This window comes from Plectrocnemia conspersa, unplaced genomic scaffold, assembly GCF_051122295.1.
Source record: "Plectrocnemia conspersa isolate PC_06_02 unplaced genomic scaffold, ASM5112229v1 ptg000007l, whole genome shotgun sequence".
NCBI classification, from domain to species: Eukaryota; Metazoa; Arthropoda; class Insecta; order Trichoptera; family Polycentropodidae; genus Plectrocnemia; species Plectrocnemia conspersa.
The window spans coordinates 2,548,330-3,701,762 of record NW_028277171.1 but is presented as its reverse complement, the minus strand read 5'-3'; the positions used below and the strand labels follow the sequence as shown (position 1 = coordinate 3,701,762).

The 1,153,433-nt window shown below is 30.1% G+C and overlaps 21 protein-coding genes, 5 long non-coding RNA genes and 2 pseudogenes across 55 annotated transcripts; 16 read left to right on the top strand and 12 right to left on the bottom strand.

Annotated features, from left to right (window-relative positions):
• Positions 1-9,432: 9,432 nt before the first annotated feature.
• On the bottom strand, positions 9,433-10,195 carry LOC148233686 (uncharacterized). Its single transcript, XR_015810213.1, has 2 exons — positions 9,720-10,195; positions 9,433-9,652 (listed from the first exon to the last, which is right to left on the bottom strand). It is a non-coding gene; the product is annotated as an uncharacterized LOC148233686 (long non-coding RNA).
• A 4,460-nt stretch (positions 10,196-14,655) lies between these two features.
• Positions 14,656-15,926, top strand: LOC148233685 (uncharacterized). Its single transcript, XR_015810214.1, has 2 exons — positions 14,656-15,279; positions 15,344-15,926. It is a non-coding gene; the product is annotated as an uncharacterized LOC148233685 (long non-coding RNA).
• A 22,666-nt stretch (positions 15,927-38,592) lies between these two features.
• LOC148233684 (uncharacterized) lies at positions 38,593-41,296 on the bottom strand. 4 transcript variants are annotated; one of them, XM_088188663.1, is made up of 4 exons: positions 41,070-41,296; positions 39,856-40,352; positions 38,936-39,580; positions 38,593-38,863 (listed from the first exon to the last, which is right to left on the bottom strand). In XM_088188663.1, the coding sequence occupies exons 2-4, from the start codon at positions 40,324-40,326 to the stop codon at positions 38,753-38,755; spliced, it is 1,227 nt and encodes a 408-aa protein (XP_088044789.1). In that variant the 5' UTR covers positions 40,327-40,352; positions 41,070-41,296; the 3' UTR covers positions 38,593-38,752. The 4 variants fall into 4 exon arrangements, with proteins under 4 accessions (XP_088044789.1, XP_088044787.1, XP_088044788.1 ...); XM_088188661.1 differs by having other exon boundaries at positions 41,257-41,296; XM_088188662.1 differs by having other exon boundaries at positions 41,094-41,236.
• A 2,088-nt stretch (positions 41,297-43,384) lies between these two features.
• On the top strand, positions 43,385-45,106 carry LOC148233683 (uncharacterized). Its single transcript, XR_015810251.1, has 2 exons — positions 43,385-43,996; positions 45,000-45,106. It is a non-coding gene; the product is annotated as an uncharacterized LOC148233683 (long non-coding RNA).
• Positions 45,107-56,302: 11,196 nt separating this feature from the next.
• On the bottom strand, positions 56,303-59,163 carry LOC148233682 (uncharacterized; annotated as a pseudogene).
• A 23,340-nt stretch (positions 59,164-82,503) lies between these two features.
• LOC148233681 (uncharacterized) lies at positions 82,504-86,781 on the top strand. 2 transcript variants are annotated; one of them, XM_088188655.1, is made up of 4 exons: positions 82,515-82,617; positions 85,131-85,389; positions 85,466-85,522; positions 86,357-86,781. In XM_088188655.1, the coding sequence occupies exons 1-4, from the start codon at positions 82,606-82,608 to the stop codon at positions 86,629-86,631; spliced, it is 603 nt and encodes a 200-aa protein (XP_088044781.1). In that variant the 5' UTR covers positions 82,515-82,605; the 3' UTR covers positions 86,632-86,781. The 2 variants fall into 2 exon arrangements, with proteins under 2 accessions (XP_088044782.1, XP_088044781.1); XM_088188656.1 differs by lacking the exon at positions 85,466-85,522 and having other exon boundaries at positions 82,504-82,617.
• Cog1 (conserved oligomeric Golgi complex subunit 1) lies at positions 86,681-96,241 on the bottom strand. 2 transcript variants are annotated; one of them, XM_088188654.1, is made up of 14 exons: positions 96,075-96,241; positions 95,815-95,982; positions 95,085-95,230; positions 94,379-94,533; positions 94,077-94,311; positions 93,882-94,014; positions 93,649-93,821; positions 93,273-93,578; positions 92,911-93,184; positions 92,485-92,845; positions 89,759-90,199; positions 89,499-89,699; positions 89,076-89,102; positions 86,681-86,964 (listed from the first exon to the last, which is right to left on the bottom strand). In XM_088188654.1, exons 1-13 carry the CDS (start codon positions 96,209-96,211, stop codon positions 89,079-89,081), a joined length of 2,754 nt encoding a protein of 917 aa, XP_088044780.1. In that variant the 5' UTR covers positions 96,212-96,241; the 3' UTR covers positions 86,681-86,964; positions 89,076-89,078. The 2 variants fall into 2 exon arrangements, with proteins under 2 accessions (XP_088044780.1, XP_088044779.1); XM_088188653.1 differs by lacking the exon at positions 89,076-89,102.
• Positions 96,242-221,256: 125,015 nt separating this feature from the next.
• Positions 221,257-356,419, bottom strand: svp (COUP transcription factor 2). 6 transcript variants are annotated; one of them, XR_015810210.1, is made up of 5 exons: positions 350,970-351,439; positions 328,514-328,663; positions 300,101-300,176; positions 291,470-292,015; positions 221,257-222,500 (listed from the first exon to the last, which is right to left on the bottom strand). XR_015810210.1 is itself a non-coding variant. In XM_088188592.1 (5 exons), the coding sequence occupies exons 2-5, from the start codon at positions 328,530-328,532 to the stop codon at positions 222,226-222,228; spliced, it is 864 nt and encodes a 287-aa protein (XP_088044718.1). In that variant the 5' UTR covers positions 328,533-328,663; positions 356,285-356,419; the 3' UTR covers positions 221,257-222,225. The 6 variants fall into 6 exon arrangements, 5 of the variants coding, with proteins under 5 accessions (XP_088044718.1, XP_088044716.1, XP_088044719.1 ...); XM_088188592.1 differs by lacking the exon at positions 350,970-351,439 and adding an exon at positions 356,285-356,419 and having other exon boundaries at positions 300,153-300,176; XM_088188590.1 differs by having other exon boundaries at positions 300,153-300,176.
• LOC148233679 (uncharacterized) lies at positions 351,305-355,506 on the top strand. Its single transcript, XR_015810211.1, has 2 exons — positions 351,305-351,597; positions 353,571-355,506. It is a non-coding gene; the product is annotated as an uncharacterized LOC148233679 (long non-coding RNA).
• Positions 356,420-451,526: 95,107 nt separating the features above from the next.
• Positions 451,527-933,551, top strand: LOC148233677 (pseudouridylate synthase RPUSD2-like). Of its 8 annotated transcripts, none has more exons than XM_088188775.1 (13): positions 451,527-451,674; positions 451,870-452,292; positions 887,982-888,074; positions 901,045-901,132; positions 909,470-909,692; positions 915,942-916,029; positions 927,257-927,365; positions 927,441-927,552; positions 929,244-929,434; positions 929,512-929,721; positions 929,863-930,095; positions 930,163-930,318; positions 930,386-933,551. In XM_088188775.1, exons 2-13 carry the CDS (start codon positions 451,999-452,001, stop codon positions 930,458-930,460), a joined length of 1,872 nt encoding a protein of 623 aa, XP_088044901.1. In that variant the 5' UTR covers positions 451,527-451,674; positions 451,870-451,998; the 3' UTR covers positions 930,461-933,551. The 8 variants fall into 8 exon arrangements, with proteins under 8 accessions (XP_088044901.1, XP_088044895.1, XP_088044894.1 ...); XM_088188769.1 differs by lacking the exon at positions 915,942-916,029 and adding an exon at positions 922,742-922,829 and having other exon boundaries at positions 451,539-451,670; XM_088188768.1 differs by having other exon boundaries at positions 451,539-451,670.
• Positions 933,552-936,013: 2,462 nt separating this feature from the next.
• On the top strand, positions 936,014-949,126 carry Ge-1 (Enhancer of mRNA-decapping protein 4 homolog Ge-1). Of its 4 annotated transcripts, none has more exons than XM_088188531.1 (19): positions 936,014-936,194; positions 939,055-939,260; positions 939,324-939,534; positions 939,604-939,755; positions 941,779-941,963; positions 942,161-942,264; positions 942,333-942,631; positions 942,701-942,810; positions 942,875-943,082; positions 943,140-943,294; positions 945,021-945,181; positions 945,254-945,426; positions 945,492-945,746; positions 945,889-946,140; positions 946,589-946,775; positions 946,936-947,342; positions 947,414-947,633; positions 948,188-948,341; positions 948,405-949,126. In XM_088188531.1, the coding sequence occupies exons 1-19, from the start codon at positions 936,064-936,066 to the stop codon at positions 948,810-948,812; spliced, it is 3,978 nt and encodes a 1,325-aa protein (XP_088044657.1). In that variant the 5' UTR covers positions 936,014-936,063; the 3' UTR covers positions 948,813-949,126. The 4 variants fall into 4 exon arrangements, with proteins under 4 accessions (XP_088044657.1, XP_088044654.1, XP_088044656.1 ...); XM_088188528.1 differs by having other exon boundaries at positions 945,492-945,815; XM_088188530.1 differs by having other exon boundaries at positions 941,779-941,987.
• A 3,694-nt stretch (positions 949,127-952,820) lies between these two features.
• Positions 952,821-954,015, bottom strand: LOC148233675 (rRNA-processing protein UTP23 homolog). Its single transcript, XM_088188717.1, has 2 exons — positions 953,884-954,015; positions 952,821-953,481 (listed from the first exon to the last, which is right to left on the bottom strand). Exons 1-2 carry the CDS (start codon positions 954,001-954,003, stop codon positions 952,861-952,863), a joined length of 741 nt encoding a protein of 246 aa, XP_088044843.1. The 5' UTR covers positions 954,004-954,015; the 3' UTR covers positions 952,821-952,860.
• On the bottom strand, positions 952,821-954,131 carry LOC148233674 (anaphase-promoting complex subunit 13). 2 transcript variants are annotated; one of them, XM_088188718.1, is made up of 3 exons: positions 954,022-954,131; positions 953,568-953,804; positions 952,821-953,481 (listed from the first exon to the last, which is right to left on the bottom strand). In XM_088188718.1, exon 2 carries the CDS (start codon positions 953,795-953,797, stop codon positions 953,570-953,572), a length of 228 nt encoding a protein of 75 aa, XP_088044844.1. In that variant the 5' UTR covers positions 953,798-953,804; positions 954,022-954,131; the 3' UTR covers positions 952,821-953,481; positions 953,568-953,569. The 2 variants fall into 2 exon arrangements, with proteins under 2 accessions (XP_088044844.1, XP_088044845.1); XM_088188719.1 differs by lacking the exon at positions 954,022-954,131 and adding an exon at positions 953,884-954,021.
• Positions 954,132-958,388: 4,257 nt separating this feature from the next.
• Positions 958,389-968,690, bottom strand: Rab5 (RAS oncogene family member Rab5). Of its 3 annotated transcripts, none has more exons than XM_088188765.1 (6): positions 968,394-968,690; positions 963,482-963,731; positions 963,330-963,402; positions 960,169-960,385; positions 959,971-960,095; positions 958,389-958,475 (listed from the first exon to the last, which is right to left on the bottom strand). In XM_088188765.1, the coding sequence occupies exons 2-5, from the start codon at positions 963,727-963,729 to the stop codon at positions 959,986-959,988; spliced, it is 648 nt and encodes a 215-aa protein (XP_088044891.1). In that variant the 5' UTR covers positions 963,730-963,731; positions 968,394-968,690; the 3' UTR covers positions 958,389-958,475; positions 959,971-959,985. The 3 variants fall into 3 exon arrangements, with proteins under 3 accessions (XP_088044891.1, XP_088044893.1, XP_088044892.1); XM_088188767.1 differs by having other exon boundaries at positions 968,583-968,690; XM_088188766.1 differs by having other exon boundaries at positions 968,605-968,690.
• A 2,880-nt stretch (positions 968,691-971,570) lies between these two features.
• LOC148233672 (uncharacterized) lies at positions 971,571-974,671 on the bottom strand. Its single transcript, XM_088188930.1, has 13 exons — positions 974,487-974,671; positions 974,347-974,424; positions 974,018-974,143; positions 973,386-973,445; positions 973,254-973,319; positions 973,100-973,183; positions 972,898-973,038; positions 972,750-972,836; positions 972,463-972,676; positions 972,273-972,391; positions 972,058-972,209; positions 971,855-971,992; positions 971,571-971,781 (listed from the first exon to the last, which is right to left on the bottom strand). The coding sequence occupies exons 1-13, from the start codon at positions 974,529-974,531 to the stop codon at positions 971,676-971,678; spliced, it is 1,416 nt and encodes a 471-aa protein (XP_088045056.1). The 5' UTR covers positions 974,532-974,671; the 3' UTR covers positions 971,571-971,675.
• Positions 974,672-974,836: 165 nt separating this feature from the next.
• On the bottom strand, positions 974,837-979,491 carry LOC148233671 (reticulocalbin-2). The gene is made up of 6 exons (XM_088188933.1): positions 979,186-979,491; positions 978,966-979,113; positions 978,744-978,894; positions 978,485-978,683; positions 975,527-975,650; positions 974,837-975,455 (listed from the first exon to the last, which is right to left on the bottom strand). The coding sequence occupies exons 1-6, from the start codon at positions 979,403-979,405 to the stop codon at positions 975,287-975,289; spliced, it is 1,011 nt and encodes a 336-aa protein (XP_088045059.1). The 5' UTR covers positions 979,406-979,491; the 3' UTR covers positions 974,837-975,286.
• Positions 979,492-980,281: 790 nt separating this feature from the next.
• ncm (pre-mRNA-splicing factor nucampholin) lies at positions 980,282-990,941 on the top strand. Of its 2 annotated transcripts, none has more exons than XR_015810282.1 (5): positions 980,282-981,717; positions 981,779-982,439; positions 985,137-985,275; positions 985,381-988,111; positions 988,690-990,941. XR_015810282.1 is itself a non-coding variant. In XM_088188999.1 (5 exons), exons 1-5 carry the CDS (start codon positions 980,421-980,423, stop codon positions 989,157-989,159), a joined length of 2,340 nt encoding a protein of 779 aa, XP_088045125.1. In that variant the 5' UTR covers positions 980,282-980,420; the 3' UTR covers positions 989,160-990,941. The 2 variants fall into 2 exon arrangements, 1 of the variants encoding a protein (XP_088045125.1); XM_088188999.1 differs by having other exon boundaries at positions 985,381-985,528; positions 989,065-990,941.
• Positions 989,167-990,921, bottom strand: CycY (cyclin Y). The gene has a single exon (XM_088189003.1). The coding sequence runs from the start codon at positions 990,809-990,811 to the stop codon at positions 989,819-989,821; it is 993 nt and encodes a 330-aa protein (XP_088045129.1). The 5' UTR covers positions 990,812-990,921; the 3' UTR covers positions 989,167-989,818.
• Positions 990,942-991,183: 242 nt separating the features above from the next.
• On the top strand, positions 991,184-992,887 carry RsfS312 (ribosomal silencing factor RsfS-like protein, 312). The gene is made up of 3 exons (XM_088189004.1): positions 991,184-992,245; positions 992,304-992,564; positions 992,636-992,887. The coding sequence occupies exons 1-3, from the start codon at positions 991,969-991,971 to the stop codon at positions 992,818-992,820; spliced, it is 723 nt and encodes a 240-aa protein (XP_088045130.1). The 5' UTR covers positions 991,184-991,968; the 3' UTR covers positions 992,821-992,887.
• A 134-nt stretch (positions 992,888-993,021) lies between these two features.
• On the top strand, positions 993,022-998,325 carry LOC148233667 (uncharacterized). 2 transcript variants are annotated; one of them, XM_088189000.1, is made up of 4 exons: positions 993,022-995,310; positions 995,375-995,548; positions 996,275-996,483; positions 996,549-998,325. In XM_088189000.1, exons 1-4 carry the CDS (start codon positions 995,135-995,137, stop codon positions 997,733-997,735), a joined length of 1,746 nt encoding a protein of 581 aa, XP_088045126.1. In that variant the 5' UTR covers positions 993,022-995,134; the 3' UTR covers positions 997,736-998,325. The 2 variants fall into 2 exon arrangements, with proteins under 2 accessions (XP_088045126.1, XP_088045128.1); XM_088189002.1 differs by lacking the exon at positions 993,022-995,310 and having other exon boundaries at positions 995,369-995,548.
• Positions 998,326-1,021,216: 22,891 nt separating this feature from the next.
• Positions 1,021,217-1,088,737, top strand: LOC148233666 (muscle, skeletal receptor tyrosine protein kinase-like). Of its 2 annotated transcripts, none has more exons than XM_088188998.1 (9): positions 1,021,217-1,021,455; positions 1,055,161-1,055,281; positions 1,077,188-1,077,340; positions 1,078,439-1,078,530; positions 1,080,943-1,081,110; positions 1,083,142-1,083,313; positions 1,083,474-1,083,632; positions 1,085,129-1,085,277; positions 1,087,699-1,088,737. In XM_088188998.1, the coding sequence occupies exons 2-9, from the start codon at positions 1,055,182-1,055,184 to the stop codon at positions 1,088,392-1,088,394; spliced, it is 1,689 nt and encodes a 562-aa protein (XP_088045124.1). In that variant the 5' UTR covers positions 1,021,217-1,021,455; positions 1,055,161-1,055,181; the 3' UTR covers positions 1,088,395-1,088,737. The 2 variants fall into 2 exon arrangements, with proteins under 2 accessions (XP_088045124.1, XP_088045123.1); XM_088188997.1 differs by having other exon boundaries at positions 1,085,126-1,085,277; positions 1,087,699-1,088,423.
• Positions 1,088,738-1,090,051: 1,314 nt separating this feature from the next.
• Positions 1,090,052-1,093,762, top strand: LOC148233665 (dnaJ homolog subfamily C member 7-like). Of its 2 annotated transcripts, XM_088188996.1 has the most exons (8): positions 1,090,056-1,090,583; positions 1,090,726-1,090,821; positions 1,091,801-1,092,051; positions 1,092,114-1,092,312; positions 1,092,387-1,092,525; positions 1,092,597-1,092,711; positions 1,092,770-1,093,190; positions 1,093,259-1,093,762. In XM_088188996.1, exons 3-8 carry the CDS (start codon positions 1,091,943-1,091,945, stop codon positions 1,093,416-1,093,418), a joined length of 1,143 nt encoding a protein of 380 aa, XP_088045122.1. In that variant the 5' UTR covers positions 1,090,056-1,090,583; positions 1,090,726-1,090,821; positions 1,091,801-1,091,942; the 3' UTR covers positions 1,093,419-1,093,762. The 2 variants fall into 2 exon arrangements, with proteins under 2 accessions (XP_088045121.1, XP_088045122.1); XM_088188995.1 differs by lacking the exon at positions 1,090,726-1,090,821 and having other exon boundaries at positions 1,090,052-1,090,583.
• Positions 1,093,763-1,094,198: 436 nt separating this feature from the next.
• LOC148233664 (dnaJ homolog subfamily C member 7-like) lies at positions 1,094,199-1,100,278 on the top strand. Of its 3 annotated transcripts, XM_088188927.1 has the most exons (8): positions 1,094,199-1,095,492; positions 1,095,562-1,095,697; positions 1,097,835-1,098,082; positions 1,098,144-1,098,342; positions 1,098,416-1,098,554; positions 1,098,624-1,098,738; positions 1,098,802-1,099,222; positions 1,099,293-1,100,278. In XM_088188927.1, the coding sequence occupies exons 2-8, from the start codon at positions 1,095,675-1,095,677 to the stop codon at positions 1,099,447-1,099,449; spliced, it is 1,302 nt and encodes a 433-aa protein (XP_088045053.1). In that variant the 5' UTR covers positions 1,094,199-1,095,492; positions 1,095,562-1,095,674; the 3' UTR covers positions 1,099,450-1,100,278. The 3 variants fall into 3 exon arrangements, with proteins under 3 accessions (XP_088045053.1, XP_088045055.1, XP_088045054.1); XM_088188929.1 differs by lacking the exon at positions 1,099,293-1,100,278 and having other exon boundaries at positions 1,098,624-1,098,728; positions 1,098,802-1,098,915; XM_088188928.1 differs by having other exon boundaries at positions 1,094,199-1,098,082.
• Positions 1,100,279-1,100,553: 275 nt separating this feature from the next.
• On the top strand, positions 1,100,554-1,107,087 carry Tpr2 (Tetratricopeptide repeat protein 2). The gene is made up of 8 exons (XM_088188926.1): positions 1,100,554-1,100,662; positions 1,104,425-1,104,675; positions 1,104,740-1,104,938; positions 1,105,007-1,105,145; positions 1,105,224-1,105,338; positions 1,105,413-1,105,830; positions 1,105,895-1,106,058; positions 1,106,176-1,107,087. The coding sequence occupies exons 1-8, from the start codon at positions 1,100,595-1,100,597 to the stop codon at positions 1,106,304-1,106,306; spliced, it is 1,485 nt and encodes a 494-aa protein (XP_088045052.1). The 5' UTR covers positions 1,100,554-1,100,594; the 3' UTR covers positions 1,106,307-1,107,087.
• A 5,043-nt stretch (positions 1,107,088-1,112,130) lies between these two features.
• LOC148233662 (uncharacterized) lies at positions 1,112,131-1,113,080 on the bottom strand. Its single transcript, XR_015810269.1, has 3 exons — positions 1,113,006-1,113,080; positions 1,112,484-1,112,562; positions 1,112,131-1,112,237 (listed from the first exon to the last, which is right to left on the bottom strand). It is a non-coding gene; the product is annotated as an uncharacterized LOC148233662 (long non-coding RNA).
• A 3,993-nt stretch (positions 1,113,081-1,117,073) lies between these two features.
• Cdc6 (Cell division cycle 6) lies at positions 1,117,074-1,126,645 on the top strand. Its single transcript, XM_088188609.1, has 8 exons — positions 1,117,074-1,117,225; positions 1,124,513-1,124,805; positions 1,124,871-1,124,952; positions 1,125,025-1,125,202; positions 1,125,338-1,125,504; positions 1,125,572-1,125,867; positions 1,125,933-1,126,242; positions 1,126,312-1,126,645. Exons 2-8 carry the CDS (start codon positions 1,124,517-1,124,519, stop codon positions 1,126,523-1,126,525), a joined length of 1,536 nt encoding a protein of 511 aa, XP_088044735.1. The 5' UTR covers positions 1,117,074-1,117,225; positions 1,124,513-1,124,516; the 3' UTR covers positions 1,126,526-1,126,645.
• LOC148233661 (uncharacterized) lies at positions 1,117,278-1,122,998 on the top strand. Its single transcript, XM_088188608.1, has one exon. The coding sequence runs from the start codon at positions 1,117,352-1,117,354 to the stop codon at positions 1,119,866-1,119,868; it is 2,517 nt and encodes an 838-aa protein (XP_088044734.1). The 5' UTR covers positions 1,117,278-1,117,351; the 3' UTR covers positions 1,119,869-1,122,998.
• Positions 1,126,646-1,150,763: 24,118 nt separating the features above from the next.
• Positions 1,150,764-1,151,953, top strand: LOC148233659 (juvenile hormone esterase pseudogene; annotated as a pseudogene).
• The last annotated feature ends 1,480 nt before the right edge of the window (positions 1,151,954-1,153,433 follow it).

The following is a 1,153,433-nucleotide window of genomic DNA, read 5'->3' as shown; positions in this document are numbered from 1 at the left end:
TTTTCTACATACATAGTACATATTTTAAAGAGCTATTTTAACATCCGTTTTATAACATTTTAATAGGATATTTTATAACATATACATAAACTTTTTACTTATATTTTTGTGTAATGTAGAACAGAAAACTCCTAGATGCTAATAGGTGAACATAGTATTAAAAACATAAATTATTAAATATAGAGTAAAATTAATTTTATTGTTTTAAGATATATTTATTATACATTAATGATTCTTTATTTATACCAGATGACTCATATTTGTTGATAAAATGAACATTGATAAATCGTTAACCTTCTAGTAAAAATAAAAGTATTCCATTTTTTTGCTACAAATAATATACGTATATTATTTATGATGATTTCAGATCTGTCCTTGGTTTTTATCAGACTTGCAGTTTTATTTCGTATTATTAATTACGATCAGTTTGCAGTAAAATAAAAATGCATGTCAAATTCATATTTAATATTCGAGAGACGGTTGTACCTTCTATTCCAGTACCTGTGATTTCTAGAGGGTGTGAATCCGATTTCCCTAAACCGATTTCCAATTTTCCGGCGCGTCGCGCTTGAGCCAATAAACGTCATTTTAACGCTGTTTCATTTTTCACACGACCGCATTGTAAAATTTATAATGTACACAGAAGTATTTATTATAACTTTGATTTTTTATAGTAAAGATTGATTGTGTTACTCTGTGTATATTTATTTATTTCAAGTTCATACAATAGAACGTGTGTGTTGTAATAAAAAAACAAATTGTCGATAGAAGTATAATATTATATAATACAAGTGTTTAAAAGTTCGGTTATTTCAATTAAATTATGACAATCGTTATCCAAACTTTAAATTAAATTTTGAAATTAATTCTACAAAATAAAAAAATATATATTTAAGGCAATAATAAACACCATTCTGTATTGTGGCAAAAATAATTTTCTGATTTGAGACTCTTCAAATATAATGTACCGTAAAGATTGCGGCATTTGGAATAAAACTAATAATTTAATAGTTAATTATCCAGAAATACACTGTAATGTTAATGCCATAAGATATTAGGGGAAAAGAATAACATACTTAAAATTGAGTTATATATATTCCAGTGAAGTGAGGAAAATTATTTTAAATGATATTCATAAGACAAAGTACTTTTCCGATTCTTTCGATTGAACTGCAGAGTGCTCACACTGCGTCAATATAAAATATGTTATGATACAGAGCATAGTAAATTTTCATTCGGAAAAGGTTTATTGTTTATATTTAACAAAACAGACAAGAGCACAAATATAACTGGGAAATATATAGGAGTTCAAGCTCTAATTATAGAAGTGAATGAATTTGCGTATTTTTCACCATGCTCGTCACATTCTTTAAATCTTGTTTGAGTTTTGGCAAAAATAATGACAATTTTTATTATATTTATTCGATTTTTAGCTCTTCGTCAGATGTAAAATACTGCGACTTCATGTCAATATTGTAATACTTATCTGTATTTACTGTTTATAAATAATTGTTTAGGATATTTAATATAACAATAAAGAAAAAATGGGGAATAAGGCTTTAAAAAATTATAAATCAACATAAAGATTTTTATAGTGTAAAGAACACATTAGAGAAAATAGATAGGGTTGATATCTAGCTACAGACGAAAGCATTATTATATGTATATATTTTCATACATACAATAATCATAATAAAAATTAAAAAATCTCAGACTTTTCGACAATAGAGTAAATATCTAGTTCTTGAATCAATCATATCTGAAAGAATGTAAAAATAAGGCTTTTGCTAAATATAGTAATTTAAATGTAGCTGAGAAATTTTACAATACATATATACAAATGCTATTGATACAATAATCGAGCAACTAAACTAGAGATTCTGAAAACTTCAGATGGTTTCACAATATTTTGGTTTTCTTACACTGGTTCAAATAAAATATCGCTAAGTGAAACTGAGTTAAGTAAATATTCTATGGATTTTGCTTATTGATAGCTTATTGAGCTATTTATTTGAATATTGAATAAAAATTACATAAGGTATTCGAATATTCAAATATATTCTAAGTTTTTTTTCGGTTTTTACCGATATTATTTTATTTTACTAATTAGTGCAAAAAAAATTTTTTCTCTGTAAAATATTATTTGATTTTTTAATCATTAGTGGTCGATCATAATTATTTTAATTAATCATTTACAACTTTATAAAAACAGTTAAATCTTTTCGAAATTCATGAAATATGCATAACACAATGCTGTGCAAATTACTAATCATCACTTTATTATTTCACACACTTTTTGATTAGGGACGTATGTCCGAGAATGCCAAAAGCAAATTTATAGCAGGTATAGGAGTGACTTTCTTCAAATATAAAAAATGCCGCTTTTATAGCTTTTTAGATATATGAAATGCGACTGTATGTCAGTATTAGCAAATAAATAAAAAATATAGATAAAATGTCATTTTTTTCGGAACAAAATAAAAGCGCATAAACGAGTAGATTTTGGAGCGACACAATTCACTCGGCTATATTGAGAAAAAAATTTTAACTGCCGTATGTATCTCATTATTAAATAACGAATAACTAAAACGCAGAGGATCTATGTTAGACCATTAAATAAATGCCTAAAACTACTACTTTAAATACAAAACTTTTACGCAATTTAAAAAAAATATATCTACAAACTAATGTACAGAAATATTTATATTTTAAATATGTGTATCCAATATGTTTCTTTACATCTCATTTAGTATTTTCATATATATTTTGTGTATCTACAATATTTTAATGTAAAATGGTTTATCGAAGGGTATTAATATTCCTAATTAAATATTACACAAACGCGAATATTACATAGGTTGAAACTTTCACCATTAAACAACAGATAAACAGCAGACATATTAATTAGAGCCGTCCTTTCAACTATGCTAGTTACACATAAAGTTTTAATGACTCTTTTAAAAATAACTGCGCGACAACTTAAAGTGATAAGATATATTGTTTTGTTAGTTAAAACTCAAATTATTAGTCTAGATTTAATTTTCTAAGACGCGCATATGTTAGAAACTGTGGAGCAAATTGCTTGGTCTACCGTGTCTTGTCACACAACATATCATGTGGTACCAAGTCAATACCTGTTAATTAATTATATACCATATTGCAGTGCCCGTGTGTAGTTTAGGTATCACATGAGCCAGCGGGTATGGTCTGGGTATAGTTAGCACAATATGCTTGAAATTAAACCAATTTATAATGCCAACAGTATAACCATTATTAAACTAATACACCATACCTGTAAATTTTGTTGGTGACTCTTTGTTGTATAAAATAGTATGATTCTCTGAACTTTTTAGAATCCCATAAATTAGGAGTAACTATTATGAAATCAAGGAATTTGTAAGATTTTTTTATAATTTAAATCTGAGTGGGATGGACCGTGGAAAACTATAGATTGTGTGCTTATTTTAATAAAATATAAATAAAGCATTATAAATGCCTTTATTTTTTTTCTAAAACTATATTAAAATACGCATATTGTTATTTTATATTACTGTATTTGTATAAAAGTACAAATAATAGTATACTAAAAATTATTAAATTATTTATATATTTTATCGATAACTATTGAACTTGCTATCTTGGTAAAAAAAAATAGCTATATATATTAATAAATGTTTCTGAATTATTTCAAAACTAGTTTTGTTAGAAATTTTCTAAAAAATCTCAATTTATAAATTACACTTCAGAACTACTAGTAATAAAAAAATATATTTAAATAGTGTTTCTTCCCTAAAATATCTCGAAAAACTGAGCCTTTTATTGTAAAAATTAAATTTGTACGAATATTTTTAAATGTTTAAGAACCACTGATTTTTTTAACGGCTAAAAAAAATAAGTGGTTTAGTGTCAGATGTTTGAAAATATGCACTTTTATTATAATACAGAAGTATTTAAACATAAACAAATTGCTGAAAATTTTCTCAATGACCTATTTACTATGATAACCTTATAGTATAACAATAATTTAATACAATTACTACATAATAATCAGATGAGAAAAACTCCTTGGTGTGGGAGTCAGCAGATTGTAAAAATGTATGTAGGTGTTCCACGGAGCTACGCCATAAATTCTCCCTGTCGGCGTTTCTCATTTTCTTTTTCAATAATGAAGACCAACTAAAATAGTTAAATAATCATTGAAAAAAATAAATGCTTTTTTTAAATATTTTTTTAAATAAATATTGGAGGACTGCAATGACAGCAAGCCCTTTAGAGTAAAGTGGCAAAATATGCTTATTTAATGTAAGCTTGGACTCCAGGTGTAAGCCCAGATATTTAACGCTTGTTTTTAAATTAACGTTACTCTTACTCATTTTAGAAAGGTAGTAGTAATGGTAGTGTACGTTTTGTTAAAATATTTGCTTATGTTTTAATTTGGTTGATTTTAATTTTCTCTTCTAAAAATTTTTAATTAAAATTTCAAAATATTTTCATAATTTATTCGCAATTAGTTTAAGACCTTAAGTACTTGTTTAAATGTCTTTATCCTATTTATTTTTGGGATATCGTTCGTATAAAAAATAAAGGGAAACGGCTCAAGCAAACTTCGCTGAGGCACACCAGCTGGAATTTTACGCGGTATCGAGGGTTTATTATTTAATGAAACAACATAGCTTTTGAGCGTATTAGGTGTAACATATAGTCGGGGATCTTGTATTTGTATAGTTTGTTAATCAAATCGTTATGCCATTATAATTAATATTTTTTTATATATGATAATAAAACTGATCTTCAAGAGAGTAAATATTAAGCAGATTTATATTACAAAATCAATAAATAATAAAATGTATAACTTTTAACAAATTAACTAAAGAAAAAATGATAATAAACCAATAAATTAAATGATAATTTGTGTACATTTCACTGATGAGTTATAAGCATTTATTATTTGTCTTCAACCTTTAAAGCAATATTTGCTTTGGTATTTTGTGCCTGTATTTAAATTTAAGGCTTCTCAATACGCTAGTAATCATTTTTAGTATCTTTTTTTTTTTTTACTGTATATTTTTTATTTAGTGTATTATCTTTATATATTTTTTGTGTGTGTTGTTATATTAAATACAATATATAGTATTTTTTGACAATCGTGACGTATTAGAGTAACCTGTTAGGTTAGGATGATCTTAATTTAATTTATTTTACATGAATAAATAATCATATACATTAAAAATACTAGGCTTAGTTTAATCAAAATAATATTACATAAATAAAAAAATATTACATGAATAAAAAATAATAAATATTATCGAATTTTATCGAACCTTGTCTTATAATATATCCAATTTATCATGTTCATATTATTTATACCTATTAATATAAATTTACTATTTATATATTTGATTGCTTCATTTTTGTAGGAATGTGCAGTTATTTAGTATTTTTACTAAAATTGAATCTATCTGATTTATACTTAACCCGCCGTTGGTCGCGCGAGTATTGCATACGCCGTTGGTCGCGCCTGAGCGAATAGCCGCCTCTCAGTTCTTTATGTTTTTAAGTTTAAATATCGAATATTTATTATTTTTTTTACTTTTGGTTTATTTTAGTGTTGTATATATAGAATAAATAAATTCTTTAAAACTTTTCTTTACATAACGAAAGAAGAAAAATAAAATTTTAAATATTTTAAAAGTAAAATATTTTTTTTTTGATATATGTTTAAAACTTTAAAAATAACATGAAAAAATATATATTATTTTTAATCTTGATTACTTGAATACTTAGTTATGCAATCTCGACATAATGCCGATGAATGTTCTTTGCATATTGGGTTATAGCACATGTGGCATTTGATGGTGATTTTGCGATCTTTTTCCTTGGGCAAAAATTACATTTTGGACGATTCTATTCATTTGGTTCTGGGTGATGAATTATCGCAGTGTCAGGTTTCTCTCCTAAATACTCCTATATTTTTATTTGCAAACTTTGCGATAAATTTGTTTAATTTGTTTAAATTATCTAAGGAATCGAAAAAAAAATTCAAAATAGTTTTTTTATACTATGTATCAAAAGAGTTTAATAAAATATATTTATAAAATAAATTAAAAACATAATAATAACAATAAAAAGTAAATAATAATAAAAAGAAACTAGCAAAAAATAAAATTTCCAGCACGAATCTAGCCCGCGTAAATAACGTTCTCTCTCGATCCTTCATATAACACAACTAATACGCAAAACCAAATGTATATCGAATTAGTAAACACGTGTTTGAGCCTGCAATATTGAAGAAAACATAATTCTTGAAAAGTAGAGGGACCCGCAAATTGATATGTTTCATAGAAAAAAAACGGCATTAAAAAAACCGATAGGGTGAGCGCTGCGCCGCCGTGCGACCAACGGCGGGTTAAGATTGTTTATATTTTTGATTTTCAGTAATACTATAAAACTTGTAATTCATATGAAAATAAATATCCGCTTTATATACAATTATATTTTAATTGTTTCGTTATATATTTTTTTTTAAATTGCAGATTTCTACCTCAGTTTTTACACCACTCATATTACACATATCATGTACATTTCCCGTGCATCGTACGATTTTCATATATTAGCTTCATCTGCTTTGGGATTATTCGGCTTATTCGCCCCAAGGGCGAAAGCCGAAATTCGCTCCCCTCGACATCCAATAGGATTTCGCCACTTTGGCGTTATTTTGCCAATTTTCGCGCCTAAAAATACGTAACCGCACGCCACTATCAAAATTGATACATATATTAGGCATTATGCAAATTGGATGGAAATGTAGGGTGGAGCAAGGGATTAAACAACCGAGGGCGAACGAGCCATTTTATTTCATTTTATCTTTTTACTTATAATGGCGCTCTAATATCACCGCGCCGGAATGTAACAGTTAGCTTTTAAGCGGTTTGTGGTTGTATAAAATTACAGTGCCTTTTGCATATCTACCTATAATATAACAAAGCCTTATATGCCGAACCAATAAATATACACATATGTATATAATATAAATATATTTTATATTCAATATTATTATTAATAATATACCTAATAAATAATCGTCGTAATTGCGATAGACTAAGAATAACGTAGTTTATAGTGGACGACTGTTAACAATGCGATACTAATTATAAAAAAAAATTGAACGTACTCTCGAGATTTTTTAAATAATAAAATATCACTTGAAAATCTCGCAATAAATAAGTAATTTCTTAAAGAAGCGCAAATAATATAAAAAAAATTTGCTACTAATTAATTTATGTAAAAATGCCAAATGGACTGTATTTTTTGATCTTGACTGACTTTCCAAAAGTTTGAGTTTTGCTATAAATGCTTTTTTATGTTGATAACAATCAGTGATTAATTTGTTTGCACTTTGAAGCTGCTTGTTCGTTTCATTTCAGTGTAATGTCTGTAAAGAAACATAAATCTAAAAGTGCATCGTATAATTCAGAAACATTCTATCATTTTTATTTATAAAAATTTTAATTTCTTCCCTCAAATTCTAAAATCTTTTTAAGCATTTTCCGCGACTTAGCCATCGATTTTTTTATTAAAAAACTACATCATTGTACTTAGATTTCAGTTCTCGAATATATTCTTGAAACTGACGATTCTTCAAATAATTAAATTTTATTGCGTTTACAACAACTGAAATTACATGATTCATATTAAATACTTATGTACATAAATTTACATTGAGTTTTTATGTCCTATAATTAGTTCAAACAAATATCAAAATTTACTTACAATATCTATGATAAGAAGTCCTTTACTTTGATCCAATGTTACTTTATATATAATATTATGTACAAGATTTTATTTTTTGTATAAAAAATACAAATGTTAAAAAAATATGTATATTCAAACACCTATCATCAAATCTACAATTAAATATAAACATAAACCTATATACATACATCATACGCACCAACCAGAGTGAATTTTGTAATGAGATCTTACTCTGTACCCAATAGGAAACCGGATAAACAGACCCCTCCCAATCTTGACATCAAATTTGGTGTAAACGCGTACTGTAATTGATTCGTCTGGCTTCAGGGCTTGTAAATCTACGAATTTAAATTAAGGTTTCATCGTGTAATTGATAATTTTACTTTCCATAAATATACTATGCATATATGTATTATTTTCACATATTAATTTTGTAGTCTTAACAGCGTATCTCAAATGCGCTCTCTACATAAAAAATATAATATTTAAGATAATACAAATATGTTAGTATTACAACAAAATTATACTCCCGATTACTTGTGACCTAGCTAGGTTATTAAATCTACTCGAAAAAATTATAAGAATGCGTTTAATTTTAAATTAAAAAATATTAAACCAGATTTTATTTATAGCCTGTTTATTTTTAGCTAATTTACAAACAAATATTAGGAATAAATTATTCTAGATAATCTTGAAATGAAAGTTAATCGTGTAGCGATCTGAGGTCCCGCCTTGATCCTTGATCCTGATGTTTTTTTGTGTTCCAATTTTTTTTAGCTGTTCGATTATTGATGATTCTTAAATTAAAGTTGTGATTGGACTGGATTTGAGGTAATAGATGGGGATGTGATTTATAGTTGGCAGGTTAGGATAGCTTTGTGTTTGTGTGACGTGGTGTTTGGATCTAGGTCCTCACTTAAGTGAGGTCATCTTAGACCTCGGACTACCTCTTCGCACCAATAATATATTCGCTGAACGGACGCCTCGCTTGCTCTACGACACGCGCACTGACGCCTTCCAGAAGGAGATATTCACAAGGACCACTTTGTACAGTTTTCTGTACAAACGTACTCCGCAAATCATCAATGAACGCAACCGTAAACATCGAAGCTATTAATCACGACCAGAACGCTTCGATTATTTGTTAAATATTTTTTTGTAGATTTTCATAAATATGTAAAGTAGTAAAATTTTTTTTTAAATATGTTTCGGTTAAATTTTAATATCTTAATAATATAAATTAAATAATTTAATATTATTTTTCTACGTGAAAGAGTAATATTATGTTATTAGTGAGCTAATTTATATTTATTATGTGATTTGTAAATTTAAGTACTTGGTATGTACGTAGCTGTTTCTATGAGTGTTATTCATTTTTGTAGAGCAATTGCTTTTTATTGGATTTTCACTAGAGCGTAAGCCCCCATCTGCTAATTCTTACGATTCACGTATCACCACTTAATGAGTGGCTTCATTTCGCAACACATTTAACATCGATTGACTGTAGAGTATGGAGAAACATGAAAACTGTCGAAATAATAATTCTAAAAATCTAGATACTTTATTTTTTACTGGATTTATTCAACTCGTTTTTATTTTTTTTAAATGTGTTTAATTTAAAATATAAATTTTTATATAATTACATAATTACTATTTAACCTGGTGTTTTTATAAAATATGTTATTTAATAATTTGTTACATATTTATTGTAAATATAAACACCAATGATAGTATGATATATAATATAAAATGGCATACTTAAAAATATAAAAATATTATTACATATACAATTAACAATGTATTTTTAATAAAAATCACATATTTCTGAATATACATGTTTATGATCAATTGCAAACTCCGTTTATGATCCTACATCTATGTATTCACGTTATAGAAGGATCTGAAAAAATAATATTATTAATTTATTATGGACAAAGACAAAAATATTTACCTTAAAATTTTTTCACCTTGAGTAGCCCAGCTATTTAAGCTGTTAGTTTTTCTGTTGAAACAGTTTGCTTAGAAATATAATCATATATGTTTACAAAACAGTTTGATTTTTTATTGTATATATAAAATATTGGATTTTTTATAAATGAACTCCCGAAACAATAAAGTCCAATATGTTCATCGTCTGCCATAACAGTGTTACCGTTTGTGGGAATTGCCATATTACTTTGATCACCATCATTTCCAATGAAAAAATTACGATAATCTCGATTGCATTCATCTTTCAAAACTAACGTAGTACCTTTTGAATTCTCATGAAAACACAATAACTTTTTTCTAAATAGCTTCGATGTACTTATATCAATTCTTCTACATGTTACTTCGTAAAATATGGTTAGAATGATAAAACCAACGTAAATAATATTTTTTGATAACATTTTATGTTAATTTAATATTTTTAGTAAACGTTACAATGAAAAAATTCCAAGTGACCATTATCGAGCTCATTCCTCCGTATTTATACCAATTTTATATCAGTTAATTAAAAATAGTTTTATTTATATTCACCACGACATATAAAATGCGGTTAGACCGCATTTGATATGTCATATATCTTGACAATAAATAAAAAAATATTTATACAAGTTCATATAAGATAAACCGATGTATATGAAAAAATACAAGCTTTTCATAATTCTATTTTTTTTATAATGTTAATTTTTTTTTCTTATGTATTATTCTAATATTTTAAATTACTTTATTATTTATTTTAAATTAAAATTACTGTATTTTTAACAAAATTTTGTAACCTAATTAACAAATATTTAAAAACTTATTTTGATTGTATATGATAATGTATTTAATGATATTTAAGTAATATAACAAATATGTATAGATATAATAAAACATGAAAGTTAAAAACAGCATCAGTAGTAATTAATAATACATTATTTTGAATATACATAAATATGAGCAACTACAAAAAGTACACAGTGAAAGAATCTAAAAAATATGGGTTTTTATCAATTAATACAAAAATTAATATATATTAATTAAAACAAAAATGTACCTGTAAATTTTTTAATTTTTTTTCTCCTAAGTTTACTTTCTAATGTGCCGAAAAATAGATTAATAAGCATTTTATTTTTTCATAATTGTAATATTTCGTACAATTTGCATATATTTGCTATATTTTATTCGTGAATAATATTTTTTTAATATAAAACGCGCCTCTCATGAAATATTTCCAGAATTTTAATCTTTCGACATAATTTAAGTGAAACGGTTTTTTGGTCATTTTAATATTTTTAAATGAATAACAATCATCTGTATTGCTGCGATGATTCTTAATAACTCTTAAAGTACTGTGAAATATGCTTAGAATGATGAGATGAACGTAAATATTTTTTTTATTAACTTTTTATGTTTTATACATGTTTACCACAAGTAATCTATGAATAATCATTATCATACTCATTTCACATCAATGACTTAAAAATATTTTTATTTATATTTGACCTCAAATAATCAAATGCGGTCTGAATCATAGATTGAAATTTCGAAAACATGTTAAATTATGTTTATTTAGAATCAGTGTTTAAAACCACATACAGATAACTTAATCTTATATTTGCGTAGAAAAATATCTGCGATACTTTTACAAGTGATATTGCAATAGTTTTCATATTTTAATTCTAATTCACTTTTGTCATTGCATAAACGTATTTATTTAATTCCTTAAATAATAAAATATATTTTAATGTTATTACAGATCTTAATGATTTGAAGATAAATGTACTTAGGGATCAAAAATTCTTTTATTTTTAATTTATCATCAAACATTCTTTAAGATTACAATAATTAAAAAAAAATGTCACAATGTTTAATTGTTTTAATAATTTAAGAATCTGTCCAATCCGAAAAGTCATTCTACAGACAATGAAGCTCGACTTTATTGTTATCGAAACAAACTTTATATAGGGTTAAAAATCAGTGCTTATTTATGAAAAACAGAGTGACGCAGAAAAACATTATAATTAAAGAATTTTAGCAAGTTCACAGCGAATTCATTAAAAGTTTTTTCTCACTTAATGATCAATTGATAATTTAAAAAAACAACACGAATTTCAATAAAAAAATAGAATAATTATGTATTCTAAAATTAACTTACGTTTTGCACTTAATGTGAATAAAGTATTTTATTTATTATAAAGCACTCTGATTTTTTTATTCTAAATCATAAACATATAAAATATATACAATAAATTGGATAAAAAACAATGTTCTTATTTTAACTTTGTTATTTAACTATGTTTGAATAAGTAATAATATTGCTTTGAACAAGTATAAAACAATAATGATAGGCAAATGTTTAATTTAAACTATGTTCTTGTCATAAATCTGTAGTTTTGCGCAGATTTATTTTATTATATATAAAAAAAATGTCATTTATTGATCTGAAAGAATGTGATTCTGTTTGATAAATCGATAGAATCTTGTTTTATAGTAAACATATATACATATAATATGGTTATGCTATATATTTTAAAGCTTCAATCTATTTAGTCGAGTTTTATATTTGTAATTTAAAATTATTAATTTCTTCAGAATAAGCAAACTGTATAATTATCCTAATGCACATCTCGAGACACATTTTACTAAATTGCCAAAATTTGCTAGATTATAACCAGGAGATAACGCGCATAATTATAGTCGTCATGGGTGAAATTTAACAGAGAGAGGAAATTTATTAAGACTATATATTTGTTTGTATTTTTAATGTGATCGTTTAAATTCTGTAAACGTTTATCAACTGTATTTTTTTATGCCTAAAAATAAGGTATTAAGTATAATATTACTTTCCAAGAGCTACGCAAGGGTAATCTATAGCTCTTATTTTTCTTATATCATGATAAAGCCCGATTATTATATATTTTATAGGAATAAAACTTTAATTTTGATATTGTTTTAAATAAAATTAATAACATCGTGACATAAAAGGTTACCCTTATACGTCACTGTAGTAAAAACCAATACATATTATCAGGGCTTTTTCTAAATAAATAAGAAACTCACTTCTTGTCAAGCTTTTTACTTAAGAAAATTCTATTTAAATATAAAGCAGCTTTTCCTATGCCACAAAGCGCATAAAAATGAAATAAAACATTTATGAGAGATTTATTTATTTGACTGTGAAATATTCTAGATTTTGTAAATATTTTGATTACCAAATAGTTTCCAAAATTAAAAATATCTATTATTTGCAATTTTATTTTTTACTTATGGAATACAGCTGTTAGTAGTTTGCTAGAAATTAATTAGTGGAAAAATGAATTTATTAGCGAACAAACACAGCGTTAAAAATTCTCATTGCACGCGATTTTTTTTATTGTATTAAGAAGGCTTCTGTGATGAAACAATTACTCCTCAGCGTGAGTTTTCCTCAAAGGGATTTTCCTAGGCGCGTGAATGCATTTCCCATCCATTGTGCTATTATTACTGAATACGTTTTTTTCAATGATTTTTTATGTTTCTATAGTGAAAAATGCTCGTTGAAAAGAACTGAGTGTCTCTGTTTTCCGGGATTTAATTAGAAATGTTGTCAACAAGAGAGAGTAACAGATAACGTAATAGAACCACGACACAATTTTTTATCAATATTCATAAATACATAGCTTTGCAACAAGCAAAGAAAAATCTCAAACCGTCATCACAATGCGGCCACAAATAATATATAAACGAAAATGAAACCGTGATCTGTTGATTAAATAATTTAAAAAAATAATATCCCGAAACGTTTATCGTCTATAAGTACCGCCAAAAAAACTACTTTTAGTTTCAAAATGAAGCGCACTCGAAAATACATTATAACATGTTTGGTTACCGGTCGGCTGAGTATCTATCTGGACCATTTCTATTTTGGCGTTACCACGTTTTAGAGGAATAGAACCAAGATGCAATAATATAAAAAATGTGACACTTAGTCATAGCAGTAGAAACGAGCCAGGAAACTGCATCAACACAAGAAACATCAGCGGATTGTCTAGGATGCATTACAAAGGCATATCACGACTGATACATGTTGCTCCACAAAATCCCAGACGACAATAATACAACTCGACACTCCAGAAAAGGCTCTCTGGCTTTTATGACCTACCATAATTAAACAAAAATTAATACCGCTTCTATGGCGTATATTTCGCTGCTAAATTACACCCATTTGGCCTCAAACCATAATATTTCTTACAACAGGTTTGTTATTATTACAGATTTGATTCCTTTTAACACCTCATTGACATTAATATAAAATATATTATCGCCAGATAATAACTATAAATCTATTGTAACCAATACACTCTTACTAAATAATTTTAAATAACTTAAAATGGCGCCCATCTAGAGATAGATCACTGCGCATAAAAAATTCTAGAATAGTAAAAATCATTAAAGATTTTATAATCGTATGCACAAAACGTAGAAAAAATCTTCATTGAAAAATTTGCTATGTACAAAATGAAGGACATTAATTTTTGTTATATTTAATTAAATATTTTAATATAATATTTTTAACACGCCATTTGCCATGATCCGCAAATTATAATAAACTTATTGGTAAAATAAAAATTGTAACTAATTAGTAAATGATAAAATTTGTTATAAAAAAAAACTTTAAATTTTGTTCTTTTACTAGTTTGCAATTACACATAGACAACTAACAAATATAATTTAATGAAAAAAATATATAATGATAATACTATCTTAAAACACTAAACCTAATATTTATTTCATTATAATTCGCTTATATAATACAATCTACTTTACCACATAACCAAACTTCATTATGTTGTTATTGTATTTTTTAAGATAACTATCTTCTATAAATTTTAATAATTACCGCATCCGGTGTTTAATTTTAGATATTGCTATAAAAGTAAAGTTTTTCGATGATTTTTTTAGTACTATAATTGAATTATTCGTTGTAATTAGCTCAAAATGAGTTTACAAAATAGTGTACATGTCTGTCTGGTCGTTATCAGCCTACTATTTTTACTGGTGAATTGTCACACAACTTTGTTTGATTATGATAATAATATAATTGCAACAACGATAAAAGCTCCAATGAATCATTCAGAGAAATTGTGTATATATGACAATTTCGAAAACGGCGTTTCAAAAATATTTGATAACGGTTGTAAAAGGGGTTACGAAAATTTTATTGTAAAAGATTATTCCGTAGAAGCAAAAGTGCACAGAAATGAAGGTTTTTTTAACCAACCAAACGGATCTACATCTTATATGACAATTGATAGAAAATTTAAAACCGATATGCACTACTATTGTTCAGAAAGGAATTTTTATAACTTAAAGAACCCAACTTTTATTTTTCACTTGTTGGGTCAAATGTATGATCCATATCAATCAATACAAGACAAATGTAAAGTAAATATATATGATTATGATAGTGAAAAAACTGTCCTAATTAAATGGTACACGTTTAATGAACATTATTCGTCACAAAATGAAAAGTGGCAAGATTGGACAGTCAGCTTAAGCGAATTGAATATAAAAAACTTTCAGGTAGTCATTATTTATAAATATTATGTTTTACCATAAATAAACATGTATTTTTTTCGATTTGCAGATTCTTTTATTGTGCGGACCTCTATATAGCACTAATGACTTTGCTATTGATCATATAAAGGTGTATGCAAATACATGCGGAGATTATTAAAAAAAATTATATAGAAAAATATTGTTCAGGATTAAAAATGTGGTCCTATTTCCATTTATATAATATGCATAGAGTATACTGTTTTTATTAATATATGTTTCATCATCAAGGCAAATACAAATATACTTGAGATGTATAAATGAAAAATGTAAAATCATATTTTTTTAACAACAAAATTTTTTTTTAACAAAAATGCATAATTTTAATGAAATTAAGTATATGATCCATTGCAATTACAAAGTACTATGATATTTACAATATATTAAGATGTATTTTTATGTATAACTGTCACCTTAATAAATAACGGGTATTCTCTGATTTACACAATTGAATTCTAGATTTTACAATTTAATATGTAATTTTAGTAAAATGAATACATGTCTGTGTTTTAAATCTCAATAATTGTCTGTGATTCTTTACTTAAAAATAATATGTTTAACTGCTAAAAATAACTTCAAAATATTTGTATAAATATAGTATTTTTGAGATGAAATGATTTCTTGTTTTTTTTTATTGCTATTTGACTTAATCTTCTAGACCACGGTTTCCCAAACTATGTTGATCCGCGGAACACCAGTGTTCCGCGGATCCAAAATAGGTGTTCCGCGGAGCATAAATAGATATTTCACAAAAATTTAGAGTAGATAAAAAAAATTTTTAGTCTTGCTAATACATAAAAATTGTTCATAAATCTGATAAAAAAGCTTGAAAATATGTGTTAAATATTCAACATTGATGTGTATAAAATCTGGAGGGAAAAGTTTCATAAGTCGGTGTTGTTTTTTTAACTTTAAAATTTGATCGTATTTAAGCAATATTTTTTTTGTTAATTAATCACACGAAATTAGTGCTTGTTATACGAATTTTATTTATGTGACTACATCTGCTACTAGCAGTCACTGTATTTTGCATAGGCATGCACTGTTGACTAAAAAATTTTCCACAAATTTAAGAAATGTTATGAAGTAGCCGTGAAAATGATAAACTATGTAAAATCTAGACCACTTCAATCCAGATTATTTAAAATTTTGTGCGATAAAATGGGTAGTGAACACGAAGCACTTTTATTACATACTGAAGTGAGATGGCTATCCAGAGGAAAAGTACTATTAAGACTATATGAACTTCGAAATGAATTATTAGTCTTCTTGAAAGCACAAAATAATTTGCAACATCATTTTATAATTTTTTTAACAAATCCTTCCTGGTTGTTACATCTGCATATCTGGAGGATATTTTTACAAAGTGAAATGATGTTAACTCATAATTACAAGAAAAAAGTATTACAATTTTTAATATGAGAGATAAAATTGAATCTTTTGATAAAAAATTACAATTTCAGATTTTATCGGTTGACTCTAATAATTTTGATTGTTTTCCTGTCTTGGAGATGAATGTTTAAATTAATTGAATTTTCAAGTAGATAAAAAAGTTTCACAAGTATTTTTAGTACACCTATATTACTTGAAAATAACTCTTTCAGAATATTTTCCGAAAACTAGTAAGGACGATTCCTGGGTTCGGAATCCATTTTCCGTGACAGTAAAAGCAGTGGGCTTAAGGGATTATGAGAATTTAGTTAATGACTCTGATTTGAAACAAAAATATCAGCCATTAAATTATTTCTGGGCGAGTCTGACTGAAGAGTTCCCCAAGGTGTCAAAACAAGCTCTGGTTTGTTTACTTCCGTTTTCCACGACGTATTTATGCGAAGTGGGATTTTTTAAGTATATTGCAACAAAAACAAAATACAGAAATAGACTCCACGCCACGGCAGATATGAAAATACTACTAACCAAAATTGTGCCTGATATAAAAAAAATTGTTATTTAAGAACCCAAAATCTTTAGTCATTAGTAGTTTTATTTATTTGTATTTTTATGTTTAATAAATAGATTTAATAACATATTTAATAACATGTTTTATTTTATTATGAATTACCCAGCCTAAAAAAGAAGTTAAGTGTTCCGCCAAAATTTTCGGATTTGCCAAGTGTTCCGTCGCTGAAAAAGATTGGGTAACCCTGTTCTAGACAAATTATCGGAAAAAATATTATAATTAGTATAAATATATCTTGTAAGCCTATTAAGCTAATATTTGACAAAGCTCTCATAATTTTTTACAGAAAAATTTCTTTGAACGCGTTTTTTTTTAATAATTTAATGAGACGATAATTATACAGAACATTATCTTTTCTTCTAAGTTTTTTAATATATTCATTTATTTATATTGTAGAGTAGCTTATTTACTCAAAAAATAGTTAAAAATTATTATATATTTTAAACCATAAAATATAATCATTTTAAAAGATTTAAGTAAAATTTCTATGAAACACGACTCACACGTCGTGTACCACATATAAATCATCCTCGCTTTCCGTTCACTCACTCCATTTTAGCACGCCATTTGACTTTAGTTAAAGTTAAGTCCAACAAAGTAAAGGAAATAAAGTGTATTTAACAGAGAGACGCGTTCGAAATACGCTCGAACACTTTTCGAAGCGATTCGATAACGACTAAACTCTAAAGGTATATAATTTACTTTCGAGACACATTTAAAAATTACTATGGTTAATTACGAAACATTATTTTCTTAATCGTATAATTTTATAAATCTCTGAAAGCTTACTCCTCAATATTTTTTTTTGTTTTACAAGGTTTCAGTTTTAAAACGAAGTAAATATTATTTATTGTTATGTATTTTATTTATTTACTCATTTAAATTATATCAAGATAATCGTGTCCTAATAGTGTCATACTCCAATGCTTCACGATGGTCAAAAATTTATCACAAAATAAAAAGTACACTTGCTCTCAAGGTGATTCAGAGATTTTTAGTGAAAGTTTATTTTACCAAAATGTTCCCACTAAGATCGTAGGAATAATCTGATGGCAAATGAGATCGATAAAATACCACAATCATTTACATACAGAAAAAATTGAATTTGTGAACGAATGTTATTGAAACAAAACTTAGCGAAAGTAATAATATAAATATGAAATAAAATAAGCTAATGTAATAATATATAAATATATATGTAAGAATCATTAACTTGTAGCTAAAATAATAAATAATAAAAAAATATGTTGGCATCACAGCGTCATCGCTTAATATCTAATAACATAAATATTTCCAGTCAGATCCTCGCAACGTATTTTTTCAACAAGCTATTTTCATCGTCATGATCATCTTACACGTCTCACGCTCATTCTGTGATTTATGGCAGTCGTAATACCTCACATTTGCCATGACGCCAAATATGAATGGCACATTTACGAGTTTGGGGGATGAATCCCCCACACTCTCCATTCGAATCCCGTCGAACATTGACGATAGTGCCTTGGGGGATGAGAGATGCGCGCCTGCCGGTGAAGCATGACCAGAATGGATGGGCCTTGGATGGAAATATCCTGGCCTGGAAAATATTTATTTATTTAAATATGCCCACCAGAACGGAGAAAATAATAAATAAAGTGAAAAAATGCGGGAAGCCGGTGTCAAAAAAAGAGTCAAGTGTGTGGAATGATTCATGGGTCGGTTAGCTTTTTTTTGCATAACGCGTGTCACATATTGTTTAAAAGAGAGATTTCTTTAAACTATAGCGATTAATTTGTATTTGATTTGAAATATTTTATTATCAAAGTAAGATAATTTATTATTAGTTTATTTGCGGTAAAGACTTAATATATATCACGAGCTTTTATCCTCGATTTGATTGACAAAACGTATTGTCTTGATATTATATATAAGAAGCCTCATTGCATATTTTTTTTATTTTATATTACAAACATATATCACCGTAAGGCCACAAAAATCCCGTTACACAATTTAATTTCAGATATATTCATCAAGCAAATGTCACTTTCTAAAGGCGTATGAGTATTTGTGTTGTTCTAAGAAGCGAGTGCAACGATTGTCTGAATGATAGCTGCTGGATTCTGATTCGTCAGCAAGCTTTGTAGGCCTGAATACATAAATCTGGTCACCAGGTAGACTCCGGCAGACACTCGAAGAGACTAGCAGATTTACCCCGCCTCAAAGATACGACCTAAGCCTCCTGAACATGATCATCGCAGCAAGAGGAACTGCTTCATTGCTACCTATAAGACGCCTGATGATCTTTCACAGACATCATCCCTGCGCCAGCTTCTCCACCACGGCTCTATAGTTGCCGCAATATATGTAATATAATCTAATAAAATTCCCACTAGTTTTCACCTGATTCTTACAGGTTGCAATGTCACACCTCTTAGGGTTACTAAACCTTAAACTCTCATTGGTCCAAACAATATATTAGAGTACGTGCTAATATTTTCTACTGTCACCCCTTTGCGATCTAAAAGTTTGTACGCACGCCGCTACGCCGTCAAGACGGTTGTGTGAATCGACTTTCATCCAAACGGACGTTGTCCGTTAAATCAATTCCGGTTTTCCGCCGACTTCGCCGAAATAAAATTAAATTTTGACCCTCGATTCCGATTTATTGAAAATATCAATTACGCAAATTGGCGCAAACGGCCGGGCGGCAATTGAGAAATTAATTTCGTGCTTCATCAGATCCAATTAGTTTTATTCGCCATTCGAACGGCGTCGGCGAAAACATCGCCCCCCACATTTTTTTACATCATAATTGAATTGTTGCCAATCAGGGTCTAGGTACGTACAATTGCAGATGCTATATCAACACACCCTGCGTAAAGTACCGTAAATACTTTTTTTGTAAAAAAAAATATTTATGATCCAACCTCTTTTACTTGTGTTTTTATTTTTTTTATAAATATAAAATAAATAAGAATATCGTAAACTGTCAGGTTAATTTAACGCGTCACGTTGACCAATAACATGTTTTTTTTAATGTACAAATTAATATATAAAAACATGAAAAGAGAACAGACACAAATCACCTCAACAGGTGTGTATTGTTTCATTCAAACTGAACTATTTCATTATATGTGCACGAGAAAATATCAGTATCTTGATGTACCGTATATAACATTCGAGCGGCCATTTCCAGAAAAAGTGCTCCAGTACTAGCCTATAAAGGCAAGAACAGAGGACGCGAACGAAAACTATGGTCGCTGTTTGAACATATTCCGAAAATGTTCAACTACATAAACAAGTTGACAATTAAACGTATCTTAGCGCTTCCAAAATGAAAGCACTGGAATTTTAGAACTTTTTGGTTTTTTTTTTAAATATATAGTATTTTTTTTTAAAAATCAGATTATATTCTAAATATTTAAAAATAATTACACAAATTTAGGGGTACCTTCGGATTCTTGTATTAATCGAATATCTGGTTCAGAATTTTGGTATTTTGGAATCACTGCTAATTACACTATAAGCATATATTATTTTAAGCTGCCAAATATATTCACATTATGTCGTTGTTGGAACGCAAAAATAAAAATGTACGGTAATTAATTTTATTATTTTTTTCTTTTTTTCATTGTAAATTTTAAGACATTTAATATACAAAATACTAGTTATTATTATTTTTACTGAAAAGGCTTATACGATTACCTTTTAAGACACACATGGCTATCTATGTATTATATGTACCTCATAGCAGGGAGTGTGCACGATCTAAAAAGTTTAATTAACGCTTTCGGTTTGATAGGCTGCAATTATGAAATTCCTGCGAGGGTTTTGAGCGTAATTATCCCAAGGACAATTACCATTCCGAAGAACCGTTTATAGTTTAAAAATATTTCACCCCAGACGGCCCTAACCCTACCGAGCTGATGGACGGTAATAAGAATCTCGACGTTTCGCGTCATTAACCATTTCGCACTGGGATAGTTCCTCGAGTGGCAATTTTGGGAGTCACGTGCTCCAACATATGCATACTATTAATAGTGATGTGTGGGTCGATATGTTATATTTGTTTTATTTATTATTTTTCGTACAAATATAACACGCAATATATCTTTACTTGCTTTCGACTAGGTCTTATTAAAGCTCTAGAACAAGGATCAGCACTACCTATTTTATTCTGGCCTGTGAGATCAGCTTTGCTCTTTTCTTAAATTTCAAACTATGTACAAAATAGCGAAGGGTGTGCAGATACGATCGTATGTGGTGCTCTTAATACTTGCATTCCGCTGTGACGTTACACATTAAGCACATTGTGAGTAACATCAATAGGCAATTAATTAGCAAAGCCAATGATTTTGAGTAGATTTTGTTGACCTTGCCCAGTGGTTTATATTTTTTGTCGATTCTCAGTTCCGTTGCTCATGTATTTTTCAATACTAAAATATTAAAATATCTTTAATGAATAGTCTGCATGAAACAACTATGAATTAAAATATTTTTAATGAGATTGATAAAACTTTAACAAAATACAAGTAAAATCAATAAAAATGTGTCTCATCTGATAGTGGTTAAAATTTAATTTAAAAAAATATAAACCTTGTGAAAATTTATTGTATTATTTACTAAAATCTACATTAAGGAAGTATCTCAATTATCGTTTGATATTGAACCAGTTATGTTTCCTGTGAGCTTCATACGCCCCCGTGGACTTAGCCGTTGTCAGTTCTATTCTTTTTTTTTAAACAAAAGTAAGTTGAATATTCTGACTATTCTATTAAACACAGAAGAGCAACTGACATTTTTTCTAACAAAAAAAACGTTCTTAGCTACAGTGCAAATAACCCTTTTATGTATGTAAGTATTAAACTTACACTGTGTTAGTGATTTCGTATAGTATTACATGTGTTCGTATATAGTTAATAAAAATAATAAATAGAAAAGTATTACTTAAAGAGAATTGTAAATTTTGCGAACTAATATTTAAGATATTATTATTGATATGAATTAAAAATATTTTTCTTAATACTATTTTTCCGTATTAAGAACTCAGTTGAAATTGCATTTTAACCCTTCTGACTAATCGCCAACTTGCTACGAATTTCTAACATGACATAATCCCATTTCCTCTTGATTAATTACTATCGCTAATTCCTTTAAAGGTCCCACTTTCAATTTTGACGGTTCCCCCTCTAATGTAGCAAAACGAAGAGGTTAAATTTATTCTAAATCATATTACGAGATTTCGTTAAAATTCCGCTCCTCTTCGAGTGGTAGTCCATCCCATAAAATTAGACTAATTGACTGTGACTTTTAATTCTAAAAAAAAATTTTTTACATAATTAACTGTTTTAAATGTTTGCTTTAATATAAAGTAAGCATAATAACAATTCTGAATAAAAATGTATGTTACATTTTTTAAGCATTAAATTGTAATATAATTACCGGCTACAATAGATTGTATAGCCGGTAATTAAATTTAAAATAAATAACAACAGAACCGACTTTTAAGTAATGGTAAAATAAAGTTTTTCTTATTATCAATTGCTAATAATAAAAAAATATCGAGACCCCGAACCAAAATTGGAATCGAGCTATTGAACTTCGCCCAAAATGTGGCATTGATATTAGACACCAAAGGGTTAAGACGATGGTAGTATTGCCAGCCAAAATAAACTCTCGAGGGCTTAGAACTTATTACTTATTCGAATGCCACGACTTCTATTGCTTGAGGTTTCATTAAAGCTAAACGTCAAGGCTTAAGCCATCTCGGAGACGACGCTTTAATGGACATCCTGGTACGAAATTGCACCGAGAACCGATAGATACTATATATTATATAGACTAAATAATTTTGTAGGATTCACAAAAATAATATACCCGTCTTAGATTTTAAATATATTTATAATATCATTTATAAAAAAGTGTGAATTTTTTTAAAATACTTTCACAATAAATTACAATGTCTTTCTTACATATTATTTTAATTAATTTAAAACATTTATCTGTATACATCGTACTTTATCGTAGTATTGTTTAAACTTAAAAGCGTGTACTATTTATGCACTTTGAAATGATTAGTATTCCGAGTATTCTTAATAGTTAAACGTTTTAAGTGTGACGTCAGGAATTTTAATAACTGCCACAGAGAGAGAACTTTATATGTATATATATAATATTTGTAGTTTCGAATCCGCTATGAATCTGTGCATTGTTCCTTGCAATCTGAACCTCAAATTATATTTATTTTTACATCGACCGAGCCGTAATTGAATTTACACTGGTTGCACATTTTTTTGCCAATCATAAACTATTGGAATTGAATCGAAGGAATACGAAAACCATCTCAAAGCTCGCCGAGTCGACAATTTTCATTTGCAGCCAGAACAAAGGAGGAAGCCGGTGAGTCCAGGTCGCTTTGTTCTCTTAATGAAATACGAAGGTGATAATTGAAATGAATTATTGTACGTACACCATTGTTGTTTGTTTTCACATAGAGATATTTTATAATGCACGACGCTCTCCTAGTCTATACTACTTTACATCGAATGCTAGACACTTGTTATGAAACTGTGGTCCTTTATATTAATAATCTATACGCGAAGGTAAATTTTAATAATGATAAATCGAGGTATTACTTGATTGTGCAATAATGAATACAATTCATAGGTTTTGTACTTGATAAAATAGTTTTGTGTGCGGTAGCGAATATTATTTTAATTAAATTAATCGAACTAATACTGTAAGCCTTATATAGAAAATATTATTTCACTCATTAATACGCGAGAATAATAAGCTTTTATCATTGTATTAGTTTAAGAAAGAAAATTTGTGAGAATCTTATTATGTGTTTATTTAAAAAAAATATATCATATTTAAAAAAATGTTTTTCTTAGATTTTCCAGTGCGTTTTTTGGTTTTATTAATTTTAAAATAAATATAAGGTACAATAATAATATAGGTTATTAACAATTCGCGAGTCATTGACATTTAATCTCATTTTTAATTTTGTATAGTACGCAATGGTGAGACATCGTGAGCGTCTGAAGTATATTTTATCCTTCATCACGCCGCATATAACTCAGCAACGGTGACCGCAGAAGCTGATGAATGTTCTGGTTTAGCTCAGCATCTCCAGCGGATCCTTTCTACGGGTAGTGCCAACCCATCCCATGGTTTCGAGATTACCCTGACTGCGACTTTTGTACAAATTCGTCGCTTCTCTTTAGGCAAATATTAAATATCTGATGCCTTATTGGCGAGTCTCAAACAAAGGGTTCTAACGGAGAGGTGCTCTTCGCAGCATCACGTACGAACGGCCCAGGTGTTTACTATCTTTTAACGTCTACCCTCGGAGTTTTCACATCGTTAACTGACGTTAAAACTCCACTGTAAAGTTTACTACGGGAATTTTAAATGAGATGATAGACCGCGTAACAAATTCGGAATTCTTGTTCGCAAATCCAATTTGTTTGTTTATATAGTTAGGTATATATTAGTAACTGGTAAAAGGGTTTTATTTTAAACTGTAGAAAGATTCCATTAGCATATAAAAAATATATGAAACTGACTCCCATGTGATTGACATCTAAGATATCTAAGATTTATTAGAGGTATGATATACATACATTATGGCAGCCGGTCAAAAGAGCGTGCGTCAAATGAGCGCCGTCATATAAGCGCTGCGTAATAAGAGCGTTTACCAAAGTAGCGCTATTACAAAATAGCGTACGTCAAATGCGCAGAGAGTCATATGACCGCTTAAAAAAAGAGAGCACGTCATAAGAGCGCAAAAACAACTTGATATATATCAAGTAATGAATATTTTAGGAATTATGTATACAAAATAGAAGTAATTGTGAGAAATTTACTAAGAATTAAAATTCACGATATATAGGCGGTAAAATTAGTATTTTATGTGCCAGAACGCAATGACGATTAAAATGATTAGACAATAAAAATATTATTATTTATTAATTTTTACGTACATACGAAAGTATAGCTCCCCATCCCCATACATGCGATATATGCATATCAGTGTCGTGCGATAACTTTAAAACAGGGCATGCGGTTAGGGGGGATAGGAACAAAAACTATATTTTTAAATTTATTACAATTTAAGTGAAGCTCGTAAAAAGTACGAATGCTCTCAACCTCACATATGCGCTACTATACAATTAAAAAAAATTCTTTAGTGCTCAATTTAAGGCAAATGTTGAATTAAATAATAATAAAGTTACTGCAAACAGATATATTATTTCCAAATTTATTGACGTGATTTGCTTTTTATCTAAAGAAGAACTTTCTTTTAGAGGACACTCTGAAAATATTATTACCGTAAATGAAGGCAACTATGTTGAATTATTGTATTTTCTAAGCGAATCAGACACATTATTAAAAAAAGTGAGAATAGATTGTCAGCTCTTGCAATAATATCAATCGAAAAAAAACATTTAGACAAATTAAAGAAAGACAATATACTGATTATATAATGCGGTTATTGCTGACTTTTGTAAGAAGGAGCGTCGAATAAAATTAATTTTCAATAAAAATAAATACATAATATGTTTATAAAATAAAGAAAATAAATTTCAAAATATAGTTTTGTTCAGCCCCTCTAACCCCCATATTATCAATATGTAATAAAAGTATATATTTTTCCCTATTTTCAACGAAAGAACGTCATTTGAAAATGTCGTAAATTTGGCACATATAAATTAGATTTAAATAATATAAAACTTGAAATCATCGACATTATACTTTTAGAAGGTCAACAAGTCAACAACAAAGGTGACCTTCGTGTCACTCTCGCATTAAAATAAATCGAACGAGAGATACATATTTAAAAATAAACAAACAACTTGCATTAAAATAATTCGAATTAGAGATAAATATTTTAAAAATAGACAAAGAGGTGAATGACATTTGTTATTTTTAATAAAGCATAACCTTGAATTGTCTGGGTGCATCTAGAAATATTTAAAAAAAATACCAGTAGCTATGCGACCCCGGTCGTAAACGGCCGAATAAATTCTTTTGTTACATTTTTCTCGAATAAGTGTTCTCGTTCATATTTTTTATAATAATATCCGTTTCGATGTTTTTAATTATAAAGTGATAGTGTAATTTAGTGTATGTGCTAGAATTAAGCAGTGTATAATTCAAATTAGTGTTACTATGCAAGGAACCGTTGCACCAGTGTTTTTCCATGTCGTGCAACCGCGCGATGCAACGCGTAACTTCCCCCGCCGGCCTCGCGGGGGAAGGGACGCCGATTGACGCCGAAAGCGCGATATTTACAATTCTAGGCATCATGCGGTTGGCAAGGTAATATCTTTGGAATTTTCTGTGTCATATAGTTAACCCTTTGTGCTAGTAACTCAAAATCGTATTCCAAGCGTTGCACTCAAAACTTTCAATGCATTTATTGGCTTTGTGTTCGAGCTAATTTTGCCAATTTAAATTTAATAATGGTAAAAAAGCTTCTGGTAGAAACAGTTAAGTAATATTGAATTCTAAGCCTATGCAAATAAGTCAATAATCTTAAATTTACGAGTGTAAGTTTATTGTAAAATTTTTCATCGGAATATGGCCGAATCGAGCTGTGTTAAGACCGCATAACGCTTACTTGACAGTTTTAAGTTATTAATTATTTCTCTTAAACTGATTTTTTTCCTTTAAAGGTATCTATATGTTTATGATATATGATGAAACGGGATTATATGCTTTAATTTTGCGTATTTGTTACTTAATATTAGGTGTCTGTTATGAAATAAAAGGATTAGAAAAAAGCTATTTCGCTCGCACTATTAAAATGAGCGATTGACAACTATCGATCTGGGTATCGACATTTTTAGCGGCAACTCAAATAAAAATATTAGTCTTTTCGAGCTAGTAAATTACTAAGTGTTTTAATTATTTATAAATACATTAATTGATTTATTTTTAGAAATTATCCATATAATTACGAATGACGATATAATAATGGATGTTTAAGAAAGTGACGATGAATTTGATATTAACTGTGTGATTATTACTGTGATAGTAATAATAGTAGGAATTATATCTAACTACTGAGGGGCCGTATACCTGCCCTATTGTACGCATTCATTGAAAGTCAAGTCGATAAATAATAATATTTTATTAATAATTTAAAAAAATATTTATAAGTTATTATTTAATTAATAATATTAATATTTGTCAATTTAATGAAACATTATAAAACAAACGTAATGATAAATTTTAAATCAGCGTTTCATTTTAGTACAAAATAAATAAGTATATCGTACGTATGGGAATGGGGTGTAATAATTCATAAATAATAATGTTTTCATTGACAAATCATTTTAATCGTTAATACGCTCTGGCACATAAAATATTAATTTTACCGCCTATGTATATATTATTTAATTTTCTTCAGTATTTTTGCGCTCTTATGATGTGCTTTCTTTTGTCAAACGCTCATATGACTGTCTGCGCATTTGACGCGCGCTATTTTGTTACAGCGCTACTTTGGTAAGCGCTTTTATGACGCAGCGCTTATAATGCAGCGCTCTTTTGACACATGCTCATTTGTCCGCGCTTATTTGTGACGTTGCCATACATTATATATAAATAAGTATTGTTTTATTTTTATATTCCTTAATGAATATCTTTAATATCCATTATTTTTTAAGCAAAAACTCTTATTTTGTATGATGTTATATAGTCAAATTTAACATTATTTTTTAATTTTTTGTATCCATACTATAAAATTATAGAACAGTTTGTTATATTAAATAAATTATGTATATCTTAACTAAAACTTTGTTAAAATAAATATTTTGATTATAGCGACTTTGCCATAGCCTGATTTAATGCTGTTGTTTTGTATTTTTTCACATATCACGGTGGGGTTTCGTTGTGTGTTTTAAAGCAAAAATAAAAGCTACGAGCACAGCAAGATACGCAATGTATCCGTTTTACGGCCCGTAGTTTCCGTTGTTTATCATTTACGGCTACGACGGACCACGTAACGGCGCGGACGCCGTAACGTAATTCGTTACGGTGAATAAAGAACCGCAACCTAATTCGGACTGGACATAATTTGCCTAAGACCAACGCAACATCAGACGAATATCTAGGATGTTCTGCCTCCGAGGGTTGCACACTAAAATATGATATAAAAACTTTTATTTTCCTAATTAAATCTTATATGTCATTTAGATGGAATTAGACAGTGTGAAAAGATATGGAATACCTGTAAAGATAATCTTAAGCAAATTTCTTACAAAATTCTTAAGAATTTCTTAAGAACTAAAACACCTGTAAAATCTCTCGATGCGATAATGGAAGTAGACATCGTATAATATATATTTATTTTCAAAATGCCTTCAATAAGGTTTGTCGTGTGCTATTAGAGAAAAAAATTGTAGAGCCATAGTTGCTGGGATGATTTAACTCGGTTATTCGAGCGATTGTGCCCTATAGTAGCCGATTGGCAAAAAAATATTTCAGCCTTTCGGGAGTTTTTTAATAGGATAACCTGGACCCTCTGCTCTTAATTACATACATACGGCAGTATTAAATTTTAGTTTTCTTCTGTAAGAAAATTGTACAGCAATTAATATTGAACTCCTTCTCCCTACAAATAGATTTAAGTTCTCTTATTATTTTATTAGTATGTATTAGTATGTTTTAATCATTTATTTTAACACTTTCCTATTTTTAAATTTCGTTAGTTTATTTTATCTAATTTTTACATATTTTAGCAGCTCTCAATATTTTTTATTATATAAATATAAAATTATTTATTTCGTACTCCTTAATTTATCGACATAATTTTTATTGAAATCATATACATTAATTCAATTAAAAAAATATTTTATATTTATAATTATTTTTATTTATCATTTACTCAGTTAAATATTTAAATATATAACTAACTGGATTACCATAAAACAATAAAAAATCGACCGCCGTACATGTACGGCGATGGCTCTAAAGGGGTTAATACACTGACATTGTGCATTAATCTATTTAATGTCTAGTTCGTATCATTTAATTTTAATATTCCATGATTTTTTTATTAATAAGTATTATATTTTATTGTGTATTGTAATTATATCACATTTTGGCGCATTGTTAGAGCACAATTAAAATTAAAATATTTTTGTTAATAAATATTGTTTCTCGTGAACAAAATGTGAAATCCGTTCATGTTATTTCATTGGACATCTTAAAGTTAATATTCATCTTATGATGAAATTAAAACTAGCGGTTTCATTAAATCAATAACCGAGGAAGCGGTTTTTTCTCCTCCGAGTAAGATTGCAATCTTTCGATTTCACACCGACGCTTAAGAATGTAAGCGCAAGGGAATACTACGTAACATGAAACCTAATAAAACGCATATAGTAGATCGGATGCATCCGCAGCAATTTAAGATGTGGTCCATAATTGATTAGAAAGTATGGTTAGAATTTCGCAGTTTCATTCGCTCGCCAGTTTTCTTCCCGACGGAATGTAGTTAAGATAACAATAGCGAATTTTCCATCTAGATGTTCGCCAACCGTTTTTCCTCTTGTGGAAATTACAACTGTTAATGTTTCCATGTATGATATTTTGGACTTTTGGTCTAGTAACGTATTATTTCTATTACTATTTAATCATCTTGATGATCTTAAAAAATGCTTATTACAATTAAAATATACATATTATTATATACATTTTCAAGTGTTTGTTACCTTTACGAATTTAATCGATAATACACGTCTGGTATATTTACTGTGCCTAAAAGTTTGTTATTCAGAGACTTTTTTGTATTTATAAAAAAATATAAATCAATAAAATCATGTCAATGATTTTTAAGGCAACTGAATTTTGTGTACAAATGTTATAATAATACCGAGCAACGTATTACACAGAGTTAACACATATCTATACAGTATCTAATATATTTAGCAGTTCCTAGGAAGCAGCATTAGGTCTGGTTAATACTTGAATGGTGACATGTATCTATGTAGGTTAAGCTTTTGAATTATATTTAATGTTTGCATTGAAAAAAATACACTTTTCACTATAAATAAAAGTATATTATTGTATTTTTTATTGAAATTAATTTATTAATAAAAACCAAATTTCACTAAAAATAAGTATGCTATATCTCATATCTCGTTTGCCCTTTTTTTTTTTGTAGAGTGTAAATAAACATGGTATTTTTAATAAACACGCTTCGTTGTTATGTATAGTTTTAAAATATGAAGTTACTTATGATTTGATACAAAAGATGTTTATTAATTTAGCGTTTCATATTAGATACATTTACAAAAATTGTCATACAAAATGGAATTATGCTTCATTCACATTTTTTGTGAGATTGTTGTATGTATTTAACAAATAAAAAATGACTTTGTAAAATACAGTTAATAATAAGAAAAAATATTGCAAAAAACCTTGACCATTTCGAGCTGATAATTAATCAAAAATTCGTTAAGAATATTTTTTTAACAAAACTTTTAGCACATTTTATATTGTGCAACACGACCAAAAGGTTAATTAGCAATGCATTTTTGCGACATATCCTGCAACAAACATATGGGGGACATTACCGTGCCAGACTAACTGTTCATTACCTCTGCCATTTGGCAACCATTCGCGTATGAAATTTCCAACAAAACCTTATCGTAATGGCCTCAACCAAATGTACCACGAATTCTTCGCGTTTTCTTCAGACTTGTAATTTAATTTTTTTTAAATTTACAAAGTCGTTATATACGTGGAAAATATATTATATGCCCTACAAATGTTACACTATTTTTCAACATTTAATGTACGTAAAATATGTAGAACATAAATGGAACAAATATTATGATAAACAGGGAGTAAGACTTTGAAAAATTAAAATCAACCTGAATAAAACAGAGTTAATTAATTTTACGGGCTCATTTTAAGAGTTATTAATATTTAATTATATGCGGGAACTCAACTACATGTCGTATATATAGATTTTTAAAAAGCCTTTGACAATGTTTGTCTAGGGTTATTATTAAAACAGTTGTTAATCTTTGCTTGCTGGGGTGATTAAAATACTGATCGACCTGTCTTTTTACTTTATAAGATTGCAATTTTCGGCAAGACTTTTGCAATGACTATAAATATTCTCTGTGACAATGTTTCAAATTAGATTAGGTAAATTTTGAGTCATTTTGCTTCCCTTGGTTAATGTTTGTGACTTGCTTTAAAATGGACACTTTCAAGAATTTATTAATCTTAACTTAGACAGCAAAACAAATTATTTTGCTTATAAATACGTATTAAAATAGTAACTATGGAATGTTCTATAAACTCCATATAAAAATAATTTTCATTTTTAAATGGATAATTCCAACTAGCATTACATTAAAAAACACGTTCTAAAATAACTAGCGGAATAAAATTTCATCTTAAAAGTACAAAAATGTTTTATGTGAAAAAATCCAGTATAAAACAATTTCAATACACTCGGTTATATTTTATGTAATTATTATAAATTATTTAACATTAGACTTGAATTTATGTTTGGTTACATGATTTAGTAGTATTCTTGCTTTACGTAAATCAACTCATTTCTTGAGTGCATTGAATTTAGAGCGCTAGCTGAGACTTCCTCTCTTGGTTACAATGCACGTAATTTCTCTCGCACCTGAGAAATGCACTAGAATCTAAAATAGGACAGTATCAATCCCAACAGAATTAGACGTGTATTCTCAGACAAATATAATGCAAAAACGTGTTCTATATCATAATTTTGCCCATATTTAAAAACGTTACCTTTATAGGAAACCAGTCACGTTTGACAAATGAAAGGGTACCATGACTCAATAACGTCTTTAAAGCTCTACAAAACAGGAGCACAGCTATATTTAAAATGGTTTAAACGTGACTTAAGAGCTTTTTTGTTTTATCGCAACAAATCCTAGCATTCATATCCTGGGCACGATTTCAGCCCAACGACCCATCAACCTAATTTATGGCTTCTGAAGGGTGTAACGTATAAGATTCAACCTTTAATGGCAACGATAAAAAACAGCCACCGCTCCCAAAATCTAGAATATGCTAACGAGTCGAATTTCATTAGCGTAGTTAAATTGAATTATACTTAATTAGTCTGGGTTCGGTTTGATACATGTTTAAATTAGCAAGAGTGTACATGTGTATTATGCTTATAAATACATTATTATAATAAAAAAATATTTAGCCAAAATCGTATTAATTTGTATTTTAAACATAAGTTTTTAACGAATTCTACAAATTATTTTTTATTGTGCTGAAAATAGTTATTAAGCCACCGTATTTTACATACATATGTATAAACATAGTTATCTTATATTTCCAACGAAAATATTACTGTATGGTATATAATGCTACGTTTTAATTGTTAATGTGTGTGCTTATTTCTAGTGTTATTAAAAGAAGTTATAAATGAAGTTTATAGTTGACTTCGTAGCACTTATAAAAGCGCAATGAACAGCATAGCGTAGAAAAGCTCAGTTCTAGCGTAGAGAACAAGACATCTTTACGACATACCAATGTTGGCTTTATTTCCTCGTCTGCCACTTTTATTTCTTTTTTGCCTTTTTCCTTGTATCCATTGTGTACGCTTATTATCTACGCGGTGTGAGATTCACGTGCCCTTTTGTGACTCTACAGAAAATGCTCTTTAATATACCCGCCGTGCAAAATATACTTGAAAGAGTGAGATGAAAACATTTTATAATAAATTATATAATTTATTTTATACATATTCTTATTTCGTATAAACATTTTTAATCATCAATGAATTCCAGAGGCCACGGGTTCGAACCTCGGCAGCAGACTTATTTTTTATTTATCACATCAATTGATTACAAATTAAAATACATAATAATTTTTAGTAAATTATTTATTAATTACTTACGTATATGTCTATAATATGTCTTATTGGCTCATAGGTACAAATTTACCCCGTTATAATGGATTGAGCTAACAGATTAATTTGTAAATATTTAATAATAAAATAATATTTAATTTATATATGATAAAAGGAAAATTTTCATGTGATTCACGAGAGACATAACATGCTCAAAAAGTGACATTGTGGTCAGGTGGCGTCATTAGGCCTTTCTTTTTTGAAAACGATGAAGGTCGGACAATAATAGCCAATTATTTTTGGCACAAAGTCGAAGATATACTATATGTATGTATGTAGAAGACGCGTGGTTTCTTCGAAACGATACAACTTTTCACACATCGGGTGCAACGTTCGATGTTTTGCGTAAAAATTTCTTAGATCGCATTATTACACGTTTTTATGACGTCAATTAGCCACCAAAGTTATGCGATTTAACACTGTTGAATTTATTGTGGGGTTGCGCTAAATCGTGTTTACGCCGACAAACCCGACACCTAAAAACCAACATCCGAAATACCTCCAAAAATGTACAAGAAAGTCATCGAGAGGATCGGCTGCTACAAATGGTTCAGAGGTGGCCATTTATTAAATATTATTTTTCATAATTATTGTTCGACTAATAAAAAAAATCTAAATATATCTTTGAATTTGTGTATTTTTTTAAAAAAAACATTTCAGAAACGTAATTTGAATCACCCTTTCCACTAAGGTTAGAATGTATAAAATTAATATTAAATCTATATAGATCTCTTGTCAAGTTTTTGTCAAGCAATTAAGCTTAGAAAATCCAAAAGATTGGACACTAATTCTGTAGTTGAATAAAAAACATGTTTAAAAAGAATGATGCATTAAATTTTACAAGAACTAAAAAAATATATTTACAAAAAAAAATATTTAATTTAATATATAAATTAATATATTTAATTACGACACTTTTAGCTTTTAATTCATAATAAGCATATATATATATATATATATATATATATATTCATTTGTTAAATACTTTAAAAAGCGTACTTTTTATATTAAATTTTGACGCGAGACATCTGTTGAACGGTAAACGAACATAAATAACATTGTTTTATTATTATACTTATAAAATAATATTATTGACGTATTTCTATAACACAAAATATTTTATTAAAATATTACTCTATTTTTTATAATATTACATAGCCTATACTTACGCTGCATTTGGTCTAAATAAAATATTGATCCATCTGGATGGTTTCTTTGAGACAATTTATTACAACAAAGCACAAAACCTTTCTCTTTTCCTCATCCAGGTTTATATTGTATAAGTAAAAATTATATAAAAAATAACCCTAATGCCATCTTTGGGTCTTAACTATATTTATACTAAAAGTTATATTATGGTAAAATAAATTTGATGTATAATATTAATGATTATGAAACGGTGTAGTCTATTTTATTTGAAGCGTTTTGTTCTTGACGTAATCTGTTAATTTATTGATATGGCCTTTGTACAAAATAGTTTTATTTAATATTTATATACACGTAATATAGATCAAATCAAACATAATAAATATTTAAAAATATAGTTGTGGTGCACGTCCTGGTCACAACACAATAATGCGGGACGTAATCGCGACCATCTAGGGCAGGGGTCAACAGACTACGGCTCTTTGCATAGGCGCCAGCGACTCTTATGTTTCCGATCGCTTCCTCGTTTGATGCCCGGTAGAGCTAGAACATTCATACCAGCCGACTCGCCTATGGCTGTCGCCATACGGCTCCAAACTACGCTGGCATTGCACATGGATCTGTTTAATGTCAGCTACGAGGAACTGATCCAGTTTGTATGATTTAATTTTAATATTTTTTCCTCCCTTTCTTACATTTTTTGTGTATTTTAATAATACTGCGTTTTGTGGCGCATTGGGGTAATCTGTTTGGTCTCTTAATTTAAATAGTTACATTACAAAATGTATTATATTTATTTTTTCTTTCAAGTGTTTACAAATAGTGATACAACCTAATCAAATTAAACCATTTAGGAATTTTTTGTTGGTATATAATATTTTAAATACATATTATACATACATACAAGTGGTAAACATTAAAATTTCATGTTTTATTGTAATGTATTATATTAAATATTTTATATCGAGCCATCTGTTGATTAGTGAACGAATAATAATAGCATTATTTTACTGTTTTATAAAAAATATTATCGATTTGTTATAGACGTATTATCAAAGTTTTTAAAATATAATGGTAAAATACGCTTAAATGTTATTCTCACATTTATTTTTATAAACGTTTATAGAATTAAAAGCAAACTTTAAATTTAAATAAATATATCAAATGGCCCACATATAAAATGTAGCTAAAAATTATATATAAACATACAGAAAATTTATTATACACATGCATAAATAGTAGAACATATACTCATATTAAAGTTAAACATATGTTTTCTATCACAATGTGTCCATTAAAATAAATTTTAATAAAAAAAAATTTGTAGGTCGATGCAATTTCATCTTTATTAAGATCATATGTTAGCGATTTGTAGCTATTTAAGGCAGTGTACTAAAACTGACTTTACTGGATAAAATTTAAAATACAAATGTTGGATTTTTAAGTTTTAAAAACATTTTTTCAAAACACGTGAATTATCTGGTGCACACAAAAAATACGTTAATTTATCCGGAAAATACAAATTTATTTTCTTATAACAAATAATTTAGTTTTTAGCCCAAAGGATATAATTTTGAAGATTGCCTCAAAATTATCACGTAAATATATTTTTTATTTTTAGATGTTTTAGTGATTAAATTGTAACCTACAACTGCGTTAAAATGCAATAAAATCGATAATACTAAATATTAATTTTTTTTTTATTGTAAATACTTTCTATATTGTAGATTGTAACATAAAAAAGTATGTAAACAAGTAACTGTGGTTTTTACATAAGCAAATTTTAAATAGTTGTTTTTATAACAACGAATAATCAGTATTTTTAAATGGGACTGTTTCAACCAAGTATTTATCTGTGGTTATTACATGACTGAAATACTTATTGTAAATAAATAATATTTGATAACCACTATCGTAGTTGACAACGATTAAAGCTAGCATATATTATGTACATATACGAATGTAAAAAAATGATAAATATGGTCCTTTTTATATCAAACATCCATGACATAACAATATAAACAATTGATTTGTATATACTTTAATACAATATTTGTATATTTGACACTGTATATGACCAAATAAATTACACCAGAATTATTTTAAAAAAAACTGCAACTATACAGTTTTTTTTATTAAACTACAATTTAATCATTATTATTTATTTTTCAAAATATTAAGATGGACACTATTGCACCGCAAATACATATACATACAATTAAAATACTTAGAACTTTAAAAAATAAGGACCTCGTAAAATAAATCACTGAGAAAACCCAATTATTTTAACCAAATTATATTTACATTAAAAAAATATTTAGGTGATAATGAGTTATTTTTAAAAACTATGGAGAACTACTACTGTATAAATAACAGTTACCAGCTAGATATTATTTATAAAAAATCTCTTTTTATTATTAAAATTCCATATTATATTTGGACAATAAGCAATTATTATATCATAAATATTTACTTTGAAAAAATAAAAATATCATAAAATTATAGTATGGCTAAGCCAAAATAAAGTATTTTAATCTATCTTAATACAATATTTTATTGTATTATAGGTTAATTGGTAGTACTTTTTTTAGTTGGCATAATTTTGCTGATAATAATCTTTTTAACATATTTACACGTTTAGTTATAACATTTTTCAACAGATTACTTACTAGTATGCTAGGGTGACTTTTTATTCTGTTTAATTTCACTTATCAAGTTAATTTCTAGAAATTTATTTAAAGAAAATAGTAGGTAATGATAAAAACATATTAGCGTTTGTGCCTAATTTTAATATGCATTATGAACTTGAAAAATTTCATTTTAATTTGAGAAAAATAAAAATACGATTTTATTTATTTAAATTACATATTTATTACAACGGTATATATAATATTATACATGAATAAATATGTATTAAATATAGAGATGTAAGTAAAATCCATATCAAACGTATAATATTAACACATATCTGCATAAACTAAAATGTGATCAATCGCAAAATTCGAAGAAGTAGCATTTCCACACAATAAAAGTATCTGAAATATGTTTATTATACCATAATATTATTATTACTTAAAATATATTTATACGTAATTTAAGATATCACCTGCATTGAACTTCTTGTATTAGATTCGATTGCCAAATATTTTCCTTCGGGTGTTCCATGCAGTTCGTGTGATTAAGTTACCATATTTTTACCATAGTCGTATATATTAACGTGACATTTGCAACATGCCACATCACTATCACTAATTATGTAGAAAAGAAAAGTTGCGTTTTGTATACCGGAAAATTGTTGATCTAAACAGTGGTAACTTTTTTCTTTTGTCGTTAAATAAGATGTTGATCCATTTGGGTGACCATATTTAAAGTTCTCTGTGATATAGTTTTTCACAACTAATTCACTATAATATCTTTTACAACCTTGGATAAACACTTTAGAATTACCATTTTCAAAATCATCCTTAAAGCACAAATTTTTTGATACCGCAAAAAGAGTTGTTGCGGTGAGAAAAATAAATACAAAAAGGTACTTTTTGCCAATGTTCATTTTAATATGATTCTTATATCGCAGACTAAACATTTATTCCTAATTTCTGACTTTTATACATTTATCGCATCAATCACACTGTTTTATAGATAATATATAGTAGATATCTTTATCTATATAGCATTAAAATGGCGTATATACCATTTACAAAATCTGCGCGAAAGGTAAAATAAGAAGAAAAATATATTGCGAAAACTCACCAAAATATTTATAGATTATTTTAATGTCTTTAGCAATAATTAAATTCTCTTTGTCCTATAGATCACTAAAATTAAAATGTTTTTTTTTTATTTTATTTATAATGTAATTCTTAGATTGATGAATATAATGCCGATTAGAGTAGTAATTAAATCGTAAACAATTTTTTGCCATTAATAAAATACTTCCCACCTCTATTAATTTTTTTTGAGATAGTATGCATATTTTTAAACATCTGGTACGGTCCGCTTTTTCTTATGCAGTAGTAAAACATTTTAAAACCTTCGTTCAAATTTAATTTTTAACAAAATAAACTTCCATGATAATTCTCGAGGAATTAGCAAACCTTCGAGAAGTAACTGTAACTACATAATCATAAATACAAGATGTCGAAAAATATTACTTTGGAGATTGAACATATTACTGGTTCCAGATCCTTAGCGAAATTATCTTATATTATTACTTTATTTATTATTTGTTTTTATACTTTATTTATTATTAGTAAAATAGTGCAAGATATTAAAAAAAAATAACAATTTATTATACAAATAACACACAAGTAAGAATAATACAATATACAATTTAGGTTTTGTAAAAGTGTGTGGATTACTGTTTTTGCTTTTGTATCAGTTGTTAAAAGTAGGTTAATGAAAAATATTGGAATTTTTCTTTATTAAGTCGATTAATCAAAATCAAAACTAAAAGCAAAATCACAAAATCTATCGGAATATACTTTTATATAATCTATTGCTAAAGATGGCCTGTTATTGTACATATTACACAGCAAGAGAATCTAAAAACATTAAAATAATATTAATAATATTCAAGATTAATATACAAATACCAGTAATATATTATACCTTACCTGAAAATGTCTTATATTTGTTTTGCTTAAATTTACTTCCCAGTATTGTTCTTCGATGAAATTATAAAATATTTTTGAATAAATAACTTTGCCAACTTTATGATCATATATGTTGATATGACATTGTGTAGTGTCCAACATATTATTATTGTAAGTGTGGAAAATAAATATTGGATTTCTTAAACCAGAATAAGTTCTTTCCAAACAGTTATATCCATTGAACTTTGCGGCTAAGTAAGACGTCGATTTATTTGAATTGTTGAAGTAGTTACCATCGATATAATTTCGTACGCTCATTTCAGGATAAACTCTTTTGCATCCGTTATTAAACACTACGGAATACCCTATTTCAAAATCATCAATGCCGCACAAATATCTGGTCGGCATTTTCTCTGTAGTAATATACTCTGTCGTAGATAGTTCCGTAGTGATTCGTTCCGCCGTGGTTGTTTCCGTAGTGATCGGTTCCGTCGTGGTTGTTTCCGTAGTGATCGGTTCCGTCGTGTTTAGTTCCATTGTGATCATTTTACGATTTTTTTTTTCTGACGTTATAAATGAACAATCCTCATTGGTTTTAGCACTAATTTCTATGTTGTCTATAGCCAATATTGACTTTCCAGTTACAGGGCCACATTGGACAGTAATCTGTAAAAATGACAATACAAATAAATTATTATTATTGTTTTATGATATATGTTACAATTTTCAACCATAAGTCTTAAATACGTTATGTCTTAATGTGAATGAACAAATATTAAAACATATCACAGGTCATCTTACTTCTTAGCGGATCTTCACATACATGATAAGTTAAATGTTATAGGTGTTGCAGATTTTACGATAATTTACTTTTAATAATGTTTACATTTCATATGCGTTAAAAAATAAAAATACAAACTCTTAAATACTGAAATACATACCACGGCCTCGGCATCTTCCTTAATCTCAATCGACCAATCTTCCCAATCTTTGTTGTCCGTTTGAAATGTTCTTAGGGAAGATGTGATCCAATCTGCAAATTCAGCATCTTTAACCCCAATGAAACATTGAGGAGCTACGCCGTTTCCATCAAAATACGTTAAAATTCGAAGCACAAGCGATGTTCCACTAGCAATGTTTAATTTTTTTGTCAAAAGGCACTCATCATAATAACCAGAGCTTGAAAGATACTTGCTCGAATTTAGTGGTCTTTCAAAAGTGTCACTTATGCTATAGTTCTTAAAGACAAGCCTCTTATAATAACTACCACCGCATTCTTCGGTAAATATGCTAGAAGATCCTTTTTCTAAATCATCGACGAAACACGTAGTATCGCAAAAAACCAGTTCACAGTAGTATAAATAAATACATATAATCAGTAGGCATTTGAAAGTACATTTTTTCCCGTTCATGTTGCTTGTTGATTAATTATCGCAATCTGCAATATATAGTTGTTTATTACTGCTTGTTAAAATTTGTTTTGCCATTCTACTCTTTAGTTTCTAATCTTATTATAAAAAAAAAAAATTCTTCAACCTTTTATAAAAAAAACATATTACTGATCGAATAACACATGTTTCGTTATTAAGGGAGTGTTTTAAAATTATTATTTGATGTAAACCAAGAGAAAATCATTTTGAAACATGATATCAAAGCATATTTACGAATTAAAGTACATCGCAAATTGCTTTTTTAATTACCCCTGAAATGGTCCATAATTATACATGTAAACTAAAAGATATTTTAACTTTTTGATTTTTAAAGTATAACCCTGATATTTATTTTAAACAGGTAAACCGTTTCGAATATCACCTTCAAGAAAAACAGCTGGTGAACAAATAATAAAAAGTCTGCTTTTTATACACTCTTATAATATAAAATTAAATAATAATAATATTTTTTTAAGTTGACAAGCAAATAAAAAATTATGATATTTGACAAAATGACGACAATTAGTTTTATTTACAAAACAATCCTTTTATTTTTATTTTCTAAAGCTAATATTTTTATTACTATATAACCACTTGTTTTATCACAAATTTAATTTTTAATTAAAAATATATAATTTTACTAAAATAAGAGCATAACTAAAGAAAAATAATTTAAAATATATTTTAACATGAAATGAGTGTTAGTTTAGTTTAGCGTACTGTACCCGCACAATCACTAGCTGCGGTACCTTATGACAGTGAGAGGCCGACAGCTATAATAATATCATATTATATAATAATGAACTGAGTTACTATGTTTCATTGTTTAATAAGTTATATTCAGATTTCAATGATTTAATAAATAATTTTTTTTTAAACATATGTAATTTTTTAATAATGATGTTTGACTACAATCATAACCTGGTTTGAACACACTGGTCCAATATCAACTGAGCCTAAAATTCCCAATTTTAAAGCAAAATATTGTTATCAGAAAAATAGTGGGCGAATCTGTACATCCGGTGTCCAGTAATTGTGGCAATAAAACAAATTCTAAATATATATTAAATATCAAAAGTAAGACTGCGTGGGAGATGACTATAGAAAAACTAAAAATGATTTTAGCTTTATTATAAAATATTTAGACTATAAAATACAAATATTTGTATTTCCGTTTAATGCTAAGTGCAATGTGACTTCTTCAGTGAATTAATTGGTATAAAGAATATTATTTTATTAATGCCTATAAACACAACATAAATAATAAATATGTATTAAAATTTTCATACATTAACTCGGGGACACTTTTGTATATACTTTTCTTTAATGTACATTTGAAAGCACATACATATTCATTTAATAGTTAATTCCAAAATTATTGTCGTTTTTTTATTTAAATTTTGCAGTCAGTCGTGTTTTTGTCGTTGATACGTGACTAAATATTTTTTATTTGAATTGAATCTAAAAATTTAACATAATTACGATTTTTTTTAGATGTAAATATATATGTAATATGACCAATATAATCTGAAATCTAGCAATAACTGAAATTTATTAAGATAAACTATTTTTTAATACAACTTTTCTAATATCATTACATTTTCTATCGGAGTATATTTCTATATAATCAATTGCAAAAAATGGTTCTTGTTCCTTCACACAACAACAGTATCTAAAAAATAAAATAAAAGTTATTGTGCAATATATTTCTAATAATAATTTTACAAATATCACATCTGGATTTTTATTTTTTATATTTTATTTGCTCAAATTCACTTCCCAGTTATTTTCTTCGGTTGATTCAATATAATATATTTGTGAATGAATTGTTTTAGCAATTGTATTGTGACATTTACTTGTCACATTAATATTCACGACCTATTACGTGTAAAATAAAAATTAGGTTTATCAACTTCTTTCTAAGCAGTATATCCTTTCAAATATGTGGTTAAATAAGAAGTAGATCCATTTGGTAGGTAGAAATCATAGCCATCTGTTATAACAACTGTTATAATCAGTACTATAGCTCGAAAGATACTTGCTAGAATCAGCTGTTTTTTTTTAAATATAATTTTAGTTAAATTTTTTAACTACAATTGGTTTTTAATCACTGCATGTATTTGCTAATATTCCTGATAATCCGTCTTCAAATTCATCTTTAAAACAAGTATAAGCAACTAATCCATGTTGACAAAATAACTAATTTATAAGTAGCATATATGTACCATTGTCCAAATACATATTTAATGCTAATTTTAATTTAAAACACTATAGCTGAAATACTGTTACTGACTTTTATATCGTTTATAATATGTATAAATGCTTATTTATAACAAAATCGTAAGTAAATAAATACGGTAAATATAAAAGCACTTCTATCGTGAGACCATAATCGTTATTTTTACTACACGGTTTTTTCCTGTTATCATTTTATGTTATATAAACAAGTTTGATAAGCGGTAATGCTATATTTACCTAAGGTTTGATTAATAAACTTGAGTAAAGTAAATAATAGATATTTAAAAATAAATCTATAAATAGCAGATATTTTAAAGTTCGCGAAATCTCGAGATTCATCGCGATTTTCGATTACTTTCATTCTATATTTCGGCTGAGATGCTCCAGCCATTGTCACATATTATGACACAATAAATAATAATAAATGTTGTGGTTAAATGAGGCAAAGGTGAGTATTAACATGCATATATACAAGTCATAAATGTGTATTATATATAATTAAATTTTATCAAAATAAAACTTATTAGAGATTTTTAAAAATATATTAATAATAATATAGAATTCAACAACCTTTAAAATTTTAGATTTACAATAAAAAAAAGGTTAAATAATTTTTTAACTTACGCCTATAAATAAATTTATGGCAAATACTATTTTACATTTTCTTTTTTACTAAAAAATATTTATACTTATCTGAATTATACTGTGTTTACATATTGAACAAATATTCTGTTTAAATAATAAGATAAAGGGTACACATATTTTCACGTCTTCAAAGAAAAAAAATAGTATAAATTGTGTAGCCAAATGTGCATCTCTCACAAATAGTGTGGGCATTACTGCTTTCAGTTCAAAACAAAAGTGTTTTTCAATCGAAATGTCGATAAAAAAAGGTTTTTACACTTACCTTATAATTATAACTATAATCAATCTAGTTAAAAGTGAAACTGTTTACAACGATTCTGCAATTCCATCAATTGAAACGAAAGTTTTACCTAAGCTGTGTATCCATGACAATTTTGAAAGCGGTGTTTCAAAAATTTTCAATGAAGGGTGTAAAAGGGGTTACAAAAAGTTTATTGTTAAAAATTACGTGGAAGAACAATTGGAAAAAAGGAATCAATATTTTAAAGAACCGCATGGATCAACATCGTTTTTTACTACCGATACCTCACCTCCAGATTATTTAGCAGTGTGTGTTGAAAAGAATTTTTTTAACGTAAAAAACGCAATTTTTATGTTTTACTTAAAAATATTTGGTTCCAAATCAAAATGCCACGTAAACATATATGATTTTGATACTGACAAAACTGTATCAATAAACAATATTTCGGCACCAAATTTAAACTACTATGGAGGAAACTGGCAAGAATTCAAAGTAAATTTGAGCGAAAAATATATAACGAACTTTCAGGTAATTCCTAATATTTTTTAATAAAGTTTTATTAATTATGTAATTAATTTATTACGGTATTATAAACAATACTTTTAATAAGGTTTATAGATGTTTTAAATTGATGATATTGAATTATTTTCTAACGTCATCAGGTAATATTTGTATTCGCACATTATTTTTTCAAAAGACGCGCAATCATATTTGAAATTCTTACTACAAAAAAAAAACACGATACAGACACACGTCTATGAAAATAATGTTTCGCTAAAATTTTTTCACCATTATCTATCTATTAGGTAAAAATACACTTTTACTCTAATCGGATGTGTTGAAAAGAATTTTTTTAACGTAAAAAACGCAATTTTTATGTTTTACTTAAAAATATTTGGTTCCAAATCAAAATGCCACGTTAACATATATGATTTTGATACTGACAAAACTGTATCAATAAACAATATTTCGGCACCTTTTTTAAACTATTTTGGAGGAAGTTGGCAAGAATTCGAAGTAAATTTGAACGAAAAATATATAACGAACTTTCAGGTAATTCCTCATATTTTTTAATGAGATTTATTATTTGCGTAATTAATTAATTACAGTATTATCTACAATATTTTTCAAAAGACTTAAAGACGTTTTAAATTGATGATATTGAATTATTTTCCAACGTCATCAGGTAATTTTTGTATTCGCACATTACTTTTTTAAAAGACGCGCAATCATCAAAATAAAAAAAAAAACACGATACTGACACACGTCTATGAAAATAATGTTTCGCTTAAAAATTTTTTACTATCATCTAGCTATTAAGTAAAAATACACTTTTACTCAAATCGGATGCCTATAAAATAAATAATAAATGTATTCGACACATCACGAAAGAAAACTTGTAAAAAAATAATTATCACAGAAAAAACGTAGTTAATTTTTCATAGGTAGTTAATATTCTTTTAATAAATGAATCTTTTTTTAATATGTTTTAATATACTTACAAATACACTTACATTTTAATTGTTTTCAGATTCTTTTAATATGCTACGGTGTGACTAGTACTTACAACTTTGAAATTGACTACATAAATATGTATGCAGATGACTGTGATTTTTTATAATAAATTTACATTACTAACTAAGAATTTTATTAGTACCTTTCACACACCTAGCACAATTAAGTATTTTTTATTTTAATTTGACTAATGGTTGTTTAACATTTACTTATTATATTTATAACCAAATTTATAAAGTAATAAAAAACAGTGCACACGGAAACTTGTTAACTTGTCTACTAAAAATTATTTATTTATTTTGAATCTTGGGAAAATAGAAAATATATATCATATAACAAACCGTTTAATAAACTTCAGTCATGGTAAAGCTTGATCTATAGGTTTTAGAGTATTGTTATTGTTATTTATCAACAACCTGTAAATTTATAAATTAATTTTAAATACCATTTTATATTTGTTTTCTTTATAAATATTTAAAAATTCTTCTGAATTATTTTTTATTTAAAAGTTTATATTTTTATCAATGAAAATACCCTGGTAAAATAAATATAAGCAAGGTAAACATAATTTCACGTTATCAAAAAAAAAAGTATAAATTGTGCAGCGCAATAGTCATATATCACAAACAGTGTAGGCATCACTGCTTTAAGTTCAAAAGTAAAGATTTTTTTTATTTGAAATGTCAATAAAAAATAGTTTTTATACTTACCTGATTATTATAACTATAATCAATCTAGTTAAAAGTAAAACCGTTTATAACGATTCTACAGTTTCATCGACTGAAACGAAAGTAAAACCTAAACAGTTGTGTATCCATGACAATTTTGAAAGCGGTGTTTCAAAAATTTTCAATGAAGGGTGTAAAAGAGGTTACAGAAAGTTTGCAGTTAGAAATTATAGGAACGAATATTCTTATACCAATATACAACCAAAAGGATCTACATCGTTTTTTACTATAGATTATTCACCTTATGGCACGTCTAAGTGTGCTGAAAAATATTTTTTTAACTTGAAAAACCCAATTTTTATGTTTTACATAATAGTAAAACATGTAGATGTGGATTGCTACGTAAACATATATAATTTTGATAATGACACAACTGTATTAAAAAATGATATTTTATACAAACAAAATCAAAATTACGAGGCAGAATGGCAACAGTTTGAAGTAAATTTAAACGAAAAACACATAACGAACTTTCATGTAAGATCTTACATTTTTTAATGATGTTTAATTAATTACATAATAATAATAACAGTTTTATCTACGATATTTCTTATACAGTCTATGGACGTTTTTTATTAATCATATTGAAATATTTTGAAGCGTCATCCGGTGATTGTTGTAATCGCACATTACCTTCTCAAAACACGCGCATTCATATTTTAAGTTTCTACTACAAAAAAACACGTTTATAAAATAATGTTTTGCTTAAAATTGTTTCTTATCATTATCTATTTACTTGTCTAATATAAAAACACTACTTTGCTCCATCCAGTACCTCAGTATGTTTGCTAAATCACGAAAGAAAGCTTCTGCAAAAAAATAACCGCAGAAAAAACGTAGTTTACTCTTTTAAAGTAATATTTTTACTGAATAAATATTTTTTTCAATGTACTACAATACATACAAATTTTGTTTATTTATATGTTATACTTACACGACCAATAACATTTTTTTTATTTTCAGATTCTATTAATGTGCAACAATAAAGCTAATAGCTATAATTTTGCAATTGACTACATAAATATGTATGCAGATGACTGTGATTTTTTATAATAAATTTATATTACTGATTTAGAATTGTATTATTGCCTTTCACACACCTAACACAACTTAATTGATCTGTTGTATTATAAACATCATTAATACGTTTCAACGTGCTCTTATATAAATATATTTTTAATTATTAATAAATATTCTCATAATGTTAAATACACCTTGGAACAGTTCAATTTTAAAACTATTCAGAAAGAAAAAGCAAATTAAAAATATATTTTAATATTAATAATATGTTTGATAGATAGATAAATATATAAAATAGTACTAATATTTTTATTACACAACACAAAAAAATCATAAAATTACATTTAGACGTTAAATCTGAGAATATTACTCCTTATATCAAAACAATAGATATTATTAACATCAGGCATATAATGCCAAATTTGATTCGCTTGTACTAAAAAGCATTAATTGATTTCAAAAAAACAGAAGATATAACATATGACAATCCATTACATGAAGTGTGATTTATACGATTTGCGCATTCCCATATTGCATGCATTAGGGCGCTTAATCGACGTCACATCTCGCGTTTCTTTCTATCGTCTTGGTGACGGCTGCAGGCCAGCGTCAGAATAAATATTAGATTGTAATAATTTATTTGGGAAAAGGGAGGCGGTTCGCTACCGCTCGCGCCGATTTTCACTATAGAACCGAACAACCTAACCTTTTTTAATGATATTGTATTGAAAACATGTGCGAGCGCAGAGCGAGGCGCGCGAAATGCGTGTGAGGAAGCCACATCCCCACCCTAGCGATCGCAGCGGCGTATGAAGCGACGCCTGTGAGTATTTGTGGAACTGATTTCGGCGCCGGCGTGAAACGTCATGGTGACGTCACCATGGCGCTCTAGCACGAGTGTTTTGGGAATTTGCATACGGTTTCGATTGCATAAAATAATTTCTGAATAGCACATAAGGACGGTTGCTGACTGATTAAATTTTCATTCATAATCAAAATTTACAAAAATATCATTGTAATCTTAAAAAAATACGATCAATTAAATCTATGAATAAAAATAATATTTTACAGTATTTTTAAATAGTATCTAAAAAAATAATTTAACCTTTTTTAATATCGTGAGACCGAAGATCTCAAAAGTACAACCACTCTTGGTGTAATAAAACTTTCTATCGTACGTAGCTCATGGTACAAAACATGCCTAATATAAATTGTATTCAAATTCGGTTCAAGTTAAATATTTAGCGTAACTATTTAATTTTACTTGTAATGTCTATGATCACTTCCTTATCGTTAAAGTAAGTCTTTTTAATTTCCAATCTTGGTATAGATAAAACACTTTCTGAAAATATTGATTCTGTTGTATTGCATGAAGAGTTTTTCAAGTTTTTGGCTTTGCCAGATTGCCGCTTTAGTAAATATATCGTCACTGTCGTAAACCATAAAAGGTTGACAGTCACAAAAGCAATTAGCGCTATCGCCATGGCTCTGCGTCTGTATAAATATTCGATATCTACTGGTGGAGCAGTCGAATTCTCTGGAACCACAGATGAACTGCTGATTGTCGAAGAAGTTAAAGACAAAGTCGTCGATTGAGTCACAGTAGACGTAGAAGACGTAGTAGTAGTCGTTGTTTCGGGCAATATTGTAGAAAGTGTAGTAGAAGATGTTGAAGTAGTACTTGCTTCCGGCGTTGTTGTAAATGTAGTAGAGATTGAATTAGTAGTTGTCTCTGTTGTTGTCGTTGTGGTTATGGGTATTATAATTGAGCAGTCCTCGTCAGATTCTGCACTGATTCTTATATTGTCAATAGCCAATATAGATTTTCCGTTTACCGGACTGCATGAAACTTTAATCTGTAAAAATGTTACATTCAGATCTAAAATAAAATAAAATTTGTGTTATATACATTTTTATGAGCATACCACAGCTTCTGCTTCTTTTGTGATCACCAACTGCCAGTCTTGCCATTCTTTGTTGTCTTTGAATGTTCTTGCATCAGATGCTACCCATGAACCAGTTCCAGCTTCATTAACATCAACGAAACACTGAGGAGCTATACCATCTCCGTCAAAGTATGAAATAATACGAAACACAAGGGTCGTCCCCTGCATTATTTTTATTTTATTATTCACTAAGCAACTGCCGTAATTAGGGCTAGAGCTCGAGAGATACTTTGTAGAATTAGGTGGTTTTTCAAAAATATCACTTTCTTTATAATCCTTAACTATAAGTGGCTTATAATTAACGTCACTGCATTCCTCCGTCAGTATTCCTGAGTGTCCCTCTTCAAAATTATCTTCAAAACACATATTTTGACATTTAACAAAAGTATAGTTAGAAATATTTAAGCCTATCAATAACCAAGCACTCAAACTATATTTCCGCATTTTAATTAATGTGTTCACTATACAGCGTGTATTCCGAGCTCTACGTCTATTGACTAATGATCAGTTATTTGTTTCATCCCATGTTATATGGCAAGATAAAATATTTTGTATTGTATTATATATGAAATTCACGATAAGCATAACTTGTAAATAGTTTTAGGACTGCGTCAATCTAATAAAATGTAATACGTGATACAACTTAAATTTTGCTACTTTACTTTTTAATAATGACAAACGCGATAATGATGATTAATCATAAAACATAATCCAATATTACTCAGAATATAATATATCATTTATTTTTTAGATCATATCAATTGTTTTATTCTAGAAAAATTGTTTCAACTATCGCCCTAAGTCAGAGGTTAACAATCATTTTTTCCATGCACTTTTAATTGGATTGAGTGACATGTTTCAAACTGCAAATAATAATATAAATAATTTTACAAACATACTAATTAAATATACAGACTAGTTTATAATTTATTAAAAATTTAGAAGATTTTAATTTAAGAAAAAATATACTTTTACAATTTAAACGAAAGAAAAATAGAAATATAAGATACAAAAAATACAATAACTTAAGGGATAATTTGAGTACATTTCATTAAATAACCAGAGCCATTGATATGTTAAAGAGCCTCTTAAGCAATATGTGTTTGTATTTATCAGTCACCGATTTAGTTTTGCGAGATATTTTTTATAATATTTGTGCCATAAAAATGACAGTTCTTTTTAATTGTTATTATTTGAAGGCTAATGTGTATTTTTTAAGATTATTTTATATTATTTTATAGCTGTATTTTAAATGACTTATAATTATATTAATCGTTATTTTATTTTAATACACATTTTATATTAATCGTTCGATACAGTTTTAGCGAGTGTCAGATGAGGATGTTTACGAACCGTTTGCATCGCTTATTAGATTGTATTTGCCTTAACGCATTGTAACAACACCTGATATTTTTTTCGAAGAGCACATTTCCGCCATCATAGCGGTATTATTAATACTATCTAGTAAGTAATCCTTTCTGAAGATAAGATTACAAATATTATTTGCAATATAAAAATTAGGCGACTTAACGTTGCTTATCGATTTATTATTCTGATTTATGCTCTAAGCGTTCAGTACAAAAATTCGCGTGCTATATTTTTTAATAAGCGTCGTAAATCCACGAGATAAAACTAATGGGCGCAATCTCAACATTCCACAACAAATCCCTCTAGCATAATAAAAAAAATAGAAAGATAAACAAGGACACATCAAGACGACTGTCGACTTCCTGCACATTTCAAAACCAACTTGTACGTGAAACATTTTCGGTGATCTCATTAGCAGTTTGCATACAAAGAACTTTATAATCTAGTGCTACTGAGCTTGAAAACGCCCGTGGGAACCACAGATTGACAATCTTTAAGGCGTACTATTTTATTTTAGAGTTACGTCAACTTCGTGATACATCACGACAGTTTATATAACATGGATACCAAACTGAGCAAGGAAATCAACTTATATAGAACCAATTGAATCGCAAAATATACTTTGATCTTAAAAATAAATGATCTTACTAATCACACTATCAAAAATAAAATAGCAATGAAACTAAAAAAAAATATTTGACAATTTAAAATTAAATTTCACAAAATAATTATTTAATATTTATTATTTTATCTTAATATAATAAAAAATATATTATATTAAAGTATTTAAAATGGTTATGAACGTTTTATAGCTAAAATAATAATCATAATTAATTTCACATTAGCTTAGTCAAACATAATTTCTACCCTACTTGAGTTGGTATCGGGCAGTCATGCGGTGAACTTGTAGTTTATATTAAAAATATATTCATGTAACATAAAAATGTTGCGGTCCAAGATCAGGTAATTTAAATTATGTTTATTTTGCAATTATAAAGGATTTGATTATTTTTGTGTTGATTAACAGCTCTTCAAAGCGTGAAATGCGAACTGTCTTTCGGAATATATTTGGATCAAATGCGCCTAAAGAGAATAATCAGTCTGTCAGTGCGAATAATGGTAAACAATCGTTCAGTAGGAGAATGAAGACTAGACTTAGTAGATACTGGAAGAATGACCAATCATCAAACGACGAGCAAGTCAATGATGGAAATTTTTCTCTAAGCAGCATATTAAAGGGTAAAAAGAAGAGTAAGAATGTGTTTTCTAAACAAAAGTTGAAGTTCGTCGATAAAGTCGAAGTAACATTAAAGAGTAATTCGATTAATACGTCGGAGCAAAAAATTCCGACAGACAGTGATATAGCTTATTATAAAAAAATGAAGGAAGAACTCATGGAAAGAAACAAAGACCTGCTGCAGAATATCAACCTAAAGCGCAAAGCATCAACAGCAAATTTAGACAAGAGTGACAATCCGAAAAAGCGACTTAACCTGTCTAAAATAGAAGAAGACTCTAAAGCAGAATCTTGGACCAAAGTTTTGAAAGAAGATCCTATTGAACAGCCTCAGAATTTCGAAGAAGCCGTAGCTACTCTTAAAAGGTGCCCCTTGTTTTACGGATCTTTCGAAAACACTTACTCGAGCATGTCTTCTGTAGAATCCAACTCAGATTTTAAACCAAACAGCGGATACGAGCATAAAATGTTTCATACGAAGAAAATGCGTAACAATCGATACAACCCATTGTCAAGATCAGATTTGTCTTTCTCGGATAAAGAAGCAAGTAAGATGTCCTGGTGTTCTTGAATTCGCGTGACTGTGATTTTTTTGTGTGACGTCACCGCAAGTGTAATATTATTATCGCACATATTTATTAATTGTGCAAAATCAATCTTTATATTTTAAATATAAATATCGACACCCGTAGCAAAAAATATTTTTTTAGAATTTGGAATTTGTATATGTGTACAATTTTAGCTTTGAGTATACTCTCTTCGTTATCGACATTAATTTATGTGTATTTAAGTTTTATTCTGTACTAGATGTCGTTTTGTCGTATATATTAATTTTTTTTAAATAATAAATATTTACAGTTAAACTAAAAAGTTTTATTTACATTGAATTATTGCACTGAATAAATATTAGATGTTGACTGAGCGATTGAATCGGTTACTATATTTCAGATTATCTATTTTCTGTTTGCCATTTATATTTATATATTGATAAACGTATACATTTTATTTAATCAAACATAACTATATTTCATTTTTGACTATTTAAATCAGGAGTCGTCAATCTACGACCTACTGTCTATTTATAGAAATATAAATTTAGAAACTTTAAACTTAATTTGCGTTAAAACAAAAAAGTAAACAGTCGAGTTGATAAGTTACAATACCATATGTGATAATCCTATTGCTAATACTTTTTGCGATATTTGCATCATTTTATTATCTGTGTATATTTGTGTTGTCATTAGCAAAGATAAAAATACAAGACTAGTGAATTTCAAATGTCGTGCTTTTAAAATACAATTTAAAATATTTTGTGTTCGAATTTGATGGCAAAGCAAAAAAATTATATCTATACTAAAATAATATACTATACGTCATCATTAATAGAAGCACTCAAGACAATATTTACAATTAAATTTAAAGAAAAACAGTTTTAAATTTAAAAAGTTTAAAACTCTTTTTTTATTACAGTGCATTTTTTTCGCGATAATAATATAAGTAAAATGAGGCTGTGCTAAGGTCAGTTAATGAGTAGCTCATTTATTAACCATTGAAATAAAACCGTTTACCGATGGTGAATTACGAAGTCGTGTTTAATTATTGTAGCGCTATTTCAATCTACTAGGCTTTTGCTGAGAACGGTTGTTATAAATGTTATGCACATTGTGAGTTACATCAATAGTCAATTTAAAAACAAAGTCAATAATCTAAAGCACACCCTTTTACATTTTAAATAGTTTTGTGTCTACTTCTTTGATCTTAATTTAAAGTGTCTATATTTCAGGTAAAATTAGATCGGGTAGAAGCAGTCTATCTTTGTTCAACGTAAATATATTATGGATTGATTTAGTTTCATTAGCTCTGATTCGCTATTTATTACTGAGATTTTGGGTTAGTTTCAGATGTCATTATTGCAGTGTCATTGGAAAATATAGCAATTTTTGTTAAGTGTGTCTAAAAACATCTATCGTCTAAAAACGATGGTCAAAAGCCTGGGTTATATCTGAGAATACGGCTGAATTATATATCAACAATACATCAGCAAAAACATATGGAGACATGATAGATTATTAAAATAGTATGTAATTATTACAAACAACAAATTTTAAAACCTATTGATTTGAACCTAAAAAATATTTTTATAGAATTATAAACGATCATGTTAGGATAAAGGATAAAAATAAAAAAAACTTGCAATTTTTTAAATATAATTAATTACTATTACTTTTAACACATTACTGTTCTAAAATCATTTTTATTTAAAATTAAAAAAATATATTATTGCTAACTAAATATCAAAATAAATATATCTAAAATTGCTACTAGTAGCAATTTTAGATTCATATATAAGCATTTAAGTATATGTTTTTTAATTTGGGTCTATTTTTATCAAATCACATTATATAAAATGTCATCAATTGATATTTGTTATAGTTTTACACTTAAATAATAATGCAGTTTTAAGCCAAAAAATTAAGCTAAATTCATATTAAATTACAAAGATATTTAGGACTTTAAAAACATATACGAAAAATTAATAACCAAATTTCAAATTAATTGATTTCAAAATATAAAAGAAAAAGTAATTACCGCAATCATTATTAAAAATAGATATCTTTATATAAGAGTTTAATAATTTGTATCTAAATTTTTTGTGAATATACCCTCCGTCAAAATTAAATTTTAATACGATTATATTGTTGTATGTTGTTTTAAAATAAATTCTGCACTGGTTTGTTTCTTGATGAATTGCTTCAAAAATATATTTTTTATTTAATTTTAATATTTTTAAATCTTCACTATTATCCCTGTGCTTCTTGTTATGCTTCTTCTTTTTAAATAATATTGTACTTCCAAATACATTCTCATCGTCCTTATTTTCAAATGACATCTTTCTCGTTTCTTTCGTCAGAATAAAACATCCATCCGAGGTTTCGTCAACTTAAATATCAATATAATCGCTCTGATTTTTTTATGTTACTGAAAAAAATATAAATTTAACATAATAAATTATTAAAGAATATATAATATTACTCAGACCTTATTAGGTACTCACATATGTTAACGATTCCAATTGAACAATGTAACTGATTCGTTTTTGATGTATGACAATTGGTAGCATATCTTTTAATAATTAGCGTAATTTATTATTGAAAAAAATATGCCAAATACAATTTATAACTAACAATATGCCATTAGATTAAAAAGTAAATATACAATAAAAAAATTATGTGGGTCTCATTATTTTTAAGCAAGATATATAAATATGTGTATATATTTTTTTATAAGACAATCAATTAAAAATGTCACTATATTATAGAGACAATATTACTTTCATTGACTTTTTAATATCTCTCTGGTCTTTGACACATATCACTCTATACCACTGCTTTTATCTAATTAAAAAACCTTTTGTAATCTAGAAATTAAACAGGAACTTTTATAAAGAAATATACTTAATATAACATATATATATTTTTATTATTTAAATTACTTACACCACCAAAAACTTTAGTATTTTTGTTAATTTGCAAATATCTAAATAGCTATCTAAATTTACGTTTATGTTCTTATCTTGATAAATTTGACAGCTAATAGTAATGTAAGCATACTAATACAAAAACAAATACTTTATCTACATCTATAACTTTATAAATAATCTAGCTTTAATTAGTGATACTAATTATATTCTTTGAAAATGGATATATTAATAAAAAAAATATTTTTAAAGTACTACGCCAATTAGTATATGTATCTTAAATTCAAAGGCAAATTTCTTAAATAAAAATATACTAATTTTTACATAATCTAAAATTCTGCATTTACCAGAAATGCAGTTTAATATTTATAATTACAACTAGGGATTCCAATCCCGGGCCAAAATTTTGATCCCGGGATTTCGGTATTGCAATTAGTCGATCCCGGGATCCCGGGACCAGTCCCGGGATAATTTTCATGTTATTTTATCGATAAAAATAATTTAAAATGAATAATACAATATATTTTTACATCTGTTTTTTATAACGTACAATGTATAAAGTACGTATAATTTTAGTCTTGGACTTAAAATAAAAAATAATATAATAAAAAAAAAAAAGGGAAGGTCTTATATATTTATTTGAGAAGAAAAAAATGAACTTTCGACAATGTATGTACATATTTATGTACATTCATAGACAATTAATTGAAAACATTATTTTGAATAAAACTCACGAAGTAACATCAAAGCATTAAGTGTTTTATCATTTAGCCTTGATCTGATTTTGGTTCCTAAGCAGCCTGCTGCTGAAAAAGCACGTTTAGACTCACAGCCTCAAAGATTCACAGATGACACGTGCAACTCGCGCAAGTTTGTACACGAAATATAACGATGTTGTCAACAATAATTCGATTGTGCTTGATAAATCAACCAATCCGAAAAATTCGGGATTATGTTTTATAATCCCGGGACTCATCGGGTATTGAAAATCGTTCGGGATCCCGGGATCCCGGGATTCGGGATTCCGGGATTGGAATCCCTAATTACAACTAAAAAATATGTGTGTAAATCTAAAAAGAGTCATGAATTAAATAAATACTTAAAAATAATAAAAATAACCGGAAATTCGTTACAAATTACATTACTCGATAATGCAATTTGCATTACCAATTACGTAGAGGTTAATTGGGGCCAACATATATATATATATATACTATATATTTGTTTAGTGGTTGATTGGGTCACATCATGCGAACATATGCCCTAATTGCCTTTAAATATTTATCAACTATTCTGATGGCATTACGGGCAAATGAAGTCATACAATGATTAACTTCTAATTTTGTTTATCATTCAAGTTACGCAAAAGCATGCAATACGAAGCGGCTGCTCTCATAATCTGAAACGAGATACATAATATACTAATTATTATTATTTTACAAAAAAGATAAAGCATAAAAATTAAATTAATAGTTTAACTATGCTAAAAACTAGCATTATGTTTAAATATTGCCTTTAACTTTGACAAAAAAATATTATTTATTATGTTGAATTTTTAATAGTCCTTAAAAATTCATTAAAATTAGAATGCTTTATTAGTATAGTTTAATACATTGAAAATTTATAGTATAATACCGTCTCAAAACTGGGTATTGATATTGTATAAAACTTCGCAGCAGTGATTCCCAAAGGTTTTTGCGTTCTTTGCATAACTAATATGAGATATTTCCTAAAACGAGGACGATATATATACCACGGACAGTTGTAAGCTGCGTCGCTTATGTTTTCATTCTAATAAAAAAAAAAAATATTGAATAAATAATTATATAAAAAATATATTAAATTATATATCGATATAAAAAATACCTCAGTTATAATTCGTTGTCCACAGTAAGCGATTGTGTACAACTGTGAAATGGCTCCTGTGATGTATATCAATAAAGGTACTAAATTTTCAATCTCAGTCGCCCTCTAAACAAAATAAAACACACGTAAATTACAAGTCGTCACATATAATGTTAGAATAGCGTAGTCTGAAAGGTCCAGACTGGAAATCATTGATTGAATATTTGTTAATAATATCTCAAATGAAATTTGAAAAATAATTGTATACTTGAGCAATACATGTAGCATTTTTTCTTTCAATATACCCGAGTGACTAGTGCCGCTCTAAAATTCATGATCCATTACGCGCTAATGCGAAACAATGAGACGCTTTTTCTTAACAAAAATATGCTTTCGAAATCATTTGTAGATAGAATGTTTGTGACTGTGTTAATATGTTGTGAATCGTCCAATGTTTTATGGTCGGTGTTGACTGAGTAGGGCGTTAAGTGTTTATGAATTTCCAGAACGCTTTGGAAACATAATTATTTGTTTTTGGCAACTTTTGTAATAATTGCGATAACAGTAACACTTTTCTGAAATTCCTCCAGAGCAGATGGATGTCCCTATCTCTTCCATAACTTATGAAAGGCGTGCTTTCTTTTTAGCATCGAAATGATCCCATGAGAAAATCATCTTGGATATGACACAGATTTAACATCAACGCACTCGCCCATTCGATTTCAGTCTAAACCTAAAAGTATATTATTCAATAAATCAAAATCTACCAACTTCCAATTCATTTCAATCGCTCACGCATTCCACCTGATTCGTAAGTATGCTATTTTTATTTACATTTAATTTTATCATTAGCGCTGGGTGATAATTATCTTCCGGCACCATTGTGAATTCGCTATTGATTACTACGCAATTATTTACATGTGTATAAATCAGATATGATTTGTCACCAAAATTATTATTGGCACAATTTATTTGATATTACTTATTAAACTTATGTTAAATCACACAATATGATACACTTTTTCCACAAAACATATTCAGATTCCGCCTGAATTTTACGAAAAATCGCAGTTTTTTATTAGTAATAAATATCAAGTTTTTATCAGATCAAATATATCTAGAATAAACGATTACGTATGTATTTAGTTTGCTAAAGGATTATGAACTTGATAGATAAATATAATTTTATCAAACAAATAAACATAATAATAAAAAGGAAACAATGTTATTATTTTACTAACCTTGTGCTAATAAAACTATATTGCAATTATCATTTAATTAATAGATTACAAATATTGATTTATATTAATTCAAGACATAATAATAAAAATTATATATTAGTATTTACTAAAAATAAATTTCATTGTGAAATTGGTTTACTATTTCATACAACAAAAAAAACTTTATAGTTGTAAAAAAATTAGGGTAAGAGTTGCATATTCTAGGACATTTTGCAGTTAGTGAATTATACTAGGTTCACAAAAATTTGCAGTTTTTGATTAACATTTAAAAAATAAATACAATCAACTGGAATTACAAGAGATATTTGCAAAGTAAAAATAACGACTTATTTACTCGATTAGCAACAAATTAATTTCCGGGTGTCGTGAAAGTCGCAGAATTTTTTTAAAATCATGTGAAATTATTACTGTAGAAAAGAATTAAAAAACTATTTACTGATTAACTCAATAAAAAATATCATTAAACAATTTTTGTAGGCGTCTATCGTTTAACGATCGACGAACTTTATAAATGATATCAAATAGTGTCCAGAACTTTTTTGCAACCGTTATACATTTACTTTGAAACAGTTACCTAAAGATTAAGCTACAGAAAATTCTGCGAATTGTGCGTTTCAAGGCTTACTTAATACACGAAGGTAAATTAAATTATTAAAGCGGTGTTATTATAACATATAACAAAACATTCTGCAACGTCTTAAGAACCAGAGAAGCTCTTTTCAGCATCTAACTATTGATACAGTGATATCACAATGTCAGTGTGGATGTTTACTCTTTGATCAGAGCCGCAGTACATTAAATCAACATTTTCAACATGGTATCCAATACTCGATAATTAGCCCCAAAATAAATTGCTAAACTATTTCCACTTTTGAAATATCCATCGAACACAATTAAATCGACTGATTAAAATCATTAAAATATGTAAGATAAAATATATAAGTACCTATGGGACTCTATAAATGTGTATATAAATAGCAAAAACTTACATTACTTAGCTGAAATACCAGCAGGCATATCGTGAAAGAACTAAAAATGTATTGGTACAGCGACTGGGTGCTAAATACATTCTCTAGTTGTTTTACATAGTCAATTAATACGTTGTGTCTTTCAATGCATTGTTTCAGTTCCAGGGTAGCTTTCTCTTCGCTCAAGTATATGCATTTTGATGAAGTCATTCCGACGGTAGATATCTTATTTTTTAGGATTTTCATATGAGCGACCACCTGCATTGTCATCGATATGAAAATACAATCTCCTGCGCCGGCAGAAAAAGCACAATACTGCATACAAATCAACATCCAAAAGTATACAATACCATATCCAGGATTTGTAGTCGTATCTATAAAGTACCTGTAATAATAAAAATGTAGTAATGTATACAAAAGTATAAATTATTTAAGGCATTCTTCTTTAAAATGACGTCACGCCTATTGTTACGTATCAAATAAACTTAATCAGATATTTATTTATTATTATTTTAAGTATATTTTGTCATCTGGATATTTTGTAGTTTGGCCAAAAGTTCGTGGAGCTTTAATGTAAGCCAAATACTCGCACTTAATAAATTAAATCTTTTATAAATATAATAAAAATATTAAAACTATTTATACAGCATAATGAAAAATAAAATATTTCAAAATTACGTAAGATATAATAAAAAATAAATATAAATAAAATACAAAGAACGTGTATTTTTTTTTTTTTAATATTATTAAATTAATTTTCAAGTAGAAATACAAAAAAATTTAATGTATGTTTTTTTTCAAGAAAGTAAAACCTTTTTATTAAAAACCATAACCCCTAACTTGGTCGTGCGTATTTTAGCATACACAGAATTACTTTTATTTTAATGGGCAGAAAAATCTTAAGCTGAAAAACAATTAGCGCTACTGTTTACTTTTTATATTTTTGACATGCCAGCAAATGTTATTTATAAAATTATCATTAATTCAATTGTAAAAATTGTAATATTTTCAAATTTAATAGTGACAAAAATACCAGGATTCAAGTATTAAAAGATCAGCAATAAAAATAAATTGTTTGAAAACAATTTTTAAGATACAGACAATATTCTTCCAAATATTTATATATTTATCAATTGTGTGTTTATATACAATTAACCAATTTAATTATATAGGATAATTGCACTAGTGCACGTTGTTAGTAAAAACTAACAACGTTGTTAGTAAAAACTAGTAAAACTTAATATTTGTATAATAACCCGACGTAAACAATATATTTAAAAGGCGTGACTTCATTGTTTAAATTTACCAGCAGTAGAAGATGTAAAAACTACTAGCCTAATCAGTCGTGAGATGACGCGTTTTAGTTTAATTTTGGTAATATATATATATTAAATTTCTTACAAACTCATTTCATTTAACTATTGCAATTTTAACAAAAAACTAACGTTGCTTTAAATGGTAATTCCAGCTCTATTATGGACGCTCCAGATATTTTTTTATATAACATAACCATAGCTGGCTTTAATCCAAATGTGATTGCGATCAAAAACATCATGGAGGTATAGATTAGTGTGAATAATTCAGATCTTGCATTCACCCTACGAAGAATTGGATCTGGATTTGATGATTTCAAGACATCTGTAATCATCAAAGAATATCATATCATTTTTTAATATAGCAATAATCGAAAGATTCACAGTGGAAAAATAAGAGAATGAATTGAGAAGAAAATTATAGATGTATCACTTATCTTGACTCCTATATATCATCGATTTTATTCAACTTTTTCTTATACTTAATAAAATAAAAATTCAACTAAAGAAAAGTAATTAGGATTGATTTTAATATATATACATTGTACATTGCATTGTTTTAAACTTATAGCGAAGTTACTATTTTGCATTTATGATTTTAATCTTTTTCTACAGTTAATATAACTGAAAATAAACATTAAATTAAGAAAATAAATCTGCGGGGTCCAATAACAAAATTACCGGTGACCATTTTTTATTGAAATTTACATATTGACCGTGAGAAAACTTGTCGCATATAACGCGTTAAAAACACAATAAAAATTAGTCTTTAAGACGCGCTAAAGTATTTTTTATACCGTCAAGTGCACATCATACGTGAAAACTATGGATTCCAAGATATTGGCTAAACGCATCCCACGATAGCTGTTTGATGCCAAGTGTAAGGTTTCCGAATCTTCAATGGTTTAAACTCCAACTGGTTATGTAACACAATTGTTCCAATAAGTAAACATATACAAATAAAAGATAAACTCCAAACGGGCATGTAACAGGTGTTTTAATAGATTTTATATTAAAATAAACAGAAATTAACCTTCTTATTTTCACAAATACTCGAAATTTGCTGTCGCGTTGTGAGCAGGCAAGCAACAAAACCCCATTCAGACAGATCAAACGTATAAAAACGAATATATCGTTCATATGCGCTTATATCAGCACTTCATCCACAATTTTCACCTAATATCTATAACATATGACATAAGAAAGTTCTCTGAACTCACAAAGTAGAGCTACACTAACCCTAAACATAGAATGAAAAGACCAAAAATTAGCTGCTTCTCTCTTCACATCAACCCAGGTCCTGCTACGATGTATACAATGATTACCCAAACTGCAGGTTGACCAAAACTATTGCACAATATTAAACCGCGATCATTTGAATTTAATTACCACTAACATTTTTTATGTTATTTGTTAAAATTAAAATATTAAAACAAAATACTGTGATTATACTTGGTGCGCAAAACAGATTCTTATAAAAATACAACGTGACGTCTAAACTAAAATATTTTAGTAGACATAAGAAAGCGCAGAATATACAATAGTTACTCATAACCATGAAAGATCAGTTATTAGTAGCTACTTTTTAAAATGTTTTTAGTATTTACAATAAAAACTTACAAACGCGTCATCCTACGACTGAAAAATTAAAAATAATTACTAACATAGCTTTAAATGGCAACAGAAACTCGTTTATAGGCGCCCCGCATATTTTCTTATACAACATTACTATAGCTGGTTTTAATCCAAAAGTAATAGCATTCATTAATATTAAGCACGTGTAGATTAAAGTGTATAATTCTGTTCCAGCATTTGCCTTTTGTAGGATACGATCAGTACGTGATGATTCAGGAGAATCTGAAATCATCAAAGAATAATATACAAAGTTTCAATAAATCAGAATGAAACAAAAAAAGTTTGATAGCGTTTTCTATCAAATCTGTTTATTAGATGGCGTCGCTTATTTATTTTATTATTTTAAATATCTGAGAACCAAAAAAGCTTGTGAAATTCTGTTTATCAATACTTATTTGTTGACAGAACAGTTATTTAATCTTTTTGAATAATAATTTTTATATTGTAATTTTCTAATTAAATTTTCAAATAAATCGCAGAAAAATACTTTTAATTTATTTATAGCGATATTTAAATGATAATTTGTTATGTATACTCAGTGTACATCATAGTAAAGTATGTGTTATTTTTTTACTCTCGTATAAAAAGCAAGTTTTATAATTATATATTTAAAATATATGCTTTAAAAAAGGTTAATGAAGCTTCAGGCACTCGATTTAAAAAAAAGGAAAAAATTCTAGACCTAATATGCCGAAATTGACTAGAAGGGCATTAAAAAATGCGTCTGGCCCAGAATTATGCATATTTTTATTATTGGTTTTGAATTTTAAATCATAATTCTGAACAGTTTGCCCTATACGTCATGATGCTCTATTCAAAAATTAGTTTTATTTAACATTTCACATACGTATATAAACAATACATAAATTTATACATACGTATCCAAATACACATACATTCTATTAAATATCCATAAAGCGAAGAAATAAGAAAAAAATCACAGCTTAAAATTAATGGAATAATTACAATCGCATTATTTTAGAATCAATCCTAACAATGATTTTTTTATATATCTAATCATATGCTAAACTAATGCCATAGCTGAAATCAAAGTTTAGCCTTACATATAAATCAAATAATTTAATCTAAGTATCAATTTTGTATAGTATAATAAATAATAACACTACAATCATATATGATTTTTTGATTATTTTGACAAAACAAAAGTAAATTTACAAAAAATAACCGACGATATCTTAAAAACCGTGACTTTAAAGAAAAAATAATCACATCAGTATTAATATTCATATAGAAAAATCAAAGCACTTCTTGTATTAAATTTAAATCTAAATACTCTTTTCATTTGCTTAAATATTTTTAATATAAATCACATAATTAATATTTACATTTTTCCCAATCTTTCTGCAAATGCATAATCAATTTTTTGAATTGGTTCTGTTTCAATATCAACTCAACGTATTTAAAAAGTGTTAATACACAACTAGTAGCCGGTGCAAATGCATTTGCCATTTCCATGAAGTTATCGTGAGCGTTGATACTGTACATTAGCTGTGGTATCGAAAAAAACGTCATTGCGAACATTTGAGTAAAGAAATATCTATATTTTATCTCGTAAGTAATTTTAGAGCTTTCATCAAATCTGACGTCTAAAAATCGCAGTAAAAGTATGTTCAAAAAAAGTATATGGTTTTGTGGAACATTTGGCGAAATGGATTGTTTTATTTGGCGATAGACGCGAATAAGACTGTTCACCATGTTTAATATAATATATTATAAATGAACACAATATTCTTTGAGTGACTGAAATGTAACGCAGTTAGGGGATGAAATATATAACCGTCCGAGCGGATAATTATCTTACAATTAAAGCAAAGGGTTGAAAATTGGTCTAGGGCTATTCAAAAGTGGTTCTTCTACAAGTTATATTGAGTTTTAATTATTAAATAAAACTAGCTGTCGACTATGCGTATACCGGACCCTCAACTTTTTGGGTTTTAAATATTATTTTTGCTTCGTTCTGATTTTTTAAAATATTTTAAATTAGACATTAATACTTAGGATTTTCAATGATAATCAAAATATTGTAGTTCAATCTATAAAAATCTACTTAACATTTTCAATTCATTTGAAAATAGGTTTACAACTTGACTAAATATTTCCAGAAGAAAACATTTCATATTATTTAACATTAGATTTTAAGCTTAAATATTTAATGATAAATCTAAATATTGTTGCGTGTAGGGATACGCGTGCTGGTCAGTTCTTAGGTCAATCCAAAAACACGTGTGTTGGTGTAAAAGTTTTATTGAGCTCGGCGTGGTCCGACCGCTTTGTAACGACGATCGGAGCCGACTCACGTCAAAAATTGGGTGCTTTCCCGAACGCCGTATGACGGCGTTCGCGAACGCGTACAAACGGCGAAACGGGCGTCAACAAATATTGTATAGCATTTATGAAAAGGTTTAAAACTTAGCTTATTAATAATAAATAAAAAAACTGTACAGTGAAATCTCAATAAAGCGAAGCTCAAGGAACCAATGAATATATTTCGGTATACTGAAAATTCGTTATATTGAATGTAAGAAAGATGATATATTTTATTTTTATTTTTAATTACCATATAACTACAACATTAAAATAACCTCTTATAAGGTTCACAGATCGTTTTTTGTCCATTTTTATGGATACTGTATGAAACACAATAAAATTTGTGAAAAAAATGTTTTATAAAAAAAATTTGAGGGTCAACGTAACAGCTGTAATGTCGCTTTTGAACACACATGGCACACGCCAAGTCAAGGACGAACTGAATTCGGAGAAATATTATGTCAAATTATAACGTCATTCTTAAATTCAGATCAAAATATTTCGTTAGACTGAGATCAGTCTTCGTTACTATTTTTTAAAAATTCTCTAAAAACTATTACTTTAAATTGCCAACGTTCGCCAAAATTTAAGTACATATTTTTTCTGTAAATAGAAGCTAATACAAATCCACATTATTTATATTATATTTTAAATCCCGTATTAACTAAACATATTTTTAAAAATATTTTTTTTAGAATTTGATGATTATTATACATATTTTGATAACTGTTTTAAAATTTAAATCGATAAAATCAATTCCGTAGCTCGTTCTCGAGCGCGCCCAAACCCGGGAATTCCCTTTCAAATTTGCTTACATGTGACAGTTCTACTGTCATCTGACGAGCGCTCGATGCGCGTCTTTTTGTGCAATTAAATAAACAGTGAAATATGTTATAATAACGGTGTTTTTCTTACAAAGTGTCAATTGAAGATGATTCAAAGTGTTGTAAATAGCATTTGGAATTATAGATATAATCAAAACTATAAGTTATGAGTGTGCCAGTAAGTGTTTGGTTATATGAATAATATATCACGGTTATTCTAACAAAATTACCATTGACTTTCCAGGATCTAATATTAAACGACAAACAGCAGTGATTGGGTAATTATAGGTATACATACCAAAGTTAACTAAACATATTACAATGCTAGTAGAATAATGAAAAATATCGTATTGGTGTAAACAAAAAGTTACATTTTACCCACTATATAGTATCGTTTACAGTTAATTTTCAGAAGCAATGATAGATCTAGTAACATTTACGCATGGTAAACAAATATATATGACATATTGCTACAATTGCTACAAGACGAAGAGATGCCAATCTACGTGCTTAATCCTCTACAGTAACTTTTGTAAATTTTGTTCTTTGGTTGTCGTTTAAATTTAATTTATGGATTATATTAGTAGTAATAATGTGTTCAATGTTTACTCTTGATAAAGGACTTATTGTTTTTTAATTATTTTTCAGAAGCAATGATGGAACAATTTGATGACCAATATGGCTACAACGTAGAAGTGGTATATATAAACAAAGAGGGAATCTTCCCATGTTGAAGTCACTGTCAGCAAGTATTATCTTTTTATAAAGAGCATACTACATAAGTTTGATGTAACTGAATATCTTGAATTTGGATATTTCGAAAGAGGAATGATGGCACAGAACAAAAATTGAACATATTTTGCCAAATCGAATACAAATAACCCACTCTTAGATAATTTGGCTATCGATTATTTCAGGTATGCAATCACATATTTATAATCATTGTAAAATGTCGTTTATTAGATAACATCCAAGAAACTACACATTTGTAAGCTGTCCGTTGACTGATATATAAAGCGTTGCCACTGTGACAGCGCCGATTTAATCGACATTAACTTTCAATCCTCATACATACTAAGGATATATTACACGTTCACGTTTAAAACGTACCTCGTAAATCTAACGTATATGTGTATTAAATCGAAAAGCAATGATAATGTTTGTGTAATATAAAAGGAAAAACTTACTTTTTGGCCTCGGAGCCCGGCGACGGGAATTTAAAATTTGAAGATTTCATTACGAAGATTGTTTTATGATTGTTTATCCAATTTAATCAACGTATTCTTCTTATCCTAAACACATTATGTATATATATAATTTTTATAGTTATAACACACCTAGTTAATTTGCAATCCGATTATTTATAAAAGGAAAAACTCACTTTTCGGCCTCGGAGTCCGTCGCCGGGAATTCAAAATTTGAAGATTTCATTACGAAGATTGATTAATGATTGTTTATCTAGTTTAATCAATGTATTCTTCTAATCCTCAACACATTATGTATTAATTTAATTTATTCAGTCAAATGACGAATTAATGAAAATTATTGTCGCGTAGCAAAATTTTATTATTAAATAAAAGTGTTGTCACGGTACCGTCTATTTGAATTTGAATGCTTATTTTTCATTGGTCGAAACTATTTGAATATTTGAATGCTTATTTTTGATTGGTTGAAACAAGAGAACGCATTACCGGCGCCTCGAAAATCAATCAGAGCGAATTCAATTTTTATTTTTATTATTATTTATTATTATAATTAAATATATTTCCTTTGTTTACGTGTATTATTTAATACACTGTTTATACAAAGCGATACGATTTACAGAGTAGAGAATTGAACGGAGAATGTTACATTGAAAGCTATGTGCGTCCGGAAGCGACGGCAGAAGCGGCTTAGAACAATTATATATAAAAGCCAGCGAAGCCAGTGATTGTCGTCAGATGTACTCTGAACGATCCACTAATATCTCTTATGTGAATGTGAATCTTTTTCGTTTTGCCTCGAATGCTATCTGTTGTCTGAGCTCTTCTCTGATCGGCTGCCTTGTCTCAAATCATATGATCGTCTGCCGATATTACAAAATGTCATCTTTTAAACTCATGCTTTGAGACAGTTTTTGCGAATCGCAGATGCAGATTTTTGTGAGTCAATTGCAATGCTAGATTATTCAATAATCGAAATATGTTCACGCCTTGAAGTGAAACTTCAAAAGATCGGTAATGCAAGGGATTGATAAAAATAACGGTCTTTACGCAGGTTAGATGCACTGTCTATTGTGCATCTTTTACGCACCAAAGAGTAATTTTTGTGGTGCTTACGATTGATGAATGGAATAAATGTACTAATGGGTCATCCTGTGAAATTTTTCATTATTACGCAATTATTGTATAGAGCATTATCTTTTATTGTTCGGCCTTTTGCCAAAACGAGTTGTTATTTATTTTTAATAAGTTTAAAATAGTCGTTTAAATGACCTTAGAGTTAACGGTTGGTACTAATAATAATAATACTTACTTGTAGGTATTCATTAGGTTTTATTTAATAACCCAATTGGTGCAGATTTACCTTGTTGTAACTACCCGCATGTCAAGTTACCGCAGAATATTGAAAAAAATTGTTAAAGAGCTACATATTTATTGCATTTCATCTTATTTTTAGCTTTAATAGTTTTGAAATAAAAAATATATATATTAGTGCTTTATATTTGACTACAATTGTAACACATTACAAGATATTATTTTAACGTATAATTACAAAAATAATTTCCAAATACGTGGAAAATTACATATTGAAACATAATACATCAATTACATAATTAAAATAACGACGATAAGAAACAAATATAATTATTTATTTTTGCTATTTAAATTTTGTAATAAAGTAAAATACGAAACAGCAGCTCTTACGATCTGAAAATGTTAAAAAATATATGAAAATGATTGATAAAAATCAAAACAATTAAAATTAAAACCTTCTCAAAAATTTTCACGTCTATTAAATAGAATCTTCCAGCGTTAACGCCAAATGGTATTTGCGCCTTTTCAATAATCAAAAGTATAGATTTTCTGAATTTAGGTCCATATGCATACCAAGGGCAACTGTAAGCTGCTTCTCCTAGGAGATAGTGCTAAAAAGATTGATTTTATATTTAAAATAAATAATATGATTCTTTTTAAGTCAATTTCATACATACTTCATTAATTAATTTCTGTCCACACCATGACATCACATAAATTTTTAATGTTGAACCCGTAACATAAGAGAGCAATGACACTCTACTACTCTGTAAACATATAAGAAATTTCAGTACACAACATCAATCTTTATTTTATTTTTACTGCAAAAAAACTATAAATTTATACACTTACATCGTTTATTTGGAATGCTATCATACAAAGTAGTAAAGAGCCGGCGATGTGTTGAAACATTGACTGCATAGCAAATATATCTTCTAACTTTTTAACATAAGTTATGATAACATTGTGACGTTCTACGCATGACTTTAACTCTTCCGAAGCTTCATCTTCGCTCTTATATATAATTTTTATATCGTTTTTGTTACGTATTATATTTTTTACGCCGACGTTACTCAATTTTTTTCTCAAAATTTTTAAATGAGCTGCTACATGCATAGTAACAGATCCGAATATACAATCTACTGCACATACCGGTATAATTGATCCCAAAAAAGCACCTACTATTAAAATATATGCAATAACATATCCAGTGGTATCGGATGTATCTATTAAATTTCTAAAAAAAACATTTATAGTATTTTTTTATAAATAGTAACTAATGTATTTATAAGAATTAACATAATTACGCTGTTTTAATAGGAAGCCGGGAGCTCAAAGGTAAATCTTCTTTTAGTAGAAACATCAACAGTAGAGGTCTAACGCAAAAGGTTCCGGCGACTACAGTAAGCAAACATGTGTAGCACAATACGAATTTTTGCATTTTTACGTTCATCATCCATAATTCCATGTTGGGTTGTTCAACGTTTAATACCTCTGTAATAAATTATTTAACTTTTTCATTAATGGAAACTCACTTACGCTACGAAATAATATTACAAGATTATTAAGGTATAAGGAAATGTTAAATGGCTAATATTAATGTGCCTTTTTTCAATAACATATTACAAACATTTACTTTGGCACATAAACGGTTAAGTATATCAATCAACCAATTCTCTGAGTAAAAAATATTATATTTTTAGTTTCGAAATTACTTTGATTTATTATTATAATTTTCTTAATTCCAGCACAATTTTTACTTTAATGTATCTGCCCTTATTTCTAATTATTCTCAAATTATTCGTTTCTAGCTTATAATCTTAAAGTTATTTTTACAATTTATTATAGAAACATATATGGAGTAGCAATTCTTATTTTAAGTTTGCGAATTTTAATACTTAAATGGCATTTGTGTACAAATGGAAACATTAATAATATATTTGCATTCTAAGAAATGTAAGCCTTTCATCCTAACAAAATAGACTTGATTTACTTTGGTTGTAGAGAATCAGTAAGTTTACATTAATATTAAGGCAAATCATCTATATTTATTATTTATAAAAAGGCTCCTATATTTTTATTTAAATAAATGTATATATGTATTATTTTTTTTATTGTATAATGTCTAATTTCAGACGTTGATGACCACATTTTTAATTAATTTAAAGTATCCCCCATTGTCCTCTGCACGAAACACTTCTTCGGCTATCATAGATATTTTATTTAGGAATATCTTGTTTACTCTTTATAATATATAATCTAAAATATTGAAACACTATGAAATATTTGTTCAATTAAGACAATTATTAAGATTGTTGATCAAACAATTTATCTAACATGACATTTTACTTATGTTTGATTATCAAAAACAATTATCTGTAATATTAAATACTTTATCTGATTGATGCAAGATATTTTAAGTCAAGTCAGACTATTTTTCAGTATTTTTCTATATATACAATACATTAAAATATAATTCGCTAAATTTATATATGAGTTTACTAGTAACATATTACAATTAAAAAAATACAGATTCACAATATTTTTTTAAATAATAGTAAGGTAATCACAAATATTTTTAATTTTTCTATTAATTCTCCTCTTAATTATATTGCACGAATGCTATAGAATAAATTGTTGTATAATATATATTTTATTAAAAGAAATCGGTATTGTAGTAAATTGTTTTGTCATATAATCTATATTTATAAAGTATTTAAGTAATATACCAGCATCCCAATCGTTCTGCAAGCTGTGTATCAAATCCCAGAACTTATCTTTGTTGAAAAAGAACTCGATATATTTGGCTACGGTTATTAACCAGCTCATTAATGGCGCTAAAGCTTCGATTCTGTCAAAGATATTTGTAGAATTCACGCTATAAATTATACCAGTTGTCGCAAGTGAAAAACAACAGCAGCATTGAGAAAGAAAAGCCAAATGACTATAAAATATTGATCGGAATGATCTGTCAGTTGTATCTTTCACGCCAAAAAATCTCAACATGAAAATGTTGAATTGCAAAATTCTCCTCTGCGGTACTGTTTTGCTATAACCGCTCTTTATAATATTCTTTAAAATAGTAAACTTTTGGCGTATAAGATTCATTGAATTTTTTTTATATTAATTAGAAAATAAAAACACTACAAGTACTCTCCGATCGACAATTCCTTAAAGAATGGAATATTTTTTAACTAATTCTAATTATTTTTTCAGTATATAATTGCGTTTAATTACGTGATGTATATATAATGTCGTTCTTCCGATATTAAAAAAATTCAAGGATCTTAATAACACAATTCGCTTTGTCGTTGATTCGATTTCTTAATTATTACTTTAATTACAACTTGAATAATTATGTTGTACGGCATTTTTATACAGAAGGCTCAAATTTAATGTTTATTTTATAATACTTTCCCATATTTTTTTTTAATATTATCAGTATTAAACTTATTGTATTTGATAAATTAGAATTTATATCATATTTGAAATATGTATTAGACGCTTAATTTTTAGCTTTAATATTTAGATGTTTTCTGGATTAAATTACGGTAGAAAAAATGTTTTTATCTATGTAGGTTTTTAAGGACATTTTTTTTAATTATCACGTAATTATCTCAGCCAAGTTCGTTAGCCAGCATCATCCACCATATTGTTTTTAATAAAAAATTAAAATTCAATTATATATTATCATTAATGCGTTTTTATTATATCGATTGATCAGCTTTTTCTAGTGGCCACTATTCAAAAAATTAAAAATGTTTAATTCAGCAAAAAAGTGATTATGTGAAAATATAAAATAAATATATAAATAAATTATTAAGTATAAAGTAATAATGTATAAATAAAAATTAAATAAGTTGTTTAAAAATATAAATTAAAAATTAAATAAATTTTTACAATTTTGTCATTTACTTGAAATATAACAAAATTTGAGGACACGGTAAGGCCGGTTTCACACGTGCCGGGTGGATTTGCCCGGCACCGGGCCGGCGCCGTGTAGTGGGAATGGTGTTGTATGGGCTAGTACCTATCATTTCAGACGGCGCCGGGTACCGAGTTGAGTGTGGTGGGGGTAAAACTCAAACATGAACCGGGCCGTTGACAGTGATTGTGGTATATTGTAATAAAATTATTAAATATATTCTTCGTGTTTAGGCAATAGCGGAAGAAATAGACCTCGAAATTTTAATTATATTAATGTAATCTCTTTTAATTATCTTAGTAGAATACATACAAAAATAAAAAAATAACGCGAAATGTGTGGAAGGACTTATGTGAAGCCGTTAATCCTAAATTACTGGCACCAGTTGACGGGGTATAGGTCGGGTTGGGAAGAAACCGGCCAGAAACCGGCCAGAGACCGGCCACGTGTGAAAGCTTTGTAAACGGCGCCGGCCCGGTGCCGGGTGAATCCATCCGGCACGTGTGAAACCGGCCTAACGATCGTAGTTTCAATCTGCTATATGTTTTTCATAACGGCGACTATTTTAAAAAAAATTATAATTCGTAGCTCCTTTGAAAATTCACAAAAAGTAATATTATGAAAATATTTAATATTAATGTGAAAATAAAAATTTAATATACTTATTTTTTTATTATTTGCGTAAAATATATCGAATTATAAAGACACTATAACTGTTCATATCGACATAAAACTTATTTTAAAAATAATTAAGTAAGCCATTAATTTTTATTAACTGTTTACAGCTCATACTCGTATTTATATTTTTTACAGTTTATACTGGTACATATAGTTGAAGTACACCACTGTTATAAAAATAATACATCAAACAATTTTTAATACGTGTTATGTAGTTATAACATCAGCTGATAAAAATTCTATATATTATATTAAATACCGCTGATAATAACCCTAAAATAGGAGTCAAAATCTTCAGGTTTAAAATGTATTGCTTTTTATTTAAAAAAATCACATTGCAGCCATTTTTGTTTTGAATTAACTTATTGCATATTGTACAAAATATAGTATACCAGCATTCCAATCGTTCTGCAATTCGTGTATCAAATCCCAAAACCTCTGTTCGTTGAAGAAAATCTCGGCATACTTTATCACGGTTATCAAACCGCTTATAGGTGGCGTTATAGCTTCGATTTTTTCATGTATATCAGTAGTATGTACGCTATAAATTAAAGATGTTAAAGATAACGAAAATATGCAGCAAAATTGAAGTAGAAAAGCCAAATATTTCCAAAATTTAATTTCAAATGATTGTTTGTCGATTGTATCTTTTACGCCAAAGAAACTCAACATGAAAATATTAAATTGCAAAATTTTCTTCTGAGGTATCGTTTTGCTGCAGTTACTCTTTATAACACTTTTAACATAAGCAAGTTTTTCACTTAAGATATACATGACTATTTTTATATATGTTATGTATATAAAACACTGAAAACACTAGACAAGTGCTTGCTGTCTGATCCACAAATAATAATTGGTATCATTTTTTTACGTCATAATTAAGCAGTATTTTTCAGTTAAATTATAATTATATTTAAATACATGTTATATATAGGGTGTTTATTCTAGTTTTTTAATACAAATTCAGAGCTAATTCACTGTTACTATTTTGCGATAGTCACTATATTTTTACCAATTTATATTCTGTGTATAGTAAGTTTTTTTTAATCGCACGTATGGTTCTAGGAACAATGTTTTTCTTTAAATTTCCCGACCGTATATATCAATTATATGTATTTTAAATAAATGTTAAAATTGCAAGTCTGATAAAAGTTTGTTGACTTAATACAAAACTTGTTTTGAAGCAAAAAACTATTTTTTGACATATATTATATTTTTAACGAATATTATGAAGGTTATTAAGAGTTTTATTTTAAAACAAAAATTCAAGTCCTAATCTTTAAAACAAAGAAATTAACAGCCTTAAGAAAAATGCTGTATAAAATAGATGTATAGCTTATCAATATTACTTTTGCCTTTTGCACAATAACTTTCAATTATTTATCAATAACCTCTTTTAAATGAATCCTCTATACTAGTATTTATAATATATTGTCCCTCGCATTATATTAATATATTTACAAATAATACTTTAAAAACGCTGAATATCATATTTAAGCCGATTTAGACGGTTTAATAAAAAGGTAAAGGTCAACATTGTGATATCCTATGACTGTCGCTTTTATTGTTACGTCTCTGTGACAAAATTTGCATTTCGCACAATAAGTTTCGCACGCGTCCCATGAAACATAAATTAAACACGGTCCACATACTGCCAATGTTATTGTTTTTAAAAAAACTGTGTCAAAGGCGTCGGTTTAGGGTTAACAATTTGAAATTCAACATTAAACAATCGTTGCTCAATCGAAAAGACCCATGAATCATCATCTGCTTCTATTTCGATAAATTCTAAAGAGTTCATCGAACCTCTTGAAGAAATTCCAATGGGATTTTTAATAGGTTCTAAAGCAAAAAGACTTTTTTATCTTTCTACTTAGCGTGAGAAGCGTGTCCAATCATTGGGCAACAAAGGGCCAACAATCGAATGGTACATCAGATACGTCTGTAGCAAAATCGCTGACCGTGACGCAAAGAGTTCGAAGCACTTGCTAAAAAATGTTTCAATATTGATTCTGTTAGCATTTTTAATGGAAACTAATCGATGCATTTAAAATTAAAATGACTGATGAAAAGATCAATTAACATTTTGCTTAACTTAGTTGAAATTTATATTTAATTTCGCAGTACAAAAGCGTACAATTAGAACAGCAGGCTTAACCACTACCCACTCGATATGAAATGACACTTTTACGACCCACTTTAACCTCGTAACCATACAGGTGAGCTGTTAACGATGTTTTGACTTCTCACTTTCGTTCAATGGCCTTTTGTTACGCAACGATGGATAACACCATAACTTTTTGTTACACCTTACACAACCTTCCCAATTTCCAATGCAAGAATGCAATTTTCTTTGTATGAATTTTATAAAAGAACCTTCGTTTCTGGACCTCGATTTCGGCAACACAATAATCGAGTTATACAATAAGAATTATACACATTTTCGGATGCGAAAAAATTTAATTCAAGTAACACACACTAACACAACTGCGTAGAACAATGGTTTCACTTTCGAAGAGCCTTGGCTATTTTCTCACGTTATTTCGCATTTTGTACGTGAATCGAGACTTTGGGGAAGAAAAAGAAGAAATCTTTTCTGCCATACAAGTGCAAATGGAAACCCATTATTTGTTTTCATCACGTATGCCCTTATTGTGTATCGGTGATACGGCCTGATTTATTTTTATAATACGTGCTCTAAGATAAGAAAAAAATACAATCTAGATCGTGCATAATACATATGTATATTGTATTAAGCAACTGCTCTGTGATGATTCAGCTTATATTTTATATGCCATATTACAAATACACATAAAAAACAGTTAAAAGGATAGTGCGAAATTTCGTTAACCGTGAAGAAGTTCAACGGCATCAAGTTTGGTGACCTCAGATGTTTGACTACCAAAAAACGACAATTTTGCGTTAAACCTTGAATGAAAAAACCTTGGTTAGAATCTAATACATGAGCCTAAACAATTGTTTTATCGTGCTAATTAAGTCAATATAAAGGACGACCGGTAGTTTGACATTCTTTGTTTACGATTTTTATACATATATGTTTAACCCTTTATCTTATATAAATATTTACATCGTTTTTCTGTCTTTTTAATATGTTTTTATACTATTTCAATAATAAATTATTATTTTTTATATTATCAGCTCATTTCTAACACACATAAGTAATTTAGTTTTAATTTTTAACTAGTATCGTTGATGAAAATAAATGTATGATATTATATATTTTATTTTATTTTTTTGCTGATATAAAATATTAATGATGTATAATATAATACCTAATTAAACTAAAAAGTATTATTCTTTAGCTGTATTAATTAATAATAATAAAAATATGTTACATAAATATATACATATTTTTTATTTCATAAAAGCAGATGTTATCTATAGATCTAATATGAATTAAATATTTCAATTATGCTTATATATATTTTAACATACATGCTTCATACGATATTTTTTTTAAATATTCGATTCCCTCTTCCCTCAATAAGTAGTTTAATTATCAGTTCAAATATTTCATTAAATAGTTTTATTTATTATTTATTTATTTATTTATTTGTAAATTTGCTGTTTGTATATAGATTTGGATAATAATATAACTGCGATGCTTTTTAGCACCGCCACTAATATTATACATATATATAATACAGTGTTTTATGTAATAATAATATAAAAAATATTAAACATATATATACAAGTTTAATTTCGGCCAGGATGTTTGCTCCCACCGGTTTACCAAGGAGCTTCTCAAATACATGTATGTTTTTGGCGACAGCTATGAGGAGCTGGGAATTTATTTGTTGGATGGTGCTTATTTATTTTAGCTGTTCAGTACTATCTATAATTTATTAAATAATCATTATTTGTATAATGGTGCATTGGTAAAATTCGTCAAGTCAATATGGTCAGATTTGTAATAAAAAATTAAATAACAATAACACATTATTCTTTTTTTAAAGTTTTTATTATAAAACCTTGGTCATCATTCAGATAAGTATATTTATGTATTAGTGTTAAGTATATTAAAATACGAAGATAGATATATTTTTTTCCTTATTTGTTTTTTTATTACTGTATACCTTTATAAACAGATCCAAGTCTCACAGTATTTAAAACTTTATTTTTAATATTGTCCAATATAATATAACGATAATTAAAAACTACATGACACACAAAAAAATTGACATAAGAGATTACTTAAAAATTCATGACAGTGACAATATTGTTATAATTTATAACAAAATACAAAATGTTGCCGTATTACAATTTAAAATATTATATATTGAAATGCTTTTTCACGTATTTTTATACTAAATACTTGCCTTGAGGACTTTACATATATATAGTTAAAACAGGGGTCGGCAACCTTTTGAGACGGAAGAGCCAAAAGTTACAATTTTAAAAATTTCCCAATTTTTAAAGATCCATTGAAATTTTTATTTCAATATTATTGTATTTGATTAGGATTAGGTATATCAATTTGATTTCTGGTTTAAAATAATAGCTTTAAATGTGAAATAATATTTATTCATATAACACCATTCATATGCACCAATAACTAAACAAACAGAACAGTGTTGCCACATTTCAAAAATGTCAGCTGTCCGTATACTCTCTACTCCACCTATTCTCACTGTTCTCTGTTGAGTGTTTTTATCCTGTTTAAAGTTATTTTTTGCAGTATAATCTTTTTTATGAGTTTTGAAAATAAAATAAGTATTAATATTTGCGCATGGAACTGGAGAGCCGCATCATGATGTCAAAAAAGCCGCATGCGGCTCGCGAGCCGCAGGTTGCCGACCCCTGAGTTAAAACAGTAAATAGTACTACAAAAATAAAAAACCTTTTTAAATAATTAATAATTTATATGTTATTATGAGTAATTTTTAGATAACGCTATGCAGCTGTAGATGGTTTTTATTATGAGCGTAATTTTATTTTAAGTATAAAGTAAAAACGAATAAGAAAACCTTGAATTTTCTTTAAGTAAGAAAATAGTACAAATTATTACATAAGTAAAAATAATAGCGTCCCTTTTGAATTATGTCGTCCGTTACGTGCATAATTAAATTTATTAGCTACATAATAAATTGGTCAATTATATAGACGTCTTACAATGGGTCATTATGAAATTCACCTGTCAGATACGACAAGGACACCGTGGAATTAAATACGTCTATTACGAGTAGTAAAACGCCCAATTTTCAGTTTCTACTCAAAACGCACGATTTTCACTGTATAAAAAAAAATATACACACATATAGTATAATAGAATATACTGTCACATGCAACCAAGTGTGGCATCCTTGACATGTTGATCAATCGATGGTTTTAGATCATTTTTTATCATGTGCGTTATCCATGAATGAACACAGATAATATTATGTCATTATATGTCATTCGTAATGTGATCAAGTTCTTACAACTAACACTATACACAAGACGATCGAAGTAAAAGCGACTGTTTAGCGTCATGCTTTGAATGTGTCGTAACGGCGGTATCTTCGCTGGATTAAAGTTCAGGCTGAACTCTAAAATATTCCAAGTTGCAATTTCCTTACTGCTGCTTTTTGACTTATAAATATACGATCGGGGAAAGGCGAAAAAATCAATGATTCTACTGTCACTCTATTGCATAAGCAATCTAGATGACAAAACTAAACTATTTATTTTTACATTTAATATATTTATATATTATTAAACTTTTAGCTGTTTAACAGGTGCAAAACTCATTTAGTAGTATTCCATATTTAAATAACAGTATGTTTCTTCGAATAGCTGCTTGTGATTACCCTCTTCTCATCGTATCAGGTTTAAGTATCCAGGGCTGCAAAACTTGCTGACCAAGCACAATCATGCGGCGATCATCCAGCCAATATATGTACTCGTTTCTTAGAACAGCGCAATAGGTATACGCTTTTATAAAGCGACATTTGTTTAATGGGCATTGCCCAAGGTCGTATACTGCAACGGGTATCTTATTGATCTGGTGATTTATTACAGTTGTGACCGTTTCACAACAGAAATATTCTTTCAATGCACTGATTTTTTATTGATTTTTTCTGGTCGTAACAAGGGCTTTTGTGTGTAGTCTCATCTTATACGCTATTGTATTGTTTCCTTGTTGATGTATGATCAATTTTGTCACAGTAAATTAACGTGAGTTTTGAGAATAAGACCCATTCAAACGTGAACATCTATGTGTGGTCGCCACACTAGTTTGGGTGTTAATGATTTACAATGTTATTTAAATAATATTTTATTAAAAAAATATTAAATAACATTATGGGAAAATATATGCTTCGTTCCTTTTTTTTGTTGTTTCTTGAAAAAGAGTTAGTAAGTGTATAGTAATAAAATATTTGAATCAATATTGATGTTTTTATAACGATTCTATGTTGATTTTTTCGACATTGGTATACATATAGTTGTTTGTCATACACATTTCAAAATCAAATTTTTACTTAAAGTTGTATTATTTTTTTATGTATCAATTCTATATTGTATTTGTTTATTTCTAAATTAGTTTGTAAGTCTATACTTTATTTTTAAGGATTAATTTAAAATTAAATAATAATTTCCAAACTGATGTGATAGTAAACTTTCGTTTTAATAAAATCAAATTCGGGTCAGGGTTGTCAGCAAATTAATTATAATCAAAAGGGTTTTCCCAATATCAGACCACAGTCCTTCCGTTGCAGTAAGGAAATGGCCGTCTCTAGGTCAATGAGATAAATCCTTGAATTTACACATGTTCTACTGACTAACTTGAGCGAAAATTTCGCAACATCCTCTGTCAGAAGGTTGATTTGTTTTCGCTCAATGTTATCGGTGAAATGTGTGGGAAGTCAAAATCATACCGATCGTTAACAGGAGATTAGTCGAGATCGCTATGTCCGAACAGATTTTGTTGACCGCTAATAGAAATTATGACACGTCATAATTGATATTTGCACGAAATATAGGCCGAATGGCAAACGACTCGTTCAAGGCTTTCACAGTCAAGGTTTATTTATTAATATGACACGAAGAAGAATAAAATATTATGTTGACATCACTGGAATTCCCAATCTGTTTTGGAAAATGCAAATTTCAAATTGCCATTTCATTACATACAAATCTACTCACAAGTAATCAGAAATCGTATTTAATATACTGCTATATTAAATTTAAGATTTGATATCACTTATATGATAATATACGATTTTATAATCTTTTGTAATATTAATTTAAATATTATATTGCTTTCAGCGTTTTATATGTCATGTAAGTGATGACATTTTATAGCAATATCTTACCTTATTTTACATGATTGACCATAGAAAAATAAACCAACGCATTTTTTTTAATACATCAAGGATTAATATTGATTATAAATGAACATCAATTTAACACATTTCTATGGATGTATAAGTGCAAGGTCATAACATAATTTTAATGAGCAAAATATCCGTTTAATATAACAGTACCATTGAAATGTGTTATTTGATGCATTACCCAAATCTTTTAAAATAATATTTTATTTAATAACTTTAAAAGTTTGAATAAACCAAATTTAAAATTTAAAACTATAGCTACTCTTTTATATTAATTATTGACAAATTATCAAAAAAATATTAGATATATTATAAAAAATACTTTAATTGAAGGCGAAGCAGAGCAACATTTATTTTGAAAAAATATTTATATTAAACAAGCATATTTAATAAAGCTCAAATCCAATTTAGTCGAGTTAAGTATTTGTGTATGTTATTTTGCTGTGAGATTTAATATATATGTTTTATTTGGTAATTTTATTAGTAAATTTTAGTTTGTAATTGAAGTATAATTTAATGTACTATATGTTATTTTTAATGACTATTTAAAATTATTTTGCATAATAAATAATAATAAGATTTATATAAATTTCAATTTCAATAGTATATAGCACAATCAAAAATAACTTTAAAATATATTAAAAAAATGTTTGATTTATGTATCAATTAAGAAACAATTAGATCCAAACATGAATATGTAACGCATGAAGTTAGTTGCGATTGAAAAATTAAATTTATCAATTATTTTACTATGTCTTCATTGGTTTGATATAATATAAATAGTTTAATTTATGGGATAAAGATTTTTATATAGAGAATATCTTAATTATTACTATTACAGAAAGATTAGATACCACTTGAATTAGGTATTAAGATTCCAACATATATTGATATCTAATCTTACATTTTTTAACTCCCTATAAGCGAAGTAAAAATTGCATTTGTCATAAATTTGATAACGTCGGATTACTGGGTTTTTCAAAGAGCAGAAAAAATCACAAGCATTATTTCTCATAAATTTTCATCTTTGATTTTTTTCTCATCTGACCAAAATTAGATTAGATATACTAATATATTGGTATTAATAAATAACATATTAAAAGAAGCTGTTTGTGTATAATTAGAAGAATTTATAAATAGAAAAAGCATATTAATTTAAAAACAATCAGTGAAGCAGCGCAAAAATGAGTGAGCAATAACTACATAAAAATATTAGTGAAGCATAAATAATATTATTTAAATACATAAAATAGTAATAATGTATTTAATAAGAGTAAATAAAATATTTATTAAATTGAGAACAATCATTATACTGAAAAACATATTGGACCAATAATAGTTATAGATTGAATTGTTTAATTTATATTTAGTAAAAAAAACATTTATTTGCAAAAGATTTATTCGCATGGTACCTAACTGTCGCGAGGTACCGAAGCTAGCTAGTGTGCGAATACCGGACCCTCAAGTTTTTAGGTTTTAAATGTTATTTTTGCTTCGTTTTGATTTTTTAATCTATTTTTTAATTTAATAGCTAAAATTAGACAGTGAAAAATTTGTGTAGCTGTGTGATTTACAATATAAATGGGAAGAAATTGCACGTGTGCGTCCGAGAGATATACGGTTGATAATGCCTAGTGCGTTTTTTACTGTTACCGCGTTACTGCGTAAATTTGCGCACTACATAAACGAAAATTTGTACTTAGTTTACTGTACTGTCTTTCTCTCCGCGTAGGAGTCCGGGCTTATATATTGTACTTTAGGGCTATACGGCTTGCTGACTAATCGCATATATGCAGCGATCTTCCAGACAATTGCAGTCACTTCGTAGAGCGGCGGAATAAGTTTACGCCTTTAGAAAGCGACGTTCGCTCGTCCAAGATTGTATTGTATTTTTCGGCAATGTTACGGATGTGGTGATTTATGATATCCGTGACCGTTTCGCCACAAAGAGATTCTATTAACGACGGAGGATATTTACTGTGAACTCGTGTTCTGTGCGGTCCCCAAATCCTCCACGCTATTATGTTTGTCTCTATTGCTAATAAATGATCGTTTTTGGTCACAGTCATTAACGCGAGCTTAGGGTTTGAGACAATGATCATCTGTGTATGGTGGCTACATTACAATATAATGCAAGTCACTTACAAGTCCACAACGACAATCCGTAAACATATTAGCGTACATTAGCAATTTCAAAGTAAAGCGATTTTAAAGGTTTGTATTAGAATTGACGCACTGAGTGTGAGAAACATACTTTTTTAGCATTAAGAGCGTCATAAATTTATACATCATCTATGCCCTTTTTTATGCAAACCGTACGTGGCAATAGATAAATTAAAGCTAAACGTACCACATTAGCAATACAAATGTATCATATATCAAAGAACAGCACTTATGCATCATATTTAACGGCCAGTCCAAGCCTGTTATATTCAAATATACATATAAAAAAAAAATTGTGTTCATACGAACTTGAATCAAATGGATTCGCTGAGCAGCAACTGAGAGAGAAGACCGAGAAAACAGCCGCTTCCCTCTTCACGACACCCCTGGCCCAGCTCGACGTTCGAAATACAGAGTTTGAACGCAGACACGGAAAGACAACTTCACATATATCTATTGAAATTTTATAACTTTGTGTTAACATGATTTAGACTGTTGCAGCTGTAGCAGTTATAAATATAATTAAATAAACATAATATGAATAAATAATATTAGCAAATGGAAAATATAAAGGTCAATATTATACTTTATAACCGATAGCCTAATGAAATAATAGTACCTAAGTACAAATAAATAATAATATTAGGTTTAATAAGATCAACTCTAAAACTCTGTATGTGGAACAGATGAATCATAGTTTAATTGCTTTCCATAAGGTCCCTTGTGTTTTGCATAGATTACCAGGACGACCAGCTGCTTCAAGCAAGGTCCTATTCCTCGGCAAAATCGTACTCGATTTCTTGTGTGTGTGTTTGTCAAAAAACAATGATTCTACGATGGTCGTGTAAATTTTCACGCGTCGCTGAATACCAACCAAGACTTAGGGACCTCGAGAAGGCAACCTATGCAAATGGCAGGCAATACCCAGGAAAGGAAGGCGGTATATAAAAGAACCGACGTTGGTAGTTTCGGTACATTCGTCCGCCAGCATCGGACAAAGTGAGAGTGTGGATATTCGGTGATTATAAAGTTTGGTTGAAACAGTGCTAAGGTGATCCGCATAGCCCCCGCAAAAATGAACCGACTGGTACGTAGTGCGAAAAAGTGCGCGTTGCGAAATGATCCACTTTTTGAGGACAGGCGAATATTAAATAGATTTGTTAGCACTAGAATGATCGATTATATAATAAATACACACATTTTCTTAATTATTGAATTATTTGTAATTATTAATATCACACTATTTAGTTTACAACACTTTTGATTATCGTTTTAAAACTATGAAAAACTATTGATTTAAAACAGAAATTGAAATAGATCATTATTCATTTTTCGCTATTAGAAGGCACTAAAAACTATTTTTTTATTTTATTGCTGTGTTTACATTTATCAACATATTATATAAATAGTACTTATCAATTGATTAAATATTCAATAATTTGATTCGAACATTTGTTAAAGGACATTTTTTTGTGGAGGTAGTACTGAAAATTTTACGTTTACTTCAATACTTCAAAATTATAATATAAAATTTAAATCTCGATACTAATATAATAAGTACTATGAATCATAATCAAGCATAATCCATTTTAAGCACAGGCACAATATCTTTTATGCATTGTACCAGTTGAAAAATCAAAGGAGAGCACATAAAGCCAATAGCTATTAATCAATCGATTACGACACGTCATAATAATAATGTTTTTTTTTTATAAAAATACACAGTATGTTATGATTTATAATTTTACTCTCAATATGACTTATAAAATTAAAAAAAAAACATATGTACATATAAATACATATGTATGAGCAAAATACTAATAAAATAATTAGTAAAGATATGTAAGCTTTAAATCACTATACGCGTTAAATACAAATGTAAGTGCCTAAAGCTATATATTAAAAAAATAATTTCGTTGACTAAAAGGCATATTATTGTGTGGAAACCAATGAGTTAACTTAGTTAATATAAAAAGGGCAATGCAACTTTCAATAAAATTAATTAAAAACAGTTAATGGTCGCAATGATCTTATTTATTCATAATTTTTATTATTTATGTATTTTTAATGTGTCATTATATGTACAGTAGAGTGCAAAAACGCATCAACTTCTATTGTGAATCATCATATTTCGTATATACCCAAAGAAATGTTACATTTTTCAATAATTTATCCTTTTTTTAAACTCTTAAAATGTCATAAGAAATAAAATTAATTATAAAAATTAATGATAAAACAATACAATTTAGTGAATATTATTTTGTTGCACCCCTTATATAGCCTTTTCTACTGCTAAAATACGAAAAAAAAGTAGAATTATTAAAATATTAAACGAGGTCATGGTCTAATTCGTCGTGGCAAACTCTTTTGAGTTTTTGTTTGCTCGTTGAGTTGTGCGATCATTTTTTTATCTTAATTATGGCTCAAAGATATTCTATCGTTTAATTAGGGACATTTTCATGGCCAGTCGAAAAAAATATTTCCATATCTTTTTTTATTTAAAAGTATTAAAGTATTACTTTTTTTTTTTTATTCTCGTCTCTTCTGTATTATTATATTTATTAAAAAAAATATTACTGACAATTTTCATCAAATAACAGGAGTTGAAGTCCAAATTTGAACCCACTTACTTTATCATTGAAGATAAAAAAACATCCACCGCCTTTACTACTTCGTCAATGGGTGAATAGCTTCCATTCCGGAATATAGGCGGCACACCCATATAATTTTCCATTCTGGATTTCGCACAGTTACCTGGAGATATTTCATCACCTTGACAACGAACGTAGTGTCTTTCATATGACTAGTATACATTTATTTTACTCTCATCAGAGAGCGCCACTCTTTCTTAATCCAAAATAGTCCAGCTGTTGTGTCGATTAGCCCATTTTATGCGTGTTAGACTAATTTTTTCGGTCAATAATGTTTTTTTGACAGGTGTACAATTGCATACACCTTCTTTTCCAAGCCACATTCATATATTTACAGATTTTATCACCCAAGTACAGTTATAGTATCCTTGGATCTTTATCAACAGTAGTGATTTTTACTCTTAACCAGATTTATTATTATTAAATATTTAAAAAACATTACTGAACTGATGATTGGTTATAACCGACAAGACTGAAAAATGTCGTCTATAAACTAATTTACAAAGACAATAATATCGATTTTTTTACTTAAACTTTATAAAATTTTATATTTAATAAAATAGTTGTCACTGGTTTAGACTTTAATTTTAATCTGATGTGTCACTACTAAATTAATAGTTAGTGATTGAAATAAATAAATGTATGCAAAGAAATTAAGACTATCAATTTTGTGGGATTTATATATCACACAATAAATAATTACTAATTGAAACTTTTAATGACAAATGTACTCACTTAATTACATATTAATGTTTAATTTAAGATTTTTGCATTTTACGCATTCTCTCAATTTCAGATCTAAGTATAATTATAAAATAATTTTATAACATAATCTTTTCGTGTGACGAGTTTAGAATTAGTCAACTCAAGGATTTAGTTCTTATTAAGTGGTTCAGAACAACGTTAAATCCAACCAAAAGTCAGATGAGAACTAATAAATTAATTTCAGGTGTTATTGCTGTTCTTCTGCGTGGCTGTAGTCTTCGCAGTAGACGACAAAGCGAGTGATGTAGTCCAGGGCCGTAGTAACGCTCCAGAATCAAGAAGTTTCGGAGGCTTCGGACTTAAGCCTTTCGGTGGAGGATATGGTGGATACGGCGGTTTAGGAGGAGGAGGAGGAGGATACGGTGGCGGATATGGAGGCGGATACGGAGGCGGATATGGAGGATACGGAGGCGGATACGGAGGATATGGTGGTGGACATGGAGGTAATGTTTCAATCAAATAGCATAAAACGAGTGAAATTACACCATCACCCACAATGGTTACTATTCAATTTTACAGGATATGGTTACTATCCACCCGGTGGATACGGACACTATGACGGTTATTACCGACCAGGTATTGTGTTTTGAATGAAATCAAACATAACATAAACATAAGTTAGCAACCGTGGAATTTTAACAACTAATCAGTAGGACGATTAAATTAGTGAAAGTAAATTAGTACTCAAAAGTTACACGCTACTGTTACATTTTACAGGACACGGTTACTATCCACGGGGATACTATGGTGGTTATTACCGTCCAGGTAAAATGTTTTCCGTGAATTACGAACACAATAATTTAGGTATCGATGACTTCTAACATGTTATTACATTTATAATTTATTGTGCTAGTATAAAAATCTGATATGTGGAATTTACAGTTAGGGCAGATCAAGAAAATAACATAGATTTTAATAATGGAATGGAGGCTACAACCGAATCATTACACAGGACCATAAATGCAACATCTAACACTTTTTTATTTAATACATAAAGCTCATGATATAATGAACTAAATTTCACATTGCAATGTGTGTGACACATAAGATTTTATATCTAACATATCCAATTTCACATATAATAATTTTGTACACTTGGTATTTGTTGTGGCTAATATCCATTTACAGTATTTAATTAAAGGTAATTTTATAACACACATTACCTATTAATATGTGTAAGACATTTTATATCAAAATTTTTAACATGTTACCAATGGATTTAAGATTTTATATTTAAAAGATATCTGGTTCTATTGAGATTTGTCTTTCATATAATGAATTTTCGTTGAATCTATAAGCAACATAAGAACTGGTGTTTGAATTTTAACCAAAGCACAACTAAATTGTAACATTGCATTTCATTTATAAAATAAGAAGCAATTTTTAACTTTATATTTATTTTTACTGTAGGTTTTAGACCCGGATACGGTGGATATAAACGTCCCTACGGAAAGCCCGGTTACAGACCTGGAAACGGAGGCTATGGAGGATATGGGGGATACGGAGGAAACGGCGGAGGCTATGGGGGAGGATACGGCGGAGGTTACGGAGGAGGTTATGGCGGAGGTTACGGCGGAGGCTATGACGGTTATGACGATTACGATTATGACAACTTCGGAGCATACGGAAGAAGTGCCGGCGGAAAATCGGCAACTAGATCTGCGGCAGCAACCAAAGAACATTAGACTATACAATCGTATCAAAGACTTTCAAGTGTGATAATAGAGTTAAAACAGAGTGAAAATAAAATTATTTATTTAATAGCGTTTACAAATCAAATGTTTAAATCATGTTTTCGACTGTATATTGAAAAATAAATTATTTATAAAATAAAAGATTTTTTAGTTACTATTGTGTTACGAAGTTGAATTTCCGAACCAATCGGAAGTCATCGATCCAAAGAACGCAGCAGCACTAGATCTCATTATGTTTGAAGTTCCACCAGCATTTAATGTGACATTATCCTGATTAGAAATTTTCGGATTCACTGGACTCAATGTTTGAATTTGCTTCTTTCGCTGAAAGAATTTAAAAATTATAAATGACAATAATAAATGTTGTGCAACTTGTTGTACTGTCCTAATCTAACTTTTTCAAAAGCAAACCAAAAACATGCTATCAGGCTGTCCCAATTTTGCCTTTTTTTTAAGGTGCGGGTTAATTGAGTTAAGTCTTAAAACGTGTAATTGTTTTACTAAATTATATATTCTTCATCTTTCTCTAGAGTTATTCTCCACATGCATTTTTTTATATTTGATTCGAAAAATAATGTATTTTTAAAACCAATAAATTCTTTAATGTCGTTTTTTATATCCGTTTTTATAAAATATTTTTTTCCACCTAAAACTGTTTCAGTCGTTTGCAGCAATGTTTGAAGAATACGGTGAGAAGGGAGTTCCCAAGAAAATCCATTAATTTTTTCTTTTGTCTTCTTGGATACATGAGGGCGAGCGCTGTCTTGGTGTAAAATTACCCTTCTTTAATTCATAAAGGAAGATCTTTTTACGGTCCGAGTCACTTTTAAATGAATTAGCTAAGCACACTATGTGTCTGTTCCTCAAACAATTTATGAGATTAGCATATTCTGAAAATTAACTTTTAAATGTCTGTGAACTGATATAGGCGATGCATTAAGATTTTGTGCTAGCTTCTGTATGGTTAATCTCGGACCTTCTTTGATAGCAGCCCTAATTCCTCATTAACAACCTCTATGGATAAGACCACCCGCCCTTACGTAGATATTCAATATCAAAATTCCAGGAACGAATTTTTAGAACCACATTTAACACTTTCTAAATGTAATGGCATCTCTGCCCATTGCATTACATAAGTTTTTAACTGCTATTGTCGCATTATGAAACTCATAAAGCATAATATAGCTTAACTAAGATTATTATCTTCCCTGCCATTATTGATTTAGAGTTCAAAATATCGAAACAAAAAATATCCCGTCACTAAATAGCAGCATTGATACGAATACTGTTAACAAGCACCGAAAGAAAAGCGAAATTATCATTAATTTATAATAAGTATTACATTTTTGCAAATGTAAGAAAAAAAACACAAAGACTTATGGGAAAACCCGATGTATATAAGAGATGTTTATAAAGTTCTTTATTTTTGCAAAATTGATCCATACTACATTTTCAATTTAATTTCCTATAAGAACTCTTAAGTTTCTAATGATACATAAACTTTATGATACTGAAAATTCCTGCTCAAGTGTTTTTTTATTTCTCCAAATAAATAGTAATCACTAGGCGCTAAATTAACCAAATAAAGATAATGGTGTAGTAATTATCATCGCATAAGAGGCAAAGCTTCGTAATTATATGAGCGATATGTTGTCGTGTATTATTTTGCTGAAGTAAGAATCAAGTGTGCCACCTTCATTATCATTTACTTATCAAAATCTCTTTTGGGCTTTCATAATTGAATAAAATAAAATTCTTTCATACATAAAAAGGATAACAATTATAGACCAGTGTCGATTTAATCAGCACCATCCAAAGTATTCATACTTCATAAGAATGCTCCAAACCATAACGAATAATACTTGATTGATCAATAGCATTATTGTTGTATATAATTTATTTTATGCCCTGCACATGTATTTTAAATAAATAAACATTAACCAGTCGCCACCATATGAAGTAGAATTTACAGATTTCATCAGTTGTGATTAATCATAATATTTCAAAAATGTTTGAAATGTGCCATTTGTAGCACGAGTAAGTCAAAATTAATATTCACATAATAAATTAAATGGTTAAGGCACTCAACGAGCAGAAGCTTGATTTACTTCCGAGTCATGCAGAATCTCATGAAACCACTTCATTAGATATCTCCCGAATTGTAACAAGTCCATTAGTATTTTATGCTCAGTAGCAATATTTTCTTATTTAAAATCAGGCGATTCAATGATACAAAAAAACTTGGGAGATCTTGATACCTTTTATCAATGAGAAGAAAACTATGCTCGTTGTGAGTTAACTGTATCATCAATAACTTCATAATTAACACAACTTTGCAATTCATAAGCCTTTATAAACATCCCTTGTATGTAGTATTAGTAACCAAATCAAAAGTTATTATTGTAACATAACAAACTTACAAACAAATACCTTACTGATTAAAATAAATTGAAATCATATTCCTGAAAACATTATCAGGTATCACAAATTATATCCTTTATATAATATTATGTGGGTGAAAATATAAAGTCAAACTATTCAATCAATTTACTATAGACCTCACAGCAAGATTATATTTATATGAAATCTTTTCAATTTTGACATCAAATGTCAAAATCAAACCTTGATAATGTTGCAATAATTATATTTTTTAATAAGATGCAATTAAAAAAAGAAGACAGGACTAATCTCAATTAGGTAGTATTTCTTAAAAAATCTACATAAAAAAGCAGTGCTATAATTTATGAAAATGTTAAGGTCAATTTGCAAATGCCGAAATTTCCCAAAATAGTAATAATGTCAATCACTTGCCGTGAAGTCTACAAATCAAAAATCAGTTTTATAAACTAAATACATACCGGTTTTTCAGTCTGTTTTTTATTTGACGGCAAAGGTGCAGTAACAGGAAGCAAGGAGAACCACGTGTTAGACGTATTTCCTTGTGCCGAGAGAATAAACGCATTGGGATCTCTATCTGCAGTTCCACCAGAAGCCAATGGTTTATTTCCAATGATTGAAGTCAACTGATCGTAATTTGGTATCAAGCATCCCAGCAATGTCTAAAACCGTCGTCAAATATAAAAATCTGGATAACACACAAGAGTTACTAATATATTACCTGGACGCGCTGGACTGATCTCTTCACGTTTATTTGCAGACGAGGATAAAACACGTCATAGTCAAATGGATCGATCTTTTCTCTAAGAAGATCGCATATTTCGTGACTGTCTGCTAATGATTTCTTATTTTCTCGAGTTACCAGAAGCAAAGTGGTGTGCCGAACGTCAGTCAACAATTGCAAAGCGCATTTCTGGTTGATTTCATCGTTCTTATTTTTGATCACCTTCAAAAAGTGCTTTAAAACTTTATCGGCCACCAGTTCTATGAAGCTAATATGTATTTTTTTAGGTAATGTGTGAGGAATGACTTCATCCATTATGCAGCTGGCCGAGTAAAGAAATTGTTGCATTTTTACTGATGGACCGGACGGAATCTTTATGGTGGACGTCACCGGTTGGTCTTGGTCGTCTTTTTCTTCTATCGTTATTGCATCCCATTGCTAAAAATAAATGTAAAATTAAATATGTGTATTCAAAAATATACCAATAAATACAGTAGTAAATACACTGACAAGATGATATTTATTATGAACAGCGTCAGAGGCACATGCCTCAGACGAACGATGGAAAAAGCGCCAAATTTGTTAGTGAATAAAAATAATTCAAAATCAAATAAATTTATAAAAAACAGGACTACACGCAGCAAATTAAAAATACACGAGAGCGACTGTCCGTGAGAGCAATAGTCTCTGAGTGCAATTGTCAGCGAGAGTAATAGTTCCTGAGTGCAATTACCGTGAAAGCAATTGTCCTGAGAGCAAGTGTCAGCGAGAGCAACTGTCCTGAGAGCAAATGTCCTGAGAGCAATTGTCCCGAGAGCAAATGTCCGTTCACCGTTTTTATTATGTATTTTGTTGAAAAAAATAACTATAAAAAAATACTTTGTTAACTATATAAAATATAGTTAACAAAGTATTTTAATATATCGAAAACTTTATATTTTTACGAAATATTTTAATCCGAATTTAAAAATGACGTTACAACTTGACACAATATTTCTCCGAATTCAGTTCGTCCTTGACTTGGCGTGTGCTGGATGTGTTCACAAGCGATATTCAAAGTGTTTCGCCGACCCTCATACTATTTTTATAAACCATTTTTTTAACAAATTTTATTGTGTTCATCACAGTATCCTTAAAATTGGGCAAAAACGATCTGTCAATCTTGTAAGAGGTTATTTTGATGCTGTACTAATATGGTTATTAAAAATAAATTAAACATATATCATCTTCCTCACATTCAATATAACGAATTTTCAGTAAAACGAAATTTTTTCTTCGGTCTCGTGAGCTTCGCTATACTGAGATTTCACTGTACAGGCGGCCCTCGACTTTCGAACGTTCGACTTTCGCACAACTCGCTATTTCGCACATCTTTTTCAAATATTTTTTTTTTAAATTATAAACATGAGTGAGAAACGGAAAAACATCAGCGTTGATACGAACAAAAAGAAAACAAGGACTCATAAACTTCACACGATTCGAGACAAAGATGGAAATTATTAGACGTTCTAATAACGGTGAATCTTTTGCTTCAATCAGACGTTCGTATGATACAAACAGGTCTATGATATGTTCAATTTTGCAAAATAAAAATATAATTAAGGAATACGTTCAAAATTGTGGAAATTAAAGATATATTTCCACAATCTTAAAGATATATGTTTCCAAAAAAACACGGCAAAAAAAACATGGATGAAATGGAAAAATCTTTGTCATCATGGATCGATGACCAACATCAAAAAGATGTACCTCTGAATATTTCAATTATTCAAGCAAAAGCTCTTAGTTTGCACAAAGATTGGAAGGATAGTAAAAAAAAAATTAACACGGGTTTTCAAGCAAGTAACGGTTGGTTTTACAATTTTAAAATGTGGTATTCTTTTCATAATATTAAATTTACTGGATAATCAGCTGATGCGGATAAAGATGCTGCAAAAGAATTTATTTCCTAATTATCCAAAATTATTGAAGATGGAGAATATTCCTCTAGCCAAATATTTAATGTAGATGAGACAGGTTTATTTTGGAAAACTCTTTAACAATGAAAAATATTAATGAAGCCTTCACGCATCTTGACAATTTTTTAAATATTATGGAAGATTGTGATCCAAAGGAGAACGCATATCTCAAGTACGTAGGGCGATCAATAAAGACATAGCATGTTATAAAATACTATATGAAGAAAAGAAAAAGAACAGTGGAAAACAGTTAACTCTTAATAACCTTTCAAAGGAAACACCTGCAAACCCCACTTAAACATGTCTCTTAAACGCCTCTTAAACATATTATATTTACTTGATAAATAAATATTTTAAAATATACACAATTTCAATTTTTTTTTACTTTTCTCTACTTTCGAACATTCAACATTCGCACACATTTTCAGGAACCAATTATGTGCGAAAGTCGAGGGCCGCCTGTATTATGTTTTTATAAAATACAATATTATGATTATTGTCTATTTTTAAGAAGTACAACAATACAAAAGCAGCTAATAATTATTTATTTTAAAATTTATGGCAAACGTCACTACGCCCAATGAGATAACGACTTGTTTTAGAACCATATTTACACGGCTTTCTAAGAAAGTAGGAAGTGTTTAGCTTATTAAAAGAAATTTTGAGTCCTGCGTTTCTATTTTGGGAGAATTTTGGTCCTGAGAAATTGCACTTTTGATATTTATCATTTGTATACATATACCTAATAATATATAAAACACTTACAACAAGCAAATACTCAATGTTTGCTGCAAACGTAAACTCTTGCGGCAAACTATTCAATAGCAAATCAATTCTTTTTTCAGCATCTTCAATCCAGTACATCCAACAGGTGATACAATTTTCTGTTAGAGTTTTACAAATTGCTTCCCATGAAGCGACGACGCTCGGATCGGACGTTTGATAATCTTCGTAAGCCGACTGATGCTGCACGGGTATAAAACAGTTGCGCAAATTGGGAACTAGCAAAGGCACGGCTTGTAAGAAACGAGACGTGAGGATCGATGCCGTTTTAAAATATACATCTGAAGCGTGATCTTCAGAGGCAGGCTTCTTTACGCATTCTTTGTGTATATAATCAATGATCCTAAAATTAAAAATAACTATAAATTTACAACAAAAGAGAATATGAAATGTTTAGTATTTAACTACCTATTAATGTGCTCTGTGGAGCAACTCCTAAGATGATTCTCGATTTCTAATCTGTCTAAATACTTTTTATTCAACGAATAGTCTTTAAATGTCTTCTTTTCCGGCATAATCACTTTGAAATCGTCTTCCAACAATGAATAATTTGATGTGGAATTCTTTCTAGATTGATATAAATATATCTTTAAATCTTCCAATAGGTTATGAAGGTTTTCGTCTAGTTTCTCGCACACTTTTTCAAGATTTGGCGTGAATCCTCTATCTTGCATAGATAATCCTATAAAAACATTCATAAATGAAATGTAAAATAATAAGAACCAAAAATATATTACAATTTAATAATTATAAACAAAATCAAAACATACCTTTCATTAAAGCGTTAACGGAACTAATTATATCATCATCTGAGCTAACGTAAGACTGTGCTATCAAATCGTTCCAAACGAACCAATTGAGATTGACTTCGACTTCTTTAGAATTCGGCTTAGTAACATTTTTTAATAAGGCGTGGATATTATTATACAAATCTTTTTCAATCTCAGACCAACGGGACGATATTATATCCTTGAGTCTCTTGGTTACTAACGGTTGAAAATGAGAAGACCAAACATCTGAGTCTTGGTGCTCGATAGAAAGAGCTACGCAAATTTCAGTCCAGTTTGAAGGAGTCTCTATGGAATTTACAATAAATTATTAATAAAATATTCCACGATAGTGAGCATAAATTATATTTTAAATTACCTATGGACATTGCACTCTCTCTGATTAAATGAAGTGATTTTGCATTATTCATATAATTCAGCAGTGATTCGACTCGCTCGGCCGTAAACTTTTGAACCCATTTCATCCAATTGGAAACGCAATGAGACAATTCAGCTTTTGTGATTGGTTGTAATGGTGTCAAAGGCGACAATCTGATATTTAATTAATAATATTTAAAATTCAATCATCAATAATGTAATAAATAAACTTACCTATATTCAGAGATGACTTTTGGCAAAAGTTTTAAACCAATAGAATCGTGAAATTCGACTAGCGAGATCAAAGGAGGAGAATCTTTTTTGTACAAATTTGATAAATATTGTAGAATCAGGCCATCGTTATTTTCTATAAAAAAAATAAGATTAATTCCATATTTTTAAAGAATGTTTATTAGAAGGGATTCATACCAACGAAACAGCTGTAAAGTAATTCCAAAGTCTTCATAATAACTTGTACACAAATAGTTACTCTTTCTTTAATATCATCTTTGATGTTTCCTTGAGTTAAGCTGTTTTCAATATTTTTGTTTAGTGTCGTTGATAAACTGTTTGTACTGTGTAATGTTATAAATGTGTTCATGTATTCCATCATATTTTTATTTTTACCAAGTAAATGTAAACTGGCCAAGCAAGAAGCTGCTACCTATTTAAATACGAGAACAATTTTTTAATGTATCGCAAATATTTAAAAAAATGATTTTTAAAATTACCTCAGCCTTTATATCAGGATTACCAAGTTTCTTTTGACAAGCATTTATCAAAGACTCGTTAAAATTGCTCAACATACTCCATTGCCTATGTACCACAGGCATTAAATTGAAAACTGTTTTGTCGGAACTTTTGCCACCAATTTCCAATTGTAACCCTAAAATTTGATATTTACAATATATAAGTTCTTATTTGTCATTATTTTAAGCACGACTTTTTTGTTCAGTATTTAAAATTTTAAATAAAAAGTTGTATCTATAAATCACCAAGTTCTGTGTATAGCTCATGAAGTTAATCGCAAATGAATTTTATTATTTTTTTTTAAACTATATTAACATTGATTTTTATATGTTTTTTGTTCATAATATGGCCACATATATCGGCTTGAAACACAAAATTAAAAGATTTTTAGGAGAAAATATGAAGAACCAATGAAATATGTAGTCCAAGACACTCGACCTTATATTATAAATATATGTATGTGCATATATACTGTATCCAGAGATGGATTCATGTTTAACGTATTAGGCCAAAACTAAATCAAAGCATGATTAGTCAAGAGTCCCATGGAATGGGTAGAAAAAAACTAGCTCCAGAACCATAAGAATTTCGAAGCCGAACTAAAGCCCGTCTTGGTCACTTGAGACGACCAGCATTCTTCGCAATTGGACTATCATCTTTTCATCTACAAATTGTGGATATATTTACCTGTATAAATATGCCTAGAAAACAGATATAACTGTGTGGCATTTAAAAAATCCTCTTTATCGACGCTGCTCCATATTTGTTCAGGAATACTCATTAATACTTTGATTTGTACTGCTATCCCATGCACGCTTTTATTTACAACCGGTCTAGAATAAGTAAATTAACTAAAAATATGTTTACTGGACATATGAACGGCTTAGATCAATAGTTTTTAACCTATAAAAATTTGCATTCTGAATATTAATCAAAAGCTAGTTAAGAAAGCTAAATATGACTGCCACATATGCAATTTAGTCCAACAAAGAGGCAAAGATTTAATATATAACTCCTTACTTTTTCTTTTTAGATATTCAAAGAATAACTAAACAAGACGCTTAAGGCAGCAATGCCTTATTTGATTTTTCTGACTTTTAATCTGGTTGCGTAATCAAAATTTAATGGCTTATTGCTATACTTTTAATGCAAATGATGAGCAAATTTGAAAGGTTTCATAGCATCATTTGAAAGTGAAAGACAGTTTTAAGTATTCAATATTGCAAAAGCGTTTCCTATCATCAAACGTATTATGGGAAATTACAAATATTTTAACTTATATTTATGAATGCATTTTTATAAAATTTGTATATAACCAAGTTATTTAAAATGACATTCAAATCTAAAGAGTTCATTTTTTGTAAGTAGGCGATTTAGCATCTAACACTTTATATGTAATAAATAAACAAAAATATACCGTTCGTGCAGATTAGGCGTTATTTCATTTTTAAAACCAATTAGATGTGAATTGTGAATGCTTTTACAAGTGACAGTCATATCTTCAATGTTTTTTATGCAGTTTCCGGACGTAACTTTCATATCGGCAATAGTATCGGCAGCTTCGATGAAATCTCTATATCTTTCGCTAAAATTTAATATGGATATTCATAATCAACGTTAGTTTATTATATTATGTAAAAATTGATAAATAAAAAATTGTAAAATTGAGAGACATACCCAACCATAATTCTGATCTCCTCTTTCTTTCTTTCGATTTCATGAAGAAGCTTTTTTTGTATATCTCCAATTTCAGATATGGAATGTTGTTGAAATAACACATCTGGATTAATATTTAGCAAATTACTTTCCGGCATTTTGTCACCGGTGACGTTTCATGCACTGACAGCGCAATTTTTGGCCACAACGCCCATATTATAAACCAACTTTTTAGGGTTTCTTAAATTCAATAATCACGATTAAGTGAATTATAAACACTGTTAATAATAAATAAAAAGTAATAATATATATTTTTTATATATAAAACACATATAATCTATAAATTATACGTAAAGTGGGGTAAAGTCGAACAAAAATGTAATGATGACAGCTAATTTAATTATTTCATATTATTTAATATACAATAAATCTTACAAATTGCTTTAACAAATTGAACGCCAGCCATTTTTTTTCTATGGCTTATTGCAAGAATGGTGATTGAGACGCTTCAGTAATATTCTATTCAGTTATAGTTTACATGTTATATATTGGAATATTAAATTAAAAGGTGTATGAGGCAGCACCAGCTGTTATCTATCTATTAGATTTTCATTATTTTACGCTATTTAGTTAAAAAATAATATTAACAATTTAAATGGAGGTAAATTATAGCAAAAAATGTTTGGTAAAAAATTTAAATCGTGCAATACATATTTCTAAACTCTTGTAGTTAACTTTTAAAAGGCGATTTTTTTTATTTATATAAAAAGTGTAAAGAATATTTTATCTCTAACTATAGACATCTCTTGGCATCTTGAAGTACTATTTTAATTAGAATGAAATATTTTATCTACGTTAGTATTACATATTAAATAAGATGATTTGTATGTTAATAAAGACTTTTACTGTATAAAATAAAATATTTTTTAATAGTTTGTATATTGTTATAAATTAGCATATAAACTTGTTTACCAATTATATTAGTACTGATAAATTTCAACAGATGTCTATAGCTACACTGTAATAATCCAGTAATTTAAAGATTTAAAATATATTAAAAGATTTGTTAATTGCATAACATGAAGTAGATATTTATTTATGTATTAAAATTAAATTAAAACTATCGTGACTTAACAAGTTAGCAATGCGTAATGTTGATCAGAAAGAATACAAAGTATATATGAAAAAAGGGAATAATCGTAAAACATTAAAATTAAATTATTCAAATCGGACCAGCTCCTCAAAGCTGACATTAAATATGTTAATGTGCGAATCCAGTGTAATGATGAGCTGGATGGCAGTGCCATATGTGGGTCGACTAGTGCAGTTCCGTAACTCAAAGTTGGAATTACTTGCCAATCAGGGACGTCATGTCAACTTTTTTCACGGGAGGAGAGGTGACAAAAATTGGTCATTTAGTAGTCGTTTTTTTAAGATTTTCAATTTGTTAAAATTCATAGTATTTCATTTAATGACACGCATTTTTGACATGAATAGTAGTATCTTGTGTGCATTTCCAAAGATCAGGAAATGATGACACTTTGAGAAGTAGAGCAAAAATACGTTTTAGAGTAGCAGTCAGACTGACTTCACAATCCTTAATCAAATCTAAAACCGGAAGCCAAATAAGATTCAGAAGAATGTCCCGTCTTTAACTTCCTAATACTAAATTCAAGATCTGAAGGCAGTGTTAGACAAAGTTTAATAATAACTACCATATTCACCAATATATAATTAAGTTAGATGCAGAACATATAACCCAAAACAATTTTTCAGTATTCTACCAATACGAAACCAATTCACATATTTTAAAACTAGATGCCCAAATCAGAAAGGACTAATAATTTATTTTATAGCCATGTGGTTTGAGTGGCAATTGAAATTTTCAAATCACATCATACCGAAAATTAGCCGTCCCCACATTTTATTTGTAGCGGGGCTCAAAGCGACAATAACCCTCTATTGTCTGCCAATGGGGGGTTATGCACTATTTGCATATCGATTTTAATTTGATTTTTAACGGCGTGACGCGTAGAGTGAACTAATCGATAGTGGCAAGGGTGCATGGATGATTCGTATATGTCACAAAAAACTTTAACATGCACCTAGATATATAAAGTTGATGATGACGATGCTTACACTTCAATTGTAATGGCGACATGCTCTCCATTTGGAGTGTTAAATGGATGTTTCACTTGTCGTGTCGAGTGTTTACAGCAACTGGGAAAATGACACCTCAGCCAGTTGCTCTCAAAGTATATACTTTTACATTTTCATTTGATTTTCTCCAGGTATTAATACACTTGCATTAAACATATAGTTGTTCTGGGGCTAAGTGTAAATTCTATATTCTTGATTTTATCTGATAGCTCAGAAATAATCAAGTGCTTTTAATTTATGTTTCGTCTTTAAGTCCACTAATTGATATTGATACGACAATAAAAATATGTCAAAAGAACATTTTTAATTTAATTGTGAAATAAGTAGCAATATAACTGATTTCAAGCTGGTTAAGGATTCCATTAACCACCGTAATTGGGTTCATAAATTAAACCGTTTTTCATAAATATGTGATATACCAATACGATTTTAAACGTCTGAGGTACAAAATAACTTCTTTGTTAAAATGTGACACCACCGTGAGAAACACTTTTTGCAGATTAAGTAAAAGTAGCCGCCATAAATTAAAAAGATTATAAGTATCTATCGCAAATAGAGATTGCAATAATACTGGGTAGTAATATTTTCAAAACGGTATTACCGAGAAAAAACCCGTTAATACCGGTATTAACGGGTTTTTTCTCGGTAATTAAAACCCGTTAATTTACATCAAAGATTTGGTATCCGTATTTTCGAAATTGAATGAAGTGAAATAACAGGCGGCTCGCAAATGGGCTTGGCGTTGAATGGGTTAATTTTCAAAGTAGTGCGAGCACCTAAACTATTTTTGAGAATAGTCCATTTATTTTACAAATGTTGCATCGAAAAAAAATAAGGATAAGAAGGAAACAATTTATAGATGACTGATCGAATTTTTTTCTGTAATTCTTCTTAGGATTCAACCGCACAGTTTGAGGTTTCCCAAGTATATGTATGCAGTACATGCAAAGCGACATTCGCCACCACCGTAAAGAGATGATTTAGCCCCGCGGGGCTGTTGAAAAATGTCGAAGTAGTCGCTAAGCCGAGTGGAAGATCGCAGATGTCGTTTAGTGTCATCAAACATCCATTTGGCGTCGTCGAGAGACGCGCGCAGCAATTACGAGGAAACAGATTCGCGGAATGTCTGAGGCTGAGGCCGAGAGACTGAGTGCTCTCGCTCCGTTTAATATTTTCCGAAACGCCAAATTAAAAGGGTTGAACCAGGTTTCGACGCTAATGCTTTTCCATGATGGTAGGTAGTGGTGATTCGCGTTTATAACCTCGGGGATCATAAATTCAATCGTATTCTTAATGGGTTAAGGCGAACGATCCGTGCGGGTGTCACGTGGGCGAAATGTTAAAATTATAAAAAAATAGCATAAATGCTAAAAAATCAACGAGTAGTTACTTTAACCGATAATCAACCATGTATTTAAAAATAATACAACTTTAAGCTGTACAAACCTATCATAACTTATATACACAATGGTCATGCTTAAATTATTTAATGCAAACATTTTTTTATTATTTTAATCATTTATTTACAGAAATGTCTCTAAGAACACACAATGTTTAAATTCATCTTAAAGTATGTTAATATTAAGTAAACATCAAGAAGAAGTTTGGTTTAGAGATTATTTGACTTTACAGTCTTTATATAGAAAAGTTTATACAGAATAACATCCCTTTATGTTCCCATGCCCTTTAAAATTAAAGATGGACTATGAGTAGAAAATACAGTACTTTATGGAAACTTTTTGTGCTTAAGCACTAGTAAATCAACTTAATATTCCAGAATATTCTTAAATATTTATCTGGTGATTTTTGATGAAATATTTTCCATTCAATTTTCTACTCTGTAAATCGTATCATTTTGTATGAACGGTGTATATAATAATACACGTAAACAAAAGAAATATATTTAATTATAATAATAAAAATAAAAATTGAATTTGCTTCATTGCTTTCCGAGGCGCTGGTAATGCATTCTGTTGTTTCGACCAATGAAAAATAAGCATTCAAATATAAAACAAGATGGCTGACATTACCGTGACAACAGTTTTAAATAATTATTATTTAACAATAAAATTTTGCTACGCGACAATAATTTTCAATAATTCGTCATGTGTGTTGTTCGATTTGACTGAATATAAATAATCAGATTGCAAATTAACCAGGTGTGTTATAACTATGAAAATTAAATATATACATAATAAGTTGAGGATTAAATTAAAACATTTATTCAACTAGATAAACAATCATGAAACAATCTTCGTAATGAAATCTTTAAATTTTGTGTTCCCGTTGACGGACTCCGAGGCCGAAAAGTGAGCTTTACCTTTTAATATACATTAACATTATCATTGCTTCTGATTTAATGCACATATACGTTAGATTTTATTGAACCATGTACGTTTTAAACGTGAACATGTAACATATACTTAGTACGTATGATACATTTGATTTGTAATAATTATGGTTTCGAAACAATATTCTCTTGGTTCATTTTATTAAATTTACATAAAGCTTATAAAACAATTATAATAGGAGAAATGACAAATTCTAGGCTTAAGTCCATAAATTGTTTAATCGCTTATTTTGCCAATAACATTCAAAGATCGGGTCTTGAGTTTCAGATGACTGCTTAATTGGATCAGATCTGATAATTGTTTCTTTCGAAGTCAGAAGCCAAGTGGTAGTTCTAGTTAAGTTAGAAATAATGTGTCTGAAAGAAGTAATATTTCTAATAAAATGAATTAAGAAGGTACGGCTGTTTTCTGGTTTTAAAGGTACATTTAAAATCGAGGTTAGTCCAACGATTATTTTAGTTCTTAATTTTATAGTATATCGCAATAATTCATGCTAAAAACAGGATATTTGTAACCGTCTAATGAAAAAATCTTGTTGGGTTCTATTGTATTTGCGCACTATGATTCGAAAATCGTATTCTATGGAAGTTTGTTACTTGGCATTGTGCACCAAATCATTTGAAAGGTCTTTTCAAGTGTTCTGAAACTGATATATATTTCTGTATATGATAAAATAATGAAAAATTGAATATAAGCAAAGGAAATTTGACACAAGTATATTAATATTATTCTAGTAGGCATTTTGGGAGCAAATCTTGCCTTTTTTAACGACATCCCCAATTACCACTCAATTCTGTAAATTATCATATTTTATTCTTAGAAGGTTCTTATTTTATATTCAAAGTCTAAGGTCGAGCTATGTTATATAGATTATGTACCATGTTATATATCCATCTTTATCTAAACATCACATTTCTCATATCACAAAAATCCGAGATTTTCCGACTCTTTCATCGGGTTTTTCTCGTTTCTATACTTCTCAGCTCCGAGTGACACGGCCAGCCACTCGACGTCGGTGGGTGGGGTCAAAGGTGAACCTCGTCCAATAGGACTCCGGGACGCCGACGCCCTGGAGCCCCGACGCCCTGACCCCGTGACCCCTCCCATCGACACGGCGCACCTCTAATCACGTCTTGCCTTTCGACTTACGCACACGCTATCAATATCTTCTACTCGCTCTTTCCATCTTCGCATCTTATACATCTGTAAGTAGCTTTGAAAGCTTTAAGATCTATAACTCTGCGGTGACAATCTGAATTTTCCGATCTGGAAGATATTAATTATTTATATCATTTTAATTAGATAAACATATATAAATGTAAAAATTAAAATTTTTCATAAGATTAAAATAAAAATAAATTGAGAAAAGTCGAGTAAAAATATTTATTCCATTACTACAAAGAGTAAATACAAAAACTGACCATAAACTTCACAAACATGATATATTTATGTTCTCAAATGAGCGTTTAACAATAGTAAAGAATACTTAGTAAGACCATTTCCTTTGATTGTTTCATGCGGAAGCAGATGCTCACAAATAAGTTTCAGTTGTAAAATTTAGGCAGAAATAGTCCTTTCCATGCTTAACGTTCGCAACATTTCACAAGTTCGTGAAAAATTAGTTTTATGTAGGGTAAAAATGTCACGATTTTAACCCTTAAATGCATGATTTTTTCGAATTCAAAAATAAAAATATTTTTGTACCAAATTTAAATTGAGAGTGATGGAAAAAATAATTAAAAAAATATTTGGCTTATTTGTAGATTATATTTATAAAATAAATGCTCATAGGTTAGTGCAGCTTATAATTTCACTAGCACCTATCAGTTAAATTAAATTTTTACTAGTAGAAATATGTAAAAAATATACTCTGATATGAATTCGCTGAATCGCTAGTTAAAATATATTTTTCTGGTAATTCACATTCACTTTAACATATGTATTATTTTTAGCAATAATATATTTTTTATATGTATGTTGACAAGCAATAAAAATATGTAATTATTATTCAATTCTCAGTTTATTTGATACTATGTATAATAAATGGTTTCATTATAGGTCGGAATAGCGTATTCTGTAAGGTCTAGACGAGTAATCCGGAGGCTACGAGCTCGGGCCTCGGCAGCAGACTCAAATTTTTAATTAGTAAAAACCGGCTCCAGATAGAAAGTGTGATATTTAAATAGTAAATTAAATTAAATATATAATTTTAATTAGTTATTGAATGTTACTTTATTATGTCATTATAGTTTATAATAATTTTACATGATTTATTATTAGCTAATTATCATGTTATTTTTTCTACGGATATCTAAGTAAATTAATATTAAGAATCGACCTTTAAAATAACAAAACACCCGTGATTTACATCATTACATAGTGACATTACGAAATTATTCTCTACGTCGGTCATGGGGGTTCTTTGTGCTGAGATTGATCATTTTATATCGGGGGTAAAAAATATGTCGTTTAAAAAAAGCGTCCCGTTATTCCGCGCATAAAAAAGCGTAATCACCCCCATGAATTTCAATTATTAAAATAATGTGGGCGACGAAACGCGTCTGGTTTCGCATGACCCTTACGCGCAGGCCCTTAGAGGGCATAATCGAAAGGGAAACTTTTGGATGCGACTTTACAATGGAACCGCATTTTGTCCTTACACGCGTCATTAAAAAAAGAACGTTCCGGAAATACTCCCCTGTGCACTTTCCACAGAGGGTTGCATATAAAAATATATTTATTTTTATTTGAGTCTTTTTATACAATAGCAATAAATTATATACTAATTATTTTTAAATTTATACTTTTTTAACTATGACTTGTATGTAATCAATTAAAGACTAACTTTATAGTGTTCTTTTAGGATTTGAATACTGTATTCGATTTTTTTTAAATTATTTTTCTGCCAACCCTGTTTTATGCATTACGCATAGAGTACCACCATATTCGATTTTCATATTATTGTCATAAATTATACCTAGCAAAAATTTGTCTAAAAATACAACAAAATTATGGAGGGATATGGTCGTTGATTTTAGGAGATTCGCTTGAAAAGATTTTATATTTGGGGTCTTTAGATTTAATTTAAAAGATAAGTTTGGCTAAAAAGATTTTTTATATATATATATTACTATTATAGAGCAGTTAGGTATGCATTAATGGCTATAAGCGTAATTAGGTACATATATCAGGAATGTCAAAGAAGCAGTATGTTGGTATTATAGGGACTTATCCTGGCACTTATCCTGGCTCTGCTTTGTATGGATTACTACCTCTTTGTTTTTATGCGACTTTCTATTTCACGCAACAATCTAATATATGTATACATAATTATAATTATATTTTTATTTTTCTCGTGGTGTATCTGATACATCTTTACGATGTATAAAAAGCTCCTTTACTTATTGTATTGTATTACCTGTTTTAATAAGGTGGAAGAGGTATTCAACCTTAATTTTTTTGTAATTTTTAAGATCTAATAGTCGGCATTAAGGCTCTAGAAATATGAAATTTCCTATTCCATATCATGCACATTGGGGTCCCCATCTTCATACTTTGCAAAAGACAATCTAGTTAATCATATGCACCTTCCTATTTGAAGGATCTGGCGATCGCATCTCAGTCTGTACCCTTTAATTTTTATTGTGATCTGTATCTTGTACACCCAGATTTTTACGTTACGCAAATATATAGTGTCAATATTTTATTATCATTTTATTACCCATAGATATTCATCACGTCACTGTAAAATTCAGAAAATAAGAGACTAGTAGGCTTAAAATGTCGTGGTTTTAAAGCATGGGGTGTGAATTATTTTGATATAAAATTAAATGACAAAGCTTTATGTTTATTGTGCAATGACCTTAAGTTTGTACTAAAAGTATAAATATACGTCTTTACCAGACTAAGCATTCAACATGATATTTACATCCCCCAGAAAAGTTTAAAATTTAATTTTTCATTGCAACGATTTTTTTTGTTGTTCAAAGATTGCAACGAAAGTCAGTTCATGTGTAACTCATTAATTAATTAAGAAAAAAATGGCACATACCGATAGCTTCATAAGATTCCCATGTCATCTGGACCAAGTACCGTTACACGAAAGAGCATGCTTTATCTCTTTCTTCGTTGCATGCGACACCACTCCCACTTTTATTTCTATGGGATCGGCGTCAGTTCTGGATTGTTAAATGAATAAATTTGATTAACCTACAATACCACTAACTTCATTTTATAATTTTACTACTTATGTATCTGATTTTTTTTAATTTTGTGCGGAATCTCAACGATATTTTAAATAAATATAATTATCATAGTCATTATTAAATGTATTCCTACTATTTTTGATTCCAAAAGCAATAAAATATTTATATTTATCATAAGAAAAGAGCATTATTATATAATAAAAATAAAATGGTAAATATTTCTTTAGAAGCGCAGGGTAACACCCCCACGGTGTATGGCTGAGAGGCAAATAGTAGTGGATTCTAATTAGAATGTAACGGTAAACCGTCGAGCTCGATAGGGAATCTTATGATGCGGGAGAGTGAATTTTTTAAGTGATGTTTGATTGTTACACTCAAGAAAATGTATTCCATGAAAATATAAAGTAAATCGAGTTGCCAGATAGGTAATGAAATTTCATAATAATTTTTGGAGTCCTTGCCAAAAATTGTTTTGTTTTACTAATATTCATATAGGTTTTTTTTAGATTTATTTAGCATAGATTTAGTTATTTCAATAGGTTTACAGTTTATCTTTTTACAATTTTTATATTTAGACAGAAGAGCTTTTAGATAAATAAAATCATTAACTTCTTAGAAGCTTTTTAAATATTTTTGTAGCATTTGAGTTTATTTATAAACATAATATTTGCCACTATATTTACTATTTACAATTTGCTATTTACTATTTGCAGTTAAACAGTATTCGTTTATATCCGCAATTTTATCTTTCTACCCCAGTGATTTCAATATAATATTTAAAATGAAGTACTCAATGTTTATTTATTTATCACTTACACACATGCGTTATGATGGTGTTAAATAATACATACACTATACACACATATTCATAATATAATATTATAGATACCTATAACCAAATCCTATTTATTCTATTATCTGTGTGAATGGAATAATAAAATTATATGACTCAATATCGCCGCCAGCAATCTAAAGTATTGAATAATAATTTCACCATTAGATTTCGGGAAAGGGGACCACATGTTCTCATTGTTGTGCGTTTAGTGTGTCTCGTCCCACGTTTATGACATCTCATTATATTTACCCTTCTGCGAACTACGTATGGAACTTTTGATTTAATTTGTAGCGCTCATTGAAACATCGAGTGTGAAGGTATAGTTTGTACATGTATTAAAAATGTAAAAGTTACACAAAATAGACATTATATGACGCAATTGATCCAATTATATATATATACTCTACGAGTTACTCTAACCAAATATTTCTGTGTTGCATTGGAAATTGCATGTGTTGAGTTAGTCCTTGTAAATAATAGTTTGGCTTCGCATTGTTACTCTTATGATCATATTTTAAAAGGCATCTCGCAGCTATGTCATATCTCATACCAAAATACGCACCGATATAATAAAAGTGGTGGCCGGCAGGAAATAGTTGGACCGTGAATCAAAGTGCGTCATAAAACTGTGCCCTTATATAAAATACATTTTAATAATGCCCGAGTCAACCCCAAACTATCCGGAGGAAAACTCAAGCCCTTACCGCGGGACTTTAAATGCGAAAAAGGGACGCAAATCTTGGAAGGGAAACGATCGTTGGAAGAGTCGCATGAATTATTCGACAATATCCTGGACGGATGACCAGCGTCATGCCGAAGGATGAATGGAGCCGACCGTTGGGAATTTAGCATTTTTTCGCAGTTTGGGAACGCCCTATGAAAATTTAATATCCGCTTATATTTTTTCATTGTTCAACAACACAAAAAAAATGCTTGAAGAAAATCGATAAGCGTGTCCAATTTGATTCATGACTATAAGTTTTTCACAATTGCGGGTGAGTCGAGATTGTGGCAAAAAATTATATGTATATGTAAAATAAATAATTAGATACCGTGATTTATCACAGCTTTTCTTCAAGCGTATAACTATGTTTTATGACTGTCGTCAACAAAATAATATAATTAATAACTTAAAATAACAGGACATGTTATTATTACTACTGAAGTTCGACGTACATTTAAGATACACAATAACTTTTATGCTTTGAGGCCGAAGAAGTATTACGTTGCAGCTAAAATAAACGCAGTTTGTTTTATAATGCAATGGCTAAAAGTACTAAAGGTATTGGTGTTGTATGTTAAGTATATCCTGAACGGCATGACATACAAATGTGAAGGAATAAAAGACAGAAGAAGACCCACAATGCGCTGTTTTGACAAAAAACTTAAATAGCCAAATCACTCCGTGGAGGAACATTCTGCACGAGGTTGAAACGTATCAGGATGAACACAATCCTTAACAGGAAAAGAGCTATTAAAAGAAGAAAAATATGTAACGCAATTTTTTGGTCACGAGATCTATCTTCCATTGTTGTGAAAAATTCTATGAATATCTAAACATTCAAAACGTATTTTCAATTGCTTAAAGTAGTTGTCAGAATGACATCTAAATTATGACAAACTGTGCAGGAAGTTAAAACGCATACAAAAGCATCAAAAACGAGTGTGTTGTCAACTGAATAATTTTTTTTATATTTACTATAATATTTTATAAGTTCTTATTATTACACACACCTAACATCCATATTTATATCACTCCATTTAAAAAAAAAATTTCGATCGTCAGTATCAATATATCATCATATAAGGTACATTCTATGTGAAATGGATCATAAACTCCATAAAGAGGGCCTAATGCCTTCTCAAATGCCCCCATGACGATTACCCTCCGAGTTTTGAATATAAAAAAAAACATGTTACGAATCTGTGTGTATCGACACAATCCTATGCGGGGATAAAACAGGAATTACTTCTGTTTTTTCCTTCCATATCTTACACTCCCACGTTTTCCTCTTCATAATGTAATCGTTCAACCCCTGCGCACTTAAAATTCCTTTAATGCCGCAATAACTTTGCTTTTATTTCGTTATTTTTCTACTAAATTTCTCCATTTTCCAACGATAAATAAAATTGAAGCACCCCACCGGAACATAAAATCACCACCGTCTTAAATTATTTATTTATTAAGGATGTACATTGAAGATATACAAACATCTAACTTCATTTATAAGACACATAAATATCTTGTTTTCTGTGAATTGTTCTTGATTTTCTAATCGGTCTAAAACATTATTCTCTTTTAAACTTAGACCCAGTAATCAACATTTATATTAGTATTTCTAATTTCCCGAGAAATTATATATGTATTCAATTTTTTTCGAGAATTCTCAAGAATTACCGAAAAATATGAAAAGATCGAGAAAAGGCAACTTAGATTCAAGTTCAATTCATCAGGAACCCATACACGTTGTGTCCAAGTCTTTCTTCTTAATCTTAATGTGTCTATGCACTGTTGATTTGGATTGGTTTAATTTTTTGGATACTCTTCTTGATATCGTAATTTATAATTTGATTATTTTTTAATCATCTTTGAAACTTAAGGATATTTAATGAATTACTTACTAATGTTTTTAGTATTTGTAGTTAGTTGCTGATTTTTTTCTATAAAATAATATAATATATAATTTTGTATAAATTGTTTAGTGGTTCAAAATCGTGCTGTCGTAAATTTTAGGGCCTAAATTTTTAACTACCTGCGCTGAATACAGCTTTAATATAGCAGATTTTAACCACTAAATGTTTTTGAATTTGCAACTGCTATCAACCTTTAAAAAAATATTCGTATAAATGGATTTTTTAACAAAAAAATTAATATGAAAATTCTCGAAAATTATTATAATTATATACAAAAAAATTATGATTTTGCATTTTACTCAAAAAAAAATTTTTTCTCCAGAAAAATATTTTTTTTCTTGAACCTCGTTGCATATTCAAAGCTTCATTATAATACCTGAAATGACGAATATATCTTACGATATACGATGAAATAAGATGAAATATACGATGAAATAAGTAGGTCGAAAAATCTTCTGTTGCATTGTTTAATTATTTATTAAATCGTAAATAATATTATATCACAAGCTTATGACTACAATATATATTTTGAAGTTCTGTATTTTTTTTAAGTTTACTACAGTTAAGGCTATAAATTTTATCAATTGTATAAATTATAAGTATAAAAATATTTAATTAAATAAATTTATTTATTTATTTTATTTTATTAATTTATTTAGCTTAATAGCTAATCTTTACATCTAACAATGGAATAGAATGATATTTTATTTTCTCGGTTTTTTGACCATTGTCATAAATTTTATTTACAAATAAAATTTATTCACGTTTTCTTTAAATTATGGTGCACATTAGTATGTTTGAAATAAAATAGCTTTATTTAAATAAATCGATTAAAAATTCTCACCATTTTAATTTACAAATGTGTGAATAGCGTAGTCCATAAGTTATAGATTGCTAATCCAGGTGCAACAAGTTCAAGCCACGGCAGCATACTTGATTTTTTATTTATAAAATATGCACAATTGCAAAGTGACATCTATTGATTATAAATTATAATACACCCAATAATTTAAAATTAATTTTAAAGATGTCACCTATTCCCAGACTAAAATGTCAGATGGTCAATATTTACTTGCATTATGTCTGATTAATTTGACCCAGTTGGTACAAATTTACTGTGTTGTAAAGCATATGTCAGGTTACAACAAAAAAATAAAAATATATCAGAATTTGTTTTAACCCTTTTCTTCATGTTAAAATTTATAAAAGTATATCATTTTTTATTTAATTAATAGTTAATTACATTTGAAGAAATATGTATATAGTATTATATAATAAATTTGTATATTTATTTATTTTAGATTAAATTAAGACCATCGTGGCCTAACAGGTTACCCCAATGCGCCACGATGGTCGAAAACAAATTTTAAATTTATAAAACATAAAAAAAAAGTATATATACATAAATATAAAAATACTTAAACATAACAAAAAAATTATAAAATATTAAAATTAAATGAAATAAACCGGATCAGCTCCTCGTAGCTGACATTAAATAGGTCAATATGTAATGCCAGCGTATTAAGGAGCCGGATGGCCACAGCCATAGGCGAGTCGGCAAGTGCGGATGTCCTAGCCCTAACGGTCATCAAAAGAGGTCTCGATCGTGATTCTCGAAAATGTTCAGGAACCCAAAACTGGAATTCCTCGAGAATAGCTGGATTGTCGACAGCACCTTTTAGTAATTTAAAAAAATGCTTAGCGATATACAGCTTTCTGCGAGAACTCAGCGAATCATATCCCAACGCTCCTAAAAGAAAGGCGCTGGGATATAAGTACGGATAATAACCAAATGTCCTTTTGTAAAGGTATCTTAAATACCTTTTTTGAATTTTTTCCACTAAAAGGGAATATTTGGCTATTCGGGGATTCCAAATTATAGATCCCGATTCAAGAATGCTACGAACTAAGGTGTCATAGAGGATGCGAATAACTGACGGATCGTCAAAGTGAAAGGCATTCCTCATAACAAAGCCGAGCATCTTGGAAGATTTATCACAGACGTCGTGTATGTGTAGAGAGAAGCTCCATTTGCTCTCGAAAGTGATTCCGAGATCTTTAATGGAAGTTTCTCTAGTCAAAATGTTACCACCGAGATGGTAGAAATAAGCTGATGGCGAACGGGATCGAGAAAATGACACAGTATGGCACTTTCCGACACTAAAGGGCAGACGGTTAACGGAAGCCCATCTCCACAGAGAGTCTAAATCACTCTGTAGAGAGAAGGAGTCCGCAACAGATCGAATGCATTTATATAATTTTAAATCATCTGCGTACAGAAGAAAACTTGAATGTTTAATTGCAGTATTTATGTCATTAATAAATAACACAAAAAGCAGAGGTCCCAGATTGGATCCTTGAGGAACCCCCGAAGGGGTAAAATATTCCTTTGACAATCGGCCACCATACGTTACAAACTGTCTACGATTGCTCAAATAACTTGAAAATAACCGAGTTAAATTATCTGAGCAACCGAGGTTCGACAATTTTTTTAATAATAACGTATGACAAACTTTGTCAAAGGCTTTCTCAAAATCTGTATACACGACGTCTACTTGAATTCCGGCATCGAGAGAAGTTGTCACCGTTTTGGTGAACGACAGAAGATTAGTAACAGTGGAACGGGCAGGACGAAACCCGTGCTGTTGGTCTAATAAAACTTGTTGAAAGTGATTGTAAAGATATTTATGAATAATTATTTCAAATAATTTAGCAGGAGCTGACAACACTGCTACTGATCTATAATTCTTTATATATAATTTGTCACCCTTTTTATGAATAGGGGTGACTTTTGTGCATTTCCATAAATCAGGAAATGATGATGTTTTGAGAATCAGATCATAAATACATTTTAGAGGAGCAGCGAGACTTACTTCGCAACCCTTCAAAATAAAATCGGGAATTAAATCAGGTCCAGAAGAACGCCCTGTCTTTAATTTATTAAATCCGTATTTAAGATCTGAGTGCTCAGTTTCTCTGATGGTCAGTACTGAAGACCAAGAACATGAAGAAGGAAGCGACTGAGCAGAAGGCGAAAAATATTCCTCGAAAACAGAACGAAAATATTGCGCAAAACCGTCAGCAATATTTTGTGAACCGTCCAATGTTTTATCGTCGAGGTTCATCACTTTCAACGTAGACTGAGTAGCGCGTTTAGTGCTAATGAATTTCCAGAACGCTTTGGGATCATTAATTATTTGTTTTTGGCAATTTTTGTAATGATTGCGATGACAGGAAATTATCAAACACTTAACGCGTGCTCTTAATGAACGAAATTCCTCGAGAGCAGATGGATGTCCCGATCTCTTCCATAACTTATGAAAGGCGTGCTTTCTTTTTAGCAATGAGATGATCTCATGAGAAAACCATCTAGGATATGACACGTTAAGCACTCGAGGGCGCTTTCGAATAAAGAGCTGGTCGAATGCACAATAAAGAACCTCATAGAAGGCCGCCAGGGAAGATTCAACATCAACGCACCCGCCAACTCGGCTCCAGTCCATACCTAAAAGTAAATTATTTAATAAACCAAAATCTACACAATTTCCAAACGACCATCCGAGATCATTCCGATCGCTCACGCATTCCAACTCATTCGTAGTTATGCCATTTTTATTTATATTTAATTTTATCATTAGCGCCGGGTGATAATTATCTTCCGACACCAATACGAATTCGCTCTTAATTACTATGCAATTATTTACATTTGTATAAATTAGATCTAATTTGTCACCAAAATTATTATTGACACAATTTATTTGATTTAAATTAAAAATATTACTTATTAAACTTATGTCAATATTGGCACTAATGTTCGTAGGTAAATTAAAATCACCCAAGATGATACATTTTTTCTTCAAAAAATATTCAGATTCCGACTGAATCTTACGAAAAAATGCAGCAGTAACGTCTTTTAATTGATTTGGCGGAAAATATAACACGCATATAACGATTGAAGCTCGTTTCGTCTCGACGAGGATCCAGAGATGTTCTCCGTCAGCTTCGAGATGCGCAAGCCTTCGCGCATGAATTGAATCTCTGCGGACAGCTAAGAGCACACCTCCGCCTCTGCTGCATCGATCTCTTCTAAACACGGTGTAACGATCGTCGAAGAGCTCAGCGTTCAGCACGGAATCAGTCAGCCACGTTTCCGTTATAGCGATGATGTCATGCTCCTGTGCGTAGATAGCGGAAAGAAAGTCGACGGTCTTGGAATTTAATCCCCTTACGTTTTGATAAAAAATCGAAAGGGGATCCATCGAACTCTTCCTAGGAAGGTTTAACGCCTTTCCGAAATCTCCATTCTTTAAATGAGCATCCAGATGGCCATAACTCTGGACACATAACCTCATTTAGTTTGGCATCAGGAACTGCAATTTTGAATGATGCATAACTTGTGCCCTTTGTAATGATTTTCGAGACCGACACATCACATGATTTTAGTTTTTCTTTTAGATATACCATAATTGCATCCGCGGTTGTATCCCGGTGCAAGTAGAGCACGTGTAGATGTCTCATTTTTAAAGCTGCTTTTATTAACCCATCCTGCTGTCCAGACCCGCGAAGAAGCTGATTGCGCGCTTGTTTATTCTTCTTCCTGACTTCGGTCCAGGCAAATGGCGAGACATCGGGCACAGGCGTTGGGGTTTTCTCTGCAACCGAAGGAGCTGACGCGTGTCGTCGACGAGTCGGTGAGACTGCGGGTTGAATTGGTGACGACGAAATTGAGCCTATCACCATCTCATTGCTTGGCCTAGAGTCCATGGATTTTGCGATTATTTTTTTATTTTTTCTTCTCTTTGTGAGCTGTTGCTGCTGGGTCGCAGCTTGAATTTTTAGCAGACTTTTTAGTTGCGCAATTAGAGATTGCTGTTCCGCAATCAACTTCGCTTGTGCAGCGAATTTTGCGTCCATTTTTTCAACAATAATATTAATTATGTCCATTACTGGAGCTAATGTAAGTAGACGTCCGATAATGACGAGCGATAACGAGTAATGAATTGTCATATGTATATAATATATTTTAAAGCAGATTTTAACAACGAAAGATTAAAACTAATAACTAATATTCTTAGGAATTTTAAAATAATACTAGCTATATTAACTAAAATAATTTTATCATTAAGATCTAGAACTAGAAAAATTGATGTAATTACATCAAATTTGAAGACAGAATTAGCATGTGTATAATATGGTCTTCAGACCTAGCATAATTAATAATTGAGGTATAAATATAAGTCATCTAATTAAAATTACACCCATATTTTCTAAATCAATAAGAGTCTATCCTATAGAATTGATCTAATGGATTTTTTAGCTTTTTATATTTTTCGTATTTAAACAGATGTAAAAAAATTAAAATACATATATACATATGATACACTTATTATTACAGAATATATAAATAATAAATATATATAAAAATAACGCTATTTCAAAAATATATCTAGATAATAAAATTTTAATTTATAAAAATGTGCAATAAAAATATCTTCACATTTTGCATAAATTTATGGAGTTTGTTGTCAAACATGAAATATTTGTAAAATTAAAAATGACTCACTTAAAAAAGTGCTTATGTAGAGGCATCAAATATTTCGGTAAATTTCGGTATTATATATGATTTTATTATTATTTTCAAAATAATTGTTATTAAGGATTAAATTAAATTTATAGTTTTGTAAGTAAGTAAATTAGTAACGATTTTATAAATAACAAGTTCGGTCATCGTTGTCATAGTATCTACATATACATATAACACAATTCAATGCATGATAATATAGATCAATCAAAATTATTCGATATTAACGTTAATATCGATGCGGGTCGAGTCTTTTCATAATGGACCCCTTTGACGATTTATATGTTACACGCTTTAATTGATTTTATTAATAATAAATAATTTTTATTTGAGCTTTCACTCAACATTAATTGTCGCGGATAGTTTTCCCCAAGATGTATATATATAGGATCAGTTTCTTTGCCAGCGAATGGTATTTTATAAGGGTGGAAAAAGCATAAACACCCTAAAGATTTTTATGCGGACACCAGTAAGTAGCTATCGAAGTGTGACCACACGTTCAACCCTCGGAGAGTTTCTAGCACTTAGATTATTGTGATCATTTAAATAAGCATCACAACTTAAAAAATGTAAATAATAAATATCTATTTAAAACTATAATTTTTTTTCAAACTGTAGAGACAATATTATGTCTGATAATATTTTATAAATTTATAAAAATATGCTTTGTACTTTTAATTATTCCAGATATCGCGTAAAATTCTACATTGTAAAAAATGACCAGTAAAAAATGTTTTTCTGATTTTTCTTTAAAAATATTATTAAATCGTAATTATTGCTTGTTATTTTTATTGCGTGTTTTATGTATAATTTAAAACACTGTCTTATAAAAATGTATACATTCTATACATATATTCCTAAAAGATTTTCTCCCTTTTTAATCAATAAAAAAACAGTCGTCCTAGTTGACGTGCCAGAATAAAAGGACAAACCGCAAGTGGCGATTCCCCCTTAAAAATTGCACCGAACAACTTTGGCTGGTGATCCACACTTTTTTATTCCCCATCCTGAGACTGTCCCCATCGAGTTCGGTCCATAATCTATCTTGCTCTCTTGCCCCATTTTGTTTCTTTGTCCCCTTCTAATGCGAAAAACGGGCGCGCCGTCGCTAAAGTATTTTTTCTGCGACTGTCTTTCGCCTCTTCCGCAAATAAGAAACGCTAGTGGTGACAGTTACACCCTTGAGGAAATAAAAAAAACAGGAGGAGAATAGGGACTTTTACCTCGGTTCGCTTTTTCGGTATAATTATATGGAGGCCGAGGGGATCCTCCTTCGAGAGGCGACAAATGGTTCGGATTTATTGCTTTGGATTACTGTTGGGAATTAGCCGATAGATATCCATCCATCAAGTTGAATGTTGCTGTGTCAATTCCGCACTTAAAAAGTTTGATTTTGTATAGAATATTGTCACTTGTAATTATTTTATTCTAGTGTTTTTTTTTTATAATATTTAAAACAAATATCAAATATAAAAAGCATTATTTTACATATTTTTAGGCATCCTGTATTGTGTATCATGTCTGAAAATCTATGAAAAAAACTTTGTTTTGGTCTTAACGAGTTTATCGTTTCAAATTAAACTTTTTTATTAAAGCCCCATGGACGAAATGGAAAACCTTGTAATTGTTTTTCGTCGTTTCCATTCCACTCTCTTTATTATGTCTCTCTTAATGAATACTTTTTAGCAATCAAAAACTTTTTCCACTGCAGTCAGTATCGTGAGTTGCAAAATTAAAAACGCAACATAATTTAAAGTTTTAATTTAAATAATTATATAATTAATAAAAAAATATATTTTATTAATTAGATAGATGTCATTTTTATTTTTACAGTAATATCTGTGTCGTTAGTCACATATCGCTGTATATATTGTAGTTACATTTTGCCAAGTTTTGTTGGATCAACATCATGTCGTTTAACTGTAACTAATCTGTCTTTCACCAAAACAGTGACAAAATCTCTTGATACAGAAATAACTGAATGTGGTATATATAGATTTTAAGAAGGCATTCGACAAGGTTTATCATGACTTAACAGCCTATGGCAGAAGATTGTTAAAATTAAATTGTTAAAAGGATTGCGAAGTCAGTCTCGCTGCCCCTCTAAAGCTTATTTTTTATTAATTTTCAGAAGTTCATCATTTTATGACCTTTAGAAGTTCTATTTATAAAAAAATGTACATCAAGATTCTATAGACCAATCGCAATGTTCTTAGCTTCTGCTCAATATTTCGATTTAATTATCAGTGAGAGCTTGATCTGTTTCACGGTCACTAACTTCCTGTATTTTACCAAAACAGTGAAGAAATTTCTTGCCATAATACAAATAAACATCATATATACTGATTTTACAAAACCTTCGACAGGATTTGTAATGGGTTATTAATAATAAAATGGTCAGGCCTTGGTTGCTTAAATATTTAAGCGATTGATCGTAGACAGTTCGTTGCTCAACCTGGGCCCTATACTTTTCACGTTATTTATTAATGACAATAATACAGCAGTTACAAATTTAAATCTTCTTCTGTATGCAGATGATTCAAAATTTTTTGTATGCATTCGATTTGTTGCAGACTCTTTCTTTCTAAATAGTGATTCAGATTCTATATGGAGATAGGCTTTCGTCAACCATCTGTGTTCAATCAAAGTGATATACTGTGCCATTTTTTTCGATCTCGTTTGACATCAGATTATGGGTGGGGGGGTGCCCCGGGCGGCACTTGCTTGGGAGCGGCATTTTCGCGATAAAATCGTCTAGTGTGGTTCTTAGCCCTGAATAAACTAAAATTTATGTAAGTCAACGAATAGCAAGAGCTTAACAATAATCAATTTATTATTTTAAGAAATGCTAATTTTATGACCCTGGAAAAAAATATATGGGGGGGGGCAATTTTAAGGAGTGCCCCGGGCGGCACATACCCTAGCTACGCCACTGGCTACGATCTTAGTGGGAACCTTTTGGTTTGAGAAATTTTCACTAAAGTTATTAATTGGAAATTCTCGCTATAATGCGAAAATTTTTCAAGGATGCTTGGCTTTGTTATGAGAAACGCGATTTATTTTACCGATCCGTTAATTATTTTTGTTCTCTATGGCACTTAAATCGTTTTGAGGTACCCCAGATAGTTATATATTTACAAATAACTGAATAAAAAAAGACGTCATATTTAAATTTAAAAAAATGATTTAATGTTATTGATTTTTGTAGAAAATAATACCAATAAATAAAACTGCGTAATAAATAAACAAAAAAAATTATATTCATTTTATGAAAAAAATAATAAATGCCTTAGAATTGATATAAAAAAAATTCAAAAGCCGAAAAATATGTAAAATAAATTAAAAAAATATATTAATTACTAATACAAAAAAAATAGTAAAACAAATCAAAGTATTAAATGGTTGAGAATCACTGATTTTTTCTTTAATTTATTTATACATAGAATATAAAATAATAATAAATATAAATAAATATGATACGTAAAATTAAATCACTCCCAGGTTTATACTAACAAATAATACAAATGTCCATAAATTAGCTCACTACTCAAAGGGTTAATTATATTTCTTTCTTTATAGTTTTATTTAATAAATAAATACATATAGTATATTAACTTTTAAATCTTATATTTACAAGAAAAATATTACTATACTAAATATTATATAATATTCTCTAGCTCAGGAAGCATACATTAAAATATTTTTATTATTAAAAGGGACTAAAAATAAATATTTTTCTACAAACCTCAAAAAAGATCTAATACTCCTAAACTATTTGAGAGTTTTACAACAAGATTGCAAAACTGAGTCAAATCAAATATTATCTTGAAGAAAAAAATATTAACATACAATCCAATTTATTGCAATTGAATATTCTTTAGCTCAAGAAGCGTACATAAAAATATTTTTAATATCAAAAAGAATTATTTATAGGGACTATTTTACAAACCTTATAAAAAATGTTGAAGATACTCTTAATCTTTAGGAGAGCAGTTTAATAAAAAATCCTTGCAATACTGTGTTAGTATTTTGAGCAAATAAAAAAATAATATCCCATTCTAATAAAAATTTAGAATAAGCATCATTCCGAAACTTCAGGAAAATAGTAAATAAATAAGCAAGATTTTATTTATTATTTTTTAAGAAGAAGATAAATCACTTCTTGTAAAAGTTGAGAGCCCCAAAACATGAGTCGATCGTTCTGGCAGCCGAGAAATAATAATACGGCGAAACGTTGGATTTTATCGGCTTCGATATTGCATCGGAGGCAACCGCTTCGGATTTATGCAACATCGAGCAGGTTTTTCACAAAGAGGCTTCCGATATGTAAGCCGCCAGAGCGTTCCTTATATCCGGCCACTTCCTGCGGTGGCGATGCGGAGCTGATTGTTCCCAGGATCGGATTTGATATTTCAAAGGAAATCACGGAAAACCGTACCCATCCTAATATCGTAAACATGGGCCCGTGCCCAAATCCGATTTTGTATTCAGGGGCGACTCAAGGCTTAAAAAATATTTTTAAAAATGTGTTATTGGGAATTGTTTATTATGTGTATTAATTTATATCATCCAGTGTCAATCAAATTATATCATTACATCCGCTGTTGTTTGTTTTTACCCTATCGTTCAAAACAAACACTTTTGTTGGAAAATCTCGTCTGAGGAGAAACCCCTCACTTCAATATCTGTTAAATGTGAGAAACAGTGCAAAAGGATCCTAGTTAAAGTTTCACAAAAATAAAAATATTTTATTGAGATAAGATTGATTCCAAAAAAAATAGTTATTAAACTAAATTATTTTATAATAATAAAATTAAATAATAAAGAGCATATGTATATGTTGTATTTATTTTGCTTTCATCACAAATTTTATTAAAAATCAAAATATATTTTTTTTGCGAAAAAATACTACTACACCACTGTTTAAACTGTCAATTCTCCACTCCGTACGTACCCTTCAATCGACACATGCTTCATTTCATTTCCGCACATCTCCACCGTGAAAATATTTTGGAGGTAGGAAAAATTCAGACCGATGATCGAAACGGTATAAAGGAAATTCGAAAAAAACTCGCCATACGTATGAGTGACGTGCATGCAATAAATGCATAACATCACTACCATTGCGCACAGATAAAATTCGGCAATACTGGTAGAAGTCAAAGTGATTTTTGCAGATATCGCACGCGCGCGAATTTTCCCTTTCGCCAAATTTATATGCAAATTCGTCACGCGTTTCCAAAATTTTTATATTAAATATTCAATACTCTCCCTCTGGATAGATAAAGACACATCGGCCTTAGACACGTGCCGTACATTTGTCCCACGTGTTTTTGCCCAATATTCGAAAGCGACTTGAACGTGACGTAATCGATATAGGTCTCTAGTTATACCTTAAGTTCAAATTATATAATCAGTAGAATGTTTATCTGCCAGCACATATTTTAGTGTCTCTTTTGTAACAATGCGACACAATAATGATCATGAGAAAAGCATCCGTCCTCCAAGTTAAATTCTGAAACATATTTTCAACTTAGTAATCATTATGGAAAAGTCAAGACAAATAAAGCGAACAGGCAAATCAGTCAAATTCTGGAAATAGACACACTCTCGCTTTTAAATGTGTCAGTTAAAATGTTTACTTTAACCACATCGTGTTTTTGAATGAGATAAACTCGCACGCGTAAAATGGGTTAAATGTCTTTATAACTAATCGATTTTATGGAACAGTTTTTGTAGATCTCTATCATTGGTTCTAAAAGTTGGCAATATAGCCCAGTGGTGGGCGATGGACGAACCTTAGTGGGCAATGCTGACATGGAGGGCAAAAAAATTTAAAGCATTTTATATTTATGAATAGGTAAATATATTTTCCATAAAATATAATGCGTTTTTGGATATTCTAAAAATGGCTGCTGTAATTGTTTTTGCATTACCTATGGGTTAGGTTTTATTTGATTAATTTTTGATTTTTTTTAAATTGCGAATACTATTTTTATAAATAGAATTTATAATTTTATAAGTAGCAAATATTTCATATAAGTAGAAAATATTTAATATAAATAGCAAATAATAAATATTTAAATTAAAATTTTATTGCTGAAAATCTTGTATTTTTTATTTGAGTTTATTTAATTATAGCGTCATGTTTCTGATAGACGAATGTTATTGAATAGTGAGAGGAATAAAGATGCTCCGTGAATAATACGACTGTATGCTGACAAAAAATAATGAATAATATAGGAGTATATTTTCTATTATTAAATTGTCTAGTGGTACTCTGATCCTTGATAAACAATTTAGAAGTCGATAAAAAACGACGTTTTTCTATTTTTATGTTTCAAAAAAAAAAATACTTAGCACACATATATTAAAAAATATTTTTCCGACAATATAATAAATGAATGAAGTAAAGAAAGGTTTTGTTCCATTCGTCCTATTGATTTTTATTAGTACTCGTATTCTAAGAAGTACCTGAATGTCAGGAAGGCTTAAAAGCTTCTTATTGTATGAAACACGAAATATGGATAAATAGACAGTCGGACTTGGTTATATTTTTCAGCAACTAAAGTCGAAATTTGCCCTGCTTGTTAATTATATTTCCCCCAAAAAAGAAACACGAAGACGACAATAGTTAATATTTTTTTATTGTATGTTTCGACTCGTTGAATCCTTAGATTTTTTCGCAATACATATTCAATAATATATAATATTAAAGCATAAGCTTACCAATAAAGCGTTCAGACATCTAAGCAACATTTAAAAGTATTAGACACTCTAAATTAAAGTATAGTTGTTATATAATAAAAAACCAATTCAAAATCGAACTAAAAAAACTTCAAAACATAATAAAACAGTTTGACGTATTAATAAATTTTTTATATTGCATATAAAAAAATATATATTTAGACCGTTATGGGTTAACGACTTCTAAGGGGAAATAAGTCATATTTGAGCCATTAAATTGTCGCAATATTTTCCCTAGCCGTAGCGAGTAATTAAAAGTAAAATTGCCACTGAGAAAGTAGGCACTTACCTAAGCATGCGTACAGTCAACCAAACGAGCAACGATTATTTAAAAACATAATTTATGGAACGTTGAACCGATTTGAACGCTTGCAATTATTCTTGCACGTGTCGCTTCCATTTTGCTAAAATGCTTTGGCGAAATCTGCGCAGCTATAAAGTTGCTGTAATTATTTTATCATTAGAGATTGTTTGAGCAAACTGCCGCCGACTATTATTAAAAATTTGCATATATAAGACACTCACTTCCGGAGGGGTATCAACCCCATTGTTGTATTAATCTTTCTGGATGCGTAACGTTTGCTTCGCTCAGACAAATTATAGCTAATCACTACAGACAGATCGATACTCAAGTCACCTGAATCATTATTTAAATTAAAAATATAATTAATTTATCAAATCAAAAAATGCTTGTCAAAAGCAAAAATAATAGAATGTTTTTGATCAACGAAGGACTAATGATATTAAAAATAAATTAAATAAGTATTTTAAATTGTTGAATTTTAAATTTTGTGACTTTTCGCCACTACTCATAACAAAATCAGATATGAAATCTTTAGAAAAATCAGAAATTTTAAATTATACTGTCACTATCTTCTCCAGCCTAGTTCATCGATATTTTTTTTTATTGATATTTCTAGACATACAGACAGAATAAAATCTTAACATATTGAAGATGATAAAGAGAAGAGAAAAATTGTTTTGCTTAGATACACATACATACCATCTGTGAAAAATTGGGTAGCTAGCAAAGTGTATTCAATCAAACAAACGGGTCATGTTACCGTGTATACATATAAATCAGACGGGCAAAAACGCACCACGAACGTAAATACGCACTCTTTGAATATTTACAATGAACAAATATATGATGGATCACCGATAGATCGACTCACCCCCAGATGGGGTAGCATCCCCCGGTACTAAGTCAAACAATTTTGATAATGCGTGTAGGCGTGTTAAGCTATTACGCGCAAGTGGTATGAACCAACTGTGGCGTTTGTGGTTTAAATAATATTTTAGAATTTATTTTAAGTATTATATTAATAGTAATAATATTAGCAATACTAGTACTAAGTAAAATATAAAGATATGGATTTTACTAAAATCAATTACTGAACTTTTTTGTATTAATTTCTTAGGAACTGATTTATTATTAATTATTTTTACTTATTTTATATGTTTTTTATAATAATATAAAATAATTTATTGCCATATTGGATTTATATAATATACTGACAGTTTTTATGTAAATTATTAATTCGATAAAGCACTTATTTCTTGGTTTACAAATAAATAAAATAAAATAATATACAAATGAAGTATTTTAATTTTAAATAAAAATATAAAAATCCCATACATCAAAAATTTTCAAGATTTATCTAAATATAAGTATTGATTTTAAAAAATTCCGAGAAGCAAAATTTCTTATATTTATTTGTGTATTAATAATTTTATTTATACATTTGTACATCTGTATTATAATGAAAATAATTTTTGAAGTAAACGTGTGTTAATTCCTATTTTTTTTTGCAAATAATATTATGATACACAGTTCTAAAAAGTTTTTTCATAGATTTGAGTGTTTTTTGTGAGAGTCCGACAATTTAAAATTTAGTGTTTCTTTATTATGGTAACGTGTCTTACTTGTTTGTTTGTTTATTTATTCCATAAAGCACTCTTTTAGTTACTAATGGGTAATACCAACAATTCTCCTATGCTCGGCCATTTTCAACTGCGAGTGTCCTAGAGAGTCGCGATCGCGTCCCTTATTCTGTACCGTCACGGGTCATCTGGTTTCTCAACGAGCTTTCCAAATACAACAATGTTTTGAGTGATAGCTATGAGTTGGAAAAAATATGTTTGATAATACTTATCTATTTTTGTTGTATACCATAATGTTTTTTGTTTAAATGTTTAATGGTAAAATTATTATTCGTATATTGGCTATTGTGACGCATTAGGAAAACCTGTCGATGTCATGTTAATCAAATTTGTAATTAAAAGAAATTGAATTATTATATTAAATAAATTAGAATATATTAAATAAAATAATCTACGCCTCTGCATTACTTCAAAGACAGCGCTCGATGGATCGCTCCCTGGGGAATAGCCTTTATCGCTTTTTAATAAAAATACCTCATGAGTTGTAGGTTGGAGGTTCCAACACATAACACGAGCCCTTTGATCATAAGAGTATGACTTGAAATATTAATTTCTTAGTTAACTACAATTTATACACATATATATTTTTTTATCCATATCCATAGATATAGTAGTTTTCCACGGCTAAATTATGGTTTCATTATAGGAATTTATTGCGTGATCTTTTCATACAAGGCTCAGTGACCTTTATCAAATGTTAGCACGTTATGAAATTTAAAACAAGTAGAAGTCTAGCAGCTCGACAGTTAGGTCGATTTTACGAACAAAATGTCGTGACCTTTGCTTCGAAAAAATCCACCCTTCGCTATAGCAAAAGCGCACTATACACGCTCCTAAGAGAAAATGTTTAATTTTTAACACGGAGCATAAAAAATATGTTTAAAAATTAAATATCAAGCGGAAAATTAACTGTAATTTTAGAGGTGAATTGATTAATTATTTTTTTTTATATAAAATATGAAGTATATTTATAGATTTACATGTCCGGTAGTTCGAACGATGTTAACCCTCCCAGGCCCCACTATTATTTCGCCGTGCCCGAGGGCATGACTTTTTAATCAGACCTTACGACAATAGACGATGAGGGTCTAAATATAGAATACGTACAAAATTAATATTTCATGAATGTATTATATATTGTAGAATATAGTACATACAGTTTTTATTTTTATGACGGATTGCTTTATTTTTATGACAGATTGCTTTATTTTTATTGACTAGTATCGTAACTGTTGTAAAATAAACAGATAATAAATGATATCATAAATAAAGTGACAGATATAATTAAATAAATAATTTTATTAATGATATATAATAACAAAAAGAAATATTAATAATAATGTCAGCATTGTAAATAAATTAGTCAAAAAGCTGCAGAATTAGAACTAAATGCATTTTGCACATATAAAATCATTTTTTTTATTAAACATTAATATATTTTTTTATTTTCACAAAATCGTAGACATAGCATAACCAGTACTAGTCGTTTAATGGTACATGAAAAACGAATCCCATATGGGGCTTAGTATATTTTATTAGTGACTATTATCTAATTTTAATTTTAATCGATCATTACAAATTAGGTTTTTACATATTTTTCTAATCTTACAGATAAACATCGTGCTGGATAATTTAAAAAAAGAGCTAGGTTGTATACTGATTTACAGACAGAATTTTTTTAAACCATCTTTGAAATATACAGATATTTAATGAATCACCTGCCACTGTAAAAACACATATGTTTTTAGCGACTTTTTTTCTAGAAATTTACATAACATGAAATTTGGTCTTAATTGTTCACTTAGTAAAAATTTTGTTATCGTAAATTTTAGGGCCCATTTTTTTTTTTATTTCGAAATGTGTAGCCCAGATCTTCTTTTCAGGATTATCTAATATAATAAACTATGCGCTAAATACACGATGATTTAGTCAGCGTTTCGTATATCATGGAGAGAAATAGAAAAGTTTTTTGTTGTTTACTGAATAAACTTAAGATGATCTATTTTAACATTATTTACTTTAGTAAAATATTTAGAGTATCGAAAGCAAATTCTTTCATCTAAAATATGCGGGTGTTGATGTGTGTAATGAATGAGTATCTTAGGTGAATCATACGAATGTGATTTTGATTGTGACACAGCACAGTGTGGTTAGTACAATGTGAAGGGTTGATTCCACCCCGGAATTAAAAAGTCACCTACACAGCCACCGCCCACGGCCAACTGCGGCTAAAAAGGGTGGACATGTGGGGTGGTATATTGTTCACGCTTTTTTATCACCAGCGGCTCGTGGTAAGTGTAATAATATTATCCAAGTTCAATATGTGTATGTGAGTCTTAGGCTAAAATACAATTATTACAATAGTTTCTTAATTATCTTGTGAAAGAATTAAAGCTTTTGAACGCAAAAAAGTGTGCAAAGATGAATTCTTTTACCGGTATTTTAATATGAAAAATGTGAACACTTTCGCACTTACAGCTATTGGCAATGTACTAGTTTGGAATATACCAAGGAATATAAACTAGTATACAAAGCACTTTGTTTTGGAACATTTGTATATGATTTATTCATATTTGACCTGAGAGAAACACCCCAGAACTGAGCTAGGAAGGTCCATAATGGCATCATTGTTTTGTTGCTTCTTTTTGTTTCAAAGTTAAACCTCTATCAAGATGATTCCTAAGATATTTTGTACTTATTGATGTTGGGATCGTGTTGACATTAAGGATGATAAGGATGAAGGACAGATTTATTTTCGTTGGCTTTGATTCTCAATTTCTAGAGCCATGCTTGTATATTGGTTAAATGCTGCTACTTTTGGCTCCATATCTGATACCATAATTTTTGTATCGTCTGCTTATGTTGCTATTCTCGTTTTCTTCGCAGTTGGTAAGTCCGCTGTAAATAACATACACAGTACTGGTCCTAGAACACTTTCATGTGGCACACCTAAAAAATCATGTACACGGTGGAGTCTTCAAGCATAACTTAGACGTGGCGAACAATCAGATATGATTTAAGTAATAAAACTGTATTATAAGGAACATATCGCTAGATTTTATAAAGTAACCCTAGATGCCACACTTTTTCAAATGCTTGCTTGTGTCACTGTGAAATGTTGATTCCTAAGTCCGAATTGGTGATTAGAAATAATCTTTCTATTAACAATTATTGGATGCATATTTTTGAATGAAAGCCTTTCTAATTTTTTTGCCATCATCATTAGCAAGATTATTGCTCTGTATGATGTCACATAACCTGTCTTTTTTCCAGATTTTAGTAGTTTCAGCCACCTTTGAGAGTTGGTAGGTAGTTAAGCATTATATACAATTTCATGATTTTTATTGGTAGTTCCTTCGTAATTATTTAATTTATCAAGTCATATTCTGGTGACTTTTAGTGCTCTGTTTAATACAAATAATAGATTAAACCTCGTTACAAATAAAGTTTCCAATTGTCAAATCGAAAAATTAAGATTAATCTCCTCAGACCTGAATTATGGTTATGTTCATTTTTTTAATAAGTACAAGATATTTATTTATTTTATCGTAGATTTTTTTTTGTTCAATTTTTTTATTTAGTACTAGGTCTGAAAGGGTTATGTAGTCCTCTGTTATAATTGGATGTGATCAGAATTTGATATTGATCAGATGATAGATTTTATTAAAATATAATAATATAAAATAAACGATTGAAGTGAAAAGGCTAAGTAGCATTTCCACTTCAATCGTCAAATTTTAGTCCAGTCAAGTCATTACTTCTGAGTCACTAGGAGTTAACTTGATCTCCTAAATAACCTCGATGCCATACAACGCAGACACACGTCCAGAACGAACAATGCACGTATTGATTTATATAAATTAAAATTCAATATTTTTAAGGCCTAATAAAAAAATCTTGATGGCTTTATTTATTTTTTTAAAATGTTATACTATATATTAGTTTACGTTTACTTAAAAATATTTACAGTTATCACGTGCCGTTTTGCAATTTTAGTTTTATCGGCGGGGATGAAAAAATCTGAAAAATCAGACGACCGTCCAGAGATTTACACGATCGGCCGCAGGCGCTTCGTAAACCGAGATCTCACTCCCTTTCTCTTTTTTATAAACGACGCTGATAATTTGAAAATAACGACGCCGTTTTTGCCCAAGGATTACTTATGCAGTGGACCGACGACGCCTTTTTGCTCTCGCTGTGATTTTTTGCTCTTCGGTTGCGAACCGAAGCTCGCTCTAATGGCCGGCGGATACTAGATGCTCTCGTAAAAAATGTAAAAAAATGCAAGCGCATTAGTGATAATAAACATGTAAGCATGTCGTTAGTATAATAAACAAATAAATAAAAATATATTATTTTAACAAAGAGCACAAAAGATTTCTAATGAGCACGGTTAATTAAAAGGTGATAAAAAAACTTTTTTGTGTTATTTTAAAAATCTTTGCATTTAAGGTTATTGAAATTATTTAATTTTTTAATTACATTATTTAAATATTTTATCTTTGAAAATTAATAGTCATTCCGTATATTTGTCTCCTTTTTGTTCACCTAATTATTGAAATGCTTTATTATCAGAGTTTACAACCTCAGAATCTTTGCTGACGCACGACCACACGCCGTGACAGCCGAAGAGCCTTCAGGTTATTTATACACAAAAAACCACGCACAGCCATAACACACTTTTATTCGGCCATGCATAAATATATGTAAAATTGTCGGAACAGTATTATTTACAATCGTGTTACTCAATAAAAATAAAATTAATTTAAATAAATAGTTATATAAATAGTAAATAGTTTCACTACTAGAATTATTCAGAAAAAAATCTTTAAAATCTCTTACCAACGTCATCATAAACAATCCAGTTCTGTGTGTGACACTATGTTTATATTGTGTGATGTATGTATGTACTTATAAAATAGTGTGTTGGTGTTTTTTTTATGCGAAAACTTTAGTGCCGAGGTAAGAAGGGTGGGAGTCCCAAAGTAGTAGGCAGAAACGGTCTCGTGGAAATCAGGAATACGGTTAACATATCTAATGCACTTTACGTGTCGGCATTTCCTTTTATACGTGACAATTTTATTTTTCCGTTTGCATAAACAAGTACCGGAACAGGCAGAGCCTCCCGGAAAGGTGCCTTTTTTACACGGCGGGGCGTCACACTGCCGATTTTGTGCGAAACGACAGGATAAGGAACGCGACAAGACTTTTGCATAAAGAGTGAATACAATTCGTACATTTTGAGTATTAATATCATAGGTAATTATATTATTAGTGTTTTTATATATAGTGTTATGTTCAAAAGGCAATTGTCAATAATCACATCAGTCTTTTTGCAGCATACTAATTGCGCCACTGTGGGTACCGGTGACCGTTTCCTAAAATATCTCACTTTTACAACAATTGCAAAATCGAAATCATCTACTATATTTAAAAGATGCTGGAGTACTTCAAAATCAATTCAGAACCGTGTATTTTTTTTATTACAATTTTCAAAATAGTAAAACAACAAAGAAAAGCACTTCAAAATCAATAATCACAACATTTAATTGATGCATCATGCGAGGTACAGTCAAACATGAATTTATTTTGAATTTTTAATACGTTTGTTCTATAATATATAAATAATTTTATGAACATATAATATGTTTGTAAAATTAACAATAAATGCTAACATTTTCACGTTTTGTTTTTAGCTACAATTTGATAAAAATAATACTATAAAATGAAACGTTGGTAGTTAAAATTTAAGGAAAAAAAAATTAAAAAACCTTTTACAATTTTAGCAAAAAAACATAGAAAGAGAAAAAACCAGTAAATTAAATAATCATTTGAGTACATTTCACTGAATATCTGTAACCATTAAAATGTTGACTTTAGCCTCTAAGGCAGTATATTCTTTAATTGTTGGTATTTGCAGGTTATTATAAAATTTTTCAAGATTAGTATAAGAATCTGTATTATATTTTATTTTGAAATTGTAATTTAGAAAAAACAGTATTAATGGCGTTATCCACACCGGGCAGGTGTATGTTAAAATAGGTCTGATTGATTAAAAAAATATTTTTTAGATCGTGCATTTTATTGAATATTAGTCTAAAGGCCGCAATGTCGGTAAGCCCTTTAGAGCGAAGTTCTAAAATATGGTAATTAAATTTAAGCTTGGAGTCAAGGTTGTATGATTTGATAAAGAAAAATAAAACACAAAAACGCGATAAAATAATTTGATGAAAATTTATCGTTGGCAAACCACACTTATCAATTTTGATATAAGCAAAACTTAAGGCAAAATAAAAAACTAAACGGTAGAAATATATAGAAAAACAATTAAAATCGAACTTAAAAAAATAGAACACTAAATAAAAAAGATAATGCGAAAGAAATTTTGGCTAAATTAAATACAAATATAAATTTATTTAAGCAAATCAATTCGAAAATAATGCATTTGTTGTTCCCTCAGTAACAAACGAAAAATTAAGAAAACACAAGATCGAATCAAAGACGACGCAGCTGAAATAAGGGCAAAATTACGCCCCAGATGATGACCCCAACATTGATAGTCGAAACGTCGGCAAAGGAGATGCGAGTATGAAAAGTTGCGATACGCAAGCCCTTACATCTCAAAAAGCTAAGTAACATTAAAGGCGTTTATTTACTAAGCTACTTAGTGCAGCTAATTTGCTATTTAACTCTTTGAGGAGCATGGCCGTACATGTACGGCGGTCGATATTTCACTATTTTGAGGTACTTAGATACAGATAGTTATATATTTACATATAATTTAATTGTTATATATTTACATACATCACTTAAGAAATACAAAACAATTATGTTATATTTTTTTTTAATTTAAATTTGTGTAAATGAATACTAAATAATACCAATAAATTAAAGAGTACGAAATTAATTAATATTAAAAATATATTTTATTTATATTGGTATTGATTTAAAAAAATCCATAAAATACGAATAATATATAATAAATATCTGAAACAAATTAACAAAATTTTATAAAGGAAAAGTGTTAAAATAAACTATTAAAACATACTAATACAAAAAGTAGTAAAATAAATCTAAGCAATACAGCTAATAGTAACACTGATTTTTTTTATTATTATGTACTATAAATGCAATAATAAACAATGATAAAGAAATTACAACAAAAGTGATTATGGAAATATACGTAATATTAACTCACACCTAGGTGTCAATAACAAATTTAAAAAATGTTTATAAATGCACTCACTACTCAAAGGTTAAAAATGCAGTTTTATTTAAATTCTTGAATACAATTTTATTATTAGTGAATTTTTTTTATTGTTTAATTTGCACCTAAAAAATAATTATTCATTGATATATATATAAAATGTTTAAAATACGACACCAAAATATGCAAATAGCTATTTTTTTTTTAAATCTGATATTTTAGGTTATTTATTAAAAATATAATATTTATTTAATAAGAATGACTTAATGAAAATGTATTAGCTTATTTGGCTACATGGCGAAAAAATTTAGAATATTTACAGATATTTATTACTGCAGGATAACAAACAAACGTTAAATTTTGAAATATACTTTTAATATGTTGCTCTACTTAGATACGTCATTTGGTTGCCAGGTAAATTGTTTTTTATTTAATTTAATCATTCATTTCTTTTTTTCAATGTTGTATTCATGTTAATATCCATCCTTATGGATTGTGTTTGTTTTAAATCAATACTTTCGGTGTGGTTGCTGCAGATAGGGAAAGTTGAATCAGAACAGATTAAAGAGCTTGCGTAAAACATATCAAGTTCTGGACTACTTATAATCTCCAGGTGAATAAAAAATGATTAACTGAATGAAAGCAAAAAATATTTCAAAATTTGTTCTACGCTCTTTTACAGAACACAAAGGATTGTATTATTAATCGTATTGTAACATACGAAGAAGAAAAGATCCCTCACGACAATATATAGTTGTCTGCAGAATGGTCGGACAAAAATGAACACCCAAAGAATGTATAACCGAAAATACAAAAAACAGCTAAATGTTATTTTTAATGAATCTATAAAATGCACTAAGAAATATGTAGTCTGATAAAATTAAATTAATGAACCGAAAAGGTACAATTCTCTTGCATGAAGTTGGTTATTAAATATTGTCTTATCTCGCAAATTTACCAGATATTTTATTGTTTGATTATCACATTGCAGGGCAAGGTCTTACAATGAAGCTGCTGCCAAAAGTTAATTTCTGCTTCAAGCTGCCAAAAGTATTTTTTTTAATAATATCTATTAACTGCTAAAGTATAATTAAATATGTATTCAATATTCTTCCATTGGAATTAGTATGTTGAAAATAATTTGTTTAAATATACATTTTTTTGTCTTTCAGAACGAGAAATATTTATTGCCGCACCTTCACAAGTTAGAATCCCTCGGAGAGAAGTGAAAATATAATATCGGAGGCAGTTTTTCGTCGTCTGCGACATTGGCCGTTGGATTTGGCAGGTTCCTTACATTGGGTAAGTGACGGTCGTAAAGGCACCCCGTCGCCTTTATTATTCCTGCCTATTTCCACCCCGGAATACATTATCATAATGTGGGCCCGCGGTGTAAATAAGCCGCTATCCATTTTTACGGCCAGCCGATTTTATATATATGTATCTACACTCTCGGCTCATCTAGCCGCGGCAGAAGAAATTTACATATTTCATTGCGATTATCCCGTATTCAAATGTGGCCGATGGCGAAGTTGTGAAGCCTCGTTAAAAAAGTTTGCGCGCACCTGTCTTTCGCGCCCGGGCACTTTCTGGTCGTCCTGGATTCTCTTATAATTATTTAGTTATTTTTATTTTAATATATTATTCAATTTTGATTTCTAATAATTTTTTCACACAAAGTATAATATAATACCACCTGTATTTCATTTTAAAATAATTGATATCAAATACTATTTTGAGTTACAAACTAATTTTAAATTTAAATTGAAAAAAACCTAGACAATTTAGGAGATCAGTAAATTATAAAGAATTTGATGTTCTCTAAAATCATAATGTCCAACATGTAATAAAAAACATGGCATTTATGAAAGAGAAAAATTAAATTAAAAAAGGACGGTTTAAGTACCGAGGAAAAAATCGTATGTAGATTATTAAATACTAATAGTATGAAGTGATAAATAGTTGCAATATATACGAAAATATGAGAACTGAAAAGCATAAAATAATTTTGATTAATGTCTTTCACGCAGTTCTATTGTAGTTTTCTGTTCTTTCATTTTATAAATAAACCTCCACTTCAACTTCAAAACTCCATATTTTTTCTATAATAATTTTATAGTTATCGAATTCTTAAAAAAAATTGATGTCTACTTCAAATAAAAGTGCACATAGTCAAAAACTATTTTTAATCTCACTTTCGAAACTTAAATAAATATGTAATACAAATTAAATTTTACATTTACAGTTCTTTAATAATATAATATTTAACAGTTGTTTTACTACAAGAAACTTCAATTTTAAAGTTATAAGTACCTAATTATATAAACATATCAATTTTAATGATTTATTTGCACTATTTAGTAAAGTAGTTAATATGTTTAATTTTTGTTATACAATTGCACAAGTCCAATAAAGCCAAATATCTTGAATTTTGCATCAATAAGAGTCTTATTTGCATCTGGAAGTTGTTTATTTAACAAATAAATTTGTCATAGATATTTGTAAATTCTTTCACAACTGGTTTTAAAAGTTTCATTTAAAATTCATTAAGAATATTAAATTGAAAACCATCTTATTTTAGTATGAAGCAATGGTGCTCAACATTTTTATCCTCACAAAATTGTTTGAAGGGACGTTCATATTTGCCATTTGCTTTGATAAGGTTAATACATTTTATAATTTAATATATTATCTTTGGTAAGGTCTTTGTCATCTTTCACTAATTTTAAACAACCGCGTTTCTTGCCAATCATATGCAGTGCTTGGTGTTAAATTTTTCATTGGTATCTGAATTTTATCTAAATATATTTTAGTTTATTGTATATATCAATAACAGTGGTTGTGGTTTTCAATGTTACACATAACAACATCTCAATTATCTTACAAAAGCCATCAATCAGCCACACTGACGATTAAAGTTGATTCATCCATCTATATTGCGAATTTTCTTGCTTACAAATTTTCAGTTAGTTGTTTTTCTACATCCTGGGCCATTTTATCTATTCTCTTACAAACAGTGCTATTGCTTGATGGCATTTCTTTCACATTTTGAGAATACCTGATATTGCTGGCTTAATCAATTCCTTCTCTACAGCATGATTTTTTCAGATTTAGTTACGAGTAAAAAAATCATTTACTAGCATCAAGAGTACAACTTTTGTTTGCATTTGGTCTAAAAAACAAAGAATTTATTGTATGTTTTTTTTCAAATTATTCCTTCATATTTATAATCATGAGTCGTATTTAAATGTGCTTCAAGAAGACTATTTTTTATAGATTCGTTGGTCAAAGAGTGTTTGCACAATAAACATCATTAGTAACTGGTATGAAACTGAAATTTAAATAACAATCTGAATACAGGCGAACTTTTTTCTTGCTTTTACTAGTCATTTTTTGCAATGGGGTGAGTTATGAACTATATTTAAAATAAGTTTATAAACTTTACAGAATACAGAATTAAATCGCAATTTGCGCCTTATAAGAAAAAAATATAGGAAATGATTTGGGCATTGCGCAGTGGGGCGTAAAGACTTAGCGGAATTTTTATCGTGACGTCACAAGCAATAGGGTAAGAGGATGCTGCAATAGCCAATAAGGAAAAACGCGCATGTGTATGCGCATAGCTTTGACTGCGCGTTTTTATCTTCAATAATCAGGATTAAATATTATTTTAGTGTGTTATTAAATGGTTAGAATATAAATGTATTCATTTTTCAATTTTTTTATTTATAATCTATTATTATTGTTATTTCTTACTCAAAGCTTGTAAAAGTTTTTTTATTAACTACTGGTTTATTTATTATGAAACGAATGAGTTTTAAATTAGGTATAAAAAAGCGTAGTTTTTTCCAGTAGGTACTTATTGATGCTTTCGAATGATTAACGTTTCGAGAAGGATGTGCTAATAGGGGTCCATATTATATTAATAATTATTAACACAATTTCACAGTCTCGAGATCTCTTTTCAATTGTTGGGTCTTACTTTCTGGACTAGATTCTTTTACTTTTATTTGTTTAAAATTGTCGTTAGGATGACCTCTAAATTAATTGTGCGGGTAGTTAAAACCTCCATAATATTAAATTATGCTTGTAAATGATTAAATATTATATAGATCATTATATAATCCATATATAATATAGCCTAATCATATCATAGCTTTGTTTCATATACTGCAGAAAGGATTAGGGATTCTTCACTAGAACATGTTTTTTATATAAACGTCTATTTCAAGATAAAATACTTTGAAAATAAATCAAATTGCAGGTTTACCATTTTATATTTCACAATAAGAAAGTTAAAATATGTTTATTAGTAACATTTTCACAAAGTAAAATTAAAAATAAATAATTAAATTATTTATAAGTTTAAGACTATATATACAAATTTATGCTTTAAATGCAATATCTAGTTAATCTTTATTCACTTTTAGTCTAATCGTAGTAAGAAATTTTAGATTATGCCAGTGTTCTTTAATTGTTAATATTAAAAATCTACTATTAGCTGTTGATGTAGCTTATTCTGGCCGCAATGGCAGCAAGTCGTTTGAAGTTCCGCGGTAGGCTTAGTCAGCTTGGAGTAGTCTCCAATTACTCGAACCATCAACTACTCGAGTATCGAATATTAAAATTTTAAAATACTCGAGTACTCGAGTACTTTCGAGTATTTACCAAATGTACCAAAATAGCTATTATTCAAATTCGTGCACATATAAATAAATAAATAAAATACTTAGTATGTTTATTTTTACAATTATTTTAACTTCACGAACATACTTTTTAAAAACAATAATGCAAAAAGTGTCTCGAATTTAATATTACTGCTAACCTTTGGTATTATTATTTCCGTTATGGAAAAAACCCTTTCCGTTGCTGTTGATGTTGGTCTTATTGTCATTAACGCGTTGGATAAGGCTTCTAATTTATATCTGTTCGCTTTTTATAGATATAAAATTTTTTGAACTCTCTTTTTATGTTCTCTTCTTTCATTCCTTTCTCTGCTTTTCTCTTATTTCCTTCGACTATTGACAAAATAGTATTTTGTAATTCTTCTTGAATAGATTTTTTTTCTTAACAATATACAATATTCTACTCCTGATTGATGCGAAGAATTTTAATCTATATCCTTCGAAGATGTATTTGGGTGAATCCCTTTCACTCTAGAGCTAAACGGTTCGCAAAGAACTGACTTTACTTTAAATGCCTTTAAAACACACAATTGTTTTGATTTATATTTTAAGCTGAGGGATCAGTATAAACAATTGACAACACTTTACGCTACAACTGCATAGTCATAAAACCTAAATTTTTTTTTTGTTGATATTTCATATTGTTCATTGCCATAAATTAGATAAGTCGGGACTGTCGAACAGAAAACACAAAAGAAATTTCTCCGTCGTACCCACTAACATAGCCGACGACCGGAACTATGCAACTCTGGAACTATGAAAAAATTATACCTGATAGTAACCGCTCTAACTCGGGACTTCGGGCATAAACGCCAAATAAATGCAAGACGTTAACCTTTACCGTACCGAGTTAAAGTTATTTTTGTTTCTGAAATATTTAAAAAAAAATTAATTTCGAGTATTAATCGAGTAATTTTCAAAATACTCGATTATCAAGTACTTGAAAAATAGACAAAAATACTCGAGTATCGAGAACTCGATTACTCGAATTGGAGACTCTAGCTTGGAGTTTAAAGGTATGCAAAGATATTTAATACTCGCACTTTATTTATTGTTGTTTTTATGTCAACTTTTAAGAGGCGAAAGTAGGAGTTGTTTGCATATTGTAACAATATTTAATTATTAGTTTTTAGAGCATTGGAAATACCCATCTAATATGGCATCAACTTTTTATTTCACTAAAAATTTTAAATGACTTAAAAGCACAATGCTTTTTTTAAAATAAAATTTATGTTACAAAATCAATATGTTTATATTGAATATTTATTAGTTATTTATAAATGTATGTTTTTTTATAAAAACAAAACGTTACAATGATAAAAAATGAATAGAGACTTGCTTTATTTGCCAGGTGTCCCTGTTGAATTTCCTACCGCTCAAAGAATCCTAAAAGGGTTTTTCTTATGACACCTTAAATGATTATTACATCTCGTTATCGGCGTAGATAAGAGCACAATCAAGCTAAGTAGTTATGAACTCGCGAAAGCCCCCGCAGAGTGGCACAAAGTTTATCGCCGATAAAAAATAACGCCTCGGCAAGGTTTTGTCATTGTTTGTACTTAAAAATTTTCTCGAAATTTCCTCAAGGCTCGGGCGCGTCATTAAAAGACATTCGTTATTGTTACACTGGAAACAATAGGCTTTCGCTCTACAAAGACAGTCATTAAAGTCGAGCTTGATACAACATATCGTTTAACATTCAAACACATTATATATTACACGTCTGGTGTCCTTAGAATGCCAAATGAATTTAAAACGATTCATTTCGAATCCACCCGCAAATTATATCTGAGAATGTATTCAATTCGATTGGCAAAAAATGCGCATTTCAATGTCGCAAATGACACGCATCACAATGTGAATATCAAGTGCTAGTGATTTATGAATCGACATCGAACATAAAGATCGTGAATAACACCGTACAGTTATTTTGCACTTTTTTGTTACAGTATTTTCCTATAAGGTTTTATTGTACAATATTTTTAAGAACTTTTACTTCAATAATAAATAATGCTAAATCAAATTTATGGCAACATGTTTGCTTCAACAATTATAAATGTAGGGTTGTTTTGTAAGGGTTTTTCAATCATCCATAGTAAAAAGTGATGTATTTAGAATCAAATAAAAGTGTTAATCTGTCATACCTGCGAACCATTCAGGCCAATTCAAGTTAAGATTTATTCCTCTTAAATAAATACTGTGAAATTTGCGCACGCGCATACGCGCAACCCACATCATCCGAATTAACATTCACAAGTGCGTATTCTCTGATTAAAATTACCGACGTTAAATATTTGCCAGTTTAGTTTATCCGGCGACGTTTTGAAAGAGACCGAATTAAGCGAACAATGAGACCTGAACTCCATCCGCGAAATATTCGAACTGAAATAACAAAACGCTGCGAGATACGAGGCCATTGATACAAGGAGGAGGCCCACGATTTAGATACTCCGCGCCACCCTAAAATAATAAATTAAACGCGAAGGGATGAGACAAAAGAAAAAGGGGTTGGATCAAGGCGAGGAAAGTGCGGCTTTTTAAGTTAACTAACGAGCTTTCTTCATGTTCGCGCAACGGAAAGCTTTCCAACTAAATTCCGGATACGATTTTAGACTCTATACAGTTTGGGCTATAGAGTTCATTTTGGACTTACCGAAGGTTTCGGGCTTTCAGTGTAAAATATTTAACAAGATACCGTTAAACAGATATCTCGAGACACCCTTGTTTCCTTGGCGTGACAGCAGCAATGGTGTTATCTTTAGCCTTAATTATGAACTGAGTTAATTATTTTTATTCAAGAAACAAAATGCGGCTACATTTTGGCTTAGCACCACTGATTTTGGTTAAGAGGGCTGATATTTCCTGTCGTTTATTTGTATATAAAGATCGTTCATAAATTTGTATATCTAGTTTCATTAAACACGGACACTTTTGTGTAGTTATATTCATTTATAAGCTTTGCTTTTTTTTATCGTGTCATAATACGCATCTATTCCTGTTAATCCATGGCAATAATAATTACAACATTATTCAAGAAAATATGCCAATACTCTTCTTCGCAGAAAGTCCAAAACAGATATAATGCATTTAAACAATTTTAAATCTAAAAGTTTTTCTCTTCTTATTACAATCTCTCTCATCTTTTTTATAAATGCAATTCTTTACTATATGTATATTGACCATGTGTATTTATAATTCGAAGATGATGTGCTAAAGTAAATACTGTAGCTGTAATGGATACCTACATAATTTATTAACACATATTTTTTATATATATGTGAGGTTCATTTCTAATGCCTGCAGTACAGTCTTTGGAAGTTGTCCAAGCCGAAGCTACAACTGAAGTCGGCCAAGACGTACGACTTCGAGTAAGCGACCACACTGTCGCAAATTTCATATGCCGTCCGGACGGCGGCTTCACAGCATATTTTCGCGCGATCGAAAATGTGCCAAATAATCGCAATTTTTAAATTGTCATATTATTAAAATTACGCTACTGATAATTATAAAAGTTTGTGTGGGCACTCACCAATACAATATTAGTGAAAACTTTTCGGTCGTCAATATTCAATTTACGCAAAATCTTTGTCGGCTTTTGCAAAATGCCATAAGGCATAAAAATGATACTTCAGAATACGAACATCACATGTGTGACTATCCTAGAATTTGTCGCCATCGATTCTAAATAAGTATTCGTTATGGTGTGACATTTATATAAACCGTTCTAGGAAAATACATAAGGATATTCGAAAAGTACCACTAATTATTTTTTAATTATTTAATTTTATATGAAAAAAATATAAGAACGATAATCTGTAATACTATCAAAAATACAATTAATCCTTTTTGGTGCCCTAAAATATTCAAAGATGTCAGTTGGAGTCTGTTAAAGTCCCCGATAAGCATGTGGTATTATAACTTGACCACGTGATCACGATGCAGCGCTCGACATGCGTGTTGACTATAGGACGCCTACGCGCATACTGAAATTGAACCGAGTTACTTATTTCAGTTTGCGAAACACCATATCATTATCTCTCTCTCTCTCTCGTCATTTAACACGTGAGAAAGCGAAAGGGGAAGTATCTTACCGCTTGCGCTCGAAAGAGCAGCTCCGACTTTGATTCCTTTGACTCCGGTCCTTTTGCCAACAATCTTCGGAAGCGCTCGAAGCTAGCCAAGTCGACTGAATTACCCCCACTTTACCTCCCGTTCTCGGTTACCTCGGACAACTTCCGAGAGATTTTAGAGCGGGCAGAACCAAACTCGACCGAAGTAACCCACTAAATTCTCCGTCTTTGGCCAATATCCAGAGAGTGCAGTGCAGGCATAAACTATTGGCGACCAGCGATAGGTTCAATGCTTTTATTTTTCCTGTAAGAAAATCTTGCTTTACGCGTCAAAAGTTCAAAAAAATATCGTTTGGTTTTACTAGTCGTTTTACTGAGAGTCAATGTGCTAAAAAATCGTTATTTTATCGCAGAGCTTAAACTTTAGTTTCAAACGAGTTGAAAATGTAGTTTTAAATTTAAAAAATATTATTTATCAATAAAAATACGACATTAAAGGATATTTTTATTATTTTGTTACATAACTGTTGTAAAACAAAAAGTTTTTATTCATTCGGCTACATGGTTTTCACATCATATAATGATACAACTGTGGACCATTTAAAAAATATTTTAGAAATGATATTATACCACATTTTTTTTTGTTATTCTATTTCTTATCAAAAATGTAGATCTTACAGGTGATAATTTAGGAATAGGCTCAGAAATTTTCTTTAAATTATTTGTAATATCAAGGAGCACTTTGCTTCATTTCCATGATTTTAGACACTAGAGATAAATTCGAGGACGCTAAATACAAGCGTATCGGATATAATAATATACTATTAAAGTGACAGGCACTCCGTATATTGAAGAATAGCATTCTCGACTATTTACCAATATTTATAGCATTGTTTACAATGTTTGTGATTGTAAATTGGCACGGCAACTGTAAACTGCATTGAAAGAATAACTTTTCTATGACTGCAATTATGTAATCTTTGCTACGTCATTCATATTCTAGCGAAAATGGTTGTACTGCCAACCGAATGAAATAAATAGCTTTCTTATATATTTTTTAGAAAATTTTAAATAATTACCCGTACACCTCACTATACTTCACCGATGCGATATTCGATAAATTTTTTCTTGTAACAAAACCTCTCAATTTAAAAGTCTTATCAAGTCGCTAAACAAGCAAAATTTTGTTGCTAAATCAGAGTAAAGCGTATGTTCACCCGCAAGTCTCCCGCCCGCATAAATCGTTTTCCGCAGCTGTAAAATGCACAGAGTTCGCAGTGGCAGGAGGGCAGGTACGGCTGCTGCTAAATCTACGGTCATAAATCTAAGCGGAACCTTACAACTTGCGGCCCTGATAACAAATGGGAGGTAGATAAGGAAGGAGTTCGGCGGCGGGGGTGCGAGAAACGGACCAGAACCTCGACCCTCGAAATCATACGTTCGGAAGCCGAAACTGATTTGATTATAGCTAGGCCAAAAACGGACGCTATTCGTCCTCATTTGTCTTAGAACGCTGTTCTCAAATATTTAGAAATATCTACTTGTAAAATTTTTAATATAAATTACGTTTTTAAAATAGTAGCAAAATATATACAGTTCATACAGAAAATGGATTTTAAAATCAATTTATTAATAACTGAAGAATCTTATTGATTCGCATAGTAATGTATCATAAAGCAATTTCAATGGTGAATGCTTCTTTATTGAATGTTTTTTAAGTTGCGATATCCCAAGCATAGCACTCAAAACAGATAAAATTATTGAGCAAAAAATGTTTTAAATTTGTATATACTTCGCGTTTTCATTGCTCAAAACTGTAGATTTTATTTTTCTCAACCCTTCGCACAGACGGCATGGGGTGGTTCCGTGGGGATTCGAACCACCTTTTGTGGCGATGTCGTCTGAAACAAATTGCGACCGACCCAGATCTTAAAGAGCTGATATCCTCACGTCGGGGGTAGTCCTGCATCGTGTCTACAAGGGTTGCATACCTAATTCTTGGGGTGTACCACCACCCCCCTAACACTGGCTCGGGCTGCTGACTCGTAAACTTATCCGATAAACGGAATCTGATCGACGAGGATACTGCAATAAAAAACTGAAACTCGACCCCGCCAAAGGCTTAAATGGCGATTTATATGCATGTAAATGCCAACTTGCGGTAGAAGGTTTAAGAAGTGACCAACTAACTGCGAATCATCGCCGAGTTTTAATAACAAGTCCGTTATATTAATATTTTTTTACATTTTATAATATAGATAAAAGTAAGCGGTTCAGACTTATTATAGTTGTTTTTCGAAGAACATGATCAAATTTCGATTAATTTTTGTGAAGGCAAATATTTACTTAAATTCGCTTTTAGAGTTTTTAGTGTAATGTAGTGTTTCTACCCTTGAATTTTTCAATCCAGATTTCTGGGTAAATCTAAGAATAATAGTCGGTTTTCCTCGTAAATAAAATCTTATTATTATTCCAAAAAGTATTATTATTATTCCAAGAAATTAAGTCTAGTTTTTACAAAGTTTAATTGTAAAATAAAGTATACAGTATTAATTACTAAAAATTAGGATAAATTACTGAAATTTTGATTAGGAACATTTAAATGTTAATATTGATGGGATAAAAATTATTTTCATTGGGTAACTGATGTTATGAGTCTTCTCATAAAATAAAATATTCACCGTATAATACTGATATTATAATATTTGTGATGTTACATGTAATATATAATAATTTGAGATCACCAATGCCAAGAAGACGCCGGAAATATTTATTGAATTTTATTGTAAAATATTACATATATTGAAAGAAACTATAGTGGGCGAGTATCGTTTTTGATCGAGCGCTGGTGGAAAAACTGGCGGAAGGATGATGTCCAGTGTATGGTCCTCTAAGGTCTCTGGCGATGTTCCTCTCTTTGTGACGCGTTCTTCTTGCTGTCCGCCGATGTCGGTTCCTCTTTCGCTTCTCACCGTCTTTGGCCGTCTGCTCTCTCGTACATTAAAGACGGGCTTTAATTATCATAGCTAAGGAAAACTGTCTAGTAAATCATAACTATGCAGCGACCATTCAGCCAATTATTCGGCAAAATATATATAAAAAAAGACAAACAACTAGTTTTATCAGAAAAATTAAGCAATTATTATCAAATGCAATAACTCTTGAGTTTTTTAAGCATTATATTTAATTTCTTTTAAATTTTAATTAATTGCAAGAATTATGCAAACAATTAAATATATTGAAAAAATCATTCATAAGTAAGAGCAAGTTAGCAAGCAAAGCAAATTCATTTACTGACTGTATGTTATGAAAGCGTAGCATAAATAACCTGTTCTAAAAATTTACAGTTATAATACTGTCATCATTCATGGAGCATTAGGTAATAGGCGACTTACTTTATAACTTACCGGAGAATGGGTTTGATCGAAATGGATTCTCTTTTTTCGTCTACAGGACAAAAAAAATACGTAAAATAATGCAACGAACTATAACCATAAACCCAACAACTCATTAATAACATATTTATTGTCCTCCACAGTGCATTGTTCCAAAAAATTAACTTTGAACCGATTTCACACACCGATAACCGGCCAACTGTCCAATCGCAGATATTGTATCACAGCTGCGTACTACAATAGTCGAACGATCGATGCGTTTCATTGTTTTCTCTGTGGAAATAACCACCCCGCTTCCGAAACAAACGTCTGCCGGAAGGAAGGGTCGCGGGGTCACAAAGGTGCTTCCGCGGAAGCCTACTTCCGGCCAGCCGCCCATTGGGCTGGCCCGCGTGGACTTTGACCTATCCACGTGGGGCTGGGAAATTACTGGAACAGCCCCTAGAAGCATTTTTCATTTGGAATTTCGATCGGGGACCCGACACGAGAAGAATGGTAGGTGATATTTATCTAACCTAACCAAATTCATGTGTTCAAATAAAATAGAACAGTAAATTCTTCAATTTGTCTTCCAATTTGCAGCTACAATAAAATATTTTAATTAAATAAAGTATTACGATTTGATTTTTGACGTTAGTTATATTTAGACGATTTGATCTAAATTAATCAGACTTAGAGATTTTAATTATAAGTGTTAATATTCCACAATTGCAGATCAAGCTTATGACATTTATATTGGGTAATCAAAACTGTTATTAGCTATAGAAAAAAAATATAGTTCCCACTGCTGTGGTTTTATTTCTTTTGACATACTAAATCATGAAAGAAACGAGTAGTTTTTTCACGCCAACTAACCTTTATGATACTATGAAAATTGGTTTGTTGTGGGAGTATTGAATCTATACATAATTTAAGTTGCAGAATTGGTTAAAGTAATTTACATTAAATGTTGTATAATATATTTAAAACCAATTGATAATAAACGTTATTATATTGAAGATGTAAAATCTTATAAAATTATTATTTATAAATTAAAACAGATTATTTTAAAAATAGTTTTAAATAGGTACATAACAACATAAATTTGCGTGTGTTTATTTAATAGTTCGTGATATTGTAAAGGATCGGTTATTGAAACTAATTTTTGTAGTATGTTTACTAAGCACTGATTCTCCTTTTTTATTTTTGAACTGTTTTCAACTCCGTTAAAATTACAAACGAGTGTCGCAGTAGCTAAAACATACCGTTTTGGTTTGTGGGAAGGGCTAAAAATACCGAGATTACCCACACATGAGAAATGCTCTTCTCGGCGGGACGGCCCTGGATGGTAATCGTGATTTATTAACCGGGGTTTAAATTGTATTAAACTATCGAAGCACCTGATGTGATACATCTGTAACTGTCCTCCGACACCTTTTTGCGTATACCCTCGCGCCACACATGTTGTGCGCCCCACACACGCCGAGTGTGAAAGCGGCCCTCCAAAGCGACCCACACACATCCGCTCGAAATAAATTTCCACATTTGTTAAAAACAACTTTGTTCAACGAGGACATATCGCATGGATGCCTCGGCCATATTTCTGTGGCTTATCAGATTTAATTATATTTATATATTTTGAGTCGAGTTAACTAGGAAGACGAGTCGAGTTTGCATGTTAATTATTGCTATGAACATCTTGGTTAAGTGAGATGTAAGTTATGCGACAAGTTTTATTTTAAAATTGTATTATGGAGATAATAATTCAGTAACAGTATGCAACTTTTTACTGCTATCTAATTCTGAGGTTGGAAAACTTTATGTAAGTTAATGGGCAATGGACTAAGTCTTAAATACAAAGTATAGTTATTACAATAAAAGGCGACAAAACAACACTCAGTAAACATGAGACATACATTAATTTGGTATTCCACAATCAATTTCACATAGTTAGAAGTAATTTTACATATTTGTCTTTGACAATTGCAATCTATATATTAATAACAATATTATTTTAAGCAAACCAAAAATGGGTGTTGGTTATATATTATCGAAAATATAATAAATGGCAGATTTTTTTGTGCAGTTTTTGCAGTCACTGCAATCCATATCTCAAAACTTTCTAAAATCAAATAAAATTATGGCTTTAGCCATTTGAAACCATAAAAATTAAAAAATATATGTTCCAATCCCATTTTGTTACATTTTCTATTTTCTTTATCCTTCAATAAATCAGATATTTTTTTGTTTTGTTTTATTCGGAAAAATGTTAATGGCTCTGTTATTATGTATTTCTCTGTGCAACAACATTTAAGCCAAGAGAGCTGCGATCGCATCCTTTATTCTTGCCTGTTCCTGATGGGACGTAAGCGCTTGAAATCGCTCTTCTTTCATGGGCTACTCAAGGAGCTTGCCAAATAAACATCTGGATTGGTGCTTATTTATTTTAGGTGTGCGCTATTATTGTTTATTGTTTTTTATATTTGATATTATAATTTTACATTTTGTGGGTATCTTCATTCATATATATGTTAATGTATGTATGTGTATGAGTACGTATGTATTTGAACGTATGTTTGAGGTAATGTATTGTATATGTATGTATGTAAAATGTTAAATAATTTGCTTGTAAATTTACGCATCAGGTAAACCTGAAGAAATGATGGTCAGATTTCTACTTAAAAAAATATATGAATATATTAATTTGATTTTATTTTTGTGAATAAATTAATTAATTTTCTTTATTAATAGTAATATTAAAAAACGCGTGTAACGCAAGTTGTTTGTCATGAGTATAATAATAATGTATAAAAATATAGTTAAATTGTATATTTATATATTATTTATTTTGTGTAAAAAACATATTTTATTTTTTTCAATATATGATAAATTTATAGTACCTACTGTTTGCTAGATTTGAACTTATATTCAACATATATGTAGTATCAAGCATATAGTCTTCAGACTAAGTTGTAAGAATGATTGGAGTTTAACGACCAGCAAGCGCGCGGTCGGGATCGGCACCAACCCTTCCAATCGTCTAATAAATCTTTAAACAACGTTTCTGACATCGTTGCCTTCGGATTCAAACTAGTAAAAAATACATGTATATTATCTTATTATTCTTAAACTCGAAAAATAATTTAAATCAAATTATATACATACAAGTAACACAGTTATATATGAACTTTAAAATCTTTATATTAGTTTTCCTAATACTATCATAATCTTAAAGATAATAATTTAAAGAATTTTAAATAGAGTTCTATTATATATGGTAAACGTATGCAAGCATTTTTTTATATTATCTAAATCATTTGTACTATAAAATGCATCATTTATTATAATCATTAGTTTATTTGGTAATTTTTCTATTAATTTCTTTATGATCGAAAAACGTTGTCCTTTTAATATCTTTTTAATAGGAAAGAACTAAAAATTGTCGCAAAGTCTATATTGGGTAATAATGTGAGTGCGACATTACGACGGTGTCGTTTTTGCCCAAAATTTTGCGAATTGGTAGTGAAAGGTTATATTCTTTTAAAATTATATTTTATTAATTTATTTAATTAAAATTTATTTTTTATTACAAATCTGACTATCATGACTTGCCAAGTTTCTTTAATGCGTCATAATTGTCATTATAAAAACAGTATTTATACGATTAAGCACTTAAAAAAATATTAATAAAATTACAATTATAGTGCACATCTGAAACAAATCAGTGCCATCTAACATATTTTCTTTTGCAGTTCCTCATATCTATCGCCGAAAACATCCATCAGTTTGGTGAGCTCGTAAGCTTTCTTTACAGATATTAAATATGTAAAATAAACTAAATGTAAGGCAATTAAAAAATACACAAGTTAGCTTCTTATTATTATGTTAAGACGCATTATAGTAATTCTGCATCGTCAGTGAATTTAATCATCAATTGACAGTTAATTTCTTTACGATGTTACTGAGTTTGATGACAAACTCAGCTGCTACTTGCTTTATTTTAAAAATTTAATTAAAAGTTTGCATGAATAGCGTAAGATGCCAACTTCAGTAATCTTCATGTTAACATTTACTAAGCAATATGTTACAATTCTAGGCAGCTCATCTATTTTTTCATCTTCGACGTCTTTACGGCCCGTGTTTTAACAAAGCAAAACTTTTCATAAACACCAGCACCAATTCAATTATTTTGAAATTTAAATTCTGTGTTTATTATTTTTTAAATTAAGAAATAACTGAGCGTATCAAAATGCGTTATCAAGTTCTGAAAAACAAACTACGCACTAACATGCGTATTTGCCATTTATTTATTATTTGATAGCTTATTGTATAATTCAACAAACAAATTATCAACTATTAGTATTTATTTTTTTAATGTAGGAAAATACTTTTAATAGCTAAAATTTGCGATCCGTTTGTTAAAACCCCATTGAAAGTTTCCTTTTTGTCGAACTAGCTGTAACATATTTTATAGCTAGTTCACAACATTGCATAGTTTGACGACAGCCTAAGAACGCATAATATGACGTTAAGTTAAATTAAATATTAATAAAATGTCGTTCGTGTATGGTCGAATTTGCAAAGTGTGGGTGTCGCGAGACATTGATATTGAATAAGGTCCACTGCTACCGGTTTTTGTACCGCATAAAGTACAAATCCGGCCATAATTCGTTTCGGACTTGTTTGTGAGTTATTTATTGCTTGTAGGTGATTAAGTTGTCTCTGGTAGGTGGTAGGAGGAGGCCGGTAGGCAGAGCTTAAGCTCTCCCTACACGCTCGGTGGTGATTTATTCAGCGCCGTACAAAAATCAGACGGAAGAAAACACGACGGAAAAATTCACATGTACGAGATTTTAAAAATTAATTTTGGAAATAATAAATTTTAATCAATTTTGAACACATAACATATTTTAATCAATCAGATAATAACAATCAAATATATCGATGGTAGTTCCATGAATTTAAGCTACAAATATAAATTAAGATTTGTTTATTTATTGCAAGTTCTCTGATTTGGGGTTGAAATCCCAAATCGTTTTTTTACGCAATTATTGTCTTATTTATCCCGTCTGAATTTTATGTAAGTTAGAATGCTTAAGTTGCTTACTAACATATGTATTTTATTCTTTCTTTGTATAATTACATGCTTGTGAAATTCTGTTCGAAATTAAAAACTTTTATTTGATCAATCTGGACTATGGATTTAGCAAACTACAGTCTATTTCATCTTCTGGATCAGATTTCATTACAGACTACGTCTTGAAAAGATGCATATCTGATTTTATATTACCTCTTTAGTTTAGATATATTTCAATTTTGAGACCCTTATGTTTTCAAGAGTTTTGGAAATGTTCTAAAGTCACCCTAATTCATAAAAAGGGTGATTGATAAAAGTCAATAGCATTGCTTTAACTATAAAATATTTTCTCGTGCACCTATGTTTAAGTTTTATGAGACAATGCATATACATTCTCTATTGATGCCTTTTTATTTTTATAAATAATGTATGTTTCCGTTTTTGACCGTCGTTACGATGGTATTTATTTTAATATATTTAAATATTTAATACAAGTAAATAGTAAAAGGCCAGACTTAAATTAGTCTAAAATTCTGTGACTTATATAATATTAACTAAAAAGAAATAAAAAAATAGTTTAAAATTATTATATGTTAATTTGTAGCTGAGTATGGTTTTTGAAAATAGCATATTTTTTATAAATAAAAATTACAGTCGACCGCGGGAATAGAATACGTGGCTTTAAATTATATAGTCCAGCATTTTATGGTCTACGCTATCCGAGCCTTTTTACGACTTTTACTAATTTAAAGCAATTTGAATAACATCATATATAGTATAAAAACCGTTTTTAGGTGTTTTGATGTACTTTATATTAAAATAGTATGTAAACATAATATGCTACGTCCTTACATCTCAAGTGTAAATGTCAATGAAGATCCTCAGTCGTCGCTGGTGAACAAACAGAGCGAGGTCTCAGAGTAAACGAGGGTGGTCGTGGTCGGGTTAGTTGATTTAATGGCGTAATTAATGACGGCCGCGGAAACCTTATTGACAATCTGAAGACATCTTGTCTACTGTTTGCTTTTACCCCGTTCTGTCCGTGGTTCGGCGCGTACTTTACGCTCGAATAATGAGGACCTTCTGTTTGCATAACTAGGCGGATTCTCATGAATCTTATGTTTGTAAACTTGAAGCTCGCTAAAATATTTAGAAAAATATTGCTTTCCTAAGACCTTAAAGACTAATAAGAAACCTAAGTTTAAGTAACATAATACGAAAAAATTTGAGCGAAAAAAAAAGTCAAATTGTTTTTTTTAAAACACAGTATATGAGATCGCAACGCACGAGCGTGATCCAGAAAAAAACTGCATGATGTTTGATTACAGAAACGTGTCATATGATCTTATAATCCACTTCCTAATATACATTATGTTTCAATAATAGAATATTAAAATGCAGAGTACGTTATTAAGCTGTCTTGCAGTTTGGCTTATAAACTGCAAGACACCTTAATGTGTTACTTAGGATTTTTGCTGTCTTGTTCATGCATTCAAATAGCCGCCTAAATGCATTACCCCGGTTTTCGGGTATTTTTATAAAGGAACTGGATATTTATTATTCGATTTTGACTTTTTTGGTTAATCTTGTTAGATGAAACTAAGTAAAAAATTATTCTATAGACCTTGTGACTAAATATAAGGGAAGCTTAAACGAACGAAATTTTTTTTTATTACGCTTTTATTAAAAAAAACCGGATAGTCCTTAGATTTTACTTCTTAGATCATACTTTTTAAATCGTCGTCAATATGTCAACGTTTTATAAATACATTATTACATCAGCAATTCCTCAAGGCTCTAATTTTTTTCTTATTATTTTTTTTTTTCGTAATTTAAAATTCTAACTTGTCGCCGATGACCTTGAAGTATTTATCGAGTATTGCAAAATACTTGAACTTGATGTTAAAAATATATATGCATATATTTAAAAATGTCATCAGAATATAGAAAACGTATGCAATAGAACCTTAAATCCTGCACTACACTCTCTAGAAGTTGGCCAAGGATGGCCAAGGACAAAGAATATAGTGGGTTACTTCGGTCGAGCTCGGTCTAAAATCTCTCTGAAGTTGTCCGAGGTTACCGAGAACGGGAGGTAAAGTGGGGGTAATTCAGTCGACTTGGCCAGCTTCGAGCGCTTCCGAACATTGTCGGCAAAACGACTGAAGTCGGAGCTGCTTTTTCGAGCGCGAGCGGTGAGATACTTCCTCTTTCGCTCTATCGCGTGTTAAGTGACGAGAGTGAGAGAGATAGTGATATGGTTTTTCGCAAACTGAGATAGAACGAGTAACTCAGTTCAATTTCAGTATGCGCGTAGGCGTCCTATAGTTAACACGCATGTCGAGCGCTGCATCGTGGACACTTGGTCAAGTTAAAATACCACATGCTTATCGGGGACTTCAGCAGACTTTTAATGACATTTTTTATTATTTTAGGGCACCAAAAGGGATTAATTATATTTTTGATAGTATATTCTCTTAACAGATATCGTTATTATATTTTTATTTATATAAAATTTAATAATTAGTGGTACTTGATTTTGTTAAAAAAATCGTTTCGTATATCCTCATGTATTTTCCTAGATCGGTTTATATAAATGTCACACCATAACGAACTCTTATTTAGAATCGATGGCGACAAATTCTAGAGTTGTCACACATGTAGTGCTCGTATTCTGAAGTATCATTTTTATGCCTTATGGCATTTTGCAAAAGCCGACAAAGATTTTGCGTAAATTGAATATTTACGACCGAAAAGTGTTCACTGATATTGTATTGGTGAGTGCCCACACAAACTCTTATAATTATCAGTAGCGTAATTTTAATGATATGACAATTTAAAAATTGCGATTATTTGGCACATTTTTCGATCGCGCGCAAATATGTCAGCTGTACATGACAGCAACTGCCGCGCGCACGTCATTCACGTCCGCCGTCCGGACGGCATATGAAATTTGTGGCAGTGTGGTTAAGTGTGAAGTATCCTTGAGCATCTTTCTTTTTTTATATTATCAAATAATATAACCGTCTTGCTTTTAATAGAAAAGGTCCAGAAAAGGTTTCTTAAATACATATTCTTAAGGGAATATGTATATTATCACTTTTTAATTCCTAAAAAATCCTACTAGGATATGATTCAAGTTGCACTGACTTGTGTATTAGAGAAAGTATATTTTCAAGCTGCTGGTAGGGAATACTTACAATCTGGAGATTCTTGAAGAACTTAGTTTGTGTGTGCCACTTAAAAACCAGCAATTGTTTGTATACAAGAATAGAAGTAATTGACAAATCTCCAAAAGCACAGCTATCAGTAAATAGTTTTAATTGTTCTTAACCAGGTACTTAATAATAGTTGCTATACATATTACAATCATTTCATTTGTGCATTGGCGCAAATATATTATGACCTGCACGTGTAAGTAAATCAATAAATAAATAAATAATTTAAAAATTATATTCAAGATTATATTTTATTTTGTATTTTCGGTGATTTAAAGAGTAGCTTCTTGGACAAGACTTTATATTCCACCCCATATACGCACATTATCATATAATACTTTACACCCACGAAAATTTAAAGGACAAAGGCGCACGTCTGGAAAATTCAGGACAAAATTGATGTCCGGCAAGAAACTATGGCCCCATTGTCCGGAGACAATGGGGCCCGACCGGCCGTTCGATTAATAAATTATTAACGAAATAGTTTTGGCTATGATCTTGGACCATTATTAATTATCCATTACAATGAGCTCCATCCTAGCCACCCCTTTCGCGTCCACTATTTAAAGTAAATTCTAAAACTGAGGGTCGTCCGAAAAGCCAAAATCGAACTATGCGTTTTATTAAGCGGTATTCAGGAGGATCCGGGGTGTAGCCATTAGTGTAATCAAGCCTCGCATCGTTCATCCTAAATCCAAATTAATGTCAACAAGAGGCAGCTACTACCCCCGACACCGAGGGCCACCCTCGCTCTCTCTTGTCTCAACAAATTAATCGGGAGGCGAATCTGAGACGCAAAAATTAACGGTGAGGTGGTGCGTGACGCGGAAATTAAATTCACACAGATTCCTAAAAACGTATTTTACCCGCGATGTGATCGCGAGCAGTTTATTTAAGTAACTTTAAATTAATTATTAAAAAATCATTAATTTTATATTTCATGATTTTTTTAGTAAAATATAAAACTAAACTCGATAAACTCGATTTTTTAAATTGTAAAAATAATTGATCTTCGTGCAATTTTTAACAAATTGTTTTTTTTATGAGCAGATTATGATTATGTGGAAAGGATTACAAATACTTTGAGGACTTTGGAATTTTTAAATATTCAAATTAAAAAAAAAGATTTAAATTTTTATTTAGGCAATTGCTTAGTATTTTTACAAAAAATAATTTTTGTGGAGTACTAATTTTTAAAACTAGAAATTTATTATAAAATCTTTTAGCATACTATAAATTAATATTACGATATTCATCCGTGAGATTAGAAAAATCTAAGTTAACATAATCTGTGACGATCGATCTGAATTATAATTATATAATAATCAATAAGTTTGATTTGACAGACACGATAGAATTATAGTCCATATAATATTGAATCTCAGGTCTTTTAGTCTATAGTCAGCAACTTATCGTGTTATTGAAAATTAGTTTTCATACATTTCATTTATATTATTTTACTTTTTTAGTTTATAAATATTTCTAATTTTTTATCGGTCATATTTTATAAGTGTTAAGCTGTAAAGACTAGTTAATTATTAATTTAGTATACGGTAAATATGGTATCGTAGAAAAAAGGTTGATCATCACTGAATTGCCAACTTTTTAACCCTATCTGCGTTGTTAAACGAGCGTAACATCTCGTTTCACTTTTACATACACAAACTTCATCGTTTCTTACATTAAACGCTCGCACACATACATAATACAATCGTCGCTTTTAATTGCTTATTATGTTGTTGTTATTTATTATTATGTTTTCTTCTCAGTAGTGCTACGTTAAATACCCCGGATCATCCGTGACTCTCGGGCTAATTGCTGGAAGCAATTGTACAAATTACCTGCGCTTGATTTATTTAGCATTCGCGTGTTGTCCGGTGGCGTGTTCCGCCGTGGGATATGCTCCCGACACGCGAACAAGAAGCCAAAAATGAAAGCTTCCAAATTTCAACGTTCAAGTTGTCAACGATCCACAAGTTTGGTCATCGTTGACCGCAGACACGTGGTCGCTTCCTACCCACCCGAGCAAACCGCAGGTATTTAATTGAGTTACACGTGTTCGAAATAGGATGCACCTGGTCAGGATGTTAAAGTGTATATTAATCGGAAATCAGACATCAACTTCTGATTTCGTGACACGCGTTTGCGGTGTGTAACTTTAATAACTAACCCATGCTTTATGACTCCCGTATTGAATTGGTCGAATGGTTTCAATTATGGATTCCCGGGTGGAAGGAAATCGCCAGTGCAGGAATTAAATTTCAGTAGAACTACCATTTGAGGTTGAAAACAAGTGTCACCGATAAAGCTAGTCTTGACTAGAATATTACAGGTAATAATTCTAAAGTCTCGAACTACTGAGAATCAAGACACAAAATTTCAGTCTCTGAGACTTAATTATACGGTATCCGGACTAATTGGGGATAAAATTATCCGGATAATCGAGAAAAATCATAATTGACAGTGAAAGACATGTACATACAGAATGAATATTTTTTAAGATTTACATATATGTAGCTTCAATATTAAATTATCTTTTATTAAGAAATTTAATTATCGATTTTTGCTTGAAGCTAGCTATTCTTTTTGAAGCTGCTAAATCGCGAATACTTTTAAGACATATAAGTTGTCCTGATTTGCACTTTTCTTGGCTCTCAAACCACTTCATGGCGACATATAAACACTGAAAAGCTTCAGAATGTATATTACCAATATCTCTTACTTCGCAAATCTCTTTTTTGTCATCTGAGGCAGACATTTCTTTAATTATTTCCTCATCATTAAAAATTTGGAATCCAGGATCGTTCGCATCGCAATTTAACCACTCAAATACACTAAAATGGTGACAACTTCTCTCGATGCATGAATTCAAGTAGACGTCGTGTATACAGATTTTGAGAAAGCCTTTGACAAAGTTTGTCATAAGTTATTATTAAAAAAATTGTCGAACCTCGGTTGCCCGGATAATTTAACTCAGTTATTCTCGAGTTATTTAAGCAATCGTAGACAGTTTGTAACCTATGGTGGCCGATTGTCAAAAAAATATTTTATCCCTTCGGGGGTTCCTCAAGGATCCAATCTGGGTCCTCTGCTTTTTGTGTTATTTATTAATGACATAAATACAGCAATTACAAATTCAAGTTTTCTTCTGTACGCAGATGATTTAAAATTATATAAATGCATTCGATCTGTTGTGGACTCCTCTCTACAAAGTGATTTAGACTCTCTATGGATATGGGCTTCCATTAACCGTCTGCTCTTTAGTGTCGGAAAGTGCCATACTGTGTCATTTTCTCGATCCCGTTTGCCATCAGCTTATTTCTAAAATCTCGGTGGTAACATTTTGACTAGAGAAACTTCCACTAAAGATCTCGGAATCACTTTCGAGAGCAAATGGAGGTTCTCTCTACACATACACGACGTCTGTGATAAATCTTCCAAGATGCTCGGCTTTGTTATGAGGAATGCCTTTCACTTTGACGATCCGTCAGTTATTCGCATCCTCTATGACACCTTAGTTCGTAGCATTCTTGAATCGAGATCTATAATTTGGAATCCCCGAATAGCCAAATATTCCCTTTTAGTGGAAAAAATTGAAAAAGGTATTGAAGATACCTTTACAAAATGACATTTGCTTATTATCCGTACATATATCCTAGCGCCTTTCTTTTAGGAGCGTTGGGATATGATTCGCTGAGTCCTCGATGAAAGCTGTATGTCGCTAAGCATTTTTTCAAATTACTAAAAGGTGCTGTCGACAATCCAGCTATTCTTGAGGAATTCCAGTTTTGGGTTCCGGAACATTTTCGAGAATTACGATCGCGACCTCTTTTGATGACCGTTAGGGCTAGGACATCCGCACTTGCCGACTCGCCTATAGCTGTGGCTATCCGGCTTCTTAATACGCTGGCATTACATATTGACCTATTTAATATTAGCTACGAGGATCTGATCCAGTTTGTATAATATCATTTAATTTTGATATTTTATGTTTATTATTTTTAAGTATTGTTCTATTTATGTATATATACGTTTTTTATGTTTTCCACAATTTCTACTAAACCACTTTCTGCCGTTTTACTGGAATTAACCAATGGTCTTTATAGGATATTGTTCCATGATTTTCTCAAAGTTGATACATCTATAGAATTCCAACTCTTAATATTTTTCCTCTTTAATCTACATAGTTTTGATATTTTTTCACTTCTGGAGTGAATTGCTTTTCGTACCATCGCTTAAAAATATTATTCAAGCGGAAGACTTCTGATAATTTTAAAGCATCTGGGGGTCTTTGATTTACTAATGACAAGTGGTGGGAGTCTGTGTCTACCTGCTGCATTGGCACACACCATAATGGTGACACGTTCTTTACTAGTTTCGTTCCCTGGTGCAACCTACAGATTTGTTGGGTAGTTTCTTCCAATTTAAACCGGTCTCGTCTTCATTGTAAATAAATTTTTCATCGAAACCTTTCTCCTCCACGAATACCTTCAATGTGTCAATGAAAATGTTTGCTGAAGGTGTGACAGCAGAAAGCTTTTCCCCGTAAACTTTAAGTTCCCTGATACCATGTCGCCTTTTGAATTTTTCTCGAACTTTGGTTTGAAGATAGGATCTCCATTTATTCTTGTATTTAAAAATATTGCTTTTTCACACAATAATGGACCAGATATTGGCTGTCCAGATTGATCGTCTTTGTATGTACCACACAAAAATACACTCTTTATTTCTTGATTTTGATATAAACATTGTCGCAAATCAGCAAATTTGTAAAATTTTTCTTTAATTTTAACAATCCCGGTAATGAAGGTTCCATTAAATTTTATTAGAAACATATAAAAAAAATGTTAAAGTTGGATTTGGCGGTGGTTGGATCAAGATATTCTTTGATTGACAACGACCGGCGGTGCCTCGTCCACCGATCTCATTCATAACCCCGATACATAGCACCATTACACCAATCTCAGTCTATTCCAAAACTAAGACAAGTTATAACATTAAAAAAAATCAATTGAATCGCTATTAGCACATTATATCTGACACGTTTTAATCAAAATTTGCTTGTGCAACATTTTGCCATTGCATTATTTTTGCAGTCCTGTAAACATTTTTAATTATTACATAATTAACATTTGCAAATGGCAAAGTATTGCGTCATGATTGCCCTCATTTCTTATTTATAACTATTAATTAACATAAACTACACATAAATTGTTATAATTCGCCCACTCTAGTACTAATTCATTTCAAATTAAATCCGCTTGAGCGAACGTGTCTGCAACTTATAATTTTCTCTACTTTTTTGACCTTTACCTAACGAACATGCGAGGGCTTCCTAAATACCACTTGTCTCCTTTCCAAATCAATGTTCTAGGGGCGAAAGATAGGGTAAAGCATGGGAATGCCGGCGGTTTTCATATCTTCCGTCAAGCGTATATCCGGTTTCGTGCCGCAAACCTGGAGAGACGTCATTATTTATTGTATGTCGTTCGACATTCAATACAATTTCATACAGTGTATGTTTGTATATTCAGACCATGTGAAAACTGCGACATTTGTGTGCGGTTATTGTGTCGGCACCCTAAAAACAAATCACTGTCTGGACGGGGTCAGCGTGAGACTCCATCGTTGATGATATTTTTTTATTTATTTTTTCCAACTTTTTTATTATTTTAAGGAAATATAGGTTTTTGATATAATATACACAACGCTTTTAATATTTATCTTGTACTTCATATATATAATATATGTATGAGCCTTTTCTGGTATCAACATAAGACACCATTAGACGCCAATTTTGATAAGCTATAAATATATATACTCAGAAATCACAATCAGAAAACAGAAAACTTTTCAATGGTCTGCTTTCGTCAAGTAAGATCGTTATTTCTTTCTCAACTAATTCATTTCTTTTTGCAGTATTCACATAAAACGGACGTCTTTATAAAAATGTGCATATTTGAGAATACTGATTTTTTTGACTGATTAATGCATTGTTTTACAATGTATTTTTATTGCTGTGTCCTGTTTAAATTGGTTAAAATGCAACACCCTTATTGTAGTTTGTATGAAACTGTCTGGGAATAGTATGTATTCTGATTAGAAGTTTTTAAAAAGTGCATATTGAAAAATTGTTAGGTCTAATTAGGCATAAATTAGGCATATCAGGTATACGTAAATGTACGCTGCACAGTAATCATTTTTTGTGAAAACGTAATCTTATCTATTTTTTTATAAAATTAAAGCATGAAAAACTTCATAAAAAGCTTCATCAGCAAATATGACATCTACCTGTTTATCTAAATAAAGATTATAATAATTAGAGTTAATGTAATTATGTTTTTATTGCTGGGGACCGATTTATTTGGCCACAAGCTCAGAGGCATTCTGGTAACACAGATGTGGCGGCGGTGAGAGTGAGACATTCTTTGGTTGACCACTACGTAAAGTCGACGACCAATCTCATTCCTATCATTTATTAACTTGCTCATTGCTACCCATCACTAGGTGTCTGCTAAATTATATTATAATGTCAAGTTATTGCGCTTTTTCTGTTTTTTATTTATTTTCTATATTGATAACATTTATTAAATGTATTACATTTTATGTATGGCTCTCATAATAAAATATTTCACTAATTTATATACTTTCAGAATTATAAAAAAAATATTTTATAGTGCAATTGAAAGTCGCGATTGCGTCCCCTTTTCTTACCCATAGCGACTAGAATCTCTCAACAAGCTTTCTCAACATAATTAGGTTTTCAGCGATAGCCATTAGTATATGGAAAAAATATGTGGGATCTATTTAAGGGGTGCTCCATCATTGCATGTTTTTTATTATTAAATATTATACTTATTGTTTGTATAATCGCCAGCATAACGCGTTAATTCATGATGGTCAGATTTGTAACACAAAAATAATTATAAAATATATTTATTGTACGTATAGATTTACATTATATCTTATAACTTTAATTTTGATAACTCTTACTTTCTACTACACCAACATTTGAATTATATCAACTATTTTATTTTTTATAAAATTGTTATGAATATATTAAAAATTTTGACAATCATGTCGACTATATTCACGTGTCTTGATTTATTAAGTAAATAATATAGGTATTACCCAAATATTACCATTTCTTTATTACTTTTAAATGTTTTCATAAGAAATCTAATCCATTGACTGTAATTTATATATAAACATAATGGTTCGTGCTAAGACAACAAATATTAGTAAAAGCTATTTGTCAATGAGCATTCTGAATTCTCGATGTTTTTTTTATTTCTCGATGTTATTTTATTTCTCGAGAAATAAGATTTCTCATTTTCCCTTATCGGGTTTCTGGAGAATTTTCGAGAAATTTTGATAAAAATATACGTAATATATAGTATTTGTTTTATTAATAAAGTTTACTATTGTAAATATATTTATATTATTGATAAACAGAGAACTGGATGATTTATTAAAATTGACGAGAAATTGAATGATTACATAGCTTCGAGTTACGGAAGAGTTTCGGACTCCAGATTTTAAACCAAAATCGTAGAGAAAATTTTTAATACCAGCTGTTGCTTTATTACATTTTTTATATTTTAAACAAGATAATGATATAAATATAAATTATTGAAAAAGCTAGATTTTAGTTCGCTCACAGGCAAATTTAATGGCGTAATTCTTGTGACATGGGAAAAGCCTTTCATATCTTATTATTAATGTAGTTCTTTGATTACCAACGCAAGGATAAGACCAATTAGAATAGTTAAGAAAATCGTTAATAATTTGTCGTCATTCAAATTTACTTCCGATTTATTTTAAAAGCTTTCACAAAAACATACATATTTTCAAAAATCTGACACGAACATACCCTTTCTTATGCAGTGGTGTAAAAACAATACAATTGTTGTTAAATAAAAAATCTTATTTGTAAAAAAATATTTTCTTACTAGGAAATGAAAGTTCTTAATCTAACTTTTTTTTCAAAAATTTTTAAAATAAAAACACAATTGATAATAAATAATATAAAGCACAATTAATGTAATAATTGGAGCTTACACTGATATGAATCAAATGGCCTTGTCTGAATTACTAAGCCTAAAAAATGTATTGATTAGCTTAGTAGCAAAATTATTTAATTTTTTCTAAGTGTACTGAAAACTACACAACAGGATAATTTATAAGTGTCAATGGTTTTGATTACCAACACGACAGTTGCATTTACTTATATCTTGCAGGTATTTTGTAATAATGGTTCTTCCATATACTTATCATTTGCTCCTGAAAAATAAATATTTATTACTTTAATTATTGAACAATACTAAATTCTCGAGTTTTACAATGTAAAAATATATTTTATAGCAAATATATATTATTAGAATTTAAATATATAGAATAGCTAGAAATCAAAATATTCCAAAGATTTCAATCAAACACATGTCTCACAAAATATAGTTTGGACAAAATAGTTTGGTCACGATTACGGTGAAAGAAGCGATTAAAATATTTATGATATAAATTAAGCGTTAGAGATAGAGAAAAACTCGAGTGAAAGCTTTATTAGCCCATAAATTTTAATAAATAACACAAAAAAACTGTCTGCTACCCCTAATTGCGACCGCACACATTATAGTATGTAACATCCCTGTCGCTATGACTACGCGTTCGACGGCTATATTGCGCATAGTTGATATTGCGTAATTGGAATAGTTTAGCGCGGTCAGATTAAGCATTTATAAGCAGAAGATGTGGCCAACAATTGAATTCCGGGGATGGACCACAGCCCCTCGGTTCAATAAATCAGCCCCGCGTGTCGCCGGCCAAGTGATGTATCGCTCCGAACGGTACACGGGTGGAAGGCCTCGAGTGTCACGGCCAGGGATTTCCAACTGGGAGCAAGCTGGAAACCGGGAATGTGTGTGCGTGATTCGATACGTAAACCACAAGAAGGTGACATGATTTTTTCATATTTGTATTATTTTTTTCCTGTTGAAGACACGTCACGCTTATAGGTTGTGAGGGTTTATTTACTATGGATCAGTGGTAGTCAAGAAATGCGTATGTTTACGATATTTAGATAGCTATCGAAAGCAAAACTGTTAATTAAAAAACAGCATATTATATTAATGTCTGCTGTGATTTGGTAGAGCAGTAAGATTCTGTCGTAATGTGTTCCCGTGACGATGTTAAACAAACTGCTGATGTGTCTCGTGTCTATGCAGTATCCTGGCTCATATCTGCTGCTGCGACTTCGTGGCGTTTCTCCTGGTGCGTCTTCGTCTCTGTGACATATCTTTTATAATGCTGGTTCGAGACAGCTATGGCGTATCGCATATAAATTTGTTTGCACATCATTTGAATTGCTTTTTAGACACATCCACTGAATGTGTTTACGCCTTAAAATAGAAAAGGTTCATATGGTCACTCCAGCGATCGGTAACCGAATGGTAGAAGAACAATAGTATTATTCGTAGGGTAGAACGTATGCGCATTCCCATAAAGCAAGCATTAGTACGCCTTGTCGACGTCACATCTCGCGTCTCTTTCCAGCATTAATTTGTCTCTTTCTGGCGCCTCGCTGCCGCTCGCGCCGACTTTCACTGTAGAACCAAACAACCTAACCTTTTTTAATGATATTGTATTGATTTGTTCTCATTTCGGTATATCTTGTAATTGTCCAGCATCATTCAATCTATGACTAACTGATCCCGCAATCGCAGCGGCGTATGAAGCGACGCCTGTGAGTATTTGTGGAACTGATTTCGACGCCGGCGTGAAACGTCATCGTGACGTCTCTATGGCGCTCTAACGCGAGTGTTTTGGGAATTCGCAGTCTAGCGCGCATCTTTTTCAAGCAAAATGTAGTTTTTCAGCGGTACTTATGAATAATTAACATTTTGAGACGACTGTTATATTAGTTGATCCGATAAATATATCTTAGTATTAACGTAATTGTTCGGCTACAATATCTCTATTTTCTTATTGTATAATAATTATCATAGATAAAGTTTTTATGTATTTTCTTAATCTAACATATAATTAATTGAAAAAAAGGTCGATAAAAAATAAAATATATTTAATTAATCAATAGACTGATTTTGGTCTGTTGTATCAATACTTAGTAATTGTCGATTGTGTTCACCCCATTGTACGCACGAGGCTAAACTGTTTTGTCCTTTGTGGGTCTATTTTTTAAGACAAATTTTGTTATTTTTATTTATTATGCAACAATTTAAAAATATTTTTTATGGATCTGCAGACGTTTCCAAAGTGGGTTTGCTCTGGACTCCAGACGATGAGCTGGACCAGTGGATGCGAAGGGAGAAGCGGTGGCTTCTGCGATCTTCGCTGGTATGAAGTTTAGTCGGTCTTGAAGATCTGATCTTTAAGTATGAATGCCGCTAGAAAAAGTCTCTGAGAGTTCTCAGAGCAAAGTGTCCAAGAGAAAATCTTTGGACGAAGTCTCCGAGAAAAAGTAATTATTGGTTGCCCGCGATCCATTGCTCTCTACATGGGAGATTTTGTTGTTTGCTCTTTTTTGGTAAGGCGATAAATTACATAAGAATGAAAATACTTTTTTTAACAAATTTTTTTTGGCCAATAAACAGATTACGAACGGCTGTTTTGAGGGTAAATCAAAAATAGCAGATGATTTTTTGGACCTTGGAAAAATCCAAGGCGGCGGATATTTCAATCTTTTCTGATTAAAAGCGCGTACCTTGTGACTTTAGCTGCTAAAATGTTTCTCGCGGTGGTGTCCTATTTTAACGAAGAAATCCATTTTTTCTTAAGCGCTTAAAACTCTCTATCACGTACTTCTTTAGAATTAATAAGCATGAAAAATATTCCTCTAATTGTTATTCGGTAAAATAAAAACACACATACCTTTGTATGTAACTAGTTAAAAAATAGCATTTATACAATTTATTTTTGCACATTAATTTTTAGAATAGACATTTATGAAAAAAACTATCTGTCATTTTTGTCACAGAAAATATAAAATTTATATTATTAGTAAAAAGTTACAGACAATTTAGCTTTGCCATTTACTTTCTAGAAAAAATTAGTTCATGCCAAAATTTCGGTTATTTATTTAAGTTAGGTTAAGTTTTTATTGGCATAAGATAAATCTGCTCAAAAGCATCAGAAACATTATTATCACATTAGTAAGAATGAAAGAAAAAAATATTTTTGTGAATTATATCAATGCATAATTAAATGGATTTTGTTGAGATTTATAAAAACAATATCAACCATATCTAAAATATATTTAAAAATATATAAAAATGTATTAAGTTAGTATAAAAAAATAGTTATTTTGACATAAATCTTTTTTGTGAAGTGGTATTCACTCGTTAAGTATTATTTATATCATATAATATTATCAAAAATTGCGATATTTTTATCCAGATTTTATATGTATCTAGTACAATAATATTTTTGATGAACGTTTACGTATATTTTTTATTACTTTCTTTAGTATTAATTGTAAGTATACAATTCTAAATTATTATTTAGTTGAACGAATACAGTTTCGCTATAATATATGGAGTGTCATTTATTTTTCTTTGTAAAGCTTCTCGATTTGGACACGCCTGAAAAAATGACACCTCTACCCTTTTATAATTGAACATGAGCGATGGTCCCCCAGTCGCTCGGTCACCACTTGTTTGCGCTCGCTGATTAACTTTTCTATCACCCCTTGATTATTTTGGTAAATGAAAAATGCGAGCATTCTCGCCTTACGCGCGACGATGTGATTGATCTATAAATTATTATCGCCGAAGCGAAGTTTGCTTACATAATAAATATTTTTATAACAACTCTCTTATCTTCATATGCATAAAATAGTTTAGTATACAGCAATTATTGATTAACTCCATACAACAATATTGAGTTAATTACTATAAACATTTCAATATAAATTCTAATGTATGACGCAATATAGGACTGATTCAGTTTAAATTCGATGCTTTAATGGCGTTTTTTATATTGAATAATGATTTTTTAATTTGGGTACTGTATTTCTATTTATAAAATGTGTCAAATTATATTAGTTTTATTAATATGTTCTTAGTTGGCCCCGGGTGAAACTAGATAACACAGCTAGCAAATAAAGCAAATGTAGGTTCTATGTGATGTGTTTCGGTTTAACCCGCTTTTGCGTTGCCGCGTGTGTGATCTTGACGAGATCTGAATTTTTAACTCGACAATGCGTTTTCGAGACGGTTTAGATTTGCACTTCAAAGTAATGGATTGCCACAGGGGCGTATTGGATATGCTTTTAAAATATTTATTATGTAACATTTCCATATCACAACTTATTAAAGCTGTCAATACCTGTTGATTGAATATATTTTAATACCGATTTTTTTTTGTTGTAGTACAGAAATTTTACAGGAAATTCCGGGTTTACTAAACTGTTCAGTTTTATTTAGTTAAATGTTTTGTTAATAAAAATAATATTGTTTACTGAAACGTCAAACATATAGGAAGTTGACAGCTGTGCGAAAATATTTTAATATTTGGAATTCAACCACTAATAAAAAATATATGACTGGGTGACATTGTGCTGTTTACTGTTTGCAGATTGGTAAAAACACAATATTTATATAGTAGTGCAATATCAAGCTGTTAAATAGGGATAAACGTAGATTTACATATTAATGAACAGTAGCAAAAATTATTATTAATAGGTTCTCAAAATGTGGCACAAAAGCAGTAAGGTTAATTGTAATAAATAAAATTTTATTTTTTTAAATATGGGCTATAAAAATATATTCAAAAATTAGTTTTTATTGTTTCATTTTAAAGTGTTTCAGTTTATTCATTCTATTTTCAAAACGACCTAAAATCGCTGTGGAGGTGGTCGATCAACAATAGACTATTTCAACTTTTCACTTTTAAAACATTTATTTTCAGATCCCATAGCCCAGTGGAATTACCTTAAAGTTTAGGTGTTGATAATAAAAGGGTTGTATTATTTATTATTATGTAGTAAAAAATATAAAAAATTAGATTAATTAATTTCTTATTAGAAAATAATTTATATGTAGCGATTCTAACTAGAACACTTTTTCTGAGAATGAATCTGAAAAGAATAATAGAAAATAAAGTTTTGATCTTTTATTTATAAAAAGGGACATTAAATATATGTTATATATAGAAACAGGTTTATCAAAATAATAATAAACCTTATATATATATATATATATATATATATATATATATATATATATATATATATATAAAATATCTAAATAAAGTATTGTATTGTCATATTTTAAAAATTATGACACGAATAGTCTGACGCTCAAAAATAAAATATAAAAATTGAGAAAAGAAACGCATTGAGTTATTTTATGTAAAATGGTTTCAAAAATCAGTATATATATAAAAAAAAATGTTATAAAATACAACAAAATTTTGTAGGAAGATTGGATTTATAAGTTTTTAGCTGAGTATTAAATAGCTGAAATTTCGTTATTTTTTATCTTATTTCATGTTCTCTTATACTATGTTTTTTTAATTTGATACGATATTTATTATTACAAATTAAATATATATTTAGCATACAACTCGCATGTGGTATATTACTTTTTCTAGTTCCCTCCTGTCCATTGAAAGAGCGCCGAGCTTTAACCGACTGTACTTTGTTAAGGCTTCGCTCAAACACGATCAGAATTTGAATTGAAAAACTCTCGGCGTGAAAATGGAAAAAAGGTTTAATGGAAACGAAACCACCCCCGCTCTCTAATCTATGAATACACTCAAAGGGTGTTTATTTACATCATTACTTTGCGCGACCGTTTACCGAGAGCTTTTCTCTCTCTCGCTCGACAATTGTAAGCTCAAAGCTTTGAGCGAGATTTTTTCCCAGCAGTGTCAACATTACACAATCGGGCACAAGCTCTCATATGCTCAATACAAACATAATTAACGTGCGTGATACATTTTGATAAGTGTATTATTTCTTTTAAATATGGTTACACCTGTTGTGTCGTTTGAGGGTTGTAAATTAAAATTTCTCACGAACAAATCACCTGTACGCCATTGTGTTATCTCTCAACCCTCGAGCGGTGAAATTAGGGTGGCGTGATTGAAACACACAAATTCCCATATACACCACAAATGGCGGATCATGATATGCTTTCGTAATTATTACAGGTGTATCGCGTGTGGTCATTTTTTAAAGCTTTAGGGTTGTTTGATAGAGTTGGCTGATTTTTACTTATTGTAGTAATGATACACTAATAAATACAGCATCAAATAATTTTTTTTATTAATAATAAATATTTTATTACTAGATTCTTGTTAGAATTTGATTTTAAGGGCTTTTTTAAATCTTAATTTATATGCAACAATTTTTTAACTTCTCTGTCGCAAATAAAATTATTTTTTAGAATTTTTTGTATCATACTAAATTTTTATTTGTTATATATTTATAATTTTTATTAATAATGACACATTTTACGTATCAAAATAATTTAATTTTTCAAATTTAGGTTCATAATTTGAGCTTAAAATATGTGAGAATTTATTTTTTCATATAAAAGTATATATATAAATAATATATATATACTTTCAGCCCTTTTTATACATACAAAAAATAAAAGAAGCGGAACATTGCCTTCAAAAGTACCCACTTTCTAGGTAGTACTTTCACAATAAACATTATTATTCAAAGGGAAAGATTGTAGTTTTTTATATTCGATTCGATATTCGATCTGAATTTTCAGATCGAATATCTAAGTAAGAAGCAAAGAAATAACGAAAAATCATGAAAAATAAACAGCACTAGATTTTATAGATTGCATTATCGGTAATTTGACAACTGGATTTAATGCAGCAAAATAAATAAATAATACATACAGTTTCATGTAGTTCTTCTTACAAAAATCTTAAAAATGATGATCTCGAATCTATTCGGAAAATATATTTTAAAATATGCCATTTCAGTAAAATTATATCAAAATATATTTTCACCAGTAGTTATGTATATATTTTTACTAGGGAAAATATAAATTATCTGGCAGGTGCAAGTAAAATGATATGATTTTAACTTTTCTATATGTAGTAATATATATATATATATATATATATATATATATATATATATATATATATATATATATATATATATATATATATATATATATATATATATATATATATATATATATATATATATATATATATATATATATATATATATATTTACATACATATCATTATTTATTTACATGTTACAGGGAATGTCTATTTTTTGGTTAAGTTATATGTTTACTTGCGTCACTCTTAAAATATAATACAACTTAATTCTTTGTTTAGATTTCTCCTAACCCCTAACTTTTATCACTTATTTATGGGTATGTTTATATTGTTTTTGAGTAGTTTTCTAGCCAATTAAACGTCAGATTTCATAGTGAAAAAATATTTAAAAACATAAATGCAAATTTTCCACAGCTTAGACTGGTAAAATATACATATTATTTTGTATTCGTCACTTTATCGACAAAAAATTGTACAGTTTGACGGGTATAAACAATCATCAGTTCATAGACTTTAAAAAAATATTGAAATAGGAGCAATAAATCAGGTTAAGTGTGTTGTTAAATGACAACCCTTGATGAAGATCGAGTGAAACTACAAATGTGCTTACTTATTAATCTGCAATATATAGTGAAGTTCAAGTGATACTAAAAATGCAAAGTCATTAATCCGGCACTAGGATATGAGACCTGATTCACAGATATCTCACACTGCAGTCCGTTCCGAGCGAACGAAATGAAAGATGTGTATATTTTGAAAATGAATATGAAGAAGAAAGAAATAAATGATAAATGATTGCGAGCGATCATAAGAAGCTGATGCCTGCTCATAATTATGAAGCGCACAGGAATCTTACTGGAATCTTATTAGAACAAGGTGTGTGCAAAAGACATGTTGCCGACTTTATATGAATGAAGTGTAGTAAAAGTAAAAAAATATTTATCGCATAAGGCAATTCTCATTGCGAAGGCAATGTGAATTTGAAGAAATAAAAATATAAATTCCTAGAAATAAATGGAGATTTCAGGAATAAATTAATTTTACCATTGATTGGTATTTAGCTATATATTATTTAAAAAAAAATCATTAGACATCAAATTTGCAATAGACGTTCTATAAAATATCAATCCAAGTGATTAGAGAGACAAGCAAACAGAAAGAAAATGAATTTGATTATTTCGATTGCTGAAATAGAGCCAAGTAAGTCATTTTTAATGGTTATATTTAACCGTCACGCTTAAGACATTCAAATCGAAGCCATTTCATAATAAAAAATAATTATTTGTGGGCCGACAATAAAAATCGCGAATAATTATGTTATTATTTTTTACTCTTGGGTCGTTTCGGCGAACAACAATGGTTTAGGGGCGAACCGAACCGAAGTTCAATTTGGGCCCGGGATGCATTTATTGCGGTTCGATTCGGAACGGTCTCCGTCCAATTGTTGTCTGTTTACGAGTGCATCGGTCCACCGAAGAGATGCTGGATACGGAGGTGAGCATCATCTCGCACGAGAGCAACGACCTTATGACCTCTTAAGGAAGAAGCACACCGGCCAAAGAAACCATTTTATACATGTTTCTCGTATATATGTACGTATGTATGTATGTATACATTTTACCATGATTGTGGTTCTATTTGTTGTAAAGAATGATTGCAGAAAATTTACTATACATATAAGATAATTTGCAGATAGAACATAATTAAAAACATCTAATGATAAATAAACTTCAGTGCGGATAACAAGGTGATAAAACACAAGCCATATGTTACGCGATCAATTTAAAGTTAACTCTGCTGCTTCTCTTTTATATCTTATTAGCTAAAAATCTATAAATATATAAGTAATATCAGCGGTATTTTACATTATGTATCAATTGAAACCGTGGTTTATAACCCCATTACTGTACAATTTTTTTTGCCACAAAGATAAGATGATAGGTTTATATGTAGAATTACGTGCTGATTTTTTATAAATAGTAAAAGTATGTTTTTTAATTTGTTTAAAAGTTATTTTAAAATTTTTTTTTATAATATATTAAAATACATAAGATATTTTAATACACCTTTACAATTTTAATACATAAAACACAATTAAGTACGCAACATATAAAGTGATTAACATTTATGTGATATAAAATTTATAATCCTCCGAGAACCACTTAAGATTTTTTTGTTTTAGTCATCTCAACATATACATATTTTCTTTCGGTGTTTTTGTTATAAATTAAGTATTACAAATTAGCCCGTAATATTAATATATAATACCGTTATTTAAAACCCTATAGTATATAAGATGACATTGTGAGTAATACACACTTTTGTAATGAATGTTACCTATAGAAAAAAAATATTATTAGCAATCATATATCACTTATACGATATGTTGCTTAGTTACTGAAATATATACCATTGCAACTCGGCACACGTAGCTCGCAAGTTCAATAACCAAAAAAATAATTCCTCACGTTTTTGGAATTGAATTTTTCTCTTCTTCAATGTCACGGGTAAAGGGCGCTCTCCCCGAGGGCGAAGGGAACACTTTCCAGTGAAACTTAGTATTCATGTCTTGTGTGCAACATGCTTCGGCGACTTTATGGAGTATATGGTACGAGCCACCGATACTTTGTCTTGCGACTGGCTACCGCATTGGGTAATATTTCACTTTTTACAAGTACCAACTCTGCAACCAAGTTCCGCTAGGGATACGTACGCATACATATATCTACATACTACATAACTTCGTAAAAAAATATGTGGACATTAAAGTATCGAAGACGGAATATGATTTTTAAATACAAAGTGAAATGTGCAAAATTAATATACGTCTTTCAATTTTTTTTTGTATTTGGTTTCATAGCATTAATTATTCATATAGTACAACTATTGAGTACATTTATGATATTAAAATATGGATTGATAATATCGAATCCCAGTACCTTGAAATATTTTTATTATATTTTTCACTATATTTGTATCTAGGCTTACCAGATAAAAAAAAAAAATTTGGGCTAAAGTATTCCGCAAATTCTGCTGGTTTGATTTGAAAGCTTAAATGGGTTATCCGAAGCAATTTAAAAAAAAAATGGATAAGCAAATATAATATATAGTTTATGTGTGATCGGCAAAAAGTTTGAGCATTTTCTCTGAACTTTTTAATTGTTTTAAGAGTGACTTTTTTACGGCAGAATTTTGCTTTGAATATTACAGGAGTAAGAGAAAGAGATCAACGATCTAGATAATTTAGGGAATTACTGTTTTTATCTGATACATATTTTTATAAATTATAATAAGTTTTGAGTTACCCGATAACAATAGAAATTCATACGAGGATGGTTTTTGTAGTATTATTTAACTATTTGTGCCGTTCGATAGGTCCCGTTTTAACTTTATTTCTGTTATTGCTTTCGGCATTGTTTCCACAAGATGTTTTATTATCCTTTGTTCCTTTTGGGTAGACCGCTAAAATGTCTTTCTTTACAAGTGTAAGAACAATAATCCGTAAGTTTTTTATAACACTTTCAACGGATCTTGTTCAAATCGATTGCAACGCAATTGAATTTGTGGAAAGGTTAGAAAATTGTTCATGTCTTAAATATATAATTTCATCTGGATAAAACTTTTCTTATACAAAAAATAATATTTGCATTTATCTAAACTATTTCAATGTTTTAAAAGTCTTTAGTAGTGGTCGGTAAACTTTTTTTGGTAAGGGATAGATCGGAAATATTTAAGGCTCGACTGGCAAGTAAGCTTAGAATAAAAATACACTCCTTGAATAAACAGCAGTAGATAAGTAGTACCTGTAAGACCAATGGTTTCTAAAGTGTTGCGTGGCTTCCTAATAGAGGCGCCGCTATTACAAAAACTTTATAATTTTATAATTACCATTTAAGCCAGTAACATCTTTAATATTTAACTGTGATACTTATTATTTATTATTTTATTTAGCCCTTAAAAAATACATTTCGCAAAGTACACTTGTTATAAAATAACATAGCGTGCCTTAAAAAGACTTTGAGAATCGAAATATTTTAGAAACCATTGGATAAAGCTTTAATTTGTTTGCTTTGCAAATTAAATTGCCTATTGATGTAACTTACAATGTGCTCTACACTGTTCTTTGAAAGCCAGATATATTGAAAACACACATACACGACTTTAATAATTCACCATCGGTAAATAGTTAATAAATAAGCTAGTAAATTGACTTTAGTTACAACCTTATTTTTCATATTTTATTTTCCGGAAAAAATGCGTTGTGATAACAATCATCCGTTATAAACTTTTCTTTAAGTTGTGAACATCATTTACAACAAGTTGATAACAAAATAATTAACACTGCACTTTGCTTTAAAAGCACGGTATTCGAAATACACTAGATCTGGCTTTGACAATGATAAGATGAATATCCACGTGCAATAAAATAAAATAAAAATATTAAAAAAGCGTTACACGAGGCACGTTGCCGAATTATAACTGCGTAAAGTACGCTCGGGATAAGGATGCCGGTTTGTTATTGTGTGCGTGTACATGTATATGAGAAGGAGAAGCGATGTAGCGTGTACTTCGTTGTCTCGCTTTCTCTTTTAAGGACAGTCGCTGATTCGTCAACGCTGGTATTCGTCATTAAAGTGCAGTGTGGCACAGAAGTTCGATCTTTTCTAGTGATTTATTTTAAATAATTTTGTGTTGATATCGGTTTAACCCAAATATGCCCACTGTTCCATGGGTAGGTCACTAAACTCGTGCCACTGTTTTTTTTATTTATAAATGAAATTTAAAGAGAACAAAATTTCTTGGGCATATCTGGGTTAATTGATATAAAGGCTTCAAATATACACTGTAAGTTATTCGTTCTCTTACCCGTGGATTAAAATATTTTAATTATTTTTCCATTAATACGTACGTTGTTGGTTTTTTTACACTATTCTCTGTAAGGCTTAAAAAAGTTATTATTCTTATCGTTGCGCCAATGATAATTTTTTAATTTATTCAATGGATTTTAATGATTTAATAGAGTCGTCGAGCCATTAAAATTTCTTTCCCCACTTTATATCTTTTTGCTTTTAAGAATAGCTAAAGACTTCATTGTTTTTTTGACTAGTGAAAAATTTTGAATTTTGCAAATATTTAATTAATGACATCAATGTCTGGTTTCTTCCATTATATACTATATTTTAAATTGTCCGTTGAAATTTCCAACTTAGCTCAGATGTATGTATGTTAAATAAACATATATTTTCTTTTAAAATACAAAAAAATAAATTTTCTGAGTAAAATTGTTTTGAGCCACACAGTTCACGCACACAATAACAAACCAGAATCCTTATCTCGAGCGTACTCTAACGTCGCAGTGGAGTGCGAAGCAAGAGGAGCACCACGTACGATCATATATCGCAAATACTCAACGCAACGGTTGCTCTTGAATAAAAAAAAAAAAAATTAATTCTCAGCTCGCGGGCCGTACTTTTCTAACTTCTGGTCTATAGCATATCAATCTGAATGACAGTTTTAATGTCAAGGCTTAATGCAGTTTTAGTGTCGAGGCTTTAAAATATAAGCTTTGAATTTTATATATGAGCTCGTATATATTTAATAGCTATTCACACTTGACTATTGTAAATCTAATAATTTATAGCTCCAATATATTTAAAGCAGTATCAAAAGTACTGTGATTTTAAATATTTACTAATTATAGGAATATAATGCATGCCTCTTATCAGTTTTAACATCCTGATCCTGTATCGATGCAATCTATTATCAACTTTAAGTGTATAAATACAAATTCTTACGTTTACCTCTATTATTTTACGTATCTACCATGCAAATACCGATAGTTACGTGTAGAATTTTATCATAGTCGTATTGTAGGTCGTCCCGTTGGGCGTTTGTGGGAATCGTGGGAAAGTTGTACGAGTGAGCAATGTTTTAGCGGTCCACGGAAGAGAATCCGGTGTGCCATCATGCCATGATCGAAGTCGAACGTCGACGTGATGACAATCGCATTTTATTATAAGCGATTAGTCGACGATGGCGAAACGATTCGAGCTCAAGTGCAAGAAGGTCAAGGGTTCAAATCCCGATTTACCGGACCTGAGAACACGCCACGGTTAATTTCGATCGCGTTCTCTCCATCGCATAACTGCTCTTCTTCTTCTTATTCGCATCTAAACGGTCGTTATTCTCTACTATATATTTTGAAGTCTGTCTAAGATGAAATGTTCTGACATTTGACGATTCAACCTTTAAAACTGTACAATTTCAACCAAAGCAAATAGTGGCAGGATTATAACAAATCCAACAGTACTAGCTAATACATAAGCTAGCTCTATAAGTATTAAGTTTACAGGAAGGACAAAAACTGTTAATTGACTGAAATGTGTCAATGATTTATATATTCTAAAAAACGCTAAAAAAAATTACAACTGATTTAAAAAATATAAAGATACAAGGCTATACAAATTAAAAGAGATTTTTTTATTTGCATGCCGACACTGATTTTCCGCTACTGTGTTTATAAAATGGCTCTGTTAATTTTTAAATCACTAATTACGAAATTTGTTGAATAGCCCGTTGGAATCATTAGAGTTTGCCTCGAACTAGACGATTGACTGTTTCATTTTTATTAGAATCCATTGCTATTCGCCCTTCAGCCATACATGTGTATCGTATGGCTGATGGGAAAATAGCAAAATGTTGTTACCCTACGCTTCTAAATAATCTTCTATAAAAATAATGTGCGCTGTTATATGTTATATTATACCATTACAAATATTTATTATAAATTATATTACCCATAATTATTATTAAATAATAATATAGATGTAACTGATTCCATTTTTTTAATATTGATAATGTCTGATTGCTTACCCAGTTGTAATGCAACATACTTACTCCTGATTTATACCCAAATCTTAAATAAAATTTTTAATAACAACTGTTGTTACTTTAAAATTTTTATATTTTGACAAAATTAGGATAAACCACCTTTTTGTATCATTGAAAAACTAGATTTAGGTTCGACGACAGACTAATTTTATGGCGTATTCCCCCATACATTTTTGCAATCTACCGATTTCTACGCGAAGCGGATTTTATTATCTGATTATTAATGTAGTTCTTAGATCATGAAAGTAAAGAAATGGCAAATTAAAGTAGCTTAGAAAATCGTGAAAAAAAATTTTTTTTCACTCCACTTTTAATTTTTTTGATATTTAAATACTTCCGACATTTATTAAAAGCTTCTTAGAGAGCATGCATATTTTTAGACATCTAACATCTGACACGGACCCACCATTTTATGCAGTGTTATAAAAAATGCAGTTGTTGGTATACATTTAAACATATCAGTAAAAGATTTTAGTAAATTTATCGATTAATGATAATTCTTGTTTTGGCATTTCTATTAAGAATTATTCGAGAAGAAACATTTATTAGAACAAAGTAGGTTTTATTATGTTTACCAAAAAAATAGAGTTAGATAATTTACATTAAGTGGCTAATTTATTTTAGTAGTATATATTTTCCCTACAATTTTTTTATTAAAATATGCTCAATTAACAACTAATATTAAATGCATCTAACTGCTTAATAATGTGAAAATCGATAAGAAAAAGTTAGATTAATGTGAAGGATTAAGCAAGCTTTCCAATTCTAATTCCTTTAATTTTGAAACATTAAGTAATATGTTTACTAGCATCAGATTTGGTATTAATGATTTTATATGCATTGCTTTAATTTTCATAGAATATGATTTTGCGGTAGTAGTCTGACCTGATTTAAGAAATTATCAAATAATAAATCTCCCAAGAGACCACCATTACAACAATATATTTTTTAGTGCAAACTTCGAAGCATGTTTTGGAGCTCCTTTGCTGTCAAACCATTAACCTAGTCTCCTGTAGTGATCATAGAGAACCCATATATAATCGCAGGTAATGCTTCTCTTTAATAATTGTTCCCAATTATTTTTAAGTACAAATAAAGAACAGATTTTAAAACGTTGTTGTTTGCACCTATCGGTCAGTTCATGCGGTACCCATTTGTTCAATTTTTTTCATTTTTTATGCCTCCAGAAGAAACTTGTGAGTCTGATGCGAGTGTCCGAAAAGTTGTTTAAAGATACGCTTCAATAGTGTTTTTCAGATGAATATATTTCACGGGACTCATTTTCAAGGTTAACATCGCTTTATAGTTCTCTGACAAACAGTACCCTCGCCAAATCTTAAATTCATATTTTTTGAGAAGTGTGTTTATAGGATACGTAAATTTTATGTCGTCACCATAATGCATAGAAACATTATGGGTGACGACCCATACACCCCTCGTAAATTTAATACAAAATATAGTTATTTATGTCGAACGTCTTATTCTAATCAAAGTCTGTTTCCGATTGAGTAAAAATCTGCCACTTGACTTGAAACAACCAAATACTATCTACTTTAACTATAATATAATAAAATAATCTTATTACTTATCATTCTGATTGATATTCAAATATCTATTTTATTTTCACATACGACCCTAAACTTTGTTAAGGCTTTGATAAATTAAATAGTAATAATTCAATACCTTGATATATTACAAAGTTTGAACTATAAGTTTAATTGGTATGCAATTAATAAACCTTATCTAAATATTATTATCTGTCATGTGATTAAAATTTTTGGATCACTTTTAATTTAATAATATTTACAAAGTCTGAATAGCATAGTTCGTAAAGTCCATAAAGTTGGAGCCATCACAGCAATTTATTTTTTATAAAAATGCGCTATTGTTAATAAAACCTAGCATTCAGTGTCATATGTTGCTGGTTAATTATTTTATTCATAATATTTTTTAATTAATTATATAGATGTCACTGATTCCCAGATTTTCAGTCTAGTTGTTAAATATTACCAGATTAAAAAATAAAAAATATATCAGCATCGAATAATAAAAACAATTGTCATGTATTTATTTATATTAAAAATTATATTATACCTTAAATCTAAAAGTATTTAATTGTAACCAATATTGAATTTTCTCATTTCCACTTTTTTAATATATAAAAATAAATATTTATGTATATATATGACGTCTTAAAAAAATATGTATTAGAATTTCTATTCTTTTAAATTAGAATGAATCCTAAAATTTCTTATCATTTGGTACCCTAATGTACCTATACGATAGACATATATTAAAAAGTATTATATTGCGAATATAAAGAATGCTCATCGGCAGTCCCGACACATGCTAAATACTTCCCCTCCTATCTGGAGATAGACAAAGGGCCTTTCAATAAGAAAACATCCCCCGGTGTGTGTGGTGTTACAAGATCGGTCACCCAACAAAGGACAGTTGACCAAATAAGCAGTATATATTTTGCTTGTTTCCCATTGTCCTTGGCGCTACCCTCCGCCATTCTTTGCACTCTTTGTATCCAGGTGCATAATGTACTCAAGAGGTGAAATTTATTATTGTTTACCCCGTGTTACTGCATTGACCAGTGGTCAGGAGTCTCCATTGTTGCTCGCCAATAAATAACCCATAGATATCTTAGGCAGAAGATAATATAATATAAGTAAATTCCCACGAATATCAGACTAACGGTAAAATGTTCGATTATTGCGCTATCAAAAACGCGGAGTTCAAGAAGGTCTAGTGAATATTAACATATAACGACCAGTGAGATGAAATAATTAGAAAGAATAATTTGAATCGAGTATTTAAAGGCAATAAGAGCAATGTCGCAAATATTTGTGTAAGCAGTAAGTCGAATACAAGTCGTACACAGCTTTTACGTCGGTCGTGTTTCGTAGCAGGACAAAATTTAGTACAGTCGGTGTTATCTGGTATCGACAGGACATAGTATGACACGGCCATTGTACTTTTACGGGATTGGAAAAGTGCATGCGAGATCTTTAACTAAACCACGATTGTCAAGCAGCCATGTTGTATATTATTGCGAATAAGGCGCTTGGGTCAGTCAGTAGCTAAAATACAAGGAAAGTAATAAAAAATGGTTAAGTAGTATCATCTTCGTACTAATAAAGTTGATTCAAGATAAGTACCAAAACTGATGATCCTGATAATCCGATTTCAAGATATATTTTTCATTCACTAAGAACTGATCTATTAAAAATTTGCTTGTATCATAGTTGGATATGAAATGAACGTCGAGACACGCTGCTTTTAATTTAATGCTACTTTAAACCCGCAATTAAAAACAATCACCGAATACATTACTACTCGCGCATACACATGCACACAATTAATGGTCTATCACGCAAGATTCTCCGTAACTAGTAAAGTGGTTTTCAGTGACGTAATGAAGTGATACGAAATCGTCTCATCTGAGAAACGCGTCTCAAACTGCAAACGTAGCCCCCGATTAAACATACACATGCATACATATATTTGTATGAAAGATATAATATGTATATATGGTAACTCTTATGGATTATGTATTAAACGCGGTGTGGCCCGCTGTAAAGTATCTGGTATTCATGAGCTGTTATTGAATTACTCGAACGGTCGTGGCGGTAATGCCCTCTCCATACAACCCCAATTTGCATCATAATTTTATGAATTCACACCGCTTTGCCGCGGGCGAAATCAATGCACAACTTGAAATAATCGCATTTTGAGAAATATCACTGCAAAGACGGCGAGTAAAAATTAAATTTATAAACAAATTTATTTATACAAAATTTATTTACAAATCTATTTATCTAATTTTTTTAGTAATTGATGCTGTATTTTTCTTTGAATTATAATTTAAGGGAAGGTAGAGTAACATATGGAAGTGCTTAGTATCAGGGCCACCGAGAGCGAATCCGGTCCCTGGGAAAACAATGCTTTCGGGCCTCATGACAAAAATGGCATTTTATGTATTTTTTAATTTCATAATATAATTTTTTGAATAAATATTCATAGGTATAAACCCTTTCTATACTACAAATAAATATAAAAATTAGCCACCGTTGCGACATATATTTTGAAATCATATTTTATTAAACATATCTAGTCAAAAATTATTATACATATCTACTCATAATAAAATATTTACTTGATGATAAGTCGCGTTTTTTCTGCTGCTCAGTGTTGCCATATTGTATTTTTTTATTTATTGTAACATTATTTATATTACAGTTTTATTATTGTTGGTGTTTGTTATCTCAATTTTTTGTTAAATTTAAAAATTTAGTCACCTACAGCTTATTTTATTTCACAGGCGTTATCCTTTTACCTGATTTTCATATTTCGAGTAATTTAATTGTTTTTAAAATAAACATATCACTATATTTGCGGTTCTAACTTAAAAATAAACGATAATGTAGTATCCATTCTCAGAGAAATATCTTTATCGTCACATATCAATTCGTTTACTTTACAAAAAAAATATTTTAAATAATATAAAAAGTCACTTCTGATAATATTATATATATAATTATAAGTTAAAACAATTTAAAATCACTTTAGTATAAAACACTGTACACAAAAATAACAATAAAAAACTATAGAAAAAAACAGAACTTTACTAGTGAAAATATAACTTTATCAAAAAATATACAACACTGTAAAATTTACACATCACATGTAAATAAAAAATGATAAGTATGTAAATGTATATATGTATTTTTTACTACATATGAAAAAGTTGATATCATATAATTTTACTATCACCTGCCAGATAAATTATATTTTCACTAGTAAAAATATATATCAACTGGTAAAAATGTATTCCAATATGATTTTACTGAAATGACAAAATTAAAAAAATATTTTTGGAATAAATTTGATACTGTTTTAATTTGACTTTCTTTTAGGGATAACCTGAAAATTTCTGGTTTAGAATTATGGACGTCATTTCAAATTTTTTAATATTTTTTTTTCAATAAGATGCATAGTATTTTATTAAATAACATGCATTTTTCTGGGCAAATTCAAGGGGTGCAAATACTCTTACCTAGGGATTCCAATCCCGGGATCCCGGATCCCGGGATCCCGAACGATTTTCAGTACCCGATGAGTCCCGGGATTATAAAACATAATCCCGAATTTTTTGGATTGATTGATTTATCAAGCACAATCGAATTATTATTGACAAAATCGTTACATTTCGTATACAAACTTGCGCGAGTTGCACGTGTCATCTGTGAATCTTTGAGGCTGCGAGTCTGAACGTGCTTTTTCAGCTGCAGGCTGCTTAGGAACCAAAATCAGATCAAGGCTAAATGATGAAACGCTTGATGCTTTGATGTTACTTCGTGAGTTTTTTCCAAAATAATGTTTTCCATTAATTGTGTCTATGAATGTACATATGTACATACATTGTCAAAAGTTCATTTTTTATCTTCTCAAATAAATAAATAAGACCTTCCCTTTTTTATTTGTATTATATTATTTTCTATTTTAAGTCCAAGACTAAAATAATACGTACTTTATACATTGTACGTTATAAAAAACGGATGTAAAAAAATATTGTATTATTCATTTTAAATTATTTTTATCGATAAAATAACATGAAAATTATCCCGGGACTGGTCCCGGGATCCCGGGATCGACTAATTGCAATACCGAAATCCCGGGATCAAAATTTTGGCCCGGGATTGGAATCCCTACTCTTACCTATTCTCCAAATGACGTCTCTGCTATTATTGTAAAAAGTAATCTTAAACCAATATTGGTTCAATATTAAGTTGCTTATTTAGCTGCTGTATTGGAAAAAAAATTATTTCAATTTTTGCATCATATTGTGTATTGATTTTAAATGCATTTAATCCAGTTGTCAAATTACTCTTAATACAATCAATAAAAACGTTAAATTTACATAATTCAGTTGGTGCTGTTGTAGAATATTTGTTATTTCTTTACTTCTTCCTTTTTCGCTGATTTGAAAATTCAAGTCGATTACCTACATTTACTGATACTAATTTACATTCGTTGAATATTTCCTCGCATGTCTAATTTTTTTAAAAGCTCAAAAATCAATAAAGTCAACAATAATTTGATTACAAATTTTAGCACACACGTTAAAGCCGAATAAAAAAAAATACATTTTGTATCTTAAAATAAAAATGTGTATTGTTGAAGTACTTCCTTGAAAGTAGGTGCTTTTTAAAGCAATATTCCTCTCTTTTTATTTCTTGAATGTATAAAAAAGGAATAAATAACTTATACCTGAAATATAGTACACACATCTCAAACAATTGGTTTAGTTCAGATTCGTTATTTAAGGTAGATTTTTAATATATTTCTATGAGTCGGGCCCCTCAAGGAGAATGGGTCCCGAGAATTTGTCCCCCCCCCCCTCTCGGTACGCCTTTCGTCTACTAGTGGACGATTCGAGCTTTCATGGTGGCAATGGTATTTTTGTCCGGTGTTACAAATTTTGTTTTATTGCAACATTGTTTTATAACAGCTTCAGATTATTTTTTCTTATCAAATTATTAATTAAGTATTTAGATTGCCAAAGCACAGATAAGGACGTTTGAAGTAAACATCTTTTTGCCATTCAAAGCTTCCAAAAAATCATCTATATTTTAAAAAACCTGGCACGGACCCATCTTCTTCTACGCACCGGTATAAAAAACACAACGGGTAAAAAACATTAAAAAATATTTTAAAAAAATTGTTGTGAAATTAGTTATAATATTAGATATTTATTTTTTAATACAGTGTCACGCATTGTGGGATTTAATTTATTTGGTTAACCGCGAGATAGGTATCATACTTTCAACACTGTCAAATACTCGTTTGCCAATCTTGAGAGGAATACAACGGCCGGCGGCGCTTCATGCACCGGCCTCATATTAAACATTCTGAATATACAATACACGTTTTTAAAATTTAAATAACACTTTTTTTCCTGAAACATTATTATTTGTATATGCCATATACAAATAATAATGTATCAAAAAATTTTTTTATTTAAATTTTAAAATGTGTATTGTATTTTAAGAATGTTATGACATATACTATGACATATACTATATGGCATACTCCTTGCAATTCATTAAGTTTTGAAAGTAATTAAACATAATATTTCTTTGTGAATCATTATTTTTTAACAAAAAATCAATTATCAGTCTATTTTTAATAATACCCTATTTTTCGTATATTATTATTAATTACATGAGATTAAATTTAAATTAAATAGCGAATCAATAGAGTTATGTGCATTTTCTATCATAAATTATTTTAATTATCTAGCGATCGCGATAATAGATTTTATAAAAATGTTTTTTACTGAAATAGTTAATTATGTATTTTTTTAAATATTTCACTAAAGCTTATTAAAATAATTTTAGCACATAATAAAATTATAAATTGGCTCACGATAAAATTGTGAAGATCAAGCAATAAATCATACTATAAAACTACAATAATAAACAATTGTTACGACCAGAGCAGTGTGTATTTAGTGAAATTTTCCAGGTTGTTAGTCAGCATTTTTCACAAGCCATGTCACGTACGTAATTGCTATGATGTATCGTTTTGCCTGTCAAAAAACGAAATATAAGAATTGCGTTTAAACGCAAATGTTATAATTCATATTTCGAAATATTATATTAGGCAAAATTAATAATTGATATGTTCTTTGTCCCTTAATACGTATTAATAATTTATCCCGTGGTATTAAAGTAAAATTTAAAAACACTTACCTGTGTATTTATGCTTGAAACACAAACATGGGTCGTCAACCTTTTGTGTTTTAATTAATGGGCTGCGAGAATAAATTTCTGGTTTTTAGATATTTTATTAAGATTAAAAATTTAATAAAAAGTCTAAGCTCCTATGATAAAATCATATATATATTCACATACATATTTTATTTTTTAAATATTGTCTTAATTTAGACTAAACTCAATAAATCAGTGTGGAATGAATTATTGTTTATATAAAAATGTTTTTATTTGCGAAGAGTAGGTATCTAAAATTTAACTCATCCTAATAAACTGTTTTAAATTATCTATGAAAAGATTAAATTAGACATTACTTTTTTATAAATGCTAAATTTAATTTATAGGTTAATTTAAATTTATAAATAGTATTAACTAGTCAAGTGTTAAAATATGTTGAGATTATTCCTATTATTTACAATGATTGTCATAAAACGGAAACCAAACGAAGAAATTATAATAAATGACTTCATATTATTTATAGTCCTAAATCTTAATATACAATACAAAACATATTTCTATTTACATTTTGAATAAAACTTTTTATTGTGAGAGATCATTTATATTATATAAGATGACCAGAGGTCCTCCTCAAAAACCTCTTTTTAATTTCCGCAGCAATCTGTTCTTCTTTAAACAATAATGTCCAAAATATGTAAATGTCTTAATAGAATAGATTTCATTGATTTCAGTCTGATGTAGTTACAATCCCTTCTCATTTGTGATAATTGTTACATTTGTAACGCATTGTGCTAGCACCTGTCATGTTACAACGGTATATTTACAATAATAATAATAATAATATTAATACTGATAATTAAGCCTGACTTTGATTGATATCATGGCATGGAGCATAGATACCATGCATCTCGATTATGCATTAATTGAATATCTTCCGTGAAATATTCGTGTGCATATGAAAACGTGTTCAATTTATTGTAGTAGAGTGGCATAAGGGCACCAGTATACAGTTGTTTCTCGTTCGTGACAGAGATGAATGGGTGACAGTTGTGGCTTCACTCGATTATACCTCTTCCCTACTCTGGGCGAGGGGTATCATGTGTCTGCCACCTCGATCCCACTTACCATCTCTTGTTGACCTGGTCATTATCAAATCGATGAAACAATTTCGCACATGACATTAAAATATTATTATTCTGAAAGTAATCTTTATTTTTCTACGCTTATGACAAAAACAAAAATGCGTTGCTTTCGAATAAAAAAAATGGTCCAAACCAATTTAGTATTACTTTATTATTCTAAAAAAAACTAATAGCATCCAGTCGTCAGCGTGACAAATACACTTGTTCGGCAAGTCGCAAATACTGAACGATTTTTTTATAATAATAACAAATATTTGTTTTTTCTCACAGTCGGGTGTGTGGTTCAGAAAAATACATATACTAAATTTCTATATATATAATACAATGAATATGCTGAAATTAATTATTTTATGTATATGTACATCTAATATATATTTGTATCCAAATTCATATTGGTATCGTATTTTAATTTTTATATTATATGAATGATAACTATTTGAAAATAATAAATATCTTTCTTGAGATTCTTAAAAAATAGTCTAGAAATGATAAAATTTATCTATGCTGATAGAAAATGAAAGATTATGGATTATAAAATCTGCACTGCTATAATTATTTTGTACATGTGCGTATAGATACAGAATTAATCATGGCGGTCGGTGATCTTGCGAATTTTAGGGTTGTCACTCGGTCCCGTAGGAATTCGCCTGTTTACCCTCCGTGGTCCAGGCGGACCGAAGGGGTATTCAATTACTCGGCCGCGGTCTCATCGAGGCCACGTGCGCCGCGGGGTCTAATTAACATGCGAGCACTCGGAGGGTTGAATTACAAACTGGTGTCGCCGTCGGTCTTTTTACAAGCACCGTCTAACGTCGATTACTATTATTATTATTATTAAATATATATACATATATTATTATGTTTTATTCTTATATTATAAAAGTTTTCAGTTGCTAGTTTCTGCTAGCATATTTTTTTATTAGCTTGTTAATGTTGTTTAAGCAATAAAAAGTTTCTGGCTTTAAAATATTATTATAATCACTAAGGTTTAGTAAGAATCAAATCAGGTGTTAATCCTTTCACGAGAATTTTGTTGATTTTTCGAGAATTTTTGCTGCGTAAAATGGGTATGTCCGTGCCAGATGTTTGAAAATATACATGCTTTCTTGAAAGATTTTATTAATAATGGCAAAAAATGAACTACTTAATCAGAACATTTTTGCTTTAGTAATCTAAGAACTACATTAATATTTAGATAAAAAGAAACCACTCTGCGTGGGAATCTGTATATTATAAAAATATATTATTCCTATCTTTGGAGTTTTTTTAGTCGAAAATTTCCCTACAAAAAAAAAAGGATTATTGATGATAACTGTAAACTCCCCGTCGGTGAATTGTAGTCGGCAAACTTTTCTAGAACCATTTATTTTAGGAATTTAAAATATGAAAACTACCGATAATTTATTAGTTAGGTCATACTGTGATCCATAAGCGTACATCGGCGACAGTTTATAATCTAAGACGGTTCCCAAAACATAAAGTCCATCGGCAGATTCCAAACGTTCGTAAAAATACTTGAGAATCAGCGTGAGAATATATTTATTACGCTATTAAGCCATAAACATTGGCAGGCCATATATCTCTTTTATCATACTAACAAATTCAAAACAAAATAGGTTCGAAAGTATTCTTACAATGAATAGATTAGTCCAGGAGTGGCCAACCCGCGGCCCGCGGGCCGCATACGGCCCACCTTGAACATTTTTCCGGGCCGCGATATTCATCACACTTTTACGAAATAAATTTATTTTATAATGGGCAATACATTATAGATAATTTTCCAGTCCAAAAAATGTCTATAGTGTATCTAAATCTTATATGGGGATATATAATTTTATATATTATTTTATGGTGCATTTCTAAAATGGCCTGCAAGATCAATTGGGTTGGCCATCCCTGATTTAGTCAATTGCAAGACCCTTTTTATATAAATATGCCGTCCAAAGCAATCTGCCGTAAATTATAAGAATTACCCACAAACATTTACGTTTGAAACTTCTTGAAAGTATCTTTGTTATACAGATTAAGTGCAGTCATAAATCTCAATTGTTCGAAACTTTGACAAGCTACGTTCGTAGTGACTCAAGCGCAACACCTAGACTAGTATTTTTTCATATGCGAGCCCTAAACTTCCCTCTGGAGGGGCCATGTGTATAAAAGACCCAAATAGAACTTACGTGTGAAGATTGATTCGATGTCAGTAGTTATCAATGCAGGAATATTATTCGTTTATAAAATTAAGAATAACTGCCCGAAAAATATATCGTGCAGTACTCTGGATTTTTATGCGTTATATAAAATTTAATATTTACCTTTTTAGTATCAGTTTTAATTACTATCCCATTGCACTTTCCTATCAAAATAATTATTCACATCTTATTGTATCTTCGATTACAGTGATTGTTAAAATAATATTATTTTGTAAAAAAATTTATGGATAAAAAAATACTCTTAAAAGTAACTTCAAACTGATATTCATAAATTCATTTTTTATTAAATTTTATTATTTTGCTACGTGCCGCCTTTTGCAAGCTAGTTAGTCACCGCCGCCGAAATACAGACATCAAATTAATCAGTGCTTGGCTCACATTACCGTCATCGCGGTCGTCACCACCACCATCCCCACATTCTGTACCACTACTAATACTGCCACCTTGAGTATCATGGCCATAAGTTCTAATTATATGTATTGTTGCGTTCATTTTAAAATGCGTGCATATATTAAGCTGTACAAGTTTTTGAGGGGTGATATAATATATTACTCCAGTATGATAGATCAGCTATAACAATTAATGTTTACCTATCTTTAATTTGTGTGGATGTTGATATAATACTTTTTTTTAATTATGTCTTATCTGGGTTAATAAAATAAATTATTTATATGTATGTATATTATTTGTCTCATTTTCTCAGCTTGGTGTCAAAACATCGCTATTTTGTTCAAACACAAAAATCAAATTTATGTAAATAATATTCTAGTAAACCCTAGCTTTTTGTAATAGTCACAAACTTGTCATTTGCTAGTTGTATATGAAGTCGGTTTTTTACATGAGAATGACATTTTTATATTAAAGATGTATCTCGACTATGTTTGATGGTGAGAGTCATTTGATGATCATGAATCATGATACACGTTGGTTTAATTGTTAATCAGGAATTGTATAATTTTTCGAGATTTACAGTACGCTGTTAAGTACATGCAAATAATTTAAGTCTTTCAAATGATTTCCCGGAAACGTCTTTCACTTCCGGAACAGTCATAATGGATGAAATACTTTTATGCACTTCCATAATTAAGGAATCTTTTTTCTGAGTTGAGACAATTGTGTGATCGTTGTCTGTATTTATATCGGATCGAGATGATTCGCTTGATTATATTACAATTTCATTACCTTTTAAAAATGCTTTCCATAATATGAATTACATGGAAGCTTTGGAAATATATACTTGAGTTGAGTTAACTAATGTTTAAGAAACAACCGCAGTTTTTAAATATTGTAATAAGGAAACCTAACTTTTTTCTATGATTTAAGGCATTTTTAATTTCACAACTTATTGTATTTTCTTTTTTTTAAGCATTTTTGATAGCGCTCGTTTTTTTCATAGGCTTATGAATAATCAAACCTATAAATATATTTTATAAACAATTATTTAAAAAAAATTTAAGAAACTGACTGACCGCTGTGGATCTTTTATAGTTTTGTTATTTTTTGTTTTTATCCTAAAGGGCTATTGATTTATATGACATCCAATTATTTCTTAAACGTATAGAAGCTTTGATTTATTTGTTTACCTTAACGTGTAAATCTTCCAGTCAGCTTCCACAAAGTCTGCTTTATTTTCATCGGCTCCTCCCCTTTCAAGAGACTGTGAGTAACGTTATACCTACGACTTCGCTAATTACACGTGTTTCGTAATTGAGGGTGTCTGTCGAAGCTCGTCCACACGTATTACCACACCCTCTCTCTAACTCTCTTCGATCCGTTTTGGACCGTTGGAAATGTATTTTTTCCGAATTTAAATAATTAATCCCATATTATGTTCGGTTTGAAAAAGTTAAAATTTTCAAAGAAGTGCCTCCTAGCAAATTGGACGGTTCGTTTATACATTCCGGCCGGAGATTCTGATTAGTTCTATTCAATCCTCACGGTGCAAAGTGACCCTTTAGAATCCAAAATTACTTTTGCTTTTATATGCCGATATCAAAAGTTGACGTCCTTCAGAGGGAGGATGTCGCGCAGATTGTTGGTTGTGAGTATAGGGTGCTTAAAAAGTTGCACGGTTCAACATGGAATTATAATGGAATATCAACCTTTATTTTAACAAATTTATAACGCATAAATTCGCCGATGAAAGTTGACTAGTTGCGTAAAACGTATAAAATAAATTATTACGCTGTATTAAAGATAGCAGACCCTAATTGAGGTGTGAGAATTTGTGTGTATCAAAATCGTAGTTTAGTCATTTCTATATATATATATATTTAATTTAATATAATTGTTTTATCAATATTTTTAATTATACACCTTTTGAAACTTGACAGGCGTTAACTCAATGGGTTACGAAGGATTTTTAAAGTGGTGGTGTCGACAATATATCAATGCTTATTTTAAATTTAATAATTATTTTATGAAATAGACAAACTATAAAATATTTTAATGTTCTTGTTACAACATTTATAACACTATAGTACAATATAAAATATACATAACCAAAAAATATTTAATTGAAATATTTTACATTAATTTTTTTAGCTAAAATAAAAAAATTAGGAGAACAATTATTAAAAGATAACAATTTAGAATCTTTCGTGTTAGTATTCGACAAACTTATCCAATTTTTATCTTTTAACTTTTTAATATACAAAAATGCTGATTCACATAAGTATAGTCCGTCCAAGATATGAACGCTCATTGCTACAGTATTGATGAGAGAATATAATAGGGTGAGCATGTGAAAATAAACGTTCAATTATTTTTTCCTATTTTAATTTAAATAGTTGAAGATAATGTGAAATATCATTTTCTTACTTGTTTTGTTTATTTATTTAACTCAAAAACATGATAGCAGTTCATTTTTAATTCAATTTCCAACGTATGGTCACCCTACCATTAAAACAGCCCTGATTTAGTATTGGTAACGTCCTCCTATCGGTGAAAACAAATTCGCGGAAAATTGTATATGTATGCATATTTACGTACACGCACCCTTGTTCCCAATACAACGATGATGAGCGTTAACATCTTGGATGGACTATACGTATGTATGTAGATCCAAAACATTTACTATTATTATTATTTAAAGCTTCTTTTTAAAATTGGGTACTCTTCGTAAAAATGTTTATCCAGAGACCTGGCTTTTAAAACAATAATATAAATTTCAAGCCCTTATTATTAAAATGGTATAGCTTTACAAGTTTATTTGCATATGATTGCATATCTACGCTATCCTTGAATGGCTCAATAATAAATTAAACCAAATTTTTTTTTTTTTCTAAAATAAATTATCCTTTATTTAAATATTATAGTACGTTCGTATGATGTATTTTTTTGGGTATAAATGGTAGCAAGTATTTCTTTGAATACATTCCCTAATGTTTGGAAATCTGTTAAACATTTTTTCCTGAGATTTTAAATCATAAAAAAGCTTGTCTTTTAAACGCAGAAATGATACTAATCAAATCACTGATGCTGTTCTTACTTTGTAAATCTAAATTCAACAAACTTAGTTTTTATGTGAATCAGTCAAGAATGCTTAGTCATAGATTTTGACGATCAGTTCTTCTTTCCTTAAGAAAATTATAAATTTCGTCCAACGAATCTTTAAATCTTTGCAAAAACTTGCTTCAGCTTTACCACCTCACATTTGCGTGTAAAATTAAGTCTAGTTTTATATTTTTGCATTGCATTTAAAAATGTCGCCGTGAAAAGAATTTTAATAAAGTTTTCTAATAAGTTTACTGCGATTTTTGTGTTAAATCTCTTGTTATATAAAACTACAATAATTTATTGATGAATAATTCAGTGACAGCTCAAAATATCTACTTTATTCTGATGTAAGGAAATAAATCCTTTAATAAAGCTTTGATTGAGACAACATTTAATATTAGAAACAATGTCTTAGTTAGGTTTTTCTTGTATCCGGGAAAAAATCGATACCGAGACTAAAAGAAGCACAAAGTCAACCTAAAACAATAATTAAATTTACATCCGAGAATTTATTGCTAAATATTTCATATTTAATTTCTAATTAATATCTAAATGGCACGATATTTTAAATAGTACTTACAGATTTATATCTATAGTCTCATTAAAAACATTTTCACATTGAAAATTTTATTATATAACATACATATTTATCTAAGTAATAATACTATTTAAAAAAAATAGTCAAAACTCGAACTAGCGCTACTAGCAAAAGCATATTTCTAAGATATTATTAAGTAGGATAATAAAGCTGCTTTGTGTAATCCGTTAATAAGAGGCAACTTTTGGAACACCCTTCTCTCTATCTGTTTTCATTTCAAGATCTCGGGTATCTCGGTTTTTATTGCAGCATCCGAGCGTACTTATCAAAAATGCTCCTGCGCCACTTTGTGACATTGTTGCCGCAATTAAATTTTAATATCCGCTCCTCTACGCGCGGCTGTAACCTATCCACGGTGTATGGCTGCAGTTATTACAATAATTCCTTCAAAATTAAACGGGAAGTAATCTGGAATAAAGACAGGTGTATTAAAATCGCGGTCGACTCCCCGTCCTTTTCAGGCGGTCTTTGGCACTCTGGGGTGGAGATGGGTATACGGCGACGACGCGGAAATCTTTGTGCACATAGAGAGGAGGCGCCCATAAAAGCTGAAACAGAAAACTTTGTTCATAAAAGTTTGTTTGAAATCGCGTTTGTTCAAGTCTCGGCTGCGGTACTTAAAAGCTGCTTTCAAGATGAGCCATGCACGGCGCGCGACTTAATAAACTTTTATTAAATATTAATAAATCATGGTAATGTGTGTCATTTAAGGCTTGTATAAAATGCACTAATCAAACTTTAATAGAAACATATTTTAGAAAAGCAAAATTTGACGTTTTTTGTTAAATAAATTGACAGTTTCATAAGAAAGTTTCTATTCAAGATTACCGGCGAATTTTAAAGGCAATTTCTTCATTAAATATTTATGACGAAAATATATTTATATGTTATATGAACTATCCAATCATTATAATATTAAATTTTAAACTAGTATTTATAAATATTTTTAAATAGAAAAATATAATTTCGAGTGCGCATTTAAGTAAAAATTATCACCAGATATTATTATCATTTTTTACGATTGAAAATTGCGAAGACTATAAAAAAATAATGTTATTTTTCCAGTTTCTTTAGAAGGTTCATAGTTATATAGAACATATTTTTTTTTACTTTAATAACAATTTAATTATTAGTTTTGATATTTTAATATCAAAACTCCAAAAACGTCTTTTCCGTTTTTTTACAAAATAAAAAAAAAGTCATTTGATTTTATTTTCAATTCAAATTAATCAATAGATGAAACTCAGGCATTGAAAATTCACTTTAAATGTTGATTAATCTGAATGTTAATGTATTTTTATATATAATTCTAAAAAAAAAAATCCGGAATATTCCATGTCCGGAAAAACCAGTGCTCGTAATTTCCTGTCCGCAAAAATCCGTTCACCGATTCTATTCATATAGGTCGGAATAACGTAATACGTTAGGTCAAGATTACAATTTTTATTTGTAAAAATGCGCTTTTATTAAAAAAAAAATATGTAGCAGGTTATACATTATACCATTCAAAAAACGGCACACGTGCGTCTGAAATCCGGTGAGCAGTGCTCACGGACCTAGCAACTGTCGAGAAGTACACTCACATTTTTACGATTTGCTAGATTGTACGGGGTGAAAAAATTGCTTATATAACGCGGCTTTTTTATGTCCTAAAAAAATTAGCTCCTAATAATCTGTTTTTATTTATTAAAAAATTGAAAAAAATAATAAATAATCTCCACCGTGAGACGCCCCTGGCTTTCTCAGATTACAGCCGGCATGTTGACAGTGAAACGAAGGAAATTTTCAGCGGTTCATACCCGAAGCCAGTGTTCCCGGAGACCGCTTTACCTGTCGCATCTACTACCCACTACCCTTTTAATAAGGCGAATTTACAAGAAGCTCTTCTTACTTAGCCGAAAAGCTTTTGTCAACGAGACGCTATCTTCAACTGCGTCGAAAATATGCTTCCGCTTATTGCCTGGAACTTTAACTGCGACTAATAACCGCACACATACGATTATTAAACGTGAAAGCTTTCCCACTTGCTCCCCGTAGTTTCACATTTCAAAAGTTCCTTTTACGATTTGCATAATTATCTGAATTAATTCTGCATCTGAATGTACATGCGTTTTCAAGGATAGTAAAAAAATAAAATAATGAAATTAGTAATGGTCTAATGTTTAGTATAAAAAAAAGTAAGTTTTACGACAATTTAAGAACAAATTTTTATATTTCGCAGATAGAATACAAAACATGGTAATACAATCCTTGTTTGTTATTTTCATGTTTAAAAAACTGTAGGCCCTAATTAAGAAGGTCAAAAATAGAAAATGAGATTTTGGGTGTTATATTAAAAATATTTTTAATGATAATATATATATACAAATAGATGTATACATAAAAAATTCAAAATAATAATATATTATAAATTTCTCTAATGTAAGATATCGAAAGGGAAAAGCCTTTTTTTATTATAACATATTGATTCTAAGCACATAATTCACATTTAAATCTTAGAAAAAATATGCATGTTCCTATAAATATAATAGTTATAGAACTTTTATGTTATTTAATAATTTTTACTGATTTTACATATACACATTTTTTTATTATGTTTTTTTTTTTGATATTCGAATTCAAAAGTTTTGCAGGAAAACTGAAACTATACCCGGCAATTTTCTCATTTACAACAATCAACAATGGATTCGCCTCCCCGTTCGCTTCTTTTTTTAACCACCAACTCCTCGTTTTGTTGTTTGACATTGAATAGGCACCCCCAGTAGCTCTTGTTGCGGCTGTTTAATCATTCCGCAGACTAAGTGGTACCGGTCGCGGACCAACAATGGACGATCCCTGGCACCGCATTAAATCGCGTCGCATTCATTGCTGATTGAAAAATCGACTTTGGAATTAGAATAGTTTGATTAGAAATAAACCAAAATTATGAACTACAATTTAATGTAAAATGTACCATTCAAAACCTTTTTTAAAAAATGCCATCAAAGATTATAACAGTTGTCTTTAAAAGCCTAACAGCTTAATAAATATCTCAAAAAAAATTTAACAATTTATTTTACAAAATGATATAAAACATTTCACATATTTGTGAAACTTTGGCTTATGTCATAGCTTAACATGTCATCAGTTTATCAAACTCAATGGGAATATATTATCCTTGCATGGGAGTTACATTTGAAATTTAAACGATGAAAGGAACAGTTTTATTTTTTAAGGTATTAGGTGTATTATATGCTGTTGCATACTGTCGTGAATTTTATGGCTTTGCGGTAGTATGAAACCATAAAACTGAATGTATCCCTAAAAGCTGGATATTTATTTGCAAAAAATGAATCGGTTTATTTTTATCTTTTTTTATTTATTTTTATATTTATATTAAATAACCTCATTGCCGTTTTATATTATAAGCTCGTCAGCTCCGGGAAACGCATATATGCGTCATTCGTTTTCCGAAACTTGAAAAAATATTACTTATATTAATTTAAAATAGCTATATATAACATGTAGATTCATGTATTATTTACTTTGATTTTTTTAATTAATAAATATTTTAAATAAAAAACAATATTTTTAGGAACTCCTTCAATTTTATTTATGTCCCATACACAAATAAATATTTAATAAAGAAAAAACAGAGTCGTAATCGATCAATTTCTTACAACTCTGACTCCGATTCCACAGCTCTGGTTTTTAACAAAAAACGATATTTTCTTAGTGAGTAAGAATTTATTTATTTATATTTATCTGAGGAAAACATTTTTAAACATTTTTCTTTGATTATTTAAAATTTAAATTTCGTATAATATAACCTATTTAGGAGAAATAGATTCAATTTATAAGCATGTTGAGTTGTAATAATCAATGGTTTTCAATAGTATGACGCAGATCATTGTTTAAAAAACATTTTTTTCTTAAGAGTCAGTGCTTAAAAATAAATACACACAAACTTACGTAATTGCTAAGAAAAGGGCTAAATTAGAATTAGAAACTTTTATTTAATCTAGGATATTCGTTATTTTTGGAAGATATCTCTATCGACTAAAATTCATAATACATTCTAGCAGATCCATCAGAAAACCGCATTACCCTATCTGAAAACTAAGTTTCCGAAAACCATATATAATCAAAACTCTGATAAAGAGCAAATTAAAAAAATAAGTATCTCGTATTAAAAATCCGTCCCTGTCTTGTTTGAATTTTCCCGTGGGTCTCTCCCCACTCTTCATCTCCACAAACCTCTTTCTCCCCATCCTAGTCGGCTGATTGAGCGTGTAATGAAGCTGGGAGACCTTTGTGCGCTCTTCACATTACCGACTTATCTGCACCGAGGACTCCTCCCCTCTAATTACTCTATTCCGATATGACATACTCTGCGTCTTCTTTTGAAAAGATCGAAAAAGAAGAAAAAAATATTAATAACAGAAAATTTAATGAATCTCTAGATCCGGGCTTTTTAATTCTCTGTGTCCTTAAGAAAACAACACGCTGAATATATTATTATGGAAAGCAATTTTTAAAACACTCGCTTAGTTTTAAGTATTACATTCGTTTTATTAGTTTCAATTAGTGAATAATAAAGTGATTTATAAACGTGTAAAAAAACATACTAAAATAAGTATTAATAGCATTGAAAATTGTTTTAATTAGTTTTCATTGAAACTGAGCTACACAATTGAATAAAATATGAACTAATTACAAAATTATATACAGTAATAGGCCATGTACAACTATATTTGTCATTTTTTTTTAATCACGTAATCCGAACCTCTATTTAACTTTCCCTAACCAAAATAAATACGGGAATAGAATTGTTTACATTTACAATGATATCAAGTTTTTTTAAATACTTGATATCATTGTAAATTAAGCTGATTTAACTATATATCTATATATTTAAAAAAAAAAGTAATTATATCAAGATATATTTTTTTAAGATTTATTATTTTTTTAATGAAAATTGTTTGTCAACTTTGCAGTATAAAAATAATGTCTATGATAGTTACACAGATAGTATTGTTATTTTTATTATTGTATTTAGCAATAATGGATTGCAAATTTTTTTGTTAAGAACATTATTTTATTATTACTTTCTATTTTGTAAATGTGGGATTTTTGTGACTTAGGTTTTTAAATAATTTTGTATTTTTAGGTTATTTTCACTCAAAAGTAAAGTTACCCGATTTTACATGTTTAGGCCATGTAACATTTTTTTATAATGAACATTTTGATTAGACTGCTAATTTGTATGTTTTACTTCAAGTCAATTGAAAAAAAATAGCATTAAATAAAAGAGAGGAAGCAAAAACAATTTCGGATACTTGGTTACTGTTTTTTAACGTAGCTAAATTAAATTTTAACAAAATTCATTAAATAATAAATTTATTTAAACAAAAATGAATGCACTTGTTGTTTCCTTAGTAACAAACAAATGAAAAAATAATAAAACACAAGATTAAATCAAAGGCTTCGCAGCTGAAGAGTATGCGGCTGCTAAGATAAGGTCCAGATTACGCCCTAGATGATGACCCCATCATCGGTAGTCGAAACGTTGGCAAACGAGATGCGAGGAAGAAAAGGCGCGATATGAAAGCTCTCATATCTCAAAGCTAAGTAACGTGTTTAATAAATTTATTAATAATTAAAACAACAGCATAAAAATACACGTCACACATTATTTCGGGTTTATGCTAAATTATTTTATTATACAATTCATATATGGCGATACACATCCTATACAGAATAGTTAAATAATTGAATTATTCAAGAATGTATAACCCCGCATAAAAGAATCGTTCCTTTCCATGTTTGCATACATCATAAATCATTATTTATCCTTCGTTGGAGCTTCTTTGACCGTATCCTTTCATTGCCCTTTGTGTGATTGAAGCATTTGAATCACAATAGGACAAGACTGAAAGCGACCCAGCCAGTTTGACTTCCTATATATTATAATAACGCAAACTTTTAAAAATCGTGTGAATCACCACCGTTGGAAAACGTTATGTTGAATCCTTAAATTCAACATGTTGCCATTTTTCAGCAAAACTTTGCTGCTTTCAAGACAAAAGTTTAATGTCTATTAATTTGATTTAATATAAGGTTTTTCATAATCAAATGATTATGAAAAACCAACATTTCTAGCAATAGCTAACCTATATCTAAATATAAGGGCTATACAAACCTCCCTAAAAGTAAAATAATAAACAAGCAGGTGCTCCCTTATATTAACGTTAAACTTCCGCATTCTATATAAATAAAAACTTGAACTATTAAAATCAGGATGCTGCATAAGCAATGAGATGATCCTGCCCTCTGTGACATTTGGCCCCGATTCATAATCTAATGGAAGGTTTGTGAATGTGACACGCTCGTTTTCATCTCAATCATGAGTTAGACTCAACCCTTTTGATTACTCGATGACCTATGACATCCATTTAAATTCAGATCTTGAACCGGATGAACTGCAGCGTCCGTCTGGTGGACCACCGTAAATTTACGAATTCTCCACATTACGAATCGCTCATGATTAACAACAATGGGAATGCTCGAGCACACCTTGCCCCGGACTTTTAAAATGCACACAGGTTTTGCAAGAAGGGGATGTTTTAGTACAAAAGAAACTGGTTATTTTGGTGTCCGACCATTTATTATGGTGAATATTTTTCACCCCTCGCCTGTGGATGACCGTTACTTATAACCGAGGAGGAAATTTAAGGTCCACTTGTATTGTGTTAACGCTTGATTTCAGCTCCTTCGATTAATCTCTCGTATCGGCAGCTTTGGATTTAAAAGGGAAAAACGGCATTATCATCGTGTGCGTGTATGCATATGTGGCGGCGAAGAGGTTGAAAAAAACATCACGAAACACGATTCGAATCGTGGTGATACTTTGTTCTCACACAAAGTGAAAGACAACGAGTCTGGTCGAACGGCAAATATGACATGGCAATATAGTGGTTGTCAGAGTAAATGCTCGTGTACCAACAAGTGTCAGTCATATGAGTATATTATTTGTGTATGAGTGTATTTATATTATACGCATCTATATGTACGTTGTATAATATGTTAACTTACATCATAATTTAAAAGCTTGAATAAGCTTTCACATAAATTGTAGACACCAATTATTTTACTTAACATGTGTTACATCTATCTACTTTTTAACAATGTGTATTTTTTCGAATAAGCATATTATTTTATATACATATATATACACAATCGTATAATGCAATCTACTCAATGCTTATTGCAAACTAAGTCATTTGACAGCTTTGACTTTAATTTCCTAATTAAAATATTTTTTTGTGTGAATCTGATTCTGTCATATAAGTCGTAAATATAATTGCAGGTATTTGCCCTCTTATTTGTGTGGAGATAAGCTGTATATATTAGGTGAAGTACCGGTCTCATTGCGCTTCCCTGTGGAACTCCAGAATTGCTCTCTTTCAGCTCTGTGCACTCCGCGTTGAACTCCGTTCCTCTTATGTAAAATTCTAATATTTTATAGATTTTATTTGTCAGGTTTATTTTTATCTTATAGAGTAAAAAGTCTGACTAATATTTGTTAATGCAGCCGTACAGTACCTTTTGCCAACAAAACCAATGCCTATGAATTTGCTATATACCTAGTTCCGTGGCGATTTCTGAATTCAAATTCGTGATCTGAAATAATTCTATTTGATTACCAGGTTTTGTTTGTCGATGTAACAGTTTTTTTAATATTTTTTACAGCATGGGCAGTGACGTTTTTTACTTCGCGCAGGGAAGGATTTTTTATTCGCACTATTTTTTTGGTTTTAATGTTAAAAACACGTTTCTTAGTTTGAATATTATTACACCCTCACTGCTCCGCGGATAGCAGCATACTGAAGAATTTTTTATCGATCGTTTTTTCGTATTGTTACAAATGTTCGATTATTAAAAAACGATTTACAGCACGTAACTGTTAATATTATTAAATTGTTTTTATTTTTACGCAGCAATATATTTAAAAAATAATTTATTTACGTGATTTTCTCGCGTTGTTTTTTGAATAAGTCCCTCTATATTTCGCTGGAGATTGTCCCAGCATCCTCAAGAGTTTTCACATTTTTTTTTATAGTACACTTTTTTTTTACTTCGCGCAGGGAAGGATTTTTTATTCGCACTATTTTTTTGGTTTTATTGTTAAAAACACGTTTTTAGTTTAAATATTATTACACCCTCACTCAAAAAAAATGTGAAAGCTCCTGAGGATGCTGGGACAATCTCCGGCGAAATATAGAGAGACTTATTCAAAAAAACAACGCGAGAAAATTACGTAAATAAATTATTTTTTAAATATATATATTTAAATATTTATTTTTTAAATCTCGGGATTCATCGCGATTTATGCTTAAAAAATAATTATACTTGCGAAAATCTAAAAATCCATATATATATTTATATATATATATATATATATATATATATATATATATATATATATATATATATATATATATATATATATATATATATATATATATTCTTTTAGTAATTTTGCTGATAATAATTCAAATACCCGTACTTTTTAAAATCGTGTCTGTGATATTATAAATTTTATTTCTTTAACTTATAATATCTTAAAAATTGGACTCGCATAAAATAATTAATCTGCGATTTCTTTTGCATGTATTGTATTAAGTAGTTATAAGTGAGTAATTTAAAATATAATAACAAAAAAATTATCACAATCAATACATAAGTTTCATAAATGTATTGTTCTTAAATATTTATTAAATAAATTTTGATGAATATTGAAATTTTAATTAATATCAAAAGTCACTAAAAAATTTGCTTAAAATTTTTTATTATTTATTTTATTTTTTTAATTTATTAAGCTTATTAACTAATTTTTACATAAAGCAAATTTTAACTAAACATACATATAATATATAACATAAACATAAAATAAAAAAAGACTTAATATTATAATTTATTTCTTAATGCACGAAGGTGTTTTTTTATTCCACTTAGGAAACCCGTTACAGTTTTATTTTTGCGGATTGTTCTAGGAATATGATTATACAAATTCACACCTCCGTACATAATTGCCTTAGCCGTACTCGTTTTCTCCTAATAATATATAACAATGGTCCTAATTTAGACCCCTGTGGTACACCATGAGATATTAATTTATTTTTGAAATATGCAGAATTTATTTTCACTTTTTGTTTTCTTTCATTTAAATTATTATTAAACTATCTTAAAAATACTACACTTAAATTGATATTCTCTAATTTCTTCAACATTATTCTTCTGACTATTGTTTCGAGAGCTCTCTTGAAATCCAAGAAGACTGCTCCAATGATTTTGCTTGTATCATTTATCACTACTTGTAATGTCTCAGTGGAATGTTTTTCTCTGAATCCCGATTGCTGTTCACATAGGATGTTTTGAGAAATAATAAAATCCTTTAATTGTTTAATTTATATAATACATCACTTTTTCTATTCAAGGCAAGGAAATAATATTTTTTGTTATTGTAGTGATATCTACAGTTTATATGTGTAGTTATTATTTTCTAGTAAAGCTATGACATATAAATACATAAAATATTTAGCTTTTATTACAAATATTACATTTTTTCATAAAATATTTTTACCCATTTGCTAAAAAAACTATCATATCATAATTTTTTATAATCTATCTATCAAATAAAAAAATAAAAATTCATACAATGATTATAACAATTGATGACAATACAAAAGTCATTTTTTTATAATATATTACGATAAATTTAGACAATAAAAAACATCATTGAAATAAAAAGACCACGAGATAAAAAGGTTAAAACGTTTTATTACAGCTCTAAAGCACAATGGGAACAAAAGGGTCATTAAAAAGGTGCAAGAATGTACTTTTATTTAGCAATGAGATCGCTGAAGTCTCACTATAAAAAACTCTCTTTATGTACCTATGTGTGTAGGTATCTGTAGAAATGTTCTTAAGCGTTTATAATTATTTAAACCTTTTTAATTTGATATTACTTAACCATATTTTTACCTTATTGCAGAATTCATAAAACCTTTTAAGGCTAAATCTTTTTAGCTGACTAACCCCAACCCTTTAAAAGTGGCCGCGCAATCTTATGCAGATTTCATCCTGCATAACAATAGCTCCATTGTCCCATATTTATGTTTATTTAAACGACATTAATGTGACAATGTAAAAAACAAACATGTTCGCTTGTACCGGAGGTGTTCGAGTGGCGTGCGAATCTGGGAAGGGGTTTTTTAACACCTGAGAGCTTTTCGCATGTCCGGTTTTGCCGGAACCGAGTGGATTATGGTCATAAATAACGCACATAGGACACAATAGAACAAATCCGTGGGTTTAGATTTTTCGAGGGTCCGTTATGCGCTAAATGTGCAACCGTGACGAATTTTATAAAGAGGACGTTGGTTAGTCGAACTGATATTTTTACCTACCCGAATAATATGATTTAAAATTAACACTAGTTCATGATTACATTTATATTATTGCTAAAAAATGTTTTTTTTAAGTCCATATCGCACGAATGTCGAGCACAAGCACTGAAACAAAAATACTCACTCGATATAAGGGTCAAATCGATAAAAAGGACCCCCGTTGATCTGAGAATGTCGCTACACCGAGTGGGTGGACCTTTGCTGCTGTTCCGATCATATCTGCTTGATTTACTAGAACTTATTGTTACGTCATCCGATGCTTTGTTATAAAGTCTCGATATGGAAATATAGCGACGAAAGTCGTCGCCTTTCGGTATTGATTGTTTGCCTTGTGTGTGCTCACCGGCCATTTTCGGTTAATAAAATGGACACGGTTTCAATGGGTTTAATACACTTTATGTGCGCGATGCTCACTTAATCTTTAGGGCTGCAAAGGGGAGAACGAAATTTTAAGTACGCTCGTAAATATTTGATTAGGCCCTAATGACGGCAGAAAGCAAGTAATGGCCTATTTCAATAATTAAACACAAAGCCAATGTTTCACCTAGCCCTTTCCACACATGCTGACAATGGATGACAAAATACAATATTGTGTTTATTTATTTTAGTACACGTGTGTTGATATGATAATAAATGTACTATGTTTTAATATAAACTTTGTGGGGTTCTATATATATATATATTAAAATACTGCTAAGACAGGGATGAAAGAAACAACAGTAGTCAGAAAATGAAACATTTAAAGCATTGGATATAAATGACATATTATTTGGAATATTTTTTATGATAATAAATTCCAGCTTAAATAGCCAGTAGCTTAAATTAAATATTTAAAGTAAATTACTCAGGTACATAAGTGTATGCACTACATGACTTATTTTCTTTGTCATTCAGCTCAACATAATTACGATTGTATCAATTCGTTTGATTTGATTATTTTCAGTCGTCTGATTAGATCTTCCAAGTCGAAGAGATGAACGGCTTGATCCTTTAACCTTTGCTGACTTGATAAGGCAAATTTCTGGATGACTTCTGATATTGTCTTTATCCTAAAGTTTGATAGAGATCAGCGTTTCGTAATTAGCATGGTGCAGTAACAGCACACCGAAGTTCATCATTCTGGACCCTTTGTATAATCTTTTGCTTTTAAACAACCCTAGAGCTGGGATTCAGTAGGTGCATATGAGATTTAAATTAACTTATTTTCTTTTTTTACACGTACTTTTAAAGCTTAGCATCTAGTATCATTTCCAAACACTGCATGATTATAAAAAATAAATGGTTTGTTCATTAAGGTACTATTGGTAAAATATACATGCACTAACTTACTCTCATTTAAGTTTAATTCTCCGCCTTGAGGTCCATCTATAAATATTAGTTATTGAATTATTCAGTTTGCTTGGTTGTTATTATCACCAACAGTGTCAGTTTAATGTTTTTCTCATCACTGGTGTGAATAGGTAACGTAATGGGCCCTATACATTTTCCTGCGGGACTCCAGCATAAATTTTCTTACGCTCAGAGTAAGCATCATCTAGCTTAATTCTAAAATATCTATCTGAAAATTGAGATTTTAAGATATGGGCTAGTTTAGTAGAGAGCATTTTTTTAATTTCATTAATGAGTCCATCGTGACAAAATACGTCAAACGTCTGCAAAACGTGGAGAAACACCTTTTTTAATAGAAAAAAAATATTTGGCATAATGAAGTATATTTTATGTAATTTATATATATTTTTTTAAAAAATTAAATAGCTTCCTTAAAAAAAAGCATTAGTCAATTTACTATATTTTTAATATATAGTAAATATAATTTCTGTATAATTTTTGCATCTTTGGCGTGCTGGAAAAAAAATGGTTAGCAGTTTGCATATAGTTGTAATTGGGGTAGAAATTTCAAATATATATTGACTCTTCTTAAAATAAATATTAATATAATTTTACGAAACTCGCGAAATAAGGATAATTAGGTTTTACTAACCAGAAAGAAATCTCGTAATATTTTCGTACTAGTTAAAAAAATATGTTAAATTATTAATACCGAAATACCCATATTCTTATAAATTTAGTAAGGTTGTTATAGTTTTAAAAATAATCTGAATACTAGCATACCTATGTAAAAAATTTTCGACACCTGAAAGCAGTACAAAATATTTTTTCCTTTTGCTCCTATCATTCAACTACTACTCCACACTATTTTTAATCTATAGAGTTCTTAGTTATTAACAAGTTATATAGTTAAAAAAAAATATAGCTGTATATCAATTATTCTACACCTGGAATAGCATAACATATTTTATGATTCTCTTATCATTTTTTATCTACTACCCCACTTTTGAAGTTATTGGTGACTAGCTTTAAATGATGTCATTTGTTAATTGTAAGTCAGATCATTTTTGTACTGCTAACGCAAACCATTACAGTGATTTTCCCAAAACCCAGAAATAATATGCAACCCTAAATAGCACCATTTTTACTTTGAAATGAATTCTAAAGAAATTCTTCTGTTTTTATATTTTCAGAAATCATATGTAATTGTTTTGGTAATTCCATTTCATAAAATATAACACCTAGTTTGTCTCATTTTACATAATAGAACATTTATTTGTGTACTGTGAAAGACAGAATTATAATAACCTGGAATTTTAGATTTTAGAGAACTATTTTAAAAGCATTAAGTAATTAATTTATTTCCTCAAAAATAATCTAGATTTTAGAGAATTTTTTTATTTTATTTATTTGCTTTTTGTAGTATTTCTGATATTTTATTATTATTTATACGATGAGGCGTAAATTTATAGCCAGATAGACGTCGGAAGAGCTAGTAATAGCTCATTTTTTAACATATATAAAGAAATGTAAATGTCGATATTAGGCGGTTGGGTTAAAACAACAGGTCTTAATAGTCGCAAAGTCTTTGCTGGTATGCCGAGAAGTACTATTGTCGGCTGTGATTTTGGTAGAGCGGCTGAGATTGTCATGACGTGCTCTTGCGATGCTTTCTGTACGAGCCGCTGATCAGTCTCTACTTCTGTAGCTCCATGAGTCTCTCCTTGTCTGTCTTATACGTATCTATAATGCAGGTTCGACATAGCTCTTGTAAACTATATATGAGGATGTTTGCGGGCCAATTGCATCGTATCTTGCAAACTCCCACGGAATGAATGCCTTAAAATAGAAACGGTCTAGGTGGCCACTCTAGCGATCGGTAACAAAAGGGTAGAATAATATTATTGCATATTATTGTGTGCAGGGTATCCTTTCCAAATAAAGAGTAATTTTTCAGCAGTACTTAATGTACTATTAGGTAGTTTATGAAATATTTCTAATTATTATCACAATTTCTTGATCACGTGATCTCTTTTTTACTGTTGTAAATAATACTGTGTGTTGACTTACTTTCGAGATGTGTTTTTGTTTGTTCGAAATAGTTGTTAAAATTAAATCTAAATAATAAATAATTTTGCGGTTGGTTTAAACCCATCTATTATATTTAAACATAAGATCATCATTATTTGTTTAAATCTATAAATAAATAAATGAAATTTGCTTTAAAATGACAAGAGAATATTGAGACAAATTAATGCGGCAATTTCTCAATAATTGCACGCAAATAAATTGTCATGCTACAGTTGAAAATTGACGTTATTACACCTAAGCGGTTAATTTACATACAAACATCACAATAATTTTCATGACTCTTGCCCTCGAGATCGAACGCTGCTATTTAGATTTAATCTACGCTGCTATTTAGGATCGATATTCAGTTTTAATAGTGGCCTCGCTATTATTTGTTAGGCATAAATAATTAAACGAGGTCCCAGAGTCAGAGAAGCTTAGCATAAATTATGCTCATGATTTTCCGGCCTCTTCGTGATCAACTTTGAACACTTTCATAACTAAATTATTAAACTTGACTGGTGTTTGCACATAGATGGACAATATTTTTCGACATTTTGATGATACATTCACTACCTACTAATTGAGCATTCTCAACTGCTTTAACACGTACCGTTCATTAAGACCGAAAGGCGGTCTGTGTTAACAATTAACGCTCGAAGAGTTCCGCATTGTGGTGATTAGTGAGAGCTGACGAGAGGAGATGACCTCCTGACATTCCAGAGTAGTGCCAATCCATCAGCTGTCTGACACTTTCATATCATGTGAAGTTTTTGACAAACAAGTCTTTTGAAAACGTATCCAAAGTGGTCCAAGCGATCGATTATATTCATAGTAAGCAATCGACGACCATAACACGTGACAACACAAGTGTTCAAGTAGTCCTATTAGAAAATAAACTACAATAGATTACTCATCCAATTAAAAGATCGCACAACTGACGATGACACAATTAATTTCGTGCGTGTTGTGTTTCAAGGAGCAATAAACTCTTCAAAGTTGCTCCCATGCTTAGATACTTCGAATGACTAAATTAACGAAATGGCTTTGGAATTAGCTGCACGTGGTAAATATAAATATTGTTCTTGTTGTTTGACTATTCAAAGTTAGTTAAGACTCGACTATATATGTCTATCCATGCGATATTTATTGCTTTAAATTACCACATGAGGCTTTTTAGTTTAGGACGATTAGCAATAATTATTCTCTACGTTTGTCTTATTTAGCTGGTGCTCATGGACAAGAGGTTCTTGACTTTGTTCATGGAAAAATGCACCATAACAACCTTTGACACAATGAATACAATCACATCCTTGGCGAAGATCGAGCGCGATAAGATAATAGATACCATCTTCATATGACAATCGAGATGTTTATGAGCAAAGATCACGCGATATCGATCACGATGTACGAATGACGGTCCATAATGTTCTGAGCTCTTATAGAAGTTGATTAAATTTGTGCAAAATAAAATCTTAAAAAATACAAATATTATTAAAGGCATATTTTTATAAAAATAATTACCACTGTGCGAATATTTATGTTATAAATGTTATTTTACAACATATATACACGTTGACGCGATACTAGAGATTCATATTTTAGAAAAAATGAGAATGGGTAAACTGTGTGTTATTTATAAACAAAAAAAGACATGCTTAGGAACTTAACTGTGAGAAATTATAAAAGGAACAGTGTTCTAAAACTACATAATTTATAAATAGGAACAACGAATCAAACTATCATGACAGTAAGAGGTAAATAATTGTTCGATTACTAAGTACTTTTTTAATATCCAAGTTCCATATGATCTTCATATATTAATATAATATATATCTATTTCTTTCTACATTATAATATATATCTATATCTTTCTATAGTTCTAGTGAAAAATTAAAAATTAACATATGTAAAAAAATGATTTAATAATATCATTCTGTTGAAAAATATATATGTAGATAAACAGTCCATATTTTATTCATAAAGATAAATTATTTTTTGCATAAAATTACAGGCAAATTAAAATTTTATTGTTTAAAAAGCAATCTTGCTTTGATAGTTTAAATAAAAACATATAGTTACATATATTACATTACATAGTTACATATCTTAATATATAATATATTATTAAATAATAGATATTTCAATGATTTAGTCGTTAATTTTGCAAATATATTTGATCAAGAAATATTTATGTATTTTTAGTAGTAGAAACGCATTTTTTTTTTAATATAATTTTTTTTTTAAAAAGTGCTTAATATCTTAACTTATCTATAAACTTATCTATAACCAGCATTTTTTGAGTTTTACCAACAACTATTCTATTGTGCAAAATATAAAATTAATCCATAAAGTAGAGACTTTCAATATGTGTATTTATATACGTATGCTTAAAATTTTCTAGGTGCATAGAATTACGAGCATTGTTCCTTTAAAGTATTGCAAAATAACAATAAGTGCTGTAAAACATTAAGATATGAAAGCTTTAATATCTCAGCCATATAAAATTAACTCATTATTCATAGGGAATTTTTTTAGTTCTATGAACTACTTGTTCTCATTATCTAATTTATTACCAAGTAACATATTTAATGTATATTTGTCCATATTGATATATTCTATTTACTTAAAATTTGTATCATTTGCTTCTAAGCATCATCGATTTATGTTTTATATCAATCTTACTTATACTTATAACGCTGAAATAGTAAATTTAATCCTAAACTTCTGGGTAGATTTAGGCTTTTCAAAGAATCTACTATTCCATTCAGTTCATCAGATAAGAGTGGTTATCGTAAAACGGCTTTGAACATATTCTACGCAGCCAACGGAATTAATTTTGTAGGGGGTGCGTCCTCTAGAGTCAAACAAAACAAAATCCGTTGAATATTTTATATTCGGTGGGTCGGTGGGTGGTTTGATTAAAAATTAAACGGGCAGATGAGGACGCCCTCCATTAGCGGCCACAAAAACAATGGCACCACATTAGCACCTCCCATCGCTTTATGGGGGTGGAAGTAGGGTCGGAGTGGAAATTGTGGGTGCATCGCGGAAGAAGGTCGCCATATGTCGCACTACCGAGCAGATTTCCAACAAACTCTATTACATACATATTTATTATTGAAAATAACAGTAATCAACAAGTAACATACTGTAAAAATATAACTTAAACACGACTGAGAATTTTTAAAAATATATACATTTTCTAAGGTTGTACCTAGCAATCAATAATTAAAATAATCAAGCATCAGTTTGATTTATAGATTAATTTCTTGCATAAGTATTTTTGCATATCTATACATAATGACTTAATTGATTGCTTCATAGATTAATAATTATACATACTATGTACATATCGGTGGTTTAGAAGAAAACTATGATAACACAAAAATAATATATTTTAGGACAATCAATACAAAATTCGCATATTATTTTAAAATCCCATTACACGCGTCTTTTAATTTTACAACTTTTTTAATTTTACAACTTATCTTAAATTTTTAACAATTTTTAAAATTTCAATAATATTATTACAATATTATCTATATATGATCTGTAGATAAATATTTTTTCAATAAAATAAAAAAGTAATATACCGCAAACATAAACTTGAACTTTATCAAAAATATTGATTTAGTGACAAAAACTAATTCCATAAAACTATTTTTATAGTCATTTTTTTTCTTAAGACTAATTTGTCCGATGACTTAGGTTGAACCTGTGTTTAAATTAATAGACCCAATGAAAGGGATAAATTTAAAATTTGGCAACAGACTGACACAAATGCTATCTATCATTTTTTATACGAGATATAGTTCAGAACTTAAATAACCATAAACATATGAACTACCCTAGTTGTTTATATAAAATCTTAGCAATGACTTTTTAGTTGTGACGTTCTTCTTCCAAACCGACGATATATGAAATAAAAATATCAAAGCTTGTCGTTTTATCACTATGACGGTAATCATTAAGACGCAAGAAGTAAATTATTATTCTAATGCATGTACTAGCAATTATGTAATTTGTACGTTCGCAAATTGCTAGCTATACAGCCATTGAATGTATCCGATGTCGATTTTCAATCGTCAAAACTTGCTTCTCACAATTTTTGACCCAGTTTTTGTTATCCGTTGTAAATTTCAAACGACCTGCCTCCATTAGCCAAGTGTGCACACATTTAGCGAAGAGATTAATGATTCTTGCTCTTTGGCATGTTGTGAGAAAAAATAGGAAACATTAGTTCTGCAAACATAGTCCATTGTACAGGGGCCGGTTATGATTTTGCGAAATGCCAGAGATTAGGACCCAAAGGTCCGAAAGGAGCCTTTTGAGCAGCGCGAAGCACAAAGGACGAGAAACTGGTATCGAATATTATTAACGCCGACAATTACAACGTGTGATTGGGGTGAACCTCGGGTCAAAGTTTGTTTAGGACCACCTTTGTGCATGCGAAACTATCTTTTGGCGAAAACGATTTTTGTCGTCAATAATGTATGTATGAAAATACATACATTATGTGTATTACCATGTGTGTTTAATTTTCAAAAAAATAAATTTATAAATTTCAGACTTGTTATTGTAACTAGAATGTAACTTGGTATGAGTAAATCAACATTTTAGTAAGTCAAAATCAAAATATGAAGGCAAAATCAACAGCGGTAATTTAATTTATCAATTTTTTGGGGCTTAAACAGCTTACGTATTGTTTTGCATTTATGCTGAGATTTTTATTGACAAATATGCATGATTTGTTTTAGATATTACTAAATACTTAATCTAATTATGATAAAATTGTCTTGAACGGCTTATATCTAGTATTTTTTCTTGAGCTGCATTTTGAAAAGAAATTAGAAAAGAGACAGATATTTATTATAAATATTTGGAAGCAATTTTTGTCAATAGTTTTATGACCGACTCAAAGAATACCGATTAGCAAACATTTCGTTTCGAAATTTTCTAGTTAGCAAAAGTTAAAAATGTAAGGATCTTTAGAATAATATATTATTTGAGAAATGCAATATGATTATTTTTTGTAACTTCACATGAATTGCTAAAAAATTAATTTATAGAAATATTTTAGAATAATATAAAAATACAAAAAAATGTCGTTGGATAGAAAGAAAACATTAAATAAACATTTTAATCAAAATTTTAATATCTTATATAAGAATTATAAAAATTATAAATATAATCGTATGTTTTAATAATTTTTTCACCGTTTCTTGCGTTTGCTTACATTTAAAATTAAAATTAAATTAAAATATTAAATTTCTGTAAATATAATCAGTATAAATATTCATTATGTAATATATAAATTCATACTGTATGTTACATATATTTTTTAATACGTCGAAATTTCTCGAGAATTCTCAAGACTTATTTTTTTATTTAACTAAAAATAGAAATACTACGCATATAACTTATATATGGTGTACGATAGACGTATGGTTCAAGTCGCTGACTATTGACTTGAAAGTCCTGGGTTCGAATCCCATACGGATCCGTATGTTTTCTAGAAGCTCGGAATTGGGATTATTACATAGCTCAGAGTAATTAATAAATTAAAATTTATTTGCTTTATAATTTTTTTTAGCAAATATAGCTAATTGTTTATACACTAAACAAAGTGGATCGAAACATACATATAAATAATAATTAAAAAAATTAAATATATTTTTTTGATGTACAAAGATGTTTCTTTAAATAATTTAGAAAACCCGCTACATTTTTTATTTTTGCGAATTGTTCCAGGAATATTAATATACAAATTTACACCTTCATACATTATTCCCTTGGCCGTACTCATACTTATACCTGACTATCCTTAAATTATCATTATTTCTAGTGTTAAATCTATGTACATTTTTATTTACTATTAAATAGTAATTAAAATACTCCGGTAAATATTATTTTTTAACTTATATAAAAATACTATGACATTCATTTTTAATATTTATTGAATATCCAACTATTCCAATTTTTTAATCATATATATACAACTAGTAAATCTATTTTTATTTAAAACTAATCTCACTGCCATTTTTTCTGATTTTTGCAACATCTAATTTATTAAGCATATATAATATTGTTACACAATAATTAAAATGGGACAATTTAATACTACTATAGATATTTTTTGTGTTTATACTTAACATATTTTTTATCCTGGATCACATACTTATTTTTTACAATTTTTTTTAATATATACAATAATTACAATGCTGCTTAAAAATTTTCATCTACAATTAATCATAAATGTTTATATTATCAACTATTTATATAATAGAGTTTTCTGTTTATTTTTTTATTTATATGATAAACATACATTTAGTTTAAGTACATTATTTTTCACCCATATTTTTATTGTACTTATTACATTATTAAAACCATCTACAACTTCTTCAATCTTTACCATTATAATTATAATATTGATCAATCTTAACAGATTCGGTTTATCTAGATTTTCCTAATCTTTCGGATGATTACTTAAAATCTCTAATAATAAGGAAAATTTATTCAGTAAATATAGTACATATATATGCACGATTAACATACTAAGACAAAGCTTCAATAAAAATGTGACTATATGTTTTTTTATAAAAAAGTATCATAAAATAATATATAATAGCAATACTATTTAATAATTAAAAATAAAACATTTTACGGAATGATCTGTTTGTTTTTTTTTAAATTAATAAATATTAAGGTAATCAATAACTATATAAAAATAGTTATACTTGTGCCTATTACTGTAAAACTCGACTAAATTAATTTTTAGAGTCATATATCTAAAAAATATATATATTTTAGTATAGTTAATATGTGGAAATATAAACTATTTAATATATTTTTTACATTATACTTCATTTAGATGCTTCGTAATTCGAATAAGAAACCTAATTATTATATTGCATTGATTTTTAAAATGGCCAAGTTTCTATGTAAAATTTTATATTTTGATGAGGGTTTCTCTGAGATTGAATATAAATCTTAAAGGGCTTACCTTTCTAAAATATGTTATAACACGTATAAATATATCTATAGCTGTAATTGTACAATATTTAAGTTATCCCATTCGGTTTCGAACCACTGGCGCTCCATTACGACGCTCGGCCTTTGGTTCGTGAACTTTAACCGACGAGTTAGCGGCATCATTACGCTTTTGGCATATTTGTTTTGAGCCCAAAAAGATTCATCAATTATGGCGATGGGCACAAAGCAAACCATTTGACCGGGAACATTCCCCGAATTTTATCAATCATTAATCATAGACGCGCCGGACGCTGTTAAAACTCCCGAAGCTTTATATTGTTAATCTTTTGCGCGGATTTCTAAACTTCCTTTTGTGTGTTATGGCAAATTGCATATGCGGCGTTACACATGTCCCTAATGATGTGCTCTGTACACTGACAAAAGTACGTCTAAACGATTGGTAATATTCTCCGTTAACAACTGACCAAAACGGTGATGAAATATATACATATATATGTACATACGCTTTTTTTCTTGGACCGCTTGGCTTTAAAAACATATTTTTTCATTAAAAATAAATATCGAAAATAAAATATATAAATATTAATTAATTAAAAATTACACACTCTTAGAACAAGGGTTCGTAATCTGTAATGTACGTCTTTCTAGAAAATGTTTAGATATATTTTAATAAATAGTTGTTATACATAACAATTTATAAAGAACGTGTTGCTCTAATATTTAAATTTAAGGTATACGTAATTTTTAGAAAACATTGAATCGTATACCATATTTTTTTTAAAAGCCTCAATAACTCATCATTACTTAATACCAAAAAACTCATTTTTTTCTGGCCTGATTTGTAACACATTCTGAAAAAAATCTCATTTAATCGGTATAACATTGATCAAATAGTTCTCAGCAATAAATTTCTGAAACAGCTCTCTCAAATACTGTATTTTTTTAATTAAAAATATGTTAATAGATGTTCTAGATCAATTAATAGAAGAACTTATTAAGTACGTGGTTTTGCCCTTTTAGAATTCAATTTGGTTCAAATACTGTTGAAGCTCATTTTAACGAGCTATCGATCTTTGTAAGATAAGACAGTATTATGTGCATTAAAATATAGTTTCTGTACTAAAAACTGGAATTATGACGATGTAAATGTCTACCATTGAAGTAGCCAATTTTATAAAGCAAAAAATATTTATAAAAATAAATTTATCAGTGTGAGTTTACTCTTTTTTTAATATCAAGGAATATTTTAATTTTTGATATGCCATTTGTTCTCGGTGGTGTACAGTCGAGAGCTTCATTGTGTGAAAATTTTAATATGATATCGCAATAAAATGGCGCGTGCTATTTTCCCTTTTTTAACTGGTACATTTGAAAAGATTTATCGATGCATGTATTGAGCGATAGACTGGAAATAATCCATTTCGTTTCCAAAGCAACCCTGCAAATATACGAGAGAATATCCATTTTTTGTAGCGATATATACACACACACACACACCAATGAACCCTCGGGTGCGATGGCCACCCTGAGATAACGTTGCAATTCAATCCATTTAATTTTTATATTTTTTATATTAGCTACCATACTCTAATAAATAATAAAAAACTCAATAGTTTCTCCTTTTTGCGAAAAGAAAAAAATGTGTATCAACCACGTCATTCCGCGTCTCCTGTGAGATAACAAATTTCTCTTGTCACCGTGACAGCTCGCCGCCTCTCGCCTTATCAAAATATCTCTCGAATCTATTGAAATGTATTTTTTTTCCACTGCGGGTCTATTTAAATCGTGGGGTGACGTTTTTTTTTTCATTTGACGGGTGACAATTTTTTTTATTCACCGGTAAAAGTAGTTCATTCAAAAAGCGCAAAGTGAACAAAATTATCTTCGTCCTTGTTGCACGTTTAATATTCTATATTATATCTGAAAAAATGATTCTTAATGTTTTTTTATTTTGAATGTATATTGCAAGAAAGTATTGCGACCATCCCTAATTGACACTTGTCACTCCGTTGGGGGTAAATCTACTGTGTGAGATACATTGTGAAGAGGGAGTAATATGAAGAAGTGCTCGTTTTTTATTTAGAAGTCTTTTACGAAAGAGAAAGTAATAAAGTGGATTATAGGGATTGAAAAAAAGTGCTCGAATGTATTTTTATGCAACAATATTTTTTTATATTAATTTACAATTTTGCTTTGAAAAATAGCATGTGAATTAATTTTTGATAAAAGCATTCAATCTGAATTAAATTAATTAAATTATGATCATTTTGTACTTGAAATATTAAAATGTCGTTTTTGCGCAATTAAAACATATTGTACATATAATCTAAGGCCCAAAATCCGGCTTTAAATCAATACAATATATTTTTGTTATAGTTTTAAAATGATTAATAATATTAGTAATAAATATGGCAACTATATTATTTAACCAATATTTTAATATCATAATAAAATATCGAGAAAGAGATGAATAGATGATCTTGTTAAATTATAAATGGGCCAAATAATCTTGGTCTATAAAGCAATTGTGCAATATCAATTTATTAAATTTCCAATTCTAATTTACTGTAGTTTTTGAATTACAAACGAACATTCTTAAGCATACACATGTGCTTCCTTTATCATAGCAAATATTTGTGTGAACACTGTACGATCCCAAGTAAAACATAGGAATGGTCTATAACCTAGGGCGGAATTCCTTTAATATTGACAAACAATGCATTTTTTTCTTGCGTCTTTTAAATCCGTATTAAAAATTATTATATTATAAACGGGTTTAGATGATATTTAAAATTATTTTTTCTGGTATTATGCAGGTAAAAAAATATATTATGGATACGTTTGCTGGATAATTCCTATTGTTGTATAATTTTGCTTGATGATATGTCAATGAATAATATTATTTTTTTTAAATAGTACATTAAAAAATGTCTATTAATGGATTTTAGATGGACAAATGTAATATTTTAAGGTCAGAATCCTCACACTCGAAATTCGAACACATCACTCCCGTCAGCGGGTGTTTGCTGCGAGCAAATTGGGTAAAATGATCCTGCGTGTTTATGTTTTTTAACCTGTCACCGCCCATTTGCGGAGAGGGCGCCAGAGGGGCTAGAGGGCGGAAAGCCCGGGCCAGGGCGGAGGCCAGGGTGGAGGGCGGGAGGCCAGGGCCGACTTTGCCGGGACCCAAATATCTTACGACAGCTGTATTGATCTCGATTCGAGGCCGGGAAAATTACTTTTTCGACCGGCTTCCGTGCCCGCATCAAAATATACCTGCGTGTTTATTTACATATAATGATGTTTTATTTATATTAAAGAAATATTTTATACCACAAATAAAGCAGAAGACTAGATTTTATATATAATAAAATGTGGCTTAAATAAAACTATTTTTCACATATTATTTTTCATATAAGTGTGTTTCTTTTATGAGAAAAATGTTTAAGCAAAAATTCTCATTTCTTGAAAAAAATTCTAATTTCTCGATAATTTTAATGGTGACTTTTTTTGGTACAAATTAAATATTTACAAAAAAAATTACAACCATTACTTTTTTTACCACTGTAAAATAAAGGGTGGGTCCGTGCCAGATGTTTTAAAATATGAAGCGCTCAGTCTTTTTAATAAATGCTGAACGATTTACAGCTTTCTTCAAGGATTATTTAATTACTGTAATTTGTTTTATCTAATTGTTTATTTATAATTACTCAAAATTATTTTATATTATAATCTTTTTTACCGTCTACAATAAAATTGAAAACAAATTAAATATATTAAAAAACTATTTGCACAATAATAAAATTTAATTAAATATTAATATTTATTATTTATATATGGATATAAAAAAATGTTACTTGTTCGATAGTATTTAAAAACAACTGAGCGATTATTATCTATACTAATATTATTATTGATACATAATCATTTATCATTTACTTACTAGTAGTCCATATCTAGTGTTATCTTTTATATTTCCGCGTATCTCAGTTTTGTTTTTACGTAGAAAAAAACATCACTCGTTCTGACATAATAAATATTCAGAGTGACGTAGAGCAAGAGATGGACATTATCGCATCTGTCAGTCAGGAGATCGTCCGGAGGCTGGCCGCGGGTGGTCCATCAAGATCACAATATACAACAATAACCCTCTAATCACGATACCCCAGCCTCTCTAGCGATGGAGAAGTGTTCTGGTAATGATAGCTGATATGCTAATCTGATTTTGAAATGTAAACAGCGACGAACACCTTTCGCACGATCTTCACGCCTCTATAATTGAGTTTACACACACAATATATTTAAATTTCACTTTTTTTAAGCAGCTTTCTTTCCAAATCTTAATTAAAATTCGAGTTTTCGTACCCAACTTCACTTGTGATTTGCTTAAATGTTTTTAATGGGACAAAAAAACTATGTTTTTAATGGGACAAAAAAACAATAATTTTCCAGCAATAATTAAACCCGCTTATTATTCCCAAATAATCAAGGAAACACTTTTCATTATGTACTTACTGTTAAGCATTATCATCGCGGTAAGATCCAAACTCTTCATGACCAAATCTAGTTGCCACTGGAGAATTGTGGTTCTAAAACTACACGCACTTTTAGAGCCAACGTCCAAGTACCAGAAGTTGAAGGATAATATTTTTATCCGATGTTCCAACAAGCGTAATGGAAAATAAACTATATGAGGCTGAAAATAGCAGTCGCTTAGGAGATGTTACATTTACACTTAGCATTTTTTTCATATCTAGTTATAAAATCTCACATTTTCAGGACTTAAAAATAAGCAACCATCGTCTACATGTGTTGACTAAAAGAATGGGTTTGTCAAAAATATACATGTCTTACTATATATTCTATCTAGTAAAATATGATTAAATCATATTGTTCCGTCAGATTAAAAATTATTATATTAAGTAATTAATACAAACTGTCAATGAGTCAGTGAATCAAAATTTTGATTGTGTGTTTATGAATTATGATTATTACCACCTCTTGCAATAGTATTAAGTTGAAGACTGTAGATTTTTTAGTAGTTTTTGAAGTATCTTTTAGAATAATTTTAGAAGAGCTTATTTAATAGGTCGGAAAATTATGGAGCTTTCCCTGTGCAGGTTTATTTACTATCGTTTACAAACCGAGTCGCACCATTTCAGCCGCCTTACATTATCATGAAGGGCACCCTTGAAACGCGAGGTCGCGATGGGCGTGACCTGTAACGCCATCGACCAATCAGAGGGCGACCCCGCGACTACGTGTTTACCTACTCCGACTAATTACAAAATTGTACCTATTCACGACACGGTTCATTAGCTGTCGACATTGGACTTTTTATAACCGCAGCGACGCTATTGGTAATTAAAAATAAAACGACCCGATACCACACAGGTTGTGCCATATTCAATTAGCTCGACTGCTCAGTACGCAATCGTTGATTCGCATTATATCGTCACAACTTTTCTCCAAATTCTTAATTTCTTAAAAAAAAAATTCTCATTATCACTTCTTGATTTCATTGAGTATCAATAAATTATGAAACTTCGTACAGTTAGCAAAAATTTGGCCTGAGAAATTATATTTTCTTGGTCCATTTCATTAAATTTTCATAATACTTAAAAAAATATATTGAAATCGACTTATCAGTCCATTTTCTATTGAATTGATAATTTCGTCAGAAAGGTTAAAATGAAAATATTAATCAATATATTTTTTCTCTTTTTTTCAATGATTTATTTTAAATTCTGTAATGATTTTACTTTCGGTTGCGATTTTTTTACACTTATTGAGTACTGACTATATTATATTTATCTACATCTAATGTTGCTTTACGAGATTCAATAATGAAGTATGTTTGCTATATTAGCATCAGTATTTTCAGCCAAACTATAGACCCAAGAACACATTCAAATTTTGACAAATTTTGAAAGGCTTATTAAATTGATTTTATTCAAAGCAGATCGCAAAGAATTTAGATCAACTAAGATCATATTTTAGATCATAAAGTAAGATTTCCACAACCAGAAAATGTACTATTTTTACAAAAAAGAGCTGATGCACACCATTATACATTAAGGATTTGATAACCTTAAGGGGAGTGTATAATATAGTATTTTAAAAGTAATTATATAAATATGTTTTTCTTAGGGAATGTCATGCGAGCTTTAAAATATAAAATAAATTCCATTTTTAATTTTTTAATTAATTATATTTCACTATTTATTTTAAAATGTTATCTTAAAAAGGTTACACATATACTCAGATTCTTACAAAATGAACAGTATTTTTTTTACTGTTTTTACATTCATAATTATTTGGATTATATCGGTAAAACATTTAATTTGATGAAAATGTTTTACAATAAAAATTAAAATTCAAAGGTACTTAGCTTTTTTAAAAATGTTTATTTTTTTGGTAGATATTATTATTTAATAAGAAAAAAAATTGATAGCTTAAAAATAAAATCTTATGGAAAACTTATATTGTTACTGAAATCAGTGTGTAATTTTATTTGCAAATTTTTATGTGCAAATTTATTGTAGTGTTTTATATTTATATATTGTTAGCATGATTAAAAATAAATATAAATGCATAACTTATGTAACGCGAACTTTACTAGTACAATATTGTTCATCATTATGATTACAAACCAAGTTGAGATATGTGTTTATATCGTGTCTGGATGTCTTACGAAGAAGAGGAGTCTGGGAACGTCCGTATCTAGTAGAACGTTGATTGATGATAAATCACTTTTTTTATTGCCGTCCATATACACATGTTCGAGCGGGCACGTGTGATTGACTACGCCATTTTTCACAATCTCGCCTTTGACGTATGGACAATGAAAGGCGAAGGGAAGAAGATGTACGTCTCACGTTACGGCAGCGAAGGACCTCCGAGTGCCCAGCAAGCATAATGTAATCATGCTTCAGGTCTGGGTGGTCCTTCGGAAGCATAATTACAAAAATAAAGTGTCAAAGATCGTGCAGACCCTTGTCACCAAACATTGCAAATCTCCAAAATAATAAGCAATGATGAATTATTTTAATTTTAAAATATCCTTTGTACGTTAAATATTTATTGCGGTTTGCAATTATTATAATATGTAAGTTTCCTTCTTTCTCCATTTTCCTAGAAATTAGGCGCTTAGAAAAAAATACATATAGTACATTTCCTACTGTAAACATTCCTTAAATAATTATTTTGCTTATGTTAATTAAATGTATTTGTTCGTACTAACATATTTACACACTTATCTCTACGTTTAGTTATAACATTGTCTTTTATCAGATTACTTGCCAGTGCCTTAGTTTTAATTGTTTATTTTACACTGACACATAATATATAATTATTAAGCAAAAATCAAGGAGCACCGATAATCAACCTGTAGAATTCATTCTGGAATCTCTGAAAAATATTGATATTAAATATGAAAGTCACATCCTAAATCTAAGCTTATGATCGAGTTATATATTATTATTATGAGCCAGTAAAGTCTCAGGTGTTCCCTTTTGTATCAAGTATAAGTTTTCCGGGTCAGTCTTCTGTCGAGATGAATTCCAAGACATTTGCCGAGTTTCATTGTGTATCATTGTGTGGAGGCAAATATCATTGCTCAGCGTAAATGTGACATGAATTGATTTAGTTTCACTAGCTCTAATCCGCTATTTAGAAAAGCAAGTTTGGTTTTTAGAGAGATGGTATTTTCGGGTCAGAATCAGGCGTCATTATTGTAGTATCTTCGTCAAATTTAGTAATTCTCGTCTGAGAAAGGTCTATTGTATATAACTAATACAGCATTAGTCAAAGAACGCTTCCTTGAGACACACCCGATGATATATGCTTAATTTTTGTGCTTATTAACCGATCTTAATTTTGTATATAGTCCAGAGTAACATACTTTGCTTAAAGTTTGGGTTATATCTAGTGTTTCTTCTAAAAAAATATTTTTCGAGAATTTTTTGAGAAATTTAATAAAGCATTTTTTATTCCATAAAATTAAATTTATACGAATATTTTTAAAATATTAACAACCACTGCTTTTTTATACAGTTGCTTAAATAAAAATTATGTCTTATATGCATACTTTTTGGGAGATTTTAATTTGTGTCTGGGAATGACAATAATTTTTTTACAATTACATAACACTCAAACTCGCTTTATTTTTGCTTAAGTAATAAAAGAAGACACTCAGATAAGTAACCTTTCCGAAGGAGTTCGTGTCAGATGTTTGAATATATGCATACTTTCACGGAAGATCGAAAGTATTTGAATGATACTATAACCGGCCGGCGGTTTTATCTTTGCTTTGGTGATCTAAGAACCCGCTCCGATAAAAATAAATTACGCATTAGAACTGGCAGAATGAAAATCAATTCAAAGCTATTATTATTTTTAGATTATCAAAAAAGGTTTTTTTATATTGTTTTTGAAAAGTAGCAACAGCTGTTATTTACAATTGTCTCGCGATTATTATTGATAGCCAAAGGGATCTTAAAATTTTTGTAAAGACAATTGAGAAATAGCAATTCTGAGCTTAGCTCAAAATTTCAACGGGTAATTAAAGAGAAATTATATAATCAAAGAAACCAGACATTGATGTCATTAATTAAATATTTACAAAATCCAGAATCTTTATTAAAAATTATTCGCAGATTATGTAATGGCTCAACGAATTCTAAGGACATTGATATATTGTGCTCTATTTTAGAATTTTTATTTTTAAAGAAAAATCAATGATTTGGTATATAGATATTTAGTTCTGTAGGATGCAATATCATCTGACTCTTTTTTTCGTTACAACAAAATTATAATTTGTGCAACCTTCCATTGATTCACTAAGTTGTTAAATCTTAATACTGAGTTGAATGGGATGATCATTAATCTGAAGACTTTCTACGGCAATCATTGTGCTTTGTGGCTATTATGTTATTATGTAATTTACTTCTTTAAATGGAAATATTTAAAATTGTTTTCCCATCTGAATAGGAGCAATAAAAAATTATTAAATTTTAATTTTACTATTCTGATCATATCACAAGTGTCATGGGAATTGATTTTAATATATTAGGTATGTCATCTTTGAAAGCTTCGGCTTTTTCTCTATCGTCTTAAACCTATTTTCCTATATAGGGTTATATTATAGGGTTTCTTATTATTTTTGCTCCCTTCCAAAGCAAATATTGTGTGAGCTCTGTAGCAGTTTTCAAGATATTCTTGAATTAACTCGTTCTCTTCTTTGCTGATTAGTTTTTTTTGGTTCTTCTCTTGATTTGCCGTGAAATTATCGCGTATATTTCAATTTTTTTCTAAGCTTTCTTTTTTTAAGTATATTGTTAATAATATTTTTGAGCAGTTTATTTTTTTAACGCTCTTCATGCTTCATATTGTATCTTTTATTTAGATAATAAAATAGTTTTTTTTATCATGATGTATTTTTAGTAATAGATTACGACTTATTTTTGCAGTCGATTTTTGTTGTATAAATTAATTTATAACTTATAATTATGTGCCAAAAACATAACGATTATTATGAAATCATCGCCTAATTTTAAATATGAAACTTTATTGATATTTATGGATGCAATAATAAAAATACGATGATTTGTTACTCAACTAATAAATAATCATGTCATGTGAGTAGTAAGAGAGGCTTTGACATGCAACGATGGGGTTGGGTGCATTGTTTGAACTCGATTCGTACGGTTACTGTGCCACGGTTTTGTTTTGTTCCGTGCATAAAACACTGATTTGGTTAACGGACCGTTAAAGGTCGGGGTGTGTTTCAATGCAGAGGTCCCCAACGGACTGTCGTGATTTTTATAATGAACACTTGCGAAGTAATACCTACTTCCGATACGGCAGGTTGGCTCCATGGGAAAATGTCGTTGGTCGTTTATTTTCCACCGCGGTGGACAACCGCTAATTTGGCCGTTACGTGATGACATCCTTATCATGATGTGTGGATCTGCCTTAACTGCAATGCACATTTGCAATGATTTCAAAATTAAGATGTAACTTATAAGCATTTGGGCTTAGAATTTAATCGAAACAATTTAAATAACATAAATAAAAAAAAATTAAATAAATAAAATATATATTTAAAATTATTGTTTATTTAATATTATTTATCCATATTATTAAATTTTATTAAACTATCTCAAAAATAATATTAAATATTTTATCATGTTTAAGACTAAGACTATAATAACTATTTTTTAATGAAAGCTTTTTAAAAAACAGTTAATCATTATCAAAATTTGTACGAAATATAAATTTTACCTAAATAGAAATCTACAGGTGGCTTATAAACAACTTACGTGTCAAAATACTAATATCTTAAGATCCATAATTTTCTTGCCCTCCTGATCCATAATTTTTAATATACCAATATAATTATATAATATGTTGTATACACTAATATACAACTCATTCGAATGTGTTGGAATTCACCGATAAATTCATTTTTAGACTTGGTGGAACTTGAAAATTCAACGGCGGAATATTTGCTTCTTTACTCCAATGTCTTCACTCTTATAGGATGACAGAAGATTATTTTAAAAAATATTTAGATATACTAGTTTAATTAATTAAAAAATAGTAAAGGTATTTTTTATATAATCACCTTAAAGTTTACATAAATTCAAGATTATATTTTTTTTAATGATCATTTTTAAAACACTTCCCTTAATGCCATCTGCGTTCGCGGATGGATTTTCTTAAACGCCACCATTCGCAATTATTTATTCACGTCGTTGTTAATGACTCTACCTGTCTATCCGTACCCTAAGAAAGGGCTCAGGTGTCGAGCTAACTTGAGTGCAAAGTTTCTCCAATTACTATTATACGGCCGAAGTTTCGAAACTTTCCCAAGACGAAAAGACAAACCCGCACCTCCCGCGGATTACGCATTTACGTTTTCGAATTAGGTTTACTTTAGAATATTTACTTACTACTACCAAACAAAGCAGAATTGATTGGTAGCTATAAATTCGAATCAGAAGCAATTGTCTTCCAAAGCACGTACACAGTGTTCTTATGATAAATTGGCTTATGATAAACGTTGATTGGTGTTCAATAGAATGAATGACGTTTTTGTTCTGCATACGATTGGCTATTAATGTGGCACGCACATGTGCGACATGAATACTATTTTCATTTGCAAAGATGCTTTAGATGCCATATCAATTAGCGATGCTTTATAAATAAACGTGTTGACTTTTTATGTAAAGAAAAAAGCTCGTTCATGCGGCGTTGAATTCTTTAACTGTGACTTGCAACCGTTTGTCAGGTGATTGAGTTATTAAGTCTAGTCAGCACTCTCAAGAAGATGTTTATAGTTGTAAAATGTAAGTACATTAATGCAATTAATATTAATATATTTCTGGCAAAAAAATATGAGCGATACGAGGCGAGGATTTTCTGAAAATATTTTTATACTAATCTATAGTTTTTGGTAGCATCTAATAATAAATTGTAAAATATGTCTTTTAGAACATTTTAGATCAGTGCAGGATAATATAGATTTTTTAACAGGGCTAGATAATTTTAAAAAAATTCCCATATGATAAGCAATTAATTTTTCATTTCAACTTAAATATGGAAAAACAATATTGAATTATATCTGATTTAACGGTTTTACTAATAAATTATTAATATTGTAGTATTGCTATAAATATATTTATTATATATTTATATGGATATATTACATTATATAATAACGAATCTCGTGTTATATAAATAAAATTATTTCAGGAACCCTTGGGTTTGATTTATCACTCTATCTTTCTATATAACAAACGTTGCGATTTCACACACTGTTTAAATTCAACTTCACAAGATTAAAAACACTGGTAAATTTACCTTTGGTAATAGCAATCTCAATCATGAACGGAATAACTACAGATTTATTTTATTTAAAAAAAAATATTGTTGTTAATTTACAATTAGATAAATATTTTAATTTGTATAATTTAATGTCAAATATATGTATATTTTTTAACATTTTTAATAAACTTTTGGGTAAATATTATTTTTTGTATGTAAGTATACGTATACATATTATTGATAATCTTATTTTTTGCATAACGATTATCTTAAGATATATTGTAATTATTGCATTTTTTTGGTGCTTTAAATATATTAAAAAGATAAACACAAATAATATTCTTATGTATATTTTTTTCAAATATTTATTTACATTTTTTTTAAGTTTTATTAAAACAAACAGAAACGTCTGGTTTTCAAATACATTTCTTATATTTTTTCACATTTTAGAAAATTATTTAAGTAACTACTTGCGTACAAATAAAAAATCTTTTTATTTACAATAGGAAGTTTTCATTTCAATATACAATAATTTATATTTTTTCTATACATATGCACTACATATGTATATTTACATACATATATACATGTAATTTATATTTTTTATTCCATCTGCACTTTAAGTAAAACGCTTGTATTTCAAAAATCACAATTTGTATAAAGAAAATAAAAAAAGTATATAAATATAAAAGAAAATAAAATCACAATGAATAATGCTTATGGTGTTTTTAGGTACATTTCAATAAAATTTATATACAATATAATAAAATTCAATAACTAAATATTCAACAAAAAAATATATACGTTTACTCGAATATATATATAAAAGTGAAGAAATATATTTTTTTTTAAATAGACTAGGACACTTTTCAATATAAATTTTAAAACTTTGTTCATAAACATATTCACATATTTTACATTAATATGAACGAATAGAAAATATTTTGTACTTTTTTGTATATACCAGCATTAAACATCGTGATTAACGTTTTCAACATGTAAAAATACAAAAAAAACATTAAAAGTAGTATTGCTAAGTCATTTTTTTCATTAGACTATTTATTAACATTTATTCTCTATGTATTTGTGTATTTCTTAATACAGATATACATTGAGAATAAATTAACAAAATAACACATTGACGTAGTCATTTACACGTACATTTTGTTATATATTTTATTAGCTAAAATAGCACATAAGACTTTTCACATTTCACTGATCTACCGAACACTCATACTTTTTTTAACTGATGAAAACAATAAACATATTCATCGATCTAAGAATTTCATTTTTTATACAACAGTCTTTGTTTTTTTATTTATTTTGGCAAGACGGCGAAATATATTTATAAATGTAAAAAAATGTTAAAATAATAATGACTCGTAACAAAATATAAATTTGTGCTATCAACAACGCTGCAAGTATTAATTTAATACTTTGATGATTAGTATGTACACGTTTTGGACGTAAATGTAAACGAGTCTTTATTATTGGAGAAACGGTCCATTGTTTATATATATATAAAATATATCACATTATGAGCAAATCAAATCAGAATGGACCGTTTTGTGATATGAATTTTTGTATGAGGATTTATTACTATTTCGAGTTGGAAATTTCACAAGAGTCCCTTTCACCGTGATCTAACAGGCTGTCAATCATGAGCGAATTCTTCTGCAAAGTCTTCTCCGTTGTAGAGATACAAGCAGAACCGGTCACTTCGTTGCAACTGGAAGAACTGCAGTTTGACACGAGTCCGTCGAAAGAAGACTTTGTGCCGTTACTCAATCCGCCTTCGTGGACGTGATATGAAGATGTATTATTGTTTTCGAATAGAGTGCTTTGATGGTCACAATTCACCGCCATCTTGGCTTTACAATCCGAACCCTCCGTTGATAAGCTTGGTATGCTTTTGACACTTCTTCCCAAGTAGTCAAAGCAATTGGTAGTGCTGCTATCGACGTTGACGTCGTTGATCAACCCGCTGTTCTCTGGATACAGATCTGATGGTAGATTGCTATATTTTTCAGATCTTTGCGCTTTGGTCGTTCCCATCGAACAATTGTCTAAACCTACCGATGAGAACTGAGATTGCTGAGCGTAGTGAGAGAACGGGAACTGGTCTTGCGTCTGCGGATGAAATTGGGTCGGTGCCAAATGGTTTTGGAAGTTAACTAGAAACCTTTCTTGAGGGTTCAGATAAGTTGGAAAGCCAGCGTGGAAGGCGGCGGATGTCGAAGATCAGGCGGAAGCTAATTGCCTCCACACCGTGTGTCACATAGAGTTCATATATGGCCACGAGAAAGAGTTTCCTGATAGCAGCATGTCTCTGATGAGCGTTTCTATAGGCGTCTTCCCCACTAATCTCACGAAAAACAACTGTTCTATCACCTGCGAACTGACAGTCCTTAACGAAGGTAACCTAAGCAAAAGTTTGCCGAATCTCGTCGGTTGATTAGGATATTGCGTGCGACAGTACTCCTCCAATGCACACTGGGATTTCTCTTGTAGTCCTTCGATATTCGTGACGTCCGACAGTCCACAAGCATCTGTAACAATAAAAAACATGAATTAATTAAGAGTACACTGTGGAGTTAATTAATCGAATTGAAACTTCTTTACGCAACCGCTGGGGAGCCACTCAAACAATTTGTTTTAATACAAAGTTACGCCTGGGAAAGGATTGAAGCCGCTGACTTTTCCTCCTTGTCGAATTAGCCAAGGGAATAAATTTAGTCGGAAACGAAAACAGGACCAAACAGTTTTTAACTTTGAACTCGGAGTCTGTTCCCTTTGTGACTTACACGACTGTATAAATTAATTACAAAGCCCGAGTGAAACTTTTCGACTCGAGATAAGATTCCGCTAGCGATTTATATAATACGATATAATGTATCAAGGGTATCATCAACAAAAGGAAATACTAATAGTGCCTCGTGAAATCTTACTTTCTTTCCGAGCGATTTCGTCATATGTATCTAATGTACCATAAGGCTTCGTATAACATTACATACATAGATACATAATACGCACATGGATCTGTATTTTTAGCAGTTTTAATTGAGCTTTATGGCACTTGTTCTGTCTTTAGACACGTGTTGACCAATTAAGACCAAGCAAGAGTATCTGTTGTTGAGCGCATTCTAAAAATAACAACGAAGATGTCATTCTTAATAAGTAGAGATATTAAAATAAATACATTCCGAGAGCGCAGAATAAATGAACCGACCAGATACAAATTGGACTAACTAATGAATGAAAAAACAGCAATTAAATACTTGATACTAATGTTAAAAAAATATTTTAAAATACATATACAACACAACGACTAATTGATAAAAAATAGTTATTTTAAAATTAGTTACAATGTAGCGGTAAAATATTTTAAGGGAACTTTTTTATACTTGATAAGTTATTAAGCAAAAAATATATATACGCACAGTGTGAATAAATGGATGTAGCCGCAAAATAATTATATTTATTATGCCACATTCGTGTTGTAAGTCGTTTCAAAGGATAATTATTCACTTGACGACTGAATGAGATGGGGTACCCATCACACACTTGGCAATGGCATGCCACAAATTGTATTTAATTGCTCGTCTAAAAGGCTCTTGCGCAAGAATGTAGTAATAGTTTACTGATAAAATATTGAGAAATATAAATTCATAACCATAAACCAATAAATTAACTGAATCTGGAAGTCAATCCAAGAACTACACTTTAAAACTTATCTGTTAGTTTATTATTATAATAAAATAAATATATACGATTATCGAGATATTGTTAAACCACAAAAAATATCTAAACTCAATTGATAAGCCTGAATAATATGATTTTTATCATAGTATCTCGTTTTGTTGACTTTGATCCTTGCACGCCAATAACAAAACACATTCCACAAGTGGATGACGTTGAAGTGAATCAATGAAATATTCCCGTTTTTAAATTGATAGATAGTGTCAATAAAATTGACCCCTTTTGCTCATTTATGGCTATCAAACAAAGTGGGTGAGCGGGGAACGCCACAATTGAAGTCATGTTTTCTGAATCACTCGCTGGCCATGATTTGATACAATTAATGACCGTCGAGATACTTTTGAGTGTTGTGGTTGTTAAAAATTGTGGGAATGTTGCATAAACAAAAAATGTTATGATAAATATATATGTACATATGTATGTATATAAATTGTTTATTAAAAAAAATAATGTTACATGTACATATGTATATATGTAGCTTTCGTTATGAGAAAAATTCGAACATTGTGTTTTTAAGATATTCGCAATAGCACATATATTATTTTAATAGCAATAATAATATAATATAATATTCTAAAAATCTTTAGTAGAAAAATCAATTATCAAAATATTATAAAAATAAAAAATAAGTATCGTAAGTTTAATTTATGGTAGAGTACGCTCGGGATGCATCATAAGATTCCCTATCGAGCTCGACGGTTTACCGTTACATTCTAATTAGAATCCACTACTATTTGCCTCTCAGCCGTACATCGTGGGGGTGTTACCCTGCGCTTCTAAAGAAATATTAACCATTTTATTTTTATTATATAATAATGCTCTTTTCTTATAATAAATATAAATATTTTATTGCTTTTGGAAACAAAAATAGTAGGAATACATTTAATAATGACTATTTTATTTATATTTATATTAAATATCGTTAAAGTTCTGCACAAAATTAAAAAAAATCAGATACATAAGTAGTAAAATTATGAAATGAAGTTAGTGGTATTGTAGGTTAATCAATTTTATTCATTTAACAATCCAGAACTGACGCCGATCCCCTAGAAATAAAAGTGGGAGTGGTGTCGCATGCAACGAAGAAAGAGATAAAGCATGCTCTTTCGTGTAACGGTACTTCGTCCAGATGACATGGGAATCTTATGAAGCGCTCGGGATAAGGATTCCGGTTTGTTATTGTGTGCGTGAATTGTGTGGCTCAAAACAATTTCGCTCAGAATATTTAATTTTTTTTATTTTGAAAGAAAATATATGTTTATTTAACTACATACATCTGAGCTAAGTTGGAAATTTCAACAGACAATGAAAAATATATTATATAATCGAAGAAACCAGACATTGATGTCATTAATTAAATATTTGCAAAATTCAAAATCTTTCACTAGTCAAAAAAATAATGAAGTCTTTAACTATTCTTTAAAAGCAAAAAGATATAAAATGGGGAAAGAAATTATTCGCAGATTGTTTAATGGCTCGACGACTCTATTAAATCATTAGAATCCATTGAATAAATTAAAAAATTATCATCGGCGCAACGATAAGAATAATAACTTTTTAAGCATTACAGAGAATAGTGTAAAAAAACCATCAACGTACGGATTAATAGAAAAATAATTAAAATATTTTAATCCACGGGTAAGAGAACGAATAACTTACAGTGTATATTTGAAGCCTTGATATCAATTAACCCAGATATGCCCAAGAAATTTTGTTCTCTTAAAATTTCATTTATAAATAAAAAAAAACAGTGGCACGAGTTTAGTGACCTACCCATGGGACAGTGGGCATATCTGGGTTAAACCAATATCAACACAAAATTATTTAAAATAAATCACTAGAGAAGATCGAACTTCTGTGCCACACTGCACTTTAATGACGAATACCAGCGTTGACGAATCAGCGACTGTCCTTAAAAGAGAAAGCGAGACAACGAAGTACACGCTACATCGCTTCTCCCTCTCATATACATGTACACGCACACAATAACAAACCGGCATCCTTATCCTGAGCGTACTCTACGCAGTTATAATTCGGCACATCAGTATCATTTTTTGTGTACACATTGTTGATAATAAATTATTTTTAATTACGTAGTAAATTGTATTCGAAATATTTTACAAGTAAATTAATAATTTATGGTGATATAGTGCACTTTTTTATAATTAAAAAAAAAATTAAAAATAGAGAAAAATATAAAATTTAATAAGTAATATAATTAAAAGTTCTAATTTTAATAGGGTTTAAATAAAAAATACATATAAAACATTTAATATAAACACAAGTATATAATAGCAATTTTAATTATTATAATTTTTTTTAATTAACAGGAAAAAATACACGTTAATTTTTAATTGTTAATAAAACATATGTTTAGTTAAAAGTGCACATTTTTGTTACGGCATTTATTATTTTATATGCACATCAAAAGAACTAAACATAGTACTGAAGAATATAAAATTACAGCAGTGTGAAATTTATTGCGTGTGTAATTTTTTCCTTGTTAAGTGTAATTTTAACATTTTCACTAAATGATACTCAAAGAATAGTAATACAATTTTTTTCTCACTGACCGTTAATTTATAACAAATAGAATAAAATGCATTTTATATATTGTATGTATATTATAAATAGTTGTATACACTAAAAATATCTAAAAATATTTATATATTAAACTTAAGTAATTAATTTTAATTACAGATAAGAAAGTTAGTTTTGAAAAGTTAATTAGTTACTTTAATAACTAAAAATCACATTCTATCTAAAAACATGTAATTTAATAATCTTCTCATATGTGTATTATACCAAAAAATATGCACACTCTAAATTAATTTGCTAAAATTGCGGCTAAATAATTAATTATTATCTGTCTATTTTTCACACGAATCCAATTAGGTACGCGTTTAATTACACTTATTATGAGAACACACATTGTCAACTATTATGAGATAAAAAAAGAAACATATAATTTCGAACCATAAAATTATATTTTTAATTATAATTTAGAAAAGCTCCCATATAAACTTTGTACACACATTGTTGTCGATGTGTTTTGTTTAGTAAGCGTTTACTCCTTTAATGATGTGACCCCGTTTATTTGACCCTTTGATTGAAATGACGACCCGATGATTCCAAGAATCGTATATAGGGGCTCCACTTGCGTATATAAATCTTGGATTTCACCCACTCTACACCCATTCGGTTCCATCTAATTGATCGTTTAGCTGACGAATCAGATGGCATTCGATGACCTTTTAGTTAGCACTCAGATTTTTATTCAATGTAATTTTCAACTATGAAGCACGGTGATTAACGGGTTAAAGTTTAAGCTATATCCTTTACTTTCTACTATAATTTAAAATATAACTATACACCCTGATATGATTTATATTATCCCCTGCTTCAATGTATTTAAATAACAAGAAAAATAATATTATAAATTAATGATAGAAGCGTGCTATGCACAGAAATGATCAAATTTACATGCTGTTACACCACAATATCCTTAAGTGTTATTTTTCATTTTTTTCGCATTACCATGACAATAACGCGTTTGGCCCTGGCAAAGTGTAATGTCACAGGAGCATGTGCCCCCTGCTTCGAGGGAAATTTAACCATTATGATGTTATTATTTTCTTCTTTGAGTTTTCTTTACCCCAGCGTAAATGAGGTCGCACCCCAGTCTCCATTGTCCTCTTGGAAATTACACAAAAAAATATATATTACCTAAATATACCGAAAATGTAAAGTAAGAAGCCCCCGCGAGTGTTGTACACAATGCGCAAACATATGGGGATTTTTTATCAACACAAAAAATATCAGTATAATGAACACGTAAAAAACCGGATTGCGACCCTTCTGTCGCGTAAATATAAGGCGCATTATTCGACGACAATGGAAGAATCGCATTATTGCGGTTGACCTTTGACCCCTGAAATCGATAAAAAATATATTATTCGCCGAAGGGCGCGACCTTCTTTGAATGTAATTATACTATTCGCGGCTGTATCAACCGAAAAGTGTGCCGAAGTGGATGTTAAAGTAGCAAAAATACAGCATGAATTTATATAACTGGAATATGAAGTGAAGAATTTATTAAAATTATTGCATAATATGACCAATAATTTCAGAATTTTTACTAATCTAAGTTAAAATTTAGTGTCTAATTAAAAATGTGAAATATTTTTTTTTTATTTCGTGAAAATTCACAGCTGCATTAAGAGCAGGTAGTGAAAAAAGGGACAGGGATATTTAGTCAAAACTTCGAAAATATTATGTTTTATGACCGATACTATGAATTATTATTAGAAAACATTTCGTTCTGATTTCTTCGAACATTTTCTGGTCCAAAATTAATAAAAATGCATGGATTTATGACTTAAAAATGAATTCTTAATTTAATCTTTAGCATAGTTTAGTTCGACGTATGAATAAAACAAGAGTTACAACCCCTGCATTTTCAAATACAAATCAGTTGTATTAGGTAGTAAAAAATCACAACAGGTAGTACAAAAATATACAGATATTACCTATTAACATTCAGAAACATTTTTTGACAATAGTTTTATGATTTACTCTAAGAATAACAATTAGCAAACATTTTGTTTCTATTTTCATGAAAATTTTTCTGTTATCAAAAATTAAAAATGTAAGGATCGATAACTCAAGAATGATATATCTACATACGAATGGTTTAGAACAACTGCAATTTTCAAGACCAAAGGTGCTGAATTCTCTGCTGCATTCAGAGCAGGTAGTAAGAAAAGGGGCAAAGATTACCGATTAAACGACAATTATTTTATGACCGACTCTAGAAATTTAGATTAGCAAGCATTTTGTTTTGCCTTCCTTGAGCATTTGCCAGTTTATAAAAAAATTAAGAATTCCAAGATTTATAATATAAGTATGGTTATTTTAGTTTTTGACAAAAATTTATTCGCGAAATATTTTAAACAAGAGTCAATGTTTTTATATAAATGCTATATAAATATTACGATTAAATGATGTAATCTTTTTCAAAGTACGAGGAAAAATATCATGTAATAGAATGCATTTAATATTGCAATTAGATTTCAAAATTAAATTATAAAAGAATTTATAATAGTAAAAGAATAGTAAATAAAACCATTACATATTAAAAAATTTACTTCTGAAAACTTATATTTATAATATTATATATGCGGTTTGAAACATTAAAAATTATATAAAAAACTTTGGAGACTAACACGACTTATTTTTTATTAGATTTAATATGTTATTTTAATATGTATTAGATATATCAAAAATACATATAAAAAATATTATATTACGTTTAAAAGGGATATCATAATATATTAAAAGTAAAATTTTAATTTAGTTAACATTTAAATAATGAGATAATTATGTATCTAAAAAACTGTAAAAAAATAAAAGAAATAACCATACAGCGGATTTCTTATTTTATAAATGTAAAACTGGAATTTTAGTTACATTTTTTTTTTTAGTAAATTTTGAAACAATGTATAATTTTCTGATATATTATATTACAGTTATGAATAATTAGAACAGTGTTTATCCTACAAGTACATATATGAAAAACTTTTATTATAAATTTGACAACTAAAGATATATAATATATAATATATGTATATAAAAAATAATATAATGCCTACTTGAAAAGTTTTCAAAATTACAAGTAAATAAGTATATATATAAAGATAAGTTGTAAAATATATATGTTTTAAATTTAAATTGATTCGTTCAAAAATAAAAACAGGTTTTAAAACTAATCTAAAAAGTGTTGAAATTATAAATCATATATTATCACTTAAAAAACACATTAATTATTGGGTCATAATTTATTTAAAATACTGAAAATTGACACCTAAATTGTAGTGATAATTTATATGCAAACATTTGGAACTAATTTAAATTGATTTATGTTTGAATTATAAATTACAAAGAAATCAATACACACACAAATAATATATTTCATTCGACAAAAAACTTTTGAATAGGCAGATGTTTACACAGGTCACGCGCCTATTTTCATCGAATTTGTTCAATGGACAGGACTATAGTCAATAATAATGGACCAGGAGATGAAAGACAAACTTTCGGCACAATACGAATATCGGTCATCGCTGAGGGGGCGTGTTTTTTTCGCGTTTCTTTGCCAATATTTCGCGACAATGGTTGCATAATGGCGTTATGCTTCACAATGACTGACGCACAAATGACACATAATCTGACAGAGCTTTCGGATCTTCAAAAGTGTCCGTAAATAATGCAATGGTATTAGATTGATACTATTTGTGTGTTTTTTGTATTAAGTTATTAAGGCGTGCGGTTGACTCAATGGTTGTTTTTTTTAGCCGTTTTCGAATATTTTTTCGGAGTTTTATCAGATGCAGACGCATCTTAATATAACAATAAAGACTGGAGATTGAAGATTTCGAAAACTTTCTATTGATAGACTCTAACGGTCATCGAAGCATCTGTCATATTCATAGCATAATATGAAGAAAAAAACATATAATATGAGAGAAGAATCATGCTGATCATATTTTGATGTGGCAAAAAATATATAATGATCGATCACTTTTTCTTTCAATTTAAAACGAGTGATAAACTAAATACTAATATATAGGAAAATAAATAACTGCAATGGTAAATATTTTTTTCTAAAATGATTAATTAATTTATAGAATTTTTTCTTTTAAATAAATGTGTTTCTTCCTATCAAGATTAAAAAATAATTTTTTGTTTGATTAAAAAAGCAAATTAATTTCGGGATTACTTAATATATTATAATACTATATTAAAATAGTTAAACTTTTCTACTTTTAAATCTGGAAAATAACTAAAGTAGTTCTTAAATAAAATACGGAATATTATTAACATATTTTTATATAGTAAAAATAAAATTTTGACAACATCTGAATTTCCGACCAATTTTATCTTATAAAATATAGATTATCCTGAAATCACTTAATACTAATACAAATAATAGTTATTTGTTTTGAGACTATTAAAATAAACTAAAAAATATTTAAGAAAGCAAATATTGTCGTAATTTTTTCTCGAGATTTCATGAGAAAAATAGCAAATCAAAAATTTTTATTTTTTGAGAAATTCATTATTTTATCAATAATTCACCTAGAGCCTTTTTTGTTAAAAATTTAATTTGTTTCAGTATTTTCAAAAGTTTTACAACCACTATATTTTTTATAAAATATTATAGAATCATATCCAGAAATTATTAAAACTAAACCTAAATAAATCATTTAAATGCTATAGTTAAATAAAAATATTTTTTTGTAATTTAATTTTAATAAAATGCAAAAGTTACTTTAAGACAAATTTATTTTTAATTAAATTCAGTAGTTCTTAGACTTTATATATTTTATTTTATAAATCCGAATATACTTGAAAATATAAATATATATTTATCAGTGATTTATAAAAAGTATACTATAATATACGATCTGTCAAACCGTTTTGAACTATCAATCGGAGTTTGTCAAACTGTTTATATTCTCATACAGTACAACAAAATCGATCGTAAAAGTAGTCGTACACAGTACCCTTTTTTAAACGATGGGATAAATTCAATACAGTACGATCCCATTGTCACCTGGGCTCATTAGGTGACCATTTGGCGTGGGCGTGCACCGTGTCCCACAAAAACTTGACACGTACGTCCCCTACAAATTGACAGGGTCGACATTGTGTCCCGCTGACAAACGGCGTCCTTTACTGAAAATTTATGACACGTGAAAGATTCCAAATAGATCCAAGCTTGTGTACACGAGAGCTTTTTACGGTCGAACGCGTCATGGGTGAAATTTAAAAGCGACTGGTTGGCGATCGCTGGCCGAAAGGTGTCCAATTGACCCGGATGACCTTAACGGTTCCGATTCTTCGGACCGAAAAAAGTTTTATCCGTGTTATAATATAACAATAATAATGGACGAGGGGACAAAGATTCCATTGAATGGATCTAATGGATTTATTTCATTGGACTTTTTGTGCAAAATAGACTTTTATGCGGAATTATTATGCATAACTTTTGTGCGTTTCGTTTTACACAAATAAGCTGCAGATTTGGTTGGCAAAAAAAAATGTAGTGTCCAGGTATGATGTTCAAATTGCGATCTATTGTAAAATATGCTGATTAACGCTCTTTTGGGTGTTACAGTTAAATAATAATAATAGTAAAAATAACCTTTGAAGCATAGGGAACTGGACATTTTTTTTTAAATAGCAATATGGATTGTATTAGTTGACAGTATTTTAATCAAAATGACTCATTGGGCTTCAGATAAAATACGAGGTAAAAAAATTATCGAGGGGTGACATAGATTGGTGTGAATATCACCCAATATTATAATAAGAGAGCAGATGTGGTCATCCATAAAATTTATTCAACTTTGGAAAACGTTTATGCGCATTCAAATCGATACATTTCTACTGAAATGAATGAAAAACTCGACGGGGGTATGTAGAATATTAATTTATATGCAAATGCCACATTGTGCTTGTTGTTTTTTTTTTTGATGTACGGAAAATCGCTAGTGAACTTTGACCTCTGGCTCGTGCAAAAAAATACTATCGCGTGGCCGCGTGCTTTTTGTGTGTAAATCGTGTTTGCTTGTAAATAAAATATAGATATATACTATGTATTTTATTTACTAGAACACATGATGGATTTTAGTAGTAAAAAAAATCATCAAAGTCTTATTTTTCAGATATATTTATAATACTGAAAATATTTATAATACTTAAAAACTAGATATGTGGATTTTTTTATATAAAAAATAAAGTTAATAAAAAGATAAAGGAAATCATATCAACTGTTTTACCTATAATGGAGTTTATCTTTGGACAAAGTGTCAAGAAGTAATGGCTCATCTCGATTTTATTAAATATAAATTTAAACTCAAATACACATAGGTGTTTATTGATCAAAACCATACATTGCCAGCATCAGAGTTGCAATATTTGCATGCGTTTCGAAGCACAAGGCTCTTATCTCGAACGTCCCCTTTCGAATTGCGTACAAACTGTTTTATTCACCCCGCAATGATTTTAAAGCGGCGAAATTAGACTAGAATGTTTGTCCGAGGGACGTTAAAGGGCGTCAGTCCCTTGGCTTTGTATTTCGCATCGCTTAGTGCCCTCGGTGTTCTAAAGTCGTGGGGTAAACCCTCAAGAAGCTTATCTTGCATCATCGTGTCACCACGGCTTGTTAGAGAACCATAAAACAAATGTATTACGGATTCGGCTTCTGATATGTTGTATGTATATATATATGTATGTGTGTATGAATATACATACATATGCATACAAAGTTGTTACGAATATAACAGTCCGGCGGGCCATTTCATATTCGCATATCGCAACACACAAACAACTCCGGTTTCCTCTTCCGAAACGGTGTGCCACCTTTTAACGGGTCAGTTTAGAGATTGTCAACCAAATGTTGCTTTAGGTGTACAATAATTAATATTTAATCATATTACTAAGGGATGACATATGAACTTCAGAAATTAAAATAAACACTAATATGTTTAGTCAAGTGATTAAAATAAATTAATAAACATTTTATTTATGTGCTTTAAAATTGAAATAAAAATATTACAATTATAAATAATTATGTATAGGTTTTTGAATATTTTATACATTTAGGTCAAATTGGCGATAAAAAAAGGCGATTTACTTTTAAATTTATATTGAAATAAAAAAAAATATCATTCACCTAATCAAAATTCGATCCCTTATTTGTTATATTTACATTTAAAAGTTGTATAATTATTTAAGGTTTATTTTTAAATTAAAAAGTAGGATTTAAAAATAAAAACACAAACTCTTATCGTGATAGAACTATAAGACAATAATACTAAAATTCTGTTCGGAAGAAGTTGCAGAAATTAGATAGATTTATATATACAAAAATGTCTTTATTCAAATTTAAAATTAATTACCAGAAAAATTTTAACCACCTTACTTTTTTCTCTGCGTTTTTTTTATAATTAACCAAGAAAACGAATAAGGCTAACTATCGAAATTAACCTGAATATTTACAGTGTATATTTAAAGAATAAGTATCAAATCAATGCAATTTAAAACTTCGGTACTTATTATGTCCTCAAAAACAATTTAATTACATACATATGTATATATATATATAGACATCAAGGCACGCCATAAATTCCTCTGTAATAAATATATATTATATAATATTTATTAATAAATCTACCTAAAAAAGTTTGCTTACTATTTTTTATATTTATTTATTTAATTAAATTAAATTACGACCATCTTGTCTTAATAGTTTAAAAAAATAAAATAAATTATAAGATATAAATATTCAATTAATACGGATCGGACCAGCTCCCCATAACTGACATTAAATAGATCAATGTATTATACAATGTCAGCGTATTAAGAAGCTGGATAACGACAGCCATAGGTGATTCGGCTAGTACGAACTTCCCAAGACTAAAATCCCATGAGAATAGTTGGATTGTCAAGAGCACTCTTCAGTATTTAATAAAAAATTTTAGCGACATACAACTTCCTGCGAGTAGTGACCCAATGCTCTTATTAGAAAGGTGCTGGATTACAAGAACGGATAAAGAAATTTTAGAGTATTTTTACTTTATATTTTTTTTAGTACTTTAAAATATTTTTATTTTATTTTTATGAATATTTGCTTTTTCAGGAATTGCAAATTTAAGATCCCGATTCACTAAAGTGTCATATAAAACACGAATAACTGACAGATCATCAAGGTAAAACGCATTTCTTAAACCAAAGCTAAGCTGTATGGGTATAGAACTTCACTTAATTTTAAAAGTGATCCTGAAATCTTTACTTAAAGTTTCTCTAACAACAATGTTTTTAGCGAGATCATAAGAATAATTACAAGACAATGACTCAAAATGACATTTTTTGACACTAAAGAGCAGAAGGTTGACCAAAACCAATTAAATCACTATGTAAATAAAAATAATCCGCAACAGATCGAATGCATCTAAATAAGTTAAAATATAAAATACAAATGTAAATTAATATTGCCGTATTTATATTTTTAATAAATGATGGAAAGAGCAGAGGGCCCAGGTTTGACCCTTGAGTTTCGACAATCGGCCGCTATAGGTTATAGAAGATCTACGATTGCTCAAATAACTCGAGAATAACCGAGTTAAATCATCTGAGCAACCAAGGTTCGACAATTTTTTTAATAATACCCCAAGAACCTTGTCGAAGGCCTTCTCAAAATCCGTATATACGATGTCTACTTTAATTCCCGCATCGAGAGATTTTGTCACCGTTTTGCTGAAAGACAGGTTAGTAACAGTGGAACGAGTGGGACAAAACTGAGTGTGATCATTCGAGGAACCACAGTCTTTTTTTAATAATAATTAATGACAAATGCTTTTCGACGTCTACTTGTATTCCCGCAACAATAAATTTTGTCACTATTTTAGTGAAAGGCAAGATAAGTGACAGTGAAATGAGTTGAACAAAAACCATTTAGGGTACGTAGCATAGTCTAGATTAGTCATTCAAAGACTTTTTTCTTCAAAAAACTAGTTATAAAATATTATTTTATGACACGTCAAAAAAGTATGGGTCATCAATTAGATGAACCAAATCCTTTCAGATTACAGACAGCTTTTCGTTGATATTAGTAAGAAAGATGTTGGTGCAATGTGGGGTGAGTTGTTCTTAATAAATAAATAGTAAGCTACTAAAGAAAAAAGCTCTATTTTTTATAAAAATATATGAATCCACTGTGTTTGCAAGTTGGTATACTAAACTTTGTAATACACAAGAAAGATGTTCTAATAAAAATATTAAAATATTATAAGTGCTCTTTTTACAATCAATTTATACTTTACTACAGTAAATCGAATACGTTCAAAGCTTGGTTTTGAAACCCTGGTCAAGCTGGTAATGAATGAGTGGTTGTTGGCTGTCGGGGGTACTATCTACCCTATGCTGATAAACCCAGCGGTGGCTCCTGACATTCAAGCTGACATTTACCCCTGAACGTCACCCTTCCGGACGTCTCCCTGATCCTCGTCCTCACACCCTAACATCTTTGCATTTTGACGTTTGCCAACAATGCCTATCGAAAACGAAAGCCTATCGTTTAACATGTATATAATGTATCAACAAAGGATATCACATATTAAAAACTATTATTTAAAAAAAATATTTATTAATTAAAAATTTTAATTGCCATTTTAGATAAAAATATTTTTTGCTACCCTTTATTTATAATGATGTAACTATGTATTAAAAAAATATGTTTATTTAAATTTTTCACTTTTATTATGTGAGCGTAATATAATACATTATGTCGGTTCTTTTTTTAGAGTAAAACATCGTTCACACACAAAAGTCTCCCCTTTGAGGCTGTGGCACGCGTCACACTGTAACGCGATACGTCACAAAACACGAAATCTCGACAAGCAAAATCTGGTCGGCCGTCCGAAAAATTGTTCATCGAATTGAAAATGAAATCATCTCCGCCGACGTGCGAGATCATTTCGCCAATAATGGTGAATAATAAATCGGACGCCCGGGGCTACGATCCCGATTCGCTCGGTAGCTTTTTGACGGGGGCAAAAAATCAGTCGGCAAGCTACTGTACGCGCACATATTTTTTAATAGCAAAATATGGTAACTGTGTTTAACCATGACTCAAGTATAAAACAGTTTTACATTTCTTCATTCACTAGAGAGCTTATGGCATTAATTTATTTTTTGCTAAGTGATCCAGTACTAGAACTATGACCGCCCTCCGGTGCCCATATTTGGAGCTCTTTACACAATCCATAATATGGTTACAATGGCAATCTCGTTATGGATGACATATTTCCTTAAGAATCATATTGAATAAATTGCAAAAATCATTCATCAAATAAAAATATTTTGAGTTGTGTATAGATCAGTGTATGAATAAAATAATGCGCTTTTAAAAAACATTATGTAATACACAATGTATGAACTTTTTCCAAACAACGGATAAAGGCCAACTTTGTGACACTCGCTAGCTCGTCTTTTTTTACCCCAACTTTCCGCATTGTATGGCACTACTATTCAAATGAAACTTTTTTGTCATCATTCAGCAAAAAAAGCGCACCGGAGTTTTTAAAAAGTTCAGTCAAAATTAAAAAAAAACAAATCCAACGCTGCATTTTAGGAATGAATGACATTTATCGCGTCGTGACCTTTATCCCGCAACGAAATAAATAGATGCGTAAGGGGGTGGCCGAGCAAGAATAGGGACGTGTGTCGGCTGGGGGAGGGTTAAAAGGGTGGAATTGAGGAAGAACCCCAAGAGCGTGGCAGAGTTCACACTCGCGTAAAAATCAATGATTCAATTGTGTTTTTTGAGTCGGTGCGCCGCATGGACCGCAACAACCCCTCGGGCCACATTAGGGTTGAACCGAGCGAAGCTGTGGGACGACTCATTTGTAGTGCTGTAATCTAAAATTGTAGATTTTAAACTCTAGCTTAAAATAAAAATGCACTACAAGATCATAGCTATATTATTAACGTTTAATATAAATGAAATATATTATATTAAGGGTCAATGAAATTTTTTATCACAATTTTTCTAAATATGATTTTTCGTATCTAAAGCGTTTGACCCTTTTTCTTCGCCCTCGCTTTTTTACGGCGCATGTTTAGTGGCTATTAAAGAGCCATTGTCTTGTTCGCGAACCGCTAATCCCCTCTACACGAGCACCGAATCGACGACTTTTGCACGTTGATCTCCCTTTTTGCACTCTCTACGGAGTGACAATACGTGATAAAGATCGGAAAAATGTCAAAGAGCAAAGATCGCGCTTTGTTCGTCATATTGTTGAGCTTTTCAGAGTGCTTACAGAATGGCGCACCCTCGAAGCTTCATCGACGCTAAGACAACTCGAGTATGCAGAAAGCGATCGGCGGTAAAATTATATTAGAGTGGCGCCATGCGCAACTCTTTGACAATAAATATAGTAGATAATAAAAAAAAATAACACCAATAAAAAATCGTTGAACGACATCTGATTTTTGGATGTTAAAATAGGATTTATATGATTTTTTTTTTCTTAATTTTTCACAATTTTTTCTCTCTTATGGTTCCTCTCACTCTCTGGAAGTTACCGAACCCAAAGGTCTACCGAATATGGTCAAGGTCGCCGACTTCCGAGTAGCGTCCACACTGCCCCCAAAATGTATAAATTGCGCACGGTGTGGTATTTCGATTAAAATCGACTATGAAAATTTATAAAAAAATATCTATAAAAAAAAAGTTGCTCTGTAAAGCTGATAATTTTTCGCACCTCGTACATTGGGCAATTATTATTATTTTATTTGAGTACAGTGAAAAATTCGAACCATTGGTTGTGATAAAGCAGGTAAGTGTTTCTACGTTTCATAGCTCTTTCTTGCAATAGCTGTCATATTAAACACACAATATTATTTTGAATAAGTACCATTTAATAGTACTTTTTCCTATATTTTTTTATTTTTATTTTGAGTTCATTAGTTAAAATTCCCGCCACTTTTTAATCTAGATTTGATATACAATATATAGCTTAGGTCTTTCTCTTTATGATACATGTAAAACTGAGTGCGGATTTTTGCGGTTTTTAACACATTGCATACCTTAAAAATGGGACGGGGCTTAGTCGCGAAAGTTAGGACCTAAACCTTTTAAACCATTATAACTTTTTAAATAGGTAACGTGTTAACGTCAAATTTAAAATACAGTTTTGTAATGATTGTAATTTTTAAATAATATGGTTACTGTGGTAAAATCAGTAAACGTCAAATTGTGGATCGCGTACTAATAAAATAAAATAAAAATTTGTTTAGTATCACCAAATATACACATATTTAAAAAAAAAAACGATACCGAGTATGATAAAATGATAGACAAATACTTTTTCTTAATAAAAAAACAGCAAATTTGTGATATATACAATTTTTTTTTACGCTACGCGGCGAAATTCGCACGACCGTTCAACACGGAATTCCTCTTCCTCGGGCCTACAATTAAAGAAATACTTTAAATACTTTTTAAAATAAAATTGTATGAATTATTTCATGAAAAATAAAAAAAAGGTAATTTTTTTCAAGTTAATTTTTTTAGTTTTTTTTTTAAAAAAGTTTTTTTTCTATAATGTATTTTTTAACACTTATAAAATCATATATTTGACTAAGAGCACTTATGGAATCAACTAAAATGAAGAAATAATTTTGGCCGTCCAGATCGGGCAAATACCACATAATGCAGCGATCGTGAAGAACGCCTACGCCCATATTGAAATTGAACCGAGATACTCGTTCTATCTCAGTTTGCGAAAAACTTAACACGCGAGAGAGCGAAAGGGGAAGTATCTCGCTGCTCGCGCTCGAAAGAACAATCCGATTTCGGAATCCTTGGTCTCGGAATTTTCGAAAGCGCTTGAAACTGGCCTAATTACCCCCACTTTACCTCCCGTTCGCGGTAACCTCGGAGAACTTCCGAGAGATTTTAGAGCGGGGAGAACCGAGCTCGACCGAAGTAACCCCGAATTAACACATTATATTCTCCGTCCTTGGCCAACCATCGCCTACTTCCGGAGAGTGAAGTGCAGGCATTAAAGATTAGTTTTTTGTGAATATTTTACTACAAATGTGTAAATTTTTATTATTTTTTTATATTGCATTAAATGTTCCGCTGTAACCTGATAAGCGTAAGCCTAATGCGTTACAATAGGGTAAATATGTACCAACTGAGTAAGTCAATCAGATATAATGAATACATACAACGTAAGTATTAACCACCTGACTGAAATACTGGGAATCAGTAACATATTTTAATAATTATAAATTAATATGTATAATAAAATTAATAATCAATAGATGTTACTAAAGCTGGAGCCGGTTTTTTTATAATATAAATAAAAATTCGAGTGCCGCTGCTGGGGCTCGAACTCGTAACCTCAGAATTACTAGTCTAAGACGTTATAGACTACGTTATTCCGTCCTTAAATAATAAATAGTTTAAAAATACGGTATTCAACGTAACTTATAAAAAATACGATATAACTTCTTAGACTATTATCAAGAAATATTATGGTAATAATAGTTTTATGTTATTATTAATCTGTACAGATATGTATTCGAGTGTGACTGTTTATTTGAAAAATAACTGATTTAAATAAGATACAAAATTATAACTTATTTAAAATAAATAAAAAAAAACACTATTTTATATTTTTTTATAATTTTAAATGCTGATTGATTCTCAAATATACCAAATATTTTTTATAGCAATTATATTTTAAAATGTATTTTTCCCACAAATTTTAAAACATATTATTATTTTATTGATAGCGCAATTAAAAGTAGGCTGTTTATTATAAATTAATAATATTTTTTATATCGCTTATTTACTGTCCAATATTTTTTTTGTATAAAATGTTACCAATTTTTATGACCACGTGTTATGCTTAATTGTAAAAAACTAAGAAAACAATTTATTTACTGAATTCTATATATTGTTATTCTTGTTTAATATTTTCTGATAAACCACACAAACCATATTAAACAAAATAAACATAGTTTTTATAATTCTTGCTATATATTGTCCCTTTAACTATACAATTTTTTTGTTCCATTTTACATAGAATAAATTGCATGCAAAATTTTTTTAGCAGTTACACAAAAATATTCTCTAATTATTAAATTAAAACGTCCAAAATTATTATACTGTATGGCTAATTAAAAAAATACATCTACCACTACATACACCGCAAACGTTCAAACGCCTAATCCCATTGTCTACGTTGAACGAGTGTAGTGAAAAATATAAAATCGTCACCGCCGACTCCGCCGTTGTTGTAATCTGATTAAAATGGCAATCAGTGCAAAAAGTCACTGATTCAACTGTCAATTGCATTTTTACGGCAAATTAGGAAGCCCTTTGAAAAGCGAGCGCCGGAACATAATTGGGCAACGCCGGAGTGGGCATCTTTCATGCCACCCTCGCCAGTAATGGGAGAATTCTATCAGAGTTAATAAGAAAGGTGCTTGTCTGGCAAGAATGCGAATTACGGTTGGTGGGCGGTTCAGGCGGATTCCATGCCACAGGGGCTGATCTCTGATACATAATTATGGGGGGGTGGATATAGTGGCGTAGATGTATAGCACCGAGGAAACAATTGTTATCCGCTGTTTCGCAGCCGTTTAATTGTCGTCGTGATCGTTCCATAAATCATGTTGTGGTTTGAGAGATTTGTCATTTGTGGACGTTGTGGTTAACATGATGTAATAGATATGCGGTAATAGATTATGGAAGATCTCGAAATCTTGGTAATATATATTACGGGACAATAAGGAAATATGTATTTTTGTGTAATAATATATTAAATATGTTTTGTATAATTAAACTACTGGATTCTTGAACTCTAAAAACGAGAAAGAGATACATTTGACATAGAATAGCTGTGTATCTATGTATTAAAAGTGAGATTTACAAAGAAAATTATATAGTTTTTCGGATATAACAATAAGAAGATCCCAAGGCTACTAACAATAGTTATAAATGAGTTATTATATCCACTAGAATAATGAACTCACGTTTTAAAAATATTTTTAATATAAAACATATTTTAACATAAATAAATAAAACTTGTTTAATGATGCTTATCAGTAACTTACGATTAAGCGTTTAATTACTGTGAGATAAACGTGACTGATGGAATTAATTGCCAGTTAAGAGCAGCCGGTTAAATTTTACATTCAATAACGCGTTTTAAACTACGGAAAATTATATTTTAATATATGTTATTATATGCAATAATTACTGCAGTAATATCCATTAAATCTTTACATTAAAATTAATATTATGCTATTCCCTATTCCATGTAAGTGCTATGATACTTCATTGTTTTTTTATATATTATAAAGTTATAATCATTTCATTTTAATATAAGAAACTTGACAATGCCACGAAATATTTTTTGTTGAAAATATTCAAATTTCTTGAAACTTCCTTATATGTGCATATATGCGCAAAGTGATACGTCTCGCAACTTTGTACGTCATTAATTCAATAACAAAACTAATTCCCCCATCAGCGGACGCGGCAAGGATATGAGATTATCCAGCCCCATCTAGCAACCCTGACTAAATAATAGGATAAGGGTGTATTGCCTATCAAAGTCGGTGGTCTGTGGGTGACCGCGCCGTAAAAAGCGGTCACCACCCCTCGAAAACATAAGAGGGGTGGGTGCTCGATTCAGAAGTACTACCCCATGTGTAATGTAGAAAAGTGTAATACATTGTATATGTGAGAATATTTGTGTTCAGAAATGATCTAATTTGATTTACAATAAAAAATAATAATGCAATTTACATTTATGAAATTAATGTCAACAAATAATCACAAATTCTCATATACTCCTTGTATTGCAATCAAAAATACAACATATTCCAATTTAGGAGATATTTAATCATTGATTATGTCATCATCGCATGCTTTTGACATTTTTAGCACGTTGGTAAATATATTACTACAGAACCATGTATTCCTCCCTAGCAAAATTGATCACGTATTATTTAAACACAATTTCCTAAGAAATATTTTGAATCCTTACAGAAAAGGGTAAATTATTTTATAAAATCTATATTTAGGTCATATACAAATGCTAGATGGTAAGATAATGCATACCACAAAATGACAATAAAACAAACTTAACCCAAAAACAATAATAATTACGTATTTTTAAATGATATGTGACGAATCGATTCCTAATAAAAAATCAACTTTATTTAAATTTCTACTACCAGTAATATTATCATCGATACAGGAGTCAATTTAAAAAATTACAAAATTCTTTGGGCTACTACAAATATGGGCTATTAAAAATTATAATTATGTAGCAAAAAAATGGGTTAAAATAATACTTTTAATTGTAGAAAAGTAAAAAATTGAGACATTTGTAATAATTATTTTTAAAGCATTAAATTTAAGATGTAAAATAAAATATGTGGGTTTTCTGAAAAAAAAATGTTATTGCTACAGAAAATATTGCAAGCTCATTTTAAATACTTTTCATAACACATTAAGGCAAAACTGATATATTAGAAACTAAAAATTCTAAGAAATAATAATAATTTTACCAGAATGTTTGTTTAATTAATGCGTTGCTACTAATATTATATTTTTTATACCAGATATCAGAAAGATACCAGAAAAATATAATAAGTCATAATTTAAGTTAATCAACGAAAACAATTAAAACTTTAATTCTGAGTTTGTTTCAAAAACTTTGTTTTTTACATTAACCTCTACATTGCCGCGGACCACTTTAGTGGCTCCACGCGATCGCACCTGTTTCCAAAAGTATGCTAGAAATATCGTATTTTTTTTAAATATTTTATTGAAACCTTACGGTTTTAAGCAACGTGTTACAACAGGATTAATCAATGACTATATTTTTAACGTATTTTTTTAAGTGCGTAGCGCAAAATATCTAAATTTATAAACTATTAATGCCAAAAAATAATTAAATCTGTATTTACTTTACTAATATTTAATTTTAAATTATATTTACTATTTAATAAAATATTTTATATTAAATTTGCTATAAAGGTATTTATATTTAATATTGAATAAAAAGATTTTTTTATATTATATTTACTATTTAACAAAAATAGTTATTTTAAATTCATTACTACTAGAGACTCTAACCCAAATATCTAAATACCAGATATTTTTACCCGTTTTTAACTGTTTGTTTTTCAAGTATTAGTCAAACTCTTCAATACATTCGTATTTGTAATGAATTATTTTTAATTTTTAATTTGTAGATAAATATTGCACCAACTTAATATACTTTTTTGCCCGATGTACCGTTGATTGTACGTTTTTTGAATTATATATATTTATATTAAAATTAATTATAAAGCCACGAATAAACTATAAAACGTCAAAGAAGCAGTCGCAAAAAAATATGAAAAAAAAAAGATTTTGTAATAGCCGAAATTTTAGAATTTACTCATATTTCTGAGCTAATTTAATGCAACTGTGGATTTTTGCAAAATCAGGTATTGAATTTTATTTTAAATCTATACGCACGTTGTTTGTAACCGAATTGTTTTTGCTAAAACTTATTTCTGATAATCAAGTTAATGAGTGTTTTTGGACCAGGAATAAAATAAAACTTATTTAAACACATGCTCTACTTTTTCTTAAATTAAAATAAACAGTCTTGATACTATTTATAAATAATATAAAAATATACATATATGTACATGTATTTTTTATTAAAATTATCTGTTTCAATTCTTTAAAACTAAATTTTATATTAAATTTAAAAATTTTAACCGATACTATATTTTTCGATTCACAATAGTTAAAAATTACGAATAAATTCTATTTATTTATTTTTTAAATTACCTTTGATGGTTTAATTGATTAATTAAAGAATTATAAACAAATATTTTGACTATCGTATTACAAAAAATGGAATATAAAATATATTTATTTTATAATTTACTCTTTTTACATATATTTATATTTAATTTTTATTTGATTAAAATATAATTGTTTTCGGAAAAAATAATGGAAAAATTGTACTATTTTAATTGAAGCGTTCTATAATTTTAAATAATAGATGGATCAAAAACGAAGATACAGAAGATAAATTAGGGATGTATTGAATTTAGATTTTGTATAGTATACGCAAATGCAAATTATTTGAAGAAATTGTAAATTTCATATAATTTAAATTTATATAGCAAAATATTTTTATAGGTGTAAAAAAATATTTGTTTCGTACTTTTCTAATCGACTGTCAACTTAATGATGGTCTTTAAAAAATGTAAGGAGAAGCCTCTCTTTATTTAATTTGTATGATATAACATGACATATTTTAGCCTAATGTGTTATAACGGTCTAAACACAATCAACACTATCAAGTAAGTAGTATAACGTCACTCTGAAAATAAAGTCTATATATTAGTGACTTTTGATAACTGTAAACCATTATTAAAGCTAACAGTCAATTGATATTACTATACACAATCTAGCTATATTTTATCTTAATTATTAATTACAATATTTTTCTATGAGATTAGGAAAATCTAGGAAAACCTAATTTGTGATAATCGATCCAAATTATAATTAGATAATAATTACTAATTCTAATTAAAAAAAATAGTATTAAAACTAACTGGCCTTTTGTACTAGTCATATGCATCATTTTTATTTATAAAACAACAATTTAACAATAATTTTAAATTAAAAATCATGTATGTGTGTATGTATTAAAAAATGGTTATATTAATTGAAGTGTTTTATATATTCTAGATTAACTATTTTGGCTTCATTTGCCTTTTGACCTTCGAATCAAAACGTTCCGACCTCGCTCTTTGATATGTGTGTGTTTTGATTGGGTTAATTTTCAATTTGGCGCAAATATTGGTTCGGATGTTTGCTCATTAAGTATCGTTATAACGGAGTAAACAGTCATGGGGGTGGTGGCGTGCGCCCCTCAAACCCCACAGGCCACGAGGGTGTTTCGGTTTATCTGTCAAAAACCAAATGTTTTTGTAACGCGCCAAAGAAAACACAACAGTATAAATCTACTGTTAATGCGCACCATAAAAAGGGCTTTGATCCGAAAAGGGTTATTGGGTTGCTATTGATAAAAACACACATGCAAAATCGTATTAAAGATCGAATAGGTATTTGTTTAATGTTTTGATTTTACACATCAGGTGACTTCAGTCGAATTAAAATTTTTAATTTGAATTCAGTGATATTTTCTAAATTGAAAATTGAAAATTTTCAACGTCCGACGTGCCACTTGTCCGGCGGCGCAGGGGTGGACAAGTGTGGGTCGCGGTCCATTTCTACTGAATATGCATGAGGGCAAACGGTACATCGTTATCCCATTCATGCCGGTGGACAGCGTATAAGCAGATTTCGCGTATTCACACGGTTCAATTATCTCTCGGCGCTTACACTCGTTGTACCGAACGTGTATGGCGCGCGTTATTCGATTATTGAAATAAATTCTTGCGCATATATGAATTTTGGGGTTCGAAAACAGTCCAAGTACAAAATAATATCGAACTAGATGAGTAAAATCTAACGTGCGTATGACTTAAGATTTACATAATTTTCTTTACCACGAAAAAAAATAACTGTAATAATAAAACTTAATATTAACTTTTAATTATTATTTTTTTAAATAAGATTATGATATTTTGAAGAGTGTATTGCAAATCTGATGGATCACAATAACACAAAAGTAATTATTCATATTCAGATAGTTTCAATATGTTTCATTCTCTCCTACATAATGAGAGTATGCTTTAAAATGGATTTCTTTTCGGCACACCTAATACAAACACACACGGAAAATAATCAAAACACAAGGGGGCGACTAAATCTCTGAAGCCCGAGGCCAAAGGGTTAAAAGGTAACAAAGTTTGAATACCCAACGTCGGGGGTGCGCCGTGTTTTCGCCTCGTCCCTTAATGAAATCCCACTTATTTTGCAAGGCAAAGACAAAGAGCGCATTTCCATTAACCGGGGCAAAAATTGAAATTACCATATGCTCAGTTGACACCAGAAGGAATCGTGGCTAGATAAAAATCCGATTGCTCCGGGCAAACAATGAGCAATAAAGAAGATCAGATTCGTTAATAATTAAAGCGTCGGAAGGAAGCAGACAGATAAGTCGGACAATGCTGGCACATGGAGAAATGCACATTAACGTGATTTAGAACCAGTGCACAAAGTCTGGCCGTATACATAGGTATACATACATAGTATATATCTATATACACACACTGTTAAGTCTGTATAAATAAGAGTCTATTCCTAAAACGCCGTAAATCTCACCAGCGCACCTCCCTCTCTATGTTTCGAAACTTTACACCGTCCTTTCTGCTATCATGTGAAATTGTGCATGGACGTCCGGTGTACCCAAAACTGATCCTGGTGTACCTCCCTTATACTCCCTGGATACAAATTCGAAATAATTTAAAACTTAACCCTTCCGAATACGAGCGAATTAAACCCTTCAGTGTCTATTTTAAGGTATAGTACTAAAAATGCATCAACGACTTTTTTGATCTTATTTACAATATAAGTATGTGTTCTATTACACTTTAAAAATATTTTAGTAGTGTAATAAAAAATATTATTTATAGCTTTATCAATGTTTTTTTATTCCAGTCTTGTTTATTAAATGACATATATTTGCTTTAATAGATTTTTAGTAACGTACCTTTACTTTAATAAAACATATTTTTATGATTGCTCGTGATATCATATTATAGTAAATAATACGTTTTGGACTTCATATGTATAACAAAAATACGCTTAAGGTTCATCATGTAACATAAAATAGTACAACGTTAAATTTGTGTGACTAAATACTGCAACTTGATGCTATCATTTACGTCATATTAAAATTATTCTATAAATATAATATTAAAGTGTTTGTAAAAATATATAATATTAATTGATTTTAAATGTACTAGCCGTACGATAAAAAATTAATAACTATTCTTATAGAATTTGCTATATTTTTTTAAATATAGTTATTGTAATGAAAAATAATTATTATCAGTGTAATTATATTTTTAATTGAAACATGCAAAAATGTACAGCAAAGCTATTATTTTTTTAAGATAAAATACTCAGAGATTACTTTATTCGATTTGTCAATAGTTAACCCCTTGAGCGGTATCGCCGTACATGTACGGTGGTCTTTAGGTACCGCAGTCAGTTATACATTTACATATTTAACTGAATAAATAATTAATAAAAAGCATTATATAAAATATGTTATTTCTATACAAAATAATATCGATAAATGAAAAGATTACAAAAAACATTTTATAATAATTTAATAAAAAATTTGAGAGCTTCTAAATTGATAAAAAAAAAATAAACAAAATTAAATTAATTAATAGAAACAGGTTAAAATAAAGTATTAAAATACATTAATACAAAAAAACTAGTAATATAAATCAATGCAAAAAAACGTTGAGAATCGGTATTTTTTATATAATTTACTATAAATGCAATATAAAAAATAATAAATAAATAAAAACATAAAATTAACTCACTTCCAGGTGAATGCTAACAAATGTATAAATTAACTCACTACTTAAAGGTTAATTTTATGTATCTAGTATGTACATATATTACCATATTAAGCTATGATAGTATTTATTTAAAAATTGTTTTGATTTTTTTAGTCTTTGAATTAAACTGTCCCGCGGGCCTAATATGTTCAAATTTCAACTAACCCGAGTCTCGCTCGCTTGTATCAAGTCGAAGCGTTCTAATTTAAATTAACACGTGTAACGCTCGCTATTTCAGACTAAATGACAATAAAACATCGTGATACCTTCGCAAATTATTTTATTAAAAGCCTACAGTTTTGGTTCGAGAGCAAAGCGAAGTAATTTTATTTATTTTTTATATTTTTTTTGAAGTAATACCCAAAATGGAGAATGATAGTAGATAGAAAGATATAAATAATAATTATTTATAATTACATATATTTAATTTTTTAATAAATATATGTTTAATCGAAAGTGTTTAAACTTAAAATAAAATAATAAACTTGTGTTTTTAAAAACCTAATTATACAAAAACCTTTTAGGGTTTTTTATTAATGATTAATTTAAGTAAGCTGTACAAATTTTGTTCTTTAAAATGTAGAAGTATTGAATTTATGATACAAAAATCATATTACAAACTTAATTGAATTACACTGTGCAAAAATATTGCCACAAAAATAATTTAATATCATTTTAATATGATAACTAGCATAATATAGATACTCGATTTTTTTTTTTTGATAAAGCATTTTTTAGATTTGTTATAATCCAAGAATATTAAATAAAACTAATTTTAAAATTATAATAAAAGTATTAAATATAAAAGAGTTTTAACGATTTTTAAAACATAATCGATAATATGACATTATAAATAAACGAGCAGCAAAAAAATGTACGTATATTATAAATCATCAAAATATATAGATCTTTGTAGTAAAAAGGTAAAAAAATATTATTTAAAAGTTAAAGTTATTATTTTAGATAAATATACAGGGCATCTAAAAGTAGCCCATTGGTGTTTATTGGTAAATGATTAAAACAAATAAACTTTAATATTACATTGATTAAATCAAAGATCCAGTTCATCAATTTATTGTTTAATGAACATATAAATATTATTTGAATTACATTATATGGTTATTCTAAAAGAATATGGGCATTTAAATATAGCCTTGAACACATTCAATATTAAAAATATATCTAATCTAATATATGAAACGTTAAGTGTGGCTTTAAAGAAATTTTCTATGATATAGTTAATGTAAAAAATTATCCTTCATCTTCTGGTGCCTTATAATTTATTTAGGCTATACTTATTACTGAATTCCAATATTTTTTTATTTATATTTATTAAGTAGGATATTACAAGATCCGGAAAACATCCGCTCTCAGGAAACCGAAATTATTCGCACATAAAAAAACACAATCGAGTGCATATCGGCTTTGGCACGTCGCAAAGAGAAAAGGAAACTGTTTTCGCGGCAAGTGCAAACTGCTGGGGTGAAAAAAATATATAAATCACAATGAACGTGAGAAGGATAAAATATTAAGACGTGCCCACATCGCCTGGGGAGCTTAAAAAATTGGGTGAGGAAAAAATGGAGTAGAAAAATGGGGTGCATAAGTTATAAGAACAGCAAGAGAGCATTTACTTAAGTTATTTCAGTACAAAAAAACGGGGGCGAGATTCGTTACAAAACTCGATCCGGAAGCGTTTCTTAACCTAAAAGGTTTTCCGTGGTTTCGTGTACCTGTAGATAATATCCAGATAGGGACGATGTGATTTTAATAATGCACGTTCACCTGACCAAAGGGTCCGGACCATAAAACGGATATTTAACAACTCGGGCACAGCGAGGTGACAGAAGAAACCCAGTTCGATTCTTTCCTGTTTTATTTTTTTTTATTTTTATATGTTTAAGCGCCGACGCCACTTCGAGCGAGTGAATTAAACTAATCATAAATTGAGTTTATTTCACCGAAAGCTCACATAAAATAAGAATAAAACTAAACTTATGATCGTTTAGGCCGAGCGTATAGATAAACTCGGTTTAGTGGTGCAGTATCAAGTCGCGCATTCAGTTTAGTTTGATAAGTGTGAAAACACATTTATGAGTGTAAAATACAGCAAAATAATAAAAATCAGTGAGGTCTAGTAGTTAAAAGTTGTTTATATCAAATAGAACTACGATACATTACTTTTCATTACTCGTAATAAAATTATTTAATAGTTTCTACGGATATTTTACAGCTAGTCATGAAGTTAAATCTTCTACTCCATTTCTAATGTTTTATTATTACCGTTAGTTAAGTTTCTATAATTTTCACACTAAATAGAATTTTTACATGATATATTATATAATTTAATATATGCAAAGAAAACAATAAATTGCATACTTTTGTTAAATTAAATATCAAAAATCAATCAATAAGCGGAAAAAATCGAAATCGATACAGTAAAACTTATGGATAACTTAATAGAAAAAATAATGTGGTGGTATTCTAATTTTTTAATACTTATGTTATAAGCTTTGCTATGTAGTGATAATTAACTTTATAACCAAATTAAATTTTTTCGTAAATCTACAGTCAATAATGCGTGGAATTTTTACGCAATAAATAATTCATATGTAAATCTGGCATAAAAAAATCGATGCAATTACGAGTTGACTACCCCATTAAACTTAATGTTATTGTTATTGTTTAAAAAATATGGCATAATGGCATTTTATAAGAGTCGTTAAATTTTACACTGTCGCCTCGCGGTCCAAAATCAAATTAACCATGCAAATCCGACAATATCACATATTTCTCGTATTATATTATTATAAACATTCTCACTCACACAACTGTAATTTTATTATAACACATAAAGGAATACATTACGTATATATTTGTCATGTTTATGTGGTACGAACACGCGATACCAGTAAGTGTTTTCTAAGGCCACTTTAACGCTCTCCAATGAAATTATCGTAAAATTATCTAATGCCCGTTTTATTAAAAATTATTGGACAATATTTGGTCGAGATCTGAAGCCGGTTAAGGATCGAATTTACATATAAATATGGTATATTTTTCTATATTATGGCCATATTCTAACACGAAGCTTTGCGGTAGCCGGCGGATGGCGTAATAAAATATTATTTTTACGCTTTCCGGACACAAAGCCGGACACTTAGCAACAAAAGGTGGATAATAAACCAAATACAGGTGGTTGATAATCAAAGGTGGGGTCACCTATACTGAGAAAAAATAGGAATAAAAATATCGTGTTCCGGTAGCATTCAAATTGCATTTTAAAAGCGACTAAGTTTGCTCTACTGACTAAAATATATTGTATTTAAAATTTAACCTTTTATCTTGAAAATTTTTAAATATTATAAAAAATTGAAAATGACATGATTCGTATGTAACATTACTGGTGAATAATTTTCGCAAAGCTTTAAAAAAAATATTTAATGCTGTTTTGATTGCATTTTTGTGATTGATTATAAAAAAATATCTGCATATATATAAGCAATTCTAAACTTTGCTTCCAGTTTTCAAGATTTTAATTAGAATTTTTTCCATCTATACTTCTTATTGTACAAAATATGGAAAAATCATTTTATGATTGATTATTGTCGACATTATTTTTTCAGTATTTTTAAAAGCAATTAAATTTAAAAATCGGACTTATTACTATAGAAAAATATTTTTTTTTATATTTTTATGGTAAAAAATATTATCAATATCTTAATTTTAGCAATGAAATGTAAAACATTATTGAGATATAAAATATAATTAATTTAGATTAAATACATAATCTTATTTTTCTTCTATAAAAAATTTTAATTATTTATAATATATACTTTTACTAATCTACAATCGCAGCTGATTTTTTTCTATTTGTTTCACAATAATGCTAATGCTAATAAAATAAACTAATAGACAAATTGGTACTGTTTAAAGGCAAAAAATTTAACCCTTAAATGCATGATTTTTCCAAATTCTTCAAAATAAAAATATATTTTTATACTAAAATTTTCCTGAAAATGACGGCAAAAATAATTTAAAAAATATTTATGCTTATTTGTGGATAATATAATAATAAAAAAATGCTTGTTGTAAATATGTAACATCATGCAGAACGCGAACAAAATATATTAAAATTAAAAACATACAAAAATATTTACAAGTAGAAATTCATAAAACAACTTTTCTTCTTATTAAAACATAAGACCACACCATATTTTTCACACATTGCTTGTAAAATTGCTTTGCATTTCGGCATTTTTAATATATTACAAAAAATATAATTTAAAAGTAAATAAACAATGGTATAATAACCTTTTCGGAGTACATAAATTAATTTTATATCGTTTTATATCCACTAGCACCAATGAAAACAAAATGTGACACATCTGCACCCAACGATTTTTTTTAAATGGCATTATCACGCGACAGAGACATCTATCGGAATAATTTGAAAACGCAATGGCTCGGCGTTTGTTACACATATGTAACACTATGCAGTAGAGTTCCTTTATTGAACGTAAACTGAGTTATAAGCGCTTAAATAAATTGTTGCAGATTTGCAACACCATGCATTTAAGGGTTAAGGTTTCGAAGTCTGTTCTTTACTAAAATTAAGATTTATTGTATAAGGAACTATTCTTTACGAGAATCATTAACTGCGATAGAAAATAATTAATTTATGATAACAAGAGGAGACTAAGACAATGTTTAGATAGTATAAATCAAAACATGCTCTGAAACTGAGCTTTTACTTAAAAAATATAGTGGCTAAAATATTTATCGATCGTTTCTGAAGCCAAGAGTAAAAGTATATTATAGTGAAATTAAAACTATGCATAAAAAATAAACCATAAAACATCTGATCTATTTTACTCATTACTGATGCAAAATTAAATAAATTAGGATGAATATTTTTTGCGCTTCTATGCATTATGGTATCGATAAAAAGAGTATTAACTTCAATGAAGAATAGTTTCTGAATGATATCCAAAAAAGATCAAGGTAATAGTTTGACTGCAAAAATGCACTAAAACATCCTCTAAAATCGAGTTTTCACCCGAAAAATTATATGATGACATTATAATGAGCTGTGGAGTCGTCAGTTTTTTTTCTGACTATGACTCAGACTTTTTCGCAAGGTCCGACTTCGACTCCGACTCGGAGTCGGAAGTTTCGATAAGATATTTTTAATTATTTTATTTATTTATTTTCATGTAAAATAATTAATAATTTTTGGTATATTTTTCTATACATATTAAAAATTTTGTCCAGTCGAGACTAAGAATCAAGATTTTTTGCCACATTTTCGTAAAAATGTTTCTGAAGAATTTGTAGCCTTGCATCATTAATCATTAATTTAATTAGCTATATGAAACCTTTCACACTTTAATCGAACGTTTTACTAGCCGCTAAACGTTTTTAGACTAGTCGGCCTCCCACGACTCATTAGTTTATCCGATTAGATTTTAATGATGACAATAAAACCAATACATAAAAGAGCGCTTAATTTATTGTCCGATTTTTATTATTTTATTTCTTTATTTGTATTCGGAGATCCATACAAATAAAAAATCTGAGCTACTATCTGATTGAATTTATTGTACGAACCGTTCGAATGTCCATTCCCACACCGTTAAAATTAATACTAAAAATATTTAACGGGGCCATAAAGCCATATAAAAAAATCAATTCGACACCGCGCTTATCTTATTTCTAAATCTATGTATGCTTTCTTGGATAAAACACCTTTTTGCAATATTGTGTTTGTGTAAACAACAGGTGTATCGAAAGAGAGAGGCTTTGAACGGCTGAGGCTTTGGGTATATAGACTTAGGATAGTTAGGAGAATATTGATACGTAAATGTGTGCTCAGTGCTCCATTGCAGTCTTGGCCTGCTGTTGTCCTTTGACAGGTCAGCACTACGTGGACTTTTAATGGCCATAAAGTTGTCCTATGCAAACCGTCCTCGGTTCGGTTTCAGCACGAGGCGCATAATTGAGGGAAATACCTTCGATCGAAAATCGTAGCGTATGAAAAAGGAGCGTGTGAATCATATGCGTACAGTGAAGCACCTATAGTATGTTCCAAAGATTGTTTGCCTTTTTTTAAAGCTTGTAATAAATCTATATATTTATAATAAAAGGCAGCAGTATTATTTTATATAGTGGATTTTAAGCAGAATGTTTTTAAAAAATACAACAATATTCGAGCAGTTAATGCTTTTTAAATTTAACTATATAATATTAAATTTGGTTAATTTATACTACATTTAGAATTTTTAATGGGAACAATATTTGAGTTAAATGTGTTAAAAAAAATTTTTCATTACTGAATAAATAACTAGCATTTTACATATGAAGTAAAACTAACTAATATGTTTAAACATATTTTTTCTGAACGCCTGTATTTTTATAAAATAAAATTTTTTTTATATGAAAACGTGTATTTTTAATTTTTTATTTAGTGACAAATATATCATATTTTTATTATCAATTATCAAAAAAATTTGAAAATTATTTTTTACTGAAATCTTATTTATGGCGAAATTGTACTAGAAGATCTGCTTAATAATATAAACATATTATTATCTAAGACATCTGACAAGAAAGGCACTTAAAAGTAGCCCAAAGTAAAAAAAAAAATTTGCCAATTCAGTCATTTTTACCTCAATCGTCCTTAAGAAAGTGTTCTAATTTAATATTCTACATAAATAGCCAAAATAGGGATAACCAATTCCTATAGCATTAAAACCGAGTTAAGATAAAAAATAACTTCTAAATAATTAAGGCATCGGACTATAATTAAAGTTAAATCAGTGACATATATGTTTTTAATTATAAGCTAATACTACAACTTACGAGCAATAGATGTCACTATGCACGACCGATTATTTTACACGATATTCATCCACGAGATTAGGAAAATCTAGGAAAACTTTATCTGCGATGATCTATGAGAACTAATTCCGATTATGAAGTGCTTAGTTTTTTTTTAATGCATGAGTAATCGGATACGATTCTTCTAAATGTTACTTAACCGGAGTGAACTGTTCTATTTTTTCAACGTTTAAGTTCGATTTTCTACAACAATTTGGTTTTGATTTAACTGCGTCCGGCTGTACATTGGTCAGACACCGGTAAAGTCTCGCCGGACCGGTTCTCTCGTAAAAGACACCGCTCGACGATGTTCTCTTTCACTACATCACCGGAGAGGCTGCGGATTAAAGCCGGCAGTGCTTATTACATGGTTTATTGACACAAAAATATCGACGGTGGCGATGCAAAGAAACCTTCGGAACACCCGGTTGAAAACCCCGAGGGCCAATAATGAGAACCCTTTCGCGAGATGCAAACACCATTGATTAAATTTATGCCTTTTTTAATCAATCATCCACAATAAAAATGAAAATGTAACATGTTGCTTTTATGGCATATGTGGGACTTTGAAGAAGTGCAGTGAAAGCTAAGACGTTTGCATTGTACGAACCAGCTAAACAGGATTCACGATTCGTGTTACCATGTTAGCGTGTCATTGGTGTATTGGTAAGGACGCTCGGTGGATGTGAGACGTAGATTTTAATTTAAAATTCGATATAAAGTATTTATTAAATGGCGGTGGAGTGAAATAAATGATGGCAATGTGTGAGGTCCGAAAGTAAGGCGCGAATATCGCAATGTCGCCGATGGATCGCGCATTTAAAACGGACAGGTGACCAAAATTTCAATAAAAAAATCGGATCATATAATATATTCGATTAAATAATACTTTTAATTAAATATTAAAAAATGTTTTATTTAATATATTTTTGTATTCATAGAGATAATTACTTTCTAGATAAAAAATGTCGAGTGAAATATAAGTAAAATTTAACAAATAAAATATATAAACATTATCAAGCTATCTTTATATCAATGTGAAAGTTTTATTTCAAAATTTATTTTCACTATAATATTAATATGTAATTTTATATTTTTTAACTTCAGTTAGTTATTTAAATTATAGTTTTATAAAAAAACAGTTTACAGAAATAGGTTCAGTGCTTTGCAATTACAAGAACGTGTGTTAAAGCTCGTAATAAAACTAAGGAAGGAAGTTTCACTATTTTTGGAAGCAAGATAAATCTCAATATATTAAGAGCTGATTTATTTGACAAATTTTTTTTATCATAATAATGAGATAAATCTTTCTATTAAATACTGTAAAGTCACTATTATAAAAGCAACTCAAATTAATCTGGAAGAAAAAGGCAATATTAATAAAAAAAACCTATTAAAGTACTTTAATTAGATAAATTTAAAAATAAATATCTGCAAACAATTAAAAATATAACTTTTGATGAGAAAGAAATAGCTTTCAAATAATAAGCTAAAACACAGACACGCGATCCTTTTATTTTTGTTACAAATAAGAATGAATTCATTGATCTAAGAGTTATTTTTTGCCAATGCTTAAAGTTATTTTTTACGATAAAAAACAGCAGATTTTTTATATTCAATTGTTTTTAGAAAAAAAAATAGTATATCATAGATATGTTTTTGAAATGTACTAATTTTTTTTCAATATAAAATTTTCAAAGATCAAAATAAAATATCTAATTACAGTATATGTACTATATATTATACGTATACAGGTGGCCCTTAACTTTCGATCGTTCGACTTTCGCACAATTCGCTATTTCTCACATTTAAAAAAAAAAACATTTTTTTTTTTAAAAACGTTCTGATAGCGGTGAATCTTTTGCTTCGATCGGACGTTCGTATGATACAAACAAGTCTACGATATGTTCAATTTTGCAAAATAAAAATATATTTAAAGAATACGTTCAAAATTGTATAAAATAAAGATATATTTCCACAATCTTTAATAATATGTTTACAAAAAAACATGGATAAAATGGAAAATGTTTGTCATTGTAGATCGATGACCAACATCAAAATGATGTCCCTCTGAGTATTTCAATTATTCAAGCAAAAGCTCTTAGTTTGCACAAAGATTGGAAGGATAGATTAAAAAAAAGATTTTAGCACGGTTTTTTAAGCAAGTGACGGTTGGTTTTACAATTTTAAAATGAGGTATTCTTTTCATAATATTAAATTTACTGGAGAATCGGCTGATGCGGATAAAGATGCTGCAAAAGAATTTATTTCCTAATTATCTAAAATTATTGAAGATGTAGAATATTCCTCTAGCCAAATATTTAATGTAGACGAGACAGGTTAATTTTGAAAAACTCTTTAACAATGAAAAATATGAATGAAGCCTTCACGCACCTTGACAAATTTTTTAATATTATGGAAGATTGTGATCCCAATGAAGAACGCATATCTCAATTGCGTGGGGCGATCAATAAAAACATAGCATGTTATAAAATACTATATGAAGAAAAGAAAAAGAATAGTGGAAAACAGTTAACTCTTGATAACTTTTCAAAGGAAACACCCGCAAACCCCACTTAAACGTGTCTCTTAAACGCCTCTTAAACATATTATATTTACTTGATAAATAAATATTTTAAAATACACATAATTTCAATTTTTTTACTTCCCTCGACTTTCGTCCATTCAACATTCGCACACATTTTCAGGAACCAATTATGTGCAAAAGTCTATAGAGTATATATATACAAATATGAATATTTTAAATTACATTTTTACTTACAAAATTTATAAATTAGTCATTTGAAACTCCCAAAATATCGTACAAATAAAGATAATATGTCAATATTAAAGATAAAAAGTTTATAAAAATTTCAATAAATTAAATTGAAATATTTTAATGTAATATCAGAAAAAATATAAATGTAGCACTTAATGAATATCCTATTATGTTTTTTTATATTATAATATATACACGAACTATATTTTAATACATAATATTATTAGTGTAATCTTAAAATACCATTTACAATATGACAAATTGATATATCACTTAATCGTTATTTAAAATAGTTAATTTGTGAAATAAAATTATAGATATTTATTAAAAATATACATTTTACTTTATTTTCCTTAGAAATATTATGAATTTGCATGCATCAAATTTTTTTATGATGCTTCATTTAATATATATTTAAACGAAATAAATAAAATATGGATAAACTATATTACAAATATAAAATATGGTCACACCAATTATATTGGCACTGTGTATGTACGTATATTGAAATGAGCAGCAAAAGGCGCGGATACACGAGAATTATCGGCCTACAGGGAACCCACCGCGGGGACCGGGTGTTATACTGATTTTTTATGCTAATATTATGAGACAGCGATCGACAACCCTTTGATTACGTCAATTAAATAAAAACAACAAATTATGTCAAAGCGCGAAAAATATAAATCAGCCGTCTTTTTGCTACAAGATTGCTCTGACAAGAAAATCTAGTAATTTCTTGGAATTTTATTGAGCCAAAGTTGGCGACCTATGTCGCGAAAGACCTCCCGAAAGATCGGCGATAAAGCGAGCAAGACCTCCTCTTAAGCAAACATCCAGACCTCGGGCCAACTTAGTCGCCCACGACCTTACGAGCTACCTGGAATCGCTACTACTTAAAAAGGGTAACTTTTTCTCTTATTTTGTATTTTATTTTTTCGATCGCGTAATCGTAATCGATTGAAATATTTTTTTTTTTTTATATATTAATAAGCTTTCGTGAACATACTTAAACATTAAAATTAAAATATATTCACGTGTATTGCTCTATATAAATTAAATAAGTGAAATTTATTATATTTACAATATGGTCTAAAATACTATATTTAAATAATAAAATCTATACAGCTACACTATTTTAATAATAAGTTACTAATTTAAATATATTAAATGTCGTAAATCCGTGCTATCTAGAATGTTATAATTGCCATTGGTTCAACGCGTTTGATCATTTAACTCTACTATATAGCTAATAGCGTTCAACGATTACGGTTAAATTTATCTCGAGTAAACGCAAATAACCCATCGCATGAAAGGCCAGTTTTGTTTCGCTTTATTTATTTTTTGCTATAAATCGTTGAAGCAATCGACAGTTTACGACCGTTTCAATGTCGCATATATAATAATAACGAAAATCGCACACAAAGTAAGCGTAGTATTTACGACTCGGTTTACGATCAACTAAGATGAACAATAATTAATGAAAGTAGCCTTCGGAACAATATATGAAAAATTGAACAGCAGCCGAGTTGTTAATTATATTTTTTTATGGCAGAGAAAACTTTTATGTGTGTGTATAGCAAATTTGTTGAATGGTTGCTTTGTTGTATAAAATTGTGATTTGCGTCATCAAATTGTTCGTCTTTACATTATACATAGTGACGTGAATTTATTTATACATATGACTTGAGAAATTCAATCATACATTTGCATTAAAAGTTAAAATAGTTCAATTAATATTACGTTATAACACAATTAAATAAACGTAAGGGTTAATACAGATATTTATAATTAGATATTAAGAAAAACTGACGAGCTCTAAAAACATTATGTAATCACGAAATTAATGTCGTTTTTCTTAATTCATGTTTTGATAGTCAGCCATGTTTTGACACTTTTTTGTATATCTGTGTTTATGTACATCTAGGCTCCATTTTGTTATTTAAAAAAATTGGACCGCAAAATTACAATGGAAGAATTTTTACCAAATAAATAATTTGTACAAAATCGCATGCTATATGAAAATGTCAGCGATTAGAGCCACTAAAAACATTTGAGAAGTGATAGGTGATTCATTACAAATCCATAAATGTCAAAGTTGGTTTAAAGAAAATCAAACGGAAAATTGCGATATCAAAAATAGTCCTGGATGTAGGAAGCTAGTAAAAATAAATGATGATGTCCTGACTGCAGAAATGGAAGCAGATCCTACTATAAACTAGTCTGCTTCAACAGTGTATAGACACATCAAGAATATTGGGAAGGTTTGGAGTCCGTCCGAATTTCTCTTATTTTTATCGAAAATTGATTTAAAATTATATTGATGTTCATATGAATGGACAATGTTTTTAAATAAGGTTTGCCTAATTGCTTCTCACCTGTTTTATGTCAAACAACAACACGCTTCTGGATGAAATTGAAACTTCGGTGTATTAACGCTCAGTTAAATTTCCATTATGTTAACCACATAACGGGCTCCGCTTCTTTTGTGAATTCCAAAACAAAATTTTACGACCAAATTTAATTTTAGACATGATGTCATTGATTTTGGATCTTAGAAGCAGTTTTTTACTAATATTGCTTTATGGCGCGAATCAATCACTCGAGCAATAATGGTCAAATTTTTTAATTTTAATTTTTTAGAAAATGAGGTTTTAACTGTGTTTTTTTATTCCATCTAACGTCTTCTTGTTTAGATTATTTTTTAACAAGATGGGGCAGTTTGTTGGATTCCGTTTCGGCCCGTCTGCTTCTAAATCACTGCACTAAGTAAGATGTCAGGATTTTTTGGGATTGTAGTGTGATAATTTGAAAGCGAGACAGACTTTAAACGATTCTCGGCGGCAATAAATAAACGAGACATAAATGAAATCACACCAAACTGGATACAAATAAATGCATATCCTCGCCGGGAGACGAATGTGATTTTTTTTATTTCAGAAATAAAATTGAGAAAAAAACACGAGCGGACTGTAATAAATCTGCCTTGAGACAGTGAACGCATGCCGCGACGAAAATTTCGACGCGACAAGTATACTCCTTTCGCTTAGAAAGTGTCACTTTAAGATTTTTTTAAATTAATTAATTCAATAAATATTTTTTAAATAAAATGTATAGATTTATTGGGGCTATTAATTATGATATAATATAACTATACTTTGCAGTACTATTATCCCATAAAGCGCAATTCAATTAGAATTGTTTTTATATTGTTTTTATAGTACTATAAATTTATAAATGATAAAAATATTCTTTATTCATAGAATATGCTATATAATTATGTCTTTAATTTATAAATATTATCTTGGTGTATTATTACTTATCTTATAAAACTATTTAAATTAACTATATTAAATAAACCATTGATTTAAATAAAAGTATATACTGCGTTCAATATGTTAATTAAAACCAGTATTAATTTATTTAAAAGAAAAATACTAAAGCTGTATTTAAATTGCGATTAACAGTTTAACTACCAATTTGAATTATTTCAATGTATGTATGTACAACATATTTTAATAGCGAATTAAAGTAGACAGATTAGTGTTAAAAATAGATAGGCGAAAAAAATGTTAATAAATCCAAATTTTAAAAAACAAGTAAAAGCTATTAATATAGTCAAATAGCTGTGCCTATAAGGAAGTTGTTCAATGCACTTTGAAGCCTATAGGATGTTGAAGCTACGGGTCACTAATGTCGGCGCGACTTGAGGGAATCATATCCCAGCATACATGGTATGAAAAATGGATTATATTTATATTCTCTTGTGTGCAAATAGCGATTATACAAAACATACAGTTAAAATACGAACTCAAGATGCATTATTGCATAACTGATGAAATCTGTAATCGCAATATATTTTTCACATTCTTTAATGAAATCTATTTTAAAGAATCGACGAAATAGTACTTACAGTTTTAACTGTAAAGTGTTTAACTTAAATATTCGCTTTCTCGATATATAATCAAATACAATTTAAAATTGCTCCTCACTGTACTAATATGGTACTAACATACGTATATGTACAATAGTTTTTTTTATGATTATACACGCTTGATTGGTTGAAATTACACATTGTGTACACTTTAAACGAACGTAGTGTAATAACAAGCGTATAATATATCATTAGTTCTCGTTGAGCGTGTGATGTAAGCCGACAACCCAAACAACTGTCGTTGGCACTGAAGACGGACTGATGGATGCCCATTCTTTATTGGCTTGATGGGACACCGAACAACGTCGGTAAGTGGGAAAACTAAGCGTGTCATTAGCACATTGTTAGATATTATAGATAGTCGAGATGTGTACCGATTTATTATTATTATGGACGTTCCAATCTAACCCCTGCCTATTGAAAGCGTTCTGGATATAAGAATAGCTGTTCATATGCCGTTATAATATGTTTGCTTGAGAGAGAGAATCGTGTTTGTGCATACGCTAAGAATATAAAGGTGATATTGAATTTTGCTTCTAGAATATGGATAAGGGATGAGTCGAGATTCTCGTCTCGTCGATGCGGCTAACAATTGGCACGTGTTGTTCTTATCAAACGGTTTATGCTTCATCGTGCCGACCCGAACAAATTATCTGATAGCCCCAGATAGGAAGCTCCGGAAGTGTAAAACTCGGCCCTGGGACCGGAGGGTACGTTTCAGGATGTTGCCAGGATAACGGGGAAACGTGCCCCCTAACACAAAATTAAATATCAGTATCAAAAATATACCTTTTATATGCAATATATTTTATTTATTAAAAAAAGTATTAATGAAATATCAAATATATCTAGATTTATTTTTTAAATAAAAAATATATAATTTTAATAATACAATAAATTGTAAATATCTGTATAGTAACGCAGAACATAAAACTGAAGGATCCTGATTTGAACCCTATTGAAAATCTTTAAAAAATAATATAGAAAAAAATGCACAAACCATCTAGTGTATAAAAACTTAAAGAAATGATCGAAAACGTGTGGTAAGAATCAATTTACAATAAATTAATTAATTTTATGCCGTCGCGTGTTTTAGCAGGATTAAAGGGGGCGCAAACAAATATAAATAAAAAATACTTTATTGTATATTTTATTGTGTGATACTTCAAAAAACCGTTAAATAGTTAGAAAAAAATATAAATGAATTTAAATTATAATAAGTTTTCAGTTTCATATAAAATATTATGATTTTGAAGGTGATGCTTTTTTTGGACGCTACGTATGTAGGTTATAATTTTTTATTATTGAATCAAATATGCAATATTTTTATTAAAAATTTTATTTGTATTTGCAGCACTTTTTTACATTGAAAACTCAGTAATATTGTCAAGACTGCAGAAAATGGTCGATTGTCAGTTTCAGTAAAAAAATGAACCTAGAAACCCTCAAAATAATACATAAAATCAGTGTTCAAGAGCAACTTAAGACACTGCAAGACCGCAGTTTTTGTTACATATGTGGAACATATACATTCTCCTCGTGTTTGTTGCACATCTTGTAAGGTAAGCTTAACTCAATGGTTACATGAAATATGAAGAGCGATGTCTTTTGGTGTTCCAATGGTGTGGAAGGAACCAAGAGATCATGTAACAGATAGCCATACTGATGTTACAGGATTCTCAAGTAAAAATATATTGCATAAAGTAACAAGCTGAATTACTCGGCTCATGACTGAAATAATGGAATATACTTTTATATAATACAGAATATACAGAAACTAGGTTTTCTTATTTTAGAAAAATAAATTTAAATTTAACTGTTTATTTCGATATGATGGATGGCGTTTATTATTGCAAGGATATGCGTGGATTATTCTAAATAATGAACGAAGATTATGATCCAGGTGATTGGCGTCTGTTCATAGATTCATCTAAAAGCAGTTTTGCTTCACAATAGTAATAAAAAAACCATCGATTCAAATAGCTCATGCGGTCAATATGTAAGAAACCTACGATTGTAATTGCCTTATTGCTAAATTTGCAAGGAGAATTTAAAAATAATGGCCGCTTCTTATGTTTATGGGATAGCAGAGTAACGCATGAACACTATAAAAAAATAACATGACCCCATAGAATAGAATTTGTGACTGGGAAAGACAATATTAAATTTAAGCCACTTGTAAATTCAGAGAAAGTCTTCTTACCACCTTTACACATAAAGCTTAGTTGTAAAAATGTTAGACAAAAATGGCACTGGTTTTCAATCTCATTTGACAAAAAATTTCAAAAATTTTAGAAGCATAGTTGAAAGAAGGTTTTTTGTTGGGCCATAAATACGCGAAATATTAAAGGACAAGGAGTTCGAAAATCACATCACTAGTGTTCAGTTAACTGCCTAGAAGTCATTTAGAGTTGTAGTGGTAATAATAAAGACCCTTACTACCCTGATTTAGTGAAACTCTTATTAGCTAGATTTACTAGAAAATGGGTGTAAGAATGTCACTTGAAATTAATTTTCTACATTCGCATTTTGACTTTTTTCCGGAAAATCTTGAGGCAGTAAGCGACGAATCGGATGAGAGATTCCATCAAGATATGGCTATTCTAGAAAAACATGTTCAAAGAAAATGGAATGCTAGTATGGTGCAAAAAGAAACTGACAAAGTAGAAAATAAGAGAAGAAAATATGCTAAGAAGCGTTTTTGGTTCTGTTTTTAAGTGATGTTTATCTTTATACATTTGTAATAGTTTTTAATATATTATCTACTACTTTTACTCCATATTACAACAACTTTCATTAAACCCTTAGACAAAAACACTCCTAGGTACCAATCAACGGTGTATGTTTAATGTATGGGGTCCATACAAAGAATAAATTGACTGTAACATCAAAAATTGACGCAATACATCATGGTCACCATGGAGACTTTGAATATGTATGATAAACTTAGTCCAAATCAGTCATAAAAATCCGAGTTACAAGTGTTATTAATGTAGTTCTTAGAATACCAAAGCAAAGATAAGGTAGTAATACACTTCCAAATTCTAATAAAAGCATTTAAATAAATATTCATATTATTTTCAAACATCGAGCACGGACCCCACTCTTTTTTTATGCAACAGTACTGTAAAACATTTTTAAATGATTGTACAAATTCAACTTTTAACATAAAATGGCTCTTTGAAAACGAGAATTCGCAATTTGATATTTTTCTTAAAAAATCTGTCATAGAACACAGCCATTTAGATGTTTGCGAATCGTCAAAAATCTGTCATAGAACACAAGTGTCATAGAACACAGCCATTTAGATGTTTGCGAATCGAGTCAAATTTTACTAGATTTAATTTTTAATAAAGTTCTAGTCTATAAGAGTAAGAAATAAAGTCTTTTGCACTATATTAAAAATGTAGTGCAAAAGACTTTTATTTTCCATCATCAATGTTTTGATTGTAAACGATTGTCGCTAATTTTATAATAATAAGAATTCTTCAGTTTCTTGTCTATATAATGTCAGAATGAGATTATTTATGTAAGTCTCTAAGAAACAAGATAAAAAAGAAATTCTACATCTAAAAAAGTAAGTGAATCATAAAATAAGATTCTCATTAGAATAATGTGTTTCTACCCTTCTCGTTGCAATAATTGTAAAATATTGTATCTGAAAATCTGCTCTCCAGCATTTAGTACGTGTTTACGTGATCTCCAACCCTTTTGTCACGTGCGACCCATCGACCATTAGCCCTCAAAGATCTTTAGGGTCGACCCTAAACTATCGTCCGCAGCTGATACACCCTGATAGGTCTCCTCTTACACGGGGCCGGCCCTTGTTATTATTTGCTGCGTTATCTGCGATACAAACGGCCCTTTAAACACGATATTACCGGCCGTGGCCCTAATGAAACTAATCTGTTGGCTTGGGCCAAGCCAAGGGTTAATGCCGGCCAACACCACGCGTGCCATCTACATTTATATACGTAGGAGAAAATATTCAATTACAGGAGGATGCATCGAGGATATAATGAACGCCAAGAAAGCCGTCAGTATCGATTGCTCTTTAAACGCGTTGTGTTAAACAACATAATTGATATTGTGATGTTGAAAAATTCATACGAAGAGGATAATGTGCGATCATTTACGTCCAAGGTAATTTACCTTGAACATAGGTTCTTAAAAAGTACTCGAACCTTTCGGCGTCACAGCATTTTTTAGTGTTTTAGTGCTAAAACATAAAGGTCTGAATTACACATCACAATCATTACAAAGACACGCAATTAATTCGTATTTGTATACCAAAACAATAATATAGATACTTATTTATAATATCCTATTATTAGAAATTTATCTTTATTAAAAAATAATTATTTAATGAATTTTGAAGATGGCAGGAAACTTTTAGAACAGTGAGTATTTTTTTTAAGAATACACTTAAATTTCAGCTGTAACATTATCTTTCTATTTAGATATTTTTTTTACTTTACATAAAATATTTTATATTCTTAATAATAAAAGGAAGGCAAGGAAGTGACTTAATGGATATTGATAATTAATAACATAAACATAAACGGACCGATATTAGAATGGATGTTGCAGAATCGCCGATGGCACTTAACAATCCCCAAAACGATCTCCCCTCATAGCTACAAAACTGCCTACCGTTCTTCAAGTAGCTCCAAATTACTGGGTGGCTTTAGCACCCCAGGCTGTTGAGCTTGAAAATTATTATCCTGTAAACGTAATTGTTATGATTCTGTAAGCATAAAATAAACAGGTGAGAAGTATAAAAACAATAAGTGTAAGCCTCAACCGTCTAACTATACCATCAATCTAAATCTATAATATTAAATCACACGTTCATTAACAAACAAAGGTATGAAATATTACCACCGTCTAGTATTTATTTAAACTTAATTTTTTTATTAAACCACCATTAATTTTAACCATAATCAAGATAACGTTCTACTAAATCACCATATTTAATGTGGTCAAGATTAATTAACGCTCTCGAATCAAACGGTAAATATTATATAACAAACTTGTATTTATATGTGTAAATACATATGTCGTGTAGTTTTAAAAGTGATTGTGTTCCTCAACAATTATTAATAAAGTATATATTTATTGAAACATCTATGTTTTATTTAAATTTTATATTAAACACATAATAAAACCTCTCAAATTCAACGTACATAAGTGTATGCTTTGAAATTAAAAAAGAGGATGTAAACAAAATAAACAATGACTTTTTTAATTATGTCGTAATTTCGTCAAACGACAATGCAGACAGTACGAAATATTGCCAAGCATGATATAAATAAAGAAGATTTTATTATTATTTTTTTAATGCAGACAGTACAAAATATTGCCAAGCATAATATAAATAAAGAAGATTTTAATATTATTTTTTTAGCCCTCATGGTAGTAAAATAAAATTTAATCATTTATTAAATAAATTTTAATCAATACTAATGATAATTACTACAGTAAGCTTCCAAGGAAACATTCATATTTTTAACATCTGGCACAGACCCACCCTTTCTTATGCAGCGCTTGCAGAGCATTTAAAAATATTCGTACAAATATAATTCTGATCAAATAAAGGCTCAGTAAAAATTCTAGAGAAATCATCAATTTTTTTTAGAAATGAGAATATTTGATTTGGAATTTTTCTCAAGAAATTCAAAAAATAATTTGCTAAATAAGCAAGTTTAAGACTAAACGACTTTATATTATTTTATAAACTTGATTATAGCAGTGGCTCTGTATCTTTACGCCTCGTTGCCCAGCGACTGGTTCAACGAACAGAGTTACCGGAACCTTTAGTACCGAGCCTGATTTATAAACACAGTTCATATATCATTCCTAATTACACGCTCTTTGTTACACATCTTACTCGAAGGTCGACTGCAGTTACAGGTGTTGAGTCTTGTAACATAACACGATTAAATATTAGGGTTTTAAGTAATGCTTTCCAGATAAAAACTGTATGTTAATGTAATACAGATACGCGTGTAATTTTCACAATAGTAATATTTTATCTTTTCGCTAGTTTCGCATCGCTTTTCCCACGTAAAAGTTCAACTATCTTTTATCTGGATGCTCTTAAAAGTAACAGCAAACACTATTTTTTATTCAACCATTATTCGGTAGTAAATTCATCGCTTTGTAAACTATATTATATATTTTTTAATCTGGTTGTTTTTAATTGAAGCTTATTTCCAAAGAGCAATAATATTTAGAAGTTATATTTTTTATTTTAAATGCTTAAATATCAATAACTAATCTAAGCTATAGTCCAATTAAGAATAACATTTTACATTGTAATTTAACATATAATATGTTAAACTCAAGAAGAGTGCTATCCTAAAAAATAAAGTATGATTCATATTTTAAAATTCTAATTCAGATAGTGTTGACAGAATATGTGTAATTAGAATAAGGTAATTAAAAAGTAATAGCCAATCAGTATTTTTTTTATTCATTGTAATAATTAGTTCTTGAAATCGCAATGGTTTTTCATAGCGCTAATTAACAGATGGATACGCGTGTCTCCGATTGTTGCAATGCGTGACTTGTGTGGGAATTCCGATTTGATCCGGATCGGAAAATTTTATCCGGATGAAAATTTTCCATGCCTATCTTTTATTATCAATGCTTTATCGCTGCAAATTTATAATTACTAACTTGTCTCTATCGGAAAGCTTTTAACGATAAATGCACAAGTAAAATTTGACTAATTGATTTAAAAAAATTACACAATTTTTCTAAGAAGTTAAATTACATTGTATTACAATAATATAATAATATTAAAAACACGCTGCACTTGCAGCACGCGACATAAATATTTATTCTAAACTCGAGCCTTTTAGATAAAAATTCAAAATTTAAAAATTTTAATTTAAATTTTTAATTATTAGAGTGTTAATCAGTAATCTCTGTCCCTTTTTGTACTACCTGCTTTGAATGCAGCTGTAAATTTATAAGAGTAAAATCTCTTTTTGTATTAAGAATTGCAGCGGTTGTAAACCATTTAAAAAATTTCGTATAAATTAATTTTTTAGCAAATAAATTCTGTCCCTTTTCTTAATATCAGCTTTAAATGGTGCTGTAAATTGATAAGATTAATACCACTATTTATCTTATAAATTACAGCGGTTGTATACGACTTAAAAAAACAATTCTTAACCCTTCATGTGCTAGGTGCGGATACATCCGAATCACCGTGTACGGCAAAATTCATAATTTTCCCATGCTCAATCAAATTTAAAAAAAAATATTTCATGAAAAGTAACGTAATTTGTCAATTATACAGTAAAAAATAAAATGAAAGCTTTAATCCTGAAGGTGAATAAAGATGCAGCATAGAATAAAATATAAACATAAACATAAACAAAAAATTAATTTATATGAAAATTAATTCAGCACTTAAAGGGTTAAATAAAAAATAATTATTTCAAATTTTTCTCGTGAATTAATTCTTTAGAAAAAAAAAATAATATGTGTAATTGAAAAATAAATATGATTTTCCTACTTATGATATACATAAAAAGAAGCAGATCAGGCAGTACTAAACGGCTGAGGTCTGTGACAGACTCTCTATTATATTTCTACAGATTGTTTTTCAAGAAAAATGCTAATTTGATAAAATTTAATTTGTTTAAATATATATTTTAAATAGGCTGATAATTTTTATAATTCTGCATAAGAAAAGATAGGTCTGTGAAAAATGTTTTAAAATATGAATACTTTTTTAAAGCTTATGATAGCTTACAAATGCTTAGGTTGCGCATAAGTTTATCAGTACAAAAATAAATAAATAATCAATACGTGAAAATATATTTGGAAAAAAATTAATTTACTCTTCATGGTAACGTTAACAGACACGTTTTAAAGTATGTATAATGCTTAAATTTACACACTGATAAACTTTGTATAACTAAAAATATACTTCAGTTCAGTTTTGTGCAATCTAAATACTTCTGGCATTATTAAGTTTTTGACTAATTGCACAAATGGTTCAAACCATAGTTTATATTAAAAAAAATGTGACTTTGTGATATGATTTATTTATTTAAATATAATAGAGATATGACTATTGTGTGTTTTTTCCATAGAAAAAATAATAAGTATGTATGTTTTTTAAAAAACTATTTTAGGAATAAGTTAAGTGTTAATATGTTTGAATAAATAATAAATATTTTATTTGTATTTTAATAACTATGAAATATATAATTTAGTTGCTGAGGTATTAGCAAAAAATTGTTGCAAAAACAGTACAATACTATACTGTATTATTATAATCACATAATACATATAACATATATTTTTTATTTATTAAAATGTTTCGAGAAATGCATAGTTACAATCTATTACCTAAAACTGTTATTTATAATATAAAAAAATGTATATATACTCTAATTATTATAGCATGAATGATTTTATATTTGATTATGTCACTAAATTAAATTCTGATTTATATACAAAATTAAGCAGATTTTAAAAAAGTATCTTTATAAGATTTTCTATTTATACGACTGAGGTAAATGCGTATTGAATTAGCAATATTTTGCATATATCAACAGAATAAAGATATGATTAACAAGAATGTTGCAGATTTAATAAGCGCATGTCCAATCGAAGGATATAGTGTCTAGTAGTATAATCAACCATTGAACACCATTATAATTTATCACTCGATTTTTGTTGATTTAATTGACTCGACAACGTTACGTTTCATCAGACTACATATGGTAATTACATTTTGTACGATATGTAACACGACATTAATTGACATAATCGATCGACATTACCGTCGGATTGAATTTATATTTTTACTATAAAACACGCGGTGGTTTACAGGTGTATTTAGAGTTTTTATGCTGATCATTAAATGCACATAAAGACCGGTAAGTTCTAATAGCTCATTCATCCGGTTAACAATAAAAATCTCGATTAAGGACAAATCGCCTATTAATCACAACTCGTTGCTCATTGTGTATACGCGTAAGATTATTTATTGCGTTACAGGCAATCATTATAGGCAATTTTCAACGCTTAGATTGCGTTGAAGTGTTATAGTATTTTTCTGGAGAATTGTTTATGTTTTTAATTAATTAATTTCGTGGGGTCTTGGGCAATTTCGCGACAACTGTTAATCCCGTGGCTAATCGCATACATAGGGTTGTTTATTTTAATAATTTCCACCCCATGACCGCAATACACAACCCCTGCGTGTGAAGAGTGACGTCATGCCGAAACTAATCTCGGTTTTTTGCTCGTTTCTAATAAAATCACAAAATGGCAAATGGGGACATTGGAGGGTAAAAGATGAAGGATCCTCGCTTTAGGATGGCAGATGGTGATTATTGGAGGGTTTGACTCTTGACAAGACGAGAAAATGTTGTATTATATAAGAGAAAACATTTTCTAATCTGATCCAATCCAAAGCATTGTATAAAAATAGTTTTTGATAAAATACAGAAAATTACATTCTTATCAAAAACTTTGGACTGAAAAATTACATGAAAAAAATAATTTAGCGTTTAAGTTGTAATTACAAAGCTATAAATTAATAATAACATGGAAGCATGAAAGTATGTACTCATAGAGATAAATAAAATATTGTTTGGAGAAATCGACGGATAGATAGACCACACACGTGCGAACGAATTAAGATTTATGGCTATCGTTAAGAAAGTAGGTGGGCAACACTATGAGACGTATCATTAAAAATGTTTGTTAATACAAACAATACGTTAATTAATACTTGTAACGATTCTGGAAACATCGCGACATAACCAAACACATCGAAGATAAATATAATAGTTATCTTCAATGAAATTGGCAATTGCTAGGAAATTAATTACACATGGTGTAATTAGTACGGCAGCGGTCATCAATCAAAAGCCATACAGGAACAGTATTAAAACGGGTATAGTGTCCATTGGACGGATGTCAAGATTCGCTATGATCATTAGGATCACTTCAAAAAATTCAATGTAGGTGTATAGATTGCATGCAATCAAGGTTTATTGATAGATGTATCATTACGCGATGTCATTTCCCTAACTTTTAGCGAAACCGCTACACGTTTAACGATCGGTTCACGTGTCGCTCATTGAGACATACGTTTTATGAGAGCATCGATAAAATTACACCAAAGTAACGTTGCGGTTACGTAATTACGGTTTATTATAAACTCATTTCTCACATAAATAACCCAGCGAGATTGTTGTGTTTCGCGGTATTCAAATTATGAACGATTATTATATATGTTGTTTTTTAGTGGCGTAGCCAATAGTAATTAAATTTATATGCGAAATTTAAATGAGAGTAAAAATGTACATTTATATGTGGGATATTACAGAGAAATTCGCATAAGAAGCAGTAACAATGTGTAACCTTTTAATTGCCAAAATTCTATACATCGACTTTCGATAATTTGAGGAAAATTGTCAAATACAATACCATCATTTAATATTGGCTTTATTTGGTTTGTTTTGCTGCTAAATATACTATATTTTTATTATCATTGCATATATTAGAGAAATTCAAATAAATAGCTAAAAAAATGTTTAACACATTGATTGCCAAAATTATGTATATATCGGCTATTGCTAATATAGGAAACATTGTCAAATCCAATGTCGTTATTAACGTAAGAAACGGATGCTTTATTCAGTTCATAAATTATTTAAAAATATACGAAATTGTATATAAGATTGTATAAGAATCTGTATTAATGAAATTTGATATATCGACTTTTGCTAATTCATTAAAGAAAGAATATGACACGTTTTAAATGAACTACATTTGATTCATAAGTTGTTTCAAGACATACAATATTTTTATAATTGTGTATTAATCTATTTTACATAGTAATCATTTTAGCACATTAGTGAAAAAAAATCTAAATTCAAAAATGTATCTAAAAAATTTTACCATTTTTTTTCTTACTTCTGTTATATTTTAATTGCGGGTGCTTTTGTAAATTTTATTAATATTTTTTATACACCATTTATAAAAAATATTAATATTTATTATTAATTTAGAATAAATTAAAACAGTTTACCCCAATGCGTCACGATGGTCGTAAACAATAATCTAATTATTTCAATACACAATATATTTAGTATATATACATAATTAAAATAATGCACAAAAAATAATAAAAAATCTGGACCAGCTTCTCGTAGCTGTATGTGTAATACCAGTGTATTAAGGAGGCTAATGGCCACGGCCATAGGCGAGTCGGCAAGTGCGGACAAGCTAGCCACAACGGCCATCAAAAGAGGACGCGATCGTGATTATCGAAGACGTTCTGGAACCCAAAACTGGAATTCCGCGAGAATGGCTGGATTGTTGACAGTAATTTAAAAATGCTTAGCAATATACAACTTTCTGCAAAAACTCCTAAAAGAAAGGCACTGGGATATAATAACGAATAATAACCAAATGTACTTTTATAAAGGTATTTAAAAAACTTTTTTTTTTCTTTTTCAGTAAAAGGGAATACTTGGTTATTCGGGGATTCCAAATTATAGATCCCGATTCAGGATTGCTATGAACTAAGATGGCATAGAGGACGCGAATAACTGACGGATCGTCAAATATTTATCACAGATGTCGTGTATGTGTAGAGAGAACCTCCACTTGCTCTCAAAGGTGATTCCGAGATCTTTAGTGGAAGTTTCTCTAGTCAAAGCGTTCCCACCGAGATTGTAGGAATAAACTGATGGCAAACGGGATCGATAAAATGACACAGAATGGCACTTTCCGACACTAAAGGGTTAACGGTTAAAGGAAGTCTATCTCCATAGAGTTTAAATCACTCTGTAGAGAGGAGTCCGCAACAGATCGAATGCATTTATTCAATTTTAAATCATCTGCGTACAGAAGAAAATTTTTAACTGCTGTATTTATGTCATTAATAAATAATATAAATAGCAGAGGGCCCAGGTTGGACCCTTGAGGAACACCCGAATATTATATTATAATATTACAAAAATAGCTAACCTCAACATATTTCTTACTAGTTATCAAAATACAAATAAACTTGAAAAGTTATAATTAAGTTATTGATATAAATCAGGTTAATTAAAATTTAAATAATTATAAAAATATCATATATTTTTTATATTTGAAAATATTTAGAAAAACATTTTCTAATAATAAACACACCTCAGATCAGAAACACTCATTTTCTAATTTGTATTTGGAAACGCTAAAAGATAATTTACAGAAAAGTAACATTTAAATAAATAATTAAATTGAATATGTACTTTAATTTTAATACAAAATCTGTGTTTGTATGTTTAGGGTGTAAAAACATGTTAACTCTTTCAAATGAACACATATACAGAGCTAAATGTTTACAGCCATTATGTTAAAAACATATTCACTGCATTTTTCTATGGGAACCAATCACATAAATTACAGTGAAAAATTAATTAAGCTATTTAATTAACATGATATTAATTTGTTAAAATATTTTTTTTGTAAAAATAAATTGGGGAAATCGTGTATGAATCTTTAGAAGAATAAAGTAAGATGTAGGTCTTTACATTAAATCCTATTAATCCAAAAAATATGATTTTAACATTTAAAGTTATGTAATGTAAGCCCTTTATAAATATATAGATAACAATATTTTTTAAACATTGTCTTTTTAATTAAGTAAATTGTACAAATGCTCTTAACTACCATTGAACACATTGAAGACATTGCATATAGTTCTTCAGGTAACTAATTCTTACTTTGAAATTAAAATATTAATGTATATGGAAGTCATATATGTATGTGTTTATTTTAATGCTTCATATCTTGATTAATAAATTATATTTACAGCAATTTAAAAGTTTCTTAACACATTGAAAATTAATACGTTGAATACATCAATTTTTTTATTAATAAATCTGTTAATCTGCACTATATTTTTAATTAATAATAAAGATATTTAATGTGTGAAGTATTTTATTGAGCTTTGTATGCTTTAAATTTATAGCATATTTTTTATGGTAAGAGCAATCATCATCATCGTTTGAAATGCGTCTTAATGGTAGTTTAGCGCCTAGTAAAATATTTCTTCTACACACCCACGATCGTAATATGAAAAAATTCTCACATAATCTAGTTCCGTTAATACAATACACAATTTTTATGAACAACAACAATAATCGCAATAAATTCTAATCAACGCCGTAAATTGAACTTGCCGGGTCATTATTCATAGAGCATTTAACAACAATGCTAATATCGTAAGCGATCCACATTCATATACATATTTATACAAAATTAAAACTATAACTAACAAAAAAATAATACATAATACACGTGTGAAACTCTTATAGCGGCCGTAAATATAATTTAGAACTCCAATTATAATTAAAAATGCCCAAATTAAACATCGTAAAGTGCGTTTTTTGCGGCGCCGCGCCGCGCGAGACAATCGTAAATTATGCAGGGCGTGCGTTGGGTGCTTTTTTTGTATTTTTTTTTGTGGTTTTTTCCTACATACATATGTATGCGTTCGCCACATGCGAATTTCGATTATGCTTGTGGCCCATTGACGGCTTTATAGTCTCCTAAATCTCGAGGAAGAAAAGAAAACACCGCGCGAAGAAAGAAAAGCACAGAGTTATAAATTTATCTCTAAAAATCTTCAATGAGTACAATGCCACTTGAGAGAATATGCATTTAGATAGGGCTACCAAAATAATTTAATCAAATTAAGGATTTATATCAATATTAAGATTTTCTAGGGGTATAACAATACATTATATATGTCAGACAGTCTTCATCTATTCTTATCCGCGTAATTTTTGGCTTATTATTATTAATAAGGCTTACCCATTTATGTTTTAATTATTGTAAATCTCCCATTGCAATATGACAAACGTTAGACAGTGTGTTACAAAATAATCAACACAATTAATAACTAACAAATAAATAGTGAAACAGTGACTATTTTAAATATTATAAACCATAACTACAGCTTACAATAAATAAACAATACTCTGCACGAACTAGCTTGATTTTATTTTAATTATTCATCACGATATTCATCAGTGAGATAAGTCAAATTAGACATAATATATACATATATATATTTAAGAAAACGCTAGGATCCTTTATGGGATTCAAACTCTCGAGTTTTGTCACAAATTTAAACGGTTTATATTTACAAGTCATCATTATCATTATTCTATGTTACTTATTCAACGCATTAGATCATTTTATATGCTATAAAATAATTAACTGATTAGAAAGCTTTATGTGAAATTATTAATCCACGATTGGATCAACTGGTGAAGCTTATTTACATGCGTGTTTCGAATCAAGATTGAATCAACATCGGCAACAATAGCGTGTTAAAATAATGGTATCAGGGTGCCGATCGGACGTAGTTAATAGTTAGTTAGTTAGTAATAACCGACAATTTCCCGAAGTTGACGTTTCCATGGGAACGCGAGATGATTTATCCGCACGTCGTTAACGAATAACGAATCGTTAAAAGCTCTCTCTCTCTATCCGTGTATACGCAATATCGCAATCGATTTGGCTGTAAATCGAAAATTTATTACGCGGAAGCTAGTGGCGATCGCTGCTAGTGGCTCGATAACCAGTCAAATAAAAACGCTATGAGAAAATCAATTCTCTCAAATTATTTATTTTACTCTTTATCTGTATGTCTGCGATTATTTTAAGAAGAGTTTTTAGTAAAATTAAAAATGTCGCGCCATTAACTTTAATGTAAAACATTAGACAAAAGTAGATTCAAGTGTAATCAGATGTGTCTAAAAATTATAAATGCTTCAAACATTTGGTTATAAGTAGCTTTTCTTTTCAAGAATATGTCGAAAAAATAGCAAATCAAAAATTTTCATAAAGCACTTATTAAATTTAATTCTTACGAATATATTTCAGATGGTTTTCAACCACTGTATAATAAATAGTGGGTCAATGTCTGATGTTAGTAATCTTTAAATCATTTTAATCGTTAGTAATCTAAGAATTACAATAATAATCAGATAAAAAAATTGCTTCGCGTGAGAATCGATAGATTTTAAAAATGTATGGGGGCTTTTTTTAATTTGCTCCTCGGTGAATTTAGATCTCATGTTTTTCAATTATCCAAAAAGATTTTTATCCTGTTCGAAAAATAGCAATAGCCGTTACTAAAAATTTTCTCTACGATTCAGGTATAAACAGGCTTGCCTAGAGGGGGTAAGGGGAGCCTCTACTCCGTGAGAGGACCGACTCTGGAAAATATCATAGCAAGAATATATTTATAAAAAAAATAAAAACCGAACTTAAGTAATGCATCTGAACTAAACTACAATTGTTTGATATGTATGTACTGATGTATTTCAGGTATAAGTTCCTTTAGCCAATTTTTATATATATTATATACAAGAAATAAAAGAAGTGAAACATTGCCTTCAAATGCACCCACTTTCACAATAAACATTATCATTCAAAGACACAGATTGTTAATTTTTGACGCGGCTCCGTTTGTGTTAAAATTTATTGCAAATTATTGCTTTTTGACCGTTTAAAAAATATAAGACATGAGAAGAAATATTTAACGAATGTAAATTATTAGCAGTAAATTTAGATATTCGATCAAAAAATTCCGATCAATTGCCTAAAGAAAAAGCAAAGAAATAACGAAAAATCAACTACATAATAAAATAAAAATCAACTACATAATAAATCTAAAAAAAAATGTCTCGAATCAATCCCGAAAATATTTTATTAAATATATAATTTCAGTAAAATCATATTGGAATACATTTTCACTAGTACTTTTACCAGTGAAAATATGAATTATCTTTCAGGTGCTAGTAATTATATGATATCAACTTTTCTATATGTAGTAATAAATATATTTACATAATTATCATTATTTATTTACATCCGATATATAAATGTTACAGTCAATGGGTATTTTTTGATAAAGTTATATTTTCACTAATAAAGTCTTAATACATTTTCACCAGCAGATACACATTTCTACTGGGCAAAATATAATTTAACAAATACTGTTCTAAGATGTCTATGAAACGCACTTTTACAGTTGCGAACCGTCCATTTACTGTTTATAGTTTTAATAAACTAATTATAGTTTTAGAACTTTTAGAAATTAGGTCAAGTCCAAAATACAAACTAAGCCAACTCATTTCTCAGAGGAAAATAAGCGTAAGAATAAGTACCACGCATCTAATATATTGCTCCATAGTTTGTCTGCATTTCGATATTACAATATGTTTTAAAAATACGATAGCTATCCTTATCGTTACTATGAATTTCTAATACATCAAATCAAAATATATTCAAACCAAATTTTGTTCAATAGGAGAGCGCAAAAACAATCATCACTTCTCAGAAGTCAAAAATTCACGTCAAAAGCAATACAATCGTGTCGGCGCCATCGCAGTGGGAACACTCGGTAACGAGCGTTCCCACTGCGATGGCGCCGACACGATTTTATTGCTTTTGACGTGAATTTTTGACTTCTGAGAAGTGATGATTGTTTTTGCGCTCTTCTATTGGGCAAAATTTGGTTTATATGTGCTTTATTTGATTCGCAATCTTAATATTGTTATAAAAAGTCTTAATAATCGAGCGTTTTCACCGCGATGGCACGATTTTATTGCTCTTAACCTGGACTAGAAAATCACTATATGGCAACACTGAGCAGCAAAGAAAACACTACTAATTATAAGATAAATATTATGAGTAAATATATTTAATGCCTAATTAAAATATTTTGCGTAAAATTTAATTTCAGAAAATATGTCGCAACAGTGGCTAATTTTAATGTTATTTTTAATCATCCAAAACACATTTAAACCAACAGATAAACAGCCATATTTAATGGCAAAGTACTGTAAAATATTACTGATAATAAAAAACCGCACAAGTTATTTTAATATATACATTTTTCAATAAGCACATTTTAATTTAAAATGATTATGTTTCGAATTTTACCAATCAGGATATTTTTGGTCCGCAATTTTCGTGTTTGCAATAATCACTTAACGACATCTGAGAATATTTTTTTTTAATTTGTTCATCATAATTATTTATCAATAAGAAAAGAGGAGCTTATAAATCTTGTGTTGTATTAAACGTGTTGCACACGTTTATTTTTCTTTACAGAGTCAGCAAGCGCAGGAGCGATATGATCTCGATAAATCAAGCATCGTTTCGGCGACGGTGTCGCCATCGTTGGCGCGAATATTATTATTCCGCCCCGGACCACTTTCTTTCTCACACACAGTTTACACAGAGGCGACCCAGGCTCCATGTTTTATGCATAGGAAACGCTCTTCGGTGAGGTACCGTACCTCAGGAATTTATACAGTGCCTCCTCTCGTTCTGCCGCCATTGTCCATCGGGCCCTGTGTCCTCTTTTTGTTTTCGGTGCATTTTTTATCTGGGACCCACTCTTGTCAGATCGTACGGTCAGTTGTGGTACCTGTTCCGTGTGTGTGAGTACGCTTTTTTATTCCTTCTTCCTGGCCACGGGTGAGCTTCTTCGAATAGTTTCGGTCGGTTGCTGTGCTTTACCGATTTCGCGGAATTTACATACATGTGTTAAGAAAGGCTTAAAACTTAACCAAACCGTAGAAATTATGCCATATTTACAATTGAATATGAGAACTAATATGAGAAAAGTCCTGCATGACAGCATTCTAGGACCTCGTCTTTTCTCATTATACATGTGTGTTGCTCTGGCGCCGCAAAACAATCCACTTACACTACACTAAGTTGGAAGAACCAAATATAAGCCATTAGGCAAAATAAACTTACAGCCATATCAATTATGATTTTGTAAAAAATAAATAGTAAACGTCACTTGTCTATATTTTCCATCCACTTGGAAGCAAGCTGGTGTAATGGTTATTCGAAAACCGGATACAGACCCTACACTTCCTTCGAGCTATTGACCTATAAATTTACTACATGTCGCGAGAACAATCTACAAAAAGATAATTCAAAATTTAGTTTTGGAACATGTTAATAAATATAATATCTTGCGCAATGAGCAATTTGGCTACAGATATTCTAATTCTGCTACGGATCTACTAAATAGATATATTCAAAAGGGCTTAGACATAAACATGACTGCAGGAGCAGTGTTTTTGGACATTGCTAAAGCTTTCGATAGCGTTTGGCAGGCATGTATTTATAAGCTAAGTAAATTAAATTTTTCAGTAGCTTTAGTAAAGTTAATAAACTTGTTTTCATTAAAAAATTATTTGTCAACTTTATCTGTCCCCAAGACCCCCAAAGCTAAGTTTTAAGATCTTTGCTATTCATAATATTTACAAGTGATTTTTCAAGTGAACCTCATGAAATAATGTCAACGTTTTATTCACGGACGAAACGGCTATTTTATGGTCTTATAAAAATCTCGATCTAACAGTAGATAGACTTAAAAACATATTAAAATCATTGAAAAATGGTTCGATAAATGACTAGTCACTGCAAATCCTACTAAAAGTGTCGCAGTAATGTTTTCTCGTTGAAGAAAGAAAGCCTATGCCATCGATAAATTAGTAAGAATTAAAATGTATAACAAGTTTCAAGACTGGCAAAGTATCTAGGTCTTACCTTAGATTATAAACTTTCGTGGAAATCTAATAAAGATAAACTAATTCTAAAAACTAAAACAACCAGCGTAAAACTATACCCTTTTATTTGCCACAAAAGTAAATTAAATATAAAAAAAAAAATATTTACCTTAAAATTAATTTTAAGATACATAATTAATATTCGTAAATATCCAATAAAACTTCAGATACAAGAAAATATTTCGTTAAAAATCGCATCAATTGCTCCATGGTTTGTCCACAAGTAGATTAAAAATGGATACCATAAGTGAACGATAATTAAACGTAAAACACCGCGAGAGAATTAAAACTCATAAAAACGCATTAATAAAAAATACGAGAAATAATGAAAAAATACTACTTATTATAAATGCATGTCTAAATAAATATATTTATTTTACATAAAAAAAATATATTAAAGGTGAATTTTGTCAATACAAACATCCACAAAAAATAGATAAGCAGTTTAAAAGACAATGGTCTAAAAACTGCGAAACACTTTAGATATACTATATAAATAGAAAAAATAAACTGTTATTGTTTATATACCTGAAACAACCACACTAAAATTTGTAGCTCTGATATAATCCATATTATGCAATAGTTCCTATTAAATATGCCATAAATTATATAGACGTATTTTTAATGTTTATAGGAGTATAAAAAAGAGAAATAACACCTGTCACTGCTCTTAAATAGTAGTTTTTTTATGAGCTACTATTTTAGTATGAACATTATTTACCTAAGCATACTTTTTAATAGACTGATCTACATCCAGGTGATTACTGCTGATTTTTTATTGTGAATAAGTTTTGTTTTTTAATTAAAATATTTTTACGTATGACTCGTTCGAGCTTAGTGGACAAATTAAAATATCTTAGGTTTTTATAAGCTTTTCCTATATAAAGAAACATCAAATAAAATCAACTGTTTTAAAATTATATGCGAACTTATGGAAAATAAAGAGATTGTGAAATTCACTATAGTTTATTTATATGGTCATCTTTAATTCTTTAGAAGATTTATAATAGAAAATCTTTGCTTATTCATAGCCTTAGAGAAAGTGTAAAAGTTTCATCGGTTCATTGATTCAACCTTCGAGTGTTGACAGTCAAGAAAATTCGCCAACATTTTGACAGATGGCGATTCCGTATCGTCGAGAGCAATTACCGTTTCGGAGGATGAGACAGAAGGAGGGTGGGTCGGTTAGGTACCAAAATTGATCTCTCAGGTCGGAGGATAATCCGACAAGAGCGGCGGCTGGCAGCAGATGGGCATCGGGCCCCGAGGGGAACTTCTCCACTCCATAAAGCTTTTTATGGCTATTCGTTTCACATAAATTAAAATTCGGTCGCCGCGGCCCAAAAAACAAGAGGCCTATTAAAAACGCATAAATAAAAAGCGAGAGTGAGCATTATGCAAATCGGAATTGAATCGGCTGGAACGAATCTGACTTTAACTATAATACTTGGCAACCTATAGAAGAGCAACAGATATTGTATTCTCAATCTAGATGCTGTGAATGATATCGTCGATTTTAAGATAGCTGGCAAATAAATATAGTATCGGAACAAATCACTGAAACACTCCAGAATGATACAGAATCGATGGTTGACCTAAATAAAAATACAATACAATATATATTATCATATCACTTATTAAACTAAATATAGTATTAGAATATTATCATTCCATCTGAGAAAATTAATCTAAATTGTTTACATCGTTCCAGGACAAATATCCAAGAAAGGAGAAAGGCTATTCACTATTATGAGAAAGCTGAATGTTTTAGTAACTCTTTCATCCCATCAATCGCCGATCAGTGACCTCCAAAAGGTCCATGTGCACGAAAAGCAAACGGTACCAGCTGATGGATAATTTAATGTCGGATTCCACGGCTGTCAATAAGTGTGGAAATTTTTTTGGGTGTCGGTCGGTCGGTGGAAAGTTCCCACAATAAGAACGTCACGGTCCGGGCCTTGTGGAGCTCTTGGTCCGTTTTAATTCCTCACGTGCAATGCTCGCGGACGAACAATGGCGTTATAAGTTTTAACGATCGCCGCTAAATTATAGTAATTAATTATAATGCGCCGCGGGCGAAACTCCGGCGCCGGCCCTGGCGGTCCTTCGCGCACGCCGCGGGATGTTTTCATTAACGAACAATGCTAAACAAGCTTAGCTCTATGCATGATTTGGAAGTTTATATATTATACAATATATAAGTATGGAAAAGAACAGACCATTCCCTAAAAGTTGCATATGAAGGTTGGTAGGCCTAAGATGCGGTGATTTAAACGCATTGATCGTAGTACAAGAAATTTAGAGTGGAGGAGATTGAGTATAATAAAAAAAGACAAAATCTACACTTTTACGCGAATATCTGATTTGAACCAAAATCGTTTACTTCTTTGCTATATTTATAATTACTTAAATGTATGAGGTTTTAAGAGTCGTTTAATTTGAGCTTTAACCATTTTTTTGACATTCTTGTTAAGCAAAATAAATAATTTAATTAATTGTATTTCTTAAAAACATATCTGAGACGGAAACCAATGAAGGACTTTACATCATTTATATTATGATCATTTATTATAATAAATACACTATTTAAGAAAGTTTCTTAATTGTAAATATCAGTATCAGTTGGAAGAAGAGGTATAAGCACAATATCACAATGTAACTTAAGTAGAATGGTCGTATAGTTTATTGCAAACATCTCAGTTATTTATAGGGCATTATTCTCTAAGCAGTCCACCAGCGGTCTTAATTGTCTTAATTCGCCGTCACGATTTCTCAATAACATTTTTTCTTATAAAAAAATGACATCCATCATGTCGGTGCGCGATAAGACAAATTGGCCATTAATATCCTTTGTGCTTTCACATTCGCACAGCACTGTGACGCGTGATTGGGCAATTAAGGCTATATTCACATAAAGAACGTTGCTTGATAAATAAAGCATACAAACGAGCGCTTTGTCTGAAAAACAAAATGTTTGAGAAAGACTGCGCCGGTCGGACGTTTCGGTCGAATCACGGTGATAGTGCAAAATTAAACAGTTGTTTGTAAAGAACCTCTTGTGTGTTTAGTGAAACATTGATATGGTGCGATGGGATTCGACAACATTTTTGACAATGTTCCTATATGACTACGAATAAAATAAACTATATTCTAAGACAATAAAAAATGGTTTCCACTTTGAATTGTGCATACATATATCAAAAAACTTTAAGAATACAAAATTTTGCTCTACTAAACTAAAATGAAAGGTGCAGATAACGAATACAAATCGCAGATAGCAAAGTTTTGTACGTACGGAATTTAGAACAGTAAAAAAGTGATAATTACAATATTTTATTTTTATTGCAAATCTAGTCATCATGGTTTGACTGGTTTTCCCAATGCGTCATCATGTCCATTATGCAAACAATACAATTAAGATCATACAAAACAAATTAGATGAGCGCGATCTCAGATATTTTTTTCAGGCTCTTCATAGCTATCAACAAAAATATCCGGCTCGTTGAGAAATTGAATGACTCTTTAAGAAAGGCTAAAGCACGGCCGCGATGGACAAGAATAAGGGACGCGATCGTGACTCTCTAAGGCACTCGCTCGCAACCGAAAGTCATCGAGCGTTAGTGGATTGTAAAACAGCGCCCCTTAGCAAATAAACTTATAATATATCCAGGGACGTCATTTGAAAGAGGCAGATAAAAGCATTTTTCCCTTCTAAATTTAGCTAGAAAAATGCGTGTAATTTAATTAAATACTATGAATTTTGATAAAATAGAAATATTACTATAACGCTGAAATGACATTATCTCTAAAATAAAATTTTGAATTCATCCCAAAAATATTTTTTAAAATATGTAATTACAGAAAAATCATATTGGAATACAGTTTCACCGGTAAATATATATGTTTACCAGTGAAAATATACTTGATTCGGAAGGTGCTAGTAAAATTATTGGATTTCAACTCTTCCATATATAGTAATATATATTCATCAATATTTATTTACATGCGATTTAAAAATGTTAAACTGAATGTGTATTTTTCGGTGAAGTTCAAATATATTTTCCCAGTAGATATATATTTCTACTAGCGAAAATATAATTTAACTGATGGACGCTATTCAAATTATATGCTGCTCTAATTTGACAGTTGCGAAACGTACATATACTGTTCAAACCCGAACCTAACCTACACAAATTAACCAAACCCAACTTGACTTAATGAAAATAATTAGAACATTCATTAGGCTAATTTAAAATACAAACAAAGCCAACTTAACTCTCAGAGGAAAATCGGCGGAAGAATAAGAACAGACAGACAGTTTTAAAAATATGATACCTAACTTTTCCGATATTACTAAGGACTTCTGATATAAAATTATCGGTTAAAGTAAATTTAAACCAAATTTTGATCAAGAAGAGAGCGCAAAAAAATGATCGCTTCTCAGAAGGCAAAAATTTACATCAAAAGCAATAAAATAGTGTCGGCGTTGAAAAATTAATTTTAGCAATAACATGATAATTATCACAATATATATTAGATATTAAAAATATTTATCAAATATCGTTGGCTTTCAGTCTTTTAAAGTGATTTCCTGAAAACTTTTTCATAGACAATCAATTGCTTAAACAAAAAATACCCAAATATAATTGAGTTAGTTGTAGATTTTTTCAAAAAATTTGCTGAAAAAATGTTTTAGAATAAGGGGCAAATAAAAATGACGGTATAATTTACGACTTCAGAAAAGTGAAAATAAGACAAAAGCAAAGACTTAATTATATTATTAGTCTTTAGATAAAACACATAATGATCACAGATTAAATTTTCTTATGAATAGTTTTCTAATGTTACTTAATATCGTGGTGATTAATTAAATCAAGCTTCGTCATATATTTTCGGTATTAAAATTTCTCTATTACTGGTCTACTACAGCTCATAGAAAATATTATATATTATTATATAAGCGTCAAAATAAACTATAGAAGAATAAAAATCAATACAATTTATCATAGTGTGAACGATCGGTAAAACCATATTTTTTCTGTGCAGTTTATTTAATCTGAATTTGTTAATTCAATGATAATTGTTTATTTATTTAATTACTTGTTTAAATTTGTTTCATAATTATTTTCCAAATAGTTTATATACATATGTATATTATTTATTTAGAAACAAAATTTATTGCAACATTAATACAGCATTGTTATAACCCCAAAATTGCATCTATAAATGCGCAATCCATTCGAAAATTCTCACACCGGCCATATCTGGCCACCGCCCGATCGTTTCGGGGATCTGTGCGCATCTCTCGATTCACACACGCGGGTCACACACGACCGGGTCGTGACTCGTCCCGGCCGGGCCGCGGCCGGTCACGACCGTAGCGCTGCCTCTGTCGCGCGCGCCGATTAACCCGCACCCGCGTATTCCGTCTCGCTCTCGCCCTTCTCGTATTCTGTGCGCGAGAGCAGGATGGAGCGAGCGCCTGAGGAAAGCGAGTGACCGGCGAGCCGGCGGGGCCGCTGCGGGCGAAATTGTTCGTAACAATGTAAGCGGTTCGCAGGGACGTGGACGTAAAAATATTATATTTATTATTCACAAAACGTATCACTTGCGAATTCAATATATAATTTGCGCGAATTTATTTATATCATTATTATTTTTTATTGCGTCTAAAATATATGACATCGTTTGTCACATTTGGCTGATTTATAAATATATTTATAAATATAAAGCACACGGCGGATTTTTATAGAATGTTATTTTGGACTATTGAGTAATGTTAATAGTCAGATAATAAGAAACCGCTCCGCGTGGGAATCGACAGATTAAAAAAATATATAGAGGCTTTTTACAGAGTTACGCTATAAAATTTGCCTATCGGCCAACTGTTTTATTTTTAATTTTTTCAATAATACAAAGAACTTTTTGGGAATATACAAAAAGTAAATTTTCAACCGATTTGGGTAAAATGAGAGCCTGAAATTCCTTCGTAACTCGACGCTTTTTAATTAATATAAATAGATCGATTCGTTCTGGTCTTTTTTCATTTATTCGCGTCCATTTAAACAAACCCTAATAAAGGTATGTTAATAAATAATATAAATATATCTATATTATTATATTATTTTTATCACATATATTTTTTTATTTATCAAAATATCTCGAAAAAAACATTTGATGCTTATAATAGTTAGACTTGACTATGCACGATCTAGCTTTATTTATTTTAATTATTAAACACGATATCTACATGTGCGATTAAAAAATCTAGGAAAACGATTATCTGTAATGATCGATATAATTTAATATTAATTAAAAAATTTGATCTCCCAGACACGATAGAAACTAAAAAAAAATGAGATTTGAATCTAAATCTTCCAAATGTTAATTCATCATATATATTACACCCTTGTATAAAGTACACAAATTAATAATTTTTGATGTATATTTTAATTTTTTTTTAATCAAATATTGTCAATTTAAATAACAAAATAAGTTGGAAATCTGTCACTATCTACCACTACCTACTAAATCATATTGATAAATATAATTGTTATATTGTAATTTATTGTAGAATGCACTATGACATTACAAATTATGTCGGCACTTAATAAAAAAAATATTAATAAAGCTTCAGATTATATGTTTTACTTTTGACATTTTAATTGTATGCCATTATTTTAAATAATACGAAAAAAATACAATAGTGATTTCTCTATCTGTCGAATTGTGTATTCGACCTTTATCTCACACAATAAATTATTATAAAAACACACTCAAAACATTGATATAAATTTGTTAATTATGCTAATTTATTATTTGTTTACCGAAATTATTTTTAATTGACATTCGATCCACGGCTAACGGAACATAGTGTACGCGCCGATCTTTACAGTACGGTATGAGACCTTTTCGCAACGCTCGCTCCTCGGGCCGATATAAATTATAGGTTCTGTGTCGGACCGGAGGAAAGTGGTTTGACCCGAGGCGCACCTGACCGAGGATCTCGATCCGACTGAACTTAGAACCGCTAAAACAAATAGTGACCCTAGTGAATTTGGTACTATGTCATTAGCTTTACTAAAAATAACAACAGAATTATATACATATGTATATCGATAAGTGTAAATTGGGCGAAACTAGAATTTTTTATATAATATATAAAAATACACATGATGATTTATTTTAAAATCACAGTTAACGATGCCATATTTTTGGGGATAATAAATTTTTTGCTCTGAATTACTGCCATTTATCTAAAAATTAAAATTCATTGATTTGACGTCGAAAGACTGAGACACATCATACAAGGCATAACAATTAATTTACGGAATAGACATGCCGTAAATCAAAAGAGACTCAAAAGACAATTAGTCACTCGAAATATGAGGACATGTTTATCAATTTTAACATCTGTATTATGTATCGTTTGAATCAACAGGAGGTATCACCTCGACAAACGGTAGTTGCTTTGGGGTCAAGCTGCCGAAAGAACTTCTTAAAATATAAAAATAAGACCTTACGTTGATATTTTAATGTAATAAAAATATTCAACGTATTTGTGATTTATGAAATCAAATTAAACTATAAATTATTATTATAATTTATATATGTTACAGGCGGTGGCTGTAATTTAACTTCTTTATGTATTAGGTAATCCCGAGATGAATGTCGTTTTTTTTTAAGTTTTGCTTTTTCCGTTGATGCTTGAGTACATATTTTGTTATATCTGTGTTAGTGAAATTTGCACACAAATAGTAGAATTTCTATCAAGTGAACAATTTATATGAATTTCTTCATAAAATCATTCGTGAAGTGGTGAGTGATACATTAGGTATCTGCAATTGTTAAAGCAGATTTAAAAAATGTATAGTCCTGGATGTGGCAGACCAGAAAATATAGACGATGATGTCATGGTTACAGAAATGGAAGTATATTATATTCATACTATACATTAGCAAGTCGAGAAAATAAACCAGTCCGATTTAATAGTGCATAGACACAAAAGATTGAGAAAGCTTAGAGACAAAACTATATATAAAAACAACTCAGTGCGTATCCACATATCCCAACAGCTTTTAATATCCTGGTTGTTGTACGACAAGAATTGTTATAAAAGACAGTGGTTATTCAAAGGTCAAGTAGTAAAAACTACCCCAAAGTATAAAAAGCCTGCACTTTGCACACAAATTGACTATAAATAACATCAAGAAACGTTGCTAGAAGATTTTATCTCATCCACCTTATTCTCCAGACCTTGCTTCTTTAGACTATTATTTATTTCTATTGATGTAAATTTCCTTAATAAATAAAAATCAATATGCAGTGAAAGTGAATAGGAGCCTATCAAAATATTTTGCATCAATGCCTCAAATATAGATGTTAAAAAATGACTGAGCGTTAGAAACAGATTATATTTTAAAAATAAAATTATATTTTAAACGATTCATTAAAAAATAATATTCATTTCAGGATTACGATTTTTACGTCCGATTTTTACGCATTTTCTAAAACTACTGCTTATATTGTTATTATAATTATTATTAATATTGATAAAATATAAATCATATTAATAAATCAAATCCATAGATAAATAAGCTTTTACATATAAACTATGGATCAGGTTCATAAAAAAATCGTAGTTAAAATATGTAGTTTGCAAACATTGCTGCTAACTACACAATACATAAATATCAAAGCATCAAACGGGATTTTTGTTAACTGGGAAACCAACGGGTGAAAGTTGGTCGTTTATAAAACAACGAAGATTCCTTTCACAAAATGCATTGTAAAAGTTGAAAATGCAAATCTGCACACTGGAGTTATAAATAAATAAAAACAGAACAAGAAACACACAACACCATGCAAAAAATAAATACGGCATGCAAATAATAATTTTACTAATGAATAACAAGAAAGCTATACTCACACAATAAAAATATTGATCTTACAGATTATATTTAAATATAATAATGTCAAATATTTCATAAGAACTATATTAAAGCTATACTCACACATGAAACTTAAATTTTTTACATACATAACCTGTTCAAATAATCTTTATATATATATTATAATTTTAAGTATATTGATATATATTTTTTTATATATATATAAATTCAATAAAATGAAAAACTTTTATATTTAATAAGTTAAATTAACGCATTTATTAGAGAAAATATTTTTAATACAAATCTCATTCCTTATAGCCTAGTTTAAATACTTTTTTGGTAACAATCTTTAACGTATCTATTATATATAGAATAAATAAATAAATAATTTAATAGCATTACACCGTTAATACTACAAGTAATACACTCGGCTCGTCGATGCCGTTACTCAAAAATCTCAGACGCCTCACAGCCTCAATTAATACGTACAAAAATTAAATAATGCGATAAATATAAACTCATAATTACAATTTTACACTTAAACAATAGACCCAACGATTTAAATTACTGCTAAATATACACAAAACGTATTGTATTAGCGACTACTATATAATAATTACACGCACATGTGGGTTAATTGAGACTATGAGTATGAAAACGTTATTATATTATATATGAAGTGTATACCACATTCCTACCGTTCCAATTTATAATTCATATTAATAATATGCATAATAACTATATCATATAATGTTGCACACTTTGAAAATTTGTTACGTTTAAAGTAGTGTGTAATTAATTATTAAATCAACACAACGCTTGTTTGATATAATTTTAATTATACAGATCTCAATCATTGGCTCGTGAGAGGAAGCTACATTAAAATATGCATAATATACTATTTTATAAATATAATGAATTCATTGATCAAAATATATTTTTATTAAAATTGTAACGATAGAAATGTGGAAACTGTCGTCGTGGAAGACAACGCCAAAATTCCTGAACGACGCCAATTTCCCGGAACGTCTGTGTACCAGGACCTTCGCAAAACACTGAACGTTTCCCGGACATGGAAAGTTCTCCGCTTATCTGAAACGACAGACCCAACTTTGGTCAACTATTACCAATCGAGTGCAATAGTTACGCGACTGTTCGCAGATTGACATGTCCATTGATAAGTTTCTCATTGTTGAAACTAACCATCGCCTCTTCAAACAACACACATATGTACATCGCACGTCGGCTACAATAACGTCACAAATCGAAATATATATGATTTAAGTTAATACTTTATGGAACTAGTGAGGTTAGAATATTGGACAATAAGAGTGTATAGCTAACGTTAGTCTTAGAAAAAAAAAATGTAACAAGTTGTATCTAGATAAGAAAAACTAATTCATAAAAATCTTTAAAAGCAGTTTTTAAAATAAAAATCATCATGAAAGAGATTAAAAATTAAATTATTCTCAAAATGTAACTCAAATATTTGTTAATAAATTGATTATTTATTAATTGTAAAATAGGATGTACTCAAATTAAATATCATATAAGACTTACTCCAACAAAAAATGTTTCAAATATGTATTTGATCTAAAACAATTTCAAACCCAACACAGTGGAAAGTATTTCTTTAAAATTGATGAGTGAATTTTTCTTGTTTTTCCACTAAGTGGTGTAATGTAGCATACGAAAAAATGACAATTGCAGAAAAGAAAGATTGTGTTTTTAAAATATTAGTTTATTTTGAAACTAAGTGGTAAATTAGGTTGCTTAATAATTTTAACTGAGATTCAATTGATTCAATCCTTGAATTTTGATTTTCTGGCAATAGAGGGATTAAAAATAGTTACATATTTAGCTCAGTTGTGTCGTTATTGTAGCCGACGTGCGACATGTCAAAGTATAAAAATATATAACTCTGCAATATGGTAACCCTGGTGTGTTGATCTCAGCGAGACATCTAAAAGCGTGCGCGAGTTCTTATCCGCGACTCGATCGCGAAATCCTGACCGGGACAAAATTATTCCGCATAATAAGTGTTGTAGGTACAGTATGGTCACCGCGACGGTGAGAATTTCTAAGACAAGTGCATTCCTCACTCTGGAAACAATGGGAGTCTTTGTCTCGATACCTTAATGATAAGACGAATCGGGCTTGGAATAGGGTGAAAAGTTACTGAGATTGCCGTGTTGGAACGCGTTCGAGGACGATAGGATACGAGGAGTGCTTGTGAATCCAGACTGTAGTCTACTACTACCAGACATCAGCCCGCTATAATTCATCGGGGAGCTCAACGATAAGGAAGAGTCTAGACCCGAAAAGTAGCCCGATGAGGTGTTCTTGGATACGGGTTGAGCCGCCTCTTTATAGGCGTCTAAATGTTGCTTTACCAGAGACAGGACGTCGGATATCGTTGCCAAACTAGACCCGGCGGCGCAGGTCCTGTACAGCAATAGGGACACGTCACCGAAGAGCGAATCAAAAATTTTACCTGTGGTGAAGAGGACTATCGCTTTCAGGCAGGAGTACTCGGCCGAATCGACGTGCAACGCCTTCAGCTTTTCCACCTGCTCTTGGAATATCCTAATGTGGTCCATGAAGGCGACCACCCTGTCGGCGGCCATCGGAGAGGCGTGCAGACCGGCGGCTGCCAACAGCGGTGCCACGTGCAAGGGCATCGAACACTGAGACGCATTTAACACAAACAGTTCCGACCACACTAGTCTGAGCAACGCCACTTGATCAGTCACTTGCAAATCGGGGAAGAACGGGATATTCCTCGCCCATTCGACGGCGGAAAACAATAACCTAGCAGCTAGTTCACATATATTGTCTATTCCCATAATATTGTTCGGTTGCATACACTGGCCGTATCTCGAGGTGGGGTAGGGTTCTGCCCTCAAGAGCAGCGATATGTAGGAGGAGAGGTATGAGTGTCCGTTGAGGCCAGCGGCTGCAACAGGGTCCGTGCTGCCGAAGAACTGTCCGGGAACGATGGAGCTTCCTTGCGAAGGGGGCACCCGCCCTCTTTGCACGGCTGAAATGAAACAAAAAGAACACAATTAATGCCAATTAAGAGCAATAGAATCGCACGCCAGCGTTATGCAACTGCTGTCATTATAACAGTGCGATTGCAGAGAAACCTACTATTGACCGCAATTAGTCAAACCAATTACGGTAATGCAAATTCCTAAGAAATCGTCATGATATATATCGTGCTGGTGTATCAGTCTAATCTCTGTTGATATATTGAAGTTTTCATCTATCTATTATATATGCAATACAATTTGTTTTTACTCGTTAGACTATGAACAGTAATTTGCGTTAGAATAATATGACATTGTTTAAGTGCTAAGCCATCGTAAAGTTTGACATCATTTCTTGATTTGTTTTACGAGTAATCTTTTTGCAAATATAAGCGCTAGGTTATTTAAAACTTTATGGTATAAGCATTTAATTAAAAACATACACTAAACACAATAACTATGTGAATGTAAAAATGATAATAGTATCATTTATCTATTAGCCGTTAAAATCAGGCGCTTTTAGCAAATAATACTGTACAAAAATAATTCCATTTAAATGTAAAAGTTGTCACTTTTTAAATACGAAATAATTAAAACGATTATTACAAAAATGCATTTGCTAGCATAAAACTCATAGATTTGCTTTATCCCATTTTGTAAAAAACAATACGGTAATTTATTTGTAGCTATCTCCATTCTAAACCTTTTCTACTTTACAAATTCACAATTTTAATGTAAATCGTAAAACATAGCTTTTATTACGTTAAAAATAAGCTTTGCTTCATTGTAAATTTTATATTAAATCATAAACTTAAATAAATAAAGTAAAACATTAATTTATTTATTTAAGTTAGTTGTTAAACGTTTTCAAAAATATAATCTGTGTATTCACATATAAATCAAGGAAAATTATAATTACCTAATAAATAATTAATGCAATGAAATTATATAATATCTATTCTAATGATTTTAATTTACGATTTTTCATTATTTTTGTTTTTTTTAAAGTGTAATTAAAAAATATATAATTTTATTTAAACTATGTTCATAATTTTTGATTTTTCTACATATTAAAATTGTTATTAAATAAAATATTTAAGTTGGTTATCCAGTATATATAATATTTATGTAAGAAATATGAATAAATTATGCTAATGTCGTAATTATTCTTGTAAGATATTAAATATATAGTTGAAATGTTAATTTATGATCAAAAAATTTGTAGCAAAAATAGTTTTTCACAAAATAATTTTATTTTATAAGACACAGATTCTAAGCTTTTTCTACTTCACAAAATAATTATTTAACGTGAAATATAGAACTTGACTCTCAATATGTATTATAGTACACTAAAAAAATTATAAAAATCTATAGTTGAAAAACGATAAAATTTACAAAAATACAGCGCTATTTAAAAAGTAAGACAGTATTTTTACACATAGATCGAGTTACATTATCTTTGCCAAATAATTGCAATAAATAAATAAAAATTGTACAAAGCTAAATTTATGCTCTATTAGTGATGCATATAATTTTATTGTGCAATTAAAAGTTAGCTCATACAGTTTTTTTTTAATATATGATTATATAAATTATAATATTAAAGTTGATGCTATAAATTTTGTCATTTAATTGAATTTACAAAATTGACGTTACCAAAAAAAATATATTTTGTAAAAAAAAAAACAAGAATATATTTGAAATCTATACATAATTTACCATATTAAATCTAGTTTTATATTTTTTAAGAAAAAATTCACGAACCCCCTTTTTAATGTAACCTTGCTAAACTATTTCTTCTTCAATGATATTTATATATTGCACCAGATATTTATTTATGCGAAAATTGATGTTCCATTAATCATGTCAACAGTTTTATTGGTCGTGTCAAACAAATTGACATGACGGCAACGATTTATTTTTTACGCTCATTTTGACGCTTTTTCGCATAGCGCAGCAGATCGTTGCGAAATTGATAAATTACCAGATAGACTGGCTGTGACTCAACAATCCCACATCCGCTACCCACAACTGCAGCAAACAGTAAACGATATACTGTTTTTTTTATTATTATTTCTCTCTTCCACCTGTTCGAGGCTCGAGGCACTTGGCCAATGATACAATTCCTCGGTTAAGGTCGTTCGTTTGCAATTAACCCATTTACCCGTTGAGTTGCTAATCAAGCGCGAGCACTAACCATCATCAATTATATCGACAAACGATCGCAGTGAATCTGATAATGTAGCGTACATATCTAAAAGCATTTTAATATAAATAAAAAATGTTTTAACGACGCCCATAATTTTATCCCGGGTACGCCCGTTGTGTGTATTATTGAGATTATTTTTCGACACATAAATCTGGTTTTGGTCACCGTTTTCTAAGATCTAGCAACGAGTTTTCTAAACAAGACACGCTTACGACGATTTATTCGCCTTGTAGAGATTCCACTGGAAGCGATTAGATTGTGTCTTTGGTATTATCCGGTTGACGTGATTATTTAGTGTTGCTCTCTAATTGAAATGTTTAATACTGTTCCTTCCATATTTTCAATTTTTCTCCATAAAAATCACTGCTATTTAATAAAAGCACATATAATACAATATATCGATATAGCGGTGTTCCTTCTTTCAACAATAATGAGATGCAACCTCAGCTTGCATAAATATCATGTATCGCTTATACCAAATCAGGTTTCAACGATCGCCTTATTTATGGCTTTCATGAATAAAAGCTTATCGGATTTGTTTTTATTGGTGTATTCATCGGACATAAATAAAAAGCACAAAGGTGTTATTATTCAATGACCGTCCGGGGCTGAGCCTTTATTTATTGTGCAATATGAGAATATCGTAAATGTAAACACGCGTCAGAGAAAATCTCTGAAAATATTTATGAAAGATTAGAATGTAAAACGATTATTTTTATCAAACAAACTAAGACTCAGCCATTTTTAAAAATAATTAAAATAATACATACTCAGATATGTGTGGAACAATAAAGATTGTTGCTAAGGAAATAATTTTTATTTATTACTTGTTATAAACATTATTTTGTTTATCTACATTTGAAAACAAACAAAAATAATCAAATAATAGCGGATATGTTTAAATTTATAAAATACAACAATATGAGTTTCATGCGCTTAATCAATTTTATGCTTTCAAAATAGTATGTTTATAATAAATACTATATTTTATGTAAAATTCATAAATATATAAGATTATATTATTACGTTTTTTATACAGAATTATTATGAATAAATTATTTGTTCACGGATAATAAATATAAAATACATCTGTTAAATTTTAATACTACTTTTATGACTTTTTAAGCGAATAGGATACTAGTATTATTCATTTAATAAAATTATGACCATCGTGACTTGACAGATGCGTCATAATGGCGGAAAGTATAAAAGTTAAAACAATTTAAAAATAATATAAACACATACATAAAATTAAAAACATGAAAACATAAAAAGAGACTCAATGCACAATATGGAGCAGCAGAAGAGTTGGAGAGTGCTCCAGTCCTTGTCTTTACAGGCAAGAACAGTGGACGCGACTGAGCCCTCCAGGGCCCGCATTTAAAACTGCTCGAGCACCGAAGGGTTGTCAACCATGCTTTTGAACACTTTTTAAAAGTGTTTAATTGCAAGTTGACAACGAAACGTATCTCAATGCTTCCAAAATGTAAGCACTGAGAAACAGTTATGGATAGTACCCGTATTCCATCAAATATAAAGACTGAAAGGAATTACGCTGTACTTTTATAAAACGCAAATCCATAAAAAAAAAGTCAGCTTCTAGTATACTGTGGACTAGAGCATCATAAAGAGTGCGCAATACATATATCTCAAGATAAAACCGAGTATTTTTATCGTTTTGCTGTAAATCTGCAATGTGCTAAATTTCCAGTGTTTTTAGAAAGCTACACCAACATATTTATTAAAGGAATGTCTATCTAGAATATATTCGCCAAGATAGTAGGAGCTCTCCGCCGGCTATTGAAAGCCCACTACTATAAAATATTTAGATCCTCCTGTAGATCAAGAGAATTCTAAATTGACTGCACTGTCTTAATAAATTTTAGGTCATCCGCATATAAATAAATTGTTGTGCGATTTATTAATGTTTCAATTCCATTAATATGCAATAAAAATAGTAATATTTTTCTGAAAATGAATTTTCATACTAAATAAACCATTAAAAAATTCTAAATTAGATAATTTTTTTGTCACAAGTAAATCCTGATTTATTTTATCAAATGCTTTTTCAAAATCTATGTTTATAACCTTTTTTTGTACACTAGCGTTTAACAAATAATTTCGAAACAAAGTAAGTAAAAACCATTAGGTCCGTGACAATGGATTGAGATTAGCTGAAGCCATGTTGCTGTTTAAAGAACATGCACCTGTAATGATTAAAAACATATTTATGTATTATAATATATATAATTTTTCAGGTGCTAAAAGCAATGCAATAATGCTTGTAATTATCAATGTATGACTTTTCACCCTTTTTATGAATCAGGGTGATCTTAGGGCATTTTTATAACTCTATAAAACAAAAGGATCAGAAAATTAAATTAGATATAAAGCAAAGAGTCTTTTTAGAATGTAGTCCGGGGAAAAATCTGTTCCTAAATAAAAAATGAACTTTAATTTTCTAAATAATCTACATCGACCAAACTGAAGTTTTTAATTGACGAAAAAAAATTACCATTAATAGACAATCTGATTTTGATTTCTCGAGAAATAAGAATTCTCGACTTCACTTCTCAAATTTTCCGGGATATCTAGAAAAATTTTAAAGAATAAAAAAAATATTTATAACACAGTAAGTATTGAAAATAAATTATTACATATTATTCTTAAAATAAACCTTTAATAAACACATGCCATATAAAGTATAATCAAACATCCTCGTTCTTTTTTTGTTAGCAATTAAATAATCTGCAAATATTTTTTTTCCCATTTTACTGGATTTTGCTAATATTTAATTAATGACATCAATGTTCAATCAATTTTCATCAATTTTCATCGATTATAAAATTTATCTTTAATTGTACGTTAAAAACGTTCCAAGAAGTATGCATATTTGGCATGATCCCGATAGGCCTTACTTGTGCAGGGGTTTTTAAGCTTTTAAAAAATATTCCTACAAATTTAATTTTATGTAATAAAAATTTTTTATAAAATTTATCGAGAAATAATAATTTTAATATTTTTAATAAATATTGTGTCTCATTGTAATCAATTCCTCATTGTAAAATCCGAATGTTACCCAGCGTAAATAAATAAGTTACAGCGGATTTACACTGTAAAAAGTTTGCGACAATAATAAGATGAATTGATTTATACGTAAAATTACATATTTTTTATTGTGACATTTTGCAAAAAAATGGAAAATGTATGGTTTGGTATGACAAAATACAAAGTATTGAAAATCATTTGCTGGTCGATGATTAATTTATAAATTGTCACATGCTAGAATTAGAATTATCTTGATAGAAAAAGTATTTTATAGTCATTTCTTAAGCTCCACTTTTAGTTGAAAATTACTTAACAATGTTATCTTGTACCATTAATCGAAATACACATGCTCAAAAAAATGCTATCTCCAAAATCTAAAATTAAACACCAAAATTTTATGTTAATAAAATTAAGATATTGTTTTATTTCACTATTTTTTTAGTTGTCTATTTAGTTTTTTTTCTCCTTGGAAAATATGGAGAATTTTACACTTAACACCATCGATGTCCATTACTTTTTTTTAAATACTAATATGCTATTTACAATTATTTTAATGGAACAAATAAAAACATAAACAATACTACTAAACTCATGTCTTCTAATCAGGAAATATACTATTTTTCTTATACATAAATAAAAAGGGTTTAAAATCAAATAACATAAAATAATAATCAAAATTAATATGTTTACCTTTAAATGTATAACACAGTATTATTCATAAATTTTATAGCATACATATTATTTATTTATTAAGTGATTAAATTTGCTAATGAAGTTAGTTTGTAAAAGAAAAATTCGTTAAAAAAATTGCCGTTTATCTGTAAATTTATAGATAATTAAAGCATTTGAGTAAACTAAACTTTTAAGGGTTTTAATCAAATAAATATAACTTTCAACGTATATTCAATGCTAATAATCCAGCATTGAATAAACGTTCGTCATTGACCGTTATATGCTTGATTTCATCTTTCAAAACGGAACTTGTTCGGTGAATCATTGGGCCAGTGTGCCGCTGGCCGAGTTGCATATTATGCACCGGTGCATCTCAAGATTAATGCCTCGGTGTCGCAGATAAAGACGTTTCTGGTGCCAATATTATTTTATAAACGATAAATAACCCCTTCGACTTCGAGGGCGTGATTTATTGACACGGATCGCAAAAAAAAATAAGAATCGACTCGGAATTCGCCATAAATAATTCAGAATCGGATAGGCAAAAGTGCACAGCATCCCCACGAAACGAGCGCTAATAGAGATGTGCACCGGTCCGTAACAAACTTCTTGTACACCGAGTGATTTACGTGCTTTTTCAATATAATTTTACGCTAGTGTCGACAATACAAATCGATGACAATGAGCTGCCCGCCGTACAATGTCGATCGTTTTTCAATTTCTTCAAATTCCCGAAACGACACGGATTCGAATCGTTGGTATGTACAATTAGTTTTTTCATCTTGATAATTGATTAGAATCCTGCTAGGGGTTATTCGAAATAGTTTACGATTCGATTTGACTTTTGTGATGATTGGAATTCGATGAGATTTCTAGTAATGTTGATGTGGTACGGTCAAAGACCTAACAAAATTCCAGGTAATGAATAATCGCACTTTCTGCCAATCTTTACTATAAAAAATAATATGATCCGAGATTATCTTCATTGTCAAATTTGTTGGAAAGCCATTGAACATACATTGACTTTTTGAAAACAATAAAACATCTTATTTATGATTTTAATTCTGATAACTATGTGGCAACTTCAACAACTATCCGGTATATTTTTAATACAAAAGTTCTGAAATATTTAGAATAAAAAAAATATGTTTTAGATTAATGTCTTTTGGGTAGGTACTACTATTTAATTGACAAAATAAATCAGCCTTGTTCGACACAGCAATAAACGCGATAAATTAGTACTCCACCATTAGTTATAAGACAAAATTTAAGATACACTCTCAAATTATGATTTTTTGCCATGTCACGTGTAATCTATCATGACGCGATTCACGATCTTCATCGTGATAAAGGTTTGGGCGTCTTTGAAGTCCGATAATGAGCAGCAATCCACATCAATTACTATCATTTGCCACGCTCAGGTGAGAACAGGTTACAGAGGTAAACGGTATTACATGAAATAGTGTTCGGCTCCAATCAAAAGCGCTTTCTTCCTGCAATAATGCCATCATCGATTCCGCGAACGAAGATCTCAACTTACGCCGTAAATAAACGGAGAAGACGTGAGAACAATGCTCAGTCATTTTTTACGACCGCCAATATAAACTATACACCTTTGAGTAAACCTGGGATAAACTGACACTACAATTAAACGTATCGAAAGTTTATATATTTAAGATGATCCACATCAGAATAACAGTCATGCCATACACTATTAAATAATATAATGACATATTGAGAAAGTGGTTAGTTACCGCAGTTTACCTATTAAAAATCGGTATCCATTATTTAATATTGAAAAAAATACACATGCTGATTGTTCTGACAAAGTGTGTCGAAATAGTAATAATGTTATCTTATTAGCATATGAACAATGGTTCGTATTATGTACAATGCTCCTCGGCTTGTAATTAATGTAAGGCAAAAATCAAATCGTCGATCAACAGTCGAAATAATAAAGCATTTACTCGGCAACCGCGCATTATAAGAAATAAGCCGATGTAAATTCGTGATCACGTTTTAGGATAAAATTCTCAAAAAAAAACAAGAGCGTCGCCCTTCAGATGATACCATCTTTATTGTTTTACGTGAACGCGAAAGCAGTCGTGGAGTGCCTTAAAACAATAATAAAAAAATCATATTATATATCAAAAAACTTAATTCGAACCATCGCCCGGCCGCAAGACGGCTGGGCAACTGCAAAAGAGATGTTCTCTTACATCTTAGCGAATCCACTGCGCGACCTTGGGACACAAAATTAAATCAGCATAAGTTAAAAAGCAATTCGCATTCAAAGTAACATTATTTTATAACATGATTTATTGGCGAGCGGTAATTAAGATAGCGCGTTGTAAAGTGACCGTTTTAACTGGTCTCGGTGTGAGAGTCGGCGCGGTTCAAATAAATATGGAATTGCGATTATAAAATATTGCGCAATGGCAATATTAACGATTGAGACATATTTTATAGAGGCTGTATAAAACGTGATAAGGCACGAAATGAAAATGCTTGATTAAATGGCTCGAAACTCGAATAGACTCCGACGCGTATTAAGCGCCAAACCTGAATGCGCATAAAATAAAATTGACATATGTATGATTTTGAACATTATAATTTAATTTACATCGTTCTAATTTTGTTGTCTCATTATTGTGAATTCATGTTTTATATATTATTTATTTATATTTATTATATTATTTTTACAAAAAGGCAAAATTTGCATAATTGCAAAAATTCTACAGATTTTTTTCAATTAATTTATTTTTACAAAAATAAAGCGAAACATTATGCCATATAGCAACGAATGGTTGAGTTCTAAAACAAACACAAAACTATATATTGCTCTCATATCTAAGAGATCTTAAGTTAAACTTCCTTTTATATCCCTTTTGATACGCATATCATAAAAAAATTAATTTATCATCTTCCAAGGATCTCATATATCGATCCATATTTTATTGAATACAAAGTATGATGAATGATAAATGTAAAATGCATTTGCATAACAAACACCCTTATTTTTAATTTTTCATTAAAAATATTTACTAAAATAAGTTTGTTGTTGTTATATAACATACAATACTGAAAGAATATATTAACAACAAAAATCATAATACAAAACTGAAGAATCAATAATCGTTTTAATGTTATCAAATATAATAAAAAAAGTTTTATTATTCAATTGCTGTGTTTATACATCTGATGAGCAGCATTTTATTCTTGTGGCACCCCAAATCATTATATGTTACATTTTGAGTATTTCGAATCATAAATAGCAGTATCAACTATTTTTTAAATAAACGATTACTTAAAACCTAGATTCACTTTTTTAAATGAATTATCAGAATCTGTTTTACATCACAATTAGATATGTAAGTATTAATTTTAAAAGATTTTATCACTTATTTCGTGAATGTCAAAATAATATATCATAAATTATATCATTCTTAATAGTGAACAACAATTAAATTAAAAAAAGTTAGTTTTCGAGAATAACTCGATAAAAATTTTATGTTATTTTTTATATCTTACGTCTTTCGAAAAATCTCGTATGGTTTTTTTTATTAAAAATTAAATTTATTTGAATATTTTCAAATAGTTCACAACAGCTGTAATTTTGAATAGGTCAAAGCAGGTAGATATAAAAGGAACAGGATTTTTAATTAACACTCATTAACATTGCTTGACAATATAATTTTTTACCCGACTCAACTCTTGAAATGATTAGTTTTTCCTCAAAAATACTCATTAATTGTTTTTTTAAGTATACAAATATTTTTAATGGCTTATAACCATTGTAGTTTTGAAGATAAATACTGCTAAATTCACAGCTGAATTTAGAGCAGGTAGATGGAAAAAAGACAGATTTTCTGTTTAAAATTCCATAAAAATTGTTTGACAATGTAAGTTTTAAGAATTAGGTAAAGCAAACAATTTGTTTAAATTCATTAATGTCATTACTGCTTCATTTATAAGAATAAATATAATAAGTGCAAAGTGATCATTTATTTATTTGTTAAAAATTAATTTTATACAAATATTTTTAAATGGTTTACCATAAATATAATTTTAAAGATAAATAGTAGCTTTACTTTGCTAATTTCACAAATGCATTCAGAGTAAGTAGTAAAAATAGTGACAAGAACTTCTGATTAACATTTCAAACAGTGTAAATTTTTTGACCGGCTTTAAAAATTACTTTAAGCAAAAACTTTCGATTTTTGCAAGTGACTAGCGTTTCGTTTACATGATAATTCCTCGAGAAACTTGTAAAATAAGTATTTTCCAAAAAAATTCTTTAAGAACTTAATTTAAATAAGTTTTATTTTTCGAAATTCACTACTGCGTTCAAAACAGGTAATAAGAAAAAGGACAGAAACTTTCGATTAACACTCCAAAAATGTTGTTTGATAATATAAGTTTCATGACTGATTCTAATAATTATGATTAGCAAACATTTTTTGTCAACGAATGCAAAAATGAATGCCTTAATTATATTATATTACCAATCTTCTCAAATATCTCATATAAGAATTTGTTTTAAAGTATGTTTTAATCAATGTTTTACCATATTTTTCGTTCATTTATATTATAATTATCAACTAGATATATTATTAAATATTATTCATATTAATGAACATTGAACTAAATTTTCAATAAAATTATTTTATATATACAAAGATATATACTGTAATAATATTAATACATACTGTGTAGAATATGTCAAATAAATTTGGATCACATTATTATTTCTCGAGAAATGTTAAGCATCGATAAATAATAAACAGTAGTGATTACAATGATTGAAAATATATTTATATAGAGACAATGAAGTAATAAAAATAAATTTGGAATAGATTATTTCTCAAAATATATTTATTATCAATTTTAATATTTAAAAAATCATGTAATGCTGATACAAAATATCAACTTACTGCATGATATAATAACTGCAGTTTAAGATAACCTTAGGCTAAATAATTTTAATTTAATAATATGTTTGAGAAGCGTCCGATTTTAATATCCACCTTCATTTTTCACACGCCTCACATAATTAATTACGACTGGCGCGCATCTTTACACGCCCTTTTTTATCAATTAACCATCTAATTTAAAGTCAACATATTTCACAGTCAGCCTGTGTCGAGTTCGACACTATCTCTGCCGGTATTCTGGTATTCACTTAAAGGTGATTAAGTCATTTGAGCTCGGGTGATTTATTAGCGCCGGCCGAGGCCGGACACTATCCAGTGTTGTAGTGACAAATTTATTTAGATTCCGGTAATTAATGTTACACCATTTGAATATCTAACAGAGTAGAAACGCACATCCATCTATCGGAAGACAAATTAATTGATATTGGGATTCTATCCGAGACGAGAAAAAACGTCATAACAATAAAGATAATGGCATGCGGCGAGAGCAAATTCGCTTCGGCTAATTTGCATGATCGTAATTTATCGGAGAATTTTTTTATTCGTTATAAAAAAATGTTTAGCGTATTATCGGCTTGTTAGCGTGAATTCGTATTCATGAGACGGCGATTGAATAAATGAGAAAGCTTAAGCGAAAGGGTTATAAAATCATCGTAAAACTCGATTTTATCATAATGTATGTTTATTCGCCATCTCTGGCTGTAATATGGTGTAAAAGCTTAAAAATAAAAATCAAAGGTACCGTTCATTAGGAAGTGACTGTGGTACTTGGAAAACCCATCAAAGTAATCGCGCAAATTGCATCTTTCGCTTTTAAATATGGGGGCAATAAATGTAACGCTGAACGATACCAAAGCACCAATGCAACGGAGCTTTTAAAGCATTCGAAAGTTTATGTCCTGAGACTTATTTTACACATACGCGTCTATAAAATAGTAATTGATCTTTGCAAATAAGTAGATGTTTTATGCTTTAATCAATTTATTACGCTTTCATCAAATCACTCATTAGAAATACATAGGATCCTCGAACTTATGACATATATAGTTTTGTACTACAAAACTGGTTGTACAGAATTATTCTACACGATGTGCTAAATTAATAAATAGTAGTTTGATAACATCGTGACTTTTGTGAAAGCAATGATGCTATAAAAATGCTAATCTAATTACTTATAGGTTATTAAAATATAAAACGAACAATGAACATTATGGCTCAACTTGTGTGTTATTTCGTTAACAAATTATTTTTAATACAGTCGCTCCCATGCAAATTTAATCACAATTATAATGAATTTTTTTATGATTTACTCGATATGGATTACCTAATTTTGCATAGCTTTTATATTATAATATACTGAAATTATTTATTGTATGTGTACATATTAGGATTAAATTAATTTGTACATAAATACATGCAATAAACATTCTGTCTTCTGTGGCAAGATAGACCAATAGTATTTTTACGTATTGTCCAAATATAAAAACGTTAATGATTGCATACAATATTCAAGAATGCATCATACACATGAACTATTTTATGCAGTTACAAAAACACCCATTCAAAGAAACTGTTCTATGCCTCGTAGCACAGCTCGTTCGACAGATGAATCAATAACGTCAATTCCGAGTACTCAGAAGATTTTGCAATCCGATAAATTGCTCAGATAATTGCGCAATTTTGTTGTGTCTAGATTGATTTTGTTTTATTTAGATTGAAACGTTACATTAGGTATGTGGTGTACATAACGACATTCTAGCCCGCGATAATTACAAGTAAGAGGATCATTATGGCGAATCGGATGGTTATAGGATGTGGAGTTCTTCGCGTGCCGCGTCGTTATCCTGACGACGAGCGTCATGTCATGACTTCATGGCCGCAACGCATGCGCATAACGCCGCTTATATAATTGTGTGAACGTTCATTCGAGGAACAACCACGATCCAGCGCGTGCTTACATGTTTCGCCGCGTACAGTCAATCTAATCCATCTGATAAAAATCCTTTTCGATAAAATTATTTTAAAATCGAGAGATGGTCTGACTTTGAACAAATTAATACAGCATAGTCTGATCTATAGATACCAAAAATTGATATGATATTTGTAACTTTAAATTAAAATACAGTGACTTATGCCACTGGTTTATAAGCCTTTTATTTCACTCAATGCGATACATTGAAAGTGGTCAAATTTTAACACAATATTTGTCACAATTTAATAGTAGTCAATCATGACTTAAAAAATAGATCAAAAACATTCATTTATGGAGCACCAAAATCCTAGGTTGTTATTTTTTCTTAACCCAACGACTTTTTAGTAATTTTTAATCACGCGTCAGTATCTCTTTCTAAAAAATAAATATAAAATACTTGGTTTACTGATAAATGAAGCCAGTAAAATAACCTTTATTAATAAAAAAAACTTGTTTCAAAAAATTAGTTTGCTCAAAAAAAATAATCAAAAAGTGGTTAATATATGACATTATTATTGAGTATATAGTTACTGGTATATTATATATTCGCGGGTAATCGATGAAAATCGGTATTTAGGGGGTCAGATGACTGACCGTATGGTTTGAAGTAATTTGTAAGAATGCTGACGAACAAACGAAATTCTCCTATTTATATAATTATGCTAATTAAGGGATGTCCGTCGTCTTAGTCTATAAATAGACTTGCTGGATCAAAACTCGTATGAAGGGTCATTGATCTAACGAAAACAAAGAGTTATAAAATATAACAATATATAACATTACTATAAAATCTATCAAAAAAAATCGCAAATTATTTTAAGAAACAAATTTTTATTTATTTTAAGAACTCATTAAAAATATTCATATTTTTAAAAAATAGTATTAAATATGGAAAATAATATTGATATAACATTTTTACATTTAATAGTAGATTAAAAAATAGTAAGAAAGGTGTTTTTAAAATTTTGTTTTAATAACAGTTAAACGTCGAATAAACTATAAAATTAAATCTAAATTTAAATTAACTGTAGTTTGATACATATTATATAATACTATACGGACTCATTCGGTTTTAGATGTTTACGTTAATTTAAGAAAAGTCTAATTTAATCGTATCTCAGACGATACATTTTAATAATAATCATAATAATTATTAACTCTAATCCATACACACCAAAAAAATTAAAACCTAATAATGTAATATATGATATTAAAAGTTTAAATACTTATGCTACATTTCTTTAAATAAAATATTTTTTTATTTCAATCAAAATAACGTTAAAACCATATATGTTTTTAAAAATCATTTGAGAGTAACCCCAAAATCTTAATGAAAAGTTATTCTAATTGTTTATACATTTTTAACAAATTAGAAATAAAATTTACTTAAAAATATAAATACTTATGCTACATTTATTTAAATAAAATATAAAATAAAACATAACTTTAGGTTTTATTTCACACAAAATAACGTTAAAAAGCATTTGATAGTAACCCCCAAATCTTAATGAAAAGTTATTCTAATTTTTAACAAACCAGATATAAAATTTATTCAAAAATATTAATACTTTTGCTACATTTCTTTAAGTGAAATAAAAATAAAACACATCTCTAAGCTTTCATATCAAACAAAATAACGTTAAAAAACATATTATATGTTTTTATAAAGCCCTTAAAAGTAACCTCTAAATCTTTATTTAAAGTTCATTTTAATTTTTCAAAGATTTTTAACTAACCAGAATTATTTTTTTAAATATATTTAATTTCTTTTTATTAATTATAATTTATAAATTCAGCATCTAAATGATGATATTATTAAAATGTGGCATTTAAAAGTAGCCTAGTAATTTGGTGAAAAGTTTATTAAAAACTACTTCAAAATAATTATAGATATTATCACCATAATTAAATCCAGATACGAATATAACGCGTAAAAGTTTTAATTATAATTTTTAAGTAACCTTATAAATTTTCTTAATTTAAGAGCATTTAAAAATATTATGAAAATATATTTATATATTAAATCTTATTCTCACGCAATATTAAGAAATATATTTTTGTAATATTCAATATTTTCAATAGATAATGCTATCTAACTAAGTATCTGATTTTTTTATCTGTTATGTTTAGTATAAATACATTAAAAATATTTGTATCTGGCTTTTTTATGCTTAACATTATTGTACAAACAAAGAGTAAATAAAAATTGTCCATATAAAATTATGGTTTATAAATTAATTATTGATAATGATAATACGAGTAAATCAATTCTCATTTACTCTTCGTTTGTATGATACATATTAAACAGCACAAGTAGGCTAGATAATAATTTTATTATTGGCACAATAAGATTTTATTTATATTTTGATAGCTTTTATGAAATATTTATTATGAAAAGCACATATACTATTATTGTTTCATAAATAAATTTTATTTTAGCTACTGACTACAACGTAATAATTCATCTATAAATACGGTACAGCATAATTAACGTCATATTTTTAACTCCCACGCCATTCGCAAGAATTTCACTGGCAATTTGTCAAATCGAAAAGGAAGCTGTAATCTTGTGCTCCTCGGTGAGAGGACCGTACCGGAGGTCACCTCCGTTTATAAGAGGCACAACAGGTATTCAATGGCAGATAACAGATGAGGAAGAATCTCAAGCCAGGCCCCGCGGGGTGCTCGAACCCGCTACACTGAACTACGACCTCTCATGTCTCCATGTCAACGAGATATTATCATAATACAACCGATATATTGCACTTCCGAACCGAACGAAATATATGACACATTCGAGTGGTATTAAATCAAAAGCAGCAATGACCTATTTTATATATTAGTATCAAAAGTTTTGCAGTTAAGCATCAATAAAATATTTACTCTTTTATATTCTGTTATGTATAAATATATCCATCGTTTCTCAATAAAAGGTATGTATAATGAAACTCGATATTATACGCTTAGAAAAATATTATTTTTGTCATATCGACTTGTTTATTGATCGTAATTTTTGAGACGACTTCTGGTATAACAGTAGTAGAATGGCTTTAGCGATTTCGAATCACCTAAATCAAAAATTATATCATATTTCTACTCCATTGTTCGCTAGATGATGATGACTCGTCGATTGTAATAAAAAACGGATTGTAAATTTATAATGTGTGGAGAAAAAATTCGTATGTGTGGATACGAATCACGTACGCAATTCTCATGCATAATTTTATAATATTATTATGATAATTTAAGTTTAAACCGGTCCATTTGATTTGTAATGATAGTTATTGTTACTTTTACGTAAACATCAGGACTGTGGGATACATTAATTGAATTAGAATTGATTTTTATTAATATTATTTAGTTATTTGCCAACCCTAATATGTACACATAAAAATACAATCCACGCTTATATAAATATAAAAATGTAAAATTTTCTCAGAACAAGTTGCGACCGGACAGATTATCGCAGGCCATAAAAATGATACATGTTCGTTGGTGAACTTTTCTTACATATCTTTGTAAAATTTCGCCTTTTTCCAAGAAATTCCACTGATATATGATATGTGTACTTATATTAATTGTCGCAATTATGAAAGCGTCTAGACTGCGTATAAACACATAAATAACAATGAAGATATGAAGACGCGAAGACAAGACACGCACACAATAATATGTCTGGATGCACTCCAATTGTTGACATCCGTCGGAAATGACCTTAATCAATCAGATGTCGCACAACAGTTGTCACTGAAGTGGTTAAATTGTCACCACGCAGGTTGCTCAATGTTTCCATTGAGTGGGTTGAAGCAGTAAACAAACAACGTCAATATTATGACAAGATATTGTCTTAAAATAAAATACAGTCGTGTTTAACTATTAAAAAAATAAATATACAACACAAAATTATCGTCAGTAATTTGATGTAATTATAGTGTTTGAAAATAAAAAGATAAGACAGGTTTTATAATATTATGCATTAGTCATCTCGGTCCAACGCTAACCTCAAAGATTTGCGATAAAAGTTTGCAAAAAAAGTTAATTTAAATAAATAGTAGTAATTTATAAAAATAAAGTTTTATATTTATACCAAGATTGTTTTCCCAAAATATTTCAATAAATAGTTCAACAATCATAGTTTAATTTTAACATAATTATGAGTATATTGTAATTTTAATAAGACACGTGTCTTAAATTAAGAATATAAATTGTGCTTAGTATATAACATGAAGATGTATCGAAAAAGTATTTTTAACATTAATATTAATAAATAAATAACTTATAACGATTATATGAAAATTTACTTTACTTTTAGTGAAAAAGCTCAAATTTGTTCAGAATCAAACTAATTTGTTCAGAATCAAACTAATTTGTTCAGAAACTAACTTAATCGACATGTTTGTGAATAAATATGATTTTATTTACATAGTGAATTTTTAGCTCGACTGAGTTATAAACATCTGGTCAAATTTAAAATGTGCCTGTTTAAGTTTCTAAGTTAGAAATATTATATAAACTGATAAAACTTAATAGTTAATGTCATTACCTATTAAGTTTTATAACATAATCAAAAAATAGTATATATATATTATGTCTATGGGCTAGTTTCAAATGTGCTATGTAAGATTTCATCTCCGTTTATTTAATAGAATTGCTTTAAATTATTTTGAATATATTCAATCCCTTATTTTTTATGTGTTAAGTACAATGAATATGTATTCTGTAAAAATCATGATGGACTTAAGAACTTAAATTTATCCTAGCAATTTCTTTTCATAATATCATGATTGATATATTTAGTGACATCATGTGTCTTTTAAAATCATTCGTCGTATCTCAATATTTTTTTTATTAAATGTTTTATTTTTTTTAAATATACAAGCGATAAAATTAAAATCGTATGCCACTTTCTTTATTTTATCACATAATTTTTCACAGATATATCGACAAGCGCTAGTAAACCAAAATTGTGGGTTTCGTCTGCTTCGTTCCACAGTCACCAACTTCTTGTGCCTTTCGAAAGCAGTTACAAACCCTTCGATTTTTAAAACCAGGTCAATGCAGTCTATACTGACTTTCATAAACAAATTTTTATGCTTTATTGCGCTAGGGGTGGTTGACCTCGCGGCCAATGAGACTCAATGAGAATCTAGTAAGATCTTTTACATTAGTGCAACGGACGGATTGAAGAAGCGCGTGTGACTCTAATAATTTATTGGAAATTTGCGTTCTGTACGATTCATGGTCCTCTTATATGGCTCCATTGTATGTAAGATGATATGGAATGCATGCAATGCAGGCTAGCCAACAAGAGTTCGTCTCCCTGAGTGCTCGGAAGAAAACCTGATATATCTCCAATAACATATTTATTACTACGGGGGGTAGAGAACCGCTCATCCGGCCGTTATAGGCTGCGTGTCCACCCAAAGGGTTGGACTTGTAGTCTTATTAGCGATAACGGCAGAGGTGCACACAATGGATTCCATGTAGTTATACCTCTGTCTGGAATCTGATTGAAGCGAATTACTCATTGCTATTAGTGAGAATTCAAATAAAATTTCTGAGATATCTCGACAAGATGTAGTACGTTATCCTAGTGCTTTTTTGCTAAAAGCGTTCGGAAATAATTCATTGCATGTTTAGGCTAGCGTCTACTCAATGATTCACTTTTAAAAGTTGTTTAGATGCGGTGTCAAGAGTCGCGATCGCGTCCCTTTTTCTTACCGGCGCGACCAGAATGCCTTCAACGAGCTTATTAAACACAAGGATGTTTTTGGCAATGGCTATGAATAGCTTGAAAATATATGTGAAATGGTTCTTATCTATTTTAGGTGTGCACCATAATTATTTTTTTAATGACGGTCAAATTTGTAATAAAAAATAAAAATATTATCTATCAAATCAATGTTATTTCTGTTTCAATATAAATAACGTTTTATGAAATTTAATTTTCAGGTACTGAAAATATTATCATAACTTATTGATCAGTGTACTACGTATAATATAATTGATCTTTAATATATTGTAAATTTTATAGCAATTTTATCAATAAATATTAGTGTCAATCCCCATATAAATCATCTTGGCGAACGTTAATAGGCAATACATAAAATCCAAAAAGGATCGGTCGCAAAAAAGAAGCATCGAAAGGCAGGCGTTGATGAGGAGACTCGGCTCAATCAAGGAACTCTGTCGGCTCAGGATCGAAACAAAAAGAAGCTGAGAGCGACCACAATCCGGTACGTTCATCCCTTTTTGACGAATAAGCTATTATGCATTCGGAGCGTAGACATAAATCATCCACGATGATTGATAGCCGTAGATTTTTCACCCGGACAGTATCTGTCGAAACGATACCTAAGACCTTTCAAATTACGCTCTTTATTATTATAATAGAAATTCACCTCCAGTTTGAGAAGCGCTGCGTAATCAAATAAAAGCGTGATTGCGCGACCGATATAATTGGCCGTTTGGCCATGCGAATCAATGGTGGTCGATCTATTAATTGACTATAACCAATGCCGATTTGATTGTCGGTTTATTAAAGATATAAAACAGTAAGGTCGATTCAGGAAGGTTTTAAGTTTGTTTACATTGTGAATAATATTTGTGAAAAATGGTAAAGAATAAAACATAAAGACATTAATCATAAGCACAGCTACAAAAATCAAATTCAATATCATTTTAATCGACACAACAGCTGTCTCACAATATCAGGGTCAGTAAATATTACATCTTAAATAACAGCGTGTTCTTAATTTTTTTATACTTGAATCATAAATGCAAAATCTTTAGCAGAAATTGTGATAAATCGAAACTAAAATGTCTGCGGAACTATATTTGTCATTGCATAAAAGTCACTGTTGAAATAAGCTACAAATGCCATCACAAAACTTATTACAACAACAAGCTCTCAAATCATAATAATAATAAAAATATGAAAGTAACTACTAATACCTAAAATTAGAGCTCAAAACTAAACCGTTAATTAATTTATAAAATACATACTACAGTAAAAAAAAATTGATTTAAATTCGTCATGTAATTTTATCTATAAGACATAAAGTAACAGTGTTTTTTAATTAAATTAGAATATTATTTAATATATTATATGCTAAATTATTATCCTCAATAGCGGACATGATCGATACTCGTCAAATTATAAACACTCACTTTACGTCTTTTTGTTAGTAAGTAAGTAAGTAAGGCTTCCCCCTTGTTTCAAAGGCGCGCACATACACCGAATAAAAAACGCGATCATATCTCGTCCATTGTTGATCTTTTAGTACTATAACTGCCCATTCATCACATTGTTGAGCTCTTTGTGTAGTAAAACGCGTTCCGTTTTGTCCGACATATAGGTAACCAGCCGGCGAAGGGGTTAAGGACAGCGGATAACCTTTTCGTGCTTTATGCCATTAACCCCAACCTCACGGGTGCATCCTTTTTTAATCCTAATTGTTGTGTTTTGTCGAAGGTTTTTTTTTCTTTCACGCACACATACGTAGGAATTTTATAATCGTCTTATGGGGAGGGTTCGCGAATGTGTATAAAAATTCCGCGTACCGCGCGATATAGGATTACGTATAAAAGGGGATATTGTGTAACAATTTAACATCGGGAGTGTGCCAATAAAGATAGGGTATTCGTGAGAATATGTGAGCGAATAGAGTGGAGGAGCATGTGTTTCTATAAAGATATGCAAATGTGATAGTAAAATATTCAATCGTTGATTGATTGGAAATTTTCGCTGAATTTATATTTAACATAAATATTCCGTATTTGAATATAGAAGCATAAGATTATCTGAAATTTGAATAGTTTCACTTGAACAAAACAGAAAGCCAATATAAAACTAGCATCTGTGCCAAAGCAATTTTCATTTATAACATTCGATTTTTGTAAAAACAGAACTTATATAAAAATATGTATAATTGAGGTCATATGTTGTATACAATATAAATATCTCGATTATTATAAAAAGCGCTGAATTTTACAGATTTTAAAATGGTTTAATCATGGTTAACTAACTAGCAACTTACATACTGTACCAACAATGATTTTAAAATTCTTAAAAAAAACTTCTCATACTATACAATATATCTTACTTACAAAAACTTCAAATATATTTCTAACAATAATATAAATTCAATTAAAAACCAAATCTGTGAATCATATTTGATTAAATTTTTGTATCATTGTTGAATTAAAATACAAATATTCTATAAGCAGATTTTCTGATTTAAAAAAATATAGTCAGAATAAATAATAAAAATATTATGCTTTTTTTTGTGTAACGAACATATTTCATTAGTTTATTAGCTTAAACCAGTGGCATAGTCAGTGACTAATACCCAAAAGAACTGGGTTTGATTAACTAAAATTGTGCCTGGAAGATCGTAAATAATAACAAATGTTTTTTCAGATTTTCCTAATCTTATTGAAATTAACTCTAACAATAATCTAATTCAAAGCATAGAGAATAATATATATATATATATATATATATATATATATATATATATATATATATATATATATATATATATATATATATATATATATATATATATATATATATATATATATATATATATATATATATATATATATATATATATATATATATATATATATATATATGTATATATATATATATATATATATATATATATATATATATATATATATATATATATATATATATATATATATATATAATATATATATATGATATTTACGATATACAGAACATAGTATAAAATAAAAATATTAATGTTTACCTTAACAGTTTAGTTATAATTATAATATAATATTGTGTACGATATTGTATTGTATATACGAATCTTAAATAGTTATTGTAATATGTATATTTTTTAATACTAATCTTACATTGTCAATAGAGAGTCAACTAACGTAAACACAGAGTGACATCATCGCCAGTTTTGATAGTATATTAACCTAAGTTACTTAAAATATTATTTAAGAATACAGATCGTAAATATGTCAAGCATAAATAAAAATAAATGATTTATGTTTTTTAAGGATATCTTATGTTTGACTGTTTTATTCCTTAAAATCTGACAGCAGAGGTTAAGCCTAATAGTTAATGCCTAGTTAGGTTTATAGCTAGGCATTTTTCATTTCTCGAGAAATAAGAATTCTCATTTTCATTTCACAATTTTCTGTAAAATTCACGAAAAATTTTAATAATTGAAAACTGATATGTAATATATAGGATGTAATTATAATAATATAGTATATTATTAAAAATATTTTTATATTAATAATATACAGAGTAATAATGAACGCAAATAATCCAAAGAATTTCGGGCTCCTGTATTTTCACACAAATTGTAATTTTTTTTCAATAATAGCTGTTGCTACTTTATATTTTTATTATTTCGAACAAGATGAAGATATAAACCTTTTAATATTATTTTTAAAAAAAAACAGAATTTAAGTTCGCCGACAGTCAAATTTTATGACGTAATTCTGTGCAAAGCCACCATACATTTTTGCAATCTGCCGATCCCCACGCCGAATTTTATTTTCTGTTTATGTTTATAATATGTATTATATGCATATTTAGTTAAGATTTGTTTAGTGTAAAAATTAGCTATATTAGCTTAATAAATATATATAAAAATAAAAAAAATATTTAAGCATGTACGGGATTACAAGCACTAAAAAATATGTATAAAATAATGTTTTATATGTATGTTGTGATTAAATTAGTTTAGTGTATAAACAATTAGCTATATTATCTAAATAAATTAATAAAATAAATAAATAATAAGATTCTGGCATAGATTGACTCTTTTCTATTCAGCAGTATAAAAAAATTAGCATTGTAAAACATTTAGGAATGTGCGTACAAATTAAATTTGTACCAAAAAAATCTACGAATAAATGAGTTTTTTTTTGAGAAATGCTACAAATGAGAAACAATTAATCAAGAAGAAACTAGATATAACAGTTAGTGTGATATATTTTCGTTTAGAGTATATGTATGCCTTATTTAAATTTAATTAGTTATCCATTGATTTCACAAATCTAAAAATCGTAAAAGAAAGCATTGTCAAGCTTTTTCAATAGTCAATTTAAAAAAGTCGTTAAAAATCTAATATTTTTTACACATTAAATTATGTGTAGAATAATTTGTATTTTTATTTTAGACACTGTTTTAGACAAGTGATGATCAAAATTCAATTAAAACACAAGATTGGCTCATTAAAATGGGAAAACATGGTAAACAACATGAATATATGTACACATACATTCACCATTCACCTTCCGGTTTACCCGAGAAGAATTTTTCTCACGGCATATCCTCAACGAGAGGCAGCGATTGTGATGTTAAATTACATTAAGAAAGCATACGTTAAGTGATATTCGCTAAATAGCGCAAATTTGCTACATGCTTTGTTGACTCGAAATGCATATAATGAAGACATTCACACACTGTGATGGATTTATAAAAGCTGGAAAATATCAAGACGCACAATGGGTTCAAATATGAGCAACATTGTAAGATTTTAAAACGACTGACCGCTCAGTACCTGCTTCGTAAGTTCGTGCTTAAATAAAAAATACGTTACAAATTCTCACGGAACTTATGCCCAAACGGGTCGATCGAAAATGAAATATATGTATACATGGTATAGAGGCGAGAAGGAAAAAGAATCGTCCGTCAAAACAGGAATTCTATGCACGGGCAAGAAAATAATTATAAATATTGCCAAAAGGACGCGGACACAATAGCCGAGGGAGACATTATGCAAAGCGTCCTGTAATTATTTATTTTGCCACATATATCCTGCGACTTGACCATTGTCCGGCCCTTCGAGTTTTGCCAAAATAAAAAGGTGGACCCCCGATTTTAGCGCGGATTCGCAAAGGGTCACTTGGTATCGTCACGCCATTTTGAGAAATATTTTAAAATATATGTGAGAGTAGACCATAAAATTATAACAAAGACTGAAAAGGACTAAACCTTCTAAATACCATAAATAAAATACTTTTGTATACAAGATGATGTCTAAGAAAATTTTAAATTATGACAAACTTTAACTTCATATTCCTACTAATTTATGCATATTAAAAATATTAGTTTTAATGCGCATAAAATGTAAAATTCTGTATTGTAAATTATACACTTGCTTCCAGCTACACGCTAAAGTATTATGTCTTCTGGCTACATAATTGTATAGTTTTACCTCATAATGTGAATAATAAAATATATGTAGAGTTGCATAATATCGAAATTCATAAAACTTCATAACCTTAAAGTATTAGGTTCGAATCTTAAAACTTCTTAAATCTAAAATTCTCAAAACAATACAGTCTTAAAAAATAATTATGATATGATTTTTTTAGTATTTGATACAAAAAATATTTTTCTTCGATTTATGTACATAAAATTGCTTTTTATTTTTTGCAATTAACGCGTGTTTTAGTGTAGTAGTTAAATGTCTATATGTAAAGATTATAGCATTAGTTGTTGTGTATGTAAAAACATTTTATTATTCATTCAACCATTATTGATGATAATAATAATTTTAATGATCGGTCTTGGACCGACCATAACGGCTCTCAGCCATGGGAAACGTTTTGTGTATCCTCATAAAGGCAATTAATCACTTTCATTATATCATGCGTGAAGAAATGCGAAAGGAACAAAAAAGTTAGATAGATAGACACAATAGAAACGGGGTGGACACTGACCAAAAGCCAAACCCAGGTAGGTATTATTTTCACTAAAACATTAATTATGATGAAAAAAATTGCATACGAGATGGGTGTATGAATAGAATTTTGCACGGTCAGCTGAAGACACCTGAAGCAAACAAAACAATGGAGATACAATAAGAATGGCACTGTTTACCTACGGGGACCTTTGACTACCCCTTTTTCATGGGGGCCGGGCCCTTTGTGCGCAGAGGACTTAGACAGTGTGAATCAAGGGGTCAGATATTGTTATATAAGCTAATTAAGTTTCCACACATTTTGTCACGGCGAACAACAATGAAGGGACATTTGCATAAGGACTGTGGGGTATTTCTCGAGCGATTTGACGAGAAATTCTAGCGAGATGGGCCATTTCTCAAGTCTAGTAATAATGTTGATGTTACACACTAGTTAATACTCTTAATCAAATATAAAGTAGATCATTATGTTCCACGCTTTATAATATTTATAATAAATAATCTTACTAAAATACAGCTACGAATTTTAGAAAGATCTGCAATATTCGGAATGAAGGAAAATAGCACTACAATAATTTATAAATAACTAAATTTATTATATTTTATAAGCAACCGAAAGACGTTCCAGAATCCAAAACAGAAATTGATCAATACCACATTTCAGTAGTTTAAAAAATGCATAGCAACACACAACTTTTTGCGAGAACTCAAGCGATTCGTATCCCAGCGCTCCTAAAATATAGACGCTGATATACAATAATATGTCCTTGTATAATACAAAGGTATCTTACGAACCTATTTAAAATATAATAACATTTGCTTATTTGCGGATTCCAAATTAAAGATCTAGCTTCAAGAACGTTAAAGTTATATAGAGGACACGAGTAACTGACTGATTGTCAAAATGAAACGCATTCCTCATAACAATGACGAGTCTCTGGAAAGATTTTCCACAGACGTCGTTTATATATAAAGAGAACCTTCACCTCCTCTCAAAATTATTTATGAGATCTTTAGTGGAAGTTTCTATAGCTAATTTCTCGCCCCCTTAACCCTTTATGTGCCAAAGTACTTTGACGTGATATACTACCGTAAGCATCATAAGATTCCGTATCGAGCTCGACGGTTTACCGTTACATTCTAATTAGAATCCACTACTATTTACCTCTCAGCCATACACCGTGGGAGTGTTATCCTGCGCTTCTAAAGAAATACTTACCATTTTATTTTTAATATATAATAATGCTCTTTTCTTATAATAAATATTAATATTTATTTGATTTTAGAAACAACAATAGTAGGAAAACATTTAATAATGACTATAATATTTATATTTATGTAAAATATCGTTAAAATTGTGTGTAAAATTAAAAAAATCAGATGCATAAATAACAAAATTATGGAATGAGTTAGTGGTATTGTAGGCTAATCGAATTTATTTATTTAACAATCCAGGACTGACGCCGATCTCCTAGAAATAAAAGTGGGAGTGGTGTCACATGCAACGAAGAAAGAGATAAAGCATGCTATTTAGTGTAACGGTACTTTATCCAGATGACATGGGAATCTTATGAAGCCTACCGTAATGCCAGCCTTGTGACAGCCCTGGCGACGTTGAAAAATTTTCGCCATTTTATGAATGCTATAGAATGGTAATAATTTTAAACGTTTCTCCATAAGTGACTCTATATAGTCTTGTAATATCATGAATGCGAATTTCTGCGAGAAGCTCGTGGCAATACGGTCTCGACTCAATAGAGCTTCGTACGGCGTCCGTGGCACACAAACGGTTAAGAACCAAAAGCTTCACTAAATGCAAAGAGATGCCGGCGTTTCATGGCGCATTTGCCCTTTTTGCTTCTCGTGCAGCAATATGACGTCGAATATATTATTACATTTCGCATAATTGCCGTGTAAATTTCGCCGTTGCTCGTCTTAACGACGCAAAACCTCTCTAAAACTGTCAAAACGCGAGTTCCGATCTTTAGCGAAGCAACATAATTGGTAGCAAACGTCCACGACGAGCCAATAAATAATAAATTTACGATCGTTCCGATAAAAGCATAAAACAATGTAAAATGTGAGCGTCAAATGCAAAAAAACGGATAATAATCCGTTAACAATTTTGTATTAACGGGGTCTTGCATAATAATAGCTTTTGATATAAAGGGGACCTTCACGAGCCCCTCGTTTATCGGACGTCTTATGGGACCCTGTAATGTATACTGTTATACACCTATTGTTTCGCCACCATCAATCATCGATTCTTTTGTGTTAATGTCTTAATGCCAAAAGCGATAGTTCACGAGATACGTTGCGAAGTTTAAGTACGAGCCTGATTGATCATTAATCGATATGTGTAATAATATCATATATAATAATACATTTTACAAGTATTTTTTAATGAATTTTGCTTGTTGTTACAAAATAAAATATTCTGATAGATTATTAGAGATAAAACAATATTCTCAGTGCCGCACAGTGTACGATTTGACCAATCTAGCTGGACAAAACTCAGAATCAGACGTATAGGATTTTAAATGGTCTCAAATTACAATTTAGAGATGTGGCAGCAAATAAAACACAATTTTGTTAATCCTACTAAATTTATTTGGATTTTAACAAAGTTTTTATGTGAGAAAAAATTTTTATGCTGCTTTTCTTAGGCAGTTTCCGTAACAAATAAATGTAAGGATCAGACGACATTAATAAATATTTAAATAAATCATATTTTGTGCGAACACGAGAAGTTTTTAATGTGTGACCTAATTTGACCTTCCTAATTTCTTTGTTTTTGCCCTTTGAAGCCTCTTCAGACATTTGTTCTATTATTTCTGCTCCGTGTATCAGGATCTTATGCAATGTAGCTGGCATGTTATACCACGGGTATAGGATGATATATAAGTCTCGTGTTTCCAAACAATATTGCTTAAATTTGTCCGGGTCCATTTTATAGCCAGACGCTATGACTGTAAGAATAGTAAATAAATTAAATTTTCTTTGATACTGGTGATACGAGCCGTTGCTTTAAAATTGTGTAAAACGCCCTTGCGGTGTTCCCATCGTTGCTCGTACCAAAATCTGGTTTAACTTTGTCTACTATGAGACTGATTTCTTTGAATTTACCCTTTATTTCATCCTTCTTCTTCTTCAGCATACATTTGCACAGTGAAATTGTTTGCAATAAATAAAGCCAACGCTTCTTCCGGGGTGTAAGACCGTTGTTATTTTTTCACGCTAATTCATCTCCAAGCTTTTTTATAACCAGTAGCTCGTTTTGGTAAAACTGTAGATACTTCCTCCATTAAATAAGCAGCGTCTCATTTTCCACTGGCTCGCACACTTAATTGTGCAGCAAAAAATAGCTGTGCATCGTTATATTTTTCCAATTGAACTTTGCGCTTTTTCGTTTTTGTACAACTATCTTCAAAACGCTTTTTCGGTCTACCAATACTGAAACTTGGTTTCGGTGACTATTCGTGGAACATATAAAACACTAATTCTTAATTTAACCATTTTTCATAGACACTTAAAAATAAGTCTAATCGTACGAAGCCATTTCACACGAATCTTCTCACATTCTTTTTTCAGAAAGGTCCATAAGGGCTTCTCCTGATCTTGTGTAATGAGCAAATCAACAAATCTTGACTTTACAAACATAATAACTTTGTTTAATCTGCCTTTGGAAGGGATAGAACGCCAAAAGTCAAATAATGACTTTCGTGAAATTTGGGCACTTATAATGAAACAAATTAAAAATCTTTAGAATCGCACATAATCGCAAAAAATAATTATGTTCTTAAAAAACTATAATGATGCGAGAATACGTTTAGAGCTTTGTCATGCCTTGACTCAACTTGACTACATACTTTAAGACCATCCAAAGTTAATTTTTTTGTTTTTTTTGTTGTTTTGAAAATGGTATATTTTAAGACAGTATTCCTAAGTATTCACGAATATTTTGGTGGATTAAAATGCAATGATAGATTGATAATTACCTCTAGTTGAAGAATCCATCACTAAAAAGTACTTAAATCACACAAAACACAGTAAACCAAGCACAAACGTCAATGTTCACAGCTGCACTAAGCGGCTAATCGCGGCTACCTAGATCCAAAACGGTAACTTTGCCCATTTTTATTGAAGGGATCGCGACTCAAAAACTGTTTTGGAGTACGTTACCGGTTGTAGGGAACATTCAAGGGTATAGTAATATTAAAAAAAAGCAATATCTGAACATTATAATTTTAGACTTTTGTCCACCTAGATTAGTCAAATCGTATACTGTGTGCCGGTTCAAAAACATTGATTAGATTGATAGTCGCACATTGAGAGTAACCGTGAGAACTCCAAATTGGTCAATGATTGTTAATAAATTTGGTCTGTTCAAATTGAATCTCGTAACGCGTTCATTAAAGGGCCAATAATAATAATCGATGCTCGGCTGGTATTAAAAACAATCCGTATAATTGATGGTTTTGGTCCAGGTGAGAAAAGGCCGGCCCTAACCGCGGGTACTCCGTCTTCGGACAAATTGCCTTATCGTTTCCCTTTTCGCTCCCCGCGCTCGCGGTCCGAGTGGTCTCGCACCCCTGGTTTACGATGACAGGTCACGCGATGTGAACGTCCCGAGGAGTCATCTCTCAGCGTCATCTTCTGCGCCAGGATCGCGTGAACGTCGTGCTTTTAACCAGTACTGATTTTAATTATCATGGCACACTTCACGTTTGATAAAATAATATACATTATTTATAAATATTATATTCCTACTAGGAAGTGTTTCTTTTGAGAATTTCTACAGAATTTTCATTGAGCCTTCTTTGTTAAAAATTTAATTTGTACGAATATTTTTCGCCGGAAACTATATTGGTATTACATATATTGCAACAAACTAAAATGAGCGAGTGAAACGTTTCTCTTGCTGTCTACCGATATCCCTCGACGTCTGTTCCCTTATATTTTTCCCTCCTGGACGAGGGCTATTGTGGTGGTCCGTTCAATTACAGTCTTTTGTCACGTTCATTCTTATAATTACCGTGGTTACGGTGATTTAGTGCGCGAATTTAAAGAAAACCCCTACAATTTTAAAATGTTTTACAACCGTTCCATTTTTTTAAACCGCTTATAAGAAAGGGTGTTTCAACATATACACGCTTTTAATAGACGTCAAAAGTATTTAGCTGGCAAAAAATTGTGTACGATTTTCTCAACTACTCTAATTGGCCTTATCTTTGTTTTGATAATCTAAGAGCTACATTAACAATATTAGTTTATAAATTGAAAAAAAAAGTTTTTTCTCCGAAGCAAGGTTAGTGTTATGCGTCGATCGGCCCACCATACGAAGTTAAGGTCAGTATTTAGCTTATTTATACGGATTTTGGTGACAGTGTAGAATTCTTAAGCACCCTAGCAAAATCCAATGTGTCAATTTTTTGTAAAATGGTGACAAGTTTAAAAACTCAAACACTCGCTACTCAGTAGGTTTAAATTTTAACGAAAAGATTGCTTTTTATGAAACGTTTAGAAGACTAAGCTTCATATAAATAAAATATAGAAAAAAAATAGTTTTTTGCTTCAAAACAAGCGATGTATCAGATCGATCGGACCCCCATACGAGCCATTTTGAGACTTGCAGAAGAGTTAACGCTCTTAATTGCTTGGTTTTGAAGATTTAGAACTCAATTTTTAGTATCGTATAGAACTATTAAGCCCCCCCCTATACAGTCTGTATGAAAAAATAATATATATATTTTTTTTGCAAAATGGCGGCCAATGCAAAATGTCGTGAGCAAAAAGTGTTTAGAAGCTTAATCTGCATTAAAAAAATATAAATAATTTTTTTTTTTCTTAAAAACAAGTTTTATGGTAAATTGACCGGGGCCTAGTTAGTCGATTGCAAAGTATTTTATATTTACTTTAAATAAATTACATTTACACAATACTATTTATAAAATTATCGACGATCTTAGATCATTTTTAGCAAAATTTAAGGAAAAAATTGATTGTACCATCAATAACATAAATATTTTTTTTAGTTTCGGTTTCTTTATTGGATCTTAAACCCTTAAAGAAACATATTTTGCTTATTGTAAATACAAGTCAGTTTATATAAATATTTTTTAATAACATTTATATTTTTCTGTTATAGACTATTAACTCTTTAAATCCTGAGTTCATAAGTAATTTTTAACTAAGTAAGAATATTTAACTAAAAAATCAATTTCGACTATTTCGAATATTTTTTTTAATGACTTAGTTTTTTTATATAATTGCACACACCTTATGCAATTCAAAAAAATAAATTCAGAAATACGATAAAAAATTTTTAGTGCATGTAATCGGTTAAAACAAATGTTAAAAAATCTTAGAATGGTACACATCATAACAGTTTTCAGATCTAAACCCAATTTAACCCTTTAGCGCGCAAATTAGTTATTTTGGAAAAAAGGGTTAAAAAATTACTTTTTAGAACTTTTATTATATATAAAAAGTAATTTTAATAAAAAAAATTAAAAAAAAAATTTTTTTTTTGGAAATTTCGAAAATTTTGTCGGTTGATATATCGACCTTTGACCACTTAGGGTGATATTTTAAAAATATATTTATTAAATAATGAACGATCAAATATTGGCACACAAATATAATTTATTGTTTGAAATATATTACATATACACATATAAAGAAATATTATTAAAAAATAAGAGTTTTGTAATGTTTTATTTTGAATTTTGATTTTATCGTGTTTTGGTCTATAGCAACAACTTAATTTCATATGGTCGATATATCAACGAAAGAGCTTCCTCGACGACATATTCTGATGCTAAGGAAGATTTTATTATGAATGGGTATTGAATTATAGACCGTTATGTCGTCGGTCGATATATCGACCGTTTTCGCCCTTTGCGCGCTAAAGGGTTAAAATGATAAATGGGACACCTAGCATAATTTACATTAGTTCACCGTTTTCTTGCGTCATTTGGTGAATCAAAAGAATTCTCCCAGATTTTTCTTTGCAGGCCGATATACCGGCCCGTAAGATAATTATGATAGATATTGTCCAACCGTTCAGGTTTCAGACGAGCGTCACTTTTTCAGGCCGATGGGTTTCAAATTATGGCAATAATTAAGTATGACACTAAGCTATTTAAGTGAATAAAAATTAATTATATTTTTTGATAAAATATAGGTAATAAAAATACATTAACAAAAAATGCATATGCTAAAATATACTTTCCACAACTACAATAACTTATAATTGATAAATTATTCAAATATTTAAACATATTTTTTACAAAAATACGTATAAAAAATATTTCTTTAATTGTTTTAAATTTTCCTGCTGCCGAATGGACTAAAAATATTAGCATAATAAATTTAAATTTACTTGTATTGATTTTAAAATGATAAAATTATTTATTAACAGCCATTAGGAATGTCAACAGCTGCACAATATTAACTCAGGAAAGTGAGGGATTTCTGGAATTTCGAATTTTGCCATTTTGTTTGTCGGATATTAGTTGCTATCACCATGTGTTATAAATAACATTAAGATAAGAAGATAAGCTTAGCAAAATAAAAAGTATAATATAACTATAATTTTGCTGAATTTTGCTGATGCGATACATTGGTAATAAAATCACTACCTGCGTTGCTAAGACGCAAAAGGCAAAAGTTAGTCAGATTTAAATTTTTCTATTATTTGAAAATTTCAAAATATGAACGAATAGTTCGAGAAATGAATAGTTATAAAACGGTCGAATAAATTCGGAATATGAATGTTAGTGATGATATTTCACCTTTTACTGCTTTCAAAATATATTTCATGTGCTTATTATTATAGTTCATATTTAACTGTACTTATTATAGTTAATTACCAATTAATTAAGACTGAAGTAATTTTAAAGTGTGCTATTTATTGCACTGTATTATTTTCATAAAAAGCTCACAACTTAACTTTCAATTAGATTAAAATAAAAAATGCATAATAATTCAATATATTAAAAATAGCTCTTATTGGATAGAAAATCTTTTTGCACTATATTTATTCCATAGCACAACATCGTTAATTGCTTGAAGATGTATCGGCGTTAAAGACATATTCACAAGTATTCTAAAATATACGAAAGAGTACAATAGAATCGATAAAAGTTGAAAGTAAGATGTTTGCGATAAGTGGATCAAGATAATATGAACAAGCGTCAAAGATTTAATTAAGAATTTCAAAGAAAGAACTATGTTCCTCAAATTAAATTAGCTCGTAACGAGCTTCCATTGGAAGTACCAAATTTATCAACAATCACCGACCAATTTGGGATTGAACCGAGAGATCCGAGAAATGGTAGTTCTCACGGTTTGTGGTTGGCACACATCTGTACATATTGTCAATTAGCGCGGAACTACAGGTACAACAGGTACACGTGAACGAGCCGGTAATAAACAAAACTACTGTTTCTGCACTGACAAAACGACACGTGAAACTGCATACAACCGACTACGTGGGAGACGGTCGAGCAGACAATAGAAGTTGCGGAATATTCGCAATGCAAAAATGCACCGCAAAGTGCATGATGCACATTTCTCATGCAAAAGTGAGTGAAGTGGTATCGTAACACGGTGATTTACGATACGATGCGAAATGTCACAGAGACGGTCGTTAAAAGTCCGTAAAAGATAGTAATTTATTTTGGTACAATTATTTGTCTTCGCTGCAATTTCGCATTCAATTAACTTCTATATGCTTTAAAACATAACCAGGTTCTTCAAATTAGCCATGATAATAATTTAATCCATAAATAATGCTCGTAGCGGATGAATCATAATCAGAATGTGCGCGGTCTATTATGATCTAACCTCACCTCGGAAACAGGATTAGAATATATGCATCTTGCGTTCATCGTATGAGATGAAACACACAGCATCATCCCTGGCAAGTACGTGCCCGGCATCAGAATGCGCAATTGCAACCGCAACTGGTGTAGCAATCTTCATATTGTTACATGTCGGAATTCTAGTGTTGTGTGAAAATAAATAACATCAACACTTTCCACGTGTACGTAAGTATACTTGTATATAGACTTGAATAAAGGATTTAATACTCGCAGCTCGTACGAATAAGGAAATATAAATAATTCACCATATGATGCATAAGAAGCAGAAACTGGGTTATATACTTAAAATATATAGATTCACGAAACAATGCTTATAAAAAAATCTTAGGGAACAGATAAAGTTAACTTAATCGATAGTTAAGTTCAACGATTATTTCTCATCAAAAAATCGCATAAATTAATCGCAACAATTAACCGACACATAAAAGTGACAACGGCGCCCATTAATATTCATTTTTTCTAAAACTAACCCGTTGCATTCTTAACACGTGAAGTCATCATCTTGTTGAGATGTAGTATAATAAAAAAAAATATCACACGAGCTCGTACGTGCGATATTAGAAAAATGTTCTTCGAGGAGAATCCGGCTGAGAAAACTAAATGAATTATTAATTATGTATGAAGTAAATTTGCATAAAATGGCGTAAATGTGTAAAAAAAATTGCGAACAAGAAAATTAAAAACAATTTGTTACGTTTACGCGCGTATCATTATCGTTTTAAGAACAATGCATAAAATTTGCATTGCGGAATGTGTTAAAATCACATGGTAAATTTTTACCAGAATGCAAAAGTATGCTAGAGAAAATATACTGGATAGCTGACATAGAAAGTGCGTTGCTTCTACTTTATACAATGGTTCCGAAGGAAGACACGCTCACATTCTTATTTATTTATTTAAGATGATATCACGTGGATATATTGCCAATTAACCCGCCTGTATCCAATAGCGAAAGCCGATGCAGTGGTCTCCAAGTTTTTTGTAACAATATTTGTTTGTATTTGCATCTAAAACGTAATTTTGATGTGGTTAAAACCGTAATTATAAGATTTATAAATAAAAATGTTTACTACCCCTGTCATGAGAGAATACGATACGTTTCTGTGAAGAATGTGGATACCGCATGTATGTTTATGATTTGATTTAGCAGGTAAATGCATAATCAAAACGTCAGAACCGTTATACGAGAGATGAGATTTGCAACTTTTATTTTTAACAAGTACATAATATTTCAAAGCTTATTTTAATTTACGCGTATGGAAAATAAATAATAAGAAAACACAAATTTAGTGCATATTTATTTTAAGCAAACTTTCATCTAGTATATATTTTTTTATATAATTAATAATAACGATTAAAGAATATATATATATATTTAAAATAATACAAATATGAATCAATGTATAAAAAATCCTTAAGGCAAAAGCCGCAAGAATTCTATAAAAGTGAGTAAAAACAGTTTTTATTTTAATTCTTATAATATTTTGATATATGTATATTATAATATAGATTTCTTTAAACGAAAATACTAATTTTATTATATTTTTAAATACAATTTAAAAAAATAGATCTTAAATCATTTTTACTTCCATTTTTAAACTTTTATCGTGTTCTCAAATGTTGTTGAGTCTCACATAAATGACAAAAAAAATGAAGTAAAAATTTTATTTTAATCTAATTTATATTTTTTTAAATTTTCTTTTTTTTTACTTCTTTATTATCACTGCATATTTTTTTAAATTTTGAATAAGCGCCACTTTTACTTAACTGAAAAATTTATAAGATCTAATTTAGGAATAAGTTTCATGACGATATCATTAAAACCACAACAGTTATTGTATCATAAAAAATTCATATGAGCAAAAAGTATAAAAAAATGATCATAGGTATTTAATTTTCTATTTCATTATAATTTCAAGGTTAAATTTATACGTTATATGCAAATTTTAAAATAAAAATGGCAAATGAAACTGAATTAGTCGCTATAATGACAAAATCTAATTTAAGAATAAATTAATCGACAATACATTAAAACAACAGCAGTTATCGTGCCCTCAAAAATCCACAAAAATGAGCAAAAAAAAAAGATTTATTTTACCAAAGTTAGGATTTTTTAGTAATAACCATTTAAACAAGATTGTGAAACAGACTATATGATAATAGCAGATCTCGTGTCCTCAAATTTTGCTATATCCCATACTTTCAGTTATTTTAACTGATATGTTTTTCTAAAAATGAGTTATAATATCAACTATACTGATTTTTTCAATCTGTAAAAATGCGCTTTTCTACTATATACTGTGTTAAACAAAGTTAAACTATTAATATTTGTCACTGTATATTCACAAAAAATATTAAAATGTATGTACTTATCATTTAACAGAATACTTAAATAAAAATACAGATATAATTGAAGTCTGCAAATAGTACAAAAAAAATTTATTGACTCAATAACCGATTTATTGAAAAATATGGTATTTACAAGATCCAATGCTAACCATAAATTAAAATATAAAATCTAAGCAATTAGGAAATGTATATATGATATATACATTTAGAAGAAAATTATTCATACAGTACAACCAACTATTTATGAGCATTGTAAATAAATTTTACAATCAACTAATCACGATTTATATTTTTTTTAAATGTTTAAATCCACTTTTAAGTCAAAAATCAAATGTTTTATCACTACATAGCGAACTATGTGCTTTAAAAGTATTTCGTAGATGTATAAATTACAATAAAATCAAAAATAATCTTGGTAAAGCAACATATAACAGAACAGACTTGTGATTTACAAGTAAGGCACTAGCGAGTATTAAGGGTTATCTTTATTATTAAATTTCGTTCTTTAGCCTTTTATAATTAGTATTTAACCATCAATCTTGGCGGCAGCATCATTAGGCCACAGATTGATGTACAGATGGAATTCGTAAGACAACAAGGCGTTCACAATGAAGCCGTTTTGTCCCGGCCGACACACAAAGGATCGCAATCGTTAAATTTATTGCCGAATAAATCAACGTAACGTAATAACAACTATTGGAGAGACGTTAAAAATTCATGATGATGACTCACCTTCTCTCCTCATTCCCATCTTGAGGCACTTCTTCAGCCTGCAGTACTGGCACTGGTTCCGGTGGTGTTGGTCTATGGGGCAATTTCTGCTGCCCCTACATGAATAAGTTAGATTTCTTCGGACGGACCGTTTGAAGAAGGACTTGCACCCTGAAAATTTAATAAATAAATTATATTTAGAGTAAGAAAATACTATTTAAATCGATTTAATTGTATTGTTTATAGCACTGAATAATAAAGGTTACACAAAGGAGCTTTCACAAGCATATTTTATAAAAATATTATTTTACTGTTTTAAAGCTAGAAAACCAGTTAAAATCCAATGACAAAGAACAACGTAATATCCATATGGAATCACTGCAATAACAACCAATGTTGAAACTAACCATATGAGGTAAACACATTGAAAATTAATAATCTAAAATTTATTAAACTTAGTTATACACTGTAAATGAAGCAACATACAAAAGGTAATAAAATGACAACATCTAAAATAGACAAACCTACATCATAAGATTGTGCAAATTTAATACATTTCGCCTATAAAATCCCTCATGACTAAAATTAAGAAGACTAAATTCACCTTTATAAATAATCTTAAACTGCTTTCATGTATTTTGAGGAAATGTGAGAAAATGATATTGAATAATTAAATTTAAAAAAATCAATTATTTATCAACTATTAAATGCTTCACAATCAGTGTCAATATAAAAATTGCGGTGTTAAAATTTAAAGTTATTTAAGTGAAGCCTTCAGCTGTAAACGCATTACAAAAAGATATAGTGATGTAAGTATTACAATACTTCTTAAACAATGTTTCAATAAAACACCTGTTTTATAGGCAGGTTATCTACCGAAGTCAATCACACAAGGTCGACAACAAAGGCGGACGAATCGCAAGCAATTAGGATCTCGCAGGGAGAGGTCGGATACTAATGGTCGACGATCAACGGTGATAAATGATCCACGGAGATCCTCGGACAGTGGTCGGCAACCGAAACGCAATCTACTTTAATCATTTACTAAAAAAATCGTATCGCGCCCGTTCGATGTATTGTTATAAAAAAAAAGCAACATATAATACGTACATGGGCGTGTTTCAAAGACGGATCGAGCGATGGGGTTAAAATTAACTAAAGTTTCGTGAGAAGGTTCATTAATGTATTTGAGAATGCTATAATAGCGGTACTTATGATTTTTTTAGGTTTCGGATAAAACTTTGCTCATACAAGAGAAATGAAATCATTTAAAAATATGATCGTAAGAGTAATGAAGTCCAATAGTGTTTTGATTAATAATATTACAACTTTTTATAGGTATAAGAGAAAAATTTTAATATTGTGGAATGCCTATATTATCAATAACTCAATATTCTCGACCCATTTGTCAAGCGTCATTCTAAAGATTAAGCTTGAATGTGCCAAATGACATACACAGAATCGCACTCGCCCTTTGAAAAACATTCAGATAACAATGGCGTGCGCTGTATGAGAATTTTTTAATTGAATATATTGCCTCGCAGTGCATACATTATCCGTTTCGTTTAATCAAACGACTTTTATATAAGAGACTCGGTGGGAGGCCATTAAATTTGTTGCTCCTCATAAGTGTCCGCGGTTAAACGAGCGCCCTACGGTTAAAAATGGTCTCGTGAGTGTAAGAATTATTGTAATATAAGGCAATTAAGGCCAAGAAGATGTGTCCCATTCGAAGCACACTAAGTTTATTAAAAAATATACAACTCAAGATCAACACCTGTGATGGGCAATTAAATCGCAATTTTATCATATGTGTCATTTCAAAACGAAACATACATATAAATCAGCCGTCATAATAAATTTAAAAAAAATATAGTGAATTGAACCAATAACTTATAGCATCGATATACACTAATTAATATATTTTGGAGATAAAAAAATAATTTATCAAAGTACTAGATACAATGAATGAACGAATGATTGACGATCAAGCGCCAAAACACAATTTGTCTTGTGGACATATGGTCAATCTATGTTAATGATCCATAGGGATGGTCTGAGAGTCTAACGTCAATACATTAATGTCCATCTATGTTTATGTATTAGAGGTTGTACAGTATTATTTTTATGGGCATTTTAAAGGTGAAAATGCGCGTGTGTATCATTTACGTCGCTAATTAACACTCGAGGCGTTCCTCGCAAGATCATAAAGATTTAAGTGCTCGTTGTTGGTTATTTAACGTTATAATAGTAAACAAAGTTGTGAAAATATTACTGAATGTTGTTAGCTATCGTTATTGCTGGTTAATGGTTAAAAATATAATTAGGTGCGGTCGTTATGTTTTGAGAATAAATTGAATTTGTATGAACAAATTAACTGTCGTTATATTTATTTCGTGTAATTGTATTTAGCAATATTTTAGAATTTTAATGATCGGCTATTTAATTAAACTACATAATATATAACATCACACAAACCAAAATGTGTCTCTGAACAAAATAAAACATTTTGAAAAGTGTGATTTAAAATAGGATATTTAATAATATAGTTAGTCTTTAAAAATAATTATTTAATATTATGCAAAGCTCAAAAAAAATACTTGAGTTATCTAACGATGCAGACAATAAACAAATTTAGTCAATGCTTCTTCGAAACGATTTTTTTTAATTGAACAATATTTAGTAATAACTAGAAATAATTTGCAATAGATACTATAATTCATAATAAACACGAATATACTGCACTAAAATCGTAAAATATACAAAAAGATTAGAGACATTTTTCAGTTCATTTAATTTTTTTACTTTATTAAGCTCATTTTAAGGAAGGACTATTTTAAGCACATTTTTTTAAAAGATAAAATAGATGTTAAAATGTAGGTAAGATGTGATTATCAAATCTATAAATATTTTGTATTTAATAAATATGTACTTCATGTACAAAAAAGGGATATAAGATTAATATTTCTTTAAGCATCCTATATGAACAACAATCAGGATTCAGAGAAAAACATTCCACTGAGACTGCATTACAAGTAGTGATACATGATTGGTTGTTGACCAAAGATACAAACAAAATCATTGGAGCAGTTTTCTTGGACTTCAAGAGAGCTTTCGAAACATATCGGTATAAGTGAAATAGTTTTAAGATTATTTAATAAATATTTAAATTAAATAAAACAAAAAGTTAAAATAAATTATACGTATTCCAAAGAGAAGTTAATATCTCGCGGTATACCACAGGGGTCTAAATTAGGACATATATGGATATATATATATTTATATATATATATATATATATATATATATATATATATATATATATGGTTAATATTTCTAGGAGTCGGATTACTCCGCGTACTTTTTTGATTCCGTGTGGAATCATGGTCCCTACGTTTTCCTCTGAGGATTTTCCCCTGAGGATGGCTGGGCGAATCTGGCCGAAACGTAGGGACCATGATTCCACACGGAATCAAAAAAGTACGCGGAGTAATCCGACTCCTAGAAATATTAACCAAATATTTATCCGCGAAAACGCATTCAACCACATATATATATATATATATATATATATATATATATATATATATATATATATATATATATATATATATATATATATATATATATATATATATATATATATATATAAATAATAAAATAGTATGTTACCAGAGTATTTTATAAGAAATACATAAATTTAATACTAGAAAATGAAAAAAATTAGGGATAGTAAGAAAACGAGTACGGCTAGGGGAATTGTGTACTGAGGTGTTAATTTGTATAATAATACCCCTAGGAAAATCCGCAAAAAAAAGCTTTAACGGGTTTCCTAAATGGAATAAAAAAACACGTTAGTGCAATAATAAATAAATTATAATATTAGGTCTATTTTATTTTATGCTAATAAAATAATAATATAATGCATGTTTTATAAGTAAATTTACTGAATGATTCTAAGTCTGTATTGTTAATGATGACAAGACAGATGTCTTATAAGATTTTTATATTGCTTAATAAACCTACTTTTTCGCGTATCTCTTTAATAAATATACAGTATAAGGCAACGAGAAATGACTACACTTAATTTAATTTTCTAGGTAAACTCCAATGTCCAATGAAAATTATAAATTAAACAAGTCCACTTAATTTAAAATAATGAAAATACACAGATAGTATTTTATTTAACTGTAATCGATAACTCGATTGGTGCCAATAGTGAGATATAAATTTAATTCCGAACAGCGCAAAGTGAAAGTATCAATGTTGCCGTTAGACGTATTGACACGTACATATGGCAACTCCATGTTAGACATATAAAAAACTAAAATACCATACATTAAACTATTGCGAAATGGCGCGATATTTATAACGTCAAAATAAATCAGTTATAATTTTAACTGTCCGTTATGCCCGCGCATAGCACTAACAACATATTACAATCATATGCTAGAATCTTGCACATGTATAAAAATGAGTTGTAATCTTAATTATTGTTTTATTCTAATGTGATTTTATGTAGTGTAGAAGAAAAAACGATGATAATACATAGCGTTTCCATTGTAATTGACGTAATTGTTTGCCCGACTTGCGGACGGCCGTATATAATAATGAGAGATAGTCCTCGGTCCGCCGGGCGTGCACCCCAGCATTAATTGGTCACAGTACTTTGATCTTAAGTCACAGAAGGGTTACGACACGAAACCGTATCATATTTTATATTTTTACAACATTTACATACAAATGGCCGTGGTGCGGTACGCGCGCGTTTTATCAATTACGAACACTTATTTGCCCCCTCGTAACTTTAGTCATATCAGAAATGCTCCATTCCTAAATAGATTATATTTATTATGAGTAGTGCTTTCAAGTTTTCATAATCACAATAAATTATTAATTTTCCTTTACCAAAATGTACCAATTTGAATTACAATAATAATTTAAGCCATTCTAAATTAAATAAAGAATGCAAGTTAACTTCGTACTAATTCGTGATTCCACACGAATTGAATAAAGAAAATAAGCCAATGTTTAAGAACTTCTGGATCTTGAAACTAAGTCGCTTCTCGATCAATGATAACTGGAGACAAAAAATGGGTATTGTACAACTATAATATTCGTAGAATATAGTGGTTTTTCAAAGGTAAAGTAGCAAAAACTACATCGAAACCCAAGCTCACTGTGAAAAAAGTATTTTTGTGTGTATGGTGGAGTTGCAACGGTATTATGCATTACGAAATTATTCAACTTGGCCAAATATTAACAGCAAGATTATTTTTTATCAACTGAAACGTTTGTACGAGGAAGTAAAATACAGGCCATGCACTTGAATAGTTCTTAAACACGATAATGCGCATCTCCATGTGGAAAAATTGCCTCTCGCTAAGATCAAGAAAGTTGGATGGAAGGTTTTATCTCAACTTCTTTCCGACTACTATTTATTTCAATCAATGCAACAATTATAAATTTTAAGAAGAATATTCTTATATTTTTAGAAGAAAACTATATTTTAGACCATTAAAATAAAAACAAATATTTAAAAGTATTTTTTTCGTTTCAACGACAGTTATTTTTGAATTACCTAATATTATCTGATCATAATGGTATTAACCCTAATAATAAATTAGTCAAATTTTACCTAGGCTTAAATCCTATATAAACCCTAGTGTTTTTTATTTTTATAAAATAAAATTAAGATCGATCATTACAGATTAGGGTATTACTGATAAATATCGTGATCTATAATTAAAATAAATTTAGGTTCAGAATAGTGATATATATTGATTATAAGTTACAATTACAGTTTATAATTAATAAAATATGTCACTAATTTACATAAATAGTTTAAATATTTGGTATTTTTTTACTTTTTATTTTATTTTATAAACGATGTACATATCGTAAATATTTTTAATTCATATACATGTTTTTTATCAATACTTTTTATCAACTTATTAAAAATAAAAATATGATCATAAATAGATTCAACTAAATTATTTATTAAAATATTACGTAAAGGTATAATATCACTCCCTAGAGTTCAAAGTTATTTTTTTACAGTAAAAATATATATTTAAATTCATATACTTTTTAAAGAACCAGTGTTTATATGTAACTTTTTATAATAAATTTGTACAAGCATTTAAAAGTCGTCTTTAGATTGAATTTAAAAAAGTCGAAATCAATATATTAGTAATAAATAACAATAGCAGACAAATAACCAGAAACATACCTTTTTATATTTAAATAAGGCACGCGAAAAAATAATATTACCATTCTCATCATAATTCCTACGAGACGAAAGACGTTTATTACCCAAATTAATGTTTTAATTTGCAATAAACAACTTTTTATTACTTATTTAATAACGCAGTAACATTGTGTTATAATCGTGTGCGAGTATTATAATGAATATAATTTTTCTCACAGTGACACGCCTAATTTGTTTACTTTGTACTATTTAAATTGTTACTATATATAATAACTTATGTACCTCATTTTTTATATAAAGAATTAAAGGCGATGATTGCATGTATATATATTATATATGTTACATAAACAGACAATCTTCTATTGCTCAAGATGGGAACGAATAAATTGGCGCCAATCGTAATGATAGCAATGATGGCAATCATAGATTGGTTACTCACACTAGTCCGATTCCCAACAATCATTCCTATTAGTGTATCTCAACAATTATCGTGCGACAGTTACTAGCGTAGAGCATTAGTTCCAATTAAAGCCACATTTCTATCTCTCAAAAATGTAATTGAATTTTCATACTTGTAGAGAATCTAATTTAGCATTATCTCAGACTTGCAACGAGATTGGTTCTTTTTACCTATCTTCGCACACACAGAAGAGTTAAATTGATTCTGGTTACAGTTCACAATGCTTCCTCATATATTTATATGAAGATTGTAATATCCGCGCAATGGAATGAAGCAAAATTACCGTTAAAATGACGGAGGATTCTGGAAGTATCTAGGATATGTTGCGTACTTTGCTTGTACGTGAAGGAGGTTGATAATAATTACAGTTTACATATTAACAGAATTTCATGTTTATCATAATATTAATAATTATGCTTAAAAGATCAATCTAAATTTATGAACTATATTTTAATCAGAGTTTTGCGGTTCAGATTAAAATGAATAACTATATTTGATCATGTTAAAACATTGTTTTCGTTTAATTAAAAAATATATAATATTTTGCTGTAAATACTTCGTTATAGTCAATTTTATAATAATTTACAGCTACTTGTGACACATAGATGCTTTGTTAGGATTATTTTTAACACAAATATTTAATTAACTTATTTACATGTGAACTGTGCAAATTATTTTAGAAAACGCTCAAATTTATTTTATGCTCGTAATTTCTTAAAATTAAAATCTAATATTTTGGTAAACAAAATTTGGTAAAAAAATCGACATACAAAAATAAAGAGCTTAAAAATCAGCCGTAAATTAATTCAAAATATACTAAGTTTCATTATTAAAATTGGTTTTAAAATGAAATAATTAATTTAGCTAAGATTTTGGGCTTAAGCTAGTAACACAATATTGGAATTTTATCTTTGTGGCAAACATATTGTTGTACAGTAAAATATAATTGTTTTTAAATATTCATAAATCGAATTGTTTAATATAATTCAAAACTAAAATCAAAATTAAAATTAAAATGGAGTAGGTACTTTTGGCAAAAGAAAATATACTTTTTTTAATCTTTAATAAAAAGCTTAAAAAGCAGCTTTATATTAGGGATAGATAAACTAAGCATCATAGTATAATATAATCAATTATAAAAAAAATGTTTGATAATTTTATAAAAAATTAATAAATAATTTCTATGGAGAGATTTTAGAATAAATCTTATTACACAGATCAAATCGGCTTGTTATTTTATTTTTGTGGCAAAAATCTATGTTTATAAGTATACTTTTTACTGTAGTTATTTTATCTGATTTATCTTAATAAAAATATTTTTCTGAATTTTTTTTTATAAAAGTTATTTCTTACTAATGCGTAAATACGCAAATAAAACAAAAAATTATAGTTATTTTGAAAAAATTAAGCAAATTATCATAAGTCACTGGCGACGGTTGCTATGCATAATCAAATAACAAAGTTTTTCGGAACAAAATTAAAAATACATTTGAAAGCTCAGCTTAACAAAAATAATCTGAGATTCTGTTTTTAAAAAACTCCTACACTTAAATGGATATTGTGCTGTCGATCAAAATGTACAGCGCACTTTTATAAAACGATGGTTTAAGCCCTAAGGTCTCAAAGTCAGAGTTTCTGTCTTTAGCTTATTGGACCTCCATTGAAGACCTCATAGAAGCGAATGGCCATTAGCCAAGCTTTTGTACATGGCCTATCAACCCTTGCGACTCCACTCGCAGATAATCCAACACTGAATTTTCGACTTTGATCTGTCGGGCTTACATTAAGGACACCCACTGAAGAGGGGCTCTCATTAGCGCTTACTGAAAATTGAGTGAGTCTGCGCTCCTTCTGTCTACCGAAAGCGCGCATCTTTAAGCACAACCCGCAGATGGCGCGTCACCGAGGGTCTGCGCCTCTGTGATCCTTCGACACATAAAATCTCGAAAATATGTTAATATTATTTTTTACAGACAATTTTTGTAGTAACACTATCCTTAAATATTTCTCAAATTATTACTACAAAAATTCCATTTAAAATTTATTTAATAAATTTATAAACGCTAAACAAATGCAATGCTCAATTATAAGTGAGTATTCCAAAACTTTGAATTGGAATCTTTCAGTTCTTCAGATTAATAAATGTTTATTTCTAATGCTATATATGTATAAATATATTCTGGTATACTGTTTAAATAATAATTCATAACGCACCGGAAAATTATGAACCGTTAAAAATAACTCGCGCGGTTAACTTTGAACCGGCGTCCTTGACCCCGCGAGGGAGGTCCGTCATTAATACCACGGGCTCAATTTCGGGGCCTGATCTCCCGTACACCTCCACGTGGAATGGTTGACGATCGCTGGCTGGTAATGGTTGCTCGGGCAGCGTGAAGAGCCGGCCGGGGTCAACCAACGTGAGAATCGCCCGTGCTCACATCATAATGAACTCATACATTATTCTCTGATATTATGACTTTTGAGAGCCTACAACGGTCTATCCAGTTATGTTTTAATTGCGCAATTACCCAAAAACGCGACGATTAATTGGATGATGACCCACCGCTGGGCTGGAAGGTCGGGTTATCCCGGATTGGAGTAAGTGGAACAAACATTGTAAAAACTAAGAAAAAATTTGAAAGGACATATCACATAATATAATTAATGGATATAATATGACACTTTTATTTACACATAATTAGGAAACTGATATCGTTTGTTAAATCAGATCCAGCTTGCTATTTATAGATTGTACGAACAAATTTTAGCTTAAGAAATTATTACAAGTGTTTGATAATTCTGTACAATAAGATTTTACCGCAATTATAATTTGACTTGATTTGTAGTATATAAAACTAAAGGATATAAAAGCTATTTCTCCAGAAAATATCGATTCTTGATAATAAAGATTATATATTTATATTTTTTAAAACGTTTCAAAAATATTTTTATGCTCAAATATAATTTAATATAATGCGTAGAACGATTTTTTTTGGACAAAAATATGAGTATAATAACCAAGACTAACAAGAACGGGGGGGAAGAGGGGACAAATTCCCAAATTCTCCTTAAGTAGCCAACTCTGGAAAAAATAAAAAAACTACAGTTGTTTGAGATGTATCTACAATATATATGTTCCTTTAGCCATTTTTATACGCATTACACAAAAAATAAAAAGAGCGGAACATTGCCTTCAAAAGCACACACTTTCTAAGTAATACTTTCACAATAAACATTATTATTCAGAGGAACATATTGTAGTTTTTGCCGCGGTTCAGTTTGTGTTAAAATTTGTTTGCAAATTATTATTAGCTTGAGAGAAAATATTCAACAAACGATAATTAGTAGCAAAAAATTTAGGTATTCGATCTGATTTTTCAGATCGAAAGCAAAAAAATAGCGAAATATCTTCAACAGCATCAGCTGAATTATATAAATTTAATGTATATAAATACAACTAGATTTAATGCAGCAAAATAAATAGATAATACATTCATTTTCATATGCTTATTCTTAAAAGAAAATCTTGAAATAACAATTTCGAATCTATGCCAAAAATATTTTTTTAAATATGTCATTTCAATAAAATCATATCAAAATACATTTTCACCGGTTGATATATATTTTTACTAAAGAAAATATAAATTATCTGGCAGGTGCCAGTAAAATTATATGATATCAACTTATCTATATATAGAAATATATATATTTACATACTTATCGTTATTTATTTACATCCGATGTATTATTGTTAAAGTGAATGTATATTTTTCAGTAAAGTTATATTTTTACTAGTTAAGTCCAAATACATTTTCAACAGTTGATTAATATTTCTAATAGCGACAATATAATTTAACTGATAGGCACTAATATGTTACTCCAAAATTTCTATAAAATTCAACTTGACGGTTGTGAAACGTCCATATGCTGTTCAAACCCAAACCTTACCTAATTATAGTTTTAAAACTTTTATTAGATCAAGTCCAAAATACAAGACTAAGCTAACTCATCTATCAGAGAAAAAAGCGAAAGAATAAGTACAGACAGACATCGCATCTCACATATTGCTACATATTTTGTCTGTATTTCGATATTACACTATGTTTTAAAAATATCATAGCTATAGTTGCCCATATTACTATGGACTTATAATATAAGAGGACTGATCAAAGTATATTCAAACCGAATTTCGGTCAACAGGAGAGCGCAAAAACAATTATCACTTCTCAGAAGGCAAAAATTCACGTCAAAAGCAATAAAATCGTGTCGGCGCCGTCGTAGTGGGAACGCTCGGTAACGAGCGTTCCCACTACGACGGCGACGGCACGATTTTATTGCTTTTGACGTGGATTTTTGCCTTCTGAGAAGTGATAATTGTTTTTTGCGCTCTCATATTGGGCAAAATTCGGTTTAGATGTGCTTTATTTAATTTTCACTTGTAATATTGTTATAAAAAGTTCTAATATAAACGCTTGATAATTGAGCGTTTTTATTGCTTTTGACCTGGACTGAAAAATCACAATATATCAACACTGAGCAGCAAATAAAACACAACAAATTATTAGATAAATATTATGAATAGATTTTTTTATTAGTTTTTAATGCCTAATTAAAATATTTCGCATAAAATATGATTTCAGAAAATATGTCGCAACGTTGGCTAATTTTTATATTTATTTGTAGCATACAAAAGAGTAACGCGTACCTATTATTATTTATTTAAGAAATTATATTACGATGTTAAAAATATATAAATTGCCATTTTTGTCATGAGGCCCGGATTCATTGTTTTCCCAGGGTCATGATAATAGCTGTATTTTTTTTAATATTTAAGGATGTTGATTGTGAGCTATTCATTATTAAAATACGATTATTAAGCATCCATGATTTTTCAATCTATTTTCCATATTTGCTATCCAGACAATAGATTCTCTTATGTTTGTTGCATAATTGATAAGACGCAGCAAAACACGATAAAGCACCCTAGCCGACAAAATTAGGATTTATCTTAAGTTACCCCTCGAGTTCTGCGGCCAATTTGGCGCTAACAAACTCCTGGCATAAATCCCAGCATCGAACGAAAATAAATCCGACATAAGCAATATATTTTTTATTAAATTTTGTTAAAGAAAATCGTGATCTGTGAGTTTAGAAATCGATTCGGAAAATAATTAAGGAAACGTGTGGCCGTGTAAACGCAAAGCATCTTCAGCAATAATTATTGTCTGTCGAACAATGTTTTGAAATTTTGTTAAGAACGAAGAAAAAAATACACATTCCACGAGAGGGGCGTGATGATAATGGAAGAGTGCTTAATAAATTATGATTATGCTATTATTAAAACAGCGACGTTATATGTGAATTTAATGACGGATCGTGTGCACACACGGTTAAAATATGTACCAAATAATTAAAAACGTTCTTTTCGTGATTGTTGATTTTTTATCGGAAAAAAATGTTATTGAACATAATTATAGATTTTTGGATCGTGATGTTTGCTTTGTTAAAGATTTAATTTTGACAATACGTTTCCTCGTACCATCTGCTATTTTTCTAAACCAGTCGTTTTATAGCAACCGGTTTTCTATTGAGATTCAAACAATGCCTAAAATGATGACATCAAACGTCCAGATTTTTCTTCTATTAATCATCAAAATTAAAAATGGCACACCCTTTATCTATGTCTTCATAAGAATGGACATTTGTATACTGATTCTAACCCTATTAGATAGGGTTGTAATGTATGAAGCAACAAAATTAATTACCCACATAAGGGATTAACCCTTGCATTTGTTAAAACCATGCGATATTTCAAATAAATATTTTTATATCAGTATATTACAAATTAAGATATGTTTTATTGTCTTAAATATGAATAATTCCTAAAAACTATAAATAGAATGATGAAAATAATATTAATAACCAATGTTTCAACATATAACAGAATTATTTTAGACACCTTGATATGTTATGCGAACAATTAGACCGGTTAGAGTTTAGCAAAACAAAAAACAACGATTACAATACCTAATAAAATTAAATAATAAATACAATCAACCACACAATGAGAATGCTCACCCATGTACAAAAGATCCATAGGATCTATACGATCATGCCGCCCACATAAAGCGCAGCAATAAAGAATTTTATGATCCAACGTACACAGGTGAAAGTAAAAAACTGATTAAATCTAAGTCTTCTTTGAACTCGACCGGAACAAGATTTTTTTACAGAATTTTTGTCAGAAGAAGTTGAAGGGTTAAACGAACTCCAAAACGGGTACAATTAATGAGTCACCGTTTATAAGCGGACACACGACGTATATTAATCGTATAGGGGTTTGTATTTTATTTTATGTTAATAAAATGTGTAAAGGAATGAAAAAATAATGTATCATCACTCTTATGGGTATAATATAAATATGCTCGTCACTGTTTTCGCACGTCCTTTTCCATCATCACGATCCGTCAAGGTGAACGTTTGGTAAATATAGAGAAAGTTAAAAATCATTATAGAATAGAAACACATATGTATCTTAGTAAAGGTCTATCTTGAAATATTTAATAATAAGCTGATTTTGATTGTGTATTATATATAATATACAAATAATATTTTTTATGCTATTCAAATCATATTTTATGATAAAAAAACGCGGTTTACAATTGATTATTTTAATATAAATTTTAAATAATTGCAAATATACATTAAAATGTATTAAAATAAATAATAATATTAAATAAATTTAATATTTTACTAATTTTTATGTAAAGATATAAAAATAGTTTTGTTGTTACATTATGATTATAAATATAACCTTCAAAATTTGCTATCGAAAAAAAAATATTAAACACTGATTAAGGCAATATAGATAAAGATTATTATATAATAAATATAGAAAATCTTTGAACTAAGGTTTTTATTTTTAATAAAAGTTGAACCATAGTTTATCAATATGATATATACAATTAAATTTCATTATTTTTGTTTTATACAGACGTGTGACAGCTATATAGATTTTATATATATTAATTAAATATTTCTTACTTGTGTATGTTTTACTTTAATGAACTAAATTACATATAAAAATTAAAATAATTTACTTAATTTAAATTTTTCATTAAATATTATAAGTCATCTAAAATGGAAAAAATATAAATAAATTTTGCAATTATTCACTCCTAATATGATACTATTTTTTAATAATTTTCATATTTTGTATCAGTATTTTTATTAATTTAAAAAAAAATATTTTAAGCGACATATCTATGTATTGTACATACATCTGTATAAAGCACTGTATTTATATGTTAGTTGATTATCAACACAAAATTTAACTACAGTAGAAATGGCTCAATTTATTAAAATTACAGAGAAGTCGTTATCCTTGATTTTTTTTATTTGACTGATAATTTTATTAAATAAGTTTTTGTGTTACTAAACAATCAATGTGATTCAAATAAAAATCAATTTAGATTATAATAAAAATCAAAACCCCATAACTCCAAATAACGAATAACTTAATATCATCATTTCAAACGTTAAAAACCCGACCGATATGATTGATGGCCTATCGACAGGTTCAATGTGTAATTAATGGATTAGGATAATTTCACAATCACGCTTTAGGCGCCTGTCTTTTTTCATTACGAATAAAAAATATTATGTATATAAAATGAAAATGAAATATAAAAAAAAAACACTTCGTCACGTATTATTGCGTCCGCGAAAGGTGTAAAAATGGATAAAATAAAACTTCGGTTCAACCTTTTATGCATAAATGCAATCGTAAACATGCAGTTAAGCCGAGTGTTCCCCGGTATAAATTTCTCGTTGCTCGGTAATAACCGGCAATTTATTACATGCGCCGAAACTTGTCGTCCGAGCCACATCTAGAGGGGAGACAATTTCTCAAACGTTTATTTAATTAATTAATCGAATTGATTTTAATTGGCAACGAAATGCTAATCGATTGTGAGGAGCTTTGTAAAATTAACGCTTAAGCCCATATATAATATAATAAACAAGGATCTGTTTTATGAGTATATATTTTTAAACTACTCTTTTAAAAAAACATTTAAAAACAGCTTTTATTATATTATCTATAGAATCTATACATATATATTAATATCGTTTTAATTAAAATATAAACTTACAATCGTGAGGTACCACAGCTGATGAAATTTTATTAATAGTATTTAAATCATAAATATATATGAATTACTAAAATCTTAATATATTTTATACATTTTTGTGGACATCTGAAAAAATAAATAATAAAATAATCGTCACACAATGTATTATATAAATTATTAAGCTAAGTTTATAGCTGTAAATAAAATATTATTTCACTTTTAACTAACTTGATGAGCCATTATGTGAATAACATAATATTATGTCAAGTTTAATATTACAGTAAGATATTATTAGTACAATGTTTAACAAGAAAATAAATGAATACAATATAATAAAAATATAAACAAAAGCGTGTAATAAAAACATATGTATTAAAACATAATTCAATTTGAAATTTTTATGTAAGATATTATTATAGTTCTGCCGTTAAATTTAATGCATGTTTAATTAATGGTCCCTTTTTATGAGATTATGATTTACACACCATATACATTTAAAAATTAACTATTATTTCATTTAAACGGTGAACAAATTCTTGCGCAAAAATTTTATTCTTAAGTCATAGATCCTTGCATTCTTCTTTTTTTTATATTTGAGACAGTTCGCTAAATGGGAAAAAACAATGATTTCAGATTATTAATCAAAAATACCTGTCCCCTTCACTACTTACTTTGAAAGCAACTGTTAATTAAGCGAATTTTAAACATTACTTGTTTTAAAATTTACAGCTACGAAGTCATTTAAATTACATATACAAATTATTTTTTTATAAAAAAATATATATAATACATATATATTTTTATTATAAAAATATTATTAACTCTAAAATAAAACAGTGAGTAATAGTATTATTATAGGGGCAGATTTGAGCCATTAGAAAAACGTCAATTAATCATTGATTGCAGTAATTATAATAATGTTTAGCAACGCAAAATATCATTATATGTTAAAATTCCAACATTGAGTCAAAATATATCCAAACAATTAATTTAAAAACAAATACTGACTTATTTTATATAAAATACTGACTGCTTAAAAACTAAGCATTCATACTAATTACATATTCAAACCAAAATTAATGACCAAGCAAACACAATTAATGACCCTATATATACAGGGCAAAAATAAATATAACATTAATAACTCAAATGACTTTTTGACTTCATTTGAGTCCTTAATTTGTGATATTTTATTAAAACAACCAATTTAAATTGCAATTTCACGATCAAAAAAATAAGTAATTTATTAAAAACTAGTATTATATATAAAAAAATCGCTTCATTTAAAATATTTTTTTATTATGAATCATTCGTCTTCAGTAGATATTATTTTATACATGTTTATGATACACCTGTTTATCATTCAACGTGATTATTTTCCCAAGATATCGAATCGGGCCGCGTCTCGCGTGTTGACAAGCTCTGGCCTCGCTGGTTGGTGGTGATTCGGTTGTCAGTTGACAAATTTATGCCCATTAAACGGCTGAGTTACACCTGGGTGGCGCGGATCCACCAAAATAATAAAGTGGGAATTTATCGGGGGAGGTGTGACACCGGACACATGCCGCACGGCACACAGGTGAGATAACGACACGCATACACACGCGCGCATACTTGTCATTAGAAACTGGGGAGATTAATTAATCGCGATGCAATTTGTCAACGGGTTCTCTAAGTAGAACATTCATCATATGGGAATCTCAAATGACGTTTGAGAAATTCAGGAAAAATATCGGATATGGTGTTTAATATTTTACGCATATTAAATATTTATTTAAAAATCACCTGAAATTGTTAAATTGAATTATTGAGTTAAAATGAATGAAATGTAATCCATTTTTTTACTAAAATATTATTAATATATCTCAGACTAAGATATTTTAAAATCTGACTACGTATATATCTCTTTGATACATTAAATATAATTTTCTAAATTATATAATAAAAAAATACTAATAATATTTTAGTCAAAATCTAATGTTTTTAAAAAATAATTCTGTTTTTAAAAAATAAATCTGTTTTTTAAAAAATAAATCTGTTTTTAAAAAATAAATATGTTTTTAAAAAATAAATCTGCTTTTAAAAATAAATCTGTTTTTAAAAATTTTTTTTTATCTTGCCGAGATATTTCGAGACAAACAACGTATTAAATAATTTCTCGCTCACGTTCTCATGACATGTATGTATGTATATATAATTTTTGAACGGTCGTCATTTTTTTCAACATCCACACATATACCTATGTACGTCCAAGATTTGAAATCGCCGCAAAAAAAACACTCTTGACAGACACCTAAGGTCAAAGGCCCATAGGTAATGGCACGACCTCGCGGTCGAGTCAATACTACTACGAAACGTGGGAGAAATTGATTGTATTGATATAGACTGTGGCTAGCAGGTAGATGTGGATGTTCAGGTGAACGATAAATGATTCTTTCACACCTGGCCGAACACCACAAAAGCAGCCAAGGTTAAACGCGTATAGACCATCTGATATAGGGTTCAAATTGAATTAGCATATTTAATAGGGCAAATTATCTGGCGCGTCGGGGAAATTTTACTGCCTATAAACTAATTAAAGGATTCAAAAGTTATGTTTTAATATGGTTTTGACATTATGATGTATGAGTAAATTATTTTTATTTTAAATAATAATCATATTGCGAAAATTTATTGCTAAAAGTGTATAATCAAGCAATTTTAACGATAAAGCAATATTATTGTACAATTAGTTTTATCTAGTTAGAATCTGGTTTAATTATTGTACGATACATTAAAGTCATTCTTTAATTATAACGGACTTTACTTAAAAAATGGGTAACGACGCGTGACGAATTGTAGTCATGTTTATTTAATGCCTTAATAGAACTATATATTATATATTTAAATAGTATTTTTACAATTATAACAATAAGGCAAGTTTATAGCACTTTAATACTTATTTATATTATATTTTAATAAAAAAATATAACAGTATCATCAAAACAGTACTTTTAATATTTTATACATTTTAAAAAATAAAAACAATATGTTATCTTTTAAATCTTAAAAAAAATTTTTTTGGTTACCTGATCTCATATTTCTTGTTGTTGCAAAAATCTAAGAGTTGTCATTTTATTTTATTAATATTGTAAATGTTCCAAAAATTGAAAAATTGTGTGAGAAAATGTATTTAAAATTAAAATTATTTTAATTTTATTTTTTATAAAAAACTTACTTTTTTTGATTAGGAGATACATACTTATTTAATGTATTTTAATTTTATGTTTATATTTATATTTTTAATTTATAATAATCACTAATAATATTACAATTAGCTATAAAATGTATTGACCATATTTATATTTTATGTTAAATTATAGATCTCTTAAAAAAAGTAACTCATTACAAAGGTTGTGTTTTTTTATATATTAGTAAAATTAAAAATAAGACATCTAAATCTTATATATTTTTGTAAGACATTTTGGACATATAAGCTAACTTGTACATTGTTTTAAATTTAAAAATATAAATTTTTATTTTAAGAAAGGTTTTAGACACTTATCTAAATGTACATACAACGTATATGTACGTTATACATACCTTATTAAAACCACTGATAAGATTTATACCATAATCATTTTACACACAAATTTATTTTAAATCAGTTAATTTGTCTTTAAGCCAAAATACAAAATTTGTAAATCGTGACACACACATTTACACAAACAGTCATTTGATAATGATAATTGTTACGACTTAGTGAAAGAATAAAATATCAAAAATAGTTTGCATCTTATAGCATATTTATCATAAAATTTAATAATTAAATACTGCAATTGGATAACTGTTTAAAAAGATAAACTACTAGTTATTTACAAATAACGGTTAATAAAAATCAATTTATTTTAAAAACTAATGCTTCTCAATATTTTTAATTATTAATTTCCTGTAAGAAACGGAACATAAATAATAATCGATTCGTACGAGATTTTCGTTGGACAATCAATCAAAAGATACCAACACAACAATTATCATTTTATTGGTCCATTGTTGGATAAATTCATACGCAATACAATGCGTATTCTATTAAAGCACTATACGCACTATTATATCGTGTATTATACAATTTTTAGTAATTACTCTGCGCTTAAGAGCGCAGTTATGAGATGCTCTATGATAAAAAATAATTAACACGAAGGTTGGCGACCCCACAGCGAAAATTCACAGTCACGGTGATAACAATTTCACCACAACACAATAATGGCCATAAGTCCATCGAAGCGTAAGACACGCAATAAATGTGCGCATTTAGCGGCCAAAAGTCCGACGCAATTACACATTTTTTTTAGATAATCGTATTATACAGTGTAATCCAAACTGTAGTCTGTCGCTACAGGTAGACATAATTCAATAATGATTAGCTCAGAGTAAATTTCATAGCTTTCCTAATCTTATGGTAATTAACTAATGTTCTGCAATTAAATTCTGTACTACAATACAAATCAATTGAGATAATATAACTTCAATATTATATACTCTGATTTACTATAATAAAAAATCACTTCGTAGAAGGCAACACGATATACAATTATGTTGTAATTAATACCTTAGCAAGCTCACAATGTAACTACTTTATTTGAAATATGATAAAAATATTATTTTTATAAAATATAACTCTTTTTAGCCAGATAGTTATTATAAAATAGCGATAGCAAAAAATAATTAACTCTAAAAACATTTTTAAAACACTGGTTGCGATGTAATCGTAATGAAACACGCCTTTATATCAATCCGTTATTTCCCAAAGCCTTAAATTTTTTTTAAAGATCGTTTAACAGATTTAGAATGGTACAACTCTCATCCGCTTCCGCTTCTTCAACTTTTCCGTTCATTTACGACTTTTATAGGGCAGGAAGACCGATTAACATAAAAATGTATTAAAAAATCAACAACACAAAAGTCACGACCTTCCACCTTATTGTGCTTCGTTTTTTACCACCGCAATACAAATAAACGCATCCCGTTTATAAGACGAAGGGCGTATTTATTATATAGATATAGGGTGTGCCGTTTCGTCGCCCTTTTCACTCAAAATCTCCACTTCATATGTAAATCGAATTTGCATAATTACGTATATTTATGTAAATGGATAGTTTACGATGCGATTCGCGGGGATTTCCGCAAAACTTACGTAAGATGATCGATCGAGAAAATTGGATCGTTGCTATAACAGAAAATATCGTGTAATGAGCGACGGAATTAAAAAAATACAAGGCGTAATTAATTAGTAATTAAAACTTAATGGAAACGGTCGTTCTTGTTACTTTTTTGTGCGCATTTTTCATCGCAATAAATAATAAACGAGTTAATGTTTTCTCATTATTTGTGAAATGCCTCCACAATTAAATTAATAATATATGTGCGTATTTTTTAATTGTTGTCAAGTTTTATTATCTAAGGTTATAAGTGATTCATGTTTCATAGACATTGTATATACAATTTAATTTGCATTATATTCGTAAAAATATGTATTACCTTAAATAACATAAAAATTACGATTAGAACTGTTTAAAAATAATATAGTCAATCATCTATTCATGCCATATTTTTTTAAATATTGTGGTTCAATAAATTAATGTGATTTACAGCCCTTGATTATACTAAATAATCGTATTAATAAGCTCAAATGTTTATGGCACTTTTGTGAATACTGGCAATTTTTTTGATTACTTTTATAGAAGAAGGGTTAAGAATACGTATGTATGTATATATTATATTATACAACGAATGTTAATACGATTTTATTTTAAAATATCATGTTTTAAAAATATTTTACAATTATAAAAATAATTTATATTGTTAAGACACTCAAAATTTTTTAAGTATGCAAATTTAAGCAGTTGGAATTAAAATTAAAATATATTTGACAAATATCTAGAATTTTTGCTGTGTGTAATTTTCATGTGTGCAATAATCCGGTCATCTTCAAAACCATAACTATAACAAATTGTATATTCACGTAATTAAGGAAATAGTTTATATCAGACACTAAGTTAAATTCTATAGATATCAATTGCACTTGAAAATAATATTTATGTTAGGCTTTTTTTAACATCACAAAAAAATTAGGGCTTTGTACCAATATTTTTTAAATAGTTGCAACTAATATTTTATATTTATATTTAGACAACAAATTAGTATTTTTAAAATTGATTTTATCTTTTTATATTTTATAGCAAAAATATCGTACTTTTAGACAATAATTTTATAATAAAACGATCAATAACGGTAAATAAATCTAATTACTCGATCAATAATGGTAAATAATCGAAGAATTATATATGCGTTGTTTGATTTAATTCCTAAGAACTTATATTGTTGTCTTCTGTTAAAATAACAACAGCTATTCATAACTTCGTTTAAAAAAGAACACTTACTATAAAAATTTAATATAAAAAAACTTTAAATGTAACATAAAAAAATATTATGTTTTAACTTTTTACACTCAACCTTTCCATCACTAAGTAGGGTATATTCAAACCCCAAAGTTCTTGCTACCTTGCTGATATTTATTGTATCTAATAAACATGTCCCATTGAATCGAATGCGAAAAAATCTTTTTCTTTTTATTACTTAAATTTCAATGGGGTTACTATGTTTTCCGGTCTTCGATCCCATTGTCGAGATTTCAGGACTTAAATATTAATATAAGAAACACACTTATATAATTTTACTGACAAAAAGCAAATAAAATTACTAACCCAATAAATTTAAACCTTATTTTATATTTATATTTAATGACAAAAAAAGAAAACTACATGCAAAAATCTAAAAAAAAATACTATTTAAATGAATGAGTATACTTTACACTTGTTGCCAATTATAAAATATCACGCATTAATTATAAATTATGTTAAAATAAACAGTAAATAACAGTTTAAAATACTTTTAATTGCACCACTGTTTTTATGTTATTTTATTTATTTATCCTATTATTTTATTATTTAACGATTAAAAATAAACAGCAGTATCATATTAAATTTTTAGCAAACACACGCGAATAATATTTATATTTAATGAGGTAGTTATTTTAGGGCTACTTTTAAATGCACCACTAATCACCACAGACAGAAATAGATCTTTAACCTTAATTCACATCCTCTGTGCGTATGATTGCTGAAAATAAGTTTAATAAAATCACAGCTTAAGAAGATAATTGTTATATCAGTTTACTAAAAAGAAAAGCACATATGTTTGACTTTTCAAAGATATATTTTTGCTACCATTTTCATTCGTGAGACTAGAAAAAACTAATATTAGTCATTAGTATTATCTGCATATTGTCTTTTCACATTCTAGATACATCTGTATTCTGTAGTTTTAGAATAAGAGGACAGTAATTTTCATACCCGGGTTATTTTCAATGCGAATCGATAAGATTTATCACATTTTCTGGGACGTTAAACGTCACTTGGTGCACCCCGTTTTTGTGGAAGTTAAATTATATACATCGACGCGAAACGTCACATTTTCCGGAGCGAGAAACGTCACATATGGTGCATGACCGTCCAAATCGCACGTGAATTAGATGAAACATGAAAAGTCACACCGTTGTTTTAATTACATGACACATTAGTTTTTATGGTGACGGACACACGTGATGTGAACGCAAGATCCGACGGTGTAAATTACCTTCGCAGGTGAACTGTCCGTAGTGCTTCCCGGAGGATTTGTCGCCGCAGACGACGCACTCGATGTTCTGCCCCTTGTCGGGGTGGCTTCCGCCGCTCTGCGTGGAGTTGGCCTGCGAGGCGGGCGTGGCGGGCGCCGGCAGCGGCGGCGGAGGCTCGTCGTGAGGGTCCCGCCACGGCGCCGGCGGAGGCGCCACCAGCGCCATGCCGCGCGGGAAGCTCAGCTCCACCACGCTGCCGGGGAATCCCAGCTCCAGCACGCCGCCCGCTGCGCCCGCGCCGTACGCGCACGCGCCCACGCTGTGCCCGATAATGGTGACTAGGTGACGGAACGCACTACGACAACGACGACTACGACTACGACTACGACTACGACAACGCGAACGCAACTCTACGCGATCGCATCGACACGACCGGCGGCCGCAACCTATGGCGCGCAGTGTCGGAGTGCACGCGGAGCGCGGCCCGTGTCAAGTGTCGCGGCGCGGGGTGAAGGGGGCCCAGGTGAGGCCGCGCCCCGCGCCCTACCATTGGCCGCCGGGGGCCTCTGACCCGCCCCCCCCGAAGGCCCCCACCTTCGACGCCCGACCCGACGGCGGCGGCGGCGACGGAACGCTGCGGAACTCGGGGTGACTTTAAACAATCTTGCCAATGAATACATAAACTGAAAAATGTAATTTTTATGGTGGCGCATTTAAAAGTAGCCCGATATAATTAATCCATCTTAAACAATACCACAAAAATATATTTTTTAAATTTAAAATAGTGGGGTGACTTTGAAAACAGTTACTATATGTATCATTCTTTATACTTAACAGTAGCTTTAATATATTATTTTTATTATTTTGTATGACACTAAAATATTTGCTCTTTTTTTAATTTATTTTTTAAAAACTTTATATTAAAGTTATGAATATTTAAAATTATAAAAAAAAGTTTTTGCTTTAAACTTTTAAAAACAATAAATGCCTTAGCATTTTCAAAGGTTACAAATAAATCGTAGATGTCTCAATAAAATCTAATTAGTTAGCTATTTTTGTATTAATTGATAATTGAATCTACAGACTAAGTATACTATATGTGCATAACTAGTAATTCCGAGCCATTGCTTCAATTGTGGCAGTAAAGTTTAATTTTTATTTATAAAAATTATAAACCGGTCCCATATAATTGTAAGCTACTTTTTTTATAAAACGTGTATTTTATTAATATAATAAATTTTACAAACATACCATAATATACTATACATGTTACTGGTATACAACCATTTTCATGTAAACAGTTTTGTTATTAGCTACAATATAAGAAATATAATAAAAATAAGAATATAATATAAAACATTCATGGTTATAGTTTAAAGGGTAAAAAACACAAATAATGAGAAATGTATTTTGAGTATTTATTTTTTACAAATTATCGCATTTTTGTATTAAAAAATTTCATTATTTAAGCATACAAAATTTAAATGTGCTTTTCATCAAAAAAAATTTAAGTAATTAAATAATTTAAGGCTAAATCACAAAAAAATATAATAATTTAAAATGATTAGTCTGGCGTGTCACAATATTTACAAAAAAATATTAGTTTAAATTGCTATCTTGTTGTCACGTATTTTAATAGAAAAATACATTTAATCATTATTGTAGTTTTAAACATTGATTTTATTTTATTAAAGAAATAGTATTATTTTTAATTAATTATTTTAAATATATTTTTAAGTTATAAATAGTATATAATTCATGGAAGTCATTTGCCCCCCCCCCCCTCTACACCCCTTTGAATTTGGCCAGAAAGGCATTCAATTATTCATATCATATGTATTTATTAGTGAAAATACATTTTCACTGGTAGATACATATTTTTACCAGTGAAAATATAATGTATTTGGCAGGTGCTTGTAAATAGTAATGTATACATTCACACACTTATCATTATTCATTTACATGCGATGTATAAATGTAACAGTGAATATGTATTTATCATATTATATATTAGTTATATATTTCATTAGTGAAGTCCAAATACATTTTAACCAGTAGATATATGTATATTTCTACTTGAAAAAATATATGATATGCTGCTTTAAAATGTCTATGAAACTCAATTTGATAGTTGTGAAACGTTCATTTGGTGTTGAAACCCAAACCTAACCTAAGTAAAGTTCTAAAACTAATTTCAGTTAAGAATATATACAGACAGACATCGCATCTCACATATTGCTTCATAGTTTGTCTGCATATTCTAATATAAAAGCGCTGATCAAAGTATTTTCAAACTGAATTTTAGTCAATAGGAGAGCGCAACTTCTCAGAAGGCAAAAATTACAATTCATTTTTGAATTTGCAATATGTTTTCAAGTAGAATTTTTTTTCAAAAACTCTTAAAAAACAAATGAATTATTTTTTATTGGTCGTAAATCGTCACAACAATGTAAACACAATCAAGTGACATATAGTTTATTAATTATAGATTATTATCATAGCTTACATCAATTGATGTCACTATGAACGATCTGTGAGATTAGAAAAATCTACGAAAACCCAATCTGTAATGATTGATCGAAATAATAAATATACAATAATCACTATTTTTCACCTTTCAGATACAATAGAACTGCAATAAAAAAAACTCCAGGATTATTTTCTTGTTGAAACTCTCCCCTTGCGTTATTGTATGATCCACACTACAAACCACAAAAAATTCTGGAATATTCTCAAAATAAGGACAATTTAATATAATGTTTAAAATGTATGTATGTATAAAAATTAATAGTATTCATTAAATTAAAAAAAATCTTTTAATACAATGATGAATGTTCTTATTGTTAATAAACAAACATACCCTTTTAAATAAAAGTTAAAATATTGATATAAAGCAATCAATCATAGTTATAACAAACGTAAATATCGATTTATTCCATATAATTGAGTCATTGATAGCTACTAATAGTCATGGCTGTCAAATTAAAATCTTTTGTGTGAAAATGTGTATTTACGACCTGTAAAATAATAATATTTGATAGATAGGATTTTTTAATGTTTGTATTAGTAAGATAAACAAGGAAATGTATTTTGATTGTGTATGTGTGTATACGTGTGTTTACATTTAGGTATATGGAATGTTTGTGTACGATAGAGTCGAAGTTGAAGATTTGGATTCTGGAGCAGACGTTAAAAATGTGGGCGTGCCTTGAAAGGTGCTGCCCCGCGGGCCAAAGGCGCGGGGAGGGAGAACCGACCTCTAGGAGGGGGTGACCCAAGGAGGGGGTCACCGCCGACTCAGACTGTAATGCCAGGCTTACACTGGGATATTTTTAACAGGCACTGATTCAAATATAGAATAAACATTTCATTAAATTGTAGGTTTCAATTTTGCTTTTGTATCTATGGGGGGATTGGGAAAAATAACGCACTGAATAAAAATGGCAGTAAACTAAATTATTTATTGTATTTACTATTTTATTTAAAAAATAATACAACATTTAAAAAAATCATCCAGATCTGTGTATAATTAATATATTCTTTTTTTATATTGATGAGATATCTTCACATATTAAACTTATTAAAAAGTATGTAAATATTAAAATGTTTGAAAATACAAAAATATTGCCTACAGTGCATGAATATTTAAGATAAAAATCAGAGCTGTGGGGTCGGAGTCGGGGTCTCGTAGTCATAGTATTTTAATAAGAAATCATGGTCGTAAAAAATTGACCGACTCCGACTCCTTTTCATATTTTATTTAACGCTGACTAATTCAGTTAAACTCACGAATGAAAAAGACTTAATTTAGATTTAGTATTATTAAAGATTTGAGATTAAATTTGATCAACTTGCCAAAATAAAACTAATGAAACAAATAAAATTAATAAATTTGTTACTTTTTTAAAATTTATTTTTATTAAATTTTCCGTTGTAACCTGACAGGCGTAAGCCCAATGCATTACAACGGGATAAATCTGTACCAACTTGAGTCAATTAGATATAATAAATACCTACAAGTAAGTATCAATCACTATACTCTATTTGCGTTAACAAAGTCAGTTCGAGAGATATCCATTTCATCATTATGCCATGCTTGGGTTATGTTAAAAATACAACATTTAACTTAGCCTACTTAACCTACATATGTAATCTCTCTCACTGCCCATGCAGTGTGTACTATGTGGCATTTTGAAGAGCACGCGTATTACTAAAGATTTTTATCGTTCAACTAATAATTTAAAGAAACGATAAAAAGTACGTGTGAATACTATTTAATCGTCTTATTACAAATTTCGTTCTATGCCTTAATTAACATGGTTTCGATTTATGCGACATTTGTGCATTGAGGGATCAGTGTATTACGAAATTATCTCAAAATATAATTTTATATTATCTATATAGTTCTTATGTAAGAGCTTTCATTTACATGTTTTGAAACTGAACTCTAAATAATAATTAAATATAATTAATAATCATACAATATTAATTTATATCATTATTCTTTATAAAGGTTTATTTTTATTGCGATTCAATTAGTAAAACTAGCTTTATAAAATCGTCGCATAAGAATATTTTATATTTTACTTCAACTTACTTTTAATTAATCTCTAAAGTTTTTTTTAATAATTACAATGATACTAAAATAAATCAAATTTACAAGTTACTATTATTTATACCGTCTATAACTTTTGCTCACTTTTCATATGAATATAAAAAACTCATTTTTTATTTTAATATATCTGGAGTAAATATTAAATTTATAATAAAACCACCTTTGTATATATCTGCAATCAATCACGATAGAATATATCCTTATCTTAACCCTTTAAGTGCCAAGCGAAATTAGGCGATGTATTAGGGATTAGGCCAAGCATTGATTCCAAACAAGCTTAGAAAAATATTTTTTGTGGGAACTTTTATTTATTATAGAAACAAAATAAAATATAGTTCATACAAGTAAGTAGCCAAAAAGTATCAAAAAACAATATTTCATAATTTAATAAAAAAAAAATAAAAAACTAGGAACGGACACCCGCGTATTAGCGGCATTCGTGTCGCCGTTCGTAAGTGGACACCGGTGTCCTTCGGCATTCAGTCAAGTTACTTTTTAATATTTAACTGCAACAAAATAAACCTTGTGTAAGCCGAGCTTAATGCACGTGCTCCATACAGCTGTGCGGAACGACAGGCCAAGTAGCGGGGCAAAGGGGCGACCCGCAGCTTCTTACGGACAAACGTGATGGCTCTACGCCGACAACTATATATCTACGTTATTTTACTTGGAAAAAACGTACATGGATTTTACGTGAAATATATTATGGTGGCATCTTACGCTAGCGATGTAGATATTACACGTCGACAGGAAAAACATCCGCAGAAACACTGTTATTATTCTTTAATCTTTTACACTTTGCGAAATAATCAACGTCGTTAATTGCTCAACTCTCAATTACGAACGAAAAAGATAAAGATATTGTTGTTTATTCCAGAGACGAACACTTAAACAAAACGAGAGATGTAATGAGAGCGCAGCGTTATCGACACCCGACTATATTTGTTTGTGATAAACACATTTTTTATCATGTTTCTATTCTTATTATTTTCGAAGATTAACATAAAAATATAAAACTGATATTGCGTTCAACTAGAAGGCCACTACTTAATCAGTAATTTGTGGTTATTCCTAAAAGAAAATATTTTTTTAAATATGTCATTTCAGTAAAATCATATTGGAATACATTTTCAGCAGTTGATATATAATTTTACCAGAGAATGTTATAGTGAATGTGTATTTTTTAGTAAAGTTATATTTTCACTAGTGAAGTCCAAATACATTTTCACCAGTAGATATATATTTCTACCAGCGAAAATTGAATTTAACAGTTAGGCACTAATATGCTGCTCTAAGAAATCTATGAAACTCAATTTGGGAGTTGCGAAACGTCCATTTGCTTTTCATAGCCCAAACCTAACTAATAAAAGTTTTAAAATTAATTTTAGTTTTAAAACTTTCATTAGGTCAAGTCTATAATACAAATTAAGCCAACTCATCTCTAAAAGGAAAATAAGCGAAAGAATAAGTACAGACAGAAATTGCATCTCACATATTACTCCATAGTTTGTCTGCGTTTCGATTTTACACTATGTTTTAGAAATATCATAGCTATCCTTGCCGATATTACTATAGACTTATAATATAAGAGGACTGATCAAAGTATATTCAAACCGAATTTTGGTCAATAGGAGAGCGCAAAAACAATTATCACTTCTCAGAAGGCAAAAATTCACGTCAAAAGCAATAAAATCGTGTCGGCGCCGTCGTAGTGGGAACGCTCGGTAACGAGCGTTTCCACTACGACGGCGACGGCACGATTTTATTGCTTTTGACGTGGATTTTTGACTTCTGAGAAGGGATAATTGTTTTTTGCGCTCTCATATTGGGCGAAAATCGGTTTAGATGTGCTTTATTCGATTCTCACTAGTAATAATATTATAAAAATTCCTAATATAAACGAGTGAATTCACAGCGATGGCACGATTTTATTGCTTTTGACCTGGACTAAAAATTCATTATATGGCAATACTGTAGCTGCAAAAAAAACACGATGAGAAAATTTTCTTAATAATTTTTAAATTTGATTTAAGGTTTATGTTTTAAACAAAAATCTACCATTAACGAATTGACCTAATTAAAGTTCTAAAACAACCTATAGTATTTAGTTTCGTTTATTCGCTTAGGTTAGGTTTGGGTTTGAACAGAAATTGAACGTCTCGTAATTGTCAAGTTGAATTTCATACACATTTTAGAGCAGCGTATAGTTTCATTAGCATCTATAAGATAAATTATATTATCGCTAGTAGAAATATATATCTAACTATTAAAATGTATTTGGATATAATCTCACTGTAACGTATACGTTTTAATTACATTTCTAGCGTTCTTGAATTACTTTCATGCTTTATCAAAAAATATGTATATTTTAATACATTTTAACATGTACATGTACTTTTATTTGTAAAAAAAGACTTGTATGTCTACTTCAAATTACTTTTACTACTGATATTACGAACCAGCTAAACATCTGTGAATGTCTAGCCGGGGTTGTGCATTTCGACATTGAAATACACTAACTGACCAGCGAGACCTTTGTCATTCGCGAATGCTTTCTGCGAGAGATCACTTAAATTAGAATCGGAGAATTAAATCCGTTTGACACGTCGATAAATCCATTAGCCGTTAGGCGTCCGATGGAATGACATCGGTAAGAATCCGCCACTGACATTCAGAGTCGGATTCTTCGGCAGACGCCCGGGGCCGTCGGATTCCAGGGCTGAATCGAATTCAATGGAGAGGCGCCAAGCACTTTTGCATCTTGAACAATGTGATCTTTAAGACAGCGTGTCATGTCTATAATAAGTTACCAGAGGAAATTATCAAACACCATCGATTGATTTCGTCATGCGGGAATGAATTTTGTGTACGATTCTATAGTTTTTCGTTAATGAGTAAGAAACTCGTTTGCTATAAATCTAAAACGATTGTTTGAGCGTTTCTCCACTGAGCATTAATCTTTCAACGCTATCAAATCCTGTGCCAACTATTTGCACTGCAGGTAATTGAGTTCCTCGCTGTAATAGTTTAACTTACAAATAAACATCAGGTTAATACACAATTTTTTTAGATTTAAATCAAAGCAAATTTCGTGCTTTTAATTTTAAAATATTTAATAAATACTCTGGTGCCATTAAAAAATCTAATACAATAAGATTTTTTAAGTCGAGTATAACAAACACAAAAAGTCGTATAAGTATTTATCTGGATTTTTCACGTGCATATTTTTAGATGTGCATTGTTCATCTCTATATACTTTTATATGTATAATTGTATATGTAAAAAATGTGAAGACTTTTAAGATCTCGCATTCCGAACCCTGATCTGATACTTAAAAAAGCCTTCGTCCGCACACCCGGGCACATTTGAAAGATGAATTTCAAGGCGTAAAATTGGATTTTCATTAAAACGCAATAAACATAAAAGTTTATAGCTTCCAAGAAATGCATTGTGTGCTATGATACTTACAGACTGTCTGCATCGCCACCATTGAGATTGACTTGATGTCGAAACTTTCTTTTCTTCGTCGCTTGAATACTTTCAAATCAATCATGTCACATATAATACATACACACATATATACAAACGAGTAAATTTACACATAATATTATTATATTATAAATAATAAAGTATAACATTACATATAACATTACATATTTATTACTTCTCAAAACATAATATGTGAACAACAATCGGGATTCAGAGAAAAGCATTCGACTGAAACTGCATTACAAGTAGTGATAAATGATTGGCTGTTGGCTAAGGATACAAACAAAATCATTGGAGCAGTTTTCTTGGATTTCAAGAGAGCCTTCGAAACAATAGACAGAAAAATAATGTTAAAGAAATTGGAGAGTATAGGTATAAGTGATATAGTTTTAAGATGGTTTAATAATTACTTATATAAAAGAAAACAAAAAGTTAAAATAAATAATGTATATTCTGAAGAGAAATTAGTGTCTTATGGAGTACCACAAGGGTCTAAATCGGGACCATTGTTATTTGTTTTGTATATTAATGATATAGTTAATAACGTGAAAAAATGTAAAATTCATCTATTTGCGGATGACACATTAATGTATTGCATAGGTGATAACATTAAAGAAATTGTAAATAATTTAAATAATGAATTAAGTATATTAGAAATATGGTTAAAGAATAATGTACTTAAATGAAATGAGAATAAAACTAAATGTATGTTTATTAATTATAAAAATGTGTTAGATAATAGTACCAAAATAGTAATAAATAACTCTAGTATAGAAATAGTGGATAATATAAAATATTTAGGAGTAATTGTTGATACAAAATTAAATTTTAAAGAACATTGTAATTACATATTAAAAAAAATTAGTAGAAAAATAGGTTTATTATCTAGATTAAGAAATATATTAAGTATAAATACAAAAAAAATAATTTACAATAGTATAATATTGCCCCATTTTAATTATTGTGTAACACTATTAAATATGTTAAATAAATTAGATAAACAAATGTTGCAAAAATTACAAAATAGGGCAATGAGAGTAATCTTAAATAAAAATAGATTAACTAATTGTAAAAGTATGATTGATAGATTAGAATGGTTGAATGTTCAAGAAATATTGAGTATGAATGTTTTAGTATTTATATATAAGTTAGAAAATAATATGTTACCAGAATATTTTAATAAGTATTTAATAAGAAATAAAGATGTACATAAATTTAATACTAGAAATAGAGAAAATTTAAAGATAATTAAGTATAAGAAAACGAGTACGGCTAGGGGAATTATGTACGGAGGTTTTGATTTATATAATAGTCTTCCAAGAGAAATCCGAAACAGCAAAAATATAACGGGTTTCATAAATGGAATAAAAAAAGACCTTCGTACATATAGAAATAAATTATAATATTAAGACTTTATTATTGTATATTTTTATTTTTTCTTTCTGTAATGTATTTTTTATATATTTTTATATATGTTTACTAAATTTGTTAGATGTAAAGATTAGCTATTAAGCTAAATAAATTAATAAAATAAAAATAGTAATAATAAAATATTATTTTGCTTTGTTGTCAATGTATGGCTGAGAAAATCGGTTACCATTTACTTAGTAATAATTTAATATCGTAAATATTTTTAATAAGCATTAAAAACGAAATTCGAGGTACCTTAATAATGTAATGTTAATGCATATTTTATAGGACATGATCTCTCTGGTAAATATTTTATATTTGTAGTTTAATTTTTATAATACAGTGGAGCCTCGAATTGCGAAGTGTTTTACAATACGAGCAAAATTTTAATTAAATGTTGACTTCATAAGCGAGCGATGTTTTTCAATACAAGCATTGTGTATTGCGTCACTTTCTTGCAGTAAAGACATATCTTTTGAAAAAGAATTTGTCACTCAAAGTCTTGTTGGTTATGTCTAATAATGCTTATCTTCCAGACCTTGAAGACAACCTACCGAAGTTTTTTCCTCCCAACACCACTCCATTATTCCAGTCGAAGAATCGGCAGCTCATTTCAATCTTCAAAAAATACTTACCCCAAAATACTATTTCAGGGATGCTTCAAAGTGACCGAAAAAAAAATTTACGATCAGAAACTTTTGGAAAAATCATTTCCACATCATGAGCTACCTCAAGATAATCGATGAAATATGGATTGAGGTTACCGAAAGAACCCTTAATTATGCCTCAAGAAAACTGTGGTCTAATCGGATTGATGTGTTTGCTTAATTGTCGATGAAATTGTGTACATATGGAAGAACAGACTTGAGTTGAATTAAACGATATTCAATAGTTGGTAGAGAAATGAAGGCAGAAGCTGACCACCATAGAAGTCATAAATCTGCATTTATTAAACAATCTCGTCAAAGAAGGAGAAGAAAAGCGGAAAAACCTCTTATTTCAAATGAAATTAGAGATATCTGTATATTGTGAGAAACAGTATTAAATTTAAAAGAAACACAATGTAGCAATGTGAGCCAATTTTGATTTTTTTTTGCGGCCCATAAGCGATTGGCTATAATTGCTAATATGTGATCTAGTTGCAAATTATTTAAATAATAAATTTTATACAAATATAAAAATTAAATGTATTCTTTGAATCACATCAAAATTTCATTTAAAACATATTGCACAACTTTTCCAGAAATATAATCGGAGTTTAAGTATGTTATTTACTATTTAGCCGATAGATGGTTAAAATACGTTTTTTTGATTTACGTGTAAAAATCAATATTTTTATAACGGAGTATAAAAATTCTGGCCCACAACTTTCGGATAAGGAATGTGTTATGAAACTAGCATTTATGGTAGATATTACAACATATCAGGATAAATTATCAAGGATAAATTACTGGTTGCTATTTTTCTGAAATTAAGGCTTTTAAGAAGTTTGTTGAAGAGGCATATAAAATTTTAAAAATATGTAATTTTACGTGTATCTGCAATTAATTGGCAAATACAAAAGACAACCAATATTAAAATTATTAAGATTTACAATGTAAATTTTTAAGAAGATTTGAGGATTTTAAAAAAAATTTGACCACTTTAATGTTGATATTGACAATGTACTACATCAACTACTAATTAAAATTTGAAGTTAAAAAATACTGATAAGTTGAAAACGATATTTGCGTCAAAAAATATCTAGCTATTTTAATAAAACTTACTGCAAAAAATTAAGGGATTAATCAGTTTCGCAAAAAAAATTTGAAAAAACATATATTTGAAAACGAGCTGTTTCTGCAATGCGTTTTACAAAAAAAAAATCTAATTTAGTTCCTAATATATAGTAATTTTTAAATATCAATTATTATTAAGAGATTTTTTTACTTCGCGGACAATTTTTTGCGAAAAATTAATGGTTATGGAGGATTTTTTTTTATTTTGTGACAAATTTTTTTAGATTGAAGTCAGAAAATCATAAAAATTTTCACTGCGTAGCTATTTTTATTTGTTAAAATTATACATTTTATATTGTAAAAATCATCTAATGAAATTTCAGATTTTATATCCTCTTAATTACTTGCGGCCCGGTAAATAAAAATAAAAACTGAATGTGGCCCATGACTCTGAAAAGGATGCCAGCCCTTGAAATATTCAATGACAATTAGGGATTCCAATCCCGGGATCCCGGATCCCAGGATCCCGGGATCCAGAACGATTTTCAATACCCGATGAGTCCCGGGATTATAAAACATAATCCCGAATTTTTCGGATTGATTGATTTATCAAGTACACTCGAATTATTATTGACAAAATCGTTATATTTTGTGTACAAACTTGCGCGAGTTGCACGTGTCATCTATGAATCTTTGAGGCTGTGAGTCTGAACGTGCTTTTTCAGCAGCAGGCTGCTTAGGAACCAAAATCAGATCAAGACTAAATGATGAAACGCTTGATGCTTTGATGTTACTTCGTGAGTTTTATTCAAAATAATGTTTTCCATTAATTTTGTCTATGAATGTACATATGTACATACATTGTCAAAAGTTCATTTTTTATCTTCTCAAGTAAATATATAAGACCTTTCCTTTTTTATTTTTATTATATTATTTTCTATTTTAAGCCCAAGACTAAAATTATACGTACTTCATACATTGTAGGTTATAAAAAACAGATGTAATAATATATAGTATTATTCATTTTAAATTATTTTTATCGATAAAATAACATGAAAATTATCCCGGGACTGGTCCCGGGATCCCGGGATCGACTAATTGCAATACCGAAATCCCGGGATCAAAATTTTGGCCCGGGATTGGAATCCCTAATGACAATGCAATCTCACATTTTCGCGAAATCCTTAGAAGAAGGCAAAAGCAAGTGTCATTTGATTTCTAATTAAAGCTTAAAAAAATAAAAATATTCCATTAAAATATCAGTGATATACAACAGTGATTCTTGTAAGTTTTATAATAAATTGCTCTATCTGGTATTAACTTAAGTTTCAAATATTTCTTATGGGGAACTTTTAAAAATAGAATATATCAAATCACAAGATTTATGGTATATTTTTAGATCGCGAAAAAATATTAGCAACTTATTTGTATAGCTAAACTATTAATAATAAAATCTGTTTTTATCTTAGTTGAAAATAATAAATAAAGCAGCAAGAAGTCAAAAACCAGAGATTTTTAAATAAGTAGTATATGTCAAACTTAGTAATTTAGGTTTCAAATATTTGCTACACAAAAGTCATTATAAATTTAATTTTACAAATAAGAAGAATCAACTTCATAGTTAAATTAACTCCCAAATGTTTATCCTAGCACCTATTATTTTCAAAATCTCACATTTTAGATATTTTACATAATTAGAATTGTATCTCTTCATAAATATTAGTATGCATTTGTATATTTGATTACTTTCTGAAGATCACAATTATAAATTATAATATAATACATATTACAAAAATGTTAACTTTGCATCTTATATATATTTTTATCAAGCCCAAAAATTTATACAAAATTACATCGAAAGCATTACATGCTTTTATACTTGATAAATAAAATAATATATTTTTACGAGGCTATTACGCGAATGGTTAATTTTATGGATCGTTTAGTTAGTGGCGCGATTCGTATCACACGCTCAGCTGGCACACAGGTTTGCCATACTTTAAAATCTGTCCTTTTTCTCCCGAATGCATTATATATTACACGTTCATAAATACATAAATTTAACATCTCAAGTTCAAAAACAACATATCATATGGCACGAGCGTTGAAAATTCTTAAACTTTCGTCCATACAAAATCGATAATGGTTATCTCGAGCGAGCGAGAGATCACAAATCAGGGTTGCGTTTTTGCTCGCTAGCTAATATAATGATAGGAAGGCGATGTTACGTTATTATACTGCAAATTATTAAGGTCGACGTAACGAGGCGTTATGACACTAGGAGGCCATTAGGTATCTAGTGGAAGAAGAAAAAGTGGTATTCAGTTGCAGTAATCGCATCACGTATCTACGTAACTCGGTGCAATTCCCGGTGCAATTTGTAACACAGCCTCGAAATTGTTATGCAAATCCGGTGTGGAATTAAACTTTGATGTGACAAAATAACTGAGACATGGATCTGATGATTGAGTAAGGATCTGGACACAATAGATTCGATTCATAACAACAGAATCGTAGCGAATTTTAACAATAAATAAATAAAATGAAGTGTCTTCCATTTTAATTGTAGTAGATTTATAATAATAACAATACAATTTTATTTACTACAAATATAAGTTGATTGAATACTGTAAGGTTTTATATTATTTTTACAGCTTAGATTCTGAATTTTTTTTGCAAAATTGCAATGTTCGCTTTAATAAAATATTTGTGTTGATTTTCTGATTAGGATGTATGCAAATGGTATTGACTTAGGGTTCAGATTGCAATTATTTATGATCAGAACTCGATCAAACTACAATTATTTATAATTAGAACTAGAGTTTTCTATAATGTATTGCTTTTTGTCTATCTATATATTTATTTAAAATATATCTATAAGTTATTTCTATAGATACCATATGGAAACACATTAGATACTCATTATGCATAATAATATAATTCTAAAACAACTTTTATTGTAAAAATAAAGTATGAGAGTTACACAAAAATTTACATATATTTCTGAGAAAATTTCTAAAACTCTGTCTTACAGCATTTTTAATTTTAAATCTTTATTTGAAAACCAATATGGGTAACAGATTTACAACAACTTTTTTTCTAATGTTTTTTTCTATTAAAACATTTTAAAAAATTTTGTTTTATTAAAGCACCAATAAGAACAGAGTTACTACAACAATACAAAAGATAAAATTATTATTTATAAGTATTAATAATTACAATACTTGTAGATAATAAAATAAAATTTAAGAACGCAAAAATAAAAGTACGATTTTAATAAAAATTAATAAAACCCAGATTTTTATCACTTATTTTTTTCTAGATTCTCCAAAAGACAACCGAACTATCTAACTGATAATTAAAGTGATTTTATTAAATAATTATTTATATATTATTATTTTTCGTCTATCTTACATGTAAAAATTAGCAAAAAATCCACGTTTAATTTGGGATTCATATATTATATTAACATCTAGAATCTTGCGTATTCTCAGGATTTATCAAACTGAGTTTTGATTCTCAGGATGCATAAAAGAACCGATAATTAAAATTACATACACCTTAAAAAATTCATCTTTAATATATTAAATAATTAAATCAATAATTAAAATAATATAAATGAGTGAATCAGTAGTATACTATTTACAATATGTTGTTACTGTATTGAAATATGATAAGCTGTCGTTCCCTATATTTTTCTATAATTACACAAAATCATTATTTTCTCACATTTTTTAAGCGCGCTAAATGAATTTTTCTCTCAATTTATCTAAGTCAAAAAATGAACGTTCTTCATAAATCACGCAGCATATAAGAGTACACTAACGGTATGGTATATTTTTTTCCATATTTTCGATAAAAAAAACATACAACGTTTTGACGCCAATATTTTGCCAAATTTTGCTTCTTGAACCGGCGACAATGACCTCATCCGTCTGCGCTCAGAAGATACCCAACAGACAGGTGAGCACAAAAGTGGTTTTTGTTAGCGCTCGTTTGATTATCTAGAACCCTTGCTTTGATGTGCCGTGTCGGGATGCTGTTGAGTATCTTTTTTATAATAAGCACGAGAGCGGCACGTGCTATAAGCACACGGCACGGCAAGGGTAAAGTGACACACTTGTATCCACGTGGGATGGGATGGGATCTATCGTTAACCTGCCTGACACGCTCGGATCAACCAGAATCCTTTTTTTCTGGCGGATCGAATAAAGGGGTTAGGGTTTCGAGATCAAGGGTGAAATCAAAACTTTTTGAATATAGCAAATGTTTTATGTGGAGTTATATAAATTATACGGCATTTAGAAAATTTAGATATTTCTAAAAAATAAATAAAAATAAAAAACGTAAAAAATATATTTCATTTCTGACATGCCTTTAAAAAATTATAATTAATTTTAAAATTCTATTTTTATTTCAAAATCATGTCCTTATTTCAATCACTTCAATACGGCTTTAAAAAATGTTTTTTAAAGCAGTGTTGAAAGATCAAAGTCATATCAAAGAAAGATCTTTGTTTTTTAAAAAATCATTTAATCTCGTCTGTTATTTTTATTTTGTCTTAGTTTTTATAATACATTTGCAATTGCATTGTATAAGTCAGTATTTTTCCTGTGATAATTTAACTGTATTATTACTATCATCTACGTAAATTTTGTATTATATTACAACGATAGATTTACAATGTTACTAACAATATTTAAATATTTTATAATAAAGAAACGAAGTTTTACTCCTATTGTTTCCTAATATCCGCTTCCTTGTAAAGTACTCTTGTGTATATTATTACATATAAATGTATGCGGAAGAAGAGAAGAAAGAGGAGAACGTTTATAAATGAACGGCCATAACTCATGAATAGGCGATAAACTTTAAACCTCGCGGAGGGCAAGCCAGAAAGCTTTCAGGCGGATTGCTGCTGCTCTCCAAACAAACAGCCTCTCCTTTTAATCTAGCTAATGTGGCGGAGACTTAGAGCCTCGTTGGGCTCAACGATAGATATGCCCAGCCCGAAAGAAAAAAAACGCTCACTTCTTTTTCTTTCTGGTGATCCGAGCCCGTGATAAAGAGGAGCGCTTTTTTGGGTCGTTCATTTTTCATGCTTCAATTGCTTGCCTTGTTTCAACTGAAAAATGACGAGATTATGCTCGATTATTTGCTTGAATCTTGTAAATTAAACGATCTTATTTACGTGATGCAATCAAAATAAAAAGGACCGAAAAAATATTTTTTTTAAATTATAATTTTTGTACCGGACTACTTGTTCCCAAATATAATATATATTTTAACACTTAATCATAAACAATGTTTAGAGGACAATGTAGGGAGGATGATTAATTTGATCACAAGCTAGGTAATATTATTCTTTATTTGACTACGACGGGAGTACAACGACCGGCGGGACCTCGTCCACCAGCATTTATACTATTCTACATAATAAAAATTTGACTATTATATTAATACAATACATACTACTCAAGCGGCTTGATCTATATCTATATGGCAATCGTATTTAAACGCTACATTTGTGATATTGCGACAAAATTGATCATTTAAGAAGCATTTATCGCTCAGGTAATTCGTATCACATTAGACTAATTTATTATCATGGCAAATGTACATCGAAAAATATAATAAAACCACTAAGAATCAACGTAGTTCTAGAAATAAACATCTTCTCGCCTTTAAATGTGCTAGTCAAGACCGTTTCCTTAATAATATACATTTAGAATAATTACGTTTCACTGCACAGTTTTATAATAAAGAACCAACCTTGATGGTTTGTTTTTGATGTAAAAATCAACATGAATCCAGTGAGTTTTAGAACTCATATACATGTATAGCTTTTATCATATTTTTATTATATAAAAATCTAAAATTATGCATCCCGATGATGCTGCTACCTATATTAAATATAAACAGGAAGGCAAAAGCTCATACGAAGCGATTTTACTTTGAAGAGTTAGGTAAAAAATAATAAAAAATCAATCTAAGTGCATGTTTTCCATAAAATCCTAAAAATATTTAAAAAACTTGTATTATGTTGTACAGAATATAAAAATATCCCCTGACTAAATTAATTTAGAAAACGCTGCACTTTTCTATAAGTAAAATAAATATGTGTTAGTTGAATGTATAATATATTCATACTTTAAGATATATTTCATACTATTGAACATAAAGGCACAATACACATATTACCATAAAACATGAGAACAAACATGTGCTCTTTGAACCATTAGCGTACATATCGGTACAAGATTATACTCGACAGTAAATTTATAAAATGCTTAAGTACACTCAAGCGATCTTCAACTATTCATCAAACGCTCGATATGCTCAAAATAGATTTGCATATTTTTTGTACCGTTCTAAAAAACCATCATTAAATAAAGAAATAAAAATTTATTAGACAGTAATTAAAAGAGTAATGTAAATAATATTCCTTTGATATATTATAATATATTACTTTGATGTGAACTCAAAATGACACAAATATGGTACTATAATAAAAGAAACAATAATAACGTTAGCTAAGATCTGAAGCAGAGGTCATCAATCTATATTACACGGAAACCTTATGTTAAGCGAAAAATATTTTTGTTATAATCCCCAAATATTTTAATTAAATCATATTTTTTTCATTCAAGAACTTTGGTAAAATATTCATAAATATCTAGTTACTCATTTTGCATCATAATTTATCAATTTCATGATTATATCAAAGATCAAATTTCACTGCTAATATCTAAAAATGCGATAATCTTGTTTATTAAAAACTCGATGCATTGTGAAGTGTTCCGTTCCGTTAACCCTTCGGCGTCGGCGTTGCGAAATTGGGGTTGTGCGCGCCCTTGCGTAGATAATCAGAGGTGATTACTATCGCTTGCGGGTCCAAATTACCCCAATCTGGCAGCGGTATCGGTTTAGGACCTAAGCAGATTACAACTGGAACAATGTGTTTGTTTCCGGGGCATTAGCCGAGGGACCAAGTGCCACTCGTGGCCAAAGTTCCATTCATTCGAATCCCGATGAACGCGAGTCGATTCCAAATTTTGGTACCCACGCTACAGGAAAACAATCTGCGCCCATTATTTTGTATATTAAAATTTAATATTTTTCAGTACTATAAATATATACCAAAATCAGAAAAAAATTTAAAGATTTTTGTAGAAAATAAATATGAAAAAAAGGGAATATAATAACAAACATATTTATGCAAAATTACTATTTTTGTATATAAACTTGTGAAAAACATTAAATATATTATTTAAATATTGTATTTTAAAACAATTTTTGTGATTTTACATATGTGAGAAAATCAACTTTTGTGATGAAATTAAGAATTTTGAATTTTTGAAGTAAAATATTCTGTAAAAGATTGTGAAAACGCCAAAGTTTAAGAATAAAAATAAAATCTAATAAAATCCGAAGTTTTTTGACAAATTTATTGAAACATTTTTTTTTGTATTGTCAGTGATAGCAAAATGTTAAAAAAACAAGTTAAAAATACATAATTTGTTTTTATAAAAATTATTTTTTCCAGTCATTCTTTTGTATGCCAAGTACATTTTCTAATTTAAAAAATATTTTAAAATATATATAAAAATATCTAAATTAGTTAATAACCGAATATTAGTGAAAAAATATAATTTTGCATCAAAATCTATTAATATGTGACAAAAACTGCGAAAGAAATAATTATTCAACAAAATAAATTTGTAAATAACAAAAATAATTAGGAAAACTGTATTTAAATACACATATATTCATATAAAATATAATAAATAGTTTAATTTTAAATCGCATTTCAATAAAAAGATTTATTATTTTAACAAAAAATCTACTGACATGTGACAAAATCTATTGACACGTAGCAATATTTTTTTTTGTAATCAGTAAATTTTAAGCAAAGTATACTTATAAATTACATAACTATTATCAGTGGTTACATTTAAAGTGAAAAATCTACTTCTATGTGACAAAAATAAGGTTTCGGACTATACTATATTTTCGATGTATCGCTATATGGCAAAATTATTATTAGAGATAATATTATTTAGTTAAATACACAGTAAAAGAATATTTGTAAAGTTTGTAGCAAAATTCAAGAACTTATAACAAAAAATACAGAGATTGAAATATTTTAAATAATGGTTAATAAATTTATATCCATAATTTTTAAATATATACTAAAATATGGAAAAGTTTACACTTGAATACAATTTTTTTAGACTACACACCTATAACAGTTTTTTCACAAACTATAATTTGCCACAAAAAATATTTTGTTATAAAACGTTCATTTAAGTTCCACACTTTAAACAATATTTTTTAATTGCTAAAAAAATAATTTACTTGAACATCAATGATATTTTGCAGAAATTAAAACATTTGTTTACGAAATATTTCGAAATATATACTTAACGTTAAAAATTAAGATAAAGTGAAACTTTCTGAGTACAAAAAAATTATGGAATATTTATTTAATAAGATTTCTAAATTAGTCTACCATTATATTTTATATATATTTTAATTATTATTTATATAATTTATTTTTTTGGAAGTATTGAGTATAAATACTCTGGTAATTATCATGTATCACTTGTGTACGCTGTTCTTCTATCTGTACATAATACACATAATATACAGGGTGGCGTAAATCTCGTCACGACCATTTCCGGTTGCCTGGGTCTCCGTTTCCGGATTAATCGTCGACAATAAGCGCGGGGGCGATGCTCCGGGAAACCCAGAATATTTTCCTCGTTGATGTTGCGGAAGTTTCTTTATTGTTCACATATATACACACATACATGCATTATTGCATTAACACGTAGACACCTTCGTAGAACTCGCCCCCGGATTTATTGTCCACCCTCTATAAGCCGCTAATCTGGCGCAAGTGTCTCTCAACTAAACGTCATTGTGATTCACGAGAGCATCATCATAGTCCATTGTTTATTAGCGACATGCTGAGATGAAACGTTCACACCTCTTGTGTAATGAAACATTGACTGGGTGCATGCGCAGCACTGCTGAAGACACGTTTTGAAATCTACACCAATAAATTGGAATAGTAAAATAAATTGTCTGCCATGCTGATGACACATCATTGATATCCAAAATGAAAAAAGAATACATGCATTAAATGTATTCTATATACAAAGATTATCAACTATAATGTAATCGCTTGCGATATTTTTGCCATAAAGATAGGAATACTCGCCAATCATTAGTGTGTTTTTTTTGTAAGATTTTGCTGATTTTATTTTGAAACTATTGTCAACATTGTGATTAATAATAATCATATTTTATTAAAATGAGAAATAAAGTTTTTAAATATAGAATATTACTATTATATGTTCTTATTGTACAATATTTTCATACACTAAACATATGTAATATGTGAGAAAATATCTAAAAAGTTTAAATTTTATTGCTATGAATTATAAATGATTATATTAAACTGCACTTTAAATCCAAAATATTAAATTTAACTGCGTCACGGATGATTTTACGAGTTCTTTACTAGTGAACAAACATAATAGCACGAAACGCCCCTGCAATCCCCCGACACTTGAAAACACTTGGATTATGACTATAAAGCGTACGTCCATATCACATTATACATAATGTATCTCTTTAAAATGTTCACATTAACACACGAAAATATCCTAAAGAGTTTCAGAGGGTGAAATCGACGCCTAGATCAATATAACTTTACAACAAAAGAGGCGGTGTACCGAATTTTTAATCCCGACTATATTAGCAAAATCGCTAATAAAACCACAAAAGACCCCTAAAAGATGCACTTTATTAATATTTTAATATGTGCATACACATGTCGAGGTAGATGTATAGATATATCATTCATTGTACTTCCTATTTCCCTTTACGCCCCCTAGGGATTGATTCAATCAAGGGCTGAAATCTGCGATGGTCAATCGTTATTATGGAATTGTTTTGATTAATTTGCTAACTTCATACATTCCTTAATATTGTTTCTTTTACATTTTAGAGAAACAAATATTTTTTTAATAATCTGCTACATTAATAATAAAAAACAACTAATACTGCGCCAAAATAATCAAGTATACTAAAATTAATATCATCTCATCAACAATGATAATAAAATATTAAGAATTAAAAATATATTTAATTGATCTTAAAATCAATTTAATAAATACACGCATTAAATACAATTACAGGCAATTGTAAGTATTTTGGTAAATAAAAAATATGTAATAAAATTTAAAAAAAATATATAAAACTTATACACGTATTATACTCTTTTGATTTATTATACGTTCCACGTTAAGAAATTGTTGTGAACGTCTGTCTTGCAAGCGCACGCCCTTCATTTAATCCGGACTTTGGTCAATCCTTACTGATTGCTAAGGGATCAATCCAACAATTTTATTGCCAATGGGGTGAATGAAATTATGTAACAAATCTACTCCGAGTCTTTTGCCGGATCTTTCTTTTATAAGATTAGAAGCCTTATTTATTGATATATCATCTGAGATATGCTCCATGCCATTATGGACACATTATCAAAGCAAGATTTTGCCTTTGTGAAGGTTTTTCTTTTTTTGCGTTTTACCTTAGGGATGTATTTAATTAAGACCTTTTTAATGCGAAAGCCCTATTGCGATAGGATCTATGGGTAGGTCGTGTGCCTTCCTAATTGACTCGTGCAGTCGCTGCTGATATGCTCAAACGATACGATTTTGTCACGATTTTGCGAGACCTTCGTAGATTTAGCGGTTATTAGCATTTATCTAAAATTGTAAGCAGCGACGTAAAATTTATTTTTATACCTAATATAAAATATTTCATTATTAGATATGCTATTTTTGCATATTAAATTAAAATAAAACAATATATTTTTACCAGTTTATTAAATTAAATGCAATTCTATGATCAGTTTTCTATTAAAACGAATAAAATATACTGTTTGCCCATTTTTTTCTAAATCATGTATGAAAAAAGAGTTATAAAGGATTCAGGGCATTACTAATAAAAATATTATTATTGTAGCTGCAGCTTATTTTTAAATGCTGTGAAAATTACTTATTTAGTAGTGCAAAATAACTTGGAAGATAAACTTATTTAATATGAATTGCTTTACGGTTTTCTGGATTATTTATGCCTGCACTACACCGAACCGAAGTTACAACTGAAGTCGGCCGAGACCTACGCTGCCACAAATTTCATATGCCATCCGGACGGCGGCCGTGAATGATGTCCGGACGGCGGCTTCTGTCACGTACAGCTGGCATATTTGCGCGCGATCGAAAAAAGTGCCAAATAATCGCCATTTTTAAATTGTCATTTCATTAAAATTACGCTACTGATATTTATAAACGTTTGTGTGGGCACTCACCAATACAATATCAGTGAAAACTTTTCGATCGTAAATATTCAATTTACTCAAACTTTTTGTCGGCTTTTGCAAAATGCCATAAGGCATAAAAATGATACTTCAGAATACGAACACCACATCTGTGACTATCCTAGAATTTGTTGCCATCGATTCTAAATAAGAATTCGTTATGGTGTGACATTTATATAAACCGATCTAGGAAAATACATAAGGATAATTGAAACGATTTTTTTAACAAAATCAAGTACCACAAATAATTTTTAAATTATTTAATTTTATATGAAAAAAGTATAATAACGATATCTGTTAGAAAAATATACTATCAAAAATATAATTAATCCCTTTTAGTGCCCTAAATTATTCAAAAATGTCAGTAAGAGTCTGTTGAAGTCCCCGATAAACTTGACCACGTGACTACGATGCGGCGCTCGACATGCGTGTTGACCATAGGACACTTACGCGCATAATGAAATTGAACCCAGTTACTCGTTCTATCTCAATTTGCAAAAAAACATATCATTATCTCTCTCACTGTCGTTACTTAACACACGAGAGAGCGAAAGGGGAAGTATCTCACCGCTCGCGCTCGAAAGAGCAGCTCCGACTTCGGTCCATTTGCGACAATGTTCGGAAGCGCTCGAAGCTGGCCAAGTCGACTAAATTACCCCCACTTTACCTCCCGTCCTTGGTAACCTCGGACAACTTCCGAAAGATTTTAGAGCGGGCAGAACCGAACTCGACCAAAGTAACCCACTATATTCTCCGTCCTTGGCCAACCTTGGGCAACTTCCAGAGAGTGTAGTGCAGGCATTACACATAAAAAAATAATTATATTGACGTAAAAAATATAAAAACGACAAAAATATATTTTGCTAGCTTTTTTTAAACTACTTTTTTAAATACATATTAGCTATTTTTTATGTTATGAAGTAGCTTGATATTAGAGAATTTTGAATACTTTATATGTACGACCTAGCTCAATTTTAAATAATCATCACGATATTCATCCGTAAGTGAAAATCCATGTAAACCTAATCTATAAACCGATAGAAATTAAAAAACACTATAGTTCACATAGGATTTGAACCCAGGACTTAAATATAAAGTCTTAAATAAAACATACATTAAATATAAAGTAATTAAATTTGAGCAATTTATATAAAAACAATATAGAAAATTCAATTAAAAATTTTGCAAAATATATATGAAAATAAATAATTAATTTATTTGTTTATAATAATCAAGTTTATGTTATCTTTGCTAAAAACACAAAAAGCTAAAATAATATTGTACAGTGTAATATAAATCTATGTTCATTAATTTTAAACTAAAATAAAATATGTTTTAATACAACTTAATCTACATTACATCAAAACACTAAATATTGTGTTTAAAAGATATTTTTCAATAAAACTAGAATCCATTTGATTTGGATGAGTTTGATATCTAAAATCGAGGCATTTGAATCATTGTATGAATACAAAACTCCTAAGCACTATGCATATAATATAATATATGTCTCGCACAAAACCACTTCCACATTTTCGTTGTAAACGTCATTAAATAATTATAATTGTGATTGATCACTTGGTAAAAAGCATTTCGGTTCCGTGGGGTTTACTGGACCCCGGCTAAATAAAGGCGATTCCCCGTGGTGCGCGACAATGGCGTGCGACCCCCGAAACGCTCAAAACTGGTACAACCTGTTGGTTTTGTAAAAACAAATTCTAAATTTCCGATGTGTCTGTTCGGACCTCTGTTTACAATGAATATCGAGAACGTCCCGCTACTATGTCTCACGTTCCTGTTGAACTTTTATACCTCAAATCTGGTTATTGAATGACCTAACGGACTAATACCCATCACAATATATTTCTTATTATTTTTCATAGAATAAAATATTTCTTATTAATTTTCATCTAATAAAAAAAATTGATCAAAAATCTGGTGACTTTCAACGTTTCAATTTGGAGGCGAACCTTTTTTACATTGAATAGCTTATCGTCATTGTATCGATTGAAAGGCGTCTTCCCATGAAATTAAAACTGTCAATCCAAATATTTATACGACCATTGAGAGTGTCCCCAAAAAAGATTCGACAAATGCATATCAATCTGTGACGACTATATTTTATTGTAGTATATTCTGAATTCTTTTAAAATTATTAAAATGTATTTTTGCATGTGTGTGTATTTTAGGTATGGTAGAGATAGTCCTTATACACGAGGGGAACATTGAAGCACAAAAGAAACGAAGCAGAATGCATTGAACTAGAAACGGAATGGATGAAACATCTATTTTGGACTATCGGGTACCTTAAGGTTTGTGAAAGAAAAGGCGTGATGTTAAGGGAGTGTAAGTATTATGAGCTCACCCTCAATGCTAACCAGATACCAGTCGTAAAAAAAATAACGGACTTTCTGGAATACTAATATCGTCAAATATTCATAATAAATTAATTTTATGTGTAAATACATATTTAATATAATATGTATATCATTAATAATTTATACATTGTTGCACAAATAAGCATCTATAAAATATAAATTAGAATAAAAATAAATAATGTTTAAAAAATTTACATCTTTATTTGTTATGTGTCTGTTTCTATTGCACCACTGGTTGCCATCTCGATTTTTTTATTATATTTAGATTATGTGCATTTGATTGCTTAAAATTTTAGAATTAAAATTAACATTAAATAAAAACCATTAAAAATTTTTTTTATATATATATTAAATATATGGAACTTAAATGCAAAAACATGATTACTGTCAATTTTGTTAAAAATAAGTATTATTATTAAATATTAAATAGCAAAAAATATGTAAATTTTTTTTTTTAATAAAACTTTAATGACAGTTTTGAGAAAAATATGTGTATAATCTACGGTAAGAATGTTTCATAATAAAATAGTCAACACGTTATTACCATAAATATGTTAAAATAATTACTTCTCTAAAGTTTAGATTAGATTATTTAAAGTAAAATTTTAAAAAATGGATAAAACATAAAAACCAGCAAGCTAATAAAATGTTATTATAATACATGTATTTGCCATAAATGTGCTACATATGGCTTTGAATGTGTGCGTATATTTTTCATTATCGAAAATGTCTTCAAAAACAAAAAAAAACATCCGGCTTCATAAATCACTGATGCACATTTAAGACGTGAATTTCTATAAATTAAATCTAACTTTGCAAAATAATATGCTGATAACATTTAGGTTATGTTATATCTTCCCTTCGTTTGTTTCTCTACAGTCCATATTTCATTACAAAAAACTTTTAATAATGAAATATAGACTTTTCAATCTATTAAATTGGTAAAAAAAAAATTTTCAATTAAATTAAGGCCTTAGTGACATAACAGGTTACCCCAACGCGTCACGATAGTCTAAAAGTAATTCTTAGTTTTATTTCAGTACACAAAAAAAGTACACAAAAATAATACTTAGTAAGAAAGAAACAATAAAAAAACATACATTATTATAATAATTAAAATGAACAGGATCTTGATACCTGACATTAAACAAATCAATGTGCAATAACAGTGTATTAAGGAGCCGGATGGCGACAGCCATAGGCCAATCGAATCGATTAGTGCGGAAGTCCTGGGCGTCGAAAGGGGACGCGGTCGTGATTCTTTCTTTAGCTAATAAACCAAATATATGAAATAATGATTTAGTGTCATTCTATAACTGAAAAATAAAAATATTATATATTAAAGATATATAAATGAAATTTAGATTTTTTTTTAAATATCAATAATCATCCTTACCATAAAAATGTATAATTGAAAATAAAAATATCATATTTTTTGAGTCTAAATATTTATAAGCTAAAATTATTTTAGTTTGTATAAAATAATGAATTATTGTCTTTTAACATTTAACATATTTACCCATAGATTTTTTTATCACAATTACTATTTTGAAAACACTAGTCGAATATTGTTATCTATACAATAAAACAGAAAATAAAGTATGTAACAAGAACTCGTTCTATACTGTGAAGAGTAGCGACGTGACATTTGCACATGTTTGCCATTTCTATATGTACTATTTTAAAGGTAAAAATTGAGCTGACGCCCACTTGATTATGAAACATGAGAATAAACTGTCGTATTTTCTTATATATAAAATGTTATTATCAATAAAAATAATATATCAATGGTAAATATAAGTAAAAATTTAAACGAAAAAATATTAAATTATAAAAATGTATAAAATACATATAATTTCACTGATGATTAACTTCATATAAGTTTCCTTAATAATATTTAAAGCTAGTACTAATGTGTGTTTCTATTTGCATACATACATATGTCAATTCAAAGCAAAAAATATCCTAAAAACATTTCTTATTACCGGATTTATGGCACACGCGAAACGCGAGCCAAAACTTGATATAAAGGGTTTTTAAATACATCCCTTTACTTGATATTTATCAAAAGGCGCAGCATCCCTAAAATAAGATCAACCCTTCATATCAGAAGTCACGATCAAAGATTAAAGGGTAAAGGTATATATAATGTAGTATTAAATAAAATTAAATAAAAGGATCTTAAATATATTTTAATTAATTTAATTTATACTTTTGATTGTGTTATAAGCCTGAAAATCACCAACGGTCTCTTTGCTGTCGAAGCAAAGGTGCTAGTAACGGTTTTCTCTGGAACTAGACATGAAAGCAGTTCTTTACAATAGCCGTAGAGGTCATCGGGGTCATCGCCGGCTAGCACAGCTCATTCATTTGTACATCCTCGCAAACTGTAACAGCGGTACACAAAAGCTTCCAAATTAGTCACAAAGAAGTAGCACATCCTCGCTTTTTACGTATTAAGATCACCAACCGTCTTCTTGACGCGTTTTTCTATTATTCAGAATAAGTGAAAATAACATGTAGTACCCTACATATAAGTCACGGATAGTAAATCAATTTTTTAGGCAAAAAAGCATGCGCCTTCAGAACACAACAATGACTGTAAAAAACTCGTCAAAATGTTGCAAAAAAGTTGCGACAAGTTCGATAATGGGTAATCCAATTTTAAAAGGTTTTTTGCGCTTGTTATTATTTATTCTAGAAAAAATGGGGATTGGCTTAGATATTGTAACAAAAAAGTGTATCACAAAGGAATAAAAAATCGGGAACAAGGCGAAGTAGACACCCGGGGACAAAAACACAATTTACGGCCCGACGGTTCTTGAATGCGATCAGCTTTTTGAGTAATAAAAATATAATATTGAAAATTAGACCATATTCATAACCGTAAGAGTCCTCCAAGTGGGGTGTGTCCCTTGTTATTTGTAATAAATTGTAGCAGAGCGAAAAAAGTCAAGATATTGGCAAACAAGTTTTTTTGATGGCGCGTTGTCGAGTTATCGAATAAAAAATGATACGATGGATTTTTTTAACAAAAAAAAAATAGGAAACCGCAAATTTATCGGCGGTTTGTGATAATTTCACGATTGTGTTTGATCTATGAATATTATACGAATAAGCAATAATTTTGATTGTCAGCGTATAAACATAACGTTAAAATTATCAAGTATAATAGGCAGTTTTTTATACATGATTACATTTTATTTTATTTTTTAATATTCTGAATTCGATATAAAAATATTTTTTAAATTAATATATTTAGAAAATACAATTTTAAATATGCTAAAAAGTTAGATTGTTACCACAAAAAATAAATACCTAATTTATATCTAAATAACATTATTATTCTATCTATATCGTCAGTTTTTTCTAATAAATGTCATTTTGGAATTTATCGTTTTTCACTACTTGCGTTTCTACAGGGTAATTTTTTTAAGTCCATTCAAAGGTATAATGATACTAAACAATTTAATAAAATAGCTTAGTTAAAGTTTTATAAACTATCATATTCATTAGACCTATTCTATAACTATTACTTCTCTATTATTGTTAGATTCAATCATTCGAATACAAGAAATACAAATTAAATATTATATACTGATTTATTTATTTCCACATAAATCTATGTTTTAAAAAACAATAAAAAAGAAATAAAAAAATTAATACCTGACATTGAAAAAGTCCACAGCTGCATATAATCAGCTCGGAAAAATGAGTAATTTCTGAAATTTCGTCAATTACAAAGTGATTTTTTATTCACTATTTATTTTTTGGCTATAAGTTGTTATGGCTGTGGTTGGTTTAAAAACGTTTAGTTCAAAAATAAAATACATTCAGATTGGCGTCTTTAATAATGATATTTGTATAATACATTTATACATATATCCACTGCTAATATAATATATATAGTATACTTTTTTTAGTATAATGTTTTATATTTTCCGCATCAATACTTTCATATATAAAAATATATTATCCACAAAGATTAAATATGAGTAACCATATTTTCTTATACAATTATATATGCTGTTAAAAAAATAATTCTGTTATATAACAAAATAAATACATTTACCAGATTTTAATTTGATTAAACATTAAAATAATGTTTTTAAATATTTTTGGTAAAAAAATATTCAAAGTCCTAAAACTAATACCACTAAAATCAATATTAAAAATATAATTTAAAATTTATAAGGATATTTTAGCAAAACAAAAATTCTAAAAAAAACGTTTTATGCCAAAAACGTTCTTGCAAAAATTTACAAAATCATATAAAATTTAACTAATGATTTACTAAAAAATCGAAAGCAATATTATATAAATCTTCTATTTATCTCAAAATACAAATGATCAATTCATATGATTGTAAGTAATTTAATCTTTTAAACTTTACCCTTTAATCTTTGATCGCGACAGTTTAAAAATACGAAGGGTTGATCTTATTTTTAAGTGATGCTGCTCAACAAAAAAAAACAAGTAAAGGGATGCGTTTTTAAAACCCTTTTATCTAAAAATATATATCCAGTTTTGGCTCGCGTTTTGCGTGTGCCTCTAAACGTGGTCCATTGTGATGCTGCCTCTCGCAGATCTCAACCCTTGCAAGTTAACCCTGTGCGTGCCGTTCCCGACCTATGACCCTAACATTTTTATATAACATATGCGTCTCAAATCTTGGAATGCTGCGTTTGATTATTTTGTATTTGCTATATGGTCAGTGATGTTGTGGTCACTAGTTACCAGCGGGGTGCCATTTCGGACACTAAGTGGCCATTCAATGACACCATTTAGTACCTTGTTAACAAAACACCTTTAGTCGATAGGGGATCGTTGCGAGGGTGTGATTATCTAAATAGATTTCGCCACACCTGCACTCATCCATTATCGTAATTATTTTCTAAATCGTATTTTAAGATAATGATTTATATCTTGTGTATTGTAATTATTATAAAAACAATAAAAAATGTTTTACAACAGCTCAGTTTATTTTTGATTTCTGTAGACATATTAGTTATTTATAGAATACCAGCTTTCGTACTCGGTTTCGTCCACATTTTGTTTCCAGTTATATCGTATCCATCAACGCCTGACATATACCGATGTTTCCTAAAGTGTTTTGCGTAACCCAAGGATACAAAAAATATACACAGGTGTCTTTCTTTAAGAATATGAACTGTATCGCATTTGTCTTCACTGTTTATAAAAAATAAATTAAGAAATCTACTACGTATAGTCTATGAGTAAATTTCTCTAACGTCTTTTCAAGACGTACCCCATTGTTTCTCAATACAAGTTTAAAATATAATAACTCGTTTCTGAAATAAAAAATAAGATGTCGCTTGGAATCGTATGCGCGCAAAAGACATAAAATGGCCTGAATGACCACCGAGCAGCTGCCGTTGGTCCCTCTTCTTGTGCGAGCCATTCAGGCGGCCGTTAAACGCTAATTTTGACATGTCAATAAATTGCCTTGTCGCGCCGGTACATTGTCGATCGGTGCCAGCAAAAAAGTCAATCGGGTTGTCGGTTGGCGACCTCTGATGGCTTGGAGACTAATTATCCTCGCATGACAATCCTTTGCCAGTGGAAACTGTTTTGCGCCGTTCCTACTGCCATGACTTATGGACAGAGTGATGCAATTTATTGCTAACGCGAAACTTTCATTGACTTCTGATGGCTCTACTAACACTGGAAGCTGTTAAATCTAACACGCGTATTTTTTATATAATAATAAATATTTTTCAAAAATAATTATTATGTATCACTAAAAAATCAAATATCGATCACATTTCTTTACTTCGATTTTGAAAATAAATATATTTTTTTTTATTAAAACTGTTTTTATCACATGACCAACAACTAAATGCGTCCTAATTGAGGAGTTTGTTGCCTTGATGTTGACGTGCTGATTGATTCGTAATCCGTTTTTTCGATGGACAGGTGATTTAATTGTCTACTTCTTAGAAATTAAAGATTGTGATTAGAGACTTTATTTTAGCATATATTTTTTCTTACTTTCGTATTTTGATTTAAATTTTTTAAATCTTTTATTTTGCAAGCGAAATCTTTAAATGCATTAAAAAAGCGTCATTTCTTCCAGTTTTCTTAAGCTAAAAAATCGATATTTTCTAAAAAGTCCTAACATATATTCGAAAATATATTTTAAATGTTAATTTGTATTTTAATCTAAAAAATCGATATTTTCTAATAAGACTTAACATATATTCGCAAATATATTTTAAATGTTAATTTGTATTTTAATGATAAAAAAAATAGTTTCTTCGTAAAGATATAACCGTCTCCCACCTCTTGATCAATTTTTTATCTCCATTAGCCTTTTTTTCAGGGAGTGCTACATTGATCATAATAATTGGTCATCGGAATGAGAATATTTGGAGAATATAATGAATGAGATGGATCTTCCAGACAAGTTCCTTGATTTATCGAAAGTCTACTTTGCCACATGATGTTGTAGAACAATTTGACTTCTGTTGATAAGTACAAGCTTTTCATTTTTTTACTTTCTCGTGCAAACGATCAAGCTTATCACCTTAAAAGCTTTCTGCTATGGTTTGGCCAGAGTGACAAAAAAATTATATTTACAGTAAGCCCGAACTTAGAAGTAGGTTTTACTACTTTGCCTTTGGATAACCACTTTCTTCTATAACGATTTTTGACGTATAACACCAATTTATTATCTCCGGTGATCAAATGATAAGCAGGGCAGCTTCAAGATCCAGAAGTTCTTGGAATATGTGGATGTGCACCGACTTATTTTCTTTGCTAAATTTACACGGAACACATACATTTTATCTCCGAGCCTTTCAATTTTTCCTAATATGTCTATGCACTATAAATCGGACTGGTTTAGTTTATCGATTAGCTGATGGACAGTTTGAGTAGGTTTGCTTCCATTTCTGCAGCCAGAACATCATTGTCTGTCTTTGCTGGTCTCCCACATCTAGGACTATTTTTGATATCGTAATAATCCGTTTATTTTTTTTAAAGCCATCATTGGCACTAACAGATATCTAATGAGCCACTTCATAAATGTTTTTAGTAGCCGTAGATGCATTACAGTAGCATGTACGTAGATGCAGTCAGTCGTCAGCACGTCGCTGTTCAGTTTCTTGAGTAATTTTATTGGCATATATTGCGGTAGCACGTAATCAGTCGTAATCATGTCACTGTTAAGCTCATTTTTTTACTTTTTTGAGTTATAGTTCAAAAATAGCATATTTGTATTGAAAATCGCAGCCAAATTGAAATGGTAAATGTCACGTCGCTATTGTTGACCGTTTGGAGGGAGTTATTGTAACAGACAGACAAACAGACACGTCTATTTTATATTTAATTGTGTAGATTATGTTTTATAGTTGATGACTTTACCTTTATTTTTTATCAAGGAATTACTTTAATGGCAAAAAAATAATACTGATTTTACATTTAAATCAGTCTATCGTTTTCTGTAGTAAAAACATTATAGCGTAATATCGGTAAATCATTACCATGTCATAAAAAACGTTTAAAGCAAAATAATGTATAGCTACTTGTAAAAAATAAATAATATTTAATAACAATAGGAAAAACTTCACTGTTTCAAGAAACTCAAGAAGAAATATATAAAATTACAGAAATTTTGCACTTTTTGTCACAAAGATAATAGATGAAATTATACACATATTTTAAATATATTATTTGATTATAAACGTCCATGTGTATTTTAAAAAATATTATTATGGAAATATCGTAAGTTTTTTTACTTAAATACAATACTAATACATTGATTTAAACCCATAGGCTTGGGCTATATAATTACATTATACACACATTTTTGCCAAAAAAATAAGATCACTTTTATAAATATATACATTTGTAAAATGACAAGAAAAATTTCAATCGTGCTAATTTTTTTATGTCCTATATATTTTTGGTTTTAAAACATCCTCCTATATTTTTAAATTTCATGTCAAAATTTAGCATTTTAAAAATATGTTCAACCAAAACACATTTGTAATGATTTAAAACTATACATATTTAATTTATTTAAAAGTAATAGTAAAGAAAATATCTAATCAATACATAATTATACGATAAAGTTTACTTAACTAAGAGGGAAATCGGTTTGATGAAAAAATTAAGAATATTAAATCGAAATTATTTACTTCGTGTTTCAAAACAGAATAAATAAAAAAAACTATAAACGTTAAAAAATATAAACGTTAAATAAAATAAAGGACAAACCAATCCGTCCGTTTTATTTGTTGGTTTCATGTGAATTCAACTTTTACAAATACTTTGAGTTTGTAAAATGTAGGCAGAAATTATCTGTTCTATTTTTAACGCTCGCATCATTTTAAAAATATATTTAAAAATTCCACTAACATAATAAAACTATTTTTTTAATATAACGACATTCTGGAGAGTTCCGGTTAATGTTAATTAATTTAAATGTATTGTTACGGCTCTAGAATTATTATTTACAATTTTTTGAGATAGAAAATATTTTTTTGCTATAAATTTTTAATTTTCTACAATCAATTTTTCAATACATATGTTTCGTATAGTATGATTTTTTAATTTTTAAGTAAGAAAAGTGCTTATAAACGTAAAATGGTAATAAAAAAATGAAAGATTGAAAAAAATTATATATATTATAAAAAAAAATAATAATAGTCGCTATAGAAACTGCAATCTATATTTTTATGGGTTGTAGAAATGTAATTATTTTTTTACAAGTAATGAAATAAAAGTGAAAAATGAATAATTTCGTAACAGCAAAAAAAAAACTGCCATAGAAACATTATTTATTCACTTTTAGAATCCTTCTTTATAAGTACGCCCACAAAATCAAAACCTAACGATGCATCTCACCGTCCCCAGATTTATTGGCATTCAAATACACATCCTCGAGAAAAAATGGCACTGCACCACACATCCACCCCGGAGCTTTCGCCCTTTTCATATTTTTATCTTTCACGTCGAGAGCCCTCAGAAACTACTCCCTAAGGACGACGACGTTGATTATTTTATCATTTTTTTATCTTAAGTTGGCAATAAATCACCGGCGCCGCTTTGTTTCATTCGGAAGACGTCTCATTTTTTCATACTGGGAGATTTCATTTTTTTATGATTTATGCTCCCCTGGACCGGTGAGATTAACACACAATAATTCTTATATAAAATATTTGAAATGATCGGATTAATTTTATGCAAATAAAGTAGGCAAACAAATACTATTGTTTTCTTGTTATGGCAATTCCTGAAAGGATGTCATATTATAGCCAATTTGTTCAATTGGCGTATGCTGTGGCCCACCCACGTCTCACATCAAATTCATCAGAAAATATTACCATATTTTACGTATGCCAGTTAATTTGTGGAACAATTTAGTGGTCGTTTGTCAATTATCTTTAATGCAATTTAAGCTTGAATGCATTTAAAAGATAAGAAAAAAAAATATCAAAAAGTCACTTGCCTTTTAATTATTTTTTGATAGCAAAGCGTTACTGAAAATTCAGCTAACATTTGTGACATTAAAAATGTATCCAGCTGACTGGAAAGTAAAAATATAGTATATATTTAATAAAATTACAAAAAATAATGAATCAAATAAAGGGACATACTTTTTTTCTACAGTCAATTAAAGCTAAGATTAAAATTAAAATGTAAGTGTAATATTTTATTTTTTAAATGCTCAAGAAAAACACATAGCTTTTGAAACAGTAATTGTCTTTAATAATGAACATATAACGATATTAATTAAGCCATATATATTGTAGAAGATCTTCATTTCCATAACCCATAATTTGTGACAATCAATTATTAATAAAAAAAAATCTATATAAATTAAATAATTTTATCTACGTTGCAAAATAGTGCAAGTTAGTTCACAATTTAATTGACAAATTATACAAATTAAAATGTAATTCGTATCAAACTGTTAATATTATATTATTATCATTGATAATATATACCTACATACCTGATATGATCAAACACAAAGTTCGACAGATAGCCAAAGCTGACCTTAAAGTTCTTCGAGGGTATAGGGTCCGAACAAAAGGTCCATTGGTCATTTGTAGTGCGGATCCCTTGACCAGTGGTTAGTTGAGCTTGACCAAATCAGACCTTAAAGTCGCCACCGGTCATTCACAAAATTATATACCATCGTGAGAATTCGCACACTATAACGGGTCAAAGGATGTGGGTTAAAATTTCGCAAAAGTAAAAGAGTTGTCTTGAATGGCTTTAAAAACTTATAACTACAACGCATAACACGTTATTACTCACAATAAATCAAAGAGCGTATTAGACACGTTTTTTCTCTATTGTATCCACAGAGATGTACGTAAGTCGCTCTTTGTTGGTCTTAATGAAATATCCATTATACAGATGCTATGCGTGAAATCTATAATGGACCATAATTCAAACTTTATATAATGTGGCGCTTTACCGATAAACAAGGCATTGAATAATTTTATTTTACGGATAAACCGAACAACAATGCGTCTAACGAGTTTATGCATGCGATTGATTGATGATGGTGTTAAGTTTTGTAATGTTAATAGCCAAGGATATAACTATATATTTTTTAGCGAAGGATCTCCAATCGGTTTCTTTAAAAAAAGCCATATTCAAATGATGAAAGACAAGACCGTCATCTTTCAAAGGGATAATCTTTGTCAGACCATACATCATGGTGATAGGAATAATATTTTATCGCAAACGTCGAATAAATAAGCCATTTGTCTGTCCCAGAAGCACACCCTGTACACTGGCCGAAGATATCCACTTCAGAAGGTTCTAAATCATCTCAATCACACATAAAAAACCGGTGTGTATTTGTAAAAATAAAGATAAACAAATTCTCAGAGATGAAGTTGTATGTAGGCGATAATAAATAATCCGAAAAATCGTCAAGTTAATTATATTAGCTTGGTACTTAAATTAGCATTATGTATCTAATACTACATAAAGTAGTAACAATTTAATTACATATTTTATTAACTCAAAGTTTTAAAAAACAACGCATATATTTTTTTAATAATAGTCAATGACGCGATTGCAAAATTACGCAAAACCCATACCTCACAAAGTCAAATTAGAATCACAAATTACTGTCACATGCTCTCCATGTAACGTGAGCAAACTTTGTCATTGTTATAATATTTTTTCATATTTAAATACATACACTATCAGTTGCAATCTCATCTACGATCCTCATCTCAACGCACGCGTCATTAATGACGGTCTACCAAACGAAACCCGAGTATTTAAATACTCTCATTGATATTTCAGTCCCTTTGAAGGGCGCATAATATTCGGTGTCAATTTCGAGTTGTCCTTTGTCGTCGCGATCTGATAAGGTACATTAGACCGCAATATGATGTTTCATATGAAACTAATCAGAGGGAGCGCTCTGTGCTAAAAATCAATCTGACGAACGTGGGCGATCTCAGATAAATAGTTTTATTTCAATGATAAAAATCTCCCCTATATGTTATATACATACACATGAATTGTATGCCATTCAATAATATATATATACACGGACTCTTCACAAAGTTCATTATCATTTAAAATGGCACGTATGTAGTTATTATTTCTGTGAAATAAAACTATGAAGTTAGTATTGAACACATTAAAAATGTGTTTCAGAAATCAATTCATTCCTAACGATTTGTCTTTTTGCTTCAAGCAAATCTCTGAGCCATGACAATACATACAATCGCTCATGTCACAGTATCTGTAATCATGTAATATTATCACAAACGATACATCTATACATTTAGAGATGAAACTAATTAAATTAAGACATTGTCTATACTCAGGTAGTGTTGAAGAATACTATTTACTGTGAAAAAAACACAGGAGAAGCTGGGTACTAAAATAAGTAATACAAAATTCAAGAAGCTTTTGATTTCCCTCGTATATTTTATACGACAAAAACTCAGTCTATATTTTAACAATTTCACGCCCATGTAGTTCACATATTCGAACTCGAATTGTCAAAAATAAGTTTTGCTGACCTTTGGTCTGCCTTTTTTGCTTTGTCCACAGCTTATATGCAAAATGTGTCGCAACTGTAAAATTTTGCATGCTCCCCTGTAATATATCAAAGATTAGCAAAACGGTCATGGGAAGTGTAGCAATCCGTAAAGTTGTCAGCTAAAGATTTTTAGGTAAATGCGAGCGGTGAACACAAAAGGCGGATTCTACTATTTTACCTGTGCTTACTTACCTGTGCAACGTGACATATATTTTGAACGCAAGCTCAATGCAAGCACAAAGGGCAAAGGGGGCCATGCCAATTATTTCCTGCGGCTTAATGGCCAGTAGCGGCGCATAAATTAGGGCTAAAAATAACGAGACAGTCGATGGATCGTTTGTGACTTATATTCACAATCAATACAGTTAAAATATTTTACAAACTACTGAAATATTATTTTAGCACATATACATAACTATCAAAATTGTGGTGTATTGAGATATTCATATTTAACATCATATTTTCAATATGCGTTTTTCCTCTTAATGTAAAGAAATTTTAATCATTTAATTTCTTATTAAAAAGAAAAAAAAATATTTTCTGGTCAAAAAAATAAATAGTTTGTATGGCAATATTACTTAAAATTTATAATATAATAATAATTACGTTACATCCCACTTTATGGCAAATTATAAATTTTATGTAATTCATTTTTTATTTCAGAAAATTATACACTGTGTATTTTATAAATAATTAGTTAGTAATTTTCAAATAAAATAGTAATATTTTAAATATAAAAAATGGTAAAAAGTAAAATAAATTGTTTTTTTTTGTGGTATTACTTAAAATTTATAATATAATAATTTTTAAGAAACATCCCATTTTGTAGCAAAATAAAAATTTTATGTTATTTAATTTCTATTTCAGAAAAATTTAAACTTTTTGAAAATTATTTTAATATTTTGAATGGTCAGTGACAATAAGCCATAGCGACAATAACAAACCTATTTTTAATACACCAATGTACACTAATAAACATATATGTGTTTGTCATAAGAACTACTCTCAAACGGTGAACAGTAGCGACGTGACATTTGAACATGTCATTCATGCTTCCGTTTCTAGGCCAATTGTTCTATTTTAATTTGTAGCCTTTTAAGTTAAAAATTGAGCTGAATAGCGACGTTTTAATGGCTTATTACATGCCAATGAAACCGCTAAATAAACTGTACAGCGACGTGCTGATGACCGATTATATGCTACTGAAATACGTTTAAATAAAATTGTAATAACATGATGAATAAAATTAAGCACAATAAATAAAGAAAGAGTTTGAATCTACCCCGGGTGATTAAATGTGATTTTGTGTATATTTATTTTTACAGAGATACTTTGTTCTATGTCTAGAAATTTGCACTATTTAACTGTTAACTATATAAAAACAAAAAGAAATAAGACACTAAATTTTATTTTAATTACTGAACCTTTATTAAAACTACTGATTATTAAATTAAATAACTGGCTAAAATAAAACAAAATACTTGTATAATAATATAGAAATATTTTTCATTAACTTGTGACGTTGTGACTAACTGTGGTAAAATATTGCGCAATGAGTGCAAAAAATTGTATTTAAAGTATATCAGTATTTTGTGTTTTTGTCTCTGAATAAATAGAGTTGTCTGAACGATAACATTTTGAAAGCAAAATTCTTTATATGTAACCATTTTTTTATCAAACTAAAAATCAATCAAAAATTATATTTTCATCAAAAATAATATTTTTGTACAACATATAAAAAAGTATAAGCTTTTTGTTACTACCTATTTAAAGCACACATATTTACAAAAAAATATTTTTTTTAAATGTCACAAATATTTCTGTAATTCATAAATAACAAATATAATTATTATTTATATGATTATATGTAAAACAATGAGTTTTGACATATTTCATAATATTTTTTTTGATTCTGTAGTGATATAAAAATAATTTATAACATAATCTAAAATAAATAGAGTTGTATAAAACTTGAATTTGAAAAATAATTTTGCAACATAGTTGATGACAAAATTTAGCAATTTACCAAAAATAGGTTAAAAAACCCTTTCTTTCACTAATAGAATATATTTATGGAACAAATCACATTCTTGCTTTAGCTTTCATTCTTTTTTTTTTTGCACAATGAAATGATTAAATATGTTACTGAAACAAGGAAATGAAGTGTAAAATTTATTGCGAGTGCAATTTTTTCCATGTGTATATTCTTTTTGTGAAATGTTTTTGTGTAATTTCATCATGTCTCAAAAAAAATTGTTTTTATTCATGTGAAAGAAAATATTCTGTAAGTAAAGAAATACAAAAAAAGTTATAGTAATAATGTATGAAAGTACCCATATAATAAAATTCAAAACTATCAATTTTATTTTTTATTAAAAATGTTTTATATAAGTATTATATATAAAATAACTACATTTTTTTTAGAGTATATTGGCAAAAATATTATTTTACATCATAATTCCAAATGATTTTTAGCTTTCATTTAATCCATTATTTCGACTACATATTGAATTTTAAAATTGAGTAATATTAATGAAAAATTATACATATTTACATCTCAAATCCCACCACGCCACTGTACATATACGCATATGCGCTATCGCCATTCGCATCATCCCTGTCCATTCCCTATTGACATAATATTTATGAGATTATTCGACAGCATAATGCCGCTATTGCCGATCGGTTCCTTTACGCAAAAACCCTAGATTTCGATACAATTTCGGACACATTTGCATAATAAATACGAGGGGACGATACACCGACTATTTATGTGTCCGCAGGAGACATGTTAAGTGGCCGAGGATCTTTGGGGGGGACATAAATCATAACTTTATCCATTCGAGACGACAGGATATTTTTTTAATATAGCAAATAATCTTAATATCATATCATGATGATTTTTTAACGCAAATAATTTCGTAGTGTAAATTTCGCCCGAGCGAACGGATTTATTAAAATGACCAGCTAGGACAAAGTTTTACGTGAAACATCGCGGATTTCTAAGGGATGATTTATTGGGGTGGATGTCGACCCCAAGGGTTGGCGCACCCTTCAAAACTGAAGACCCGCGGGGCTTAAAGTAAATCCATTTCGGGGTTGAGTGGACACCGAAGGTATGAGACGATGGTCAACTTTACGACGGTGATCATATTTTGTGCTTTTACATATATGAATATATGCGCTCTCGAATAAATATGTCAAAATTTTCACTAAAAATATTTACTGCAACTCATTAACATAACTATTTGAGATTTTTATATAATTATTTATTAAAAATCACTAAAAAAATGTATTGGATCGCTTTTGATGCCATATATATTTACTAATCGTCCCGTTACTTCTACGAGATTGATCTGTTATGGTGGCATATATTTTTATTATTATTTATTAATTTAAAATAAATTAAGAGCGTCGTAACGACATAATATATTCAACAACGCTGCGAACTAGCATTCGTACAGAACGCGAATCACTAACAAATTATTTATTATTAAATGATTAAAAACACGGATCATTATTAAAAAAAATGATAAGGGCTCGATGTCAGAAATTTGTTCAAAATTCATTACTCAAAGATCATCAATATACCTAATTTAATTTACTAAAATATTGAAATCGCATTATTTTTTAACTTACTATTTTTTTTATTTTTAAACGTGTTTATATTACTTACAATAGACACTTATCGCGGTCGATCGGAAATTTTGTAAATTTAAATTCTCACGGGTCAAGGTCGATACTGACCCCTCGACGGTGACAATTGTGTTTGGTTCGCTCTGATTTACTGTTGTTGCTGATTTTCAATGAAATAATCAATGCATACTAAAATGCACCGATCGCCGAAGTCGTATCGATTTTGAGATGTGAAAATTTTCAATACAATAGTTACGATGAATATGCATATTGGGGCTTACTTCTACAATATACCAAAATGCACTCTGAATACATTTATAGGTAAATAGCTCTCACAGACAAGATAATATATGTATGTACGACGACTTGTCGGACTATACGAAAAGAATGTAGCTCGTTTGTCACTGGAGTTTATTGCCAGATTCTTCAACGTTCACGCATATACGCACAATTAAATACTACAATGGTATATTGTCAAACAAATTAAATTTATTTTCGATCCTAAAAGCCTAGAAAAACTTACTATTAAACATAAAAAAATTTAATCTTATCAAATGGAAGCAAAGTATTTTATTTTTAACTAAAAAATCAATAAAAATGTATAAAACCACAATTGATTTGACTAAAAATATTTACAAATACAAATAAAATGTGAATAAATTAAAATTTAATATATTTAAACAAATTAATTGTTGAAAAAATTATATTATAATAATATTTGCATAATATAAATTAACGCACTCTAGCTAATTAATAGTTCTACGTTCGATAATAACACATAATAGTAGTGACTACGTTTCAGTCCGTTACCCAGTAAATGTTACAAAGAAAATCGCCTACCATATTTCGAAAAATGTCTACACTCAAAGAAAAAAAATAGTAGCAAAAAGTGCTTGTTTTTTACCATTTTTTATGAACATCTATTCATCTAACTTATGCAGATTACTATCTCCTTCTCCTTTCCCTTTTTTATTCTTGCTGGATTTTAAATCCATGGATTTTTGTAAGCATATTATTGCTCATAAAACTACCATTTATATTGTGAAACATTGCGTATAACGCATAAACTTAGTCGCGAGTAAAATAATGAATTTTTAACTAAATATAGTAATATTTTTTTTATATCTTCACATAAATTTTTTTTTTTTTCCATATAGATAGATAGTTAATCAGCGTTTAATATATGTATATATGTTACAGTGAATGTGTATTACTAGTAAATGTATACTTTTACTGACGTTTAAGTGAAATCATATCCGAATACTTTACCGGTTAATAAATATTTCTACTAGCGAAAATGTAATTTAAGTGATAAGCGCTAGTAGAATTATATGCTACTCCAGCGGTTTCCAACCTGGGAGGCGCGCCTCCCAGGGGAGGCGCGGACTATTGCCAGGGGAGGCGCCAACATTTTTTAATGAATTATTTTTTATACCATAATATCCACAAATGAATAAAACTTGATATATTAATGTAACAGTGAAAATTCAGTGCATGAATGTTCATTTTTTTACATTTAAATATATTTAATTCCTATTAAAAAAATTATCTGGAGCGGAGAAATTTAAAAATGGCGCGTTTGCAAACGCTCTGTTTCGGTAATACACAAAACGACCGCTAGTTGCATAAAACAATAACCTCACATTTAAATGTCACTCGTGTCAACTGAAGCGTGTCGGCAGGGCGTGATATTGTTTTTTTTAATTGTTTCTGACGTGATTTCTTCTTGAAAATAATCGTTAGTATATTTTAAACTTCATTTTTTAAAATATTTTTTAGACGAATGGATAAATTTTTGAGTGGTTACAAGAGAAAAGTCAACAATAATGAAGATACTGATGCTGATACTAGTGGGAATAAAATCAAAAAAGTACAAGGAAGTAAAGCTCCCAAGAAAAGACAATACAGTTCATCCTATTTATCATTAGGATTCACTAGTGTCATTATAGATGGCTTGGAAAAACCAATGTGTTTGTTGTGTTCGAAAGTTTTGACTTCAGATAGTATGAGACCAGTCAAATTAAAACGGCACCATGAAACTCTACATTCTGAATACGTTGATAAGTCCATAGAATATTTTGAAAGAAAATTGGATGAGCTTAATAATCAACAGCGAACGTTCAAAAATATTCTTTCTGTATCACCAAATGCATTATTGGCTTCGTACCATGTCTCTTACCGAATCGCAAAATGTAAGAAACCACATACAATAGGAGAAACTCTAATTTTACCAGCAGCTATTGATATGGTTCGAATTATGTTCGGCGAATCATATGCAAAACAGTTGCAACAAATTCCGCTTGCTGATAATACAGTCGGAAGAAGAATCAATGATATATCTGAAGATATTTGCGATCAATTAGTTTCTCGGCTGCGTACTTCGAAGATATAGCTAAAGATGCCCATTTAATTGCATATGTTCGATATGTTGTGGAAAATAATATATTAGAAGATATATTATTTTGCAAACCCATTCCTGGAAAGACCACATCCATTGAAATTTTTAATATAATGGACAGTTTTTTTAAAGAAAACGACATAACGTGGAGTAATTGTATTGGACTGTGTACTGACGGAGCTCACTCAATGTCACAGAGCAGCTCTAGTGTCAAAAAATATGAGCGAGGAACTTAACAACATTTTTACAAAAATTATAAAAATTATAAACTACATTAAGAACAGTCCTTTGAGATCTAGGCTGTTTGCAAAGTTGTGTGTAGATATGGAAGCTAATTATACCTCACTTCTGTATTATTGTGAAGTTCGCTGGCTATCTCGTGCAAAAGCGATTCAAAGGGTATTTGAACTCAAAGAAGAAATAACAGCCTTTCTCGAAGAAAATCACCACGAAGAGGCACATTTGTGGACGAACGATAATTTCCTTGTTAAACTTGCCTATTTAGTTGAAATTTTTGGAAAATTGAGCAGTTTGAATAAATCAATGCAGGGATCACAAATGCATCCACTTGTTCAAAAAGACAAAGTAAAAGCTTTCATTAAAAAGTTGAAGTTATGGAAGTCAAATTTACAAAAGAATGAGTTGGACATGTTTTCACTGTCAAAAGATTTCTGGGCCACAGCCAATATTGAAACAAACAAGAATCTTTTTATTGAACACTTGGATAGTCTAGTGCTGCATTTTTCAAATTATTTTAAAGACCTTGATTTCTCAAAGTTTTTGTGGGTACAGAATCCATTTATCGACGATGAAAACGACAAATTTGAGCTGACAACCATTGAAAAGGAAAAACTTATAGAATTATCATGCGATAGCCTACTAAAACAAAAGTTTCAAAATGAAACCTTAATTCAATTTTGGATGAATCTTAAAGGAGAGTATGAATCTTTGTATTGCAAAGCAATGCAAGTGCTTCTACCGTTTATAACGTCGTATTTATGCGAAACGGGCTTTTTGGCACTGGCTGCAATGAAAACTAAATATCGCAACAGGTTAGTAGTCGAAAAAGAGATACGAGTGGCACTCTCCACATTGCCCCCAAGATTTGATAAGTTTTGTGCTAATAAACAACAACATCCGTCGCATTAAATTTTTATGCGATAGATGTAGTTGGTTTATTTGTTTAAAAAAACTTATATATAAAAATAAATATACACGTATGTGTATGTTATAACTAAACCTTGTTATTGTTCTGTTAATTGTGGTTTTCAGTTTATTTTTGTAATAAAGTTTTTATTATTTAAAACGTGTCTATATTATTTAATATATTAAAAAAATAAAAGGTAAGGGAGGCGCGGAAAAATTTTTTTTTTTTGGGGAGGCGTAGTAACAAAAAGGTTGGAAACCGCTGTGCTACTCTAAAATGTTGGTAAAATTCAATTTGACAGTTTTTTGCTGTTCATTCAAACGTACATTTAATGTACAATACAAACCCCAACCTAACTTGACAAAATGGAAATTCTAAAACTAACAATAGTTTTAGAACTCGCATCAGGTATATTATTTTTTACTAGGTTTGAGTTTGCTTTAATTAAATTTAAATATTGTGGTATGTTGTAAAATATCATTTTTATATGCTTATGATCATTTATACGATCAATTGACGCAGCGGTAAACTACTAGCGATAATTTTTTAACGGTAAATTGCTGGCGGTGGATTGCTAGCAATAAATTTTCCGGACCCTCACTGTAACATATACATAAAAAACCGCATTATCTAATTTTATCAAATAAACCGATTTTATTCGCACGCGTATTCATCATATTTCAAACTGTTTGTTTTTAAAAAATACAACAATATTCGATAAGTATTAGAATTAGAATTTTTTTCTAATTATAATAAATATTAAAAAATGTACATTACGTATATACAACTTTTGTCTCTTAGTTTTATATTAGGCTGTTTTCTATTGACAAATGGTAGGCGACTTACTTTGTAACATGTACATACACAATAGGTTTGCTAAAAAAGGGATAGTAATATAGTCTTATTTATGAAAAATATTATAAAATACTCACTAGCGACAATATTTATTCTGCAAATATTATTATATTTTTAGATAACCATTGCATTTTTTGTTTTATAAATAAAAACTTAAGCTAATTAATTTGATGTTCGTTATTGATAACAGAAAAATCTAAGAAACATATTCTGATGTAATCGAAGGATCATATATTAATATATTTTTTTTATTTTTTAGGTTTATGTGAGATAACATTTAATTATTCACAAATAATTTATCGTGTCATTTAAGATTAATTATTTAATTACAATTAATATAATAATAAAATATTTTAAATAAATAAATTATTTTTTTTACTTAATAACTACTAATCAAAAATTGATAAAACAGCATTTAAATGTAGATTTGATCATATTAAATTATATATTAGATTTGTAATCTTCATGTGATATAAATAAACATTTTTTCACTGCATTTAAAATTTACTATACATATAAATCGCCTTAGTTGTTGCAACTTAATACCTTTGTTTTAAAAAATAACACGCATGCGACATACGTATTTTTCCTTTCTAAAAAAATCCCCTACTAATACGAAATCTCTCTGTAGTATGCGGTTGCCATTCTGTGGTTGTTTTTTTTTACATCCATAAAAAAAATCCCTCATAATAGGATTTTTAACATCCACTCACTAAATAACTCGAACGTTATTTCGGTACGCGGTTTTAATTTATTTTCTACGTAAGGAATAATAGGCGGTAATGTCGGCGATGATCGTTAGTTTACGAACCGAATGTTAAAATACATTTTTGGGGTGAAAAAAAAATAAAACGTAAAAATACGTTTATATACACAAAAGTTATATATTCATACGGCTGAAGTTGAAATCTGCATTACGAATGCTAAATTATTCCAGTGCGACAATGACAATCGGTTCGAAAAAGTTTTAGAACATTTGTCAATGGCTTCCTACGGTTAATCTATTTCGAAGCATATTTGCATGAAAATCACTTCCTGTTGTTTTCCATTAAACTTTGAACCCACTGCACAGAGGCAGCGCGTGATAATATCATTCTAACTATATGTATGATTATAAAAGGGAATATATAAAATATTAACTCTATATAATGTTTATAATAAAGTGACAGTTGTTTATTAAACAATTGATATCGTACTTTTTAAAAATTCAACAGATAGATAATTATACCTTAAATACGTGTACATAATATTGTAAATAATTTACAACTAAACTAAGAAACACATAAAATGAGTCGCAATTTTTTTTGTTTATCGATTCCTACATACAAATAAAAATTTATAAAAATGATTTAGATTTTTGGTGATTTAGGGTTTTAGTAAAGTTGAATTTTTTTATGATCTTAAATTTTAGAAAAGCTGTAAAAAATTGTTTATGAATTATAATTTAAATTTTTACCTTCACACAATCAATATTTATTTTAGAGCAATTAAAAGATAGAATTAATAAATCGAAATACGCGGCACACAATCAATACAGTCAAACTTTGTAATGCATATGATATACTGCTAAAATAAACAGCTAGATCCGTGTGTAATGCATGAAGTAGCTGCGAGTAAAAATTATGTGATATAAATAATTCTAAGCAGAGAATATTTTTATACTTTTTCATTATACATATGCCTTAACATATATGAACTATACGTAAAACACGTATATTTTGAACGTCATTTCTAACCCTTTCACCGCGGATGGAATCTATATATGCCATCAATAAAATCGCCTGTATGAATTGAAAACCTAAAAAAGAAAACTTTGTGATATTTTTATATATTATAATTTTATTCTGAAAACCACTTTAATCTATTGAACTATAATATTTAAAGTATTTATATAATAAATATATTTTCACTACATATAAGCAAAGTGCGAAATAGGGTGCCAACATACCAACCGCAATGAAAAGGTTAACGAGATTTTTATATTGAAATTCGTATCTGCAACATTAAAAAAAACTAAAAATATATAATGATAAAGGTGTGAAAGGCGCACCATCTGAATATTAAGCTCACATTACGAGTCAAACGGGTTAATAAAATACAAAATATATAAAAATAATAATATTCTAGCTAATCAAAAATATTTCAGTAGGGACAAAATATTTTTGTCTTCAACCAATACAAAATTATTTTTAGCAGTTCATATATTATTTATTTAAGATTATATTAATATGTTTTAAAATAATTGAATGTAATATAAATTATTAAGCCTTTTAATAAGTATTTAATAAGTATAATAAATCACTTTACAAAGCAGGCACGCCAATGTTTAACCATAACCACACGTAACGCCCTTTTTTAACGGATCGTCTGTGTGTTCCATAGTTTTTTTCTTACTTTTTTTTCTTTCTCGTTTCTTTATATTATTTACGAAAATAAATCCCGCCCGGATAATGTGGTGTAAAATGCAAGAAACCATTTGGGGCTTCCGATCTTTTCACGCTCCGGCTGGCCATTAATCCCCAACTGTTTCCGTGGTACCACCATTTGCATATACCACTAATACCCCCACCGTAGTGACCATAGCAATCGAATAAACTTCAGAGCGATTTAAACAGACAATTCCCACATAATTCAAGCGACCTTTCCCATGCGGTCCTATCACGCGTCTTGATAACTCTGCACTGATAACGACTTCTCGTGACATCTGTGCGCGACATCTAGAACAGAATGCATTGTCATTGCAGAAAAAGAAGCTAAAAAGCCAATTATTTATAATGTGTCTTATTGTGACAGCAGCAACAGGGTACGTTACTTTTCCCACACTTGACATGTTCGTTTCAGGACTAATTAAAAAGTGTTAAGAATTAAGCGTTCCAGATAAAAAAATGTGGGTACCGGAAAGTAATGAATTTAAAAAAATTAATAATGCTGTTCCGAAAGAATTTACCGTTGCACTACACCTATTAAAAATTCCCTCTCTAATTATAAAAATATTGAAGAAAAACCCTTCGATTAGATAATTATATATTTTAAAAAGAAACGAAGAACGGAAATTATTATTAATATTTTAAGAAATAATAATATTTTATTCACAGTGAAAGTTGCCATTATAGAACGTAATTTTAGAGGTGCTACGAAAAATTTTTCGGTAATTCTAAAAAAATTTCCGTCTATTCTCATATAATGTTTTTTTGTTAAAAATTCAATTTCTATGATTTTTTCAAATGATTTTTAGTGGAAAATAGTGGTTTTAATCCCCAAATTTCACAGCTGCGTTTAGAACAGATAGTACAAAAAAGTACAATATCTTTTATTTGGTTTATTTAATTAACCCAAATTGTTGTAAATTTAATTAATAAAAAGATTTTTCATATACAAAAATAGATACTGTAATATTATTAATGCATACTGGTTAATAATATATATATTTTTTTATATATTTAATTTCCAGATAATTCTCGGGTAAAAAGGATAAATTTATTGTTGTTAGAGAAATGAAAAGTAATAAAAACTAGCTGCCATGTGACATTTTAAGTAAAAAAGATGTATAATTGAATTCTAAATTATATGTTAAAAAGTGATTACAAATATTATAAAAGATCCTATAAATTTTATAATGTTTCAACCAGATTAAAAAAAATCTTTATTTTAAATCTAGATTTTTCTAAATACTTCAAAAGTAAGAATTTAATCGGAAATAACGAATACTACGACTCTTCATAAAAAATTAAAGCAAATATTGCTTTATACTTTTACCTCAGTAAATAAATTTAATTAAGCCATTAACATGGTATTTGTATATAATAAATTACATAATAAATCAAAAACATTTCCAATTTCGAAAATTCTAGAGATCAAAATGAAATTCTTGATTCCAATAATTATAATTCATCAAGTTGAAAATAAGGCATTATCTAATATAATTGTACGAACTATTTTAATTAAGTACTTATTTCTAAGAACATATTATCTATGTTTTATAAGTGTAAGTATAAGTACATATTATCTATGTTTTATTGCATTTGAAATAATATATTGAGTATATCTTCAAAATATACATAATATTGCATAAAACTGTATAGACAATTTTTGTTAACTTTATCATTTGGTTAACTTTAACTAATATATTTTAGGCACAATTTAATACAAAAAAGTGAAAAACTTGTGAAAAAAAATTTAAATTTGATCCTAGACGATTGCCAATTTATTTCCTTTTTTACTATATTGTATTAGAACATTGTTTATTGTATTGCATTAGAATTAGTGCTTTTTCTCAAGAATTATTATTTAAATATTTATTTATATGTATAGAGCATTTTAAAAAAACTATTTTTTGTACTAGTATTTATAAATCTTTTATAACTGTTGTATTATTTTATACCACTGAATAAGAAAGGGTGGGTTTGTGCCAAATGTTTGAAAATATGCATGCTTTCTTGCAAGCATTTAATAGAGATCAGTTTTCAACTAGTCTGACTAGCATTTTCTGTGCTTTGGTAATCAAACAACTACATTTTTAATCAGATAAGAAAAAATCGCTCTGGATGGGAGTCAGCAGATTATAATAATGTATGGGGGCGTTCCACAGAGATTTTTTTCATTAAATATTTCCTACCAAACATGAACAAGGATGTCTGTTTTAACTTTATTTTAAGAGAAATAAAGATAGAATGTACCTTCTAATATGTTTTAATAAATGATCAAAGTTTTACCATTCAAGTTATTTTATTTTTTTAATTACTATGTATTTGCATGTAAATTGTATAAAAAATAATTTACATGCAGAAAAATTGGCAAAAAAATATTAAAGAAATAAAAAAAGTAGAGATATTCAACTTTTATAAATATATCTTCAATAATATATTTTATTATTAAATTGCCATACTATATATCACATTTTTTTTTTTAATAAAATTTAATGAGAATTCTCGCAAAAATTGAGAATTTAAATGAGAATTCTTATTTCTTGAAAAATGAAAAACATCAAGAAACCAGATTGCCTAGTTAGAAACCATTAACGACAATGCACAATCAAGGTTGGTAATATTTTTATTGTAAATATCAATGACAAATAATATAAGACCTATCATTATCATGGTATAAAAATTATAGTATTAAACTTTTTTTACAAAATACCTTTTTTCCCTGGACGTTATTATGTAAGAGTTGAATTAACATCTCGAATTAAAATCGTAAAATATTTTATTTTGCAAACTCTTTTAATTACACTTTTTTTATCTTCTTATTGCAAAATTTAATCTGAATAGTTTTGAAATAACCCTGATTTTTTTAAATTAAATTAATAAACGGTATTTTTATTGTTTCTATAGTCATACAAAAATGATAAAACCTTGCTATAAACAAACATATTTTTTTTAATTTACAAGCAATTAATATTTACTTCATAAGCATTGCATATAAATGTGGCTAGATTATTCAGATATGAATAAAAAACAATTATAATATACTACTAAATATAAAAATAAGTTTGGAATTAAAAAAAAATATATTCCAAAAACATATTTTTTAATATTTTTGTACGCCAGCACCTAATAACAATGTTTCAACTGTCAATGATTTCAATTGACATCGACTTATGATAAATTTATAAATAATTTAATATATCATGAATATTCCTTAAAAGTAAAATCTTGTCTAATGAACATATGTATCATACATATATGTAAAAGAAATTTGATATTAAATTTTTGCGTATTTAAAATTAATTAAAAAATATGACCCTACGAACAACGGAGTCAACGGTGGGTCGCCGAAGGGATTTTTATGTTCATTTTGAGTTTTATGGGTTTGATTTTATGGTGCCGGGCGGAGCCTATTGAAAAAGAAATTTATTTATGCATATGCGCTTTAGCGTGCGCAATTCGGGATGTATGTAAGTTTTTTTTTGTTCCGTTATGCACATGGAACATGTAGCATATGTAATATTTGCACTACCATCATAAAAAAATTAAACTTTGTATGAGATGATGAAAATGAATCTCAAAATATGAGTTGCACTACTAACTTTATATAGCGAGCTATTGGATTTATTTAAAGTATTTAAAATATGTAGTGTATAATGCACAATGGTTGAAAAACTAAGTGAAAAAATGTATAAAAAGAAAATAATCATTTTTCAATCTTGTGTTTTTAAAATTCTATATATATCTTAAAGCTGTGAGAAAAGCTTATTAAAACGGTTTACTAATGTGTAAGATCATTAAGAAAACGAAGAACAATATATGTATAATATAATAAAACAATAGAAGAGATATCTATGATAAAGTACCTAGTGATGTGCTAAGTGACATCTCGTAAATAATGAAAGAAACTTTTCGTCAGTATCAAAATACAAACTTAAATAACTTTTCATGACATAATACTTAAAATATATACTGTAATTATGATACTATAGAATTTTGCTCCAACAATTTTTTTTGTGATGACTTTTTTTGCCTAACATATTTTGCACACCACTTTTTGTTTTAAGACATGGTAAAACAGTCATATGATTAAGTTTTAGAATTAATTACATGTCATCATTATCACCTTTTATGCTTATTTACGTTTGCAAATTATTTGTTAACAATTGTGATTCGGTAATCACTATGCCTCTATGTTAGTTTGCATATTTTCATTTAATATATTTTAACTACAATAAAACCTTTGTGGAAAAGATATTTGGAATTAAAAAAATAATATCTATTTAATGAAAATTAAAATTAAAAAGAAATATTTTTAAAATTTAATTTGCATCATGCACTACACATTTCCTTCTAAGAAATTAAAATTATAAATTTTACAATTTTTTATTTTGATAAGCACTGCAATAGTGCGTTTGTGTTGTATTCAAGTCAATAAGTCGATATTATGCAATTAAAGGTCGCAGTTGAAATAAAAGTCAAGGAGACAGGAGTATACTAACAACAAATACACGCTAAAAATATTTTTTTTAATAAACCTTAATGGTATTTATATAAAAATGGTTAAACATATAAAAATTTCTCTCGTATCTCTATATAGAATGTAATAAATTCAGATTAACCCATAGTGGGGCATTTCTTCAGTATTTCAAGCACTAACCCAAAATTTCACCAAATCCTCGTTTCCGGTGTCTTATTTTCGCCACTTTCGACTACCACTCCACCCTCCTAAGATCACATACATACACGTACATACATAGACTGTTCGTAAGATAAAAGTGCGGTAGTAAAGAAGGCTGATATAACAGCCGCAAGATAAGGAGGTGCGGTAAAGCGAGCACTAAACATGCCCGTTGCGGCTCTTATCTGCAGCCTCCCGGCAGATAACGCCGGCCCTGGACTCCGTCTGCGACCTCATCAAGCCGAACGGTCTCCGATGGATTTTATACGCCAATAAAAGAGTGCTCTTTCGTCAGACCGTCTCTAATGGACCGGGGAAGAACGCCGAAGCGCGACTTTAAAACTCGCTTGTGTCGGAGATTCGAAGCTCGGGCAGTGCCGTTTACATATCTAAATACAATAAAAATTGAGGCTTTAAGGCGTTGTTAACGGACGAGATTGTGCTAGAATGATTTTGTAACGAATTGTGAGCATTGAACGGTTAAAAATGTATTTTCTGTGTAATAAAGAATGATATTTAATGATAAAAGCAATAATCGTATCTATTGTATATGATTTTGTAAATTTTTTAAATATGTTTTTAAAAATCTACTGCATTTCGTTTTTTAAGAAACTAATACTCAGTTGATATCAATTATTATATTAATATGGTATTATTGATCCGAACTATATTAAGGACTTGTGTACTATTAATTCGAACTCCATCAATAGAACTTAATATCATATATGTTACGACCTTGCTTTATTTTTTTTAATCATGAGTTCAGTAAAACTAAATCTCAGGAGATCTATTAGAATTTTAATTAATAAAAATATACACCACTAATATTTCGGAAAATTGCATGTCCACAGCGCAAGAAAAACAGTGCTACCTTAGAACAGCACCCATATATAAAAAAATAGAAACACGATAAAATAAATATAAAACATAAACAGGAATAGTGTTTATAAAATATTAGTTGAACACTGTAACAATAAAATACTGTTTTCACGTTTTTCTGAAAGCACACATTTGTATTTTCAATGATCCTTCAATAATATTTTTAATATAGCTTACGTATTAATTTAATTTAATTTGTCAGTTCTCGTTACTATTTTTCACGAAAGTGCGAAAAGAGACATATTTATATTTTCAATTAAAATAAACTTTATCTACCACAAAAAAAATGCTCCATTTTTTTGTGGTAGATAATGTCAATTTCTACGTATGTATACGATAGCATATTTTTTTTAGCATGCACTCTAAATAATTAATCTCAGCTAATCAACAATATAATTTTAAATTCCATAGTGTATCTAGAACTTTTTTTAGTTGTAGATATATTGTTATTAAAAAAAATTTAATAGTTATTAAAAAAACAGATTATCTATGAATTCCAAAGAAATAGGCCACTGGGTGATGAACTAAGTTCTTGGAAGTTAGAAAAACTGAATAAACATAGTTTGCCAAAAAATATAGAATTATATTTTATTTATATTTTTAGCAACAAATCATTAATTTTAAATGTTTTGATAAAATTTTCAAAAATTGCGAGACAATTAACATTTGTTTGTATAGTTTTTGGCTTAAGATTAAATTTATAACATTTGTAAGTAAAAAATTAATGTAAACGCATAAACATTATACAACTCAACTAAAAGCAAACACCATGAAACCATTAAGATAAATTGAAAAATATTTTGTAGAAAAGGCAAAAATATGTAAAGATATTTTTTTTATAGATAAATGATTTTTTTATGAGCTGAAGTAGCTTATTATTAGACATTTTTTATGCTTAATCTGTACGGTCTAAATTGATTTGAATTATTCATTAAGATATTCATCCGCGAGATTAGAAAAATTTTGGAAAATCTAATCTGTGATAATCGATCGGAATTATAATTATATCGATCTTCCAGAAAATATAAATATTAAATAACACAATGTTTTATATGAAATATTATTATGTAACTTTACATATTATAAAGTAAATTATTATTCTCCACAATTCTTCTGATCATGATTGTAACAGGAGTAATAGTGATTCAGGAACAAAATGGAATTGGAAGTGGAAGTGAGAGTGGAAGCCAGTGGCGTAGCTATGGGGGGGGGCAGAGGAGGCGGGCCGCCCCGGGCGGCACTTGCTTGGGGGCGGCATATTTGCGATGGAATCGTCTAGTGTGATTCTTAACCCTGAATAAACTAAAATTTATGTAAATATAAGAATTTTAAGAGCTTAACAATATTCAATTTATTATTTTAAGAAATGCTGATTTCATGGCCCTGTAAAAAAATGTATGGGGGAGGGCGGCAATTTTAAGGATTGCCCCGGGCGGCACATACCCTAGCTACGCCACTGGTGGAAGCATATTTCACAGCAAATAAAAATATTTTCGAAAAATTTGCCTTTAATATATAATTCACTTTAAATATTAGAAAATTCTTAGGACAGAAGTTTATAGTGCATCTTAATAAAGAATATCGTTAGTTGTTGAAAAATGTATTCAAAGATGCATGTCTTTACCAGTGTAATTTTTAACAGTCTAACTAACGTAAAAATTAACCTCAAACGTATACAATAAATTTTAATAAAAAAATATGAAATAAAATTAATGCAACACAAAAGTTGATGACAAAAAAATTATCCTATCTAATAATTTCTTAAATTAAAAAAAAATATATCAAAAATATTTTTGCTGGAATTTTAAGGAAATTTTAACAGCGTATTTTAGTATAATATATTATAAAAAAATACAGTATTATTACTATGTAAATTCCGTCAATTATAATATAGTGATTTAAAAACACACTTAAGTCAAATGTAAAATACTCTTTTTTATTCATATACATATTAAAAAAATTGTATCTTATATTTTAAAACATTTGTATATCAAAGAAAATTTCTACATAAAAAATCGAAGAAACATAAGTTGATTCATCTCAAAACCAAAACAAAATATCCTCATAACCTCATAGTATTATTTATATTTAATATAAATTATTAATTATTATTAGCATAATCACTGCTGTCAATCACTGAAAGCTCAATAAAATCTTTATATTTTCGTAGAACTTTAATTAGAAACCTATCCAATGACACATGCTTTTGCCTTCTTTTGAGGATTTGGCGATGATAATTTGAGTGATGTATTGGTTTTAGGAGGCAGATAGTTGCTCTTAATGAACATGAATTCTTCCAGTAAGTCATCCTCATGGTATGGAGGATCAGAAAAAGAGGAGCATTATAAATAACCAACAAGACTTTGAGTAGCAAATTATTTTTCAAAAGGTATGTATCATCGACTGTCGAGAAGAATGGATCGGCTCAGTTGAGGAGAATTGACGCAATTCGTACTGCTTGTTCTGCAAGACATCGCTCGTTATTAAATCAAAATTGATTGAAAAATATATTGTATTGCGAAACTGAGCTACTCACAATCCGAGGTTCTACTGTATTGAATTATCTACTGTGCCATGATTTGGATATGATTAGTATTGATTACTTAACTTTTTTTATCATTTTATCTTTATAGGACTATTGTAAAAAAAACATTTCTAATAAATTATTTTTTATAAACCAAAATATATATTATAATTTAATCTACAAAAAATATGCATCTTAAGAAACGTCAATAAATCTCTATCCGCAAATAAACGTCATATTACACATGCCAATAATAAAATTTCAATTTCCATAATATAATATAGAGGCGTCAAACTCCGCAACGATATAACAACAATATGAATAAACGTGTCCGAAAAGATCGATTATAAACACAATTCCGCAGGGCAGCGGGACAAACACGATTCTTCAATCACCTGTCAGGGACACGTTTGTTTGAGCAACCAAAAAAAAAATAGTGTTCACCGTGCTAAAATATCTGCGTCCGTTGTAGATTTATTAAATTCTGAATTTTGTGCGAAAATCAATTGGGCGAAGGGGTGCCGATTTTATTCAAATGCGCGCCCTTTGATTCGGACAATGGACATTTCATCAAGTTCTCACGGGTCAGCCTTGGCGTTGACCCTAGCCGGACAAACAAGATGACCGCTCGGATAATGCAAATTCTCGATCGCGTCAAAAGTCATAAATCTCTCTCGGGCCACGCACGTTTTGAATGGGTGAAATATGGGCCAATTCGCGGGACGGTGCGAATATCCACGACGAAGACAGGTCGGAATTCGCCCTTTGTCTGATATTCAAATCAAGGTGGCGAAACCATTTCGCGAGAAAAATAAAATTGTGTTCAATATTAATGTCGACATTCTGGATTTTTGAAAGTGTACCTCAAAGGGAGAAGGTGAAGGTCGAATCAATTGTCTATTGTACGCACTATCGCGAGGAAACAAAATATGCACCTATATATAATATTTCTATTATATAGTCAATCTACTCTGTGAATGAAAAATTAATTTATCACTAAAACTAGTAATGCTAAACAGCAAAAGACTACGCTATACAACAATATTTTTTACCAAGAAGGATGACTCGAAATAAATGTAAAAGTGCACCCTTATTTTAGAAGTAAGTACTAATATTTATCGAAAATATATAGTTTTATTTTATGAATGATAACATGATGTAGTAGATAAAATAAAATATTTTCTTGAAAATTAAAAAAAATATTATCATTACATTTTCACGATAAATTATAAGGTATTACTTTTAAATCACATTTAATTTATAAGTCTACAAAATAATATTTAAAAATTCAGCTCCAAAATTTTTCGATCGATTTTTATAAAAATTTTATTTCTGATAATTTTTTTCTTAATGCTCTAAAATATAATTTTTCGATAAATACAGGCGGCCCTCGACTTTCGAACGTTCGACTTTCGCACAATTCGCTATTTTGCACATTTAAAAACGTTCTGATAGCGATGAATCTTTTGCTTCAATCGGACGTTCGTATGATACAAACAAGTCTACGATATGTTCAATTTTGCTAAATAAAAATATAATTAAAGAATAGGTTCAAAATTGTGGAAAATAAAGATATATTTCCACAATCTTTAATAATATGTTTCCAGAAAAACACAGCAAAAAAAAACATTTATGAAATGGAAAATCTTTGTCATCGTAGATCGATAACCAACATCAAAAAAATGTCCCTCTGAGTATTTCAATTATTCAAGCAAAAGCTCTTAGTTTGCACAAAGATTGGGAGAATAGATTAAAAAAAAAGATTTTAGCACGGTTTTTCAAGCAAGTAACGGTTGGTTTTACAATTTTAAAATGAGCTTTCTTATCATAATATTAAATTTACTAAAGAATCGGCTGATGCGGATAAAGATGCTGCAAAAGAATTTATTTCCTAATTATCCAAAATTATTGAAGATGTAGAATATTCCTCTAGCCAAATATTTAATGTAGATGAAACAGGTTTATTTTGGAAAACTCTTTAACAATGAAAAATATGAATGAAGCCTTCACGCACCTTGACAAATTTTTAAATAATATGGAAGATTGTGATCCCAATGGAGAACGCATATCTCAAGTGCGTAGGGCGATCAATAAAAACATAGCATGTTATAAAATACTATATGAAGAAAAGAAAAAGAATAGTGGAAAACAGTTAACTCTTGATAACTTTTCAAAGGAAACACCCGCAAACCCCACTTAAACGTGTCTCTTAAACGCCTCTTAAGCATCTTAAATTTACTTGATAAATAAATATTTTAAAATACACACAATTTGATTTTTTTTTACTTCCCTCGACTTTCGTACATTTAACATTCGCACACATTTTCAGGAACCAATGATGTGCAAAAGTCGAGAGCCGCCTGTATTTATAAGAACTTTATCTCTGATAATTTTTTTTTAATGCCCTAAAATATAATTAAAATTAATGTATAATAAACTGGTGCTTTAGACAATGTTTCATAAACTAATAATACAAATCCATAACTATGCCTACAAATTAAAACAACAGTATAATAAATCAATGGTAAAAGTCGATGACTTATACCTGATAGATCTGGGTTTAAATCCCATATGGACACATAAGTATTTATTTTTTTTATATTGCCTGGGGAACAAAAATGGTGTTTATTATATAAATATTAATTACTGATGAATATCGTAATTTTTCAATAATTTTTGGGCAATATTGCTGCCACAGCCATACTAAATACTACATTTCTTAAATGTTTTCGAATAAGAATAAAACTAACATAAGTGTATTATTTTTGATATTGACACTTTAATAGAAACACTATTATTATTATTATTTCACTGGGTTTACATTTTATAACATTTTTTTTAAACAATGATTTAATTTATCTATATAGTATATTTGATGTTATGTACTTATTTAATATTTTTAATTTTAAATAATCTGCATACAGAAGAAAACTTGATTTTTAACTGCCATATTAATGTCATTATAAAATAAGGGACTCAAATTGCACTCTTGAGGAACCCCCGAAGAAGATTACGTCGACTTCAACTTAAAAATTTGTATAACATGAAAATATATATTGGGGTTATTTTTTTAACATATTTGAAAGGTAAGTTTTAAGACAGAACGTAACTATGCTTGAAGTATAAAAATATTGCAATTTAACAGTTTTGAAATTCAAATTATAGATTTCTTAGATGGTTCTTAGTGAAGTTTAACTTTACTAATAAATATGATATCAAGCCACACGGGCAAACATAATTACCAACATTTAGATGTTATAATGATGGCGTCGCTCTGCGCCTTTGTTCAAAAGCGCTCGGCGAGCTTTTGTGATATGGAGAAAGAGAGAGATAGATAGAGGACGAGAGAGAGAGAGAGAGCGGTTGCGCTTTTATTCTTGGCAAAGTTTACGGATGCCCGTTCCTTATTCGGAAGATGAAAGGTAAAGGAGTCAAAAGGGATGGTAAATGGACCCCTGGTGGGCCTCGGGGTGGGCGCATCTTGCCCGCCGTTATCGATCTAATACACGTCTACGGCGGAATGTTCCTTTGTGCCGCCATACTACGGTATATCTATCTAGCTGGGTATATAAGCATATAGCGATGTGTATGAGAAAAATGTTTTCGACGGAGGAAAAACTCTTATCGTAAACATTTTCCAGGAAAAAATGGCGGAAAACGGGAAGCGGTGAATATAGTTCACCCAAAAGAGGATATCGCGTTATCATAATATAAATATTATGTTTTATTTGTATTAAATATATATTTATATTGAGTCTGGAAACTATTTATATATAAAAGGGGTTTATAAAGTTTCTGAATATAGTTATTTTTTACTTGTTTATTTACAACCTAAGTTTTATTGCTTTTCAAGTGATTTTCTATATACATATACCACTCAAAATGCAGTTTTTTTTTTAAAATGTCCTAATCAAGTTAATAGGTATTTTTTTGTAAGAGGCATATCAGCACTTCTCATTAAAAATTGAGATAAAAATAAAACTGAACATTTTGGGACCGCTTTTAGGCGTTTATCTATCGCAATGAAGGCGCAACATTTTTTAATAAAGTTAAATTATATTTAATGTACATATTTTTGTATGTTTTGATTATTCATTTAATATAGATTTTAATTTAAATACTAGATCAGAATAATAAACATGTTTTTGAACCACAAGTGCCTTAATGAATTTGTTTTTTTACAAAGTTACACTTTTTTTTAGACATTTTTACAAAAACGTTTCAGAATTTCTATTTATCTTAAAGACCAGATATTTGAATAACTCCTAAGAACTACCTTAACAACCTTAAAAATTTACAAAACTGTAGTATATTTCACATTTCCAAATGTTTTTTTACTGAAAAAATCAGAAATCAATCAGAATTTTAAGAAAATTTCCTAAAAATATTGATAAAATACATTATATATTTGAATAAAATATTTTAGTTTAAATGTATTTATAGGTAATTTTTTCAGATTTTATTTATGACAATTTATGGCAATATTTTGCATATATATCAAATATTTTTCATTAAAATATATTTACAACAAACATGAAGCACATAAAACCCTTAAAAAGACAAATCTGTGGAGTCAGAATCGTAAAAAATCAACCGACACCAACTCCTTTATATAAAATTTTTAAACACGTTGTGTGCTTAAGTGCGTTTATTTTCCGCGCTTAAAATAATAAAATCTGACTTAAGAACTTTAATAAAGGCTGACTTATTAGAAGCAATTATTTTTTTAAGATTAAATTAGGTTAAATCACGAATGAAAAAAGATTAAATTTAGATTTAGTACTCTTAAAGACTACTGAAAAAAACTACTGAAACGAGCTTTTTCTCATGCGAGTATAAATATTTTTTTATTATTTAATATTTATTTTAATGTATCGCTCAATTTTTTTTTGTTATAAAAATATTTTATTTTACTTAAAATACATTATATATATTTTCTTAATAAATATTTTTTTTCTGCTTACTTTTTAACATATATATGTAATATGAGGAGAATTAAGTTGACATGGCTTTTTTTGCTTAATGTTTTTTTAAATACCCTAATTTTTTATTAATTTGAAAATCGTTGCAATTTTTTTTATTGCTATCAATTCATATAACAACTGCTGAAGCATAAATAATTTTTATTTATGCTTCAGCAAGTCATGAGAGTGATATATTTTTTTATTTTAAATATTCAATAAAAGTTTAAATTGAATACATATCAAAAATTATAAATTTACCCTTGCGTCCTAGTTTCTCAAGTTTTGAGTATTGGATGGTCACACTCCTGCAGGATAACATAAAAACATAGCAGTCTGGACCACTTCTGATTTACAGATTACTACAATATTGTTATGAGAATATCCTTATAAACAAATCAAAATTGATAGTTTAATTTTCGTGAATTCGAAATTTGAGTATTTCACTCTTTACGTAATGTATAAGTATCCTGCTTTTCACGGGGGTGGGGTCACGGGGTCACGACTTCGCGGCGCTCTCTGATTGGTGGATCGTCACCTTTGAACCCTCCTACGTTAAATACGCTCTCGTGAGTTTCCACAAATTGTGAACGCCCAATCTGACTTTATTTTTATATCGAAAATTATATGTATAAATTTTATATAATGGCGTAATAAAAAGATTCGCAGTTATAATAATGACTTTATAAAAAATAAATTACGAAATCTAGTTCTAAAAGGAAAAACACATTCAAAGCCTATCTTAGTATCGATTATAATTTAATTTAAGGGTGTCGAGATGTTTTTTAATTAAAAAAAAATGATATTCGTTTTTGTCATTATCAACACTTTACTACAATAGAATAAATATACCATGTAAACGCACGAATAAGAATATATGAAATTAGAAGCGTTAGAGCAACGCCTCAGAAGCGATAGCGGTCATTAATTAAATGTTCTCATAATGAAAGTGACCCAAAAGGGTACGTTTTCACGGGTACCCGTCAATCACGCCCAGGTGGGATCAAGGATCCGTAATTAACCGCACAGATAAAGGCAATATCGTCCTTAATCACCTCTACAAAAATACTTAATCAATGTCCAGTCCTCAAATCACTATACATTTTAATTACTATGAACAACCAGACTATCTAAAAATCATAATATTTTAAGATTTTTAAAAGTACGTGTATTAAAGACTGTCATATCGACTCATTATCTTATGAAATTATCTACTTCTCTTTATTATTTTTTTAATAATAAGTCGAAATTAAATAAAATATTAAAAAATATATAGATCGACTACCTATATAAAATCATTGTTCTGCTATTTATATATAAAATATTTTTCATATAAATTAGATCATTGAACACCATATTTGCAATAAAGTCTACTTTCGATTCTTTGTATTTAAGATTTGGGAGTCAGTGATTTCAAACAAAGTGTTTTGAAGTAGTATAGATATAATTAAAAATTTGTTCAATAAAATATTATTATATTATATATTTTTTGCCTCTCATATTTATCATACAAGATAGTTTTGAATCATCCTTTACTTCCATTGTAAGCCAAGGAATAAAATACAAAGGTAAAATTTCTCAGCACTACACTAATATTTAAAATGCTCGTACGTTTCGTCGTCACTATTGCCTTTCTACGGTACATTAAATTCTGAAAATGTCCTCGCAAACTCAACGTTATCTGAGCTCTAAAAAGCGACCAAATGAATCTCGAATCCATTCAGAGGCGCACTCTAAATTAGATCATCTCAAAACATACACAATTTAAAAGGAAAATGTGAAATATGTGTCTCATTTTTTCTCTCTTCTTTTGCGGGACTACTCTTGTGTGAAAATTACGATCGAGCAAGGGTGGATAACTCGTAATGCAGCAAAAGAAGACATTTGAATAAATTTTATTGACACTTGCTTCGTATTTTATGCCGAAATAACGTGGAGGGTTGAAAATGTCATTTTTATCAAATGTGGGTACGCGGTTGTATTTATATACCTATATACTAACTTCAGTCGGTGTAATTTTTTCCGGAAAATAAAGTTGAATAATGTAAATTTAATGTTCTTCTGATATATAAAGATGTTTATATATTAACTAACTTGATTACTTGGCTTCAAATGTTTAAAAATAATAAACACAAAAGAAAATATGCATCGAGTGTAAATTAGTAGCAGTAAATTTAGGTATTGGATCTGAAAATTCAAATCGAATATCTGAGGAAGAAGCAAAGAAATAACGAAAAGTCAGCAACAGAACATTATATAAATTATATGCTTCTCTAGATTGTATTATCGACAATTCGACAACTAGATATAATGCAGTAAAATAAATAAATAATACATTTAGTTACATGTGCTTATTCCTAAAAGAAAATCTAGAAAAAACTAGTCTCGAATCTGTCTCAAAAATATTTTTTAAAATATGTCATTTTTTTAAAATCATATCGGAATATATTTTCAACAGTAGATATATATTTTGAGCTCCCGAGTAAGCAAATACCAAATAGTAATTGAGATACATTTATAAGAAAATATTTCCGTTCTTTTATTCTAGCGCTTTTTTTAATAGCGTTGGGTTGACGTTGTATATATTGATTTTAAAAACTATTCTAGAGGCTCTATTATCAAGTTACGATCGCGTCCTCTTCTGATTAGAGCCAAGAAGCCCGCGCTAGCTGACTCGTCTGTGGCCATTGCAATCCAGCTCCTCAATATACTGACATTTCCAGTCTATTGAGTAGCTGGATTGAATAAATATTGATTTTTTCTTCTTATATAATATGAATTATTTTTAATATTGTTACACATTGGGATGAGCTGTAAGATCACGATTAATTTAATTTAAAAAAATAATGACTATGTAAATATGTTTATTGTATTGCAATGTATAGAAAATACACACACGTTTAAATAAATCGAGTTCAAAGATGTCAGCGAGGCCAAAGACTTTGGTCCTGTCTCGTCTAATCAAATTAACTAGGATCAGCTAAGGGCGATTTTGAGGCCCATCGCCGGTCAATAGTATTAAATGTCGTAGGAAATCCTCTTACGTCCAAAAGTCAACGGTATTTATTTTCTTACGTACATTTGTATGGTTTCAACATTGGAAGCCGCTGAAATCGCACGGTAAATTATTATTATTTCACTGCGATGTGCAACGTCAAAGTGTTGACATTCGATATGCACAAAGGGAATATTGGCATGTCAAATATCTGTGTAGAACAGCATAAGTACAGCGGACTGATGGCGGATGAATAATTTATAGCTCCATTAACCCATTACAGCGATCGGAAAGTGTGCGTACTTTTTTTGTTGAAAAAAAGAGATTCGCATGAAATATTGCCAATGCAAGGGTTAATAATGCAAAGATGAACCGTCATCAATCAAGAAAGTAGAGATATATCTATAGGATGCATGAATACATGAATATTAAATTAATTAAATAATACTTAATGGATTTTCATGAACACTGCGAGTAATTATATAATAAAATTAATATATTTTTATAATTAAAATAAATGTAAATTAAATGGTAATTTAGGTGTATTAATTATACGTACACAATTGGATTCAGTGAAAAACATTTGTATAGTGCGAGCAAAAAAATTCTATGATGTATTAAAAATTCTATTGTAATTACATATTAAAAAAAAATAGTAGAAAAATAGGTTTATTATCTAGATTAAGAAATATATTAAGTATAAATACAAAAAAAAAAATATACAATAGTATAATATTGCCCCATTTTAATTATTGTGCAACACTATTAAATATGTTAAATAAATTAGACAAACAAATGTTGCAAAAATTACAAAATAAGGCAATGAGAGTAATCTTAAATAAAAATAGATTAACTAATTGTAAAAGTATGATTGATAGATTAGAATGGTTGAATGTTCAAGAAATATTGAGTACGAATGTTTTAGTATTTATATATAAGTTAGAAAATAATATGTTACCAGAATATTTTAATAAGTATTTAATAAGAAATAAAGATGTACACAAATATAATACTAGAAATAGAGAAAATTTAAAGATAATTAAGTATAAGAAAACGAGTACGGCTAGGGGAGCTATGTACGGAGGTTTTGATTTATATAATAGTCTTTCAAGCGAAATCCGAAACAGCAAAAATATAACGGGTTTCCTAAATGGAATAAAAAAACACCTTCGTACATATAGAAATAAATTATAATATTAAGTCTTTATTATTGTATATTTTTATTTTTTATTTCTGTTATGTATTTTTTATATATTTTTTATATATGTTTACTAAATTTTTTAGATGTAAAGATTAGCTATTAAGCTAAATAAATTATTAAAATAAATAAAATAAATATTGTAATAAGCTCCTAATTATTTAAATGAAGGCACGCCTCATGTTTAGTTTACTGTTAACTTAAAGAGTTTGAGTTAAAATATAACTCTTTTCGAGCTGATATTCATTGACGTAATATAAACTTTAAAAAATATTGCTTAGATACAATAGATTTTTTTAATTTTATAATTAAATTTAGCTTAAATGTAATTCTAAGCTATTAAATATTAAAATGTATTATAAATTAATAGTATGATTTATATTATTGATTTTATGCGCTTTTAAAATAAGCCTAATCTAATTTCATGTGCTTACTAGTTTCAATTATAGGTCTTCGGTATTACTAATTTATAAATATTTATAAATTATAACAGATATTTTAATACCACAAAATCTTTTATTCTATCTATGATATATATACAATAATTTTTAAATTTAATAAAACGGTATTTTTTTCATCACTAATTATATTTTTTATTAGATGAAACTTTTTTAATGCTTTTATTCAATAATTAATCATATCAAATATGCTGCTAGAAAGCTTTGGAATCACTGCTATAAATCATCTATTAAATGACTAATTCGCACCTGGTTGACTGTAATCGATACACCAATCTTTGCCTCATATCAATGACCATTGTAAGCAACACTCCAAAAGGAAGGATAGAACCTTTTCCGCTCGCGTCTCGATGACAATTACTTCCGACTCTTTGTACAGTATCGCCTTACCGCAATCCAGTGTCTTCTTTTTTTCCTTCAAACACACCTATACATTTATCATGTTAACAGATGCGCAATATTTTTTAAGTGTTTGCTCAAGGTGTACCCCTGCTGGAAAGAGGATGCCGATTGGTACACCCTCGCAACGATTCTGCACACATGAGGCAGCTTCCGTCAATCTGTGGCTCGGGTCAGAGCTCATGAGTCAAGTGTTCCCGGAAGAGGTGAACTCGCAGCGCTCGGAAATGCATTAGCGACCGCACTAATGGCGCGTGATGGATATGACAGCATCCCTGTGCCAACAATGCGCTTCATATGGTAGGCAGAAATAGGATGTACGTTAAATATATTTTAGTACTCAAATTTGGCAGGCGGGACAGCAATGGGTAGTTTAAGCTACTCGTAATGCCAATGAAGATTAATAATATAATACGTAGCTCCATTTTTTTATTCAAGAATTAATAGATTTGAGAAACACCCCTTGTTGAATTCGCCCTTAATATTATGCAATAGAAGCCTCATGTGATACTGTAGGTCAAAGGTTCAGATTCAAGACCATAAAAATAAAGGTTATCTTTAACATACCTATCAATGTTAAATACATAAGTATTGCATCTATTCGTTCGAGGTGTAAAATTTACGACCGGGCAATTGTGGGTGGCGAACAAAGCCTCCTGGCTGGAAGACATTATGCATGACAAGCTTATTTGAAAAGCTTCGGAGATTCAAAAAGGCACATCAAAAATATTATAAATCATCTCGCAATTACTTCTCATTATTATTTGTGAGACATGCGACAGGGGTGGTCAACCTTCGTAATTGAAAATGGGTATATTTTATTTTTAAATGAAACTGTGTAACTTGTTTACACAAAATAGATACAATAACTCTATATATATTTAAAATGTAACACAAATTTTAAGTGTTTCATTAGGATAAATATATTATTTTTTTATGTTCCAACAATTACTTAAAAATAATAAATATTTAACTAATTAAAAGTTGAGTTTCTGCATTTAGAGTATAAAATTTAAAAAAAAATAATAATTAAATCACAATAAAAAAATTGTAGCAATTAATATAAAAACAATTTTACTTGCACTACTTAAAAAAATCATATTCATAATGTCAAGCCTTATTTTCTGCTTTTTAAATCAAATAAGTATTATATCTATCATTATCCAAAAATATACAATTAAAAGAGGACAATTTAAATGAGCAATATAAAAAATATTTTTCGCATAAAACGAATTATTTCTGCATCACTGTTAGACATATTAATTCCGAGCACTGCTCAGAACAGTGAACACTTTATGAATAACTCTCTAAAATGAATCTAAAACCTTTTCCAAAGAAAAAATCTGAAGATTTACTTAACATTAATGCACAAACAATTCATTTTATGGAACAAAGTATTTATTTAAATGCTCATATCTTAAAAGAATTCGCTACTAAACCTACCCAAATAAAAATATATTGAAATTTTACCTTTCTAAGAAATTATGGCGACCATTTTGCAAACAAGACCATGTTTCTCAGAACCACTTCAAAGCGGCTTTTCATGAAAGATTAATTAGACCTTTCCAATAAAATTAGAAATCTTTGACTTATCATACGTTTAAAACAGCAACAGTTTGTGCATGACAAACAGTTATCTTGGGTTATCAACCGGAGCAGAAAAGCGCAAACCCTTGGGTTTTGGGTCACAACTGTTGGGCTAATAATAGGCCAGAAATACAGTGGGCCATATTCTGAGCTTTTAAAAACAATGTACTACATAGAACAGAAGTTGTAAACGTTTTGCGTGTCCCATTTTAAGAGCAGACTATAGATTCATGCAATAAAGCCTTAAAGATGTTGCAATTTATCTAGCGATAGTGTAGCAATTAATAAGTTCGAGACAACTGGTTGCTAAATAATGCAATCGACTCAATTATAATACAAAGATAGAAAAAAGCTATATCAGATACCTGTACATGAGAGAATATATAACGTGTATTAAAATAAATATATTTTGGCAACGGGTGGCAATTAGACACAGATTGAGCCGCTGCAGTAGTGTTTTATTAAACGATTTGAAATTACATGTTGTGGATAAATTTATGGGGCGCGGACGCGCAATGGCGCGCGTACGAACGCGCCGAATATTGCTAGTAGTAAGAAATCCGTTACGGCAGTGTTATCAGAGTGCCGCCAAGTTTTGGCCATAATAAAAATATATAAATATAAATAGGCCCCTACAATATAATGTGATACTTAGTTACATCATCACTTACGACATGAACTCATCTCGGCAAACATTCAATTCAGATGACTGCAATGAACCAGAGACCAGAGAGACACCAATTTCAAGAGATACCGCCGTTTAGTATAAATTATATAGCCGTGTGCAAAAAATTGTGATCAAACAGAAAGGTGAAAAGTCACACACCAATCCCTAAACAATTAAATACATCAGCGCAGGATATATGTACATATTTAATTTTTAAAAAGAACATTATAACAATTAACTGAAATAAGAAACACTACATGTAAATGTAATACATGAAATTTAAAAAATAGATCATTAAACGAATTTATTATGCAAGAATAATTTGTGTTTTAATATTGTTAGAGATGATGAAATTTATATTTTGTCACACTCTCTACATCACACGTCGTTTTCAACCCCACAACCCCCTACGTATATAAATACACGTTCTACCCCTTTGCTGGCTAGTTTCGCGTTTAAAATTACATACGTACCGAGTACATTGTTTTCTGTTGGCAAAGGCGAGTTATAAATGCGAGCACGTCTTATTTTTCTGGTCTCCTCGCAGAGAGGATTAATCTCCCATTCTGGCTTCCTGTTACCCTGATTCATGGGTTCGCCGCGAGATGACACCACCGTCGGATGATTTATTATCAACTTTGCAGTCACCCACCCCACAAACCGACGCAACCCACTCCCCTTCGCAATTTTAATTTGGGCAACTTTAGATGAGGTACACAACGACGGGGGTACCCATTCTTTTTCACTTATGAATAATTAGGGTAACCGGAGAGGGCCGCATTGTGGCGGCGGAATATTTTTATTTTAATTGCTAATCCGAAACCTTAGCCAACAGCGTTTTGAGAGATGTGAGCCATCAATAAAAACTATATCAGAAAATGAATTTGTTACATTTTTAATCCGTTACTTAAAATGGATTATTTTTTCGTATGCGTATCTAAATCCTAATGAATTAATGATATACTATGGGATGTCAAATAACTTAATTTTCACAATGTTGTCCTGGAATCTTTGCAAGAAAATTGTCAGAATATCTTGCCGAGCTCCATGGTTGTATTATATATAGTATATCCTCATCAGACAAAAGATAAGTTACACATTAGCAATTTACCTATTAGACAATAATGTTTTTTAAAGCTAAATGCGTTTAGTTTCAAATTTGAAATTTCGGTCATTCGAAAATAAAGAGGAAATGGTGTGTTAATAAGTAATGTTGTAAGCTATACAAAATGACATTATTGTCTCCAAATACTATTGTTTTTTTATAGAGTGATTAACGACAAAATATTCGCATATATTTTTATTGAGTGATTAACGACAAAATATTCGCATATATTCGAAGGTTATGAAGAATCGGCAATACAGTTTTAAAAATAAATTCAATTACATACATATGTACATACATATTTATATTTTAACTATAAAAAGTAGCTATATAGTTTTATTTTAAAAACAATAAAACATTTTTTACACTTAATATATAAAATACTAATATAAAAAAAATCTAAAACAAAAAATATCGTATTGATTTAAAGAGACTAATACTAATAAATATCAATACCAGTTACTTAAAAAGTACACAGTTGTACAATATTAGCTCGAAAATACAAAGAATTTCTGGAATTTCGGCAATAACAAAGTATTTTTTTTTCATTATTTTGCTTGTCTTATTATTTGTAATGGCAATAATTGATATACATAACAAGAAGATAAATATCACAAAACAAAAATGAACACAATTGGTCTATAGATAATGCAGCGATACATTAAGAAAAAAATGACTACTTGGGTTTTTAAGTAACTATAGGTATAATTAAATACAATATGTCCGATAGTTTTTTTGTGTATTTATAATTTATACCAGGACTAAATTTTCTCATAAAAAGTCTATGATGATTTAAATAGATATTTTTTCTTTAGAAATCAAATTCTTTTATAATGAAATCTCTCTAAATGTCTCTTTATTATATTTTTAGTTGGCCCTTAACTACACATTTTTTTTACTGGACAATAGTATTACTGAGTCACGTTTACATTTTTTAAATACTATTTTTTTATATATTTAAATAAAATAAACATAAAAAACTTTTTAAAGACAAATTTACAAAATTTTCTATTGATTATATTATTTAAAATTATCTTATGTAAAAGCTGTTCAAAGGACCACAAAAATATACACTGAATTTATATTCTCTCTAAACGTTAAAATTGGTTCATTCTTCACAACTAATGTTGAGGTTAAAACCAAAGCTTATCTGTCGATAATCAAGTAAAAAACGAGCTGCGCGTCAGAAAGTCTTCGACTGACGAAAATATTAAAGGAAAAGATTTTTTAATACCTGATTTTGACAGCTTATTTAATTATAAGACTTTAATTATTGATCAGACTCGAGTTGAAAATTCTCTGGTATCATAAAAAATCTCGGGAATACTTGGGAATCATATTCTATAATGAATCAGGACAGAACCCTTCCTATATACATAGTGCTTAAATAATAAAATACACAAGTATTAAAAATATTTACACAAGAATAAAATTTTAAAAAGTACATAGAACAAAATATACACGCAGTAAATTCACACTGGAGTTATTTAAAATTCTCCAGTTACATATTTAACCCTTTTAGTCTGCATATAAAACATGAAAAGCGGAACCAAACATTTTTTCTATAAACTAATCATATTGTGCTTGAAAGTAATTTAACGTAAAAAAATATTTTCAGAACGTTATAAATAAAAATAGTAATTTATATTAGTATAGAACACTATTTTAATTGATATTTTCTATTTTTTCTATTTATAAGAGCCTGTATTCTTTTTTTGTTGACTTTATTAGGGAGCAGTTTTACGCTTACTATATTTCTCTATTTTTTAAGTGAATTTTATTGTACCTTATAAGAAAGTAGATATTACTAACATGACTGTAAAATGTATGTTGTAAATAAAATTTAAAGTCATTTTTAATTACCAATAAAACACATTTTTGGTTCGACTTTTGATATTTTAAATGAACCCAGAAGAGATTAAACACAAGCTTAAGCATGTAATATCAATGTATTGTGAAATTTATTGCGTGTATAATTTTTTACTTGCATAGTTTTTGCTGTGTAATTTTATACCGTTTACTTTTTTTTATGTTTCTTTATATGTAATTTTTTCTTGTGTAATTTATTCCTGTATAATTTCATTTTGACACTTTACTTAGTGACTCTCGCCAGTTATTAAAAATCCTACTATGAAGCTAATTTGTCAAAAAAAAATTGTTATACTAAAGAATAAACTTGACTTTAACTTTTAAAATATGCATTTTGTCAAAACACTTAAGCTGTAAATTAATATAAACATTTTAATTAAACTATATTTTATTTAAAAAATTGTTTTATATTTATACATACAAATCATAAATACCCAAATTTGCAACCATTCTTGTATTTTATTATTAAATTTCCTAAAATATAAAATAACACGCCACAAACATTTTTTTTATCATATTTTCAAGACGTAACTATTTTTATTCTACAGTCACTCTCAAATATTTATTTGTATTAAATTTAAATTAATTAATAAATAAATTTAATTTAATTAATACGTTAACATTTATCTACGCGACAGTGGCGCCCGCGACTTCGACCCACCCTTGCCACCAACGGCCCACCCCTGACGAGTTTTATCTCACCTCGGCAGGCCATAAAGTGAGAAAAACCTTAATTCTCTACAAGAGTCTATTTTAATCTCCGATTCAGGGACGCGAAATCTTACCAATATTCGGCAAAGACGCTTCCAATTAAGCCGAGTTTTAAGTTACACCCTGAATGAGGCGGTAAATTATTAATATGCTAATTGCTCGGTTTTTGGCATAAAACAGGGAGGGGGTGGTGCCTATAGAGGCTTTCCGACAAACAGCCGATTACGGCTTCATTACTCAACTCCCTTAGGTAGGGGGGTGCGAGATTCCCTTTTTTTCCCCGAAGGGAAGTAGCCCTATCAACGGCGGCCTATTTATGCTCAGCTCACCTGGGTACAAATAATAATTAACCAAACATTCGTTTTTTGGAGCGTCATTTTTGACTGGGTAAATATGTGCTCAATGGACAACCCTTGTTTGGTGAGTCTTTGAGTCACGAATAATAAAAAAAGTAAACCTGAACAATGGTGGAGATTTTTTTTATTTAAATTGAATAAAGTATGTGTATTTATTAGATGGTATATTTTAATATCGAACATAACTTATATCAATAACTATTAATCACAATATAAAAATAAAGGATAGGATTTGGATGGTACAAACAATAGCAATAACTGTCTGAAAATATGTATATGAGGATATAGTAGATCTAGGTAAATTAAAATATAAAAATAATGTATACATATAAAAGAAATAAAGCAATTCTATCCTATTTTCTCATCTCATTTTATTTTACGAAGTTAAATTATGTTCTTACTATTTTGAGTAAAGACAATTAAAACCAACGAAAGAAAAAATGAGACAAGAAATAACAGTCTCTGCTTAAATCTATACAATGCTAGTCGCACTGGGTGAACCAGCTGATTTGACCAACACGATAGATCAGTGATAAAATTGTGTAGGTAATCCGAATTCGTGTTATTTATATGGTAATAATTCCGAACAATCATCATAGATTAAATTTTCTTTATCTCGCAAATGAACATGATGATGATAATTAATATTGTATGAGCCACTTTAGCATTGAATAAAATTCGATAGTCTCTTTTGAAGAAATTCATTACATGCATTTTTCATATTTGCTTATATGAATATATTTTGTAATCTTTGTGCTTAAAACCCCATTAAGTATTGTAACACAATATGGGCAGTAGTTGCATATGGATCAGGAATTTCGGCCCATTAGCACGACCCTTATTTAATCGGATTTTTATTTAATGGTCAACATGACAAGTAAATACAACCGGTCAAATAATAGTAGGATTTGTATTAATACTTTTTCGTTTTGCTAATCAATAAACATGGTGAAACATGCAACCGATACTCGAATTATTTTTTCATATTACGTTTATATGAAATTATGTTTACTATGAGACTGTTGCTATTATGCAAAAAGACTATTATGATTACTGTTGCTATTATGCTGAAGACTATTATGTTTACTATGACTACTGTTGCTTAATATGCAAATTAACTGTGGCAATATTTGATATGATAAACTCGATAAAAGTTTTTCAACAACTTTTTAAAATGATTTTAGCAATTCCACTGCATTGAAAAATATTTCCATATATATGCTGATACGACTTAATTCGGCCCAAAAAAATGATTCTCGAAATTGAAAATGTTAAAAAACAATTATAGGCGAGATTTGAATATTTTGGAAAGATTTAAAATAACAACATATAATAAATCGCAAGAGGAATCTCTACGATATTGTAAGCAAGTTAGAATGAACTCGAATTGGAGATAAACAAACTTCAAAATGATTGATTTTTAAAATCCAAAGATTTTATTTTGAAATACATTAAAGATACCCAATCCTGACCAATGCGGCTCAAAAATTAATGTCTTATTTCGACTCTACATATTTGTTACATAACATACAATAATAAATATTGTTTATATTGATTCAGTTTGGTGTTTTTATAATTTTCAATGGTATCTATAATAGGGACTTCAACAGGAGCAAAAGCAGAGCGTTTGCGCACGTGATTAATTCGCAGGTTGCAAATCAACATTTTTTACAAAATGAATTAATAAAATGCAATATAATTAAATAATTAAATATAGCTAAAAATGCGTGAAAAAAAAAGTGATTGGTAAAAAGGAATATGATGTTAATAATAAAATATATTTGCTATTATTAAACTATTCGTAATTAAAATATTTGTTCACCGATTACTTCATTTTTGTAGTGAAATATAATGTGATTTATATATTCTATATGAATATTTCTATTTCAAAAATATGTATTTAAACAACGCAAGTAGTCATTTTTCCCTGATAATTGTGCTCATTTTTGTTTTGCTAATTTTTTTTATGTTTATGTGATTTATTTATCAGCTAAAATCTGACAAAAAAGCAGTCATAGAGAAAATAATAAAAAAAATACACATTTTAATTTTCATAAATTAATTAGATGTTAGAGTTATGTATATTATGCACCTGTAGATTTTCTCAATAGCTGGAAGTTTTTTTTTATCTAGCCCAATAGACACGATTAGTGTTTCTTATCAGAAAATTTTCAAATCGAGAATTCGCAATTTTCTCAAGAAATTTTATAAAACATTTTTTATTATACAATACAAAATTTAATTTGAGCGAATATTTTTAAAAGGTGTATAGCCACTGGCTTTTAATTAGAATGCTGCATAAGTAAAGGCTGGTTCATGAAAGGTTTTAATCGGGGTCTAGGAATGACAATACAATTTTTTTAAATAAGACACTTAAATGAAAAAAAAAAATTTTGAAGGTGTTCGTGCCATATGTTTAAAAATATGCATGCTTTCAATGAATGGCCAACCCTTTTCTTTGGTGATCTAAAAATCCGCTCTGATAAGAAAAAATTACGCAAAATACAAAACGATTTAGGGCTATTCATCTTTTACGATAATCCAAAAAGTTTTTTTTTTTATAAAGTAGCAACAGCTGCTATTCACAAATGTCTCACAATTATAATTGACAACCGAAGTGGCCTTAAAAATTTTGTTAAAACAATCGGAAAATATAAATTCTGAACTAAGCTCGAAATTTCAACGGGCTATTAAATAGAAATTGTATATTTACAAAATCCGGAATCTTTCACTAGCTAAAAAATGATGACTTCTTTAGTTATTCTTTAAAAGTATAAATATGTTAAATAGGTAAAGAAATTAGTCACAGATTATTTAATGGCTTGACTCGCGACTCCATTAAATCATTAGAATCCCTTGAAAAAATTACAAATTTATCATTTGCGCAACAATTAGAGAAAGAAATTTCTTTTAGTCTTACAGAGAGTAGTTTAAGAAAACCAACATCTTGAATAAGAATTCAAAATATTTTATTAACAGGCAAGAGAACGAATAATTAACAGTACTTATTTTTGAAGCCTTGTTGTCGATTAATCAAACATTAACACAAAACGAGAGAAAATTTAAAAAATACACAGCCAAAATTCTTTCAACAAAAAAATAACGAGAATGTTTGATTTTAATTAAGATGACATGTGTTTTTTAAAGGGTTAGTTCAAGAATAATATATGTAATAATGTATCTGCATAATTTTTTTCAGTCATTAAAATTTTCAAAAATCATCGAGAAATTAGAATGCCTAGACACAAAGACACGCTAACTATTGACCAAAGTAACCTGGGTTCAAATCCCATATGATCCCTAATATTTTTTAATTTTTATCTTGTCTGGAAGATCAGAATTAGTGTTTATTAAATAATTATGATTCCGAATGCACATCACAAATTATAATTACCTAGATTTTTCTAATCTCACGGATGAATATCGTGATGATTATTTAAAATAAATTTAAGTCGTACTAGCTATGTATTAAAAATATTATAATAATGATCTAGTACAGCTCATAGAAAAAAACTTAAAAGTATTCAACAACAAAAAAATATTTTAAAGTCAATACATATAATCTTTAAAGTACTGTGCAATAAAGCCTACATTAACAGCAGTTAAATAAATCAATTTAGCAGCATGAATAAATAAAATTAATCTCGTACAAATTCCAAACGTTATTGGAATAAAATAATATCGTAATAAATGTAAAAACATAATAATAATGTATCAGGCACATATTGAGAGAAAAAATATTTAAGTGCAATACTAGACAAAATATCTAGCAAAATTAACACTTAACCCGCGATATATGTTTGTTTACGTTTATGGTAAATAATAAAATGATACAAACAATGCAAAAAACGAAAAGTTTATATTATTATTTAAGCACCCCCGCAGCAGATGTTCAACCTCAGGAATGTTTCACACGCGTATTGCGGTTTTCGTATTTGTAATACGATTTTTTGCCATCCTTGCGTGAGATTTGTCGGCTCGACTTCCTTGGCGACTGAGAGATGAAAAAATAAAGTTTGATTTGTGAGGGTGAAATTGGTAAATTCCTTGAGGGTTGAAGAAATGAGGAAGTGGGACTATTCACCGTGTCGATGCCCTTCCTTACAAATTGAACCACATTTTTTTCCTTCGGGACCTAAGGAGTTCACAGATCACACGAATCGTTTGATTGCATCGATATTATTTTAGTGTTCTTAATTTAAATGCATCTATTCAAAATAGATTTAACTGTATAAATATCGATTATGCAAAATTCGAGCTTACGGTGAAGGGTCATCAAGGGACCTGTCGTTTCCCGTAGGGTTCGCTTCCCACGGTCGAAGGTCCTTAAACGGGGGAAACGGGAATTATTAACGGTACTGGAAGGATCAAGGAACAGCACAAGGATACGGGACACATAACAGGGACCATTTGCTTCGGGCAAAACAAGCGTATCACATGATCTATGGTGACAGTTAATCTCTATCCTGCTATTAAGACAAGTTATTCCATCGATAGTGGGTGCTCGTGTATATTGTTGAGATTATACAGTTATGTATATGTGTGTGACCGGTATATTTTTTAATAATTTTGTGAAGATGTATATCTAAAAACAAATTTAAAATTAAATTAATTAAAATTGTATTAATAAAATATTTTCTTCCTAAGTTGTTTGTGACCTACTTCTTTTAACAACCGTTGAACTATATCATTAAAATCCTTAACAAGGCACAGTTCAACAGTCAAAAGCATGAAAATCTTTACACCCTATGTACAGGAATCCAATCGTGAAATTGGCGTTTACTGTTGTCGCCGCCGTAATAAAAGTGGCGCTATCGTCGCCACTTGGGGAAACCTAATCTAATTAGATATCGCACTTGGCTTTTGTTAGGATGCCCTTGCCGAAATTTAGTTATTATCTGAACCTAATAAAATTATCTCGGCCGTCGTTAAGACAATAACAAGCGCAAGTGAAACGTACCCCGTTACATAACATAATAATATACTGTATATTGCGGACGAGTAACGATTATTGTTATTATGATTGCGAATGTATTGTGAGAGCTATTAGAGTTTGCGCCAGGTGTTTGTTTGTGTGTGTGTTGAAATTTCTCTATCAGGGGAAATCACCCTTGAGATTGCCATTGGCCAAATACCAGAACCTCCCAGTTCTAATTATCTCCTGTCGCTGCATTCCCACATAAAAATAACGGCTCCTGGAATTTACGCTCATCGCAAAAATGTTTCTCTAAGAAAAATATAACGAAATATTTATTCATATAAATAATAAAAATACACATTTTTACCATTTCTCAAAAATATACAGCTAAATGTATTAAAGTTTCACAAATGTTCTACGAATTTTCAATTATTATTTTATTTTAATTAAATAAAATTAAAAAACAAGAATCTAACATAGTTGTTCATTCAAATAATTGCTAATCAATTATACACCACCGAGTAACTACCTTCGACGGCAGCACTTTCCTAATTATTTAATAATCTTATGGCAAAACGCCGAATAAATCATACTCGCCCCATAACCATAATTCACATGGCAACCTCGAGACCTGCTCCACCCCCTTGCAATTAAAAATTAAAGCTTAACCACCCTAAACGACTTTAAACAAACATTTTTTATTTGTTTAGTAATAATAATGCGCATATATTTCACTACTTCTTTTTATTACCGACACAAGTTGTTTTAGTGTTAGAAATCTGCTTTATATGTTACAATAAATATACATTGACAGTAAAAACAAATTTCTACTGATAGATAGATATATTTCTACTAGTGAAAATATAGTTTATCTGACAGTTATTAGTGAAATTTAAAAAAATAAAAAAGTCGCCTCCGAATAGAAACGCTGAAGTTGCAGGTTCGAGCCCCGAATGCAGCAAATTGAAATTTTTATTTTTTATTTAATAAAGCCTGAAAAAAAATGATATGGAAGTCACCGATTCCCAGACTTTCAGTCTGGTGGATAATATTTACTTCTGAATATTCATTATGTCTTAATGACTTAGCCAGTTACTACAGATTTATTCCGTTGTAACGCATTGGGCTTACGCCTTGCACGTTACAACGTAATAATAAATGAAAATATGCTGTTCTTAATTTTCATTTAAAAGGTCTGCAATATGTAAAAAAAATAGCGACATAAATGGTAGTCTTCAACTAACGATATATGAACGATACTTTTGAAATCCTGTAATGATATGTTGCCTAACAATATATATATATATATATATATATATATATATATATATATATATATATATATATATATATATATATATATATATATATATATATATATATATATATATATATATATATATATATATATATATATATATATTGTTAGGCAACATATCAACTATTAAGACCAAAACGTTCCGAACATATTTGTACCGTATCATTATTGCATTGAATAAATACTGTTTCACTGATATTGACTAGTGTAACTGAAAATCCTAGTTAGTAAAATTAAAATTATACTAGTGAAAATATATTTCACTCAAAAACCTAGTACAAATCTATACGAATTAACAAAACACACCTTTCCATAAAAAAAAATAAAAAAATATGTTTTTTAAACATTTTTTAGGATAGGTTTAGGTTTAAACGTCAAATGAACGTTTCGCAACTGTCAAATTCAGTTTCATTTACATTTTAGAGCAGTAATTGAATTGTATTTTGTAGTAGTTGAATTTTATTTTGCCTAGTATATATATATATATTACTTAACTGGTAATACATAATAATTATAAAATATACGCAACATATTTTTGTGTAAATTCTAGGCAATTTTGAAATATAATTATAAAAAATTGCTTTATATCAATGCAATACAATGTATTATAATGTAATTTATACAATATTTATATAATTTTTGAGTGTTTCTGAAAAACTTCTCCTTGCATGGGATAGCGACATTTTTTTTAGTTACGAGTCAGTTGATCTCGGGTCGCCAAGCAGAGAGAACAACACACCCTTTATTATTGGGGTAACTTCCGCATTTTTTAAGCCCTCGTACTGCCGTTGCAGGGCAGAACCGCAATAGGCCATTTTTCTTAAAATTCCTCCTTGGCCAAGATGACTCCGTTTATTTAAGACAACCTCCATCGAGGAAATAACTATACATGTCAAGCGTTTAGAATATTAAAGGCGATATGAACAATTGACTATAATTTTAGTACAGTAAAGACTAGCTAAATGAATAAGCCCAATTATTAAACGTCATTGTCAAGTTATTAAGAACGAGAAATCATATATTTTGTAATAAATTTGTTATTTTTGCCCTAATGCAAATATCATATAAATCAATTCTCCCGTCTATCCAAAAATATTATATCCTATATCAGAGGTATTTAACCTTCCACAGATCTACCGTGAGAGTACACTAGTCCTGTTTATATTTTGAACAAATTTATAGAAATTAAAATCATTGCTATATTTTTTTATATTTATCAATCAATCTGAGTAATGATAAGTATACCGAACGTATATCCGTATCGTGTGCTTTAGAGCTAATAGTAGGGGCGTAAACCCAAACTCTTTCTCAATTATGAATAATGATGAAATGGATAGCTCTCGAACTGACTCTGTTAACACAAATACGGTATAGTGGATGACAATACAAAAAATATCGATAATTTCTTTAATAATAATTCAATAAAGCGACTTTGAAAATGGGCAATAATATAAATGTCGTCACCACCAAAATAAATTTAATAAAAATCGAAAGGATTAAATCACCAATAGTTTTAATTTTCGCAGTTCTACGGAAACTAGCTAAAGAGATACTGTAAACCTAGATTTAAATTTAAAAATAGTTGATTTAACATTTGTAGTACATATCACTGCACATTTTAATGAACTAAAGATATATCTCCAATATAAAAATCAGTATTTAAATTGAAAGTTTTAAATAACGTTGTAACTTATAATTTAACCGAAAATGTGACTATTTGAGAATAATAATAATATAATATAAATTTTAATCAATTTGAAACACTGTTTTAACAAAGCCATGTAAACATAAAATATATACGACTTTTATTTATATTTATCACATAACTTTGAGAGTAGATTTTAGAATTTTATAAAACAGCAAAAAAGAAACATAAAATTATATTAGTAACTGATAATAATTTATTTATTCACTATGGTTGAACCAATTATATACTTTTTATAGCAAGTTCATGTCTCAAACCTATTGGATCTTCCTATGTATTCTTAAGCAGAAAAGAAATAAACTAAAGTTAAAACCAGTACACATACTATTAATACTAGTTTATCTCTAAATCACTTTAATTAAAAAAAAATTTCAATCTAAATTTTAATATAATTTTCGTTAAAATTAATGAGTTTGTTGTATTTTGTAAAAATAGATACTATTATAAGAAGCTACTTAATAAATACATCAAGGAAACTACTACTAATCAAAAGTTATGATTTTACTCGCGACTTACGTTCAACGTCTGAGATAATATTTATAGTTAAAAACTTTGTTACCTTACGCATTTAAAATTAATAGATTATAATGATATTAAAATAACTGTAAAACAATTGCTTAATAATAGCAATAAGTTTATTGAAAGCTATAAAAGGGAATATTTTTCCTAATTTATGAGTAATCACTGCATATCCTAGTTGATTTGAATACTTATCATTTATTTGCGAAAAACTCGAGTAACAGCGGGTGGTTGACGATATCGCATTTATTGCCCTTTGAAGGGCCCAAAGGGCCCCCAGACTGCGCGTGGGGCAGGGGACTTTGCTAAATGTCTTATATGCAAATGTTACAGCTCTGCCGGGGTAATTAAGATCTGTAATGGGTGACCGGGTGGCGTTGCCGACGACCTCGCCATCCAGTTATCTGCCCTCCGGGTGCGGCGTTCTCTCTCGAGGGGTGACAGGTTATTAAAGAAACGCAGATTAATCTGACAAATTGTCTTGCGGGGTCGCAAAACACTTTTATTCGAAACCATAGGTGAGACGCAATTCATTTGAGATATCGAATAGTGCATTATGGCTGAGCATGCTGGAATGTAACGATAGTTCATTGTGGGGTTGATAATTTACACTTTCACATTTGATAGTCTGTTAAGTGTCGTATTTATATATATAAGAGTCATATTTTTACTGAATTGTATACATCCCTAGATTCTAAGCAACTTACTAGCTACACAGTATGCTTACTAATGAGTTTAAGCCATTTTTATTGAGACGGAAATTTTAATATAAAGAAGTGTTAAGAGTCATCTGACTTCACCCTGAAACAATTAATATTCGTTAAAATAAATAATCTGTACTATATTTACTAAGAAGAAAAGATTTGGCTTGCTCATTATTATTTGTATATTATACAGTATTTAAAACAATATTCACAGTAGTAAATTTATAAAAAATCCATAATAAACATTTAATCACAACCCAACCCTATTTCACATGCCATTCAAAGTTGTTAATTAGCCGGCGGTAACGTCGGTGATATTAAATTTTCCAAAGAGAGATTCTCTCCTCTGGATGCTGTGCTGCAGCCGTTTTTACAAAATGTTTCCTATCAGCCCTTGCACGCTCCGCGAGACATATTTTCATTTTCAATGCAGCAATTGGCTCGTGTCTAATGCGAGGGAAATTAAATTTCGGTATCGTGACGTAAAAGTGTGCGCAAAAATCTTCCGAGAAAATCTGCTTGGAATTAAAAAATACGCTTTGGTGTTAAAAAAAAGCTTTAGGAAAAAATAGATTTAACCGTAAATCAGATGATTTTTTGCACCATCTGCGCTTATTCAAATGGCAACCCCTAGCGAAGGTGTTAACATTTCACCCTCGGAGGGCTGAAGGTATCCGCGGATCAGAATTTTCGAGCAGGTGTTATCTTGGCCTAGAATCAGTTCATCCCTTGCCGACAGGCGAAGGGTCGCCTGATTTGCAAATCAAATTCAAAAGGCGAACCGAAAATGTTATTTAATTTATAGAAAATGTGTGGAATGAAACGGAACGAAAGCAAACTTTATTTAGCATACAGAAAATAACAAATATTAATTTAACTTAAATAGCATCTCACTATCTCTATGAGTATATAAAATATTTTTAAAGCTAAGATTTACTCAAAATATTTATACCATCAAACAGAAAATACGCGTGTATGTTTGTCACAATAACTCATTCTAAACGGTGGTGCCATTTCTAGGTAAATTTTACTATTTTAAACTTTTAAGTTTAAAGCTGAAAGTTGAGCTAAACAGCGACGTACTGTCGACCAAATACGTGCTACTACAAAAGACTATCAATATTGTACATAGCTAAGTATTAAAATCAATTTATTATAACTGGATGAATAAAAAGCAAAAGTTTAAATCTATTCCAGGTGAACTCAAGTAATAAAGTTATTATGTTATTATAAAACTTTCAGAAATTTTCAAGGGTAAAAAATAATGTATCTTAATTGTGTGAAAAAATATAGTTTTCAACATTTATCAAGAGATGCCAAAATACATATTCATAATTATTTTGTGTAGCATTAATTTCTATAAATTATAAAATATATTTTAAAGTACAAATTATTCGATTTTTTTTTTGAGTCATTATATTTAGTTAAAAATTATATATACACATATAAACCTATTTACTATTTATTTAAAACAGTACAAAAGAAAATAATTCAGTTGAAAAATTAAAACTTCTTAAGCAACTTATTTAGAAAAATCCCTTTGTCCGTTAATCACGTGCCGCCTTTGTCTATTTCAAACCGTGCCTTATCCAAGATCCTTGTCTGCCGATTTACAAATCTTCACCGGCTAAAGAAGGTATTACAGTCCTTTGCATAGCATCGAAAACCAGCAAGAGCACAAAGGGGAAGCGCCCTTAGACGTAGGGGAAAAATGCAAAATTCGTACATACATTTAAGACGCTGTAAAACCGCGATCTTATCAACGGATTCTGCAACAGTTGCACACACGCATACACACTAGCAAAATATAACACATGTGGCCATTGTTCGAGCGAGATTAGCATTGATCTACAGACATACATCACAAAGGCTCACGTGTGAGATATGCATTTATTATCTTAATGGACATGCCATCAATCAGATTAAACGATTTCGTACAGGTCATTAGTTGGAAGAAATTGCGTTTCGAAATGCCATAAAAGTGGTTGGCTACAAATTGGCAATGCTTATAATTAATTATGGTAAATGATGTTGAATAAGTTTCACGTAATATTTATACTTTATCTCTTCGCTTAAATAAATAAAATGTAACGTAAAAAATCAATAAAAAGTTTGCTTTTCATAAATATTATCTAGAGCCCAGTACATAAAAATCATAAGAAAGTGATTATAATATTATCATAATCAAAGATAACTTGAAAAAAACAGGAACTTTTAGTAGTTAAAAATGAATTGTTTTATTAGAAAATTTATATTAAATTATTTAATTTATATATTATACAAAAAATATTGTTTAAATGCAATTTAATGATATTTAAAAATATAATAGTACATTTTAATATGACAAATGATTAACTTTTATCGACAGACCTTTCTTTTACAATTAAATATAGAGAGAACACACCAGCTAGTTATCTGATAACGGTGGGTGTGTGGTGTATTGGTAAATGGGATAGTGGAAGGGTTCCTGTGGTACAGTGCAATATCTATTATTTGTGTGTCCATTTGCGTGATGATGCCAGATGTCTGGCTGCAGACCACTTTCTTAATTATAGGGGTGGACCAGAGAGCAGGCGGTGTATGGTCACCCCACACCAAAGACTTTTATAACCCACGAATTCCAATTTGCATTTCTGAAAACACCTGCGTTTCTTCACAATGGAAAAAATCTTTTGAAAGGCAAATGCCAAATGTTCGAGACTTCCTGAAGTCAGTGACCCTGTGGGAACTTTTGACATTGCCCATTAAGCATCCCTTTAGGTCGATCCTCTTTTGGGATGCGAGACATTTGCCGTTTCGGAGGCGGAAATCCGACAAGAGAGAGAGCAGGAAAAAAATCGGCATGTGTTTGTATATTCCGGACGAATAAAGCCGAAATGTCAAAAAAAATCCATATTTTTTAATATGGACGTGGAGTACACGTTGATCTGAGCATATACACAGAGCAGTGTGTTTGAGCCTTTGACGTATTTCCTTTGACAACGATCGCAAACACGCTGCCATATAAAATCTGCCATGGACGTAGCATGAATTTATTACTTTAATACCATAAAAATACAAAATATATAAACCACTTAAAAAACAAAATTAATCTTATTTTAACTATGTGCAAATTTTCTACAATGTATAATTTGTTTAATTTAAATTTATCGATTTCCTTAGTGTCTCTAATAAATATAATGACTAGTTGCTTATTAGATATCGTATCATATAGCTGTCAAAAAAAAATACTAAAAGAAACAATAATATGCAAAAAGTAAATACATATATTAATTATATGCCTTTTCCATATTGTTCTTCAACAATAAATATATTTAATTACAAATTAAGAATTTCTCTCTATCACTAGTATTTATTTATTCTATGAAGTTTTGTTTATTAGTATAAACATAGTTTTTTTAATTTTTAACAAAACTTTACTTTGATAAAAGAAATACATTTCTATGATTTTTTATCTATATTTATGTTGATACAGAATATTCACTAAAAATATTACTCTAATCCTAAATAATTATGAACTGCTTTAATTATGATTGTATTGTATAAAAACACATCTGCCAAACTGATCAGGACGCGCAAAAAAAATTGTTGTATTTTATAAGATCAAGCAGAATGTCAGAATATAGAATTACTATCAATATAACATTACATATTTTTAATATATTCATATATCAATGTGTAGACAACAAACTAAAGCAAGAAACATATTTATTCAGTGCTCGAAAATATTGTTGTGTTTTATAAAATTTGATGATCTGCTCCTAATATATTTTTGTATTATTAGGTTACCCATATTAATGTAAACACACTAATATGAATTAATTAGAAGCTATTATTTAAATTATCTAACTTAATTGTTGCCAACTGCAATAAGCAATAAGTCATTAAAACGTCTAAAAGATGGCGCTAGCAGTATCGAAACAAGTTTGTTTCTAAAAAGTCTGTCAATAGATTGCTGTCAAATTGTTAGCCATTTCCTTCGCGTCTTTTTATTTTTACATTCAATTGAAGCAAACAACCCTTGTTGTTTTTGAACAATGTAAAAAAACGAGTTTCGTGTAATGATTAAACACTTTCATTTAAAAAGTACAACACCGAAAGAAATGAAAGCCAAGTTAGATGAAGTTCATGGCACATCTGCGTTTAAGCGTGGTCGTACATCACAACATCATTCGGAACGTCCACTTGAGGTAACTACGCCAGAAACGATCGACTAAATCTATGATATAGTCTTAAGCGATCGATGAGTCAAAGTGCGTGAACTTGTTGAGGCCACAGGCATATCACACGGCATGAAAAAGATATCGGCAAGATGGGTGCCGCGTTTGATTACAACACAACATAACACACAACACAACTTTATTAATTTATTCCTAGCGTCCTCGAATATAGCTCTATTGTCTGGAATACAAGTGAAGCACAGTACTCCGTGCTGTTGAAGTGAATTCAAAAAAAAATTCTAAGATATCACCATAAGAGGGAGTACGAGTCGTGTCCGTATTTGTATTCTAGTGACTTTTTGCTAGGAGCGTTGGGATGAAGCACTTTTTAAAGTTACTAAGGGGCGGTGTCAACAACACGTCAAAACTTGATAACCTTCGGCTGCGAGATTTAGAGTGTTCTAGAAGTCGCAATCGGCAGGGATTGCACAAGCTATCTAGATTTTCAACGAGCTTGCCAAACATAAGGATGTTTTCGACGATAGCTATGAGGAGCTAGAAAATTTATGTAGAATGGTGCTTATCTATTTTTTTGATCATTTTTTATACTAACCATCATAAAGCATTTGGGAAACCTGTCAAGTCATTATAGTCAGATTTGTAATAAAAAATTGAAAAAATCAAAATAAAAACATGATTCTAATCAGATATGAATTTTTGTTTATAGTACTTATGATAGTTTATTGTAAATATAGCATTTTGCGTTTGACCTTGTATGATAATTTGATAAGAAAAGTCCTATTTTATGATCTTATTAATAATAAGATTTTGTAAAAATATACAGTGCTTTATGTTAAATATGTTTTAATAAAATTTTATTTATACATATGAAGCACAGTTAAAAATATCTCGCTGGGATTATAATGTAGCACAAAGATCCAATAATATCTAAAATTAGTGTTGTGTATTATGTGTTTTTGCAAGTATTTGTGTGTGTCAAATTAACATTTACTCACGTTCTTCCGAACTACCTGCTGGAATTGTATTTTAGCTAATTAGTACCTATATTCACTGTATTGAATAGCAACCTTTAAAAAAGTCATTTCAATAATAATAAATTAAGATACGCTAAGATGAGTTCGATTAAATATAATTAATACAAATATAGCATATTTATATATTGAACACAAACATATTTTATTTAAAGGACAATAAAGTCGCGACGCCACTGCACATATTTGAACAGTGGTGTAGTAGCGGAAAAGCTATATGGCACTATGTGAAGAGACATCAAACAAAATTAATAGTAAACTGCTTCACATAGTTAAACGAGTGATGCGCACACGAATGACTAAATTAACAATAAAATATTTCAATTTCACAATAATTGTGTTCCTTATTAATATTTACAATCACACAATAAACGTACTATTTAGAATATTACTTATTAAAAATTAGAAATATGCATATATGTATTTTATATATACTTAGGCAACACGGCGTGAGTATTCTAGAAAAGTGAAGAAAATCAATATAGCTTCATTCGTTCCTTTGTGCGTTTTATGTTGTTAAATTATTTTAAATGTACATAATTTATATAATGATATATTACGGCTTAGGTTAAGGTGTAACAGACTAATGGAAAAATGCTTAATAAATTATTGAAAATCCAATTATTTAATAGTGTTGTCGACACAAAAAGAAAAAAAAAACAGATATCGACGTCGCATTAACATATTTGCTGTGAACTATGAATAAGAAATGTTCTTATTTTATCGTCTAGAAAAGAAAAAGGTTATCACGTCTTGTCTGACCCTCGCCACTTGTTTCAAACATTGAAAACCGACGCTGTTTCGACACAATCAATTCTACTTGAATTTCGAAAATGTGAGTCGTTTGTTTTGAAAGCTATTATAAAATGATTTTTGAAACAAATAAAAATATCATAACAAAATTTAAAATAAATATCTTTGAAGCTGATATTTACGCTGTATATATTCACTTATAAAAACGTAATATAAACAGTATAATTATAACGTATATAACGTAATGAAGACCTAAAACGGACTATAAAACACCATATTTTAAAAATGTTTTATAGGGACCACATTTACTTAAATTAGGATAAAAATAAAGTATTATTATGACAATATAATATAAATTTTGCTAAGGATTTATCTTTTATAATAAGTATATCTTAAATAATTAAATAACAAGCAATAGATTATCATTAATTATCCTTTAACACCTAATCGTATTCAAAAACAAATTTCAATCTATCATAATTTAAAAAAATTCTAATTATGTGAATAATATACAATATTATACATTAGATTTACGTAAAACACTAAAACGCTGAATTATTATATTCAACTATTTAGTTATTTGAATGAGAAGGGGAACCTAATACTTGTGAAGACTTGACAACCACATCCTTTATGCTTAGTCTAAAAGTTAGTAACATAAAACTATGCCTTAGTTTTTAAATAATAAATAAACATTGTAAGACATCTTAATATATTTTATTGGAATATTTTTGTAATAAATATATTTGTAAGGATTTAAGTTGCTATTTTAAATTTATATAGCTATTTTATTTTATAACAAAATATTTATGTAATTATTAAGAACTCGGGTCTGGTTTACGGAGCATATTATTCGGGGCGCAGACCCTCATCTGGGAATTATTGTTGGTGTAGGTGGTTCTAGTATCGTCACCCTCAGAAGAAATAGATTCCTGGCTGACCCTCTAAAGAGGTCCTCGCTTCCCCTGTAGCTCGAGTTTTGAAGGGTTCTCCTAAAGATACCTTAAATGAGCTGAAGCCTCCAATGAGGACAGCCGGCCAAAGACAATAATTTGACAAGCCAAGCGCTAGCATAAGCGCGGTCGACCGGCCATTTAAAAAGTGTGCTATCCTTTCTACTTTGGTCGATGATCCAAGATCAAGCGTCCGATATGGCTTATATTACAGTTTATATTCCTAGCGTCTGCAAAAGTGAGGATTTTCGAGAGCGTCAGAAACGTGTGATATTTATTAAAACTTTATCATAATTAAACATCTCTCATGTTTTTCAAATAAACTACTGTTCTATTCCCTATGGAGAAGATTTACTTATACCATTTTATCATAAAGGGTCGGAATAGCGCAGTCTGTAATGTTTCATACTAGTAAACCAGAGGCCGCAGGATCGAGCCTTGCAGCAGAATGCAATTTTAATTTTTAAAATGCGCTAATATTAAAAACTAGCCCAAGGTGAAAAGTGAAATATTTCGATTAAAATTTGTACTACATATTATAATTTATAATTAATTATATAGATGTCACCGATTCCCAGCTTTTCAATCTGGTGATTAATATTACTTGTTCATGCCTGACTGAATTACCCAATTGATACAGATCTACTCCGTGGTTACACATTGGGTATACGCTTGTCAGAATATAACGGAATATTAATTAAATAAATAAAAAATGATATAACGTTCTGACGGTATTTTCGTTAAAATGGGACACCACCGTGAGAAATATGTTAACAGCTTAAATCACAAGGTACACGCAGAAAAAAAAATTAAATATCCGTCACCTTGAGAAAATATAAAGTGTGCATTCAAGCTTGCACGAAAAAATTGTTTATCGGCCGAGCGAATTTATTTCAAAAAATTCTCAACCTATCAGTAATTACTCGTCCCAGGAGGAGGCATAAATATATTGTAAGCAATGGAACGCGGGCAACTATTAGATATTTTTCCTAATGACTTCTCTTTTGCTACTTCATCTGAGACTTTCTCAGAGACTTATTCTACTGGCTTACGAACTTGAACATCCACTCCAGAAGTTAGGTATCCAAACTTCAAGAGCCCTCTAATTTAGACTTTAACCAAGAGGAGGCTGACATACATAGCTTCGGACCATCAAAGATCACAAAAGCCGCCGCTTCTCTCTTCGTATCCACTGATCCAGCTTGATGTATAGAGATATCCAGCCGGAATTCAAATCTTACTTCAGAGACGCCTGAAGCCTACGGACGCACCCATGGAACACATTTTTCAATAGTTGCACAACGAATTAAATAATAACAAAACCAACAAATTTTTCTTAACAAAATAAACCCTCTGACTTGAAGACCATGAAAGCTTTTAATATTTTAAGAAATTGACTAATGTATGTATGTATTTACGATACAAAACTATTTCAATCAGGAATATGAACATAATATAAATAACTACTACCGTAATATTGATTTATAAAATACGATTTGAATATGTACTTCCATATTTTAATTATGACCTTATTATTTGTTATTTTTATGTTACTCATTACTAATTGCCTAATTACATAATTTAATTAAATGCAAATATAGAATTGAAATAAAAAATTAACTTGATATTAAATATTTGTTGGCAAAAGTATTGTAAAAATATATTGAACCAAAATTTTGGTATGCTGCTGATTCATGGTAAATCATTACTAATTAAATATTTTTTATCTATGAATATATATTATATTTCTTAATAAAATGACTTCTATAAGTGGTTTTAAAACAAAACGCCTCGTATACATTTTGTTGTGATATACGGTCGTTTCTCACCGATAACGTGGCAAGTCAGAAAAAAATGTAAGCTATAGCGTAAATAATATATCGTGTATAGATTCCATGGGAGATTAATGGCTAAATCCGGGAACTCCCGAAGGACTCGTTTTGCTTATCGCCCCGCTTTTATCTACTCATAAGGAAGATTTCGATGATGTTTTTATGCCTTTTTATCCCCAATGTCATAATTTATGAGAAACTGTGTAAAAACGTACGCCCATCCAATTCTGTATTAGTATGAAAAATACATACACGAAGAAAATCCTCAAAAATATGACATGTTTAATTTTTTTATGGTAATCAAAAATAAACAACTCTCAGTCTAATTATATTTTATATGTTAATGATGCTATATCATATTATATAAATTGAAATAATCACACATAGCGACTGTGTTCTGTATTATTTAAATAATAAATAAAGCGATAAGACATGCACATGCTTTAAGCACACTCATACCAATAAGATCCGTTTCGGATTTTTTTAATTAAGTAAAAAACTATATATGCTCTAATATAACATAAACATAAATCAGATTAATTGCTATTTGTTTTCGAAAGAATTTTGTTATCTAGTACAAACCAATGACAGAGCTTCACGCGATAAGTGTGTGAGCTACTCACGTCATCGATAAGTTTGTTGAAAATAAACACGTATAATTTTCAATTTTATTGCGATCGACGCAGAATTTATATTAGATAAATATATATGTTGTTCTATATTTTTTAGATTTGTATTAATATTTTGATCTTACTATTTCGCCATACAAGTTCTTGTCACAAAAATCAAATAATTTGATTTAAATGTAAAATTACATGCTAGTTTGAAATGTTGTTAGCTTTTTCTATATGTCATCAAAATATCAAATAATATACAACGTATTATTATTGTTATAATACAAGCTATGTTATACTACATTTCAACTAAATATAACCTATTAAAAAAATGTTTTATACTGCACTTTTTCATTTTTTAAATTTTTAAAGGCAATTTATTTTAATGATTTTGTGCTGAATTTTCCAGAAAATACTTTGAAAATACTAAAATAATCGCATAACTATAAGATATATATATATATATATATATATATATATATATATATATATATATATATATATATATATATATATATATATATATATATATATATATATATATATATATATATATATATATATATATATATATATATATATATATATATATATATATATATATATATATATATATATATATATATATATATATATATATATATATATATATATATATATATATATATATATATATATATATATATATATAATATTACTATTATTAGCCAAGGATACAAAAAAACATTGAAGCAGTTTTCTTGGATTTCAAGAGAGCTTTCGAAAAAATAGATGAAGAAATTAGAGAATATCGGTATAAGTGAAATAGTTTTAAGAAGGTTTAATAATTATATAAAAAAAAATCAAATAAATTACGCATATTCAAAAATGAAATTAATATCTCACGACAGGGGTCTAAATTAAGACCATTGTTATTTATATTATATATTAAAGATATAGTTAATAATGTAAAATAGTGTAAAATACATCTGTTTGCGGACGACACATAGGCGATAATATTAAAGAAATTGTAAATAATTTAAATAATAAATTAAGTATAATAGAAATATGATTAAAAAATAATGTACTTCAACTAAGTGAGAATTAAAGTAAATGTATGTTTATTAAGTATAAAAATATGTTAGATAATATAATCAAAATAGTTATATATAACTCTATTATAGAAATAGTTGATAATATAAAATATTTAAATTTTAAGGAACATTTTAATTACGTATTAAATAAAATTGGTAGAAAAATAGGTATATTATCTAGAATGAAAAATATCACAATAGTATAATATTGCCCCATGTTACTTATTATGCGACGATATTAAAAATATTTATTAAATTAGATAAACAAATGTTGCAAAAATTACAAAATTGGGCAATGAGAGTAGTTTTAGATAAAAATAGATTTATTAGTAGTAAAAGTATGATGTATAATTGGAATGGTTAAATGTTCAAGAAATATTTAAGATGAATGTTTCAGTATGTTTATATAAATTAGAAAATAATATGTTACCAGAGTATTTAATAAGAAATAAAGATGTACATAAATTTAATATTAGAAATAGAGAAAATAGTTGGGTATAGGAAAACGAGTACGGCTAGGGGAATTATGTACGGAGGTATTAATTTATATAATAATATTCCTAGGACAATCCACAAAAATAAAACTATAACGGGTTTCCAAAATGAAATAAAAAAACACCTTCGTGCATTAAGAAATAAATTATATTATTAAGTTTTTTTCTATTATTTTTTGTTAATGTTATATATTATATATTTATATATGTTGGGTTTACATTTGTTTGATGTAAAAATGAACTATTAAGCTAAATAAATTAATAATGTAATTAATAATAAATAAATAAATATAAGATATAAAATAGATGTAGGATTAATTATGAAGTGTTAGGTATAAAAATAGCCAATAACAAGTCGTATGTATGAGGCATAATGCCAAGAAAAATGGTTAACGCCAACGAGCGCGCGGTCGGAATCGGTATTTTTTTTCAACCGCATAATAAATGCTTTAACGACGCTCTTGACTTTGATTTTTTGCCCTCAGAAACTAATCTAGTAAATACTTTATGCAAATACATAATAATAGTCATAATTCATAATCTTGCGTCTATGCTCATTTAATATTTTTTAATATTCCAATTCAATATTTTAATATTTCAAAAATATTTATTAAAATAGTTTGATCTATTGTATCAAATAATTTCTTTCCTAATAATATTTTTATTTTACTGCCTCACAACAGCTTAACGCCCTTGGACTCGTTCAAAGAACAGTGTTTAGTGGCCGTGGACTCATGCGTCATGCGTTATCTTTTTTGAAAAAAATACTGGGATACTATCAAGATTGCCCTTAAACGATAATGAGAGATAAAAATATACTATTTCTATATAATATCAAATAAAAAAATAATTATATTTCACTTCAAATTTTTATAAAAATTGCGTTGCAATGGAATAAATCGTCGCCTTTTTGGAGCACGTGATTTTTTTTATGAAATGTATGAACCGTAATTATTTATTTTATCTAAAAAATAATATTATATGTTACACTCCTTGAACAGAAATAAATTTTAGGATCAAAATTGTTTGGCTAGGTAAACATAAAATCAATCTAATCAAAATAAATCGAAATGCTTAATAGCACATTAATTAACAAAGTTTTTCCACCTGAATTTCTATATATTTTTGCAAAAATAAAATGTAAAAACGTTATGTAGATAAATTAGACAACAAAGTAATCAAGAAACTTCCAAGAAATAGCATCAATTAACTTTAGAACACTTTTACCGGGTGTTTGATATTTTAATATTTCCTCACCATTTGGAAAACTGCAATAATTCACCGATTAAAAAACCAGGGGAAAATACTACAATTCGGATAAATTATCGCCATATTAGAGTATTACTGTCATTAAGTAAAATATTAAAAAAAAATATTATTGCGCTTATAAGACTCTAAGAAATAAAGTCATGAACGAATAAATATGTTTTTTTCGTTCTTAATATTTCGTATAAATTGAAAATTGTTGCAATAATTACAAACCAGTTTCATATAATTTAATATGTATGTTTAAATGCTTCTATAAATTTATGTATAAACGATTTATTTTTATGTGTCCCAAAATAAAAGGGTGTCCCAAAATTAACGCACGATTTGAATTAAATAGAAAACACATTTTTTTGTCTTTAGATTGTTATTCTTTTATTGAATCATAAAGAACATAGGATAAGATTATTTATGATTATTATTTATTTAGCTCTCAACTGTCAACATTTACTGAACAATGACGGCAAATTCAAATATTGCGTTAATTTTGGGACACCTTTATAATATAATATAATTTGCACTCACCAAATTTTTCGGCGTCCATTATCTGCAAACAACTGCCACGAGCACATTTATTTTCACTTATACACTGATAAACTACACTATATCCTTATTTATATTTATTTTTATTATATACACTTATTTTTTTTATTATATACACTATTTAAATATATATATTTTTATCGACAGGTATAAAAACATTCGTCAATATGGAGAGCAATTTCACAATCCTGCACATGTATGATGTATCTTTCCTTATTTCATGTGCAGAACAAACACGACACTTGCTTCTCACATATTTCTTTTCACTTTTTATTTTTATTCACTGATAATTTTTTTAGCTTATCCGAAAGCCTTTCTGGTGAATAGCCAGCACGGGCACGGCAAGATATGGTAAAAACCGTGAAATGTCTCCAGAATCGATAGATTTCACTAAATTCTGCAACCGTCCTTTAACCTTACTCAAAAGTAAATCTTTAAATTCAATTTTGCTGTTAGAATTTAGATTTTGATAGACACGGAAAAAATTAAACAACGCACATTGAAATAAATAAAAAAAACTGTCATTTTTATTCATTCCATTGTTTTTCAAAATATTTAAAAAAATATATACTATGTATTGGTCGGCGCGATAAACACCTTTCATGTATTTATTATAGTTAATTATATATTTAGGCTTATATATTGTAAATAGGCCTACCGAGAGGGAGAGGGGAGCGAGGGCAAATTCCTGGGGCCCATTCTCCTTGAGGGGCCCTACTCTGGATCATAGCAAGAATATTTTTATAAAAAAAGTAAAAACCGATCTCAAATAATGAATCTGAACTAAACTACAAATATATGTACTGATGTATTTCACGTATAAGTTTCTTTAGCTCTTTTTATACATATAATAAATAATAGGAACGGAACATTGCCTTCAAAAGCACACAGTTTCTAGGTATTTAAAATTTGTTTGCAAATTATTATAGACTTTACTGCTTTTTGAACGCTTAACAAATATTAGAAATAAGAAGTTAGCTCAATTTGACAGTTGCGAAACATCCATTCGCTGTTCAAACCCAAACCTAACCTAATGAAAATTCTAAAACCTATTAAAGTTTTAATTTTATTAGGTCAAGTTTAAAATACAAACTTAGCCGGCACGATTTTATTGCTTTTGACGTGGATTTTTGACTTCTGAGAAGGGATAATTGTTTTTTGCGCTCTCCTATTGGTCAAAATTCGGTTTATATGTGTTTTATTCGTTTCTCACTCGTAAGATTGTTACAAAAAGGCTTTATATAAACGCTTGATAATGGAGCTCAGTGGAACGAGTTTATCTGAGTTTATTTTGTCAAAAGAAAAGTATTAAAAAAGATAAATATTTTCTTAATAAAAAAATGACATTAATTTGATAACAATTAACCGGTGCAATTTGCCAATATATTTATTTTTGTTACTAAAAATATTGTAGTGCAATGGAATTCACAAATTATAAAAATCTAGGTAATTTAATATAAACTTGATTTAAAAAAATTGTATATATAGCAGAAAACTGTGTTTACTTACTTACTATATAATTATATACTAAAAGTTTACAAAAACAATATTGTTTACAGTAAGTTCAATGTTCAAATTCAAATTAGTCTCTTACCATGAAACGAAATATCAAAAAATACTTGAAACCATTGTTATATCGTCTATACAAACAAATATACATAATATGTAGATACTATATCTATACAGTGTCTAAATATGTCACATTTTTTCAATACAAATCAAACATGCGTACAATTCCCTTGTCGTTCGTTCACCGTGACTCATAATTGTTTTGTGAATTTATCAATCCGTCCATATTTATGGTTTACGTTAGAGTTCATGATGGTTCATCGTTTGCTCAAAATTATCTTGGTTCTCACGCCCAAGACCGATGACTTATAGTCCAGAAAGCGGAGTAAAGGCGCACAAGATCACACTTTTGACCCGCAAAAGTCACAGCATGAGATGTTAACAAAATAGTTACACTAATGGACCAATTAACGAGTGCAATGGGTTGATGTTATGAGGGTATCGATCTCGTTAACCCATTAAATTGCGGGGGCTTCCACTCTGTGACACTAACCTTACGATTACGATTTTTTATATGACGCATAAGGGTTGAATGTTACGCTAAATATAATATAAGCAGACGAAAATGTTATTAAAATAAATGTTGATTAATTTTAATGTACAACTCGTTGAAATATATATTTTGTAATGTGAATCGGTTGTATTTTAATACGCAGATAATATTCCTGATTGTTTTTCACGCGATGGATACAAAGAAAAATATTAGTGATAACCTTCAGATGCTCTTCAACATCACACATATTGATAAGGTTCATATTATACAGAAAATAACTGTAAATTAAATACATTAAACTACATCGTAATCAATGTTACGTAATTACATGTTTTATTATAAACTGTGGTAATATTGGTATACTTATTGGTATTGCAGAAAGATATTCCTAAAACCTCATGATCAGCACCCAGTGTCTAAATATTTGTAAAAACTTTCAATATATTGAGATGTTTGAATAAAAACTATTATTTTAATATTTTTAGACTAAATTACTTTAAACCAATTGCAATAATAAATTACATTGCCTTGCATATAATTTATTATTACATTTTAAAAGTAATCAAAATATAAACTTTTCTAATAACTGATGCTCAATATAAAGCGCCACGTAGCGACAATTGCAATAAGTTATTACAAATTATTTTTTTAACTGTTTAATAGATGTCACTATTTTATTATTTAAAATTATTAAATATTATCAAAATATATTTTAATATTTAATAAGTTTTAATATCTATTGAAATTAATAATAAAAAAACGTATTATATAAAATTTTCACTGGTGCCTTATTTGTAAAGAAATACATAGACTTTATATATTTATTACGACAAATAACAGGAGTTAACTAAATAAGAGACACCGTAGAGATATTCTGTAAATCAGCATTATATAGTAAATTAATTATAAAGTTGTATTATAGCTAACAATTACTACATGTCACTATGCACTCATCTGTGAGATAAGGAAAATCTAAGAAAACTTGAAACCGCCATGTTTTATATGGAATTGGAATCCATGACTAGTATTAATTGTTGACTTAAATGACTGATCTACTGTGCTGTTTTAAATATTAAATTAATAATTTTAGTGGTGAAGGACTGCTATGATATAATAAAAATACATTATTTGTTAACACTAACATAAAATTGAATGAAGTGACGCTAGCATTGACTTATCAAGCGTTAGCCAACAACTTCATAATCGTGAAAAATAGCACAACACAACCTCTTTAGAAATATTGTCAGTTTCTGCATATAATTTCATTGCCAATTCGTAAAGTTAGGCCCTCCGCACACGGAGGAACTGTTTTGCAGCTTGAGTTGCAAATTCGTTGCATACTAGTCACACACACAACCAGTTCGCAATCAAAATAAAACCTCACACCACACACGAGTGCAACTGATTATGGATCATTCAGAGCAAAGTTCTCTACAAGTTTGTAGTCGCAAAGCTGTTTTTCGCAAAATGTCAAGTAGTAGTTCAGATGAAGAAGACATAATTGGTTATTATCAGTACCACAGAGTACGAAGAGTACGAAGGAAATATTGGTGTCATCCCTATATACAGAGAAATATCAAGTCAAATCTGTTTGTAGCAGCAGAACAACTGAATGAAATAGACAGAAAGTTCATAGCATTCTATAGAATGTACCAAAGATTCTTAAATGGAATTGTTGAGGATGCTTACTCCTTCCATAAAGAAGATGGACACAAATATGAGGGAATGTGTGACTGCAGAAGAAAGAATATTAATAACTGTGAGGTAAGATTTTTATTATTTTGATCCAAATACAAAATTACAAAACTCTCCTTCGAACTCGGTTTTACACCTCGCCTCCAGTCTGAGCAACCATCTCCAGGACACGCGCTCAAGACAAATACCAACGATTACTAGAAGGATTTAGCTACGTAACAAAGGTTCACCGTCAAGACTACGTCACAAATACTGAAAGGTTTCATAAGGGCCACTTTGTACAGTTCGCTGAACAAACATCCTACTACTAGAAGGTTTTATCACTACGTAAGCAAAGGTTGACCGACAAGCACTACGTCACGAATACTGAGAGGTTTCATAAGGGCCACTTTACAAACGTCCTAATACAAATCATCGACCGGCACTTCCGTAAGCGTTATTTTGAAGTGTAAACGACAATCTACGACTTGTCTGCTTCACTCATTTCTTGAAGTGTTGACACGTGCAACCATGCAACGCAACTATTTTGTGACTAGGAAAAACAATCGCATGTAACCAGATGTTGACTGATTTGAAATCGGTTTGGTTTTAGTCGACTCTTGTGCAGACCCACACTCCCGTACACAGGCGTTGTCACCAAATACTTGCATGCTCAACTATTTTGCAACTCGAACTCAAAAACAGTTGCTCCGTGTACAAAGGGCCCTATTCAGACTTTTGTAATTTCTTACAATCGTTTTAAAAAATTGCAAACTTGTATATAGTTTTAGAGTCGTATATTTTTGCAAATTTTGTGCGAAACTTAAACATTTCATTGCTAGTTTATAAAGTTATCTCAGACCTTTTTTTATATATATTTTATAATACAGTCGCTTTAAAAGCAAGTTAAATAATTACAAACCTTTTCTGGAAATATTTTTATCTTCACTTCGTTCCTTTTTATAGCATTTATAAGCACAAAGCTCTAGCATTTAAAATTTTACCTTTGTGGCAATTGTCTATGAAACTAAAAATTGTATTGCCAATTTGTAAAATTAACAGTCATTATAAATAGTTTTTTTGTGTTCAAAATCAGTTCTATTGTTTTCGTATTTGTATTCAAATGTAGCTTTTGAAACACCTTAACAGCTGTTAATCTCAAACGGCCAATGATGTCAATATTATCTACATATCTCAGTTACTGTACGAGCTTTGAGTAACAGGGTAAATAGTCTTAATCCTTTAAAAGTATTATAATCACACGGAGTTACTTTTGTATAAAAACATTATTTTCAGGTCGTATTTTTCAATAAATTTGTTAATGGGCAGTCATTTTTATAACCAAATATAACGCTATCTTCAAGTGTTGTTGCTTGGTTGTGAAATGGGTAAAAATCTACAGTGTTGCCTTTTGCTTCTATGGTGTGGGCAATTTTATGTGTTATTGGTCTAAGAACTATAATAATTATTAGAATTCGCAATATTCTATTAAGTGCTTGTATTGTAATGGTAATGTGTTATTTTAATTTTATAAATTGCTTTCCAATGGGAAAAATGTGTTAAAAATTTATGCCTCATTATGTAGTGATATTTTTTCTTAATATATTTACTCTTAAAGTCTTAAGGGCAATCCAACAATAGCCTACTTGGTATACAGGTTAATTCCACGTCTATAGATTTAAATTCTGCATCTATAGGCTTGCGTAACATAAATATTTACATACATATGTCCCGCTTGAAAATTCTATTTAGTTGCTCAATAGCAATCCAATACACCAATAAGTCTTAAAAATATTGAATATTTGTTCTTAAGATTTAAAGCATTATCGCGGTCAAACTTATGACGATACTGCTAATATACGGTTTGCTAATAAAAATAAAAAATTTACAGTTCTTATTTTATGTTTAAGTCATAACTTTAGTTAAAATATTTTCAAAGTTTTATGTATTTTTGCTTCATTCACAGCAGGGACGTCATTTGAGAAAAGAGTAGAGGCACTAGAGGCAGTAGAGGCTTTTGCCCCTCCTTGAATTTTGCCAAAAAATGCATATCATTTAATGAAATTCTTTGAATCTTAATGAAATTGAAATATTAAGAAAACGACCACTGACTGACCAACTTTTGTCCCTCTTTGGAAAAAAAACAAAATGACTTCCTTGATCCACACAACGTCAAAATCTACTGAACAATACGATTTGAATTATAAAAATATATAAGGCTTAGTGTTACTAAATGGTCAGCAAGAATAGATGCAGTTTTTGCCATGCGCTTTAACTACAAAGTAATCAAATACATTTTTTTAAATTAGTAAACATATAAATTAGGAACCAGTAATACAAGTGCAATCAAAAATTTTAACATTTAGAAAGACGGAAATTCAATAAAACATATCTGTTCTAATTGGAAAATATTTTATGTGTAATGGTGAGTGGTAGGGGTGGAGGGTAAGTTTGGAACCGAGAGTTAAACATTATTGGCGGGAAAGCTGTCTCATCGGGCATCATATGACCAACGATAATATTAAAAATATTTTAGTTTTATTATTTTTCTCTTTGTAGATACATACTTTATAATACCCTACTTTAATAATTTCCACATCTTAACATATCATATAATAAACTAATTGTATAAGAAGGAGCAAAGAGGCATTAAATTAAATATTTGGTAACAAATATTTTACAAACAGGTCTTATTGAAAATAATTGTTATTCTGGAATACTTTCTTAATAAATTTAATAATATTCTCGTAAAAAAATAGTGTTTTTTAATTGTATTGGTAAATAAACACATGGAATAAATAAAAAAATACTTTATTATTAGTTATATAGTAGAATTTTGGTTTACAAAAGACTTGACTAGCGTGTTTTTCGAGATAAGAGCAAAGAATTTGAATTAAATTTAATTAGTAAAATTAATTTTATATAAAAAATATTTGAGTTATGCGCTCCGTGGCAAAAATAAGTTAAGGCACCACTTTATTAGATTTCTTTATATTCCTTTTAAATATATTTTATAATGGTCAAAAAAATGTGTGTTATGTTCTACCTAGTTAAACGAGTAACAACTGTCAGTTGATAGTTTGGTTCCTAACCTCTTTGGTCGCGCGCGGTTATTGCGAATTCTGATTATTTTGGAGTTTTTGTTATAGTAATGAAAATATTTCATGCAATATATACAGTAGGTACATAATCATGCACGATTTGAGTTCAAAATATATCGTTTCATACATAAATTTTATAATATTATGTACATACATCTTCAAAGTTGTAATAACAATTGTTATATCTATATAAAAAAAACACTATTACAATAAATATAAAGAAGTATGTAATTTTAATCGATAAAGTTAATTTAATACGTGTTTCATTTGTTGCAGAATACTTTTAAATACCTTAAATCCAATCGTCCATCAGCGTTTCCAGCTTCTGTTTTTAATAGTAAATTCATTCAAAATTGTATTCAAACTGATAAATCGTTCATACAATATTATTCTAAATCAATAAACATGGAAAACGAAGTTATCGTTGATGTTAAAGCGGATATTATCGAAGATCCCGATGTCAAATTGCTCAATATAGACGAAAAGTCTACGGAAAAGGTGGATAAGCCTTCCTTAGGTAATTTAAGGACTATCAGCATGCAGTGTGGTACATGGCGGGAAAATGATCTCGACGGTGGTGATATAGTTGTGCTCGGAAGACACAGGAATCAGCCGAGTCCAATTCCTCCAGACGAAAAATTCTTAGTGGAAAACGTGGAAGATTTTTGGATCGAAGAAGATGTTGATCCAGATGATCAGGTTAGTTAATTTTATAAATTAAATAATAATTTAAACTACATAGTTATCGTTATTTTTATTTATTTTAATAATAAATGTAAATGACAAATGAACATTGTTCTAATTTATATAATAAATAAATATATTTTTTAATATATTTTATATTTATTAGAACTTGTTTTTGTTATTTTTCATAATAATAATATTAAAAATTCCATCTATTGATTGAAGATGGAAATATTATTCAAATTATTAAAAATTATCTAAGTTTCAAACCGATATAGGAATTTCATTATTTTTAAAATTAATTCATAGATAGTAGGTATATTAGAGTATTTTTTACTAACATTATTATAAAATAATAAATTAGTATTTTTATTGTTATTGCTCGTTTTTCATGCAAAATATTGTAATGATTATAGTTATACATATATTTGTGAACTAGTTAATTAATTATTTTTTTCACCGAGTGAATATTTAATAATAATATTTTCTTTGCCGAACGACTACGAGCGGCGGTACGCACAGGCGCTTACAAGTTATATAAATGTACCATTATCCTGACGTGTTTTTTTTGGTAGATAAGGATACGATTTGTTTCGAGTTTGGTGAATATTTAAGCCAAAGCGGTTAGCGGTCGGCAATATTTTAATTCTCAGCTCGATAAACATTACATTTTATATAGAATTTTACAACAAATTGACGAATTAACAAACGCAAAAAAGGTAAAAACATTTTTACATATATTTACATATATGGATACAAAATTATTGTATTAATTCTTATATGATACATATATTATTGTAATTCTGACTAAAATATTTAATGCATAACGGTCATTTACATCAGATGATATAATCCCTTGTATTTTTCACAAAACGACATCTAATACTCTTCTAATTTATGTATTTATTTAAACGAAATTAAGTAATTCTTATGAGTCGGTCATAAAACTTATATTGTCGAACGGTGTTAATCGAAAACCCCTATCTTATTTTTCACTACCTGCTCTGAATAAAGCTGTGTTTTTATCAGATTTCAACTCCTTGTTTTTAATATTCAACGGTTATACACCACTCAAAAATATTCGTATAAATTTTATGAGAGTTTTCGAGAAATCTCTAGATCGTTAGAAACTTTCAGCTATTACTCAGCATTTTCTTTTGCAACAATTATATTCAAAAGTTTTGGAACAAATTTAACTGGAAATTTTCTTGCCCAACGTTTTAGTCAAAATTTCCGTTTGCTAAGAACAATTTTCTTATATTTTTGTATTCTTTTTTGTTGGTTAATGTACAGGGCTCCTCATTTTATTAAAATCTTCGACGTCTACTCTTTGAAATGTTTGTACCATTTATAAATCTCTCGCTTAAACATCAAATCAGCGACAAAGGCATTCTTTAACATTTGCACAAATTCATTGCATTTTATTCTATTTTTAACGCAAAATTTAATGCCTTATTCCGTCATTTCAAACACAATCTACGCGTCTAGTATGGTTGACAATTGACACACGCATCAAAAAATGTGGTGCCAATAGTAGGCTAATTAAAAAAATCATTATTTTTTATTACACCTCGTATACATACGTATGCATTCTAAAGATGATATTATAAATAAAATCTCATATATGTTCTTACAATTATGTGCTTTTTTAGTTTCTTATATATCAGGTTGTGCAAGTCTTTGAGTTTTTTGAGGTGCGTGTTAAATGATTTAAAAATTAAAACGTGTAATACCTTTACTAAATTATATATTATATATTCTCATTTCAAATCGAAAAAAATCAAGTATAATTAATAAAAAAAATACCGTTTACGCGGCCGACCAAGTGCATCGCGCCACTGGTTCAAAAAAACGGACAACAATGACCTAGCATGGCAAACAGTGACAAACAATAGAAAGAGACCAAGAAGTCCAGAACATGTAGTCCAAAAAATAAACAATTACTGGCTCGGGGGAGCACAAACAAAAAACAGATACAATGGACTCGAAGAAGACAACGGAACAAATATTAAAACCTGTACCAGAGACGTACTAAAACCACCACCAATATTCGTAGCGAAGGTCAAAGATATTAAACTCTTAATAATGACGCTATTAAACTCGATAACTATCGAATATACAATCAAGACAACCAACAACGAAGGAGTTTAATTTCAACTAAAAACTCGCGATAAATACAGCACAACCATTAATGCGAGAATTTCATTTGTATAAAAAAAAAACAGACGAGAAACTATAAACAACATTCATCGTCCAACCAGCAATCCTTAATGAAATAACTAAAAGATCAGGGACAAATTGAAAGAAATATCTCCAACATTTTACAAAAAAAACCACTCAGTAATTTACATCGATCTGGAACCAAAACAAAATATTAAAATATGTATAAGATAAAATTATTGATGAATACGGTTGTAAAATTTTATAACTCCACACGTTAAAAAATAAATACCACTATGTATGAAATGCTAAATATACGGTCACACCAAAAATGATTGTAATAAATCACAAAAGTGTGTCAAGTGTGTAGGGATGCATTTCATTAGCGAATGCCAAAGGAAAAACAAAACTAATGAGGTACTAATGTGCAAATTGCAATGGAAACCACCCAAAAAACTATAGAGGTTGCTTGGTATTTAAGCAACTCCAACAAAAACAGCATACACAACAACAACAAACAAAAAAATACAAATAGATCCAATCAACGCAAATACAACAGAGTCAATAACCAACGTATGCACAGAAAGTTAAAAATGACGCTACGCAACCGATCAAAATATTATAAGAAAATAATAACTTATCCGAAATAAAAAAAATATGAAATTGTTAATGCAATAAATTAGTACTATGCTCAACTTACGTAAAGTAGTTGTTTCTAAAATTGAAAAATGACGAAATGTCATAATACATATTGCCATATGGAACGCCAACGGTCTATCGCAACACACACAAGAAATAAAAAAAATCTAGAACACAAAATAGACGTCTTGCTGGTCTCCGAAACTCATTTTACGGAAAAACTTATATCAAAATACATGGATACTGCGTTTATTCCACAGATGAAACTGCATACGGAGGAATTAAAAACAATATTCAACATTACTATGATTACATTAAAATAAAACTACCATGATTACATTAAAATAAAACACTTCAACAGGCAATCCCGTTAATAGAATCTCTTTAGAATCATTTAACCACATATAAACACAAATGCTACAGTGCTTATGCTACAATCACTATAACATCACATGAAACGCTTTCCGCAGAAAGCCAGCAATCTCGGTTGCTTTAATTGTATCAAATTGTTTCCATTGTCGTGCTTTTTGCACGGCCCGGATTCCCGGACAAATTTTCCGGCGGGGAAATTCGGTTACGTTTTAAATCACCGCGAGGAGACGGATTGCGAATGTCAAATTCTTCATAATATGGTATGCGACATGCAATAAATAGTTTGCAACTCTGGCGTTAAATTGAAATTATCTCTCTCTCTCACAGCCGAGAGAGAGAAAATTTATTATTATTTCATATTACTATCTCGGATACAAAGTCAATACACGCAGTTCGATTGTAACCCGACTTTGGAATTTTCACTGATGAAAGTCCGAAGCGTTTTCCGGAACTTCCGGGGTCGCAAGCAGTCCTTTGTGCCTCGGCACGTTCAAACTATCTCTCTCTCTCTTTCTTAGAATTCCAGAAGCAAGCCGATGATAAATCTGGATATTATTGAAAATGTCTTTGAGGGCCATATTCTATGGGCACGAGTGGCGTGTCGATCCAGAAGCAGACCTTACCTATAAACATGTCTCGAATCTGACACTAATAAATTTGGGTCAGTTTTACAATCACAACCGTAAAATTATCTTATTTTACTGCTATGCTTTGTATATTAAATTAAGAATAAGTAATCAATTTAGTTTTAAACTAGTATAAATGGACACAAACTTTTTTATAGTTAAATACTAACATAAATTAAATACTAGAATGCATAGTAACTCTTATTATCTAACCTACACAAATATATGTTCAATTATTACATATCTTTGTATCTAAATCGATTATGATCAGGAATTAAAAAAATATTGTTTGCTAGTGCATGCTTGATTGACATTTGATTGAAAGAAAAAGTTGTTCATCTATTAGCCGATATTTTTTGCTTAGATTTAAAAAAAAATATTGTACATCTACGTGTTATGTTCTTAAGATTCCTTCAGAATATACCACATAGATGTACGAGGATGGTTATTGTCTACTTGATCTGATTGCAACAATGTAAATGTATTTAATCACTGCTTTTAAAATCTGTTTTTCTCTGATTTTATAGCTTTCGATTTACCAAGCTTATCTTTTACAACTTTACAGCTAAAATACTAATACTGTCTACTATACATAGAAAACGATAAAACTTGTATTTATTTATAACGCATGAATAATAATGTTGTTCAACCTGTTATATATTCTATTTTATAATAATATTGTCATATCTTTATGATTGAGACGCAATTATTTTTCTGCGACGTAATATGTCAACCGCAGGAATCGAGTTATATGAACGTTTGATCATTAAGATTAATTTAATGTAAATAACGGTTTGATATTTCAGTATATTTATCAATCATGTGGAGTGAATTATAAGATGATATGATTTTGACATTCAATGTAAGAACAATTGTATATAGTTGTTCGTGTGAACCACGAAATGCGTCACATGCTAAGACACTCACTTACACTCATGCTTCCTCCACACTCTCTGGAAGTAGGCCATGGTTGGGCAAGGACGGAAAATATAATGTGTTAATTCGGGGCTACTTCGGTCGAGCTCGGGTCTGCCCGCTCTAATGTCTCGGCGACCTCGACCGTATTCGGTAGACCTTTGGTTCGGTAACTTTCAGAGAGTGTAGAGGAAGCATCAGACTTCAGATATAAAACAATGTCTACTCATTCACAAATCTTTTGTCTAAACAATTTTTTTTCTCGGTCCATTTTTATTTTTAGAACTAAGAAGTTAACTTCAATTACGGGCGTAATATGCATATGTAATGAAGTTTATTTTTAATTAATACAAAGTGATTTAGTATTAAATGATTATTATTGTGCAGTGATATCTTTTTAATCCACGTATTCCAGTTGTCTTTGAAAATCGTGTTGAAGTCTGGATATTAAACGTCATAGCTAGATCAGGTTGACGTGAAAAGAGAAGCAGCTGCTTTCTCAGTATTCTCTGCCTCTCTCTCAATAGTTGGCGTGGCGATAGTTGCCAAGAGTTTTGATGATCTTTCCTGTGTCCTAATTCGGAGTGGACTGTTTTAACAAAGTGCTGACAAAAGCGGATTCATAATACAAGTGTCTGTAGAGGCATTATGTTTATCTTTTTTGCTTACTGACTTTCGCCGTGACTGTCAATTAAATATTTTATGTTACTTTGCATGTATCATTTCAATGTAAATTTTTTTTGTGCGTGTTTGGGAGATGCTTTTAGCTCATCCCTCAATTATTTTGACTTACGATATGCACTGATCGGGATAACAAAAGCCTAAATTGCCGGCTTATGGTAAAGACTAACGGCATCTTGCTTATTGCGCTTTTAACGCGTGATATTTGTTTTTTGTAGTAATTAATAATAGATTTAAAAATTTATAGTATGTGATTATAAAAATACAGTATATTTTTGTGGTTATATTTATATAATTGATGAACGGAGAACTGAATGATCATTAAAGAGAACAAACATTAATAAAATAATGATTTGTTATAGTGGACGCGAATAATCTAAGAATCCGATTGATTACAGAGCGTCGAGTTACGAAGGTATTTTGGGCTCTATTTGGGTCAATTACACATGTTGTTACTTAACTATTTCTAACATATTTCTAACAAAATAGCCTTTTTGAATTATTAAAAAAAAAACGAGAAAATTTTATTAAGCGGGCGTAACTCTATTGAAAGCCTCCATACAATTTTGCAATCTTCTGATTCACACGGGGAGCGTTTTCTTTTTATCTGATTACTAATGTAGATCGGAGAAAATATGTTTCTGTGCTCGTTTTAGTATATTTGTGAAATAATTATGCTGGAAGGGTAATACACAGCTTTATTCCTTTTATTCAGGCAGCTAAAACGCCGTTTTTAATTAGTTTTTATCGCTTTTCAGATTTTATACATAATTTAATTACTCTTATATTTAATATATTTTACATATATGTGTATATATATATATATATATATATATAGCCAACGTAATTTCTGATACATAAACATATATTATCATTTAAGATATAAATATATTATTTGCATATCTAATAAAATATATATTTAATAAATGTAGTAGATGGTATTCAGACGATAAAAAACACATGCACAAATCAGTAACCATTTTTTAGTTATGTTTCGTAAATACAAAGTAAATCATAATATATTTTTTATGCATTATATGTCATATTTAAAATATAAGTCTACTTAAATGCATAGAAAAATCCTCCTAGACTAAAACATGCCACTGAATTTATGATACCATTTTGTATCTATTAAATGCTCCTGTAGCGCTCTGAATAGTTTTTAATGAGCATCTACAAATTACTTATAAAATGGATATCAAAGGTGTAAATTTAAAACATTAATTCTAGTGAAAAACATATGTATCAGGGAGTGGCTCAAGGTTATAATTAGTACCAACATTATTTATATTATTACATAAAATGTGTTATTAATAATTCGCATTAGAGGATATATTAATGTACTTCATTAATAATACATAATATAATATGTAATATGTATATATAAATACATATTATATTCATTCAGACATTATATATAATTACGCTGCCTTATATGCTGCGAGAAAAAAAAATTAGAGCAGTTCTAAAAAAATATATATCTACTAAATATATAGATATTAGTAAGGCATTGTCAGTACAAATTATGAATATTGTCGAGAAACCCTTTAATTTTTTGAGATACGAGAAATCATTATTTTACATTTTTCTCCATAAAAATTTTTTAGTAAAGTTATATTTTTACTATTTTAATATAATTTTACTAACTGTATCAGTACAGTTATATTCGAATACATTTTCACCGGTAGATATGTATGTGTATGTAGGTTTCTACTATCAAAAATAATAATTAATAGGATATGGTTTTCCTAAAACGCTAGTGAAAGTATAACTTCACTGTAACATACATATATATAATACCGATATGCAAAAGAGCATTTTGTGTTATATTAATGAGCATGTAATTAATATAATTTATGATATACAACTAATTGCATCCTTTTCACACCCTTCGTTTATTTATATTGTCTCTATAAATTGCTACACGGCATTCTAGCTATTATATCACATTATCTCGGTACACACAGCCAAGTTTTTGGATTAATATCGATGCAGTTGGCAAATGGCTACTAGATACGCCTCCTTCTTGACAATTAATTAGAAAATGTTATGAGCTAAATCTGGGTTGGTCGACCTTTCAATAATGGCACCAGATTACGTCGAATAAATTCAAATTGACACGAAGAATTCAATTATAAAGCGAAGTGTCAGTTTAGACAAATGGACGTGGAAACGCTGTTAGTTCTAGATTCAAACTACAGCTTATGGTTCGTTTGAGCAACCAACGGAAGGTTAGGTTTGATACGAAACTTCATTTCGCCACGAACATGCCCTGACGTGTCAAAGAGACTTCTGCCGCAATCCACTCTGGCCCGTCAAAATTCAATTGGATCATGTTATGGTAAATTTTCAAACGTCCAAATGGAATTCTGCGGCACTGCCGCAAAAGTTGTAAGTGATCAATATTTGTAAACAAAGCTTTCAGCGAGCGAGTGAAGAACACGGTGTTTTTACCTGGAAAAGCGCAACCTATTTTTTCCGAGTCGGTGTATGCTATTGAGTTTTAATAATTTAATTCATAATATAAAGTCTGTAACGAATAATGTTTGTATGAGTTAGAAGTTACTAATCTAATAATTGATTAAATTTATTAAAAATAAAAGTTGAAATGATCAATCTCTGATGCAAAACATAAGTTGAAACCAGACAACTTGGTGCGATATTCAATAACGCAAATTGCAAAACATATCCGTCATCTATATTTACATCGCAGCTTTCGATGCATGCAATTTTCTCTCTTTGTGAGCAAAGAGCCACATGGAAATTCATTTTACGGAGCTTATTCGTTTGTCCGAGCGCGGTTTTAACATCAGAATCTGAATGTTCTATTTGGCAGAGTTGTCGCCGTTCCAATATAAACCCGAAGATATTTTCATCTCTTTATTTTGTGTGTCTGAACTGAACATATTTTAACGCATAGACCAGCGGAGAGTGCATTATTTCGACTAGACATGTCGAAACATAATACGATGGGGAGTCTTGTGCGTTTTGCACTACCAAGACACGGAGTAGTAGACTAACGCTAATCGAAAATGTCCGCAAATTTTCTGACTGACACTGCGGATGTGACGTCTGTATTTTATTTGTGTTGTCAAGTGTGATACTAATAATATTCGGTAAAATGAAGTCATTTTTATTCACAACATTTATTTTATATACGTATCCATATATGATCATTCATTATTAGACATTTTAATTAATCATCTTAGGAAACTCTAGGAAAACCAAATCTGTGTTGATCGAACTGAATTATAATTAAACAATAATCATTAATTCCAATACCCTTAACACAATAGAAATTTAAAAATACTTTGGTTCAAATTCCTGGACTTAGACCTGGTCTAACGAGAAAGTAGAAAGCTTCTCTCGGTCTTATACAATTCGGCGTAGTCTTGTATGTTCCAAATCAGAAGCGAAATAGTGATTCTGTGTTCTGACTAAAGTATGTTCAAAATTAAAAAAAAGCCCACCGCCCTTCCAATTCTCGATCGTCTTGCTAATTTGACGATTTGGGCCGGAAATAGACTTTTTGTTATTGTAACATAAATTAAACTATCTGCGTACAATGATTTAAAATCTGTTAAACTTGGTATGCGAGTCTAAGTCATTAATTATAGTATTGCTACCGACCGTAGTTCTGGTCCTTTACAAGTGCTTTTAATCCATGTAATTTATGTCGGTTTAACACGCGTTTATGTAATAAAACCTTATTCTTAAAAAGTCATAGCACCGAATATTACATCAATGGGTTAAAAAATGTTCTGTTCCATGAATCTATGGGGACATAAAATGATTGATTAGTCAAAATTATTTTTAAATGTAAATTTGTTATTATTCAATTATGAAACAATTAAGAACTCTGTGTGTACGTCCGTATGCTTCAGGCGTTTCCAATGCGAGTTGACTTTTGATTTTGGACGTCAAGCTGGACCAGTGTATGCAAAGAGAGAAGCGGCGGCTTTTGTGATTTTCGCTGGTCTGAAGTTGAGTCGACTTCTTGGTTTAAGTCCAAGTTAGAGAGCTATTTAATATATGATGCCTTGAACTCCGAAGTGTGAATGACAGTTTAAGTGTTATCTATGGTACTCTTCATTATAAATTATGTTGAGTGATCAGTTACAGAAAAGTTGTTGACTATTTAGGCACGACCGAATGCAAGCGTTATATTTCTCAAGGCGACGAAAGAAATGTCTGAAGAAAAGCACCTGAAAATAAGTGATTCTGATTTGTCCGCGTTTTCGAATTTATATCCTTCATAGGAGATTTTGTTATCCGCCCCTATTCGGTAGGATGAACAATTACAAAAAGGTGACAAGTTTTTTTGAAACAAATTGCCGCTGATTACAATCGGCTGTTTTGATTGCAAACTCAAATGCACGCGTTTTATTTTCTCAAGGTGATGGATATTTTAATAATTTCTGATGGATACTTTGTGACCTAAGCTGTTGAAAGGTTTCTCACAGTGGTGTTTTATTCTAACAAAGAAACATATTTGTTCTTGGGCGGTTAAAACGCTTTGTTTATCACTTGCCTTTTTATGATTTAATGGCATAAATTATCACCTTCAATTATAAATAGAAAAATGGTTGAACCTGACAAGATCTTTTGAGGTTATGTTTAAAAATATCATATGAACTATGCTCTTTTACATTAAATATTTCTTCAAATTTTTTTTTTTTGAAATAATGGACATATTTTTGTATACATTGTCTAATTGCCAGTAAAAATTCGTTAACTATCCTAGTTCGCGGTATTAAAAATGGCGGTTAATAAAAAAAATGAACTATATAATATGTTAAAATTAAATAAAATTTTAAAGAAATAGATCTTGTAAATAATAGCTAGTCTTAGTTTGTTAAAAAATAAAAATATCTGTTAATAAAAATTATAGAAAAAAGCAAAAATATTCATTATCAGAATTTAAAATAAATTAAATTAAGAAATAATAATATATTATTTTTTTTTATTAACAGAGCTTTGATTTTTTTTTAATAATTATTAACAATTATTACTTGAAAAGTACATGTATTAAAGTGTCTTTTTATTTATTATAAAACATTTTTGAACTTTTTTTAAATTAATTTTTACAAAGTTATGATTTATCAATTTTTTATTATTATTTTTTAATTATATATAATTTAAAAAAAAAGAATATAAAAAAATTATAAATTAAGTAATAACTATACCGAAAAAAGAAAAAATAGGGCAATGAAATAATTCTAGATGAAAACATATATTAAATGCATTGATTTTTAATGTTTTTACACCTATATATTTCTCACATAAATTACACTATTTTTTAATGGTAAAAAACTGACAGAATCTAAATATCAAGTTAGATAGTTAATCGCAGTTTGAGTTATGTCTTGTATTTTGGCAGTACTTGACATTATATACTGCATGGCTTGCAAAACGATCTCAAAAGCGCATATTATGCTGCAGTAGGTTGGTCTTATTCAATGGAAAGGGATATGTGATAAAGTGGGGTCATCTATCAGAGTCAAAGTACACCGCAGGGGTTGGGTACATGCTCGGTCGTGTTTTGCTCACACCCTCACCTAATATTTTTGTTCGACTTTTTAACGATGCTTACCGTGGCATACCTGTGCAAATTAAATTCTGCCGTTGCACACTTTCAACTTGCGAGCGGAGAATTTCGAACCGGTAAAAAGTAAGTGTGTTTTTTTAAATGCAATTTACACTCTATCTTAGAGTACATAGCACTTACTCAGTATATGTAGTAAATATTGTCTATATATTTATTTATTTATTTAAATTAAATTAGGACCATCGATCATATGTTAGGTTTACCTAGATTTTCCTAATCTCACTGATGAATGTCGTAATGATTAATTAATATTATTATAGCTATTTTCAGCTAATAGAAAATCTTATATGTATTAAAAAAATATATCATATTAAGCCAGCATATTGAGGAATCAGATGACGACAGTATAGTCGGGTCGGCTTGTACAGACGTCTTGGATTGAACGGACATTATAAGAAGACGCTATAGTGATTCTCTAAAATATTCCAGAACCCAAAACTTGAATTCCTTGAGAATAATTTGATTGTCACAGAGCCCTCCAGTAGTTTAAAAAAGGCTTAGTTAAATAAAACTTTTTGCGAGAAATTTTACTGCTAATCTTATTTCTTAAAATAAGGGGGTTGGGAGATTAACAAATAATAATCAAATATCTCAAGAACCTTTTCTGAACTCTTTAGACTGAGAAGAAGTATTTACGTAACATATACCAGTAATAACAAGATCTATAAATAATCCGTATTAGGTAATTCAAAACAACTTGTGTAAGAAAATATGTTTGTCAATACGATAAACACCGAAGGATTCGTTTTATTATAAGGAATAATTATAATGATTTTTTATGCAAATAAAATTTCTCGTTCTAAACGACGTTTTAGGGTGTACTTATTTTAAAATATGCGTTTATGTAAAAAAATATATTTTTCTACAATAATAATGAATAATGAATATTAATTATCAAAGAATTATATACGTCTAAGCTTTTGAGATATTCTTGCCGATACAAACTCAGGTGTTTTCATCCCAAAACAATTTATTATTTGCTACAAGTGCACTCAAAGTGAAAAACGATCTCCGATTTATCCACACGAAATTCCGAGAGAGCTTTCCGGACAATATGCACCTTTCATAAATCAAATAAGCAATCGCAGACCGGCTGGTAGATCTTCGGATGCTAGACCATGGTTGAAGTTTTAACAAGCTCAAACTTGGATATATTATATTAGTTGCAAAACAGGAGCAATAAATGCACAGCCGTCTGTTTATGGCGTTTAATAAGTAAAGTTTTCGTGATGAGACTCGCCGTTGCCGGGGGATGTAATAAAACCACAATAAATGACCGCCGTGTTTACACAAAGACAAATTAATTGCTTTATGGCCGTACCATTAATTTTGTTGCTTTGTCGCGGTTATTTTGATATTTTGGAGTTATCTCATGATCTACAGCACTGCGTGCACTAAGGGAGATAAGAAATTGAAGCACCCTTAGTAGGGAAAAAAAGTCTGTTTCGGCAGATTCTACCGCCTTTTATTATTACTTTTATACAGGGTGTCAATCCCGCGGCCCTCAACATTCGCCATGCGGCCCGCGTGTTTCAAAAAATTTCAATATTTTTTTATCATGGTTTCTTTTATATTATCTCTTAATTAAAATTGTTGAATGAAAAGGCAAAATATACGACAGAAGAGATTGACGAATATTTTTTATTGGAATGTAATGAAATAATGCCTTGAATTTTTTTAAAGGCATTATATTTAATTTCTTTCAAAATTTAATAACGTGTAAGGAATGTGCCGTTACAAATTAAGAATCTGGAAAAAATCTTCTGTCTCAATAATAACTATTTCATAAAATTACTTCTCATTCATTAGTGAAGGCAAGGTTTGTGATAGCAAATTTAATTTCTGAACAAAGTAAATTTATTAAAGTATGTGTTGAAAGCGTAGCAAAAATAATCTGCCTGTGTGAGATTCAGATCCACTAGCTATAAATTTATGATTGCAAAAACTATTGTTGTGTTTTATATAATGAGACAGTATGTTAATTTTGTGAATCTACTATAAAACTAAAATAATTACACTGGTCGACTAATTTTGACGAATCTGTTATCCTTTAGTATGTTTATGTACGAAATGAAAGAATTTTTGTGCTTATTTTACAAAATTTCGTAACAATTGTTTCATAGTATGGCAAGTACTCGGTGATAAAACTATACAAATCAACTCAATTTTATCCGTTTTGATTTGCTCCCGTACGTGTATTGAGAGTACCTCTGCAACGTCCAGCAATAGATGGACTCCATTTTCCTTGGTATCGCTTCTCCATAGCCGCAATATCCTTATAGAAGGCGCTCTCCGTGCTCGTCGCTGACATCACCCAAGATGAAGGTGTAGAAAGTGAATTTTTAAAGACATATTACATCCCATATATTTGTAGGCTGTGAGCATTTAGGAAACAATGCTGATATAGTCTTCGCTTTTATGCTTTTCAAGACGGTTTTTGACTACGTTCTTGAAGGCTGACCAAGCGGCTAGCTCAAACTGTCCCAACACTAAATTGTAATTCAGATCAGTCAAAAATCCTTTCTTTTATTTTTGCATCGCTGATCCTAGAAAACTTTTTCTTCAAGTACTTGATTCAACCTTTGACGAAGTTTTATATTAAGCCCAACTTAATGTGTAAGGGTGGAAGAAGTATATTTCCAGATTTTACTAAAAAAAAATGGTGAACATTCTTTGTGCCAGGGATAAGATGCTCTCTGGCAGGCCACTCCTCCCTTTAGAATAAATGACTACTATTCAATGAAATAATACTCAAAAGTAAAATATATTTCAATGTGTTTTTTCTAAGCAACCCTCGAATTAATTATTTATTTATTTATAAAACAATGTTTGTTGGATATTTCAGTCGCAGTCAGACATGCTAACGTTATTTACATACTTATTCAGTCACATCTATCAAGTTTTCAGATCAAATATATAAACTTACGAGCATATGCCGTCTTATCTTCAATCAACTAAAACATACGTCCTCCCCTAAGGTTTCGTGTTTTGGTGGTAGCAGCCCGCACCACCACCACAGGACACTCGTAAAAGTCTATTCCACAGTCACAAATAATATTAAGGATGATATAAAAGCGACCAAAAATGATAGCATGCGTATCACCAGAGCGGATATTGCAATTTTGAACTAGAGCTATAAAGTTGACGGATAGGGAGAGCATGTGCGATATTACAATATTTTCATTTCATAAAAAATATGACATTTTAAAACTAGTATATGTATAATGATACGCTCATTACTACATAACTGTTGGACTGAAATAAACCCATAAAATAATCAAAAGTTTTATAAAGACAAAGAGTGCGATTCCCACAACACCAGAGGTACACACTGTATATTTTCCAGACACCTTTGATCATTATTTTTACACATTGAATACGACGTTCACTAGCTCGAGCAAACAATTCGCGGAATTTCTAGAAGCGATTCTACATTTTGCGGCGTATAATTTCCCGCTTTGTCTGCCATCCAACGGCAAACTTGGCTGAAAATGATCGCGAAATTCGTCGCGGAACTTTGAGAGTTGAATTCGCAAATATTTCTCTGCAGCAAGATGATGTGTATCGAATGGAGGCACATTTTACAAAATGCATGTTAGTCACGAAGAATCTTGCTGTATCATAAAAATTTAAAATTAGGACAACCTACAAAATGGAATGAATCATTTTGAACAAATATTAGATGTACAAATTTGTCACTAAATTAAGGCGTAACAATAAAATAGAGAGCACGGGACGAAACAATTGCATTATTAATTGTCAAGATTTTACGGATCATATATATGTTAATCACTTGTAATCACCTATAAGGACCGGAAAAACTACCATTTTGTGTAAAATAGATGCGTGTTAGACAATGCGTTCTGCCTTGCGCAAAAAATACTATTGTCATTTATCTTCACGTGACCGATTGCTTAAAGTGGCCAACTAATAGTTTCACTTTCAAGGCGTGTAAACATATTTCGTGGGTATACCAAGAAGCGATGCAATTGGCCCACCAATATCCTCATCTGCAATTCGACAAATCAGCAATGTAAAAAACATGCATTAGACAAATCATTGGACACATTAGCGGATCATCCAGGAATAATTAAAAAAACACTACATGACTTATAGATTCATAATAAATATAATTTAATATTTATTTTGTGTAATACGGTAATTTTGTTGACCATTTCTTATTACCAAACAATGTAGTTATGTAATTTTGCTAATATCGACCTTTTTGTTAACCAGGAATACCAATATTTAATATATTATTCCAAAAACGAAAAATTAATCCATCTGAAATTTCGACTTTCATTAATAAAATATAATATTATAGTACATAAAAATATAGCTCATTTTCAATTCCTTATTTTTTAACATTAAATAAAATTAATTTATTTATTAAATAATAAATTCTATTAATTAAAATTAAATACCTTAACACAGGATCACTCTGATGTAATAAATTAAATTTATAAATTATTTTTATTAAATCATCAGTTGTACAAAAAGTTTTTTTTTTTTAATTTTAACATATAAAGTAAAGTTTATATTTTTATTTTTACCACCGAAATACCAGTATTGAAAGTCGCTAATCTCGCGCGTTGCCACTAAGCTGAAACTATAAATTTAATAAATGTCACACAATTTAACGGATAAACGTTCAAAATTAACCGGCAGCAATTTGACTATGCGCACATGGCCACTGAATGTTTTTCATCTCTGTTTCACTAACCGTAAATTTGAACGTGGTTAGCCAACAGTTTGTAATAAATATAGTTTACATCAAGGTCTGGACATAAACTAATGAGGTCTTTTGGCCGCAATGCAAATTGGTGCATTCTGAAATTTAATAGTTTAATTTTGCGACCGTTATGAATACTTAATCCTAACATTTCGTCTTGGCAATGCGGGCCCTTTAAATTCGTACAATTTTAAAATCAGGTCAAACGACTTTTAGTGGAGTATGTACGATTAATACATATATAAATGAATAAAGATTGCGGGTGATTTTTAATTTTTCTCCAGAAAATGCAAAAAAATATTTGAAATTTTGTAGTAGCAAACCGAGATTCTCACGCCAAAAAAGCAAATGAAGTCTTAAATTTAGAATGTGAATTTTACATTTAAAAATTTTGAGTGTGACATTAATATACAACACATTTAAATATATTTTATTTTTGAATATAATTTTTTCGAATAGTAGGCATTTATTCCAATTGTAGGTTCGTTTTAGATTGAAAAAATATTTTTAATTTAACCAAATTGATTCAATACTTTTTTAGGGGGCGTAGCCCTAGCCTTGTGACTTGTTTTATTAAGTTATATTTACATGTGACAAATGGACGATTACGGCGTGACGTTTCTCGCGATGAAGGTGAACGTGGCGCAGGTGGTGATGGCCGTAGATGATGCTCAGGGTTCTTAGGCTACGTGCGGCGAGTGTCAGGTATGATCTTTAGGTCTGTCGGCGAGGGCGCGTGGCTGGTTCATCCGGATGACTGCTGGTAGATCTTGACTCTCTGGTCGTCTGTGCCCGTCTCTGCTGTGTCCAAGCAGACTGTGTCGCTGACTCTCTGCTTATCTGAGCCGTCTCGTATGGTGCCTCCGATCGTCTCGTATCTCGGACCGTCTGCCCTTTCCTCGTCGGAGTCCGGGCTTATATCCTTTAAGGGGATGCACGCTAGCTGGCCAATCGCGATTGTGCATCGATCTCCTAGCCAATCGCTGCAGTGGTTTCTTAGAATTCGAGAAATCGGATGTGTATTTTCGAAAGCGAGTTTTTTGCTTGGCTCCAGACTTTCAAATTCTTCGGAAAGGGTTTGCATTGTGATGATTGATTTTTGTCACAGAACGACCCGTGTTGTGTGTGGTCAAAATAAATCCCTCTTGTGCCATGATGTTTGTCTCATTGATAATGAATGAACGTTTTTGGTCATGATCATTAACAATAAGACAATCGCCCTTTTAAATGTGCCTATATGTGTGGTCGCCACACTTTCTTCACTAAAAAGCATAAAACAATTTAATTTAGTCGTAAAGTAAATTTATAATTATTTCTACATTTTTCTAATTTAATATTAATATTATTTAATTTCATAATATAATTTCGCTACTGAAACATTTTTATTATCGAGTAATGTGAAAACCTAATACTATCTTAATAATAAAATATACTTCCATTATATTATTTATAATACCGTAAATTAACAAAATAATAAAGATTCTTAGAATCGTTTTACAATCCCAAGGCATGCGCCGCATCTACCGCATGTATGCACAATCAGCATTAAAAAACATCCTCGTTTCGAGAAAAATAATCAGAAAACCTACCCTTAATTAGCATATATAGAGAGATTCAAACAATATTAATACTACACATGTTCCAAATATGTATACCATTTGGTATTCAAATACATACAGCAAAAGTACATTATGATTTGGTCTCAATCGTAATTTGCCACGCTCGGCGTTATATCGTTAGCGTTTCGTGCGTTTGGGTCGTTTGGCTTCCTCGTAAAAATCTTGCCAAACAGATTGAGCAGGGCAAATGTGAGGAATCGTTGAAAAGTTTCCGTTGCTGTACACCCCACGCCGCGCTTCGCTTTTGGAATTGTTAAAATTGACCCAATAACAATTAGCGCCGACGGAACGTCTACATTACGCCAACGTAAAACACATAACTGCTAATGCTTTTCAGTTAGCATTTTGCCAGTCAAATTTTACTGTGGTTTTAAACTTTATAACGACATATAATACGTATATGAACGCGAGCAAGTTGATTGTTGGATTTTTTATTGCAATATAAATATTGGTATATATTTTGAAAGTAATGAGTTTACTTTGATTAATTTTATGTAATTGGTTTAACTTGCTTTATTATCTGACCGCAAACAAGAGTCACTTGTTGCCGCAGTATATGGTTCATTTGCCTGCATTGTGTGAGAGCACGCAGAAAATTAATACAATTAATTTTATAGCTGTCTGGCGTAACATACGCCATCTAAACATATTAGCCTGATACAAATATTAGTAGCCCAAAAGCTGCGGCAAACGATCATAAACGAAAATTAAAGTTAAACGCCAATTTTAATATTGCGTTTGAGTACAATATGATTCCTATATCATAATTATTTATTATTATAATTTTTCCCTACATTTTCCAATTTTGATGTCAATATATTTATTTAAATATTTTCTATGCATCCCTACTTCTAAAAACACTGAAATAAAATCACATAATTACCATTATAATGAATGTTTAAACATTTATTTACGGGGTTATTCTGGTGCATTCAATGCAACGAAATATGGCTTTTTGAAATTTTCACGGAGATTATTTTTTAAAGACAATTAGCAAAGACTCGGTCAAAAATGTCAGTCCTAAAAATAAAAATATGCATATAAACTATAGAAATATTCGTATGTCGTCCGACTGTCAATTTGCCAGGAAACAAAGCCATTGTGAAACACAATACTAGCCGTTTTTCACTAATTACAAATGTTTGTCCAAAGATCAAAGAACACTGCGACAAAATGAGCTTCAAACTAACGACTGGATTGTGTTACCTCATAATATAGTTTAAATTTTGCAACCGAAATTTGAAACAGCTTTATAGGCAATTTATTAGCTCATCAGTATTTCAGCGTTGATTTCCAATTTTCCGATATCACGCATCATCAGCGATCGCGGATAATTGACGTGTATAACGTTTGAACGCCATTTTGTGGAAAGAGGATTATTTGCACTTTGAGCGTTTGCGATGTAGCAGATCCATTAAAATATTCGTTCCCTGAAATATTTGAAAACATTTTTTTATGGCATTTGCTCACATGTAACGAGCTAAAAATACATATATTGCTCGGCTAACCAGTAAAAAATATTATGTCACAAAGGAAACATAACTCAATTTAAATGTAGAACTTCTCACTTATCAGCTGCATCTCAAAATGTGTAATTTAAAGTTTTTGCTTTTGAGGGTTTGAGAGTTGTGAATTTGTAGTTATTTTATAGGCATATATAAATTACCACATATATATGAAAATATAGCTGCCGCTGGTGGAAACGAAGTGATCTTGCAAGTCGGAGAGTCTTCGATGGCTTGTTGAGTTGTATTATTGACGGCTGTGATTTGTCATGATGTATCTTGAAATTATGCTAGACGATCCGCTGATATATTTCGTGCTTTGACTCCTACCTCCGTCTGCTTCATCTGTCTCGTTGTGATCAAGTGTCGCATATTTTCTATTGCTATTACGAAACTTGGTGGGAAATTCCAGTTTTGGGTACCAGAACGTCTTCGAGAATCACGATCGCGTCCTCTCATGAGGGCCGTTAGGGCTAGGATATCCGCACTTGCCGTCTCGCATATGACTGTGGCCATCCGGCTCCTTAATATGCTGGCATTGCACATTGACATATTTAATGTCAGCTACGAGGAGCTGGTCCGTTTCATATCATTTAACTTTGATATTTTATGTTTTTTTTTATTTGCTTTTTTATATGTATTATTTAAATTATATATACAAAATTTTTTTGTGTATTGAAATAATATATTGTTTTCGACCACCGTGACGCATTGGGGTAACCTGTAAAGTTACGACGGTCTTGATTTACTTTAAATAAATAAATAATAAATATAATACATTTAAATAAAATATATTACAAAGAGTGACAATTGATAATGGACGTAGAAGACATACAAATAATATAAAATCTATATTTGACTAGACTTCTACATACAATTATGACTATATATAATAACATTTTTGTGGGAAAATATTGAGCTTATTTTGCTTTCATTCTTTTGTCGAACAAAAACAGTACGAAATATAACCATTAAATGTATCAATATTTTTCTAAACAACGCTGTTAACAGTTGAAGGTCGTAGTTTTTTCATAGTAGATCTTCGGTTGTGTTGGTAAATCTTTCCTGAAGTTGCCGATACTCGCTATAAAGCGTGTCTCAAGTAGATAAAGCCGAATACCTTGTAGCGAAGTAGTGGACCCAGCTCAAAGGTAGTGAAATCGAGCGTGCCGGGTCTACTTTTAATACCGCGTTACACGGCTGTACGAGCCTGCCGTATCCCCACAATGCTAGTTGGTAGGGGTCAGAAAATTGCGGTGTTATGTTATAACTGTAGGCACTGCTCGCGGATCCATAGGCGCGTGTTTACGAGCTACACAATATAGGATTTAATAATGATAGTTTTATAAACTTTTTATGTGATTATTATATAAACAATGTAGTATTTTAAATTTTTTTTAATGATTTTAAAATTTTCAATAGAAAATGGATCATAAATTATAATAAAAAATCTACTGCGAATTAAATTACGCCCATAATTTATGTTTCTTAATTTCTAGTAATAAATAACATTGTAAATACATATAATGAAATTTCATGTTTGATCGTCCGTATAAATATGTAGGTCATTTTGGCAATATACGAGTCATTGTACTTCAATAAATATTGACAATCAATATTTTCCGCGCTTATATTTGCAAACGTGCGTATATTTGTCGATTTCGCCCGAACATAAACTATGCGTGTATATGTGAAACAAACAAGTTTTATATACTGGGAAGCCAATCAAATATTCTTAATTGTTTCCACAAAAACACATCGAAGCCGGTTGGAAATCAACGCGATTAACAAACAAGAAAATGAATAAGTAATTCGTTAAATTGCCCACTATTGTATTACGTCAACGGCAATAAGCAATAAGTATCGTAAAAAGGGATCAAAGTTCGCATTCAATTGCCCAAAGAGCTTTTTTCCTGACCAAAACACGCCACGGCTCAACTTTGAATTAATCCATAAATTATTTATTTTAACTCTTAATATAATAATATTATGTATACAAACTCATTGCCTCTGTGGCGTTTTTGCTTATCAAGTTTGGGGTTAAAAAAAACATTAAGACAAATTCCATTGTGTTTTAGTTTGAAGTTTAAAACTTTGCCGTTTAACAAGTTCATCTAAACACTGCTCTGAAACGCGAGCGAGAAATCAAACCGGAAAGTTTGAATCTTCTGAGAGTTGTTCGAACGTTTTGTATTGTGTTTTACCTTTAGTGTTTTTGTGGTTTTTTATGTAGAAAAAAACTTAAGTCGAGACAGTTTTAGTGTTTTACTTATTTACTACATTAAAGTTTATTTAAATAATAAATTATTTTATAGTTTTTAGGCACAATTTAGCATCCTGATTTCATATTATTTTAGAAGTGCTGGAATGAATATAAATATTTATTTAGTAAAAATTATTAAAAAATCTAATATGAATTTATTTGATCAAGACAGATTTAATGTAGAGCTTCTCTTTAAAAATCGTTGAATTTTCTTCTCTGAAGAAAAATGGCATTATCATACGTTAACAAGTTTCGAAAGTGTTTGGTGCAGCGTCATCGTCGAAAATGGTATCGAGTGTATGTTTTCCGGCGAGTTCTTCAATATCCGGAAAAATAACGGTTCAAAAGGCTTCGAGGGTAATTTATTATCTAGACACGTGATACAGCGTTGATAAATAGGAACGCAGTCACAATACGCCGCAATTCGACATGAACGTGTGCACGGGCCTTTAGTCGCCGCCGGATGTTGAACGGTCCGGATAAACGAATGCACCGTCCGGTGTTTTTTACACTGTCCTTTTTTACATGGCGTCAAAATATATTTTTCCCCAAATAAATAACGGACCTGGCGGCGATAAAAATATGTATTTCACGCAAATTATTTATCAATTTTTTTAATTTATTTATAAAAATTAAGACCAACGTGATCGACATATTAACTGCAATTAAAAACATTTTAATATGAAAAAGGGCCAGACACAGATCACTTCCAAATGTGTGCTCCATTTGAACTGAACCAACTATGTATGTGCACGAGAAAATATCAAGATCTCGATGCACCGTATTGAACAGTCGGCCGGCTATTGTCTGCTTTTGATAAGCTTAATTTATTGAAATACCTAAATATCACAAATTGCCCTTGTTGTTGTCTTATTGTGAAAAAATCGTAAATATTTAGTAATGTCAATAATCTTTTGAAACCAATAATTGCGTAAGTCGAGGACTTATTTCGTTGTAAAACAATATGTGTTAGCCCAATATGTTATAACAGGCTAAACATAAAGTAGTAGACTTTTATCTGAATATTCGAATACCTGTTTTTTTAACTATTCTTTAATTAAATATTTGTCAAACTATTCCTTCATATTTGCAATAAAATATTTAAAAATTTACAATTTACAATTCAAAAAATTCTGATTTTTAGCATTTTAAAAGATAGTCATTTTTCCATAATTTACCGCAGCTGTTTGTCCCTCTTTTGTTTTGCTAAATTTATCAACTTATCTTTATGTTATTTGTAACAGTTGTGTACATAAAACCAAACATCTGATAAACAAGAAGTCGCATACAAAATAATAAAAATTAAACACTTTGTAATTGCCGAAATTCCAGAAATAACTCATATTCTGAGTTTGGATGCATCTAGAAATATTTAAAAAAACACCAGTAGATATGCGACCTCGGTCGTAAACGGCCGAATAAATTCTTTTGTTACATTTTTCTCGAATAAGTGTTCTCGATGTTTTTAATTAGCAGTGCATTATTAAGTGATAGTGTAATTAAGTGTATGTGTTAGAATTAAGCAGTGTATAATTCAAATTTTGTGTATGCAAGACCGTTGCACCATTGCTTTTCCACGGCGTCCCTTCTAGCGCAGGCCTCGCGCGGGAGGGGGGGGGGGAGTTTACAATTCTAGGCATCATGCTCTTGACAAGGTAATGTCTTTCGAATATAGTTATCCCTTTGTGCTAGAAAGTCGACAATTGGTCGACATCGAATTCCAAGCGTTGCACTCGTACGTCGACGAAACTTGAAATGCATTTATTGGCTTTGTGTTGGAGCTAATTTTGCCAATTTAAATTTATTAATGGTAAAAAAACTTCCGGTAAGCACATTTTAGTAATATTCAATTTTTAACTTATGCAAATAACTCAATAATAAGTTTATTGTAAAATTTTTAATCGGAATATGGTCGTTTCGCGTGGTGTTAAGACCGATAATTGACACCGATAATTTACGGTGTCAATTAAACTCATTTTTTCCTTCAAAGGGTATCTATATTTTTATCATATGGGATGAAACGGGATTATATGCTCTAATTGTGCATAATTGTTACTTAATATTGTGTGTGTTATCAAATAAAAACGATTAGAAAAAAAGAGCGAGATGCAAGCAGAGCTCGCTATCTCGCTCGCACTATTCCAATCAGCGATTGACAACCATCGACATTTTTAGCGGCAACTCAAATAATAATATTATATTACTCTTTTCGAGCTAGTAAATTACTAATCTGTGTTTTAATTATTTATAAATACATATATTCATTTATTTTTACAAATTATCCATATGATTACGAATGACGATATAATAATGGATGTTTAAGGAAAGTGACGATGAATTTCATATTAACCGTGTTATTATTACCGTGACAGTAACAGTAGTATGAATGATATCTAACCACTATATCATCAATATTTGATGCAAATAATGAATACGAATCCTATTATAATCTTAAATATTATGTCAATTAATTGGTATGGTTCGCCAAGTAAACATTGTTAACCTAATATATTAGGTTAACAATGTTTACTTGCACTAAGAGATCCATTTACTGTCCAGATACCCAGGACCCGAAACTATAGAATAATATATCGATGTATAAAAACACTAATCAATTAACTAAGAGAGATTAGCATAAGAGTTTATTATTATTATTTTTAACCTAATAAAAATATTGTTTCTAAAATAAGTTTAAGTATATATGGTCACCTATTAAAATTGTAAATTCTACAATTTTTTTTATATAATTTTCATTTTAATTTTTAATTTAATTTATTTTATACACTTTCTGGATTGATAGTGCAGCAAGACCATTTAGTATGCTAAGACTATTTCTACCAATTTTAAATCTTGTACAAGTTTCAAGTTTTAGAATAATCTTTTAACGTAATCATTTTTTATGATAAATTTAATTATTTTTTTAAAAACTGTTTTAATAAATTCCTAAATATTTTGGTATTCATTGAGCAATGTTTAAAAATGTTGTAGTGCTTGTTTTGCAAAAAAATTAATTTTAATATTTTTCTTAAAAACCATAAGATTTTATGTCTATTTTTATCATCCAAATTATTATATAATGTCTTAAAATACTGGGGCGATATTCAAAGCTAGTTATGGATAAAAAGGGTATTTTGTCAAATATTGTGAATCTTACAGTATTATTTATAGTAATCTTAATCTCACTGATGTATATCGTATGTATGAAGATGGGGAGCCATACTTTCGTATGTACGTAATAATTAAAAAATAATAATATTTTCATTGTCTAATCATTTTATATGTTATTACATAAAATACTAATTTTACCGCCTGTATCTCGTGAATTTTTATTCTTTGTAAATTTCTCACAATTTACTTATATTTTTTATACCTAATTCCTTAAATATTATATACATTACTTGATTTTCTCCAAGTATTTTTGCGCTCTTATGACCTGCTCTCTTTTGTCAAGCGCTAATATACATAACTGTCTGCGCATTTGACGTACGCTATTTTGTTACAGCGCTACTTTGGTAAACGCTCTTATGACGAAGCGCTTATAATGTAGCGCTCATATGACGGCGCTCATTTGACGCACGCTCTTTTGACCGGCCGCCTTCTATTCCATTTGCGACGATATACTTGCGAATATGGATTTAATTTTAATCTTATTAGTCAAGACAACATCTGGGACTGAACCCACAGACAAACCTGCGATCGATGCGAAATAAAATATTTAATAATATGTTTTATCGAAATGACCTTTTTCCCCGTTCATAAACATTAAAACAAATAATATAGTGTTGTTAACCCAAATATATGTCTCAATTCCGTGATTCTGCTGATATAACTCAAGAAGTTGATATTCAGCGCTGAAATGTCGGCCGGCGAAAATTTAATCCGTGCACCAGCCCACCGATGTGTCTAGAAATGGCTCTTGGCTAGAAGTTACAACTTTGCTATTGATACACTGAATCAATAAGTTCATTTTAACTCTGAAACACCGTAGAACGCAAGATTTTTATCTTGTAAAGAGTATTTACAATGTTTTCAATTGCTCAATTTATATTTACATTGTATGTATTTAGTTCTAGCTTATTTTTTAAGTAAATTTCTTCGACTCAATTTCATAAAATAAAATTGCTGTATTCATTTTTATGTGTTATATTATTTTTTGTATGAAATACGAAAATTAATCATACATATGAATGCTTAAGAACTCGAAGAGATATTATGTAAAAATAACCATTAACTCGATTTAGATCTTGTACTTTTTAAAACTGGAATAAAAATGTGTCAGTATCGTAGCTATCGTTTAGCGGCTGCGGTTTTAAAACTTTACGATCACACCTCGCATACAAAACGTGCAAGACATAAGGGTTAAAAATGTTCGAAGCGATCGTGTCGCGCGTGTCGCTCATAATTGAAATTGCGGTCGTCGTCTCTTTTATTCCACAAATAATTGTATACTTTTCTGAGGGTTTCGATATTTCTTTAGAGGTCCCGCTTTCGAACGCCCGACCGTGAAGTCGTTTCTGAGAAAAATCTTGCAATTTAGGACCGGTCAAACCGCAAATCGAAATTCGCGAGTCGAACCCGTGAAATCGTGAATTCTACGGCCCTTTGTGTTCGTTTGGCGTCGTCCCTAGCCGACCTTTATTGTGGCTTTCGTGATAATGAGATGCGCTGTCTGCGTGTGGTCTTTGACTTTGTTTATTGTTATTTATAAAGAACATTTTAACAAATTTAATTAAAATATATTTTTTTATCGAAAGATTTTTATCAAATACATAAAAATTAATATTTCGAAAGGCAAATAATCAAACGTCAAGCTGACGTGATTTGTAACTCTCGTTGATTGCAAAAAAGTACTTTGGCCCTTTTTGCGCTTTATCCCAAAATCTGACCCTTATAAGCTAACCTTAAGACTACCGTTCCTGTTAATTGAAAGATTGATCTAAGCAGCGCCGTTCGGACCATTTTTTGTTTGTTCAAAACGTTTATTTTTAACAATTTTATAAAATATTTAAGCATGTTATTTTCTTCTCGAATTGAGTTAAATATATGAGAATGAGAAAAGTTTATCTGTCGGTAAAGAGCGCACTGTGGTGGTATATATTTATGTATCGAATAAAGAGAGCTGTAGGACGGATTGGGTAAAAAAGTTTTTGTTATAATTATTTAAAATGGCTCAATTTGCAAAAATTGTTTTAATTGAATGGTGGTTTTTATTGTATTTTTTTAAGTACCAACAGTTTCACTGAATACACGCATAGTAGATTTGGACCTACTGCCTGAACGTAAATTGTTCAAAAATAAACGTCGGAACTAAAATTTCACGAAAAATAAATATATAACATTTTTTCTGCATAGCGAATAGCATAAAACACTATGGGCTTAATGGTTAATTTACAGGCTTTCAATTTGTTTTGAGAAATAAAGTATAAACCAAGTTCTGATCTGCCACATTGATTTAAAACTGCGGCTATTAAAAAATAACGAATCAAGTAAATAAATAAAAAATGTAAAATATTATATTTTATTTTTCTATTTAGTTTTGCAGTAGTTTCATGAAACTTATTATAAAAGTAGATCTTATAAATATCTCGAGTAAGTTCTTTAGCTAATCTGATTCGCCAATTTTGTTATAAATGTTAGTTATTCAAAATATAAAAAAAATTGTAACTCCATTAAAAAATATTACAAGTTTTTAAATAGTAAAATAAAAGTTTTTATTTACATTTTTTTTTGTCATTTATATAAGGTATTACGAAATCTGCCATAGTTTTCAATATATTGACATAAATATCTCGGCTTAGATGGCTTATAAACCTTATACCGCAATCTTAAATTCTATAAAAAAAAATGTTATTTTGTTAAAAAAAAATTTTAATTAAAACGAAAATTATTATAAATTTATCTCAGTTTTGTATCAAACTATTGATGTTGTCAATACAATACATTACATACACGTGTAACATATTATTTAAAGTATCGTTACATACAAGTGTAACACATTCATTAAATCATTATTATATACACGTGTTGCACATTATGTATACTTAACGCATTAATCATGTAATTACGTTTTAACTTTAAATGCAGAATATTTAAATGAATACATAATCAGTCGCTATAACTACAGGATCATACAGTCGTATTATTCATGGAGCATCTTTACTCCCCTCGCTGTTCCATAGCATTCGTCCATCAGAGACACGGCGCAACAGTAGAAACGTTTTAAAATAGAAAATTAAACAACATATTTTCGAGTTTTGAAGTTAAAAGATTGTCTAAAATAGACGACCGGAAAAGTTCAATTTATTTTTATAAACATGAAAATTTTCAATATATGTATAATACATGAAAATTTGCTAATGTGTCTCGTTCTATGACTTCTTGGCCTTTCTGGTCGTCTGCCTTTTCTGTGACCAAGTGTCACATTTTTAAATTTCTAATTCGAAATAGTTCTGGTGAATCGCAGACGAGGATGTTGTCGGGAATTGGATCGCTTTTAGACCTTGTAGTCAAAGTGGCTGATCTTGAAAATCAAAGCTTAGATGGAGTGTGAGTTAAATTATTGTCGGCTGTGATAAAATGCCTAATACACTGATTTTTTATCTACCCAAACTTTTATATTCATATGTTTATTTAGATTTTAGGGCCCGCTCTTCAGGGGCGCGTTTTTTTTACCGGAAGCCAGGAAACAAGATTTAAACAGGCGGGTACTCCATAAATAATACGACGGTAGTTTTAGCGACTCTGATTTCTCTTTATTTGCTGAATTACTTTCTATTTATAGTAATTATTGAATTCGATACACGTGTGAATAATGACAATGAAATATTTGTGCGCAACACGTGTAAATTAATAATTACATACATGTGTCCATAATAATTTATTCGTTGCTATGCGAATTTATTTTTAATAAAATAATATGAGGTTTTTGAACCCGACCATTACCGTTAGTTAATTTGTTGGTCCTGACAAGATAATATAATAGACACATTAAATAGTTATAATATTCTAGTTACTAAAAGAAGCAATTAATTTATATTAATTGTTAAAACTGGAAGCGGAAATTCATGAATTTTTAGTGACATACAAAATACATCAAATTTAATTGATTTAATCGCTAAAGCACATTCTACTTATTTAATTGCTTTATTTTTTATTTGCATAGAGATCGTCTCTTCATTGTTTAGGTCCATTTAGAAGTTGAATTTAATCTGTTCAAATCTCCGATCGTCACTGACATCGTCGTAAGGAATAAACTTGTTCTGCAAGTCGCAAATACTTTGCCATAATACGGCATAACACATTTTTTCCAGATATGTATTAGGAACTTGTGCGTTTAAAGTAAAAAATGACCGATTAGATTTTAAATTATGTATCTAAGCTATCCTACAGTCGGATCATTTTTAAGAGACATAGTTTTAAGTTGATTTTTCAACTTCAAAGTTTCTGATCATATACATCAGTATAAGATATATGTAAAACTTTTCCGGTGCAGGGTTTGGTCGCTAATACGTGGAAAGTTTTCGCGTTAGAAAACATATCAATCTTTTGCACTTTTGTTTACAGATCTTAAAGTTGAAAATAACGTACTATTCAGAATCTAGCACACGAAAACTTTGTTTGAAAAGAGTAGCAAATCCTACAAACGTGATTGTATTACTGCTGTGTTCTTACCGTATAATGTAAAATTGTATGTTATGACTTCAATAAATTACTAAGAACCGAGATGTTAATTTTACTAGGGCTTCAGGGTAAAATCTCATTCGCCACGTATAACTAATAATGTATATCATATGTAACTGCCGTCAGAACGAAAAATTTCTTTCTGTATTAAGTGTATCTATATGATAGGCTCAAGCATATAAATTGCTTTTTATTATATAAGTACGTGAAAGTAAAATGATGATATTTTGCTACTAATTCGCATCTTGGAAAAGCCATTAACGCGAAGCGGTTAACTCAGAGATCAATTATACACGGCATCCAAACATAGCGGTTAATTATTTGGGCAGGGGGGAGGGAGTTATGCCTAAGCGTGGATGAGTTTTTTATTAATTGTATTATAAAAGTTTTAATGAGCTTTACGATTTAAAAATAAATATTTTATATTTAAATATAACGTGAGCTTTTAAGCTCGTTTGATTTGATAAAATACTGAAAAATATTTTTTTTTATAATTGCATCTAATGATACATAAAGGTACTGATTTTTTTATTTTATTTAAAATTATGTTTTTTGTATTTTTTAGGCTTACGCATTAATACATTAAAATCTCTTCCAATTGGGAGTTTGCCCTTAACGCTTTCCAAACTAATCCAATCCCAAGTATAATTTTCTCATATGAAAGTTATAAATTAGAACATAAAATAATAAATTAACCCGATTCCACCCCGCAGTGATGCAATGCTCAAAGAAGTCCCGCGAGTCGGACGCTCCCGTCAAACTCACCCTTTCTTAATTAAGCTTTAATTACTTCTATCTCACTTTCATCCCCCGGCCAATAAGGCGTAAATAATATGAGCTCTCATGGCTTTTTCAACTTGTTTACTGTTCGGGTGTTAAACCAACACCCCTTCCCGCGGGACCTCGGTTGTTAAGTCCAACGCAATCTTCCTTATAAATTTGTAGTTAAGTCAGCACGTGTGTATGTGTGTCTAACGGAATTGTATGTCTGAGATGTCAACGGGTTTTACGAGCGCCTCGGGGTCGGAAAACGACGCCTTGCTGCAGTGGATTTAACTAATGCAGAAAATGGCATTTTATTGTGTTGTACGATACATTTCCCCAGTGTTCAAAAACGAGATTTTCACCCGATTTTAAATTTTAACCAATTTCCAGATTGGGAATCAGTGCATGCAACGAAATCTTCGTTTCAAAATAATTTTGAATACCATATATTTTGTATTTATAGTAGTTACATAATTATTAAAGACTTCTTCTATTGAGATTAAAAATAATGTATTTACATTATTTCGTTGAGATATTTGTTCTGTTATTAGGATTGAATTATATGTTTTCTTATAGCTCGTAAAATTTTTATTCTAACAACTATTTTATAGCACTACAAATAAGCTGTTTAATGACAATCGTCAAAGGGAAGAAATATAAATGCTACAAAAAAATATTGTTAATAATAGTTTTAAAATCAGGACTCAATTTTTTGGTGAACGGGTGGTTAGAAGAATTAAAACAATATGAGTATTTTGATTTTAGATTTCAAAACTTGATAGTATATAAAATAAAGAAAATGATCCAACATATTTTTATATAATATAATATCAAAACAGATACTCTGATCGATCTGAATATAGTTTGAATTGTTGAAATAAAAATTCGGTTAAAATCACCAGAGAATATTATTTACTGAATTTAACTGAAATGTTTTTTGTGTATTGTAAAAAATGTAAATTTTTAAAGTACCTAAAATAGTTGACTGATGGTTCTTACAAAGATGAAACAAGTGTATAATTATTTCCATCTTACAGGAGAAGAATAGTCTCTTGAAGATTATCATAACAGAATGTTTAATTCAATAATTGAATTAGGATGATTTGACTTTAACTGAACAGTTTATTGTATACTTAACGACTGGCAAATTGCCAGCAAATATGCAACAACTTCGGGAACGTTGTCTACAATTAAAGTACAACTTGATATTAATACAAAATTAACGCATTTTCCATTAATGATTCCATTACAAATAATAAACTCAATGATATAAAATTTATTTTCTCAAGAAATAATAATTTTTGAGATACACTATTCTTGTGTAATTTATTACATATTTTTATTTAAATTGATCCCGCTAAACTCGCTAACATCCATTCTTGAAGACCCTGTTCCTCTATAATTGAAGCCTTGATTCTATTTTCTCTAACCTACATATTTCATATGAGCCGATCCCGTTTCTTCAGTTTAAGATTGAACCATAGGCTTTTAGAGAAAATCAAATATTTTATTTAAAACATTTTGGTTTCTCTCGATATATTTTTATTACTCCCAAAACTTTGACATTCTCTCTTTTTATAATATGTAGTTCGCTTACTCGATTTTTTTTAACTGTTACTCTAGTGCTTAGATTTAATTTAATTAGTAAGATAAACATACGGAACATAATCTAAGCATCGATAAATTTGAATTATACAGGTTTATAAGTAGTCCTTTATGGGGTCATAACCAATAAATCTTCAAAAAACATCCGTAGGTCATGTAGGTATGATCCGGTCCCGTAGGAATAATACAAACAGTCGATCCGCGGATAATCTAATAATCCATCGGGAACATATCAAAACGGGATTAAACTAATGACCCACCAGAGACCATGACTAATACGTGCCTCTGACTATGATGTGCCTTTATTGTTTTGATTGTAACAAACAAACATATGACGTATAATAATGCTTGCTAATTATTTTATTTTAAAAAAGGTGTTTTATTCTTCTCATTATCTTAAAATATTTTCATCTTTTTGATATACCTTTAAGGGTTATATTACACAGTAAAAGAGATAATGTAACTCCTTGACGTACTCCCATATGAAATCAAGCGTTAAATAGCTGGGCTTACACTTGGACTCCAAACTTAAATTTAATATATTTAATAAATAATTTCAATGCTTGCCGACACTGCGGCAAGCCTTTTAGAGCGGTCATTCAAAATATAGCTATAAAATTAATATATAATACACCTTTTTACATTAATCTTAAAAAATGCATATTAGCCTTCAAATACCAACAATTAAAGAACACTCATTTTCATATCAGAAAATAGTATATAAAAAAAATTTGGCGTAACCAAATTAACCCACTAATCTCTTGTATCGGTGACTAGGAAGCGACCTTAAAGTTAAATACAAAGCATATATTGCTTTAGAGGCTAATGACAATATATTAATGGTTGCAGATCTTTAGTGAAATATATTCATATTATCACTTAATTATTTTTCTTTTACCTACATTTTAAAAGCTTTTCTTAGTTTCACCTTAAATAATAACCACAAACGTTTTATTTTATATTTTTGATGGTTTATCTAATTGATATTTATTATTGAAATTAACGTATCAATATGGGAAGATCTCTGAAAGTTCTGTTTGGTTTTAAAAAATGTTCTGATTCATAACGGTTAAGTTGATATAAACAGCTGTTATATTACAAAATAAGTCAATATTCGATCAACAAAAAAAAACATTCGGTTTATTTCTGTACTCTATAGACTTTCAAATGCTTTATTACTAAGTAGTATATGTATCACATTTTCCTTAACGATCTCAATTCTAAGCTGTCCAATTTGATTCGTTATTCTTCCTGGGTTATCTTTTGAGACCAAGTTATGCTACAAATATGACAGAATTGCTTTAGTCTTTGTTTATAAAGATATAAAATATTTAATATGATAATCAAGAAAGACTAAAAATACCTTCTCGACCGACTGAAAGAATATTGCTTTAAGACTAAATTGTTCCACCACGTTTTCGCCTCGTGATACGACTTTGGCCACATAATTTATTCATTTATTTTTCCCATTGTCCCGCACACGATCCTTGACGGCAAACGGCGGAATCGAAAAGCTTTTTACCATGCAATCCATTTTGTATGCATTGCTGAAGATCCTCATGGGGTTAAGCGTGCCACTGAGCACACTTAGGTGTCCTACATTCTCTCGCTTACATGATAAATGTATCACACGCGAAAAAAGAAAGAACGAAAAAAAAGAGCGTATGTACAACGAATGGAAAATGAATAGGTTTTCCGACGTGTAAGATCTCGCGACGAGATACGGTGAGTGAGGAACGTTTTGTATGAATTTTCATATGTTTTTTGGTTCATTCGCGTGTGGGTGCTTCAGACACATTATTATTATTTTTTCAGTCGTAAAACAGCTTATACCCAATGTTTAGTAACGACTGTGTAATATATCAGATGGACACGTATGAGAGATGGTCCATAATTTTCTGACCTTTATGTGTGTGTATTCTATTAGGTGTGTGGCTCTGAATCGAATGACTAAGCTTATACATTTTGTCCAAAAACGAAATCATTATAATGGTTTCCTGTTGCTTTCACAAAATTATTTTATCAAAAATTGTCATTCATATAATTTTCAATAACTACTTACTATCCGTTCGCCAAAAAATTGAGTCCTATAATTAGCAATATTTTTTATGACATTTCTATTTGTATACTCAGTTGCTAACGTTTTATTTAAGCCGAGGTTTGGGAATGAAATTTAGCCATTTGAATGACTAATCAGATTTATTATTTATTACCTATTTCTCAACATCCCACTATTAGTATTTTGTGTTTTTTTTTAATTCGTGTGACACATGTCGGCCGCCACAATAATATTTTTAATGGCTCGTTTCAAAAATGTAATATTTTATTATTAAGTGGCATATTTATAAAGATGTCTAAAAAGTAATTTGAAATTTGGTAAAATAAGGGTCATACTAATTTATATATGTACTGATATACACAACAGTTTCGTTGACTTGAACTACACGAATAACAAATAACTTTGCCATGTTATCTGTTACACAAACAAATTTACATCAGTTCATCCGCGTACAATTATTTTTTTAATTAAGGGTTGGTTATGTTAATTATTATTTTGATGCATATTGGAAGATTATAGGATAGTGGAAGCATTAGGTATTTTTCTTTCACCTAAAAAGTCTTTAATATAGCTTTCTAGCTTCTTTAATAAAAACATTACGAACTATTCAGCCTGAAAATCAACACGTAAGACAAACAGCATTTGAAAGTGTGCAATGGATATCGTGAAATGAGTCATAAAAGCACAATTTTCATACCGCTGCCCTTTTGCAAGTCACGTTTGATATTCAAATAAGGAGAGTCGTGTACGAAGCCGAGTGATGGAAAAGGCGAAGCACGCAATACTCCGTTTCCAAAGCGTCACGTCACTCACATTAACTCTACTATCACAGACTCACACCCTTACCTCGACAACCCCACACCGTCACCCCGAGGCCTTTATAATAACCCACACTATTTCTATTAACCCTCAAACGCCCCGAGACAGCGGATTATTCGGCCAATCAAACCGTTCGAGCCGTCTGTCGAATTGAATGCCAAGTAGGATTATAAACTCTGAAAATCGTTATCGTGACTACTAAATTCACACGCTGTGTAATAATTTTATTTCGCAAAGCGCGTTTTCTGCTAATTTATTATTTAAATTACCCCAATTTTGACGTGTATGCCCCTTTGTTGTTTGAGGGTAAATAATACGTTGTTTATATTTGTATGGAAGTTTGATGTTACCAAGAAAGTCGTTGTTCATGTTTCATTGTTGGATATATACAGGTTGCTGGAACCTCGCCTGTCTGTTGCATTTACTGACGATTTAATTACACTTGGATTATGGATTAAATTTAAATTTTGTATGATTAAAATGATTGTAATGTTATATTATTACGTTATATATGGTAGGGATGGGAAAACTTTTAGGCCCTGCGGGCAATTCGCTACTGAAATTATTAAAGTGATGGCAATCTGCCAGTCTCCGAAGTTCAAAATTTGCACCCCAATCTAAAATTTTAATATTATTTATAATAAGTAATATAATAAAATTACGAAAGTTTACCATCAGCGTTATGCTGATGACACGGTAATATTTTCTGAGACCGTTGATGACCTTCAAAAATCAAAATCAAAAATGAGCTTACGAATAAACATCGATAACACAAAATTTATGGTTATACATAAGCTTAACATGATTAGTGCCATTAAACAGATACAAGACAGGGACTTTAAAAATGAACACAATCAATATATCTGAAGCGTTTAAAATGTGGCTATGTTAGAAATTTCATGGACTAAAATAGTAATGACTGAATGTTCTTTATGGTAGGACACGATCGAGAACTTCTTTCAATCATCAAACAGAGAAAGTTTAAGTACCTCGGATATATAATCTGAGGTCCAAAATATGAGCTTCTTCATACCTCAATAATGGGAGAAATTGAAGGTAAAAAATTGATCGGAAGAATGAATATGTCTTAGTTGCGAAACATACGCTTATAGACGGGAATGACTAGGAAGATCTTGCCGTCTCTGAAAACATTGTTACTGGATCAGTATTGACGTGAAAAGAGAAGCGGCTGCTTTCTTGGTATTCTCAGTCTTGTGATGGTTGGTGTAGCTTTCCTTAATGCAGTTTACTATTTTGTGTCTTGTGAATTAAATCAATATCAGGTGGAAGTTCTCGTCAGAAGTAAATTCGGAAGCTAATCACGAATGACAGGGTATGCGCTTATACACGCTTGCACGACCTGTTCTAGATTTTCTTGCTCGCTCACTCTTGACTAGTGAACTCATTTTTGACTAGTAACTCTTTTTTTAATCTCGGAAAACATAACAAAAAAAAATTCGGGAGTTTTAGGAAGCGTAGACTTGTTCGTTTATTTTATTTTGATTATATCATAGCAAAAATGTCTTGCTAAATATTTGTATACACATATGTGTAAAAAAAGCATATACATATACTAATTAATTAAAGAAAAATAAAAGGCATGTTAATTTATTGTTTATAATAACTTTAAAAAATGAAATTTCAAATTTATATATGTACAAACCAGCATGTAAAATTAAATTTAAAAAATAAGGATACATATTATTGATTTTGCTGGGCAAAATAAGTTATTATTATTATAGAAAGAACAAGACATTTAGATACGAATCAGATTTATTAAATTCTTATTTTTGCAGTGCGAAAATAAGAATTTGAATTACTGCCATTGCGAGTACTTGCTCGCTTTCCGTTGATGTTAGTTTAAATGTGAGCTAAAAATTATATTAAAAATTTTGATTTTCAGTCCGTTCTCCGACGGTTGTAAAATCTTAAATTCATTTCGTCCACTACATATATTATTTTTAGCCGGAGAAATAAGTTGGTGGCTTATTTATTTATTCCTAGATTGTCAACGACATATTACTAAAATCGTCATTAGTTTTTTCTTAATTATTTATTGTACTATTTAAATTTAAAAAAATCGTTTTAATAAATCTTTCTTATTATTCAAATAAATTATTTGGGAGCAAAAGAGAGTTTTCATTGACCATTTCAACATATATATTACTTATTTGTTCTTTCATAATTTTTTTTCAGTACAAAATAAGTAATGTTTTTTTCACGAGACAACAGACGGCATAATAGCCGGGAATTTCCAGGAATTAATTGCTGAGTTGTCTCTACACAAAATCTCTATTCTCTTAGTGATGCCTAATTACAAAGATTTGCGTGTATAATTAGATTTGTTTACTTCCGTCGTCTATCGTATTAGAATATTTGCATAACCGTGACAGTTTGAAGAGGTGGATATTTGCCAACCTGGTACTTGTCCACGTATTCCACTTGCGTTTGTCAATGAAATCGATTATTTTGCGTTCGTAAAGGCACTGAATGACCGCTGAAGATGGTTTTAGCTAATCCCTCTAACATGTCTAAATAACAATGATACTTGTTGGTGTATAGGAAAGAATTTATTTGTTGCGCTTTTAACGCTTAAATTCGACGAGTCATTTTCTCACATTTAATATGTCAATTTCGAAAAGTGCTTTATACCTGGTCGATGATCCTCGCACTTTCAATAGACATTTTCTGTATGGAAAATATTAATATACAATTATTCGCACAAGGGATATTTACTGATAAATTGCTTATTTCATCAAAATACGTGCCATTTAATTATTTGCTCAGTGCAATAATTTGGGATGTCAACCTGCTAGTTCTCTCAAAAATAATGACGATGATTTATTAGCCGCATTTATTGATATGCTAAACTTATAAACTTCTATTCCCTAATTTTTTATATCTTTTAAAAAAATACTTACATAATCTTCAATATATAATATATAATTTAATGTAAAATATTAATAAAATCATTATTTTTAAATTCATTCAATTTTACTGGGAACTAGCTGGTTATAACGCTATATGCTTAGATTGCGTCAAGGCCAATCTCGCCAATTTAAAATAATTATAAATAGTATAATAAATTTAAATAACAGTTTTATATCATATGATTAGTTATTTTATAATAAAATATTAATGGAATACTTTTTTATTTTTTTTTATGAATTTTGCTTAATATTGTGTTTTTATTGATGAACAGATATCGTGGCTTATTCTATTTCATACTGAACATAATGATTCAGAAAGTTTTTTAATCAAACACAGCAGTTAGTTATGAATAACATAAATAACATAATGAAAAATGTGCTAACCATGAAAAGTTAATCAATTCTTGTCATGTTACCTTAACGGCAAGTTTTTGCGCATGCTGAAAAATGTCACATGAGCTTTTTTTAATTAATCATGAAATATGAAAATATATTTTTGTGACGCATTATAAAACACTATTTCTATAAGGTATTATGTATTATGTTATTTGCTTGAAAATAATAGTTTTAATACAGTTTACACCCTTTTGATAGAAAATGACACCATAAAGGATCTACCCTGAAGATTTTACAGAACAAACACACCACACGTTTGTTTAGCCTCGTTTGACATCCATAATGTAATATTGTAATACACGCTACCTTTGGCATATGTTCTTTTTACATTCATGATCATTTTATTTCTACAGCGTATAACGTTACTATTTCCTACCGACCCTCTCATATGCCTATTTACATAATGTGTATGTAATCGCAAATTATACAAACGACTTTCCGGCAATTTTATAATAAGAGTTCTTTGTTTGATTTTTTCCCTTGTATTATTTACATTTTAACCCCATATTTTGGTAGTTCCTAAATCATTTTCGTTACAGGTTTTAATGAAATGCAACTTTGTGAAAATGTATAATAGTGGTCGAACGATCTTATCTGAGAGTTATTAACGTTAATTTATTTAATTATCGCTAGAATAGCGTTTATGCTAATATTTTTTTAAATGGCCGACTTAAGTGCTTGTTTACTGTTGCAATAAAAATTATACGTTTTCTTTGGCGAAGTGAAAAAATTCTAACTAGGTATAACACTTCTTGGCGTGGAAAAAGTTGCACGTTGTTAGCGCCAAGTTTTATTACGAACAGATGCAAATCCACTCTAATAATGTAGAATATAATAATTTGTATTTTATTTTAATTTGGTAATATTTAATTATTTATTTATTTAATCAATAAAAGTTATAGTAGTCATGTATATAAAATATCTTTTAAAACATTATTAACCCTTTTTACGCAGCATTCAATTTGCCCTCTGGCTTCGTATTTTATCGTTTTTAAGATCTAAAAAAAAATCTTTTTAAACGCTCATTACAATTAAAATTTATGTTTTAATTGTATATGAAGATCTATACAATCAATATAAATCTGTTAACAATCAATTGTGATTATATTATAAATAATATGATTAATTGAAGAATTATCCAGTGTATGTGATAGCGCGCCATACAGACTTGTAAATATAGACTCACACACGCACACGTATCTAGACGCACGGCTGACACAAACTGATATATCGTCCTATTGTTATTATAAGTATATGTGCTTATTACCCGTACAAATACAAGCGATTTCACACGTTTGGATTTATCCTGTGTCGGAAAGTTTGTGAATTGGCAACTTTTTTATACAATATTTATAATAAATAAAAAAACCGTATCTATAAATTGATTAAAACGCTAATCTTTTTTAAAAAACAGTGCATTGTCAAAATACAGTTTTCAAAATACAGTAATTTTGGTGTATTTATTTTTATTTTTTACGCTGCTTGTACAATATTTTTTGTTAATAAATTTAAAATAAGTAATTGACCCGAATATTTTTTTATGCTTAGAGGCAATTTAATAAGTGATTTGTGCTTTAAAATATAAATTCACTACCCCGCAGTATATATATTTAACTCTCGCAAATCCTTTGCAAACCCGTATCCGATTACTCATTATAAAACGCCATTCAAAATTAACAGATGATACAGAATTGCGTCTAATAAGTCATGCGTTATTAGTCGTGTTGTTGCTACCTTGTCTCATTAGACTCGCGCAGGTTTATCCCTAATTTATCTTTTGCCATCTAGACGCTGCGGTTCCAAGACGACACGTCTAGGTCACATAATGGCATCGTGGGTCATTTTCCTGAATACACAACGAGGTTACCGCTGTGAATGGATATTACATTGGGAAGACAAATTAACACCAGGTATTACGTATGGGACCTGCGAGGTCGGCTACAGAGGGAATATTTCTTAGAAGCTATTACCGTACTCTCTGATATCAGTGTAGTGGAAAAGTAGACAATATTAAAACTGGAACCTTTTCTGGGTTTGTTAGTGTCATTTGATACACGTAATAGTGTATCAAATAAAGCCAATATACTAAAAAAAATAATATGTTAACTCGGTTTTCATGTATGAATGTTGCCATTGTTACCCTATAACTATTTTTGAGATTTTTTCTGACAACATAGTAGCATACTGCCAACTTAGCTGTGGCGGAATAGTCACGATGTAGAATTTTGCTCCTAAAAGAGTACCTATCATTTGATTCTCTTTTTCACATGGTAAATATCAGTCGCGTACGGTGAGATACATTCTCTTTCGCTCGTTCGCGTGCTAAGTAACGAGAATGAGTGAGAAGAAGTAAACGTGCGGAACGCATGTAACGCACGCTCTTATCTCTCACTCGCTCTCGTCACTGAACACGCGAGCGAGCGAAAGTGAATATATCTCACCGTACGCGCCTGGTAAATCCAATATTCATAAATATGGTTCGTGCCGGGTCCTTATAGTGTTTCGTCATTGCTTCCATTCTTTATGATATGCGCATGACATTTTTAGATTTTTTTAGGATGTGCCTTCTAATTAAATAAGTACTTAAAATTTCAAATCAATGTGAAACAATCTGACAATTAAGCACAATTTTTTTTCTGATATCAACATGCCAATTACAATTCTTAAATATTACACTTTGATATTATTGCTTATTTATCACATATTATTAGGACTGTTGAATCTTTGTGTCAATTTTTAACAAAAAAATATTTACTATTTTACATTTCTAAAGAATAGCCTTGTTTGATTAATTTGAAACTTAAAAAATAAGAGCCATCCTATATTTGTTTTATATTAACTAGCAAAGACATGTTTTATTGTTATAACTTTATGCAGAAGCAACGCTATAAAATTGTGCTCATTACCAGTGGGTTTTATATTTTTAAGGTTGCATTCAGATTTTCATTTATTACCATTACAGACACTATTTATTTATGTAGATATATAATAAAAGCAGTTTTAACATTAAGTGTCTAATCAATTCTTAAGCTCTCAAAAAAAAAAATCGTTTCAGTTGGAATAATTCACAGGAACTATTACTTACATTAATAGTATTCTTAGAACGCAAAGTAAACATAGAAAACAATCGCAATTCTAGTCGTGTATTGAATTACAGTCGATTCCGAATTATTATGGTCGTTTGATACACAATAAGTGGTAATGGTACAACGTATACCGTTTTTGAACCCCAATAACGAAACCCGTTCGTTACCGCCAGCCGATCGATGAAGACCACATTGAAATTAACCCCCGAAGGTCGTCATTCGGAATATTGATTATGATAAAAATGTTATTTTTGTACTATCGACGAGTGTGTTTCGCGTTTGCTACCATATAATAAACTCGAATTTACAGCAAAACGAACACGTGACGTCACTGAGGGCAAAGAACGAGTAACGATATGCTCTAATCATAAATGGTGAACTATGGTCAAATTGAGTTGAAAAGTTGCGATGATAACAAACGTTTCATAGTTTTTTTATTCTATTTAAATAAAAGGCTTTCTATTTGTTTATTTAGTAATTGAAAACCTTATTTAAAGAACAACCATTGTCACAAAATTATTTTTTTACAAGTGAGAGTAAAAACTATTTTTATTCTTTGACTACAAAAAATATATTTTATTTAATACATTCTAAATATAAGATTAAAAAAATAAATTTATATTAGAAATAAAATAATACACACAAAAAAAGATAAAAAATAAAAACCAACTTGGACATTGGCGTTTTTCAAGCATTTTTTTACATTGGCTGTTTTTTGATAAAGTTTTATTTTTTAGTGTATTTATTTACAATTGACCATATTTAACATTATTGAATAGATGCATGCACAAATACATTAAAATACTAAAAAAAAGTAAATGTAATATAAATTATTAGAAAATAATACAATAACAATTTTATAAATGTATAGCATTATTCTTCATCACTCGAGACATCTACAGTATCAATTTTAAATGTATTTCACTATATTATTATCTGATGGTAAATTTTCATAACAAAATGAATTGGCAGGATCTTGAAAACAATTTAATTAAGCTTAATAAATCAGATATTTTTGATCAAAGAAAAAGGCCCATTATATGCATTTATTTTAGGGAGAAGGTCAATATTTTTAGTAATTTTAAATCTATGCCAAGGCCCAGAAAAATTGTATCGACATAGTAGAATCCTTTTAATGATTTTGTACATCAGAATGTTTACTTTGTTTTAGAGTATATTTCATAGAATAAAAATGTTTAATACGCGTTATTTCTAGAATGAAAGGTGTTGATGTTTTTCTCGCCTTCAAAATAATTTTGTATATATTTTGGTACAATATTTTTGTTTCTTTAGGCAGGGAATGATTTCAAATCAAGTGATAATAAATTATTGTGTAAATCACCCTTATTGCGAAAGTAATGATTAAATAGCCTAAACTTTCTATCTTAACTTTTTCGATAATACTGCAAAATAATCAATAGTTTAACATATAAAGAACATTTTCAATTTGATGGTATATTTCATATTAATAGATTTTTACTGTTCAAAAATAAATATTTTTTAATTACCTGCAAGCACTTTCAATATTTTTGCAATAATATTCTCATCCACGTGATTAATTTAAAATCTTTCTTTCACCCTTGCTATTCTAATTAACTTAGAATGCGTTTTTTGTTTATTAGTTATATTAATCAAAAAACTTTCCATTACAAAATGTAAGGTTTAAGAAAATCACAACCAAATCATTCAAATTTAAAGTGCTTCTGGTCAGAGATTATTTGTATATGTTGCACATTTAATCTTTTTTTTCTTGAGTAATGAAATAAAAATATGAAATTTTGTTTATGTGAAAGAAACATAAAATGCACACAAAGACTAGGGAATATCTGTTCTGTGTATGCATGTGTAGCGTTTGCTCTTGTGTTTTTGCGGCGTTTTTGTAATATAAGCTGCTCAATCCTCATGGATTAAAAATGGTCGCTAAGGTTCGACAGTTTATAGAAATATAAATTTTATTTTATTCTTAATTCCACTCTTGTGTCTGTGACCAACTCGCATTTAATAAAAACGAAAATAAAAAATCCAAACTTATTTATATTTACACGAAATGTGAGAAAAAAATATGTTATTATATAGATATAAATTATATTATATATAGTAAAGCAATAAAATTTTATAAATAGTTCTATTATCTTAAATTAAAATATTACTTTGAAAATATAACTTTCATCCACGCTTTTTGATTAATTTTATAATACTTTTGCACCACCTCTCCGGGCAATTTAGCAAGCCTCATGGCTAAGTCCCTCGTACCTTTATCAATATAATAATTCAAATTGAACACGATGCGCCTGATTAATGTCTCTATAAATTATTTATAATGAGAGACGTCGTGTGCAATCGATTTTTTCCCTTATAATTGCAGACCAGCGGCCCTAAATCACTGACCAACGCCTCGCGATAAGGGTCCAAATAATTGTTCAAATATAATTATACAGTATACAAATGAACAGATTTTTAATAGATTTATGGCGGTTCAGCATTTTTTTGTGTTCGGTGCTGCGAAGGCGTTATTTTAATACGTTTTAAATTGCGATGGTAAATATTGTATCAAATCATGCATATTCATGGTAATTAAAAGCTCGGGCGAGTTTCAAAATGTGTTCAACGAATTAACCAAAAAATCTAGTTTTATTATAATAAAAGTTGTTTTCGCATTCCGTTCCAGAAAGTAATTGAATGTTTTTAAGAGAAGTATTGGATATGTTAAATCGTAGAACATGGTTTAATCATTTTTGGTATAATGTATTTTGTGTGTCATTCAAATACGCACTATGCAAAATTTGCATGAACATGTGAATGGATTATAATAAATCAAATGTGGATACATTTCCGAGATTTATTTTCTGTAATAATTTAATTTTTATAAGTCAGATATTTTTCGTACACTGTTAGAAATTTAATATAGAGTAAAGTGGGCAAAAGCACGTCTTGTAAAAATAAAACATTTACCCTCCTATAAAAATAAAATAATTTTATCGCGTTCAAAGAAATGTTTCAGTAGCAAAATTATCAATCAACAATTGTACAAAATCACTCACATACTTGATATGCTATTTATACTTTTTTGCTTTTAAAATATACGAAGAACAATTCGAAATGTTTAATATACGTCACATGTTTTAAGTACTTGAGAATTCAGCATATTATATGCATCAATAAGCTGTAAAATGTTTTTATATTTAATGAATAAATATTCTATATGATAAACACGTTCGCAAACATATAGGTAAATAATAAATCATACGATTAAAGATGAATTGAGATTTTAATAATAATTCTAGCTAAAGATCTGGGACCATTGAAGTGTGTGTTTATGTTTCTGGCATTTTGTGCTTCTATTCAAATTTGCGGTTGTTTTGTCGTAGTTTCCAATACATTTATAGTTTATTTACGAAATATTTGTATTTTATTTTCGAGAATGAAAATATCAATGTTTTTTAATTATTGCTATATATTGCTACATATTTTTTTAATTTTCCTTTTCCTAAAATATTTATTACAGGCTCAAATTTTTTTTTTGTAATTTATTCGTCATTGTTTTAGAACAGTGAGCACTCGTTTAAATAGTTGTATCATCAGCATAGATAAACGCGTATTTTGGAATGTCGTGTTTGTATACAATATAATAGAGAAATAGCATAGCTCTCATAATATGTAAATATATGACTAAAATGCTTTAAATATTTATATTGTACATATTAAAAATTTACTTGATATTGTAAGTATTATATTAAAAATATTGCGTTGCTAAAAATTTAAATATATCATATAATGGCAACCTAATCAAAAATATAATGAAGAATGCTGCATGATGTTTAGATTACTCCATTATTTACAACATAGAGAAAATAATATATACCGTAGAGTTGTGAAATTCCTTGGAAAATATAATTTTCAATTTATTTTTCTCCTCTTTTTATATTCGCGTATAAATTGTTTCATTTTTTTGTCACGTAGCTGATGGGCGCCTTGCGACGTGTCAAATGGTACTGTAGGGCATTAAAAAAATTATATAATAAAACATTGAGCTTTCATGTTGTACACGTTTTTTATCCGTATATCGAGAAGGTTTTAAAAACAAATTTCGAAATATCCGTTCTAATTTAAAAACGGGTTACTTTTAAACTATTTTCGATCGCACGTAAAACGTAAATCCATACACAAAGTCTGCGCCTTCGTGATATAAATACGATACATAAAAGAAGCGAAAATTTATACGTTTTAACGTATAAAAGCTTTGCATTTGGTTATTACATTTGCGCATTAAATATTTAGGGCTTAATCTATACATGAAATCTCATAACAAGTTTTTAATTTTAATTGTAGTATAAACACATTTAATCCTTTTTTTGGAAACACATATACATATGTATGTATATATCGTATATGATTACATAAAAATGTTCGACCACGCTACAAGGAACAGAAATGAATCAAATAAAATCAAAAATGGACGAAGATAGGGAAATACTTCTGAAATTGTATTTTTAACAAATTTGTGTTTTGATAGTACGTTACAAGATTGTCATCTCAGACAATGTACTCTATTATATAAAATAATATATAAATTTTACAAATGTTTCAATGTATTTTCACGTTCAAATTCCTGAATTTCAAACATAGTACAATATAAAAAACTAATATAATTGTGATATCTAGACTGAATTTCTTAGCCTGAATAATATTTTTTTAAATTGTTACTATGTGATTTTAAATTTAAATTGTTATATTGAATTAAGCCGAAAAATTGCTCTTTTGATGTTTAAATAAAATTTAATTATTTATAAATATTAAAAATGCTTAAGTTTTTAAGCTAGTTATTTATAGTATTAAAATATTTATAGTTATTTATTTTTAACATTTATCGGTCTGAAGTTTAGAATAGAATATATATATTGTTATATAGTTTATATTTGTACATTAAAAAAATAATAGGTCTAGTATTAGTTATTGTGGAAAACCGATAAATTTTAATAAATAATTTCAGGCAAAAATTATTATATTCTATTTTGTGATAAACTGTATCAAATACTTATTTAATATCAATAAGTATTGACTAGTGTTTCTTCTCGAGAATTATTTTTCGAAAATTTTTTTAAAAGAATGTTAAATTAAGACATATTATTTCTCGAAAAATTTGCCAATATAAAGAGCCTTTATGGTTGAAATTTTTATTTTTTCGAATATTTTTACTATTTTACAAACGTTGCATTGTTTAATACCGCTGCATAAAAAAGAGTAAATATACATTTATTACTATTTTTGTACCATGATTTGCCTTTTATTTTTATTACGTGGCACTATTTTATGCTTTATTAGTCCATTTGTTCATTAAGATCAATGTCAATAACATACTTATTATGTTATAAATATTTAATGAACTTATTAAAAATAATTACATGTCAAAAATGCGATTAAATTTATATCGCTAAATTTTGTTATCGTTGACATTTTCATTATTATAATATGATGATCATAAATTCTGTTATAAATATTCATTCATAAACGGTTTTTATTATTATATGATTAATAAATGAATTAGTATTTGATTTGAATATTTGTATAGGTTACTATTTAATTCATTTGTTAATTTTTTTTATTGTTTATACGCTTTATGTTAATATTTTAGTGTAATATTTAATAACGTTTATTCGTAGACTATAATTTATTGTGTGTAATATTTACGAGCAGCTCTGTACATTGCTGTGACGACGACACATCAAACTGCATATCGGCATCTCCATCTATTGATTTATCCCAGTTGCGTGCATCGGTTAGTGTTTTTCCCCTTTTAATTCTTTTCTATTTGCGTTTTCAAGTTTTTTAATTAAAATTTTCCACCCCCGAGAGAAGTGGGTCGTCATCCCCCACGCAATTCGCATTTTAACACGTAATATTCATCACAGTCACCACCCCTCGAGCGCCTCATTAAAACTTTACTATTGCGCGTCTATCAATTCGAAACGAAATCGTAAAGTAGGCGCACTTTGGCAGATTCCTAATAATATTTTATTTATGCGTCGGTTGACAAATAACGGTACAGTACAAAGCTTTGACAGACGAACAAGTTAACAAAGGGAAAGTTTGAGTTATCCGCGTGAGTCTTATGAGAAAATTATTATATTTTTGTTAGGGCTACAAAAAACATATATATACGTGAATAATGAAAATAACGTAGGTTTGAGATTAGATTTAACTTATAAATTATACAGTGATCTACAATGAAATCTCAGTTTACGAGTCTAATTCGTTCCAGTAACTTGCTCGTATATCAGAGCAAATTTTTATATAAGAAATAATGTAAACTTAAATTAATTTGTTCCAAAACATAAAAATATTCTTATAAAAATGTATATTTTTTATTAGAAAATAATTTACTTTAATAATTCTTGTTCTTTTCTCAGTCTCTTTCTCTTCTTTCTCATCGGTAGCCTCGTGCTATTTCTTGCGATGCAGTTCTTTGGTGGTCAGCTTCTGACCATGTTTTTTCACACTCTCGTATATCATCCTCATTTACCTATAGCAAACCCTTCAAGGCAATCAGGCCACAGTTTATTTTACTAGACTAGAGAATGAATAGGAGCGTTTACCATAACCAATTCTGATTGGAAAATTTCCAAAATATCTCTTCACTGTAAAAATAATTTGTCTGTCTTTAACATCGCTCGCTTAACAAATCAAAATTGATTTAAAATTTTTGCTCATATTTAGAAACACTTGTAAACCAAGTTACTCAAAATCAGAGGTTTCAAATGATAAAAGTAGAATATAAAAATATATTTAAACCTTAAATAATAGTTTTTAAAAACGCAATCAACTTGTATAAAAAACGAGAGCGTGTATGAAGAATAGTAAGAGGATAATAATAAAAGGATTTAAAATCAACATAAATTGAGATATATACCTCATCTATGTGACATTAATTTTACTCTATATTAATATTAATTACTAAAAAATTAATATCTGAACCATTAGCTACCGTTTTTTGATTAATTTAAAACTGGGAAGTTGCTCTTACCATTAAGTTGTGTCAAAAAAAATTGAAACTAGTTAAAAAAAATATTTAAAAATTACCCACATAATTTATTGTACACATAGAATATTATTGTATCAAAATAATTATTTTTTATATCAAAACCCAACCGTAATATCTGGGTTTGATAATCAAACTCAAATGTGAACCATTATTGGACTGCTTGGTATTTTATGCCGAAAAAAGCTTTATCAAAGGAAATTACATTTTCATAATCGCTTTTAACATTATGTTTAGCCCAAACGTTTTATTTCTCCAGTAAAAGTTTATTATTAATAGATAAGCATGTAAATTACTTTAGATGATTTTATGAGATATGCTTACCCTTAACAAATTTATTACTAAAATTAGTTTTTCTACTCTAGAACATATCTCAAATGTTTTCGAAAGGATAAACTTTTCTAGTTTCAACAAAGACGTTTAATTTTTTAGTGACAGTCATTTAAAAATTATATTCTCTATTCCTAGTATCCAGACTATCTTCTGTTTATGATCGCATACTTCGTGACACATTAATATACGTCTCTACAAAATCTCGAGTCTCAATGCTTGACTGCTTTGCGAAATTTAATTTTATAAATGCGCACAAACACGGCTGCTCTTCATTCCGCTTGTTTTTCCCTTTGAGACAAACACGAAAGGTCGCCTTTTTGGGTTATATTTTTGTGCCCTCGTCGTCTTCGGGATTAACGTAAGAAAATAATCCCTACGCGACGAAAGCAAATGTTGCACTTTGGCGAGGAAAATCGTCGTTTATCTCTTGTGATGGATGCCGCAAGTTTTCATATCACACACCATGTGTTTTCTTTCTCATATTTCATTATATTCCCACCCGCTGTTTCGTTTTGCGGCGTGATGAAAATCGAACACTGTTCTAATGTAATGGTAGATACAAGAAAAAGCAATCTTATGGCAGAAACGTGCGAGTATGTTTTAAAATCAATGTTCGTGACGATGTGAGAATCGATATAGTTTGTATTAAACAAGCGCAAACATATTGAAAATTATTGCAGTTTATTTAAACACAGTAAATTTCTTTATTATTGTTTGTGCTGAACCATATCTGCAGTTACCTCGTCAAAATCGGTTTTACCTGATAACCCGGAGGTCGCGGGTTCAAGCCATGGCAGATCACAGCACCAAATAAAAGCCAGGACACTAAATGAACACGAGACACATATCATATTAACAAATCAAGCATCAATCAAGGGAGAACCCAGCTGCTCTACAAAATCACAGCCGACAATAATACAGCTCGACATGCCATTATAGACTTTCATACTTCCAAGACATGCTATTTCAACTCCACTACCTGATAGCGGCATCTACATATGTATTATATACTATATATGCGGATATTATATATAATATAAAATAATAGTTTTTTATTATGTTTTTTTAAAATGGTTAATTTATAAATATATATAGTATATATATTTATTATAATAAAAAAATCTAATGGAATTTTATTTCATTTTATTAAATTACAGAGTAGTACTGATGTCTTTCTTTTATATTATATCTTGTCTCCTCGAAATCAAATCAATCCACAAATATTCCTTCAACTCATAACGATCACTCGGTCCGTCGGTTAAATCCGGTATCGGTTATGGTTTGGCTTGCGCGCACTCGTTCTTAATTGCTGCAACGGGAACCGGCGAACCGATTCTCGTCCGAGATAATTGATTCAATTTGTGAAATGTAAAGACAAACGGAGAGCTTTCCGATAGCTTTTTAGTGAGGATTCGCTCTATTGGCGGATGTTAATTGCTGCCGAATGGGCGCAATAGAAAAGCTTCCGACAAAAATTTTGACTCTGTATCTTCCGAAGGTTTTTTTTGGGGAAGCAGATAAAAATCGTTTATTTCTTATCTAGAATTTAATAACTTAGTAAATTAAAATAAAACATGTGTTTAATACGTTTGTAATATGATAACAAAGACACAACTAGAGTTTAATTTAGGACGTGACTAATACCCTGTTGCAAATTCCATATTCGTATTTAAATCAACTTCCAGTACTGTAAAGGGAGTTGCATTGCAGAATGTTCTCAAACTAAATTATTGTCGAAAGCTTGTGTTTTCGTTACACATGTGCAATGCACGTCAGACTATTATAACTAGTGAAACTATACAAAGTGCCTTTATTCAAAAGCAATTTACAACAAACGTTTATTTTGTAAGCTTTGATAATTTTTTAATATATAATTTTGATTGTAATAAAAAATTGATTTTGTCAGCTATAGTATTTATTTATTACAAGTTCAAAATATTTTAATATTTTTCAAAAATTTATTGTAAAGTGTAGAGCATAAAGATCTCCCGATATTTTGATGGGGTATAAAAAATTAACAAAATAATAAAAACATTTGTATTTTAATGCGTTTAAAATCCCGTCCCTGAATTTCACCATCACTCTCGATTGGCGTCGATTTCCTGTCTGATCTTTTCCCTTAAATCCTCAAGAAATCGAGGACAAAGTCTGAAAGTATCCCTTAACCAATAAGTCACACGAGCTTCACATATATGGAAGTGAACCTCGAGCCACACAAAATGTTGTCATGATGTCTCTTCCTTAATTCTCGCGCCATATTCATTTTGTAATAATGCAGTTTTAAACCAGTTGCACGAAAATTAAAAATTCATAGAAAAATCGTTTTCTGATTAATAATATTTTCTGGTATCATAATACGCTTGAACAACAAACTCACCCTATTTCGCTTCCTCCAAATTGTCCCCACAAAATACGGCTTTTTTATATTTGAGTTAATAATAAAACAAAAGTTCTTGCTTCATAATTCTTAATTTTTACAAGTAGAAATAAATAATACAAAACTTAACATTAGAATTTCACAGAATTTTCCTAATTACCTATGAAAATAAGTTGCGGCTTATTTTAGTTCTTTAAAATTATATTTCATGCATAAAAAAACCTCTGCATTTATAGTAAAGTGATTTATAAAAAAAGTACTTTATAAAAAAACATGTTTTGAACAATTCTATATTATACGAGTTTCAACAAAACCTTGAAGACAACTTTATTTGTATTGCATGTTCGTTAATGCCAAAAAGGGTATAATAAATTAAAATCACAACGTTTTCGCGTGAAAAGATCTTAATGATGAGTAAATAGCCACTGAAATTGAGGTCAATCCAGAGATATCAATTCAAAAAATAGCTAACAAGACTGAATTCTCATGATCAAATGTCCAAAAAAGTATTAAAAACATCTAAAAGGTTCGAGATATAATTCGATATACTGCATGAAAATATTTTCCGTAGGCCTCACACAGAAAATGTCACGATCGCAAAATAAGCTAATGTTGGTGGCAGAAGTGGAGTTCCAATACTTCCAAATCTGCACCAATGTTGTCTTTGCCCTATATTTATTTTATGTATCACATACTTTGTCGATTAATATTTCATTCAATTTATAATTTTGCTGAAATATCAATATTCACCTTTCACGTTCACCATTGAGCACTGAAAGCTACGATGAATTATGATATCGGACCTAGTGTGAATTAGCGTAATTTCAGCCTCGTTGACGTAATCGTTTGGAAATGTCGCATTTGCACTCCATCATTATCAACCGACGCCTGTAGTGAGCCGTGAATTCTTTATGGGGTCTCTTGTCTCTCTCTCTCTCTCTCAGGGCCACTGAATGAATTATGAAATTTATCGCGAGCAATTTGGCTTCGGACCGAGATTGACTGCTCCATTACGGTTTCATTTCGTCCCGCTCGCACCCCTTCGAATCTTGTATTATTCAATCATAATTAAAGTTTTCGCAAAGTTTTATGTTGAGCGCCAAAATGAAGCATCTTGATTGTGGACTTTGTTTTTAAATAAATATTGTTCATTAATTAACATGCGAAACACTTTTATATTAAAAGTGGTAACAATAAAGGAGAATGCGCGAAATGTACTCCAAGAGATATAAAAAGATGCGCGTATACGATCGACGCCCAGTCGTCATTCAATCGCCGTCGCGTCAACATCAATTTTTTAATTATTTATTTCAACATACGCATGCTTCTCTACTCTAATTTATTGTATTACGTATGTAATATAAATAAGTTGTTTATTTTTTACAAAGCTGAAGCTTTGTTTTTTTAAATTTAATTTATTAAAATATATATTTCTCTGACAAAATGATAATGTGATTCGATATTTTCAATATTAGATAATCCTGAATTGATTGTTTGTTCATTTTTTTAAATTTAAGTTTTAACCAATCTAAGATTTTTTTTACATTTTTTCTTATATTGTGAAATATTTTAATAAAATATTAATTTCAATAAATTTTTGATCTCGTGATAAAATTATTAATTTTAATTTAATTTATTATTTATTTTAACTTTGATAAAATTAATAAAAAAAAAACATTACTAACTGCGTGCTTTTCCAACTTTCCAAGGGATCAAAATATTTCGAAAACAATTTAATAATCTATCGCTTTAAATATGAAAGTATACACATTATATTATATTACGGAATTTAAAAAATGGATTTCGCACAGTTACTTAGAGATATTTTTCGCTGTATCTTTCGCCACCTTGACAACAAAGTGCACCCCATCTTATTCGTGTAAATTTATAAGAGCTTGTTTCTTGTTTAATACAAAACAGTTCAAGTGTTGTGCCAATTAGCCCATTTTATGCGTATTATGCGTATTTCTTCGGTTAATAACGGTTTTTGGCAGATACACGATTACATACACCCTCTTTCGTGAGTCACATCCAAGGGTTGTCCACATTTATATCTATCAAATGTTTCGCAAATACTCACTGGTAAAACATACGGTTATATTACGACTGTCATCTCCTAGTATTACTCGATCTTCACCAGTGAGGGTCATGAAATCTTGTCTTGTTGGAAATCTAATTGACAAATATATAATAATATATATTTGGTATTATTTATTAAAAAAAAATTAAACGAAAGTTGGGTAGGTAATCACTTAAAAACAATATAGATATACCCTTCAATTAAGCAATAAAAAATTCAAAAATTTAACTAAATATTACGTATATATCTTAAATTCCTAAAGATTTCGACAAGTTGCAGGTTAGGTTTTCCTTAATTTAATTTCCTAGATAAATGTCGTAATAAACTTGTAGTGATAGCACATGTGTTTAAAAAAAATCGTGCAGTATTATTGATAGTAATGAAAATCACACTTAGAACACGATATTTAAATTAAAATACATATAATTTACAACTTGTTTCTGTAATGATCTAGATATATTTGACATTTACGCATAAACACCCTTCGATTTGTATATCTATCTAAAAATTGTCCTATTGAATCGATGGCCATCAACGGCGGGCTAAACTTCTGATTTCGGTCACCGTGGCATAAATTTCCACTTTGTTTCGACAGCAACGACAAACATTATTTCGGCACTATCGCCGCATTATACACAGGTCATTGTGCATAATCAAAACACACGACGAAAAACCCTACCCGTGATGATATCGTTCATATTTTACGGCCAACCATAAGAAGATGGAAGGAGAAAGGCGGCCGCTTCAAGGGGGTCGGGAGACGTTTGGCTCGGTGCCCTCGTTTTCCCGGTAATTGACAATAAACACCCCATTACGAAATATTACCAAGATTAGACCCATTAAAAATGACGTTTTATTTAGCAACGATGAACTGGGAGAGGCGATAAAATGATATTTTTATTCGTTGTAGCGTAAATGTTATTTTTTTTATATTTAAAAATTATATTTTTATAACAACTCTCAGCGCTCCAAAAATATCCATTTAAAGCAAATTTTTCTTTTTCTTCTTGCAGAAGTATAAACGTGACTAAGTAAACAAGATATTTGTAAAAATGCAATCTTCTGAGAGTCTGAAACGGAGAGCATTATAAAATATAATTGGTCCTGTCTTAATCTCAAGTCTAGTCTACTTGAGATTGTCTAAACATCATGATATTTCTTAGCTAGTACCACTTATCTTTAGTTGGTAACAGAAAAAGTAATAATATTGCATTATTTTACAATGAAAAAGTTTTTTTTAAAAAACACATTTTTTTATATAAATATTTTTATTGAGACTTACTTGTTGCTAATATTTAACACCAATGCTTTGTGAAGCGTATTTCGTGGACTATTTAAGTAAAAATATATCTGAATAGAGATAAAAATGTACTAATTCACTTCATTTCGCCAGCCATCCCTATCATAAAAAAGGGCGCAGTCATTTCTCTGTTACATAACAGAAATACTAAAAAACTGCTAGGTACCGTTAGCGTTGCTTGCGATAAAGCAAATGTATTCCTTTTATGGTGACAGATCGCGCATATACAAAAAATAAAGTTTATCGTCTAAATATTGTTCCGTAAGATTTTTTGCATTGGCAGAGTGGCCAATATTTCAACTTTCTTTGACTAAAAGGGATAATATTAATATACCTTAATTTCCTACCCCAACAAAACTACTTACGTTAATCATTTTATTCTACGTTTATGTTTTGAATCAACATTTCGTAGTTCTAAGCCATGGAGATATCGTTTTCAACAAATATGATGTACGGATTTAAAAAAAATAATATATTTTCGGTACTACTGCTATTTCATTTTGTAATATCGGTAGTACCGTAGGTCAATTTTTGCCCCAATAGATCAGAAAAATTTATAGTTTGAAAGTTGATCTTGTAATTCTCATTAAACCGTTTATGAATTTTTCTTTTCAAGAATAAATTCGCGGAGATCTCGCAAGGTTCAGCTTTCTTGAAAATATTTTTCTATATTATGGAGATTTTCTGTATTTTTCCTATAAAAGATTTTTTTATTAAATTTTAATCAAACCGTTAAAAAAACATAAATGTTAATATGTAAATCGAACAGAATTCGCAACGTTTTCCGTTATTTTATGAAAACCCCGATTAAAAAACTGGCAATATCAAAAACATACTGCAAGAAAATTACTACCGAATTTTCATACTAATTTCGTTTAATATCGCCGATAACACACGCTCCCGGCGCAGCGCGGGAAATCGTTAACAATTTTCCGATAAGGCAGGGTCGTTTTTTCCATCGTTTTGCCCACACACGAGCCGAATCGAACCTAATCGAGTGTATTAATTACCAGGGCGGGCTACGCCATTGTTTGCCGAGTGAAATTTGTTGGGGAAAACGCCGTAAAGTTGACGCGGCGGGACATTTTTACGGCCCTGTACAGGCGGCTCCTAATTATCGGGCCATTATGCAAATTTTGGGTAAGGGGAAAGTTTCGGCGATAACTTATAGTTACCAAACGTTTGCCATTCATAACGAGTAAACGCCCTTGATTTAAGCGAGTTTGACGAGCGCCCTTTAATTAACACGTATCAAACGATGAAAATTTGTGGAGTTTCACATGTGATATGTCATTCTGGAAATAGGCAATAATAGAAAATTGTGGCAAATTACTGACGTGAAACAAAAAAAAAATCAGCTTTTCAATAGCATCGTATAATAATGTTAAGTATAGGATACAAGATAAAAATTAAACGCAAACGCACACAAGTATATTATTAGAGTTACTTAAGTAGATTGAACTATATATTATCTTTTAAATTTCTAATGCGAGGCCTTGTTTTACAATAATATTTTAGCCATTCTTGCAATTCTTTAAAAGTATCACAGTGGAGCTTATTTAAAATCAAAAATTATCTTTCAATTTAAGACATTTATGATAAGTCATAGAACAATTAAATTTAGTATATAGATGGCGCTACATGCTAATTTCACTGTTATGGGCTATGTGGCACATACCATTCTACTGTAAATACGTGATTAAATTAAAATTATAAGGTTCTTTAATTAAAAAAAATATCATCTTATCATTTCAAACCTACCAATTGAGACCCAGCTATTTTTTGTTGTTGAATACATATAAGATATACTCTATATCTTATATGAATACATTTAAGATATACGATATTAGGAAAATCTAGATAAACCTAATCTGTGATGATTGATCGGAATTATAATTGTATAATAATAACTAGTTTTGATCTCCCAGACACAATAGTAATTAAAAAACAAAGTTTTACATGGGATTTGAACTTCGGTCTTTCCGGCTGGCAATCGTATTGGCTATTAATTTTAAAATGCCGATGAATAGATACAACAAAATATCTAACGATTAATAATTCAAATTTTTTAACTGAGAACAATTGCATATAAAAATAAGAAATCCCTAATTTTATAGTTTAGTAGTAAAACATGCTATGCTACTCTGGTTCGAAAAAAAATTGTTGCAGTGGATTTTTTGTAAGTACCCTGAATGGCCGTCGGGAATGATACTCACTCAATCGTCACGTACTTGTCGGTGAGTTGTAAATTTATTGCGCTTTTAACGCGTATATTTGTCAAGTCCTTTTTTCACTGCAATGCAAAATTTTAATAACCGCTTTATATCTGGCCGGGTGGTCTACACAATATCTATTTATTTTTTCAATCTTCATTTAACGTGTATCCAAACATATTTTAAATAATATTTGTTATTATATATCTAAAATGCTTTATTTTTTATAAAAAAAATCAATATATAGTAGTGATTTAGTCTTAGCTTTTTTGAAGTTCAAAAGAAGCAAGACAAATAAAATTAAGTTCCAGGAATTACCGATAATCAAAACTTTTGTTTGATTTTCAGTAATTTTTTTGTTCTTAAATATTTGTTTTTTAAAAAGCATACATATTAATTTATCAAAAATACATTATTTAAAAGGCATATTTTTTGTTATTTTTATTTATTTAATATAAAAACTACAAAAAACACTGTCGGGATCATCAACTGAAACACTCCATATTTACTTAAATATCAACGCACATTATAATTATAAAAACGGCCAGTTCGACTCGCGATTAAAGCGTTTTATCCGTTAAAGAAAAAAATGGGTTTTTTTGTTAAAAATGAAGCATCTTGGGAGACCACTTAACGGAGTAAGTTACGCGTCATAAATCATATGGAATCAAATATTTACCGCCTTGAGAATAGACAACGTTTCCAATCTAATTTATCAGATTATGACAATTTATTGGCAACCCTTCTATAATTAATCGTCCCACCGAAAAGGAACAGATCACCAAATTCACCATGGAAACTGGTCATAAATATAAATACTGGAAACCTGGCAACCATGAATCTTCCTTTCAGACTGTTCGTCTGAGGACTTTCTTTTCGATATTTCGTCTGACAAATACTTGAACATCCACATCGAAGTTCAAGGCACCTAAACTTTACCTAGACTTCCGACTTGGGCCGCAATCGAGAGGAGGTTGATTTAACTTTGGATCAAAAACCACCGTTTCTTTCTTCTCATCCACTGGTCCAGCTCGACCCACTGCAACGCCTGCGATACAAACAATTTATCTTCATCTTAATCAAATAAAAAACCCGGACTACACCATTTTAATATTACGCACAAAACATAAATTGTAAAATTATATTATTAAAATGAAAATACATATTATATGTTTTTTGACAATGCATTTAAAAACAAATCAGGCTTTTTCTAATTTTTTTAGTAAATATTCTTGGCTTAATTGTTAGCAAAGATTTATATAAACTATTTTTTGAGTCCGTTTTCGATTGGTTACAAAGTTATATAAAGATGTATCTTCAATTTATTTCTTCTTCTACGTTAATTTTTTTTTAATTGATAAATATCTTGGGGACTTAAAAATTACTTGTTTAATTATTATTCGATTGTCAACGTCATATTATTAACCACTTCACCCTTTTATACGCACGGGCGTTATAATTATTATATTATCTATGTATACATGTAAAAATAATAGTAAACACAATAATAATAACTCATTACGTTTTAATTTTTCACTTCAAAAAATGTCTATACTCTATAGTGTATCAAAATCTAATATGGGGATATATAATTTTATATGTGGCTCGCATTTCCGTTATGATGCATTTCCAAAGTGGTTGCAAGATCATTTGGGTTGGCTACCCCTGCTTTACGATTCTAGTATTTTTTTTACACGTTTCTATCTATGCATTCTCTCACATGTGCATTTATATTGAAGACATTTACCCCTCATAAATCAAATAAAAAAACTGACATTTTACGATGTTAGTATTTATTTTACACGATCAGATTGCTTTCATTTCACCCACTTCCATGGACTGCGGAAATTATCAAAGACAATTCGAATATATTTGCTTTATTTCTGGATGTCATCATAAATTAGGTAACAAAATAGAAACTGTAAGCTTCAAATATTTTCTCAGAGGATCTATTCATTCAGAACTGCGTATTATAACCAGATGGTAAAATATATTCGTGTAAAATCCACAAAAATCAGAACCAAAATTTAGTTTGCTTGACGCGAATGGGGAAAAAATTAGAAGAGACGCACAATACCATTGTCCAGAATGCATGGTTGCTTTATGCGTTACACCTTGTTTCAAAAATCACCATACTGTATTATAAGGTAATATTTTTTATTTGACAACAAACATTACGTAACATATACACACATACATATGTATTTCTATGTTATGTTTAGAGTTTGGATGAAAAGAAACAGCAAAGGAGGCAACTTTTAATTTTTATTAATTTAAAAAAAAATTAAAAGTGTAATAATAATAATAATTATGAATAAATAATTTTAAACTGATTTTTTCATCATTCTCATAACACATCGCATAATAAATCGCAATAAAAAAGGTGATTATTTTTGACCATTTTTTTAAAATAATCCCGGGGATGAAGTGGTTAAAGCCGTTATTTGTAATAATCTTTAATAATTATTTCAGTATCCGATTTAAATTAGTATAAAGTCGTTTTTATAAATCATCTTAAATCGTTACAAAAAAATTTAACCACAATTTGAAACGTCAGTATTTATATATTTCTATAATTATTTATTGCTCTAATGGTTTTTGCTTCTTCAGAATTGCTCAAATGGTTATTTGTGTACTAGATTAACTAAATATTCGCTGGGAACTACCGGAAATTTATATCCACGTTGTCTCGACACAGAATCCCTAGTATGTTGTTTTAAGTACCTAATTGTAATATCCATTAATAATCACTTACACCTTCTAAATTATCGCACTTATTATTTAGTAGCATTAGGTTAGTTTTACTTAAAATATATTGCTTAATAATAATTAAATAGTCTTTAATACGTCTATCTATCTATCGTTTCAAATGCCATTTTAAAATCTTAAAACACTGCACTAATTGTTTAATTTATTTATTTTCCTGTATTAAATAAGATAAATTGTATATCTTCTCTCGGTTGAATGCTTCTTTTGGAATCCCCATTGATATGGTGTCATTACTCTATTTATATTTAATATAAAATTTCTCGGCTGACGACTTAAGTTTTTTTCCGTTATCATTAGCATATTTATTTCCCTCATTTACTTACGAATTGAGTTTAGATTCATGTTTTATTTAAATAGGTACTTTGTAAAACATAATGTATTTCTAGAATGTATGTTTTTAGTTACATATATGATATATTAAGTTTTTTGCTACATGCATAGTACTTGTTACGCTACATGCAGAGTACGAAACTAAAACTATATTTTGTACAGTTAAGGTTTGTCTCAAGTGGGTATAATATTTATTTGATATGTCATAAATTTCCTCATTTATTAATTAAAGCAACGTAGAGCATTTTGTGCGAGAATATAAGCGCTTCGCTTTCAAATAAAAACACGATGATTCATGGAACGTACCCTATATAATCTAATATTATTATAGGAGAGATTAAGTTTTACTTAGGTTCTCTTACGTAAATATAATTATATTTATAAGTACGAAATATATATGTAATAATAATTATACCGTAAAATACGGTAGATCTTAAATTTGATAACATACATAACAAAAATATCGTCTTCATAGCTCAGGGTAGGTCGAAAGTAGCGCGCAATTTCAGTTTCAGGCCAAAAATGATGAGGCGGGCGTGTTTATTCAAATTGTGGCAGGAAAGTGATGGTTCTATTATACAAATGCGTTCATGCCGAAAATGATATTTTCGACTATATGCAATGAATAATTTATAAAAATAACATGTTAAACGAAGGACTTATCCGTTGTGTGACGCATGTACGTGTACGTTGACCTTTTGCCGTCTCACGTTAATTTTCTTTGTTTTGGGCCTCCGAATGGAAAAATATTGCTTCAGACAAAAATACTTTAGTCTCTTGATGTTAACGTTTTATTGGATGGAGAACCTCAGATGAAATGGATTATGTAAATATGTATCACGAATTTGTTATATTTAATGCTACTGCTCGAGAAACTTGACTTGAAAATTTTGCGAGAAAAAATAAATTGGTTGATTTCTTATTTCGAAAAATTGTGTAATTGGGTAATAAAATAACGGCGCGGAATGAAAACACAGAGAAGATTCAGTCTTCATTGGTTCAATACCCTTGATATTTCAGTACTAATGCTGATAATAATGAATTTTGAAAGCTGAGGTGTACAAACCTTTAACTTAACTTTGTAATTTTAAAACATATTTATACTATTCTTATATAAAAAAATTCAATTATTCCTTTATTACACTTATAGGGTTGTGACTTTGCAGCCAGAATAACTCTGAAAAGTATATAGAAAAATAGTGTTGGAATGCAAGTTTCAGAAGACTAAGAGTCTTAGCTGATGGGTTTAGTGGCAATTGTTCGTTCGGATGTAGTTGATATAATCTGCCGATTCTCTTGACTATCTATCGATATCACATATTTTATATTAATCGTTTGAAAAAGCTTTGACGAATTTTATTTATAAACTCACCCTTATAATGTTGACGCCTTAGATAAAGTGGCAGATGTTTCTTTTATGGCGATCGTTGAACCATGGGATCCGAAAACCAATTGCAATTGATACAATGTCGAACGTTTTGTCTTCGGCGCGTGTCTTGGCTTCTATCAAAAGTTTAGTGATGTGTGATTAATAATGACACTGAAAAGTTTGCGGTTATTGTGCAATGTTTGGTATGCTACACGTTGTTGCGATACTCTTTTGTTGTATTGGCATCATTCGCGTGATATCTATGTTCATCATAGACAACAAAGCTATTGTCTTCTTCAAGATTTTTTTGTAATTATGGGATCTTATTCTTAAAACTTGCGTTAATTTGCCGTGACCAATCAACAAGAAAACAAGATAACAGCGTAAATGATTGGGAACACACAATTGCATTTGTTAGACCAGAAAAAACATAATAACACGCACGTGCTCTTACTTGCACGGATATAATAAATCACCAGATCCACAAGATTCCCGTTGCAGAATACGACCTTGGACAATGCCCATCTAGCAAATGTCGCTTTCTTAAGGCGAATACGTATTTAAATGTTCTAAAAAACGAGTACGTCTATTAGCTGGATGGTCGCTGCATAATTATGATTGGTCAGCAAGCTTTGCAGCCCTGGATACTTAGGCCTGGACTCCGATGAAGAGAGGGCAGTCACAAGCAGCCACTCGAAGAGACCGGTAGACGCCCGCCGCCAGCGGACAACATGCTGTCATAGGCGCTCACATCCCGAGAGAAATTCCTCCATACGAGCACCACCGTAGCAAAGAGGGATCATCCTCCGCTATACTGTTGCTGACACTCCACCTGAAAAACTTTTGAGGACCTCACACAGACATCATCCCTGCGCCAGTTTCTCAAAACATCTCTCCATTTATCGTCTGTCGCAATTTTAATACAATCTAATAAAACTAACTAGATTCAACCAAGCGTCTCACTGGCCACAAAGTCACACCCCCTAAGATTCTCAAACCTTAAATAATGTTAAAAATCATTTGTCGTTTTCGGAATTTTTAAATTTTTTTTTAAACTGATACTCAACGATGCCTAATATTGTTTGTTCACGAGACTATAAATAATGTTAAAATAAACCGATCGGTATTAAAATTGTTTACATGAATATTACCATAGAGATTCAAAATAAATGAACATATCATAGATACCTCCAATTCATCAAGTCACGTGACTAAGAGTCTGATTCCTGCACAAAGAGTCATTGTCATCAATCTCTCCCTGTCGTGACCACAACGCGTGATAAGTGTGATGGTGGTAGTTCGTCAGGAAATCGTAAATCGTTGTAATCTTTTAGCGCTTTAGCGAATGCACGCGGTTAGGTTCCGTACCAGTTGCGATGTTGGTGTGTTATTGCCAATCCATAATATCAAATCTGGCATTAGTAAAGCATACACGAGCTTTTCAGCGGAAATTGTTCCATTATCGATAGTTATTGTTTATAATGGCGAAAATAAATAATGATATAGTATGTATAGTTGATTATGTTCTGTCTGGTATGAATCGAAAGTTTACTTATCAATGTTTCAACGGTTTCATTCAAACAGAGCAACAAGCTTGTTTTAATAAGTTGAGCGAAAGTTTATTTTTAATTACTTTTGTAAGGGTTGAAGTTTTTCTAAAAAAGTAATAATAGTTTTAAGTTAAAAACAAGTAAATTAATTTATGTTTTTTTTTCTTTTTCAGGTAATTCGGCATTTCTTCATTATTAACGGTATGTTTTTATTATATTTTAATTGAAGTCCCATATGGCTCAAATATTTTTTTGTTTTCACTATTGTGATAAATTATAGTAACTAATGGTTAATTTTATTATTTCACTATAGCAAATAATGGTTAATTTTACCTTATATTCTATACTAACTGTTTATTTTAAACAAGTACGCTCATATTTAATATATGTATAGAATTTATATATAGACTTTTTTTAAAATAGCCAACGTTTGATCGTATTTTTAGAAATGCTAATTATTTATATTGCCATCAGTGTATATTAAACCTGCTTATATTTATACCGAGTATGACATTTTAAGCCCTATTTATATTTATTGGAATATTAAATTGGTCAGAATTCATATCTGGAAAGGTTTTGTTTCAGCTTCTGGTTAATTAACGAAAGTGTGCGGCGAGATTCAGTTTACATTTCCTTTTATTGTAATTAAATCCATGAAAGCAACGCAAATAATTCGATTAATTAATAACCCCTTTTGTCTTTGTTCAAAATATCAATTAAAACACTAATAAATGGAAATGTGAACCACAAATTCAGACTACATGTATGTATCATATATAATATGCTAAAACCTTTATATACCTCAAACATACCAGGAACAGTTCAATACGTATTTAATTTTGCTATTACAATTATATGATATTTATCATCTTATTTTCCATAGCTGTAACAAATTAAATAATTTAATATTCGGTAAACTTATTTATTACTAAAATAGTTTGGTAGACTTTCACCGAGCACGCATTATTCTGATTAATCCGATTTACTAAATAATAGTAATTGATTATTGCCATTTCAAAATTTAATTTTGTACGTCACAGTTGAAACGAACCATGAACCGTCCTTTGTGTTCATGGGATGCGATTGTGACCCCAACGTTAAACACAATGCATACATTATGTATGTAATACGTATGCTTATTCTGGTGATGCGGAGCAGGACCGAAACCGTTCTCTGCATTGTCTCATCAGCCCTTTAGAATATTTGGCGGACATCCATGACTATGGTTTAATGAACTCCGAGCTAAGGGATGCTAATCAGATCTAGGCTCATCGGACATGCGCATCGTTGGTCCCTTTTTCATTAATTTCAACGCCTTTCTGAAGCGCAGTTAATAATAACTTCCATAAATAATTAAAGTCTAATTCCGAGAAGACGTACGCTGAAATTGGGGTTGTTGTCGTAATTAGCTAGGCAGAAAGCTTAGAAGTGCAGCGCGTAATTTGCCCTAGATATTCTGATATAATAAGTTTCAATATAATGATTTTATAGAAACATTAGAAACGTTTGGTAATTTTTCATTGTGTATGTTATACATACATACATATGAATATAGCCATGTACCGTCCACTTTAAGCAGTCTTAGTTACCCTTTCTCATCCACCGCATACCAAAGCTTTTCTTAAAATTTCATTATATGCTAGTGATAATATACTTAAAAGATAGCATATAACACTTGAGAACATATAGTTTCTTAATAAAATGATTAAAAACTGGTATTTTTTCTTTTGTTAATTATTACTGCTGCGCCTGCGTGTGCAGTTCATGGAATAAACGCAGTACCCATGTATTTTATAGTAAGTTTTTTCCGTAAAATGAGTTTCGGAGACCAGCAAGTTGTCTATTTTGTATTTTTTCGAGAATTTTTTTTATTTCTTGTGTGTGTTGCGATAGACCATTGGCGTTCCATATGGCAATATGCAGTATGATAATCATTTTGCAATTTTAAAAGCAACTACTGTAAGGTTGAGCATAGTAGTATTTATTGCATTAACCCTTTCATATTTTTTTTATTTTGGATGAGTTATTGTTTTATTTTAATATTTCGATTAGTTGCGTAGCGTCATTTATAAATTTAATTTTCTGTTTTTGAGGTGATGCCGAAAGGGTATGACTTTAAAGCCTAACAGACGCTGAAAATTTTTATAAACTTTTAATTACCACATATATACTAGATACATGTGTATATGCCGCTATCAAGCGGTAGCGTTAAAATGGAAAGTTGTTGTCTGCAATGAAATTGTGCATTATTAAACTCTTAAACCTGGTCATACAATAAGGGCAAGCTTGCATTGTGATCTAGATAGGTGCAGACTTTTTTACAAGAAAGTGAAAAAGTCTGCACCTATCAATAGAATTGTTCTACAATACGACAATGCGCGTCCTAATTTGGCTAAATTGACTCTTGATAAATTAAATGATCTTTGTTCGAAACACTCGTTAGAATAACCTCTTAATCATTAATTGAAACCCTCACATAGTCAACCTGAACCTAAAATATTTTTTGTGCAAAACTATTCTGTTATAAGACAAAGAGTATGTTAATATAATTATATAAAATTTATTTACAAATTTTAGCTAAATAACAAATCTTTTTTATTGGTCTAAATTATATACAACTTATTTAACATGATTTAAAGTATCAAAACTATAGTATTTATTATTTTAGTCAGCAGAAAAAAAAAACTGAACTATGAACTATACTATAACTTTGCAAAAGTTGAAGAAATCTGTTATTTGATGTCCCATGAATATACATTATTTTTTAAACAATAAATATATCGTTGTTTTTTATAAGTTAAAAAGATGATTATTAAACAAAAAATATATATTCTGATTTTATTTCGTTAAATACTAATATTATAATAATTTTAGTAGTTTTTTCTTGATAAATTGAACATCCTTTTTTAAGACTTTCGGCACTGTCAAATCATACTCTGAAGCACAAGCGATATGTAATATACGAGGAAAAAATCCTTAAATAGACTGTTGAAACCGTGAAAATGGATAGCAAAGCTCTTGCCGCTACTTCATAAAATCACATTCTCCATCCCTCGAATCAATCATATATTTTTTCTCTTTATCTGCGAAAACTCAATAATATCGACTCCGAACCGGCACAAAAATATTTATAGCCATATTTTAACCTCAACCTCTTGCGAAATTGAATATAATTCACTTTGCACAGAAAAAGGACCCTTATATTCAAGTATAGAAAACGAACATAAAGCATAACGACGGTTAATAACGAGATTAAATGTAGATTACGTCTCTGGTGTTCTCTTATATTCGATTACGACCCAACCGAATTACAATCTAACGCAATTGTTTTTATTCCGTATTGTTCAGAGGGTCTTAATCGTTATTATTACATAATTTATTTGGCGTTTATTCTAACAATTGACCGCTTCTGCTTCGCCTATTGTCAACTATTGGAGCCTAGCCACGAGACTCGTCCAAGCACAAAACAACATTTGTGGTCGAATTGCATACGATGCCTTTGTTTATTGTCTGCGAAACCATCGGTAAACGCTTACAAAACTATGTTGGTTATTCACTACAAACATTTAGAATATTAACTGTGTCTAAAATATCTTTATAAAACGTTTTATTTTAGATGGTCGTAAATACAAAAACTTTTAAATCTACTGACCACATAAGTTCTCGTTATTGAGCAAGATTCGCTGAGTTCGATTTAAGCCAAAGTTGAGTGAAAAACAACGTTTTATGACACTTTCAAAGATGGATTAAAATTTAGCTGTTAACGCCTCTGGTTAGCCCTACTTAAAAGATGAAAACTTTTATTACTAATTGATTTGACAGTTCTCTTTTTTAGTATAGAATTATACAGAAATTATACAAAGTTTTTGAAAGCTATTTTTTTATATAAATAAAAATGTAAAACTTGTAAAATTAGTAGTTTATAAATAATGATCCTAACAATGAGTATTTTCATTAGCCTTAAAAAATTAATATTTATTAAAATGTTTAAAAATTGAGCTGATTTTAATATAAAACATTTATATTTAAATTTAAATTAATGTTAGTATGTATGATATATGTATAATATGCTACATTTAAAAGTTATACTTTCACTACTATAAATATAATTTCACCTACTGTTTTGGTGAAATAATCCGATTACATTTTCATAATTTAACTGATAGGCGCTAGTTAAATTATATGCTGCTTTAAAACATCTATGAAATTCAATTTAATTGGCTAAGTGTCTAACTATAGTTATTGCGATTTAAAGTTGTTAAATAAAGTTAGAATTAACTCTTAATAATATAAAGTTTTAATCTAGAATTGCATTTTGGCAATTTCCTTCCAAAGCACATTTTTATTTCGAGTGTATTTAATATTTTAAATAGAACGTATTATTTTTTTTTATTTTCTTACTTCAAAAAAATAAAAAATTGTTAGATAAAAATATCAATATTTTTTTCTGCATAATTCTAGACATGCTTAAAAAGATTATTTTAGCAGAAAATATGCCCAAATATTTATTAAAAAAAATAGGTAAAGAATAATTTTAATATCATTTTTTTTAAGAATTTACGAAAATACCTTATTATAATATGATAATCCATCTTTACTAGACTAAAATTGTATTCTCATTGTAGGTTGAATGATATTATAGAAACAACGCAAAAAATCATCGTGTGCTGCGGTATCAAACGGTGTATTTTTAATGAGAAGCTGTTGATTTAGATGCTAAATTTATACACGTCTGGCATTTATTATATTACCTACGCGATCAGATCTGACAAGTCGCAGAATTTAATGTTACTGGACAATATCAACGACTTGCGAATACAATAATTATATTGTTTTAATAGACCAAATATCTTATGGCACCTCACAAATTCTACCAACACAGCTAAATTGTTATATATGCTCATAATACGTATCGATAAATAAGAAATTTCATACTTACATAAATCTGAGCTTTGGTCGCCACCAACTTAAACGCTGAATTTATTTTCAAACCGGGTTCAAAGTAAAAGCGTGACTACCATAATAAAATAGATTATATTTCAAACAATCCCTAGCAACCGTCGCATGCACTCTAAGCTCGTTGCATCGTCCAATTTCAGCAGACAAATATCCTACACACGTACAGACTTGTGCACTTGCTCGGAAAAATCTCAGCAGCATTCTTTACAGATTGATCTCGACGTGGCGTGCGCTCGATGTATCCTTCCCCCTTTGTTCCAGAGCGTTATCGAATTCCCACTTCTGGGAAAATACAGCTTGGTTAATTTCCGTCGTGTGTTCTTGCCCTTTCCGACAACCACCCTCACCTCCCGCTTCTCCCTTCATGAATTAATCATGGCACTGTGTCCGTCTTACGTAGGAAACAACTTGGTGCATTTCCCAGAGGCATACTCGAAACCGTCATACAAACACTTAATAGATGTCTCGCGTCGTAAATATGGCCGACTATCGCCAGCAAATTGGCAGGGTGTACGGCTTATGCTTACGGTAGGTGCGAAACGTCGATATGCTGTCATAAATTGGGATCAAATACGTTTGGACTGGCCAGTAATACAATGCTAAATATATTTATACTTGATTTATTTATTTATTTATTTATTTATTAAAATTATAACCATCGTGACCTGACAGGCAAACCTAATGCGTCACGATAGTCAAAAGTACTAATACATCATAATACATACAAATATAAACAAGACAAAACAACAGACACAAATCACCTCAACAGGTGTGCATTGTCCCATACGAATTGAACCAAAACTCCATAAGTACAAGAGAAAATGTCAATATTACTATGGACAGAATTGAATTGTCAATATTACTATGGACAGAATTGATGAAGTTGCTAAGGCATGCATACAATTTAAAATAAACATTCCGATCGCATTATATATTCCTTTGATTCTCTCTAACTTCTCAAGAAGCTCACCATATACAAATATGTCTTAAGTGATAGCTATGAGGAGCTAGTTCTGTTTTATAAGTGCATTTATTGTATCTAATATTATACTCGAGAAAGTAAGATACGTTACTTGCATGAAATACAAACAAGTATTATACAACAAACTACACATCATCGGAAACACTGTTGTGATTAATCAATTTGCGTTATTTGATGAATTAACTCTCAATAGCAATAGTTTCAACATTTGTATGACGTAATATGTTACCAATTAAATCATACGTAGCGTATCAATCAATAAGCGCATTTACAGCCATTAGATGCATACCATTCAAAATAGATGTTTTATTTAAATGTTAAATTAAATCTATTTAAGATATTTAGAGAAACGTCACAGTAATTCCTTTAAACTTTCTTTCGCGTGGACGTGTAATCGTACTATAAACAATTTGCTGCGAACGGTCTTTCTTAAGATATATAAAAAAATAATAATTTCCGTTTTGTCCAGTTTTATCCCTTACATTTATAAAATCTATGACGCTTAGATATTATGTCTATATATTCATATATTTTTTTATAAGAGCGACATCAATGAAACATTGTGTTATAAAGCCAGCGTCTTTGCTTTCTCCATGTGTGTTTTTAATAATATACCATAGCGCTGATAAATTGGTAAACGTAGGGAACAGCAAGTTTTAAAAATGAATAAAAAATAATTGAAAAAATAATCAATACGAATGATTTTTTTTGGTAAAGGACCCTTGTATTCTAATTAGAAATAATAATAAAGGGTTATGCTTAAACTAATAATATTTAACGTGGCAGAGGGATCGTGACACTGGACAGAAAAATGGCACACGTGTTGTGTCATCGGCCTGTTTAGTGTTAATAATGCTTGGCGTCTTAAATGGGGTCAGACGGCCAAGGACAAAATCTTAGCGAATGACGGCCCGCTGCATTGCTGGCCTTCTACGAAGCCTACAATGGCTTTAAGTGCTTGAACTAGTTGAATGCCAATCAAATTTCCATATTTTTTTGCTGTAAGTCATCAAAAAATACATAGTTGTTTATCAATTTAACAGAAAAAATCAAAGTTATTAATAATGATTTTTGGATTTCCACACAAAAATATTGTACGTGGTTTATAATATATCTGTAAATAGTTAACTGCCGTAGGCTTATTTACATCTAATAAAATTTGCTTACAAAATATATTATGTAAATATCCCAGGCTAATATTTAAAAAACTCTTTATAATAAATATTTAGTTTTTTAATATAATTTATATCAGATTTAACGGTTTTTAAGGAAACGATAATTACCGTAGTTCAATGCTTATCGACAGGAAATTTATTTTAAAATCTACTAATTATTTTCATAATATAAATGTATTCATTTTTGTTGTTCTCTTCCCACTCTGATTTATTATATTGTCAGCTCTGGCGGCATCCGTTTGCTCTATTGTAAATAAAATAAATACGAATCAGTATAATATCAAAATAATATTTTAACGTTATCCTTTCTTTTAAAAATCTATCTATTGTATATTAAATTAACAATTTTTTTGTTAATAATTGTGCTTATTGGCGTTTGAAGAGTTTTAAGAAATCATAACGTCACGCTATAAAAAATAAAGTGTCTGCTTTCTTGCTCTGATTGACGACCCAAAATCAACCGTACGGCGTGGCTCACAACTCTCTTTAGCTCCTGGTAATAGGAGGGTATTTCTTGGGCTGGCATTATACTGGCCTGCTATGAGACTATTCATGCAAAAATACAAATAATTAGATTAAAATACACAATAATAATAATAAAAATAATTTAAAGCAATGTCTGATTTTAATTGCACTTTGAAACAATATTATTATATAACTCATGGTTTCTCAAACTATGTTCCGCGGAACACTGGTGTTCCGCGGATCCAAAATAGGTGTTCCGCGGAGCCTAAATAGATATTTCACAAAAATTTAGAGTAGATTAAAAAAATTGTTAGTCTTGCTAATACATAAAAATTGTTCATAAATCTGATAAAAAAGCTTGAAAATATGTGTTAAATATTCAACATTGATGTGTATAAAATCTGGAGGAAATGTTTCATAAGTCGGTGTTGTTTTTCTTAACTTTAAAATTTGATCGTATTTAAACAATATTTTTTTTGTTAATTAATCACACGATATTAGTGCTTGTTATACGAATTTTATTCATGTGACTAGATATGCTACTAGCAGTCACTGTATTTTGCATAGGCATGCACTGTTGACTAAAAAAAATTCCACAAATTTAAAAAATGTTATGAAGTAGCCGTGAAAATGATAAACTATGTAAAATCTAGACCACTTCGATCCAGATTATTTAGAATTTTGTGCGATGAAATGGGTAGTGAACATGAAGCACTTTTATTACATACTGAAGTGAGATGGCTATCCAGAGGAAAAGTATTATTAAGACTTTATGAACTTCGAAATGAATTATTAGTCTTCTTGAAAGCACAAAATAATTTGCAACATCATTTTATAATTTTTTTAACAAATCCTTCCTGGTTGATACATCTGCATATCTGGCGGATATTTTTACAAAGTGAAATGATGTTAACTTATAATTACAAGAAAAAAATATTACAATTTTTAATATGAGAGATAAAATTGAATCTTTTGACAAAAAATTACAATTTCAGATTTTATCGGTTGAATCTAATAATTTTGATTGTTTTCCTGTCTTGGATATGAATGTTTAAATGAATTGAATTTTCAAGTAGATAAAAAAGTTTCACAAGTATTTTTAGAACATCTATATTACTTAAAAATAACTCTTTGGGAATATTTTCCGAAAACTAGTAAGGACGATTCCAGGGTTCGGAATCCATTTTCCGTGACAGTAAAACCAATGGGCTTAAGGGATTATGAGAATTTAGTTAATGACTCTGATTTGAAACAAAAATATCAGCCATTAAATGATTTCTGGGCGAGTCTGACTGAAGAGTTCCCCAAGGTGTCAAAACAAACTCTGATTTGTTTACTTCCGTTTTCCACGACATATTTATGCGAAGTGGGATTTTTTAAGTATATTGCAACAAAAACAAAATACAGAAATAGACTCCACGCCACAGCAGATATGAAAATACAACTAACCAAAATTGTGCCTGATATAAAAAAATTGTTATTTAAGAACCCAAAATCATCAGTCATTAGGAGTTTTATTTATTTGTATTTTTATGTTTATTAAATAAATTTAATAACATTTCTTTAATAACATGTTTTATTTTATTATGAATTACCCAGCCTAAAAAATAAGCTAAGTGTTCCGCCAAAATTTTCGGATTTGCCAAGTGTTCCGTCGCTGATAAAGTTTGGGAAACCCTGATATAACTAATAGTGATAACTATATTGCTCGTTTTATTTGGCATTTTATTGTTGGGTAGCAGTTCTTATATATTATCTTAGAAGCGCTGTTATCTCATTTGGCGTGAAAGACGGTTGTAGCACAATTTTTTTTGATTTTGGAAACTCAAAATTTTTGCGAAATAAATTAAGCTAAAAATGCGCCAATAATAATACAAAATAATACATATAAAAACTATTGTTAAAGAAAGCGAAATGCAAAAAAGAGAATCTGAAATTCATCCCGTTTAATTTTTATTTATAAATATTTTTACTTATTATTTTGCTATGAAATTATCATTTTATTATTATAATTATTACATGATAAATACATTGATAGATTCGGATATATTTTGATTAATATTTTAAATTTATATTATGCAAGTTTAATAAGATGTTGCTTCAAAATCAAACTTTTGATTGTTCATATCAATTTCATATTACGTCTATTGCAAGCATTTGCTATGGTATCTTTACCTTTAATTATTTACTAATTTTGCTACTTTCTTTGTTGTCTGTTGTATACGTAACTAAACATGCTGTTTTCTTTCAATTTTACACCGCCAGATGTGCACCTAATTAGCGCGTCCATCCATCACCTCAAAAATAATCCACACCGTAAATCATCACTACGGGCATTATCCTAATAGTCGTGCGGAGCAAAATTTATGTACAATATTTACGAGGATATCGCATATTGATGATCGCGCTGCATTACTGTGATATATAACGTGTTGTCGCAGAGGCGGTGCGATAATCCATAAAGTGTCCTTGTTTAATATCCACACCTAAATCCCCACATCCCCGCGATCAGCCAGCGGATAAACCGAGGCCCGCCCTCTTGATTTACGTTCCGTAAAAGATCCGCAGCAACTGGTTGTTAATTCGGCAATATTATGTGTCAGCTAAATAATGTTCCCGGGAGATCCGCGTTGATATTGTGATCGTTAAAGCCCCGCTATTATTTACAGTGCGACCCTAATGTGGCCGTTAAACATCATCAATGGTCAGTTTTAATTGCTGAGTTAATTGGAGTGGTTGTTTGCTTATATTAATCGTATTTGGATATATAAGCTGATAATCAGGATGAAGAAATAACATAGAGCTACATATAATATATACATATATTGCGGTATTCGACAAGATTGTTTACTGCATACAACTTTATAAGGCCTTCGGAAAATCCGAAATTATATTCTTACAAGTAATTTGATTGATGAAGATTGACTTTATCAAATGCCTTTTCAAAATCTGAGTATAAATCTGTGGCGACCACACACAGATGACTACGTTTGAAAACGTGCCTTTGTCTCAAAACATCCATCCATCGACAAGGAAACAAGACAAATCATAAGTAATCATAGTAAAAAATCTAATAATTGTTAATAGCTGTATAGGTGTGAAAAAACATTTTTTTTAAAGAATTGAATTTCTTTAAATATTTATGCATAAGGCAGAATTTTAATTAGTGAGGTGTCAAAAAAAAAATACTCATTACTTTCTTAAATTTACAATATACTATATAGATAGCTCGCAAGGCGGCGATGACTTTTCGAAATTTCCCGATGATAAAGGGCCTCAATAATTTTCTTGTCAAAAGTGGCACGTTTATCTACGGCGGTCCTGCGACCGCAAATTCAACAATAAAAAGTAATTTACAACTTTTGCCAAAGTGACTGTCTTTTTGGCATTACAATTTCCGGCGGAGACTTCGCAGTAAAAATGGATGATGGATCGACCGACTCGTTTCGATTGTCGAACAAATTTTAACTTTTACCTACACTCGTGTCTCGTACTTTTAATGTTATTATAGCATCTATTTTCATTATAAAATTTAATAGTTCAATTTGAACAGTGTAATAAAGTTTACGCGTATTCTCTAAACGTTTGTTTGTTCATTGTTCTTTTGAAATCAAAACAAACAGAATTTCCACTTTAGATAAAATTAAAACGAAGGAAAATTTTACATTGTTGTTTAACTGCTAGAAGTTTTTCATGATTTATAATCTAATATATATCAGGGATGGCTAAGAAGTCGACGAAAATATTTAATACATTTATTATTTCTTGCTTTTTGAATTTACTGAGTTAACATGTATCAGTTATCATTGTAGTTTGGTTTTCTTACTCACTCTCGTAACTTAACACGCGAGCGAGCGAAAGGGAACGTATCTCACCGTCGCTATAAGGTGGTAGAGTTGAAATGGAAGGTCATGGAAGTCCAAGAGTCTTTGCGGGCTTGTCGAGTCGTATTATTGCCAGCTGTAATATTGGTAGAGCGGCTGGGATTATCGTGATGTCTCTCGTAATTATCTGTCGACGATCCGCTGATATCACTCGTATGAATGCGGATTTTTGCGTATCTCCTTCTGTTACTAAGTGTCGTATATTATATTATATTTGCATCGTTTCTCGGACAATCATCAACTCGGATCCCGGCTGTAGGCGTCGATCGTGACGGTTTAGGTCGAGATGAAGCACCTCGTTGCCGCACAGTTATATAGGGTGTTCTAGCAACGTGTCGCTAATGCTCTACCATAAAAAGCGGATGAGAACATCCGGAATACTTTTACTCTGGTGATCGTTAACCAAAGGTAGAAGAACAATAGTATTATGCGCAAAGTAGAATGTATGGTCTAGCGTGCGCCCTTTCCAAACAAAAAGTAGTATTTTTGGCGGTTTGGTTACCGTGCAATATTTACAATTATTTCGTCACGAGATTTATCTTCCAGTGTTGTGATTTTCAACACTATTAATATCTCTTTTGGTCTTTTTAAATAGTTGATAGAATTGTCTTCAATTTATATCAAATTGTGCAGGTGGTTGAAACTCTCACAAATCATTAAATACGTTACGATTATTATTGCAGAAAATACACGATACATTAAATCTGTATTCTATGCCTTAATTAAAAGTATTATTTCTCATAGGCTTTTTATTCTATTCCTTTCAATATTGCTCAGGGGTCGAACATTTTGATACAATAGTCATTAAAGCATATTTTAAAGTCTAGCGTGCAACGTAAAATTGTCGCTAAAGAATGACCAAGTTGTTAAAATATTTTCGGTTACACGATACCAAACCACAAAGGTCTATTCTACAAGAATTTATATTTACGACCCGGTGTGCCGGTGGAGAATGCTCGACTTTAACGACTTAAGGCAGATTCGGTGGGACAGGGAGGGAGTTTTTGGGGCGCAACTTTGTGAGAATAACAAAAGTTTTCCAAAAATTAATTGCCCGAGATAATTTGCGAGTTGCGAGTTGCGAGGTGGCGGTCGGTTGAAAGGGCAAAATTAGCGGTAGGGATAGGCTAGTTAGCGCAACAAATTAGCTGAAGGATTATCTTGTCCTGGTGACGGGATTATCTGTTAGTGAACGAATCTCGAGAAAAATGCTGAGCATCGCTCACAAGAGCAACTGGAGTAAGTCGCCTTATTTTCATATCATCTGAAATTTTTTTGTTATTTTAAGTTCAGCTGTAAAATGATTGTTTAATAGCCATTTTTATAATTTCTGCCGAGACTCATTATGATCATCCGGACCAGATATAAATTAGTTAGCTGGAAGCGAAAAAATGCAATGCATGATTTCTTAAAGATTTGCAACGTCATTGAAAAATAAAAAAATATACGAAGACAGAGCAAAAAACATTTAAAATGATAATATAGTTTTAAAATATTTAGACATTTGAAATTTAAATGAACAAATATTTTGTGTAGTTGTTTTAGCAAAAGTTGTGTCGTTAAATGATATTTTGCGATAAGCCTCCGTTCTTATAATATTATATTAAGGCATCCCATTTGTAACAACAAATTAATTTATAATATTGCTCAACAAATTAGTTAAATAATTAATTTTAAAATACTAGTACTATTACTATTTAAATACTGATATTACAATATTGACTAGAATATTGGTTTTTAAAGCTTAAAAACTCCCGTACTCAATAATTACCGAAAGTTTATGCTTTTTTTCTATTTATACACTTGATAAATATGTACGTCTACATGCTTCTAAAAATATCTATAAAAAAATCATTATTTTTCTGTTCCTTGATGTACATAATTATAAAAATAGTCTAACGTTGGTTTTTTTATAATTATTTAAACATATTTATAATTTTTAATCATAAATATTGTTTTTTGCTGCTATATGCAAATAATAAATTTAAATTTATGAATGAAAGACTTTTATTATTTTCTTTCGGCGAGAACTCAATAAGCTGAACAATCTAGTTTCAAGCTTTATTTTATTTTTAGTTTTTCATCTGGAAAATGAAAATTTTCAACTACATAAATAAAAATGCCTAATTAAACGCTGTTGCGGGTATGTTGTTTTTTCCCCCAGGGGAAATCGCACGTGAAGAAACGCTAATTATAACTACTGAAAGATATGATTTATGCGGTATTTTTTTTAATACCACCACATAGCAGACACAGCGTTCCAACTAGTTATGCTTGTTAACGACAGATCTTCACCGACGTTCCTATTGTCGGAGATACAACTCTAAAGATTGTTAATTATAATTCCTGCGCACCGTTATTACTTGGTGTCTGTCCAAATGTTAAATACAAATTCTAATGAACTTACAAGACCATATGTCACTCAACATTTTGTCCCAAATCAATCCAATATCGATCATGGATATATTTTTTTCTTAACAATAAACACCTTTCGATAACGACTCTCAGATTTGTTGAGTGTAAATTCGAATTAATAGGCGTAAAAAATTAAAAGTGGGTACATTTTTAATAAATTAAAGCAAGTCGGCAATTATTAAGAAAATTCATGCTTTTATCGATTTTATCGAGTATAATCTTAAAGACACTGGAGATAGAAACGTTTAAAATGCTATATTATTTTTATATTCGATAGAAAACCTATTAGAAACTTTAATCTGAGTATTCGAATATATACGTTTGTTTTATCTCTATTTGTTCACTTTTGATTATTTAATTTCTCGATAAGTATTGAACTGACTCGAAAAAACAGTTCATCAAAAACAAGTAGTCTACATTTTGTCTTGATAAATCGCTGCAGCATCTATCTTGCAACTCACTGTGCACTTTATGTTTTAAAAAAATAATCTTCTCATTATTAAATTATATATTAGTCATTTTCATAGTAAAAGCCGAGAAACAAGTAGCTGCATACAAATTTATGAAAAAAAAAAACACTATAACTGCAGAAATTCCAGAAATTTTCCATGTATCCCAGCTAATATTATGCAGCTGTTAGATTTACTATTAGATTTAATATTTTATTTTAAATAAATAAAAATAATTTAGATCTATTTAAAGTAACTTATTATCGTGATGTTTTTTTTAATACTAGATAAATAAATTGCTGATAAAAAAAACACATCAACAACAACTAAATGAGTCTTTTTATAAGCAAGAATTATTGAAATGTTCGCACTTATTTTAATTATTCTATAAATAAAAATAAATAGGCTCAATCTTTTTAATTGTTATCATTGAAATATAAACCTGTATTTTTTATTCAAATTATATTTTTCGGTTTTTCATAACTTCACGAATTCGATATTTTATCGTTTAGTTTGGAATAATTAATATAAGCTGCTTATAAGAATTTATGTTGACGGTTTTTGTTAAATATTCACCATTTAGGCGAAGCAACATACGAAAGTAACTGGAACAGATTATTTATCATAAATTTATCGTAGTATTTTTCTGATTTTTTTCTATAAATTTTTTTTTTTTTTTTACTGATTTTGTAAAGCGGTTCTATTCATATTTTTTTTATAATGTGCCCCCGAAGTATATTAAAAATTAAGGCTACAAATTGAAATAGATAATTTATTGACTTGTTTACAAAGCAAAAGGATCAATATCCGGTTTTATGTTGAAATGCTAATTTGTAGGTTTTGTTTCGAACTCTTTGTTAAAAATTCATGAACTGTGTTAATTTTGTATTCATTTATATGCTATTTCGCATAATAAGCATTATTACCATAGCTGCTTTGGATATATCTACTTGTACATAATTTTTTTTTATATTGCTTATTTCTTCTTTAAGTTTTAAAGCAATTTTATTTCTGAGAATAAACTTAATTACATTTTTTTACTAAGATTCAATAAGTTCACTCACTAAAATCTTTTTATTTCATCTAAAAAAAAACACTTGCTTTGAAAATCCATAAATATTATATTGAGTTGAAAAGTGAACTATAGATAATTTGAAAAAGCAAAAGCAGATAATTTTTAATAAAAAAAATTCTAGTGTTTTAACAATATCTATTAAAAAATATGCAAACGTTTTGGCGTTCAAAAATAAGCACTAAAAATATTTAGAATCCAGAATTTTACATTATCTACTTTTAAAATTATAAATAGTTATCAACACTATTTTATTTATTAGATTTTTCCAGCGTCTAAACAACTTCCTTCAAAAGTCACACCATTCGACACAAGTTCCAAAAAACATTGAAATCTAATAAATTTTGCATATTAATAAACTTATTTTATCTTTGGGTTAAACATCTACTATAGTAATATTAACTTAAACGTATACATTGTGTATCTACTTATTATCTGATTAACTTGTACCTTTAAGGGAAGCATTAGATCATCAAGTGACATATTTCTAAGGAGCGTGAATTGTTTTTCATATAAAGGGCAACTTGAATTTTAAAATGTTTAGTCTGTTTTATATCAATTGTAGCATATTTGCTATACTTATGTGATATAACTGTTACTTTCTCCATTGATATGTATTCCAATTTCTTTGAAATTTAATTTCAAATGTCTTGCAGAAATATGTTTTTCATAAAATATCACCAACACAAAAATTCAATTTTCTAGTCACAACCGAACTCGTATTACACACAATAATGGTACGCTATGTCGCATATTACCCTTTCCTTCTATTGTTCCTTTTGTCTCGTGCACGATTCATAGGGGGATGGGAAAAAGGCAACAATCAGTGTGTATTGATCAAAGGGAGGATCGGGTTTCGTATGTCGTTTCGGCTTTCTTCTCTTTTTTCCTTCAGATAAAACGAAAATAATCGACGAGCTACGCCCAAGAAACAACACACGTGCTACTGTCTGTGATGAATTGTTTTTTGGTCGGATTAAAGACATGTGACCGACAGACAGACACCCGTTACAAGGGAGAGAATGTTAACAGAAGCGAAACAAAGATGATTAACGATCGGTAAAAAGTCCGATAATGAATTTTTCCTTCCACGTTTTTTTAGTTAAATATATCTATATGATTGGTATACAAAAAGAAAACTATAATAGATGACCTAATTTATTAAAACACTGTTGGCAAGGGTTTGCTGCGAATTCCAACCGCAGATCGCTGTGTAGATACTTCATTGATAAATGTTTTAAAACTAGGTTTAGGACGACATCATCCCATATTTTAGCAGAAAAACTGCTTAATTATATTTTTTAGAAAAATCATATATGATGTAATTTCGTATTTATTTCAGTAAAAATGTTACTCAAAAATAAACGCTCCTCTTTATTAAATAAGTGTCAAACGCTCTTTTTCACTAACATCAGCGATATTCCTTACATTTTAAAGTTTTGAATAACCGGTTTACCGCAGCAAAATTACCGATTATCGAAATGTTTGAATAAGCTTTTTGATTATACAAATCAATGTTCGAAATATTGATTCATTGAGCTTATGATTAATTAACTGAGTGCCCTTAAAAATATTGTTGCTTTTTATCGGTTGGTTTTGGGAGCGTTTCGCTAACCATTGAAAGTGTACCGAAGTGTTGATGCGAAAGCTCGGCTTAATATTGTCGGCGATCGCTCATCCGCGATGATTTATACGTGTATTCAATTAAAACGGCAAAGCTTTTTGTCATTCAGTAATACCGTTAATCTGTCCGTCTGAAAAGTACGTCAAAAGCCACCAGCGATGATTTATAGGCCGGCGAACGCACAGTTGACAGCTTTTAAATGATCGATTCGACGTTTACGACAGAACGCGCATGCGCCGTGCTTAGATTCTAAATTGGCGTAACAATCTATAGTTCACGCACCATGGCTTGGCGCTCGAGTGCTAGTTAACGCCAACGTATTCATATAGTACCTACCCCTATTTAATATAAATCTCATACTCATAGTCGAGGTAAACAGACTTCCGTTACAGACAGACTTTCCAGACTTTTGACCTCTTGTTCTAACTTTCTTATTTATAAACTATTTTGAGCTACAAGTCAACTAAATATCCTATAAATTCACTCAAATGAATGTGATATTCATAGAAGAGCAATAAAATTAGATAACAATGATTCAAAGTAACTTAACAAGTGCGCATTCCTCAGCAAAATAAATTAAAAAAACGCCGAAAAAATACCGTATCACTTGAAAAACTTTCTTCAACAATATAAACCGTTTTAAAGTACCGAAATAACTTAAGATTTACTGTATCAAACCATTGTGTGGGTTTTCCAACCACCTACACAATTAACTGGGAGATCATTCTAACGAATATCTTGAACAAATTAAAATAAAAATCAACTCTCGAATGTTAGGCTTAATAATGTAAGAGAAAGAGAGAGAGCGAAAAGCGAAATTGCAGTAGTTACTGCCAATATTTCACGGACCACCTATAAGCAACTCCGTTCTATAAGTACCGGGAGAAAGAACACTTGTGTGAAAAGGATGCGCGATAAACAATGCGTTCTACTTTGCGCAAAAATACTATTGTTATTTTTACCCCTTACGCCGTAAGTGGTTACCTAAAGTTTCACATTTAAGGCGTACACATATTTAGTGTGTGTGTGTTTATGAAGCGATGCAATTGACCCAACAGCGTCCTTATCTGCGACTCGCCAGAGCTGTCTCGAATCAGAAATTTAAAATGCGAGACTTCAGATCACACCTGAAGTCAGACAGGCAAAGAAAGATAGGCAGATGGAGTAGAACGCTTCAACGAGAGTCTCTACACAGTCCAGCATCATTACAAAACGGCAGCTACATTTCCATATATACGTAGTACTTTAAATATGCCTAATTAAATAAACGGTTACTATCTTTTTTTAGCTACAAAGTCACACCCCTTCGGCCACAAAACCCGAAATTAGCATTCCATTGGCTACTTTGTATACCATGTCAAGGCATTTATTAATGACCGAACGGTACTTCAGTTTAAAGTTGAGACAAATCACAAAAGTTTTCCCTTTCTCCGGATTATTGAAAAAAGCCCCTTTAATTAATTTAACTTAAATTTGAATTATGGCAACCTAGCAGCACTCCAGATCAGATTAAAATAAACTAGAAGTTAACTTGTGACTACCAGCAATATTTTTCCCCCTCGAATCCGTACATTTTATTTGCTGAAAAATTTACTTATAAAAATAAAATAACATATTTTTATTGCAAAGATTAAATTTTTTTTATTCGTGCAACCTTTCGAAAATTTAAAAATACTGAACAATAAGGACTAGATATATATTGAGAATTCAGATTAACCTGTCGTTCTTTTTCGCTTAAAAATAATAAAAAAACACATTTAAAATGATTTATTACGTATATTTAACTATGCAAATATCTTTGATCAATGTCGAAAGCTACACAATAACTAATGTGTTCTTATGAACTTATTAATAATTTCATTATACGGTATATTTCAACATAATCTTATTGATTCCGATTAACCTTGCACGCTTTAAAGTTGGATCAGTTTATTGATTGACAACACGCATTAATTTGCTAGATTTAATTTTGCTAATGGCTTAAATCATTTCCAACGAAATTTCTACGTAGACAAAGCGTCGCGTGACCCAAATACACTAATCAACGCGTCACAAAACGCAATTTTCAAAAGTTAGAACTAATTTAAACGATATATATATATATATATAAATGTATATATTATATATATGTCTAAAATACATAAAATAATTACTAATGACTTTTTCCCCGTTTTATGTTTTCCCCTTTTTTAATCTGATTTTTACATAAAAGCAGATAAAGATAAGACTTAGATGCTATGTTACGTATTTAAATTTAACTGTTGTTTCGTGTGTTAACCCTTTTACATACTTTTGAAATTAAAACGGCTATTTTAATGATGTATGGCATAATTTCGTGATATTTTGATAGGGGTTGAAATATTTTAAAACTATTTTAAATTTATGTATGCAACCTATGTGTGGAGTAGCGTGCAAAATAAATTAATTGAGTCATCGTTTCTACCTCTGATATATTTAAAGTTTAATCAGAGTATTTTCCGAGGTGTCAGATTTATGGGTATAAAAGAATAACTCGAATTGAAAAATAGGCGTAACGAAAAAATTTAAAAGTGCACTCATTGTCGATTTTCCGTGTATATTTTTCGGGAGAGAGAGAGGACCGCAGCACTTGACACCTTAAATCCAAACGCACACCTTCGTCGGATTTTTATGTCAAGTATACTGGCAACACCAGATAGAAACGGATAAGCTTGTGTCTCTCAGAAGATTTTCTCTATGATGTCTACCTGTGTCAAAAAAAGAGTGTCTGGAAACGAGGGCCAGGTCGATCTAATCCCAAACCTTCATAATACGAAATTATATTGTACTGAAGTGAACACGAAAAGGCGAGTGGCAAAAATCTGTAGATTATTCCTAAGAAATATATTTTCTTATAGTACTTATGTAGACGTGTTAAGATTATTAGACTCATACAACATTTTTTTAGTTTAATACTTTATTTGAGAAAAAACCTGTCACAATGTTCAAAATAATGTTCCAATTTTTAGTAAGCATTCCTTGCTTTTTAAAAGGAAACATTCGACTTTAGTTGGTAAAGTATTATCTCTTAATTGTAATGACACACTGATAATTTATAGTAATAAATTATACCATGTTTCTCTATTTTTATATTTTTAAACTTCACAAAGATAAAATTTTGTAATGTCGCTGACTTCAAAGTCGTATGGATCAGTGGTTGATTGGAAATAAATAAAATTCTCCTGTATTTTTTGTCATCCTATAGGTTCAAATTTGACAGCAACTTTATCCAACGTAGATAGACAGTATTTTTTCAATAATTAAATCAAAGCTGTAAAGATCAAACTTAATCAAATTAATTATTCAATAAAATATTTCAGAATGTAAAGAAAAATGTGGGAAAAACTTGTACTGGATCTGAAATAGCCTATAAATAAACCGATTTTTTATGCCGTGATTAAGAAAAAAAATAATTGCTTAATTCAACGAGTAAAGAAAACTTTATAGAATTGTTAAAAACAGTATGCCACGACAAATTAGACCACAAATTCGTTGCATCGGTAATTAATTCTATATCTTCCGTGTTTTAACAGTATTGATGACTAAAGAAAATGCAACAAAATAATAATGTTTTACATAATACGAAAATTTAATTTTAACGCCCACCCTTTAGGGAGGTGCTGTGGGTGATTGTGTCGTCTGGTGTAGCGAGATTATCGAGCGACCACCTGGTGATCTCTACCGCCCTTCGATATTGCTTAGTTCTTAGACTAGTTACTATTTTTGTGTCATTCTGGCCTTCCTTCAATCACGTCGGAGGTCACCACTTTAGCGCCCGCCCTCCAGGGAGGCGCTATTTTTAGCAGCCAGCTAAACAACTGTGAGACGGATGCTACAAAAATAATACAACGGTATTTATAGCGATTGATTACTATCTTACGACTTATTTTATTTGCTTAATTACTCTATATTTGTAGTAAATAATTAATTCGATACGTTTGTGAATAATGATAATGACATATTAATGCGCAACACGTGTAAATAATTAATTACATTCAATTTTCTTAATTTGTAACATGTGTCTATAATAATGTATTCGTTGCTATAAATTTTATTGTGTTTTGAGTTTATTGAACCCTGACCATTAGGGGTGGTATACAAATTATTTTTTTAATAATTGACTAAATTTTGCTACTTTATTAAATATAATATTTTAATTTATTCATTGTTATATTTTTTTTCGTTTGTAAAACATGAATTTAATAAAAATATAACATATTTTTAGCTACACGGTATCTCGTTGTCATTTACACATAACACACGGGCTTCCAAGAGATTCCTTATTATTTTTAAATATGCATGAAAAATACGGTTCAATTTTCACACTCGCGAGCTTCGAAAAGTACTTTTTCCAACACTGTAAATGGGTTTAAATTAGATTTTCGAATAGCTCGTTGGCAGCTCAAAGAAGCCTTTAGTTCGTTCATTATTTATTATCCAAGTTATGATTACTGTTAATAATCCTTTATACACGCCTAAATCAAATGATCATTAAATTAAATAAATGTGAAAATAATTTAGAACACATTCGCAATGCTTTCAATATCCAATTATTTCCGTAGTTGAGTTTCCTTGCGCAAGAACTCGTTAAAATGTTTTTTTTTTTCTATGTAATTCACCTATGGCTGTTGAATTTATGGACGTCGTCGCGGACTGTCGCTAATCGCGTATTGTGCTCTACAACCACGTAACTCGCAAATTAAAGTCACACAGAAAATAGACGAATAGCCATAAAGTGTTAACATGATTTATGCACGTGAAAAATATGCGATATAAATCAAGTTTTCGAATAACGCACACACGAATGAATTAATCACCTCGAGCAGGAAAGCCGACTAAGAATTCCAGACTTGCAAACTCGATGATTGTGATCGCATTAGAAGTAATGGGATTAAGAACATTGTAGATCGTTATAAAAAGAATTTTAGTATCCAAAAAAATTGCGATCATTTTAGGCCCAATAATTTTGCTGTGTATTGAATAATAACTAGGCGTATATTTTATATTTTTAACTGTTAGTTTTATTGACATATCGAGCCATCATTTATCAGTTATTTATTAACATAACCGTTTGTTTCTGAGCCATCATCCAAAAGTCGCAAAATTTCTGGGACTGAAAGGCGCAGCCTCTGGGGCTGCAGTTTCTGGGTGTGCTGATGCCAAAACCCTAATGTAGAATATTTAATATACCGTCCTCGTTTGCGCTTTTATTTACAACATCTTGCTGCTAAGATGGAGAGAATTTTTTTTCGACAATTTATTTATTCAAAATTTAATTTATAAAAATCGTATCGTGAACGACTAATGAACTGCGTAAATAGCAATATTATGTAGCTGCACTATATTTTGGAATTTAATGACAGTTTTTTGTATGCCTTTTTTATTTGCTAGTGGCTTTTGGGTCAGTGTTTTTCATGCAATTTTGCTGTGTAAGCGCCTTATTTTATGCCGTATCTGTGTTTTAAAAAGCACATATACAGTTTGTTGTGCGTTTGATGGTTCCAAAATTAATAATTTAATTCTGGATGATGAGCTAAAGAAGAAGATGTAAAAAGAGATGGCCTGAAATTGCATCGGCCTCTTCTTTTGAGCTTTTGGGGTTCTCATGTCTTGATTTTTAAACATTTAAGTGAGAATGTCAGTAGAAGTATCTGAGAAAGTTATCGTTGGTTGTCCGCGTTCCTGTATTTATACGTATGACTTCCTTTATAAGCGATTTTAATAGTTTTTCTTAAACATATAGCCGTTGGCTGCTAAAGCAGATCACGAACGGCCGTTTATTTGACAATCCCGACGGCACGTGTTATTATTTATCAAACCATTTGCGACGGATAAATTTAATTTTTGTAATTCATATCACGTACTTTAACGTAATATATAAAAAAAGGTTTCTCACGGTGGTGTCCCATTTTACAAAGAAATCTCTTTTTTTATATTAAACGTTTAAAAACTGTTTTTGTTTATCACATGCTGAAACTGACTATGCCATCGAAGCTTATAATTTGATAGAAAATTTGTTCGGATTCTCATTTTTTTTAATAACTTTAAATTTTCATATCTGCCGATTTAATTCCTCCATTCTTGTTTTAATTGATGGAATGTCCCTAAATCAATATACGGCGCACCGACTATTAATCTCCCTACAGTTGATCCCCCAAAGTTTTTTCAAGTAATTATATTCGTAAATACCAGCATTCGTGAAGGTTATAAATATATAATAATATGTTTAAATAAGGTGGGAGCAAATTAAAACAATATTGATCTACGAAATTACATAATTATGCATTGTCAAATGATTCCGAGAAATATTGTTATCTTCTTTGGAACAATAAACGGTCGCTACAGCTGTATCATTTTGAAACATCGATAGTTTTAAAGCTATATAATTAATACTAAACTTCTAGTTATTTTTTTATTAAAAAATAATTCTATTACTGATCATTTATTATTAATCAGAATTCTCCAGTTGTTTGGACACAAATTATTTTTTTTTAATGGAATGATTTTCAATTAATTTAACCAAAAAGAATATATTCTTTTCACAAAATGCAATAAAGATTACAAATATTTTTTAATGGAAAAAATATTAACTGGAACGATTTTATTTTAAACAAAATTCTAAGAGGAAGACTAAGTATATTGTAAAGGCAGTGCATTGTGGAAGATATAAAGCATGGTATGTAAATGTCAGAATTGAATGTAGTGGGCCGCCAAATTATTACTGGTAATATGGACTGCTTTGCTTCATACTTTCAGTATGTATCAGTTTGAGTGGATTGCCGTTGAGTACAAATCTTTATATCACATCTTAACTATCTATAGTTTATGCTATTTCTAGACAAGATAATTTATCTCCATTTACCATCCACTCCCACAATCATAATAGACACAGTTGTTTTAATGCGCGTCGGTTCAAGCTTTGCGTCGCGTTACCCTGCTGAAAATAGCCTCGGGTTAAATTTAACCGCATTTTTAAACCGTTTGATAAAGCGCGTCGCGCCGCTCACTCTTCAGGAAGAATTCGTCGTCTTTTGTTATTTTCGCGACGGGCGGCGATTGAATCAATTTACTTCGAGGAGGCCATTTATATGGGTAAGGAAGCGTGCCAGGCCCCCATCGTCTTGCAACGGTGCCAACGGACAAAGGTGCCAAGTATATTGTATTATACCTAACCGTATCTACGTAGGTGTGCACATAAACACCGAGTAGAAGTGGGCCAGTCTCCAAGGTTCCTCGTACATCACAGCCACGTGGTCGCAAGCTTTCGCTCAACTATTGAGCTTTTATAGAAACGTACGATTTTCGCGTGCCATTGTAAAATAGGTGCCAGAAATATCTACTTTCGCCAAGCGGAACGATTTCGAATCGAATATCGCTTTTTAAGAAGACGTTGAAGTCGTCAAGCTTTTTACTTTTCAATTAAAAATACGTCAAAATAAAATGATAATCCTAGGGGGATATTTTTATTTATATAATGTGCATAACAATTACATTAACCATTTAATATAATAGTTAGAAGTGCGCATGATTGGATAGTTTTAAAAAGGAAACTAATTGGGTGCAAAAATAATAACATAAAGTTCAACAAATAACATTAAAATATTATTAAAAAAAATGCGAGATGAACTTAACACAAAAACATATTTTAAGTGTATATTTTATAATATTAGTAAATAATAATTTATAGTTATTTATTTATATATATATATATATATATATATATATATATATATATATATATATATATATATATATATATATATATATATATATATATATATATATATATATATATATATATATATATATATATATATATATATATATATATATATATATATATATATATATATATATATATATATATATATATATATATATATATATATATATATATATATATATATATATATATATATATATATATATATATATATATATATATATATATATATATATATATATATATATATATATATATATATATATATATATATATATATATATATATATATATATATATATATATATATATATATATATATATATATATATATATATATATATATATATATATATATATATATATATATATATATATATATATATATATATATATATATATATATATATATATATATATATATATATATATATATATATATATATATATATATATATATATATATATATATATATATATATATATATATATATATATATATATATATATATATATATATATATATATATATATATATATATATATAAAGTTTTTAAGTTTTTACATCTATTTATTTTTGATTAGCTTCACAAGTTCCAAATTTAAGTTGTGTAAATTAATTTAATATTTTAACTTTAAACTCCACGCTAAGCTTTTAACCCTTAAGGTAATAAATCGCTCGTTGTAATAAATCGCCTAATAAATATATAAGTGTTTGAATAATATATCTATAACTGTTTACAATTTCACATATTTTTATTAGCACAATTTGACCTCTTTCTAAACCATAAACCGTACATTATAGATCCGTTATATTTTTACCGCGTTCCTCGTTGAATTATGTGCTTTTTGTTGGTTTTGTGCGAATTGGGCTAGGTGATTATTTTTAAGCTTCTTTTTTACAATTGCGATCAAAGTTCGTCTCATTGAAGAGAAAATACGAGTTAAAACTTTGATTGGATAGCGTATTTGGGCAATTTCACAATAAATCAAATTTTCCAATTGGCCGAAAAGCGAAATTAATCGCGAATGTTGTTCATGTAATTGCGCGAAACATTAAATAATCAATCATTCAGGACTTTGATTGAATTTTTGCTTCCATATATATTGTATATGTAAATATACAAATTTCAGATTCATGCGATCTATTCCCTCTTCCCGGTAAGCGGACCGAGACCGCAAAGACTGGGTTGACGAAAATCTAAAAGGACACTTTGGCAAACAATTCTCGGAGATGGTACGATAATTTCAAAGGCGATCATAATTAACTGCGAGTTAGTACGAACACTTTTTTTATAATCTCATATTATACTTGGCAGACCCTTGCGACTTGCGGCTAATGAAGTGTAAGACGCGCTCGTTTGTTACTCGGGTTCCTCGTCCGTTGGGCAATTATGAGTTTTTTTGTTAAATTAAACCAATATTTGTTGTTGGTAAAACCAAAGTTTGCAGTATAGTATAAATTCATTAATTTTGCATGCACATATCGGCGACATTGTAGAGCTCGTTTTATGGATCGCTATCATCTGATGTAATAAATTTTATGGATCACTACTATCCTGTTAGTAATAAAATACCATGCTGCTTTAATTTATCAGCGGATGCATACTAATTGCGAGGGAGAGGTATTATAATTAAATGCTTAAAATAAATAATTATTTCGTTTATTTAATTGCAAAGCTCTTGTTCTACAAAGCTTGACCTCAAGAATTTTACCTTAATGAATCAATTAATTAATTCTTCTCCAGAACCACCCCTTATTTTATCTTTGAATAAATTGTATACTCTTTAATAAAATGTAGTTTTAGCGTCATTCATTTTTATGAACATATTTACTATTATATATTTAACTGAGTTACTAGTCTAATATTTTAGATATTATTTTGTAATGTTTTTTCTGGTTTTGATTTGTGTCTGACTTTGTTTGGTGTATATTTTACTACGCATGTAAATATTCATACCAATATATCATACATATGTATGTAAATCAGGTGTCAGTATGGAATGTGGAATAATAATGCTAATTAAATTGTAGCAGGCCGTCAATTTTGAAGTAGAGAAGTAGCAGAGTAGTCGTAGAAGTGGCATTGAAGAGCTGATTTTAGTACCTCTCAAGGTTAATAAACATCAACTCTTCATTCGTTCTTCTCGAGAATCTAGAAAGTATACTTATTTAGACCAATTATACAGAATGATCAAACTCCGCCTCTATAATGCATACTGTTCTAATAAAGAATACATATTTATTTTGGGTGGTCCTCTATAAGCGCCGTAAAACCACCACAATATAACACGAATAAAAACTATCTTTAGAACAAAAAAATAGTTATTATTTCTACGAGTATAATATTTTGCTTATTGGCGACAATATTGTAGAAGTTTTGATCATAGTGATTTGCGTTTATAGGTTTTGGTAAGTCTATGGTGGTCATTATTCACGTCCGGTTTTTGGGTCTATAAGAATTTATTATAGATAAGTATGCAGGATTCCATTGACAACAAAAACATATTCATGTATATGTATTATATATGATATTCTTTATGAGCTGAAGTAGCTCATTAGAATTTTTTGCAATTTTCTTTGAAATTTTTTTTATTGGCTATACAATCTAATAGAGGTCTTCGCCTCCTCTTTTTGGTTTCGTAATCAGTTTTGTATTATTTGCCAATGACACCCGGTGTTGTTCTTAAGCGGTCACCTATCCAAGTACTTATACTATACAAAAGAATGGGACCACTCCAACATTTCATATATTTTGCAATGAACTAATATAGGAAATAAATGTTGTGCATTAAAAAATTTCAAGTTCGTTTGTAGGCGATGATTTAGTAGCGACCCCACGCAGATGACCACGTTTGAAAACGTCTTTGTCTCAAAACTTGCGTTAATTTACTGTGATTAAAATGATCATCTATCAACAAGGAAGCAAGACAATAGCATAAAGGATTTGACAGGATCACCGGATTCACAATATTCCCGTTGCAATGACCTTGGACAATGCCCATCAAGCGAACGTAGCTTTCTAAAGGCGTATATCTATTTTTCCGTTATAAAAAGCGACTGCAGCAATTGGCTAGATGATCGCTGCATAATTGCGATTGGTCAGCAAGCTTTGCAGAAGCCCTGGATACTTAAGCCTGGACTCCGATGAGGAGAAGGCAGTCATCAGCAGACGCCCGTAACCCGCGGACAACACGATCATGGATTCACACATTCCGCCGCCAGCTTCTCCACCACCGCTCGGAGAATATACTGTAGCTGCCACACCAATCAGAACTCTGAGGATCGTTTTACTGACATCATCCCTCCGCCTGCTTCTCCACCACCGCTCGGAAAAAGTATGTCGCAACATATGTAAATATAATGTAATAAAACTCCAACTAGATTCCACCATAAGTCTCATTGGCTACGAAGTCACACACCCCTAGAGTTCCCAAACCCTAAAATACTTGATTCCGTATGCAGCGATTTGTGGTTCTGTCAAAACATTCGGATAAAACAATTACGCTTTATTTTCTTATCTTTTTCTAAACTATCACCCATGTTCGTAATTGCTAATTTTTGAAAAAATCGATAGTTTATATTAATAATTAATAATACTAATTTGCATTAATTTATTGATGACCCGCAATCATAATTAAGTAGTATTCAATAATTTCAATCTTCCAGTTACGTTAAAAATAAACATTAAAAAACACGAAAGTTCATATGGTATATAAGTGTAGATCAACTTATTCAATTTTTATGGTAAAAATAAACTTGAGAATGGAAAAGTTTACCGAAACTTTTTATATTATTTTGATGATAATTTTCAAAGTTAAAATATTCCATATTTTAATATTAAGTTATAAAAAGTGGTTAAATTATGATGTACCTATAAAGCTTTTTTGCACACGTGTTTTATATATGTATATATATTATTTATATTGTAAAGCTTTTGTGATATATAATTTATATTTCGCTACGTGTTCAAAGATTTTACCTGCAGAAGATAGATTCTATCATAAATTTGTCATCATATGCTTTTTTTGTAGTTTAATACATTACATGTAATCAAATATAAGCTGATTTTAATAATATACCATTCATATCTAGATTTTTAGGGTTAGGGAAGGTTAATGTTATCAAACATCTGCTGCGAAAAACGAGACGTTCGTATTCCATTGTCTTGGAAATGTTCCCCAAATCGCGCGCACTTACTTTGTCAACGTATTATGCGGAAAAGGAATTCCAGCATCTGTTTCAGGGAATTCGCCGAATACCTGTAGAGCTTCTGGCTCGTTTTCCCGTTCTGTAATAAATTAACACTTCGCCAAGTATCCAGAGAGAGTGGAGACATATTTCATAGTAACCGGCGCGAGTTGAATACGCCAGGGACGAATTCTCCGTTTGCGTAATAACTCAGCGGAAAGTGCGTAGAAAAAAAAATATTATAAAAACCGCATGATCAAAGAAGCTACCGACGTCAACGTTTTGGCATCACAATCGTTCGGAATCGAGAAAAAAATGCCAGAGTGCCAAAAGACGGTTATGGCAATTTGTTTTCGTCCGGCGGGAATGTCAAAGTATCGCCCCACGGCGTTGAGCTTTCGAATGTATGTTGAAAAAAGCTTGAAATTTATTGTGCAGATAAGAGATTGGAACGAATAAGATATGCCAAGAAGTTTACTGGACGTATGTTTTTTGTTTCAGTTTTATATGTAAATATATTATAATACATGCAACACTTTGTCCGTCTATCTGCGTAAAACTTATCTTTATATCCGCAGCTTTATTTATATTGTTTGCGTAAAATATCTAACAAAATATGTCACTCAACTCTGTTTATGGCTAACTTAGAACGTCTAAAATTTGTTAAAATAAATTAAATTGTTTGAAACACAACATGGAGGCATAATAAAGACATTCTAACATTTTATTATATATTTTTTATTTTTACCGTTAAGATCTTCTGGTAAGGTCTAACAATTTAAAACTGTTAATTCGTATCTTATTTACCATGCTAGAATCAATATATGTATATGTTTTTATATTGGTTGAAAATATATATATCACATTAACGAAACTAGGGCAAAGCAGTATATTATTGTACTATAATAAAACTTAAGGTTATATAAAACCACACACATAAAACTAATGTACTATTAAACAAAATTGTTAAAGGGCTAACATTATCCTACTAAAATTAGGGAGTTTTAGACCTCAATTGCCTTTTTGCAGGTGTGGCAGGAAATTTGAAAATTGGTTAATTTGGTTTTTGGTTAGTTTTATGGTTTAATTTGGCTCGTTTTATTTATTTATTTTGTAATTACATATGTAAAGGATGATCCAACTTCAATTCCCAAAATTTTTCAAAATGAAATGTTCAAATAATAAAAAAAAATTAAAGATATCCTTAAATATTATTTAATATTTAGAATATAATCTGAATTTAAAGAAATAAAATATTTTTGGATTATTATTTATTCATCGAACATATGTTTTTTTAAAAAGTTCAGAGACTATAGATGGAAAAGCCTTTACACATATGCAATGCTTAATAGCGTAATTTAAAATTAAGGTAGAATACAATATATATAGAATATATATTATATATGGGTTTTGAGGCCGATAAGGTGTAACTTTGCAGCCAAAATCGACCATGGAAAAGCTGGTAACAGCTTATTTTTTATTATTTACAATTTATCATACTAGAAAAATCTTGTTGAATTGTATTCTGTAGACTAAATGCTGATAGAGAAACTGGGATTTTCATTGTGATGTCCTCTCGACCCGCTGATGTATTTCGTGTTGATACGGGTCTCTCTTGGTATGCTTCTAATACTGTCTCGCTTGGAATTGTTCGAACTTCTGTTGATGTGACAAAGTATCACATGTTTTCTATTCATGATTCGAACGACTCACAGATGCGGATGTTGGTAAGCCAGTTGCATCGCTTGATGATCTAATTAACGAAATATGTTCAAGCCTTGAAGTAAACTTTTCGAAGATCGTTAATACAATAAATGTATGACAATAACGGTTTTTATGCATAATAGACGCATTGTCTATTGCGCATAATTTATGCACAAAAGGGTAGTTTTTCCGGTGCTTATGAGTGATTAACGAGACGGAAGTGCTAGCCCGGATGGTCCCGTTAAATATTCCAATTATTACACGATTACTTAACATTGAGTATTCTTTTATATTGTTAGTCCTTTTGTCAAAACGAGTTATTCTCTTTTCATAGGTTTAAAATGGTCGTTTGAATGACCTCAAAAGTTCATGGTGCAACTGGTTGGAATCTCCAAAAAATTAAATATATTTATTATGGCAAAAGTAAATAAAATAAACATAATACATACGTACATTAGTATCGTTCCCATTGAACATCTTTGTTTATGTTAACCCAAAAAATTAAATCAACCACGTATAGTTTTTTTTAATAGTATTATCAATAATATTTATAAATTGCTTATATATTGTGTTAGTAATTTTAATTATCAGAATCGTTTTAATTAATTTAATTACAACACACTATATTTTTATATGTATGATACATATTTATATCTATATTAATTATGCTAAGATATATTTTTATATTAGTTTAAATAAATTTATTCTGTGATACGTAGTATGTATGAGTCACTGATTTATTCTGTTCCATGTTTCTTTGCCAATTTTTTACAAATTCTTTGCATTACGTTTACAATCACAATATAATGTCAACCCACTTGATTTATTATTAGGACATTGTCTTAATTTTGTTAACACGCAGTATCGACTTAGTATATACAAACCAACAATTAACCACAATAAGCATTATCCATTGATGGCAATTAGGCATCGACACGGGGAAAATGATAATCCCTGAAGATAAATCCGCCTTCATTCAACTCCACAGTCTTTGTTCAAGATTTCCTCGCAGTGAACAATGGAATAGGGCCCAACAATGGATGAGTAAACAACACGGGAAGGGTTTTAATATGTATTGTAAATTTTTATGGTCGAGTTTAATGGACGAAGCGGCCCTTTACTCTACATTTGCTCGTGTTAGGAATCTAATGAATATGAACGAGACGACCGGTGATAGAAATTTATCGAGCTTTCATTCCTCAGTCCCTTCGGAGGGCTGCTGAAGAATTAGCGAGTATCTCTAGATCGAGACGTTATGGCAAGATTATCTCGCGAACTCGAGTCAAAGTATTAGAACACACAATTTTAAAATCAGACATTCAATTGAAAGATTAGTAGAACACAGTATGAAATGTAATATAATTTTAATTATTCGTAATAGGGATATATACAGGCTTGGCCATAATAATGGGGCACCACAATAAATGTGTTATATCTTAAAACAATAGTAAAAATATAAATAAAAAGCCGATCGAAGTGTTTATTTTACGCTATTTTTTAATATTTAGTAGGCTTTAATTACAGCTTCAATCATTTTTGGCATACTGTCAACTAATAACTTGCAAGTGGATAGAGACAATTTTCTTTATTCCATCTGCAATTTTTCTCGCGGCTCAATTTTGGATTTGCAATTGTGTTGGGCAACCAATTCTTTTAATTTTCCCCATAAATGTTCTATATGATTTAGGTTTGGTGACTGTGATACCTTTGGTTATAGTTTTTTTTTGAATTGCTTATAAAGTGAGTGGAGTCACAAAAATGTACATATGTATTACACAGATATGCAGACCCATGGTAACTTTTCAAACACGCTTAAGTGTAATATATTCATATAACGTCTCTTTATCTATACATCCACGAAGGCCGCCGAGCGTGTGATGTATCAATCGAGCGGGAATAATACTTGCATATAAACTGAGCGTATTCGGTATTCAGTGGATGTACCGTAGCGAGTGCAATTTTCGCTCCGTGTCTATATATAGACAGTATCGAGATCTCGAGATTATCTCAACCGCGTTCAGAAGCACGTACGACCATCGGAACAATTGGAAAATTTTAGAATTTTCTTGTACGTTTGCACTGAAAAAATATCTGAGAAAATCCTTTTAATAAACCCCATACTTCTTGAAAGTATGATTAAAAAATATTTAAATAAAATAAATATGTTTTCCTATTAGTAAACATATTTCCTATTAGTATTACTAATATTGACAAATAATTATTAATGGGCATTTTCACTCCAAATCAGTATCAAACCATTGAAAACATAATAGTCGACTACTAAATTGTTTTAAGTATAGTCCATCCAAGATGTTAACGCTCATCATCGTTGTCTTGGAAATAAGGGTGCGTGTAAGCATGCATGCATACATACATAGTTTTCCTACGAATTTGTTTACACCGATAGGAGAACGTTACCAATACTAGGGGAGACCATACGTTAAAAATTAAATTCAAAATTATAATATGTTTTTTATTACAAATTATTGTCATGTTGTGGTATTTTGTAATCAATAAAACAATTCCTGTATTATTCTATTGTTTTTTTAAATATTATATTAAACAAATATTCAACCTGATTCCAAAAATGCTCTCATGTTTTTAAGTTTAATATGTATATAAATTAACAAAATAAGCAAGAAAGTGATATTTTACATTTTCCTCAGCAAATTAAATTAAAAAATGAAAAATGAATTGAACGTGTAATTTCACATGGTCACTCTAAAATATTTCTCACCAATACTATATCGATGAGCGTTCACATCTTAGACGGACTATAAATCGGTTTAACACATCAGTTTGATATCGACGAGGATGGGAATATTTATTTATTGTAGATCCTTAGTTGAAATATGACTATTTATATAAATTTTAAACTATTATTAAAACTCACAATTAGTAAACGTCACTATGCATGACTTAGCGCAATTTTATTTTTTGTCATTCATCTCGATATTTATCCGCGAGATTTAAAACATCTAAGAAATCCTAATATATGAAGTTCGATCGAAATTATAATTATATATTCAATACTAATTTCAAACTCACAGATATAAAAAAAATAGTATCATATGGGAAATTTTAACTCAGGACTTTTAGGTAATAGTCACCGACATGGTCTATAACAGGCATGGCCAACCCGCGTATAGTATAGAGTTATAGACTATATTTTATAGTGCTAGTGATATTTTTTTTTTAAATTTATTTAAATTAAATTTAGACCATCGTGATCTAACAGGTTATCCAAATGCATCACGATGGTCAAAAAACTATACATAGTTATATATCAATACACAAAAAATATATATAATGTGAAAATGATGCCTACAGGATAATATGTATAGTGTTTCTACTCAAAAATTATTTCTCAGGTTAAAAATTCAGTTTTTTACAACCGATTTTTTATACTGCTGCATAAAAGGGTATGTCCGTGCCAGATGCTTGAAAATTCACATGATTTCCTAAAACATTTTAACATAGGTCTAACTACTCTAATCGACCTTATTTTGTTTTTGTAATCTAGGAACTCTACGAACTCGTGTAAATCGGCAGTTTGCAAAAATGTATGGGGGCTTCCCACAATGTAATATTTTACGTTTATATCGGTAGTCACATAATATATGTCGAAAGTGCCCCTAATTTAAATAGTATAATTAAAATATTATATTCTCACTATCATTTCTGTATATCTAGTAAGTTTTTTTATATTTAGCATGGAATTAGATTAAACATTTTATTTAGTTATTTAGATGTTTTCATATTCTTACTTAGTGGTTTTCTCGTTATATAATTAGTTACTTAGATGTATTGTTATTATGGCTAGATCAAAAATATTTAAATTGCATTTAAAAGAATTGTTTTAACCAATTTTTCAATGTTTAATTAACGGAATTAAATGAATAGAAATATCGGTTATATGTTCCTGTTAGTAAGTCATAATTTTAAATATTTTTTTGTAATATACATTTTGCCAAATTACTTGCTTTTTGTAAATCTCGCGTAATTGCTATATAAAGTACATCTTTGCCTGTGTTCAGAACCTTTACATGATATTCTAAGAACGGAGGATGTAAATTTAATTTGAAATTTTAACTCTGATATGCTGGGGTTGCTTAAAATATTATTTGCCAAACCCTACCGGCGAGAATAAGAGACGCGATCCTGACTTTCTAGGGTACTTAAAAGCTCGCAGCTGAAAGTCGCTGAGCATTGACAGATTATCGACACCGCTCCTTAAAAATTTTAAAGTGATTTATTGAGTAGCCACGCTGAAAATGCAATGAATTGTATCCCAACGCTCTTAGCAAAAATACATTAGAAATTTAATATTTTTCAAAAGTTCTATTGAAAATACTTTTTTTATTGAAAGACCTATTTTAATTCTTACACATTAATAATTTATTTTCGTATTCTTATATATTTATGTATGTACATAGATATCTAAAACAAACTGTTATAAAAATTCTTTATAGTCTACTTTGTTACTCAAGTTGGGAATTTTCAATTTAAAGTCAACAAGCTATTTAACGCTTGAACCAAGTTTTTATACCAAAACTGCACCAAACACTGATCAAATTTTAATCAAAGTTTTAAAATATAAAGCAGCTGCTCTCAGTTTCATTAAAAAGTTTGTTCGTATAAACACTATTAGTTCGGTTCGACGTATTTTAGAATACCGTAAAACAGACAATTCGACCCTCGATTAAATTAATTAAGTTTCGTATAGTACAATAATTTAAATAATAATAAATAATTTACTTGCGGTAAATTGTAATTTGAGATTCGATAAGCGGATTAAATTAGAATTCGACGTATACGTTGAGCGCGGCCGTATACGCATTCTTGGTTTGCGGCCCGCATTCTATACGGCACAGATAATCGAGATACGGCCGACAGAAAATGCCAGATTGGCCGTAAAATGACGGTGGATATTCGGCTATTATTCGAATATCGATTCACACTTGAATTGGTGCCAAGCAATTTATTTCGAGGAACGAAAAATTAATTTCGGGCTTTCAGACAATCGTAAAATTTTTACTTTGAAGCTTTCGCCGATAGTATCAATTGCAGTGTAATACTATACAACGTAGTTGCCTTTCGCGAAATATATCCTATAATCGAGCTTTACGGTAAACTAACATCGGCGGCGATCGAATTTATGATCGACCGCTATATCGGAGGTCAAAACTTTGGCGCCTTTAACGCATTGAACTTTCGTTTATGGCTAAACTTTCAATTTGCAGAATTGCAGACGCCACAAATGAAACGTAATGCGGCGAGTCTTTATTGTCTAAAATAAAAATAACGTACATTTTATCATTTTTTAACTTAATGGTGATTTTAACTGCAACACATGAATAAGTTTAAAATAAGAACATTTAAAAACCAACCTCTTAACCTTCTTATATTATTTACTGATTGTTGCTTGTGACTAATTTAAAATAGTATGCTTAAAATAACTGTTAATATTAAAAACGGAAGTCATGACTTAACCTTCAGCTGGATCAGCTTTCAACTTCTTAAATTGCATATCTCCCCTCTTTGTTGACTTTTTCGATTGTTCTTTAAAATTCGTCTGAAACTGTTTTTTTTTTATTAAACTACATCCTTTGAAATTTGATATCAAATGCGTTGTTGGTTGGCGTTTATCACGATGTAAGCTTAAACATGCAATAATTGAAAGTTAAAAAAGTAAAGGCATCCAATCAATATATCCAAAGCTTCTGCTATTTTACGAAACTTCAATCATGAATCAATCAATATCATAATATTTTCTGCAGTATCTGACATTTGACGGATGTGCTGCCTCTCTAATTTCAGCTGTTAATTTTACCAATGCGGCATAAGCAGAGGATACACATTCGCATATTTAAAAAATCCAAGAAAATTTATAAAGACGCTAATTTTAGTTGCGACTACATTTTATTTTTTTCAAACTACTTCGATCACTTCTATAAGTTTTTTTAGCTCGCTGAGCTGTGCAATCAATTTTTTTTTTAAATAATGCATAATTATATCAGTTTAATGAAGGACTTTAACCCACATTTTCCCTTATACAATTTTATTATTTTTTTCAACCTGATCTTTACTGCATTAATTAGTTTTCTACAAAAAATATTAGAATTTTCACTTGTCGAAAGAGTGCAGAAACATCAATGAACTTACAGTCCAAATTTTATACGTGTTTTTCTATCGAAAGAATAAAAAATAATTCAAGACGGTGTTATATTTACCGCCTTTAGTAAATACCTTCTATTGCGAAATATAAGGAGCACCCCCAAATCTCTCTGAATTTCGCACAGTTGCAAGACTCATTTCTTGATATTTTCATGTTTCGAAAATTAAGAAATTAATCAATATTTCTTAAGAATTATTGATAAAAATGTATGTTTTCATAATATTACATTATATATATATATTTATGTGCATAAAAAATAACAATATTGTAAATTATATTTTAATTATTATTTCAAATATAAACAAGCGTCATGAATGGTAAAATATTTATTAAAACAAATGAATACATAATTATAGTATAATTTTATTTCAGATTATTATATAAAATATTATAATTCGAACAAAAGTATTTAATTCATATTTAATTAAATGTCACTTTTCATTATATAATGATTTTCCTCCTTTTTTAAATAACGTAATATAATATATTATTTATAGTATTTATATGAAAACATTGTATTATTTAGCCGGCGAACAAACCCTTATCAAAGACTTTAAAATAACTATATTTATTCTTTAGTCATTGATCCTTGTATTCTTAATTTTTTATTGAGCAAAAATGTTCAAGGTAGTCGAAACAAAATTATTGCTAATCGGTAAAATCCATATTTTAAATCAATATAAATCGGAAAGCTTTGTCTCTTTTTACACTACCTGCCCTAAACGAAGCTCTGAATTAAGCTGACCATTGCTTGTTTTTATAATTGCAGTTGTTATAAACCATTTAAAAATATTTGCATATATTTTATTTTAACAAAATGTACATTTTATGCAAATTTTAAAAAAAAAATATTATTTCTTTAATAATGAGAAACCATTTTTTTGCATTTTTCTTAAAAAAATTTTAGCAGTATAAATTTATTTTAGTCTTTCTAGGGCCAGCACTATAATTTTTTTACCACGTTTTTCTATATATTCTGAAACATTTTAAAAAATGAATTATTTTATTTTATTTTTTAATTGTAACTTTACTTCTTTGGTCAAAATAATAAAAAAAAAATACTGTTTTTGCTCCATAACAGGGTACAGGAATATCTATGAAGTTGCAGTCCGTGCCTTTCCGTCAAAGGGATGAAAAAAATTTCAGGCTAGTTAGCCTTCATTATTTCATTGAAGTGAATGTTTGGATGTTTTTGGCTTACCCGTATGCATCATAAGATTCCCTATCGAGCTCGACGGTTTACCGTTACATTCTAATTAGAATCCACTACTATTTGCCTCTCAGCCATACACCGTGGGGGTGTTACCCTGCACTTCTAAAGAAATATTTACCATTTTATTTTTATTATATAATAATGCTCTTTTCTTATAATAAATATAAATATTTTATTGGTTTTGGAAACAAAAGTAGTAAGAATACATTTAATAATGACTATAATAATTTTATATTTATTTAAAATATCGTTGAAATTCCGCACAAAATTAAAAAAAATCAGATACATAAGTAGTAAAATTATAGAATGAAGTTAGTGGTATTGTAGGTTAATCAAATTTATTCATTTAGCAATCCAAAACTGACGCCGATCCCCTAGAAATTAAAATGGGAGTGGTGTCGCATGCAACGAAGAAAGAGATAAAGCAGGCTCTTTCGTGTAACGGTATTTCGTCCAGATGACATGAGAATCTTATGAAGCTACCCGTATACATTTATTTTACTCTCATCAGAAAGCGCCACTCTTCCCAATTTAAAATAGTCAAACTTTTGTATCGAGTGGAGCATTTCATGAGTGCTAGACGCATTTCTTTGTTCGAAAACGGTTTTTTATATACACCCCTTTTCATATGCCACATAAAGGGTTGTTCACATTTATATATATATTAAATGTTTTACGCCTATCACCTAAGCACATTCTTAGTATCACTCGATCTCCATCAAGATTTGTAATTTTACCCTTAACCCAATTTATTACACTTTTTTTTAAACCAATTGGCTATAACCGATAAATTAATATTTATATTGTAAATAACCTTATTTACACATATATGATAATATCCAAGTTGTGGAAAATTTGACAATATGCTTTTTTTATAAATAGTTTCACCACGAATGTTGACTTTGCTATAGATAACCATTAAAAAATAAGTTTGACTTCAACTAAATGAATGATAAAATATGTTTCTATATAACATAATTTTTATCGTTTTGTTTAACCTTTCACTCTTCTAGTGAATTACTACTGATTTTTTAGAAATAATTTTATGGTTTAGAATTTAAAAAATCAGATCTTATTTTAATTAAACACATATTCTTCACTTAAAAAAAATAGTAGTGTGAAGGGGCCATAAAGGAATATATTTTTTGTCAATAAACTAAGGCCACTACGTAAAAACTTATAAATACGTGTTTCTACGTATCAGTTCCAATTTAATTATTTTCTAAAACTATTTTGAAAAACATATTTGGGTAACTAATACATGCCAAAAGTAATGCGTTTTTTGCACGCACAAAATTATTGAGATCAAACGATAAATATGTATACAAATGAAGATTTTCGAGTCTTTCAATCTCATGAATACTGTTAGAAACGGTTTGTGTTTCCAATTGCTTGCAATAACAAACCAATCGGAATGTTTCCATTAGGTGAATCCGTTTTTCCTTTTTATTTTTGAACCATGCTTCTAAATTGAAGACAAAAACAATATTATTTTTAATTTGTAGGCCCAATACCTTTACCTTTTATATCGATTTTAATACGTAATTTTCAAAACATTAAAAATATTTTTGAAGCTTTTCCCTCTTAAAAAAACTTCACTCATCTATATGCCACGTAAAGTCATGTACTTTTCATCTCAGCGCCATTGTTTGCACCTATAAAAGAAGCTCTTAAAAGAAAAAGTTTCAGTACACACTCTCAGTGTTAATAACTAGATAAGTTTAAAACAAACATCTACCAAAGATTGGAGCAAATTGGTTAGCATTCGCCAGAGGCTAGTGTGTTTGTTTATGTGTCGAACGTGTGTAAGTAACTCGCCGACATCTTGTCTAGTATTTTGTTTACTTAGTTTGCCATGTCTCCGTGTAAAAAAAGCCTGCACGTTTAGAATATAGATGTATGTAGAAGTATGTAAAGAAAATATGAGACGTTAAATATGTGTCTTTCTAATCAAGCAATATACTTTATTTTATACGATCAAATAATCTTTCAGTAATTTCACAATAATTTAATCACTAAAATATTTAATCACTATGAAATAAATATAAATTAAATGAAAACTTTATACTGTACTATAATATGATTATTAATTTGTTCTTCAAATATTATTAACCTAATCACCAAATATTTATGCATACTTAATTTAATTCATATGTATGCGTTTATTACAGTATTTTCATGTTATGAAAATTTCATTAACTGCCTTTAACAAACTCTCGCCGTTTGCTTATATTACAATTAATTGTCGCGAAATATAGTACTAAAATGGCCGTTAAACGAATACAAGCAGTTAAAATATTAATTTTCCAAAACACATTTATTATGCGAAACATATTTGATGACGTTAAATTAAGGTGTGTTTTGCATACATTGTTTGATAATTGCTTACATTCGATACACTTAGTTTATTTATACAATATAATAATGCAAAATTGTTTATATGAAAAGTTTTTTCAATATTTTGTTTTAATTATAATTTATGAATAAGGATAAGAAATATCTAATAATATATTTTTTTTATCAATATATGATTATTTTTCTTTGCGCTTTTTGTAGTATTAATTACCGTATCATATTGCTCTTCAATGTTACTATACGCCAACATCTTGTTACAATTTGACTTTTTTTTCTTTTAATCGACTTTGATATTTTGAAAATTAATTTTCCATCATAAACCCAATGCCTCAACAACAAATTTCTGGTTTAAATACTCATATCTTATACAAATTCTACGGTACCAATTTTCAATATTTTTTTGTTATGTTAAATTGGTACCATATTCAAATATTGTTTTGTATAAAGAGCTAAAAAGCTATAGAAAAATTTATTAGCTTGACATGAATTTTTAATTTGGAAAATAAATAATAGTAAATCTTCATAACAATGACATTCAAAGCTATTGCTTTTCTCTGAGTTTGGCAAATATAGAGCATGCATATATTAAAAAAATACTACGAGAACCTAGAATTTGTTTGTATTCTTTCGTTCCTCGAATATGGCTCCATTTTCTAGAATCAAATTGAAATGAATTATTCTTTATTGTTGGAGAGAATTCGAAGAAAATTTTTGAGATATTACGGATCTTTACAAGAAGAAATACGGGTCGAGTCATGTTTTTTTTATTAAAAACGTTGGGATACAATTCATTGCATTCTCGACGTAACGTATTCTAAAATTACTAAGAGGCTTTCAACTACAAGTTTTCGACTGCCCTAGAGAGTCGCGATCGCGTCCCTTATTCTTGACCGTCGCGACCAGGAGTCCGTTGATATTTGCGTAAATTAAAAAAAAGTAAATCTTGCTGATAATTCTTTATAGAAAATAATAAAATCATTTAAAAATAAAATAATAATAATATTATTCTACCGTAAATAACATAGTGAAAACTAATTTAGAAAAGTTAGTTTTTTTTTGCTGTCGTCCTTAACACAAAATTATACCCACTCGCAAACTCATAAAAAAGTTACACATGTGATTGCTAAAATTGACAAATTAATAATAGATAATCAGGCAATTACCGTAGTTAACTCACTGAAAATTATAAGCTATGTATAATAAAATAAAAAAATATCCTACGATAAATATATTATATAACATTTTGATAAAAAAACATTTTTAATGCTTTCACTTCTAAAATATTCAATGCGTGGTTATCATTTCAGAATTTTGTTCACTATTTGGGAAAAAGTCAAAAATCAATTTAATAAAAATTCATAGAAAGGTTAATTATCGCTTCATTAATATTAAAAAAAAAATATATTATCGTGGCTGAAAGGATCTCCAAATAAACAAATATTTTGCTATGTACTAATGGCATTCCTATTTTTTTTAATGTATGCTGATGACACAGCCGTCATAATATATACATATGTCAAAAATAAAACAAAATTTTTGTCAAAACTATGTTGTTTCGCTAAATAATGAACTTGTTATTACGTTATATTCTAGCTGGAGTCATACAGAGTAATTTTGTATGGCCATTATTTTCATTCTATGTACTAATGACGTTATTTATTTATTTTTAATACTGACTTATCGATTTATCGTCATAATAAGTTCTTACGGTTTGCAATCGATTACAATTCAGTTACAAAAGTCATTACAAAAATTGAATAATTATTTTTATTAAATATTTTTTTTTAAATAAATCAAAAGAAAACTGAATTAATCATTTTTACAATACGCAGACAACCTAAAAAATTTAAAAGGAAATATCTAAAAATTAATTTGGATTAATTTACACATATCGCGGAACTTAAGTCCAAAATGCTTGCTGCAATTGCGGCCCTAGAACCGATATTCAACAAAAATAGTATTAACAAGAAAAAATAAAATCTTATTATATAAATTAGTAACACCCTTAATAAAATACGCTTATATTCATTTGTGACATTCATTAATTGTTTGCAATGAATATAAATCGTATTGTATATCATAAACAGTACATTATTGATTTTTTTAAACAGCTACGATAAAATTTATATAATTAATATTCATTAACCTCACATTCTATCCTTCCATAATTCATCCATATTGTCTGAAGCGTTCTAGGCGCCAATTTTCAGCGCACTTGGGTCGCAATTATAACCAGTCGCAAAACTAATCCGACCAATAAGCCAGTGATTGCCGTCGGGGCAAACCGTTGGTGATTTACGCCCGCCGGGTATTATTAGTATGGGAAATGCGAATGTCTGGCTAGGAAATATAACAAGTTGCGTTTACCGCTCCATGACACACGGCGATAACTTACGCCTGATAAATTTTCCACGAGACTAGCAAGAAACGAGACCGGCGGTGGTGGTCCCGACTGTTGCTTGTTGTACTAACGAGACATTCGTGCCACTTTCACGGCAAATTTCCCGATACGTAGTCCAAATCGGCGCACTATGTCTGGCTTATACGTCGGTATACATAATATATGTGTAAGGGAGAAAGAGTCGACGTGGAATAAAGGATTGGAAGGTTATGAATGAAATTTATAAAGAATATTTACTAGCACATATCAAATATCAATCGATATTTATTTTGCCCCCGCTGGGTAAGACAGAATGAGTTAGTGTTAAAGATATATTATTTTTTTGGTTATAATCTAATCTAAAATTAACATAGATATACGCATGAGCCATATGAAATTTAATGAATCTTGTTAATGGTTAATATTCCATTTTTCTGTTCAACTTTACAAAACTTAAATTTTGTTACTTTAAAATTTTATTGGAAATATTGCGAGAATTATTTGAACCCTTTCTTAACTATATTAGTATGTGATAAACATTTTTATTGGTAAATTCAGAGATTACTTTAATCAATTGTGTATGTGCCATTTTGATCTTCCTGGTAGCTGAAGAATTACTGGACTGATTTAAGTTTTTTTGGCAGGAGTTCAAATCTTGTAAATTTAAACCATTACGATATACAAACCTCTACACAAATAAATAATTAAGTTAATAAAGTCCGGATTATATTGTGGTTGCACTAAAATATTCCAGCCAAATTGTATCCATACAAAACACATGGTCTTACATTATTATAGTGCCTTTATATCGATGAACTTTGGCCTCTTCTTGTTGATTTCTTCCTTAAATTTAATAAATCGAGAACATAACTTAGTTAAATTTGGTGGCAGCAGCTCGTAGTAAAGTTTGAAGTAAAGTTCAAACAATAGTGATTTCAGTATCGAATAGCAGATAAAGTAAATTATTGTCTAGTTTTTATCAACATATGTTTTAAGAGGTACAGAATTAAAATTAACAAAAATACAATAGTTAAAAACATAGACAAACTTAAGACGTAAAATTTAAATTTAGCATTTAATACATGTGCTTACACATTTAAATTAAGTTAAATTGAATAAAACTATTTTAAAACTTCGTTCTAAAAGGCTGGCTGCCATTGCGGTTCTTAGATCAATATTTAATAGAAAGAGCGCGCCCAACATCAAAAGTAAAGTCTTAATATGCAAACAATTAAACATACCCATTTTACATATGCTTTTTCGGTATGGATAACACTAGTATTAGTATTTTTTTATCATTTACAAGTCATCTAAAATAAAGATATAAAAATGATTTTTAGTAAAATTTAAAAAAAAATTGCAAAAAGTTTTATGTAAATTTTTCTTTCTTAAATTGTAACTAATAACGTTTTATTTTATTTATTGGTATATTGTAGCTATTAACAAAACCGTAAACATGAAATTAGTTACAAACCAGTATATAATATAATTGTTTTGAATCACACACTAATACAAAAAAAAAAATTTATGTTGTACACCTAAAATAGATTAGCACCATCTCATAAACATTTTCAGCTTCTTATAGCCATCGCCGGAAACATTCTTGTTTTTAGTAAGCTTTTTGAAAAGCTGGATGGTTCGTACAAGAGAAGCGTTCTCAAGCGCTGACATTTTAACCGTGACGGGTTATAATAATGGACGCGATCGCGACTCTATGGCACGACTTCATTAAGTAAACGCTACCCCAAGAATGCGATAAATTTTATTTAAACGCTTATAACAAAATGGCACTAGAATACAAATATGATATTCACTTATCGCTTAATACTGTTGTCGACACGCGATACATATAAAAAGTAAACGGCTGGGAAAAGTATATTTAAGATTAGACCTTTAGTGCCTACTAGTGTTTCTTCTCGAAAAATATTTCTCAAAAATTTCTCAAAAAAAAAATGTCCAATAGAGATTCTTATTGCTCGAGAAATTTTTTTAAACATTTTTTTATTACATATATTTTTTTAAATATTTTTAAAATAGTTTACAACCACTGCTATTTTTATAACGCTGCATAGGCGGGTTCATGTCTAATATGCATTCATGTACATGGTCTGGGAATGACAAACATATATTATTATTTGAATGACCAACTATTTTTTACGATTTTCCATTACTCTAACCGGCCGGCGGTTTTATCTTTGCTTTGGTGATCTAAAAACATGCTCTGATAAAAATAATTTGCGCATGGGAATCTATAGTGTCTTTTTGAAGCCCTGTTGTTGATTAAATCAACATCAACATAAAACGAAAGGAATTTTTCTACGTCCGAATTTTTTTTTACAAAAAAAAAGAATGAGGATGTTTGATTTTACTTTAGATGGCATGTGTTTGAAAGGGTTATTTTTAAGAATAATATGTAATAATGTATATGCATTACTTTACTGTATTACATACATTTTTTTATTCATCAAAATTTCTCGGGAATTCTCGAAAAATCAGAATGCCTAGTGCCTTCGGATGTACTTTATATGCAATGTAATGTTTTATAAAGCTAATCATAAATATAACATTGTAATGTCGTGTGAAGATCAAAGGATTCCGAAGAGATTAACGCACAATACTAGAAAGTTGTAATCTGGACGCCATAAGTCAATTCGCAAATTTCCCGGTCAAAGCTCTCAAAATGTAGATGTTCTCAAAATTTGTAATGCCTATTTAAATGCAGAGAACTAGTATTAAGCGGCTTAAATTATGGTATATTTCAATGATTTTTAATTTCTAATTGAGTGTATTCAACCATTCCGATAAATAAGTCACAAAGGGATGAATGCTTCTCTCAATGTCTATTTTATGTAGCAATGTCACAAATTAAGCATGCAAATTATTATTCATACAAAAAAACATTGTCTATGATCAATATTTAGGGGGCGTTGCCCTAGGGGTGGTTGACCTCGCGGCCAATGAGACTCTTCGGTGAATCCTATTAGATTGTTTATTAAGTTATAATTACAATTTGACTATGGACGATTAAGGCGTGACGTTTCTCGCGATGAATGTGTGCAGGTGATGATGTCTCAGGGCTCTGTGGCTGCGTACGGCGAGTGGTTCGGGAGTGATCTTCAGGTCTGTCGGTGAGGGCGCGTGGCTGGTTCCTCCGGATTGCTGCTGGTAGATCTTGGCTCTCTGGTCGTTGCGTCGCTGACTCTGCTGTCTTGTAACGTCTCTTGTCTCGTGTCTCAGCCGTCTCGTATCTCGGACCGTCTGCCCTCCCTTCGTCGGAGTCCGAGCTTATATCCTTTAGGAGATGCACGCTAGCTGGCCAATCGCGATTGTGCATCGATCTCCCAGCCAATCGCTGCAGTGGCTTCTTAGAATTCGAGAAATCGGATGTGTATTTTCGAAAGCGAATTTTTTGCTTGGCTCCAGACTGCTCCAGAATTCTTCGGAAAGGGTTTGCATTGTATGATTGATTTTTGTCACAGAAGGGATTCTCTTAACGACCCGTGTTGTGTGTGGTCAAAAGAAATCCTTCTTGTGCCATGATGTTTGTCTCATTATTAATGAATGAATGTTTTTGGTCATGGTCATTAACAATGAAACAATCTCCCTTCTAAATGTGCCTATATGTGTGGTCGCCACAGATACGATATAATTTGTAAACATAACGAGGGCGACGTGGAGTTTCAAAAGCTAGTTATGCATATTATAAAAATAATTTAATTGCACAATATGGATACAAAATTCCAGTGTTTGCTGACGTTTGGAGTAGTTCACCCCGATCCTATATTAATTTTGCAGTCGTTCCAAAATTCACAGCGAAACGAAACGTCCGCAAGTTTGAGAAACTACGCTTTCAAATTACAATTCCGTGTTACTCGTGGAAAATAAAACGAATTACAAGCGCGTCTCAGTCTGCGGATCTGTTCGTATTCTGTGTTAACCACACAACCAGACCCGGATTAAGTAATTAAACGCCCTCCGTACCTAATCCGGACCCTTAAAATTCGGATAAAAATCTACAAATATTATGCCACGTACAAGTGTTTAATAGCATGTTAAGAAAAAAAATAAGTCCATTTTATTTACTAAATCTACACTTGTTTCTTTCATAGCATCATATAAATTACATCACTTAAATAACGTGATCACGTACGATGATGCGTTCACAGCTTGCAATTGCTCGATGCGAGAAAATTGCGCTCAGTGTGAATGAGCCTTTGAAATCCATAGAAATACGATTCAAAACCTTAGATTATTAGATTTCTTGTTATTGCAAAACTTTATTACGAACATGTATTGCCTTTTGCCATTCAAGTAATGCGTAATAAAATTTAATTTATTATTTATGTCTTTCTTCAAGAGTTGTAAAAAATATAAAAATTTGCTTCAGTGACTCGACACGAAAACGCTTTTATCTTATAGCGGTATTTAATATTGGATAGAATTTCTACTATTTTTTATAGATCACATTTTTCTTCTATATACATACATATATAATACTTAAGACTAACCATTATTTTTTTAATACTCGAATGCGTAAATTTTCTAGTCATAGTCAATTATCGTGATCACAAAAATGTTTTGTCGCACATAAAAACATAACTTATCAGCTGAGAAGCTTTTAGAACTGTAATAAAAATATTTTCAGAAACGTCTTGACACACAAAGTGCTATTAACGAAATAAATTATATTAATATGCATATAGAAACAGACATTAATATTTTGTTCCACATATTTAATTGTATGAAATTCAATATCAATTAAAAACATACGTCAAATATTTGAGTGAAAATCTCATTTATTATATTATATACTCCAAATACAATTGGCTAAACACCAATGGGACACGAGGCATAGTAAATTGTGTTTTTTTTAATCTCTCTTATAATTATCGTTTAATTTAAACCTCACATGCGAATTAGTCCACCACAAACACCTCCAAAATGTCGTTTATTAAAGCTCAAAACTCTCTTTCCTCTGGGGAAATTTTACTAATTCGCTCGATTTTCGCAAGACAATTAAGTGAAGCTTTATTTTATTGTATACGCTTTTAAGCTTTTGGTCTAATTGTAACATGGCTGCTTTATTTATACAACCACAATAGCATTAATCATGATGAATAATTAAACAAATTGAATTTAACAAGCTTTGAGCTATGCCAATATCTATGCAAACTCGATTTGCACAAACGTTAAGACGTGCATAAATTAGAGTTGTTTTATAATTTAATCCAGAATTGCTTTATGTATTAAAAGAATACGTTCTATATATATTTTATTTTAATATATAGAATATTTGTTTATAGTAAAAAAATAAAAATTACATATGGAGACCTTAATTCAACCAAGAACTCTGCGTATTATTTAAAACTAAATGTTATAATTCATATTTCAGTTATTCAAATAAAATATTCTGATATCGTACAAAACGTGGCTTATTTATTGACTATATTTAATATGCTATATTTAATTAAAAATAAAATATGCTATAAAAATATATCAGTTAAAATGTCACACAAATATTACGTAATTTTTTTCCCCATAGTATATTTAATTTGTTAGCCAAATTATTAGTAAAGAATTAAATTAAAAAAAACGGAATTTTGTCAAAGTATGGGACCCTGGACTACTCTACAAAATTAAGAGACTGCTTCCACACATCTTCTTAATAACCCAATCCTACCTGAGAAGTAAACACAAAACATATTGGGTATGCCTCAGGGCAGCGTTCTTGGACCGATGCTATATGTGTTATACACGATAGATCTTCTTCAGATGACCTCAACAAAAATTCTCACATACTGATACTGACCCAAAAATAGTATCAAAGAGACTGAAAGATCTCTCCAAAGTCCAAGCTTGGCCCTCTAAATGGCGAATCAGATCTAATAAAACCAATATATTCATGTTACGTTCACGCTGAACAAAGACACTTGTCCTTTGGTATCTCTTAACTGGACATGGATACTCATATTTGGAACAAATGGAAACATTTTGGACTTTGCAGGCTGTACTGGCTCACAGGATCAAATTCAGTCTTATCATTGGAAAAGAAAATGATTAAATATACTCGATCATAAAACCAGTGTGGTCTCATGTAGCTCAGATTTGGGATGTACCTCCATGTATAATATTAACATTCTTGAGAGATTCCAGAATAAAATTTGCAGGTGCTCATTGGTTTGTGCCTAATAAGTATATATAAAGTGATTGAAACTGTGTCAATGTAAAGAAACAATTAAAAAATAAGTGAACAATATTTTAATAGATTAAAAACTCACCCCAACATACTGGCAAGTAATCTGTTAAAAGACAATGTTATAACTAAATGTAGACTTAAGCGTGTAAATATGTTAAAACTAAAATATATATTTAATTAGCATAAGCAATATCAAGTCTACTAACTAAAGTAAGTGTCGTTAATTAATTTACTTTTTCATAAAATATATACGCAAGTATCATATAACTACAGTAACACAATACAAAAGCAACTAAATACAATATATCAATTTTATGATATTTTTCCACTATGTATGTTTTCAAATTTACCTGATACAAATTGAGCGATATGCTTCACGCTAAGGTCGAGAAGGTCCTAGACCCCTTTTAAGGCTCTTAGACCCTCGCCCTCGAACTGTGACCTTACGAAGAGCCAGACCGCAGAGGTTTGGTTCGGTTTTCCAACACGCTACCAGAACCAGATGCCTGGCATACTATCCATTCATCCATGCATATTGATCTGGTTTAAACAGCAGCTGCTGACATAACAGATCGATACAAATATGCCACTAGTATAATGCTACAACTGAACATTAGATATATTTAAATCTATTATATATATTTTTCTCTTTTTTTTTTAATAAATAAAAAACCTCTTACTTTTACTTTTTTTTAGTATACTTTCATTAACTTTTAATAAATATAAACACAAAATATCGGCGTTAACTAAATCTTTGGTAACAATAATATAAATTGTTTTTATGTAGTTCAATTTTTTCGCTAAACACACGCAAGGTAAACAGCTGCGTGAACTACTTTAGAATGAGTATTTTAATACACATTATTAAGAAAAATGTGCTTTGTATATAAAGTACCTTATCTTGTTTTCGCGAAATTCTTACATATAGTATAATGTTATAACTCTTATCTAAATGATAAATAAATTAACACATAATACCTTTTCCCGGTCGCTTATAAGCCATAAAGTTGCCATATAAAAAGTGTTTTTATTAACATATTTAAAGTTTCACTTTAACTTATACTTTCGTGCAAGACTTTTACTGGAAATTATTATTTCGCATCAAACTTAAAATAAACATAGATAAACCCAAACATGTTTATATCTTATTTATGTTCCAAGTAAAACATTTTTTCAATCGTAATTTTAATTTAAACTTCGACTTTATCTCCTATGTGTTGTTATTGTTCGCTAACCATTTATTCAATTAGTTACAAAAAAATTGACTCCATGATAATTTTTTTCTAAGAGAAAAAAATGCTAAAAGATTGTTTTGCTATCTGGAACTGCTTAAAAAACGCCATAAAATGGGATCTGCGACTCAACAGTCCTAAGTAATCTTAACATTAATAACAATATTACTGAGCATACCTAAAATATTCTGAACATTTTTTGGAACAATTATCTGAGAAAATCTTAAAATAACCTTAATGACTTAAGTTCATATCTCATATGGAGATCAAAATTAGTACTTATTATACATATAATTATAATTCCCATCGATTATCTAAATCTGGTTTTCTTAGATTTCCCTAATCTCACAGGTGAATATAAATGATTAAAATCGATCTAGATGTTTTATTTTTTTGTAGTTTTATCTTGATTTTAAGAATTGAAATAATATATACCAATATGAAAAAGATTTGTGTATTTAGTTGAACTAACAATGTCATTAACTTATGTTAGAATATTTTAAGAAAATAAATATATATTCAACATTAACCTAATGAAACCATTGCATAAAATAATTTACCGTGCTTTCATTTTATTTATTATTTAAAAAAATTACTTATAATTAATAGACTGACCAAATACAAGTCAATCGGTTAATGTCGGCGAATAGTCAATGAATTGTTAAGGTGACTGCTGGTTATTAATTTGTCTACACGGCAAAGGAAACACAAACGACGTAGGTGGTGAAAAACGGTTACGCGGAAACCAAAATATAATGCGAGAGGAAACGACGTTTAATATTTACTGTGCTGTGTAATGGACCATAATTTATTCAATACGGTACGCATAAACAATTTTATTTTATTCTCGCAAAATAATACGTTATATACACGTCAATTAGCCGACAGCGTGTGGCAAATACAAAATTTATCAATCAATTACGGGATTCGAGTATTAACTGCGTACAATTTCAGAGTTTTCTATTCAATATGTTTATAAATCTGCTTTAATTCAGAATCGTGAATGTGAGATTTTTCAAAGTGTAGTTACAATCGAATCAATCAAGCTTTGCCAACCCTATTTTTTTCATATGCTGTAAACGACTTTAGAGCTTGCAACATAACAAGCTTCTCACTTCTCAACGAGCTTTTAAAAACTTTCCTCTTATCTTTTTTTATATAAAATATAAATCATTCCAAATTAATAAGCAACTTAATTTTTACTGATTTTTTTTAATGTATATTTTAATTTAAACCTTAAAATTGTTTCATATTCTTTAATATCTCACTATTTTTATATAAGTTTGCAATATCGTTAATAATGATTAATAAGTAATAATAGCTTATATATGTATTAGGGGTGCTTATTTGATTAAGAACAAAGTACTTGTTAATATGATTGTGCAACAGATCGTTCACGTTCAATTTGAATATTTTAGGTTTTGATACGTCCTCTTTTCTTACTTGCAGTCATCCTCAAAGCAGCTTGAAGTCGGTTTAACGTGAAATTAATAGCACTTGCTTTTTTGATATTCGATGAGCTGCAGATAGTCTGCGACTTCTTGGTCACTCGGCTAATTCAAGTTGAAAAATTTTTTGATGTGTGGTCAAAACGATTCTGAAATTAAAAATTGTGTTTGAGCCTTGCGTATCTATCGTTTATATATATGGCCTCTCCAGAGAGAAATTTAGAGCTCGCCCACTTTCTTCCTCAGTCTGTTTGTGAATTGCTACCTACGTTATTATGGCCGTTGAAATTATACAATGGCGACGCAAATTCAATCAAAATTTATGCTCAAATCATACTCGTACGGCATTTCAAAGATCCCTACCTGTCGACGTCTTATTTATTTTTCAAAAGCATTTGTCTACATGTCATGCGTATAGCCCCTTGTTTTATGGCCAACACCGTCGCCTGGTATGACAAAAGTGACAACTGACCCGTTGATATTTATGACTTAATAGCGTAATATTTAGATTCTCACCCCGATACGTGAATTTGCCTCTAAGCTTTTCTTTGTCCTAAAAATTTGCGACTTAACAATTAAATCATTTAGTTGTATTAAAAGTATGCTTGCTATCTTTGCTTTACGACTATTTTTTGGGATTTAATTTGTTAAATTAGCTTAGTGAATTGTTGGTGGTCCAATTGATGAACCAGACAAAAAAATTGTTCAAAGTTACGCATTGGTCTTATATAATACATGTTTTTCTTAGAATACGCACGTGCGTAGTAATCTCGGGTTGAGGACTTTAACTGTTTAATAGCAATTAGAGTCTTTACCAAGTACAACTTATTATTTATTATTGTATATTAATATATAGAACATATTTAATAATACTATATTCTATTTTATTCTATATATGTCCGTGTATATATAAAATATTAATATATCTTATATGTGTTTAGCTGTTAAGCTATTAAGATTGGCGTTAAGCTGTTAAGCTTTGCACTTACATTTATTTTCGAAAAAAATACATATATAGTTAAGTAAAACTATATGATGTCACAGTAGTGATATAAATGCGTGTACGAAATACTTTAGATCCACAGAATTATGTTCTTTGTTTTTAAGAGAAACCAATTAAAAGTCATGGATCAATTAAGGTTTAATATGTTAATTAATGTTTTTCTTTTTTTTCAATTTTGGAGTAGGAAAATCGTGTGTCATTGATTTGTATCGATACTTACGTTATCCGTTTAATTTAGCTTTGAACCTAAGTTACGTTTAAATTATACATACATATAGTTATTAGGGTATTGCTGTCAACAAATTGCTTTGCAGTAAATTTTCGCTTAGTATAAAAAAACATGTTTTTAACTAATATTATTGCCTTGAAGTTCATCTATATACGCTACTCCTTGTTAATACCTCATATTAATAATATTTCTCGAACGACAACGACAAACATAAACGGTATGTAAGAACTAGGGCTTCTAAAAAAATTGATTGTTTTTATATGAAACAAAAACCGGTTTTAACCATTCTTGGAAAATTTTAATTCGAAAGTTTCAAATTTTTATTTAAAAAAATAAATATATAAATATTTTTTTTAAATTATGCAAAATTTATTTTTCTTGAAAAAGATAATGCAATGCATATAATTGTGGGGGTTCTTCTTGAAATTCGCGCACTCAATCACGTCGAGGGTCACCACTTTTGGATTTCTAACCTAAAGGGATGTGACTTTGCAGTCAGTAAGACGCCGGTAGAAACTGGTGATAATTGTTATTGTATAATATATTGCAACAAACTATGGTAAGCGATTATTGTTATTCTCCAAGCGGTGGTGGTGAAGCTGGCGGAGGGATGATTTCCGGTGGATCTTTCTCGGAGGTCTTGTAGTTGTGGCAGCGACGGTGTAGTCGATGTCCGTTCCTCTCTGTTTTTCCTCCTCTCTCTGGTCGAGAATATACTTTTTAAACGTACTAAACGCCAAATGAAATTTGCGACCGATGTTTTAACTTGGGAGGTACCAAATTTTTAGAAAAAAATGAGATAACATTGTATGAATATATTTTTAAACATTTATTTATATTTAATTTTAATATTTACCTCAACCAGCTGACTACTCATCAGGTATTCGTCGAGCCTTTTACAAAAAATCTAACTTTTTAAGACACCCTTTTTAGAATAGTTTCGTGACTAATCTCGTAACTAAAATTACTCTTAGGTCAAATTCATTTTCCCCATTGAAATGGTTTATAAAAATTTTTTTTTCAATGTGAAAAATTGAAATGGATTAATGGCTATTGTAATATTGGATACACACTAACTAAATTATTATTTTTTTTGCTCGTAAATCGAGTCAAATAAAAATATTTGCTAGTTTATTGAAATACTCCTAAGTCGAGGTTCCACCCTATATGTCTTACTAATTATAATTTTTCCTTGCTCTATGTGTTTTTATTTTATTTCTTTATAAAATAACTGGTGTTTTGTTTGTTCATATTCAGTCCTATTTTGACAAATAAACAAATTCTACGTGTATTTGTTTTTATTCACCTCCCAGGGGAAAACATATTTATAATACTAAAATTTTCTGAAAGCATTTTACTTTTTATTATAGCTTAGACAAAATGTTAAAATATTAATCTATACATCATTATTTTTAACAATTTAACTTATATGTTAATTACATAAATATTTTAGTCATCTACTACGTCATTTGAAAAATAAAGTGTCAAGTACAGTAATTATGGCGCGTAGCCTCAGTAATGACATGTTAAACATGTGCGTGGATGTTTCTGCGCAATAAAAACGTCTTTCGTCTCTTCATTGGAGATATATTTTTCACAAATCTTGGAAGCAATAAATAAAACACGTGTGATACACGTGCTCGTATGCTATTCGTGCTGGTTTTAAGACGCCTCTTTGGCATTATTTCAAAGACCTACGCAATTAACGACTTTTTCTCTGCGCGTGCTTAGATATACATACGTATACATATAATACATGTTTGTTATTTCTTTTTTCTTCTTTCTAAAATTACGACATTTCGCTCGATAGCTTATTGTAGACCAAAATACATACTACAGAATGGTATTTTAAAAACATCGAGCTTAACAGAATATTTATTCTTTGGTACAATTATTATGTTAAATATAAGCACAATAAAAAAAATAATGACTAATAGAATACGTTGATTTATGTCGGTAAACTGATTTTTCAGGCATATGTGTAACTTAATCTATCCGACCAACAATACATTATAGTAATCATCACTATAAAGGAGATAACGACTTTCTCAGAACCGTATTTTAAAATTAAAAATATTTTTTTTTAATAAAGAAAACGCTAGCTTATCGAAAACAATTTTGGTGAATTAAACGTTTCTAAAAAAATATCTGAGAAACCCTCTCACTCCGTTCAACGTCAACATAAAAGTTTTACCCTAAATATGTCTTCAATTACTCAAGTTATAATTCAAAGTAAAAATATATTTTAAATTTTACTTTTCTCATACGCCAGTTATATATTAATAAATACCATAATAATTAATTACAATTATGCAATTTAATTATCTTAGATAAGTAAGTGCAAGTATGACCCGTTATTATATAATAACTATACATTATTTGTACACTTAAAAGAAAATAATGTGCAATCAACAATATCAAATAACTGTTTATCACACCTAAGCGCATTATAAATTAAAATGCTGTAACATTAGCGTCTTGGTTGGAATTTATATCTCCGAGACAAATTTATAAAAGAAATTAATGTTTGAAATATTAACATTTGTGTTTCATTAAAGATTACAAAAATACATACAATAAATCAGAAATATTTATAGTATACTCTGAGAGGTCATGAAAAAATAATTTATATTGAACCAAATCAGTTTTTAGTATTTAAATTTAGCTCAAAATGTTTTAATATCCTCCAATGGTTTTATATAATCTCGTGTGAAATAATTGAGGAACAACACGTCCGCAGGGAAGAATTTTAAATTAAAATTTCTTTCTGAGCCACCATACAAACGTATCACATTAAAATATTGTATGTTTTGTGTTCTTGGAAATGATTCGTATGCCATATTGGAATCAGTTCTGTCTGCTCTTTATTCAGCACACAACAAAAACATATTACACGTTTCGTTATGCATTCAGTGCACAGAGGTCGCGGAGATAACAAATAGCGTAGCACATATGCTAGACATTGTCCAATGTATACTGCATCTAGTCTGCACTCTACTAGTTTCATTAATATTTTATTTAAACCACCGAAACGTGCCGAGGCGCTTTCGGATGTGTGAAATTCACGCGAAAAAAGATTTTCCAGATTTTCTGGCAATATACAATTTTTCTGGAATTCTTCCGCACGCAATTGCCGGAAAAGTTTTCACTTTGGTGTGGGATAAGTTTGTCGATATACAAAATCAATCTTGGTACGATGGACTCTTGACACGATTGAATTATTGGTTTAGGAAATATGTATAGGAATGCCTGATAATTTAAATTCCAAGCGTATCAAATTTGTTTACTAATTTAGAATAAAAATTAAAACTTAATTTAAATGTCGATTATGCGAGCTTCACTGGTTGTGAGCTCAAGGTCTAAACACTGAAAACCGATGCGTAGGATAATGTTTCAGCTTATATATCGTCTTGAGTAAAGATAGTTCAGATGTTCTCATATGTTTATTATGGTCGAGCATAGGTAATTATTAATGAAAATTTGTGGTTATTGTGCAATAGTGTCATTCACAATTCATGTATTAATTGTTGAGTCTCGGACCATTTATTAAATTATTTAGGTAACTATTGTATCAGAATAAAATTATTAATTTAAAATATAATTAAACTTAATAAATCATTTTACTACTCCACTGTATTTATGTTTATGTTGTTGTTTTGTTTTACAGCACAATATCCGAACGTTTAATCAAAATCATATTTTCTCACATTGTGTATTAGATTGAGACATCTCAAAAATGCCATCTATTGATAAACACCTTACAGACACATCCGTATCTCTTTTATTCTATCTCAATTATACTTGGCTTATTGTTGTCAAGTTGACTTTTATTATTATTATGGCTATAGTATATTTTTAGTTGCACCATTTTCTACTTATTAAAAATATTTTGTAACAATATGATGAATACAAAAGTGATAATTTCACTCCTTAACCCTTTGGCTACCGAAATCCGATATATCGGCTTTCGCTACACTAGCGAGAACTGCCGGATCCGACGGCTCCGAAATCGTAGTATCCAATACATTTTCAACCGTCTGTAGGGTAATTGCTTCAGGGGCTTATAACATTTTTTTTAAATATATGTTATAAATATATTATAATCATTATTTTTATACATATACACACACACACACACATATATATATATATATATATATATATATATATATATATATATATATATATATATATATATATATATATATGTATATATATATATATATATATATATATATATATATATATATATATATATATATATATATATATATATATATATATATATATATATATATATATATATATATATATATATATATATATATATATATATATATATATATATATATATATATATATATATATATATATATATATATATATATATATATATATATATATATATATATACATATATATATATATATATGTATATATATATATGTATATATATATATATATATATATATATATATATATATTATGTATATATATATATATATATATATATATATATATATTATATATATATATATATATATTAGGTAATCCCGGAATTAATGTCGTTTTTATATTAAAACTCAAACTTATTTTTTTTTTAAATTATTTAATATTTTTTTAATACAAAGTAATTTCTAGTGTTATCTACGACTCTTTGCCATCCTGTTACTAGATCTAAAATTCCTTTCTCATAAAAGGATTTTGGTTTAGATTCGAAGAACTCCGAAAGACCCGATTTCAGTTTTTGTCGAATTGTCGAATTTTTTGTTCCCTAATTGCGTTTCTAAAGAGCGAAATAGGAGAAAGTCGCTCGGTGACAAGTCCAGAGAATAGGGTAGATGCAATAAAACATCCCAGCTAAGGTCCTGGATTTTTTTACAGGTAATATCGGCAACATGCGGCTGGGCGTTATCATGTTGCAGAATGACATTACTTTTATTCACAAGAGCAGGTCTAATTTTTTGTAACGTCGTATTTAATTTGTCCATCAGTTCACAATAGAAGGCTGCAGTAACAGTTTGCCCTTGTTTTAAAACATCATAATAAATTACACCTTTCGAATCCCACCACACACACAATAATGCTTTCCGAGGATGTAGTCCTGGTTTTGGTGTTGGAATTGGGGTTTGACCTCGATTTAACCATTGTTTCTATTTTTTTATATCATGATAAAGAACACATTTTTCGTCTCTGGTGATAAGGTCATGGAGAAAGGGGGTAAAATGTTGCTTTTCTTGCAGTATTTTGCATGTGCTGAGGCGTTGAGCTTTGTTGCGTCGGTGAGCGCGTAAGGAACCCAGATACCTTATTTTTGAACTTTTCCCAGTTTCTCAAGATAACGATGGGTGTTCGACCGTGATGTGCCGACCTTCTTCGATAATTCATCAATGGTCATAATCGGATTTGCTTCGATTTCCGCCTTTAGAGCTGCTTCATCTACTAGACTAGACCGTCCAATTCGAGGCTCGTCCTTCAAATCGAGATTGCCCGTTCGAAATTTTTTGAACCAACGTTGGCACTTTCTTTTGTCCATTATATCACCGTAAATGTCATAAATGCATTCTGTTGCTTCTGTCGCAGTTTTTTTTAATGAAACGAAAACAGCATACAGTTTCTTAAATGTGTTTCCGAAGGACACGTCTCTGCCATTGTTTGTAAATGGGGTAGAAAAGATTTTTTTTTGTTTAAAAGAACGGCAAAGGATCACAGAGAAGAAATAAATTACAACGCACGTCTTTACTGCTCATTGGACCCAAAAATACTAAGCCAAAGTTGCCTATTAAAAAAACGACATTAATTCCGGGATTACCTAATATATATATATATATATATATATATATATATATTATGTATATATATATATATATATATATATATATATATATATATATATATATATGTATATATATGTGTATATATATATATATATATATATATATACATATATATATATATATATGTATATATATATATATATATATATACATATATATATATATATATATATATATATATATATATATATATATATATATATATATATATTTTTATAATGTAAATAAAACTTTTCGTAAATTAATAAAATATAATATTTTTAAATAATGGTTTAAGTAAAAATACCCTACAGACTGTTGAATATATATATATATATATATATATATATATATATATATATATATATATATATATATATATATATATATATATATATATATATATATATATATATATATATATATATGTATATATATATATATATATGTATATATATATATATGTATATATATATATATATATGTATATATATATATATATATATATATATATATATATATGTATATATATATATATATATGTATATATATATATGTATATATATATATATATATATATATATATATATATGTGTATATATATATATATATATATATATATATATATATATATATATATATATATATATATATATATATATATATATATTCAACAGTCTGTAGGGTATTTTTACTTAAACCATTATTTAAAAATATTATATTTTAATAATTTACGAAAAGTTTTATTTACATTATAAAAATAAATAACATATTATATACCATTGTTATTGATTCCTGGTTGGAGTTCGGCCGCTCAGATCTCGTAATTTTTAATACGTCATGCGATAATGACTCTTATTACAGCGCAAATAAGAACTAAAATAACACACAATCGCATATTCATCATTAATTAGGTCAAGTTCACTGCAGACAGCGTCGCACGCCGCGACAGCATGTTTACAAACTAAAATACACATTTTGACTTTTTAATTATTTAATAAAAAGTCCCGGCAGTTCTGGAACATTTTTCCAAAAATGCCCGGCATCCAAAGGGTTAAAGATGATTTGATTGTAACAAAGACAAAAGTTTCGTTATCGATTATATTTATTCCAAATCAATTTACATAATCCATGTAGGGTGTATGCCAACATCCACCTTTGTATTTTATATGCATAAATCAACATGTTCTTAGATCGATGGCGAGCACTGAACGTAACGCGATACCCACCATGGAAGCACCCGACTTACCCCAGTCTTCCTGTCATGACAAAGGGTCTGCTATCGTGTTTGGCAGCAGTTTGATACTGGTTATCGGGCCACACCTACTCGCCCACCCACCGCAAAGGTTTTCGTTTTGATTCGTTATCAGCGGCCGTGGCTTTGCACACAGGATCATCGCACAAAGCCAAAGCTACTCGGCGTGGGTACTATATGCTAGATATAATATTAAAAGACCACTCAGACATTTTCGGCCTATCGGCGCGTGAATATCGTTATTGTGTCTGGGCACGTGAGCCGCGAGCGCCGAATGATAAACAAAGCTCCCAACAAAGCTCTCCGAGCTTTCTGCCTACTGTTGCGAAACTTTTTTACGAGCTTTTGCGAACACGACGACGTCGTCGGGAGACACATTAATCACCGGTTCGAACCTTGTTTTCTGCGATACGTATTTTTGATTTGTTAAAATATTAATTGTTTGACATTTACTTGGAAAGCTTACATATTACTCAAATTATTTAGCTATTCAAAACTTTTATACAGTTTGATTAAAATCTGATTTTAAGCAACCCTCCGTTGTATCAATAACCCATTAGGAATATTTTTGAAATTATGATATAAATAGTGTAAAATATAAATAATACGTTTTATAAACATGACATATTAAAACTATAATAAGATAAAACGTTATCGTTAAATCTCCACAGCAAAAGTATATAATAAAAAAACAAAGAGGCTCTTCAATTTTTTGGTTCAGTGACATCTTTATCCTGGATTGTCGTGATTAATGCTTAGTGTAGAGGCGCACATTTTATCTCTAGTTCATAAATTCAAAAAAGTGTCGTGATATTTATATATAAATAGCTATTTTTATTTGAATTTTTTTTTAACTCATTCATATATATTTAATTTAATTTTGAGATCCTCTTGTTTTCCAGAATTGTGGAAATGTTCAAAAGTCACTCCGATTCATAAAAAGGGTCCGAAATCTCAGATTGACAATTACAGGCCAATAGCTTTGATCTCATCACCTGCGAAATTATTTGAAATTGTTTTGCATAAATACATTTTTAATCATTGCAGGTGTATGCTTCTGGTTTCCGTAAATCTCGATCCACTGTCACTAATCTAATGGTTTTGTCTAACTATGTTTCAAAATCATTGGACTCTGGTGTACAAGTGAACGTCATATACACAGATTTTGAAAAAGCATTTGATAAAGTTAACCATGCTTTACTTGTAAAACAGTTATATAATTTCGGGCTTTCTGAAGATCTCATAAATCTATTCTCAAATTACTTGACCAATAGATATCAATTCGTCAAGTATAATAACTCTTTTTCAGAACGATAAAAGACCCCTACTGGAGTACCTCAAGGATCGAATTTGGGTCCATTGTTGTTTTTATTGTTCATTAATGACATAGAAACAGCAATAGAGCATTCAATTTTTTTACTATATGCAGATGACTTGAAAATGTACAAGAAAATGCATTCGATTTCTGATTCCCTCGACCTACAGGAGGATCTCAACTCTATATGGAAGTGGGCTTGCTATAACCAATTGCCTTTCAGTGTAAAGAAATGTCACACAATTTCATTTTCAAGGTCGTTAACGCCGTCAAAATATTCATACCATCTGTGCGGATATTTTCTGGAAAGGTTCTCTTCAACTAAGGATTTAAGAGTGACTTTCGAAGAACGTTGGAAATTTAGCCAGCACATTGCAGAGACTCATAGCAAATCCTTAAAAATGCTCGGTTTTATCTTGAGAAATGCGCGCTACTTCAGAAATACTTTAGTATTGCGCACTCTTTATGATACTCTAGTCCGCAGCATACTAGAAACTAGCTCCATCATTTGAATCCTAGGTGTAATGAATCAATGTAATGAATTGAAGCTGGAAAAAGTACAACGTAAATTTCATCGATATTTATACTTGAAGGAATACGGGTATTATCCGTTTTTGCTTCCCAGTGCTTTTATTTTGGGAGCCCTGGGATACGTTTCTTTGTCGACTCGCAGAAGTGTTTATGTAATTAAACACTTCTGGGAATTGTTCTTGGGCATCGTAGACAATCCTTCAGTGCTCGAGCAGCTTCAAATGTGGGCTCCTGAAGGTGTTATAGTTCTCGGTTGCGTCCACTATTCTTGCCTGTAAAGCCTAGAACTGGAGCACTTGCCAACTCTTCTCTGGCTAAGGCTATTCATCTGCTCAATTCTGTCCATAGAAATATTAACATTTTTTCTTGCACATATGGAGTTTTGGTTCAGTTCGTATGGGACAATGCACGCCTGTTGAGGTGATTTGTGTCTATTATTTTATCTTGTTTTTTATGTTTTTACTTGTATGCTTTGAGTGTGTGTGTAATTATATGTATATGAAATTGTATGTATGCATACTATATATTTATATGTATTATGATATATTTATACTTTTGACTATCGTGACGCATTAGGTTTACCTGTCAGGTTACGATGGTTATAATTTTAATAAATAAATTAAAAAATAAATAAAATAACATTTAAAATTCAACTTAGTAAAATATATTTTACAAAGTTAAATTTTCATCTTCGAAGAAGACAATGCAAAATTTATCTTAAAGCACATTGAAAACGCTAATTGCTATTTAAATTCCAGATTCTTAGATTGTGGTGTACTGACATCCAGATAATAAATTTTTACTTATTCCTGAAAATGATTTTTAGCAAATGAAAGTCAAAATTAAATTGTTGAAACAGTTTTACGTTTAAAGTAATAGCAAGAAAATTAAATCAATACATTTACATGTACTAAAGTCTACATACATATATACTGTATTGAAACAACCTGTTTTTTTACGGATGCTTCACTAAATTTCTTAGACTGTAAGCCAGTAATATTAAGTAGTAAGATTGAATTATTATAATGAGTATTGTGCCAGTTTAATATTACATATACTGTTTTATTATTTTGTAGCTCTTAAAATAATAACAAAATCTTTTGCATTATTAATGCTTTCAGCTTTAAAATGAGACCTTGTGTATTCAAACCGCAAGTTGAACCATTTAATTAATTACTATAAATTTCTGTTGTATTATAAATACAACACCAGTCATATTACAAGACTTGCGTGTATGTAGGTATTACATAGCGTTTTAATACATTAACGTGTCTACGAATTCATAGAATAAATAGATGGAATACGGGGTGGCTCACGTATTTCGCGCATAAAATAAAGTGAATGCCATGGAAGGACCGAACATGGCGTCCCTAGTTGCGGAAAAACCTCCCTCGGAAAACTCGTAATACAAGCAAGGGTGGGTTGACGCCCGAAGAAACGTTAGATTACTTCCTAGTGAGAATATTCAATGGACGAATGAGTGTTGTATAAACATAAATATAAAAGCTACTCTTTTAAAAATCAACGAAAAGTATTTTTTTAAATAAATTAGAAGCCTTTAAATATAGAATAACGAATAACTTATTAAACATAATCAATGAATTTATATTGATTTTTAATCGAATATACCCAATGAGATATTACGTATTTATTTTTATTAGAAATTAGCTTGATAAAAATATAATTTAATTATGTTAGACTTAATCTTAATTGCTATGTACAATAGCTCCTTTTGTATGCGTCAATGTTGTAACTTTATGTATAGCTTGTTCAAATGTTTGTTTTACAATTGTTTACCGTTCAGCATGGATAAATGTCATGTTTGTACTATTTCCTGGAAAGATAGACCTTGCGAAATTGTTCTAAGTTTTCAGAGGAATTATTCTTAATAGAGAATATTGTACAAAGTTTGGTATTTTGTCTAACAATAATTTAGATGGTATTTCCTTTACATAATAAATATTTCTATCAAGGCATTCCAATATTGTGGTATGTGCTGCAAAATGATGCTTATAAACTCTTTTCATCTGCAAAATATAATGCAATATATTTCTTACAACTTACAGCTTTCATGTCATTAAATTTGATCGTTGTTGTTTAATATGTTAATTGAAAACATATATTTGTTGCCACTTATCATGAAGACATAGTCATTGTCATTAAAGTCTAAAATAATAAAATTATTTAGAGAATTTGTAAAATACCTAATGATGAAATTAAATGAATCGATTGTGTTGTCAAAATTATTATATTGTATTTTTAATTTATTAAAAAAAAATCTATTTTAAAAATTCATTAAGATTTAGTTATTGATTAATCTAAAGAAGGTTTTTAGGTTTATATATGGAACATCTGAACACAATTCAAAAATGGCTACAATTCTGAAAAATCAAGGCAAACGAGCAAAAATCTGTCTAAATTTACCACGAAAAAGGACACATGCCTGCCAGCAGTTAAATAATATTATAATACAACAAGTAGATAGTGGAAAATATCAGGGGGTATTTTCCACTGTGGAATGGACATACATGGATGACATATGGACCAAATGCAAGCAATTAGGTAGTGTCCTAAAAAAATACTATTGGCTGCTAGGGAGAAACTCTCAGTTGCCAGTAAAAGACATCATAAAACCGATATGGATGTACGGTATATAATTATGGAGCTTAGTAAGCAATTCTAGTATAGATATAATCCAAAAATACCAAAATAAAATGGTAAATAAGATACTGTTGGTTCCAAATTCATACATTCACTGAGACCTGAATTAGACAATGTTGAAAGAAGAGATCTACAAGACAAACATAAAATTTAAAGAAAGACTGATGAACCATCCTAATCATGCGAAGGATTTAATAAAAATATAATACAGGAAACGCCCAAAGAGGAAGGACATATTATAAATTAAATGCTAAAATAATATCTTTAGTAGCGAAGTGAATCGCTGACGAAACACAATATATCACCGGAGGACAAAAAGCACCGTAAGGCTACAACATTCTCGTTGCAGAATTCCAAAAGTCCATCAAGCAAATGTCTTTCTAAAAGATTTAACATATTTCGTTGCTCTAAGAAGCGTGTGTAACGATTAGCTGGATGATCGCTGCATAATTGTGATTCGTCAGCAAGCTTTGCAGCCCTGAATACTTAAGACACCAGCAGACACTAGCAGAATCGGCTCGCCCGCAGACAACATACGATCATGGACGCTAACATCCTGAAAAAGACTTAACCATACGATCACTGCAGCAGAAAGGGATCAATCTCCGCTAGACTGTCGCTGCCACACCAATCAGAATTGTAAGGATCTTCCACTGACATCGTCCCTTTGCCAGCTTCTCCACCACTGCTCGGAGAATAACGATCTCGCCCATCATAGTCTGTCGCAATATGTATTAATAACTAATAAATTCTTACTAATTTCCACCTGCGTCTAACTGGCTTCAAAGTCACACCCCAAAGGGTTAGAATCCTGAAATATTGATCAAGTGTCACATATTTCATAATGCTGGTTTCTGGACATTTTTGCCGAATCGCATATATAGATGTTTGCGGACCTATTGCATTGTTTCTTGGACACACCCACAAAATGTATTTACGCCTTAAAAGAGAAAAGGTCTAAATAGCCTCTCCGGCGAATATTAAACAATGGGTAGTATTATGCGCAGGATATAACACCTTGTCTATCGCGCATCCTTTCCATACAAAGAGTAGTTTTTAAGAATATTATGAGTGATAAACATCTCTGGACGTATAAGGTGTTTCGTGAAATACTTTTAATTATTACCACGCTTATTCCCAAGATCTCTTTTTCGTTGCAATAAACTATTACGATATGTAGAATAAATGTCAAGACATTATTTTCATTTGTTCAAAATGGTCGTTTGAATGACCTCTGAAATATAACAAAGTATGCAGGTGATCTAATGTAACTATAACGAGAACATTGTTAATGTTGTTTTAATAACAACATATAGATACAAATGAAGAGTACCAAAAAATAATGTTTTTTGTTCATAAAAAATATTTAATCATATTAACATAATAGTTTAATAAATTTTAAAGTGTTTAAAAAATGAAGATACATTATTGTATTCCATGTGACACTTAATTTATGAATACGGTTGTAATATACACACAGCTCGAATTACTGTAGTAAAACAACTCGCAAAATAAATTAGTATTAACGTTTACGTGGTGAACACGAGTGGCGGTTGAGAGCACTAATTAAAAATATTTGCACAAACATCTCGCTTCACGTCGTTTTAAATAATCATTTAGCATAAATCCACATTTTGAATTACACTGTTAGAAATATAATATTTCACAGTAAAAAAATCACAGACCGCACGTAGCTTAATCAGGATTTATTTTAATTTGCGAACAAATCGTAGGGATGAAATGAGCCACAGAAGTAATGCCTCTGTGCCATTTTTGCGATTTGTTCCACCTAAACGTAGGTATATATAACTATGGCTTGAAAATAAGTCCCGAGCGGTATTAGTTAGGAGCTAGGTAATTTTTCAACGTTAACGCGTATTACCCGACGGGTAGAGTCGGTACGTTAGCTTTTGTCTTCAGAAGGATTGGCGTTAAAAAATGGCACTGTATGCAAAAGCGGAGAATGTTAAACGATTATAAACGGACAGACGCATTCCGCTCGAAAGGGTTGGTTTGGATGCTTGTATTCGAGAGACGAGCACCAGATGCAGTGGAAGACTTCGATAAACAGACTGAGCGAGTGTATTATGATAATACAATAAATATATTCGAATGTTTTCTGCGTTTCACGGTGATATATTGAATTTCCCCAGGGGGGGCTAAATCTCGTATCGCAGTTATGCACGACGTGAGACCAACGATTTGAGCGATTTATATGATTCAATAATGTACGAAGCACAATACGTGTTATTGTGCTCGATATTGAACTCTATGTACTCTACAAAATATTGATACCAAATATAAAGAAATACAATTCATATTGTGACTATCAAATTTTTGTAGTGTAAGCTTTTCTTCCTGTATTAAAGATAGCAAATCAAATGTTTATATAATATGACATATATAATAATATATACATAACTATTTTTATTTTATAACACCATAATATTTTTTTATTATTCTTATTAAATCTCACATCTCCAAAATAGCAGTAATTTGACAACACCATTTCATTGTAAGCAACGTTGCAAAAAGTATAGAAATAACTCCCAACATTTTTTTCACAGACCTGTCAGAAAATAAAGTGTATGTTGATGAGCTGTTGAAAAATTTGTTTGTGAAATAGACAGGAAATGGATAGAACCAGATAAATATATGTAGATATTTTTATTACTTTATTTTAATAAATTAAAATAAATCACACTCTTGTTTGTGTCTCGTTGGCGTTCCATATATAATACATCTTTATTATTTAAGCTAAATGTTAATAAACAATATATTTCTGTATTAATTTGCTTATAAATTTATTTAGTTAAAATCATACAATACAATATGCATGATTATGTACATTTTTCTCACCTACATATTTAACAAAATAAAAATGAAAAAGTAATACCTATTTTTCGACTATCGTGTTCAATGTTCATAGGCTTAAAAATATGATTTTACATAGAAACAATTCGTTTCTATGAATAGTTATTAGCCAATACATTCTACAATCAAACATTCCAACGTCGAAATTATTAAGCAATACATTCTATAATACAATCAAACATTCCAACGCCGAAATTATTCCTTATAGTGTAGCTAGTGTAATATTGTTCCAAGATTTTTTTATTAAATATTTATATTTGTTACATTTGCTTATTTTTTATTATTGTAATAATCTAATTAAATACTTATTTTTTATTATTGTAACAAATACCTATAATATAAACATTGTACACAAACATGTACACTCGGTATACATCACAGTAAAAAGCGCTGGATTATCGAAACAAATATCAGTGAGCTATATCTTTATAAATAATTTTCCGAGAAGTTATATTTTTACAGCATTCACGAATTTATAGTTTTTTATTATTTGAACTCTAGGCTTTAAATATATATTTTATAGAATACGTTAGAATAACCTTTTAAATACGCAAATTCGATCTTGCTTGGGGCTTGTCATTACCTTTTTATGCTATAATTTCACTAATTCTTCACTATTGACATATGATTATGTTCACTCTTGACATTATGATTTTTACTTGAACTTAATATAAAGCAAAATTATAATACGAATAAATCGATTTTCTGTTCATATGAAAATATATTTGCAAGGTATGGTATACCTATGGTATTCTATGAAAAGATGTAATGAATGTTTGCTTGTATTATTGAATGAAATATGTTCAAAACAATTTCTTAGTTTCTTGCAATTCACGATACGACTTCCTACTTGGGTGTGCTCGCTAACACCTATGACGTGAAATTGATTATCTTGGCACCGGACTTAATCGTGTCAGTGCCGTGTTATTCCATCTCCATCTATCATGTATTATTTTTATATAACTGGTCGTGTAATATCAGGTTATTATAAATAAGGCAAATGTTTAGGCACTATATAAGATGCAGTAGTATAAAAGTCACTAAGTGATTCGTAATAATAAAATTAGTACAAGATAAGCAAAGATTGGCAATAACTTGATCAACCCATTTTTGAACATCTTCTTATTAATATAAGCTTCTCAACTGAACAGTATAAATAAAAAACTATTATTTCTTAATAATTTCCCGTTACTAATCCTTGATTGTTTCTTATAAAATGCTGTAAAAAACAGTTTTCGTCAAAAAAAAAATACAAAAGTAATAAAGCATGTTTCACAATTCAAATAAATATATTAAAATGTTTTCAATGGCTTACTATTTATTTTTACTAAATTATTATTCATAAAGATTTTATCGTTCTTGTAAATAAATAATAATGTTGATTAAAGGTCAATATTCTTAATTATTAATATTGCCAAAATAAACTTGACATTCCACCTTTCGATTAATGAACGATTCAGTAAAGTAATAATACCCTTGCTGTAATTAATTACTTAGCTACAATTTTATGCTCTTTCACTTGCGTATTTATATTTATACACATTTGCTTATAATGCGACCTTTCTAACGAAATTAACGTTATTCATGTGAGAGTTTATTATATACATATATTGAAATAATCGTGTACATAATAATTAAATTGGACAAAATATTACCGTATTTAACATTTAATATATTATATTTATTCTTGCTGAAAGCTCATCAAAGAAACATTTAAAACCAATTAAGAAATCATATTTTAATAATAATATTTTCAGGCCATTACACAATATTCTTGATATTAACAAAGCTATACTATCTTATTTCTAACAATATAATTAAAATAGAACATCAAACGACTGTATCGTACAAGATTAATTACACAAACGGTTCTATTTCATTTATTGTCTGTATTTTCTATGTTTCTAGTATATTACATAATGGAACGTCATTAATTATTTTTTTATATGAATCGGACCATTTATTTTAGTTTTGAAACATATACCTAATACAATAAATACTATTGTTAATAGAAGAACGCAATACTTACTTTTTTATCTGTAACTATATTTAATATTATTTCTATAATTTATTAGGCAATTAAATAATACTGTTTTAAATTAAACAATAAGCTAATAAATATAATTTTTCACTACTTAGTAGTTTTAATTTTGCCTTTTACTGAATCTTAAGATCTCAATATTTTATTTGCAACATAATTTGTATATTAATATATTTTTCATTTTGTTTTAACGATAAATTTTACAGATATGTTTTATCTAAATTTGATTAAGCTACTACATCAAAAAAATATATGAAGATATTTATATCACATATAAAACACAGTTGTAGATGATTACATCTTTTTATATTCATAGAACATTTTTGACTTCAATCTTTAGAATTTATGACACTAAATATTTCATCAATGCAGTAAAAAAATGCACTCGTTTACCGCTCGCTGTAATCCTTTGCTCGTTTTTAGATATAGAACGCTATAAATTAGTTTTCAAACAATGCCGAAGTTTTCCGTTGGTCTTTCGCCAAGTTTTTACTTTATCGCATAATTTGCTTACTTTATTGGTAAACATTGAGAGGTGATGATCCTTTCTCGCGCTCACTTACTCATCGCCCAATATCGGTTACGTTTTTATGACCTAACTAGCATCGTATGCGTTGAAAAATTAACAGAGAGTATTTTTAATAAATTAGTATATTAACATATAATTTCAATAATAAAAAACTGCCTATGCAATAACGTATTTATGACTCCTAAGTATTTTAAAACATCCATATGTTTATATTATATATTATTGCTATAAAATTAATGAGTATTATTTCGTTTACTACATGTTAGCAATGGCAATCATCTATTCTAGTGATCCCTATAATCGTGACGCATTGGGGAAACCTGTTAAGTCATGGTCCTCAGATTTGTAATTAAAAATATAATATATTCAAATATGTTTTCTGTGGTAATTTTTATATTCTGCTAAGAAATTTTCCACCGCTTTTCCGCAAGTCATACACACTGTCGATTTCGTTCGGCAATAATTATGAAATTTCACACAGTTTCATTGTTAAATACCCCATGGCGTGACACGTGACGGTACGGCGGTTACTTATGACCGACAGAAATTTCCTGTAAAGAGTATGAATGGAAAATAAAGGCAACGTGAAAAATTAGCACCGCTTCATAAATATGCAGAGAATGGTAATAATTCACAGAATATGGTCACGGAGTGTCGCACGAAGTCAACTGACTGATGAATTATGTATAATGTTTCTAAATTAATTATGTAATAATAATTAACAAAAATATATGTAATGGTTTTACCCAAATAATATATTATTTACAGTTACTATAAGATACACATCATAATTTAATTTATGTGTACATTTTACACAAGTACTGTTTGTTAAATGTTGTCTAGACTATATGGTACTAAACGTCAACGTTAATGATCTTATATATATATATATATATATATAGTTACACTGTAACTTAATTATAAAATTGTTTATTATGACTATGCTGCAAACCGAAGATGTTTGTTTAATGTTTATTTACTATTATTAAATTAAAGCTTTAGTTTTGATATTTTTACGACTAAATTGTGATGTTTTTATCAAAAGATTCTTTCATTATAAGACCATGCAATATATTTTCATAAAAAAATCTTCAGTCAAAACGATAAAATTAATGAGACGTAAATTTCGACGATAAACTATAATATATGTTAATTTATAAAAAAAAATAGATTGAGATTACAATTCGTATTAAAAAACAGCATTGTACCCGTTCCAAAATCAGGGGATCATTTTAGTTTAAGCGTTATAAATTAACTGCCGGTTCAACTGACAATATTTCGTACGTATTTTCGTTGAAATTGAATCATATCTTAGTGACACGTTTACAAAAATATAAATTTTCTACACATACAATACGATTTATTAGATCTAAATCATTTTGTCCACGCAGCGAAACTAAGGCGAGGTCAGTCAGAAGCGTTCAATTATAATTAATATATGTATATGTTTTTTTCTGCAATATTACAATGCAAGTCTAGTACAATGTTGTGCATCCACTTTATCGTAAAATGATCAATAAATTAGATTATCTACAGTATTGATATAGATTTTTTAAACCGTATATCTAAGACTTGACTCGATTCAAATTATTAATCACGATATTCATCCGTGCAATTAGGAAAATCTAGGAAAACCTAATCTGGAATGATCGTTAGATGTTTTAATCATATAATATTCACTAATTCCTATTTCCAAAATACAACTGAACTAAAAAACACAAAGGTGCATATAAGACTTAAACTTAGGTCTTTTGAATATTAGTAATTGACTATCGTGCTGTTTATGTACGTTTGTAAGTCGATATTGTTTTTTAGTGGCAACTAATTTACTGTCTTTCATTGTGATAAATTCAATATCATTGTTTATTCATTAATAAAGTAATAAGTAAAATTGTTACCTTATTAATGAACATTTTAAGTATTGCTATTTTCATCAATGATTTAAAATCATGGAAGTAAAATAAATTTAAAATGATACCCAAAGTAGCTTACAATTTTAATAGTCTGTAACACATTTTTGAAGTCATGCCATTCTAAAAAGCTGCAGCAAACTTAAAGATAATACTTTTTTAAACACAAAGATATCTTTGTGCATTTGCCGTTTACAAGTATTCCATACGCAATAAATAAATAATAAAATATAATACTAGTATAATTTTTTTTAATGCTATAAAATCATTAATTATTTTTTTTACTTAAATATTTTTTAAATAATATTCTTCTTCGTTTTTGGTTTAGCTTTGATAATATTATAGTAATAAGACATATATATTTAAAATAATTAAATATATTATAAATTTCTTTCATAAATATCCTAAGATATACTGTGATGTTTTCAGGGACTTAAGAAAACGTTCTTAATTTATTATTTAGTAAAAAAGATACAATGTTTAAGTACTACGAATTAACTTAAAATAAATTATTATTAAACATTAAAGAAATAACAATTGTTGTGCCAAAAAACTATCTGGCTAATGCTAAAACATTTTCATTATCTTTGAGTTAATGATAGTCACTTCATTGCTTTCAAGTATCTAATGTTCGCATAATCAAATACAAAAAAAAAACAAAAAGTAGAAACTAAAAATCACATAGAAAATACCAATGTATTATTAAATGAATAATTTGTAATCTGAATATAATGAATATCAGATGTCCATTTGGCATTTTTTAGACCATCTGCTACCAACAGGACTTTGTGAACTAATCAAAAAGTAGTTATTAATTGATGTTTTGCAGATCCACATTTCTTGGGCTTTTGGCGTATTATGTTCTATAATTAAATTCGCTATGGCTAAGCACCATTACTCATTTGACCGACGACAGGAAATATTTCGCGGCCAATTTTTTTTCTTCAATATATTTTTTATACAAAGTAAAAAGAAAAGAAACACATAAAACGAATCTAATAATAATATCGGAATTGGTTCGTTCCAGATTTCTCTTACGCCTACTTGACTCGCTCCTCCATCGCGATTACGAAGCGTACAATTGGTCTTTTTTCCGCTGTTTGACACATTTATCCAAAAGAGTATCACTTAATTTTTCAGCTGGCGGGCCACAAGTCGTTTTGTTATCGCTTTGGTCCGACGCTTGATTAATAGTTGTGGCAGGTTTTTTATATTCGTTTAACATACCGCGAGATCGGCTACTTCTGATAAAAAGGCGGATGTACAGTAAAATTAATGGATTCCTAATCACCAGATCATGATCAGTTTTTCAGCCAAAATATCTCTTCTTAGCTAGTTATAAATAATGTTTTTTAAGAACTTAGGTAATCCTAATTTTCACGGTATTTTTTACTAAAGAATGAATAATGTATTTGCCGATTCATAATCCATTCTTTTGAAGTTTACTTAGAATCCAATAATCATTGCAACCATATTGTGAAATTGCTTTATGTTATAATATTCACAAATGTACTTTTATCCCTTGATTTACGCTATAGATGCGTTTGAAATTTGTAATAAAACGTTCAAATTGTATTTACGTGTATTTTTTAACGTTTTTTTAAATTATAAAGTTAACGAGAAAAATCTTTATTGACACGTGTGCACTCATAAAAACAACTAAAGACACACAGGGTGAGGTTCCAGATTTAAGTCAGTGCAAAAAGTAGGAGTAAGTCAACAACCCATGCGTTTATACATCTCCTCACTACACATGTGAACCGAATTATTTTGATTTAGAGTATTTAAAAAAAATGTTTCTTCTCAACCGCGTGAATCGAGAGATTAATGTAGCTGTTTTTAGCTGCTTCCACATATTATGTTCAACAAAATGTATTCATAAACTTCAATTACTAGAATACAATGCGTATTTATTAATCACATCCTGTATTTGCTGTGTATCCCTTAGCGCCCGCCTCTCGTTTTCTTCCGAGTCTTTGTTGTTGGAAAAGTGTCCCACGCATTTTCTAGGTAAACTCAAGTCACTTTTACGAGAATTCCCGCTTAATGCTCAGACATTGGCATCGATCCCGGGTTTCGTAATCGCTAGACACTAGCAATAAAATAACGGCGATTGTTCGATGGTCCGAAAACGTCGGAAGATATTAGGACCGAGCAGACAACCTTGGATGTTCCCGTATTAATTTTCGCCTCCAATAATAGCACGGTGTAATCTCTAAAATATTGTATCTAATGATTGCTTAAATACTCTTCTCATTTTGTATTCACAAGATCGATTTGTATAAATCTAGATTGAAACTCGAGCTACTAACATATTTTTTAATACACTGTTTTGCTGCAATTTTGAAGTACAACCTTACAATATAACATATACTCAATAAACGGCTTTTAAAAACATTATTTTTTTCTTAGCGTAGTTTATATAAATATATTAAATCAATTTTTACATTTAAAATATGCTTACATGTTAATTTATCGTACTTAATTGACGAAGGAGTAGCGACCCGTTATACGGTTGAGTTATTAATACCTCTGAATTCACAGTAGAACCTAAATCCACCAGGATCCACCTCAAATGTTCAATAGGATACAGTTGGTTGTGAAAGCATTGAATACATATGTTATTGAGACAGGTTTCTCGACTAGCACATATAGCTATTGCAATTAAATGTGTCAGTCAGGATAACATTGCTTCTTAGCGATTTATCTTTGTGATTCAAGTTGCTTCAACTCCCAGTTAGTCTTACCTTCGTTATGACAATAAATAATTCACAAAGACAGTCACTCAATATTCCAGGAAATAATCTAATAGATGAATGCTTTTCTCGTTGTAAATGTCACGAGTGGAGCATCCGCGTTCTGGCTTATTAATTGTTAAATTTTACGATATAATTTAGTGCAAAATATATAATATAATATTCTGTAAACATTGCTTATTTATACTATGCCATCGTTTCATTATGCTATCAGTTGCCAAAAAATAATAAAATAACAAAGCAGTCAATCTTTGGTGTAGCATAAAAAATCTTCTTAGCTCGTCTTTGCTGCTGTGACTCACCGCGTCCTCTTTTTCTGTGACTAAGTGTCATATATTTCATAATAATAGTTCGAGAGAGCTCTGGTGAGTCACAGATAAGGATGTTTGCGAGCTAATTGCATCGCTTCCTGGACGCATTAAAATGTAAACGATCCAGATAGTCACTCTGGCGATCGGAAACCAAAGAGTAGAATAACAATAGTATTATTCGCAGGGTAGAATATATTATCTTGCTAGCGGCAGGTCCTTTCCAAAAAAAAGATTAATTTGATTGCGGAGTACTTGTGGGTGATTAAACTCTGGGAGCTAGAGATTGCGATACTAGTAGTACAAATACTGGTAATACCGGTATTGGGGCAAATATTTGATACCAGTTAATACCGAAAAAAATGCAAAAATCTAAAAGTCACAAATTTCTACAAAACATGATCAAAAGTAGTAAATATTGAAAGTGATATTATATCGAAACAATTAATAATCATTTTGAAACATTTTAGCGGTACTTGAATTAATATTTTATTCAATTAAGTAAAATAATAATAATAATATCAATACTGGTATTGACTTTTTTCTTTCGGTAATACCGGTATTATTGCAATCTCTACTGGGGACGGATATGCTATTTATTAGGTATGCTGAGACATGACAATATTTAAATTCCCTTATGTACAGGTATCTGACATCTTTTATTAAAATTAAGCCGGATGCATTATTTGTCAATTAGACCAGAGAAACATGTTCTAGGGTATGTACTCCATAATTATACAAGGTACACAGTGCCCTCGAGCTATTCAAACCCAACATCTGGGACTTTATCGCTGTTTTCTTTATGCTGATGAACTCTGCAGTCTTCTTAAATGGGATACACAAATCAGTTACCACTTCTGTGGATAAAAAACAAAGTTATCTATTATATAATTAATTTAAAATAGTGTTTTTTCTCTATAATATGCCATTTTTATGCTAAATGTTATATCTATTAGCGGATGAACACCGACATTGATTTTCAATAAATTGAAGTTTTTAAATATCCTCTATGTAATTTATTTTAAAGAATACATCGATGAAAAACTATTAATATAATTTATAAAAGGAAGAAACAATAATTGATTGAGATTCGACACTTGCAGAATTTTTTATGTGGCAATCTATTCAGACAACTTATTTTGCACATATTGAACATATCAACGACGATATTAAAAGTGTGATAAAATTTTTTTCAGTTTGTGGAAAAACTCAAATTTATGCATTTATTTAAAAATTACAGTTTGAAAAACTTTATCAAAAGCCTTTTCGAAATCATTGTAGATGATATCTACTAGTTTGCCTTTATCGAGATAAATTAATTTTTATAATCAGTGTTTTTATTGTATTTACATACTTGAATACATTTCTTTAATCACTTGTAAGTCGCTTTCATTTATTTTTGCATTTGCCTATTATGATAATGGTATGCTAATGATATTTAAATTAAACGTTTATAGTAAGTGATTGAATTGCGCTTTTTGTGCTTCTATTTACTTATTAGAATTAAGAGGTTGCAAGATAGTTTAATGCTTCAAATATAAACTAGAAAATATAAATAATACGCCTACAGCTGAAAAAGTTTGAAAAACACAAAGCAATGAAACAGACAAATTTCAAGTTTACTTAACTTGAAATAACCTACCTTATAAAGTCAAGTTTAAAGTATGCAACGGCTCTCGTAAGTCGTAACAAAAAATTCAACTTTTTCTTCTATAAATCACTAAAACATAACCAAGAATTATGTGACCGCTTGTAAACTTAAATGGCTACGAGAGAAGTTTTTATACAGCTTTATTAAGTTTGTGTACACACAACTATTTTACGATAACGTCCTTTTTAAAGCTTTTCTTTTACGTTTGTAATTTATTTTCTTTAATCACTCAACATATTTACATAGTGCTACATTAGTTACTGATGTACTATTTTATTTTATTCTGTTATGTGACAATTTGATTAATTATTGTATATAAAATTAAGCCAGTTCTACTTGTTTCGACATTTTTTCTTCGCAAACTCTTTAATCCGCTCGGATGCACCATTGCTTAACCAACACCTGTTGCTGGCTCTCCACTTGATACTAATCTACTCGTCTATATCTCTTGAGCAAAATTTCCACTCTTTTCACTTCGACTGTCTATCTTATTGTCTTCACCGTGAAATTAATGTCGCATCTCATCCCACGCGGATGCTGTGATCGTTTGAACCGCTGCCAGATAACCTCTCGTCAGTTCATATAATATCATTAACCAGAAATTGCTCACTTTCTTCGGACATGTCCCTTGATAATCAAAACTCGACAAGAAATACAAGAATGAGATAATTTCAAGCTACCCGTATTTTTAATAAAATACAGAAAGACGGATATATTTCAGGTATCAGATTACTACAACGGAATTATGTATAGAAATTAGATATGTAACAGCAGCACAGTGAGCTTTATAAATAATTATTTTTAATTGACTCTTTGGATTATATGTATATAATCAAATCTATAAGATTTAATAAATATAATTAGGAAATATATTATAATTAACAACTTGTATGTTTTTATTATTACATCGCATTAATAGCAAAGTCACAATTAATATGTATCCGTAAGATTAGGAAACCTGATGAAAACCAAATTTCAATTATAATAATTACTCTCAAGCGTATTAATATATAAAATCATTGAAAACCTAATTTTTAATTTCAAAAATTAATTAAACCTAAATGAAGCGTTTATTATGTTATTTATTCCTTACATAATCTATTTTCAGACCCATCGAAATGAAAACAAAAATATAAAGGTGATTTTTTTTCACTTTTCTCTTCATTATTATTTATTGCTCTTTTGCTCTCCAGCGAAACAATCTCCCCGTAGACGTTGCGTTGTTTTGTTAAGCGAATTTTATTATTCATTTTTATGATATGCTATTTGCGAATTGTACATGGAACATCCCACGCTTTTCATAGCGCTGATACTATTCCATCAATCTGACGTATCAGAGAAATGTAACGAAACGTTTTACGACCGAATAATCTTGCTGCCAATGGCATGGCTTACATACTCGTACGTAAATATTCTCTCTCCAAATGCTTGTACTATCGCCGTGCATACTAAAGTCGAAAAGTATCGAATATATGTTATCCCTCTATCCAGTCCTGATCTTTACTGTTTTAAAACAATGATAGCACTTTGTTCAGTTATCATACTATTAGTTTAATAACATTGCTTATATTTTATAAATTAGATGTATGGTATAATAAAATTATCATTGCGGATTTTGGTTTTCGCGAAATGAATTCAAACACTCATGTTCCTGTTTATTTTGTTGCTATTTGTATTATTTAATTCGTTATGCAACAATTGAAATATGTTTTCCGCGTGTACGTCCATAAGCTAAAGTGAATTTGCTCTAGATTCCGAACGTCGCACTGTGGGGTATTTGCCCGATCTGGGCGGCCAAAATTATTTCTCCACTTTAGTTGATTCCATAAGTGCTCTTAGTCAAATATATAATATTATAAGTATTAAAAAATACATTATAGAAAAAAAAACTCTTTTTTTAAAAAAAATTTAAAAAAAAAAACTTTTTTTTTATTTTTCATGAAATAATTCATTCAATTTTATTTTAATAAGTATTTAAAGTATTTCTTAAATTGTAGGCCCGAGGAAGAGGAATTCCGTGTTAAACGGTCGTGCGAATTTCGCCGCGTCAAGTGTTAAAAATAAAAAAATAAATTGTATATGTCACAAAGTTTGATATTTGCTGTTTTTTTTAACAAGAAAAAGTATTTGACTAGTATTTTATGATACTCGGTATCATTTCATTTTTCAATATGTGTAAATTTGCTGATTCTAAACAAATTTTTATTTTATTTTATTAGTACGCGATCCACAATTTGATGTTTACTGATTTTACCATGGTGATCATATTATTGAATAAAAAACAATCATTATAAAACTGTATTTTAAATTTGACGTTTACACGTCACCTAATTAAAAAGTTATAATAGTTTAAAACGTTTAGGTCCTAACTTTCGCGACTAAGCCCCGTCTCATTTTTAAAAATAATGGTATGCAATGTGTTAGAAACCGCAGTATCATAAAGAGAAAGACCTAAGCTTTATATTGTATATAAAACCTACATTAAAAAGTGGTGGGAAATATAACCAATGAGCTCAAAATTAAAAAAAAAAAATAGGAAAAAGTACTAAAAAATGGTACTTATTCAAAACAGTATTGTGTGTTTAATATGACAGCAACTGCAACAAAGAGCTATGAAACGTAGAAACACTTACCTGCTTTATCATAATCAATGGCTTGGATTTTTAACTGTACTCAAATAAAATACTAATAATTGTCCAATGTACGAGTATGCAATCGACGCTGAGAAAACGATGCGCGCACTCGAAGGAATGACTGACTTCCAACCGATCGTGGGGGCGCTAGCGTTATGCAACGAGTGGGGGAATTGTTGATTATTATGCGCAAAACTATCAGCTTTACAGAGCATATTTTTTTACCTGCGCTTAAATTTTCATAATCGACTTTTGGCCGCCCAGATCGAGCAAATACCCCACCGTGCGTCGAGCTAGACCAATGGATGCGAAGAGAGAAGCGTCGGTTTCAGCGATCTTTGCTAGTCTAAGTCGGTCTTTTCTTGCTTGTAGTCCAAGACTTAAAGATTAAATGCCTTGAACTCTGAAGTGGATGTTCAAATGTGAATCTCAGTAGGAGTTTTCAGACGAAGTGTCTGAGGGGAAGTGATTTTCATTGTTATTTATATTCATGGCCACCCTCTATAAGAGATTTTTATTGTCTGTCTTTTCGGTGAGTTTTTTTGAAATAAATTGCTGTTACTCGATAACAGATAACAACCGTCTGTTTTGAGGGTAAACCTGAATGCACGCGTTATCTTTTCTCAAGGCAAAAGCCTTTTTAATCCTTTCTGATTTACAGCATGTATCTTGTGACAAGACAATCAAGAGAGACAGTCCCATAATTAATGACTAATAACAATAATACATATACTAATGAATATAGTTATTATGAATATAGATTTTTATGATGATATAAATAATAAACAAGTGTGCCCGTAGCAACGTGACGGTTTTTTTTTTTAATATTTTTATTAATTAAACGTGTGCGTTTGTTCGATTTGGCTGAATAGAGAAAGTTTTCTACGCTAATCCGTTTGCGGTAAGCACTGCCGCCACTAGTACTTTGGTCCTACAAGTCCAACCCAATGGGCGGCATCCAGCTTTTAAGGACTGGATGAGCGGGATCCACCCCTCGTAGTACTATGTTATTTTTAAGAGTCTCATTAGTATTTCTCTCGCGCGCGTTAGAAGACGTTCTCTAAACTACCTGCATAGCATTTGCATTGCATTTGATTTGCTTGCATATGCATTTCGTGTCGGTTCTTCATTTTTCGACTCGGTCCTCGAGAAATCATAAGGACGTTCGTTCTCAGATTCAGCTTTAGCCATCGGTACCCTAAGGCCGGTTTCACACGTGCCGGATGGATTCACCTGGCACCGGGCCGGCGCCGTGTAGTAGGGATGGTGTTGTATAGGCTAGTACCTACCATTTCAGATGTGCCGGACGAATCCATCCGGCGCCGGCCCGACGCTGCCCATACAACACTACCCCCACTACACGCCGCCGGCCCAGTGCCGGGCAAATCCATCCGGCACGTGTGAAACCGGCCTAAGGAACCAAGCCCTTTGGCCAGCTTGCGTACATACATTTGTACATAAAATAATAACAGACTCCAAAAACCAACAATAATCCATAAACAAAAATGAAACAACTTCATGTTACATAAAATATGTGTATGAATACATACATATTTTTTTTTTAAATGGCTTTAATCTGAAGACGATGAAGAAATGGTAACCTGCAGATCACTGTCGTTCTCATTTTTCGCTGGTATGGATGGGCCTGGCTTAAAAAAATTGTCTAACGTTGTTTGTCTTGCCTTTTTGTCTCTTTCGTTCTTCAGTGATTAATAACAGCTAATGGCTGAGTTAATTCCTCGAGAAACTTTAGCGCTACGTTCGATGTCAGGATCGTTTTCAAGGAGGATGTTTATTCCTTGTTCGAAATAGGAAAAAGCTTTCGACAATTTTTTTGATATTAGCTGTTTGGATACAACAGGCTCTGTCTCTTCATCAAATGCCGGTTCTGCTTGCAACTGAATGAGTTCCTCGTATGAATGGGGTTCCCTATCAGCTTCGTGTAGATCAAGCACATCACGTTCGTTCAAACCTTCAAAGCCGAGATCATGTGCTAGATCCAAAATGTTTTGCTTAATTTCAGGAAGGCAATTAACTTCTGCATCAGTACTTTTTTCACATTCTGGCCATATTTTTTTCCAAACATGGTTCATTGTTGTTAATTTTAATTCCTTCCATGATTCACTGATGCTGTCAACAGCATCCTTGATGTTATAGTTTTTCCAAAATGTTTTAATTAAAGATTTACCATCGGTTTCTCTTATAAGTTGTCGGAAAGCTCGGCGTAGGTAATTTGCCTTAAAAGTGGCTATTGCACCCTGATCCATTGGTTGGATCAGAGCTGTTGTATTTTTCGGAAGGTACTTAATCATGTCATCTTCAGATAGTTCGGATAAATTAGTAGGATGCCCTGGTGCATTATCCAAAATTAGCAAAGCCTTGTTGCTTGAGTTATTGTCTCGCAAATATTTTTTCACTTCTGTGCAAAAGTGATTTTTGAACCAATCCTCTAAAGTAGCTTAAGTCATCCAAGCTTTCTTGTTGGATCTCCATATGACGGGTAATTGATTTTTATTTAGTCCTTTAAGAGGCCTTGGATTTTCGGACAAATATATTAAAAGTGGTTTTAGCTTAAAATCACCCACGGCATTTGCACCAAGTAGCAAAGTTAATCGTTTTTTAGACACCTTTTAACCAGGCGCAGATTTTACGGTTTTTGAAATGTACGTGCAATCAGCCATTCGCTTCCAATAAATCCCTGTATCGTCTACGTTAAACACTTGTTTAGGTTTAAGACCACATCTTTCAATAATTTCCTTTAAAATGTTGGGATATTCCTTAGATGCGGCCTAATCGGCGCTAGCTGCTTCACCTTTCATTTTAAAATTATGCAAATTAAATCTATTTTTTATTTTTTTTTAAATTCGACATCGAAAAAAAGTTTTTTTGTCGTTATAGCGAAACATTTTAGGCCGTAAATCGAAAACGTGCCTTAATTGAAGAGGGACGTTATAGCGAAATGCCGTATAAAGAGCGGCCGTATAGCGAGGTATGGGTGTACTCGTAATTGGTAGTCCAAAGGACTACCAATGTTTTACCAAAAAAGTGTTTACTTCAAGAAGAGTCCTGCCTTCTCCCACACTGTGTTTACGGCCAACTCCAGCGTGTGGTCGACTGACGCTGATTTGGCTGAACAGTAAGTTTTAACTTTGAAAATGTAATATATACAAAATATATGTGAAGATTAGAAATATATATTAATTAAACTCACTTGTTCCGGTACCTCACGATAATGAGGGACTGACAGCTAGTATGTTTAATTGTATCTTACTAAAAACCTACCTTAACAATGGCAAAGTTATCGCCCTTTAATTTCTGAGCTTAAATGTAGCTTAAACCTTCAGATACGCATGTCATCGTAGACATCCATAAAATTCGATACAATACACAACTGATGGTTTTTCATCTTTGATCATAGACTGTCATCATCTTGTAGTCGTAAACGTTTACGATCCACTGTTCACTACACTACTGCACTTTGAAATGTTTTACGATTGGTTATTTCCTAACATCGTGCACTTTGACTGTTTGAATAAGTAACAATAAAAGCTTCTTTTACTGCCAATATTCGGCGTTGCCTCACAACAAATAATTTCATTGCGTCTCGTCTGTAAAAAAAAGAAATACGAGACTTTTTTAATATGTTGTGAAAAGTTTACTATAAACGTCCTACGGCGTAGTTGGAGCAATAAAAAAGTTTCATCGCTGCTTTGAGTTATTTTGTGATCGCTTTTCAATTTTAAAAATAAACTTAAAACTAAATAGATAATGATTCATATTACATTACAATAAAATCTCGTTAGTTACTCAGCTGTTGGACTTAAATTAAATTAATGACGCGTGGACGTTGGGTTATCTAAATTGACCGTTTTTACTATCGGTTTTTTGAGAAAGACGTCATCTTCTTTTGTCTAATAAAATCATTGCATGTGATTTACGATCAACTTGATAGCATATTATATAAAACGGAACTTTTGAGTCAGTCGCTGTTTTATGAATTTCTATTTTAGTTTGATTTAGTTATTGATTACATAAAAATAGCACTGTGTGCAATATAATATATAAAGAAACTCCGTAGTATAATTATAAACCGTTGTTAAAATAAACCATCTAATATTTATTATAGACTATCACTGATTTTATTATATATAAAGTATAATTAGTTTTAAATATTTCTGTAATTAATTATGTATTCATAAAGGTTTCAAATGCACAATAAAATATATGGTAATCAAACTTTATTTTCTGAGGTTAAAAACCTGGAAAGAAAGCTTTCTTTATTTGTCGATCGAATTCGAACGATTTGTCATTGTCATTCACGTCAAACCGGATTGTTTAAGTTCTTCCAAAGCTTCTGTCGTGCTTTTTTTAGAAACTGGCACATTCACACGCTTCGCGACACTGTCCAAGGGCTTCGTTCAATTTAAATTAAAATGTATTGTTTACGGCTATTCGCATATTATCTTTACATCTAGCGCCACAGCGCGCCAGTCTCAAACGAATTTAGAACTTATAATGAACACAATAAATAATTGAACAGTCCGTTTTGGAATTCATGATTTCATTAAATTTGCAAGGTCCGATCTCGAGCGGTGGTATATACATACCTGTGTTTCGTCTTAAATTTTGACCACGACACATCGTGGTTAACGCGCTTTGAAAGGTTTGAAGCGGGCGGGTTCAAGGTTTGAGTAAATAATACGGAAGTTTAAGGGAATTTATCTGGGAGCATCACTTTAGGTGTTTTTGCGTTTAAATGTGTGTGCATTTATTTTTTGTGTCAATATAACTTAAGTTACTTCATATGGGGGACTGTGGCGATTATTGGGAGGTATTTTTTTTATTGTATTGTATTATTGGATCTTGTGTGAAGTTAACGCAACAATTGTAAAAGTTACACTACATCAAATAGCTTTTGACAATACTTTTTTATTACACTTTAAAACTAATATTAATTATTTTATTTTATTTTTCAGGTAAGACTTGTGTGATTCGCCCTTTTTTGATGTCATTTTTACTATGTAAGTGAATATATTTTTAATATTACTTTCATTTTAACCCCTGTCCGCCCTTTAAAATGTTCTTAAACTTTTATCCATTCCAATTTTCTTTTTGAAAAGTTACAATGGTATAAATATTTAATTGATTCGGTATATACAATATATTATAAACATAATATGTATGTATAAATTAGGTTAATTTATGTAATATATTATATATAAAAACGTGAAAAATTATTTACCTTATTCTTCGATCTAGTTACTATTTTTTCTAAAAATTTTATAGACGGTGTATTGATTTTTTTCTTAATAGCCTTTTTTAATTTAATTTTCCTCAATTTCTATTATAAAACATTTTTGCTATTCTTTTATAAAGGACTATTGATTTTGCTTTTATTTTTTGATAGCTGTTTTAAAAAAACTTTTTTAAATAGGATTTTTTAAGTTAATAGTTTAGATTTCAATAACGCCATTTTAAAATATGGTTGATTTATCAGTTTTAATCGAAATATTTACAAGAGCTAGTTTTAGAACACGTCGACATGTTACTATGTCAATTTTATGTCCTCAAAAACCGTTACATTTTGAATTTATATTTTTTAATATAAAATGCTTTTGCCATCTTTAAATTTTTCTCTAAAAATTAGTCCAGGTCGAGATATTTACAAAGCCTATTTTTAGAAAATCTTTTATATCGATACAATAAAACTTAACGGCAGTATTCGTGCCCTCAAAAATTGTTATATTTTTCAAAAATGCCTTTAATGGTTTCTAACCCTAATGAGTATTAGCTATTATTATTTTGCAGCCGTTGAAAACTAGTAATAATTTATTATACATATAATAAAACATATATTACGACAAATGGTGAGCGAGTATCGTTATTGTCCGAGTAGTGGTGGAGAAGCTGGCGGAGGTATGATGTCCAATGGATGGTCCTCAGAGGTCTTTTATATTTGTGCTAAATAATGAATGCAATTTATAGTTTGATCGATGTGTACTCAATGTGCTATCTGATCTCTCAATTCATGAACCATAGAATCTCTGATGGGCAAATTTGCAAATTGATTTGTTGTCCACTGCGGATGTTTATATATCGCGTTGTGTTGTATAAAACGATAAAAGGGGCTTATGATTCTGTTGTCTAAACACTAAACAATATTTGACTGATATACTTTTAAAATCCTTCTAATTGGCTTTCTCATAGTCAAAGACAACCTCTGGGATATCCTTTCAATGTATATATATATATAAAACACTGGAAGATCATCTAAGTACAAAGTCTGTATACGCTACCATGAAATTAATTATAGCTATAGATATTTTCTTTACTATATTAATATGAAAATATTGAACATTAAATCCGGATTTTAATATTCAGCATATAATTAATACAATACATTATACTATTTAATATAATATATTAATAAAATTTATTTTTTTAATATGTTATAGTAAAAACCAATCAACGAATAATTTTATATATAAATCATGATATATTATATGAGGAAAAAAATATTATAGAATGAATTTGCTAACGGGTGGTGTACATACAAATCATCTCTAACATCGTATATCACAATCGATTTGTCTATGATTGTGAGTAATCAACGTTAATGTTGTAGACGTGTTACATCGATATTCTTCACGGTATAAAAAAATAGTATGGTGTGAGAATTCGACACATTTATACCCCAACTCTCGTCATTATTACGTAAAAACGAAATCAGCCTCATTATGTAAAACACACATCGTTATGCGCCATCGATAATTATTACACACGTCGCGAATTATTTTTATTGTACATGTACTCGCTTTTCCCTTTAGGGTCACACGCGACCCGGCGATAAAGCCGCGGGGTCACCCACCATTCATTCATACACTTTTTGTTCGGTCACGTGATCGTTTCAGTGCACCCTGTTCGGATTGCATTTGGCCGAAATGAAATTACGCTCCCTTTGTGCGCTTTCGGAAAAGCCCATCGCGTAAAGAGCTCCGCCTTGCAGTAGTGCATAAATTAAAGTCGTGGATGTGCAAGCGACGTTATGCTAAAACGAAATATGATATAAATATGTACTCAACTGCAAATGATAAGAAAAAAAAGTATATATGTATGTATGAATGTCGTGGTAACTTCATGCGTGTAGAAATGATATGTGGGTGTACAATATTGCTCATACGCCAAGCTATATGATTCATAAATAAAATTTTCCAACTTTTTTTGACTGAGGAAATTCGCAGAAAACAATTATTTTTTTAAAACAAAATTTGTAAATACAATTATTAATTTTAAATGAATTTAATTTACATATTTTTTTATTGCATGTATAAATCAGCACGATAGACCAGTGGTACAGCCGGTGACTAATACCTGAAAATCTGGGTTTGAATTGCATGTAACCGTAGTGTTTTTCAATTTCTATTGTGTCGGAGAGATCGAATATATAATTTCGATCGATCATCACAGGTTATATTTTCTTTATCCCACTATTGGTTTACTTTGTATTTTGCTTCTTTCATAATAAGGCATACTAAAGCTTTTTTATATTGATGCTACGCAACAGTTCTTGCTATTTTGCCATACGTCGGAGACTTCAATATTCGTAATTTCACCCAGAAAATTTTCAGTCTATAGATCCACACCTCAAAAGCCTGTATTTTACATATTAATTATTGATTTAAGATACACGCTTTTATTCCATATAGGAAAATGGTGAAAATATTACAGCAAAACATGAGCATTTTAACCTTAGACTGGGGTCACGGTTAGATAATAAAGGTCTCATTTTAAAACATGCATTTCTTGCCATTTCTATTCAAGCTCATATTTTTTGAGATGAGTCATATTTCTCATTCACCCATGTACCGAACTATCTGTACTCCATGATTATTTTTAGTGGTTTGATGTTATTATGTGTGGTAAAGAAAGTGAGCTTTTTGAAAATGAGTAACACCAGTAATACTAATTTTATAACAAAGCTATAAAATGCATATTTTTATATTAATCTTTAAAAAAATGCATATTAACCTTCAAATGCCGACAATTAAAGAACACTGTAATTTTCATACCAGAAAATATTATAAACATATAAATTACCACATATACATAGAAATGTGGACGCTGGCATGTCAAATTGTATTATTGTCGGTTGTGATTTCGCGGAACAGGTGAGATCTGTCGTGATGTGGTCTCGTAATGCTTTTTAGACCATCCACTGAAGTCTCTCGTGTTGATGCAATCTCCTGGTTCATCTTTTCTGCTGCGACTCCGTGGCGTCTCTCCCTCTGCGATTAAGTGACACATATTTTATTATAAGACAGCTGCAATTCATGTTTGCGAGCCAATTTTTAAAATTTTCTCATACCTGAAATTTGCTTACCCCTCAAAATAAACACACACGATCAGTAATCGAAGGGCAAAGAACGGTATTCTTATGCGCAGGATAGAATGTATTGTTCAGCGCGCATCCTTTCCAAACAAAGAGTATTTTTTTAAGGCGGAATTTACGTTTTTTTTTATTATGATGGGCAGTGCAATATTTTTTTTAATTAACGCAATTATTTGGTCACAATATCCATTTAAATATACCGTGTGTGGCCTGACTTTCGAGAAGGGTTGATCTCTCTTTTCATTTATTCAAATGGTCGTTAGAGTGACCTCTAAATTTCATCGAAATGGGCGGGTGGTTGAAACCTTCACAAAATTAAAGCGATCTGCCAGTATAATCTAAATGTTCGGGAGTAAAATCCGAATAGCTTACTCATCATCATATTAACATATTCTCTACCATTTCTTTGTATGTACGGTATTTGAATTACGTATGCGATTTTTTGAATAATGACTGAAAACAAAATGTGAATAAAGAGATGTTCTCTTATGAATGAAGAGATTATTGAAAGCGTCATCAAATTATTCATATTTCTCGCGCGCGAAATACAACTTAAACAACTCCATAGCGAGTTTGCTTGTTCCGTAACAAAATTCGTTCATACGATTCACTAAGATTAAATTTTTTATAACAGTCGTTTCACACTACGGTTGAAGTTAACCGGTAAATCTATGAGACACCAACCATTGTGCGGTTTCATGAACCTTTGCCACGAATTCCCCCGACTCAATTCGAGAGTTTAATTTCGCCCAAGGTTGGATCGCGTCACGTAAATTAACGTGTTTTTATGGTGCGGGGTTGAGTTTAATCTAACACGTTCCTTGATTCGATTTCAATCCGCGCTAATTGTCGGATCGACAGCGTTTAGGTGGTTTTAGGGCTAACACGAAGCCAGTTCGCTCTCCATTAGGGTTACCGAATCAAAGCAGGCAAAATCAACGGCGAGTTTCGACGGCTTGCCTAATTTAGGGTTTTACTTACTTTGACCTAAAATATAGATTAATGTTCATTTTATTCGTTTTTATGAGGAGCTAATAGATAAACAATACACAGTTTTTTGTTTAAATCAAGCATATCTATGCTAAACTTAAAAACATATAATAAATGAGTAATGGAATTATTCACATGCGATTAATATCATAAAATAAATGATAAAATGCTGCTTTGTTCATCTTTAAATTTGATAATATTTCTTACATCGACAACAATGTTATTGTATTTTTTTCTGTCGCCAAAGTGTGCCTGAAAATAGAGCTGTGGAGCTCTACTAATTAAAATAATTAATTAATAGCAAAAATATTAAGTCAATTCGTGGGTAATGTAACTATATAATTCAAAGCTTAATTGCTCAGATTTAATTAAGATCGATCGCTGGCTTTGATCTTCGTGGACGATGTTTTATAAATCATGATTGACAACGCCCCCGTCGATAAAACCAATTTCGTGTCCACCAATAAAGAACAGCTTCCTCGTTAGTTTGTCGACTTCGAAAGGTCCAATTTGTGTGGTCAGATTTTCATTATAAATTATATTATTTATCTTTTACGACTCGGTTGTGTTACGTGCCGAAAAAAAAATACCATAGAAGCGTCGATTTCGCGGGTATGTGTTTTATTGCTAACGTCATAAACACAACGTTCAAAGGTACCAACGAGAAATGATTGAGGTGCGGGTTTTCGGCTTGAATATATTAATAATGAATGACTAGGCGCGTAAAAAAGAGGTTCTTATTACCTTCCATGTTTGTAATATTTTTTCGCGCCCTTATGTTCCCTTGTAACGTTTTATTGTCTCGTTTTATTCCAGCGATAACGCATTGAAATCGCGCGTAAAATATAAATTGGGTGAGACACAATGGAAATAATAATTTTCCGCAAAAGTTGTGTGTTGAATAATGAGCTAAAATGTAGGTAGCTTATAATCGTATCTTCCTAGAATATCAATTTATTTCTCGATTTTAAAACTGCATGAGTATAATACTCTTATTTTTATTTTTAGAAACACAATTATTTTACATATAATACATATTATTTTATACATTATTTTACATATTATTTTAATCCATTGAAAAACTATTTTTATTTAGTAAATTTAACAAATTTTTTTTGCATTTGAATATTTTGCTCTTAATAAATTTAAAAACTAAGACAATTTCTTTGTGAAAATTGAATGAGGGTATTAAAATTCTATATATCTCATGTAAAAGGAATACAAATAAACTTTTCAGTAGTGACATCTTAACCACAATGATTAATGTAAGCTGCTTCGTTTTTACAAGGATCTCGGTAAAAATTCTTCGCTTCTATTTTCGAAAATCTGTGGCGATCTCTACTTCTGAAGGTTCTCATATTGTGATTTTTTCAAGAGTTTATTTATTTATTTATTGGATGTAAGATACTATAAAACTTATTAAATGTTATTTTTATTATGTCCCCATTTTATATATATGTGTATCTGCTGGCGATGCTTATGCCTGCACTACACTCTCTGGAAGTTGGCCAAGGACGGAGAATACGGTGGATTACTTCGGGGCTACTTTGCTCGAGCTCGGTTCTCTCCGCTCTAAAATCTCTCGGAAGTTGTCCGAGGCTATCGAGAATTGGAGGTAAAGTGGGGGTAATTCAGTCGACTTGGCCACCCTCGAGCGCTTCCGAACATTTTCAGCAAAAGGACCGAAGTCAGAGCTGCTCTTTCGAGCGCGAGCGGTGAGATACTTCCCCTTTAGCTCTCTCGCGTGTTAAGTGACGAGAGTGAGAAAGATAATTATATGGTGTTTCGCAAACTGAGATAGAACGAGTAACTCGGTTCAATTTCAGTATGCGCGTAGGCGTCTTATGATTAACACGCATGTCGAGCGCTGTACCGTGGTCACGTGGTCAAGTTATAATACCACATGCTTATCGGGAACTTCAACAGACTTACTGACATCTTTGAATATTTTAGAATATTTATTATAGAATAACAGATTTCGTTATTATATTTTTTTTTCATATTAAATTAAATAATTAAAAAATAATTAGTGGTACTTGATTTTGTTAAAGAAATCGTTTCGAATATCCTTATGTATTTTCCTAGATCGGTTTATATAAATGTCACACCATAACGAATTCTTATTTAGAATCGATGGCGACAAATTCTAGGATAGTCACAGATGTGGGGTTCGTATTTTGAAGTATCATTTTTATGCCTTATGGCATTTTGCAAAAGCCGACAAAAATTTTGCGTAAATTGAATATTTACGACCGAAAAGTTTTTACTGATATTGTTTAGGTGAGTGCCCACACAAACTTTTATAATTATCAGTAGCGTAATTTTAATAATTTGACAATTATTTGGCACATTTTTCGATCGCGCGCAAATATGCCAGCTGTACGTGACAGAAGACGCCGTCCGGACGGCATATGAAATTTACGGCAGTGTGGTCGCTTACTCGAAGTCGTAGGTCTCTGCCGACTTCAGTTGGAACTTCGGTTCGGACAACTTCCAGAGAGTGTGGTGCAGGCATTAAACTATTACAATTCTTTTCATGCCCATGTTTTATAAGTTGTAGGCTTCGTACAGGTTACAGCGTATACGGTAACTAATTATGGTTTTCTTCTTCGCTGAGAAAGATATTTATATAGGAAGAAAGTTTTTAAATTGTTTTATGATTTATTTCGAAAGTATGGATACTATTATATATGTACCTCATTTATATGTATATATTTAAAATCTCATTCACATAATATTTATATTTATAAGTTGCCTTACTATTTCAATCAAACTTAATTAAATTTATATTGTTTTAAGTATAAATAATAATAATTTCGATCACCCACCCTTGACGTTAATACGTATTGGTTGAATCCGGATTTTAACTTATACCCATTTAATCCCTTTCTTAATATTTTGGATTACCAGTCATATGCAATGAAATCTTATTTTGATACAAATAATAGAATATTGGGAAAAGTTTCGATCGCAGCAGTGCCTCACGTGCGCTTTCTAATTGAAAACTATCGAGAAATTGGTATTAAAGCAAACAAAGAAAAAATAGAGAATTATGAAAGCGTTCGTGAGGGAATTATGCAGCTGGAAAAAGCACTTAAAAACTTTTCTAGTGCACGAAAAGTTTCAAAATGAAACAGTTGGCGAGCGAAAGTTTCGCCATTGTATTGTTTTGTGTTGACAGAATAAATGACACCAGTTAAATTTACGTCTCTTTGTGCGCATATTAAATAAGTGCTGCTTTTTAAAACCAATAAAAATGATTTAATATTCCGCAAAATCTTAAAAGTTATGGTCAATCCTTTAAAACGTGCTACATTTTTGATCATGATAAAATCTGCACAGATCTCCAGGCCGCATTTAGATTCCACTTTAAATTTAAATTAATAAAATATTCACGGACTTATATGGGGCAGTATTTGACCCGCGGGTGGTGACTTTAATAAGCTTGCTTTAGAATAATTTGATTCAATTGCATTTATTATTATTTATTTATGCAAGCTACGATCGTGTCCGCTCCGAGCGTTCAAAAAGCTCAGATAAAGTTTGATTCTAGTACCATTGTTGCACTTGTAACCAAAGTTTAAAAAATCAAAAGTTTGAAACGATTTTAGTTGCCGTTTGCTTGATAGTAGTGGTCCTCAAACTTCTTTATTACATTAGCATATAACAAATAAAATAATTGGTACAAAACAAGTTAATTAAATGGTGATAACTTCGTTGTAATTTTGATTATCGCATCTGCGCACCCACAATACAAACTATTAAAAAAACACTCGAGAGATAACGAAGCTAACACTCCGCCACAATGGCTCGAATTGCTTCGATGAAATTGCAGGAGGAGCGAAGTTTTCCCCCAAATCTCAGATGGCACTCTAAAGAAGCGTAGAAAATTGCTGTTTCCGAGAAGAGCTCAATCTCGCGGATACGCTTTAATTACAAAGACTTGTCTTCAAAATTACAGTGAGGACCTTCGTTCGAGGACTCGAATTGAAACAAATTCAATTTCGAGTATCAAGGACCCAAGAGTGCCAGATGTGCTGCATTTCGAGTGTAATTTGAGTAAAATAACCATTTGATTTATTTAGCTGGCACATTATTCGCTAAACGAGACACGCCCCGACGAAAGGTATTCTGGAGATTATTTCTTTTATTTTTATGCGATGCTTTGGCTTTTGATTAGTCACGGACGGTCCATATGATCGTTTTATACACCTTTCGGATGTGCTTTATATTTTTTCTTAGACGTTGGGAACAATATTTTTTAATTTTAAAATTATATATATTATTTAATAATGTAGTTGATGCGAACATTACTAAATAACAGTTACATATATTATTTGTGTTCCGCTTATATTTTTTATGAAACATAAGTAAAATAAATATATGTAAAAGAGAAATTACATAAGGCATAATTTTTAAGAAAATATATTCTTATCGTTTAAAAGTATAATTTTAAGCATCTCTCTTTAATAAAAATAAAAAAAATATTTCTTTTCAGTTCTTAATCTAAAAGGCATTGCTAAAGTGAAAAATTCAATATCCATATATCATTCTCTTATTTTTATTACGCCAATACCCAAATCTCGATAGCTGTTATAAATACATCTCTCCATTACGTACACAGGTAGTACGACTATACTTATTTTATTTATTTATATTATTTTATTTAGCTAATATAACTAATTTATTATACACTAAACAAATGTAATCAAAACATTCATATAAAACATAAACAGAAAATAAAAAAATCATTTTTTTTAATACATGAATGTGTTTCTATATTTTATTACATTTTTATTTTTGTGGATTGTCCTAGGAATACTATTATACAAATTCACACCTCCGTACAATATTCCTGTTTCTTATACCTATTTATCTTTTAATTATCTTTATTTCTAATGTTACATCTATGTACATCTTTATTTTTTTTCATTAAATACTTATTCAAATCTCTGGTAATATAATATTTTCTAACTTATATAAATGAAGCGACGGCCGGAACAACGTTGTAAACGCCGTTTTCATAATTTTATAGGAAGCGAAAAAAAACATATTTTAATAGGATTTTAGGCGTTAAGCAAATAATTAAACATTTCATTAGGTTGTTTTTGTGATATTTTTTAATTTACCAAGATTTTTTTTTAGTTTTTGTGTTTAATTAACCCGATAAAATAGCAAATATACTCTCTTCCGTGGTACAACGTTGTACGTCCTACACATACAACGTTGTTGCTTTCATTCGTATGAGGAGTGAGCGCAATACATGACAATAAATAAAAGACAGTATAGACCTTAAAAATTCTATATTTAGTTGTATATATACAAGTTGTAATAATAAAATTAAACTAACAAAAACAAAATGAGTAAAAAGACAAAATAGCAGACACAAAAATGAAAAAATATAAAACACCAAAAACATAGTTTTTAAAATAATATTTATTTCACTTATAATAAATTCATATAAAATGTCCTATCTTCTTTGGGTAAAAACTGACACATATCTCATAAATATATTTTTTTAAGAGGCTTTATTGGCAACGGAGTTAAGTATATTGGTTTTAAACAAATAATATTTTGAATTATTGGTGTTGTATTATAGCATCCTCGTCCTTTCTTCTTCTTGGTAAGAGACGTGTTTTTCCATGGCTGCATTACATTATGACATTTTCATGCTCTTAGTTCTGTGGGATTATCTGCAGTGAGTTGAAACCATAAATAATCGGTAATCTTCAAACAAGTTTTGTTATTTTCACTTTCAGGCAATGAGAAGTCCTTGAAATCTTTTAATTGTGATAAGTCCTTGAAATCTTCTGACTTTCTTGTGTATGAAATGATTCTATGTGATTTATTACATCATTTTTGATATGGTTTTGAATACTGTGAGGACGATTTTCATGAAGCCCACGCAAATCTTTTGTGTCGACTCCTATTTTAATTTTTTCTCTTAAAATTTGAATTCTGCGACTGGTAACTTTCAAAGTATCACATAAAGTTTTTTGGCATATTTTTACTTTATCTACATCTATTTGTATACTATGAGTAACTGTGCTATGCTGACGAGATTCAAATTCCTTTATTCTGCGCCGAATAGGTTCTCTTACTTCCATACAATTATTAAGGAATTGAGATTGTTCATCGTAAGTCATTTGTCGAAATTTGTTGAGAAGATCAACCTTGTTGCCGATTAACTTCTCAGCAAAGCATCCATATTGGCATTTACAAATTTTATCCTAAAACAAAAAATACTGGTCACGGAATGTCACATAGTAAAATCTCGTTACATACAACGTTGTTCCGCCCACCTCATTTGGCGGTAACAATGCCGGTTTTTCTATATTTCTGGAACTTGTATAACTCTCTCCTTTATCACGATTGACTTTTCGAACAACACATTTCCATTTGTCAATGTTAATTTTGCGTTTTTTACTATGATTTAGCCTTTTTGATAATAATTGGCTAGAAACACAACCGTCGCGCTCGGACATCGTATCGACACTTACAACGTTGTTCCACGGGGAGAAAGTTTTTACTTGCAAAACATGACAATGGAAATTTTAAACATACCCAAAATATTATTGAAACGATATATTATGTTATAAGCAACATTATTTCATGGAAATATCGATTTTGAAAAAATTGTCGCTTACAACGTTGTTCCGGCCGTCGCTTCAAATACTGAAACATTAATCTTCATATTTATTGAATATTCAAACATTCCAATCAATCGCACTTCTACAACTAATAAATCTATTTTTATTTAGAACTACTCTCATTGCCTTATGTTGTGATTTTTGCAACATCGTCTTATCTAATTTATTAAGCATATATAATATTGTAGCACAATATAATACTATTGTAGATTATTTTTTTGTATATATATTTAACATATTTCTCATCCTTGATAATATACATATTTTTCTACTAATTTTTATAAAATAAATATTTAACCATCTAAAACTATTTACTCTTACCTATCTTTAACATTATACTTCTGTCTATTGTTTCGAAAGCTCTCTTTAAATCCAAAAAAACTGATGCAATGATTTTGTTCATATCCTTGACCAACAACCAATGTAGTCTCAGTGGAATGTTTTTCTCTGAATCCTGATTGCTGTTCACACATAATGTTTCATAAAACAATAAAATCAATAAATTGTTTAAATATCATTTTTTTCATCACCTTTTATTAATAAAGAATATATTTATTTATAAAGTTTACTAAAAATATATAGTTTACTTCTCTGGTGATAATAAAATCACAACACCCACATATTCTTTTATATGTTTTTTTATGTCTAATAATATTATCATAACAGTTTCTTTGTAATAAGATTTTTAGAATAAATATTATTCTTATATTGTATAAAAAAACCTGATATTGTTTTTGCTAGTTTAGTATAATAATATATAATTATAAATATCCTTTTCTAATAATAAAATTTTGGAAATTGAGCTTGTTAAAATCGCGTACCACAAAACTACTGTTTCAGCTGAAAAATATCATATTACACTACACGCGCCGAACCTGGATCCCCTAGCCGGCAAACAAAGAACCTGAAACTAACGATCGACTATAACAATTGGTTGATATCGGGTTTTTAAAAGCCAGATTGTGTGTGGCATAAGGTTGTAACGATCGATTTTCCTTCACCGTTATGACTGGCTCTTGCAACAGACGCCATTATTCGAGGCTCAGACGAAATACTCCGGCTGCCTCTTATTTATTCGCGTGCCACGAGGCTTTTATGGTAATTAATCTATAGTGGCTTTGCGTTTCGTCTCGTCTCCCTGTTATTCCCTTCGTCAGGACGCGAATGTCATAGATAAACGAGCGACGGTATTATCTCGCAAGCCGGAGTATAACTCACCAGTCTCTGTCCGAACTTACTCTTGGGTCCTCTAAGAATAGTCTGAATTCATCACAATTTACTTTATGCGTGTACATATTTTATTCTTATTATCTGCAGTTTTAAACCGGCGCTGTATGAACAAAGTGGTACGAGACTGAACCAATAAGTAAAACTCAAAAATCGCGTGTATTTTTTTCGTGCTATTCAACACAATTTAGACTCACCTTTCGTTTGTTCCGGCTTTGTTTTGCACGGATGCTCATTAACTGATTTTACGAAAAAACACGATTTTCATTTTAAAAACGGAACATGAAATTCATCAAAATATGACATATTATATATTTAATTGAATCAACATAAAATATTGTTGGTATAAAATTTTTCAGAAGCTGTAGTTGTGTAATATAAATGATAAATTACCTGTTTTCAGTTTAATCGTCCTACCAACTCAATCCCGTAAGAGCACTCTCAATCTAGCTACAAATTTGTTCCTGGAAATTCTCGACCAAAATTTCCTAAAAATCTTACTTAAATCTTAACAATTCAATGCAACTTTGACTAGTTCAAATCTGAAATCGACGTGGAAATGGTTCCATAGATTTAAATGTTTCTTTTTGGCACAAACTCAGCTAGATGCGAGTTCAGGGATATTTAGTTATGATTTATAGTGATTTTCAATTGCAGCTGTGGGGGCTTCGAACAAACGTAAAAAGATACCGTTTCATTAAGACAGAGAACATTTTCGAACAATCGTGAAAAAAGATCAAAGGTCTCGAAAATTAGGCCACACACTGCTTTTTCACAACACCAGAAAAAACATCTTGTGATTAAACGATAATATAATAGCACACCTGTTCTGAGACGTTAATCATCCATACCACTAAAAAACTACTTTTTATTTGAAAAGGATTTGCGTTGAAGATTAATATACCCTGCGCATAAAACTATTATTTTTCTACACTTTAGTTAACAATCGCCAGAGTGGCCATCTGGATCGTTTCTGTGCTTAATGCGTACACATTTCGTGGGTGTGTCTAAGAAGCAATGCAAATGCCCTGCAAACCTCCTCATCTGCGATTCGCAAGAGCTGTTTTAAACCAACATTATAAAATATGTGAACCCGAAGCAGCGTTCCGGTTTATATACAATCTTTTCCCCTCTTGACTCCTTGGCCTATCTTATTGATTTGGAGCTTAACTGTTTATTTTATTTTAATTTTAACATTAACTAATTGCATTTATGTTCAAATCTGAAATTTAATGAAACTGCATGTTTTACCACATGCACGGTAAAATTTTTGTTTTTTGGTTACATGATAATATTTTATTACAATTCAAGTAATTATACATTCTTCAGTAACATTTTTAATACTTTTGGTGTGCATATAAAATATCAAAAGCAAAACCAAAAATTTTATTTTAATCATAAATATATTTATAAAAAATAATATATTTAATATATAACATAATAAAATTAGTAATTTACATTACGTCAACATCGAGGCAGTAATCTCCTCAATATGGATAATTTGAAAAGACGTCGAAAAATACTTTTGAATTAGTCTAATGCTCATTACTGAAACTAGTGTTAATGATCGTGTAGTGTAACTAAAAACTTTTGGACACCAATATATTAATCTAGTATCTAAAAAACATTTGGTATTTTTTTATTTATTTATTTTTGGTTACAGTTTGATATATTAAAATTTTAATTTTAATACGTATACATTTAAAAAAATATAATGAGTAAACTTAAAATATTTATTATTAAATTTTAAAATAACAAATAAAAATAGGAATTATTTAGTTATATGATATATGTATGTATTTTTTATTAACTTAATTTTATTTAAATAAAACAATATTTTTTTTCTTTGCAATTATTCCTAGTTGATATTGGTCAATAATTAAAGTTTTAAATTCAATATATTTTAAAGAATGCCAAACTTTACAGAAAATGCTTGAAATGAAAAAATGTTGTAGTTTTAAATTTAATATATCTATAATCGATTTTTCCCTGTAGCATTTCTTTGGGTACCATTATTAGATCATATTTTAATAGAATAGTTATAGGCAAAATTTTAGTTTTAATATAGTGTATGTCTTTTGTGTGAGCATCGAAACGCAAATTTAACAAAAAAAATATTTAAACAAATTTATAATTTTCTTGAAAACATTTAAATTTGTTTAAATAATATAATAATTTATTCGTTTTAAAAGCAGAGTAAAAATAAAAATTTGAGTAACATTCTTATTATTGTATATATAGGTACACGATGTATGTAGCAGTGACGGACGGTGAAATACTATCTCTCTCGATCGCTCGTGTGTTAAGTAACGAGAATAAGTGAGAGATCAGGGCATGCTGACTGCATGCTCTGATCTCTCGCTCACTCTCGTCACTTAACACGCGAGCGATCGAGAGGGAAATTATCTCACCGCCCGCCACTGGTATGTAGTGAAAGAAAAGTAAATATCTCATAGAAAAAAATATTTTTTATATTAAAAGTAATCGTATATTTCAGCACCAAATGATATTTTATTTTGCTATTTAATTCAAATATGTTACAGTGAAATTATTATGTCATGAAATCATAATAAAACATCCGCAGAGCTAGGATATGTCACTATAATTGCGATGTCATAAAATATACATATTTCACATACGTTACGCCTGCTATTATCATAATAATAATACTTTAACGATGCAAAAGTTTGTTTTATTACCAGATTATAATATTAATAAAGTTTATCATAGTAAAAATATTTACTGTAATAAAATAAATATTGATAACAGGTAGAGCTAAATAAAACTTTTTTTAGTCTACATAACCAAGAAATACTTTTATAAATGAATATATTATTATTTCTTGGTTAAACTAGAAAACGGTTGTTTTCCAAAGCTGATGAATTATGACTCGGTTTCTGTAACTGTTGCATCTGTCGGTCGGGTTTTCGCCGTTTCCTTTGTGTTCGTGCTTTTCATTGCTACTGGCTTCGATTTTGTCCGGGAAAGCTTCCTTGTGTTCCCCCATTTGCGATTGCCGTATCGGTAACGGCGGTCGTTAACTGTGAAATATGAACGGAATACCAAGAGCTCAATCCCGGCCAACAGAATTAACCTATAATATATTTATTTATATTTTATTGAACGCTACATACTATAGTATATATCAGAATTTTAGTTTCATATTATATGATTTATTTAAACGTGACTCAGAGAATATATTTTAATAATTTATTTTCTTATATATTTATATAATTCCATTGAACGAGTGGAGTACTAGTCCAGATGTTTTCTGTGCAAAAAATCAGTTATCGATAATTAAGCGTATGTTTGAGGTGAGATCAAAACCATTAAACTCTGTTCTGCGACCGAAATAGGTCGTCCTTTGTAATCCGACCGTATTGGCAGAAGACTTGGTAGTTAACATTAGAGTCATCCGATCAGAATTAAATTAAACACACCACAAAGGAGACTCGTCTATAAAAAATATTTTACGAGCAGCTCTCGCCTTTGAAATCGAATCTCATGCACCGGTCTCGTCTATTGTATATTGCGGCTTAAGACCGAAGATTGGATTTTTTCTCTTTAACCAACGTCACGGAAACCTAGTATGATTACAATGAAAAACATAACATACCCAAAACAACTTATCCTGAAACCTGATTTTGAACCAATCAGCATCTCTTAAGACAAATTGTGACTTAAATTACATATTTATTGCTCATATATTGTGCAGATGATACATAACTTTAACTAGCATAAGTTCAATAAATTTAAAGCACCATTGCGGTTACGATAACGATACGTTCTAAACCAAATTGAATAACTAATAAATAAGCCTCTATAATGTCTATAACGTATGTATGTATCTAGTATGTGTATGTGCGATAAAACCACTACAACATTACAGCCATTCGATATAATTAAAATTAATTACTAAGTAACAAACAATACATTCTGTATTTCGCACGCGTAATGTATAAAATAAAATGACAATACAATATATCACACGTAGGCAAAATAACAATTTTGATGTTTGAACGATTCGCAATTTGCATACAAATTTTATATCAATATGGGCTTACTATGTAGAAGTGCTATATGCTACATACATATATAAAACAAGATGTTTTTACATATGTACTACATAGCAGGCGCATTTCACAATCGGTTTTGAGGCAAAATAAGTGTGACTATGCAGTCAAATAGGCGCCGGAAAATCTAGTAACACTTATAAACATATATAAATTACGAGAGTTTTCGTTGGCGTGTCGAGTTGTATTATTGACTGCTGTGATTTCGGTGGGGCAGCTGATATCTGTCGAGGTACGTTCTCGTGATGCTCTATAGACGATCTGATGATATCTCTCGTGTTGATCGTCTCTGCTGCTGTCTCACTGCATCTTTCCTCTCTGTTATCATGTGTCACATGGTTCGAGACAGCTCTTGAGACTCGCAGATGATCATGTTTGTGAGCCTATTGCATCGCTTTTATGACACACACGAAATGTGTCCGTACCTTAAAAGAGAATGGTCACTCCAATGATAGTAGAATAACAATATTATTATTAGTCCAGTCAAATAAGGGTTTAACCTCGGAATGAAAGATAACAAGCTGAAATTTTTCACAGACCTTTGTTTTGGCGTTCTAAAGATAGGGTGAAAAGTCTCATAAAATATCGTGTCTGCTAATCAAGATATTAAAGGTCAAAGGTCATAAAAATCATTTTTTTGCAAATATCTCGCCTCCTTTGCGTCGCATGTCATTAGATGTTTCACAAAACTTATAGAAAATAAAATTTTCTACAAGTTTGTGATAAATTATTTCTTCGTATGGTTAATGGTTTTCGAGATATAGCGCGGGGAGTGGGAAGCGCGCATCCGTTTATAGGATAACGCTATGTGAACTACGGAGCCAGAGCTACCTGCACATTTTTCCACAGTTTCATAGGAAACATCGCAAATTGTTATCTGCTGAATGAACCCATCTAAAGCATTATAACTTTCAATCTCCATATCTTCAAAAAGCATCATCGATAATGCAAAAATTAATAGCGTATGGCCTCTGATACTTCTTGCAAAAGCGTGACCATCCAACATTTTGTCGACAGAATTCGAAGCATAAATTGTACTAAGAGCTTCCTTGATTCAGCTTCCATTCATTATATACCCTATGCATCCAATAAAAGACATAAGCATATGAAAGCCTCCTAGTTTCACAACTACTCTGGACAAGTTTGAGTTAGCATCTGAAGCTGCTACGATTTCACGTGCTTTTATGTACAATGGCTGATCAAAAGTTATTAAGCATGTTCTTTGTTCATGTTTTTTGGCAGTGCCTATAGCACACTGTAATGTGGTGTAAATTGTGTCAATATTACTCGCAGGATGATGAATAAAAGTAAGAAACAGAATCCGAGAAGTTACAAAGTTCTCATTGTTTTTTGTAAGTTGTTCAATAAATCCATTCCACCCTGGCAACGGTGAGATATTTTTCCATTTTTCGTACATCCACAACAAATCAACTACATTAAATATTTGTTCGGTTGTTCTTCTACATCATTAAAATTTTGAACTTGAATCTCTTGCTCAATCTGGGTACGACATGATTTTCATACACTAGAAGGGGTATATGTGATAGTGCTGCTAACTCCTTTGCACTTGGTTTTGTTGTAAATTTCTTTATGCGGTCATCGGATATAACTTCAGATTTTGGAGTTATTATTTTTATCATTCCCATTATATGAACAGTATTATAGCCATCAAGAGTATAAGTATTTTTCTGCATTTTCCGCTGCATACTGTACTAAAGCACTTGACTCTGATGGTTGATTACTAGGCTGCGGGTGATAAACAGCTGAAATTTAACATTTTACAGTATCACTATATGAAGCGAAAAAACCTAAACTTGACAAAACATCCAAAAGTCTTTTTGGATGTTTGGCCTATCTATATTTCTTCTATGAAGAAATACAGATAGGCCTATTAATAACTGCGAAGAAAAGGACCGTTTTCGTATAGAAGTCATTATAGCATTACTTATAGCCGTGTATTTCGTTTTAAAATGCCCCGTCTTTCCTTTTCTGTTCTTTATAATAACTTCTTGCAGAAAATATAATTAAGTTTTCGGAATTTCTTCATTAATATTTTACTCGGGGGCGGATAGTACTTGGTCTCAACAACAGAAGATCGAATATCTTCTCTAATAATCGCCGCAGCAGCTTCCACTACGCGCAAGTGTTCTTCTTCCGAAGTGCCTTTTTTATTTTCATACCAAGCTATGGATAAAATTTAAGCTTGAGCATCGCGAGAAGAAAAAATAGGGAATGATCCAATCTTCGTTGTAATTATAATATCAGTTAAATATTTTTCTCTTAATTTGGAAATGATCTTCATATCTTCATATCATCTCCGTAAGGACATCTCTCAACTCTTTCAATTTTTTCGCACAAATTTCTTGTAGAGCAATATTTCATTCTTAATTCCTAATAATACAACGAAGAAAGTAATAAAATTATTGTTCAAACGACTTGCCGAGACCACTTTTTTCACGATTGTTTACTTTTTCAAAGCTTATACCAAGTTAAGCAGGTAGAAATACTCGCTGGATTCTATAAACGGATGTACGCCTCCCACTCTTCGCGCTGTATCTCAAAAACGGTTAATGATACAAAACAAATATTTTCACTAAACTTGTAGAAAATTTTATGCTTTACAAGTTTTGTTAAGCATCTAATGACGTGCGACGCATAAAACGCGAGATATTTGCAAAAAAACAAATTTTGTGACCTTTGACCTTTGATATCTTGATTAGCAGACACGATATTTTATGAGACTTTTCACCCTGTCCTAAGAACATCAAAACGAAGGTCTGTGCAAAATTTCAGCTTGTTATCTTTCATTCCGAGGTTCAGCCTTTATTTCGCCTTATTTGACTGGACTATATGCGCATGGTAGAATGTATGATTTAGCACGCGTCCTTTCCAAACAAAGCGTAGTTTTTCAGCGGTATTTATTGAAAATGAATATCTTAAAATTGATGTGCAATATTTGCAATTATTAACGCAATTGTTTGGTAACGAGAAATACTATGTATGAACTTTTTATTTATTTTTGTTTGTTCGCAATAGTCGTTAGAATGACCTTTGAATTATAACAAATTTTGCAGGTGCTTGAAACCCCCGTATAACAAACGTATAATTTTCATGAGAAATGGGAATTAGTATATTTTTAGTTATTGTTAAAGTGATTGCTTTTTGATATGTGGCGTTTCCGTTGCATTACCAAATAAAGAAAATTTGGAGCGTTATTTCAACACGTTGCATGTTGAATTTCAATCTGAGCTTTTTACTAATAGTGTAATAAGGAAGAAGAAGTTGCAAAAACTAAAATCTGGATTTTTGGACATTTTAACAAATAAAATTAAGATTTTTTTAAATATGGATAATAAAAAAAGTAAATAGTTTAAAACTGTTTTATCATAAACATTGAAAACCTAATTCTTGCGAATTTTTTCTTGCGGTAAAAAGCATTTATCCCAACGTTTCGCCAAAATTGTCGTTTGGCATTTTCAAGAGGTTACTTAAGTGATTACATTTTTATTGTCGATTGATTACGCGCATACTGAAAACGTCAGGGAGAGTCTTATGTTTTCTTGCAATTTTAAGTATTTCTAGTTGAATTAGTATCAATTTTTTCCAACTTGAATTTCCTAACTTAAATTTACTTATAATAATAAAGCATAAAAAAATTACACTACATGGGTTCAAAATTACTAATTATATTGCTACTTCAAATATTATAATACTTATGGGTTGGTCTTATGGTATTTAATAATATGAGATGCGGTGCTTTTACCGCTTCTTTTGCTACTCTCTTATTATTAAACAAAGAATGCTCCATATTTTCTTGTATTTCTTTTTTATCCTTTTCTGCACATATCCCAGAGGCTTTTCAAAGATTTACGGATTCGATCCGGTCCGGTCAGGTTTTTCATAGGGCCTAATGCGAACAGTGTCACGTGTCCGTAATGTGCGATTCCTGCGTGGAAAATTGGCCATAAGCGTCGCGACATTTATCAGAGAGAGGAAGACAATCTTCATTTTCTTTAATCTCCCCGGAGACATAATGTCCTGGCAGATGTTCGCCTTGGCTGTCTTGTCTTGTCTTGTCCGCACGAACAACTCGGTGCGCGATCTGCCCCTACAACCCGGGAACCGCGTGCTCTACAGCCAGGGGTATTAAACTATTACGACGGCGACTTATGGGGCCCAATGTCTATGAACATCAATTTCAGACGTTCGTATGAGACGCGAACCGCTTCCCCGTTTTGACTTAAGGTTTAATTACGATCTGAAGTATTCTACGACGTTTAACATGGTAACTACGTGGGTTATAAATTACACCAGAATTGCATCCGTTGATAGAATAACAGAACATGAGCGTCATATAATCGTATGATTATAATTGTGTAGCGATAAATGTAAATCTGAACTATTTTACAATTACGTCTATTTTTTTTTTTTTGTGGAAAGTAGGAGGAAAAGAAGTTACCTTTATAGGATGGTTGCCAATCGAAGATTCTGCTCAATGTCATAGTGCTATATGGGATAATGCTTCTTTATATAGTAATTTACATCTTGGTGACATTGTTGTGCTGTTTTCCCTAATATATTTTCAAAATATTCTGCGGTTTAAATTGAAAGTGACAGTTGTGTTTGTCAGCCTTATTTATTGAAATGTACTATAAGTACATGATTGAATTTGTGTCTGGTTACTGTACATGCCAATTTAAAATCTTCAACTTTTTCGCCGTAGACGGACTTACGATATTTCACAAAATATAATATATACTTTGTTCTTATAGATCGGATTTAAAAATATTTTCAAAAATAAACCTTTTATTGTTTTTTTTCGTTGACACACCTTGAGCGTCAGACTAAACTTGGATTACTTGCGACATGTTTTGAACAAGTAATATACAAGCGCACGTGACTATCATTTATTTGGGCAGATTAGGGCTACTTTAAATGTCATTATACAAATATATGTTCTGATATATATGTTTTTTTATATAAAACAAAGTTAATTTGTTGTAAGTTATTATTGGGGGGAAAATTGAGTCAATTTACCTACAGTTATTGTTTAATAATGGTTATATATAACTGAATTTCTAGTATCCTTGTCTGCTTTTAAATGATTTAATGGTATCTGAAAATAGAAATAAACTAGATTTCTGATTTTGTCGTACTGTACCAGGGAGAAGCGGCTGCTTTCTCGTTTTTCTCCATCTTGATGGACGGCGTTACTCTACCTGGTTTCGAACTCAGATGAAGTTTCGTATGATAAAGTTCTTGATGATGGTATTATCGGAAGCGAGTTCCGAATAAAAGTGTAGATGTATATTTGGATTTGTTTGTGTTATGGATCTTTAGAAATTATGGCACTAGGGGTGGTTTACTTTACGGCCAATAAGACTAGTGTTAATCTAGTAAGATTTTATTTATATATTTACATGAGTGCGACGGACGATTATCGATGAGACGTTTCCTCCAAGCGGTAGTGAATCTGACGCAGGTAATGATGCTAGAAGGTATTTCATGTCGTTCTGGAGTTCCAGGTGTATTCTTCGAGCCTGTCGGTGGGGGCGCGTCTGCTGGTAGCTTTAGCCTGTCGCTGTGGTGGCTGTTGGTGACTCTCACTCTTCGACTGTCTGTCTTCCTCTCTGACCGTCTGCTATCTCCTCATCGGAGTCCGGGCTTATATCCTTAAGGGGTTAAAAGCTTATGTGCAGCGATCTTCCAGACAATCGCTGCAGTCGCTTCGTAGAACGGCGAAATACGTCTACACCTTTAGAAAGCGACATTCGCTCGTCCAAGGTCGTATTGCATTTTTCGGAAACAGTCACGGATGTGGTGATTTATGATATCCTTGACTGTTTCGTCACAAAATAACTCTTAACGACGGAGAGTATTTACTGTGAACTCATGTTCCGTGTGGTCCTTTACGCTATTATGTTTGTCTCCATTGTTAATTCATTATCGTTTTTGGTCACAGTGATTAACGCGAGTTTAAGGGTTTGAGACAATGACCCTTTCAAATGTGGTCATCTTTGTGTGATCGCTAAAGATCTATTCTAGCCATGTTCATATATTTCCAATTTTTTTTTATTTTCGTGTCGCTTTTGCTGATGGCTTCCAATGAAATATTTCTCCGCTTCCTACGGACTTATAGTGGGAATTGCCGTTCTTGATATGCTATTGTATGCACAATATTCACTGAGCTGTTTTAACATATTTCGGAAAGCGTGACTTAAACAATTAACTCGTTTACTTATGTTATACTGATTCAATACCCGCAACTCTAATAATATTATATTCTTTATTTGACCTTCACTTAAATTGCGATTTTTTGGCATTTATAAAATGTTTATATAATATAATATAGAAAGAAATTTATTAATAGTAAAAAAATCAAATAAAAACGCAAAACACGCAACTTTCTGACTGAACAATAAATATACTGCGATCCATTTTTTATCTATCACTTATATCAACAAAAAAATACAGGCTAAAACTATTAACTTTAATACTTTTGAAGAAATATGAAACATTTAAAATTGCGCCCGCCCCTTTATGTTGGGGTCAAGGGTGTATTAAAAATAAAATAATATTAGTTTAGACGGAGCTTGGATTTTAAATCTATCTGTATATAAACATATTTTTCGTCTCTTTTGTATAAAGTAAGATATAATATAGTTCTAAGATTCTAACACGATAGTTATCGTTTGAATGTGCTTCAGAACAGACAACTTATACATGCATACATTTATATATTGGAACATATGGGCACATTCCAAAACGACTGTTGGTGATACCTAACGAAGACCGCCGGCCAGAATATATAAATACAAAGAGCATAAATAAGATGAGCGCGCCTGGCCATTGTGTTGGTGCACAAAACAATAAAACCGATTCGGATGGCTATCAAAATGTCCGTAGGCTATTTTGGAGCAGTAGTTCCAGAGCATCTTACCATTCGACGGCAGTTGGACAAGATCACTGTTCGAAAGTGCAAGTCTTTTGGAATGTCATTTTTATGTTCTTCTTTAGCACAATATTTACTGCCACTATTATCATGTTCATATAACAGCTGGCAAATGTATACTTTTTCATCTGAATTATGTTGTTAAAACTGGCAATCAAAGTCAGTACCATATCAAATCAACTAACAAGATATCTTACTCTTCGTCATGTCAAATATATTTTAACTTGCACTATTATAGTTTAATTCTCTGAATGGTCCTATTAATTGTCAACAGCAATGCTTCATTGCATCATTCCTTGCTCTTTTTATCTTTGTTTTACGAAGATAAATTTGCAATCACTCTTTTAACAGACCACTTAAACGGACATATTATCAAACTTACCTTACCAATCGCTTAAATGAGCCTAATTTACACACTACTTACTTCACTGTATATTATTGGAATTGAAAGAAACGATGAGGCAATTGTCATAGTCGGTTAACCTTTGTGTTGATTGTTTTCCAAGCCTTCCGCTTTTGTGGAAACATAACCTTTGGTCGACCTTCAATGCTAGCGGTAATGAGTCGAACAATGTTAGACCTCCGATATAATTTTAGATTAAGCAGTATCAGGTTATTGAAGGACCATGGAGTGTGAGGAAAATGCTCATGTATTTTATTACAGCATTACCGTTCATATCTCACGGTTCGATCACATTACCAAAGTGCTCATTATTGAATAATCGCTTCTTTGAACATTGTTTTATGTGGCAATTAAAAGGGAAGTGGTGAAAATTTACATACCTACCGATCGATACGTTCGATGGGTAAATTTTTGCGATACGCAAATGCGAAATATAAACCGTAGTATTGTCTTGGCAGTTTGCGTAAATCGAGAGGAAAATGTTGCGTTTTAAAAGGTCGCACTAATTAAAAATACCTTAACGACCCAAACGTGTAAACTAGAGGAAGCACGTGTAATTACGAGTCGAAAGACTAGAGTGAATTAATAAAAAGGAGTGTATTCCATTAAAATGAGAGGGCGTGGGTTTATTACATTTTTCAGAGTTTATTATATACTTTCACATTTATTATATTGTATAATAATTATAAATATATGCATGTATGGTGGAACCTCAGTTCACGAGCATAATTTGTTCCGAAAACGTGCTTGTATATCCAAAGCAAATTCCTCATAGAAAATAATGGAAGTTTAAATTGAATCGTTCCATTTTCAGGATAGATTCGAAACTGTTTTTTTTCTACATTTTATTTTAGGAATAAGCACATGAAACTAAATGTATTATTTATTTATTTTGCTGCATTATATCCATTGTCAAATTATTAATAAGACAATCTATAAAAACATTAAATATATATAATTCAGCTAGTGCTTCTGTAGGGATACAAAATAAAAAATGTCACATATCCACTTTAAGGAGAGTATCGAGATAAATGGAAAAACATCATAATAAATTAAGCAAGCTATGATCTTGTTTATTTTATTAAAATAAATAATATTTTATTACTATTTTTAAAATAATATTTTTTTATAAATTAATAAAATGTATTTATTGCAAAAATCTTACCTTCTATTTAAAGGATTTTACTCAGCTGAAAGCAAATGAAAATTGTCATAAAGCTGTATATTGTGACTAATTATAATTAAATCTCAATCAGAGTCATTCACACTCAATGTAGGGCGAAAGGGTTCGCGTCTTACGTATTTACTCAGTGAATGTATGCAAATGGTTAACGCGTGTTTATTCTGCGTAATGTGTATACAATATGGAACGGTCAAAGGAAACGAGACGTGTTTAATCAAATATTGCGAATATGTAACAAGATCAATCTGAACAAGCGACGCACTTCGTGATCCTAAATATAATCGGCGAACAGGTAAATCAAAAAATATATAGTTTGACCCAAATCAATGTCAAACGTTTGAGATAATAAATAGACAATTCGTGAGAAGTGGACGGACAACAGCTATCGTCAGAATAAATCGAAATTGGATTGATTAACTTTGAGTTGCTCTTTGATGAAAATTAAATTAGAAGGAAGTTATTCTTTTAAATTAAATCAATCTAATAATAGGTTTATGGCTTGACATTTATGTATCATTAGTCGAAAAATATTGTTTATATTTTGTTATATAATCAAATGGAACATGTGTTAGATTCAGTCATTTTTCTGTGACGCGACCTAGTTCTTTTTATTATAAAACTGTCCCAGTGTTCCAAGTTTTTTTTTTCACGGACATCTAAATGTCACTTTTTGTCTTAAACGAAAATAGTTTTATACTATTTTTTCTTTATTTGCGGACAGTTTCTAAGATATACGGTTTATAAATTTTAAACGTAGGTTAGCTAGTCACAATTGCTTATAACTTCAAAGTAACTATTAAATATCATTTAACGATCATTAAATTATATTATCAAATAAACTAAATATTTATTTTTTATTTACAATTTAGATTGACTTTTGTACTTGTATATTATATTTTTATATTTTATTGTTTGCTTTTCCGCGATACGTTTATATAAAATACATTAAACTCATAGAAACCCTTCAATTCTAATTCTAATTTAGCGAATCTTGTTTGTTATATTATTTGCTTAAAATTTACTAATTTATATTTTTGTTTTAAAGGGATTTAATTACAAAATCATATTTTTTACATGTACTTTTAATCTTATTTACGTCGTCTTTCTTATATAGAGTTGATGAATGTGAACTTATCTTGAGCCATGTTATTTTTATCCTTATCATATAATAACTAATTATAGGTCTAGAGAAAGTCTCAAATTTAATTATCGTTATAATTCTCAGTAACGAAGGCGCTGAATGGTGTTTACGTTTTCAAAAAGCAGCATACGCTTCGTACACTTTTAGAAAGGGTTGTAAACAAAAGCGATCTGAACCTGCAAATTATGCTCTAAATTCTTTCCCGTCCCATGCCTTAATTATTTATGGATTGCTTGTTCCATATATTTTCCTCCCAAAACAAAATCTACATTTTAAATATAGTAAGTAATTTATAACAATTATTTGTACACATTATCGCCTAAAGTCATTCAAACGACAATTTAGATCTTAAGATAAGGATATAACAACTCGTTTTGACAAAAGGCTTAACAATACCAGAATACTCAGTACCACAATTGCGTATCAGATACCATAACTATCAGCACAGCCGTTAAATACTCACAATGACTAGAAAAACAACCCTTTATGCATAACATATGCAACATACATTGCGTCTGTTCAGCGTAAAAACCGTTATTGTATATTACTTGAGTCGCAGTAATGTCACATTTTTCAGATCCTCTTACCCGGTGGAATTATTTTATAGTTTAGGCGGAGGTGTTTTAAGAGCTTCTTAATTTATTAGCAATTCGCATTCTGTACAATTCGCAGCGTCCTCGAATATGGTTCCATTATCTGGAATCCATGTTAAGCAAAGTACTCATTGTTATTAAAGAGAATTCAAAGAAAAATTCTGAGGTTTTTTTACAAGGTAGTACGAGTCATATCCGTATTTGTATTCGACTTTATTTTTGCTAGGAGCGCTGGGATACAATTAATTCTCTCGGCGTAGCACTTTTTATAGTTGCTAAAGAGCGGTATCGATAATGCGTTATTGCTTGGTGACTTTCGAATGCTTTGGAATGCTATAGAGTTGCGATCGCGTCCCTTATTCTTGCATATTGCGACCAGAACGTCAGCATTTGATAACGCTTTTATTGCACGAGCCATCAAGCTTTTTAACGAGCTTGCTATAAACACATGGAGGCTTTCGGCGATGTGTGGAATTGTATAATTATATTTTAAATAATTGCCATCATGACGCATTGGGGATACATGTTAGATTTGTAATGAAAAATTTAATGAAATGTACAATCTTAAGTTAGCTTCATTAATAAAAAATGCGAAAAGTCCATATAAAAAATATGATTACTTCTTCAAAGATTGATTTGGTCCAAATAATGAAATCAAAACAAGGTTCTTAAAAAGAAGGATATATAAATGTTTGACTTTAAGGCATAGGAAAATAACTTATCTAGCATTTATTAAATTGCATTTACTAAAGTCATACAAAATGCGCTTAAGGATAATATTATATCATCGAACATAATAAATTGTTAATTTATAATGCTAGAGACTAATGAAAGAGATATGTATATACTTATCTTAAACAGACACTAAGAACATGTATCGTGAATATAATATATAAAAAGAGAATTCTTAAAATGTTAAAGAAATACTGATTATGACTAGAAGAAATAGACCTTTCCAAAGTTCTAAGGAACTAATAAATAGTATTCAGAGCTTATTTTTTACAGTGTTTCAAAGTAGCAATCAATTTAATTTAAATTTAATATATTTGTTAAAGTCTCAATATAAATAAACACTATTACTATAATACAGTTTTGTTAAAAACTGAATTTATTTCCAACAGTCTACTAATCGTGTTTCATTATATTGTTTCACGCTCTGTATTTCTCGACATCTCGATAGTCTTGTAACGTCAATAAATCAAACTCGTCTGGATACAGATCCTATATAATATTCTTGGCATTGTTTTTCGGTGACAGTTTCCTGGTGGCCGCAAGCCAACGACTATCGGCCCCAGATATCCAGACGTTTGGTCACATCTGGCATTTCTGTTTTTTTTTCCTCCACTTTTATATAAATACGATTTGCGATCGGCTTTGTTTTGAGAAAAATACCTTCTTTTTTGCTCCGTCCTCGATTCTAAGCTATTTTTACGATTGCTATTTTTATTTCTCTCGCAAACTTGGGCCATAAGTCATAGTGGGTAAATTCCAATTCCATAATGGACACCACCTTGACCTTTCCTTTACTCCTGAATATCAACTACCTCGTACTTTTACGACGCCACTTTCAGGAATGCGCCTCCAAATTTAGGACCTCAGCCCTTTTCTCAACGAGCAAAAATTAATTAAGGACTCCATAGCACCGACGCGAATTTGTATAAATAAATCTATAACGCCTCTAATAATAGGTGTGTACAAAATTAAATTACAAGGATGTTTTGCTTGTGGGGTTGCTACGTTATTTGCCCGCTTCTGTTGCTAGTTGCTACTACTAATTATTCATTAATTTCCGCCCATGGCCATGCAACGTCTTCTATCTATTGTATCGTAGCTGGGTATTTTCCTATCTCTATTATACAATACGGCATAGCTATTTTACATTTTCTTATCGTCAGGTTTGTATTTAATAGTATTTAAACTTTCAATATCTGTCATTTTTTTAAAAAAACATTTTTTTTAATTGGACTGTTTTGTAGAGAAATTATAACAAAGTAAGATATTTCCAAGAGTCAGTGCAAAATGGATAATATTTCATAATATATGTATATTTTTTTATAATCGTGGTACATTACGATGGTGGTAAATTGAATAATTAAAATTAAAGGACAAATTGTCATCTCTGTTTTATATTTTAAATATCTTATTAGTTTAGCGTGTACTGTTGTTCTGAAATGTATAAATCCGGCAACAAGGGAATTTGTAGTTTCACTACCTGTGGTTTCTGATGTACGTTTATTACGGACGAGGCTCAAGTCCGTAGGCAAAATAGTAGTCGTAGAGTTGAGGTGTAGTGGAGTTGAGTGTGTTTGTGGTTTTCTGCCGCGTTAAATACTCCCTCAAGCCGTATTTCCACCATGTACGTTACGGATTGCTAGGTCCGCGGGCACCGCTCGCAAAACTTCAGACGCGCGTGTGCCTCTTGACTGGTGTATGATTCGCTACAACCCGAAACTCAGCTTAAAAAATATATTATATGTATACTAATCTATCATTAATAATTTAAAATGATTTTTAAATATATTTTTAAATGATAATAATGAAATACATTGTAATATTATCGAAAACAGAACATATTATGTTTTCCTACTGCATAAATCGCGTTATTATAATATAGAAAACTCGATCGAGGCGTGTTTGTTGTTGCACAAATATGCGCTTGTTTCGAAAATTTGCGATTGTTCGTCTACCTTATAGTGCTTATGTGGCTCCTATTTATATGTTAATCTATTTATAATATTTTTAAATGTTCATATAAATTTCATTAGCGTATTAACTGGAGACCAACGCCCCAGTTATAAAATAAAACCGAGATACAACAAACTTCCGCAGTATCCTAAGTAAATAAAGCTTTAAATGGACCATGGCTGTGTGTGTGTGTGTGTGTGTGTATATGTGATAACGCAAATTGCCCCCGCTTGTTTCCCATACCTAATTATAATGATTACCGTCGGTTCCGGTTTCATTCCAACGTAGCGGACACCGAGAGAAATCTGAAAACACCCAAAAGGAAAACACAGGGTAGGTCCAAGGTGATATCGCCAAAGTCCCGGATAGCCATTTGTGCTCATCTTTATTACCAAACTTTACATCTATGCCACCATTAGGCTGGAAAATTACTCTGTTAGCGACTGACACGGCTTGTTTAGGACCGAACAGTCCAAAACTATGTTACGCAGCTTCGGTTCGAAGATGTGCTCTCTCTCTCTCTCTCTAAACTATAGGAAACTTTGGGAACAATGAACGTTCACACATCACGCGAGTGTGTACACAAACATACTGTATATGGTACACGCGGATTCTGAAAATAGTTTAACCGTGAAGCTGTGTAACAATGAGATTACAACGCGAAGAGAGACAATTATCGTATTTGCGTAATGTGTCGAGCGCAAGCGCGCGGTTTGATTACATGATCCTTCTTTATAATATGTAAAATTTCAAGATGGTAAGGAATGAAATAAGCACATAAAAAATTTAAAGTTTGCATGCGAAGCTTTGATTATGCATAAGCAACGACACGTGGTCGTGAAAAATATCATTAAAAGTACCTTTGGATCATGTTTGGATCAAAGTTAAAATATATATTCCAGGAGAATTTGCTTGGATTTTTTTGTGTAATATATCATATACAATATATTATATAAAATTCTCGAGGAATTTCAGTTTTGGATCGCGCGTCTTCGAGAATCACGATCACATCCTCTTTTGATGCCCGTCAGGGCCAGGACGCCCGCACTTGTCGACTCGCTTATGGCATTAATATTTAATAAAAAAAAAATATTGTTTTTTTCTCTATACAAATATGTTTTTCTTTTAACGATTTTTTTATAAAATCAGTAAAGCAATGCACCTGATCGTTCGTAGAATGTGAATTTTTTTTGTCTATAATGGGTCTTATTCTTTTTAACGGGAGTATTTCAAATACTTTGGATATTATTGGTAGCAGTAATTTAGCTCTGTTGAATTTCACTTTATTTGATATTATTTCTGGCTTTAATAATTATATCATTTATTAAATATGTAAGATAAACTTATGCCATTTTCAGAAACCTATTTATATATTTTTTAATAAATCAATGAAATATATAACATACAATTATCACAATCCAAAGTAGCAATACTTCGGAAAACTCATTTTATCACCAAATGGCATATTTTAATAAAGTACGCAATTCTAAAATTGTTGAAATAATAGTAGAGTATAAAAAACGTACAATCTATACTTATACTTTAAAAATTCATTTTCTGAAATTGAAATCCTAAATTAGATACAATTTTCTAGTCTGCTTGCGTTCCAATTTTTTAACGATCACGCAAGTCACGATCGATTTTCGTCATTGACTTTTGATCATCGCTCAGCTAGCTGTCCTCCTGTCAGTTGAAACTGACAAATTTCTGTCAACCGTGCGTTTTTCGTCAACCACCAAAAAATTCACTAATCCGTTTTTAATAATCCACGCTATTTTCCCATGTTTTTCTTTTATTATGTTTCATTTTAAATCAGTATATTTTTTCCAAATTATTAATGACTGTATTGCACCAAATTTACTCGCGTTTCTAGGAAATCTCATTAAGGGTTACACACAAGCATTTCTATTGAAGGTCCAATGCTATCTAATACCCTAATGAATACTTTAAAATGTGTTTGGCTTAGATATGAGATCGTGTAATATGTACACTGAAAACTTCACCCCCAATGCCTTTAATATGCACTTTGAGAAGACTTTGCCTTTAATTATAATTTAATGTAATACACCATGAAAGGAACTAAATACCGATACTACGAAATCACCCAAAATAATGATAAACTTTTAATAAGTTTCTACTTTGCTCTCTAATTTATATTATAACTATATGTTATTTTATTATTATTTAATTCCCATGAATGTATTGGTTTATATGATTTAGAAAAAGTTTTTAACTTTACTTTTATTGAACAGCTTTTTAGTTACTATTATCGTTTTTTTTAAATTGTGCGTATCGTACTTCAAAACAACTACTGAATTTAACATACACATGTGTAATGTCTTGAGAGATAATTTCCAGATATTGTTGGTGTGCCAATTTCTGTAATTTTTTGTTCCATATATTTCATAATTTATTATAGAAATATATTTTGAAGGTAGTCGACGGTTGAAATATTGCTTACAAAAACAGATATGAATCTGCTTTTACCATTTTACTAATACTAAATATTCAAAGGTCTGACACATCTGACAGATTTTAATTGTTTTAAACCTCAGCAACGTCATTTAAAATTGTATTACATTTTTTTATTCAAATTAAAATATCTATAATTAAAAACTTGTAAAAACGCTTTTACCAAATATATATTGCAATTATAAAATGTACATATATTAAGGAATTAGTTATAAACTAATCAATACTGATTAGTTTATAAATAATTAGATAATTTAATTTCAGTGTCACTCCTCCCAGATTTTACTAAAACAGTTTTGTTGTTGACTGGACGAATATCGATTTTTCCGTATTTCTTTTTGATTTTTAAGAGAGCATTTATAAGTAGATTATCTGTAAATATAATATGATTTAGAAATCATGCAAACAGCAATGTTTTTAAAGTAAATTAGTACCTTCTTCGATGTACATAATATTAGGAGTCCGCCTAGATTGTATTAAGAGTCAAATACCTAATTAAACAAACCACTGAGCGCTTCCTCATTGGCAACTTGTTACTACATCGTAAATGAAGATGTAAACATTTAACGATCTGCACTCGAAAGCAGTGCATGGGTAGACTAGTAGTTCACTTTCATCGCCGAATGCAAACTCATCTTTGCAAAAAGCCAATTAGCTACTCTTGCCAAGTTTTTGCTCTTATTTTTACGAGTGCACTTAGCCGCAGATGCTTCTTTTCTTAATTAACTCGTCTCAAAAAAAGGCTAAAAATTTACAATAGCGCCGAATGTTAAAAGCCTCGTTCAATTTGTTCAGCGCACGGGTCAGACCAAGACTTCTCTCGCTGAATGAAAATAAAAAAGTCTTATGTTTACTTAGTAAATATATTTCTTTACATTTGTATTAATATCTTAAATGCTTAGTATATTATTAAAAATTTAAGGTTAGCATTTAAATAATAGTATTATCTACTTTAAAGATAGTATTTGCGTTGTAAAATGCTTCTAATTTTTCAATGTTTTTCATTTCTCTAAAAATGAGAAAATGGACATGAAAAATATATGTATTTATAGTATAGTATATATATATTTGTAAATGGAAAATCTTTTTACTGATTAACAACAATTTGGGGCAATATTTATGTATGTAAAATATTATAAATAATAATTAGAATATAGTAAAACATATTCTAAGTTCTTATATGATATTTTATTATAATTTTGATTAAATATCGAATGCGTGTTAACTTTCCATGACATGATACTTTTCCAATTAATGTGCAAAAAAATACTAAATCTTATCGAATAATTTACCATAGCATTTACATATGAACATTGACTCTTTTCTGTCTTAGCCTGCGAACAAATTTTTATCAAAAAGGTTATTTGGCCTGAATTGTTCTATTGATGATGTTGGACAATCCCCTTATGTCTGCATCTGTCTGCCCCTTCGTGACCAAGTGCCACATATTTAATATTGCTGGTTTGAGCGCTCTGCCGAATCGCATATATGGATATTGGGGGCCAATTGCATTGCTTTTTGATCACCCGATACACCCACGAAATGTGTTTACGCATTAGAAGTGAAACGGCCAGATGGCCGCTCTGGCGATCTTTAACGACGGGGTAAAAGAACAATAGTATTTTGCGCAGGGTAGAACGCATTGCATTAACTCAATCGCGTATCCTTTCCAAAGGAAATAAGTATGGGTGTTAGGTGTTTGTGCTTATATACTCTTTTTTAGGCTATGAAAATGCTTGGATCTTTTCTACTCTCAACCGTTTGACTAATGCGATTATTTGGACGATAACAGATTATGTTGTTGTCTTTTATACTAGTAAATATTTTGTGTTTTTCAAATAATGGGAGATTTGACAAGGCACAAATCCGCCCATATCTACAATTGTTAGGTATGCTTTTATAACGTCGGCGTAAAGAATAAACTTGTTGGGCGACAAGTAGTCTCAATAAAAATAAATGTGCGAATCTACAGAGTCAAGTCTGTGTTGCAGTTATTATGTTCTTTACACTCAGTTTTTTCTAGCCATTATAGAGTAATGCCTATTTATCATTAAGGACCAAAAAATGTACTAGATTTGTAAACTTATTGTCTTCAAAAAAGTCAGTAAAGATGTTCTATCTGGTGACAAATACGGTACCTTAAAAATTGCCTGTACACCCATACCTCGCTTTACGGCCTAGATACGTTCCACGAAACTTGGCCGCAAAGCGAAAAGCCGTATAACGAATCAATTATTCTAATACAAATTCATACAAATTCAATGGGATCCGTTCCAAATTTGTTAAATATGTAACATGGTTTATCAATTAAAATGCATTTTATCTTTTTACTTCATTTAAATTAAAAATACATACATAACAAGTACATACATTTGTACATAAAATAATAACAGACTCCAAAAACCAACAATAATCCATAAACAAAAATTAAACAACTTCATGTTACATAAAATATGTGTATGTATACATACATATTTTTTTTTAAAATGGCTTTAATCTGAAGACGATGAAGAAATGATAACCTGCAGATCACTGTCGTCATCATTTTTTGCTGGTAAAGATGGACCTTGCTTAAAAAAATTGTCCATCGTTGTTTGTCTTGCCTTCTTGTCTATTTCGTTCTTCAGTGATTTATAACAGCTATTGGCTGAATTAATTCCTCGAGAAACTTTAGCGCTACGTTCGACGTCAGGATCGTTTTCAAGGAGGATGTTTATTCCTTGTTCGAAATAGGAAAAAGCTTTCGACAATTTTTTTGATATTAGCTGTTTGGATACAACAGGCTCTGTCTCTTCATCAAATGCCGGTTCTGCTTGCAACTGAATGAGTTCCTCATATGAATGGGGTTCTCTATCAGCTTCAAGTAGATCAAGCACATCACGTTCGTTCAAACCTTCAAAGCCGAGATCATGTGCTAGATCCAAAATGTTTTGCCTAATTTCAGGAAGGCAATTAACTTCTGCATCAGTACTTTTTACACATTCTGGCCATATTTTTTTCCAAACATGGTTCATTGTTGTTAATTTTAATTTCTTCGATGATTCACTGATGCTGTCAACAGCATCCTTGATGTTATAGTTTTTCCAAAATGTTTTAATTGAAGATTTAACATCGGTTTCCCTTATAAGTTGTCGGAAAGTTCGGCGTAGGTAATATGCCTTAAAAGTGGCTATTGTACCCTGATCCATTGGTTGGATCAGAGCTGTTGTATTTTTCGGAAGGTACTCAATCATGACATCTTCAGATAGTTCAGATAAATTAGTAGGATGCCCTGGTGCATTATCCAAAATTAGCAAAGCCTTGTTGCTTAAGTTATTGTCTCAAAAAAATTTTCTCACTTCTGAAAAAAGTGATTTATGAACCAATCCTCAAAAGTAGCTTTAGTCATCCAAGCTTTCTTGTTGGATCTCCATATGACGGGTAATTGATTTTTATTTAGTCCTTTAAGAGGCCTTGGATTTTCGGACAAATATATTAAAGTGGTTTTAGCTTAAAATCACCCGCGGCATTTGCACCAAGTAGCAAAGTTAATCGTTCTTTAGACACCTTATAACCAGGCACAGATTTTTCGGTTTTTGAAATGTACGTACGATCAGGTATTCGCTTCCAATAAAGCCCTGTTTCGTCTACGTTAAACACTTGTTCAGGTTTATAACCACCTCTTTCAATAACTCCTTTTTAAATGTTGGGATTTTCCTTAGATGCGGCCTCATCGGCGCTAGCTGCTTCACCTTTAATTTTCAAATTATGAAAATTAAATCTATTTTTAAATTTTTTTTAAAAATCGACATCGAAAATTTTTTTTTTGCCGCTATAGCGAAATGCCGTATAAAGAGCGGCCGTATAGCGAGGTATGTGTGTATTACAGTATCATTTTAATATTATTTTTAAAGATATTTATGCAACATAAAATAGTGTACCTCTTTCTTTGCATTTTTTTCACTTATCGAATTGCGAATAGAGCAAAATCAATACGCCATTTAAATAACGTTGAGTGTATCTCATCTTTTACTTCTCTAAAACTCATTCGCAACTTTAATCAATACAGCTTAACAGATTTATACAACTCTGTATAAAAAATGTATATATACATTAGTGAAAATGAATCAACCTTTGAAATATTTCTATTATATATAAATATGTATGTACATCAGGGGCGTATATTCAGGGTGTGCTAGGTGTGCGGCGCACACCCGCAAAACCATCTAAAATATAAATTTAGAAATTTAGAAAATTTAGGGCGTAAAGCGACATCATTTTGCATACAGTAGTATGCAAAATTATAAAATTTTAATATGCAGTGTATAGTATGCATTGGTATTTGTCATTCGTTCTGAACGTTTTCGCGCGACCGATCGTTTTGGAACAACACATATAATGCGCCGACCTTGCGCGCGGCCGCCGACTAAAGTAAATTGTTCCGAGATTTAACGGCTGAAGTCGATCTGTCGGCTGGCAGCGCTCAGTAGTAAAATTGGTCTCGAATTTGGTGTGCGTACTTCAAAAACTCTTGCGTCCGTCGCTGCTTTTTTATTACATTATATCACAATAACAGGTCACTCATTTTTTATATTTTGGCTTAAAATAGTTTATTATCTTATTTACATATGATCAATATTTAATTTTCTATTCTAGATTATATTTTTTTATTTACCCCAATAATGATGAAGAATACTGTTGAAGATATTTTGAATAATCTATTTTCAAAAGAAGTTATGAAATTAAATTGAAGATAATCAAAATTGGCAAACCACGTCCACCTCTTCCCAATTTATTTATGAAGCATAAAGACAATAAATGTGAATATACAAGACATTTTTCATTTTCATCATATGAACGAACTGAGTGGTTAACAGGTTGGGAACTTCAATCTAGATTGTTCTGTTAGCCATGTTTATTGTTTTCCAAAGAAAGAAGCGTGTGGAATAAAAGTGGATTTGCTGACCTTAGTCATCTAATAACGGCACTGAAAAAAACACAAAAGAGCGCAGTCACACGTTCAATCATTTTTTTCTCTCAAAATGTTTGGAGACAAAGAATTGAAGTCATGATTGACGCTCAACGTAAAGCTAATATAAGTCAACATAATGAACAAGTTAATAAAAATAGAGAAATATTAAAACGAATGATTGACGCAGTAGTATATCTAGGAAAACGATGAGTCCTGTAATTCACTAAACAAAGGAAATTACCTTGAATTTTTAAATGCACTTCGAGAATACGATTCTGTTTTGGATACTCATTTAAATACTGCAACGGTGTTTCGTGGTACTTCCCCATCCATACAGAATGACATAATTGAAGCAATTGGTGATGTTATTAAAGATCATATTAAGGAAGAAGTAAATTCAGCAAATTTTGTCGCTATTATTCTTGACGAAATCAGATATAATGATGAACTCACAGCTCGCAACAGTTTTGCGTTTTGTTTATGAAGGTAAAGTTTACGAGCGGTTTATTGGCTTTACAGGCGTTAGCTCTGATAAAACAGCCGATGGCTTATTTTGCCACGTTGTAAATATAATTAAGGAATTTCAAATTCAAGAAAAATTAGTTGGACAGACTTATGATGGGGCGAGTGTAATGAGTGGGTATATTAATGGTTTGCAAGCCAAAGTACTCGAAGTTTATCCATTGGCCATTTTTACACACTGCTATGCTTATATGTTGAATTTAACATTACAACAAGGTCTTTCCAATATAAAAGTGTGCAAATCATTCTTTCAAACTTTAAATGGACTGTCTGCATTCTTTTCGAAATCTTCCAAACGAATAAATGCTTTACAAGAGTTTGTAGGTAGAAGACTTCCTTCTGTTACACCTACAAGATGGAATTACACATCACGGTTAAGTAACACAGTGCAAAAATACAGAAATAAATTTACGGACTTTTTTCGAGACGTCGTGAAAAATTATGAACTATGGGACCCCGACACTGTAATAAAAGCACGAGGTTTTCTTAGCTTTTTGGTAGAATTTGAAACAAGAAAACTTCTCCACATATTTTCAAACCTTTTTGGAAAAACTGATGTGTTATAAAACATTTTACAATCCAAATCTTTTGACATATTATATTGCTGTAAGAAAGTTACCGAAATTTTGCAACAACTCAGACATGAACAGGAAAATAATTATGAAACATTATGGGATTCTTATGTAACGGAAGAATATTATCCAAGACTGAGTAATGATTTGCTTGTTGAAGAAAAGCACGCGTTTAGCCAACTATTTAATACAATAGTTGATAATATATGTAAGCAAATTGAATACCGTTTTTCTTCAATGTCAAAATTGGAATATTTTCACTTTCTGGAGAAAGAAAAATATGAGCAATATAAAGGAAAATTTCCAAATGAATTACTTACCAAACTGCAACAATTCTATGGAACATTGTTTGATTATATAAGCTTAAAAAATGAGCTTGCTGTTCTTTATCATTTACCTGAATTTGCAGAGAAATCTGTTCATGAGCTTGTACAATTTATGAACACAAATAATCTTGAGTCAGGTTTTCAGGAAATAGATAAATTAGGCAAACTAATATTAACTCTTCCAAGCAGTACTGCTTCAACAGAACGTTCATTTTCTGCTCTAAAACGAATTAATAATTGTTATCGAAGTACCCAAGGCCAAGAAAGGCTATGTGGCCTTAGCTTAATTTCAATAGAAAAAGGGATCCTTATGGATATTAAAAAAAAGAGCACCTTTTATGACAGCCTGATGGAAAAATTTATGATTAAAGAAAGAAGATTAGATTTTATATATAAATAATTATAATTTTATGTTTATTGGAAATTTGATATAATAATATTTTAGATTAGGTTTGATGTTTATTTATTTATTTATATATAGGAAAAAGCTGTAAGGCAGCTTAGGCATGCCAAAACCTCGGTTAATAAAAACGAAAAAATGTACGTTTTTTTTAAATTTTTTATAGCACACCCAATATTAACACCCACCGTACGCCACTGATGTACATGCTTTATATAACTATAAATACCTTTTAATTGAACAATAGCACAAAAGACGCTTTGCATAGAAAACAAAAACTTTTATAAGCTTTTTACATATTTTATCTACATTGTACGGTGTGTTTAATCCTTCAGAAACAGTTCAGGTTGATGTTTCTCTATCTTTAAGCCTTTTTAAGCACTCGCCAAACATCTCATTCCAGCACGTATTTTACAAGAACTACTACGCCTCGGTAAAGTGTATATTTTTAATTAAGTACACAGTAAACCTCGTTTTAATACGTTTATTTTAGCTTGGCTGTTTAATTGCAAATAAATTTAATTTAATTTCTATAAATAAAGTTCTGTCTAACTATTGTATGTTTGTATATAATTTGATATTTAACTATAAAGCAACTGGCTCATTTACCATTGTGTTGGCAACATTTACACTTCAAAATTAACACATTGCAGGGCCGATATCTCTCGAATATACAGAATGTATAATTCGGCAAAACATTTAACGCCCGCCCAATATACAAGCAGTTAACATCCACAGCGACATTAGGTAAAATACAGCGAGTTAATATCTCGAATAACGATAGTGTAGCAACACAAATGGAAACCGTCGAGTCGTTCCGTTACATGTATGTAACGTTGCTTTAGTTTCAGCTTTAAATGCATACATCAAGATTTGCTTAGATCCAAGAAATTATATTTTTAAAACTGTAATTAGGCCGTATTGATTTCTTTTTATTATAATTGCGTTAAATTATATTTTCATAGGACACTTGGCTAGATGTAATATGTATATCCTTCGTCACGTCTTAATACTCCGCGGCTTGGTCCTGGACGAACAATGTGAGAGTAAGTCCCTGTGGTTGTTTACAAATGCATGGAAGCATAAATCCCGACGTGTGGCATTTAAGGGATTTTCAAAGACTGAGGCGGAGTGAGTCGAGTTGTAAGCTGCTGACACAGTAGATATAGCACTCGAGCTGACTAATATCATGATATTGTATAATTAAAATATATCACGTGTGACAGAGTATCGATTTTAATATAGATGCTAATTTCGTGACATACATGTCATTGGCATCATAAAGGATGCAAAACAAATATTAATACATACATAAAAAAATATTGTATATTTTATTTTAATAATTATATACTAGTATCGTGCTTTATATGACTTTTTTTTAATCTTATTTCATTTTTTTTATAAAATGTCTACAAAATATTGTATTGTATAAAAACATATATTGTTTATAATCTAACTAATAGATTAAGAATCGTAAAAACATATATAATAACCATTTTTGATGCCTTTGTTATTGGATAAGTTCTACGTATCTCTTGAAATGTGTGTGTCAAAGTGAGTCTCTCTGGTTTGTCGGTGGCGCTCCCGCTGATCTTTTCTCACAGAAGCTTGGGAAAATGGAACAAATGGGTTTATTTAGACCAGTTTCCGTATTTTTAAACTTCGCTTATAATGTCCATCACCTTTTAATAAGGCATGAGTATATCTCCCGGGTAACCCTATATTAACACAACCATTTTCTCTATGGTCACACAGAATATAAAGAATAAATAAAAAATATTTTAAATATGCATTCATAAACAAGTAAATTAACTTCTTATATGCTAACTGAGTTGTAAACAACATAAGCTTGAAGTAATAAAAAAAAAGTAAGTTTTTGGTTTAGTAGTGTAAGTTTTCCAGCTATTTAGAAACCAAAAAATCTGTTTTATAATAGCTTATTTTACAAAATATATATTTGTGTTTTAGTAAAATAGATGCCGAACAACAGTTTATTTTATAAACCTATATAAATTATTACATATATAGAGAAATGTAGATGAGACTATTAGGCGATGGAGTTGAAATGGCAAGTCGAGTTGTATTATTGTCGGCTGTGATTTCATGGAGCAGCTGGGATATGTCGTATCCATGCAGTGTCCTTGCTTATCTCTCCTGGTGTGTTTCTCACTGTGTCTCTCCTCTATGACCAAATGTCACATCTTTTATAATTGCGAATCACAGATGTTTGTGGACCAATTCATGGCTTCTTCGAAACACCTACGATGTTTTTAACGCCTTGAAATATATACAATATAGATGGCTATTCCGGCGATCGGCAACCTAATGGTTAAAGAACAGTAGTATTGTGCATATCTATAGCGCAAATTTTCCAACAAAATAATAGTTTTACTTAAGCGATCTGGATTAACATCTGAAGACGAATGTACTATTGTTGTCCGTGCATCTGTACGTGTGTTGGTGTACCAATATTAACACAATTGTTTTGTCACGAGATCTCTCTTTTATTACGTGAAATGATCATTAAAATTACCTCGTAATTATAACAAATTGTGCAGGTAGTTGAAATCCTCAGAATTTAATTTGCCACAATGTGTACAGAAAAATACGGGTGTCAGTATCAGGCTGCTGTGCTCGAATTAAAACTAGAGGAGAATTTTTTGTACTGCATGTATCATAAAAAAGGTTGATTGAAAAACGTCTATAAAATTTTATTGCTCTAGCGTGATTAGATCAGTAATTTTAATTTGTCAAATGTAGACAAATATACCGAGTGTATATTTTTATTGGTATGCAATTAAAAAATAAATATTAAGATATTATTTATTAATAAAAAAATTAAATATAGTATGTAGTATCTATTGTAATATATGAGTATCTTATTTTTAAGATACTCTTCAGCTTATTTTTTTCCTGAGAGATATATATCTAGAAAAAATCGATATAAATCTAGAATTAATCAAACCGTTTTTGCTCTCCCTCTAAAGTTGACATTTATAGGGTTTACCAATTTACACCCATGACCATCGACATATTTGTGTCTTTGTCCCAAAACCCGCCATAATTAACACATATGCTTCATTGTAACTTACCATACGCATAATTCATTTAATCGCTGTTCACCCTTTACTCAATTAATGTGTTGAATAATACCTTTTACTGCCTCAAAGTGTTTGAACGTCTGCGATATTCAATAAACACATAACATAGTTCGGACGCGCGCCAATTATTTTAATTGATTTATGAATTCCAATTGCTCGCATGTTAATTGTCTTCAATCTTGTCTAATTGAGACATATCTATAGCTCAAGATAATTTTTTCACTATAATATTAATAATTTTGCTATGCTTTAATCTCCCAAAGATTAACACTTTCCAACCCTCTCAACCTCGAATAAGCTAACCATTGCCCAGAAGTTCAGAGTTCAATTTGGCATGGCGAAAAATACACGTAATTGAGCACGTAATGTGCAGTCTGCCGCTTAACCGGATTATCCGGTTTCATACACACACTCACTACTACAACCGTCTATTCATTACCGGCGCTGAAATGTTTTCAGACGCTTTTTGAATGTTAGCTGAATATGACTGCGATTAACTTTTAATAAACATTATATATATTAGAGTAAGTTTGCAGCATCTAAAGAGATATAAACTATGGCTGTAATGTCAGCTGTAATTTAATGTAGCAGATCTGATGTATTTATGTAAAGAGTGGCATAAAATCAAGTGATGATTTATTCGCAGCATGACAGTGACTAAATACAACATGCAAAGTTTGTGTATAAAGCATGCGATTTTATTATTAATGGTATATATGTATTATATATAGCATTCTTGATTGTTTTCCGAGCATTCTACTAGCTATGACTGGTAGATATGAATTTTGATTTATGATGTTTGATAAGAAAATATAATCATGTATTTTTCTACAACATATTAACAGGTTCTAATGAGGATTTTTGGATTTGAGCTTTAACCACGCTAACTAGTCGAAAAATATACACGAATATTGTAAAATCGCGTCATAAAAGCAAAAAATATATTTTCCAATTTAAATATTTTCAACCCAAACTTATTAAAAATATTATATTATTGTCGGGGTTATCAACTAAACCACTCGGTTTTATCAATTGCAAAAAATAAAGAGATTAATTTATGCTGTTTAAGCATTTAAGCGTTTAAAAAAATCGGCTTTCTTCGTTATAATGGAACACCACCGTAAGAAACATTTTAACAGCTTAAATCCAAAAGTACATGATATAAATCAGAAAGGGTTAAAATATTCGTTGCCTTGAAAAAATAAAACGCGTGCGTGGTTTGACCTTTAAACGACCGTTTCTGAACTGCTTTAACAGCCAATACCAATTTATTTTTTAAAAAATCGCCACTCTTCTCTATTTGCTAATTGCTAAAAAATTCTCATGGATATAAATAATGAAAATAGACAACCAAGGATCACTTCCCTTCAGACACCTCGTTTGAAGACTTCTTTTCAGGCACGTTTGAAAACACTTCTACTGGCATCCACATTTTAATATACTCTTTGGAGTTCAATGTATCGAATCTTTAAAAGCTCTACAGCTTGGACTACAGCCAACAGGAGGTCGACTAAACTTTAAGCTAGCAAAAATCGCAGAAGCCGCCGCTTCTCTCTTCGCATTTACTGGTCTATTTTTTTTTTTTTAAATATTTAAGATAAAACCAAAACAAAATTAAGAATATATATTTAATAATATTAACAAAATTGCGCATTATAATTTATTACCAATATTTTTAACTAGCACTTGGGCGCGTGTTATAAAAATATACATATGTTATAAAAATATACAAATGCTGCTGAGGTTTAAAATAAATTTTATCTGTCGGTAATCTACTAAACAAAAAACCAGAGGCATGTCGATTAGTCTTCAGCTATAATGTTAAATAACGCAACACAAAGCTGGAATAGAAACTTCATTACGTTTCGACGCACGGGCCACTACTTCGCTCCGCTAACTTTTTCGACCACGGACTTACGCATCGGCTCGATAACAAGTACCGACGAGAAAGTAGAACAGCTCAAAAATCGCGTCGAAACATATATCCAGCTGCTGTTTTGCCATTTTAAACTTTGACGTATAGACATTACATACACCGTGTGCACACCCAAAATGGAAAACATTCACTAAAATGCATTTTATCAGGTCGCCGAACAATCCGCATTGTTCTCTCATACAAATACGGCATCCGGCCGAGCGCAACGAGAGAGCACTCTGTTTTATCTATTTTTTATTACGTTTCGTTTGATTGGTTATTAAATGAATTCGATGCGAAAGTTGTGATGTGTGTTTGTTTACAAAATTGAAACCAACGTATTTACGTGAATATTTTTAATTAGTTCTTATAATTCTGTTTTCAGGTGAGTCCGTTGTATTCGTTTACTGTGCACAATCAAGGCAGACGTGTAAGTACACATAATTACCGATAATTTAATATGTTCTGCTGATTAAATGCAAATGTCAATTTACATTTATTCATAAGCTTTGGATAGAAACAAGTTAAAACTAATATTAATATTTTCCCATTCATAATTAATGCCGTTTTAATTAACGAGAAATTTAATATACCATTTTAAAATAGTGATAAATGAAAAGCTTTATATTTAATATTTTACTTGTTCGAGTGAATATTTAATATTGTTGAGTTGAAAAGGTTTTAACCTTTGACTGATAAAGAGTATTTAAAAAAAAATATTACGCCCCCTCAAAAATAATGAATATACTTTGCATGGATAATGAATAGCTAACCATTTCTTTTATATTCCCTGTATCTTTAAATCTGAATACAACTCATTGTTAAGTTTATCAAAAATATTACTCTTTAGAAGCATACTTGCTTAAAATATTAAAATTAAATGTACCTGCTTAGTTAGATCGGTTCTGGCAATCAAAGTGGAAGCTGCTGCTTCTTTAGAGTTCGAATGCTTCGTGTGTCGATTTTGCGCAAGCTCAAAATATCGCGAATATAATTATTGGCAACGTCACAAATGAGCGCGGACAAATGGGCGTGCGTCAAAAGAGCGCTGCATTATAAGCGCTGCGTCATAAGAGCGTTTACTGAAGTAGCACTGTAACAAAATAGCGTGCGTCAAATGCGCAGACAGCCATATGAGCGTTTGACAAAAGAGAGCACGTCATAAGAGCGCAAAAATACTTTGAGAAATTCAAGTAATGAATTTTTTAGGAATTAGGTATACAAAATATATTTAAATTGTGAGAAATTTCAAAAAATTAAAATTCTCGAGATATAGGCGGTAAAATTAGTATTTTATGTGCCAGACCATAGTGACGATTAAAATGATTAGTCAATAAAAACATTATTATTTATTAATTATTACGTACATACGAAAGTATGGCTCCCCATCCCCATATGTACGATATACATATATTTTTACTAAAATGAAACGCTGATTTTGAATTTATCATTACATTTCGAGTGGCGTAATCGAGTGGCCCTCCGCATCGCAAGAGGAAGTGGTGTCTACGAACACAATGTCATTAGTCAAAGGCAGAGAATGAGCTCTTTTCATCATTAGCGTTACAATAACAAAAGCAAACGGTGATTCATAATATTTAATTTAATGTCCTGTATATTAGTATCTTCTCTTTCAAAATCTGCAATTGATAAATGCATTATTATTCATAGAAACAACATTGCAAACATATTCATCTTCAATATAAATTACTTGGAGACATTCGTTACGTGGACCTAAAGTATTGTATAATCTCTCCATTTTTCCCTTAATGAAGAACAGTATGCATTTTTGGGTTAATTTATGCATCTGCCATTTCTATGCTACAATTATCATATTGTAATAGCAGATGAGCTTCGTGATATTTCATTGCCTCGCCAACCTTTAATCCCATATCAAAATAGTCATAGAACTTATTTTTGATATGTTCAGATGGAGGCAAACAAGATAACGTCTCTGCGTTTATTATAGGGTGACTATGGTCTCCGATAAACTGTAATATTGTTTGATATCCGTCCTTAAAATTTAAACAGAATTCTTGTACATATGTATAAATATGAGTTATATATCAAAAGGAAAAAAACATATTGAAATTACCTTCAGATATTTATCACGCCTCATTGTGTCACAAGTCACCTTTTTTACAAGAACGTCTATTTCAGCTTTGCAATACAAATTTTTTGATTTACCATGCGTTCTTTTCGAAGGGTCTAGTTATATACAATAATTATATATAATATATATATCAACTGTTATCTATATTATTAGTTTATTTGGAGTACTAACTAAGAAATATATCGTGTGGGGTTTTTTTTCATACTCTTGCAATTCCAACTTGTTCTGGATTACGCACTGTATTCTTTTATCCAGTGCTCCGCTTCCTCGTTCGTCTTTATATTATATCGAAAAGTTTCAGTGTCAACCTGACGTAGTTAAAAGATTTAGGAAATGTTTATCAAGCAAACGACGCCCACGCGTAAACGACCGTTACAAGCAAACGACAACGCACTCGATTGACACTTGGGGGCAGCACCGACGCCGCGCAGAGCCGTACACTCAAAATTTGCATTTAAAAAATCGTAGGTAATAACTCCCTTTTTGATAATTATACAAAATGAACGTTTTAACTATAATTAGATTTAAATTATATTTTTCATATAAATAAAGTCGAAATCATCGACATTATACTTTAAGTAGGTCAACGACGACAACAAAGGTGACCTTCGTGTCACTCTCGCAATAAAATATATCGAACGAGAGATAGATATTCTAAAAATAACTTGCATTCAAATAATTCGAATTAGAGATAAATATTTTAAAACTAGACAAATGCAATCTGAGGTGAATGACACTTGGTATTTTTAATGAAGCATAACCTTCAATTGTCTGGATGCATCTGGATGCATCTATTTAAAAAAAATACCAGTAGGTATGCGACCTCGGTCGTAAACGGCCGAATAAATTCTTTTGTTACATTTTTCTCGAATAAGTGTTCTCGATGTTTTTAATTAGCAGTGCATTATAAAGTGATAGTGTAATTAAGTGTATGTGTTAGAATTAAGCAGTGTATAATTCAAATTTTGTGTATGCAACACCGTTGCAGCGGTGCTTTTCCACGGCGTCCCTTCTAGCGCGGGCCTCGCGCGGGAGGGGGGGGGGGAGTTTAAAATTCTAGGCATCATGCTCTTGACAAGGTAATGTCTTTCGAATATAGTTATCCCTTTGTGCTAGAAAGTCGACAATTGGTCGACATCGAATTCCAAGCGTTGCACTCGTACGTCGACGAAACTTGAAATGCATTTATTGGCTTTGTGTTGGAGCTAATTTTGCCAATTTTAATTTATTAATGGTAAAAAAACTTCCGGTAAAAACATTTTAGTAATATTTAATTTTTAACTTATGCAAATAACTCAATAATAAGTTTATTGTAAAATGTTTAATCGGAATATGGTCGTTTCGCGTGGTGTTAAGACCGATAATTGACACCGATAATTTACGGTGTTAATTTAACTCATTTTTTCCTTCGAAGGGTATCTATATTTTTATCATATGGGATGAAACGGGATTATATGCTCTAATTGTGCATAATTGTTACTTAATATTGTGTGTCTGTTATCAAATAAAAACGATTAGAAAAAAAGAGCGAGGTGCAAGCAGAGCTCGCTATCTCGCTCGCACTATTCCAATCAGCGATTGACAACCATCGACATTTTTAGCGGCAACTCAAATAATAATATTATATTACTCTTTTCGAGCTAGTATATTACTAATCTGTGTTTTAATTATTTATAAATACATGTATTCATTTATTTTTACAAATTATCCATATGATTACGAATGACGATATAATAATGGATGTTTAAGTGACGATGAATTTCATATTAACCGTGTTATTATTACTGTGACTAATAATATATTACCTCTGCACTAAGAGACCCATTTACTGTCCAGATACCCAAGGACCCGAAACTATAGAATAATATATCGATGTATAAAAACACTAATCAATTTACTAAGAGAGATTAGCATAATAGTTTATTATTATTATTTTTAACCTAATAAAAATATTGTTTCTGAAATAAGTTTAAGTATATATGGTCCCCTATTAAAATTGTAAATTCTACAATTTTTTTATATAATTTTCATTTTAATTTTTAATTTGATTTATTTTATACACTTTCTGGATTGATAGTGCAGCAAGAGCATTTAGTATGCTAAGACTATTTCTACCGATTTTAAATCTTGTACAAGTTTCAAGTTTTAGAATAATCTTTTAATGTAATCATTTTTTATGATAAATTTAATTATTTTATTAAAAACTGTTATAATAAATTCCTAAATATTTTGGTATGTCCAAATATGGTTTTAATTTCAAATATCATTAGGGAATAACAGTATTTTCATATTTCCAAGGTATCGGGTTTTGTAATAAGAAATTACATTTTTTTTCTTCCACTGAAATTAATGTATAATTGTAAATTGGAGTTTGGTAAGTCTTTTTAGGAGATTTGATCTTTTCATTGAGCATTGTTTAAAAATGTTGTAGTGCTTGTTTTGCAAAAAAATGAATTATTCGATTTTAGTGATTATTTTTAATATTTTTCTTATAAACCACAAGATTTTATGTCTATTTTTATCTTCCAAATTATAATATCTAAAAATATTGGGGCGATATTCAAAGCTAGTAATTGATAAAAAGGGTATTTTGTCAAATATTGTAAATCTTACAGTATTATTTATAGTAATCTTAATCTCACTGATGTGTATCGTATATATGGAGATAAGGAGCCATACATTCGTATGTACGTAATGATTAAAAAATAATAATGTTTTCATTTACTAATCATTTTAATCGTCACTATGCTCTGGCACATAAAATACTAATTAGACCGCCTATATTTCGTGAATTTTAATTCTTTGTAAATTTCCCACAATTTACTTATATTTTATATTCCTAATTCCTAAAATATTCATTACTTGATATTCTCTAAGTATTTTTGCGCTCTTATGACGTGCTCTCTTTTTTAAAGCGCTCATATGTCTCTCTGCGCATTTGACCCACGCTATTTTGTTACAGCGCAACTTTGGTAAACGCTCTTATGACGCAGCGCTTATAATGCAGCGCGTATATGACCGCGCTCATTTGACGCACGCTCTTTTGACCGGCTGCCATAATTATTATATAATATAAGTTATTATAACTTTAAGTGGAAGTGATTTTTCTACTAAAATGTAATCTAAAAAATGTAAAAAGATCACGTTCCTTGACTTCTTTAACAATCACATGAAAGTGCAGTCGTTTATTTTATCTGATAATTTTGTCAGTCCTGCAACAATTAAATTCTTAAGTACCTGCTATCTGCTTGAAAAAATAAACTGATGCTTTTTTGTGTTAATGAGTAACGTTCTGTTATTCATATTGTTGCGTTAATTACGCCAAAAAGAGATATAGAATACTCCACTGTCCAATATTTCTTTTAGCCAGTCGCTAAAACACAACTTCTTTGCACGGACATAAGAAAAAATCCATCCATATTGACTATTTTCACGGATCTTGTACAAATTATTTTCAATGCCTTTATTTTGAATCCCAACCAATATATGTAAAGGGGTAAAAAGAAGGTAGATAAAAAAATATCAAAATATATTCTATTTTTTACCATAATCTCCCAGATTTTATAATTTATAATTTTTGAGTTTCTGTGTATTTCAACAACGGATTATTTTTTGTTTGACAATGTTTATGATTTTATCTTAATGTAATTAATAACAGAATTGGCTATAATAATGAATAGACGACAAACAAAATAATTAAGGAAAAACTCATTTGCTTTTTAATTGTCGAAATTACAGAAATTTCTCATATATTTAGAATCAACATTTTGCAGCTGTGCACTTTCTCAATGCTTGTATTGATGTTCTCTTTTAAAACGATGTGAATTGGACACTATAGAAACATATGTGTTATATTTATTATTGTTCGGTGTGTGTTTTAGCAACGCAGATAGTCAATTCCGCTGCAGTATCTAAAGTATCTGTAAGCTTTTTTGTTTACGAAATGTATATGTTTGCCTATGTTATTTATAACATCGTTGACTATGGCAGGTAATACACCACAAATAAGCAGCTGCATACAAAATTGTTAATAAATAGAAAACACTTTGCAACTGCCGAAATTACAAAAAATACTTAAATTTTGAGTGAATATTGTGCAGCTGTGGACTTTATCAATGAATTTTATTGTTAATACAATATAATTATTGTTTGTAAATAAAATAATAATAAAGTTAATTTTTAAGTCATAAATAAGTTTTTAAGCATACCGAGTTTAGTCTTTTTAGCAGCAGCAGTAATTAAAATGAAATTAAGTACTGAATTAATGCTTCAGCACTATATGCAAATATGTATTGAAGGGCAAAAAAACAAATGGTAAATTAATCAAATTCTGTAATTAGTAAAAAATAATGATAGAGTACAACTGTTTAATAATATGATTAAATTTATTTGCTTCGTATTTAATTATTTTATATACGTTTTAATATACATTTGTAAAATAATATGTTATATATATAAATAATACAAATGTGTTAGTGAAACATTCGTATACTGACAAAGTAGCATTGTAAAAATGATGTAGCTATAATGTAGAAAATATTATAAAAATAGCTATAAATTAAAAATTATTACTAATCATTACAATAATTAGTCAAGCAAATTTTTAGTTAATTTTAACAAATTATGTATAAGTTTCTTGATGTAGTTCATCTTGCACTAAACCGTACTTTATTTTACTGTTTGTTGTTACCTAATTTTATTAATAATATTACTTTTACACATGGTAGTTGATTCTTAAATGTATTAATAAAATTTACTATATTTTCTTTTTAAAATATAAATTCAAGTCGACTGCAGTGTAAATAAATAAATAATTTACGATAAGAGCTTTGTAGCACTCTCAGCTCCGACTCGGTTCTAGAGTAGAATCTCCGGGCTTAGATTGCGTTCTTTATGTTCTTGATTCTTAGTTCGGCGTTTGAATTTGTCTTTTTTCCGACGACCACGAATGAGATGGATTTGAGCCTATTCTTATATGCATTTTACTTATTTTTCTTCATTTAATATTTAATTTTATAACGGGTTTCTAAGATTCTAGACAATGGAATATATGCTTATACCGTGTAATTTATTTATGCGGCTTAGGATACTCGAATAAATGATTTTGTGTGCAAAGTGCAAAAGCTTATTTTGTCCTTTTATGATATACAGTTTACTTCGTGTACCATTTTTATAAAAAATATATCTGAACGCTAAATTTGAGTCATACATGCGAGAATATTGAAAGGATATTTGAATACATTATATTTTCGCTACGTTGATTGATTTCCTTTTATCCGACATTGATTGGCCTACTCGGTAATCCGATTTGTCTGCTCCGGATTTTGTTGACGTAATTCATATAAAAAAATATCATAAAACGTACACGTTTATATAAGATGATTATAGAATACGTATTTACAATGTCGTGGTATTTATTAAAATGTCCATGTATACATAGATTTTTAATACATAATATTATGTTATATCTCATAAATGGAGAAATAGAGATGGAAATAGTTACATTTGCTTCCAAATAAAAATCCGTTCTTATCGATCTTGTTGAATTCATTAATTTGAAGAATATTTATTTATAGAAGCAAACGAAATTTATATAATGAAATTTTGCCTACGTGACGAATTTATAGAGAACAAATAATGGTTGTTCGCATGCAGCGTTTTCGTTACTGTCATCCATAAATATAGTTTGGTCATTTGTGGTAATTTAATCACGTCGGTAAATACAACTAACAGTGTCAAAAAAATCAAATGCTTTGAACACTCCCCTAGAGTATATTTGCTAATGTATAACTAATTCTAGGTAAACTAATATATATTAGTTATGCAAATTTCGAAATATAATCAATTATGTATAAGGACTAATCTAATTAAATATAAATAATACAATTCGTATTAATATAATTTATTTTCCTCCAAGATTTAAATAAATCAAATAGTATTGATGACAGAATTTGCATCTTAGTTAATACAACATTGCTTAATGATCTTTGTCCGTATCATCAGCTGCAAAGTAACCACCACGATTGATCAATATAAGTCGATGACTAATATCTGAGTTCAAATCCCTATTGTATTTTGGAGAACGGAGTGAATGATAATTGTATATATTTATAATTCCGATCGATCATCACAGAGGAATATCGTGATAAATAATTAACATAAAATCTATCTAGGTCATGCAAATTGATATAAGCTCTAAAATATAAGTCACTGTTCAGACGGGTATTTTATTACTTACTTAGCAGTTGTTGATTGTATTTTCCAGTTGTTTTGCAACGGAAGACTTCTAATAAATAAATACCAAAAAGGCTATCTAAATATTTTTGTATGTTCATGCCCTGTATAATAGCAGATTATTTCTAAATGTATTCTTTCTTTTGTGTATCAAAAAGAAAATACATTAAAAAATAATTAAAAATAAAACACGCTTATTTTAAACTGCTCTAAAAAATTTGACTAATTAGTCCTACACAAATATATATAATCTTTGAGAAAGCTTAGACGAATAGCAGACAATGCTAATTAAGAGCCAATTGCAATAAGGCTTAACCACGTCTCTAAAAATTAATCCTCTTGTGAAAGTAAAATGTCTGGTTCGACTCTTGATCATTACAATTACATTATTTGATACAAAGTCAAGAAAAAATTTTCTCTAAAAAAAAAATATTTTTGGAGAAAAATTTGTTGATTTTTCAAGGATTATCATCAAGTCTTTTTTTGTTAAAAAATGAATTTGTACGAATATTTTGAAATGTTTTACAACCACTGAATTTTTTTATACCGCTAAATTAGAAAGGGTAGGTCCGTGCCAAATGCTGAAAATATGCATGCTTTCTTGGAAGCTTTCAATAGAGATCGGAAGTATTTGGATAGCAAAAATTTGTTTATGATTTTCTATAGTACTCTAATTAGCTCTATTTTTGAACTACAGTAATAATCAGATAATGTAAACTACTCCGCGTGGGAATCGGCAGATTACAAAAATGTACGAGGTCTTTCCATAGAATTAAGCTATGAATTTCGTCTGTCGGCGAACTTAAATCTCGTCTTTAAATTATCTAAATATGTTTTTATCTCTATTTGTTCCAAACATGAAAAATGTAAGGTAGCAATAGTTGTTATAGACAAATTTCTCTATAATTCAGGCACAAAAACGGGAGCCCAAAATTTCTTCGTAACACGACACTCTGTATCAAAGTTTGTTCTTTCCAATGATCATTAATAATATTTACAATAATATAATGTATAATTTTTTTCAAGAATTTTTAAGAATTCTCAAAAAAAAGGAGAAGTGAAAATGTGAATTCTCATTTATCGAGAAATGAAAAACATCAAGTAACAATAATGTCAAGTTCTGCATTCATTCATCCCATATTTTATATTAAAACTACTTTGCAGGCTGTGAGTCGTAAACGAGGATAAATGTTATATTTTACTATTCAGTAATTTTTCGATTGCGCAAAACAAATAGTACGGGTTCTATTTATCAAATAGTACATAAATATTTTATTAGCAGTTCAACTCTATTCAGTAAACATTGTTTTATGAATATTGTTATCAAATAAAAATAATGTTCTGTTTAGTTTGTTATATGGCGGATAAAATTGTGAAATCTTTCAGAATAAATGCATTTTTTGTGTTTATAAACTGAATCAGCTGGAATGATAAAAACCTATGCTTTCGTTTCCTAATTTGTGGTTAATAATATTTTAATATTTGATTAGGTATTACATTAGGTCGGTAGTTACCTTTCTTGAAATCGTCAGTATTTGTGGTCGCGAAAGCGTAATCTAGAGATGATGATAAACAGGTTATTGATTTTTGAAGTAGTATTCTGAGCGTAATGTTTAATCTGGTTTTGGTAGTGCAGGCCCGCTGTGACACCACCACGTACTTTGGTAGGGATCAAAAGATGGCGGCTACTAGGATTGCGAGCACCGCTTACGATTTTGGGGCCACCCAAAATCAGTCATTTTAACAATTAAGAAACCATGGAAGCAATAAAATAAATTTCAATATGCGCTGAAAGGGAATAAAAATATGTTAAATGGCGATTGATTGAATACGTAATTGAGGTTTCTTACATAATTTAAGATTGCAAGCTTTCTTAGAGAATCAAAAACGCACTTATTCTACTAATCTCACAAATAGACACTTACAATATTTTTCTTCAAACGATTGAGCATCAGTTTTTATTGTATATTAATTTACCAATGATGTTGATGTAAGTGTATTTAAGTGTAAGTGTATGTAATATTAATATTTATTAATATTGGACGTATTTGCTTATATAATTTGGTTTTGAGGCATTATGAATAGCTTACATTTATCTTTTCTACATATTTTTGAATAACATGTGTATAAGAAATAAATAAAAGATATTAATAAAAAGTACATTTCTTTTTGAACGTCACAATATACTTAAATACATATTTATATACTAATATATGTACATGCCTTGAAGTTTATTCTATCTATATTACTCCAGATTATATTCCTTTGGCACAACATATTTTATTCGAGATTGAATTAATAAAACAGCGCGGCGGCTTAACCGTTGCGGAAAATCATGTCTGATAAAAGTAGCTCCAAGACGCGTTTGTACCACACTGGTTGTGTTAGGGGTATGTTTACCCTGGGCGTTTCATAATCTATTATTCATAGGTACTTAACGCCGCCGAGGGGATGAATGGGTCTCGACTCGGAGGGGTTGCTTCGACGACATTGGCTTTTCCGACCAGTTCGATTCGAGCACTTGGACACGAGGAGTCCTCTCCGGCGGAAGAGTACTACTCATCTGAACGACTCTTTTTTGATTTTCGGCAGACGATATCGCGAATATATGAATATGTAATATATTTTTCTCAGGTAAAGATACCTCGAGTAGTACTTGATTGGAATTGCAAAAGATTTTTCAGTGGATCGAAACGAGAACAATATAATAAAATGTAATATTTGATCCATTCGCACTGTGGGAAATCGTTTCTAAAGAATTTTTTAGTTATAAAAAATGTTTTTTATTTCAATTTTTAATAATATAAAACATATTCCACAGGAATGCTATTTCAATAAATAGGTATTTAAATTCACATTAATTATATTGCAAAATATAAATAATAATATAGAGTGCAACCTTTTGGCTGAATCGACCAATGATCGTGCGATCTCTGCTTGAATTTGTGACAATGCGCTCACCCATGCAAATAACTGCGATGTGAAACCTTTGCGATGTGAAGTATGTAGTCAACCATTCGCTCGCAGTGATGTGGTTGGTCCCACATGGGCATAATTATAGTGCCTAATTTAAGCTATGGTTATTGAGGTGAAATAGTATTTAGTTATTGGTATTTCTCAGATTTATTTTTTAGTTATTTAAAATATCGAAAGCTAGGCGGTAGAAATGATGCGATCCATAAATTTTTAACGATGCAAAAAAGTGTCTAGGAGCGTTAACCCACACTATAAAAAAGAGCTCGATAATCTTTCCAGGACGCGCGAGACGAGTGTTCACAATTTCCTTTATGGAAATAAGAAGAAGATTCGCAACGACGATAATGTGCACTGATTGGCAGGTTTTGAAATGGAATCGCAATTTATTTGGGCACGTCGCACAGTATACGATTTGACTAATCTAGGTGGACAAAAGTCTAAAATTATAATGTTCAGATATTGCTTTTTTTTAATATTACTATACCCTTGAATGTTCCCTACAGCCGGTAACGTACTCCAAAACAGTTTTTGAGTCGCGATCCCTTCAATAAAAATGGGCAAAGTTACCGTTTTGGATCTAGGTAGCCGCGATTAGCCGCTTAGTGCAGCTGTGAACATTGACGTTTGTGCTTGGTTTACTGTGTTTTGTGTGATTTAAGTACTTTTTAGTGATGGATTCTTCAACTAGAGGTAATTATCAATCTATCATTGCATTTTAATCCACCAAAATATTCGTGAATACTTAGGAATACTGTCTTAAAATATACCATTTTCAAAACAACAAAAAAATTAACTTTGGATGGTCTTAAAGTATGTAGTCAAGTTGAGTCAAGGCATGACAAAGCTCTAAACGTATTCTCGCATCATTATAGTTTTTTAAGAACATAATTATTTTTTGCGATTATGTGCGATTCTAAAGATTTTTAATTTGTTTCATTATAAGTGCCCAAATTTCACGAAAGTCATTATTTGACTTTTGGCGTTCTATCCCTTCCAAAGGCAGATTAAACAAAGTTATTATGTTTGTAAAGTCAAGATTTGTTGATTTGCTCATTACACAAGATCAGGAGAAGCCCTTATGGACCTTTCTGAAAAAAGAATGTGAGAAGATTCGTGTGAAATGGCTTCGTACGATTAGACTTATTTTTAAGTGTCTATGAAAAATGGTTAAATTAAGAATTAGTGTTTTATATGTTCCACGAATAGTCACCGAAACCAAGTTTCAGTATTGGTAGACCGAAAAAGCGTTTTGAAGATAGTTGTACAAAAACGAAAAAGCGCAAAGTTCAATTGGAAAAATATAACGATGCACAGCTATTTTTTGCTGCACAATTAAGTGTGCGAGCCAGTGGAAAATGAGACGCTGCTAATTTAATGGAGGAAGTATCTACAGTTTTACCAAAACGAGCTACTGGTTATAAAAAAGCTCGGAGATGAATTAGCGTGAAAAAATAACAACGGTCTTACACCCCGGAAGAAGCGTTGGCTTTATTTATTGCAAACAATTTCACTGTGCAAATGTATGCTGAAGAAGAAGAAGGATGAAATAAAGGGTAAATTCAAAGAAATCAGTCTCATAGTAGACAAAGTTAAACCAGATTTTGGTACGAGCAACGATGGGAACACCGCAAGGGCGTTTTTCACAATTTTAAAGCAACGGATCGTATCACCAGTATCAAAGAAAATTTAATTTATTTACTATTCTTACAGTCATAGCGTCTGGCTATAAAATGGACCCGGACAAATTTAAGCAATATTGTTTGGAAACACGAGACTTATATATCATCCTATACCCGTGGTATAACATGCCAGCTACATTGCATAAGATCCTGATACACGGAGCAGAAATAATAGAACAAATGTCTGAAGAGGCTTCAAAGGGCAAAAACAAAGAAATTAGGAAGGTCAAATTAGGTCACACATTAAAAACTTCTCGTGTTCGCACAAAATATGATTTATTTAAATATTTATTAATGTCGTCTGATCCTTACATTTATTTGTTACGGAAACTGCCTAAGAAAAGCAGCATAAAAATTTTTTCTCACATAAAAACTTTGTTAAAATCCAAATAAATTTAGTAGAATTAACAAAATTGTGTTTTATTTGCTGCCACATCTCTAAATTGTAATTTGAGACCATTTAAAATCCTATACGTCTGATTCTGAGTTTTGTCCAGCTAGATTGGTCAAATCGTACACTGTGCGTCGGCGCTATGAGGGAAGTTTTTGGGGATGAAAACTTCCCTTCGTCTCCCGGTGAATTTTTTAACGTTTAATATCTGGTTTTACAATCTGTCGCGGTAACGCTGAAAATTTACGATTTTATCTGACGCTTACAAAATAAATCATAAGCGAATAAAAAATATATATATTATGCGTGCGTAATCGTTTTAGATATCTATATATATGGTAGGGTATATAAAATTTAATTTCTTCCAAGATAGGTAAAACATTACTCACAGATTGTATAAAAATAAACCTAAATTATTAGAGAATTGTCCAAGGTTTTTCTAAATAAATTCCATTTACTCTGGAAAAACAATGATTCCGGACCTCATGACAAAAATGGCATTTTATATATTTTTTTTCACCGTAATATAATTTCTTGAATAAATAATAATAAGTACGAGCTAACTCTTTCTATGCTACAAATAAATATAAAAAATAGCCACCGTTGCGATATATTTTCAGATATACTAATAAGGTATTAAAAATTATTAAAAAATCTACTTATAATATTTACCTCATATTAGTCATGTTTTTGTTTACTGCTTAGTGAATTTTCAGTCCAGGTCAAAAGCAATAAAATCGTGCCATCGCGGTGTATACACTCGATTATCAAACGTTTATATTAAAACTTTTTATAACAATATTACGAAAGAGAATCAAAAAACAATAAAATCGTGCCGTACAGTTTAGGAGACAAGCAATACGTCTATTTTGTTGTTCGAGAATTTCTTGCGTGTGTTGCAATAGACCGTTAGCGTTCCATGTGGCAATATTTAGTTAATTTTTAATAACAATATTACGACATACAATAAGTGAGAATCGTTTGAGACACATCTAAACCGAATTTTGAACAATAGGGAAGCGCAAAAAAACAATTATTTATTGCTTTTGACGTGAATTTTTCTCTTCTGAGAAGTGATAATTTTTTTGCGCTCTCCTTTTGACCACAATTTGGTTTAAAAATACTTTGATCAGCCCTCTTACATTAGAAATCATATTTTTAAAACATAATGTAATATTGTAATACAGACAAACTGAGATGCGATGTCTGTCTGTACTTATTCTTCCGCTTATTTTCCCCTGAGTGATGAGCTGGTTTAGTTTGTATTTTGTTCTAAAACTATAATTAGTTTTTTTGTACTTTCGTTAGGTTAGGTTTGAAACATTTCGCAACTATCAAATTGAGTTTCATAGACTTTTTAGAGCAGCATATTAGCGCCCATCAGTTAAATTTTATTTTCGCTAGTACAAATATATATCTGTTGAAAATGTATTTGGACTTAACTAGTGAAAATATAACGTTTACCAATAAATATATATTCACTGTGACATTTATACATCGGATGTAAATAAATAATGATAAGTATTATATATAAATATATACATTATATTAATACACATAGAAAAGTTTAAATAATACAATTTTACTAGCACCTGCCACATAATTTATATTTTCACTGGTAAAAATATTTATATATCTACTGGTGAAAATGTAATCCCGTACGATTTTACTGAAATAACATACTTAAAAAAATATTTTCGGGATAGATTCAAGATGAATCAATGGTTAATTGGAGCTTTAGTCGGCTAGTTCTATTATCGTATAGGTATAGTTGTTGGGCAAAAAGTCCATGAAACTTTTATCGTGACACGGTTTCGAGACTTATAAGAGTTGAATTCTCATGCTGCGGTAATTAGGGATGATTGTTTTTTTTAAAAAAATGAGTAGCTATTGTGCAATACTTTGCATCATCTCAAATGATTTCTAATTTTATAACCATTCGATTTATTCTATTAAAACCACCATAGCTTCCTATTTTTTCCCCTATGATCCGTATGAACATTAACTCGGTATTATATTTAATACATAAATAAAAGAGCATACTTTATTTTATATATGAAATATAATACTAAATTTATTTATATAATTGGTTGTGTTTACTGTTCATGTATATGTAAATGAATATTGTCAATTATTATTTCTGAAAGGCTAAAAGGATAAATTTCAAAATTAACCACAGAAATATATCCAACGTGACTCACATTAATCCAAAACTCAAAGCCCAGACTCACAGACGGGTTATTAGTCAGTGCGTTCTATATTTCGCGCCACATGTGTGGATATGGCAAGTGTCTGGCCCGAATCGTAATCGTTTCAGACGTCAAAACCCGTCTGCGGCAGATTTGCCTTCCCAGTCCGACTCTGCGTTCGAGTCACCGTTTCGCCACATTTCTGCCCGACGCGGTACTAATGAAATTTCTCCTCCGTACCGTCTCGCTTGACTGATAAGGGTTTGTACCGATTAATTCGGATTAAAATGTACATTGTGATGCTGACTCGTATGCGCGCCGTTAATGCGGCACGCGACGCCGTTACCCCAGGGCCGTAATGAGGGGGAAACAATAATGAAAAACAGCGTGTGTGCGAACAAGGGGAAAACCTGATTTCTGATACGCATTGTGCACCCTGCGAAAACGTGGCACTACTGCCCCATTTTCGGACCTCGCGCGTCAGTCATAACAATTTTTTCGTGTTATGATTGTATGATACAATCATGGCTTATTGCAGATTAATTATTTGAAATTAGTAACGCGGTCGTTGGTACAAAAACGAAACAACCAATCGAGAATTTTGCATACTTTTTTATTTTAATTTATTCGGGTTTAACCTTGATGACATTTTTCCGCAAGTATGTCAAAAATTAATTCGATAATTTGTAGCATCCAATAGCGGGTCAAGGATTTTATTACAGTAACCCAACAATACAAAAATGCTTTATATTTTTATATTAATTTTTACATTTTAATCTATACGTAAAATGATAATACATTATAAATTTATTTAGCTGTGAAAATTTTAACAACTTACATTAGTCTTTTATTCATTTTAACTACAATTTTAAATTAATAAAAAGAAATACAAACTTGTCTCTAGAAATAAAAGAGATCTCGGGGCTAAACGATTGCATTAATAATTGTTATTATTTCATGGACCACTTATTAGCACATTCATCTATATCACTCATAAATGCCGTAAGCACCCATAAATACCGGAGCTTATTGTTTGGAAAGGTTAGCAATTGACAATGCGACCCAAGAAATAGCAATTTAAAGATTTCACGTTAAGGCGTAAACATATTTTCTGAATGTATCGAAAAAGCGATGCAATTGGCCCACCAACATCCTCATATGAAATTCGCCAAAGCTGTCTCAAACAAGGAATACAAAGTATGTGACATTTCGTCACACAGAGGCAGGCGGACAAACTGACGGACAGTCTCAATCAAAGAAATTCAATTTAAGTAGCCAAAGCGAACTTGAGTTCAATCTAGAGTTTCTTCTCGTGAATTTCTCGAGAAAAATGTCAAATTAAGAATTCTCATTTATTGAAAAACTTTCTGATTTCTCGAAAATTTTTATAAATATTTTTTTATTATATAAAATTAAAGTTGTGCGAATATTTTCAAAAGGTTTACACCCACTGCCCTTTAATAACACTGCATAAGTAAAGGCGGGTTTGTTCCTAATTCGCATAATTTTTGGAAGGTTTTTATAGGGGTATATTTTCAACATTCACACTCGCCTCATTTTTCCTTAAGTATTAAAAGAATACATTCAGATATAAACCTTTCCGAAGATGTTTGTGCCAGATGCTTGAAAATATGCATATTTTCTCGGATGATCGATAGTATTTGAATGAACAATTTTTTGCGATTTTCTATTACTCTAACCGGCCGGCGGCCTCATCTTTACTTTGGTGATCACGCATGGAAATCGGCAGAATGCAAAACCATTTAGGGCCATTTAATCGTCACGCGGATAACTGGTTTGCCATCACTGCCTTAAAACTAAAACAACAAAAATTCTGCCTAAAAATAAGGTTCAAACTTTGAAAAAAAAATAGGCTTCACTTTTTCCAGTCCTCTCGTGGAAATAAAAAATGTACAATTAAATCAATAGACAAATAACAAGAGAGCTTAATTACACATTACAAATATACTTTTTAATAATAAATAATGTTATATTATATTGGTAATACACAAAACGTTAAATGTTTCGTTATTTTTTTTTAATATCCTAGTTATTCTGTTGAAAATAGTATTATGCTTTAATATATTTCTATTTATTTATTATCGTCTAATAATAAATTTATCGATGTGCTAGTCTAAATCTTGTTCATTGCCTGTTATTTATTTTATATACACTTTGTTTTAACAATCCAATCTAATCTCGATCGGAAGCCGATGTAGTAACTTGCAAGATTAGTTTTTGTGTTGTTCGCGCGAACACGCATAACCATTTTCTTTGTATTCACTCAAATCGGCGACTTCATTTGGAAAAATGTACATTATTTAATATTAGAACATATCCCTTCAATTTCCTTTTGAAAAGGCCAAAGAAAAATTCAATATTCGTCCACGAACGATAAAAAACTTTTTTGTGACATTTAAATGGCACGTAGTTTTACAAAAACCTTTTTTCTCCTTATATGTGTAATATTATTTTTAATGCAAATTATATGTTTTACATCTATGGACAAAGCCAATACGAAAGCGGTATTTTTTAACAAATGTATATGTAAATTATAATTACGTTTTATCGCCTTCTTTTAGTCTCGTATAATCCGTTAACATATATATAAATATATATTTCACGCGCGTCTTTTTGGCGATGATAATAGATGATTATCGTTTTTGAACGAATTGTGCAATATTTATTATTGTTGATATTATTATTTTGTGCTACTTTCGTTGTATGGTGTTTAAGGTCTTATTATCTTTTTACTTTCGTAAATGCGTTAATAATTATGTAGTGTAGGAGATTTCTCTTTTCGTTGTTTAAGTGATCGTTATGGTAACCTTTATAATGTGACTAATGAGGTATGTAGTGGAAAGCTCCTACACTTGTTAAAACTACAATATCGTAAAAAATAAGTTAGAAATGATGTGCATAATTAAATTATTAAAAAATAATCGAAAATATTGTTTTATATTATAAAAGCAGTATATATTATAAAACAGTATATTATTATATATGTATGTAGGCGTTTTATCAATGTATCATTAATTTATTTGTTTAATATGATTAAATAATTGAATAAAAATATAATTTGGTATATATTATAGAACTTGCAATTTCACACATTCTACTGTGGTTCATGCCGGATTTCGCTCAAAGGATGTTATTTTAATTACAAAAAATAGTATATGCAGTGTTCTTTTTATAGCACTTTTTTGTATTGACTTATCATAGTAAGTAAAATATATAAATTTCTTCACAATGCATAATATAGTATGTATTTCAAACGTTTTAATTGCAGACAAACTAATATATTTTAGCATTTAAAGTTTGGCAAAACTAATACCGTGCCCATTTATCTAAATTATTAATTCTACGCGTCGTTACGCTTATTTGTGAGACTTGCACAGTCATTGATCAAAATTAGCTTTGGCGAGTACATACTAAATTAGCTTATATTAAATTGAGCAGAATTTATATTAGGGTAATTCGATCTCGTTTTGTGTTTTTCGATGTTATTTTTTCACCCATTGTCGATTGATCCCGTTCAGGGACTTTTAATTATAACTTTCGACGTCGGCTTTCCTTAGGTCGGTAGACGTAGCAAGAGAATGACGATGTTTTGCTGCTCTCTTTTGTAATCCTCCCTAATGGATAAAGTAAATTACTTTAAAAGTTAAGGTAAATTGCTAATAACCCTGCCAAAGTGCATGCACATAACCGGGCGTGGTCCGACGAGATAGTGGAGAGCCAAATGAAGTAGACACGTACTCTCTCCGACCTTTTCAGATCACGTTGTTAAAACAAAATTTACATTTACGTATGTACGGTTTTGTTTTATTACGGTGCGCTCTATGATCGTTATTGCGCCCGCAATATTACGGCCACATCTCGATAAACTACCCGTAACGTCACGATTAGGACTTTTTAATAGTGTTGAACGTAGTTTTGTTTTAAATTACTTTTATGCATCCACTCATGCTAAAAGTGATTACAGGGTGGACTAATAATAATGCATTATTTATAAAATATGATTCATGGCCATTATTTTACATTATATTGCTATGTCTAATATTATCCAATATTTAAAAAAAATCTTTAGTTAGTCTTTTACTCAAAATTGTGGGTGTTCAACCATCCACACAATTAATGTAAAGGTCAATATAACGACAATTTCGAACAAATACAAATTAATACTAACCCACCTCGAATGTAAGACCTGATACCTGCACTACACTCTCTGGAAGTTGGCCATGGTTGGCCAAGGACGGAGAATATAGTGGGTTACTTCGGTCGAGTTCAGTTCTGCCCGCTCTAAAATCCCGAGGTTACCGAGAACGGGAGGTAATGTGGGGGTTATTCAGTCGACTTAGCCAGCTTCAAACGCTTCCGAACATTGTCGGCAAAAGGACCGAAATCAGAGCTGCTCTTTCAAGCGCGAGCTGTGAGATACTTGCCCTTTCGCTCTCTCGCGTGTTAAGTGACGAGGGTGAGAGAGATAATAATATGGTATTTCGCAAACTGAGATAGAACGAGTAACTCGGTTCAATTTCAGTATGCGCGTAGGCGTCTTATGGTTAACACGCATGTCGAGCGTTGCATCGTGGACACGTGGTCGAGTTATAATACCACATGCTTATCGGGACTTTAACAGACTCTTACTGACATCTTTGAATATTTTAGGGCACCAAAAGGGATTAATTATATTTTTGATAGTATATTCTTCTAACAGAAATCGTTATTATATTTTTTTTCATATAAAATAAATAATTAAAAACTAATTAGTGGTACTTGATTTCGTTACAAAAATCGTTTCGAATATCCTTCTGTATTTTCCTAGATCGGTTTATATAAATGTCACACCATAACGAATTCTTATTTAGAATCAATGGCGACATATTCTAGGATAGTCACAGATGTGGTGTTCGTATTTTGAAGTATCATTTTTATGCCTTATAGCATTTTGCAAAAGCCAACAAAGATTTTGCGTAAATTGAATATTTACGACCGAAAATTTTTCACTGATATTGTATTGGTGAGTGCCCACACAAACTTTCATAATTATCAGTAGCGTTATTTGAATAAAATGACAATTTAAGAATTGCGCTTATTTGGCACATTTTTCGATCGCGCGCAAATATGCCATCTGTACGTGACAGAAGTCGCCGTCTGGACGTCATATGAAATTTGCGGCAGTGTGGTCGCTTACTCGTAGGTCGTAGGTCTCGGCTGACTTCAGTTGTAACTTCGGTTCGGACAACTTCCAGAGAGTGTAGTGCAGGCATAACAATAAAAGAGATAGCTGAGAACGATACAACCGTTCCAATGCGTTTATCAGTCGTAAGGACTTAAAAAAAATATTTTTTGTTTGGAAAAGATGCACGACTGACAATGCGTTTTACACCACACAAAAATAGTATTGTTATTTTTACCCCATGCTAACGATCGCCAAAAAGTAGCAATTTTAAAGATCTTAAAAGTCGCAATTTTAAATATAAATTATAAATCTGATACTTTGAATTACTAATCGTTTTTAATAAATTTTTATATCATTACCGTAATTATTACAATTTCTGAGTTTCTTAGCGCGTCGTTAGGAATATCAAATTATTGCCCTATTTTAATTTTAATTTCTAGGAAATAAATAAGTAATGTGTTTACCGCAATCATTTTAATGTTCACTTAAGGTTTCATATAAATTTACAGCTTGCTTAATGTATACTTACATTTGTGTTTTAAGGATACACGGTTAAAGATAAATAGTGTTGCTTTAACATTAACGTTAAAAAGACGTATTAAATTTGTTAATTAGTTATTTGATCTAGATGTTAAGCATAGGAATAGGTTAATCGAACGCTTTACGGGTAATTATAATATACAGTAATTATTGTATTATTATTCAACAAAAAATAGCCGATTAAACAAACGTAACAGCAATATACGTATAATGTTTTTTAATAGTTTTTTCCCCTCGATTATAACTTTGCCTTACTAGAATCATCTGACGTTTATTGTAAATTATTATTTAACTATGAAGCAAACAGATTTTTAAAAACAGTTTATAAAAGTCTCCAGACACAATCGTTTTTCTGTATGAATGAGTATTATTGAATTAAATAAATATAATTATATTAAAAGCTGAAATAAACTCGAATAAAAAATTAATGTATGTTTATTGTATCACAAACATAACATACTTTTAGACCTACTGGAGTGTATAATATACAATTTCGCGTATAATGGAAAATTGACTATTCAGTATAATAATACCCACTGAGATAACTAACCATTGTTCCCCATAATATTAGTTTAACTCTGTTTGATCTGAAGACGCACACATAATTTGCTCAATAATATGGTTTATATTCTAATTTTACTCTTACAAATGTTCAATTAAATCGATGTACGCCGACCTTTTTAATATTCTTAGTACTAGATACGTTTTATTAATTTTATCAGTTAATCAAACCGTTCCAATGTATAATTCATAATATTCAAAGGTTAGTAGAACTCACAACCTTTTTCATGCATATATTATTTCCCATGAGTGGCCTATTTTTCAAACGTAGAAAATCGATACACAGGCTGTACTTACCGTGACACGGTAATTGACATTTTACTATAATAAGTCCTATTGATTTTTAAATACACAAATTTTAAATTTTCGTAATTTAAATTAAATTTTCAAATAAGTCATTATATTGCTTTTATGTTTTAATTTCTACCCACTTAAGAATTTAATAAGATGCTTAAGATCATTTCTACTTGGCTCAAAAAAATGAGAGTGCGAAATTTGAATCCTTTTAATGGAATGCTTAATTAATTATTGTGCAACAATCAATATTATTTATTCTTGCTTTTAGATACCATTATTATTTAATAAATTAATATATTAAAACGTGGAAGTTACACGTATGTCTAATCTGGTATTTTTCTTTGTTATCCAAGCTCCGTTACCGTGTAAATCTTATAAATTGGAATTCGCGTAAATCGAATTCACATACACACGATATTTCGCGATATAAGTGGAACAAGATATGGCGTATTAAATTGAATGAGATTTAATATCATCACATTAATTTTACTATTATAAGAATTGAACTTCTACTGCGTATAATACTTCATAGTACCTTGGCATGAAATTGGACGCCATTGTGCGATGTGAACTGAACGTAAATATCTAAATTTGTAATCCGGATTATCAATATATTAAATAGTAATTTAAATATATGCAAGTTTTAAAGCATGGCTAGACATATTGTATATATTATACTTACGGGGATGTTAGATAATAATGTTCTTAATCCATTCAGAAATTTCAGAAATAAGTGTTCTGAGATAATCAGACTTTAATGAGTGGGTATAAGCTGCGTCTGCTTTAGCATAGAAATATTGATCTAATATTACTAGAAACACGAAACCGAAACACTATTTGACAGGTTTCCTTAATGCTTCATAATGGCCAATATAAAAATCGACACTGCCTCTTAGTATTTTATTGAGGATCACTACATATTCGTACAATTTAGTTGATTTTTGAAAGAAAGTAAAGTGACTTTTTTTTTAAAATGTTAAAGAGAAAGAATTATATATACTTATGATCGAAAATAATTTTGATAATAACTGATTGTATGATATTAAATATATTGACGTGTGTTATTTATTTGCACTTTTTTCTCCCGGGAATATAACGAAGACTATTGTGCTGGTCCGTTCAGTTACAGTCTTTTGTCACGTTCATCTATAGTATTACCTTGGTTACGGTGATTTATTGTGCGAGTTTTAAGAAGACAAATCAAATCGTGATAGGTGTTGGACTGCTTGTTCTACTTCGTCATTGATTTTCAATGAAATGTTCAATTCGATAATTTGGTCAAAGTTTTCTCTGAACAAATCCTAATCAGTTTTATAATTATTTAAAGTTAGAGTTTGTTGTTTGGAGATTAAATTCGTTTTTAATGTAACGACTATCGGCGAATTGTCTAATGACAGCTCCAATCATGATTCGTCTATAATTTGTTTTACATCTATTCGTTAGTTTTTTTATCAGTTGGCCAGTATGTTGGTTGTCCTGTTATTTTCCACTGCCGCTTTGTACAATTATTTTCCTTTGTTGTTTATTAGTCTTGATCCCCGTAGAAAATTTTTGGCCTTATAATCCTCTCCAGCAATAAATATATTTTCCAGTTTGTGGAAAAAGGATTTACTGTTTTATTTTTTAATGTTGTACTTTGGGGGACAAAACGTGGTAGAAAGCGTTAATGATAAGTAACGATCTTAAATTTAAATTAACGTTTACGCTTGAAAATATTTTCTGTTGTTCAAGAAAAAAAATATTTCTTGTGTGTGTTGCGATACACCGTTGGCGTTCCATATGGCAATATGTAGTAAGACTGACATTTTACAATTTTAGAAATAATTACGATTCTTCATCTCTCTTTCTCTCTTTCGTCGTTTTTTTATTTCGGATAATTCATTATTATCTTTTAAAATTTCGGTCAGATGCGTAGTGTCATTTAAAACTTTCTGTGTTGTTGTTTCTGTATTTGCGTTGGTTGCTTTATAGGTGCTTCTATTGCTTGAAATTATAGTTTAATTTTTAACTGTCGGGTGATCTAGTAATTGACCCGACATTTAAAAAAGCGCATTAACAATGCCATTTTTACAACTAAATGCTTTAAAGGACTTTCATAATCACGTCAAACTAATGTGATTATTTATGGATATTGAACTATTATTTATGATTGACAATCCTTAATAATATTTTTTTTGCGTGCAACCGTCATTAAAACGTTTGTACCAGAAGCACGGTTTTTTCTCCAGGAGCGTTCCATATGGGTAGATTTGCCCTTCAACTAAATTCGTCAAAATAAACCCGCACACAATTACTCTAAGCTGCTGACGAAATAGATATATAACTTTATGGCTCTACGACTTCCTGCATTCTTTGAGTCTTATTAAACAATAGTATTCCCAAACTTTTCACTTTGGGAAACTCTGATCCATCCTTATCAACGGAATCACTGCCGATTTTCCTCGTCACAATGCGAGGGTAGGTAGAACAGATTTTGAAGTCATTCAACACCCCCGAACCTTTGCCCTCGGCGAACAGGTGCCCGCGGGGGTTGCACCGGCGCATCCTCCCCTGGGCTACGGGGGTATATGGCAGGCGGGTATATGCGGGGTGCGGTGCGGGGTATCGCCCGTCGGACGTATCGTCAGTCCCCACCGCGGCGCCGCGGCGAGCGACCGACGCGTCCGGCGCGTTCCGCCGTCACCGTTCCGTCACGCGCGACGCGTGCCGTGTGTGTATGTTTGTGATGTAACTCAGCTCTAGTCCGCCGGCCCTGATTTATTTCGGTTGTTTGCCGCCTCTCCGCTCCGCTGCGGTGTCTCCGGCTAAATAAATCCACGTGGACGCGAGCCGGCCGCCTTTCAGCTGATTGTCAAACGTACGATGATGTTCCGAATATATTTATAAATATAAGCGAGTGAATGTTTTTTTTATTGTTTTTATTTTATATAGTCCATACGTAAACATTATGAGTAAAACACGTGTCTAAAATTTCAGTAATCAAACGTGAAAGAAATGTGTTTAATATACAAACACGATCGTTAAGGTAAATATTAGAGATATTCAGTTTCAACCGTTAACTGAAATCAATTTATAATTCCTTGTCTGTTTTATTAGCTTAAGAGATTTTTCTTAATCCGTTCTCGAGCGCATTTGACAGTTCTATGAGCAGGTATTATATTTTATCATGATACAATATCAATATTAAATCATTTTTCGATTAATCAGTTAATAAATTAATCGATGCTTGTAAAATATATATAATTTAAAAAATATATATAAATAGACCCCAAGATAAAAGAATATTATATTATATTTGAAAATCGGTCTGATTTTATATATTTTCATATTTAATATTATATTATAAATAAACTGTAGTTGATTAAATATCTATAATTGAATCATTACATATAATCTTATTTTTAATACTAGATAAAGGCTTAAAACTTTTTTAAATTATATATACATACACATACATAGTATTATTTATAATATTATATTATTAAGCATTACTTAACAACAAACTTTCTCATCATATTTTTCTGGTTGATACCTTAATAATCCACATATTCATAGCACAGGCCAATATTTTTTTATTCTACTATAAATTGAGCCAAATGTCAAAGTACTTTAATGCCAAGAACATGTTTACCATATGGTATAACACATTCTTCCTGTAAATGATATACATATCTAACTCAAACTTGAAACAGAACATGAAGTGTCAACTTTTTTTCAACATGTTTTTCCTTTGATTTTTTTGTAATAATTAAAATAAGTGAAAAGCTCTAAAAAGTATCTTAAATATTTGATTATCCCAATATGTATTACTTGACATTGTCTTTTTCCAGTTGTCATTGATAAATTATTATCATAGAAATTTTGATTAGAATTGCCATGATTGTATTGAACAAAATTATAAATTTTAACATTGATATTACTATACATATAAAATTAAAATAACTATTACACCTTTAAAGTTTACATTAATTTGTTGTTGATTATATATAAAATTTTAAGTAAAAATTATTTTATATTTAAATTTTTATATAGTTTACTATAAAAGCATGATATAATAATTACTTTATAATATATATTATATTAGTGACAGGTGCGTAATTTAAATTTTCCAGTAAAAAATTAACTGAGTATTAAACAAGTATATCTGTTCAATTGCAAATAATAATAAAAAAGTAATTTTTTAGTAATAAACTCACTGGGTATTGAACAAATATTTTAATTTAAAACTTCAATATATATGTATTAATCTATTTTTTATTGAAATATTTAATAAATTTTAAATTCTAATATAAATAATATCCCTCTAGAAATATAATAAAATGGCATCTATCTATTTATATATCGCAATAAAATAAATATTTTATTTTAGTTTTAAATTTTGCTAAAGAAATATTATATTCTATATTTTTATCGCAGTCGGAACGCTAGGTAACGAGCGTTCCTACTGCGACGGCGACGGCACAATTTTATTGCCGTGGATTTTTGACTTCAGAAAAAAGATAAATATTGGTCAAAATTCGGTTTAGCTATGCTTCATTCGATTCGGTTTAGATATGTTCCATAACTCTCGAACTGACTGTGTTAACGCAAATAGAGTATAATTGTCTGTTTTTTTTTAATTATTTTATAATTTGTTCCATCTATCAAAAATCAGAGTTAGATACTTTTAGATTAAAATATTTGTAATAAATACAGTATATTTCACATGGTTAATGAAACTTTCGGTTAATATGTTTTTATTGTTTTTTTGTGGATAAAATTGTTTTTCTTTATGATTTAATAATAGTAGTATTAAAAAAATTTGTTAGTAAACTTTTCTTGTTTAGTTCGAACTAGTACCATTAAGTAAAACGTATAATTTTTTAATAGAAAAGTCATACATTCACTAGAGTGCAGAATCAATTATACGCAGTGATATTTTATTATTTAAACTATTTTATTTCATTTTTTAAATTTCATTGTAATTAATAAAGTATTTTTATAAAATAAACCTGCCCTTTATTACAGTATATTTAAATTATAATAACTATTTCTATATATAAAAGTATTTGAAAAAATGATAAAATAGCTTATGATAGGCAAATTAAAATTTGCTATAAGTTATGTCAGTTAATTATGGGGGCTGCAATTAAACTTCCTAATTTTGCAAATTTTGTTCTGAATCAATTAAAAAGTGTGTTATGTTGAAGAATATTTTTTTGCCTATTTACTCTCTTTTCTCTTATAATTTTTATATTACAATATAATTTTCTTCGTTTTTTTCGCCTTTTTTGTAAATTACTAGTGCTCTTTTATATGATTTTTCTGGCTTAGAATTAAAACAATTAAAAATAACTGATTTCGCTACATCTAGACAATTAAATATTTTTCTCTTAAAATGTGCTTTATTAAAAGAAACAAGTTCAGTGAATATGGATGCTGCAATAAAACTTACAAACCAAGTTTGCAGATCTTATTCCGAGTCAAATTAGCAGTGTGTTATATTAGAGAATATTTTTTGCCTAACTACTATCGTAATTAATATGGTCTCTTTTCACTCAATCGAGTTAAAATTTTAATATACACTTCTGCCATCACTGCTTTACCTTGTTTAACCTTTTAAAATAAATATTTTTTTAAGAATCCCGACATACACAAAAAAGTATGTTTAGAGTGCAATCTGAATTTAGAGGTTGGAATTACTCTTTCTACTGAGATAGCCACTGTTTTTCTTAGTTACTTCGAATAAAGGTTATTATTTTTGAGAAATATCTGTAATTGTTATTTTTTAAGAAAAATATTACATGCGTTGATCATTGATGTGAACCCAAAAACCTTATTTTAACTCCTGCCAATATTTTTTTTAACATCTTTATGTAGTAAACTACGAATTAACGACCATGTTTGGTTTTTCTTCGATGGTTACCGTTGAATATGCTTCAGGTTCAGCTCGTATGACATTTCTTGATTAATTTGTATGATCCACTTCAAGTCTCATACATAAAATAATAAACACTACATATAATTTTTTTAACCGTCTCTGGTAATGTGTGACATCCAATATGTCGCCATAAATTGCACAAATATTTTTTGTAGCAGTTGTTGAATTTTTTTTCATATAAAAATATACATATAGTATATTTTTTTTGCAAGACAAATTTCTCTTAATATTCCCCGATAATATGAATGTGTATTTTTTTATAGCTAAACAAAGATTAAATAAAGCCACAACACAAAAATTTGAAAATACATTATAAAATACTATGTTGAAAAAACATTATTTTTGGGTACCCCTAATAAATTGTAGTCTTTTACAGACTCGACCTTCCGGACAGAGTATAGTTTAATTATTTTTAGCTCTGTTTCCATACAAGTCAAACGCACGATATTTATCGAATCTAAACTGTTGAAAACGTTATCTATCCATCACATTTGATCCGTTTGTTTGATGTAGAGAAGGTTTAATTGAAAGTGGAAACGTTCGCCAAACAGCGCAGGCAATTATTCGACGAGACATAATGAGGAAGCCTTTGAAACGTCAATTGGGAGCCAATCGAAGCTTCAATTCTGTCGAAACGTGCCTTTTGCCTTTTTCGTATTATTTTCGCTAAAAATGCCCTCGTGTCTGGTGCTCGAGGGGCCGTCTTGTTTTAACAGCCGACAAAATTTAATTAAACCCCACGGATCGCTCCAATTTTCCATGGTGAAAATATGATTGCTGAAATTGTGTAGGTACATCTGACGCAAAATGGAAAATGTGTGTTGTAAAAATGGCAACGAAATTTTGCTGAAAAAATTATGACGTACAGGTCGATCACGCAAGAAGTCCGTAAGAAATTTACTTAATTAATATACGGGTGATTTACAGTTAATATTTTTCCCTTTGAAGTTCTATAGCCCGAATTATTATTTCGTTGTGATGTGATTAAAAATGTAATAAAAATGTGGTATTATATTGTATATGAAAATATTTTTTTCTTTTTCGTATATTAGCAGACTATTTGCTTAATACTATTTATTTATGACGTTATAATTAATTTTAATAGATATTAAAAAACCTTGCTTTATTTTTTAAGCAGTAGATTTGCACGAAAACAAAGAGAGAAATAATATCAGACTTAAAAAAAAACAATTATTATTTAATCTAATCAAAACCAACAATTTATTACAAAGACAATTTTATTTTGAACTAACCTTACATTAAAAAAGTTAGATATTTTTACAAATAATATAGTCCACATTATAAGATGTTAGTGATATGTTTTTTTAAATAAAAAGCCATTTATTAGGGTTTTAGTCTATGTACTTGATTATCAAATAAACTTTAAATGTTTATTAATTTACAATTGTGAAAAATTTAAACTACAGTTGTAAATACTTATTGATTTATTTAAAACCTATAAATTTTAATGTGATGTTTGAAACTAAAAATTCTATATGTATAGAATCTATTTTTATTTGATATTTTTAAAGCAAAGTTCTATATAATACATAAAAAAATAGCACTGAAACATTGAAATCGTGATTAAAACTGTAATAAAAAAGTTGTTTTTTATTTGATTAAATACATGAACAGGGGTTTATTTGCATAATACTGTACACTACGTATTTATTTATAATGTTTAATTTATTTTAATGGATATTCAAAAGCTGTACTTTAATTTTTATTTAGTAGATTTTAATAAAATCTTATTGTAATATTAACTCTTACGAATAAAATCCATATAGAAGTATTATTTTTATGAATAATATATTATTGTGATATATTTTTAAAATATAAATATCAAATATTTACAAATCTAACATAATAATTATTTATTTTTTAAAAATATTTTGTACTAAGATATATATTATATAAACAACCAAGCTTGTATTTAATTAAGTATAACGTTATCATGACCTTCGGATTAGGGGGTTGTTTTTAAATATTAAATATGTTGCGCAACTGTTGAGAAGTGTTGTCGTGGTCGCGTCCGTAAGCTCCCGGTGTTTTGCGACGCGAGCCTATTGATGCGAAGAGAGAAGCGGCGGCTTCACTGGTCTGAAGTTAGGTCAGCCTTTTCTTGCTGGATAGCTTTTAAAGATCTGATGCCTTGAACTCCGATGTGGATGTCCAAGTGTAAATGCAAATAAAAAAGTTTCGGAAGATTCTTATACAAAATTAGTGAGAGGAATTCCTCATACAAAGAGGAAATGGTTACTGGTTGCCCGTGTTTCCGTATTTATATACTCTCTTCTTTGTTGTTTTCCTCTTTTTTGTGCGACGACCATTTACAGAAAGGTGGCAGGCTTTTTTTTTAAAACAAATTGCCTTTGACCGATACACAAATTACAAACGGCCGTTTTGAGTGTAAATCCAGATACACGCGTTATTTTTTTATTTATTTTTTAAATCTTTCATTGTCAGCCCAAAGCGTTATCTTTACTAATGGCAGTAGATATTTTAATCCGTTTTAATTTATAGCGTATGTCTTGCGATTTAAGCTAATAAAAGGTTTCTCACGGTGGTGTCCCATTTTTTTTATTAGACGGGTAAAACACTTTATCACGTGCCGAATTAGCATTTTTTTTAATGATTAAATAGCATAGGTTATTAAAATTGGTTTAATTAGTGAACTTGCCAATAAGATTAAAAATATCTAAACAAAAAACTTACTATACACGACTTTTCAATTATTTATTACCAAATTCCTCCGTTAGATTAGGAATCTCAAAAAAAATCTAATATGTGATGATCAAATAGAATCTATATAATTACTAATTAAAAACACCTAAAAGATATGGGCTTAAATCCCACATGGACCCTAGTTATTTTTAATTTCTATTGTGTCTGTAAGATTAATTAATTAATATAATTTTGATTGATTATGTTTTTTATATCTTTTAAATCTCACGGGTGAATATTGTGATAAATAATTAAAATACAATATAGTTCGTTTATAGTGACATTTATTGATTTCTAGCTATAATAATAGTTGTTAATTAACATAATGTATGTAAATGTCACAGCCTTATAATTGCTAATATTTGATCAATTTATTTAATTACATATTAATTAATATATAAAAAATCAGTATTATCTTTAAAATAATACATATAAATACCGTTTAAACTATGAAATGTTTTAAAGTCTCACACGTTATTCTATTTTTAACGTGATTTTCTATATTTGCTTAGTGTATTATTTATTTTTATATAAATAGTACTACAATAACTTCATTAAAAGTTGTTTCTTACGTAGGTTTGATTAGACTAGTCATTCCGTATTATCTTTTCATAAATAACTAACGAGGTACTTAAATATTTTTGAGGTAGTTACTCAAGAACACTCTCGATGATCAAGGACAGTTTCTCTCGACGAAAGTTTTGCTTAAAAAATAAAGCATTCTCTCTACCTTAAACTTTTCAGAGATACAGCTTACATTGCGAATTAAAACGGACTTTGACATATTTATTCGTGCTCTAAAATAACTTTCTGACTTTTCTCAAATATAATATACTTTCGTTCGGATCTTTGTGAGTGTGTGTAAATTTTTAAGTGCGCGTATTACTACAATTTATATTTTTTACCCACTATATTATTCAAGGGCGAAAATTAACATCCGCTGCATTGTTCACGACGGCCTTTGCTTTTTCGCCGATTTCTCAAGATCTACAGAAAAAAAAATATAAAAAATAATTATGTATATATGTATAAGAACAAAGAATTTTCGTGTAAGAGAGATAATGGAATTAATTGCCCTCGAATTATCATAATAGTATTAATTTCGTAATTGCAATCAAAGACGCGTGCGCCGATCAAGATGATAACTCATCACGTACACGTAGACGTAAAAATAATCTAATACGTATTTGCTCACTAGACACGTTTATTAATATCCATACATAATAAATAACGTGTATATTAGACAAAAGATATCGTTTTTAGTCGGTTTAGCGTGTTCGTATATTGCGGTCATACGTGACAAAGGGTTCATTAATCATTTGGGCTGTTTGCTTCCATTTCGAGTAATTTTTAACCGACAGGGTTAAAAACATACCGAAACACCCCCGCTATTACTGTTTTATTTTTTATTGCGGTATGAAACAACAAATTCTGTGTATTTAATACATGATTCAGCGCATTTTATAGTATTAAATATTATTTTATCATGTCGGACAATCATAAGCATTAATGTGCAACTGTCATAATAATAAATTATTACTACTGAATAATTCAATATTATATTCGCTAATATTTCAATTACATTATTATTTTATAGCCAACAAATATTGTTACGCACTCCATATTCCAGTTGGTTGTTAATCATCATCGGTTGGTTTTATGTTTGTCGATTAGCAAATTTATGTGTTATAAACCTACTCTCGTTACATTACTGGCAAACTTTATAGGCATTACATTTAATTATCTGAAATAATTGCGAACGCTCTAATAGTTCACTCCTTGTGAGATTTGCGAAAATTAGTTTAATTTGGAGAAGTTTCAGGGAAATTTTGAATATTTTGCTACGAAAATGCCTTGCGTACGTATCGCATTAAAGTGGTGCAAAACACAGTTTTGTGTAATTGTTTTAAAACGTTTTGCATAAATATTAATTATAATGGTCTTAACATAAATGGATAAGGTTTAATCTCATATACTATAAAATATTTATTAGTAAAGTTCTGTTTAGGATTCATAAAACATAATCAAAAGTTTCACAACGACTCGTACTTTTTATTATGTTTTGTCAATTTTAAAACATAAAAATACATCAAAACATTGTCTAATTTTTGTTATCTTTACTAGCTGATTAAATTCGCAAACATTTTGGACATAACGTATAAACTACACCAACGCTAACGCACAGCTTAATTATTTTAATGCACACCTCTTTATTTTATTAAATGCTTTCAATAAATGCGCATTTTATTTTAATATTGCTTATTTAAATTCTCCTCGTTGATTTATCAAAAAATAAGGTACTGAAATGATATTTAAAGATTTTGACGAATGCACTTACAATCGCGTAATATACATACATACAAAATTATTATACTTCTCTAAATGTAATACATGACTCGTCTCATTAGTCACTTGAAAGAGGAAATCCAAATTATGTCAACTAAATTAAGTTGTCGAACGCAAAAGCTATTTGAAAAGTTTGCAATATAATAATGCCAATCTTCCCCTCACTCACACCAATAAACATCCTCCGGAACTACACTCTTATAAAAGTTTTCCTACACCTAAAATGGATTTACAGATATTTTAAAGTTACGTCTCGGCAAGACTGTTTTCCCGATACCCTGGAAACATGGTCGACTTTTCAAGACTTCCGAGAGACAGAATAGCGAGGCGATGAACTCTACAAATCCGAAATATGTCGTGATTTACGACGCGAATGAAAAACGCGGCGTTCGAGCCAACTTTTGCGCATATTTCGTCTTATCGGGACAAATTATCTAATAGCGTGCGAGAACGAATATGCGAACGAATAAGCTCAGGTGTGTGCGCGCAACTTATATCGACGCAAGATGTGTAATCCTGATTTAAACATAAATTATAGCGGCGCACTATCGCGGCTTTGGTGTGACGCTTTAACACAATAATCCATTAGAAACAAAAATGGTGTATGCAATGTTTGTTTTGTCTATGGCAATGTCTTCTAGAACATTTTAAAGTAGTATCTTACATATTTTAGATCAGCTCCGAAAAAGCTGCATTTGATGCAACTCTATCTTGTCTGCTTGCACTAGGTTTCCGTTTCAAAGTAATTTAGACATTTAGATTAATTTATTTTTAAGTATCGATAGTGTAATAAAAATATTTTTATTTACTATACATGACCAGCTGGCGAGATAAGGGACGACTCATCAATGAGTTTAAATATATCCAAATCTATACTAAAAAAATTCTATCAAATATAATTGACTGCAATTGACACGTAAAAAGGTTAAAATTTTATTTGTAAGATCCGCAAGACTAAAATCCGTATAAAGCGTATGCTAATCGCTACCTTTATAAGTGCTAAAAGTTACTCTGAAACAATACATATTCAGTAGTAGTTCATGCCTAACAACCATTGACAACTCAAAGGGTTTATCTCGCTATTTCTCGCCCCGTCGAGAATCGCACCCTTCGTGCCAAAATATAAAAAGCCGGCTAACTTGGCATGCTTCCTCCGTTAAGGGGTGCATCTGATAACTCGGCCTCCAGCTTGTTGCTCTCGCTACCACCCCCGACTCAGAATGATTAATGGTCCACCGTGTACATGAGCTATTCGTCGACCTCTTTTGCTGAAATAGTTGCTCGTATAAATCATGGGATCTGAATAATATCTCCGGTCGAATCGGACAATATTTTTCATCGCGACTCATTCGGCACGCGCCACCAATTGTTTGCCGGCCCTGCGTATCCTTTTAAATCCTCGGAAAAATAGCAACAAGCCACGCATAAATCAGCGCAATTGCTGGAGCTTTTCCCAGAGCTTTTCGCGCTGAAGCTCGTCAGTCATCGTAATTCGGATTTAGAAAAACATATTTATTTGGATTTATATAGTATTCATTTGACAAGTTCAAACTAAGCATTCTGGTTTCTCGATGTTTTCTATTTTTTATTTTTTTAAAAATATATGTAATATAAAGTATGTGATTATAATAATATAGTACATATATTATTGTAGATATCTTTACACTATTAATTAATAGTGATCTGGATAATCGTAATATAATAGACGCGAATGCATCGATCTACTTCAATTGCTTGTTGAATTACGGATAAATTTCGGGTTTAAATATTTATACGCGAAACTTAGAGAGAATTGTAAATATTAATTGTTTCTACTTGACATTTTTTATATTTAAAATAAATAAAAAAACGGTGGTTTATGGCGTAACTCTGAAAAGCCCCCATACATTTTTTCAATTTGTCGACTCCCACGCGGAGCGGTTTCTCATTAAATAATTATTACTGTAGATCTTTGATTTGTAAACCAAAGATAAGACTGATTAAAGTAGTTAAAAAATCGTACACAATTCACCGCCAGCAATTAATCTCGACCAGTTTACCGACGCATCAATTGATCGCATAGACAATTTATTGCCTACAAATGATCCCTAGCATATTTTTTCGTCTAGATTCAATAAAAGGTGTTTATATAAGCTCGCTTATTCTTTGCTTGATTGGCAAGTCTTAAAATTTATTTTTTAAAATCAATACTTACTTTAAAAAGCTTAAATTATTTGCTATTCTAAAATGTTAATGAAACTCAAATTGTCCATTCACTGTTCACACCCAAACCTAACCTAAACGCATGGATCTAATAAAAGTTCAAAAACTATTTAGTTTTAGAACTTTCATTTGTTTATCTTTGGGTTTGAACAGCAAATGAACGTTTCGCAACTGTTACAGTGAAGTCATATTTTGAATTTTAGATTATAAGTTTACTAACTAGGCCAGTTACAATGTATCAAACAATTAATTTATAGTTCCACTAGTCAATATCAGTGAAACTGTATTTATTATTAGTAAAAATAACATATTTTCTATTTAAAATGTAGAATAAAGAATATTTTTTTATTAAATCTTTCGTTTTAACCTGTCAGGCGTAAGCCGAAAGCGTTACAACGGAAAAATCTGTACCAAATGAGTAAGTCAATCAGACATAATGAATAATATGTATTATCTGACGATAAAATTTGCTAACGACCATTTGTAGGTTATAAATTGTTTGTGCGATCAATTGACGCGGTAGTAAATCGCCAGCGATGAATTGCTGGCGGTGAATTGCGGGCCATAAATTTTTTGAACCCCACTTTCTACCTCCATCAAAAACTTCCAAGAAAGCATGGATTTTTTAAACGTCTGGCATGGACCCACCTTTTTTAATGCAGCGGTATAATACAATTTTACTGTTATAAAACATTTTAAAATATTTGAACAAATTTTATATTAACAAAAAATTGCTTTATGAAAATTTTCAAAAAATCAGCAAATTTCTTTAAAAATATAATTTTTTTATTTGAAATTTTTTTCATGACTATTTTTATTTTATTCTCTACAAGTATTCCAACTAATTTTCTTATTTTTCTGCACTTCGCCTCTCTTGTTTCAGAAAGTTATTACTTATTTATTTATTTAAATACCTAAACGATCATCAGAAAATAAAATGTGACTGTACAATGAATATATTTCATTTATAATTGCACCTATATTATGGAATACATTTTTAATTTAAAAAAATACACGTGGTATTTGTCAATCCTGGATTAGATTTATTATTTCAACAACCTAGGTACTAGTATGTATTAATTATGTATATATACTTTGAGATTAATATTTTTAATATTATATAAATATATTTTTTTTTTATTTAATGTAAACTGATAAATTTAATACACGCGTATAATTTACAATGGTAATCTATTTTTAAGATCGCTTCAAGCATATGGAATATTACATTATGCATGCAGCCTTCAAATGGGGTGGGCTTGAAAGCGTGAAAAATTTAAGCCGCAATTTGAAACACACGAAATTTTCATGTGAAATTATTATCTACTCATACTCACACATATGAACACAAATTGCTCTACGAATGGTATAAAGTACTACACATCTAACCCATTATTATTGCGTGTGTACTAAGTAATTTTGGCGTTAAGTAATATGTCTTTGGAATTAGTGAAATAAATTAAATATCACTAAGCCCGAAATATACATAATATAAAGATAGAGATTTTAGCTTCAATTTTAACAATTGAGTTGAAAACTTTTCCTATGTACTGTGAAACTTTTAAGCTTCTCTTAAAATTTTGTAATCTTGCCTCGCCGAATATTTTCTAATACAAACATGAGAGTAAATGTTGCGCCTCATTATTAAAATTAATATTTTGTACTCTATCTAAATAGATTGTTAAACTTATATTATAATAATAATGAAAAAGTATTAAATTAAACTCAAATAATTAATTAAAAATTAGAATTGAAAATGTTGATTCATCCCCCATATTCCTCTGAACTTTTTTCTACAGATTATCACTTTTTATACATTTAGACTCGTTTTTTCTAAATACAAAGCTTATAACGACTTGACAACCTCTATAAATAAAGATTTTTAGAAGTTAAATCGTTGGCAAAAGACCATTTCTGTAAATTAAGCATATTTTGAATAAAAAAAAATTAATAAATTAATATTTTGAATAATAGCGATTCACCAAACTCCACATCGAATCTAAAATTATCGTACTGGCTTTCCATATTATCGATTCCTATTATAATATGCTAACTACCAATGTGTCATACAATATTCCAATCAGTCTATGGATATTTAGATTCGAATTACGGACCAGTCCAATCAGAATTCCTGTCGAGATACGCATTTATCTTATAGTCGTGCACTCGGAATGTTCCTTTGTCATACATTTCTTTCAGTCTTGTTTCCTTTTCGACGTTTCGGCGTATATTTTTAGAGTTTTCACTCATCCGACGGAAAAGATCTTGAAGCCCGAGCTTCCTCTTGCCGCGATCTATTTCTATCATTGTCATCACGCTTGTTTGCGTTTGTACGTATCTTTTTATGTATATTGCACGCCATAATCCTAACGGCGATTATTTTAGTCCACCTGCGTTCAAACTCCCTTCGTTTTTCTATCTATTAAGATGATTCATAACTTCCGTTTAAACAGATTAAAGAAATTAATAAATTATACTTTATTATTTTTAAGCTTATTAAAAGATAATAAAAAATAACCTACTTTTTAAATTTATTTTATAAACATAAATTTAAAAGTTTCGCTGAACCTGTCGTTTTTAAAAGTTGAACATCCAATATTAATAAGAATTTGTTGTATTTAACATTATCAAAGTATTCTAAATGTAATATATTTACATACATAAAAATATCCTACATAGACATGTTCATGTTTTAGACCTATATTTTTAGTCTTAGAAGGTGACATAAGATACCATTTTTATTATTTACCCTTATTTTTTTAATACTTAAAATATCGAGCAATTTGAGTTTGAACAGCAAATAGACGTTTCGCAACTGTCAAATTTATTATCACAGACATTTTAGAGCAGCATAGAGCAGTTAAAATATATTTTCGCTAATAGAAATATATATCTAGTAATGAAAATGTATTTGAACTTCGCTAGTGAAAATATAATTTTACTGAAAAATACACATTCATTGTAAATAAATAATGATAAGTATGTAAATGTATATTAAATCATAAAATTTTACTAGCACCTGCCAGATTAATTATATTTTATCTAGTAAATATATATGTATGTATATATTCACCAGTGAAAATATTTTTGGGATAGACTTAAGACTTTTTTAGATTTTCTTTGAGGGATAACCCGAGAATTTCTAGTCTATTATCAGGGACAGCATTTCAGTTTTTTTAAGGTGGGGGCAGTCAGTAGTAATTTTCCTAAATAACATTTCATTAAATGTCATTCATTTTCCTGGCAAAATTTCAAGGGTGGGGCAAATGCTCCCACCTGTTTATTTCCGAAAGGATGTTCCTCATAGTTACTGATATTGTACAAAATAATATTTAACCAAAAACAATATTAAGAGTAAATTTATTTTATTTGGCAACTGTATGGGTAAAATATTTTTATTACAATATTTGCATCACTTATTGATTTTAAATGGGATATTTCTTCAGATAACAGCTCACCAAGATCATCGTTATATTTGTTTTGTATATTTTTTGCCTTTTCCCGAATCTCACCATCATTCACTAAATGCATTATTTATTTATTTTGCTGCATTAAATCTAGTTTACCAATTACCGATAATACAATCTATAAAACATTAAATTTATATAACTCAGCTGGTGTTGTTATTGATTCTTTGTTATTTCTTGTCTTTCTTTTTCATCGATCTGAAAGTTCAATCAAATACCTAAATTTACTGCTACTCATTTTCATTCATTGAATATTTCCTTTCAAATAAGTATATATTACAAAGCTTAGAAAGCAATAAAATCGACAATAATCTTCAAACTAATTTTAACACACACGGAACCGCATCAAAAATTACACTCTGTTCCTTTGATTAATGATGCTTATTGTACTTCCTAGAAAGTTGGTGCTTTTGAAGGCAATGTTCTACTCCTTTACCTGTATACATCGCAAACAATTAGCTTAGTTCGGATTCGTTATTTGATGTAAATTTGTAGTTATATTCTTAATATGATTTTTCCTAGAGTCGGGCCCCAGGAATTTGTCTCGTCTTCCCCCCCCCCCCCACCCTATTGGTAGGCCAGGGTAGACACATTTTTGCATTCTTAATTTTTATTTTTTATTTTTTTAGATTAAATTAAGACCATCGTGGCCTAACAGGTTACCCCAATGCGCCACGATGGTCGAAAACAAATTTTAAATTTATAAAACAAAAAAAAACGTATATATACATAAATAGAACAATACTTAAAAATAATAAACATAACAAGTAATTATAAAATATCAAAATTAAATGAGACAAACTGGATCAGCTCCTTGTAGCTAACATTAAACAGGTCAATATGTAATGCAAGCGTATTAAGGAGCCGTATGGCCACAGCTATAGGCGAGTCGGCAAGTGCGGATGTCCTAGCCCTAACTTCCATCAAAAGAGGTCTCGATCGTGATTCTCGAAAATGTTCCGGAACCCAAAACTGGAATTCCTCGAGAATAGCTGGATTGTCGACAGCACCTTTTAGTAGTTTGAAAAAATGCTTAGCGACATACAGCTTTCTGCGAGAATTCAGCGAATCATATCCCAACGCCCCTAAAAGAAAGGCGCTGGGATATAAGTACGGATAATAACCAAATGTCCTTTTGTAAAGGTATCTTAAATACCTTTTTTGAATTTTTTCCACTAAAAGGGAATATTTGGCTATTCGGGGATTCCAAATTATAGATCCCGATTCAAGAATGCTACGAACTAAGGTGTCATAGAGGATGCGAATAACTGACGGATCGTCAAAGTGAAAGGCATTCCTCATAACAAAGCCGAGCATCTTGGAATATTTATCACAGACGTCGTGTATGTGTAGAGAGAACCTCCATTTGCTCTCGAAAGTGATTCCGAGATCTTTAATGGAAGTTTCTCTAGTCAAAATGTTACCACCGAGATGGTAGAAATAAGCTGATGGCGAACGGGATCGAGAAAATGACACAGTATGGCACTTTCCGACACTAAAGGGCAGACGGTTAACGGAAGCCCATCTCCACAGAGAGTCTAAATCACTTTGTAGAGAGAAGGAGTCCGCAACAGATCGAATGCATTTATATAATTTTAAATCATCTGCGTACAGAAGAAAACTTGAATTTTTAATTGCTGTATTTATGTCATTAATAAATAACACAAAAAGCAGAGGTCCCAGATTGGATCCTTGAGGAACCCCCGAAGGGGTAAAATATTCCTTTGACAATCGGCCACCATAGGTTACAAACTGTCTACGATTGCTTAAATAACTCGAAAATAACCGAGTTAAATTATCTGAGCAACCGAGGTTCGACAATTTTTTTAATAATAACGTATGACAAACTTTGTCAAAGGCTTTCTCAAAATCTGTATACACCACGTCTACTTGAATTCCGGCATCGAGAGAAGTTGTCACCGTTTTGGTGAACGACAGAAGATTAGTAACAGTGGAACGGGCAGGACGAAACCCGTGCTGTTGGTCTAATAAAACTTGCTGAAAGTGATTGTAAAGATATTTATGAATAATTATTTCAAATAATTTAGCAGGAGCTGACAAGACTGCTACTGGTCTATAATTCTTTATATATAATTTGTCACCTTTTTTATGAATAGGGGTGACTTTTGTGCATTTCCATAGATCAGGAAATGATGATGTTTTGAGAATCAGATCATAAATACATTTTAGAGGAGCAGCGAGACTTACTTCGCAACCCTTCAAAATAAAATCGGGAATTAAATCAGGTCCAGAAGAACGCCCTGTCTTTAATTTATTAAATCCGTATTTAAGATCTGAGTGCTCAGTTTCTCTGATGGTCAGTACTGAAGACCAAGAACATGAAGAAGGAAGCGACTGAGCAGAAGGCGAAAAATATTCCTCGAAAACAGAACGAAAATATTGCGCAAAACCGTCAGCAATATTTTGTGAACCGTCCAATGTTTTATCGTCGAGGTTCATCACTTTCAACGTAGACTGAGTAGCGCGTTTAGTGCTAATGAATTTCCAGAACGCTTTGGGATCATTAATTATTTGTTTTTGGCAATTTTTGTAATGATTGCGATGACAGGAAATTATCAAACACTTAACGCGTGCTCTTAATGAACGAAATTCCTCGAGAGCAGATGGATGTCCCGATCTCTTCTATAACTTATGAAAGGCGTGCTTTCTTTTTAGCAATGAGATGATCTCATGAGAAAACCATCTAGGATATGACACGTTAAGCACTCGAGGGCGCTTTCGAATAATGCATAAAAGGGTAGTTTTTCTATAATAACTTGAGATTGTTAATGGAGTGCTGTTTAGTTACGCAATTGTGCTATTGAATAATATCTAAATTGCTAGTTTACCTTTTGTCAAAACGAGTTGGTATTTTTATTTTTTTACGTTCGAAATTGCCGTTTAAATATCCTTAGCATTAACAGCGCAACTGGACAATGACCCCTGATTTAAGATATATTATTATTACTATTATAATATTACATTTGTCTGATTGAATTTCTAAGTTTTAATGTCAAATCGTAATAAGCATCCTGGTTTTCCATTCTGTTGTACATATGATATATGTACATATGCCTTTTAAAGTCAGGCGACTTTTTACGATTGCATGCTTGCTTTTCTCTTCTGGAAATAAAGCATTAGTACATTTTTATGTGCTTAAAGCGAGTTTTTGGCTCTGTAGTAATCGCTTTTATTTCCGAGAATGAACTATTTTATATTTTTTTTATTTGTTTTTACTCGCTATTTGTGAACGTGTGATTTTAAAATAAGCTCCCCTGCAAGGTATTTTTGAACTGTATACCTTTTTAAAATATGACTCACCATAATAAAAAGTAATATATTCAAATGGAATTGGGCATGAATCAAACCTATCAAAATAAAGGGGAGAACTGCTACTCATAAACCACAACCGTTCTGATTTAGACCGACCAATCATACATGCAATTACAATCAATCCAGAAACGAAACAATTTCACTTTCACGACATGGATCCACGCTCGACGACACCACTTTTGATTAGTTTTCGCCGATTAAACAATGGGGGAATAAAGGGCTCGGCGGACATTCAATCATCGATGCCAAGCACAAAGTCGTTCGGCGACGAGATATCGCCGCGATGTGGCGATATCGCGCGACACGTGCTGACATCTGTCACGCACATCGGCCACCTGTTGGATCCGCGGAGTGGTTGGCCGAAAACCCCTTTGGCGGCTTTCGCATAGCCAAAAAGTTGGCAATTTACGGCCCAGTAAATCATGCGCCAGTTTTCCTCAGAGCACATTTTTCGAAAAGGGTCAAAGGGCCCACAGCCTCTGGCGTCAAAAAACACCAATTTTGATAAAATGAGCTAAAAAGCGTCTCTGTATTGTCTTTTGACAGGTAAATAGCTATTGAATTGAATTGTAATATATGAAAAAATCAACAACAATAACCCTAAATTAATTTTTAATAAAAATATATTCACGTATCCTTAACCTTTACTGGACAAAAACTTTTTGCTTATTGAATCCACTGCGGTCCAATCACAAAAATTAAGCTTCTTACATATTATTTATACATCATTTATTTAGGGCCCATACGCACTGTCGGCTAGCCGCCGGCGACTAGGGACCGCCGGCCGGCTCAAAAACGCAGGTAGCTAGACTAGGCGGCTAAGCCGAGCGACTCGAGGTCGGGTAGTACATTCGCGAAGAAATTGCAATATTAATTTTAAAGAGAAAAAAATATTATTTTAATTTCAATATAATATTGAATTTCCCCGTATGAAACGCTTTTTGTTTCCCAAATGCAATTATAAATGTATCTGTATTATGTTAATAAAATTAATTTAAATCGAGAAGCAAGAAATAATATAATATAATTATACATATTATTTCACAATATTTTTTTTTCGTTATCAATATTCATATAAAATTATTGTAAACGATTCGGGATTCAATTTCTACGATGAGCTTTTCTGTGTCGAAGCCATTTTGTGTGAATGATGTATAAGTCGCCTCGAAAGTCGCTCCTCGTGCGAATGCACTCATCTAAACCCATGCTTTTAAAGGTTGCCGCGACAGGCAAGTCGCCTGTGCATCACTCCTGCACAGGATCGCGCCTGACGCTCCGGCGACTCGGCGCCTGCGTGCGTATGCACCCATTTAAAACTATATAAAGTACAGTCGCCGGGCGGCTAGTCGCCGGCGGCTAGCCGACAGTGCGTATGGGCCCTTAGGGTACATCCTGTACTCGTTCCAAATCTTGGGATCACTACCTGAAAAAAACACCCAAGAATTCAATGACAATAGAAAGAATGTTTCGCTCTTCCCTTGTAAATGGAAATGGTATTTAATTAATTGTTCACTATTGTAATTCACCAATGATTCTTAACATATGTATTGTTGTTTATTATTTCTTTGATAGAAACACTCAATATAAATGTGTTTTTTTTTATAGGTATAGAACTTTAAAATGAAATAAAACATATAAAAATCGTGTTGGCTTTATTGGAAAGATAATTTTATGCCATTAAAATATGATTACGTCTAAATATGCTTTCAGGCATATGAGCGCCACGGTTGACTCGAATAAAACGCAATCTGAAATCCTCATAAACGGTGAACAGTAGCGACGTGACATGTGCACTTGTCATTCTGGCTGTCATTTCTATGTTAATTGTGCTATATTCAACTTTTTTGAATTAAAAGTTAAAGCTTGAGCTGAACAGCGACATGCTGACGACCGATTACGTGCTACTGAGACTAATAAAATTATATTTAGCTAAGTATTTGAACATATTTGTAATAACGGGATGAATATAGAATGAGTAAAAATATCCTGGGCAAAACTAGACAATATTTATTATTGCCAATAGTTAAAGATCACTAGTTTTAACGACTTATTTTTATTTACTAACATTTAATAGAGATCTGTTTTTGCATATTTTTTATTTAAATTTATTTAATTTAAAAAAAGTTTAAATCCTTAATTTGCTTATTTAAGTGTGAAAAAATTTAATAAAGTAGATGCTTATTTCAAGTCATTTACGATGATGAAATAATCGTTATTAGAATAAATAAAGTTTATTTTGAGGTTTTGTTTTAAAATATTTAATATTAAAAAAACTGAAGAAATCGCGTTTTTTATGATTTTTTAAATTAGCAACTGTTTTAGAAGAGAATATTTTAAAGTTAATTATGTACATACACAAACCCAAAAACGCATGACTATATTTTCATTTCCCTCTACACATACACTATTATGTTTTATTGTGAATTTACATGCATAAGCTTTTTGAAACGTTACTAGTTTTAAATTTAGGTCGATAATTCGCCCCTGATCCCCCTAAGATAAGGGTATGTGTATTAGTATTGGTAAAACCCATAAATAAATTTAGTATTATTTAGAAGTCGTAAAATAATCAGTGTCGCATATTTACAGCCATTTATATTTAGACGAGGGTGATAAATTAAAACTGAAGTGACCAGATTTTCTAAACTTTATTTCAGGACGCAAAATGTTTTATTATAAAAAACACGCATTTGAATATTATACAGCCTCACTAGTATGTTATACTTTTTTATATGAGTAGTATTAATTAAACTAATATCGTTTACATTTTTTACTACAGGTGAATAAAATAGAGGTTGTTATATGTGAGTACATATTGTCCTATATTTGTTTTAAATAAACTGGTCGCCTAAATTGTATCGTATAGTTAAATATGATATCGTTACTTAAATAGTAATGTCTCGTATCATCAAGAAATTGCCTAATTTACCAACAAACCATTCTCTTAGTTACAGCTAGATATATGTATAGATAATGACTGAAAGAGTCGTTGACGTTGATAGATATTGTTTACAAAATTACAAGTCGGATTTGTGTTTTGATACAAATTCCAGTTCACGACACGAAAAAGCTGGCACGCAAGTGTGGTAATTCCAATTGACAAGGCAAAAAGAAAAAAATGCTTAACCAGTAACTACGCGCGATTCAGTCGAATATAAGTAGTATAACCAAATTCGAGGGTAGCGTGTGATGATGAGAATCAATAATGAAAACCCCTCGGGGGTACTTTATCGACCACATAACTAAAATGGTTTAACTGACCGACTTTAAAAACTCGTGAATATCGTAATTAGTCGGCTTTAACGACCCTAACGAATGTTAGTTGAACCTTTGAGATTATTTTTTCGTGTCCAACATCGTGAATGAACTTCGTTATTCATAAAATTATTTTGCTCGTGAATATTTGGGGACTTCGGAAAGAAAATTAATTTCAAAAGTTTCTATAGAAATTTTCTTCACTAGAGCTTATAACGGAATAATTATAAAATACTATATTTATTACATATAAACATACGAAATAACCGGTTCGATTTTTTTTAATTGATCTATAATTATTTTTGCTATGTTTTAAGTTATTGCTCATATAAATATATATGTAAATAAGTTATCTTAAACATTCATATTTAATAATATAAGATATTTAAATTTGGAATTGTCTTCGGGTTTAAGTTAAACAGATTCTTAGAACGCTCCGATGAATAGATAGCTATCGTTCAAAACATCCTCGTTGAATATTATTATTATATAAAATAAACGCCAAAAAACCTTGCTTAATTCTTGTTATGGCTAACGTTATTATGCTGAGATCGGTATCTTAACCTTCTAGCGCTTAAACCTTAATTCAAGATTAAAGATTTTGCTTTAAACGTACGCTGAATTATCCGCAATTTTAGCTCGGTGAAAAAAAACGCTAACCTTATTTTTTAATATAATACATTTTTATTTTTTGCTCGCTTCGCAAAACGAGCTGTAGAAATGCCACCCTCTGTAAAAATGTCTTTTAAGTTACCGGAAAATAATATAATATAATAAGGTCCACGATTTGTTACCAGTACCTCTATTATATAAAAAAATAATAGCATCGTTTCTGATTGTTCCATATTACAACATTTTTAAGTAAAGAAATTCTCTAGATATAGATCGATTTAAACGTAAACAACGTAACATAAACATTAGTTGTTGCAAATTTTACCAATCATTTCGGATACATTAGTATTTGATCATCATTAGATCAATATTTTTAAATCATACGTTATTGTAAAAAATACTATCTATATACTATACTTCAACAGAATCATAGTTATTAATGTTGTTTTAAAATATTTTAATATATTTATAAACGACAACAAAAGTAATATTACTAGTACTACTAAGTAATTTAATCTAACTACAATTGAGTACTCTAATGTCTGCACTACACTTTCTGGAAGTTGGCCAAGGTTGGCTAAGGACGGAGAATATAGTGGGTTACTTCGGTCGAGTTCGGTTCTGCTCGCTCTAAAATCTCTCGGAAGTTGTCTGAGGTTACCAAGAACGGAAGGTAAAGTGGGTGTAATTCAGTCGACTTGGCCAGCTTCGAGCGCTTCCGAGCATTCCGAGCGAACCGAAGTCGGAGCTGCACTTTTGAGCGCGAGCGGTGAGATACTTCCCCTTTCGCTCTCTCGCGTGAAGAGATAATGATATGGTTTTTCGCAAACTGAGATAGAACGAGTAGCTCGGTTCAATTTCAGTAAGCGCGTAGGCGTCCTATGGTTAACACGCATGTCGAGCGCTGCATCGTGGTCCCCTGGTCAAGTTATAATACCTCATGCTTATCGGGGAATTCAACAGACTCTTACTGACATCTTTGAATATTTTAGGGCACCAAAAGGGATTAATTATATTTTTGATAGCATATTCTTCTAACAAATTACGTTATTATATTTTTTTTCATATAAAATTAAACAATTAAAAAATAATTAGTGGTACTTGATTTTGGTACTTCCAGAGAGTGTAGTGCAGGCATAATATAGGGGTCCCCAAAGTTTTTAGAGATAGTTCCGCGTGTGAACATTTAATATTATTAGTGGGCCTGATATAAAATTGTACACGAAAATAATATTAATAATATGATATATTGATTTTTTTAATATTTTTGAAGATACAAATAAAAACAAATATTTCATTTGTTTTTATTTGTATTTTTAATTCTAATTCCGCGATTGTTTCTGATACACTTCTTAAAAATAGATTTTCTCCAATTGAGGCTCTTTAATGCTGCTAATTCTTCAGTCTGTGAATTTATCCCACGAATAAATATCACTTACTGAGCAGTCTGACTTACATCTTTGCTCTCGTCTAGTGCCAGGGAAAAATTGTTAAATTTACTAGCTTTTTCTTTAAGTTGAGAACAGATATCCTAAATCATCAACTCAACGAGTAATTGTACTGGAACATACACTTACGCCGGCAAATGTTCATACTGAACTAGGACATACTTCTTCTGCTATTGCTAAAACATATATTTTAACAAATTCTCCATATGTAAGCGGTCGACCTTCTTCAGCAATGATTGTTGTGATATGGTAACCGTCTTTAACCACTGCTGCATTCTGGTTTATAATTTTTTAAAAACATTTTTTTAGCTTGACAAATTATTACTAAGATCTCTCACAGTTTCTTCACTTAATTCTCATTGAAAGTTCTCATATTTTTCACCGTGTTTACTAACATAATGTCTTTTCAAATTGTATTCTTTGAAAATTGTTGCAAATAAGACACAAACTCTTGTTGAAAAAATATTTCATCGTCAACTGTTCATTAAAAACTCACATAACATTAAAAAGAAAAATAACGAATAGACTATATTTACTTTTACAACTTGATAAAACATTAATACATTATTTTAAAATTTTCTATACGCTTTTATTTGGCATACTATTTAATATTGTGAATATTTGTGAATTATTTTTGCAACTGTCAAGGGCCGGATTTGGCCCGCGTTGTTGCTGGAACTATTAATATTTAAGCATCGCAATCGACTTGTTATTTATGCACATACGTGCATAATTTAACATCAACAGATAGATCTTAATTGCTTATTTTCTGTTAAAATAAATTATGTATCACGCCGGCAAACGGATGATGTCACTCTGTGTTGCAGTTTTTTATACATGGAACAAACATTTCAAGCATATATGAATAATATAATATGTACTTACATACACAAGTACATTGTATATGCATATATACCTAACCATCGGGCTTGAAATTTGGTATGTGTTGTTAGATAACTATAAAACTATATAAGTAAAGGTTGTTAAGAATTTCTACGGCCAATCCGTTGAAACACAAATAGACAATTCAATAAAAAGTGCTGCTGCATCTCCGCAAATGGCATATAGGATACCCGAGGGTTTACTTCATGATGCGAGTTTTCCTATCTACCGAGGTCGTTCATTTCGTAAACAATTTCACGGATGTGCAGCTTTCAGGCGCTCTATTTTTTATTTGTGTATAAAAATCAGCGATATGTAGGAACATAAGGATTGCGTCATAAATTTCGTATTAAAACCGGAAAAGGGTGAAATCCTGAAAATTTGCATCAATCACTCAGTGTGAATTCGGGCTAATGGAAACACCCAAAAATACACAAACATGCGGGTTCTCAGAAAACAAAACGTTATTTAAATCCTACCTTTCAGTGATGCTTAAATCCAGTTGCTAAGAGCAACATTCGAGGGTTTGAAACGTTCACGAGCAAAATAAATATGGTAGCTTTTTGCCACAAAGATTTATAAATTAAATTATATATAAATCTATTTCAGCTGTAGCATTTGATTTGTGCCATTATATTGTCGCTATTTAAATATCATCGATTTCATTTAGGAATATTTTCACTTAACTTTTTCTTAAACAAAATGCTTAAAAATATAAATTGAATAGCATACTATATTAAATTATTTATTTATAGTTTTTAGATTCAAATTAATATTTTTTACAATGCTTTGTATCTTGTAATGATGTATATATTTTATTTATTACAAAGCTGATCATCATGACTTGACAGATTTTATCAATTCATCATGATGGTCATTATACAAACAAATATCTAAAAAAAACTGGTATGGCACAAACACACCTAATATAGATGAGCACAATCGCACATATTTTTTTAGCTTATCATAGCTATGCCCATATGTTTGGCTAGCTCATTAAAAAGCTGGGTGGTTCGTGCAAGAGGAGCGTTCTGTTCTGGCCGCAATGGATAAGAATAATGGACGCAATCGCGACTTTTTAGGTCATTCTTAAGCTCGCAGTCGATACCGCTTCTTAGCAAGTTAAAAATCGCTACGCTGAGAATGCAATAAAATTTGACGGTAGCGATTTTTTTTAATACGTTTATTTCAGTAATATAAATAATTCTACAGACATACTAATTACAAATATTTTGGTAAACCATGTTAATGTTTACAATTAGTTATTAGTTAAATTAAATTAAAAAAATAAGAATATATAACAAAACGCTTGTGGTTTAAATTTATAGGAAAAATATAAAAAACGTTTTACAATTTAAGCGAAATAAAAATAAAAATACAGAAAACAAACAATACATTCAGTGATAATTTGAGTACATTTAATTAAAAAACTGAAATTATTAGTATGTACTATTTAGCCTCCAAAACAATACGTGGTTTGCCATTTTGTGCTTGTATTTAAATTTAATGTTGATTTATCGTAATCGCCGATTCACGAGATTAATGGGTTTCTGTGCTTTCGCGAGATATTTTTAAAATATTTTCTGGTGTAAAAATTACAGTTTTCCTTAATTGTTGGTATTTGAAAAAAAATAATTAATAATATTTTTATAACTTTTTTTTAATGACTTGTAATTTCAAAAAAATAGTATTACTGGTGTAACTCCTCACCGGACATTAATTATTTATAGATCACAATTTTATTTTTTATGATAAGGGCCGCAATGGCGGCAAGCCCTTTTAGGCTTAACGCCAAGTTTGGGTTTGAACAGCAAATGGACGTTTCGCAACTGTCGAATTGGATTTCATAAAAAAATTAGAACAGTAACTTGACTTACGATTATTTTGAGATTCGAGCTAATTTAAAAAAATTGACGTAACATACGAACAAAAAATATATTGCTTAACTTGAAAAAAAACCTATTTTAAAATTAAGGTAGTATTTATTTACCATTTTAATTGCCATAAATCGATTTGAATATTTAAATCAAAAATATTATGAATCCAGTTAGCGTTTAAATTTACTTTCATGTAGTGCTTAAAATTAACTTGCACTTTTATATTTGTGGCAAAATGTTTGTTTAACAGAGTTATTTCAGAATTCGCATATACTTATATGTATTTCACTAAAATACCAGTGAAAATTTAACTTTACTGGTAATACACATATACATATTTCAAAATATACGATTTAGTATTGTTATTTACAACCAGTTATAAAAATGCGATTAAAAATATTAAAATATAAAATATTTTTTTCAAGTCTTGCAAAACAGTTACTAAATAAATCTTTTCGGCAGTAGGAATAATTAAAACGAAAAATCCTACTTATTTACAGTTTAGAACAATAAATGATCTATTCTTTTTTTAATTAAATTAAATAATCCTGATACTTTTTATTGTTAACATATACCTGTATTCACTATTTAAACTGTTTTATTTTATTCTTCATAGTATATTTAAATGTTTTATTGTTTACTATTCGATATATGCATTGCTAAAAAAAACTATAGATACAATATATGCAATTAATTAATATTATGATACATATAAGAGCTGTGACTGTTCTCGCCATAGTACAACCCTTAAATTCAAAGTTACTACTTAACAAACGCGTATGGAGAGATACTTTCCCTTTCGCTCGCTCGCGTGTTAAGTGACGAGAGTGTGTGAGAGATAAGGGCGTACGGAACGCATGTAACGCATCTCACGGTACGCGCTCGAAGTGGAAGCGGCTGCTATCTAAGCTGCCTTTAATTTCTCCTAATTCGAATTCGGACTGAAACTTTGAATTAAAGGTATAAGGCAGCGTTACCGTTTCATGGGATCGGGGAAAGGAGCTCTTTCTTTTTTAAGGGATCGGAACAGGTGTTTTTTTGTTAAGGATTGTATAATATATTGAATAATTAGGATTGTATGTATGTATACGTTTATAGTATGTACATATATATGTTTATATTTGTATGTTTTAAAAAAATATATGTATAAATATTATGCTTTTAGCCTTCATGACGCATTAAGTTAACCTCACAGGTTACGATAATCCTAATTTTAATAAATAAATAAATAATTTAGTTTAGCAATGGTGTTTCGCTACCTGCTCGCCCAGGCACAGTTTTTGCGGGTATATGTGTAACGGTTGTTTTTAAGTGTCCTTTTTTCTCGTTATTTGTTTTGATACGTTAGATTTCGTTAACATTTAGCGGTAATTTTTGCTTTTTTTATAAAAATTAAACAGGTATATTTAATCTATTATCTATTGTAGCCCATTTATATATTATAATATTTTTTATAGAAAGGCCACCAAAACGGCGTATTTTTACTAATGAAAAGGACAAGAATCGATTTCTTTTTGTGAATTTTTACAAGTATTCTCGACAATTTATTCCCCATAATCAATTTATTTTGGAAAAAGTATGTGTACAAAAAGGTATGGTTTTATTTCACAATATTTTCAGACAGACTCTGCAGGTAGCATTTTATGTGTATTTTATGATGACAAATTATTTCGTCGGAAACGAAAAATAAAAATCACCGTTCCATTATTATTGCGTCAGGGTATTCCTGACACACCCTCGTCTTAGTCATACTACCTCTTTTCTACCTACATATTTTGTTGAGCTCAGTCACGCTAACCGTTCCGTAGCGTCTTTTATTAACACGGCTCGGCTATATATCAGATGTATAAGAAAAAAGTTTCGACTTACACTTTTACAATGCGCGATTTATAACAATATAAATTTTATACACAAAAGAGTAGTAAAAACGTTTAATAGCCAGAGAGCCGAGTTTTATACCCATGACATGTGTCACATTATAAGGGCTTAAGAGGAATTTCGGCGGGGCTGGAGTGTTGTGGAGTGTAGTCGAGTTCGGCCCTGGACGGCCAGAACCGCATTAGCATAATGTACGGTCCTTCGGCGCGGATTGCGAAAATAAATTCTCGATTCTCTAAGTCGAGAGGACGCCTCATTCCGCTAATGTGAAAGTAGATAGAAGTCGTCTTCCTAAATTCTCCCTCCGGCAAAGTAATGTGCGAATTCGCTTGAAAAGTTTCGCGGAATACCAACCGTGGAAACTGCCAACACCTGTCAGTTTTGGCTCGAAAATCCAAACTTTTTCAATGTTCGTCGGACTGTCGGGAATTCGGGAAATATTTTCGCGATGCAAAGTCGTCGTCGGCGAAGTTCATGCGAATTTCGCCGAAGAGAGAGAGAGACGCGATGCAAAAATGCATGAATATTTAGGTGCCTTTCGAGCATTTCCAAAATATAAACATACATAATGTAAACTTTTTTGTATATGTGCATACCTTCTTTATTATTAAAAACAAGTATAAATTAACAGATTTAATAATCTAATCTTATATATTAGTATAGTAATAAAACTGTTTAAAATCCAATTGTATTAGTTTATTATCAATAATTTCTACATAAAAAAAATGTATAATTCAAGATTTTCAAAACCACTAACTAAGATCTAGATTTTTTTAAATAATATATACATGTGCCTTGGGTCAAGATCACTGCCTTACATTCCATTTGATCCTTGAGTGCTGCTTTTATAAAAGATTATATTCTCGAGCTGATAAATCCACATTTTTACTACGCTTTATATTTTCCCCTCAAAACCCGATAATTACTAGCTATCATCTTTACTCATTGACACATAAATTATCGAATATTACTGTAAAGCAATATTTTTTCCCACAAAGATAAGAGAATTATGCATATAAATATACACGCTGATTTTAACTGGATTCGTAATATTTTTAACAAATTTTGATAAAAGTCACTCTTTAGCAAAGCTAAATTTTAGGTTCTAATTTATTTGTATGTTACAGTGAACGTGTATTTTTGAATGAAGTTATATTTTTAATAATATAAATATAATTTCACAAACTATTATAGTCGAAACATATCCAAATATATTTTCATATTATATGCTACTCTAAAATGTCTATGTAACTTAAATTGACACTTGCAAAACGTTTATTTGCTGCTTAAACATGTCTACTTTTACTTATTAGCATTATTATTAAAAAATATATATCAGGACGTCTTGAATATAATTATAATTGAATACATTGTACGTTTAGAATTCTCGGCATTTGCGGATATCTTGACAGTTCTGACTCTGAGTTTCTCCTTTCAGAGTGGAATTAAATTCTCAGAAACACACCCTGTCAGTAGTCACAATCAAGAGATATACGAGATCTACATGTATAGAAACTCTTATGTGGTTTTGAATTGTCTTTGATTACCATTTAGCACTAAAGTTATTGTGGAATCATAATACGAGGATCTCGCAGCGATTTATATGCAAGTTTTAAACGTTTTATGCAAGTTTTATGGACCCGCATCTGTGGCCAAAACCCGTAAATATTGAGAGCGTCAACGTTAAATAATATCGCCTTTGGAACGCTCATTCCCTTTTCGCTTTATTCGGATAACAAAAGTCCCCTTTGACAATGGAAAATATGTGGGGATTTTTGCGAATCCTCCAAGTATTTTGTGTACGCGAGATTGTCGTAATCTCTGAAGCGTCGGGGTTTTTTTCGGAGACGATACAATACTGATCCCACAAATTTATTTGGAGCGTGTTTTAATTATCATAAAGAATTTAAATTTAATAAAAATTTATTGCAATATTATACAAATACCTAATAATAATTTATTTCAGTTTAAAGATATTAAATTTACATTGTATTTTTTTATATTTCATATAAAAATTCTGAGCTATTGTGTTATTTGTAATATTAACAATGTTGATTCCGCGTAAAACGTAGTCAGATTAAATTTATAAAATGTAGGTATTTTTTTTTTTTTTACAATTTCATTATTCATTCAAAATTACTCGCAAAATAACTTGGTTGTTAACGTGCTTCTTTCATTTTTTTATCGTCCTATAATAATTCTCTGAACGCAATAGCTAGAAATTTCAATACATATTAATTTAAAAATAATTCTGAATTGTTAGTCTAACTATTTGTAATAACACAATAGATTTTTAAGAAGCCTTTTGAATTGCGTATTATAATAAAATAATAATATATAAAAATAATATTGATTTGCTCCAAAAATGTTAATTCGCAATTATTAAATATTTATTATTTTAAATCTGATCTTAATGCCTTTATTAAATAATTCTACAGTATTAGTTTTAAGGGGGCGTAGCCCTAGGGGTGATCGACCTCGCGGCCAATGAGACTCTTGTATTAATCTAGATTCTAGATGAATTGTTTTATTAAGTGACGTTTCTCGCGAAGAAGGTGACCGTGGCGTAGGTGGTGATGGCCGTAGATGATGCTCTGGGCTCTTGTGGCTGCGTGCGGCGAGTGTCAGGTGTGATATTCAAATCTGTCGGTGAGGGCGCGTAGCTGGTTCCTCCGGATGGCTGCTGGTAGATCTTGGCTCTGCTGTATGGGCCGTCTTTACGTCTCTGGCCGTCTGTCTCAAGTGCCGTGGACCATCTTGTATGGTGCCTCCGATCGTTTTCCTCACGTGCAGTGGACCGTCTGTCTTCTCCTCATCGGGGTCCGAACTTATATCCTTTAGGGGTTACACGCTTGCTGGCCAATCGCGATTGTACATCGATCTCCTAGCCAATCGCTGCAGTCGCTTTGTAGAACTCGAGAAATCTGATGTTTTTCAATAAATTTTCGAAAGCGAGTTTTTTGCTTGTCCAGACTTTCGAATTCTTCGGAAAGGGTTTGCGATGTGATGATTGATTTTGATTTTTTGTCACAAAAGGGATTCTCTTAACGTCTCGTGTTGTGTGCTCAAAATAAATCCCTCTTGTGCCATGATATTTGTCTTATTGTTAATGAATGAACGTTTTTGGTAACGGTCATCAACAATGAGACAATTAGCTTTTTAAATCTGGACCTATTTGTGTGGTCGCCACATAGTTGTGTATAAAATATCGTAATGCATAGTGTAAAGAATGCAAACAGGACTTTATACGTATAGATGTAATGACGTTGTCCGCTCTTGACCACTGGAGCAATGTCCCTCTCCTGTACTATCGCATGAGTTAAAAGTTGAACAGTTTTGCCCATTAAATCATTGCCTTTTGAATAAAATAAGTAATAATTACATAAATATGCAGAGCATCGTAATTTCTTGTCCAATTTTTTAAAACCATTTTTAACATTCACGAATATATAATAAACCACCTTTTAATTACCAAATGTTTTAATGGCCATTTTTTCAATAAAGTCCATCCAAGATGTTAGCGCTCATCATCGTTGTGTTGGAAATAAGGGTGCGTGTACGCATACATGCATACATACACAGTTTTCCGCGAATTTGTTTACACCGATAGGAGAACGTTACCAATACTAAATCAGGGCTGTTTTAAGGGTAGGGTGACCATACGTTGGAAATTAAATTAAAAATTATAATGTGTTATATTTTTATTATTAATTATTGTCATGTTGTGGAATTTTGTAATCAATAAAACAATTTCTGTAATATTTTATTGGTATTTTTAAAAATATTATATTGAACAGATATTTAACCTGGAGAGTGATACCAAAACTGCTCTCATGTTTTTGAGTTAAATATGTATATAAATAAACAAAATAAGTAAGAAAGTGATATTTTACACTTTCCTCGATAAATTAAATTATAAAAGTAAAAATGAATCGCACTTGTAATTTCACATGGTCACCCTATTATATGTTCTCACCAATACTGTGACGATGAGCGTTCATATCTTGGACGGACTCATGTATCAACGGTCAAAGCATGACTGACTTTAAAATTAAATTTAAAATGACTCTGGATTACCTAATAAATGTTGATATTTATATTCTATAGAATTTTTATATTTTAAAATAATTCCGTGTATATTTTTGTCTGAGCCTCTTTTCGACGAATCGATGCTGAAATTCAGCGGATTAAAACCGATTCTGCATTGCAAATTGTATTTCTTATACTACCACAAGAAAATTCTTTGTCGACCCTCGAGAGAGTACCGAGATTATTGGGCCTTCTTGGAACCTTAGACAAACATGAATTTATGAGCCCGACTCTCGCCACCGTTAAAACTGTGAATTATAGCCCTCGAATGCTACATCAACTTTTTTTAAACTCATTTCGTATATACCTATTATAAATTTCGCAAGGCGAAGGCCGAACCCGAGAAAAATTCCCGAGCAACTTTCAGTGGAAGGAGTAACGACTATGATGAGCATAAAACATAAGGCAAAATACCTGTTACCATAAATCTGTGTGACGAAAAAAGTTGCAGACTAAGACCGGTCTTTGCCCGGTCCGGTTAGATCTCATATTGCCATTTTTTGTCATTTCCACATCTCAAACCGATTGCTCGTAAACGCATATGACACGTTATACATCCAAAGGACTTCCTTAAGTATTTATTGGATTTAATGAACGCTGTTGTAGCGTAATCTGAAGAGGGTCTGCTAATGGTTAGTCTCGGTAACGCTGATTCGCTATTAACCGACGAGATGCATCTCGATTTAAACGCCATTATCGTATCGCTGTTTAATAATTTAACGTGGCTTATATTAACATCCCGATTGGCATGTCAGGTAGTAAATAGGCGCATATTAAAAACAAGAGATAAAATACATATAAAGCTTTCATGTTTAAATAAAATCAAATTATGTACTTATCATACTTGAGAGCTTTTATGGTTATTGGCTCTTCAGTACCGATTTTAACCCCTCACTATAAAATATTTCACTATATAGTAAAACTGTCGAATTTAAAAAAAATAGACAGCTTCATCGGAATATCTGTTATTATTCAAGATAAGAACTGTTGAAATATTTTTACTACTTTGCAATCAATATTATCATATATCAAAACCCATTAAAAAATTCTATATTGATTAAATTGACTATTCTTACTTTATTTATTAATAATATTTTATTTCCAATGTTGTGTGAATACAAATGATAAATTCTTAATTCTTATGATTTTATGATTGCATTATCCTTTTTATATTATTTCTTATATTTCGTCTGGATTCTGGCCAAAGACCGGCGGCTATGAGCTATGAAGGCTACGACCTCGATTATATGCGACAGACACTGAACGATTACAATGATAAAATAAATACAATTGAAAATATTCACAGACAGAAAATAATACTACAGATATACATACATACATATAAAACTAATATAAATTTAATCAAAACTGTCCATTTGTGTAATTAAAAGCATTTGGAATACATACTTTGAGTGCTATTCAAATTGTAATTAATGTATGCCTTTTATCAGATGGAATTTTGGTGTGATTGACTTAGTTTATATTACGTGATTTGGTTTACAGTCGGTGTTTATTATGATTACTATCGACTTAAAGTATATCTGCGTATTCATTATGCATATGTCAATTTATATATTTTTATATCATTTTTTTGCTGATTCTCACGATTCATCTTATTTTAATTAATATATAAAGAGTCATTGTAAAGAAACATATGTATGTACATTTAACTGGGTCTTTATATAACAAATTTTCCGTTTTCTCTCTCGATAATGTTAAAAAAATACGTACAACAAAATTATTTTTTGAACCACCTTTCTTTTATCTAGAGCTCTTGAAAAATTGGTAAATTGCTCCTATTTAAGTATTTAATCAAAGATTTATTTAAATCTGTAGATAACATTTTCTTGATTACCTATATCGAGATTTTTCGTCACGGAATTGGAATTAAAGCATACAGACATATTAAATGTACCGTACTGGTTCATAACCATTTCCATCTTTTACAGTTGTATATAATAATAGAAAAATAATAAATTATCCATAACTATTTAATGTATTGTTAGCACACACAGATGCCCCAGTTTGAAAGGGTCTTATTCTCAAAACTTGCGTTAATTTAATAATGGACGACATAAAAGCCCTCGTTACGACCAGAAAATCACATATAAAACACTAGTTCTTACTGTAAATATTCTTTGTCATTGAGAGAATATTTCTTTGTTGCGAAACGGTCACTGATATAATAAATCACCAGATCCACAAGATTGCAATGTAATACGACTTTGGACAATGCCCGTCAAGCGAATGTCGCTTTCTAAAGGCGTACACGTATTTCGCTGTTTTAAGAAACGAGTATCGACTGGACGAATCTACTGACTGGATTATTGCTGCAGAAAGAAACTTTGCAGTACTGGACACTTAAGTCTGGACTCCGATGAAGAGAAGGTAGTCACAAGCAGCCACTAGAAGACTCAGACAGACACTCGAGGAGACCAGCAGACGCCCGACAATCATGGATGCTCACATCCCGAGAGGAACTTCTCCATACGAGCTCCACCATGGCAGAAAATGATCAATTTCCGCTGTACAGTAGCTACCACGCCACCTACTAGACCTTTGAGGATCTTCAACGGACATCATCCCTGCGCCAACTTGTCCACCACCTCTCGGAGAAAACATCTCGTCTGGGAAAGTATTTGTTTTGACTCTCTAATATGATGTCAACTAATACGATTCACACTGCGGTCTTACTATTGCAGATTTTAAGAAGTAAAAATAATGCTTTGTACTGACAATATATAATCATAATAAGCGTAAACCATTACTCAATATCTTTCTCTGGCCATGTATTCAGATACACTTTGAAAACACCAATGTTCCCTAAATCGAATATAACTTCATCTATCTCAAATCCGGCATAAAGTTTCATCGCTGTTATCTTCGGTTATTTAACCTTCTCCTAAACTTTTCTAGGGCTTTAAGCGTCCACTTTTCAGCTATTATCGCATCAAAGTCGTTCGACTTGACTCGAACTTTTCTTCCGGGGTCGAGTTCGGCTCGAAATTACTGCAATGCCGGATTGCGCACAGCCCAGATTATTGAACCATCAACCGACCATTTGCCATAGTTACCTGTAACTACCGAAATAACGCCGGCTTCTTGTCCTCGACACTCGACACGCGACGTTTAATCGCCGGCGTTTCGCACAGATGAGTGACGCGCATGCGCGTCTAAGACCAAAAGTTGTCTAATCGCGTGACTTTTTGATGATGTGCTTGTAAATATTTGTGGAAGCAATTGGGCTTGCAATTATCGTATTATTGGACGCGTTCCATTAGCCATATGAATATAAATCATCGAGTGTGTAGTTGTTTTATCGTTTTTAAATACTTTTTTACCATTGATACTCTGACGAGTACTTTATAAATACGTACTCAATGTTTTCACTCTCTGATGTATTGATCTAATGTATGTTAATTAATATACATATAAAGTTACACTGTTCAACAAGATATTTGTCAAAAATATAAATTTGGAATCATTTAATCATAATGATACTCCTCTCTTATAGTTCATCAAAATGTTAATAACTTAACCTGTTTCAAATATAATTAAATGATGAAATTTTGGCACGTGAAGCTTATTGTTTATTGCATTACAGCTCATGTATTACACATAATAGCAGCAGATGTTTTAAACGAGCTGCTTTGAAGATATTCTTGTATTTTATTATGAATCCTTTGCTTAATCGATGTTGAAACACTGCTACAAAATATGTAAAATGAAAATATTCCAAAATAAAATACTTAAAGAGAAACATGTACACAAAAGTTTTTTAAGTCACCAGTTTTCAATTATAATAATATTTAATAGTATTAAAAAACTCTGCGAATTATCTATTTTAAGCTGTGTTATTTGGGCTATATTTAATCCAGATATTGTCAAGTGTAAAATTTTCTTTGAAATGACCGTCTGGGGCCATGTGTTTGGTCAAATGCGTTCAAAGATATGCCAAAGACTCGCAGACGCCGTCTGAGAGTAGACTCGAACGATTCATTAATCGTCCTAATGGCCACGTGTGTTTTGCATGGGTTATTGACACAAATTGATTATTCGCTCACTGCCACCAGTGACATGTCGGCAAGCTTTGGCACGCTGATGACAGAATGTAATTTTAATAAAAAAAAATATACACCTCTTGACAGAATCCAGAGTCAAATACAACACGAAAATACATAACTTAATTGTATAAATTAAGCTCGAAGCTTTTGATAAAAAAATATTTGAGAATTTGAGGCATGCAACTGCACGCTATTGTTCGTTCGAGACTTATTCCTTAATTTTCAAAGCTTTTATGCGCGAGCTTTAAAAAAGTTTGCGGTTCGTAGACAAGTTTGATTCGCTAAGAGCTTTCATCATCGTGTTAATTAACAATCTTTGCGAATTTAATTTGTGTTTGCGTTCTTAACGCCTTTTTTCCATTACTTGGTGAATGGATTTTTAAAATTGTTTTTCTTGATAACTTTTTAAAGCTTGTTAACACAATTATACATTCCTAACTCAATAGTATATTTAAAAATCTTTCTCATTTAATCTTTATATAATTATTAAATTTGTGTATTTTTCGATACGCCGTGACTTTTACAAGTGATTGGCGATTTACTATTACGAATAGGTACTTGAAAGAAAGATTACAGCCATGAAGTTATGATTTGTGTTGCGTGTTCATACAAAACTTGTACCGGGAGAATAGCATTTTTTCGTAGCAGGTCACGAATATTAGAATCAGCATATGTTATACAAAAATAATGAAAAGACGTCAATAAGGTATTATATTATAATATACCAATTGCTTTTATGTCTCTTATATATTGTACATACATATACAATATGTATATACTATATAATAAATGCCTCTTTCGTAATCTAAATAGATTCCACCTTGCAATTCCATTACAAATTTCGGGAATTTGGGTATTATGTCATCGAATCATGTCTATTAATCCGTATGTTAAAGATAACGCGTCGAACAAATTAGGTCAAAGTGAACGCTCCTAAATAAACTGATATTTTTTATACGTGTAATAAGGATCTTTATTTGATTAAGATAAAAAAATAATTTTGTTGCGTTTTGTCTTAGGGGAAGTGACTTCTCATTTCTAGGGTACTAGTATTTATATTAATGGCTCCTCCACGATAGATTTTGTGGTCTGCTCCTTTTCAATAAAACGACCGAATAAAAAAGGGTGGCGAATTTCTCTGATTTAAATTTCGGTTTGCCGATAAAGTAGATTAGAAACGGTTGCGCACGTTATCATTTTCAAGTCGATATGTATTTAATCCTTGATGATTTATGGCGCGTACCTTAATCCGTCAAGTGGTCTCCTAATGTTTCGTTTTATACAAAAAACCCTATTTTCTTCAACGGTTAAAACACTTTCATCGCGAAAATAACTGACCTTTTTTATAATTATAATTTGCGTTATATTTTTAGTATAGATATTAAGAATCGAAACCATTTTTAATAAATTGATTTTCCATGTTTACTTATATTTACAAAAAAAATAGTAAGTTTTGGGGTAGTTCACTCAATGAAGCATTTTTTTAAATTGCTAAGGGGCGATGTAAATTTTCGTTGACTTTCAGCTGCTTAGTTCAGTGTCTAGAGAGTCGTGATCGCGTCCATTATTCCTAACATCGCGGCCATCCAGCTTCTAGATAAGCTTGCTAAACACAATGAAGCTTATGGCGATAGCTATGAGGAGCTGGTAAAAAATATGTAGGATAAAGCTTATCTTTTTTAGTTATTAAATAAATTTGTTTTCTATAATTTAAAATTAAATTTTGCATTTGAGAAAAATTCATGATGGTCATTTTTTTTAAATATTTTTAAATATTTACGCTTATAAAAGTAAAGAATTATAGTAGTTTATAAATATTATGCCATTTATAGTTTCAGCATTTATGATTTAATAAATGTTATATATAAAACATATGGCATTCGCTAACGATTTTCTACATTTGATATCTAAATGACATTTTCAGCCGTTGTTGGTCTGTTTTTACACAAAACCACTCGAATTATAAGTTATTCATGATTTACACATGATATGTACGTACGTGGACGTATGTACATATTTTCACGATATTAATTATTTATCGCCGACCCATAAGGAAGGGAAGAGTGACCGACGAGTGAAAACAGTTAAACTCGACTTGGCGTAAAACTGACGCAAACCAAATGGACATTTTATGTTACAAACTCTGAATTTAGACCATAAATCGTCGATTATAAACACGGACACGGGCGTATGTGTGTAACGTATAAGTGTCTATCTAAAATCGGTCATAACATTTTTTACGAGTGCACGAAACGGACGCAGTAAAACATCATAGTCGATCACTTTGAGTAAATGGGTCGCTGTTAATATCAAAAGGCTGTATAAATTATCAATTCAGAATGGGAATAAAATTGGAATAATTTGCCAAGGCGCTCGACCCACATAGATATCAGTTTGATTTGCTGTCTGGGGACTAGTGCACAGATTCCGAGTTATTATGGCACAACTGACGTATTTCGAAGTGAAAATATACTATATTTGCGTTTGCAACTATCTGAAGGGTTATTTAATACATTGTCTGTTCTGAGCATTGGCAGGTATAAATATACAAGAGAGGTTTACAAACTTCTAAGAATTTTATTTTGATAATACCTATCTGCATGCTGGCAAAATAAATGCGAACAACTATTGATTAAAGAAAATATTGCAATCAAATTGTACCACGTACCCTTAGATCGATTAATTTATATACAGTAGAACGAACCTTTAATTAGCGATAGATACTTTTAAGATATTTAATGAGATCGGCATCAGTTACAGAAATGTTCCATTTAATAAAATATATGCTCGTTTGGTGGCGCGATTATTTTGAGACAAATTTGTTTATTATTATTTAATTTCGGTGTAACAATTTCGATCGTTCAAGTACAGTTGTGCTAAATTTCCGAAGCAGGATCAACCTTGGATTCCGGATGTTGAGCTTGACCAAGGGATGCGAAGAGAGAAGCGGTGGCTTCTCTCTTCGCATCCATTTCTGTATTTCCTTCAATAGTCTGAATTTTGGTCGAAGTTCATATGAACATCGCGAGTCCAAGCTTGAGAACTCTTGAAATTCTGATGCCTTGAAGTCCAAAGTAGATATTTTAAGAATAAATCACAAATGAGAGTGTCAGGGGAAGTAATTGTTGGTTATCGGTTTATTCGTATTTACCCTTGGTCCTTCCATAAGAATAATTTGTTTTCGTCCCTTTTTGTACAATGGCCAATTCCAAAGACTCGAGAACGTACTCGGATAAAGTATGTCAGCTTTCTAATAAAAAGTTTTGCAACCGTTATTTATTAAACATCGCGCCATGTAATTTAATATTAGTGTTTTCCTTTGTTATTTATTTTAATTATGATGAATTCTTTTAATTATAGCTGTTTTTGTCGAGTACCAATACCTGCCAACGTTTACGACTTAATAATGTAATATTTATATTTTCAAGCATTTACGTAAATTTGGCTAGAATATGATTTGACGCGTCCCGAGACATTAATCACCCATTAGTACAAACTGAAAAACTTTTTTTTAAATAATGCGCGTTAGACAATGCGTTCTACCTTACGCATAATAATACTGTTTTTCTATAATTTTATTACCGATCGCTGGAGTGGCTATCTGGACTGTTTTTAATTCAACGTAAACACATTTCGTGAAAAGAATATCAACGAAGCGGTGCAATTGGCTCACAAACATACTCATGCGATTCGCCAAAGATTCCTTGAACCTGCATTATAAAATATGTAACGCGGTGAGAAACGCACTAGGAAATATGTACAAAAAAACGAGTACAGCCAGGGGAATATTGCACGGAGGTGTGAATTTGTATAATAATATTCCTAAGACAATCAGCAAAAATAAAAATTGTTGATTTACTTGCTCTACATATCGCGCAAAGCAACAATAACTATCGATTAAACTTGGTTACCTAATACAATGCATTAATTAAAATCTTGCGATGCTTGCTATTAAAAAAATAATGACATCTACATAGTATCTTAGGATTGAGAAGGAATAATTATTGCAGATAATAATGTACGCCAAATACTATTTCAATATAAAGCAGACCGCATACCGCATATTCAGCATTATAATGCAAGACCGCATACTGCTCGTCTAACTAGTAAAGTTTTGCCAAATCTGCAATGGGTATTACTACTGCTTATTATACGCTTGATTTAAAACTAGTGATTACTACCTATTCATAGCAATGAAAAACACGCTGCAGGGTAACGTTTTTCAGTGTCTTGACTAAGTAAACAGAGCTATTAAAGAGGAGAAATTCAGTACTCCACAAAGTTCTAAAAACTTTGCTTCTCGTTGGGAAAAGTGCATAGCCCCTAATGAGGATAAACTATCAGTGTTTTATAATAATAAAAAAATACATTCATGTAGACTTGCGGACAAAATAATAACATTTAAAAATCTAATTATTTAATAAATGTACCACAAACAATTATTAAATATCGATTTTATTTATGGATTTTAAAATTAGAAATAGTAAAACTGTGCATTGAAAATATAGCAAAAACTAACTTTGTAACATCTTATTTTTATAGAAATTGAATTAGCTATCATTAGAAACAATGGACTGCCATTCATTTATTTTTTAGTTGTCCTTGTAAGCCTAACGTTTCTGTGACTTTATTAAAATCTGGCCATAAAACCAACAGATTCGAATAACTATTAATATTGCAGAAAAATATATATATATATATATATAATAATAAAATTCTAACTTACTGCTAAGACAATGATACAATTCTAAATTTAGTGTGAGGTGTTGAATAATAAAAAGTATTTAGAAAGCCGTGGTTTTCACTACGTCGTTGCAATTGTGATGAATGCGGTTCGGCCCCTATTGTCCTTTGGCCTAGGCACTTCGATGCTCGTCCGATCGATTCTATTGTCAATCCGTCCACGACACTAAGGAGATCTACGAGCTGATAAAGAAATCGAAAAAGGTTAGCCTACAATTGCAGTGGCCGAGTTAGTTGCATAGGGGTGGAATTACAGTGTGCGGGGCGCACGGGCGCCCAGTTTATCGAGGGCGTCTAGGGGTGGAAAACTTTACGACGCGCCATATAAAACGTAATTTATTCTCAAGACAGTATGTAGAAGTACTGAGGTAGGTGGCCCCGCATGAGGCTACCGACCTTCGTTGGTGTCGCATACACGTTGTTGGGTTTGTCATGTGTACACAATTCGCCAACTGTCAATGTTTAATCGAGTCAACATACGCTACATTAATGGGCAAAGCCAGCTTATAAACATATAAAAACAGCTATCGCGTTCAATATAACGTTTACAAAGCTGATGAGCCCGCTTAGTCTATATTGATTAGCTAAGTATGGTTAAGGTATTACCGTTAGGAAATTTGCACGAATATTATGTAAACAATATTTTGGTCTAATCCATTTTAATAATTGTTATGTACTATCTATGATTTTTTTTTACCACGCATTAGAGCTACTTAGGAGAGCCCTGAATAGATCAAAACTTTGGTCTCTGCTTTTATTTTATTTTATTGGAATACCTAAGCTGTTTTGCATAAATCCGGCAACAATGGAATTTTTAGTTATGTTCTATTTAAAAGTGCGCACATTTTTTACAATAGATAAGGAGATACATGTCTTATACAAACCACGATTAATGATCTCTTTTACAAAGTCTGATTTACAGACTACTTTAGTGTCTCACTGCTTACTAAGCAGTTATTGATTAAGCCTGTCATGTTACAATAAATAAATGATTTATACTAATAAACAGTATCAACTATTTAGTCCACATAAAAATATTTTTATGGCAACAATATTGCTCATTTATATAAGATACGATAAAAATTTTACGCGGTTGGATAATATTCTAGTAACGTCCGCAAAAGGGTTAAAACCGCACGTAAACTCTATGTTGCAGTTTGGGTCAATCAACAATTTCCGGACGAATTGCATCTCGGTATCGTTATAAAGTGTTTGACGTCACGTATAAACGAATTTTGCGGTAGACAGTTAAAGTTTAACTGTTTTCCAATGCCAGTAGAACGACCGGTAAAGGAGTCGCGTTACTCTCTACAAGACCATCACATAAGAGTGCCGTTTTATTGGGGTTTAAAACATGTATTAGATCAGGCGGATGTGTCATTTTAAATGCTACAATAAAATTTTAATTGGTATTATGCGATTGCATGCAATTAAATTTTAATTATCACCATTGTTATTGTAAACGTGCTGCATTTATCGCGTAATATAAATTGCTTAATTAAATAAGACCTGTAACTACTATTTTATGAACAACGTTTGTTGCATTACAGTATTAGTTTAATCTTTTTCGATATAGGATTAAATTATATTTACTAGTAAAAAATATTTGTATTATAATGAATTTTAAATAATAATATGTTTTTTTTGCGATTTTATATTTACCTTGAATGAAAATCACTTCTATATTTTTGCATGTAATCGCGATTTCAGTGTTTTACTTGACGCTATCTCGTGATGAATTTTTTCTTTGATCTGAATTCTCCCTTCTAATCGATTCCATAATTTCCAGATTTCTCACATATACATATATATATATATATATATATATATATATATATATATATATATATATATATATATATATATATATATATATATATATATATATATATATATATATATATATATATATATATATATATATATATATATATATATATATATATATATATATATATATATATATATATATATATATATATATATATATATATATATATATATATATATATATATATATATATATATATATATATATATATATATATATATATATATATATATATATATATATATATATATATATATATATATATATATGCATACACATGCAAACAAACGAAAAATATTATTAACAGGGGGAACTTGTGAACAATTTTGATCGATCACACTCAAAATAATATTAATGTTTTTCATATTCACTACAACAAAACTTAACTTACATAAAGAAACAATAACTGCTAATCGATGTTTGACAAACGAACATTTATTACACATACAAAGGCTTTTGAATACTGAACATACATAAATATAAACTAATATTCTATTCCTTGAATTTTTTTATATTTACTTTTGATTATGTACGCAAATATCTAACGCAAGTTACTTATTCTTATTTCCAAGTATGTTTCATTTATGGAAATCGTGTTTTGCCATAGATTAAACAAATATTTTTAGAAATCGTCAAAGGCTTTTATAAAAGCACTCTAAATGTTTGAAAATGTGATAATCTGTAGGGAAAAGGTCGGGGGAATGTGGGGGATGAGACAAAATTTCAAATCCTAATTCGTTTAATTATGCAACAGTAATTAGTGAAGTATAATAAAGTCTCGTGTTATCATAGAGCTATATCACTCTAAGTCTATTGACCAACATCTGATGCTTTGTGATTATTTTTTATTAATAGTTTTAATTACCCTACAATATGATTCTGCTTCTAATCTCGCCTGGTTAAAGAAATTAACAACGAATAATAATAATCAACCCGATAGACGAGTGCTATAAGTTTCTGACTATTGACTTAAAAGACCTAGTGCTTTTTTAATTATATATCATGATTGAAATATCGGAATTATTGATTATTATATAATTATAATTCCGATCGATCATCACAGATTAGGTTTCCCTAAATTATCTAATCTTGCGGATGAATATAATTAAAATCGAGCTAAGTTGTAGATATCATGTATTGAAAATTCTCTATTTATAAGCTTATTCAGCTGGTAGAAAATATTCTGTATATATTCAACAATTATTTTTTGTAATTAATTAGTTCGTGCGGTACCTATTTTTCTATTTTAACTACCATTTTAATGGCACTTAGATGTAGTGAAATGTTTATAGAAGAAATCTCCAAGTCTGTAGTGAGTGTTTATATATTAGCTTCAAGAGTGCTACTTAATCTTTATTTATCAACAGCAGATGAAGGTTTTTTATTGGGTATTTTTTATTACTTGATACAAAGCTCTGACTAACATTACTTGATCTCTTTTGGTTGGTTATCATAGATAACCCATTTATAGTCTCATGTGATGATTATCCTCAATAAGTATTCCCTATTATTTCCAAAAAGTAATGAAAGAATGATTTCAAAATGTGCTGTTCTTGCGGTACCCATTTCTTTATATTTTTTATTGGTATCCAGATGTTGTAAAAACAACAGATCCATTTTCAAAGTCAATATCGCAAATAATAAAGTTTTCGAAGCTTACAGCTATTTAACTAACAATTCTCTCGCCTAATCACAAATTGATATTTATCGTGAACATCGCAGTATTGTGCTTCAGTTTGAACTCGTACAAAAAAATACGTGGGTATTTTGTTTAAGAACAGAAAAAAATAAGTGTAGCTATAAATAAGAAAAATAATGAACACAATACACTGAGTAAAATAAATAAAAAAAATATGGTAATTTCCTACGAACGTCTTAGTCAAACAACGTTCGTTTTTTAACTAAATATATTATAAAATAAATAAATAGAAAAATGATATTGAGAGAAAAGAGTATTATTTAAATTATACTTATTATAAAATTATTGAGTTTTATTAGAACGAATTTTTAACATTTTATTGAAAACGGAGCGTTTTCCGCACAGCACAATCGAATACCCACAGTAAATATTTATTTTTGTGTTATAATTATTTTTCTACTATTTTATGTTTGTGTATTCGTAACGGTGCCGTAAATATAATAAAAATATTTATACAACGCAATATTTGCTTTCATTTAGTACGAAAAAAGTGCTATTTTATTTTTCAATTTCGATTCAATTTTTTTCTTTGAAAATAGTTCACGTTTTATGTATTATATGTATTACCAATAAAAGGGTCAAATATGTTCATTACACATAGTTTAAATTATAAAGTATAAATCATAAACATTATATCAAAAAACTTCAATCCACTCAATCAATTATTAATTTAATATTATTGCATTTTATAATCATATTTAAATAAATGTAGCTTAGTTTTAAACTGATAATAAAATAAAATTAAAATAATCTAAACATTTTTAATTTACGCAAAAACTGTTTTTATTAAAAAAAACTAGTTTTATTTTAAATTTTTTTTTAATTTAATTTTTTAGTTATCAAAGCCTTAAATATTACTTTATTTACCATATTTATTTATTTATACAGAATAAATAAAAAAATATATTGAACTTTTTTACTAAAATGCAATTTGTCTATTTAACTCTTTAAACGCCAGCAACTTTTTAGTAAGTCACCTGTTATTTTTTTTACGCGTCAGTATTTCTTACAAAAATATATATAAAATACTTAGCTCACCAATAAATAAAGCTAGTACATTAGTTTATAATAATTTAATAAAATGAATTTGTAAATAATTTATTTACTCGTTTTAATTTGTTTATAAAATATTCAACAAATCGCTGGCGTTTAAGTGGTTAAACAATAAGCAATTCCTTCTTTCTCCTCCCTCTTAGCAACTAGGTTCTAGTGGAAAGAATAAAAAAGTCTTTTACTAGAGGCTTTTTTATAAATTATCAACATAAAATTACAGTATGTATTATTAAGTTAAATTATAGTTTTATTATAGGTAAGTTTTTAGTATTTTTTTATTGGTTATAATATTGCTTTTGTAAATTAAATCTATTCATTAGTTTTAACATATTTACACATTTAAATCTATGTTAAGTTATAACGTTGTATTTTAACAGATTACTTGACAGTATATTGGAGTGAGTTTTTAATCTGTACTTTTCTTAATTGTTTTTTTTTTACACTCACTTAATATATAATTGGTAGACACAATATGAACTTGTGGAATATTATTCTGGAATCTCTTAAAAATGTTAATATTAAATATAAGTGTCCATAGCCTAAATCTGAGCTCCATAAAACCACGCCGGTTTTATGATAGTGTTATATAATATCCTTTTGTTTTCTAATGATAAGCCTGAAAAACCAATATTTTTTATTATCATTCTTCATTGCTATATTTTGTCAAGTTATACACTTGCTTTATTGTAAAATATTTATTTCTAACGGCAAATTGATGATTCGGTAAGAGATTAAGTTAAGGTTTGAATATTTTTAATAATATTTTTGACTTCAACTTTAGAGGGCAATATCGTCTGATTCTTCTCTGGTTTTAGTAAAATTTTAATTTGCACAACCTTCCATTGGGTTGAAGTGTAATTTAATCTAATTACTGAGTTGAATAGGACAATTATTAACCAATTAATGGCTTTCACCGGCAAATATATTATCATATATTAGGTCATACATATTCTTGGCCTGTGCCTTTTTAGCATTCATATATTTTTCTATTATATATTTTTTTAAATTGTTTTTTCTATCTGAAAATGTTTGAGAACCCTAGGGGTGATACTTCGTAGCCAGTGAGAGGCTTAGTGGAATCTAGTTAGAGTTTTATTATATTACATTACAATTGCGACAGACGATGAATGGCGAGACGTTTTCTCCGAGTAGTGGTGGAAAAGATGGCGCAGGGATGATGTCCGTGGGAGGTTCTCATAGCTCTAGTAGGTTGTGTGGCAGCGATTATACAGAAGAAATTGATCCCTCTCTGCTACGGTGGTGCTCGTATGGATTAGTTCCGCTCAGGATGTGAGCGCCCATGACAGTATGTTGTCCATTTTCGAGTATATCGGCAATAACGCGGCGAATGTTGGCTTCCATCGTCTCTGGTTTATCGGCGTAGACTAGCGACTTCACATATACCAACAGAAAATAATCCAAAGGTGTTAAACAACACGAGCTAATCGAATGTTTCGTTTAATAAATTGATTGTGTAGCATTTTGCGTCGTTTTGTTGCAACTAAACCTTTTCAACATGAATGTCATTCAATTAGGGAATATATAAATATATTTTTCCTGCCTTGTTAATGTATTTAATAAAATATATTATTAACCCTTTATTGCTACAAAAAAGATAAAAATAAACAAAAATCATATATTTAAAATATAATTTGATTTTTTTTATATATATTTACCATATAAGCGTATATAATGTCAACATTATTAAAAACGTTTATTTTTTTCCAACCCAAACTTTTTAAATTGAATTTTGAACCTTGTCGGTTCATGACCCCCATCTCATAATAACCAAAGATAAAAGCGTGCGCTCCTTACACAAAACTCCGATTATTAACCTTGCATAGTGAAACAACCTTTTGCCAACAAAGCCGTAACACATATAGGTCTTTGCCGCTGTTGTGGAACAATATTTTTCGGCTTTATTGCTTCGCGATAAGGATTAACAACCATTAGCGTTTTCCATTAAGACTCGGGTCTATTGTCGCACACAGTTCAGGCCCCTTTATCGCGGAATGCAATGCCTTTTTTAACGCCTGCGAAAATTGCCTTAATTACGCGCGATATGAAACTGCTCGATATTAGCTAGCAGAGAAAAAATGCAATAAAATTGCTATTGTCGTAAATCGCACGTAGAAGCGGCGGCGATAACAAGAGTTATTACTATTCTTGTTTATTCGTTGGAATTGTTCCAAAATGCGTTATGGTTTATTTTATAAGAAAATCTATAGTTGAGATGAGCGGCTTTATGTGACTTCCGTGGTACTTAAATTGCGATATACGATTAATATTATTAGTGATAATGCCCGTTTTCAATATTGATAATCGTTCTTTATTATCAATCTATACATTTTATGATCGTGTAATTAGAATAACACGTTCCTCGCACTTTATTGTGAATTAATAATTAAATCAGCTATTTTATAGTATATGCAATTTATGAGCGGATAAACATACAATATTAGTAGAATAAAACACGTATATCAAGTAAAACAAATTTTAAGTTTCTAATTTTTTATATTATATTACGCGACTTTCAACTAAATAATAATTTGAATAGCCTAACCTTTGCCTCTCAACTCTATTCGCTTATTAATTTTATTTTATTAATTTAATGTGGTAGTGATTTAATTTATAAATTGCCCTGATGTATTTAAATTAGATATAAAATAAAAGAGCATAATCACAGTTTTATCAGTTGAGGATTGTCAAGCGAGGATTGGACATATAAAATTTTCCTCGCAATAATTCGCAATCATGTAACTGCAACGTAAACTGCTTACACCGATAACATTTTGAGGCGTAATTAAAATTGTATGACATTCGTGTCAGGTATCTCCGAAGCGGGTTAAGTTCTGGATTCCAGATATCGAGTTGGACCAGTGGGCGCGCAGAGAGAAGCGGCGGATTCTGCCATCTACCTTTTTTAAAGTTGCGTCGGTCTCTTCTTGGCTGTAGTTAAAGTGGAGAGCTCTTGAATATGTGATTCCTTAAACTCCGAAGAGAAACATCTTGATTGTATTTATATTATATATAATAATATTCCAGTATTAAAAAAAAAATAAAACTATTCTTACGCACATAAAATATTATTTACACACGACTATCTTTATATTTTGTGTAACGTCGGACTTTTTTTTTATTATTAATGATACCGTGAGTATTTAAATACAAAAGTTGTATTTTCCATTTTTTTTATTACAAAACTTATCAAAAATTTACCCCTGGGCTCTCGTGACCGCCGTATCGGTCTACCCTGTTGTGCGTGTGTCCTCTCTTTCGCTTATTTATATTTTTTGTCGCTTTTAAATATTCACTGCCGTGTTTGTTCTTCTGTGAAAACAAAGACAAAAAAACTCATCGTCCATAATATAATACCTATAATTCAACGGGAGATTTGGCCCGAAACAACTCTGGCAACTTGTTGCGTGTTCCTTCGCGAAACGTTTGTGTATATGGTAGCGTGAGCTTGCCAACTTGCTAGCATGTTACCTATATTATATCGCCAGTGCAAGGTCGTTCTTCTTCATTATGGATAATCAATTAGACGTCAAACGATCGTTTATCATAGTTGTTTTATTTATTACTCGATAATATGAGTAATATTTCCATTCGACTGATTTTAACTTATGATCTAAGTTATATTATTATTAAATACAATATACTATAGTTGGGTTAGCTTATCGATTTTGTTTCTAAAGTGTAATGTTAATAAAATAAATAGGATACATGACATAAAAACTCGAAACGGCGCCAAGGCGCTGTAAAGGTTCCAATGCAAATCATGCTTAGATTAAATTAAATTTACAATAAACTTTAAAATGCTTATGTAATATTTTCGAACCTAACTAACAAGTGTAAATTAAATTTCAATTACCTTAAATAATATTATATATATATACATGTTGACCTGATTTCAATATTCTAAACAGATTTATAATTCCCAGAAAGTATAATAACCTCACTTCAGAAAACTAATTAATAATACAATCAATAAATATGTGTTTTTGGTATAAATAATCTGGGATCAAAAACAATTGTTAATTATATATTTGATTGTGATATTTGCACATCTGATTCAACATCAGTAAAAAAAATTGTTTGCTCATATACAATTAATTATAATTCGAATACCAAGCGGAATCGTGCAGTGATAAAGAAGCAACAGAGTATAATTTATTAATCGTGAAAAATTCATATCTTATCGACTTTATCAATCTACAATACACCCGTCTTATCGAGTTGCATGTTTTTTTCTCTCTCTCTCTCTCTCTCTCTCTTATCAAATAAATATTTTATATATGGTATTAAAAATAGATGTGAGTCAAAACGTACCCGAGGAGTTCTTATAATGTGATAAATTAATTGAGGGTTGATTGAAAAGTATGGGTGGAGTGGGTCTTTCGTGTGGGAGGTCCGAAAAAGGAATAAGGATTGGACCTTTTGTTCACGAATGTTTTCGGACCCTAAATTTAGAGGTTTCGTTTTGGCATGCTGTCATAAACACGGCACGATAGATTTTTTTTTATTATATATAGTATATATCTATCTAATTAGACATGATTATAAAATTATATGTTATTATATGAGTTTGTTTTACAGTTAAATTTAAATAGTTTAACATGTTACTTTACTTATGATATTTTAAAATATCCTACTTATCTTTCTTATGGCTTGAGCTGGTTCTTGAACATATCATTAATCCGATTCCCAGCATATAAGTTAAGTCTCTACAAAAGGATATACACTAATTGAAGCTTAACAATAAAATATATTTTTTAAATTCAAAACTTCTTAAATACCAAATATATTTGATACCAACTCGCGGTGAAGTTAAGATGTCAGGTTTTTGAAGTCAAAAATCCTTCGCTGGCGTATTGAGTTGTATTATTGTCGGCTTTGACTTCGTATGTGCAGCTAAAATCTGTGGTGATGACCCGCCTCATCTCTCATTTTTCCTTGTGACATAGTTTCGCATATTTTATAATGCTAGTTCAAGACAACTCTGACATATCACAGATGATGCTGTTTGCTAGCCAATTGCATCGCTTCTTGACACACCCACAAAATGTTTACGTTTTAAAATAAAAACCGTTTAGATTATCACACCGACGATCAGTAACCAAAGCGTAAAATATAAATTGTATTATGCGTATAGTAAAACATATTTTCTAGCGCGCATCCTTTCCAAACAAATAGAAGTTTTTTAATGGTACTTATGGGTGATTTAAATTTCAAGACGGATGTGCTATCAGGTGATCCATTTAATATTTACAATTATTAAGGAATTTTTTAGTTGACAAGATTTCTCTTCCATTATGTAAAATACTACTTGAATTTGAGATTTTTAATTTATTTTTTGGTTAGTTTAAAACAGTCGTTAGAATGATGTTTTAATTATAAAAATTCTACCCCCAAATTCGTTAATTCTTTAATATATTTTTTATCAATTTTGATATTTAATACATTTTGAAATCTCATGCATAAATGAACAAATGTTTTTAATCAATTTATTGTTTCTATCTTATTCGATTTTACATTTGCCTGAAAATTGCATTGTATAACTCTTCCGCATTTTTTATTTTATACTCATTAAGATATGTATCAATCATTACTGATTCACTGTCTAAAAAATCTTTATTCGATGGGAAAATTTGCCCAATGAAATAATAATTATCTCAGGCATCTTGAAAAAAAATCATCATCAGTGTTTTCCGGATTTGTTTTATTTTTTATCATCAAAGTTATGTGACTTTTATTTTCACGTTTGTTAATTTGTTTTAAGCAGTTCGACTCATGATTTTCCGAACATTTCTTGGTATTTGAAACTGAATATTTTCCGGGAAATCGATATATATCGGATTAGCATCACTAGATATATAAGTTAATATTTAAAACCGAATAAAATTGACAGTCAAATGTTTGTAATTTATACATCTTGCTCAAAAAATTCGGATTACTTAAACGTTAAAGTGAAAATTTAATAAATTCAAAAGTCAGACTTTTCGCTTTTATATTATACAGTAAAACGTCGATATTTAAAAATAAATGACTCATAAATCTGTTCACACAGTCATTAATTTTCTAACGTTCTATTTCTATGATTTGATTTAAAGTTATAAACATACATTTAAACAACTTGGAGGGGGGGGGGGGTATTTAAAAGTAGCCCAAATAAGTTCATGTTTTAAATGAATATACAAAATTGTAATGAAATAGGTTAAAAAAATTTCATTCAATACGTGATTAAAATTTACTTACTTAAGGACAATCGTTATAAAAAATAACGATTGTCCTTAAGTATGTGAAATAAATTCGTAGAAACTTAATTCCAGTTTGGTCCTTATGCCAACTACATAATTGGCTTGTAGAATTTTATAGGCGGAGCTTTTGAATTCTTATGTATCTTAGGTCTTTGGAACTGTGCACAATTTGGTGTCCCTTATTTAAAGAAAATTGTATTTATTTCGGGACTCCCCTAGATACATTCCACTCTGTGATTTAATGGATCCTTTAAAGTTTAAATTAATTAGACAACGGGAGCACATAGCAAATTGAATTTAAATTATTTCTAATACAGAAACAGTATGTAAATATCCCTTTTGTATAAAGATAAGATAATTCGATTTTTGTATATGAAAAAATATACGTATGTTTTTAATTATAATTATTTTTTTATCTTATCTAATTTCTAAAAAATTCATTGACTCATTTTTACTATAGATTATAACATATTGTTGTGTATTTATATAATATGTACTTTACGTCGAATTCAATTTTACACACAAGATCTAGATTATGTTTATATTTTTGCTGTAAAAATCATTAGAAAAACGACGATTTGTATATTTAAAAAAATATACAAAATAAATTCAATAAAAAAAATTTACAAAATAAATCAATTACTTCTTACTAACCTTAAGTGCATAATTTGTGTGTCACGTACAATTATTATTGTGAAATCTATAAAATAAAAATAAATCAGCTTATAAGCGAAATATTTTACACAATTAGTATTATAGTTTAATGTTCAAAAGTAAGGGGATGCAACAATGCTGTAAAAAAATATATACCTAATATTATTAATAATGTCATAAATTTTGCCTGTCGACGAACTTATATCTGGTTTTTTTAATAATCTAAAAAAAATATCTTTATTTTACACGAAATATGAAAAATGTTATTTAGCAACAGCCTTTATGGACATTTTTTTACTTAGGTTAAAATACCGAAACACAATTTTTTGTATAACTTGACGCTTTTTGATTATTCGTGTATTACAAATCATCATACTAATAAATTTTGTCCTTCTCAGCGATCAAGTTCTTTGTTTATCAATAATGTAAAGATATCTACATTCAATAGCAAACTAATATTATATATTCCATATTTTTTTATTTATTTTTATACCAAAAAAAATGAAAAAATGAAGGATCTACAATGCCTAATTATATTTTTATCTAGTCTAGTTATGTGACACTACCGGCGAGTAAATGTTAATTGCTGTTACGCCGTCGTAACGTATTGGGCTAACGGCTGTAATGATACAACAGTCAATTTACAATAATAATACAACTTAATGACACACGCACGCATTACATTCATCGTGCTATCATTGAACGAATCATATCAATTATAGCATTATTATATAAAATAATTGTTTTACAAAACGAATTGTTTGGGCATTACTGCTGAACAGATTAGGTGCGAACGAGCATTATTCAAAACAATGAACTTTTCCGAAGAAAAAAAATTTAATTGAAATAAATTCACAAACAATTCGTTTTATGAAACAACGTATTTATTTAAAATAATCTTCTGGTAAATTTCACCCATTTATAAATCATTTAACTTACCTTTGCGTATTAAAACTATAAATAGAATGCTGTTTTTTTTAACATTATTAAACCGCTGAGATATTTACTCTTTGCTTCCCAAAACATACTCGGGTTCGATCACCACACGACCAAACTAACCAACAACAACACCACAAAAAAGTGGCCTAACCAGTCGATTAAAATTGCGCGAACCAATTAAAATAGATGTTCAGTGAATGTCAAACGTTCGCTGCACGTATTCCTGTCTCGGGTCCCCGGGACCGACGACAGTCTGCTGAAGATGCTACACAAGTAGTAGTAGAAGAAGAAGAGGCGCGTGTCTGTCTGTCCGCCCCCACCACTTTTGGCAGCGGTCGTTTCGTAATTGGCAGCGCACCGTCCGTTTATCAGTCGCTCGCGTCGTCGGTCGCCGACGGTCGTCAGGTCGCTCGTGAACCGTCGGTTTTCGATCGTTTTCGCGAACTTACGATACTGTGAAAAACTTGGAAAATGTAATCATTCAAAATTTATTTATGTTATCAATGATTAAATCAGATGTGTTTTAAGTGCTTGATTTTGATTTGAAATCTGATGTGTGAAATCTGACAATTCAAATAAAAATCTATTTTACCATGATTTATGTTATCAATCTGTATATGTCGCGTGTGATTAATTATTAAAATATCGGATGTGTTAGAAGTGCTCTATTCAAATTTGATCAACACATAATTGATGTGAGGTTTTTACTTAAATTTGTTTTAATAAAATAATATTCATTTAGACGTTATGTTGCTAAGCAATATGATTGTATCTAATTACGTTATAACAAATACATATATTTGTTTGAATTTTTAAATTCAAATGTGCTAATCACATTTTCAATGAATTTTGTGTAATCAAATAAAGCATGAACAACAGTTATTCATCAGATTTTTATGCAAAAATCAAACGATATGAAAAGCTTAAGTATCCCTTATTACTTTAATCAAAAATTCAAATTTAAAAAAGTATTGAATTATGAAGATATTTATATAAATAGAATCCCTAAATAAAAACAATTTGCTTACATATGGCCCTGCTAGTACGTACAAATACTAGAATACTATTAACATATTTTTTTAACCCCGATAACAAGTTTAAGAGGCTGTATTTTGCTCTCTTGAGCAAAACCTGTTGACTTGTATTATTTGATCTGATCGTAGGTTTTAAAGTTCTAAAAATGAACTAATTTAGTTTGCATAAAAATATTGCTTATCTTTATCTATCTAATCATAATTAAATTATATTTTTAAAACATAAATCTTATCAAGAATATTTTACTAAATTATAGACGTGACATAAACAATGAGATTTATATTTGTATGACATGTACCATATTTTTGATTTCTCACATCTGTTTTCAAATTAACTATACAAATAAAGACTCAGATTTAATCTATCGTGTATATAGTATAATATATCTTACATCAGATATTTTTATTCTTACTTATTATCTTATGATTATTTTATCAATTAAATATATTTTCAATCACCCATATTCTGCTATTGATATGTAATATATTTTCTGTTTTTTAGTAAAAAAATATTAATTTCCTGTTCCTATAAAAAATATTATTTTTCACTAAATATCGTAGATATTTTTATTTATCTGTTTAATCTTGAACAACAAAGAACTTTTTGTTATTAATTATTATCGTTATTATAATAATTCAACGCGTTTTTTTTTCTTCGAATCAAAAACCAAAAACAGGTTTCGATTTGGTAATTTTTTACACCACTTGCGCAATGGATCGGTTTAATTGATCATAAAAATTTAGATCTCTTGCCATTTAAAATACTTTATTTACGTCGACCTTGTGTCATTCACTGGTTACTGAGATTTTGTTTACGCTGATGCAACCGACACAGTTGAGTTAATATAAAATAATTTCTAAGTCAAGGTGAAAAAGTATTTCGCTCCGAGACTTCCTTTAGGCTCTAAAGTTTTTTACGATTACGTATGGATTAAATAAAAAATCATAAAAAATATTCACTGAGTTATTGCTTATGAAATGTATTTTGCTTTGTAATATGATGACCAACAAATCTAGTCCTTTGACAAAAATATAAGATAATACAAATTAATTTTATATAAAAAATTTTAGTTGTCGAGTTTCACCAGATCTATTTTTTTATTTTTTTAGATAAAATTTTATCGCCACCCTTTTTTAACTGTCTACGTAGTTGTAAAATCTCTCATTTGTGCCCATTGAAATATAGCTGTGCTGATGAAAAATTCATGGTTTTCGCAGTACTGCTAGTAGATCTTTTAAAATGCCTTTGTTGTATATGTTCCAGTAAATGTGTATTTTTCAGTAAAGTTAAATTTCCTCTAGTTTAAATAATATATTTTCAGTGAAATAATTAACGCATATTTAAATACATACAAGAAAAAATATAATTTAACTTATATGCGGTAGTGAAATTATATGCTGTTCTAAAATATCTATGAAAAAATGTTGCGAAACGTACATTTGCTGTTCAAACCCATACTAGTTTTGGAACTTGTATTATTTCGCTTAGATTAAGTTTGGTTTTAACAGCACATGTGTCTTGCAACTATTAACATTTCTACTAGCAAAAATATTGTCGCTCTAAAATGTCTATGAAAAAATAATGACAGTTAGTTTTAGATTATTAGCTCAAATCGTGTTATTTAATTTAAACTAGGTTTAGTTTTAAACAGAAAATAGACATTTTACAACTGTGAATATTTTTACTACCAAAAATATAGTTCAACTGATAAGTGCTAGTTGAAGTACATGCAACTATTATCTATGTCTATTTTCTGTACAAATATAAACCCAAGTAATCTTAACTCCCCCAAATAAAACTATTAGAAATACAAATTTGCGTTTCGCAAATGTCAAATTGAATTTCGGACATTTTAGAGCAGCATATAATTTCGCTAGCGCTTATCAATTAAATTATATTTATAATTTGTTTTATATGATTTCCCTGAAATGTCAGTGAAAATATAATTTTACTGGTAGTAGGTATACATTCACCGTAATATATATTAAAGTAAAATAAATATTTTAATAATGCATAGTTGACTATAATAATATAATTATAATTGTCTTCTTATTTTTAAAACCATATATTTTTAGTCGACCTATAGAGAAAAAGGTCAAATACTATAATGGTCAAATATAAAATGACGATATATATAAAACATATTTCTTAACCTTCATATGAGAGAAATATATATTATTTAAAATTCCTCCATTGAATACCATACTTATAGAATTAGTTAAAAATAAATTTTATAAAATTAGGAAAAGCTAAGATAATATTATCTTAGAAGATTGTTAAGAAAAAACTTCATAACGACGCTCAAAATTCACTAGATTTTTTGGTCTACTTAAGCAAAATACTCCATTTCATCTGCAAGAACCTAATAAGAAATTTTATTTCACAGTGGCGCAGAGGAGACGATGTGTCCAAAACAAAAAGTGATCTCAATTCAGTGATATTGTGTATATATGTATAATGTGCGATAAGCACGAGTGTGCATGTGATATGTTCAAATGATGAGGTTCGATTCGCAAGCGACTATGAACAAAGCTCACACGTCTCGATAGCAGAGTTTGTTGGACATGACAATAATGTGACGGAGACACTCGCTTCGTAAATTGCTTTATTTTGAGTTTTTATCGACGAGCCTTATATCGAAGACTTATTTGATTCGGAGAAGACTGCGCTTGTTGTGATATATAAGTATTTAAATAAGCGAAACTGGAACCGCTTTACTCCTCGGAAGGGATGCAGCACCAAGGGGGCGCTTGGTACCTGCCGTGGGGTGTGCCCCTGCAGAAGGTGGTGGCCGTGCCCATGGGGGGCCAGCAGGGCGTGGGCGGAAGACTGTTGCACCCCGTCCTAGGCGGACTGGGGGCCCTCGGAGGCCTCGGGGCGCTCGGGGGCCTCTCGGGGCTGGGCCTGTCGGGGGCGCCCCTGGCGCTGTCCGGGGGGTTCCTGGCACATCACCTTCCGCCGCCTCATCGACCACCGCCAACCCTGGCACCTCACCCGTCGCCGCAGCCGACCTTACACCTCAGGCACACACCTCCAAGAAAGGTAAATTGCTCGTTATATCTATATGTATGTCCACGTGTCCCACTTTTATCGACTTCTACCATAATTATCACTAGGCGAGAGCTTTGGAGATCCTGAGGCTCAATGCTCAGATGATTTTTTCTCGTAAACACACAATGTAAACCTTAATAGCACTTAATATATGTAGATCGCGTTAACTTGATTGCAAGTTATGAACAGTCGTTTCAATACAGCTGATTCAGAAATTTTCTTTTCATTGGAACTAAATATATAATTCACTGTATTTTAAATACGTCAACTTTCAATGTAAACTAAGCCTTTAGATATTTTTTTACTGATATGTAGAAAATAGAATAATAGTTATTACACACAAATATAAATTAAATACTTTTAAAAAATTCTAATAACTTAAACAAAGCAAATTCAGTACAGCTAATTTAGAGATTCTCTTATTGATTTAGCACACTGAACATTTAAGCACTATTTTGCGTCATCTTCATGTTGATTCATGAATATTAATTAAGTAGAATAACACACAACTTCAAAGCTTTTTTTTTTTTTTAATATATTACACACTACATATTTTGCAAAGACGAAAAGATATCCTTGCGGGTGACCTTGAAAAAAATTGTATAGCTTTCAGATTGATAAGTTGTGCTATTGTGCGTTAATCCGCAGCTGCTTAATTTTTGTATATTTAGCGTGCCGACAAACGCTATTCAGCGTTTAGCAAATACACTAATTGCGCAGTTTTAAAAGCATAATTCCTTTTTCTTGAAAAAAAAGTTAGTTGCCAATATTTATGACCGATTATCCCTTTGTCAGTATTTATTATTATTTTATGTCAGTAGAGAATCATTTAATTATCCTCTTCTTCTTTTAAGCAATATGTAAATCGTCATTTTTGTAGTTCTAAGCTATAGAAATATCGTTTTGAACAAATAAAATTTCGAATTTGAGAGAAATTTTCTTTTCCGGTACCACTTGTATTTAATTTTGTAATACCGCTAGTACCGAATGTCGATTTTTGCCCCAATACCTGTATTACTGATATCAATACCACCGGTATTGCAATCCCTATTTATAATATATATGTTACAATTAAAGTTTTAAATTTCAATAAAGTATACAATGCCTAAACAAAGCACGCAGAAAAGCATACAACAACCAGTTACATCGTTCAATGATTCGACAGTGCATACATTGCCTAGTTAATGTATGCGTTTTTGGAATTCACAACACCTGTAACATATACACAAATAAAATAAACTGCATTCAATCAATTAATATTTTTTTCTGTACTTTTTAACCGTTGACTATATTAATATATAAATGTGATTGTCTTCTTTTCAAAACCACATCTGTAGGAAAATTGCCTAATTAAAAAAAAACATATACTTACACCATACTATCACCATATATTTTTTTTGCAAACTCGTCTTCGGAATGTTTTGCAGCTTCTTTGCTATTTAACCATTTTCCTGATTTTTTTTGGTTATCATAGAAATTTCAATATTGGCTTACTATTCTTTCTGAGAACGAACGATAAAGAGCTTTTGAAACGCTACTGTTTCGCCTTTCTTGTCTATTTTTAACCTTAGTATACAGTTGTAATGAGACGGTGTAACGAAAAATCTACTGCGAGTGTCCCAACATTCGTTTGTAAATTAGCTTCAACATTGTTATATTTTTATCAACAAAATGTGTAGCTCAAAAGGCACGGAGGTTAATATATTTTTACAGTTCTCTGACTTACAGCACCCTCGCTAAATCCCAAATGTATATTTCTTGTGGCATGCGCTGCATTATATTATAGTTTGTACTTATACAAAAAATGGTTACGTAAATCTTTTCTCTACACCATAATGTATAAGAACCAAAAAAATAACACCTTTTGCGGAATAAATAAAATTATAGCTATTTACTATGAACGTCTTGTTCCATTCAATATAATACAATTTTAAACATATATCCCCCCGCCTGTTATTATCCTTCATAATTAACAAATCATGGATTTGCAATCATTAAACTAGGGCATTTGCCTCGAGTGTAAAGGGTTAGTTATGCTAAACCATAGCTTAAAGCGGTTCATTATATCATACATACATACGTAAGTTCGTAAATATATTCATGTGTAATTTAATATTAAAAATATATGCGAATATTTAATTCCCTTAGGTACAGAATCATTATTTTACAATATAAATTTTTAATATCTAGTATTGAATAATGTATATTTTTACTTTAAATTTTCATTGATGAAAATTTATACTTTTTTAATTTTGGATGATTTAGTTTTTGCATTAAATATTTTATCTGATTGGTATATATCTATATATTTATAATAGTGGCATTTGAAATCATCACAAGTTGAATACATAAATATACTATATGTTATTGCGCATCACTTAACACGTTTCCACTAAATCAAATCTGAACTAATCTAAGTTGAATTTATGTACGAAGATCAAAAGTTATTCATTAGTTCACAATACGTTATTAGCTATTAATGTCCCCTTAATTTATGCGTAACGTTATTTAATTAGTCCATTTAAAAGATGCTATCGTGAATATTAATTTAATGTGTTCCATGTGATTAATCGTCAACTAATTTGGTGAATGTTACTTGACACTAAACATCTTATAATATTTTATGATACCTAATCGTTTTTTTCCTTAACGTGTGTTTGAACATTACCGAACTCATCTCAGGGTATTCACGTTTATGTAAGTACATAGATATATATTAATGACTTCAATATAAGATAATTAATATAAATGTCAAACGGCGAAAGCCCGAAAGTTTTAGACGATGATTTATGCCTCGAAATTAAATCGTAACTTGGCGCGATACATCACTTTTAATATTCGACAAATTTCATGCGAAAAGCTTTAATGTTTACCGAAAGGCATTTTATTTCATTCATCAGTCTCGTCGTTCGTTATGCAGATTGAACGTTTCGAATATTTACGAGAGCGGTTATTGTTCTTCTTGGGTAACCCCCTCCCCTCCGGTAGCCTGCCGACTTAACATCCATTGTACCCGCTGCTAATTTCGTCGCCGCTCTGTCGCTGATTTGATGAACGACACCGTCGGGAAGTTATCTGATATTTGAACTTTTCAGACATTGATATTTCGCTCTCATTCTCTTTTTTAATACAATGGAGATACATTTTATTATTTACTAAAAATATTTCTTAATAATTGGAACGAAAGGTCTTTGATTTTGAAGTCGTTGTGTGTGTGTTTTTTTTTCAAATAAAGCCTTTTTTCTTATTCTCTTCTCAAAAGCTCTCTTATCTAGGCTGTATCTTATTTTTGTTTTCGTTTAATTCTGCCGAAAAACAAGAGTTAAACAAAAAGGTCTTAAGAATCTGAGCTCGTCCTTTATTTAGACTCTATAACGATTGTAAAACTACGAAGCAAATATATTTTGTTTAATAGTACAAAATCAATAATTATTGTTTTTGAAATTATTAATGTTATCATCAAGTTAATTACTATTTAATAGCCCGAACGTCTAAATATTATCATATTGTAAAATCTATAAAATACGTTTAAGCATTGGTAAACCATTATAGTGTATAAAATAATCAGTCAATTCTTCCAGCGATATGCTTAATCAGCAATTCGTTATGACTTTTAATAGTTAGGCTCTAAAAATTATTACCAAATAATTGGCATACACCTGTATGAATTAATTTATTTATTCATATACCAAACTTTTTTAATATTATTTTTTTAGTATTATTTAAAATAAAAGGCATAATTAATTATAAAAACCGTATTATTATGAATTTTGTTTAATTATATACAAGTTTGTTAATATCCGAAAAACTTGCATTCTAATCCCATTTGGACCCTAGTGTCTAGCAGATCAAAATTAGTGATTATTATATTATCCAATGCTCACATATTAGGTTTTAAGGTTAGGTTTTCGTAATCTCGCAGATGAAAATCGTGTTAAATAATTTAAATAAATGTCTGAAGAGCGTAGATTGTAAGGCATAGACTGTTAATCCAGAGGGCACGGTTTCAGGGCCCCGCACCAGACTCAAATTTTTATTTTTAAAATACGCTAATAATTAAAACCGGCCCCAACTGCAAAGTGACATTTATTTATTGTAAATTTTAATTCATACGTATATACATATTAGTTTAAATTTATTTATCCTAGATTTTCAATCTGGTGGTAAATATTTACTTGTAGGCAATATGCATTTAATTAAATTTACATAGATTATTCGAAAGTAACTTATTTAAATTAACTAAATTTTACATTCAATGTTTCATTATTTTACTATATTATTAAATTGAGGTTTCGAATATTTAAAAATAATAAATATTTAAAAATATTGCTTACTACTTTCTTAGTAAATAGTCGTTTATTGTGTTGACTTGGTTGCAACGGAAAATTTAGAATAGATAAATATTATTTTAAAAATATATTAATAATTAAGTATTTTTATTAAAAAAAAAACATAATACACTAAAATTTGGTTTTACAGCATAATTATAAAATATTTAAATATTTGTATGAAAATCAGATTCTTAAAAAAATAACTTAATACATAAAAGCGATTTAAAATTACCAAATTTATTATTTATTACTATGGATAATATAGTTGATTTGTAATACATAGCACAACAAAAAAAAAATATAAACTGTACTCAGAAATATTGCTGTATTTTATAAAAAGTCTTATTGATCAATTTTTCAATTTATATACATATTATTTTTTCATTTTTATAAACTTTTACTAAAAATAAATGTTTATAATTTACTTGCGACTAACATTTGCTTAATTAATATTACGATAATACGATCAGTCCTTAATTCTTTATATTGCTAATTATAGTAAAACAACGAAATAATTTCAATCGCTAATTTATTTGCATGAAGGCTGAAATTTCTTATTTATTAATATATAATCACTTACTGCATAAATAAAATATTTCGCTGCGCATTCAAAAATTCTTTATCGAGTCCTCAAACTTACTAAAACCACTCCTTGAGTATGAATATGTATTGTATTACATTTGAAAGCTTTTGTATTTAATAATATAGTTTTACATATATTACATCGGATTGAAAATTAGCCCGCAAGCTATTCAAAAATTAGTCTTAAACGCTCTATAACCGATCGAAAGGTGTTAAAAGGGTCCTTAATGGTTTCTAATGCACTTTTCCACCTTGAAACGAATATGCACACGCATACTTACAATTATTAGCATATTTTTTTCCAGTTTCGCCTATCTGCTTGGAACAATGTATCCCAGCTATGGATATTATTCACACGAAACGATTTTCAAAGTCTCAAATTTAAATAAACACCAAAGCGAAACGGCCCGACTGTCACTCAAAATCGTTTTGCTGCTTGCCGCGCCGAAAGTTTTAACGTCGCTGGTCGAAAAATATATAAAAGAAAGACAAACAAACGTCCGAGGGGAAGGCTGTCGCTTCATATCCGATTTCGCATCTCCATTTTCTATTTTGGCTCTCGGCCTTCGCTGTCGTGGTTCGAGATTTATAAATACCTACGAATCCATCGGGCTTTTACTATACGCACACTTTATTATTCCCAGAAACGCGTCAAGATTTATTTTAGTTTTCTTTTTCTTCTTCTCCTCAAAACCGGACATGATTTATTCCCGCCGTTCTGGCCGTGGCGAAGCAAAATTGCACAATGGCCAAAAATCTCTTTCAGATGTTTTGATTTTTTCTCTTAACTTGTCACAGTAGCCAGTTGTGGTAATTTCGTAAGAAACGACCGCGAAACTTTTCTTTTAGCCGCTGTTACCGCAATTACGCACAATTGTGAAAGAATCGCAGCAACGTGTTAAAAAACACGCATGAATTTAATATGTAAGATTATGTGAAAACACGCATAAAACTATGACTTTTTTCTAAGAGTATGTACTTTGTTGCTTCGGTTACTTGATATTTATTTATTTAATAAAATTAAATTATACCATCGTGACCTAATTGGTTTACCCAATGCATCACGATATAGTCAAAAAATAATACATAGTATTATTACCAGGGCTGTGGAGTCGGAGTCGGAGTCGGAGTTGGAGTCGTGGAGTCGTGGTATTTTGGCCGGAGCTGGAGTCGGAGTCGTGAAAAATGAGCGACTCCGACCATTTTTTTTATAAAATGCATTTTTTTAAATTATGAAATTTTAATTGCGTAATAATGAATGTGTATATCGTATAAATATTAAACGTGTAGAAGAACACCAAAAATACATGATAAAATTAATCTTTTTTGAGTCGGAGTCGGAGTCGGAGTCGGAGTCGGAGTCGGAGTCGGAGTGGAGTCGTGTTGTTGGTAAATATCGGAATCGGAGTCGGAGTCGGAGTCGTGTTTTTTTTTAACGACTCCACAGCCCTGATTATTACGATACAAAAAAATATAATACAAATAAGATTTTTTTTTTAAATTTACATTGTATAAAATAAATAAAATCATAATTTATTAAAATTATATATTACGAACCGGACCAGCTCTTCGTTGCTGACAATAAATAAATCAATGTATATCATAAATGTTTTTTACTCTTATTTTTTACATTTTATTTATTTAAGATGATGTTTTATGCTTATTTATAAAAAAAAAATTTTCTTCAAAATCATTTTCAATTAGTCGTGTTTTTTTCGTTGCTCAGTGTTGCCATATACTGAATTTCCAGTCCGAGTCAAAAGAAATAAAACGCTCGATAATCAAGCGTTTATATTAAAACTTTTTATAACAATATTACGAGTGAGAATAAAATAAGGCACATCTAAACCGAATTTTGCCCAATAAGAGAGCGCATAAAACAAGTAGCCCTTCTCAGAAGTCAAAAATCCACGTCAAAAGCAATAAAATCGTGCCGTCGCCGTCGCAGTGGGAACGCTCGTTACCGAGCGTTCCCACTGTGACGGCTCGGACACGATTTTATTGCTTTTAACGTGAATTTTTGCTTTCTGAGAAGTGATAATCGTTTTTTGCGCTCTCCTATTGACCAAAATTCGGTTTGAATTTATTTTGATCAGCCCTATAATATTAGTAGTCCATAGTAATATCGTTAAGGATAGCATCATATTTTTAAAACATAGTGTAATATTGAAATGCAGATAAAATATGTAGCAATATGTGAGATGTCTGTCTGTACTTATTCTTCCGCTTATTTATCCCCGAGAGATGAATTGGTTAAGTACGTATTTTAGATTTGACCTAATGAAAGTAAAACTTTATTTTGTTTTAGAAGTTTGGGTTTGCACAGCAAATGGACGTTTCGCAACTTTCAAATTAAGTTTCATAGTCATTTTAGAGCAGCATATTCACGCCTTTCAATTAATTTATATTTTCGCTAGTAGAAATACATATGTATATATCTACAGGTAAAAATATATTTGGATTTAACTAGTGAAAATTTAACATTACCAAAAAATACACATTCTCTGTAACATTTATACATTAGATGTAAATAAAAAATGATGGGTATGTAAATATATTTATTACTACATATAGAAAAATTGAAAATATATAATTTAATAGCACCTGCCAGATAATTTATATTTTCACTAGTAAATATATATGTATATCTACTAGTGAAAATGTATTTTGATATTATTTTACTGAAATTACATATTTAAAAAAATATTTTCGGAAGAGATTCAAGACTGTTTTTTCTAGATTTTCTTTTAAGAATAACCACATAAAACTGAATTTATTATTTATTTATTTGTATGCATTATATCTAGCTGTCAAATTACTGATCATTCAATATAAATGTATATATTACAGCTGGTGCGGTTGTTGATTTTTTGTTACTTCTTCTATCTTTGGGTATTCCGTCTGAATTTTCAGATTGAATTTACTAAATTTTCTGCTACTAATTTACATTAGTTGAATATTTCCTCTCATGTCTAATATTTTTTAAACGTTAAAAAAGCAATAAAGTCAACAATAATTTGCAAAACTTTAACACAAATGGAGCCGCGTCAAAAAACTACAATCTGTCCTTTTGAATAATAATGTTTATTATGATAGTACTACCTAGAAAATGGGCGCTTTTGTATAAAAACTTACATATGAAATACATCAGTACGTACATCTCAAAAAACTGTAGCTTAGTTCAGATTCATTATTTAAGGTCGATTTTAATTTTTTTTATAAAAATATTCTTGCTATCATTTTTCAGCGTCATATCAGTCCCCGAGAATTTGTCCCCTCTCGGCAAGCCTGGTTATAGTACTAATGAAAAATAAGTATGATTCGAGTAGTTGAGAAAATATTAAAAAAAAAATTGTCAATCAAATACTTCCAACTCTTGAAAAAGCATGAATATTTTGAAACATATGGCACGGACCCACCCTTTTTATGCAACGGTTTTAAAACATTTGAAAATAATTGTACAAATATAATTGTAACAAAAATATGCCCGATGAAAAATTTTAAATTAAAATAGCAAATATCTCTAGAAGTGAAGAAATTCTTGACAAATAAACACTTTTTGAGATGCTTACTTGCTTGCAAAGGTTAAACTTTAACTCGCTGATTTAACAATTATACATTACTGCTTGATATTTATTGTTTCAAGGAATCAAACAATACTGCTCGATATTTATTGTTTTAACCAACCAACTCGAACGCAACGCAAAGTAAAATTAATTTACATTGTTTCGCTTAAGCATGCATATGTTATTTGCATACTGTATATATTATAGGTACCTATATGTAACACTTCAAAAACTTTCTCGCGAGAATTCCAAAAGTACGTTTGCAAAATAATGACTCACGAATTTCGTTACACAGAACGTGTGTATTATAATAATTTTGTGTACGTATAACGCGTAACCAGAAGTAACAAATGGACCTTTAGTAAATTTGATTAAACATTGATTAAAAATTAACGTATCTATAATTTTTATTATTTATAAAAAAATTTAACTTTTACGAATTCTGAATTTTATTATGACGTATATATCAAAGCACTTCTATAGATCATTTTCGTTCAACGCATGTCAACTGAATATTATAAATAGTTGTGTGATTTTATTTCAAAATAATATTAAATTTGATTTATACATTGTAAACTATATTACAGCATTAATAATATCTGTATGTTTTGATTTACGCAAATAGTTTAAATATACTTATTTTGTTGCACAATTGTCAATTTATGACCAGTATCACTAACTGGTCAAGTTTTCTCTGACGCACTATTGCGTACAAGGTCGGTATTGTGCGAAATCAGACTGATGGAATTATTCGAATAACACAGCCGGCAATGTGGAACTTTATCTCAACTCCATTATAATAAATTTATTTACATTCCCAACGATAACTGCAAAAAATACACAAGTTCACAAAAAATCTATACTGGCTTTTATATTTACTTTGAAATGATCGAACGTAACTTTTAAATAAGCGAAAGAATTCACTTCTTTAATTAAGTAACTTTTTTATATGTTAACAATTTGGAATGTACGGAATTTCGTGGAGTTATCTTAATCTTTACCTATAAGAAATGAGTGAAATATAATTACTAATTAAAATTCAGTGTAAGTTAAAAAAAAATGTGTTGCACTGGCTAGAATTATTACGATGTATTGCTTATATTTATTTCAGAATTATTAATAAAACATTTAAGAAATACTGCTATTTCTAAAATATATTGATATTAATGAATAAAAAGAGTTAACAGTGATAGCATTACATAGTATTATAAATAATAGCATATTATAAATATTAAATATACATATAATATGAGCCGTTGATTTTGAAAGTGGGGCAAGTCCTTTGTTAAAGAAAGAGTTAGAGCTAATTTTTATTACAAATTATTTTTAAATTTCTGTTTTTAATCAATCTATAAATAACAGTGTAATTTTTTGACTAGTAATTTATTTCGGTCAATGATATAAATTGTTAGTTTATTTTCAAAGTTAGGCAAGTCCACTCAAAATAAAATAATTTCAATAAAAATTGAAAAGCGTACTTAGTTAGTTTCTATAGTTTCATCATGTCGTGCATGGTTTTTTATTAAAATATTTAGTTGTTTATGTATCAGTTTCTTTTAAATTTATAAAATTGCTTAAAAGTCCCATTATTTTTTCTGTAATTTTGGATTATCGAAAGATGTACATTAAAAATGAAAACAACATATTCTTGATATATACATTTAAATTATCATTGCTTCATTAACTACACATAGATAAGGTTAAAAATTGATTAATGGAGCACTGCGAGCATTAAGTCTCAGCTCCACCGATGCATAGTATTCTTATTTCCACGCGACTTTTGGAGCACTACATTTTCAATTATAAAATATTAATTATCTAAAAAATAATAAGTGTTCCCACGTGCTACTGCTGAATTTTAACCGTGGGACTTTAAGAATGAATCTGCTAATTCGTTATATAACCTTGACCCGTTATTTTTCGATAAATAGTACACAAATCACTCTTTAGCGTTTCCTCAACGACGTCTCAGAATGTTAATACGCGCATTGAACGCCCCTTTATTCCCGCACTCAATCATCTCGCCGCCGGGAGCGCTGGCACGGGTCCAGTGGGGTATCAATCATCGTTTCATTTGCGCGACCGACTGGTTCGATCGCCATACATATTCTAATGACGTCTTTTGTGGATGCAATGGAACCGTGGAAATGCCCCATGAAAGTGTGGGCGAAATATTAAGCCCCGTTCACATTACCTTGATGTACTGAAGAATGGGTGTAATGATTCTCAACTCTCTTGTGTAGTTTAAAAATTTCGAAGATGATATATGTTATTTTCTAAGCTCACAGTCTGAAAATTCAAATTATTTAATTTAATAATGTGACATGAACGACGACGAGCAACGGTACGCACGGAAGTTTATGAATAACGCTGTATCTAAAAACAAACAGATTTTTCGACAGTCTCGCGGCGTTACTGTTTTTATGGGAAGTTGATAACGTGTTTAACCCTTTAATCGCTAGCGACTTTTTAGTTATTTCTCTACACGCGTCTATATCTCTTTCTTTAAATAAATATAAAATACTTAGTAATAGTTTACTGAATAATAGAGCTAGTACAATAATATTTAATAACTGATAAAAATATTTTTTAAATAATTCGTAAACTTGTTCTAAAAAATAAATTTCTTTAAAAAAAATAATCATCAATACCGGTGAGTTGCTGTCGTTTAAGTGATGAAGTTGATAAGGCAGCAGCGGTTTGTCGCGCTCCGTTTGCCTCAGGTCTTTGCTATTTTTTATTTTATTTATTTATTTAAATACATGTGCATGACATATTAATTTTACTCCAATCCACTTTACATAAAAATAGCAATACATATTCAAAAATAATTACAGAAACAATTAGAAAAAAAGATATGTCATAATGCGTACCTGGATGAGAACAAATCAATACTATCCATCAGATGGTTAAAAAGTATAATATCTGTGCCTTTTGTTCTTGCATGCAATACAATAATCACTGGTAATTAGGTGGCGCCCAAAAACAATGTTCTTTTAGAATATCCGATATTTATAATAAGAAGTGAAGTGCTTTCTCAAATACACTCGTCGATGCGACTCAAAACAATCGTATCCAAGCATACCTTATAGGATTCTTCGGGAAAATAAAAATTGATAATATTTATATCCCTTCGTGTGCAGTGAGTCGGTTATATTATTTCCAACCAAGCTAAAGAAACTTGCTTAAGGTGATAACACAAGGCACATTGTGTCCTTGAGCTCCGCAATTGATGTGACAAATCATAACATCATATAGGCTTTATTGGATATGTTTTCTTAATGCTAATATGATCTGTAGTGCTCTTAAAATTGCGTAGGACGGAATAGGGTAGTCCATACTTCTCAGATTAGTAATTCAGAGGTTGCGGGTTCGATCCCCGGCAGCGGCACTCGAATTTTTATTTATAAAAACTGGCCCAGCTGCAGTGACATCTATTGGTTATAAATTTTATTACACATAATTATTTGTAATTATTAATATAGATGTCACCGATTCCCAGACTTTTAGTCTGGTGGGTAATACTTACTTGTGGGTATTCATTATATTTGATTGACTCACTTAGTTGGTACAGATTTGCCCCGTTGTAACGCATTGGGCTTACGCATGTCTGGCTAAAAATAAAAAGGACACTTAAATCGGACCTTTTTTGTACGATGAAGCACATTGCTATATATTTATAATCAAATTTAAACATACATAGCGGAGAACACGCACATAGTTTTTCAACATCACATTGCAGTTTCTTACAATCCTCAATGAAATCTATTTTGAGAAATACTTTTAATACATCGGTGAAAAGTTTTTAATTTATTAATATCAATAATAAAAGAAAAAACAGTAAATACTCTTGAGGAATGCTGTACCAGGCTGATAATTATAGGTGGCAAATAAACACAGATTGAGCCGCTGCAGTAGTATTTATTGCAGTTATTAAAATAGTTACATGCTTATTATGTAATTATACGAATAGCTGTCGTGCTCCTGTCGTAATCCATCAAAAAATAAATTCACGTCAGTCTCACCTAGCTTTGTTGCCAAATAAATCGTCCCCCACATCTATTGAACATAATAACGATGATTTAAAAAATAATTACCTAACATTTTTTTTAGAATTTAGCTATGACAAAATGTATCAAAAGCCTTTTATAAATTATGAGTAAGTAACATAAAACAAGTGTATTTATTTCTAATGTAGATATATGCATTAAACATATAATTTTCACTGTTATTTTAATTAATTATATGTACAACTATAGAAATAAAATGTGAAATACTTGGCCTACTTAGTGCAAATTGTTTTTAAATTGTGGCTTAACATGCGCAAGCCCAATGTGTTACAGCGGAGAAAACAATATCTGTAAGTTTGTGACATATATTTACTTACATAATTGTGAACTGTAATTACAGGTTACAAATAATTTATGCCACTTTGCACCCAGGTTAGTTTTTCTAACAATATACTGGCCGATGGCACAGCATATGTGCCATGTTTCCGCAATTTCAGTAAATAAAACTGTTTTTATTTTATTGTAAATATCTTAGGTGCTAGTCAGCCGATTGCAAAGTATTTTATATAAAATTATATATAATTAAATTTTCTATCAACCGTCTATACAAAACTTTTCAGTTATTTATGAATTTGGATAATTTTTTGCAAAATTTAAGAGAAAATTTTTCTTTTACTGTAAGTTACTCAAAAAAAATTTTAGTCCTGTTTTCTTAATTTTTAAAATATAATTTGAATTTTTTTCTGGAGATATTTTCCATTAAGTAAAAGCACTTTTTTTTAAATGTAAAATTTACATAAATAATAATATTTTTTTAATTTGTTAACTAATGTTATTAGTCCAACGCCTAATGAACTTCGCTGTTCTTGCTTTTAATAACTTTTACGAAACCTTATTTTATGCCTGATTAATGAAGCATAGAAGTCTCAATTGTATCGGCAGTGCTTAAACAATATTTACATGCTACTTTTTAATGATATATTCACCAACTAGAATAATGTGAACGGGTCTTTACGATCCGACAATTACACTGTATTGCTTTTGGCACGCGCCACCCATGGTTTCCGCAAATCTAGTCAGTGGGTTTTTTCTGAATGAAACCGAAAAGACTGGCCTGTTGCTCTACTGGCGTAAGATTCCCACAGTCGGTCGAAGAGTACGAAAAATTTGCAACATCAATCGATTCGAGATGATCATGAAGCAACCCAGATAAATATTTACGCTTGTTTTGTATTGTTTCCGCTCGAATCAATTAGGCGCTTCTGTGTAATAACAAGACTCCCAAAAACATTGTTTAAATATATTTTTTATATTGAATAATTTATATTTTATCAGAATTGTGCGGTAGTACAGCGATCTATTCAACTCGATAGAAAAAACAAATGTCAGTTTTTCCTATCAACTTTCCGTTGTAGTCATTAGATACTGCATGATTTTACCGAGAGCAACGGTTGTCCTTCAGCAATGCTAGCAACTCTTCTGATGGCATGTGACGACACCTTAAGTCAAAGATTATTATCTTATAACAGAGCACCATATTTCAATATTCGGTCTAAGAAATATAATTTATAACACTAGATATATTTTAATATAATCAAAGAGGCTTTTCCGCCGCTAACATAATATAAATAATCGCTCCTTCGTTAAAATTTGCATAAAAGATTGGTCATTAGATAATTTTTAAACCGCAACCAGCACCAAATATACGAAAAAAACTACAAACGTTTGCTGGTCTCGGATCGTGACAAAGCTCCAGCAAAAACAACAAAAAAATCAACCGAAACAGCAAAGCGCTCGGAACCAAAACTCGCCGGGGTTTCGTTTTTAATTCGTTAAAACTTTTCCAGATCGCTCCGGTGATTAATTAAAGTTCCAACAGACAGACGGACAAAACGGCCCGAGTCCACAACAACAGCTAAATAGGAACATACATACATATATAAGCGAGATACGCTCCTGTGTCCCCTGCCAATGGGTATTTTTAAAATAGCAATTTAGAGTCCGTTCAACTTTCTCCGGCGGTTTCCTATCGGTAGATAAGCCCGGATATTTTTGCGGCCCACAGGTGGTTTTGCTACTGGCCAACCCTTTCGCGACCCCTGGTATATGTACATACATACGTACCTAACTGTTCGACCTATCTCCGTTCATGCATCACTCTTAACGGCGCCGTTCCACTGCCTTTATCCGACCAAATTGTTTTCCTCCCTTATATCTTCTTAGGACCGTTTTGCTGGATCAGAGGAAGATCAGATACACCTGTGTATAAACGAGAAAAAATATTAGGTTTATTTATAATAAAGAGAGGTAACTTTTTGCCTTGATTGAGCAACAAATCTGCTAAATCGAGAATAAATCTCACTTCTACTGATGCTGTGCTATTAGATTCCTGTACTGCAAGTATGAATTCTGCAGCTTGATCAGTCCATTTACAAATCTCAAGCACGACAGGTTTTTGTTTCCGATACACTTAAATGTCTCCTTATATTAAATTACGTAGCCAAGTACTTGAATTTCCAGAAGTTTTGCTTATTTTGTAATATTTTCTTGGTGAATACTGTATACTTGGACCACTTCCGTACTATCAATGAAAAGTTATTGCGTGATAATACATAAAAAAAATACACCTACAGGATGTTATTTAGCACATTAGTTATTTAATTTATTTATTTTATTGCAAATCTGACCATCATGACTTGCCAGGTTTTCCTAATCGATATAATGGCCATTAAACAAACAATAAAAAAATATGTGAGCACCATCCCACATAGTTTTTCCAGATCCTCAGCTATCGCCGAAAGCATCCTTGTGTTTGACAAGCTCGTTGAGAAGCTATATGGCTCGTGCACGAGAAACGCTTACATCCTGGTCGCGACGAGTCAGAATAAGGGACGCGATCGCGACTATCTAGGTTTCTTTTTTAAATTCGCAGCTGACGGATTGTCGACACCACTCTTTATCATTTTCTAAGAGTGCTTAATTGAATAAACGCTACGCTGAGAATGCAATGAATTGTACCTCAACGTTAATAACAAAAATGCAGTAGGATTTAAATGCGAATACAAATTATCTGCAGAATTAGAAGTATATCGCCGAGATTCCAGACACTAGAGACATATTCGAGGACGTAGATTAAAAACGCTATCCATTACTTTATAGATTGGTTTTATCCGAAACCCATTAATGGCAATAAATTATGAGTTGCTGTTTAATATCTGGTTGTTAATCAAGAATTAAAAATATTTTTAAGTGCAATTTTCTTCATCTCTTTTTGGATCAAAGTTATCAAGCAGAATTTCCGGAGCTATATAAAATTGTACTTAAATTTAATTACCATTAACTTATCTTTGTGAGATTGGTTTCAGCGCCATAAAATTTAATTAAAATTGGGTAACATTCTGAAATTAAACGTTGCATTAAACAAAAATACTTTTTACCTTTGTCTGTAATATAAACCCAGTGATTATTAAAAAAAATTTTAAACATGAGTTTTGCCGCCAAATATTTACTCTTAATTTTTCAAATTAAGATTTTAATTTAATAAAATTTTATAAAAAAAATATTGCGCGATTAAACATATATTTTTTCTAACCCTTTACTTCCCGAAATTTTCACGACTACTATCTTAATGTATATTTATTATATAATCAAAAAATTTATTTTAAAAAAAAAGTTATTTACGCCTGAATAAAGTTTAATTTTATAATGATGACATCAGATCCAACCTTTTTCATCAAAATATATTTGATTTTGGCAATTAAAGGATTAAATAATACAACGAATTCTTCTAACATCTATCGTTATTATATTTTTTTTCATATAAAATTAAATAATTAAAAAAATAATTAGTGATACATGATTTTGTTAAAAAAATCATTTCGAATATCCTCATGTATTTTCCTAGATCGGCTTATATAAATGTCACACTATAACGAATTATTATTTACAATCGATGGCGACAAATTCTAGGATAGTCACAGATTTGCTGTTCGTATTCTGAAGTATCATAAGCAAAAGCCGACAAAGATTTTCCGTAAATTGAATTCTTACGACCGAAAAGTTTTCACTGATATCGAATTGGTGAGTGCCCACACAAACTTTTATAATTATCAGTAGCGTAATTTTAATAATAAGACAATTTAAAAATTGCGATTATTTGGCACATTTTTCGATCGCGCGCAAATATATTCCAGCTGTACGTGACAGCAGCCGCCGTGCGGACGTCATTAACGGCCGCCGTCTGGACGGCATATGAAATTTGTGACAGTGTGGCCGCTACTCGGAAGTCGGTGACCTCGGCCGATTTCAGTTAAACTTTGTTCGGACAACTTCCAGAGAGTGTAGTTCAAGCATTATACTACAATAAACATAAATTTCATAAATACTAATAGGCTGTATCTGTGTTTTTGTTTAAAAAATATGGTTTAATGTACAAATATATTAAAAAACTGATTTATTGCAATACTAAAATATTGTAATGACAATCTCATTTAAATATAAATATCACTTACACATAAAATATTAAAAATCTAATATTTTATGTAGAACAACAAACTTTCGATACTAAATTAGCATATTCTTGCCATTAAATATTAACAATCGTTTTTAGATCCTTCTTTGGAATTATATTTTTGAATGATGGATGGCAATTTCTTTTTACTACTTAAATTCTATTAGCAGAGAAGACTTCTCTATTTCGATTTCTTTTTTTCTCATGAGACTCGGTAAGCATCATTCTCAGGTACAACAAAATTAAAAATGTTAGCCTCTATATATCCTTTAAATTTTAAGATCTAAAATATTTCTAGTTTCATTAATAACACGATAATTATCTGATAAGCATTATATCGACGTTTTACGGCATGGTACGAAGTTCCAAAATTTGAAAATAATGTATAAACAGAACAATTACACTCATATTAGTCACTCCCTACTTTTCGCTTCTCAAGAGTTCCTGACTCACCACTGAGCTACTATATGTACATTTAAATGTTACAAGCATCTTCCTTGATACATATAGATGTATTTATCTTTCCTATACCAAATGAGTATATTTATAAGACACTCTTGAGAGTTTTTGGATAGGAGACGCGGTCTGTTTGCCGCGTCTATTAGCGGGCACTTTATTACCGTACTCTGCAACGAGGACCCCAGTTCGGTTAATTTAACTCTGACTTGTTGATATGTTTTCACATAATTCAATAAAGAGACACAGCCGGTCTATTTGATTATACCAATTCACCGTACCCCGAAAAGTGGCATTTCAAAATAACTATGGACGTCAACAAGTCGACTTCTGAAGCAATGCTTGCCTTATTGAACGTTAATAATTTTACCTAATTGATGTGTTTGATTTTTTACAAGTTGTTCCTTATTGGCCACCATTAAATTGCTCATCGCGTTAATTTCCACCGATGAGTCAGATTTAATGGCTCATGATTGTCGAATCTCGTTTTTTATTACGTTTATGGTTGCGAATATATTATAGTGACTTACTGTATTAATAAAACAAGATCGATTCTAATTTAATCATTATCTAATCTTAATAAGATTCCCGCTGTTTGTGAAAGTTGCTATGAGCACATATTGAAATGGAAATCTATATTTTACATAGAATTATGCTGTTTTATGCCATATTAAAATGAAAATTTAACAAATTATGTCAGTTGATGAAATAGTTATGTGACTAAATTCTATTTTTACTGCATTTTAAAAATGCACAGGAAATACATATATATTTATTTATTGCTTAAGAAAACTGGTTTTGTAAGTAGTGCAGTTTAGAAATTTTATTTATGTCATTTAAAGCTAGGAATCTTTGGCATTTAATTATTTGTAATCCCATTTTGTGAAAATGTATTCATGATTTTTTATGTATCAAGAAGTAGTTTTTTATGTAAAGATATAATATTTACATCAGTTTATATTTTTGAAATAAACTTAGCGATATATTAATGCAATGTAGTTAAATTTTACCTCAAATATGTACCTATATTTAAACAGCATTATTATAGAGTAGTCTATCTGCACTCTTTCAGAAAATATCTCGATCTTCATTACAATATTTTTTTTGCATCTTTCAACTAACATAATACAAATGAAAGCTCAGAGAATTTTAATTAAAAGACTTTAAAGTCTCTCAGGGTTTCTAGGAAGGTTTGCTCTCTTAAATAGTCAACTTCAATCTGGAAACTGATTTAGTTTTTAGTAAAAATTCACTTATACAAATGTACTTATATATTTATTATATATGACTTGATTTACAATAATATTTATATATTATATTTCACACATATATATATATATATATATATATATATATATATATATATATATATATATATATATATATATATATATATATAATTCAAAAGTTAATAAATGCTTTTTTTTAATTAATTAAAAATCTATGAATTTAATTGCTTTTATTTCTCTCGTGTATCTCAAAGAAAATCTCGCACGCAACCGCAAGTCGAATTATTTGTCCGGGGGAAAAGTGGAAATAGATCTTCCGAAAAGTAGTGTAGGTGGACGGTTTATCAAAATCAAGAAAATAAAATATACCCAATTGAAAGAGCGCGAAAAAATACTTGCTTCTCGGAAGTCAAACATTTGCATCAAAGACTCTTATAATAAATGTCAAAGATAGTGACATTCTGTTACCACAGTGAACCCAAACACATTCTATCTCTCTCTCTCTCTCTTTTCATCGTAACTAATCCCCTCCTGCTTTTGCATTCCCATCTTCCCATCATCCCAATCTCGCTTAGTCACATAGATTACATGTCACACTTGTATAGAATTTCACACATTGACATTTATAAAGGTCCTCTATTCTGTGGTCAAATAACTTGCGGACGAGCGATTGAAGGCTCGCGTCGTAAGCCCGGCGAACCGTTCTAGTGTGAACGGTCGGGTAAATCGTAACATATTTAACAACTATATTTTCACTAGAAACCAAAAAGTGTCCCTGCTGCAAAATTTGACCTATAAACAATCCGCCACATCCCTTTGTTGCGGTCGTCCGGGTGTCGCTTAATGTCACGTCGCGTGTCGCGTGTTCGCCGAGAGATACGCACAATGACTGTCGTAATTTCGCACGCACGCAACGGAATTACGACATCGGAAAATCGGGAAAATCTTCTACGGAAAATTGTCGTCCTCGTTCCGGCCGGAAAATCGACTGCGAAACGTGGCGAACGTGCCGGTCTAAAGTATGGACCACCTGTGGCGATTTGGCTTCGGCTCTCTCCAAAAACAAAGGATAGGAACACGAGGCTTTGCATCTAAAGGTCTAGTAGATGTGGCCGGGGGTTACTCTTGAGCTCCTTTAAATATATCGCACGTACACCGTTTGCGAACAAGGCGCAAAACCGTAGAGCGATTAGCGTGAGAACGTGAACGTTTCGATGTATGTATATGTTGTGATTGTTACTATCGAACGGTTAACAATGAATAAATTATGATTATGGTAATATAAAATACATATATTACTGTTTTTTATTTTAAAAATATACGTAATTGCGCAATTGGAACATAGCTGTTATTAAATAAATAGTATTGATAAAAAACAATAAAAATTCTCGTTGAGCTATAAAATAATCCACCATATTTTATTCTGGTGAAAAAGCTCGTACTAAGACTTAGAATATGAAGCATTATCGTGTGCAACTTGATAAATCTGTTGGAAAAATTAATACCATATTTAAAATACAAAACCGTTATATTTCTTTTATTTTTTTAGTTATTTATTCTATTTACTCGTTATATATCAAATGTATTTGAAATAGCGTAAGGTCTAGATCAATAAGCCAGAGACCACAGGTTCGGGCCCGACTGACCCTGTTGCAAAATAATTTGTATTATTTTGAAATTATAATACACATAATAATTTAAGATATTATTGATTTTCCAGTCACCAGTTAGTACTGATTTACCCTGTTATAATACATTAGGCTTACGACTGCCAGATTTCGATGGAAGATTAAAAGTTCTTGTAATTTATGGCTTTCGAATATATGTGTGGCTATTGTGCAATTCCGGTTGTTCAGCAGATTTCTTGTTAATTGAACAAATCATTGTTGTTTTAATGATTTTTAAGCCATAGTCGCAACTACAACACATAGTATTTTAAATTATTTAACTATAAACATAAACATATACTTCACGAATAACTAGGCAAATATTCGTATAACCATTTTCGTTTTAATGCTTTTTAAAGCCAATATCACAACCGCCAGCATATATGGTATTATAAAAAATAAGTCACTTATCAATTACGTAATAGTAAAATATTTTTAATAATATTAGACATTACATTTTAAGTTCTATAGATCCTATTTTTCTGTGCTGCTTTTAATGGCACAATTGGCATATAAGTGAAAATTATTATTTTTCAGGAAACCATTTAAAAAATATTTTTTTAATTAGAATATACATGTTTCAACAATTAATGTCATAAAAAATTATGAAAATATCTTTTAATTCACAAAATTCGTGGTGTTATATAAGCTCTGTTTATTAAGAATGCCCTTTAGTTTTATTTCATCATCTTGAACTGAGCTTAACAATATAGCACATTTTACGACGTTATAATTTTCTTAAGAAATAAAAAAAGACATTGTCGTAATACAATTCTCGGAAACGTGCTAATAAATACCTCAAAAGGAAACCTTTTTGAAAGTGCCGGTCGTCGCGGTGTTTAAGAACGCAAAAGGTCAAGCCTGAAAATATTATTTTTTTACAGTCTGGACTCTGGACAAAGGGATTGGGTGTCCAATTAGTTAACAAAATAAAAGACGGACACAGCACACAGTGGTCCAAACAAAATCTCCTGAAATCGCACGACACTTTCTCGTCTCTGGGTATTGAACTTTTTGTCTTCTGCTTGGACTTTTCAGACGATTACCTCGAAATCTTTCTGTCTGGACATTCCTAAGATAAAAAATAATCCATTGTTCGGTCGGGCGAAAATTTACGATGCTAATACCCAAAACTGGCCGATGGCCTTGTGTTTGGGATTCGCCTAAAATGCGCCCAGATTAGCATAAATCATTTTATTTGCTGGCAACAAGAACGGTTATTATGTGTAATCGAATATTTTTTATAGTTATAATATAATCATGAAGCGCTTGTTTATTATCGTAGTTGTTTTATATATACACTTTTATTTAACGATAAACGCTCTTTGAAAAAAAATATAGATATAATGTTATAACGTAGTTACAAAATATTTCGACCGTGTTATGCATATGCTGACCGACAAACATTATATAAAATGTTATTTTAGAAGAAGCGGGTCAATATTCAGTGATGTTGCTCATCTGTTAGATACACATACGTAACCATGTTAAACGATTCACTTTTACTCGTGTGAATCGGAAGACGTCAAAACGTATATGTATAGAGTGTCTAAAAAACGTTTCTGTTCATTAAAATTAAATTCAGTGCAGTACAAACTTAACTCATTTTCGCTTATTCGCAAATATTCTATCGCGTAAATTTATATAGAATTAATATATTTGTCGAATGTCTATAAAAATTGTGTGGAATCGTATCGTTCTTATCCCATTTTATGACTAAATACATTTGAACATCATCATTATTTTTATCCTATCTCTGAAATATAATAAGGTCTGAGTTTTATGATTTCCTGAGATTTAGTATTACCACCGAGCTATATCGCTGGTCATATTCGAGTAGCTGTATTTAACATAAAAAATATGTACTATACACCTGTGCGCATATCCAAGGACGTGTTTTATTACACAAACCCGAAGGGAAAGAATTAACAACATCAAGTACCGGTATTCATCTCGTTGGCACACATACCTCCTCCGCGCAACCGAGCGGTACTTGTAGTACGAGTTGTACTCTCGACGACTCTCGCTTTCTGCGAATCGAGCCACAAACATATCGGTGGGTTGCTGGCACTTGAATGCAGCTAAACTGCACAACGGCTCGGTGCAAAACTGCAGAACCAGGTGTGTGTAATTCACCTGTGTCTTTAATGTGACAAGGAAACGCTTTGCGGTATGCGCCACTGTGCGGATGTCGCAAGATGACTCCCGAGTCTCAACTTTGTATGTGCATAACTGACAAAAGAAATAAATGCGAGAGCTTCACAGTATTCTTTCAAAGTTTGCAAAGTCGGAGGAAGAGTGCGCTACCTAAGTTTTGTAACGTCGTGGTTGTTTTCTTGATGCAGTTTTGCATTGCAGTTGAGAAAAATAGTAAAAGTTGATAAACGTAGTATATCACATTTACTATTAGAACATTCTTCCAAGCCTTCTAACTTTTTGAGTGTATGCGAATTACACACACTAACTGTTTTCTTTTTATTCCATATTTTATCTTGCTTACTTCTTTATGGAATATTTCAGTGGAATTGAAACTAAACCATTCTCTCAAACTATGCGATGCAACGTCTGCATATATTTATCTTTTAACTTATTTTACCCTGAATGATGAGTTGGTTTAGTCTGTATTTTTGCCCTTTCATAATATGGCTGAAATATTTTGCAGCACTTTTCATTATTTTTCCATGTACAGAGGACTTCAACATTCGTTATTATATACCCAATTAAATTTTGAGCAAACGTCTTTAGATCTACATTTCAAATGTCTCATATTTTTATATTAATTTTTGATTAAACACATTACGCTCCGTTCACGCGTTTTCGCGTTAATCATAATGTAACTTAAGCTTGTAAAAATAACGTGCGAATGTACTAAAATTTAAACTTTTATTTGAAGATGATAATATAAAGCAAAATATTTAAATATATACTTCAAGGTTTTATAACCCTGAGGGGTGTGACTTGGCAGCCAGTGTGAACGATAAATGGCTAGATGTTTTCTCCAAGCAGTGGTGGAGAAGCTGGCGGAGGGATGATGTCGGTGGAAGATCCTCAGAGGTCTTGTAGATGGCATGGCAGCGGGTATATAGCGGAATTTGATCCCTCTCAGGATGTGAGCGCCCATGACAGTATATTGTCCATGGGCGGCGAGGGCGTCTGCTGGTCTCTTCGAGTGCCTACCGAAGTCTGCGAGTGACTACCCTATTTTTTAGCCCCTTAAATACTTTCCTCCACTTCCTCTGTCCAACTCCCGTCTCCATAAAAGATAGTGATGCCGGAAACCAGTAGCTAAATCGCGACGGTCAACCCGACCGCGGTCGTCACTCGGACGATCAAGGAAGGAGACATAGCCAAAAAGCTAGGTCCGGTCACCCATGGGCCAAAACTTTCGAGCCTAATGCGACCGTGGGAGGAGGGCGTGGGCAAATTTAAAAAAGTCTTAAATTTTGTGCTTTTGTATTTATAAAAAAAAATTTCAATAACAGCTGTTTTATATTTCGAACAATATAAAGATAAAAAACCTATTTAGCTAGACATTTTAGAACAGCATATAATTCAAACCTTTTAAAATAAATTTAATTTTTAATTTAAAAAAATATACTTTTAGATTTTCCACACCGTGAATCAACTAATCATTAAGCGAAATTGTACACATATAATTTCTTTTAGACGGTAAAATATGCTAGCAATGATTCCTAGTCTATAAATTGCTTATGCGATCAATTGATCAAACTGCTAGCAATTAATTGATGGCAGTGAAGTGCGTGAGATTTTTTTTCTGGCCTCATAGGAAGCACTAATATTGTCAATAAATTGTTTTTTCGATTATTGAACTACTCTTTTCAACCTTATTTTTGATTTGGGTACCTTTTAGATTTATATTAATAGTTATAATGTACACCTGAATCGTAGAAAATACTGTTTATGACCGTTTTTACTTATTTTAAACATAATATATAAGTTCACCGACAGGAAAAATTTATGGTATAAATTTATTGAAAGTCTCCATACATTTTTGCAATCTGCTGATTTTTACGCCGATTCTCATCTAATTATAAATGTAGTTCTTAGATTACCCAAGCAAAAATAAGGCGGATTAGAGTAGTTGAGATAATAGTAAACAATTTTGTGCCATTTAAATACTTCCAACTACTATGAAAGCATCCAAGAAAGCATTCGTATCTTCAAATACCTGGCACTGACCCACCAATTTTATGAAACAGTATAAAAATGCAGAAAAAATCATTTCATTTATAAAAAATCTTACAAATATTATTTTTAACAAAAAAAAAAGATTAAAATTTCCAGAGAAGTTCGAAATATAACATAGTAATAATTGCAGAGTTAAAATTTTAGTTATCTTAAAATGATTTAATTTAATCCTATTTTTGTATAATTTAATTTTTGCTTAGAAAATAAATAAGACCTAATAAGCGTATTTTAGATTAAACTCTTTTTGTGTGTAATTATACCATTACAATTTGACTCAAATCCAATACATTTGAACGATACTATATTTTTATGAGATATATTATGTTTGATATAGAGCTAATCTTATAATCCAATAAAATGAACTAATATATTTATACAATATTATTTATTACTTATAGATTTGTAGATCTTAATATCGATAATAAAATATTGTATTAATAATTATGCGAATATAAAGACGCAATTGAGACTATAAACTTTTATAAATTCAAGAGAAAGTAGTTATATAAAAGTCAATAATTTATTAGACGATTTTTTTCAATAATAGCATATATCTTAATAGAAGTAGTTTTATTATTTTATTAAAAAATAGGTTTATAAATAAAAATATCTTTTTATATGAGGATTGCTATACATATTTAAAAATAATATTATTGATAACATATAATGCCTTAAGCTTACATTATTTGAAGGTAAATATATTCTACGAAAAGTACCTTCCACGAAAATTATTTACCAATAATAAAGGCTTTTTATGTATTATATAATATGTAAAAGTTCCTAAGCCATATTTAAATGTTAAGTATACAATATATGTTTCGAAGCATATCAAAATTATTACACGATTCAAAATGGAAGCAACCCAAACGCATATTATAGTTATTATTCCAATTGAATGTTCCATCATATATGCAAATTGCTAAACACAGTCGTTCAACGTCAATGCGATAATTTCAGAGCATCAATGCCGTTTCCCTCTTTAGCGTTAATGGTTTACATAAATATATGACCAATGTCTGCATTTTGAAATAATTTACATACGTCTAAAATATTCAGATTGCACATATGCTATCGATTTTAGTTTGTATAAGTATTTTTCGTCAGGATACAGTATTCAAGCTATCGAACAACTTTGGAAAGCTCTGGCAAATGCTCAGGATTCCATGGACTGCCAGACACAGTAATGAGTCGATACTCGGCTAACCCAAAATAGAGACGAGATTGTCAGCCGTGGCTTGTATAAGCTCAAACATGTGGTAGCTCTGTGAAGCGATGGCACTTTAAAAGTTGTTCAACTTTTAGTTTCTCGCAGATAGGAAACGAGGAAACTTATCGATGCTACGTGTCGGTTAAAAAACTTATGTAGAACATATAAGATACAGAATTTTACTTTTTGATATTAAATATATATTATGAACCGAATTTTATAGCCACCTATATACAAACCAGTGGCTGTGCTTGAATTGAAAATTTTGAATAGCTGTAGGTAAAATAAAATAGTTTAATGATTCCTTCCACTGATAAAAAATCATATTAATAAAACACAGTAGCGAACGAAAACATAAAATCAATATGTTTAGTACACATGTAATGAGCACGCATACATGACGATAACCGATCTTTTTAATGTATACACTTAATTTATCTTCTTATAGAAAAGTAAAACTGAGTAAACATCAATATGTTAATTATTTCTATTCGCTTATATAAGTCTTGAATTAAATTTTGAACATCAATAAAGTATACCTAATTTGGTTAATTAGATTAAACTAATTAAATGTCTGCTTTAAAGAATCACTATACCAACCTTAAGATCCAGCTCGGAATTCTAGTGATTTTTTACCGTTTAAAAAAATAAACCGTACTCGAGGCAGGAAAATTATGATTAACAGTAATTTAAGTCAGATTATTTTTATTTTAAGGAACTAAATTATATAATAATTTAATATTCTTATATTGTTACATCTTACATTGTAGTAATATACTTATACTTTTAAACCAAAATATATGTACATTTATACATACAACAAAGCAATTATGAGAATTGCGTCTTTACAATTAAATAATTGTTAGCGCATTTCATCATTCGCTCGGAAAAAATCCAGAGAATCTCCGGTACTTTTTTGGCGAGTTCAAATATTTGTAGACCTTTGTCTCGAAAACCCTTGGGAACCCTCCATTAAGGCCGACGATTCATCTTGCCCTTGTTCGACCAGCGTGATGTTGAAGCTTGCATTTTTTCCCTTTTTCATAATGCCATATCCTGTTTTTTTTTACATTTCGATATTGAAGTCTCAAGTATTTTATGTATTAAATTAATGTATTTTATTTAATATAAACGCTTGAGCTTTGACAGCAAATATCGTTTTAATACACACGTCAAAGCCATAACCTCTATACCCCATTAATTAATATGCTTTCGCTATTCACATGTAAACTACAATATAATAAACACGATATAAAGCACACGGTATACCTATACATAATACATGCGAGTATAATCAAGTGTATCCAATTATCCCTCTATAAAAGTAATAGCTTCAAACCAAAATTGCATCAAGCCACAAACTAATAATTATCCTGAGTTAAAAACGAATTCACTTAAATTAACCCTTTCTTATCGCCCAGTCCGCATGTGACCGGAGTAGGTCCAACAGTATTTTATAATAAAAGATTCCCTCAATGTTTGGGTCAAAGGGTACAAGGAATTCCCCATGCAACAATATTCGTGATTTTCTTCAACGGTTGGTTTATACGAAATACGGATAAAAAATGGTGCTTTCGCATTTTTTCTTCTTGTAATATTTTGACCTATGACTGTTAGATATTTTTTATGGAAGATACGATCACGTATGAAAGTCTTCGATTACGTGTAGATAGTTATTATGTAAGATACCTAAAAGTCTCTCATCAGTTTATTTGTTTAAACATTTTTATTATATCTCTAATAAAAAAATTAATATTGAACGGAAAATATGTTTTCAATTTATATTTTAGTACAAATTTATATGAATAAACATTATGTTAAATCAGTTATAACACTATTTAAAAAAAAGTAAGATTTAATGAAAATAAAATGCGGTATAGAAAAAAAATATATAATTAGTGTATCAAGTTAGTGCTGTATTAAGGAAAAATAGCAAATTTGATTGCAAACCTACATCTTTATATTGTTTATTTTTTTAATTAGTGTTATAACTAATTTAACGTACCTTTATTCTACTTTATTAAAGTATTTTTCTCAGAAGCATATGTTAACTTACATAAATTTGTACTAAAATATTGATTGAAAACATAGAAACTGTTTTCCATAGGAAGAAACAGTTTCTCTGTATTTATATTGTAATTTATATTTATTGCAACTAATCCCATTTATTTTATTAAATCAAAATGTTGTTTAAATGTTTACTGTATTAGTTTATCTTTGACATTGGTTTGTTTTAAATTAAATTTCGTAATTAATAATAGTCGATTTAATTTTTGAACATTTTGCAAAAAATTTTTGATTCATTTTTGCTATAATAATACTTTATTTTAATTGCACCTTCACAATATATTGTGATGTATTATATTATGATACATTGATTTTAATCTGAATCTTGAGCTTCAGATTATATTATATTTTCGTGCGAATTTTTACCTAAAAATTTTTATTTTTTATTTTAAAAATACGTATTTTTAGAGGTAAAAGTTTTTGCGATAATAAATATTGTAGTTAAAAATATTTTTTCAAATACCTGTGTTATTCGAGAATCATTTCTGAAGAATTTTCAGAAAAAAAAATTTAATTTTAAATTTATACTTCTCAAGAATTTTGTCGATTTCTTGAGAAATAAAAATTGTCAATTTTAATTCTTTTTAATAAAAATTAATAGACTATTTATTATTTTTTTATTAAAAAAAAAATCAAGAAAATCTCGGTTTGCTTATGCTAGACGCTAGAAGCTTAGGAAAAAACCTAATATTTTATATAATATACCTAGTGTTTCTTATAGAAAATGATTTTTTGAGAATTTTTCGTTAAAAGTTATATATATACTCATTTCTCGAGAAATTTTCTAATTTATCAAAAATTTTCATAGAGCCTTTTTTGTTACAAAATATTATTTTTCGAATCTTTTTAAATGTTTGCAACCATAACATGTTTGTATACCGCTGCATAAAAAAGGATATGTCCGTACCAGATATTCGAAATATGCATACTTTCTTGAAAGCTTTTTATAGAGATTGAAAATATTCGAGTGGCAAAATTTTTTTTAGGATTTTCTCAACTACTCAAATGAGCCTTGTCTTTGCTTTAACAATCTATGAACTACATTATTAATCAGATATGAAAAAACCGCTCCTCATGGAACTCGGTAGATTGAGAAAATGTATGGGGGCTTTCCACAAAGTTACGCCATTAAATTTGACTGTTAACAATCTTAAATCCCGTTATTTAAATAACCCAATTTTTTATCTTTTTCTTATTTGAAATATGAAAAATATATAGTAGCAACATTCGTTATTGAATTTTTATTTACGATTTGATTATAAATACTGGGCCCCAATATTTTTTTGTAACTCGACGCTCTGTAATCAATCGAATTAAATCGATCCGTTGAGGATCTCTTCAACTATCATATCTACAATAGTATATATTACATATAATTCTTTATTTTTTTAAATTTCAAATGCTGATAATAATGTGTGTAGATTATGGTGGTTAAAGTAAAAATATTGTTATATATGGGATTATTCAAAGATAGTTTTGCTCAGCAACAGACGCTTTATAGTTATTTTTGACTGGTGACGAAATAGCATATCTTTTATTTCAACAACTTACTTATTAAAATACTGGTATACTTGGGAAGAAACATTTTTTTCATGCGCACTTATCATATCAACTTTCGTACTAAACGGTCAGTCAGAAAGCTAATAATATTGATATTCATACAAATCGCAGTTTTTATAAGTAATGATAATATTTTCAATAAGAGGTTTTTGACAACTTTTCCTCCACCCAAACACAGATAGCATTCTCAAAACTATAAAAAATTGTACATTAACGTAATTAAGGAAATAGTTTATACTAGACACTTAAATTTAATTGTATGCCAATTGATAAATTGTATATAATAGTATGTTAAAAAAATATATTGTTAAGTTTTTTTTGTATAGCTCACATAAATAACAAATTATTTAATGTCGTGTCTATAAACTTTATCAATAAACCTGGAAGCTGGAATTAGCGAGAGTTTAATCATAGGACCTCAAACCTTCCTCGAAACTTTCCGCCATAACATTGAAGCTGAGAAAAGCAAAAACTTTACAATAAATTGTAGAAATCAACCGAATTTATGTTTATGGTAAAAATTGTTGTTAAGATATATTAAAAAAAAGAATAATACCTGCCTGATTAATTTGTAACTTTAAATAAACACTTTGATCAAGATTATTGTATCGTTTAAATTCTTTTAATTTGATACTAATATCTAAACTTTTAGTACTAATATAAAAATTATAGAAATGTTTTATGTTAATAAATTCATACAGCGTTGACATATTAGTTTATTTACAGCGAGTCGATGCTAATACAATTGTGTCAGAAAATTAATCATAATGCATTTTAAATTTGTTCATGTAATAACAAGTCGACACGCCATGGCGTTCGCTTTAGACACAATTTATATTCATGGTGCTTTTAACGAGCCAAAGAATTCATCAGCAAGTGCTCTTGTGTAAACGATTATTTATTTTTTTGTGCACCAACCTTACCGATTGCGAATTCATCTGTATCTAAAACGATGTTCTAGTCAAGTCAAGGTTGATGTTTATTAAAAATAATTACACTCGCTACCGACGATCATTTTTCAACGTCGGTCATCATTGCTAATAAACTATTGTTAAAAAAATGCAGACATAAGATCCTATAAAAATCCGTGATTTCATGTTCGTAAAGGGTGTATTGTTGGAAATTGACTTATGGCACGTATAACCTTACCATTCCCCTGAGGTCGAGAGTTTTGACACACCCAGTGAATGTTATGGTATCTCATCATAAGCATAGAGGTTAATTTGCGGACGTTTGTGAATCAGTTTTGTAATTGGCTCAATGTGCCAATATTCAGTGTCAATATCGCTTCGATGACATTGGTTCACATATTATTTTTTACTAACACATCTGATGTATCTGATATTTATGTAACCAAACTAGTTTTTTGTTTTTAAACTGGTTTTTATTACCGATCCAATTAATTGATCGCTGCGTTTGCTATTATTTTAAGCGCTCATAAGAAAGAATATTGATCACATGATTCGGTATTATTATTTAATTTTTATTAACACGGCTTATCCTTTTTTGTTTTAAAACTATACAATACCCATATTTCATCACCTGTCACCAATCGATGCATAAAGTATTCTTGTTTTTGCCTCACACTTCTCGATATGTGGTTATCTTCCATCTTGGGCAGTTTGACGAGGATCGGCTTTAATTATGGCCTTCGGATTATTATCATCATCGACTACTTGTGCGCGTAGCTTTCATTTTTATTTATTTTTCATCATATTTTTCAATTATTTTTAATTGACATACCCTCGAGCTTCTCTCCGGACGTTAGAAATTTATAACTGGGTGAATATTTTCCGTTTTGCCCTTTTGTCATTTTACACCGCCATTTTCCGCGGCTCGTAAAATTCAAGTTCATAAAATTTTCTCCCTCGTCGAATTTTTACGAGTCGTGTTAAATTTAAAATATGCTTAAGGGCACAGGAAATGCTCTGTCTATTTGCATATAATGTAATACATGAGTTAATATTTCCTAGAGCCTAGACGTATATCACGACAATGTGAAACGATATTGTTCAGGTCTGGTTACATAGGTCATTATCAACGATACTTGTTTGTCACGGCAGAATTGTATTTCCAGCATAGCTAACAAATAAAGCAAATTCTTGTTAACCTTTAATTTAATCTACTTTGTACGACTTATACATGACGCACTAAATTAATTAAATTTTGGTAAAAAAAATCATCTACTGAATTTATAGATAAACCAATATAATTAGAAACTATTTGTTGCCTTTTTAGTATAATATTATAAACATATATTTGTGAATGGAGAGGAATATAATAAATAAATATTATTAAAATAAAAATATATTTTATTTTTGCTAGGCAAAATAAGTTTTTAGAAAAACCATGACGTTTAGGAACGAATCAGCTATTTTAAATTTTTTTGAGAATAATACTTGCTTGATTTTCATTGATATTGCGATTATGAGCAAATATATTAAAGATTTAGATTTTAAGTATTGCAAAATTGTAAATTTATTTCGTTGACTACATTTATTATTTTTTACTGGAGAAATATTCTGGTGGTTTATCAGTTGTTTGTCTAACTTTTATTTGATTGGTAACGTCATAATAATAAAATCGTTAGCAGTATCCTCTTCATTGATTATTTTAGTACCCGATTCTGAACTATCTTAATTAAAAGAAAGTTATTATAATAAATCTTCTCTATTATTCCAATATATTTTTGGTAGCAACTTCGAAAAAAGTGTTTATCGGCAACATTGTCAGACATTTATAAAAAATGTATTTGAACAATATGCTGCTTATTTTTTCCCCTATTTTTTTAATTTTAGCGCTGTGAGTAATTTACTATAAAATCAGAAAGTCTTTTTATTATATTTTATTAATTTATTTTTTATTCAATATTTTATATTCTACTAATTTTTTTTTATTATTTGTATTATTTTATATGCTTCATATCTTATTTTTAAAGTATTTTCAACAGCATCATGACTTTATTTTACTATATACAAAATTTTAAAAAATATTTTTTCATTATATAATAACATCCATGTTATTTACATTCCAGTTACGATTTTGTAATTTTAATCTTAATTTAGTAAAATCTATGTTTTTAGCTATATCATTATTTGTTTTAACCTGGCGCGTACGGTGAGATACATTCCCTTTCGCTCGCTCGCGTGCTAAATGACGAGAGTGAAAGAGAGATAAGGGCGTGCATTAAATGCGCTCTGCACGCTACTTCTTCTCACTCACTCTCGTCATTTAAAACGCGAGCGAGCGAAAGGGAATGTATCTTATTGTACGCGTCTGGTTTTTACCCTAGAATCATACTTATTATATTTTTTTGCATATTTTACTTTTTAATTTGTAAAAGCCAGAAATTCCCGGATTGTCCCAACTCAAAATCTCTTTAGAATTAGAAGGTACCGCATCCTCAATACTTATTTCCGTCTCTGAAACATTTTTTTACAAGTTTGGCACGCGAACCATGTTAAAAGGACTCTTGTACATTTTTATTTATAAAAAAAAAACTTGGAATTTATGTAACAGGTTTATTTTCTTATTTGTATATATGATATAGTATGATAAATATTGATCGAAACTATATTAATAAATATATATATATATATATATAGTACATTTTTTTAATATAAAAATAGTTGTCCTTAAATCATATATTACTTACTTCTTTAGGAAATCTACATATATATGAGCAACTTCTTTGCTTGACGTATTTTATGAGAATATTATTTTTATTTTACTTACACGCTTAAAAGATATTATGTATGGCAAAGCTGTCACACGGTTGAAAGCACAACAATGCTTTTGACAGTACAGTGACAAGTCGCAAATCAGTTGAAGACTACAAACGAATAATATATTTCAACAAACGTCACTTTTAGACAAAACTGACTTGTAATGCCCAAACATGTCGATCAGCTTGTTTTTAATTACGAGCCCATCCTATGATGGCAGCGGTCATTGGCTACCATTACAATAGCATTGTCGAAAAAGTGACCGGTCGTTAAAGAATTATCCTAATCAGATCACAAACGCTCGTTCCGTGTGAACGTAGCCCTACCTATCGATCCGGTCGATCGAGCCCAACAATGGAAGTTGGTAAAAAAAGAGAACGAACGGCGGCGATTTGAAGGGCGGACCGGCGAAATAATGAACGGATGGAGGAGAAAAATTTACATGCGCATAAAAAAGGTCAAAACGTTATACATACATGTGTATTTTCGGGGAAGAGGCGCGGCTCTGTGGGTAGAGGGATTCGGCTGAAACAATGTGTCGGATGCTGTCGGATCTGGATCGATCGATCGACCGAAAAATGAATTCACATTCAATATGTTTAAGAACAGACAGATGGAGTATCACAATTTGATTATATATTAATATGATTATTAAAACTTACTTCTATGACACCAACGAAGTATACTCTCACATATCTATAATATGATAGTAGCATATTCTATTTGAATTAATACTTTCTGGTAATATTTATCCGATTAATTAGTTCATTAAAATATGAGTATTGTTCCCAATCTCAAAACTGCATTGTCATAAAAATATATATGTAATCGATTGCTGCGTTTTTAAAGTAATGTACCAATCACGATTTTTTTTCTTAATGGAATATACACTCAGTCGTAAAATCGTGATCTGTCACCGTTAAATCACAATCGTATCACTGCACCGCCAGTGACACGGCATTAATTATGACCGCTCGATGGCCTTTCGCAACCGCTTTGCGAAAAATACATTCATTATTCATACAAAATGCACAATTTTCATACATTTGCGAAACCGCTACGGGCATCACATCATATATTATTGCGTTTCTCAATGACACCTATTCGTGACATGTGACACGGTATGTCTTTACTTGTCAATCAAATTTGTTCTAACCGATGGTAAAATCAATTAAAAATTGTCATTAAATAAATCTGAGTCGTTGAAGCTCAATACATCGATGAACATGAAATGATATCCCATATATGGGAGATTCAGCCTTCAGCGATATCATTAAAAACTCTCAGACGGACGAGCAAGTGCAGATAAGAGGTCGTTACCGTTTAATTAATGTGTCGCCGAGGTGCTTCCAAGAAGATGGTCTCTCCAGGTGATCGATCCCAGCCATTACGCCCAGAACCAGTCGCGTTAGTTAAGATTAATTACTTGTTAATCGATTCTTTGCCACCTTACTGATTAAGCGCGTGTATAGCAACCTCAATATTAAAAAATCAAATGTACCTACATGATGCTGAAATTTTTTTTCTTCGAACTGATAAACACTTTAATTCCACTTTATATTAATAAAATTACGATTTAAAGCTTTCTCTTTTTTTTTAAAGCCTGATAATAACACACATATTCACGTCCAAATACTATAAATATTGCACAGGAGATGCAATTTAATCATTCAAATATAGTGAGGCATTTGTTTAAAAATAAAATTTTATTACAAAAATATCACTTAATAAAACAAATATATAAATTTTATTTCAAATGTAAGAAAAAACAAAATATATTTCTTATATTGTTTTTATTTTACCTACTGCACATCCATACATAATATATTATAATGGCTCGATCTTACGTTGAATATAAAGGTATTTTATTTAACGTTAGGCTAATTTTACTAGTTACGATTTTGTATAGACTTGTAGAAATAAAACATATTTAAAATATGCTTTAATTACGTAAATATACACTTTATAATACGGACATTAAACTGTATTGATTAAAACACATTTATTTATTTATCATCAATCTTCTGTTGCAACATGTTTGTGTTAAAATGATGCTAGCACAATTAACACCTACAATTAAGAAGTGAGACACAAGACTGAAATTTGTCCGTAAATTAATGACATATATTTTAATAAATAGTATTATAACCTTCAAAAAATAATACATGTCATTATACACGACCCACATATTCATTTAAAAATTTAGTCTGTGATCATCCATCGGAATTTAATATGTTATTCGAATTCGAATCTTCTTGGTATTAATCACTAATCAACCTTAGATAAATACTAGATTTTCAAAGTTATTTATAAATATTATTTTTGTAAACCCCATATTTATATTTTTATATTCATATTTTCGTTTAAATTGTATGATAAAAAAATAAATATATTCTCCTCAATGGTATCATTGTATTTTTGATCAACCGAATTTATGTTTCTAATCATAAACTATACGATTCATAAATATATTTTTTAATAAATTTTTGTTGTTTGTTTCAGGTATGTTTCGAATTTAAACACAAGCCAAATTAATTTTCTAAGTAAATATTATTCTTTTGAGAACGTGTACGAACTTTTTTTCGTTTTTAAACTACATTTTTTGTCAAATTTTCAAAAATATTGGTTAAAATTCTGCGCTATCGGAAAAAAATCCCCAAATATCAATTTTACGGTTTCTTTGTAACCTGAGAGGTGTAAGCCCAGTGTTATCTGTCTTAACTTAGTAAGTCAATCAAGTTAAACTTTATATAAATATTGGATATTTTGCCCTTAATTGCCTTTTGGCTACCCAGAAGTAATGACGATTTTATTATTAAAATTAAGGTAATCCCAAAAATAAAAATAACACATGTATATATGTATATGAGCTGACGATACAGCTATTTTGATTTATTTAATTATTTGCGAATAAATTACAAAATAAAATCTTAAATGAATATTTTGAGAAATGTAAATATTAAAATCAACCGAATTAAAACAAAAGCTATTATTTTCACAAAACTCTGCCACCATCTAGCAATAACGTAAAATACCTGGGTTTACACCAGGCGCGTATGGTGAGATACAACAACTTTCGCTCGCTTGCGTGACAAGAGTGAGTGAGAGATAAGGGCGTGCGGAATGCATGTAACGCGCGCCCTTATCTCTCGCTCATTCTCGTCATATATTATGCGAGCGAGTGAAAGGGAAAGTATCTCATGGCAAACGCCTAGTTTACACATGGACTGGATATTATGGAAACGCTCTATAGGGCTTGCCGCCACTGCATTCCTTAGACCGATTTTTAAAAAAAATGCAGAAACTATAAAAAATATATTTTTATCTATAAGCAATCAATAGCCTGTCTGGTGTGGAGTATTACCAGTAATACTATTAGCATTTTAATATTAACATTTAAAAAACCCTGTCATTTTTATACCAAAAAATATTATAAAAATATTTCGCGAAACCTCACTAACCCACTAATCTCGTGTATCAATGACTACGATAAAAACAACCTTATAATTAAATACAAGCATAAAATGGCAAAGCACACATTGTTTTATAGGCTATAAACAAAATATCAATTCGATTCTAGATCTGCAGTGAAATGTTCTAATATTATCACTTAATAATTTGTTTCCTTGCCTAAATTTTTATTTTTCTTGCACTTTTTTCTTTAAATTATAACCATAAACTTTTTTTTATCAAATGTAGTTTTTGTAATAATTTTCAAGTTTAAAATTAAAACAATAAAAGTTAATTGAATATTTTAATTTGTGTTAAAAATGTTTCGTCGAAAGTGAGCAATGAGGGCTGTAATAAAATTTTCCATCAAAGGTTGGAGATTTTATCTCGCGTCAATCTCAGTTGGAGAATATTTTTCTGTCCATTCACTCAGATGCTCTTTTTTCACTTACTGCAACACTAAATTGAAATAAAGTTTTAATATAACGCTTTTGTCATTACTGTTTAACGATTTTTAACACTTTTTAATTTCTTTTGAATCCCATCATACACAAATAAAAGTATTCTTAGGTTTCAATCCGGATTTAGGGGTTAGAACTGCCTTTCTTGCATAAGATAACCACGGTCTTTCTAACGTTTGAATAAAGGACCCTTTTTTCTGTTCCCAGTGATCTGATTTTCTTGAAATGGCTGTTGTTGTTATTTTTCCGCAAAAAATACATGAGTTCTGCAGTAATTGGACAATTCACGGGAAAACCAAACACCCTCTCTACAATTCTTGCAAATATTTTTAGACCACAAATACATTGTATGCTAAAGCTTCGATGCTTGCTGTTGGATATGCTTTAATGCCTAAGTTCTGTGGTCCATTTCAAGGCTTACCCATAAAATCAAAAACACTAATATTTTGTCATAAATTACACAAATGTTTTTTGCTGCAACTGTTTCATACTATATGCATCTCTATAGATATTGTTTTGAATGACATATTTATCCCATTATTCCCCGATTAGGTAAAGGGGTATTTGTCAATAATAAAATATCAACTAAGGCCACAACACGAATTGAAAAAACGTCATTATTTTTGGGTACCCCTAATATATGCGTGTACATTTTTGTTGAAAACGACAATACAGATGTACCCTAGTTAAATCGGACATCTTTGTAATATTACTATGTATGAAGAATGCTAAATATTAGCTCAAGGGACGTGTGAGAAGAATTCTCAGAATAGAGGGGAAATCGGTTTTCATACATTTTTTTATTAGGGCGTGGATTGAATCACAACAAACGGCAGGGGTGCGCCACTAACTCATAGAAACGTATAAAATGAGAGTGTTGTTGTTGTTGTTATTGTTGTGTTAGCCTTAATGAGACTGTTACCCATCCGAAACGCCCCTGACTAATCGACCTTTTATTTTTGCGTCGTTAATTTAGTACCGCATTGGTGGAAAATAACATAGACGCGCTAACCTGATGATCTGACACTATAATTAGGGTAAATTATTGTTATTTTAGCACGTCCTATAATGGAGAGGTTAAAAATAAGAAAAAATATGCCAAAATTACCATAGTAAATAGATTATATAAATTGGCAGCTTTGCTTTTTAAGTGTTTGATCCATGGTTAAGAAATTTGTTTTAATGGTTTTAGTTTTCGAGTAATTGCTTACTAAATTGACTAGCGAGCGACCTAATTAACCGTTATTATATATGACGTTTAATTACCCAATTATTCCATGCCTACTATTATGAAAATACGTTGTTGACAATATTCACTCTACCTTAGCTAACCAAAAATAATCACTGCAATCGACTAAATTTTTTAAAAACACATTTTATATAGACACTAATTATTGCCATTGTCAAGCTACTTAATTTATCTTTGCAATGCATTTATTATTTTTTTATCCATCGTTCTTCATTAGATATTTATTTTATTTTATTAATTTATTTAGCTTTATAGCTAATTTTCACATCAAGCAAATTTTAACTAAAAATACATATAATATATAACAAAAACAGTAAATAAAAAAAATATTTAATACTATAATTTATTTCACAAAGGAGTTTTTTTATTCCATTTGAAAAAACCGTTTATTTTTCCGGATTGTCCTAGGAATATCAATATACAAATTCATACCTCCATACATAATTCCCCTAGCCGTACTCGTTTTCTTATACTGAACTATCTTTAAATTTTCTCTTTTTCTAGTATTTAATTTATGTACATCTTTATTTCTTATTAAATACTTGTTAAAATACTCTGGTAACCATTCCAATCTATCAATCTAACTTTTACAACCAGTAAATCAATTTTCATTAAGACTACTCTCATTGCCCTTTTTTGTAATTTGTTAATCTAATTTATTTAACATATCTAATATTGTCGTACAATAAGTAAAATGGGGCAATATGATACTACTGTAAATTTTTTTGTGTTTATACTTACCATATTTTTCATTCAGGATACCTATTTTTCTACTATTTTTTTAATGTGTAATTACAATGTTCCTTAAAATTTAATTTTGTATATGCAATTACTCCAAAATATTTAATATTATCAACTATTTCTATAATCGAGTTATCTATAACTATTTTAATAATATTATCTAACATATTTTTAAAATTAATAAGCATAAATTTAGTTTTATTCTCATTTAGTATAAGTACATTTTAACCATATTTATATTATACTTAATTCATTATTTAAAATATCAACAACTTTTTTAATATTATCATCTATGTGTCGTCCGCAAACAGATGTATTTTACACTTTCTTACATTATTAACTATATAATTAATATTTAATATAAATACCAATGGTCCCAATTTAGACACTTGTGGTACACCGTGAGATATTAATTTCTCTTTGGAATATGCATAATTTATTTTAATTTTTCAATTTTTTTAAAATAATTATTAATCCATAATAAAACTATTTCACTTATACTGATATTGTCTAATTGCTTAAGCATTATTATTGTCTATTGTTTCAAAAACACTTGAAATCCAACAAAACTGCTTCAAACCAATCATTTATCACTACTTGTAATGCAGTCTCAGTGAAATGTTTTTCTCTGAATCCCGATTGTTGTTCACATAGGATCTGTTGAGAAATAATAAAATCCTTTCATTGTTTAATTACTACTTCTTCCATCACTTTTCTATACAAGGCAACATATTAATTGGTCTCATTTCCTTAATCTTTATATTATACTATTTCTTATTTAAGTATAATAGTAGCAATCTTAAAATGTTTAGACGTTAACTAAATTTTATTTAATATTATTATCATTTTCTATTAAATAGCATGTTCTAAATCAGCTGATGTTATTCAAATTACATTTGTGACCTTCTCGGCTCCAGACTCCATGAATTTAAGAACCTCTGCAATAACACATATCAAAACGCGACCGCTAATGCAGTCGGCAGTAACTAATGCCTAGTGAATTTTTAACAAAATTCTGCTCGGTCACGGTTCGCTAGTTTCAAAGGCAAAATCGATAAAAAATAATCCCCATCAAAGCGGCAGCACACTACAGTTAAATATTTACGCATAATGCGTATCATTGGGAATTTTACTGTTGGGCCACTACACCAAAATACGACGCCCACATAAAAAGTGAACCGGCGGCAAAAATGCCCCTTCGCGGCAACATTAAAAACGTAAATTCGTAAGAAATTGAATCCAACCCCGTGTGCTAGTGCCCTCTTAATGCTACCTGAATAATGTAACAGAGCGCGTTTATTGTTTGGCCTGGAACGATTTATATTGCCCGGCTACCGGTATTGTTGCCGATTTGTCGGGAAGCAAAACTTCTGGAAGAAATTCTTGAATTTTTTTATACTACATGCTTTAATAAAACAGTTCGGGAGCGTATAACGAAACCGAACGTTGGATAAGTATAAGAACATATGATATTAATAAACAAGCAATTTCAACATTCGTTCGTTTTTAATAATTTTGTACACAAAGTTTTATGTGAACTTTTTTTATTTTAACTAAATAAATTATACAATTTTTCAATATGATAATTAATTATCAGCCTAACCACTTCTGGCTATGCATTTACAGAGCTTCAAACACCTGTTTCTTGAAACACGCGGCTTATAAATCGACATCTCTGTATTGGATTCAATTTCTGCAGCTATGCAGTCATCATCGATTATTTTTTATGTCCTACTTCAAGTCTTGTCTTCCAAAGAAAATTTTTTGCACCATTTTTTTAATTGACGAACCATTAAAACATACAAATGCGTATAACGCCTTACTTAGAACAAATATTCCATTGTTGTTATCAACAAATAAGTCTGACACAACTGACCGTCAAAGTAATTCAGTATAAAAACGTCCTTTCTTTTTGATACTCCTATTATTTTATATAAATATCAAAACACGAGGTAAAATAAATATACGTTCTTAGATATTGTGAAAAGTTGTTTTAACAATATACAGTAAAATAAAATAAATGTTCTGTAAATGTAAACGGAGCGAGTCAAAATAATATCTAGTTATTTTATGCATATTATGTCTGTACTACACTCTCTGGAAGTTGGCGAAGGTTGGCCAAGGACGAAGAGTTGTCCGAGGCTACCGATAACGGGAGGTAAAGTGGGGGTAATTCGGCCGACTTGGCCAGCTTCGAGCGCTTCCGAGCATTGTCGGCAAATGGACCGAAGTCGGAGCTGCTCTTTCGAGCGCGAGCGGTGAGATACTTCCTCTTTCGCTCTCTCGCGTGTTAAGTGACGAGAGTGAGAGAGATAATGATATGGTGTTTCGCAAACTGAAATAGAACGTGTAACTCGGTTCAATTTCAGTATATACGTAGGCGTCCTATGGTCAACACGCATGTCGAGCGCTGCATCGTTGTCACGTGCTCAAGTTATAATACCGCATGCTTATCGGGGACTTCAACAAACTTTTACTGACATCTTTGAATATTTTAGGGCACCAAAAGGGATTAATTATATTTTTGATAGTATATTCTTCTAAGAGATATCGTTATAATATTTTTTTTATATAAAATTAAATAATTAAAAAATAATTAGTAATACTATATTTTGTTAAGAAAAATCGTTTCTAATATCCTTATGTATTTTCCTAGATCGGTTTATATAAATATCACACCATAACGAATTATTATTTAGAATCGATGGCGACAAATTCTAGGATAGTCACAGATGTGTTGTTCGCATTCTGAAGTATCATTTTTATGCCTTATGGCATTTTGCAAAAGCCGACAAAGATTTTTTGGTAAATTGAATATTTACGATCGAAAAGTTTTCATTGATATTTAATTGGCGAGTGCGCACACAAACCTAATAAAATGACAATTTAAAAATTGTGATTATTTTACACATTTTTCAATCGCGCGCAAATATGCCAGCTGTACGTGACAGAAGCCGCCGTCCGGACGGCATTCGAAATTTGTGGCAGTGTGGTCGCTTACTCGAAGTCGTAGCTCTCGGCTGACTTCAGTTGTAACTTCCAGAGAGTGTAGTGCAGGCATTACACATTTATCTGTGCATGGAATTGTTAGCAGGGCCCTGAAGAGTAACTATACAAATTTTATTTAGATTACCCAAATATTACATGTTTATGTATACAGTATACAGACATACGAGTATGTACATATTTTTAAACATGCTTTACTGTTTAATTTTTAAAAAGGCGTATTATACGTCCAGCCGAATACATCAATATCTTCCCTTTTATTTAATGCAACAGTATCGATACCCCACCATAAAATAATTTATGATTTCATTACTGTAATGCTTTGAAAAAAAGCCGCACTATGAAGCGTTCTTGACCGCAATAAGCCCCGCTACGGCAATCGCCCTAATTGTTCAATCCGAGTTCGTAAAATAATTTATATCTCTTCTAAGATACCGAAACCCTAACTCGTCCATATGTCCGCAAGCAAGGGGAGCTCAAGGAGGGTTTACTAATCGAAATATAATTACGGAGGAGACGACGCGGAAACGATAAAGCCCAACGTACGGGACGAGGAGACTTGCCAAGTTTCTTATGGGCGTTATAAGTGTCCGATCGGAAGTTAGCAGATAATTGACTTGTCGAGAGATAAGGGGATACTCATATTGTGTTAGGTATCCATGATATATACTGCGGCAATTTTCATATGCTTCACTAGAACATATTTGACAGCGACGTTAGAAAAATCGACTGAATATTTAATAAAATCTTGATAGGCAATTGGATTTGTGATGCAAATCATAATTTAAACACGAAACGTGTCGAAAATATCAATTTTACCAACTACGCTACTGAAAGACGTGAGATTACCTATAAAGGTTAAACTCTTTTTATATACATGTACATACATGTATAAATAAAATTTCATATATATTTATAAATTTAAAAGCCTTACTTGTAAAACGCTACAAAGCAACAAAAAACTAGTTCGAATGTGATTTGAACTGGAATTTGTCTGTTATTTGTACAATATATAATATAAAAATGGAAGAGATAAAAACATATTTTATCAAACAATAATTGAAAGCATGCAAGCAATGATTTTATCTCTGAAACATTTTATGGGAAATATATACATTTCAATCGACAACTGTTTTATACTACTTCCTCATTTGCCATTTTTTGAGAGATTTTTAATGTTACAATATGTGTGATTTATAAATAGCTAATAGCTTTTTAAATGAATTCTCACCTATAGATATATATTGTACATGGTCAAATAACTATACATGAATAATAATGTTTTGATAATTTGCAATGACTTATTATATTACAGTATTTGACAAATGTTACTATATTAATACACCCATACCTCGCTTTACGGCCTAGATACGTTCCACGAAACTTGGCCGCAAAGAGAAAAGCCGTATAACGAATCAATTATTCTAATACAAATTCATACAAAATTCAATGGGATCGGTTCCAAATTTGTTAAATATGTAACATGGTTTATCATTTAAAATGCATTTTATCTTTTTATTTCATTTAAATAAAAAATACATACATAACAAGTACATACATTTGTACATAAAATAATAACAGACTCCAAAAACCAACAATAATCCTTAAACAAAAATGAAACAACTTCATGTTACATAAAATATGTGTATGAATACATACATATTTTTTTTTAAAATGGCTTTAATCTGAAGACGATGAAGAAATGGTAACCTGCAGATCACTGTCGTTCTCATTTTTCGCTGGTAAGAATGGGCCTGGCTTAAAAAAATTGTCCAACGTTGTTTGTCTTGCCTTTTTGTCTCTTTCGTTCTTCAGTGATTAATAACAGCTAATGGCTGAGTTAATTCCTCGAGAAACTTTAGCGCTACGTTCGACGTCAGGATCGTTTTCAAGGAAGATGTTTATTCCATGTTCGAAATAGGAAAAAGCTTTTGACAATTTTTTTGATGTTAGCTGTTTGGATACAACAGGCTCTGTCTCTTCATCAAATGCGGGTTCTGCTTGTAACTGAATGAGTTCCTTATATGAAAGGGGTTCCCTATCAGCTTCAAGTAGATCAAGCACATCACGTTCGTTCAAACCTTCAAAGCCGAGATCGTGTGCTAGATCCAAAATGTTTTGCCTAATTTCAGGAAGGCAGTTAACTTCTGCATCAGTACTTTTTACACATTCTGGCTATATTTTTTTCCAAACATGGTTCATTGTTGTTAGTTTTAATTCCTTCCATGATTCACTGATGCTGTCAACAGCGTCCTTGATGTTATAGTTTTTAAAAAATGTTTTAATTGAAGATTTACCATCGGTTTCCCTTATAAGTTGTCGGAAAGTTCGGCGTAGGTAATATGCCTTAAAAGTGGCTATTGCACCCTGATCCATTGGTTGGATCAGAGCTGTTGTATTTTTCGGAAGGTACTCAATCATGACATCTTCAGATAGTCCGGATAAATTAGTAGGATGCCTTGGTGCATTATCCAAAAATAGCAAAGCCTTGTTGTAGTTATTGTCTCGCAAATATTTTTTCACTTCTGTGCAAAAGTGATTTTTGAACCAATCCTCTAAAGTAGCTTTAGTCATCCAAGCTTTCTTGTTGGATCTCCATATGACGGGTAATTGATTTTTATTTAGTCCTTTAAGAGGCCTTGGATTTTCGGACAAATATTAATATATTAAAAGTAGTTTTAGCTTAAAATCACCCGCGGTATTTGCACCAAGTAGCAAAGTTAATTGTTCTTTAGACACCTTATAACCAGGCGCAGATTTTTCGGTTTTTGAAATGTATGTGCAATCAGGCATTCTCTTCCAATAAAGCCCTGTTTCGTCTACGTTAAACACTTGTTCAGGTTTATGACCACCTCTTTCAATAATTCCCTTTAAAATGTTGGGATATTCCTTAGATGCGGCCTCATCGGCGCTAGCTGCTTCACATTTCATTTTAAAATTATGCAAATTAAATCTATTTTTAAATTTTTAAAAAAATCGACATCGAAAAAAAGTTTTTTTGGCGTTATAGCGAAACATTTTAGGCCGTAAACCTAAAACGTGCCTTAATTGAAGAGGGCCGTTATAGCGAAAGGCCGTATAAAGAGCGGCCGTATAGCGAGGTATGGGTGTACTAATTTGCTCTGGTAATAATATATTATTTTTAGTACTAAAATTAAATTTCACAGAACCGATTTAGTACGCGTTATTCAATTAAAAATGGACTCGGTTACAAAGACAGGTACGCGTAGTTAAATAACTACACGCTAGTTTGCGTTGCGCAGTATAAAAAAATCTCAATTGCCTTTATATTTTAGCTGTTAAAATTAACTGCGAGACAAATTTGCTGCGCTTGGCACGTGCCCAAAAGTCTGGCGTTTATATTAAAATAAAGACTTAACAGTCAAATAATTCAAGACGTATTGTGCTTTACGAAAATAAAAGAGTGCCGACATATGGACGAATATAGAAGATCTTCAAGTAAATATATACATAGATCTACGCATTATTTCCTTGTTTACGCAATCTTCACAATACGTCTCAATAACATGAAAAATGCAATTGAAAAGAGATCTAAGCCTTTAAAGAGGAAGCAAGCCATTTAAAGGAAATTTAGAAACATTGAACATGAAAACTGCGTTTAGTCGAAATCTTAATCTAAGACTTGCAAATATGTTTGCCTTTCTTTATCCAATCCGTCCAATAACAGTAAATGTGAGCCGGAAAAATAAAACAACAGCTAAGTTTCACATACTTTTCTTTTCACAATTTTTACTTATTATGGTCAATACATTGACAGTTGCGAAACTATATAATTTTAGACCAACACCGGAAAAAAATAATAACTCGATGTAGAAATAAGCATAGTGATGAATTTAAATAAGATGGAACAGGTGTGCCTACAGTGTGAATAATTTTAATCTGTATGGCTCATTTTTTTGCCTTATGTTTATGGGGTTTAAACCACCCGAAAAGTTTGTCATTATTCAGAGGTTACTCTTAACTATTTGAACCGAGAGTGTTACTACATGATCAATTGCTTAAACCACTGCCGTTACCGGTAATAGGGCCCTACGAGTCCAACCCAATTTTTAGGGCTAGATGAGCGGGAACCACCCCCGTAGTACTACGGTATTTGTTAGAGTCTCATTAGTGTTTCTCCCGAGTGTTATTGTGAAACGCTCTCCTGATCACCTGCAATTTCTTGCTTAGCTTTTGCATAGCATTAGCCTTGCATGCTCCTGCATTTCTATGCTTCATCCTTGAACGTCACTTTCGTGATGCCTCAGTTCCAGTTTCGACTCCCGGTCCCTAAGGGCCGGGCCCTTATTAGCCTGCTGGTTTTAAATGCAGTGCTTTGCTCGTCATTGATAGTCCAAAGGACGCTACCTCGGTTGGGTGTTCACAAAGTTTGCTTCCTCTTAAGAGCTTGGGGGTTTTCAAGCTCAAAAGAGGTCCCTCACTCTCCCACACTGTTAACGGCGAACTCCAGCGTGTGGTCGACTGGCGCCCGAACTATTTGAACAATCAAAAAGAGAGATCAATCCGTTTCTAAAGTTGACCACATACAGTTTTTCACGTGAAAAGAGATACCAACGTGGACCATCGTCCCGATACTACTCTTTTCTTGGAAAGGACGCGCTCTAGACAATACATTATACTCTGCACATTTAACTATTGTTCTTTGACTCTTTTGTTACCGATCGCTTGTGTGACCATTTAGACCGCTTCTCTTTTAACATTCCGTTAGTGGCGCTGGATCTGAAAGATCCACGCTCCATTTTTTTATGATCACTATTTGCTAGAGACCTCCCTTTACTTGGACGTATATTTATAGAGGCGTTTATTTGGCTTCAAAGTCACAACCTTTCGGCCTCAAAACCCGATAATTCTTAAATAGAACATGTTCCTATCATTAGACATATGTACGTAGATTTGCACAAGTATATTAATGGGCCCAATATATATATTTTTTTGCTATTTTGGTTCTTTATTTTAAGTTATCGAAGTATTCATATATTGAGTAAATTTTTTATCACATTTCCGTTGAAAGCGATATCGTGATTGTTGAGCTTTGATTGCCTTAAAAAGTAAAACACACGCACGTAAGCGATACGTGTTTACGCAAAGCATTTATATGTGTTTATAAACGAATAACTCAAACATTGATTGGACACATTGAATTTTATTTGGCGATAAACATCAACTCGTGCCAACCGAAATGCGCAGTGATAAAAATATACGACAGAGCGTTGTTCGCTTTATAAAAAAAATCACCGAACACGCATACACATGTGCGAATCACACAAAATTGGGTTTCGCAGGGTGGAAAACGACAGTTTAGTTCGTTTCCGCCGTAGGTGTTGACCCGACTAGAGAAAATATTGAAAGCATAATATCGCTTTGAAGCAGAAAATGAGAGAGCATTGTCCTTCTTTTATGGTCCACGTTATTGCCGTTTTCTTTATGCCAGGTCTCAAAGGACAACGAGGGTTGGAACGACGCACTACACGTCACAAAATCATGACAAACAAGGATACACCCGCCAAACTGAGTTAATTTCCACCGTTTGTCTTGCTAGAGCTGTCAATTAATCGGTGCACGCTGCCAACTATTCGGACACGTTACAATTTTGTTTTCAACACATGTATGCCTGTCCGAGAAGATATTAATGCGATTTTCCTCTACTGTATAGATTGCCAAGAATATTAAATACCATGCTTGAAAGACTATATTGTCTACTTTGCAATAGGACTTCGGACTTGGAGTCAAAAGCAGTTTTGGGTCAGAGTCGATAAATTTCTACTGACAATATAGTCGATATGGCATTGTTAAGGGTCGATTCGAGTCAAGATAAGATTATTAGATTAAATATCCTTTAATTCAACTTAACTTTCATTTTCACTCCTTTATCTATAATTGCTTTTAAAGATTGTTTTAATATATAAAATATAATATTAATAAAAAGGCAAAATAATATTTGTAATTAATAAAATGTTTTGAAAAACATATCAATATATTTTTTCTGTTGTAGATTTAATGCAACCTGTTCATATTTATATATTACATCAGGTTCATATTTCGGTACTTTTCGTAGTACACGCTCCGTATATCAATAGCTTGCTTTCTTAAACTTTCTTTTATAAATTAATATCAGAAAATTAAAATTCAGAATTATATAGAAACACTCTGATTATATAGCTGTTGACAACTTTCTTAACAAAACTAATATGTAATAGTTTTTGATAAAATGTTTGTTTATAGTGTTTTCAAATCTTTAGTTATTAATGTAAAAAAATATTATCGTCTTAATAACCGTGAACTTGATTTAATTTATCATTTAATCCTAGATATCTGAATCGTTTCAAAATAACGCGTCCACCTATAATATTTACTCTAGTGCAGGGTTTCCCAAACTTTTTCAGCGACGGAACACTTGGCAAATCCGAAAATTTTGGCGGAACATTTAGCTTATTTTTTAGGCTGGGTAATTCATAATAAAATAAAACATGTTATTAAAGAAATGTTATTAAATTTATTTAATAAACATAAAAACACAAATAAATAAAACTCCTATTGACTGATGATTTTGGGTTTTTAAATAACAATTTTTTTATATCAGGCACAATTTTGGTTAGTTGTATTTTCATATCTACCGTGGCGTGGAGTCTATTTCTGTATTTTGTTTTTGTTGCAATATACTTAAAAAATCCCACTTCGCATAAATATGTCGTGAAAAACGAAAGTAAACAAACCAGAACTTGTTTTGACACCTTGGGGAACTCTTCAGTCAGACTAGCCCAGAAATTATTTAATGGTTGATATTTTTGTTTCAAATCAGAGTCATTAACCTTTACCGGACCGAGTGTACGAAAAAAACGTACGCTCCCAACGTGGGTACGGAAAGACCCCCGATCTTCATACTAATTTTTAGACCTTTTCGACAAGAAATAATAGCATAAAATCAAGTATATGCATTTGAACAATCATTACATATATTAATATCATGGAATTATTATATTTTATAACATTTTATCGTTTTTTTACGTAAAATAAAATTACACTAAGAAGCGTCATCATCGAAGCATGTCATTTTCATCACTGTGGGCGGGCAGAACAGTGTCCGCTATCCCCACTACTACCCGATGTTGCGACAAGTGCTACTGTTTCTCAAACTATTGTATTAAAAATAATATATTTACTTACTACATATTTATTTTTTCATTTATAAATTTATGTGCAGGGCTTTACATATTATCATCAATATTCTCTCTCTCCGAGATCAATATCAAGTGTCTTCTCTTTATTTGATTCCTATATTTATATACATTGCACACGTGACGCATTTCCTTATGACACATTCCATAAGGTAACATGTACACCATCGATTTGTCCCTTCGATCGACCCTCTGACTACATGTGACGCATCATCTCTTTGTGACAAAGAGAACAAGTGTAGTACTGTTTCCAGTTTCAAGTGTCCCATCGATTTATGGTTTCGTTCAAACGAATGATACCGAATAGACCCCTTGTTTGCTCTAATTGCTTTAACATAAACAAACGTTCGTATATCACGATTTTAGGTCGATGAACTAATTACGTTGCATCGTTGAAATTGTGTCGCAATCTTATTGAATTATATAATTATAGGAATTCATAGATTCAAAATCAGAGTATATAACATAAACACCGCGCGTATTGAATAAACACTCTCAAAAATTGCAAGAGATCCGTTAGGTCCTTGGCGACACCGGAAATCATAAACATTCCAGAGCAATATGTATATCTCGTTCGCATCCAATAGATGAAATACACATTTTATGCATTTATAACCGAAAGTGTGGGCGAAACAAAAATATTTTATCCCAACTGCTTTTTCTGTTATGTTATGAATGCACGCAAAAAGACCAAAACAATAGATTTAATCGGAAATGTTTAATTTAAATTTTTATATTGCCTTTGATTCATTATTTTTATTATTGTTTTTACATGTTACACTAAAAAAACACTATGTAATAAAAATAATGATGACAATAAAACTTCTTACATACCTAAATATTATGTAATTATGTAAATTTCATTAATAATTATAACACTAATATATAAAACGATGAAATCACAAAACACGATGAAAAAAGTAAATTTGCCGTCAACTAAATACCACGCGAATTGAGAAGCGCAGTTTCGTCATCCGTTTCTTCGTGCGACACCGGAAATCGTGCGCATTCCAGAGCGATATATGTATATCTCGCTCGCACCTAATGGATGAAATACACATTTTATGCATTTATAACCGTAAGTGTGAGCGAAACAAAATATTTTATCCCAACTGCTCTTCTTGTTATGTTACGAATGCACGCAAAAATATCAAAACAATGTATTTCATCACAAATGTTTGTTTTTAATCCTTATTTATGTATGAAATCTACTAAAAATTATCAGAACATATGTGTAATGATTTAATACAGGATTACATATAATATAAACTTATTAACATTAGTAATTAAAAAGTTACAACGAAAAATAGCGACTTAGGGGACTTCGAGTCCCCCGCTTGGTCCGGGCTAGGTTAACTAAATTCTCCTAATCCCTTAAGCCCACTGGTTTTACTGTTACGGAAAATGGATTCTGAACCCAGAAATCGTCCTTACTAGTTTTCGGAAAATATTTCGAAAGAGTTATTTTCAAGTAATATAGGTGTTCTAAAAATACTTGTGAAACTTTTTTATCTACTTGAAAATTCAATTAATTTAAACATTCATATCCAAGACAGGAAAACAATCAGAATTATTAGATTCAACCGATAAAATCTGAAATTGTAATTTTTTATCAAAAGATTCAATTTTATCTCTCATATTAAAAATTGTAATACTTTTTTTTTGTAATTATAAGTTAACATAATTTCACTCTGTAAAAATATCCGCCAGATATGCAGATGTATCAACCAGGAAGGATTTGTCAAAAATTTTATAAAATGATGTTGCAAATTATTTTGTGCTTTCAAGAAGACTAATAATTCATTTCGAAGTTCATAAAGTCTTAATAGTACTTTTCTTCTGGATAGCCATCTCACTTCAGTATGTAAAAAAAGTGCTTCATGTTCACTACCCATTTCATCGCACAAAATTTTAAATAATCTGGATTGAAGTGGTCTAGATTTTACATAGTTTATCATTTTCACGGCTACTTCATAACATTTTTTAAATTTGTGGAAATTTTTTTAGTCAACAGTGCATGCCTATGCAAAATACAGTGACTGCTAGTAGCATATGTAGTCACATAAATAAAATTCGTATAACAAGCACTAATATCGTGTGATTAATTAACAAAAATAATATTGTTTAAATACGATCAAATTTTAAAGATAAAAAAAACAACACCGACTTATGAAACTTTTCCCTCCAGATTTTATACACATCAATGTTGAATATTTAACACATATTTTCAAGCTTTTTTATCAGATTTATGAACAATTTTTATGTATTAGCAAGACTAACAATTTTTTTAATCTACTCTAATTTTTTGTGAAATATCTATTTAGGCTCCGCGGAACACATATTTTGGATCCGCGGAACACCAGTGTTCCGCGGAACATAGTTTGGGAAACCATGCTCTAGTGTATCAAAACCGCTATTATAAAGTTTGTACATAAATTGGCATAACCATTTACCTCGCCAGGCATACATATTGATACAAATTTAATTATTTTAAGCACAAGATTAACACTTCATTTTAAATTTTTTTCTGGCGGCCGGTTGTAACTCTAAACCGCTTCGCGGAATAATATGAAAAATTGCTTCTTAGAAAATGGTGATTTAATGTTATAAATTTCACATCAGAAGGTTTTCCCCTTGGCTTGTTAGCCAACACAGTAGTAGTTTGCCGCCTGGGCTCTGCCCTTGACTAGTCGCATGCACACAAAAGCCATCTTCAGCACCTATAGATAATGTAGCTCTTCGAACTTCATCCACGGAATGAAGCCTCTTCATTGCGCCACTACGTCTTACCGGCGCACCTTGCATACCGCAACCCTAGATAAAGTGTTTTCCTAAATTATCAAAATTTTCCAATTAAGTCTATAAAATAAATTTATTAATTTTAGGATTGCAATTTTTTATAATCTAGAGATCAATCTAGTGACAATTGGGCCACACACAATATTTTACACAATCTCGTGATGAAACAATAGCGGTAATAATTGGAAATATTACTCACCCGTCCCGAGACGATATCGTCGAAACACTACTCTTTGTTTGGAAAGGACGTGCGTTAGCTAATCAATTCATTTCACCCTGTTCATAATATTATTGTTTTTTTATACATCTTTATCTGCAATTCGCTAGAGCTGTCTTAAAGCAGCACTCGGCTAATCATCCAGAAAACATCACAAATAATCTCAGCTGCTCCATAGCGATCACAGCCGACAATAATACAACTCGACATGCCAATAAAGACTGATCATCTGACATTTCTTAATATATGTGGTAGTTTATATATTTTAAATAAATTTTCATAAGCTTGTTCTAAAGAAAGTCTAGTTATTTTTGGGTCCCCCTCGTATATAACGTAACGTTAGGAACTAGTACGTTTTTATACGAAACAGTAGTGCGAATAGCCGACCTTGCTAGAACGTCGGGAGGGGGTAGCTCACTTGCTGAAATGTATATATATTTTAAATATCATTTAAAAAGTAAATATCCGTATTTATAATTATTATTATTTATTTTAATATACCTAAAAATATTGTAATATAATTTATTATTAATAATAATATAAATATAAGCTATCTTAATAACCTTGAAGTGTAAGTAAATAATAAAATTACAATATAGGTGATTTAACATTTATTTAAAATATTATTTATCTTAACAATTTCTCTCTCTTTGATATTTATCAATTTTTAAAATAAGAAAAAAAATTGACAACGCTTTTATTATTGGCAAAACTATAAAAGTAATGCTAAATATGATAAAAAAATATCATTATATAAATCCAAAATTAACAACTATACAGAAACTACAATAAAGTGTAACATCCTAAGGGTCATCAACTATAGATATAATAACATAGTTTAGATGCTATTAAAAACAATACAAACGTAATATTTTAGTTGCGATCATTTTGTATAATAAAATCCAAGTAGTGATAAAATATATACATAAATTGATATAAAAAATGTATGAATCATATTTTTATATTTTTATCTTCTGCAACATCCTAAAATGTAGATATTTTTCCTCAGTTGCTGGTATATGTAAAATTTATGCAAATTTTCTACATAATATAACGAAGAATGATATTGCATAAATGATTAAATTTTTCGCTATTGAACTCGATATAATATTTTTCGCTGTATAAATTCACTCCGCAAAGTTTGATAAAAATAAGATGCTTTTGCTAAAAGTACTTATTTATTAACTGTGTATATTTAAGTGTAATAATATACTGTTTATCACGTGATTTTTAATTTGTTTGTTTTTCTTTGTTACAGGTAAGAGCAACAATTATGCAGTCATTACAGACAGTGAAATATCGTCGTTTGAATACGTAAGATCATTTTTATAATAGTCCTATTAAAAACAGGAATACGTAAATTATCAGTATATAAATCACGTTGGGGTTTCATTTTCTTTGATATAATATAATAACGTAATAAACCATAATTGCCGCTATAAATAGGCAATTTAAGTTTTAATGGCAGGTGTGCGTTTATATTATATAAGACTTATTCATTTATATTGTTTCAATAATTTATGGTATACTTTCAAGTATTTAATATGTATTAAAATATAAATTTAAATCAACTTATTTATTTTTTTAAATATATTTATAAAAAAATGCACAGTTTTGTTGTTTTAAAGATTGGTATTAATAATGTATTTACTTCAACAAAAATCAATATAATATTTTCGGTACATTTAAAAACACTTTGCATTTTATAAATTGAACGTTCCCAAATGCGAAAAATCCATTTCCCGTCTTTTACGTTACGTTAAACTTTCATATGTCCCATGCGCGACTTGAATGATTTAAATCGCTCCGTCCTCCAGAGACAATGCAATCTTGGAGTGCACCGGCGACAATGCACCGCAATGTTTTTACAAGTGCAACGTGTACATATGTATAACATGTACCCCCTGACATGTCACAATGCGCATTTTTTCTTCTCATTCTCCAAGCTTCGTACAACACATATACACAGACGTGTGCACGACGAGCGATTTTAACAATGGAAAAGTTGCCAAACGCTACTTAGCTGCTCTCAAAATAACGTCGTCGCTGTGCAAACACGAATACTTGTTGAGTTAACTTGTCACTTTATTTGTTTTATATCTTTTTGAATGTTTGACGACACAATTTGTACCTCAGATGCTTGTTTGCATAACGCATTATACGCCAAAACGAAGTTTCCGGTGTTTTCTCCGTAGTTACGGTGGTTAAATTGCAGTTTTGCTTGAAACGCCTCATTATTACAATATGATAGTCATTAGTATTTAACTGGTTAGTATGTCAGCTCGTTTAATTTTGTAATAATGACATCCTTTGATTGTTTTGATTAGTAGCCAAGCTTGTAGTTTTTTTTACATTTATGCAAAACATATTTAAATTATTTATCTGACCAGATAATCGAACATAATGCTAATTTACCTGAAAAAGAACTGTCGATTCAACCTTGTTAATTTAACGTTTCGATTTTTAGACCAGATAAATATTATTAAGATATTTGACCGGCTTTTTATAATAGTATTAAATAGCATTTTACGTTTATTTATTGCTTTAGAATTCTTTCAATTCAAGACTTTATAAAACATCATTGATATTATTAAAGTATAATTATTTCTTAAATACTTTTTTTTTGTATTTTCAATTAATTTTTTTAAATCGTTTTCAACTGCTTTAATTCCACTCGTTTTGAATAAAAGTAGCTTAAATCATAATCAAGGTATCCCTTATTTCTTATTATTACTATTACTTCATACTCTTCAGTCAGAGCTAGAGACTTTAATCTGAATATTCGAATATTTATACAGCGAATATATTCGACTATTCGTTAATCAAATATTAGTCTAACTATTCGTTAATATTTGTAGTGAAATATTTTGCAATTTTTAGTTTTTCCAAACACTAAAAACTGACAGTTGTATATTTATTTTTTAAGTCATTGTGTAGTCACTTTTTTCTTAGGTGTAAATCCTTATAGTGCCCTCTTTTGTTTTGCGATTTTTCCATCTGTAATTCATAAAAATTATGGCCATAACGACTCATAGCCTAAACATGTGGTAACTGGTTGAAATTATGACACATGTTAGCCGCTGCAGAAGGTTTAATTAGTATAGGTTAATGTACATTATCATAGAACCGGTCGTACGAGACGCCGAAAGAGTCCGTACCTTCCCGCTTCGCCGCAGTATTAACAGCGCAGCTTAATTGTTGCCATATAAATCGAGCCCCACTGTACTTCCTCCCTAGCAATTTCAGGATAAAAGACAGGGATCCTTAAATTCATTTAGGGCAATATTTGTTGTTGTAGTAAAGATGTACTATCGTCTTAATTTAGTAGTTTAAACAAATCAAAAAAAGTATAAAGGAAAATTCTCAAAAAAAACTTCTATATGAATACGCGCTGATTTTAATTTTTTTTTTTTTTTTGATAAATTATTATTTAAAAAAAATAATAGGTAACAATGCATAATCAATTTTTATATAATTTATAATTTAGTTTTTGGTTTAAAGTTGTAATTTTAATTTTGTATGGAATAAAATAATTGCTAATATAATACAGTTGATTATTTTCATTAATATTACTATAGTCTGCTCCTGTGGTTGCGTTTTTGCTGGCATATGTAATTATCTTGCCAAAAGTTATTATTATAACACTTCCTTTTATAAACATTAAATTTCTTCAAGGCCTATTAATAGCGTAGTTCTTAATGTACTGGATGCCAGAGGTTGCAGGTTCGATCTCCCCCAGCTGATCCAATTTTTATTTTATAAAAATTCGCAATCATTAATTTAGCTCTAGCTGTTAAGTGAAATCAATTTATTGTAGATAATAATAATAGTTGGTAAATATTTATATTAATTGATTGTCTTAATACCGATTGACTTACCCCGTTCATACTGACTTCATTTCTACGCTTATATATATTTTTATTTTAATATTTGATAAGTATAAGAAAACTAAAAACTCATTTAACTTAGTACACAATTTTACATTTAAATTAGATTAATCTTCTTAAATGTTATTTTTATCAAAATAAAAAACGATAATTTTTGTAGCTACAGAAACTTTCACTTTGAATGCCACGACTTTTTTTCCTTTTCACTTACTTTTTCTTAAATAATCATAAAAAAATTATTAGTCAACACTTTAAATTTAAATTTAAAATGCAATTTTTTAATGATTGTTCTTTATATTTAGATAGGTAAAATTAGTAAAGGCCAAACTGTGAATCGCGTACTAATAAAACAAAAAATAAATTTGTGTAAAATAAGCTTGGGAGCCACTGTCTTTGGAAGACCTTTAAGTTATGTTAAGAATTAATGAATGTACATTGAAAGGCCTTGTGATGTGATGTAATTAATAAAGTGAGGAAAAAATGTGTTTAATAGACAGATGCACAAATGAGATGTAGAGGAGGATGTGATTTTAGTTAATATGATATTATATTGGACATATTTAGCATTTAAGGTACATTTAAGGTAAAAAATGAATTAAGCGTATATATAATAAATTATAAAAATATTATTAAAATAATATTTTATGATTAAGCTTATAAAAAAAATAATGTGAATTTTGCCAAATAAATTAGTAAAGAGGAAAAGTAGAATTATTGTACAATAAAATTTTGCGTCGAGTCTCACAGCTGTGAGATACATTATTAAATAATTTTTGAAGCTTATTTAATTTCATTTTAGTGCCATAAATATTTATATTAATTTTCAACGCGCCTGTCAAGTTAATAGTTATATCTGATTCACAGCAACATTTTATTTAATACAATATAATATGCGTATAGAAGAAGGATGTATTTTTATTGCTATTGCATAATTACTATTTAATAATATAATTTATCACCATTTAATAAAAATTCCATCAGAATGTCAAGGTCTCGTCAAACTACTTTTTTTACCGATTCCTCTATTATTTTTATATTTTTTTGTCAGTTAACCTCTGAACCTCCGGAGGGCCAAAACAAATTACGGTACGAATTGCCCGCAGTGTGGAGAACCTCCAAATTGCGAAGCGAACTTTGATTAACGACCGCACATACATTTAAAACTCGATTCGTTTTATTATAGTACATTTCGACTATGGTTATGATTATGACTTTCGATGTTCCTTCGTGAGAATCGAAATCGTGACCCCAGAAGCCATGACCACAAACATGTATTCTGTGATATAGATAGATTTTACATTACGGCTTGTGACATGTCACGCACTTTTAATGTGACTGGATATTGATTATATCAGACAAACGTACACACAATATAAATATGTCCTTATTTACCAGCATCACATCGTGATCGTGATGCAAGTAATTAGATACATTGAAGGTTATTACGAGACCCATTGAACTCGAAAATACCTTACATTTTAATGTTTATATAATAATTTGTTGACCTAAAAATGACCATGCTTATAGAATTAACTAAAATGCTATTTAACTATATATAGCTTATATAAAATAGATTTAGATAACTCATTATGTTCCGATTATTAAAGTTTCGTGTCTATCTTTCGGTTATATAAATATTTTTCTTACAATTAAAAATATTTTTTATCTACATTTACTTATTAAATATAGAGTATTTGTTGTCGCATTGAGTCATATTATTATCGACTGTAACTTAATGTTCTCTGAACGATTCGTATGTCTCTACTGATGTGACTCCATGGTGTATGTGTCGTCTCCTTTCCTTTGAGTCGAAGTGTCACATATTTTATAATACTGGTTCGAGACACTTCTGGCGAATCGCAGATGAGGATGTTTGCGAGCCAATTGCAGAACATCACGAAATATGTTCGCGCTCAAAAGAAACGCTCCAGATGGTTACTTAGGCGATCGATATCTAACTCGCGTCTTTTCCGAACAAGGAGTAGTTTTTCGTCGGTACTTATTAGTGATTGTGGTCCTTGCAATATTTCCCATTATTTGCGCTCTTATTTGCTCATGAGATATCTCTTTCATTATTGTGAATATACTATGCGTACACCACTTTCGAAACATAATCGAAAAAGTCGTTATAACAAATTGTGCAGATCTTTGAAACCACCACAATTATATTATTGATATATTTTTGTAATAGATCAATAATAATAATGATATTACATTTATTTTCAAGCTAGTGAATATTATATTTACAAATAAAACATATGTCAATATAACAAAGGAAATTGTATAGCATCAAGTAAACAATAAATAAATATATTTATCTGGGCTAAAAGTAAAATTCCCGGATATTCAGATAGGCATTTTGTACAACAAAATGGACAGAAACAAATGGACTATAATATTTTTTTATGGCATGTGATTATGACGTATGAATATGAATTAAAAAGTCTGGTGGATAGATGTGGCGGGTGGCAATGAAACAGATAATGGATTATTGCAGTAGTATTTTATTACAGTGATTTTAATATGTTACATGTTGTTAAATTATGATATAAATGCTCGGCGGACGAGGCCCCGCCGGCCGTTGTATTTTTTCTATTTGCGGATGATACATTAATTTTGTAAAAAAAAAACATATAATTAAATATTATCGAATGATTTATAGCACTTACATGACAACATTGACACTTGTTTCATTTAACTGGCGAATTAATCCTAATGAATAAATATTTTTACATAATTAATTCTTGCGTTATAATATTTTGCTGACCATCAATTGTTCAAAACAAAGTGTTTTCTAATCGTTATTCCTAGAGTCGGTCATAAAACTTATGTTGTCAAACAATATTTTTGAAGTATTTAAAATTGCAGCAGTTGTGTACAATTTTTTTATATAAATATAATTGCTAACAAAAAAACATTCTCGGGAAATTAAATATCTCGAAAAATGAGAATCATCACTTAGCATTTTTTTGAGAAATCATTGTGTATAGTATGATTATCGATTAGCTACAGGCAAATACCGTGCTTAGATGTATCTTCCTTTATATTTTTTTGTAATAGTTGGGAAACTTTATATGTAGTTTGGTATGTATGACTGTTTTTAAATAATAATACATATATAAATATCCTTGCTTAGAATATAATATAATATGCTTGGTAATGTTTCATTTATAGATATTCGCATATATTTTCTAGATGTTATTCTCACAAAACAAAGCACATATTATTCACGTAACGGTTATCGTAAAAAGCTAAAATAACCATGGTTTTGTTATCTTTTTTTCAAGTTCCCCGACAATAACACCGTTCAAGAATAGATACACGTGTCGCTTATACATGCGAACGTATGTGTCTAAATTTCCATTAAAATACAGAATTTTTGTACCACAAACGAAAACATTTTCTTTTGCAGCGTCCAAACTGCAAAAATTAGTATTCGACCGAAGAACACACTAAAAAAAAACGTATTGAAATTTGACCCTAGATTTTTCGTCACGGCGTGTAAAAACGTTCCACGTGAAATGCAAATTTTTAGAAATGGTATTTTCTTTCATCTCTTTGTGTATTTTTATATTTTTTGTTCTCCGTTTGATTTTACAAACGAGCCCTCCTTAAAATCGAGAGGGAATTTTAAATAAAAATCGAACGCATCTTGAATCGCAGAACCGGTCGAATAATCGGGTTATTGGGCTCTACACGTGCGTTGTAATTACGACATCATAAGATAAAAAATCAACTCCGAGTGAAAACTTTCTATTTAAAAATGATAGTTAAAGTGAAACCTGATGTCGAGTTATCATAATAAAATCATAAAAATCGGCCTTCCCGATCTTGACTTTGAAGTGGACCGTCAAATATAAATCGAAATGTACTGAGTCATTAAAGTGTGATATAATCTTAACGGAATTTGATGATTTCACTCAATTAATTTAAAAAAACTGCTTTTTGTGAAGCCGTTGATCGCATTTTCTTGCTTCAGAAGCGATTATCACTTTTTGCATAACCGCTAAAACCTGTTTAAATCCAAACGCGATTTAGTATTGACACAAGTTTTTTCATTTCTCGTGTCATTAACCTTATATATTATGCATTGTATACAATTCAAAATAGATGCACTTGAAATGTACATTTATACAATATGATATTAAGTAGCACTCGTTTCATGAACTTTCTTTTTTCGAGTTAATTTACAGCGTTGATTACATTGAAAATGAAGTGTTAAAATAGTCTTGATTTTATTTGTTATTTTGCTGATATTTGTAATTTTTTATATATATATTAAAAAATGTAATTTTAATCTAAAATTTAAGTTCACGTTAAATTTTACTTAGACCATCGATAATATATTAATATTATTCCAATGCTCTATTTACTTATGTAAAACGAAACATTTGCCTCTTGCTATAAAACTCTGAGAAGCTAAACCTATTTCGATGCAATTTTCTATAGCGTGTTGGCAATTTCTTTGGAAATGATGTATCATTACAGTAAGAAATCTTATGCAAATAATTTATGAATACTTGTATATGCATTAAAAATATGTTACGATCTAAGTGCTTAATTTTCATATTTTTAGCATTCATTTTATTTTAATAAAAATATTTTTTAAGCTGTTTTTTCAAGTTTTTTAAATTGGTTATATTTTGCACAATATTACATTAGCCTCTTAAATTATTTTTACTGTTCTCTATTTGTTAGTAACAGATAATTATAATGTAATATAAATTAAAATCTGCTCCGTGTATGAATCGCCTTTTTAAGGATCGAATATTAAACAATTAAATAAATCTTTAAGTTATGAAAAATCGAAAAATAATGTTTTAATAATTAATACAAGATCATACACACGAAACACAGTGAAATCTCTCTGTAACGAATACTAAACCTATCAGTATAATGAATTTTCAATTCGTACCCGAAAATCCTTCATACAAAATGTTCTCACTATAACGTAGATTGATTTCAGTATAACGAAATATTTTAATTCGAATTTTAAAATGATCTTGTGCCGAATGTGTTCATTCTCAATTTTTTTTTAACAAATTTAATTGTATTTATTACAGTATCCTTATGAATGGAAAAGATGATCTATCAATCTTGTAACAATTTTTCTGCTGTGTAATATTGTAATTAAAAATAAAATAAAAATATATCATCTTCTTTACATTTAATATTATTAGTATAACCATTTTTTTATTCGGTCCCGTGAGCTTCGCTATACTGAGATTTCATTGTATATACCATAAAAATATATAAAAAGTAGCAAGACAGTTGATTTTTATTTTAGAAATTATTTAGCTTTTTGTTTTAAATTTTAAAATAAAAAATAATGATCAGCACGATAGATGAGTTGTATAAGTCTGAAAGATCTGGGTTCAAATCCTACATGAAACTTAGTGTTTTTAAATTTTTATCGTGTCTGGGAGATCAGAAATAGGGATTATTATAAAATTATAATTCCGATCGATAATCACTGATTAGGTTTACATATATTTTCTTAATCTCACGGATGAATAATTAAAATCGAGCTAGGTCGTACATATCTGGTATTAAAAAGTCTTTAATAATGAGCTAATACAGCTAATAGAGAATATATTATTTTTATTAAAAAAGAAAATAAATAAAAACACCAGAAAGGATTGGTAATTGGGAAAGTCCACAGCAGCACAATATTAACTCTAAAATATGAGTAAATTCGGCAATCACAATGTTTTTTCTTTATTATTTTGTTTGCTATTAGCTACTATTAAAATTATGGCTATCTAAAGTATTTGAATTTTAATAAGATATATAAAATAAAATAGTTAAAATTTTTAGGCGATTTAGTTATTTATTTTCAAATATAATTATGGTGAATTTTCCACCGTAAAACTATTATAAAATACGTTTTCATAAAATAGTCGATTACTTAACTTAACACACATTATAATAACGAGATCGTGCATCTTTTTACATAACACGCGATTACGAAATGATATCATCCATTTAAGTTCGTGATGAGTTAGTTTTTTTTTTAACTCACCTACTTACTCAACCGTTGGAAAAAATGCATCTGTGACATCAAATCGCAGTGCCAAGGTGAGCAGCTCCATGTACTCTCGTATTGAAATCGAATTTGCCAGTCTATCCGCTAGATCTATGTGTCTATATCTTTAAGTACTTAGTTACCTAGTACCTCCTAGAGCGGCAATTATCGACACAGGTGGTTTCCTAGCTAGCGGCGTTTCTAGGTAACGCAATTACCATCTGAAAGCCCTCGGTTTAGACTCGTCGATTTCGTTCGACGGAATCATGAATTTTAATATTGAACCTCTAGAAAAGGTGGTACAATATACATAGTAATAATCCATAATTGAAGGAATAAGTGAAACATGTAGGTCACTAGAAAGCCTTATTTAATATGTGAATATCTTTGTTCAAGGTCCAATCCAACCCTCTAATGATGAATTATCAATATGATAGGCAATTCAATTTATCTTCATTGCACATTAACGATGTTCTAACTCTGTTTCAATTGGTTCATGTGAAATGACTAATGATAAATATGTAATTAAAGCACTATGCTTAATAAATTCAATATACCAATATAAAATTACACACGTGTGGCAAAAAGTAAAGGGCTCTTGATGTGTTTTTTAATATATGTATGTATATAATTACGAAAGTGTGTTGCACGACATTACGTGTGGCATAACATATTATGCACACATAATTGATAAAATGATAAATTGGCGCAATTAGATAGCACCAGTCTTGTCGTGATTGACACACTGAACTGCTTGTGAATGATGACCAGAATGATCATCTTGTCATTATCGCCCCCCTGGTAATGGATTTAATTGTCGTAATTAACCTTTGCATTGTATTATTAGCTGTCACATAAATTACATACATCGCTTGATGACGTTCAGGGGTCGCCAACCCTCCGAATAAACCGGTTTGTTAGAATTAGATCGACGCTTCTTTAATTTTAGATTAGATGTGATAAACCGGTCTGAAGCATGCGATTGGATGTCAATGTGATTTTTATACACATTATATTATTATTATTGATACGCAATAATATTATGTACTTTTTTCATTCAAAACTAAACTTGGTAATTCTTTGAATTAAGAGTATTTTTTACCTGGTTTTTCTAAATAATTTAGAAAAACCCGGTTAGTTTTTAATTATTTAGCACGAATATTTAAAACCATGTAAATGCACCCTACTGCTAAAAATACTAGATTTTACTTGAAATTCCGAATCACAATAAGCGTCAATTATCGATCAGACCCTCAGAGGGTTCGAAAGCGGAGGGGCGTTCAAATAATCAGATATTCAAATGTACATAATTGAGTGGGTAGGTTTTATGGACGAAATGTTGACCCAATAGGACCCGGACCCCTTTTCAATAATGAAACTACTTAATGATTTGACAAACAAGGTTTTGTAGGTCCGTTTTGAGTTCGACGCTTTATTGTAAGATTGAAACATGGATCATTAAGATGGGTGCAATGTGAAAAAAGGATTGATGTATAGAAACCGAAAAATAAATTGGACAGAACATGACATATCTTTTAACTATTACTTGATTTAAGATATTCGTTAGTTTTTTTAGATAATCGATTTCATGTCTATATTACGATAAACAATCTAATGCTGCTTTTGGGTTGCACAATATAATTATAAATCTTAAAAATTTTAAAACAAAAATGCATAACATTTTTTCATTACCAACACTTTTTACTTGTGTTGTAGTTACATGCAATATTTCGCTGAAAGTTCACTTGATTAAAGTGTTTTATATATACAACCATTCGCAGCTTTAATACTGATATTAACTTAATCTTATATTATTTATAAAATCGCGTCATATTAATTGGACAAATTGTATAGTATATTTTATATATAAAAAAAATAGTAATGACTTCACTTTTATACTTTTTTTTGTATTTAGTATCCATCGTGTAATATAGTTTGATATACAGTAATGATATTAATAATAATAATACCAATAACGATACTTATAAATACTTACCAATATCCTAATTTGTTCCCTTATAGCCCACCAAAATCATGGAAATGAATCTCGTGGGAAAATTTCGCACCTCCGGCATAAGTGTCGTTTCAATTATTAACAGAATTCAATAAACCAAATCCAAGTCGAATCTGGTCCGAAATTTATTGAATAAAACGATGATGGGTTCGCTTAATTTTATGAAAGGACGAGGGTCCCTTCCCGGCATAAAATCGAAATTGACTTTTGGCCGCTTTGACGCCTCTACTAACCGAGCCGTTTTGAGTGAATAAATTATAACGCTTCCCACCTGCAGAACCACCCGCCGGATCTAATCTATAAATTAACAACGGCTGCCAGAGACTATAAATCTTCATCTGAGAAATAATATATCGATACACGCGCAGTACACGTGTTATTGGATTGCCAAATTCTGCTTTGACTTAATTAAACGTACCTGGAATTATTGTGTCACGGTGGAGCTTATCGACGAATCGGATGTAACCATAATATACCTATAGCGAGAACAATTTGTACATCACATGAACTTATATGTGACTTAAAGTAACCGTTTCACTATAAAAAATAAAGGGAACTAATTACATCTATATTTTATATTTTAAACTATTAATAGTTCATTTTTAGGAATAGTAATGCGTCAATTCCTTGTCAAAAACATTCGAAGCTTGAGACAACAACTATAACATTATCGGACTCTCCTTAACCTTTTCTTGATCATTTTGGAACACTTGATTTTTTTTTGCTGATACATCTGTACCAAATCTAAAATAAAATAATATAGATCAATTTAATAAAAGCATGTAGAACCTTGCCTGAACATTTTATTTCATCTATTCTTCTCTCGACTTCACTCTTCCCTGACAATGCGTAAATTTTAAATCGACCGGACAGGTACACTGTGAAACACATCGGGACGTATGGCATTTCTACTATAATAGCACATCCTTTCTGAGACGTTTATTTTGTGGGTGTGTCCAAGAAACGATGCAATGAACCCGCAAACATCCTCATATGTGATTCGCTAGAGCCGTTTCGATTCAGCATTATAAAAATGTGATACTTGTTCAAAGAGAGAATCACAGTATTATTACCGATCTTATTAGTTGTTTATATATTTTTTGATTTAATTAATACGCTTTTTCTGATAAATATGGGGTTGAAGGCCTTTTGGAACTTTTATTTATTAATGTCAATTATATTATGATACTCTTGTCCGCAGCATACTAGACACTAGCTCCATCATTTGGATCCCAGGCGTAATGAATCAATGTAATGAATTGAAGCTGGAAAAAGTACAACGTAAATTTCTTCGATATTTATACTTGAAGGAATACGGGTATTATCCGTTCTTGTTTCCCAGTGCTTTTATTTTGGGAGCCCTGGGATACGTTTCTTTGTCGACTCGCAGAAGTGTTTATGTAATTAAACACTTCTGGAAATTGCTCAAGGGCATCGTAGACAATCCTTCAGTGCTCGAGCGGCTTCAAATGTGAGCTCCTGAAGGTGGTTATAGTTCTCGGTCGCGTCCACTATTCTTGCCTGTAAAGTCTAGAACTGGAGCACTTGCCAACTCTTCTCTGGCCAAGGCTATTTATCTGCTCAATTCTGTCCATAGAAATATTGACATTTTCTCTTGCACATATGGAGTTTTGGTCCAGTTCGTATGGGACAATGCACATCTGTTGAGGTGATTTGTGTCTGTTGTTTTGTCTTGTTTATATTTGTATTTATTATGATGTATTTGTACTTCTGACTATCGTGACGCATTGGGTTTGCCTGTCAGGTCACGATGGTTATAATTTTAATAAATAAATAAATAAATATTCACCAATAAAAATATAACGTTAATTTTATAGATTTCACAACAATAATCGAACGTGGATCATCAAGTTATGCTCTTTAATATATTTAGAAATAATTTACTTAATAATTAATTAAAATAAATGACCTTTTGTGCCTTTCGTTTATTAATGTCAATTATATTCACCTATAAAAATACAACGTTTATTTTATTGATTTCGCAATAATAAGTGTACTTGGATCATCGACACTTGAGTTATGCTCTTTAGTCTATTAAGAAATAATTAATGCGTTTTTTATATCTTTCCCTAATTATTTTTCATAAAACAACTTATTTCAGCTCAATCACATATAGGACTCGTTTTACATCAAAGAAATATTATTTAAGCTAATTGCAAAATTTTATGGCTTGATAAATTTTACTTTTTCATTTTTTTTTTATTTACCCGAAAAGGCTAATATTTGACAGCGTCTGCATGCTAATTACATATTTTTAAAAAAGTTGAATTCTTTTATATATATAAAAGCCAACTTTATATACTTAGTATGCCTTTTTTTAGCTCTCGATTTAAATTGATTAAAATAATATTAAAAAAAAAAACATATAAATTCAGTTTGCAAATAATACAAAAAAATCAACGATTGTTCTAATAAATTATATACTTTGATACCTATTTGCATTTTATTTAACCTATTGTTCACACAAGGGATTCTGAAGTCTCGGTTTTTTTCGATTCCCGGGACTCGAGACCCAAATTTTTAAAGTCCCGAGAATTCCCGGGACTCGAGACTTTGATTCTTTTTCGTTAAAATCATGAAAAAAAAATATGGTAAAAAATTAACTTATTATTATTACCTTTAATTAACTTATTTTTAATAACTTATATTATTTGTGTTATAAGTACGATAGGTAAAAATGTATTGAAACAATTTAAAAACACTTTATTCGATATTTATTTAAATTTAATTTATTACAATTTTTTTAATCGAAATATTTATATCAATATTAAGTTAAAACCTTTACTTTTGTAAGGAAAAATATGTTTTTAAAAACACCAAGGCGTTTAATGATGAATCACCTAGCCTGTTCCTGGTTTTTGTCGCAAATATTCCAGATCTAACAAAAATATAAATACAATATTTTTGTTTATCGGTAAATGTAAAATGATTTTTTTCACTGCCGAGTGCCGACAATCGAGTTATCTTGACGAACCGCTTGCTACCTGCTCCGTATGGGTATGGCTTGTTCTCGAATAAGCAGATTTTATTTTTTAAATATAAATGTAGGATATATTGAATATAATTGAATCGGAAAGTCTCGAGTCCCGGGTTATTAATTTTTAAATTCCCGGGACTCGAGACAGCGAAAAATCTTAGAATTCTCGGGAATAAATTCCCGGGTTGTCTCGAAACAGAATGCCTAGTTCACACTGATATATAATATATCATATATATGTATTTAAATACATATCTTTTTATAAATTGCTACCTAAAGTGCAATTTAATATTACTTGAACAATTCAACAGTTTACTTTTTTGCTTAAGCATTCAGTGCACTCGATATTGTTAACATTTGTTTTATAATTATGTACAAAATTTGATTAGTACTTTCAAGGTTATGAATCAATACTAAATATATATTTTTAATTCACAAAAACGAACGTCTCAAGATCGTTCGTCGTTAACAGTTTTATACTTCATAAGTAATATTAAGCATAGATAAAATAAACATAAGATTTTCACTTTGTCATTTTATACAGAAACGAAACGAACATCACTACTTTTTGTAGCGATTCATTATAAATATATAAATGAATTATTTGTAATAATTTAAATTATGTTTGCTAATATATTTCTGCTTGTCCCTAATCAAATGATCCACCTAATTAATATAAGGCAGGTGTACCGTGTTTCCCAGATTCCTTTTTGAAGTACTCTTAATTGGGGCCTTGGAACGGACGAATTGTGTCACTGTAGAGCTTATCGACGAATATGGCAATGTTTCGTACGCGTACATAAATCACATTCCAAGAATTACTTTGTAAAATATTTATGTGCTATACGTAAAAGGAGTGCGTGTGTGTATCGCTTCCGAAAAGCCCTAGGGATATGCTGCGAGTTACAAACTATTCCTTTGCGTTTACTTATTTTATTCGAAATACATCAAGCGTGTCTATCGAATGGTGTGGCCTAGTAATGTCGGCTTATCGTGGTTTATGAACGTAATTTATACATTAATGATCCGAATGGAAGGGTGAAATTGAGCTGTATAATGTTTTATTGCCTGGACTCTATCTGTGTGTATTGTACCCAAACAATCTTTGTATTTTATTTCTTAAACATTTTTTTAAGTAAAAAGTGCATTAGCATTATTAGTTATTATATTAATGAGATGTTTTAGTATTGGACTTAACATATGAACTGTTCACACGCTAGAGCCCCTCCCGTTTATGGATTTAACGCAATTAGGGTCAAAAGTTATGCTTCACCTTTTGAGGTCGGATAACAGCGTGAATATGATACGATAAACGGCGGCTTAGTGGCATTATGTATGCTCTTGATGAAAAAGCTCTTGCAATATTAAGTACTGCTATTATAACGTAAAGTATGATGGGAGAACGTAAATTACGGGATTTCACGGGAAGCTGGATCTAAAATGTTATTTAAAAGAGTAATTCCCAATAGGACTTACATGAGTTATTGTCAAATTTTATATACATATATATTTATGATATGTTTTATTGTACAATATTCTACTATTGCCTTTTTATATATTGTACATTTGAAGTAAAGAAGTAGATAATACCGTATTGACAAATCGTTCGATCAATACTTTTAGCAATTGTTTGTCGTTTCTATTTATTCGACACTGATGAATTAATCCACATTGTTTCGTAATTGCTACGAACGCGTAAGATCTTTCGCCATTATAATTAAATTGTTTTTGTCATTTGCTCATACAAAATTATTAAAATATGCTGTATTTCGATAATACATACATTTGTGGAATGTTTGACTAAATATGCGTATATCACAGATGCTATATTGTTTAATTAAACCTTCATAGCATTAGGTAAAACCAGCATATACCGTGTCAAAATATTATGCCGGCAAGCGTACGGATTCACTAGTGGAGCTTTCAATGCTATATTTCGGCATTTATGCATTATGTAATACTGATATTTTTAATTATGATTAAAGTATCAAATACATACTTCAATAAATTATACTTAAAGCCAGCTTTATATAAAAAATATAGCGTTTTTATTTAATTTCTAAAACAACACATCGTATTTAAATAATATATTTATCATCAATGAATCTTAGTCCTGAAAATTTTCGCACAGGTGTTTTCTTAACGCGTTTGCTTATGAATGATATTTTGCTAATACAGTAACTTAATCGAGATTTAAAACAGATGCTTTTTTATTGGAAAATAATTTAATGTAGCTAAAGGATAGGAAAAAGTTTTATAAATAAATTGCTCGTATTATAACCGAATTATAATTTGTAATAAAAATAAAATATCATTATTTGTTAAAGTTGCCATGAATTTTATTTTATTATTTATTATGTATACAAAAAAATAAATAATGAAATATATTTACAATATATTTAGATTAATATAGCTAATTTTTACACTAAATAAATTTTAACTAAACATACAAGAAATTTAATTAATTTCTTAATACACGAAGGTGTTTGTTTATTCCATTTAGAAAACCCGCTACAGTTTTATTTTGGCAGATTGTCCTAGGAATATTAATATACAAATTCACATTCTCGTTCCAGGCGCGTACGGTGAGTTACTTTACTTTTCGCTCGCTCACGTGAGTGAGAGATAAGGGCGTGCGTTCCGCACGTCTTTATCTCTCACTCACTCTCGTCATTTTACACGCGAGCGAGCGAATGGGAATGTATTTCTCCATACGCGCCTGCTCCGTACATAATCCATCTGGCCGCCTTCGTTTTCTTATACCTAGCTTTACAAATTTATGTACATCTTTATATCCTAAAAAATACTTATTAAAATACTGTGTAACATATTATTTTTTAATCATACTTCTACAAATTTATGAATACTATTTTTGTAACATAAATTGATCTAATTTCTAATATTATTACACAATAATTTAAATAGGGCAATCTATTGTAAATATTTTTTGTATCTATACGTATTATATATTTAATTCTAGATAATATACCTATTTTTCTACTATTTTTTTAATATGTTTTTACGATATTGATGACTATAATCTATAACTATTTTTATATTATTACCTAATATATTTTTATAATTAATACATTAATTTATTAATTATATAATTGTTTTAAACAGTTTAAGTACATTTTTTTTAACTATATTTCTATTCTACTTTATTCATTATTTAAATTATCTACAACTTGTTTTACATTATGTATTTTATATTATAGAATACATAATGTATGCTTAAAATACACAAAATAGAAAACACTTATCTTAAAATAACTCGTGATAGGTCAACAAAAATCAATTCGTATAAGCTGTTTAAGTCAGGTTTTACAAGAAAGAAATGACACACGGAATGAATTTCACAGATTATAGTATATGTTTCAACCTTTTAATTTTCTAATAAAAAAATAAAAAACAGAACCAAAACTCTGCCTTTTAGTCCATAAATATATAAAATTTTTTTTCGCAAATATTTTACAATTATATTATATTAGTAAATTACACTTACAAACAATTTCACTATATAGTAATTTCAAATTTTCCAGTAAAAGTTTTACACGTGATGAAATTTCACAGCCAAAAATACTCACGGAACAAATTACACAAAGAAAAAATTACACTTGCAATAAATTTCCCTGTGCCATAATTTTACATTATCTAGTAACATGTTTAACCCCTTTGTTTGCATATAAAATATCAAAAATCCGATCCAGAATTTGCTATAAATATATTTTATTGGTTTAATATTTTACAAATATATTAATATTTTTATTAAATACACATTTTTATAATATATTCCTTTCTAATAAGTCATCCTAAAATATTTATACAAGCACTTATTATCATAACGGTTTGATAGAAAAAATAAAATTTAAATATAAAACATTTTATATTTTATTTTACCAGATTGTTAAAGTTTAAGCGCATTTTATATTAAAATTTATAATATTTTAGCAACTATATTTTAAATTATCACAAAAGTGCACATTTTTAGTTCTGCTTTTATTATTTATCGTGTAATTTTTATTTTACTCATGCGTAATTTCCTTCTTGTGTAATTTTAATAAGTAACTTTTTTTCTTTTGTAATTTCATCATGTAACCTCAATAAATTATGTATTGGATTTGTACACAAAATTTAATATAAAGTATTTAAATATAGGTATAGATTGAGCAGATCAAACGTTTGAAATATATTAATGTAATTATAGATGATAAAATTAGTACTTGATTAGTCGAAGTTAGATTAAAAGTTAAAACCTTATTAAACATCAAAGGTTTGATAATTACAAGAAACAACAGCTAAAAATAAAAAATATAATACTTTTTTGGGGGTTTTAACAATGACATTATAAATCAGCAAAATGACAATAATCTGTCTAATTGGTATAATAAATTGGCATAATATTCAAAATTGCACAACAGCCACACAGATTATTTAAAGCCATTAAATTCCACAAAAACTCAATAAACCCTTTTTACATCACCTATGAAATTCACTTAGAAACACTAATGGTCACGCATTAGATAATCATTGTAGTATCGTACGGTCGCACAGACAAAGAACTACATGAATGCACTCATAGAATGTAGCACCCATAGAACACAAACTGGCAACCAATGACGACTACGGCACTTACTCATATACACAAATCACTCGCATACTCTCAGATGGATAATTTATCATAAATTAAATTATTCACAACAATTTTTCGGCGAATTATATATTTTTTATTTATTTTAAAGTATTCGGCGAATTATAATTTTTAGCTTTTTGGCGTCTATCTGGCTGAAAAAGTCACACCACTCGGTTTCCAATCCAAAACAATGTTTTATCCAATGCTCTCAATTCTTCGGTTTGTATTATTTAAATGTCTATATTCCAACCAAATCCAATGTCATCTTTACACAATATCCTGTTACAATGTTACCAATAACATTACTAAAAAAAACTTAAATTCCTTTCCGGCGCCTTTCGATATTATAACATGAAATTTCGATATTAATATTCACCATGGTGCCCTAAAATAAAACCAAAGTATCGCGTCGGCGCTAAGTGCCTTTTTTAGCTTGGTTTTTTATTGCACGAGAATTGCTATTAAATTCCGCCCGATAAGTCAGTTCCGTATTTTGTCGTGCTGCATACTAATACTAGTATACCACAATACCACATCGCCTTTGTCTGAAACGTCTGAAAATTTACAACACGAAAACGCGGCTAATGTTCGACCCGTATTTAGTGTATTATCGTAGATATCGAACGCCGGACACGTTGACAATATTTATAGCTTATAATTATATCTTCATCGGCTGGGTAAATTTTGCAGATGTCGGGCTTTTAATATCGTATAGCTAAAGGCGATGAAAAAATGTGATAATTTTACATTGTATTTTTTCGGCGCTGTGGTTGTTGCATTATGAAATTTTCCAGGAAAACGATAAATCTTAATATGTGTGAATATATGGCGAATTTGCTATTTATGTGTGTGAATATTATACGTTTTATAAAATGTATTTACACATTTTTTATTAAATGTATCGTCAATAAATAATGATTGAAAAATATACTATTTATAGCTTGAATATTCACTATATAAATTTTAATAAACGTATAACATTTTAGTGTACTTTGAAATTAATTATTAGTATAAAATTTGTTTATAATTTTAATTTACATTTAATCAAACATTCTTAACTTTGTAGCAAAATTATTGTTATTTTTTTATTAACAGAATTAAAATTAATAAATAATCGAGTTTAAAAGTACGCGAAAGTAGCTTTCTCCCTACAGATTTAGGATTTAAAAAAATTCTTTAAAATTATTGAGAAATTTGAACATATAGAAAACATACATATCGATGGCTTAAAGTGTGAAATTGCTAACTCCGTATTTGACAAATTTTTAAGGAAGTTTAAATAAAATGTTTGCGAATCGTTGTTCCTAGAGTCGGTCATTAATTTTATAAATCTGAGTGTTAATCAAAATTTTTTTTTTTAAATATTAATTATGAATATAGCATAATAAAACCAATGATTGTTTTAAAAATTGTAGCGGTTGTAAACTTAATTATTTATTTAATATTTTAATTTGTAACAAAAAAACATTGTATGAAAATTCTTAATAAAAAAATCCGGATTTCTAAGTTTTTTTTATAAATTATAGTTACACCGACGATAATCTTACGTTCACGAACAATTAACCAAGTAACAACATATATTTTTTATTATCTTTACATCCAGGTTATACATTTATATTTACTAGATAATTTACTTTTATATTTCTTCTTGATATTTATGATCTTGAAGACACTTATTCAAAATATAATAGTAATTTTCTTCAATCGAGCGAAATTGGATAAGGTGCGCAAAACCGTGTTAATTTATTTCACTATAGAGCGTTAATTTATTTCGGTACACAACTTTATGGCTCTTTGTACATCCATGCCTATTTCTAAGGGTGTACAAGATTTATTTCTTATATACAGGAGCTCTTACGCATCCGTTCGCGCGGAAGTTATTCGGGTAAAATCGTTGAACCAATCTAATTTCCTTAGAATCGGTTTCCGCCGATAATACTGGAATTATCTTTGATTTATTAGTCATCCATGGCAGTTTAGCATACCGCAATATTGTTCAACCGCCGTTCCTTTGCTCCTGCTTACAGCCCTGTATCAAAAAAAAATAATTGGCTTTCAATTTTATCAGACCTGATGGGGCAGATTTTTCCGGAGCGGCACTTTATATTTTTTGAGCTACCCTGTACAAAAAAGTCTCGAGTTAAGGATATTCTATAAATAGAAATTCGCATTAGCGCCGTCGCCTCGGAACATTAATGACTTCTCCCTAAAATAAAAGAGAGGAAAGGTTAACGAATCCGTTTTTGCGACATTTCCACTTTGGGAGGGTTATGGAGCAAAACGATATTCTGAATGGCTTTTCATTGTTTGACAGTGTACAGTTTTTCGTTGCCTATTGATGAAAAGCGTTTTTCGATACTCTTGCTCGCATAAATATCTTGTTTTTACATCTAGCTTTTTTGCGACAGAAGTTTTTATTTCCGGCCTTTTCTTTCTGCGCTAATAACGGCAATATCTTCCGGTTCGTATGAATAGTCTTTTATCGTTATATTAAATATGCATTTTATTGAAAACGTCGATTCCAGATGGCTAGTACGTTAGATGCTTTCAATTTGTAGACGCCGTTGGGCAGTGGTTCAGAATCAATTCATAAAATGCAGAGCTGTTTGTTATTAAGTAAAGAACAATTTATCTCGTTATATTTTGCGCTATTTCAGTTAACGATAGATGAAAATACATTAATTGAATTGTATGTACGTTCAAATAATTTAAATATTTATTCAAGCTAACTGGTAATTTAACAAAATTAAAATATGCTAAACTAACCAAGAGGTTAATTAAATATATAATGAAAACCTTACTTATATTGAATATTTTCATGATAAAGTTTTAAGTTACATTTTGCCACAGTACGGCAAAGAGATTCTGAATAATTATGTAAAACGTACTTTTAACATGCGTACGTGGGCTTATAAAATCGTATAAATACATATCATGCGTAAATTTTTTATGAATATCACATATCAAAAATGGATCATTTAAACTACTTTATTAATATCAGTTAATTTTACAATGATAAAATTAGAAGTACAAATGTATATTTTTATTACAAATTAAAAAATTACTTATGGTGCCACCATCCCACATATTTCTTTTCAGCTCCCCGTAGCTATCGCCGAAAACACCTTTGTATTTGCCAAGCTCGTAAAGAAGCTGGATGGCTCGTGCAAGAGGAGCTTTTTTAATCGCTGATGCTCTAGCCAAAACGGTCAAGAATAAAGAGCGTGATCACGACTCTCTAGGGCACTCTAATGCTTGCACTACACTCTCTGAAAGTTGGCCAAGGACGAAGAATATAGTGGGTTACTTTGGTCGAGTTCGGTTCTGCCCGCTCTGAAATCTCTCGGAAGTTTTCCGAGATTACCGAGAACGGGAGGTAAAGTTGGGGTAATTCAGTCGACTTGGCCAGCTTCGAGTGTTTCCAAACATTGTCGGCAAAAAGACCGGAGTCAAAGGGACCGAAGTCGGAGCTGCTCTTTCGAGCGCGAGTGGTGAGATACTTCCCCTTAAGCTCTCTCGCATGCTAAGTGACGATAATGAGAGAGATAATGATATGATTTTTCGCAAACTGAGATATAACGAGTAGCTCGGTTCAATTTTAGTATGCGCGTAGGCGTCCTATGGTTAACACGCACATCGAGCGCTGCATCAAATTATAATACCACATGCTTATCGGGGACTTCAACAGACTTACTGATATCTTTGAATATTTTAGGGCACCAAAAGAGATTAATTATATTTTTGATAGTATATTCTTCTAACAGATATCGTTATTATATTTTTTAATATAAAATTAAATAATTAAAAAATAATTAGTGGTACTTGATTTTGTTAAAAAAAATTGTTTTGAATATCCTTATGTATTTTCCTATATCGGTTTACATAAATGTCACACCATAACGAATTCTTATTTAGAATCGATGGCGACAAATTCTATGATAGTCACCGATGTGGTGTTCGTATTTTGAAGTATCATTTTTATGCCTTATGGCATTTTGCAAAAGCCGACAAAGATTTTTCGTAAATTGAATATTTACGAGCGAAAAGTTTTCACTGATATTGTATTGGTGAGTGCCCACACAAACTTTTATAATTATCACTAGCGTAATTTTAATAATATGACAATTTAAAAATTGCGATTATTTGGCACATTTTTCGATCGCGCGCAAATATGCCAGCTGTACATGACAGCAGCCGCCGTGCGTACGTCATTCACGCCCGCCGTCCGGACGGCATATGAAATTTGTGGCAGTATGGTCGCTACTCGGAAGTCGGCGATCTTGGCCGACTTCAGTTGAACTTCGGTTCGGACAACTTCCAGAGAGTGTAGTGCAAGCATAAAACTCGCAGCCGAAAGTCCCCGAGCATTGACACCGCCCCTTGGCAACTTTTAAAAATGCTTAATTGCGTAGGCGCTATCCAGGGATTCATAGAATTGTAACGTTACATCGCTCGACAAAATACTATAATATTAAAAAATGAATTAAATCAAAATTCACCTGATAAATTTGAATATATGTCTTTCAGGTTTTAATCTCCCTTAAATTCTTATAATATATAATACAATTAATAGTTCAAGTTGAATTTAATTATTATTTTTTTAGAGCCATAGTTAATCATAAAATATCTAATGTATAATTCAGTATTATTATAATTTCATGAATACTGTCGCCTATATATTACATCATCTGAAAAGTGAAGCGATATTGCAATGATATTTGTTCATATGTGTTTTAAACAATATTTTGTTCAAATATAATATCTTAATAAAATATTTGATCCTTTATTTCATAAATATTTTTTAATACTATTTAGTACAATTTAATTTGAGGTCTGATTTTATTTATTTATACTATAACACATATAATTATGTTCCTATAAATTTATGCATTTAAAGAAGTTGAAAGAAATCCTAACTCTTGTACAATACATAAGTTTGATCAAAATTTCAATTAATTTTAATCGTTTAGATACGACAATTTTTTTTTAATATAGTATCTTAACATATTTCAACTTATAACTTACAATTTATAAACAATGATTCTCACCACCGCTTCATTGAGATAGCTTTTATTTACAGAACGGTTTAAATACGTTTATGGTAAAAAAAATTAAAGAAACTTCTTTAATATTATTTAATCTTATTTTTTTTATTAGCGTAAAGATGAAAATTTTAATAATTATTCTACATTATGTCAGTAGTGATATAAGTGTAGACATGCATTGTAAGATTAATTGAATTTTCTCTCACACGAGGTTAATGGACCACTGTGTGTCAGACACAATCACAAAACGAAGAGATAGAGATATGTACCTATGTATAATACAGTCTAGCATAGAGAACCTGTCCCAGACTTGGATTATCGACGTAGTCTGCCAGCGATTTAATGAATTCATCGCCCGGCGTCGAGACGCCCTCGGAAAAATTATAATTTTCACGGGTCATTTCACGTCAGAGCAAAATTTCACATGACGTAAAACACCGGACCGTAAAACTGTTAACGTTTAACCATTTTATTATGTAAGAGTACCGAAAATTTGCTTTTAATTCTTTTGGTTTAATATATTTTTAAAATTAGACTTTTGATTAAACTTGCTCGTTCTTGTTATATACAAAACACAATCCTAATTTCAGTTTTCATTACTGATTAATTTGGTTAATATAAACATTAACATTTAACTTAAATATGAATCGACAAATTGTGTTTATAAGTAAGACAAACACAGTATGTTATTACTAATGAACACATTAAGTTTGAAAAAAAAAAAAATTTACAATAGTATAATATTGCCCCATTTTTATTATTGTGCAACACTATTAAATATGTTAAATAAATTAGATAAACAAATGTTGCAAAAATTACAAAATAGGGCAATGAGAGTAATCTTAAATAATAAATAGATTAACTAATTGTAAAAGTATGATTGATAGTTTAGAATGGTTGAATGTTCAAGAAATATTGAGTATGAATGTTTTAGTATTTATATATAAGTTAGAAAATAATATGTTACCAGAATATTTTAATAAGTATTTAATAAGAAATAAAGATGTACATAAATATAATACTAGAAATAGAGAAAATTTAAAGATAATTAAGTATAAGAAAACGAGTACGGCTAGGGGAGTTATGTACGGAGGTTTTGATTTATATAATAGTCTTCCAAGAGAAATCCGAAACAGCAAAAATATAACGGGTTTCATAAATGGAATAAAAAAACACCTTCGTACATATAGAAATAAATTATAATATTAAGTCTTTATTATTGTATATTTTTATTTTTTCTTTCTGTTATGTATTTTTTATATATTTTTTATATATGTTTACTAAATTTGTTAGATGTAAAGATTAGCTATTAAGCTAAATAAATTAATAAAATAAATAATAAATAAATAAATAATTCTATGAAATAAAGTCATTTGTGATTTTTATAAAAGCTTTTAGTTCTAACTATTTTTTGGTGTCAATACAATTAAGTCGCACTATTACTTAGTGTAACTTTTTACCAATGATTTGTTGTGAAAATAGTAAAATACTTAACGAGAATATGCTATTATTATAATTTTATTATATTAATTATTTTATTGATTGACGTTTCTTGAGTCATCAACGTAATTTAACAAGCCATTGTTATTTAACAGTAATTTTTAACATTATAATTATGTGTTTTATTTAGACTTGTTAGAAGTCTAAATAAAACACATAATTAGGAAACATTGTTTTATTTATGTATGTATGTATAAATATTTTTTGAATAATAAATAATTTAATTATACGAATTCAATGTGACGTATGAGCTTATAAAGAACTTGTGATTCATTATATGCTCGAATCTGTATTGCAAATCGCAAGCTAATTGCAAGACATCATCCTCATCGCGTGTTGATTATCCGGTAGCCGCTAAGAGCCTGAGAGAGTACGCTATCTACGTCGCGCCGCTTGGTATACCATGTGGTGGTAATTTAAGCCTATAATAATAATTAGTTATTCAGTGAAATCAATACACTTTATATGTAAAAAAATGATTTAATGACGTTTCAACTACTGGGACTTTCAGCTTACGATCCGTATAAGACGTCGCGTTATAAATGCGCTTTTTCATTGTTGACATATTTATTGCCCATTAGTTCTGACATTTTTGGTGACACAATAAAAGTAGCAAATGTCGAGCGCCTAAAGCTATGAAAAGTTCAACGTTTTTCATCCGAAATCTGCTCTTTTGGGGCCATTCAAACAGATTTACGGCACAGTTAATGCAATCAAAGCCAAATTTACCAACGTAATTATATTAAGCGCTGGAAGCGTAAATTTTCATCATAATCTCAATTGTTTTAACGCTGATTTATTTTACAAACATAACAAGTTAATTATCGACAATTAATAATGACCTGCCACGCATATTAATATTGTTATGTATTTTTTAATAAAATAGAAATACAGCCTAGAAATAATCGTCCATAATTATTCGCCATATAGTGTGTCGTTTGCATCGAAAAGCCTCGTTTACAATGCCGAAATCGTGTTTTTCTTTTACGGTGATTGATATCTGAGTTTTTATCGCTTCTAATTATTTGTTTGATTTCTTTTCGGTTGCCAACTGTACAGTCGTTTTACAGTCGCATCGCATGTTCCAGACTGATTATTATTAGAGTTATATTTTTTACGAGGCATAATTGAAAATTAAATCGATATCCTATCGAGGTCTAAAACGTTAAAAATTAACGTTCATAAAGACTTTATCTTCCTGCAAAAGTATTATAAAATTTCATTTTATGTAATTCGTTATGCGTAAAGACTTTCTACTCGGTTGCGTTGTTTTGCAACAAAATTATACGAAACCAGTATTTATTCAAGTTCACGTAATACATCTGTAACTTTGTCGCAAAGTTAAATAGGCTAGTGATATAATTACTTAACCTGATCTTTGTGATTCACTGTTCAAAGTTACTTCTCTTTAGACTTGTTCCTAAAAAAATGTTTAACGCTTCTCCTTTATTTATTAGTTACTACTATTTGTATATATATAAAAAAAGAAAGTCGGAATTAATACGTGTTTTTTTATAAGCGGTGCATTCGTTTTAAATGCTAACTAGTGACATTTTAAAGTTAATAGTTATACGATTTAAATTCTGAATTGTTTAGTAATCGTTTCTTAGATAATCTATTTTCAATTTGGTTGATTTCTGATCAATATTTTATTTATAGTAATAAATATAATAAGCAGTAACATATTATAAATAATTCAATAACTAAAAAATATTAAGGACACATATTGTCTAAAAAAAATAGTAGTTAATAGTCATTTTTTTAAATTTTATTTATGCATAATAAAAAATATTATTTTGTATGCTTTGATATTACAAAAATAGCTTAACATAAAATAGACTCTGTAACTAATATTACTCGTAGACAAAATAAATTCCAGTAGGAGTTCTAAATTTATTAATAGTATAATATATTTACGTCTACGATCCGTGCTTAATTAAGCGTCGAGCGTATGTTATTCTCTTTTTCTCTCTTGTACTAAATCCGAACAAAAAGTATTATATAGCAGTTATGGACGTCGGATATGAACAGTGTGCAAGTGAGACTAGTTTTTTTTTTATTTTCTTTCGCCTTCCACCCACGCCACCCCATCCCCCAAATAGCTTCAGTCAACACGAACCAAATGGAATATATTTGAATATATCATATGTGCCACACAAAATGTTATTTTTGTACACCAACTGAAGGTTTTCGCGAAAAGTGATCGCGTTGAAAAAAAACCGTCAGATTTTTCAAGTGGGTTTTATCGCACTCAGCCCCGTTGATAAATTACTTAATTCGTAGAAACAGCACAAAAAACCATAACGACGCATTGAGAATGCTGATTATCTTGCTATGAATTGAAATTCGCATATAGTACATTGAAAAGCATCGATCAAATTTTTTTTTTTAAAAAAGAGCAAATTCGCACATAAGTAACTCAAAAAAAGCTAACAATACTATACGAGAAACCGAAGGTTCTTAACTTTCGAAGAAAAAAATCATGACAAACAATGTTAATTTATATTATAAAAATATTTTATATTAAATTGTTTTACTGTTGATAATACTAGATCGCTTTCCGTTGATGTTGGCTTAATTGTGAGCAAAGATTTATATAAAAGATTACGATTTTCAGTACGTTTTTTCGTTAGTTTGAAAATCCTAAAATTATTACTTTTTACTAGAGAAATATTCTAATAGTTTTTTTACATCATATTAATGATGATTTTTAACATTATATTATCCAATTCCGAATTGTCTATATTATATAAAATTCGTTTTAATAAATCTTCTCCATTATTTGAACATATTTTTTGCGAGCTACTTTGAAAATAGTTTTCATTGGCAAAATATGAGCTGCATATGTATTTTGTTTTTATTTTTTAGATTTCAGCACTGCATTTCCAGTGAAAAAAATCAGAAAGTTTTGGAACACGCTGCGGCACATGAGCCGAGATTTACCGAGAATTAAATACTAAATTGTCTTTTTACAGAATATTTACTGACAGCTCTTAAAATAACATTGAAACTCAGAATTTTATATGAGTGCAGATTTGCACGAGAATATAAACAAATTTATATCTTTTGTCGATGTCACCTCTGTATTTTGATTTTTTTAATAAGCACTTTTTCTCTATGTATCGTTGTTTATATAATATAAAGTAGCAAAAATATTGCCTTATAAAATATGACAATTCATAAAGTAACAGCAATTTAAAATCAGGAATAAAATTCACTCATGGAAAATATAATTCATCATAATCAAATTGAAAAAGTAATAATGGTAACTTAAATATAATTTAAATCCGAAATTGAAAAATTATGTAAAAATATAGAATTTATTATCTGCCTTACTGATAATTTATAAATTTATAAAGTACATCACTTGACAGCTATCGAGCAGTGTATAAATCTTATTATTGAACGTACACAAATTATTTGTGTCGTTAATTAAAAGTCGCTATCAAAGAGCTATATATTATACTAATTGTAAAGATTAATTATTTAATTTAATTATTTTATAAGATATAATAATATATACAAATTGCAACTGTGTACAATAAATAAATCTAGTAATTCGTATTGCTTAAATTATTAATTTATATACAAATATATATATATATATATATATATATATATATATATCAATAAATACAAATAAAAGGTGTGACTCTTTATTCAAACCAGACGACAAAAAGCTGGAAACATTGTTTTTGTAAAGTACAATTTCCACAGCAGATAAATCGTATCGAGTTGTATTCCGTAACTGGTGGATAAGTGATGTCCTCTGGACGATCTGGTTATTTCTCTGTTTTCCTCGAATGTCTGCTGTCTGAACTCATCTGGTTGTTTGCCGTTTCGAATCGCCTCAGATCAACTCGTCTTGAATCGTGCAATCGTCACGTCTCATTGTGTAAATTTCGTCGCAAATCGTGTGATCGTGTGCCGATGTGACGAATTGTCACATAACAGATGCGAATGTTGGTGAGCCAATTGCATCACTTCAACCAACAAAATATGTTTTTGCCTTGAAGAAGTGTAACTGCAAGATGAACTTTCGAATATCATTGCGATGCAAAAGCAAGAATGCAATAGCGGTTTTTATGCATCGTCTATCTTGTATCTTTAAGCACAAAAGGGTAGTTTTTAATGCTTACGAATAATCAATATGCTAGCATATAGGTGGTTTATAAAATCTCAAATTATAACGTAATTGTGATATTGAGTATTATATTTTTATTAATAAGCCTTTTGTCAAAACGAGTTGCTATTTCCTTTTTATAATATTTGAAATGGTTGTTTATATGACCTTATTTTAATGTTTGAACTGATATCATATAACATCCTTAAAGCGACGTGATTGTAAAAATATTATTGCATAGAAACACCTTTGTATGGTAACGTTGCTATGCTAGACAATCTAACGGTTTGTTTTGAAATAGCTTCTATCTATACTTTTATTACCTCTATTTTATTTGCAAATTTTATCAAACACATCAGCTGCAACTCGTACGTTTCTGAGTTATGTTAAACGGTGTTAGAAATGCGTGTTTTTCCGCAGATGTCAACAGCGACGAAGGTTAAAGGTGTAATATTGCTAGATTTACGATCACGCACGTTCTCTTCCATCCATTATGCATTTGAACAGTGGCTCTCAAATGTGCGGAATGGCGCATTTTTCATGTCTACTCGTAGCGTGTCGTGTCCGTCGAGTTTGCTCTATGGAAATTTCGCGAGAGGAGTATCTACAGACGTTTTCTACCGACAAACTGCGGTGGGGCACGTATTGGAAATTGAAACGTTAACATACGTCTGTTCACGTTGTGACATATAGACGATTGATTGAGAATCGACTCTGGCAATTTCAGACAAACACGAAGAGTTGTGTCAGAAATTTGCATCATACACACCCCGCTGAAACATCGTTCAATATTACGGTGAACAGCTGATATTTGATTTCGTAACATTAACAATATGATTTATAGATATAACATGTGTTTTATACATATATTTTTAATCACTGTAATCAATTCCTTGTTACCAAGCAACATGAATTTAGGCTTACGTACAATAAATGTATCGACTATATGTCTTAATTATCCAAAGAATGGTTTACAATTTTTATCTATAATTTGCGATACTGAAACATATCTTATCATCATTAAATTTTGCTCCACTGCTGTTTATTATGTTTATTTATGATATACTTACAGAAATTCTTCGTTTAAACTTTGTTTAAAATATTCCAATCCAATAAATCTATACGTAATTCTTCATCCTTATAAGATTATTTGTTGTGAAAATGTTCTTTAATAAATCGTTTATCGTTCATGATGTAACATATATTATAATAAATTATCTTTTACCCCATATTGAGCTTTTAATGTGTTTCTTTGTGTAAATACAAAAACATATCCTTAAGAACAATATACATAATATACAAAAAAAAAACAGTATATTTCAATAAATATAATACATACTTGTATAAAAATTCATTGTAATATTTTTGTGATTATTAAATGTTATTTGTAACAAAAAGATAATATTTCCTAAAAAAAATATTACACTAATATATTTGATTTAAATAATATTATAACAAAATATTTAATCAAATATTTATTTTATTTAAACTAAAATATTTACTTATTAAATATGTCAGTGAATTTTGTAAAATCACAAGACATATGCCGATTTATTTTATTTTGTATTACAAATCTGATCATGATCATGACTAGGAATTGCAATAGTACCGGAATTTTCAATACCGGTATTACCTAGAGAAAAACAGTTAATACCGGTATTATCGATATTGTTTTAGTTACGATTATCCTAAATAACCTTATAAAAAAGGAGTTCGTAATAAATTGTAAATCTGTTTGTTCAAAATGCGACATATTTTTTTATCTATGTTATTTATTTATATTATTTTATTATAATTATTGTACATTTATTATTTATCTTAGAATTTCCCAATTATATGCATTTATTTTCAAAAGATTTTTCTCTCGTATGCGTATTTATTTCTACTCATGTTCTCTAGCGCTGTCGTCCTGGCCACGACAAGCAATAATAAGGGACGCGATCGCGACTCTTTAATGTGCTTTAAAGCCACAGCTAAAAGTCGCATTTAATTATTTTCATAAAATTGCGAATAAAACAAAACTTCTCAAGGTTTTCTTACTTCTGTCATGACATTTTTTCGTCGCGCTTTCTTATTGAACAAATTTTGACAGGTCAAACTTTAGGGAATCTTGTGTTCCGGGCACAAACCAATTTATTCAGACAACAAATCAATACAAATAAATTGTGCACGGGACTGAAATTTTACCGAATATAAATAATAACAATTTTAAAAATACATTATATATAAAATATTATAAATTTTGATAAAAATATGTATTAAATATTTAATTTATAGATATTGTCACGTGTATAAAAAATAATTATGCTTATTTATTCATTACCTTCGACGAATTAATTTTACTCTTGTAAAATTTTTATCATCCAATTTCAGATCCTGCTGCGGAAATTATTATATTAATATAAAATTTGCTTATTTTACACTTATATAATATTGAATGCTTATGAATATAACAAACGAAAGATATAGTAACTAAAAATATAATTTCTTAAAAGTTAATATTTTAATAAATATAAATATGTTTTATCTGGATATCCATGCGAGTCTACCATACTAGTTTATGCATATGTAATAAAAAAAAATTATATTGCGGTTTTTTTATACTTGTAAAAGTACAGTTTTTTTCCTCATAAACACGCTAATATATTGTGCACTGTATTTTTGTCACACACCTTAAAACTCAACTTGAACAAAACTGAAAGAGACATAGGCATAGCTTTATATATATATTTTTTTTAAAGAAAGCAGTAAAGTACATTATTTAATTGTCCATGTCGTGTTTGTATATATCATACAAATGAGCTATACTTTATTTTCAATATATTTTTGCCACATTTTTCACTGGCTCTTTTGCCACGAATCAGTTTTTTAGCCAGTTCTGCATTTCATCACCATTATTCAACGTAATATGAAAAATACCGTTGAAATTTAGTGAAAAAATAAAAATCAAAAGGAGCATTATCTATGGTATGCGGTGAATGATTAAGCATAAATGGAATTTTTGTATATTTTTAATTTGGCCATCTTTGGCGCTGCTGCTGCTACCTCTGGCAGCCGTCTATGTCGTTGACAGTAAATTTCAGCTATTATTGTGTGCTCCTTTTCAATAAATTGAAAATATTTTTTAAAGCGCGTAATGTTTTCTTTTGTTTTATATTCATTAAAATATTTTTCTCCCTGGTTACTAAATAAACAAGTAGTGGCTGATAAGCGAGCGTGAGGCGTTGTCAATCAAACAATTGTAACGACCAACTAATTTATATCGTTTTGCATTTGCTTATGAAGAATTTATACATCAAAATAATTAAGCACTGTCTGCGGTGAGCATACAAAAATAATTTGCTAAATTCCGCGTTATTTGACTCTCGTAAAAATAGTGATAAACGCTCTTTTATAACATTTACTAGAGGTCTAAACGTAGGACTAGGTTTTTTCATATATCGATTTTTTCCATTTTTTAATCAAATGAAATTGATCTGATTTTCTCGAAAATGATCGATTAATTTCAATTAAGTTTTATTTAGCCATCGAATGAATTCTTGGTAATGACTTGTCGAACAATATAATTAAACTTAAATCATTGATCCTTACATATTTATTTATTTTTTCTGCCCATCTAATATTTGAGGAATTAAAAACAAAATATTTACTTATCGTTATTCCTCTAGTCTGCTATTAAACTTAAATTTGTCGAACAATGATTTGGAGTGTTAATAATGAATCCCTGTCCCTTTTTTAACTACGTGCTCTGAATTCAGCTATAAATTTAACGTGTTTAAAACTATTACTATTGCAGCGATTGTAAATCATTTCAAAATATTTATATAAATTTAATTTTTTATAAAAAAAAAACATTTTACGATACTTTTCGAAAAAGATTTTCGTGAAGAAACATAACATATACCTTCCACTTATGCTGAAATCATCTTAAATAAAGCCATCAATCCAGTTCTTAGCTGTTTTTCTTGCAACAAAGATATCTGTAAAAAGCACTTCATTAATTTTAGTTTAAATCTTATTTAATAAATACGATTTAAACTAAAATCAATAGAGGTGTACGTTGGTAAAAATATATATCTGACATTTATAGTATCAGTTCTTTCTATAGATATCTTTGTTGCAGGAAAAACAGCTCATATATATAGCAATAAAAATGTTAATAGTGATTAAATAAAAATTTAAATAAATCCCTAGATTTGAATTATGAATTTTGAAATTATAAAAAGTTTATGTATAGGAGACGATAATATCAGGCGCGTATAGTGAGATTCATTCCCTTTCGCTCGCTTGCGTGTTTAGTGACGAGAGTGAGTGAGATATAAGGCCGTGCGGAATGCATGTAATGCACGCCCTTATCTCTCATTCACTCTCGTCACTTAACACGCGAGCAAGCGAAAGGGAATGTATCTCACCGTACGCGCCTGGTTGCAATTATTTATTTCTGTAACAATAATCTTATTGTACAATATATTCATTTAAATATAGTTTTATAATCCATAAAATCATACCTCATCTTGCCCCACTCTCCCTAATGTGTTTTTTATTATTCAAATTAATAATACAGCGATTGTTTTCGTCAAACGTCATATTCTCTCCGGTCATCGTGCGTGCTACGAAAAAAAAACATGTTTTCGAAAAGGAGTTAGGTTTTACGCGTTTTTTTCCAATAATATCGCGTGTACTTCGGCATGTCAGAATAACATGTTTTTGCCCGTAGTGGAACATAGGCCTCATATCTCCTGCGTGTACACATTTACCCCCTTTCGTACAATCAATATGTGCGAATTCCGCTTTGAAAAACGAATGCAAAAATAGCGACACATTACGGCAACTTTCCGCCTCTTCTGTCGCCCCCATGGTTTGCTCCCCCACACTCCAGGCTCCTGCGATTATGTACTCGCCACGGAGAGTGACGAGAATACGCAACGACGTGTACGGCAACCCTAGACGAATACGCAATGAACCTCTGGATCGCCTTTTAACAACAAAAATGTCTATGATTTGAATGAGAATTTATTGCGGTGCGTATGTAGTTTTTGTGCGATTGAATGTGATATTGGACTTATATATGTATGTATGTACATATATAAAACTTATATGTAAATCAATACTATACGAGTGTGTATCTTTTCTTGTATGAATGATATTAATATAAAATTTATAAATTATAATAAAAATGTGGGGTCTTATTCTTAAAACCCGCGTTAGCTTACTGTGATCAAAATGATCATCCATTAACAAGGAATCAAAACAATAGCGTAAAGGATTGGGACCACACAAGCACTCGTCACGAACAGAAATAATCACATATATACCAATAATAAATATTCTCCGTCATTTAAAGAATATTTCTTTGTTGCGAGACAATCAGATATGTGACTTTCTTAAGGCGTATGCCTATGTCGCTGTTTTAAGAAACGAGTACGTCTATTGGCTGGATGATTGGGATTAGTCAGCAAGCTTTGCAGCCCTGGCTACTTATGCCTGGACTCTGATTATTAGAGAGCAGTTACAATCACTCACTCGCAGACTCCAGCGGACACTCGAAGAGACTAGCAGACACCCGTCCGTCCGCCGTCATGACGCACACAACCTGAGAGGGACTTTACCATACCAGCACCGTGCCACGCCATCTACAAGACCTCTGAGGACCTCTCACTGACATCATCCCTGCGCCAGCTTCTATACCACCACTCGGAGAAAACATCTAGCTATTTATCGTCTATGTTATTTATCGTGGCTATGAAGACACACCCCAGGGTTCTCAAACTTCAACAAATATTATATAAGGTATATTAAATTGGTTATACATATGTTGTAATCTGGTTATTTGTAGCTTGACAGATTATTCAATTGCACTTTGGCGGATGATCAGTTTCTAGGGTGGGCCAATTTATTGTACAACCTTAGCCCAAAAACCTTTCGTCGGTTTTATTCTATTTTATAAAATCTTAGAACTTAAATGCCGACTATTTAAATTTAAATATTGCTGTAGATTGAATTATATTTATAAATCTGAAGAATATACAGTAATATAGCGTATTATTTTAAGCATATTCTATATATTACATATATTTTTTTCATTAATCGTGAAATCAGAATGTCTAATCTATAATATATACTAACAGAATAAGACTGTAAAAAAATAGATCGTGAGAAAAAATCTTTTTACGCGGTAAAAGCGCCATAAACCAATCCTTTAGGTTTAGGAGTTTATCCCAAAAAAATTAAATGCATTATAGCCGCCTTTTAATATATATATATATCTATATTAACATAGGATAGCAAGTCGCTAGGTTTCATAAAATATGATAAATGGCTAAACATAAAATATGATAAATTAATAATAAGCATAGATATTTTTTATAAACGTTAAATAAGTTGTATTTAAACATCAGTGAACAGTAGGAAATATGATTAAAAAGATCTTTCCGGTAGTCCTAAATATTTAATTTCAAAGCCACAATTAGTCGGACATAACGATGACATTTCAAAGGGGAAAAGTACGGTGTTTGGTTTCGGGTATCCCAGTTCGTATGTTGCGAGCTGCGAGCAAAAAAAATATGTAATTGCCTCCGGAAGGATTTTTCGGAAAATAAAAAGCGGAAAACACAAATTTGCCATTAGGGACGTAACAGCGGAAAAATTAAAAAGAGGACACGGCAAAGCTCTGTCAAAATAGCATCAGCTTTTAATGGGCCGAAACGAAGTGTAATGGCTTAATGACTCCTCGTGGCGTGTCACTTGGCAGGTTCGGCTTAAACCAATACGACTTAATGCCACCTAAGTGTATTCTTCGATTTTTAACGTATTTTTTGCTGGCAGGTAGAGACAAGCTTAAAAGCTCGCTTTTATAATATAATATTTAGACCTAACTCTAATATTATATATTTATTTTGTGACCCGAAAAATAAAATCTATGTTGTTATTCTATGACATTAATTAAATTGGCTAGATATAAAAAAAATCTCATTATTTTAATATGATAAAAGGAAAAGTTATGTCAGTGTTGTTAATTAATTATTTATTATAAATTTCCCGTTGTAATATGATAGGATATAGCCCAAAATGTTACAACGAATTAAACACAATCAATGAGTATTGAAAAGTCAATGCTTTATATCTCAGAGTTATAAACTATTATTATAGTATATAGTCACAAATTTAATTATTTATCACTATAGGATGACTTTAACTAACACGTAAATATTGTTCAATACACCCATGTAAATGAGCTCTTGTACAGATTGCTTACTTTTCGGTAACACATACATTTCTGCATGATGGCAACTTGAGTTCGCTTATAAAACGTATACGTAAACGTAGAAACTGCAGGTGGTAGATACGTACGTTATTAACGAAGTTTTCTCGTTTCCATCGCGCAAACTTATTTAGAGAAGATTAACATCGTCGCAAAATAGTCCGCTCATATATCAACTTCCGAGATGGCCGTAACCCCCCAAGGGCGACTAAATCACAAAAGAAAAGTCCGACACCCCCGCCACTTTTTTCGCCCTTTTGGGAAGTCCTCAATCAATCAAGGCGAAACAATAAAGTGTGTCCTACGTACGAAACTCAATTATGGTAAACGACACGACCTATTGCAGGATATACGATCTATGTGTCTTTACATAAATTTGTCACCGTGATTGATACGGCCTGTTTATTTTTATGCTTGCGATTTTCTTTATTTTTGCTTAGATTTTTTATATAAAGGTTGATGAAATATATCAAGCGTTTCGCGAAAACGCGTGCCGAATTTCAACTCAGTACACGCTTTAAAGAACAATGATTTCATTTCATGTCTGTCTTATGCGTTTTGACACTCTTTGATATACGACCGCACTTCCGACCATACGGAACCCTTTTTTCTAAAGCCGTCTAATATGTCTTTTTGTCCTAGGAAATGTTCTACATAGTTTATTTGACAGTGGGGACAAAAACGGGATCGGTATAATCCTTATTTATTTACAACCTGAAATTAAAATCTATTGTAGTACATAAAACAAAAACGCCAATTTATATCATATAGATTATATATTAAAATTCAATGCGTATTTGGGTATATGTCAATGTTACTTCTTCGATAATTCTAAAAATATATAGACAATTTCAATTTAACTGTCTGCAATTTTTTAAATTTAGATGTCATTCTAACGTCAAAATAATGCTGTTAATATTCGGTAATATTTCACACAAGACGTTAATCACTCATTAATACCACCGAAAAAATACTCTTTGTTTGGAAAGGACGCTCGCTAGACCGATCGCCTCAATGGTCATTCGGATCATTTATCTTTAGGCGTGAACACATTTGATAGCCATATGATATACATACATAGTGTTTTTTTTTTATTGAGAAAGATGCAAAATAGTGTAATTTTTAGTTTTTAAAAAAAAATGTTTTTTGCTCAAAATTGAATTTATAATGATGTTTTAAATGACTTACAACCGCTTCCATTTTAGAGACAGTGAGTGGTTTTAATCCTATGAATTTACAGTTTTATTTAGAGCAGGTAGTGAGAAAAGGGACATAATCTTCTAATTAACACTTCGAAAACATTATTTGATTATATGATTTTTATAACTGACGCTAGAAATTACGAATAGCAAACGTTAAGTCTTGACTTTCTCGAAAATTTTCCGTACAACAAAAAAATAAGAATGCAAGGAGCAATGAATTGAAATTTGTTATTTTGTTTAATTTTTGGCAATGATTTTTTTACTGAATGAAACAAGATTTGTTTATTTAAATGCTATAAATCATATGATGATGGAATTTTATTCATCATATTTATTTATTTTATTTATTTTATTAATTTATTTAGCTTAATAGCTAATCTTTACATCTAACAAATTTAGTAAACATATATAAAAATATATAAAAAATACATAACAGAAAGAAAAAATATACAATAATAAAGACTTAATATTATAATATTTTATTTCTATATGTACGAAGGTGTTTTTTTATTCCATTTATAAAACCTGTTATATTTTTGCTGTTTCGGATTTCTCTTGGAAGACTATTATATAAATTAAAACCTCCGTACATAATTCCCCTAGCCGTACTCGTTTTCTTATACTTAATTATCTTTAAATTTTCTCTATTTCTAGTATTATATTTATGTACATCTTTATTTCTTATTAAATACTTATTAAAATAGTGTGGTAACATATTATTTTCTAACTTATATATAAATACTAAAACATTCATACTCAATATTTCTTGAACATTCAACCATTCTAATCTATCAATCATACTTTTACAATTAGTTAATCTATTTTTATTTAAGATTACTCTCATTGCCCTATTTTGTAATTTTTGCAACATTTGTTTATCTAATTTATTCAACATATTTAATAGTGTTGCACAATAATTAAAATGGGGCAATATTATACTATTGTAAATTATTTTTTTTGTATTTATACTTAATATATTTGTTAATCTAGATAATAAACCTATTTTTCTACTAATTTTTTTTAATATGTAATTACAATGTTCTTTAAAGTTTAATTTTGTATCAACAATTACTCCTAAATATTTTATATTATCCACTATTTCTATATTAGAGTTATTTATTACTATTTTGGTACTATCATCTAACACATTTTTATAATTAATAAACATACATTTAGTTTTATTCTCATTTAATTTAAGTACATTATTCTTTAACCATATCTCTAACACACCTAATTCATCATTCAAATTACTCACAACTTCTTCAATGTTATCACCCATGCAATAGATCAATGTGTCATCCGCAAATAGATGAACTTTACATTTTCTTACGTTATTAACTATATCATTCATATATAAAACAAACAACAATGGTCCCAATTTAGACCCTTGTGGTACTCCATAATACACTAACCTCTCTTCAGAACATACATTATTTATCTTAACTTTTTGTTTTCTTTTATATAAGTAATTATTAAACCATCTCAAAACTATATCACTTATACCTATACTCTCCAATTTCTTCAACATTATTTCTCTGTCTATTGTTTCGAAGGCTCTCTTGAAATCCAAGAAAACTGCTCCAATGATTTTGTTTGTATCCTTAGCCAACAGCCAATCATTTATCACTATTTGTAATGCAGTTTCAGTGGAATGCTTTTCTCTGAATCCCGATTGTTGTTCACATATTATGTTTTGAGAAGTAATAAATTCCTTTAATTGTTTGATTACTACTTCTTCTATTATTTTTTCTATACACGGTAGCATGTTGATTGGTCTCATTTCTTCAACTTTTTTACTATTTTTTATTTTAGGTATAGGTACAATAGTAGCAATCTTTAAATTTTCAGGCATTTCTCCTAAGGAGAGTGCTTTATTTATTAAATAATTTAATTTAGTTCCTATTATTTCCCATGTTTCTTTAATTATATTTATATCTAGTTCATCAGTACTAGTTCCTTTTTTAAATTTACATATTATGTTATGAATTTCATCTAATGATACTGATTTAAATTTACTAAATTTTACAATTAATGTTTTATTATTATATTGTACTAAATTACTAATCCTTGGTATTGAATTTACAATTTCTTCTATGCTCTCAATGTAATATGTATTCATTTTTTCTGCCATTATATAAGGATCTTGATATATATTTCCATTAATTTCCATTTTTATTATGTCGTTTTTCTGAGTTGGATTAATTAATTGTTTTATTGATTTCCACATCTTATTTGGATCATTTTGTATTTCATCTATCAATTTTTCATACCATTTCTTTTTAGCCATTCTTAATACTTTGACTGCCATATTTCTACATTGTGTGTATGTTTTCCATTTTTCATTAAAGACTTTATATTCTATTTGTTCTGTTTTTAATATTTGAAAAATTTTGTATGACTCATCTCTTTTCTTTATAGCATTTTTAACATCATCATTAAACCACGGTTTTGGGTTGTAACGATATTCCTTTTTAAAATTATATTGACTTTTTGTTTTACAATCTACTATATTCTTATAAATTTTGTTCCATATCCTATTAACATCCATATTATCTACATTCCAGTCACATTTTTGTAATTCTAATCTTAATTTATTAAAATTAATTTTTTTAATTATATCAATTTTTTTTGTTTTTTTAAACTTAAGTTCATTATGTTTTTCTATATAAATATATACAATTGAATGGTCAGTTATTCTTGGAGTTGATTTTACTTCACATATGATGGAATTTGACCGTATAACCATGCACTAAATTAGTAAAAATTATAAAATTGTCTCTAAATTAATAATTATGTACTCGTGTGTTTTATTAAATTTTTTTTTTTTTACGTTCCTTTATATTTTAATTATTAACTATAATATAATTTACATGCATAAATATTCACTTTAATGTTGTAATAATTAATAAATGTATAACTTAACGTTAGCTTTAGACAATTCTCCAAACCTAACATTAGGTTATACTTATTATACATCAAATAATTTATTTTTAAATCAGCAAGTTTAAAATAACCCATATATGTTAACTAAAATCTCTCCTTAGTCTTTGCTCTTCGATGTTGTTTTTAGTTAGCACATTTTCAATATTCAAACGAAACCAGGAGCGTAATTTACACTTCTATCAAATTTTCAAGCTGTGATTCTTAGCTCATTCGAGTCTGAAATCGTTTGAATATTCACTCAACTGACTGAAATAATAAATTTTCAGTTCAGTTAGATTCATTATTTCTTAATTATTCTGCATCATATTGTCTAAATTTTATCTATATACATATATTTTAATGATTTTTTCTTTATTTGTTACAGGTAAGAAAACCGAGCCGAAAAACATTACGGTATTATTATTCGCGCCGAAAAGCCGACGGTGAGATTACTTTGCATAACTTTGTTTTCCCCTTGCTAATATTAACTTTTTTTATAAAAATCGTCTTTGAAATAAATTTAAATTTGAAAACTTGTACCCTTACGCGTGTGCGAATAGAACTTAGGATTTTTAAGTAATAATATAATACTTATGAGATCGGACACTGAATCAATTATTTAAACCACTAGGCATGGGTCTAACTATTGGGCTCTAGAGTTCATCAACTATTTATTTTAATACGTTGTGTGTGTTTGTTTGTTTTTATCCACTCTGTTTTTTATAACATACCATTTTATGTTAAAAGAAAATCTATATTATATTTGTTATATGTATATACTATATATAAGAATTATGAAGTATAATCAGTTTCGATGCGCAGTTCATAAGTACCCACTTTATTTAGACTCAATGGAATAATGTGTTTTAATGTATACCTTAATAGCTCTAGGCAAACTTCTTAGCTTCATATTTTAAAACTAATTACTGTATAATTTATCATTTTGCTTAATAAATTTAACTTTAACATAACTCACAGTTAAAAAATCGAGCGTTTGAGGTCACCTTGAATGGAAACGTCCTCTGTACACATATTCAATTACCAATAATGTATGTCGTATGATTGATGTATGGCTCCATATGACCAATATTTTATTGGAAATTGATCTGAATTCATCGCCGTCCATTAATTGATCCAATCGACGTCAATTTAATGAAAAATCGTATGCGAATTTTTCAGTTGACAGGAATTTCAATATTTTTCTCGGCGCGCTTATGAATTTTCCTCGCCGAATATTTTTCTCTGGAAATAGTAGTTGGGCCTTTGTCAGATTTACCATATTTTATATTATAATTAATTTTTATATATATCGTAATTTTCGAATTAGTACAGGTAATACTAAACAAATATTTATCCTTAGGTGCGCATAGAACTTTTCTTCATGAAATAACAACAAAAGTTGTATAATGAAGATGTATTAATTCTGCCCAAGTGTAATGAAACTTTGCCACTGTTATATTTAACCGCCGAAACAATATTATTGCCAAACTTTGAGGCCAAAGAAAAACACTCTTAAATCACTTAATTGTTCCCAGAAAGCACATGGGTTTTTCGTTCACAATTAAAGTCCATAAAAGGCGACTAATTCACTTAACCCATTGCAAAGTCGGCGCCGGAACGTTTTATGTACACATGAGAAATTTTCCAGAGTGCCTATCGGCAAGTTATTTTAACGGCAGTTAAGTCACGAATTGCACTGAAAACTGCAAACGGAATTCTGATATTACGAATCGTGAACGAAATTATGAGCATTACATGTTAATGGCTATTAAGTGTCTTATATTTATTTTTTATTAGTGACGAATTTATTTTTTGTAGTTGAATTTAATTACGATTAAAATTGCTCGTAAATTATACTTAACATCCTAGGTAATAAAAATGAATTTTTAAAAAACGTCTAAATTAAATATTGTTTAATTTAATTGGCTTTTTTATACCTGTTGGACGGACAACATATGCTCTCATCGCGAAAAATGATTTATACTGAAAAAAAATAGTTTTTCAATAAGTTGATAAAATTCTCGTTATTTTGTTAATAGTCAAACTTATTTTTCAATTATTGTATTGTTATCTATTTTAATTATTAGCTTATCTTTAGATAAAAATAGAGACCTCTGTCTGTTTTAATAATTATTTCACTGACTAAAAAGTAAAAAATATTTTTATCAGTGACAATAATATATATAATTTGCGTTATAAACAATGTCAAAAAAATACTTCTAGCTCAAAATAATTTTCATTTACTTACAGTTATATTAAAATGCTCGTTAGTGATTTTTTCTCTTGAAAACAGATGTACCTGCTGGACGTAGAACTTATGGGCTTTTACTGCACAAAGCTGCCATTATTAAAATACTTTTAAAGTCAGAGTATTTTCAAATACCTATATTATATAAGTTACTGTTAAACATTTCTTACAATTGCAACGTTTTATACGTTATTAATTTTAATAGTAAACTCAACAATGATAATATTATTTAATCCATCACAAAAAGGTTATCACCTTACAAATAATATTACATTTATATTGATCAAAACTTCAAGAATTTTCAAATCAAATCCAGCACAGGAATCAGAATCATTAGGCAACTTTTAATAAAACCATTCCATAGTTTTGCTTTCGCCGAATAAGCTTATCTTATGTTTCTTACCGATACTCAATACAAACAAACTAGGGTTTCTGATCCGATTTATTGATGGAAATATTTCACAGGAGCTTTATCTTTATCTCAAGTCTCATATATTTTACATTTAATTTAATAATTAACTTTAAATATTTTGTATTTTATTATATTGGAATATTTTGACGAAAGCAAATATTAAAAAAAGTTTGTATTTAAAGAATATTTAAAGCTAACAAGTTATGTTACATTTATATTGAGCAAAACTTTACAAGTATGCATGTGAACTCGACACAGAAATCACAATCAGTATGCACCATTTAACAAAAACATAATCCAAATTAAATAATTTTAACTAGATATTAATCTCAAATAGCGAAATTTATATTTAGAAAATCGCTTGATACGGTCCGCAATTTTCGCTTAATTTTAAATATTTTGACGAAAGTACTATTTTTTAAACTTCTAATGTATGTACATATATATTTTGCAAAAAATGTATTTTTTATTACGTTCATTTAAACCTAACAAATTATGTTATAACATAATTTGTAAAGATTAAACTGTATTATCGATTAGGCAGTGGCGTAGCTAGGATATGTGCCGCAAAGGGCGATCCTTAAAATTGCCCCCGCCCCCCCCCCCCTCTACATTTTTTGCAGAGTCATAAAATCAGCAAAATTGGTTATTATTAGTTATTCGTGGATTTATATATGTTTTAGTGCATTCAGGGTTAAGAACCACACTAGACGATCCCATCGCGAATATACCGCCCCCAAGCAAGTGCCGCCTGGGGCGGCTCGCCCCCTCCGCCGCCCCATAGCTACGCCTCTGCTATTAGCACCTTTAACCACCTTAACGCCAGCGACTCACCGGTGCGTCATTTGACGATTATTTTTTTTTAAAAGAATTATTTAAAAAATATTTTTTATTAATGATTAAAGATATTTATACTAGCTTCATTTTATATTTATTTAATGAAAGAGATTCAGACGCATGAAGAGAAATAACAGGTGACCTACTAAAAATTCGCTGGTGTTTAAAAGGTTAAAAAGTGCTAGTACACACGTCGACGCGATTCGAGGGAATTATATACCTTGTTAGAATTTGTGGGAAATAAAAATGAAGCTAATAAACTTTTTTTTTACCTTTTCTATTTAAAGTGTCAATTGCATTATTAGACAACTAGATCAGAGAAGCATGCTAAAGGGTACTGCACATAAGGTTATTATGCAAGGCACACGGTGCCTTTGAGCTCCTCAATTAATGAGCGTATCGCAAGTCAAATCCCATTATCTTCTAGGCTTTATTGCATATGCCTCCTATATGCTGATGGAATCTGTAATGCTCTCGAAATAGGAAACACATTTGTTAGCACTCCCGTGCGATGAAGCACATTGTTATCTATTTTATAATCATTTTTTTTGCTTTAATATAAGTCTTGTAGTGACATTATTTTATTTTTAATGGTAATCTATTAGTGGATGACTAATTTTAACATCAAATCATAGTGAAAAATATGTTTAGTAGGCCCGTTAGTAAAAACACGTACACATAGAATTATCTCTATTATTCTCACTTGCCTTGCTATTAAAATTGAATCCCACAATTACGATAGTTGCCCTCGCCTCGGAATCTACCCCCGGGGGCAATCTTCCGTTACTGTTTTAAAGTATATCCTCATCACGGGGTAGACTGGGGACGAGCAGCATCTCCTCCTGCAGGAAGGAAGTATTGTAACGAGCGGAAGAGAGCGGGCCCACTTAAATTAAATCCCATCTCGGCAAGGAGGGCAAACAGCCTGAGCAGCGCAATACGCTCAAATTACTACACCGTGCTACGTGTGTTTGCACCGACACTGATTGTATTGTTCTACAATTTCCGAAAACCCTGCAAACGCGTATAATGTATGCACTGGTGTACGGTGTGCGTACCTCGACGATGCTATCTTTCCGACTGACTTCGTGCGAGCCGACGAAACGTTAAATTTATCATTTTCTGCTGTCTGCTCTTTATATGCTATGTATTTTTTGCGTGTGTGCACATGTGCTCTCGTGTAATATTTTAGTTGAGCCGGAAAAATGTTCAACATGCCGAAAATGTCACATGGAAAGTGCGTTTCATGCTGGTTAAATTTTTAAAGTATTATTTTTAACATAAAAGCGGATTTTAAATATACACACGTCACGCGTATAACGTAGGTATTGCAATTCTAGGACTAATAATTCGTGTATTATATTTTATTTTACAAGATTAGATTAGATTAATATCTATAAAATAGCTCTTTTTATACCTCCTTATATAATCCAAGGTGTTTTAGTATGGAACTAGAACAGTTCCTTTATTTTTCATGATATATAAATTAAAATAATAATGCTGCAGCTAACAATAATAAAGTAATGATTATGTTTACCGCATATTTTGTATACAATATTGTAGGTAAATTAGGCATTTTGGTTTATCGATAATTTTTGCTTTCATCCGATTTTCTCAAGATTTCCAGAGAAATATTGTTAATAAAAATATAATATATAGTATGTGGTCCGTAAAAATTATCGCCCACCATTCACCACCAGCAATTAATCGCTATTAATTGAACGTATAAACAACTTCAGCGTCTTCAACGAAGTTTTTAAAAAATATACATATCTATTTTCTTAATGTCTTTTTAATAATGTATTTACGGAATCTACAATATATTTTTTTTATTTAGTTGCAGTAGGGTAATATGTTTTATCAAGCACGCGAGACCAATACGTCAAATTATCATATGTGCTATAATTGGCCCTTTTTTATTTTCTATGAAATGTACTTGATTTAAATTCTTGAATCTTTTTCGCGAAATAAAACTTCACGAAAGCGAAGATCACCAACATCGCATTTACAATAGGACCTAAAGTTCTGTCTTATAGTTACATATGGCCTAATCAATATTCTATTTTACTTTTACAAAGTTCATCGATCGTTAAATGTCGAAAGATAAATGCGATTGCAGATTCTCATTTTACATTGAAAAATTGGATCATTAAATAACCTCGTAATTAAAACAGACATTTTAAGCACACTGCAAACAGCGTTACTTTGCCTCTTTGATTACTTTGCTTATATCTTTTGAGTAAAAAACACTTGAACTTTTATTAACTCTGTATCTTTACTTTCTGAATCTCTCGTACATACGATTGCTATATAATTTTTGTCTGTACAGATGTGTTGTATCCTTATATTATATATTAAAATAAACTGTATTTCGTGCTTTAACAATTAGTTAATGCGTTCTAACACATTTATACAGAATTACCTTCTTGTCATTTTTTTCTCTTTTATAAACTTTATTTATATTGTAAGCTGTAACATATGTATCACTTAGTTAATGTATAATATTTATAATCTAATTTATCTCTACTTCAGTTATTAAAAAAAAATCTGCACAATAGACAATATAAAAACGTCGTATAGACCCAAGATTATATCTTAAAATTGTAATTTAAGTATTCGTGTATTTTAATAACCGAAAATAGCACAGCGGTAAAGTGAAATAGATACATTTGAAATGTTTAGTTGGTAATTTACTTTGAGATCCTGAATAACAATTTTCCAGGATATCAAAATACATTGGAAAATGTTCAAGCCTATCCGTAAATCTTTTGATTACATAGATAGATAATATTTAGTATATTGAAAGACGTTTAAAATATATTTAATCTAAGTAAATTTCGAAATTTGAGACAAAATAGTCGTTTAAGATTTACATTCCTCTATAGTTGTCGCATATGTTTTTTACTTAAAAGAATTATAAACTTATTTTATTTTTTGATATCGTCTTTGGGCAATGTGTTTTTTATCATTGTTTATCTGTTAGCATTAGGCATTCTAATTTCTCGATGATTTTTATTTCTCGAGAAATAAGAAGTCTTGACTTTTCAAATTTCTCGAGAATTCTCGAAAAATTTTTTGAATGAAAAAAATATTGCAAATACATTATTATATAGCATTCTTTTTTTTATTGAAAAAATTTCGGCAGTGGAAAAATTCCAATCGTTTTGTATTGATGTTGGTTTAAATCGACAACAAAGCTTCAAATAGGCACTGTAAATTATTTGTTTTCTTGCTCTTCAATTCAAATATTTTGAATTATTTGTCCATTAATCCGTAAGAGGTTGTTTTTCTTGCACTACTCTCTGTAAGGCAGAAAGATTTTTTTCTAATTGTTGCGCCAATGATAAATTTTCAATTTATTCAATGGAATTTAATGATTTAATGGAGTCGCAATGGTCCTTCGAATTCGTCAAGCCATTACATAATCTGCGAATAATTTCTTTCTTCATTTTACATATTTCTGCTTTTGAAGAATAACTAAAGAAGTCATTCTTTTTTTTTTGACTGATAGATTCAGGATTTTGCAAATATTTAATTAATGACATCAATATCTGGTTTCTTCGATTATATAATTTCTCTTATTTTGCCCGTTGAAATTTCGAGCTTAGTTCATAATTGATATTTTACAAAAAAATTTAACCCCTTCGGCTGTTAATAATAATCGTGATACAATTGTCAATAACATCTGTTGCTACTATACAAAAACAATATAAAAAAAACTTTTTGGATTATCGAAGAAAATAGCCCTAAATCGTTTCGTATTCTGCCGATTTCCATGCGTAATTTATTAGATCACCAAAGCAAAGATAAAACCGCCGGCCGGTTAGTGTAATAGAAACTCGCAAAAAATATTAGTTATTCAAATACATTCGATTTTCCGAAAAAGTATGCATATTTTCAAACATTTGGCACGAACACTTTTGGAAAGGTTTCATTTGTGAGTGTCGAATTCTAGTGTTAAAAATTTGTAAACAATTTTTTGTCATTCTCAGAGCCATATTATAATCTTCCAAGATATATGCATATTAGGCATGAGCCCGCCTGTACTTTTACAGCGTTTTAAAAATGGCAGTGGTTGTAAACCTTTTAAAAATATTTGTATAAATTTAATTTTTAATAATAAAAAATGCTTTATAAAATTTCTCGAAAAATCAGATTTTTTTATGAGAAATAAGAAGTGTCGATTAAGAAACACTAGTTAGCATAAATGAATTTGTCATGAAAGTTACCTAAGTTATGTTACATGTGAGTTATGTACTGAAACAGCAATGGCAATTTACAGTGAGAATAAAGTCACGTTAAGCTAAAAGCCAAATCGATGGAAATCGATGAGGTTCTGATAAAAACACATATTTTTTTTTTAAATTGATAGTGTGATCGTGTTCTTAATCAATAACGCTTATCGGTAAAACCAAAACAGATCCACTTGATCGCCTTTTTTTATCCATTACAACTGAATAAAAAAATCATTGTAAAAATAAATTTTCATGGCTTTTACGTTGATTTGCGCAAGATTTCGAAAACGAATTACCTAAGAAAAAATAATAATAAGCTTTGTTTGAAATGACCGTTACTTAATTTTTATCATTAGTTTTATATTTGATTTCTAGTTTTTATATGTATGTTTATGGTTCAGGTTTAAAATTCGTTTCATAGCATCTGCTGATTTATGTCGATCACTATCGATTTTCGGCTTATTTTTTCAAAAGCCATCGCGCATTAGTTTACATTCTCCCGCTGCACCATTTGTCCCCATTATGAATAATTTAAAACTGCTCGACAGCGAAAAGGGTCGATCGCATGCAAAGCCTCGCTGCGCTTTGCGAATTTCGCTGTAAATTTACAACCACCAGATAAGCTATTCCGAAACTATCTAATGCGTAATTGTTCCTCTAATGACCGACACCGTATATTTTTATATTGTCTAATTATACTTTTGCCTCATAAAACTGCGCTGCTTTAAGAGACGAATAGTAGGTAGGCTTTTCGTCCTTATGGTGCTACTCCATCCCTATAATTCGACCGTTCGCCTCGAGGGATTTCCCTTGTGCCTTCTCCGTCGAATGAAATTGCTCTCAAAGACGCTGTGTGTATCCCAGAATTAATTCCGTTCGCTAATTGATGTATTGTGTGTCGATATTGTGGGTATCTTTTAGTCTTTGTTTACTTTTGTGAGATGATGGTGCTTCAAGAAACACCCTACGTTTATTATAGTCCGTATTATTTACATTCATACATGTGTTTGTATAAAAATATTGAGATTTTTCTAAATTGAAAAGTGTGTAAGTAGAAACTAATATTTTTATTAGAGCTTTCAATGAATTAAATTAATGTCTTACGGATTAATGAATGCCACTTAATTTGAGGTCGGAATAGCGTAATTCATAAGGTAAAAACTAGTAACTTAGAGATCATGGGTTGAGGCCCCAGCAGCAGACTCAAATAAGTAAATATAATTGCTCAATAATTAATTATATTTATTATTTTTTTATAAATCTTAAATATAGACAATATCATTATTGTTTTAATAAACATAATTATGAAATATGTCTCTTTTACTAATATTTGTGTAATTGATGAACAGTTGTTTGGACAGTTCGTTAATTGAATGTTATATGTTTAAAGTCGGAATTTATCACTTGTACAAATAAAAAAATACTAATATTATTTGATTCAATTTTTTCCTTGTAAATTTTAATTTATTTTTAAAATAAATTCGATATTCTATTTATGTAATTTGCTACCATTTTTTTTTTAATATTTCAATAGTTGTAAACCATTGCAAAATATTTATATAAATTTAATTTTTAACAAAAAAAAATTTTAAGAGAATTCTCGAAAAAGCTTTATATTTCTCAAAAAATTAAAAATTATAATTTTGCATTTTCCTCAAACAATTTTCATCACTAAAGCTGAAATGACCTTAAATTAATACATTAATCCAGTTCTTAGCTGTTTTTGTTGCAACAAAGATATCTGTAGAAAGCATTGATACTATAAATATCAGATATATATTTTTGCCAATTTTTGTTAAAATCGTATCTAATTAAAAATAACAATAAAAAAGTTAATAGTGGTTGAGTTAAAATTGCTTTCAATCCCTAGATTTAAATTATGAATTTTAAAATTATAAAAAGTTTATGTATTATAGACGTTAATATCAGGCGCGTATGGTGAGATACATTTCCTTTCGCTCGCTCGCTTGTTGAGTGGCGAGAGTGAGTGAGAAATAAGGGCATGCGGAACGCATGTAACGCACGCTATACATACATACACACTTTAAAGACATGTTTAATTATACTATTGAATGTAAAATAAAATACTAAATTATAAAATAAAAATGAATACTAAAATAGATCAGCAATGTCACACATATTTGTTCTTAGCAAGCTAGATGGCTTGTGCATGAGAAGCGTTTCTTAATGCTGACATGCTGACTTTGATGGATAAGAATTAGGGACGAGATCGCGACATTTTATGGCACCTTAAAGTTCGCAGCTCATAATCATATTGCACTTATTCCATCGCTTATTAAATTAATTTAAATTCAAAATAAAATAAAACAGCAGCGCATTTAAAAACAATAATGAACATACTAATATTTGCGATAAAATTCTGAACATTCTGAAAAACCAAAGTGGTCGCGATTAAACTTAAAAAGTTAAAACTAGCAGATAATTAATTATGGAAAATAACTAAATCGCTAAAAACTTGTAATTTCATAGCTGACACAGATCAAGGCAAAGTAGAGATATTAGCTGACCCTTTCTTTTCTTGTATCGTACGAATTCTATAAAATTTTAAATACTAAAACTGAAAACGAAGTATGTTGATCGATAATAAAAATATAAGCATCCGCGGTAGATGAGAATTGAATTCGCAAAATATTCTCACGGGAAATTAAAAATGTTAATTAGAACTTTAAAAAAGGCCTGTTATTGACAGATTAGATTAAACACCTTCCTGGAATTTGCATTCATTACTTAATAAACATCTTAACGCCTGTCTATCTTTTGAGTATCTCCCAAACATTTGAAAATCCACTAAAATTGGTTACATGTTTTTTTTATTTTTTGCCTTTAAATTATAACCAACAACATATAATTTTATATTAATATTTTTTATTAAATTGTAGTTAATAACAAATTGTAAATATAAAAATGGGGTTAAAATACTAATATTTATAGTATGTATATAATTAGTATGTTTGTAAAATTATTTATATTATTGAAAAGAATAAAACTTGCAGCCGAATCTGAATTAAAATTAATACTCTGAAACACTAGATCATTAGCATATAATAAATCTTTTATGTATGACTTTGATGAAGAGAAATGAAAGAGGACCCAGATTGGATCCCTGTGCTAGTCCAGAAAAATAACTATTTGCTTATTATTGTTTTTTTTCTTAAAAAAAAAATATTTGCTGTTGTCTTTATAATATGAATGTTTCACAATATGAATCATTTTTTTATAATTAGAACCACCTTAATATAGTAAGTTCTGTGCATCATTTGTGTACTTTATCACAAGCTGTGTAAATGCCGATTCATTATTATAATTATTTTTATCAATGTCTTAAACATATCGGAATTACTAATAATTTGTACTTTGTTGAGTATTTTTTATATTATTTGTTTAATTTTAAAGCTCTTGTAAAGGTTTCTTTGACTAAACTTTATAATCTCTACTCGCTTAACTTTCGCAAAGTAACAAGTTCAAGCGTTTTATGAGTTCGCTCCGTCGCCATTTTTCAACTTGGCTGGTTTTCTCCACAAAAAATCTATCTTCGTGTCGAAAATTAATTTTCAACACTTTTATGCGAGTATTTTCAAGGGAAAATCGATTTCTTTGCAGCGGCAGTGAAAGCGCTCAGTACCACCTAGTCTGCGTACTGTGAAAAATGGTTTTATGTGATACAACCCTCGCCGCAAACGAAATCCTTGAAAGTTTATTTTGCTGCATGACTGTGTTCGCAAATAGTTTTAATGTGGTGCTTAGCAAAAAAATGTCGTATATTACTGAAATGTATGCACATACATACATATTTAAAAAAACGTTTAAAGTACATACAATCATTCGCCGAAACGAATATATTTATTATTATTTTTATTGTATGTGCCGGTGGTTTGGGTTTGAATACACACACGGCGACGAAATGAAAGTTTATTTCTCGTTTATTTGCAACCCTTATCGCTTTCTTGTCGACGGTACTGCTAGAATTCGCCCCTGTGGCATGTCGAAATTCTGCCGCTCCGTACACTTGCGAGTTTGACCGCAGGTTCCCAATCTGTGAATGGCATTGAAGCTACCACGTAATCATTAATCTCGGATGAATTATTCTCAAAAGGGAAATTCGACAAAAGATCTTGGCATTTTGTTTAATGAGAAATTGGATTAAAACTCTATGTATGTTATGAGACGTTCCTTTGTATGATGCAATAGTTAGTGTAATTCTTGATCATTTTGTACCCTACAGCATGCTTTTCTGGTATGGTTTCCAATAATAGAAAAGTTCTAAAAAATGTTTCTCAGATACACGAGGGATAATAAATATTATTTATTTTTATTTCTCACAAAAGTATTGCAAGGTTTGCTGATATATGATTTTCTCGAGTAAACTTATAAAATCACTTTTTAAGATTCCAAGTAGATTTTTTTACATTATAAAGATTCTAGAAGACCTCTTTTTTTGTGTGCCACCACCTAATTACCAGCGCCGCGTTTTCTAGTTATATCTAAAATACTGCATGCAAGTACAGGAGTTTGAACAACTTCCTAGTAATCACAGTTATCTGACTTTTAAACTATATGTCGGATAGTATTGATTTGTTCTCATCCAGGTACTCGCAGTTGGTTGAGTCCATTCTGTATAATTTAATTTAAAATATTTTTTTCTGTGCAAGGTACATTGGCATAAAGCTGTTATACTATACACATACATTTAAATAAATATAAAAAATATTATTTTTGACAAAGATTGTCCTATGTGTATAATATAATACATGCATCTATTGATATTAGTTATTTTTTATTTAAAGCGACTTACTTACGTATTATTTTTTCATTATGCCAAAAATTTTTGAGAAGCATCGCTATATACAAACTGCAGTCTTATATTGCAATCCACACATACAAAGAATATATGTGTGTGTAAAATACGTACATATCCATCCACTAAAACTTCCACGCTGGAAGCATACAAATCACGCCAACGTCTCTCCACAAAATGCTAATGAAAAACATTTCTCCATTTATACAATAAAGTACACGTACATGCGTATATATGTATGTGTGTATGTACATAGGAAGTATAATTTTATATCAGCATCGTTACAAAAGTATGTAATCGCGAACGTAATCCATCGGTCCGTATGATGTTCCATTGTAGCCAAAGCGGTTGGTCCGTAGGAGACGTAATTGAATTGATCCCAAAGTTAAAAAAGCAGAAAAAAATATCCACGTTCTCTCAGATATCCATAACAGCTGTAGAAATTTTCTGGGAAATCCGGATCAATTAAAATTTAAAGTATTTATGGCATAAGACGAGACGTTCTGAATAAACAAACATTTATTCTTGTATTATATGTGGTGGCGTTAATTCTATATAATTGGTTATTTATACAAATGTGTTCAAGTACGATAGACCAGTAATACCCGAAATACTTTAATTCAAATCCTATATGGACCTTTGTTTTCCAATCGCCAAAAATGGTTTCCTTAGATTTTTATAATCTCATGAATACATGTAATGATTAATTTAAATCGAGCTATATGTTAGATATAAATTAATCGACAAATCACAGTCGACAATAATACAACTCGACACGCCAACGAAAATTTTATGACTTCCAAGACCACTATATTTTTTTATGTTTATAAAATAAACTGTTGGATTTAACTAGATTTTTTATAAACATACGTAATAAAAAAAATTTAAAAAATGGTATATTTAAAACACACTTAAACTTTATTTTTTTATTATACAGAATAGATATTAATTTTTAAAGTAAATATAACGTATTTTTCATATTTGTTAAAATCAAAATGTATAACATATAATCAAAAAAAGTTCTACTTTTGTCTTAAATTTTAGGTTTAATTTCAGTATTTTAAATATGTTATTTAGGATCATATCAACTCACTTGAAAGCTAGTGTATTTTTTTTAAATCTATTGTGTTTTACATATTATTTAAAACAAAGATAGTAATTATACCCAAAATGATTGTGCTCAATTTTATTCACTGACCTTTAGCTGCTAAGTCGTTTTTTTGTACATTTTTTATAGTAGTCAACATAGCGATTTGTTTATACCTCGCCAGGCTGTAGTGCGCCACCCCAGGTCATATATTAGCTTTCACGACAAGGGTTTCCGAGGGTTTTCCTTCGCATATAGGCCGACGTAATTTAATGCCATCTGCAACTCTAGCGTTTTATTAATTTCGATCCGGCGATTTGTATACACCGCCGGTTCTCAAAAAAATATTGGAAACGCCTTAATGCCATTTTTTAACCTGTACTATTTTTCTCGTCGATGTTACATATTAAAATTGCATATAACATACTCAAATTATTTTTTCACCACCGTTTAAGATGTAAAAGAAATAAATATCTCTGTGATTTATGTTGACACAAAATATATGTATCCTGAAATAAAAACTAATTTTGCAAATAAAATACTCGAAAAAGGCGGATAAGCTAATATACTAGATATATTGATAGTTAATTTTAAAAATAACTCTCACAGTTTTAGTATGTCGAAAAAATTAAAACTATCAAGATATTCTTAACCCCTTCCCGGTTATAACTGAGTTAACTTAAATTTGTGTTTTGTGAATATTCTTTTCAAAATTCAGAAAATGAACATAGCCTGTTTTTTTTTAAATTAAATTTGTACGTAAATTTTGAAATGTTTTAAACCGGCTTCATTTTTTTATACCTCTGCATAAAAAAGGGTGGGTCCGTTCCAGACATATTCAAGTCATTTTTAAAAAAGTACTGTGACTTGAAAGTGGTTAAATTTAAGTTTTAACTGTCAGTTGTGCTTTGGCCGTTAAAATCTAAGATTTATTTATATCGATGCAATAATTCCCAAACGGAAAGAAATTTTAAAATGCAGACGATGTGAAAAAGGGAATATTGCAATATTTGTATCAAAGCCTCTAACAATACAAAAAAAAATACTACCAAATTTAATTTTTTTTTATTAAAAATATATATTCTTTTTTCTTTGATATATAGATACATTTTTTTATTTTTTTTGTGGTGCTTTTTTTTGCTCCATAGCATTTTAAATATATATATTAGGGTCCGAAATATCTGTTATTACATTTTATTTGATATAAATGTTAAAAAATATCAGCAGTTGAAAGCGTTTGGGTAGGATTTCTTTATGATTCTCGGGGAAAAGAGACCGAAACCGCCTTAATCCGTTTTATAAACAGCCAGACCGCTCATTTTCAAACAAAATGCCATTTCCATAATGCGCAATCCATACAGCATCCCAATTCTGTATTACTTAGTATTTACATTGTGCTAAGTGTAATAGGAAGAAGGGAAAAGAACTCGTCACATAACTTAAGCCGATCAGACCCGTCTCTTGGTTACTCCCTAATCTGGTTCGAAAAGAATTTCCTTCATTTTTATTGTTAATGTTTTATGCTGTATTTTATTTTGCTGTGATCTGCGCATTTTTATAAGAGTGTATTTGTTTAAAAAATACTTTTAAAAATATATTATGTCAAAGAGTGGAAAAACCTGGTTTAAATGGCATAGTTTTTATAAACGCTTTTAAACAGCCGTATAAATTTATTGCTGCCAAACGATTTGATTAATTTATACACTAATCACAAATCGTGCACGCAATAATAAAAATGGCACATAATTGACGCATACAAAAAATAATTATTCCATATTTACACAATATTTATTTATTTTTTAATGGCATATTACCTTGTTTCGATTTGTACGCCATGTTACAATTAATCTAACTTTTTATTGACCGATAAAAAAATAAATGTATCACATTAAAAATATAATGAAAAAATGTTTTTTATTTTACTATAATAAATTATGGTTTTTATTTTATTTTTATATACTGTAAATCTTTTACAGAGTATACACTGTTAACAACTGCTAAATAAATAGAGAGACACTAGATTGATGTAAGTCTTCAAATCAGTGATATTTATTTGATTAATTATGAACTATCATTACAGTTGATAATTGATAGATAGCACTATGCACGACGTAGCTCAATTTATTTTAATTATTCTTTCGTGTGAAAAGCAAAATGTAGGAAAAACCCTGTGATAATTGATGAAATTTTAATTATTTAATAATATTCCGATCTAGATACTATACACTATAGATATAAAAAAATACTAGTGTCTTTGTGGGTTTAAACCCCAGGTTTTTCAGAAATATGTTCTTAATACTTATTTTTACTACAAAAAAATTAGAATCCTAAAATTTATTTCTTTCACACCTTTTATTCCAATTTCTGCTTTAATTTCCCATTTAAGCATTTCACATATTATAATTTTCAAACGCATGTATGTAGCTTGAAAATCATGTTATTTGTTATATACTTTAAACATTTTTTAGTAAAACTTCATTAGGGGGCAACATAATTGTATTTTTATGAAATTATCGCAAAATAGCTGTCGTATACAATAGAACCTTCGGGGTTTGGAGCCCAAAGAATGTGACTTATAAACCGAAATAGACGCCGGAAAAGCTTGTATTAATTACTTTTATAAACATATATAAACTACCATATATTATATATATAAAGAAATATGAACTAGTATCACATGTTTTATAATGCTGGTTTGAGACAACTTTGGTGAATCACAAATAAGGGTATTTACGAGCATCGTGCCTCAATAATAGAAACGATTTTTATTACTCAGGCGACAGTAGTAATGTGCGCAGGTTAGCGTGCGTCCTTTCCAAACAAATAGTAGTTTTTTCGGCGGTACGTATGGATGATTATCTTCTCGGGACGGATGTGCTATTAGGTGGTTCGCAATGTTTTAAATTATTCGGTCACAAGATCTCTTTCATTGCCCCACTCTCGAGACGGTTATTTCTCTTTTTGTTTGATTGAATTAGTTGTGAAAATGACCGGTAAATTATAACAAATTAATTTGTGCTGAGTAAGTGTACTTTACATTTTCTTTAATACAGTATAAAAATCGTTTTTTTTATTTATTTGATACAGTTCATAATTACAGTAATATTAAATTTACATTTGTTGACTTTGCCCTAATTAAAAAAAATAAAACAATTTTTTTATATATTGTTGTTTATCTATTAATGAAAAACATTTGGTGAAAAATAAGGGCATAATGCGTGCCGCGTTACGACTATGTCGTCGTTTATCGACGACGTGAACTATTATTAATTCAATGATTTATAAATTAATTATTTTTCTTTTAAATTTGAATATTGCTTTTAATGTATATATATACACTTTTTCTTTGTATTGTATATTTGTGTTGCATAAATTCATAAACAAACTATAAACAATGTAACCGTATGATTATGTCATAAGATATTGCGTTTATTATATATCAACATTTATTTACTAAATTAAATTAATTAACCATATAAGGAAAATATTTGGTTCACGTGTTTGCCCGAGGGTCCGGATACTTCTAGTTAACCCATTGATTCACATAATATGTACATTCGTGTAACACATGTTTATATTACTAGCTTATTATTACAACGTATAATTTTTATTTGCACATTTTCGAAAATTAACACCGAAAGCTCCGAGCTTTCGCACGAAAGCTTCCACGCATATGTTTATTTTTACAATATTTTCACGTTTCGCACAATCCGAATTGTATGTATATTTTTCCACACCGCTTATTACGTTGCCATTTATACTCGAAAGTTGTCGTATATCCGTCAAGGTCGTCTCGCTAAATTTTCCGAATAAATTTAAAGACCCAGTGGTGTGAGACTGTGCTGCCTAATTTCCTAGGTGGATACCGCGCCAAGTTTGACGCGACAAGATTCAGATTGTTTGTCTTGCGTAATGTCTCAAAGGAAAACCGCAACCGAGAAGGCCTGCGACAAGATTTAAGACGGTTTTCCTCCCTTACGCTGACCGAGTTTCGTCAACGCTCCCCAGTAATGTGGATGTGTCAATCAAACGCCCAAGAGTGTGTTCTTGAATTATGGTGATAAATTTAACATTGCAAATGCTCCAATTTACCAAACTTTTCCCTTATATATTCTATATTTATGCGTCATAATAAATAGGAAACATTGTGTCACAACTGAGTCTATCATTAATCTTTTTCTAGCCCTTCTAAAATCATCCAAAATTCTGAACCCCATAGGAACATATAAAATACAAGGATTGATATATGTTTTTATTTCGCTATTTATCTTGTCCGCAATTCATGTTTAGAATGAATTCCCACTAGAAATTAAATTACTAAAAAATAAGTAAGGAGTGAAGTAGAATGTATTTTTTTTAGATTGTATCAGTCATGAAGCTACTATTATTTAGTGTTTTTCTTTTCATATTTTATTTTACTTATCAATATTTATCATTTACTTTCTTCTATAGAAAGTTAATAATAACTTTATCGTAATATATTTTTACTTAATGCAAAGTAAAAACTTTTTTATAATGTAAGTAAATAAATTAAGACTTTTCCGGAAATAATCCCAAGACAGAATCTCTAATTCTCATCTACTTTAACTTTTTTTTTAGTCCCTAGCGACGTACCTTATAGCTACTACTTTTAAATACATTTTAAATAAACTATGTAAAAGTTTACCAACCACTGGTTGCACTTCATGGTACACGTTTACGTTAGAGTGCATCAAGCCGTTTCCGAAAGGTTAGTGTCGTTGTTTTTTTTAAGCCCTGAAAATTTTCGGCGAAACATTCCAGACCGTGATTCTATTTCTACCAATTTAATTCCGCTAAGTACGTCCCGTGAGTCCTTGATCTCTCTACTTTGTGGTACGCCCGTGAGGCTGCAACGCGAGTAGGAGCTTTCGTCTAAAAGCCAACTTGGAAAAGTCGACGGTGAAAGCTAAAAAAGAGAAAAAATAGCAAAAGCGCAACGCGAAAGAGGCAAAACACAAAAGTCAATGGCCCTTTGAATTAAGGCTGGTAATGGTGTTTATTTTTGCAAGGGATGGTATTAGTGTGCGTGATATGTTTTAATTACACAAACTTCTATATAATCATATACTTATTAATAAATAAATATGCGTTACTTTAATATTTTCTACGTATTGCCTAAAATTGTTACTTCAGAGACTCACTTACCGAATAAATTATTTATCCCGATCTAAAAATATATCTAACATATTATTTATGGCATGCCGCTTTCGAAAGCGTCAAAACACCCAGTTCCATTGCTAAACGACTTATTTCCCTTTTTCTCCAACCAGGAAGAAACCTTAGAACTGTTCGGATTTTAGTTCCTTTTTACGAGACGACCCCGAGCGTTTTGCCTTTTTGCGGCATTGCGGAAATTTAATTCTTCGCAGGGTATTTTTTTCTTGCATACGCGATATTCATTTTAGCAAATATCTGTGTGTGTGTTTTTGTGTAAAAATTTAGTGGACCTCGTAAAAATTCACTTTGACACCGCAGGCAAATAGAAAGATAAGAACTTCCTTTGTTAAAATATGTAAGAAGGTCGCGAAGGTAAAACATATAAATATTCATACAATATTTTATTTATTTTTGATTAAAAAATATATACCAGTACACCGTCGATTAAATTCTATAAATATCGTATAATGTATGAAAAAAAATATTTTTATATGTTAATATATTTTTGTAATAGTAATATATAATGTAGGGTCCAATCCACATAATTACTTGTCTGTCACACTAACGGATAAACTTTAGTTAATCTGAGGAACACAAATCTATCTATTAGATTTAAGACTTTGAGAAACGATTGATTCCTGATACAAATTTAAATGTTTTACGGGCATTTAACACTTTATAGATTATTTTATTTGCATATATGTATATAGCAAATAAAATTATAATATTTGTAATACATATTTTAAATTATTATAAGTACTTCAATCCTATTTTTTTTCAAATATAAAAAAAATTAAAACCGGTGTTTTGCTTTTATGTTTTTAAGATACCGAAATACTGGCATTGAAAATATACTTTGGTATTATAAACCTGAATTTTAAATATATGTTGATTTTTATATTTAAAGCGATTGCTTTATTTCGCTTCCCATGTTTTTTTTTATTGTTTTTACTTGGCTCATTTATAAAAACAACACATCCCTCGTACAAAATGTATTACGTTTCTTCTCATGGGGATGGCTCACTTGTACGGCTTCCATTGCTGTTTTTACTTTCTACTATATAAAACCAACAGTCATATATAGTTTTTATTCGAAAATAGATTTATTTATGTGTGGTCATTTAATTCCTGGATTGACGCTGCAGGATTCGTTTTACATTTTTTTATACTTTTTAAGCTCTGCGTGTTTTTATTTTATACGTCTATTTTTATTTTTAGTTGAAGATGATATTATCTGCACGCATTTCTATTATACAAATCTGGCTTTCATATTAGTACATGAGATGAAGATTAGGGTCACTAATGCTTTTTTATTTTATACATTCAGCAAATGATTTTCTTCCATTAACAAATTCACGTAAATCAACATTTAGAATGAAATTTGCGTTTGCCATTCTTAGAGACTTTTCAAGTAGGCAGTGGAAAATATGACAATTGCGCAAGATTAACGAAGATCAAATAATGATTTTACTGTTCCAATTTGATATTGACTCATTGAATTAATTGTATTTCGATATTGCGCTAGATACACTCATTTTGGTCATCGTATATCATTTCTGAATTACAACATATCATATTAATATTCTAATCTACCACAAAACCATTATTATTCCATAAGTTCAGCGAACTGAAGGATCGTCGGAATTACCCTAAATACTGAATTTGTAAATATTCCCCATAGTTTCCTCGTCTCGTCCCTCACATTTGATCGCCGTCGCATATAGAATGAAAATTAATGATAATTTATTGTCGTCTTATAGCCATTACCCTTGCAAATTGCCCGCTTAATCCAAAGCTCGCGAACCTGCTACGTAACAACGTAGTACGTTTATAATTGAACGAATCCGACGCCCGGAAAAGCTCCGCGGCGCCATTTTAACCCGGAAGCATACGTGTTTTTCCCCACCTGTGGCTAGGGTACAAATTTCGCAAAACTGAATGGCCGCTGACCCCGAGAGATATTTCTGCACATTTTTCACTTTTTAATTTGACGTGGGATTTTTTAGCCTCGAAAAACAACGCATTATTTCTCGCCTGTGTAATGAGTTTGTTTTACCGGTCCTCTCGGTGTTTACTTTCCAATAGTGAGTTAAATTTAATCGAATTTAAAATGTTTATTTAGGAATAAAAATATAAAGGCGTGGCAAATTAATTTATTAAATGACCAAAAAATTGAAAACATTTGGGTTCATTGCGTTATTAAATAAATAAAATAAAATTAATTGCTATATATTTGTAATGCTTTTAGTAATTAACAAAAATGTTTATTAAATTACACATACGTTTTATATACTTTGCGATTCAGATAATTAAAGTTATTTGTATACATTATACATTGTACAATGTAATTACGTTCACCGTATAATCTCATTGGTTCTACATAATTATGTATACAATTATATATAAGATACATAAACACACATATCTAGTGGAATTATATTTAATTCAATGAATAAATCTAAAGTTAATTTGTACTTCAAATTTGACTTATTAACAATATAGCTTTTTTTGCAAGCTTTACTTTTAACAATTAGTAATTTTATTTTATGTAAACGAAACATTTTTATAAAATATGTTAGTACTGCATATTTTAATTTTTACTTTAAAATATATTTCTATATATGTATACAGGGCTTTTTTTGTCATGTAACGCGGTGGAACGGCGTTCCGGCACCTTTTTTACATTATTTTTAATGTTTAAAAAGCATTGATAATATGCGTAACATTTATTTTATTTATTTTTACGTAATATGGAGTCATTATTTTTATTTTCCTTATTTTGAAGTATAAAAATTTAGCCCCGAGTTTATAAATAATAGAAAATTTCGGTTATTTCTCAAACCAAAACAATAACAGATATGGAAATATTGGTATGATAAGAAGCTATTTATGTAAAGTATGGATGCAAAAATGGAATGGAACCACAATTTAACTTACGATTTTTTTTACAATATTACGATTTTTAATGAGAGAATCAAATGAAAAACATGTAAACCAAATTTTGACCAATAGAAGAGCGCAAAAAACAATTACCACTTCTCAGAAGTCAAAAATTCACGGCAAAAGCAATAAAATCGTGTCGACCCCGTCGCAGTGGGAACGCTCGTTACCGAGCGTTCCCACTACAACGGCGCCGACACGATTTTATTGCTTTTGCCATGAATTTTTGCCTTCTGAGAAGTGCTAATTGTTTTTGCGCCCTCCTATTGACCAAAATTCGGTTTGAATACACTTTGACCAACACTTTTATATAATAAGTAGGCAAACTATGGAGCAATATGCAAAATATTTCTTCTTTCCCAAACTTTCCCCTAAAAGTTAGCTTGACTGTGTTTCTAATATGGACTAATAAAAAGGTTAATTTGTGTGGCTAAAATTTTGTTTTAAACACTAAATTTACGTTTCGCTATTGTCAAATTGAGTTTCATAGGCATTTTAGAGCAGTATGTGGCCGATTTAGATTTGTTATGGCCAAAACTGGTCGGCGCTCGAGTAGCACTGGCGTGACAGTTATTCTCCCGACTGGCAATCTTTCGCGCATTCGGACGCGTCGTCTCGCGTCCGCCTTATAAACTTCATAAATCATCAATAAAATACTACTGTAGCGGCTCAATCTGTGTATAATTGCCACCCGTCACCATCACCGTCCCTAAAGCAGCATATAATTTCATTAGCGCCTATTAATATTTTCGTTTGTAAAAATATATATTTACAGGTGAAAATGTATTTGGACTTCACTAGTGAAAAATATAACTTCACTGAAAAATACACATTCACTGTAACATTTATACATCGCATTTTAATAAAAAATAATAAGTATAAAAAAATGTTAATCAAATTATAGTACTCACATATTCCAGGTTATTTATATTTTCACTAGTAAAAATACATATCTAACAATGAAAATATATTTGAATATGATTTCACTGAAATGACATATTTTAATAATTATTTTTTGGATAGATTCAAAACTCGAGAATTTTTGGTTTAGCATCAGGGACGTCATTTCAGTTTTTAATGTTTGTAATTCAATAAATTGCATAGTATTTATTTAAATTTCACGCATTTTTCTGGAAAAATTTAAGGAGTTGCAAATGCACCCACTTTCCGCTCTCAATTGTCTACCTTTATTTTTCTGACTAATTGCGCGTACTTTGACTTAATAATAAAAAAAGTTTTCTCACGGTGGTGCCCTATTTTATTAAAGAAGTTCCTTTTTGTCCGAGACGTTTAAAGTCCGTATTTAAAAAACTATAGAGAAAACTTAAAAATATGAAAATAAACCGATATCTCAGGCTTGTTATTTTTAATTGGAGATTTTTAAGATAACTATATTTTAAGCATGTGTATTTCGATTGAAGGTACAAGATGATTTTGTTAGGTTATTTTACCTAAAAGTGAAGTTAGAAAATTTACTTTTTAAGCCATATGAAAACCAAAATATGAACTAATAATGGTAACAAAATAAATGCTCGATAGAAAATCGACTATAAATACTTTATTTCAATTTTATTGCTTTTGACGTGAATTTTTGCCTTCTGAGAAGTGATAATTATTTTTGCAGACTAAAATTCAGTTTGAATGCACTTTGACCAATGCTCTTTTATTAATAAATTTTTAAGTAAATACACCTCTCATTTTGTTTAATTTTATATGCGCTTCGTGGCATAGGAAAAACTGCTTTAAATTTAATTTAAATGAATTTGAATATAATTTTCTCTATTAAAATGCTTGACAAGAAGTGAGTTCCGGCACCTTTTTTGTATAAAAAAATGCCATGTATATATATATATTAGAATCCTAATTTAGTTCGAGGTCTTTGACTGTACAAGCTGCCCTATATTACACATAATGCCTAGGCTTAACCTAATTAGCTTCGTTGCGTTTTAGAACCATACAATTTTAGGGCTCACTTCCTGACCAAAAATAGCAAAGAAATTGAACGCATGTAATCGAATGATTTCCCGATATTCATTCCCGTCGATATCTCGAGTCTCTTCCGTGAATTTCACCGGTTTGAGTCCACGGTTGTGGCCCTCAGGAAAGCTTCGTGATCCTTCGTAATGCTATGGGATTTTGCGCAACGTTAGTATCTCGCCGCATTGTGTTAGTAGCAAATCCTTCCGAAGCTTTGCGCTATTTACCAACGCATTACGACACTCTATAGCCAAATACGATCAGGTTGTGATAACAGACTACGTTATATATTAATTGCGAACCTTTTGTTTTGCTAAGCTCCACTTAGTGACCCTGATGCGCTCGAAAAATATTTTTTTAATCATATAGTTATAGTTTATCATTCTCTACTTGCCCTATATTTAAGGGAACGTTAGATATAAAAAGGGCACAAGAAAATGGCGTTAATGCCGCTTTTATAGTTTTGGCATTTTCGATTTGAAATCCGTTCCCTGCTTCTTTGTGTTTCGACACAATGAACGTTTTCAACCTCTTGATTTATAACGCACCCTAGTCGAGGTTGGTTGAATCGCAGTCGGGGGTGACATTTTCTACCCCCCGAAAAACACTTTTTGTATCGCTTTAACTATTTAACAAAAAGTAAACATTGTATCTACATATATTTGACATACATATTAGGCAAAGAAAAATATTTATATTGAATTTAAAAAAGGTTGTTTCATAAATTATAAAATGCAAAATGCGTGTTACATAAAATGCTATATTTTTTAATTACTATTTAATTTTTAATAATGTCATGTAATACCCATTTGTCCATTTTTTTTACCTTTCATATGACATCCATATGTTATGAAACTATATACAAATTAACATTAATAGCATACAAAAGTTTACAAAAAATTACGCAAAGCTCATGATACTGCAGTTTTTGAATATATTCCAATAATCTCCGTTTCCCTTCAACCCCAGCATATAGAAGCCTTTTCAATTAATCTCCACTGTCAATTATCAATCGGTCTTCTAATAATCGCGTGTCGTAACGCCGTATAGATCCAATTAGCGCTTTTGATCTTCAATTAACTGAGTATTGACAATTTAATATAGAGCCAACTACATAGCATATCGTACGTGCTCTATTCTCTGTTTGGCTTCATAATATAATATTAAAACAACACATTTATACCGGGACGAGATAAGATTACACACAAACCCTCGAAACAACAGAATAGTGGTCATTTATTATTGCTGGATAAAAAAAGATGGAAGAATTGTACGAGAATGCTGATAGGAGTCGTTATATTCAGAAAGTCTTGAGTGAATGATATAATAGTACTTGTAATGTAATATATATTAGGCAACGGAAATAAATAAATTGTTCTTTGTGGTTTTTGTGACATTGAAACATTTATTTGATTTATTTTAAATGGAATAAATTACAATATGCTTATGTAGTTAGTAAGTTGTCAGTAGGATTAGAATGATTGTGTTGATAAAATATAGGAGAATATATACTACACTGAAAGGTCTAAAATATCATCAACAATATTATTAAAATTATGTTATTTTGCTGTGCATATTTACATAATGCTGTGAGTAAATGAGGAACAAACAAAGTTATCGCTTTTATTCATCGTGCAGCTTTTCATCTCAATAACAATACCCATGTTTAATTCGACAGTGAAATGACTTATCCATTTAGGTGAACGTTTGAAGTCTCTTTATTATTTTAATATTGCTGATAATCAGAATACATTATATTTATATAATTTCCAGTGCTGGGTAAAATTGTATGCAATTTATAATTGTACTTAAAAAAAGTAAAACGTAACTTTTTTACGTTTCACACAATTCTTGCATGTTTATTTGTATGTGTGTTTTCAGACACTATGTTTCTCACTTTTGGTCGAAACAATACAGTCGGCAAGCGTTTCTTTTAATGAGACCACATTTATAAAGCCTCACGTTTGCTTTTTTTTTTAGCAAGCTACCCCTTAATTTTCCGACCGCTTGTCATTTGCAAAACTCTGACAGAGAAGCTTTATATATGTGTATTTTTTTCATCGTTTTAAAAAACACGCCCTCTATTCGTACTTTTTTACTATTTTTTATTTTAATATTTAATAACATAATTGAATTTTTTTTTATAATAGTATGATTTACACTAATGTGCATATTTTATTATATATAATATATGTTAAATCAAGTTGACATCTTACAATTATTTTATTAAATAATAATTTGCTATTTAAAATGCTTATTTAGACTTTTTTGTATTTTATTATAAAGCAAAACAAACATTTCATTTACATTTATCTTTTTTTACTCTAAATATATTTTATTTTTTATTTTTATTTAAATCATTTGATATATATTTTAAGGATATTCTAGTGTATTTTTCTAGCTCAGTATGAAAAGTTTGAACCTTATTTTGCCACAAAGATAAGATTAGATACTCAGAGTATATATATAATCACATAATATTTTTTACAGTATATTGATAGCTTATCAAACAATTTATTTAATTCAGGGTAATTTTATTATTTTAAACTTGCTTTACCGAAATTGTTAATAATTTTATTTAATTTTTATATTATTAATTATGTTAGATTTTAATATTAATAAATATAACATGAAACATATACATGTATATATTAGAAAATTTAATATTTTATTACTGTAGGAAATATATTGCTTTGAATTAATTTAAAGAAAAAATCAAGTAAATTTTTGGGTTCTTTTAATGTATGATAATAACATTGTTTTAAATATCAATAAACAGTTTAAAGTATTTTTTTAATTTCTGCTAGATTTATTATTTAAAATGCTTGCTTTAGCGAAATACATATTAATTATATTTACTTTTATTATTGCTAATATTAATTGTATTAAATTATGATATTATGATACAGAACATATTTAATATATATTTATTAAATTTGTTTTGACCAAAGTAAAATAATTTTCTGATAATTATTATTATTTTAATAATGTATAAAATTTGTTATTAAAATATTAGAGAAAAAAAAGATATTATAATTAAATTTTAAAATATGTTCCTCTAAATATTTTTTGTCGTCTTTTAATACACAATAACTGTCGTTGTTCTAATCATATAATATTAACATTAAACTTACTCTAAAAATATATCTTGTTAACCGTTCGTATGCCACGGACGCCGTACGAAGCTCTATCAAGTCGCGACCATATTGCCACGAGCTTCTTACAAAGTTCTCGCAAAAATTTGCATTTATTCTTTGAAATTATATTACAAAACTTTTTTGAGAAACGTTTAAAATTGTTACCACTCTATAGCATTCATAAAATAGCGAAAATTTAACATCGCCAGTACTTTGTAATTTTTAATAACAATTACGGTCGTGTATTACTCCAAGATTCTTTGGCACATAAAGGGTTAATATCTCAGCTTTTAAGCTAACTTTATTTAAACAAAAGTAGAGGTAAAAACGCCTAAATATAGAAATTAAAAAATGCTTTTTACATTTTTGTCGTTTTTTAAGGACGCAATAATTGTCGTTGTTTCAATCTCAATAATGTAACTTATTTAGTTATGTTTTTAGCTAGCTTCATCTGACATTTTGTTGAAAATATATTGCTATAATTTTATTTTAGAGAAAAAAGTAAAAAGGTAAAAGATAGAAATTAAAATAAAATTTTGTGTTTTTTACAAAAATTGTTTTTTAACTCGTTTTAAAAACTCGTAAAAAAACCATTTAGAAATAAAAATTAAAACTTGACTTTATTTTATAGTTCACATTTGATCACAATTTTTTTGTCACAAAGAGCAATTATAAAATTAAAAAGTATAATATTGTACGGTTTACTAATCTGTCTTGAGCTTTTTTTTAGTGCTGGTACTTTTTTCACACTTTAATAAAATATAAAATAAGTAAATGAGGCAGTATTTATATTTTAATAGTCAGTTAACGCACGCTTAATTTTTCTTGCGGTATTTTTATATCAAATATTTATGTTATGAAAAATCATAATTAAAATCTGAAAAGCTAGATCTACAAAAATAAACCTACTAAATTAAACATTTTAAATACACATTAAGGAGTAATCTCCTAATTTAATTAAATATCTTTAAGCCTTCGTTAATGAAAAATTAAACACAGTAAGTAAATTTGAGACCACGAAAAGGAAAATAAATTAAATAAAAAGCGATCACTGAAAGTGTCCTTTTGCTTTGTTGAAGTAAGCCTCGTATTTACTTTAAAGTTTCATTTGTGCTGTATATTAATTATAGAAATTACTGTTATGTTTAATAATAAAAACAATCAAAATCAGTAAAAAAAATGAAAATCTCATCTAAACTCATTTTTGCTTCTCCCCCGACTTTTACGACTTGTTTTTCGAGCTTTTCTCGCACACGCCTTTAAAAAATTCAATTTATAAAGAATTTTACGTACAATACGCACAATATACATATATTTTGGTATGTTAAAGGTTAATGTGATTTGTCAGCGCTTTACGATAGGATGATTGACAATGTCCGGTGTCGTTTTTCACCGATAAAAACGCGATAGAATATTCCGCCTCTGTTTTTGCGGCGAGCTTTAAAGCTTTCCATAAAGCGCATGAGCTGTGTTTGCCAACCAAGTTTGTTTGCGAAAAGCCCACGTTACGGTTGGTGTGCAATTAACGTGCGAACTACGCCAAATCGCTGCTGCGTTAACCAAACACTATACTCTATTCACTAAGACGTGGCCAACGTTACTGGGTTACTTCGCAAAGGAAGAAAGGCGGCTTTTAGGCTAATAAATTATCACCGCGTTAATTTGCTTTGTAGAGACTTTTCGGGCTCTCTTTCTGTATTTGACTATTCTCAAACTTAATTTATAAATATTATATTTTATGCTTTGAAATAAGCAGTTGAGTAGTGAGTTATTTTTTCGGCATATACATCGTGGGAGTGAGTTAATTTTCAGTTTTTTTTTTTTTTTTTAAATTCGTTTTGTTTATTTTTTTCATCGATTATTATTTTTATTTATTGTATTATATTTTTTTTGTATTATATTTATTGATAAGGCAAATTCAGTGGCTCTCAACATTTTATTATAAGATTTATATTATTTATGTATCACATTTATCAACTTATGATTATTTTATTTACATTAGAATAAATTTTAATATATTAGTGAATTTTTATTTATTGATAAAGAAAATTCAGTGGTTCTCAACATTTTATTGCTTTTTATTTACATTTTACTTTTATCAACTTATGATTATTTATTCACGTCTCCCTTTTATCAACTTATGGTTATGATCATTTTATTTCCGTATATATTGAAGTAAATGTTGTTTTATTGATAAAGTTAATTCAGTGGTTCTCAACATTTTAATTTAAGCATTTTTTATTTATTTCTCACTTTTATCAACTTATGATTATTTTATTTACAATAGTATTTTTTTATATAAGAGTAAATGTTGATTTATTGGTAAAGTTATTCAGTGGCTCTCAACATTTTATTGTAAGTTTTTTATTTACATCTCACATTTATCAACTTATGTTTATTTTATTTATTTCTCACTTTTATCAAATTATGATTATTTTATACTTACAGTAGTATTTTTTTTATATAAGAGTAAATGTTGCTTTATTGGTAAAGTAATTCAGTGGTTCTCAACATTTTATTGTAAGTTTTTTATTTACATCTCACATTTATCAACTTATGATTATTTTATTTATTTCTCAATTTTATCAAATTATGATTATCTTATTTACGTTTATATTAGAGTAAATGCTGCTTCATTGGTAAATTAATTTAGTGGTTCTCACCATTTTTTGTTTTTTTATTTACATATTACTTTTATCAACTTTTGATTATTTTATATACGGTCTCATTGTTTTCAACTTATGATCATTTTATTCCCGTATGTATTGAAATAAATGTTGCTTTATTGATACAGTAAATTCAATGGTTCTCAACATTTTATTATAAGCATTTTTTATTTATGTCTCACTTTTATCAACTTATTATTATTTTATTTACAATTGTATTGGTTCTCAACATTTATTGTAAGTGTTTTACTTATGTCTTACTTTTATCAATTTATGTATTTTTTATTCACGTTATATTAGAGTAATTGTTGTTTTATTGATAACATAAATTAGTGGTTCTGAACATTTTATTGTCAGTTTTTTCATGTGAATAATGTATAAAAATATAAAAACAAGAGAGTAAAATATAAAAATCTATTATATATAATAATAAAGGTGTACATATAGGTAAAGTTTCATTATATAAACATAAAAAATAATCAGCTAGTTCTTCTTTCTTGCTCTGGGTCCACGAGTACTGTAATATTTTTTTCTTTGGTGTTTATCTTTTACAAGTCACGATATCTCATATGTGGAAAATTACATAGGTAGAATAACAAGAGCAACTAAAAATGTTATACAATTGGAATAAGTTTCCAGAAAACAGAAAATAAACCAAAGAAAATATCAGAGTGGAGAAACTTTACATACCCACGACTCTGCTTTCCTGTGGGAAATTTAGCATAATCTTTACGATTCGCTCTAATTGTGCCACAGGCGTGAGTTAAATTTTAGAATAAATAGTGCAATGCTGGACTCGAGTACCAGTTATCAATATATAATCGGTACCTTTTTCCCAAATAATATGCCAGTATTGTTTTGACTACCGATCCTGAAATCCCAGTGGCTTTATCCACATCAATATCCGTCTGGCTTCCCGTGTAGACAATTATGTCAATCACAAAGCCAGTCTGTGCATCGCACAAGACAAAAATTTTTATACTGAAACGGTTTCTTTTTGATGGAATATAAATTCTGAATGACAAATGCCCCTTTCATAGTAATAGACTTTCATCAATACATAAGTTTTGGAAGGGGTAAAATGCGGCTTTATACGTGGCTTTTATTGGGTCTAATAGCGAACGGATTTTTTGTAAGCCATCATTGCTCCGGATTGTATTATCTGCAAAGTGTAGTGCTCGCAGAAGAAGAAAAATCGGTCATGGGAAAAAAATACTCGAAAAAATGGAGTCGAAATAATTGGATTTGTTGACCAGTATTCCTTCATGAAACTTTTACCAACCAAACTAGTCAACATTATAGTAGCTAAAAATACATACATTTCCGAAATATTTGTATCTACCCATTTTTGCAGTTTATAATTTGCACTCATATTTATGCTTATTTGATTAGCATATTTATTTGTCTCCGTTACAATATTATTCATAATTTCAACATTGAAAAAAAGGGTGAAATAGTAAATTTCAGTATCCCTTTGAAATGAAGACTGAATTCCAGATGATGAATTGTTGAATTCTAGTATCTGAGGGGAGAAATCACCATCTCTTCGAGGACGTCGAGCGAGTGGCGATTCAGCCTCCTCTTCGGAGTCTGTTTCCTCATCTGAGGAATTGTTTAGATGGAGCACCAAGTCTTCTAAATCTTCCATCACATTTTCGTCTTCACTATCGATGAAAACTTTGTCTATTTCTTGATCACTCATTTTACGGGACATGCTTATAAATTTACGATTTTTACACGATACGGGAGAGAAATGAAATAATTATCGAACTAATTGTCGCGATCCGATACCAAAGCGTTCTCCGAAAAGACTAAAAAGAATCTATATGCATTGTTGAGGGTTGATAAGAGTGGGATTTGACCAAAAATGCGAATCTCTTTTGTGTGCCTAAAAGCAATTTGTCACGTGCAAAACCTAAATTGAAATGAGAAACACATGTTGCTTGTTCTCAAAACAAACTCATTGAAGATGTTTGATATTACTATGTAAATAAATAAATATTATTATAAAATAATAATATTTTTACATTTATTATTTTTAATTTTTTTACTTACGAACACCAGAGTTGACAAAACTGATATGATTTTTTTGAAATTTATTTCCGTAATTATTTTTAAAATCTTGAATACGATATTTACTTCCATTTTAGGCCTGGAATCTTCAAAGAACATCTGTGATCCTGATGGTATCAATTCCAAGAATCACATACAATGAATTTAGATTGTGTACATCTATTATACTATTTTTTTTTCACTATAAATAAATGATATCCAGATATCATTGATATCCAAATATAATTGATATGTACTACCGAGATTAATAAATAATTGATCGACATTACAAAAATCTAAAAAATATAAATAAAATAGCGCATACGTAATATTCGCAATTTTTACGATTTTTTCACATACTAAATACTAATGATTATTATAATTTTATAATTTTATTATCGAAATATTACTGATAATAAATAGTATCGTCATGATAAATAATAAATAAATCGAATTTACAAACATAAAATAAAAAAATCGAGTGAAATGGTCGTGGACGCGTATGCGCGGCGATACTCTATCTGGACCCATTGAGTGTCGCCGCATACGTGCGGCCATACTGCCCAGCGGGTTAATGATAAAACCATGATTCTATTGACATTAAAAAATCAATAACAATTGTCTGAAAATATTTGTTTTATTGACAATTTAAAATGTTTGCTTTATATGTGTGCCTTAATAAAACATAATAAAATAAGTATTTCATTATTATATAAAATATATCTTCACCTATTTGTGTATTTGTGTATATATGTACACTAATAAGACCTGCCGCATCTATGTGACTTATTGCTCGTTCAAATACATTATTGGATGGACGTCAAAGAGTAAAGAATGTATAGAATTCTAAGATTCATATTATGTATAATATATTGATTTTTTAAATAAAGCTTGCCTCGCGAAAAACCAATTACGAAGCTCAATATTAGAGGCGGCTGCCTTGAGTAAATCAATTTTATGGACAAACGTAGGAGCTTTCGAGATATTGGACGTTGCAAAACCGGAATATTGCACATTGCGGAATAGCCGCATAAAAATGTCGAGCCTCCGCAACGGTTACGAGCTTTGCCGTTGATTAATATAGAAAAAATTTAACCGCCTGGGATTATTTTAACGTTTCAATCGTGACGGCGGATAATGGGTTAAATTAACGTCGTTCTATGCGCGTCTTAATTAATTTGACGGTGGCGCCATTTTGTTTTTAATGAAGTTAAATAGGGTTATATTTATACACAGGGAATAGGGTGACTGAACAATACACCATGACTACAAACAAAGCTTAAAATACATTTTTTTTCATCCGTCACTTTTCAGATTAATAATTTTTGTTAATTGTGATGCTGTGTTTTTTATATGATAAGTAATACATCAATTTAATATAAGCTTATGCAAAGGAACGTATACTATATATTAATTAATTTGGTTGATGCAAAAATTTTGACGTATTTTTTATACGATTTATTTCCAATTTCATTATTATTGTAATCAATTACATAACTTATATAAGCTTAATAATATCATGAAAATTAAAAAATAATTATTAACCTTTTTACCTTTCCTGATAATAAATAAATAATTGCTTTGAATAACTGATAATTAAAAGGAACAAGGTCTAAAGAGTATTGTGGGCTCTTAATAACATCAAAATTAAATAAATCATTGCCAAATAATGCATTGTCTAATTCTAAAATATGTATTAAATGAAGTATGCCCTTTTAAAAAGTGACATTCGTTTGATGGACATTGTTCAAGGTCGTATTCTGCAACGGGAATCTTGTGAATCCGGTGATTTAATATATTCATGACCGTTTCGCAACAAATAAATATTCTTTCAATGACGGAGAATATTTACAGTAAAAACACAACTCGTGTTATTTATCTGATTTTCTGGTGGTAACGAGGGCTTTTGTGTGTGATCCCATCCTTTACGCTATTGTCTTGTTTTTTTGCTGGTGGATGATAAGTTTGGTCACAGTAAATTAACGTGAGTTCAGAGAAAACTTAGGCATTGTGTGTGCTCGCCACAAAATAGTGTAGTTAATTTTTTCTTAAACCAATTTATTATAAAAATAATGGATTTTATAAATGATTCATATTTAAATCACTGCTTTTTATCACTAATAACTAAATGTGTAGATCTTTAACCAGAAACTTATCCAATGTCAATTGATTTTGCCTTCTTTTAAGGATGTCATTGTTCGCATTGCTACAGGGTGGTGTTTCTCACGAAAGTTTGCACTGTTTTACATAATTTACAGATATCCTATTTGATTTTCTTTTAAGTGAGGGGTTTCTTTGCATCTTATCCTCCTCCTCCGATTATATCTCCTCTATAGCATCGTGCTGTTGTTCGCGATAGAGTTCTATTATTTCTTTGATGATCCTCCACCAATTTTTGAATATTGTCCTTATTCACCTCCAGTCAAAAACACAATTTCATCGACAAATGGCGGCTCTCGTTCATGAGCGAATTCGGCAACACAATCAAGCCACAGCTGTCTCCAAAATGTTGATGATGAATATAATCTTGAAGAAGCTCATGTAAATAGTGTTTTTATTTAATAGTCTCTGAAGGTGAGATTTGTTCCTCTGATCACCTAAAAGCATCGCTTGATCTGAAGCTTTTTAAAGTTCGAAGTGACCTGCTGATCCATTAGCTCGGCAATGGAGTAAATGACGCAAGGCATGGACTATTTTAGACTATTCTTAAATATTTTAATAAAATAATATTTTTACTGCATTAAACGAATAATTAAAATACTATTATTGTACATATTCTTTCGATCTAAATTTTAGCCCATGACTTTTGCAACGAAGGGAAGTAAAAAATCACTGCTTTCACTGCTCTGTCGATTAAGTGATCAACTTCCATTTCAGAATATAAGAAGCACCCCCAAAACATTCAACTCTCTGAATTTTGCAATGTTGCCTGAAGATCTTTTTCGCTCTATTTTTCGCCACCTTATTTGTCGTATAAATGTATTCTACTCTCATCTAAAAACGTCGTACTTCCCTATTCCAGAAAAACAAGCTTTTAAATCGATCGCTCCATTACATGCGTGTAGGATGCATTTTATTTGTTTTTTTATGTTTTTTTTTTTGCAGATATACAACTGCAGACACTTCTATAATGGTCATATACTTTTCAAATAATCACTGGTAATATTTGCCTATAGTATCATTAAATCTTCACCAATTGTTACCTTAACATATTACGGTCCATTCACGCGTTTTCGCGTGATAGCAAAACTTCTCATTTAGTACGCTAACGCATTTTCTAATGTTAAATAATGTGCACTATTTTTTTTTTTAATTTTATTGCAACATGTTTGTAATTATTTTGACAGCTTGAAAAAAATGCATCTTTGGTCAAAACATTTAAAATTCCCAAAAATAGTGGACCGTGATGTGACAGTTAGCTTATCTGACAAATAGTTCTTTAAATATTCTGGTTTATCAATGTTTTTTATTTCCCAAGAATTTAACTTTTCGATTTTTTGTGAATTATAAATATAAGTAATATATAGTATGTGAATATAAAATATTTTTTTTTGCAACATTTTTTTATTAATATTAAAGCATATTAATTATATTATTTATAGTGATTAATATTTAAAATAACTTGATAAATTGTAAAACATGTAATATTTATTAATACGTATTGTTTGGCTCTTTCTTAATTTAATTTTTGGTAAAAAAATCTTTGTGGAAAGCTTCTATATATTTTTTTCTAATCTGTCGATTCCCACGAGAAGCGGTTTTATAATTATTTGTTATTCAAATACTTTTTACCTCTATTTAAAGCTTCTAAAAAAGCATTCCTATTTACAAACATCTTGCACTAAACTACCCTTTCTTATGCAGTAGTATCAAGAAATACAACGATTGTAAAACATTTAAAAATATTTTTTATTATTACAAATTTAATTTTTACCAAAAAAAGGCTTCATAAGGAAATTCTCAAAAAATATTTTTAATGCAGAAACACTATTTATAATATTACTCAAACTATATTATGGACGATTGCAATAAATATTTTCATTATGAAAGCTTATGTCTAATAGGCTCAACCCCTAATGAATGATATAAAATTCAGAGAAATCCATGCAACGATTATTTTATATATTTTTAATTCATTTAATTTTGGTAAGTGATGTGCTTTTTTGTTCCTTACTGTATAAACACATTTGCATCTGAATATAGTATTTCTTTTAACCTAATACATCACATGTAATCCAACTTATATTCGCACCCCTATTCTGTCTTTTTACCATGATTGATTCGCCGCATTCTGCACGATTCTTGATCCAATCGGAGTGATATCACCACTCATCCATCACCAGCTTGACTGTCAACTTCTACTCGCCTTACCTCATTGTTTCAGCAATGCGATATTTATATTAGGTATTTTTTAAAGAAATGGGTTTATGTGTGCCCTAGTGATTTATCTGCGGCTTACAGTAATAATTTCAGCATTGCGGCCGTATAAATTCGTAGCAACCGAGAAATAAATAAATAAAACACCAACATATGTGCCAGTGCACACATAGCTATAATATATGTATATAAAGCATACCTGCTCACGTGTCGAACTCGACAATTTACCTCATACATATTGAACTTGTGTGATCTTTGAAAGTTTTCGCAGGCACGCGAGAAGTTGTGTTACACACTTGAAGATACTGCCTTTGATATTATTAAATTATTATATATATATATACTACGTGAAATTGAATGTAAGTAATTAAATGGGTTTGCATTCACGAAAATGTAATTTTAACATTTAGTCACATTCTTGAGAAATATGACTCCGTCTGTGATGTAATTTAAAAGTTTGTCTACAACAGGAACAGTGAAAGTTTTATGAATCACTTGACAGTTAAAATTTAGTTTTTACTTTTTTTATTTTGTGTGAAAATAGTATTGCTAATAAGTAGGGTATTTAATACCAATATTCTGATATGAATAAAATGAATGACGTTGTTCTTCTTCATTGAAAAATAATGCTTCTATATCGGTCTAATGGATAATATCTACATATTATCTATATAAATAGCACACCACACACGTTCGATAAATACGAAACATATTGTATTTCAGTAATAATACCAGGTTTCCTAGAACACACAACGTTAAATTGACTCTTGCGTGTCTCGTCACAGAAGCCACATAACGTGCAAATATTCAATAGACACATTGTGGTTGGTCACGATTCTCCCTAATTGAAAGTTACGACCCCGAGGAGGCGCTTCTTCTTCTTCTGTGTAAATGCACACATTATGTGCAATCGATCTTAATTATCATATTTGCACGGACGCTATCTGTGGACCGATGCCAAGGCAATACGCCAATCAATTTCCACTCAATGGCAGATTCAATCGTAGGATGTTAATGTATGTATGTAATATACACGAATCTTATTTTAATTTGTCGTTTTTTTAATTCCGCACAATGCTACTCGATGCCGTCAAATACCGTATTGTAATAAAAGTAAATCTGAGCGAAAAGCTCCGAGTGAGCTTTTCGAGCGACTTCGAAGAGTGGAAAACTTTTAATGACCACGATCGGACTTAGACATTCGTTTACTTTGGCGTGCTAGAATATTAAATTACATAAATATAATACAATGTATATATATATGTAATTAAACAAACCTAATTAAAAACAATAAATCTTTCAAAAAAATCAGCTGGAAAGCATAAAATAAATAATTCCAGAAAGTAATAAATATAAATAAAATATAATCTTACTACGTAGTATAATTTTTAATTCACACAATTATTTTTATATTTTAATTATACCATATTTTTAAGAAAACGTCATTTTATGAATTATACAATAACATAAAACACCAAAAAATAATTGAATTTACTTTGTAAGGGTTCAAACCACCTGCACAAGTAATGTAGAGGTCATTCTTATGACTATTTTTAACAAAGAAAATATTTTTTTATATCTAATAATAACTCTTTTTTCATATTAAAATTAACGCATATATCGTCAAACTATTAAGTTAGTTTATTATCTAGTGATTTTCGCAGAAACCAAACTGTTTACTAATAATTTTATTCCCGAAAGATGTATATAGACTGATAACTAATCGGATGAATTTTAGCGGTTTTTCAAATGGTTGGGAAATATCGAAAAGATACTTAATATTTTTGTTGGTTCAGTTTGTATGAGACAATGCACATCCGTTAAAGTGATTTGTGTCTGTCATCGTGACGCATTAGAATAACTTGTCAGGTTACAATGGTCTTAATTTAAAAAAATATAAAAACTAAAATTGTCATAAAAAATTATCTTACTGCTTTTTCTTGTTGATTACACAACTTTACTTCCTCCTCTATATTATTCATTTTTATTAAGTATTTGTTTATTTTTGATATTTTCATATTTAAATACTAATAAGTAGAGATGCTGTTAAGATCGTTTAAATGTTGGAAAACAAGTACTGATAAAGTATTCGACTGCGGTAATCCGGAAGTTTTAAGTAAAAAAGTAATAAAAAATCTTTGCGTTAACTGCTATGAAACGTATATATTTAGAGTGGAAACAAACGTTAACTACCGACTCACTAACAACTAAAAATCGATCCGCTTAACCGTAAATTCACAAGCTAAACGAAAAAAAAACTCGACGTCAACTAACAAACATTATTTTGGAACTTTCCATTTCACTTTCCGATAGAGTTCCGTTTCGTATGGTAATACGAAACATTCCCAAAAATAAACTTCGATTTTCGGGCACATCTGTTATGAATTACTTTTTTTCTGTAATTTTGCCATACGTTTTTCTGCCAGCCCGAGCTTTTCGCTTTTAAAGCCCTCCGGGTTGTTTTTGCCTTTTGTTATCGTCCCTTGTTTCGCGACATACGCTAAATAATTTGTTTATGTTTATTTATGAAATATGTAAAAACCAAGGTCTTGCAACTACCGAAAATAATTCATAATACATCTACGTATAGTAAACATCTTACGTGACAAAATACTGAACACATATTGGTTCAATTGGGATCGTTTGATATCAATTGCAATTTATTGATCGGCGGCAAACGAGCTATATTCGTGCGATTTCGCAATTTACGCCAATTAGCTCTGGACCCACTTTAACAGCGCACATTTTATTCTCTTTACAATAACATTTTAATAGTATTTAGAAAGCTCTATAGATTTAAAAGAATATAGTTTAAAACATCGATATTGATATAGAAAATGTGCTAAAATTCCTCAATCATTTTTTTCTAATGCCTAAGCTTTATCGCTTTTCTATTACTTACTAGTTTAATCTACCTAATTGATGTCAATAAACCTCTGCAGTAATCGTTTTACTTGCTTTTAGCAATTTAAAAGGAATTATTCTACTCGCATTCCACCAAATGCACAAAAGTATTACACTGGCTTCAGTTTTGGAATGGGGGTTAAAATCGTAAAAAGCAATCGTTTTTTACAATTATATTTATCATTACCTCTCTACTTATTATTCTCAGTTACACAAGGATAGATTAATATCTTGCCAATAAAGAATTCGCTTTGCTTTATTACTTAGGGATAATTTATGGTCTATTTAATTACCTATACAATTAACCATACCAATGCGTTTTAATTAGTCCTGCACTACGGGCACATGAATGCTAATCTGTTAGATAAATATTTAACAGTGCCTAGGATCTGATTTAACAAGCGGTTTCAGCAGGTCATCGTCGAATTTTGAGGGTCGTCCTGATTTTGGGGCATCTTTTACATTTTCATTGCCCAATATAAATCTGTTCATTGTAAGTACTGCTCCGTAAACTTACTAATTGATAAATAAATCTATTTAAAAATACAAACTGAACTCGAACAAATATATATTGTTAATCGGTCCCACTATTATTTACATATTTACTATGTTAATAATAATATATAAAATATAGTTATTAGGAAAACTCACACTTTGTATGTAACGGTCTTTTTTTTAAAAATACTAAAACTAATGAAATATTATTGTTTCATAAAATATTATTTTAATGATCACTTGACATTGATACTATTACAAAATATTCCGATGCGTATATACAGATTTTGAGAAGGCCTTTGACAAGGTTTTGTTATGGATTATTATTAAAAAAATTGCCGAACCTTAGTGGCGCGGATGATTTAACTCGGTTATTCTTGCTCTTCGTGGCAAGAATTTCAATGCTTGAGTACGCTCTTTTTGCAGTATTCCTCTCAACAAGCTTGTTAAACACAAATATGTTTTTGGCAATAGCTATATTATTTATTTTAGGTGTGCAATTTTTTTTATTTAATTTTTAATTTTTAATGGTATTACTATTGTTTGTATAAAACAAGAAATAAAATCTATATCACACTTGTAAATATAGTACGCCGACAAATAAAAACAATCGAATAATGGAGCTACGCAAATAGGGCATTTAAACAGAGACCTAAATTACATCATAAAAAATCTTGTTATCAAAATGAACCCTTAAATGGGAACGATGCGTATTTTAGGAAGTAAATATAGACAATGCTATATAAATTTACGCATTTTACAGATTTTTAAAGCGATGAAAGTGGTACGATCGCAAATTAAATTAAAAAACTGACATGAAAATAGTGCCATTAAAAAAACGGGATGAGAACTATAACAATATAATCGTTTGAAAGTTTTAGTAAGATTTACAATTCATGCTATATGTAGCAAAAAAAATGTAATAGTTGAAGATTTTGCGAAGAAAAGCTAATATTCCGTTTTAGAGAAAAAAATGAAATTCAAAACTGAATCGAATTTTAAAATTCCAAATTTATTTGTATACATTGTGTAATCTTATGGTTGTAACAAAATGTTTGTCATGTACTAATTGAATAGATATTTTGACCAGAAATGCAAATATTCCCTATTATGCGATACTCAAACTCTCATACAATTCCTAGATGGCGACGGCTGGTGAATTTGCATTCTGCAACTGGTAAAAGGCAGTAGCACGTGTGCTCGGCTGAAAGTGGTTCCGTTTCGGGAAGCAGAGCTTTCATTGCACTTATGAAATAAGCACTCGACTGCGGCTCGGGGCCTGTTTGAACCCAGGCGTCATTGTGAGGGGGCGCCTTTCACAAAAACATGGCAGTTTTTTTACTTCGAAAAATGACGTCAGAGACGCGTCGCCAATTACTTTGAGTGGTGCCATTTTATTAAATAATCTACGCCGTCGCTCCATTTCTATAATAAAATCGCTTATTATAGACAGGCAATAACCTTACATCAATAGTTTTCAAGGAAAATTAATTATTGGATCAAGAGGGTGTATTATAAATTTATTGATATTAATACTTAGTTAACAAAAAATAATATTTATCGATTGTCAAATAATGTATTTTCTTGTTGAAGCATCATTAAGTCGTTTTTTCTCTGAATTCACAGTACTACTTATTCAGAAGTCTTCACGCTGATGATTTTATTCTCTCTGGAAGTTGGCCAAGGATGGCCAAGGACGGAGAATATAGTGGGTTACTTCGGTCGAGTTCGGTTCTGCCCGCTTTAAAATCCCGAGGTTACCGAGAACGGGAGGTAAAGTGGCGGTTATTCAGCCAGCTTCAAACGCTTCCGAACATTGTCGGCAAAAGGACCGAAGTCAGAGCTGCTCTTTCGAGCGCGAGCTGTGAGATACTTCCCCTTTCGCTCTCTCGCGTGTTAAGTGACGAGAGTGAGAGAGATAATGATATGGTATTTCGCAAACTGAGGTAGAACGAGTAACTCGGTTCAATTTCAGTATGCGCGTAAGCGTCCTATAGTTAACACGCATGTCGAGCGCTGCATCGTGGTTACGTGGTCAAGTTAAAATACCACATGCTTATCGGGGACTTCAACAGACTCTTACTGACATCTTTGAATATTTTAGGGCACCAAAAGGGATTAATTATATTTTTGATAGTATATTCTTCTAACAGATATCGTTATTATATTTTTTTTCATATAAAATTAAATAATTAATGGTACTTGATTTCGTTAAAAAAATCGTTTCGAATATCCTTATGTATTTTCTTAGATCGGTTTATATAAATGTCACACCATAACGAATTCTTATTTAGAATCGATGGCGACAAATTCTAGGATAGTCACAGATGTGGTGTTCGTATTCTGAAGTATCATTTTTATGCCTAATGGCTTTTTGCAAAAGCCGACAAAGATTTTGCGTAAATTAAATATTTACGACCGAAAAGTTTTCACTGATATTGTATTAATGAGTGCCCACACAAACTTTTATAATTATCAATAGCGTAATTTTAATAATATGACGATTATTTGGCATATTTTTCGATCGCGCACAAATATGCCGGCTGTACGCTACAGAAGCCGCCGTCCAGACGTCATTCAGACGGTATATGAAATTTGCGACAGTGTGGTCGCTTACTCGAAGTCGTAGGTCTCGGCCGATTTCAGTTGTAACTTCGGTTCGAACAACTTCTAGAGAGTGTAGTGTAGGCATAAAAACCCTTACTTCGAGTGACTTTAAAATATGATTCGGAAATTAAATTGAATTATATTTTTTTATAACTCAACACAGTGCTTCAAATGTAAACACATGCTATTCGTTAAATTCAAATTGTTGCTAATTTTGTGTGAACTTCAACCGAGTCACGTTGATCCAATCATGCGCAACAATGATTCTGCGCTAATTGCGTTCTCCAGAGTCAATCGCCTAATTAATATGTTTTCGCATTCAGTCCACGCACGACGCGCAAACCGTGATGTGACAACATCTTCGCGGATAATTTGATTAGATATATCTACTACATACTTAGGTCCCAAAATGGAAACCCTAACTGTTAAACGGAACGTTCCGTGTAGTTAAAGCTTTGAATCAGTTAACCTGCTGGCCGTAAATACATATGTGTTTTATTTCAATACGGTGCAATTAGGCAAATGTATTTTTATTGTTTTAAATTAATCATTTATTTATTTTTGTTACAGGTAAGAAAACACCACTGTGATGCTTTTGAAGTATGTCCGGTAAGAAATTCTGTTAAATTTTCATTTGAAAACTTAAAAGTTGTGCTACTCCTGATGAGAGTCGCTTCAGAAACATCTTGAAATCTTTATTTATATGTCATACAACGTTAAGTTACATATTATATAAAATCATAATCGGTTCAATCAACGCATTTTTTAGTTGTTGGTAATTTACTAGTCCTTATGTTAGTGATAATCCAATCATTATTACCTGCAAATTGTAAAATTGTATAAGCTTTATGCTACGGACAAATTTATTTGCTCTTAGGGAAATAATTTTTTTGATCGAGATTATTGAACACAAATATTTTATTTTTTATGATTTATTACAGTATTGACTGCAATAACCAATCTTCTATTTTTAAATATTTAAAGAATATCTTAAAAATCTTTAATAATATTGCTAATACTATTTCAACAATTTTAACAAATTTGTCTTTCCACAAAGCGACAAGAATATCGATATTCAATTCAATTAGCGCCTCTTTGATTGATCTTTTTATTCTCAAAATCGTTCAATCATTGTCTCTATTGTATTCCATCTTGTCTTAAAATCCAATATTAGCATTTACTCGTTATATTACGGTATTACAAACTGAATATTTTTATATATGTATATACTACCCTTACATTCTAACAAATACCAGAAATTATTTATTCAATAATTTATCAAATCTGGATACCTGTGATTTATACAATTTTAAAATCAGTATTTTTATTGATTGAAATATTTGCTATAAGTCTTCGATATTTTATTTTACTTAAGTAGCATTTTTATTAGTAAATATCTTGTCAAAATACTATCTGTGACTACAATTAAATTCTGGAAATTCGTGTGTTAACTATTTTAATATTAAATAGTAAAACCAAAAATTTTAAAAATATGAGAAATAGTATGAAATGTTAGTTTTGATTAATTAAAATAAATCGCGTTATACGTGAGTACATAATTTGTTTTCTATAAAACTAGCTTATTTAATATTAATATAATAAATAAGCTACTTTATTTAAAGCTTAGGTTAATATAAAATAAATTAGATTTTGTAATAATAAATATGAAGAGGCATTTAATGGGATGTTATCTTTACATGACAATATCATAATCAAAAAAAAATATTATAAAATGCACATTTATCGTAATTTAAAAAATACATATAATACAAATAACAATTTATCGAAAGTTTTTAGTCGCTTCTGTAAAAAACATTCGCTTAGTAGTATTTGATTGCTTAATTATTATTCAGTAATAATCTAAATATTTGCAAAAAAAAAATTTTTTCTCTTAATTATCCTAAAATAAATGGGAAATTTCAACAGTGCGTCTTTGATATTTGAGTACGTATTTTATCATTCACTTACAATGGCAGAATTTTTGAACAATTTATACGGAATTGCATGTTGTTAAAAAAAATGGCATATCATTTGTGAAGTATTAATTTTGCGCAAATGTCAAAGATGTTTATAAAAAAATTGCTCAAAAAAATATATGTGGATTTAAAAGACCAGTAAATATAGACGATGTTATCCTGGCCGCAGAAATCAAAGCAAATCTTACTCAAATTATTAATCAACTGGCTGAAAAAACTAAACCATTTCGATTCAACAGTGCATAGACACATAAATAATTTTCGGAAGGCTTGGAGACAAAGTGTATGGGTTTCACACTAATTGAGCAAAAAAACAAGTCGGTGCGTTTCCACATATCCTAAAATTTTATGGATCTTAAAGCTGGTAGCATTTGCGGATTTATTTTTAGAATAAAAAAATGTTTCGAATCAATAAAATAAAACATTTAAAATTTATTTTTGCTACCTAAAACGACATTTATTTTGGGATAACTAAAAATAATGCTCATCACATTAACTCTTGTTTTATTTAGCCAGCAACTAAACACTTTCCAAAGACTTAATGACATAATCTTTTTAAAATCCTTGCATTCCTAATGTTTCGATCATAACCAAATAAGTCGGAATGAAATGTTTGCCTATCGTATAAAATTTATACCGATAAAACAATGTTTTCGGGATGCTAATTAGACATCCTTGTCTCTTTTATCACTACCTGCTCTGCGTTCAGCTCTAAATTTAGCATATTTTAACTACTACTTGTTTTTAAAATTGCAGCGCTTATAGATATATTAAAAACATATGTTAAAATTAAATTTTTGACAACAAAGCTTTTTGTGAAAATTTTCAAAAAATCTTAAAATTTTTCCAGTAAAGAGAAAACATCGTTTTGTAAAGAAACAATAGTCACGTCTGCTTATTGTGCATTTTTTCTATTCTTTCATTTGACGTTTATTAGTATTTTGTACTTTTATATTTTTTATTTTTTTATTTCCATTGAATTTGAAATACGTCAGGTCTTATTATAATATGTCCATGTTTATTGCTTTGATGTTTTTTTAATTTTTACAATAATATAACTCATTTGAATAAAATTGTGACACACTAAAATAACCATAACTGAACATATCAAAGGAGCGCGGAACCAATTGATCTGCTGCGTTCCAAGTTTTACGATCTTATTTATTATTCGATGCCAATTTCAAAGCTTCCAACGAAACGTTACACACTCGCATGGTATATTTCCGCATCGCTTTTTCCTCTGGAAAACTTCTAATTAAATCTCCGACTCAACACCCCAGACCTTTCTGTGTATGCTAAACAGAAGAGCGCTCATTTAACATAGGCGAGACGGAGTTCAAAGGTTCTCATTAACGCGAAATAAGGGCTCGAGTCCTTTCTGTTCGCCTTAAATAAAAAATATGTATTAAATAGTTTTTCTTTCAACCGATGAAAAATATTGTAGCAATCCTGTTTTTTATTTCGGCCCAAAGCTTATTTTCTATCCAATTTACGTCCAACCTTTGCGCGAAGCCTTTGTACGTATAAATATGTCTTATTTTTCATTTCTAAACTTTTCCCGCTAAAGTCTGGGTCAGTCTCGGGTAGGTTCTGATACTTTTTTTCTATCTCTCGCAACCATCCCCAGGGACCGTCCCACACTTTGCGATTTATTCGTGTGCAAAGTTCGCCGTGCTTTATTATAGTTCGCCCTTCATAATTTTTATTTTTGCCCATTGAGGGATTCGCGTGGTTTATTTCTTTCTCTCGTGAAACACTTTTTAATTCGCTTGCAATTTATTGTATTACTTGGTACTTTATTTTTTGTTGGGGTTTGAAAAGTTTTCGGTATATTTCATTTTCCAGTCTAATTAGGTGGTCTTGAAACTTGTTTATTTTTTAATTATATTTTTGAGATAAGGTGTTTTATTTAATATTTAAATGTATACTAACATATACATTAACATGAATAATTTTATTAAATTTTCCATTATTTATTTCAATATCTGTGTATATATATGTACTATTGTATATACACCCTCCGCTGTTTAGCACATAATCAATATAACGTTTATTATTTTATAACAGATTTCAATACCCCAAAGCAAAGAGTTCTTCAAGGTAGATAAATCTATATTTAACATGTATTTTTTTATATATAAATTAAAGGTGGAAATCTATTGGTACTGTGTAATTCACACAAGCTTCATTGTTAATTAATTTACTTTATAATTCATGATATTGAGAATAGTTACATAAATAAAGTTAAAACCCAAAAAGTTGAGCGTCCAGTATTTACAAACATTCATTAGCTACGGTACCTCACGATAGTGAGGGACAGACAGTATTGTATTATATATAACAATGGTGGCTAAAATGTAGCTCGTGAGCCGAATGCGGCTCTTCAAGACTTATTATGACACAATTAATAAATAAAAAAATGAAAATATTTTTTTATTTTTTTGAATCTTGTAAATACACCTGAGCCACGGAAGAAGATTCGTTCGGTCGTTCGGTATTCTTTAGTTTTAATACAAGTTTGCCAAAAAGATATAATTGAAAAGCCATACAATCACTTTCCTCGCTTAAAAAAGTCGTTTCTGACCTGATGTTCTGATTGCAGCCATAATTCATTTTTAAATAAAATGAATTTGCAGTTTTATTCGCATTAAATCCAGCAATTGCATTTATTTATATATTTACTTTCTGAAACGGTATCATGAGAATTATAATTAATTTAGTTGCAAGAAGATTAAGGCTTCTAAATATTACATAAATCGGTAAAATCAATCAATGAATTTTGGAAATGTGAACCAACATATAAGTACAATAATTTTAATCATTTACTGTAAATTTTTGGATCGACATATGACTTGTCCTGGTCACCCAAGTGGCACTTGAAATAAAGTCCATATGCCTGAATATAAAAAAATAAACCTTTAACTAGTATAGAGTAAAAAAAAATTTAATAAATATGTAAAAATTGTCAAAATAAATACATTATGATTCAGATTTTTTTTATACTAAGAGTTTTAGGTGCAGCTCTTAATATTTTCAGATAGGTAACCAGGGCCTTCGCTGCATAAAATCTAGCCACCCCTGTTATATAATACACTACACCTAAATGTCTAAAAAAAAACATTTAATCAACCTATAAACCCTCGTAAAATATTGTTGTGAATTATTAAAAAAATAAAGTGAGCTTTTAAGCTTTTCTGCATTGTTTTTGTACACTGATTGAGATTCGTTAAGTTAGCCTATTAAACGCCCATCCAAACAAGCATTACGTTACAATTTACGATATGATTCCGTCTTTGCTGTAATTTACTGCAAAAACCCGAGTGGTTCGTCGTCAAATCAAATTTATTAAGCCCTTAATTATTATTTATGACAAAATAAAGGCTTAGTTGCGACCTTAATTTATTTCGCTGTACATAATAAACCATAAAGTAACTTTAGAGCGTTTCAGGAAAATGAGCCTTATATTTTACGCGAATTACACTCATAATTCCGCTGTGTTAATGCATTTTTTTATAGTCGGCCTTCCCAAAACCATACACGGGGTTTATTATGATTTTTTAACCGGGAATAACCGCCCACACCCTTTTGTGGCGCGATTTCAATGTACATTGTCGGCGATTGTGATTTCGGTGATTGAGATTTTTTCCCATTAAATTTTCAAAAGGACCTCTTCGCTGACAAAATAATGAATTGAATGAAGAATTTTCCGCCGCCGTTTTGGCTTCGACAATTAGGGGAGCTTTTTGGCAAAATCTCTTCGAATGCTATCATTGTTGGGTTTAAATGGATTAATTAATTAGTTTATTGTCTAGAAATAAATTTACAATATGGACTTTTTTAAGCAAAATCAATTCGTTCATATTTTTTTGCTATTATTTATTTGCTTAGTGAATTAAAAAAAATATACTATATCTTCCTGCTTTTTTCATGATATGCCTCATTGACAAAAATCGTGGCCAACAGTCATATTTTTACTAGGTGTTTTTACATTTCTGACAGTGATAGACAAGTGGATTTTTTTATCCGTTTAACTAAATGGAAATGCTATTTTTTTCTCCTGTTTTTTCAACGTTACAAATCTTTTCATACTGCCACTTTTCTTCAACGATATATATATATATATATATATATATATATATATATATATATATATATATATATATATATATATATATATATATATATATATATATATATATATATATATATATATATATATATATATACATACGTCTAAATCACGGATAATTCTTTATCACACTCTAAATTATTTTATATCACTATATATTTTCCACAAAGAACTAGTCCATAATATTTTTAAATTTACACGCTTATTTTTCTGTATTGTGCGTTATCTGTGTTCATGTTTATTTCTTAATAGAAATTACTAAGCTCCTGGAAATTTAAGGTGATTGCTTGACTGGATTAGATCGGATAGTAGAAGTGAAAACAGATGCTTTTCTCTGGCATTGATGGTCGGTAACGTCCTTAAGCTAGCTGAAACGAAGTGGTCGTGCAAGTGGATGTTACAGTGGAAGCTCTGATGAAAGTTATTTTCTAATGCAGCGTTTTAGCTCATATACGATCAGAGAAAGAGGAGGAGAACTAACTAAGTTTCTACTTTTCCTTGACCCCTTAACCCATCTAGATGATTTGTAACTGAACTGAAAACTTTATTTTTATAATATATTACCAGCTATATAAGTGGTTGATTTTGTTTGGAATTGCATAGTTTCGATGCCTGCTTGGATAGTACGTGTCTTAAATTGCATTTAAATATTGTCTCTTTTTAAATTCTTTTAGTAAAGATACACAAAGCTGATGTACTATTGTCTTTCGATCCTTTTTTCAATGTCGCTAAAACGGCACTTTTTCACATATGCCAGAAACTAATGATTTTTTAAAATTATTTAAACAAATTAATTTTAACTTAATTTTAACGATTATAGGTAATTATAAATATATCATTAAATGAAAAAAATCAGATATTGCTGAAATATTTTTTTTTTATTTTAAATATCAGTAATTTTTAATTGAATTTTTAACACTTTGAGTTGTGATTTAATTTATAAGCATTTATTAATTTTTAATTATACACTTGGGAGTGAGTTATTTTACGTATATTTCCATAATTATTTCTGTTTTTATATATTTATTATTATTGATTTATTTTACATATTTCTCATATATTATTCGGCTTTTGTGGATTTTTTTTATATTAATTCAGAGGCTTTCAATATTTTTTGCTACATTAATTTATTTCGTACTTTTTAATTTATTAGTATTTTTTCATAGAAATCGTTTACAATAATTTAAATTTAAAAAAATAAAAACAATAAGGTCGATATGAATTTGAAACCAGGTTTTGCAAGTCAATAGTCAGCGATTTATACTAATCTTGTTTGATATAGCGATTGAATTTTTTTTTATAATCATAACGTGTTATATTGCTTTAAATAAGTTATATGTATCATTGTCTGTTTTAGTAAAGCATAAAAATGTCTAGAATTTTCTAAAAAAAATAGATCAAAAATAGCTAACCAATAGCAGACAAATCAAACTCAATATAATAATTTGCATTATCCTTAGGACTACCTATTTTTAAAATTTAAATAAATAAAACAATAAATTACGATATTTCGCAAATATAAATTATAAAAAACTATAATTTAATGTATATTATGTATTATGAGGTAAATATTTGTTTATTTTTTAATAATCCGTATTTTTTATGAGAGTATGATGTAATTAACAATATAGAATCGAGTTCCATTGGGTTTTATTAAAAAATAAATTAATATGGATTATGATGAAATTTTAATTGCTTTTATTTTTAATGAGACTATTAAATTATCATGGTAATTTAATTTTTATTGATGTTATTACATATATCATAAAAATAAGTATTATATTTTTTTCTTTTTATTAAAAGTTTTCGATCATTCCCAAAGTATCGTCATTCTTGCTTATATATATTTAAACTTAAAACAAATATTCTATAAATTATCAAGTTGAAATAATCTTATTTTATAAATTTAATTATAAAAAACAGTGGTATACCATATCATAAACAGTGACGCTGCACTGTTTCTTACAAATCAAATCATCATTAATGTTGATGTAATTCTTAAAATGCAGTATATAAGCTGTTAAGCTAATAGTTATCTTATTTTAATCTAATCTTTTTATGTCTTGTTATATTACATTAAAGGAAAACGCACAAGAAAAAGACATGTAAATAAAATACATTTAGGTTTGTTTTTACATTTCATACAATTTAAATAAAGTAAAAATTTCATATTAGTTGCTACATTTTAAGATAAAAACTAAAAATATTTTTGAATTTGTAGATGAGAAAGAAGGAACAAAGAATTGAAAATGAATTATAAATTATTTAGCTGAATGTAAAGAATCATTTAAATGTGTTCTTGCCTCTAAAATTTTTTCATTTTGTGCTTGTATTCAAATTTGAGGTTGGTTTTATTGTAGTCAGCGTGATTACACTGTTCTGAGCTTAGGTTCATGGGGTTTATTTTGTTAAGACGAAGCTTACTGTCATTGTTATTATTTAATTTGTTGAGCAATAATGTTTCCGTATGTGCGTCCATATACTTCAGGCTCTGGATTCCGGACATTGAGCTAGACCAACGGATGCGAAGAGAGAAGCGGCGGTTTCGGTGGCCTTGAAATTCAAGTTAGGGAACCCTTAAAATTAAATTGTGAATGTCAATAAAAGAAGTTTCGAAAAAATCTCATAAAAGTTTATAGATGAAATGTCTGTTTGGAAGTAATCCGTATTTATATATACATGGGCTCCTACATGAAGTTTTCCAATGCCGTAAACTCCAAATTCTTTTTAAACACTATTGTCTTGAACTCCGTATTAGATGTTCAAGTGTGAATGCCTGAAGTCTCGTTGGTTGACGCTTCCCCTTAGTTATGTTGTTACGAGATATTTTTAAACAAATTGTCGTTGGCCGTTTTGAGGTAAGCGTTTTTATCTTAAGACAACGAATAAGGCGCGTACTTTGCAACTTAAGCTATTAAAAGATTACCCACGGTGGTGTCCCATTTTTTCTTATACTTATACCTTTAAATCACGTGCCGAATCGATCTTTTTATGATTAAATAGCATGAATCCCTTTAATTTTGAACAAAAGAATAGTTTAATTGAAGAATTTGACATTGCGAAAAAAATGTTTTTTAATTTTTCGTTAAAATTCGTATAGGTTTTTGTCAAAAATTATTGCTTAGTATAATAATATTTCTCTGTGTATGTTAATCGAACTTTTATGTTGTTTCATGCCCCTATTCAAATATTTAAAAAAAATGGTATGGTATGCATGGTATTTCATTTTTTGTTAATCAATTTGATAGGCGTAAGCCTAATTCATTACAACGGGATAATTACAATTAAAACTACTAAAGTAAGTAGTGAGGCTCTAGACAGAAATCAGTGATATATATATTTTATTATTACATTTTACAGTCAATACTGTACCAATGCAGAATCTAGCTCGATTTATGATTATATTCAACCGTGAGATTAGAAAAATATAGGATTAACAAATACGCCACGATCGATAGGAATTAAAATTATTTAATAATCACTTAATCTGGTCCATATGGAAATCGAACACTAGGGTCCATATGGAATTCGAACCTAGATCTTTTATGTATTAGTCACCTACATTATCAGTTGTCGTATATCATTCAATTGGAACTATTTATTGCAAATCGACCGCAGGTGTGTAGATAGACGGATGATGAAGGGTAGCGACGATTGAGAGAAATTCAAAGGTTCGTCCCTTATCTCATCGACCTGTATTGACTAACAATGCGTCAATTTGGCGGATAGCAGTTATCGCTAGAATGCGGTTGACAACCTCTGAAGGGCGGACCCTTTGTGCCTCTGTGCTAGGGAAAGTTTTTCAATTATCCACGCGAAGCTTCTCTCGGCGGCGCGCAACGCATTCCTTTGCGTTGTGAAAAATATTGCTTTGTGTATTAAATTACTATATAATCGATATAAATATATGTTTTGCGATTAATTGATTTTTTATACTTATTATCTATAGTTAAAATATGTAACGTGGTGTAATTCAAACCAAAGCTAAATTTCATTAAAACTGCCTTCTACCTTTGAAGCAAATTCTGTTAAAAATAATTTCAGTAAACACAGAATTTTACCTAATAAAATGCAGATTTTATTATCTTTTTTATTCGTTTAATGCGATATGATCGATTTAGGTCCTATATTATTAAATTGTTTAACTATAAATGATTAAGTATATACTTAATCACTTATATATTATTTGAAATTATTCCCTTAATTAATAAACTTAACCTTTACTTTGATGAATGTCAACTCAATAGTTTTTTTTTTAAATAATAACACAATTATTTTTGATTATTTCTTAAATAATGCAAGGATTTTGATCTAGATTTTTGTGTTTTAATTATTCGGCGTTGTTAAGTGTAGCGTAATAGTATTAAATTAAATTATCATGTTAACAATGTAACACAACTATAAACAGCGCTGTTTCCTACTATTTTGCAGCCTTTTCAAAATAACTAGTTACTCTGGGGAACTTGTGTAACGAATCGGGTAACAAATTAATGACAAATATATCTTATTAAATCCATAAAATAAGATTTCAGAAGGGGATACAGAAAAACAATAAAAGTTTAGAAATCCCATAACGATAATAAATCCTGAAGATAAACGACGCAAGATATAGATGAAACTGTATCAAAGAATGTGCAGGATTATATCCATCTAAAATACAATTTATAACATCCATTATATAAAATAAATAGATAAAAGTACGGTGATATTTAATATTATTATCAGCTTGAATAATCACATTTCTTTGTAAAAATTCAATGTTTTATATCATACATATTTATATGTATATAAATGATTAGGAAACGGAGTGAAATTCGCCAAAGAGGAAATTGAAACTGTCGTTTGACAAATTGTTGGCTGATTGCTCAATATGATTTGATATTGCAATTCACTGACCGGAAGTTCCCTTCGACAGGAAATAGGAGCGTATATGTAGTTTTAAGGGAAGGAAATTGACTGCACACTGAATTTGATTTTCAACGCTTCCACTCGAAGTAGACACAAACTCAGAATATCCGCTACGTATTGAAATATTATGCTACATTGTAATATTCATGCAGCATCCACCGAACGTAGCTTTGAAATTATGTATACATTCGTATTACAATATATATTTTAGTAAACCTTATATATATGCTAATGCATAATAAATAAAATCATTTTTACTACGAATAAATATTATTAAAGATTGGGTTTAAGCTTATCAAATTTTTGACAGTATATTATTATATTATATGTATATAGATCCACTTTTAATAAAAAAATATTAGCTATGAACAGAAAAATACTACCATAAATATTTATTACAAATGTTTTTAATTAGAATATGCTTAACCAACATCTGCTTGTAACAGCACACTCCATTTCGCTTTAAAGTATGTTTAATCAACATCTAGTCCATCACACTTTACCAAGATATACAAAAGTTTCTCTGAAAATTCACCCACCCCAAAGTCATATAATCGAAATTAGAGTCGCGAATTTAAGCACACCCACGCAACGAGTAAGAAATAAACAAAATTACACCTCGCCCACATTTTCAAGGGGGAATCCATCCACTTTGCGACAGCAACTTTAGAGGCCTCGCGAAAAACTTTTGCAGAAATCGCTTTATGATGTGGCGGTGAGTTGCGTGCGCTCCCTGAATACTTGATGATAACGCCTCAAAGTGATTCCATTCTCGATGGCAACGAGATAAAAAGAGACACGTCTTCCGAACGATTATTAGAAAGGGCACAAACATTCGAAAGCAATTTTGCTCCAAACGGCCGAGATAAGAGAACCGATCTTGTTGCAATGCAATTACTGCGACTAGAGTTGAATGAAGTAGTTTTTAATATATTTTTTACAATAGTATATTATAGATAATTACTATTTAAAAAACAAGTAATATACATACATAGTTCATTGACTTAAAATTTCTAATTTAAACAAAAGAATTCTCTCTGCAATTGATCATACATACATGTTAACACCTCTATACAGAATTCAAAATGCAACAACTGAGAAAATATTTATTGAGCTATTCATTGAAAATGTGTATACTATATAAAATAATTATTAAACTATGGAAACACTACATTTAATATAAATATTTATTTTCTTTTCAATAGTTATAAAAATATTTTAAATAATAAAAGTTAAAAAAAAATTTTAATATGTAAGAATAATTTTTTAAATTTACATACTTGACATTTCCCTTCTTTATGAAGTATTATGTCATAATTATGGTATGAATTTTGAATAACTGTTTTTGTTTAGGATAATGGAAAATTATAAAATATATTTTGTTCTTACTATAGCTTTGTACTGACTTTCGGGTTGCGGGTTTATAGTATGTTAAGACAAAGTGTGTTATTAAATAATAAATATTTTGTGCAAAAATTACGTCAGAGATTACGTGGTATTGCTCTGGATTCCAAACGTCGAGTTGGACCAGTGGATGCGAAGAGGGAAGCGGCGGCTTCTGCGAGCTTACCTGTTCTGAATTAGACCCATTGCGTGCACCATTACTAGAGCTCTACAAGTCAAACTGGCCGGGAAAGCGGTCCCCCTTCCCCCCCCCCCACCTCGTAGTACTAATTATTTTATTGTAGTTGATTTCGTGTTTCTCCCGAGCATTAAAGGAGACGGGCTCTCGCTGGCTAACTTGCATTGCATTTACATTGTCAGAATTTTTTAGGTTGCATTATAAGTTGAAAAGCTCTCATAGTGTTAATCCCTTGAACTCCGAAGTGGATGTTTAAATGTAAATGTTAGTAGTGCCAGAGAAAATTTCTGTAAATAAATATGATTTTTGCTTTCTCGCGTTCCAATATTTATATCCATTGTCCTTCTTGATTGTTTTTTTATGGTGGGACGACCAATTATAGAAGGATGAAAAATATTTTTTTAAACAAATTGCTGTTGACCGATAAACAAATCACGAATAAAATAAAAATGCACGAATCATCTATTTTTAAGACGTCGGATATTTTAATTGTGTACTTTGTGATTTGCACTGTTGAAAGATTTCTCATGGTTGTGTCGAATCTTGACGAAGAAACTTATATTTTTTATATGGATAAAACGTTTCTTTCACATATATCTTTAATAGTAATATATATCTAAAACACCGTTTTAAATATTTTTGACTAATTTTTCAATAGAAACAAATGAATTAAAAATCATTTTTCAATAAAAATAAAATATTTGAAAAAAATGTTTACTTAGACTTCCTAGCAGTTGAATAGAATGTTTATTAAATTATTATATAATAAATATTAAATATAATATATGTAACCCTAAATACTTTTAATAATATTGTATTTACATTGCATATGTAAAAAGCTTAGCTTTTGCTATTTATACGGTTATATCTAAGAGACAAAACTGCTATTTTTACTTGCACTTAATCTATATGACTAATTCATTTATTAGTCGTCATTCGTATCAATTTACATCTTTCTTGTTTAAATATGTATTAGGTGTGTATTTTTTAGTGAAGTTATATTTTTAGTGAAATCATATCTAAATACATTTTCACCGATAGATATATGTATATATATTTCTACTAGCGAAAATTTAATTTATTTTATAGACACTACTGGAATTAAATATTGATGAAACTTGACAGCTGCGAAACGTCTATTCACTGTTGAAACCCAAGTCATACATAAACGAATTAACCAAACATAACTTGATATACTGAAAGTTCTCAAACTATAGTTATTTTTAGTTAGCATATAATTTCACTAGTGATTATTAATAAAATTATATTTTTGAAATTAAAAATATATATTACGCTTGTATCAATTGACATATGATTTATAAATTTAACAATTACTTTCGGTTAATTAAATCCTAATATTTATTATTTAAATGCACGTAGCTCAAAGAACAATTCAGCGATCATAATATATTGAATCTCTCATCAAGTCTCTTTGTATTTATAACCTGGTATTTCTGAGTTAAATGAGATTATGCAAACGCAAAAGTATACACAAGATCTTGTGTATGACAAGTTCATTAATCAATGAAATTTTTAAAGCTTAACGGTAGTCTCTCAAAGTGACTGTGTAATCAGTAATCATAAAAAGGAAATTAGAGAGCTAATTTTCAACATTGTATTAATAATTCCGAAATATAGAGTATCTTGGGCATTAGCGAAGAAAAACAACTTTTCATAATAATATGGTTATTGTATATCTATTCATCTCGATAGAGCGTATATAAACCGTTTGTCAGGAATTAACCTAAAGACATCTTCATCGCCATCGGGATAATGAGATTACCATCCTTTTTTCCTTTTCACAAATTAACTTTCGCGCTTTTAATTAATACGGCGTCTTCGCTTCGTCTCGATAAGGGGGATTATTCTTAATTAATTAGGGTGATTAATGCCCCGGGGATATTTTAAAAATTCGAGTCCCCCTCTATAATAAGTAATTACGTTTGCTTATTCATTATCTGCCTGGCAAATTGTGTCGCGAAATAAATTGTTTGCATATTTAATGTAGTAACATGAATAGCATATTTTATTGCGGAAAAGGATTGAGATACTGTGAAAACAACGCCGGGTATCTGAGGTAACGAGCAAAATTTCGCTCGTTATCGCAAAGACAAAGAATTGCATCGAGCATACATTTTATACAAAGCTTTAAATATAATTGCATATTTGCTGCAATGACACTGAAATAAAATGAACGATGTGTATTATAAACTTGCAAGCTCTCATACAAATTATAAATTCATAGTGAATCGTTTCTCTACAATTTAAATTTTAAAACGATTCGTTATCTAGAATTTAAATCGTATATATAGTCTATTAGGGCAGCTTTTAGATTAAGGATTCTCAAATTTCCTTTGGGACACTACCTAGAAATGTGTCACTGGTAATGAAATGAGTCTTCCAAAGTTTCAAATTGATCCATCAATTTAGGAATTATTCAAGAAACACCTTTAATAGGTAAATGTCATATATAACCAAATATTTATAGTTAGCGTCTGAAAAGAAGTTCTTAAAATAAGCTATTGTAAATGGATTTGGAAAGTATCAATATGCGTTTATTTTATTTTCTCGCCTACAAAACTTGATATTGAAGAGCTATGTGACCATAGAAATTAAAATAAAAGTCTTAGGAATATTCTTTAAAAGCATTTTGTAATATTATTATTTAAACCACATTTACTTGTATCGTATTAATCAATTTGTATACACACATCATCATAGTTTAATTTTAATGCTTAAAAACCTCGAAAATTTATGCTATTTTCAACTGACGTGTTTACATAACAAAAATATGTTATTAAATATACTCTTTTTTCGACAAGAACGCTTTTGGTCTGACTAATGGATGTGCTCAATTTATATGTTTTATCAAAACATACATTTTTGGACAAGGTTGATTTTGAAAGCTTTCATTTAAACCATTTATTTTATGGAACAATTTTCTCACTACTTAACAATCTATTGTGATGTTCTGCGACACAGTTTCTTTTTCGGTCAACACACAATACGCTAATAAATTTTCTTAAGCACGCATACCGTAGATTTTAAAATCGCTACATGAAAAAAATCATCAAAAGCAAAGTGTCTTTTGAAAAAAATGATTTGTGACAACGGCGGCCAGACAGGGCCGGATTACGCGTTTTAAAAAGCATCGTTTCTTGTCGTTCCCGCCGATTCCCGACGACACAATTTTGCACCGGGGTCGTTGACGTCATTGAGTCTTAAATAATAATGGCCGACTGCCACTAAAATAGCCAACAATTGATTACGGCTCTGGACAGCTGAACGTTTCAAACGTGAGTAAATCAAACGAGAGTGGCCACCGCCATGGGGAAGTTTACGTTTGCGTTTTGTTTGAGAAAATCCGGATATTTTGAAATCGCCGGCGCAAACCCTTTGTAATACAGTTTGCGAATCACTGTGTTTATGCGATTAGTTTAATAAATAATAAAACACGTTTTACCTACTGATATCCAGTACTTATTCTTTACTTATGCGGGAGTCTCCAATGGGATCACTTTTGTCATGAGTTATATTATGACAATGAATATCTTAAAATAATTAATATGAAACCAAACAGTATAATGTTTTAATACTACTTTTATCTACAATCAATACCACAAATATGAGACATAGCAACTTTACAACCTGTTTTTGTGGATTCCAGATCTGTTATTAGTTATGATAATAACACTTTCAGATTATTGAATGGTTATTGTGCTACTTTTAATTAATTCCGTCTATTGTCGCATACGGTCTGCACTAGCCGTAAAAGTCTAAAAAGTCAGAATGTGAGAATACTGAATCCAAAGACAGTTTGCTAAAAAAGTATACATTGTGCATCGGCATTTTTTTTGTGAATGCGAGGGAGAAGCGATACATGCGCGTAAGAATATTCATTGTCACGCTTGTTCTTGTTGAAGCGGCAATGCTCGTTTCAATGTTTTTTGTCTGTGTCACATCCAGCTATAAAATAAATATTTCAGCCCATTTTGCTAAAAATATTTATATGTAATATCACAGTAACTGGTTGTCAACTCCTACAGTATGGTTGTGTTAGTTCCAGCGTCTGTGTGTTTTGGATAAAATTTTTATGTTGTGACGCTCACTGGTCTATAGCCTAAATATATTTTATTTTTATTTATTTTTAATTCAATACCAACTAATTTAATTTTAAAAGTGAATGCGCGCAAAGTGCAAACCTTGCTCCGTGCATCGACAGTTTATACATCACATTCAATATTGACAATATAACCATGGCCACACACGCCCCGATTATAAACGACATCGCGACGACACGATGCTTTCTCGAACCAACAAAGCGCACCCCATAATGGTGCCATTTTCCATTTCCACCCCAAGCAAAACCGCCCCCGCCCTGAGCCAATTGAGCGGACGCTTCTTTTGTAGCTGTCTATTCGGTCATTTTTATTTTTGCCATTTGATAACGAGGTGGGGCTCAACTTCGTTTTGAGAATGTCGACCCACTCACCTATATGGTTAATAAAAGTAAATAGGTTAACCCTACCCCCAGCGCTTACAATGGCCAGAATCGACTGAAAGAATGCCCAGAAAAGGTCAATTTCGCATTCCGACTAAATTATTGAAACGGGCGAAAGGGCGTGATGATATTTCCCCGCATAATGTCACATCGGAGACGGCGGGGCCTTAAACGGCCTCATTTTATACGTACATTAGTAATGTATGTATGCGTATATAGAAAAGGTTTTTTGCCGTTTAATAATGGGTACCCGCGTATATGGTATCGAATTTATACTAATATTGGAAAATGCTGTAATATTTTACATAGAAGATTGCATGGAGATACGCAGTTATTCGAGGGTGGTTTTGAAAATAAACAAATATAAGGGAATGAGAGAAAAGATTTTTGCGATATTTGTTAGTCAAAGGCGTGAATTCCATTCAAAGATCTGTAGGTCGAAGATTCATCTTTCAATCAACAATCTTGCGACCAGTGATATATTAAATTTATTTACAATTTTTCACACATTTTACAAAATGTATTTATTTAGTCTGTATAATATACACTATAATATAATAAGTTGATTTAAATAACATGTACTAAGCACCAGTGGAATAGTCTGTAACTAATACCAGAAAGACTTGGATTTTAATATCATATGAACCTTTGCGTTTTTTTAATTTTTATCATGTCTGGGAGATCGGAATTAGTGATAATCATATGCTTACGATTTATATTGATTGTCACAGATTGGCTTTTCCTATATTTTTTTAATCTCACAATATGCTGATTACTTTATTTTTTGTATTTATTTCAATATATAAAAAATCAGGTTCTAAACTTTTAAAACCAATAATATTATTATAGTGCCTAACATTTAGCTCTAAATTAATACATTTAAATATTACCGTGAAAATTAAAATTTACTGGCATTTTTAGAATACATATTCACCGGTAAATATATATTTTATATTAAGGCCAAAATTTTCTGGATTGATACATTTTAACTGGCCTATTTTATGTTTTTTATTCATTAACTTACATTTTTTAATAAAATATTTTATTGTAGTAACTTTTTAGACGCGTTTATTTGTATATATAAATGGCAAATTTATTTTTAAATCAAATCATCATTGAATATGCGCTTGTCTACGTTTCATAGAATCCAGTGGTCTATGAAGATCATGTTAACCATGATTGACGTGAAGAGAGAAGCGGCTGTTCTATATGTAGCTATCTTTTTGTTCAAATTCTTGATGAAAAGGATGTCAATAAAAAAGAGGTCTCTTTGATCTGCTTACACTCGACGCATAAACCAATCGCGATTATTTGTGTATGAAAATAAAGATTTATTTTTTTCTTATAATAACGCCTTTTGCGTCACCGTCGTATTTTAAACAGCTAGAGATTTATCGCCTCTATAATTTCGGCTAGCACTTACAACGGCTGTTGGAACTTATCAATCCAATAACATTATTATGTATTTTTAAAAACATTTGGTGATGCGTACCTAATTTGACCGAATCTCTAATCGTCACGTACGTCAGCATAACAAATGAACTGTCGTCATGTCGTAAAAACTAATAACATATTTCTTTATGGCGCTTTTAACACGTATTTACATATTTTATTTTTTCTCATGGTTCGTCATCCCGATTTCTGTGGTTATATTATTTGCGCAGTGCGTAAAATTGCTATGTTCAACTTAAAAACTAAGTTATTTTCTTTTTGAAAAGCAAAACGCAATTTTTTTTGATGAAGGGTGTAATTATATACAAGTTCAGTCATTTATTCTTTGTGGAAATAATTATGTACGTGTTATTGTTGATTGTAAAACACTCAAGCCTAATGTGCTACACTTTTATGTATCTACATTTATTAAATTGGATATATTTAGAAAGTGTCGTTAAATGGCGTTATTGTTTAATACATACTATAGTTTTGCTAAAAATGAAATGTTTATAAAAATTGTCGATAGAATCATAAATTATATATAATGTAATAAGCTAAGTTTTTCTGTAATTATATTTAAAATTAATTAAAATTTTCTTACCACTTTTCACTGAAGCAGTAATGGAATTAACGCTGTGCATTTCAATTAAAATAAATTTTCAGCTGTGCTTACGTTCAGAACAAGTTATAACAAACTTAAATTAGGATTCATAAACCTTTGAGTTTTGATCGATGTTGTACATGTCCCTGTATAAATTAATTAAAAAATATGACACGATGTAATCTTTTTTTACGGTTTTTACTGACAATATTTTTTTATCCTTAATAAATTAGACGCAAAATAAAAATTAAACGCTCAAATCTATTGTGGATAATACGTTGGAAGCGTTCCAACGTTATCCCTGGATTGACAATTATCTTCTAGCGAAAACAATTTCGAACTGTGACAAAATACAAAACGGGATTCGTACATCTTGACACGGACGCTGAACTAAATAAATAGTGGTTCTAATTTTGTTCCAAAAGTTACCGACGCTGATTGACCGTGCGTCAGTGTCGTGGCTCGAAAATGACAAACTCGCACATTTTTAGCGATTCAATTTATTATTTGGGCAGCACAATAAAAACACATTTCAATATTTATTTTAATTTTTTTGATATTCTCAAGAACGCCAAAACCTTTCTCATTTGCATTCTGGTCGAGGATTAAGCGTCTGAATTATATCTCGCTTTTAAAGTCCGCCTGTAGTCGAAATAAAATAAAAATATTACTGACTAAAAACGCCAATCACGTACAAATATTTACATTTTATTTTGACAAAGTCTATTTATAATTATAACATTTAAATAATCAAGAATTTATGCATAAAATAATATGAATATTTAACCGTTGTGACGGTTCAATTTACATTATTTTGTGAAATGGTTCAAAATATTTTATATAATCTATCAATACTTCTATAAAGTGTCTTTCACTATAAATTTACAAATGACACTAGCAATATTTACAATATTATTGTGTAATCTTTCTACCCTAAAAATACTAAAAAAAATGATTTAAGTAAAAATACATTTTTTTTTTTATTATTTTTGGTATAAATGTTTCGTATATTAAATTGAATTTTAACATGACCATGAACAAAGTTAATTTCTGTAATACGTACAGTAAAATATACTGTGTTTATATGTACATATTTATTATTTAGTAAGGACGGAATGGCGTACTCCGTAACGTCTGAGGTTGCAGGTTCGAGCCCCGGCAGCGGCACTCGAATTTTTATTTATAAAAATGCGCTATTATAAAAAAAATCTGACCTATCTGCAGTGACATTATTGAATATAAATTATTTAAATTTAAATATATCGATGTCACCGATTCCAAGACTTTCGATCTGGTGGTTAATATTTATTTGTAGATATTCATTATATCTGACTTACTCAGTTGGTACAGACTTACCCTATTGTAGCGCATTGGGCTTATGCTTGTCAGATTACACTGACAAGCACTGACGCCTTCCAGAAGGAGATATTCATAAGGGTCATTGTGTACAGTTCGCTGTACAAACGTCCTCCACAAATCATCAAATAACGCAATCAAATTATTCAATTATTTGTTTAATATTTTTTGTAGCTCTTCATAAATATATGACTTAAAAAATAGTATTTTTAATTAACCGTGATTTTATTTAAAAAAATATTTTTTAAATGTAAATAATTGTATTTTAAAATATGTTTATTTTCTATATATGTAAATTTATATACATATGTATATTATATGTATGTAATTTGTATCACTATTCAACAAAAATATTTTATTAATTTTTGAAATGTTTTTAATTGCATTTTTTAAATAATATATCATACGTGTAAAATTGTTATCGACCCCTACTAAACTCTCCAAAGTTTGCCGATACACTGCAGTTTCCCGATAATAACCGTTATTGCAGCGCAGATAGAAACAAAAACAACACAATCGTATTTTCGCGCGACGTATACTACTTTATTCTTATGACTCGGCTCTAGCACGCGCGAATGTATGTGTGTAAAAATTTCAAGTTGTACGTTCACTGAGCTACGCCAATCGTCACTCCGATTAGTATTTCGCTCATTCTGGAATACCACTGAGATCTAATTTTTGGAAAAATATATATGGGATAATGCTCATTTATTACGGGTGTGCGCCATAACTACTATTAAAAAAAATAATCTTATATATAATTGTGTTAAGCCGTCGTTGTCGCTTCCGTTTCCGGACGCGCACGCTTTAAAATAAAACATTATATGGTCAATATTCTACTCTGTAAATCGTATAGCTGTGTATGAACGGTGTATTTAATACACGTAAACAAAGGAAATATATTCAATTATAGTAATAAAAATAAAAATTGAATTTGAATTTTGAGCCGCCGGTAATGCGTTCTGTTGTTTCGACCAATGAAAAATAAGCATTCAAATATAAAACAAAATGGCCGACATTACCGTGACAACAGTTTTAAATAATTATTATTTAATAATAAAAATTTGCTACGCGACAATAATTTACATTAATTCGTCATTTGACTGAATATAAATAATCGGATTGCAAATTAATTAGGTGTGTTATAACTATGAAAATTAAATATATACATAATGTGTTGAGGTTTAGAAGAATACATTGATTAAACTAGATAAACAATCATAAAACAATCTTAAAATTTTTAATTCCCGGCGACAGTTTCCAAGGCCGAAAAGGTAGTTTTTCCTTTTATATTACATAAACATTATCATTTCTTCCGATTTAATGCACATATAGGGACGATTTAAATGTGATTATGTTATATCTACTTAGTAGTTATGAAGATTGACGTTAACGTCGATCCAACCGTATAAATGCTAATAAAATCTATTTTTTTATCTATTGATATTTGGGGATACTATCTTTTACGACAATCGCGTGACAATGATTGTGATGCAGTCGGTTATTTAGCTGAAAAAGCTTGGTTACAACAAAATAATTTTAAATCATTGCAGCAAAAAAAATCACCTAGATCGCTTCGTTCCAAGTGACGACTCGCAATATACATACGTGTAGCTTCTTGGGTGTTTTCTAATAGACGACATTTTACAATGATTATAAATATGTGATTGCATACCTGGAATAATTGATAACAACAATATCTATGAGTGGCTTATTTTTAATTCCGATGTGGCAAAATATGTTTGTATACTTAATGGTTTTAAATCAATTTTTGTTCTGTGTCATCATTCCTCTTTAGGAATAGCTAAATTCAAACTATTCAGTTAGATTAAACTTATGTAGTATGTTTTTTATAAAAGACAATATTTTCTGACAGTGACTTCAACATGAAAATATTTACTCTGTGTTTATATATGTCAATTCTACGTTGAAGCCGTATAGGTCATCATATTGTTTTGAAAAATAATTAAAAACAATAAGACCTTTATCAAGAGTAAAAATTAAACACATTATTACTACTAATATAATCCATAAATTAAACTTAAATGACAACCGAAGAACAAAATTGACGGAAGTTACTGTAGAGGATTAAACACGTAGATTGGCTTCTCTTCATCTTTTTCAAAATTGTCGCAATATGTAATATATTTATTGTTTGCCATACGTAAATGTTATTAGATCTATCGTCGCTTTTGAAAATAAACTGTAAACGATACTATATAGTGGGTAAAATGAGATTTTTCATTATTACTACCATTGTAATATGTTTAATTTTTAGGCATGTATATCTTTAATTGCCAAATCACTGCTGTTTGATTTTTAATATTAGATCCTAGAAAGTCAATAGTAATTTTATTAGAATAACCGTGAAATATTATTCATATAACCAAACACTTTCTGGCACACTCATAATTTAAACTTTTGCTTATATTGCTTATAATTCCAAGTGCTACACCGTTTTGAATCATCTTCAACTAACACTTTGTAAGAAAAATGCTGTGATTAAAACATATTTAATTGTTTATTGAATCACACTAAGCTGTATCCCGGCGCGCTCTTGACAGATAACGAAAGTGTCATGTGAGCAAATCTAACGGCGGGGAATCCCGGATATTGGCGCGCTTGAAAACAAACGACGCGATTGATTTTATCGATTCAAATTGTAAAACACAATTAAAATACCTATAAAAATCATAAAATTCTAAAAAAAATATTTTCTAAAATATTTTTAGCTTATACAGGATTTAAAATATAATGTAAATAATGTGGATTTGTATTAGCTTCTCTATACAGAAAAAGGTGTACTTAAATTTTGGCGAACGTTGACAATTTTAAGTTATAGTTTTTAGAGAATTTTTAAAATTTCGCTTGAAAAAACATTTTCAACAAAAATAATCGCTCATATTGCACCAACTATAGGTGATCGATTGTGTTGTAGCGTCAGTATGGTGTAACAAAATATTTTTAAATATTAGTAATATTTTTGAGCGGATGTGTAACCGATGCTATTTATTATTATTATTTATTTAAACGGTATACCTACTTTTAAATGATACAAAATATTACGTTTTAATATTATTTTTTATGTTGAAAACATTTTGGTATTTTTTTTGTTTTAATAATATTTAGTAAAGTCACAAACTAAGTTTAAAAATTAATACAGTGAAATCCATTTGTAACGAATACCGAAATAATGAAATTCCTAGTATAACGAATATTTAATTTGTCCCCGAAAAACTTTCATACAAAATATTTTCATTGTTTCGAAGACAGCTCTCATTATAACGAAATATTACTAGTCTTTATTATTGAATGTATAATGACCATAATGACACAATAGGGAAACTTGTCGAGTCATGATGATCAGGTTTTTAATAAAAGAAATATATTATGTAGTCCACATAAACTCTCTCATTTTATTGTTAATTTGCTCTCGTTCGATTTTTGCTTATCATCTTTGGTCGACCGGAAAAACTCGGCGTTAAATTCGCTCTGAAAGATTTTCCGCTAATGATTTTTCCACTCGTTTCGCGATAATGGTGCGAAATTTATTGTTCGGTGTGTATATTTAATCATAGCCGAATAAATTTCGCCTCAGTTCATGCTAATGGCCGATCGGAACGATTATAGGTTTTCAATTACTGCACCGGATCTAATGGAAAGCAATCACCATAAACCTCGTTTGCCTTACGTAATAAATATCATATTAAACATACACAAATACGCGAGTACAAATATGACACAAAAATGATTAGCCTTGACCTTGGAATTATTTGATAAAATAATAAACTAGTTCGTCTGACTAGCTAACTTTTCTATGGAGAGAATCAACTATCAAACATTTTCAATACAATGAAGTTAACAAATTCACAAATTGAAGTTCACAACTTTTACTTTATACTTTAGCCTATCTTATAAAATATTCCATGCTTTAAGATCCTGCTTATGTCGTATAATATATTAGACTTTACCAATTTCCGTCAGGTGCCTTTGCTAAGTTTCCAAGTGCAATTAAACGCCGAACTTGAACTCGATTCGTTCCCTGTAATTTGTTTATAAGTAGCTCGAGGTACGACTTTCTTGAAAACGAAGGGCTCTATTTTCAACTTAACCTTGATCGGTCGATGAAAAATAATGGATCGCTGAAAGATAAATGTCAGATGCTGACAAATTTGACGTTGTCAAATTTCCCGCACCTTTTTTTGCTTATGGCTATGTAAATATGTAAATATTGTTGCTTATGTAATAATATATCAGTTTTATTGCTGGGCGTGCCAATAAAATTGAAGGATATTAGATACTTTATTTTGTTATAAAAGATATTATTATGAATAAAAATGAAGTATCATTTATACGTAATATATTCCCATAAGCTATTTATTTGAGCACTTCATAGCGTATTTTTCTGGTTGACATATTGATTAATACAATATATCCTGATTTATTAAAAAATAAAATATTCATTTGCGATTTAAACCCACGACTCTTACTTATTGTTTTACATTTCTTATATTTTCCAGATGCTGTATAGATTATAATTTTAGGGGCGCTTATTTTGTTGTTATAATTATTACAAATATTTTTTTTATTAATTCGTTGAAAACTCACACGCTTAACCCTTTGAGCGGTATCGCCGTACATGTACGGCGGTCGATCTTTCACTGCTTTGAGGTACCTCAGATAGTTACAAAAAAATAATGAGAGCTTCTGAAATGATATAAAAAATCCACAAAAGTTGAATAATATATAAAAATATGTAAAATAAATTAAATAATAAAAAAGTGTTTAAAATATAAAAACACAAAAAACTAGTAATATAAATCAAAGCAATAAAATCTTGAGAATCACTGTTTTTTTGCTATAGTTTATAACAACATAAATAATTATGAAAAAATAAGTAAAATTAACCTACTTTTATGTGTATACATACTTATATATTAACAAATGTGTATAAATTACAACTCACTACAAATATGTATTAACTGGGTAGGTTAATCAGACATAATGAATATCTACAAAAAAGTATTAACCAATATAATGAAAGTCTGGGAATTGGTGAGATCTATAGAATTGATTACAATTAAGTTCTAATCATTGTGTCACTGCAGCTATAGCTAGTTTTTAATAATAGCGCATTTTTGTAAATAAAAATTTAAGTCTGCTGCAGTGGCTCGATCCCGTTGCCTCTGGGTTCCCAGTCTATACCTTACCTACCGATCTTGTTAAAAAGTAAATGTAAAAAACATACTATGATACAAATAAATTAACATTAATATGAAAGATTTAGCAATTTTAGAAATCGAAAAATTTTGTTGCGTTTTGGAGCAAAGACAATGGGAGTAAATTAAAATTGGAATACTTCAGAACATTGTAGTAATGTTTGCTTGCATAAACATTTCTACGGTAACTCGATGAATCTTAGTTAACTATTTTAAAGATAAATTTAATTGGAATATACAGACGTAAAATGTTTAATATAATTTAATTATATTTTATCGAACAATAATATAAAATTTTAATCAGCATTGTCGTATATAATTAGTTGTAGTTAAATCTATTAAACTGTTAAATAATAATAAATTAAACATTTCATATTGTTTATGAATAATAATTAAATATTTAATTGTCAATGAAACTATTAATAGTAGATTTTTATTGAATAATTAGCTGTAAAATATTTTCAATAACTATAATAATATAATAACTTAATGTGTAAAAATGACACATTTTGCGACTTTTTTTATACACTTATATGACAAATTTTCCGGGAAATTGAAAAACTATTACCGAACAAATGGGCTAAAGCTATTATTGATAACTCAATAATATTATAAAACTTATCTTTTCGATGAAAGTGAATATTGAAGAAGTAAAATAATATACATTTCTTATTATTATGTAGTATGAAAAAATAATTTAAAGAGCTTTGAATAAAAAATGTACGTACAAAATAATGAAACTGTTATTAATACTAAATTAAAAAAAAATTTAGATGATTACTTTTGCTTATGCTTTAATAAACTAATGTTTCACTTATTATATTTTTTTCTTGCTGCTACGAAATACAATTAAATAATTGTTTTTCATAGCATCTTAAAGAACTTACGGTTTTTGATATTTTAAATATGTTTATAATAATAAATTACTGCTTTACTTTGATTATGATTGCTTTTTTGATGCTCCAAAATACAATTATATAATTTTGCAAAAACTGACAAACTGACAATTTTTCTTATTAAATGTAAAAAATTATTTATTTTTAAATAAATTTAATAATATTTTTACTTTGATTTTTATTACAACACATGTTTTTTTTTTAAATATATAATTAAATCAAATTTACATCTGAAAAGTAGGAAATTTTCAAGATTTATTATTGATGCTATATATTATTATTATATATCAGTTTATATTTATATATGAATCTTTAATATACGTGTATATATTAAATTTAGGGATCTTCTTAATTTATTACATAAACCTCCCTGTACCCTCCCGTTTAATATGTTTCTTTATTGATATTAAAAGAAATTGCTTATTAGGGACGAGCAAATTTGTGTTATACGCCAGAGATTTACTATGTTGTACAATTTATTACGTGTTATTACTACAAACGCGTGTGTGCGCGCATATTAAAATATACAACATACTCACATATAGTATAGTGGAGTTGCGGTTTTACATAGATCTAATTAGCATTAACTCGGCAGCTAGCCCGACTGATAAGTAAACGATTTACAACCGTTGGGCACGCGACGAACGTCGGGGCCCTTACCGTAAACTTGGACCCTTAACTCGAATTATGGGTATTTGCAAATCTTTCGGATGTCTGCATTGCGTCCCTGGCAAGCAATGACGAATTCATCGATAGACCCAACTCGACCGCATCTTTGTCATAAATTAAGGAATAGACGTTGAGAAATGTAGAATTGTGTCTTATGACGATAACGTTTATAGTAGGGATGAACAAACTTTTGAGTTCTGCGGTTTATTCCATATTTAAAAAATCGTCAGCAGGGCCTCAAAGTTGTTCGTTTAGTTTAAATTTATGTGAATAATATTTCTGCATATTTCACTGTCACGTACTTCCTGTCTTTTACTAAAACAGTGACAATATATCTTGATGCAGAAAAACTAGTAGTCATATATACTAATTTTGAGAAGGCTTTCGACATGGTTTATCATGAATTATTATTAAAAAAATTGTCGGACTTTGAATTGGCATGATAGAGAGATAAGACTGGACACGCAAGCTACATACTGTATTAAATTCCGTCAAAATCATAAACAATGACAAACATACACACAATATATCAATCCTGCAATTTTATTAAAACACGTAGAATCAATAATAGTTTACTTATATAAAGATTATTAATAATTTCGTGGTGGATAAATAAATAAATTAAGTTAATGATGTTCCATATCAAATTCCTTATTATTAGCTCAATGTAAACTTTTCCCGATTCGTCAAATTTGTCAGATGCGAAGGATTTGTTTACAGGGAACAAATCGCCATGTTTCACCCGGAGAAAATTTACAATTCAAAGGGTAAACAAATCGCCGGCGAATTTCATGCCTCTGTAATCGGCTTCGGCTGTACGGCATACTTATTAAACGAGATGCTGTCAAAGAAAACATCTCGGGTTTTGTATTCACTCGACGTTTTGACGGCAGCGAGATGAAATTGGAGCGATCAAGTTCAAAGTTGCGCTGTAAAAGGGAATATTAGAATGAAATATAGCTGGTCGGTAAATACTTTTGGTGGTACCGAAAAGTAATCAAACTAATTTCAAGGAATTTATCTTTGAACTTAGCACTAAGATCTTGAAGCTCAAATTTGTATATATTTTTTCAACCCATCGCATAGTTTATTAAGCTAAATAAACCAGAAAATAAACAAGTAAGATTTAGAGATTTATCGCGTTAATGCCACACTTCTAAGCTAGTGAATAATACCTGAAAGACTTGTGTTCGAATCCCATATGGATCCTATTTTTTGTTTAGATAGTGTATTGGAAGTCAAAATTAGTGATTATTATATAAATATAAATCTGATCGATCATCAAAGATTAGATTGTCTAAGATGTTCCTATCTCGCGTGTGAATTTGGTTATGAATAATTCGAATAATTTTGCTTTACATATTATATTTATATAATAAATAGTCAACAAAATAAATGTATTCATATAATAAAAAATATGTATTAAAAGATAATAAATTGAACTCCAGTAATCGACCCATCTTATTTTCTCTTACTCTCGCAATTTATTTACTTTCTTATGACATAAAATATTTTTTCGTCCACTGAAAGAACGCTCTATTTTTTTCCTCAGATCGGAGATAAGGACCCTGCCGGAAAGGCCCTGTTGCTCGCCTGCGAAAAGAGGAAAGCCGACGACGGCGAGGCCAACAAGGACCTTAAAAAGGTACGTGTTTTTCTCCGCTATTATATTTTTCTTTCTCTATATATGTCTATTTCTTCCGTAATATGCGACGTAATCCGTGCGAGTGCGTTTCGAGCTTTGTCAAAATCGATTACCGACGCACAAGACCATCACGTCTGTTTGAATTGCGGATTAGCACGAAAGAGGGAAACCAAATGTGTGTTAGATTTTCCAGAATTTAATTCTGAGCGAATCTGGGCTGCGAGTGATTTAATTATACACATCCCAAACAAAACCACGTGGAGCTTTTCTATATTAAATCAATTAACTTACGTTCAAATTTATATTTGGAAATATATTTATTTAACTTTAAATGTGCCAAAGAGTTTCACATTAAAATAATTTAAAGATTCCAATATAAAGTTCTACGATAAATACGAAACAGCACGGCAACATCGAGGCAGCAATCTCTTCAATATGGACAACTTTAAAAACGATTAAAAAGGACTTATCCCTTTAAACTAATCTAGTGATCATTACTTGAACCTATTTTGTATTAGTGTAGTGTAACTTAGAACTCTGTAGCGCAAATGAGTAAATATAGTATTTAAAAAAACATATAGAGTACATATAATTTTTGGACATATAGAACAAATATTTTAAATGTGAACTTTAGTTTTATAAAGAGAATCAGAAAGACTAATTAATGGTTAATTCCATACAACTCGATGATCCAAAAGACCAAAAGTTGCTAAATATTTTTAATCAAAGCGGCGTCTTTTTACTTGTCGTTTTATCGTTGTAATTTTAAAATATTTTATAATATCATATTAATTTACATATTACTCAATAATGTTGGCTTGATGTTTCAAAAATGTATTGTTGTTATATATGTTCAAAAATTCTCTACGTGTTCTTTGATGTTATACTTTAGCACAGTTTTCTTTTTGGGAAACAGCCAGAAATCGCTGAGAATCAAAAGAAAATTTTTGTAAGCGACCGTAGTTTAAAAAATCCATTTTGGTTACATAATTAATTTAGTTAGTTGATACTATACTTCAGCTACTGGCTCTGTATCCCTTGTTTATTTCCATCCTATATGTGTTAAAAACGAATGGGGTCAAGATGCATCATTGACTCACTCCATTTTAATATCATTAAATGTACGAAATATAGTAACTGGTTATTGTTTAATTTTCTTGATATATAAATATCCATGCATAAAAAAATCTTTTAATATTTTTTACACACAAGTAGTTTGAAAAATAACGACCTCAACACTAGTCCTGAGAGCTGATAGACGAAGGGTTTGGGATAATATAATAGCACCATTCGCTCTCCCGCCGCATAATATCTCACCCACACAAAGCTATGTATAAAGTCGCCAGGGTCAGCGGTTTAATCTTTTGTATATGATGTTCTCAGCGTGCGAATAAAACCACGTGTGACGTCAAAACGAAAATAAATGACGCAGAGCAAAAAATTTGTCTATACAAGATTGAAAATTTCGATACGGGATGGCACAACCCCGACGTGATGAATCGTGGCGTGTGTCAAATTGGGCGACACTTATAAATGCCCTGCACGTCGCTGCCTCTAAAAGCGCGCGACTGTGAAACGTATTAATGCCGTAAGCAGTTTCACGTAGTTTATATCAATTGTGGGATGAATGAACGTGTAATACTATATGGCATTGTTTGTATGGAAAATGTTTAAAATTTCCTTGTAGTGGTTTCACTTAAATAAGAACCTTATTGTCTTTTAACCGTAATTGAGATGTTACTATTCATAACATGAAATATATATCAAGTCGCTAAAAAAATCAATGAATTAAATTAGTACAATATTGAAGCTTTAAAAATACGAGTACATTAATAATTTATTTCAAATTATTATATGAGATTAAATCGCACAGGTCGTGTGTAATCGCTTCGGTTACGTTTGTATGACCTTCTTGAAGTTCTTAGCATGACCTGGAGGCGAAGTGTAAATTCGTGCTCAAAGAAGTTTGTAGAGCAAAGTAGTAGTCCGAGCGTCAATACGTAGTACAGTCGAGTGTGTCTAGTCCGGTTTTGTTCCGCGTTATAAACACCGTCGCGCGCGTTAACCGTACCCCCACCCTGTACGTTGGAAGGGATCATAAGAACGCGGTCAACGGGCACCGCTCGCGGGACATTAAACGCGCGAATGTCATGTCTCTTGACTGGTATTATTTATAAATCGCTACTAGATATAATTATAATTTTTGCTTAAATACTTATGCATGTTTAATTAACGGTCACATCATATAATTTATATAGGATTTACTTGTGACCTACACTTTTGCTTACTTTGCCAAAGATTCTTTGATTCAAGTCATTGCTCCTTGCACTATAATTTTTTTGTTGACCCGAAAATAGTTGAGAAAGTTTTTATTTTTAAAATCCAGAAATCTAATTTAAAGCTGTATTTAAATATCTAAATCAATTTTTAACATTTTTTCTAAAGCACAAGTGTTGAAAAACAATTAATTTCACCCTATTTAAAAAAGATGATACCAACAAATAAAAAAATCAATGTGATCTTATAAAATTATTGATAATATGTTTTATATAAATATTTTAAACTTATTGGACTGATTGAATATAAATAAAATATTTTTTCACAATTATTGTTTTAGTACAATATAAGTATTGCTGAAATACGTTTTTATTTTCATGATAAAACACTGCCTTCTTTGTCTTCTTTGTCTAAATATCTTTGGCACTTTTTCGACGAGGCTCGTGATGTTGTCTCAAAGTATTTGAAGCTTTTAGTCCGTTGAAAGCTCGCTTCCACCGCAACCGTCTTGCTCAAATCTGTCCCTCAACACCATCGAAAGTATCGCTTTGTTTTAATACAAAATGGAAGTTCTGTTCTACAGACATATAACTGAGGATAAATATTAATCTACGTGTGTTGAAAATATATATTTTTGATCAAATTAAAAATATAACTAGCTTTCGTATCCGATTTCTTTCGTATCCAAAGTCACTATTATATATAAATTTATTTAATTGTACTGTAAATATTTTATTACAATAAAATGGTCAAAATTATCGATATTCTTCTTTATTAGAGTTTCTGAATATCCAGATTTTTTAAATATTCGATACATAATTTTTAATTTGTTTGAAAAAAAGCACTTTTTATATTTCTTAACTAAAATCTTTGATTCTTTTTTTTATTTTTATTTGTGATATATTGTGCTCTTTAACACATTAAAGTCCATTCACGCGTTTTCGCGTGATAGCGAAACTTTGTGGTCAGTCCGCTAACGCGTTTTCGATAGTTTCGAATTTTCAATAATATAATATAATAACTCCAGCATGTAAGAATATCGTTTGAACGTAATTAATACGGTATTATATACTTTTATACTGACTGAAAAAAAAAATTATTCGTTTAAATTAAAATTTATTTAATAAAATTTATTAAAAAAATTAATAACTTTGTAATAAATACAACTAAATAAAAATATTCGATCGCTTGAATACCATCTTTACTTAATAATGTAACACTGAATTTCATCAAACGGGCTGGTGTGGGTCAAAACCGCCTGTGGCCCTTCGCAGCGATTTGCTTCAAAGAAAAATCAATTTGTCTCCCGGATAAAGAATGGCGCGTCGTATTTTTCGCTTGGTAATACGATTTTTTTATATCCCGGTCCTGAATCGCGGGACGTCCCCAAAGTCAACAAGTTAATAAAACAGCCAGGCAGCCACTTGTCTAACCTCGATCTGAGTAAATTTTTATGGAAGGTTTTATGTCACGAAGGGGAAAAAACATAACGTAAAATGAATACTACGGATACGCGTTTAACGGCCGGCCGATCGGTTGCACACGTGAACGTGTGCGAGTGTGTGTCGTACCAATTCTATCGTAAATTAATTTTTACGCGCCAACGACCCATAAAGCATTCGCAGGGGTTGGAATCTGCCGCCCTTATGTTCCAATACGATCGGCTGAATCGAAAGCTAGAAATGAATCATGCGTGGTGTGTAAACGATGGAGGCGTAAAGGGTTAATCGCAATAATTCCGCGCATGAAGCAGCGATACGGAGCTCGGTGTATCGTGAAATTGTTGAATGAGATATTTTATTATTTCATATATTTTTATATTCAATGGGTTATAAAAAGAAATATGCAAATGCTTGTGAAAATGGAACATAACCATATATTCGTATTGAATGTATAATAAGGGATGTAAGCGAAAGATCTACGAAGGGTCTTTGCAAATTGTTTTTAATGAAAATCAAAATTTTAGCTTTCTTATGTTCAATATTTTTATTGGAATAAGGTTTGTGATGCAAAATACGAGGCACGTTCCTTTTCGCCGATGATCACAAAGTATTTTTTAAATATGTCTCATCGAGTTTAAGCTCAAAAAAATGTTATAGCATAAGATATTCTAAAGCAAAAACACCACTTAAATTTGATTATAAAATTGGTATCAATGTGCTTCATCGCACAGAGGTGGTAACTGATTTTTGTGTTCTAGCTTGCGGAGCTCGGGGGCATTGTATACCTTGTTTAATAACTTAGAACACCGTACCCTTCAGCATGTTTCTCTGATCTAGTTGCCAAAAAATGCAATCGACTTACTTTTAATAGAAAATGTCTATAATAAGCAAGTATAAAGACATTTTTTTAATATATTGTGTAAGCAAATTTGTAAGTTTAAAAGACAATATATATTGTCCATCATCAACTGACAGGTTATATCTAGTGTTTCCTATTGAGAATTTTTTGAAAAAAATGCCAAATCGGGAATTCATATTCACAAGAAATTTGCTAATTATTCGAGAATTTTTATAAACTGCATAAGAAAATGTGCCTCCGTGCCAGATGTTTGAAAATATGAATGCTTTCTTTTAAAGTATTTGAATGGCAAAAAGTTGTTAGTCAGCTTTGTTAATCTAAGAACTACATTGATCAGATACGAAGTCACCGCTATTGTGGGAATCGGCAGATTTAAAAAAAATTGGGGGGCTTTTACAAAGTTACGCCATAAAATTTGGTTGTCAGCGATTTTAATTTTTTTAATTATACATTATTTTTTTATCTTATTAGAAATATGCTAATAATCACCTGTTATTTTTTCTATGTTTAATATTTTTTACTACTACTCCTACTACTATTTTCTCTCCGTTTCGAGCATAAATACTGAAGTGCGAAATTCCTTTCTAACATGATCAGTGGTCGCCAACCGGTGGTCCGCGTACCATTAATGGTCCTTGGGAGAATTGTGGTGGTTTGCAGAGCAATTTAAATATACTTAATTTTTTTATTAAAATGTTTTGTAATATTCAGATTAGACTTGCTTTTAATTTAGAATTTTTCGCTTTATTAGTTTGCGTGGTAGATCAATATTCAGTATAAGCGATGCAACTTTCAAGTAAAATTACCAGATTTTTTAGTCTTTAATTTAACCTATAGAATATCTTTTTTCAAAAAAGATGTACTTATATTGTATATATATGAAAAATAAATTTTCAATATACTTTAAACTTTATATATAATATAAGGGGGTTTGCGGTTTTGATTATATACCCCTCATATCTTAAAATGATGACCCATACATCGCACGTGGCGGAAGCAGCGCCATCAAAGGATAAACAGTGCAGCAAAGCGGACATTATTTATTTTACGGTATCATAAATGCTCGCTATTTGGAATCATTTAAACCAGTTGCATGCCTTGCAGTATTTATTATACATAATATGGTTACAATTTTCAGTGTCGGGGAATGTTTCGAATATGCAAGCTAACGCTTCAAAGGGACACGGTCAATTGGGCGACGGCGATTGGGCGACGGTCAAATGGGCGATTCAAAATGGGCGACGGACAAATGGGCGATGGCCTTTTGGGCGACGGTCTTTTGGGCGATACAATAATAATGCATTACAAATAAATGTGTAGCAAATCATGATCCTATAATTAATTAAATAATTTACATAATTTAATACATATTAAAATATATATATATACATATACGTACATACGAAAATATAAGTAATATTTTTTATAATAGAATTAAAAAATGAAAACATTATTCGGTCTAAACAAAATATAATATACCTACATAAGATATAGTATGTATATATTTACTTATCATTTGTGCTTATTTAATCATAAAATATCACTTAAACAGTTTGATTTTTTTCATTCAAGAATATAAGAGAGTTACACGATATCATAAAACACTTAAAGCACACGGCTTAAGTCGGTAATTTTATTATAAATACCTACCTGATAAATGTTCTTAGTGGGCCCTTACGCGAATTTTTTTTATGTTTTGAGCCTTGGAAACTACTGTGAGAACAAGCTTTTGGAATTTCCAAAAATCGCATATTTTACAGTTATCTATTTTAAATTAGATAGGATAGGTATATAAAAATATAATAACACAGAACTAGCGCTGATAAGTGTTTATCGTGGATTTTACCCTTTACGAGATTTTTTTATGTTTTGAGACTTATAAATTACTGTGAGAACAATCTTTTGGAATTTCCAAAAATCGCATATTTTACCGTTATCTATTTTAAACTGGATAGAGTGGTTATATATAAATATAATAAGCTAGAACTAGCGCTGATAAATGTTTATCGTGGATTTTGCCCTTTCCGCGATTTTTTTTATGTTTTGAGCCTTGGAAATTAATGTGAGAATAAACTTTGGGATTTCACAAAATTCGCATATTTTACAGTTATCTATTTAAAATTAGATAGGGTAGTTATATATAAATATAAAAACCCATAACTAGCGCTCAGTATACTTTTGAATTTTGACTGAAAACATTCGAAAAAAGTTTCGTTGCGTCTTTGAAAATTATTTTTGTCGTGGTTTTAAAACACTTTGTCACAGTGTCATTGTGTTTTTGGTAAAAAAATTCAGTACAGCAAGAAAATAAGTATGTAGCTTTATATTCACATGTGGGTTATATTATATGTGTTATTTATAGATAATTGTTTTTTATAGATTATTGTTGAGAGCGACTAATTTGAGTTACCACAGTTTATATTCTTTATAAATGGATAATTCAGACATATTAAGTCAAAAAGACAAGGAAAAATATTTTTGGAATGGATATCTTTATGAAAAGAATAGACCAAAGAATTTTTATAAAAGTTTTGAGGTACAATAGAAAAAATATCATAGAATATTTACATGGTATTGCATATAATTATAATATGAGTTAATAATTTGAAAATAAAATTGTTTTTCATTTAATATACATTTTCGTTTTAATGTATATTTTATTTATATTCAAAATAAAGCAAAGCGTGCAAGTTTTTTTAAATTTCTGTCGCCCATATGACCGTCGCCCAAATAACCATCGCCCAATTGACCGTCGCCCAATTGACCGGAATCGCCCATTTGTCCGTCGCCCAATTGTCGCGTACCGCGCTTCAAAGCGATGAAGTTTACGGCGGCAATTCGGTTATTTCCTATTGTGACGTAAGGTGGAAATTTCATAGATAATAAAGGTGGTGCCTCGCAACCAAATATCAAATGGGCTACGAGAAGAAAGGCTTTCGCGATATATGTAGTATGTGGGTGTAGATAAATCGCTGAAAACGCGTCGTATATTTTGCGCGAAGGTTTATCGAAAACGCTTTAAAACCCCGAAAGAAAGAGTTAGAACGTGTGATAAGTATGCAAAGTACGAAAGCACTCCGGCGTTGTTGTATATGCGAGACAAAAATAAGCTTGGTTATAAATTTACAATGCCGAATCGAACTTCTTTGTTCGGATGTGTTTTAATAAAAGTTATACTTAAAAGTTGAGAATTATTTATAACGAAGAGCAAAAAAATTATCAACATAATTTTTATACAGAAGTTTAACCATACAAGTATTCAAAAATACCATTTACAATTATTTTGAATTTCAACATAAAATTGTTCGTTGAATATGTAGCTTACAATAAAGTTCTGTGAAAATAATATATGTACCTTAAAATAATACTGTTAAACGACACGAAAAAAACTCGATGTATTATATATGATATTATTATAATCTATTCTGATTCCTACATTTCTTAAAGGTGTGTGACTTCTTAGCCAGTAAGATGCTTAGTTGAATATATTTCGAATTTTATTAGATTATATTACAATTGCGACAGACGTTCTCTCCGAGCGGTGGTGGAGAAGCTGGCGCATGGATAATGTCCGTGTGAGGTCCTCAAAGCTCTAGTGTATTTCGGAAGTTGCTCCGTCTCTGCTATGGTGGTGCTTGTATGGAGGAGTTCCTCTCGAGATGTGAGCGCCTATTACAGTATGTTGTCCGCGGGCGTCTGCTGGTCTTTTCAAGTGGCTGCTTGTGACTTCTCTCTCCTCATTAGAGTCCAGGCTTTAGTATCCAGAGCTGCAAAGCTTACTTACCAATCACAATCACGCAGCGATCATCGTTTCTTAGAACAGCGACATATGTATACGCCTTTAGAAAGCGACATTTGCTTGATAGGCATTGTCCAAGTTCGTTTACTGCAACGGGAATTTTGTAGATTTGGTGATTAATTATATCCGTGACAAATAAATATTCTCTCGATGACAAAGAATATTTACAGTAAGAACACTTGCATGTTATTTATACTAGTCGTAACGAGGTATTTTGTGTGGTCTATCCTTTACGCTATTGTATTGTTTCTTTGTTGATGGATGATCATTTTGGTCACAGTAAATTAACACAAGTTTTAAGAATAAGACCCTTTCAAACGTTCCAAAATTTTGGTAGCAACTTCATAATTATTTTTAATTAAAGAAAGATCATTTTGCATAATGTAGTAATAGAATCTACTTACATAGTTATTTTTATTCTTATATATTTTATTTATTTTGTTATAGCCATTACTATCATTGGTTGAATTTTTACTTTAAAATGATATAAATTAATTAATCTAAATACTTATACTGATTTTAAAAGTGATTATTAGTTTTTTTCTAATATTATTTATATGTATATAGATTATTTTATTGTTTTAGTTGATTATTTATTTCATACGGATGGCTATATTTATGGATATTTAATTATAAAATAAAATCGTTTTTAACAAAAATTATACATTCTAAAAAAAATATATTTCAAAGAATAGACCTCGTAAAAATATTGGCTAAATAGTCTGATCCGCTATAATGTTTCAAAAAGGCAGCTATTCAAATATTAAAAAAAAAATTAAAAAAGATTAAATTGATAAAAATAACATGTTAAAATAGAAATTAAATTTAAATAAAAAAATTCTTATTTTTAATATTTTTTTCTCTTTTGTATAATATAACAAAATTTGAAGCACGATAACTGCCATAGTTTATTGATATTTTTATAAAACTTAGCTTAAAAATAAATCGGATATTGACTTAATTTTGTGATCTCGACTAGTGTATTTCATGATCGAAGAGCGTTCCAATATTGATGATTTTCAATTTTTAAAAGTACCATTACAATCCATCACAGTTTTTAATAATTGCCAACCTGCAGTGCAGAGCCTATTTTGCAGCAGTGCCGTTATTATCCATGGTAGTACATGTCCGGTTCACCTGGGCTACTAGCACCACCACACTGCAGGGGTAATCATTTATCTTAGAGGGTCGTGTCGCATTATGCAAGTGAGCGCCGTTAGAGCCTCATTTTGAATATGCCCTCTAGCTAGGGCCAACATTAGGAGATACATAATTTATAAAGTTTAATGCGGGTAAGGGAATTTCCTATGCGATCGCACAGGACACAGAATCAATTTTCAATTAGGGTCAAACAGTATATCAACAATTTGCAAGCCAGCGATCAGACCCCTATCCATAATGTTACAGAGCGGCACTATCATCAACTTTGATACTCTTGGCGTTTTATTACATCTTTCCCATACGTGTTTCAACTTTGCTTTTATGACACTAGATGAAGCCGAACCATACTTTTAAACTTTAAACGCTATAAATTGACTAATAGGTAAGCTCCAACAAAGTATCAACTTCGTTTTAATAATAACCACAATTAATATATACAATAATATAATTATTATTTATTGCATCATTATTTATCTCGATTGAAACAATCGTTGTTTTTAAATTAGCATAAATATCTTCAATATAATAAAAATGTATGTAATAATACACGTAAACAAAGGAAATATATTTAATTATTTTATTATAATAAAAATAAAATTTGAATTTGCTCTGATTGATTTTCGAGCTGCCGGTAATGCGTTTTGTTGTTTCGACCAATCAAAAATAAGCATTCAAATATAAAACAAGATGGCCGACAGTACTGTGACAACAGTTTTAAATAATTATTATTTAATAATAATAAAATTTTGTTACGCGACAAAAATTTTCATTAATTCGTCATTTGTCTGAATATAAATAATCGGATTGCAAATTAACTAGGTGTGTTATAACTATGAAAATTAAATATATATATATAATGTGTTGAGGATAAGAAGAATACATTGGTTAAACTAGATAAACAATCATAAAGCAATCTTCATAATGAAATCTTTTGTGGCGACGGGAATTCAAAATTCTCAAATTTTGAATTCCCGTCGCCGGGCTCCTAGGCCGAAAAGTGAGTTTTTCCTTTTTTATTACGTAAACATTATCATTGCTTCCGATTTAATGCACTTCATATGTTTTAACCGTGAACGTGTAATATATCCTTAGTATGTATGAGGATTGAAAGTTAATGTCGATCAAATCGCTGCAAATTTAAAATTTCGCTTGAAAAAACATTTTCAACAAAAAGGGGCAAAATTTCAAAATAAGTAAAATTCATTAGCAACCAACTACTAAATACATAGTGTTGCAAAAATCCCTCTTACTGCCGCCTTTGAAAGGAAACTACACAAAATTGTATAACACTAATTTAAATATTTTTTAAATTATAAAGTTTCAGAATAAAATTTCAACATTTATTCAAAATATTTTTTTCAACCTTAAAAATATTTTTTATTTTATTATTTAATTTATTATAAATTTTATATATGTTTAGTTTATTATTTATTTTAAATAAAGTGAAAACTTTTTGCACTTATTAATTATTAAAATATATAATGCTGCGCAGAAAAAACATTTACTTTAAAAAATACATGAATCAAAATATTTTTTAATAAAAATAGACAAAGGTCTCAAAATTATTAATATTTTTAAAGCACACTTTTGGTCTAAGGTAACAGATTAGATGCTTGATCTTTTCAGTTTTTTGTTTTTTTGTAATTAGTAAATGTAATTAAAAACTGGCTTTTATATTTACACATATAACATGTAAACAACTTTTTTTAATTATAAAGTAACTTATGGTGTAAATAAAAATCGTTCTTATTACTAAAATTTAAATGTATGCTAACATTGTGTTATATGCAGTGTTAAAACGGGTCCTCAAACACCTAAAATACAATGAATGACCTTTAATTGCTCACATTGCATTAACTATAGGTGATCGATTGTGTTGTAGAGTCAGTAAGGTGTAACAAAATATTTTTAAATATCAGTAATATTTTTGAGCGGATGTGTAACCAATGCTATTTATTATTAATATTTATTTAAACTGTAAACCTACTTTTAAATATTACAAAATGTTACGTTTTAATATTACTTTTTATGTTGAACACATTTTGGTATTTTTTTGTTTTAATAATATTTAGTAAAGTTACAAACCCATTTTAAAAATTAATACAGTGAAATCTCTTTGTAACAGATACCGAAATAACGAAATTCGCAGTATAATAAATCTTTAATTTCTCCCTCAAAAACTTTCATACAAAATGTTTTCATTGTAACGAAGACTGATCTCAGTATAACGAAATATTTTGATACGGATTTAAGAATGACGTTATAACTTGACACAATATTTCTCCAAATTCAGTTCGTCCTTGACTTTTTGTTTGCCAGATGTGTTCAAAATCGACATTACAGGTGTTTCGCTGACCCTCAAACTTTTTTTATAAAACATTTTTTTCACAAATTTTATCTCGTATCTCACGATAGTGAGATACCGACAGCTAGTAGGTATCATATTGCATTTAAATGTCATATCAATATTTGGCCACTTTTTTCCTAACTTCAATACATTTAATTCAATCTTTATAAAATCGATATATTTATTTGTAATAAATTTTATGTTACATTTATATCTGAAAGTTTTATGTCAATAGTTTTTTTATTTTATTATTAGGATTAGATAAAAAAAATATACAGTTATGAATATAAAAAAAAAGTATAATTTATAGCTTTTATATTTATTATTTAAGCTTAATGTAAATGGTCGATTTTTTTGAATAGGTGTATGAAGATTAAATGAAATAAATGATCTAAGTTTATGAAGATTGATTGAAATAGCGTACCATATATACGACTTTATTAATAGACTAAGGGTGAAGAAAACCATAAAAAGGTATAATGAATATAGATATAAAGCTTTCGACCTCGCCCCCGTTAATTGAAATCTCAAACGGCTTAAAACTAACGGCAAAAGTTACACGAGCTGCGTGCTAAAACAAACAAAGAGATTTTGCGGTCAGGTCAAAGTGCCTATAATACGTATAATAACGAAGGGCTTAAGAAGAGCTGCGAAAGCTCGGAAATAATGACAGTCTGCTGGTGAAGCGTTTATGTATTCATCTTGAGAGGAATGCGACGGAATGATTGATCGTTTATCTCATCAGTTGACATGGCTGCACACACACACACACAAAAGTATTCTGAAAAAATATAGATTGTCTATGGGGAAGAGCTGTCAAGTTACCCATACGCGAGATGAGGACAAAGTGCGATATTAGACCTTGGAATATCGAAGCAAATCGAAATCCAAGCGAGCGCAGTCCCTAAGGGATTTTGTATTTTATGTACTATTAGGTTTTATTTTTAGAGTTATTTCTAATAGGAAAAACAGTAATTATCTACTTTTTAGTAAAATTTAAGACTCTGCTATTAAAGTATCATGTATATATTTATCTATTTTGTCTAACTATTACCTTAATTAACGTTAGTTTACGTCTGTTTCAGGCCAAACTCGAGACGAAAGCCCTGAAGGCGAAGAGGCCGGGGTTCACGGACGACCGCTACAACGAAACTTCTTACTACATTGAAAATGGTAATATTAACCTAATCTGAATCTATCTATAGAATAATATGTAAATGTATTTATTACCTACACATCGTGATAAACATGAAATTGGTGATCCCATTGTTACAAGCTCAATCAGAGAGCGATCGACTCGACTCTAATGGACGCAATCTCGATTATGTTTTATTTATTTTTTCAACTTTTTAATTCTTGCAATTTTCTTACTTCTAAAATAAGGGCTTATACCACTGATCTTTTGATTCAAATTTTATACTATAAAATTAACAGTGGTGTTACATAATATAAAAATTACTTTTGAAAGGAAATGAGCATTTTTTAACTGAGCATCATCATCGATTGCGTTAACGCGGAAAGCCATAAATTGTTTATTGAAAAATAACTTTTACGACACTAATAACACTAAACACAATGGGATTATGTTATTATTATTTCGCATTGGATAATAATGGGGAACATTTTGGAGCTGTGTCGATTGCTTTCAGGCGTTTTTGAGGCTGCCGTGTTTATCGAACGGCCGTAAACGTGCAATTTGCCGAAATCACTTCTATACTATAAACTTATTGATTCGGCCATAAAGCAACTCGGAAATAATAATGAGGTCATACTTTAATAAAACGCTCTCGGGGCGAAAAGTTTTCGCGAACGGTTTCCGATAGAAGAACTTTCAGCATGAATTTCGCTTAAAAGTTAAAGTATCGCGACCGATATGAAATGCACCTTGATATGGATATATGTGTATTAGATATAAAATGATTTAGTTAACATCTACTGTAAATTGCATCTCTCTATAAAATTAATAAAGACCAACAAAAACTTTTTACTTATTGAATCCACTGTGGTCCAATTTATTTAATCACAAAAATAAAGCTTCTTATCTTTTATTTATTTATTGTAAATGTTGGGTTCACTACCTTAAAAAATTTTATTTATCCACACGAAACGTTGTTTTTTTTATTTCTTTGATATATGAAACACTAAATATATTTATATATGTTTTTATATACTTGATTATTGATTATATTTGTCCATCGTATGATATTTCTCAAAGCAATCTTCCATATAAAGATATGATTTTGAATTACGTTTTTAAACATATTAAATTGCAATTAAATTGGCTCATATACAGAGCAATCCAATTCTAGTTTCCTATGTTGGCAGCATTGTAAATCAAACAGCTGTCAACAATCACGCGTGCTCAAAGTGCCAAATGCAGGGACGTCGTTTCCAATTTTACTAGGGAGGGAGACAAAAGTTGGTTACTCAGTGGTCGTTTTTTCACTATTTCCATGTCATTCATATTTATAATATTTCACTAAACAACATGCATTTTTATATCTAAATTCAAGGTTTAGTATCTCTGTTTAGAATCCGCGTTAAAATCAATAAAATCATGCCTTTACAGTGGAAATGCTCGGTTATCTAGAGTTCATATTAAAAGTTTTCATAACAATAATACTACTTATAATAGGTGGTAGGTGATTATCCCTTCTCAGAAAGCAATTATCCCTTCTCAGAAGTCAAAAATTCACGTTAAAAGCATTAAAATCGTGCCTTCGTCGTCGCAGTAGGAACATTTGTTACTACTGCGACGCTTACCTTTTAGGTTTTTATAGGAGGGGGGGGGGGCAAAAGTTGGCCATTCATATTTTTTAATTCATATTACAACTTTTTATAACAATAATATGACTTACAATATTTAGGTATTTTAAAGTAAGTTTTTTTTTACTTCTTGTCTGTTTCGATAGACCGTTGGCGTTTCATGTAGCAATATGAAGTAAGTTTTATTATTTTCTTAATTATTAAAAAATCGTAGTTTTTAACAGTATTACGATTTTTAATAAGTGAGAATTAAATGAAGCATATAAACCAAATTTTGACTAATAGGAGAGCGCAAAAAAACAATTTTCTCTTCTCAGAAGTCAAAAGCAATAAAATCGTACCGCTGCCGTCGCTTTTGACGTGCGTTTTATTGCTTTTGACGTGAATTTTTGACTTCTGAGAACTGATATTTATTTTTGCGCCCTCCTATTGACCAAAATTCGGTTTGAATTTAATTTAATCAACACTCTTATATCAGTCTGTAGTATTATATGTGAGGATAGCTTTCATATTTTTAAAACATAATGTAATATCGAAGTGCATACAAACTATGGAGCAATATGAGAGATGTGACGTATGTCTGTACTTCTTCTTTTGCTTATTTAACCTGAGAGAAATATTTTCGACTTTTAGATTTTCATTAAGTTAGATTTGTTTTTAAATAAAATGGACGTTTCGCAACTGTCAAATAGTTTCATAGACATTTTAGAGCAGCATATAATTTCACTAACATATATTCGCTAAATTTTATTTTCGTCAGCAGAAATATATATCTATTGGTTAAAATATATTTGTACTTCACTAGTGAAATTATAATTTCACTACAAAATACACATTAACTGTAACATTTATACATCGCATGTGAATAAATAATGATAAGTACGTAAATTAATTTTACTAGCACCTGCCAGATAAATAATATATTTTCACTGATAAAAATATATATCTACCGGTGAAAATGTATTTCGATATAATTTCACTTAAATGAAATATTTTTAGAATAATTTTTTTTAGATTTATTTTTGAGGGATAACTCGTAAATTTCTGGTCTAGAATCAGAGATTTCATTTCAACTTAAGGACTGTAATGGTAAAACTTTTTCACGTGACATACATGCCTTTGGACTTTTAAAGGCTAAAAAAATATGCGACGAATAAATATAGTTCAATACAATATCTTAATGGAATATTAAATATACTAAGTCGATCCGATTGCAATCCCATTTTCGAAAGCATTATCCAATAATCGCTTCATGTTCGAGGAAAAGTTTGGCTTCGATCGTCATCAAAACGACTCCTATATCGAAACGAAGCCTTAGTGCTTCGCAAACCTGAGAGTAATTCTCGAACTCTGACATTTGAACACAAAGTCTTCCGAATCGATCGTATTTGGCAGTGTCTGTTGAATTTCGCCAATAAAGATTGCCCCAAAGTTGTGTCAGAGGCACGAATTTTTAAGTAAGTATTTTTTTCGCTATTTTTACGTTCCGAAAAAGACGTAAATGTTCCGTGTTTTTTTTAAATTGCGTAATAACTTTCCCAATATTTCTGAAGAGAGCTTGTTTTTTTACACATTGTGTGTAATATTTTCTTTGAGTGAAAATTTATATTAAAACCTTTCAGTTTATTTACAATATCGATTGACGGTAGTCGATTATGGGGCTTTGGTAATTTTAGACAAACTTTAAAAGTGTGTATTGTAAATTATAAGTCAATTAATCATAAACTCGTTAAAGAAACGCCGAGTTGCAAATTATGCAATTAAAAAATACAAGAAGATATTTTTTTATTTAATTTTATGTTGATTAGCTGTCAAATACTTCGTCTGGAGGCAACTTTCCTAAAATAAATTAAATAAATGTACATTAGGCCGATCTTGTTTTTTTTTTTTTTAAAAAAGTCATAATTTTTATTCGTACCAGTATTATTTTTGCGGCTATAATTAATATCACAAATGTTACACAGAGGGTGTTTTTAATGGAGATTGTCGACGGCATTTTTTCAAAGATATCCGCCGATCTGTAATGTTAATTTGCACCTTTGCCCGCGGGTTTGTTTCGCCAATATTCGATCAGGATCGTGCTTTCGTGCAAAACTCCTTATCGTCTCTCAATCGTAAAACCCTGTTTAAATGCGTAAGATGTGATTTAAAATTTGACCTTTTTTGAAAGCAAAGCGTAAAATGTATCACACCGTTCGACCGAAGTTTTGCACTGTATAATCAGCGCCCACTAAATCATTCCCTTTATCTGTGGTAATCCGTATAATTTTCGGTTCTAATCGTTCGAGTGGTATTTTTAGTTCATTCCGAAGGGCGTAGTTTATTTTGATTACACACATTTTTGCATAACGCTACAAACAATGTATCGAAATGATTGTTGTGCGTGACATTGCTAAAATTTCAGTCAGTGTATACTATGTATTTATGGGTACCCACTTGAAGTTCTACTAGTCGTATTATAACTTTTTGCAATTATTTATTTTATGAAAATTATATGTATATATAATTTAGGTTAACATTGATGCTTTTACAATATATAAACAACCAGCACTAAATCTCAAAATCTAATATAGTAATACAAATACAAAATCATCGGTTAAAATTTCTGTCAAAAAGCATAAAAAATAAAATTACATACTTCTCAGAATTCTTGTGTTTCAGGCATTTCATGAAAAAGTACGTTTTATAGCAACACATGGTTAATTTTTTTTAGCAACACATGGTTAATTTTTTCCCTTTTCCTATGACAATAATTTGTAGAACGGTTGCAGCGGGGACTTCTAAATTTTTGTGTTTCTTAATATTTTTCAATCAACGGCAAATACAGGTTTTTCACGTGACTCAATTTTAAAATTAATATCACCAGTAAAAATATTCTTAAAATAGCCTTAAAGTATGGAAGATGTGATAACAATAGAAATATAACTTTGCTATATTTGGCGTACAGAATGCTATCTAATATCAAAAATAGCTATCAATGCGAATTTAGGGCCAGAAATTTTGGGCATTTTATGGTCGCATATGTTTTTTTTTATTAAAGTACAATTAAATTACAGCTATACTTAATTTTTAGTATCTTTATCTATCAAAGTGGACCTTAATGCTTTATTTCTAATTTTATGCTGTAGTATATTTTTGAATGTTTATACATGCTTGCGAATTTCACGAAAAAATACAAGGATTCAAAGGTCAAAATATTTTCTTTTGAAATATTGAATTAAGGTGTATTAACAATTTTCATCTTTGTGTTATTTTTTTAAATGTAAAATTTATAATGAAGATGCCGACATTTTTCACGAATTATCCGTCTGACTATGACATCATATTCCTTACATTCGGGTACTTTTAAAAATACTCTTGACAGTCTGCCGACCCCTGACTTAACATATACAAGGTGCTCAAGAATTCTACCCTGTCACCAATATTCAACTTTAAATCTGTATAAATAAGCTTATACTGCTTTAACTATATTGCAAGTATAAGCGTATGTATGGTGGGTCGATCGACTCATAACACTAACCGTGTTTTGGAAAAAAAAATTTTTTTTTTTTAATTTTTTTTAAACGGTATCTTTGAAAGCTATATTTTGTATCAAAAATTCAAGTCTATATCTTTAAAAGGAACCAAATACTAGCGTTAACTATATGCCAAGTCGCATAAAAGCTCGTATGGGGCCCGGTCAATTTACCATAAGACTCGTTTTTTTTTTTTTTAAATAATTTTAATTTTTTTTAAATGCTAATTAAGCGCTTCTTAACACTTTTTGCATACAACATTTTTTAGTAGGATTTTATTTTGCAAAGTTATGAAACTTTAAATTTTTACATTGGCCGCCATTTTGAAAAAAAATATCTTTTTTTTTCATACAGAACGTATAGGGGGTGCTTAATAGTACTATACGATACTAAAAAAAAATTTTTTTAATGCCTTAATTTTTAATTTAATGCCTCGAGTGATTTCGTCTCGTCGAAAAAATTCAGGAAATAGCCTCTAGTTAAATCTTTCCTCTCACTGCGTGCAACAATGAAACAAAAAAGCACCCGTGGCGAATCTTCAATAGCTACAGTGTTAAATGCGCATCTGCACTGGGCGTGTGAATCGAAGGTGTTAGGTAAGAGAATTATCGGCCCCGAGGACTCGGTATTATCCTTTCTCCCGGGTCTTGTGTGACATTTATGGGACGCGTGCATTACTCATGTGCCATTGTGTGCCCTTTATTGGCTAGTTGCCGTGGGAGCGAAGGGATCAGCTCGGTATTTCCTGTCGTTGATCGTCGGGGACAAAACACGACTTAACGCGAACACAGCAGAGGCGCAAAGTATGGTTAATCGAGGTTAAACTCGGAATTTAAATGCTAATTTGTTCATATGCGGGGTGAATATGCCTAATAAATAATACAAAATAAGGTGTACTTATGTACCTCCTTTATATAATAAGTAGATCCGAGTTTTCATGAAATTCGTATTACGTCGCTCGTCTGAATTCGTACCTTAAATATTTTAATGTCGAAATATTGTTCCATTGCTAAGAAGCGGTATTCCTGTTATTGTTGAACATGTTTAATTTATTATCAACTCCATTTATAATTTACTTCAAATTTCAATCAATATTTGCGAGTAAAATGGTAATCTAACTAACAATTCAAGTATACCATAAATAATTTAATACTAAAAAATTATGCTAAAAATATTTTCAAAATCTTTTTAATAGCACAATTTGCAATTCTGTGTTTCCTTCACGTAGTAATGATTAATTAACGTATAATTTACGAGAAACAATTTGAAACTTTGTCCAAAATTACCATCGCGCCCTAATCGACTCTCATTATGCGATCATGAAAAAAACTGAAAGGTTTTAATTTCTTCACCTGAACCATTTTTCCAATTTGAATATTCAATACCCACCAGAGACCCGCTTTTCCTTCTCTGTATAATTAATGCGTTTTTAGCGTTTAATTACTCGGCGCTTTTGCTTTTTTGCCATTATCTTTTGACCGGTCTCCGACATTTTTTGTGATACATATTTTTTCCTCTCCAAACCGAATTGCGAGCTCACCGTTCCGGACTAGATTAAAAGGTCGATTGTGGCGCTGGCCTTTGGTTGTTTACAAAGTGTACGTGTCCTCCCCGAGCCCCATTTTCGTTTCTGACATTTTAAACGCCCTTCGTTAGTCTGACTACTAGACAAATTGCCCTTATTCACGATTCCGCCGCGTTATACGTCTCTATTTTTTTATCTTACCTACTTTTTATGCCGAGATTTTGCCTTTGGTTCTAGGAATACTTCAGGTATTTATTGCCAGTAAACATGACAGTATTTATTGTATTAATAAAATAATTAATTTTATTTAAAAATCTCGTTTTCTATGGAAATAAATATAGACGTTTATCTTAAATTTATGTTGTATTCGAATTTAATCACGATTTTTTTTAAATTATAAAAAAAAAATTGGTAATAATAAAACAGTAAAAATTAATTATTATATGTGTATCTTATTTAACTATTTTATCTGATTAAATATTTGCAAAAGTTTTTTTTTGCTTTGATATAAAAACATAAATGTTTAAAAAATCAGTTTTTTTTATCCCTTTAAAATTATCAATTGTTTTGGAACCACTATTTGTTAAAAGCAAAACTAAACTGACTGCTATAGCTATTAGCGACTTGCAAAACAAGTTTGTTTGTCGCACCGACGCTATACATGCGCACGTGCCGTTTGCTTATTTGGGCGAATTAGGACTGCTATTAAATGCACCTTTTTTAATGCTAATACCAATTCATATGAATACGAACGGTCGGTAAAATGCGCCTAACAAGGACCCTAATTACAAATTATCGGACTACCGGTTATTTAGGCCAAATCTCGATGAATAGAATTAATAGTAATTTACTTGGGTTATCCTTGGGTTAAAAAGAGATAAAAAAAATAATACCAGCCATTGAAGAAGTTCATTGCTGCACAATTCTAGCTTGGAAATATGAGTTATATTTGGAATTTCTGCAATCACATAGTGTTTTTTTTCAATTTTGATTGTGACCTATTATTTTTTATGAGCATGGCTGTTGTAATTATCATCATGATAATAAGATAAATTTTGTAAAATAAAAGGAGCATAATTTGTCTGTAGATAGTACGTCGTTACATCGGAAAAAATATATATTTGCGTTATTAAATAGACACAAAAAGTTTTTTGGTGCTTTTAGAAATCAACCCTTTGTGTGTTACATTGTTTTTAAAAATAAATATTTTTAGATATTCATCGGTTATTCCTATACATTGTTATATTTAAAGTCATTCAAAACTGTTTCATGCCGTTGTCATTTTCACAAATTTAATTACTTTTTCAAGCATCATAACGCCAACGATTTTTATTGTCATTTATAAAAATATATGTTTCAAACATAATGTTTTTTTAGTTGTTACTGCTAATTACATTGTAAATTTTAATATATTATAAATAGAAGTTGCTATCCTCAGACGTCAGAACACATAGAAACCTATATATTCATCAAATTGGAGAACGCTAAAATATATCATACTTCCCGGAAGTCAAGCATTGACGTCATGAGCAATTTATCTATAGAACAGTGAGAACACTATATTATTATAATACAACACAACTGAATCTCATACGTTATTTTTCACCACTTCAACGCAAAAGTCACTATTCGCGTCTTCCAAAACAAGTTTCAGCAAAGTGTCGACTAATTTATTTTACTCAAAGTTTTTTCTCTGTTTCGCAGGTCTCCGCAAAGTCTACCCCTACTACTTCACCTTCACCACCTTCACCAAGGGCAGGTGGGTGGGCGAGCGCATTTTGGACGTGTTCGCCAGGGAGTTCAGGGCTCACCCTGCCGCTGAGTACGAGCGGTGCGTCAGGGCTGGAACCCTCACGGTTAACTACGACAGGGTCCCGCCAGACTACAGGCTTAGGCACAACGACCTCCTGGCCAACGTAGTACACAGGTGAACAAAGAAACCCCATTCAATCTGGATGTTACGCGTCCCTTGAGGGGTCGGATGATCCGGGAAAAATTTGTGTTCGATCCGAAAACTACACCCTTTTTACATATTTCGCTGCGAATTTGATTTGCACTCAGGAAGTACCCGTGAGCTGTCAATTGTTTTTGAATGAGGAGAGAGTGCGTGTTTGTAGCAGTAGAATGCAGATGGGTACATGGGAATGAAATTGGATTGGCAGAGTTGGGTTTATCTTCCCGGACACGTTGCAATATTGATATAAATTGGGGTTGAATCCAATGCTCTCGGAATTGCAACACTGATTTTACGTGATATATTGTAAAAAATTTCAAATTCAGGTAGAAAATTACATTATTATTTAAATACATCGGTGCTCACTTATTCGTTAATTGTGTGGAAATGCCTTTTTGCACAAAACAAATAACTGAAACATGCTTATCTATATATGAGCTTAAAAAAAAACTTTTTTATCTCTAAAATAAACATATTGTTTTATGTAAACAAAGTGCTTGATGTTAATACATAACAATAACATTAAGTTAAGTATCAGTTAAATAGATTATATTGTACGTTCTTGACTCGAAATGCTTCTTATCAATACTACAGGGCTCGCCAAATTATTATATAAAATATGATAATATTTAAAATATTTTTTAATTGAATTTAATACATACTTTTCCTGAATATGTTCATTAAAAATTATTAAGCAAAGCTTTGCTTCGACCATAGAATCTTTTTCAATGAAGATCATTGGCTTATTAGAACCGAGATATTTTAAAATAAAAATTAAGCTACTTTTAAAATGGTGCGATTTGTGCTTTAAAATAAATACTTTGTTCCATAAAACGATTTTTTTTTAACTTTTGTATGGTGAATCTTCAGATTTTTTGAAAAGGAATTGTTGCAGAGATTTATTCATGGGGTGTTCACTGTTCTGACTAATAATCGGTCGCTCGCATTTAATCTGTACAACAAACAATTCGTTTTATCGAACATTTATTTTATATATTGCTCATTTAAATTGTACTTCTTTTAAAAAAACTAACAAAGCCACAAATCTTTTTCTTATAGCTTTTCTTATTCACCAAAAATGTTAATCATACTTGCTTAATTTAATTTTTACTGTATTTATTTTTATTTTAATTACAAATTTGATCATTATAACTTGCCAGATTTTTCTAATATGTCATGTTTTATTAAAAAAAAATATGTTGCACACCTAAAATAAATGAGCACCATCCCGCATATTTTTTTTCAGCTTCTCATAGCTACCCCCGAAAACATTATTGTGTTTCGCAAGCTCTTTGAAAGACTAGATAACTTATGTATAATGAACGTTCTCAAGCGCTGACGTCCTGCTGCGACAGGCAAGAATTAGGGACGTAATCGCGACTCTAAAGTTCGCAGTTGAAAGTCACACTTACACGGCTTATTTACAGAAATCAATGATTTTAATATTATATTTATTTTGCCGACAGCCCAATTTACAAATATTTAACGATATTAGATCATATGAATGACCTTAAATGAATGACAAAAAGTTCCGTAATATCCAACTAATAATTACGAATATATCTTTATGATTTCGAGAAGTGATGATGCACGCTACTGTGATTTTAAAAATATGTAACTATTAGTTCTCTCGATAGGAATTTATTTTTTCAACAACATACGTTTCTTTTTTACACTTTTGCTTTGACAAAAAAAGAATAAAATAGTTCTATATATATGGATTAGCGCCTCAAATTACAATGGTAGATTTACAATAATAATTATATTAATATGAACTTCTTAAGCTTCATAAATATGATTAATAAATTACAACGTTTCGATTAACCCTTTTCAAATAAGCGATAATTACGTATAAAATTACAAGCCTCGTTTTTCATATTTTTATTTCAATATTGATTTTCACCGCAAACGGTCCAAAGTCACGAACTCTTTTATCGCAAATTGAATTGCTTTTACATTAAAATTAATCGCTCTACGTCGAGTAGCAAAATACTTAACTCTCCCAATGACGAACGAAAATCTGTTGCCATTATCCGCGGATCCATTGAAAAGCTTGCTCAATTTGATGAATGATTGTCGAAAGAGGTCGTGATGTATTTTTAATGTATTCCATCTCTTTGTCGACACAACATTTGCAGCAGGAGACGCATTCCCACAACGACTGTCCGATTCGATAGCACAAAAGTCCGTTAACGTTTCACTTTTGCCGATATCCGTCGTCCCCCGGAGCTAATGACACTCGGACGTCCGCCAATCGCGGTATCGGAAAAACCGAGTGGGTGGACTATCGGAGATTTATCCAGAGGCATTAGTTCCCTCTGGAGTGCCACTTCCGACTCCCATTAGTCATCCGAGGGTTTTTAAAGGCTCGGACGACAAAGGAGGCAAATTATGTATGAGTCGTTATTAGTTTGGCGGAAATTACTTCGGCGATGTTTCCAAAGCACGTATATTGCCCGAAAGTGTAACTTCTCTTTGGCATTTTTATTCGTTTCACGGACAGCTCGTTTTCCTTTGAAGTTTTTTTTTTATTTGAAAGTGTGCGAAACGCCTAAACCGCCATTAAAGTCAATTGCAATAAAGTCGACCCTATATCCTACATTCAAAAAAGACACGTTTGCATCAATTTTTTATATCAACTTTTACCAAGTGTGTCATGTGTATTAGATAATTTAAATGAGACTGTCATGTATAAAGTCAATGCAAATTTAATTGTACATTAAAATATTTTAAAAAACTTTAAATGCTGTAGCAGTGAACGTCACGTCTTCCAATTTTAACACACATACATTCGTGTGTCATATACATACGTCTTTATTCTTGTGAATTGCATACTTTAAAGAGTTTAGCAGAGATCGATGACAATTTTACACGTATGATATAATATTTAAAAAATGCAATTAAAAATATTTCAAAAATTATAATTATAATAGCGTCTATAATTAAGGGTTTTACTAAATCTAATCCCATTCGATATGATACTTGCCATTTAGAAATTCTGCTCGAAAGGATATGTGCGATTATATTATATATTTAAATTACTCTTAATTGAAATAGATTCTTGTTTCTTAAAGAAATCGGTGTCTTTATTTGCCAAATCAGGATAAAATGCTAACAGGTGTTTTTTTTTTAAATGAAGGTTTTGTCGCAGTGGCGTAGCTAGGGTATGTGCCGCCCAGGGCGATCCTTTAAATTTCCCCCCCCCCATACATTTTTTGCAGGGTCATAAAATTAGCATTTCTTCAAATAATAATTGGTTATTATTAAGCTCTTGTTATTCGTGGATTTATATATGTTTTAGTGAATTCAGGGTTAAGAACCACACTAGACGATCCCATCGCGAATATGCCGCCCCCAAGCAAGTGCCGCCCGGGGCGGCCCATCCCCTCTGCCCCCCATAGCTACGCCACTGTTTTGTCGAATTATTTGAGAACATTCGATGACAATTGACGCATTTGTGAATGAATACTCCATCATGTATTATATTGGTAAATCTATATTTTTTAAAAGCGGAATTATATCTTTAAATAAATAAAAAGCAAGTTTTAGCTAAGAAGAAAAACATAATCGAGACAAATTATAATTACATAATGTCAAACTTTGGGCAGTTTTCTTTGGTTTCGTTCCAACAATACTGTCACTTTCTAATGCTTTAGAAGAAGATGATTGATAGTACAATATAAAGTTTTTAAATTTCATTATGAACAATTGTGAGTGTACCGAATCCAAATTTTTGTGAATGCGAGGGAGATGCTTACATGTGCGTAAGAATATTCATTGTTTCGCTTGTTCTTGCTGCAGGGGCAATGCTCATTTCAAGGTTTTTCATCTGTGTCACATCCGGCTATAAAAATAAATATTTTGGCCTATTTCGCATAAAATAAATAAAAAAATAATATATATTTAATATCACAGTAACTGGTTGTCAAATCTCACCGTATCGTTGCGTTAGTTCCAGCGTCCGTGTGTTTTGGATAAAAATTGGAAGATGTGACGCTCACTGGGTTAGAGTATATAAACCGTTTTTAATTTAGAATAAAATATAAACGTCATTGATAAGATCCATTTTAACGATACAAAGGTAACTATTTTTTAAAGTGAAAATTTTAATAGATTGGCAGCCTCTAATGCGATTATTTAAATACATTAAATTTATAAGTATATTATATACGACATTCAGCGTTAGCTTTCTTCTTATTATTTTAGATTAAAATTAATTTAAAAAATGCTCATTTTTATTAGCTTCGTTAAAACGTGTGTTATCTTTATGCCTCCCCATTATTTTTACTACTAAAACGCCAGATAAACAACCGAGTTTAACGAAAACCCATACAACTACCGTGTCCCATTTAGTATTTATATAATTGTTGCTATTTTTAGCTTTTCTAAACAACGACTGTTCCAAATTTTTAAATGCGTATAAGCCTCGTACGTGTCCAGTTTGTTAATTTGGTCCTTAAATAAGCATTTGCATTTGTGGATATGTACAAAAGTCGAAGGTCAGATTTGTTATAATAAAATTTAATCTGCTGTTCAAAAAAAGTAATCTGCGTAATTGCCAATGTTACCTTTTTGCGTGAAATTGAGTCGATGTGCCGAAATCGATATTTTTTATTAGAAAGGTAATAGATAATTTATTTTACTTTTGTTTAGCCCGAGGTAAATTGCCTAAAAAAAGAGAAGCAAATTGAGTCAAGAGAGACAGAGGGCTTCCTTTGCCATTAGTTAATTGCTAAACGACAAAGGGGGGAGCTTTAGTCCGAGAACTTCAATCCCACGAGTCTGAGACTTTACAGAGAGCTCGGTGATTAGCGCTTTTAATAGCGAAAGGTCCTGTTTAGATGCTTCACTTAATATTTAAAATATTTAAGTGAGCTTCAAAGATAATCACTAAACTTTTGAGCCATTCCATACAGGCGATAACATTATATATAGTATATATATAACGTTAGCAACACACGTCTTTCACCTTTCCATAAAACAAGTCGAAAGTTTACCTTTAAAAACGCCTACGTATGTATGAATTCATAAACTCACAAACGTATTATATATTACTTAACTTACTTTTAAGGCGATTATATATTTCCTATTGTAAACATTTACTTATACTTTAAATATAATAAGCACAATAACTCATGTTTTAAGATATGTACTATACTAATTTTAAAAAATATCAATTTAAATTATTTATAATAAAATAATATCACAGCATGTTATATGTTATGTCCACATCATAGCGTAATTTATTTGTACAATAGTGTATATTTTAATTTTATTGTTTATATTTCCTAATACAACATGTATATTTGTGTTGTTTATTTTGCATTTTTTTGTTGTAATTTTCATAAAGTTATAAGTTTATGAAGATATCCTTAACGAAACTTCATATTGCACTGTGAGACAAACTGCTTTATTTTGTATGGAGGAGCTTGAAGAGATCTAACTTGAATTGCAATATAACTAAGTTGCAGATACTATTTTGGAATCTTATATTATATTAATAAATATCACAATCAATACGTCATTGGTTAGATGTTAAATCTATTTATAAGCTAAATTTCTTTAAAAAAATAAACATATTTATAACTAATCTTATATCTCATAAACTATGAATGCCATAGAAACAAATACAAGCATTTTAACAATGTTTATTTCATGCTTTTGCTACTTTCAGTCATAAATAGATAATGGGTACATTAGCCACTTTATATATTATGAATACAAATTTATATGGAGAAAAATCCTCGAATTTGGAATGATAAACTTTAATAATAGAAATCATACGTAACAGTATGATTGTATATGGAGCTTTTACCGATTTTGCCAATACAAATAATCATGAAGCTTTTAAGCTGGCGAAATGAAAATAACACATATTATTTTTTACTATAAATAAATTTTGATAATTTTTTTCAAACAGTAAGCGCTTCACATGTGTGTGAGAGATGGCAACGACTACGTAGAGAATCTCGATATACAAGTATTGAAAGCTCATCTCTATAGGTATTGTCGTGAAATTGATACCCATAACAGCTTAGTAGAAGTTCCCGTTAGATCCTCATCTAGCTCCTTCATTACAAATAAGCACCCTCGAACGACAGATGAGGTTTTGTCGTCTCTTTGTAAAAGTTTTCTTTTAGGATGCCAAAGGGGCGCAGTCCCTCTAGAGTACGTGCTGTGTCTTAACACTTGCGTTTTTGTTAATTGTCCGTTGGATTGCAGACATGAGGTGCCGGTGACCTGCCAACCGATCACGGTGGTGCACATGGACGAGGACATTGTGGTCGTCAACAAACCAGCCTCCATCCCCGTAAGTGGCTTATGAGACCGCCATCAAGCTTCGGCATTCACGTTGTTGTAGCTCATCACGTCCTCTTCAAAAATACACTACATCCTACCCCCAAAATCCACTAACTTCCATCAAAGCACGAATCACCGCTAAACTGCTTGTTTGCATGCCGCATGTCCATGTGTGTGTTTCGCTTAAATACTAACAAATAAACTAACATAGGTTGTATGGATGGTTTGGTGATGGGTGTAAAATGAATCTTTTAAGTATACACATACATAATGTTCCATAATATCAAACGTTAAGGAAGTTTCACATACTTCTAGAAACAATCTTAAAATGTACCTAGTCTCGTAAAGATCGAAATCCTATTTTAACAATTTGATATCACAAGCAAGTAAAGGCTCTAGCAGCGTAAGAGATTTACTTAAGTTTCCAAAGCTTTTATAATAATAGAAACTGTTTATGGGAATAGGTACTGTCTGGTTACAGTCGATATACATATGTACGTTTGTTTGTTAAATACTGACATTTTTCATAAAATATGGACTAAATAGCAGACAGGCTCTTAAAATACATATTATCTATAGGCATCAAACGGTGTATTAAAAATATGTTATCCTCTTAAACCACACTGGACGAACCCTATTTTTATGTTTTTTTCACAAATATTTTTAATTACTAATATTATCAAGTATAAATATATATATTTTATGTTATCCTGTAATTTAATGTTTTTAATATGCTGTAATATTTTTTAAATGATTTAGGTCACAGATAATAATTTATTATGGTTAGGGTTTGCCGAAACTCTAGAGATTGCTCGTACATTTATTTTTTTAAATACTTTTTTATAACACAGAATTTTGTAAATTCTGTGTTATAAAAAATAACATTCCGCCGTTTGGCCGTGAATGACGTCCGAACGGCGGCTTCTGTCACGTACAGCTGGCATATTTGCGCGCGATCGAAAAATGTGCCAAATAATCGCAATTTTTAAATTGTCATAATATTAAAATTACGCTACTGATAATTATAAAAGTTTGTGTGGGCACTCACTAATACAATATCAGTGAAAACTTTTCGCTCGTAAATATTCAATTTACGCAAAATCTTTGTCGGCTTTTGCAAAATGCCATAAGGCATAAAAATTATACTTCAGAACACGAACACGACATCTGTAACTATCCTAGAATTTCTCGCCATCGATTCTAACTAAGAATTCGTTATGGTGTGATATTTATATAAACCAATCTAGAAAAATATATAAGGATATTCGAAACGATTTTTTTTAACAAAATCAAGTACCACTAATTATTTTTTAATTATTTAATTTTTTATGAAAAAAATATAATAACGATATCAGCTAAAAGAATATACTATCAAAAATATAATTAATCGTTTTTGGTGCCCTAAAATATTCAAATATGTCAGTAAGAGTCTGTTGAAGTCCCCGATAAGCATGTGGTATTATAAATTGACCACGTGATCACGATGCAGTGCTCGACATGCGTGTTGACCATAGGACGCCTACGCGCATACTGAAATTAAACCGAGTTACTCGTTCTATCTCAGTTTGCGAAACACCATATCATTATCTCTCTTACTCTGGTCACCTAACACGCGAGAGAGCAAAAGGAGAAGTCTCTCACCGCTCGCGCTCAAAAGAGCAGCTCCGACTTCGGTCCCTTTGACTCCGGTCCTTTTGCCGACAATGTTCGGAAGCGCTCGAAGCTGGCCAAGTCGACTGAATTACTTCCACTTTACCTTTCGTTCTCGGTAACCTCAGACAACTTCCGAGAGATTTTAGAGCGGGCAGAACCGAACTCGACCGAAGTAACCCACTATATTATCCGTACTTGGCCAACCTTGGCCAACTTCCGGAGAGTGTAGTGCAGGCATAAAGCTTTAAACAAAATCGTTATAAATTACTCAATTCTGTTATTGCGTGATGGGAATTTAGGTTGTTTATGAAGAGCAAAATATAGCTTCATGGAATGCCTTCTTTCTATATAATTCGCAACCAATCTGGGGTCTGTTCCTACCTCTGTTCGTAAAAACAGCACTTTTTTATTGGTTAGTGTGTAACTTTTTGAACCAAAACATTTTCAATATTCCTAAATACAATAGATTTTCAATAATAATACAATACATCAATAAAAAATGGGAAATATTTAAATAAAATACAAGTGTAAAAAAGTTTAATTTCATGAAGATAGAAAAGTGCTAAAAATACAAAAGCGTATAAAACAAGTCGATTGAAAAAATGAAAATGTTGTGTTTTAAAAAACAAAGCCTAAAAACCTAATGTTTACATGTGTTTCCCATGAAAATAATATTATTATTATACATCTAAAATTAAAAAAATTCAGATGGTCTTTTTATATAAAAATAAGCTATTGTGCTGAAAACTTTAAATCTGAATTTACGACTTAATTGCTTTAATTTTAATAAATTAAACGCGCGGATATATACGTCTGCGGGGAAATAAATGCACAAATTTTTAATAAGTGATTTTTTATGTAGTATATATTTATTAAAAATATCAATGATGAATCACACAGTTACATTATTATGAAAAATTGTCTTTTAAATCTAAATGTCGTGAGTAGTTATTATTTTTTTTTATCATTTACTTAAAATTAAATTCTAGTTTAATCCATTTACTACGTTTCACGTGCCATATTCACAAACTCCTTATTCATATTTCTGTTGAAATCGTTTTAATTGAAATGTGTTCACTTTTGGCAAACGCCTTTTGAAACAGCTGTTAAAAATATAGACATATAAAATGGGCCTCTGCGGTAGTATTTATTAAAGTTTATAAATAAATGTTATGAATGAGATCGGCGGACAAGGCGCCGCCGGTGGACGTCTTTGTGTAAATGTGTTGCTCTTGCCGCTACACCAGTGTTTCCAGCGAGCTGCCCAGCTTGCGCCTAAATAAATCGGCCCCCACAATCGCTTTCCATATTTAAATGTTGGATGATTATTACTCTATTAATATCTAATCATTAATTGTATTATCTGAAACTGATAAAAATGTTTTTTATGTGTTATCCTTTACATAAACGTTCTTCTAATGCATATGGATCTAGAATATCGTCAAAAAAGACATATGTGTAACATATGTTCATGCACCATTTTAGGGCACAAATCGTGAATTATGTGCTCTTTTGATTGTACGGAAAGCTCGTTAAAATTACGTAATTCATGTTTATACGTGTTGTGGTTGGAAAATGTACTTAATTGTGTTAAACGTTTATGTCTTGAATATTTATTTCAGCTTTAGGTAAGTTTTTTTGTTTGTAAATAAAAAAGGATTATGTAAATTTTTTTTCAACTAAAACGATGTGGATTCAACCATAAATTAAATTTATTTTTCAATGCCTATATAATATTGAGGTTTAACAAGGTTTTTGCCACAATTGCTATGTTTATTTTTAACTAATTATGTTTGACTCAAACATACCATGATAGATAGTGCATGATGGATTTATTGAAAGTCTCTCTTCACAGAAAACTATTTTAGGGGAGACTTTTACGCCTAATGAATATAATGCGACCTGATACTTATTAATGAGGAACTGTATTGAACCAAGACTAATTAAAAAAATGATTCTATTCCATAAATTATAAGGAATGATTTAAATTAGTCATACCTCATGTATGCACCGTGTACTTTTATACTGAAAAATGTTAATGTAAAATCACACAAATATGTTGGCTAATATTTGGTGCTACGTTTGTTTACTAAGGTTCTATGTGTATTTGATGAGCTTGTTGTTGTTTAATCACGACTCAAATTGCGATCAAAGATTGACGAGCCCTTCTTGCATAGCTTTGTGTTATCTGAAACGCTTCGACAGTATGCATTGTTCGGTTGGAAATATTATATTATACACATCCATAAATATTCACACATCTCACTTGTTATTCACGCGGCACACGTCTGCCTTTCTCTTTCGCTCCTAAAACCATCTTAACGCGTCAATCTCAAAAACTTTTCACTATCACGCAATATGTTGGGGAGAAAAGCTCCATTGTTGAGTTTGGCATCCATTTTGATAATACCCTTTGTGTCAAATTGAAGCCTAGCCCATTTTGTAAAAGCTCGCCTACTACATCGTCTGTGTAAATATTACGTAGGTAAATATAGATATTAGGTAGATTTATGTATGTGAAAAAAGTAAATAAAACATCCCTGCGAGATCACCGCAGTCAATTGTATGGTTTACGTGTGTAATTATTAAGCGTGAATGTGGCAAACGTTTACGATTATTATGCGTGTATAAATTGTAATTTCATGTAATCGCAAATTGTTATTTACGATGTAAACGCCTTAATATACACGGGCTGTTTGTAAATATTATTTATAATTAATATAAACATTATGCAACATTTATAACGATAAAATACAATTTTATGTATGCGTATTTATACTAAAAGTTGTAAATATTTATTATTCGTGTTAATATTTAATTTTAAGCTTTATTTCAATATACATTGAAACTGTTCACCAATTGTAAATCCCATATGTACATATTATTCAATATACATTGATAGCAATGGATTTATATATTAATTTGAAATGCTGACGTCTAGCCAAAAGATTAAATTATTTCACTTAATCACTTACGGATTTCCAATATAATTTTAATACATTTCGGTTTCGTTCCTAATTTTAAGTCAATGATAATATAAATTAATATTTTAAACACAATTTAAATGTCAATTACACCTTTAATTATCATGAATTTTAGGGATATGAATAATTACGTGTTTATTTCAACTGTATCATATTTTTAATTACTTAATTGTTTAAACTTCTCCTCAAAATTCATTTTTTTTTTAACAAATAAGCTTTGAGTAAATACTAAAATATACTTTGAATCGCATTTTTATGTACTATAATAGACTATAATATAATATTGAATTTCTAAAGTACAAAGAATGACAATTTGGCTTTTAAAATCGCTACAAAATACCTGTATTAGTGTAATTATATTAGTGTAGTTATTTGCTGTAAATTATTTTTTACGAATATGTTACCTAGTTTTATGGATTTTTTCTCTAGGGTTAATAATAATAGAATACATTTTTTTGCCACAAAAATTCATTTACTGATTTATATGAATTTTTGGAGATGAACTAGTTCATAATTTACTTATCAAGAGCTATTTTTAAAACAAATTTAATAGCAATATAAATAAAACTATTTCATATATCGTGTCCTTAATTTTATTATATCCCAGATAAATGCACAAAAAAATAAAAAAATAAAATTTTCAAGTCCGGAAGGGTGTAATTTTTTAGCCAAAATATATGCCATAAAATACAATTCACCAAAGCAAAATATTGCCGAGAAGTGCTGTTTTCTGGACGATCTGAATGTCTCTTTCCTTCTCGTCTCGAATCGCTTGATCGTCTTTGACGAATCATAGATGCAGAAAATGGTTTTCCAATTGCATCGCTTGTATATTCTCCCAACGAAATATTTTTACGCTTTGAATTAGTGAAATTTCAAGATAAACACATTCCAAAAGGCGTTAATACAAATAAAGATACGTTGTTTATTGCATCATTCACGAACAATATGATTTTATACTTATTACGAGCAGTTAGTACAGTTCAGTTACGCAATTGAGGTATAGAGTATTTTCATATTGTTATTAGGCCTTTTATGAAGATGCGTTTCTATTTCCTTGAAATTGTTAATAAATTTTAAGTTCATTTAAAACGATTTTTTATTTCTTGATTATTTTTATATTTAGAATGGCCGCTATTTTGAAAATAGTTATTAGATCAGTATTTTTTGAGACAAGATTGCGGATTAAACTGGCTTAAATTCTTCGTTCAGATTTTTGAACATAATTTATTTAATGGGATTTAATTTTTATTTATCTTTTTTAATTTTTAGTTTTCAGAAATGTGTATCATAAATTAATTTTAATTAAACTTACACGCATTTAAATTATTTTGTAAATCATAATCCATCAATAAATCATAAAAAAAAATTGTAGCCAAAAAAGTAATACTTGTTAAAATTGTTAAACAACCTGATCCGCCATGTTGTTTCGAAATGACGACTATTTAAAATTTAAAAATAATCGTATCTTTGCTAAAAAATATTCTAGATAAAATATAAAGAAAACCAAAATGATTAAAAATGTGATATAACGATATTTGAAGACCATATATCTACGGTAGTTGTTATCATATCGACATAAAACTCTCTCTAAAAATAGCTCTTAAATATATCTCGACTTTTGTTAGTAAACCTGATTTATTATTTGTAATTTCAAAATTGCGGTTAATAAAAATATTTTAAAATCGTAACTTAATTCTTAAAAACATATATAAAAATTTAAAAAATCCTACAGAAAAAAATAAAGAAATTATAGATAATTTTATTTTCTGTGGGCTTTTATCATCGAACCCTAAAATATGAAAACTTAATGGTTATAAAAATAGCTAATTTTAGTTCAACATCTTTTTTATTTTACCCTAAATTTATGGAATAAACAATAACTTTTATAAAATATTTGCCAAGTAACCGAAACAAATTCTAAAAAATCAACGGCTATGTGAGTCTAGGCGCAGTATTTTTTTTATTTTTATTTTAGTTTCCACCGAGGCATTTTGTCCACACATCCGAATGACGGTGACCTTTTCTTTATTTTTTTCTTTTTTCATTGTTTTTAATCATCGTCCTGGTGGACACCTGGTGAAGACACGAGACGCCGGTGCTAGCCGATCGCGTCAAACTGATACACGTGGACGACGAACTGGTCGTATTAGACAAACCATGCTCTCTGCCGGTGAGTGCCATCATTAAAAAAGAAACCCCCAAACGGCTACAGGACAGAGTGACCCAAAAATCCATTTGGTCGACATCCCCACCGCTCGACACTCTCACATAAAAAAAATGGAAATGGCTCATATCCGCCATTTTTCACGCCATTTTGGATGCGTGGACTGAATTACGTTATGTTTTGTGTCGATTTTTTGCTTGGTTTTATTTTTATCTATTTTTGTATAATATATTGAGCGATCTTGTTACGTCCGTATTGTGTCCGGCATGTTAAATTTTAATGTAATTGTATCGTATATCTACTAACATTAATACATATTATGATTTCATATGTACATATACTATTTGTTAAGGATACCTAAAAGAAATCCATATTTTAGTAAGTTTGGGCATGTAAAAGCTGACAAAATACTATATGTATTAGCTTTTTTGGAAGTATGAATAGCACACGAAAAGGCTTTAAATTTCATCGGCTTATTTCTAAACCCACGTAAGTCTGGTATTTTCGCATTGGATTTCTCAAGTATCTTTCACTCTTAACGCTCACAATTTATATGTTATTTGAATGAATTTTACTTCAGAATTAAATCTATACCATAATATGCTACTTAGAATCTAAATGCGAACGAAAAAAATAAACAATATAACACTCGTGAGTTTAGAATAATACCAATGATAAGAAAAGCTACAATTAAGACTTTGTATGCCATTTTTACTACATAATTTTTATTTATGTATTCTCAATCTCATTATAAACACAATAATCATTATTCTAAGATACAAACAACAATTATGCTATGTGGCAATATTACCAAAAAATTGTTTATTAAGAATAAATACATATAATTATTAACCCAGCCTAAAAGCTAGGGATACTATATAATTTTGCGTTTACCCCAACAACTAAATAAATATAAATTCTAATTTTTTACTTTATTGAATAGAGCTAAAGACCTTCAAACAAATACTAATATTTATTAAATTTTTCACTGCAGTATATTAAACGAAAAATAATTTATTTCACTATATATAAATATATCTTACATCAAAACATATATTTCAACATTGAATTAATATATTTCCCATGCGAAAAAATCTATTGATAAAATAATATTGAATTCTTTTCGAAATATGCATTATTTTTCAATATAAAGAATTACTAAAAATATGATTTAATATACTTTAATTTAACTTATATCCGAAGGACCTATGTAAGTTCAAATTCCATATGAACATTCGTGTTTTTCAATTTCTATCGTTTTTGGGAGATCAGAATTAGTGATTATTTTATATGATAATAATTCTAATCGTTCATCACAGATTAGGATTTCATAGATTTTCTTTTTCTCACAGATGAATATCATGATTAATAATTTAAATCGATTTAAGGCATACATATTATGTAAAAAATAATCTTAATAACTACTTTAGCTCACAGCTAATATCATATATGTGGTATGTCTAAAAAAATGTGACTTTTGTATCAACTTATTTTGTATTCGATTTTTAAAGATAAATTTTTCTGATAAACTACATTACGTCGAAATATAACCGTTTAATTTAAAAATCGAATATTTAATATAAAAAATAGACCCTAAAACAATTACTGACTATTTAATTAAATTACTTACCTAATAAATACAAGTATTTGTTAAACGATATATTTAAATATTGTATTCGTTGAAAAATAAACAGAAAATGTACTATAAATTTTAAAATATTTGATTAAATTCTAAATATTGGTAAACTGCAGCAAAAAAATCATGTCAGAATAATATTGTTGCATTTTATAAGAACAGATAGTATGTATTTATAGTATACGATAGATCTACAATCAAAAAAATATAATCAGTTTTGTACTTACGAAGCAATAAAAAAATATTGTTTAATGAATGACAAATTTTATGTAGATAAAAATACCTGATAAATCGAAAAACCAATAATAAAAATCTGTTAATTTGTTATTTAAATAAACGCTTACATAGAAATAAATTAAATACATTCTTAATATATATAGCAGTTATATAAATAAAATAAAAAATATTATGGAATAATTTGTATCAGCTCTTATGGAGTGGAATTTAAATCTGAATTATTTGAGTGTACTAAATAGAGATTAATCTTAAACATTTTTATAAAAATGTCATTATATGTAAAGTGGTATTGTATATATAAAATATTGACTACAATAAATGAGTGTAGCTCAACAAAATTGCAGTTCAAAAAAAGTTTCTTCCTTGTCTCCCGCTTTTACTCATAAGCGCCGCAAAATGAAGATTCTCGTCTCACTCATTCGAAGTTTTAAAATGAAAAAAAGATTTTTTATAAATGGAATGCCTTTAAAAGGCATCAAAATATTAACTTATGTTGATGAATAAATATTTTATGATTAACAAAATTAATTTGAACACAAACACAAAACTATGAACTTTTCTGAATAATACTAAAATATTTATTGATACCTGTATATTTTTAATGTCAATATGGATTTCTTTTTGGTATTTTCAATATATGTACAACGACGACACAAAAAAATGTATCATATTATATTTAATTCGCCGACGGACGAAGAGCCATACATAGAACATAATAAAAAATGATTGCCATGTCCAAATATTTATATTATATTTTTTTATACACACGCAGATATAACTCACATACGAATACGTTATTGAAGTGCCCTCTCCAGCATCTAAGGTTTACTTTCAATCTATCCAGATAGAGGCCATTCCAAAAAAAAAACGAAACAACGCAAGAGAAAAACTGGTGTCGTTAACATTTATGCCGACACACATTCACATTCTGCGCGGATTTTCATCGCAGAAATAATAAATATAAACCCTTTTCTATGGAAAACTATTATCGACGTCGTAGTTTACAGCTGGCCGTAAACATCCGCAGAATCTGACGTATTTGTAAATAATTAAAACGGACGTGCGAGAGAACAAATAAATTTTACATTTTCTAAATGTCGTCTTGGATTTATGCCAATGGTGGATTATATAGACTTGATATTTGTGTAATAATGGATGTGTGTTGTGTTTTTCCGAGAATAGTTTTTCTCATTAATGTAATTAATTTTTAACTACATATTTATTTCTAAACCGTACAACACACAGTATCAGTTTCAATGACTAAAGTTGTATTATTCATTCGACTACTTCTAAAACATATTGTATTCCTTTCTCAGTAATTATAATGAATCCTAATTACGTATGCGTAAATTTAGAATTAGATTTTTTTAGTAGATCATTACAATTACAACAATGACTCACTGGATTATTCTGTTAATGCTGATTATTGAAATATATGCATTAACATAATAACCTAAGGATTGAGAAAAGAAACTACTTTTGTTCTAATTTATTTTACATATAACAATTTAACAAGAGATTTATTTTAATGTATTATTATAGAACATGTGATTATTATATAAAAATACATATGTACATATATCTAAATGAAATATGCATTGGCAAAATTAGTTTAAAATAAGCAAAAAAATATTTGAACACAATCAAGCATTTTAATTGATATTACATACATGGATAAATCTAACTTACTTATACTATTGTAGTAATGTCCACTTAAAAATAACTTAAGAGAAAAGACTCTAGCTTACTTTATTAAGCACGTTAAATATTTAATAAAATTGTCAAAAACAACATATTATACAATCAAAATACATGATCGAAATATCTTTCAAAGTCTGTCTAAAAAAAGAGTGCTTGAAAACTTAGCGTCATACCTCATGTAGTAACATTTGGAAGCCTTGGACATCATTTTATTTGTTCAATACTGTTTTAGATTTACACCAAAGGGACAGAGCTATTTTTTATTCATAATAAATGCTAAATATATATAATGAATATATCTAAAATGTTCAACTCTTTCGATTCAGTTATATCCAACGCACAACAATCGTAGTATGTCCTTTTTATTTTTATTTTGATGCGTTAAAACTACCATCTTGATTATGAATTAATTTTAATTTTGGTTTGTATTATTGATTAAATTACATTATAGTATATACATTTCAAATTGGATGACTTTCACTAAAATTATATTTGGATAACTATTTTTAAACTACTAAGCTCAGACATGGAGTTAGAAAGAGATTTATAAAAGCAATAACATGCTTTTATTTTATGGTGTTTCATATTGCTCCACATATTGCAAATACATATACAATGAAACTAATCTTAATCGTTTTTTTAGTTTAAGAGCTAACATTTATAATACAAAAATGCATGTTGTATTAATTGTTTTATGGGTTAATCGCTTGTAGATAAATGTATCACTGCATGTATAAACAAAATTCCCAATAAACCTTTCTAACATGAATAAATAAAAAATAAATTAAAAGAAACATTTATATTGTTTTTTTATGTATTGTATTTTAATATAAAACATTTTTTTCATAATTCTATTTAGGTTCATCCGTGCGGAAGATATAGGCACAATACCGTAGTATTTATTTTAGCCAAGGAATACAACTTAAAGAATTTGAGAACGATTCATCGACTAGATCGACTGACGTCGGGTATTTTGGTTTAATATATAATAGTTTCATTTATTTTTTAGAATTTATTGATCTTGATTGATGCTCTTTTTCCAGGTCTTCTTCTCTTCGGCCGCAGTCCTAAGAAAGCGCGACAAATGGAACATCAGATAAGGAACAGACAAGTCAACAAAGAGTATGTGTGTCGAGTCGAAGGAGAGTTTCCAGAGTGAGTTTTCTCGAGAAATACTTTTCTTGTTTAATTACGTTTATTTAATCGGCGATAAGCTGCAGAAAATTCCACTGAGAGCCTTTGATGGAAAAAGTTAAAATAGCCCTTTGATCTCATCTACAAATTTTTAAGTTAATTTCTTAATTACTTGCTTAATTATCTGCTTGATTGTATTTTGTCGACAGATACAAAAATTGGATAATTAAACTTTTTTATGACTAGACAATATGACATTAAATACTTCATTCCTAATTATTAACATCTACCGATTAAAATTTACTGTTTAATAAAATAATTAACGAATTTTCGGTGGGCCCTTATAGTTTTTTATAAGTTGTCTTTGTCTTTTACGACTCTTAAAATACATACATCTATCTATCAGGCGCGGGCGGTGAGATAATTTCCCTCTCGATCGCTCGTGTGTTAAGTGACAAGAGTGAGTGAGAGATAAGAGCATGCGTTCAGCATGCCCTTATCTCTCATTTACTCGCCCCTGCTATTTATCTATTTCTATATTTAAAGTCATTACTTCACCATTCTTTCCTTTCTAAATAACTAAAGAATTATATAAATGTATTTCTTATAAAACAATACATCTATGGACTTATCCCAAATAATTGCACTTACCCCTTCAGTCAAATTGTGGCGACTCAACATCATATTTAATGGCCAACATCCATAATCCTTCAGATGAACCCTCTTCTGTTGTCACCTTTTAGCACTCTCATTCACTCTTTGTCTCCCAGATTATCTCACTCGTTGTCTTTCCGTTCCTGTCTTCTCCTTTTTCTCCCTACGGTAAGTGCCCTACGTTCCGTGTCACGTTAGCTCAACATAATTGAATTTTCGACAAAGCGACCCGAATTTGCCATCTTGCTTTTTACAAATCCAAAAACAAGCAAATTTCACTTTTCGATTAAATTTTTATAAAGCAGAGAAGAAGGGCTAGTTATATATAATATACATAAAACTCTAAATACAAACAATTCATTTATATTTTTATTACTATATCTTGTATATACTGATAATTAAATTGCTGTAAAAAGATGTTCATACAATCTTATTTATTTATTTTTTAGAAAATTGCTTGATTCCAATTATGAATTATTTGTTCCTCATAGCTTATGATCACGTTAACCTTAGTCATTGCGTCTAAGTATCATCGTTAAGATGAGGCATCGTCAGCTCCTTCAGCAGCACAAGAAATTTTCTATTGCTAATAAAATTTACTTGATCTAGCGGATATTTCCTTCATGTTTCTAACTATCTATTTTGTGACATAGATAACATGAATTTTATAATATAATGTTCTTATTGTAATAAACGGATTGAAAGTATATACATAAGTATATGATTAAAATATATTTATTGAGTTGATTGAATACCAGATATACAACATACACTTTAAATAATCTTGCTAAAGTAACGGAAACTCACATAAAATAAACTTCGGTGTCATGAAATTTTCACAACACAATATGTTTGGGTCGCAACTTTTCATCATGAGCTATGGAACTCTTAAAAATATTCTAAAAATGAATTTAAAATATATTATTGTGTACTTTGTAAACCTACTAACATATTGTAAACCGAGCTTATTTTTGATAAAAACACTACAACTCAAATACAAATTGAGTTATATTTTTTAACTAATAGAATATTAATCACTTTCATTTGCATCTTTTCAGTGAAGAAATTGAGTGTCATGAACCAATTGAGGTAGTAAGTTACAAAATCGGCGTCTGTCGAGTCTCACCAAAGGGCAAAGAATGTGCCACCACATTCTCTAGATTAGGCTACAATGGACATACTAGCGTAGTACTGTGTCGGCCGCGTACCGGCCGAATGCACCAAATAAGAGTCCATCTTCAGTATTTAGGTAATATATTCAACACCATCGATCTCATCGTTTAATAGCACCATAATTTTACGACTATTTTCCTTATACTTTTTCAGGGTATCCAGTAGTTAACGACCCCCTTTATAACCACCCGGTATTCGGTCCCTTAAAGGGCAAGGGAGGCGATCTTGGGGGCAAGACCGACGAGGAGTTAGTGAGAGATTTAATTTCTATACACAACGCGGAGAATTGGCTTGGGATGGACGGAGATTCCGAGTTGTCGCTGTTCAAACCGAAGCCGGAGCTCGATCTCGACAAAGTCGATGGTAAGTAACTATTTTTATGAGTTCAGAAGCAATTCTTTTTTTGTCTGTGTGACACATGTTAGCCGCCACAAATTTTAAAATTAAAGTTTCGCCACTAAATGTATTCATATTTGATATATGTATGCTATATTACTGTTTTAGTTGGTCACGCTTCCGGTGGTGAAGAGGATTGCGAAGTAGGTTCCGCTTCGAGAGAATCGTCTCCGTCTTTAGAGTCTCCTACGTTGCCTCCCAGTAACATCATCTCAAATACAATTATTTTATCAATTCCTGCGGACTCCAAATTGCCTTCTAGAGCAGATATGATGCAGAACAACAATTGCACGGGCATGCCCGTCACCACAAAGTTGCCTATGAATAATGGAAAAGCTAAGGTTAGGCTTTATTTTACTTGATTTTAATATAAATTGGATGTTTTTAATACATGATTCTTTATTACAGGTGACTGTCGCTACGCAGACAGGTCACGAAGCACCAGATATGGCCTTTAACCAAGACAAAATGACTGTTGATCCTCATTGTTATGAATGTAAAGTGCGTTATCGTGATCCCAGACCAAACGACTTGGTCATGTATTTACACGCATGGAAATATCGGGTATTTATCTTATGATTTTTGGTTATATATTAAGCTTATTTGGTTGATTAATAACTTGTTTTTATAGGGTCCCGGTTGGGAGTACGAAACTGAGTTACCGGAATGGGCCAGCGTTGACTGGGTGGATCCTGACAATCCGTGATAGCACTAGCGGTCAATCGTTACACGTTTAGTGATGTTCCCAATTCAACCGTTGAACATTTTTTAACTCATTGTGTATATGTTATTTTAATGTAATTTAGGAATAATTTCAACATTGACGAAAGAAGTGATAAATGTTCTCGACAAGAATTAACGTTCTTTATTAATACAACTTTTATCCCATTTTAATAGATTCTCTTTTTTTCTATTATTTATATATAGACAGACTCGTGAATATTTTTTTGCTAGGAAATTACCAGTATTGTATAAATTTATTGTTAATTTACACACGCCTAATCACTTTAACTCATCAAATCTTCACTATATTCGTTACTTTGTAAAAATAACTATCATATTATGAAAAAAGACAATATTCGATTAGCCTCAATGTAACAGAGAAATTTTTGGGAAATTTTTATGCATAAAATTAAATTAAAAAGATATATTTACTATTTACATAGTGAAAATTTTAAACCTATGCCTTTAGCGATTTTATTGTTTATGTAAAAGATATAGAGGGACGTTGATCTGAAAGCTTCTCAACATTAGAACAATATTTTTAACAATTATAAAATAGTAAAAAACGATATTAGGTATTCATAGAAGACTGAATAACTAAAGCATATATAAAAAATCGAAAAGTGGTTAGTGAAACTTTATAAAAAAATGTCCCTCGGTTGTTAATTTTGCTTTTTTTAGTTTTAATTCAGTCGGATATTCGAAAAAATTCATGACCATATCAAAAAATTACAAACAATTTTATTTTTTCAATCGAATCGATTTTTTTATACATATAAATAATATAAAACAGAAATTGAAATACTTTGAATATCACACTAAATTATAAGAAGCGTGAAGATTGACTTTCAATCGATATATTTTTTAGAAAAATGTGATATTATAGTTGTAATATCACCGAAAATCTGAAACTCATCCACTAACAACACGAATAACAACAAAAGTGAAACTGAAATCATTCTATAAGTAAAATTAGACGTACTGTTTAAGGCTGCTGTTATGTTGAAATGTATAACGATGAGATCAGCTAAAAATGTTTTTATAAACGACATCTTTTTTAATAAGCATTAGTAATGTTGCAATTTCAAATACGAGTTTAAAGTATAATGTGCCTTGTTGGAATATTACTGCTTACATTTATTATTACTTTGTCTATATTGATATAAAAAATGTAGTTGTATGTATAAAAAAAACGTCGTGTAAAAAGAGTTTGTTTCATATTGTTGTAGTTATTGAACGCTATTTATTATGAATTTTGAGTCTTACAGTAATTTATATGTGTGAATGAATATTTTGTAAAAACTATATACACAAAACGTGTATATTAAAAATGATATTCATGCATATATTTAATATCAATATTTCTAACTTTTCATATCAAATATTTTTTATATTAGTTAATATCAAGACGTATTTTATTGCTATATATTTTGGTTCTCACTTATGTTTTATAGCAGATATTGTAATTCTGTTTATTGCGAGTATAAAAGCAGAACATGTGTATCATTCAATTTTGAACGACTTCTCTGGTGAAGAAAAAGAAATGATAGTTTAAAGTTCTTCTCTTTTACCTAAATGCTTAGTCTAACGCAACACAAAACTGTACTAATTATTTTAGTTAAACAAACAAATAATTCATTCATGCGTTATTCATTAAAAAATGTCAATATTAGGGATTTGTACTTTTACAAATTGCTTTGTTGCTAATTAGAGAAAAATTTAGTATTTTCACTATATTCGTGTGTATTAAAAGTGAAAAATACAATAATTCCTTTTGATTCAATTTAGTGATTATTATGCGTTTGATGTGTAAATGCGTTTAGAAGATTCTTAAACTGTTTTATTTTCAATAAACTAAATCTTAGTCTAGTGACTTTTTCATCTAAATAGCATTAGAACAGACGAGTCCGTAAAGTTTTGGAGAAAATCCGAACTCCTAATGGAAAGTAGCGATTAGATCATTCATAAAAACATATCTATCATATTGAAAAAAATCAACTTCTCTATTTTCGGAAACCGTTTTGTGTGATCATAATCTGCTTTTAATATTTGAAACGCAAATATTAAGAGTTTGGATAATATAATAGAAATAATTTCTATGCTTGTTTTTAAATTAATTAACTAGATTTAGCATAAATTTTCATTCAACATAACAAAAAAAATTACAATCACAAAACACGTTTAGTTTATGCTATAATCTAGTTAAAAGTTTAAAAACATATTTCTTTATACAATTTATTGGGACCTTGAATACAATGTTTTGAAGTTAGACTTATGCATATTCTAAGAATTATTTTAATTCATACTCTTTCTTTAATAATATATTCATATCCTTAGAAACTGGATATACTACTATATAAAAAAAATATTTGTGATTTTTTTCTTTGTAAGTAAATTGCGATTAATTGTTTTAAATGCAAAAGCCAATTTCTATTTTTAAACTACATTATATTTTTATAAATTTAATCCCTTAGATTGTTTTATATAAATACTTAGTTTGCTTTTAATTTCAATACTGTTTTATTTCATTTTTATAAGGGAATTTTTAATTTTTTATATTTTTAAGTTGTTTATTATCTAACTTTCATTGATTATGTATTATTATTACTTTTTTGTGTATTGAACTAGATATATAATGTGTTCTTTGATAATCTAAATCGAGCTTATTATTAGAATAACTTTTAAGTGAATACATGTATATGGAAACTTTTCTTTTCATTCTAATTTACTTCATTATTTGTTTTTCTTGTTTTTCTTTATTTTATTTTATCTTTATAATTGCCGAAAGGTTTCACATCTTAGTAATTTGTATTAGATATAAAAAGACATTGTTTAATTGTTAGCTATTTGTGTTATATAGTTAAATTTAAATTGTTGACTATTTTATTTCTCTTGTTGAAATGCACTTTTATTTGTTAATGATTTGATTTTAAATTGTAAAATTGTTACATTTTTAAGAGCAATCTCGCTTTTCGACAAACTGAATTATGTTGTGGTAAATCAGTCACAATTATGTAAAATATTTGACCAAAATTGTCATAAAGTCAGTGAAATAAAATAATATTTATAATCAACAATTGTCTATTTATTATACCTGTTTAAAAATCAATTGGTTACTTTTTAATGATTAATGTAATAAAGATATCTAACCAAAACCAGCAATTTCCCGTCGTACACACATATACTATACCTTTAAGAAATCCAATGCGATGATTCGGGGTGGAACCAAATTTTGTTTTTGTCTAATACTAATCTTATCAGGCGTTACATAGCATATTTACAGAAATATACATACCTAATTTAATTATTAAGCAATATTTTTTATTGCTAATAAATTATTGTATTATCTATTTTGTTATTTGTATTGTTAAATAAAAAAGTATATATATATAATATTAGCAATAATGCTAGATTTCATAGTAGATTTTCTGAAAATAATCAAATACAATTAAAATAATAATAATATTAAATAAAACCCATAATCGTTACAACTAAATTAGTTGCAAAAGACTCGCTAAATGGGAATAAAACATACAAATTTGCGACCCTTGGATGTACAAAGAATTAAAGTTTTTTTCGTCGACGTCCATTAATTATTCGAACAAAAAAAACCGTTGGGTCTTAGTATAACAAAAGGTCGGTGCCAAAGTCTAGACCGAACAGGTATCAATCATAGCATCCACGGATTATGCATTCCTTACAACGTTGGCAAATATACATATCTTGATGTACCATACATCCCTAAGAGTGTAATAAGATTTGTATTAGTCAAAAACAAAGTGTGATTCTGTTCCTCATAATCGACATTAGTCAGAGTATTGAGGGCTGAAAAAAGCGTTGGACTTACCCCAATTCTCAATGGAATATAAGCAAGCGCTTCCTTCATACACGTAATTTTAAGCAGTCACTTGAATGCATGGAGTTCAATTCAATCTTTAATACGATTGAAGACTACAAAAACGCAGCTCTACGGCGAGAATAAACACATAAATACATTATTTAAGAAGGTTTGATAATTATTTAAAAAAGAGAAAGCAAATATGTTTGCAGACAATACGTAAATAATTTCGTATGTGATAATGTTCAAGTTTTAGATAACTTAAATAACGAATTAAATATAATAGAAAGATGGTGGGGAAATAATGCACTTAAACTAAATGAGAATAAAAGCCAGGGTTCCCATTTTATCTCTCTAGTTGAATACCTCGATTGTAAATCGCTAGGGCAGATTTAGCAGCCTAGATTTGTAATGGCCAAAACTTGGCGGCACTTGAGTAGCACTGGCGTGACGGTTATTCTCTCCACTGGCAATCTTCAGGCGATTCGGATGCGTTGTCTCGCGTCTGCCTTTTTAACAATGTAAACAACTTTAATACATAAATAAAACATTATCGCAGCGGCTCAATCTGTGTCTAATTGCCACCCGTCACCATCCCGTCACTAAAATATTTTTTTTTATAATTTATATACTACATTAACTGTTTGTTTAATAACTTTCATTTGCCCGTGCTATACTGTTTTGGCAGAGAATTTTGCAAGAAAGAGATGGGAGAGTATATCCACTTTTGCGAGCGAGATCTAAAAGTACATGTTACAAAGCGGGAGATCTTTGATTCGCTTTGACGCACGCATCAGACGGCGTTTCAAAGAGCATCAGTTTTTGTTTTCCTATCGTCGGAAGATTTACATACGTCGAAGTGCAGAATATTTCTGTGTAATTGAACAACAGGAGAACTTTTATTTGCATAAACTGTAAAAGTCAGCGATTTTGTCTCTAAAGATCTTTCTACATCGTCTTCGCCTAGTAGTACTCGTAATATTGGACGAAGACGTACGTAACTTTTGTTCTGGTAATAAAACTACACGTGTATCGTGTTTTGTTTGTCATAGAGATATGTGTTAAATGCATAAAGTAATAAAATGCCTGGATTGCTAGGCATTTCATTTTTTTAACTTGATATTTTAGTATGTTATATGTTTATAGATGTATGTTTTATCTTAAGTAACTTAGGTTTAATTTTTATAGATATGTTTTTTCAGATAAATTATAAAAGTCCTTTGGTGACGGATGGCTATTAGACACAGATTGCGTCGCTTCAGTAGTATTTTATTGACGATTTTCAGTTACATGTTGTTTGTTATTAATATACAGTGAACAGTTTGCGGAGCCCGCACTGGCATGCGAGTCCGCCAGAGTCGCCTAGAGAAGAAGTCCGTCACGCTAGTGTTATCAGAGTGCAGCCAAGTTTTGGCCAAAATAAAACACAAATATAAATATATAAATAGGCCCATTACTGTCTAATTTTTATATTTAGTTACATAACAAATTTTGATAATTCTGTACGGTATTACCCCATCTGCAATAAATTTTGTTCAAAACTAGCCGCATTTTACAGTTTAAGAATTAAATATGCAAATGGTTTATAATAATAATTATTAAAATAATAAATAAATAATTTGAACGATATTAAACCGGAATTTCCCCATTTGACGTTTTATTTAAAATATTCGCCTTATGGGCGAATAATTGTGTGTTAGGACGTTATTTTGAAAGAAGGGAGGCCGGCACACATTCGAGAGAACGTAATGTCGAAGGTGGAGAGCAGCGGTTTCCCCGCCGATTCGGCCTCGGGCTCTACCCCGGCGCCCCAGCGCTCCTCCGCTTCGCCCCAGGGCTCCCGCGCTGTTTCCGCCAACCTCGCCATCACGCAGACCATGTGAGAAAGCACCACAAACTTCGAGCGTCGTTTCGCTTACGAATACCTTTTTAAAAACGTTCCATAACTCATATATACGAATACGGAATACCGTAAGCATTGTTCGACAAAATTCAGGTTTCAATATTGTAAAAAAATACTTAAAATCGAATGACTTGGGTGTGTCAAAAAAATGTCAGTGGTACCGGAAAGAAATCAATTATTTATATATATATACCGAGTCACAAATTACTACTACTTTAATATATTTTTAAACCTTTAGAACTGATTTTTGTAGTCTATACTTTAAGTCGTTATCGTTCTTTCGACATTATTTTTTCTGGAAGTTGCGCTGATTTATGTATTATCATTAACAGCGCTGTATTGGTGATGTATCATTTTTACCGCTAATGTGGCATGTTATATTCAATTATTTGCCTTTAAGAACTCGATTTCAACATATTGTTTTTAACAAATAATGCCTTCTTTCTACAAAATTCATCAATTTTTAACATTCTAAATAATTATACTTTTGTTTTATACAAAATTTTAATTTAAAAAAAATGTATTTTTACTAATATAAACATAATTTGATTAACTCGGCCAGTAAAACCATTTGTCGAACGGATGCTCTAGTATGATCAAAGATTTCAGAGACATCATTTAGGGGGGGCTCGAATTTGATTTTTTTTTTAATTGGGCCCACGCCCTTCTCCCACGGTCGCATTAGGCTCGGGAGTTTCGGCCCACAGGCGACTAGTTATTACCCAGCCTAGCTTCGGCGCCTGCACGCTGCTTGGACAGACGTTAGGCTAGGCCTCCTTCCTTGGATCGTCTGAGTGACGACCGCGGTCAGGTTGACCGTCGCGATTTTGCTACTTATGGTCTCCAAATCTATGCCATTCTCTTTCAAATTTTAATGAAATCGAAATATAAAAAACGATCAATGACTGTAGAACTTTTGCCCCCCCCCCCCTGAAAAAAGCTGTAATAATATCCCTGATTCTATATCAGAAATTCTCGGGCTATCCCTTAAAAATATTCTTGAATCAATCCGGAAAATATTTTTAAAATGTAATATAGTTAAATCATATTGGACTATATTTTCACCGGTGAAAATATAATTTATCTGGCAGGTGCTAATAAAATTAATATACATTTACATACATATCATTATTTATTTACATGCGACGTAACATTTATATGTTGCATTGAATGTATTTATCGTTAGTTATATTTTCACTAGTAGATTTATATTCTTTCTTGCGAAAGTATGATTTAACTGATAGGCGCTCCTACCGCGACGCCACGATTTTATTGCTTTTGCTGTGGATTTTTGACTTCTGAGAAGGGATAATTGTTCTTTGCTCTCTCCAATTGGTCAAAATTCGGTTTTAATGTGCTTAATAATACTACATAATATTGTTATAAAATGTCTTAATATGAACGCTAGATAACTGAGCGTTTCCACTGCAACGGCGATGGCAAGATTTTATTGCTTTTGACGTGGATTCTAAACAGGGACCTTCTTGAATTTAGGATGAAAAATCCATGTCATTTAATAAAATCGAAATATTAAAAAAACGACCACTGACACAAAAACTTTGGCTCCCCTTGAAAATCCTGAAATGACTCGACAAAATACTGCAATATTCAAATTAAATTAAACCTAACTTAACCAGTTCAACGCCAAGCAAATTTCTATGAATTTGCTCTGTAGGCCACCATTTTCAACCCTTTAAATTATTATGAAAGAGGAACATTATTTACCTGGAAAATCACTGTTTACTTTCCTTTTTATTAATTTTAACATAAAAGTGAAAAAAAAGCACAGAAATAACAAGTTTTAAAAACCACTGTCAGGGCTGCCACACACAAATATTATAGGTAATTTATATTGTATGTGGTTTATATTATATGTTTTTGGTTGTTTTTAATATTTGTATGGGACACGATAATTTCCGTTGTTTTAATCAAAAACTTTTATCAAAATGGCGGCTACTTCATATATTTAAAAAATTTCAACTTTGTCAAAAAAATTTAAAAAAAAAGTAAATATGGCAATAAAGTTATAATATAAACAAAAACAAAATTCAAATTCAACAAATGTTTTTTTTTACAAAAAATTAATATTGTAAAAAAAATATTGTAGCAGCCCTAACAACGTCTGTATGCTCGATCGTAAATAATAAAAGAATGGTTCAAAAATTGCACATTTTAACGATCACATTTCATTTAATAGATGTCTCTGTATTAAATTAACGAAAAAAAAATCAAATTTATTAATAAATGTGTCCGTAATAACATTTGCGTGCCTGCACGCGCTGGCGTTTGACGGTCCGACAGCTTTGGCGTGCAGGCACGTCACTGGCGTCTAAAGGGTTAATGAAAGTTCTAAGCTAATATATATTATATTTAATTTTATATCTTTGATTAGGACAGATTGGATTTGCTTAATTTGTTTAGCTTTGAACAGAGAATGCACGTTTCGTAATCAGTTAAATTATATTTTCGCTAGTAGAAATATATATATCTACCGGTGAAAATATATTTGGATATCACTTAACTGAAACGCCACTGATTTTACACATCCACTGTAACTTCTTATGACATAGCTGTAGGTATACATTACTTCGCTGGGATTACATAACAATATTTTTGCCACAGTGATTTCATTATCTAATTTATAATAAAAGTTACGTGTTTATGTTATTAATAATTTTCTTTTGAAAACAGTAAATTCTTTAAAAAAAAATTTAAAATATCAGATTATCTAAAAAATAAATCTAATTTGAAAAACCAATATATTTTATTAATGAAAATGCTGCCGTATATTTATTATTAAACCGCTTTAATAAAATTTTAATTTATCTCATGTCAGCAATTTCACGCGAAACGATGAGTCAAACAGCGAAGATATTACAGCTATGAACGTCGTGATAAGCTCGAGCGCCGGCGACCACGATCATGGAAGTTCAAAGGTGAAGTTTAAAAACATCGTGGATTACATCTGGGAGCACAAGATACACAATGGGCAACTGTTAGCGATACATATGGATGGAAAGTTCTTAGCTTATAGTATTAAAGGTGAGTTTTATAGGTGGTTTATTTTTAAAGGTGGCATATAATATTTTGTATATAACGTTTCAGCTGCTCATCAGCAATCCGGACCTAGAAAAGGAAACGGCATGGTGCGAGTAGCGTATAGCTCTACACAAAAGCGAGTCTTGCTCAAGGGAATGACTGGTCAAGTTCAAGATTTGGCCTTTGCGTATATCACATCCCAGATTTTATTAGGATGCATCGACGAAACGGGAAATGTGTTCATTCATAAGATCGCTTTAGAATCTGATACTATTTTGTTAGTGTTTAATTGTATTGCTTATATTACTATTCGATTCTTTTGTGATTCTATGACTTATGATTTTAGGCATTCGTTACTTTTGCACGTGTCCGTTCCTTCGATTATCGGAAGCGAACACCGCATATTGTGGTGTCCTTATATACCTGATGCTGAAGATATTGACACTGACGCCGAAGACGACTGTGCAAAGTTGCTTCTGGTTACACACGGGAATAAAGGTATGATATATTGATTTGTGATTTATGCAGATATCTTCAGTTTCAGACTGAATTATTGCGCAAACGAAAATTCTAAACATAGATGATTGTTTGATGGTCAAATATATTTTACTCTTAATTCCAACTGCAATATTTTTAAATTAAAATCATATTAACATCTGTGATATGAACAGAAACTATTTTATATATACAGTGGCGGCGACCTAAATAAGACACTTTTTACAAAATCATTTTTTTTTGCTCGTTAATGTTTAATTACTGCATAACAAAATATGGGATTAGAAAAAATATGGTTGAGGCTTAAAGCAACACTATCAATAAACAGTTTGACAGGCTATACCTTATGCATCCCTTAAACCCAAGATTTAGTACTCTTGCCTTTCTGAGAAGTTCAAAACGGCGTATTGTACACATGGTCACTATTTAAAGGGAATCATTGTCTAATGGATAATTTTTGCTTTTATTTTCATTTCAAACGCCGTGATATCGATTTGCACTTTACATCGTATTTTTACAAAATTTCAAAAGTGTTTTATTTAGGTGGCCGCCACTGTGTATTGCCGTATTCTTAAATATACATATCAATGGCTTAAAGTGTAAATTTACTAACTCCCCTTTTGGATGAAAATGACTTACCAATGACACTACAAACTTGAAATACTTTTATTTTCCTATTTTCAAGTGGTCTATTTAAATAATAAATTAATATTTTAAAAAATGGGTTTTCCTAGCTTTTCCTTATCTCGTGGGTGAATATTATGATGATTTTTAAATTGAGCTAAGTTAGTTACATAAGGTATAAAAAAATTACTTCATAAAATATGAACATTTAAACCTTCTGAACCAACGACTAATTTGCAAAAATATCGCATTTGTAACACAACATTGTCTATAAATAGGGTGACCATACGTCCCATGTTTGCCGAGACAGTCCCGTCATATTCGTAAAATTGTTTGATTTTTCCCGATTTGACCCGTCCACTGATGAACAGAAGAACGACATTTATTGTGTCCTTTTCACTACCTGCATCTAAAAATCCCTTTCTAGTTTTACTCATTGTTACAAAAAAATACAATCTGGCCTGCGAGATATTTGTAAATGGCAGGGCTGTGGAGTCGTTTAAATTTTACCGACTCCACTTTTTTTTAAATAGTTTTAATGAGATTATACTTTGCTAGAAAATAATTTTTAGCATTAAAAATAATGTCAACTAATTTCAAATCATAAAAAAAGAAAGATTTAAAATATCTAAGCAAAAAACGGCCACGACTACCTAATTCACCTTTATTTATTGACTTATTATAATAGTAGATGTCAAAAAAGTAAGTACAAAAAATTAATAAAAAAATACACATAATACAGTAGACTCCCTAATTATATGGTAAATTGGGGACGGGCTATTTGGGTGCCTGATACTTTGTATGAGCAAGCCAAAGGGAGGATATCTCAACACATGTGCCTGATTTCTACATACATATTGCAAAAAATTGAATAAGTATTTTCTAGTCCCCAACTACACGCGCCCAAATAGCACGTCCTAAATTTACCGTGTTATTGGGGGGTCTACTGTATATGTTAAGTAAAATAAAATATTTATATTGAATATAACAACACATAAAACCTTTTTACACGGACCCAAACTTTCCTATGCAGCGGCATAATAATATGCAGCCATTGCAAAACATTTGAAAATATTCGTAAAAATTTAATTTTTAATAAAAAAAGTTTATGATAATTTTCTCGAAAAATTTGCTGATTTTTGAGATGAGAATTAAAAAAAAACAAATTTTCGGTAACTCAAATTCGGACAAATTGAATGAGCAATATATAAAATGATTGTTCCTTAAAACGAATTGTTTGTGCATCACTATTGGACAGATTAGGTGCGAGCGAACATTGGTCAGAACAGTGCACACTCCATGAATAACTGCAACGAATTTTTTTCTAAAGATTTACCTTACAATAGATGCACAAACGATCTCTTAAAATATTCCCTGCTAAATCGCACATAAATTCTTTCAGCATATATTTGGAACGTCGGAACTGTATCCACAAAGTTTGGTTCAGGATCACTCTCGTTAAAAGAATTGGGCGAAAATTATCAGTCTATCGAAGATCACACCCAACCGATCGTAGACGCTGCCTTTTCACCTGACGGAACGTCACTAGCGACTGCCTCTTACGATGGATTCGTCATGTTCTTCCAAGTATGCCCAAAAATTAAAGAAAAAGTAACTAAATATACTGTTAATTTTTAATAATTTTATAATAACTTTATTATAAAATTATTAAAAGCTGTATTTATTATATTTTTTAATTCAATAATAACATTAAATCATATAATAAATATAGTATCATATTATTTATTTAAGTAATTTTTAATTCAAAAAATACATCATTTCAGATTTACATGAACGTGGATACTCCGAGATGTCTATACAGATGGTCGCCCCACGATGGAAAACCGTTATCTTCAATTTTCTTTTTAGATAATCGTAATATCACCGAGTGAGTGTTTCATTTTTAATCGTATTTATTTTCAAGTGCTAATATTGATTTTTTAAACAATTCAACAGACAATTTTGGAAATTTGTCGTTACCGGCGCCGATAAGAACTCAGTTTTGAAAATCTGGTCTTGTCAATCGTGGGCGTGCTTGCAGACGATCATTTTTGCACCGAGTCCCAAGCATCCGACGATAGCTCTCAAGGCGGGCTTAGATCAGACCGCTAAATATCTCCTACTCTCCGATATATACAGAAGAGCTTTGTTCATCTTGCACTTCGATCACAGTTCCGAGTCTTCTGTATACTGTAGAAAAATATCGGAATTCTATCTACCGAATCCGATCTTATGCTTTGGAATTGTCGATACTAGTGAGTTTCATTATGAATTAAAAATACTATTTAATTTGATTATATATTATAATATAGTTTAAATTATAGCTTTAAAAAGACTCAAGTGTCCTTCGAGTTGCTCCGATGTTTACCATCAATCTAACATATATCATTCTCCGGCTGAATCTCCCGATGGATTCAAAGAAATGAATAGCGAGGTATTAAAATGCATTAATTTTCAATCTGATTTTATACCTCTCATGTTTTTATATATTCTTATAGGAAAATGGTACAGACGATCTACTATCCAACGGACACGAAGTAGACGTAGACAGCGGTTGTAACATACGTACAATGATTCGACTATATTTAATTCAACCGAATCGCTTACAAGAAGGCCAGATAACTTTCTCCCCATTCAGCGCATCTTCGGCTTTAGATAAAACTTTAAACAACACGTTTATGAACGACACCTCAGAATTCAAAGAAGGTAATGCATTTGTGTTAGTCATTCGTAAATTGTTATTATATGTGATGTATTTTTTAGGCCTCACTGATATTTCGCAAGATATGGATGTTTCTGCTATTATGTCACCGACTAAATCGACATTGTATAATGAGAAAGATGAAGCCAGTGAACAGCTAAAATCTGTACTCGTCCAACAAAGTCAGCAGCTCAAAAATTTACTGATGAGAACTCAGGTATTTTTCACATAGCTAATTCCAAATCAAAACAGTTGTTCAAAAATTGAAATCAGACATTTTTGTGGATCGAAGTGACTCGTACCTCACCGTGAATCATGAAATTATGATGTTTCCATTTACAAACTGAAAATATGTTGAATAGATTGTCCTGATTCTCCTTTTTTGCAATTGGGAGGCGAAGATGAATCATTATAAATGGATTAAAAATGCTCCTCGGCGGATAACATTCTTACGATAGCGTTCTTACTTTTGATGGCGCCGACACGATTTTATTGTTTTTGGCGTGAATTTTTTACTTCTGAGAAGTGATAATTGTTTATGCGCCCTCCAATCGAACAAAATTCGATTTGAATACACTGACCAATACTCTCATATTAAAAGTCCATTGTGATATCGGTAGGAATAGCTATCATATTTTTAAAACAGTGCATATGGAACAATTTGCGAGATGCGATGTTTATTTTCCCCTGAGAGATAATTTGTATTTTGGACTTGATCAAATTAAAGTTCTAAAACTATAATTAGTCTTAAACTTCTTTAGGTTAGGTTTGGGTTTGAACAGAAAGTTGACGTTTCACAACTGTCAAATTGAGTTTCATAGACATTTTAGAGTAGCATATATTTCACTAGCTCCTATCGGTTAAATTATATTTTTACTAATAGAAATATATATCTACTAGTGAAAATGTATTTGAACTCACCACTGAAACTATAACTTCACTGAAAAATACGCATTCACTAGAACATTTATACATTGCATATAACTAAATCATGATAAGTATGTAAAAATATGTATATATTACTAAGTATGGAAAAGTCGAAATCATACAATTTTATCAGCACCTGCCAGATAAATTATATTTTCACTGGTAAAAAAATATATCTACCAGTGAAAATGTATTCCGATATGGTTTCACAGAAATGATATATTTAAAAAAATATTTTTGGGTTAAATTTGAGACTGTTTTTTTAGTTTTCTTTGAGGGATAACCCGAGAATTTCTGGTTTAGAATCAGGTGTTATTCCAACTTTTTTTAATATTTGAATTCATAATATATGATTAAAAGACATACATTTTTCTGGCCAAGTTCAAGGGCGGGCAAATGTCCCCACTTGCCCCCCCCCCTCTCCCTAAATGTCGTCCCTGTTAAAAATACATTGATTTTTTTATTTTAATATTATGTAATATCTAGTTTTTTAAAGAAGTATAGTTAAATAAAAAATAATAGGCTTTTATATTTGTGAATTATTATATTATATTATTTTATTCTAAATAAAACTAATCACAACTAGGGTTGCCAATATCCCGGAATTGAAATTGCTGTCCAGGATATCCCGGTTGAGAGTCAAATTTTCCTCGAATTTCAGCAAGACATTTGTGAACAAAAATTTCCGAGATAAATTTTTTTTTATTTAGCTGTCTCGGTTTAGAGCTTCATAAAGTTGGCAATCTTAACTACAACTCATTTTTGTGTGCGAGTTACAGCACGTATGTCTTATGGAGTTTTCAGTTACAACCTGCCACAAAAAATGTTGCTAATCACTGTATTCAAACATATGCTTGAAAAAAATATTTCCCCTGAAGCAAAAACCCTACATTAATAATGTTTCCGATTCTTTCTTCAATGATGATATTGAATCTGACAAAGTAACAAAAGTTGATATATAAAATTACAGTAAATAAAGGGTTAAATAATGGCGTCACTCTTTTATTGTGTTTTAGATACCAACAAGTGGATTTATGAAGCAGCCTCCTTCGCCACTGGTGAGCGGATCTATCGCAAACATGCCTTACGGTCCTCTTTTAACTTCAACTGCTACCTCAACTGCAGCATCAGCAACCATCCAACCGCCTTTAAATTTGATGACACCTGATGCTTTCAGGTACTGATTTGACACATTTTGTTAAAAATATACATTTTAAATTCATTAAATTTACTATCATATTTTTTATAGTACTGCCAAACAAGATGAAGAAGATCCGCCAATATCGCAATCGCCTATTATTTGCCCTATTCCGTCTGCCCCCGCTCTAGAAATAGACATGAAGCTTAATAATCAAGCAAATATTGATCCAGTTGTGCAGATGAATGCCGAAACTTTAAATTCACTGTCGAACAAGTCCAGAGGTTTGCATTATACTTCATGCTATATAATATTAACGTATTTTTATAAGAATCTAAAAATTGTATAGGTTTCGTTGGCAATCAATCGACTCCGGCCGACCCTAAGTTCGCTTCAGGCGGCTCCAGTCCTAGCAGGGAAGTCCAAGAAATATTATCTCTCAAAGGATCAGACTTTTTCGATGACGACGACATCAACGACGACGACTTCGAAGTCAACATAAAAGAGCAAACGCCTAGGATAGAACAAGTAATACCGTCCCTTCAAATTGGTCAGGGTTTGATGATACAATCGCCGCAAGAGGGTTTCCAAGCTTTTAATGCAGGTGATGACGATGTGTATATAACGAGAATCAACCACATGTTGCTTCACAACACTTCAAAACACACCAGTGGTACATAACACAAATTACATCAATCGATTTTGTTTCGATTGCATCGAAAGCTTAATTTGTGTTGTCGTTGTAGGTGAGATGCAAGGCCCCACGGTTTGGCCGAGTATCAATTTAGCCAAAATCAACGAAGCTAATCAGCGGAAGTCCATCAACGACAATAGCGATAAGTCGAGCACCCACAGCAAGAGCAACTGTAACAGTGTGAACGTATCGAATATGATCGATCTGATGGATGACACTGGCGGCGCAGATAAGCATCAAAACAGAAGTCCGACTCAAAACAACGACATGGAGATTTTGATATCAAAAGTTGACAGTTTAGTCGGTATGCAACTATTTTGTTTTTATTTTATTTACGTAATTTCGCATGAGTAAGAAATAACTCATTCTGCGGTTACAATTTGATACTTTCCAATTAAAAATATATTTATAATACGCATTCATTCAGAAAAAAAAAGTTATGGTCTACTGTGTCAAAAGCTTTTTCTAAATCTATGAGTTTTATTTTTATTGTTTAGGTTTTGTCGTATTTCATTAATTAAATCAAAAACTGCATATTTTGTATTGGATTTGTTTCTAAATCCTTATTGTAAATGTGATAATAAATTTAAATATGCTAGCTCATCAGGAATTAAAATGATAGGGAACTTCTGAACCCTTCCCCTTGTTACCCTGAATATCCTTCTGTAGCCTACTGAGACACCGCTTATCCTCACCGAAATTTTCATATCAGATTAAAACAGTGAATAATCTAAACATTTTTTTTTATTAAGGATTAATGCACGATCAGCAAAAGGAATTATCTGTGCTAAAAGGCGACGTTTCCAATTTACGAATTCTTTACCAAAATAAACTGTCTAACAACGATGACAACAGCAACATTGCAGACCTACTAGAGCAAGCCTTATTGAGGAACCACGTCCAATTTAAACAAATAGTAGATAGTGTTATTGCGAGCAAGTGAGTTATATAATAACACTGCACAACAATATGATTTAGCAAAATAAATCCGTAAATCTTATATTGTGATATAATCATTGTTATGCAGTGTATTCTTAATGATATCGACTTAATATTTATTTGATGAAGAAATGTATTGAACCTGTCATTTTAATTACAGAATAGATAGTGATAGATCCAATCGCGAATCCTTACTATCTGGCGTTTCACAAATAATAGGAGCTCAGTTTGCTGAAAAGTTGAACGCCTCAGTAACTTACGAGACTCGCAACACTCTGTGTCCGCTAGTGCAGCGCATATTGGAACCCATAGTGAATTCGATTCAGCTCGAAGTTTCCAAAAAGCTGACTGCCACCGATCATCTGTTAGCAGAGAACATACAAAAGATGGTTAATAGTAAGGCTGTTATGGATAATCTGTGTATAGCAATATCTCATTCTGTTGCCACGTCAACAAAAGAAGCCTTCAAGCAGACTATCCAATCTTCGTTGATACCTCACGTGGAGAAAGCGCAGTCGCAGATGTTCAAACAGCTCAATCAGTCGTTTAATTCTGGCACTAAAGAATGTGAGTATCGTATAAATAGAATCAATCTGCGAAATATAAGAACGCGATTTCGAGACTTGTTATTCTTACAGATTTATCAGCCTTCGAGGGTTGCTCCAAGCGCATCATAGAATACACGGGCACCGTTGATGACACATTAGCTAAAGTGAAAACCATATCGTCGCAGCTTCAAACTATTCTAGATCAACAAAGCAAACAGAGCGGCACTAATTCGCAAATGCAGCAAACCATTAAACAATTAAATAATTTAAGTAAAGAACTGCAAGGTGCCGTTTCTAATTCACTTCAAGGGTAAGGATCTCATGATTTTGCTATATACATAACACGCTTTTGTACCAAGTGAATTTTAAACTAGTTTCATTATACATATATTTACAATATCTTCACACCCAACTGCGTTACGCTTAAAAGCTTTGGTTTATTAAATTCGTCAGCAGCTTAATAAGACTACCAACTAGGATTCTCAATTATTCGTAATTTTTAACTATTCGAATATTGAATAAAAAAATGGATGAAATATTCGAACATATTCCTAAATTTTTTCGCAGTTTTTACTGATATTTATTTATTTAATCAAATAAAAGTAGACCGTTCCGACATCTTGTTTCGTTCAACGAACGAGTTCTGCGAATTTCAGTCATAGTAGACACCACCGATAAACCTTCTATTCACAATTTTTTTTGAAGGCGTAAAAGCATTTTTTTTGTGAGAAGAAGCATCTCATTGTATTGCAATTCGAAACAAAATAATGGCGCATAAAGGACCATGGATTTTGGAGTGGCAAATAATTCGAATATTCGATTAAGAACCCTAGAGGGCTCTATATGTTATTTTTTTATTTTTAGGGCTTTGGAAAATCAATTAACTCCAATTAAAGAATGCATCAAAGAACAAATCAGTTCTGGTATGGCAGCTCAAGCTGCACAACTCGAAGATTCTCTAATATTGGCAGTACGTTCCGGAACTCAGACTCCTGCGCCGAGTATGATCGATACACATGTAAGTATATCTAAGCAACTGATTGATAATAGAAGTTATTTTTATATGATTTTTTTATTCCAGGCTCAGCAAAATCATATAGAAAGTCTACTCAACTCCGGTCAGATGAACTCCGCATTCCAATATGCTCTCAGTGCCTCCGATTTGAAGCTGGTGGTCTACGCTTGCTCCGCAGCCGATCTCAAGCAAGTGTTCAGCTCCCCGTGTTCCCTACAACCGAACGTCCTACTTTCTCTCATTCAGCAATTGAGCGCTGACATGACCAGCGACACCGAGCTGAAGTGCAAGTATTTGGCCGAGGCCGTCATGTATCTAGATTATGAGAATCCGCTCACGAAGGAGCACATGCCTATAGTACTTAAGGAACTCCGCAAACAGTTAAGCGTCTTCCTTAGACACAACCCGAACAACGCATCATCTCGCCATCTAAAATTACTACTACTCGCTACAGATTCGTTGTTAAAGTCATAGTATCATTTATGGTTTATTAAATATTATTTCTATATTTTTATTTGTTTATATCGTCGACATTTAATGGCATCAGTTTTTAAAGTGTTATGTGATCGTAGCTGATGAATTGAACTATATTATATGTTATGTATGTGTAACGTTTGTTTTTGAAGTTATGCGCCTTAAAAACGTTCAAAAAGTATCATGTGTCGACTTACTCAATCAACATCTGTGTTTATTTAGTTATTAAACAATTTGCTGTGGGACTTGTAACATTATGAATATGTACATGACATTCCAACATGAATTTATTTTTCAATAAATAAAGACAGCAATATTATGTGTTTTATTTATTTATTACAAGGCCCGTGTATTTTTGTTTTATGCATTGTAAGTATCGTCGAATGCCACGGTACAGCTGAACATAGAGCTTTGCAGTTTGTATAGAATAAGCAGAAAATTTTTCCAATTGCATTTTATTCCACTTGATAATACTCCTAAAATAACTTATATAAAATTTACGTTAATTACATTAAACTCGAATTTGATTACTTTGTATGAGTAATTTACTTTTCCAAAAATGATATTTAACTAGTACAATTAGGTTTAACAAAAGCAATAAAAAAATACGCAAGGGAGAAGTTGTAACATATAAATGATCGAACAATAATATTTATTTATGAAGTAGGTACTATTTAGGGATTCTGTGTCGAGACAACCCGGGAATTTATTCCCGAGAATTCAAAGATTTTTTGCTGTCTCGAGTCCCGGGAATTTAAAAATGAATAACCCGGGACTCGAGACTTTCCGAAGTGCAATTTTACAAAAATATGTAAAGAGCGAATTTGATGTCGAGCATAATTTATGTCTCGATATGAAGACAAGGTGGAATTCCTTATTACCCATGATCTCGAGATTTTGAAAGTTACGAAATTGCATTAGAAAATCATTAATTGATCTTGGCATCGGCCAAATTTGGAATGAATCGAACATTCACGTATTGGAAAATATTTGTGAAGTACTCACTCCTATAAAACTGGCAGTTGAAGCTCTTAAGTCGTCGAGATGCCACTTTATTAACTTCCGAAATTATTGTTAGTTTCCTTTTAAAAAAATATTTGAAATCAACACAACTCTGTCGCACGAACCACCAAAATATTTCAACGACTAGAAATAAAAAATTCAACTTTAAAAAGGAGTTTCAGATATTAGATTCAACTATCTAGAGCTTTTATTCAAATCATTGCTTACAATTAAGCCAACATCTACAGAAAGCGAGAGTTTTTTCTACATCTGGAATATTTGCCCCAAAAACCAGGAACAGGCTATGTGATTCATCCAGGGCTGTGGAGTTGGAGTCGTGGTGTTTTGGCCGGAGCTGGAGTCGGAGTCGTGAAAAATGAGCGACCCCGAACATTTTATATATAAAATGTATTTTTTTAAATTATGAAATTTATAAAATTTTAATTGCGTAATGATGAATGTGTATAGCGTAGAAGAACACCAAAAATACCTGATAGAGTCAGAGTCGGAGTTGGAGTGGAGTCGTGTAATTGGTAAATATCGGAGTCGGAGTCGTGTTTTTTTAACGACTCCACAGCCCTGGATTCATCATTAAACGCCTTGGTGTTTTTAAAAACATATTTTTCCTTACAAAAGTAAAGGTTTTAACTTAATATTGATATAAATATTTCGATTAAAAAATTGTAATAAATTTAATTTAAATAAATATCGAATAAAGTGTTTTTAAATCGTTTCAATAAATTTTCACCTATCGTACCTATAACAAAAATAATATAAGTTAATAATAATAAATTAGTTAAAGTTAATAATAATAAGTTAATTAAAGTTAATAATAATAAGTTAATTTTTTAACATAATTTTTTTTCATGATTATACGAAAAATAATCAGTCTCGAGACCCGGGAATTCCCGGGACTTTAAAAATTTGGGTCTCGAGTCCCGGGAATCGAAAAAACCCGAGACTTCAGAATCCCTAGTACTATTGCTTATAGTGATTTTTTATTTATATATTATCGTGATTTATCAAATAGGTACTATTGCCATATAGTAAATTCTTATATTATGTAAAAAAAACTGGTGAAAAAAATAAAGATGTTGAAAACATAATTCAAAATCATATTTTTATATCGAAGATTGCTTCTAGAAATATCATACGATGAACAAATATAACCAAACATCAAGTATATAAATGTGTAAGTAATTGTAATGTACGTACATAAATATATTTAGTGTATCATATATCAAAGTAATAAAAAAAAACAACAATAAAATCTTTGTGATTAAAAATATGTTGAGAACCATTGGTATTGTGTGAATTACAATAGTGAACAATTCACTAAATACTATTTATATGGATAGAGCGAAACACTCATTCTTTTATCATTGAATTATTGGATGTTTTTTTTACAGATAGTGGTCCCAGCATTCGGAACTAAATAAATGACATAAATTATACGTTTAGAGACGAGTGGCAATTAGACATAAATTGTGCTGCCTAATAAAAAAGTTCCATGTTGATTATTTTAACAGTGCACGAGGCACGCACTGACGTGCGAGCCTGCCAGTTGCCAAGTGAAGAGAGATCGTCACGCCAGTGTTACTAGAGTGCCGCCATAATAAACCTAAATAAATACATATAAATATAAATAGGTTCCCTACAAGACATAGAATCATAGAAATCAATCTGATTGTTGAGATGAGTGTCGAGAGGAATAAAAAAATTAAGTTATGTCAGAATTAGTGAAACTAATAGTTGTTCATTTGTGTCAATTTAAAAAGAGGAGCATAAGTAGTACACTGTTTAAATTTAATAGAAAAATTACTTCTCTTCATTCTATATACTAATGATATTCCAATGTTAAAAAATACTAAACTCTCAATGTACGCTGACGACACTGCAATCCTTACTAGTTCTTATGGTCTTAAACCTATTGCAGTTAAACTTCAAAAATCCCTTGAAAACTTAAAAAAATATTTTATGAAATGGAGAATTAAAATTAATCAAGACAAAACAGAAGCAATAATATTCACTAAACGTAGACAACCCTTGCCTGCACCCATTAAAAGTGAACAAGGGCATAACATTGAATGGAGAGCGAGCGTTAAATATCTGGGTATACACCTGGACTCCAGACTAAAATTCAATAAACATATAACTGAACTCCGGTCGAAAGGGCTCGGCGCCATTGCGGCTCTAAAATCAATATTTAATAGAAAAAGTGCGCTTACAATAAAAAATAAAATTCTAGTCTATAGACAATTAATCAGACCTGTTTTAACTTACGCTTGTTCAGTGTGGAGTAACGCGAGTAATAGTAATTTTAATAAACTTCAAGTAATTCAAAATAAAGCCATAAAAATAATTTATAATACACCGTTTTATACTAACCTTAAAAAACTCCACACCAAACATTTAATTCCTACCATTAAAGAATACTGTTATTATCAAACCGAAAAATACTATAAAAAAATCTCGCGAGACCACGCAAACCCACTAATTTCAAGAATCGGTGATTACGACAAAGCAAAACTTAAATTTAAATACAAACATAAAATGCCTAAGCACATATTGCTTTGATGCAGTTAAGCTCATCACAGTGTCATCAGTTTCAGGTCTACAGGGCTAGGTTTATTTACCTTTGTATGTGTTTTATTTTGTATATTATGTATTTTGTATAATTTGTTTTTCTCATCTGCTTCATTCTTTTCCAAAATTTTTTTTTTTTTTTTTTTTTGGAATTTTTTTTTTTTTTTTTTTAATTTGTAAAAGGTTTTATGTATTTTTCCTTTAATTTAGTATATTCTCGTATAATTTATTATTCTTTTTATGTTATTGTATAACTTAACAATTTGTAAACAATGTAAATGGTTATGAACCAGTATTGTGCATTTAATATATCTGTATGCTATTTTACCTATGTCTATTTAAGAAATAAACTTTTTTTTTTTTTTTATAATAGAAAAATTACAGTATTTCAAATGCACTTATCAGGTAAAATAAAATATGTTTTGTTAATTTTATATTTTAATAAAAATGGTATAGATCATTATGATTTTTCAGTTTTTAAAATTTGTTTTATATGCGAAGCTAATTTCACTCGGACTCGTTTCTTGGGCTTCTTCTTCTGTTCGTTCTTTTGAATGGCTTGTGCTCCTTTCTTTTTTTTCTTCAAACACGACAGTGGATTAGGTCCTTTCTTTTTCTTTCTCTTCTTCATTTTTACATCGTCTTCAGTCGGCAATCCGGATATTTGTTTTAGACTCTTGATCGTCGATATTTGATTATCTGTCATTGTGCAGTTCGCTTTTTTAACTTCAGAAATTTCAGCGCTAACATCAGAAGGTCTCTCCAAAGTTGGAGATTTTTTATGTAAATACATCAAAGGCACTCCTGGGATCGCTCTCATTTGATCTTGAAGAGCTCTATCTTGAGTCGCCACTATATAATGGGCCTCGTTTTTCTTTCCTATCATCGACAGGATGCAATCAGCTCCGGTTAAAGCGGTCTGATGCCCGCATTGATGAATCCCGAACTGTTTCAAGATCGCAAACGCCCCCATTGCCTTCTTGGCTATCTTTTCCGTTTCTAAAATGATGCATTTTGTCGTTAATAATTTGATTTCAGTCGCCAAGTATTTGGGTAGTTGATCTTTTATGTTTATTTGTTCCTTGAATAAAAAAAATATATAATAAAACAAGCGTTATTAGGGAGTTATATTTATTGTTAATAGACACGTCTTATATCGATTATTACAATTAAGAATTTTGACCGAACGACGCTTGTTCGGCTAGATAGTTGGGAGCTATGTCCTGCCATTTTTGACTCTGTTCTTTCAGAGTCAGATGCGAATCGGCGCTGTCGGCTTCCGGGTCGGGTAACTCCTCGACCGGTACGACGATGTCGTCGTACGGTAACTTATCTTCGCGCCAAACATCGTCCACGATGTCCATCAAGCGACCGTTACGTATCGGCATGCTATCCATATTTATACTAAAATACCAAGTCGACGATATGAGGAAATCGAATCGATACAAGACGCGCCAGAAAAGATGTAGAGAATGTTTCTAACCTTTCTAGCGGCGAAACAAAACGTGCCGTCTATGAGCACCTGGTAAGGTTGACGAAATTTAAAGAATACGTTGTAAAAGTTTAGATGTCTCTGCACCTTTTTATAGCGCGTTATTTTCATTTTAGGCCAAATACGAACCGAACGTCAGACGACAGTGACGGATCAAACAAACGCACGTTACGATAGTGATGTGCTGACAGTCGAACGAACTAAGCAAATTGCGAGTGACAATTCCCGAAGTAACGAGCTCGTTACTTCAATTAACGTTAGATAAACCTACAAAATAATTTTAATAAACAACATTATTTTAGACAGACATTACAACGTGGTCAACAATCAACAACTACTAAGTTAGTAATGAAACATTAAACTGAAATTAAAAATACATCAAATCAACGGCAGGAGTTTGCAGTTAAAACAGCTATTGAAAAATGTCGTTTTGTATGTATGTTAATTAGTTTAATTACTGTGTTTACAGTCATGCGCTGGTTTCTAGAAACTCGTGCATTAGCACTTTATATGCATGCGATTTTAAAAAGTGTTTGGCGACGGGATTATGATTTGTTTCGGGAGTGGTTGCGGCTTTTGGCCGTCCTGAACGTTCATCATCAACCAAGCTAGCACGACCATATTTAAATTCAGCTGTCCAAAATTTCACTATGGCAAATGATAGTGCAGAGTCCTCGTAAACAGCGTCCATCTTGCGTATACGTATTGTCTTTCAAATTCCAGAATTTAATGACGGCTCAATACTCGATATTTTCTATTCTTACAGAGACACTAACATTGACTAACACAAACGACTGTTAAACTACAACTGAACGTCTAGCATGGCAGAAATTTTCAAAAGTATCTTTCAACGAATGCAAAATAATGTTACCAAAATATTTTTGATGAGTCATGTTGAGGCTTGAAACTTTTCAGACTACCCTCGTATAAATGCGCCCCTCACACTTCTGATGTCAGCGTTTACGGAAGCTCTCAAATCAAATTTGATTATATTAAGCAAAAAAAATGAGCGCTCTTTAGTGCACTCAACATATTTAAGAAAATTATAAAAAGAAGTCGGAGTCGGTTGATTTTTACGACTCATCAGATATTTTGTCGAAAGTCACCTTTTGCAATTACGATAAAATAAATTTAATATGAGATTTTTCTTTTACTTTTACTTTTGTTTATCAGGGACGTCATTTTAACTTTTTCCAAGGAGAGGGAAGAAGGGCAAAAGTTGGACAGTCAGTGGTCGTTTTTTTTAATATTTCGATTTCATTCGTTTACATGAGCGACGGAGGATTATCGGCGAGGCGTTTCTCCAAACGATGGTGAAGTTGATGCAGGTGGTGATGCCCGTGAATGATCCTCAGGGCTATTGTGGCTTCGTGTGGCGAGTGTCAAGAGGTAGTTCTTCGTGCGGCTGGTCGCTTAGGAGTGATCTTTAGGTCTGTCGGTGAGGGCGCGTCTGCTGGTCCCTTCGGGTAGCTGCTGGTTTCTCTGAGTAGCTGCTGGTGGTTTCCTCACTGTCTCAGATCGTCTGGCTGTCTCGGACTGTCTGTGCTCTCCACATCAGAGTCCGGGCTTATATCCTATACAGGTTACAAGCTTGCTGGCCACTCACACATGTGCAGCGATCTTCCAGCCAATCGCTGCAGTCACTTCGTAGAACGGCGAAATCGTCCATGCCTTTTAGAAAGCGTCGCTTTGCTCGTCCAAGGTTCTTCGCATTTTTCGGAAACGGTGATTTATGATATCGTCTCAAAGGGACTTTTCTTATCGACTCGTGTTGTGCAGTTCTCAAATCCTTTTTCTTTTTTGCGCCATTATGTTATTTGTCTCATTGTTAACGAATGATCGTTTTTGGTCACAATCATTAACAATGAGACAATGGCCCTTGCAAACGTGGACTCATCTGTGTGATCGCTACATTACAAATTACAATGAGTGAGAATTGAATAGTGCATATATAAACCGAATTTTGACCAATAGGAGGACGCAAAAACAATTATCACTTCTCAGAAGTCAAAAATTTACGTCAAAAGCAATAAAATCGTGTCGGCGCTGTCGCAGTGGGAACGCTCGTTCACCAATAAATGGCATAGGATGCAACGATGTAACAGATTTCGCTGGGGTTCTTACAGCTGGTGGGTGATCCTTTTATCAAAAATATTTTTGTTGTACACATGCTCATATTAAAAAAATTTTCACATGTAAGATTCCGGGACCGGCTGTTAACGCAGACTTAAAAAAACAAAGGTTCTTAGACCCACATACAACATATTATTCAAAATGATGAGGTTACGATTCTCCACAAGTCTTGTTCAATTTATTAATACTCAACCAATACAAAAAAAAGCACAATTTTAGTTTTCATATATTTATAATTTAATCAATAAGAATATACACTTTTCATACAAAATTATTTAAAATGAGAAAGCAAAACGTTCCAAATGTTCAACATTGATAATCATATTTGATGATACATTAAATATTAACACGATAGTACACAATTGCCTGATCTTCGGATATAATTTAACAATAGATCGGTTTATGGTATATCTTTATATAATTATAGTCATCTCTCGTCATCGGTAACGTACGATCTTGAACGGATATTTATTTTTAAAATTATTGCTATGAAAATAATTATCATTTTAACGAATTCCAAATTACATACGAGTTCGAAAGCTAAAATTCATTTATAATAACGAGAGACAACTTGTAAACTGTTTTGTGACGTTGAACAATCCTAATACACAATAATGAGCAAAAGGAATATGTAAATAAAAAAGTTTGTATATCCGTTTTACAATTTATTTTTGGTGTTAACAAACAAACAGGGCCAAATTTAGAAATCGTTACAAATATATTCGCCGCCGCTGGACGATAAATTAAAAAAATATTTTTTGGTTATTATAATAATTTCTAATTTTATTTTATTTTTTGACTATGATCATTCATAACAAGTATGTAAAGGGGGCTTTTGCGATCGGAACGCGCAAATCTGACATAATCTCAAAATCGCCTAAATCGTCTAATATCGCATTCGCATAAAGGTTATATAAAATCAAATTTTGTCCACAGAACCCAAGAAATTCAACTATATTTTGTATATTTTGTGTATACAAAAAAAATGTTTTAAAACAATACGCTATGATATGACTTCGGTACATTCCAAACCGCCATAATATATAAAGATCTTTAAAAGATATAGCATTTAAAATAATAAGACTAACTTGCAGGGTCTAAAAATTCATATGACGCACTAACATTTTACAAAAAAACAAGCAAATATCACAGTCTCATCGGAGTATTGCAATTATTTTTAAAAAAGCGATAAGAGTGCGTAAAACTTTGGAATGTACCAGAGTACATTTAACTACTTATTGAACATAGACAAAGATAATAAAACTATTTGTATACATTCATATATATATATATATATTTATAAAATACATGTGTCACTATAAACACGTAGGCTTTCTTAAATGAATGGAAAAAATAAGTGTAAACATATATATTATAATTAATAATAAAGCATCCATATAAATTAATAACACATACACTCACGTGTGGTTGTACATATATTTTATTAATATATATACAAGGACATGTATGAATGTACGTAAATATATATACATATACATATGTATAATTGATTAAATAAACACTATAATATATAGTCATAATTGAAAATTCCATATTAAGGTAAATATATATTTGAAATGATCAAAAATATTTACAAAATACACTATGTCCATTAGGTATGTATATTAAGAGAAGACGAAGGTACGATAAATTAAGGGGGATGTATATAAACGCCGTTTGCATTATTTAAATGCCGATAAAAGTCGATCCAACAAAACCAAAAAATAAAAGGCACATCTTTTGTAAAATGCATATTAATATGTTTTCAAATTGTATTATTGCACACTTAAAAATGACTTGCTGTAGATATACTTTGTATAATAATTAATACATGCATATATGTATATTCAAACATACTGTAAATTTGAAATAACCAAGTAAATTTGCACTTCTAACAAAAAAAAATACAACATCCACACCTTTTTTAATATAATATACATATAATTTTTTTTATTTTTTATATTTTGAATCTTTTCCGATTCAAATCGGATATAAAATTGTTATTGCTCGTACAAAGCAGTATATATGCATACTTTGGAATGCAATTAATACACCTTCGGATATTTATTAACACAACTAATCAATACTTCCTTATCAATGAAAGTATCACAATAAGAACATCTCGTTTTATATTAAACTAGGAAAGTGATAATAGCCGCTAAAATATATATATATTTATTTAAAAAAAACATGAGTAAGACCAACACAACTAAATAAAAAAAATAAGCATTTTTGATCATTTTCTTCCACTATATATATTTAATATATACATGCATTATTGATTGGATGAGAAAGTGTACGATTGTGTTTAAGTATGTCAGTGGTATGTGTATTATTTCTTTTATTTATTTATAGTTCTTCATTGGAGCGATTTCAATGATACCTCAACCTGCCATCGCTTGATGGTAAGCCAGTCTTATGCTATGTATGCCATAACTTAGTTCTCTAACCTGAAAACACAAACAAAACTATTAATCTGAGTCATCGGGTTCATGATTCGCTACGCTGAGTCACTACAGTAAATTTCTTTAACATTTTTATAAGCTTACACAGCAAAAAAACTTAACCACAATTAAAGATATAAAATTATACTCCTAATATTTATAACTGTAAGTCATAAAAGGATTAATTAGTCATATATTCAAAATAAAGATAGCAACATCGTAAAATGTTTTTGTACATTTTATTTTTGAAAATTTTCTACTTTTATTGTTTTTAAATACTAGCTTTGATAAACACGCACTAAAACTGTCATAATGTTTTGTTTACGATACAAGATATAGAATTTGATATGTAGGGCACTTTAAACTAATTTTGGGATATACATTATAATTCTAAATTTTTTAAATCAATTTATTTTTTGTAGTTTGAAAATTTCAATCCAAAACTGACAACATATAAATCAGATAATTTAATCTTTGTGGCAATAAACATGCCATAAAACATAATCTCACCCAAGTAATGCAAAACAAATAACAGTAAAAAAAATCACATACAATAAAAATTATTTTTTATAATTTTAATTGTGCTATTTTTACTAGCCCACTGATTTTAGTTAATTTCATTTAGAAATCATAAAATCAAAAGATTTGTCAAACAGGCATTAGAAAACGGCAAAGCCCTGAATTGTAAAATAGACATGTCAATATTTGAAAGCCACCTACATTCTACACAAGCTACGAAATTCGTTTAAAATACATCAAACGCCCCGCAACGAATAAACTTAAAATTATTTATTGTAAGTATTGGACATCTTCCAAACATGGTGTTAATTTTAACTAGCTTTTGCTAAAGTAGTGATTATGGAGGTATGGTTAAACTAATACAATCAGATGTGTCTTCTATTCGTCCAAGCTTCCTTAAAAGACCATTAAATATGATCCAAAATTAAGTTCAAAATTTTTACTGAAATTTTTCAAAAACTCAATCGACAATATTATAATAAAAAAATATATAAATTAATTTATACATAGTTCTACATTTAAAAAACTGTTACATTATTTTACTTCAAAAGTTATTTCATTTCATCTATTGATCATTTGATAAGTTACTTAAAATAAATAACGCAGTAATTTGCATCGAGATAAATATAAACCTATTTTTTATTTAGAAGCTGATAATATATTTGAAATTCTAAAATATTTTTTAGAGCTTCTTTCAAGTTTTTTTTACTTGAAGAATGGTATATGAACGAGGGAAAATGATATTGTTAATAAAACAACAGTACGGCCAAGATGGCGTAAAACAGTATGTATTTGCCTACCTTATAATGTAATTTTTACATATAAATCGGGTTATTTTATCTTTATCTTATACTAAAATCAAGTTTGTGTGGATATTTTATGTACAAAATACGATAATTAAGGACCAATACAGAAAGGGTTTATTGCATAGTCTTTATTTACATAGCTGTACAGAAATAGATCAAATAACAATCAAGCATACCAATTGTTGGCTGTATCACTTGCAGCAGTTTCCTGCTTGTTTAGGAGCTTCTTCTCCGCCCAGTCGTCGACCTTGACCGCTCGCACCAGTTGCACTGGCCTGGTCATATTTGGGTAATTTCTTGGCTGTAAACAAAATCGAAGATGAATAAGCATACTCGTTTTGCAACAACGTGTAACATGATTTTAAATGACTCACCGATGTCTAGAAATATTTCGTTGACGTTCAAAGCCGTTTTTGCACTGGTCTCTTTGAATAATAAACCGTTTTCCTCGGCGTACGCTTGCGCCTCCTCGTATTCTACCATTCTCTTGTTCGCCTGATCGGCTTTGTTGCCCGTTAAAGCTATGACGATTGTCGGCGAAGCTTGGCGTTGCAGCTCTTTTACCCAAGTTTTAGCTCGACCGAACGTATCCTTAAAAAATATAGAAAAATAATTAATTCTGTATTTTAAAGTGATTATATTGACGACTATTAAAATGGAATTTTATACGATTTAATTTAAATTCTGAATCAAAGTTCGACTTCAATTATAATGTAGAGCCTAAAAACTTGGCTTAAAATGTAATTTTTGTCAAACGAATCATGAAAAACGATCAAAAATAAAATTGCTAATATTATTGGGAAGATACACCAATGTTAAAATCAGCGTATAATTCACACAATTGTATTAGTGTTATTAAAATGCATAATTAAAAATTAGAAAATCAACAAATATTTTATATGTAATAACATATAAAATCATATCGGAATACATTTTCACCGGTAAATATATATATTTTTACCAGTGAAAATATAATTTATTTAGCAGGTGCTAGTAAAATTATATTTTCAAGTTTTCCATAATACAGTAAACCCTCTTATAGCGTTCCCCCCTATAGCGTATGCGGCAGTCCCTCCTATTATATACTGTTTCTCCCTTGTCTTCGCTAAACATATTCTGTGACAGGCGAATCACTATAAACACGAGCGAATATAAACACGATCACATGATCGGCTGAGTCGCTCGCTATCAACCGTTCATGCTGGTGGCGTTTTGAATCTACCGCATCTATGGACGGCACGCTACTGATCCTGTTAGTAATAAAAGTGATGATGAAATTAAGGTATTAAAAAGGTCTCGATGGAACGTGATATTAGATGACACTGACAGTAATTAAATGCATAATTACACGATTTAAGATGTTTAACTTTTTTCATTTCTACCAGTATTGTTTGTTTTTAATACAATTAATAGGTTTTTATTAATATCCTAAAATAAAACATACTGTAAAAAGTTTGATAATTTATATTTACTTTTTATTATTTAACTCAAAAAACTGTTGCGTTTGACTCCCCTGACTTTCTATTATTTAACTCCCCTGGCACTCGCATAATCAAAGACATACAATTATGAAAATGTCAATATCTCTATTCACAGTATTGAGCAAACGAACGGCCTTTGCCAGAGAAGAGTTGGCAAGTGCTCCAGTTCTAGACTTTACATGTAAGAACAGTGGACGCGACCGAGAACTATAACCACCTTCCGGGGAGCCTACATTTGGAGCTGCTCCAAGCACCGAAGGGTTGTCTACGATGCCTTTGAGCAATTTCCAGAAGTGTTTAATTATATAAATACTTCTGCAAGTTGACAAAGAAACGTATCCCAGCGTTCCCAGAATAAAATCACTGGGAAACAAGACCGGATAATAACCGTATTCCGACAAGTATAAATATCGAAGGAGTTTACACTCTATTTTTTCCAGCTTCAATTCATTACGGCTGAAATCCGTTTAATAGAACTAGTTTCTAGTATGCTGCGAGCTAAGCATCATAAAGAGTGCGCAATACTAAAGTATTCCTGAAGTAGCGCGCATTTCTTATGATAAATCCGAGCATCTTTAATGATCTACTGTGTCTCTGCAGTGTGCAGGCTGAATTTCCTGTGTTTTTCGAAAGTTACACTAGATTCTTAGTAAAGGAAGACATGTTTAGAATATATCCGCCAAGATGGTAGGCATATTTCGCCAGCATCGACGACCTTGAAAATAAAATTGTGACATTTCTTTACACTGAAAGGCAATCGGTTATAGCAAGTCCACATCCATAAAGAATTGAGATCCTCCTGCAGGTCGAGAGAATCCGAAATAGATGAAACACAGTGATTCTAAAGAAAGTTTTAGGTCAGAAGTGCACATAAGTGAAAGACCGCATGTCATGCACTTGTCTTCAAAAAATTTTCAGAAGAAGATATCCCCGATGCGATATTGGATTGATCAGAATATGACCCTCCAGGAAGTTTAAACAATTTCGAAGGTGTGCCAGTTCATTTGTGATGATTCGTTCCAGACAATATCAAAGGAAAGAAACCGATATCAGAAGAAAAATCCCAGTAACTTAGGTTGTCATTTATAGTCCCGGAATTAAAAAAATTGTCAGCTTTACTATTAATTATAGCAATAGTTTGAAAAAATACCAATCCTAGAATGAAAGCTCCATATTTTAGAAACACAGTGAGACACAAACATAAATATTAAATTTAAAATTTCATTAGTGTTAAAATATATATATATATATATATATATATATATATATATATATATATATATATATATATATATATATAATAATATAATACGTTTTTAAGAGTGGGTATCTCGATTGGAGGTTAGTGTGTGTTATTTATTGTATTTTTTTAGTAGTTGAAAGAAATCTGTTTGTCTGTTACATTGTGCAAATATCAAACAAAATGTCTAAATTGCATGGTTGGGTGCCATGTGACTATCACTGCATATATTGACCGTAGTGTTAAAAAATATTTAAATACATTTTTATTTTCTTGATACGCGATTCACCAGATTATGATAGATGATTTAATTATTACGAATATGTGAAATATATTCATAGAAAAAAATCTGTAAGCACTGCCTTAAGCAAAATTTTTTGACCTGAGTTCTGAGCCCTTGGAATTTGGGGTATCAATTTTTCAATTATTTTAGTTAATATAATTTTAATAACATCCTTGGCCAGAGTACTAAATAAATATGTTACGGTAAATATACAGTTTAATTTTATTGTATGAAGTTGAAATGACTGTTGAAAATGACTGAGAATAATAATATTGTAATTTATAAAATCAGACAGTACGATATTATATATAAATATACTCTTGACATAAAATTAAATTATTATTTTATTTCTATAACTAATTTAACGTTTCTTATATGACATTCACCTATATGAAAAATATAAATAACGATGCACATCCAGGACTCTTTGCGAGATTTAAATATTTACATACTCTAGTTGTCATTCATTTATAAGGCAATCATGCCCCTTTTCATACTTAACATTCGTCATACTTGACCTTTGAGACGCACCTGATTTGTAATGTCGTACACTACGATAGCTGCCTGAGCGCCTCTGTAATACATGGGCGCCAAACTGTGATATCTGAAAGAGAGGGCGGAAGCCAGATGAGTGTCGTTCGTAAATGTCAAGACGGATTATACGCGGACGTAAACAATTTCACCTCTCCTGACCGGCGGTGTCCCAAATTTCAAACTTGACATTGGTCGAGTCGTCCAAGCATACGGTCTGGGTGAGGAAAGCGGCGCCGATGGTGCTCTCTTGGTACTCGTGGAACTGTCCCTTGACGAACCTCAGCACCAGTGACGACTTGCCGACGGCCGACTCGCCCAGCAGCACCAATTTGAATTGGCAAATTTTGTTCTGCGGAGCACCGTTGGGCCTTTGGGCACTACTGCTCTTGTTGGCCATGACTGAAAGAGAACAGAGAACGTTAGCCGATTACGCAACGGATAATTCTCCAGAGTAGCGGCACAATTGCCCAATGCGTAAACATTAATTTGATTAACAATAATCTGTCGGCAAACGTAGCTAAACAGCAAACAATACTTTGATGAGTGTCATATTTTAACAAGCGTTATGCATACAGTGAACGATATGCTTCCATAAACTCGTACATTTATTAGATAAAAAATAAACAAATATATAGGAATGATTGATAAGTTGAAACATTATTTTATATCTACGGAATTATCATATTATGATAATGTTATTTTATCGAATTCATAAAACCGCAAGGAACAATTTTAAAGAAATTAAATCTATGTTGGTAAATTAAAAAACAATTCAAAATGGTAATTAGGCAGTAACTTTTAAACAAGCCATTCAGTTTTATAAATATTTGTGTCATTATCATTATTGGATAACAAGTCATACTGTTTTAATCTTCCATTTTATATGGAACTTATTAACACCCAAGACAAAGAAGTTTTCTAAAAATTATAAATACATTTTTTAATTAAAAAAATGTGATGGTCAAATTCCTTTATTGGACTTGACCTTCACAAAATTGTTTTTTTAGCAAGGAATATGCAATTTTTATTATTACTATTATTAACATCTTGATAATTTAAGTATTGTATATAGCGAGTATAAATATATCTGAACAAGCTCTCATTGTTCTAATTAATAGTTTTTTATCAGTAGACAATGACCATTTTTGGCCTTGGTTTACTTTTCTCGTTATTTAATCGAATGGAGATATTTTCCCCTTGCCCGTATGCACATAATTTGATTTCTAATTTTAAATGTAAATTGTAATCTATACTTAAAGATGAGATAATTGTTAAAATTTATACCCCCTATCAATATTTTGTAATCAAATCGATATTAAACGATACTTGTCGGTTTCCTCTCATATAGTAATTATCAAATTAAGTGACTATCATTTGACTCATGTGAAAAAACTTTTGTCAAGTAAAATAGCGATAAATAATTCTTTAGTTCTGACATAATGTATTTGAGCGAACGAAATTAATGTGATAATTACTTATAATTAGTTTATAAAAAAAATAGGCTCTCCTTCCATTATGGTTTACAAAAATCTATCACAAAGAGAGCAGTTGGTAAATATGTGAAATGAAAGAGTAAATCTATCATAAATTCAAGAAATACGACCAATATTGTATTAGGTTTGTAATATAAATTACATTCATGGATTGATATGCAAACATAGAGAACGAATTAAAAGTGCAAAGTTATTTTAACTGCGAATGGAAGGAAATTTCCAGTAGCAACACAGAAACCAAGATACAGAGAAGCTTGCAGAAAGATATCAATAATGATCTAATCTAGAAGATAAACAAATAAGCACAGTTAGCAATAATTAGCATATTGTTTCGTAAATAAGTTTCTAAAAGAACATAATTTTAATCAGAAGGAAATGCAAAATGTTAATATTTTACGGAAAGGGAATAAGTGACGAGAGCCGGAAATATTCTTCATAAATTATTTTTCAATATATTTTTTTATTTTTCTTAGCTATAAAACATCTTTAGATAAGTTTATAACATACCAGATTATTTTCGAAACCTGTGGAATATTCTAGAATCTCTCAGAAGTGTCAAAATCATGTTGAAGCATTCTTGAAAAACTCAAAGCTAGAATATATTCCAGAATTTCGTCAATCAATTAGCAATATTCAATGTATGATTTAAGTTGGTTTAAATAAAAGTATAATTTGCTAAGTAGTTCTTGAAAAAAATTAACGTTTGATTTGAACGATTTTTATTTTATATTACTTTTTATAAATCGAGTTAGTGATTCATAATTACAAGCACATTTCATCACTAAAAAAAGTGCTTTAAAATTGGCAGCAGTGACCAAATTTTGTACTGTTTTGAAAGAGGAACTCGAGAAAAAATCCTGAATGTGTATGTATTTCGATTTAATGGAAATTTTATGATCATTTTTCGAAGCGATTACCAAATACGCCCACTCAACAATAAGATGATGTTATGGAAATTCATTACGTACATTTAATACCGAGCTACAGAAAATTAAATCAGCAAGATGGAAAGGTTTTTGCTAATGATTAAAGCTGTGATTAGGTAAAGTAGCGATTAGCATTTTACCACTGTCCCTGAAAGAATTTTTAGCGCGTATGATACTGCTCGTTCGATACAAAGAAACAGATTTACAATTTAAAGGTCAGGAAAATTAACACACAATTCTCACAATGTAAAAATTGTATCTACAGAGAATAAAATTAAAATACATAGGAAAATGCATAGATCAAGACAAAAAGAACATGGGGAAAAACGAACAATCCAATTAAAACGATGATTTAGAATTAGAAAAATCAGTCATAACTGATTAAATATAGAGGAAGTCAATCTAGTCTCGTTTAATTAATACGGATATTATGTTATCAAATATTATTTTGTATTTGTAGAATTTTATTTAATTCTTCCTGTTTTCGCAGAACTAATCGTAACTTATTCCTAATAATTCTCAATTTTATACAAGTCATTCTCATCGCTCTGAAATTATCGTAATACTAATACGGTTATCACTCACTGTGATTTTATTTCAATTAGTTTTTTACATAATTCCAGATATGTCATACGCAATATAAGTAATCGTATTCGCTGCTACTCTGAGTTAATGTGGAATAATCTAAATACTCTTTATTAAGAGAAATTAATTGTAAAGTATCTAAAATTGGTAAATATTCAAAGCTTTCTCGTATCGAATTTGACAGTTATTTAGCAATTGCATGTTTTCGGTATAATCAAATTCAGTTTTGTTCAGTCAAATTAATTTTTTTTAGTTAGCGTTTAATCGTTTTTTCGCAGCCTACTGCATGTCAATGGGCAGTTTTAACAACGCAAAGTTAAAAGAAAAAATTAGTTAATCGAAAGCAAAATTGAAAAGAAATTAATTTAAATCTAAAATAATTACAAAAAATTTGAAGAGAATATTAACTCTTTGTTGAGTAGCGAGTAAATTTACACTCTTATTTATTATTATTTTATATTGCATTTATAGTAAATTATAAAAAAAAATCAGTGATTTTGATTTATTTATTTTGTACTCTTTAATTTATTAATATTATTTTCTATGAAAATCATTGAAATTAGAGCAAATTAAAAAAAAATATTATATAAATATGTTTTTTGTTTCTTCAATTTTATATGTAAATATTTGGGGGACCACTGTACGTACACCGATACCACTCAAAGGGTTAAACCCTGTCGATGGGTCAGAACAGATGAGCGTCAAATTAAATTTATTATATAATTTATGGTTTTGTCACACAGAAAAATTCATTACTGAGACAGATTAGGTGCAAGCGAGCATTGCGCGAGCATAACGAGATGTGTACGGTGAGATACATTCTCTTTCACTCGCTTGCGTGTTAAGTGACGAGAGTGAGAGAGATGAAAACGTGTGGAATATATGTAACGCACGCCCTTACCTCTCACTCACTCCCATCATTTAACATCTGAAATATTTTTCAAAAGTTGTTCAAAAAACCGTTATCATTTTCTTCTCCATAAAACGAATTGTTTCTGCATTACTGATGGATAGATAATCAGCCAGAATAGTTAACACCCCATAAATAACTCTTTGCATCGAATCCGCTTTCAAAGATTTACCTTACATAAATGCATAAAGAATTCGTTTTATAGAACAAAGTATATATTTAAACGCACATATTATATAGACATAGAAATAACGATTCATAATACATAATTGTATCTTTAATGAATTGTTAATAATCCAAAATGACGGAAATTTCGCACACAACACCAATTCCCTGTTAAATAGCACAAAAAAGTAGCGCTACTTTACGATCTCGGAAATCGATGCGAGTACAGAAAGACGTTTCAATCTCTATTCAAGGAAAATAATAATAACATTCAAAATAAGCTTTAATTTTTGCAGTTCGTTATCAAAAAAGGGATGTAAAATATTTTATTTTATTTAGTATGAAAATTGGAACCCTTTCGTTCACACCAGCTTGGCCCTTTTAACCTGTAAGATGTACATGGCGAAATGGTGAAATGGACTATCTGTAGAAACTAGTGGTTGATGAACAATATGTAAAATGCAATAGCGGTTTTGAAAGGTACCAATAAGAGATAATTTTTGGAAAATAAGTTGAAAAGCATTAAAGGGGTTTTAGTTTTATGGGGGGGAGGGGGGAGGGGTGTCAAGTTCAACCATGTGACCTTGATTAAATTCCGATAGGAATCGAACACAACACTGACTAGATTTTCGATACAAGTTTTCGAAGCGCAAACCTGTTATCGAGGAAATGAGTCACGGTAAAATGATAACTCCCCTCTTTGTTTTTATTATTTTGAAACGCATTGTCTATGGTTTTGGTCGCAAAATCGTCTTCGACGACCGGAAGTTGAAGTGCGTAAATGGGCTCCAATATTTCTACAATTGTGCAACCGACGAGCAAAGGGGGCGATCGCGGGCAGCGGGGAGCGGGGGAGCGGAGGAACGGGGTGGCCGGAAGGCGGGGCGCGCTCGTGCGTCGCGGACGCGCCACATCACCACTCGCGGCCCGGCGTCGAAGGGCCGTCGGCGAGGGATGGCGCGGGACGGAGGGGGACACTCACTCGGGGCGGAGACCGACTCGGATGCCGCTGGCGCCGCCGCCCGACAAACGCCCCCGCACTGTCGTTCAGCGAACGGACACTCGGACCCGAAGGCGAAGCAGTTCTGCCAACAGCAGCTGCGCCCGAAGCCCGAAGCTCGAAGCCCGCGCCCCCGGACCCCCGAAACGACGACGACTCGAACGAACGAACCGAAACGACGGCGAAGACTCACTCGGTGCGCTCCGCTGCGACGCTGCCGATTCGGAGACGAACGACACCCGCGCTGCCAACCCGACGGCGTCCAAATCTGTTTAGGCCAAAATTCAAACAAAATTCGACCAACGAAACTAAAATACTAAAACTTTTTACAATAAATAAAAAATTAAAAAATATGCGAATATGAAAAACAACATTTTTTTCAAGTCATAAAACTTAAAATATGTAAATTATAATAAACCTTCTGCCACACAACATACTTTGACGAATATTCCATTTTAATATATCTACAAATGTTTTTGAGTAAACTTCAACAAATATTTTTAAAATAAGGTTTTTATATTCTATTCAAGCAATTTTAAACCTTAAAATATATGAAACGACAATCGTCGTTAGCATTTGCATTTGAGGAAAACCTCAAATGCTAATGCGAACAACAATATATCGGTTTTCAGCAGGCAGGGCTTAAACCAGTTCTTTAAAAATGTAAAAATGCACAATTTTAAATAAATCACCAATTAAAGTACCAAACGTATGCTGTTTTTAGCATAATTATCAATTCAATATTATATTGACTTTAAATGAATGTGCAGCGAAGAGCTGGAAATGAGAAATGAGACAGAGTCTATCCTTTATTTACTTACTATTTAAGATTACATAGTTACAGAAAGCTTATAATTACGCACCGACTGGTGAAACGTTCCTTCCGTTTTAGTCGCCAATCTTTTTTTTGAGTAAGTCCCTTGATGCCGTTTCATACCGGTGCTGCCCGCGATGCTCCAGTGTCACCGACTATATAAGCCCCTCACAAATGTATGCGTAGAATTCAAGCCGTCTCTTAAGTTTTAAAAAAACTATGAAATAGAGTAAGAGAAATTTTAAATTAAATTTACAAAATATTTTTAAATAGCGAGTGTGACTGTAACAAATACCAATCTGTATTCAGCAAAGAATTAAAAGCATTATATATTTGAAAATTAGCGAATATCTAAATGTCAAATCATATGATTTTAGATAATTTTGCAGCTATAAGTGAATTTTTCAGTATATAAATATTATAATTATATATTTCCCCCCATCATTTTCAACTTTCAAGAGCCGTAAAATTTTTACTTGCATTTGCATGAAAAGGTACACAGGCTGGAATTAGACGGGTACTCAATACTGCTACTTGACAGTGGCGTAGCTGGGAGGGGGGGGGGGGTCGGACCGTCCGACTAACACTTGCTTGGGGGCGGTATTTTTGCGATGGAATGACATTTTGTGTAATGTGGTTCCTAATCTAAATGCGCTAAACAATATCCACATGGTACAAGCCCAAGCTACGCCACTGACTCGATAGCACTTCCATACTCTGAATAATATGTTATGCATGTGCAAATTCAGTAGTTGACACATCGACCACGTAGCGCCATCTTCCGATATTGTATGCGTTATGTCGATGCGCCAGACTTTGTTAAAAACCTTTACGACTTGAATTGATATATGAGGGAATATTTACGAAAGCCGAGTTGCACCGCCGGGATGATATATTTACTATTCTCGCATTTCCATTAAGTTCTGTGGAAAATGTTTGAGTATGGCGGTTAAGAACGACGCGAAGGCGATGATGCCGATGCCTGATTGGGTCATGCTGACTTTCATGCGTGCGATATATGAGCTAAGTTTAGTGGTGTTCATCAGTTCCAATCCATCTTCTGTAAGAGTTCTTTGAGTTTCTCGTTGAACAATCCGATTTTATATCAAGCTAGTACTCATCCATGCGGGATTGCCATGGCCATACCGAGCGTCTTGACATCCACATGATAAGGGGTCAAGTTTGCGCATGTCTTGTTTCCGACTGTGTTGATTGGATCGCTGAACGCGTGAACCTCTTATTTTGGCCGTGTGCTGTTAATGTTTAAATCGGTACATTGTATTTTGGCGGACAGATGGTGACGGGTGTGAATTATATACAGATTGAGCCGCTGCATTAGTATTTTTATTTAAATTAAATTTTATTATTGTTATTGAAATATATTTTGTTATTTAAATACATATATACGAGTGAACGGTAAACGAGGCACCACCGGCCATTGTCTTCCCGTTAAGGTCCACCAAAATAATATGCTGCCGTCACGTCAGTGCTACCAGAGTGCCGCCAAGTTTTGACCATAAAGAATGAATAAATAGATAGGCCCCCATTATATATAATTAATACTAGGTAGTCGCGTTTGTACCATTTTTTACTATGCAAAAAGAAATAAAAACGATACTTTTTAAACACACGTATTTATATATACGATGTCGAAAACATGAGTCCAAATCTTGTGATTTTTTGTTTCATAATAATATTCTGTATATTATATAATAATATGCGAAGTTCCTTATTGTTTTAATTTATAGTAAATCCAAAGACGAATGTTAAAATAATTCAGTCAAATTTTCTCAAAAAATGGAATAAAAAGGGAACGATTTCATTTTGTTGAAACGTCATTGGCGCCCGCATACTTTTGTCTTGATAATTGCAGTTTATTTTGCTCAATTGGACACCACTCGAAATAAACAAAGTGGTAAAAAAACTGACTCGTTAAAATAATTAGTTCTTTATCGCTACGATGATTCAACACATTTCAATTCGTTTCTCTAAACTGCGTAGCATGACGTTGTCGTAGATTGGTTTACTGGAGTTTGAAAAATTCTATTCACGAAAAGAACCGACTTCAGAATATTACGCTTATTATTCTTATATTCACCTTATTAGATTATATCATTATAATATAATCCAAGCTACTCAAAATAAGTATCTCTTATTGGATCTTATACTAATTTATTTTACATATTTGCATATCAAACGAAATTGTAGTTAAATTGGAGAAATTATGTTCAGAAGAAATTAATAATGATCAAAATAGCGATGAAATTAAAATTTTATATATAAGTTTATATAAATAATTTACTCTCATGTAGCTCAAAGTAAATTGAATTAAAGATTAGAAAATAAAATACAATAAATAATTTTATTTGTTAAATGTAATACATGACGTATAGTGATTGTCCATTTTAATAATAAACTTATCTATAGTTAAGATATATGTAAATAGCTATTTAATTGTCTATATAGAAGTCATTACTGCCATCATCATAATAATCGCTTTTTAACGCAAGCAAGCGATTTACATTTTCCAACTTGTTGATTTTCTTTATCATACATCTAGAAAAAATATATCGTTACTATGATATTTTTAAAACGATTTTTAAAGGCAATAGAACAAAAAACAGCTCACTTTCTTTCTTCTTTCACTTGCTTGAGTAACTTTCTGGCACATTCGAATACTTCCTGCGATCTGATGCACATTTCTTTGCCTTTAACGGACGATTCTCCCAATTGTACTTCGAGCCAAGAATTTGAGTCGCTTTTTGCCCTTAAAAAAGTTAAATACTTACAAATAAAAATATCTAGCATGTTTATAAAGGTAATTATAGTTACTTGTATTTATCCTGTAAGCTGTTTATCATATCTTGCATTTGATTCAACTGAATCTTAAATTCTTTGTTAATGTCGTAAGATTCTTTCAACTTCTCTTCAAAATCTATTGTTTTAATTTGCATTAATTTTATTGTTTCTTTTGTATCATTATCCTAAAATGAATTAAAATTTGTCAAGATATTAGTAGAATACAAAGTATTTAGTTTTATACATACTTCTCTACAATGCTCAATAAATTTTGCAATTTCCCTTTGTAAAATACTTATATGATCATTTTTTATATTAATATGCTCTTGTAACATTTTTCTATTGCATTTTGCAGTATTTAATTTAGCTGAAAATGATTAGCAGTTTTATATATTAAAACATCAATATTAACAATTTTAAAACTAAATTAGCTTTTACTTTGTATTGCTTTAATTCTTGATCTCAGATTATTTGTTACCCTTCTATATTTTGAGTTATTTGTTCTCACTTTTCTTTTAGCAATAAATAATAATTTAATTAAATTGTATACTTTTATAGTCAAATTTACGTTTCTTTGTTTGACTTTATCACTTTCCATTTTGTTAAAGTGTAGATATGTTTCTATATTTAAGTCATTTTTATTTTCATTTGCCTGTAAATAAATTAAAATATCATAAATTTACTACTACATATAATATATATTAAACATAAAATATTTGTATTACCAATATTTTTTTCAGTACATTAAGATTTTTTTTTAATGTAGGCCATTCGTTATTGACGTCATTTAGAGTCTTTGTTATCTGCTTACACTATGAAACATAAAAATAAATGAAATATTTATATGCAATATATATAAGCATACATACTCACATTCTGACATTCGACTATTTTATCTTTTTCTTGTAGTTTACTGACCAACATTTCGTTATTAACCTTCAAGTCAAATACCTCTACGTTTCTATCCAAACAAGCTTGCCTTAAAAGATTTATGGTTGTTTCTTGCTTCATTATCTGATAATATTTCATAAAATTAAAATGTATGATCATCTTTTTGTTAAATAATTTGTTATACCTCTTCTGTGATAACTTTGTATAAATTTTCCATAACTTCTAAATCAAAACGTAACGATTTTATTTCAGTTCTATACTCATCAATCTATTTAAAAAATGTTAATACAATAAGTAAAAAAAATAAACTTAAACAATGTAATATAAATCATACGTACCTCGTGTTCACGTATTTCATTATCCATATCCAATTTGTGAAAGAATACATCGTCGTTGATACTATTCTGAAATTTTAATTGAGAACGTAACGTATCATAAAACGTATTATTTAAAATAAATTTAAAAGTTACCGCTTTACAGTCTTCAATCATTCTCATTTGAAGATTGATCGTCCTTTGTAAATTTAAAATCTGATACAAAACAACAATTAGGGTTCTTATGTAATAACAAGCACAATATAGATTAGACTAGCGTATTTAAAACTTATTTTTAATAACATATTAAGCTGTGCAATTGGATATACATTAATTACATTAATTAATAAAACGACTAATTACAAAATAACCTATAAATCTAACAAAAATATATACTTGACTGAACATAAGCAATAAATTACTTTTTTCTATCTTAAATACCTATAATTATAACCCAGAACCCAAAATTTCGCTTGAAGTGAATTATATATACAATATTACAAATGATTTTGTGGGAAAAGTTAATGAAACGACTGAAATCATCGATTATTTATTTATACTTGTGTTATTATCAAGTTATAAATTTACTACACAAATAAACTACTATCCAATGCAATAAGATATAAAAACGATATAAAATGCGATATTTGAAATTATATTATAAAAAAATCATTATAGTATATTATGTATTATATTTAAAGGAAGATTCCACTGGGTATCTTCCAACGTGTTATATTTTTTTCCTTGTTCTTATTAACTAAGGGAAGATTTATATAATTTAATATTACCTCTATCACTTTTTCATCTCTATCTTTTTGCAATATATCATAACAACGTGTCAATTCTGATACTTGATTTCTGCTGAATTTTAAACTGCCTTCCAGCACTTGTAGTGTTTCTTCTTTATTTCTTAACTATAATACATACAATTATACAAAAATAAAATAAATTTCAATAGCAGTATACCGAACAAAAGACAATTTTACAAGAAGCATCGTCTATGAGTAATAGCCACGTGGATTCTATTATTAATCACATCTTAATAATAACTCTTTAGCTACTATAATACATTAGTATGAATTATCACTTTTCAAAGGCCAATGCACTTATTGTTTACCATTTTCTTAGTAAAATTCAGTTTGAGCCTCAGATCTTCGATATCATCACTGTCATCATCGCATAACTGGGATATTTCCTGTTTATAACCATAATCTTTTATTAATTCCATTGAAACTAAATAAAGGTATTAATACTTACTCTATATAACCTATCACTGGCACTATTGTTTATATCTAACTCCATTTTTATCGCAAACGATTATTAAACTAGTATGAAAACGAGTTGTATACAAACAAATCCCAGACGAACACTGGTTGACTGTGTACCAAAAAGCAACATGGCCGCTGAGTTATTTTTGGTTATCCATAAATAAATATGTATACTAAGATAAAACGCCCAGACAGATAACTTTTTCATTTCATTTACGCCCATGAAATGCTGGATTTACTATGATATGAATTAACAGAGTGTGATAAAAAATTAGTCCTTCATATCAATGTATGTTGATCCTAGATCTAAACTAAAAGGTAAGAAATAAATAAATTTGGTTTATTTAAATGTATTTTAATACGAATTATGCGCGTAATATTACATTAATCAATTAAAATCCTTATTTACACATGTATAGTAATAAAATACACATATTACGATTATTACAATATTTTTCGTTACAAATATTATGTATTATATAAAATCAGTTTGTTTATGCAAATATGTACACGCATATATCAGATAACTTACGTGAACACATTTACACATATACTCGAACATCACAATATCACAATAATTGTTCCTACAATATATTTGTCATTAATATTTCATATAAAAATGGCACATTATACGGGTAAACTGCATTTAAATTGATATAACGGTACAATTTTAAGACTAGAATAAATACTGAATACAATTTATAAAATTAAATCAATAATAAAACATGTCATGGAGTTTAATACAGAATATCATAACAAAATAATAAATATTTTATGAGTTTAAAAAATCTACAATTCGTCTTCAAAGTGCGATCCCAAGAGTTGATCACCGTAATCTGTCGCTTCACTGCCGACGAACAAATCGTGATGTTCTATTATTTCATAAAACGAGAGCCTCAGATCGTGATCGTCGTCGGAAGATGCAAATAGATGTTCTGCTTCATCTTCGGCAATTTCTCTGTAATAAAAAAAATATTTTAATAAATATAATACATAATTGGCTTACATATTTAATAAAAATAAAATTACTCATTGTTAGGAATAATCCAATTTTCTATTTCGTTTCCCCATAGATATCCATCGTGGTTCAAATCAAAGTCATTGTCAAATTTATCTTTTTCTTCAGCAAGCCATTCTTTGTCTTGTTCAATTCCTATAAACAAAAATATAAAAATCAATAAGTACATTATATATTTTGATATCTTAAGCCACAAAGACAATATGACATGGTTTATAAGTACTATTTCATACTAATTTTAGTTGTATCATTAAATTTTTTACAATAAGGTTTCTATGAAATTGTTTTGAAAAATTTGTTGTCTTTTGATTGTGCTATTACAAAATTTAAAAAATACAGAAATGCCATTTAGGAGGGGGGGGGGACATTTTCACACCTCCCCCTCCTAAGTGGGGGGCATCTGCATTAAATTTGGTCAGAAAAATGCATTTCATTTAATGAAATATTATGAATCTTAACGAAATCAAAATAATAGAAAAAGATAAGTGACTGGTCAACTTTTGATCCCCCCCTGGAAATAGCTGAAATGACATCCTTGACTATAAGCTGGAAATTCTCGGATTATTCCACAAAGAAAATCTAAAAAAACTGTATCGAATCTATCACGAAAATATTTTTTAGTGTTGTTTCAGTGAAATTATATCAGAATACATTTTCACCAGTTAATAAATATTTTTACTAGTAAAAATATAATTTATCTGGTAGGTGCTAGTTAAATTATATGATTTCAACTTTTCTATTTACATTTACATACTTATCAACTTTTATTTTCACAGGTAATCTGAATACATTTTCACAGGTAATCTGAATACATTTTCACTAGTAAATATATATATATATATTTCTACTAGCGAAAATATAATTTAGCTGATAGGCGCTAGTGAAATTATATGTTGCTTTATAATGTATGTAAAACTCAATTTGACATTCGTGAAACGTCTATTTGCTGCTTAAAACCAAACCAAACCTAATGAAAGTTCTAAAACTAGTTTTAGTTTTATAACTTCTTAAAGTCCAAAATACAAACTAAGCCAACTTATCTCTCAGGAGATAATAAGGGAAGGAAGTACAAACGGATGTTGCATCTTGTATCTCCATAGTTTGTCTGCACTTTGATATTACACTATGTTTCCATTAAATGAAATATTATGAATCTAAATTAAAAATAAATATTATGAAAATGACGATTGACTGGCCAACTTTCCCCCCTCCCCCCTAGAAAAAGCAGAAATTACATTACTGAAAAAAACGATTTTAATTGCATTTTTATCATTGATTATTATGCCTATGATGCATTGTCTATTTTTAATCTTAATTTTAGTTTCCATATTATAATTATAAATAATAAAATTGTTAATTTTTGTTATTGTAGTTATGTATGGAGTTTAGAGTCAAATATTTATTGCCTGTATTTTTTGTGATTAATCGGTGAGTCGCCTGTTATTTCTATATTTTTTTGAAATCAAATTTAGAAAAACTGAGTTGGCTTGTAAAATAATCTTTACTTATTGATAAATCTTTGTTATCCTCGAGAAAACAACACGAGTCACTGGTGAGATAATGGAGTGTAGAATGAATCAACAGGCAACTCACCTGTGTCGTTGACCTTTAGATCTGTGTTAATATTCCGTGAGACAAAATTAAAATATTATTAGTGACATCTGTTAAGGAGTAGATATACTACAAAAATAATTGATAAAAAGTCAGATTTCTTGCCAGCACACAAAAAACGTAGCAAGACCCAATATCCTGCGTCGTTCATCCCCATAGAGGTATCTGTTTAAGAAGTACCATTCATTGTTGAAGGCGTTAAAAAAATACCGAAAGTTCCCTTTGTAGCTTTACTTCAAAGCGTGTTACATATTGGTTGAATATGCAAGCAATGCAACTGGCCCACTAACGTCCGCATCTGTGATTATTTTGAAGCAAAAAAAGGATGGTATGTTTTGTTTTCAATATTATTTTATAAATCAAATAATTGTGTTCTCACAATTTATAAAATTAAAAACGAGACAAAAAAGTTCTTAAATTGAGTTAAAAACATAAATTCAAATTAAAAAAAAACACAAGCCCACAACCATTTTATTTTATAATAATCTTCCATTTTTCCAACTAATCTTCAATTTTTCTATGTATTCTATCACTTTTTTTACAAGTTTTACGGTGGAACGTATCTGGTGCGTTAAAAAACTGTAGCAAGTAATTATTTTTGTAGTTTTTTAAAACTTATTTTTTTAAATTATATATTAAAATATAAATATATTTTTTATCATTTAAGAAAATAACATACTATATAAAGCTATTTAAAAGGAAAAAATAGGTTATAAATAAATATATTCTGAACAAGGTATTTTATTTGTAGGTCAGTCAGAATTACTGGTGTCCATATGGTATGTGAATTTTTTGGTAATTCTAGTGTTAAAAAATTGTGAAAGAGACCCGAGTGTACATAGTGTATATACACTATATATTACAATAATGAAAATAGTAATTTTTATAACAGTTTTTTACTTCTTTACTTTAAAATTTAATTATTAATTCAGAATCAAAAGGTCAGCTAGAAATTGGAAAAATATTTTCTTTTGTCAGAGCAAAATTTTTGAAAAATGACAAATTTAAAATCATACTAAAAAATATTTGCAACTAGGTGTATTTTACCAGATCGTGCAGACCTTCAGTTGCTATAAGGCACCCGTAATAGTGATCATAGAATTGGTGCTAATTTTTTAATTCCAATAGGGTTGAGACTAACAGATTAAATAGTGCTTCTATCGCATCAAGATCATCAAACGACAAAAATTCAAAAACAACTGTGAAAGTCTGATGGTTAGTTATGTCATAATGGTGATTATAAGTGAAGTTACGAATTCGTTTAGTCCATAATATAGTCTAGTATATTCCCAAAAGGTTCAGATAAATGTAAAAGTTGCACTAGAAAAAGTACATAGAAAATACACATTTTATTATACCTTTGTCGCCGATAAATTCTTGAAAATCTATCTTTCCGTCGCCGTTCAGATCTTTTTCCCTCAACGTCTGCTCTAAAAGGTAACGGTGCATCTTGGGATGCTCCTCGGGATTAGAAAACAGTATGAACTCCTCAAATCTGAGATTACCATCTCCGTTTTCGTCTGCAGCATTGAACATGATCTTATCTTCCTTCATCATCTATAAAATAATCAGTTATTGGCCGAAAGTAAACGAAATATTAGTATATAATGTAATTACCGATTCATCGCTGCTATTCTCGTCTACGTGAATACTGTATTCCGATTCAATGCCGTAAGTTTCGGCAATGTATTCGTTCCAAGTCACCTTGCCGCTTACGTCCGAATCGATTTCTTCGAATCTTTCTTTAGCTTCTTCTTCCGACAGTTTACTGTGGTAATTTGAGTAATTGAGTAAAAATGGATAATAACGGTTAACAATTTAAAAAAAAATTATACTAACGTAAACGAACGCATGATCCAGTCTTTCAATTCCTGTTTACTTATATACTTGTCGCCGTTTACGTCCATTCGTAGGAGCAAAATGCCCAGTCTGCGCTTCGATTCTTCGATCGGTAGATGATCGAATTCCTCGGCGTCTTTGATACTCCCTAATATAATAATAATTTATAATTTAGTTGAGCAATTATGTCTGATCTTGGGAGTTTAAACCCCGTTTTTACCCAGAATGGATTCGTGGTCAAACTCAGAGTGGTGCTCGCCGTCTTTGTAATGAGAGGCTCCGTGCGCTTCGTGCTCGCGCTGCCCGTGAATCTTGTTTTCGTCCGAATCGGAATTATAATGAGAATGAGAATGAGCGTGAGCGTGCGCGTGCAGCGTCGCAGGACCTGCGAGACACGAAGTCAACAGCGCGAGCATCGCCACCGATCGCAGCCACCTCATCTTTGCGGCTGACGATCAAACGACGAGAGAACACATCAGATTCGTGCTGTAGCACACTGAGCCGGGATAAACATAGACTGGATAGTGATGTTCCGTTTTTCATCAGTTACAATTGTTCCTTTTCTTGAATTAAATATAAACCGAAGAGGGTTCAAAATACCAGACTTGCATCCTTTCAAAATGTAGTCTGGGATAAAATCTGGTCCTGAAGAAAAAAGGGTTTGAAAATATTTAGCAAACCCGTCGGCAATTTCTTCAGAACGTTCAAAATTGATGTTGTTCCAACTCATCGATGTCAGCGAGGAGTGACCGTCCTGTTTTTAGTTAACGAATCTCCAGAATTTTCTTGGATCTAAAATTAACAATTTTTTACAATCCGTAATATAGTTCCGATGGCAATCGTAAATCTTGAACTTTGCGTACAATCTCAGAGTATTTTTAGATTTTAGATTTGTAGATGAGAGAGTTTCGCGTGCTTTTGTAGATTTTATATATTTTAATGCACACTATAAATAAAATGTTGTTTAATCTAATTTTTTTATGATTGTAATGCATAAATTTTGTTCGTTGAATAATTAAAAGTTAGCAGTACTAAACGTGATAATAACTGGTGCTTTTACTGTAAGAAAATATGGTGTATTTAGTTTTATATTTTTTTTTAATAATATAAATATTTATTTAGATTAAATTAAGACCATCGTGACCTAACAGGTTACCCCAATGCGCCACGATTATGTACTACGCGATTAATTAAAAATAATAAAACAAAGCAAAAAATCATAAAATATCATAATGAAATGATACGAACTGCTAACATTAAACAGGGCAACGTGTAATGCCAGCGTATTATAATATGTAAATGAATGGTCGGATTTTGTCGTGCTAAGAGCAGCGTGAGAAGTTTGACAGTTAATGTCGCGTCTGTTTCTTGTTACGGCCTGAAGGCGCACGTTTGTTTACACGTGACTTATTTTTAATCGAATCGGTTCGAATAAATATATTATTACTTTGAAAAATGACAAAAAGTAAATCTCCGGAAGTAATTCCGGAAAAAGAGCGCGAAGATATTTCACAAAGTAAAGCCAAAAACGAGAAAACGGAGGAACGCTCAAAAGACGAAAAAGAAAGCAAATCTAGTAAAGAACGCCGCAGCGACACCGATAAACGACGCAAAAGCGATAAATATGATGAAAATCGTAAGAAAAACAGAGATGATAAACGTGACAGGTACGAATCCGGCAGATCAAAATATGACGATTCGAAGAGGTATAAATATACGATAAACGATAGGCGAGACTATGAACAATCCCATAGGAGATACTGGGATAAAGACGATCCAGATAGGAGAGAATCCAACAGAGGAGAAGTCGGATCGAGGTATTATGATTCTCAGAAAAGATCTAATAGAAGAGAGGAGGACTTGGAAATCGGGTCTCGCTATTACGTTTCCGAAAAAAAAGATTCTAAAAATGACGCATCAGGCGAAGCGAACGGCTCCGAGAACAAAATCGAACGTAGGCCTAAAAAAGACGACTTGTTAACAACGAAAACGGGCGGTGCATATATTCCTCCGGCTAAACTCAAAATGATGAGAGCCGAGATTACCGATAAGAGTTCGGCGGCTTATCAGAGGATATCGTGGGAAGCCTTGAAGAAGTCCATCCACGGTTATATCAATAAAATAAATACTGGAAACATCGCTTTGATTATAAAAGAACTGTTGAGAGAAAATATCGTTAGAGGTAGAGGTTTATTGTGTAGATCGGTGATTCAAGCTCAAGCCGCGTCTCCGACTTTCACTCACGTTTATGCCGCTCTGACCTCCGCCATCAACTCCAGATTTCCAAACATAGGCGAATTGCTACTTAAAAGATTAGTCATTCAATTCAAACGCGGGTTTAAAAGAAACGATAAACCGTTGTGTATATCCGCCGCTACCTTCATAGCCCATCTCGTAAATCAGAGAGTCTCTCATGAGATATTAGCGTTAGAGATATTAACTTTGTTAGTTGAAAGTCCCACCGACGATTCGGTGGAAGTCGCTATAGCCTTTTTAAAAGAATGCGGACAAAAATTGACCGAAGTGTCATCGAAAGGAGTTAATGCTATTTTTGAAATGCTTCGGAATATCTTACACGAGGGACAGTTAGATAAACGAGTTCAGTACATGATCGAAGTAATATTTCAAATCAGAAAAGACGGATTTAAAGATCACGTGGCCGTACAAGAAGACTTGGAATTGGTTCCCGAAGAAGATCAGTTCACTCATTTAATTATGTTGGACGAAGTCACCGATCCCCAAGATTTGTTGAGTAAGTTAAAAAATGCTCTTATAAAAAAATAACGATCTTAATGCTAATTATTATATTTCAGATGTGTTCAAATTTGACGCTAACTACGAGACTAACGAAGAAAAGTACAAAGATCTATGCAAAGAGATACTCGGAAGCGATGCCGAATCAAATTCAGACGACGAATCGGACGGAGAAGGAGAAGGCTCCGAATCGGACGAAGAGAACCAAGAGAGCGTTCAAAAGGAAGGCGTAATAATCGACAATACCGAAACGAATCTGATCGCTTTGCGGAGGACCATATATCTGACGATCCACTCGAGTTTGGATTTCCAAGAATGCGCCCACAAGCTCATGAAGATGCAGTTGAAGCCCGGACAAGAAGTGGAACTGTGTCATATGTTTTTGGATTGCTGCGCCGAACAGAGGACTTATGAAAAGTTTTACGGCCTGTTGGCGCAAAGATTCTGTCAGATCAATAAAATATATGTCGGTCCTTTCGAGAAGATCTTCAAAGACTCGTACGGTACCGCCCACAGACTGGACACTAACAGATTAAGAAACGTCAGCAAGTTTTTCGCACATCTATTCTTCACGGACGCCATCAGTTGGGAGGCACTAGATTGCGTCAAATTGAACGAAGAAGACACCACCAGCTCCAGTAGAATATTCGTTAAAATACTGTTTCAAGAATTGGCCGAGTACATGGGCTTGGGAAAGCTCAACGAGAGGTTGAAGGATGTGTAAGTATTTATAGCTATATTATATATTTTGTAAATATTAATTTTAATAATATTTGGGAATGCAAGCACTGGTAATTATATGAATTTTTCTGGCCAAATTCAAGGGGGGAGGGCAAATGCCCCTACCTGCCTCCCCCCCCCCCCCCAAATGATGTCCCTGTTTAGAGTTCAAGACTTTTTATAATCAAAGTCGTTCTAGAGTCGAACGAAGCATATCTAAACAGAATTTTGATCAACAGAAGATTTTCCGTACAATGAATTGCAGAAACCAGCAAGACGTCAATTTTGTGTTGTTGGAGAAACAAAAAATTATTGTATGTGTTGCGATAGTCCGTTGGTGTTCCATAAGGCAATATGTAGTAAGTTTTTTATAACGACTTACAATAAATGAAAATCGAATGAAGGATATTTAAATTGAATTTTGACTAATAGGAGAGCGCAAAAAATAATTATCCCTTCTCAGAAGTCAAAAATCCACATCAAAAGCAATAAAATCATGCCGTCGCCGTCGCAGTGGGAACGGTCGTTAATGACCGTTCCCACTGCGACAGCGTTGACACGACTTTATTACTTTTGACGTGAATTTTTGGTGATAATTTTTTTTGCGTCCTACTATTGACCAAAATTTGGTTTGAATACACTTTAACCAATACTCTCATATCAGATGTCCATATTAATATTGGTAAGGTCTGTACTTCTTCTGCTTATTTTACCCTGAGAGAAATATTTTAGACTTAACCTAATGAAAGTTTCTAAAACTTCTAAAGACCTTTTGCGTGAAGTGATATTTTCAATCTTTTCAAAATCTTGTATTACTTGTAACAAGCTTATCTTATCTAATAAATATTTATCTTGGCCTTGTAATTTAAGATTCCAATCACTTGGGTTTCGAACTAAAGTCTGCTAAGAATGATTAAATAAATAACCACTGTTTGTTAATTGTGAGTAATTATCACCTTTATCAGTGAGAAAACTCTTTGTCTTCTAATAACTCTAAAAACTTCAAGAGACTCGACTTCTGCTAAGCCAGCAAACATAAATGCGTAACAAAAGTTCCATTATCTCCATTTTCTAATTGAAATAGACGTCTCAGAAGAGTACTGCCTTGTAAAGTTTCCATAACATCATGTATATCTTTGAACATAAAACTTGTTGGTGGATAATGCAATGGTATGATAAAAATGATCTTTCTGGCATAAAAAAATAAGATTATTATAGCGACCAGTCATACATAGAGCACCGTCTGTTGTATTCGAAAACAATTTATAAATGGGAAATTTTATTTCTATTTTAAAGTTATTACAACTGTATATATATATTTCTCCTTTTGTTTTACCGTGTGTATGTATTACTTTAAGGAGTTCTTCTTTTATTGAAAAATCTTCAAATACCATCCGGATAAATATCATTAATTATGCAGTATCAATTACATTAGTTGATTCATCAAATTGTAAAGATAAGGCTATGCATATATTTATGTCCTCTTTTAGTAGACAAATTATATTCTCACCTAATTTTTTAATTCGTCTCGTGACCATTTCTCGATCTTTAATTTGATCAATATATTTTTATTTTTAAAATCTTAATTTAAAGACCGACTTAAAATCAGGTTGGGCAGCCCTGCCCTAGCGCACTAGTAATAAAAGTCCAGTAAAAAATAAGCTAATCCAATTATACCTCCAGATCATGATCATTGGCTGTGGTGGCAATAAGTGGGCGAGCACTAAAGGTTGTCGACCGCTATCATAAAAGTATCCGAGAAATCTCTTTGAAACTTTAGTTGTCAAATACTCTTATTCTTGCATTAGTTACTTCAAACAATACTTGGGATCGCAAGCGCTGGTAATTAGATAACACATTAAAACAAAGTTCTTTCAGAATCTCCAAAATGTGAATATGCCGCTATTTAAGGACACTTTCTTGAGGTCGCAGACTCTAGGCTCTGACTGCAGCCTATTGCTGTGGTATACATTTGTCTTTCCTGAGTGAAGATTAAACTATTAGCACCAAACGTAGTTCGAATACGTTACCTAACGGAGGAAGGAGTGCTCGGAAATATAATTTCTTAGATTTGGATGATTCACTGAAATTTCCATTAGCAAGTCATCCTTTCTCTTTCCTGGAAAGTATTTCTTATCTAAATTTTAGAAGCGGTTTGACGTATACATTAACCACAGTTATTTTGACTCATTGCAATTCGTCAAATCTTTTTTTTTTTTTATTATTTTCTGAAGGTTACAACTTTGATTCTTTCGGTTAGTATTTATGATGAAATGTGTGCTTCTTCATTTAGACATTTTTTGAGCTCTAAAGGTTCCTTTCAATAGTTTTTAAAGATAGTCTGAATTTGTATGAATCATATTCACTGAGCTGTTTAACTTATTTTAGACAGTGTGATGTGAACAACTAATTTAAACACGTACTAATAGAAAAGAAGTGATTTTGTTGTTTCTGATTCGTTACATGTAAATTATGCTGTTGATCAATTAAGTATCCTTCGATGTGATTTGAGTCTTGTGCATGCCTCATGAATTTCGTCGACAGTTTCTTTTCAAAGAGATTATCTGCGGCTATTTTGCTATGCATAATTTCTCTGCGCCACTCTGCAATTATAATTTATGATAATTTTGCAAATCACTGGTCGTGTCGACGTTGAAATTTCCATTACACAAGTTGAATTTATATGTATATTTTTAGGACTTTGCAAGATGCGTTTGCAGGACTTTTCCCCCGAGATAATCCTAAAAACACTCGATTCGCCATCAACTTCTTCACTTCGATCGGTTTGGGAGGTCTTACGGACGAGCTTAGAGATCATCTTAAACAAGCACCCAAGGCGAGTATTGTTTTACAGATTACCATTTAGTGGGAAGCTGCATTGATACAACTCGAGTAACGTAAAATTGTTAGATAAGATTTTAATTAAAAAAATTATTTACAGGCCGCACCGAACGTTTCAATAGATATAACCAAAGACGAATCCAGCTCCTCTTCTAGTTCCAGTAGCAGTAGCAGCAGCGACAGCAGTAGTGGAAGCAGCGACAGTTCATCGAGTGACTCCAGCTCATCGGACGATTCATCAGATTCAGGTATATTGTGTGACGTTAAAGTTAAGTTTCACTCTAGTCAAGATTTTTTTAATGCTGATTTTCTATTATTTTTAGCTTCTGTAAAACATAAAATTTTATATTTTTATTTAATTTCGATTACCTCGAGTTTATTTTAATCCAGTAATATTCATTTTATGAATTGTTCCACCGTAGAACATGAGATTTTTTAGCGTACTTTTTCTGTGTTGAGTGCTAAAAAATCATTGTGTTTAATTTTTTTTTAAATTTAAGGATTACATCGTTCTTAAAAATGTGTCAATGCCAACTTAACATACTGAGCTTTTATTTGTTTTGGGCTCTAAATTATAAAATATTTTTTTTATTGGCAACCCGAGATAGGTCTTTGCCTCCTTTTTGGTTTCGAATACCGAATTTTTTTAATGCACAGGTTAGGATTAGGGATGTTGTATTTTTAGGAAGTTACTCAATCTCCATATTTTCAGATGATTTTGATAAATTAATAGGATGTCTGGAGCATTATCCCATAGGAGCAAAACCTTTTTGCTTAAATTTTTTCCCTGAAAATATTTTTCCATTGCAGGGAAAAAGTAATTTTTAAACCAATCCACAAAGAGTGTTTTGGATCTCCAAATGACGGGTAATTGTTTATTTAAATTTTTAAAGCACCTCGGAGTTTCAGAATTATATGCCAAAAGTGTTTTTAGCTTAAAATCCTCTGCATCATTAGCACCAAGAAGCAAAGTAAATCTTTCTTCAGATGCAGATTTTTCTTACTTTGAAATATAAGTTCTTTCAGGCGTTTGTTTCCAATAGGTTCCGGTTTCGTCCACATTAAAAACTTGTTCCGGAAGGTATCCACCTCTTTCAATAATTATTTTCAAGTTAGGATACTCTTGAGCTGCATATGTATCCGTATTGGCAGCTGTTCCGCCTTTCATCTTAATACTGTGTAGATTATGTCGATTTATAAATTTTTCCCGCTCTTAAAATTTTCAAAAATACTTCTAGCCTTTTCTTGGATCATTGGCATCTTTTGTTAATTTTGTTAATTATGCTCAATAGTTTTCTATTCTTTCCATAACGTTACTTCTTTGTCGAGTTAATTTTGATGCACTTGAAAGTGAAGCCAATTGCAAATGTGCTATAATTTTTTTTGTTATTGTCACATATTGTTTGAATGGTAAACCACGTAAGTCCTAATGCCTTACAAATATGGACAATTTTCTCAGCAGTTTTAATATAGTGCAAAACTTCTAGTTTTGTCTTTTTATATTCATTACTCTTCAAATACAAAGAACGTTTCAGTGTCATTTGGCTCTCAAACATTAGATTCAAACCCAAACCTAACCTAATTTTTAAAGTTCTAAAATTAATTATAGCTTTATAACCTTCGTTAGGTCAAGTCCAAAATACAAATTAAGCCAACTCATCTCTCAGGAATAAATAATCAGAAGTTTAAACAGACGTCGCATTTCGCATATTGCTCCATTGTTTGTCTGCACTATGTTTTAAAAATATGATAGCTATCCTTACCGATATTACTACGGACTTCCGAAATAAATGTAATGGTCAAAGCGTATTTAAACCGAATTTTGATTAATAGGAGAGCCCATAAAAAACAATTATCCCTTCTCAGAAGTCAAAAATTCACGTCAAAAGCAATAAAATCGTTTTGGCGCCGTCGCATCGAAACGATTTTATTGCTTTGGACGTGAATTTTTGACTTCTGCGAAAAGATAATAATTGTTTTTGCACTCTCCTATTGGTCAAAATTCGGTTTAGATATGCTTCATTCGATTCTTGCTTATTTTTTGTAGGTGATGTAGATGTAGGTGACACGTTGAGTTTTTGTGATAATTTCTGTAACGTTAATATTGGGCCCCCTTTGATGGCAGCCCTAATATCCTCACTAATTACCCATACCCGCTCTTACGTAGATATTCAATGTCAAAATTTTTAGAACCACATTAGACATTTTTTAAATTGAATGGCATCCCTGCCCATTGCATTACATATGTTTTTAACTGCTATTGCTGCATTATGTCCGAGTTGAAACTCATAAAGCATAATATAGCTTATCTGAGATTATTTTATCTACACTGCCATTGTTGATTTAAGGTTGAAAATATCGAAAGAAAAAATATCCTGTTACTAAATAGCATCATTGATATGATACCTTTAACAAACACAAAGAATAGTGAAATTATCGCTAATTTATAAAAAGTTTTACATTTTTGCAAATATAAGTAAAAAACAGACTAATGTGACAACCTTCATACGTATATAGGATATTGGGATTGCAATACTTGTAATTTTGCAGTCACGTGATATCCTCGCCATGCATATTTTTCAGACATGCATTTTGTTGGCCTTCTTTTTAAGAATTTTGAGCCGCAAATTGAAACTAAGGCCATTCTAGTTATGTACAAGTTCTTTTAAAAAAACAAATTTAAGAATATTTTTAATTTTTCTTTATGAATCGAACATTGTATTTCCTTAATTATGAAAAATAATATCAATTGAATGGCCTCTTTTGGACTTTTTGCGGCAGCCGATCCTTTCGATGACTTTTTCGTACATTTTGGGCGGTATCTCAGCTTGGCGGATATTGATTTTTAGGTGCTCCAACGTTTCAGGTTTGTCGGCGTAGAAACGACTTAGTGTAACCCCACAAAAAAAAAATACAACGGTGTTAAATCGTATGATCTTGGCAACTAGTTGGCGTCACCAAAGCGTGAAATAATGTGACCTGGGAGCTTTTCATACAAAACGGTCCAATGTAGCACCCGATGTGTGGAAAGTTGCGCCGTCTTGTTGGAACCCCATGTCTTCCATATCGATTTCTTCAATTTCGTGCGAAAAATAGTCGGTCATTGTGTGCTTATAGTGCTCACAGCTGACTGTTACAGTCCAATATTCATTGTTTTAAAAAAAGTAAGGTACATAAGGCACAACGATGCCACCTGACCACAATGCGCACAATTTTGGCATGTAATAAATGGTCTCTTGTGAATCATGAGGATTTTTCTCACCCCATATGCGGCAATTTTGCTTATTAACATACTCTTGAGAGGTGGAAATGTGCCTTATCAGAGAAGATTTTTGTTGAAAAATCAGCTCTTAACACTGCATAAATTGTTCACCGTTCATGTTATCTGAATGATGTTACTCGGGTGTAGTTGCAAATCCAGATACAAAATGCGCCAAATGTAGCAATAAAAAAGTTACAAACGCCGACGAATCGACAATTCCGGGTCTTCGGCCTTCGGTCACACTTTCGCTTACAGCAGCAATATTCTTGACTGTACGGGCGCCAATTTTGTTCGCTCAGTAAGACGATGAAATTGAAAATTTTGATGGACAGTGTACAGAATTTTGTTTTCTGTATAACAATTTTAACGCGTTGAATGATCCATTTCGTATGTGTTCTTGCAAACACTTTGAACATGGGTGATTATTGACAGCTGTCTGATTTACAGTGCTGCCAACATAGGGAACTCGAATCGCTGTTGTTTTATTGCTCGATTGTTTACGCTGACTTAATTTTATTACAGAACCCGCAAAGAAAAAAAGGAAAACGAAAACAAAGAGCAGTAAAAAGGAATCGACAAAGAAGAATAAAAAGGAACAAGCGAAAAAGAGAAGATAAATAAATATGATTTTATTAGTTATATTTTTGTTATATATAATATGCTATTACAATATTAGTGTCGTACAACATTTGTTTAAAATCGCCAATGTTAATGTACGATAAATGCTAAGAAATAAAACAAGTTTATACATAACGCATACAATATGTAATAATTAATTTTGGAATAAATAACGAGTTTGTCGAAATGCATCTTTGTGAATTTTTTTAATGAATAACTATCTCCTTACGAAATATATATAAAAAATTATTGCTTCTTATAAAATATAGAGAAAAAAAGACTACGAGACTAGGATCGATGGATCGCCAACGTCTCATGTATATATACACAAATGTATAAAAATAGTATTAAACAAAATTTCTTACAGTACTCTATTCGAAAAACTTACTTTATTAGCGTATCGTATAAAATGTTTGGATCGCGTCAAGATTCAAAATCAGTCGGACGCGCTTTATAATGAATCGCGTAAGTGTTACGAAAAGAGACATGAATCGGTCGCTGCGGAAAGGGTTAAAAGATTACGTCGATTACGAAAGTTAACGTTGGTGAAAAATAGACTGCATGTCGATATTATAGTTTCGGTGTATCCCAGTGGAAGACAGTTGGAACTGAAACCCTCCGCAGGGCGCGATAATGAAATATCAAAAAAACGATATCACTAGGAGAGAATGGCGACGCTCCTCCTGGGACCGCCTTGGCTGACGTCGTCGACGCTGGACCACTTTTTGACCCCGCTCTTGAGCAGCTCGGCGCTGAGCTTGTCCTCCATGACGCGCGACATGGCCTCCAATTTCTGGGCCCGGTCTTTGCTGAGCGGCTCGCCGGGGAAGGAGAGGTCGTTGGACTCTGCGAGCGTGCGCAGGTCGAAGTAGTACTTGGCGTAGACGCTCGACGGCACGTTTATGTTGAACTGCAGCATCTCTAGGAACTGCCGCTCCAGGTCGTTCATGTCGTCGATTGTCATCTCCTTGAGGATCTGGCAGTAGTCGACGTTCCAGACGGCCTGGTCGTCCCAGACCTTGGAGGCGAGCAGGACGGCGGCCAGCACGATGCGCTTCCAGTTGGAGGGCTGGATGTCGAGCTCCGCGCACACGAGCAGCCGCTCCAAGTAGACGAGCGTGACGATGGCGCACTCGGCCGTCAGCTGGGCGGCGTTGAAGAGCGTGCGCACGAACTTGTAGATCTGCTTGTGCTCGGGGTCGTGGCGGTCGTAGTCGTCGGGCACGCGACCCCTGGTCAGCGGATGCAGCTGCTCGTCGAAGATGTCGACGCGGCGCTGGTCCGTGCGGTTCTTGATGTGATAGTAGACGGCCAAGGCTACGCACTTGACGGTGTTTTTGAGGTTAGGTTGCGATACGGTGCTGTCGTCCAGGTAGATGGTCGAGCAGGAGGAGCTCTTCTTCAGCTGTTTGGTGTGGCCGTGGCGCGGCCTCTGGCCGTTCTCCTGGCGCGACCGCTCCATGAAGATGGTGGCGGCGCAGGGGTGCTGCGAGGGGTCCGGGTCGCCGTCGTCCAGCTGCCGCTCGCTGATATGCTGCAGGTTGTTGGCGCTGAGCTCGTGCTGCGGCGCTTGGCCGTCGCCCGCTAAGTTCGCCTCCTTGGGCGGCTTGGCCCGCTCCGGCGGCGCGGAGCTCGCGCAGCAGTTGCCCATGGCGGCGGCGCGACAATCCTCGCCGCATCCCCGCCGCCGCGCCCGATCCTAGACACCTAGACACCTAGACACCCAGACGAACCGCGATGGCCGGCCGGCGAACTCGCTCTGACGCGCTACGCCCTGTTATGGCCAAACTTAAAAACGTCACATCGCACGCCTCAACGGGGGAGGGGTAATACCGAACTAAATGGAAATGCTTAGCGACATACAACTTTCTGCGAGAACTCAGCGAATGAATCGTATCCCAACGCTCCTAAAAAAGGCGCTGGGATATAAAAACGGATAATAACCAAATATCCTTTTATAGACTCCAAACTATAGATCCCGATTCAAGAATGCTACGAAATAGTGTCATAGAAGATGCGAATAACTGAAAGTCGAGCACATTGGATAATTTATCATAGACGTTGTGTATGTGTAGTGAGATGCTCCACTTGCTCTCAAAAACGATTCCGAGATCTTTAGTTAAAGTTTCTCAAGCCAAAATGTTACAAAATGTCGAGAAAATGATACAGTATGGCACTTTCCGATACTAGAGGGCAGACGGTTATCGGAAGCCGATTCCGAGTCTAAATCACTCTGTAGGGAAGAGTTAGCAATAAATATTAAATTAATAAATAGCATTAAGAGCAAGAGAACTCAGGTTGGCCACCATAGGTTACAAACTGTCTACGATCGCTCAAATAACTCGAGAATAACCGAGTTAAATCATCCGAGCAGCCGAAGTTTGATAATTTTTTAATAATAACCCAAGACAAACCTTGTCGAAGAACTTTTCAAATTCTATACACACAACGTCTGTTGGTTCAACATAACTTGCCGAAAGTGATTAAAAACGTATCTATCTTTAATAAAATCAGAATCGAGCTCCAAACTAAGTTTATTATTTATTGATCGCGTATCGTCCGGTTTTTAATATAAATTAACTACAGTTAGCTGCAAGAATTGAATTTTTATTTTAAGAAAGAATTTATCTACAAAAATAAAAACACTTTTTGTAAATTGTAATCTGTTTTTGCTAGAAAATATTTTTTTATAATTATCCTTATATGTACCTACTATAGTACTGATGGTCGTTATTATGTGTGTTATGATGCAACTGCGCATTGCATTGCTAGTTTTTAGGTTATATGTCATAAACAACTCGGTTTAAAATGATTCGTTCTCTAACAAAGCGTCTCTTGACGAGCGATTATATTGCGGAAACGCGCAGAGCGCTCCGCATCAGCTCTTCGCTTCGATTCCCTAGGAGAGTTATTCCGATCAGCAGAAAGTCGGACATTCCGGTCGATTCGGCTTTGGGTAACAAATACAAAGTATTCCAAGATTTCGGATCGCCAGTGGTACGCGACACTGACGAGGAGCTTCGCGACGCTACTACCGAACAAGAAATCGAAGATCTAGACGAGTTCGACGGGTTAAACTTGAAAAGTTTGTGCAAATCATGTAATTTATATAATAGTATATTAAACAAATTTTATATTTAAAGGGGGCGTAACCGGCGTTTTCGATATAGACGATCTGGTAGACGTGTTAAAGAGAGAAAACGCTAAGGATATCGTGGTGTGTGCGGTACCTGACAATTATGTATACGTCGATTATATTTGCATTGCGACCGGCAGGAGCACCAGGCATATGATAGCGCTAGCCGAATTTATTAGAAAGCTTTATAAACGCAAAAAAGGCCCCAAGGATATTATTCCGAGCATAGAGGGAATCAAATCTAAAGAGTGGATAGCTATCGATTTAGGTATAAATGTAAAATTAATATAATACAAACGAGTACGAAACGAGTTTCTGAAATATTTTCATTTATTTTAGGTAATATTGCTTTTCACATATTTTCGGAAAGCACGCGTAAAGTTTACGACATAGAACAACTCTGGAGCTTGGGGTCGGATTATGATTTTGAATGCCGTAAATCGGACAGCGATATAATTGCTCTGTTAGAGAAACACAGTGTTCGTTCTTTGCAAGATTTGAACCCAGCGAAAGACGACGAATAAAATACGTTATATTGTGTGTATTTTTAGTATATATTGTAGATAGCTTTAATAAAACTTTTATGCATAATGTATGTTTTTTATTGCTTGTTAAATATTCTTTATTTACTAGTCAAACATTGTAAAACCTTGATATTTTTACATCATAATTTTTGTTAAAACGAATGTTTATTTATCAAGACTATTACGTTGTTAACGAGGTATTCTTACAATATCAATGAAGTGATTACCAATTCAAATTCTTACAACAATCTTAACCTTCTATGTACAACTTATATATGAAAATCTGTTCTAAGTTTTGCTTTACATAAACAATTTGCATATTTGTATTGGCTACTATTCTCTTGAATAAATTATACACTTAAAATAGCTGTCTATCTATAGTTTATGAAGTGCCGATTAGATTTGCATGAAGTTTTATATTTTTTAAACTTACAACATTTTCTTCAAAATAATTTTAATAAAGGATCACAAAAAATTACCTGTATTTTTAATTATTTATTTGTATAAATTTCTGTTGATATTCTATATGACAGTGATGGCGAACTTATGATGTGCGTATCAAACATTTTGGGACATCGTTTACAGATGGACAAAATAAGAAATGTTATCAAAGACTTAAATAATTGTCAATATTTTTAGATTTCTCTTAATGAAACTACTGATATCACATCAGATGCTCAGTTGGCCATTATTGATAGATATTTATGATCTCACAAATGAGAGAAGAGTTGATTTTAGAATGAGTGCTAATAATAAGTAAATCAGTGAACGAAATATTAAAGGTTGTTATAAAATCATTCTGTAATTATGCTTATTCCAAATTAGGACCATTGTTGTATATTATATATATAAATGATATAATTAATAATATACAATACATCTGTTTACGGACGATACTTCAATTTATTGCATAGGTGATAATGTTAAAACTAGATTTACGGCACCCGTCAAAATGACTGATTTCTGATTTGATTTGTATCAGAAAGTATTTTTTTTACGTTATTTTATACTTCAACAATGCAAATATATTAACATAATTTTTATTTTCGGAAACTTATTATTTTTGAAAATCTGGTCACTATATACCTATTTTTAAGGACCCCCGTCAAATTGATGGGTTTATACATGTAAACCTATTGTTAAAGAAGTTGTAGATAACTTAAATAATGATAAGTGTAATAGAAATATGGTTAAAAAATAATGTATATATATTAATTATAAATATATGTTAGATAATAATATAAAAATAGTTATAGATAACTCTATTATAGAAATAGTTGAAAATATAAAATATTTAGGAGTAATGGTCGATAAAAAAATTAATTTTAAGGAACATTGTAATTACATATTAAAAAATAGGTATATTATCTACAATGAGAAATTTGTTATTATTGCCCCACTTTAATTATTGTGCTACAATATTATATATGCTTAATGAATTAGATAAAACGATGTTATAAAAATTACAAAATAGAGCAATGAGAGTAGTTTTAAATAAAAATAGATTTACTAGTTGTAGAAGTATGATTGATAGATTGGAATGGTTGGATATTCAAGAAATATTGAAGATTAATGTTTTAGTATTTATATATAATTTACAAAATAATATGTTACCAGAGTATTTTAATAAGTATTTAATAATAAATAAAGATGTATAGATTAAAATCTAGAAAAAGAGACAATTTAACAATAGTTAGGTATAATAAAATGAGTACGGCCAGGGGAATATTGTACGGAGGTGTGAATTTGTATAATAATATTCCTGGGACATAGTCTTTGCTTTTTTAATAAATAAATATGAGAGAAAAATGTAACTAATTTTTACTAGGACTGCAACTACTACAACATTAAAAAGTAAAGCTAGTTTTTTCAAAGGTTCGTTGTCACTGTGGCACATCTTTGTGACAAAAATATACGTTGAGCAGTATTTTTTGATTGTTAGAAATAAATTTTAAATTTATAGTAATTATTTCTAGCAATTTATAAGGTAGTTATAAAAATGTCCTAAATAAATTGTTATGGAATTATATAGAGATATCAACCACAATAAAATTGATAATAAAAATCTTCTAAAGTATTAAAATATGTGAGTAATTAAAATATGTTGGCAAAATATTCACATAGAGCACAATTAGATTTTATCGCCTATCGTATCTTATCTTATCTGCAAATATTATATCCACCTACAGAAATGAACGGATTCCGGCTAAACACACGCCCAAATCTAATGCCTGTGCAAAGTGAAATAACAAGTTAAAAATATGTAATAACATCACGGTGAAACTGAAAAATGTGAATTTGTGATGATCGGATCATGAAATCTTTACTGGACGAGTTACCTGTGTACACGCTCGGATGCGAACTGAACAATTTCTGCAAGATATTATTATATTTCTTGCTGCCATCGTTTTTTAGTTTGATAATTTATTTGCTGTTGATATTCTACGACTTTACACTAGTGGGCAGCCTCATAACATTAGGATATCCAGGGTACGACTTTAATAATGTTTAATAAAATATATACTAGAATTAATTTAAATAATTGTACTTACAGATGGGGTTCTACAACACTATTGTTGACATTTCTACCATCTATCACCGGAGCAATATTCATTTTGTCTTCAATAGACCGATGGCCTTCGAAAGAGCCATTTGCAAGAGCAAATATAAGATTCTTGATGTTGAATATTTGGCACGTATTCGGCTTTCCATTCGCAGGAATTTATAGGTGAATAAAATATGTATATAATGAACTTATTATATTGTATTTCAATTAAAAAAATATGCAATAATGATCATAAAGGTTACTAAATATTTTTTATAGAAAGAATTATGATACTTGCTTAGTCATTTTAAGAAATATTGAACCTTCTTTTTATTATAAATATTTATTTTTCTGCTTTATAAATGTTTTATGAATTTGAAACACTCCTATGAGAATTTAAAATTTAATATTATTATAATACATTACCAAATTTATTAAAATATGTGTAGGGCAATATTTGATTTATGCATATGGTAACATTATGTAATACTATAATAATATATATATATATATATATATTATAATTGTGACCTTACATTTAAAATATATCAACTAAAAATAGTAGATTTACATATAAAGTAGATTATGTGTAAAAAAATATGGGAAATATCCTATGTTAATTTTTCTGCTACAAACAAAAATACATATTTCTTAATTAGTGCAACGTATAAGTTACTAGCTTTCCTATTCCGTATTTTGAATCCAGTTGTTTCGTATTCCTCAACTCTTAATCATAAACAATGTGGTTTTCTTGAAATATTTTTATCTTCCAGTCATCTAGCTGTTTTAATGATGAGCATGAGAGAAGCATTCGTCTCTTGTTTCAATCCTTATAATTTGTTTATTTATTGGCATTTACAGCAACTTGATTAAGCAAATATTACTCTGAATGTTTTTGTAAATCTTCAGGTTTGTTCATCAAATGTTTTGGTCTGTGGAAGCGATGTGTGCCAATTATGTCTCAAATTTGGAAAGAAGAGAGAATGCTTTGAGAATTCTGATGAAACCAAACAGTGTAGAACTATATTTTTTCCTTCAAGCGTATTTACATTCAGCGCCTAATATTATTATGCAGTTCTACATCGTTTTAACTGAAACATTATCAAATCCTGATATGGGTGAGTCATTTTAATTGAATTTAAAGAAAGAATCAGTTTATTAATGATATTTTAAATGATTTCAGTCAACTTACAAATCATCAGCATTGTTATGGCGTTATTCAGAATGGCAATCACCACAATGTTTTACCAGAGATTTGAGCGTAGGAAAGTTTTGGGCGTTCATTATCCTTGGACGGCAAAAAGAATGCTCACTCCTCCAACGCGGTTAATATATCCAAATCAACAACGAGAAACCGTATCCGAAGCATCTACGCTCATTCCTAGTATATTCGGAGAAGATGAAGTCGAACTAAGATCAAAACATGAATATCGAGTATCGAATGCTCTATCCGAAGCATCTACAATTGTTAAAGATCATAGTTTATTTGAAGGACATGACGATGAAATATTCAAAGAACCTGTAGTCATACCAAGATTAAAAGAACAAGACCAGGATTCAAGTACCTCATCAGAAACGATGTACGAAGAACCGGTAGACATACCAAGAAGAACAGTCACTATAAATGAAGATGTCGAGATTAGAGCTAGCGACGATAACTTAAGAAGTAAAATAGTAGACATGTCGAAGCATATCACTCCGCCTTCTAATCACGCCCCAAGAATCAAATCCATCTCAGATATTAAAGAAATCATTGTTAATAACGCTAATACGTTTGTGGATAACATACCAAAGAGGAGATACAAAGATTATAAAAATATAGATCTTCCCGTCAGGATTAAGAGGCAAGTGATTAAAGGCGTAGAGCAGGAAGACGGCGTGGCTAGATTGGTAGCTTTCGTGGCGTGGTTACTCTTCATCACTTCTAGGATGATGACGATAGCAATCTTCTTCTATTTTTATCCAGTGGCGTGTATCTCTGTTTGTATAGTACATTATCTTTTCGCAATCAGTATGCTAATTTGGAACTCTTGGACGGAGAATAATTATTATAGAAAGTTTTTTTATTTGTTCCTCGGTTATGTGTATCTGTTTTGTTTGATTGAGTTCAAAGTGAATTTTAAAAAGGTCCGATTATGGTATGGAATGTTCTTCTCTATTGTTATGATAGAAGATTTCATTCTGACTGTAATTTGGTTTTGGACTGGTGATTATAGTGGATTTTGGTTTCTGTATATGGCGTTGTTTATAATCGGATCAGCAATATTTTCTTTCATGTGTTTCTTAGTGTATTTTTTAATTTTGAAACCAAAGCCTATTTTGGCGTATCCAGAAAAGTCTTATGATTGTCTTTTTCCAGCCGTCATATAATTTGTGCTACACTTATATTAAGAGCACCTTATGTATGCTATACATTTTCTTATTTCTTAATATAATTTTTTACTACTTTCCTCTAGAATGTGAATACAATAACCGTTTAAAGCAGAGCTTCTATGCCTTCTAATATTATTGTTTCTACATATATACATATATGTATATATATTAGTCATTCATAAGATACATGTAATATCGACAAATGCACTATGATAAAAAAATTTACAATCTTTAAACCAGAATTTTAATCCGGGCCCATATAAAACTTTAATATATGTATAGTGATTTAAAAAAATACTTTTTTGAGGTGCATAAGTATTTAAAGCGTTGTAGCATTTGCTGCTTTAACATTTATGAATATGCGTAATTGAGAGAATTGCAGCCACTTAGCCATTATTTTGAAAAAAGTTATCATACACAACTAAAAAAATGAAAAATATTCACACGAAATACATTTAAAACAAAATTTGCCCAATGGGAAAACGCAAAATATTTTTCACTTCTCAGAAGTTAAGAATTCACGTCACACGCATTCCGTTTTCGTGATAGTGTGAATGATCAGTAAAAAAAGTGAATAAAATGAAAAATTTAGAGGGTATGGAAAGATTTCTTTTAGATGGTCTATTGTGATCAGCAATTTGGACGGAACTGGAATTTATTTTACATATTTACTATTTATTAATATAATAACTAATTATTTTTTTTATTTTTGTAAAGAATATTTTTTTATATACAGGTGGCACGAAAAACAAACGATTCTGTAAATACACATTAATGCTAAAAAAATAATTGAAAATTCATTTCAGGCCCATTTTTGCTTCACAGTGTCTGGCAAATTAATTCTTATAATACAATTTTAACATTATAGAATCGTTCGCTTTTTTGAGGCTACGAATAAAGCGTGGACCGCCCCGGGCGGCACTTGCTTGGGGGCGGCATTTTCGCGATGGATGTAATGTGGTTAAAATGAGCCGCCTGCCCCGGAAAGTTTTGCTATATTGAAGACATGCATTAAGTTACTGACTTTAAAGAAAGTAAGATTTCGAATTAGATAATTTAATGGGGAAGGGTGGGGGGAACAAAGACGGCACAGACCACTGGGTTACCCAATATATTGTATTATACATTTTAGTGAAAAATGAATTAACGCAGATTTAATATGTGATGAATTAGAACATGACACGTATGTATATGTATACTTATTAAATATTATATGAATTATTTATAAATTTTACTTTCGATTATGTTATCTTATCAAGATTATGCGCGGATAATAATTAACGTTCTGCACTGTTCTATTAAACATATTGTGATATTATTTATAATGTATATTTTTTATAAGCCTAATAAATTATAATCTATTATATCGATTGCTTTTAATGCGTCAGAGATTAGGTTTTTATCTTTCACAATTGCTTCATTAAATTATTGAAAACACATCCAAGAGAAAATTAACAATGGAGAGAAAAAACGGTATCAAAAGAGAATGGCGTGTCCACCGCATGCTTATTTACGCTCAGAACAACTGTTGAATGTTTAGAGATAACTTCTTTAGGGGGTATCCCAAAATAAACATATCAACCCGGAACGCGAACCGACGGCTGGGCGCACCTGGCATAACCCTCGCGTTATACTTTAAGACGTATACAATAACAAATTTCGATATGTGAAAAAATATGATGTGTCAAACACTTTATCTGACGCACTAAAAGCATAGCTTTTCTTCGATTTCATGTTTCTGGGGTACCTGGTAATTTATATAATCCAGGTGCTGCAGTTCCTCAGTTTCTTGGACGAGTCGCGCCTGATGCAAATGATTAATATTATCGAAATATAACTCAAGACACTGCTACAACAACGTCATAGCAGATAAAATTTAAAAATAACTTTGTTTAGAACAGCAGAATATTTTTATTTATTTAAAAGGTGTAATAAAAATAATGACAATTTTCATTTTTATTAAAAAATATTTATTTTTTCTTCAATATTTATATTGTGCCCTTTAAAGTAGTTTCCATAAGATATAATACACTTATGCCAGCGTTTCTTGCAACACAAGGAAATATAAATATTATCTATTTTTGTTCCCACAAAGGTATGCTGGGATATGATTCCCTTGAGTCGCATCGACGAGTGTACATGAGAAAGCACTTCCTCAAATCACTAGTAGAGAATATTTACAATCCAGAGATATTGTAAGAACTTCGGTTTTGTGTACCACCTAATCACCTCCGCATGCGTTCCCGAGTATTGTTTGAACAAAAACAAGAAGGGCAGGCTGCACAGGCGGTCTCTTGGGGCGTCAGCACCATGGGGGCTTCAATAAATCATTCTTAAAAAGGTTCAAACATTTTTACTAAAAAATCTGCAATTCATAGGTACATGCAACACGATCAGAGATCATTGAGCATTAGAGTTTAAAATTAATCGGTACAACTAGCGGATGATATTTAAAAATTACTTTAATTTATTTAAGCTTATAAAAGCTGTAATACTTTATAAATTATTTTCGACAAATTTCAGTTGCACTGGGCTCTTAAATACGAATTGTTTTTATTTATGATTAAAATTGCAATATATTTTATTATTTTTTTTAAATAGATAAAGATACTTTTACATTAATTAAAAAGAAATTGCGCTGAGATTTATTGGTATATTTTTAAATATAGCTATCATATATTTGACTTTCTGAACTTCGTCGCTCTACTATGTACATTTTGGTTATATTCTTTGTTCTGTGGTTACCATACAGTTGTTTTCATTGCTGTTTTTTTGGCGTTAATCTGCTAAATTTTATGTCTTAAGTGCGTATTTTTAAAAAACATTTTACTAAACGACCTAAACCGCCACAAGTCTTCCGGCATAACTGTCTAAGTTGGAGACGTACATGAGTATTGGATTTACAGCAATCTGTCGGATAATATTGGTTTATCCTCATCTACGTACTCGCAGTTTTTGAAACAAAGTTTTTGCGTAGATACGAATATACTTCATACAATATTCTTATATCAACGAAAAATATATTAGAAACTTATGAAAAATGTGATAAATTGCCGACGTCAGTCGTGTGAGCTATGGAGTATTTCATTCACTCTGGAGCACCACAGGGATCCGATCTGTGTCCAGTGTTTTTTATCGATATACATGCGGTAATTAAAAACTTGAAATATTTATTAAATTATGGTGATCTGAAAGTATTTCAAAGTATTCGTACAAATTCGGATTCACTCTCTATACCTGGAGTTGCTGTGGAGGTGGTCGATCGATAAATGACTACTTTTTAGTATTACCAAGTATCACGTTGTCACGTTTTCCAAATCCCCCTACCAAACGATATTCGCTTACAGATTAGGTGGAGGTATTTTAAGCGGAAATACTTTTATATATTACTTGGGAGTGACATTGGCGAAGGGATGGAGATTTTTTACCCGCATCACCAAAGGATACTCGGCTTCGTTATGCGGAGCGCGTGTTACTTTAATAATTTATTGCCGATTTGAGTTCTGTACGATATGCTAGTTCGTACAGTCCTCGAATATGACTCCATTGTCTGGAATCCAGTGAAGGAAAATAATACGAAATAAACTTTGTTGGAAAAATTCAAAGAATTTTTTTGAGATATTTCTATAAATGTAAGAGAGTCGTATCCATAGACAATACAATTCATAGCGTCTACTCAATGAAGCAATTTTTAAAGTTACTAAATGGCGATGTCGACAGCCTGTCAATGCTTGGCGACTTTCGGCTGCGAACTTTAAGAACCTGAGTCGTGATTGCGTCCCTTATTCCTGTTGGTTCGACCACGACGCCAACGCTTGATAACGCTTTTCTTGCGTAAGCCATCCAGCTTCTCAACGAGCTTGCCAAACACAAGGATGTTTTCAGCGATAGCTATGAAGAGTTGGAAAAAAATATGTGGGATGCTGCTCATCAATTTTAGGCTTGCATCAAAACTTTTTTTTAACGTTTAATTGTATAATGAGCATTATGACGCATTGGGAAAACCTGTTATGATGGTAAAATTTGTAATAATATATAATAATAAAAAATATAAATATAGTGATACATTTTTTATTCACTGTTTTTCCTTTAAAATTCATACAAACTCTACAAAGTTTTTTTAATATCAAAATTAAGCTTTGTAGGAATAATTATTTTTCTGTTGAAAACAAATTTTCCGTATACCGAGAAGTGAGAAAATATTTTGAATTCTTATCATTTTGTTACCGAAATATAATATTCTCTCCTGTATGAATACGAATGGACGATTTATTAATAATTCCAGGTAAAACTTTCTTTCGTACGTGAAAATCGTACATCTGAGTTGAAAAGTATTTTTAAAAAAATGTTTCCTTTATCATCTGCCATGTTTCAAATGAGCACTTGGTGTACCGAAAAAAATGAACTAGAATATATTCAAAGCTTTGCGCTGTAATCAAAACTTAATAATAATCATTAAAAAGTTTTAAATACAGGTGACAAAAATATGTCATTCTTCATTAGCAAGTATATATAATATATTATAAAATATTTATTTATTTTGTCACTTTCAAAGGGTCTTCTCAAGTTTGTATACTTAACATTAATGAATACTTTAATTAATTATAAAATTAATATTATATTACAATTTCTATATCATTTCCATTTATATTATAATATAAATATTCAAGTTTCACACCATACTTTAATTAATTATAAAATAATATTGTATTACAATTTGTATATTATTTACATTTATATTATTATATCAATAATAAAGTTTCAGTATTTATATTTACGTAATGCGACTCACCATTTTTTTAATATAACTAATTTTAATAGTTTCAATTATAGATCCATTTTTCATACAAAATTTTGCTAAAATGTTTTTTTACTGTGATGTACAGCAAGTGTACAGTTAATGTAATTATGTAAATTTATCTCTGATTTAAATAATTAAAAACTAGTGAAGCAATATCTTTAGATATTCGTTACAATGCATTATTTTAATTACAGTTTTTCAATTAATTCAACGCGACTTAAATAGCGCATAACGAAATGAACCAAATTTGTAGAAACGACTTGCGTTTCATTTCTTTGTACACTGCAATAATAGAATTCTTTATTATGCTAGTGGTCCATTCCATAAATACGTTTCTTTTTGCACAATTCCTCGAATTTATAGCATTTTATATAGCTGGCGAAATGATTGGTTTTGAAAATTTAATATATAGGACAGTTGCCAAGCAAAATATTTGCAATTAATTCAATTACACATGTGATAAAATTAATCATAAAGGTATATTGTGATTATAGTTTAACTTTTACTTTATCTACTAAGATTAATTGAAGTATTCATATGTAGTCTTTCTTTTGAGATTTCAATATATAATTAAAATTATATTAGGTTTGTTTATGCGCATTTAATAACATCTGAGAATTTTACATTCGTACTTAAAATACTGTACCGATATTAATAACACGTACTATATTATTATGTGTGACTGTTATAAATTGAGAGAGTAATAATTTCGTAGTAATAGGTTATTCTCGAGTACAGTAATTTTAGCTTATTGTGTGAAAAGTTCAATCTTTAATTCATATATCCTTTAACAAACTTAATTATGTATAATCATAGACATTTGATTTTTTTTAGTGAGAATTCTTACATTTTAATTTATTTTTTTCAAGACAACGCTCTATATAAATTGTTACATTTACGTATATTAAAAATATTAAAATATCTTATTGATAAATTTAGCCAAATTATTATAATATACTTGTGGCTATCTTCTATATATACATATTTATATTAAATGCATAGCTCATTGTTACGTTGATTATATTTTATATTTATTAAAATACTGATTTTGGGTGAATATACATACTATACAATATATATAATGAAACCTATCTGGAATCGGCAGCATTTTATGAATATAATAAAGTACACAATTCAATTTTGAAAAATATTGCGTCAAGTGACTTGGTATTTACTTCCTTTTTTTGGAGATGTTTCTCTTTGTTTCCCTCTTTGGCAATATGAGAAATTCGTAGAGTGGATAACGATTTTTAATTTGATCAATCGGTCGGAATGCTTCATAAGAAATAAATAAAAATAATTTTATGATCGATATAAAAAAATATCAAACATTTTTATAAGCATATTTTTTTAAATTTCATGTAACAGCCATAAAACTGTGGATTATAAAATTAAAAAAACATATATTAAAATTGGTTTTAAGATTGCAATAGCAAAAGATATTACTTACTCGCAGCTGAATGCTGTATTACATCAATACCTAAATTAATTTTTTTTAGAAAAATGCAATTACATTTCTTATAAATTTATATTCAAATAGAGTACCAATAAATTTATATTCATTTAACCCTTTCAGACCTGGTGTTCATAATTATGTACATCAAGTTCATTATTTTTTTTTATGAACTTGGATCGATATTTTTTATTCACACCTAATTTTTTTAAGTCTGGCAACATTCATTAACCTTACTTAAAATTTACGTCAGCGTGTGTCGAGTTGTTCCTGAGATATTCGGTAAATTAAGACATCATGGCCGAGAAATTTTCAAAAGTACAAGGTAAGTGTATTTAAATTGATTTTTTTCACAGAACTTATAATCAAAGTTTTAAAATATTTACATATAATAATGTAGAAAGATTACAGTTGATTTATTATTATTATTTTTTGTTTCCTAAAAACATTTTTTTTTAATTTACGATCAATTAAAAATGATGTACATAATTATGTACAAATAGTCCCCATGGTTGCAATATAAGAATTAATATATTTTCGATAATGTTTTTTTTTGTACTACTCAATCGTAAATTATGCACTATAAATAATCAATTACTTATAAAAATAGCTATTTAAATATTTTTAAAAAGAATCTACGACCCTACAAACGAAAAGGATATGGAGGAAGTTTACGAAGAGGATTTTGAAAAAATGGCCGAATTTACAAATTTATTTGCAATTCAAAAAAATTGTAATAATTATAAAATGTCAGATAAAAATGAAATGAAAACACTTTTTGGACTACATATAGCAATAGGAACTTTAAAGTTGCCTCGAGTACGTCTGTTTTGGGATAGATCTCTTGGTATTAATTTATTTATTGATTCAATGTCAAGGGATAGATTTTTCCAATTGAGGAGTAATTTACATCTTGTAAATAATTTAGAAATACCTGCAAATAATATTGATAAACTTTATAAAGTACGTCCAATATATAATTCAATTAGAAAACGTTGTCTTGATTTACAAAAAGAAGAAAACTTATGCGTTGATGAGCAGATCGTGCCTTTTAGAGGGCAACTCTCAATAAAGCAGTATATAAAAGGAAAACCGTCACCATGGGGAATAAAAATTTTTGTTCTTTGTGGAAAATCAGGACAGATGTACGATTTTATTATTTACCAAGGTAATACGACGGAGTTAAGACTGCATCAAAAAAAAACTATGGTTTAGGAGCATCGGTCGTGCTTCATCTAACAGAGAGTATTCAACAGGAAGGGCATAAATTATATTATGATAATTATTTCTCTTCATTCGATTTATTAAAAACATTATACCGCCGTAAAATATACGCTGCAGGAACAATACGAGTTAACAGGTTTGCTAATCCTCCATTACGATCCGACAAAGATATGAAAAAAGAAACGAGAGGATGTAGCGATGAAGTTACAAGCATAGATGGTGAAGTAGTTTTAGTCAAATGGCTGGATAGCCGTGCAGTTACACTCGCATCAAATTTCGTTGGAACTGGTGCAATTGATGAAGTTGAACGTTGGGAGAAAAAAGAAAAAAAATACATCAAAGTAAAACGTCCTGAAATTGTAAAGCTATACAATCAATCGATGGGAGGCGTCGATCTTTTAGATCAATTGATAGGGCTTTACCGAATATCTATTAGATCGAGGAAGTGGACCCTTGGATTAATTTTTCATGCGGTGGACTTGGCAATTGTAAATAGTTGGTTAGAATATAGATGTGCAATGAGAAAATTAGATATACCACATAAAAAACAATTAGATTTATTACATTTTCGGATGCGTCTTTCTGAAAGTCTTGTAAAGATGGGCAAATCTAATATTTTATCTAATAGAGGGAGACCAAGCAAAAGTTCGCCATCACCAATAGCAAAGCGATTAAAATTTGGTCAGGAAGTACGTCCTATATCGGAAATACGATATGACATGACAGACCACATGCCATTTCTCGATAATAACAAAGAGGGAAAAAGATGCAAAAATAACCGCAATAAGAGGACACATTTTTATTGTGATAAATGTAAAGTACATTTATGTCTCACAAAAAAACAAAATTGTTTCGCCTCGTACCACCGCAAGTAAAAAGTTTTATTTTATTATCAATATGTTTTAAAAATAAGTTTTTAATTGTATTATAGTATAAGCTATAAAAATTATGTCTGTGTGGAATTTATTTCATTTAATTATTAAAAAAAAACTGCATCGATTTCATTACATTGTGACGCTTGAGACGGTTTGTACATAATTATGTACATATTTTTTTTTATAGTAAATATGAGAATAGAAAATTTATTTTAATGTTTTTATTTTCCTTAAACCTAAATGAACCCAAATATATCAAAAAATATTTTTTATCGCACTTAACAATAAATCAGGTCTGAAGGGGTTAAAGTACCAAGCGACGCGATGCAGATCGCGTACTCTTTCAGTAGCTTAACGACTGCCGGACAGTTAGCGTGTGATGAGGATGATTACAGTTTGCAATTTCTAATACAGATTCAAACATAAAATAAATCATGAGTTATTTGCAAGTGCGTACCTCACATTTAAAAAGTTTTTTACATTAAACAAATATTTATACCCAGATGCATAAATAAAACTATTGTTTTATAAAAGTATGTGTTTTATTCAGACCATTAACAAGCCTTTATATCTCAATATAAACGCAAATTCCACAAATAATTTCATTTCAACTTCGTTGATGATTAAAAAACGATTATCCATGGCACAAATTTTCAAACAAAATGTAGGGTCGGAAATTAAAATAGTTGTTCAACACTGGCATAAAAAACAATCTTCGCTATATAAGATTCTAAATATTTTTGATTTTTTTGTAGTATTTCACAATTAGCTATTCACTATAAATTAATATATTGTATATAATATAAAGGTTTATCCAGACATTCTCAGTTCTCGAGAATTATCCTCGCGTTGTGATGAAGATGGATGCGCAATTCGGATACATTTGTTGTGTTGATGATAGCTGCAAACAGAGGAAGCATTGTCCGGCCAGGGTTCACCAGATCGTTGATAAAAAGTCCATCGGCCACGGCCTGGCAGGCCAACAAGGCAGCCCATTCACTGTCGGCATCTTGGTGAAAAAAGTCGATATCCACTCGTTCGAAGGCTAAATGTAATTTAAATCGGTTCGTTTCTTTGGTTCCTTTCGGCGTATCAAATGACCCTCTTCACTCTGCGAGACCGACGACCCTCACAGTGCAGAAAACATACTGACACGGTTCGAAGCACTTAGGACTTCTTCTTAATTGCTGAGGTCACAAACGTTCCTAATAGTCGATATAGCAATCTTCTCCTTCATGAATTTTTATAAGTACTGCTTCAAAGCTCTAATTAAAACATATCGCAGGAGATTTGACTTTTTTAGATATGATTAAAAAAAATAGTACATATAACAAAGATAAGACATTGGTTTTCAGGAGTGTGCTTCAAAATTATTTTGCACTTTTCAGTTACAAAGATGAAATAATTTCATAATATATATACGACAGTGAAATAAAAGATCTATGCTTTAACAGTTAATTTAATATATGTTTGCTTTTTATAACCAATCTCTCTTATAATTTTGTTAGCTTTACTTAAATATAGGCGTTTTTCATAATAAATATTATGTTTTGATTCTATCGTAGCAATCGATGTTTTATAAAAGCACTTTTCCCTTTACGCTTGTCAGATTTTCTTTGACGGAAGTGAATAATTCCCATAAGGGCTCATTAGGACTTGGCGTATATTTCAATATAAATAGATATTATTTGCTATTAAATAATACAGCAGACATTTATTTTATTATTAAATACAAGCTTATATCACATAGTAATTTAGGAAACATTTTTTTTATATTGATGTAGTTATTTAAACAAAAAAACATTATTTTAAGAAAACGAGCCCTCAAACACTTTTAATACGCTAAAACACAATCAATGACTTATAATCGCCCACATTGCATAACACTATAGGTAATCGATTGTGTTGTAGCGTCAGTAATGTGTAATAAAATATTTTTTAATGTCAGTCATATATCTGAACGGATGTGTAACCGATGCTATTTAATACTATTATTTATTTAAACTTCAAACCTACTTTTAAATTATACAAAGTGTTTTTATGTTACAAACATTTTGGTATTTTTTTTGCTAAGTTGCAAACCTATTTAAAAAACGTAATACAATGTTCAGTTTTATTATTATCTAGCTAAGTTTTAAACCTAATCTTTAATGATATTCAATATTTAGTTTTATAATTAAATATGTAAGTTGCAAATCTAACTTTGAATTATATAAAATTTTTCTTCTGCAAATATTTAGCTAAGTTGTAAATTTAATTTTAAATGAATTGAAAATGTTAAGTAGTTTTTTATAGATTGAATCATTTTGACTATCATTGATAATACTAAATATTCGCCTATGTAGTGCGCAAATTTATGGAGTAACGGTGTATCAGTAAAAAATGCACTAGGGTCAACCGCATACCTCTTTGACTATCTATTCCCATTTATATTGTAAATCGTACAGTTACACAATAGTTTTTTGTTTTATTTCAATAATTAAATTTTAAAAAATCAGAACGAAGCAATAATAATATTTAAAACACAAAAAGTTGAAGGTCCGGTATCCGCACACTCACTAGCTTCGGTACTTCATGACAGTGAGATACCGACAGCTATATTTATAATTGTATCTATACTGTATTTGTGTGTCGCGTAAAATAGATGGATATTAACTGCATTATATTTATACAAGATTCGCTAAAAAGTTTTGTTGAAAAAATATCTTTAATCTTTAATTTTGTTGTTTTATGACGGTTCGCGATTTTGTTTGCACGTTTTTGGTCTGCACACTTTTGACATGACGCTTTTTGACAAGTTAGCAAGTCGACCAAGATGTGGCGTAATGGAATGGCACTAAATATCAGAAAAGTATATGTATCGATCCAATAAGAAGTCACGCAAAAAGTCATTACCATTAAGTACATCAATATGAATTTAGACGCAAAGTTGCAATGGAGTGAACATGTGAAAACCATAAGCAAAGAGCTCCATTATCCCTATAAAAAATTATACTTGCTTCATTAAATATACTAAAAAGTCAAGTTATACTAATAAGTGCGGTATTAAATTAATAATTATAGTTCATCTGAGAACTATAGGTATAAAATGTGTATATGAAGCACGAAGGATACGCGTGTTTCTACTCAAACAATTGATTACGTAGGAAATATCTTTAGACATCGAATTATACGAAAAGTCAACATCCTCATTGGGAAGATTAAATATTTGGTTAGTTTAATATGCGTATAGTGGAATAATAATGTTTTACAACGAATGTTAAATAAACGATGCAACTATAAATATATAATTTAATTGTACTAGAAAATGGAACAAACCTTTCTTTATGAATTTAATCAAACGTTTAAGCTTTTGAGTATTATAGGGAAACGAATATATAAGTTGTATTATACATATATGTATTGTTCTACATGCATAGGAAAGGGCGTTTTTAGGACAAAAGCTCTTGTGCCAAGAACAAGGACCAGTCCATGAGTATATAATGATATCGGTATCGAAGGTTAAGTACATTTGTGACCTAAGTGAGGGGAAGAAGATATTAGGGAGAAATAATTGTCAAACGGTGCTCGATTTATATTCTCTTCGACGTGTACTTTAACTTGAAGTTTACTTTAATAATATATTATTTATATTATTTGCTACATATCACTAGAAATTAAAAAAAAAAAACGTTTTCGCATTGAGACTTCTAGTAGCAATATAAAACAATTTATCCACTATGTTTAGTAATTAATCATTCGGCTCATAAATAAATTGAATCTATGAGCTATCTATCGAAAAAATTCAATAATCTGATTATATTATTTGTATATGTTTTTATCGATTTTAATTATTATACGATAACTCATATTAGATCGTATTTATAATTTATCAAATTTTCTATATATAATTTGATGTTTGCTTATCGATGGATGTAAACAAAATTGATTTCAAAAGATTCATAGAATAGTATAAAATTATCATTGTGAGCAAGAAGCTTTCTTATTTCATTAATTCTTTCGTCGAATTTATACGGGTAAATATATTTAATTATTAAATATGTAAGAAAAATATATTATCTTATTATTAAAAAGCTCTGTTTATTTTATAATATAAATAATTAAATTTAACTATCAAATACACTCTACATGTATTTTGTTTCGAAAAAATATAAATTAAATTATTTATACATTTATAAATGCGCACCATTGAAGATGTTTTAGATGCGAGAGAAATAAATTTAATTTTTCTTTTAATCAGATATTTTGACAGACTTTGACGAGTCGTCCCATCTCCAATGAGTGTCAAATATCCAATTACAAAACTAGAAACCCTTCTGTGAAACACTTAAGCCCTCAGTCCTAGCTAAGGCCACCTGCTTTGTTTCGTTGATTTTAAAATATAAATGGTATCTAAAATTATATTCTATATATTATGTTGTATTATCCGAACTGTTCTTGACACTTGTTGAACGACCAGTAATACTTTGATCAAATATAATGCGCCTTGAGAATTAGGGAAACTGACCTTATTTCATTACCAAACGAGACACATACCGTGGGTCCAGTGAGATTTAATATAATTTATTATAAAATAGTAGATGTGTTTATGAGAAATACATGAGGCAAAGCTTATTTACTACAGTCAAAAACAATTTTGTATATATATGTATGTATGTAAATATGTTGGTATATATATACAGCGTGTGTCGAAATATTTAAGTCGACTTATGTTTTGGATTATTAAATATATTTATTGATATTAATGTTACCTTAGCTGCTATATTAAATAATTAGTAAATGAAATTAATCATAAGCTAAAGAAAAATATTAATGCAATAATTTTCCGTAATCAGTTATTTGTATACATCTAAAAAATGCGTCTTATGGAATCAAAATGTTTCATTTTTCCCCTCAGAAAATATACATATAATTATAATTTTAATTTTATTTAATACAATTTTTGTAATTTTGTTTTATTTTAAATTTGATTTTTTTTTAATTTTTTTTAGCATTTTTAAAATTGCTGCAAAACATAAAAGTATTCTAAATTGATTATTTTTCTATTTATCACTTTAGACTAGACAAATAAACTAATTTTATTATATTATTAAATTTATCCTTAAAATTGATTTTAACAGCTTTTGAAATGGGAGGAGATCAACGACCCTATTTCCCCCAGCTCTATAACACATCATTGTTGATTTGTGGTTGAAAGGTAATCTCTACTTTTATATAATATTAACTTATTGAAATATTATAGCTGTGCACAAACAATGTTTGCTGCCACTTCTGTGTTTTTGGGTGAATATATTGAAGTGTATAAGTCATACAAAGAAAGTTGTGTAATGGAGTCGAGTATGTATGGTCCGATTAGAGAGAATAATAGGAACGCGGCGTGTTTCTAGCTGCTAGGTTTGAGGGCGTAGTTTAGGATTTGAGATGTACACGTGGCGTGTCTCTTGATTAATGTTGTGTATGAATCGCTACAATATGTTATACTAAAATTGCGGTACATTATTTTGATATTGACGCCGTTCACAATATATACCATTTTATATTTAATTGCCTAATAGCCAAGTCGCTAAAACGCCGTTTCAAAGCATGTGCTATAAACCGATCGTATTTTACATGTTTATTAAATTATATTTACATTTAATGGATCAGTATTAGTTACATTTTAATTCAAAATATATATTTTTAATTTCCAGAAACATACTACTTAGTAAACTTGAATCGTAATATTATCAGTATTATATTATAAAGCATTATTAAACTGATTGATTACATTTTTAATCTTACTTATAATTTCAAGATAATGTTAATATTTTATTGCTGATTTTATGATATATATTTTCAGATATCCACATTTTATTTTGGTCATTTTAAACTTGACCTAATTCTTTTTTATCAACTATTTCGGCAGTAATACTCCTGTCATGGTCACTAATTTTCAGGAACAGTTACTGAAAATTTAACTGTTGAAATATTGAATCGTAAATTTTCATTGTGATTAATTCTGGAATTTAAATGATATTTAAAACTAGGCATAGAGATAATTTAATGGTAGATAATTATATTAAATTACGACCAAGGAAATATTATATAGTGTGAATTTATATAATGATATAATAATATTTCTATATCAATCGCAGAAATATAGGTTCAATTATGGAATAAAGAAACACATTTGTATTATATATTAAGACCTGTTGTTGATATTATTTGTTACATTATACAATTAACCATTAGCTAAATAGATTAATAAATAAACTCTCTATTAGAAAATTCAGGGATAAATTCACAACCATTGGAGCTCACGCTTAATCGACACAGACGACCCAATACGAACCTAGTCTTATTAAGCAAACACCATCAACGTCCATAAAAAAGACTTTCCACTTTAATGGTCAGAGTCCGTTAATTTGAGTCGCCATGATTTGAAAAATTGAAACAAAACTGTTTTATTAGTGCGCGGCTTTGCTTTAACGGTCGGGAGCGAGGTTCACCGGAATAGTTACAGTAAGTAAAATATGCGTATCAATTTTTCCATGATAAATGTAAGCTATACAAGCTATAAAACAACAGTGCGAATTTTACAAACGGTAAATATTATTAGTACCTTCCTAACAAAATGTCGTTTGAATAACAAGCTTTAAATAATCATATTATTCAAATGTTTTAATAACACTCTTTTGTTTAATTTTATTATATAAATATTTACGTTGATACTTTGTTTTTAATTTAAATATTTAATTATATTTCGAACTTGAAATGTACTTTGTGAATATTCAGAGTTTAATTCACGACTGAACTTTATTACAATGACCCTAAATAATAATTAATTATTAAAATTCTATTAAAACTATTGACTGACCTTGCCTTTTGACCAAAGAAATAAAAACATTCTTATGCTTATTCTATTTAATTTTTTTAACCGATTTCATGAATATTTAGGATCATAATTACAGTATGTAGTAATTAATTATTGAAATGACTGGAACACTTTCTATTCTATCTCAAACAATTCAATGCAATTACAGTCTAAATATGTTATATTATATTTTTTGTATTAAATTTTTTCTTCTATCAACAATTATTTAACCTATTTGGCTTTTTAGATTGTTGTAATAAAATTATTAAATAGCAAATATTAGCAATTTAATTTTGAGAGCACGCAAAATAGCAAATAAATATTTTTAAGCGTATCCTCAAATTTGTCAATATTGACGGGACTTACAAATCCAGGGTTTCAATATAAAAAAATACTACGATATTAGACATAAAAAGTAAATAATATAGTAAATATAATATAATTTAATAAATGTTGTATTTGATAAACCTCAATGTTGTAGACACATATTTACACAGATACACTTGAATATATTAATTATATATAATATATATATATATATATATAAACTATATGGCGTCTGTGAAAATTGCTTCACATAAATATATAAACATCTTTTGAAACTTGAATCGAAATTAATTTATCGTCTTTGTAGATTCCAATACATCAAAACCTCACTTTAAACTCAATAATTTAAGGTGTGCATGTGAAGTTCAGCAATGTGAATAAACCTTAACGAAAGTGGATTATAGCTAAATAAAACAAGTTTCAACAACTTTAAAATTCATTAAAATACAAAATAAACACTACAACTATAATTTGTTTAAAGTATAAGTTTATAGGTAAGCATTTCAATAAAACTAATCAAAAAGCAAAGACTGTTGAATAAGTCTGAAGTTGGTGTCTATCTAATAAGTATATTTTATCAACTTGATCACTTAATAATTCAATGGTATTAAAACAGTTTTATCTATAGTTTTAAAGGCTTATTTAAAACACTGCCACTAACCGTATTTTTATTTTCTTGATCAATATCGTCCATACAAATATTGATCACCAGCGCCGTCTCATATACCCTAAATGTTTCTCAATTTAAACCTCTTTTCCATTCACAAAATCTCTTAATTGCACGCAAACAACTTTTTCCAACATCTCCATTAACCCATTGTTGATACTTAAAATTTTCTTGGTACACATCCTCCCTTTAGGGATTCATTAAATAAATACAACAATTCTCTCTTTCACAATATCCCACGTGATCAATATTATATCTATTTATGTCATCTGCATAGCTGCAATATTTTTAATTTAATAATATATAGGTGATTATTTTAAATTTAGCATTTTTTTAATTACCGAAAATAAAACTCTATCCTCTGTTTATGTATTTAATATTATCTTCCTTGAGATATTAATATATAATTATAGCTATAACATTTAGATAATACATTTTAATCAAATATTATAAAAATGTTCGATATATGTGTATGTGTATGTACATAATACGCATTTTTTACGCAAATAAGCTATAAAAATAATTGGTGTTATAAGAATTTCTTTGATTTTTAAACAGTGTATTTTTCTCTCTCATTTTTTGATCTTATTGCTACATTTTAATTTTTAAGCTCACGAAATGGTACTCCTCTTCTACTTTGCCTTAATTTTGTTTTGAAGAGTAAAGCACTATTGAGAGCGATCTTAAAAACAAAATATTTTTTTACCGTATGTTTTCAATCGACCACACCCAGTCATTGTTCTCCCGCGGGATGACACGCGGCAATAAATTCCATTTTATCCATTTTTAGCACATCGCATGTAGCTTAACACCTTCTTGCCACACACATCAACAAGAGGAGGAGTCCATTATTATCTGACCTATTTGATTAACTAATATATATTTTTATATATATATATATATATATATATTTGTTAATCATTTGTTAATCCTTTTTGGCAGGCCGCTAAAACGTGCATTTGAACAAAAATCATTAGTTTTTATGACTTATTCGACGGATTTTAAACGAGTTAATTTTAAGATATATATTTATTATCCACTCGAATAACACTTATTATTACATATTTAAATCATAACAATTCTGAATAACTCACTCTAATACATTTTTCATTAAAGGCAACATATTAATTGTTTTCATCTCACTGGCCATACCCAAAAGTTATTTGATACACCTCCATTAAGTTTTCATTTACGTATGCAAAGGTTGAGTGGCACTTAAATGGATTATGCTAAAATTTCAACATTGCGTTTCAGGTACCGATTTAATAATTTACAGATTAGCTGTTGCGACATTGTTTTGATGTTAGAATTTCTGGAATTTATATACGGACAAATTCTTTGATATAGGAATAGCTATTTTATGCAAAGAAACATATAAGATTTACTTAGAGGAGCAATGCAAAATAAAGCAAGTTTTTCCTTAAATTTTTCATTTAAGTAAATAACACAACGATAAATACACATATATTCGCGTAGCTTAACATGTTTTTACTTTTTCACTAAAGCTGATTTTTTTTTTATTAAGACATAAGCGTAAAATTTTTGTATATTTGTGAAATTCTGAATATTCCAAAGTGTTAAATTTTCTGTATTCCGGAAAAATTAAAAGCTGGTCAACAATTTTCTATATAAGCTTATACGTTAAAACGAACATTGTATTTCTTTTAATTTCATTCGATTTGGTAATCCACGCACCAGTACCAGTAATTTGTGGAAAAGAACAGCTTTCAAAGACTTTTATTTTTTATTTTCCTTGATCTTGTTTGAGATATTGAACTGTCACATTATTGTGTAATCGATTTAATGCCACACGAGATAATATTTACAATGAAAAAATAATAAAATAAAAGTATGATTCGTCGATAATTGAAAATTTGTTGCCCAGAGACAGTAAATAAAATTATTAAGACGTCGTTTTCAACTTTGTTATCAATCAATTTTGCTAAATTGGAGTTATTACTTATTAAATCTCTTAAAATTTCACTCGGTGAAAGAAAATATGCATTTAATCTGATGACATTAACGAATGAACGTCCATAAATGTACCGACGCACGGTGGGGTATTTGCTCGATCTGGGGGATCAAAAGTCGATTATGAAAATTTAGGCGCATTTTTATTTCCTACTTTTTTTTCTAATTTTGAGTTCATTAGTTATATTTCCCACCACTTTTAAATGTAAATTTTACATACAATATAAAACTGTTGACGTTGAAACGATCCACTTTCGCGCGCGTGTATCGTTCGTCGGTTTTGAATCACCACTTGCAACTTTTTTTGTTTATATATATGTGATAGATCGGAAGTCCACATATTAAATTTAAGTTTTATAATAATTCGTAGTAATGATAGTAGCAAAAATTTTGGAAAGCATTTTTATTAAATACGAATACCTTTCAAAGCGAAATGCATTTTATGATTACGTAACAATTTTTATTTTATGAGAATGAGTGTTTTATGCAATTATTTAAGCTCTTTCCTTAAGTCGATGATTTAATACATAGGGAAATATTTTAGCTCTTTCCTTATAATGGTCGTGATCTTTTGCTTACGAATTCATCATATAACACTGATATCTCATAAGTATATTATGTTATTAATTTAGTTTCTCGAAACTTCTACAGGCGGTTATCTTGTGTTTAAGCAATATTGAGTTATTTTATTCACATGGAACTTTGTACAAGGCGGTCTATATTGAATTTTGGATTCATAGAAATTAGAGCCTCACAGTTTTCGTAAAAACTGAATTATTTTTGAGAAAGTTTCGTTTAAAATATAATATTATTTATTAGAAATACGGAATATTACGGAACATCCTTCGTATTTATATTTCTCAATATCAAAACGTTTCAATATACATTAAGCGTTGGATTACACACGCCCATTGTTCCCAAGCTCAGCCCCTCGCCACCCACGCGATGGCACAAGAGGCCTAATATTATATACCGACTGAGAATTATCGCCTTATTCGTTTAAGAGCCTTTAGCCTTAGAAATTTCAGCGCTAATTATTGAGTTAAGGCACTGTGGATGATGGTACGTAGATTTTATCGTCGACGATTAGCGCATGCGTTCTAAATCTGTCGAGTTAAGATGTTGGCGATTTAATCATGACGACATGATTACATTTTAATTTATATTGTGAACCTTTGCATACATTATGATTGTATTTGCGTCAAACAATTAAATGTAATCAGCGCAAAGCAATTGAAAACTTCAATAACGTGTTTGGCGTATTTGGTAATTGTTTGGTTTATATGATCGGTTTCTAATATTTGTTTCTGATTTCCATACGAAAATGTGTGTGCTTTTGATACCATAAATGTTTTCATAGCAATCTGTAATTGATTTAAATTTCAGACGAATTTAGTCAAAGGAAATTAAATTATATAAATACACGAATTCCTTGTAAATTAGTACAAAGTATAATTTTATAAAGTCGTTAAAATAATTAATGAAATTTTAACAAACAAATAAAATTTATCTTAAATGTATATATAACTTTATTTATAATTTAAAAATTACATTGAAATTTATTTAATAATTCATATCATAGTTTAAGTATAAATAATTAACCCAAATAAACAAGTTGTTGATGCTGCGCTCTAAACATATAAACTAAATATTTCTAAAAATATTCAATAAACAAACAAGTTGTTTATTTGTTTTAATAATCAAGAAAAAATATGTTTGTTTAAGTAAATAAAACAAAAATAAATAATATTAAATTTCGTATCGTTATCAGTAACCAATAAATTTTAACCGAGAACGTCTTCGAGATACATATTCTTGTGTTTAACGGTTACAATTTAATCTTTTCGCGATACATTTTTGTTTCACGATAAGAGCAGATAACCCTAGTATGTAAAAATGTATAAATTATCCCAAACGTCACAAAATAGGATAAAACTAATTTTTTTAATATGGGTATTATTTAAGGTTAATATTTATTTATCTCTCATATGCAATTATTTTCATCATAAATATTTTGAACTATTCTTTGAATAATTAAAAATGAGTTAAAGTAAGTCATATGAATATGTATGTTAATATAATATATTGCAAATTTTAGCTATTAATTTATATACATTAAATATAAAATAATCCAATTTGTAGTTAAGCATTCAGAAAGATTTTTTATTATTAAAAAAATATGTTTTTTTAAGTCTACATAATTTTAATTGAGTTAAAAGATTAATGTTTTCACGAATATAAAGAGCCATTTGAAATCCCTGATTTTTTTTGTATTTCTACGGATGATATATTGACAAAGCAAAAAATATGAAATTGAATTAAAATTTATGGACATGTAAATTGAGTATCCGGTCGTTCTGACAATCTGGTTTCGACAAATACAAAATGTTATTTTTTAAGCCCTGAAGAATGATACAATTATGTGTAGGATGAACAAGAAAAAATATTTCACAATTAATAATAGTATTAAAAAAAATAATGAATTACGATAACCTAGTTTTTTTTTGTGTTATCTCTTATTCATTTTAACAATCGCAATGAAATTGTTTATCTTTTTCTCTCAATTGGATTCTCCTTATTATTTATTGTTATAATAATAATTGCTTGTAATGTTTAAATGTAAGATATACAATTTCAAGAAACTGTGCATTAGTCACAGTATTTTTGTATTACATACAAAGGGTAAATCGAGGGCAAATGAACATTGACAATATTATTTTATAAACATTATTTTAAGGCTTTTTAATGATAATAATTTTATATAATAATACATTCCAATCAAAGCATTTGTATTTATTTTTTATTAAATTTTGACTAGGCCCCTCAGGGCTCAAATCAACTTAACCATTCTTCAGTCGTAATAATAATATAATAATCATTTACTAATATAAAAAAATGTAATAAATATTTATATTTTATATTAAAATATTTACATGAAGCTTTTTTTGCTATTATACATATATGTATATGTTTTTGTCGATTTTATTTGCTACATTTTCAATAGCCGAATTTATTGCTAATATGTTATAAGTATTGTATCAACCACTGAAAGAGGTTGAATACTAATTTCCACAAATACACAACTTGCCGCTTGTATATCGTTGATAAAAAGCAAAAAAAGAGTAGAGAACCCAGATTGGATCTCTGTGGCACTCTTGAATGAGCAAAATCGGGCCCGGAAATTGTATCGCCCGCAATTCACCGCCAGCAATGAATCACTAGCAGTTTAACGCCACCTTAATTGATCGCCTAAACAATTTTTAGCCTACAAATGATCGTTAGCATATTTTTTTGCAAAGCAAAACATATCATTTATATATAATATATAAATTATTGATGGTTATTTTTAATAAAAAAAGTGTTATTTTTAGAATAAAGTGAAGCTAAAAACCTATGTTAGACATAAATCTCCTAGAAATACATAAGCGATATTTTAAGAACTAAGGGCTTGTTATTATTACGGATCGGAAATTTGGGGCTCGAGTTTAAGATTCACAATAGACACTAGTAACTGTTTAATGGTGTTTTTGCAACGTGACTGCTTATGAAGATTGCATAAACATTTATTCTTATTTTTTTCAGCGTACTAATTGGTTTAGTTTAAAATCAATATATTGTTGTATTGTATATATTTAATTATTTAATACCTAATTATTGTTTAAATAATAGATTTTTTTACTGTTTTTGCGATATATGTAACTAATAAAATATATAATCAACAAATTAAATTATATATTTCAATACCCCTATTTATTCTCTTATAGTTCCTAAAATATGCTTATCTTAGTTTAAGGAAGAAACTTAAATAAAAAATAACTTTTTATGACGGTAAAATATGCTAGTAATCATTTGTATGCGTTGTATATAAATACTTTTTGCGATTAATTGACGTAGCGGTAGACTCCTAGTAATTAATTGCTGGCGGTGAATTACCGGCGATAAATTTTCAATGGTTCTAGTGAAATATTCATCGCAGCGACGATTACTATAGCTCACATACTGACGGTGGTGACTTAAGTAGCTCAAAAAAGCTAAGAATAAAAAAGTTTGTATAGATTATATCGACATGGATTTTGAAATCAGGGAATTTTGTTACCGGCTTTGTAGCCGTGGAATGACGTGGATGAAACCTGTGTTTTTGCTCTACAGTATTTGTAGATATATTAAATAACTTAGCAGGTGCCGAAGCAATGGTGACTGATTTTATTTTATTTATATTTATACAAACTACGTTTTTTGCGCTTTCCTATTAGTCAAAATTCGGTTTAGATGTGCCTCATTCGATTCTCATTTATTGTAAGTCGTTATGAAAATTTTAGTACATATTGGTTAAAATATCGGTAACGAGTGTTCCGACTGCAACGGCGATGGCACGATTTTATTGCTTTTGACGTGAATTTTTGACTTCTGAGAAGAGATAATTTTTTTGCGCTCTCTTGTAGGGAAAAAAATTGTTTAGATATGGTTCATTCGATTCTTACTTATTGTAAGTCGTTATGAAAAACTTACTACATATTGTCATATGGAACGCCAACGGCTTAACGCAACACATACAAGAATATTTTTTTTTGAACAGCACACTAATTATCATTAGGTATTTTTAATAATTTTTAATACCTAATTAAAATATTTCGCATAAATTACGATTTCTGAAAATATATCGTAACGGTGGCTAATTTTTATATTTATTTGTAGCATAGAAAGGGTTAACTCGTACCTATTATTATCTTATCAAATAATTTTATTACGATGTTAAAATATATAAAATGCCTCCAGAATCATGGTTTTTCCAGGGTTTGGGCTCGCTCTTGGCGGCCCTGTTCATTATTATATCGTTGGCATGTGAGACCATGTGTGACAGTCACTTCATATGAAACGACCTAAAATATATGTACATTATAATTGTCAATATATTTGCCCTTGTTTAGCGAATTGGATTATGACTGTAATGCTGACTAGGATGAAACGAAATTTATATTACATAGTGAAGATATTTAAATATATAACGGTGTCTGTTTATGTCAAGTTTACCCCAAAATTGTCAAGATATTCCGTTTCTGAATTTTAATCACAATCATAATTGTATTGTAGTTATTATTACGTGTTGATCAACGAACGTCAATAACAACGCGTCGTAGTGCGTAAACAATACGCAACTTCCTTTACAAAATTACATCATAATACTCATCTCGAGTATTAAAAAAGGCCGAGTCATTCATGAGAATTTCCCCGGTTTTACGAAAATCTGTGTGAATTCCAAGGGATGAACCTTCTCTCGACGTTTCGCTTCGCTCGAGATTTCGCCTCAGTCACGAATTTGACGCGGAGCTGCGCGGTAGTGCGCTCGCCGCTCATTAGTAACCTCATTTACTATTACGATTCATCAATTCGTCGGGATTAATAATTTAATTAAGTAGTGTCCGTTATAAACTTGTGCTTAAAGTGATTAGAAAGTGTGTTTTCTATTTTATTTACGGGATGGAAAACTTAACGTTTAAAATTGTGCGTGTTGTTGTTGAAGATAGAAACTTTTAAAACATTAACAGGTAAGACTTATAATATAGATATTTTTATGGTTAATTCTAGAAATAAAATAATTGAGATCATAAACGCGATTATTATGATACCAATTTAATATTACTATTACTCCTTTTTTGTATAATAATTTATGAATGCATGAAAACAAGGATGTAAATATAATTTGTTCAACGATTAAATATATATATTTAATGTTTAGTCGATAGATTTATTTTACGGTAATTTGGGTTTAGCTTAAGGGCATGTTATATATCTCTATATATTTAGCAAAATAACAAGCTATTTATTAACACTCTCATATCAGAGGCTCTAGATGCTATATATTGTTATTTCTAAGGGTTACGCTCCGTTATATAGTGTCGCAATTAATTCAACTATGTCAATTATGGCAAAAATGTTATATTACATATTAATATGTACATTATTGCGTGACAAATTATACATTACAACAAAATTTTTGACTCACGGATTAGTTAACTAGATGTATATGTAAAATTAGACGTTGAATTTTTTTTTCTTCCCTGCTTTTAAAATTTTCGCAAAAAAAACTCTTTTGTTTCGATATAAAATTCAAAAAAATATTGTTTCATTTACATTTTTATAATAAATAATAATTAAATATAATACATAGAAATTCATATAAATATTATTTATTTATTTTCTTTTGTTTTTATCCGTTATATTATTTTTAACGACATTTTTTGTTGGACTTGAACATTTTAAAGCTAATTTATTATTTATTTATTTTTATTATTTATAAAACTATTGTTTGATACCAAATCGTAGCTAAATATTTAATATTGAATTCAAACTAAAAAAATTATATTTGTAAATTTAATTAAAATAAAATCTAATATTCTAATAATATTTTATCGTAAAAAATAATTATGAATCTAGGATTAGTTAAGCTAATTATATATTTGTCATATGATTTGTAAAAAGAATATAAAGAGTATATGTTTCATTGCAACATTACAGGCCTGAGCCTAATACTTTACAACGGGGTAAACATCAGCTGCGTATGGTAAGATACATTCCCTTTCGCTCGCGTGTTAAGTGGCGAGAGTGAGTGAGAGATAAGGGTGTGCGTTACATGCGTTCCGCACGCCCACTTCTTCTCACTCACTCTCGTCACTTAATACGCGAAAAAGAACGCATCTCACCGTACGCGCCTGATATTAACGTGTAATAACATCAACTTTTTATCATTTTAAAATTCATAATTCAAATCTAGGGATTGGAATCAATTTTTATTAATCACTATTAACTTTTTTATTGTTATTTATAAATATATACGATTTAAACTAAAATAAATGCAGGTGTAGGTTAGTAAAAAAAATATATACCTGATATTCATAAGCGCTTGATACACTCAAAAAGTACTATGTAAGTGGTGAGACACCAGACTGAACAAAAAATCTGTAAATCAGGGACATCTATTTTATTATTAATAAACCATTACATTATTTTTATTTTTTATTACAAATCTGACAATCATTATTTGAAAAAATATTTCCAATGGCAGGTTTTATTTAACATTCTACATCTAAAATAGATAAGCGCTATTCAACATAAATGTTCCAGCTCCTCACAACTATCGCAAGCTCGTTGAGAAAGTAGCTTATAAGAGGCGCATTCGCGACTCTCTAGAGCACTCTAAAGTTCGCAACTACAATTAATATTCATATTCTATGCACAATATTAATCAGTGAGATTAGGAAAATCTAGGAAAATCAGATCGATTAGAATTATAATTATATAATATTCATTAATTCTGATCTCTCAGACACACTGTAAGTTGAAACACACTAAAATTTAAATTGGAATTAGAGCCCTGCCACTGGTATATCATTCAGATAGCTGTGATATTGCTGCTTTAGTTGCTTAATACTGTGCAACATTAAGTATATTGACAGATCATTTAATTCATGTATTACGACAAAAGTCGCAAAATATCCAAATGCACTTTAATAATTATATTGAAGGATTGCCAACAATGATGAGATTAAACTTTGCCACAAAGATCAGGAACTAACTTTATAATATGCACTATGGCTCTCGATAAAATGCTTTTTTAGAATACGGCTCTCGATAAATGCTTTTTTAAAATAATTAAATTTTAAAGAATGATTATTTATCCTGGGTGATTATTTTTAAGCGAAACCATTGCGGTTGCTTCCTGTTGGCCACTAAATATCATGAATAAGAACTATTTGTTGAGTGAAATAATGCATTTTGTTTCAACGCTAGTTTCGAAGAGTACAATACATTGTTTAATGGTACGAATGGTTATAGGTGTTTTTGGTGAATCATATTTGTGTTCTATTATGACGATATCTCTAGAGAGTTAATTTGTAATTATAATATTTATTTTTTATAAAATATTTTTAATATTTTAATACATTTTCAATAATATAATGAATTAGTTAGTGGTTATAATTCAAAAGAAAAAATATGAGTGCTCGCTCATTGGAAATTAGGTATGATCCCCTTCAATTTTTGCTTTACTTTTTGTAAATGAATTATTTACGTATTTAATGTTAAATGCGTCAAAAACTTCTATAACCTTCTGCACCACTTGAACATAGACAATGTATTGTGTTCCTCAAAATGGGCGTCGAAATAAAAAACGTTGTTTCTCATTACAAAATTTTTTAATTCGTGATATTTGTGGCCATTGCGAAGCAACCACAATTATTTAGAACGTTTCAAGGTTGTACGACATACCCAGCTCCCACAATAAAATAATTACATAATATAACATCATATATTGTTGTTTGATTTCAATTTGTAATTTGACATTTATATATAATTATTAGTAAAGTGTATGCTTAATTAAAGTGCGCAAGGCATCTCATTTAAAGTTTAATTATTTATAAGACCATCCTCAAATGTTTAAGATGTTTTTGACTAATTAAAATAAATATATATTTGATTATTTGAAACTAATATAAAGTTTCTGTATATTTACATTATTTAAAATATAATTTTTCTTCAATATACAGTAAGAATCTAATTTATGTTTAAAAAAAAAAAATTTTTTTTAAGCAATGTTATTGAGTATATAATATTGTAATATAAATATATTTTTTCTTTTTAATTTAATATACAATATATATATATATATATATATATATATATATATATATATATATATATATATATATATATATATATATATATATATATATATATATATATATATATATATATATATATATATATATATATATATATATATATATTTAGAGTAGTTTTTGAAATATATTTATATAAAATAATATGCTATAGTAGGTTTTATATTTATTTATTGCTAAATTTTTTAGTTTTATTATTTAATAGCACAAATAATTATTATGCGTAAATTAGATTTTGTTACTTAATTAAGACTAGAGTATGGGTATTTTTCTTCTTTAAGATTAATTACATCTTTACGTTATTATATTTTCAATAAAAAAGTTAAAAACTCTATGCTTTACTGTAAATTTGTTACAACGGTGATATAAATAGACATTGTGATAACACCAAACTAAAACTTTTGTAGTTTTCAAATTCTATATGCTAGCACAAAAGCCTATATTACCCTAGTGTTTTCACTAGGGAGGATCGTAATTATTAATTATTAAATAATTTCAGATTAAGTTTTTCTAGATATTCCTAATCTAACTGATAAATATTGTTATGAACATATATTAATTGTAAGATGTAATAATATGTCACTGAGTTACGGATTTTAATTTTGAGTGTAGTTTTTTTTTTTGGTGTATTCACCCCGTTGTAACGCATTGGGTTAGTGTTGCAACAGAAGATTCACAATAAACTAATTAAATACAAAAATTTACACTCAACTCGGATAGGCATAATATAATTAAATTTAATAAATAAAATCTGCTGTGGGTATCGAGCCTACGACTTTGGATTAGCAATCTAATGGACTACGCTTTCTTAGTCCATTTATAATATTTGGAGGATACGTTAAACGAATGTATTTACAATGTTTCTCTAAAATTAAAAAAATAAATTATCTATAAAGTAATGTAATTTTTATAATACTTGATTATTAAGAGGAACGATCCTGGTTAATTATTATTTTCTGAATTTTAATTAAATAATAATGTACTTTAATTATATAATAATGTAATTAAATATCACAAAGTGCTACAAAATATTTGAAATTAATATTTTATGAAAAAAAAAACATTATTAAATTACGTAAAATATATTTTAATCTATCAAAGAAGCCACAGTAGTTTTTAACTGCCATAATTCTAATCCTACTCCATCATTAACGACGCTAACTTGATCACTGAAATCAACTGCGATTTAATATTTTTGTAACTAATAAGCCTTAATTGTTAGTATACAAACAATGTAATATGCATAAGCATACAGAAAATTTATTAAGCATAGAATTTGAACTTCAATCTATATAGTAAATCTATTCCCTGGATTATTAATTGGAATATACGCTCATTGACTTTTCAATGAGATTTCCTACCGATACGTATAAGATAACATTTTTTTGGTAATTTGTGACTTATTCGGATTAGTAATACCAAATCAACATACGGTTTGTGTGACCTTTGTGATAGAACTCAGATAACATCGATAAACGTTTACTATTGATGCGTTTCTGTTTTCCATTTCGAACGATAAGTTTAGTATCTATATGTAGATTTGCTTTATTTATAACAGGCCTCGTATGCATTGTGAAACACGTACACCAATAAACAACGACTGATTGAACATTCGTATATTATTGACATTGAATAAGCGAGAAAGTCTGGAAAAATACTTTGTTTGATTTCATTACGACCGGAAAGCGGTGCCAGAAATATTTTTATTTTTGCAAAAATTGAGCAGTTTTTATTGGCGCGCCTTTCAATCAATCGACAAAAATAAACGATCAATAAACATTCGTTAACCGCAATCAAGATTAACACGGTTACGAAGTGATCTTTCATAGCGCAAAAAACTTCAGTGATTCAAATCGTGCTCCGCTTTGGGCGGTTAATATAATATAAAGTGTTAAATTTAATTATTTATGTTGGGTTTGATTGGTTTATTTTTTTGCTTAATAAAAACGAGTTTTTAGGTTAGGAAATGAGTTTATAAAATCATTAATATCGCATTGAAAAAAATGGTTTATACAAAAGATTATAGTTTATATTTATTTAGTTTACCAAAGTGCAGACTGAATGGTAAATACAAAGTAATAAAACACGAGACTTTCATTTTTACATTTCCAAAGTTCAATCCAATTATAAAACTGCAAACTAGGAGTTTATATAATATGTGCCAACATTTAATATTTTCATTCGTATGATATGATTTTCCATGCTTAAAATATATTTTTTATTTATTTATATAACTATTTTAAATCATATTCAATATTTATTGTTTATATTCAATACTTCAGTGAAAAGAATCAGTACTAATAAATAATCTCACTCTTGTATTGCTCGTATAGTAAGAAAAATATTATTTTACTGAGCAAACTGTCCAACAATTTTATACGTTTGTTTGCCACAATGACAAGATATATATCAGTGGCGTGCGGTAGATGCGGCGCATTCTTTGGGACTGTAAAACGATTCTAAAAATTAAATAATTTTATAATTTATTCGTTTTTTTAATTTAGACAACTATACCGAGGGAGCGGCTAAAGCCGACTGCAGCGCGGGTGGGCTGGCTGGTCTTGCGCAGTCGCATGCGCCGTGAATTGCTTATCGGAAATTGAATTGGTTGCGCATGAGCACTAGAACTTCAGTCGTTACTCGTGCTCGTGTTTACAGTTGCCCGTCATCAACTGTTCGTGCGGTTGACATTTTGAATCTGTCTATTTCTCCGACCTTTCAGGCTTCATATCTCGCAGTGGGAGCTGCCAGCTTCCCATACCAATAGCCGGGTAGGAGTGAAATCTCTCGTGTACACTTTACATCCCGATTCTAAATTTAAGGAATATGAAAAAAAATTCCAGAACCGCTTTTTATATCACTTCAACGCTCGTATGGATTTTTTTTAATTTTATAAGTTTGAAAAGTGAACTTATTTATATATATTCGCCACCAGAATTTCATTTAAAATCTATAAATCGCATTAAATTGAATAAAATTAATTTTTACCATACCGGCGACAAGTTTTTTCAACAATGAAAAGAATAAATACATTTATTCTTTTCATTTATTAAATTGAAAATATATTGTCAGCTCTTGCATTGATATCAATTTTTGATCCGAAAATTTTATTTGTTGAATTTATGGCTAAGAACTATTATAGGTGATTAACCTAAGTAGTGTTATCATTATTTATGTATTTTTTAAATTTAATGAACGTATAACTAGAGTAAAAATATATAAATAAACGTGAGATAAATCTATCAGAAATAAATAATATTGCGATATTCTAAAATAAATATAAAATATTTATTAATTAAAATAAAAATATATAAATAAAGCATATCTTAATCACATAATTATCACACTCATTAGTCACATAATTCTATTTAAAAAAAAATATTTCACAATCCATTCTCATAAAGTTCTTTAAAAAAAACTGACAAAAAATTATGAGTAATATAGGAATATATTTTATTGAAATAAATTGACTGGCCCTTGGTATATAAACTTAGGAGGAATCCAGCAGCAGTGGGTGAAAAACAATATTCAGTCAAAGATGTTGTTTTTCTAGACTTATTGTTTCAATAACTTCTTCTCCAGCGGAATTCTCTTATAGCTAAGGCAAAAAGCAGACGTTGGAGTAGAGATAGAGGTTTATTACGCACATTGTCAAAATTTGCGATGAAGAGCCGGAGATGCTCGGCTTTGTTATGCGAAGCGCGTGTCACTTTACCGATTTTAAACGATTCGCATTCTTTACGACACGTTAGTTATCTCTCTATTGTCTGAATTCAGTGTATTTTTAGATACCATTGCAAAAGGGAGAACAGGTCGTATCTGTGGTTATAACCTAGTGCCTTTTTGCTAAGAGCATTGTATTATCAACATAGTGTTTGCAATTCAATATTTGTTAAAGTTGCTAAGAGGCGCGATTGCATCCCTTTTTTCTTTACTTAGAAAGCTATGCGCCATTCAGTTTTTCAACGAGATGTTTTCGGCGATAGCTACGGGGAGGTTAAACAATTTATGCAGAATAGTGCACATATCTTTTAAGTGTTTATATTTATTAAATTTTAAAATTATTTTTTACGTAATATTTCCTGTGTATTTGTATTAAAAATGTATGTATATTATATTATATGAGTGCATGCTTAAATATATGGTATAATTAATAACTATTTTCAATAGGGGCATTTGGTAAATGTGTCATAGTAGTATGCTTTATAATAAATAAAAAAGAAGTAAACCTTTTTGCCTGTTTTGTGACTCAAACAAGTCATATTTTTAATTGTTAATCTTCCGTTAGTCTAATGCATTACAAAAGGGATAGCAAGTAGTTTGATTTTATTTTAAGTCAGTTTGCTTTTCAGTTCACATTCAAAATTTTATTTATTCTGAAATGTTGAGTAATAGTAATAACTTTGCTCTAATAAGTCCAGATCTTGTTTTTTTTTGACAGATTTCATAATATGGCGTAAATGTTATGTCATATAATCGTTGTCAATAAATGCATGAAATATTCACCTCTATTTAAATCGCTCAAATAAAAAAAATTGTCGAAAAATACCATATGGTGTAATTTTTTTATCTCATTCGCCACCAGATTATTCCTAACATCTCGCAGGGAACGTTTTGCATAGATAAAGTTCTATTTTTGAGAGCTAGTGGAGGTTCTCTCTACACGTAGACGCATGCGAAAAATTATCCAATATGCTTTGTTATAAAAAACGTGTTTCACTTTGATGATCCGTCAATTATCCGGGTTCTTGATTTGGAATCTATAATTTAGAATTATCGAACAACCAGATAATACCTTTTAATCGAAAAAGTTTAAAATATGTTCTTGAGATACTTTTATATTAGAAGATTTGATTATTATCTGTTGTTGTATTATTCTAGTCCTTTCTTTACAAGCGTTGGGATACTCGCATTTTTTTAAACTACTGAAATGTGCTGTTGACAATTAAGCTATTAATGAGAAGTTTCAGTTTTCGATCGCGATTGCGTCCTCTTCTGATGGCATGACGTGCGCACTAGCCTATGGCTGTCGCCATCCATGTCCTTAAAACACTGGCATTGTACATTGATTTATTTAATATTAGCTACGAGGTGCTGACATTAAATTAATGAATAATTTATTTTTATCACGTTTGCATTTATAAAATATTGTTTTTGACTTATCAAAAAAGAAAAATATGTATATATAATAAATAATTTAACAAGGACTTGGGTATGCGAACTGATATGAATAAACTGAGTGCAATTATGACGTCTAGTGTTGACTTCAATTGACAAATTGAATAAACGACTGTTGTAAAACGAAATAGTAAAAAAAACGCCTTCTTTACCATGGCTGGTATCCATTGTTAGATAGTAAATGTTTTACATATCTATAGAAAGTACTTTTTTCAATGCGTTTCAAATATTTTTTGCAATAAAAAGTCGGTTAGCGAGACGAATCTCAATTATTTCTTTAATATTCACAGCAAAAATCAAATTATATCCACACGAACACAATGTTTTTTTTTTGTGTTACAGCTAGATATTTTTTTCTGTGAAATAACAAATAATTATAATGTTGAAGCTTTATAAAACGAAACATTATTGAAATATTATTAATTATGTTGTTTACCATTATATATCACGTACATTGCTCAAAAATAATATAATTCATTATTAAAGTGTAAGACATTTTGATAATTTATTATTACTTGGCACAATGAATCGTTACTTATTGTCGTTTTTGGTATATTTATATAAATGGTTTCATTTCACTAGCTGAAAATTTCAATCTACATACATATAATTATACGATAAAACTTTTCTGAAAAATTCACTGTGGAAATATCTATGCTTCGTTGTTCAGTCTGCTGCGCCATCTCGTTTCAAAATTACCATTGCTCAAAAGTTAGGAATAAATTTAACCCAAACCCGCATTTTTTTAATTGCATGATGTTAAAAATTGATTTTGCTACATGAATCAAATATCGGAATTTATGCATTTAAATCAAAAAAGACGTAGATTATCTTTAGGGTAAACCCACTTGTCGAAATCTTTTAACATAATAATAAAAAATACGTTTAGAAATGGAGCAAAGTAACAAAATTGTTATCGTGACGATATCTTGAATGAGATTTATGATGGAAATTCGATAATCCCATAGCTACGTACGTAAATGTATAGATAGAGTATATACGTAGATATACATATACGTTACGAATTGTCGATTTAAATAACAAAAACATATATTTCCTCTGTGTAGTATCTGGAATATGTTCGCAAAACATGTTTGAAATGGGTTATACTTAAATAAATAAATAAAAAATACAATACACATATATTTTTATGTAAATGAAAAATATATAAAAATTTTCGACGGTAATATTTCAAGAATATACATGTAATGATGCAAATTTTTTAAAGGAATAGCTGTCCTGATAATATATTTTTTTAACTTTAACGTTTTAGCTAGTTAAAAAATAAATAAGGGATTTTTGAAGTAATATATATATATATTATTTATAAATAGATAATTTATAATTTATACATTTTTTTAATTAGTTTTTATCATACTCATCATTACATATTCTTGTATTTTGTTATAAATAATTTTAATTGATTAATCCCAGAAAAAAAATTGTGTTTTTATAGGGAATCTAATCTTAGGATTTAGGGATTACAAATCGTATTTTTATATATGTATATATACATTTATAAATAAAGACGGAATAGCGTAGGTGGAATATACATAAATTTATCTTTAACTCATCAGACTAGTAACTCTGAGGTTGCGGGTTCGAGCCCCGGAAGGGGCACTCGAATTTTTATTTATAAAAAAATGTGCTATTATAAAAAAACGGCCCCAGCTGCAGTGGTATCTATTGATTATAAATTATATTACAGATACTAATTTATAATTATTATAATAGATGTCACTGATTCCCAGACTTTCAGCCTGGTAGTCAATACTTACTTTTGTAGTTATTCATTATATATTGGCACAGATTTACCCCGTTATAACGTATTGGGCTTACACATGTCAGGTTACAACGAAAGATTTAATAATAAAAAAATATGTATATGTTACAGTGAATGTAAATTTAAGATGAAATATAATTTCATTAACTAGGACAGTGAAAATGTATTGCGCAATTGATTTATATTATAATTTCACTGATCAATATCAGTGAAACTGTATTGTTACACGTACGTTTAAGCCATTTTGCCCTCAAAAACATATGTTGTGTAGCCCTAACTTAATTTTAAAGTTGCGAAACGTCCATTTGCTGTTCAAACCCAAACCTAACCTAATGAAAGTTCAAATTATGTATTATTGATTCATACAGGATTTAATAAATGGCTTTCACAAATGTCAATTGAAGACCGCAAATGGACGTTTCACACATGTAAATGATAATTTGGAGTAGTATATAATTTCACTAACACCTGTCAGGGAAATTATATTTTAAAATTATATATCAACCAGTACAAATGTATTCCGATATGATTTCACTGAAATGCCGGTGAAAATATATTTTCACTTATAATACATATTTATTTAATTGCATTTATAAAATTAGTATTGCATCGTGTGCTTTTCATTGCCATTTAATCAAATAGATGGCGTTTTTAGTAGCTTTAAAATTTTTATATATGATAATTATTACCATTGAATGAATTGGAATTTAATAAATATTTCAGTTTATTAGTTAAATATATTTATCTTCGATTTTATATGAATTTTAAAAGCAATTTAAATGTCTTTGCTTAATGCAGATTTTATATAAGTCAATTTCTGGATCGTTAATTTTAGAATCGCATCAGCAGAGCACAAGTTGAAATGAAGTGTTTTGACTGCTAATTTTAAAGGTTTTAAATTTTTTATAACTTCTGCCATTTTTTACAGTAAATTTTGATTAATTTACAAATTAGAAATGGCTCCGACATGTTATAAAGACTAAATAAAATTAAAAAGTATTTTTGTACGAATTCACGAATTGCCACAAATTTTCTTATAGTGATTTTTAGAAATATAATATTCTTAGTTTAGTCAATGAATTGATTTTAATCATTTGCTTTAAAACATGTTGCCAATAGTTTCAAAGATTTCAGTAATGGCGAAATTCTATGAGCGATGCATTATTGATGTTCTGGTGTGATAGTTTTCCAACGTGTACCATGACGCTTGCATTGTTTGTTATAAATTACAATACAAACTATATAATTATTCAATAATATACGGTGCTTTTCTATGCGTTTCTTCGATAATTATATACAAGCTAGTATCAATTAATAAAATTTCGGGATTATATTTATGAATCTCGAGATTTATAGGTATTTGTGACTTATTTTCCAGTTAGACTGTACATTTTTTTTATCGAAAAGTTTTTTATATTCTTTTTGAATAAATTCCACGAATGTAAAATACACCGCATTTACAATGGAGAGATTTATTAATAAAAATAATATTTTCGCATTTAATTGTTATTCGAGCTCCACAAAAAAATTCGTTAAACACAGCAAATATAAACAGTTGTTCAGTTATTGTTTGCCTATGCCAAAAATTGTTAAGGCAATTACAATAATAAATTCAAAAAATTACTTGCACGACTGGATGCTTATGGTTGAGTGTCCAAAGATGAATAAAAAAATTTGATTGGTCTGGAAACATACGCATTAATTAATGATAAAGCGACGGACGTACACGTCATGTACACTCGTTTTTATTTATTAATGAAAAAAAATCTTAGACTAAGAAGTATTTTAGAGAGTCACGATTGCGTCCCGTATCTTAAAGGCTCTCGTATAATAATTTAGATCATCCTCTTCAGACACAAAGAAATTTTTATTTGTCCAATTTAACAATTTGTATATATATATATATATATAATATACGCCAGATTTTAATTTTATAAATCGTGGTAAATAATATCAATAATTTAAAGAAAACTAATACTATTCATAATAAGTAAATATGTGTACCTTGTTTTAATACCGAAATTATTGCTTTTGTAATAATCAACAAACTTTATTTAAAGAGTATATCAAATTTCATATAGCAAATTTTGCGAGATATTAAAGTTTTAGAGGATATTTAAAAAAAATGCTTTATGTTATATGATACTCAATAATATTTCAAAGATTTTTTACTATTATTATCTCGCATTTCAGGAAAGTTTATATTTTTATTTATTTATTTAACAAAACCATGATATTAATGACATAATGTCGTTCGACCACAAACAAAACTCGATTGTATATATTTATCAATGAGTGAATTTCTTGAATTTCTCCATATAATGTTTTTCTTCGTGACTTTATTTTCATAAACATGATTCAAATTCACGTTATACGATACGTCTTGTATGGACTTAAACTATAATAATATTTTGCGAAAGTACAAGAGCACAAATGACATGAAGATGCCTAGATATCTAATTACGCTTGGTATACCATATATAGAAATACGTCTTAATACAAAACGTCAAAATATCACAAAGGTGAACAGTATTATATAGTAGGTTCAATGGAATTGTTTTGTAAACTTACGTCAAGATTTGTACGTATCAACGTAAATTGAGTTGTCGTCAAGAGGTGGCTGTGTTAATTGTGAGTTGTTTGGCGAAGATACGAAAGCAACGCTTCCCTATTTTATATATTATTTAACTTAAAATATTTTCTTTCCAGTGTTGACAACTTTACATAGGTTGTCATTTACAATATAGATTTAAAGCAAGTTTGAACATTTCTGAAACTCGGATATTTAGTTACGGTTCACCCTTTAAATAAAAGTACAATAGGCAGTTCGTACTTTTATGTTTGATAAATAAAAATAAATTTAATAAAAGGTATATTTTTATTGTTGTTGGATAAGTTTACAGCAGTATAATATATTATATACATATAGGAGTTTATTTAACTAGCTTTGTATATTAAAAAAAAATTGTAAGGTAATAATGGGCATTCAAATAATTGTAGAGCTTTTGTATAGGAATACTGAATACATATTGTTATCCTATTATTTCTGAAATTTATTATTGCTTGAATACCGGTATTTTATAATCAATGGTAATAGGCGTTTTAATGATTAAATGTTGAACATATTTATTACGGAAATATTACGAGCATGACAAAATTTCATACAATTGAGGCATTTATATGTATTCGTTAAATAATGTTTGCCAACAACAAAAAGTGTTTGCGTAATATTTTTCGTATGAGATTTAACCTCCTGTTGACTTATATAATTTGCCGTATATTGTTTTAGAAGCTACATATTGAATGGAATGGTAGCCTGTCAAAAACACAATAGAATGCAATTTATTAGAAGGGAGTAGGTGTCACAATGTACCAGTTGAGTTAGTAAATTTCTTATAAAGTTAACAAACTAATTTGCTACATCTACAACATTTTTTAACTGCTATTTAAAATCGTCTGTTACCATTCTTCATCCTTTTAACATATTGCTAAAAAATAGAACTTTAATTAATCTGGAACGTAGCAATTTATAAAAATGGACACGCGAATAGATAACAAATCTGTATAAAGCCATTGCTTTTTGTAACGCAGTGTCCTGAATTGAAATGATTTATTTAAGCATATTTAGTATTTTTTTTTAAATTAACTCTAGTTGTCATAAGAATGTTTCGAGCACATATGTTGTATTGTGCGCATTTTAAGCCTTAAAATACATTTACTTATAGTGTTGTTACGTTTTTATTTTACATATTAGAAAATAAAACGCGATGATGCATCTGCAGTGTGGCACAGTATCTGAGGGGAGCAAGTCCTCTGTTGACACAGAATCTGCCGGATCATCTAGAGCAGGACTTGGCAACCTATAACCCGCGGGTTACCGAGTGACAGACTACGACTAGTCTACATATATACTTAATAGTCACATTTAATTTTTTTGACCCGAGCTAAAAAAGGATGCCGAGGTTTGATCTAGAACATGAATCAGCAAAGTTATGTTTGTCCTGTCGTAAATATTTAAGACTCGGTGGAGCAAAAATCAAAATTAAAATGAGCTAAATTTTTTTTTAATTTTTAAACGCATTGTAAGTTATTATCATATATAAGCACTGATTTTTCTAGCAGTTTAAAGTTCAATTTATTAAAAAATGTAGTAAAAGCAGCAACGACTAATTTCCAAAGCCATTTATTACACGATGATAATAGCTAAGAGCGGGTTTTATTGTTGAGAAAAATCTGAGCTATCGAATATGCTGATAAAACTGGTTCAAGCATATATGCTAGATTGCGATGTGTCCCACAAAGTACCTGCCATTTTTTTAATATGTGTAATAAAAATGTAACAACACTAAAAGCAAATGTATTCTTAAGGCTTAAGGCACAATGCAATTTTAGTCTTTGAATCATTCATTTGACAATCAGAATTATAATTAAGTACTTGAGTAAATTAATATAGAAACAGAGGTGTTGTACGTATATTCAAAAGTACACAGTGCCTCTATGTTACGATTATATCTAATATATGAAATCTTCGTATATATTATCCCTACTTGAGAAATCGTGCAGATACTTAACTATAGATATTTTTAGTTCAATATTCCGATTTATTCCAAACCCTTTTCGATTTTGTTCTTTTAACGATGAGATGTCGCTTAAGCATCCTATAGTTTCCATGCTGTTATAATTGATTGACAGTTCTTGGATGTCACATTTCCTACTTTGGCACCACACGAGCTGTGCCATATGCCACCCCTTAACTTTACTGACAAAATAAACAAACAACACACTATCATCCGTTGAGTTAAGATAATGATTCCAAATGGCGCCGCACGTCACAGGATCGCATATATTTAATTAAACGTTTACTTACGTAACAAACAAACGGATAAAGCAGAGATTTTCTGTGATTTTTAATTTAAAAATATATAATAAATACTTTAAATAATATTAAATCTAGAAACTGGAAATAGCATGAATCACATAAATAGAAAGCTAATATTAGACATTTGTATTAAATATTATTTTGTTCTTTGCCTTTATTAAAGGCTAAAATTAGTTAAATAATAAATAATTTTATAAGCAAATAAAGCATTTATAAAATTATATGACTAAAATAAGTATTATTAGGCTAATAATAAGACTTTAGAATGATTTAAAAATAACTACAATTCTGGTGTTTACAGCAACGTCCGATTAATAGGTAACTGAACCAAGTTATTCGTGCTTATATTTTTTTATACACATAATATTATATCAATCATTATTTTGATTTATATACGAGATTTTTTCGCTCATTATATATTGAAAGTTAGGTAGTTATTTAATTTCTTATTTTTTTCACGGACCGAATAATACGATATAGCTTCAAACGCCAAAGAATAAAATTCCTTATATTTCTCTCTCAGAAAAAAAAATCACGAGAATATTCGCAAGAAAATATTTTTTAAACACAAACGTTATCTTAGAACCTGTACACCAGGTGAGATAAATACGTGGCAACCGATTGCTTATTTTAATATTGTATTTCGAATGCTTGCAATACAAAAATATATTTTTTGTGTAAAATCGGTGATTTGTCAATTATTTAGCAAAATATTATGTCAACGCTAAAGCTTTGGAAAAAGCGATAACGTCACATTATCGACGATTCAAATAATGAAAAATATTTTCAATATATTAACACTATATTTTAAAATATATACTTAATGTTTTTCACATAATATAAACATTTAACTTTTATTAATATTCGGTAAACACTAAATTAAATAGACCACTGGCAAAAAGGAATTTGTTATTCTGAAACATTTGTAAAGCTATTCGTTGAAAGTTTTTAGGATACTCGCATTCATAAATATTTGGCGTATTTTAATCTCAATTAAGAACGAAGATTAACATCAAATTAAATTAAATCGCGCAGTTTTACATATTTATATAATATTCAACCATAAAAGGGTTAAACAAGGTTAAAGTTCAATCAATGCTGAAAAGGAACGTCATTTATCGGAAGCAAATATTTTCATATTTTTATTATATGCTTATGAATAACGAAGTAAAAATTTACATTTTGATTGCTTTATGGAAATTACTATTTTTTTTAATAACCTTATGTGGTTTCGATTAAAATTTATATTATAAAAAAATATTTATAAAGAAATCAGATTTTATATTTGCATGATAGATGAAGCATATATTTTAGTATGTATATACATATGTTACAGTGAATGTGTAATACTAGTAAAGATATATTTTCACTGGTGTTTCAGTGAAATCATACTTCCACAGCGACTCCATGTCTTTCTGTAAATAGAGCTAATTCGAATTTGTACGAATACTCTGAATTACTTTTAGGTCATCAACATATAATAAATATTCAGAATTATGTATGTATATGGTTGAAAAAAAATAGAGATCTTTTTCTACTTTATGTATATTTTAACTAGCGATAATATAATTTAATTGATTGACGCTAGTAAAATTATATACTGCCCTATACTATGGTTGAACTCAATTTGAAAGTTGCAAAAACGTCCATTTTCTGTTAAAATCCAAACTTAATTAATTCATTTTTAGAATTCTCATTAGGTTAAGTCCAAAATATAAACTAAACTAACTCATCTCTGAGGAGAAAATAAGCGAAAGAAAAAGTGCAGACAGATGTCGCATCTCACATATTGCTCAATAGTTAGTCTGCACTTGGACGAAAATAGCAATTCTTCCTTCTCAGAGTAAATTTTTGAAATGCGAAATTAGCTCCCGCAGCAATTTATTATTGTCGCAAAAAAATTCCAATATGACTTTTTATTTTTATATATTTTCAAAATCTATTTAGTTTAATATTACACTATGTTGTAAAAATATGATAGCTATTCTTAGTAATATGACTACGGAATTCCAATATGAAAGTATTAGTTAAAGTATATGCAAACCGAATTTTGGTTAATAGGAGAGCGCAAAAACAATTATCACTTCTCAGAAGGCAAAAATTCACGTCAAAAGCAATAAAATCGTGTCGGCGCCGTCGCAGTGGGAACGCTTGGTAACGAGCGTTCCCACTGCGACGGCGATGGCACGATTTTATTGCTTTTGACGGGAATTTTTGACTTCTGGGAAGTGATAATTGTTTTTTGCGCTCTCCTATTAGTCAAAATTCGGTTTAGATGTGCCTTATTCGATTATTACTTATTGTAAGTCATTATAAATAACTTACTACAAATTGCCACATGGAACGCCAACGGTCTTTCGCAACACATACAAGAATTTTATTCTCGAACAACACAAAATATACGTCTTGCTTGTTTTTGAAATTCAATATAAACTGCGATGCCACGATTTTATTATTTTTCACATAGATTCTAAACCTTGAATTTGGTCATTTAATGAAATACTATATAATAATTACATTTTTAACTAATATTTTCATTGGCCTAGTTAGTGAAATTACAAAATAGAATTTCACTGTAATATATACATACGTAAATTTGTATGGTATATAATGATCGATGTTTAATATGTTAGCCCATAGTGAATTTTCTTATACACGATGATCCAGAAATAGATTTTTGATTGTCGATATCTCATGAACTGTTAAAAGTCCAAATTAAATTATTTTCTTTGATACACATCAAAGATAGCTGTTCAAAGGATGAGATATAATATTATATTAACACTTTTACATAGGCTTTCTACATTTCATTGGATATACTTATCATTGGATAAGCTTAAGCTATATTTTAATAAAATATGAAATCGGAGTGGTGATTAAATTATATAAATGTAAACTTTACGATATCATTACAGTTGAAGATGAGATATAAAAATGATTCTAGATTGAGTTTAATATGTTTTTTTTTATAGATAGGTTAAAATGAAATGTAAGGTTCAAACTACAGTACGTTTCAAATATGCTGGATATTATATTGATATCTGCTTTTGAAAAGCTTATATTATATTACAATTTAAACAGTACTGGGATTTCAATATATTTTTAATATGTATGATTAATTTATGCGAAACCTAGAAGGTGCATATGTTTATTTTTATAGAATGTAGAATTAAAAATTTAGATGCTTAGTTGTACGCGTGACTGTTAAGCATATGAAATTGAGGTTAACGGCCAATAAGCGCGCTGTCAGGATCGGCAACAATAAATGTTTAAGCTACGCTTTTGATGAAATTGTATAATATTGAAAATATGTTATGTATATGTACGCCTTTGTTTTCGACGCGTCACTTTGTCTCGAAAATTAATAGCTTTTTTTTTACAAAACTAAATGTCAAAATACATTAATAGCAATAACGTATTACTATGTATTTAAACACCTTCTTGCTGCAAATATTATATTGAAAGCTAATATTAAAGTGGAGCTAATATATTTCTCATTTTTTGCTTTAATACTTTTGGAACAAAGTATGTACCTAAAATTAGTCAAGTTGCAAATTATATTTCTTTGTTGTTTATATAATTATGTTATTCAGAAACATAATTGAATTGTGTAAAATATATTTAATCGACAGGTGTGACTTTGTTGTATGCTCAGATAGGTGATTTTAAATGATATTAAAACAAAAAGCTTCGAGTTCTAAGGAACACTATGCTTAAAAGCGTGTAATCCTTTGAGGTGTTTAAGCTTTTAAATTACACGCTTACATACGCTTCTCGGAAATATTGCGGAGTTTATTTTCGAGTGCAAATTGTTACAAACGCTTTTGGGTCCACTGATTTTACACAATTTAAAAATCTCGCAAACATTTAGTCTTAAATCTAGCTATTTCGTATTTTATATTGCGAAGATATTTATTAGCGAGCGAAGGCCGTATTGCATTATTTTATTAAAGCCATAAAACTTTAGCCATCTTAACGACTCTTCGCGATAAAATTAATAAAAAATTAAAAGGATTTCTGGAAATACACATTATGTCGCTATCGTAATATAATGCATGCCTAGTTTTATGCGAAAATAATAATAAAAAAAACAATCAGGTTAAATATGTGTGTAATACGTTTAAAATTTAAATAACACGATCTCTCTTTGGTATGCAACAACAATGTTGTCCACATAAAGAGCAAATGAAATACTTAGAGAGATATTTGAATAAGAAAAGTAATACTGAAAAGCGATTGCTAATACTCTCGTTAAAGTAGACTCCGTTTTGACTGTTGTAACCAGTGCAATATACAAACGTATATATTATATTATAATGAAATATTGATAAAAATTTTAGTTGCTAGGTTATACACATATTATAGATCTTGCTAACGCGAACCAGAATTTATTCCAACGTTTGTGTTTGCAAATGCACATAATAAACAATATTTCGTCGCTCTTAAAGTAGAGCACTGTATCTGTAAATCAAATACATTACAAGACCTACCTTTGAAATAATATTGTTTATAGTGTATTTTTAAAGAAAGCTGTCGGTACCTCACTATCGTGAGGTACCGAAGCTAGCGAGTGTGCGAATACCGGACACTCAACTTTTTGGGTTTTAAATATTATTTTTGCTTCGTTCTGATTTTTTTAAATATTTTTTTTAATTAATGGTTCAAATTACTTGGGATTTTCAATAATAGACAAAATAGTTTAATCTATAAAAAACTACTTAACATTTTCAATTCATTTAAAAATAAGTTTACAACTTGACTAAATATTTCGAGAAGACATTTTATATTATTTAACGTTAGATTTGAAACTTATTTAATGATAAATCTAAATATTGTATATCATTTATGAATAGGTTTAAAAGATAGCTACTTTTTAAATAATTAAAAGTAGTAAAATAATAGTCTAGAAATATTATGTACACTATAAAACAAATAATATATGTCTGTTTCAAGAACTTCTCTCAAATCTACGTTTAAGGCAACTGTGCTATTTTCAACTTTCAACTTTTAAGTTGATTTGAGTTGAACAGCGACGTACCGGCTTATAATTTTTAATCGTTTTATAATCCACTGCCTTTAATGTTTCGTTGATAAGGTGGATACTTTTCATTCCAAAATATAAAAAGCACCCCCAGATCATTTAGCTCTCTAGATTCGCAGTTTCCTAGTAACATTTTTTGCTGTATCTAAGACACTATCAAGGCTTAACCCTTTGAACGCGGAAAGCGACTGAAGTCGCCCAATTGATTTTTTTATCTCTTTACGCAAAAATCAGTAAAAAAATGCTTTTCAAGAAAAAACTTTTTTTTGTGAATAAACATAAAATATCATTTTAAATGAATAAAAATTAATAAATCAGAACATTTAAACACAGTATCAAGATAAAATTTTCATTTTTCAAAAAAAAAAAAACAATAAAATATTATTTTTGATTAACGCGTTCAAACGGTTAAAAGACTTTATGCATTATATTTATCATTCTTAAGTCATCAAACCATGCATGCTTAATTTTTTTTTGACCGTTAGATGATGTTTAAGAAAGTTTATTTATCGTAATTCCTAGAGTCGTTCATAAATCTTATATCATCATACAATATTTTCAGAGTGTTAATAAGGAATCTTTGTTTATTTTCGTACTTTGTGAATTAAAAGGATTAAAAACACTAATCGCCTTCAATATTGCACTTGTATAAATTGTATAAATATATTTTACTCTCCTCAAAAGATAAAAGTAGTTTTTGTGGCAGTTAGTCCATTTCATATATATTAGACTTATTTTTCGGCCAATAACGATAATTTCGCATTTTTGTAGCATTTTACAATTTTTTCTGACTTTACACTTAAAAATAAACTATATAAATTTAAACATAATCAACAATAAAAATATTTTATTAAGGTAAAAGTATCGATTATCGATTATTATATATTAAAATTAAGTAATTTTGTGTTTGTTCCTAAAAAGCGCAAAATCGTTATACACACAGTAGTATTATAGATAGTCAAAATTAATAAAATAAAAATTCTAAGAATTTTACATAAGCCTGAGGATAATTTTAATTATTGAACGACAGTTTCTACAAATAATGAATATAAAAAGGTACGGCCTTTATCATTAGGATGTTTAAGTACTCCTTAAAACCACAATAAAGATATGCATCAAAGGGAATTATATTCAATATTGTAATTATATATATTTTATAATATAATAGTATTTATGTACATAAATCCAATTTGAGAATAATCCTTTTGTTCGTTATATAATCCATTTGACTAAGTAATAACGTGCTAAATAATTTCTGTAAATATTATAATGTTTATGATTCGACTGGTAATTATTATACATTATATATAAATTGTGCACATATTAGAATGTATATTTAGCGTACATATTTAATGTTATTATATATATAGTATAATATAGCATCATAAAACGTAATATTCCTTTTATGTAGTATATATTATATTGATATAAAATATAATAATTGTTCCATACAATTTTGTCTCTCATATTAAATATCGCATAATGAAACTGCTATAGTTCATCTTAATACAAATGAGTGAACGTTTAATGGTTGTAAATTATAACTTTTTAAATAAAATAGTAATGAACTACGATCATCATATAATACAATATAGCGTATCTTATAATATTGTTATTGATATTAAAATTGATTTTTCGGATAATAAAAAAAATATATAGGCCCTGTTTTTTATATTGATTGTGTAACAATATTATGATAGGCAGCAAGCGATATTCTAAGAATTTGTGAAACGATTTTTTACAAAGCGTTATTTCAAGATTGGTCCTATGTTTCTCTACCGTGGGTATTGCTTATATTATATTTTTTTTATAACCATCAAGAATATTTGCTTTATTTAACATAATAACGTATGGTAAAAAAATTAAATTGTTATTAATAGATATTTACACAATAAGTTGTTGGTCTCAAAATAACTTCCCAAATCTTACTAGGTATTGAAATAAGATTACTGCGAAATTTATAGAGAAATAAATTCCGGGAAAAACTCGAATTATCACTTCTTAGCGAAATATTGCTTCTACAGGTGTTTTTAAGTAATTATTAATTCATCTAAAAGGCAACATCCAAACGAATTTAATTATAAATAATGCATTGCTTATTGTATATTATTTTTTTAAAAACAAATTCGATTATTTTAACTGATAATAAATAGTATTATTGGATGTTAAAAACTGATAAAATTCTAGCACTTTTGGAATATACAGCAATACGGATATTTTAAGCTATCAATTTAAAATAAAAATATATACCATGGACAATTCTTAATTATTTGCTAATTGTTAGAGCCCAATCAGAGTGATGTATTTTGTGTGTTTAACATTTTCATCTGTTCTGAAGATAACCTTTTAAACGACAGGTTATCGTATTGTGTGTCCTCCTTGTATTCGAGCGTCTTGAAACAGTATCATTCTTCAACTTGTCCTTAGTTACTATTCAGTCTGCGGTGTGCATTTTTAGCGTTTCAAGTTTCCCGATAAGGTCTCCCTTACACACACTCACCGTTCGTTGATATGTAGAATGCATTTCTGAAACGCTGAAGCATTCTGCATTTCGTTCCGTTGCCAAACAAAGGTCGTTTGATCCTCTCTCGTATGTCAACGTGACAAATTATTCCGATTCCCATATGTAGGCATAGCACAAGGTTCGCCAGAGAAGCACATTGTGACGTCAACTAAGTGGGTTATCTACCTACAACATATATTTCACTGTGTATTCAATACTTCAACGCTTGCTTAATTTATGTTGTCAAAGCAAATCAATTTTGCTAAAAATGAGCATCCTTAAGTATAGGCTATATTTTGATGAGACCAAAAAACTTTTATTTGTATTGATGATACAACTAGTATTTGAGTCATTCCTTTTTATTTGATTTAAAGAATAAAGAAATTTTATTTTGGCCAGTGCACATATCGCTAAAAGCGATAATATGTTTTTGAATTGTAGATGTTTTAAAATTTAAACAACTTGTGATGCTCTGGATGCAGTTGGTTCATCCCAAGCATACATATGAATTTCATCATCGTGTAAATTGTGGAAACCTTGATTTAAAACATACATGTTTCGTTTATAATATGAAACAGAAACTGTCAATTTAGGGTAAGGTAGTGATTTTTGCAAATCAAATGTAAAATCAAAATAGTTTCATGGGGTTTTTGAGGCTAGCGCTTTATCTTCTTGTAAGGCTTTTCTAGCTAATTAGGCTTCTTTTAAATGAAGTTCATGTTGTTTCATCATTGAGCGAATTACACTTTTGGCACATGTCTTTACGTGGATGATGAAAGTGCAAATTAAAGTCTTTTGCGTTCCCCTGTAATTTCTCAGTCGCATTCTTTTTTTGGCACACTTCTGTGTAAAACCATTAGTCTGTAACTATGGAAATTTACTAACATAGCACGCTTTTTAATTTTTATTAAAATTATTTTATTTTGAGTGCACTTGCCTCACTTTCAAAATCATTGACCAAAATAAATTACTGATAAAAAAATCACACTGTTATTTATAGATATGATTGTAAATTGATTAAACACAGTAATTTAAAGATTATTTCTAATCAAAATTAGCTCCAACTCTTCATTATAAACTTAGTTATGTATTCTATGTGCACAAGGCTTATTTTTTTATCATATATCGCATTCTTTCAAATTATTTTACGGTATTTTTAAATTAATTGACAATCTGCGGAACATTTTATTTGTTTATTTTTACGTAAATATTACGTCATTATTTTCATTTTATTTATTTTTAAGTGTAAAAGTTTAAAATTGAAGGGAAAATCCAAAAAAAATATAATTTCATTGATAATTTATGAATCAAATGCCATTAGCATAAAAAACACCCACATTGTGTATGTAAAAGAATTATTTGAGGCCTTTCTCCAATGTTCTGATTTTTATGGAATGACAGATTATTTAAAAAAACTATTTAGTTTCGGTAGCTGTGATGTTATGATGTAGAAGTGGAGTGAAAAAATTTCCTTCCATTATATTTTGGTATTGTGGTAATCACATGGTAATTAAATTTTTGGAAGCAGTAGATACAAATCATTTGTTGATAAACTATATGTTTTATACCATGCGTTGCCAAAAAATGAAGTTTCATTTATGTGCAGAATCACTAGGCGTTGAGGTGCTTACGATGGCTAAGGAAAAAAAACATCTGCAGCCTTTTTATTAGATGTGAAGCTGTACATTGCAAATCGAAACATAATTATACTAGTTCAGGTTTTGTAGAAAGAAAACAGAATGTTAGACAGGGACGCCATTTCAGATTTTTCTAAGGGAAGGGAGGGAGTCAAAAGTGGCCATTTTGTAATTGTTTTTTTTTTATATTTCTATTTTATTAAGATTCATTGTATTTCATTAAAAGACATGCATTTTTCTGGCCAAACTCAAGAGGAAGGGGGAGAAAAAAACTCCCCGTAAATGACGTCCCCATTTAGAATTTAGAGTCGAATTAAGCATATCCAAACCGAATTTTAACCAATAGAAAATTTTCTGTATAATAAATTCCAAAAACCAGCAAAACGTCTATTTTGCGTTGCTCGAGACAAAAAATTCTTGTATGTGTTTTGATAGACCGTTGGCGTTCCATATGGCAATATGTAGTAAGTTTTTATATCGACTTCGAATGAAGCACATCTAAACTGAATTTTGGCCAATAGGAGAGCGCAAAAAACATTTATCCCTTCTCAGAAGTCAAAAATCTACGTCAAAAGCAATAAAATCGTGCCGTATTTATAAAAAATATAGCGTTTGTTATTTATTTATAAAACAACACAGAATACCGTGTATATATGTGTATGTATCTCTTATTTATGTGCATTAAGACATACTTTACTGTGATGTATACCAAGTGTACATGTCATATTAAATGCTTTTAGGGATTTTTTACGATACTCTTTCATAATAAATTAAATATTTACAACACATGTCTATTTTTGCGTTTTTTAGGGAGAAATACTTTCGTTGATGACTTGGAAGTTCAATCAAACAGGGATATGTAATGAAGCATAAGGGTTTTAAAAAGACTGCTTATGACACGTCCCTATTTTACCAGCGTAGTTATGGTCTTTCTGGTGAATTGCTTGATTACGGTTTTCATTTTGGTGTCTTTTGCAGATAATTATTTTCTATCTAACCAATTGTACTGCTTCTTTGAGCTTTTGAGCTCTGGAAAATGAATATAAACTAGCAATTTGATTGTCAAACGTTACAATATCATAAACTAGCAATCACACGACGATTTGACTTCAAGGTATGAGTTTGCTTAAGGCTTAACTTATCTGCCAATTTTATTTTATATAATTATTGATTAGGTTTTGATAAAAACGATGTTTTATTGAAAGTTGTCTCTTAACCATAATCAAGAGATAAATACGTAAAATATGAATCAAGAATATTTTTGCATTTATAAAGTAGCGTTTTGTGCGCTTCTATATTTATTATTATGAATCCGCAGGAAAATATTGAAATGTTGAGTGTGCTGAATCAAAAAGTTTGTAAACCTCTCAGGAGTTTCACCCTCACTTTTCAATGATGATACTATGGTGATTTAATATCACATCTATGTATATGTATGTATGCTTATACAATTTTGTATACTATTTCTAATTTTTTATGTATACTATTAGTAAACTTTAAATATTTATTTTGTATTAATTTGAAATATTCCACATTTTAGTTGAACATTGATATAAAATACCAAAATATCCCTTTGCTTAACAATTTCTTTCCAAATATCCAGACACTAAATTTTAGTACTATTGCGACTAAACGCTACGCCCATATTGCGACCATAAATCTTTTATTTTAAAGAATAATTTCAGGGAAAAGTATTTTTCGAAAATGTGTCTTTCTTTTTGTTTAATTTATTAAGTTATTATTTTATGATATAATAGTTTAATTTAGTTCTGGGAACTCTCAACCACGCATTTAACTAGGCTACTAAGAATAAGTAGCTTATATATCATTAATAATGTATACCGTAGCGTTATTCGGTCGTGGTATGTGTTTATAAACACGTGTATACTTTGCGTACGCATATTTGATTTGGTCTCTCTCGCAAAAGTAATATTTGCACAATCGAAAAAAGGCAAACTGTTTACCAGAACGATTTGTTTATTTATAATAAAAACTTTTTTCGGCTCCGGCCTTAACAATAAAATACAGTTTTTTAAGGTAGAATAATATTTACTCCAAATTGTCTCATGTCGCAACTTTTTAAAAAAAATCTTTACAATCTGTTTATATGTGAAAAATGAGTATTTTTTTGATTATGATATTGCTATGTAAGGAAAACTTCCCATTGGATGCCTTTCCATATTTATTATACACAACATCTAATTTATTTTATCAAATGCTAATTTAATATTTTACAATGATCAGATCAGATGGTCTAAATCGTTTAAGTCGTCTGGTCATTTTGTTTAAGTGGAGTTTTATTCTGTCTTTAGCAGAAAGCGTCAATGATGAGTAAAGATCTTGAATTTTAATGTTAGTCGCTTGAAAATATTCTTCTTCAATTTTTTTCTTCTTCGTAATGTTAAATATTGTTTTTTATTATTACTGTTGTGCCTCCGTGTGCAGTTCCATTTGAGTGTCTCGTGGAATAAACGCAGTATCCAGGTATTTTGAATAAAGTTTTATCCGTGAAATGACTTTCGGAGACCAGCAAGACGACTATTTTATGTTGTTCGAGAAAAAAAGTATTTCTTGCCTGTGTTGCGATATACCGTTGGCGTTCCATAAGGCAATATGTAGTAAGACAGATAGCTTACAATTTTATAGACAACTACTATTAGTATGTTGAGCATAGTACTCATTTATTGCATTAGCTCTTTCATCGTTTTTCATTGTCATAATATTTCGATCGGTTGCATAGCATAATTTATAACTTTTTGTGCATACATTGGTTTGTACTCGGTTGACGAAGGTTTTGTTCGAAATTGTGGATGCTGTTTTTGTTGGAATTTTTGTATTGTATATCATAAGTTTAGTCTCTTTTTTGAAATTTGCTTGTTAAATGCATTCCTGCAACACTTGCCACACCTTTGTGATTTATTACAATAATTTTTATTTATTTTTTATCAAATTTTACAATCGTATTTAATAATATATATATTTATTATTTTGTTTTGGTTCCATAACAATGTAAAACAGTGACAGTGTTTATTGTAAAATTTTGTAAAATTTTGGAGATATTTCTCACAATGTGTCTTTCATATTTTAGTTCTTCCCTTAATGATTCTTGGTCGGACGATTCCTGTAGATTTTTTAATAATACTGTTTTTTATATAAATAAAATGTGCTGTATGTAAGTTTTTAGTTGAATTTTAACCTCTTGGTTGTTGGTTGTCTTGATTGTATATTCGATAGTAATCGAGCTTAATAACGTTATTAAAGGTTTAATATCTTTGACCCCCCGCTACGAAGATCGGTGGTGGTTTTAGTTCATCTCTGATACAGGTTTTTATATGTGTTCCGTTGTGATCTTCGAGTCCATTGTATCTGTTTTTTGTTTGTGCTCCCCCGAGATAGTGATTGTTTATTTTGTTTGGACTATGTCTCTTTCTATTGCTTGTTGTCACTGTTTGTCATTCTAGGGTAGTCCATTTTTTTGCGCCAGTGGCGCGATGCACTGCCGCGATAACGGTAATTTTTTTATACACGCGCACTCACTAATAATACTTGTTTGTAACATCTGTCGCAACTTGCTACTTAATTGCGCGTAATAAACATGTTGATGAAAATTTAATAAACATGTTTATGATAAGTTTTTGATGATTTTAGATTTATATTTAAAAACATAGTAAAAATATTTTTAATTAAAATTATTAGCCAATATTTGGCATTCCTAGCCTCAAAAGGGCAGTGTCTGATTAATATCTATCGCCGTAGTAGAGGTCTTCCGATCTTCTCTCTATTTTAAACACTTTTTATTTATCTTGGAGCTCTAAAGTTCTGGAAAATATCTATAAAGGGACATATCAATAGATATTAATTTTATCCATATTGTTACTAATTGCATTCCAACATGATTCACAGATCCTTAACATCGAATCTGTATTGCCAATATTACCAATGATTATATAAACGTGTTTTTATTTTAATTTTTCAATGTGTTGTATGTTGTTATATAGACTTTATGTATTTATATAGTCTAATATGTATTTACATAGACTTTATTTACTTCACGCAGCCTAACTTGAATGTCACATAATTTTTAACAGCGTAAAATGTATTATTATTCTTTGAATTACGGTTTTAAATACGTTGAATTTTGTAAATTTTACAACGTTTCGGCTAAAATAACACACGGCATTCTCAGATTTTAGTTAACGTGTTTTTAATACCACATAATGTAACAATAACGCGTCACGGAAAATATAGTATTTATTAAAAAAAAAAACAGATCTGTTTTTAAAGGTTTATATATTTTTTAAATTTGCTTAAAATTTTTTTACTTGAATATGGTTTTTTGCGTTTATGTATGTAAAACATGTTTGTATACTTTACATTTTTAATTTTCTCTGTACTAAGAACTACAGCTATTTATTCCTTGTAAACATATATATAAATTTTATTTTTTTAACATCCTTATCTTTTCAAATATAGTATGATATTTATTATAAAAATAGTTTTAATGAGACAATTTGATATTACTAATGCATAGTGCGTTTAATTTATTGCTGATAAAATTTCACCAGAAGCCAAACCCATGTATTTTAATTATATCACACATCAAACAAAAAGGGTTAATTATCCATTTTGCATCTGGATATCGAATGTCGCGTTTGTGAGAAATAGAAGGTTTAGTAAATAATGAACTTCCGTCGAAAGCTACATTTTCACTTAATTACGCCATATGGAGTTTCCGACGACAATAAAGCGTCGTTTTTATGTGCTAAAATTATATTATAATACACACAGACACGTACTACGTTCCAGGGCTTTACATAAATAAAAGCATATGGCTTTTTCACGAGATAAAGCGCATAATCTTATCGCAAAGTGTCATCTAGTATAAATTATTTATCAAACGTAAGCCATAATACGCACAACCTGTGTAAAAATTCAATTACTACACATACGTATTATATTATATATTACTTAAAAATATAAACTTCGTTAAATCGATAAAGGCAACGATATATATATATATATATGTATATGCGCGTTTGTTTTGTTTCACGCATCAATGGATAGACCTTCTTTCATAATATTATTGATCCATAGAACACATCAAAAGGTTTATATGTACTTGTTTTTTCGCTGTTTTCATTCACTGAATAAATATATTGAGAAGGCTAAGCGAAAATTGTAAATGGGAAAACAACCTTATTTATTCACTGCTCGTTTCATAAACATCATATTGAAAAGCAAATTTATAAATCTAATCGGCATATTTGAAAATATATAAATTATAAGAAAAACAGGGCCTAATTAAAATTATTATGTATTTCGTACCCTTATAGAGAATCATCATCATCATAAACTCAAAGACAGTTGATTAAATTATATATGTAATATAATATTTTCATGTGGTTTTTATGTAACGTCATAAGTTATTCACTCTTTTTATACTGGGTTATATCTAGGTTGATTATACAGGATTCAAATTCAATTCACGTAGCAGAAGTAAATTTATCATTAAAATTACGTTATTACTAAAATAGCGAACCGTGCTGTCAGAGATACCAGTCGCCTAAAGCTATGTTATAAATATTTTACAATTGAATAAAAACATCTTTTTGAATTCCAGATTGGTTTCAAATTTTATAAATGTAATAAGAAAATTAGCCGTAGGGCTTACGTCTGTCATATTGCATCGGTAAATTTATATATAAATATATATATATAATAGTAAAAAACTCTCATTTTTTTTGCCACACATAAATTGTTTTGCAACAATTTAGTCTATGTAAAAATTTATAAATTGTTCTACACCGATCCTTAATTGTTAAAGAGTTCTCATGTTATTTTATAACATGTTAAGTTGTTTCATATGAAATGGAGAATTTTTAGTGAGAAAATTTTTTTTTTATTTTTTTATAAAATACAACAATATTATTTACTCGCGTTATTGTGGTGTTTTTAAATAGTCTGCTTAAATATAATATAATATTTAAGAACTTTAACTACATTTTAAATTGTATTGTGTATTAACATTTAAAATCAAATACGTATAACAAATATGTAGTTTCACTTTAATAAAATTATTCGAACTTCATATAGTAGAACTTCATACAAGCAAATTGTCTAATTTTGTAAAATACAACAATATTATTCTAATGCATCATAATCGATTATGCAGATTTTAAATATTCTACAAATATGAAATAAAATATTTGAGTAATTCATATTTCTAATAAATATGATGACTAAAAGCAGTCGCGTAGCTATGGTGGGGCGAGGAAGGCGGGCCCGGGCGGCACTTGCTTAAGGGCGGCATATTTTCGATGGGATCGTTTAGTGTGGTACTTAATTCTAAATGTACTAATATATATATATATATATATATATATATATATATATATGAATCCCGAGATTTCAATATATATATATATATATATATATATATATATATATATATATATATATATATATATATATATATATATATATATATATATATATATATATATATATATATATATATATATATATATATATATATATATATATATATATATATATATATATATATATATATATATATTGAAATCTCGGGATTCATCGCGATTTATGCTTACTTGTATTCTATATTTCGGTCGTGATTTTCCGGCCATGATCACGAATTGTTTGTGACCGCCGCTCTTGTCCTTGACCTTGTCATATATACTCTTTCCGGTGGGGCATTATTAATTATATTAATTAATTGTCCATTTGTCTTGGATGAGTCATTTGTGTCTGTGTTAATGTTTTTGTCTAATGGTGTGGCAATTAGGCCAGTGACATTTTTTTGTGAATTTATTTTTCGTAACGACTCTAAATTCGGAAGCCAAGATTTTTATAATATGCTACTATCATCTCTTTTGTTCATAGCGATTTTTTGTGGATTTCTATTTCGAGTGCTTCTCGTTTCGTACGAAAAAAAGGGTTTTTTATATTAGCTATGGTTTTTGTGCTGCTAAAATCAATTTTATGGTCTTCTGTGAAACTGTGTTCGGCTAAAGTAGAATTGCTCTTGAATTTTTTTACATCATTTTTATGTTCATTTTCTGTGTGTGCGATGCGTCTGTTAGATTGTCCAATGTAGATTTTTTCGCAATCTGCACATGAGATTTTATATACCCCTTGGGATTCATTTTTTAGATGATCTTTCCCGTTTGGGAGCATTGAAGTAATTTTGTTTTTGGACTGAAAAATAGTTCTGATATTGTGCTTCGTTAGGGTTCTTCTGATCTTTTCTGTTACCCCTTGGATGTATGGAGGACGTGCATGTCCTATGTAATTTTTTTCAATTTTCTTCTTTGTTTCTTTCAAGTTTTCTTTTATAAAACCATTTGATTGTAGTGCTATTTTCACGGTTTTGAGTTCATCGTCGATATGTTCTTTGTCGGCTAATATTTTAGCTCTATTGAATAGAGCTAAAATATGCTACCGATTTGATCTGTGCCGAATGGTGGTGGGAATTTGCATGTAGATACCTATTGGTGTGTGTACTTTTTCGGAATACTGTGTGTCCTAGATAGCCGTCTTTTTTATGATTAGTGTGTAATGTTTTATAGTAAATTTTATTTTTGGATGTTGGGTGTTGAGAAAATTAAGAACCCTAACGAAGCACAATATCAGAAAGATATGCTGATTTTATGACCATGCAAAAATTGTATAGGGGGAGGTGGCAATTTTAAGGATCGCCCCGGGCACCACATACCCTAGCTACGCCACTGACTAAAAGACTTGCTGTCGTTGCGACCCTAAATTTAACAGAAGCTATACACATAAAAATCTAAGTATGGTGTGTAGTAACACTTGTTATATATTACATAATTGGCTGAATTCTTAATCAAATATGAAACGCTATATTTTTATTAAAACTACAATTTTAATATTCAAAATATACTCGAAATACAGAACTAGTTTTTAGCTAAAGGTTGTTTATTAAAAAAAAATTATTAGCTGTGAATTCGTTGCTGATTTCATAATTACAATTTTATATTGCAAGAAATTAAACTAAACGTTTAATAAGCTGATAATATATATAATAATATGGGGGGTGTAGTAATATAAAGTATATTTTCTATGCATAGAATCAAGATTTCGATGTAATGGTTTTGCATGGTTAAAGATGTGATTGATGAAAAATTATTATAAATTACCACCATACTTTTTATGCATGCTTACTATATAAACATTATCTTGATATGTATATATATATAGTAAGAATGTACACTTGGTGTACATCACAGTATGACTTAATTCCCATAAATAAGAGATACATACATGTTTTTAAACGGTATTCTATGTTGTTTTATAAATAGATAGCAATCATATAGAACTGTTACTCCTCGTAGACTTTGAAACGTTACTAATTTTACTTTTCTGTCTGTTCATGCGGTACCCATTTGTCCATTTTTCCCCCTTTGATATGGCACCCAGATGTCGTAAAGCGGTTGTTTGTAAATTAGCTTTAATTATTTATACATTTATATATATCATTCTTCATCAACAGCAAATAAATTACTAATTCTCTGACTAACAGTACGTAAATCAAATCCCAAAATTTATATTTTTGTGGCCTGCGCCGCAGTGTTTATTTACTACGATTTTTTAAATGACACACTTATTATTTAAGAGTTAGATTATTAGTTTGATTGTTTATTACTATCATTATCAGTATATAGAGAGATGAAATTAATAGTAACAGTTACAGTTATGGTAATAAAGACTAAAATAATGGCACCGACTGATTTTTTAAACTATTTAAACTAATCATTTAAAATTATTTCACGCGTGTTTTTAATTTAAATAATAGTAAAAAACAACTGAATAGAATTTTCTTCTTTATTATACAGTTGACAGCTTCTCCCACGCGTATAATACAATTATGTAAATTTATGTAAAAAAAACGTCATGGATATAATTTTATTCGATAATGGAGTACTTACTTTTCTGGTTCACTGATAATGACAGATTTTGTTCAAGAAGACTATTGTTGCGATTTTGATTGATATGAATTATAAGAGTTCTCTCAATTGTAATTCAACGAATCATACTTTTTTGAACCATATTGTATGCATTATAATATGTGTAGAACGCTTTATATAGATGGTTTTGCCTCTTGGATTTCTTTCTTTTATTTTTCCGTTTTCAACCGATATTCACGTATTCGTTTATGGGAATGTAAATATAAAAGCTGGCGTTTTCGAGCGAATGTAAAATTAAAATTCTCTAGCAAACAATATAATAAAAGATGCTCTCGCGTAAAACATCACGGGCGGTGTGAAATATTTTATATTATTTAGAAAATTCACAATTTTCTTATATATTAATATATGCTGAATAAAATAGACTAAAAGCTATTAGAATAGCCAATATTGTGTATGAACGTATTTTTTTTCCAAAAAAGATCAAATAAAGTGTTTGTGCATGGCGCAGAACAATTTATAATATGCATTCAAGCAAAGCATGTTTATTCATCTCTTAATGGCATATGTTTTATATGTGATTTATTTATTTATATTATTTTTTTAGATTTCGCGATCCTGAGATAACATGGGACCAGGGCACGTTAGGAGAAAGGACCGCGGGGTAGGGGGGTGGCGACCCGAAGGGGTTCTGCCCCCCGAGAACCAAACCACTCACGTTTCAACTGGTAAGTATTTTTAATAACTACACTCGAACCATATCACAAGAGTACTCATTCAATAAGTTAATTTTTCACTTAAGCCCACTTACATAATAAGCATATTTTTTTAACGCGTAATAAATATAAAAGAGACATACTCAAATTACAGGAACAATGTTATTAATATAATTATAAATATAATTTTTGTATATATCGTATTACACAATATCCTTTACATCATTGTTATCTTCACAACAATGTAAAATAACTAATACAAATTTCAGGAAACATCAACAACTTACATAAATATAAACACATATAATCATGGAACTTTTGGCAACTTGTATCTCGTGTTATAGCAGTAAAACATTTTTATATATTAGCTGTAGAAAGGAAAAATTTAAATAAAATACATAAAGAAAAATTATAAATATAAATATATAGTTTGGATTAAAAAAATTTAAGATATAATTTTGTCAATCCATACACCAATAACACGTTAAATTAGGGATTTTAATTAAAATATTTACTTATTGAAATTAATTTATATTCATATATTCTGTATCAATATTATTTCAAATAATTCACCACATTTTCTCAATCTTTTTTATTTTTAAATATTAAAATTGTTTAGAGATTTTAGGGTTTAGGTAGCTTTATACTAATGCTTTATTTAATTTTTTGTGTGAATTATATTCGTCGCATTTTTGTTGGAAGTTTTCTATTATTTTACATTTTCTAACATTCAATTTTCTTCGGCTTCTTGAATTTTATTATATGAGTATGAATATTTTTCATTCATTAGCTTAATTTTTCCTTTGCGATCCATTGTTGCTTTGAACTGACTTCTTAGCCTCGAGGCTTTTTTCATCATTTAGAACAGTAATTATCCGTGAGGTCCGAAAGCTTGGCGTCATAGATCTAATTTTGTTTTAGATGATGATGTTTTTATATAACACAAATATGTTGATAAGAAACCTTAATGGGTTTTTAGTTTTTAAAGAATTGAACATGATAGCCGACTAGATTGATCAATAAATTAAACCGAGACACTTAAAAGATCTATTTTATATAATAAGTTTCAAGACGGCTGTTATGTCTTCAAAAACCCTCATAATTGATAAAAAAATAATATTCATAAGAATTTAATTCTCATTTTTAAACGATTTTTACTTCTTAATTTTTTTTTAATTAAAAAAAAATTTAATAGCTGCGATTTTGAAACAATATAGTGGATTTGTATGTCTTACGAACATAGCCGAGATTTTTAAATATTTATATCAATAATAAGTTTCATGATGATATCATTAAAACTACAGCAGTTTCTTTACATAAATGACCAAAAAATATAAAAAAAAATTGTATTTAATTTTTATTTGTAATGATTTTTCCTCTTATCAATTATTTTTCTATGATTTTTATCAACATAGTTACGATTTTTATTCAATGTTTTAATTGGCGCCATATTGAAACAAGCTAGCTAATGAACAAAGATTTTTTAAAGAAAGTTTCATATCGACTTCTTAGATCAAACCGAATTAATTTTTTGAAGATTAAATTCAACAAGTAATAGTAAGTTATTTTAACAATAACAATTTTTTTTTGATTTAGTGTTGAATATTTAAATTTTTATCTATTTTTTATCATTTATTCGCGTAGGCAAATATTAAATATTATATTTTCCCACGCGAAAAGCAGTAATAAAATAAATAATAATACGAGATTATTCATGTGGTTCGTTTTATTAAAGGTTAAATATAAGGGCTCTCAATTGTCAAATTTTATTCAGATTTGCTCAGTTTTTGTTGTTGATTACAAACACTTGTCAGACGGAAGTCTCTTGGGAAAATGCTTCAGTGAGTTTCCTAATTACATATTTTTTAACCGAGGATAATCAGTCTAATCAGACACGATAAAAAATTCTCAACATCAGGGTTCAATGGGATTCGAACTTATTTTTTTCATGTATCAAATCAAATTAAACCACATAAACCATATAGTGTGCTGTTTATTTAATATCAAAAGCACATAAGCGTTTTAACATGTTTGAACCTTTCTACAAATATTTCATTGAAAATCAAACTTTCCATTGTGTTCATACTTTTTTACATACATCTACTCCTATTTTCATTCCCACGACTGAACCTATTCTCAACCCAAATCATAATATTTCTACCACAAGAGCGGTGGTAATTTCTCTTAAATATAAACCACGATTAAATATTTTATATTACATACTATATGTATGTGAATCATAATATCCACAGTCAAAAGTACACAGTCCATTCATTCACAATATATAACAGACATTTTTTTAAATAAGCTCTCAGGTTTCTCGCCTTGTTTAGATAAGAATTTAATTAAGTCCTTTCACTCAAATTTATTTATATTGTTTTTTTTATATATCTGGTTGTATTTTATCTTTTTAAATTTACGCTACTCTTATAAGTGTAAATGTTCCGAACTGTAGAAGTGATTAGTTAATTGAAATTAACTTATGAATATTTTACAAGTAATTAAAACAGATTGTTAAACATTGATTAAAGATTTGGCACCACTTAATTATTTAATTTGTTAAGCGTTTGATTATACATACCATAAAATTAAATTTAGAGTTGAGTTTTGCGCTTTACGTTATTAATATTATGTTTTAAAACAGAAAAATATTTTTTTCAAATAAAAATTGCTAAAACAATATTTTTTCTGTATAAAAGTCGTTACAAATGAAATTGATTTTAGTAGTATTTTTTGAGCAAGATTTTTTATACCTCGAATATAATATTATATATTTTTATTAAGGTTTTTTTTTTAAATTGACTTATCGCTGTAAGCAAAAAACTATAAGCGCATATTAAAAAACTATAAGTTTACATATTAATCATATAATTTATTATTAGTAGCAAAAAAAATATTAGGTGTAATCTTAGGGAAATATTTTTTTTCATTTATTTCGTGTGATATTTTGGGGTGAAATTTGTTAAAGAGACTTTCTAAAAGCCTATATGATTGATCTAAGCTCAAACCCACATTACGTCATTGCTACGTCTACCAATGATTGAATAATCGCCGTTACTCAAAATAAATTCTTGGGGTTTTAAGTTATTTACGTTGAGTCAGTATATATACAGTTTGTATAATTATTGTTATATTCTTCGTTACCTTGTCTGCTTCCGAATAGTTCAGTTATCTTCAAAAATATGTTTGAACGTCGATTAGAGATGACATAAAGAGAGAAGCAGCTGATTTCTCGGTCTTCTCCACATCTGATGGTCAGAGTTGCTTTACTTTGTTTCGAGTTTAGATAAATTCTTTTATGTCCAATCTTGAAAGCTCAGGTGGAAATTTTTTATTTATATAAAAAAGACCATCAAAATTTCCGCCCAATGCGTCGAATTGTGAATACTCATGGCATTAGTTTATGACGCTTTTAACGCGTAAAATTCTTTTTTATTCTTAATTTTTTTTAATATCTGAAGATCGTTATTTATATTTTTTAACACTATGTTTTGCTCGCAATTTAAATTGTAATTAATGATTTTCCTGTGATTATTTTTTGTATATCTTTGTGAAATAATTATTGAAATCTATCATTATGTATATAAAAATAAACAATAATTAGAATACATATTCTATAATAGAATATGCTTAATAATAGTAATGTTTAGCATACACGTAATTTGGGAAACGATGCCACAGCGTGCGTACCCAATTATGTATGATTGATACCGACATTTATAATATTTCATGGTTTTTATTGAACTGTACCAAAAAAATGCGCCGTGAAAAAATATATTTCTATAAATAATTATTTTTATATGTTCCACCAGATTTTATATTTATTACTCCGTGTCAATTGGAATTACATCAACAAGTTAACCGAAATTTTTTGTACGTATTACTGTGGAAAGTAAAATGTATAAGCTATTCAAAAATAAACTAAGCCTAAATATTTACTAACCATTCGAACATATTCTTAAACTCAATCAGACTAGACGTTAAATTTCACACTATTTATATAAAACATTTACTAATAACATATTTATCATTTCACTCACGTAAAATGCGTGATTCTCGAACGTTGAAGTTTCTTATTCAAGACTAAAAATACTGACGTACAGTATGTAAAATAATCTTTTAATAAAAAATAAATAAGTACAGCTTTACATTTCGATTCAAATTCATAATTCTGAAAGACTGTAGTAATTTAAAAGTTATTCCGAATTATATTTCGAATATATTTGTATTTTGAACTATAACTTTTTCGCGTTATATGCAAATAGTACTTAACTTTATGAATATCTTACGTATGTAAAAGTTGAAATGATCGAGTATTATTATTCAAGATCGTGTCTTTATGTTAACATTGTTGATATCGAAATAACAAGAAAGGCAGTTTCAATCGTGATTATTAAGTTGGTAAATGTCGAGCTTTGAGATAGTGGATAGAAAAATAAAAATTACATTTTTATATATTTATTTGGTTAAAAAAATTTGCTGCAAAGATTTTAGATTTTAATGTGTCGTTTTTTTATAATCCTTGATTTATTTTTACAAAAAAATATATTTTTTCTTCGCTTTGATAAAATATTTGATTTCATTTTATTGACTGATTAAACTTACATTATTATTATAAATATATAAAGTAAAAAATGTAAGACATTCTTAACAAAAATATTGCTATAAATATATTTTTTTAATAATTTGTAATTTTAGTGACACAAATGTTAAATTTCTAGTAGTTAGATTTGAGCTAAGATATAATTATTAATTATTTCACAGTTACGTACTTAAATTATGTATTTATTAACAAGAAACTACTCAAAACAAATTATTTAAATCATCGCATATTTTTTATAAAAATCAAGCGATTTTACCTTTGTGGCAAAAAGTGTATTCGAAAGTATGCATTTAACTTAGAAAATTTAATAAAAAAAATTATATACAATTTACATAATTTTTTTATAAATTTATATATAAATTTGAATATATATTTATATTGTGGCGGCCACAACAGATGCCCGCGTTTAGAAGTGTCTTATTCTCAAAACTTGTGTTAATTTACTGTGACCAAAATGATCATCCATCAACAAGGAAACAAGACAAGAGCGTAAAGGATGGACTACACAAAAGCTCTCGTTACGGCCAGAAAAAATAACACGCAAGTGTTCTTACTGTAAGTATTCTCCGTAATTGTTATTTGTTTTGTATATTAATGATATAGTTAATAACGTGAAAAAATGTAAAATTCATCTATTTGCGGATGACACATTAATGTATTGCATAGGTGATAACATTAAAGAAATTGTAAATAATTTAAATAATGAATTAAGTATATTAGAAATATGGTTAAAGAATAATGTACTTAAATTAAATGAGAATAAAACTAAATGTATGTTTATTAATTATAAAAATGTGTTAGATAATAGTACCAAAATAGTAATAAATAACTCTAGTATAGAAATAGTGGATAATATAAAATATTTAGGAGTAATTGTTGATACAAAATTAAATTTTAAAGAACATTGTAAATACATATTAAAAAAATTAGTAGAAAAATAGGTATATTATCTAGATTAAGAAATATATTAAGTATAAATACAAAAAAAAAATTTACAATAGTATAATATTGCCCCATTTTAATTATTGTGCAACACTATTAAATATGTTAAATAAATTAGATATACAAATGTTGCAAAAATTACAAAATAGGGCAATGAGAGTAATCTTAAATAAAAATAGATTAACTAATTGTAAAAGTATGATTGATAGATTAGAATGGTTGAATGTTCGAGAAATATTGAGTATGAATGTTTTAGTATTTATATATAAGTTAGAAAATAATGTGTTACCAAAATATTTTAATAAGTATTTAATAAGAAATAAAGATGTACATAAATATAATACTAGAAATAAAGAAAATTTAAAGATAATTAAGTATAAGAAAACGAGTACGGCTAGGGGAATTATGTACGGAGGTTTTGATTTATATAATAGTCTTCCAAGAGAAATCCGAAACAGCAAAAATATAACGGGTTTCATAAATGGAATAAAAAAACACCTTCGTACATATAGAAATAAATTATAATATTAAGACTTTATTATTGTATATTTTTCTTTTTTCTTTCTGTTATGTATTTTTTATATATTTTTATATATGTTTACTAAATTTGTTAGATGTAAAGATTAGTTATTAAGCTAAATAAATTAATAAAATAAAATAAATAAATAAAATAATAAATTGAGAGAATATTTATTTGTTGTGAAACAATCATGGATTCACAAGATTTCCGTTGCAATGCAATTCGACCTTGAACAATGCCCATCAAGCGAATGTCGCTTTTTAAAGGCGTATACCTATTTTGCTGTTCTAAGAAAAGAGCACATCGCTGCATGATTGTGATTGATCAGCAAGCCTTACAGCCCTGGATAACTAAATCTGGACTCCTATGAGGAGATGATAGCAAGTAGCCACTCGAAGACTCGCCAGTATGTTGTCTCGCCATACGAGAACCACCGTAACAGAGAAGGATAAGTCGCTGCCACGCCACTTACAATACCTTTGAGGACCTCTCACGGACATCATCCTTGCGCCAGCTTCTCCACCACCACTCGGAGAAAACAATGAATAATTTTTAAGTCAAACAAATATTTCTTAAAACCAGTTTTAAAATACTTTTAAATGAAAAATGTGATTTATAATGTTAAAAAAGTAGAAACAGTTAGATTACGTGCATTTATAAAAGAAACTTTAGATATTCGTACTGTCAATCTCATCACAAATTCGTCAAAATGTCATAACCTTTTCATATAAACCGAAACAAACAAAAAACTTTCATACAAACAATTCAGAATTTGAAATGAAATATCAAACTTCATTTCAGTGATCCATTTATTATTATTAGGGCGAAACAAGTTTATAAAGCTTGTTTTTTCATTGTTGTAATGAAGCTGTCATTAAAACATAAGTTTAAAGGGCGTTAGCTGGCAATTAAAACACAAATATAATTTAAATAAACATATTACTTCTGAAATTATATTAATAACGTAATTTGCTTAACTTAAAAGCTGTTTCTGTTTAAGAAAAAATATTATAAAATTATTTAAGGTATATTATATAGATAAATAAATACGCTTAGTCATACATATTACAATCCTACACATCAGTGATTCCGACGCGATAATCATAGCTCAACTAATTATAAATACGGATATTTAGCTTCAAAACAGTTTATTCGCATTATCAAACACATATGCTTTGTTCAATGCATTCCATGGTGCTTATAAATACGCTTCGAATGAATTTATCTCGGTGCATTGTTCAATATTTTACTCGTCGAGATCTGTTAATGCTTTAAACGCATTTGGACTCAGTCGAGAGGTCGATTAATCGTCAAATATATCCTTACTTTTTCCTCGACAGTGTCATTTAAATGTTGTAAGTTATAAGTATTATAAGCGACGCACATGACTTTATTGCGAGTTGCCATCGCGAAGGTGGAAGGTGGTAATAAATCGTGATAACGGAACACACTTTCAGATGCATTTGAATTGATTAACCCTATCAGTTACTAATCATTAAAATGTTTATCTTAAGTTCATTTAACACAGTGAGTGTAATCATGAACATATTTTTTAAAGTAAATATGGATATTTTTTGGGTAAAATAGTTTAGGTTTTATATCACCCAAAAAATAATTAGCATATTGATCACTTCAGTAAAGCCTTCTTAAATTCTTTAAATTATTTATAAACTATATTGCAAATATATTATTTTATTATTATGAAGTCAAATTATTATGTGCATTGAATCGTGTAATTGAACGAGTTTAAAACCTGGTCTACTGTAATAATTAAATATATATTAACTTATTATTTTCATACTTAAAAATTAAAATATATTTAAAGATAAAGATATGTTTTATGTTGACAGAAAATTTTAATATAATATTGACCTGAGAAATTAAATAATCGATATTAAATTGTGTAGGGTTGTTTAAAAAGTTCTCAAAATCATTGACTGCATATTGTATATGGATTTTTGAGCCCCCAAAGTTTGTTTTATAAAATAAAATAATATTACTACTATTTAAATTGTACTATTAATAGCAATATTGTTAGGAGATCCATTTGTTGATTGAAGCAATATTATATTATATATAGTAATTTACTTTATTTATAAACGCTTTGAGCGTATCATTTTTATGAAGTAAATTAAAAAAATTTTCAAACTACAATTGTTAATCTATTTAAAGCATTTTATTTATTTTTTCCTGTTTTAAAAAAAGCACTATTATAAAAATATTATTTTATTAGGAACTATTTTGTGTGGGTCGTTTTGTCCTTGCTCATTTGTCTTGGACTATTCTCACTTAAAAATATCATATAATCGCTTATATAAACATACTATATTTTGTAAATTAAGACATTGTAATATCATTACATTATTCTTCGAAATAAATACATATAAAATAAATATACTTCATCAATATTATATTTTTTGATCTCAATCTCAATTCTAAGTAATTTCCGAACAGCTCTCCTATTATATATGGTAATGCTTAAAATATGTATGTATATATATTTTACATATACTTCGCAATATTCGCTCTAAATTAATAAAATATTTGATGTTTTTTTTAAAAGATATCAAAAATGGTATGAAATATATAAGGATTACATTTAATAAAATATAAAAAAATATGGTGTAATTTCCGCTTATTTTCTTTTAAACTTAAAAAAAACAAGATTTCCTTCAGGCTCTCTACCGCTCATCCCACCCTACGCTTTCATATTTTAATGTGTTGTATAATAACATAACATTATATTATATATAAAATATATTATATATAATCCACGTGTAGTACAAAAAAAATATATTCTGTCCGAATTGCAGTGAAAATTTATAAAATATCTGGTTTTAATATATTGATATTTCTTCTTAGTAATTTAATTAAACTGTTAATAGTAGTAATGAATAATCAGTAATTATCAACAGTGCCTGTTTTTGTATGTTTAATCTTCTGTTTTAAAATTAAATAGTAGTAATCTATTACACCACTCTTCCATTCAACAAAACTAATGGGTTATTACCTTTTTTTCGGATTAAATAAAATTATACCGATAACGCGTACATTCAGTATTATCGAGCGTCGCAGTGGAAACACACGATTTAATTGCTTTTGACGTGAATTTTTGCCTTCTGAGAAGTGATAATTGTTTTTGTGCTCTCCTATTGACCAAAATTCGGTTTGAATATACTTTGATCAGCCCTATTATATTAGAAATCCATTGTAATATAGGTAACGATAGCTATCATATTTTTAAAACATAGTGTAATATCGAAATGCAGACGAACTATGAAGCAATATGTGAAATGCGATGTCTGACTGTACTTATTCTTCCGCTTTCTTTGAGAGACGAGTTGGCTTAGTTTGTATTTTGGACTTGACCTCATAAAAGTTCTAAATCTATAATTAGTTTAAGAACTTTCAATAGGTTTGATTTGGGTTTGAACAGCAAATGGACGTTTCGCAAATGTCAAATTGAGTTTCGTATACATTTTAGTCAGTTAAATTATATTTTTGCTAGTAGAAATATATATCTACTGGTGAAAATGTATTTGGACTTTACTAGTGAAAATATATATATATATATATATATATATATATATATATATATATATATATATATATATATATATATATATATATATATATATATATATATATATTACACCTGCCAGATAATTTATATTTTCACTGGTAAATGTATATATATATATATATATATATATATATATATATATATATATATATATATATATATATATATATATATCTAAAATCTCTGACATATTTAAAAAAATATTTTCGGGATAGATTCAAGACTGTATTTTATAGATTTTTTCGGGTTTTGGTATCCCTAAAGGGTGTGAATTCGCAGCCAGTAAGATGCAGGTGGAAACTAAAGAGAACTTTATAGATTATATTACACATTGCGACAGACTATGATGGGCGATATCCTCCGAGCCGTGGTGGAGAAGCTGGCGCAGGGGTGGTGTCCTTAGAGTTCTGTTTGGTGGGGCAGTGACAGTATAGCTAAGGTTGATCTCTCTCTCTGATACGGTGCTCGTATGGTAGGGTTCCTTTCAGGATGTGAGCGTCCATGTCCGTATGTTGTCCGCGGGCGGGCGGGCGTCTGCTAATCTCTTCGAGAGTCTGCCAAGCTTAAGTATTCAGGGCTTTAAAGCTTGCTGATCAATCTCAATCATGCAACTATCATCCAGCCAATCGTTGCACTCACTTCTTAGAACAACGAAATAAGTATAAGGCTTTAGAAAATGATATTTTCTTGATGGACGTTTCCGAAGTCGAATTGCACAACGGGAATGTGTGACCTTACGGTGCTATTTGTCTTCCTGTGAGATATTGTTAAGAAATATTCATTCAGTGCACCTGAGAATCTTTGTGTGTTATGTATGGAGAAAATCTTTCTTTCTATATCAGGGTTTCCCAAACTTTTTCACCGACGGAACACTTGGCAAATCCGAAAATTTAGGCGGAACACTTTGCTTATTTTTTAGGTTGGGTAATTCATAATAGTATAAATAAAAACAAAAAATGTTATTAAAAAAATATCATTTATACAAATAAATAAATTCCTAATGACTATGATAATTTTGGGTTCTTAAATTACAAAAAAAAAATATATCATCACAATATTGGTCAGTTGTATCTCATATCTGCCGTGGCGTCGAGTCTATTTCTGTATCTTGTTTTTGTTGCAATATATTATAATATATTTAGAAAATCCCACTTCGCATAAATACGTCGTGGAAAGCGGAAGTAAATAAACCAGAACTTGTTTTGACACATTGGGGTACTCTTCAGTCAGACTCGCGCAAAAATCATTTAATGGCTGATCTTTATATTTTTGTTTCAAATCAGAGTCATTAATTAAATCAATTAAATTCTCATAATCCCGTGCGCTTAAGCCCACTGATATAACTGTTACGGAAAATGGATTCCGTACCCTGGAGTAGTCCTTACTAGTTTCGGAAAATATTCCGAAAGAGTTGTTTTCAAGTTATATAGGTGTTCTAAAAATACTAGTGAAATTTCCTTATCAACTTGAAAATTCAATTTATTTAAACATTCATCCAAGACGGGAAAACAATCAAAATTTTTAAATTCTACTGCCAAAATCCAAAATTGTATTTTTTTAAAAAGATTCAATTTTATCTCTCATATTAAAACTTGTAATACTTTTTCCTTATAATGATAAGTTAGCATCATTGTACTTTGTAAAAATATCCGCCAGATATGCAAGATGTATCAACCAGGAAGGATTAATTAAAAATTTGATAAAATTTCACGGCTTCATCCATAACATTTTGTGGAAATTTTTTTAGTCAACAGTGCATGCCTATGCAAAATACAGTGACTGCAAGTAGCTACTTTCAGGATACGTGATACAACATCTTTCAATTTTCCTACCATTGCACGAGCACCATCTGTACAAATATCAATACACTTTTCCCAGACTATCTCTTGTTTTGTAATGTAATCATTAATACAGTTGAATATATCTTCTCCTGTAGTTTTTCCATGTAGATATGCACACGTGAGTAAATCTTCTTCAATACTTTTATCATATGTGTAACGAACAAATACCAATAGCAGAGCTAGTCCTGCGACATCTGTAGATTCATCCATTTGTAATGCATATTCACTGCAAAGTCCAAGTCAACGAATTAACTCTTTCTCTATGCTAGTAGAAATTTCTTTAATGCATCGTGAAACAGTATTATTTGATAATTGTATTGCATTCTTTTTTTCAGTAGCTCATTAAGAATACATTACACCATGTCTTTCTCACATGGCTTAATGAGTGTCTCTCTAATTGTATGAGCTTCACCATCAAGTGCAATACAATAACTAACGCGAAAGAAAGCTTCTGTTGCATTTTAATTTTCAGTTTTAGCCATTGTAATCATTTGAAATTTGGACTTTTTTAGTGAGTCACGTTGTCTCTTAAAAAAATGCATGTCTTTTCCTTTGTAATCAGAGTGTGTCGTTCCGAAGTGCCTGCGAAGCTTAGCTGGAGGCAAAGAACTGTTTGCGGGTATTTTTTGACACAAAACACTCATTGAATCAGGAGCAATCTGAATTGCCAATATACGTAAATCTAAAATTTAAACAACTTTCATCGTACTTCCGTTTTGGTTTGTTCATAGATGACACTCGTTCTTTAATATTCGATTTTGAAGAAATCACAGTTTTTGGATTATTTTCTTCTTCGATGTAGACGCCTTTCTTTTGGCAAATTTCCTGTTTTTAACCAAAAATCCATGGGTAGTTTTTGAATATTGTATGAATTTTGTAATAGTTTTCTTGTCAAAATGTGAAAAAACCTGTATTGTAAGCAATCAGACTAAATTAATGTACAAGAAAATCGATTCATTTTTATGCAAATTTTATTTAATTCACTTACATTCCCAAAAATATACAACCGATCCTGTTTTAACGCAATAAATTAGTTTCAGGATATAACACGTAAAATAAAAACGCGTGAAAAATTATCCGATATAACCTTTTGTAAATTTGACAGATTGAATCCTAAGATTGAAAAATCACTTAATTTGCGTGAATTAATCGTGTAAAAAGTGGCACTCGTGGCACCAAAAAAAATTGCGTAAATGTGAAATCACATAAATAAAATTCGCATAACAAGCACTAATATCATGTGATTAATTTACAAAAAAATATTGTTTAAATTCGATCAAATTTTAATGTTAAAAAAAAACAACACCGACTTAAGAAACTTTTCCTTCCAGAATTTATACACATCAATGTTGAATATTTAGCACATATTTTTAAGTATTTTTATCAGATTTATGTACAATTTTTATGTATAAGCACGACTAACAGTTTTTTTTAATTTACTCCAAATTTTTGTGAAATATTTATTTTGGATCCGTAGTCCACACATAGTTTGTGAAACCATCTTTATTGATGAATAATCACTTTTTGTTCTCTCCGCTTCTTCGGAACACGTATAACTAAATCTATCGTGCTTCAATATATTGCAGTAGAACTTTATGCACGGATCCCATCTCTTTTCACTATTGTTGATTATTTTATTTTTATTTATATATCAGATATAGATTCATAGTGCTAACACGTTGGACAGATCTGATTTTTAAGATCTTATTCCCTCATCGCTTCAACGCCTAAAAAGGAATCCCAAAGCCGAAATCGTGACTGTGGTACTTCACGGGTCAAATTTAAAATTCCTCATGACCTTCGCTGTGTATCACGATTATATCCCAAGAGACCGGATAAGAAGAAGCTTTTTTGTCACACCTCGCCTTTTTTCTTCGAGGTATACTATCAACGCCATGTGTATTAGAAAAAAAATACTCGCAATATATCTATGTCAAAAACGAACGAACGGTTGTACATAAATATTATTTGATACGACGAACTTCGTCTCTGTGTCTTATCAGCGTTTAATATTTTATGTTATGTATCGCGTATGAAAAAAATATAAAAACATTAGTTCACATTAAATAATTGTATTGGTAAAACGTACAAATTTCTCCTGGATTTGTTTGTGTGCTTTTAATACAATTTAATACAATTTGCGCAAGTTCTGAGTATATGTTATAGTTTACTTGTACGAAAATAAGAGCTATAGCTGACCGCCAATGATAATATTTATAAATTTCAATTGAAATATGTAAAGAATTCTAAAATAAAACTTACGTAGATTTAATTAGTTTCAAGGAGTTTTATTTGTGTACGTTTGATATAATATATTTATAGCTTTATATAGAACTGAACAATAATCCCTGAAACCATATGTTTTGAACTATTTTTGAGTAATGAATTTATTTTCTCTATATTTATAAAAATCTATATAATAGTTTTAACTTAATTTTAATTTTTAACGAACTGCTCAAATAGTATTATTAAGAACGTGCTAAAATATTTTAGCAGTTATATAAAATATAAAATAAAATTTTTATTAAAAATGAGCCACTGAAAATCAGTAAACCAAATATATGTATGTAAAAAAAATATAATTAAGTATTAGTCGTGTCTTTAGGTATTTTTAATACTTCAATATATTGCTTATATTGTGATATTTTACGACGCATCATCAGTATCTCGTGAATCATTAATGATACCGATATTATAAAGTTAAAGTCAAGCCATACATTAACCAAAAAATAATCATTTAAAAGCTTTATAAATCAATTTAAAATGTTTATTCTTGTTGCATATTCAATTATACATCATATTCATAATACTTAAACAGTAAAGTCTGCATATTTCAGATACCTAAATTTGATTCATATTACATTTTTAATCTGGAGTGTTTACTGTTTCACTAGAATTTGAACCGAAGGTTAAGCGATGAACCGCGAATGATAAAAGATGTCAGATGCACGCTTCAGTACATTCAACCAGTTTAAGAGAAGCTGTGGTTTGTTTGCCTATTAATACATTTTTAATAGTAAATACATCTAACTTAAAAAACTCGTAGCTTTTAACCAATGCAATCAAAAAATATAAATTTATGAAAATCATTTAAAATATAATCTCTCTCTCTCTCTCTCTTATCCAAATTGAAACCAAACTTTATATTATCCCTTTTTAACATTTCATTTAATACTTATTAAGGTATATAGAAAATAACAGTTTAAAATATGGCTTATGTGACCACATCGAGCATACGTTTGAGGTCATAACGATGACCCCCGTTAACTGAGACAGTGATAAACATACGCTTTCAACGCAGGTTCATATATAATACAATATATTAATTTTTACGTGTGTAAAAACAAGTTTAACATAATAAAATCAAGATAGACGCCTATCGTAAATTAATTTCAAGTTGTTTCACTTCTGAACTGCTTAACTTATCATACATCAATGCCTTGTTACTTTTTGAAATCGATTTATCACACACACACTTTAGCATGTTCACTACTTATGAACATATTTCACATAGTATTTTTCAGAATAAAGAGAATGTGATATTTTTTATCGCATGTTTCCTTTTAATGCGCGAGATGTTATCTTATATCTAGACTACAATCTTATCTAAAGGATGTTGTACAAATAAATTCATCATAGCTATTTTAAAATAAGTTAAATGAATTTATAGTTTTTTATTGGTTTATGTTATACATATTTATGTTTTGATAATCAGATTCGTATATGGATAGTCTCAAGTGAGATGGTACATATTTTATGAATTGTTTTAAATATAGACGGAATAGCGTAGTCCGTAACGTCTCAGACTAGTAACTCTGAGGTTTCGGGCTCGAGCCCCGGCAGTGGAAATCGATTTTTTATTTATTTATTTTATTTAAATGCTCAGCTGTAGTGACATCTATTGATTATAAATTGTATAACACATAATAATTTTATTTTTTTAGATTAAATTAAGACCATCGTGGCCTAGCAGGTTACGCCAATGCGCCACGATGGTGACAACAAATTTTAAATTTATAAAACAAAAAAAAACGTATATATACATAAATAGAACAATACTTAAAACTTTATTATAATTAATAATATAGATTTTACCGATTCCCAGACCTTCATTATGTCTGATTGACTTACACAGTTGGTATAGATTTGTCCACTGTAACGCATTGGGCTTACGCCTGTCAGATTACTACGGAAAATTTAATAAAAATGATATTATTAATAACATTTAATAGCAGATGTTTCATTTTTTTTATATACTGAAATAAATGATTTGATTCAATAATAAAAATCTGCTGAATACCTCAGATTGCACAATAGCCACACAGTCGGTGACTAATACTATATAATTCTATACGAACATCAATGTGTTTTATTCTATAGTATCTGTGAGATAAATATATATATATATATATATTATACTTACTATTATATATTTATAATTCCATTTGATCATCACATATTAGATTTTCATGATTTTTTTATTCTCACAAATAAAAATCGTATCGTAAAATATTTTTAAATTGTATGATTAACTGTAATAATAATTTATAATATATGTCACCGATTTAATACAGATTTTGATTTAATATGGTTTATCATTACTTACTTAGTAGTTATTGCTTGTGTTTACAAGGCGCATACGGTGAGATATAATACATTCCCTTTCGCTCGTGCGTGAGTGAGAGATAAGGGCGTGCGTTACATGCGTACCGTACGTCCACTTTTTCTCACTCACTCTCGTCAGTTAACATGCAAACGAGCGAAAGGGAATGTATCTCACCGTACGCTCCTAGTGTTTACTCGTTACTACAATAAAATTTAGACTGAAAAGCATCAAAACGACAATGATTTAATTCAGCATTAAGAATCCACTGACCACCCAGAAAAGCACAATAGCCACACACACTTAATAACCATCACTTAATATCTGAAATCGCTTTGTTTAAAACACTTTTTTTTATATTCTATCGTGTCTGGAAGATTAGTTATTATTATGTAAATATAATTCTGATCTATCTTCAGAGATTAGGTTTTCTCAAATTTTCCTATATTTTATTTTAAAATTATATATATTTCAGTCTGGTTTTTGCTACTTATTTAGAGTTATAGATTTTATTTATCTGTTGTAATGCATTAAGAAAACGCATGTCATGTTACATCGTAAGATTTGCAATAATAAAAATAAAAACCTAGCCTTTATATGTTCCGAAGCACACTCCTAAAATTGATTTTGAATCGAGTTTTTAAATGTGTCTTTTCGTTTAAGTGAAAGATGTAACACTCGCTAAGCACATGATGATCGACAATCATTCATTAAATTACTGTCAATCAACAACTGCCACAGTACCTACTCTCAGACACGGATCATTCATATTTTTCATGGGTAATAAATATAGAAAACTTTCGATTAACTTAACGGTAAATATTATAATTATGTAGTAAAATATATCATTTGTGGGGAAAAAAAATTGTGCAATAAAGTTTATTGTTTTTTTTTTAATAAACAGTAAGTTATTAAATTAAATCCTGAAGCATTACAGTTCTTACAAAATTATTAGTAAATCGAAGCAATTAAATAAATTAAATGCATCTCGAGTTGTCAATTTATTCACCTTCACTATGATTTATTTATTTTATTTTTCCGATCTGTTTATATCGATACCATTCGATAGAAATACTTACTTTTTTTGTATTTATTTATTTATAATTACTGTGTAATTTAACCAAATTTTATTGATTGAAGACTAATGTTTGTTTCAAGTAAAACTACGCTATAAAAAAATATGGTTTTCGATTAATGTTCAAGTTATTGAATTGAACTTTCAATTTGTGAAACAATGCATAGGAAATTCCATATATGAAGACGGCAATATTTAACTAGTTTATCTCATAAATAACTCAAAATTAGTAATCACATAAAATAGTCTAGGAATTACATTACATAAGAAGTTTCCCTGTGCTATTGGAATTTCAAATTCTATTGTAATTCGTGGAATTATTCAGATACATGCATATGTATACAAGAGGAATCGATTATATACATACATGTATGAAATATCAGTTATTTTATAAGCTTTGTGGTACAATCCTGTTTGTTTTGAACTAAATATGAAAACTAATTTTCTACTTAAATTGTAAATGACTCATTAAGATGTAACACATACTTTATTGACTGTGTGTTAAATGTAGACTATTTGTATTTCATAGTTAAAAAACGTAATATATTCTATACATAACATATTACTGTTTTTGATGTTATAACCACTACTTAAAAACCACGTAATGAACTTTCAAAGAAAATCTTTTATATTTGATCTGTCTTTAAATAAATATATACATATACATAGGAATGATTATACACGTATGTGTGAATGAAATGATATATCTTTCAAAAGGCATACGGCAGCACCTGTTGCCTCTTTTTATTCATATGTGTATGTTTTCTTTCGTTGTAAAAATGCAAAGCATCATAAAGCGCTCTCTGAAAATAAATTTAGATCCGGTCTAACATAATATTGTAAAGAAAACATTTTTATCGTAGACCCTTCGTAGTTTCCACGTCAGAAATGTGCAAACGATTTATATTAGATTGTGACCTGTCACGACTAAGTTCGCGTCTAAATTCCTAGAAACGAACAATGCACAATGCGCAGATAAATATAAGAAACTTAATGCTAAAGTTCATTACTTTACCGGTTTTGTAATATAATTATATGGTTTGACTGTAAGGGCATTGTGGCAGCGACTTTCAACTCCTTGCGGTTTTTTAATGAAAGACTACTTTCACTGATGGCTGATGGATTGAATAAAGAAATCGTTTTAAATTCAAAGATTTATATCAATTGTATAAAATTAGATTATTCAAATACGTTTAAGTCTGAAGTGTCCATCATAATAAATTCTCAGGAATATTTTTCAGTTGAAAGATTATTAATTAATTTTTTTGGGGCTTTGAAACTTTTTTTATGTTTTGTAAAGTATGTACAAACGGATTAATTAAATTCATTATTATAAAAATATATGCATTAATAATTATTATGCTTAATTTATTATTAATAAATATGTTTAAAAACATTAATAAAAAATACGCTTTAAAATACTATAATTAAACGCAAATTATCAATTTGATTTTATTTAAAATATAAAATAAAAATATTAAGTGTTTAAAATCTTCTCAACTGATATCAATAATTGAGAATAATACTGTTGTATTTAATAAAACAGACAGCATTTATTATATTGTATTTAATAAAAAAGTATTTATTATATAGTATATAATGTATAGATCTACTACCAATCGAATTTTTTTACATACAAATATGTAAATTACTTTTTCTTCTCTCCTTTTCCGTCTGTGAATATTTTATGAACGTATTGTCGAACTTTTCGTGAATTCCACACTGTATTTTATATTTTTCCGTATAAGTTGATCTTGTCGTGTATTTGATACAGCAATAACTCAATTTAATACACCAATACAGAAATAATTCTGAACAAATTTGACACCGTTGAAAAATCAACGGAAGTATCCGAAAAATTCTATATTTTATATTTGATTCATAAGTAACGTTGTATTTTTACATAGAGCATAATTTTAATTTCTTTTATCAATTATTATTGTATTATATAAAATATGTTTTTAACACATTCTTAATTTTTTTTAATAAACATATACATTTTTTTATATTGTAAATAGCTTCATTAATTTTGTGTATCAAGAAAAAATTATGTATATTTATTATTTACCCCTTTAAAATCTGCCCAGAGCAATTTAAAATTAATTATAAAATATGTTGCATATATAAATTATTATTTTAATTTTTTTATTACAGATCTGGCCATCATACAGATTTTTCCAATGCGTCATGATAGCCATTATCGTTATACCCGTGAAAATATCAGCGAAATGCGAATAAAATCGTAATATATGTAAAAAATAATATAAGTAAGAATTAAAACGCGCTCATAATATTTCATAGATGAAAATTCATTATTATTTTTATTATAAAAATAATATAAAGTATATATTAATCAGTAATTAAATAGAATTACTTATATTATCATCATCCTACACTTTATATTGCGAGAGCTTTAACAAAGACATTGTCCGAAACTTTTATAACTTTGGAATATAATTAATGTGATTGACAAGTTAATCAGATAAACGAATATTTTACCATCATTAACTAATTAAATTTACATAATAACAAGGAAACGATTTTTTTTATTATAATTATTAATATATAATACATCTACGTATATGTGTTATATTTATAATTATATATTGTATTATATAAGCAGAAACTTCAGACAATGACGAATTTAAAATCACGTTCTGCCACACATGGCTCAAAGTTTACAACGCTTATTAATTTTATATACATACATATGTACATATATTGTTCATATTTGCTACTATATTAAATCATGCTATTTAAATAGTGCTGCCCAGATTGGTCTGGACCAATTTGAGCGCCTAATATTCGTATATGGAATTTATTTTGAATTATTTTTGTATCGATGCATACATGTAAATTGATGGCACAATATATAAAAAGCTTTCAATACAGTGATTAACATATTAGAGTAAAAAAACTCAGAATCTATTTATTATATTATGATATTAAAAACATAGATATTAGCTTTTTGGCAGCTTATTCATAAAGCATAAAAAATAACTTATAGTAAAAAAAAATGTTTTTAAACCAATTTCTTCTTTACAGAATCAGTCTTAATTCCGTAAGCAAACCGTAAGTTCATCATTTATGCCGTAAATTTTTTAAAAAATACTTCCTGCTGTAAATTAATTTTAAAAGTAAAACAAATAAATAAGGATGGCTTATTAAAAACATGTTAAAGTAGTAAAAGTAAATTTCTGCTATAAATATTAAATATTTATAACAATTGGGCGCAAATAATTGAAATCCCAACATCGCATCACAAAAAAAATTCGTCTTCGTCTCCCATTTTTAACCAAAGCGTAACGAAACGTAGATTCTCTTCTCCCGCATATAATGTATTAAAATATACTACAAACCATTGTTAAGGATTTATAATAATTTTGACCATAATATTTTTTATGAATTTGGAAAAAATGTGCTAAAATATATATGTATTTAAATACTATAAATAAAAAAAATAGGATTTAAATATGTATAAATTTAATTCTTTTTTAATTATTAATACATGTAAAAATAACAAAATTATTATATTTTGTACTTTAAATATAATTCCATAATGTCTGATTTAAGAAAATACAACATTAATATTCATTAGCGTCATTAGTAATTTAAAAAAATTATATAAAATACAGTTATTATATAAATTATGTTTCGTATATTTTAAATTTAAAAAAAGAAATATATAAATAATACTAAATTCTTGTAATATCCATTGATTTTTTAATGGTACAAAATTATGTATGTACTTATTAAAAATACGCGCTAATCGTGAAAAAATTATTGTCACACATACGCGTTAAAAGCGCAATGAACAATAATGTTATTAATTTTTACGACTCGCCGATAATTGCATTTGTACGTGAAAATTGCAGTTTCGTAAATGCATCGATGCCTTTTTATTAAATTAACAATTGTGTTTAAAAAGGTTTTTACTATATTTTATTTAATTTGCACCTTTTCTATGAACGAATGTCATAAAACACTTTAAATCTGCTGCGAATTTCGAAGCAGTGATTTATGGATTATTTTTAACAATGATTCTCGATATGTTTTCCTCATATTATAATTTTATTTTGAAGCATAATATCGCCAGTACGTAGTTAAAACTTCTAATGAAACTAAATTTTTACAATTCTCTGACTAACAGTACCCTCACCAAATCCCAAATTAATATTTCTCATGACATATTCAATTTTAAGTTGTGCAAAAACAACATGAAAAATATCCAAACATATCTTATTTTATAGACATAAATTCAGTAACTCAAGGTCCTTACTTAAATGTGATAAATCAAAATATGTTTTATTATTTATATTAATAATTCTATTCTCAGTCATTTTATTTCTCTTTGAAGCTAGAAAAAGGATTTTTATTAATTGAGTTTAATTATTAAACATTTACTTTTATAAACGTTTTATAATAATTAGCAGAAAACAATGAAACAGATTTTCCTCATTGTATTAAAATTTTAAGTATAATATAAAAAAACGGAAATTTCTTTTCATAATTTTTTGTCTTAGCAGTTTTTTTTATAATTATTTAGATAATTTGACTTAAATTTAATACCTTCCTCGTTAAATTATGGGTCATTGGGTTGAGATTGTATCGAACCTGCCCACGCCTTTCGTTGAGAGCTTAAAGCGATATCAATGTCGCGTTGACAGTTATCCCTTTCGCATTATGGGATAATGTGTAAATTAAGATATAACAGGTTCTTTTTATTTAACCATATGCTTTTTTCCTTTCAGAGTGGAACGTGCCGCAGCGCGGAGAATGCAGGCCAGGAATTTGTGGTGGCGAGACAGCCTGCAAGAGATTTCCCAACAACACGTTCAAGTGTCTTTGTCCTCATGACCTGTCAAGACCCACAGCAGACCTCAAGTGTCCAAATAGATCGACAGGTAACAAAGTCATCAGTCATAGGTATTAAAACAAATGGCACAGTATAGAATACTCAACCTTCCGATCGCATGTCGTCCAGTAACTCACTCCCGAGAGATTTTTTTAAATATATGCATACATGAGGTTAATTGCTTTAATATCTATAGATCAATCATTGCGTATTTATTACCCTAATAAATTTTAGTATTTTAATGAATTACCACAAAAAATATTAATTAAAATCTCATACATTTTGCCTATTAACTTAAGTACAGCAGAAATTATTATTTTTTTATGTTATGAAATTTTTAAATAATAGTGCTTTATTTACTATAATCTAATATCTAAAAAAAATAATTTAAGAAAAACTCAACAGCTTAAAAATCAATTGCTGTCAGACCTAGGCGATGAAATCTTATTAAAATGTGTAATACATATTTTTTATAAAAAATAACGAGACATTGCCAAATCGTTGAAAGGCGATTTGTTAAAATCTTTATAAAAAATAACGTCTGATAATCTTGCATTATATTATTATTGTTTTTTTAATTTGGGTCATTAAAGATTTTATTAACGTATTGTTTATAAATTCATATACTGAGTTAATTATGAAGGCAAGTGAAATAATCGACAGCGGAAACTTATATAAGATGCGCAATTGTAGAAATAATATTCTTATTGATAAACGTAAATGAACAAGATAAATAATTATAAATAAAACGCCATATTGCTAAGATATTTTAATTGCTGCTTTTAAGCCATATACATAATGTAAACGTATCGTATAATAAATATGATAATACAGAGTGAAAGGATGTCTTACACATACTTATGTATACATAATGTTCCAATAAAGGACGTATTGATATATATGTAACTATTACTTATGAAAGTACTTATTTTAAAGTAATGAAAAACATTTTTAAATAAACTTGAAAAATGTCTACACTGTAACGTTATCTTTAAGATTATCTTACCAATGTACACAATCTTTCCAACGGTATTCTTGAGCCAATTCCCCGCAAAACCGCAGATTCATCTCATGTAAATTCGCTTAACTTACATTTTGACATGATCTGTCAATTCTATTACATCACTCGATATTTATCCCTTTGCAGTACCTCTCAGACCCATACCTATCCACAACATTATACCGCCTAGTGGAGAGAACAGCACATCCAGAGTGAACATAAGCACCAGCACAGAAATGGTATGTTGACTTTAAACCTTATTACGAAAATATTTTACCCTTAACTGGAATAATACGCATATTTTTTAATGGTGTTAAATGTACGTTATCGCTCTAATATACACATATATTTACAATACAAATTGTGTATATATACATATATATATATATATATATAGATACACACTTTGCAATTTTTTTTCACCATCAGTTTATTCCTACAATCTCTTTTGAAAGCAAGAAGATGTTCTCTCTACACGTAAACGACATCTGCGATATATTTTCCATATGCTCGGCTTTGTTACGAGGTCCTCTATGACACTTTTCTTAAATAAAAATTCTTAATTTGGAATCCCCGAATAGCTAAATACTCCATCTCAATCGAAAAAGCTCGGAAAAGATTCTTGTGTTACCTTTATATTATCCGTTCTTGTAACCCAGCCTCTTTCGATTCGATTCGAAAATGTTGTAGGTTTTGGAACGTTTTCGAGAATCAAAATCGTGTCCTCTTTTAATACCCGTTAGAGCCAAGTCATCTGCACTAGCCGATTCGCCTATCGCTGTCTCCATCTAGCTCCTTAATAAGCTGGCATTACACATTTATTTATTTAAAGCCGGCTACGAGGATCTGATCCTATTATATGTTTTTTTCCTTCTTACTATGTATTATTTTTATTGTAATAATAATAAACCTGTTAAGTCACGATGGTTTTATTTTATTATATATAAAATAAATATATCATAGAAAGATATTGTCTTAGTAAGAAAACTACCTCGCGAGGATATTCTTGATTTAAGACAGCTATTTTAAAAGGAAAACGAATTCTAAAAGTCAAAATTAGATGTGAAATATAGTTTATTTTATATAGTCAATTAATAATTTTATTTAGTCAGTTATTTATTTATACACTAAACAAATATAATTATAACCATTATTAAATTTCATAAAATATATATTATTATTTTAATGATTAAATCATATGTGTATATACAGTATATACATACATACGTTGTTGATAACAATTACACATAAACAGATATTTGATTAGGTAATTCATATTAATTTTAAATTTAATAATATTTTTTGTGTTGCGTACAATTTTGTTTCTTTTGACGTGAATTTTTTACTTCTGAGAAGTGATAATTGCTTGTTACGTTCTCCTATTGGTCGAAATTCGGTTTAAATATGCTTCATTCAATTCTCACTTATTGTAAATTGTAATGTTGTTGTAAAAAATCTTAATATTAACGCCAGATAACCGAGCGTTTCCCTGCGGTTTTATCGATTTGTGGATTCTAAACAGAAACATCGTTTTGAATTTGGTAAAAAAATCAAGTCATTAAATGAATTATTATGAATATTAATGAAAACGAAATATTCAAAAAAACGACCACTAAATAAACAAGCTTTACCCCCCCCCTCCTCTGGAAAAAGTTTAATCGACGTCTCTGTATTTGACACATTGAACACGCGTGATTATTGCCAGCTGTCTGATTTACAGTGCCGCCAGCATAGGAAGCTTGAATTGGATTACTCTGTATAATGGACAATTTACTTTTACAATATATTATATATATTTAATTAGTACAATTAGGTCTAACACATGCAATAAAAAATACGAGCGAGCGAATTAGAAAGTATCTCACATTGGTCAAGGCAGAATAATGCCTTAAATTTGTATAAATTTATAAAAATAAATTAAAAAATCTTGATCTCGTTAAATTAGCCATTTAAGATAATAAATATACTTAAAAAAACAGATAAATATTTTTTGTAATATTTGTAATTATTCTTGATTGTATTTTTTGTGTATATTATTTTTATATGAATAAATGTAAATAATAATATATTTAATTATCTCCTCTTGAAACCTTGATCTGATGTTGCAACTCTAGATGTAACCTCAAGTGTTGCATTCGTAGAAAGAAACAGCGCCAGAAAGCAACGACGTCAGAGCGCAGTCATAGATGCAGCGTCGCCAGAGAGTCTGCGCTTTCCGAATACCGTGTCCTCAAATATCGCGTCACATTTTTCTTTTTGATATGTTTTTAATGAAATTTTAATAAATAAAACTCTGAATTGCGTTTCCATCGCTGAACATCACAAGATAAGATCCCAATAATTTGTTTGACCCTACAGTCACTATTGACCTCATGAGTGTACTCCTGCTTAATAATATAAAAATATCATTTAAAATTAGAAAACATACACTTCATATATATAATATAAAAGTATACATTTAAAATGTATGTTTTTTCGACCTCTTTTACCTTTTCATAATCAAAAACATATTTCGTTCGGAACACAGGTGTACAATAAATTCGGTACAAGAGACGCTGATCCAGTTAGGGGTTAATATAAACCGATATAAATTATGTATAGTAAATCCTGGACATTTTAAAGCCAATTAATCTTTATAACGTTATTTCCAGATTGAAAAAGCTACCGAGCTGGATAGGGGCGTGGACCTCATCGCCATTGTAGCGCCCGTTTCCGTTTTGCTCTTTGTCCTCGTGATGATAGCGCTGTGCATATGCTGGAAGTGGAAATCTTTAAACGGGTTAATCTGCAAAGATAAGAGCGTGCGAAAAGCGGAGGCTGTAAGTCGATGAATAAACAGTTAATTTTAATTAATCTTCTTTTCTTCTCTTTTCTTCCGTTCCAACCTAATCTAACTACCTTAATGCCGATTTTAATCTATCGTTCTGATCAATCGAGGTATGATATTTTTGACGTTCGCGTCATCCTACGATCGACCAGTCGTGACCGCATTATTATACCCGGCATTACCTATCCCGTCCGAATCCATTCTCTTTTCTTATTTTCTAACAATTTATATTCATTGAAATGTATACAGTGTGTGCTTATAATATCGATAGACAAATTAAATATATATTTTAAATATTTTAAACCCTGTATGCATTCAATGCTTCTATTCACCCTTTCACCGCGCCATTTAGAAATTTGCTAATATGTGGGGGAGCACCTATTTATGCCATAAGTTATTTAAATATTATTACAAATGCTTAAAGGTTCATTTAGGTGCCCAATACATACTGGCGATTTTCTTGATCTTCTATAGATATCATCCGCGGTCAAAGGGTTACTGCTATTATATATTGTACAAATATTCGCTTATTAAATTACTCGAAAATATAATTGTGTTCCTGCATCCTTTTAAATCAAACTTAAATCACACTATACAACAAGATTTTTGCCACAAAGAAAAATTTAAACTGTTTTTTGCGTTTGATTTTATTTTTTAATGCTTAATTTTTTTCAGTAGTATAAGTATTTTTCACAAAATTATTTAAAGCTTTATATTATATTTAAAAAAATTTAATTACTTTTATTACGGAATAGACTAATAACTTTGAGGTTGCAGGTTCGATCCCCAGTAGCGGCACTCGAAATTTTATTTATAAAATGCGCTATTAATAAAAAAAAATCGGCCTCAGCTGCAGTGACAACTATTGAATATAAAATAAATTACACATAATAATTTATAATTATTAATATAGATGTCACTGATTCCCAGACATTCAATGTGGTGGTTGTTAATATCATACTATTCATTATGTCTGAGTCACTTACCTAGTTGGTATATATTTACTCCGCTGTAACGCATTGGGCTTACGCCTGTCAGGTTTCAATGAAAGATTTAAAAAAAAGTATATTTTTATTAAGCTGGAATTATATTTATTTTTTATAAATTTATTTATATTTTATAGCATAAAATATTTTAATTAATATATAAATTTGTAATAAATACATATCTATAATAATCATTCATAAAAAAGCGGAAATTTAAAAATAAAGTATACAATATAATAACAGCCTTATGGCAAACTTGTTGTACAGTGTTTTTAACCTAAAATAATTCAAATCAATAACATATTTATAATATTGCATACAAAACGAATAATACTTTTGAAGCTGATATTCTGTGAACTGTAAATTTAATAAAAAATATCATATGTAACATGTACATAAGAAAGGACTTATTTTATTTTTCTATAGCATTATTAACAGTTCAAGGGATATCAAAATTTAATATTTATATTGCTCGCTCTGTATAAGTTATTATTAATTATATATCGTTGTGAAAATACTACATGTTTATTATTTTCACAGTATAAATGTACGAGAATTTAATAATCAATAACATTATTCGTTATTGGATTTCTTGTATCAATGTTATTAAGTTCCACGACGCGATTCGAATCATTATATTTCGTAAAATTCTAATTAAAATTTAACTTAATTACGTTACAATAATCCGATTTACATGATTTGTCATGCGTAAATACAAATGTTGAATCATACATTTAATTGAATAAACTTAGAAATTTTCTACATGACAAATCAAATGGCTTAGAATAATTATGTGAATTATTATTAATATTAAAATATTACATCTCATCTTTTGCGTGGCAAAATATTCTGTTACTAAATTAAATATATAAAATATTTCGCGACGCGGATTTTTTTGTATAATTATTAAATAAATTGTATATTGTTAAATATTATTTATCACTCTTTAAATTTATATGATCGATTTGGTATTTAAACCAAAAATTAATGCAGTCTCGTAAAATTCATTATGGAAATTATTTTAATTTTATTATTAGCCCCACACTGGAGAGCCGCTGCTAGCTGAAAGATACATCACCAACCCCCAATACAGCAGCGCTTATAGTGTATCAACACATTCCAAAGGACCGGCTGTGCCTTTACTGGTTCGAGAAGCTCTCGCATTTGTCGACGAAATAGGCGAGGGATGCTTTGGAAAGGTGTACAAAGGTATTTTACAATTAATAATGTAAACGCATAGTTTTGAAATCTCTGAAACTGCTAAAGGTAGACTTTGGCGTGAGCAAATTTACTCTCCCTTCAGTGTCAGATATGTCATCATAACTAAAAATAATATTAAAAAGATAATTTTGCATTTATAATTTTTTAGGCGAACTCAAAATAGACGCGAGTACCACCACTTTAGTGGCCATCAAAGTGCTTAAGGAGACTGCTAGCAGAACGGCCGAAGACGATTTTATCAGAGAAGTGAACATTATGAGTGCTTTCCGGCATGAGAATATTCTGACGTTGATAGGAGTCGTTAGAGGTAATTTACCCAGTTTGGAAACATTTTAATATGATACTAAACTCGTTTAGTAATATAACTTTTCTCCCTGCTCCCCTACGATTCATTTTCATGTCATATTAAATGTTCATATTCTAGGGATTTCTCCGCGATACACATATGTAAATAATAAATTAGATATTTACAACGCATGAGTATTTTTTTGAAGTAGCAAAAACAACTATAAGGCAACAAAATATATAGTATCAATTCACCAATATAGTGTTGCTAAGTGAGATATTTTGTTTCTCATGTTATATTTGCGTGGATGTTTTCAACTAGTCCCTAAGGTGCATATGGTATTCGAACGCAAGTCTTTCAGTCAATAGTCAGAGACTTATGCACAGAAAAACATTCGAGAATTTTATTTAAAAGTTGAATTATTGTGGATTTTCTTCACTCCAAATGCGGTAATTTTGCTTGTTAACGTAGACATTCAACTAAAAATGAGCCTCATCTCTGAACAAAATTTTGTGGTGAAAATGAAGATCAAAAGCAATCTCGTTTTCGGCTCATTCACCTGGATCTTGTAAGCTCGTAAACCAAGATCTTTCCGCAAAATCTCAAGTCTATAAACACAGCTCCAATTCTTGTGCACAATGGCGAATCGACTTATTCGGGTCCTCCTCAATACTACGCTCCACAGCAGAAACAACTTCTTTGGTGCGCTCTGTACGACGTCTCTGCGGATGCGTAAAATGATAGTGCGCACGGTAAATTTAGCGAACTGAACCACGATTTTCGATAAATTTGCAATCGAGGGATGATCATTTGAAGGCTATCATTATTTTCAAATTCTCACGGTAATTCGTTTCAGTGTATATAAATATTTCAAAATAATTTGGTAATAAAATTAGGCATGGGTCATTGCATTATTTGGCCGATTTGAATACATGTACATATGTAAATTTCTTATCATCCAAAACTTAATTAGTACCCCAAGTATTTACTTCGCGTCGTTCATCGGTAACCGATGCCCTAAATAAGTTTAGCATACCTACATATATTCATCAGAGTATTTTAGACATATTAAATATTTTTTTCTAAATAAAAACGTAATTAGTGTATGTATATAGTAAATTATAAAATATACATATATGCAATATATACTGACTTTTTAAAAGTTATACGGCATATACTACAAAAGGAAGTGGAAATTCGTATTTATAATTAACATAAAATCAGGCACGCGCTAAAAGAATAATTAATTCAAGCTTTACCTTTGATGTGTATTTTATCTGACTTTATGAACACAGCACAGATCAAACAGAAGAAGTAATGAAAAATAATTCTCTCGGTATGAATGAATTGATTTTAAAGTAATTCTAGTGCTTCATATAATTTTTACCTTTTAAAATTGCATAATTCTGAGAGTTTTATAAAAAATGTGGAATGCAGTTGATTAAATGATAGACGTAATTTATAACTATGTTAAATAGTCTTGGCACATGTTCTGTAACTTTTTTTCATTTCAGCAGAAAACGGACTAAATCCTTGCATGGTTTTTGAGTTCATGCCTTTTGGTGACCTCACCGGTGTATTACGAAGTAATTCACACACAATGAGACAGACTTATCCTGGACTACCAATACTGGACAGTAAAAGCTTACTATTTATTGCATTGCAGGTAAAATAATTCATACTGAATAATATAAGTGCTTAAAATATTATAAATATACGCCATATCTATACTTCTATTATGTTTATTATTAAAAATTTAATATTAAAATTGTATTGCTCATTGTATACAAATTACCTAACATAAGCCATTAAATATCTAATATTAAAATTTAAATTTCAATTCTTTGAATAATTAAAATAAATCACATTATACATAAGTACTTGTTTATTATAACCAGTTAGCTGCATATTTTATAAATTGATAATTTAAAAATAAAAACGCATTGGACATTTTGTATTAAAAATTGGTTCTAAACTTTGTCTTGATTGCTCCTGTTTTTGGAAATACCCGCTCAGTAGTGTTTGAGTTTGCCTTAAATATAAAACAGTACATAATGAAGAGTACACCCAACGTTTCTATTATTCTTAGAAATTATTCATATAAAATAAATGTTTTTTCCAATTATTTTGCCAAACCGTATTTTTACTCCTAATTAATTACTCGTAAAAGCCTCGTTTGGATCCTGAGGATCTTGAAAAAATATTAATTTGTTTGAAATTCTAGCTTATTTTGTAAAATATATCATTAAAAATACTATTCCAATCAAGATTCAAGAATCGAATAGTAAAAAAGACCATATTTATTGCAATATTCAGGTTGGAATCCTATTGGGTTACGCATAAAGATAGTTAGCAAACTTAATATATGATGTTTTTCATTGACTAAACTTTGATATTTTTAATAAAATATTTTAATATGTACTTGCTTATATGTTAATGTGTATGTGTTTTAATTTTCGGAAAATTTCCTTTCATATCCAGCAGATTATATAATCTGCGGACCTATGCCTTTTACAAAAATTCCGTCCGGCAAAAGCCACAAGAATTATGTAGATTTCTGCAGTAGCGTAGTTAAGGTTTGTGCAAGCCCGGGGCAATCTTTAACTTTGCTGCCCCCCCCCTCCCCCTATACAATTATCTAATACAAAATATATAACTTAATGCATGTATTGAATATGCCAAAACTTTCTGGGGTAGTCGGTCTGTTTTGCCCAACCCCCCCCCCCTCCCATCTAACTACACTACATTTACATATTATATGCCTATAAAAAATGTGCAAAACAATTTTCAAGTTTTGTTGAAATATGTTATTGGTCAAAGGCATTTCATTATTTTAGTACTTGCTCGACTCGAACAAACAATGGGTAACATCTGTTCTAAGTTTGACTTTTACTGATGGGTCGTAAAATTAGCATTTGTTAAGCTGTTGTTTATTATTTTCATATATTCAACTTAGCTCTTAGCTATTCGTGTATACATACGTATTTTTTTAGCGTATTTAGCTTAAAAACCACACTACACGAACGGTCCTTCCATCGCAAAAATGCCATCCCCAAGCATGTGCCGCCCGGAGCGTTTCCCCTAGCTTGCTATGCCTCTAGATTTCCGTATATAAAAGTGTAAATAAATTTAATTCTTATAATATTTAATTTTCTATTATTGAACATTTTTTACTTTACTACTTTTTTCTATGATTTTTCATAGCTGAGTTTCTAAACAAAAAAAAAAATTATGCGGTTTTTATTTTTACGTGGTTAAAATAAAACATTTTTTAAGATACTTATTTGGTTCCACACGTGTAGCGCCATAATATTTATTTGAATAATAAATTTGCTTTAATTTTAGACAAGCTATGCTTTGTAGTTTGTAATATTGTAATATTATTTTTCCAAATCTTCAAAAATGTAGAAGGGTATTGTGCGAGCAGGTATAGATAATATACATCGTCAAAAAATAATTCACAATCTAAAATACATTTAGGAGCTTTTTATTATTTTAGGAACATACTTTATAATCATTAGACAACATGTAGTTCGGTCAATTCCGCTATAATGTGATTGAAAAACTATTATTATTATCTTTATGAAATTTGTTGTAAGAACTGGGTGATTTAAAATTGTTTTATTAATATAACAAATATAACCCTTCGTACATGTAATAAACACTAGTATCGACTTAAAAAAAGTAAATTCCAAGACTCCAAATAAAATATTGATTTTAAAATTATTCTTCGAGTTATTCAGATCATTAAAAACAAATCTAATGAGGTTTTTTTTAATAATACATAACATTTAGCCTTACTATTTTACTACTTATCCGCCTTATTGAAATGCTTGATTAATTCTAATGTATATTCTAGAAATATATTATAAATTTATTCTTACAAATATTTAGACATCTATGAGCAATAAGAAATATTAAAATAATAAATAGGTTTAGCTAAGTTTAGAACCATTTCTAAAATATTTACTTATTTCTAAAGTATATTTTTATACAATTCATAGCATTTTTCAATTGGAGAAACGTCACCTTATAATAAAAAGTTCATAAATCTTTATTACATATAGTTATAATCTCGTTATTTCAGGTGGCTCGCGGTATGAAGTACCTTGCAGCTCAAAGATTCGTCCATCGCGATTTAGCATGCAGAAATTGCTTGGTAGGAGATGAATTGATAGTGAAAATAGCAGATTTTGGCATGAGCAGAGACGTCTACACCAGCGACTATTACAAAATGGGTGGTAATAAACCGATGCCCATCAGATGGATGTCTCCAGAGAGCATAGTATATGCAAGATTCACTCTAGAGTCGGACGTTTGGTCTTATGGAGTGGTGCTTTGGGAGATTTATAGCTTAGGAAAGCAGCCGTACTATGGACACATTAATGAAGGAGCGAGCAAACTGATCCTTCAGGGAATCATGCTAATACCTCCCGATGATTGTCCGGCCTATATATGCGAGCTTATGAGGGCTTGCTGGAGAACTGAGCCAAAAGACAGGATCAGATTTCAGGAGGTCTGCGATAAGTTACAAACTATTTATGACAACGATAATTGGGAAGACTCGCCGGAGTCAGACAATGAGAGTAAACCCAACGAGAACGATTCTTGGATATTGTCCTATGACAACAGGAATAAGTGGTCCGTTGAGTCAAACACTCAATTACCGTTACCCCCTACGGAAATTTGCAAGTCAGTCGAAGCAGATCTGATTGATCCTGAAGGCTATTTGCTACCAACCCTTCCGGGATTTCAAGATTACCTCACAACTCTCCCAGACTGATAGCATAAAATAGTTTACGCACAACCAAATCTAGAATTTTATAATAAAAAGCCCATTGTATCGATAAAAACGGGTCTGACTGTATTATATTATGGACATAAAAACTCACGAGTCACTGTATTTATACTGTATAAATAAAACTTTGATGTGTGTATAAATTATTAAAATATGTATAATGCGTTAAATTTGTCAAATATCTAGTTAAGTAGCTAAATGACCAAAGATAAATGAGCTTATATGAATATTTATTATTTTTATCCATAAGAGAATCAGGGTAACTGATAAAGTTAAGTGTATGGTTCCTTCAATATTGTGTATGTTGATGTATTTTTGTAAAAATAAATTATATATATATAATTAATCATTGTATCCTCGTTTTAACAAATTTATTCAACTTTCATATTTTATAATAAGTATATTTTTCATTCCAAAGAGTAAATTAATAACATGATTTTAGGAAGAAAATATTTTATATAATCTACATTAAATTAATTGAATCTCAAATTAATTTCAAAAATAAATTGAATCAGTATTAATATTTTTTCATACCAAAATATTATTAATATTTAACGATCTAATAATATTTAAAATTATATAATTAAACCACAAAAAACATTTTTTTTATTCACTAATTCTAACTACAGAATTGTGTTATGCATGTACATGTTTTTTTTAATAAAATATGTAAAGTGCAATTAATAATTTTTATATGTATCAATAACGTTTTACTATTTTACATATATTGTATAAATTAAAATATAAGTTATAAATATTTCAAATGTTACTGGATGTCTTGTTATGATCTTAAAAATAAAATTTAAATTATTATGAATTTTAATTAATGCTATTTATTTATATCGAACACTATTTTGAAGTGTGGCTTCCAAATGGTGTTCGATAAAGGGAATGTATCTCGCCGTACGCGCCTGACTCGTTAGTAACAATTTAGAGGTCATGTTAACAACCACTTGAACAACGAAAAGAGAAATCTCCCACACTAAAATTATCAACCCTGGTACGAAAGTAAAGACCACATATTACACAATATCCGTATCACATAAGACTAGTTTTAACAAAGGAAATCGTGAATGAATACCAAATGTGACACAATAGCACAATTTCTCCAAAAAAAAATAGCCACTTATTATCACCGCCAACAAAAAACGATTTATATGAGAAGACGCGCGCCAGAGACAATACATCTATTACCATATTTCTTTTAACTTCCTGGTTATCCATCTGAGCCGTGTTTTCTCTTAAGGCGTGAATCAATTTTAGAGGTGTGTTCAAGAATCAATGCAATTGGTTCGTAAACATCCTCCAGAACTTTCTCAAATATAATTTTGATCTTTTTATCAATATAAAAGATGTGACACATTGGAGAGACATCAAGACAGAGACTTGAATAGAAATTCAGAGAGCATCGCTAAAACATGACATCACGACGGTAATCCCAGCTACTAGGCCGTATAATATGCAACTCGACACATTCAAGATTTCAAGAGCCGCATTCTAATACGATACTTTTTCGATACGGTAGTAAATTGTACAATACGGCATATTCATACGTGTCGTTAAAAATATTAGGGATATATTCAACAACGCTTTATGTCTTAATTTCATAATAATATTCCTTAATTCTTAAATAATATCATTATTAAAAATTGTACAGAAATTAAGTAATTCTAAAAACTGGATAACGTAAGATAAGTATAATCTGATAGTAATCATGATACAGCATTAAGCACACAAATATTAAAAATTTATCGCAAATTGCGAAAATTCAATATCTCTAGTAATCATAATTATATCTCAATGATTAACAAATAATAATCGTTCATTGGTACTTAGCTAATCAGTCGTGTCGAATGTTGGTTTAATTGTTAGTTTTTAAATTGTCATCGCAATCTAAGTTTTTTTCTATTGAATTTACCAGTATTAAATTGAACTAATTATTTCTTATATCTTCAGATTGTAGTCCCAATTTCACTTCACAAAATTAAGTAGCCGAGAGAATCCTGACTTCCGCAGTGTTAAGGACCAGCAGTGCTTTCCGCAAGAGGTAGACTTCTAGATCTATAAATCAGTGGCAACATAATTCTCGGGGAGAAATCTTATACCCAGGGCCGCTAAGGAATCTTCAAAATAAAAAAAAATCCCGACAGGATGCAGAACTACCTAATTTCCATGTAAGCTGTATTAAAAAATGATCTTGTCTCTACGGATTGATTGTTTAAAGACAAGATTTGTTGTTAATATTTGTGCAAGCAATTGAGATCACGTACAGTTTACATAAGTTAGTAATATGCAAAGTTTTCTTTTCCGTGGTAGTCTTCAGGTATCTCCAAAGCAGATTCAACTTTGAATTCCGGACGTTGGTCTGGACCAAGGGATGCGAAGAGAGAAGCGGCGGCTCCCTTGATCAAAGTTTGTACAAACTACGACCGAGTTGGAGGGTTATTTTTATGCCTTTAAGCGAATGTTTAAGTGTGAATGGCAGTGGAAGTGTCAGAAAGTCTGAGAGAATGTCTGAGGTGAACGTCGGTTGCCTGATTTCCCTTATACCTATGGCCCTTCTCTATAATAATTTATTTTACACCCCTTTCGGTGGAACGGCTAATTACAAAAGAATGGCCTTTGGCTTTTTTTTAAATATTACAATTTAAGCAAATAAAAATGAATTGATACAAAAAAGTGTCAGCTTACATCTCTACATTCTGATCCGTGTCAGCTATGATATTTTCAGTTTTTAACCATGGAATTCCTGTGTATTTATTTTTTAAACAATTTAGTTACCTTCCTTAATGTTATTTTTAATGCACAATTGTTCATTTTTAATGCACTGAATTTATCAGTTTGTTTATTAAAGTTTTTAATTGCTGAGATTTAATTTTTTGCTACAGCTGTCTTAATTTGTTTTTAATTTTATTTAATTAAATAATTGATGGAGTAAGTTCGGTATAATTATGAAAATTTTTATGCGTCGGTACTGATGATATTTTAGCTTGTTCCATTATGGTTGTTAAATAATTAATATTATCGTCGATAGTTTTAGTGTCCGTTAAGGCATTATTCTGTCGCCTAACCACTATACGGGACTCGACAATACTCCTGAAACCTTTCCAATCAGCATTTTTATAATCAAAAACAAACCTCAGCCACATCCTTTAGTTTAAAAAATACATAAAGGTAGTCCAAGTATGCATTGCATATCTGAGATCTAAACATTACCCTTAACTAACGCGATATCTAAAATTGACAGCGTTATGCGGTTGGTGATTTTGGAAAGTTTAAAATCGTATCCATGGTGTTTTTTTATAAATATACTCAATTATTGAACCTATTTAATATAAAAAATAATAATAACTCTTGCAAGTGTTCAATATGTTTCAATTTTACATTACAGAGATGCTGAAAAGAAAAAAGAAATCGGAAATGAAAACTATAAACTGAAAAACTATGAATTGGCTTTACAAAATTATACAGATGCCATTAATTTGTGTCCCGAGAACGCTACGTACTATTGCAATCGATCGGCATGTTACATAATGATGGAAAAATATAGGCAAGCTCTAGATGACGCAAGACGAGCTATTACCTTTGATAAAACGTTTGAAAAAGGTTACATCCGCATAGCGAAATGTTGTTTGGCTCTCGGTCAGTTAACTAATAAAATAGTAATCAAATAACCAATCATTAAAATTCCATTATTATTCAAGGAGATCTAAAGGGACTGGAGAAAGCGTTGAAACAGATCAAAGAATATGGTATCGAAGAAAATATGTCAGCTGAAATTGTCGCATTAGATAGTATCCAGCGAAAGTTTAATGAAGCAGAAACTCACTATAGCATAAAAGATTACATAATCGTGGTTGACCTCATGAATCTTTGTTTAGAATTGTGTACAGCTTGTGATAAGTTAGTTTTACCTAATATTATTTACTTATATAATCAAATATATTGTTGAACGCCTTTTTTATGACTATTTATAGATTCAAGTTGTTGAAAAGCGAATGCTTGGCAAGATTGGGTCAGTACGAAGCAGCTCTAAAAATCGCTGATGAGATTTTTGATAGAGATAGTACTAACGCAGACGCTTTATTTGTTCGCGGTTTGTGTCAATATTACATGGTAATGATAATATGAATCAGCAGTATTATTTATATAGTTTATAATATATATATTTTTATTTTTATGATCAGGATGAGGAACAGGATTTGAAACACATTAAACATGTCTTGAAACTCGCACCAGATTATAAAAAAGCTTTAGAGTTTTACAAAAAATCTAAATTGTTTAAGAAAAAGATAGAAGATGGTATGATTAAATATTTTTCATGTTATTTGTGTTTCATGCTTATTATATGTGTTTTCAGGAAAAAAAATGAGTTTAAACAAAGAATTACTTGCCGCGTACAAATTATACAACGAAGCGATCGAGATTGATCCTTACAACAAAATCATTAACGTATCGTTGTTTTTAAACTGTGCGACGATATGTTTGACTCTAGGCATGATAAAAGAAGCCATTGAAAATTGCACGAAAGCTTTGAAGATTGACCAAAACTACACAAAAGCTTTTACTCAAAGAGCGAAATGCTACTCGATTCTAAAAAATCACGAAGAGGCAATCAGGGACTACGAGTCACTTTTGAAGCTCGACGATAGTCAAACCAATAAGCGCCTGCTCCAAGACGCGAAATTAACTATGCTTATCAAATCTAAGCCTAAGAACTATTACCAGATCTTGGGTGTTGAGAATAACGCTTCCGACGACAAAATAAAGAAGGCTTACCGGTAAAATATATTTTAAATCATTTTTATTGGTAATAGTATTTTATTTATTGTAATATGAATATTTTTAGAGAAATTTCTTTAATGATACATCCAGACAAACACCGGAAATCAAAAGAAGAGAAAAGACGAGAGCTAGAAAACTACTTAAAAAAACTTAATAAAGCTTATAGTGTGTTAAGCAATCCAAGTGATAAATATTTATATGATTGTAACCAATATAACGAGTGAGAAGGTTCATTATAAAACGCCATTAAATACAATCTCAGAAATACGAAATTCACACATACGACTTTGTTTAAATTTAAATTAAATGATCAATTTTGCTACTTATACCTGTTCCTTGATACTTGATGCTTTTTATTATGCAATTAATTTAGTTTTATGTTTTACTAATTTATTTAGTCATTTGTTGCAATATAATAAAAGTCCCATGACAAGAATCAAGAGATGTTTTGACTGTCCTACTGATTATTTATTTAGCTAATATAGCTAATTGTGTATACAATAAACAAATTTAATCAAAATATACGTATATAAAAAAGACTTTCATATTATATTTTATTTCCTAGTACATGAAGGTGTTTCATTATTACATTGAGGAAACCAGCAACATTTTTATTACAATTTATTGATAAACCAAATTCAGTGATTCTCAAAATTTTATTATACTATTTTTTATTTAGGTCTCACTTTAATCAATATTTATTGTAAAATATTTAATTATTTTATTATATTTATTACTGAAGTACATTTTCAACATTTTATTACAAACTTTTAATACGTCTCACATTTATTAACTAATGTTTCTTTAATTAACGTCTAACATTTTAATTTATTTACTGTATTATATTTATTTAAGAGGTAAATTCAGAGGTTAACGTATTGATCTATAATGAAAGATGGAAAATGAATAAGAAATAAAATTTAAATACTCTGGTAAAATTAATTCAATCTGAATAAAATAATGAATTGAAAAAGTATTTATCAGAAGGAGCAAGGTCTCGAGAGTATAATGGATGCTTAAAAACATTACAGTTGTGTTAGGTCTTCATCGGAATTTAATGTGTTTGTTTATTTTATTTTATTTTGTAATACTAAAATTACATAATGACTCCTTAATATGTCATGATCGCCATTAAACAGACAATAATTTTACAATTAAAAAAGTAACGGTGCTTCTATTTTCAGAAAAATTACCGCCTTTCTGCTTACTCTAGCAGATCCAACCATCTGCACAATTATTTTTTATGTAATTCTAACGACTATTTCGAACAAATTAAAAAGCCTTAACAATGCAAGAGAGAATTGGGTCTGAACAATTGTGTTCATAATTATTAATATTTCATGGACCACTTAGCACACTTATCCCGAGACGTTAACTCGTAAGCATCCGGTAAAACTACTCTTTGTTTGAAAAGGATGGGCGATGTACGGTAAGTTCTACCCTGCTCAAAAAATATTATTATTTCCCTCCTTTTTTTAATGACACTCCGAATGTGGGCAGCTTGCAGTTTTACTTTTAAAGCGTAAACATATTTCGTGGGTTTGTCCAAGAAGCGATGCAATTGGCTCACCAACATCCTAATCCGCGATTCGCCAGAGCTATCTCGAATCAACATTATAAAATATGTGACACTAAGTTGGGTAGAAAGAGAATGCTGCCGAGACTCAGCCTCACATCAGATTTATAATGGTAAATATATTAAATATCGTAGATATATTAGAGTAAATATGAAAAAATGTTTTTGTTATTTTTTTATATTTATATATGTGGCATAAAGCAATAAATAACGCAGCTTCAAAAATGTGGGTAAAATTTAAAGATTTTTTGCTACTGCTATTTTTAATTTCTTATAAAAAAATATGCTAGAATAGCTATAAAATTATTTAACTCAATAACTTCCGAAAATAACTTAAACCAACAACTGGATATCCTAATATAAATATTAATAGTATGTAGTTATCATTGTACAACATCCAACAAAAATACGTTTCACATCTATTGATAGTTATCAATACACAGTATTAAAGACACAAATATTTCTTATTTATCGAAAATTTGGTATCTCTAGTGATAATAATTCTGTCTATCGTAACGACACGGTTCGTTAAACATGAAATTTAATATCGATATGCAGATAAATAGCAAGGTTAGAATCTTTAATCTTTTATTAAAAAGTCGTTCATTGTAACTCAGTTAGTTATTATATCACTTGCATTTGTGTTCGTAGTCGTGTAGAAATTTGTTCAATTATTATTCTTAAACATGTTATCGAAATCTAAGTTTTTATGTGTTAAAGTGGTCATGATTTTACTATACGAAATAAAGCAGCACTCGGCATTAATGACTAGCAGTATTTTCCTCTTACAGATGTCGTGAGGTAGACTTCTAGATCTCTAAATCAGTATTAGCAGGATTTGCGTAAGCTTTAGATACTGGCCATTAACAGTTCTTCAGGAACGATCCTGAGAAAATCTGCCAGGATGCTACAATACCTCGTTTCCACGTAAGCAATAACTAATAAATCATAATGTCATTTTATAACCGCAAATTACGTGATAATTCTGGAAATTGCGGTATTTATGATGAAAATTGGCTCATACGATACTTGCCCAATAAATTGTATCAAAATTGTAAATAGGTGATATGAATACCATATCAGAATGAATCGGCAAGCAGTTTCATACGTATGTTATGATAATAGCACAAGGTTAGTAAATTTTGAAATCTTCAAAAATATGGCCATTGGTGGTACACAAATAGTGTTTTTTCTCGAGAATTTCCCGAGAAAAATGTCAAATCGAAAATTCAGCATTTTTTATTATATAAAATTAAATTTGTACGAATATTTTTAAAAGGTTTACAACCATTGCCCTTTTTATAACGCTGCATAAGTAAAGGCGGGTTCATGCCTAATATGCATACTTTTTGAAGGTTTTAATAGGGGTTCGGGATTGACAAAAAATTATTTACAAATTTTTAACACTCGAATTTGCCTTATTTTTGCTTATATAATAAAAGAAGACACTCAGATAAGAAACCTTTCAGAAGGTGTCCGTGCGAGATGTTTGAAAACATGCACACTTTCTCGGAAGATTTAAATGACTAACAATTTTCTAGTACTCTAACCGGCCGGTGGCTTTGTCTTTGCTTTGATGATCTAATAACCCAATTTATCAACAATTGAAAGAAACAAGACAATATAGTGTCAAGGATGAGACCACACAAAAGCCTTTGTTACGACTAGAAAAAAAGGTTTAACATAAATAGCACGCAAAGTTTCTCCGATGTATTGAAAGAATATTTCTTTGTTGCAAAACGGTCACGGGAAACAATACATCACCGGAAGGCAAAAAGCACCGTAAGGCCATAATATTCCCATTGCACAATTCAACCTCGGAAAGATGTCCATCAAGCAAATGTCACTATCTATAAGCGTATACATATTTTGTTCTAAGAAACAAGTGCAACAATTGGCTGGACGATTGTGATTCGTCAGCGAGCTTTGCAACCCTTAATACTTAAGGCTGGTCTCCAATTGAGACTTTGTAGATACGTGCAGATACGCAGATACATGCAGACACTGCCCGCCCGCCCGCGGGCAACATACGGTCATGGACGCTCATATCCTGAGAGGGACTCCATCATACGAAATCTATATTGATCGAACTCTAAATAATTTCGAGTTTCCATCAGCGTCTCTTTAGCAAAGAAGTAGTAAAGAATACCTTAAAAATGTCAATAATGGGATCAAGAGATGAATAGCGTCTCAAGAGGGTGCAATAATGGAATCCGAACCGTTCCGTTCTGTAATAATTTATAACAAAGTACGTAAGTGTTATGATATTTCTTCTTTGTCGCATAACAATTACATTTCTTAATTTTGAACAAAATAATCTGAATTTCATTTTGAGCTCTAAATATATTCAAAATCTTAATTTTACGTTATGCACTAATAATATTTAACACTCAGGATCAACAATTTAATCATCTTTCTATTCACAATTGGAGGGATTAACTCATGCCATTAAATGATACCATCTACCAAAAAATGGGTTTCATCGTTAAAATGGAAAGCACTAGTGGGAACGTTTTTAAAAACCTACTTATTAATAATCAGAAGAAAAAATATTCTGGATTGCCCTCAAAAAGGCCGTTCATAATCTGCTTTAGCAGCCAACGGTAATTTGTTAAAAAAAACTCGCCACTCTTCTTTAATCGGTCGTCCCACCGTAAAATGGCGGGCATTAAAATCTGCCATGGAATACGAGAACGCAGGTAAACGAGAAACACATTCCAGACACTTTCTCAGAGGAGTAAAAAGCGTCAGAACTTCAAGAGCCCTCCAACATGGACTACGATCAAAAAGAGACCGCCTCAACTTCAGACTAATAAAGATCGCAGAAACAGCCGCTTCTCTCTTCGCGTCCCCTGATTCATCTCGGCGTCCAAATCCAGAGCCAACCCACTTCAGACGTCTGGAGACTATGGACGCACGCTGAAGACTTATCCCACGACGAATAACTCCCTAACTCTGACGTGTAATTTATTTAGAGTTTTTTAAGCCCTTATAAATATATTTAGTATAATAATAAATTTAAAGCGATTACTTCCGTTTTATATATTTAAATTTCGCATTCCAGAAGTGCTAAGAAAAAAGAAATCGGCGATGAAAACTTTAAAATAAAGAATTACGAATTAGCTTTACAAAATTACACAGATGCTATTAACTCGTCTCCTGAGAATGCTGTGTTTTATGGCAATCGATCAGAATGTTACATAATGATGAAAAAATACACGCAGGGTCTAAATGACGCCAAACGAGTCGTTATCCTTGATAAAAATTCCACAATAGGTTATGTCTGCTTAGTGAAATGCTGTTTGGCTCTTGGTAAGTTAACTAATAAATTACTAATAAAATAACCAATCGTTATATTACATTAATAATTTAGGAGATCTAACCGGACTGAAACAAGCATTAAAACGGATCGAACAATATGGAATCAAAGAATGTATGTCGGCTGAAATATCTGCATTAGCTCAAGTCCAGCAAAAGTACACTCAAGCAGAATATTGCTACAGCAAAAAAGTATATGAAGCCGTGATTTTCCACATAGATCGATGTTTAGAAATATGTACGGATTGTGATAAGTCAGTTTTACATAATATTATTTAGGTATACAATCAAATAGATGGATTAACGTATTTTTATGACTATTTACAGATTCAAATTGTTGAAATCTGAATGTTTGGCAATGTTGGGTAAGTATGAAGAAGCTCTCGAAATTGCTGTTGACGTTTTAAAAAGAGACAGTACTAACGCCGACGCTTTGTTTGTTCGCGGATTGTGTCTGTTTTACAAGGTGGTTTTACAATGTGATTCTATCAAATTGTTTATAAGATTTTAAAATATTAATATTTATTTTGATCAGTATGAGGAACAGGATTTGAAACATATCCAACACGTCTTAAAACTCGCACCAGATCTTACAAAAGCTTTGGAATTTTACAAAAGAGCTAAATTGCTTAAGAAAAAGGTAGAGGAAGGTATAATGAAATATATTTTTACATATTTTTGTGTGTTTTTATGCTTATTGTACGTGTTTTCAGGCAATGAAATGTTCATTAACGGAAAATTGAACGATGCGATCAGATTATTCAGCGATGCGATCGAGATCGATCCGTGTAACAAGCTAATGCAAGTAGAGCTGCTTTTTAAGTGTGCAATGACATATTCAAATCTAGATAAGACGGAAGAGGCCATTCACAGCTGCATGAAAGCCTTAAAGATTGACCCAAATCATACAAAAGCTTTAAGGGAAAGAGCAAAGTGCTACTTAAATCTTAAAAAGTATGAAGAAGCAATCGAAGACTACGAGTCCTTATTGAAACGCGATAATAGCCAAGCCAATAAGCAATTGCTCCAAGATGCAAAACTAACAATGATTTTAAAATCTAAGCCCAAGAACTACTACCAGATTTTGGGAATTGAGAAAAACGCTTCCGACGACGAAATAAAGAAACGTTACAGGTAAAAAGATATTTTTTTATATCATTTATTGGTAATGGTATTTTAGCCATTGTTTTATGAATATTTTTAGAAATATCGCTAAAATGCTGCATCCAGACAAACACCGGAAAGTAACGGAAGAGAAACGACGAGAGCTAGAAAAATACTTCAAAGAACTTAATAAAGCTTATAGGGTCCTAACAGTTTCAAGCGCCAAATCTGCATATGATTTTAGTCTAAATATCTAGAAAAATTGTTTATTATAAAATTAACATAGTAATACGTTTTCTGTATTACTGTGTGAATAACATATAATACAATTTTATCATAAATTCAATTTTTACTAATAAGAAAGTATTTTAGTTAGATCATAAGTTACTTTATAATTCAAAAAAAGTTTTTTATATGTTTTAATTACATTTACTAATTATAAAAAAATACCCAATCTGTTGCTTTAGACCAAAAGCGGAGAGTAAGCAAAAATGTTAATAATTTTGAGACCTTTATCTATTTTTATTAAAAAATATTTTGATTTTTTCAAGTCAATAATCTGATTTTTCTACTTATTTTGATAAAATCAATATGCCATAAATAAAATTTAAACGACAACCGTGAAAGTTACCATATAATAATGAATTTGAATTAGTTTCTTATCACTGCATTCCTCACTAACTCCCCAATTTTTGCCAGTTAAACTTGGTACTCCATTAAAGTAATGGCGGTGTAAGAGAAGAAAATGTTTTTATTTTTCAAGTTTATTAAGTTTTAAAAATAATGTCTGCAATATGGCGGCCGTTAGCAGCAACGTGCTGTTGGAGACGATCTCTCAAGTTCACACATATTACGAGGTATGGCGTTAACTTGTTCAATAGGGTGTAAATACCTTTTTCTTCAGATATACACCGTAGCGGCGTTCTGACAGTTTCCAGTGTTGCCGCACCACCGCTCAACTTGAGAAACGGGTGTTTATAACAACTGGCAACATATTCTCTCTCTCTCTCTCTCCAAAAAAGGTCGTTTAATTAATATTTTATGAATTGTTGCTTCTAATAAATAATACAAGTATTGTTTTCGACTATCGTGGTGGTCTTAATTTAATTTAAATAAATAAAGTAATAAAATATGTTATATGTTTTTTATCATTTGTAAAAAAAATATATTGGGTTTTATTGCGATGCGTACATTTGACAAGAGACAAGAGACAAAAAGGTATAGCATAATTAAAATGATTTCAGTATATCGACAATTAAAATCGATTTATAAAATGATTAAAATATTTTATTTGAGTTGTAATTTGATGGTCGATTCGAATCGCGTTAGGGCGGAACGTTTCGCATCGTCAAGTTGGCCTCACTGTTCTGGTGACCCCTCGTCTAGGCAGCTGGCGGTAGTCATGGCGCAGTCGGAGGTGATCGATTTGGAGGCGCCTGCCGAAGATGTCGCTCCTAAAAATTCACTCAGGTGCGTAGCCGACATGTTCGACTTGGCGCTCCGCATTCCGCATTCCGCTATTGACGATCCGCAAACGCGTCGTTTACCAAATCCGCAACGTCCGCGGCCCGCGTGACGTCCTCCTTTCTTGACTGTTTACAAATGTGCATTTGTTGTCTTGCGATTCGAACGTAACTGTTTGCGTAACTATCGATCGCCATATCGCCCTTCCTCTTCGATTTCATTGTTTTATTTCGTTGACCTTACGATGCTAATTTTTTCTAATTTTTTCCACTTCAATTCAAGCATGGCAATTCGAAAATTTCTAGTGACTTGCAGTAATTGACAATAATTCAACTGATATTATATATGCACTTATTATTCTAGACTAATCTATTGACTAACTTTTCTTCAAAAAATACTATCGAATTTTGATTTTTTTTTAATATTTCTCTTGTAACTTGATGATGTGACCCAATGTGTTACAACAGAGTAAACACAATAAACGCTTCTATCGAAACTTACATATCATTTAATCTAATAATATTTTTTACACGTTCGTACTTATTCAACAATATTGTCTTATCTTTTGATCTTCTCTAGAAAGTTGGGTTGATACACTGACATGTAATAAAATGAATAAATTTTGAAAAATCAAATATGAGGAGTAATTAATGCAAAATTCACGTGCAACCTTCTTAATCCGAGCAGTTAAACCAGACAGTCGTCCGGTCATGGCTGCAGCTCCGTCTGTACATATGCTGACACAAAAGGACCGTTTTGCTTGTCCTTCTGCTTGTCGATAAAAATTTATTTTTTTATTGGATATCTTCGATTGTTTTCGTTATTTTGATTTTTACCATATATGGTATTTAGCTTTACATCAAGTGTAAGGGATAATCAAAACTATAAAAAGAGAGTGAACAGAGTACAAACACAACTAAAACAGTGGTTCATGTCATCAGAAAAGTAAAACAAATATTTGTTTCGTAATTATCTTATAAGTAATATTAGTCCAATATTACCAGTGTTTTTTTTTTTAAATATTCGTGTACTTCACGTTCACTTTGAAATATGGTGTACCCTATTTGGTGCGATAGAAAAATGTACAATACAAAATTCGTTGAAAACTCACCGGATTCTGGAAATAATTTAATCACTAGGCTTTATCAACAAATATTTTTAACGATATTTTCACATTTTTATTGTGTTTTTAGATAAATCTGCAAACAAATTTTTCGAGTATAGTCCTCATAGAGAAAACCAGTGTCGATGAAGCCGGAAGACATAGTTGCAAACAATTTATTTGAGACAAACCAATTAGAACCATACCAGAGTGCATGTACAATCCTGAATGTCAGATTCTCTGAATTAGTCTTTTTACTGCCAAACTTTTTGAACTTGAATCTAAGAAAATTACCACTTGTTTATAGACAATATTTTCACCAGCTTACCTCTGATAAATGAACTAAGTAACAGAAATATACGAGTCACTGGAACTAGCAGACAAATGTGCCACACTTGACAATAAAATGGCGAAAAATAAAGAGGAGGGTTCTCTAACTACCATCTCAGTGATGACATAATAATATCTAAGTGTTAACAAATATCTACTCAAAGCGTTAACAAATATCACCAGTATAGCCTCCAGTTTGTAGGACCCTAAAAAGTAGAAAGTTGCTGATAAATTATTAAAGTAACACGCAAGCCGCATATTTATCTTCTGGTTAAAACACTTCTGGTCCACCGATTCTATGTTTGTTTTTAAAGAAAGTAATTCCACATTTGTGACAATACTTGTGACACTTCGGGTTATCGGCCTATTATGAATATTCTAAGCTCTTGAGTGCTGCACGTCATTAATAAAGAATCCAATTTGGATCCTTGCGGTACTCCAGAACGAGCAAAGAGTATTGTAACCCACATACTGCCCAGGGACGTTATTTTAGCTTTTTCCTTGGGCGAGACAAAAATTAGCTAGTCAGAGTTCGATTTCATTACACTTTTTACTGGCCAAATTCAAGGAGGAGAAATATGCCTCCCACTTACCAAATGACATCCCGGTTTAGAAACCATGTCAAAAGCAATAAAATCGTGCTTGGTTATCTAATGAAGCAGACGTGAAAATCGAATGAAGCATATCTAAACCGAATTTTGACCAATAAGAGAGCTCAAAAAACAAATATCCTTTCTCAGAAGTCAAAAATCCACATCAAAAACAATAAAATCGTGCCGACGCCAACACGATTATTGCTTTTGATGTGAATTCTTAACTTCTGAGAAGTGACAATTATTTTTGCGCCCTCCTATTGACCAAAATTCGGCTTAAATATACTTGCACCAATACTCTTATATAAGAAGTCCGTAGTAATATTGATAATGATGGTATTTTTAAAACAGTAAAATCTAAATGCAGATAAACTATGGAGCAATATGCAAGATACAACGTCTTGTCTGCATAGGTAGTTGTGGACAAGTAAAGAAGTGAAATACGCCTGTGTGTTAGTCGCAAGGTGTATATCGAGTCATTTTTTTATTAATTTATTTTATATTATTTTTTACCTATTAATATTTATAGAAAAACGTTTAAAAAATAATTTTAGATTATTTTTGTTTTTACAAAATCACAGATTCGATAACTGCTTTTTTTCACCTGAGAGATGAGTTGGCTTAGTTTATATTTTGGACTTGACCTAATAAAAATTTTAAAATTATAATTAGTTTAAGAACTTGATTTGGTTAGGTTTGGGTTTGAACAGGAAATGGACGTTTCGCAACTGTCAAATTGAGTTTCATAGACATTATAGAGCAGTATATGATTTCTCCAACGCATATCGGTTAAATTATATTTATTTTTGCTAGTAGAAATATATATTTACCAATGAAAATGTATTTGGATTTCACCAGTGAAAATATAACTTTAGTGAAAAGTACACATTCATTAACATTTACACATCGGATGTAAACAATGAGAAAGTTGAAATCATATAATTTTACTAGCACCTGCCAGATAAACAATATTTTTACTACTAAAAATATATATCCACCAGTGAAAATGTATTTCACTGAAATGACATTTTAAAAAAATTTTGGGATAAATTCAAGTTTTTTTTTTTTTTGAATTAGGGATGTCATTTTAGCTTTTTCCAGGAGGGGGGGGGGGGTCAAAAATTAGCCAGTCAGTGATCGTTTTCTTTAATATCTCGATTTCATTAAAATTCATAGTATTTCATTAAATGACGGAATTTTTCTGTCCAAATTATTTTTAACCCTTTGAACGGTATCGCCATACATGTACGGTGGTCAATCTTTCACTGGTTGATGGTACCTGATATATTTATATATATATATATATATATATATATATATATATATATATATATATATATATATATATATATATATATATATATATATATATATATATATATATATATATATAACAAGAAATAATAAATAAAATACATATTTATATATTCAAATTTTTAATTTGTTCATAAACTATAATTAGTTATAGAAATTAGAAGTTATATTTTTAATAGTATAATATGAATATAATTTGTATTAAACAAAGATATATTTATTTAATGCTCATTTTTTAATTTATAAATGCACAAATCATTCGTTTTATTGTACACTACAAATAAAATTTATATCAATCTAATATTTTTTATTGAACATAAATAATTAAATTATTTGTTCCGTAAAATTCGCTTTATGGAACAAATTATTTATTTAAGTACACATATCTTAAAATAATTCCCTGTTAAATCGAATCCTTAACAATTTCAGAGATGCTGAGGAGAAGAAGGAAATCGGCAATGAATACTATAAGCTGAAAGACTACAAATCAGCTTTACAAAACTACACAGCTGCCATTAATCTGTGTCCCGAGAAGGCTGCGTTTTATGGAAATCGATCAGCATGTTACGTAATGCTGGGACAATACAGACAGGCTCTAGAGGACGCCAAGAGGGCCGTAACCCTTGACAAGACATTCACAAAGGGTTACGTTCGCGTAGCAAAATGCTGTTTGGCTCTCGGTGAGTTGTACTAATATAATACTGTTGAAGTAATCGATCGTTACGATTATTTTTATCAATCTAGGCGATCTGACGGGGCTGAAACAAGCGTTGAAACTGATTGAAGAGCTTGAAATCGTGGAAAATATGTCAGCTGAAATAAACACATTGGCTAGGGTCCAGCAAATGTTTACCGAAGCAGAAAATTGCTACAACAGAAAAGATTACAGAACCGTGGTTTACCACATGGATCGTTGCTTAGAATTGTGTCCGGCTTGTGATAGGTGAGTTTTACATAATATTATTTGATTTTGCCATCGAATATCCAATGTATTTTTATGTTTATTTATAGATTCAAGTTGTTGAAATCAGAATGTTTGGCAATGCTGGGACGATGCGTGGAAGCTCAGGAAATCGCTTATGACATTTGCAATAGAGATGGTACAAACGCCGACGCTATATTTGTGCGCGGAATGTGTCTATATTACGAGGTGACGATTGAATGATTTATTGTTATTCGTATTATTTACGAGATAGACTTATAAATTTTTTCAATTTGTATCAATCAGGATAAAGAACAGGCTCTGAAACATTTCCAACACGTCTTAAAACTGGCGCCAGATCACCAAAGAGCCATGGAATTTTATAAAAAAGCTAAATTGCTCAAGCAAAAGAAGGAAGAAGGTATAGGATTGTATATATTTTACTATGTGTGACAGTTTGTATGCTTGCGGATGCTCATTGTGAGTGTTTTTCAGGCAATGAGATGTTTAAAAACGGAAAATGGGATGACGCGTACAGATTATACAGCGAGGCGCTCGAGATCGATCCGCTCAACAAGCTCGTGAACGTAAAGCTGTTCTCCAATCGTGGAACCGTGTGCTCGAAATTGAACAGACTGGAAGAGGCCGTCGACAATTGCACGAAAGCCTTGGAGATTGACCAAAACTTTATCAAAGCTTTAATGAGGAGAGCCAAGTGCTACTCGGATCTCGAAAAGCACGACGAGGCAATCAGGGACTACGAGTCGCTGTTGAAGCTCGACAAGAGCCAGGCTAACAGGCGCTTGCTTCAAGATGCGAAGCTGGCTTTGAAAAAATCTAAGCGTAAGGATTATTACAAGATTTTGGGTGTGGAGAAAAACGCTTCCGATGACGAAATAAAGAAGGCTTACAGGTGAAATTTAGGTTTTTTATTATTAGTATCAGTAATAGTATTTTAATTGTATGTATATTTTTAGGAAAAGGGCTTTAGTTTTACATCCGGACAGACACGTGAATGCAACTGAAGAAGAACGACGAGAGCAAGAAAGGTGTTTCAAAGAACTCGGCGAAGCTTATGGGGTACTGAGCGATCCAAAGAAGAAAACTAGATATGATTATGGTCAAGATATCGAAGAAGGAGGTTTGTTATATCCGCCCTAACCTTTCTAATTTCCTCATTTCACTCTTATCCTCTGAATAAAATAAATCTATAGGATAGGAAGTACTTAATTATATTATTGAATTATTTTTTTTACAGAATTGGATGCTAACTCGATGTTCCAACACTTCTTCTCTCAAGGTGGCAGTAATGGCGGTGGCGGGAACACATTCTTCTCATTCAGCGGAATGCCTGGAAGTGGAGGTGGTGTTAGTTTTCAATTTGGTTAATGTGATAAAATATGTATATCTCCTAATACACTATACATAGCCGGATATGCGAACTGGCTAGCCTAAAAACTATCTAAATTACACTAGACATTATCAGGCTTTTTAAAATGTACTACCAGTAAAGCGAGTCCGGCTCTGATACGTCTCAAGATAATTTAATTATATGCTATACGATTATAGTCATGACAATTTGTAAATAGATCGACAAAACTATTTATAAATTTTACGTTGTGAATAAATATTGTACGTATCCGTCTATATAATCTGTACTTTGAAATATGGACTATCTAGTTTATATTTTTAAGCTTTTGACATTGGCGCTGAATAATGTTTATCTTCATAGTTGTTATATAAAATTTGTCGTAGTCGATAATATTCCCTTTGTAAACAACTCTGAAGTGTTAGATGTACAGACAAACTGCTACTTACGAACTATATTAATCTACTAATTCGAAAAATCAGCTGATAAATAATCCAATGCTTGATTGTTATAATAATCTCTTAGATTTTTAACGTAAATCAAAACTATATTATGACATGTTTCCGTCGATTTAATAATCGCAAGTTGCGGTCAGTCTGTATGGTAATTATATATATATATATATATACATAGATAAATAAAATCACATTAGCCTATTGAGTATGTAGTTTCATTAATTTTGTTATTCTATTTTATAATTTAAAATATGTGTATGACTCATTCGAATTTAATTGATGTTAGTTAAATAAATATACATAAATTAGACTGGAAAGGTAATAAATAAATTCATGTTCAATTATATTAATGCATTTTTAATTTTGCATAACTCAGCTTATTATTTAAATTAAATTCGACTTTTTTTTTAATGCAGATATTTATACTAAACATTAATAATTTACCCTGAAAATATTTAAAATAATTTTGTCCCTTAAAAACACGGGTTAATTTCGCTTATTTACTTATATTTAATTTAAAATAAAAGAAGCTAAAAGACAATTACCGAAGATGCATCAATAGCAAGAAGGCGATCTTGAAAAATAGAGAAATCTTCAATATCTTTTATACATAATACAACTTATTATCATGTATGTATTTAACTTTGATAATGTGTTTTTGTTTCTATAAGTTGATCTAATAATCTATTTAATTTTAAGAAGGCCGGAAGTGCGGTTTCTGATTGACACGGAAGCAGACGTGTATTCCTGCTCGAGTAAGCAACAACAAAACTCAACCAATATAAGCAGCGAAGAAGAATTTGATAAGACGAAGCAGCAAGAAGTATGTAGTTGGACCAGCTCGCTATATGCCTCCGGCAGATGGTGCACCTGCGGAGATCAGATTTAAAAACAGTCAAGCTCAAATGATCAAAATTGAACATGTTATTATTATAAACATTTAGCTAGCAAATACAATAAATTTCATATTACAAAAAATTTAAAAGCAGTAAAGAAATGGAATCTTAACCCTTTGAACGCGGACGGCATCCATAGGTGCAACATGAAAAGTGCCGTAAACCTTTAAGCTTTGTAATGTGGGATTTTTTATATAATTCAAGGCTGAAAATAACTTTAATTTATTGAACTATATTTAAATAATTTATGGCATAAATATGACCACTGCGTATTAACAAAGTGCAAAGCGTGCAAAAATATCGGACGCGGTCAAAGGATGTAAACCAAATACTTTCAAATCACATTTTTTAATTACCATGTAATTAAAAAAAGGAATGTTGCTAATGAGATTGCTATCTTTATTGTTTTTATCTACTATTAAATTGTTAATATTTGTAATAATTGTATTGTATAAATGAATCCATACAACGACTAAACCGGTTAATAAAGAATTATAAACTTCCAATGTCTAATGTGTTTTTATTTTTTTCAGTGCATTTTTCTTTCATGCTTTGGCTCCATTTTACATGACTCACCACTAAAAATTAAGATTATCATTGGATTGATTTGTTCTGGACCAGAATCAGCTAAAAGAAAACGTTTAAATTGTAGTGGACTGAATTAATAATTCAAATATTGCAGGAATAATTCTGTTTTTTGCACAGATTGTTGTGATTTATAAGCTTCTACTGTAGAATAAATATTTTCTGATTTGTGATCGGTTGCTCATTGTCGTATTTACTATTTTTTTGGCTTCTGTACTAACTCCGTGCGTTATTACTCTGGCCACATTTTCAGAACTGCTACATATGTGTTCATGTCTTACAGAAATTAATCATCCATCACTAACACTTGTCCAGATTCTATCCTGACATTTCTTGTTTATATTTTCACATCGCCAAAATTGAATTGAAACTTCCATATTAATATTCTTTAACATAAACATATTTTTCTTTAAATCTGAATTATCCATTTATGTAAAGTAAAAATTAGTGTTTCTCAATAATTATCTATAAATACATGTATATAAAAAGATATACTTTTTTCTTGCTGTACTGATTTGTTTTCCCCTAAAAATACAATGACACTGACAAAGTATTTTGAAACTACGACAAAAATACTTTTCAAATACGCAACAAAACTTTTTGCGAATTTTTCCAGTAAAAATTCAAAAGTATACTAAACGAGCCATCAGGGTTATTGCAACTACCTTATGTAGTTAAAAATATATAACTAAAGTATGCAATTTTTTTGAAATTCCTAAAGTTTGTTTCAGGGATGTCATTTCAGATTTTTCCGGAGGGAGAGGCAAAAGTTGGCCAGTCATGGGTCGTTTTTTTTAATATATCGATATCAAGATTCATAGTAATATGTAAAATGATATGAATTTTTTAACCAAACTCAAGGGGAGAGTCAAATGAAGTTGCTGTTTATAATTCACGTCAAAAGCAATAAAATCGTGCCGTCGCAATAGAGACGCTCGGTTATCTAGCATTCATATCAAGACTTTTTATAACAATATTATAATTAGCGTTAATATTAAAAGTCTTATAATAATATTACAAATTAAATGAGGAACATATAAACCGAATTTTGACTAATAGGAGGGCGCAAAAACAATTATCACTTTTCAGAAGTCAAATATCCACATCAAAAGCAATAAAATCGTGCCGTCGCCGTCGCAGTGGGACCGCTCGATAACGAGCGCCGAAACGATTTTATTGCTTTTGACGTGAATTTTTGACTTCAGAAAAGTGATAATTGTTTTTGCGCCCTCCTATTGACCAAAATTTGCTTTGAATATATTTTAACCTCTTTAACTCTTATATAAGAAGTCCGTAGTAATATTGATAAGAATAGCTATCATGTTTTTAAAACTTAGTGTAATATAGATGTGCAGACAAACTATGGATCAATATGCAAAGTGCAATATCTGTCTGTATTTATTCTTCCGCTTATTTTCCCCTAAAAGCTATATCAGTTAAATTATAATTTACCTGATAGGCGCTAATATGATGGTCTAAAACGCCTATGAAACTCAATTTTCCAGTTGTGAAACGTCCATTCGCTGTTTAAACCCAAATCTAACCTAATAAAAATTCTAAAACCAATAGTTTTAGAACTTTCATTAAGTCTAGTTGGGTTTGGTTAATTTGGGTAGCAACTGTAAAATTGAGTTTCATTGACATTTTAGAACAGCATATAATTTCACTAGCGCATATCAGTTAAATTATATTTTCACTAGTAGAAATATATATCTGAACTTCACTAGGGAAAATATAACTTCACCGAAAAATACACATTAACTGTAACATTTATACATCACATGTAATTAATAATGATAAGTATGTAAATGTATATATAACTGCGTATAATGAAGTTGAAATCATTTAATTTTACTAGAATCTGCCAGATAAATTATATTTTCACCGGTAAAAATGTATATATACCAGTGAAAATGTCAGGAAGGGGGGAATTCGGCCAATCGGTGATCTTTTTTTTAATATTTCGAATTTATTAAAATTCATAATATTTCATTAAGAAAATAATGCTAAAATTGTTTAAACGTTCTATCTTAATTTTTAAGATAATACTGCAACATTAACAATAGTTCAACCTAAACAAAACATTTCATCTTTATGAATTAATATTTCATATTAAACGACTTTCACTGTTTAAATATAAATATTACTTGAATACTGCAATCACTTCCAATATATTTTGCAGGAATATTTTCAACCACATGATTAATATAACTTCTTTTGATCCTTGCTATTTTAATTAACTCTCGTTAACTTTTATTTAAAATACGCTTTTTTGCTTTATTAGTTATATTAATCAAAGAATTGATTTGTTTTTGTCTTGAACCTTAGAAATTACAGTGAGGATAAATCAGGGAAGTCATTTAGGAGGGTAGATTTGGGCCATTTGCACTCCCTTGAATATGGTCAAAAAAATGCATGCCGTTTAATAAGAATATTTTACAAAATAATTGATTATCACTTGATTTTATCGAAGAAAATTACATTTACATACTTTACAGGGAAAAATAAAAAGGAAGTTATTATTTTTTGTAAAAAAACTAACTATAAGCTTTTCTTTTTTTGCTATCAATTGAGGTAGGGTGAGACAGATTCAGCAACAAATAGCGTCTTCAGACAAATTTTCAAAAAATAAACGCAGAATTCATTTTAATCAACCCAATGCAGAAGCTAAATTAATCCATGTTCATATATCAAATGCCTGAATATAATGGCCTGAAAAAGCCATTATTTGTTTCCAATAATTGCAAATGAAAGATCTCAATATCATATACGGGTTTTTTATGAAATATACTATAAAATATTTTTTACCAAATATAACATTTTTTTTAGTGCAACTCGAAGTTACGGATGTTCGTACTCTCATATCCTCCGGAAGATGAAAGAACTAAATTGAGTATTGAACACAAAATACACTTTAAGGCTAGAAAAATTACATCAATTAAAGGAATGTAAGTTTACTACTTCTACAGATTATAGTAATTTAATTTGACTATACACAATTTTGGGAATCAATTTAAAATTACTAAAAATATTGACTTTCCCACTACAATTAGTTTTTTGCAAGCATATGGACCTATTTCTTTGAAAGCTTAGAAAAGTCAGATTCATTAGGTTTAACAAACCTTCAAGATCCTGCCAATTAATTTTTCTATGAAAATTTACCATCAGATAATAATACGGTGGAATACAACGAAATATATAGTGAAGGCGTCTCGAGTGATAAAGATTAATGATATGCATTTATAAAATTGCTATTGTATTATTGTCCAATATTTTTCCTATTTTAGATGTTTTATTTTTCAGTACTTTTAATGTATGCATGCATGTATATATTCAATAATGTTAAGCTTAAGGGGTAAATATGAGCAAATTGTACATATATTAAAAAAATGTTTTATTGAAAATAACAACCTATGTCTAAGTTGGTTTTTATATATTTTTTTTAACATAAATTTATTGTTTCAATATTTAAATCATTTCCTAGGTATCAGATTTTCTCTCCTGTAAATGATTTTTGTGTCAATTGTAATGTATATCCAAAGAGAACTTACAAAATTTCCACAATCAGTACTTTCAAATTGATCAAATCGTTAATGAATCTACTCATTTTTGATGGAAGATTTTCTCGAGAAGGATCATAATGGACGATAATTATAGTATTACGCATCAATGTATTTATATTTAAAAACAGGATCTCTTTTAAAGTTCATTTTTATAAATCAAGCGATGTAATAGATTAATGACCGACTGACATTAGCAGCAAGTTATAAAGAAAATGTCATTTAAATCAATGAATCGAGATTTTAATTTCATAAGAAAATTGATATTAAATGAAACGTTGAGAAGTCAATAATTTATAAACCAAAAAAAGTAATATGCATTTAGGGTTATTAAATAAAAGATTTATATCCGATGAAATTATTTATTCGAATTTAAAAGCTTAAGCATATTAAATTTTCAAATTTGCAGTTCCAGTAGCTTCATTTGAGTACCGTTTCACCAGATATTTTATGCTCTGAAAAAATAAAGAAAAAAATAATTAGTATCGATCCAAACTCGTGTGAAATATAACCTAAAAATGAAATTTTATAAAAAAAATTGTATGGCACGCTTAGTCCTGATTATGCCATTAAATCGACACTCAGTGTGGACGTTCCACTTGTTATACCCCCAACGTCGATCAGCACAATCTTCGGTAATACGACAATGTGATCGACACCAAGGGACGCTAAGAAAAATATCGAAAAACATATATACTCACTAAGTATGGCGATTTACTTGGATCTCGCACGCATCTTCCTGCGTTTGCGCTTCAACCTCCGCATACGCTTCTTACGCCACTGTAACAAATAAAAAAACACATTACAATTGAATCTACGTATAAAACTTAACCAAAAAATATACCGGCGTGTTTTAGAAAGATACTAATAATTCGTCGACACATTACATATGACGTACTGTATCAGAAATCTAGTTCAGCGCTAATGTACAACTTAACCAAAAAATGTGAGGCGTGCCGGCGCCATTTTGGAAACGTTTCAGAGGCACAAAAATCAATACATATATTACAAGCATTAAACCTTATGTTAATAATAAGATGCGTTAAAAGTACGCCCAAGTTTTAAGGCCATCAAAAACCGGCAAGACGCGATTTCAAGAAAAAGTCGATCCACGTTCCAATGCGCCATTTGTCATTTGGCGAAGCGGCGATTTGGCGTCAAAAGATGGTCGAAACGGGTCGAAAGCGATTGGATGGGAACGTAAACGTTGAATGGCGACGTACCTTAGCTCGCATGTTGGATGTGTGAAGAAGGTCTGGACGACCGGTCTGCACACCACCGCGATGCAAGTGGAAGAGGCCGAGCTAGGGCCGGTCGCTCAGGGGCTCGATATCTAGAATTGGCAACACTAGCGACGGGGCCTTAACAACGATATATTTGACCATTTTTTTATATGCATATTTTTAATAAAATAAAATATTGAAACCATTGTTTTACATTAAAATAATTTACTGTTAGACTTAATATTATCATTTGAAGGCTACTTATATATTTTTTATTTTATTGAATAACTTTTCACAGTAGAATAAGGTGGCTTCCATAAAGTATATCACAGATTTCGAGTGTAGGAGGGAGTCAGTGGAATTATAATGGTTTAAAACAAACAGAAGTCTGGCTCAATGCCTTATTGTGACATAAAAGACACGAAAAACCTGTGACATCATTTATGGAAGCCGCTTAATCAGTAATACCTCAGAATTCGTAAAATCAATTTAGTTTTATTAATCTATTTTAACCCTAAGGCAAATTATTTTTTAAAATTTATATATTATTGCATTAAAAATTTTAAAATGAAAAATATTACTCGATTGTCTAAAACATTATGAATTTTAGGTGAGGGATTTATCAACTTTAGACAAATTTTGAGATTTTTTTAATAATATATCTTAAAAGTGTGTACATATATATTAATAATATTTCTTTGAATACTTTTAAATACATATATAATAATAATATTTCAATGTGCGAAAAACAGTTCTCCTTCATACACTAAGCATACATCACAGAATGTTACAAAAAGTAAAAAAGAGCAATAAAAAGTAATAGTTAAGAAAGCAAAAATATCTAATCACATTTTTCTATAATTGTTAACATGGCCAACTTCAAAATAAGACATTACATTATTTTCTAACTAGTGAATATCATTTAGGTTATTAATCATTGTATTTCTCCCTTGTCTTTTTCTACTTTTCAAAAACTGATTAATTCGTTCACTAATGTGTTTTTAAATGTCAAATATGACATTGCTTTATCACATAAGCTTTTTTTCCATATAGTCTCACAATACAATTTTAAAAAATGACTACACCGCTATTTAGTAAGTAATAAAATATTTTATCCACCAACAGTAAAAAATCTATGATACATCATATGATAAAAGTAGTTGATCAAAGCGATAAACTCCTCCATATACTTGTCATAATTGGCTATGGCCTTGGAACAAGATTTACCTTCTTTCTCTCCTTATTTTATTACGACTGTTCGTTGTTGTATTATGCAACGAAAACTGATTTTGGCCCTCGATCCTTCCATTTAGTAATAGATATCGATTTGCAGGTGGCTAAATCTGAATCACGTGACTTTATTTCTTTGTTACCTAGAAGTTTGTGTTTTGGAAAATGTTTGCGTGGTTGAATATTTATACAGTATACGAATATTATTTTTTTAATAAATAAGTTGAGTAAATGTAAAACAAGTCAAGAAGTAAACAGTCAAAGGTGAAAATTGTTAAAAACATTCTGTAATGTTATACTTGTTTAAATCTCGTGTCATCGCTTGCGGTATTAAATGTACTTTTCGTTTTTAAAATTTATGTGTTGCGAACAATATTTATTACCTAAAAGGAAAACCACTTTAATTTGTAATTCACTCAATTGAACTAAATGGTTTCAATCTACTAATTCTAAACGGTTATCTACAATTTTTTGTTTAAATTCAAAAGTGTTTATTTTAATAAATTTTATCATGTAACAAGCATCTGAGAATACGCAAACATATTTTTTATACATAGGGTGATCAAATTTTGTTTTTAAATTGGAACTGTTTAATAACACCCTAACTTATTTGCCATTGAAATATTAGTAAAACAACCATCAAATGAAGTAATTTCTATATCACCGTCTTAGAGTTTTTCCAAACATCATTACTTTACTAATTCTGCTTTTTGATCTGAGCTAATAGAATCGATTAAATAGTACCCTACTGGAAGTTTACCATAAATATCAGAGCTTCTTTAGCAATTTTCAAGTTCTCTCCTTCCATTCCCATGCCAAAATCTACATAACCGTGATATGTTTTACCATCCCATCTTACTTTTTGCCTAATGGCCATTTCATCCAAAACTAAAGAACAAATAAATTTATAGTTAGAACTCTCGGCCTTTAATTTTAATGCCTGAAGTGATTAAATGGTGAAGCCTGGTTCCCGTCTATCGAAATATACTATTTATTTAGCTAATGTTCGTCTTTGAGATTTTCTGAAAGGGACTGTAAATATTTCATTTTCACGCGTAAACGTCTCTTTGTTGGGTTATCTTGTAAACTTTTTCTTACTTATTAAAGTAAAACTAGCAAGTCAGATACTTATTAATAGTTTAGCGCAGGGGATGGTGACGGGTGGCATTAGACAGATTGAGCCGCTGCAGTAGTATTTTATTAAAGATTTATGTAGTTTACATGGTTTGCAAAAAGTGGACGCGAGACGACACGTCCGAACGCCCAGAAGATTGCCGGTGTAGAGAATAACCGCCACGCCAGTGCTACTCGAGTGCCGACCAGTTTTGGCCGAAACAAATCTAGGCTCCCACAATAGTATCGCCAATTCCTTGATACTTTGTCGCGATGTTTTAAAATTGCATCATTTTAAGAATGTTTCCGGTACCGTGAATTTCTTGCGGTGAATGAACAACTTATTTGATATTTTAAATTCTAGAAATTTTCGACAATTAGGTTTTATAAAGCCCTTATATCCAGAAAATTTTAATAATACCTTAGAATATTTAAATAAAACCTATGCCCATTAGTAGACTATGCTTATGAAAAAATTAAATAGCGTATTGACAATTTGGTTTTTATTTAATTTTGGCACTGAATTAACTTCTCGAAGATTGAATCAAGATCTTGCAAGATACCTATGCCGCATAGATATCTTTCAAGATTTACATGACCGTATGTTTGAGCAGTTTCCAATGGAAAATTATTTAATACAATTAATTAAGTAATTTCTGAAAAATATTTAGATATTAGAATACATTTTAAAAGAAAAACGTTTATGAATATTGAAAGTAAACGTAAATATTATAATAAGCTAATTGATTTTAAAGGTCAGTAATTTTGGAAAGATAATAGTAAAATTTTTATCATATAGCAAAATATTGTATGTTATTGATTGTTATTGTATATGAGATAGTAGAATTTTTTTTAGATAACAACGCTATTGAAATGTTCGAATCGGAATCACACGTAGAATATGGCAATTACGATGTAAGTGCTTTTCACATTTACATTTGAAATTATTATTTATTATAAAAGCAGAAATAACAATTTTTTATTATTTATAGTTCATATCAAATATATCAGATACAGCAAAGTATAATGAAAGCGCAAAACATCCGCATGATATCAACGTTTTGTTATTATAAAAGAATATGATAAATATCATATATATATTATTTTGCAGGAGACTTCTTGTATATCGAAGTCGAGATTTTTACTGATAACATGCGCTTCGTGTTTTATGTTTCAACAAAATTCTCACGGTTTTGTTGCTCTGTGCAAAAGTTTTTATCACAGATAGTGATGGCAGCAAAAAACAAACGACCACCAGTGAATAATTTTTAACAGCGATAAGGTAGTGGCTATTCAGAATATTTATAGAACTCATTATTGCTTTTAATGCCTATTAGATGCGCAATGAGTGACGAATCGACGAAGTATTCCATACGTCTCTTATATGTATATTTAGTAAAAAAAAGTTTAATTAAACGACAGTAGAACGTTTATTTGCATAAATCGCAAAAAAATATTTTCCTACACCGGGCAACTTTTGTTCTGCGTGTATCGTGCTTCGTTTGTCATAGAGCGTAAAGTTGTTTTTGAATATTATTATTTGTAAAGAAAAAACGTAAAAAATATTACGCGTGCAGGAAATGGATAGCGTTCGTTCTACGCTCGATTAAAAATATTTCGGTCTCTCGATATTAAAGTGTTGTTGTTGCTTTTCGAGACAATGTTCAATTGGATAATTTGAGAATAAGAATAGATAATATTCGTTAGAGCGAGTCGTCGCTCGCTGAGGTTGGCTGCGCGAGCGAAAGCGCGGGAATCGTCCGCCGTCGCACGGGATAACGTTTAGAAGATCGGGAGAGCGGAGACCTGCGCGGCTGGGGAGCGTTCCGGGAGCGTTCCGGGACCCTCCGCCCGCCGACCCTCCGTCTTTCCGACAGGTAAGCGGCGACATGCTCTTCGTCGGGCCCAAGCGGGGTCGGCCCAAGTCCGGCGCCGGGCGGGCTTCTCGCGGACGGCAGGGCGGCCAACCGAACGGCCGCGGCCGCGGTCGGGGGCGCATCGAGATGGTGACGGCCAGGGACGCGATGGCGCTGGCGCTGGCCCCGTCGGCGCCCCCGCCCCCGCCTCGCACGCTCCTCGGCAAGATCAACTCGCATCTGGTGTGCGCGCTCTGCCGCGGCTACTTCGTGGACGCCACCACCATCGTCGAGTGCCTGCATACTTTTTGCCGCAGCTGCGTGCTCAAGCACCTGGCCGTCAAGAGCTACTGCCCCGTGTGCGAGATGATGATCAACGCCGCCAAGCCCAACATCAAGCTGGACAAGACGCTGCAGGACATCGTGTACAAGCTGGTGCCGGGGCTCTTCCGCAACGAGATGGCCCGGCGGCGCGCCTTCTTCGCCGAGAGGCCGGACGCCGCCGCCGAGGCGACCCCCGAGCAGCGCGGCGAGGACACGGAGCGCGTCGTCTTCTCGCCCGAAGACGTCATCTCCTTCTCCCTCGAGTACGTCGAGGGGGCCGACGTCCCCGACCCGGAGCCGCAGCAGCAGCAGCAGCCGCCGCTCGACGACGACGCCCCCGACTCTAGGCGCTACCTGCGGTGCCCGGCGGTCGTCCAAGTGTCGCATCTGAAAAAGTTTCTGGCGCTCAAGTTCGACGTCGACGAGTCGCTCTTCTGCGTCGAGGTCCTCTACAAGAGGGTGCCTCTCCCCGACCACTACACCCTCATGGACGTGGCGTACATCTACAACTGGAAGCGCGTCGAGCCCATGCGCTTCTTCTACCGCATAGCCGACGTCGCGAAGCAGCCCGTTCCCGAGCCGCCTAAGCTCCCTCCGTCGATCCCCGAGCCGGACGGACCCGACGAAGACGAAAAATCGCAGTTCCTCAACTCCTTCGAGCTCACGGCCATAGGGGGAATTTCGGAGAAGCGGTCTAGATCTCCGCCGCCTCCGGACGAGAAGGACGCAGACGCCCCGGAGCCCAAGAGGCGCAAGCCGAGCGTCGAGACGCCGACGCCGGTAGCGACCGCGACCGCGACGGAGACTCCGCAGCCGCCCGCCGAGGAGCCCGCCGAGAAGCCCCCCGAGCCCGAGAAGAAGAAGCCCGAAGAGCCCGCCGACGTCGAGCGGACGCCCGAGAAGAAACCGGAGGCGCCGAGACTCGATCCGCTGCCGCCCAAGAGGAAGCCCGCGATGGAACCCGGGCGACTCGAACGCTCTCTGGCCAAGATGCAACAGAAACCGGATAAATCGACGCCAGAAAAGAAAACAACGATGGAACCTCCGAAAGCGCCGGCCGAATCCGACCGCAACATCAGATCTCTGTTCGACTCCTGCAACATAAACATTCCTCCGTCTCTCTCCATCACTCTCAAAGACGGCGAAGACTCTCCTCCGAAGACCGGCGAGAAACCCGTTCCTCAAAATTCCGCCCCGAAACCTAAACCGCCGCCAGAAGAGGGTCATCTCGAAATCATCAAACTACCGGATGCCGAAAATCCGACTGCGGAGGCGTCCGCTTCATCGCCTATCAAACCTCCCGCGAAACCTGCCGCGACCGTGGCTCCGAGCGGAGCCAAAGGCCCGGTTCCCAATCTAAAGCCCATATCGGAAGCGAAGCTGACGTCGCCGTCGATAAAACCTCAGACGTTTCAGCAGACGTTCCTGCAGTCGCTGCAGCAGCACAAGGAGAAGCCCAAGTTCAACAAGGCGAGGGTCGTCGCGCCTAAACCGCTGGAAGCGCGAGACCGTCCGCCCGCGCCTCCGCGCCCGGTCGCCGAATCCGCTCCGTTTCCGAAGACGGCGAAGGCGGACAGCGCTCTGGACCTGTCGGCGCCGCACCCGCCGCGCGCCGAGCTCGGCCCCCAGCGGGCCAAGGCGCTCGAGACGATGCAGTCCATTGCCATCCTGGCCGATCAGAGGTTCAATCGGCAGCGGTCTCTCGCTCCGTCGAGCTTCGCCCGGACTTTGCCGAAGCCGCCTCAGAGCGCGCTCAGAGTCCCGGCGCCTCCGAAGCCGATCGGGATCGCTCAGATTCCGCCCTCCAACGGCGCTCCGAAGCTCTTCCCCAACTATTATCAGCCGCAGAAGCGACCCGCGGCTCGCTCGCCCGGAGACGCGGGTCCGAGCGGCTCGCCGATTCAACGGGAGCACGTCGACCGCTTCCAGACTAGATCGCCGAGCTCGTCCCCCAAGCTCGTGATCGCTTGCCCGTCGCCGGAACGCAGGCAGTTCCCGCCCCCGAGGAGTCGCGACGGCCGGAACTCCCCGACCTCTACGAGCGTCGAAGTCAAACCGGCTAAAAAAGCGCAGCCGCCGGGCAGACCGAGCGGCTCGCAGACCAAACCCGACGAGAGTCCGGCGATGAGAGACTTCTCTCGGAACGAGCCGACGCTGGCGCAGTCGTACCTACGGCAGCAGCTGGAGCTCCAGACGCACCTCGGCCTGCTGCCTCCCGGCGCCGCCGCCGAGTGGTACAACAACCCGGTGGCCCGAGCTCACTTCGAGAAAGTGATAAACAACATAAGGCATAACGCTCAAGCTACGTACGGGATCAACCAAGTCGCCAAAGATAAATAGAGGACCTTTAAACGCATACTTTACGTTCTACCGTATGAATGTCATTTAGGAGCGGTCGATTTATAATTTTAAAATTATGGGATTTAAAAGAATTAGATTATATATTTTGTATGTTATTTCTTAAGTTTTATCAAATTTTTTATTTTATGTTTCTATTTCTGAAAGGCGACAAATTAAATGGCCAGAATTTAAATCAACAGCTAAAATAGAAATGGTCATGATTATATTTGGTTGTACCGTATGGAATTGCCCAATTTTTAGATGAAAATAAAAATGCGATATTTTCAACATTATCAAATTTATTTAATCAATCTTATTCTATTGAGAAATCAAGTTGAAAATCTTGATTTTTTTACTATAAGTACTTCCGACTGAGTTTGGAACGTTTTATTCTATAAATTTAATTCCAAGTAACGGATTAGATAAAAATCGATCAGGGGGAGGATGTGGCAAAATTTCATAATTTGAATAATTTAATTTATTGATGTACAGTATAATTGGTCCATATTTGCTTAACCTACCGAAAGTCAAATGACCGGTTTTTTGACAGGCCAATTTGACAGTATATTTTATTTAAGAGTAAATAATGTATATTTTATTCGTTCTCACTGCAATTTTTACAGATAGTTCTCGATTGCAAATTCCACTCTTGGGTAAAAATGATTTAACAATGTCATCTTGTACCTTTAATCGAAATTCTCATGCTCAAAAAACAACCAAATTTTGGTTCGGTGATCATTGAAAATTGGCCACAAATTAATTGCAAAATTAACAAGACAAAGTGAAAAAAATCAATTGATTAAAATAAAATATTTATACACTAATTTTTTAAATAATTTTATCCGGTTTTAATAATAATGTGGCAATTAGGTATTTTTCATTTAAAAATCGAAAGCATATGGATAATTTTGATTATGAAAACGTTATGAAAGCTGCTGATTTGTTTAACTGAATATATCAATGAATGGTGATAGATATAAACATAATTATATAATAGCTGATTGTTTAAAAAATAAATAAAAGCAAATTAATGCAATGTATTTAATTATTATATAGGAAATATGTTTTTTTAACTCGCGCCAAAATTCGCAACTGCTCTGCATAGTGTTGTGAGCGATTGATTTCCTACCAATATTCGTGTGACCAGGTTGCCATGTGAGCAATAGTTCGTTCATCCAAAATTTCATATCAATAAAATTGAGATATTGTTTTATTTTCCTACTTTCAAGTTGTCTAGTTTTTTTGTTTCTCATATAAAGTTGTCAAATATGGGGCTAACTCCATATTTTTTTTACATTTTAAACAGCTTTTGATACTCTTATTGTCTTTGCAATATTTTATCTGGCATGTTTTGTCTTTGTCTAGCTGTTGATGTTCAGTGGCAACTTCTCCCTATTGAAATAAAAAAATTGCCTAGAAATTTATTCTCTTAGTTTCTTTATATAAAATAAAATCAATGTATTAACCTGAATAAATATAGAATTATAAAAGATACCCATAAAAGCCATCTCCGAAAATTAGATTTTACTGGTCATTTGGTCACTACAGAGTTATGCATTGAACTAAGAATCAGTACTTTTTTTATTTGGTTTAGCTTTTGTAAATTGTCAGAGTGCAATTATTTGAACGATATAATTTTGTTGAGAAATGTGTCATTGTCCTTTTTCTGTTTCGCCAAGTTTGGTAGCTCCGTTCTATTTGTGCAAATTGTTCCAACAACCGTAGTTTTCTTTGCCAAAAATTCAGTCCCAATGGACATGCTTGTCCATAGTTATATATATATTCCACATCCTGTATATGGCTCTACTAATTTCAGAGAGTGACAAATAGTTTTATCCTTTCATCTTTTCCCAAATATGGAAAGTCATTATTTATATATTTACTGTTTACATCAGACACTAACCAGAATTTGTTAAAAATAAAATTCCAGTTTATTGGGCTGAGTGAATATAGACCTTGTTTTTGTTGGAAACAATTATTGTTTATCAATGGTAATTTTGACTGTTCTCAATCAAAGCGAATTTATCGGTTTTTAAGTGTTGGTTTCGTTGATTTCTAACTGAAAATCGGGAAGTCATATGGCACAACCTGATATTTTTCAACGTCGGATAATATCAAATGGATAGAATTAAAATATCACACAGTCGGAATAAAAATACAAAGCGATTAGAATTAAAATATAGGACTATATTGTGAAATAAAAAAATGTAAATGGGCAATAAATTATTTGTTTTAAAAATATCTCTCGCACCCAAACTATTGTTTAAAACAGTAAACATGATTAAAACCGACAAATATATTTAATCATATGTAGGATGCGAAGTATTTAGAGCAGCGGTGGACAGCTCGCTCGGCTTGTTTTGTTGACATCTGACAATGTTACGAGTCCAACCTTGATAACGATAATGTTAATGAACTGCCGACAGGCTAATGACAGATTGACCAATTGTACTAATCTTCAGCATTACAGAAATAACAACACTATGGTTCTGACCATCTGATTCTAAAATAATTCTCACCATTTAATATATATTCTGACCATCTAAAATTTTAATATAAATTATAACCGTTTAATACAAGTTCCGATCAGTTAATATAAATTCTGACCATTTAATATTTATTCTGACCTTTAATATAAATATTGACCTATGTAATATAAATTCTGACCCAAAAAATACGATCCTTTCTGAAATTGGGTTAGATTAATTTTTTATTTTGCGTCTACGATAGCTTATTTTTATTTTCACCGTGCGACTTTCGACGTTGTTTAAAAGTCAGCGAGAGATAATTCTCGATGTGCACTCGCATTACCTGCGTTTCTTAGATTATCGCTAAAATTAAGTTGATTTTTGTATAGTGCTTCTCGACGAGGGCGACTTTTTCTAAACTTAGTCTATGTCGTGTTTGTGTATTGTTACTTTTAACTTTTTTTATCAAGTAGGCTGATTTATTTATTTATTGCAAATTTAACTATCGCGGACGGGCTTTTTGACACATTAACTTTTGGGCGGATGGTGTCGTCCAAGTGTTAATTGTATTTTTTTTGCGTTTTCAATTACGGAATTGTGGATTGATAAATGAAATATTTTTGTAAAGAATGTGTTAAATAAAAATTAAATAATAAAATAAATCTTTTTTATTTATTAATTTTTGGTACATTTTCCAAGTTTGCATTTTAACATTTGGATTATTTTAAGAGATATGTGCATTTAAATCATTAATGCAAAGTAATTTTTTGGAAAATGATTCATGGGGTGTTCACTGTTCTGAACTAATCTGTTGTTTTATGGAACAGTCGTTTATATTTTTAATATTAATTTTTTTCACAGTAGTTAAGGAAAATTAAATTTCACTCACCAACAAATAAACCTGCAATGTCGATTATGGCTTCTAAACTTTTGTGTGTTCGTCGAAGGCGAGTCAAATAATAAAGGAGTGAATTTCACTGGTAATAATTTATTTCGCAGGGGGAACTGCCTTTATAGTTTGTTGTGTACAGTAAATAGAAGTGTACTGGCAATTGCTTCCAGGATTTGGACTTATATAGGGATTTTTGGAGGCGTAGACAAAACGGAACGATCTTTGAGTCCTTGAGATTGTTTCAGGGCGGTTATTTTAAAAAGTCAGTGTCGCTTAAGGAAGATCCTGTACAATTAGAGACGATGTAATTTGGGATTGAATTGTCTATTAAAAAAAAAAAAAAAACTAGAGTTATTTGTATTATGTAATTAGCAGAAAAACATACCCATCATTACTTGAATAGACTGAAACAAGTGAGAAAAAATTTACCAAAAACATTAACAGTAAAGAAAAAGTTTAATTACTGCAGAAATCGCATATTCCTAATAAAGAAATGCTTTTTAGCTTTTTGCAATATCGACATATTCATTGGTTCTACAGAAACAATTCATTTATTAGAAGTTACAATAAAAATAAGGGCAGCTTTTAAGGAGTCTTAAAAAAATATTTCAATAAATGTATATTTTTAAATGAAGCTCATTACACCCAAAATTTAGTTTTTACCCCATTTGGGGTAATTTTCTCCGGTTAGCCGACCACTGTCTTTTTTTCAAGAAAAATTTAATATATGAAAATATATAATTTAATGAATTTTCATATTAAAAATAATATCTTCGAGTTATGGCGATTTTAATTTACATTTATTTCCCATTGATTCACAAAAAATTGCGCAGGTTCGCTATTTGTCTCTAAATATGCAGCCATTAACACTTAACCGATGGGTCAGATAGTACCTACTCGCTCAGTTCGCTGGTGGTGATCCACGCGACAGGTAGGATCTACCTTTTTGACCTCCAATGGTCCTATAGTATCTATACTACCACTATTTTTTGTTGATATTCTTAATATAAATTAGATAACTTATAAAAAAAAAAAAACATTATATGATAGGTCTAATACATATTTATCATTAAACTTTAAAAAATACAATTTTAAATAGTATTTTTTTAATAAAATAATCTACATTTTTATAGCACAGGTTTAAAAGGTATTTCGAATCTTGTTAGTATAAATTCGTCAGTCCTCGTTTAGCTATCTTACAGTCGAGTATGCTTTACTTCCTTCAAGACTTGTTTTAATTTTGGTCTGTTCTTAAAAGTACAATTGGTGTTTTTATTGTTTCAGAAAAATGGCAGGCGTCCAATCGACGTTACCCTTCTGCATCAGAAAAAAAGCCCAATTTAACTTTTATTCAGACAAAAATGATAAGACTGACAAGGTTGACGTTACCGAAAAGATTGAGGCGGTGCAAAAAGAGATTAAGACTGCACCGCCGAAAATCAAGAAGCTAGTCGAGCTGGACAGCGGAGATGAGAACATAGATCTAACTAACATTCCGGCGAAGAGGCCTTTGAAGAGAAAATATGTACGCAGCAGTAGCAAGAAGCAATTGAATTATGATTCTAGCGACGAATCCGGTAAGACTTACGATGCTTAATACATGCGACTAAATAATAATTTATATTTATATGTGAATTTATAGATTGTTCTCCTACAAAGAAAGCACGACCTTCGAGTAAAGCTAAATCTGCAAAAGCACACAAAAAGATCGATGCGAATAACGAGTGAGTATTGAATGGCAATGTAATGTTTATTACAATTGCTTTACATTTTTATATATATGTATTTATTTTAAGTTTGGACGAGTCCGTAAAAAATCAGAAGACACTACCCGGACGAACCAAGGAACTAGATAAATTGACGAATTTCTTAGACAATCATTTACATGAACAGAACTCTGGAACTTTATATATTTCTGGACAACCGGGCACTGGAAAAACTGCCTGTTTGACGAATATCTTAGAAAGACCACAAGTGAGTATTTTATTTGAGCAGCTAGAATGATTCTGAGCCTTTAAATGTGCTAGTCAAGATACTGTCTTATTCACTCTAAATTCCTAAGCAGCATAATACATTGAGACAAATTTTGATAAAGGTTTTTATTTTTAGTACAAAGCTGGTTTCACCGAAGTGTACATAAATTGTACGACTATGAAATCAGCCGGAAGCATATTCAACCGAATATGTCAGGAGCTGCATATTAAGTCGAGTGCTAATTCTGAAAAGGGGTATTTGAAAGCGATCGATAAACATTTAGCCGGAAAACATAACATGATGTAATACATTTTTAAAGTTCAAATATACTAATAAATAAAAGATTACCAAATTTTATATAATTTTCAGACTGTTAGTTTTGGATGAAATAGATCAACTCACTAATAAAAATCAATCAGTTCTATACACCATCTTCGAGTGGCCGTCTCGCGAGAATTCCAAGATCGTTCTCATCGGAATCGCTAACGCTTTGGATCTCACGGATCGTGTCTTGCCTAGACTGCAAGCCAGATCTGATCTGAGACCGGAGCTTATGCATTTTGCGCCTTACACCAAAGAGCAAATCATAGAAATATTCACGGAACGTTTGAAGGAAGATATGACTACCGATTTGTTCTCACCAATGGCCATTCAGATGTTAGCTGGTAAGTTCGCAATTATACATTGAAGTAAATTTAAATTTTATTTAATGCATCTGTGTTTTTTTCAGGTAAAGTTGCCGCTGTGTCCGGAGACGTTCGAAGGGCTTTAGATATTGGGAAGCGAGTCGCAGAATTAGCTTCTCCGAAGACGGTCTACAGTGCCAGGAGTAAGAAGCCGGACGCTGGCTGTACTGTTGAATTGAAGCAAGTTATGAATGTTTTGAACGATGTTTACGGAACATCCCAACGATTGGCCGACGATGTCGACGACAGCTTTCCTCTGCAGCAGAAGATCTTAATTTGTTCTCTCTTGTTGATTTTGACCAAGGGCAAGAATAAAGATGTCTCTGTTGGAAGACTTTATGACGTGTACAAAAGGTAAAAATTTATAATATATAATACAAAAGCTGTTTGAAAAAGACAATTCAATTCATTTTGGATTTATAGGGTTTGTACCAAACGTAATTTGGTGGCTGTCGACAGCAGTGAATTTTTCGGGCTCTGCTCACTGGTGGAGACCCGAGGCATTTTAAGACTGAGCGGCAAAAAAGATGCGCGGTTGCAGAAAGTTACACTGCAATGGGACGAGTCTGAAGTGAGCCATGCGCTCAAAGACAAACAGATGATATCGGATATTATGAACGACGTTTCGTGCTTATGATTTGTGATTGACTGACGATTTAGATCTCGTCATTTTTTACGCTTATTAATTCATTATCACTTTTAATGTTTTATATTTAACGTATTTTTGATTAATATTTATAACGATATAGCATAAGTATTGACTGCCTTTTATTTTATAACGCGAGAAACTATATTTTTTAAATAAAAAAATCATTGTGATTATATAATTTAATGAATAATTAGTCAATTTTTAACTATTTATTGTTCTTATATATTTATATGATAAAATTTTTAGGAGATTCTGTATTACAAAATTAAAAAATGAGACTTTCTTATGTATGTTGATTTTTTTTATTCATTGACTTGTTTTTGATTGTTGTGAAATGTCAATGTTTGATTAATGACACAATTTGTGCATGATTTGTTGATGCGAACTGATAATCACTCAAGTGACTGATGTATACATTCTTTGTGTTTTTTCATTAAAAACTTAAAAAATATGACACGCCTTTTCGTTTTTGTCCGACTTTTTTCCATTCATTCCAGTCTGAAATAAAAGAATATATAATGTCGAAGATGAGCGGGTTTTTTGTCGTAATTAACATACTGTTTTATAAAAAAAACTTGCAAATCCGGTTGTGGACAACCATTCGTTACGTTTTTACTTTTCAAAATTGCGACGATAAATTACACGCACATTTTATTAATGTGTACAACTTGCGGTACTCAAAATAAGATTACCATTTCACCTGAAACGTGTAAAGCAATATTTTTAATAATAAGAGTAAATCTTTATATATTCTGACACAATTTTAATAATCTTAATTTTAGTTTTAATTTAAAAATTGTTTATAAGATCCTCTTCTCAATTTTTTTCTAGCATATTGGATTTGCTTAAGGTCAAAATGTTTTTCGTTCTGAAATATATTATGTTACTACTTCTGTGCTTGTGACATCTTAATGGAAAGCATAATAAAATCCACTCTGATTTGCATGCGACTGCATATATTTATGATAAGGACCGGGAGGAGGAATTGATTGGACGAACGACTTGATAATTCCTATATATGAATGTGACTAGTAATCACATGCTGCAACTATGCTTCAATTATTCTTATTTCAAATGTCAAAAGTACATCATATTATTCATATTGATAAAGACACTTAAAATATACAAACGTTCATATTTATAGAATACATATATTTTTAATCAGAGTATATATCAGTAACATCATATAAAACTTTGATGAGCAGTCTATTCAATTTAAAAAAATGTGAGTAGCGTAGAGCAGTTCATCGTGAACTACTCTTTACGCGACATGCGATCTTTTAGTACATTTTAGTCTTAGACTATTATTATCAAATAATGTTAATTAAACAACACAAGCTTGAGAAAACATTCGTAATATACTATATATGTATATTTAGGTATTTTTAATCACAAAAATGTTTACTTAGGAAATATAAATAAATGTTGGTTCTTGTTTAGAACGTCGGCGCCACGCTTAGAAACCAATGGTTATGAACTCTCCGCTGCGTCACATATCTGGCTTGGCTCAAACGGCTACGTTTTGCTACATAAATACGTTTTTAAATTTAAACTGGTTAGGTATGAGCGAGCGGCAGCGAGCGAGCGTTGCTCAGAACATTTAAACTATTTATGTAAATATTAATGAAATCATAAAATGACACGTATTTTTCTGGCAAAATTTAAAGGGGAGGAGGCAATTACCCCTACTTGCATATGTCATAAGCAATAAAATCATCCCCGTCGCAGTGAAAACGCTCATATTAAGACTATAATACCAATAATACGAACTATAATAAGTGATAAACAAATAAAGTATATCTAAACCGAATTTTGACTAATAGGAGAGCGTAAGAAACAATAATCCCTTGTCAGAAGTAAAAATCCACGTCAAAAGTAATAACATGGTGTCAGTGCTGTCGTAGGGGGAACGCACGTTGCCAAGCGTTCCCACTGCGATGGCGCTGACGCGATTTTATTACTTTTGACGTGAATTTTTGACTTCTGAGAAGTGATTGTTTTTGCGCTCTCCTATCGACCAAAATTCGGGTTGAATATACTTTAACCAATACTCTATCAGTAATATCAGTAAGGATAGCTATAATATTTTTTAAATATAGTTTAATACTGAAGTGCAGACAAACTATGGAGCAATATAAACTCTCGGAAATTTTTTATTTAATGAAGTACTATGGATTCTAATGAAATGGAAACTGATTGGCCAAATTTTGCCCTCCCCCCTGGAAAAAGCTGGAATGATGTCCCTGTGTCCAAATGTATCGAAAACGGCTTCTTTTAGGTTATAAAAGTGCTTGACAAGTCGTTAACATTTGACATATATATATATTATTTCTTTGAATTCTAAAAATAGCTTGTATTGGGGTCCTGTATTATAAAATATATCGTGGCACGAAAACGGTTAAGGAGCATTTATAGACGAAATTTTTATAACAATAAGCCAACGTTTACCGACTTTACCGTGGCGGAAAATGTTATTGATTTTCATTAGAGGTAAACTGTTACATACAGTTACAAAAATAAATAAATACTGACCATTCCGTAAACAAAACAGTGACCATTATTTATATAAAGCCGAACATGAATATAGTTCGGCGCATCGGTTATGCTTTCACTGCCCTCCGTGGTCTGACTACAAAGTCGATTTGATTTCAATATTTATAACTACGCATTATATCGCCGGCGAAAATTGCACGGCACGCAGGTGAAAATATTTTCCATTCCGAACAAACAAGGCGCTGCTGTGCGGACTCAGACACAGTGAGACTACAAAGTGTGGCTAATTCTATCCGGAGGAGAAATTCGCACAAAAATTACAGCGACTATTATTCACCATTTGACAGTAGAAATTTTCTGGTTTAAAATGGTGAAAAATGGCAAGTGTCTTGTTTCATTTGATTATGGGTTCTCACAAAGTTGCATTTCTTTAAAGTGTAATCCGAAGCTGGTTGCCTAATGGATTTTATATACCCACAGTGTGAACAGTAAAAAATCTCACATAAATTTCAGTCAAACGTATGAATAAAATGTAAAATGTCATTGCTTCACACGTTGTTTCTGCCATTGCGTCATATTGGTAACTCTAGTTCTTCTGAGTAATATTATTTTTTCCGCATATTGTATATATGGGAATTGTTAAATATATAAATATTAAATGACAAACACTCCTGTGTTTCAAATGTCATATTAGTTTTGTTTTTATAAGTAGTTTTCTTAAGCGTCCTCAAAATACTTAAATTTATCGAGGATACAATGTATACTTGAGACGCATCTGCAGTTATATTCATATTATTTACAATACTAATAAAATAACTCACATTTTTACTTTAAATCCATGTCCTCTAATGTTTGATTTTTGCAGTTATATTTTACGTATCAATTAAAACTTGGCCGACGGGTCATAAGTTTTAAGTGGTGACCCTTGACCCGTAGTATAAATGCAGTATCCAGGAGTTTTGGAGACAATTAAGACATTTATTATGTGTTATTCGATAATTATTTATTGTGTGTGTTGCGATAAACCGTTGGCGTTCGTAACACACACAATAAATTATTATCTATTGGGTTACTTCGTTCGAGATCGGTTCTGCCCGCTCTAAAATCTCTCGGAAGTTGTCCGAGGTTACCGAGAACGGGAGGTAAAGTGGGGGTAATTAAGTTGACTTTGCCAGCTTCGAGCGCTTCCGAACATTGTCGACAAACGGACCGAATTCGGAGCTGCTCTTTTGAGCGCAAGCGATGAGATACTTCCCCTTTCGCTCTCTCGCGTGTGACGAGAGTGAGAGAGATAATGATATTGTTTTACGCAAATTGAGATAGAACTAGTAGCTCGGTTCAATTTCAGTATGCGCGTAGGCGTCCTATGGTTAACACGCACGTCGAGCGCTGCATCGTGGTCAAGTTATAATACCACATGCTTATCGCGGACTTCAACAGACTCTTACTGACATCTTTGAATATTTTAGGGCACCAAAAGGGATTAATTAGTTTTTTGATAGTATATTCTTCTAACAGATATTATTATTATATTATTTTTCATATAAAATATAATAATTAAACAATAATTAGTGGTACTTGATTTTGTTAAAAGAAATCGTTTCAATATCCTTATGTATTTTCCTAGATCGGTTTATATAAATGTCACACCATAACGAATTCTTATTTAGAATCGATGGCGACAAATTCTAGGATAGTCACAGATGTGGTGTTCGTATTTTAAAGTATCATTTTTATGCCTTATGGCATTTTGCAAAAGCCGACAAAGATTTTGCGTAAATTGAATATTTACGACCGAAAAGTTTTCACTGATATTGTATTGGTGAGTGCCCACACAAACTTTTGTAATTATCAGTAGCGTAATTTTAATAATATGACAATTTAAAAATTGCGATTATTTGGCACATTTTTCGATCGCGCGCAAATATGCCAGCTGTACATGACAGCAGCCGCCGTGTAGACGTCATCTACGCCCGCCGTCCGGACGGTATATGAAATTTGTGGCAGTGTGGCCGCTACTCGGAAGTCGGCGACCTCGGCCGACTTCAGTTGAACTTCGGTTCGGACAACTTCCAGAGAGTGTAGACAAGCATAAGACTAATGCACTTGAAGAAATTAATGTGTTATGGCCATGACAGTCATTTGGAAGAGAGAGAAAGAGAGGAGGGTGACTGACCAATTTTTGTCCCTCTCCTTTGGTATAAGCTAAAGTGACGTTCCTAGACCACACATTGCACCTGCGGTTTATTTTTATAGTGCATTATAAATGTAATACTCTGCACTACAAAGTATTATATTTATAATGAGAAAAATATCACATTTCTATTGGAAGCTATTTAAACTAAATATATATTTCCCTATTTATAATTACAATGTATTTAATACAACTAATTCTGATAAATTTCCACATTACTATTTTTTTTAGTAATAAATATAATACCTGTCAACATTTACGTTTAAATTATGTATGTATCTGTCATATTTATTAGTTATAGCAATTTACATGTACATAAATCAAGTGTAAAATGCTTGACATTTTACAGCGCATAATTTTATATTGAATGAATTGTGATACTGAATCTATTATAAAAGCAGAAAAATATTTATATTTAACTACGCGTCTTACGTAGCCGATAAAAGTGATAAAATCGAGAAAATATGGAACTAAAGATGCTACTAAAAACTAATTACAACAACAGATTTATAAATAATACCATTTATTTTTATAATAATTAAATGTTATGCTACACAGATTTAATAACATGAATTATTGTCTGATTGACAATAATTGGACGTTGACATCGACAGCTAAGTTATGTTCTTCTGGGTATTAAAATATAGTTTTTTTTTATATAATGAATGTAATTTCTTTAGTGAACATGATAAAACAATAACCAATCGTTTTTCATTCAAACATTGAACGATGTTATTTTTCCATGTCAGTCGGTTACATAATGGATTTAGATGAAGTGTGAGGTCAAATGAGAACACAACCTTGAAACATACACCCACATGGCGATGGTGATCTTGATCATATATGTCAAGCCTTACTTTTTCATTACTATTAAGAGTCGTTGAACAAACACTTTCAAGCTTCGTTTAGCAAATGTATAATTATCGCACCAGGATGTAAACGCCTGTGCTCATAAAAAAACTATAAACGCCGTACAAAATCTGTTTGCCGAAAGGAAAGTAGGATTTCAATATTTATGCAGAACTCTTGCATCAATTAGCAGTTTTGCTTTGGGTAAAATTTGCATGGAATTTGACTTAGAGCGACTTACAATTTTTTTTTTTATTTCTAAACGTACATGAAAACGAATAATTTTAATGTAACTGTCTGCTGATCCTTGTTATATATAATATTTGAGATTGGCTTAATCGATTTTATTCTGCTTTCACCAATGAATGCTATATTATCTACAAAGTTATAAATATCAGAGATTGAGCAGACAAAAAAGTCAGATATAATAATTATAATTGAAAACTACCTTCGCGCAACTAAAATCAATGAGTCAACACTACACATAATTCGTCTTATAAGAAACATTACATTCATTGGGCAAAAAGTATTACTGTTTTAATGTGTTCATCCTCTGTATTTAGAAATTAATTGCATCAGTGAACATGCTTAATAATAATGTCTGGCATTTTATATAGGCACAACAAATTTTGACTTATTTTACAAAAGATCTACGGCAAGTAAGATTTCATTCAAACTATTTTGTAACATCAACATTTCTTTCAGATAACACAAAATTGCCATTCAATCATGCTATGATCTTCAAATGATAAATATAAAATTGTATCATTGATAGTAAATAATATATGAAGGACCGATTCATCGTTTAATATGTTTCATAAACATATGTATTCCTTAAACTTCAAAAATAAACTAGTGTAGTACAAAAATGATTACAGAATAAATTCACAAAGACTTCTAAATTAATAATTATTCTTACATTGTATCCCATACTCCTACAACTAAAAAACTGACGTTAATGTTGGTTAAAACCATAAGTTTTATTTGCCACTTAAAATTATTAAATTCTTCTTAGTATGTATAATATTTACCATTCATCTAAAAAATAATACAAGGAAAGATTTTGATTCATTAAAGCAAAAGCAAAAAAAGTGAAAAGCATAATACTACCCAAATCAAAGAAAGGAAAGTGTTATTATATCAGCAGTTGTTATTATAAATCATACTGTAATAACATGAAATAGGAAGTGAGCGTAACTGTAGAAATAAGCGTTTTCAGTTAGTGTCAGAAAGAACAAGATAAAAATATTGCAACAATTTAATTTACTTAAATGCCATGACGTCCGTATGTATTATATCTTCTGAATGTGAAAAATTCGACTTAGAAAGTTGTTTCTTATTAGGAACAATGCAGTCTATAAATAAAAGTTTTAGTTTGCTATAAATATATGATAACTAGATGTACATAATATGGATGTATGTAAAATTAAATGCTGCTTTATTAAAATTTTCTTTAAAAAAAAGTGTTTTTATCTAAAATTTTTTTCACAAAATACATTTTTAATTTTATTTTTTATGATTGCTTGTAATATATATATTGATGCATTTTTTACAACTTTTAATATAGTTTTTAGGTGTGCATTTTAATAATCAATTATTATAGCTTGTATCGAAATGAAAATGGCTAAAAAAACAATCAATACATGATACTTTCTTAAATCTGAATAATTGGTGGTTTTATGCAATTTTAATACAATAGTTTTAATTCTAGTACTGTATAACGAGAATAGATTGTTCATAACAATATTATATTTTATTTAATAACACAGCACATATGTACATAAATAAGTTATATTTTTTATTTATTATGCTACAGCAAAAAATGCTTCTTCTGAGAAAAAAAAATAAGTTACGATTATGTCTTAATTTATGTATTTTTGACTCTACTTTTATTATGTATTATTGATCATATTTAATTAATTTTTTTTTATTTTTAAATGACATTTTAGTTGAGAAATATCAGAAGAGGGCTAATTTACCGGAAGAAGTTAGTTCCGTGAACGATTGGACACATGATAATCGATTGCCTTTGAGCATTGGAAAGTGTCAATCAATGTCGTTTTCAATTTGAATGAGACATTGTAAAAATAATTATACGATAGGTGACATTTTAATACGATGCGTTGCGTTTGATTGCAAGTAAAATTTTAATGGCCATAAAGTGAATGTTTGCAATTCTCTCTCAATAATACTGATGTTCTACCTTTCTAAGTTTATATAGGGATAGGAAGTTGTTTACGTGTTTATTCTTAAGCTATGGGTTGCGATCCCAAATGGGCTCGCGAGATTTTAATGTAAAATATTTAAATTAAATGTTGTAAATCATATTTTCAAGCTGCTCATTATGATCATATAACTTTTACTCACTGCCTTATTCATTGGGAGGCCCTTGCAGCAAAAAAACTAGCACGAGAATTGAACGATGTGCTTATTTTCAAATCTCTGTAATGCCTTCACTACACTCTCTGGAAGTTGGCCAAGGTTGGCCAAGGACGGATAATACAGTGGGTAACTACGGTCGAGTTCGGTTCTGCCTGCTCTAAAATCTCTCGGAAGTTGTCCGAGGTTACCGAGAACGGGAGGTAAGTGGGGGTAATTCAGTCGACTTGCCCAGCTTCGAGCGCTTCCGAACATTGTCGGCATTTTTTCCGAGTCAAAGGGACCGAAGTTAGAGCTGCTCTTTCGAGCGCGAACGGTGAGATACTTCCCCTATCGCACTCTCGTGTTTTAAGTGACGAGAGTGAGAGAGATAATGATATGTTTTTTTGCAAACTGAGATAGAACGAGCTACTCGGTTCAATTTCAGTATGTGCGTAGGCGTCTTATGGTTAACACGCACGTCGAGCGCTGCATCGTGGTCAAGTTATAATACCACATGCTTATCGGGGACTTCAACAGACTCTTACTGACATTTTTGAATATTTTAGGGCACCAAAAGGGATTAATTATATTTTTGATAGTATATTCTTATCACAGATATTATATTTTTATCAAAGTTATTATATTTTTTTTCATACTAAATTAAATAAATAAAAAATAATTAGTGGTACTTGATTTTGTTAAAAAAAATCATTTCGAATATGCTTATGTATTTTCCTAGATCGGTTTATATAAATGTCACACCATAACGAATTCTTATTTAGAATCGATGGCGACAAATTCTAGGATAGTCACAGATGTGGTATTCATATTTTAAAGTATAATTGTTATGCCTTATGGCATTTTGCAAAAGCCGACAAAGATTTTGCGTAAATTGAATATTTACGACCGAAAAGTTTTCACTGATATTGTATTGGTAAGTGACACACAAACTTTTATAATTTTAATACTATGACAATTTAAAAATTGCGATTATTTGGCACATTTTTCGATCACGCGCAAATATGCCAGCTGTACATGACAGCAGCCGTCCGGACGGCATATGAAATTTGTGGCAGTGTGGCCGCTACTCGGAAGTCGGCGACCTCGGCCGACTTCAGTTGAATTTCGGTTCGGACAACTTCCAGAGAGTGTAGTGCAAGCATAATAGTATGGGCTCTACACAACGATATTTTGTTTTACACTGAAATTAGATGACTATCTAGAGGGAAAATGTTATCGCGTGTTTTTGAATTGATGGAAGAAATTCATTATTTTCTTATAAATAAACGTACTGGATTATCTAAATTATTTAACAACGAAGGATGGACCTTGAAGTTGGCATATATGGTTGACATATTTAACGAGGCAAATAAATTAAATTTACAGCTTTAAGGTCCATTACCTAATTATTTTAGTGTAGCAGAATATATTGAGGGATTAAAAAAAATATTTTTTGGAAGAGAAAAATGGAAGGAGTGTTCTCTATGTTTTCTATACTTGCAACCACGATTAATTCAAACAACGATAATTCTAATCTTATTCAGATAAAGCATTTAAACATGCTCTTTAATAATTTTAATAAATATTTGCCTTCTGAAAATGATTCGCGTATAGGATATTTGTGGGTGGTGGAACCATTTATTATCGTGCAATTTATTTTAAAAAAAATATTTAAGAATGTATCATTGTATGGTTTTTGGATCAAAATGGGGGATAATGAGATAATGCTATTAAAAGATTGCTGCCATTCCAAACAACCTATCTTTGTGAGAAAACATTCTCGAAAATGGTGTCAATAAAAACTAAACATAGAAATCGAATTGCAGCATCTACAATTATGCCTAGGGTTGATGAACTAGTTATTAATGATAAAGGAATGCATCTGATTTGTGAAGAGAATATTGATTGATTCTGTATAAGGGCGACTAAAAATATTGTTTGTTACAAAACTATTATGGTTGATATCGCATTTTGTCCGTGAGCATGATTTATTTTTAAGGAAAACAGAACTTTGTGGAACTATCCAGAAAAATACGGGTCTGCCAGAATCCCTCAAAAATATAAAAACAAGGCTCCTACTGATAAAACATGATAGACAAGGTGAAATGCTTATCCAAATTTGGAAAATAAAATTTCAAAATTATATTTACTTTTCAAAACAGCCAGGTGATAGACACAAGAGAAAAATCCAGAACGGCTGGCCTTTAAATATGTAAGCTTCAATGTATAATGATCGATAATAAATATATAATGTGTTGATCGCGCCGATCAGTACATAGTTACCTAATATTTGGAAAAAACAATGAAATAAACAAAAAAGGTTGTTATGGTATTTATTTCAATCCGCATTGTTTTATTCGTTCAGTGTCTATCAAAATTTTAATCGTAACAGCAAAATTAAATTTAAAGGTTTTCTTTTGAGTAAGGCCGGTTTCACACGTGCCGGATGGATTCGCCCGGCGCCGGGCCGGCGCCGTGTAGTGGGGGTGGTGTTGTATGGGCTAGTACTGACCATTTCAGACGCGCCGGACAAATCCATCAAAGGATGGATGCATAATTCAGTGTTATCTATCGATTCTGTTTCTACCACATCTTGCCATGCCCGTGCCCGTGCTGTCAACCCAACAGAAAGGCTTTCGCATAAGCCTTTCTGGTTGGTTGTGAGAAGAAAATGTCGCGTGTGTTCTGCACGTGGAAAGGCAGAAGTTGTGAAATTCCTCTCCATATTAGATAGATAAAAAAGTGTTCATAATAAAAATAATTATACAGTGAAGTTAATAAGTGAAATTATGAAAATAAATGTGTTTGTGACAGTTGTACGCAGAGAACGGACGCCGAAAATTTTGGTGAGTCTAAATTATATTATAATATATTATAAATGTACATTTTTTATAAATCGTTTTTAACATAAAATTATAGAAGCCTTTAAAGATACATATTCTTAAATTAAAAGAAACTGGTTTGTAACTTTCGCAACCATTAATTAAATGCATAATTATATTAGTAATTAAATGCATAATTACACAATTTAAGATGCTTAACTTTTTTTATTGCTACCATTATTGCTTGTTTTTAATATAATTAATAGGTTTTTATTAATATCCTAAGTAAAATAATTTATATTTACTTTTTATTATTTATTAATTGTGTTTTAAAAAATAATTCAAAAAACTGTTGCGTTTGATTCCCCTGGCACTCGCAAAATCAAGGACATTCTTCGCGCGCGTGTCGCAATAAGAACATTGTTTACAAACTAAATACAAGGTCATTTAATATATAAAAATGGGAAAAAAGTTTGATATGCTGATTTCGTTAAATTCACAAACACCAGTTGAAAGAACGTAACCTCAAATTTTGCCCCCCCCCTTTACCGGAGTATTCCTATAACGAAGTCCCAATCTCTACGCTATAGAGGGGTCGACTATATATACATGTTATTACATACAAGAAATTTATTATTCATTACATATCCATTAAGACAGCTAATTTGCTGAGCCATGTATGTTCCGTTGTTATATTCCATACTATAATAATATTTGCGGTAATCACACGAATCTCTTATATATCCTCATTGTCGTTCTTATTTTCCCATTTTGAATTTATTTCTTATTTTTAACTAAGGTCATTGGAATTTTGTTCAAATATTTTTAATAAAATTTCGATATTATTTATACACAAATTTAAGTTGCATTTTTTCGACCTTTATAATTTGTAGATCAATTGATTTAGTTGATAGTTTTTTAATACTTTTAAGCCTCGTTTTTATATTGGCAACAAAAAGATCAGAAACCACACCAACTTCATATAAAATTACTTTGGTTATGTAGCCTTGCAATTTAACGATGACGTCCATGTATTTAGCCTTCCTTTCAATAATTCCAATAAGGTATTAGATATGACTAAATCTTTCTCTTGATTGAATCTTTCTCCTTTTCCACAGTGATCACTTATTCTACAGCATTCTATTATTTCCGGTCTTTGCATAGAAATCACCTATAATATTAATATCGTGCTTTTTCAGTATATTTTATTATTCCTGTGATTTTTCGATATTTTTTGAATAAGTTTATTTTAATAATATAAATAGTTTTACAGACATACTAATTGTATATAATATACATACATACTATGCTACTGGTTCATATGATATAAAATAATAAGAAAATAAAACAAAGCATTTCTGGTTATAATTTAAAAAAAAAATTAAAAAACCTTTTACAGTTAAAGCGAAAGAAAAATACAGGAAACAAAAAAAACAATGAATTATGTGATAATTTGAGTGCATTTCATTAGAAAATTGGAGTTATTGATATGTTGTCTTTAGCTTCTAAAGCAGTATGTAGTTTGCCATTTTGTGCTTGTATTTATATTTAAGGTTGTTTTTATCGTAGTCACCGATACACTAGATTAGTGAGTTATTGTGGTTTTGCGAAGTATTTTTGTTCTTTAATTATTAGTATTTGAAGTTTATTAGATTAGTATAAACATGTATATTATATATTATTTTTATGTTTTTTTTTAATGATTTGTAATTTAGAAAAAAATAGTATTACTAATGCTCCCCGAGAAAAACAACCGCTTTCACTTCGATCGTAAGATCTGGTTTAGGCAAACAGTCACATTGAATCGCCAAGAGTCTAACTTGATTTTTGGTATGTTTTTACTAGTTTTTTATTTATCATTCAAATTTTAGTGTATATTATAATTTATATTTTATAATTTTTAATATTAAATGTTACTTTCACAAACTTGTTAAAATTTGTTTTGAATATACTACATGTATATCTTCCCTTGTTTTCTATATTTATATATTTATTTAAATTCAGTCTAAGTTTTAAAACATCCATTTCAATTAAATTTACTCTTTCTAAAACCTTCCATTTATAATCAATGTAGTGTGTACTAAAAAAAATATATAATGTTAATAAATATGTATAGATAAGGCGATAAGTTAATAAAAGCAGAAATATATTTGCACAGTTAGTGAAGTATGATATATTAACTATTTTTATAATAGATAACAACATTATATAATATATAAAAATCTGACTACCACTGAGTAGTACTTATGTTATATAAATAATACACCAAAAATATTAAAATTTATATAGCCGTTTCGTTTAGACATAATTAAGATATTGCTATAATATAAATAATTTAATGATGTAGACATTTGCATACTTAAAATAAGACACTTCTGATGAAAATAAGAGATGTTTTAGTCGGTATTTAATTAACGTACACAAGATTTATTAAATGAGTCTTTAGAATGTATATATTTTTGTCATCATTCATGACAATGAATCATGATGTATTTTATTTCCAGTGCAATTAACACTTAATGAGAGTCAGAAAATATTATTTAACCAAACAGGTAGTGGAATTTAGAGTATTCCAATGTTGCCAGATTTAAGCAACACAAGACGCGCAAACCTGTAAAAATAATTTAATTATATATTATAAGATAAAAACAGAGATTTAAGTTCGATCTTAAATCATAGTTGGGGAAAAAGAAAGATCGTTGATTTTTACAAATTGTCTGTATTATTTAAAAAGTCTATAGCTTAGGATGTCTACAAGAATAGTAAAAATACTCAAAAGAAGTAGAAGATCTTTAAATTATTGTCACCATGTTATGGCCATTTTAATGGACCGCCCAATGTTGTTTGTATATTGTTTTAATCAAGTGTCAATACTGTTTTATGGGAGTAAATCAGCAATTTTAAAAACGGGCAAGTTTTTTTCCGTAAAATGGGTTTCGGAGACTGGCAAGACGTATTATATGTGTTATTAGAGATAAAAATATTTCTTGTCTTTGTTGTAATAGTCCATTGGCGTTCCATATGCCAATATAGAACAGTGAATGTGTGATTATATTTTCACTAGGGAACTCTATATACATTTTTACCAGTAGACGAAATCAGCAAATCAAACCTTTGTTCCCATTTGTATGTATTAAATGATCTTGTATTTAGTTTGTAAACAATGTTCTTATTGCGACACGTGCACGTAGAATGTCATTGATTTTGCCAGTGCCAGGGGAGTCAAACGCAACACTTTTTTGAGTTAATTCTTTAAAATGCGTAAGCCTACAATGAATAAATAATAAAAGTACATATAAATTATCATTTTTTTTCTGCAGTATGTTTTATTTTAGGATATTAATAAAAACCTATTAATTATATAAAAAAACAAACAATAATAGTAGAAATACAAAAAGTTAAGCATCTTGAATCGTGTAATTACGCATTTAATTACTGTTTGTTCTGTTCTGAACGCTGGATATAAAGGGTCTTATATCATATATCTTATATTTTATGATTCAATAATACTTTTTTAAATTTGTAATAGATATATATATATTACATAATTAAATAGTTTTATTACAAAAAATTAGAATGGTTGAAACCCCCTTAAAAGTGAATACATAATGCATTAAAAAATATCATATATTTATACAAAAATAAATGTTTTCTTACTGTAATTGTGATGAATATCCATGAAATATTATATCGCGGCAGCATTTCACCTGTCACGGAATACGTCTAGCGAAGTCAAAGGACAAACAGTAACAAAAAGTACGCTATACGGGGGAACGCTATAGAGGGGTTTACTGTATATATTTCTACTAGCGAAAATATAATTTAACTAATTTATATGCTGCTTTAAAATTGTATTCGCTTCGTATATTGTTCCATAGTTTGTCTACACTTGAATATTGCATTATGTTTTAAACATATAATAACTATCCTTCTGATATAAGAATATTGGTTAAAGAAAATTCAAACCGAATTTTGGTCAATAGGAGAGCGTAAAAACAATTATTACTTCTCAGAAGTCAAAAATCTACGTAAAAAGCGATAAAATCGTATCGGCGCCGTCGCAGTGGTAACGCTCGGTAACGAACTTTCTCAGTGCGGCGACGGCACAACTTTATTGCTTTTGACATGGATTTTTTTTGCTTTCTCCTATTGGACAAAATTCGGTCTATATATACTTTATTCGATTCTTATTTATTGTAAGTCTTTATAAAAAACTTACTTAAAAACACCATATGGAACGCCAACGGTCTACCGCAACACATACAAGAATTTTTTTCTTGAACAACACAAAATAGACGTTTGTTACCAAGGGTTCCCACTGCGATGGCACTGACACAATTTTATTGCTTTTGACGTGAATCTTTGACTTCTGAGAAGGCATAATGATTTTTTGCGCTCTTCTATTGGTCAAAATTAGGTTTATGTTTCATTTATTTCTCACATATTATATATCATAATATTGATATTCCACTACGGATTATTTTGCTTTTTATTTTCTTTGTTCCAAAATAAAAAAGATTTCTGCCCGTATTTTTAAAAATATATTTTTTCAACAATATAGTAAAAAAATAAATGGGGCAAAAAGATTTTTGTACACAGTCGTCTTATTGATTTGTATTAGTACTCGTAAAAAATACAATAAAGGATCAACCTATGAAGTATTTATAGACGTGCCGGAATGAAAGAAAGTTTGAAACACGAAATATGCATAAACAGACAAATTGATAATTGGTCATAAATATCGAAATTTGACCTGTTTATTTAATATATTTTGCAAATAAGATATATAGACAATATTTGCTACTTCTTTATTCAATATTTTTAAAGAAAATATTGCGGTTCTTGAATCTTTGACTTTTTTCGCGAAATTAAACCCAATATTACAGCATAAATCGACATTAATCTCTTTTATTAACAATTAGTTTACAAAAACAAATATATGTCAATACCGGTATTGACTGTTTTTTCTCTCGGCAATACCGATATTATTGCAATCCCTAATTTAAAAGTTCGTAAACCTGTTTTGTCAGTCTCTAAAATAAGTTTAATCTTTGAGATTTAAAAAAATATAGTTAAATTTAATAAATCGTAGCATATTTTTTTTCATAATTGTAATCAATTACGGTGACCTCCAAATAACGACTTGGGTGATTTTGATACCTGACGACACAATTTTAATGAAATTCGATATTCGCACTTGAGCGATCGAATCGCGAAGGTCCAGTAGATCACGGGTCGAAATTCGCTTCGGTGAGAGGACGATTCGCTTGGAATATGCCTAATTATGTACAATGTTCTTAACGAATTAATGAACGAGATGATGAAGAGGAAGATTCGGGTCAAGGCAACCTGCACGAGACCTAGTTTAAATCTGGACTTTCAAAGTGATCAAAGCAAGGTAAATCAGGTCTAACACATTCACACACACAATCAACAGGTGCATTCAATTAACGGCGACATCTTCGGTCGAATCAATCACACGCCATTAACAAATCGGTTATGTTCTAACCTGACCGCATCTAGGAATGTGCCAGTTTCAATAACCAATCATACACATAACCTCAAGGAAATGCCCCAATTAAAACTTTCTAAAGCGCTGTTTAAAAAAAATGAAAGAACAATCCATTGTTAGATTGACGTATTGGTGATTAACGTGGTTGAGGTCGAACTGTGTCGAGATTTATGGGCGCCATTGAAACCCTTTAATTAACGGTATGTGGCCCATCTTCTCGTGGTCAAGTCGCAGCTCCGTCTGTAGCCATCTTCGCGGTTGCATAAGAAGTTTTTGCTCGATACGTGATACTAGTCTATATTCTTGCACAATGGCATGCAAGTCTCGTGGTTAAATATTTCAGCATACGTCCTCTTTTTGCAGATTTATTTACTCATTTTGTAAGTAAATTGAAGGTAAATGTTTCTATACACGATTATTTTAATATCTAATTTTCGGAATAATATTGTATAATATAAAATTTGTTAATAAGCACAGTAATAAAACGAGACCGCAAATTCTGCATCACAAGATTTTGATACAATCAATAATAGTCTCACTTTGTGGGATGGCGAACGTGTTACAATTGTTGAAATTTTATTGACAATATTAAAGCCTGAAATAGCTTTGTATCATATAAAATTGTGCTTTTTTTTAATTTGCAACCAAAAGCCACATTATAATTTTTTTCTTAACCCATATCAAGTAGGAAATAAGTTTTGAAAAAATATTAAGCAAAATCTTTGAAATCTAAAATAATTTTGATTTTGTCGAAAATGATACAGTACTGAACAATTTCCATCTCATTAAAGAAAATAATTGCTTCTCTATTTTTTTTATTAAATATTTAAACCATGAAAACATATATTGTATAAAGAAAGCTTAAAAAATATTCATACAGGGTAAGAATAAAAATTGGGACGATGATGTGAATTAAAATATTATCATTACTGGTATTACAGAGTATTGGTTAAAGTATATTCAAACCGAATTTTGGTCAATAGGAGAGTGCAAAAACATTATCACTTCCCAGAAGTCAAAAATTCACGCCAAAAGAAATAAAATCGTGTCGGCGCACGGTGGGGTATTTTCTCGATCTGGACGGCAAAAGTAAATTATGAAAATTTAAGCGCAAATAAAAAATAAAAGTTGCTCTGTAAAGCTGATAATTTTGCGCATAATACTCAATAATTCCCCCACTCCTTGCATAACGCTAGCGCCCCCACGATCGGTCGGAAGTCAGTCATCCCTTCGAGTGCACGCATCGTTTTCTCGGCGGCGTCGATTGCATACTCGTACATTGGACAATTATTATTATTTTATTTGAGTACCGTTAAAAATCCAAACCATTGATTGTGATAAAACAGGTAAGTGTTTTTACATTTCATAGCTCTTTGTTGCAGTTGCTGTCATATTAAACACACAATAGTGTTTTGAATAAGTACCATTTATTAGTACTTTTTCCAATTTTTTTTTCTAATTTTGAGTTCATTCGTTATATTTCCTACCACTTTTTAATGTAGGTTTTATATACAATATAAAGCTTAGGTCTTTCTCTTTATGATACAAGTAAAATTGGCTGCGGTTTTAACACATTGCATACCATTATTCTTAAAAATGGGACGGGGCTTAGTCGCGAAAGTTAGGACCTAAACGTTTTAAACTATTCTAACTTTTTAATTAGGTGACGTGTTAACGTTAATTTAAAATACAGTTTCATATTGATTGTTATTTTTAATAATATGATCACCATGGTAAAATCAGTAAACCTCAAATTGTGGATCGCGTACTAATAAAATAAAATAATAATTTGTTTAGAATCACCAAATATACACATATTTAAAAATGAAAACGATACCGAGTATGATAAAATATTAGTCAAATACATTTTCTTGTTAAAAAACAGCAAATATCAAACTTTGTGACATATACAATTTATTTTTTATTTTTAACACTTGACGCGGCGAAATTCGCACGACCGTTCAACATGGAATTCCTCTTCCTCGGGCCTTCAATTTAAGAAATACTTTAAATACTTATTAAAATAAAGTTAAATAAATTCATTAATGAAAAATAAAAAAAAAGTTTTTTTTTAAGTTTTTTAAAAAAAAATTTTTTCTATAATGTATTTTTTAACACTTATAATATTATATATTTGACTAAGAGCACTTATGGAATCAACTCAAGTGGAGAAATAATTTTGGCCGCCCAAATCGGGCAAATACCCCACTGTGCGGCGCCGTCTATGCTAAAATAGTGAAACATCCTATATATGAGATGTTCCACTACTTTAGCATAGACTATGTTTTCATGTTGTAGTTTATTAAAATTAAATTAAAACCATTGTGACCTAACTTGTTACCTCAATGGTAAAAAACAATACATAGTAGAATAATATAATACAAGTAGGACAAAAAATAATATGTTATAAGAAATAAAATCATAAAATAATAAAGTTAAATGATTCGAATAATCTAAAAATACATAGATATGTCTATGTATGTAATAGAAAGTAGCAATACTATTTATTTTAATTATTCATGCTGTCAAAAAGATTCATTTTGCTGGTTATGTGCACTTTATTATCAACAATGGGTTGCCACAGCTATATACTTGGCATGCCCACAAAATATTACTGTAATAAATTACTTTAGACTCAAAATTAAACATTACTTGTATTTAAAAGAGATAGAAAAGTCGATATCACTGTGAAAGTCCACAGCTGCCTAATATTAATCTGATAATATGAGTATTTAGGAAATTTCGGAAATAACAAAGTATTTTTGTTTTTATTATTACATATGTAACCGCTATTTAGCTTTATTCTTGTTGTTATAAATAATTTAAAGATGGATAAAATCGCAAAATGGGTTATGGTAAATCAGGGATAAAAGTTGACTACCTGCGTTGTTGAATTGTGTGCATTATTTATACATACAAATATGAACGAATAGTTGAACAAATGTTAAAATAGCAAATAGTTATAAAACGGATTAATATATTCGGTTTTAGATTATTCTCTTACTAAAGAGTTTATTTATTTGCTTTTTTATATAATTTGCTATATTTTATTATTAAATATACTTCAGTGATGATTTTATTAAAGTTATAAAGGCAAATATATTTAACCAGTACTATAGAACTGTAAGATAATTCAGTGACTAATTTCCAAAGAACTGGGTTCGAATTCCATATGAATATCAGTATTTTTTAGTTTCAATTTTGTCTAAAAGATCTGAATTAGTAATTATTACATACATATATTTCGAATCGATTATTAAAGATTATGTTTTTTTTATATTTTACTTATCTTATGGATGAATATCGTGATGAATAATTAAAATAAAATTGATAAAATTGTCACTGATTTATAGACTTTGATTTCATTATGGTGCCTCAGTACTTATTTAGTAGTTGCTGATTGCGTTTACATCGTTGTAAGTTTGTAACGCATTGTAGCACTAACAAAAATTCACAATAAATATATATAAAGGTATATCGTCTTATTAAAAAATGATGGACTGAACAGTATTATATATTATATATATATATAACAATTTTTAAAGGTAATAAAACCTATTCTTTAAAATATATATTGCGCAACGTCTGTAAAAATAAAAATGTCACGGCTTTTGCTGAACTTCTTTCACTTTATTTTCAAGAATAATGCATGATATTATCTTTAAGCAAGGACACGACTAGCGAATAATCCATAATTACCAATCCAAAGCAATTCCTGAATTATGTAAATTAAAAACGCATATAATAAATTCTCATTTAGTGGTTTCTAAATGTTGCATCTAATTTATAGATTATCATAAATTTGTACTTGATATCAAATGTTGAAAATCTTATCGAATCATTACAGTTTAGAATTTTCTATTCCTTGATTTTTTCGATTATATTAAATAACTTTAGACTATGTAGCTGTACTACTAGTATCAGATACATAATTAAAAACGATTGTATGTACTACAGAAATATTTATAAAAATGATTGTAAAATTTCTTCAATGAACAACAATATACATTAAATTGTAATCAATATTTCATCATTAACTAATAGGTGATGAAATCTATATTTATTAGTTTTGGTGGTATTTTTTTATTGTTTGTTTAATGACCTTCTTGTCGCATTAGGAAAACCTATCAGATAAAAAAATAAAGCTAATTTAAGGATTTATCATATAAACTGTACACAAATATATTGATTCGATTCATAATTGTGTACAATAATCGGTTTCAAAAAATGGCACTAAGTACTCAATTACAAATAAATTTGTTTTTATACCTAATGGTAACAATTAAATTGCAATCAATAATACTTCCCGTCAATAATGAATAACAATAGATCATTTGTGTATTTTACGTGACCAATAAAATTGTATAGTGATTTAATATATTATTTTAGCTATTACAATATACATATGTGTATATTATCAATATACACAAAATAGCAATTATAGTACTTTATTTAATGTATATTTTAATGCCATAATATTTTTGATATCGATGCAATTAAAACTCAATAACAATACGCTTTCTTAAAATGTCACAATAATTTATTTATAAAACATTGGACGGTTCACAAAATATTGCTGACGGGTTTGCGCAATAGTTTCGTTCTGTTTTCGAGGAATATTTTTCGCCTTCTGCTCAGTCGCTTCCTTCTTCTTGTTCTTGGTCTTCAGTACTGACCACTCAGATCTTAAATACGGATTTAATAAATTAAAGACAGGGCGTTCTTCTTGACATGATTTAATTCCCGATTTTATTTTGAAGGGTTGCGAAGTCAGTCTCGCTGCTCCTCTAAAATGTATTTATGATCTGATTCTCAAAACATCATAATTTCCTGATCTATGGAAATGCACAAAAGTCACCCCTGTTCATAAAAAGGGTGACAAATTAAATATAAAGAATTATAGACCAGTCGCAGTGTTGTCAGCTCCTGCTAAATTATTTGAAATAATTATTCATAAATATCTCTATAATCACTTTCGGCAAGTTTTGTTAGGCCAACAGCACGGGTTTCGTCCTGCCCGTTCCACTGTTACTAACCTTATGTCGTTCACCAAAATGGTGACAACTTCTCTCGATGCGGGAATTTAAGTAGACGTCGTGTATACAGATTTTGAGAAAGCCTTTGACAAAGTTTGTCATAGGTTATTATTAAAAAAATTGTCGAACCTCGGTTGCTCGGATAATTTAACTCGGTTATCCTCGAGGTATTTAAGCAATCGTAGACAGTTTGTAACCTATGGCGGCCGATTTTCGAAAGAATATTTTACCCCTTCGGGGGTTCCTCAGGGATCCAATCTGGGACCTCTGCTTTTTGTGTTATTTATTAATGACATAAATACAGCAAAAACAAATTCAAGTTTTCTTCTCTACGCAGATGATTTAAAATTATATAAATGCATTCGATCTGTTGTGGACTCCTTCTCTCTACAAAGTGATTTAGACTTTCTATGGAGATGGGCTTCCGTTAACCGTCTGCCCTTTAGTGTCGGAAAGTGCCACACTGTGTCATTTTCTTGATCTCATTCGCCATCAGCTTATTTCTACCATCTCGGTGGTAACATTTTGACTAGAGAAACTTCCACTAAAGATCTCGGAATCACTTTCGAGAGCAAATGGAGGTTCTCTCTACACATACACGACGTCTGTGATAAATCTTCCAAGATGCTCGGCTTTGTTATGAGGAATGCCTTTCACTTTGACGATCCGTCAGTCATTCGCATCCTCTATGACACCTTAGTTCGTAGCATTCTTGAATCGGGATCTATAATTTGGAATCCCCGAATATCCAAATATTCCCTTTTAGTGGAAAAAAATCAAAAAAGGTATTTAAGATACCTTTACAAAAAGACATTTGGTTATTATCCGTACATATACCCCAGCGCCTTTCTTTTAGGAGCGTTGGGGTACGATTCGCTGAGCTCTCGCAGAAAGTTGTATGTCGCTAACCATTTTTTCAAATAACTAAAAAGTGTTATCGACAATCCAGTTATTCTCGAGGAATTCCAGTCTTGGATTCCAGAACATTTTCGAGAATCGCGATCGCGTCCTCTTTTGATGGACGTTAGGGCTAGGACGTCGACACTTGCCGACTCACCTATAGCTTCCGTCTCCAACAAAAGATAGTGATGCCGGGAGACCATCAGTAGCTCCGGACCGGGACACCGGTCGCAGTCGTCCATCGGGACGACTCCGGCCGAGACGTGGAAGCGGACCATCGGCTCGCCGATGGGAAGCGGTTGTGCTCAGTGCTAGGGTTGCAAAAGAGCCGATAGGTAAGGGCTTATACACAACCTGAGGATGCGGGTGGGAGCACCCGGGAACCCGTCTTTCACCTATAGCTGTGGCCATCCGGCTTCTTAATACGCTGGCATTACATATTGACCTGTTTAATGTTAGCTACGAGGAACTGATCCAGTTTGTATCATTTAATTTTGATATTTTGTAATTTTTTGTTATGTTTATATATTGTTCTATTTATGTATATATACGTTTTTTTTGTTTTGTAAATTTAAAAATTGTTTTCGACCATCGTGGCGCATTGGGGTAACCTGTTAGGCCACGATGGTTTTAATTTAATCTAAAAAATATGTGCATGGCATTAAAAAAAACGCTAATGCACACTGCACAATTTTTTTTTGTATAATAATGACTAGGCCATAATGCGTCCATCAGCCGTGAGTACCCGGATGAGAACAGACACATACTATCCGACATATGGTTAAAAATAAGATAGCTGTGCCTATTGGGGAGTTTTGCAATACTCATATTTTTAATCATTATTTATCTAACCTAAAGAGAACCCGAGTAAACGAAGTGCAACTTAGCCAGTTTACTCCCTATTTCCTCTCATAGTACACCTTCCGTCTTCAACATAGATGACGCTGGGAGACCATATAATGCAATCGTGACCGGGAACCCAGTTGCAGATGTCGATCGTGACGGCTTGCGTCGAGAACGGAGGTGAAGCAATACGTTGGAGCACAGCTAATGAGTCGGTTCTTGGATACAATAATTGTGTATATTCTAAATTATATTTTAATTTGGTGCAATCTATTTTTTTAATTATCTTATTATTCTTTTTTTACTTTAATTACATTATGTTTTTTTTTGTATAAATATTTACAATAAAACGATCACTTCATGATTAAGCACACATTGTTATACATATTATAGTTAAAATTAGTGTTTTACAATATTCGATGGAATTTATTTTAAGAAATACTTAAAATTTCCAATTACGAATAATTTTAATAATATTATTAATAAACAGAAAAATAGCAATATTCCATGATTAAAACATTGTGCAGTTCCTGATGTTACAATGTATTCAGAAGTTGTTGCCTATATTGAAGATATTGAAAAAATATTAAGACAGCTTATTAAAAAAAATTAATAAAATAAAAAATATATAGTTTATAACGGATCTGTATTGACTTTAGTTACCCGTTGTAACATATTGGTCACTTGCTCAAAATTTGAAAGGTATGATTAAAAAAAAAAATTTTTTTTTGAAAACTTATCTATTTTTTAAATTAAGGCATGACAAACTTTATCAAAAGCCTTTTCAAAATCAGTGTAGATGACATTTATTATTAAATTTAGATTTTCATTACATATTATCTAATAAGTATTTATAGTTTATTTTAATAATTATGTATTATTTATTAAAAATATTATTAATAAGTGTATATGAATTAATGAAACATATTATAATTATGTCTTAGGCATCTCTTAATTCAATCTCACATCAATAATAGCAGTAAAGTATTAATACTAAGATAACGATAGTATTTTGTGTAATTTAAGAACTAATTTCCTCAAATGTACAAGTATTATAATGGGTATATATTTATAAAAACGCACAGTGTGTCAATAGATTCACAACGAAGAAGTGTCTCACGTTAGAAAATTAAAAATTAAAATGTTTTCATACATTTTTATAATTTTCGCCTCACTAAGTGCTATTTCATGTCTTGATTCATTAATTGCATCAGAAATGAATACATCGTTTCCAATAATAGAACTAAAGCAAGGCTTATTAAAAGGAAAAGTCGATGAAACTTTCGAAGGTGTATCATATTATAGTTTTTCTGGAATACCATACGCTGAACCACCTGTAGAAAAGCTCAGATTCAAGGTAAACGTTTATTACTATACACATATTAATGTTGTAAATAAATATAAATTAATGTGAATGTTTTAGGATCCATTACCGGCTTCAGCATGGGAAGGTATCAGAGATGGAACTGTTGAAAGTGATGTTCCAGCTCAATATGATTTAAATACGCTCGAGTATTCAGGAGTCGATGATTGCTTATACTTGAATGTTTATACTCCAAGTATAAATAAAAACGAAAACGATCTGTTACCTGTTGTAGTAAAGATTTTTGGTGGAGGTATGGTGAGTGGAAACAGCACTGCGACTTATTTCAAGCCATACAATTTCATTGAAGAAAATCTAGTGTTTGTGCATATAAATTATCGCATTGGCGTAATGGGATTTTTGTGTACAGATTCAGTAAACGCTAGAGGAGATATGGGGCTGAAAGATCAACACATGGCTCTTCTTTGGATCAAGGATAATATACAAGTTTTTAACGGAGATCCAAATAAAATTACGTTATTGGGATGTAGCGCTGGATCTGCATTAATCGACATGCATATTTTGTCTCCTATGTCTAAAGGATTGTTTCATAGAGCTATTATGCAGTCTGGCTCTGCGATGAACTTTTGGACAAGAAGTATTAACGCCGTCAAGTATGCTGAAAGATTAGCAGTACAACTAGGATATGATAAAGTTCGCAATGAAACAATATTTAATTTCTTGAACAATTTTGATACTAAAACTTTGGTTTTGGCTTCGACAAAATTAACAAACAAGGAGGATTTAAAAATGATGAGAATATTCGCTTTTCCGCCTGTCATCAATGAATTCGAAGATTATAATGGATTTTTGAATGAAGAGCCTCATAAAATATTAGCGAAGGGAGATTACAACAAAGTTGACATTTTATCAGGAGTCAACAGCCACGAAGGATACGACGTGTCAAAAACACACTTCAAAATAGTATCAAGAAAAGATTTCTTATATGGGAATTTTAAGCAATATATCCCTTCGTATTTAAATGTGAACTTTAAAGGTTTCGACAATATCCTACGCAAATTGTATAGAAGCACACCGACTAATTACAGAGATAGTAAATTGAGTTTACCGATAAACGTTGTAGACTTTTTCAGTGATCTTTTGATAAACTCAGGAGTGTTTTACTCATTACAACAAAGGTTGAAGCATAACTTTAGTAATGAATATTTTTATTATTATAAGTATAACATTCATGCTGATAATCCAATGATACTCGGGGCTGATCATTCAAGTGAAAATATTTTAATTGGGATTACCAAGGACCCGGAATATTTTTCATCTACAGATATTCTAATGAAAAACTATTTTTCTAAACTATGGGGAAACTTTGCTAAAACAGGGTAAGTGTGATTTTTATAATATTATATTAAGTGTATATTAATGTTTGTTTAATCAATAATAATTTCAGAAATCCGACTTCAGAGTCAAACGATTTATTCAACGTTAAATGGTTACCCATGACGAAAGATAAATTTCGGTTCTTAGCTTTAGATGTAAATCTTAATATGAGCACGATTTTAAATACGAGAAGAAGAGCATTATGGAGAAAATTATATGCAAACATAAAGCTATGATTGGATAAAATTATTATTTATAATATTATTTTAATATTTAATTATAATGTGTATTATGGATAATTTAAGAAATACCAATAAATATGTAAATAAAATAACGATATCATTAATTGTTTTGAAAGAGACCCTACATAATTTATCAGTAGCTACTTAACAAACAAACCCTTGAGAAAAAGTTAAGGACACCCAAGAACCATAAACATAAATCATCTAAGTACTAAATATTAGTATAATAGGCATTGTTTCTTTTAGAAGAAGTATAGCTACGTAGTTATTCATTGCGTGGTACTAAGACCCTACGAGTCCAACCCTTATGGACGGGCACCCAGCTTTTGACGACCGAGTGTAAAATATATATTGCGCTTGTTTTCACCATTCACGATAAAGTGTTGTTATCTAAAATAAATGAAAAAAAGGTTTGGCGGGCTATACACCTACCTGTACGCATTCCTTGCAAGTCAAGTCGATAATTATTTGTTAATTTAATGAAACATTACAGAACAAATCTAATGATAAATTTAAAATCAGCGTTTCATTTTAATAAAAATATATGTATATCGTACGTATGTACGTAATAATTAATAAATAATAATATTTTCATTGACTAATAATTTTAATCGTCATTACTCTCTAGCACATAAAATACTGCATATATCTCGTGAAAATTTATTCTTTGTAAATTTCTCACAATTTACATATATTTTGTATACCTAATTCCTAAAATATTCATTACTTGATTTTCTCCAAGTATTTTTGCGCTCTTATGACGTGCTCTCTTTTGTCAAACGCTCATATGACTGTCTGCGCATTTGACGCACGCTATTTTGTTACAGCACTACTTTGGTAAACGCTCTTATGACGCAGCGCTTATTTGACGCACGCCCATTTGTCCGCGCTCATTTGTGACGTTGCCTAATTTCGTTGTTCAGCTTGATTAGCCATCTTGTTA

Coding starts and splice junctions, on each gene's coding strand:
- LOC148233684 (XM_088188663.1), bottom strand. CDS start 40,326: ATGAACGGGAAAAAATGTACTTTCAAATGCCTACTGATTATATGTATT. Junction 39,581..39,855: donor AGGAAGATGCCGAGGCCGTG/GTATGTATTTCA, acceptor TCATTTTTACAG/ATTACTGTCCAATGTGGCCC. Junction 38,864..38,935: donor CAAATATAAGACATTTTCAG/GTAAGGTATAAT, acceptor TAATGTTTTTAG/ATTCTCTTGCTGTGTAATAT.
- LOC148233681 (XM_088188655.1), top strand. Junction 85,390..85,465: donor ATATGGTGGTGGACATGGAG/GTAATGTTTCAA, acceptor TCAATTTTACAG/GATATGGTTACTATCCACCC. Junction 85,523..86,356: donor TGACGGTTATTACCGACCAG/GTATTGTGTTTT, acceptor TTTTTACTGTAG/GTTTTAGACCCGGATACGGT.
- Cog1 (XM_088188653.1), bottom strand. CDS start 96,211: ATGCCGGAAAGTAATTTGCTAAATATTAATCCAGATGTGTTATTTCAA. Junction 94,534..95,084: donor TTCTAGGCATATTTATACAG/GTAAATATATCC, acceptor ATCAAATTTTAG/GGTTACAATTGGAAATTGGT. Junction 94,015..94,076: donor ACTTTACAGCTGTTTCGTTG/GTATGAATCCCT, acceptor TTTTTTTTATAG/AAAATAACGATGGCCTGATT.
- svp (XM_088188589.1), bottom strand. CDS start 351,174: ATGGCGCTGGTGGCGCCTCCGCCGGCGCCGTGGCGGGACCCTCACGAC. Junction 328,664..350,969: donor CGGACAGTTCACCTGCGAAG/GTAATTTACACC, acceptor TTAAATTTTCAG/GGTGCAAGTCCTTCTTCAAA. Junction 292,016..328,513: donor GATGGGAATGAGGAGAGAAG/GTGAGTCATCAT, acceptor GTTTCATTTCAG/CCGTGCAAAGAGGGCGGGTG.
- LOC148233677 (XM_088188769.1), top strand. CDS start 451,644: ATGAAAATATTTCATGCAATATATACA. Junction 888,075..901,044: donor CCAACAAGGACCTTAAAAAG/GTACGTGTTTTT, acceptor CGTCTGTTTCAG/GCCAAACTCGAGACGAAAGC. Junction 927,553..929,243: donor GTCGAAGGAGAGTTTCCAGA/GTGAGTTTTCTC, acceptor GCATCTTTTCAG/TGAAGAAATTGAGTGTCATG.
- Ge-1 (XM_088188527.1), top strand. CDS start 936,064: ATGTCGAAGGTGGAGAGCAGCGGTTTCCCCGCCGATTCGGCCTCGGGC. Junction 939,535..939,603: donor TTAGAATCTGATACTATTTT/GTTAGTGTTTAA, acceptor TTATGATTTTAG/GCATTCGTTACTTTTGCACG. Junction 945,427..945,491: donor ACTGTCGAACAAGTCCAGAG/GTTTGCATTATA, acceptor AAAATTGTATAG/GTTTCGTTGGCAATCAATCG.
- LOC148233674 (XM_088188718.1), bottom strand. CDS start 953,797: ATGGATAGCATGCCGATACGTAACGGTCGCTTGATGGACATCGTGGAC.
- LOC148233675 (XM_088188717.1), bottom strand. CDS start 954,003: ATGAAAATAACGCGCTATAAAAAGGTGCAGAGACATCTAAACTTTTAC. Junction 953,482..953,883: donor TTTGTTTCGCCGCTAGAAAG/GTTAGAAACATT, acceptor TTTTTATTCAAG/GAACAAATAAACATAAAAGA.
- Rab5 (XM_088188765.1), bottom strand. CDS start 963,729: ATGGCCAACAAGAGCAGTAGTGCCCAAAGGCCCAACGGTGCTCCGCAG. Junction 960,386..963,329: donor TGTACGACATTACAAATCAG/GTGCGTCTCAAA, acceptor ATATTTTTTAAG/GATACGTTCGGTCGAGCTAA. Junction 960,096..960,168: donor CGAAATATTTCTAGACATCG/GTGAGTCATTTA, acceptor TTTTGTTTACAG/CCAAGAAATTACCCAAATAT.
- LOC148233672 (XM_088188930.1), bottom strand. CDS start 974,531: ATGGAGTTAGATATAAACAATAGTGCCAGTGATAGGTTATATAGA. Junction 974,144..974,346: donor TGAATTTTACTAAGAAAATG/GTAAACAATAAG, acceptor TATGTATTATAG/TTAAGAAATAAAGAAGAAAC. Junction 971,993..972,057: donor AGCTTACAGGATAAATACAA/GTAACTATAATT, acceptor AACTTTTTTAAG/GGCAAAAAGCGACTCAAATT.
- LOC148233671 (XM_088188933.1), bottom strand. CDS start 979,405: ATGAGGTGGCTGCGATCGGTGGCGATGCTCGCGCTGTTGACTTCGTGT. Junction 979,114..979,185: donor TGACCACGAATCCATTCTGG/GTAAAAACGGGG, acceptor TTATTATATTAG/GGAGTATCAAAGACGCCGAG. Junction 975,651..978,484: donor AGAATTTATCGGCGACAAAG/GTATAATAAAAT, acceptor TTTTGTTTATAG/GAATTGAACAAGACAAAGAA.
- ncm (XM_088188999.1), top strand. CDS start 980,421: ATGACAAAAAGTAAATCTCCGGAAGTAATTCCGGAAAAAGAGCGCGAA. Junction 982,440..985,136: donor AACGAGAGGTTGAAGGATGT/GTAAGTATTTAT, acceptor GTATATTTTTAG/GACTTTGCAAGATGCGTTTG. Junction 985,276..985,380: donor ATCTTAAACAAGCACCCAAG/GCGAGTATTGTT, acceptor AATTATTTACAG/GCCGCACCGAACGTTTCAAT.
- CycY (XM_088189003.1), bottom strand. CDS start 990,811: ATGGGCAACTGCTGCGCGAGCTCCGCGCCGCCGGAGCGGGCCAAGCCG.
- RsfS312 (XM_088189004.1), top strand. CDS start 991,969: ATGATTCGTTCTCTAACAAAGCGTCTCTTGACGAGCGATTATATTGCG. Junction 992,246..992,303: donor CGACGGGTTAAACTTGAAAA/GTTTGTGCAAAT, acceptor TTATATTTAAAG/GGGGCGTAACCGGCGTTTTC. Junction 992,565..992,635: donor GTGGATAGCTATCGATTTAG/GTATAAATGTAA, acceptor CATTTATTTTAG/GTAATATTGCTTTTCACATA.
- LOC148233667 (XM_088189000.1), top strand. CDS start 995,135: ATGAAATCTTTACTGGACGAGTTACCTGTGTACACGCTCGGATGCGAA. Junction 995,311..995,374: donor ATAACATTAGGATATCCAGG/GTACGACTTTAA, acceptor TTGTACTTACAG/ATGGGGTTCTACAACACTAT. Junction 996,484..996,548: donor ATTATCAAATCCTGATATGG/GTGAGTCATTTT, acceptor AAATGATTTCAG/TCAACTTACAAATCATCAGC.
- LOC148233666 (XM_088188997.1), top strand. CDS start 1,055,182: ATGGGACCAGGGCACGTTAGGAGAAAGGACCGCGGGGTAGGGGGGTGG. Junction 1,078,531..1,080,942: donor TAAGCACCAGCACAGAAATG/GTATGTTGACTT, acceptor CGTTATTTCCAG/ATTGAAAAAGCTACCGAGCT. Junction 1,083,314..1,083,473: donor CTTTGGAAAGGTGTACAAAG/GTATTTTACAAT, acceptor ATAATTTTTTAG/GCGAACTCAAAATAGACGCG.
- LOC148233665 (XM_088188995.1), top strand. CDS start 1,090,561: ATGCAGAACTACCTAATTTCCAT. Junction 1,092,313..1,092,386: donor TTGTGTACAGCTTGTGATAA/GTTAGTTTTACC, acceptor GACTATTTATAG/ATTCAAGTTGTTGAAAAGCG. Junction 1,092,712..1,092,769: donor TAAGAAAAAGATAGAAGATG/GTATGATTAAAT, acceptor ATGTGTTTTCAG/GAAAAAAAATGAGTTTAAAC.
- LOC148233664 (XM_088188927.1), top strand. CDS start 1,095,675: ATGCTACAATACCTCGTTTCCAC. Junction 1,098,083..1,098,143: donor GAAATGCTGTTTGGCTCTTG/GTAAGTTAACTA, acceptor TTAATAATTTAG/GAGATCTAACCGGACTGAAA. Junction 1,098,739..1,098,801: donor TAAGAAAAAGGTAGAGGAAG/GTATAATGAAAT, acceptor ACGTGTTTTCAG/GCAATGAAATGTTCATTAAC.
- Tpr2 (XM_088188926.1), top strand. CDS start 1,100,595: ATGGCGCAGTCGGAGGTGATCGATTTGGAGGCGCCTGCCGAAGATGTC. Junction 1,100,663..1,104,424: donor GCTCCTAAAAATTCACTCAG/GTGCGTAGCCGA, acceptor TAACAATTTCAG/AGATGCTGAGGAGAAGAAGG. Junction 1,106,059..1,106,175: donor TCAAGATATCGAAGAAGGAG/GTTTGTTATATC, acceptor TTTTTTTTACAG/AATTGGATGCTAACTCGATG.
- LOC148233661 (XM_088188608.1), top strand. CDS start 1,117,352: ATGGTGACGGCCAGGGACGCGATGGCGCTGGCGCTGGCCCCGTCGGCG.
- Cdc6 (XM_088188609.1), top strand. CDS start 1,124,517: ATGGCAGGCGTCCAATCGACGTTACCCTTCTGCATCAGAAAAAAAGCC. Junction 1,124,806..1,124,870: donor TGATTCTAGCGACGAATCCG/GTAAGACTTACG, acceptor GTGAATTTATAG/ATTGTTCTCCTACAAAGAAA. Junction 1,125,868..1,125,932: donor GGCCATTCAGATGTTAGCTG/GTAAGTTCGCAA, acceptor TGTTTTTTTCAG/GTAAAGTTGCCGCTGTGTCC.